General features: G+C 39.5%; 17 protein-coding genes and 3 long non-coding RNA genes across 98 annotated transcripts in view; 9 read left to right on the top strand and 11 right to left on the bottom strand.

Moving 5' to 3' along the window:
- RAD51B (RAD51 paralog B) overlaps positions 1-373,289 on the bottom strand; it is a 417,280-nt gene extending 43,991 nt beyond the window's left edge. For 2 of the 30 annotated variants that reach the window (XM_068193163.1, XM_068193168.1), the window contains exons 1-10: positions 373,155-373,289; positions 336,137-336,230; positions 335,193-335,306; positions 333,963-334,079; positions 328,412-328,548; positions 325,703-325,822; positions 324,294-324,477; positions 181,630-181,726; positions 126,488-126,606; positions 99,123-99,201 (exon numbers count right to left, since the gene is read on the bottom strand). In XM_068193163.1, the coding sequence (XP_068049264.1) occupies positions 99,123-99,201; positions 126,488-126,606; positions 181,630-181,726; positions 324,294-324,477; positions 325,703-325,822; positions 328,412-328,548; positions 333,963-334,079; positions 335,193-335,306; positions 336,137-336,220 (1,051 nt within the window). In that variant the 5' untranslated portion in view covers positions 336,221-336,230; positions 373,155-373,289. The other 28 variants (XR_011000000.1, XR_010999998.1, XR_011000006.1 and 25 more) reach the window with 28 other exon arrangements.
- On the top strand, positions 353,777-355,575 carry LOC137475659 (uncharacterized). The gene is made up of 2 exons (XR_011000009.1): positions 353,777-354,141; positions 354,197-355,575. It is a non-coding gene; the product is annotated as an uncharacterized lncRNA (long non-coding RNA).
- TMEM229B (transmembrane protein 229B) lies at positions 354,210-383,784 on the bottom strand. Of its 3 annotated transcripts, XM_068193192.1 has the most exons (3): positions 373,155-373,282; positions 363,529-363,576; positions 354,210-356,848 (listed from the first exon to the last, which is right to left on the bottom strand). In XM_068193192.1, exon 3 carries the CDS (start codon positions 356,820-356,822, stop codon positions 356,319-356,321), a length of 504 nt encoding a protein of 167 aa, XP_068049293.1. In that variant the 5' UTR covers positions 356,823-356,848; positions 363,529-363,576; positions 373,155-373,282; the 3' UTR covers positions 354,210-356,318. The 3 variants fall into 3 exon arrangements, with proteins under 3 accessions (XP_068049293.1, XP_068049290.1, XP_068049292.1); XM_068193189.1 differs by lacking the exons at positions 363,529-363,576; positions 373,155-373,282 and adding an exon at positions 383,659-383,784; XM_068193191.1 differs by lacking the exon at positions 363,529-363,576 and having other exon boundaries at positions 373,155-373,287.
- A 12,487-nt stretch (positions 383,785-396,271) lies between these two features.
- PLEKHH1 (pleckstrin homology, MyTH4 and FERM domain containing H1) lies at positions 396,272-457,235 on the top strand. 5 transcript variants are annotated; one of them, XM_068193162.1, is made up of 30 exons: positions 407,143-407,275; positions 412,419-412,594; positions 412,691-412,912; positions 418,211-418,273; positions 421,406-421,555; positions 424,315-424,398; positions 425,950-426,031; positions 428,386-429,395; positions 431,764-431,842; positions 432,428-432,516; positions 433,024-433,174; positions 434,228-434,367; positions 435,073-435,183; positions 435,751-435,837; positions 436,819-436,980; positions 437,904-437,984; positions 438,888-439,067; positions 439,198-439,306; positions 440,177-440,289; positions 440,970-441,146; positions 441,974-442,071; positions 444,604-444,781; positions 445,194-445,349; positions 447,882-447,982; positions 449,744-449,885; positions 450,785-450,927; positions 451,863-451,992; positions 453,592-453,678; positions 454,198-454,344; positions 454,651-457,235. In XM_068193162.1, the coding sequence occupies exons 3-30, from the start codon at positions 412,904-412,906 to the stop codon at positions 454,825-454,827; spliced, it is 4,236 nt and encodes a 1,411-aa protein (XP_068049263.1). In that variant the 5' UTR covers positions 407,143-407,275; positions 412,419-412,594; positions 412,691-412,903; the 3' UTR covers positions 454,828-457,235. The 5 variants fall into 5 exon arrangements, with proteins under 5 accessions (XP_068049261.1, XP_068049259.1, XP_068049260.1 ...); XM_068193160.1 differs by lacking the exons at positions 407,143-407,275; positions 412,691-412,912 and adding an exon at positions 396,272-396,338; XM_068193158.1 differs by lacking the exons at positions 407,143-407,275; positions 412,691-412,912 and adding an exon at positions 403,153-403,453.
- Positions 457,236-458,465: 1,230 nt separating this feature from the next.
- On the bottom strand, positions 458,466-463,799 carry PIGH (phosphatidylinositol glycan anchor biosynthesis class H). The gene is made up of 4 exons (XM_068193188.1): positions 463,574-463,799; positions 461,557-461,766; positions 460,866-460,949; positions 458,466-459,363 (listed from the first exon to the last, which is right to left on the bottom strand). Exons 1-4 carry the CDS (start codon positions 463,751-463,753, stop codon positions 459,262-459,264), a joined length of 576 nt encoding a protein of 191 aa, XP_068049289.1. The 5' UTR covers positions 463,754-463,799; the 3' UTR covers positions 458,466-459,261.
- A 2,496-nt stretch (positions 463,800-466,295) lies between these two features.
- Positions 466,296-486,197, top strand: ARG2 (arginase 2). Its single transcript, XM_068193185.1, has 8 exons — positions 466,296-466,478; positions 466,600-466,672; positions 478,621-478,798; positions 479,591-479,750; positions 483,167-483,261; positions 483,387-483,491; positions 484,746-484,882; positions 485,773-486,197. The coding sequence occupies exons 1-8, from the start codon at positions 466,362-466,364 to the stop codon at positions 485,976-485,978; spliced, it is 1,071 nt and encodes a 356-aa protein (XP_068049286.1). The 5' UTR covers positions 466,296-466,361; the 3' UTR covers positions 485,979-486,197.
- On the bottom strand, positions 481,971-497,369 carry VTI1B (vesicle transport through interaction with t-SNAREs 1B). Of its 2 annotated transcripts, XR_011000008.1 has the most exons (7): positions 497,215-497,369; positions 492,764-492,822; positions 490,977-491,168; positions 489,493-489,666; positions 487,494-487,555; positions 486,199-486,466; positions 481,971-484,483 (listed from the first exon to the last, which is right to left on the bottom strand). XR_011000008.1 is itself a non-coding variant. In XM_068193187.1 (6 exons), the coding sequence occupies exons 1-6, from the start codon at positions 497,327-497,329 to the stop codon at positions 486,370-486,372; spliced, it is 699 nt and encodes a 232-aa protein (XP_068049288.1). In that variant the 5' UTR covers positions 497,330-497,369; the 3' UTR covers positions 485,321-486,369. The 2 variants fall into 2 exon arrangements, 1 of the variants encoding a protein (XP_068049288.1); XM_068193187.1 differs by lacking the exon at positions 481,971-484,483 and having other exon boundaries at positions 485,321-486,466.
- Positions 497,370-497,900: 531 nt separating this feature from the next.
- LOC137475655 (retinol dehydrogenase 12-like) lies at positions 497,901-506,589 on the top strand. The gene is made up of 7 exons (XM_068193186.1): positions 497,901-498,049; positions 498,661-498,779; positions 499,588-499,743; positions 500,026-500,130; positions 500,600-500,809; positions 502,541-502,730; positions 504,590-506,589. Exons 1-7 carry the CDS (start codon positions 497,970-497,972, stop codon positions 504,690-504,692), a joined length of 963 nt encoding a protein of 320 aa, XP_068049287.1. The 5' UTR covers positions 497,901-497,969; the 3' UTR covers positions 504,693-506,589.
- Positions 506,590-506,967: 378 nt separating this feature from the next.
- On the bottom strand, positions 506,968-554,791 carry ZFYVE26 (zinc finger FYVE-type containing 26). 3 transcript variants are annotated; one of them, XM_068193154.1, is made up of 41 exons: positions 554,511-554,791; positions 552,984-553,062; positions 552,213-552,302; positions 549,771-550,323; positions 548,279-548,409; positions 547,304-547,468; positions 546,100-546,188; positions 545,664-545,824; positions 542,262-542,444; positions 541,011-541,664; positions 540,243-540,332; positions 539,473-539,541; positions 538,706-538,857; positions 537,194-537,392; positions 536,605-536,868; positions 536,303-536,422; positions 535,867-536,031; positions 534,728-534,955; positions 533,222-533,327; positions 531,743-532,479; positions 530,984-531,180; positions 530,033-530,137; positions 529,340-529,462; positions 528,652-528,828; positions 527,245-527,491; positions 526,036-526,134; positions 524,228-524,385; positions 523,125-523,294; positions 521,804-521,832; positions 519,614-519,735; positions 519,298-519,518; positions 518,538-518,685; positions 518,026-518,235; positions 516,987-517,202; positions 514,832-515,029; positions 514,330-514,532; positions 513,321-513,462; positions 512,706-512,765; positions 511,257-511,439; positions 510,377-510,421; positions 506,968-509,321 (listed from the first exon to the last, which is right to left on the bottom strand). In XM_068193154.1, the coding sequence occupies exons 1-41, from the start codon at positions 554,699-554,701 to the stop codon at positions 509,112-509,114; spliced, it is 7,689 nt and encodes a 2,562-aa protein (XP_068049255.1). In that variant the 5' UTR covers positions 554,702-554,791; the 3' UTR covers positions 506,968-509,111. The 3 variants fall into 3 exon arrangements, with proteins under 3 accessions (XP_068049255.1, XP_068049256.1, XP_068049257.1); XM_068193155.1 differs by having other exon boundaries at positions 542,262-542,441; XM_068193156.1 differs by lacking the exons at positions 548,279-548,409; positions 549,771-550,323; positions 552,213-552,302; positions 552,984-553,062; positions 554,511-554,791 and adding an exon at positions 548,139-548,174.
- Positions 554,792-555,618: 827 nt separating this feature from the next.
- On the top strand, positions 555,619-560,099 carry LOC137475647 (galectin-related protein A-like). 2 transcript variants are annotated; one of them, XM_068193153.1, is made up of 5 exons: positions 555,619-555,936; positions 557,728-557,816; positions 558,577-558,751; positions 559,116-559,297; positions 559,829-560,099. In XM_068193153.1, the coding sequence occupies exons 1-4, from the start codon at positions 555,634-555,636 to the stop codon at positions 559,257-559,259; spliced, it is 711 nt and encodes a 236-aa protein (XP_068049254.1). In that variant the 5' UTR covers positions 555,619-555,633; the 3' UTR covers positions 559,260-559,297; positions 559,829-560,099. The 2 variants fall into 2 exon arrangements, with proteins under 2 accessions (XP_068049254.1, XP_068049253.1); XM_068193152.1 differs by having other exon boundaries at positions 559,116-560,099.
- Positions 560,100-561,100: 1,001 nt separating this feature from the next.
- Positions 561,101-571,274, bottom strand: PLEK2 (pleckstrin 2). The gene is made up of 9 exons (XM_068193150.1): positions 571,109-571,274; positions 568,404-568,568; positions 567,236-567,417; positions 566,416-566,507; positions 565,897-566,084; positions 565,268-565,369; positions 563,863-563,946; positions 562,693-562,771; positions 561,101-561,515 (listed from the first exon to the last, which is right to left on the bottom strand). The coding sequence occupies exons 1-9, from the start codon at positions 571,154-571,156 to the stop codon at positions 561,388-561,390; spliced, it is 1,068 nt and encodes a 355-aa protein (XP_068049251.1). The 5' UTR covers positions 571,157-571,274; the 3' UTR covers positions 561,101-561,387.
- A 5,266-nt stretch (positions 571,275-576,540) lies between these two features.
- Positions 576,541-587,650, bottom strand: EIF2S1 (eukaryotic translation initiation factor 2 subunit alpha). 4 transcript variants are annotated; one of them, XM_068193147.1, is made up of 8 exons: positions 587,506-587,650; positions 585,445-585,686; positions 584,033-584,112; positions 583,453-583,604; positions 580,865-580,971; positions 578,165-578,262; positions 577,378-577,521; positions 576,541-577,072 (listed from the first exon to the last, which is right to left on the bottom strand). In XM_068193147.1, the coding sequence occupies exons 2-8, from the start codon at positions 585,683-585,685 to the stop codon at positions 576,947-576,949; spliced, it is 948 nt and encodes a 315-aa protein (XP_068049248.1). In that variant the 5' UTR covers position 585,686; positions 587,506-587,650; the 3' UTR covers positions 576,541-576,946. The 4 variants fall into 4 exon arrangements, with proteins under 4 accessions (XP_068049248.1, XP_068049249.1, XP_068049247.1 ...); XM_068193148.1 differs by lacking the exon at positions 587,506-587,650 and adding an exon at positions 587,188-587,277; XM_068193146.1 differs by lacking the exon at positions 587,506-587,650 and adding an exon at positions 585,966-586,238.
- A 179-nt stretch (positions 587,651-587,829) lies between these two features.
- On the top strand, positions 587,830-597,603 carry ATP6V1D (ATPase H+ transporting V1 subunit D). Its single transcript, XM_068193145.1, has 9 exons — positions 587,830-587,987; positions 590,360-590,477; positions 591,628-591,707; positions 593,023-593,090; positions 593,754-593,798; positions 594,214-594,317; positions 594,700-594,766; positions 596,036-596,114; positions 596,730-597,603. Exons 1-9 carry the CDS (start codon positions 587,947-587,949, stop codon positions 596,869-596,871), a joined length of 744 nt encoding a protein of 247 aa, XP_068049246.1. The 5' UTR covers positions 587,830-587,946; the 3' UTR covers positions 596,872-597,603.
- Positions 597,604-598,490: 887 nt separating this feature from the next.
- Positions 598,491-654,121, bottom strand: PALS1 (protein associated with LIN7 1, MAGUK p55 family member). Of its 3 annotated transcripts, none has more exons than XM_068193142.1 (14): positions 653,970-654,121; positions 626,906-627,415; positions 619,944-620,156; positions 614,210-614,287; positions 613,368-613,514; positions 612,554-612,715; positions 609,414-609,491; positions 608,401-608,584; positions 607,282-607,353; positions 606,749-606,820; positions 605,887-606,054; positions 604,981-605,183; positions 603,611-603,721; positions 598,491-601,565 (listed from the first exon to the last, which is right to left on the bottom strand). In XM_068193142.1, the coding sequence occupies exons 2-14, from the start codon at positions 627,266-627,268 to the stop codon at positions 601,389-601,391; spliced, it is 2,028 nt and encodes a 675-aa protein (XP_068049243.1). In that variant the 5' UTR covers positions 627,269-627,415; positions 653,970-654,121; the 3' UTR covers positions 598,491-601,388. The 3 variants fall into 3 exon arrangements, with proteins under 3 accessions (XP_068049243.1, XP_068049245.1, XP_068049244.1); XM_068193144.1 differs by lacking the exon at positions 653,970-654,121 and adding an exon at positions 653,536-653,558; XM_068193143.1 differs by lacking the exon at positions 653,970-654,121 and adding an exon at positions 647,531-647,710.
- A 10,381-nt stretch (positions 654,122-664,502) lies between these two features.
- On the top strand, positions 664,503-675,657 carry LOC137475641 (uncharacterized). The gene is made up of 2 exons (XR_010999997.1): positions 664,503-667,119; positions 672,018-675,657. It is a non-coding gene; the product is annotated as an uncharacterized lncRNA (long non-coding RNA).
- On the bottom strand, positions 671,196-950,394 carry GPHN (gephyrin). Of its 22 annotated transcripts, none has more exons than XM_068193120.1 (28): positions 950,248-950,394; positions 863,454-863,532; positions 835,764-835,821; positions 803,072-803,164; positions 793,477-793,515; positions 777,549-777,643; positions 775,264-775,330; positions 770,936-771,208; positions 769,568-769,675; positions 764,485-764,619; positions 746,468-746,524; positions 738,373-738,414; positions 723,811-723,873; positions 721,424-721,466; positions 718,005-718,142; positions 712,569-712,661; positions 709,447-709,502; positions 704,455-704,574; positions 701,966-702,024; positions 701,603-701,756; positions 699,657-699,778; positions 690,752-690,823; positions 681,259-681,346; positions 679,156-679,229; positions 676,431-676,495; positions 675,070-675,173; positions 673,797-673,893; positions 671,196-672,205 (listed from the first exon to the last, which is right to left on the bottom strand). In XM_068193120.1, exons 1-28 carry the CDS (start codon positions 950,309-950,311, stop codon positions 672,072-672,074), a joined length of 2,592 nt encoding a protein of 863 aa, XP_068049221.1. In that variant the 5' UTR covers positions 950,312-950,394; the 3' UTR covers positions 671,196-672,071. The 22 variants fall into 22 exon arrangements, with proteins under 22 accessions (XP_068049221.1, XP_068049230.1, XP_068049224.1 ...); XM_068193129.1 differs by lacking the exon at positions 950,248-950,394 and adding an exon at positions 811,736-811,926 and having other exon boundaries at positions 863,454-863,501; XM_068193123.1 differs by lacking the exon at positions 690,752-690,823.
- Positions 950,395-968,844: 18,450 nt separating this feature from the next.
- Positions 968,845-981,078, bottom strand: LOC137475639 (uncharacterized). 2 transcript variants are annotated; one of them, XR_010999995.1, is made up of 4 exons: positions 979,741-981,078; positions 975,503-975,606; positions 974,907-975,100; positions 968,845-968,972 (listed from the first exon to the last, which is right to left on the bottom strand). It is a non-coding gene; the product is annotated as an uncharacterized lncRNA (long non-coding RNA). The 2 variants fall into 2 exon arrangements; XR_010999996.1 differs by lacking the exon at positions 968,845-968,972 and having other exon boundaries at positions 974,858-975,100; positions 979,741-981,067.
- Positions 981,079-1,030,910: 49,832 nt separating this feature from the next.
- BMF (Bcl2 modifying factor) lies at positions 1,030,911-1,075,158 on the top strand. 10 transcript variants are annotated; one of them, XM_068193110.1, is made up of 6 exons: positions 1,030,915-1,031,006; positions 1,033,017-1,033,181; positions 1,034,107-1,034,427; positions 1,035,383-1,035,546; positions 1,048,889-1,048,986; positions 1,075,003-1,075,158. In XM_068193110.1, exons 3-6 carry the CDS (start codon positions 1,034,112-1,034,114, stop codon positions 1,075,136-1,075,138), a joined length of 714 nt encoding a protein of 237 aa, XP_068049211.1. In that variant the 5' UTR covers positions 1,030,915-1,031,006; positions 1,033,017-1,033,181; positions 1,034,107-1,034,111; the 3' UTR covers positions 1,075,139-1,075,158. The 10 variants fall into 10 exon arrangements, with proteins under 10 accessions (XP_068049213.1, XP_068049211.1, XP_068049214.1 ...); XM_068193113.1 differs by lacking the exon at positions 1,030,915-1,031,006 and adding an exon at positions 1,031,523-1,031,686 and having other exon boundaries at positions 1,034,203-1,034,427; XM_068193117.1 differs by lacking the exon at positions 1,030,915-1,031,006 and adding an exon at positions 1,031,523-1,031,686 and having other exon boundaries at positions 1,034,107-1,034,202.
- Positions 1,075,159-1,109,901: 34,743 nt separating this feature from the next.
- On the top strand, positions 1,109,902-1,113,091 carry SRP14 (signal recognition particle 14). Its single transcript, XM_068193108.1, has 5 exons — positions 1,109,902-1,110,020; positions 1,110,482-1,110,554; positions 1,111,232-1,111,344; positions 1,111,889-1,111,921; positions 1,112,260-1,113,091. The coding sequence occupies exons 1-5, from the start codon at positions 1,109,997-1,109,999 to the stop codon at positions 1,112,347-1,112,349; spliced, it is 333 nt and encodes a 110-aa protein (XP_068049209.1). The 5' UTR covers positions 1,109,902-1,109,996; the 3' UTR covers positions 1,112,350-1,113,091.
- Positions 1,113,092-1,114,062: 971 nt separating this feature from the next.
- On the bottom strand, positions 1,114,063-1,152,436 carry EIF2AK4 (eukaryotic translation initiation factor 2 alpha kinase 4). Of its 4 annotated transcripts, none has more exons than XM_068193103.1 (39): positions 1,152,221-1,152,436; positions 1,150,464-1,150,579; positions 1,149,467-1,149,569; positions 1,146,713-1,146,886; positions 1,145,780-1,145,860; positions 1,145,181-1,145,329; positions 1,144,762-1,144,877; positions 1,143,934-1,144,091; positions 1,142,996-1,143,531; positions 1,142,538-1,142,647; positions 1,141,851-1,142,008; positions 1,141,098-1,141,510; positions 1,140,296-1,140,365; positions 1,139,083-1,139,166; positions 1,137,746-1,137,868; positions 1,137,185-1,137,289; positions 1,136,891-1,136,948; positions 1,136,132-1,136,211; positions 1,134,320-1,134,421; positions 1,133,704-1,133,754; positions 1,132,497-1,132,733; positions 1,131,822-1,131,897; positions 1,130,089-1,130,210; positions 1,129,637-1,129,686; positions 1,129,377-1,129,545; positions 1,128,778-1,128,894; positions 1,128,286-1,128,351; positions 1,127,586-1,127,756; positions 1,126,861-1,126,995; positions 1,126,653-1,126,760; positions 1,125,785-1,125,913; positions 1,124,390-1,124,476; positions 1,122,970-1,123,082; positions 1,121,436-1,121,494; positions 1,120,303-1,120,400; positions 1,118,267-1,118,335; positions 1,117,604-1,117,648; positions 1,116,395-1,116,519; positions 1,114,063-1,114,777 (listed from the first exon to the last, which is right to left on the bottom strand). In XM_068193103.1, the coding sequence occupies exons 1-39, from the start codon at positions 1,152,371-1,152,373 to the stop codon at positions 1,114,723-1,114,725; spliced, it is 4,971 nt and encodes a 1,656-aa protein (XP_068049204.1). In that variant the 5' UTR covers positions 1,152,374-1,152,436; the 3' UTR covers positions 1,114,063-1,114,722. The 4 variants fall into 4 exon arrangements, with proteins under 4 accessions (XP_068049204.1, XP_068049208.1, XP_068049207.1 ...); XM_068193107.1 differs by having other exon boundaries at positions 1,145,181-1,145,325; positions 1,145,775-1,145,860; positions 1,152,221-1,152,424; XM_068193106.1 differs by lacking the exons at positions 1,114,063-1,114,777; positions 1,116,395-1,116,519; positions 1,117,604-1,117,648; positions 1,118,267-1,118,335; positions 1,122,970-1,123,082 and having other exon boundaries at positions 1,152,221-1,152,420.
- Positions 1,152,437-1,153,433: the final 997 nt, after the last annotated feature.

Here is a 1,153,433-nt window from a genome sequence, read left to right as displayed (position 1 = left end):
CAGTCATCCATTCTCAAGGACCTTTACAGAAACAACTCATTTATAATGGTGCCTAAATTGCTATCAGATGGGATTGATTCCCATACATCCCTAACAGCCTGAGGTTGGACACATGATAGTGATCTGCAACTGATAATTTCTTCCCTGATGTTTAGGTTTCTCATTTGCAGAAATTACCTGGAACAGGGGCCATTTTCCAAAGAAGTGCCTGATCACCATGTTGTGAATTTAAGTCTCCTGGAAGTGTTTTTGTGTTTTTGTTTATCTTTTGCAGACTGATTAGAAGTCAGTGGACCCTGATGGAATCATGGACAATGGGATTAAAATCACTGATATAGTGGTTTTAACATTAGTTATTCATACTCTTGTCTGCTGACAACAAAACAAGGATTCAACCAAATACAACCAAAATTATTTGTTAGGTTCCCTAAAGTCCAGAAAACACTTAGGACTTCATTCAACTCAGTAGTGGAAATAACTCCCCCTGTCTTTCTAGGAATTATGTTAATTTCTTCTTGATTTTAATTTTACTACCAGACTGAATTAAAGACTCTGATCAGCATTGAACGCTTAATCTTGAAAATTCAATCATGCCATACATGCACCTAGTAATTATAATCTCTAATTCTGGTTGTGTTTGAGCTTCCTTATTCAAATGATCTGATTACTTTCCTACAATCGAATTTTAGCGACTTTTAGTGCTTCTGACATTGGGAACACACAAGGGTAAAAACCAGTGAGAAAGTCTGTGATTCTGCAACAGTATAATCTGACCTAAACTGTGGCTGCATCAACTCTGCCTCTGATAGCTCCTGATTACAGTCCTTCATCTCCTTTCTTGTGCTCCACTGGTGGTCATCCAGCCTTGCAAAAAATTGGTCCAGGGGATGTGAAAACTTACTTCTTTGCAGTGTGAACATCCATCCACTTTAGCTCCCTGAACTATGCTATTCCAGGGTCAGATACAAACCATTGCTTGTATTGAGAAGACACTGGAGCATAGCTGGGCAATAGCAGCCCTGGTTTAGGTTAGCTGGAATGGATGTGGAATTGTACTTTAACTACTCTGTGGGCATTGTTGTTTAAAACATATGGGGCGACTTAACAAAAAGCTGCTTGCAGCAGTTCATTAAAGATTTGATTTCCAAAGCAGAACTTCCAGACCAATAGTCAGTACAAGTCATTGTGAAATTCATGGGATATTTTCAGAGCATCAGGTCTGACTGAGGAAAGACTTGACAGTCTGACACTGTAAATTGCATGGAAATTCTGGAAGATATTTAGGCCTGGAAACAAGGACTAGGCACCAGTAGATTCAGGAGAGTGTGTGGAATGCGAACCAGCTTGATAGAGCACAAGGACTGGACAAACAAGTATATTGCAACCTGGGACCAGGGTACATGAGAAGCAAAGCTGAGAACTCCAGACTGTAAGAGCAAGACTAGCTAAGTCTGAGACAAACTGGTAGAACTACATTGTGGATGCTGCACAGAGCCTGTCCATGCAATGCCTGGCTCTTACATGCCTTCTAGGCCCTCATTTTCCAAGTGCTGCATTGCCCCAACAAAAATGAAGAATGATATTGAAACTGATACTTCAGGAAGGAGAGAATATTACAGTGCCACAATAGCCACGTGAACAAGAACACATTTACTGTACATACTCTGGAAAAATCCACACAGCCTTAGTAGATGGAAGGAAACCGACATGGTTAAGCAAGATACTAATGAAGTGGCCCACACCACCAGGCTGCACTTTGTTCCTCTGCTGTGCAGTGGCACAGGAAAGACTGGTGGCCCATTCCATGCCTCCTGTCATGGCAGAAGGGTTCTTCCCTACCACACTTGAGTTCTAGGGCTCTACAAATCTACAAAAAAAGTACTAATCCTTACATTCACAAGCAGCCTTGAAGAAGTCAACAGGACTATTCACAATGACTGATTATAAGAGGTCATGTTGCAAAATGAGCCCCTTATTTTAGTAAAGAGAAGCACAGTAATAAGTCCTGTTGTTCTAGCAACATAAACACTGTTCTTCAGGACCTAATAAAGGTTCTGCTGTGAGACAAGAGTCACAGACAGACCTTACAAAACAATATGGAATTTTTGTAAAAGCAGGACAAAATGTGTCAAGTTTTAAAAAAATATTCTTCAAAATGAAAGTCCTCTTGATCCACTTTGGCTCCCAGCAACGTTAAGGACATAAGATCGTTCTGGTACCCTGGCCTGTAAAGAGTCAAATCTCTGAGCTTCTAAATGTGCTCCTGCATATTTCCTGGAAATTTGTGGGGGAAAAAAAAATTCCAAACAACAGAATAACCTTCTGTCCATCAAGCAAGGTTTCACAACAATTACAGTACCAGGCACAGAGAACTCTGCCTGTCTGGCCCACAGCCACACCGCGGGCGGCAAACTTTCTAGCTCTCACAAACTAATTAGGCTCAGGTCAGGTATGTGACTGAGAGAACTCCAGGGAGAGTGCAGGGTGAAGCAGGAAGCAGTGCTGATGGTTCAACCAGGGATCATCTTGAGAACAATTTTAAAGCTGTTTCTTCAGAAATATGTTTTGGACATGAAAGGAAAGTGATTTTATTTCTAAGGGTACAGAATGGGAAAACTTACTGGTACAAAAATGAAAGTGAGCACTCTTTTTAGTAAGTAAAGAAGCAATAGATTCGTTAGTCAAAAATTTTATGGTGACAGTTTATGGTGTCTAACAGTGGAGTGGGACAGATGACAAGAAGGCAAAACCACTTTCAGTTGCTATTATCAGCTCTCAAGATGATTTCTTTCTAGTAAGAAACTAGAGCTGCAAGGGAAATAATTTTGAAATTCCAGCAAAGCTTTTTGCACACATAAAGACAGCACAGGAGCGAATCCAATGTCTGCACATGCAATCAGAGGAATGAAAAAGATTCACTGCTGGGTTTTGTATTAGATTCTGCAAATCTTTAGTAATAGTAATAACCTAGGGCTATGCAGGGCTGCTTTGTACCATTCTACACTGTGAGGAGTGGCTGACATTTAACACCTTTCTCCCAAAGACATAAAATTACTAAAGTTCACAGCAGCTACAAGCAATAGCTGCTTGCAGAGTACTGTTCCATCCAAACCCTCTATCTGGCTCCTCAAAAAGGCTGCTGCCAAATTAAAGTAGTCAATGCCAAAGTACTCGCATATTCTCTATTTCTTAACATCTTCAAATCACAGCTTTGTGGGAATTCCCCAGGTCAGGTATAGGGCATTATGTTTACGGCAAAGTGACTAGAGAAGAGTCTGTGGTCAGCGTTATACAGGTCATCCTTGGTTCTATAGAGGGTATTTTCAATAATGCAATTTTACCATCAGTAGATGCAAAAAATGTCCATGTGAACAACCTTCTATCTGGATAGTGCTCATCAGCTTTCAGGTCTAGTTTTTAGTTGCCTGTGCCTGTTTGCTACATGACACGTAGCTGTAATGACTGGTGAAAGCAGCAAAAGAAGCAACGTGGCAGAGCTGGGGTGGTGAGAGATGGATGTGAATTCAGAGGATCAGGTATGTCTTATTCCACCTGTGGATCTTTCAGATATGTCAGTATTAAGCATGGAAGATCTCCTACTGTGTTTGGATTGAGCATCAGAAAAAACCTTTTCAATGAGTGAGCAGTACAGTGCTGGAATGGGTTACTCAGATAAGTTGTGCAATCCCCATCCTTGCATAGTTTCATGACTTGGCTAGACAAAATCACAGCTGACCTGTTAAGTGCTGGCAACAGTTCTGCTTTTATCAGGATGATGGAATAGAGACCCCCAGAGGTCCCTCCTTAGCCTACATTTCTGATGCTATGTCTTTTGGATCCCAGAGCTGAGCTGACAAACCATGTTTTGAAAGGACTTTGTAGGGTGAGACGTCATGGCTGGTAACATCTACCAAGCTGGAATGGTTGGAATGGTTTATGTGGAGCAAACTAAGTGTCTCAGTGGAGGCCTCCCACACCTACATGTACAGCCTTCTTTTGAAGAGAGACTGAATGGCAGAGACATCGTGAAATACTGCTTATGAGGTGGCAGTAATTACGGAACGGTGATTCTGCTCAATTTCCTTATGCAACCAAGGCTTCAGCCAAGAAAAGGTGTTAGTCTCCTGAAATGTTCTTGTGCCAGTCTTTTCTAGCAGTGGTGGGAGAGCAATTGTGTTAGTGCTTGTTCACTGGCATGCTGAGGTGTTGCTCAAAGAGGGTAGGTTTATGGCTGAGTTACAGGCTAGAATATACCTCAACATTTTGTTTCCTGCTTTCAAGACAATTATACAAGCTGCTTCCAACTCTAAAGAGACCAGAAGAGTCTGTACTCTTCCACTACCCAGGAAGGCAGATCCCAGACTGGACTGGCTGCAGGAACATGCTGGAGTCATGTAAAAGCTGATAATTCAGGGGGGACATTTCTATATAGGCTGGCACACATAGTAGAAATATGCACAGAATAAGCAAAATCCTTTCCACAAAACACCATTTGCACAGTTCTGCCACACTTCATTCATCCATAGCTCTTTGCTGGTTTGTTCTTGGCACACACATTTCTTCCCCCCAGTTCAGAACCAGCTCACCCTCTGCTATGATAGCCTTATCACTGCCATCCCTTTAATCCCTCTCATAATCTCTGTACATTCCCTGCTTTTAGCACAGAAGTGCATATACTAGTTGGACATAAGGAGAGCCAGGAGTATGCTGGTGCCAGGTGAGAACTTCTCCATCAGCAAACATGAGATGTCTCTGAACAAATTATGTTCTCTAAAAACTGTCAGGGGAACAGCTGAACTCACATTGAACAAATGGAGCTTGATCTACGAATCACAGCATATCACCTGGAGCTACCAATGTGCTAAAGAAATCCTTTTCCTTGAAAAAAAGCCCTAACCAGTTTACGTCAGTGTGACATGTACTGATGTGGACTTCCAAATGACTACAAATAACATTTCAGAGATTATTTTCTCTTGTATATTAGCTTGAACAAATATTGAGCAGCTGAGAAACAGTCTGAATCTTAACATGAGACCTTACACAGGCACAGAAAAATACTTAAAGAATGAGATAATTTTGAAAGATGCTGTGATGTTTTTAACAAGGGCTGTTTCTCAGGAACTTTGGCTGATACAACCATAGCACTAGGACTGCCAGTGAGTTCTGGGACCTCCATGAAACATGAACCAACTTCATCACCTTTTAAGCTGACAGGATGCTTGAGAGTATGTAGAGCAGTACATCTTGGGATCTGGTATACACAATAATTAGATTTTTCTTCAATACTTTTGATAGCCATAAACATATTAATCTCAGTTTTCTCCACAGAAAAACTTAAATATATTTAGGAGGTCTAAACAATGAAACTATGACAGCAGTTAAATCATAGCCACACAAAACAGCAGGATGTATGCTCAAAAGGCCTCTTCATGCCAAGTCAATAAAGAGTAAAAGGTCCTTACACCCTACAAATACAAATAAAGATCTTTATCTACTTCCTAATAATGGCATAGGGATAAACTCTGTTCACTCTTGCATATGTGTGTAAGAAGCCTTCTCTCCATATAGCTCCTATGCAAGGGCCTAACTTCAGTTACAGTCTTTTGCATCCCTGTTCTGCTTCCTCCAAAATAGTCCATTCCATATTAATGCCTGCCTGCCAAATCACATTAATTCCATAGTTGTATCCCTGTCATAAGCCATTAGTTCCACAATCTTACTACACATAATACATACATTCCACATTCTTTTCCTTAATATGCAAATCTTTCCAACCATGGTCTCCTTTGTTTTGGTGCCTCTCAACCCACCAGAATATGCAGGAGGGCTCACAAACTGATCCTCTGGGATATACTCAAACACAACCAGTATGCTCTTTGTGATTCATATGTAACAACAGGAGGTTTTGAGGTTCCCTCCCTAACCTTCAATTGCTTAAGTATTGCCCAGATTCCTGATGCCTTTCATCTGCACCAGGCAGTTTACAGTGGTAATTATGAATTTCCTTTCAAGGCTGCTAAGAGCTAAATTTGTTTACAGTAAGAAACTTTTCCAATGGCTCAAAGTAGTATTTTGAGTCAACAGTGAGGCTTAGGTGAACAGGCACATTACTGTCACCATCTCCTGCTGTTAGAATCTCATCAGGACCTTACAGGACTCATGGCTGTGCATTGTATTCAATCAGTTAGAAATATTTGTTTCAGGAAGAGTATCTCCTTGTTTTCATGTAAGTTGTCAGTTCTAACAAATCTTGCCTTTATTTTGTCCAAATTGATTCTCTTCAAAATCTGCAGCAGGTACCTACTAAACAGTCATCTGAACATTTTAATTGGTCAAAAATATGGCAGAATAGACAAGGTGACATTGTGCCCCGACAAAATTCAGAATTTGCTTCAGCAAATTCTCTTACATGATAAGGCTGTGATACTCAAGACCTATATTCTGTTTCATTGACACAGCTGTAGTCAATAGACACTTGGAGCTGGCAAAGTCCATGATAAAACTGTGAAGTTCTGCACACTATTACCAGTACAATTTAAGCCCCGGGGTGTGAAGCCAGATTTTGCCATTCGTTTGGTATAATGCACAACACAATTCTTCCCACAATTTTTCCTATTCTCCCAATTGAAATGGCTACCACCATCTCTCTCTGAGCAGGGAGATGGCTGAGGAACAGCTGAGAACTTGGTCTTACCAGTCAAATTTATCACTATTCTTAATTTGCACTGCAGTGGTGACGTGTGCATTACATATGCTTAGACTGCATGGCTGAAAGCTCATGTTATATCAAGCTGTGGATGATTTTACAGCTGGCTCTGTTCCTTGAGCAGTGGGAGCAGCTCTTGTGCATTTCTGAAAGGCAAACTACAGCCAAGTGGCTGGAGTCATAATTCTCCAGCCTGATCTCTCCCATCCCAACTATCGTGACTCCCTCGTGCCTCAACATTCTTTGCTGCTTTGTTTATGCTGCAGAAAACATCTGTGAGGGTATACGGCCAAGGTGAAAGATCTTGGCAAACAGTTATTTTTCATAGCTCAGCTTAAAGGGAAAATATGAAGACTGCCCCTCCTTCTCAGAGAAGAGGAAGGGTGGGGTTGAAAAATGAGATCCGACTGCAGCTGGGCCAAACAGCAGACTTGCTGTCCCACTAGCCCCTTTAAAGGAAAAGAGAATTGTTTTTTCAGTAGAATGAACTATGCTGCAGAAGAGGAAAGGTTTAACTGAAATAAAATGCATTAACTTTTAGAGTAACCAATTAGATAAATGTATCAGGAAAACCTTCAAAATGTTGGGATATGTTAGGCTAAGCATAATATTTCCAGAAAATGCATAAATCATTCTGCAGAGGTCGTTTAAAACCAGGCTGACACAACAATAAAAATCTGTAGTAGAGAACACCCCCACACTGCTAGGAGATGGACTCAATTACACTGCAGGTCTTTTTCAATGTTTAACTTCTATGACTCTTTATAGAATTGGGGCCCTGTAAAGGGAAGAAGAAAAAACGTTGGCTTATTACCTTTGTTGATTAACAGATCAATTTTCTCAAGCATTAAAGTACTTTATAGGCCTACAAAGTATAAACTGTAGGTAGAGAATTACAGATTTCCCTGACAAGGTGTAGTTTATTACTGACATTCTGCAGTGGAGCAGAGATGACAGCACATGCCACTTCTATTTACCTGCCTTTCTCAGGCTGGCTTTGGAAGATTGGGAAGAAGAGATGAAAATTCTTGCTGGGAAGTGAAGGACTTGCAGGATAACAAGGAGATTACAAATTTGTTTTAAGGATCTGTAAACAGGCAGGCATCAGTTCATTCCTCCCTGAATTGCAGCCACTTCTAGGTGAAACAGCAAAACTGATTACAAAACCCAGGGATGCTTAGGATAGGAGGTGAGGAATGGTGTGTTATTGCTTAAGAGGGAATTGGAACAAAAAGTCAGGAATCACTCAGAAGCACTGTGCTGCAATGATAAATGAAAAGGTTTGCTTCTGGAACTTAAGTCTCGCTCTGTCCCCTGTCACACTCAGGACATTTCCCTCTCTAGCTATGAAGTCAGTCACTGCTCATATACAAGGAAGCTCAGCTACCGCCAGATACACCCACTGGGACATGGCAGCTATATAACCTCCAGGATAGAGACAAATAAAGCTATCTCGGAGCTTGGAGCAGAAAGAAAAGACAGGCTGATCCAGCGGGATCCGTCTATGATCTGTCACGAGCAGTTGCACAGCTGACCAGTGAGAGAGGACACGGCTGGTGGGGACATGCAGCCATGCAAGCAACTGCTGCCTCCTCCACCCACCTCTCCCTCTGTCTGCCCTTCATCCAGATCTACATAGGCTCCAAATTAATTTTACTACCTGGAATGCTATTAACACAATCAAATTATGAAAGAAAAGCTCATCTTGAGAGAAGGCAAGAAATCAGCTCCCTTCTCTGTCTCACAGCTGTCCCCTCCTCCTCACCATGTGCTCCTGGGGCTGTTCCAAGCACTAAATGCACTGGAAAGCGTATCCTTGGGCCAGCTGTGATCTGATCATGGCACGTTGGCTGCGGGTGAATCAGAAACCAACTGATAGGCCCAGGAACAATGCGGCCCCTTGTTAGGCTCCGAGAACAACCATCGCCTTCAGCCTCTCCCAGCCAGTCTTCAGCAGAGCAGGATGCCAGGGCAGCTTCTGTAACATGTCCTGCATGATCCTTTCCCACCAACCCTGTGCTGAACTGCAGCTATTTTCTGGTTTGAATGACACGCTCCTTGTGTTGTGAGAGACTCTGAGTGGGGACTGTTGCAGCCTCTTTGGAAGTGGGTGCACAGCAAGTGACAGGCTGATACTAATATTTATGTGCAAGCTGCCATGGGGCAGCCCTGGCAGCAGCACCTGGGACCATGGTTCCTCTGGAATCCCAAGGGTAGGAAACCACCAGGGAAGCTGCTTCTCATTGGCCTCGTAGAGCACTCACTGGATTTGGATTATACAGATCCCAGGAACCAGATTTTATCTGGCCTCACAATTTTGCCGATGTTTTGTAGGCTTTTTATGTTTATGACATTAAGTAAGCATTATGGAAATGAAGCAATGGCACAGAGCCAGAGCCCTCTGTTTTTCCCAGCCCTTCTCACAGCTAGGCTGTTGCAAGTCTCAGGAGCAGATGCTGCAGGAAGGGGGTTAAGTGGTGGGATAGGGCTCAGTCTTCTCCAAGGCAATATTCTGAGGGGGAGCAGAGTGCTGTCTGGACGGAGAATAAGCCATGGCCTACACAGATTTGAGGCAGTTTACAAAAGATTGCAGAGAAATTTAACCCTGATGCATTACCAAGTCTCACCTCTAATAGTTCTTTGCATTTGTATTGAATTACTGTGCCAAAGCACCAACCAGGACTGCCCAATGTTTGGCGGTACAGCCCCATCTTCAGGGTAAATATGCTTTGCCAATCAATTCCCACTGCAATTTTGATTAGACATAGTAATTTCCTTGCTTCCTGCCCTAAACACTTGCCATGTTGTACCACAGCTGCATTTCAATAGTGCACAAAGGATCCAAATACACTGGTTCTAGCCAATTTCAGTGTAAATATGGACCTGAAATTGGGATCCTTCCAATTAAAAAATACTGCACTGGTGCAAGACATTACTAATTGTTGATAAATGAAAACTACAGATTTGTTCTGTGTCTTTTCCTAGTCCAAACTCCTTTATAAGATAGGAATACTACATACCCTATATAGGAACTACTTACTATTACCAAAACAGTCAGTTGCCTGGTGGGAAGCTCTTATGAGCATACCAGCACCAGCTCACAAAATAAATAGAGCAGAAAGTTAATTTTCCTGGAAATTAGCGTGTTGACTTGGACAGATGTAATAAGTTTCTAATCACATCCAAACTGATTCAACAGCTGTGGCTCAAATTTGTATATACTTTCCCACTCTACTGACTTTTGCTGTGGAACTTCTGCATTTTGGGCCAAAACATCCCTGAATCTGGTCCTGATATTCCACTGTACTGCAGCTGCACCAGAAGTGAAATTTGTCTGGCTATATCAGACTTAAATAATTGAAATGCACAGTAAGATGTGTACAGAGATTAAATCTTTTATGAAATATGTAAGTCAGCAAGAACCATATATTGAGCCATCACAACAATGAATATGGGGTACAGCAACTGAGTATAAAGCCAGCAAAAATATAACATGAATAAATTTTACAAAACATTAATCTGTATTCTACAAAGAAAACGATCAGAATTTTCTTGATACATTGAACTCAATAAATTTGTTTTGAATAGATGTCTGTGAGTGTGACAGAGAGAGGATTAGTCTGGAATGCTACAAGGATGTCAGACAAGCTCCCAGCATCTGGAAAGCACAAAGCAGAACTATATTTAGTGCACAATGACTTGCAATAATTTGGGGAGGGAGCAGAGAGGAACAAAAAAGAACAAGAGAAAAGAACAAAACTTAAGATGGCAGTTTTGGACAATTAAAATAATTATAAAGAAAAAAGAACAATGAGGCTGGGAGAAGGATAAATGAAACCCTGGGGTATATGTTATTATAAGAGCTTCTACAAGCAGAAATGTCGTATAGAATTAGCAGACATATTTATAAACATGCTATAGATAATGCATACTTCAGTATAAATACCACCTCTAAGAATTTCTGGCACAGAACAACTAGGGCACTGACCTCTGCTGTACATTCATTTCCTTTATGTGGCTGAAATGCCTAAATATATTCCTTAGTTAGGCATGGGAAGTTTTTCCATATGGTAACTGCATCTGCAAGAGCACTCTGCAGTGTAACTGTACTTGGTTATGAATGTGTTACGAACTCTTTGCAAAGCATGTAGGGGTTACTGTGTGCTCCCCTACACCTACTTGTGAACAAAACAAGCACCAAGCAAAAGGCTAACTTTCACTGCTGCAGTACATTCAAAACAAAGATGGTGTAACACTTCCTAAGTTCCTTACTGCTAAATAAAAACAAGGTACTGAACAGTCACATTCCCCTTCTATCACTTACACTTTTTGGTTTTTCCTTCACTTTGACATAAACATTCCATACACTAACGCTTTAGTGTCACTCATTTCTTGGCACTTTCTCAGACCTGAGATGCCAGGATTCCAGAGCCTCCACCTTCATCACTTTAAAGGAAATCTCAAATAACAAACATAACCTGTTAAAACTGAGGCACACATCTCAGGCACACTGATGCTGTTTAAAGGACAACTAAGATGAAAGTAAACAGTATTAATGACAAAACAGTAAAAACATGATTATATCCATAAATGTCATGTATTTTCTGTTGTTCAAACTAATCTAATTTACAGCTTCTAGGAAGCAATGTGCTGCCAAAAGATGATATGTGGCCAAGAGAGATACACCAAAAATGTTGAGCAGAAGAGAGAGCAGAAAGTGTTACCTGTGCACAGGCAGGAATTCCCTAAGCTTGGTGAAAGACAGCAGAGATCTGGGGTCTGTGAGCTGGGAGGAGAAGCTGGGTCTTGCCTGCAGTACCTGGCAATGAGCAGAGTGTTGCCTTTGAAGCACAGACCAGAGCAGCAGACATTTTGAGAAGAAGCAAGGAGCGCTTCTGTGATTTGGTTACTTCACTTGCATTTACAACTAATAGCCAAAAAAAGAAAAAAAGGACTTCTTTCTGTAACTGGCAGTTTGGGAGAAAGTAAAAAACAGCAGCCATTTTCCATCTGGCTTCGAGATCAGTTAACATTTGTAGGCACCTGTATAGCCTCTTATTTGTAAACTTCAAGGTATGTCTGTCTCCAAATTAGTGCTCTCGTGTGCCTGTGTACAGGTTACAGGCTGCTTTTGAGATGTAGTCTTGCTGGCTCTCCATGTATTAGACAGTTGTATTACTTTTATGTCCTAGTGTGCTGTCCTTAAGGATAAAAGGAGAGACCTTGTTCCTCATTGTTCTAAATACATAGTTTCTAGACTAGACTCTGTTAACTAACGTACCAGTATTTGTGATACATGTGCATATGAACTGGAGCTAGACCAAACCTACCCACAGAAACTGCAGAGCTGTAACTGAGGTACCTATTCTGCACTCACATGCACTTCACTACTTATACAATATACATGCATAATTTAAAACAATGAACAATTTTTCAATACAGTACAAGGGATGACATCAGCATTGTATCTCTTTTTAGACCCACAGATATCCAGCAACAGAAAGGAGGCAGTAGGTACCTTTACTACCTTGGAAGCACAGTGGAAACAGGGCAATATAAGAGGTTCGCAAAACAAGGAGACAAGGATGCCAAATAAAAGGAGGTAAGGATTGAGATAACTACAGAGAAACTGTAGCAATGCCCATCATACCATATGCAAGGGCAATGTCAGAAACAGTAATGTAAATGATTGTATCAGTCCTTCAGTTGATTTAGGAACCAGGGAAATAAGGACACTTAACTGGACAATGCAGACACTGGAGCACAGCTCTGTGATGGGACCTGACTTGTCCTACTAGGTGAGATCACAGTGCCTATGGAAAAAGACAAGAAAGCACTGCTGCTCTCTCAGATATGGCATGGAGCTTTCTTTTTCTCACACTCCCCTCAAGCAGGCCACTCATACATGCCCTGTTTTCAAGGAAAAACATATGTTTGAAATATTATAAATGAAAGCTGCTAAAGGAAACTGCTATTACGAATGAGTAGATTTTGATACATGTTTTACATTCTTTGGGGTCTGAGATCCCATTTGAACCAGAACTGCTGTCTGCAAACACCCTGCTGAAGTCAGCAGAAGATGAGGATTTACTGTAATCAGCACTGGGCAGTAAGCTAGGCTCATTCCTGAACAGTTTCCTAAGAGATGTTAACAGCCTCAGCTGGGTGCTCTTTGTAGTTCTGGCAGAGGTCAGCTCCGTCTCTAAGCACAAATCAGAAAAGTAAATCTAGTCTAAACAATTCTCTGTACTGTTCCAGAAGCAATTAAAGGCACTTTGCTTTGTGTATTTCCCCCAGGTGTGAGCAGACGCTTCCCACAGACAGTTTGCACAGCAAAAGCTCAAAAAGCATAAACTCTGCAGAGGAAAAGGCAAAAAACCCTCCTGTTTTACGTATGTAAGTCTGAACTGGACAAAACAGCGCAGGATTAGCTTATCCAGGCACTGCCTATGACCTGTACTTGGAGAAAAGAAATGGTAAAACAACTCGAGTTCAACTCTTCTAACTCCATCAGGCTCTTTATTAGCAAGGTTAATACCAATAGATTAGGTATTCACTTCTCAATTTGGTATTATTTAGCTAGGAATGAAAATGTAATGTGGTCTGTCAGCATGTCACCCACATTCATGACAGAGATACTAGCACTCATGAAGCTAAAACCATCACTCATCCATGAGTTTTATAAAATCAGCAATGATGTGAAAAGTGTAGAAACAAATGAGTACAAAGTTAACTCTCACATATTTTAAAATTACTAATTATAAATATTTAAATTGTTATATAACACTTGGCTAAAGTGCATTTGGCTGTTTCTTTGTTCATGATTCTCAAAAAATGGAATAAATACAATTACTAATAAGTATTCATATAATATCAGGTACACTCACTATACCTAAAAACTCCCACTGGTTTTGCTAAAAGCTGGGACCAGCAGTCCTAGGAATTCAACACATTGTCTATTCATCTCCTGTGTATTAACACTGGCATATTGTTAGTTTTTCAAAACAGAAATCTACCCTAGCATCATGATAGAAGGGATGAAATATGAGTAGCTCATGGAGACAATATTTTTACATTTATTATCTTATATTCCTTTTTTAAAAATCATAATTGACACATTAATGCATGGTGTACCTCTCCAGCCTTGATGCAGCACAAGTCCCTCCACAGCTTTTATTCATGGCTGTGGCAGTGAATAAAAGAAATAAACTGATTTAGGGGTAGTTTGATTAGACAAAAACCATCTAAACCCCTAACGTTCCCAGATGTGGCTGGGATCATACATCACACAGCCTACACAGCAAAGTGCACAGGCAGAGGAACAGGCAGGGCAGCAGTAACTGTTAGGGTAAAGCATGCTGGAAATGTAACCTGAAATCCTGGCCTTAGCCTGTGGCTACAAACTTTATCCCCGCTTATCCTGGCATAAGCACCTTCTAACTGCAGAACATTCCCTGAAACCAACTCCCAAAGCATGCATTTATGGTATTGACAGTGACTGGCAGAAAGCAGGAGTGGAGTGCCCTTACTCTGGCATGGCTGACACCGTCTGCAGGCCAGGAAGCAGACCCGCTATTGTTAGGGGATGCCAGTAGCGTGTGCTGGCACCAGATGGGATTTTGCTGCAGCCTTGCAGCTTTCTGCTTCTGGTTTCTGAGCAGTGCCAAACACTGCTTGCCCCAGTCTGCCCTTGAATGGGAAATCTTTTCACCAGTGGCTCATCTCCACCCATTGCTAATTTTTACCAGCAGCAGCCAGAGGGTTTCCTAATATGCAGAAGATGCAGATGCAAAAAAAGGACAGTACTTTTATCTTGCACAGATAACATATTTTTTATACTGTTATTTGACGCTGCTGATCACTACCAGCCCCAAAGAGTCCAACTTCATGAAGGGAAAGATAACAACTGGCAGCAGAAAGGAGAAACAACTGTTGTTGTATCAAGAGGTTTGCATGAATCGCTCCACCTTCTCAGTAAATTCTAAAATAAAAATCTATATCGATGGTTTCACATCAGAAGAAGCAAGACACAACTAGGGGCCTGGACTTGGTGAGGCTGCAGAGGAAGTTATATATAACTGTAGGTTATATTCAGACAGATGAAGATACCAATCTAGAATGCTTTTAAAAATCTAACTAAAACTTTTTTCCTCTATCTGTGTCCCCTAGAACACCAGGAAACTCCCACCTCCATTGTCAGGCAGGTGATTTTTCCATTTACCAGTAGATTACCTTCATTTAGCATGGGAAAAATGGGAAACAAAGTGCACCCATTAAATTTTATGCAAACAATCTGCTCTGGGTTGTCTGGAACCTAAAAGAAACGTGTCACCCTGGGTGATATAAAATGAATTTTTGGCACATGAATTCAGACAGTATTCACATTCTATAATACAATCCATGCTGCAGCCCAAATTCCTCCCTGTGGATTATACCAGTGAAGAAGAGGGTCCCTAGACTTCAATGACAGCATAATGTCAGATTCTGGATCTATGTGGAACTGGCATGAGCTCTGTAATAATAGAAATTATTCAAATGTTTTTACTACAGTAAAAATGGCTTCTCCACTCTCTCTGACAGTGGATTAGAGGAGAAGCTAGGGCACACAAAGACAAGCTATTTGCAGATATTTGCCCCTGAGGTGCCAAGCTATCATTCATAACATGACAACCCCGAAGTATTAATTTGGCAGAAGACAAAGCATACCTAGATTTATTTCAAAATGATTTCTTACATGCAATTACAAGGGAGGGAATGGGCAGCTGTCTCTTCTCATCAATGAAACCCTAAGTGGGAAGAATTCTTTACTGGGTAGCTGACTGTCCTAAGGCCATTTTATACTTTCACATGGCTTAATAGACCGGAGAATTAGAATTGTTGGATTTTATTCAGCCAACAAATACTGAGTATTTTAGTTTAATTTACTGTATCCTTTTGAAGTTGTGAAAAGATGTTTATGTACTTATGTATTGATTTCTGTCCAGAATCCCAGCTGAAATGAAAGCCATGAAGGATTATGTTAGCTTTCAGCTGCTATCATAAAATCATTGCAGAACACCGTTTAATTAAGTCCAATTTTCAATTGCATTTTAAAACACATTCTGGCCTCATCTCTCTTGACTGCACTTGGGGTGATCCAGCAGTGCTATGTGAGATTACACACCAAAATTATCCAAATGTGTGCAGGCCAGACTGAAGTTGCTTTGGTTATGAGATTCAGGACCAAAAGCACAGGCAGGAGCTACACCTTTGTTGTGAAATAGCAGGAGCAGAATGGTGAGGAGGAAGTTTGCAGTGTACCTGGGAGTGTTACAGCTGCCTGGAGCTGGCACTCCCAGTGTTTCACTTTTCTGCCCACCAGACATGTCTAAATATCTTGAGAAAACAAGAAACAAAACAATAGGTGGCTGTAGTGTGAAATATAAAAGTCTGGCTTCCCTGTTGGAACCTGACTGCTTCTCTTAAACTGCCCCAGCTGTGCTTTCATGGTCCATGATGTCAGCACAACTCCTCCAGGGAATCACTGCCTTGTCCCTCTTGGGACACCTACAGCACCATTTCATAGACTGTATTGTAAGACTGGGGCAGGTTTCTCAGCCAGAAGGTCAGCACTACTGCCTCTATACTCCAGAAAGATAGGTTTGCTATGATACTATACCAGAAACAGCTAAAAAAACCAACAAACCTATCCAATATTAAAATAATACTGCATATGGAATGCACTGAGTTGTCAGTAGTATAGTGTTTTGTTCCTAGCAGGAACAAGTAGAGCAGACATTAGAACTACTCACTGACACATCCGAAGGGATTCTCTGGTAGAACAAAAAGTTTTCTAAATATATGATAGACTGTGTGCCTCTACGAGCTGATTCAGAGGCAAGGGCCAAATGAGGCTTGGCTGAAACTACATGGATTTTAGGCAGCTCCCTTAAAATTAATGTGTCCCTAAAACAAGTGCAGTTTTTCTTTCACTACCAGGAGCCCTCATCTGTCTAAGTCATTCCAAGCTAATAAAGAACTTCACTTACTGTGTGTTTTGATTTTTTGAGAAGATGAAAAGAGATACCATGCAGCCATCTTAAGAAGTTCTCTTTTGTAACTGCAGTCCTTCAAATGCTGGTGTGCTGTCCTCTTGCCAAGTGAAATAGCACAATCTTTCCTTCCCTCCTCTTGTTTCCAGTGGCCAAGAGCAAATCATAAACCAGGTCTGCTCCAGACTGTGTCTCAGTAGGTGTCAGCTATCTGAAAAGGCATGCTGTTCCCTTCGTGTAAGTGCAGTGTTTCCCTGGTTTCTACTCATCTTGGTTTTGGAATAGAAGAGTGAAATCACTCCAGTACTTTTCATCAGGTTCAAATTTACTTAAAAACAGATACAAAATGAAAAAGAAAATATATATTCTTTATTGATTTATCTATGAGCACTGGAGAGCAGTTGTATCACTGATGTTTTGGAGAAGGCTCAGACACCTTCATGGTCAAACAGCACCATCCAACATATGGCAGTAGATGAAGGCTGCTTTTGGCCTCCCATAGTCACTCTGAATCCTTCTAAATCATCCCTGCCAACACAATACAATCCTTGAAGATCATTAACAAACCTCAGAAGAGCAAATTCTCACTTATGTAATAGGTTAGGTTGCACCAAACAGGTATGAAAAATTCCCTGGGGAAATACACCTGCAGAGTCTGTTCCTTGACCTTCAGCTCCGTTGCTCCTACACATGAATGATGTTTGATTCAGCACTGCATTAACAGTACATATGCAAAGTATGTCTCAGGAACAAAACATCAGCTCTTCTGAAAAAGATCAGTCTTATAGTTTCATTTTTCAGACAATGTTTCCTTTCAATTTTGATCAATGGAAATTACTCCTGGTTAAAACATGAAACAACTGAATACATTCCCCAATTCATTCTCTTCATGAAAATACATATCTTGGAGTACAAAACATTTAAACACAGATTGTTGTTGGAAGCATTTTTCTGTAAGGGGCCCACAAACATTAAAAACACAAAAATACTGTATTAATGAGCTGAGGTCCCCTTAGCAGGGTCTGCAGCACACTGTCTGTAATTCACATGCCACTGGTAAAACTCTTATTTTTTCTGACCGCAGTATAATTTCAGGTAAATGTAAACAGAATCAATGTAAAACTTACATGTAAATTTCTCTCGGATTTCCCAAACAGAGACGGGACTTCCCAAGGGAATATATACATATGGACTTCCCCACAAGCGTGAAAATATACTTAGAAGTTCTTTAAAGAGAAGTAAAAAGAAAGAAGCAGATGAGGAATTTCTAGTCTATGTCAGGTAAAATGTTTGCATGCTATGGAAGGAAAAAGTATGCTATTGATCCCAGTATAGCAGCTTTCCACACACCCTTCAAGGCTCATCTGCTCAGTGTATCAGGCACTCCTATTATCCTTGGAGGTACAGGGGCTGACTTGCCAACAAAGTGGAGAAAAGCCACTTGAAATCTTTTCCTTCCTCAGTGCAGTACAGTCATACTGTCAAAGAAAACAAATCTTCACATAGTACATCTCCCAAGTATATATTTTACACTGGAAAGAAGCGAAGGATCTTTTAATTTTAAATAGTGTAGTGAAATTTTTCTTTTGCAGGCTCTTTGTTGGATGTACTTTGTTGGAGCACTGAGGTGCTATTTAATTACATGTACATATTAGAAAATTTTAATTCATTTGCTCTTCTTCCAATCCACAGCCTATTTTCAACCAGTTCATAAAAGATCTGCTCTTGGTATTTGGATATAATACAAGAGAGAGCCTGTGAGCTGTGGTCACATTATGCAATGATTGACTTAAGTGGGAACTCATGGGACTGAAGGATTTGGCCCAAATATGCAGTAGCTCACAGGAAAGTCCAAGATGTTAGGTGCCAGAAGATTTGGAATGTGAGATGTGTAGTTACCAGAGCATCTGCCACTGCAGCAGGTAAAGTCTGAAAGCAAAGAGGGAGGTTCTAGTTTGGAAGGAAGCAGATGACACTGCATTATCAATACAGTACTAGACAGATACAGCTGGATTTCATCAGGATTGCATTTTCTTATGAATGGCAACAAGAAGCTGCTTACAGACACAGCCAAATCAGAGAAGGAAGCAAAACCCATATGATATTCAACGTGCCTGAGAGTAAATGAGACCTGTACTCTTGCTGTGGGAAAACAGTCGTCACTAAGAGTAAAAAGAGAACTTCTACATTTAGTGATAACCCCTTGTTCAGCTCAAATCACCTTGAGTCAAGAATTCCTCTTGACCTTCCTGGTTGCTCTGGCTCTGCATTCATTGCTGAACTCCTTACTCTTGAGTTAAGGCCCAAATGTATTTTGTGAGTGAGCACATATATTTAATCTCTCCCAAATGTTCCATCTCAAAGTAATGGCATAATACCTGGCTCATTCTTTCAGCTCCACCAAACAATAATTGCCAGGAAAACAGCTTAATTCAGCCATTCCTAACAAAATACAGTTAAGTCTTTAACACACAGGCTTCTTTTTACTTGGGCTGCTGCTTTTTTGGTGCAATTCTTTGTAGATTCCCATGGTCAATGCCAGCTGAATTCCTCCTCCAGAGAGCAACTTACTTCTTGTAGAAACAAATACATTTACATTGGAGAATTTTACAGCTGGAGCATTTCCTAAGTCCTCCCACTTCTGACATTACCTTTTTTCCTGACAGCCTGCACAGGCACCACCTGAAGACAAGATACTGGTCTTAGCTTTGTCTCTCAAAACTTCAACTTTCTGTGATCTCTTCCAGTGAATGTTAAAGTTGGAAAAGCCAAATAACTCTCTCTCTGTGCTAAAATGGTGGAACTTTCCATACAAGCACTTAAAATGGACTTAGAAACCAAACGACAGTAAATGACAGAGTTTGTACCTCCCTGTCAGACGTGCTAGAGCACCACTATGGAAACAGCTCAGTGGGCACTATGTACATGCAAGGGCTTTGAAGCAGGGGCTGAGGAGAAGCAGTTAGTGACATGTAGAGATGTGGAAAGAGGGAGGAAAAGGTCTGAAAAATCCTGAAAAAAAAAAAAAAATCTAGTGCACAAAGGAAAAGATTTCTCTAGTGCCAATCCCTCTTGGACTTTTGCTCATTCAGCAGTGAACTGACCAAGACCCAGGGGATGGCTACACGCTGCCCAGTGGATGCCCACGCTGCTGTCACACTATCTTTGCAGTGTGACAGCAAAGAGGCCATGGCAAGGATAGGAAGCAGGAATCTCTTGGAAGTATCATAAAAGGCCAAGTGATTCCCCTTCATATACAGAGTTTCCACCAGACTCTGGGAGGACATTTAAAAAGCCTCATGGTATTTTCTTCTTCTTCTTTAAAAGGGACTGGTACACTGTTCATAGTCCCTGCTACAGACTTAAAAGGAAGACACTCACTGTCTGGTCCCTCTCTGCCCAATGGAACAGGGTCTTTTTTGTGAACTTTCCTGGGGCACTGTATGTGACAGGAGATAGTATGCAACATGAGAGCCAACAGTTCTGAATAAGCCAACAGTTACTGAATAAGACTGGAGCATACAACATGTGGGTTCAATTTCTGAGTCTGGTACAGACTTCTATAAGACAAGACTTCACCAAGAGACTCCTTCAACGCTTTCATTATAACCCTTATATCCCTTCTGAGTAAGATGACAGTAACACCCTCTCACCATATATTAATACTTTACCATAGATATATTCATTCCTATTTGTACTCAATCCTGTACTCGAGAAGCAAACATGGCAAAGACAAGAATGTCTGCACCTGCACAGCCTAAGCAGACATCACAAGTTCCCTGAAGAATTCTGATATGCAATCCATTACACAATTATACAATTGTTCTAGTGGCAAATGCAGCCTTGCAAAGCTTCTGCAGTGTTGCAAACCTTACTTTCAATGATGTTAGCTTTTGAAGATTTTAATTGATTACGCAAAAGTGTTACAATGCACCTTCAAGTGGCCCTTAATAAATAGGTTTTGCTTTAGAAGGGGTTTCTTACTGAGTCTACCGTGTAATATTTGCATGTGAATTAAGAAATTTTAATTAATACAGGTTTGTTTATTTTAGAAAACACTAGAGCCATCCACTGCACAGCTGAGTTTCCAGCACACCAGTACTGGATGCCAAGCTAGAACATCACCTTTCTAACTAAAATATAAGTAAAGGTCTCAGGAAAAAGCATCCTTAACAAGCATGAAGACATGAGGCCCTGGCTTAACACATCATCTAATGTAAAAGGCTGAGATGTGTGCTGCTGTGTTAACATCCTTCCAGGGAAGTGCTTTAATTCTAAATCAAGAAGGAACATCACCATCTCTTGAGTCATCAGCATCACTTCCTGCTTTTCTGTGTGCATGTTCATAGGAAATCTTTCATCTAATTTTTTTCAAAGCCAAATCCCACTTGGCTAGCAAGCTCAGGCTAGATCCAGCCAAAAACAGTATAGGCACAACAAGTTTCAACAAAAATACTTGTTGCAAGAACACTCTTTGATTCATTTGCTCTTCCTTGGCTGAACCTCGACTACACCCATCCTGATGCACATTTGTGGAGTGTCGTTGCCATGTCAGAGGATCCAAGTTCAATTTCTGCATACCCTAGTGATTTCTTCTGTCTTTGAACACTATCCAGGTGGCTGCACAAGGGGCTACAGAAATTACAGGGAGACGGCAGAGTTGGTGAGAGTACTTGCCTGAGAAGCAAAGAAAGGGGAGATACCCACATTCTATCAGCCCATCCCCATCCAATCTGCCCACAATATGCTGTTGTAAAGAGTTTGCAGTGAAGCTGGGGATTTGGCACTAACATGGTGTGGAATAGTCATCAGATATTTAAAACAGAACTGAGAGAACAAAGAAGGCCTTTGTAATGCAAGGCAGCACTGAAAACCCTGAACCTCTGCCAGCCATGGAGTGTTTGCTAATGTACACAGTGGAGTGCATTCCTCACATTTGATTACATGACAGTTTTATATACCAGGTATATGCAGAGGGTTTTTCTTAACTCTTTAAGTCCTCCCTCATTTATAAATCCTAAAGGGACTCACAGTGGTTTCACTTCTGCTGTCTTGTACATGCATGCAACTTCAGTCATGAAAGGCTGAGTATGTGCTGTGGGCAACTGCTTGTCAATGTGTAAGTACACTTATTTCTGTTGCTATAAACAGCAGAAGTTATTAAGCATGAAAGAATTAGAAAACTCATTCCTGCCTTACTCATCCTATAGTCTTCTGCATCTCCCTTGATTTAAGCAGTGAATATAAAGAGGCTTGTTTAAAGGACCACTACCCTTGCCTCTCCATATTGTAAAATGGAGGATGCAGAGACTGCTATTAAAGCTGCCCCTTGTTAGATCAGGGAGAAGGGAGCCAGGAACCCCTGGCTGGCAAACGCTACATCCTACCATATACTGTATTAAACAGTGTCTACCATAAAACGAGGATCTCTGTATGTGCTCTTCTTGGTGAAGTTCTTGGAGAGCTATGGCTAAAACGTGTTGCCTGTAACTAGGCAATGTACATTCCAGCAAAGAATCTCATTTGTATGATGTGAGGAATACACACAGAGAAAAGGACCAAGGCCTAAACTTCAGGGCTTGGATGTTTAGTGCCAAGTGGTTGAGAAGGGCAAAATATTCTTGCTTTTCTGTTCTGCTAATACACAAAGTCAATTTTTAGACATAATTTTAATAACACACAAATGTATTTTCAGAAGATCTGCTGTGGTGTCTTTCATAAGCTTTAAGCTGTCGAACTATTAAGTTATAAAGTTAGAAGGTTAACATCTGTTAATTAAAAGAGAGGCACTGAAAAAGATATTTGTGGTTAAACTCTCCAGCACCCATACTGTTGCCTGTATTTTAATGTTAGTAGCTTATAAACCAACATCTAATTAAGCCCACTTTTAACCAGAAATTATTTTTTTCTGCTTAGTCACCCAGGGAAACAATCAAGAAACAGAAGTTAAAGCACCTTGACCAATATTTGAGTGTCAGGTTTATTACTCATGAAATTTCTACTCCCATACTCTAACTACTTAAAAGAGCAGAATTTGCCTTGTAGGTAGAGGGGAAGTGCTTGGTGTCTGGAATTAGATGGTCAGAGAGAAAGGAAGGTAAAAGAAGGTAAAGGTTATTGCAATGGTGGGGAAAGTGTACACAATGGCAGATAAGGCTGGGGCAAGATGAGGGAGATTTAAGCCAGAATAAAGGCAAACTAAGCCACTGACCTAAATCTCCTTAAGTCATTTAAAGGTTCTTACCATAGTGGGAATGATTCCAAAATATATCCTAAAACAGATAGGTGTAAATAAAGGACTTAGGAGAGCAGCGATGGGAGTACTACATTTTGTACATGGGAGCAGGCTGACTCTTGCTGGAATATTTGTATGTGCTTGAATTTATAAAGAAAAGGGAGAATAATTTCACTAATCAAAAATTGCATGATTAGATACCACAAGCACATAGACAGGCAAAATATCCTGTTTCCAAACTATAGGTATTTTCACTAAAGAATGACAGCAAAATTGCCATATTGGCAGAATTAACTTACAAAAGAGAAACACTTTTTGAAGTTTCCAATTTAACACTGATAAGTCTTTAAAACTATTATTAGCTGTGAGGATCCTTCTTTGGACAGCAGTAGAAAGTGCTACAATTTTAGGGGTAAAAGGGAACTGGAAGCATCACAGAGGGATGCTTTCTTATGGGAAAGTCAATGTTTCACAAAGTGTACTGCAGATGATACATTCAGACAAATAGCTGCATCCTATTTCTGAAACAGGACTGTTTCTGTGTTATTCATAATTACTTTTTCCTACTGTTAGATTGTGCAACTTGGAAATAATGTGACACTTCTGAAAGAGAAATATTTTTTAATACGGAAATTTATTTTTTACTATGAGGAAAGGGGTGGAAAGCACACAGATAATAGCATTTCTCAGTAATCTTTAGCTGTAATGATCACAAAATGCTGCTGCCTCTCTTTAACACTCAGTTGCATGTGAATGTAAAAGACCAAGACTCATCTCACATTCCTTCTCCTCCCACAGGGTCACGATACATTAACACATTTCTGCAACCGCAGAGGCCCACATGGCTCAATTATCTTTCCCTTACCATAAGACATGTATAAATGTGTGAGAGACGGCACCCTTGAATGCCAGGAGAGAATTTATGACACCTACTGCCTTCACTTTACAACAGAGAGCACCATATCCCAGACATCTGAATTCCTCAGCTCAGGAAAAAAAGAGCCAAAGAAAAACCCTGCTGCCAAGTCAACCACAGAAAAACAGAGGTGATGCTGCCAGAAGAGGTGAAATTTAGCCACACCAGCAATTATCATCCTGTGTTCCAAGAACAAACCTCTGTCACAGTGGCACAGAGCACCAAGATCTCCTGATGTAGGATATGGAAACAACCATGATGGTCAAAAAAAGCTGGTCTACACAGTGACTTAAGGAACGTGGCCCCGTTCTAGTCAAGGCTAGACACGTGAGTGTACAACACTGAGGACTGGAATCACAGTGTGATGTGCACTTCTATAGCCTCAAGCTTTACTTTCAGTAGGTACTGCATTTGGGATGATTTGAAGAGTTTTGATTTCACTTGCTATGCAGCATTCTGGTTAGCTAATCACAAGCCACCTCTCTTGGCACAAGTGACCTGTTCAGTTTAAGGCCTTCACATTTTTTCAGGGAGATAATTATAAGAAATTTGACATGTAAAAGGGATGAATCTTCAAAATTCCCTCAGGAGAAGAGCTAACAGTGGCCATAAATTTCAGTAGCTTCAAGAAACTCCTTTGCAACCCTCTTTTTTGCAACACTGCTTTTTAAACAATAATAATGTGGAAAACATGGAACTGTACCATTATCTCAAAGGAGAAATCAGAAATTTGAATGAAAAATCAAGCTGATTATTAAAACAGTGTGCTTTATATTGAGTCCAGAAAGAGAGACAGAACAGAGAAAAATGACCCTTGTGTAACATAATGTTACTTTATCAAGTTCACAGAGGATTAATAAGGGAATATAGTAATTTCTCAAACATATTCTACAGTTAAATATTAAACCTCCAGACCCATCCTGTGCATAGCTGCAATTAACATATACAGCCCTCCTATATAACAGCCTTGCTCTAACATCACATGTGGCTTACACAACATGGAACCCTTCCAAAACATCCCTGGTTATGCATCAATAAAGTCATGAATGCACATCTTGGGAATGGTGTTGGTTATGTTCTACATGAGAAGCAGTAGAGGGAACAAATAACACTGTGGCTTTTTGAGTTCTACGAAATAATGAAAATGGCATCTTTCTTTCCTCCTCTCAGTGGAGTAATGGAACAGTAGATAAACTGTGGAAAACCACAGCTAAATATTTAGAACCCACAAGGAAAATGTCCTTTGAGAAAATCAAGCTATTTCACTCACAGACTGGGAAGAAAAGAGAGACAGAAGGTTTGTTATTGTTATTTCTATTTTTAAATATGTATGAGATGCTCAGATACTATTTTGATAGGGGCTACATAAGCACCAAAAGAAAGAAGGATAGGATTTTTTTTCCACTATGTTCTTATATCTTCATAGTGATGATCCAAACTTCAGCCTTTAGCAGCACCTTTTCCAATCAAGACATCTGGAAATGTCTCAAAACCATTTAAAAAATCAGTGGAAATACTGCAGTGTAAAACTTGACCTTCAGGCCATCTGGAGCTATGATGGGTATTTGGAATTTCCAGGGATTTCCTCCAAAATGACGATGTTCAGTATCTGCTCCTTGCCCACCATCACACAGTTGATGTTTTTTATTTAAAGAATGCTCAAAGGCTGACAAGAAAAGTTACTTAGAAGTTTTGAAGTATGTTTGAGTTCATTATATTTTTTAATCTTCATTTTTCCCACCCTGAGAAGATTCTACTGTTAAAAGATATTTACTTATCTAAGAGGATTATTAAGAAGCTAATGACTATTTAAAAAATATTTACAGAAGGCTGAAGAAAAGCATGAAAAAATTGTGATTTGAAATAAAAAAAATTAAAAAGGACAATGAGAAGCATACAGGGAAGGAATTGAAGGTTATCTCTACATAACAGGGCAGAAATTGGCAACATAGTATACACACAAATCCTGGATGCTATTCTTCATTGTGCTTTGAAGTAAAACCCCTACAGGTTAAGTCTATAGTGAGAATGAGTACTTTAGTGTCACTGTTGATTTCATAATGATCAAATCTCAGAGTTCCCAGGAGTTAACATGACAATCTAAATCACAAAAAAAAAAAGTATTTAAAAAAAACCCTGAGAAAGAAGCAAAGATAATCAAGTCAGACATAAATGAAGATAAATCCCCTCAGTTCAGTGCCTGTGAGAACTAAACAGGTTGTCTTCATGCCTATGACAAGTCTATTAACCAGTGAGCATATACTCAGGTTTGCAGCTGAAAAATCATATAATCTTTCCTAAACATTAATTCGTTTACATTTCACAGTCCACCAATAAGATTTAACCAGTACAATCTCCAGAAAAACTTGCATTCCTGACTACCTCTAGTCACACCTTGCTACAAATGCCTCAGTGGTGAGGCAAGACACCTTGAATTGAAGTCTTCATCTGTTTTGGATCCCACCTACTGTCTAGAACATAAGTTAAATTTCTGTAAAACATGAGGAAGAGGAATTAAAAAAAAAAAAACAAAACAAACCAAACCAAGGACATTTTTAACGTATTTGCTTCTGCATCTGAAAGCAGCTTTGCTCAGAAATGAAATTTGAGACGGTCCCACCATTTTGCATTTAAGTATCTTTCACTGTGAGGTCTTTTTTACTTACTTAGCTAACTGAGCTTTTAAACAACACTCGGGATTGTATCACTGATCCTGTTTCATGCCCAGATGTGTTCAGACAGAATGTACAATGAGTTAGCTGATTTTTTGGGGTTTGTATAAAAAACCACAGAGCTATGCTGGGATGAGGCTTCGGGAGCCCTGCCTCCCACCCTGGCACCACCGTGTGCACCACTAGCCAGCCACCATTCAGGGCTCCAGTGCTAGCTTAGCTTGTCTGGCCCAGTAATAATGAAAGGAAGAAAGGATTTTTCACTAGGAATTTGGAGTATTTTCTCATTATAACCAACCAGCATGACCAGAAAAGACTCCTGATGCAATCTCTGGGCCTAGTTCTCACTCCCCCGCTGGCAGGGTCTGAAGGACTGCTGGGGCCACAAGCCCACTCCTCCGGGAGAGGGGAGGGAGAATGGGTGAAAACCAGATCCTGTCCGTCAGGTCTGGTATCCTGCCTTCAGCACTGCCCAGAGCTTCACGGTTCAGGGAAAAGCAAACAAACAAACAAAAAATCCCCCCTTGCTTCCCCCTTCCAGCACCTGTGGCCTGTGGTGCAGTAACCAAGGAAGCGGCTCGTCCCAGTACTGGCAGCCAGCCCTTCAAAAGATGAGGACTGGGCAAGAATAAATTCCAGCTAAAATCCCAACTCCAGTCTTGTTCTTCAGACCAAAACCAGAAAATAGGACAGGATGGGCAGAACTTGGTATCGTAAGCGCCGTCATGGCTGGAAACAAGGGCAGCTGAGCATGCTGTGGGGGGGAGGTAGTGGCCTGGGGGAGGTCATTGCACAGAGGGCTAACTGCGCTTCTCCGACGGCACTTCAGCAGTGTGCCAGGGTGTTGATTTCTGCCCACCACAAAAGCAAGTCATGGGAAGGGGATTTTCTTCTTTCATCTCTCATAGTCACCCTCAACACTACAGCAGCAGCTGAGGGGCCTTCTCCTGGAGAAGGCACAGCTGGAGTAATCCCACAGGTCGAGAGGCAAGGGCACAGGCCAGAGGGCAGGGAAGGTCAGCACTAGGCAGGCACGACGCGGAGCTGCCAAAGCAGGCAGAAGGTCTGTTTCTGGGTCCTCCAAGCCTGGCTGCCAGAAACTTAAGATGCACTTTGGGAGACCCAGGGACAAGGCCCGTGGTAACCTGCAGTAACAGACAGCTGACGGCGTCTGTCCTGGGAGCGGGAGCAGGAGCAGGGGGAGGAAAGGGCTCGGCACTTTGTCCCCGCTGGGGTGACTGTGTGTTTTTCTGTTTGCAACAGAGCAGCCTCAAAGTGCTCAGGGGTTCTTGTGCAATGAGAATGTGTGCCCAGAGAGCGAGAGAGGAGGTGCCAGCTGATGCAGTGCAAGGGAGGTGAGAACGCTGTCAAGGTTTTGCTCACTGCTAAGTGTGGGTGCACCTTTTCCAATACAGATGAAAGAAACAATGCAATGCCACAACACAAATTTGCACGAGGCCATTGGAAGTCCTCAGCAGTGTGCTCTGCTGTGGACTTCCTTGGGTTAACACCACTTTCACACACAGTCACAAGTCAGAGTGAATCTTTTGCTGTTGATGGTGTCACAGCCCTGTACAATAGTAACAAGAGACATCCAGACCCACTGTGTCACTCCAGTCTCAAGTCCTGCTGTTCCTGTACAGGGATAAAGACCACCATGCTTGTCCACTCAGGCTGAAGGTGTACTTCTGGCACTCCTTGAGGCTTGTTGTAACCCTGAGAAGGTGCTGGGGGAACTAGTGGGATCGAACTGGTTTGTACTACCCCATACACAAACCAAAGCCTCAGACAGGAATCATCTATATAATGCTTTCAGCTCCAGTTCAACATGTGGAACTTTCTCCTGTCACCAGATTTTCACTTTCCTTTTCACTGAAACACAAATAACTGGAATTTAATTTTCCCTCATGGAATTTTGTGATTACATGAAGTTGTGCAGGATAAGCATGTACTAGATTGCCCCTCTCCCCTGCCACCTATTCCTTCCATCAGGTCCATTCTTTGGCCTTGTCATCAGCTTGTCATACAATCTGCTTTTCACAGTCTTGGGAGACTTTGGTCACAGTGAGACTCAAGGCCTTCCTAACAGCTTCTACACAAGCCCATCATTGCTAGTAACTGAGCACAAGACAGTGCAGGCAGGCAGCATTTTTGCTGAAAGCCATGTGGGATCCACCCAGAAAGAGAAGCCAGGCAGACAATAACCCAAGCTTCTTGTACCAGATCATGCCAGCAGTCTGTTTCCTGCAAAAGTCAACTCATTCAGAAGAAAACAAAATAAGTTAGTGTAACTAGCCAATTGCAAAGCAGAGTGGGCAGAAATATTCCTCTCTTTCCTTCCCTGACAGGGCAGCCAAAGAAACATTGTTACATTGAGAATTTTTCTGCCTCCTTTTACCCCCCCCATATGATTTCATTTATCTCACCATGGTTTCTGGCTAGTAACAGAAACAAAAATTTAATTTAAATATGTTTGAATCTGGAACCAAACTTTCTTAGAAAATAGGAATGTTTTGGGTTGTGTGTGTATTGATTTAACCCATTATTTTGCTGCATTAATCCAATTAGAAATCTGAATGCGTCTGACACTCCCAAAAGTTAAAGCTCTGAATCTGTTGCTTCATCTTTAGCAGAAAGAAAAACAGAAACAAAATGAAAATAAGGATATGGGAATTAAAATGGAAAATTACTTTTCTGAGGGCAACTACTAAATTTCACAAAAATATGCTACCTGCAGATTTGGAATATCACCTTTCCCCTTGAGATACTACAGGTCCTCGTTATCAGAGTGCTAATTTTCAGGGTGCAAAGCTGGGACTTAACAACTTAATTCCAAATACTGCCAAGCACACTGGGTTTTTTCCTTATAATTTTTATCATCCAAAGAGAGAGAAATTCTCCTTCTTCCTGAAATTAACTCTTTACCTCTGGTAGGGAAGGCCAAAGAAGCAAGCTGGCTGTTGAGGATTCATAGGCTGCACAGACTGAAAGGAAAAACGATGAAGCACTATCTTTTCCTCCAAATGGGCACAAGCACTGCTTTTTTTGGGCATGGGTGACTTAGAATTTGAAGCTATTTGCTGGCACATATTTAATCACCATGCTTTTTATTAACTTCTCTGCATGATGAGTTTTTTTTTTTTTTTTTTTTTTTTTTTTTTTTTTGAAATGAGGTCACTATGTTTTACCTTTTCCTCCCATGCTGGGACTGTTTGCTGTGTCAATTTGCGTAGCTTAGAAAAATATATGCACATTCTCTCAGCTGCATCCTGGCAAAGCCAAGCCAGTTTTGGCTTCCTTCACTTGGCAGTAGTGGAAGCTGGGAGCCTATGGGTGCACAGACTGCGCTCCACTGTGCATGCACCTTTCCCAAGTCACAGGGGACATTGGGCAACTTTGGCCTTGAAAGTACAGGGTAATGATGTGTCTTGCCAGGACCGACCTCTCAGAAGCCATCACACACTGGGGAGTAAGAGGAAGCCTGGCTCATCTCTCCTGTGCAATTTCAGGGAGAGGCTCTAGCCCTCTGCCTCTTATCAGCACCACATGACAAACCTACTGCTCTTGTCATTTCTGTCATTCCTGCCACCCTCCATGAAGGAGTTTTGCATGTGTGCTTAAAGCTGCACTTATTGACCTCCTCTATTTTTCCAGTTCTCCTCATCCTCTGCACAAATAACTCTACTCTTTCAACAGCAGTTCAAGTAAAACTAAGAATTTCAAGAGAGGGTGGACACCGTTGATATGCACCCAGCCCAAAACATATCTACCAAACTCTAGAGCCATAAGCCAGCTGGCCTGGGCAGGGTGGAGAGGGAAGGAGTCCTATGCCAGTACACTGCCCAAATTTGATTCAGGAGAAAAAAGCCTTTAATGTGATAACACACACAGGGCACCACTTTCCAGTTTTACACAACCAATGTCCTTGGACAGCTTTGATCAGTACGCTGTCTGGAATGTGTAAGGTTCAGTATATAGTGACTTCAGTCACTCAGCCTCCCAGGTCAGCCCTGGAAGAAAAGGAGCAAACAAATACAGCCATTTGCTCCTTTCTCCAGTTTGGACTTGCAAAAATTTACAGCCTTCCCCAAAGATGGGCTGCTGTCTTGTCCCTGACCTTTGCTGTAAACTCCAGTATTGTCATTACCCCCGTTACAGCCTTCTGGGTCGGTTCTATTGCCCTATGAGCCTGGCACTGGCTACGGACACACCACACAGCACCCTGTTTACATGCAGGCTCCATTTACATGGCAGAGACCCAACAACTCATCAACCTCCTCAAAAGCCATGAGAAGATATGGGAAGCAAGAAGAACAATGTTTGTACTGGCCCCTAATCACTCTGGCTCCACAACAGCAACATGGTGAAGACATCTGATAAAAAGGTGGACTTCAGTAAAGTAACTCTTGTTCTTGCCAAACACTAATCTCAGTCCCTTTGGAAGGCTCTCCCTCAGTCATACCTGGACAAGTAGGATGTTCCACAGCTGAGCACTCTCTGTGCCTTGTCCTTGTGCTCTCTAGTCCCTTGCTTTTTGGGAATTAGAGCCTGGGGAGGTCAGAAGCCCCAATCACATCAAATGAAGCTGTGACAGACAGGCCTAAATTATTAATGTCTTTAAATACTAATTGCGCTCAGGAACCAATTCAGCCTCCAGCACACAGGCTATGCACCAACATGGCCCCAAAGGGGTCACAGAAAAAAACCTCACTAAGGATTGTGAAGCAGCAGTTTTGTTTGCATTGACACATTTGTCTCCGCCCTGGACAGAGGATACACACAGTCATGAATCACTCTATTTGTACGCATGTCCACTCTTCTCTTGCTATTTCAGCTACTCTTTGTCCCTGGGAGACACACAGTAGTCCTAACCAAAGCTCCATCTTATTTACATCTAAGAAGGTAGCCTTGCAAGCTGCGAGATGACCTTTCCTTTATATGGCAAGAGAATCATTCATACCTCCACATCTACAATTTTACTCGATTCTATCACTGGAAAGACTGCAATTCATTAACATATCTCTGCTATGCACAGTTTAGTATTTCTCTTTAACCACACCCCTTTAAAACTAACCTTATTGACAATTTATTTCTGTAAACTTCCATTTTGTTTATGATTTAGTTTAATCTCCCTATGACATCTTACCTCTGGCTCCTCACTACTACCATAACTAGCCTGCACATAATAACTCTGATTTGGATGTTGTGTTTATTAGTAGTTTGCTGTTTTCATGCAGCTTTAATTGTGTTTCAAGAGGAACAGATGCTGATTTTTGCTCCTGTTACAACATTTGGCAAGTGCATGAAATTCCACATGTTGGAGGAAACAGGAAGAAAGCTTCGACTGTTTAGAATGTACATGCACAAACAACACAATCAAAGTGCAAGCTCCTCCTGTTTACCTCCTCCACACCTCAATATTTCTGTTCCCTTTCTCTGCCCTTCTGGGAGTGTATCTCTTTCACTTCTGCTCATCTCTCTCCCACACCCACAGGCATACACTGATTTGTTATTGCCAGGTCACTTGCGATTAAAGCACTGGATACACTAGTTTATTGCAGGGCTGTCCCTGGCTTCGTAGCTGTTTGCTCTTTTGTTATTATACTGCTGATGCCTCATTCTTGCAGTTTGCTGCCTTTCACATACAAACACACACACCACCACAAAGTATTTAGTTTGAAATGGCCAACACAAAAATTGACTTGGGGTTTACAAACAAGGGAATGAGGGGAAAAAGGGGTTACAGATCCTGGAAATGCAGCCTCCCTGCCCTGCCTGACTTCTCTGAGTGTTTGCCATTTTTTTCTGTAGTACTGGAATAAAAAGCTTCAAGTGCCACAAAAGCTGCATGACTGTTTGATTTGCTTGGCTGCAGAAACTCAGGCACAGCATATTCATCTGGGAAGCTGCTAGTTGGGGCCGGGGGAAATCGCTGGTCCCTTTTGGCTATACAGACTTTGACAATAGCTTGAGCAAGTTGGATTTCGCTTTTTAAGCAACAGGCAACACAAACAACCAAAAACCTCTAAAAATTATTATGGATGTATTTACAGTTATCAAATATAAGAGCAAGCCCCTCTTCCTGAAATGTGTTTCAGGCCCCTTCCAAAAAAAAAGGAGGGGATTTCAAAAGCAAAGCTCATAGTAGACAGAATTTCCGTTCTATTTTGAAAAGCCTTGTGTATACCTACTGCATTCCTCTTCTTCCCCCTCCCACCAAAAAAAAAAAAAAAAAAAGGCAAACTTCTGGGCATAGCTTAAAAGCCGCAAAACCTCCTCCATGTGTGTATTCTCCAGATCCACTGCAGATACTTGAAGTTACATAAAACTGGGCAGTTAGTGATTCTGGCAGCTGAAAAATTACAAAGTTCAGGGGCTGAGGAGGGCGTGGGCCAAGCTGAAGTTTTCCAGAGAGCTGTACCAGATGGAGCAGAGAAAAAACGTTTCTCTTTCGGCTCAGGAAGGTGGAGTTAAAAGCTCTGAACCTGAAAAAAATTCCAGGGAATTTCTCCATTCCCTGTTCCCTGTGAACACTGATGTTGGTAGTGCTGGTTATCAAGGACGATTTGGACCTTAAAAAGCAATGAATGCCTTTCTTCACATGGCAATGAAATGCCTTTACAGTGACACAGCAGAGAATGATGTGCTCCAGTTCCCCCCCAGAGCTGTGCGAGGCTTCTCCCTTTTGAACTAGCAGCATGTTTCCATTTCCAACTGGATGGCTGATGCATAAAGATGAAATTGAAGTGCATCATGTATTAAACTGGACTAGCTACCAAATGTGCTCCAAGTCAGCACATATACACTAGAATATGGTTTTGTATTAAAACATCTGTTTACTGGGATGATGCTAAATTTAACTGTTATATTTAAATTATAATAACCCCTCAGATTTGGACTTAAAACTATCCAGGTAGGAAGTATCACACTTCTTATCTAAGTGCTAAATAGTGTGTTAGTTAGCACATGTTGTAAGATGTTGGAATTTTTCAGTGTAAGTAGTCCCAACTGTGTTTTAAAACACCCTGGCTAGTCTGGCTTAATTTTCTACCTCTGGACAGGGTTTTAAAATATGCTTTCAACCATGACTGGCTGTGATCACACTTAGGGCAAAATAGCCTTTAACCATGTGTTGGTCAACAAAGACTGGGATATTGTGTCCAGCTCACTGCATACACTGCAAGAAAGACATTTGCAAGTGAAGTCCAGTGGGGGGACCCTAAAATGGTTAGGGGCTGGCATATAAGAAAGGCTGGGAGAGCTCAAATTCTTCAGCCTAGAGAGGGCTAAAGCAGCAGAGTTTGTATAAGAAAACAAAGTATTTGACTTTATTATTTAAATGAAAATGCTGATTAAGAAGCAAAATTTAGATGCTTTTCAGAAGATAATTTGTCCACTAGGATCTGGAATAACTCACTTCACATTGAATGAAAACCAGTAATTTGATTTTTTATTCTTTTTTCTTATATGAAAACCAGCCCAAATGACCTGGAGAGGAGGCACTGTATATAACACATTACCAAGTACTACAAGGAACTGATTCATATAGTATTAACTATGGAAATTATTTTTAAAGACTGAATTTTCTGCTTGGTGTCATCAGTTCTCAGTGAAATAGGCATGGCAAGGTCGACTCTTATTACCTATTAACTATGAACACAAAAGACAAACTTCTCTAACTCAGCACGGAATCAGTCAGCTAACTAAATAAAGTAACTACTTATGTGCAATGCGGTCTTGGTCAAGTCACTCCAAAGCTTACCACTGGAGATTACGGTTCTGTAGCAGTTGAAATTAAAATAACAGTTGGCTTATGTGGTACAGCTCTGGCTATGCATTCCATTCTTACCTTACACCCAACACTACATCTTTTACCAAGCTGTTTCCCTGATCTAGGTCAACATAAAGCTCACCTAACAAAAATTAACATGGTCTTTGGTACTAAACAGGATCATAATAATAGTTAAAGCTATAGGCAAGAAATAATATTTAATTTCAATTTCCCATTTCATTTTAGACAGCTGCAATTTTCCTCAGATTTGGGAGCTGCGGGGATTGTGAAGTTTTGAAAGATTCAAGAAGTGATCACTCTTATATGCAAAATAAAATTTCAACATGCTTTCTCTGTTACTGCCAGTTCACATTCCTTAGGAAGAAGTTGAAGTGAAAATTAATGAAATTCAGTGAATGTTTGCTGGAAAATGTTTTCTTTATAATGAAAATATAGTCATGTCATAACAATACTTAGAATGGAATATAGAAAGCATTTCAACTATTTTTTATAGTCTTAGAGAACATTATGTAATTTGTTACTTAGATGCCATTAAGCTAAAAAAAGAAGAAAAAAGAAAAAGACTAGACATACCAAGTAAAAAGTATTAAAAAGCCCCTTTCCCCACCTTGTAGGATCCAGGGCTCTGACCCTGCTAAGACCCTCAGTCTGGCAAGTAACTATTGCAAGTTCCAGCTGCACCAAAGCTCTCTTCCTCCATGCTGGAGTCTCTCTGCAGACTACAGTGATCTGCACAAGCCAATTTTTTTTTTCCTCTCTGTCTGGGATCTGGCAATGGCCCCCTGCAACTTAACTGCTCTCCCCACCAGCCTTTTCTCCAGGCTGCGTGTTGACCTGGCAAATGCTTCTAGCTGTAAGGAGATGAAAAGAAGGTAACGAAAAAATGGGAAAAAAAGTGCAAGCCCTGCAGATGAAAGTCTGAGGCAGTGTTTTCCTTTCCAAAGTGCTGCTACATTCCCATAAGCTTGTGGTTTCCTGCATTCTGTTAGAGGGCTTTTTTTCTTTTTCTTTTTCCTTTTTTAAAAATCCTTCTGGTGATATCTGAAGAGGGAAAATGTCCAGCACTAACAGGAGGCCTTTTGTTCCATTTGTTTCTAAGTGGACTTTAACCCAGTTACTACAGACTGAGTCACTGTAGAAACAAATAAAATAAAAGCTCTCTGTTTTTTCCCTCTGGACAGGTCAGGGACATGTTAAATTCTGTTCTCCCTTTCCTACTTTTTGGAAGCAGTACCAGACCTGGCATTGCACTGCAATAATAATGAACATAGTTTATGGCTGTTCTTTTTTATATGTCCTGGCAACCCCTACAGAGCTGATATTCCAATAAAGCTAGCATTTCATTAACAAAATAAATGCACAAGGGGCATATCTTTGGGTAGTGAGATGAAATTAAATGAGAGAAAGGCTGGCTACCAGGAACTGTTAAGATATGAGTAAGTGTGACACATATAGGTACATATCTGAGCTATTTTGGCACCTTGTCAGATCTCAAATTTTTAGTGACTCACAACAAATAACTGCTTGTTTCTGAATATGTCTGTAAGATTCACTCACTCTCAGGCTGGGTCTTAGGCTGAATCTGAGGGTTGAATTTCAGTCATTTGTTGCATACAAATTGATGTTGTCCCCATACATCAATTTGAGGGAAAAATATTATCTATTTAGATTCCAACCACCTAAATTAAAACATCTAAAAGAAAAGCATCCTGGAGCTTACTGATCTCTGGAGGCTCTGGAAAATCTTTGCACAAGAGGATTGCTCCTCCTCTTTTCCCCTTCTCTCATCAGCCCGGCTTTCCCTGAAATCTTTTTAACTCTTTAGTGTCCCCTTATTTATGAGCTCTCAGCTCTGGCAAAACACCTGCCTGTTGTGGCTGGCAAGTGCAGAAGCTGCCTATGAGCTTGCTTTCACCCCTGTTTTGTGCCCTTGCTATAGCTGGTTATGCAGTTGCTTATCTAAAATCACTGTTTTTTACCAACAGCCCTCTTCCTGTTCCAGTTTGTTCTTAAGGTAGGGAAGTTTTATACTGGGGAGAAGTTAGTAGGAGGAAGTACTAATAGGAAGTACTTAGTAGCAGTAGAAATATATTTTTCAGATGGGCAATGGGTTGTCATGCAAGGCTAGGACAGAGAGAAAATGCAGCACTTAAGAGAGAGGATTTTGTACAAGAACATGATCATGCAGCACTGCATGGAGAACCAAATACAGGTAAAACCAAGACTGTTCTGGACCATGGGTGTGAGTCAGTAGTTTCACATGTGGCTGGGATTGTACTGGGCATGGGAGGACAGGGAGCACAGGGCCAGAGGACTGTACTGATGCCAGAGCTGGGGTGCAGATTCAGGACTAAGCTCAGTACTGTGTCAGGCCTCCTGCTGCTCCCTTTTCTCTATTTCCCAGTAAAACTGCCATCTTACAGTCACAGCAGTCTACCTGGCACAAATGGCATCCCTTCCCATACCTGCTCAGACCTGTGTGGAAACACTGCCCTAGGTGCTGAGGTTTACTGGAGATGTACTTTGGTCATGTCTCCCTTCTTCTGGTTTAATTTCTTGTGCCAGTTTTGATGTTCCTCAACTCTGAAACACTCCAGAAATGGTTGGTGAACCTCTTATGCTGTGCCAGAAGAGAACTTCTTTTAGCTTTTCACTCCTATTAAAAGGGTAAAATGCAAAGCAAATGAAAATTGAATTATGAACTGTTATATTATTAACTTCTTAACACACTACATTCTGTCTGCAGGAACTTTTAAGTCTATTCAAGCTACAGCAAGAGCCCAGCAAAGTCTCAGTGACTGTGGTGCTACTGAGTATCATTATTCTTACTTAACTCATCTTTTGATATATCTTGCAACAGCCATAAGAGACCAGAGTATGGTTCAGGTTTAGCACAATTTGGGAGTGTAGGTTGCTGCATTACTCTTTCCTTGTTAGAGTAACAGCAAGGGAAAAACAGACAGACTCTTCCTTTACTTTTTTTCTTCCTCCTACACTATCAGCGTTTCACTGGGATGGTCCTCACATCACTTGGGCCGATAGAAAAAATGCAAAAGAGATTCCATCCCAACTAGAGATCTGGATGGGTTTCAGAGCTTATCAAGAGCAAGCAAAGTAGCAAAACATTCTGAAGTTCAGTTCACATAGCAGATTCTTTGGAACAGTTTCCAAACAAATTTATGTTCATTTTTTGGCTGAATACTACTTGAAATGGAACTTAGAATGGCGAACATGGGGAGAAATTTGTGATCAGCAGAAGTAAAACATCTGTTTTATCAGAGACAACTGAACTCCAGATGTTGTCAAAATCACATAATTCTAGAAGTGCCAGTCTCTTTGTGGGTTGCTCTGAGAAAAGGTCATGTCACTGAACTCTCAGTGACTGAATGGCTTTTGTCCTGGAAAATTCACTCCCAGATGTGCAGTACATGCTGGAGTTTGATGCAATTTGCTTTGTTAACTTAGGCAGAGGGAAGCAAGATATCACAAGGAGATACCCTACTTTATGAGAGTAAACTGGTCTCATAGATCCTGCATTGCACGACTTGTGCTTGTTTTCATTCCTATTGAAACCTGTTGGACATGCTCACTGCTATAGGATGTTGCCTCAAGCTGTCAGCAAGATAATCAAATACCTTTACCTTAGCCTGGTTTGTTCACAGGAATGGCACTCTTGAATATAGGTCCAGGACAGAAATCAGAGTAAATGCTGACACTATCTTTATGTTCCTCTGGAGGACATGATGCTGAGAGAACTACTGACCTAGGTTGGTGTTAGAGCATTATTCCATGCAGGCAAATAGCATAGACAGATGGAAAACATTTGAATCTGTTTTCAGTACAGAGCTCTTTCCCAGTTCTGGGCAGGAACAATGGGGCTCCTCAGTGGTTCTTTTGCCTCTTAAACTTTGAGTCCCTGACACCAATAAAATGCTGACCATCAGTGTTAGAAGCACTGTAATGCTCTCATCACATGTCATCTGTTTCCCTTCTCTGTGTCACACATAGAGTCTGTAGGCTGTGTTTGTGCATGTGACAGAGGGAGGAGAAATAAATGACACACGATCCGGGGGTTACAGTGAGACTGTGCATCTGCTTCAGGACACAACGGCGTGGCACAAACGAGTGCAGTGTGTTTGTACGATATGGAGGCACATGACTATGCATACCACCAGGCAGCTCTGTGAAGATACCAGTGGAACTGATTTTCCTTTGTAAGAGCTGTTCTCCTTGCCATATTTTTATCTTTTGGTCACAACTCTACTATTACTTTTGCAACATGATAAGATTCTCAGTGAAATCTCTTTTCTTGACACTATAGATACTAGGAAAGCCTAAGAATTTTCTGATGCAGCGACAAAATGCACAGCAGTGACATGCAGCACATTATATATAAATTGATCAGAAAATGTGTTTAAGCAATAGAATAATATAACTTGCATCCATCTGTCATTCAAGAAGGGATGCACAAAAGAGTCTGTCACTTATTTCAGCAGGGTGATCAGTGGGTCTGCCTGGGAACCTACTTATTTACAAAAGGACACATTATGGCTTTAGAGCTTGTTGGAGTGAAGTAGGCTTAAATGTGAGTGTGCATATGAATCGTTCCATTTTATAACTTGTAAATTCCGCTTTCTGATGTACTCCACCCTCCAGTGACCTTTTGCTCAGAAATTAACCTAATCCTCACAGAAACTGAGCTTCCCTGATTCATCACTATCACAACAGCTGTTTTCTACCTATTTGTCCTAAGCACAAAACTTCAGCTATAACTACTGAAGTCAGTTTATGATGAGCTTTACCAGTTGCTTACAGCAGGTTGCACTGCTTACATTTAGTAGATAGTATGATCAGGTATGAGGTCTAAAAAGATTTTGCATCAACAAACAAAATAATAAAAAAGTGCAGAAAGCAACTTGAGCAGAAGACTGAATTTCTGCTAAGACCTTTGACAGTAGATCCTTTGGTTTCCAGTTGATGAGACAGACTTTCAGCTCCTTGCTGGCTTTATTCTCTCGTGATCTGAAGGCTTTTGGATAGTGCATTTTAAACCAATTGGTTGTTTTCTCAGAGTCCACACAGAGGTCGGGGAGAAAGGAGAGTATCTTTCTTGCTAATGTTAGCCAGACAATGGCAGCTTAACTGTAAAGCCCCCTAAAAGAGAATAAGCCTATTGTGTCTCCAGTGTGTTTCCCACATTTCAAAGGCCGCTAAGTAGCACCAGCATCTTTGCCTCTGGGTTACTGAGAAGACAGACTCCTATGCTTATTAAATGATGTCTTTCCCTAATTATTTGAAACAAAAAAGGCACACACATACAAAACCAGAGATGTGCACATTTAAGGATTCTCCTGCCATAAGGTCAAACACATGAAAAGACACTAGAAAGAGTTTGGCCCCAAGATATCAGAGTAGAGCCCCTTGCCCATCTCTCCCACACCGGCCCTTACTCTATTTTCTGCTGCGAGAGCCCCCGATTCCTGCACAATTAAGCGCGGCACCAATGGCATTTCTGCTGCTGCTCCTTCCACTTGGCTTCACTGCTGAGAAAGGAGCTTGTTCGGCAGGGAGGCGGGCACTGCTGCCTGAATAGTCTCTGAAGCATTCATTATCTCCTGCCTAATTACATGGCCGGCATAGTGGTGGTGTTGTGGGAACATTGCATCACATTAATCAGCAAGGGGATGTGCCAAGATGAAAGGGTCCCCTTGTGTCTGCTCTCTGCTGTGGAAAATGGGCAGGAGGGTGGGGGAAGGAGCGGGGTATTTATCAAGTGGCAAGTAGGGAAGGCACAGCGGGTGCACCCCAGCTTGGCCTGGCCAAGCCGCCATCTTCCCAGGTCAGTGCTTTTGTAGCAAATACACCTTTTGTGTTCATGCATGTTGATGGATCAATAGCTCCAGAGGCTAAAATCCTTCACCACAGCACAAGTATGAGCAAGAGCTGTAAGGCAGCACACCATTTAGTCACACCAGGAGTGTAACTGGCAGTGGGAGCTGGTCCTCCATAGGCTGTCCTGCCCTCAGCCCACTCTGATTAGAAATAGGATCACCTGTTTGAATAGGATCAGATTCAGCTGTAACCTGGGCACAAGGCTTCACAGAAAGTCACTGTCCCTCAAAACACTCTCCAAACGCATTCATCTCCAAAAGTCTCCAAGTCAAATGTTAAATAGTAGCTGTGATGGGGCTCCTGAATTAAAGTCAAGCTGGTACACAAAAGCAAAAATTTCATTTCCCAAAGCCTGCTGGTGAGAACCCCAGTTCACCCACATAGTATAAAATTTAAATGAACTCTTGAAATCTGAGAAGAGATCTCATTTCCTCCTATCTTTGTCCCACTTGCAGGACATTTGAAAGGCTTTGTAAGGCTTTGCATAGATGCTCCTCTGTGTGTTGGGGCTGGGGGGAGGGTTGAGACATCCACACTGTGGATGTTTGGCACCCTGCAAAATACTGGGTCAGACTAGAATACAAAATGACAGTCCTTGGCTGAGCTGCTTATTGCTGTGAGATGGAACAGCAGCACACTAGAGAGTAAGAAGAAAGGTGGTGGAAAAATGAAGACATTACAAATGCAGTTCTTTGCATTCGTTAACCTCTCCCATTCACTTTTGATTCGATCAGTTCACATCAACCCTCTTTAAAATCCACCAAGGACAGGCAGCAGCTCATGCTCTACTCTCTTCCCATTTGGCTTCCTGCAGGCCTTCTGCCCAGTCACAGCTTTTCTGCACTTGAACTGCGCTTCAGATTGAATCCAATTGAGTCCAATTGCTTGGAATGGAAGCGTCTTGCCACCAAACCCCATTGTTTTTGTAATGCATCTGGCTTATTAATGCAGGCTATTAAAGCCACTTTGGAAGCAGATTTACTGAAAAGCAGATAAGTTTATCTGCCACAAAGTAGGTGTGAATGCCAGTTACTCCTGAAGTGGGTTGCCAAGTCCTCCCACTGGTATCCCATGCTGTTTTGAGGACAACCGGGGCAGCCTGATTATCTGTGTGCCACCTGTTGTGCTGGAGTCACCCTGACCCAGTGCCACCTTTCTATTCAAATACTATTGCCTAGTCAGGTGGTGTTCTTGGGTTTCAGCACACAGGGGGCATCGCTTATGTAATGCCAGACAGGCTTATACTAACAGATTTGACTTCATTGCCCTCTGGTGAGAGGAGTATATACAACAGGGGCCTATCAATTTTTTTTTTTTTTTTTTTTAGGGAGAACAAATGGGACCTGCCTTGGTTACAAGTGACAATCAAACTGAGGAAGGGAGAACTTCCTGTTATCTTGTCACATATAACATAAACTGAGTTTATGGAGCAGGAGGGAACAATTACTATAGCTCAGCTCCAGGTATCATCTCTGTCTTGGGCTTTTAATGATTACAGCATTGCTCTGGTTTCCCTCTGCTTCCTGATCTTTGAGCACAAGAAAAATTAATATCCACTGTCATACTTTAAATCCAACATGGGGACTGCATGATCAAGGAGCTCGCTTAGTTCCAATGCCACAATTCCTGTTTCCCTCTGGTTTCAGTGCTGGAGATCCACAGTAGCTAAGAGCATCTCAGCACAGTTTTCACATTTGCCAGGTTTGAACAGAATCGTTCCTCTGCCCTTTGGACACAACATCCTTTAAACAAATTAAATTAGTGTATATGCACTTTCTAGCTCCTCTCCTCTGTTAAGTCTTTGGTTGACTACCCTGCTTTAAACACAAGACTCTTGGTACTTAATCTTTCCCTCAAGTCACCAGGACAGTTTTGCTCTAGTGATCTCCTTCCCAACAGAGACACAGAAATTCCATAAGATGGAGAACATTTTTCCAGGCCCACACTCAATAAAGATTGATAAAAACCATGGGACTGGAATTCCAGTCTCAAGACAAAGCACAGTTTTACCCCCAGTGGTATTAAGGCTACTATCAGAACAACAACTAGCTGTCCCTTTCATCTCACATTTGCCTGACAAAAGTGAGATACTAAACTTTGATCACTGCAATGTATCCTGGGCTAAAACTGGCCAGTTTACATTGGAGGAAAAAAGCTTGAGAGATAACATAGTGAAAAACTCTGGTCTCTAATCCAACAGACCGATAAAAAGACTGCTGTCTTTATCAGGGGAAAGAAATCCTATGACATGATACAAGGGAGATAATGACAGAGAAATGTGTCAGACTTTATAATTACTGTTAATGAGGTTAATCTAAGGGCAACTAATCCTGTGGGAGAATATGGTGGCTTTGTGATCAAGGTCTTTTCTGAAATACAAGAGTCTTCTGCAGTCCTCAATCCTAATGCCTCTACCCTTCTGGGACAACCACTATCCCCCAGCACAGAAATGCCTCCTTTTCTCATGGAGCCACCCCAACAGAGTGCAGTTGTCATGTCTACCCACAAAGGCTGTACTTTACCGGCAACTTGCACCCCAAGCAAGCAACAGTTTGCCTCCTGCTTGCATTAGCTCCTGACTGCACAGGCACAAGTTTGTGTGTGCACTGCAGTTTGATTCGAAATGTGCCTTTTGACTTGTGTTTTACAACCACTGCCAGTTATTCCAGGACTTAAGTCAAACCACTGGGAAGAGCAAATGCAGATGCAGCAGATGAAGAGCTCTAGAAAAGGCCTAGAGTAAAAGCCAATTCAGTTTTCATCTCCTCCTCTTTTTCATGTGCCCCGCTCACTACCATATTTATGGTGGCTATGCAGGACATTCCTAACAGCAACTTTCGTGTCATAAACACTGTGCAAATCACAGTGTTTCTACCAGTTTTGGGAATGTAACTTTGAAACCACTCTTTTTTCTAGAGAGAAAGGCGATGGTACAAAACAGCCATGGGAATTGCTTGTTTAGACACAAAACTTCATTGCTCCTGAAGAGGAAAATTAGCATCACAAACATTCCCCCTTCCAGCAGAGAGAAGGAAACTGGGGCAAGTGGCTGCTCCACACAAAGCTGTCCAGCCCTGAAATGGAAGTCTGTCCAAATGTCTACAGGCTGCTGGGGCACATCTGTAAAGCCCACAACAAATTCCAACACAGTTAAGTTCTGTTTCACAGTTTCACCCCCAGTCTTCATGTGACAGCTTTCTTTACAATCCCACAGTACCTCTTTCTCACCTGGAAATACCATCTCTGGCTGTTTTTTTCCTTGTCTTGGTTTCTGGTTTCCAATGGACTGTTAACTGAGAACTCTTTTCTCCCTTCTATCTATGTTCCTGTTAACCCTGCTTTACATATTCTAAGACAAAAAGTAAAAGCAAACTTCAACTGCATGAAAAAAAGACTCAAGCAATTTGATGGTAACTGCAGCATTTGCACCTATCTCTCACTGGTGCCAAAGGTAATTGGAATTTTATTAATTCAATAGACAGACGTGAGGTTATTTGATTTAGTACTTGGCTGTACTATGTTTCTAAAATACTCTGCAGCTAAAAAATGTAATGATCACATGATATGATTCTTTAGGGTAAATGAAACAACTTCTAAAGCAATATGGTCATTGCAGGTGTAATTATAATATTTTTAACACTTTGCTGCAAGTTCCAGTTAAAGGAAGATTTTATCCAACAGTTCTGTGGTGATTTTTAAGTAATTCCCCTCCCTTCACATGTCCACACTAACACCAACAGGGCTTACAAGGAAATCCCAACAGGCAGACTGTTATTCAGTGTATTTCTGCATTTCTAAGGCTCATCGACCTTTCTTTTGTCAGATAAAAGCTTCCCATCTCTTTAAGCCCTTCATTCTTGCAATAGTCCCACAGAAAAGTTGACATCCTTGGCAAGGAAAGTGAAAAGCAGACTGTCCCCCTTCCCAATAGGCCAGGCTGGAGTTGTTTTAGCCTGTTTAAATCTCTACCCTATTTATATGCTAATGTTCTGGTATCAGCAGAAAGTATAAACAGTGTTGTTTACAGCTCCCTATAGTCTGTGAGCACTAAGCTGCCAGGAGAATACTGTGTACTGGGCAAAGAGATATATTTCTTGAAATTAAAATGGCCACTTCTAAGAGCATGAGAAACAAAACTCTAAAAATGCAGTGTCAGCCAACAATATAACATACAAAACAGGACTGGCAAAAAGCCATTAGCCAGGGGGTCAGCCATAGGCTCTGGGGAGCTGAGAGAGTGCATATTTAACAGGGAGAGATCTGAGGAGACCTTCAGCACAGAGACCTCTGAGAAAAGAGAGCATCGAGTTCCTTGGTAAGGCAGCTTACATGCTCCATTTGCTATTATTGCAGATTTTTGTTGGTGGATAGTGTTAGCTCAAAGCTTGGCTCATATGTCTCCTGGATTCTGAAGTGAATTAAACACTCCTAAGGAAAACAGCATGGTCTAAAGGAGCAAGCACAGGAATTCTTGAGTTTAGATCTTGTCTCTTCAGTTTATGGTGATTCTTCATCTGTAGAGCACTAGATCTTAACAGTGACAGCAAAACAGTATAAAACAGTATAACAGTAACAGTAAGGATGTATAAAAAGATGTTTGTGCAATGTCAAGCTCTCTGAACATTAGGGAACAGAGCTTGTGTCTTCTTTACATTAGTGAACAAAATGTTTACAATTGCAATGGCACTCCCTGTTCAAATCCAGGGAAATACCTGCTCTCATTAGCAATGCTTTATCTTCCATTAATTAAAAATGTTAATGCTTTAAAAAAATCCTTGTTTACCATAATGCCTGCTGTATGCAATTCTCACACATACGCAGTTACTGAAAAAAGATGCCAAACTGGTTGATCTCACAATCCTTACTGTATGATTTCCTACTGGAAGTCAGAAGAAGATGGGGCAATTTAACTCTGATTCTCTTACTGTACATGTTTCAGTTCCCACCAGGTGAGATTCAGCACTCTACTTTCAGGAGGAACAATGCAGGGTACTTCAGTGAGGGCTTTTGTGAGCCCAGGCCACATGGGCCAGCTGAGGCACATCCAGTGCGTGCACTGACAGTACTGCACTCTGCTCTCTTCAGAGTGGGACTCGGGTGGCTGGACAACCAGTCCTGCTTGTCGCTGTGATCCAAAGCCACATCACATCCACCAGCACCACTGACTCTCTTGCTGGGCAGTCTCAGACAAGGTACCAAGACAGGACTGAGTCTTTTTTTAGCCCTCACAGCCCTGCAAAACCAGTGCAGAGGCACCTGGGTAGGACAGCATGTAACTGCTTGGCTGTTACTGCATACATATACTGCAAATAACAGGAAGTCCTCTACTCAGTAACTTTATATCAGCACCACTAGATTGATGAAAGGGTAAAATGCCAAGAGGAGGACTTGCAATGGCATTGTGCCTTGTCAGAGCAGCGCAATCACAGAAAGCATTTGAGGTGGTGAACAATGAGAGTATGACACTGGAAAAGATGTGCTTTTCTTCCAGTGGGAATTCAGTTGCTAAGTACATCAAGAGGATTTACAGCAACTCTTTGCTGTAATAACTAAACATAAGCCTGCATGAAAATCCCACATTTGGCTGTGGCATACTGGCTAAACCACTCTGTCTCCTTCTAGTTGTGTGTTCCCAAAGAAGGAAACAGTTCATTTCTGCTACTATAGTACATCTGAAATTAAGTAGTAGTCTGCCAAATTTTCCAACACAGAAAATTTCTCTGTCTTCTGAGTTAAAGTAATCTCCATGTGGTCTTGGACATATTACTTACATCATCTTTTAAAGAAACTTAATCTATCCAGTCTTGAACTTTGAAGTTTTGCTGTACAATGGTAAAGGGTTAAGACTACCCAGACTGCCTCAGGTACCCTGCACACATTACACCGTGTATTTTGTAGGATTACAAGTGCTTATCAACAGTGCAAATAAACCAGCTCAGTGCTTTTATTCTACTCAAGACTGTCTGAAATGTGTTCATTTCTAATAACTGGCAGCTAAACCACTAAACCAGGTAGGGATGATGCTTGTTGGAGCCACTTTGTTCTCCAGCAGCAGTTTCTAAATTTCCTTCTATTACTTATTATTAATTACTGTTCGCTAAGTAGCAGCAATAAGAGACAAATACAGGCAGCTCCATAGCAAGGGGTTAACTTTTAAGTAAAAGGCATATTGATTAAAACCACAGTATGAACTGTGAGAGACATCTTAAACCCAAAGCCATGAGTTAGGATTGTGGTGTTCATATTTTTGGCATCTGTGTCTGAAAGATGAGGAAAAGGCACAGAAGTGTTTTTAAGAGTAGCTGGGTGTCTTGCTCAAAGAGAATGCTGACGCATCTAAAACTAGGTAGAGGGAACTGTAGATGTACTTCTTAGAGATGCATCTACAGAAATAATAATAAAGAAGATGCTAGAATGTAGTCTTACATAATTCATTGCTGCTTGGACATGGGCCGGGAGGGAAGAATGGAAAAACAGTCCATAAAGATGCCAATAGTTTCTAAGCAGAAACATCTGTTGAGGTCTTAAAAACGGTCAGGCCTGCAGCAAGCTCAGCAACAGGAAAGTCTGCAGTTGATCACTCTTACCCTCATCAGTCCCATGAGCTCCCACCCCTGGGACTGGATCGGAGCTTGGAAGATAGCTGACACCATGAATCAAACACAGCTCCTTTCTTAAAGGGGAAAAGGGGAGGAACAGAGAACTAGGATGGGCATCTGGGGAAAACAAATTATTATTTGGAATGGAGGTATTCAGGAAGAGTTACAAAAGAGTAAGGGAACATGCAAAGGGAGACCCAGTGGCTTATCCACTCTGTCCCATGGGGTGCTCATACACTGAATTTCCATTGCTCTGTCCAGTCTAATTTTAAATGTCTCAAGCAAAAGGCTTTGCTTCCCTTGGGAGGCTATTGCAAAATCTCACAAATCATCCTTGCCTTTTACATGACTGCCTCTTCCTTTGCAATAGCTCATTCAACTTTGTTTTCTCTTAATATTCAACAGCGCCCCTAGATATACCAGTTCCAAACAGCAATTTCTTCTTCCTGAAAGCATTTGTCCCCCTTCATTGTCTTCTCTCAAGAAAGAAGTTATCTTAAAAATATCTTTGGAGACTGTATTTTGTTCATCTCTGCAGGATCTGCATCTGCCAACAGGAAGTGAGCATGGTTCTGCTGGATCTTACAAGGATCAGTCATTGGGGGCCTCAACAGCTATATTACAGGAGATGTATACATTGGCAAAAGTTCTTATAAAGTAGGGTTTTGGAGCATTCTCTTTCCCATCTCTAATCATTTCAGGTGCCAATTTTGACTAATTGCTCGAGTTAAAGCTTCTTACAGAATGTGAACATTTATTGACCAAGAAGACCAAACTTCAATCAATGACAATAAAAGTTTCAACTACTGGTCCTTAGGTGGAGGTTCCATTTTTGCTGCAAATGCAAAACTCCAGCAGCCTGCCATATCCATGGGAGTGGGCGGTAACCTAGCAGTGGATTTCTGAGTTTGCAAAGGATTCTACTTTAGAGTTAGTGGTGGCTCAAACAACATGCACCCTATACTTCATTTCTCAAAAAAGGTTAGTGTTTGAGTGCTTGGTACTTTGGAATTATTTACCCTGCACTTTTGAAAATCTAAGCAAAATTATTTTTCCCCATTAAACTAATTACTAACATTTTCCTAGCAATAGTTATTCTATATAAATTTAGACTTGATGGATCAACATATGGCTTATACTGGAACTCTTGCTGTGAAATTTACTCATGCAGTCCTCAATCTGCACCTCCATAACAATAACAGAAGTGAGCAGATTAGTGGTTTAAGTGTTCAGGTGGTCAAAAACAAACTCTGCAGTTCTCAGTATTCATTTTTTTCAGATTTTGACCTGCTCTAGACATGCACTCCAAAATGCCACAGTGTGATTTGCTTCCTGGAGCAAAAGTTCCCAAGTTCTCACCACTGAACATCAAAGAAAACTTGCTGCTCAAGGAATCTCTTCCAGCCTACCTGGAATAGCTTTGAACAAGAAACTATGGTGCTATCTAAAGCTCCAAGGATCCGTTTACCAGCCAGTAAGATATTCTCCACCTTATTTTCTTTCTAGCTATGCCTATAAACATTGTATTAGGGGAGGACTTTGTGATAGTGAACTTGTTCATGTTTCTAGTTGTGAAGTCAGCTAGATAACTTAGTGTTAATGGTGGGACAAATAACATTACTAGAAGCAGTGGTATTACACAGTTTTTCATGTCATGCAGCTCAAAATTACTGATCAAAAGGCCTTATCAGTAGCTCAGCTTTCCTTCCAGGTGTGGAGCAAAGGTGTCACACTGCATGTGAGGCAATGGATGACTTCAAAGACTGAGAAATAAAAAGGCTTAGAAAGCATCTTGCATCCCGCTATTGCTCCTGCAGATTTCTAACCAGTCTCAACCAGCTGCCTACATCCAATCTGGTCTCATGAAACCCCAATTCCCTGCAGGTCCTCTGGCAGCAAACAAGAAGGGAATGGTCTCCAACAATGCAGGAGTAAAGGGAACTTTTAACTCAATGTTAAGCCTCTTAAAAAATGAGCTGAGGTTCCTCTGAGATTTTATTAAATCTGCCAGCCTGTGAAATACTGCCCATTGGATCAAAGACACAATGCACCCTTTCTTAGCTTGTGTTGAGCTCTTCATGGATCTCCAAAGAGCAGTAGGGCTGTAATGTCTTGTTAGGTCAGTCATTAAATACAAGGAACTGAAAAATTAACCAGAGCCCATGAGTCAGGATGGGATTCTGCCATCCCTTCAGGAGCACAACATCTGACCCTTTTAATTCATCTTTCCTCCCTTCTCCCCCAGTACACTGGGAACTACTCACTGTTGCTCATGTATAAAACCCTGCCACGACAACTACTAAAAAGGGCAGCTCCATGCTGGCATTGATCCTGCCTTCATCTCACTGCATTCTTTGTCTAAGAGAACAGAGGCAGGATTAGAAAGCGGTTTAGAGTGCAACCAGGCAGTAAGATTAATAACTGCTCTTAGTTTCATTCATGATCAATTGACTGTATGTGAATCTGCAGAAGACCTTCTCCAAACAATCAGTAGGGATGGTAGTGGCAGTCACAGAACCAGAAATCCAAAGCAAATTTCAGTGACATAGCATTTCTTTAGTGAAAAATTATATGTTTTACTGTCTCTCAATCAGCAAATACTGCTCTGCTTGTGTAGGTCTGCTAGTACTCACCCCCAAATCCATTAGGCACACTGTCTTACTCCCTAGAAAGTCCACTGACTCCAATGGGCACACAGGCAAGTCTTCGGTGAGGGAAAGTTTGCTATCAGGAGTGCTTTCAGCCACACATTTGAAATGTGTCAGCTATTCTTTAAACAAATCAAAACACCTTGAAGCCTAAAGGATAAAATGTTTGACCTGATTTATCCCAGCTTGATCTCCCACAAGTAATGCAGATAAATCATATGGTCTGGCTCCTTTTCCTTGAAGGGGTTAGCACTTTCTTTATGAATTCTTGCATATGTGAATGTAAGATATAGAATGCACATTGGTCAGAGCGGTGACCATCAAATGTGTTCCCTAATGACCAGCACGTTGGTAAGACCTGACTGGTCAAAATTCACAGCTGCTAGTGTAAAAGCAAAAATTGCAGTCACGTGTGAATGAAAGGTGGTCATCTTTTACATTTATTATGCAATTCTGTTAACATTACTAAGCAAAGTATTTTTGTAGCACTTTAGACAACTTGCTAACACATGCAGTTTATGGAGTGACTCCAGATAATGTGTGCATGCAAGGCTTTGGGACACCACTCTGGTGGGAGCAAAGCCCTGTGGGTTTGATTTCAGAGAATAGAACATCCAATTTTTTTTTTTTTTTTCAGAGATGCCCCTATTTTCAATCTGTACATCACTTTTTAATGTAGAAAATATCAAAGTAGAGAGGACCAAGCTACACAAAGGAATGCCTATATCCACAACTGGCATGGAGCTGGGGGCAGCAGCTAACCACATGGACAGCACTATACAACAGCTTAGGAAAAACATTACAAATTAGTTTGCCTTTCTAGTAGCCAACAATACCTTGCAGGCATGTCTGTACAGACCTGGAATGCTTGCAGGCAGGTTTCAAAAATGTGGTAGTGTCTAGGCATTTTGCTTGGCCTGACAAAGGAAAGGAAGGAGGGCACATGGTAGTTTTGCCTTTACTAGACTTCCTAACACGTCCTGTATGTCCTGCAGGGCCAAAATTCTTACTTCAGATAATGGGGTGTTACCTGAATAGTCATCCCACAGTGTGCACACAGCAGCTGCTGTATTCCCAAGCATTTAGAAATTTGCCATCCTTATTTAATTGAAACAGGGAGAGAATTTAAGGAAGCCAAAATTATTTCCCCTAACTGATAGCTGAAAGATTAACTTCAGGAGGGAATGCCTTGAGATTTTTAGAGACCACATATGATTAGGACAGTGGCTTAATATATCAGCTATCCACACTGCACTGGCTAAAACAGGGTTGGTGGTAGAAAAAAAGAAGAAAAAGAAAGAACATATAGGCTGCTGCCATCTGAAATATGGTATAAAGAGTTCACTGCAGCAGACCCATAAAATCTGTCTGCCCAAGGAATTTCTTATTGATTAACACTTCATACTGGCATCAGTGAGAAAGAGTCCAGGCAAAACAAAGCTGCTCCAGCATGTTTTAAAACAAAACAAAACAAAACAAAACAAATTCCACCCCCCCCCCCCCCAAAAGGGTCTTGTTTTCACCAGGCCAAGTACCACTGACTTCTGCAGACCTCAACCAAGATCATTAACTGTCAAACTTGGACTATATGGGACCACCATATGACACTTGTATTCACTCTGCACAGTGATTTTAAATTTTGTTTCCAATTCACGATAACCTCTTACCTCCCCAGAAGCATTCATGAAAAATAAACACTGGCTTTGAAGGAAGACTTTACATCCAACATGATGTACTGCAGCAGGGGATGGGTGAAATCTCAAAATGGGCAGTGCAGTGAGGCTCTGCTTCTGCAGGTTCTCCTGCCCAATCTACAGGCCCAAGATAGCTCAGTAGCTTTGAAATGTTGCTTTTTCATGACAGAACTATATTACTCCATTGGATTATTTAGAATTAGATATTGTTAAATGACACCTCTTTGACAGTTTTACCCTAGATCTGAGCATGGAAATATCCTTTTTTGCTCATATGAATGGACTTTGCCTTAGGAATGAGACACACAAGCCACAGCAGTAAGGAGAACGTGAAGCAAGCAGTAAACCTCATTCCTCAATGCTGTCATACCAACATTAATCTGACTTAAAAAAACAGTTGGGAGAGACAGATGGTAAGATATCTAAGAATGCTGATACTTCTGAGAAGGGGAACAAGACATGGGTCATTTGTAAAAATAGCAGAAACCCTGTCTGTAACTTCAGCAACGTTCAATTTCTGTATTTAAAAAGAGTCCTCTGAGGCTGCAGCTTTCACACACATACCCCGGCTTTCACAGGGAGCATGGGAAAATAAGCTCATTGTGTCAGAAGGCCTTGAAAGGGAAAGGAGGCTTACAGCAGGAGGGAGGAGGGGAAGAGCCAGCTTGAAAACGCATGGAGAGAAATTGAAAACAAACATGTACCTACCCCCAGCATGCACACGTACACACATGCGAGCCCTAAACTCTGCCTGAACTCTGAAATCGGAGACTGAGCTGCTTTGGAAGCCACTGCTAACTTTTCTTCTCTCCTTTTTTTTGTTTGCTTCATTTTTGGGTTTGGTTTGGTTTGGGGGGTGGGGTTTTGTTTTTTACCTTTCTAAGGAGGAAAAGAAAATGAGCAAACTTGTGTGTGTCTGTGTGAGTGTGTCCTGGGTAGCTCAGGAAGAGCGAGTTGTCAAAAGCCCACTCCAGCGTCTATCCTTCTTGCTCCTGGTGAGGATTTTATAAATATTTGGGAGGTTACATGGGGCGGTGGGGGATAGCTGGGGGGAGTGGAGGCTGCAGGAGGGAGGCTAGATAACTTTTGGGCCCACATGGCACAGAAGTTTTGAAAGCCTGCTTTTCATTAGCATTGCCTAGCAACCAACTCATCTGCTGCAAATCTCATCACGCCCCTGCAAAGCATCCACGGCATGCTAATCTTCTCATTTAATAGAAAAGCTGCTGTAATCTTTCTTCCTTTTCCTTTCTAAAAAAGCAGACAATAATAAAAATAATAATAATGATAATGATAAAAAAAGATTCTGTCCCTGCTCCTCCTGCTGCCCTGCACGCCCCCACCCCCCAGATCTCTTGTTGATCCAACACTTTGCTGAGTTCCCATGGATGACCTACATGTGTGTGTTCTGGCTGATAAGTCCCAGCTGCAAAGGCAAGCTTGGGTCAGTTTTTGCTTTCTGTGGTGTGTGTGCTGGAAAGGGAGGGCAGTGAGGGGGAGGATTTTTCTGGCTGGGATCTGAGAGAGGAAGGAGGCAGGCAAGGCTACAGCACTCAGAGTCCAAATGGGTCCAAATGGCTTAAATGAAATCTCTGGCTTCAGATACTGTAACTGAAGCCTCCCCAGCAGACAGGGAAGAACTGGTTTGTTCCGGTGTGTGCATGCACAAATCCAAGTTCTCTCCATATCCGCAGGAGAAGAGCGAGTCTTGCTTTGTTGCTGATGAATTCCATGTCCAGCCAGCTGCAAACAAGCCGTGCTCTGGAATCTCCCTGGGCTTTGCCTGTCCTTTCACTCTGAAAATATCGCGCCTAAGGGTAGGGGAAGTGGTTAGGACAAAATAAGACTTGACCTGAGCATCTGCCCAGAACTGAAACCAAACGTCTGTCTCCCTGAATTTTTGGCTTCTCACAAAGCTCAGATAATTTCTCTTGCCACCTGCCCATCTTCAAGCATGTCTGCGCTTTATGGTTCCACACAGAAACACTAATCTATCATGAAACAGGTCATGCATACAGCTTCTGAGCTGGTGAGAAGCAGGAACCTGAAAACCTGCAGACAAGCACATTCTCAAATATCCAGCCCCATTTTTACAGACACATGAGCAAGATGTGTGCCACCTTTCTCTTTGCTCTTTCCTCAGTCTCCTTCCCCTCTTTCTAGTCTCTGGATTTCCTCTACCTTATTTGTACTTTTAAGCGCTCCTGAGGAAGTCTTGTCCTCCTCACTCAAAGAACAGTCAACTCCTCCAGAGTGCCATGGCCTGGGGACATTTCACATTCTGCTTAACAATCTGTCCTCTTTCCTGGTCCTCTAACCTGTGAACCTTGAACATAATACACCTCATTTCTACCCACATGTGATGATTGAGAGCAGGCTCCTTTACAAAGATGTTTCCTCTTCTCCTCTACAGCATGCTGCTGGAAGCATTCCCACTAGAGAGGTGCTGTAAAGATGACTGCAAGATCACAAAGCTCTAAAGCAAGTTAAGTCACTCTGGCCAATAATGTTACCATACCTAAGGAAATGACAATGCGGCCATTGTGCAACAGATCAGGTAGAGATAAGATACTATGAATTTCCTAAGAAATCCATGCTAAAACTAGAGCAATATGAGGCCTGGAAAGCAGTAAATCTTACGTAAAGTTGGAAAGGATATCACGATTGTGGAAGATATTTCAATGTCCCACTGCTTTGCATTTTTAAGCAATACATGGTGAACAGCAATTTTCAGGCCTACTCTTGCAAAGTTCTAAAGGATAGATAGGCCCAGCAACAAAACTTTTGACAGTGTATCTGAAGGAAAGGTTGTAAGGCCAGTGATCAGGACAGCAAGAAAGTTCAACCAATCTCAGCTTCAACCTCTGGCAACCATTTCAAAGGGTTTCATGGAGCACAGTGCCCACCAGCCGATGAAATGAGACCGTTCATGAGCCATTTACTGCACTTGACTGGGAAGAACAGCCAGCTTTTGAAAAATACATCCACCTCCTCTCTCCTATCTTATAAACACCTCCAGTGCTACCAGCTTCAGCAGTCTGTGCTGCAAGCACTTCCAGAGTCATCAATCAGGTTAAAACCCTTTCCCCTGTGCACACACTGGGCTTGAAACCATTATGGGCTGGCTCTGATCCCACAGCCAGCTGGAGACAGAGGTGCTTCAAATGCATTCGACAGGAAAGGAAATAAAAACCCCACCTTTGCTGGCTTTTAATTAAAAAAAATCTCAAGCCTCATTGGTTCTCAGGAAAACACAGAGTTGGCTCATGTTTAAAGTGATAATATGGAAATAAAATTAGTATTTTAACAAATTCCATTCCCTGTGTTAGTAAGACCTTTAACAAAAAGGCTGTTCACCATAAAAATAAGACTTTTTGGTCACTGGAAGGCAGGTACTTTGGACTCAAAAGAAGACTACTAAAAGAAGCTATGAATTGCCTCCTCTTTGGGATTTATACCTATCTTTTCACAGATCTGCATTTCATTGAAATCAATTCTAGGCATTCCAGGGATAGTGAGCTCTGTTAGGCTGGATAAGAACTAACAGATAGTAAAGCAATAGCACCAGATGGCAAAAGGAAGCAAGTGAGGAACTGAATGCCACTTACCCACATGGCAGATCATTTGCTGTGAACTACCACCACTGTTGTGATGGAAAAGGATAGATTCTTGTGAGGGGAAAATGAACTAGAAAGGAGACAAGATTCCTTGGTTTGGGTGCAAATGGTGATTATAATAATTTTTCTGTAGTGTCCCAGAGAGTAGAAATTAAATATGTGACAAGTCTCAGGCCTCTCTTGTCCTTGGTGAACTTGTATACACATTTCAAATACCCCAGCCTAACTAGCATTCTCATTATCAGAATGAGCTGAGAAGCCAAAAATTGAACGAACATCCTTCAAGTCCCCAGATGATGAGGAGGGACTTAAAGGTTAGGTTTTTTTGATCAACTTAAAGGTAAGGAAGCATAATTTCAAACTCCTCTTGTTAACACTGAATTCAAGTCTATGGATCTGTGATCCTCACAGATATCCCTGCTGGAGAAAAAAATTCTTAATCAAACAGCAGCAGCAAGATATCTGGAAGACTCAGGCCTAAGCAAACAGTAGATAAGCATCAACCATTTTTTTTCTTTTTCTTTTTTTTATTTAATTTTAGCAAATTGTAACAGCTTCTAAGATATACTCTTGTTTTAGAGCAGTCATGTCCTTATAGCATTAATAAAATGACAGCTCCCAATGAACAGTGCATAGAAGACTTACAGTACTGGACAAGGCTGAGACATGCTGGCTTTCATGGTGTTCTGCAGTTCAAAGTGAGGAAAGTTTGTCACTTTGGCAGAATATTAGCTGAGGGAAAGAAAAATGTGTGAAGGCAGTTAAATAAGGTTACACAGGTGCTGCTACTGCAGACAGTGGAAAAAAATAAATTATAATGCATGTGAAAGAAAATAATCTCTCTAACATTTGAGTCTTCTTACTGCAGGGTTAAAACCACAAGTCTGCTTTAGGAGTGCTGCCCTCCTTTAACTTGCCAAACATCACACTGACATTCTTTAGTTACTTGTGGTTTGGAGAGATGGCCATAGGCAAAACTGAGGTCTACACACTTCTTAGAACTAGAAACTATTTGAGTATGTTCTGTTATACTTCAAGATGTATCTCAAATCAAGCCAAAGACAATTTTACATGGTAATAGAACTCCATCTCATGACAAATGTTATAGTCTCCTTAAACAATTTTATCATTTAGGCCACTCCTTACCCCTCACAAATCAAGAGAGAGTTTCTGGTTTTGGGGAGGAAATGAGAAAGGCTTAAATGCTGTCAGTATCAAAAAAGAGCATTTTCAGAACATCCAGAGTTTTGAAGCAAGTTCTGCGATTGCTAGAAATAGGTCAAACTCAAATTATATTCACAAGCACTCCAAAAGTTTAAAGAAACTTAGGGAAAGAAAGTAAAAAAGATGTCCTTACCATCGACTCATTTGTGCTGAAGAAATAGATAAAATTTTACCAAAGAGATCATTAAAAGTTAAATTGATATTTAGATAGAATTCTTGCCTTGTAGTTCAGCGAAAGTCCCCCTTGCTCCGGACAGAACTACTGAACTGTTTTCTTCAGAGGATTCATAAATGAGATGCCCTTCATGTTTTTACAGAATATACATCAGTGTTTGGACTTTTTGCTATACATGGCATTTTGCCCCAAAATTTAATGAGTTTCAGTTGTATTAGACATCAGATCTTAAAGCGAAAATATCAGGTTTTGGTTTAGTGTTGTCAAACACTTATTAATTTAAAATGTCAAACTGCATTCCAGTAGAGAAAAATGTTGGTATTTCTAGAGTTTGGGTAGCCTTAGATCTATAAGGTGTATACTAGGTGATCTAAGGTGTATACTAGTAACTGCATGCACAAATAGCAAGCACACTCTTCTTTCTAAAGTAGAGTAAGGTAAAGGTAAGAGGGAAATGAAGCAAATATCTTGTCAGCCAGTTGCTGTGCAACAGTGAAATACAGCAAGATTCAAAAACCTCAGCATATATTTAAGGTCTGGAGATTCCTTTAAGTTATACCTTCCTACATGGATCTCCTCTTATGCCACACCAGTTTTAAACCTCATAGTGGCAGTCATTTCCACAGTCTTCTGCTTCAGCAGGTTCCCAGCTCATCACTGCCATGATTCTACTGCTCACTGCCTTCCATTCTGGTTCCTTCAAGATGCCCAGATGTGTACTGTGACACTGGGGACACATCCTAATTTCCTGTAACCTAATACTGCCTTACAGTGACTCACCAGTTCTTAAAGGTTAGAAATAGGAATTTCAAAAGAAAATGGACTCAACCTTGTGCTGGATCATGCCTAGAATATGACTATTTGGGGTAGATTCTCATGTGAAAATAAAACCCCTTCCCTTTTTTTTTCCCTCCTAATACCCCTAGAAAAGAAGAATTGCTTTCAATCACTTGTAAAACAACCACTTTCTTCATAACTCAATACAAACTTTTAGAAGAAGCTTTCTATCAAAACCATTCAGAAACAAGTCCCTTATATTAGCCTTTTTGGTTCAAATGTTATGGTAAATTATAATTAGATGAAAACAGGATTTTATAATGGAAGGTCTGAGACAACTGCAACAATCACAGGGTGACTAGCTCTGTCTGTCCATCAACAATAAGGTGATAGCAATTCCAAATGTCTGCATGACCAAACGCATTCAAAAATGAGTTTAAACTCCTTAACAGATAACTTAGGACATACTGATGCACCCAGATGCTTCCTGCTCCCCAGATAACAGGGGCAATTCCATGCCTATCTCTGCACTAGTCTTGCACTTAATCCATGTACTTCCTTTGGAGGTCACTGCCTGGGCTTTCATGTGTCTGCAAATTCATTGTAGATGCTTTCTGGTATTGCAGGTGTAGTAGTGCATGCTTCTGTGCTCATAAACACAGCCATCCATTAACTCCTTATCACCCTCCCTTGCCAGAACATTACTCAATACATACATAGTGAAATAGAAAACATAGTGAAAAGAAACCAGGATTGCATGATCAAAGTTTTTTATTCTGTTCTTCCTGCAAATTAGTGTTGCTCAAAAATAAAAAGCCAAAAGAATGCTGGGATCTAGCTGCAGAACACACGTGAAGGATGAGCAGCAGCACAAGCTTTCCCACTGCCTGATGCTGCATGGTCACTGAGACAGAGGAAGACTAAGGACAGGAACGATGTATTGCTTTTGACCATTCACTCTGGGACTTCTCTGCTGATATCAGTGACAAAGGTCTCAGGTGGTTTTCCCTAGTCAACCTCACATTGGACCACTGACCCTTATCAGAAAGATCAAAGATGAGAAGCAGGAGTATAGGTCTAGATCCCATCCTGGACGTGTATGCTGCTCTGCAGTCCTGTATGTCAACATGGAGTAAGGATCCCTTATGGAGGGAATCAAGGTGAGCAATTGCTGTTGCTGGGAGGGTAAAGAAACAGACTACAGCAATAAGAATTCTATCCCCTGCTCTTGCTAGAGACTTCTTCTGAAAGGCAAATGCATTCAAACTCTTAGTTTACTGTTAGTGACTGTTAGAGACAAAGTAGGCCCAATCTTACAGAGAAAATATCTGACAAGAGTCTGGAGACTTACATTGTCCTACTGAAACCAAACTTTTCATGATGTCAAAGAGCCTATTCAGCAATTAACTTAGGACTCTCTTTTCAGTGCTTTTAAGAATACATATTTGTACATTTTTATGGAAGGTCCTGGCTGCATGAAGAATTGCATTTTTAAGTCAGCTGTGAAACACAGGCCACCAAATTCAGAAACTGTCCTGGAAACAGCTCCAGCCAGTGCTGTCTTATGTAATAGGAAAGCTTAGAGGAACTGATGAACGATTATCTAAAGATGCCATTCCATGGCACCTTTAACCAATCTCAGCTGAGTGGCCTAAAAAAATTCCCCAGATTGTTTTTCAGCCAGTTTAAGCCAGTTCATGCAACTATTCAGGTCAGGAAAGTGCCAGAGCCAGAGCAAGAGGAGAGGGAGCAGGGAGCTGAATCAGTAGGAGCACAGCAGAGTGAGCAGTTTAAACTACTATGGAACTAAACCATGGAACTCTCATCCAATTTTCAGTCGCTGCTGAATGTAGCACATGAGCGCCTACATCTTCACTTCTGCTAAAGCACTTTTTCAGATATTTATAAAAGACCTTCCCTTATTATCATAGAGGTAACTGGACCCTGCAGAACTTCCACTGAAGGCAGTGGAAAGAAAACAGACTGCTTTCAGTCAACAATGGCAAACCAAGCGAGGAGTGAAACTGAAAAGCAGCTGTGCAAAGATATTCTACAATTAGAATTACAGACAGTAAAAAAACCCTGAAGAGACATGACAAGTGAAGCCCCTTTGGATTTTGAACTGAAACCTGCTCTCTTGAATATTCTGTACTAACTGGGAAATGGGAATGATTTACAGTAGACAAATCTCCTGATGTCTGACAGCTTGAATGCAGTGGGTAGCAGTGGCACAGTAATGGACAGAAGTTGATGCTCCTTGACTTCAGGAGCATCAGGAGTAAATTAAATCAGCTGTGAAGTCTTTAGTAAAGGGTGAAGTGTGAATAAGCTGGTAGAAGGGAGCCTAGCTTGTGTGGAAATTAGCTGATGGGGAGATGCTCACTCTGCGTCCATCTGTTGTAGTTTGAGAGACTGCTGCCCTCCAGCTGCCTCTATCTGCTGCCCCACTCAGGGCTGCTGTCTCCACAGCAGAGCCACTGGTGTGAGTGCTTCCAGGCAGGATTCGTCACATCAATTCAAATGAGTGGTTTGAGCTAATGCACCTTTACCCTACACCCCAAAACACACTGGGGAGCATACATACAAACCCTGTCCGTGGCTGAGCAGTTGGCAGTGGCCAGCAGAGGACTGTGGTAAGTAACTGATCTCAGCAACGCCTTCCAGCTGCGTCCGGAGGAAGGGGGCTGTCCATGGGTTTTGACTTCACTCTTGTTTACACAGGGAAATTACACTGCTTTAAGTAAATGCACAGTTTATATCCAATTTACCTAAACTATTGCAAACCCTTGTGTAAGCACTTAGTGAAATGCAGCTTAAACAGAGGAGGAACATGGGTGTGGCACAAGTTCCAGTAAACCTACTAAACTTATTTAAATTAAACCAGTGGGAATTCCATGTATTAACAAATCTTTTGCAATTCCATAAGGGTAAATTCTCCTATTATGTCTATACCCATGCAGGAGTAAACATGTAAGCAGTAGGACTAAATCATTTTAGAATTTGGCTCTGCACTAAATTCAGACCAAGTTTTACATTGTAACCAATCCCAAGCACCAAATCACAGCAAACCTTTACTATCACTCTCAGGGCCAACACATTAACCTGAAATGCTGGGAATATGAAGATTTCTATCCTCATGATGCCTGTACCTGTTTTCCTCAGGCTTTGTAAAGAAATGAGAAAGAGCCATGGTCTCCCAGTACATCAAAGACTAGAGGCCTTGTAAATCTTAATATCCTGCCTGCTCCAAATAATGGAGCAGAGCTGGGTTTGGTTATGGGAGAGGAGAAAGGAAGTGCTCATAGGCCTGAATGCAACTAGCACATACAGTAGGTCCAATTCTTGTCCTATCAGCCTTGACGCAATGTGTCCTTTTCCTTCAGCTATTTTAGATAAACAGGAAAGGAAAGGGAAAAAAAATCAGTGCTGGAAAAAATACATTCAGTTTGGAAAAAAAAGTTATTGTCAAATGTTCTAATGGCCATTTCAAACAATAGTGAGTACAGTATGTCATATGAAAAACAGGGCTATTGCTATGATAGTCAATTATACCAGAAACAGAAAAATAGACTTAAAAAAAAAAAAGTGGTGTTACAGTAAGAATAGCTAGTGATTCAGATCATTAAGTATTTCAGCTTATGAGTAACAAAACCTGAAAAGTGGGAATATTCTTACACCCATTTTTCTGCCAGGGAAGGCTCTTTACAAGTAGTTAAAGTGGTTTGTTGTGGTTTGCAAACAATCCCTGAGTGTACCTAGGCTACTGCCTAGCAAAACCATGAACAGCACTACCTTCCTCTAACCATTAAACTGTTCCAAGAAGTATTCTTTTATTAATGACTTAGTAGACAAAAACAGGTGAAAACTGGTTACACAGTAGTAATCTGGTTTGGCACTCAATACTACTTCCAGAAGCCAAGTCAGCTTTCTGGTATAACTGCGGGACCATTAATACCTTTGAAAGGGCTCAGTCTAGAACTGAAGACTATAAAACATACTTGCACAATGATTTTTGTACCTCTGGTGCAGAAATCCCTAACGAAAATAGACATAGGTTATGACGCCAGAGCCTCTCCCTTGATAAATTTTGGATTTATAAATTTTGTTTATAAAGACATTGGACCTACTAAGCAAAATCATTACAGATGGACACAGCTTTATGTCAATCAGTGTAAACTCAGTGATGGGAGGAAAAAATTAATTCAATCAGTTTAATCTGTTATGAGTGGGTTTTTATCACTTGTACCATGGATATGAGGGAAACTGATGAGACACATTCATCTGTTCAGTTAATTTAACAGATCTCTTTTACACCATGCACTATGATGCACTGCTTCCATTACAGCGCATGGGAATACAGAAATATGGAAACTGGTTATCTTCAAACATTTTGCAGATGCTAACTAATTATTCCATGCATTTTCTATAAAGCAGTTCAATATTGCTAACTACTAGCTGGAAGTGTTCACCAGTGTTAGCCATTTTCCCTCAACAAATCCAGATCTGAGCAAACATTAAAACTGAGCTCCTGGTTTCCAACACCTTCTACCCATTAGACTGTGCTGGTTACTCATATTCTGAAGGAGTTGGCTGGGAATAAGAATTGATGACTATTTTTATCTCAGTTACCCATCAAAAACCCTTTTATTCAGTGAATGGGCTGTATGGCATGGGCTTTTATCACAGTTCTTAGAAAATGTCTGCTCATAACACAAAAAACACCCTTGTTAAAACTGCCCTAAAAAGAGTCTCTAGAAGTAGAAGCATTATGGATGGACTGGCTAATGCTGACAATACTCTCCTTTGACCCCATTCTAGTTCTTCTGTGGAAGGGACTGTAACACATTATTAAAGCTAAGAGAAGAAAGATGCTCTGAGTGGCATTTCTGGAGGATGCTGAGTTGCTGATGCAGGGTATGCCTTGGTCAGGTGGCATGGTCCCAGCTCTCCACTCATTCAGTTCCTGCACTCCCTGTGATGCTGTACATGACTCAGTCATGCTCTGCCACTGCCTGGGGGCATTTAGTTGGTCCATCTGTTCAAAAGTCAGGAGCTGATCAACACTTTCACCTTCTTCACGCTCTACTATAATACAACTTTGGCTGGAATTCCTGACTCTCCCCATATAGCAGAGCACGATAGTTGACTTTTTCTACTTTCTGCCTCCTACTGACATTTTCTCTTGTACTTCTTGATCTGCTTCTTCTTTCTTTTCTTTCTTTCCTTAAACCCAGTTGACTGCCTTTTTAGGCTGTACCCTTTGACTGCATAAGTAGTGAACTGTATTCCTAAGAAGCAGCCTCAAGCCCTAAAATGCAGGTCAAGTTACTACCTCTGTGAACCAAGCATTATCTTTTTACAATATTTTAAAAGAACAAAACACCAGAAAGGTTTATAACTCCTAACAGAAACCATCTGCTTGAAAATAAAACTGAGAATGTATTGGTATTTTCAATTCAGGCTCAGGAGAGCTGGGAAAAAGAGCACTGGTATGTAGGCTGTTACTCAGACTTATCTTTCTGTTAATGAAACAGTATTTGCAAGACAAGTGTTACCATATTCTTAAAAAAAACCAAACAAACAAAAAATACTTTCAGAAAACCCCAGCACATTCTTTTATGAAACCGAACATTTCCCTATCACACTCCAGAGAAAAAGGACATGCTGCAACTCCACACAAAATACTGCATGCCATTATAAATCAGAGGGAAGAGAAATGAAGAGCTTAATATGTAGTTGTTCCTTATTATGAATTTTTAACTGAAGTTATTTATTAAAATATTCAACTCTGATGTTCTACAAAACAACAACTCAACAAAACTCAAGCCAGTGAATTTTGACCATTATGGGAATTTTTGCTTCTCTCCTCTTGAAAATAACATGACCCATGGCCTATTTTTCAAGCCAGATTTCAATCTTCTCTAGCCAGCTGTCAGGAAACCACAGAAGGTGCTTGAAAGAGCACAAGAAATGGCTGGTTCTAATCTGTAGGGGAAAAAAAGTTGAGGAACAAGGCAGCTACTTGTGGCAGAATGTTATTTTTTCTTCAGTCTCTGCCTACATATTTTCCCAACATGTGTACTCTGTTACCCCATCACTTCCATCTTTTCCTTGGGTAAATATTTCTGCTTTGGAATAAAAAAAGGCCCAGGGGTGCCACTTGTAAGGACTGCACTCGCCTTGATATGTTGTTTTTGAACTGAACACATACAATGGACACATTTCAAACTTGGACCTTTGCCATCATACATGTTGCTTTTAGTTTAACCTTCTCAGATGATGGGGGGAGGCTGGAGGTAAGAAAGAGGCTGAGAGCAGGGTCATACACTCTATCCTTTACTAGATGTGGGATCTCGTGGGAGCCAAGTGTAATAGCCCACACAAACCCCTCTAAGTACACAACATAATGGAGAGAGAGAGAAATGCAAACTGACCCTTTCCAAGTGCCAATTCTTTGCAAAATCAAATACTAGGCCAGACCTTTGCCATCCAGCTGCTTGGATAAAAAAAGAGTAGTGTGATTAATAATTTATTTAAAAAAAGAAATATCTGTGTACAAGTTCTATCTAAGACAATCAACTAAAATGACATTTCTCCCCATTTTCACCCTGTAAACTGTATGCCCTATTAAATGACTGTGGTTCATGTATGTGATTTAACGTGCCATTTGGAACCAAACAGATGGACTGAACTAGATTAGACATCTGTTCTGGAGAAGAATTAGATACAAAACTGGGACCTAGGAAATTCTGGATTAAACCAGCTCAAAGACTACCCTACACTCAAATACTAATCCAGTTAAGGACACTGGGCAAGACATACCTTTCACCACCATTGTCATGCATCAAATGACAACAGGCAGGGCAAGGACAAGAGCTGGCAATGGGCTCACCCTGTTACATATGTAAGTCATGCCAGGTTACTTCCAAGTGGCATGTGAATGAAGCCTGAGGCCTTGAAAGCTGCAATGTGTACTAAGCAACTTGGAGATGGGAAAAGCTGCCAGTGGGGATGAGGGTAGTGCTGAAGCAAAGCTAATTTGGGAAAAAAATAAAGTATTGAGTAGTTCCTCACAGGTGCTAGGAAGGTCAGAAAGAGTTAAGAATTCTCTGTACTACACAGTATTGAGTCCAGTTCTGCAAAGTATTCCTGAATATGTATTTTACATGCATGTACTCATTTATTTTGATAATATACGCAACCTAATATGATCACAAACCTGGCAACATGTCACCTGAAGAATCATGCTTAAATGTTTGGTACAAATCATCTCTTCCTCGCTGATCTCTATGATTATCCTAATCTGATTCCTTCTTCATCTTCCAAAAATAATACATCTAGTAAGGTCTTACTTCCTTTTCATTACATTGTAACTTCTTTCCCAGAACTTCCCTTTTTAATGAATTCTTTTCTCCTTGATGTCCCTTACATACTACACTAAACCAACACATAATTTCCCTCCCTACTTACTCACCATGGGGTTATCCTGTCTTCAGCTCTACAGCTCTGAGGAATAACCAAATGCTTGTACAGAGCACAGATAAATCAGAAACCTTTTGGCTGCACACACGGGTACCTTTCCCTTTCTCCTGGCAAGTCCCATTCAAAGAACCATTTCTCCCTCTAAACCAGCAAGTAATTTGCCAGCATTCAAATGTGAAGATTGGGCAGATGATATTTAATTTTGTATTTACATCTTATGGGTGTGCTTCCATAGCCTTGGTATTAGATATCTGTAACTTTGATAACCACTAAAGATCCTTAAAAACCACGTTGGCACATGGTAATTCTCATGTCACACATCCTTTTCAAAACAGTGCACCTTGTCTAGAGTACAAGCAGTGACAGATAGTCAAGTGAGAAGGTGTTGTAAGAGAAACACTATAAATGGGCATACACTGGAGCAATCACTAGCATGAGATATGTGTACAGAGATTGAGCTAGTCTCTTGAATAGTCCTGAGATGAGAGGAATTAAAATCATCTTTAGAACTGGCTTTTTACAATGTAGAGTGATTTAGTGGATATATTTTGAATCTAGTTTTTGTGTATCAAAACAGAAGTAAAAATAGAAAACCCAGTCACTGTTCAGTCATTTGAGAAATCTTTGTTTTTCTTGCTGCTCTGTCAAAAAAATACAGCAATGAAAATAGCCTGTAACTGGGAATCTATCAGGGTCTAGAGCATTTTACAACCCAGAACCCAGGAAGTCCACAGTGAACAATATTTTCCAGAAGTTGTGGATTTTTTTATATATACCCAACCTATCTGTGAAAACGACAAGAGAGTTAGAGTTACAATTAAAATAAACTTAAAATTTCTTTAGCTCCTTTACTAACCAACTGAACTAACTGTATAATTTAAATTTGTGTCAGGTTTTCATCTGCTGAGATGCAAACAACTGTGGAGCAAAACACAGCAGTACTTTGTAGGAGCCAAGAAGTGTTACACAGTGGCAAAAAACATATGAAAAAATCTAATAACATTACAGGAGGAGAATTTAGGTAAAGGTAAAGGAACACATGAGGTAAAGGAGCATTAAATACTCTTTGGCATGGAAGGGCTAATGGGGTTTTCACCTGCAGTGTATGTGCCATCTTGCCAGTGATACAGAAGCCAGCTCTGTGCTGTGACAAATTGCTTTTCTCAGTCTAGTGAAGCAGAAGTCTTCTGTCCCACTGTGTACTCTTGGGAAAAGAAAGGAGTTACTATGGAAAGGTGCAGAAAGCTGCCCAGAGTGTGGGCAATTCAATCAGTATATCTGGCACAGTTGGCATTCTCTGGCACACACTGGACAGCTTATCAGGTGACACGACAGCAGGCCCAAAGCTCTATTTCAGATGCTGCTGCTGCTGCTCAGTCCAGAAGTTGGGTAGCAGTCCTCACCAGGCTAACTCTGCAGTGGAAAACTTAATCTAAAAGTATATGTAAGAAATGAAAAGGTGTAAGAACTGCCAAATCACTAAACCTCGTAATGTGATACTAGCAATGGTATGTGCAAGAAAATAGAGCAACACCACAGACAGATAAAAAAAAGTGTTGTCATGAACTGGTGACTTCAGATAAAATTTTACAGGCTGTGCTGCTGGGTGCCCTGTAAAGAAAGAGGGAGTTCACACATGCAACTCTTTACTAGCTCCTTCCTCACTTTTACAGTTTGGACTCAAGTAATGTCACCCTGTGAAGTGGCAGAACTCCAGAGCCATCTAATGAACCTCTGAAATTCACCACTGCTTAACAGGGGGCCAGGATTTCAAGACATTAAAGGTAAAATAATTCCCAGTAGGTCTCCTAAGAAGGTCTGTACTGAGTGCTATTTTCACACTGTTCCCTTCCTCTCTCCTTTGACTGGATAAAGAGCTCAGAGGAGAAAAAAAATACCTATGAATACTGATGTGCAGGGAGCCCTCGTAAATTCACTTCCCATCAGTCCAACAAATGAGCTCCCCCTGGGAAGTCATGAGAGAGGGCCTTCTCACAACGGCCTGATTATCAAAAGTCTGTTCTCTCATGAAATACTCTAACCTCACAGGGACAAGTATCGTAATAATATGAAAGTATCATAATAGCTTGAGCAGTGTAAATTACTTTTGTAACTTGGGACGTGTGGGGCACATTTCCGGCAGGTTGGTTCCCAGTGATGCTGTTTGCCTCTCTGTAGCACTGGAGAATTACCCCAAGCATGAAAGATTCATATGCTGTAAAAATTCAATTTCAGAATAGAAATGCAATTCTACATATATCAGGTTTCAGGTGGTCACTGCATCCATCATAATTTTAGCAAGCCAGCTTTATCACTGCCTTGTTCTCCTCAGAAATATAATGCATATTACCTGCTACACTCCTTTCTAGCATTTCAAAATTTTTTTACAAATAAGCTGCTCACTGATTTTGCTCTTCAAGGATTGCCATAAGTCTACAGTACTTGAGTACTGATGGCATTTCTGTCTGTTTCCAGATTTGCCTTTCACAGTTCTCTGTCTTGGATATTTTCCATTTTTGCAGTTTTCAGATCCATCCATATTTTGCACCTATCTGGGTGTGAAGGCATCCTACATAATAATCTGAGGAGTTCCCTCCTGCTTTTGCTTTATTTCTTTCCAGTCTCCCTGGAATTTCTGAGGCAGCGTTTTTGCGTGGCTGTACACAAAGATACCCTCACCTTTATTCTTCTCCTAACCCTAAAAAAGAGACTGCTTTTACAACCATGTTTCATTTCAGTTGTATCCGTAAAACCCCAAACCCTGAGAAACCAGAATGAACTAGTGTAAATCAAACAGTGCTCTTACCACTTAGACCCGCCCTGCAACCCTTTCCAATCAGGGAATCTAAAATTACCATATTTACAGCATCTGCAGCAGAGCCAAGTACAAAACAAGATGAATAGCTGTGACGCACAAGGCAGAGTGTGGAAGTATGCAGCTGGGCCTGCAAACAATATAGGCACTCGGCACTGAAGTCCATCTAATGCTTTTCACAGAGCAGAGTGACTAAAAGGGGAAGGAGGGGGAGGGAGGAGAAGAGAAATTCCAGGAAGATGAGTGAAAACACAGCAGAAATCCCAGGCTGCTTCACTAATGGGTAATTGAAATGACTCACAAAAGATCTAGTAGGGAATTCAATTAATTAGGGACGTGACTGGGCAGAGAGGAGGAGGGAAAGAAAAGAATGCCGGTGATACAAGAAAATCACTCCTCTCCATTCACTTAGGAAAGGGCCTGGAAGAAAACCTCAAGGAAAGAAAAAGAAAAAGTTTTTCAAGACAGGGTCTCTACCCCTTCTTATACACAGAAAAAGACAAATAAGCACACTGGTATTGCTTGTTCTCCCTCCCCCAGATTCCTAATGAAAAGGAAGAAAAAAGAATAAAATTTGATGTATTAAATACATCAAGGCAACTGGTAAGAAGAAACCCTAAGGATAAGACAGAGGAACGATGCAGAATAGTTTAATTGCAGTGCCGCTAATAGCACCCCCCATTGTCATAACACCACTTCTTATTCCATGTGACAATGAGGGGAGGGAGATAAGAAGCAGCAGGAAGATGAATAAATTAAAAATATGTGGGGATGTTTGAAGGAAAAAATATAATGCAGGAGAGGAAGAGTAGTAGGAACAGATGCATGTAAGAGGACTGGAACTGACGAGCAGGAGAGAAAAATGGAAAAGGAGTGGATGGAGGGAAAGTGAAGGGAAATGGCAAAGGTCACGAGTGAGAGAAGCAGCAGGGGGAAAACCTGAAAAGGAGGAGAAGAGCATATGCAGGAAGGGTCAGGGAAAGAATGATAAGTTTCACAATCAGTCAGCAGGTAGGACTTGCCATGATGGGTACTTGAGAATATCCATGTTGATGCAGAGATCATTTATTGACAATTACTGCTTCTGACCAAGCCTCAGATACTAAATTTACACTAGTGCTAGTTTAGAAATCTTCAAGAATGTGTGTTCTAAACTTTCCAGGCCCACAACTGGTCATTCCTGGTAGTGGAACAACAGGCAGAGATACAATGAGCAGGGGCAAGTGCTCATTCACGGGATGGAAAGTGGGATCTGCAGTCTTTCATAATAAAGTTACCACAGCTTGAAACGTAGCTCTTGTTAATTCTGACTCGGAGCTGTTATTGCCAGGCTGGCTGTTCAATAGCTTTACAAAGGAAACTCAGGGTCATTGTTTACCTTCGTGAATCATGAAGAGAGCTAACAAAAAGTACTTCTTATGCCCTATCGGGTTCAGCACTGAATGCCCTCTGAAGGCTTAGATATGCTCTCACGCTCAAGGATCAAGATACTATCACTGTGAAAGGTTGGCAAAGTCTGCAACATGCTGCATGTTTGGGCAATTAGCTGAGGATTTCTGTTCCCAGGGCTGTCAATCTGACATCTTAGCAAGAAAACATATAAATCAGACCATATACCTCTGCCAGTGAACTGACCATTAACGTCAGCTTCACTATCAAATAACTTTCAGAAAAGCAAAAGATTTTTCATAAGTTTTTTTATTTTCTGTGATAGAGCAAAGATATAACACTGCCCAAGAAAACACTTTTTAGGCAGTTAAGACATACTAAACCAGATGGAAAAATGTACTATTTCGGTAACAAGAACCAGTATGAATGATACTAGTATCTTTATACTACTGTAAATACACTAATGTCTAGACACAGAGATTGCACTACTGCAACTAAATCCAGGCTTTCACAATGTTTTAAGTTACATTAATGCAAAAATGACTATGCAGAAATCCCCAGCTGATTCTGAATTGACCTTCCAACATGACACTAAGGAGTATTATGCTGCTGCAGGAATCATCTTTCAGAAGAGGCATAAAGTGGAAATATTCCAGTGGGCTGGTCTAAAAAAATAAACCCTTGAAATTTTGCAAAGACATTATTCTTGGTGCTCTGGACAAATGTAAACATACTTCAACCAGCTGGGCTGGCATTTTCTATGGAAAAGGACTACAAACTGTGGGCATTCAGTGCCTAGGTGCCTATGCAACAAAGTGGTTGTCATACAAGAATTACCATACAGTTATAAAATGTCAGTAAAGCCAGGCAGCCCCAAAAGCAAATTCAAGCTAGGCAGCCAGAGCACTACTTGACACAGTACTTTTTCCTGCTTCAAAGCTCCATTCTTTCCAATTCTCTAACATGTCTGATGAAACAGAGCACCGTGCTCTGAAGGTCCTCAGTTTCTAACCAGAGCACCTTCAAAATTTATCAGAGTCTTGATTTCACTGCCAATAGAATTTTGTATTTTTACTGAGTCTTCATCAAGTTAAATTCATGAAAACTGCAGGCTTGGTCAACATGTATCTCGAGGTTATCTGTATTCTGTTAAGCCAGGCTGATGCATTTTGTCCAGACCTCCTCTCCTTCTCTTCAAAACACTCAACAGAAAATAAAAAAATCCCCTCTTTTGTACAGAATTAAAATAATTAAAATAAATTCTTTTTATCTCTCAAATTAAGTACCATCTTGTATTTAGTCATTTGACAGCACTAAAGAATGATTTTTCTGTATTCCACAATGTCATCCCTCCTCCCTGAATCTATTCAAAGCCTCTTGTACATATTTAATCACTCCTAGCCAGGCCTAGCTAATGAAATACAGGGCCTTGCCCTGACCTGACCTTGCTATTTCTATTTTGGCTCAGCACATCCTCTGCTAGTTGGGTAAAAAAAAAAAGTTGTTTCTTTCTCTTGGTCTTAAAGGTCCTGTAACTGGCAGGGGGTATGGTCAAGGACACTGCTGAAAACAGAACAAATGACTGTGAACACTGCTTTGCAAATCAAAAATGGACCACAGCAACCTCAGTGCGAAGTTTTTTCCTTCTTTTTCTTTGGTTGGCAAACACTGGTGGGCACTGTTCATCTACTGGGAATAGCTTATGACTAGATAACTCTGTAAGAAAAATGGACTGCTCAAATTGTTTGCAGCAGTCATAAAGCACTGTAATTTGTTTTGGGCACTTACTCCAACTAAAAATGTTGTTCTTCATTTTCCCTATTTTTCCTTCCTATTTGCCAATATGGCAATTAAAATATATTTTCAATTTCTGAGAGTTTGTAAAGAAGTGTGATCCTATTTATGAGCACTTAGGAATCCTGGATGTTAGGTTATCCCTTTGTCACATGATGTTGGTTGCAGGAATTTATCAACATGCTAACAGAAGTCAGAAATGTTTCCAGTGTAAAACAGGGCAACATTTACCTGGTGATCCATTGTGGACTTTTTAAGATGCTGTTTGTTTTCAAGTGGTTTGCAAATTTGTTGACCATTAGTTTTGGTGCTCAGTTTGACACAGTGAGTTGCTGGATGAACCAAAAACCATATTTGAAGTCAGCAAGGGCAAGGGCCATAATTTTATTCTTTGTGAGTACACACTGCCTTATATTGTGGAGCTTTGGATGCTGAATGGGGGTCACAGATGCTATCACAAAACAACCAGTAACAGCATAAGGAACTTTAGGTACTCGGACTGTCAGAAAAATCAGGCTGAGCGGTTCAATTCACCATTGTTCCTCAATTACCTCTCAACTGAAACATGTCAGAGAAAATGGTGCTGAATAGGATGAAGATGCCTTAACTAGCTGCCCCAAACTAATGCCCTACATCCCATGGACTACTGGGAGCCTTAAAAGCTGCCGAAGGACCACGGATGTAGACCACATTTCTAATGGCCAAAGTCAGTTTAACACATCCCTATTAGGCCTTCTGCATTTGCTGGAAAAGACATAAGAGTTAGACTGGCACTTACAAGCCCAGTCTTTTCTCAGCTCAACTAAAAACAAACAGATTCAAGTTGCAATGATGAATTTAAGCAGTAGGACATTAGACATTGCTTGAAGGAAGAAATGAGAAAATCATGTTTGCAATCACTAATGTCAAACAATACAGTTGTGTCATTTTCCTTCTAATACTGTTTATCGGGCTCTTTTTTAGTCTGGTTTTCTACACAGACAACACTTTTCCAGTCACATTCTGTACACCACTAGCTTTTATCCCTATAACTTTTTCAACCAAGTCTGACAAAGGATAGGGGTTCTCAAACATAAGTGAGATTACAGAAAGTCAGTGAAAAGTGATGAACAAGTAGAGAAGAGAGTGACTGTAAATATCCCTGGCTGGCTTATTAAGTTACCCATTATTAGATTCCATGAAATCCACAAAGAGGACTTCTGAGTACCAACAACAGGAAAGACTTGTAGATACAGTCAACCAAGCACAAGGTACAGATCTGTACCAAGCCACATTTCGTTAATTTTTCCTATGCTCATACATTTGCCACAGTTTACACGAAAACCCAGAGTTGCCTATTTCAGAGGAAAAAGTGGAAACATACAGCTTGGTTGGGATTCTGCTATTAGTCTTTTTGATCACTGCAATGCAGCACCTGCAGTTGAGGGTATTCTGTCCTGAAACAAGGAGCTTTACTTCATTGTCCCACATGGTTTGATACTGGAGCCAAATTGCTCTTAACTGTGAATGGCTACCAGAAGACATGGCCTCGTCTCTCTTTCCACGTCCTCCATCTCTCTTGCACCCAGCCTTACCTGATTCCCTCGCACTGGTGCTCATGCACCTGGAATCTGGAAGCAAACAGATTACTTAGCTCCCATAGATGACTCACTGAGGAGTTTGATGAGTACCAGAAGAGATACAGAAATTGGCCTTGGTTTGGACATCTGTGGATGACCAGGAAATGAGAGATCAGCATTACTACAACCTGAAGCCTGGCTATGGTCTTAGGTGGGTGGTCACAGTCAGATATCTGTATCTGGTGGCCCTCACTCAGAATGGTTCCCTTAGGAAGACTCAGCACACAGTGCCACTCTGAGTGAGAAACAAACCTTTGTGAAACTGAAGGCAAGGGCAACGTTCAGCCACTTTTCTTCCCTCTTTAAGCAGGATTCTGACCCACCTTGAGCCCCAGCCCCACTGCAGTTGTACAAAACAGAGCCAAACACTGCTGTGTAGAGCAAGCACATTCATGGTGACTGTGTGTGTCTTTGGTTTCTTTGTGTTACAGTCTTTTGCAGGCGTTTTTTTTGTAATTTTATACTACAGACATCAAGAGCATTGAGGCTCCCTTGCTTATGCTGATCCTGATGTTTGGCAGAGCTGGAGAATGCTACCTTGGGGTGCTCCTTCCCTCGGAGATCTGGCGGGATGTTGCAGTTAAGCCACATCCCCACAGCTTAAACCACAGAATGTAAAAACAGCTGTGAAATCCAACTGTCTGAGCTGCCTTGGTGTTTGGCTGGCCTCTGTGGGGCCAATTTTTTTTTTGACTCAAAGTAAAAATATGATTTAGCATAATTCATGAGACTAGGCAAAAACATTTTTGGGAGGTTTGTTCCAACCTACTTGTAACAAACAAATTTGGGCAACCACCTATACATGCCAGAAAAAATGTTTATCCAGCTTAGCCAAAATTGAGCAAAATAGATTTGTTGGGAGTGTGGCCAAAGCTTTAGGCTTTTTTTAAGGTCCCTTCCTAATTTCAGTTTTCCATTCCCCACCCTCCAGAGTTTCTTAGATGATTCTTTCTCCTCAATGGCTTTTCAGTTTGGGCACTGTCCTTTAATTTTTTCAGCCTTATGGTTCTTTTCTTTCCTTTTGTCTTCTTTTGCATTTGTTTTCTTTCTGTCCTTTCATGGCAACATATTAAAAAACCCTCCTATCTCTAACATTCCTACCTTTTCTTTGCCAAACTATTTTTTTCCCTGGCCAAAGATATATTCTTTGATATCCCTTGATTAAACTTCCAATGTATTAAATGATTGGGAAATAGGAATCTTAACAATTGCCTAAGAGCACTATTCCAAAAAAGAGAAGGAATTTTTTGTTTACATGAGTAAATAATACAGGTCTTTAGATACATATATTTTAATACTCTTGCCAGTTCCTCAGAAATTAGAACAGAGAAGATACACGTAAGGAAACAAGGACTAAAAGAGGACTTTTGAGCAAGATAACTTCAGAAAGAGGGGAAATTAGACAAATTCAATGGCTTATCATGGAAAATTGGAGTCTATGATTTCCAGGCACACCGGTCTTCCTTCTGAAACTACAAACGTCATATATTTCCCATGGAATGAACCTCAAAACTCATATTATTTTTAGCATTAACTGCTTGAACAATTTATAAGATGGCTCACAGTCCCAAAAATCAACAGGAAAATTCTCAGCATTGCAGTTAGAACTGTCTTAAATATTACTTGAATTTTTTTAATTGAAAGTCAGACTGAGTCTCCCACTTTTCAGAGTAAGTACTGCATAGTTTTGTGTGCATTCCCAAGGCTATTCAGACTAACCTACAAAGGCCTGAGTATTTTCTGCTGGATATGTTTCCTAAAAATTGTCTCACTGTCTCCAGAGACTTGAAATCACAGTGGTAACCAGTTATCTTGGGGATGACAAGAAGCAATTCTGCATGGGCAGTTGTTCAAGAGAGCCTCCCCAGTGGATTCTTCTGAGAGTTCTTATCTTCATGTTTTGGTAAGAGCCTCCAACCAGTGAGTGAGTCCTTCAGACTCACTTTTTGGAATATATGAGGACCTGAAATTAGTTAATGCTAAACTTTTCAAGGGCAGGCTTTATAACTTTTTAATTGAAAACATCTCACTAAAAAAAATAATTGCCATGCTGAGGATGCAAAAGACTTAGGATGGATATGACAGGTCTTTCAAGCAACACTGAGTGTTCAAATGATGCTTAAAAAGTCAAACTACAATGCTGCCCAGAAGAAAAGAAACTCTGCTTAGGCAGCCTTTAAGCATACTTCCCAGTCACGTCAGGGCTGGCTCCCAAATACAAACTACATGCACATGCCATGCAAGTAACCTGTCAGTGCTTATGATTACTCACCACAGGCTTAGAAAACACAATGAAAAGCCAAAATACAACTAAAAACTTCATTCTCATGATCAACTGATCAACAGTTCAAGGAAGAAGATGTTGTTTTCATTCTGATTTTTAGGAGTCCCACTGGAATCACTGATAGCATCTTCAGCAACTGCAATGGTATTGTGTTGGACATGCATCCATAGTGGCTCTTGGCAGGTTCAGACAAGAAACAGGAAGACTGATATCACTTTGTTGCTGCATATGTTACTGTGAGATCCAAGTCCTTGCTGGGTCAGAAATCACATGGTGTATTAAGGGCTTAAGATTAATTATGGAGATTTAAACTCCTGTTTTGACCATAAGCCATGAACGGAAATGGGCTACAGGAAAAAAAAAGTTTGATGATTCTGGGCCATGGAGTAATAGAACTTCTTAATCAAGGAAAAAATAATTAATTAATTTCAGCAGTGGACGTGATTTTAGCATCCCTGTCAAGTAAGTCACATCTTTACTTTGTTTCGGAATCTGACAAAAAAGGACAATATTAGGTATTTTATATTAGAGGAGAGTCTTTGCAGGGGTCTGTGTAATTCCATTTGTGTTGATAACTTCTACATTAATAGGCCAGGAATAATCTGTCCCATTAAAGAATGGAATGATATAACTCTCTTAGGTTGGTTAGCAGTCCTTTTTTCCTCTTTCTTATGTAGCCCAGATCTTAATGTAAACTGACTGTCAGTGAGAACTCTGGTGTCCATTACCAATACCTGAAAACTTCAACATATTTTCATCTCTCTATAGCCAATACAAACATTTTTTTCCACTGGGGATAAAAAGTAGTAAATACAAAAGTAATGTCCAAACCAGTTCTCAGCCTTCAGAAAAGTACACAACATGCAGATGACCTCCTATACTCAGGTAATATCTTTTTCTAGTTGCTAGATGAGGAGAGATTTCATATGTAGGGATGTAATTTTAACATCAAATACATTCCAATTCCCTTATCTAATCTAACAAGCCATTTAACAGTTTATCTATCAGAGTGAGTCTTTGAATTAGTTTTGTGCCATGGGAGTAAAAGATGCCTAATATTTAAATAACCATCTTTTTTCACAAAGGTGAACTTGATCGGTAATAAAGATTGTTTCCAATCAATCATCATCAAAAAATCTTTTCCATTTCTTTCTAGATGACTATACAAAACATCACAGTACATAAAATACCTTGGTCTAATCCACTGCCACTTATTTTCCTCTTTTTCATTATTTCTTAAGCTTTATGAAGTACTTTTGTAAATGTTTTGGGCCTAGAGAAGGCATGCTCTTGCTTTTATATGGAAACTGTAAGCACTGTCATTCCTCCACTGCCAGAAGACACACATGCACACAGCTGGCACATTCTTCTTATCACAAAAGTAAAGAAAAAAATGCCAGCTGCAATATTAATAGCAAATATATTCTGGTTCATGTAGGTTACACTCAGGTGAACACTGATAAGTCACGTGTGAGGTTCTCATACATAGCCCTGGCACTGCAACACCAATCCTAAGGTACCTCCAGACTCTCTTGAACATTGCCATACAGCTCAGTCCTGAATGGCTTCTTGCTGACACACTTCTCTCCAGTGAAGATTCATTAGAGTTGGCCATAGTTGGTTTGCTTTTCATAGAAAAATAAATAGATGGGCTTCATCTTCCCTCAGAATCTGATACTTCAGATAGGTTGGTAGGCCAAATTCTGCAGCAATGCTTTCTCCAAATGACAATTTTCAGACATCATTCCTGAATGTTTACAGAGTACATGATGAAAAAATCATGTACATGAAAAAAAACAAGTACATCATGAAAAAAAATAGTTAAGCTGATTCATGTGTCCTTCCAAATGCTTAATGAGGGTTCCAACAATGTATACAAAAATCAAATTAAAGGACCATATTAAAAAAACTGTCTATATCATGCAAATGTGTCCCAGATTCAAGTAGAGAGTTCTATAAGGACCATCTAGGCCGTCTTAGGTCATAACCTGCCTAATTTTTGGCTGATCTGTATTGCATTTGTAATTGGGAAATTGCTGTGGAAGGACCCCTGGTGCCATTTTTCAAGAGCAGACAAATGCAATAATGCTGACGCAAATTCCATGACTTTCCCTTCCAGCAGTTTTAGTACAGCAGTTGTTCACTACTTGCTACACTCAGTGTTTATAGGAAGTCAGTGAATACCTTGAGGAAGCAGATGTCTCACCTACCCACAGCACTCGCTCCAAGCGTGCAGTACTCCTAGCACAGAATCCAGCACTGGGGACTGGCAGGCCATGGCATTCCCAGCAGGGGCCACAGCACACTCGGTCACCGTGTGCCTGGCACAACGCACCCAGAACAAAGCAGCTCAGCAAGAAACTGCTGAGCTTCTGAGAACACTGAGACAATGGTGTGGTATCTTTGCACCGCCACCAAAGCATCAGGTCTTCAGAATACAAAGTGATATGCAATAACACAGTTTAATATAAACAGTAGGGAAGGAAAAACATTGCCAGATATATTAATGAAATGCTAACTTTCCTAGATTGGGAAAATTCATTCATCACTACAAAGGCATTGCTTTGTAGCATGGTTCAACAGCAGAGAAGGATGCCTATAGAATTATTTATAGGTAGTAAGAATTTTATAGCTTCTTTATATTAAAAAAGTAATTTTTTAAACATACCAAGTTCAAGTCTAAAGTGCAACACTATGAATGTCTAATCAGTTTTGCTTTCTTCCTCTTCTCACTTTCAAATTCTGGTCTCCTAGACAACCACACAGCAATAGAAGAAATTTCCAGTAGTTCAGGCCATTTTTGCAATTACTTAAGTTGGTTTAAATTACATTATGATAACATTATCACATATAATAATCAGCTGCAGGGAAAAAGCTTTGGCCTAAATGATCAATACTCTTTCAAAAAGAATCATGGAGACTGCTGCTTTTAAATGTCATCACTGTACAGACCTGTTATAACTTTCTCCTCCCTGGCCTGAGAGGGACTAGATGAGATAAAGGGGCAGGGCACAGCAGAGCTGTGCTGTGAGATCTCGTTCTTCCTCTAGGGTCATTAGGCTGCATCATGTTCTGTAACTCAGTACCTGTGTTCAGAGCTTACAAGGGAAATGCACAAAGCAAGAAACAGCAGTGGGAGCGCAATGCCATGCAACTCTTACAGTACACATTAAAGACTTTAAAGGAAGCAGCTGCCTTTTCACATGCCACCATGAGCCAAAATAAGCTGCCCATCCCAACGTGAGCAACCAAACTCAGGCTCTTTACCTCTGTTCCAGGCCCCTGTAACATGAGCAGTCTATGAGGGGATGGGGCACCACGCTGGATGCTGCACTCAAAATGCCTGTCCTCTCCTTCTGGCACAGAGAGCACCACTGTTCCTTTTTAAAAATCCCCTACTCTTAGCAAGGTTTGTTTTTCTAACTGGTTCCCAGAAATCTCTTGGGCGTTCCAAACCCAGAAAAGTAATTACTGCATTACTTTGGCCACAGACACAATATCAACCTTGTTAGACTTGGCCTGTGGAGAGAGCCAAACACCTGCTGCTGCAACATTTATTTGATAAGCTTCATGGTTCGCTAACATAAACCTGATCCTGCTGACCTGCAAGAGGATGAAAAGGAGTCAAGGGAAAAGGGTGGAGCAGGTAGGCAATCTCACGGCCCTCTGGCCCAGCAGCTTACAGCCCTCTCTCCCAGCAAGCTCCCATTTCTCTTTGCTTTCTTGTTTCCTGGCGAGAGCTTCAGAGAATTGGTTTCCCCCCGCAGTTATGCAGGCAGATGTGGATAGGGCTAGGATTCCCATGCCTTATGACGGATTAACTGACAAGTATGGGATCAATACGGGAATTGTTCTAGCTCTGGCTGCATCTGTAGGCTTCCAAAGCAGAGAGAATAGCTGCACACACTCTCATTGGCATGGTGGTGTGTGCACTGAAAGGCTGGCTTAATACCAAAATCCATTAGTTATCAGCAAGGAGAGAGGGGAAGAAGGGCTGCAAATCAGTCAAATCAGTAGATAAAAGGTTGGGGAGAAAATCTGTTATAGAAATAGAAAATTAATTTTTATTCTTTAAATGACATAGTTTTCTAGTCTAGTATTAAAAAAGAAAAAAAAAAAAGAAATGGGAGTGTTGGGGGGAAATAAATAAGGTTTTATCCCAAACAGAACCATCTCTTCCAGCTGATACTGCCAAGCAATATCTGACCAAAAAATCACATGCCAGGGGACTCAGCAGGAAGAAGAAAATAACCTTCCCGACTATGGTGATCAATATGAGGAAAGAAACTTATTCTTGTCTGCTTCTCAGCCTCATTGGTTTCTAGGCAGAGAAAATACAAAACATCCAATCGAGAACCTGTAAAGGACATTTCCATGTATTTGCTAGTTGTCACTTAAAGGGAAAGGTTTGACCTCAGGACATTACGGTTTCTAGTGTACTTTGATTATCATTCTTTACCTGAATGACACCTCTGTCAGTGTATGTTGGTAGTTTATCTTGGAGATATACAGTGTGATTCACCCTCTTGGGAGAGAGTGGAAAGCAGATGAATCACTGTGGATTACATCAGAGCCAGACCAAACTTTTATATGAAGCTTGGCAAAAATCTGAAGACTAATCCTCTGAATAAATATGAAGTTGTCTACATGACCATCTTCTATCTTATTTCACCTTCTTCCTCTGGCTCAGAACTTCAGGAAATTTATTTCCTGATGATTAAAAAAACCTGCAAAAAATCAAATATTATGCCACAAGATATTTTCTGGATAGATCCAACTCAAATCAAAGCAAAAACCTCAAAAGAAAACTTCTTTTGTGGAACCCCAAGCGCAGTTTTACAGTTATGTGAAATTCAAGTAATGAATGATAAACAAAGTTTCAAAGTTTTGGACTAGCACCAGCATTCTACTTTTGTATTCCCCCTTCACAGGGTGAAGGTACAGGACATACACCATCAAAGTAAAATGCTAACTAGATCCAGAAAACCAGCATGACTGGATTCTCAAAGCTCTACTTAAAACAGTCAACTGTTCTCCAATTTCTGCTTTTATTGACTAGACTGTTTCTCTCTGAACAGTATGAGAAAGATGTTTCAGAACTAGTAATTCAGGAAAATAAACAAATAATCTGACACTATTGGAATGCTTTTGTGGAAAGTGCTGCATGAATGAGGACAGAAAATGTAAGAGAATTTGACCTGCACTAGGAAGTCTATATTGCTTGGAAATATGAGTTTACCAAAGATCTACAAAGTAAGTGCTGCCTAGTATGAAAATCTTGAAAGCAATGTACAATACACCCAATTAATGGAAAATGCACCAGACTGAGCCGTCTTAGTTTTGTTAAAAACTGATGATGACCAAAGCAAATAACTTCATTCTTCCTCCACCATTTTGCTTTAGGCTGTATGCCAGTGTTCCCAACACTCTAAAAGCAAAATGAAAGAGCTCCAAATGCATTGTTCACCCACCAGGCAGAAGTGATAAGGAAGAACTCGTGGCCTGTTCTTCAACAGCTGCTAGAGAAACCAGCAGCAAAACTCCCAAGCTAAGAACAATTTTATTTCTTGCAGCTCTCTAAACAATAATGCCATCTCATTTCAGAAACTATTAAAAAGCATCCCAGGCAAAGTAAGGCAATGACTATAAATACCCTCCAAATGGAATTTCTGTAAACCCCCTGCCATATTACAGGATGCAATGTATATTTTTCTGCATTTTATTCTTAAGTCTGGTTTCAGACTGTGAGCACATGTACACCTTGTATAGCAGCTTCTGTCCATAGCTTCCTCAGATTACCACAGATGCAGAAGCTCCCCAAAGACTATCTGTTTCATGGTAAAATACTGGTAAGACTTTTACATTACTAGGAATAGTTTTAAGGAAAATTGAACAGTTAGACAGCAGCCAGGGTGAACTACTCCTGGTTATCTGAGAAGTGGAATGCAAGGAGCTTGACCTGACACATCAGCAGAGTTCTCTGAAACCACACTAAGTTTGGAGCACAGCAGGGCAAACAAGAAACAACAACAGCCACACAGGTCACACAGAGCATCCCCAAGAAAGCCCTTGCTTTCTTGCTCTGTGCTTACAATGAACACTGCGGCCAAAAGGAATCAAAATCATACAGCTACTTCTTAAAATAAACCTTCCCAGTGGGCCCTTCTTCCTGTCCTCTAGCAGCCACCAGAGCAGAGGAGTGAAACTTTGTCTGAGTCACGTAAGTGCACGTGTGCTGGTCTGCACAAGAGCTCTGAGCTCTGGGTGCCTCGGCACGTGTGGCTGCCCATGCGCTTGTGCAGCTACAGGACCATGAGAAGAACATGAAAGCAGGATGTGTCACTCTCTCCATTTTCTTCCTCTTTGCAGAGAACTTTATGTAGTTGAAAACGGAAAAAAAACCTGAGATCTTTCCTCTCCACAGGTAAAATGTGAGCAAACATTGCAGGCCCTTAACAGTGCACAGGTGACTAGAGCTCAGACAGGTAATAACACATCACTTCTGCTGTGCCAGATCCCTGGGAACCTCCAGGATCAACACCTTACCAACTCCACCATTTTGTATGACAGCAAAGGATCAAATTGGACAGAGTCAGAGTAGCATATCAAGATAAAACTTTTTTCATGCTAACTGAATATTCTGCTCTCAATTTTTTTCTCTCTTTTTCAAAAGTGCATTTCTGGCTTTATGGTTGAGATGACAACTTTTATGTTAGGAACCAAGAGTAGCTCAAGTCTGCAGACACACTAAAATAGGTTTCGCACAATTATGTCATAGCATGACGCCTTGAAATGACTGAACCCCATCCTTCTCATAAGTTTTTTGTTTGAACTATCTTGTTCCTTTGTGTTGGAATCAATGACAGAAAAAGACTATGGCTTTTTGTTATGTCTTAGGTTAAAGCTGTTGAAACTGGTCACTCTAGCACTGCATTTCCTTTCAAGCTAAATAAAGCTACAATTAACTACTGCTTTGTTTAGTAATTGCTAAAAACAAAAGACTACAAAAAGACACAGGTTGTGCAGGGTCTGGCTCTCACAAGACAAAGGGAATAATGGGAACAGATGCCACAAATGTGGAGATTAGGGCAATGAGAAATGCAGCTCTGCTTCTAAATGTGTTGGGGATGAATATGGTATCTTTGTTGACAGAAGAAGCATATCTTCGCATTGAAGCTTATTGTAAGCCAATGTAACACACACAATTTTTTCTATATCAAACTACTATAATTATTTCTTTGGTAATTTGCTAGCTGTGGAATAGTAAAAGTATAAAACTGTTTATTTTACTTTTGGTTTTATTGGGGGGTATGTAAAGAATACCAAAAACAGGTTTCTTCTTAGAAAATTAATCCAAAGCCATCTGAAATTAAGTTTACTCTCTCAGAATTCTACTAGGTTACTTTGAGTCTTAAAATAAATCTCTGGCCAAGTCCTAGATGGCTAATTACTTCCAGTTATTTCTGAAGAAATTTTTAACTATTCTGTTGGAGTCATCCATATTTAACAGGTTTAGGTGAGGGGAGAAAGTGATCTGTCTGAGCATCAGACAAATAACAGACTTACTGACAGAATAAACACAGAGGAACAAAACAAAGTGACCAAAAAAGACAGCAAATCAAGCAGCATTTGAGGAAGGCCAAGGGAAAAAGTGAAACACCTTACAGTATCCAAAAGCCTTTGGGTCACTTTATTTCAGCTACACCATGCCTTAAGTTTTGGAAAGAAGAAATATAAAGAAGATTTCCAGTACATCAGCTCAAACTTGATTTACCCTTAGAAAACCCAGTCTAATTCCTGAAAGCTTTGCAGCAGCTCTGGCCTGTTTTCAGAGCACTGTGGCACACAGGAGGTGAACTGGGTGCTGATGGGAGAGGTACAGCATGGAAAGACCACATCCTGCTCAACCTAGTCTCTGGATGACCTGTTATAAATGTGAGAAATTATTTGTCAAGCAAAGTAGAAGGGATTGTCTCTGTATTTAAACCTTTGCTGGAACTGACTCATAAAGCAGGAAAGCCATGAAAATGCAAAATTCACTTTGGAAAAACATGCCCAGATAAGATATATAAGGCTTCCTGGAGAACTACACAGTAATGGGATCATAGGTATACAGAATGAAACACTGCAGAAATTGAGTGTCCTTCACATATTGCTGAACATTTCAGCATCTCTGTAAATTAGAAGATTGAAAACAGGACATGGTGAAATTCTTTTGTCCATTATTACACAAAACCAGCAAGAATTAGCAGTTGAAGCCAGATATCCCCAGATCGCAATCTTAAAACTGTATTTGCTTTGATGTTACTCATTCCTAGGACACATTAATAGAGCAGTGAACAACTGCTGCTGATTGTTGTGGCTTATTAGGCAATGATAGATTTGGGCCATGCTTTTACTCATTTCCCATAAAAAATATTTGCACATGGGACTGAAGCACTGGGAAGCCATACATGCATAGCTATTGTCTCAAGTTAACCCTTCCTTCCAAGGCCCAGACTCACTCCCTCCATCTCAGTCCCTTCATTAATCTCCCCATTTGCCTTCTAGTTTTGTTTAGATTACAAGTTATTGTCACTAAATACATGAAAACTGTAACCAAAGACAGTCTGGGCCTAACATAATTAATCAAGTAATTTCCAGCTAATGATTTACTGTTTGCATCACTTCTCCACCCACTGTCTGGCTTTTTTAGGGCAAAGACATAACTTCTTGCATGTTGCTAGAGGACTACACACAGTAATGGGACTAAGAATGACATTTAAAAAAGATTTAATGTCAAAGGGGATGAATAGAATCAATGAGTATTTTCCCTTTAGCAGAGAACAGTACATTGCTACTTCGGTGGCAGAGCCTCCTATGACCAGAAGAAGCTCAGAACTGGCTTCTGTGAGTGCCATGCCAGTGGAAGCACTTCTGGCTTGACTTGTTTTGGCCCATGTGTCTGCTATTCTGATTTTCAATGAGACAATTCACTGTCTGTTTCTGGGGACAGAATGAATGGAGACGTTAGATCAATTATCTGAGAGTCTTCAGGATACACTCTGACAGATGATGAAAGGACTCTAATATGTAATTGAAATACCCTGTACCAAAATACTCACATTAAACCTTGGCTGATTACACACAGGTCTGAGCTATCTCGGACCTTCAGAACAGGAACTGAGTTGTTTATCAGTGAAAGCCAAACTTCTAAAAAGCTGGCTGCCCACTACAGAGCCTTTGTGTTGGGTAAATTAGCTTCAGGAAGAGAATCAAAATGAATTAAAACCACATGGAGATCCTCTCCCTTTACCCCCCTTTTCCCCTTTCCTCTTGCTATATGAATCCCCTCACCAGGAGACAGAGGCCAGTTCAGTATAATTTAGTCCAGTGTTTTTGTTTCCTAAAGTCTCAGTCTTGGGCTGAGTCCATTAATAGGCTGCAGCTGATTTTAATCTAGATGAACTCAAGACTTCTCTCTTCTTTGGTTTTAAAAAGATTACAAATTGTGTGTTATATAAATAGAGGGAACGGGGAAAAAAGAATCAGAATAAGTAAAAAAATCTGCTCTCCATTAGCTGACCTGCTGAACAAGACTGTGATTCAAATAAAGATGAGAAATGAGAGATGTGGGGAGAAAAAATACACAACTAAAAGCTCTAGTGATACTGCACCCAGACACAGTGGTAAGAGGAGATGCAGTAATGTCTGATAGCTACCATTACCATTGTAACAGCACAGAAGAGATATTAATGGGATTCCAAAAGCAACAAACCAGATGCCTCAAAGACTGTTCTGATAGTTTGCAGCAACCCCTCCCCGTTAAACATAAAATCACTTTGATTAGCAATTATGACCTCTTTGTATCTCAGGTGTCTCTGCTAGCTAGGGTGGAATAAGTTGGTCTCAGACCAGCTCCCTGTAGGTACTTCAGAGTGTGAAAGAATGCTGTGATACTCACATGGACTGATTAAAGTGGGATTTCTAAACAGAGATGCTGACACTAGAGAGAGCTGTCTCATATCGGTGCTGACATCATTTTGGGTGGGAAGAGGCTGGGCTTTTTTTTTTTTTTCTTTATGCCAGCTTGAATTCTCTGTCTGCCTAATGCCACTCTGGAACTCTATACACTGATTTCTATTTTCACACTAATACCACTCTGAACTCTACACACTAGATGGCTCAAGACTGCATGAATCCATGATTTTTAAAAATAATTGCTATAGGCTACAAATATGACATTCATTTTTATTGATGCTCAATCTCAGTGCTAATGTGTTCAAAGTTTCCATTTAGAAGACTCTCATGAACAGCTCAAAGACAACTGCTCCATTTAAAAATGGCCACTGCAGCTGAGCAGCAAAGCCAAACATGAAGGCACAATGAACAGCACCAGAGTAGAATGTAACTACTCACAGTACCCTACAGACAGGAGGCTCCTGGTGGAGAGCAACAGGATGGCTGCCATTTGGAAAAACAAGTTACAGAATTCTCTGTAACAGACTTCTGTTATTTAACTCCAGCTGAAAAATATAGATAAAAAAACTGCATTCAATCCATAAGAAAAACAAAACGTTTTTTATAGCCTATGAGCAAGATGTTAAGTGAGCCATACTCACAAAAGAAAGGTCCCAAAGAAGCTGGAGTCTCAATGTTATTATGATAACTTAAAAATCTCAAAATAACATTTGATTCCACAGATTCCATTTCAGAAGTCCAGAAATGTTTTTCTCTGCTGGTTAATGATCTCATTTTAGGTATTGCACACATCTGTTTAATACAAAGAGAGTTTATACCTGTATAAAGTAAAAATTACAACATTGTCATAAGAAGGAAACAAAATAGAAGTAGTAAAAGTGCTAGTAAATCAATAATAAATAGTAGATATGCAGAGAAACAGATGTCTAGATGACATCAGTAAGAGAAATCACATGGTTCTATCAGATTTACCTGAATACAACCCCTCCTAATAAGTGTCAATTGCAATGATAAACGTGCCTGGATTAAAACCAGTAATTTTTCATTCCTTGCTAATGGGGCAAATGTAACTTGGAAGGGCTCTGTATGCAATCACTGGAGGTTTTATTTGTATAACTTTTCTGGAGGTTGACTATGACTATATTTGATTGCATGTGGGTGGCTGTGGGACAGGCAGACAGCTGGGTGAAAAACTATGACAAAAGAAATCTTGTCCCATTTCCTGCCTGTGCTTCATTCACTAATGAGCACTGCTCTGGGTCATTCTCAAGATTTCTTCATCTGTTGTTGTCTCGTCTGCAAAAGGGGCACCCTGGCAGTGGAGCTGTTGTCAGCTTGTCTTGAGAGTTTATTCTGCTCCCTCTCACCCTTGCAGCTGTGTGGGATTTTAAGTGCCTGGCTGTAAACAACTCCATATTTCGTGCTTCTTTTTGGATGACTTGAAGGCCGGTCTAAGGCCAGATGTGTTTGCTGGTGTAATCTGTTTCTCATTTCTTCTGATAAATGCATATCTCAAAGGCTAATAATAAAGTGAAATCAGGATTTTTCTGCTGTCTTCTTCAGTTTGATTTCTATTGGAAAGTAAATGTTAACAAAATATAGCTAAGTCCTCAGTCTCTCTTTTCTGCCTGGAGTACTTGAAATGTTCACTGAACACATCCCTACAAATAAACAACCAGGCTGGTGAATCTGGTGCTATTAGATTCCTGCTGTAGCAACCAATATCCTTCTTGCTAGCTTGTGGAAACAAAATCATTTTGCTTCTTTAAAAAAGTTTTTCACTAACACTGTGTTATCTATTCTTGTTTCTTTTGTCAGAACCATTCACTTGATTTCTTCCTGGTAACAGGCTTACTCTTTTTAACAGGATTCTTTTATAAAAGGCTTCTACCTGTGCACAGGCAGGATTAAGCCTTCTCCTACAGCAAACTGTTCTGTTATCAAGTATAGTCCATTGGTGAGAAAATTCATTAGAGGAAGAACGTAAGGACTGCTCCTCTCTCCTCATGTCCAGGGTTCAGTAAGTCTCTATCTAAGGAAAAGGAAGAAATCACACCAAATTTGATTGTATCAAAGTGTTGTCTTTTGATTTGTGTTGTAAAATGGTATTGTATTAGCCTTCCCCTTCAAAACAGGTATAAAGGTGAGGCAGGTGAAGGGGAATGCTACAAAAGCTTAGCCTACCCCCTTCCACTAATGACCTGCAAGATGTGTGCTGCTGCAGTGCAACACAGAACTCTGCTGCCCGTGATTCTCCTCTTATTTCCAGTTAGATCATGGCCTTATCCAGTGCCACCCTTCATATCTATTATAATGGAACCCTTATCCTTAATTAAAACCACTGCTTAAGTCTGTCAAAGATACTGCTCCAACAAAAAGCAATTCCATCAGGCACGGCTTTGTAGAAGGCTTCCAATCCTCTTGTTGCTGCTACATGGTTTTTTACATCCTCTGCAAGTTTAAATTATTATAGATAGATATGGATGGTCATAAAAACAGCTTATATAAAGAAAGTCATAGGGTTGTCCTTTACCCAAGAAGCCTTCCAGATAAATCCTCTAGGTTCATCCCAAAGGAGATTTTGCCAGGCCCTCTAGCCCTAAGAGGGAGAGGAAACCCTTTCCATAGTGCTAGGCAGTTCTAATTATGGATGCACCAAACCAGCACCTACTTTTATTGAAGATAATTGTTCCCAGACAGTACTCAGAAGCTCATCTATTGTCTTCAACCACACTAATGAAGGTTAGTTGCTCACTCAGCCTTACTAGTTCTGTTCAGAAAAGGAGGCACCAAAAACCTAAGTAAATTTTATTTTTTCCATGCCTCTTCAGATTTATTTTAACACCCAAGTACAAAAACTGTAACTGTATACATAAGCCACCATGACTGGCCTAACTGAAGACAACTGTTTAAACTGGCAAAGACACAATTTATTCTATTAGAACCACTCATGATGATATGTGAGAAGGAAAGAAGTCCTTTTAGCTTTTAAGAAACAAATATTTTCTAGGGATAGTAATTAGGAAAACAAACACAAAACATTTGTATTTGTAAACTGAGTATACTTGCTTGACTAAAATGTGCTAAATCTAATCTTGGAATTTTTTTCTTCAAAGAACCTCCACACTTGGAGATGCTAGTAACATAAAAAAAAAATAAGTACAGGCAGAGTCATTCCCCCATTAGCCCATCTGGATTTTCAGCATTTTACTGAGCTTTTGTATCTATTATGTGAAATAAAAACCAACCTGTTTTCAGAAGGCTACTTTGGTGAGTGGTCTGAATTAATTTTATTTCTTAATTTAATTTTTCAGGACATTCAGAGGTTTTTTTTCCATTTTCTGTGTTGAACTTAGTGGGTTTTCAGACCAACAATGCCAACAATGCAATATGGTATTTATTTCTTCCTGTATCTAGCATGGTTTAACATACAAACCGATCATACCTCAGATATCTAATTTGAGCCTGGCCCTAATTCTCCTGCCTTTAATGGTATACAGTTGACTTACTATGACACCTTAAAGAAAGTTTCTTACACTTGACCTCTCAGTAGTTTCACAGGATTCTCCCTATTCTTTTTGCATTCTTACCAAATGCTTTCACTATGACAAATCACCAAGCCCTCAGATCACTTGCATTAAACAAAACAAGGCAATTTTATCTAAGTAATGTTCTTTGTCTACAGTAATGTTGGTAGAACTTTCACAAAACATACTGTTGTGAGAAGAATCAGATTATGGAAACAGACTCTAACAGAAATGTGTGGAAGTGTCATTTTGTACATCATGCACCATGGTAACCTTGAATTAACAGGAAATCAATGCAGGGATGCAGCTTGAATGGGAGATAAAGCTGATATTTATTTGTGGGCTGCTTTTATTGTCTGTCCAGAAATTCCAAGACATTATATACAAGGAATGAACTCTGTATATCAGAATCAAAATATACACCTACATTTTTCAAACAACCCAACACCATAGCATTGCCTCTAATGGGATGCAAATCTGTTTCTCCGGTGTCTCTTGGTATGCAGAGGTAGTACGTTGACTAGACACACACAGAGCAAGCTAATCAGAATTTCATGATTGCAGGGGTACCTTTAAATTGTAACCTGAGGTTAGCTGATGACAAAGTCATTGCCTGAGTCATCTGAAAATCTGAAACAATGAGCATGGTAAACTTTATCACTGATCTGACAGTGTGTCATCCTCATGGCCTGAAAGATGGGGAGAGGGACAACAGGAATTCTGCCACTTCAGCAGACAAATATATGGGCGGAGCAGGAACAGAAAAGTACAGTAAACCTGACTCAGTCGCTAGCAGATACATTCAGCAACATGACTGAACTTTACACTGAGGACACTGGGTGCCTGTCACATTCAATAAGGAAATGGCATCTCTTACTGCTCCAAGGGTGAGCAACAATGCAGAGGAAGAATCAAATGGCAGAGAAGCAGCAAAGGGTTTAAAACCAGGTTTTAAAAACCTCACATTACCTATATAAATACTAGCACTGCCATACCTGATTTGGGACTGTCATGAAAGGGAAGCCTAGAGAAACAGAGTGTCCGCCCTTAACCTCCTGAACTATCAATTCTTCTCATCTAATACTGCAGAAAGGTTATGTTGTAGTGCCCTGTGCTTCCTCACATTTAAAGTTAGGGTAGCCAAGGGCAACAAAGACTCCTTCCTCTCCAGCCTGATAGCAGAGCTCTTCCTTCCTTTTGTTCACATGAAGAACAAACACTGAGTTGAACAATAACAGTGGATGCTTCATTATGATGCTCTCTTGGGCACCCAGCCCTGGTTAGCATTATCTTACCCCTTGGTTTTGTTTTAAAGGAAACTGTGAATGGTCTTTGCAATTGCTGGTGTTTCAAGATCAACATTACCTCCACTTCCTCTGTTTTCAAGTTTCCTTATTTTACCAACAATATGTGGCACTTTGAAAAAAAAAAAAAAATACACCAAACGAACTGAGAAAGCTTCCAGTCTGAGGCAAGCAGTAATAGAGGGCCAGTTAAATAAGCTTTCCCTGTAAATTAATGCCACACTTGGCTGCAGCCCTCAGTGGGCCAGCTCTCTTACCTCTCCTGCCAGAAGAGGCCCCGAATTTGCACATTCAGTTTGTGTATTAAGTTTTCCTGTACCCTTAAGTGACAGAGCAGTATATGGTGTCCTTCCTGAGACCAGGCAGCTGGGACCAGCTTGAGGGACACACTACTCCCTTTGCGCTCAGATGCAACAGTGGAATTGAGTTCATTCTACACCAGAGTAATCAGGGCTTGCTCTGACTTTTATTCATTACTTACAAACCTTTCCGAGGGCACAACAAGTCTTCCAAATGAAAATCAAACTGTGACTCAGGTGGCTGCCCATCCTTGCTGCTGCTACCTTGTACTGCTAGCCAAATTGGCCCACTTGGGCTACAGGTCAGTTGTGTGACCACTCATTCCCCACATCAGCCTAACACACATTTGGAAGAAAAAGGGGAAGAAAACCTGTTTCTCAAGGAAAAGAAAGTATTCTGGATGGATAAAAGTTACCTCTGCTGAACTCTAAAAAAGTCCTATCCAGTGTTACTCATCTGGAAGGACTGCCGTGGTGAAGCAAGGCAACAGAATTGTAGGGGAAGGCTGGCTGAAAGGCAAAGAAGAAACAACATACCTTTGAGCTCTGGTGTGCTCTGTGTGAGGCCCTGCCTCTGTATCCAACATGAAGGTGGCTAGGATCACATAACAGAACTATCAAAGTTATGCTTTCACCATCCTGATTTAGTGCTTTTGGCTTTTACTACCACATTCAAATACATTGACTTGATTTTCAAAGGTAATGAGCACCTACAGGTCCCACTGCCTTTGGTGACAGCTGCAGCTCTAAAAATCAGTTTAAGATAGTTTGCATATCGAGAAGAACTGAAGGAATATAAAAGGACTATTGTGTAGATATGAAGAGTTTAAACACTGCTGATTGGTGGTCTACGAGTCCCTTCCCTTTTCAAATGAATTTCACTTCATGTTTTGTTTGGTTTTCCTGTTGATGCATCCTGCACCCTCCAGTGCTAAGCTGGTGGGATCCCACATACTTTTCCTGGCACGTGGTGTTTAAAATAAGAGACCTCAGCAATCGGATATCCTCAGCATTTCCAGCTATTGAACACAATCATGAGTGCTGTGATCCAATTTCAGAGCAGAAGAGGAAAGATATAGAGTAATATTCTCCCTGTGCTGGTATGGGGCAGACAAAAGAAAACTAAGCAAACAGGATGTTCTGCTCCTCTGTGGACTTCAGCAAATGCCACAGCAGACAGGATATGGTCTAGCTCACAGCTAGGACTCACAGCTGCAATGTATGTGCCTGGCTGCCCAATATCTTGTTTTGGGTATTCACTCACAGCTCAAATATACCATGAAGAAAAGTAAAAGATGTGGTGTGCAGTTCCCACCTGTCATGTCTCAAGACTGCAGTCCTTCATCAAGCATATGCAGCCTGAAGGAGGAATGTGATATTTATATATGCTACTAAGAAAGAATCTCATCCCATCCCTAGATTCACTCACAACATCTTCAACAGTGCAAAACTTGGTGTTCACAGCTTTAGATTTCAGCCTGCTTATTCTAAGTCTATGCACCGAATAGTAAGGCATATCTCAGCTGAGGTCTCCACAACAGCACACAGCACTCAGTTCAGACTATTCAGACTCTAATATTCCCCAGCATTTTCTAGAAGCGTCACTCCCCACATCTCAGCTGCGGCTTCTAGGAAGTGCACCTTCACAGAGCTTTGGATTGTATAGGAGAATGCTTCTGTAGTTGAAGAACTAGGAAGTTTAAATGAAAATGAGATTCAGTGAACAATACAGCAAAATCTTTTCAATAACATTTTTTGTTGAACTGTTAACTGTAGCATCATTTGCCTTTGCTTCCTCTTCACCTCTGCAGGCTTCTGCTGCCTTGCCTCTGTGCTGAGCCCTAAGGCAAACCCTCTAGGGTTATTCAGGTGGCAAATCAAGGGACAGCCTGGGCTGGTACACCACACTCTAGCAAACTGCTGACTAACCTCCTTGCTGCTCTTATATCTAAAATGCTTCTTTAACTCAATCTGGCCCTGAAATTTAATCTCAAAAGTTTTTCAAGGATCTTCACAGAACTGAATGACAAAGGACCAGGTCTGGTTTCCTTAGAACACTGAGAAGCAGTGCTAAAGTTCAAAGGAACATTGCAGAAGATACTTTACGGTAACAGCCCAACATTATGAATTTTAGGGAATGACTGCAATGAGAAAAAGCATTTGAAGTAAACCACTGTTTACTGAGAGGGTTTATCACATGTGCCTGTTTCTAAGAAAGTGCTATATATTCCTATTCCATCTTATCAAGATAGATTTAAGATTATATGAGAAGATAATTTAAATCTGTGACAGAGCAAGTCAACACATCAGATGCAGAGATAAATGAGGTAGTTCAGGGTATGTTAATTCTTGAAACATAGAGAAAGTGTCAAAGAAAAACAGCACTGGGGTCAAAGCAGTGGAAGCCCTATTTGTAAAGTGTTATCCCTGTGCTAGTAAGCCTCTCCTCAGGCAAAGTTTTCTAGTTTCAATGAAGTGCTATCCAAGTGTGCTTGCCTTCACAGAATTGCACTCTGGAGACTTCCAGAGTTTAGACTGTACATAACTCTTGGATCTCCTCAGCAGAGGGAACAATGAAGTGTCCAGCATTTCTCTTTGGAAAACAGGCTGTACACTTAGGGATTTTACAAGATTTTAGTAATACATAAATTCCTATAGCTAAAGAAAAGTTGCATGTATTACCAAGGGTAAGTAATTCGGGTCACAGTCCTCTATTGCTAACTATATTTTCACAAGATCAAATTACATCAGTGATGGCTTCATCAAACATGTTAGAGGTGAAACCAGTACAGACATAACCTCTGAGGATAGCAAAAGAAACTTAGTTGTGCCTATGTGAGAAATGAAAAAAATCACCGAGACTTAACTGTCTTTTACCTTCATAAGCTGCACACAAAAGCATGAGACTTTACTCTGGTTGAAAGACATGTTTTTGAACAGACATTTATTTAGCTTCCTAGTTATGAATGTGTTCACTTAAGAACATTAAGTCCATTTTAGGTATATTTGACCTTATTTTACAAATCTGTAGTTTGAAAGATGTGACATCTACATTAAATCCAGGCAATTACTAGTAAAGTCTTAGTCTTCCATGATAATGTTCAGTTCCCAGAACAATATATTGTCACAAACCACAGACACTACCTCTAATCAACAGACAATTACACTCCTTATGTTAAAAGCCTTTTGGAAAAAAGGCCATTTGCTTTAGCACTATGCTGAAAAGCCAGGGGAGCAGCCCACTTTGATCAGGAATTCATTACAGAGAGCCTGGTAAGGAGAAGATTTCTCTGAAGTGAGATCATTTTGTCCCAGGAAGCCTATGCCAGCCCTGAAAAGAGGAGAACAGACTTACACTCTTCAGCTCATTGTTTTAACGACACTGGATTAAAAGAAATTAGTTTTGATTTGCACTTGTATAAATGAGAACAGATTTGGCACACTGCTTACACTAAAACTTTTCTTTGTATTACATTTAGTAGAACTTCACACAAATTAAATGCTGGCACTTCAGTTGCAATCTAGTAAAGCATTTAGGAACATGTTTGGCTTTAAGTGCAAGACAGCAGTACTGTATCTTCAGTATCTTTACATATATCTTTAAAATTAAGCAGGTAATTAAAAACATTCTGCTAAACTAGATTTATCCAGCATCATATCCTCACACAAGTTAAGCTCACAGGAACAAGCATGGCCAGAAACTTTATCAATCTACTGCCTATCTACTATGCCACTATGTGAAAGGTCATGTTTGCAGAGAGAAACATTTAATTTTATTGAAATTATAGTTTGTTTGGTTTCTACTGGATCTAAACCCAAGATGCCTCCAGTCTTCCTTCACCATTAAAATGTTTTCCTTCCATTTCTCATCATAAACATTTTTAGTTGGTTTTGCATCTGTGCCCTGTTTCTCTGCCCTCCTTCATTTGACAGCTGTGAAGTTTTGCTACTCCAGCAAGGCTTTGGCAGTGCTGCTGCAGAGCAGTAGAGCAATTCCCACAAACCCATCTAGTGAGGACACCCTCACCCAAGTAAACACCGTTCCTGGGCCAGGTTTAGTAACCCACTCCTCAAAATGCCACGAATTGCCTGAACAAAAGGACATTTTCATTCATGTCAGCTGTATCTGTGTGGGTGATGTTGCTGGCACTGGGATGATGGCAGTCTTATTTTTTCTCATGCCTTACTCCCAGGATGGACTTAACCTACAAATTGATAGTGCTTCTTTGCTCTCATTATTACAAACCTGTTAGAAATAGCATGAGACTTTCAGTGTCCTGTGGGGAATACAGCAAAAATGGTTCCACCCCACAGAGATCCTAACAATGATCAGTTCATCTTTATCCCTCCAATAGGGCTGGAAATCACCAGTGGCACTGCAAATCTTTTACCATCTCAATAGCAATGCACAACTCTATGCCCATTAACCTGTCTTCCACCCATTCACACATGAAGTACAACCCTGCTACATTTTACAGATTATATCCATGTTGCTCCTGACAAAGGTCACTTTATAGTTACAGTTCTTCAATTGAATAAAACCTTTTGATGCAGTAAATCATTGTCTTTCACTGTTCAAACCCACACAATACAATACAAATAATGCTGCCCTTTCTTTCAGAATTCCTTTTCTACCTCACTACTTGTTTCTTTACAAAATAAAATGAGGCACTTTTCACTTGCTTCAGCCATAGAAATTAGTTATAGCACTTTGGAGACAGTTTGCCATGCTGCACTACAAACTCAGAGCCTATGCTATTTTGAGATCAAAATGAGCTTCTTTCATTACCTTAGTGACAAATGAAACACAATGTACCAAGGTTTCCCTAGATTTAGCAGTTACTAGATCTTTTCCCTTACTACTGTGAAATTTAAAGACACTCTCTTCCAAGTGCCACATTCTTTTGTTTCTACATATAATAAGTTACCTGCCTCAGTAGGACATTACATGCAAGGTGAGTACATTTGTGTTCAGACAGGTTGTGTGCAGTGAAAAAGAGGGCAGCAGAAAGGGTGGATTAATTAACTATCCAGTCCTGTGGCACAGCCCCCAAACTCTACCCTTTAGCAATACAAAGTATTCTATTCTTTCTTTGAGAAGTAAGGGGAGCCAGTCAGCAGGAGACACAAAATTTTGAGGTTACATTTATAGACAGTTATACCTTTCAAAAAGGAAGAGTAAAACATAGCAAGATAAATCATTATGCCAAGTACACTCATGAAAAATGGCAACCATTTAACAGCATCACTGCTTTTTTAAGCACTGAAGGTCATTACAAGAACTGAGGCTAAAAGCTGAAGGCAGACAAATTCTAATCTGAAATACAGGACAAGGGTTTTGCAGCAAGGTAGCTAAAACTTGAAAACACTGTGAAGGCAAATCAGGTACCTGAAGGAAACGTGTATGATATATGGGAGGTCAGTTTGGACGAACTGATAATTCTATCCATCTTTAAACCCCATGAAACTGAAAATATTATGAAACTGAAAATATATCATTACTCAAAAGCACATCCTAGCTCACTAATAATAATTTGCCTTATGTTTTCAGTTCAAAAACTCAGCTTCTGAGTTTTTCCATGAAGAGCAATGTTAATCACTTAGTTAAAGCATTCAGTCCCAATAGACTCTTCAGCTGGCAAGCAGCTACCGTGACCCGTCTCCTTTTGCAGCACCATCCTCTTGGTAACAGAAGGCATTTGCTTAAGTAAGATGGAATGAGACTTCCACAAACAGCTGAGCTGTTGGTAGGTAACAGCTAGGCTTGTTGCCTACTTGTATTTATACCCCAGAACACTGCTGCTTTTAAAGCTAGACTTGGCTGATCACCCACACCATACAGGTTCAAATCAGTTTAATTCAGCCTATCTTTTTCGCATATGTGTGCACAAAGCTAAGTAGCATCTTCCAGTTCAGCTGGCCTAACCCAGCAGTGCTACATTCAATTTCAATAAAACTACAATTAGGCAAGAGCAGCTCAAAATTTCTTCTGTTATACCAGAACAGAATTACCAGTTAGCAATTTCCAGTCAAAACAGAAATTATATCATAGCCAAGGAGAAAAATAATCTTACACCTTTCATTCTTAATCAAGTAGATTTGAAGCTCTTTTAATTGTATTCTTCTTTTTAACGGTATGACTCCACTCACTGCCACTGGTATATTGAAACAGGGAAGCAACAGCAAGTTCTTAGAACAGCAAACACAAGCTGACAGTAAATTTCCAATATTTTGCGGTGCTTGATCCAGGTTTCTGCTTTTTGTCTAAGATCTCTACAAATTAGAGATTGGCTGTCAGACTGGATTCTGCACTCACAATTCAGGTTCATCAAAGAATGACACTGGCAGAACATAACATCACACTGCATTGCAATGTAAAGGCAACTGAGGGTATTTTTGCTGTTGCAGTCCACTTCCCCTATAGCACAGAGCTATTTGAAGCAATGAAAGGAGGAGGCTGCAGACTTTTCTTTGCTAAATTTCTGACTGTCCAATCATGATTTTCAATCATCACATTTCATTTCTCTAGTCTGAAAGTGGAAATAAAAGAGTGAGTGTATAAATGGATTCTCTTCATCCATGAACACTTCAGGTTTATAAAAGCAAAGAAGTTTTCTCCAAGGGACCCTTGGGCAGCCTGGAGATCTCCTCTGACAATAAAAGAGTAGCAGTTCTGCCTTCACTAGGGTCTCCTCCAAAAATTTCTGTGCTTGCACTGAGGCCATGAGATACAAAGATACCAGGGAAACAGAGCAGCAATTTACATTGACAAAGAGGATTTTGATACACTCCTCCAAATGGGGCAGCATTACCATCTTAATAGCCTTTTGCTCTCAGCCCTCTTCCTGAGGACGCTGGAGATTTTTGCAAATGGAGAACAGTTCCGCTTCCCATTTTAACTGCAACAATAGCAGAAGGGCTCCTTAAACTGCATCAAATAGCAGTCTGTGAAATCCCTAACTAGCCGCACTGCCTCTCCTGCCGTTTTATTATCCTCCAGCCACAGAACAAAGGTGGGGGGGAGCTCCTCCTCTTTTTTTTTTTTTTTTTTAGCCTATTCCACACATCCTAATCCCTCAGAGGTGGCAATGGAAATTGCTTGTGGAACTGTTAAATCACACTTTCACTTTGTCTTTCATTCCCCATTCACCCTGGCTAATCAGGGAGCTTCCAGCCACATTTTCCAATATCAATTTGTTTATGGCCTATTGGTTAATGGTCCCGGGATGGGACCCCCTGAGTAAAATGAAAGAATCCTGGGCACTTCAGCCAGCTGCTGCTTCCCACCAGTTCCCACATCCACCCACTTGTTCCCATCAGCCATCCTCAATGTGCTCACCTCCTGACACCAAGGGAATTAAACTACAAAGCCTGAATGGGAGAGGTGCCTTTGCGACCAGGCTGGGGGACAGATCCCACTGCTCAGCGCTATGTGGTGTCCCTCAAGCAGTCACCAGCTGGCCCGTGGCTAGTTGCCTGACTGTCATCTTACTTCTAGCTTCCCTTTGGAAAGAAGCACCAAGTACAACTCTCAGAAAAACGCTAGCCTCTCTTGAACAAGGAAGCCTGGTGCCACTTTCTGCATCTTATCCAAACCAGGCATTTCCTGGTGATATGCTCACTTCCTGTTTCCCCAGAAATAATGATCACTGAAATGTGGGATGAAACCATGCAATATTTACTTTTAAAAATCAGTGAGATGGTTCATGTTTAAGTGCTTACCAGTCTCTGTAAAAGCATCTGGGGCACATTATTAGGGGAACCATACCCTTCCTTGCTACCCATCTTGGAGAAAGATATCTAAAACAGAAATATAATGATGTAGCCAGAAAGTAATAAAGGGCTCACACAGAGAAGACATTCTCATTGCCTTTCAAAATGCACAAAGAATGCCTGATATCAAGACATCAATTACTTAAAGAAATCCAAACTGGTATTTTATCTGTTTGCAGAAAAACGGCAAATGATGTTTTAAATGTATACCCCAGAAACATATGGGTATAGGGAAAAGAGCAATTGCCACACTTTTAATCCAGTGATATTCTCTCATCAGAGTGCTGCTCCATCATTATGTGCAACCAGGCCTATTTGTTCTTTAAAGGTACGGTTCAATCCAGGGAAAGCTATATTCATGGCTCACAGAAAAGAGCTGAAAAAATTAAGACCGTCTCTGAACAAATTCTCTCTGTTTCTGAAACGGGAAAACTTTTTTTCCCAAAGTTTCACTACATTAGTGCCTGAGGACATAGCAGGAAATTGTCTGCCTTTTAAAATAATGACCAGAAACATCTATGTAACTCAAGATATCCAAGCTAGAAAAGTAGCTTATCATCTGCCCTATACTGAAACAAAACACATCAAGACCAACTCTTGCAAGTAACCTCCGTTTAAACTAATAAAAATTGTTTCTAGTTCCTGTAGACTTTTAGAATTACTGGTACCAAATAAAGCAGATAAAGTGCCCTAAATGCTATCTAAATATATACTGAGAATAGTATCCAAAAGCTTAGGAAATGCTGTATAAACACCTCCCCCCTCATTACAATTATATAGCTATATCAAATAGAAGCAAAAATGCACCATAAAACATTTTCATTTTGTTTGTTTTCTGACATTTCGCCTCCCCTGAAATGTAAGCATATTGAGTCACAAGGAAATATAAATATGTCATTAGTCTGGTACAGCCTGTTTGAATGTGAGAAATGTGCAATCAGAAGGACAACTGTTCACATCCCTTAAAATGTCCATTCTTCCTCATGGGATCAGTGATTCTCCATCACTGGAAACTGAGAACCAGCTATACTCACTTGTCTCATTGCCTTGGCTGCATATCACAGAGTCCTCCCTGAACAGAAAGTGACAGGCACTGACTAGTTTTATTCAGTCTGTTAAACTGATGCAGTGATAGGGAGCCAGGCTGCATATCAAAAGACATCAACTCAACAAAATTTATCTATGAATGTTTGTCAAAAGGTAAGATGTTTGTTGGGATAAATGGGAAAAGAAGGGAAGAGTTGAACTTCCCTCTTTGCTGTGTCTAAAAGTACACGATTCAGGACACAGCCAGGAGGAATTCTAGTTCCCTGTCAGCATGGTAGTAATATCCAGCTTTTCAGTATACCACTTCATATCCTAAAGAATCCAAGGATAATTTAAGACATTAGCATTAAAATGATCACAAAAATAGAAAACAGATATTAATTTCCTGCATTTTTAATGATACCAAGCCATTTGCTAAAGAAGAACCGTTTTTTAAAGCAGGTTTTAATGATAAATGAATGATAAATGGGTATGTTTATCCTGTAAAAGCCTATCCCATAGGACCCCATGTTACCCAAACCATTCCACTTTACCTTGGAGAAAAACAGGGAGCCCTGGTTAATAATTTCAGGGCCCATTTCTAGATCCATGGCAATATGCAAGAACTAATTTATTGTAATCCAAGAAAAAACAGTGAATTCAGCAGAATACTCCCCTTGTTAACCAGAATGTTTAAATGTGTGGGGTTTTTTAATTCTACCAAATTAAAACCCCACACATTTAAACATTCTAGTTAACAAGGGTTAACAAGGGTTAAACAGCACCATTTTCAACAATAGTTGTTGTTACCTACATTCAGTCTGCTTAAAATACTAATTGAAAAGGCAAAATAACCAATGGTCTGGTCTTACCCTGAAGAACCAAGCCTGCTTTCTCAATGGTGTAGAAAAAAGTGGAGAATGGAGCAACAGGGGATTTAGCAACCAGGAGCTGCAAAGCAAATATATGACGTAAGTATGCATCTTTATAACATACTGATCAAAGCTCAAATCTGCAAAAATATCTCCCCAGATTTAACTTTCTGAAGTAATAAAGCATACTTCAGAAATAACATGCAGTTATTGATGTAGCCCCGTCACTTCTAAGTAGTTAAGATCTTCTCATACACATATATAGATCATGCTGCAATTTTAAAAGGATTTACAGGTCCTAAAAAAACACCATCATGAAAGCAGTATGTTTTGCTTGTCTTACTGGCATCCTGTTAAGCTTAACCATTCCTGCTGGTTCAGGCTTTTGCACTCAAAGACGATTTTGAACAAAACTGCTACTGCCATATACAGGGAATTTTTAATTGCCATTAGCCATTCCACAGATATGCCCCCTTGGCTTCTCCAAGAACTCCACCCACTGTCTTTACCCAGCTCCTGGAAGCAACATGTCCACTCATGTGTCATCACACTGGGGATGGCAACATGCTATTTCAAGTATCTGGATGTCCTCTTCTGCAAAATAGGTAATGACCATGTCAAGCTTTATTCAAGGATCTTGTCCTTGAAATTTCAAAATAGGAACCGGAATTCCCTTGGGGGGGCTGTATAGTGCAATTGAATTAGCTTGGTGCTAGGGTGGCACCAGAAATAAACCAAGCTCCCTTTCTCCACTATGGTAGAACTGTCCTCTGGGGAAGATGAGCTGCAGCAGAATTGCACAGACAGAAATGGGCAGAATAGGGAATGTGGGACCTGCTGGTGGCAAACTCACACAAATGTGCCCAGCTTTATTGCTTGCCTGTTTGATTTTTGCTTATTGCCAAGGACTGTTCCTCCACAGCTTGCCTAAAATAACCCTTATGCTGTCACCTGCACAAAAGTGACATTTTTATGACAAATTTAATACACTCTGCCCAAAATGTAATCAGCACAAACACTGATCTGACAGCGCCCACGTGGCCCTGCAGACATCACTGACAGCAGTGGCTGAAGCAGAGCATGCTGCTGCTCTGCCTCCAGCACAGAGCTGCTGAACAAACCAGAAACATGGTTCTTGCTCACCTCTTCCACAGCTAGAAAAGGCTGGGATCTGGAAACCAGTCCTCCCAGTGGTGGCCATCTACTCTGGGAGAGCCTTCCTGCCTTCCCGTTCCCCAGGCACATGGTTTGGGTGGGTGGTTTCCCTTCAGCTCCAGCTGAGCTTCAGCAGGGATGTGCTCCCAGCAGACCAGTCTGGCAGAGCCTGAGTTACGAGGGCTGAGGACACAGAGCCCACCTGCCAGCTTCCTTTCGGTGCACTGACTTCAACCAAGCCCCCTGTGAGGCCTTTCAGGCAGCATGCTGTGGAACCTCACATACCTCAGTGCCTAAATTCCCAAAGCCCTATCAGATACTGCACCCTTGCAGACCATGATAGGCAGCCTTCTGTCAGATACATCCAAATACAGATAAAAATCCCATTGTTTCCAAAGGGCATGTCCTAATTCTGCCAAACATTCAAGCACTTGTCAGGGTTATGGCATATGAATTCTGGTTGGTGGTGCCTATCAGTCAGTGGAGAAGCAGTGACCAGGTTTTACAAGCTCCAAGAGAGACTACAAGGGAAACAAGGACGTTCATGTTCACTAAAACTGCTCACATTTCCCTGCAAAGTCAAACAGTATTGAATAACATATAGACATACAGAACTGGGACTTTTATTCCTAAGTGTAAGAATAGCAATATCAAGAACCAGAAGTTTGAGCTCTGCAGTGTCTTTGAGTATCCAAAAGATTTGACAGCAAATTCTGCTGCAGCGTCAAGGCTCATGTGATTTTCCTGTAGCACTTTGAATGCTAAGGTTGTCTGTAGAGTAGGTAGTTTCATTTGTATTTGTATGTAATCTGCAGACAGGTTTATGCTTAGATGCTTGGTCTTGCAACTCTTTCTCAACTGATTCTGATGTGGGCCAAATGAAGAATGTCCCCATATCTGGTTCTTCAAACATAACCATTATTACCTATAGCCAGCTAATATTTTTATGGGCTTCAGCATTTAAACCAAACATAATCTCCCTTCTTCTTTGAAAGTGAAAAATAAAGGCAGGCACATAAAGACGACAATACAGTTGGAGAACATCAGACCAGTCCAAATGTCAATGTTTGCCCTTCTGTTTTATGAAGCTGGCAAAGCCACCTCAGGATATGATACTGTGAATACTTTGTGAATATTCCAAGTAGGAAAACTGTAGTAGCTGTAGTACCACTTTCCCCTCTTCCATGTTAATTACCATTCTCTCTGGGATTATCTTCTGGAGAAAAGAGGGGCAAGTCACATCCCACATGCCTGATGCACTCTAACAAAACCTGAATTCCCTTGCCTGACATTATCACAGAATAAGCTGAGCTGGAAGAGATGCACAAGGTTCATCTAATCCAACGCCTAGCTCTGCACAGGACCATCCCCAAGAGTCACACCATGTACCTGAGGGCTTTTTCCTAAACACTTCTTGAACAGGCTTGATGCTGTGACCACAGCCCTGGGGAGCCTGTTCCAGTGCCCAACACCTTCTGCATGAAGAGCGTTATTCCGATAGCTAACCTAAACCTCCCCTGACACAACTTCAGGCAATTTCCTCAGGTCCTGTCTCTGGTTACCACAGAGACAGCAGGAGGAAGACTGCCAGGAAGAAAGCAGAGTGAAGAGGAGTTGACTCCAGGTGCTTCGCACACTCCCTCAGCTCTAAAAATACAAGAGAGAGGATGGGGTGGAAAAATGATGCAAATACTCAGGTAAGAGTCTCCCAAAACAGCTGGATGTTTAATTGGAAAGGCCTGAAGTGAAACAGTTACAATTCTGACATCTAAGGTCAAATTTTGGCATTCCATGCACTACTATGCACATAAATACTAACCTATATATGCATGTGCACTAGGCACAGTTACACATGCACATGGATAGACATTCAAATAACTCTACGTACATTCCGTTACTGCATTTTTATTCAGTTACAGTATGTGCACAGCTATGTATAGCAATGAAAAACTATAATAAAACACTTCCTTTCAGCAGCACATCACAGGCCCCTCTGAAAGGCAGCTGCTGCACAGCTACATCTGAGACTCCAAATCAGCTTCCTTTCCAGAGAAATGGAAACAGCTCAGAATATTCAAAGGTATTGCTTTATTTTGAATGTTTGCCCACTGAGAAAAGAACCTTTGAAGTACAACTGTACATTTCACAACCAGATAGAGTACAGAGAATTCATTTTATAACAACAAACTATAGTATTTAACATAATATTAAAAAAAGAAGTAAATATGCATTTAGATTTGTTTTTCAAGCAAAGTCAAAAAACTGTAAAAGTTCATTGCAAACTATCCTCCAGCCAGAACAGTCAAAAGAGTAGGTTCTTACATATAGACAAGGAACTTATAAAGCATGTAAGGAAATACATATCAAAAAAAGAAAAAGATATTTTGAAGGCCAGGAAGTGGAAGTATAAATCAAGGATTACCAAAAATCAGGTAACGTTGTCTCTGGAAAGATTATTAACAATAGCAAAAAGTAAATAAAAGTTGGATTTATAATGAAATTACATTGGGATAGTGATTAAATATATTCCTAGATATCAGTGAAAAAAGATTTCCACAAGTAGGACAAAACTGTAAAAGAAGAAAAGACAGGTAATGGGGAATTTATCCATATCACATTGATACAGAAATAACAACTGAGTGGAACAAAAACTCCAGGAATTTAGCACATTCAGCAGAAATAGACAATCACTATCAGGAAACCATTCTAAGAAACAGCATGTGAATTTAGGTCTGACAGCTAGTATTTGTCACTTTTCTATGAACTTGAAAATGATGCAACGTAACTGAGAAGCAGCCAACTTAGTCTCCCTAGAAGAGAAAAAAAAAAAGTAAACTAGTGAGTGAATGTCTGTAACCTGATAGTACCATGCAAGGCTTTAGAAGAAATTCCGAAGTGAGGAATAACACAACTTGGACACAGGACTCAAAGGCATTATAAGTAAATTTGCTGATGATACTAAATTGTGAGGAGCTGTTGACTCCCTCAGAGACAGGGAAGTCCTGAAGAGAAACCTTGAAAATTTAGGGGACTAGGCAGTCACCAAGTTTAACAATGGGAAGTGCTGGGTTCTGCACCCAGGATGGGGCAGACCGGGGAACGAGAGTCTGGAGAGCAGCGCTGCGGAAAGGGACCCGGGGCTCCTGGTCGATGGCAAGCTGAACAGAGTCAGCAGTGCCCTGGCAGCCAGGAGGGCCACCTGTGTCCTGGGGTGCATCAGGCACAGCATCACAGCCGGGCAAGGGAGGGGATTGTCCTACTCTGCTCTCCACTGGGGCAGCCTCACCTCGAGTGCTGGGGGCAGTTCTGAGATCCACAGTGTAAGAAGCATCCAAAGCTATAAAAGAGTATCCAAAGGAGGGCTACAAAGATTGTGAAGCATCTTGAGGGGAATACGTATGAAGAGCAGCTGAGGTCACTTGGTCTGTTCAGTCTGGAAAAGAGGAAACTGAGGGGGGACCTCATTGCAGTCTACAACTTCCTCATGAGGGGAGGAGGAGGGGCCGGCACTATCTCTTCCCTCTGGTGACCAGTGACAGGATGGAATGGCTCAAGCTGTATCAGAATAGATTTAGGTTTAGGCCAGATATTATAATAAAATTCTTCACCCGGAGGGTGGTTGGGCATTGGAAGAGGCTTCCCAGTGAAGTGGTCACAGCACCAGCCTGACAGAGTTCAAGAAGCATTTGGGCAACACTCTCAGGCACAATGTGTGATCCTTGGGCTGTCCTGTGCAGGGCCAGGAGCTGGACTCTGTGATCCTTACAAGTTTCTCCCAACTCAGGATATTCTATGATTCCATGAACTAAAGTCTTGGGAAACGGGATAAAAGAAAACATGGATGTCATGCCAGACATACATGACATCCTTCTTAGATTTTTTTTTAGAAGTCTGATATAAATTTGAACTCATCTCTTCAGATCTCTGTAAAGCTTTCAACACTGCTAAATGGGAACTGGTAATGAAGAAAACAAGGATAAGCAAAGAAGCTGTAAGACAAAAGGAGGAACAGTTACTGGAAAGAAGACACTTCCTGGGTGTACCCGAGATATTAGTATCTCACTTAGATTGACCTATAAGGTGATGTAGTCAACACAGTGACAGACCCAGTTGTACAGTGCACCACCACATACACCTGGGTATGTGGACATAGCAGGGACAAACTAGGGACACTTGTGTGTTTCTGCACAAGACACCAGCAAGGTTTTATCTGGGAGATCGTGTACTGTACAGGTCACTTATGAACCCAAACTGCAAGAAAGGGTTGTATGCTGGTGAGGAGACTGGAGTGCTCATCTGAGATGGCACTAGAAAAACATTAGCTCAGTGAATCTGGCAAAAATGAAGGCTGATGGTGTCTGTGTGTGCAAGTGAATGGGGAGAGAGGAAATGAGAGAATGAAGCAGGAAGAAAGAGAAGAACTTTTCAAACTGACAACACTGCAGAAGAACAGATTTGCAGCAATGAAGAAATTGTGGCTGGAAATTTTCAAGTTCATAACTATCAGTAAAGTGAGACTCTGGAAGAGCCTTCAACTCAAAGAGGCAAAGCTAAAAAGTTCATCTTTGTTTTTAGGATTCAGATTAAAATATTTATGAAAGGGATATGAAACAGTGCCTCGGGAGCACTTCATGACCTGTTAAGTCTCTTCAAGTCCTGTGGGCTTCCTGACAGCAACAAAGCCTTGTCAACCCATCTTTTATGCTGATACAACTGACAGAGTTGGAACAATGCATACTAACAATGTCCTTTGATGGCCGACATGCAACTAAGGATCTTTGTGGTGAATAAACCAATAAAAAGTTGCTGGTTTTCAAATACAGAATTTGTCATTTAAAGTCTTCTCATCTATATCTTCTGATGAGCATCTGCTTCTCTCCACAAGATTCCTAACAGCCCCCTGAGGATGTGGAGAATACATGGGAACTTCCAGAATAATTTAGAAACGGGCAGCACAGGCAGACTAGGAATTTATAAAACTCACATATATTCAAGTGTATGTTTTGTTTCAATTCCAAATCAATCCTGGCTGAAAACTGGGGAGAGTACAGAGAGATGTGTTATCTGAACCTGGATCTGAATTCAGAATTATTTAATAACAAGCTGAAACACAGATCTCTTTCCACAATCTTACTTTATAAAACTTAAGATCATGAACCAAAATTTTCAGTCCAATACAGAAGATTTCCTCGGTTCCTTTTTCACTTCAGGAAAAGAAAGGAAAATAGAACTCCACTAATGTTCTTGATGTATGTAAAGGAATTTATTGCACTGTTTCCTAGCCAGGTAAGTGAAAGACACGCCTCTAGTGATCAGCACTATTTAATCATGGAATCAAAAATTAATCCAGGCCCCACCAATTTTCTTTCCTATCAACACTTCAGTGCAGTTAAAGTTGCACCAAAAGTAGTACACATTTTGAGAGTAAACAGTAATGGTAAGTAATAGGCTAAAGAAATTAAAAGGCATTTTGATTACAAAAATTATTTTTAAAAAGTGAAATTAATAGAAAACAGACATAAAAAATGATGAAACAGTACTGAGTCTTTCTAATTCATCCTATGATACTTCCAAAATGCTCTCCATGAGCTACCCACGAGCTTCTGGAATGGAATGTAAAATCCATCTGCAGTTATAATGCTGCTGTACCTAGAAAGCAATTTCAAGTTTTGCCAAGTCCATGGTCAAATCTTAGTTTCCTTTCTTTTCTTTCTAGCATCACATTTCTCTGTCAAGAGGTTTGTAATAAATATTTATTATTTGACAACAATGTAGAATAAATATTAAATGACTGAAAAATAATTTCTGCCATAAGGCATGCTAAGAACACAAAGGTACTATGTAAGAGGAAATATATCACCTTGATGAAAAGTGAATAGAAATTGGATAGATGCCATTAGATTAGATAAAGGAAGATAAATGTGAGACAAGCAGAGCAGCTGAGAGACAATTGATGATGACAGCAGAAATACTGTACATTAACATTTGTTTTAGATAGGGAAAGCATTTTTAATAATACATTTTATTGTTTATAAGCTTTATGGAAGATATGAATCACAGAATTGATTACAGAAGCCCAGCAGAAAATAGTAATTATTGGGACAACACCTTCTGTCAATAGCAAGGAAAGTGATGAATTGGAAAAGGTATTGGATGAACTTTCAGAAGGCTACTGACAACCAGAAATCAAGCCAATGTTCTGCCAAAATAAAGATGATGAAGGGGGCAGAGTCTTATATCAAATTAGTTATCAAAATGCCAGGATGATAAACTACCAAACAGTGACATAAGAAGATGATTTCGACTGAGCTATCAGCTCTCACGTGACTGAAAAATTATGATTTTATAATGGAAAACTAATGATTTTAACAAAACTAATGGACTAAGATATTTCAATGAAATACTTGAGAAAATAATTTGTATTAACATTTAATACATCATTTCCATTTAGACTGGAAAGACAACCACTTTTGTTCCTATTTTTTTTTTGGAAACTATTACAAGAAATTGGTTTTTAGCAATGACTGAGGAACATAAATAAAACTATTTGAAGCGTCCTTCAAAGTATGTCAGTTTCTTACCAATGAACAGATTCTTCTCTTTTTATTTTATTCTATGTCAAGCTTTTTCTTACACTACCTTTTCTCATTGACTCTTATTATTCTTGTCTATTGTACTGACAAAATGCATACTACATGCACCAGGGACTGAATGAAAAGCAAATCCACATTTACAGTCAATAAATATTTTAGAATTCAGGTCTACTGACTGAATACCAGAGACCTGTGAAAGGAGTCTGGCTCTCATTACTTTTGTGGCCCTTACTGAAGCAATGCTGGCTTGCTGGGACATTTTGCTAATTCTTGTTGCTGTCCTATTGCAATGAACAAGCTTTGCTAATAGCTGGTGCATTTCAGGAGAACTCTTCAGTAACACCACGTTCACTTGAGAGAGCATGAGAATTGAGAAGGAAGCCTACACCACTGACAGGGTCACTCAACAGCGAGAATACTATCACTCAAGGCTTGATTAGACTCATGTACTAATAAAATCAGTGCTAAGCTAAACAAATCTTTCCCATAATTGTGCCAAATTGACTGGGTGGACAATCTGCACGCCAGAATTTCCCCTCTTATTGTAGATCAGAAGGGTTGTTTTTTCAGCTGCAATAGAGCCCAGGAAAAAGCCAGGAAGGAAAACAACAAAGTTGATTTTGCATCAGATATCCCAGCAGACTTCATAACTGTTTTTTCTGCCCTCCCTTCTGCTCCTTCTTAGGCCCAGTGTGCCGGAATTTGATACATTCTAGAAATGAAAGCAGCAGTCCTTATTCTGCAGATCGTTTACTTTTGAGCAGGAGCTGCAGCCCAGTTCCCAGGGCCAGCTCTGTTTCTCAGTCCCGCAGCTCACACTGCCTCCACCCCACCGGAAAGGTACCCAAGCAGAGAAGCAAGAGTTCCCTAAAGGGCACCAAGTTAGGCTTCACAGAGTTGTTCCCACACTCCCTCTTTACAAAGCATCCTTTAGGGCAATGGGATGGCTTTTTACAACATAAGGGAAAAAATGGTTGTGTTTCCTGCCAAGCCTTACCAAACACCTATGCTCATTGGACCTTGGAGCTCTCTGAGGCTTCAGTCCCGCCATGGGTTCTGATTTGACTTGGGAGATAACTGCCCCTTGTTGCAGAAACAGAGTGACCCTAACCCTTTCCAGTGTTATGGTGGAAAAAAGTAGTTTAGGTCTCCTGCAATCATTTACTAAGCTCACGAGATATTCCTAAAAACAATAAACTGATCTCTGATGGCAAATGGTTCTCCAGATAACATGTTGCACTTATATGGTGCTTAATCTGTAGATTTTAAAAAGGCCTTAGAAGGGTGGGAAAAAAATAACCCCATTATGCACTTGGGTAAATTGAAGCTCATAAATTACAGTCCTAAAGATTTTATAGCTGATATCAGTACCAAAATCTGAATAACATTATTAAATCCTATTGCCTTCATAAGCAAATCACTGTAGAGTTTAACTTTATCAGGATCTTGTGTTTTCTTATGAAAACAATTATTCCTTGCTTTGCATCTTCCTCCAAATCTCACTGCAAGCAAAGGCACTCTATGCACAAATTTTCCCCTTTCAAGCAGAAAAAAGCTCAGCTACGCCAGTTGTACTGTCTGCACCCAAACACTTGTCAGTAAGAAAGGCTACAGGCTGGGCAGGCTGTGCAATTATTGGGAATAAGGAGGTAAACCAGACAGGCTGAGGAAAAAGAGATATATGCTGTCATTCTTCAGTCTTCCCAAACATCTAGAGCCCACACATGTATCCTCCCTGTTAAAAAAAAAAAAAAAAGGGTCGATTGAAACAGGGCATGCTTAAAATGTCCTGAGCACTTGAGAGGGAACTATGAGAAGTGGGGCTACCAAACATGCCCCAATACTGGGAATAGATGTGGAGTCCCTACTGCTTTTATAAATGCAAAAAAAAAAAAAATTAAAAAACAATCATCATCATTTGGATAAAAAATATTTCTTAGGAAACCATAATTTAATTTGTGCCATACATAGCACCTGAGAGATGTGGTTCTCTGAAGTCCAGCTGTTTGAAAAAGCTTTCATTAAGGCCAGGTTAAAGGGCCACAACTCAATAAAATTCTTTATAGAGCACTTAAAATGGATTGCATCTCCTCTTTCCCCACAAGAAAATCCCACCTAGAGGAAACCATTTAGGAACAAGTTTTCTTTCTAGTACTTTATGGAAAAGCAACAATGGCAGCTAGAGACAGTTTATGAGAGGCGTTCCATAAACCCAAACCAATTAGTGCAGAAAAGTAGGCAAGCAGAGTTTGTGTACATCCTAAAAATGTCTATTAGCACACATCTGGAAAAAAACAGCAGAGTGAATTGATTCAAAAGGCAACTGACCATCCTGCTGTCGTCTCAATCCCTCAAAATGCAGCAGCACATCTGTTTATCTTCTTTTAGTGCAATGCATACAAATTTCATATATTAAAAACATTGCTAAGAGTGCAAAGCCAAAAATTCCCTGTTTATCATCTTGAGAAAAAATGAGGGAGGGAGAAATGTAGATGCACTTAAGACATTTTTACAGGGAAAACAGCAACCATGGGTGCTGATTTGAGTAAGAAAATTAATGGAGATAAAGTCTTCAAAAGCTCAAGGGAAATCATGCAATGGATTCAGCATGGGAGAAAGAATTCAAAGAAATCCCTACCCTGAAATATCAGCATGACACTTACATTGACAAATGTAAATTACTATCAAAGAGATCAAACTTTCTCAACCAAATTCCAACAGATTACCTTTAATTATAAGAGTCAGTGCTAGTGCGAAGCAGAGCTTTTGAAATATTTAAAACAAATCTCTAGACATCGTGAAGCTATGTAAGAATAGCCAAATTTCAGATAAATCACTTCTTGTCTTTTTGTTTTATCCTAGCAATAACTTCTAGGATATGATTATATTATCTTTTGTGTAAGCCTAGGCAGACCACTTCACCTTCCTCTCTGTACTCCACTCTCAGAAGAGGTTAATTAATAAAAATTAATTCTACACCTCTGTATTTCTTATGTGAAATTATTTAGGCTGCTTACATACTTAAGTTCTAGCTTACATGTTAAGCATATGTTCCTAACTCAACTACCAATAGTTTGTTATTTATGCAAGATATTCGTCTTAAAGAAGTACCAGGAATTCTGGGACATCATGGACTTGCCCATGGTAACACAAATATGTGATAACTTCAAACAAAAGTGAGGATTACTTGTCCAGTGTGAAAACTAGAAGTCCAAGTGAGATAGAAGCATTTTGTGGTACTTTTTACTTGTCTTTTCTGAATCAGCAGAATCTCAGGCAGACCTGGCTTGGTGATGTTCTGGCCGTACACTTTGTTATCCTAAGAGTACCCAATAGTAGCCAGCGACCATGCTTGCACTTTGTGCAACCACAAATTCTTCCCCAAGCAGAGGTCAACTGAGTTGCTTAGGTGCCAGAGAGGTGGACAGATGGTTGAAAAGCTGACCTAAAGAGACACCATGCAAAGAAGCCGGGATGCTGAGATGGTGCTTTTCAACACCAGACACAACAGGACATTCAGGAGGCAGTACTAGTGTCTGAGCTCCAAACCCTCAATGTCTTTATGATGGCACTAGATACTCTCAATGGCTGTGGACAAAACAGGACTTTTTACAACAGCAAAAAAAAAAAAAAAACCAAAAAACTCTCAGAGCAGTTTGTTAGTGCAGCTCTTCCTATAGTAATGAATAACAGTCATAGGCAACGACTCCAATAAAAATAAACCATCATTGCATGCACATGTGGCTGGACTTACTCCCACTGGAGACATTCAATACTTGCAAAGGAAAGAAATGGAAGGAAAATAAACAAAAGGAGATAGAAATGAAAACCAAGAATCTTTGAAGAATAGAGGAGAAACAGAGAGGACAAGTCCAGGAAATAGGACACTGCAAATCTCAAGCCTGCTATACGTGGCTGGCTTCAGGTGTTCCTTATAAAAAGCAATATATGTATAGAGCACTTATTCACAGTGCACAATGTCAGGAACTGGGAACCAGGATTCATGAGTATTCTTACTAACTTTGCCACTGCTTTTTGAGCAACTATGTGAAAACAGTACATGGACATAAGACATCTGTAGCAACTTTACTGTATTAATTTTCTGCCAGGTAGGCACAGCTCCAGAGGTACCCTACTTTCCTGTACCCAGAGGCTACAATCCCGTAACAGTTATGCTATCTCTTTTCAGTGGGGTCCATTCCTCCCCCTCTCATAAAGCCAGAACAAAGACATGTGTTTTGGCTGAGCCTGTCCAGGCAGTTGCTAGCAACAGATGACCAGTCTGCAAGTTGTTTCAGCTTTTGTGGTGTGCCAAACATTGGATTTCAAGTGAGAGAGGTCAGCATGAAATATGTAGTGCCACTTAAGCATGGTTTTAGCATCAGGCACTATAATGAGGAGCTCTGAGTATCCTTGGACAGAGTAAACATAACTTTAGTGGAAGAAAATAATCAAAACCACAAATGAATATCAAAGATAAACACAGACAACAAAACCAAAACTATCCAAGGTGAACTGTTCTGATGTGCTCCAGAGCAACAACTGTCCTGAATGCAACAGGCCAAATCTAACAAAATGCTGCTTTTCCTTAGCTATTCTTCCCCAGACTGCCAGCACATTCCTGACCCCTTCTACTCAGAGAGCCTTTTCTTGCCTGATGTACAGAACTTAACAATAACTTCAGTGGCAGGGAACTGCATTACCCAAGCAAACAGCAAGTTTTAATTGGAAAAGAAAATGAAATCCCACATGTGTATTCAAATGGTGTCTGAACTGCAGCAGCATAGCCAGGGAGCTGCACAAAACCAGGCTGCCTCCAGTTTACTTTGCTGAAGTCAGACTTCTGGTGAAACTTCCCCTGGGTGAAATACAGGGAGGGTATGCAGGGTAGTCAGCTCCCTTCAGCTCATGAAACACCAGATCCTACAAAATTCCTTTCCCCAGAAGTGTTTTCTGCCTCCCTGCTACATGCCTTATTCCCTAGTTTGCAAAATGGATTTTGTCACCTTTCCTGTCTCTGAGTGTCTCCTAATTTTTCCAGTGGAGAGTCCTCTATAGGCCAGGAAACTTCACAAGAACTTGGCCATGATGATAGCCTATGCTATAATACTTTTGAGGCTCACAGCCCTGATAATTGTCCAATATGAGGGCTAATTCAGGAGAAAATGCTTGTAGCTTTTACTAAGCAGGAAAGCAGCCAGCCAGCAAGAGTGTCCTGCTTACCACAATAAAACAGTGCCAAGAAAAGGGATCTGAGGATGGTGCTGTGGCTAGATGAAGTAGTTGGGCAACATAAACACAGACTCCTATGGGAATTCTCTTATGTGGCAACTTGTGGTCACTCATGAGATTTATAGTACACCAGTACTGAGAAGAACAGAAAATAGTTAACGTAGCTTTTCAGAGCCCTGAGTACTGTTCCATTTCACTCCAGTTCTGAAAATAAGAGAAAAGCTGAAGGATACAATACTTATTTATGACCCATACTGGAACACTGCTTTATCCCAGAGATCCTGTGTCCCAAATTGTGGAGGATTCCTAAGGGAGTACCAGTACAATAGCATCAGAGCAGCTATTCTGGCTGCTTCCACCCAGCCTGCCAGACATGGCTGGAAGCGAAGGGACCAGCGGGGAGCACAGCTTGGAAGCCCAGGAGCTGCATGTTCAGACAGAGATGCCACTGGCTCCTCTGCCCATGCCACTGCACAGAGCAAATCAGCTCTGTGTAACTCAGCAGCACAACGTGAGGAATGTACATTAAGTATGTAATTAGCACCTGCATTGCCATCATGATTTATATCTCTTATTATTCTTTGAATATCTATAATAATTTTAGCAACACAGTTATCTTCCACAGATAAAAAAGTATCCGCTGTAAATTCAACTTCAATGCCTGTTTCTAATGTGTCTCAAATCTTTGTTTAGACAATTCTCATTCCTTCTTTAACTTTCTTTTGGTTTTCTAAATGATGAAAAACACCAACATTATTACTTATAAATTGAAAGAAAATTAATCCATTATAAAATAGCATCAGAAATGGGCTCTTCCTATTCTCCACTCATAGGTTTTGAACACCAGTAAAAACAAATGTCCTTCCTTGAGGTAAAGGCATAATCCTAAAATCCCAGACCTGGGCCAAAAAGCTTGGGATTCAACCAAGTAAAAGTCCTAGATCATAGCATAAATATTTTTTAACCGCACTAGTGGCTGCAAAATGCCTTTGACATGAAACAAACAAAAGCCCTTTCCTATTCTTTTTGTGTGTTCACTTTGTTCCATTCCTAAATGCAAAGTCCCTGGAGACAAGCTAACACAACACTGCTAATTTCACATGTGAAACACAGCAATGTGATCTTATGTAAAGCCTCAGCAGAGTGTATTTTAGAGTCCACTGGGCATCACACAACAAGGACAAGAAAAATAGTCATATTAACAGACCTATGAGCTAATACATACAGATGCAATATGTGTGCTTTTGGAGTACTGTCACACCCTACTAATATTAAAAAAAAGGTGACAGAGTTAATTAAAAACTTAATTTCAATCTTTCTACAAGAGTCAGATTTTCTCTAGCAAGAACATTATTGAGAATTTACTAATGAATTGTAAACCATTGGCCTTATAAACATTGTCTGTATTGCTGAATGTACAACTGCTGAATAACAAAATTCTAGAAAAACGTTTCTCTAACAAACATGAACTGTTCTAGAAGGCTTCATTTACATTTCTACAGAGCACTGGATATCCAAGAAGCCCCATCAGTTAAAGGCAAACATTCTTGTTCCAGTGCATGGCACTGATGCACTAAAGACTGGCCAGCCCTTTAAGACCTCAAATATTGCTTTATAGCCCATCCAGTCTGAAATTTTTGATGACAACATGCCACAAACAGTGATCAGTAGGTTAATAAATCTTTTCATGTTTGGAGAAGAAACAGAAGCAAACATAATGTGCAATGATCATTCTTTTCACAAAATTACTGGGAGCAGCATTTATAGCTCTTAGATATTCTCTTGCATGGGGATTATGCTTAAGAATTCAGACTTTAGGGATCCTAACTACATGTGAACTTTAGAAAACTTTAGTTATGTTCAAAGGACAAAAATGTAGCCATTACTAAGAACATGCAAAACTGTAGGGGAAAAAAATCTCAACCACTTCTTTCCTGCAGTGGCACCCATATGGCAACCTTTAGTACATGTCTTACAGTAAGTTGTTTACCTTTCTTTTATATATTTAATACCAATTAAGTATATCTGGTATTATCATATTAAGATTAGTAAGAAACTCTTTGATTTTTTTGTGCTTATTTACACTTTTCAGCTTGCTCAGTTATTTCAAATGAGATGACCACTCTAAGATCACAAGCAAGAAGCAAGACAAAAATGCATGAAAAAGGAGAAAAAAGTAGTTTCTTCTTGTTTTTGATATGAAATGTACCACATCCAGTTATAAATACCAACACAATTTAAGAGAGGATTAGGTGATTTTTTATCGATAGCTTGAGATGACTGTGGGTACAGAGTTTTATATTACTGTTAGATAGATAAATAAAGACTGATGCTAAAAGAAACAAGTTCAGTGACGTAAACTGAAGAACAAACATAGCACTTGGACCAGACCCATCAATGTGCTGAAATAAATGTCAGTGCTGGCTCAGACATGATAACGTTTTACTGGCTCAGACTCCAAACCAAACCTTCTCAACCACTGTCAGCTCTGCACAAGGCCAGCTCAAGTGTCCTGAAGTCCATAACTTCCACTTCAACACCGTGCAGTATGTAAACACCCTGAACTGCAGAAGATATCTGCACAGACAAATTAAATCAAATGGCAGAAAAAAATTAGACTGATTGTTCACTCCGGATTAGTGTAAGAACTTCTGCCAGAGATTCCAGACTCACTGGTAGGAAATGACTGATAAGATAGACCATGAACCATCACTGTTACGCAAACGTGAAAGAGCCTTGCAAACTCAAGATAAATCTAATGAGCTCTTTCCAGTGAAGAACTTCAGTAGTGACTCACACACCACACTGCAACCTGAGTTTATCTCTTTATCTGATGAGACAGGGGGATTTATTGATAAATGACCTCAATGCTCCAGTGTGAATACTCAAGGAAGAAGTAATTCATTAACTAAGCTGTACTTTACAATACTTCTTACTAGTGTTGGAAAAGCTGAAGCTACCCATCAGTCACAGTCTATCAAACACTGAACTTCAACACTGTTTGAGGAATTTATGGCTTTCAGTTAATATGCAGCCAAAGGACATATCTTTCCCTAATCAAAGTACCTGTGAGAGCTGGATGGCACAGGTAGCTATTTATAATGCCTTTTACCTTTTAGTCCCAAGTATCTTCTAGTGTTTCCACCATATGGGTAGAATACACTACCACCTCCTGCACACATCCTTTCCATTCCTGATTGAGCAGATGTCCCAAAATCCCATGGTATTTTTCCAGCAGTTACAACAATCAGTCCAAGGAAAGGTAATATTTTGAAAATTATCTATTTTTTTATCTCCTTGATGCATTATGATGGGTAGATATGATAAAGTTGGCCAGGCAGCTCCCATTAAGTCTGCAACATTGGAGATAATCAAAATCCCCTGTGTTTTCAAGTGCAGTCCATCTCAGGCCGTGGTATGTCAAAATGGGTTTTATTCCTTAAAGTGGGTCAGTAGCCTGCATTCAGTTTCTAAGCAGTTAAGAAGGTTTTTTTTTCTTTTTCAGCCTGTTTTTACATCACAGCTAAAGGCATAGGAATTACAGAGATCAAAGATTAAAAAGTCTATATAGAGCAAACTCCTCTAGACTGAACCTACCCAGAGTAGATATACTGATAAAACTGAGCCGAAAACCCCACATTGTTCTCTCTGCAGTAGATTTTCAGAATCACTCACTGGCTGCCATTCTTCTGTGTTGTCAATCTAGAACAGTTCAATGACTTTAGATTCATAAAACAAGCAAAAATTCAAGTTCAGAGTACAATATCCTAGATATACAAACTCCTGATATGATTCTTCCTTAATATGTTTAGAGAATCATAAAAGTTGTAATGCCTGAAGATAAGAATCATGTTTGATCCCTACCTTTTCACACAAGATGACATTCATTTTGCCCACTGAAGTCAATATGTCAAAGTTTGTCTGGTTTTAAAGCTTTACCTAAGTTCTACTTTTTTAACCAGTAACAGCTTAAACTTGTTACTATGTCAACAAATATATTCTATCTAGCACAGACCTTGGCTGGGAAGAAGGTAGATAGAGAGGAAAGCAGAAAGAAGCTTGAACAAACATTTCCAGACCATATACAGTATTCCAGAGATGTCCCCAGTGCCTTTCCACACACTTTTCATTTGAGAACACCTTGCCTGATATATTCTAGGACAGCCCACATCCTTTTCATGGTTACATTACAGTGTTGAATTAGTCTTTCTGTGATAAACTAAATCACTCCAGTATATTAGCTTCACTTTGAACTTGTCTGCTCCCTAAGTAAAACAGAAACTCATTTGTAATGTCCAATATTATTTTGCAGATTATTTCTAATAGGAATCTTATATTCCACTATATTTTCATTACTTGAGATTGTCCAGTTCACTCATAATGATTTTCTGATATTTTTCACTATTAAGAATGTCTTTAAGTATAGTATATTCCAAGATAGACTCAGCAGAACTTTTCTGAATAATTAACACTTAAAGTTGAGCTAGGCATTGCTTCTCTCTGTTTTCAAATCTAAAAGAAAAAAAAAGAAATTAAAAAAAAAAGAAAAAAGGACAATCTGGTGGAAGACAGGAGGCAAGGGGATTTGCCACGACATTCCAAGGATAAACAGCTTTGGTCATTGCGAGTCTTTAGGAGTGATGATATTTCAGTTATTGATGAGGGAATCTGCCCTAGGTTAATTCCTCTCTGTTTTGAGGAAAAAACTCACACAGAAGTCAAATCAAAATTAGGAAAGTGATTCTGTATAAACAGGATGGGAATTTGCATTCATTCCCTCTGTGCAAAGGGACTTAAGCTTACAAACAAAACATTCTTCAGACAATTCAGACAGGAGCCTAGAAGTCCCCTCTGGGTCTTTCTCTCTCCCATTTTTATGCTGTTTTACTTAACTGTAAGTACAATGTTTGTGAAGGGTGTTGGATTAATAGCATTACAGACAGAAGTTCTCTTTTGTATTCAGAACGGATTTTGTTACAGCAATCTTACTCCTCCCATCCTGACCTTTAAGTGGCTCCCAATAAAGAACAGAAGGTATAGTCCAAATTTCTGAAAATTTCTATCTGATTAACATGAAGGTGCAGAATTACCAATTAGACCAAGGCAAAAGGCCATTTCCTCAGTTACAGAACTGAGAAAATATGTAAAAATTAAAACAACAGTATCTCTGTGACTAAGTAGGTCTCATCAAGGTGAAAATTCAATTTTCTGTGATGTGTTTGAAAGAGGGGAAAAAAAGGTATTGATAATACTAGAAATGTTGCATTAACCACTACTGGAGATAAGAAGCCAGATAAGCATTTTAATAATCTAAACATTTAAGTGCTAGCTAGTGTCCTTATTGGGTACTTGCAGTTTACTACAGTTTTTGATGTCTGCAAAGGGGAGAGACAGGAATGCAAGGTGACTTCTAGAGCTAAGGGTTAGAAAAATTACCCTGGGTGTCAACAGAAACTGGAAACAAGGAATTAAAGAAAAAGTTCTGCCATAAAGCTCCACTAACAGTCCCAGTTTCATTAACCTTTGCTTATGGAGAAAAGTTTATGGCATGCTGAGGAGAGAGATTCAAGACTGAACTCAGTGACCACACTGAATATCAGTTCAGCAAGCGAGATAATCTACTGAGCAAGTTGGAGCAGGAAGCAGGAGTATCTGCACTGTATAGCACCAGGAGATACAAAGACCTGTAAGTGCCTGAAACAAAGGCAATAAATGTTAAGCAAGATCAAACTTATTGGAACTCAATGGTAGTGCAGAGATTCCAGCTCTGCTCCCAGCTGCAAAAGCTCAGTCACTTACTTATGATTCACTTTCCTCAGCTATGAGCACCTGGCAAGGTCACTGCAGAGATCAGTCTGAAAATGCTTTTCCATAGTAATTTGAAAATATAGCATAATAGGAGATGGTAAACTTGTAACCGTGTAGGTTAGCAGCAACTAAGGAGCAGGCTCCTCTGAGAGTGGGCTGGTCTGTCAATCAAAAATACCTACCAGAAAGAACCCACCTCTGCCACCAGCCTCCGCAGGAAGACCTCAGTGTAACTTAATGACTGAGTTTGCCTCTCTGCCTCAGAGATGTCCCTGCTTCTCTGTTTAGGATGCTTTGAACTACAGGTGAGTGGGTTTGAAGCTTGTACAGTTGCTCCTACATTTTGTCTGACAGAATAATCCTCATTAAGAAAACTTGCAGCAGTTATTAAAAAATAACAGAGACGAGAACAAGATGAAGTATATCAAGGTTTCTTCTGGTCTTTTCTATCTCACCCAGAGCCTTTTCATTTCTATTTAGGTTCCTAGATAACAAATTGATTAATGTTTTATAAGCACCTAAGTTACTGAATTCTTGTTAAAGAATGATGGAAACATTTCTCTCTAAAAATTAACAGGAGAGGGTCATACATCCAGAATCCAGACCCATTTAATGTAGACAGGGCTCTGGTGATGGCTATATTGTATGACCACTCCCCAGAAGTTCATTAAGAAGGAGGCTTGCTGCAAAGACAGACAGGTCAGCCAAGTAAGTCACTTGGTGATGTCTGAGCTCCAAACACTTGTTAATGAACCATCGCTATTTTTCTGGCATCCTTTCATTTGGCACTTTGCTGGATTAAGTCAGTATCATGCTATGTTGATAACCATCTGTTTATGCTACAGTTGTGCCTTGTGTCCAGTTTCATACTGTTCTCATGCTATTCAAGATTATATTGCTGCTTATGCTTGTATATGATCTATGGATAAGCAAAAGACTTCTGTCATAAGGGTTATCAGTTGACAGCACTTTAATCAGAAAAAACCCCATAAGCTTATTTATGTATTTTAAAGGATGTAGTTTGTAAACTTGCATGGAAATTTAAAGCCATTACAATATTATGTCCTGATTCAAAATATTAAATTGATAGTTAAAGCAAGGCAAAAGTCTCCTAAATAAATGGTGCATCCTAGGGGAAAAAAAAACATTTCTTTACATGGAAGGGTTTGCAGAATTTGAATATGTGCTTCTTCAGTCTTTTCACAGCTATTTTTTCAAAAGAAACATAATAGAGAACTGTAAAAAAATTAATCTGACCTGAAAAAGTCTATTTTCCTGTAAAATTTCCTATTATTTTTTCCTTGACTCCACATCATCACTTTAATCCTAAAAAGAATTTTTAAAATATCTCCTTGTGTTGTTACAGAATTGACTTTCTATATGACAAGCATATTATATAAGAAGATGGCTCAGAACAGATACACACTTTACAGCACTTCCAACAGCCATCTCCCGATGAAGTTATAGCCAAATATCTGTACATTTTGAAAGAACTGCTTTACTAATATGATTAAAAATGTAAGGTAAATAATTGCAAATCTCATAAACATTAAACATAATCCTCACTCCCCTTTGCTCTCTTCCAGCCCTTCCCCCATCCAGCAAGTACCAGGGTTCCTGCACCATAGCAATTTTGGAATGCTTATTCAGGGCTTATTCATATGATAGTAAGCAGAGCAAGATGAAACAGCTGGTCTGTAACCAAGGACACAACAGAAGTTATGTCTGGCATTAGTCTGAATGCGATAAGGGGGTTTTGTTCTGTTTTGTTTTATTGAGAATGAGTCACCACACACTTATGCATTTGAAACACTTCACCTGCACACTTTATCATTTTACTAGGAAAATTCCTGCCCAACAGCTCACTTAGCACAGCTTGAAAGCTTCAGCCCATTTCTCAATCCTAAAACCAGTTGTTCTCCAGATATTCAGACCCCTGATCTGGAAGACATGGATGGGGAGCAGAATGAAGCCCCCATAAGCCAAGGGAAAATGCCCAGTGACCTGCTTTGCCACCTAGACACACACAGGTCTGCAGGGCCAGGTGGGATCCACCCAAGGGTCCTGAGGGAGCTGTCAGAAGAGCTCACTGAGCCACTGCCCATCAGTTACCTGCAGCCCTGGTCACCTGGGGAGGTCCCAGGTGACAGGAACCTGGCAAACGTGGCACCATCTACAAGGGCCAGAGGAGGACCTGGGAACTACAGGCCTGTCACCCTGACCTTGGTGCTGGGGAAGCTCATGGAGCAGACTATCCTGAGCACCATCACACAACACATGCAGGACAGCCAGGGGACCAGGCCCACACAGCATGGGCTTGTGAAAGGCAAGTCCTGCTTAACCATCCTCATCTCCTTCTACGACAAACTGACCCACTCAGTGGATGAAGGAATGTCTGTGGATGTCACTACCTAGACTTTAGTAGAGCGTTTGACACTGTTTCCCACAGCATTCTCATGGAGAATTTGGCTTCCCTTGGTGTGGATGGGTGCACTGGTTGTTAGGTGATACCCTGTCTGGGTGGCCAGGCCCAAAGAGTGGTGGTGCATGGTGCTATGTCCAGCTGGTGACCAGGCACCAGTGGTGCTCCCCAGGGCTCAGACCTATTTAATGTCTTCATCTATTTTCTGGACAAAAGGATAAATTGTATTACCAGTCAATTTGCAGACAACAGCAAGTTGGGCAGGAGTGTTGATCTTCTGGAAGGTAGGAATGCTCTGCAGAAGGACCTGGGCAGGCCAGATAGATGGGCCAGTTACATGGCATTCAATAAGGTGAAGTGCTGGGTTCTGCACTTGCATCACAACAACCCCAGGCAATGCTACAGGCTGGGGGAAGAGTGGCTGGGGTTGCTGGTTTACGACTAGCTGATCCAGCAGTCCAGGTGACCAAGAAGGCCAGTGCTAACCTGGCTTGTATCAGGAACTGTGTGGCCAGCAGGACCAGGGCAGCGATGGTCCCCCTGTACTCAGCACTGGTGAAGCTACACCACAAATCCTGTGTCCTGTTCTGGGCTCCTCCATACAAGAAGGACATTGAGGTCCAGAGAAGGGCAACAAGGCTGGTGAAGGGTCTGGAGCACAAGTCTGAATGAGGAGAGTCTGAGGGAGCTGGACTTGTTCAGCCTGGAAAAAAGAAGATTCAGAGCAGACCTCACTGCTCTCTACAACTCCCTGAAAGGAGGTTGTAGGTGGGTAGAGGTTGGTCTCTTCTCCCAGGTAACATGTGACAGAACAAGAGGAAATGGCCTCAAGCTGTGCCAAGGGAGGTTTAGGGTATTAGGAAAAATGTCTTCACAGAAAGGGTTGTCAAGCACTGGAATAAGCTGCTCAGGGAAGTGATGGAGTTTCCGTCCCCGGAGGTATTAAAAAGACATGTAGATGTGGCACTTGGGGATATGGTTTAGTGGTGGACTTGGCAGTGCTGGGTTAATGGTTGATCTTGATGATCTTAAAGGCTCCAACCTGTATGATTCTGTGATTCTAAATGCTCTTTCTAGAAAATACAACAGGGAAGCACTGACTTGTTATAACACTTCTATATGCATTTTTCCTCAGAGAATTTCAAAACATGTTACAGAGATTAACACAATACTACAAGTCTCACAAATCCCTTGAAAATTATAAAATAAACCAGGCCCATAGAAGTTGCCATACCAGATCTGGGCACTGTCTCATTTAATCCAGCATCCTACCGCCAATGGACAAGAACAAAATATTAAATATAGCATGGCAATGTATTTAACCCTACCAAAGACAGCTGAGAACACATGAGAAACAGTAACCTTTAAAGCCTGCTGACTCCAGTTCAGGAAAGAAGGATAATTATATACATAGGGGTAACTGAGGAGTCTGATAGTTTCTAGTGCAGCCCTGTTGGTTTTGGCCCAAACTCAAAGACTCTGCATGTTTATGTATGCATTTCAGGAAAATAAATTTCATGGTTAACTACTTAAAAGAGTGCTTAGGGAGAACCAAGTATCAGTATCCATAAAGATAATTCTCTTCATGAAGGTATTTGTGTGAAACAATTAACTTTTCCCATGTTCTCACATGTTCTTATGCCACTGTGCTGCTGTTGAAACTGTACAGCTCAGTCCCAACTCAGTAGTTAAAAGACTCCTGCTGTTGTCCATGCTTGTGGGTTTTGGTGACATAATGAATTTAAATGCAGACTGGAAATCTCTTTTGGTCCCTCCCCCAGTGGTGCTGCTTCTGTCCTGGAGGAAACAAATAACAGAACCCTGGCTTCTAGAAGGAAGCAAAAGAGCAAAGTTCATCTGTTTGTTCAGAAAGCTGTTCTTCTCCTGGCAATAAAACAAACCTAACTGATTTTCAGGCAGGCAGGACATCCCAGAAATTTCATTACTTTGCTGAACTGGCTGCTGTCTTATTAATGTTCACCAGACATAGGAAGGGTGGGGTGGAAAAAGGGATAGTTGGCTGGAAAATATCTACTGGATAAACAAAATAATTTTTTACTTAGTATATAAAAAAATCCCAACCGTGTAGGAATTCTATGTTCAGTTTCCTAAGGTTTGTTACATACTTGCTCTGCCACCTGCTGCCCTGGCACTCCCCAAGGTTTCAGGAACAGGGACTATGTGAGTTCTCCCAGTAACAAATGCTGCATGACTAAGAACAAGCATCTAGCAGCCCAGTGGGCTGTCCAGGAGATGCCATAGCTCTGGACAACAGCTTGCTTGAATCCTCCTGAACAATCACAGTATCACTCTGTGTTTTGAAGGAATACCGCCCTTGGTCCAGTGCTTCTCAAAGGTGCTTTTTCTCTTGATGGGTGGCATTCTGCAGCAAGGATTGGCACACTGGCTCTACTACCTTGGAAGTCAGATATAATGAGGGAAAGTCTCTCAGACTGTCACCACTGCTCCAGCTCCTCCAGAGAAAAAAAGAGAGAAAGTGGATCCAGAAAGAGAATATTCTGGAGATCAAGTGACAGATTAAAGAATGAATTTTACCTTTTGAAAAAGCAAATTTTATCCACTGTGGAAGGAAAAGGGACGTATATGTCTGGTGGAAGCAAGGTCAGGTGACATGGGAAGAATACAGAAATGCTATTGGCCATGGCAGGGGGAAAATTTGTGTGGCCAAAGCTCAATTGGAGATAAATATATTAATGGCAAATGGCCATTAATACATTTATACATTTTCAAATACATTAATGGCAAATGGCAGCATAGAAATAACATCATTCCATTACAGGATGGGGATTGTCAACCTCACAAACAAGGACGTGGACAAGGCAGAGGTGTTTAAATTCTTTGCTTCCGTCTTCAACACAGATGATGGGCTACAGGGGCCTCTAGCCCTGAGCTAGAGGACCATGACTGCAACAATGATCAATTCCCAGCTGACCCTGAAATTGTGTGGGATCTGCTGCTTCAGCTGAATCCCTACAAATCTATGGGGCCTGATGGGACTCATCTGAGGGGCTGGCTGATGTCATTATAAAGCCTGTCTCAATGATTTTCAGCAGTGCTGGGAATCCTGAGAGGTCCCACCTGACAGGAAGCTGGCAAACATTATCCTGGTTTTCAAGAAGGCCAAGAAGGAGGACCTCAGAAACTACAGGCCTGGCAGTCTCAGTTCAGTGCCTGGTAAAATCATGGAAAAGATTATTCTGGGAAGTACTGAAAAACACCTGGAAGACAATGCAGTTGTTGATCACAGCCAGCATGGCTCCATAAGGGGAAAGTCCTGCTTGTTGAACCTGATTTCCTTCTACAACAGGGCAGCCCACCTAAAAGATCTAGGAAAGCCAGAACATATAATCCTCGTGGAGTTCTGCAAAGCTCTCAGTATCCTTTTGGACAAATTGTCCAGGCCAGAGATGGATAAACACATCATGTGCTGGGTGAGCAACTGGCTCACAGGTCAGGCACACAGAGCTGTAGTGAATGGAGTGATATCAGAGTGGGAACCTGTCACTAGAGGGGTTCTGCAGGGCTCCATCCTCAGCCCTGTGTTCTTCAACATCTTCTTTAATGACTGGGATGTGGGATTCAAAGGGATACTTAGTAAGTTTGCCAATGGCACTAAATTGTGAGGAGCTGTTGACTCCCTCAGAGGCATGGATGCCCTGCAGAGAGACCTCGACAAATTAGAGAGATCACCAACTACATGAAGTTTCTATGATTCTATGGAAACACAGCTCATTCCTTATACAGTATTGGTTCTGTAAGGTTACAAATGTGGAAGAGCAGGAAAAACATGGTTTTGAAACTACTTTTCACCCAAATCTCTGGACCAACTGTGTGCTTTCAGTAATTCCCTGGGGCAAAATTTCACTTTAAAACCAAGACTACAGATAATCACAAGTTTTTGGGTGTTATTATTATTATTGGTTGGTTGTTGAGTTTTTTGTAGTTTTTTGGTTTTTTTACAGTATGAGAATTTACTGACTTGGTAATTTTTGAATCTTCCTTTTAAGCTTCCTTAAAAAGTGCTGGCTTTCAAAGCACTGATATCTAATACCTCCTGGCAGAACCACTTTATGATGACTGAAATGGCATCTCAAGAACTGAGGCACCTTTATTCACAGTTCATTTCTGAAAGTGGGCCTAAAGCAATTATAAAGGAGCATATGTGTGTAAAATGATAGTAATTTGATCAATACAGTGCTGCAATAGGTAGGATAACTCTAGATTCCTTCCTCTAACTGGAAACTGCATGTCTAGCTGGAATATTTCTATGAGTTTAAGAAATGAGAATTTATCTGGAAAAAAAGACACAGATATCAGCAACAGGAAAATACCTACAGGACAACATGGACATATCCCATTTCAGTCATGGACTTCACAGGCACATCATTATTTATAACACACTTCTGTTTCAAATTACTTTGGTTTTAATAATATATACTAACATTTACTTGAGGGTTGTTTTTTTTTCATTGTAGCTTTAGTTCCTTTGCTTAATTAAAACAGAATGAGCACATAGCTTCACTTGTAAGCAAGGTGGTTCACCTGATAAATCCAGTTAGGAAGAGAGGAAAACTCTACTAAGCAGACCATAATTTCAAAGGCTTGAACACAACTTTTCATACATTTATGATCTATTCCTTCTCAAAAAAAAAATCAGGAAAAACAACATGTAATATCTGAATGTTCTTTAGGAAAGCTGTCTCCCTTTTTCCACTACCAGAGGAATGTTCTTAATCTGTTTTAGCTGACTTTGTGCATCACGAAGTAGCACAGAGCCCAGTTTTTGCCCTTTACCCTCTGCCAACTCCACTCTCATGTAGCTCTGAAGTGATCCAGGAAATTTATGAACAGCTTTGTATTTTGCAGAACTCAGTATTTCTGTAGAAAAGGAGAACTCATTACAGACCAGAATAAGGAGTACATAAGAAAATTTCTAAGACCAGAAGCAGTAAAAATATATTTCTATGCATAGCCATTAGAAGTGAGTATAGAAGATGCCTTTTCTACCTACATTTGACACACTTAACTTTCTACCTCGAAGTCCAGAGGACTACTGCTTCGAAGTAGTCGAAGTGCCCACTACTTGAAGAAACAGGAGTGCTATCATTATAATTTTACTTCTAATAAATAATTTTCTAATAAAACTGGATGGCTTCCTCTCATCTGGCTCTAAACACTGCAATTTAAAAGTGAGAAAACTTGTGTTGTGACAGTAAACCCAGGAGCACCAATCTGAATGCACATGGGTAGTAACGGTATAGGAGTAAGATAGTACAAATATCACATAGCAATTTTTCTGATAGCTCTCTACTTTAACTGGCAGGAAATCAATAACATTAAGACTGAGGGTCACAGCCTTTGGAAAGAGTTAGATCAATGAAAAAACAGAACAGACAAAGCCAAAAGAGATTATATCCACAGATATCCCACGGGACAGATGAAATCATGCATTATGATGTTTTCAAAACAAAAACAAGTCATCCCCTCAATCATACCCCAAATGTCTTGTCTCCCAGTTTTCAGTTTTTTAAATTAAGATTGCAGTAAAAGATGCTACTATGTTTCACTTAAAAGCATAAAGTCTCTCAGTGAAAAGGGTGACTATTCTCCTGCTTGCAGGCATACTTCTGGGAAATTGGTACCATACTTACTGCTCAAAGTTAAGTTTGCTGGTGCAGGCAGCAAGCTTCTATTCACAAACAGCAGTCACAGAAAACAGTGCTCCCTGTCCTAACAGTCACAGCTGAAACTGGGCACAAAGACTATACAGAACAATCATGGGAGTGAAAAGACTAGGTTTCTCCTGTCCTAAAATTCATGTGCAAGAAAGCACTTTAAGGATTACCTTTCATCTCCACAGTGTAGAATGCACTAAAGGCTCAAGAAACTTGTACATCTGTATCAGCTGTGACTCAGAAAGGACCATCCTAACACACGGAGGCACTGGAGTGCTGGTCATCCCTTAAAAACAAAGGACACTGACTGACCCCCACCCCAAATAAGTGATTGGGCTCTCAACTGCCACGTTGTCAACACATGTAGCATAACCAGAGAGGCTGAAGGACACAGCCCATCTGACCAAGCACTGCTGGTGTAGGTCTATTTAAATTCTCTTTGCTGTTAAGTTCTCTCACCTGTCTTGTTGGCAAGTCATGGTATTGTAGTATGAGCCTGGTGTTGACGCTGTGACTCCACGTGTTGCCAAGGGCTGCTGTCACATAACCAGAATCCCTCTTCTCACTCACAGAAGATCCTGAATATAAATATGATAAAAACTGCATCAGGACTGTGGCACAGAAAAGAGTTCAGCATTGAAACTTCATCAGACATCTCAGATTATTCCCTAAGCTAGGTAATTACAAATAGCACTTAAGAGTGCACTGTTGCATTTATTTCCTACCTTTCTGATGTTTTTATACAACTGTAGTGCGAGTTCTCCGTCTCACCCTCTGATATCAACAATAAATGCCAAGAATTAAGGAGATGTTGCTGATGTAACTGTACCCCTGTTTAGAGCTGGCAGCCATCATTCCACACCACCAAGAAGCAATTCACGCACCCCTGCTTGTGGGCTCTTCACTACAAAGGGCCCAGACGTTCCAGAAGTAGCCAATGTTGGCAAAAAATAGCCACAAAATCCACAGGCAAACTTCCCTCAAATCATGTATCTGCTATTATGTAACAGAAGGAGTAACATATTGCTTTTGCAATCCTGAGCCAGGCATTTAAATGGTTAAATGTCTGGAACCTGCCGCTATTATGCTATGGAGATATCACTCCTCAGCAATTCTTAATTCTCCATTCCTTCAGACCTAAAACCTGTCCCAAAGTGAACAGAAATGTGTAAAGTTTGTGGCAGGACAAGCTAATTTCTGTAATTTATTTTATTTTCTTATACAGGAGAAAGCACACTGTACCATACTGTGTCAGCTCCTATCTGAAGAGGGCAAATCCTCTTCTGTGAAGTCATTAAAATTTATGGCTTTGGTGCAAAGCAGTTAGTAAACCTGGAGCAAATTTACAGCAAAGACTTTTTGCAAGGTGAAAGGGAATGCCTCACTGGAAAGGTTCCCATTTTATAAGGGATCCTCCTGCAAACTGATGCATTAGGCAGATACAAAGGTTCAACAAGAAGTGAAGCAAACAGGAGGAAGCAGTGCCAGCTTTGCAAAGAAGTTCAAGGGCAGTGACAACATGTGCTGCATTCCTTCTTCTTGCTCTAAACACAAAAAGATAGTAAATGTCTCCGAGGAAGGAAAGAGGATATGTTAAGAAAACAGATTTATGTTGAAACACGGCCTTAAAAAAACCTTGGACTTATCTTTTCTGTTATTTCAACCACTACTTAGACATTAATGAACTGGGCAAAGGAAATGAATAAATAACACTGTTCAGAGAAAGTGACTTTTTTTTCCAGCATGCATTTCCCTGTGCTTCCAAACCCTGATGTTCTCATGCTTAGAGATGGGACTATCACAGCAACATTGGCCCTCTAAGAAAACAGGCTTATAAGACTGTGGTCTCTGCTCAGAGGTCCGCAAACTCTCCAACCTGAACTGCTGCAGAGTGGTATGGAGTGCTTACCCACACTGTGGGGTAGACGCTTCCACAGCACCTGCAATGTGCAGTCAGCTGATGGGCAGCAGTTCCAGTGTCTCCAGCATGCTTAAAGCCATTTCTTACTCCAGTCACTGTTGGCATCATGGTTTCTGTTCAGGACACAGGTGATACAGGGAGTGAATGGATTAGGGAAAGTAAGAAAATAGAGCTGACATACATATGAGAGAAGGGTGACATCCCAGTATATGTATGCAGTAAGGGAGTGGGTGTCCAGAAGCACAGAGATGGGATCCTAGCATGGGGAGGTGAAGGTGAATGTTAGAAGGCTGGAAGAAGATGTCTGAACAACTCCTTGCTTTCTGTATCAGGTCCAGCTCTAGCAAAACACGTGATTTCAATTCCTGTAAACACTCCCTCCTTCCTCACACAAAAAAAATAGCATGAAATAAATCGTCAAAGCAGACAAGACAAGGACTGTATGAGATACCTGTTCCACTGTCTCCTGTGAAAATGAACTTTTCAGAGCACTGGCAGAGACATGAGCAGACACTGTATCTGTTCTGGACTGCAGACACAGAGGAAGCGACTGCTTCACTCTCACTGAACAGCTGTCACAAGTGAAAATAAAGCTGCTTGTGGTCTGAGTCAAATGCAAAGTAAATGCCTCTCCACAATCAGGGGAAAAACAAAGAAGAAAGGGTGATTCTTCAACTGTGGCCTGCAGTGCTGCTTCCAAGCAGAAGAGGCTTGCACTGGGCTACAATGCCCAGGAAGGAACTGTCACTAGAACTGGGCCACAACACTTGGCCCTACTTATACATGAGAGCTAGATTCATTTTGTTTCTGCCTATCAATGCAATCAAAACAAACTTTCTATAAGTAACTTCCCTGTCACTGAGAGAAATGACACATATAGGCAGGATGGGGAAAGTGGCTTTATTTCATCTTCCATTTTTCACTGGAGGGAACAGCAGGATTAAATCTATTCAGCTCAACAGTGCTTCTGGGATTATTCTATTATGCCCAACCTGAGCATTGCAAATACAGACCTGGTCTCAAAGACCTTCTTGTCCTCTGCATATAAGGTGGTACATTTTAGAGACTAAATCCCCATGTAACCAAGTCTCAGTTGTTGCAAGCATGATGAAAGGTGGTTTAGTCACAAAGACACTTCAGTTCCATTAGTTTCTTATCCTAGGAAAATTTGGATAACTGGACCAGTATCTTGAATCAAATGAAACAAACATCTTAAAACAGTCTTTTTTAATGCAAGAAATCTGTGCAGGCAGAATGTAACTATAGTTTTGATTAAAAAAACCCAACATGTTCCTTGTTGGTATAACTGCACAGAACAATTAGTTCCACTTCGTCCACATTCTCACATAGTAATTTTTTTCTTCCCAGATGGATATATCATTGCCTGGCATGTTCATCCCCAATACTGGGCCCTTTGCAATCTTTATCAATTGGTAATTTGAAAATATTTTCTCATCAAATGTTAAAAATGTATTGATGAACTAAATGACAGTGAAATAACAAAATAGTGAAGCAACAAATCCTCAAAGTTTTTCAAATCTTAACATCAAACCATCTTGATAAAAGCCTGGCCTATCAAAAAGAAGGAAAAAATCTCTCTGAAAGTATAAAGAAAATATTTATAAAGAATTAAGCTACTGAGCTCAACAAAAACAGCACACCATGTAATAAGAATGAAAGTGCTTTGCCTCTCACTCAGGCTGTGCAACTTTCCGGTTCACTGGCAGAGCTCAAAGACCGCTACTTTTCACCTGCATTGCATTTAGTCTTTATTTTTCATGCAGATCTGTAACAATGAGACCAGAAGAAGAAAAAATCCCCTTCAACCCATAATCTATTTTTCCATCATCACCTATTCAGAAAGTACAAGTATAAAAATATGCAATGGTGGAAAAACCCATCACACAATAAAAAACAACCCACAGGACAAACTCATCTGTGAAGTAACTAACCACAGTGCTCTTCAATCTCCCACTGCTGGCTTCTGCCCTTTTCAGCCCTTCTCCACAGCTTTTTCTTAAGTCAAAAGGTGATTTTAATTCTCTTACCCTATACCGGTGTCTGTCTCACTCTCTGCACTGCTCAGCTAAGGTATGTCTCAAAGCACACTATTGACTTCACACAGTCTTTTATTATTTAGGACATATGGCAGGAAAAACAGTTGCTGCTGTAAGAAATCAAGCTTGGCCATAAGACTAGCCATGGGAAAATGCTAACTTTTAAAATGCTTATGCTCTCTCCTTTATTATGAGAGGGAATCTGGCATTTATACTTCTAAGACCTTCTAGTTCAAAATCTTTACAAACTACACCCTCCCCCAGATTTTTCCATATTACTTCAAATTTCAATTAAGTAGAAATATTTTATCTGGAAGTTGGAGTTGTTCAGTAATCAATGACATGTAATTTAGTTTTCCTTTTTTTTCCTTGCACAGCCATCAAAATATACTTAGCAAACAAAGCAATTAAGTGTAAACCCCTACTAATTGCCAGTTAAAAAAAACCCCAAACGTGTTATGTGCTGACTTGAGATTACATTAAACAGGCTGTTCGATTCAGCCGTCATCATCACAAGACCAAAAACTGCCAGTTAACTCCAGGTGCAAAGTTCTGATGGAGTCAGCAGTGAATGCAAGAGAAAGGGAATGAGCTCACTTCTCATTTTGGACAACAGAGTTTATTTCTCTCATATGCCTCAAACAGGTGAGTTCTCACACTTTTTTGTTTACCATATTTATGTCTTTATGTGTATACACTCTGGGTGATTTTTACATGGTTAATCTGATATTAGATCAAGATTGAGGTCCTTTTTGCTGTTTTTTTCCCCAGTCATTCATTATTTCCATTGTGACAACTCTTAGAGCTCTCATCTTCAAGATGCAAACCACTAGACAAATAGAGAACAAAAAGATAATTCCTGACCTAAAGATCTTATTTTCATGAGAATTGCAGATTACAAGTCTCTTAGCTGCTGATGATTATTCCCCACTTACAAAGAATCTTCCCTAAGGGATGAGGGAAAATACACCAAAATAAGTTACAGGCTAGAAAAAATTGTGTATAAATAAGGACTTTGAGTATTCTTCATGAAACATTAGGAGCTTTTCCAAACAAGTAATGTTAACCTTTATTCTAACCCCAAAAAAATCAGCAGGGACCTTTATACAGCTCAAAATTTAGGAAGGGTCCACCAGAGAACTGGAGAGATGCTGGCTTACCCTTAAACCCACACCAGCATGCCTACTGTTACCAGTGTGGCTTACACCAGAAGATCTAATTCCCTCATTGAACTCATTGGTGAGCTCATGTCAATTCTTTTCTGAGTAGAGAAAGAGAGACACACATATGCTAGTGAGACTCCTGCCTGATGACCTAAAAAAGGAATTGACATTAAGAAATGAAAAAATGCAGCAGGTCTGATTTTTGCCAGCCAATCTACCAGCCATGACCAAAACAATCAGGTCTCAGGAGATCTGTGGAGGTGGAAAGACAGCTGGTGGTTTATAGCACCTGAAACAGGGCCCAAATCAGGGAATTGTGGAGTTGAGAGCCTCAGGAACAGATATTTCTTTTTACTGGTGAAAATGTTCTGCCTCTGTTGCCTGACACCACATCACAAAGTGGTGAGTTTCCAGCTTTCTATCATTGCTGCAGTGCTACTGCAAATCACAGAACAAGTAGTAATTTGGTGGGAGGGATGGTGAAGAACAAGTAGAAGAAAGCAGTTAAGTCAATTCCTTTCTGTAACCCAGGATGATTTTTTTACCCCTCAGCTAAACCTCCTTCCCCTAACAGCAGTCTTTGAGAAATTCCTTCCTTTTCTAAAATCTAAAATTATTCTAATTTACACCATTCTCTCAGTACCCAGAGTTCTTTCCTGCATTGCTCATCATTAAAACTTAAAGCAGCTTCTTATTTTGAACCTCTCCTATGCAGTCACTTCTTCCTGTCTCCAAGACTAGACAATAAAATCACAAACCACTGAGATAAGGGAGGGAAAAAAAAAAACCCAAACAACCCAGATCTGGCATTTTGTCTGCCTGTACATATAAAGGATGTATAGGTTGAAAAATAAAGCTTGCCCAGTCATGGCATCTGGCAATGCTAGGGCTCTGTAATCCAGAAAATGCTTTTAATTATCACCTCACCAATCATGCTACACGTTATTGCTGTAATTTTTTTTGCTTAAGTTCCCTCAGGGAATTAAACAGATCATGATATTAATCAGAAGGTATGTAGGAGGGAGGGGGCAGAATACTAGAATTACATGTATGTAGGTCCCTTAAGGCTTGAATCAAGAAATGAAATTTAGAATCCCAGTCAGAGCAACTGAAGCCTTGCATGCTGCAAGCCTCAGCCCTCTGACCTACACAGCCATGGCATTATCACATCTGATTTTCCCAGGATAGTTCATCTCAGCTGCTAAACTTCATCACTCTCTGCTAGTGTTTCCCCATCATCTGGATTTGCCACTTCCTAACTTTCCAGACTAGAAATGAATAAGCCCGCTGTGACACTCACCCCTCCAACACAACAGCCTGAAGCTTGGAAGCCTAAATGGCTGAATCCCAGAAAGGCAGAACAAAAGCTAATACAGCTTGGGGGAGGAGAGTGAGATACAGCTCTGAAACTGCAGTGAGTTTCAGAATGCAGTTCACAGCATTATGGCCGTGTTAGGATGCTGCAGTCTGAGAGGCAGATTACTCCCACAGCCTACATTTTTTTCCATCAAATATGTCTTGGTAAAGAAACAGTGTCATGGCAATTTAGCTCTCATACCCACAAAACTGCCACAGTGCAGGCAAAAGCAGCAGCATGCCAGTCTGCAAGTGAACCTTAAATTCAGAGTCACGGTGCCGAAGGACAATGGGGGTAGGAGGGCAAGAGAGTCCAGTTTCTGTTGCACAACCAGCAAAGTGGCCAATAAAAGCACCAATTAGCACTGACTTACCCAGGGTGTTTCTGACACAGCTGCCATCTCCCAAGGAGTGCATGATGGCGTGTGCCCACATGGCAGACAGAAAAGGACAGTAGGTGTATGCAATCTAGTTTTCAATAGCACTGACCTCTTTCTTTGTAAATATATTCTGCTAAGAAGCCACAGGGAGCATTGTACTGCTACAGTCAGGTCACTGCCAGCACCTGAGTTTGCTCAATTAACACTAGTGCTGACAGCCTACACTGGAGTGGATTTTCTCAATATACTCAGTATAAGTCTAAATGAATAACAATTTCTGATCACAACCTAGTAACATGGCTTTGAACTAGGGAGTAAAGTTATATGTCCTTTTTACTCCTGAGCACAGGAGTATTTTAGCAGTATCTTTTAGCAGTATCTTTCCAAATAATTTTCAAAATTAGTGACAACTTCTTTATACAGAGGGTTGAAACATGCAATAATTAAAACTCCACAGTGGGGTTGATAACCACAAGGAGTATGTTTAAAAAGCAGCGTTAAATAGTACTTCAGGTTGAGATTGCAATTCAAACTTTGCAAACTGCTTTACTTTGCATGATGACCACCATAATTTCTTTGAAAATTTAGCCTTCGGCATTCTTAACACTGGTCCCATACATTACAGTTGCAAGAATTCCCTCTACGTGTAAATAAAAAAAACAATCTTAGAGCTGTAAAGCTTGGATCACGAGCCAGAGTTATCAAAACTGAAATTCCAGAAGGAAGCAATCCTCCTTCAGTCTGCAACACGGAAACAGAGGTCAGCCAAACATTTGGGGGCTAGAGATGACTGTTTGCAAATTACAGCTGCTCACATCTGGAGCTCAGATTTGGCCAAATGCTTAATACTATCAATCACAAAAGCTGAACTGGAAGAATGTTTTGGTTGTATAACTAAGAACATAAAAGTTAGAAAAACATTAAATGTAAAAAACCACTATGTGCATTTTCAACTCTGCCTTTCAAACACAACAATGGATCCAATTATTTCTCACAATGGGTATCATCACAGTTGACTGTGGCCTTTATTAACTGGTATTTAACCACAAGTCTGCACTTGCCAATATAGGTTTCTCTGGCTGTATCTCTTTCTCAGCCCAAAGTGGTTCATGAGGCGAGATGAAAGATGCAACCTCTTCTCTGACAAAGTATCTTTTGGGCTGGCCCATCAAACCTTACATATCGACCTAGCAGATGCATCTGAGTACTCAGAGCAACTTCAAAACACAGCTTGGAGTAGCTTCTGAACATAAGTTAATTGGGCACTTTCACTTTTTTTTAATTGCACAGCCAATATACCCACATATAGAAAATGTCTTCCCTCTCACTATAAAGATGCATGACGAAACATTTTAGTACATGCATACACCACAGGGGTCTCTGTTCAGAACTGACTCATCTCCAAAGCTGAAAATACATATATATTTATGTACTTAGGCACACACACACAGAGGCAGTATAAAACATGCAGGATGTTGAAATGACTGACGATTACAGGGGCCTGGCTTCACTCTCTGACACAGACTTTCCAGGACTTTCTCAGTCCCTCTCCTCATGGCACAGTCGTCCATCCTGAAGCAGAGAAGGTATATGCTTTTTTTCTTCAACTCATTCTCAAAAAGGAATGACTTACTTTATCTGAATTAAGCAAATAAATTCAATTTTGGACAACAACCAAGACTGGAAAACTTCATCCTGATAAGCTTTTCTGACTGATGACAGAGGGTTAGAAGGGAAACAGTTATACACCCTTCACTATAGGAGGTTTCTTCCACTCCTGCTATAATGCAAAATATTCCAAGATGTGCCAAATTTTCATGGTAGTCTGCATCAGGCAGCGACAAGACACCGAAGTGCTCTGTGGAGACTAATGCATAAATCCAAAATGATCTTTTGACTGCAGTGACTCTTCTCTCCTGAGATGTATTACATTTTTTAAAGTCAGTGAAAAATAAAAAAAAAAAAAAAATGCAAAATATCACTTTTAATCCTTGGACTAAAAAATGGTTGAATCCTCCAGAGGCCAGTCAGGGCCAGAAACAATTTTTTTCCCCAGATTTGGGGGGGCAAGGGGAGGGCAAAGGGAAAGGGAGAGAGCAAAGAGTGGTTCGTTTCAAATAGCAACATTGTCCAAAAGGGTGAAAGGGAACAGATGGCCATGGAGAATGCAGCCTCAAAGCCCTAAAGAAAAGGGCTATTTTGACAGATCTCGCTGTTTCCTATTCAAGCATGAACATTCTGGCATGGAGAGTTAAGATGATACAAGGAACAACCTCTGTTCCCAGCAACTGACTACGGGCAACTGGCCTCTGAAGCTCTCTGAGAAAAACAACATGAGACAGACAGACAAACAGATATGGCAGCAAGCCCAGATCCCAGCCACCAGGAAAGGGAAAAAAAACCCCAAAAACAACAACAAAAAAACCCAACCCAAACATCAGAAAGGCTAGAAACAGCTGCCTTTTCCTGGCTCCAGTGCAGAGCATTAGAAAGAGCTTGTCCAGCCTGTCTCATCTTCCTTTTCGGTAAAAACTTCTTGAAGGGGTCACTCTCAAGCTGTTGGTCTTTGCCCTAAGGGGAGGTGAAAGAGAGGACAGCCCAGAGCTCAGTCTGGCTCAATGAAACCTGCTTCTTTTAATCACAAAGACCGCCCTCCAGCAAACGATGAAGAACTCTAAATATGAAAACGCATAATTAATGCTGGATTTTTGCATGCAAAAAGGCTGAGAAATTTAAAGTTGTGGCTCTCACAGTATCTGTAATTTGACTGCATAGAATACAGAAGAAAACCATTATATGTGAGGGCAGGGAAAATTGTACCTGCTGTGGGAAACACTGCTAATGTGTGTCCTGGCTTTACTATTAATCTTATCAAGACAGTGCATCAACAGCTGTTTCATTCACCAACTCTGGATATGTGCTATCACACAGAGATTTCACTTTTGAAGGACAGCTACACCCAAAATTTAAAGAGGAACCTGAGCCATTAACTGTAACCAGACATCACTGTTTCCAAAGTCCATAGAAGAAGTGATGAATCTCTGTGAATTTCTCTCTGATTTCCTGTATAATTTTTATGCTTAAGGCAGAGCTTGAGGTACTGCCTGTTACCAGCCAGAGCTCGCCTATGGGCAGAAGCACTGAGTGATACCTTCCTTTTTCACTGTAGTGGGGACCAAAGCAGTGGCAGTTTCCCCCTACAGTTGCGGGGAGGGAAAGAGGGGGTATATGGTATAAACATTAACTATCTTCACAATCCTTCCCTGAGGCAGGGAAGTGGCTATCATCTCATTTTTAATATCCTCCTTTTTAAAAATCATTGAAGGAAAAAGATAATAAAGAACTGTGGGTGCTCACATGCCAGAACGCCAAATGAAGAAATGCAAATGCTACATACTGATCCTATCTGTGCCTTTGTTCCCTCATCTGTGAAATAGCGTTTGTTTACTCTAGTCAATAAGTACTAAAAGTGTAGAAAAATAGACACCAGGAACAAACCACCTCTACATCCTCAGCAATCCAATTATTATTAAAGCCATAATCTTCTACAATATAAATAAATAATTTGTGGGGCTTCATTGGTTTCACAAAGGATAGCCAATGCAGTCATTACTAGTTGCAATTGTTAATTAGTAACTAAATAGATAGGAACTGACTAGTGGAAGTAGTCACACAATAAATAAAATACCTTATTTTAGGTTAAATCAGATAAATTCTGTTTCTTTTCTTTTTAACCATGAGCTTCCTAAGACTGAGTAACTGCTCCAGGCTACACTTTTTAAGGGAAACTCAAATGTGGATTATTGGCTAAGTATTAAGAAGTATTTAACTTGTGGATTCAACTTTCTTCCCCATGTTTCCTTGAGTAAAGCCAACCTAGTACCCCACAGTTTTCATTCTGCTTTACTTTAAATATGAGTCCTGTTCACTGCAGGAGTAACCAATAATGCCAACAAACCAATTCTGTCTTTCACGTTGCAGGACAGGTGGTCCCTCAGTATATTCCCACACATTCCAAATATTTTAAGTGTTCCACATCTGTTGTCTAAAACATTTTTAGTTCCCTGCAAGGACAGTAGGAGATGAAAACAAGAAGTTATATATAACATGGCAACTGACCTTGTATGTCACATGAGCTCGCTGTCATTTCAACAAGATTATAAATTTCAAAAAAGAGCTCAATCTTAATTCATTATATTATACAGCTATCTTGCAGAGAAGATAACTTGAGAATTAATTTATGACAGCTGTAATAGCCCAGACAATAAAACTGAATCTAGAGATGACCTTTTTTCCCCCACAAGAATCTGCTGATCTACAAGGAATTTTTAAAAATTAAGGAGTTAATTCACACATTTTATCACCATACAAACCCCTCTATCTGCTTAAAAAAATTCATCAAAGTATCTCACATGTATGTATAAGCAATCTTGGTGGGAATTTTATAGGAGTTTAGTGTTGGTCTACAGCAGGTATGGAAACACTAGATGCTTTTTTTTTCCCCCCTACAAGAATGAATCTAATCAATGTACTTTAAAAACACATGGCTGCAAGTATTTCTTCTCACTAAACAGAGCCACTCGTCAAGATTTGAGGCAAGGAAATTCAAAGCACTAATTGCATCTTAACCAGCAGGCTACTCATAGAAGGCAGAAACTATCTGCCTGGGCTTGTGCTCGAGAGAGGTGGCAAGGGCTGGAATTTCTGCTCTCGCTCAAAGTGCTGCGAGATGGCAGCAGCTACCAGCAGCTGGGAGTCTGGTTTGCATCTCCGGTAGAAGCTGGCACATCTGGCTGAACCAGCACTGCAGCTCCACTGGACACTGGCTTGTTACGGACTCTAGCAGGAGACTGGCCCCTGCTGCATGGCCAATGCCATTTCCTACAAGGTAATGACATTCCTTCAAGTACTTTGCCAGCACAACCACACCCATCAGTTAGGAAAGCTAATGTCTCATCATATGAGATACTAGCAGTGCAAACATGATCTCCACAACCATGCAACAGAAACAAGCGCAAAGTCTTTTGCTGCTGCTGTTTTGTTTTATTGTTTCAATTAAAAAGAAACCTAGTCTGAGCTACACTGAAATGTTATAGGGGATCCCTGTGTGACAGATGCTCAGACCATGCCTCATGGCAAAGGATGCCACCGTGCGACCATGTTCAAGTGCTAGAACACAGAGTAGATGTATAAGAACTTCCCATGGAGCCAGGACTGAAACTTAGGAATTTAACCAAATTTGCCCCCATTAGTTTTGGAAGAGAGACTGCCTTTGTCCAGCCCTAAAGAAACACTGACTGCAAGGCACAGATTCTCAGCAGTGCATACAGGCAAAATGATGCAGGATATGAATGAGGATATAGACAACTTCACAAAAACCACAACTGGATATATAGTAACTGGAACAGACCCATGAAGAGGAGGGTTTTAGGGGTTTTTGTAAAAGCAAAAAAACTCAAATTCACTAATCACAAACTCCACACAGGCTCTGACATGTTCTTGCCACAGATAGAAGGGGAAAGACAAGATAAAAGAAAGAGGGACAACCATGCTGAGGATCATCACTGGGTACCACAGCAGAAGCCAGAGAGATGAGAACTGTGGGAGTTCCACTTAACTTTTAAATCTTACATTTTGAAAAACATTTCTAAGCAGAGATGCTTAACTCTGCAAAACAAGAGGCTGCCAATGGCTGAAAGACCACTGAGAAATTACAGTAAACTTGCATTCAAAAGCTGCTGTGTTCACATAAATGAAAGATGGTAATGAAGATTTGCAGGAAGTACTATGTCACACCATCCTACCCTGAAAATAAACAGTCCTATTAGACACATAAAAAAGTACCATATGCCATGTGAGAAGAACAATACCCTGGTTTTTTACTTTCACCAAGGAATGGCCTCTTGGCTGATGACTATGCCAGTAGCACCCTGCGAGGACTGTTCCCTAAGTTGTGACGCATTTCTATCCTTTCTACACTACTGTTGCTCTGAACTTCTGAATATTCACCAACAGAATTAGGGGCAACTTGCTAAGCTGCACATCCAGTGATATGAAGCATGTGTTTGTTTTCCAGCATAACCCAATTGCCAGAAAGTAAAGCAATTTCAGTCATTGACCAATTAGGTAACTCCAGGCATTTCCACTTCATACCCTTAATCTATCCTCTCCAAAAAGCAGCACTGTGATTTCACTATATGTCTTGGAATCAATGAAGCCAACTGACTTCTGCTTCTAGAAAGCAACACCATGGGCAAGTTCATTCAGCCTGATGTGACAAAAGAGACATACAATGGGAAGACCATCTATTCCACATAGCAACACCAAGTAACTGTTTTTCCTTCTGTTCTGGAGCTGCCTAGCCTACCTTAGGCATAAACTCCATTATTTGATTACATTACACTTTGAAACAATTCAAATTTCTTAGGCTAGGAGTATGTAAAACAAACAACTAGAGAGCTGTGATGGAATACAATCCCCGGGGAATGCCACATGTGTTTCTCAAGCAGAACTTGTACCATGGAGCCCTTCACTTTGAAAAGCAAATGATCAAGAACAGTAATTAAAATGCAAATGAGCAAGAACAGTAATTAAAAAGTAGAATAATTATGAGATGAACTTTGTTACCAAGTAACAATACAATTAAAGATAATATACTTGTTATACATAAGAAAGAACTAAATATGGACTAAGTAGTGTGTTAGAGAATGTAGTTAAAGAACTTGAACTTCTTGTGAAGCCAACTTTGAATTTTGCCCTTACATAAGCTCCCATAAAAGCTCTGCACTGGTAGAAAGTTTCTGTAACTGACAGAAGGCTACAGGTGGCCAAGGTGAATGGAATGTGAGATTCAGAGCTAACCCGCGATAGCACAGAGTCATCACACAGAACCTTACATCCAAACTCATGCATGAAATAAAATGTCAACAACAAGCTGGAGACCCAAATAATGTGGAAAGACCGATTTCCTCCATAAAACATGATGCCTTAGGTTTTAGCTTTTATATTTTTCAAATTCTGTACTACTTTATAGTGTGTAGTTCTGAGCTTCATATTAAAGGATGGCAAGCTCTCTTCACAGAATAGGTAGACAAACCAATTAATTTCGTGTCTTGGGACCAAGGACAACCACCCCAATTTCAGGCCCAAGAGCATTAACAATGTGAACTGAAGAGAGAAAAACAAGAAGGATGGGAGTTCAGAACCTAAAGCTGTAATTGGACAATTAACTCCAATACGCTAATGGACCAGAACTTATAAAAGTGAGAGACCTTGTGACCGGTCATCCATTTTGTGACCATTTTGGTTCATCTTGGGTGTAGCCCTGGCTGGGCTCTTCTCCTGCCCAAGGTGTATCCATTGAGGCCTTTTAATAAATACCTACTTTATTCTTTAACTCCGTCTAACCTCTGGTCTAGGTCAGCCTTCACAAGGCATCAACAGGGTTTGGGGAAGTAGAAAAATCTATTTATTATCTGCATATTTTCAAGACAGGAGAAAAGGACAAAAGCATATGTAGAATTGCTCTTTGAGGATGCTGCATGACAAAATACAACTAGCTTGTCATTGAAGCACAGGAGACCTGGAAAGTACATAGTGAACCGTGACACTGGATTTTCTTAGAAGAAAGGAGGCATTTTTTTTCTGAAGGGCAGTGCCCATAACCATTTTATAGATGCTGGATGGAGGCAAGTTAATGACAGTTTAGGGAGCCTAGTTTGGTATCATTCAGATATGATATGAGTGTGCTCTACATATTCATTTGCCATATACATTACATATTCAATAATTCTAAACATAACATGATTCTTCATTTAATTATCATGCTATAATCATGATAAAAAGAAAACTGTTTAGAAAGTAGTAGTTAGGAAAGTGCCTTGTGGATACTGTAGATCACCACAACACTATATAACTTCCTCTACTGTCAATGAGGGGGCACATGATGTGAGGCATCTTGCATGTTACTATCTACTTAGACAGGCAAAGCTTTCAGCCAGAAATAAGTAATGTCTAGATATTTGGTACCTACTGGAGACCAGCCATTCTTGAAAGTCTTTTATGTGGGTTCCAACAAATGTGCCTTGGTTCTTCCAGCAAAGTAATTACTGGAAGAGGTTTATGATTGCTCAAATTAGATAGGCAGACTAGACTGTTCTTTCCCTAACTAGAACTTTTTTTTTTTTTAGTAAGGAAAACTAATCCTGAAAACAATTTGTAAAAAATCCTGCATGAAAATGAATCTCATGAAATTAAATAACTGGTTCTGTAACAGAGTAATAGGATTGCCATAATTTATTTTGGAACAATATGCAGGTATAAATGTTGCTCTTGCTAGTATCAACTTAGGTAAAATAAAATTTATAGTATGTGGTCAGTTGAAAACTGAGGCCATGTAACTATATCACCATGTAGATCTGAAGTCAGTCAACAATGTCAAGCTACTTTGGAAACACAGGATGTGTTAAGAGGTTCACCCTTATTGATATCCACCTTTCCAACTTAGTGAAGCAAGCTTTGTTGTTAAAATGACAGCTCATGCACAAAAGTCAGAAAATGGAAGTGCTATCTTGTACTTGCTCACTTTAAAAATGGGCAGTACTTGGATTCAAAGCCTTGTTACTAATGGCAGACTTGTATTACAGCTTTCTAATTTCCCCCTCTGGATAGGTACATGCACTCAGCTGCTTCTGCAGGCACAAGGATTTGCAGGAACACCTTTGGTGGCAAATTTGGGCCTAGTTTTATACCTACAGTTTCCAGCCTTTACTGGTGAACAGAAGCTGTGGTGTTATATTTTAGTTAAGTGGTGTGCTCTGTCTCACCCCTGGAAAATGTACGGTTTATTCCAAGCCTGTGATCCTCCCCTGCAGTATCCTGTGTCTGTAATCCCACTGGCCTGATCTGTTCCGCGCCCACTTTGAATCTCCCTGTTCAGTGTGCCGGGGGGATGTTTCTCTCTCTCTTCGCCGGCTCTCCTGGCCGGTGCTCTCTCAGCCCCTCTCTCCCCCTCCCCTTTCCCCCCTCACTCCCCTTTCTTCCCCCCTCTCCCTCAGAAACCATGCTGCCTCCCGGGGGTAGGACCCCCAATAAACCTCATCTAATGAGCACCCTCAGAAGCCGTGCGGAGTCTCCTTGCCTTCCTGCTGCCACCAGCGAACTCACAGCCTAGGGGGGCCCCCGGGGACAGCCTGGAGGGTCCTCCCAAACGCGCCGCAACAAGAAGCGTATCAATTGCTTGCAGCCATGGCTAGCCTACATCCATGCCCACTGAATCAAATGAACAGCTTGTATATTCTACACTCCAACGCTGACTATATTTCCTAACCAGAGCTAGTAAAAAAAAAAAAAAACAAAAACCAAAAAAACCCCCCACAACAACCCTGATTTTTAAAATCGATCAATCTGCTAAAGAATAAATGCATTCTGAAAACCTGTACATGCCAGTAAATCTTCTGATAGACACAGGCCATGCTGATACCTGCCAAGCAGATTTCCTGCTGAACCTTGCCGCTTTCCAGCCCACTCTCTGGCAGCCTGCCCAAACAACAGCTTTGGACCAAGGACCTAGGACTTCCAAGGAAACAGCTTAGACTGTGTAAGAATAGGGGAGGGCATCCACATCTTTTTCAAAAAATATGTCGCAACTCTTAGTAGACACTTAAATACTTGTCTTTCCAATTAAAAGTATTTTCTGAAAACTCAAGAATTATTGCACAACAAGGAATATCATTTAACAGCCACTCCTATTACAAAGAACAACAGTCGTAATCCTTTACTGGAAAGCAGATCAACTGCCTTTCAATTGCCCTTCCCTTTTCCCTCCCTTCACTCCACTACAGAATTTTAATTTTTACCTGGAGTTGTACTGTAATCTAGGTCATGTGGCCAGTCTCCTACTCTACTACTATTACTCTCCCACTCTACTCCTACTCCAACATCTGGTCATTGTTGGCTGGGACAGTGCTCAAACACTGTTCAGACTATAACCAAATGACTTTCAAGAAGGAAGAGGCAATTTTCAAGACCAACTTACATTATGAAAGGTCTGACAGAAATTGGGGAACAGGGGTTTATCTCTAATAAATTATCAGCCCCTACCTTTGCTTATACACAGACATAATGTACTCCTAGAGTACCTCAGAAAGAACTGGTAATTGCTACTGATCAACTGGTACCTACTTCCATGATGCTTAACCCTAAATGTGAACTTATTTTGTACATGATATATGGGGGCAGCTATGGTGCAAACACATTTGTTGCTCTTCAAAGGTTACAATGGTAGAAACAGCATAAAGCTTGGAAAGAAGTGCCCAAATTCATAGATACTAATAAACTTTACCACTTTTTCTGGTATGTCCGTAGTCAATGTTAATATAATCCTTCTTTTAAAGGCAAGCACTGCCAAAGAAAAACAAACTACTTGGTTAGGCTTGCATGATCAGGTTTTTGAATTTAGCCAAGACATGTTATATCCTATCTCTTATAAGAAGTGTCACAGGAATTTCAGTAAGTTCAAATGGTGAAAATAATAGACTTGTGCTTCATGTGGAATATAGAATTTCAGCAAAAAGAGTGCCTCTTTATGTCACTCCAGGTGACTGTCTCAGTGCTAATCTAGCAGAAAATAGGATGCTTACTGAACAACCAACATTATTATTCTGTGCCCAACAGAAGCTTATCATGATCATTTCAGCCCTGTCCTACTTTATTTACAAGACACAGCAAGATAAGAGCTAGAGGCAGCGCAGTCATTTGTCAGTTAACACTCACAGCTGACTATAGCAAGAATTCATTCATGAAAAATTGAATTTAGTCATTCTCCATTGGCTTCTCTAGCCTTTCTATTCAGATGCAGTGACTTATTTCAGCAATAACCATTGCAACTCTGGTGAAATTACAGAAGACACAGAAACAGTTTTCAAACACCAGTAACATTTAATTGTATTAGTATGCTCTCCAAAGGTGTCACTGTGAGGTTAAACCTACAATGATACTTTTTTTTTTCTTTTTGTTTATTAGTTTATTAGTCTCTTCACAGAATGGAGATTGGATTTGAAAGCAATGGTCAGTTGCAGGAGGCTGATGTCAGGGCAACACACCCCAGCTTTAGTTTTCCCCTTAACAACCAACATAGAGCAGTAGTGCTGAGTTTGGCTAATACAACTGAGGGGTATCTTGTCAGTTCAAACAGAGACGGAAGCGCAAATAAGGCAGCGTAAAGCAATTTGCCACACCATAAGTGTCTTGCCATATCCAAAGCAAAATGCATGTAGTATATGAATCAATTTGGAATATAATATTAAAAACTAAGATATGTATTGCCTGCAAAACAGCCAAATTGTTCTCATTCTAGCCATTATACTGTCTGAGCTTTTTTCCCTAGAGAGAAACATCCATGGAAAAAAGAAAGAAAACAAAGAGGCAGAGTGTTTGAAGCAGCACCCTCATGCTCTCAAACCATCGTTTCATTGCCTACAACTTCAAGCTCACCAGCTTCAGGAACAGGCAAGGAAAAATGAACTCAGGTTCACTTACTGCACAGAACTCTGCAGTGAAATATATATGCAGAAACTTACCCATTCTCTTATAAAACTGAGTGGTTTCCAAGCCAAACACAGCAACATATCAAACTCAGAACACATCAAACAGTTAGTGATAATATTTATATCAGTGTTGAAAATGACTTTAGAATGGAAGAATTCAGTTCCTTTCTATCCTGAATTTGGTGCTGGCTTCAAAACCATATACATAAATTAGGTACATCAATGGAAAATACCAAGTCTTGTTTGCTCCCAAAACACAGCACTGGTATTTCCATCGGTGTTCTTGAATCTTAGTAATGATTTCTAAAAACAATCAGCCAAAAATGATGTTTCTCTGTAAATGTGCTCGTTTTACTGCTTTAAGGTTTTTTTCAAATCAATGTCTTTCACAGCTCCATCTTTAATCTCATCTGTAAGCAGATAAATATTTCAGATTTTATGTACTCTGACTCAAACTTTAAGAATGATGAACATAAAGCAAATCTGACCATATTTGCTGTAACAGTCCATGTATAAAATTCCTTTACACTCTCTACAGCACACAAGCCACTGCTTTTAATTGGTGTACTTGAGACTGTAATTCAATACCTGCTTAGCAGCTCCACAGCTGTACTGTTTAGCAGCTTAGGCTAAGAAGTGAATCAAACTGTATTCAACAACTCATACCTACAAGCCAGAAAAAACCCAGAACATATATATGTGCAGAACAATGCAGTGAACTCTGTCCCAAGGGTGACTCATTACATTGAGTATCTAACCTAAAAGTCAGCAAAAACTTTATTATAGCAAGACATTTATAACAATACAGAGTGATTGTTAGACATCTGCTATAACAGAAGCTTGAGGGGTTTGGGGGTGAGTTGGGTTTGGTTTGTTCTTTCTGGGGTTTTTTTGAGGGTTTTTGTTATTGGTTTGGGGTTTGTTTTTTTGTTTGTTTTGGTTTTTTGTTTGTTTTGTTTTTGTTTTTTTTATTAAGTGTGTAACTATAATGCAGGCACTTGCTCTGCATTGCTACTGTTTCTGGACTTCTCTTTTAAACTTAGAGATGCAAAACTATCCTGGAAAACCTAAAGTTCTTTTGAAACCTCAACTTCTTTTGAAAAGTAGTTTCATCCAAATAGAGCCATAACATCAGAGACTGCTCTAAGTACACTGTAATGAGCCCTCAGATTAACTGAGTTTGCAGTGAATTTTAAACACACAAATAAATTTTGTGTACCTTTTGGATTTTCTGGCAAACCGCATCGCACAGTCTTGGCTATTGCCCATAAGGGAGTTCTGCCCCATTAATGGAATTAACATGCTGCTTTTCTTTTGCTAGTATGAGTTCTTAAATTATTTTAAAGGTTCTTGTATCTCAGTTCTGCTTTCCATGTTAAAGCTGGTGTAGATACACCAGCAGCAGTGGTGCACTGTGGAGCACACGCACAATTTCAGCATTGGCTCAGAAGAATGCATTGCTTGGGATGTGCAATTTCTCCATTTGAGCAACCACCAAAGTAAGTAACACTGAAAGAAAAATGTATCAACTCAGCTGTAACTATTTCACTTTCATACTGGACAGTATTGGACAACAGACAGAATGTTAATGACTTGACTATTCATTCTTTTTATATGCCTAATTTAATTGATTAAAATCACATCAAGCATACCTGTGTGGGACTTGTAAAGTCCCACCTGCTCCAGTACAGTAGGGAAATCTGTTGCATGTGTTAACCTTCCCAGCAGAGTAGTACATCCCAATCTCTCTGCAAGACAAAGATCTATATTTCTTTCAAAAATTATGATTTAGATTCTTCTTAGGTAGCTGATTCCCCGAGGTAAAGAAACTGCAGTCTCAAGGGATCTGAAGCATGACTCTGAATTTTCTGACATTTGTAATAGTATATTTCTTTTATTTTGCCGCCCCCTCCCCTGCTTCGGCGTTTCTCCCACTCCCACCCAGGACAAGTCTACATTTTATTAGCTTCAGTGAGATTCCACAACAAAGTAGCACTTCTCAGCATCTACTTGTGCCCTCTGCTTTGTCCAATTAAACTTCTAATAAATTGTCTTCATTATTATGCAACAGCAGAAGTTCTCTATGACATGGAAAGTAATAATGTGGTGGATGTTCCCCTTAAAAGATTTTATCACTGATGTATTTTCCAGTACAAAACTGCTTCACACATCTAGGGGGGAAGAGGGGGAGGGTGGGGTGCAAGGGGAGTTAAATTGTCTGAGGTCAGCACCAAACCTTGCCTCATCTCCCAAGGGTGATGAATCATGCACCCTGCTCAGAATATACACATCCTCATTGAAGGAGACTGTTGGATGCATTAAATGGAAAACACCCTAACGGGAGGATTTTGTTTGTCTGTAGATGCCACTCCAGTGCATGAAGAGAAAAGAGAAATTAAGTTGCTGTCCCAATATATCTTAGGCTGTCTCACTAAAAGCAGGTTCATTTTTCCCCCTTTGTAATCCAGTTTTGAAAGTATTCAGATTACCATTTAACTTTGCACTGTGAACATCTCATTGCTCTCCAAGGTATAGCTAATAGCCAGTTACTACCTAGGAATGAGTATTTTGCACAATAACCCTCTTACTTCACTTTTGGATGGCTTAAAGAAGAAGATATGCCAGTGGAAAGGGAAGGGAGGAGAGAGAACAAAAATTAGAGTGGAGAGCCAAGACTGAAACAGGGTCAGCGGCAGGAAATGGAGCGGGGTGGGGATGGCTGAGCCTGTGACAGCAGGGAATGGTTAACTGGCTGGAGCTGGGAAAGCATCATGAGAAGGAGACCGGGCAGCATAAAGCAACGAGCATACTGCACTCCAGGTCACGGAGAAAGACTTTCTAGTGCTATTAAAACAGTGTATTTTAAATATGTGAAAATTAGACTCAGATTGAATAACAATATTGCAAAAAATGAACCAAGTACTGATATACAAGGCATCACAGCTCTTACCTCTCATCTGCTCAAAGTCCAGAGGTCTCTCAGGTGAGACTGCATAACTTATAGACAGCTCTAAACATGTCTAATGGTTTCCTTATGCTAGCAAGTCAACTGAAAAGCACAATAGGTAAAGACTCCACAAGACCCTCTTTCAAGGCTCCTTGAACCTTCACAGAGCAAAGGTATGTTTATGTACTGCACCTGTACTCCACGAACCACATGAATTTTTAAAAAGTTTCTGATAATTTTTTATTACATTGTGTTGATCATATTCTGTAAAATTCACTGTGGAGTTTTTTGTAGTCTTCTTTTATCAGCTCTGAATTCTTTAGGAGGATATTTTCATGCTTTAACAGGGCTGTGGAGATGAACTGGAAACATTGTCAGTAAATACCTCTTCATATTCTCAGAAATACCTCTTCACACTCACAGGAGATCCTCAAGTGTCAAGACTTTTCCCCACTTCACCTTAAAAGCAAACAATAATCTGTCTTCTCATACAGAATGCACAAGACTTGCTGGGTCCTTGCATTGAAAAATAGATAGTATGGCCACAGCAATTTGAAATGCCTATTAGCTGAGCTCTGTAAGTCCAGCTAGTAATGAATTTAAAATAATTGTGGTTTCTTGCCTTTTTTTCCACTTCTCTTTACTTGTGTTAGAGAGGTATGTGCTTCATGTTCACAAGGAGTTTAATCAATTCACAGTTTAATTAATTTCAAAAGTAGTGAAATAACTAGATCCTTGCCATGGCAGCATCACTTAATGAAGCTACTGTATTTCCATCATATGAAATAAAGTGCATTTGGTGTTCTTCTGCTCAGGCAAGCAAAAAGGTTAAGTGATATATTCCAAAAGACAATACCTGTTGCAAGAAGTTATGCAACAGCATTTAAGCAGAAGAAAGGGACATATTTACAGATAGCATGGTGAATTTACAGAAGTTACAATTCCATTGCTGTGGCATTTTCCTTGTGACTCCAGGGAAGATGAAAATATGAATGTTTGAAGAACTCAGAAAAATATTATTTGTCTTAGAGATACCATCACCTTTCCTCCAGATCACACATTCAACGGTTGCACATCATCTACCAAAAGTGAAGAAATACAAACACATTTATGCTTTATGCTGCATGCTAATTTCATGTATCCATCAGTGTTCTGTACCTGTCTGAGAGTAACTAATGATGGACACTCATTTTTATGAGACAGCAGGAAGACACAACTTTTCCAAAGACTGTCCATTTCTTCTCTTACAACGAAGTTTAACCTGTGCTTTTCCCTAGAATTCCCAGTATCTCAGACATCAAACTGTGTATTACTGTGGTGTGTCTGTCAGCTGCCAAAGCAATGCATTGGCCACTAAAATCAACTAAACATTGTTCTGAAGGTAATTTAACACTTTCTCTATCTCATGTATTTGAAAGTTCCAAAAAAAGTGGTTCATTTTGATCTGGATAGTGATACAAAATGGGTATGCATACTGACCCTTCAGCTGTCCAGCTTATAACTGCCAAATAATCTCTAAAAGTCCAGTTGCCTTGCCTGGAATCATCTGATTCATTGTTTCTTTGTCTCACATTTTTGGGAAATTGGTCTCAAACTTTGCTTAAAATTGTTCAGAGTCAGACTCAGTGAAAGTATAAAATGTAGCATAAGATACTTGTTCTGTGGAGAAAAGCATGCAGTAGTGTATAGCTGAAATCTGAGTCTTTCAGCTTTGCATAACTCTTTCTTGGTGTATTTCAATGTCTTTCCCAGGCTGTGCTATATTAAATAATCTGTGTAAGCTAAGGAAAGAGAGGCCAGGTCTCAAGGTTAAGCAGAAGGTTCACACTACGACCATTACAACATCCAGGAATGCTGGGGGAAAACATGAGGCTGAATGATGCTAAGGAATCAAGAACTGCAACAGCCAAACAGACAAGTGAAAAGATGGACTTTATTTCCCTTGGCTGAAGTAACACTGTACATGAAACACAAAAAACTGAGCAGACCTTGACTACTAAAGTAATTTCCTAAGATAAGCCTCCACTGAACTTGAACAGGGCCTCACAGAGAGCCCTTTGAATCAACTGTAGCAAGAAGATGTCCAGGCCAAGCAAGGGGATAGAAAGGAGGAAAAACTTCATGACCAGCATGAACCTACCTTCCTAGTCCCAAGAACACAAGGCTTAGACAAGGGAGAACCACTGAAGCACAACTGTTTTGCTGCACAGAAGGCAGCTAAAAAATTCCTTTTTCATGTAGCAGGAAAGTTCTCCAGACTGAGAAGTGTGATTTTAAAGGATCAGGCAGAAGACATGGTAAAAATGGTATCTCAGACTAGAAGGACCACTGCTCCAAAGTCCTGCACCTTAACATTTCATCATATTTTTTGTTCCCTTTTCTTTCCTACTCATTATAGCAGGATAATACAGAAGAAAAAGGGCTCAATGCCCCTCTGCTTGCAGATTCTGTGATGGGACAGTCCATTTCTTTGCCAGGGTGGTTGTTGTCACAGAGCTCTCGTGACATGCTCAGTCAGCAGCCATGCCCAAGCACAGCAGTAGGCAGAGCTTGTGTTCAGCATAGGGGAGCTAAAGACAGCTGCCCCCTCCTTTCCTTGCTTTCTGAGTTTGGTCTTTCTGACAACCGATGTTGACCAGATGGACCCTTGATTTTAAAAGCTATGTGAAAAGAAGAAGGGATGTCTCCTGATGTGCTTGCACTGAACAGAAAACCCACCTCAGGATGTAACGTGCCAAGAGTTGTCCATTGGAAAAACAAAACAAAAAAACTGGTTGCTTTATATCAGTGGAAGCTGCAGAGTAGTTCACACTGGAACTGTGCACGCACACAAACACACAACAGGCCTCACAGTGCAAACCAAGGGGCTTATTAGAGATGAAAGAAGGCCTCACATCATCCCTTGTAAGGGACTATTGTCTCCCTTTCTGCTACAGTGGTCTGTGAAGCTGTGGGAAACAAACGACCTCCGAGCCACAGCGCTGTGTGCAACTGCAAAAGAAAAGGAAGGGGGAGCGGGAGGGGGTTCCATGGGAGGGCCAGCATCCTCACTCTCCAGTCTTCCAAAAACATCCCCACCATGCTATCCCAGTGCACAGCATGGAGGTGTTTCACATGCCTCCACGCAGCTCCTGCTGCAGCCCAGTCAGCAATAAAATGAAATCTCAGCAGAGAGAGCAAGACACCCTTCCCCATCAGCACAAGGGGTTTTCCATCTGGCTGCCTGGCTGGTTACTCAAGCTTAATGGTTGAAGGTATGCTTCAGACCTTCTGCTTCTCATTTGTTCTTTTTCATACCATTCATAAGGCATGAAAAAATCCTGCTTCACTTGGAAAAAGGGTAGACAGGAACAAACAAAAGAGAAACAAACAAGTAAATGGAGCACTGGGAAAAAGGGACAGAAAAAATTTGTGTAGAAGAAAAGTATCTATAGCCAATGCTTATCCCATGTCCTTTACTGAGATTTTGGTTATGACAGATGCTGGGAGATGCAAAGGTGAGTTATACAATACTCAAGTACAAGCACTCCCCATACTGCTCTGAATACAAAACACACTCATTTCTTCTTTCTGGTCTCCTCTCTTTTTGTTTGCTCCTCATAACCTTCCTTCCAGCCATTTGATCAATCTTTAGTCTTTTACACCTAAACAGAACACCATCCTCTCTTATATTCAACTCTGTTCTAAAGAACAAGTCTATTATTTTTGATCAGGTTAAATTTTACCCAGATGTGAAGTCCAGCACCTTTGGGAAGTCCATTGATCCAGGAATCTAAATTTCTCCTAACTCAGTTTTCCACTCAGCACCTGATTCAAGCTTTCTGCCTTGATATTTGGATATCAAGGCATTATGGGAGTCATCATTGCTCTGCAGAGCTTAAAGTCAGACCAGGCTGCCAGAGCTAGAGGATGCTCCTGGCTGCACTACAGAGGAAACTATCTCTTGGAGCAAGAGAGAATAGCATGGATATAACTCTGTTCAGAACTATAAACAACATTCAACTTAGCTTTCACTGAATTTTACTGGTTTTCAAAACCTCTAACCACAACACCAGAAAGTTAATGCAGTAAATCACCTTTGAAATAACCATCTTCTTCACAGGCTGAAGAAGAAAAGAGTATTATCACTAACCTTATTTCTGTATTTAAAGATCTAGGAAATGCTCAGACACTTGGGTAGTGCATGGAGAAAACTGCATATGCCAGGGGTTTCTGTCATAGACAACTCTAAAACACATGAGATTTGTAATTAAAAAGTATACAGCTGCTTTACTAACAGCAACACTAACTGTAACATACTTTAAAAAAATGTTAATGTACTTTTCCATTAAAAATTCTCTTTGGGTATTTTGTTTAATACAACTCAAGCTGAAGACGGGCTTTTAAGCCCAGCACTACACTGTCTGACTTGCAAAGGCATTCAGGAAATACCCAGGGCTAAACAAAACTGTTCTTAATTATTTTAAATTCATAAAAACAGCTCTGTATAAGGTTCTGAATCCCTTTTTAGTTAATAGAAATACCCCTACAGCTGGAACCTAGACTACAGCTCTAGCCACCTCTCTTTCCAATGTCAACAAAATTTTCCGCTTCTGTCAAAAGATTTTGACAGTTCTTACAACATCAATGAATCAAGTCTTGTGGTCTCTTTAGAAAAGCTGCATTATCCACAGTGCACATAAAAAGAGAATCTGCAGAAAGACAACTTTGGGGTAGCTATAACCCACACGTTACACTGCAGAGGGAAAAACAGAGATGGGAGAGAAGAGCTGCCCTTATAGCAGGTCAACAGCTAAACACATTCAAACCAAAAAAACTTGAATTAAAGCTAGTAAAATATATCCTGGACAAAGAGTCATGTAGCAAGGAAAGTGAAAAGCTGGAAGAGCCCTCAACAGCCCTAGCTCACAATCCATCAGGGGAGAGCAGAATCCACAAAGCAGCACAGATTTGTACTGACATTTGTTATTCCCCAGAACAGGATTATACACTGTACAATGTAATTGTATAAAAAAACCCCACTTTCCAACTTTGCTTAAGTCCTTCAGGAAGTTGATGGTAAAGCCATACAGAAGCCAGGTTCCAGATGCCTAGTCCTGTACCTTCAGAATACTTCTGAAAAGACTTGTGTGCATTTGAAAGCAATGTCAATATATAATAAATGCATAAGTGTCACTACATACATGGACTGTGTCTGAGAGTTAGGAACCTAACCACAGTACAGAGGTATGAATTAGCACCTGAGAAATGGGAAGTTAAACCTCTGTAATAAAACTGGGCTTCACATACTGCTTTTCATGTTCCCTATTCTTGGCAAACAACAATTAGACAAGTGGTTTTCACTATCCATTCAGGATGAAAGGGAAAAAAATCAAATCAGAAACTAGTGAACTAGTAAACAGGATTAAACACAGCCTTTAGTAGTCTCAGATAGGGAATTGTCTAATGCTTTCTATTTATCTTGCTGATGGTCATTTCAATAAGCACCTACACAAAACAAAGTTAATTAAAATGATTGCACAATCTATGGAATAATATATGCTAAGCACAGTAGCTACACAATGACATGGGAAAGACAGTCCATAATCTTCAGATTAACTAGTGCCAAAGAACACTAAAACAGATTAAATATAAACATTGAAACCCAGGAGACCACATCCCTGAGTACAGTTATACACTACTTATGTACTCTGCAGGTAGAAAAACACGGTCATAAAAATCAATAAAAACCAGTCTAAGGAGAATTGTTTAAGTGAAGTGAGGCCAGCATAAGGTCCCCAATAACATCTTCCTCTTTCCTCAGCCCAAAGCAAACAAAGTCACTACAAAATGAAAAATAGGCAGCGTTGACTGATTCTGTAAGGTTTTTCTTTTTAATTGTATTTTCAAGTCCCCTAAAAACAAACTAAGACACTTCTGTTCTGCTCTAAGACTGATGGATCAGCTTGCATCAAAAATAATCAGGGCAGAGTGAAAGTGAGCTAAATACATACACATTATATTCAGTATTTATTAACATGCATCACAATTAATTTCCCAAAGAAAATATTCCCACATAGCTCGTAGGTTGGTTTAAAATTCTGTCCTACAGCAGAAGTACCAATCTGGCTCTCATTTTTGTGTTCCAGGAAACAGCTGTTTGTGTTTACAGTTACCAGCAAACAATTCAGCTTTTTAATCAAACAAGAGCTGCTTGGGTGCCTTTGCCCATGGCTATGGGAATCAAATCACTCTGGAAAACAGATCTTTTACAACATTACAAAGAGGCCCTCAGCGGATGCAGGGGATTTGAGAGGCATGCTTTTTGAGGAAACCAGATTTATAGTTTGCAGCATTCTCCATCCTGGGTCAATATACCGAGCTCAGTAACAAACTCCAAACTCAAAATGGCCCAGCAGTCAGTTTTCTTTATTCTTCTCTCTCCAAATTGTGTTCTGTCTCATGTGCCTACATCCTCTAGCTTCTTTCCTCACTGCATATGCAGAAACATAATAAAATATTAGTTCAACTCTACTATAAAACAAAGTCGGGCAATCCAGAGAGGATGATGATGTTTTTCTAGCAATGGACTACATTTTTCCAGTATGAACATATAGAACCATTTTTCCTGTATGAGCACTTGCATCATGGCACTTGCTTAGAGGCTGAAGAGAACATGTGAGCTTCTCTCCATATTTCACTTCAGATTTGTAGCAACCTTCCCCTACCGTTGGCCTGCTTGGAGATGTTCCTCACAACTACAAGGCAGGTACATATGCAATACATGCAATTGTTAGTTTGTCACAAAACAGGACCAGTTCCTCATTTCTCAAGAAGTGAGTTAAACACCAATACCTCAATGGTGTGCCTCGTAAGTCAAAACAAAATGTATGCTGGCCAAGATTTCTATTTCTTGCACTGCTGTGTACATTAGCCTTTGAAGGAGAAGCAGGTGAGTTTAAATGCTGCAGCTCTAGACTTGGAAAGGCAAAAAAGTGTATCTTAGTGAGAAGCAACTACCAACCAAGCAGTTCCTCCTCCTGATCATTGCCTAGCAGCACACTCACCTGTTGTATTTTGTAACAGAAACCTCTGAACCAGTTCAGCTTCTTTCCTTCACAGAAAGAAACACTTAAGTTACACTGTGCAATTTTTGCCATTCCTGTCCACAAAGCTTCCCTAAGAAATGGCTCTGTGAGCTACAAAAACAGAATTCTGCCACCAAGTTTTTTCTCTTCTAGAAAAAAACAGACCTTCAAAGAGCTAATATACTATAAAAACCCACTGGAGGTGATACAGCAGCCGGCACTGGAGGCTTTTAGTTGACTTCAAAGGAGCACAGCCTTTTCTCTTGAAGCCAGGTAACATGAAGCAGCTTAGTTAATGAAGTCTTCCTCATTCCACCAGGAATTCCAGGGCAAATTTGAAGACTTATGCCTTCAGAAAAATTTTAGATAGTTTCACAGGCACTTCACTAAACAAAACACTAGTGAAGGCCAGAAAGGGAACATAAACAAACTCACACTGGTCTGCAGATTGATGGAGGACATCAATGCAACAAACAAACAAAAAAAATTGTATGACCATGAGCAGCTGGGTGCCAGACTCAAAGATTCCCTATGACTGTTGCATCAACAGGAACAGAGATTCTCCATGTTCTGTCACTTGCAAGTGGTGCTGCAGATACTAAGAACCACTAAAACTTTGTTCTCCCACAAGATTACTTGAAGTAGATCACTGCTAAAAGACTCAGCAAGTGGAAACCTGGTGACATTGTGTTTTCATTTTATATGGTATCTGCTTCCTCTGGGATTCCCTAGCCAAGGTACTGCATAATCCTTTTCAATAAAGCAACACTGTTCAGGCAATTCCCAAGACAGCAGCTAAAGGAAAAAATAATAACCCTTAGCAAAAAAATACACAAACAACTATCTACAATATAAAAGAAAATCCACTTAGATACAAGTTAAACAGGAAACTGAAGTGTCTTGAGTTTAAATGAGGGGAAGCTGCAAATGAGTTCTGGTTCTCTAGAGAATAAAAGCATTTCAACCTGATGGCCACTATCAGCAAAAGATCTTTTTTATTCTATCTCCTCAAAACCTCAGGTCCCTGATCCCTATCGAGTAAGCATGAGGGAAGATTAATTCCCTCTTCATTAACTTATTGGGTCTTTTGCCTTGAACAAAAGTTCAAAATTGCACACAGCACCCTTATACAACAAGCAGTCCCTGGGTTTCATAATCTCAGTTATCCTTCCCAGGCAAATGCAGTTTATTGCGTGGAGGAATGCCAAAAGTTAAGTGTGTAAGTTTATACAGACATACCACACTATTTGTATTGGATTGATTAAAAACCCAGCAAATGAAAACAATAAAGAAAAGAATCTAAGAACAGAACATTCTTTATATATTCGTAATTTTGGTTTCCAAATAGACACACTTTCAGGAGTTGAATATGTAATTATTTTCAAAACTTACAAATAAGCAGCAATGAGTAAGACAATTGGCTAAAACATTCCAGCTGAACTTTATGTGCAACTTATATTTAATTTTAAATACCTGCCTTCCATGCATTTTTCAAATTGCTCTTTCAGGAAAACATCACAGTGATGGTGATGTCTATATTTTGTGTAACCCAACTCATAAAGGTGCAATATACAACTTAATTAAAATAACTTCACTTCTGTTGAAGTGAATGTTGCAATTGTTATTACTGTAGAATGAGGAATGCACAACAACGCCTCCTGATCAGGTCCCAGTACATTCAACTCTTAACTTTACTATCCAAATTGCCTTCACCTTCCAAAATTGAAGAAATCTAAGCAACAAGAAGTAAATTTAATCACATTTAATTATGAAAGTAAAAATAATTAACCAAAATAAAATTGATCATTAAAACAACACAGAAAGTTTCCCCTTCGAATGTCAGTTATCCTTTCAAAACAAAGATGCAAATTCAAGAATTTTATTCAGTGCCATTAACCAACATCTACAAACAAGAAACACAAACATAGCATAGCTGAGATAATCATAAAGTTAGCCCTCCTCTGAATGTTATTGAAAGGATATGCTCAAAATCAGAAGGATTGAACCACAGAATTAATATGAAGCACAGGTCTTTGGAGGATTTGCAGATATTTTAATGAATAGTTTTTGCCTCATGACATAAAGGCCTAGATAATACCTACACTGTGCAAGTTTTTTTTCCCACTGAGCAGCTGAGGAAACAGAGTCATGATCACACTTCCTAGCTAGTATTCTCCTTGTTGTGATGGAGATGTATGTGACTCCACCCAGTTCTTTATCTCATCAAGTGCTTGTGGCTGACAGCTAGAGATGTAGCTGACTTGATGGTTCCTGGTCCTCTTCATACATGTGCTGCCTGTGAAATCCTGCAGCTGCCCCACTGGAGCCATGCTAACATTGTGAGCAGCTCCCTCTTTCTCCTGTGTACATTAAGGTATTCAGGTGAAGGTTAGGTCAGAGCTCTCCAAGGTGAAAGAGAACCCCACAGCAAACCCAAGTGTGTAGTAAAAAAGAGCATTTAGTAAAGAACCAACAGCCATATCTGTCAGTTAGAAATCAGTTCCCCATTATCAGTGGTAATCACTGACTTATCACTGATTGGAAATCAGTAGATTTCTTTTTCCCCATCATTCTGACAAGAAAGCTTGTCATGCACATGAAACCCTTCATGTGCATAATCCTCTCCTTCTTCCATGCTGTACTTCATCTACAGAATACAGGACCAGATTTTACATGCTCTACTCACAGGTAATCTCTCTGATTAGTCAAGAATGAGTCAAGAAACTTCTGACCTCTATTTGGGTAAGTTGAAATTGAAGCACCTTAAAACCAATGCAAACTCATCAAACTTCCATAATTATTTAAGTACTGATTATTCATAATAAGCTAAAACTGCTGGTCAGAGAGAGAAGAAGGAGCAGGTAAAGATGAACAATGAATGTACCAATTCTTGGCTCCCAGACATAAAATTCATTAAGCTATGGTCTGAAGTGACAGAAAATTAGTAATTCATAGCTAAAATAAGCCAATGTTATATTGTTACATGATCATTCTCTTGCCCAAGCACAGAAGAAAGAAAAACTCCAGCTTAGTGATGTGCCTCCAGCTTTCAGTGCTATCTGTGGCTACTTCTCAAGAACTGTGTACAACTTGTCCTCTGCTTAGGGCTGTTCTTGAAACTGTAATTATGCAAAATAACTTGATGCTAGGTCTAGAATTACAAAACCCACAACCCATGTTTTCTCCAAGGCTGTCCAGCAAGAGCTCCTAACCTAGAAACCTAAACCTACATTGGCTATCATCACACTTGAACTTTAAAAACAGCCTCCATAAAGTGAAGTCAGAGGCACATCTGCACAAAATTGGTCATCAGCACAACACTGATACTGGCTACATTATAAAATTGTGCCAGTGCTGGCTCCAACATGGAACTGCCTGTAGTTCCTTATTCTGGTAATATCAGCATGCAATTTGTTGGACAGATTCTGTAATCCACAGATGAAGGCAGTTGTAGGTTTTGATTTTATCCAGCATTAACAGCCCCTAATAGCCTAGCTCAGCATAGACATAACAAATGGAAATGGCTTTAAATTATCCTTCCCTTGAGATGTAATTTCATAAGAGAACAAACTCTATATGCACAAAGAGAGATTTCCAATGTAAACATGTGGTGGAAGCTAAAAGCTTCAGTTAGATTTAGGGCAAAGCAAGGGATTAAATTTCAAAGACACCCATTTCTTTCCAGTTCACAATATATATATTCTTTTCTGCTGACTTTTCTGCCCTTTGTGCTCAGAAGATCATGTCTATTAAAGAAATCACTTTTTAACTTTTTGAGACCTGAGCTTTGTCTCATTTTTCCCCTCACACAACAACTCTGGCTGGAATAGAGGATTTGGAGTTGTTATAATGGGTAAATCATAAGCAGAACCAGAATCATTACCAGCATCTGTCTGTGACCACTTTAAATTATCCTTTATGTTTTCAGAAGATGGACTCTAGAATTTTAACTAACTTATTAGGTAGATTGAAGTTCTTAAACAGTGAGGGAAAAAAAAAGAAGAAATGTGTAATAACTCCAGTATCAAAGATTCTTCCAGGTTTTTTTTCTTTCTCAGGATTAACGTCATATAAGCCCTGATTTTGTATTTGATAAGATGCCAAGCAGAATCAGAAAGAAAAGTGCTTTACTGAGAGAAATCCAATGCTAATGCTAGAAAAAACTGTATTTATGAACATAATAACTTTTTCTCTCTGACTTCTTAGTCCTCTGAACAAAAATACCCCTGAAGACATTATATGCTAACCATTACTATTTGAAGGTTTGACCTCATCACCTCTCATAAAAACACAAAACCAGATTTACATGCAACAGAAAACTTCCAGGCATTTTGCACTTGTATTGACTTATTTCAAAACTGAAGTTTAGATCCCTAAAGGTTAGTCACTTTTGTTGGTTTGTCTTTTCTTCAAAGACACTGTTTTTAAACATTGCTAACATTCAGTGCTGAAACAGCACCCTAAAAGAATGCACCCATAAGGTGTTTTTTGTATTGGACACATTGAATCTGTTACAATCATAGAGAACACAATTTCTTTACATCATCTGAGATCTATGGTTTCAGACAATTGTGTTTAAATAGAAAAAAATCCATATTTAAATTGTCCCTGCAATAAACAAATTTAAGGATACAAAATTAAACAAAAAGCAGGAGGAAAAAAAAGGATGAAAATGGCAAATCTGGACAGGACAGAGGGGTGTTTATACAAGCCAGCATTTGTATGCAAGCTTTACGAAGTGTAAAGTGGCAGCATGGTTATTATTACCAATGTTTACAATCCAAAAGAGCAAAAGAGCCCCCTGCATGTACAATGGTCTAATTTTGTTAGTGACAAAGGTTTGTATCAGATGCAGCTTTTTACATCTCTTCGTTGAACAGTTTTGTGCTGATGTAATTCTAGGTTTGTCATTAGTCCTGATACTGCACAGTGTAGTAAAAACAGACTTAATCATAGCAGAATGTTCCTTTAGAAGGTTTATTTTGATTGGCCTATCATTTAATATTATTTCTTTTTTAAAGAGAAGGCTTCATACAATAAGGGAAATGATCTGCTCTCCTCGTATTCCTTAGGGCACACAAGTCACTCCTTCAGCAACATTTACCACATATAATTTACCACTAGCCACAACCTTGATCTTTTACTGTGTTGTGTTCTACTGTTCCTGACATTTAATCTATAAAATCAAATTTCAAAGTTATCATGTTTTCTGAGAACCAGGGCCTAGGAAGTTTTTTTTATGATCTCAACAGAAAGTTATATGTTTTTAATGCTAGAATTGCAAATATCACAAGAGGCAAGATGTGAAGTGTATGATGTATTCAGCTAAAGAATTGATAATGTCTGAAATTTCCTAATTGACAACACTTACAATATGCAATTTTTTTTACACATATTCTCTCCGAATTATGACTAGTGTCTCCATCTTCAAATTCTATCTTGGACAAATGCAACTGAAGCTACTGGTGCTTGGCTTTTGGGTCTAAAGACCATTTTGGGGTTTTTTGTGGTTTGGTTGGGTGTTTTGTTGTGGTTGTTTTAAATCAATGAATGGTTGACCACAGACTGGTCTGCAATTTCCCAAAGTAAAGTATTTCACTATTAGATGGGAAAAGATCTGATAATCGTAACAACTCCAAAAAAACCCATAAAAGGAATTCATCCAAATTGCCCCAAAAGATCAATTGGAAAAGACATCTTTTGCAGACTTGTGTGGTTTTCAATTAATCTATCTATATGTATATACACATGCACAGGCACATAGATATCTATCTCTTCTATTATATACTAAACCAGCTTTGTGTTTATTTAGGAGAGGTTGGTGGGATGCGGAAGTCACAGCTGGTTCAGACACTCATCTCCTGAAGAATATGCATTCTGAAAGGAAACTACGCATTAGAATTTGATACTCCTGTCTTTTGAAGAAGCCTAGCTTGAGCAAGTATGGAAATGCAATTTAAAATATTTTTAGATCAGCTAAAGCAGCTAAATAAAAGGGCTTTACAAATGTAAGCTGAGAGTTTCCTTTAATTTTACTGAATAACTCCTCTGAAAGTATATTAATATATCATTCTGAGCTGCACAGCTTTATCCTCTGCAACTTTACCTCACTGACTTCCTGAAAAGATCCCCCAGGACAAAGATGATGATTAACTTCTATAATATTATAAAAAAATAAAAATGATCAGCAGGATCAGGTATAAACAAAGGTGAAATAACAATAATAGAATTGGACAGCACTTGCATTGCAATCTGTTACCCAGTTAAGCTAGTAATTGAACACTTTAAACTATCCTTAGAGACATGGAGGAGACCACTGCATGCATTGGGAAATAATTCAGCAATTTCAGTAACAATTGTGAAGATGAGCATGGAGTGCAACAACCAAATAGAACAGAAAGAACCATTATCCTTTAAGTTCGAAGTCCAAAGGACTTGGTTTCAAAGTTGAAACCACCACTTCACCATGAGATACTCAGGAGAGATAGTTTTTTCTGAGGAAGTGAAGTTACACAAAAGTCCTGACAGATAACAGGAAGCCAATTGAAAAATGAGATGTTAATTCACAGTAAGACACAAGCGACAGCCTCTGTTTGCTGACTCTCCTGCTTTCTTGCCAGATGTAGCAAGAACATGCCATTTGCAAGACTGATAATGTCTTTCTGAATGCACAAAAATCGCAAAGCAAGGTCACTTTTAATCTAAACCCCATTTCCAAACATAGCAGGGCTTGGGTATGTTGGGAAAGAAGTGCTGAGAAAGAAGTACCCAGTTCCTCCTGAGTGGACAGAGAAGTCCTTCATCTCATCTCATTTGTGATCCTTCAATTCCTCCTACTGTGTAGGCTTGATCTGGAGTATGAAGTACTTATTGGGGAAAAAAGAACAAACCACACTACTATACGGCTTGATAAATAAGAAACTTGCCTCCCCAAAATCTTCAGTCACAGAACATTTTAAAGGTTACAATATTGTAGCTGGTATTTAATTTTGATCCAGCAAGTAAAAAAATACTCAAGCAGAAAGTTGGTCTTACACAAGTCAGAATGTATAAACACTTGTGCAGAGACACAAAAAAGCTGTGCCTTCTCAGTAAACCGGATGAAGCAGCTTCAAAAATTTCCAGTCCCTTTTAGTACCTTCCACTAGGCATCATCTCATTAATCTAAACACATGAAATTTGGTCACCCAAAGGAAATATAGATCCAGAGGGTCTCTCCTGTGGTTTATCCTTGCCATCTTTTAATTTATGGGCTTCAGTGCTTCACCGGAAATTTTCACTTCTGTAAATAGTCTTAGCTAAAGTTTTTGTGAGCTATGGATTGCCAAGTGAGAGCCGGAGTACTTCGTCAGCTAACAAACCAGGATTCAAGGCTCATTCCTGTTGCTTTCAATAGTTCCATGGTAAAAATATTCCTTGTCCTAACTTGACATAATATGGGAGAACACACAGATTTCTATTAGATACCTCCAAATTGCATCAAATGTCTTCATGCTGAAACCAACCTAATGTTCTACTTTCAAACAACCAGAACCAAGTCCTAAATGGAGATTTCAAAGAATAGGCCAATTTGTGAAATGTATCACAACCCATTCATCTACACGTGTAAACCAGAGTTTACCTGTTCTGAGAGAAGTTTGAGCATTTGGGCTGTGTTCTTTCACTAGAAGGCCTTCACCTAGACCTAATGCTCTCAACCTTAAGCTGAGAACCTACAGTTCTTTCAGTACATACTGCTCAAGTTGCTTCCACTTCTTTACCAGTTTACAGTGTAGTTACTCTGTAGCCCACTGAAAGAACCTGGCCTACATAGGCATTTTTATAAACCACCATTCTGGCATCAACATATCTGCAAACTATCCTCTGCCCATAACATAGTAAAGTAACTGGATATTTCCTTACTATGTTAAAAAACTAGTCTTTTTTTTTTTTTTCCCACCCCCTGAATATCAACTTCCAGGCTGCCAGCCCAGTCCTGGTGTTTCTAGGCTGCCAGCTGACCATAGTAGGGCACTGGAGACTCACACATTGGTAAATATTTCAAGAGCCATGGCTACAGGAGCTGTTTTCATCATCATTGCTTTTATTGTCAAGATATTTGCAGTGACAACAATTTCTGCAAACAAAAAAAAATCTTGAGTCTTCTATAGGGAAACCCAGACTATGCATTCTTTGTCCTCCTGCTCCTGTAACTGATCAGGTTCTTGAGACTGATGAGGGATGCTGGGTCACGCTCACTATTCATAAAATATCTCCTGACATATTTTAACATAGTTCTGTGATATGTAATGTGATAGAAAATAATAAAATCCCACTTTATATACGTGGCTAATCTCACCAGGACCTTTTTCTGCACTGGATCATCACTTTTCACAGCAATAATCTACATCTGTCTATAGAAAAAACTATACAGAACCAGACAGCAAAAGTAAACTAATTTTTCACTCTGGAAGTCATTGATGGCCTTAGTACATTTTAGAAATCCCACTTGGTTAGAGGCAGGTATTATTTTGGACATATTTTAATGCCTATAGACCACAAATGAACAACTTTTATAATGACAGTGACAGCAATCAACCAATTGAATATTCCCCTTGAAACAGGGCAGCAGTCACACCTTACCACACATCTTGCAAATCTGACCTGTGGTTTTCATCTGGGCCCTCTGCATCCAGCACACTGGCAAACATACAGAGCTTCCTGAGCCATCCAGCGTCTCAGTGAATGATTGTTTTGTAAATATTACTGGCCACAGCTCAAAGGAGTTTTTCTATGCTTTTGATCTCCACTACAAATGCAAAGGACTGAGCAGCATGTGGCCAGGAAAAGCTGCATCCATCAAGAGGCTATGAAAACTTCTGCCTGGAAAGGCAGTAAAAAAGGAAGGTAAGCTCTTCCACAACAACTATTTATACAAAAGTTCTACTTTATATATTCAGAAATTGTAATTTGCACCCATCCATCCCTTCTCAGAAACCCAGAAGGGATGTTCAGAAACATGAGGGAATGTTTCAAAAGAACACATGGTTTGTGCACCTCACCAAACTCACATGTCACTGCATGCAGAAACTAACAGTAAACACACATGCTATCAGTGAGAAGGAAAAAGTTACTCCTTAGGCATAACGCCTAGAAAATTGAAAGAAGAGTTTTCCATGAAAATATTCTATAAAAACTTCTAGAAAAACATATAAATATTGTTAGTGAAATGCAGAGTTATAAGTATATACTTTACTACATGCCTTCGGATGATTTCAGATCTTCATTTCTTCCACAGATGCATTTCTTTGCCAGGTTCTGACAAAACTGTTCAGAAACTGAATGATTACACTGCAAAAAAAAATGTTATGCCTTCATCTATAAAACATCTATAAACCAAACAGACTGCATTCAGCTGGTCTTTCATTTTCTAGTCTCATTTTCCCTTCCCCTTTCATGGCTGCACATATAGTCAGCAGAGTTTCGTGTGAGCATCTACCCTACTCTAAAAATCAAGAAGATGGGTTGAGGACTCTTTCTAGACAGATGTTCCACGTGGTCTTAAATATATCAAACGCTTGCATATCAGCTTCACACGTGAGCTGCTCCAAAGTTGTCACCCATACTGCTAGGAAGCTGTATCTTTCTAAGGCTGAAGTTTTACCACTTGTTCCAGTCACTGCACACTCATACACATTTGCTCACACAAGCAAGAAGACTGAACTGCCAAGTAACAATTCCAAGCATAAGTACCACTGTAGTCTCACATTGCCACCAGACTGCTAAAGCCTTTTATGGAAAAGACTTCTACAACATGGACTGGTTTTTGTGGTCTCCCACAGTATTTCCATATCTTCCCTAAATTCTGAGAATGAAAACTTAAAAAACTTAACACAAATTCCAGCAGAATTCTACCAATCGTGGGTACAGAAACAAACAGCATTCCTCCTTTCTATTTGGAAATCCTGTTAAAGCATATCAGGATCGCACCATGGGGCTCTTGGCCAGAGCTGATTAGAAAGACAGCTTCTGCTGAGGAAGGTTCAACTACTTTCCCACCCTGGGATAATCTCTGGATCATGGTTTAAGGCTGTTTCTTATGCTTTATGCACAAACTTGCATTCTTCCCCTGATTTACATTGCCTTTACTTGGCTACAGTAGAACTACACAGAATGATGGCTAATCTTGAAAAAGTAGCTAAAAACCAAACAAGGAGAGAAACTGAATAACCCATTAAATCATTAACATGTCCTATAAAAGTTGTGTGCAAGTATGCTGTGAGTCAAAAAGGGGAAAGCCTTCTGTCTCATTGTCCATCTTGGAAATTTCCTGGGAAACCATCACATTGATGGAATGGATCTGGCACCATTCCACAGAATTAAATTCACATCTGAAAATTAACCTTCAAAATAGTTACTAGCTGCTGCTAGTATTTAGAAGGAAAGTGTCCCTTCATTCTAGCATCTCAGCATTCTTGTATGCACTGATTACTTCAAATAATTTGGACATTTTGGGGAGCATGGACGCTCATTTTATTAATCAGTTTCAGTCATATGCATTTACAGTTGTCTTCAGTACACATTGAAACTTTCATTTTAGGGCAACAGATTGTATCTTGAAATGAAAACAGTCAAGAGGAGTGTAACACAGGGACCTACTCTGTTTCCCTATGGACCATCAGGTATTTATCTGTAAAACCCAAGGGCCAAAGGCCAAACTTTAAGAACTCTGTTACATTATCTTTTATTAGTTTCATTTTGCAACATTTGTTGCACAAGCATGAAAGTATAAACAGAATTATGCTTCCTTATCAGTGACCTGTCTCCTCCAAAATTTATCCAGTGGCCAGAAGCAGGTTCCCCAGCATCATCACCAACTGACTCCACAGATACTGGATTATCCTATCAGTAAGCCTTCTGGGAGAACAGTCTGGACAGGGAGCAAAAGCCTTTGCTTACACACATATTCATTCTTCACTTACAAGGAAAAAACTCAAACTAATACAAGTGTCAAGATTGCTTGCTATAAACACACCCATGCATACATACATATATATATATATACCCCCACAAACACGTATCATACACAGGACCTTAAGCCTAGAACCACAGGGAACCTGCGGGTGGAAACTGTTAGTAAGAGATGGTCAGAAAATCAGATCTATCTGTCAACTTATGGCTGCAACTTCTCCAAGCTTTTTGTGCCCAAGTGCTTAAAGTTCAAGACACTGTGGTCTATTGACTGCAGACTGTAGCTGCTATGAATTTCTGACTCAGTCTTTGGCCATAGAGCGAAATACAGGTGCTACTGTTGCATTATTAGTTTGACCTAAGTCAAGAAACTGACTGGCTGTAGAAGAAATGTTTCACCTTTAGGTCACTGGTTTGCATCCACTACAGGTCAGTAGCAGCTGAATGTCATAACCATCAGACAGTTGTTTACAGTCTGATGCAGAATGAATTTGCCAACTTACCAGTTTTACTGCATACTGCAAGATCTACCTCATCAATGACCTTCACAACAACTTTAGACATTCAGCAAAGGACTAAATGAGAGCCTGAGCTTCCATGCTGAGTGATGGGATGTGGAGTCTCCAGAACAAAGCTGAAATGCACTGGTAAGCCAGTAGAACAGCTTGTGTCACCACTGCTTGTGTTCAACAGTCCAAGGACAAGAGGAAAGTGACTATGGTTTGCAGAGAGCTCAGCTTAGTGCCTTACAGTAATACTAAAATCTATTAAAAAGTACAGTCTGTTTTTAGCAAATATTTTCCTAACTACAGATGTAAGTAGAAGGCACAGCTTTTTCTGTCAATACCCTGAAAGCACCAAAATTCTTTTCATCTAGCTTATATTAGGTACTAGGAAAACGTTAATATTGACCACGAGGTGTGATTTAAAAGAGTCTCTTTAAACACACCTTGGTTACATCTGGTTAGTTACAGTAAGTTCATCACTGATGTTACGCCCAGTTACTTTTTCAAGGAATGTCAACATTTGAGGGCTGTAACTTACTGGCAGTTTAGTGTTATCCTGGGATTAATATGAGAGGAGAGAAGTGGGCTGTGAGTTACAAGGCCAGAGTTCTCATTAAGCCAAAATTAGGGATGTCCTAGGTCTGTATGTATGCTATTAATCGCTACCTGGGGCTTACCAACAAAAGTTTTTCCATTAAAAAATTCATTGCTCATTTCAAGAGGAAAAGAATTATCCTATCTGCAGAGTTCAGATTTGGGGGAAAAAATCCCCAGAATTTCTTCAAGTTCTCTTAAACACATTCTAAATCAGAAGGCTTCAGAAGAGAAAATATTTTTCTACTCCTGCCTTCAAGGAGCACTATTCCATCGCAAAATTTATTAAGTATTTACTAACCTGAGTTGACAGAAAAGATAATCTTCAAACCATCAGCACATTTAACAGCATCAAAGTAAGTAGGTTTATAACTAGGGAATTAGCTATTAGGAGAATTAAGATCCCTGTCTTTTGAAGGAGCCCCAGTTAATAGATCCAGTACATATTAGAGATTCATCAAAATGTGTAACCTTGAGTATAAATTGATAAATAGATATAACAAACATAGCACAACAAAGAAGAGCATATATAGAAAATGACAGTAATAAAGAAATGTACAGAACAGACTAAAATGTAGTATCGTAAGCTCCAAGAATATTTCCAGCTGGAAGGGACCTCATCCTATCTCCTGTATCTGGGACAGCTATCTCAGATCAGCTTACTCAGGCTTTTACCCATCCAGATTTTGAAAAATACTGATGATACAGACAGTACAACTGCTCTGTGCAGTCTGTAGTGTTCAGACTGTAAATGGAAAGAAAAAAATAGGCAGTCCAGAAAATGCAGAAGGAAACATACAAGAAACCCAACATGATACTATGACTACCACAGAAAGGAAAACAAAGGATAAGGGAAGAAAATACAGTTCTTTTAAAAATAAGAAAACAAGTACAGGAAAACATTTTTTAGTACTACAATTTATCCAGAAGCCTAATGTGAAGGGTCTGATTCTTTAATCCCTGATTTTGTAAAATAAAAAAACAATCCAAAACAAAAACAAATAGAAAATCTTTATGCCCTTTAATCCATCTCAGCATAGACTCCAGAATCTGAGATACCTCAAATGACCAGCTGCTTTCAAACAGGTAGGCTGCAGCAATCCTGCTGAGCTGCGTTTGACACATCTACCAAAACTTTGAGGATAAGCAATGAATGACACTATTTTGTATGTTGAACTTTGTAGTTCCATGAGATACAAAGCTGATGGCGAGCCCACCAACTAAACACATCTCCTATATGAATCTTTAATGTTTCCCATTTCAAGGAACTGGGAAATTGCAGAAAACCATGGGCAGGGCCATTTTTAGGGCTGGTGAATTGAGAGATTTAGATAAACATTTTAAGTTTTGTTTCCTGGCCTATTTGTTCTGTTATCACAATTGTGATCGCAGAACCTGCAAGCACAGAACAGATTTAATGTGGTTGGAAATTGGGAAGAGGAAGAATGCTTGCTATCAACTCTGCTCACTAGATGGTCAAGCCAGATGAAGACAAAAATGGAAAAACAAAAATATCACCACTTGGTTTATTAACTGACACACAGGGCTATTACAGTGGAGACATTGAAGGCACAAGACCCTGGCTGGAAGAGTTTATACTGATCACAATCAGTCTGGGCATCACAGGATTCTATGAGACTAAGGGGTAAAAAACATTTTCCGCTCAGACCCTCCCACATTTATTTACTGATGTGACTTGTTATCACCAGGTCTTGATGTCGTGATTTAATGTTTGAAAGACCTGTGCATCGTCGACAAGAGTGTGACTGCCTCAATAATCGAATCAATATGGAATTGTGTCCCTGGAGATGGAGAGGAGACTGAAAGGCAGCAGAGGCAGCCAGTGAGACAAATAATAGGCCTTCTTCTGAGGTTAACTATGAGGAAGCATATGACATGTAACATTTTGATGATCGTCATGCTCGCTCCACAGCAGACAGCACACTGAGAGAACATTAAAATCTATGCCTGTCCTCTTCTTAAGGTTCAGACAATAATACCAAAGGTAGCAAGATTATTTTAGCATTCAAAGTAAATAATCAGGTGATGACAGGAAGCCACATCTGAGCGTCTGAACTAAGAAAACCCCAGAGAGCTTCAAGTGCCCATGACGCAGTCTTTTCCAATTGAGTGTAAATAGGACATGTCACCTCACCCAACACCCCAGACCACAATGTTTTGAAGGTAGCAAAGGAGGAAACCACACTGCAAAGAGGAAGCAACAAAAGCAGTTTTAAAAAGCTTGCAGGCTTAAACCAACTCTATCATAACCAGAAACAGCTATTAAATTCTGAAGTAATAACACATATTAGCAATTAAACTGCTGGAACTGGACAGCAATTTCTCAAACATTTTCAATGGCACCATTGAGTATGGGAACTGCTCATGACTATATGCAAGGCAACCACTGGCAAGTTATTGTTTATCAGAGCGAGTTGAATATGGCACACCACTACCACAGGTACCTGTGCAAAATGTAAGGCAAACACCACATAATTTCATATGGAACTAAGAAGCAGGGCTGACCAGGAAATAGTTTTATTTTTGTTTTATTCTTCTACTGGTTTAGCAAAAACAAAATCTTGCAAAACAACATATTTTTAGTTTGAAGGGTGCAAGAATGGTGAAAGAGGAAAAAAAGGAATCATCCAGACAATAACCCAGATGTTATTTTGTATAACAAGTCTCTAGTTATGATCAAAAACCTCTGCCTTGTCTCCTTTTTGGGTTCAAGATTTTTATTTTACCAGCAAAAACACATTTCCACAGAACATGCTACTTCTGATAAAACACATTTTTGTTTTCATTCATATCACAGTTGTCACAAAAATTTTCAGCACAATCAAAATAAATACTTTATCATGTTGAGATCTGAAAATCCACTGTTTTACAGACACAGAAAGTTGCAATCATTACTTATTTGTTCAAAATGCTTTTGACTCAAAATTACACTATACCAAAATGCACATGACCTTCTACCACCTTAGAAAGAACCACCAAATCCTGGGCTCAAGCTATAATAAAGTCAAAGTTGCCCTATATTGCATGGGCACATATTACATACCAATGAACTTGCTTTCAATTACTATTCAGCCTACAGGACACAAATACTTTGTTAGAACAAGGGAGGAAAACAAAGTATCCCTAAGGAAAACCCACAGCTCATTAAAATAAGTTTTCCAAGTCCTTTGCACTGTCAATTGTAGCACTAAGGTGATATAACCTCCTCCCACCCATAGGGTCTTCTCATCCAGGCACTTCATTTTAACAGAAGGCAGGTTCATCTCAGGATATATCTACACTGTGTGTGGTAAAAGCTAGAAAGATTATGCTGTGCTGACCTCTCTGCCTCTGTGACTCATCTGCTGCTGTAACCCTCTGGATCCCAACAGCTCATTTCACACTAGCTCACATGACCATCACAGTGCTGACTAAGAAGCAGATGCACCCTCGGGAAAAGCAGAACTGGGCAGTTTTGAATGGTAAGCCAAGACAAGGACTTGGCATGTTGATCCCATGCTGTTCAAAGTTACCTCATACTAACCTGGAGGAAAATGATGTCACCAGTCATTGTTCATTTGCATGATTCTGGTGCAGAGTTGAAAGAACAAACTAAAGGCTCCATGAGGTTTTTAGCATTTTTAGCTGAACCCAATGTGATCTTTTCCTCTTGAGATTCAGATTCGGTCACTGACAGGCACTCTATTAGCTTGAAGGCACTAAAGTTGGTCCTAAACTTCATTCCTACCAAACATTAATGAGAAAAGATTTACAGACTTCTAAAGCTCAAAAAACCCCTGCAGGCCCATCTTATTAGTCACTCATCCTTTGGTGGGTAGCAGTTTTCAGTGGGTGGCATAACTCTCAAACATGACAGGCCTTATTTTAAAAGGAAAAAAAAAATCAACACTATCAGTTTGAAGTTAAAACAGAGGGGACAGCAAGGGAAAAGTGAGCTGGGTGGTATTTATGAAAGATCATTCAGCAGCAGATGCTGATGATGCCTGAACCCAGGAATCTGGTATTTAAGGCAATTGTTTACTGCCACTGAGGTGTGACTGTAGGCCAAAGGGAGACAAAATGTTATATTTTATAGCATAAACAACAGTAAATGAAAGACATGGCAGCTCAGACTTCAGCACAAATGAGCTTGTCACATCCCATCAGCTAGGATTTGAACTGTTATCCTGCTGAAATGCCTACTGTTGTTTCTTGTGATCAAGTATTACCTGAGCTGCAGATGCAGGCTGGAAGAAATTTGAGATACAAAATAAATCTTACTGGAGGAGCTGGTTGAAAATGGGAGATTTTATGCTTTTAGTTTACTTGAAAAAATATAGGGCCTCCTATACAGTATACATTTCCAGAACGTCTTAGAGCCAAAGCGCTTGAAATAGAATTCTGTATTCAGATTACTTACAATAAATTTTAATTGTGCACCATCCTGCACAATTTACAGTTCTTCCTTAGACCCAAATTACGAAATCCAGCCTTTTGTTTCACTAAGTAAAACTAATAAACAATGAAATTTGACAGCTCAAAAATCTACTATTAAAAAAAAAAAAAAAGAAATTTGAAAGATAAGCAAGGGAAGAAAAAACTGGATGGAATCAGATATTTTAACAACTCTAGAATTTATTTGTGTGCAAGACATCAACATTTTTTCCCCATTCCTTCTAAGCTATAGAAGCATAGCTGTTGAAGCCTGAATTTGTAGTTCCATACCCTTTTGCTTTCAAATTAAACAAATGATCTCAGTTTTTGGAGCAGTTTTTGACTCCAGGGAAACTATGCCATTAAGAGAGTGCCAGAAATGCATCTAATTGATGCGTGTCCCAAGAACAGCTCAAAAGAGGGTAGACATACCACATATAGATTTCAAGGAAATTACTGAAAAGCCACAGAGTTTCAACAGAATGTGATATGTGAAACATAGCATATGAAAGACTCTATCAAAAGGGTAAATTCAGTTCGGGAGATATTAATCTGATTACCTAAGAGGTACTATGAATTGGATATGCTCCTTTGTGCACCAAATCCAACCTGGACAGATGGAGGAGACTTTATGCTCCATTTTCTGATGTGTAATTAGTGTTTAAGGGACGATCAAGTTACAGAGGCAAAGTTTCAAAGAATTTTTTCTTTTTTACAGTACATGTACAGTGACCAGTAACAACAGATTTTCTGACCATTTACTTGAGTGGCTTACACAGTCACAACTTGACTTTGTTATTCTCATTTTCAGTATCATGCTTTCTCTGCACCCGCCTGACAGAAAATCCATCAAGCAACGTCCTTAAACAAAGCACTTCACATAGAGCTCTGAAACTAGCCCAGAATTCAGTCTGCACAAGTCTAATTTTATGCAATGCAGGTTTTAATCCAAATTATAGGCAATTTTAATACTGTTCTGCACCATAACCTCCTCTTTCCTTCTTGCCATCATTGGCAACTTTCAGGATCTGTTGACAAAACTGTAAGTAAAAATAAATCACCTGTTGCAGGCTCTTCCCCTTGTTGGATTTATAGAACAATGCCACTGTCAAACTTCCATGCCTGTAAATTAACAAGACACCGGCCTTGGACTATCGGTAGCTATTAAAATGTGACTATTTTCCATTATGGTATTGAATGCTTTCACAAAAGAACAAATTTGAAATCTATTTTTGATTTTGCTTATAAACTCCACTTAAAATTGCATCAGAAGAAGGCTTAAAAATCAGATCTCTAATTAGGACATCTGTAACATGTCATTTTATGCTAAAAAGGGTGTTTGCATGGCTTATCAAGCCCTTAGCCTTGCAGGCTACACCAGCCATCACACAAGGCTACCTTCTGTTTATTTCTCCATCAGCATCCTACATCCATAAGACCGTGCTCATATGCACAGGTATATGAATAACAGAATTAGTTTTACAAAATAGAGGGGAAGGCTTAGCCCATTCTCCACTAACACTGCCCTATATAGCTTTTAATTACCTTTAACAAAATGTTTAATTATTTCAGCAGAGAGACAGACATCAATCCTTTCGTTAAGGCAAGGAGCACTCAGGGAGAACAGTTTTGGAAAGGGTGGCTTGTGGCAGAAGTGGCAGCTGGTACCCATCCAGCAGCCGTGGCTGCGTCGGCCGCGCCACGAGGGCGCCGGGGCTCGCTGCCAGCCAACTGACGGGGAAGTAAGACGGAGAGGCGAGTTCATGAAGAAAGACTGCGGCAGCGTGGGAGGACTATGACCTTTTGATCCCCGAGATGTTCCTGATGTACCAAAGTGACATGTCAGCTCTAATAAGCTGCACTCTCAGACTGGAGGCAGGGGCCTACAAATTACTGCGAGATCTGAAGGCATTTGTTGTGATGATCCTGGCCTGGACGGGACATATCAGTGCTCCCCCAGCAGGACTATCTGACAGTCTACCCCAACAATTCCCAACCCAGGGGTTGTAACCTCCAGCAGGGTCACAACCGCACAGAGTGGGGTCGCAAGCCTGACAGAGACGTGATTGTTTGTGTTAGTCTTTAGGGTCGCAAGCTTGGCTGGGGTGAGCTCACCACCAAAAAAAGAGGCACAAACCCAAACCATTTGGGAACAGCTGGCCTAACAGAAATTGCACTCAAAACCAACTTCCAGATATTCAGCTAAAACATGCCCAAACAACTGCCTTGCATATCCATGTGCCAACCTGAAACAAGGACTCCACTGCCAGGTATCAGACTAGCTCAAATTACTCCTAAAGACTCATGGCTGCATACTCAGTAGTAACATCTGGTTTGCTTTCTTTGTGTGACAAATTTTCCATTGTTAACAGTGCAGCTACTCATACTTGAGCCATTGTCTTTTCTACCCTTCCTGGTGCTAGTTAGGCATCAGTTCATGCAGGAATATTCTGCAGGTTGCCTGAGAGACTGGAGCAACAGCAGGACATTTTAGGAGAGCAGAAATTAGTTAAAACACAGCCTTCCTTTAGTTAAGCTCTGGGCATTTTCTCTTTCTACCATTTCTTCACCCATCTTCCTGTACTGCACTGGGACCACTTGGGTTGCTCTCCTCTGAATGCTTTTTTTTTTTTTTTTTTTTAGTGTAACTGATACTATAAGAAGACTAGTAGAGTCCACACTAGATTAATCTTGTTCATGTGAAGCATGCAAAATCTGCTCATGCTCTCTATTTTAATAAAATAAGAAATAATGCACCAACCGTATACTGTCTTTTACTGTTGTGTTATGTTTGGGTTTCCATGTAATATTTTAGGAGCAGACTGTCAGTGGGAAGAAGTTCATTCACATGACAGAACACCCAGCTTCAACCTCCAAAAAAGGCTAACAGGTTATAAACTTCCATCATTTAAGACAATAAATTATTATTGCAATAATAAAGCAGGAAATAGACACAAATTAAGCAGAAACACCAATGTGCTCTTTTTACGATTAAGTGGAATCATCAATCACAGAAACTGCCTGAGATTAACAAGGAGTCACTTTTTTCAGACATCCTGCAGTAAACCCAGAGGAAACCCAGCTGGAATTACAACTAGAATATAGGCATGAGACTCAAACTATCCTCTGTCCCCTCACCCTTGTCTTACCTTTTGGTATAGCATTTGCACCTCAGGTCACTCTTAACTGCTTCAAGTTCTGCAGGTGAGCCATATGTTTCATGTAATGCCACAAGCCAAATGTAATTCCCACAGTGATGTTTTCCCATGTATCAAAATCCTTCTAGTCTCTTCCAGCTCCATCAGAAGAAAGATCCAATAATGGTACTATAAAACTCCAGAAGAAATGGGACTGAATGCGACATATTGCTGAATATTTTGTCCCCAGCCTCTGTACAGATTTAAGGATAACTCACAGTGAGTTAAGACAGAATTTAATTCATCATTGTGCACAGGGGCAAGTGGTGTTTAGCTCTTTCTTACCCTCAAATGCATTTTTTACAATGTAATTTGAAAGATAAGGTCAACCAACACTGAGGTGCAATGCATAGGGCCGCAGAAGGAATTTGAACCAAGCCAGGCCTCATGTTTCTGATTCAGACCACCAATTTGTAGGACCACAGTAAAAAGTTCTGTATTCACCCACACTGAAATATGAGATAACCTTACTTTTAAACACTTTTAGGGCATAAGGAAATGACCAACTGCAAATTCTTACAGTACTTTACACCTACATGCCATCAACTGAAACTCAGTGACTGACCCATGCATGCTCTCAAGCTTTGTGCAGTTACAGGAACACAGGAGTAAGCTGATGTATGCAGCAGGATTCATGGAAACCCAACCTACTTTGCACTGGAAGGTGGAGCACATACTCAGCTGCACTTTTTCTCAGTGGAGGTAAGATACATAACAGCTGAGAGGCAGCAACTTCTAACCACTCCACTATGACTGTAATCACTTCTGTTATTGTGCTTCTCATTATATCGATGAATGATCCCCAGCAAATGTACCTGAAGGGTTTTTGGATTACAAATCTTTGACTAACGATTCTAAGTCACATCACGTCTTCAGACAGAAACCACAACAACGCAGTAAAACTTTGTACACTCTCATCGTGGCAGTTCGGATATGAGGAATGGAGATTCTCTTAAATTGATATATAGAGGTCTTTGAATGCACCTGCTGACAGTTTTCAAACTTTCTGCAGATCAAGTGATTATGCATATGTCATTCAAGTTGGAACTTCCACAGACACAGTCTCTGTGACTGTTTTACTGAGAGATTTATCTTTTGATTAAAAAGCCGTTAAAATTTGGCTAGATGTTATGATGTCACTACTTCCCACTTGGTGAAATATAGCATCAAAATTAGTACAGGCGAACATGGCAACTGTCATCATGAAATCTAACTGCTCCACACCACCACAACCCTGCCTCCTGCAGAAACAATCACGGTATCATTTCCCCTAATGGTTAATATCATTCTTTCCAGGCCCTGTAAGGATGGTGCACTTCCTTGTGCTGTTCTCTACAACCAGAAGGGCTTTTTTCCTTCCACTGAAGCACAAGAGTGCAGATTCCACTACAAGCACAAAGTTACAAGAAATGTGAATACAGAGTAAACACAAGAATGAAATCCTATTTTGAGAAGGCTTGTTTTTCCCTACAACATGTATTAATGAGCTTTATCAAGGTTGCTTCTCTTTTTGGTGCCCTCTGTTTACCTATCTGGAAGTGGATGTACTGTGTTGTCTTCCAGCAGGTTAAGGAACACGAGCTCCTTCTCACTTTTGAGTATGTACAGCTAACCATGTTTTTTATGAAAATTAATGAAGTAACTCAAAGACAGAACAGACTGAAGGAATAAAAAGCTTCCCACAGAATTGTTAGCTGGTGAAGAGGATTACAGTGTCTCTGCTGGAGCAGATTCTTAAAATGTAGCTGAGACATGAAGCACAGCAGCAAAATAAAGAATTAAAAAGAAACCACTCCAGCTGTTTCATTACTGAGCTTACATGCACTAAAACCAGTGATTTAAGCAAATCTATCAACTCTGACATCAGAGATGCCCAAGGCTCAGACCTGGAGGCAAAATCCTGAGAGCTCACTGAGCTCTCATGTCCCACCATGGAACGGTTCCCGATGTTGGCCCTAAATGCCGATCAAACCTGCAGGTGAGAATAGCAATTCATATCAAAGCAAACACAGAGGCAAATCTCACTATGCTTCCCTGTATCATCAAGACTGTAGAAAATCATGCAGCAAAAGCTACACTGTAGCTCCTCCCTATCTCCATAAGCCATAAGCCAATAAGAGAACTGCATTAGAGAATCACAGAATGGGTAAGGTTGGAAGGGACCACAGTGGGTCATCTGGTCCAACCTCCCTGCTCAAGCAGGGTCATACTAGAGCACATTGCACAGGATTGCATCCAGATGCTTCTTAAATATCTCCAGTGAGGGAGACTCCATAATATCTCTGGGCAATTTGTTCCAGTGCCTGCTCACTCATACAGTAAAGAAGTTCTTCCTCATGTTCACATGGAACTTTCTGTGAATCAGTTGTTGCCCATTGTCTCTCATCCTACTGCTTGACATCACCAAGAAGAGCCTGACTGCATCCTCTTGGTACTCTCCCTTCAGGTATTTATGTACACTGATACGGGCCCCTCTTTACAGGAACGCGCTTTAATTTTTAGGGTTCACACCCACATACTAGTCTCAGTTGGGAAATTTACTCTTCAGTATGCATAGACATGGCCTAATTTACAGAGCATTCAGCTAAAATACTAAAGGCCTAAAACATGCCAAAATCTTATGATATTTTCCAATGCATTTAAATTCCTATCGTTCTGGAGAACTTCACAAGGACATGAAGTATTCTGCATTAGCTTTAAAACTACATGGAGGAAGTGTTTTGGAAACTTATTTAACAGTAACTTGATTCATAAACTTACAGCTCCTGCAAAACAGGTATGTTTATGCTTTACAGGATATACTTTTTTATTTTAATTAAGTCACCTGTGGGTCCATCTCTAAGCATTAAGTATATATATAAATCAATAAATAAACAAATCTAAACCAACCAACAGCCTCTGATCTTTGGGGGCTCTCAGTTCACTTGACAGCTCTTTCAGTGTTTTTACTCCATTAAGCATCGGGACTGAAAAAAAGGAGATTTGAGGGGAGAGAACTAATAAACTACAGAACTGATCTTACTGAGATGAAGAGAAAAGGAGACTCAGAGCTGACCTTATCACTCTCTACAACTTCCTGAAGGGTGGCTGTTGTCAGGTGGGGGTTGGTCTCTTTCTCCAGGCAGCGACTGACAGAACCAGAGAACACAGTCCTAAGCTGTGTCAGGGGAAATATAGGCTGGATATGAGGAAGAAGTTTTTCCCAGAAAGAGTGATAAAATACTGGAATGGTCTGCCCAGGGAGATAGTGGAGTCACCATCCCTGGAAGTGTTTAAAAAAAGATTGGACGTGGCACTAAGTGCCATGGTTTAGTTGAGGTGTTAGGGCTGGGCTGGACTCGATCTTGAAGGTCTCTTACCACCTAGTGATTCTGTGATTAAGGAAAAAAAATTGTGGAATAAAAATAAAGCCCCAAATTTAAAAAAAGAGGTAAATTTAGGCTGGAAGAATAAAACAATTCAACCACAATATGTCAAGAGATCAAGGGCAAAGCAAGGACAAGAAGCTGAAGATTCCAGCTTCAAACCTTCCACTTCTAAATGAAAGTAGGAAAATTGTGTGGGTGGGAGATATTATGGTAGCTTAGTATTCTCCAGTCTTCACAACACAAAAGCCTACTTCTGCTCAACAGCTCAAAAGAACTCAAGATCAGAGCAACAAAGATAAAAAGGTCAGACTAAACTCATTGCTCACACTGTGCACTAAAAATATACAATGCTATGACAAACCACTTGATGAACACAAATGGCAGAAGACTGAACACTGGCCTCCCCAGAGTGCAAGTTTAGAGACAATTTTAAACACAAAATAATTCTGACTTTTTCAAACAAATATTTGAAAGTACTAGCTGAGACTGAAGAAGCCCAAGACAGCATTCCTTTTTTTTTTGCTTGACACTTTGTGCAGGGTGGATACTGTTCCTTGGTCATACCAACATGCCCCTGAATTTTTTCCATGAAAGATGGAGTTTGGCTTTGATGTCTGTTAGAGGAAGTTAGAGCTTGCAGCTGGCAAATACATTAATAGCATAGGCACTGGTGGACTATAAGGGACCTCAAGTAGTTTATCTTTTCCTATCTCTTTGCAGCACACAAACAAAACACAAATTTCCCTGTCCACCTAGTGCTAAAATACACAGGCTTAGAATTAGTTTCTAAAGACTTCTTATATTAGGTAAAATTTAGTCATGTGAACTTCACAAAAATAGCAAAAATAGTACAGTCATAGACACAGATAAAGTGTTTAAGAAAACCCACTAACAGTCATAACAAAATATTTCTACTGTTCATTAAGCCTTATGCAGCTGGAACTTTTTTTTTCAAGTAAGATATTATTTTAATTGGGTAAGGGCTATTTTTTGTACTTAAATGATAAAGCATTAGTTCTTAGGGTACTCCTGGGCTTGTCTGACCACCTTAGCAATGTAAAATAGCTTTAGGCTTCTCCAAGTTGTCTTTGACTGGAAGAACTAAACAGAGGCTATTCCACAGTGCAAGAATGGAAGGGAAAGAGCAACGTCCACCATCATCTGCCAGACTACTCCCCTCTGATGACATGGTTTGAGAGATGGCTATGTAAAAATGATGAAGTTACAAGTGAAAACTGAGCTTGGTTCCTAGGGAAGAAGTGACAGCATCAGATGTCTGAGGATTTTAGAGCTAGAGAAAAATATTATATATCCTAACTCCTTCAGTTGATAATCTGACAAGTATGTAAAGGCCAAATGAATGCAAGGAGTCAGACTGTAAGTAGAGAAACTTCAGTATTTTATTTATCACTTTATTTGTGGCAAACTATGCAATTTTTTTGGTCTATCTGGAAGCAGAAGTATGCACAGATCTGGGAATTTAGCTGGAACATTATTAAATAACCATTTCCTACAAGAAATACCAACAAACAGTTCATGAATTTTTACATTGCTAAATAAGTGATGGGATTTTACAGCCAGCACTGCTTTTATAAATCTATTAACATTCTCATAAAAATCTAACTTATTTTAGGACACAAGTTTTCATGCACTAGATTACAACTTTACAGAAGACAAACTCTGAGCCTGAAACAGCTTAACAATGTCCTTTCAGCTTGTTCATCAGATTAACTTTCTGTCACACATCAGATGAACAGCTTCCTTGGTTTCTTGCCTAATCTAACACATAACCCAAGCAATTCTCAAGCACAATCAGAAGCAAAAACAAAGGACACTATAACATTCCACTTCTTTCTAATAGTGCATTTAGTTTGTAATTTTCATTTCTGCCTCTATCTAAGAAAGATTACCCTTTTAGCAAACCATTTATAGTGAAGGGACTCTGATTTCAGATAGGATTAAAACAACACATTAGACATATACAAACCAAGCAGTCTGAGTTGCTAACAGGACTAATAATGTGTTATGGGTCCTTTCACATCTAGGTCACTGGTTCAAATTCAGCTTTAGTTGGTGATGAGTGACATGGAGCAATGAGGTAAGAACCCAGTCACAAATCTGGTCTCCTATCCCTGACTCTGCAACATATACTCTTTGTGCACTTGGGCTACTCACCTAACTACTCTTTCCTGTAAATTCAACAACTGTAAAAGAGTAGTAAGTATTATTACTATCATACCAACTCTAGAAGACTAATTAATTTAGGAATCTGAAAGTAATTTTCAGTAGTTTATTGATGCTTTCAGACTGTTCAAGTACTAACATCCAAATACATTAAGGGGGAACTTTCTCAGGACAGGTCAACACCGTGATGTTAAAAGAACCCACCAGAACACACTGGCTACATCTGTGTCTTTTGATAGGAAGATAAACATGGAAATCAGATGTTGAATGAGCCTGAAATTCCACATTTACTCACAGATAGACAGCAGAGGTTAAAAGTGATGAAAAACAAAATCCAGAAGCAGCCATTTTACAAACAAGACAGACCTAGGGAGAAAAGCTTGTAGTGTGGAAATGCACTGTGTTCTTCCATTAGACAACAGAGTAAGTAAATGCCATATCAATGATAGTCAAGGAAGGAGGGAAGGGAGAGAAGGAAAGGAGTTTATCAGCCCTACATCCCTTGATAAAACTTGAATTGCCAAAGGAGCCTGCACTGCTGATGCCTGTACTGTTCTTGTCCTGTGGCAAAATAAATGTTTCCATTTTCAACAAAAGTGATACTGACACATTTTGCTACTTCAGATCCTTAATTAACAACAAGGAATGAGAGCAATAAATTAATAAAACACAGAGCACCAATATATTTTAACTCATTCCTAAGCTAAAAGATGACAAGCAGTAATGGTAGTTTAGGCCCAACATGATAGATTCATTAAAAACCTGTAACTGCTAGAAAAATCTTTATGCCATCTCTTGCGTAGCCCTGATTCTAGAATATTCTGGAACTGTAGCTCGTATACAGCACTGAGAATCTTTCATATGTGCTGGGAAATTTAGAAACATTTCAACTATTCCATGTGTTTTTCCTAAGTATCTTCAAATATTTTAGCCATAGGACAAAAATATGTTTTACTGAAAACATATTTTGTCATTACTGCCACATCAGAGTCAGCTGTGCCTTTCTTTCCAGAGAAAGCTCATCCATAGCAATTCTAAAGGACAAGGAGAAGCACAAGCACTGTGATCAAGACAATTTAATAAGACAATGCACAACAACTTTGTGCCAAGAAGGAAACTATAAAGGTGAAAAATTATGCCTTTATCTTCCTAATCTAGTTACCATATTTCAAATCTTTCTGCCAGAGGTAGGGAGCAGTATTTGAGCCATGTACTTCAGAGATACTTTGGCAATGGGTGGAACCAATAAAAGCCACAAGTACAATACCAAAATTATTTAATGGGTCATGGTTTGCCAGACTCCTATTGACAAAATTACAAAGTAAACACATAACACAGTGTTAAGGCATTGCACTAAAGTTACTCCCTGACATTCTGTTTAAATCTACATTCAACCTCTTTCCCTTGTCCACTGAAATGAGTTGCAGAAATAATATCAGTTTTAACCACTGCTTAGTTAGTTTTGCCATCAAGCTGTACTTGTGTAAAGTCAGACAAGCTTGAGACAACTGTGTGTGATCAACCAGAACACAGAGAAGCTGATCAGAACCATCAGAAAGTGAAGCAAGGAGATAAAGAGGGGAAATACCCATGTTATGCAAAGTGGAAAGTCTACACGCAATTATCATGCCTTTGCAAGAAAGATGAGCATTGCTTTGCCCCACATTTGGGTCTATGCATGAACTGAACACTAAATAACAAAGTTTTCTGCATGGCTCAAAAATACATTCTCAGCCTTTAGAAAGTGTCTGATCCACATACTTTCTGAGTATTTTCAGAGAAACTGGAAAATAATTTTGTTTCAAGACAGTGTTAGGTTAGACTTGATAATTTGACTGTCTCAGCCCCCTGTATTTCAACAGAAGACTGCAAGTTACAGTGTGGATTTGTGTCCGTGTAGAATTTCAGTCCTGATAGAAGGGATTTCTTACCTTCAGACAGGGACAAATCATCAGCTGGAGACACCAGGTCTGCCTGGACCCCAGGGCCACTGCTCAGCGATGTGGTAATCTGATTCGTCAAGATAACCTGCAAACAGACAAGGAGAGGGGGATGGGAAATGAATTTTTATAGCTACTGGAAGGCAGAGAGAAGGCCAGGACTGGAATCCTCCAGGCATAGAATCAAGATGAGCCTCTATTCTGATCTTCAGCAAAGTCAACCCCCAGAACATTTTCAACTACCTGCAGAAACTGAAAGAGTCAATTGCAAGAAGTGGAAGAAAAGGGATATTGTTAAAAATATTAAATACCGTTAAAAAGATTAAATACAGTATGTTGATACATACAGGCACCTTAAATGAAACTAGTGCTCTGAAGAGCTTCATCTTTTGCTCATATTCCATGAACATTTTGATGCTCCTTACAAAAACCCACCATTTTTTTCATAGGCAAATAGGAAATCTATTTTCCAAGTAATTTCCACACAATTGACACACTTTCTTCCTTTGGCTGAAACAGTGCCATGGAGGAAGGTGTGGTAGGGGTACACCCCCATTGATCTGAAGCACTAAAGTACTAAATGTTACAGGGCTATTTTTACAAAAGGGGATTTTTTAGTGTTTTACAGGATCACAAGAGTCTGATAAACAAAACTATAGTACCCACAGTGCTCTCCTCTGACAGCATGAGCAATAGTCATGCCTACAAGAGATGAACAATTTCTTGCACCTTTGAACACAAACTGGTTTTAGTAAGAGAGGACATTAAGCAAACAATGCAAACACCACACAGAGAAGAACATAGCTATAGCCACAGTTATCTTGAAATGCTTTGGATCTCTAAGCAGCTACACTTTTTGCAATAACAGTTGGTCTCTGCTGACTGACATAACCCTCAAAATTTACATAACATAGCACTCAAAAATTATTTTTTTCAAGAACCAAAATGATTCTTCTACTTGCAATGAGAGGAGACAAACTCCAAACAAACTCTCTTTCAAATTAATGGCCTGTCTTCAGCTGTATTTGACAAAGGAGAAAGGGAGAAAGGAATTCTATACTTGGTTGAATGCAGTTTCACTGGAATTTACTGGAATAAATTAACAGATTACCACTGCTAAAAAGAATAGGAATTTCTCTGCCATTCCCTCCACTACTCGTCCCTCCCTCTGATCATGGCTTCTTCCTGCTCTCTAGCACTTTCGGCAGTAAGATATGACACACTCTCCCCTTTCTTTTCCCACTGTGAGACCCCACACAAGCTGTGTCGGACCAATGAGTTGTAACTGCAGTGGTGGTGCTGCAGGGTATCGGGTCTTCTTCAGGCAGCATGACATGAGGTGCCAGCAGTGTGATGGAGTATGTGACCTTTACAAGACTCCACCTCCCTGCTCATGCCTGCCCACCCAGCCCTGTGCTTGCAAACAAGCATGACGTGCCCGAGAGCTTTATGGACTGTATCAACAGCACTAAATTGAGAAGTGCCTAAGTCAAATCTTCACTTACTCAACAGGAGTTCAAGACCTTCAGAACTCCACAGTGTTGCCCCTCATGCTCATCTGCTATTGACTACAAGCTCTGAACAAACTTGAGCTAGCTGTGATTACTCTGCACAGCTTAACCACAGGATGCACCTTTTGGGACTGGGCATTTATGATCACTGCAGCTAACATGGACATGGTAGATAACAGCCTTGCTTGGTCTCACACCTCGGCTAAGGTACAACTCTGCAATACTGCTAACAGCAAACACACGAGAAACACATTACACCCATCTGCTGTTTCCCCCAGAGTTGCTGTGTGCACCTATAACCACCCAAAAGCAGACAGCAAAGGGTCTGGTACACACAACTCCTTGCTGCCACTGATGGCTGACTTACTCATAAGATTACAAGGTAGGATAATTCACTTTATTAACAAAGGAAAAAAAAAGTCACTTTTCCCTTTTTTCTTGCTAGGATACTTCTCTTCCATTTTAGTGAGCTAGTTCATCCTTGTGATAGGATGGGCATCAAAACCAGTTCAAGGGAAATGAAAGGAGTAGGCAGTCAACAGTCAGTAGGGATAAGGAAGGATAAGGAAGGATGTGAGGCCTTTCCTTCTTGAAACCATTCTCACTTTGTTTGCACTGTGTCACAAAAGCCACAGACTCACGTATCCATAGTATCCAGCACTAGAAAATGTGCTGAAATAGAACACACTAGCAAACTTATACTCACATGTATTGGTGAGGTATGAAGTTTTCATTGGCACACTTTGCAATGATCACATTATTAACAAGTATCAAGCTCTCTAAGTGATTCAGTCACCCCAGACTCATGCCAAGATAATCTTTGTGCTGTGCCGTCACGTATTTTATTATTTATGCACCACATTTTAAAGAAATGTTACCATGATTAAGGAATGTTTTTAATAGAAAAAAATATCTAAGCACACTATATTTCATATTGCTTTCCTTCAAAGGAAACTAACTTTGAGGGCTTCCAAAAAAAATCAAAAGAAAAATTAACAAGAAGAATAATGCAACTACTTTTTTTAAAATCTTCCAGATTCCTCCCTAACCAGGAACTCCACAGCACTGTAAGCTGTAATACTGAAAGTCTTCTTCATCTTTTATGCTTAATTCAAGCTATGCCTCTGAACTTAGATTTCAATTTCAGATGTATCTTTCAGTAACTATTTAATACTAATATCTTAGATTCCCTGCTATACTGTTTATAAAAAAATCAGTTTAAAAAAGCAAAGTCCTACCCAAGTAAATATTCCTCTCTGAGTTGTTCTGAGGATGCAAATTAAGCGTATTCTGAGTTCTATGACTTCACTGACAGTTACACATTTGCTTAAATACACATCTAAGTAGTAGCTTGAATAAGCACACTTCCTCTGAGATGAAGCCATATGCATATACAGAATTCTTATTTTGGAATTAATTGAAAATTATTCCCTACTTTTCCAACCCTAAAGAACCAACATAGATGCAGTTCTCCCATAAGACAAATTTAGCCACAAGACGAGGCTGTTAGCTAAGCACTAAATCTGGCATCAAATTCCCTGTCACACTTCTGCAGCCTCACCTACTGCAAAATTCTTTCATCAGGTACAGGTATTCCTGTTATTATATTTATATACACACACATATATATGTATTTTCATGTACCTTTGTGCAGCTCCTATAATACAGTTTGAACCTCACTTTGAGAGTGTGCAGAGTACTCTAAACTCTCACTAACTCAAACATGCTGTGGGTCACTAACAAAAGGAAAGAGCTGGTCCTTTGCTACAGTTATGAAAAAAAAGGCATCCAGATTCAGCAAACTCCTCTGAATAGATACATCTTCAAAACTTCAACCATATGCCCTTACTGGAAAGTGCCCAGTTTATTTTTCCATGAGTAAAACTTTGGTCACAAATACTTTGGCAGTGAAAAGTGCCATTTAAATGAGACCATACATTTTCAGCAGTCACCAGGCTTTACGGGCATTCAACTTGAAGCCCTGAATACTGGTATCACATGAGTCCAGTGGCACATTTAAAGAATTTATTAATTTTTCCCCAAAGTCTCCTTCATTAATCTGGAAGACATGCTTACATTACATTCTGCTATCTTTTGAAATGGTTCAACATATTCAGAGAGTTGCAAATAGTTTGAGGGAATGGTTAAACTTGTGTTGATATGGAGAGAACAGCCAGGCAGACAAAGGAGATCTGGTGCCAAACAGCTCTGTGACTTCCTGGTGAAGTCCAGAGCTTCCATTGGTGTATGGACAGCATCAGCTGAGTCTCACACATTGCTTCATACATGTGTGCACAACATATAATGCTGGTTTCGATGTTAATTACACTGTTTCTTACAAACCACCTAAAAGAAGGTCTGGGTTAGCCTGATAGGTGCCACACTTGAGAGAAACTACCTGCTAAACAGTGCTTGGAAACAAGCTGGGCTGTCAGTCCAAGCAGATTTACTAGAGAGTGCTTTGTACTGAACTAGCAATGGCACTTCTTCAACTCTTCATTGTACATCTGCCATTCATTTAACCTGTTAAGCACAGGAGACCTGCCAGGTCCTCAGGCTAATAAGGTAAGGAATATTTGCCTCTGTTGAGGTTCCTTCGGACAAATACTGGACATCTTAGCAGCCAAGTACAGCTTCCTTTCAAAAGGTTCAAAGCCAGTCATATGTTTATTACCTTCTAGCAGAACACTCAGTGAGAATATTGCTACATGGTATTTTGATGCTATCATACTGAAATACACAGTATTTTAATATATATTTTATTTAAAAGACATTCAGTATTTAAAAAGGAGCTCCTATTTCCAATGGAACAAAATATTTTCACTGCCACTAAGACTCACAAAAAGCCATCATACCTCTCCAAACACAAATGTGTCCTGACATGAACAACAGGTAAGGAAGTTTTGCTATTGCTTTTCTGTTCCTACTTCACGATGAACAAAGGGTGTAGGGATTCTTCAGTCAGCAACTGTGCCTGAATGGAAAACACTCTCTACTGCTAAAAGAGGGGAAAGAAGAGTCAGCTAGACAGCTCAGTAACACTAGAAACTTGCTTCAATGCAGTCTCCCATGGAGTTCAGTGAACCACTGCCTTTAACTTTCAGCCTATTCCTTTGCCATTGGTTAAGAGAGCTATTTAACAAGTGAAAATTTACAGTCCTCAGCCTTCCGATTCTGACAGAATTACCAACTCTTTGGAAATTCACTCAGATTCAGATTTCAAAATCCTTTCTGGGAAAAAGTCTACTACTTAAAATACCATACAAATGATGGACTACACAATTTCCAAATCTTTTACTTTAATTTACTGCAGTGTAGCTACCTCAGATTGTAAAATAACTCCATCTAACCATTAGAAGTGTTATGACAGCAAGAAGAATTAGAAAACCCAGAGATAAACACAAGAAGACAGTGGGAACACTTTTTCAACTTCCTAATTTTAGACATGTTAAAAAAACCCCACAACCTCCTCCTCTGATTACTTTCTCACTTTTTATAGATGCCAATGCCTGGGAAAAAAATGGACACAAGGATTTCTCAAGGAAAACAGCATTCAGGTTCCAGACAGATCATTGTTACATCTAAGATTGAATCTAGAAGTCAACAACAATTTTAATATCCTATTAAAATCTTTATATGTTGTTGTGAAAACAGAGTCACCTTCCACTGATGTGATTTCAGCAGATGCTAGTCTTTTTGGAAGCATATTAGAAAAGTAAAAACAACTTAAAACTCACAACACCCCCATTTACTGGGGATAGCAAAGTTCCTGCATATGCAGAAAATCCCTGCAGGTCCTGGGAGAGAGTTAGCCTAAGAACTTCACACAGAAGAATAAGCAAACCATTTTTTGTTTGGTTATTTATACAGTACAACTCTTCAAGTACTCCTCCTGCCCATCCTATACCACACTGAAATTACAAAACCAGACTTTGTCATCCGTGTAAATCCAGTTGAGTAAATAAGCTGTTTTCTGTAAACTTGTGGTCTCAGCCTCCTTGTTAGTTTATTGCAAAATTAAAGGGAGCTCAGAGCAGAACTATCAATCAGTAACCAGCAAAGGTAGAAAGTCGTCTGGAATGTACCAAAAAGCAAAAAACCACACTATTTCATGAAATGGCTGTTTGTTAACAAACAACGACGCAGAAATCCCCATTTCACATGCAACACTATTTAGGAAAATTCTTATTAAAGGCTTCCTGTTGAGCTGGGAGAGCAAGCACAAGAACACTTGCAATAATCCCACATTACTCCACCTTAATAGCCCATGAATTTTGTGGTTTTCACTGTGCCCAAGAAATGTCACTAGCGAGCAGCAAGTACAAGTGACAAGTCAGTGGGGCTGGGATGATGACCCTCATGCTGGAGGAGAAGGAAAGGAAGCTTTACTGATCCCCAGACAATCTTCCTTCTGATCCCTGAGAAGGCACCTCTCTCCCTTTCCCTGAAGAACAGAGCTTTTAATGAGGTATTCAAGCAATGGCTCAAAACCATAAAGGACAGAGCACCAAGCAATACCACAAAGCCGGATAGAGCTGGCAGCAAGCCTGAAAACAGAAAAAGAGGACAGTGAGAAAAATGAGGTGAAAAATCATGCTTCAAATAGCTGTGAGAACCACAGCCTTCTCCTTGAAAACCTGTTAAAGATCCCCAAGACTAGCATCCAGTCTGCTCAAGGAAGAATCCTAAATTACCACTATCTGTGACAGTAACAGGGTATTTGTGACCTTTATCTAAGCTACACACTGAAATAGCTTTTTCTTCAACTTCTGTTTCTTTGAAATTTTCTTCAGCATCAGTGGCCATTTGACACAAAAGCTGTCAAAAGTTGTGAAAGACCTCAGCAGAACTTCTACTTAATATTCACAAGGAATAAAACATGCTTAAAACGGAGCATTTTTGGTGAAATCATGCAGTTACAAACAGAAAAAAATAAAGGTTTGAATGCAATACCGAGAACTCCTAACCAAAACACAAGTTTTCAAGAGAGAATGTCAAGTGCCCACAGCTACAGGAGCACTTGAAGCCAGTTACTGCTCCATGGGGCCTCACCTCACAGGAGACTGGCTTTTAGTGAAAAAAGCCTCTGAATAGTCAGACAGCTCTGGGCTCCAGGACCAAATTAAACATATTTACATCACAACTATTATAATGATAGGAGATTAAATATATACACATATCTTCATTCATAGAAAATGCAAACTATTTTGGCTCACACAAACCAAATACAAAAGATAAAACCCAACAGTTTATCATCTCAAATCCAAGCAAATCACCACACCCACTCAATGCTTATCCCACTAGGTGTCTTGTATTCCTAAGCTGAGCAGCCACCACCCCAGCAGCTCAGATTTCTGTGGGGAAGAATGTAAATAATGTCAAATACTCTGTAAAGCCCAGACATCACCAGTAAAAACTTCTAATATATGAAATTCCCATATCCAAAGTCAAACACCACTTCTGGTGTTTCATCAAGGCCTAAGATACTCAAAGGTATCTTTACATGTTTTACTAAAATGGTTGTAGCACAAAATTGCTTCACTGCAGGCATGACCAATACACAAATGCCCACATTTAACAACTGTTGCTAACCCAAATCAGCTGAAAGGGGAAGTACCCATTTCAACCATCTTGCTGTAACATGACAGAGAACAGGCTGGTAACAGTGATACACAGGCTGCAGGGAAGCTGGCGGATGTCTTCAGACACAGCACAGCAGCTACCCTGACTGAAGGCAAAGCCAAGAGCTGTTAGAATTCACATCTCAACCAATGTTACCAGAATTTGGCATAATTCCCTGAATAACAGATATATACACATAAACCACTGGAAGCCTATTGAGAACCACTTCCTAATCCCATATGCAATGTATACTCCTACGAGTGCTGGCCTTGCCTCAGAGGAATTTCAACTGCACCTATTTTCATCAGAATCCAGGGGGAAAAAAAATAAAAGCAATTAAACAGCACAGAAACAAGAAAGCACAATTCTCTGGAAGGCTCACTAAGACCTTTAAAAGATTAGAGATCTGTTGATCAGGACACATTGTTGGCTAGCTGCAACCTTATTAGAGCTCTTAGGAGAGAGAGAACTTGCAGCTCTTGTTTTGCCAAGGTATCTCTACCCAAACTTCTCCTCTTTCATTCCTCAGTGAGACAATTCATAGCAGCAGAGGTGATTTTATAGTTATTGGATTTCATGGGATATAAATAGGACTTGGAAGAAGCCTAGGTATCTTTCAGACACGAGCCACTGTATTTACATCAAACTTATTCTGCCTTGCATAGGAAAAGTACAAAGTTATGCAATTCTATTCCATAAGCCTTTTGAAGAAGTGTCTGTTCACATCTCTGCCAGCTGCTTGAAAAGCATCACAATGAATTAAAACTTCCACCAGAAGACAAAAAAGTAGCAAAGCAAAACAAAAGCAGGCTGTTCTCAGGCAGCTACAGGCCTTCAAGTTGAAATAGCTACCACCCAGCAACAGCCTGAGGTCTTTAGCCTTTCCTCCTCTGTGAACAAGGCACGCAGCCAACACAAACGTAAGGCTCAAAATCCCCACCACGGCACCCTTGTGCCGTGCTGCCCAGGAGAAGGGTTTGTGTGCCTGCAAGGCCTTCCCATCCAGCAGCCTGCACAGGCCTGCTTGCAGGGATGTGCACCCCCCGAGAGGGATGGCCACCCGCCTTCATGTCCTGGCAGCGCCCAGAGCTCCCTGTTCAGTTTCCAGCAGGTCTTCCTCTCCTCCACCCTCCCCTCCAGCCCCTGCTTAACGATGCCTTTCAGAATGGAGCTTCCTCCTGTGTGTAGCTAGAGATGGGCCACAGTAAGAGACTGCTCTGACTCTGGCTGAGGAAATACAAAATACCTCACAGGAAATCACTGGAATCCACAGGCAACTTTTACAGCCAAAACCTGCTGCACTCTAAAAGCAGCGAGCACCGCTGCTTAAAAGGGAGTATTCTGATGAATTAATTTATTCTGTTACAAATTGTCTTGTAACAGAATAAATAAAATAAAATTATGAACTCACAGTTCACTCTGTTCTCTGCAACAGCACTTTTGGTTGGTTGAATTTGTTTTGTTTTGAAGGACAGGGAAGAAACTGGATTGCCTGGAACACCAGGAAAGTAGTACAGAATTTCAGCTCTGCACTGGCATGCTCCAGATTGAGAGGAGAGACATCTCCTACGCCTCCATAACACTGCAAGTAAAAATTTATGCTCACTTTCTTCCCAGTGAAAAGCCTAGTTCCATTTACTGGCACTAGTTAGTTGTCATTGGCAGATGAAAACAGACTGAAGGCTCTTTCCTATCACTTCCTGTGTGTTCAGACCTTCTGCCATGCATCTACCCTGCTTTATCCAGCATTTCAAATTTACCTAGATCTACACAAATTCTTTGACATTAAATCTCACTAGCCTCCATTGGAATAAATGCACTGTTGCCCCTGTTGTAGAGAGAGATGCACAGACACTAAACAAACTGACTATCACAAATGTTTACTACCATTCCTAAACCCTGATTTTAAAAACAGAGTTAAAAGCTGGAAAGGGTCATTCTCTCCCCAAGCGCTCTAGAACACCTCAGGACTATCTAATGTGTACCCAGCAAATTATATATTTATAATTCTTACCATACTTGAAGGTTTTTATACCTGTCTATGCTTAGCTTTTTCTAACAACTCAATAGGAATATTAAGTAATTGGAAAAGGGTCTATTATTCATTACTAAACTAATGAAATACTCCTAACAAGGTCTACTTAGGGCTCATGGCCTATTTCAAGTTGATCATTAGTATACTGGCATTTTTGTTTCATTTTGATATTTTGACAAGCCCATCAGAAAGACCATTTATACTTCTATATAAATGCAGGTTTAGTGTGATATAGCATATAAAGCACAACTTCATGTCATTAATTCCATTAATTCCTCAGATCCTTTCCAATTAGTTCCTTCAAGCCTTCAAGGCAGCGGGTCACAGGAGACTCACTGAATCTTGGATACAAACTGAAACAGCTCAATGGCCTACTGTAATTTACAGCTTTGCTGAACAGTTTTAAAAACACTTTCCCTAGCTCCACCTTATCCCACATCATGACCCTAAGCCAACATTCTTAAAAGGAGAACAGTGTTAGTTTAGACTGCTGCTTGGTATCTTGTGGAAGCAGCAGAAAGCACTCCTAGGATGTGCTAGAATATTTGTTCCCCTTGTCCATTCATTAAACTTTACATGCAGGTAATTACTACCACCATCACATGGCTTACTTTTTTTTATACACAACATCAGCACCACAGAAACAGAGCAAATCTTTTCTAGCCTATGGTTATGTTAGAACACAGAATGTTTTAACCACACCTGTTAGAAAAGTTTTCTTACTGTGTTATGGCCTTTCACTGAACACATTTCAAGACACAGGATTTTTATACTTGTCTAATGGCTATGCTTAGATAATCATGTAGGCTTTATGTCAGTGTATGTAATGGTTAGTAGGTTTGAAGCACAGAGTAACAGGGAATTTGGATATATAACTCCATCCCTCCCATTTACCCAAGCTATTTGCCAGGTCTACAGAGTATTAAGGTAGTAAGTGATATTGCACAGAAGCCTGACAACCAATAACTTTTACAAAACAAACTAGACACTGACTGTCGCAGCACATACTGCAGTTGAGTCAGCCACAATACACAGAGTATCATCACACAGTTTCAGAAAGCTTCAATCCAAACAGAGTAGCATCATACCTCATCATAAGGCTTCAGGTGCCTGCCCATAAAGAGCAACATCACTTCAGAAGGCTGCAAGCATCTGCCCTTCTTGTTCTCTAGGCCAACCTTTTCTACCCTCATGTTCGTGCACTGCTCCTGTGTGCCCTCTGGTCCCTTTGGTGGTTGGTCAGTACCTGGGCACTCCATGGCTCATTGCCTTCAATGCTGCTCACCTGCCCAGCACAGCTGTGCCCATAGGGGATGAGGCTCAGGCCACAGCCAGTTACCACAACCACTCCCAATTACCACAAACTGTGTGCCTACAGCTGATGGCAGCATTTAGTGTAACTGTGGCTGATTTAGTGAATGCTGTGTTCCTGCTGATTTTAAAGTTCAGTTATCAACCTTAATAGCTGTAATGGCTGTAAAAAAGTAGAAGTCATAGAGAAAACAAAATACCCAGATGCTGAAACAAACAGCCTCTCAAGTTGCTATCAGCTTCCTTTCCGAGTCAGTGCTCAGAAAGGTATGAAAGAACAGGTGAGAATGAATTAGATGAATTAGATATCTACAAGCTGTAGATATCTATTACCATTTCATTTTAGACATTTTCATACACTGAACTGCATTTACACCTTTAGAGCCTAACCTACAGTTTAGGCAATAATCTTTCTCTGCCAGAGATATCTGTAGTATTACTAAACCATCAGTAGCCTCAGCCTCCCTTAAAATGCAACAATACAAAACACACCAGTCTGAACACTGGGTAGTACTTTTCTTCTGTACCAGTGACTGCATAATCAACATATTTTAGTCCAATTGTACTGAAAGTCAAAGTTTTTCCACCTAGCTTTTTGAGCTTTCTAATATATCAACATACCTCTAAAATGCAGTGCAATATTTTTATGCAAAAGAAGATTACTTGGGTATATTTTATCAGTCTCCTAAACCTGCATACTTAGACAGTTAAGAGTGTTTACACTGGTATTTTTCCTCTTATAATATTAAATAGATTTTCTAAACTAAGATATTCTGAAGAAAATAAAAATAAATGAAACCTATACAAAAGACACAGTGGTGGACTGTTACAAATTTTTATTACCACTCTTTGAAGACTGCTATAGCATTTTAGCAAGCCTTGTTACACAGTAGCAAGATTATCCTAGGCGCTTCTTCCACAAAAGCACATTAAAATAAACAGGCTACTAGTTATAGAAAAATAGTTCATAATGAGACAGGAAAAAACCATGCCCAAATATGTATGCATATAATTGTTTTCTAAACATGTCAGATATAGTATCACCCAGAGAAAAGGAGAGGGGACATAAATCATCCAAGTTTCTTCTTGCCAGTATCTGAGGGGAAAAAATAAAATTGTGTGGCCTAAAACATTCTTGAATTTCAGTGGCACTGAAATGTTGAAAACTGAAATTGTTTTCAGTAGTAGTGCTATCAATTCAATAAAGTTATTTTTTCATTGGCTATTCCTTGGGTCTAATTAAGATAACTATAGCTTGTTTTACACTAAATTTCTCCTCAAAAAGTTACTTATTGTTTTTCTATTTAAAACAATCCCTATCTGCTTTTACCAAGCCTTAAAATTCCATGCATGAAAGGAACATCCTGTAATGGATAGATTATACTCTAGCTGCCTCTTAGACTTATCTCCTCCTCCAGAAGATTAGATACCCACTTCACTGTAGAAAGTGTCCTGACAAGGTAAGTTCTCATTTTGAATTTTATTAATATTATTCAGGTTTTTTTTCCAGACTATGTAAGATTTATTGCAAGTCTAGTTTTATTGATCCTAAAGGAGTTACACCAAAGTGAAATGATCAGATTTGTCTTTGCCCAGCATCATCCTTTTGTGCATAAATAACATTCACAGGGAAACAATCAGTTCAGACTTTTTCTCTTCTTATTAAATCTTCACCTTGATTAATATTCAAGCAAGAACAGGAGGGAGCAGAAGTCTAATTGCATGTTTTCTAATCCTGGTTCTAAGGCTAAGTAGCTGCAACTGCTTACAGATACAATAAATTCTTTGTGCCCTGTTTTCAAAGCAGGCCTAATGCCTACCCCATAAGAGTATTGTGGAATTTGGTATTTTGCTTTCCTAATGCTTTGAACTCAGTGCATGAAGTGTGATTAAAATCACAGTGCACCACCACAAACCACCCTGTGTTCCCAGAGTCTTCCAATGTATAGCTGGGCAACATCTAAATACAATTTAGCAGTAATAGTTGACTTCTGTAGGTTCTATGCATGGGTTTGTTGGCCTTGTAACAAAACTCTTCAAACTTCCCTCCAGAAAACCCACCGGCTTTTATTTTTTTCCTTTTAGCATTTTTGGCTGGGGCAGGGGGGTTGATGTGTTTTTTTAAATCCTTTGCCTTTGCTTGAGTTGGGAATGAAAGCATCACTGGTTTGCACTGCAAGTTTGGGAAGGGTAAATCTGAAAAATTCCTTGTGGCTCAACTTCTGGTATGTTGTACAACATTCTGTAAAGTATTAGCACTGTATTTAAAACAGACGGAAAGTAACAGATGCCAGATTATTATTTAGATGTTAGCTATGAACTGTGTTCCTGGATAAAAGTTTTGGTCTCTCTTGAGCTTACTGAGGGTTTAAAGAGCTGTTTAATAGAGCAGGGAGGACTGAATAGTTCCAGAACAGCAAAGGCAACAAAATAACAGCCATGCAGAATAGCTTCAAATCAGCCCTGTACTAGTTTATTTTCTGAACTGGATAACTCAGATCATTTGTGTGCCAGCAAAAGGCAAATAAATAGTTATTCTTTAAGGTGTTACAAGATCAACAAGTACAGACTTTGGACTGCCTTTAAAACATAAGGCTCAATATTCTGTTCCTCTCTGCAAAAGGACAGGATAAAACACACACACACAAAGAGAAAGATCAGGTCAGTGCTTAAATAAAATACTCCATCTCAGATGTAAAAGCTGACTTTTTAACAGGCTGGAAAAAACATCGGTGATTACCTAGATTTCAGTCCAAACTCCATCTCAACAGCCAAGAAAGTATTGTTGCTGAGGAAACCGCAGCCTGCAACAGCTCACAGAGAGCTGTGTCTGCACGGAAGTTTCTGAGAGAAAGGGGAAGAGGCACAAATAATTAAAGAGAGGCATGATTTACAGAAAACAAATACAAACTTCCTCCAGGAATGAACACTGCCTGGAATACCAGCAGCAAACATAAATGGGAGGAACAGAATCGGCACATCTAGAACATGGCGGGGCATAGAGTCTTGAAAATTGCTGCTTTGGAGAGAAAGTGCCTGCTTCAAGTTTCAGAGCACTTCAAAGAAGTGTTAGAGGCCATAAATAGAAAAGCCATTCTCACCAAGCAAGAAGCCATCCACTCAGCAGCACAGACTGAGAACTGTTCTTGCAATGACCATCACAAGAAAGACTCACCATTCATTTTGCCAGTTTCTATCCTGATCACAAATAGCAAGAGCCAGCCTCAAGAATAAATGCAGACCCACTGCAAACCAACACATCCAAATGCTTCTCAATTTGGTAAAAATGACCACTGCCTAAATGGGTCACAGTAGCCCAAATTCCACAGATAGTACTAAACTACATGTTTTGTGAAACATATTTCTGAAAGTCTGTGCAGATAGCATCAGATTGAGATGATTACAGGATAATCTAGATACAGATAGTTGCCAACTCCACCTTGCCAATGTGCAGCATTATTTTGGGGGGACCAGAAAACCAGAAAGACATTTTATGCAAATGAACAAGGTCAAACAATGTTAATTCTTCATTTTCCCTAAAACTTGTAGTACTTTGAGGTTATAAAGGAAGAGTTAATAATATATTGTATAGGACTGTATTCTTATTTGCATTCTGGTTTGTGTCATAAGCAGATTCTCTCCATTCTTGGAGATTAAAATTTTTTCATAAACTCCTATAACATTGAAACAACTACTGTAAGAGTTGTTTCATGAAACACCTCAGATAACCATTACTGTGGGATTCATAGTGAAAGCTTGAGAACTTGTAACACAAAGTGGAAAAAAGCTAACTAATAGCTCTGTTTGCACTGCAAATCTAGTTTACCAAGAAGTCTAGCCATGACACAATTCAATTCTGAAGCCTACGACCATAATTTTATAACATACACATGTACATACAGCATGTGCATGTTCTTTGCCCCGGATTTGGATCATGTCAGAGGCTTGTCCAGGCATAATCACTCCCTTTCCAATTCCTCTGTCCCAGGTCAAACCAGAACTCAAAAAATTCCCTGCCTTGCAGTGTAACATTGTAGGCTGGAGAAGGGCAATGCTACTCAGCTCTGTGCTAGCACAACAATTCCTTCCATTCAAACATAGGCAGAAGAATGCCGCAGAGTCATGCCTGCCCTGTAATGGAAGTATTTTGCTAACCTGCCACTCTGCCTCCCTGCACAGCTGCTTTCTTTGCCTGCATCTAAAACTGGCTGTGCAGAAGATGGAAAAGTATAAATTGAGGCAGAAACCACCTTCAGACTAAATAAGTACTCAACAGTATGAACAATGTAATATGCTCTATATATTCACACAAGCAGTTACTTAAATAATATATATGAGTATGAACCATAATATCAGCTATATATGAGCCATACAACACAGACATATGTGACAATGCTTCTCAAAACAAAAAGCCCAAATACAATTAAAAAGTGCCCTTGTATGATATTTTTCAGAAGAGACTCTCAAAACATTACAAACAGTAAGATCGTGAATCTGAAAAAAGAAGACAGGGATGATACCATGCATTTTACAGACCAGAAAATGAAGAAAAGAGTCTGGGAGCATTAGTAAGCATTAAATGGCATCAGTATCTAAGAGGTCTTAATAAGTGGTGATAAAAAGGCAGCAAATTTGAAGAAATGAAGAATAGCTTCAGGGAACAACAACTACAGGTTTTTACAAAATGCCCACTGATCTACAGTACCTGAATTTTATAAAGTACAAAGCATAGGTTTGCCATTACCTTCTTCCTTCTCTTTTCTAGGAAGAAAATAGGAAACTACACAAGTGTTTATGAAAAAATATGCTGAAGGAAGGCGTTTTAGCAGATAGCGTTAAAATTCAAATCTTCAGAGCAAAAAGTTCAGAACCAGACTGCCCAAAATTGTTCAGACTGTTGTCTAACAGCATCATATTTGGGATGATGTGGTTGTGCAAGAAAGGAAAATAACACATACATTTACTAAAAAGACCAGGCAGAACATAGTACACTCTTAATTAAATCCTCAGAAAGAACTTTTCTAATAGTATTTTCACTTGACAGGAAGAATGATGAATCTGACTAAATAATTAATTCTACACTTTTCTGATTTGGTTTATTCACCACTCAAGAATAATGATAGCTTACCTGGAACTTTGGTAGCTGTGTACTCAGAAATAATTCTCTATTTGAGGCCATATGACAATTCTCAGTGTCAAACAGCTTTAAACAGAAACTTCACACTGGCAAAGAACCCAGCAGCTTTATATGTACTTTGCTCCAATTTACATCAGTGTTTCACAAAGATAGGGTGGATTTTGATTCACCTTTTTTTTTTGTTCATTATTATTGTAACTGAATGAATATTGAGAGATAATTCTTATAACCAAATGGATAATGAAGAGTGTAATAACACCATATAAATATCTTATAGATATATTGAAATTATGGTAGTACAGACCTATCTCAACACTTTCAGCTGACTAAGAAAAACAGTGGACATGGGGCTGAACAGAGAGGAAGCAGTACTATCTGAGGCCATCCATGAGCCAACAAATCATCCTTAATAGGCAAGAAGTAAGAATATGTGTTATACAGTATATAAAAGCAAATCTGACATGTCTAGGACATTGAACATGCACTATGAAGTCTGGCACACAGTGTATTTATTTGTAAGTTAGCAGCTAAGACATTCTGCATGTCCTAACTTTTCTCTTTTCCTTGAACTTAAGAGGTTTAAAGTCAGATATAAAAAGACATGTTGGGGGAGACTCAGATAAATCACATCCTTGCAGAAATTTTGCAAATCTCCACTCCCAACTGTATTTTACTTGCCTAAGACTGGACACTGGAGATACTGGAACAAGGTGATTTCCAAATTAGAAAGCTTTTCTAATTTTCACAAGTATTGCTGTGTTGTTGGATCAAACCAAGTTTAAGTTAAACACTTCCAATAAAACCATTGATCAGGAAATTGCAATAAATGCTCCAAGAGCTATAATCCAAAAGGGAGGTATTTGTCTTCCTTTCCTTCTCCTTCTCCCAGCTGAACATCATGATTTTTCATGCACACAGTCCTGCACTTATCTTTTGGGCCCTTACAGACTTTGTTTCCCATCAACTATTCTTTTTACTTCACCTGTTTTTTCAGAAATATTATTGAAACAAAGATAAAAGACTTTAGAACACACAACCAGGACTGGAAGAATTATTTTAATTACAACTGAGAAGTCAGTAAAGCATTTGCAGATCTCTCTAAACCAGACAAAGCCTACCTCCCTTCAGAAACATAAAGACAGTTTTTCTGTTTTGAAAGAGAAATTTAAGAAGTTCACTAAAAGCAGCAGAAGACTGTAAGGGAAGTGTCTTAATAAACTCTTCTAAAATTTCTTCTCAGTTCATTTGAGGTAGTATAAAATGTTGGGCCCAGAACAAGTTAATAGTGCAGAATTCACACATATTTCTAGAAAACAAAACATCAAAAGGAAAAGAGAAAAGAACCAAAGAACAATCTGAACACAAATTCCTACTCAATGTAGCACTTAAGCTTGTACTCAATTTAAGGTATATATTTAAAACACTAATTAAAATATGTTTAAGTGCTTTCCTGAGTTGATATCAAAGAATTCAATCAGAGATTGATGCAAAAATTTGGCAGTATTTGTAGCATTTTATTCAATACTGGAATGCAAAGAAGTTATTTAAAGTCAAATTGCTGTATGAGGCTGTGTGTTCTTGCAAGTGTAAGTTGCAGCCAGCTTGGCTACTACACTCTGGAATTGCAGTCATAAGAATTAGTACTCCAAAGAAAAAAAGCATTATAGCAGAACTGGGAGATGGACAGAGATCACAGAAACAAGGTGTTTTCAAAAAAGTTTTACCAACTAAATTCTTGAAATATGCACTTTTAAAAATACATATACATTTACGATACAACTTTTAAAAGCTTAATGGAAATGGTGTCAGATTAGAGGATGTAGCAACAGAACAAGATTTAGGCAAGCTTTTATGCTTAAAAAAAAAGGCTATGGAACAAAGATCAGTATCTGGCTACAGAGGAGGAAGTAGGTTTCGAGTAGATCACAGTAATACTGCACTGAACAAAGAGCAGAGAATGCACTATGTTGCTGAATCGTCCTTAAGACAAACCCCAGCCATGAAAATATAATGAGGTTACACAGAGTTGTATTTCTCCTCCATACTTCAGGAGAAGGATAACGAGCATAAACGTTGAGACTAATAAGACCAATACTCCTACTAACAATTAAGACAAGGAAGCCTATTAAGATTATTGCTTTTAATTGCTTCATTTACAAACTTTAATCAATGGTCAGCACTGAGCATTTCAGAGATACCTGGCACTACCAGGAAATATCACAAATGATCTGACACCAGCACCCCCAAAATGGAAAATTTCAGATGCTAGCCTAGCAATGATAAATTCAGAAAAGAAAGATGAAGTTAAAAGCATTTCAGCTCAAAAGTTATTTTAAAAACCTGCAGTTTTTACAGAAGGACTACATCTCAGAAAACACAGACAGCCCTAATAATAGAGGGAAAGATTTAAACATCATTTTTGATAAGCAACTAGACCTTTGAAAATGAACATTCAGACTAATACAGCCGATTGAGAGGAAAATAAACTATAACAGCCAATACATAAGAATAAAATCTAGAGAGCTGTGATGAACTGAAAATGCAAATCAATGAAGACATAAAATCAAACAAATTCCTGAAGTATGTCTAAAGCAAGTAAATAAAGAATATGCTAGCAAGAGAATAGAGAAAAGGGATAAGGCTCACTTACAGAAGCAATAGGATTGTGTTAAAGAAGCTCTCAACGAAAATACTAGAAGTTCTCAATGAAAAATACTTATCCTGATTCCACAGCTATTTTCAAGTAACTGAGATGAGACATCTCCAGCAATCCAGGGATCAAAAAAGATACTAAAGTTAAAGAAAAATGCATCAACAGGGTAGCCTGGGGAAAAAAAAGTGGCAAAGCTTGCATTTAAGTAGATGAACTCCTTCAAATTCCACTGTAAAACAGCAGCATCACAATACACACAAACACACCCAAGTTCCTCTCCTCACTCCATATAAGCACCATATTTTTGCCCATTTGTACACTTATGCTCCATACCATCACTTTTTTCACAACACAAAAAATTCTCTCACAAGCATTGGCATAAAGACTCCACCTGCATGTCCTTTGTTCCCAGGCCTTCCTGGATCTCTACAAACTCACCATTTGATGCACCAAATGTGGGTGCATCATTCGGGCTGAGATACCTGGGAGTTGTTTTCCTTGTCCTTCAGAATATTGATTGGAATAATGTATTGTTACAGGAGAAGATCTTGCATTTCAATACATGCACTGAGTAATAAAGATAATTTATGTAAGTTTGTGATATCTCTGTTTTGAGGTTTTGCCATCTGTGTGTAGGCCATTTTCAGCCATTGAAGATAATATCAAATGCAATCTGAATTGAATTTTTTTTTCATAAAACCATTTTAGACATGTTTTTAAAATAAGAAATCATAGTATTGGCACAACTACTGCTCCTGTGCTCCTTTGAGGACATCTTTATTGGTACCCATTATGGGAAAAACCCCCACAACTCTAATCTCTATGACTTCCAGTATCTTTTCTGCACAGAACAACCACTATATGAGATTGTATTTTCACATATGTTTACTTATGTTTTAAATGGAGTAAGATGAGACTGAAATGAGAAGCTACTCTGCCCTCTCCAGTATCTCATTTCCATCCCTGAACTGCTGCCATTCCATGCAGGAAGACATTTCTGTAGACTTACACTGAGCAGGCCTAAACTGATGCAGTTGCCCGGCCTGGATGGAAGGAGTAAGGGATGGCTCCTTTCAGCTGACATGCTGTGTTATTGTGTGCACAGAATGTTTGTAGAATTACAAGATAGGAGTCTACCCTAATGCAGAGGTCACATCAGGGCCAAAAATATGAGAATAATGTCCCACCACCGCTATGATTTCAGACCTTCAAAGGAGAACAAAAATCCTAACTGCCCTTACATTAGGCTGTTGTCCATTCCTAAATGTAGGAAAATACCATTTCATTACATCCTTGTTTCTGGTCCTGGTAGTTCTCAAAAGTTTAGACCAGCCGGCTATGACTGAAGAACTGGCTACAGTCCAATGTATACCTCAAACTATCATCCTGCTTTAGAAAGGTGAAGGAAGCCGTTACCTAACAGGCTGCCTATTTGTCCTATGTATGTTAAATGGTATTGTCTGGAGGTGTTCAGAATTTTGAATGCTGTAACTTTTTCCCAGGGAGATGCAGATGAGAAAGCCAAGGAGCTGCTAAACAGACCATGAGATATTGAATGCAATTCACAGCTGCACCCTCCCCATTCTCCAACCCACAAGATACATCTTTCACACAGTCTTTAGGCTTTGATTGTTGAACAGTGCTGGTCAAGATTTACCAGTAATTTCCCAGGGAGCTTATTTCTTCAAAGATTACAGCAAAACTGCTCATCAGAACAATGCACTTCATGGCAATATGCTTACATAGATGCTTTTCTCTAAAAGGAAGGAATTATAGGTACGTAATATTTACACAGATCCACTTTTGCTGGAAGCAGCATTTGCTACACTTCAGCTGGTGACTAACACACTGCCCATTCTGCAACAGCAAGGCACCATTTACAATCTCTTCAGAACCTTTCTGTTTAATAAGCATTTAACTATTCTACAGAAATAAAAAGCAAACAATCAGATTAAAAACTGAAGAAAACCTTGTAGCACACAATTCCATGTGTTTGGGAATTGCCTGTTACATTCTGTTACAGCAATTTAGAATAGCAATTGGTCACATCTCACATGGAGGCATCTGTGTTTCTCTCTAAGTTCATTGAAAGAAAGTTGAGCATACCAAGAAATCAACTTCTAGTGAAGTTATCCTGCCACCTGCTGTTGCATTTATGGACATACTAGATATTCAAATCTGATTATTTTCAATTAAAAAAAAAAAAAAACAAGTAAAAAAGGGAGATATTTCCTCACTGGAGAAAAAACTGTTTATTAATTATGAGTCATTAATATATTAGACTCTTTTCCTATTTTTGGTTTCTCAAGAATGTGACCCAAAATATGCTTATCACCAAGACAGAGGGGTCAGGGGTTAGGAGGAAAGCCTTGAGGTTTAAAAAAAAAAAAAAAAAAAAAAAAAAAAAAAAAAAAAAAAAAAAAAAAGCAGAATAAACATATGGAAGGCAAGAATTATAAAACCTCATAAAACAACGTATTTTCATGAGTGTCATAAAATTCACACAAGAATAATTGTCTAAAAGCATTCTACTAGTCTGAAAGCTGCAATCCTAAACACTGCTGGATTACTGTATCAAATCAAAGAACAGGTTAAATGAAATACTGAAATTCACCAGTTTACACTCACTGAGTGGGGGAGAAACTAGAGGAAGTGGTATTGAAAAGGTATTTCCTCTAACACTTTCAGTACTATCAGTAATACAGCTGATGGTTTAGCAAACTTGACAAAGTCCTATACCAAAAAGCAAGTGACAAGAAGGTGGCCATCCCAGCCAGTAGCACCCACCACTTTTGGGATCTCAACAACAAGTGCCATCCCCTCATATCTGGCCATGCACAACACCTTTCCACAGAACTAGAGAGTTACATCATATGCTGTCTTTATATTGCCCACTACTTTGCACAAACTTGAATACTTGTCCACAGTGCAGGCAGGTAGCAGTAGTATAGGAAGAGTTTGGGGAAAGGATGGAAAAAAGATGGGACACCCAAAAAAACTGCAGAGGGAAGTCAGGAAAAGCAGAGTTACTTGCTGAAAGATTATCCACTCACTCAAAAAATGCCTTTGGTTTTTTAATTACTATAAGTAATGAAAGATAAAACTCTAGATGTAATCTAAACTGCAGGACAAAAAAAAAAAAAAAAAAAAAAAAAAATCCCTGACCAGAGAAGTAAACCCTGACTCCACAAAACAAATATCTATGCAACACATCCCTACTCTGTCCTACAAAGGGTTCCTCATAGTAAGAGGACAACACAGTTGCCTCTCATCCAAACTGATTGGACTAAACTTGCTTAGCTTATGAGACCAGAGGGAGACCACAAGAGAGCAGGGTTAAGCACTCTTTGTGTAAAATGTATCTACTTGGTCTATTCTTCATTTGGAGCACTACTAAAAGCTTACTCTGCTTTGGCAGATGCCCACTGCCATTTACAATGAATATTCAGCTGTTCCTTTAGGCTCTTCATCCCTTTGATATCCTATTGCCTGTTATACATTAGACAGGGGTACAACCCCTGTTTGCAAGCAGTACCTGCATAGCAGCCTCACACTCTTTCAAATTAAGCCTCCTAGCAATTTTTGTTTTGGCCCCTGGTCAAGTACAGGAATTAGTTCACCAGAAACAGCTCTGCATTCCTCCGCTGGTTCTTCTCAGGGAAGTGCTCCAGCAGCCCCTGAACGAAAGAGCATCTCACCTGCTGCAGGGAACCCCACACAGCTGTGCTCATTCCACTGGGGTGGGAAAGGGGTAAGGGCTTGTTGGACAAGTTAGATGAGCCTGATGCTTGTGAAGGCTGACCTAGACCAGAGGCTAGACGGAGTTAAAGAATAAAGTAGGTATTTATTAAAAGGCCTCAATGGATACACCTTGGGCAGGACAAGAGCCCAGCCAGGGCTACACCCAAGATGAACCAAAATGGTCACAAAATGGACTACCAGTCACAAGGTCTCTCACTTTTATAAGTTCTGGTCCATTAGCATATTGGAGTTAATTGTCCAATTATAGCTTTAGGTTCTGAACTCCCATCCTTCTTGTTTTTCTCTCTTCATTCCGTCATTGTTTATGCTCTTGGGCCCGAGATTTGGATCATTTGTCCTTGGTCCCCAGCTAGAGAAGGAATTGTTTTGTCTACCTACTCTGAGAAGAGAGTAGGTAATGAAGCTCAGAACTACACACTAAAGCAGCACAGAACCCAAAAAATGTAAAAGCTAAAACCTGATGCATCAAGCTCAAGCAGTGGTTTTGTCTCTTGCTCACCTGATTTCAAGTAGATTTGTCTCATTGCTCAGCCCAGTGAGCAGAGTTGCAACATTAATTACTGCTTTTCATTTACAAGTGAAATTCTATTTCTCATTTGCATATCATGGGAAGGAGACCTTAACCAGACCTTGATGCATTTATATAAACCCATCCACTTACATCTCTCCATGTGTAAAATAAATTATATATGCTAAACATTATTAGCTCTATTTTTTGAAGCAGAATGGAAAAAGAGACTTAGTCATAAGCAACAAAAAACTGCAGCAGATCTAGTTCCTAATACAGATCTTGGTCTGTCTTTCCCTTGTAATGAACACTAAATAAACCTGTAAAATAGAACATTCATGCATAAAAATCAATTTTTTTTTAAAAAGTGTTTTTACTAGCTCTGGTTTCAGAGTTGTTTTCTGTACTAAAATGGAAGGTCATCCTGTATAAACTCAACTCAGTATTTTTTTCTGCTCCTGAATTTTGTTATCCTTTGTGTATATGCAGTTGTTACATTAAGGATTTATGCAGATGTTTTACTTTTTACAGTAAGCTAATTCCCTTGTTTGTGCCACAGATGGAAGCCAACTAGCATTTCTTCTAGCTATTACATTCTAACATGATGAATTCAATTTTTCATCCCATAAGGTGTTTTCTCATTGGAATTTCCCTAAGGAATGTTATTCCTTGCAGTGCCCTATTCACATAATTCTTGTCCCTTTCAACAAAGTAGATAATTAAGTACTTTTCCACTGAAGCCAGATTATCTATTGATGAAACAAGGTGTACTACCAAGGCCACACCCTATGATTTGATTAATTTGTTCTCTGACCTCTTTTTAATCACACTTGGGATTTCAGTTTTGTAAGGAAATATACCTGGACAGTGCACAAAAAGAGAGGGCAAGCAGCTGACATCTCAAATTGTATTGTGGCTGGATTGTGCATCCTCCCTACAGCAACTTAAAATGTTTATTTTATTGCATTTAATATTGCAGAATAATAACATTGTCATATTATACATGACAGACTCTTATCAGAGCAAAGGCATTTTTGACACAGCCCTCACTTCATTCAACTGCATGTTAATAAATGACCACCAGAAGAAAGACAAAATCCAATCCAACTGTCCATTACTGAGTTAAATAAAACAATCCATAACACAGCTGCAGCAGGAAGAAAATCATGATTCTCCCAGCTTCCTTTTGATTTAGCTTCAAACTCCAGAAGAAATGCTTCTCTTAAGATCTTTTACCCATTAGTCCATTAATTCTTTCATATATACACTAAGAGATCCTAAGGAAGATGGAAGCAGCAGAAGTGCTGTTGTCCAGTGCATTAAAAACTATCCAAAGACCATATAGAATCTACCGAACAATTTCTCATACACGGAAAAACTGCATTATGCTGTATCAACTACCATACACTGTCAAGAAATTATTTTTACTGCTGCTGAACTTCATGCATTGCTGTGACTGAGTCATTAAACTACAATACAGTTAATACATTTGAAAGGAAAACCAAAAGTCCTTCTTTCAAGTATAATCTGAAGATTATTTTAGGGAAGAAAACAGGGATACTCTTTCAGGATTTATTTGGAACACCTAGGTCTCTATGCAAAGAACACTGGGTACCTCCGTGAGCACAATATGTTGAAACCATGGGTTTGCATCTCAACCATCACATACCCTTTCCAGCAGTAATGTTTTACTCCAGGACATGGGCTCAGACCTGACTCAGAGGGAAGAACACCTCTGACCAAAAACTGCCAGCACCAGCCCCCGAGTACAGGTTTGTTACTCACACACCCACCCTTCACAGGGCAGCAGTTGCCCATCCAATTATTGCCCCGACTCAACCTTGTTTCATTTGCAAATTGTGACAAAAATCACAGCCTGAAGTGGTGTAGCTACATAACCTCTACATTATGCACCTCATTAAAGAAAGTGTAAATGCAGTAACTTATTAATAAATACATGTTGCAGGGCCTGAAAAATGTGAAAACAAACATTTCATAATAAATATAAAAAGGCTTTCCAATTAACATCCTGTTTTGAATAGTGGCTGATCCACAGTATCCCCTGGCAACAGTCTGCCAACATCTCAGCCCATCATGCTTAGATACTTCAGGCAGTGCTTTCATTCCTCTACACATCAACAACAAACCAGCTTATCCAGCTTACCTGATACATAGTGCAATGCAGCCAGGACCTCAAGCTATTTCCTTGAGATTGAATAAGTCAAGACACGAAAATGATTAACCAAAATGAAGAGGTTTAAAAGTTGCAAGAGAATTGCCATAAGTAAAGTCTCTGTAAAGCAAGGATTGCACCATTTGTAAATCTAGGGCTTTCCACAGACCAATAATACTGGGGTGCTTTGCTATTTCTCTCTCAACATTGTGGTAAGAACAGTAGACAGACAGACAATGGCTATTTATCTCTGATGCTACAATCAGCCCAAGAGATCTACAGGGCACAGCTCTATGACCTTTTGTAGGCGAACACGATCCTGCTGTGCCTGTGGTCCAAGCTGAATGGAAAACATGTTAGTGCAATACCAAGACCAAGCTAACACACAGCACGTCTCATCAGGCTTCAAAGCAAATCCACATCTACCTGCAGCCCTAGATACTGACATGGTGTGGAGGAAAATAGCAGGAAAATGCTGTAAATGAGACACATTTACATTTACTGCTATAGAGAGGTGCCTTGCACCAGACTCTACTGCCCAGCTAAAGAGACAACATAAGCAGCTAGGTACTTGACTCCTGTGCCTGCTGGAACCTCAAGGTAATTAAAGCACAGACCTAGCCAGCATCAGAAAAAAAAAGGATGGTAGTCATCATTCTAGTGCTCACCCATGCAAATCACATGGCAGTATTCTAAGTATGAATGCTCTAAGAGAGATGTGGCATTCAAATGATGATAGATTTTACACTTTGTTTCTGTGTCTTAAACTGCAAAGGTGCTATGGAGCATTGCATTACTTAAAGGGAAGAGAAAGACAAAGTCAACAGTTTTGAGGGCTGGCACTCAGCTACTCTTCTGTGAAAACATGTATGAAACAAAGAAGCACACTTAGGCACAAGTAAATAAAACTCAAAAGAATTTGCTTCCCTCAAAAAAACATTCTCTTTGCTACAATAATAAGCTTGCAGTGCTCAGAACTCTTCCTTAAAATTCCCCTCATTCTACCTTTTGCATATTTATCTATTTTTAAATATACATATGAAACTTTAAAACACATCTATAATTTATACAGAGAATTTCTTCCATTTTTAGACAAAATATATTGTTTCCAAATGCTGCCGTTATAGTCTTAGACAACAAGAGTTTCACCACAGAGATTATTTACAGTAGGGACAGGGCAAAATATTTTTTTTCCATGCTACCTTATCACAGAGCTGCTAAACTACCTCTGGACAAATTCTTCCTCTGTAAACATTAAATCCTCAGCTGCTGAATAAATGATGGTGTTTGTAACTTCTGCCAAATATGTGCAACAAATTTTACACACATGAAAGAACAGCTAGATGACTGTAATTTCTGGGCACCTATCACCTGGCAATAACCAGAGGAGTACAGTTTACTATGTTTTGGCTGAGTGAACAGACACTGATAAGACTCTTAAATTAAACTGGGGAAAATTAAATGTTTTTCTTGCCCACTCTTTGTTTCCTCCTTGCACCCTTCCAATTAAGCTAGAGTTACAGTAGTCCTGTTTACTTAGCAAATCTCCTTACAATTACATTTGAAATGGCCAGGGATCATTACCTTAATGAAATCCAAAATAGTACCTCCTAAAGACATTACAGGATCACCCTTCACAGCCTCACAAAAGGTGGAGAAACCCAGACTCAAAAGCAGATTGGGAATATCAGTATATGTTCTGGAGTATGGAACCTACCACCTGTAACACTGAACACTGTGATCACACCTGAAGGAAGAGATACTCGGTGACTCTATGAGGCCACCTACTAACAGGAAAAAAATCAGTGGTGATCATTTTACTTAAACCAGGCCTTAAATCTTTCTGTTTAACAGCTGACCCTCATGCAAGAGTCTGCTTAGAGACTTCAAGAAAGGCTGAATTTATAATGTAGGACCTCCTGGCACTTTTCATCACCTCAAATTATGTAGTGATTTCGAGCAGTGCAGAGGACCTAGAAGGATGAAATCTGCTCTGTTTTATTGACTCTGACTTCCCTCACAAGCTCCCCACACAGAATCAACAGTGAGAAAATTCCTTTCTTCCAAGATGACCTTAAATGCAGCAAAGCATAATCCCATCTCCTCTCCTCATTAATGCTTGGATCCAAGTACACACATACATGACTTATATACTGTATTTGGGAGAGCAGGGTGATATGAGTCCCTGCAGTCCCTTTCAAATTTTTCTCTACGAACACACAAGACACATAGGAGAAGCTGCAAGGTGTCCTGCATCTCTTACAACCTCCATTGAGTTTCATGACAAATGAAAGCCAGCCTTAGATCATGTTAGATGATCTTAGCAAAGGCAACACTTACAAGAAGCAGCAGCTAGCCAACAGTCTGATGTCACCTTTTACCAGAGGTTCCTTCCCCCAGAGCAAAGTAGGGGATTGCTTCCAAGCTTGGCTGGATTCAACACCAATTACGGGTTCATTAACTGCAACAGTGCTCTCAACTAATTAAAGACAACTTCTACTGTAACTATTCCTATCAGACAAAGATATTTCAATTTTTATCTGTATTTTAAACAGTTCCAGAGGACATCACTCAAGTTCCTTCTGTGTAGAAGTGATGATGAGACTAGCACAGCAACTATAATTATCAAACAGCCTTTTCGTAAGGCAAGTTAGACCAGCGAAAACTCCCACGTGAACGTGCCAAACACTCCACCTCCTCCTTTGGGAAACACGTCAGAGCTTTGCTTTCAAGTTCATAACACCCTACATTATCACTATGACACAGAACTCTCCACAGTGTTAGCAACTGTGAAGCTGCCACACAGGTAAGGAAAAGGGACATACTGTTCTTTACAGAGAGCCTCCAGACAAAAATCTCAGGGCATTGTGAGCTTATCACACACACTACTCTTTCCTTCCATTCTTCCAACAAATTTAAATCCTTCATTTACAAGAGTTAAGACAACCGTAATAGAAGAAGAAATTATTATTTGAAATAATTTCAGAATTTCCCTTCTTTTAATCTATTTTTGGCAAGCATCAGGAGATTGGAAAGACATACTCAAGTCTCCCCTAAGAAATGTGAACTGCAACAATCAGGGTGACTGAAATGTGTAAGGTTTATAATGCACGAGGCTTCTGTTAACTCTGCTTCTCTATATTTTCTAGATGCAAAGCAAAAATACTAAGGTCTTGCCAGAGAGCATGATTTAAAGAGACAAAGTATGGACTTTAACCATATGTTAAGAGTGACTGAATTCAAAATGTGAGTCTTCCTGGATCAGCATTATCATCTACTGAAATGATCTTATCTAACAAGATTTCAGCCCTACCTTAGGCCTTCTGTTCACCTTGGGCAGAAGTTGTACTTTGATGAATTTGTATGTATTTTTAGTCAATTCACATTCATATATTATCACTAACAAAGTGACACGTGTAGCAAACTCTCAAAATGCATTACTCAAACTCTCCTTTTTGAATAGATTTTTTATAAAGCAACGGAAATATGTCCCTTCAATGGAGCTCTGAAAAGGTTTTTTGGGTGCATCTCTATTTGCTAGAACTCAGCCTGGGCCAACATTATAATGTAACATTATAATACAGTGTTCCTTTAGGAAAGAGATGATAAACCAAAACTAACACCATATTTATACAAACTCAGATAAGGACAACAAAATCTCCTACCTCATAATATAAACAGTTGCCACAGTTGTCATGGGAGTATTTGTCTACTCACCCCTTGACTGCAAGGACAGGGTGAGTAAGGCAAAGAGGAGGTGGTGCCTTATTCTGAGCTAAACAGAATAAATAAGACAGATCTGCTGTATTAAATCTTATGTTCCTTAGCCTTTGCCATCTGGCAAGTGATCCATAGCTCATGTGAAATGAGTGGGTGGTCATGGTCTGGTTTGTACTAGACATTTCTTGGGACCACAGAAAAAGAAAACAAAACACTGCAATTGGCACCAACCACTGCTCTTGTTAGCGGCTTTCAGTAGGCGAAGGACCAAACAAAACTGAAGACTAAACCTCGCCCTCCTACAGAACTGGTCACAATTTCAAAAGTCGATAAAAGCAAGCTTGTATATGGGAGAGGGAAAATTAGCAATGCCTCTGGGGCTGTCATTCTGTTAGAGGTAAAGAAAGCAGAGATTTCAGCCCTTGGGACAATCAGTGACTTTACCATCCCCATTCTGATAATTCACCCTCCTGTGAATATCAGCTCTGAAGCCTCAATGGGCACATGAAATTTATAGCATTGATTTATTTTTCTAGGTAGATCTGATCCTAAAATCTTAAACTGACATTATATATAGTTATTAGCAGAAAAAAAATTTCATCTTAGCATAACAGGCTCAACAGAGGGGTGAGTGAACAACTACATGCAGGACCCAAGCTAGGACACTGCTTCAAGCCTTAAATTAGTTCTAGTAAGAGCTGTGAAAAGTGAAAGGGTTTTTCTAATAAAACTTTATTAAGAGATGAACAACAATGCTTAACAGCAGGTTTGCTGCATTGAGGAATTAAGTTTCAAAGGTTACCACACTGAAAAAGAGCTAGACACCAGCATACACATTGTTTCACATTTAATACATGCAGATTTTCAAGCAGAAATACCTTTAAAGGAAGCCATAAGGTGAAAGCAGACTTGCTTTTCCCTAACAACCTGGAATGTTTTCATTCTGATCTCAAAGTTAAAAAGGGGTTCAGAACTGGATATCAGAGTCATAGAACAGGACACAGTCCTACACAGGACACCCCAACAATCACACCCTGTGCCCAAGAGAATTGTCCAAACACTTCTTGAACTCTGTCAGGCTTGGTGCTGTGACCACTTCCCTGGGGAGCCTGTTCCAGGGCCCAACCACCCTATGGGTGAAGAATCTTCTCCTAAACCTCTCTTGACACAGCTTCAGGCCATTCCCTCAGGTCCTGTCACTGGTCACCAGAAAGGAGAGATCAGCACCTGCTCTGACACTTCCCCTCATGAGGATGCTGAAGACCACAATGAGGTCTCCCCTCAGTCTCCTCCAGGCTGAACAGACCAAGTGACCTCAGCCGCTCCTCACGTGGCTCCAGACCCTTCAGCATCCTTGTGGCCCTTCTTTGGACACTCTGTAATTGCTTAATGCCTTTTTTATATTGTGGTGCCCAAAACTGCACACAGCACTCAAGGTGAGGCCGCCCCAGTGCAGAGCAGAGTGGGACAATCCCCTCCCTTGTCCAGCTGGCAATGCTGTGCCCTATGCCCCCCAGGACACGGGTGGCCCTCCTGGCTGCCAGGGCACTGCTGACTCATTTTAATTTGTCACCAAGCAGGACCCCCCCAGGTACATTTTCATGGTGCCACTCTATATTCCTTTTATTTCTAGGATCACACATTTAGCATAGAGTCATATCGTGAAATGGCACCATTTGATATTTTTAATTCAATATACCAACTTACTGAGCAATTAAAAATCATATTTCAGCTGTATCTGAACAGCAAGAGCAAACCTAACTCTTGTTTGCACAAATAGCATCAAAGCAATTACACAAAGGCAAGCTGGATAATACTCTGTTTCCCATTTCAGGGAATGTATATTAAAATAACATTTATTTACTTAGTTTTAAGAACTTGATCAGTATTTCATAATTTTGCAATAAAAGAATTTAGACAAATAATTTTGTGAGTTCTCCATAGCTTTCCTTTCACAAACCAAAAACACTGGAATACTAAGTATCCAGACAAAAACACTAATCTTATTAAATCTATCAGAGATTAATAAAAGAAAGAAAACTCATCAGAGAATCAGTCTGTTAAGGTCACATGCTTCAAAAGCAGTAGCTTTTCTTTTGAAGCTATTAATTCCAAAGGAGAGGTGAAAAATATATTCCTAATGTCCTGAGAGATAATATATTTGTCTGATTTCAATAAAGAAAAAATAACATTCACATCTGCACTGGTTTCTTTTTCTGCTTGCAAAAATAGTTTCTAGTTTCTCCAAATGTCACTGGGCAAGATTAGAACTAGATTTAATGACTGATCAGTCAGCCATGAGCCTAAACATTTTAAAAAGCAACTTATACAGGAATGCTACACACCTCAGTTTGTTATGACACAAACAGCTTTTCTGAGGTCATCAGACTTAGCTGCTATACAATTTTAAACCAGTGGACAAAGCAACAGATATCATAAAACTTGGCAGGGATTTGAAGAACAGGGGAAAAAAAACCCCACCAAAACAACCCAGAAAAGCTCACTAAAAACAAAACCTCAGCAAGACCAAGCTGTTGAATCTCTGCCAATACACACATCCAGTGCTCTATGAAAGAAGGGTAGAGGAAGGTCACTGAACTGTTCTTTGCTGTCAGCCCTGCTCTGTGGGGCTTGTATATCCCTTAAAGCATAAGTGCATGAATTAAGGATGGGTATTTCTCAATTTTAACAAACCACACATGTTATCTGTGGTTCTTACAAACAGGGTAAGTCCAGGGTAATCATTGTCACCAGATGGAAAGAAAAAACTTTCAAAAACTATTTCAGTATCTGAAGTTGCTCAAGTAGTAGTTAAGGAAATTTCTTTGGATTAAAACACAGAGCATGCCAAGAGCTGTTATACTGATATCTTAATTTCTAAAAGTCTTTCATTCAAAAAAAGAAAATTACAAACTTGTTCCATAGCCTTCCTGTCGGTTGGAGTTCTACTAACATTTTACATGAGTGTAATGTGATGCTGATGTCAAATGGAAGATCAACAGCACTATTCTCTCGAAGGCAAAGAAAACATAAGCACCCTGTGAAGAGAGAGAATGGCACTGATTTTTCCAGTAAAACTGTGCAAAGACATTATGGAATTACAACCTAAAATAAATAGACATTTTTGTATTTTTTAACACCTGGATGTTAAAAGATGTTTACTCTTGAGAGTAAACATAAGTTCTATAACGTCACTGAAGTATAGCAACACCTGATGTAAGAAGAAAGCTGCTTTTCAAAGGCATGCATATTTCCCAACTGCTTATCACAAAACTCCAAAAGCTGTATCTTTTACAGCAAGGACAATATAAGTAAAGAAATTTCAGCAACTTTAACAATAATCTGTGTAAAAAAATTCTAAAATAAAAACTTTAACCATAGCAACTAGTCTGGGCCTTGGCTTCACCCTTCTTCATAAAAACTGACTTTAAACCATGTAGTACTCTCTAAAGCTCTATTCCAAGATCTATTGTCCCACCATACTTTCCTACCAGCTAGGAGGAAGAGCAGTTTGGAGACTGCTCTTCTAAATAGCGTCCCAGCCTCATTCACTCTCTCCTGGATTATTTGGCAAATTCATAACCTGATACCCAGCAATGCTGGCACTTCAGAATGACTGTAGCACAAAGGGAGCACACCCAGCCCCCGGGTATTCCAAAAAGGATAGTGACAACTTGTCAGGAAAAAGTTCTAAAAGAAAGAAAAAAGTTTTAATGACTGAAGAGATTGATGAAAGATTTAAAGAAGTAATTACAGAACTTCTTTAAATAACAAAGCCTAGGAGGAGGGACAATAGGCAGTAAAAGAATGTAAAAAACCAAAATTATCAACAGATAAATTATTTATTCTTCTACAATGAACTGTACTTTGGAGATTTATTTTATCATTTATATTTACCTCAAAAAAAAATGCCCAAAAGCAACTGAGTAAAGCTTACCAGCTGGCTTTTATGAAAAAAAATAAACAAAACAACAAATGCCTCATGGTAACAGAACATCAAGGTGAAGAAAAGCATTGATGAAAAATAAACAGTGGGGAGAGACCAGCAGATATTTAGGGCACTGGACAAATCCTATCTACTATGGAAGGACAGAGGATTAAGTTAACCCTGCCAGAATTTGAGTCTAGAGAGTGGTTTTGAGCAACATGAGTGGTTCTAGAGAAACAGGATTTAAAATGTAATGCATACAGTGATATACTGGGCATGTTGACATACTCTTCTCAACAGCTTCTCAAAGCTAATCATATCACATTATATAAATGCTTGATTGGAATTTTGGAAACCAATAGGGAGAAGAAATACTTAGTAGCAGTTGAAGTGTTTTCCTTGTCACTTTTTAATCACACTTTCTGTGAGGCACTGAAAAAAAAATTGATGGTCGCTTCTAGATTTTAGATCTTCCTATTTTGAAGAGGAAAATTTTCTAAGCATCGAGTTCACATAAATGATGACATCCTTTCTACTTAACATATTAAGACTGTAGCTCAACACCAACCCTCAGGTGGGCCTATCTGTTTCCTAGGAAGTGTCTGCATTTTCCTGGTACAGCTACAGAAAGTCTTAAAACTAACTGCTCTCAGAACTGCCAAATCCAAAAAAATCACTGAAACAACTAGGAAAAATTTGGAAAATATCACCTGTATAGCAGTACTTCAGTTCTTATCCATAGCTGTCTTGTAACACAATATAGGATTAGATACAATTTTTAAAAAACTGCTTGTGTAATATATAAATGTAACAAGATCACTGTGCTAAATCAAACGCCGTGTTCAAATCTAACACAAAACCAGAATGAGACAATGTGGTTTGTAGATTGTTCAGGCTGCTGCTAATCCCCTGTGGATCTCAGCCAAATAATCCCAATCCAGCAGCAGGTACTGATCCCTGTGCACAGCCCACAAGGCAGATGTCTATCCCAGAAGCTGATTACAAGCATGTGCCTACATTAGGTGCATTCAAACTTACAATTCCTGCTTCAAAATGAAATTGTTCTCCTAGCCAAAATATGACTTAGAGCTGTAGTCCAGACTCTCTATGCCCTTCTGCCCATCTCTGGCCGATTCTCCTCTTGAACACACACCAGTTTATACATAGATGTTAATTACAAAAATGTCCATTTGCACAGAATACCAGTCTGAGTAGGATCTAGGACTGTTATTTCAAAACAGCACTCTAATGATTACAACCAGACTCTTCACTCTTCCCTCTCAGGTCCACTTAAGTCTGCAGTAGGTCTTGTTCCCACCACAATGACCCTTTACAGCAGCCCAGTACCCAGATCTGTACACCACCAATATAATTTGTGTTATGTTAGTGCCCATAAACTCTATTCACAAATCAAGACTGTGCTGCACATCCTACACTGTACAACCCAAAGGAACACATGGACAACACGCCTGTCCCGCTTCAAAAGGCCTTCAGTGAACACCCATGCAGAGAGCTCCAATGCAATTCTGCCTAGTGCATGCTGTGCGCAAGCACATCGTTTCTCATCACAGTTGGGTCAGAGCAATGGTTTATCTAATCCAGCATGCTGGCCCTGATAGTGGCAGCAGGAGAGCATGTGATACTTCAGAAGGTGGCTGAGCAATTCCTCTTAAACTTCCTTACCACCTACAGTCATGAACCTAGGGATGTTGGAGGGCATCGCTAGCTATTCCCTTTAGAATCTGTTAATGGCATGTGTTTCTGAATATGCCTGACCTCACTTGCACCAACTGATTTCTGGACAGCATTTTCTTTAGTTTTTTTTTTTTTTTTTTCATTTTCAATAATGAACAGAAAAATCCTATTTTAAAGTTTTTCTGACACTTGCTTCTGGAGTTAGTATAAACTCACTTTTCAGTCATCAGTAACACAAGTCTTACATCTGCTACACTTACATCTGCTTTTTCAAGCCACACTCATTACTCATCAGCCTTAGGTACACACATTATGTTAAACAAGAACTACAGAAATGCAACCCATCTTAAGTAATCAGCCATCCATTCCTAAGTAAAAAAAAAATGACTGCTTCCTTGTAGATAAGGAGCAAAATATATGGAAGGTAAAGCTCAAATTCACCTCAGCTAAGTAGTTCAGTAAACTGCATGGGCTTGGGATCTGTCTCTTCCCAGGTTTCCTTTAGAGTTACAGGGAAAGAGATGCAAGGGAACATTATTTCTTGGAGGAAACAGAGATATCTGGGGCTACTGCGTAGTCATGTGAAGTCTAAAAAAAAAAAGATGTGCCACACAGACCCAATATAACATCCTGATTCATTCACTCTCTCCCCCTTTGGACTTGACAAACACATCAAAGCCTACAACAAAAAGGTACTTGCTGTTGATGTTTACACTGCTCAAAGCCTCAACAGCATTGCTCATTTTTTAGACTAACCCACAGTAAATACCAGTTTCATGGACAAGGAAACTGCCACAAAATAAATAATTAAAAACAGCTAGAAGATGATTACTGCTTTGTGACTCCAACCCAGAAGCTTGAAACTTGAGCAGAATTCAATTTATTCGCTTCAATGAATTCTTTCTGCCATGCAGCTGATTTCACACATTTCCTCCTGCTCTCAATATTAAAAAGGAAAAGCATAAAGTATAAAAATCAAGGAGTGGCATGATTGCATGGTGTGACACCAGGTTATTTTCCAATGCTTCAGGTAAAAAAGGACCAGTGAACTTTGTGATCCCTTGACAGGATGGGTATACAAAACAATGTCATGCACTAGCTTCCTAAAAGGTATTATGTACATGTGATGAGTTTTGGGAAGCTGGGGCTCAGAGACACAGCATGACAACAGCAGGAGAGCTGTACCACACATCCACACCACCCTTCATGGGAGCACAGCTCTGCTCCTGCTACAGTGATGAAAACATCACCTCATAATATTTTTTCCTTTATTTTCTAGCCCTTTGAAACCCTACCTACATAGGCACATGTATCATAAAGTCACTCAACTCAGTATTAATCCATGCTACTTCTAACAATAACGATGCTTCACCTGTATTTCTGGTATAGTATAGACTGCATTGAGACTTGCAGTCTCCCAAAACCAACAAATACCAGCAAGTTCTGCCACAAAAACAGTTGTGAACTTCTCTACTACTCATTTTACTTCCTCTCAGGTCAAAACTGATAACATGTACTAATCAGTAATATGAACTGATCCTGGCTTACACAAGATGGACAAAAGTAGAAACACTTTTTTGAACATTTATTCTTACATAAACCCCCCAAAAATACAATACTATACTGAGACTTAAAATCTCAGCTATTGTCTCGGAAATATTTTCCTAGGCCAGCACGACAGAGAACTCCAGTGGGTCAACAGTTCGACCTTTAATTCCTTTCCTTCCAGAACACTTAATTCAATGCTGTCAAGCAAAAGAAAGTAGCTTTAACTGCAGGACAAACTTCCCAGGAGATTAATTCAATTAAATCATTTTTTACATCAACGTTTTACAACTTGTATCTGTTATTTCTAAGGCTGAACGAGGAGAAATGTAAATGAAGAAGGAACCCTTCCAGCTCCAGAGCTGAACATAACCAGCAGCTCCAAAGGCCTCACTGCAAACGCCTCCTGTGCACACAGAGCTCTGGAGCAGGCCCCTCTGCAAGCTCTCAGCCTGAGGCCTTAAAGCACAAAGATCCAGGTGTTGCAGGCACCACTCTGACCTAATCACAGTTGCACCCATCTGCACCCACACATCTGACCGCTGTCATGCATCTGACCCAAGCCCACTTGAAACGCTTTGTGAGATGAGGTCAGGCTCCCAGTTCCCGTAGATGCGCTCTCAGCCACACTTGCTGCAGGAAGCTCAGGCTGGAGAGGAGCAAGTTATGAATCTGCAGCTAAAAGAAAGTCCCAGCTGTAAGCCTGCGGTGTATGTTTCAAAATGACTGCGTGGCACTGCACGCGCTCGTGATGACAGACGCCGCTGATGGGGCAGTCACGGCTCTGCCCAGCTGATGGCCAACCTCAGCAGAGGCTGCTCCAGCTGCAATTTACCTTCTGCACACAACACTGGAAAACCAGTGATGCTGCGAGTGTGGGAAAGCCCCATGCCATTGCCTCGTGTGAAAATCCGTCTACAGTCCACAGCCTAAAAACAACATTATCCAGTCAACAGCACACAGCATTCATCTGTTGCTCCAGTGTTCTCAGGGTTGCACAGCCAAAGGCTGGAGTTACACAATCAAGATAACTTTTCTATCCCACCCTACTGTCAGATGCTTGCAACTTTTCATCTGGGAAAAAGAAAAAAAAATCAGTATTTTCTTAGCTACACCCTTGGAAGTCTCACTCTGCACTTAACAAGAGAAAGTAAACAAGGAAATGTCAGTCACCATTCTCACTGGCATGAGACTGAGAGCTTCAGTCATACTGTAGGCCACATCCAACAAAACAGACAAAATGAAGGTGAATTAGAATAACTATCATTTACAACTTCACCAGCTGTACACAGAGAGGTCTACAGGAAAAAACAGCCTATTTTTCTACCAATAAAGCACGGTCTTCCCTGCAGTATGTTTTCCAGTATACCAACCTAGTTGTTTTTAGAAGTTCCAAATACAGGAACTTTTGCCAGCTCCAAGGAAAATTTACCACATCCTTTCACTAGTACTTGGATCTTCAGCCAGTTACAGTCACACAAACTGAACCAAGCCAGTAAGCCTTATGCTACATATGCTTCATCCAATACAACTTATTCCTAGACCTAATGCCATAAATCCATTTGAAAAGTGCTAAGTTAGAAGAAAATATTTGAAGAAAATTATTTCCATATACAAACATCTTTCTAAGGATCTCAATGTCAGTCTTCACTAACTTCAAATAAAAACAGAAATCAGGAGATATTAAGGTAGCCATATGTCTTGTTTCAGAAAGTAGGAAACCTGCAGATGGACTGACCACTGCTACTATTTAAGACTACACAGAAAACATAGGGCAAAGCCAGGAACAAGGTCAAGCCTGCACAGTACCCTTATCCACCAATTATGCTGGGGATATTCAAACTCAAAGGTGGCAAAGTTTCAAGGGGCCATGACCATCCTTTCTTTATGATTTATCAAGTGGGAAAGGAAGGAAAGGGAACACCATATGGAAAAATCTGAAAGAACCATTCAATGTAGCTATATCTGGAGGAAGTGGTAAATAGCATGAAAATATTTCCAAAGAAGATCAAGTGAATCATCAACAATTTAAGCAAAACCTTTTCAATAAAAGCATCACATTGGTATTGTTTTTATGCTTGGAAATGCTTCCCAGAATAAAAAGATTTTGTCACTGGTCTTTTTTCCCTTCTTAGTGGAAGCTTCTTGAAGAGGAAAAGAGAAAGAAGACATGAAAGTACACACAGAAGTGAAACATCTGCCCCTCTTTTTGTTCTCACCGGTTTAGAAAAATATAAGAAAAAAGGCATCTTTTTCTTTCAGACGTCCTAGTGTGGAAGACTTTTGAATCAACACAACTTACAGCTGTGCAGAATGAACTGGATTTTAAGGACTCTACCAATAAAAAAACTGTGAATCATTTTTGAAGTCACAGTTGAGACAATATTCTGCTTTTGTCCACACTTAAACAGTCTTAGTGCTTTAAAAAAGAAAAGGAAGTTTTACTTCTTTCTTTAAAGGTTTGCTGACTTTGCCCCTCTCTGCAACGGCTTATGTGTACCTAGGCTGATCCTCCTTCCCACCCAAAAATCATGAATGCAGTGGAAGTCAGAACATCTCTTCAGGCACCAAACTTAATTTCAAAGTTCTGTCTTTACCACAAGTCTTCAAGTTGCAGTAAAGCCACAAGCGTTTTACCAGATCTAGCTACAGTGAAAACAACTCAATGGATATAAATATCATCACACATTTGCAGACACTGGGCAGAACCCACAAATCTTTCTTTCTGGACAGCAGCCAGTGGGAGTTTCAGAGCCTGTAAGGCTTTGCAAAAGGAAACAATTTAGCCTCCTATAACAAATGTGCTGTCCCTAAAGAATAGCGTCATGGAAATCAGAGCACATAGAAACAGGATTTTAAAAAATAATGTGCTACAGTCCTAACCAGCTTTCCAAACAATCCCTTAAATATAATGTTATACTGGGAAGTTATATAAAATGTAGAGAATTATTCCTCTCTTCACATCATTAAGTAAAGTAGGTGTACTTCTAAGAATCTAAAAGCTACTTCTTGGAAAAGATGGCTTGTCCCCTCTTGAGCCTTGCTGTATCTTAAAATAACTGTTTCTACCAGAAAACCAAAGGGGTAATTGACAAGAGAAAGTTCCATTGTTTCTTTTTTCCTTTATGATTACTGCCTAACACACACAATTTACAAATCCATGTGTCAGGCAGCCTTTTTACCACTATCAGGCTGCAAATTCTACATGGAGTCACATCTCTGACATCATACTAGTAATGAAACAATTTTTCACTTGAAAATGCAACACTAATTCATGAAAGAGAAATAGTCTGAATTTATTGTTTTCTAAAAGGTGTCCTTGTCCCCCTGAACTAACCTACAGAGAAACTTAATTCTGCATATCTGATTTCCAAAATGGTATGTAAACTAATACCATTTTTAATCAAACTTCTGGCCAAACCAACACTTTAAACACATACCCTTCCATAAAAAGAAAAGGGAGGGGGAAAAGAAAAAAGGAATTGATGCTGTTAGTTAGTTGTTCTAATGAAGTTCCTATCCATGTTGCAGTCATATGTATCAGGTTAAATTTTACTTATCTATTTCCCACATTGTCATTGGCTGAAGAGGTTCACTCTGGCACATACATTCACTGAACAAGCTGAAGGGGTGTTACAAACAAGAAAGAATAAAGTACCACCCACCTCATATATTTCCATACAGAACAGTTAGAAGTGGACAAGCAAAGACATCAAATCCATTTACTGGCTTGTCATGCTTATCCATGACTAACATTTACAGGCACAAGTCTGTGAGCTGTCATTCTTCTCCGACAACACCAATGGACCCAATTTCACAGTCCTGAGGAGTACTTTGCATGCCAAATAGTTACACTACACAGAAGCTTATGGAGAGTACCCGGAGTTAGTTTTAATGCTTGAATAAGGCACTACAGTAGGGGCAGAATCAGACTCTAAATAAGCTAAAAATTAATAGAAAAAACAATCTCCTGTGAACATCTGTTTAATTGTGCAGTTTGAAGCAAGGCTGAGACTAGTCCTCTAGATAAAGGTGGACTTTGCTGTTTTCTACTTCAACTTCTATCTTATGGAACAACGTCAAATAACTCAAATAATAAATGAATAGCCTATAAATATTGTTTTAACTTTCCCCTCTGTAACACAACACCTACTTTTGGTTCTGTTCACACTTCCATTCATGCATGAAGTGTATGTACAGAGAGGGTTATTGTGTCATTGAGTAAATGAGCTTTGAAATCAAAACGAAACTAAAAATCCCCAATATTACAGTTTCTGTTCCCTGTGCAAAGGCAATGAGTTCTTTCTAGCTAACTCTACACATACATCTTAGTACTGAATTGCAAAATAATAGTTATTTGCAAATCATTACTTCCCCCAATACAAAAACTCTACCACTTAAAGGCAAGAAAAACTGAACATATGGACTGCATTAAAGAGATCTGCTATTTGAGAAACCAAGCAGACAGAATTTCACTTGTTGGCCTGCTCCACCTCTCTGCTCCCAGTGCTCTCTTATTTAACAGACTAAACGTACAGGACAATGTTCTTAAATGTTAATGACAATGAATACCTTCCAGAAAGCACAAGATGGATCTTTTATTTATAAACATAAAGCTTTTATCTTTACTATCTCCAACACTGAAGATTGTGTTTGATTTGGTTATGGAAGGCTCAATGAAAACTTCCAATCTGTGTTACTGCACTTCAATGCAGATTGCCTTCCCAGAAACACCCACTCAACACTGCAAATACATTATGCTAATGGACTGGGACACAGGGCATTAGGCACTTCTGCACCAGCACTGTACCACAGTCTCTTGCCTGGCTGACACTGTGGTCTCTTTGGGCCCTGCTGAGTGAAAAAGTATGTTTATACAGTGATAACTTCTATCCTGATGTGTTCCCACTTCTATTGTTCCTTACTGTCCATTTATTGTAGAAGTGGCGGGGCCATGAGAACCACAGTATGGTTACAGCTCTTGTGGCAATTTGTTTTACAATTTCAGGCTTAAGAATGTCTGTGCTGGTTTCAGTTGGATTAGAGTTTATTTTCTTCACAGTGGCTAGTACAGAACTATGTTTTGGATTTGAGCTGAACAGAGAGTTAATAACACAGAGATGCTTTTGTTATTGCTGAGCAGGGCTTACACAGAGCCAAGGCCTTTTCTGCTTTTCGTACGTCCACGCTGACAGGGAAGTTGGTGGTGCATGGGAGGCTGGGAGGTGACACAGCCAGGGCAGGTGACCCCAGCTGACCAAAGGGACATTCCAGACCATGTGACATCATGCTCAGTACATAAAGTTGGGGGAAGGAGGAAGAAGAGGGCACATATGGAGTGATAGTGTTTGTCTTCCCATTCACTGTTACAGGTGATGGGGCCCTGCTCTCCTGGGGATGGCTGAACACCTGCCTGCCCATGGGCAGCACTGAATTCATTCCTTGTTTTGCTTTGCTGGTGTGCACAGCTTTTGCTTTCCCTATTAAACTGTCTTTGTCTCAATCCAGGGGTTTTCTGGCTTTTACCCTTCTGATTCTCTCCCTAATCCCACTGGCAGGGAGTGAGCAAGTGGCTGCTTGGGCCTTAGCTGCTAGCTGGGGTTAAACCATGACACTGTCTTACACATAAGTATGTATAAAGAGTATCTCCTAGACATCTATTAATACAAATAGTAATACTCCCAAATAGACTATGTCTAAAAAAAAAAACCCATCTTACATACAGAACAGAGTAAGTCACATGAAACAGGGGTTGGTAACAGCATTCAGTAGCTTACTGACATTATCATTTAATGCTCAGATATCACAAGATTAAAAAAGTGTAATTATAAAGCAGGACAGCACAATAAGGTAGCTGTTCCACATGAAAAGCAACTTGTGGATGCAGCTCCAATGGCAACTGCACCTGTATTTGATCTCCATTATTTTCTAACTTGAAGGCTTCATATTTATTCTTCTAAACTACAAGCATGATAAAACCATGGTTTTATTGCCATACTTAACACAGTACAGAGCTTCTCAGCTAATATATTCATGATACACTACAATGTAATTTTTCACTAGACCTTAACACTGCTTGTTAGACTGTATCTTAGAGGTCCTGAATATGTTTTGGATTGAGGTCACAGAGTGAGTGACAGTGTACGTAAGTAAGGGAGAGTAGAGGACACCCCCATTACAAGCAAACATAAGCTCAGGAAAGCTACCTAAAGAAAAAAAAAAATCAACCAGTTCAAGAAACTGTTACTCCCTTTCAGAGACAACAAAACCTGTAGAAGAAAACAAAGACATAGAAGCCACTAAGGAGGTACTTTTCTTAAGCTCTTCTCTGCTGGCAAAACAGAAAGCAAAACTAATAAAACCAAAATATACACTCTTTGCAAATTTGAAACAGCCTAACTAGGATTACTACAACTCACAAGTACCAGGAGAAACCAGCTCTCCTTTCTGCCTTTAAAAGGAAACAAGTTCCTCTTTATACTCTAATGCGTAACAGTAAGGGAAGGTGTTAACAGCCTTTTCACCAGTAAGCTTTGTAACTGCACAACTTATGGTTTTGGTTCTAAATGCAAGAAACATCAGTCAGGAAAACTTCTTTGCTTCCAAAATCTCTGACATATTACTGCCCGAAACTGTGCTGGTTTTCTCAGACAGACTGCATCATGCTCACATTAATCTGAGTAAGAATGACAAGCACTGCTCTCAGACATTTCTTGAAGGACCACTTTAATAACTTCCTTTAATTCAAATACATTATTTGTGCTTTTTCCCACAACTGCAGCCTAACCCTCTCAACATTACATACAAGATCTTTTTCCTTTTTTTTCATCTGTCATCATAAAAACAGCATAAGGATTAAAACCACAATCAAGCTCCTTCTACGTGCCACAGGAGAAAAGCAACACGGTCACCTGATCAAGATTAGACAGGTTACACACATGAAAGCAGTTAGAGTGGTTAATCTGCTACTACACCTACAGTAACTGGGTGTAGCTGTTCCCTTTCTAACGATGTCAAGGTGATGTTGTACTGATTTAGCCACAACACATGAAAAGACAAACAGTTTCTGGGACTGAAACCTACCTCAGTCTATTTAGACCACGTGAGTGCTCAACAATGATTCAGAGCAGGAGAAGCCTGAGGTCACTCCACAGCCAGACATGATGACTTAGGACTAAAATATTTTAACTCCCTGTGCATTGGGTTGCTTTTGTTTTGAAGCAATGCCTCTGGCAAGCAGAAAAGAGCAATTCATTTAGTGTAATAGAAAGTAATTTGATTTCTAACCTTAACAGATCTTTTTCTTCAAGAGAAGGTTACTCAGAACAAATGCATATCACAGCTGATTCAATTGGACCTGGAATAATAATAAAGGTAATACTATCAAAAAAGCTCAACTTCTGGAGGCTGAAGGTATTTTTACTTACTATTTCAATTAAAGGACATCATTTGCCATTTACTTATTCACAGATGTCTCTAAAAATTGATCTGCATAAAAGCAGTTTTGGGTTCTAAGAGACATGCAAGACACTTAACTGCAAGAGATGCTCCTACATTGACCATCCCAACATGTGCTTGTCTAAGCTAGATGTAGAAAGCTGATATGGGAGTGGAGAGCAATAGGAAAAGCAATACAATTTACAATTAAGTCAATGTTTCCATTTCATGTATTCTATGAATATCAGGTGAGCACTGCACATTAAGCAATAGAAATAAAATATTAAGCACAGGCATCCAGTGACACACACTGACTCCAGAATCAGATACACACAAAATATTAGTAATTCTTACACAGAAAATACTAGAAAACAGCAGTACTGAAAGGTTATGAGCAGTTCACAAAATTCTGATGCTCAGCTTTATCCCATTTTAACACTACTCATTTTTATTAAAATCTGTATTCAGAGATACAAACAGCTGTTTCTATTAAAAAATGAAGATTTTTCTCAGCATTGCATTCCCCCTGTATTGTTTTTTTTCTTCTAGTACTGCTAGCAAATATAACATGCACTGCTGAACAGCTGTATTTTGTATTTCAGCAACCATGAGAGAAAAAACGTAAGTGCTCTCCAAGTGTGCTTTGGTTTCCTCATGATGTAATGGCCTATAGACTAAGTGTTAATAATTTTCAGAGTAATATGTTAAGTCATTCTTTACTATTTTAAACAAACACAAATCCATAGAAACAGCAATGAAACAAAGCTGAAGCCAATGCAGTACATATTTACAGTCACAAACATCACAGCACAGTTTGGGGCAGAAATTAGAACGCTACAAACACATGAAATTCTGAGAAAATGTAGCAGCAATGTCACTGAGAATAAAACACAATTAACACCCACGCTCAGGGGAAATGTTACTTTTGCCAAGTGCAGAATTTGGACACAGAATAATTACAGCACTTAAAGAAACATGAGTTTTTTATTTAAAAAGCAATTCAAAACAATTACTTTTCAGATGTGAAAGAAGAGTTTTTAGTGAAAGTCTGTTTCTCCACCCTAACAACTGAAACACTGCATTTCTGTTAGCTGCCTTTTAATTTCTGATCTGCTGGAGCAAACCAGGGGTAGGCCACAAAGATAAGAGAGATGAAGCACCTCTCATGAAGACAGTCTGAGAGAGTTGGAGTTGTTCAGCCTGGAGAAGAAAGCTGGAAAGAGACTTTTTATGAGAGCATGTAGTGACAGGACAAGGTGGAATAATTTTAAACTGGGAGAAGGTAGGTTTAGACTGGATATAAGGAAGAAACTCTTTATTATGAGACTGGTGAGGCACTGGAACAGGTTGCTCAGAGAAGATGTGGAAGCCCCATCCCTGGAAGTGTTCAAGGCCAGGTTGGATGGGGCTTTAAGCAACCTGGTCTGGTGGAAGGTGTCCCTGCCCATGGCAGGGGTGCTGGAACAAGATAATCTTTAATGTCCCTTGCAACCCACATCTGCAAAGTTCACTGCTCCTTTTCCTGTGTCCAGTATGTCCAAGTCTGATGTCAAATGATTGTCCACTTCATATGGGGACATAGAACATGAGAGCTGCACATTACAGATTAAGATGGGGCTTGTTCAACACTTTGCAGTTCCTCTGTGTGTCCACATCATCATGCTAAAACATTCTTTAACAGAAAGCTTATGGTAGACCTAAGTAAAACTGGGTGTACAGCATTTTGTCTGCCAGAATTTTTTTTATATATTATAGGCAGTACATGGCAAAAATACAGTCAAACATACCAGTTTTACATGTATGTTTTTAACACTTCCAAGTTTTAACATATGCTTCCAGCAATTTAGGAGCTTCTCTTTTATCAAAGACCCCCAGAGGCTCAGGCAATGCTTCCACAGATGCTTCCCTGTACAGCACTGACAGCCTGAGCAGCTCACATCAGCACCACATGTCAAACTGGGACAGTGGTCAGAATTTAAACTAACCCCATCTCTTCTCCTTTCTACACAGCTTTTTAAGATTCATTTATGTTTCTTGACCCAGCTCACAGATGGCACCTGAGAGAGCTGCACCAACCAAACTGAACCCACAAGGGGAGAAGTGCATCACAGAAGTGGCCTTTTAGATGACATCAGTAAGCACTGGGTGAAGATACCACAAAGATTGCCACAGTCCTTTTGGCATTTTATGGATGGGAATGATCACTGTCAGGGCAGTTACATAATGCTTCTGTTTCAGCAGCAAAGCAGGCTTAAAAGATTGCCAGCCTAACTTACCTTCAGCTACTCTTTATTGTCTCATGCCAAGTTTTTTCAGAAGGTTATTTTTAGCCTTGATTATTTCAGCACTTCACTATTTTACTGGATGACACCACAAACCCTTAGGCTGGCATTGAAGGTGCTGTGAAGCACAGCACAAGGAAGGGAGCTAATATCCAGCTTTTTAATTAGCTCCACAACAAATACCAGAACTTCCTGTAGTTATTAATATCTTAGGTTCCCACTACAAGACATCCAAATTCTCTGATGGTGTCTGAAAAATGCCAGCAATAATGAAATTAAAATAGTATTATGCAAGATACCAAAAAGATACCATCTGGAAGTTTATGCATTTCAAAACAGGATAGGATTTCTGGACTGGAGTTTCAGTAAGTCCACTAAACTCACACAGAATAATGAAATCTCAAAATAGCATTTTTGATAGCAGCATCAACAGGCACATCAGGAATCAATTTCAACTTTCAGGGCTCTCTAAATGCTGGAGATCTTCCCATGATCCCTACTCAAATGTTTCCACTTGCTCATATTAACTTCTCTGCTCACTGAACCCTTCACTAAGTCATTTCAGCATGCTAACCCTACAGAAAACTAACCACTTGTTTCACTACATGTACTTTCTTCTTGTGCTAGTGCATACAATGGCTCAGCAGAAGACCAGATAAGCACTGAAAGCAGTGCAAAGGGGAGAAGTTGAGAAAACTGTCCAAGAATTTTTTTTTTCCTAGGTACAGTGAACACAGAAGCTACACAAAGGTATATCAGAGGAGCAGAGCACTGGGTGAAAGGACTAGTGCATTATCCCCCTTTGCTCCTTGGAACTGCAGCCTAGGTACAACCAAGTTCTCTTGAAACATTTTTATGGGAAATTTAAGAGAAGAATTTCATTGCACATGCAGCAGTAGATAATGAGAACTTGACTGTAAAGTCAAGTCAATTTGGACTGCTTCAACACAGACCCAAATCCTCCTTCCAAGATAGTCTCCAAGGCAAACAGGCACCAAAAATACATATATATATATAATTCCACTTCAAAATATTTTTAAGTCACAAAGATCAAGCCTCACTCCCATATCATTAAGTATCCCTCAATAGCTGTGAACTGCTTCTTTTAATTAGTTGTTAAGCATTGTTTTGTTAAGCAGGCACCAGTGTATTGCAAAGCACTGTGTGTACACACACAAAAAAAAAGAGAAAGCAAGAGGCCCTAGTTTTAAATCACCTTTTAAAGTTTTAAAGACCCTGGTTTTAATCAGGTTTAAAATAATTGAGAGAATTTGTGCATTCAAGATGATGGCTTTCACCATTTTCTGTCAGGGAGCACAACAGTTAAATAGCCAGTCTCCTTGTTCTTGGGGTTATTTGCCCTGACTTGTCAGTATTGGCAAGGGGAAATACCAGTTACCTTTCTGCAGGGCTCAGCACACATTACACAAAGAGCAGAGCAATTCACCCAGTCGTCCTCACCCTACAGAGGGTAAGAAGGTTATCAGTCTGGAAGACAGAATAAGGGGTTCCTCAAGCAGGCTCTTAGCAAGAAACACTACACAAAACCTGTTTATTATGTTTCTAAGCCACTAGCTTTACCAGGGAAAAGAAGGAGGGAAAAGAAAACCCCCCTCTGCATCCATGCATTATGATTTAATTCTGCATTTGTTCCAATTCATAAACCCTGATAAAATGCCAAAAATAATTTCCTTAGAAGTGAGCAAACAAGGGACAATAAATGCATGACAAAGAGGTACAAACAAGCCAAGGGAGTTAATTTTTGCCAAGACTAAGTGCCTAATTTCTCTTTCACAATACTGGTCTAACTGCCTGTGAACATACCCAGGTGAGCTTAAAGGTTCAAACACTGCTGAAAAGGAAATGACACAATAGGAAAATAATCTAGGAGGCATCCAGGAGATCTCAAATCTCCCAAGCCCTTTGTCTTAGCCTGAGGCCACCTCTACGCAAGGGTAGGTGTATTTGTAATTCTGCTCACCCTCCCTCCTTCTCACCCACCTTTCTGAGAGCAGATAGCTACAAATAGGAAGGTTTAATGTACAAAGCCAGCCCAACTTGCAAAGTGCCAGGCACTTTTTAGAAGAGGCTGAGAGAGAAGCAGGCAAGGCAGGAAGAAAAAAAAGTTTCTTATATCTGACTCTGAAATAATGACCTGCAGGAAAAAAATCCCCCAGGAGCATTAACAAATGCAGTGCAGGAAGTGACCATCTTTGACACTCCCACTCGGTCTTTACCAAAGGATTCAACTTTGTTCCAAAAGAGAACAAAAGGAATGGGTGTTTCAGAGCCGTCCTTGGGCTCCAAGAAGCAGATCAGCTCACCTGTGTATAGGGAAGTTACTAAATATATAGCATAGTCTTATAGCTGTCAAGTTTGCAAAACAGGCTGCATCCAGACCAGCAGAGCAGCTGGGGCTGATGCATCTGGCCCTCTAGGAACTCCCATGGTCTTCGATGACACAGAATCCCTCTCTAGGTCAAATGCATCCTACAGATTTAGGCTCACTATCTTCCTAACATTTTCTCAATGACTCTCTGTAGCACTGATTCCCAAACCATGGTCTAGAATTGGGCAGCATTTGGCAAACAGCATCAGGAACCACGATGAAGAGCAAATACCAAATTTGTTTCTTTTGGACTGCCTGTAAGAAAGTCTGAGAGCTCACAGAGCTCTTGTGGTAGAAACCACTGCTTGTGCTACTGTTTAATACACATTAAACCAAACTATCACAGGAAGTGATCAACTTCCAGACTAAACACAATATCTGTGGTTATTCTGTACATTAGCTGTAAGGCTGCCTTAAAAGATGCCTGACTACAAGGCAGACTTCTTTCCTTTACATGCTTTCTTGCCTACATTGCCTACACTGACTCCCAACAACACTGCAGCTGGAGGTGTCAGTCCTCACCTGTAGACCAAATATTCTCTAACTTACTCTTTTCCCAGCTGATCAGGAATCATGTCTGCAGTCTTAGGCACTGTCTGCAACAATGCAGCAAACCTCCAGCAGACTCTTCCAGTGAGCGTAAAGGCAAGGGTGAAATACATAATTGTACATCGTATAAACGATTGTCTACCTACTGAAAGGTACTGGAGGAAGAAGTCTATAGCTCAAACTAAAAGCCTGGATCCTTCAGCAGTAACAAATTATCTAAACAGGGAATGGGAAAGAGACTCTAGTGCTTAAGTGACATCCATGACTTTTGCTTGTATTTTTGTAGAAGCTGCTCAGTGTTTGACATCAAGTGTTTCAGTTTGGCTGTGCTCTTTAGGTTGGCTTCAACTGATTAGGCCACACCAGGGCCAAGAGGAGCAGCCCCTTACTGCCTCTGCCATTTGCATTACCATGTCCTCCTCTGTGTCAGTAGCTGACCACTGACGGGGATGACAAATAACACTGTGAAAAGAGATTTGCAACAAATGGCAGACTAAAAAATCCTCTCCAGTAAAAGACTTCAAATCCAAAAACTAGTAAGATCTCTACTTCACCTGATGACCAAAGACAGGCACACAAGCCAGAAGTGACGCCTCTAATCCAAAATCACACTGCAGAAAAAGCATTCATGATGCATATACTTAACTGGGCAGACTAGACTATCCCAAGACCACTGCTGAACATTTCAAATCCACAAGCAAGGATAAATGGGAGCTGGAAATGCCAATACTAATATCAAATTTCTATCCAAGTTACTACATTGATCTCCCAAAGCATATTTTGGAACAGTATTGCAAGAGGAAGGTATTTAACAAAGCAGAAATAAACTGAGGCTCACCAACAGAACAAAGAACCCAGGAATTAAACATGGAGAGGTTTTGCATGTGTAAACTCTGATATGCTGTCACAATTCAGCCAGAAAATTTTTCCTTTTTAGCATCAAATTCCCATACAAAATATATTGTACTGGCCACTCGTCACTGATACACTGCACATCTTGCTTTTGTTTGTCCATCTAAGTACATTTGAGCAAGTATATCAAAGACTGCTCAAGAGGGTGTGACAGCTCAAAACTAATTTCTAAAATTTTTTTGCAATTGTTACTATTATAGCTTCTTTTACTGCGTGCTTGTTGAAAAGCCTGGTGTAAAGACTGATTTTAAAAAGCATACAGCACTGACTGATAATAAATTTGGTCCACATCAGTCTAGTTACTGCTTAATGTTTGGATGATGCAGGAAGTTTGGCACTGGACTAGATGATCTCAAGAAGTCCTTTCCAGCCTAAATAATTCTGTGTGAAAATGAATGCTGTTTAATGTGAATTCCTCTGCTGCTAGGTAGCAATGCTCCATTCAGACCCCAGCAAACAACCTAGGAAAAGGAAACTAAGCTTGAAATATACTTGCTTTAGGTTTTAAAAAGAAGCAAAACCCTTGAGAAATTAAAACCTGCTACCTTGCATCATCTAAATTCCAGATTTCAAATGGCATACAGAAGGCAGGACTGATGCTCAAGAAGACTAACAAATACAGCTGCATACCAAAATCTGACCTGTAAAGCCAGCTCTTGGTTTTCTTGACTGATATTTCTTCATGACCCCTGGCGCCACAGAAACAGGATAACCCAGGCCACTGACCACCTAATCTGTGATCTTGCTTCTAGCAATGACCAGCACCTGAACTTTCTCTGGTAGGACAGAAAGTTCACAGTAACCTATGGCCTCTTATGCAGCTCTGTACGCACAGACATTGAGTTTGGCAGTCTCACGCTCAGTACTTTGCAACCTGCTGGGTGATGAGAGTTGTCACACAGTTACCTTCTTTCCTTTCTTAGGACTCAAAGTCAAATGAAGAAATAAGCCACTTCCTCTTTTCTCCCTCTCTTGCCCAACTAGCACAACACAATATCCTCATTTAAACTAGTCTGCTACAGTTAGTCAATGTAAATCAGGCATTTTAAGCAGCACTTTCCTACAACAATTCCTTATTTAAAAGATTGCACACAATTTTTACCAAAACTTCTCAGAAGACACTGGTACATGTCTTGAGCACTGTCCTCCCTGCTTGAGATTTGAGGCATAATTCCCTCTCACCAGGATCGATCAGTGATATATCTTTGTGCATTTCCAGAACTACCCAACAGTCTTCAGATAAAATCTCACTAGATATTTAAGCCAGATAAGGGAACACTCGTGCATGCATTCTAAACTCAGAAAACATTATTTGGAAAATTTATAGGGTTGGAAGTCCAAAGCAATCTCCTATCAGTTACTAGGGTTTACGAGGCACTGAAGCAGTGCTTCTGCCTGTAGTCACGTTCACAACTGTCATTAGCAGTACGCTGACTGCTAGTAAGCAAAACAGAAATAGCCCCTGGAACAGGGGAAAATGACACATCTACTCAGAACTATTGTGCAGAGAATTTAATTCAAGTGACAAAACAAGTATACATTTCTTTCTTACCTAGTTTGGCACAGGTTTGCAAGAGCAAACCAACATAGGACAAAAGATGAGAGTTTTTTATTAAAACTGCCAAAGGGCCATAAACCTAGGCTTCAGACAGGGCACATTGACCTCTGTCTGACCTAACACAAATTTCAGAGAAGCTTTCTAGTGATAAACACCAAAGACTTTAAAGGAGTATGTGGATGGCACCTCCGTGAGCCAGAAAAACTCAGACCAGGGTGAAGTACTCTATTTGCAGTGTGCTTTACAGCAGCCCCCCAACACCACACTCACGCTCAGGGATGCTGGGGCAAAACAGACACAGCAGCATCAGTGAGAGAGTCAGCTTCCTTCACACTCTGGATTACAGAAGAGTTACCTGCATGGTAATTGTTGACTTCTATTTAGCACTGTACACTGTGGTGTTAGACAAAGACAATATAATGCCTGATTTGAAAAGCAAGTGAGATGATTTGGATATTACATTCTGGAAAGCAGTGGAAATGTTCTGTTTTGCTTTTGCTTTGACATATACATTGAATGATGCAGACAACTACTGAAGCTATGGTTTCTTTGAGCTTTATACTTTTAGTTTAGAATTACATATAGAATCATGTGAGCTACAATATCCCCAAAATTCCTCATTAAAAATAAAGTCATACTTAAAACACTGATGTATACAAATATTGTAACTACTAAATCCCTGCATTTAAGTGAAATCCACCATTAAAAAATGCATTTGACATTGTTCTCTATATCTTCTGGCCCTACCATTTTCTAAAACAATTAGAAAATATTTAGGAAGCAGAAGACAATTCTTCTGCATAAAGGGGAGTAGGAGCAAAAATTCAGGACAAGCAATGTCAGTCCTAGTTCCAAACACATTGTCTGGCTGGAAAGTAACTGAAAACATCAAATCAAAGAGTTCCATGCTTTAATCACTATTCTCCCATGATTTACAGAATCTATTCCTTCTTTTTTTAGAAAGTGTGACTGGAAAAGATAAGGTCAATACAACTTGCTAGTATCTAGGCAGCAAGACCACAGTGCAAGAAAGTAATAACCAGCAGAATTAAAATAGAATTTTTTTGTTTAGTATGTCAAACACTAAGTGGAGGGCGGGGGGGAAGTAAATATTTCTGAAAGGAGTGGTAAAAAATTATGAAAGAACTAGAGAGAATAAAAATGCTAAACATCTATTAGAAAATATTAACAAAGTATAGTCATATATAAACACATGTAAGAAACTGAAACACGGTTTCGTTAAGGAAAGAAATAATTAACATATATATCATCGTGACAGTTATTCTCATTTAATGTTGAACATTTGATGCTTGGCACTTTTCTTGCTATGTGGATTCTGTTTGAATCATAACACTCATAACAGTTTTTTATCTTAAATACACAAGTAAAATGTGGAAAATACAAATGTCTAAAAACCTACAAAAAGGCGGCAATATAAAAAACTGAGAATAGAATAGTTTTTTCAATTGTTTTTAAGCAACTACTATTTTTAAGGCTTCTGCCTCAATTTCTAAATGCTTAAGGCTTGCAATCATTTGCTGTTTAAAAGTACAGCAAAGATCTGAGATGATTTACAGTAAAGGGTAATGTAAAAGTACTGCCAAGAAAAATCCCACAACCATTCAGTTCATTACTTGGCTTATTTAATACTGGGGAAAGGAAATGGCAGTCACAGACAGTGCTTTACCATCTGTATCATCCTTCCTAGGAGCAATTTAGTGGACAACTGAAATTTATGGATAGCCATCTCCCCTTTTAGAGGAAAGAAACTGACAGCAACCTTAACACCTAAGCTGAAGAATAAAATGTATCCAGTGTCTAATGGTCAACTTGGTCACAAAAAGGGTACTAGGAGCTATTCTGGTGTTCTCAAAAAACAATGTATGACTGTATGTTAGGCTGCTCAGACTTCTCCCCATTTTACTGCCTGCTTATACAGGAAGGTGAAGCTTTATATAGCAAGGTGGCAGTGGTGGGGCTTTCACAGGTGTGGTGTCAGTATTTCTATCAACAGAGGAAAAAAAAGAAAACATACAAATCATGTAAAGGAATTAATTACCCTTGGACAACAAACATCTAAATTATCGTGGAAGTCACGAGTAACCCCACGAAATCACAGCTTGAAGCCGAGAATGGACTTTTAAAAAACAAACTAAATTGAAAAAATATTTGACCAGTTCTACATTTCTACAAAACTCTACAAGAAAATAAAATCAGTTCACTCATTTAATTAGATGGAAAATATACCTCGGAAAAAACCCTGTGTTTTGCAAATCATGAAAATTACAGTGCTATTTCCCTTGCAACTAACATACCATCACTGATTTCTGATGTGAAAGACTGTAAAACTGTTAGGTGGTGGAAAGAACAGTAAATTCTGGGTATTTTAGGATTTAAACAGAACTATTTCTGATTTTATTAGGCATATCAAAATCATGGCTAAACCTCAGCAGTAGGCTTGTGCTTTTAGGAAAAACGTTGTTAAATTACTAAAAGTTTATATTTCTTGGCACACAGAAACAAGTCTCTTTAAAAGCAAGTATCTCAGTGGAGGTAATATTTACTGTTTATTGTACTTCTGGTTGTCAGGGGTTACCAAAAAGGTCCTGGTTTTCCATGACATCAGCTGCATTCCAACAGAAATATGTGCCCAGGAGTTTTAGTAATGACTGTGGTCTCCAACAGTTGAAACCTTGGCCAAAATCCTCTACACCTGCAGACCAGCTGAGTAAAATAAAAAAAAAAAAAAAAAAAACCACAAAGAATTTAACTGGAATTTTTCTGACTTAGCTCCAGGTAAAGAGAAATTTTTATTTTTGTTCCTCAAGTCTGTTTTTGAAAGATGTTTGGACCAAATTTTGAGTATCTGCTAGTTATTGTTGCTTGTACAATTAATTTCTTGGCTCAAGGCCTCAACTCAGTCTGTCAGAAGTGTAACATTCCACACCAAATCTAACAGGTCAAAGGGATTGCAAAAGAGGGTGCTCAAATTTTTCAAAATTAGTATGTCTTATTTGCCTTACATATCTTTCATCTGCTCCTTTTTCTAAAATGCTGCTGATAATATGCCATTGCCATTGAAATACCATGAAAAACCAATTATTTGTGAAACACACAGATCCTCTAGTCTTGGGTAAAATCCCATGAAGACGGGAAGATCTCAAGAGCAGGCAGCACACTGAATTAAAACAAGTACAGAGCTACACTCTGAACACTGACGACGAGGCAGAACACCACAGCAGCGGTAGAGATCATCCCCACTGTGGACAGCATTGAATGTGTAAATGACAACCACTGAGCAAAGTGTGTCTACCAACAGCAAAGTAGTTTTGGACTCTTTCACGTTCTGTGTATGCTACAGATCTAACAATTAGCTGTCTGACAAGTGGGCAGTCCCCAGTATCTACTCAAGAGAGCCTGCCCCTGCAGCTCACCCAGCTACCCAAACCTTGCTGTGTAAACCCAACACAGGCACACAACTCTGTTATACAACCAGCACTATCCAAGTGGGTTTATTGAACCGGAGGCCCAAAATAGAAAACATCGTAATGATAGAAGATTGAAGACAACCAAACAGAACTAAGGATTCAGACTCACATGCTCATGAATATCATGCTATCACATTACTAGGGCAGGCAATTCCTAGTGCAAGGAAGAGCCAGTATCAGAATAAAAGGTGTGGGAGTGTTTGCATTATAACATGTACCAGTTCCTGACACTACTTCACACAGAGCTATTTCAAGTTCCTATTAAGCACCACCACAAAAGAGGAAACTGTTATACAAGGTAACTTAAAAACTCAATATTCTGTTATAAATATGGAAAGAATCTGAAATCAGTCAGCTCAGCTCTGTTCATATTTTAGACTGGTTTCCTTTACTGAATTTTCTTTGCTGATAGAAGCCTACTACAATTAGTAACACACAAAGCACAGTAAGAGAATGTCAAAAGCCCGTACCATATTCTCTGTAGAACTTAATGTTAATTTTGAGGGGGAAAAGGCCCTATTGAGAAAATTATTTATAACAGACATTTGTATGCTAAAGAATTGTGCCAAAAATTGCTATGTACTTAATATAAACCAGTGTTCTCCAATCAGAAATTATTCTTTCATTGACAACACATTCACCTGTTATGTTTCTCTGATTTTGATTTTCAGTCAGCATATGCTTTAAACAAAGATTGTTCTTTCCATCCTGGTTTCCTTAAGTGTTTTTTTTTTAAGAAGTCCAGTCTTTACTAGTGAAAATTGCTATCATCCTGATTTTATATTATTGCATATGGTTGTGTCTGCAAAACCTTAGGTGGAGCTGCACTTATTTCCTGAAGGAAGTATGCTCACTCCAACCAAAATACTACTAATGTGGAAACTGTAAATGGTTCCAATTTTGCCAGTTAGCACATCAGAAAGAAGAACAATTACATTTAAGAGCTATCATTTTGTCCTTGTACTTAAGGTCTGCCAGACTCACTTTAATGGAAAGCAGATCGTACTCTAGTAGTTCAGAAAGAATTTGTGACGAATCTTAAGGGGACTTTTTCTTCACCTTAACTACTTTAACAATTAAGGATAAAAGCTGCTTTAACTACATAAGCAGGAGGCTTGGAGGCATCAGCAATCCATTGCCTTTTGGCCAGTTCCACCCTTGCACCGCCCAAAATTTAACTGATCTCTGCAGGGCACGTGCCTCTGAGGGAACTAAAAATCACAAACCACCCCCAGCAAAGGTGTGCTCCAGGTTCCCAGACCACTACACACATCTCTGCACCGCAGCCATCAAGGATGACAAAAGCTATTTGTGGCCATGAATTGCCAGCAAATTTAGATTTGTGATGCTGAAGGAAAGCACCAATGATTAAACACACAATCTTTTGCAAGACTGTGTGTGGGAGACAAATGAAAAACCAGCATCATTGTGTACAAAGATTTCCATGAACATCTGGCAGAAACAAAAATGTTGTCACCATTAGTGTTAAATTCCAGGGATATTTGACCTCAGCTTATCTCAGAGTCTTGTGAAGATTTAACTGTGCAGTGGATATTTGATGTTAGACAAACATCAAATCCCACAGGCTTATGCAATGCTGCTCTGCTCACTCAAATGGCAGCTTTACTGCCTCCAGCAACTGGCTGCATAGCACATTTTAAAAAAAGATTTTTGCCACAAATCCGAAGGCCAATGACCTAAAATGTCCTGCAAGAGCAAGGCAGCTCCCAGGCTGGCCTCTTCCTGCACTCACAGGGCTCAGGTTTGATGCACAGGAAAGGCAGAGAAGAATCAGTTTATATGTACATAAAGCAGGGGTGAAGAATAACACATCAGTCACAAGATGACACAGATATGGACTACTGAGAGAGAAACTAAGACCTAAGGCTTTTTGAACAAGCCATTCTATAATTAGGATAGGATATGATTTAACAGAACTCAGAGGAGCTCCTGAGCATTGATGGATAATATCCTATGGTCAGTCATATATTTAGAAAGTATATTTACTTATACAGTGAACTGTGATGTTAATTCAGTCACTATTTTATATGTCAGGTAAGCAAAACTTTTCTGGCAGAAAAATAATAAGATAATAAGAAAATATACATAATATTCATGAAGGCCTGTATGTTTATTACTAAGTTTAAAGAAGCCAAGATGAGTTTGCACAGACAATGTTGTCATTATTTTTTAAATAAACAGAGAAAAATTCTGGGTTGTAACAACCTAGCAATATTCAGATCTTAGTGCTTGGGACTCTCAGACCCTATCACAGTACACAAAGAAACTACTGTATGAGGCATAAAGTGTATAATTAGTTACTTCCCTGTGTTTTTTCACACTTCAGTATGTAAGCTCCATCAGCTCTGCTTCACCTCTGAAATGCAACTGTACCTGAGAAAGTAATTATTTAAATAATCTAATGTAAACATTGTAAAATGAAGGAACTCTTAATCTTCCATTGTTCCTCATACTACCAATTTATGTAGATGGATAAAATATGTACATATATTGAAAGCACAAATCTTTAGGTCTGGAAAACAAACATGACCATGATCATCTGCTGAGAGTCTAGCAGCAATGAGATTCTCATTATTTCCTTCAGAAACATATCCTCAATGCAGTATCTAAGACTATATTAATAACTACACTTATACTGTAGTATTTCTTCAATGAGAATTTTGACTAGCTGGTCATCTCCTCTGCTGTATGTTCAGAAACCAACAGTTCAGACTGTATCTGCTTTATTTTGCTCACTGTATGTATTTAGAGAGTTACAATTTGTTTTAAACTGGAACTAGTTTGCATGTACGTCAGACCTTCCACCAGATTATTTATTCACCATATATACTCACTAAAGAATTCTATCTTTTGTCTGAAACAGAGGAGAGAGACAGGAAGCTAAAAGAAAAATACTGTCTGACTACCTAAATCCCTACCTACTGCATTATTCATTACTGGTTTTGGTGTGTCAGCTACCAGAATGCTGAAACCAAAAATACTTAACCTGACAAAATAGCATTAACCACTGCAGTCCCTTTTAAGCATTATTGTACACATGCAGACAGAGCTCCATTCTGTTGCCTAGACAATGAGAAAGAACACTTATGTTTAAGCTTCAACAAGGATGAATTGCTGACATCAGATAAATTAAAAGATCTATCATCTAACCAAAAATTTCCACAAGGGTTGTCCATTCTTTTAGAAATAATGATAAATAACCATGCAGGAAAACAAAGAAAATAATCTTGGTTTCACAGAGACCACTTCAATTAGACCACTGACAGTAGTTTATTCATCACTATGGACAGCAATTTTTCCTCTATGGAGCAGAAGCAAGAGCCATACACTTTACATGCAGTTCTTTGATAAAATTACCTGTACTCACAGTCCACCCTCAGCACAACTCAAACAATCTGGATTACAGAGTAGATCTTAGTATTGGTTACCACTGTCTTGTTGCACTAATTGATAATGAAATAAGACACACACGAACCAAAACGTAGAAGTTGGTTTACCAGTATTTGAGTATTTCTGATTTCAGATTTTAATTCTCCTTCAAATGTCCAAGACTGTTCACTTAAAAGGGAATCTTAGATCATCCTTTCCCCCTTAGTCTGAGGAAACTCCAATTTGAATCAGATTCCAGATCCAATTTGGACAAATTCAACCTTGTAGATGAACTAACACTCAAGAAATGTGACTTCACCTTTTTGATCTTCTCCCTTTTTTTCCCTTCCTCTCCACTCCAGGTTGCACACTAATCGGCTCCAAACCAACAACATTTGTTGGGGATTGGGCTAAGTACTCAGAGATTCAGAAGAACTTCCCAGACCACAATATATCCATGCATTATTTCTTTTGCAGCCATACAGAATAAATGTCAATTCATTTTGAATGTAATATTTATAGGCATCCTTCATCATACATTACTGGTCTCAAGATCAGAAAGAAAATAAGCACACTAATGTGAGAAGGAAAAGTAGAAAGGACCTAAGCCAAACTAAAGCTGAGCTAGTGCCTCTCCATGCAGTTACAACAGAAGCTGTCAAGCCCAGCTGAATAAACAACTAACAGACAGAAATTCTGAATAGCAGCAGCAGCAGCTTATTTTGAAGTATAGCACATTCATTTCAATCCCCATGGAAAAAGTAATCACCAATTGGCTTGAAACAGCACCAAGACTAGTTCAGCAGAACCATTTCCTTCAACAAACACACAGCTTGCTCTCAAGCACAGAAGGATAGAATGGCACACAGTTCATTTGCTTTTGCTCTGCTCCCTCCACCTTCAAATATTTGTGTTTGGGGTAACGTTGACCAGTGGGATATATGTTCCTGTGCCTCAAATTCTGTTGAGCTGAAACAGTGCTCTTATCTTGTTCTACTTTCCTAAAGAGAAATTAATTATACCGAGGGTAAAAGTAAGAAGAGCAATTTCTGTTTCTGCCATGCCTTTCATACCCAATGATCTGAAAACACACAGTACATCTGGAATTGAACACAGCAGCTCTTCTGCAGCTCACAGTAACAGCATAAAACAGACTGGGAAAAATGTTTATTAATATAGCTGTATGCAACTTCTTACTACATACCTATAGTTATGATAATTCAAGGTTCAGCCTCTGGCTGTTTTTCCCCATTCATTGCTTTGCTCCTGACTTACTTCTGACCTAGATGTTAGGAAAATCCCATTCTTAAATCCTGCCAGAAGTCGTAAAACTCAGAGTTGAGCAATACAAGCTTTGCAGTGGCTTAGAACAATACTAAACATAGCAGAAATAGGTCACAAGAATAAGTAGAACAAAGTAGAATTAAGGAAAATCAGGTAAGAAAAGAGTGAATTCAGAACAGTTGTAGCAAAACATGAGTTACTGATGCACCGAGTATAATTTTTAAAGTGAACATGCATGGAAGTAGGAAAGGAACAGACCAAATAGTAACTTAATTCCAGATATAAAATTAATGACAGGAAAGATCACACACTCAGCTACAAGAAGGGCCTAAAAATCACACCAAAACCTGTCATATATTGTGTAGTATAAACAACTCTAACAGTTAACAAGGAAAAACTGTTATCATGTTCTGCTATTAAAAGCCAAAACTACAATATAATACTCTCAAGGGCAAGCTTACAGAAAAGAGCACATGAAGCCTAGACATAGACAGCAGGTAATTACTTATTATGTCCATTTTTCCCTGACACTTGAAAGAAAAGATACAAAGAAAACACTTTTTGAAGGTTCCCTGGCAGACAAAATGCTTGCAATTCACTTTCTGAAACATAAGTCATTGCACTGTTGCAGTCAAACTGGACAACAATAACGGTCTTTTCAGGAGTTATACATAACTCTGAGTATTGGCCTGAAATATATTTTGCGGTAGCATGTCTTACATCTTCCAGAAACACATACTTCTGGTTGGGAACAAACCCCTTTAGGAACAAAAGATATTATAGAATCTCATATGGGAAGAAGCATCTGAAGGCAAACAAGAGCTACACCACATTGAGGAGCAGAGGATTCTCCAGACATCAGATCAGCTCTGCAGCCCTGGACTTCAGATCAAGAATTACAGAGATCAACTCTTTTCTACCTGTTTGGTTTCCCAGAGTGATTCGGGTCTTTTGGATACGCCACATCAGCACATCTGTAATGCCAGGGACGAGCCAGGTCAAGATACTCAAGGATTCCAACACTGAACCGAGCCTGAGCTGTGCTACAAGGTCCAGGAACAGTTTCAGATTTGAGATGAAACAGGACAGACATAAAAGCTTCCAATCAGAAGAGAACAGTTAAATTCAAAAGGGAAGATTCCACAGGAGCACAAAAAGGACAGTGGAAAGAGTAGAGCCTTGAAGGATATCTGTACATAATAAAAGAAGCTAAAACATGCCCCACAAAAAAAAAAAAAAAAAAAAAAAAAGGAAAAACCCCAAAACCTCATGCAGATGGTCCATAACAGTAACATTTAATCCATGTGTCATTTAAATCTATTGAAGGAAATCTATTTTTAAGTTAACACAAAGACTGAATGCTTAAAATTCCTCAAATTGTAACTTCCTTGTATTATAAGTTCTAAAATAATATCTTTTTACCAGCTAAGAAATGACCACTGTATTTTCCATTGCATTCTTTCTTCCAAGTGAAACAAATTTTGCAAGCTCATATCACAGTTGGCTATCCTTTCAGCATGGCAAGGAGGAGACAAATTAAAATGAGATTGAAAGAGGCAAGCCAGTAATAGGCTGCTATGATTGTCAAGCAAGGGCTAAACACAGAAGAGTGGAAAATAATTTGGATTCTTTAAATGCAATTTTATTTTAATTTTACACTTCAGCAGAAACAGTCAAAGGAAAAACGCTTGTTACTAAATGATAAAGTAACATACAGAGTTTTTACTAACTTGAGAAAGGACACTACACCACACAATCAAAGAACAAAGCAAATGCCAATTAAAAAAAACCCTTTGTATTTCCTTACAGGTTGTCAAATTAAATGGGTCGGAAGACATTGTGTCCCAACAAACAGAGCAGAAATCACTAACATTAACTCAGCACAGTAGTGCTTGTTCTGAGAAATAAACTGAGGTCACTCCTATCTCTTCTTACAACATCCCATTAAAACTTTGGTTTGTACCCAAATTCTCCCCAGGGAACATCACAGCTTAACTTCAGCTACATAAACAATAGTTCTTCTTCCAAATAACCTAAAAACAAATAAACTGTGCCTTTTAAGTATTAGTGATCCATAAAAGTACTGTCAGTAATTAAAAATACAATGTGGTTTTCAGTACTCAGACTAAACTCTAAGCTGGGAATTATTTCTAAGCTATTTGATGATAAAATGAGTTGTCCACAATTGGGAAAATATCTCCTTTATAGGTTGGGCCCACTCCAACTGGGTACAAGGCAATGAATGAGCAGAATTAGCTTTCACAGTGGTGCTCTACACTGTTCACCAGTCAGATATAGCTGAGGAAGCATAGGTCAGTGCTGGATTAGGACAAAGACAAATCCTGTCTTTTGGAAAGAGGGAAGTGGTTTAACCCCTGTCAGTGGCTGTTACACCTCAGTCGCTGATTTAACAGATCAGGTGATGCAAGTGCTCCCCATCTGCTTCAGGGCAGCCTCCCATGCAAGCCAGCCCAGATGACTTTCTGATGAATGGCCCAAAGAGTATTTATGCAATCTGTTTGCCAACTTGGTGATAATAACAAGCAACACCAGGGTAATTTCTTGTACTGGTACAGCTAAGCATGCAGCAAGCCTGCCCGTGGCATAAAGATGCCAGAGAAATAAATGGAAGATAAGGGAAGCACAGTGACTAAGGAAAGCTAAAATTCTTCACTGGATGTGATCTGGATAACAGCAGCTTACTTACAAACCTTTTCAATAACACTTTCAAAAAGCATAAAAGCAGGAGATCTAGAGTCCTTTCCAATTCAATGCCTCAGAAAGGCAGGCAAATGGAGAGCTCTTCATGGACTATGTGAAGGAGCAGCAGCCAGGGGAATCTGCTGCTCTGAATCACCTCAAACACTGATGTACAACTGCCTCAACCATGTAGAAATCCAATCTGCTTCTATGAAGTGTTTTTGGTATGCAGTTTATCAAACTTCAGTATCCATTCTTGTACATTGTCCTGAGTGCTTTAAAGCAAAAAGATGACGAAAGACCTCCAGTGAAACCACTCAAGTTTCCCTTCTCAGCACTTCCCAGTAGGACAAAACGTTGAGCTGATATTGTGCAATCTTTGCACCTTGAACAAGCCTGAATGCTATATGACAAAACCATCTTTTCCCTCAGCTGGGGGGTAGCAGTGTATATCTCCCACAAATGTAATATTACTTCAGATTAAGCTAAGGAAGACTCAGAGCTTAAGATGCACTTCTTTAGGTGTTTGTCCCGTGATTTTTCAAAGCTTCATAACAAATTTAAAAAGCAACTCCTTTTATCTCATCTATTACCTAAGACATTCATAAATAGTTATCTAGGGGCTACTTTTTTTAAACAGCAGCAGAAAAATGGAATATATAAGGTATGAAAAAGACTACAGCTGACAGAGCAGTTTCTATGTCTATTTCTGTCTTCTGAAGCTTTTTTTTCCCCTGTTAAACTGGACTCAAGAATCCCTTTTCCTAAATTCATGGCCTGAAAAACTACTCCAGTGTCCATTCATACCCTAGCTTCTTTCTTGTTTTCTGGCTTCAAAAGTTTGTTAAGCCCATGTCTGCTTTTAAGTCCAGTCATGGATAATCTCATGCTATTAAGCCCCATGTTCATATAAATATTTTCTGTAGAACACGCCAGCTCTGAACACAAGGCTGAAATATTCCTAAACTCTAGTCTCAGTCCTCACATCACTGTACTGTAATCACTCCAGCCCACCACCAACTTCTTTGACAACTTTGGAAGTTAGGCAGTATCAACTTTAAAATTGCCTAACACTGCCAAGACCAAATAATTTCCTTTAGCGACCAGTGTCCACTCACCCACACCGAAGTATTTTAATTATCTTTTAAACTGAATCAGCACTGAAGAATTAATCTATACAAACAGAGAGCTGAGACATCATCTTAAGTTTCAAACAACAGCAGCAACACAGCTATATCCTGGTAAAAACTTCACTGTGACAAAGCCTTTTACGAGCAAAACCAGCCACTTTAGCTCTATTAGGCAGCTACATAGTACATGTGGTTTTGCCATTTTTCCACATTGTCTATCCTGACCACTCACGCTATATTTTTGTTTGAGGTGAGGGCTCTTTCATTGAAAATGTAAAACTACCCCAATCTTCAGGCTCCTATTTCATGGAAAAAATATAAGAACTATCTTGTCATGTGATAAGAAGGACCAGTCTTTTAAAGAACTGTTCTGGCTGCCGTTTTGATTTTTGAAGGTAGAATCTCACACTCCATTTGTTACATGTGCTGACACCAAAGAACAGTTTTGGAGGCCTTGGTCTATGTTCAGATAAAATTGAAAACTCTATTGGAACTTAGGTGATCTGAAAAGCAGAATGCAGTACCACACTGCACCTGAGCAAAAGGATTTGACAAGGAACAAGACTGCTTTATTCTGTTATATAAAAATCTATACAAACAAGGAGTCATTGACAATGAGTCATCTACACTGAGTTTACAGTCTAATCAGAAATAAAGCGTAATAAATGAGCATAACAGACTATAGAGCAAGACAAAAACATAGGACAAAGTATGTTGACAAGATTACATGTATATTTCCTTCAGTTGTGCAGAGATTTTACTCACAGAGGTGCTGCAGCAGCCAATGAGCTGACAAAAATATTGTCAGCATTTTCACTGACTGACTTGATCATCACACTTCTCCCAGTAGCAAAATCCTGATAAACTGCATCAAGTCACAAGAAACTATCCTCCTCCACAGGAGCTGTCCTGTCACATCTCAGCTAAACAAACTTAATGAATTTTCCACCTTTGTCATAATGCAATTGTTTCTATTAAGTTTATCTGTGAAGCTTATCTGCTTGGTATTAGAGCACACAGTTTGGTGGTTTTAAAAATAATTCTGCCTGCTCAACAGACCCTGGTAATTTTCCTCTTGAGGGCAACAGCTGCAGAAAGTTCTGCAACGTAGTCATTAAAATCCCCACACAACCAGTGTTCTTTCAGGTAAGACAGGCTGCTCCTGCTTTTCAGCTAACCTACCATGAAATATGCATAAGCCTTCAAAAGGAGAAACCGCTGGAGATGACGAAAGGTTCAAACAAACATCCATTGACGATAAACTTCAGTCAGAAGGTTGAAAACTCCAGTATTAGTTTGTCACTCACGGACTGGCATAAAACTGGATTCTGTACTTGAAAGACTGAGCCTAAGTTGCCAGGTTTTTCTGTACAGACTTCATGGAAGTTACAGATTGACGTTGCTCTGCTGAGCCACACAAGGCCATAAATGGCTGAAGAATTCAACTTTCTTAAGAAGTGGCCAAGGTATTTAATTTGCAACATGTCACTGACTTAAAAGATTTGGGGGTTTGGACCTGAATCACTTTTGAAAACTGTATCTAGGCCATGAGCATCCAATTACCTTATGAAACCTGCAGCTATCCCTTTTGGTATTTTTCCACAGCATGTAGGGTGTCTTCCATCCAAGTATGCATTCTGCTTCCACCCATCTGCCCTGGCTCTAATCTTTCAACTACAACCATTTTGTCTCACTTCTGCAATGTCCTTTGCTGCAAGCTTCCAAAAATGGCTCCAAAGTTACATAAAAGTCCATTATAATCTGCAAATTTTGATTTGCAATACATTGGGAGTTGTCTTGGTCTGACTAGGATTGGAAAGGTAAAATGTAGAACTGATTGAAGTCTTACAGCCTTTTCCCACCACCAAAGTTCAGATGTTTTTATGGAAGTGCAAACTTTATCCTGTTGGTATATGTACACTCAGCACAGAAAGCCATGTGCATGCTCTTCAGTTCCTCAGTTTGATGGGCACAACCCCCTCTACCAATTTTCTAATCATTAACTCTCCATCCCCTCCCTGAATGATGTTCAAAAGACAGATTGTAAAGAAGAACAGGCATGGCATTGCTCCCAGACACAAACCACTGCTGTTCTTTTGCAGTACAACAGCTGTTACTAAAACATATAAATAAATAAATCCCCAAGAGAAATATTTGTCAACACAGAATTAAATCTGTTTTTGTTGAAATAAACTAAATTTCAGAATGATTATGTCTGCAATAGATAATTAGTCTTTTAGACAGGAAAGGATGAGCATGAGAAAGATTTGTGATTGAGTTATCTAATTCAGAAGATGCGACCACTTCTTACTTGACTAGAGATATTGATCAGAGAAATAGTTACAACTTATTTAACATGAAACACATTACAGAAGAATTCTAGGACTTAAGTGAAGCAAAGACAATTGAGAGTCCTTTAAGAGTCATTGTAACAATTCCATCTACAAAATATGAAAAAAGCAGCAATTCCTAAAAAAAGGGAGATTTGTGTACTGTGGAAACAGTCAGCTTAAATTCTGTGAAAAGTGGTTTTGCTTTATTAATTTTTTTTCATTTAAACATTCAAACATGCCACATTTTTCTGTGTTAACAGGCATAAGTCAGGATTGCTTAACAAGGTAATGAAAGGGCCAACTCAAGCTATACCCCTATTTTTCCCCACTCATTACCGTCACTGTATATGCATCTTGCAAGCTCCAGCAAAGACAGACACAGAGGCAGCCATTCAGTTGCCAAGAGCCCCAGTCATATTATTAATTTACATCCTACTTATGGTCATTATTCATGAACCTCACTCAAAGCTGCTCAAGTACCAATTACATGCTTCCTATCAATGTGGTCCATGTGCTCCCTATCCTCCTGCCTTTGGCTACTGGCTTTCTTTAAAGTTCTGCATTCACACCATGCAGCAGCATAGCACTTAAAGATGGCACTAGAAGATGACTTGGAGATTTATTATCTCTTTAATTGATTAATTCATCAATATTCTGCAATTCTCAAGATAAATTACAGGATACCAAGAAGAAAAAGAGACACACAATCATTCATCAGCCATTCTTCCAAAGCTGATCCACGGTGCTTTTTCCTTTTCTGAACTGCTTGCCGCCCGAAGGAATGGCACCTTTATTTTTTCTAGAAAACAGATTCTTTTTGCACTGGAGAGGTTGGAGAGAAAATTGAGTAACAGCAGTTCTTTAGCATCACCCCACAAGTACTTCAACTTGCAACTATGAAAAAAAACACATGATACTTTCCTCTCAAATATCCAAACCACAAAGTTTTCATCCAGGTATCAAAGAAACAGAGATTTCAACTGTACCATGTGCATGAATTCAGACTGGAGTGGTGGACAGAGGACACAAACACTGGGCGTTCGTTTCAGTTAAAATACAAACAAATGCCGAGAGCCTAAATAAAAATTCAGCAAAACAAATCCGAGAATATTAGAAAACTTTGCATCAAAATAATTACATACTACAGGATATTGCCTTAACATCAGTAGCTCTTGAATCATTTGGCAGCTTTTGAAAAATATCACCCCTATGATAATCAAATACTTCTAAATGGAAGGTAAAGTTCTATTTTAGAATGGAAGCCTAGATTGTCAGTGTACCTCAGCTTTCATCTGTAAAGCATGTACATTTTGCATTTCTACACAGCAATCAGTTATAGTTCTAATTTTGACCCAAGGTTTCTGGCTTTAGCAATTAATGACCTAGGCTATACAGCTCTTTTACAAAAATCACAGTCTATTAAAACTCTTTTAATTTTTTTCTATATATCAGATACATGAGAGATTTTAATAAGTAGTGACAGGGAAGTTACTGAATTTATCCTGAACTTGGTTTACTTCAGGGAACTGACCTCTCTAGAAACCTCTGATCCATCCTACACAAAAGTCTGGCAAGAATTAATAGCTGAGCTCTTAAATATTCAGCAGAGCCAAGTGCATATACATATGTTTCTGTGTTCAGTCTACTCCTTTCAACTTTTCCATCGATCTACTGAACCTTCTTTTCCTGTTTTATTTACTTAGGCTCCAAAGACACATAGTAAATATTTCACAGGGCAACCAGATATGGCAACTTCACCAAGCTCAGCAATGATGGAAAAAACTGTAAAGCTGCTGCTGCTTCTCTGTTCTGTTTCCTTTTAATGGAGTGCAGCTGAAATGCAGCTGGAAAACAGCTGTCAGCTTTAATTTCCCAAATCTGCACTAAAATAACAACTACAGCTTGATCATATGATAATTACCTCTGAATTAGTGCCCTGGGTTTGAGACATTACACACAACTAGAAATTAGCCAAGAGCCTGAGGATGACAAACACAAGGCTGAAAAGCTTGGGGTTTTGGACATACTCCTTTTCAATATTTGTTAGTTCAGTGCATTCTTCTATTAGGCAAACATCTGAGGAACAACATTATTGCTTTGCTCTTCCTCAGTGTTTTTGAAATACCGGCCTCAAAAAAAAAACCCTCTGCAAATACCAGAACACTTCAATGTGATGTAGGTATGTACATGAAAGTGATCATCTGAAGCTAAAGGGAACCTTAGGCTTCATATTGAAAGGCAGTGAAATACAGTTTCTAGGGGCTGGTTGTTTCATCTTTAGAAACTAGTTTTTTTCAAGCAATTTATGAACAGAAAGCAGCTAACTGCCCTCCATTTTTCTACCTAATAAACTGCCTTAATGCAAAACATAATAAATATGTTTGAGACAGACAAATATAAAGACTTGATTTAAAATACTTTAGGAAATAAAACAGTTTATTAATTTTATGTAGTCCTTCTGCTCAGAGATATGGATTTATCAACTAGACTCAGGGGATCAAAAAATTTATCCAAGTAGACTGTCTCACAGAAGATTAATTTGGTCAATACCTACAAGCTGACTACTGCAAAAGTGTACCTGCACTTTGCACAAAAGGAGGAAGCGAGATCTGCAACTCACTCTGACTTAAATACTTCTTCCCATTCTTTGTAATCTTTTCCTGTAACCACGTCATCTAGCATTACTTGCCACTACTTTACAGCATATAAACATGACTAACTCCAGAAATCAGAGGCAAGAAAAAAACACCAAAAAAATACTGTTTGCTGACCCAACTCTGACCATGACATCCACTAAAAAGCCTCAGCAAGTAATTTTTAAATTTTAAATATAATGAAGTACAGCAGAAATGAGGTGACAATAACAAGTTCTACACCTTAATATAAATCACCACTTCATAAATAATTTACAAAAATAATTTTGAAATAATATATTGAAATAAACCACATTTTTGGCAGATATAATTTCCCATTCATATGCAAAAAAAGCAATAGAAGTTTGATGACTTCACAGCAAATGCATTATTGTATTGCAAACTACATTTAGCTATTTATATAATAGCTACTTAATAGAGTAGGTTTTTTGTTTAAGAGGACACCAGTGTCTCATTTTTCCCAAGACTAAAAGGAAACTCAAAGAAACCATTTTGCACATGGTCCCTGAGCATGTAAACAAAACTTCTGGGGCAAAGTATAAGCTCAAGGCCATGAGCTACTATAGTTTTCATGTGGCAGTCAGTCCTTATTCAAATAACCAATACACTGAGGTGTCTTTTTTAAACATCAGAATACTCAGAAGATCATTGCACTAATCCTGAATATGCCTCCTTTTAAAACACGTGAGGTTACAATGAGAGAGAAAAACCTGGTTAGGAGTTTGAGGGATGCATTGTTTACAAAAAGGGTTTTTTTAACATAGAAAACCAAATATATTTGGGTTCTGTTCATTTCAATGACACTGCTGTTTTCAATGTAATTATTTGCCATTGTAAAAAGAAGTTATTTCAAATACCTACATCTAACTTCAACAGTTTCTCTTTAACATTCATATCCACTGATGTTACTCCACAGTGTCAAAACAGATTTCTTGATTAAGCATCACACTTGTTCCTGCCCAACATAATACCAGACTTATTAATGCCAGCCTCCAGCCAGCTCTTCTCCAACAGCTGTGCTGCACTTCATTGTTATGCAACACTGGAAATAATTCCAAGTTTCCCCTATGAGAATGATTGCGAAGAACTCATTTTCTCTAGTTTTAGAGTCAAGATTTAATGCAAGTATGTCAAGCACTAATCTGAAACCAGTCACCTTTTTCACACCAATCTCCCAAGTGAAAACTAAAAAAGCAAGTTTAAAAAACAGAGGTAATTTACAGCAGCAGTTTAAACTGACAATGAAGAACAAAGGCCAGAGGAGAAACTTAAGAGTACAGGGCAAAAAATTTTTTGCAGAAAGCAAGAAGCATCGAGAAGCAAACAGTACAATTAAGAGACAGTTATTACCCTAACACCTTTCATACATTTTCCAAGAAATACAAAAGCAAAGCCCATTCATAAACATGCAACTGGACTGCAAGGCTCTGGCAGAAGAAAAACAGGATTTTGTGTGAGGTATCTCTATGCATATATGGCATGAAGTTCTTCAATGAACAGGTTTATGACTTGGAAATCTCATTAACAAGTAACTCCAGCAAAATTTTGAAGTCCACCACAAAAGCAGTACAAGCAAGAGTAAAACCAAAAAATGGAATAGTAAGAGTCCCTGAATTTGTTTCCTATGCTTCGGCAAAATACAAACCCAAGTGGAAAAACCACACCCAGTTAAAAGGGGCTTGACAGAGTGTAAGAGGAATTTAAATGTCTGCCTGAATTGATGAAGAACTCAGCAACTCAGATGACCAGGCAGATAAGCAGAATAACAAAAACCCCATACCTTTATACAATTTTTTAATAGCTTAAAAGACTGGAAGATGTCAGAAACTAAGATTATTGACCTGAAGCTCTGCATGGTGTATGTTTTCATGCTCATGAGATTCAGCTAGACTACAAAAGCAACACCTGCTGAATCTTCCCAACCCTGAACACAAGGCAGCAAAGGAGCTGGAAAGGATGGTGTCAGTATGCCAACCCAGCTGCATTCCCTTCAGCACCCCAAGTCCACAACTAAAATTAGCACTCAGGAGAGGAAACACAGATCTAATCCTGAATGTGACCTTCACTTTGCTCTGAGAGGCCCATTTTTAGACCCCAATAAACACTATTGCTCTTTGAGGATTACCTGACAAAAGCAGCAGTCATAATATTACATTTTGCATAAAGCAAGAACTTTTATTCTTACACTTAAAGAAGAAGAGATTTTTGTATAAGCCACAAACTGATACTGATAGTTGAACAGGCTGATAGCAGAGTCAGGCCAGTAGAGAAGCCAGAACTTCCCCTGGGGGATGTATGTGCTTTATGAACACTCTGCAGAGTCCACCTTTACATCAGGCCATGTATCTCTGAAAATCAGGAAGTCAGGAGTGACCATCTGATCTGTCTGGGCTCAGTACTGAGACAAATGTATTCTGGTTCAGTTTAGAATCAAGTGTGGGAAAAGTTAAGCCCTACTCTTTTTTCCATGCCTGAACTTTAAGTCTTGATCAATATGTGGTAAATGTTTCTTCCTTGAAGGAAAATGTAAGTGAAATGAATATGCAATGCTCTAATAACGCAGTACAAAACAACACAGTCCCAGATACAGCCCTACCAAGTGCCTTTCACATGAGTAATCCCATAATAGCTACAAAAGATGAGATTAGTAGGCCTTAATTCATTTGTTTTGATGTTCTGTCAAAATATTGAATCAATATAAACCCCAACAATATTCATTAAGCAGGGATTTGAAAAGCAAACAGGATCACCAGAGACAGCAAAACAATGCTGCAGGAAGAGCTCTAGTTTACTCATTCTAAATGCAGAACTCACACTTTTTTCAGGGCCTTGTGATATATTGGTATGACACATAGATTTTGTGCAACAGCAGGACTCACAAACAGAGACCAAGTTTAAAATTCTCATTTCTGTGGGCAGCTCTTCCATGCCTGATGAGCACCACAGAACTCCACTTCTTATCACCATAAAAATGGCAGTTTCCCACATTTACACAGCTGTTTAATTCATAGAGCAGATCTGACACATTTTTAACACTATTCTGAAGTTTTCTTGACTTCTGTGTTCTAGCTAAGTAAGTTTTTCTACAGGCATCAAAACACATGGTTAAAAGTCACAGCAATTTTCTTAACAAACCTACTCCAAGAGCTATTACTTCCCATTACACAAGGCTAAGGGCCAGACATGTAGTTCCATTACAAGCACCCTACAGAAACATAGAAAAACACTCTCAAAAATTCATTTGTTTATATGGCAAAGAGATATGAATGAAAGAATGCTTGTCATAGAAACTACCATAATATTATTAGAGTTTATTCAACCTGCAAGAATTTTATCAAATCTTAAATCATGTTCCCTTCCTTCTTTCGTCCCCACATGCATCAATGGACTCTTGTGTTATGGTTTGCAAATATTTAAAGTGGTGTGTCAAGTCCTGCTGCAGAAGCCTGACGGTCATGCTATGCTATGAAAAACAGACTGAAAGCAGGGAAAACAGTTCTTAAATCAAATTACAACTCTTGGGGATAAACACATTTCCAAATGATGTAATTATAACAATATGTCACACTCTACTGAAGACCTCATATAACATTAAAATAAAGAATGAGTGGGTAGGAAATATAAGGAAAGGATGACATAATATTGGTCTGTGCCAGTTTCTGCCTGTTTTCAATCAGGCCAGATGTCAGAGAGCAACTTGGGTGGGGGGGGGGGGAACCTCACTAACAATCAAGGGAATTTCTGTTGAAGTCAGAGGCCTGTGCACCAAGATCACATTTGACCTTGTAATATAAATAAAGTAACCTTAATGAAGTATATACAGAGTCTGGGAAAGACAAGCCCCCCTGCCTACTCCCTCATACTGAGTCACAAATAAATACACCAATATGACTTAAGACATTCTTGCAGAAAAGTTTATTATTTTCACCTCTGCATATATCCCATGCCAGTAACAACTGCTGCATCACAAGCTCTTAATTTAGACCCTTTTAGACATAAGAGGAACTTGGATGGTTGATCCTAAACATGCCTGCACCAAATAACTCAAATGAGCCAACAGAAAACATGTATCTCAAACTCAGTTAAATATTTTGTGTGCACAAGTGAAATGATTTGTATCTGGTTCAGACCTGAATCCTTGGTATGGCAGTAAATCACATTATCAGCCTCTAAAGTAAAGTCACTTGATTCTATCAAAACTGAATAAACTCCATTGTGGCTTTGCTATAATCCCCTTATGAGAACTGTGTGCATCACTATTTACCCAACTGTTATGTGGGTGGAAACAGGAGACATTCACCTCTGGCAAATATGTGTGCAACTTCTCTCAAGTCAATACAGTTGCACCTGCTCAGACCAGCAATGAAGCTTGTCTCTGATGACAACAGAGATTATCTAGAGGTAAAACAGTTCCTGTTTTGTCTGAAGAATTAAATACTTCCAAACATATAAAGCCACTTGCAAATGCTGCCCATAAAGGAAAGAGGAAAAAATTTGGAAGTACTAATTCTATAAAATACTGAGTTTCTGGAGCCAGAAATCTTGAAGAGATTGACACCCTCCCCTGCACTCCCCCTCCACTAGTAATGTTCCATGACAGCTCTGGAGCCTGACATGCCATGGCTCTTGCTCAGACAACCACAGCGGCTTTACTGGGAGCCCAGAAAAGCTCAGTGCTGAAGACAACTGCCAGAGAAAAAGTAGGCAGCTCTCTGCCTATTTAGCAGCATCTTTCCAGGTGTTGTGAGGGAGCAGAAGGACAGAAGGAAAATAATTGCTGACTAGAAAAGGAAGAGGAAAAGGGAGGGAAAGCAATAACAAACCAGCCAAGCACATTTCCTCTGCCAGACCTCCTTACAGATTCAGCCATTCACACACACCTCTTTCCTCAAACTCCCTTCTTCGTCTCTATCACTCTTAGCCTCATTAAAAAACCCTTTTTCTCTAGCAAGCCTGAAGTTTCTCCCAAATCTGGCCATTCTCGTATACCAAAAAAAAAAAAAAAAAAAAAAAACCCAAAAAGAAAACAAAAACCCAAACCCAAGAAAACCATAAAAGTCACTTCACTTCATGCCATTACCTACTTAACTACTACAACCACACTTGCTACATATTTCCTCTTCCTTTCACATGTCTGAGTTATTTTTCATAATACAGACTTTAAAACACCTGGCACACTTGAGAACACCATGATGTAATTATATGTTTTAAGGATGACTACAGTCAGGATTACGAAGACACCATAAAACCAAGTCCCCCTTGAGTGAAATTCTTCCTCCCAACCAGTTTATCAAAGGAATATGGTTCAAAGCTCCCACTGTCTACTAATAAAGATGGCTGGTCTACCAGAACTTCCATTCATACAGAAATAGAAGCTGCCCTTTAAATAGGACCTGGCAAGAAATACTGGAATTTCTACACTTTCTGATCTTAAAAATACCAACTAAAAATTGAGTGAACTCATTCAGCTGACATCATTGGCTTGTATTTCTGAGACTTGTCTCAATTTTAATAGAACACATACCCCAGTTTTAATGAACTGGTTGTCCAGTGAGCATATGATGGACCAGGTAGTCTGAAAGCCTTGCCCAGCTCATTCTGATTTGACATAGGTTGGGTAAGTGCCAGCAGCATGAAACAGCACCCAGTGAAATCTGCATGTAACATTTTCAGAAATTCATGATAAATTTTACTATTTTATATGATCAATTACAATAGCCACAAGCAGGAGCCACTTCCCCTATGTAAGCCATGCTGCATCTGCAGAGAAATACAGCCAACCACAACGTGCAATTCACAATTACTATGGGGGCCACGTACACAAAGATTTTGTTTAATTAGTTGCTGATATTGAAGCACAAATCTTTGGAGAAAACCATTCACTGAAACTTTGCCAAAATCTCGTTCATCCTCCTCCTCTACACAACACATAAAACCACCGATCTGTTCATTGTGGTGACCAGCAACAGGACCCAAGGGAGTGGCATGAAGCTGAGTCAGGGGAGGTGTAGGTTGGATATTAGAAATAGGCTCTTCACCCAGAGGGTGGCTGGGCACTGGAAAAGGCTCCCCAGGGAAGAGGGCACAGCACTAAATGTGACAGAGTCCAAGCAGCGTTTGGGGCAATGCTCTCAGGCACAGGGTGCGGCTCTTGGGGTGTCCTGTGCCGGGCCAGGAGCTGGACTCGATGATCCTTGTGGGTCCCTTCCAACCCAGCTTATCCTGTGATTCTGTAATATGTCTAATAAATAAAATACCTACAATAAATACAGTGAATACAAATTCACTGCATCCTATGAAATTAGGCCTAAGCACCAAAAACAAGTCCCTGAAGATTAGTGCCTGACTAAGACCAGTCAAGTAACTTCAGCTGGTCCTTAATCCTCAGGAAATTTCCTACAGTCAACTGAATGCTGCTACAAAATTAACAATAAACTTAGACTGTAAAGTTCATATGCTTTGTTGCATTTTCTACACTAAATCTAGTTAGCATTCATGAAATTTACTTATAGCTGTAGTCAACATCAGCCAAGCACTTGTTTTTCAGCAGTCTAAACCAGACTACCTTTAATTCCATAATATTTTTCATGCCAATGCATCACAAAGCTCTTTGTTCATTTACAAAGCTGTTTACAAGGAGCTCTGCCCTATACTTTAGGATACAAAATTACATATATAATCTAATTAGGCTGAAAAGAAAATCCTGTACAAAGCACGAAGGTTTTAAACACTTGATTCTATATAAATATTGCCAGTATTTCCTTTATTATTATTCCTTTGTTTCCTCTTACATGGCAAATGTAATGTTACACGTGCCATAGAAGTAAACAAACTTGTCTAAAATTGTGCTTGTATGACTTAGAGAGGAGTACTTAATGTTACACAGTGGCAATGAATCTTCAAAAGCTACCACCTGGTCTCTCTATGTCAATTTCTACAACCTAAATGCAAAGCAGTGATCCCCCCATCTCCAAGTTTTACTTAACACCTCCTCCTTTTTCATTGTGCTTTAAGCCTCTGGCCCAAGAATTAAACTCAATTAAAGTAACTGAATTACACAAGTCCAGCCAACAGTTCTAATTTGTTCTAAATTCTAAGAAACCCAGATTTTGAAAAGCAGTTCAATGTCAAGGTATTTTGTCACTCAAATCAATTGAAGTAGCTAATTCTCCCAGTTTTGTGAGTGAATTAAGTCATTTGGTATCCATCTGACATGCACATGCATAAAAGATCTGGTAAAATTACCAGTGAAAAGTTTCTGAAACAGAATAAAACTTCTTTTGAATTCCATGAAATGCAGTTGGATCCAAACTAACTGCTCTTCCTCTCTATTAATATTCTAAGTGAAATGTTGTAGTGCCTCACTCTACATTAATTTAATAATCTTTTGAAAGAAATGTATATTTTCTCTATGTATATGAAATCTACAAGCTCAAAAACTGTATTTCTCACTCGGGACTTAAAGTCCAGGAATGTTCCCTGCAAAGGACAATTAATTTATGTTTCATTCTTTCAGGTGCTTGTTCAGTAAGCAATCATACTTGGATTAAATGAGTTCTTCTCATTCACTTGGCAGCTAATAATGCAGGAAACCAAAAACTCTTCCAGGTGACTGAGTTCCCTCAATAGGAGAGCTGGCATTGACTCACACAACTCCACTTAAGTGGAACAATAACAGTATCAGGTTGCCTTCTAACAATAGCTCCAGTGTTATTTGGCATTGCTGTCAACTGTCTCAAGATGAAGACAAGCATGCAAATTCATGGAGATCTCCCAAGAATGTTTTCCCATTCAGAAAATAATATTCCAAGAATAATAACAACGGAGGGGGGATGGGGGGGTTATGTTTAATTTTTGTTACTCCTAAGAAAGAAAGGATTCTTACAAACACTCCTACCTTTAGAATTACCACCTTTCTACCACCACACACGTAAGTATTGAGTGTTATCAACGGTACCATTTCATAGTTGAGGATACAAAATCTAAAGGCAATAAACTTCAATGACATTTCAATAATGACTAAACTACAAGGAAGACACAACTTGAGAATCCCAGTTTTCAGACCCTTGCCACTGCATAGACTGTTCTAGGGATCTGTAACAGATCAAAGATCAACTACTGCAGGGTGTTCTTGCCTTCTGATGCTCAAGAGGAAGTTGAAGGGAGAAGCAGCATAGTGTCAGCGACATGGGAAGATGATTTCTGGGCATCACAATCACCTTCTGGCTCGAGGCCTAAGGAAGCTGCAGCAGTATCACACACTGGGGAAACAAAAAAAAAAACCCAAAACAGGCCTTGGCAACATAAGGGCAACTGAAAACCACCCTCCCTACGAATCCTTTTCTTCCTCTGAACTCAACTCATTTTGACTGTAAGATCAGGACTTAGATGGAAAACAGATACTGTCTTTTGTTATGATGAATTCTTCAACACCCACTGAAAGAGGGAAACAAAAGTATTATTTCATTATTCTGTATTATTTCATTTTACCACACTGATGTGTACAAAGCTCCTCACAACTGCCAGTATTTATATTTGTCTCTTGATAGCTAAAAGCTTTCTGAAATTTTATTAGATTTTTCACTCCTTAGCAGTTGTTACTCAGCATTGCTCCATTTCCTTCAAGCAAGTTAGAGTGATTTATACTAATATACCAACAAAGGAAGTAGGAAACAAGCAAGGATAAACAAGGCTGTTAGAAGCATATTCAAAACCTGTTTTTAACTTATGCTGACCCCCATTTCTAAACGCAGACACAGCCAGGATCTAGGAATGCTTAGCAAGATCACCAGCAACATGCTTAGCTCAAAACAAATACATCATAGGACAGACTGCTTACAGCACAGTTCATTGCCCTCCCTATGCCTATATGCTACACATATGTTGAAAAAAATAGCATCTCCTTTAGCCAAATTACATGCTCCCAGGTTGAGAAACATCAGCCAAAAGCGTAGTTTTTGAGACAATACTAACAGCATGGCCTGTTGTAAAAAAACAGTAACTAAAACACATTGGCTCAGACACAACTCAGCCACACAAATGTGGCTTCTAATACGGTGTGTTACACACACTAGTAGTCAGCAGATGTTTCAGACAGTTGCCATTTGAACCAGAAAAACAATCCTGGATGGATGTTTGTTATTTTAAACTCCTACCAGGCATCCCAAGCAACAAAAAAGGAACAATTGGTATTTTTTATATTTATGTAATTTGCTAATCTTTCTGTTACTCCAGAAACAGGTAACTTATCAAGAGTCCAAAGAAAGAAGAAAAAATAAAGCAAAAGGAGCAAACTTCAAGCAATTTACTGACACTGTGTAAAGGTGCTCAAACATTTGTTGCAACAAGAGGCTGTTTGAAGCCTTGTTAATTGCTTTATCTCTTGATCTCCAAGTATGAGTTTTAAGTCTTCAATGCAAGGAAGGACGTCTGGTAAAAATAGGTAGTGGCACACCCACAAGAAGGTACTCACATTCAAGCCAGCCATTATATATACAGAAGGCTAAAACAAAATACATGAAAAGACTAAACAGGGGTCCTCCTCCTCCCTCACCCTCTCCCTAACCTAGGAGAAGCAACCTTTTCCAAAGAAGTGCTAATGAGTTATAAGAGATGAGCATGATGTGAAGAGCATGGTTTGAGAGACTTCAAAGGTACAAGGAACATTTCCATATAGTGAACACTTGAGGACTTGTCCTCACTTCCAGACTTTCCTGATACAGAGAGAAAAGCAAAGCAGCACTGAAGCAAATTAAACAGAGGTTGGGTTGGAAAGTTTATAAAAGCTAAACCAAGGAATATAACAATAAAAAGGAAAAAAGTACCCAGTGGCTTCAAAATTTTTATACCAACAGCAAAAAGTATATAAAGTAACTAAAATATTCCAATCTGTAAAGTTCAAAGGTCATCACTGAAGAGAAATACAAGGACAAAAGTGACACATCTCTCTCTCCCGTTTTCATATTTTAATAAGGAATAAAAAAAAGCCAGATGCCATTAGTTGAATGGTTATTGGTTTTAGTTGCCCCCATAACTTCTAATGCTGCACACACAGAGCAGTCAAGGCTCAACTCTGAAGAAATTAAGGCATACCACAGGAAAAAATGGTATTACAGAAAAATTTAAAAGTATCAGCAAGCAGTTTATTGACATAACTGACAGACACAGAGGCAGCAACACCAGAACACTCTCAAAACATATGAGAAAGAAGAAAGAAAACTGGAAACTTTGGGTATGGAAAAGTCTTTTTCCAGCTGCAGTACTTGGGATCCAAAGGGGTCTGACACAATAAAACAAATACTCATTTTCTTTCACAGTGAAAATCCAGAGTTCAAATGCAATGCAGAGTTGAAATGGCACTTTGCAGTTCTTTTACAACCTTCTTTCTTTAGAGAGGGTATCAAACTTACAGGCAGTCAGGTATAATTCCCTATTTCACAGCAGGGACGTGCTGTGACTTGTCTATACTAAGAACTAAGTCTAGGACAAAGGCAGGAATAGATTTCTGACCTTGTGATTCCTACTCTTAGACTGTCACCACAGCACTACACCTACTTTATGTCAATATAGCTATTACCTGTGAAATCCCCACAAAACTGTTGTTCTGAGACAATATCTGAACCTGCCTCTTAGCAAAGATTCAAGAAACTGAGACAGAGTTCACAGGGTGTTTGCCTGTGGGACATGTATAGGCAGGAAACGTGAACAGTCCTAAAGAAAAGCTTTAGCAAACAACAATCCACAGTTTCTCCAATAAAAAGCAAGGAAGAATCATGCCTAACTGGGTATCAACAAGATAGCCACTGCAGAAAGAGGTAACACTGCACTGCTGACAGGCACCATTAACACTACAGTGTTCACTGTTGATCATGTTCTATGGTACTTGAACAAACCTGTTCCTTCTGTGAGCTCTTTAAAAAAACCTTTTGCTGGAAGTAAGACACAAAGGTTTATTTCATATGCTTATGTTGATAATCACATAAACAAGCCTGTTAAGTTTAAATACTCATCCCAAAAGATTATTTACCACGCCTTGTCATTTGTGTAAATGCCTACTGAGAATCACATAACTGAAGTATGGGTGTCCTCTATACTTGGACATGCAAGAAAACCAGTATTGTGATAATGAAAAGACAGGGTCTCAGCAGCAAGGCTGCAACCCGGTAAAATATGGACATAGCACTTGAACTATTAAAGGTGGAGGAATATGTTAAAATCCTGTTTAAGACAGTCAACAAAGGCATTTTGCAACCTTAAATTGGAAATACACAACTTCTTGTCTGTCCACAGACAATTAGGTCAGTAAAGGGCAGACTCTCTTGATACTTTTGTATCCTGCTTTTGAATAACAAGGAAAAAAAAAAAGAAAAAAGAAAAGAGTAAGCCTTGTCAGCATGAGCTCCAGTCCTCTTCTGGCAACTGTGCAAAGGCAAACAGCACTGAGAATACCTGTTATTCAGCTGCACTAAGGAACAGCAAGCCTCTAAGTCTTTCTACACTTTTTACTTACAGTTCATGCTTAAGGATAAATGCAATGTACCCAACAGCATACAGCAAATTAGTCTAAATACATGTATTTTCTCTGAAAACATAAGAAGTCTGTGCCAGCAGATGATTAAAGAATTCTGGATTGCCTAAGGAGACAGGCATGATATACTTCTTTGGTACAGTAACAGCACATGTAGCAGAACTCTGCTATTGATCCCAGTCCAGGAAGAACTGGGGCATGAATGACTCTGCTAGGGCCAGCGCCCCTACACATACATTGTGTTTCTGTTGCAACACAACATCCACAGTATCTCTGGCTGAAACAACTGAATTATTAAAAAGAATGAACAGTAGTAAATGAGTAATATAAAAGTTATATATATATATATGTATGTATGTAAATGTAAATGTAAAAGGTTTTTCCTGTTTACCATCACAATTTCAAAAAAGTCAAAGTCATTCACCACACCAGTAGAAAGTTCGTATTCCCAGTGTACAAAGTCATTAATTGTTAGTAGGACTGAAATATTCTCCAGTCATCACTCTTCTCAGGTAGCCCCACCTCTCTGAAGATACTGATTATTTTACAGACTGACGTTCTGAAAGCTAGACTAATTTAATGCAGTCAGATAAGGAGCATAAGAGAAACCCAGCTGATGTGAGAGATCAACTGCTGCAGGAAAGAGGTTCCCATACTCCCTATTCCTCTTAGCATTCCCCTTTCCAGCCACACATTCCTGATGCTTCCTTCTACGAGCTATGATTCATGAAATCCCTTCAGTAAGCCAATTCACTGGCAGAAGCTAATTTATCCAGAACAAGCCTTCTGCAAGTTGCTAACCTCAATCAACTTACCAAGGGATCAGGTGAACATCAGAACAAGCAAGGGAGGAACAAGATGAAGGACTGCTCCCAGCAGCAACAAAATGCTAAGTCTGCTTGGCTGTCCTCAAACCTGATCTTTAATCTCTCATGAATACCAGAGAGCAAAATGGAACTTGCATAATGAGTTAAGTTATCAATGTATTTTGTTGCCTATAAGGATCCCACTCTATATTGGAACTCAGCTAGAGATTCTTGCAGCTATTTGGTTCAGGCAGTGTTAGAAGAATGCCACATATTTACAATCTGCTATCCTTGCACATGTTGCAAATGAGCAGTCATTTTTTTCCTACAAATAGCACCAGTGAAGATGGTAGAACTTTTCAGAACATGGTATAATTTTACAGAAAGGTATTAGAGACTGGTCGCATTACAAAATGTGAATTCAGTAACGATCTCTTGCCAATATAACTGCTATTTAGTCTTTTCTACATAAGACACAGAACTGTAGAGTCATAATGTCATCATATAGAGAATGCAATAGATTCTTGGTAATCTATTGGCAAAAGTCTATCTATTGAGTGCCATTTTTCTTGCAGTGTCTGCAATTCAATTGTGATGAATTTGTCTTCAAGATAAGTTAATCATTGTTCATTATGGCTCATGTTGCCTCACCACTCAGTTTGGTTAACAACACATTATTTAAATTAATTCCCTGATTTGCTGCATACTTTCATCAACACTACTTTTCCCATGAGAAATTGATTTGCCTCTCTACACATACCTTAAGAACAATGCGGTAAGAAGTAATTCTTGCCAAGTAACGTTTATGCTAATGTATGCAAACACACAACTCCCATTAATTAAAAAAAGTTATCAATGATGTAGTAAGATTTGAAAGAGTCTTTTGCATGTTCTTATTTAGTATCAGGGGAACTTAAAGTGTACTGTTATTTAGAGAGAGAATTTGTATCATTATTCCCACCATGATGAACTTAGACTATGCAAAAATATTAACCTCACTAACACCATTATCTTTTCTTAGTTTTGTTATATGAAAAATGCCATCTGAATTTTTTTTGTGATCCACGTAACATAAAAACATTAGTTCTGTCTTTCTATAAGGCAGACGCTGAACAGAAGTGTACGAATGGTCTCCCCAAAACTTCAAAGGAAGTGGATAGAATTTTACAAGCTAGGAGTCTCTTTCTGAGGTCCACATATCGCTCCTCCCAGCTGGGGGTTCAACACAGCATCTTAGCCCTGCTCACTGTACAAAGTGCCACCAGAGGGTTTTGCAAGTACATGCATCAAAGGAAATTACTAAGGAGTCATGGAAACAACTTTTGGTTTAAGCCTCTAAAGGTTCATTTCAAACACAAGCAAAGACATTCAAAGTAACACCTACTGCTTTTGAGTGTCAGTACACACTCCAGTGCCACAGTGAGCACTGCATGGTCAGCAGCATGCTTTTCACACTGGAAGTTCAGAGGTAAGAGCCACAAGCACAGTAATTCATTACATATAAAGCACTTGAGCCCTCCATAGTTCACAAATTACAGGCATACAGTTCAAAAAGAGTATGCCATTCTTCAGTAGAGACAGCATTATCAGTAACATCAGTACTCCAACAAAAACAGATTTCAGTTCATAAGACAATTCGAAGCAACCAAAAGGGGGTCATCTACAGACAAAATGCCAGTCCATTCTTTCACAAAGATAAAGAAATTATCAGGATAAATAAACACTAAAATTTCAGGATCAATGGGATCTTCAGTTATTAAAAAAAAAACAAAAAACAAAAAACAAACAAACATCACCACCACACAAAAACACCCCAAACAAAGAACAAACAAAAAACATTCACGCACATGCAGCACCTCAAGTAAAGCAATCCTTTGATTTAGGGGAACATCAAACTACTGTTTATTTAATCTAGAGGCTGTTCTCAAAGTCGGTCTCAACAATGTCAAAACTTTCACCTAGTTACAGGAATGTACAGCCATTCCCTACACTTTTGCCACAGCCTGCCTTCTTAAATAAGCATTACTTGATTCAGCACAGGAGCTCAGCTCCTCTTCTGCAGCAACCCTGTGAAATACTCTACAATGAAGTACAAGCTGCAACAAGATCTGAAAATTCAAGTCCTCAGCTTTTCACGGTCTTCTGCAAATGCATCTTAATTAGATGCAACGCCAGTACAGACCAACTGCATGCTGATGGCAGGAAATGTGGAACTAGGTCTTAGGTTTCATTTTAGGTACATTTTGATTTACTATGTGATACTAGGCAACTCACTTCCCATTATTTATTTATAAGTTACATCTAAGTATCGAGGAAGCCTAATTAGCTCATCTGGAAAGTGATTTGAAATACACAGATGAAAGATAGTGTGTATTTCTCAACTCTTGTCATCTGTGCCAATAAAACACCTATTTCACAATAATTAGCTCTAAATGTATTTTTGATAGCTACTGCCTCATCACTAGAAATTCCAGCTCTGGAAGTCACAAATAGAAAGACTCATTGGGATGCAATGCTAACAAAGTGGTATGTGAAACATCCATAGATAAGGTTAATATTCTAAAGGCCTTTTTGCAATCACTCAGCATGCAATGATACTTTCTTCCCAGTTGGGTTTCCCTCAAATGAAAACCAAGAGATTTATTTTTAAACTCTCATCTCTATCAAAGAAAGCATTTCAAGCACAGGTCTGTGCCTGTCTGAAAAAAAAAAAAAAAACAAAAAACAAAAAAACAACTGGCCTAGGAAACTAAATCTAATCTTAAGATTGATTAAAATGTTCTAGAAAGCTTTAGTAAATGTGTCTTATTACTTCATGTAGAAGCCCTACATTCACTTTTGGAAAATTTGTGAAACATTAATAGGACCCTCAGAACAGACAAAAAGCTTAACCTTGGGGCAGGATGAGATGGGCTGCAGTAAAACGGGGGCAGAGTAGGCAGTCTGAAGCACTTTGGGGGTTACACCTCCCATGCTCCAGCCCCAAGCAGGGATCCCAACAGCCCACAACAGGAGAGAGGCTCACTGAAGCCTACTACTCTTTCCAACCAAGTCTAATGTCCGGTCTCTACAATAGCTGGCATGGGATGTTTCAGCCAAAACACTAAGAAATTATGTGGGAAACAGTTATGAGTAATCAATTCAGCATGTGACTCCCTGGTTAAAGAAATCAAAGAGCACATGTCCTAAAACACATATACCCCTCGGTTAAGGTTTTCTACATTCTAATCCTGACTATTTTTAACCAAGAGTTTTTTCCTTCTCTGTATGAACTGGGATTTCCAAACAAGCTCAAATTTCAATGTTCATTTTGACTGTAAGCATTCTGCAGCCCAAGGCACTTCATCTTGTGCATGTGTACACACATTAACCTAGTGTTAATTAAAAAATCAGCCTTATTCGACCATTCTACATACCACTGGAGTAAAGAAATTTAAATATAAAACTATGTAGGGTCAGTCTACTTGGCAGGAATTTTTTTTTTTAAAGCCAAATTATTTTCAAACATATACAGTTTAAACAACACAAAGTATTTTAAGTAAGAAAATGGCGCAACTTTTAATACATCATAACTAAGACAAAACCACATGGTTCACAATTTCCTCTACAGGAGGACCCATCTCAATACTTCATTCACTCCTTCAGACAAATGAAAAGAAAAACCTTCCTTCAATTTACTGTAGTCCTTTGTTGCTGCTGGTAAACATATCTGCTGTCATCTTCCTGGAAGATGATTGCCCATAGAATCAGGGAGGTGGCTGCTGCTGCTGCTAACAGGACTCCAAAGTAACAGAGAAATCTGGCTCTATCAGCGTGTGAAGGAGGTGAGGCAGGGGAACCTGTGACTGACTTGATTGCACAAGCGACCACAAACACAGTCAAACCAGCTCACCATCTTTGGATCTTTCCTCCCTGTACTTGTCCATACTTCTGTTACTTATGATTCCCACCACGTTACACAGAGATGAAAAAGGAAATTAGGTTATTTTTTGTTGTTGGATACAACCCAAGTGGAAAATATATAATTTTCTCCTCCCCTGCTAGACTCCATGTTTCTCATTCCCTCATTTCAGCTACATCCATTTTCTCACCAAGTCACAGGGTAGGGAAAATGCTGCTGCTATTTAAATTGCTGGACTTCTTAGAGCATAAGAAAGTCAATTTTGGCTCAGAAAATGTATGGCAAGATGAGTATTATTGATCCTTTTCAACAAAACCAAAAACCTCCTATGAACAGCTTATCTAAAGAACACTGCGCACACACCTGACCACTACAGCATAGCTCTGCTTGGTGTATTTCTCACCAGTGATAGGTGATCAGTATTTCTTTGAAACACAGGTATTAGGTAAATTTTATTCTCTGAATTTCTTATAAGGTTCTTTCTTACCACTTATAAGTGGTAGAAATCAATTAAGAAGGAAAATTAAAATTAAATACAGCAATCTGCATGAAATCTTCTGTACAGAAGGGACACAGAGTGGGGACAGCGGTGCTAAAGTGAATTTGAAAACCTTGGTGCACTTCTAGGACCCTGCTTGGTGTGCCTGCACACTATCAGCTAGCTGCATTCTCTTTCTGTCCTCTCCACAAGATTCAGCTTCTGCGCCCAACTCATCACAACCTCCAACTATCAGCAGCATATCCCAAATTTACTGAAGTGATGTAAATTTAATATACTCCCATTTTTAAACTAACCATAAATAGGAGAAATAGGAGTTGAAAATCTGACACTCAATAGTGATTATACCTACGTCTTTCAAGTTATGTAATAAAGTTATGAATAAATGGTGTGTAAGTCACTGGGCAGAGGAGACAAGAGGACACTTGGTGCCTCTTACCTTCAGGAGCCAAGAACACAGTACATAACACAGAGTATGTAATTCATTCTTACATCTCACTGGCAATTAGGTACTACCAGCTCTGCTGTCACACTAACAATGCTCAGCTGCCCAAGTGGTCAGGGAATTGATGAGGCCATCAGATTATTTCATGTCCCTTACTAACACACAACCCTACTAGGAGTAGGTGCACCTTTTATTTCTCTCTCTCTTTCATGCTGTAGCATATGCCTGAAGGTTACAAACTAATAGAGACATACAAAAATATCTGGATGCTTTTGTATCTGCTACCTTAACAATATCTACCATCAAAGAGCATTTTCAAGGAAAAACTTCTGTCTTGCCATCCTATCAGGCACTTGAGATCCTAGCCAAAGGGCAAAAATAGAATACAGTGCTTCTATATGGTGTGCATGACATATGAGTAAAGTTTATTCATACAGTACATGAACAATCATGAAACAGGTTGCTGGTGATTCGGCATTATTTCCTTTGTGACTATAGCACCCATTTGCCTGAGCCAAATACAAGAGAACATATCATTCTTCCCTGCTGCAATACCAAACAAAAGTATTCTGCTTTGCTGCATTTTTAATTACTAGCTCAACTGGGAATAAACTACTTCTATTACAATCACCAAATAGATAACGGTTAACTAATTACACCATATAATTTTGCAAACTTTAAAATACTTTTTAAAAAAGTTTTTCCTCCCTTTCTCATACTACAGTGTAACTGGTTTTTAAGAGTATTCTTCTCTGCAGCCGGAAAAAAAAAGGCAAAATATCATTATGTATCTGTTTCTGCATTTATATTCAGGCATTTAAAAGGTAATTCCCTGCAGAGCACTTCCCTGACATATAAACTACACTTTAGTAATTATTTCACTAATTTAACATCAGCTACAGTTAAAATATAAACAGCTAACTGAATTCAAAACAGGTGGCATTGTTGTGACAAGTGGACTGAGAGGAGGATGACTGATTAGGTTTTCTCATTTTTAAAATGATTTTTCAACAGCTTGTTCCTCTGTTGTGATTTCAAGCTGCCCTGTCTCTTGGCAGGGTACCCTATCTCAGCTGGGTATTACTGCCACCAAAACATTTTGGAATATCAGCAGTCCCTTGTCCGTTTCTTCACAGTGGCATTTCTACACTGAAACACGGAATGGCAAAGCCAGGTGTTAAAACAAACTCACAGAGCAAATGCAAGCTTGTGACAACAGCCTTCCTGTGGCTCCCAAACACACCAGGCAGCAGCTCAGCAGTGACCCAGGAAGGGCTGAAAGAGACACACACAGTCCCAGCAAACCACACTGCTTGTGCTGCTCAGCTGCCTGAAAATGCATGTAAAGGCTACTGAGGCAAGGTAAATGGCAGAAATTACTGGAGGGGCTGTATTAAAATAAGCAGCAATGCAGTTTGAGAAATTAGCCTCATAGTACTCTGCAGCTTCCAAATATCCTTCAGTATTTATGAAACATTTATATCATACTCATAAAATTAATGCACAAGAACACTTATCTAGGCATCATGTCTAATCTCCAACTCTCAGAGCTGCAACAAAATACAGTACTTTCCCCTGGCTAATCAAAGGACATTTAAAAATCACTGCTCTGGACAGATAGAGTTATTAATTTATTTAGGAATGCAAAGCCCAAGACCAGTCTCAAATATGTTTGGGAGTTTACATTTCCCAGACTGAAACACGCAAGACTCCGAACTGTTGCTCCCACATCTATCAGTATTCATTCAGGTATTTAGGATTAAACACGAAAGAAGTGCAGAAATTTAAACACCTGCAGAAGCATTTGCTGGATCTAAGTCTAAAGGAGAAAAGTGGGGTTTTATTTTTGGCTGTTCTCAAGAGCTCACCTTGCAATGTTCATATCGGACTGAGTTATACTTCTCCCATCTGTAAACAAGGGAATACAATCAATCTATAACAGAGGTACGTTTTAATGCCTCTTAATTAAGCTTTAGAGTGCTTTGAATTCTTCAGATTCAAAAGATGCTGGATAAGAGAAAAATAGCATTATTGCCATTTTCATTTCTCCAGCAGACTTTAGTAGCAAATATTTCTTTCATCCTCATGCCCTGTATATACTAGAGATGTCTCAGCAAGGACCATATATAGCTACACAGTGGGCTCTGGAGATGCTAAAATACTTAGCCCGTACAGACATATTTCACTGTATAAGAGCTGTTTTTTTCTTTTAAAAAAATCAATGCTATCAGCAGATGTGCTAACCTGGAACAATCTAGAACATGCTTAAATTCTCTTCCATACCTTAATTTGGAAAGTTATATTAGCACATTCTTAACATTAATAAATATCAAATCATATTTGATGACTTCATTAATAGTCTGAATGATGGCCAATATTGACCAAATTTATTTTAAAATTGCTAAAAACGAAAAAAAAACCATAAAAACCCAAACAACTGGTTTTTACCAAGCATCCAAACAGTATTTTAACACTCAACGTTCACATATTTCAGTTTTCTAGACAAAGATTTAAGCACAAAATACTTCTTTCTCTAGTTAAGCTTGTCCAACCTTGCTGCAAAGCAAGTAGCTGAAAGAGCAAAGCCAAATGCACAACCAGAAAGTCCACCTCCATCTTATTCTTACACTCTGACATTCAGGTGACACAAGCTGCAACTGCCGCCCACATGCAGGAATCAGCATGGGCTGCAAGTACAGCCTTCATAGGTGGTCCTTTCCTCCTCAAGAAAAAGACAGCAGGATACAAAGTTTCTCATTATTTAGCCCATGAACTACCAGCTGGAACACATAAATGTATAAATGCAAGTGTTTGAAGGAAAAAACACACCCTTCAAAATGCCAAAATAACAAGAAAAAAATCACAAAGAAAAAAGTTAAATATTTCATAACAATAAGCCTATGGTAAAAAACATGACTGAGTTTTTAACCACTGTGAATAAAAACAAGATGTAATCGTGTTCTATACTCACTAACATCAAAAGGAGTCTTTCTACATTTGATCAGTCTTCCTACACTAATTACAAAGGCTCCAGTTATTCCACAGTTTTTTTTCCTAAAGCATAAAAATCAGGTCTTTGAACAGAACTCATAACAGTTTTCCCCAAGGTTCTAGAGCCAGAACATGCTATTACTACAATCAGGCTATTTTTCTCATTCATTTGCAATAGCTTAAGAGTTTTGAGGACTGTTGAATGCTCTCTCATGGTTACAGGCACATACAGTTTTTCGTCACCTAGTTTCACCATATTTGTAGGAACTTCTTTTTCAAATCCTCTGACAAATCTGGCTGAAACTGGCCAGAAGTTCAAAGGTAATTTTGCATGCCTATTCAGGAGCACAGGCACACACATACATGTGATCCAGTATCTTTGGCTACAGGAACAAACTGTGAAGTTTGGCAAATGTAACTTTTGGAAATCAAAAAAAAATATCAAAAATATCAAAAGCTTTTCCACCCATTATAATGCTTACCTATATTTTTTCACCCTCAGATAGTCAAGATACAATTTTCAATTCATTTCCCACCATTCTGTTCATAAAAAAAAAGCACACAGCACCACTAAATGCGATTGATCTATCTGCTGAATAATTCCTAGAGTCAGGTTTCAGCAAGCTAGTCATGAAATCAAACCCATTTTGCAGACAGACCGCTGTCTACAGGTGTCTCTTATGTGATTGGGCTCCTTCATGTCTCATTCTCTTTTTCTGCTCAGTTAGCTCAGTATTGGTAGGAAGAGAGCATGTCCATTCCAATTTTCAAAATCTTGTGCTCATCGCTAAGCCAGTGTATTCAAAATGCTTTGATAACATTTGCAAGCCTGAAGAGATTGACTCTGCTGCTCAGAGCCCACATGTGTTTGCAGGTGTTAATTTGCAGACTACAGAAAATTCATTCTAGGCTTTTGGTCATGGGAAATGTGCCAAAAGACTACACACTTCCAAAAGCCTAAGTCCCCATCAGCTGCAGGGTGTGAATACACATCCAGAGACCTCTGCCTGCTATTCAGAACAGATCTCAAAGCTCAGTCAGGCATTCTTCACATTCACAGATACTAAAGCATTGCTGCGCATCTCCAACTTGGCTTTTGTCACAGTTAAAAAAAAAATTAAAACAAAATACTAGAGCGGTTAATCCCTGGAAGGCCTTGTGATCACATTCCTTGACATGTTTGATAAATATGGAAATAGTGAAAATGTTCTGACTTGCTAAACTTGCAGTCTCTCTAAAGCATTTCTTGGCCCCAGCATGCACAGACGGCTGACTTGGCACACCCAGAGGACTTTTGCTCACCTTCCTCAATAGACTCACACTGATAAATCTGAGTTTCCCCAAGTGCACAATGAAGTCATGCTTATTAAAATGTTTACTGAATTCATAAAAGTAGAGCAGTGCTCTCGTGAAAATAGCTATGTCAAAGCAAATCTCCACAGGCCCGTGTATGCAACCATAGATAATAAAAAATTAAACTGGAATTTGAATGACTCTCATTTTTTAAAAACAGATTAGATTATAATGCCTTTAAGGTTTTATGGAACACTGACCTCTAAAGAATATCACCTGCTTATGCATACTAATGAAAGAGATAGAGTAACAAGTCTGAATAAAATTTAACTCACAGCTATCATTTTTACCCTAGTGTATAATTCACTAGCCATGGGTTCAAACAACAAAAACATGTCCAAGTAACTTAGATCACTACATATAATTTAATTTGCATAACAGGGATATATTTATCAGATTTAAGAATATTAAAGCATGCATGAGTTCTACAGTACCTTTTACCTTGCCACACCAATTTACTTCTTTATTCTCAGCACAGTAGTTTGTTTCAGCCACAGGAATAAAAGTGCGTAATACAAAAGGAATGGGGGAGAAGTCTCTAATACCTACACAGTACTGACTACTTATTATTTTGAAAAAAAAAAAAAACAAAACAATCAGCCATAGATTATTGCATGATGTGTTCACCATGCTGTTTTCCAAGGGAGGTGTCAAGATGGTTGATAGTGTCAGCCTAGCTTTCAGCTGTTCTACTTGAAAACCAAAACATTTTTTGACACTTATAAATTAGGTGCTTTTAAAAGGTATAGGGCACATTCACAAGCACTTCAAAATGGAAAACTGTTTCCATCAGACAAGGTAATGTTAAAGGATTATGCACAATCAAATCACTTCTCCAGTGAATGTCTGAAAAAGAAATTTTTAAGAAATTGAATTTGCATAGCCATGTGTGTTGTCTCATTTACAAAATAAGAAAAAACACTCTGCACATCATTCTAGGACCTAGATATCTGCCAGTCATTATAGCCAAGATTGTGGGACTAAAAAAATTTGTAATACAATAACTTATATTTACATTCTAAATTATATCCTTAGACAAGTGGGGTAAGAAACCAGCCAAATGCTACTTAAGCCATCTTCTCAAGATATGCCGAACACTAACATTCAGCCTTGCTCTCCTAGGAGTACAAACTTCCTTCTTACTCAGCCTACTTGGATTAAATTTTTAACTGTTATAAGAAAAAACCAACTTTATCTTCAGCATTAATGCAGTTATGCCAATTATTAAGTAATGACATTGGCACAAAGTTTTGTATTGAAGGGATGGTTCATAGTAGAAAATTTGAAAACAGCAAGAACTTGCTAGGAGAAGAAAAAACAAGATCATAGCCTGGTCTGGTTTACAGATTATAAAAAAATCAGCACTGCATTTTGCATAATTTTCCATGATTACTGACACTAATATTAGGGCAGCTTAAGTAACCATTGTAACACAGACAATTTAAACTTTAAGTAGGCTGCACAGATACAACTAAAACCAGGGTAAATAGAAAATTTGCCCTGCAGTTAGTGGCAGTGGTGCATAAATCCAATGCAAGTACAGTGTATTCCATCTTACTGGGCTGAAAAGAGGAGAACTTTGAATTCAAAAAGAAGAATCTGGTTATATTAAATTCCTAGAAGTACATTCCAGTTACAAATCACATGCCAGTGAATCTGATTCTACTATTAACTTGAATACTAAGAAAAAGATATGTGAACAAATATTCAGCAATGCACTGGCAGGGCACAGGTAAATGCAAACACAAAAAGCTCTGAGAAAAGACCAAACAATGAATACCAGCAGAGTTAGGTAAAATAAACATGGAAAGAATAAACACAGAAGGAATAAAGAGGTAAGTTTAAAAAGCAAGGACAAAAAAAACCCCACCAAGGCATACCCAATATAAATATAGAAAGCATCCACAAATCAAGCAAAGATACAGGACACCATAAAAAACAATACATTTCACATTTACATTACAAAAAGTGGAATTATACATTATTATATACATATTTCATTTAAAAATTAGAAAGAAACCCTTCTCATGCATACACTTCACAATTCAGAGTATCAAGTATTTATGAATGGCCCATGTGCAAATAAAAAACAAGCACGTATCTAAGTGAAAAATAAAACTAAAAGAAAATGAAGGAAAATACAGAGCATGGAAGGACACAGATGAGATCAAAAAACCTCTAGATAATTGATTTTGAGACTGAGCTATAGAAATCACCAAAGAAAAGCTTTTGCCATAAACAACCAAAAAACTTTAGCCTTCACTTTACACATATAATACTTGTCACAGGCAGGGATACACAAGTGGGCACCAAGTGATTCACTACTTTTCTTTCAGATACAGCTATGAAAAAGTTTTTTCTTGAGGACACAGGCAAGGTGACTGCAACAGGATAGTCCCTTCAAAGCCTACTAAAATTAGGCTAGATCACTTGCAAGAATTGAGTAAATCTGAATACATATGGAGGCTCTGAAGCAGTATAAAATCTCTGCTTTTCCTTCTAAGTCTCAACAACCTGAATGCCAATTCTGCAAGTGAAAAACTCTACCACAGAGCAAACTCATGAAGACTGATGAAGGCTATGGAGAACAAAAGTTGAAAGATTTGAAGCTTTTACTAACATCAGAATGTTAACAATCGCCCAGAAAACACAAGGTTTTCTCTAAAGGCTTCAAATGAAGAACCAAAAGCTGTTTTGACACGAAGTTACAAGACTGAGTTACAATCTTTAATGTTTCTTAGAAGAGCAACTAGACTGGCTGGAAAAAACACACCTAAGTAAAAAATACAACATTATAAATGAGGCTCAAAATACACAAATTTTTTTCTTAATTTTCTCTCTAAGTGTAACTTCAAAGCACAAACAAACCATAAACACCATCAAGGACCAGAGCAGAGCCTTGAACACTCTCCCCAAGGAAACAAGTAGCTGTATCAAGAAACACATCTAGTGAATTCAAAACCCTACAGATTGATGGATGACACAGAGTACAGTAGTATGACTCACATTCATAAAAATGAGATTGGTTGGTTTAAAACACCACAACTGTTCAAAAGAAATAATGTTATGTTATAAATTATCAATTTACAATAGCTCCATGAGCACAAGCAGGATTAAGAGCAAGATGAAAAGCAACAGTAAAAAGAAGTCACGAATGGTATCTGAAATTATTAACTGGTATTAAGACCATAGTTATTTTCAAGTAGAAAAACTAAAAGCTGTGAACTTTGGTAAAGACTCTACTACAGAGCAAAATGCTCATGATCATAAGTAATATCACCTCATTCATATTCCAAATTATAAAAGGGAGATATTAAGGAACAGACACAGCTTAGCAATTAACTGTAGAATCTTGAGAAGGTATCTGAAAAAAATGCCTAAGAACATAAAGAGACAGCTAGAAGCAAAAATCCAACATCATTGAAACCAAACACCCCTCAAAAAACATAAACAAAAAACCAAACCAAAAAATGAAAACCTAAACCCAAGCTTAAGTATTGCCATCAAATTAATGATGTTTTCCTAGCTAGCAAAATTCCAAACCTTAGTTTTATTAAGAAGTCAGTGACTAACAGAAGGGCCTTCTGTCATGGGACTAACACACGTTTCAACCTCTTCCAGTTTGTGAAGTTAAATCTTTCAATTCCCTGACTGCCTAATACAACAAGATCACCAAATTAAAAGATCCACATATCTTGTCCTGCCGAACCCTATAACACCCCAAGGATCTAAAATGATAACAAACAATAAAAATTATAACAGTAATTAGAATGCCATAAACAAAGTAATTAGAACTCCCTTTGGCAGTCTGCTAATTTCAGACTTGGTTAGGACAGACAATATAGAAACAGTACACAGGTGCACAAAGAGGAAAAATATGCAGAGTTCCCCTTTGCTGTAATACAGAACAAAGTTTTTCTTCAATTTGAGCAAAAAACAATCTTCCATTGCTTGGCATTTCTTCTCTGGACCAATGAGATAGGGAGGGGCCAAGACATGCTACTTATTAAAGGGCACAGAAAGAGACTGTGTACATGATAAAGCAGAGTGGAGAAGAAGAGTCGATTAAATGCTGGGTGTTCTGCAGAAACAGACTGTTAGATCAGCAGGATCAAAATTAACTACTCCAGCAAGTACTTAAGATTGATGGACAAAAGGCAGCACATCTCAGCATCTGCAGTCTTATGTGGACTTCCCTCTATGCAGCTCACACTTCTGCAGTGCAAGGATGATCAAATAGATCTAACAACATAGTGCTACACTAGGCACTCAGAGGTAAAGAAGAATACAGATGGGACACAATTCCACTTCCTGTGACACTACACTGATTGGTTTTATTGTGAAGTCTATTTATACAGCTGATTATAAATTCCTAGTGTGCTTTGATTAATGCAATAGCAGCTGGACTACTTCCTTTCTCTTAGCACTTAGCCGCATTCTTGATTGGCGAGTGGTATATGAAAGCTTGTGAAACAAGCACAGGAAGATCAAACAAAAGCAATAATTTCCTCTTAGACTACTATGTTACATTAAACCTGCCAACACCAGACCAGTCAGTCTCTGACCTGCAGCAGCTGGGAGTAGCTAGATTCCAGATAGTCCTAGAAAGCTGCTTTTAATGGTTCTTGTTTTATTTGTACCAACCTAACATGGAAAGAAAACACTCAGAGCAAGCTGTTTAGGCAACTCTGTGATAGATGGCATTTCCAAATAGAGCACATTTCCAGTCATCCAGTATGTGTATGATGTGTACAAGATCTAGCAGATCCATCCCTACAGGACTACCATCACTATTGAAAATCCAATCTACTTTCACTACACTAAAACATGTATATACAAGTCTGCATGCCACTGGCATCTCAAGACAACAAACCGCTACAAAATACACTATCACAACTCCTATCCTGGATCCTCAGCTTTCCAAAGAAAGAGGAAAGAAGAGAGGATTCAGGTCACTGCTCTGAAGCTTATGTGTGCATGCCATAGTATGTAAGATTTGCAGTGCTAACCAGAAGAGCGAGCACAGGCAGAAGTCAGCATACAACTGACTCAATATATTTTTATCTCCAAGCTTGGCAGATTGGTGAAGTTCTAGATAACATTCAGAATTATCTGAAACATGTACATGTGTCCCCTTTTATACTGCAAAACAATTCAGAGCTAAAAACTTCAGGCATTCTCCCCAAAACAGTGGTTTTAAACTTGAAGCAAACACAGGAGTTAAGCTGCAACTGCATTTGGCCTTGGCTAATTCAGGTACCAAATACATGCAGTGGAGGATACATCAGGATGAGTTCAGGATAAATCAAAATACGTATACAAACTCAGTAATAAATTTAAGTTTACAGCCACATAATTTAAAAGTTTTTCCTAGTTTTACTGCAAAGAGGAACCTAAATTATTTTAATTTCACTATCATCCGGGGGCAAAAAAGCCCTTTGCAAAAGTGTTCAATAAATCAATTTACAGTGTAAAAATTTTTTTCTCAGAAGACATGCACTTCAATTCTCATATTTAAGGACACAAAATTCTTGCTTTAAATTTGAGCTTTAAAGCTGAGACACTAAGTCTCAACTTTAAGTTACACATGTGACTGGTGAGATGCTCTCAAAATGGATTTTTTTTCTCATTGTACAATTTCTTTCCTATCATACAATTGTTAGCAAAAGTAAAAGCTTCTGTGTTCCAAAACAGAACAAACTAACAGAATCCAAATCTAATTGGAAAGCTGTTTTGAGAAGTCTCTCCATTATTTCCCCCCCCCAGCTGAAGGTTAACAGAGGGTAATTAAAAATAAAGCTATTGTGAGATGTTCTTTTTTTTACTCTGCACTCTGAGGCAATGGACAACCCATGACCTAACCTGCAAAAGGAAAATTCTTGCCTAGGAACAGGCAAAATTCCAAGTTATTCTTTCTAGAGGCAAGAACAATTGTTCCATCTCTCTTGTTCCCAATTTCCATTCATCTTATGACATCTCCCTCTAGCTGCTAAACAAAAGAGAATCACAAGCTTTGGGAAATCGTGAGCATTTTTAAAAATCTTTTAAGGATTCAAGCACAAGAGAATCAAATTTGTCTTGACACCAGCTTTCACAAGCACCACAACACAGAACTGAAAAGTACAACACTAATCAGAAAAGATGTTAAGTAGCATATTAATTTCTTCTGCAGTCCTAAATCCAGTTTGCCCTATGTGCTGCAGAAGGCAGAGGCACAGTAATTCAAGCTGCATTTCACTGGCATTTTAATCTAAATCAAGTTCTCCTGCCTCTAACATTACATTGCTTAGTCCATCTTAGATGGCTTAATGCAAGTTGATAATTTTACCTACAAACCTCATCCTAGCAGTAACCATTACTAGAAAATACCATTGCATTAGACTTCATGCAATGGGAAGTTGCTATAAAAGGAGTTCTAGCCAATTTCAGTCACAAACTTCATTAAATGTATAACATTTTTAGAAAGGGAAAAGCTTACTTTCCTTTTTTTTTTTTGACACTCAAGCAATATGCCAGAAATACAAGACCACTTTATGCCACAAGGTTTCTGCTTAGGAAAATTCCATCTCAGTGACAATATGAAAATATTGCAGAGGGGGCTATCAGCCCCCTTTGCTAACTAGCACTTTCCATTATAATTCACTCTTAGTCTCATAGAACTCTATTGCACTTGACATGTTTTAACTTTCCAGCATGAGACCTAAAACAATGCTACAAAAAGACAACTATGAGTGTGGAGGATGGCTCTCAGCAAAAACACATTCATTTTGCTTTCTCCCCATTCTGAAGCCTGTGATCCAAGCCCTCACTTACTGCACACCAATAAAATTCAGTTCTGAACACCAAATTACTCTTTCCTTTAGCAACAACCTACACTGAGTGCTTCACAGCTGCTTTGCCTTCACAATACCTCCATCCTGACAGACAGATTCATCCATTTACAGATAGGGAATGGAGCCACAACAGATTGATGTGAAGAGTTTTGGCTACCTGCTTCAAATATGGCATGCTACAACATTTATCAAAAGAGCATCCTCTGCTGAATGTAGTTGTAGAAGTGAGCATTTCACTTCTAATCTCACAAACCACATACCCACAAAATGAGATTTACTATTAATGTTCAGCTATGAAAGGCCTGCTTAGAATGGTTTAGTCATCCCTAAGTATACTTATATATTTTTATATTACCAAAGGCATATCTAATTCTCTAAGGAAGAGTTCAGTTGTCTTGATTAGGTCTTATTCACTTGGGAAATATCAACCTTTGCAACACCAGTGATGGAATAATCTGAAAACAGTTTCCTTTTCTGCAAACAGAGTTATTCCCTGAACAGATATTGTGTAAAATACAAAGTGAGATCAGATTTTCTCATAATACCAAAAGAGAAAAGATTGCATAGAAAAATTTAATCCTCAATTCTCTAATTCTTGACTTTCAGTCCTACTGCCCTCAATATTGTCTTGATATTTTTAAACACAGTTCTATATTTGTTCTCTCACAGGTTATAGTAAGATTACTAATATTTATGCACTACTCTGATTCATTTGTGCTCATGGTCTAGATACAAATAGCTGACTTTCAGGTGAAAAGCTCAGTATTTCTTAACCAGCAGCCAGAATACCTCTAAGTCTGGAAGCTCTTTTCATGGTTTATCCACAGTGCTAATATTTAATTTTTCTCTGTTAAAAATCTGTTATGCAACACACACAATTTGCAACAGGTAGATTATTCTCCACTTAAGCAAGCAAAAAACAAAATTGGCCTTTTTGCTATCTAAAGTAACAATTTTGAAAAAAAGGAAAATATGTCAATGTGTATATATATCTCTACTGAAATATATTAGACAACAACACAAGTAAAAAAAGAAATAATGTGTTCCTTGCAAAGCACACATCATGTAAAACACACTGAATAACAAAAATTCTATCCATAACTTGCAAGAAAGAATATTTATGTAAGAACTGTATTTGTTTGACATTTAACTCTAAATTTTATTACCTTGGCTCCACCATAGGCTTGTTCCTTATATGTATGGACATAGTTACTTAATTAGTACCACATACTTCAGTAAATTCTTGACAGTATGAAATTTTTTCAGCTTCTATGTTATTCCCAACCCAAGAGTTAGAAACTGCAATCAATATAAATTTTTGTTTCCATTTGTACCACTGTACTTCAACAGAAATTCTTCCTGCAGGCTGATTTATCAGTTCAAAGCAGCAATTACTATAGCTGAATGTACTCACTTATGAGCATTGCAAACACACTTCAGGACACTGAAGCAGATTAAAGCTCCTACAGCAATTCAAGGAAGTATTATGTATTTGTGTTTTACCAAAAACCAAATAATAACAGATGATTACAGACACTTATGCAAGAGTTGGTCTTGTTTTAAATATTGCATGTGACATCATCACTTCATATTGCATTTGGTCTCACTGCAAACCTGAGATCAAAATCTTCTGACACTCCCAACTATTTCATCAATACTGGGTCTGCCACTGACTCACTTAAGTAATCTTTGAATCAGTACTTTATGCTTTCCATGCTTTACTTACCTAGCTGTATATTAATTTTTAAATATGTCAAACAGATTTTTAAAGGAACATTAATTTGCTATGTGCTTGGAGACTGTAAGATAAAACACCTTCAACTTTCAAAATTTAAGTCTTGCTTGGTAAGGACTTGTATAGTATTCCTGTCAAAATGAGTTACAAATATAACCCCTAAACTTCACTAAACCCTGTGAGGAACAAAACTTGGGAACCAAAGTCCTGTAATTTGCATTACTTTTTAATGCTATCTCAGCAGATGCTGCAAACAAACTTTGCTGTGCCCACACAAGGATCTGAAAGCTCACTTGAAAAGAATGTGGTGTGCAACAGCTAAGAGTATCTCCAGGTGTCTGCATAGACTGACATGTTTGTTTGCAGAGAATCAAGACTACTCAAAACAATTGCTAAAACATTTAGCTTTTAGAAGCTTCAGTGTCAACACTTTGCAAGAAACTTCGTATTATTCTTGGCAAGAAGCTGTGGAAACTGGTAAGAAAATAGTCAAGATACCTTTGTATGTAATGAACTGGAATTTTTCACAGAACAGTTTCTCTTGTAAATTTGTCCGCACCTAGTTTAATCAACAAAATTTGCAGCTGTTAACAGCTTGTACTTCCATATGCTGCCCATTATAAATACATTTCTTAAGACAGAAACATGTTTAGAGTCCAACTGCTTTAATTGGACTTGGTACCAAAAAAAAGTGTAAATAATAAAGCTAACCATCAAAAGAAGTACAATCAAGAGTAGGTTACAGGAAAACTGCTTTCCTCTGACTTATGAATGTGTAAGCACAAGGGCAGTGGAGGCTATTTAGCTTTGCTCACATAAACAACACAGACAACAGCTGCAGTTTAGACTTCCTGATCTCAGGAGAAATACACTTCCCCTCATTTAGTGCCAACTAATTTGCCTATTGTGGATAGAGCAGAGTTATGATACTTCCAGCAAATCTTGAGGTCATTACTGTAATATTACTGGAGTATACTGCATAGTCATAGTATATAAAACATCTTCATAAAGGCTGCTACTTCAGCAAGTTGCTACTGATTATTTTAGAGGCTAAACTTTGTTATTTGAATTTCTCATCGCTTGCAATCTCTACCCTATCTTTCAAAAACAGGAAGGGAAACAAATTTGCCTTTAAGAATTTCTTAACTTCTTAGGTAGGTACATTTGTTTGAGGCCTGAATCACTCATCCAATTAGTTCCATCTCGTTGTTTCAGACTAATTAGATAGAGGATGACTGCATGGGAGTTCGTTGGGTTACTGTTTGCATTTTACATTGCATTCATTATTAAATTTACTGTCCATTGTTTATTTTAAAGCAAAAGTAAGTTGCTCATCAGCCATACTCAGATTCCAAATGCCCCACCACTGAGAATTTTGCACATTGGCCATACCTGTTCCTTGGCTGTGCTCTATCTTACTCAAGCTTACTGACAGTTTGGTACATTTCTGTAAGAACACACAATTTCCTTGGAGCCAAGTCCAAACCTGCATTCATAGCTTGGCTGTAATCATCAGAACTGCTCCAATCTAATCCTCTTTAGTTCAGATTTTGTAGAGCCTTATGCCTATTAGGATAAAAGAAGAAGTGAAAGGCTGTAGAGATTAGTTTATCTCCATAATAGCCTTTCCTCATCAGGAACTCAGTAATTTATAAACATAACATATCCCAGCAACTTAAGATCCCAGGAGAAGTAGCCTCATGTTTTGCCCATGCTTGATTGGCATAGTTCATAACAGGAGGGACAAACCTTGATATTAAATACCAAAAGCCTGACCAAATGACCTGCAGTGAAAATGAAGCCTCTGTTGGCTTTGAACAGTCACATAGCCCAAGACAAAGAAATCTAAATTCTTCTAATGACACAACCAAAACAAATCCTCAAGGAGATAAGGACATTTGTATAAGAAACAACTGGAGATTTTAAAAACAAAGGGGAGAAATAGAACAGGTTTTAGATTGTTAACCAAGCAAATTAGAACGCACTGCAGAAAGTCATGAATTAGAATTTGAATCTTGAATTAAGAAGGTTAAGATAAGCTAGGGAGTGTGAAGAACTGGCTGCCCTTAGGTCACTTATGCAAATAGAAGAAGATAAGGACCATGAATAATGTCTAGATGAGAAAAGTCTCCATGCTTAAATTGTTGATGGACAGGTTTACTCAGAACCAGGCAATATACACACACAATCAGCTACATAATTCATAATTTACGAAAGAGTGTCAATGCTGTCACCATCACACTGTATTATCAATGTGCCAAGAAAGGAAGAAGTAGTTAGAGTCCATTTAAAGTGCAAGGTCTTCCTTTAAATACAACCAATGTTTTTAAAGTATTTTCATCACCAAGTAACTTTGGTGCTTTTTTTTTTTCCAGAAAAGACATCAGCAAAAATAAAGAGGATTGTTTATACAACATTAGTAGCATAGTTTATCTTTAAATATGTCAAAGAACTCTGAGGAAACTTCAGACAGAATGATCCATCAACTGATCTTGTGCAGATAAAGTTAAAATAGTTTCCATCAGAAAACTATCAATTTCTCTGATATATCATTTCTCTTCTTCCAATTCTTCTCAAGAAATAAAAACTATACAGGCTTTTCTGCTAGAAACTAAAAGTTAGTAAACGCTCACTCCCTCCCTCTTATTTCAAAATTATCCTGTTATACTGGCACACACAGAGCAATGTTCCATAGCAGTCATATTGATACCACCGTGAATATGTAAAGCTCATCATTCTCACATGAGTATTCAGGTAAGAGTCCTAACCTTCCAGGCTTCTATTCACACCAGTGAGACTTGGGGATGCACGAAACTCCTGACAACACATTAATTTTAGTGCCATGGTGCTGCTGTTCTCAGAGCAACCAAGTTCAAAATCCTTGAAGATAATCTTGGCTGATAGACTGATTTCTAGAACAAATTCATGAATTAGTGCCCTGTCCCTTACCCAGTGTTGTCCTTACAGAAAAGTTTTGGTTTTCAGCTCCTTCTTTACCCTTTGGCCCTTCTTCCTCACCCTTACTGCACAAAAACTTCCTGACCAGCGCTTGCCATCATTCACTGTATGGAGATTCGGCAAAGATGGAAAAAACAACAACAACAACAACAAAAGGCATGTATTTTCCTCATTCTACCTTATTTTTTTATTCTGAATCAAGCACAGATGCTTCATCGTGATGGAACAACTACATTGTTACAGTACTATTACATTTAACAAATGCTTTGCAGAGATAATTCTTCACTCCAGGTTTGCCTATGCTCAATTAACAACACGATTACTTTTAAAATCCATTCCTTGGAAGAAGAAACAAGCCTATGCATCCGAGAAAGAAAGCCCTTATTTCCCTTTTGGTGTCAGTTTGAGCTAGCAGAGGTATCTCTAGAGTACACTAGCAAGATGTTACAAGACTGGTGCTTGATGCACTTCTTCCAAAACCCCACTGCTGAGGGCTTCCAAGCTACCATTTTAATATCTATGCCAAACGATTTCATTAGAGAAGCGAGGCACTACACAGAGAACAAATAATTAAATTACAGCTGTGTACACATTTGTTTTTTCTGCAGATCAAGGACAAATCTCAAAAAACATCTACACTGCTCCCAACTTGAGACAAGTAGACATTCAGCACACTATCACCAATAAAAGACTGTCCCACAAGATGATCTCCTGAAGTACAGAAGTAACTTTAATCTCTGCTGCACTTTTTTGTAAATGTCTTTAGCACACAGTAAGAACAGCAATTGTAGTAACAGATATTTGTCTTTTCCTTTAAAGGACATCACAGATGTGCTGAGCTTATCCAAATCTATGGAGTCAGCAGTTTTGAAACAATGCTACAAATGCTTTAATGGTACTAGACACACAATGACCACACTATTAGGTGTTGCAACTGAAAAAAGAGGCATTAAAGAGCACCAGAAAGGACATATCTTCATGTTAGTTGCAAGTTCAACAGTTGCAGTACAGTTGCGTTTGACTTTTGGGTTTTTTTTAAAAGGAGCAACCACAAATTTGTCAATACAAAGATGTTAAGAGTTGAGCAGCAATAGTTTAACAGTAAAACCAGGCCTCTCTGACACCATTGATTTAATTATTTTCTTTATAGCAATTCTCTCAACTTTAAAACAGCTTGAACTTGGGGAGTACCTGTTTTCTGTCATTTCACAACTCATAACCCGCAAGGCTGTTCCATTTAGAATAAAACCTTAGAAAAGTGATCAACAGTAAATCACTACACTGTGCACTTAAAAGTCTCAAAGTGAAGAGCTGGAAAGCAGAGACAATTCACATAAAAACAGAGGGGAGGAGATAATTTGCTGCTTATGGCACAGGACTGTAAATTAATACATCTGGGTTCCATTCCATACATTAAACGTGAATAACACCATGTGCTTCGCAGAAGTGACAGGAGGATTTACTCATCAGCATTTATAAAGCATTTTGAGATCCCAAGATAAAATATTTTAGCAAAGCAGAAATTACTGTGTGTTATTTTACTTTGCAAATTATTTTACAGAGCAAAACAACATTTTAATAAAGATAGAGTACCCTACTCTCTCAAAGCCTCTGAAAACTGGCAAGTATTTTCAAATATCCATCTTAAAAGTCAGATTACCAAAAAAACCCAACAGGAGCAGATACAGAAATGTAAATATACAGGATACATAAGTGTAATAGTCAAGATACATAAATCTTGATTTTTAAGCAGAGATCAAACATGTTCATGTCATGCACTCAGTCTCTTAATTCAATCATTGACATTAAGTATTGACACTCCTAAATTATGTTTTACAAAAGCAAAACATATACTTCAGGCGGCCCACTAACATAACTCAGATGCCCATAGGAAGTCAACTTTGCTTCAGCTAATCAACAAGTTTTTCTCTCCATGAAAGCAGAAAATAATCCATGGCACGAGGGCCAACCACAAAGAAACTAGTCTGAAATTCACCCAAAATATTGTAACAACTCAACACTCAAATAGCAAAATGTCGCAGCATATGGCACAGTTGAGACAGCCACAATACGCAGAGTGTCACCATACAATTTCAGAAGGCTTTAAGCATTCACCCATACAGAGTAACACCTACCTCATCAGAAGGCTTCAGGCATCTGCCCTTCTTGTTCTTTAGCCCAACCTTTTATACCCCTGATTGTTCATGCATTGCACCTGTGTGTCCTCTGTTCCCTGTGGTGGTTGGTCAGTACCTGGGCACTCCATGGCTCATTGCCTTCAATGCTGCTCACCTGCCCAGCACAGCTGTACCCATAGGGGATGAGGCTCGGCCGCAGCCCCACTCCCAATTACCACAAACTGTGTGCCTACAGTAAAACACATTTGTCTTTCTACCTACCACATCTGTTTTTTAAATTAATGGTCTAGAAGCCAATCCCTCTCCATTTCACCCTTTTGACTTTGGTAGTAGAATCCTGTCCCAATACCCTTCCTCCAAAGTCCCACACAGATAAAATTTAAAGCTTAACTGTGTAATAATACTAATAAAATGTCAAATTACATCAAACACCACATCTCAGCCTGACTAATCTTAGCTCTCATTTCCACACACTACTACCAGGTAGGTGAGATACCCTTCCTATCATCCCAGTACAGTCATTTGGAACTTCAGTATGTCTGTCTCTTCAGTATGTTTACTATTGCTTGGATGCTGACTGAGAAGTGGTGAGTGACTGTCTTTGCATTACTTTTTATTCTTTTTTCTCCTCCCTTCCCTTATTAAACTCTCTTCATCTCAACCCATAAATTTTCTTGGTTTTGCTCCTCCAGTTCTCTCCCCCATCCCTTTGAGAGGAAGGAAGCAAGCAATTGGTGGGTGTGTAGCTGCTAGGCTGGGTCAACTCACTAGAGAACATCATTAAGAAAAGGCACAAAAAGATATTTTATTGGTAAATCAGTGTCTGAGGAATATCCCATTTTGACTTCAACTGCTTTTATAAAACTAAGAAACTAGTCTGATATTTTTGAAAGCACTGAATAATTACCCATATACAAAGACATCTGCCCTCACCATATAGCTTCCAAGCTTGACTCAAAGCTGGTTCATCTGAGTGGAAATATCAGAAGATTACACACCAGGTCCTTGAGAACCTGAAGTTCACAGAACACAAGTTCTTGTGTGCAGAGAATGTAAACACAGGTATCATGCAAAGAAAGTCTAAAACCAATCACAGGCTTATAAATGGGGCTCAAAATGAAAGGTTTAGGAGAACCTAGGAAGGAATTCAAATGCCTTGCTGATAGCTGTTTCAAACAGTATGTGTATGCACTCATGTGGAAGAAAATAACAGATAGAAATAAATAGAAAAGGAAGTTTCAGAAACTGTCTAAAATTGCTGAAGAAAGAATTTTTGAGAAAAGTATTGACTGATAGTCAATATTAGCAAAGAAATTATTTGTCTGATTCTGCTGGCACTCAGGCAGGAAAAACTTGGTGCATGACTTATAAAAAAAGCAGCTGAACATCAAAAAAAATGTGTCTCAGTTTCTCCTCATGTGTTTATCAACCTGCAAGAACCATGGCTTTGGCTAAAACAATTATATCTTTCTCTATAAATTTAAACACATTCTAACTCTGTTTTACGAGGATTTAATCTACTCTCAGACAACCTCAAGCAGTGTTACTTACCTGTGACCTAGAAATTGCTCTTCAAATCAATATCATTAATACTATCATCCTTGAACTTCTGCAGAGATTTAGAATCTAGGGAGAAGACATGGGTGCAATTCAGAATAGGAAACAACACAGTGTGATAGATGAAGACCTGTCCTAAGACAGTGTCCCCAAGCTTTCAGATCCATTACAATGGGCTAATATCCAAGAGGTGAGATACACACAGATTAACCCGTTTCTTGGGGACTGAACATTGTCCTTCTGAGTCCTTTCTGACTATCTGACAAATAGCAGGTGCCATCTTTTCATTACATAAATAACCAAACATTGCATTTAATTAAGAAACCAAAATACTTCCTGAGTACAAAGTAGTATTTTAAAGACCTCCCATAACTCCCCCCTTGTTAAAAATACAAGTTATATATCAAACAAGCACCATTTAATTGACAATGAGGCTGTGAAACAAGCTTACAAGGGTCCAGGAAATACAGAGTCATAAAGATACAGTTTCACCCCAAATCACTATTTTTGGAACCTAATTTTTCTTTGCAGACACAGGAATTAGGTAGTGCCAATTTTTCCATTTCCCTCTTCATCTGCATCCATTAAAAAAAAAACCCAAGAAATAAACACACTTAAGAGCATGAAAGTACACAACTCTATACTGTCCACAAAAAACAAGTGGCCAAGAAGACAGAGGGGAATAATACACCACACCGCACTGTATTCTTCAAAGGAGGAAGACCAGAACTTAGCTGTAAGGTGCTTTTAACTTAACCAGCTACAGGTATTTCAATACACACTTAATGCTCCCCCTGGCCATGTGATGCATTTGTAACATTAGGTACTATCAGGTAAACTTACTGTTGATTAAAAAGGTTTCTGAGGTGATGTTTTGAAGTGTAAGAAAGCCATCACAACATCATTCACAAACAAGCAATTTATTCACAGGAGTGCTGAGACTTAGTTTCAGACCAACATATCCAAATGATATGCATTACAAGGGAGAAGTAGGTTTCCTAATTAGGTATTAGGAAGAAATTCTTTACTGTGAGGTTGTTAAGGCACTGGAACAGGTTGCCCACATAGGTTGTGGATGCCCCATCTCTGAAGTGATCAAGGCCAGGTTGGATGGGGCTTTGAGCAACCTGGTCTAGTGGAAAGCGTTCCTGCTCATGGCAGGGTGGTTGGAACAAGATGATCTTTCAAAGTCATATTTCTATCGTTCTGCTCAGCCATCACCCTCTGTACACAACCAGGCAGAAAAGAGACCACACTCAGGTCTGGATATTTGGCACCACAACCCAATGGGTTCTATGTCTTTTTCTACTCCAAATTATTGTCTATGTCACACACACCTCCTATGAGAAGCTCTAAGATAGCCACCCCTAATTTGAAATTAGACATTAAAGATTTTTTTAAAAATAAACTGAAAGCATTTTCTGGAAGCCCCCAGTATTGCATAATGTAACCTTGGGAGGATGCAAGGAGCTCCAGGCAGCTGTGTTACAGATGTTTGGGATATTGTCAGTGTTTGAACTTCGTGTGTGGGCAGGGGAGGGGGGTACTGGGGAAAGCACCTTAAAAGGAACAGGTACAAACAACACAGAAGTAAAATATGGCTGTCTTAATTCACACTCATGCCGCTGCAGTCTGGTTCAAAAAGCCTTTGCTGAGTGATTAACAGAGCCTTCTCTTCAGTCACTGTACCTGTGACAAGCCAAGATTAGGATGTTAATTATTCAGCCATTTACAAGAAAAACAAAACAGAACATGCCTTCAGCAAAGACATGAAGCTCCAGGTGAGTGAAGTCCTGCTTAAGATGAGATTTGCTTCACAGAAATTCCATTTCTGTATTTGAGACACCTGGAGCATATAATTAAGGATACATTCAAGGAGGAAAATGCCTAAAGGGAAGTCTGCTATCAGAGCTGGGATCTTTCCCATCCACCTTACCTGTGGTGACAGCAGTGAAGAGCATACTCACTGATGCCGGCAGAAGACAACATACAGTACATTTACTCAGGAAGATAACCATGAGCTACCAGGCAATAAGACCCCAGGCAGCTATTCCATCTACATAAATATATTATCACTGGATTTATTCCTCAAAGCCATAAAGATTAGCAGGGCAAGACACAGTGGATATTGCAGAGGACCTCCTTAAAGGGAAGCCCTGGCCCTAAATTTTCTCCTGGCTTTCACTGTGAATAGTATTTTATTCCATGATTTTGTTGGCTCTAAACATCTGAGAAAAGGCACTCGATTTCTTCTTGGGAAATTAGGAAATACATTAAGCAGGGCCACTTCATGGATTAAGAATTTACAGACTTCTTCCTTGGATGTTAAGTTATCCAACATGTTAGGGGATCCAAGAGTCTCATCATTTCCTGAAACAGCCTTATACTTGTGAGGTAATACTTGAATCCCAATGAACTTGAAACACAGTTTTAGGACAAAGAATATCTCTCAGGCAGGCTGCTAGCATGAAACAGAATAAGCTGTATTGGACCATGTCAGCATATGTCCATATAACCTTTTGCAGGCAGATGATAAGGATGTGCCCTTTACAGAGGCTTCTTCTATAAACCACCCTAAGCTGATCACAACACAGCATCACATCCAAGCTAACAAATGCTCCTAAGTTACTTGAAAGACAAATGCATCAAAATTGCTTCCTAACTGCCTGAAAACCCAAAGTACTAGAAGTAACAAATGTTACTTTCTTACAGGCCTACTGTGCTGCATTTTTGCCAAATAAGCAAACCCATTTTCCCCCAAGGAAATGCAATAAATCTATTCAAATATATTAATATATTTAAAATTTTTATTTAAGTTTAAATAAGTGAAACCAATAGAGTGTATTTAAACTTTGGACTAAGCTAAAAATAACCATATTTTGCTCAACCTAGTGGGTTGGGTAAAGAAAGATGTATAAAATGAAATTTTTATTAACCTGTTTGTTAAATTTACTCTCATTAGACCCTCACTGATCTCTAGAAGTTAAATTCTTTCAGAGTTGCTTCTATAGCCTCTAAACAAAGTACATCACTATCTAAGATATCTTTTTGTTTTAGTAACTTCTAGAACAGGAATCTTCCATCTCAGGGCTAAAGTGTAAATGTAAATGCCAAGCATTTTTCGAAAAATGTAGGCAGACATGACATTCTACTTTTTTTGTTAACCTTTCTGACTTACATTTAAATATTCAAGATCAACATAATTATTGAAAATAATCTCTCATTTCTGAGATTCTTGGTATTAAAAGAAAATATGACAAACAAGGTTACCCAAGCTCCAAAACCTACCAGATGTATCAACATTTATACCAACCAGGAAGTCTGAAAAGTTTTAATGTCTTTTGACAAAAAGATTGTATTTTCTTACTTATTTGGCATTGCACTTAGATTAGTACATCCTCTGGCAGAACATGACCAGAATTTTCAAATCAACTAAAGCGTCCAGTAAACTGTCAGCACACTTAAGCATAACAAATAGCACCATAATGACAATTACATGGTCAGATGATGCTGACATGATCTGACAAAGGGGTTGGGGTCACTTAAAAACTGACATATATTTTTTGTACTCCCATCTCATTATTTCCAAACATATGCTCACCTTTTAGTTTCCATTTCAATGGAAAGTGAATGATTCTTTTTTGGTATGTACAATCTTATGTCTCAGATAAAAAAACCGAATATGGATTTTGAATTAATATAAAATATTTGCATTGACTCAATAGTTGTTCTCAAACTTTAGAAGAAAAATAAACATGAAAAGTCATTACTTACAATTGCATCTCATATAAATGTCTATTGCCATGTTCTGTGATCTTATGCATTTTTGCACTGTGTACAAATTCTGTATCATACTGCCTCACCAGTGAGATGAGGTGCACCTACCTGAGCAGTTCCAAAATTCAACTAGACTAGAGATTAACAATTGTAATCATCATTTTGACTGCACCCTTTTAAAAAGAGGTGAAGAGGAGACCAAAATGCATTTACCTCAGAGAAACAACTTCTGATGGAAAGAGCAACAGAATATATTTTAAATTTGTATTTATTACAATTGCAGTGTAATTTTTGGAAAGTAACACCTGAGAGGCACATATGGGCCACAAAAGCCAGACATTTGTCCATTAAACAGTTCAGGTTTAAGCATATCAAACAATCCGAGCATGAAACAACACATTTATTATTTTTCCTTTCTTGGAGCCCTTTCTCTTCGGTAAAGATTTTGACATCTGTCCTTATTTTTCTCAGAAGAGCTGATGTAAGAAAATACCATGAATTTATATATATATATATTCTAAACAACTGAAAGGAACCTCGTATTCACTAATGAAATAATAACTTTCTTAGTAGAGAATATTCAAAAGCACTGCTAATTGCCTAAAGGAGGGGACTAAAGACTACATCACAACCAAAAGCTTCCAGCTATCAAGAACTGGAACAGGATGCTTAGGGAACCTCTTGAGTCACCATCCCTGAAGGAATTGCAAAGATGTAGTTGCTGTGCTTAAGGAATTGGTTTAGGGGCGGACTTGGCAGTGCTGTGTTAATGGTTGGACTCAATGACATGAAGGGTCATTTCCAGCCCCAATGATTCTATGATTAGTACAACAGAAATAATAATCTGGCCATATATTTTGTGTGCACATGTGATTTTCCAGGGAAAAATCCCTACTTAGTGTGATATGCAGCTCAAAAATATAATATTACATAACTCTTAAAAGTTAATCAAAACTGTGAGCTGTGAGAACTCTATAAAGGAATGTATTTCCCAGTGTTCATTTCCAAAACAACAGTTAATTAAAGCAGTTGTTCTTTTACATATACTGAGATGTTGAACCCTGCAAAGATAGCAAGTCTGCTAAACTCTTTGTCTATAGAAAATAGAGACATATCTCCCATATCCTTCTGGTTTTGCCAAACTGGCTACAAGTTTAAATCTGCAGTACTGTAGGGATCACATCAAATGAACTGCTCATTATTTAATACCTGTACTGCTCTGAGACTGACACTTCCTGCTTTCTAAGCTACAGGCTTAGAGCCCGTCCTGCAAACACACTAGGGGGAAAAATTCTGGACTAAATCATCTCATATGGCAATATTCCTCACTGAGACAATAAAATACAGCTCCCAGATTTCCTCTGGGGACTCCTTTGTGATCATGGAAAAAGTGCACATCTGTAAGGGTTTAATACTACATACACTTCATTTACATGAAGGCTTTTTAACAAAGATACTTTTAAGTGCTTCCTCTACTGGATGTAACATTTTTCTTTTACCAGGTCACTATCATCTAGTTATCTATAAATCTTGTTGAATAACTACAAAAAATACAGTTCTAGCATGGATTAAGTTTTATAGCATTGAAAAAGAACAACAGAAACTTCAGAACAATTAATTTGATGTACTATGGGTCAGTAAGGCCAAAAAACAAAAGTATTTACACTCCTACACCAGCCATAACAAATAGAAACGTATTACATTTCTTACCAAAGAAAATGGAAACCTGCTTTTTTACATATACCCAGTTATAGGTATTTGTTTAATAAAAACATAACATTTGACATGCCTGTGATCTACCAAAACAACAAAACAAAGCAAGTTTTCCAGAAAACACAAAATTAGGGTAGGCAACTTCTCTGTCAAAACAAAGAGTGTTAAGAAATATCTCCCTCTTGATGGACATGAAGCCGGTAACTTACAGAAAAAAATAGCAGCCAAACTAGTTCATGTACACCACAATCAGAACACGCTAAACCACAGTGCAGCAGCAAGCCAAGCAAGATGCAGCTCTTTTTTCTATAGAATCCTTGACAAAAGCAAGCGTTCATCTCCCATACACAACATTAAGTTGGTTATAAATTGATTCCTTTTGAGAAGTTTCTTTAAAGTTTAGGAGTTATCCTTAAGAACTGTAGACAGACTTTCCTTTTAGATATTTATTTATTTTTGTATATCACAACTGGTGATAAGGCATCATAACCATTTCAACTCCATCCACACTACATACATTTCCCCTCACTCTTTTCAGTGAGAGGCTTATGCCAGTCTTAGAGACAAAAGATAACTGTCTCGAAGGATGCTACAACTGAATTGGGGGCTGGGGGGCAGAATGGAGTAGAGGGAGAGGTGGGAAAAAGTAACAGTAAAAAATTTCTTCTAGTGTTCTTTCATCTTGCAGGATGAAAGAACATAAACATCTTGGGTCCCCTGAATACATTTGCTACCAGAACTTTAATTTTCCTTCTGTGGAAACAAATTCAAGAAAAGAAAAGCTAGATGCAAACAAATGATGCTGAAAGCATCAAGACAAAAGTGAAAAGGTTTTATATAAGAAAACAATCTGGAAAAACAAAACTTAAGAATTGTGAGTGAAAGCAAGCCACTTAAGGTAAAAGTATACTTGAAGCAAACAAATATAAACCTTACAGTAGTTCCTAACTTCTTAATACTGAATAATAAGTTACAGAGACATAACAGTTAAGTAGAACTTAAAGAGACATTCAGAACAACAAAATTCCATATAGGAGTAGTTAGTCTTCAAAATTTCACTTAAAAGATAATGACTTGGTATAAGAAATTGACTTACAAGCTTCTCTAACATTGCTGCATTTAAGAAAGTGGATTCTGCACCATACACCTTTCAGCAGATGTGTATTTTGCTCCTTCATTATATCTTATATATAAGTACTTTACACAGAAGTATAGCTAAGTGAGTTGCTATTAACATTTGAAAATTAAGTACTTTCTCAAATTATATTACTTTCCAGCTATTCTAATGACATCACTCAGAGAAATAAAACTACTGGTATTTATTTGGTGTACATTTCAGATTATTTTGTAGGAATACACATGTTCAACATAACAGAAAGTAGTCAAGCAATATCTTAGACTACCTTAATGCACAATAAAGAAATAAAGACAGCAAATAACATATCAGAGGTAGAAAGACTTCCCTCATTTGATGGGAACTTAGAGGACAGGATTCTGGTAAGAAAGAGATGTCAGTCTTTCCCTGCCAGATGGACCTGATACTACATGTTCATTTTTCTCCAGCACTACTTGACAATGACATAACTTTTCACTTCTCTTTATTCCTCTACAGGCTGCAAACAGATTACAAACTGGAGAACTATGCTCAGCTTCTTAATTATAACTGGGATGCCTGCTGGGATCCTTCATCTATCTAACTATGTTTATGGATGCATTTACTCTGCATTCATTTTCATCCCTCTAATTTAATCCAAGGCATTCACCAATTTACTTTAGTTCACATGTCTATGCATACTGAGCACAGATAAATCAAAATCAGAGGGAGTTCCTGCCTAACCAACATCTCTATAAATCCCCTGAACACGATTTTACACGATATTTAACACGATATGCAGTTTTCATCTGTATGAAACAAGATGAAAACAGTCTGCTGAGGTGAGAACTTGAAGCCAAATTCATAGTTTGCAAAGATAGCTCAGATTCTGTCTATAATTGTCTGCAGTATTTTGCATGCAACAGTCATGAGGAAAACCTTAGCAACACAAGTGAGGCAGTGTATTTTGTAGAGATCTGTTTATCCCTAGCCATCAAAGACTAAGGTACAGTTCCTATTAACACTGATATATACCTGTTTCATTAACACAGCAATACCTGTTTCATTAACACAGCAGGCCAGTGGTATCTCCAAATAAAAATACGACAAAATTCAGAGTCAAGGAAACACCATTCCTTCAGAGGTACATACAACTGCTGTTACATATTGCACATCACACCCTACACGCACGGTGTAGACACAATAAATGCCCAAGGGCCAACAGTGCTGCACAGCACCACACAATCATTTTGTTGCTTCAAGTCCTAAACCAGCCCAACAGGTTCTGTGCAGCTGGTAAATTCTCCATTGCAGGAGAAGTGTGTGTGTGCATCTGGACAGGCCAAACTTGCTTTAAAAGTAAATTCTAGCAAACTAAGCACATGGTAAACTACTGACAACAATCTTCTAGTCTTCGCATCCTACTTCATCAGTTGCCTGGTCTACTTTAATATTTCCACATTACCAAAAAACTAAATCAAATTCACATTTGTATTTCTCCACTAGGTACCTTATTCTAGTTTTACTTAGGCCCTGACAGGAAATCACTACCCTAATGTCTTTCATAAAATATATGCAAGCATACAGAAGGATGAAAGGAAACAGCCACTCATCACCACCAGTGGCACTTAAAACAAGGAAAGGTATCTGAACTGGCAAAACTCAGCACAATCCCTTAAACAGAAGGGTTCTCTATGCTACTGCTGTTCTAGCTGACAGGCTTCAGGGTTTTTTTTACAGGAAAGAGAAATCCTTTGAAAAAATTATTCACAGCCATAATTAGAACAGATGGAGAAGTAGTAACACTTGGAACTTACTCACAGTAAGCAATGTCAGACTTGAACCTAAGGTGCTGAGAGGCCAACAATACACTTGTTATTTTTACAGTCTCAAGACTGATGTGCACCTTGTAACCAGACTAACCACAATAGATTTTAGAGTTTAAAAATAGCCTTCCACTACTTGAGCATTTATAAAATATAGCAATGACAGCTGAACATATGCTTGTTGCAATAAATATAAAGCCTCAAACAGATAATGACCAAGCAAGTATTGAAATTAAAAGAACAATCACTACAAACTATGCTTTAGGGTCAAGTTATCAGGTGGTGCCATTTTAGCAAAGGAAGATGAATAGTTTTCAACAGTCAAATGAATGGTTAAAGGCTCTCGTACCGTCTACAGCAAAACCTTAATCTTGCCCTTTTGCTTTGTTGCTAAAAGGAAATTACATCGCCCTGTAACTTCAGGGCAGGTCACTATACTTAAACAACAGCACAGCAGTAATTTTTTTTCTGAATAACCTATCTTTAAATAAACTAATAGCTACACATTTGTCATGTATGCATTCTTCCTCCCCCATTCTTACAATCTTCCAATAATTTTTTATTTAATAAAAGAAACAACAATCATCTCTCAAAAGAACAATATTTTTAAGAGATTAAGTACTAATGGTAAGCATCCAAACACACCTTTTAAAGACACTCGGTTGCCTTGCACTTACAACCTTTTTGCAACTTATACAGCCAAGAAAGCTATGTTAAAGGAAATCTTGCTGGACAGACCACTGTTTCACTTGAGTATTATTCTCTGTGAAATACATCCTGCTGCTTGAAATTCCCAAACTCACAACACCCATTAGTCAAACATAGCAAAGTACCACTTAAGCATTCAGGAAACCAGTGATGTTTACTTTGAGGTTCACCTTCAAATGAATAAAGAATTCATATATCCATATATCATTTATACTGGTTATCTTTGTTATGAAACATTTTCAGATTTAGCCCACTGGGCATGTTGAAATGATAAATCATGTTTGGCTGTACAAAAAAGCCTCACTCAGATTCAAATGCCTACAGGGAAAATAGCATCTACCTAAAACAGCACAACATTTTAGCCATTCCTTTAGGTTTTGAACCTAGGCTGACTCTGCTTTGATATCTGCAAATTCCACATCTTTGACAAGTAAATACACACGCCCTTTGTTTCCCACTCCTTTATTTATTCTTCTCAAACCTTCCACTCAGCCAGTCTGTCTTGAATATGAAAGACTAAGGGCAGTTGACAAAATACTAAAAGATCTGCTTTGCAATGAAAAAAGTGAGGGCAGGGTGAGGGGGAATATGTAATGCTATTTTGTTATTGTTCTTAAATTTCTCATTAGTGTTTACATTTCAAAACAAGATTTTACTAAAAAATATAAAAAGCATTCCCATTGTCTTTCATTCCTTCTCCATTCACCAGCTGACATCCAACTAGATTTACAAGCAAAATGTTGTTATTCCATTAAATGCTACAGAGGAATGACCTGCCTCTCTCTGCCTCAAGTTTCAAATACTTAGACTCTGTGGAACCACAGTTTCAATCTGTGTCAGGAGGCAAATGAAACAAGTAGAGTTTACCATATGAAGATCTTTCAGATGGGGCTTTAAAAACTTTTCTAAGCATTTCTAATGAAATCAGCAGATGTTCCCAAATCATTGGTCGTATCTTTGTGTGCACTATTTGACTGCCATGCCACCTTAGAGATCCAACTGCACTACTGTAACTGGGCAGTATGTGTATAAGCTGGCCCATACACATGCAGCTAAGATCAAATGGGTGCAGAAAATCCACTTACTTTTACCACTTAGCTTACTTTTACCACTTACTTCAATGCTAGTATCAACAAGATACTAGCATTCATAACCTACTGAAGATAAGCACCTATTCAACTGCATCTTTCATTAGCAGAAAAGATGCTCCTTTAATGACACTGAGGCACCCATGCCAGGCCTGACAAAGCCAGCACAACAGGAACAAGCATGACCTGTTTGACACAGACAGAAGTTCTAGCTCAGTGTAGCTACTAGACAGTAGTTGTAGCTCAGTGCAAATGCATCCAAGGACACTAAACACTTCTTAAGGGAAAAAAAACAGGACTCCTTTTCCATTAATAAAAAAATCACACAGACAATTAGCTCCCCACCAAAATAACATCATTAGTGATAAATACCACCTTACAAAGTGAAAGTGTATTGCAGGACCTAAGCTAACACATTTTATTGAATGGTGCAGGATTCATTCCAGTGTGGCCAGACCAAGCAAAGGCAAAGAAAGGGAATGCATGTTAACAGCATGGCTATCAGACAGAACCTCAGCTAAGAAAGAGCACAAGGACAAGGCAAAAAAACAATCCTTCCAAAAAAACACACCAAAACCCACAACACCACCACATCTTTTATGCCATGGAAAGGGAAACACAGTTAATTCCTGGTTCTTCACATCAATTCTCGCAACATTTCTGCAAAAGAGGCTCTCTTTTCATCCACCCAATCTTAAAATTACCCAATCTTTAAGCCCCTTCATATGGGTTTAAAGCTGTTTAAGATTTTGCTTATCTTAATTCTGAATATGTCTTCCCCATTCCCCCAAACCCACTGCAGTTACCTACATTAAACAAGCTTTGCACTTAATTTGCATGGTGCTAAGAGAAGCTGTGTAAACTAAATTAAGCTGAGCATTGGTTCCAAAACAGAATGTTTTAGAAGTTATTGATCGTGACATATGAAACATCTTCAAATGATTTTAAACCATGTTTTGCTGACACAATTTTCAAAATTCTGTGTCACATTATCAAAAAACTCCCATTTTTTTTTTTTTGAGGTGTTCTTGCCCATGGAATTCTACACTGCAGCATATTAATGAAACAAGCTAATAGCTTTCCAGGATTGGACAAAAATAGACAAATTACTGGGGAAAACAGCCCATTCCTTAAATTAGTTCACATTTTCTTTTGTATTTATAATTTTTTTCCACAATAGACCCAACAGAGGCAACAGAACTTTATATATGCCATGCTAGAGAGAGATCAATCACTTTACCCAAACAATCTAAATTTCCCCTGTATTTGGAAAAATCATCCATTTTTTGAGTCTACATAATCACTCTGAATTCAATCCAGACTTTGGGTTACATTAAAGCAATTTCTGGTCAAGGCATAGGAAAAAAACAATGCAACCATTCCTTAGCCTTGCTTTTTCAAAACCCAGAATGAAATCGAGTCACTCAGTTGCAATACTATGAACTTTTACTTAAAGATTACCATAAAAATATTGTCCTGCAGGTGAAAATGAAAAAATTCAGTAATCAAGATAATGATGTGTAAATTACAATGCAGTGCTTCATCAACCTCCTCAGATCTAAAACAGTGGCAGTGTTTTCCTGCTTTTTCTATTTTCCATGTGTCAACAGAATTAACTTAATTTACAAGGTTGTGGGCTTTTTTGTTTCACTTTTAATGCTTAGCATGTAGAACTGTACATGTAATAAAGACTTTACAAAAGCCAAGCAGTCAAAAGTAATTTTGCCTTTCTATCTTTGTGAAATAATTAATTGTTTAACCATTCTTATTTCTCCCAGAAATGAAAGCCTTTGCTAAAGCTCCTGTATAAGCCCCAATATTCTGCTTGCAAGCCTCTTCTCTCAGTGCTTTCTTCAAGAAAACTTGTGAGACAGTCAAAACCATACTCAGAGAAACTGTAGGTCCCTCAAGTACCCGAGGTCAAACCTATGGCCAACTGCAAGATCAAAAGAGAAACGGTGAATACAAATCTTATAGACTGCAAAGTTTTGTGGTTATATGCCTAAAAAATTCACACTATTACACTCACCCATCCCTTCAGTAAGCAGGAGCAGAATCAATAGATTGGTGAGTATCTGGAACAGCCTTCTGGATGGAGGCTTCTTTTAAAGCTCCCACTGTGATGGAATAGACAGTAGTACAAAATACTTACTCCTTTATCAAGGCTGAACCTGGCCATATGACTATGATCTTTACTTTTGATTTTAAGTCATAATAGAGTGAATAAAAGCCAAACACCCTTTATCCTCTTCTTCAGTGCTGCGTTCAAAGATCTCTGGCCTAAGGGGATGCATTTCTATGCAGTTTTCTGAGAAAGGCTGGCACACCTATAAACAGCTTTTATTCAAATGATAAGATATAAGGCAAGGCATAGTAGAAACTTCTTGCACCATGACAAACTGGGAGGACTCCCAGTCTTCATTCTGTCTTAAACTGTATCCCTTTCAGGTCCTGGCCATTCACATATGGCCATATACTCAAAACTCACACTATCATTTGTATTTCAAATTACCAGAGACACTGAAAAAGCCTGAGCCAAGTAAGATTATTGACTTCCTTCCAAGCCATCCTACAACCTGCAGGACTGAAATTCTTTAAAAGCAACAGCAAAGCATCACTTGTAGTACTATGTAGGGATTATGAGATTCCTTTAGCAAGCAGTCTAAAATAGTCTATGATAAACAGTTATTTCCATATGCAAGATGGGTAAAGATAGAATTTTACACTTATCTTGGAGCTTTTCAAATATTATTTTATTTGACTTGGAACCACATTCAAGAATTCCACCTCGGTGTCAGCTGTTGGGAACCACTATCGCATAAGAATAGCTTCCACATGAATGACAAACCCCACTTCAAGCAGTTAGGAGTAATCTGAACTGTTGTAATAAATGCATTTGTTACGTCACAACAGTTTAGTGGCATATCCAATGTGGCCTAGCATTTGTGAAAAATACAATAGGGTATGCAATCTAAAAAAGGCCAAGACAGTATTCTTGCTAGCTATCACCTATTTCATTGCCGCTCTTCAAAATCTCAAGAAAGATCAGTTTTACAGGGAACTGTCCTAACTACAACAAGAAAATATATCTCTCAGAGGAAGTTCCCACCACCTGAATCAAAGACAAGGAGCATATAAAGGTTGCAATATTTAAGGTACATACTCATATTTTCAAAACACTGAATATCTGGTTGTCTCCACTTGTTCCTTAGGTTCTGTTTGCTTGCTTAAAGTCTATAAAGATTTGCAGTTTCATTGTTTAAAGGAGAAAAATTTACCTGATATATTTCAACATATTCTGCTGGAATCACCTAAGACTTGAACTGGTTTGGCTTTTCATTGTCATTATCAAAGCTAAGATGTATAATATCACAAAGTAAACACAGAATTATGAAAGCTAGATTCCACCACATTTGAGAAGAAATCCCACACAACTCCTATCTATTTCATTAATGCAAAATGCAACAGATGCAACTAGATAACCAAACTAAAGAAACTCACAAAAGGTATTTTTGTAATGCTGCTAGTAAAATAAACAGCAGCTAGCTAAAATTCAACAATAAGGCAAAGCACTAAAAGAGGTCTCCTTCCATCCACCTACTACCAATTCCAGTGGCCACAAGGCAGCTGCATCGGGGATTCTCAAGGACAGGAACAAAACAGGAAACACAAAACAGGCAAAATGAAAAGCTAGCAGGAATACATATCATGGTAGGAATTTTAAAAATAGGCAGCTGTATCATTGATCAGGAAAATTATCATGGAAAAATCAGAAGCATAGTCTCCTTCACTTGAAGAAAAATAAAAGAAAATAATGATTGGTTGCCAAGTAGAGGTCACAAGTACAGCATGTATGCATTAGCATTTTTGTGCACTGAACGGTATCAGAAGCTCCAGAAGTTTTCTGCTTGTTTATAAAACATAAAAAAGCACATATCCACTCAGAGACAAGAAAAGCTTAATAGCAGCATAGCTGAGATGAATTCTAAAATATCCCACTTCTAGAAGCAAAGTTCAAATCTTGGTAATGTCAATATAAAGTTTTATTTTTCTAAAGCAGATAGACCAGGTTCTTATACCATTTTCCATATCTGCCCATCAGCTTTTTGGCAGGAATTTTTTTGGATATGACTTCAAAAACTTAGTCTTATTTGGTTTATGTTAATATTAATGTTTTCATGACTTTTCTTCAAGAAATGATGGTTGGCCGGATGCCTCTGACTTAAATTGCCATTCCCTTTCTAAAGCTTGTAGTTTCTTTCCAAAGAGGACCTGCACAACAATCATAGACTATACTAATCAAAACCTTCTAGAAAAATAAAGACTATTCATCAGTAATACAATCAGAGTACACTTCTAGCATGCTTCAACATCCAAGGTGCAGATACATTGTGAAAAATGTACATGCAAGTTCTCTTGTGCTTAATCACAAAAACATGATGATAAACTGAGGCATAGAACATATTCACATAGGAAAGGAGTATTCAGATGCCAAGGTAGGAGCAAAAAAAAAAGATTTTTCAAGTACTAAAATTGGCTAACTCATCCAGCAAGGCAGAGAAGTGCAGGAAGCTGTTGGCAACAGCAACAAAGACAGCTCTTCTAATAAATCAGAAGTCACATGGAAAGAGTGGGACTAATTCACAGTGAAGGAGATAATCTATGAAGATGCCTGAGGCAGACTTCTAAAACAATTCTCAACTCCATCCTAAAATGAACATGAAGTTAGCAAAGATACTTGAGGATAAAGAAAGTGACTGGGAGAGAAGAATGGAGGAAAAGAGAGGATGGGAGAGATGGAAAGACTCCCAGTAGAAAATAGGAAATAGGAGTGACAGTAAAAACCTTTCCCAACAAAATCAAAAAAACTGAAAGCATAAACCATATTCCACACTGGTCTACAGGCTGAGAAGGAGAGGAATTAAGCAATATACTGTGGCAGGTTGTTGATTCAAATCTTAAAATTTAAATTGAGTTACTAGATCAAAGGAAGACTAATTAAAACAAAAATCAAGTACAGGGTGTGCAATTCCTCTCCTTAATTACTCCAACCATAAACCTCAGGGCTTCACTAAGTACTTCACATTAGCTCACTTCTTCCACAGCTGAGCTGTTCCAAAGGCAGCAGCAAAGGGATGGTTGCCTGGAATTAAAATGAAATGCCCCTAAGTTCCAGTACAGTCTTTGTAAGTGGATGTGGGTTTTCTCCAACTGGCAAAGCAAAAAGGCACCTCCTGCTGGGAAGACTCAATCCAAGAGGAAAAAGCTGGCTTCTTGGAAGGAAAAAAAACATGACTAGCTGCTAAAAGGATTTTACTTTCTAACCTTAATGGAGCATCCTGCATTAGGGACAGATGCAGCTACATCAGAAGACTTGTCCTAATCATGAAACAAAGATATCATGCTAGTAGACATCTATAATAATTTAGACCCTCAAATAAAGTTCCCTACGCTTTTCTATTTGTTTTTATATTTCTGTCCAGCACATACCCACAAAACCTGTCAGAAAGAGCAGTAGAGAGAGATGAAACCCACTGGCAAAGACTCCAGGCAAAATAAACCAAGATGTAAGCTCCTTGCAAAGTCACACTGTTCAAACTCAGTGCCAGGCAATGTCTGCTTAACACACAGTGGTTTTTTTCCAAATGCAGTGACAAATCACAAACACTGGTAGAGCATACATAAATGTCTATACAAAGTGCACTCAGGTCCCTGCCCTAAAGCAATCTCACAGAGGCAGGAATAACCCAGACTGTTTTCCCCAGCATGTTTTTAACATGCATTACAGGAACTTTATCTGCTTATACAGTACCTAAAAATTTTGACTGGGCAGGGCCAGCCTGACTGGCAGCTCAGCTGGTGTTGACTAACCTTGGCTAAATGTGTATCCCCGCATTTGAAGGTCACACCACCACCCACTGCTCTTAGTGTAGTCTTTAACAGTCCATTACATTGTTGCATCTTTCAGAGAGTGGTGCACGATAGGGAGTGTGTTATACCCACTCACAGCTATGCTCTTTGGCCCAAATGTCTGTGAAGGGGTTTTGGGGTTCATTGTCCAATTCAATTCTTTCTGGAGTACCATATTGCCCTAACACTTGCTTTTCAAGGCCCAGGATAGTGTCCCATGCAGTGGCGTGGGACACATTATATCTTCCTAGCCATCCTGTGGTTGCTTCCACCATTGTCAGCACATGGCACTTGCACAGTGCTGGGAGAGTGTGATAAAATCAATCTGCCAGACAACCCCATACTTACATTTCCGCCATTGTAAAACCAGAGAGGCTTTATCCACTTGGCCTACATTCCCAAGCAACCCAGCTCCAAGAAGCCACAGGGCCGGAGCACCAGGGGGCTTCTACAAGCCACACACCATCCATGGGCTGCAACCCTGATCACAAGGACCTGGGTCCCAGGAGAGCATCACCAAGGAGGGGCAATTCTGCACACCACATGTCCCATGGGACAGGGATTTGGCACTGGGCTGACAGAGACATGGCATGGTGCAGCTTCTGGAAGCCTTGGAAGTACCACTGGGATTTCTATGTATTCTAAAAACATCAGTTAAATAAAATAAAAGATAAAATTACAACTCTGACCTCTAGTAAATAAACATCAATTTTTGGCTTTCAAACAGTTTTGTGAACCCTAAAACCTGGAATTGGCAGGTTTACATAGGAATACAACACAAATGAAGCTCATTTCTAGGTCAAGTCTGACAGCATTTTCATTAAAATAAGTATCATAAGAGCATCAGCAGAAAGGCCAAAGAATGAATCATGGACTAAGTCTGACTAAACCTTCTTAACTCAGCAATAAGCTTTAGTGCTGAATCATAGTGACAGGATATTATTGGAGAAGTCCATAGTGCCACTCCAATTCTGAAGACAGTCAGTCCATTACCTAATGCTACTACTGGAAATGTTGAAAGTCAACAAATGACCAAACAGTACTGTCTAAGAGTACATCATCAAACATAGCATAAGGTAACTGCTTTGGAATACCCTAAAGCAAAGGTTTACATTTGGATTAGCAGAACTACCGGCATATTCTTAGCTTTGGTTATCCAACTTAGCCACAGTAAGGAACATGGTATTCAAGCTGTTCCAATAATAAGACAATATTGTTAGACATCCACTTTGTTAGCAGATTTTTATCTTTCACCTGCCATCAGAGGTCATATCACAAATGTTCTGTGGGAGTAGGCAAGACTAGAAGTAAAGAAAGAACTTCTATTAGAGAATAAGCTGTAAACAACAGATTATGAAACCAAACACTGGCAACATGTTTGAAGGGAACCTGGCACTATATATTTATGATTCAGATTGATTTTGATTCCTGTCCAGTTTTTTAATAAAACTTCAAAAAACTCAATGACTTGGAGATAGCCTGCTTGCACTGAAAAAGAATTTGTGCATGGTTTCCTTTTTTCCCTAGGAGTATTTAACTGACAGAAAATCTTTGAAACTGTTCTTTCATTAAATGTGCCTATTGCTATAAACATCTAACTCTGTAACTGAGTTTGGCTTTCTCTCCTACATCATAAAATTAGCAACTCAAGTGCCATCTACTGTGTCTGCACTCAAGTGAAATGGAACACAGTGCCAAAAACATCATACAGAAATAGCTCATCAATTTTATGCCAAATTTGATATATATCTTCAAGCATTGTCTTCCATGCAGATTAACATTCCCACTGTGCTCAGAAGACCAGACAGTCACTTTTGTGGTATGAAATTCAAGTTAATATAATGGTCTAAAGCACATCTTCATATTTTCAATTAAATTAAAAACAGAACAAAGAAAAAAACCACAAAGAGTTAGCCTGGTTTTCCTCTCATCCTGATTATACTCTTAAAGCTTCCTGTTTTCTTTCACAAGATCGAGGAACTCTGATATAGGGGGAGAAAAAACACCAGAAAAACAGCATTCGTCCACACTCCCCAGATACCTGTCACAAAAACAACACTGCATTTTGCTACACAAGGGCTTTGAACAGAAAACACATGGTATCTCAAAAATCCTTGGATTATTAAATCTTTTCTTTTAAGTGTAGTGCTTTATTAGGGGAGAATTCCAACACTTCTCTTGGAAAAAAGCTTCCTATAGAAGGAAAACATTACAGGAAAAAATGCAATCTGGAGTTATTCACACAGCTTTAACTATCTCATACAATGTCCTCTATTTCCTAATGTACAGAACTGTGCATCAAAATTGCTTTGTTTCAGCAAAAGCAACACTCAAGGCAGGTGTCCTTGCGATGCTGCAATAAAGTTTGCTGGTGGATTCCTCTCAGCTTTCAGGTGCATCCTTTTTCATCACATTCTATTAAAAGAGGGCTCATGGAAGCTCACTCCTTTTTCTCCCCAAGTCCCTCAGCATGCAAAGAAAGTTATGATTTGGGGCTAGAATTATGCCCACATGTATTATCAACTGCAGACCATGGGAGCAGCTCTGCTGGGATGTTAGAGGTAGATGGCAGGTTGGGAGGAGTAGCAAATCCTGATCTTATACTTGCTTATTCTGCTGTAATTGCGGGAACGTGTGGGAAGCAAACAAAATAAGGTCAGGGCTTTATAGCTATAACCTCCTTCTGCAAACACAGCTCCCCTCATTTGTAGTAGATGGAAGAAACAAATATAAAAAGACTTTCCTCTAATGTTGCTCTTTCCAGAAGAGCTCCCTCTCCAGCTTCACTGGCACATAGAGAAATGATACACAATCCTTTAAAAACAAAATAGCCACTCTATCATTGTCACCACAGTGAACCACAAACACCCAAGTTTAGGTGTCCAATGGAATCCAACCCCAGAATGGATGAGAGGCTGCATTCAAATGCCATCTGTGTTCCAGCATTCCTTTAAATATCGACTTTAAGTTTAAACATATACATGGTTATCAAGTAACAGGGAAAACTTCATCCAGACTAATAAAATATGAAAGGTTGCCGCCTACTTATTGGTTCCAAAATAAACACGACAATCAGCATGTGTGATTAAACTTTGCTTCCAAACTAAACACTGTGTCATGCACACAATTCAGGGTTTAAAAAACCACAAGTATTCTGAAGGGGTCACAAGGTACATAAAGGCAAACATAAGACCATTTTACAGCAGGAAATTTGGCAGAGAGGTATAAAGGGAGTGGTTGGGAGGAGGGGGTTGAAGGCTTGCTCTTCTGCAAGAAAAGAAGTACAATACAGTGCACACCTGGTTCTCCTCCAGCCCTGATTACCACTGTAACTGGAAGCACACACAGCTAGAAGGAGGGCCCTGCACAGATCTCAAAACCAAATTACTCTGATGTACTCCAATGTCTGTTTGTCAAAGCACCATGCTATGAATACTCAAGTGTTCAGTCTGAGCTGACAACAGCCCTTTTCCCAATCAGCTGTGTTTTGGATGTCACGCTCATTGCCAGAGGGTTCACAGCTGGGAATTACATACAGGTCATGTGAAAAACTCTTTCTTTATAACCGTTCTGTTCTCAAGTCTTATCCTGCAATAGAGGACAATATCTGAGAACATATTCCAGCTGCCTCATCTTCAGCTGGATTCACCTTACAAAGATAAACTACATACAAGAGAACGGCCAAGGCTACGTCAGTTCCCCTTTGCCCACTTCCAAGCTGCAGAGCACTTGCCTAAAGCACTGCATATTCTTCCATTTTCCAGTTCCTTCATAGTTCCAACAAGGTGACCTGAGCCTGATGAAAAAATTGTTGCAATTCTAGGTGTGATTTTACTCTGGCAGCATATATCCTCCCTGATCTGTACAACTTCAGTATTCCAGGGAGAATTTTTTCATGATTCAGCCAACATGGCTCAATGTTGATTTCCAAGCCATTACCTTTCTCTTCTCAGAACTTCTGAGCATCACAGTCAGTTTGCAACCACAATGGTTAGATAGAACAGAGAATGATAGAGTTCACTCTATATTCAGGGAGAAAAGGATACACTCACCTCAGTATCTGGACTTCTCATTTCTGCCAAGCAACAGGCAGAAAGCCAACACCACTTTGTAAAGAGAACTTCCTCTCCCTTTTGGGTGATGAAAAGGCACCACCTTGTGGATGTTGCTCTGTGTGAAAGGCTTCACCAACTGGCAGAAAGATTCTGCCAGTATAGCCAATCCCCAATTCTGTCAATGGGACCATCAAAGATATGTATAATGAAAAAATCACCGCTGAAAAACAAATACCAGAGCATATTTCAGCTAACAAAACACTCTGCTGCACTCAAGTGGGTAATTAAAGCATTGTTGTGTTCAATCTTGAAGTAAATACTGAAGTTCTTCAGCTAAATCAACTATGTAAAATCTTAACAAGGGAAGGAATTTAACTTGCAACATACAAAAATAAGCTTCTCTACCACCCCAACTGTATTTATTACTCTCCAGCAAGCATTTATTAGATGCTTATTGTAAGAAGCTAAATAAACAATTTATTTGAGTGTAGAAATAGTATCAGTTTTCCATAAGCAATAGACAAACAGCAGTCACAGTCAAAAGCAAATTTAATCAGGCCCTGTGCAAAATACACACTCAATACCTCAGTCTGCAATAAACCACCCAAAAATCACTATAGGACAGTACACTGGACATCCTAGTAGGAATGTCGTACTTATTTCAGTCACTGAGCAAACAAGATTTGTCACAAAGAATTCTTCATCCACAGGCCTGTTCATTAAAGAAGGTTCTTTTTCCTGTGCATATCAAACTTGAGCCAGGGGAGATATCAGAAAACACAGCTAAGAATAAAATACAAACAACTTTTAGCTACCAGAATTTATGTTTTCTTATCAGAAGGCCATAAACATCTTCTGAAAAGCAATCAATACCACACAAAACTAAAGACAATAAGCTGGTGCAATACAAAATTTGTATCAGAATACAGTTCAGAACACCTATATATTTGGTATTCTGAAAATACAGAAAACAAAAAATTTCTGCGATTCATCTTTTAAAAGGTTGTTGGCTCCTTTCTAAATTATCTCTATATTCTACCAACATTGCCAGAGTATTTATGCAATTTACATAGAATCAGTAACCAGAAAATCCACACTAATAAAAAATCTGCTTGCAGTTCTTGAAAATGCTTCTATGATTAGTATTTAATGTAAATGCTAATATTTCAATGTCCTAAAATTTGAAGAAAAAATGGATTGCAATGACTTCTAGAACAGGGAATTATTTCTATCTAAGTTTTGGTAACTCAAAAGCCAGCATCTATATTTCAGTATAATTAAATAACCTTGCTGAAATTATTTCTTACAAATCATCTGCCATACCTGTATTTTATCAAGAGAGATAACACACCTGAGAAGAATGAGCACATTTAAGTTTAGTCTTAACCCACACAGCTGAAAAACACATTTGTTGTCTAATTACTGCCCAAACTGAAGTGAGAGGAACAAATAAACCACAGCACAACATCACCAGGACCAAAAATCCCCTGGACTGTTCCTGTAAAATACTTGTGCATCAGCACCACAAATGGAAGGAACCTAAATAGGTCAGGTTTAGCATTGAAGGTCTCAAAAGATTGGAGAAATACTTGCAAAAATAGAAAAAAAAAAAGAAAACTTAGCAACACAGCTGTTCCTTTCAAAAGGGTGTAGGAACTATAGCAGAATACAAGTGAACAAGTCAAAAAGAAAGGAGAATGCATCCTGTCATCCTGGTGAAAAAGTTATTCAGGAAAAATATTAAATATATCATAAGATAAAGTGCATATTTATTTATGTATGATTACATATTCATGCATATACAAAAGTCCACAGCATTATGAAAATTATGAGAATTATGAGCGTTATTTCACTTTCAACATATATATTATATATATATTTTATATATATAAAATATTAAACATATATAAAATATTAGTGAGTCTAAATCTGATAAGTAAAGCCTGAATTTTTCAGCCACACACACATTTTCATCCTAACTAGCCAGGACAATGTGGTTCTGCTTATTTCAGAAAATGAAAAAATCCAAGAAATTCAACCATGACTAAACAGGCACTGTAAACCAACAGCTGTTGCAAAGCACGTGGGGAACATCTCTTCAGCCTTGCACAGATAAAATGAAGCATGTATGGAAGGGAGTGGAAAACAGAAGACTAGCAAGAAAATCACACAAAAGGGGTTTAACTTGAATTTAGGCTGCCACTTTCTTCATCATTCCCAAGAAAAACTCACTCTTGATTGAAATTAGATTGAATTTTCAGACTTGTATAACAAGGTGGTAGATTTAAAGGTGTCTTTAGACACCTAAACTAGAGGGGATAAGAGGCAGGATAAACAATAAAAGACATTCATCTGCAAAACAGGAGAGGTACATACCGAAGGAAAGGAAAAAGAAAACCTATAGAAGGACAGATGTTCTCAGCTGCTATATACAATAGATGAAGCTATGGTGGTGACAGCAAAAAACTCAAGAGAAGTCTCAATGTCAGCTTCCTCTTCCAATTGCTTTAAAATTTGTTGCAGGAAGGGGAATGATACCAACGTTCTTGGTATCATCAAAAACTTTAAGCTGTTTGCTCTACAAAATAACCTACAAGTACTCGTATTTAACAAAAACTCTGCTATCTTTATTCTTCTGATAAAACTCCCACATGCCTACACTGGGAGAGTGGATCCAAAAAGGAGTTCATTAATACCAAACGATTAAGCATATCAGTAGGGTCCATTTTACTAGATCACTCACATTCAAAGGGATATAAATGACCATAAGCATTTGGTGTTGTACAGTGTATTAAAAACCTACAATTTAAACATAAATGGAATCTCCAGATCAAATGTCACAGCAAAAGGAAGAAAGCTTAATGTCTCTGCTCATCAGTAACTCCACAGAGTCTAAACTAGACAAAGCAATGTCTACAGGCAGAAATACTCTTCTTTACTAGACCAGCTGACAGGCAGGTTTCCCCAAGATCCTCTTCTAGTGAGCTCTCCCTTTTCCAACTGAGCTAATTAAAAAAACCTCAAACTTTCACACCTATCTTTGCTTTACCTCATCAGTTACAACACTGAATTGGGAAGGAGATTTATTGAAGCTGAGAAAAAAGCTGGAGCTGTAGAAATACTCTGAGGTCACAAATTGTATTAGTACATGGACTATTGAAAAAATTCTAGCATTGATAAAAAAGATTTAAACACTAGAACTCCATCTATAGTTTCTGACAGAAGCACATGACAGTAATTAAGTTTATGTGTATTTTTTAGATTTCAAGAATACAACCTATATGACTTATCACTGATACCACAGTATCATGAACCAGGCATCTTTGTCTGGTACCACAGAAATTTCATTTTCCTTGAGTTTCTCTTCACATTTAGTAAAATTTATGGACCAAATCTAAATTATGTTTTGCTTCCAAAAAAAAAAAAAAAGCCAATTACTTCTATCATTCCTTAAAACAACAGAATCTTAATTGTTAATTATTGACCTGCTAGAAAGAAGGCAGTTGGCTATGCTACGAGAGTCAATGTTGTCTATCCTCCAGATGAACTGGAGTAAAGTGACTGATCATTCTTAATTACCAGAATTTCTTTGGACATGTTCAATATTTGAGGAACATCACAGTTACAAAAATCCAAACTTATATAAATAATTCCATTAGGTTTAATAGAATCAATTGCAGTGTTTGCATGACATGAATAGGCTTTGGGCCTGACTACAAATTCTTAGGTTTTCTGCTCCTAACTTCAGAAGGCTCTACAAGCATACCAGGGCTAGGTTCACATTTTAAGCAGCATCTACCACCCAGGCTGCCTTGTTGATTCCAAACAAGTTGGTGAAATGTACAGAGTTCCAGTAGTTTACTGCACTCCAGTATCAGCAAAATAAATTCTGTGATTGCTATACAGGCTCTCATTTCCTGGCTATTCACAGATCTCCTGTGCTTAGTATCTCCTTATACTTGGAGGGCTCTATGAAAAAAAGGCAGCAGCTAAGCCATTGTACCAATAATCCATGACACAATCACCAGTATGCAGACCTTACCTCTATCATCCAAAGACTCAGCTGCAGTGACTCAGAAGAAAGAGTGCAGGCTTCTGCACAGATTGTTTGGACTTGAGAGGAAAAACACATAACTATTATTCCTAGTCAATTATTCCTTCAGAAAGAATGATTGCAAAGCCAACTGCAAAACAGCAGTGCTTTAGGGCAAATAGAGCTCAAAGTAAAAATGAGCATTAAAATAACTGAAAAGAAGATATTCTTTCAAAGTAATCCTATTGATGAACACTCCAAAACCAGAAAAGAACCAAGCAAACAAAATACGAAGGCCACTGAAATACAATCTTAATAACAGGCCAGCCTACTACCACTTAATGACTGGTAATAAGTGGCTCTTGGCAGGAAAATAACTTTAAGGCTTTGGGAAATAATGGACACCTAACTTATTGGGTTGTATTTTAACAGCCAGCATCTTAGACTGGCACGAGATGCAGTCAGAGGTCAATGACTGGACCGAATGCCAGTGGCAGTATCATGTATGCACAACACAATTTTTTCCTTACCACTGTTTTTAAAAAGATGACAAATACTTCATTATATCCTACCAGCAAAAACTATGTTATTCTAGGAGACAAGAAGAAAATTCTTTTAAATATACACAAGTATTACATTATAATTGAAGAAACTACATATTTATGCTGACAGATTTTACTTGGCATTAAAAAATGAAAAAAGTGTGTATCTATTATGATTTACAAACTGTGGTACTTGGAATTCAACAGCACTGAAATTTTAAAAAAGCACATGCACACAGAGAGGACCACACAAATACTTCTGGAACTTTGCATCTCCAAGTAACTAGTATGAAACTATTTTGCTTTAGCAATAATTTGAATTGTTATTCTCCAGTAACTGGTCAGTATCAAGCACAAAGTACTTTGGCAATCTATATACACACTACTTTCTACATCAATAGCTATCTTTGCTGCAAACAAATTCATCTTCATCCACCTTTTGACAGAAGCTGTCAAAAAACCCCACACATACTACCCATTATTTTCAAATCAGACCTCACTACAGGGTCTATCTTCAGATCAGCAGCTCAAATTTGCACAAAATATTCTAAAAATAGAATGACAAGATACAGAACTACAACAACTATGTATAGAACCTCTAATGAGATGAAACAAACCACTATTACTTGAAATAACTGCTGCAACCAACATAGTCCAAACAAAAGAACAAACAAAATACCACATACCAAGTAAGTTAAATCAAGATGACAGACTTTCACCTGAACTTGAACTTACAGTCTTGGACAATTTAATAAGTTCTCAGTAAAATTTCCTCTTACTAGCAGACAAAGAACAGGAGCTGGAGATAACTACATTATACAGACTCTTAAAGCAGCAGCTGCAAAAACTTGGATAATAGTTGAGCCACAGCACAATGACAGATGGATATGAAACTATTAATAATGAAGGAACACAAGCATGTTATGAACCATACCAGCTATTTTATGGATTGTTACACATATCATTCTGAATTTTAGCACAGGAAGAAATACTGTGGTTTGAGAATCTACTATTCAGCATAATTTCTGACCTCAGCTATAATTCATTATGCATGGATATATTACAACTCCAAATACAGCATATTATGATGCATTTTAAAATCAGAATGCACAGATTAAAACCAGGACACTGATCTAATAGTGCACAAAAGCCTTAAGCAGTGTAAGGATAGGTTATATACAACCAGGCATTGGTTCAACTTTAGTCAAAGTACAAAGCATCATAATAATGGTAAGTTATACAGGCCTTCCTAGAACAGCTTCAAGTTTAAAGAATGTTTCAAGCTTTTTCGTGCTCATTCTGAGTAATAATCCCTCTAGCATTTCTTCTCATGGTATTCTTTTTACTGAAGATGCAATTTTTCATTCAAAATCTGTGCTGCTGCCAGAAACCACACACTCCTGCCCCTCCTTTCTGCCTACATTAGTGCCTGTTCAGCTGCACAATTGCCCACTACATTTTTTCCCCTGGTTTGCTTTTTCAGCTGGTTTACATCCTTGTCCAGGCTCATAAGCAAGCACAAACCATTTGCAAATGTGACAGTGAAATGAATTACAAGGCAGGTAGGAAAGAAAGAATCTCTGCCACTTGTTGACCACCTCTTGATTTTGGATTATTCACACTTTCTGTAAGCAGGCAATTAGCCTACTACCCATGTGTCACTTGTGATTTGCACAGGTAGTTTTTTCTGCTTGCAGCTTGTACCTGGGTGTCTTCTTTCCTAGGGACAACTTCAGAATGGCAGCTGTAGATCAATGGATTTCCACATTGCTAGTGGTGGCTCTTCTGTGACTCCCTTAAGCCAAAGGAGTGCTGCCAACCCCAAACAGGATCTCTACGGTAACTATTTCCTTTCCTGTTGTCAATCTGCTCCTTGAAAATATGACAAGCAGGAGCAAGCTTCACAAAGTGTTTCAGCAGCCTCTCTCAGTTGCTAGCAGCTCCATGTTAGGGATATCACTGAAGCAGAGTAGAACACATCTGCTCTAACACACAGTACTCTAGTTCTGTGCATATGTTGTGTACCCAAGGCCTCCTCAGAAACTTTGTACTCACTGCCCAGGTATGACTGTTTCCATTACAGTTCCAGAAAGAGCTGTGACACAGAGCTCTTCCATGCAACCACAGGAAGTTATACAAGCTCAAAACATACCAACCTCAGATGACACAAAAATTTAAAACCTAGAGAGAAAGGACACATCACCCTATACTGAACTTCCAGTTACCTAGCTGCAGCTCACTAGTATAGTTCATAAGCTTTACAGGAAAATAACCTCAGTTTGGTATTTCAAAGACTGGCAATATCTGAAGCCATTTTGCTTAAAAATGAATGCTCTTGAGAAGTAAAGTACCTAGAGCACCAGCAGCCTTAAGCAAGCCCCCTTACTCCCTATGGGAGATCTTTGTCAAGTTACAAAAAGCATCTAAGCAGTAAACACTTCTAAAGCAATTTTTCTCTCAAGAACTAAGTTTCAGTTGTACAAAGGAAAACTAGTTAATGTACTAGAACTAATCTTGCTGATCAGGACGTAATGAAAAATGTAATACTACGGACTGCCAAGAATCCAGTCAAGACCTTGGATATTGTTGACGAGAAAAACACTCCTTGTCTAGGTTAAAAGTAGGAGATACGATAAATACAAAAGTAATGCATGGAAAACACTGGAATCTAGAGACAAAGTCATTTTAATGCTGGGGTGAGCAATACAGCTTATCCAAATTAGAGTATCCAATGTTAGGACAATTGAGTTGGAAAGACAACTGTCGTTATTAAAATTCAGATGTAGTCTCAACAAGAAAAACCAGCAGCGCATTCATTCCTGTCTAATCAAAACTTTGCAGAAAACTGTTCAGCCCTATTCAATAAAATCTTTGAAATCTCATTTTGTTTACTTACTGTATTACAGCAGAAATGCTATGTTCTCAAATGAAATATAGCTATGCATTTTAGAGAGGTAACATGACAGTTAGGATGAGGTTGCTGAGATCACATAGACTCTCAAAGGAATCTGTATTAGAAATTGCTCTCCCCTCTGTTTTATACTGAATTTCTGCCAAATTAATTGAAAGGCCATTAAAATGATGGGTTTTCTACTTTAAATAGAAAACCAGGGTGAAAAAAAATCAACACATATAGCTGAAATTTCAGAGAACAATGATATAAAACATACTTGTTTCTCAATAAAGAAGATGGAGTCTTCTTGTATAGAAGTCAGAATGAAGTTTCTCAGGAGATCTTATGTTATAGCTCATAGATTCCAATTCCAAACAAAACAGAGTTAAGTAAACCAGAGCAATACAAAGAATTCTTCTAATGCACAAGAGCTTCAACAGCAGAAGAAAAAGTACAGGCTGAAAAGCTTGCCCTGCAAATCTAGATACTTCTATTTTCAAGGCAGCACAGGAACATCAACCATCTAGCTGCAGTAGTTTAGTCTGGTTGTCTGTTATTACATGTGGAAAGAAGGAAGTTTTGCAGACTGCAAAAGGCAGGTTCTGCAGTTAACAGCAGCAAGCAGACTGCATCATGGAGCTTGCAGACCAAACTTGATCAAAAAGCAGCCCCAGAAGCACACCTGGTTCCACATGACTGCAATGTTCTCACAAAGCAGTCCTGCAGACACAAAGAGGGAAGTGGTACCATCATTTCTATTACCCCCACTTTCCAAGAAAGTAAAATTTTACTTTTGATCTCTGGGCACATTTGTATTATAAGAGACATATGCATTGCCCAATCTTAATTTTGTTTTACCCTCATCTCTTTATGCCTCAGGGGGGTGGGTACAATATTACTTAGGAGTAACAATTGCAGAGCTGGTCCTCATTATTCCCAGAAGTCCTGGGGCTGAGTAACCAAAAAGCAAACTAACACTCGAGAATCTGGAAATCAAATAACTAATTTGTGTATACTGAGCTCATACAGGAGCTCAAGATTCAACAAGGAGTTCAAGACCCATCAAGATTTTTCTAACAACTTGCAATCTGGTCAACTATTCTTTGCATTGCTATCCTGTCTAAAGACAAGAATCCCTTTCTGCTAGAAATTATGCAAATGCAGAAATACTGTATTTTTATTTTAGCAGTAGAACATCATATATAGGTATGTTACTAAAATGAGAAAACTATAACGTAGATTAATCTATGCAAAGTTTATTGTAAAATGACACATAGCAGTTATCAGTGTTTAAAGGTCTCTCATTGAATAAAATGGTAGAGTCTGCATGAAGCCTGGTTCTATCCAATAGTTACACAAAAAATCTGTTAACAGAATGAATGATCATTTTTCTTGCAAAAACAGGTAAGCAGGGAGGAGACTGCAAGTAAACCATGAGATTAGAATTCAAAATCATCTTGGCAAGTCAGGAAAAATAACATTACAAGGAGCAACTAGCTAAGCAACAAAGTCAGCAGATGCAGATCCAAGATTTTAATAATTGGTAAGTAAACAGCATCAGGCTGTTGCAAAGAAAGCAAACTGTGTAATGATGCATAAACATGAGGATGTCCTGCAAGGCATGAGACAAAATCCTTCTCCGTACCTAAACTCTTCATCTGGAATATTGTCCATTTTTGTGCACCTCACTTTCAAGATCATGTCAATCAGCTGAAGGTAACCCAGAAGTGCAACAACAGTGAGGGTTAGAAAATACAAAAAACTGTTTATTTACTTTGGAAGAAGTCTTTCAGAAATTCAAGTCAAGGCAGGTATCAGAGAAAAGTGCCTGCCCTACTGTATAGTAAATATTGTGCATAATCATATAGCAGATCAAAAATAAACCCGGCAATAAAATCTGATTACTTTCAACTCCCTCTCCTATATGTTAATCCCGGTGTGTTCCTTCTACATTATTTCATATGTGCAACTGTGTGGAATGATAGCTTTTGGCAAAGTCACTTGCACTGTAAAATGGAAAAAGCAATGAAGGGAATTCTTTAAAAGAAAAACCAAACTGAATTCAAGTATCATATAACTTCAAACTACCTCCTTTGCTATACTTCACCACCACATGAAAACAGGAAACATTGCTCTAGCATTTCTCATTCCTTTTCCTCAGCAGTAATAATCATTTTATGGTATAGATGTTCTAAAAGGAACAGGGTCAGGCCATAAACTGCATAAACATATATTCTCCAGACATTTAAAAAAGAACACAAATGGCAGCAGTACTGAAGATTGTTATAATTACATTTTAACCAGCCATTTTAAAATAAAACAAAGCTGTGTGCCTTCTGAGGATAATTTTTAACAACCACATGAGAAGACAAAGCATCTACCTTCACCACTCTTAACAACACTTAACAGTTGAATTTACCCCCTTTTTATCAAAATTGGTTTTTGCTCAAAAACCAATCAGTGTAGAGGAATAATTGAAACATAAACAGTTGCAAATAAAAACTGAGTTTATGAAGTTTCAGCAAGGGCAAAGAAAGAACGCTGTTTTCTAAGTCCCTTTTAACAATCTTGGTTTCCCAAGTAAACAACAACAAAAATTAAAATTCATGCCAATTTACACTTTACAAATAGCACTGTTCATATAAATGTGTAATTCTGACATTAACTTTTTAAGCAGGTATTTGTAAAAAAATAAAGGCTAACATTGTAATATACAATTTAAAAATCCAAAGCTATGGACTCAGTTGTGGGCATGAAAGTACTGCTAAGTATAACATGGTAGGAAATCTTAACATCATACAATGGGTTTGGGTTGGAAGGGACCTTAAAGATGACCTAGTTCCAACTCCTCTGCCACGGGCAGGGAACCTTCTGCTACATAAGGTTGCTCATCCAAGCTGGCCTTGAAAACTTCCAGGGATGGTACATTGCAACTTCTCTAAGCAACCTGTTCCAGTGCCTCACCACACTCATTTCACAAACTATTTGTTACTTATACAGATGAAGTACACTGAACAAAGTTAGGGGCTCCTCTTTATAGCAAAAAAGATATGTTTGAAACCACAAGTTCTGATACAGCTCACACAAATGCCATTTTTTAATGTTGTTCAGTTCACCATTTAATGAGGATAAGAACAGCAACATGAATTTTTGTACATGGGAAGTGAAACATCTTGAAGAGAACAAGAATTGTTTTTTGAGAAGAAAGTTAGTTTTGAAAGTAATCTTCCTGACTTAAACAAATTCATTGCTGTATTCCATAGCTCAAAACAAAGGCAGGTCCACTTAAAGATTCTTTGTTTCATACAGAAGAATAAAGTCAGCAAATTGTGCAATATCTACATTATTCTAAATATTCATGCTTCTGTGGATAATGTTCACAGCATGATTCGCATAAAACACTGGCATCTTTTCATCCTATTGAGTTGATCAGAGGACTACTCACTTTCTCCAAGAACCTGGTGAATTATCTTAATAAAATTGTGCAGGTTCAAAGGCTCTGCTGTGTCTTCTAATCAGTCACATTGTTTTAGCTTTCATGCTGCTACCTAGAGAAACATAAAAACTTCCTGGAAAACGTATGAAAGATACGCATACGAAGGGAGAGGGAGAGGAACAACACAAGTAGCAGCCACAGACTGAAAGGAGAACTACATTATTACTTAAAACCTGAGCAAGCAGATGGACAGGAGTTCAGTGGGATTATGTAGAAATAGGAAGATGCTTCTATTAGCAGCTGGAAAGGGTATTCAAGATCACCTATATATGTAAACCCAAAATATGCTTAAAACTTGAGTGACACAACACTATACATAAATACCAGCAGTTTAACAGAAAAGGACCCATACTTTCCATGGAATTCTTACCACTAGAAACAGTCCGAACCACATCTAGCCTAAATACGGCTAGTTAAATTCTGAAAACTCAGTTCTTTTGATAACATTAACTCTTCATTAAAGAAACACATGATTCAATGTGGTGTAACTTGTAAGAGATTTCTCTTTCTAGAAAACTTCAAAGTGGAACCAATTCTCTAAGTTTTGCAAGTAAAGTAACACTGGTATTAAACAATTTAAAATAGCTAAAAATAAAAATAAAGTTTGCATTTCAGCAGCTTTACAGTTCTGATATAGCCAAAATAACCTGAAAGTCTAATGTATCCCCATAATTTTGGAAAAGTCATCATACAGCATTGCTACACAATGTAACAATAAATCAACTATGTATTTTTACCAAACTCTATACATATGCAATTCAAAGGGAACTGGCATCTAAACACCTTTTCTTCAGGAATCTTTTATTTTGGAATTTGTTTTGTGTTCCATAAACTAATATTTTCAAATATCAGAACAGCAATAGCTAAAGTACAGAGGAGGTGACAAGCAACCATCTATATGGAAACAGAATAAAAAGAAGCAAGAATGGAGCCAAATGGGAATACTTATTATAAACAAAAAGAAAACTAACAGCTTGAATATTCCCTCTATGCCAACAGAAGCACTTGAGTTTTGAGACACTTTACTGCAGGAAGATGAGACAATAGAAGTAAACACACTTAACAAAAGACAGCAGAAAAGGCACTGAAGATGTCAAGTAATTTCTCCATATGAAGTGATTTTGAGACAAAAAAACTTACTCATCCTAAAAGCAAATATACATTTAGCTAAACATTTGGCTTTCTAAAGTAAATTAAAATGTTGGGTATAAGTTTCAGGAGCATAGTGATTGTGAAGCACTGAAACTAACATCGATGAGATCAGTGTGAAAAGAAAATGGACTGTGACAGATCTGTTGTCATAAATATCAATTGTCGTTTTAGCTTTTAAATGGAGCATGTCAATTCTAAATGGGGAAAAATATTACCTGTGGAACTTGTGGGCTTCTTGAACTACTGTTAATTTATTTAGCATAGAAAATAAAAGTATTGGAGAATAATTACATAAGGTTTGTCTTTCATTTGCTCTAATAAAACCACACATGAGAGATTAAAGTCTCTCATCCTAAGTTACTTCATATTTTCAGAAAGAATAAATAAAAATGAACAGACCATACTATTATTACACATTTGCTGGTAACAATAATCAACATATTGAACATAAATAACAGAGGTTCACTTCAGTGATCTAAGAACATAGTCCAGACAAAAGCATAAAGGACAGCAAATGTTGTAATTTGATTAGCCTTAGGGTTTTTCAAAGCAAATTTCATCATCAGCTTCAACTTAACATTTAAAAGAATGCTTAAAGCAGTTTGGTTTTGCAACTGCCACTACTGGAGTACTTTTTCACAGAGATGCCCAGCCAGCTTCACTTATTTTCTGAATATTAATGACTAGAAAATCAGAGTCTATGAACAACAAATTTTATAAGGTAAATATTTAAATCTCAACAATAATTCCTGTCATATTGGGTTTTAGTTTTAGCTCTTTACTGAAAAGGAGACATCTCTTAACTAGCACAAACACTGAATTGCTTTCACCAAATACCATCTACTAATAATATACAGTTTCTGGTGGATATGGAAGAAAAGAAAGAAAATCCAAATGTTTTACTTTCTTTCTTTTTCAGAAGGCTAAGGAAGTCAGGAAGCTACAGAGGAAGCATATAGGACTGACTGTTGCTTAAATATGAAATCTGGTAGATAGCATCAACTCACATGGTAAGAGAAGACATTCAGATCCAAATGCTCTCAACTACAAGGTGCTCTATTAACATATGAAGGTAATAAATTTTTCATATAGATTTGTATATTCACTGGATTTCAAAAAGAAAGGGGATTTTGTTCAATTGATAATCAAGCTGTCCTTCTCAGCTTCCAGGAATTGCTTTTGATCTGACTGGCTAGTTCCAACCAAACCTGGGAGAATAAAAAGTACGTTTTGGTTACAACTCTGCGCAGTAAAGGGAAAAAGGGGCACTGCTATGTAGTGCCCCATGGAGACAAAAGCTTCAGAGACTGTTCAGTCATCAGTATGGATGCCAGGTCACCTGCCAATCGGCCATAAGTGATCTCAACCTTTTGCTGCCTCTTGCTCTAACATCACTGCAAATGCCGAGAATGAACCTGGGCTTACTGCTAAGTTACAAGGAAGAAAATATCTAAAAAGTCAATCAGGCATCATACGTCACTTTTTGAGAACCAACTTAAGCTTTGCTAATGTCCATAAATTTTAAAAAAAAACCCCAAACAACTTTGCTTTTCTTTGTACTTTACAAACAAAAAGAAACACGAAAAACCTCGACAACAAAAAATTAGGTCAAGCAAAAGATGACAATCACAAACCACATTCACTAGCTTCATTCAGTGGCTAAGATGATACCAATCAATTAATATGCTTATTATTATTTTTTCATCTCAGGACAGAGATTAAGTTTTCATTTACTACTACTGTTTTAAATTTTACACTCCCCTACAGGTCAAGCTGTGGTAGAAAGGACTCACAGTGATATCAAAAGAGTCCTGGACCAGCAAAATCAGGTGCTGAAAATCAAACCGCCCCACATCCAGTTGTCCAGAGCACTTTTCACCATTAATTTTCTGAACTGTTCTTTTGACAACCTGAATCCACCAATTATACGCCACTTTGGGGGGAACAGTCAGATGTCAGTGAAAGAAAAGCCTCCAGTCTTAGTAAAGGACCCTGAGACTTGGCAGACACTGGGACCTTACAAATTAGTGACATGGGGACGTGGATACACCTGCATGTCCACCCCTTCTGGTTTAAAGTAGGTTCCATCTAAATGGGTAAGGCCCTATGTCCCCAAAGTCTCAGGGGAGTCTGCAGAAGTGCCCCAGGTGGCTAATGCTGCCTGGAGAAGGAAACGCCGCGCGTGTTCCCTGGAAGAAATTCCATTTACACCTATTGGGAACAGTTTGTAATAATTTTTTCTGTCTTAAGTTGCCTTTTACCAGTTTAGATCCCGCTGTTCGTGTGCAGTGTCGAGGCACCACGAGACCGAGTCTGCTCCTCATCCTCCTGCTCATGATCACTCCACCAGCGATCTCTTGGATAGTCCCTCAGCCCAAAGCAAATGTATGGACCACCTTGACCAAAGCCCTTGGACAAGATCACATCTCTCTCTCCACAGCAACAGCCTCTGACTTTGCTGCCTCAACTTGTCATCAAAAGCAGAGAACATCCATACCACAGTTGACAAAATGAGAACCATGGTGAACGACATCAAGAGAGAAACAGACGACTGGCTGAGTGGACTGTTCAAGGGATGGGGACTCTGGGGCTGGTTGGGATCTATACTGAAATCTGTGTTTTCTGTACTGTCTGCTCTAGTTATTGTTATTGTAGTTGTTAGCATAGCTTTTGGGTTAATCAAGCGCATGTTTTATAAGTTGATTCCAAGCTCATCTTCCCCTCCTGAAGTCTACCATCAAGAAGCCCCCGAGCCCCAATGGAGGACCCAGAAGGCTCAGTTAACACTGACGCTCCTGAGGAAGAGGACCCTACTTACCAGCCATGGTTTGGCGAGCCTTCCGCCCCCCAAACCCAGTCCTCTTCATTTTAAAACAAAACAAAGGGGGAGATGTTGCAGTGTGTCTCCTCCCTCCCAAAGGTGAAGTCCTCTCTCCTGTCCCCCCGCTCCCGGTCCCAGGAGCCCTGGCTGTGAGACAAGGTGTGGAATGATTGGTAGATTCAAAAGATACTCCCTGCCCCCTGTGGCCATTGGTCAGCTCAGGTGCCTCTTCTCCCCCTGGGACCCCTCCCCCTCACCTGGTTGGTGGCTACCTGTCCCTGCCCCTCCCCCTACCCCCAGGTTAAAAGGGCACTCCAGCCACGTGGCGAGCACTTCTGTTGGAGCAGTGACGGGATTCAGAACTTTGTAGCTGGAATAAATACTCTGGATCAAACCCTCTGGCAGAAGTGACTCCTTCCTTCACCATCGCCTAAAGTCTCTCCACTGAGGAATACCGTCCGCTGGGGCTTCTGGCAAGCTTGCAGCCGCCTGCAGCCTCTGAGTGAGCCGAACGGTGTCGCTGGGGTAAAACCACCCCAGCTGCCGCCTTTCGGACTCAGCAGCAGGACAAGTCCGGGCAGGTCTCCATCGGAATATTGGGAACCCCAATAAAGGATGGCAACTGCTACTTTCCAAGGTGCATCTATATATTGTCCTGGACTCAATACAAGCTCCTTGTTATTAGTAACAACCCTATCCTCACAACATCCTCTCACTGAAGTTCTGCCCCATTTTACAACCTGAAAATAGAGGTGCAGAGAGGCTAATGAACAACCACCATCAGTTTTGGTATAATCAAGGCCAACTTTTTTTCCAAATACTTAATAACATATAGAGCTACCTGAGTTTGAAACAGCTCCTCTTGAGTTTGGTAAAAACTATGACCACTAGCAACTTTTGCACATCAAACTCAATAACCTGACACCACAAACACTATAATTGTAAACAGTTAGAGAGTTTACAATGCCAACAAAAGTAACTGTATTAAAACCCTTTTAACTCCAGCATAACAAGGTAGCACAGGGTTTCCACAAACTTAACCCTATTTGAACCCATTTCCCTTTTAGGAAATGGGGGAGGAATGCCCACTTCAACATACTCTTGATGAACAGCTATTTATGTTTAGTAATGCATTGCAATGATTAATTAGTCCAGTAAGGACACACCCCTTATTTGAAGTCTGACCTTGCTTAATTCAGCTTCCAACCACAGAACTGTGGTACACCTGTTTCAGCCAAAAAGATTTATCAAATACCTCTTCACTGAGTAGGTGCATATTGACTAATGAAGAAGCCCTTAACATTTCCTTAGCTAAGCTAAACAAAGTAAGCACCTTATGTCTTCTTCACTAAGACTGCTCTCCCCCATTCATTTTCAAGGCTGTTCTCTGGAAGATGCTTTTTTACCACCCTCTCTGGACTGTCAACATCAGATATACTGCTCCAATCAGAGTTATAGCTGAAATCTCCTAATTTACAATTCCCTTGTTCAACTACTCATAGTTTTTCACCAGACCTTTAGCTACAGCCAAAAGGATTGACTTCAAGGTCAAATCCTATCAGCCTCAGATTGAATCTCCCTAATTGTTGCCCAATTTAGTACTTAGCTGCACTGATTGTGCCATGAAGAGTTACATTCATGTGTCCAATTTATTAGTGATCTAAATCACTTTGCAACCTTACTAATGTCCTTAGTCCCAAATTTATATTTATTATTTTCTAGGTAAGTAAAAACATCTGAAATAATGCCAACACAGTTATTAACAGTGAGAACCTCAGATACTCTGTAAGGGAAGTTATTGCAACACATGGAACGGCAGACTGATTTTGCAGTATGCACCAACACTTGCAGATGCACAACACACACTAGCCTGAAATGTCAGATTCAAATCCAGCTCAGCTTCACCATTTCAGTGAAGGTGTAAGGCAGGGCAGGGGCTATCTAAAGGGGAAGAAAATGGAGAAATAGAGAAAAATAGTATCGTCTCATAAAATTTCTCCCCTTTCTCAAAGGACTGCATCATATTTTCTCAAAATATCAGAGTGTACATTATTACACACAATTTTTTCCTGGCTTTATAAACAGGCACTATAAACTTTACTGAGTGCACTGACTGGGACGCTATCTTTTGTACATGAACTTTAAAGGCACTTAGGCAGGGTTTAATCTTCTACATCAGAAGTCTTCAGAAGTCACATGGCAGAAGGAAATCCATTCCTCTAAAGGCACATCAGCCAGTTCCACACTTCCTATTTCTGATGTGATAGTATCTGTGACCTCAGGAGCATCAGTGACCAGTCTTACCCACATGCTTACCCCAGCTTCTCTTCTCTCTTACATCAGAGTGATGAGTAGGTTATCCATACCAGGAAATACTTGAAAGAGTTGAGTTTCAATGATATCTTTTGAAATGACCCTTTGTGGATCACAAAATAAACACACACACAAACACATCTACACAGTTCACATCTTCTACGGCACTTTTCAATCAGGTCTACCCAGTCTTTGCACTGAGTGTCCATGTCTTCCTTTGCGTTTTATGGGCAAGTCTACAGACAAGGATTTGGTGAGCTGTTACCTTCCCTTCTGCAGGAATTAGCATACATTATCAGCTACAAAAGGAATTCATAGTGTTCCAGAGCATAAGCCTTTCTGAGATTCTAACAACTTAAGTAAGAGAAACAGAGGCAGAAAAAATCTTCACCTACCTAGAGCATGCATTAGGTAGAGTGAGAACACAGTACAAAGGAATCGTCAGGATAAACAATATTTAATGGCAAGAAAATGTAGGATTTAAGAAAACCAAAAACAAACAAACAAAAAAACCAAAGCACAGAGACAGGTGGAGACTATTAATATTTTCTTATTTGAAGTCCCAAATTAACAAAAAATAAAAATAATTTCTAAGAAATCTTAGGGAAAAAAAAATCCCACAGAAGAACCATTACTATTCTTCTATTTCCCAGCTATATTCCAACTGGTACCTGCTTAAAGATTCCTGCTAGAATAATTGTCTGGTTTCTGTCTTCCCGTCATTCTCCTTCTTCTTTATTACTTGATACTGTAAGGCAAAAACTTAGAAAAGGAGGAAGAACTTACTGGTATTGAGAACTCCTCTGCCAAATACTTCAACACTGATGCTCCTCTAGTCAAAAAGTTACTTCTCTCTGCCAGATTGCCCTGGAGTTTTGTATCAAACTCCTTTCTGACAACTGAAGCAACAGAGTCAACTATTATAAGTTTAACCTTCTTCAAAATAATTTCTTCTTCCAAAGACATAATCCTAAAAAAAAAAAGTCAGTGATAGCATTATTTACACAAAAGAACCATCTTATAACACTGAAATTTTTAAAATCAAGATTCCTTTAATAAAATTAAAGTCAGTCCCACTTTTTCCCTCCTTACACACCACCTCCATGTATTAAGAAGATTTGGAAAGGAATCTGAGACTCAGTGGGCCCAAGGCAGGGCCTTTCCACAAGAGAGTTTTGCAAGACCTCTAGCTAGCAATAATATGCTGTACACCCCCTGAATGGTAGACAGCAAGTAAAGTGGGCATTGAAACTATGCCTCACTGTGGTCTTCCAGCGCTGCAAGGGGATTTATAGGTAAGAGGGAGAGTGACTTTTTACATGGGCAGGTAGTGACAGGAGATGGGGAAACGGCTTGAAACTAAAAGAAGAGAGACTTAGATTAAAGTATTTCTTCCTGAATTCTCAGTGGGTAGTGAGGCACTGGCACAGATGCCCAAAGAAGCTGTGGATGCCCCATTCCTGAACATGTTCAATGCCAAGTTGGATGGGGCCCTGAACAACCTGACCAAGTGGGTGCTATCCCTGCCTATGATAGAAGGTTTGGAACTAGATGACCTTTAAGCTCTCTTCCAACTCAAGCCATTCAATTTTTCTTTAATATGCTACTAGCTGTTCTCAAAGCTGTATTAGAAGAAAAAACTATTCTGACAATAATTCTCCCACTAACATAAAACACACAACATGATGCTAAAATATAACTTACTTAATTTTCATTGCAACTTATGTTCAAAAAATAATATAAGGTAACAACATGACAATACAACACTGCACTCAGGCTGGTGACTGCTAAACAACTTCTCTCTCCCACTGCTGGAGGAATCCCCATCTTCCTGGAAGTAAACTGCTTCAGAGGAACAAACATCAATTTCATGGAAAATGTAACTCTCATACTATGGTCTCTTGACAATCCAAGAGAATACCTGTCTCATGAACATTCCCCTTTAAAGGGTTACTAGAATCAGATCACATAGAAATTAAAAAGCATCAAGAGAATTAGTCATATGCTATGAAATGAAAAGAGCAATGTCAATCTTTCTGGAACAGTGTAACTTTGCTGGAGACCATGCTGGTATCCACATGAAAAGGTCTCAAATTAATTATTCTTCATAAAACTTTGATACAAAAAAAAAAATACTGTTATAGACAATCCAGTCAGAATTGTCTTGTATTTTATTAAGCTCTGGAAGAGAATACCTCTTCAGAACACTGCAACAGGTCAGCTCTCGGTACAGGTGGATGCTACGAGACATGCAGAGCAGCTTTTCATCTGAGTCAAAATAAGTAGGGAATCTGTTTGCTGCTATCTCAATCAACCTATTAAAAAAACAACAAAAAACAGAAGGCATAATACTGCAAAAAGAATAATAAAAGATAATACAGCATCAAGTATTCAGAAAGCAAACACAGCAAAGCTCTGATAAGCAGATACCAACTAAGACTGGGAATCTTTTTAAAAGGAAAAGCATACTGTATGAGTCAGAGTGAAATAGTGGAAGTCAGAACACTTAGGCTCTCTTTCCAGTGATGTTGAGTCAGTGGTACACTAGGGAAAGACATCATGTGCCTGTATGCAAAGAAAGGGCATATCCCCTCTAAAAGGAAAGTTTACTTACTGAGTAAGTTCTTCAAGTTTCATAACAGAGATTCCACTCAACGACTAAGCATTTTCCTATTCTAATTATTTTATGTAAATATTAATTTCATTTAAATAAAACTACTCTCCAACTCTAACCATCTTTCTTTTCACCATTACCTTGCAGTGAAATCATGGAGTGGGCTTTGTATCACCACAGAAATCTAACAAGCTGGTAAGAAACAGAAGATCCATTCGACAGAATTTTTTTTCCACAATAAAGATTTTAATTTTTATTAACAAAAAATACTTAATTGTTTATATTTTAAGCAGACATATCCCACCACCTATAGCTTGAGAAGAGTGGCATCTAGTGGATTATACTTGTGGGCACAACTTACTTGTTATCTCTCTTTAAACTTAGGCTCCTTTCATTAAAACACGAAGAGATTTTAGGGAAAACAAATTTAAAATCCATTTAGAAAGAGAGCTCAGTAGATTTTGAGGCAACATCCTGTTCAATGTAGTGCCAGCTACGATGTCAGAACAAGTTACTTGAGTCTTTATTTCAGAAGCCTTCAAGGATGGAGGCAGCACAACCTCTCTGGGCAAAGCTTTTTCACCACAAAGGCAGTTAGGAATTGTAAAGTTCCTCCATATATCAGCCCAGAAATGAAGCTCTATGTATGCCTGCTTTCTCACAGCACACACCCCTGTGCCATCTCCTTCAGGCCTCCTCATTGGCAAGGGAAGGCTACTGCTAGATTGCCTCAATGCCTTCTCTACACTCCACTGAGCAAGTCCTTGGTCTCTCCACAAATGGCAAATGCTCTAGCTCCCAACCACCTTGGGAAAAGGGGATGTGCACCTCCCTGGCCCTCATGGTTCAGCTCCTTAGAGGATGCAACACAGAAAGTATAAGATATAGTCAGTCTGCTGAAATTGTGTTTATCATTTGCAACTGAGCAATACTATATATGATTTAATAAATAAATATTCTTATCCTTAATAACAATGTTTTTGTCATGTTCCTTTTCTACATCCTATTCCATTTTCAGCAGTTTCAATTTCATCTGCATCTGCTTTCCTTTTCTTTAGCACTCATTTCTAAGTGACAAGTCTTAACTCATTCCTTAGGGCCTACCTTTTTTTTAATATTTACATTTCAGGTACCTGAAATAAATGGTGTCTAAGGAGGAAGCATGATACTTTACAGAGCCATTGCTTGAAGCTTTTTTCTTTGACATACTATACGTCAAACTTCTGTGACGTTAACTTGACAAAAAGCAGGGTTAGAAATCCCACCTTCTCACCCATAATAACTTGCAATGAATAATCAATGGAAATACATTTACCTTGATACTCCAGAACCATGCCATGGCTATAGGTACTAAATCATCTGAAATATATAAATTATTTCACTGAACCTCTTTCTGCCCATTTTTCTACACAAACAAGGATGAGACTACTGTACTTCTTGTCGTTCCCCAGACCCTTAATCATTTTTGAACTTGCTCATTCCAAATAACAGGGACAAAGGAATTGAAATCTCAAAAACAAAGCCTCAAAGTTTAGCAAAGCTGGTAACAAAGTAAAATAAATTAGAGCTACATTCAATGAAACACTACAGGATTATTTCAACGGTTAATATGGGAAGAGTGGCGAGCAGCATGTGTAACTCTGAAGCAATCCAGCACAGCATGTCTATTCAGCACTCAAGCACGCTGAAGTGCACAGCTGAGCCATTTGGGTTGCATGGGCCAAGCAGGTGATGTTAGAAGAACCAGAGATGTTACAGAAATAAGGCGCTACAGTACAGTACTGCATAGCTGCTTAAGGATACAGAAGATGCCAGGTTACTGCAGAAGGGAATCAAATGCAGGGGGGCACGAGGCCCTGTTCAACAGAAATAGGATGGAAATCTAAAGGAAAACTGGCAATGTCAGTCCCACTGTTCACTGGGGAAAACCTCCATTGCCTTTGTAGCCAAAATGCTCTGACTTTACATCCTCTAATTAACATCCTGTTAACTCCACAAACCAAACTGCAAAGCAAGACTTCAGGTACAGGACTCATAAGACCATTTAAAAATTAAAAATCATGCCATCCACCTTTTCACACCAGGACTGGAATCTGCAACCTCATACAAATTAGGAAGGTGAGCAAACTATTTTATTAAATTAATTTGTCTGTGGAATAACTGCATATACCAGAGAAATATTTAATAATTACCATCAGTATTTAAAAATACACAATTATTGCTCAGAAAATATTCAAAGGTTCCAAGAGGTGCTAAAAAGTTGTGTGCATTTTAGAATTTCGCATCTTACCTTTCAGCACTGAATGCAGACTCTGTGTCAATGTATATAACAGCCCCATCTAGTCCTCCCATGCTTGCAGGCAGCGTAGCCAGAACACTCAACATAATACAAAATTGAGTTTTGCCACAACCTGGTGGGCTAGTTATCTGAAAGGAAAAAGATTAGCAACATAACATTCACTTCATCATAGTTCTACTTTTATCTAAGTCCCATCAGCCAGTGTTCCCCCAATTCTGCTCTTTCAGTTGCCAAAGGAGACAACAGCCATGAACAGACAGAACACAGCCCACAAAGATCAATTTGCAGTTAGTCTTGGATCTGTACCTTGCAGACAAATTCATCCCCTGAAGAATAAAAAAGCTTTTCAGACAGAGCATTATGCTTATACTTTCTTTGACATCATTATTACCTTTCAAATTTGAGGTCCCCTACTCTCCCCCTCACCTTACAAGATCTTTCCTAGAGACACCTAGCTCTCTTCCATCTATCCCTGTGCTACCTTCTAAAACAGAGCAGAATTAAAAGATTCACAGTTGACATTCACACGTCATCAATGGCTTTTAGAGCTGAAAACTAAGTCCAGAGCTATTGAGCTCACAGACAAACATCTCCTTATAAACCATCATTACCTTGGTTAAACCATTTCTCTCCTAGAAATCACAAGGATAATTGCTTATATCTTATAAAGGTTGAATGTTCAATATGAATCACATATATACACAAGACAGATTTTTTCTGTCCCAGAGACTACACTCTGCACTATGCAGTGTGTGTTTTTTCATTAGTGTTAATTCTCTACTACCATATTTCAACACCAACACCATTCAGTGATCCAGACCAGTTCCCTGATTCTAAGCTTCCACCTGTGCTCACTGAAAGCCCCTGTGGTGAAGCAGCACTCAAAGAGAGCATGTTCAGCTTGTATTAAAAGGTTCCAGTATGATTTGGAGGAGAAAAAGGATACAAAGAACACATTGTTTGAGGAGATCATCAGTTTCTGAGAGCAGTATTTTCTACTAGAGATGGCAGACTACTGCTCTTTATCCACTGTGGATCTTTCAGAGATTGTGTCTGAATACTGGGCTCTGTGTTCAGATAATTGCAAGTTCATTATTACTACAGGGGGTCTTTAAATACAATATCAGGTTGTCACTGCTTCTGGGAAGGGAGATGATGAAATCATAAATACTAGGAGGGCAAAAAACCAGCAAAAACAAAGTCAAAGTGACTTTAGGCAGTGAAAACAGAGTGATGGGTTCATTCTTATGCTAATAGCAACAAACTAATAATGCAGGGTGTAAAAGCGAGGCTCTCAGGTAAGTTGAATGTAAAACAAAGCATGCTGTCTCAAAACACCTAGTACTGCCAGAACAAAGGCCTAAATACAGAGCTATTGTTTTAAATTTAAAAACCAAACTTTACAATAGACAGACACTCAAACTGATTTTTAAGACCACATGCACAATAGTTTCAAGCACAAATACTTTCACCACAAGATATTACAGTATTGCTATGGCTTTGTTTTAAGCAGTAGCAGCATGACTTGAAGCACAGAAAATTTACAGGGAAACACTGAAGGATCACAGTAGCTACAGTTAGCAGTTGGTTAAAATCCCTTTAATCACCTTTGTCTTTAAACAAGGCCTGAAAGTCAAGCTATATCAATCAATCTACTTGAAGCTTTAATGCAAGAGAAGCATTAAGTGATTTTTGTTTAGAAGCACACAGTGCATTTGTTGAATTACAGATCAGGAATCAGTCATATTTATGCAATTATCTGTTCCCCAGCCAGTGTACTTAAATTACAAACGAACATATCAACAATATCTGCTTCAATTCAATGTGAATCCAAAGCATCTATCAAAAGTACAGAGGCAATACACATTCCTTAGGCTGTAATTGCCAATGAATCTCACCAGTTGCTTCTTGTTAAAAAGGGGACTTGAAATGAATGAGGGGAGGGCATCAATCGAATTTGTTAAATTAAAATGTTTGGACAATTGTGAGGATACTTCATAAAAACATTTTAGTTTCAGCCTCGTCTGGGAGGTGCACTAGAAGCAAGATCCATTTCAGTGGCTGTCACAGAAGCCAATTCAGCAGAGATGCTATAAAAATATCTGAGGATATGAGCATCATATCAGAGAAAATGAGGGAACCTTGCAGTACAAGGATGCAAGCCAATGGAGCAAGAACACATTTGCATTCCCAAAAACAACAATACTTACTGTTTAGTCTGCATTCCTTTAAAGGGCCTTAAAACAGACTTTTAAATAATCCATAGTGAATAATTTTACAAAACTACAACATTTTATTGCAGTTACCACTGGTTCAGCAAGTGTTTCGAACAACAGAAACCTACTTGGAATTCCTCTAATAAATTTAAATTGAATGTCTGCAAAAAGTTTGGTTTATTTTACTCTAAATTTGCTCTGAAAAAAAATCACCTAGATAGAAACATTAAGACCACAATAGTTTTTAAAAATACCTTTTATTAGGCAGAGATAAATTATTTTTCAATAAGTTATATACTATTTTCTCTGGCACATCTGTAGGGTTTGAATGAAATGACAAGGAGCTAATTCTTCATCTACCAGAAGAATAAATTCCTCAATATTCAAAAAAGAAACTATTCTAATTTTTCCTTATAAAACTTGGCCAAAAGCTCTGACCACAGAATTTCAGCTATGATTTAGTCTCCAATTTAAAAGCTAATAGTGGCTTGGGAAAAAAAATGGTCTGAGACAGTGTAATGCAAATAAAATCCCTCTGGTACTCAAAAAGCAAGGAGATTTGGCTACAGAAGATACCACCACAAGTCTTAATCCTTCTGATCAGGTACTCAGATTCCAAGTTTCCAGCCACCCTCACTGCTGGGTAAAGTAACAGAGAGACAATAATTTAGCCTTAGCAGTCAGGAAGTAAATGCTGCATCCAGCATACTTTTGAAGAGAGCTTTTCTCAGACGTAAAATATCTGTCTAATTCAAATATGCCAAAAGACAACCTAATCTACTTGTCAGTTATGGTCCAGTGAATTGCAAAAAAAAAAAAATTAAAACTGTTAAACCCAAAAATCACTCAAATCCAGAAAAAAAGAGAAAAAGACCTGAAAGTGTTCATAAGCTGCAGGAGAGCATAAAAGCAGCAGAAGCATAGCATCAAACCAGCAGCAGCAGTAAACTGATAACTTTTGACTAAAATTTCATCTAGTAATCCTGATGAACACTCAAGAGTGCTGCCAACCTTTTAAACTACCTTAGATCTCAAGACTCTTGCAAAAAAGCTTTCTAAAATCTCCAGAACCAGGCTTTAAAAGAAAAGAAGATCAGTTTCTGTATAGTTAATGGTTATCTGTCTTTTCATTTGCTGAAAAACCCCTAAGAGGTGCCCTAATTGCTTTCCACACTTAGTACCTAAAAGGCAAATAAAAAGCAATGCACTATTCTATTTTTTCTTGGACATATCTAATCTTTTGCATTATTCATCACATTTCTGGATCCTACCTAGTTATCCCTATGTTATTTCTGACTAAAGAGTTATGTATCAGTCATCAACCAAGCCCAAGGCACAGGTCAAGGGCTTGCAGTTCTGGTTTCATCCACTACATGTCTTGTACAGACGTCAACATCTCCCTCCCTTGGTGAAATCTCCCACTGTAGAGAACTGCACCAGGCATGTCCTTTCACTTTTATCCAAAATATCTTAGAACAAAAAAATCACATTCAGAAGATTTTTTCCAGAAGAAAACTTCAAAGTGCAATATTGCCTTTCCTGGTGCTGCGCTTTTCATTTACATTCAGATAAAATCTTTGAATATACACATTCCCCCTCAAATAACTTCAATTACAATGATACATAGGAACTATGACTACTCTTAAAATACAGTTTATCAACAGTTGCTCATGTTTTCTTATACTTAAAGGCTAAATATTCTAAGAAAACACTGGGGAGGGATATTGAGCATTGTGATAATTAATCAGGCTAAGAAGTGTACAAAATATATAGCTCTGGAAAATTAGGCACTTGAATTAACTTCCTGTAAAGCATTATTTTATATCATCTCAGGAAAATTGTATTTGACATCCCTACTTTGAGATCAATTGCTTGCAGAGCTTACTTTTTAATCAAATTTAAAACAAAACAAAACCAACATAAAACTTAAAGGTCAGCTAAACTCCCCTAAAACTCCCAGCATGTTGACCACTGCTTTTTGCCAGATCTCCCTATGGAGCAATGCCAAGAACATGGCAATCAGCAAGCCTGAATTCTATTACTGCTCTAGAGCCATTCTACATGGTCTTCAGGTGAGAACACATCAGCCAGACTGCACTGACTGCTGAATGACAGCTCAATTTAGGATTAAGAACAAAGACAAATATTTATGACACTTATCAGCAGCCTCATAAATTAACCATGTGGCTCTTAGGACCCGCATCCACTTATTCTTTTTAGCAGAAGAAAAGTTCATATTCAGTATTCCAAACATTTGGGCACCACTCCTGAGCCAGTCACAAGCTCAAGGACAAATCATCATATCACTGAAAAGACATTACTATCCTATTTCTTGCTTCTGCCTCTGCAGCAGTGGCTCTGCATTTCAACTAAAGAAGCACAATTCGGAAGTTTAAGCAACGTAAGCACGTGAACAGCCATTCCCTGACTCCAGTGAGGAATGGTTAATGGACCACACAGAACTCCTGGAAAGCTAGATTGCAGCTGCAAGCAAGCATCATTTCTTTTCAAACATGGACTGTGCTATTTCATCAGCTGACCACATGAACCATAATCCATAAGAAAAGACAAGCCACTGATTTGCTGATGAAAAAGATATTTTTAGGAACCAAAAGCTCATCTCCTGCTGAAGGCACTATGCTCAACAGCAGCAGTTACAATCTCAGTATTACATGTATCGTGACTACATAGACTTCCTACTATATAGGAACAGCTCTTCTTCAAAGAAACAGAATTCAGCAAGCTGCTCCTCCCAGAATTTAAAGACTTGCAGTATTCACCTTAAGTTCTTCTGACCTAAATTTCTTATAGGAAACTGGCAACAAAGCTACACCTAGATATGAAGAAAATATTAATTCTGACAGATCAATTTATGTTCATGGATGCATTCTTAAACATTTTTATGGTACCCTGCATGGTGCACATTCCATTGTCCACAGAAAGAAACACTCAGAATCTTTAAAAACTAATAGCCTCTCATTATATAAGAGTTCAGCTCAGTGTTGCTTAAACTCTAGTATGTTTTCAATCACTGTTAGATTTCGTAAGTCGCTTCTATCAGAGATCAAATTCAATCTAGCTTGATTACAGGATACAAAAAAAAAATGTATTTTCTTCATAGTAAGATTTTTGTAACTTTTCATTTTTATTCCTCTACTGTGACAATTTGCCACAGTAGACAAAGAAAAGCACTTGGCAAGGCCTGCTCTCATCCAAACATTTTTGTGTATTTTGTGTTTGAAGCACCTGACACAAGATAGGTTGGACTATCTGTGACTTTTGATTTCTAGGCAGAATTCTCAACTAAAGTATATTAAACAAGTTACCTCTGTGAGTGATCCACAAGGCACTCCACCATGCAGGACTCTATCCAAACTATAAAGTGTGGTGGATAAAAAGGCTGAAGAAGGATTGACAGACTTCTTCAGTTGCATTTCATAAGCCTACAAAAGGAGGGAAAATAGCAAAAGAAAACAAGCAAATCAGAAAAGGCTTTTTTTAAAATGGAAATAGGAAAATGATATTTGCTTTCAACAACCTGGCATGACTTAACACTTGACAATGAGAGAAGTACTGTTATATTCAGCTATAGTCTGCCCTTAGCTTATGACCCTTCCTTGTATTTATATTCCATTTATAGCTCACAAAGTAAATTTAAGTCATTTTTCTCTCCCTTACTACAAAATTAAATAATAAGCTCTTAATCATGATGCGACAGAAGTTGTCTCTGCTCCTATTCAACAAGGTTTGTTTTCACCCTGTAAAATTCTCTGATCAATGTTCATTACCAATTTCCTAGCTTCAAATACATGCAGTAAAATTCATACTATTTCTTCTATTACTAACTTTGTTGCAGCATATTAGTGATTTTAAAGTTTCACAGAATTAGTCCTGTAAGTATTATGCCAATTACACATTTGGACATGGATTATTTTTGTAAGGAATATAAAGGGACCTGCATTGACTGAGGTCAGAACTGTCTGTATCCTTTCTGTTCTAAAAGACATCTTTTCACATTAATTCAAAAGAGAAAATGCTGCCACTGCATTGCAGCTAACCTGTTTCCTTCTTGCACCCTTCCCAGTTAGGCTACTGTAGCCTAAGGCACACTACAACTCATTATTACCATGGGTGGAAGATGTCCTTAAGAAATTATTTTCAGAATCACTCCAATTCTTGGCACCGCTTTTATATCTAAGCTAAATTTATACCAAAATTATTATTATTTGCTTGTAGTAAACAAAAATTTTATTTTCTTAGCTGCAGGATACAAGCTAGAAGCATTTTCTATGTGCTGGATTGGCAGAGAGTATGATTTATTTCCCTACTGCACTCAGAACTGCGAGTCTGAACAATCTCAGGGGGCAATGATACCTAATAAATGCAACTGTAACAACCTAAAGTACATCAAGGACCTACATTTAAAAATAAAAACATTATGCCATTGTGCAGTAAAACTGAGATACCACAAGCCTCCCAGCTAACAAGATGAGCAACAATGTTCAGCTTTTTCCCAGATATTGTATCAAAAACAGTATCAACACGTGCACACTTACTGTCTGCATTTTGGGAGCACAAGCTCGGCTGACTTTACAAAGAAGCTTCTGCACCTCATAGTAGCTCTGTCCTGTGACTTTCATTAGCTCCAAGAGGGAAAGACATAAGAAGTCCTGAAAGATTACAGAGCAATTCAGAGAGCGCAACCTAGAAATCCAGGCTGGGGACTAAACTGACGCAACCTGTCCAAAATTAATACATATTCCACAGGTTTAGCAACTCTCCCTTCAGATACTTTTACACATTGCTGAGGTCCCCTCTCAGTCATCTCTTCTTGAGGCTGAAGAGGTCCAGCTCCCTCAGTCTTTCCTTGTAGAAGAGATGTTTCAATCCCCTCTTCATCTTCAAAGCCCCTCAGCAGACCAGCTCCAGGAGCTCCCCGTCTCTCTTGTCCTGAGGAGCCCAGAACTGGACACAGCACTCCAGGTGAGGCTCACCAGGGCTGAGCAGAGGGGCAGGATCCCCTCCCTTGACCTGCTGGCCGTGCTCTTCCTAAGGCAGCTCAGGATCCCATTGGCCCTCTTGGCCACAAGGACACACTGCTGGCTCAGGGACAGTTTGCTGTCCACCAGGACCTCCAGGCCCTTCTCCACAGAGCTGCTTCAATGACTTTCCTACCTCCACAGGGACAGTAAGTACATAAAAGTTTAAATGTTTTAGTTAGGCATCCATCATTTTAAAGCTCTATTTTTACAGGGCAGCAGGCCAGATAGAGTCTGAAGTGCTCCCTACTTTATAGAAAGTAAAGCTCCCAGTTTAATGAAACTACCAAAAAGTGAGCTCAACATGCATTAAAATAACAGTCGCACACAAAAAAAAAATAAAATTAAAAAAAAAAGAAAAAAAAGGAAAAACCAACCCACAAAAAAAACCCAAACCCACACCCAAAAACCCCCACCAATCCACAAAAAACCCACCCTGACAAACAAAATAACTCTTTCACCTGACAGGTGGTGATCTGATAGCGACTCAGCCTTTCACACATTTCCTGAGACAGGTGTGCTCTTCTTAGTTTCTTAGCAGCCATGCTTCCCAATCTACAGGGCAGACAAAAAAAACGTTTGAAAGATATTTGAATATGACTGTGCGGACAATTCCACTAACTCCCTGCTAAAGAACACATGATGTAATGTATTACAGATTTCCCATGCAAGTCTGCGTCACATTATATATATATTACCAGCCTGAATGCAGTTTTGTTAAATTACATCTCATATTTGACCACGTATGAGAACATACCAGTAAGACCAGAAGTGTCAGCAATGTCTATAGGGCAGATGTTTCTGGGACATAAGAAAGCTAGAAATTACACGGTGATGAGGTGAACAAGAACTTCTCATGCTATACTGCAGTGGCAAGAAATAATTATCTTTGGATGCCTGACTGTGAATTGCAGAGCAATCACAGTAAGCATTCAACCCTAGAGCACACACTGCTGGAATACAACACTCGGCTTTGCTGACCCATTGGCATTGAGTTCTACCGCACCACACGCTGTCCTGCCCAGTACAACCCAAAGCACACACATGCGTATGCTCCTCCACGTCGCCGTTACACATTGCTTATTTAGGCATTATTATTATTTAGCATTATTTAGGCAACATTCCTGGTATTAATTCATAGAGATATTCGGGCATAACAAAGGTTTTCATAACGTAGCAAGCGCAAATATCGCAAATGCTTGCCGTAACAGAAAACTGCTACAGCTTTGCAGACGCACAGGCCTCCACATCTTTACAAGATGGAAATTTTGTTGCCCCATCTACAAAATTCTCGTTAAACAGGAAGGAACTCCAAAGTTCCAGGCTCCCCACCTGCACGTGGATGCGCCCTCAGCCGGAGACCCAGCCCGGCCCCCGCTGGCCCCCGGCAGCGAAAACCGCGGGCACCACAGAACCCGCTCCCGCCGCAAGCAGCCTCACCCCGCGGCCGGGGTGTCCCGCGGCCGGGGTGTCCCAGCCCGGGGGCTCTGCCGGGCCGGGCCGGGCCGGGCCAGCCCCGCCGCGGGAGCGGAACCGCGCACCCGGCAACTTTTCAAAGGCTCCCCGCGGCTGCCACCAATCACCGCGCGGCGCTGGCGGCCGGCGGCGCGCGAGGCATGCCGGGAGCGGTAGTTCCCGGGAGAGCGCGGCTGGGATGGCAGCGGCGCTGCCCGGGCTAGTGTCCATCTGCACCGGCTCAGGCAGGACACTGCTCTCCTTTGCGGAGACTGAGGGCCCGTGGGGCTGTTCAGTGTTCCTTCCGCCCGTGAACGTGAGCGCCACCCCGGAGGCAGGAGCCTTGCACGGCGCTCCTGTGCTGTAATGTAGGAATTCCTTCCGTCCTCTGCACAAAAGCGTCTACGAAACCCGAAAGTCTCTAGCACGGAGAGTGCCGTGCCCGCGGTAAGTCGTTAGTAAAGAATATTGGAGTGACGTCCTTGTCTTCATATTTAGGGCTCACAGACACCTAGTCTGCTGCCAGCTGTGACAGAAATGCCCCATAATGTGAATCACGGAATCATTTAGGTTGGAAAAGAGCTCTGTGGTCATCGAGTCCAACCTATGACCGAACACGACCTTGTCACACCCTGGCTCTGAGTGTCACGTCCAGTCTTGCCTTAAACAGCTGCAGGGGCAGTGACTCCACCACCTCCCTGGGCAGCCCATTCCAATGTTCCAATGGCCAATCACTCTTTCTGTGAAGAATTTGCTCCTAACACCCAACCTAAACCTCTTCTCTATATCCTCTTGTCCTGTTGGTTACCTGGGAGGGGATGCCACACCCCAGCTGGCTACAGCCTCTTTTCAGGTAGTTGTGGAGAGTGATAAGGCCCCAGCTCCTTTCTGCCAGGCTAAACAACCTCCGTTCCCTCAGCTGCTCCTCATTGAACCCAAGAACCTTCACCAGCTTTGTTGCCCTTCTCTAGACACCCTCCAGTACTTCCTGAATTGAGGGGTTCAGAACTGGACCCAGTACTTGATATGTGGTTTCACCAATGCCAAATAGTGGAGGAGAACAATTTCCCCAGTCCTGCTGGCCACACTATTCCTGAATTTCTGAATGTAACAGGGAGAAGCAGTCATCAAACATGACTGACATGAATGTCTATGAGGTGAGTTTTCCAACTCACTCTAGGTTATACTAGAAAGTATTGAACTTACTACTATATGTAAGTTATCTGCATAATCCTTACAGTACTAAAAAATAACCCAACTGAAGAAAAAATGGGCCAAACTGTCTTGGACATCTAACTGAGAAACTGGATGCTGGGAACTGCATGGCTGGGCTTTGTCTATACTGAAAAACAAATGCCACAGCAAAGCTGCAAACTACAGAGCACCTCAGCCACTCTTCCGAATGAGCAGAACATTTGGAAAGAGCAGAAGCAGCAATAAGCTATCATATACTGCCCAACAACCGTAGTGTCAAAAAGGGTCAGGGAATTAATGTTTCTTTCATACCTTGAAGGGAGCTTACATGCTCAGAGAAGTCCAGAGGGTTTAGGAAGCTGGGCAGGGAGTAAACAGCCCATACAAAAGCAACTCAGAGGTGTAGTGAAAAGGTAGCTGAACAGGGAGAGATGGCATAGAGGAAGAGCTCCTCCTAGTGTAGTCGGCATTTCAAAGTTGACTTGAAAAATGTGCGTCACATCTGAGAAGAGCTAAGGAAAGGGAAAATATGTCTGTGGCTGCAGTTTAGTTTCAATGTAAAAAGAAGGACATGACCATACTATAACTTGTCATGAACTACAGTTTCCTCCTCAGCACAGGGGTAGCAGAAGCCCTTCCTTCCCAGCAGAGGAAAAGGGAGCATTGCCTTGATGACTGTTGTTTCCTCCCACAAACGCATCAGGGCTTTCCCTTCACCTGCAGGCCAACAGGCTTCCTTTCCACTTTCTACGCAAACAAAATACCTGTATTAAACCAAAGAACTCTTTTGGAACACTGAGCAAGCAAAGAAAATCTTACCAGCCAAGTACTTTAGAAAATTTGTGAGCAAAATCAATATATCCAGGTGCCGCTCCTGCAAGTTCTTTGAATCTCATTTCTCAGAAGTGTCATGACTGTTCCCCGGTCTGCTTCTCAGATATGCAGATACATCTTTAAACCTGCTGTCAAATAATTATGCATCATCTTCATGTAACTGTAAGGAGAGAACATTCAGAAGATAACCAGCTTAGTCACTGTCAACATTCTCAAGCAGCAACACAGCAGGCAGCATCACAGCTTCCATATGTTTGACTAGGACAGTAGTCACTAGGGAATCAGAACACTCTGCAAACTGCTCTGCTCTGTGACCTTGGTCAAGCCCCTTGACAACAGGGTGTCTGTTTTCCATCTTGGCTTTGTTTTTCCCCATTTAGTCTGCAAACAGAGGAAGTAGTGCCAGTCCAATAGACTCATGTGTCAGGCATGACACAACAGAGAACTGTGCTAGCCTAAGCCTTTCGCTGCTTCTGGAACTTAAAATAAGAAAGGATAAATAAAGCTAAGAGATTAACTTTATAAGAACTGAGTTTCACCACATTAACATAAGAAGGTCATTTAAACTGGCAACACTGGAGGAAGAGTCACAGAAAGGCAGAAGTATAACAGCAATGACAAACAAGATCTCACAGAATCAAAAGGATCTAACATCAAGCACACCAATTAAAATTAGAAAGGGAATGGTGATTAGCTGTCTAAGGGGCAAGCAGAAAGGATAGAGTCTGATTTGAAGGACACGTGATGAAATACTTATCAGTTCTTACCCAAATAAATACTCAGTAGTTAATAATTCTGCAAGTCCCTAGAATTTAAAAGATAATGGTAAAATGTTTCCTTTCTGGAACAGATTCCACAGAAAAGTTCCTTCCTCAAGCCCAAGACAGTCTTTTGTGAGCATTTTCAGATAATAGTTTGCATTCTGGAACATTTCAGATGATTCACATAATTGCTAACACGGTGTCAGCTCACTGATACTGACTACAATTCCCAGGTTTATTACTATTTTCCAACTATCAATTCTTGCCTTAAAATTAGCAGTGTTCCCCTACTCCTGTGAAAATGTCTCCCCAAAAGTGTCTACTCCAGCAGAATACAACAACAATTTTGATTCACAAGGGTAATTCAGATATTCAGAGCAATTCCCCACCTTATGCTTGCTGACTAGTGTCTAATTAGTCTAATATATTTTTATTCCTTGGGGTTACCTACTTGATGCCTACCAGATTCTTTAATAGAAAGAAATTACCTGTGAGCTCTGGAGACTGAAACCAGTTATGCTGGTTTGCATGCTTTCCTGGGATTAAATTCCCAAGAGGTTGCTAGTAACAGTACACAAAGGAACCTCCAATGAATTATTCTGACTGTCTGTCTCCCTAAAGGAGTTGGAGATTTACTTCCAATCCTTTGAGGTTTCTCCATAAAAAAAAAAAAAAAAAAAAAAAAAAAAGATCTCATAAGGAGGCCTGCACCCTGGTTGAAAACACTTTATTTTTCACTGTCCACATGAGCACAGCTTTAGCAAAGCTACTTTCACTTGAGATTTTGCCAGATGCATCTGCTCCAGGGATAGGGTGGGGGAAAGGAAACCACCATTCTGTTTTTTCTAGAAGCTGCTCAGCACTGTTGCCATTGGCTATAAAAATTAAGAACAACAGACCTGTGAAAAAGTAACCCATCTTTTCATTTTGACTTATTCTTCCCACTACACCCCTGTCATCTGAACTGTCTGTGGATCGGATAAATGCTTCTCCCCAAGCAATTAACCTCTTTCCTCCTGCTCAGGAAGGATTAAACCCAATTAATAATGAATCCTCCTCAGGTATTAGTGAAGACCTGTCTGCCCACACACCTTTACACAAGGAAAAGGAAGATTTTTTTTTTTTCTCAGAACAGGTAGAAGGCATCTCTCTGTTTTCTGCCTATTCACACATGCTGCTGTGAATCCAGAATTATCCGCAACCTCCAAAACTATTTCAGAAATATTCAAAAGCAATGTAGAGTTTTTTTGAAAGGGAGTGTCTGTACATCCTACCCTTTTTACAAAAAAGCAGACTGGCCACTGCAGGCAGAAGGGCAGCCCCACCTGCATGTTACAGCTTTGAAAAACTCATTTGCATTTGCTTTCTGCCCAAACTACAACAAATAATTTAGAGACTTCAGGGATTATTCCACTTTTAGCCTGTACTCATCTAAGAAGATTACCCACCAAGATCAGCTTCCTACTTCATTTAGCTTTTTCTGGCTAAAGGGACAGGAGGAGTCATTCAAGTCTTTGGAGCTTTTATATTTCCCTGTTAAGTTTCTGTTAGATGAGAAGGCCATGAACTGATACAGCAGCAGCATAATAGTCTATGTGAAGTTGTTACACAGCAGATCTTTGCCTGTACAGGCTAAACCAAATTTACCCTACATAAAACAAACCTGACATGCTCCTGCCTTTCCCCTGTGCCTTACCAGCACTCCTTTTCTACTGCCTTGTCTTGACCTTCTGTTTAATGAAGTTGCCATGTTTGTCCCAGTGATGTCTGCAGTCACCAGGCCTTGCCACTCTCAACACATAATTTCCTGCAGCTTTCCCTGAGATGCTGAGATAGACAAAGAAGTGACAAATGTCACAGCAGGGGGCCTTTAGGAGCATTGTGACCCTTCACAGCATCCAGCCTCTATTGAAAAGCTGCAATTAGACTAGAAAAATCAAAGTAGTGATTTTTCACAGTGACCAGTAGTGAAAGTGCACTGTGTACCCCTTGTCATCACACTCAGAGTCAGACACCATGAAATTAGCACTGATAGTGCCTGGTTTTAGCAATTAGGGTAGGACATCTGTTGCTTTCAGGTACAGCCCTCGCTCCATCTGTATAGTTCTTCAGTGGAGAAAAGAGATAACAGGAACCAGTGGACTCAACTGTGAGAGATGAGCTTTTCTGCTCAGACAACACCAGGAGAGAATAACAGATCTCAGACACTCATCTCTGTGCAGTTGCCAGAAATGGGAGAAAAAGAGTCTTCACTTGTGATGTTACAGATTGATTGCTCTGATAATCCAGTAGCTGATGTCAACTCAGTAGCTCTTATTTCAAACAACACAGAAACCACAAAGCAAACAAAGCCTGGAACATATCATTCCTTTAATTATTTCGGTCTGGAACCTTTGGCTTTTGCATGGTTTTCATTTTGCTTATATTTAAAGCCATGAATGAGATCCCTATGGCTGGAACTACAAAGGAAACTGCTCCAGACATTCTCATCATTCTCCTCTAGAAGATGTTTTTGAAGCGTTTCCAAAGGTGGCCGAGTGGTCTGGAAGATAGAACACACCACCAAACCTGGGCAGAGAAAGCAGAAGAATGTCTCCACTGCTGCAGTATTTGTGCCTTACAATTTTCTGCTTGCCTGTGAAAGAATGAGACATCTTCATGCCCTGCAATTGGATGTTACTCATGCTCTCACACACACCTACAAGGAACTCAGCAGTCTCAAACAAGATCAAAACAGAGACCCGGTGTCCTGTGTCTTAGCAGTGCTGGAGAACAGATGGAAGACATCTTATAGTGGATAATTACAGAAGATTTAACTACAGAGGAAAAAAGAGATCAGGTTAATTCTGTGGTGATTATTTTTTTACCTTGAAGCATGGCACTTCTTATCCATTTTACTGGGATGAGCACAGAGCAATAATATATGCAAATATCACCCCAGTACTCCAGCACCGCAAACTCAATTACTATAGAGACTATCCAGGCAAGCATGTTTGTCACTCATTGTTTGGGTACAATGCTATAGCTATGATCACATCATCCTCACCCTACACTGTCTGCCCATGACAAATTGATTTTACAGAGCCATAGCTATTTTTTAAATAAATCACTGCAGCAAATTGTATTAAATTAACTATGCAGCAAATTAAGCCTATACTTAATTGAAGCAAAATAGGACATTTGTACAGCAAGAAGCTGAATGCATGATTAGCTGTTTTGCTGAGCCAGGGTCCTATTCATTGTCTAATAACTGAACTTTTGTTTCAGTGGTCTTTAGGATAGAGGCTTATAAATCTGCGTGAAGCAGCAGAGTCCAATCTAGTTCAGCCACTGAAGGAATATTTTCCTGGACCTCAGTTTTCACACCAAAGAGGGAAAGGGTATGAAATGAGAACACTCTCAGCCTTGCAAAATAAAATGCACCATAAGGAAAGGTGCCACTGAGCTGACAGAAGATGGAGATATCCTGCATTCATCACTGACTTTCATCAGCTGTGCTGTCACAGCATCAGTAGGGACAGGTGTATCCTGGGCTGTGTGACTCAACAGCTGTATGGTACCAAAAGTTTGATTCAACTGGCTCTCATTCGGCTCCCACAGGGAGCTGCATGTTTCCCTGACCTCGCAGTGGGAACTTGCCAAGTCATATACAAAGGCCAAATGATTTTTTAAAGCCTCTGATTTGAGCTGGCTTCATTTTAGGGCTTCCAGCTTGAAATACTTACCTCCCCAGGGGTGCACAGCTGACATACTTCTAACTGGAGCCATCTGAAGAGAATCAGGAGAGAAATGTCCCAGACTGGTAAAACTTGAGTCACTCTAAATCTGTGGTCACTTTTCAAATATCTAGGCTTGAATGATAAGATCAGGAATATAGACAAGTCATCACAGCTGAGGGAATGGGAAGATGAGCAAGATGACTTGTCTTTACTCTCAGTTTTATGTTTAAAATATGTCCATATTTAAATATATCACCCGACTTCCTTCCTACATTGGTGAGGATTCAGAATGAGGTCAGTGAAGTGAATAAAGTTACAGTAAATCAGGCTAAAAACTGAAGCAGAGGTTTGGGTATTAAAAACACAGACCATAAACACACAGTTTTGATTGTTTCTTTCCCTCTGCTTTAAATCTCACTGGGACAAAAAGAAACTGGGAGGCTGAATGAATGTCAGATGTGAAGAAAATCTTTGAGCTTTCAATTTCCAATTATAAACCAGGACTAGAACAGTAAAAAGCAGCAGAGGTCAGAAATGAGATAGAGTGGGGGAAAAAAAGCAGCAGTCACCCTCTTATTCCAGGGATAATGGTTTCAATATGCTGTGTATGAAAAGAGACACTGGGAGAGAAAATCCAGAAAAAGGAGAATGTTTTACAGGGCAAGAGAGGGATTTTTTAAATTGTACTAGACCTATGTATGGTTCGCTCTGAAGTTTTGTAGCTGTAATTCTGCCATCCTACACCACAGTCTTTTACCTAAACCCCAGAGCAAGTGCCCAGGCCTTGCTTTGCCATCTGGGAAGAGTCAGAAGATGAAGAACAATTCTGGAACCATCCAGAAACCAAGACTTCTGTCTCCATCACGGCATACCCAAGAAGGGCAGATGTTTGGTTTCTGTTAGATTAAGCTTTTGGCTGGAGATTAAGCTTTGCTGTGGGTTAGCTGCTGATCCTTACAGGATAGTTTGCCTTTCTATCTGCCAAAAATGCCTAGAGTAATACACTGGCTTTTTTTGTGCAGTCTGTCAACAATCGAAATAAACACATAATATCAAAACTATGTATTTTAAATGAAATGGAAAAAAAAAACAGGTTGGTATGGGCAGGAATTCTCACAGTCTTTCCTCCCCACTGCTAATTTTCTCTGCTTACAAGTGCCTCCATTCCTCCTTCTGCCTGTTCAAAACTCAAAGAAAAAAGGAAATTGCTGACACCAATTCAGCCACGAAAGTGTGGATATTGAGTGAATCCAAGAAGAGAAAGACTTTCTTCTTATACACCAAGGTGGGAAGACTGATGACTTGGTACAATGAAATTTATTATCTACATTCCACCTCAGAAACACTTCCTGACATTTACTATTTTTAGCACCATTAACCTCTGTGCATGAGGATGGGGGGAACACAGTGGGGCAGTTCATGTTTTTAGGCCAGCAGCACTGCAAAGCCAAACTGATGCCCTGTATGGTTCTGCAGGTTTTGTAGGGCACTTGCTAAAACCAGTTCCTTTCTCTTGTGCATATTTCAGCACTTGAGGTAAATCCTGGTTTCCTTGGTTAATAGCCTTTCCTTACTAAAACATGGAAATTTGAAGCAGCTTTGTCTGAGGCAGGATTTAGTAATAACTGAGCTCTGTGTTCCCTTTGGTTCTTATCTAATGTTAATGATTTCACCATTCAGTGAGCATAAAATATTCCCTCTGTGATTTAGTAGCATTTTACACACCTGCAAGCATGAGACACAGAATAACAAAGAAATTAGTCCAGACTAAGGATACTACCTTTTCCTTTTTTTCAGGAACCAGTTGTAGGAAGGCCCATGTTTGTGCTGGTGCATGCTTTTGTCTTGCAAGCGGCTGGTCTGCACAGGCATTTCCTGTTGGGAGTGTCCGGCTCCAGCATCTGCCAGAACCTGGGTAAGTACCACCTGTCTCTGCTGGGCCAGGCTGGTCTCAGAGGCTACTGAGCACTCTGGCTATGAGCTTGCACCCTGGAGTGCCTGTATCTGCAACTGAGTTGTACTGATACTGACAGATATTTCAGGACTGGATTTTAGAGGGGCTGGTGTCAAGGTTTAGATTGCTAAATCTCATGTCACTTCTTATTCTAGTAGGGCTTGCTCAGTCTTAATCCTTCAATATACAAAGCAGATAAATTAACAGTCATGCAGGATTGGGAGTAGGAGGAGGGAGCTTCTTTGTAAAACCTCATTAAAACATCGCTGTCTCAGTGTGTACAGTGAGAACCCCATGAGAGCTTTCATTGCATCTTTGGACATAATTGTCTCCCTTGCCTGGTCTTCTGAGCTGGCCAGCTAATGATTTCCTTGGCCAAGATATCTGCATTTCAAAAACACCATACTGTGACAAAATGCCCATTTCTGTCTGCCTTTACAGAAGCAGACAGTTTTCCCACACAGAAATAACTTTTTAACAGTTCAATGAGTAACTGCTGCTCCTCTGCTCAGGCTCAGCCCCAATACTTGGGCTGCAAGGTGGAGCAGCAATGGGGATATTTGATCAATGCTATTGTTATAATAAAAACTATCCCTGACAGAGCTGTAGGTAAAATATCTCTTGGGAGCAGCATTTCCTGCTGACTTCATATAGTAGGCTTGGCAGAATGCCCTGTGCTTTTCAGATGTTTTTTTCTGGTAACAAAAAAATCGTCCTGCAGGACTGTAGAACCAGCCCCCTAAAGCCCTTGACCCTGAGTGTATAATCTTCCTGGAGACTCAATGCACATGAAGAAACATAATCTTCTTGAAGCATCTGCTGTCTGTATTGTGTTAAAATATGACTGGGATGCAACTGTCAAATCTCCAGCTCACTCATTGCAGAATCCTTTACAGGGCAATAAAAAATGCAATCTCTCTCTATTGCTTTAAGGAGGGGTATTTTATCGTGGCTGCAGCCTGAGAGGTTTCTGTATCCAGCAGACATTTCACATGATTTTGTGTCCTGGGAAGGTAATGGCACACAGCAGATGGGAAACGGGGCTGTTTCGCGAGGCCACGGTCACGGCATCACGTGCAAATCCTTTGCCCACTGGGACCTTGTGGTGCATGAGCTGGGCTGGGGAAGCCAGGAAGAGCTTTCCTGCTTGCACAGTGACAATTGGCAAGGAGGCCTGGGAGGACAGTCTTGGCAAATGGATCAGTCTGACAGATCAGCTTTCCCGCTGGGCCTGAAAGGGAAGGAGAGATGTTTCTTTTCATAGAAGACACAGAGAAAGGGGGTGTCTCCTGTTTTTTAGATTTCTTTATATATTTTTCTGAGCCAGTTGAGGACTTCGTCTCTGCCCTGAAGACATAGGTGTAGGGAGCAAAAAAGAGTGCTTTAAATATAGAATTAGCAAGGAAAGAACAATCAATATGGCTTGCCAATGATACTCGGATCTGCTCTTGTTTCAGTTTTCTGTATTTTTTTTCAACACTGTAAACTCATCCCCTTGACATCTGCCCTGCCCTTGGTCTCAGTCTCGGTCTTCCCTTCCCCCACTTCTCCCTTTAATGCTGGTGTCCTCATTTCCCCTTTTGTACATATGACCCTTTCACTATGCAGGGATTAGTATCTCACTCATAAATATGTGAAATAGATACACAGCTGATTTAATTTGCTGGGTTTTGAAGGGCTAGTGAGACAGACTGGCATGGGGAGAAGGGTATTTTCTAGAAGGTCAGCTGAAGACAACATCTTGGGTGCAGGATGAGTGATGTGACACACCAGCAGCAGTCCAGGAGGGAGACCTCAGGGGGCAGAGAGAAGGTAGTAAAACATAAAGGCTAGGCAAATATGGAAGAGCAGAAGACAAAGTCAAAGATGTCTCTGCTTCTCCCATTTGTTATGTATCTTCCAGGGAGAAATGAGAAAAGTGGGGTACATGAGAAGAAAAGTGGGACCAGAAATCCACCCTGACTGCAGTGGTTTGAGTTGTTGGTAACTCATTCAGGAAGAGATGCCAGAGGAGCTCAGAATAATGCTGGTCTAGTGAGACGGTGGCAAGCTAGGAGGGAGGCAGAGGTCTGGGACATGGGGAGGAGATGGCAGTAAAAGCTGTGTAACTGGATGGGGGTGCCCAGACTGGGGACACAGCTGATCTGAACAGGGATTCCTGAGGAGGGGGAGAGTGGCCGTAAGGAGGTGACAACAAAGAGCTGGAGATAACAATGCTGTGAAGCCCCAGCCAAGAAGAAATTGTCAAGTGGCAAGGATTAAGTCACCAGATACAAAACAGGAAATAGAGATGAGCACTCTAGCCCTAACAGGCAATAAAACCTTGCCAGGAGGCAGCTAGTGAGGCAGAGAGGAAGGACAGGATGGGCAATGGAAGATAAAGCAGAGAAATAAGGTTTAATGAACCATACAGGACAGCAGTCAAAGCCAGGCTTACTGCTGGCTTTGCCAGCAGCCATAAGGTTGCAGGCAGCCTTGCTGGGACAGTGTAACACCACAAGCTTCATGCTGGGTGCATGCCAGAGGTCAGTGGCCAGGACAACTGCAGCCAACACAAAGTCCTTCCATAAGCAAACTGCTGGGGGCCATGCTGCCCTTACTGCAAGATCAAAGGACAGCTGTGCTTTGTCATCACACTTGTCAAACCTAAGTATCATTATCATTACCATGCTAACTCCAATCAGGCCCTGCTGAAGAGCCAGTTCACCATCCAGTGACATTAAAAAGCTGTTTTGCTAGAGAATGCCAGCACCTGGCTAAGGTGGACACCTGTGTGTCACCTGAAGAGGAGTCGCACAGAGGAGGCTTCTAGTGTGCCACAAGCCATGCTCCACTCTGGTGTTGCTGGCATGCTCAAATCATTATCAGGGATATGCCTTCCTGGATGAAAATCCCCTTTCCTGGATGGAAAGGGTCAACAGAGGTACCTCTTGGACATTTTGGTCAAGCTCTTTCATTGGTGGAACAGAGCTGAGATGTTTACTCTTATCCTTGAAAATTTCAAGAAAGTTTTTTTAATGCTTACTCTTTCTGATAACTTAACACTTACAGATCTGGTTAGGGACATGCTTACATCAATGTGACAACAACAACACAAAACCTGGTCGGAACAATTTGCAAAGTCACTGAGATTGGAGATAGCAGACACATCCAGTGGCCAAAAGGTGGAGCAGCAGAAGAACAGGATGTCTGGGATCAACATTGCAGCCTGGGTGTGAGTACTTTTGGTTGATACCTTAGCTAAGAAACAGGAGTGGAAGGGATGGGTTTGGCTCAGTAGGGTACACACTGCTCTCCTGAGCAATTATAGAGTGCATACAGACTGGAAGCCAAACCCTATCAAAGGAACCAGAAGGTCTCCAAGTTATAATTCCCCTTTTATAACGATGAAGCAGGACAGTATGGTATGTTTGCCTTAATCTGATTTAAACACCATATGTAAAACATGTTTGAAAAACCTAGATCTAACTTCCCTCTCTGAGCTCACTGCTCATCAATTAGAGTCTTTCATCCCCTGATATATCTGAGGCCATACCAAAGCACACAGACATGCAGCTTGCAAGGTCAAGAACATCCAACTTAAATCTTAACCTTCTTCATATGGATGTGGGCTTTATTTTGGATATTCTCTGGATTTCATCTGCTCAAGAAAGTGGCAGTGAGTGGGCAGCTAAACAGGGGATGGCTCTTCTTTGCTGGTAGAAGTTACAATACACCTATGCCATTAGCTATGTTTGTGCATCTAAACACACTCACTATATGTATACATATTTATGTGAAGGATGAGGTGAAATTATGTATTAGTCTACATTCACCGAAACTCATAGAGATTGACCAGAGAAGCTTTTTGCTGACTTTAGCCATGAAAACCTATGGTGTACCATTGTGTGGAAGGTAAAACAAACACAGTGAACAGTAATTTCATACTTGCTGCTGTACTTGTGCCTGAAGGCAAGTGTGTAAAATGTTTTCTGCTTTTCAAATCACTGATAACTGCAGCTTTTGGGGGCTTCAATGGAAGGTAGAGCTCATCAGCAAATATTTAACACAGCATTTTTGTTCATTGCCAAAGGTGGGGTTCAAACTTGGGGTAGGGGAGCTTGAGTACCTGTCACTACAGCATGGGCTTACAGTGGAGATAAAGCATGGAAAAGGACGGGATACTCCAAAGAAGCTGCTGGAGAAAAAGAAGCAGTAGGAAGAGCTGTGGTATCAGATGAGTAGTCTGACAACAGAAACAGCATCACAGATAAGCTGCAGTAACTGCAACACGAGCTGATAGAGCAGATGGTCACCTCAGTTCAGCCTTTAACATAGCTTGTTGCCCCTAGCAATATTTACCCAAAAGTACTCTACTGATGGAGATGGGATTATGTAGCAGAGGGAATCAGTCCTATTTTATACAATATACTGGGCTGCCTATCGGCTCTGACAGTCCCTTCATGTGCCGGCTTTGACTTGGGCAGACAGAGCAATGTCATGATATGCACCATTTCTGGGACAGCTTCACATGGTGGAAGCCAGGTAGCACTTCCTCAGTTTCCCAACTTTGTCAGAACATTATTAACTCATTCCACAAATCTGGAAACTTGGTTAAGAGGTGAAGTGTTAAATTCCTTTTTCTCTTTCTGAAATGACCTTTTGGGAACTTTCATCAGCTCTTGATCAGTGCTATTTGGGGTTAATTCTGACCCATTTCAGTAATTCTTCAGAAGCAAAAATTATTTCATTAGCTTGTGAAAAGCACTTCAAAGATCCTTCAGTGAAATGTGAAAATACTTTTATTCTCATTCTCAAAATACTAAGGTAAAGAACCACACTGAAATAGCAATATAGAAATGTTGCAAAGGTGATTAACTACAGTGGAAAGCAATCTTCTTCACTGGAAAGTGTCCCATATTTGAAAGCTCAGACATCCCTAAGCATATGCATCTCACCTATTTAATAAATATCGTCTCAACTGCACGTTTATGTATTTTTAATAACGAGAAAATTGCTTGTACTTCCTCCTCTTTCTTCTGCATTATAGCATTAAAGCAGGATCACATGCCAAACAACAGTATAAACAAACAGCATCACCAGATACTAAAGGGTCTTTAGCTCCTAAATTGACTAAAGCATAAATACAAACTGATGTCAAACATTTGGGATTACCATTTAAAAACTGCTATTTTCTGAGACACTAATGAAGGCCATTCATGTCAGAAAATTCAGTGCCTACAATAGGAGGAGTGAGCTACCCGGTCTCCAGAGTAAGGAGTCAAAGAAATGGTCTGCATCTCTTAGAATAAAAACTGTCAATTTGCTTTAGACCTATGAGAAGTGCCAGGTACAGAGAATATGAAGAGATTCTTTCAATCTAACTCTTCAGGATTTGGGAGTGTCACCACCAGTCCTTGCTCTGCTACCATTATCAGCAGTGTTTTTATTACCCCCTCTACTCATCACAGTCCTTGTATGGTAGAAGCCCATCCTGGCTGTGGACTGGAGCTGCACAGCACACCCCATGCAATGCAGAGTGCAGTTGTGTGATGATACTGACCTGCTCCAGAGCTGTAAAAAGTCACCTTCCACATTTGGTCTTCAGGGTCTCAATTAAACAGCTGAAATCTTAAACAAGTAAGAGCACAAATAAGCTAAGAAGCAGTGATGAAGCGTATATAGGATCTCTTTCTTCCTCTTAAGCATGGAATTAAGAGTACATTTTATAACGCAAAATGAATTCCTGAGTAGGCGTTGCTACTATTTCAGATCCTGAAGTGGTACAGCCAAATGGCAGCACACTCTGAGGTGTGTCTATTCTGCTTCTCAGCATGATTAACTCAGCAGGATGGAGAACAGCACTATATGGCTTTTAGGACCTATATTGGCTTAATGAGCATTAGCTTGCACATCCCAAGGTGACATATTTTTCCACAAAGTTGTAAGTTGGGAATCGCCTAGAGAGAAAGAGGACTGGAGATTTTGAACACTACTTCTAGTTCAGAGTAAGTTCAAGCAATCATACATTTTAGAGCAAGCAAACATTTGCTTTTCCACAAGTAGCAAAGATTTCAGTGGGAAAGCACAAATTTATATTTGAAGATGTGGTGCCTTTGGACATAAACTAACCAGTGCATGCCCAGCCCCTGCCTAGGACTTCTGTCAAAACAGCACCTTTTCCTTCCACATCTGTGTTAGCTGCCCAGGGGCCAAAAGCAGAGCAGGTGCTGGGGGCACCACCTGCTTCTGTAACTTCCCCTCTTGTTCACAAAGCAGTTTGACTAGTGGTCAAACCCTTGATGGAGCAAAAGCTTGCCATCCTGGAAGATATAAGCTACTTCACATAGTACAAATTTACTATGAGGTATGTGGAAGCCTTGCTAGTGATGAGCCTCAAGTTCAGAGCCTAACAGCTCTTAAAATCAAAGTTGCCATGCCCAAGCAGAGACAGACCTGTGTTAGCATAAAACCTCGAGTGGTGCCAAGGCCCCTGAGCAGCTGCAGAGCTTGCTCCATTCTCTGGGACAGAAGGTGGAAGGAAGGGAATGTCCCTTCCCCAGCAGCTGGCTCAGGACACTCCAGGAGGAATAAGAGAAGACAGGTTCAAAGGGAGGCCATTTGCCAAACAGGGACAATGCTCATCTGTTCTCACCAGCCCTGTGACCCAAAGTGGTCTTTAGGTGCCAAAGCAGCTGGGTAAGGTGACACACATTACCAACAGCTTCTGGTTTGATAAGAGGCCATATAAGAAGAAAAATTTCCTTCTACAACAGGGGATGGACCACAGAGGGATTTGGTAGCTGCCGGTGTGCAGGAAGGAAGGGGAAGAGAGTATTCTCCCCCTCAGGTGGTTCAGCTGCATTTTACAGGCAGAAGTGGAGGAAAAGAGTTTAGGTCTCCAAGCCTCCCCCCTTGAATACAGGGCATATTGCATCTATTCAGGGCCTAGGATAAATTAAAATAGAAAAACATTTGGTTTCAGTTCACATCTTGGTTGTGGCTCATGTTTTATTTACAGAAAGGGCAGAAGTTCCCATAAGTGAAGAAATCCCCTTTCTTTCTCTGCAGGTTTTAGAAAATCAGTCAGCAGCAGAGCTATGCTAAACTCAGGACTTCAGTCACCTGCTTCCTAATTCTCAAAGCAGCTAAAGCCCTGCAGTCTTTTTTTACCTTTTATAGTCACAGGACTAGTCAAGCAAAATCTTGATTGGATTATTCTACTTTAATTACAAAATGCACTCAGACCAAAGGCGCAATAGTACCTGGTACGTATGTACACGTTTCTCTCAATTATAACACAAAAGACCAAAATGCCATCTGGTCCTGCTGTAGATCAAACATTCCCCTCTGGCAAGATCTTTGGAGTATGAACAGATACCACAGTAATGCTTGAACTGCCTCTTGTGTTATGGACACCAGACTCTGTATTTATTTATCACACACTTTGAGATCCTTTAGGGTGGGCTGTACATGAGACAAGTAAGAGAATAGATGCAAAACTGGGACACTGGGGAGTCCATATCCCACCACCCCCTGGAAAAGAAAAGCAGAGATCAGGGTCACTTTCTTTTGCTGCAGTTAGGACAAAGTAGATAAATCACAAGGTTTTTTTTTTATTGCTGGTGAACTCAAAACAGGCAACTTTAATCTACTGAGGAAGATACACATACAAACAAATGTTAGGCCTTGTGCGTTTTTTTCTTCTTAATGTAAATGTCTCTTCAACTTCAGTCCAGCTCCCAAGCTCTTACTGAGATCCTGGCAACGTGCTCTGGGCAGTTCTGCAAGATGTTATAAGAAGCATCACATGTATTAAAAAGGGAGATTTTGCAGAAAAGACAAAGCTTTGACAGCAGCCACGTTTTCAGAAAGGAGGAGTCTGGCTAATCCTGCTGCATTATGTGGTATTATACACAATTAAATTATTTAAGAATTTGCCAGGTTCTTTTCTGTTTCTGGTGTGCAAGCTGCAAGTAAAGTGCACTTCTGGGTATAAATTACCACTCTATGAAGATGCAATAGCTGGGTGGTACACATCAGACACCAGCGGAAAGCAGACTACAATGGCTGTTTCAATGATACAGGCAATAAGAACAATGCCCTAGGATACTAGATGCTGCTGGGAAACCCTTCCATATTTTGAGCAGTTAAATATTACATCACTCAGCAAAACACAAATAAAGTGTCGTTTATATGGGACCTTCTTAAGTAAAGACAACAACAGACACAACTGCTATTGCACACCAGGTTAGCTCTGCAGACAGCCAGTCCTCCACACCACACTAACTCCTTTTAACCTTTCCAAAGAGTTTTGTAACAGCTAAGGAGAAAGCACGGATCCTATGGTTCTTTCTATAAAGCTTAGGGTTTTACATGATGTGGGGGTGGTGTAGGAGGCAGCACAACACCATTTAAGCTATGCTGTGAGAGGACAACCCAGCTTTAGACACTGCATTTGATGATCATGACATAACCAGGGCCAAAATGGTGGGATCCCAACTCTCATCTGCACCTTGCAATTCTTGTTCTGCTCCAGTAGAGCTCATCTACATTATCCCCCACACAAAGTGCAATTCTTGTTCTGCTCCAGTAGAGCTCATCTACATTATCCCCCACACAAAGCTCTTTTTTCCCTCTCCATGTACAGTTTCAGGTGACTGTTTTGCCTGGGTCTATACTCCTGAGACCAACAAGGCTTATAAACTACATACTGTTCCTCTGATTTCATAACACTGGCATCACAGCATCAAAAGAACTATCTGTTCAGTGTTTGTTCTCTTTTAATTTAATGAACTGTAAAAAGGGAACTCTAAATACCCACCTAAGTATTCTCAGTGATTTGGGATACATTGCATATCCAGGGCAGATTTGATTAGATCCTTGCCACCACTGTTTTCATGTGTCCATTGCCAGCAATGGATGCCATGTGAAAAGGGGAAGGAATAAAATAATTGCTCTTTGTGTAATACAAAAAAGGATTAACACTGCCCTGTAAGAGCAGAACCAAGAAACAATTCTACTCACAGGGCCAGCAGTGCTTTTCCTCTCAGGAATGGCTGCACCAGGGCAAGAGCAGGTTCACAGCTGAGCACCCCTTCCAGAGACAAGGGACATACACAGAAATGGCCCAACTATTTCCAAACTAAGAGTGGAATCCTACAACAGATTTGCATTTCAAGCCAAATTATCCCTGGTACAGCTCTCCTGACTGTGGTGGAAGAACAAGAAAAAATAATCTGGCCTGGTAAGTTCTGCTGTATCCCTGGTACAGCTATACTGACTGTAGTGGAAGAACAAGAAAAAATAATCTGGCCTTTTGGGACAACTCTTGCAAACTTTCCCCATAAATCAGTTCAGGAGTGAGACATCTGTCACTAGAAGCTCTCTGTTTCTTGCTAACTTCAAGGCCAAGACATGACAGAGTGAATTACAATCTTATGGCTGCCACTATCAAACACCTTCCCTGCACCACAGCTGTCCTGGTTCTCCATAAGTGTTCCCAATAGGTTAAATTTCAAACTGTCCCTGGTGCAGGTAGGTCTGCAGTGAAGCCACAGCAGTCCCTCCTGCTCCACCTCTCTGCTGCTGCTCTCACACCCTCATTCAAAGCCTCATTCAGGCAGAGCATGAAGAAGTGTATGCTTTTCAGAGACATGTGTTTTGGTTTTTGTTGTTTTTGTTGTTGTTTGCCAGTGCTGAAGGAACATGGGAGTTAGTGCCAGAGGACCAAATCCTGGGTTAGCCACGTGAAGGTTTTGACCTTCAAATACAATGCGCTGCAACCAGACTAAGTCATCGACATCACCAGAAACAGAGGACTCCCTGGAAAGGAAGGCAGAAAAGTCTTGTGGGCTATATAGTCTCTACAAGGTTTGCATGGCTGAGATGGGAGCTGGAATCTGCAGCAAGATCTGCTTTCGGGGGACAAAGGAGATGGGAAGACTTGCACTATTTCTTGTGCCTTTTGCCAAGATTCAGATAGTACAGATTATGGTAAAATTCGCTTGGCAAAAAAGGCCTTTTTAGAAAAAAAAAAAAAGAATGGAAAAAAAAAAAGAAGGAAAAGAAAGAAAATATTTCTATTGAGTATCAGAAGTATCAGGACTGAGATTTCAAAAAGTACAATATCCAATATAAGTTCAGCAAGATGTCCAGCACCAGATTATTTCATGGTGCAACAAAGAACCTGGGGAGAGGCCAGTGGGACCTGGTGAGGGGAACACCATCTACCTCCCCAGCAGACTGCCAGTCTTAGGTACTTCTCAACAGCAGATGGATTTTGCTTGTTCCTGCAGCATCTCAGGTCCCACGGGAGGTATTGGTTGCAAGCAAGCACCTGAATATTGCCTAATGGAGTAAGCCAATCACTAACTCAGCTGGCGTGTCCATGCCCATCCACTGATTAGGTGGGGTTTTTTAGGATGCATTTCCACCGTAGCATTTCTTTTTTCTTCTTTCTCCACTTTAAAGTGTAAGCAAAAGGACTGCTTTCATCAGTAATAAGTTAAAATCAGAAACAACCTAACTAATAAGTAACTGATATTGGTCCTTGGAGCCCAAAGAGTAAAATCCATAGAAAATCTATTGGTTCCATTTTTTCTGGTATATCCCATGCACATCCCCATTAGAAAAACGGGGTTATGAATCTTATACAGCAAGGAGAAGTACCTCAGAGCCAGAGCTGACTGTCAGTGGTAGAGATCTGGGCTCTCTCAGATTGCTAAGTATGGCTCTAAGTCGCTGCTCAATCCGTCTTCACGTGGCCATTGGCCAATGCAACGGGCACGGTGGGGGCCCCAGGCTCAGCAGTCTCATCAAATCGTAAGCGCAGCGTGTTTCTGATCACCAGCTGCTCCATGATGAAAGAAGCACAAAACCATGGGATGGCATACTCCAGGGTGATCAGGCCCATGAAGTCAAAATCAAACTGGGAATAGTCCCACGGGCAGGCATTGAACTGGCGTAGGATGAGGCCAGTGGTGAACTCCCAGAGGTATGTCCACAGTGTGTAAATGAAGCAGCGCACTAAAATGTTACACTTGTCTTTGAGATACAGATACATCTTTTCCACAATAAGGATGGAGGTGCCATAGATGAAGAGCGCCCACACACTGGTAACACCAGGGAACTTCCAGTTGAAGTTGACCACAAACTCCCAGGCAGCTGTGAACATCACCTCACAGAAATAGCCATGGATGGCGTAGAGGTACCATCGTGAGAAAGCGGTCAGAGGTTCTGCTGCAGCCATTCTTCTGCACTCACCCCAACAGCACTCTGAAAGGAAGAGGGAGAGAGAGAGAGAGAGAGGAATCAACGAGGATGTCACAAGTCCTTGTCCCCCAGATGGCAACACACAAACTTGTAACAATGGATAAATCTGAGAAAGAAGTTACTCTCGTTTTCACCACAGCAGATTTTAAGTCCTGGAAAAAGGTGGCACCTTACAGGGCTCCATGACTCAAGATGGGCCAGAACAACATATACTGCTCTGCCTGAAAAATGGGACGCTGCTGGTATTACACTGGCATTAAGGACGGAGTTGATAAGTACAAGGGCTTTGCCAGGAGCAATGTTGCCAAAGAATTTACTGGTTGCAAGTCAGCAGAAAAATATAGTCATCCCACAAGGAGTACATATCACCTATTTACTCTTTCCAAAAAACTTACTTTTCTGATTCTACTGTGGAATAGATTAATTGAACACAGAATTGTAAAACTGAGCCTTTCCAGCTGTTGCCTACAGTCTCTATACCCAAAATGTTTCCTGTAGTCTAAAATTGAGCTTTGATGGGAGCTACAGCAAGGGAGCTGGAGGGGAAAATTCAGAGATTTTACACTTACAGACACCATACCTTGCACTCATTATTCAACTGAGCTTTTATTTTGCCTGTTGAAGAAGTCATCCACTGTATAGCTAGCATTTATAAAATAATTTTCTTATGGTGCCAGACTTCCTGATACCAAGTCAAAAAGCACAGGAGAGCCACTGAAATCCATTCAGATTTGGCTTCAGGACAGCAAAGCACAAAGGAGGAGAATAAAAAGGAACAGCTGAGCCTAGAGAGGGGTAGTTAGTCATGATCAATAGGAAACGAGAACAAACTCTAATTGTCTATACAGGAAGAAATTGGTGAAGAGATTTTGAAAAGGCACAATTTGCTTATCACTGAGCTGTTTCATCACAATTAGCTTTTACACTTTCTGTAGAGATTCACAAGTCTGCCATGCTACAGTCAATTACATGAGATGATTATAAGCATAATTTTACTGAAGCCTTGCAGATTTACACCACAGTATGAATTTGACCTATTCCATCCTTGAAAACTTACTCTTTCAAGTTGAGTTTCTCTGGACTCTTTACCAAGCACTATTTAACTTGCTCTGCACTTGTCAGTTGCGTGGCATAATGTGCTAGGGAGAGGACCACACTAACTTGATGTACAGTCATTCCATGCCATCTGGAAAGAGTCTGTTCCTGCCCTGCCCTGTAAACACAGTGCCTCTCTGAACAAAGTATTAGCATGCAACTGACATTCTGATAGGAGGTAAGAGAAACTTCTGTAAGGATGAACAGAACTATAATAACAAACATGAAGAAGATATGCGCAGGGGAATATTGAAAGTGAAAATACAGAGCTGTATCCATGATCCGTTCACATGTCTCTTAACCAGACACACAAATAACCAAAAGTTTTGAAAATGCTTTCCATCATCAGCAAGTTGTATTTCAAATAGTTTAAACAGAAATAGTTCCTCTAATACAAAGTTATTAGGAAGCCTGGGCTAGGCCAGCACAAAATTTTTCCTTCTTTCTCTAGTAGGACCTTCTTTTCCAGCCTGCTGAGAAAAAAAAAAAAAAAAAAAAGAAAAAAGAAGGCAAGTCTGTGGAAACCACACATGGACCTCCAAGGAACACTCAGTCCTTTCCCTGACTGCCCTGCCTGTATGCATAACTCTGCTGGCAATGAAGGGGCCAAGAACCCGCTCTCCCTACAGGAAACAAGCACAGACCTAAGAGGGTTAAGTATATGAAGGACTGAGTTTCTCTACAGAAATCGGGCTGCAGCAACAAGTTCACTGAGGACACAAAGCTGAAAGGAGTGGCCAATACCCCCTAGTGCTGTGCAGCCCTTCAGAAGGATCTCAACAGGTTGGAGAGATGAGCAGAGAAGAACTGCCTGAAATTCAAGACAAATGCAGGGTCCTGCACCTGGGGAAGAGTAACTCCATGCAAGGACAAGAGGCAATGGGCAGAAACTGAGGCACAAAGTTCCACCTGAATATAAGGAAGAATTTCTTTACTCTGTGGGTGGTCAAGCATTGGACAGATTTCCTAGAGAGGTTGTGAAATCTCCCTCACTGGAGATACTCAAGTGTTGCACTACAACACGAGATAACTCACACACTCACACTAAGATCAAAAGAGCAAAAGGAAGGAAGTTTTATTTCTGACCTTGCAGAATTCTAAAAGTGACAGTGGACTGGAGGAAGAAATTGCCACCTCTCCAACCACACTGGTCAAACTAACAGTCTATCAATTTTTTCTTCCCACAAAGAAGAATGCAAAACAATCATTATTTACATGACCAGTGCGTGAGAACTCTAGTAGAAATATGTAAACATCAGAAGACATAGAAAACTTTTAAAAGAACTTTAAAACTTTTAAAAGAACAGGATGATACTCAAGAACTGTCTGGATGCAATGGTGTGCTATGTGCTCTAAGATGACCCTGCTTGAGCAGGGAGGTTGGATCAGATGACCCACTGTGGTCCCTCCCAACCTGTCCCATTCTGTGCTCAGGGCAGGACTTTGACTTATGGCCGCAAGAAAGCACCAAGATTACACTTTAATATTTTATCATTTCAGCTCTGAAATGGATATCAATAATCCCCTAGGTTGAGGTAAGATACAGATAAAACTGATGCACCAGGCCAAGTAAGGAGAAAGGACTTACAGACTGCCCCACTACACATGAGACCCCTCTGTGCAAGAGGAGCACTTCCAGACTCACATTTGATTTTGCAGGTGAGGCAGCCTTGGCAGGCAAGAGGGGAGTGATCAGAGGATGGACTGATGGTAGACCAAGAAATAATGGTAGATTTGTCTCACACAAGCACTGCAGGGGAGACCTCAGTGGATGTCGTATTCATGCCTGATTAAGTTCTTGAGCACTGCCTGGCTCTTTTTTTTTTTTCAGAGCTCTCCTTTGCAGTGGCTTTCTGCCCATTTCCCTGCTACCAAGCCAAACTGTGCTTAAAAAATGCCTCTTACAGATTGTCTTTATTCCCTTTAATCCAGCAGAATTATTTATAGATGCTCTGGATGAGTGTAATGGGACCTCCTCAAAAAACTCTGAATTAACTCTGAAGTGCTAAAGAAAAACACAAACAAAAACTTCCAAGAAACAATTCCCCTAATGAATTCTGAGTCTATGAATTCTGTCAGCTAATTGATCCACTGCAGGTGAACTTGAACTACTGCAGCATGTTTCATACTCACAGTGCCCAGTTATTTCTGCAAGTTAAAAACTTACAGCACAGTATTATTTTACAAATTCCTATTTAATAATATTTAGTTCTATAACATGCATGTTCATATTTCTAAGAAATGCCTTAGGGATCAATAATCCTATGTTATATATCATAATTACTATTAAATTAGAAAAAGTGCAAATGAGACAAATACACAGGAGGATACTTTAGTCTCTCCAAACGACAGGACCACGAGTAGTGGACCAAGCTGAAGTAAAGGGTACTTTCCTCTCCCTGCTCATGAGCTGTACTGCTAATGTCCTCCTTCCTCAGATCCTTATTACCCAAACAGTACTTATGTAAAAATAACTGTTTCTTGTTACTTTTTAATTACTTTCATTGGCACATCATTGTAGCTACTCTTTTCTTTCTTCAGACTGGGAGAATCAGATGTATATCTGCTTTTCTGCTTTAGCAAGGATTACAGTAGATACGAGAACATGTTCGTGAAAATTGACATGCATTTTTGGACAATACCTTTTTAAGTGTAATTATTCTTATTTTGCATTTTCCCTGTGAGTAAACACCTAACAAGCATACCTTTGCAACCATGGACAACATTGAATGAATATGCTGCAAATCTGGCTTCAACATTTTCACAGAGGTATCACACACCATTAGAAGTAAAGATTTACAGAACACTAGATGTGCACAGAACACTATGTACTAAATTTGGCCCCAAGACATTAGTTCATCAGTGTTTAAAGATTTATACAGTTAAGTCTTAGTGGTACTTATGTGCTGAAGTCATAACTCTGAGGAGATATTCATCCTTCAGGTAACTGAAAGCCTCAATTAACTGTGGCTCAGAAAATAGGATTTCAACTGCACTGAAGTGTGGAAGAGCTCCAGCAGATCGATTAATCAAGCCCTGCAATGAAGCTAAAAGCATGCCACAGATGTCTCCAAATACAGACTCTCAGTGCTTTCAGAAAAGATCTGGAGCCTTTGGATTTTGGTCAGTTCTGAGTCATCTGTTTTTGCTGCTTTTTTCATCAGGATGCACATTGTCTCCCTTCCACACACTGTGGGGTAAGAAAGCAGTCTATTTCTTATCTGCATTTTCCCCTCATTTCTGTCTCTAGCTCCTTTCCCATAGAAGGTACATCATTTCCCTGCCACTCCTTGTTTTCTTGTTCCCTTGCCCAGTTCACTCTGTACCTGCTGGCAGCCTCTGATCCCTGTCTATCTTTCAAATCTGGTCCAAAGAGAATTGGGATACAGTAAAAAAGCATGACGCCAAAAGGAGATTAAATGAATCCAATTACCAGCCTAACCCAAAGAGATGGGAAAGTGTAGTTCTTAGTGGTAATAATGCGTGTGTGTGGGCTGCCCAGAAGGTACCATTTCACAATGGAAAGGAGAAAGGTGGGGATTTATTGGGAAGGAGTGTAGAGGGAGGTTGACTTCTCAGAGGACAAAGAGAAAATACGAAGATATTGTTTAAAGAATAGCTTTCTGAATAAGGTGAGCTCGTGAATTCCTGTAGAAGTGCAGAAAGTGGAGACTTTCCAAGTCCTGCCGCACACATAGCAGGAAATGCTACATTACGTGAACGCACCTTAGCCCACAGTGATCACTCCATCTTGAGAACAGATTAAGGCTGTTGCCTTGCTCTTTACTTACAGAGACCAACAGGAATGCTTCCTTTGTACTTGACAGAAGTTAAGACCCTCAAGAGTCATGCAAGTAGCAGACTTGAAAGACACTATGAAAAATTACTGAATCCAAAGTTTGACATCTACAAGTATTGAGCCCAAATCTCCCCAGCATCACCTTCAGGTAAGGTCATGTTCTTCTCCAAACCTGTTGCTGTAAGGCTCTTCTGCCTTACCTGCTGTCCTTCCCTGTTTGGAAAAGCTGCCCTGAGTTCCCAGCATTTGCTGATACTACAGTTTTCAAAAAAGCAAATGTCCAGCAAGACCCCAAGTGCCCCTGATGTGGCCCCAGTACAAAGCAGAGACTTGGATGCTAGGACTCTCCTACAGGAGCAGGCAGAGCTTCCCATTAACACTGAGGAGGAGGGAGTCAGCATTATGGAAGGTCTGGCCCCCTGGACATGCCAAGGAGATGGCATGTCCAGGGGGCACAACCTGCTCTGAAAATCTGTATCAGCCATCTTTCACTTTTGGGTGCTTAGTTGATGGATTCACCATTATCTTAACCTGGACAGTTGACTTCTTTCTCTGCAGCGAGAGCAGACCTGAGTTCTTAGAACCCAGTTTTCAAAAAGTGACACAGGTTCACACACTATGACTTCAGGCCTAGGTCTGAGCACTCAAGAGTTCCCTGATGGGCAACTGCCTGACTCGTAAGCTCCTGCAAGCTGGGCCCCTTCATATCTAACTGTGCATTCAAGTACAGTGGCAGGGAGCTAGGTCATAAGGATGTCTTGTGAATCCTCAGACTGGACCTGATGCCACCTTGGTTCTTTTCCTACTGTTTCTGAGTTTCTTATTGCCTCTCTCCCAGATCGCAGAACAGTGGACTGTTCTCTAGTTTGGACTGGACCATAGATATTCACTTCAAAAAAGGCAAATCAACCTGCTATATCTACATAAATGTGAATTCTATCTACAGCTGTATAGATATATAAAGATATAGAGATGCCAGCATATATTGTCCTATTTTATTTGCTGATTTGTCCTCTTTTCCCCTCTACTTGAAGGGGATGGATCTTTTTCCTTATAACTGCCTCTTCTGACTGTGTGCACTTTTGTGCTAAGGTGAGCTTTTGCAAACAATACAAACACTACTATTGGATTTATCATACCTTCAACCTGCCAATCATTTATCACAGGTTCATAGAGCCCCTCTGAAAATAGATCCATTTAATATTATGTTTATACCCTTCTTCCACATTTCCTTTTGTGACTGCAGTGTGTCCAAATGACCATGTCCTACTGAATAGTCCCTCCAATAAAACCAACAGATTCATTGCTCCAATACTGGAAAGAATTTTAAATCTGTATTTATTAGTCAACCCAGGTGTAACACTTTGGGTTCCTTAAGACAGAAAAGTCTCTATGTATGTGCACAGGGCTGCTTCAGAATATTCTAAATGCCTGAAGTCTAAGAATTTACCTTTCATAGTACAGCAAGCCCAGATCTTGAAATAAAGCAACACCATAGATTCAGACTGCTTTACAGATGTATCTGTTTATGGTTAAGACCCAACTCACATTCACCTCTTTTTGAGATCCAGTCTACACATTCAGCCTTCTGAAAAATTCTAAACCATTTCTTGTGAATATCAGCTAACATGCATCTGCTTCAGGACTCAAGGAATGTAACTGCATTGTGTTCCTACCACCTACTTCTTAACACCTAAAAAAGGAATTAAGTGTCCACCTTAGAAAAGAAAATCTTGTGAGCTGCTAACTCTAATCCTAAACTCAGCAAGGATGTAAAAATACTACTCACCTCTTCACTCAACTCTCAGTCTGCACAGAAGACATTTTTCACCCTCAGCTGCAGAAAGATGGTACAGGTGCAAAAGGTCAAAGCACAATGATAACAGGAGACTTGAATATGAGTCCACACACAGCTACTGCAGTAGAAGACAGAGCAATTTTCTTGCTTGTGTATTTGTATTTATTCTGTTTTACATGCTTCAGAAAAGAAAATGTTCCAAAACATACACAGCTCTTTCCTTGTACATATTAATTTAATTCCCAGTGACTGACAAAACATTCTCATAATTGAAACACAGGCACTAATTGGCCAAGATCCTTGGCCATCCCAAAAGAGAGACAAGATAACAGTGTATTCTTTTACTTGCCTCTGGAAGATGCTCTTTCCAGAATAGATAACTCATGTTGATGCATAATGCAGAAAGTTTATGTTCTCACTATCAGAGCTTTTCTTTCCTTTACAAAAGCACTGATGTTTCTCTGGACAATCCAGACAGTACCTTTCACTGACCATGAATTCCCTTTACAAAAGTATTTGTGATGCTCATGCAGGTGACTTAGGAACATGTGAAGACACAAGCATGAAGAAGGAGTTGGTGGCCCAGTATCTCCCTCCAGCTGGGGTTGTGACACACAGTCCTTCCCCATTGCAGGCTCTACAAGAAAATGCTCATGCCAGGAAGGATTAGCTACTGCAGATCCAGACTATGTTTTCAATAACTTTGATCTTACTGCTTTGGTCAGATCAGAGACAGAAACATGATACTCAACTTTAAACAGCTTCAAGCCCAAAGATGGCCTGAGTATCTGTAATTTACTGGCCTACTTCCACCTCCCTCTCAATATCAGCTGACTCAGTAAAACCTATCACCTCTCCTGAGAAAAGGTAATATTGACCTGAACAGACTTCACCTGGTTTCCAGAAGAGGCTTATTTTGGAAGTCTCATGGCAGCCTAGTAGCTGAATGCTCTGAAACACAGGACACCCTCAGCTGAAACACTGAAAGAGCCATTCACACCAGACGGGAGCATGTAAGAGGAAATGGTAAAACCACAACTTCCCAGCCATGAAGTTCTGTTGGTTCAGTTCAGTTCTTAACACCTCCTATACTTAGTTTCACTTTTTGCCAAGTACTGAGCTTCCACTAATTTCTGTCAGCCTGTCAGAGGACATTTATTGCACTCTGCAACTGGTTGGAAAGACTCATTTTCCCCATGGGGCCTGGCAAGTACAACCAGAAAACAACTATGGCTGTGTCATTCTCTGCAGCATGGAGGCAAACCTGCCATTCTGGAGTCTCATCCACAGGCAGCAGAGGCTTTTCAATGGATGGATAATTCAACTGGCTTCCTTCCACTGAACTGTAACCTAAGGCTTTACCTAGCTACCAGGTAATTGTGCTTTAGTATTTAGACAGGGAAGACAAGAATAAGAGAAGCTCAGAATAGTTTGGGTTGGGAGGGACCCCAAAGATCAATCCAGTTCCAACCAGCCTGCCATGGGCAGGGACACCTTCCTCTGGACCAGGTTGCTCAGGGCCCCATCCAACCTGGCCTTGAACACTTCCAGGGATGGAGCATCCACAAATTCTCTGGGAAACCTGTTCCAGTGCTCACCAGCCCTCACAGTAAAAATGTTCTTCCTAATATCCAGTCTAAACTTACTCTCTTTCAGTTTAAAGCCATCACTCCTTGGCCTATCACTAAATGCCCTCGTAAGGGCAGTTTCTTGTAGCCCTCTTCAGGTACTAGAAGGTGCTGTAAGGTTTCCCTCTCAGAACCTTCTGTTGCCCAGGCTGAACACCCCAGATGTCTTTGTCTGTCTTCATAGGATAGGTGATCCAACACTCTAATCAACTTGGTGGTCTTCCTTGGACTCATTCCAACAGGTTGATGTCCTTCTGTGCTGGGGACCCCAGAGCTGGATGCAGCACTCCAAGCAGAGTCTTATGAGGGCAGAGGGTCCCAGCACAGACCCCTGAGGAACACCATTTGTTCCTTGACATCCATTGGGACCCTGAGCTATTGGACCACTACCCTTGGATGCAGCAGTCCGTACAATTCCTTATCCACTGAACAAATCCACGTTTTGCCAATTTAGAAAGAAGGATGTTGTGGGGAGACCATATCAAAGGCTTTACAGAAGTCCAGATAAATTACGCTTGCACCCTTCCACTGATGGAGTCACTCCATCACAGAAGGCCACTGGTTAGAACTTGCCCTTGGTGAAGCTGAGCTGGCTGTCTTGAATCACACGAGTGTGTCTTGCCCCGTTAATGACTGGCCACAGAGTTCCCAAAAGCCCTGGCAGTGCTTTCCCAGGGTCACACTATTTTCTGCCCAGATCTTCATTTGTGGTGCCCTTAATACCCAACTTATGTTTTCAGCTTTCATTCTACCATCTCAGTAAAAGTTTAAAGATACACCTTAAACAACTGGTTGTTATTTTGGGAGGCACTGTTATTTAGCAGTTGTTATTTAAGCAGTGAGGAACTGATCCCTCCTTTGAGCAGACACTGAGCTCTCACTGACTGAAACGCACTTCTGACAGTGACTTGTTTGTTCACCTCCAGTAATCTGTGTTACACCATTACTTCACCATGATACCATTCTAACTAATTATTTGCATGACATGGTTTTACTAAATTTTGGATTTTGTATAAACATTTCATACACACATGCATACAGACATCCAAATTAATGAATGAATTTCAGGCACTAACAAAGGGACCTTACAAGGTTTGTTTCCCTACAGGTTCCCATTTGTAGTTACTAGAGCCTGTGAAGGCAGCTAGAGATGGGCACATTCTGAAGACAAAAGTGGAGTTTGATCATTCCTGATGCTATCTTTTCTGCATCTTTCCAGTACCTACTTAGAGGTGCTTAAAGCATATACAACACTGATTTATTCACCTCTGTGAAATACTTTAGGTTACATAGGGTAATTTCAGGTCTTATCCAAAAAGTTTTTTTTCTTTATCTTGCTTTTTTTTTCTGGGCAACAATAGGCACACCATGCCTCTGGGCAAAATGCCAGTTTAACAAAGATGCCAGTTTGCATCTGTGTGTTGGGAACTGACTTGTATTAAGACTAGAAAAGAATTCCTCCATTTTAAGTAAAATGTTTTGATACTGCTCACACTGGGCACCAAAAATAACCATCTTCAAAAGCGCCATATCTGAAATTCTCTTTAAACCATCTTTGAAATCTGCTCAACAAACAGAGCATCAAGTGACCTATAGCAAATAGAACCAGAGAAGCACCATATGTTTTCTTGTCCACATTTATGTAAGATGCTTAGGAGTTGTCATTTTCATGCCTGTATTGTGCATCTACTATTGACAGTCCTGGAGACACACACTCTGGTCAGCTATCCATTCTTTTTTAGATGTACAGAAACCTACAGCATACCAGGACTTCTATGACAATCACTTGATATTAAGTAATACACTCTTGGTAGAATGAGAAAGAATGTAAGTTTTTGTCTCCTGCTAAAACAATCTAAATATCATTCTATAATATAACTAGTCTTGATACATGCAAAAACAAACCCATCACATTACACATAGACCAAACAGCACTATCTGCACAAGAGCTCATAGCAATGCCAAGGTGTTCAAAGTGTTAACATTTTCAAGTGTGCTTGTTTTGCATAGGCTTGTACTGATTTAGAAGCCAGATTACACTTCAGCTAAGCAACTTGCTTCACTGTATCTTCACTGTCTCAGAGTTCCCACATCTGTAAAGATATGCAAAGTTAACTTAAATATTACATATGCAAAGTGAACTTTAAAATAAATGTGCCTCAGCCAAGGCAGTGCTGTATGTGTGGCACACAGATAAAAGTTTTAGCAGTGTACATCTGTGCCTAAAAAGAAATGGAAGGTGACTTTTGACATCTCATGCTGATAGTAGTTTTTTTGGTATTTCCTATATCTAAGTCACTCTTCTGAGTCACCTGCACTTAGATACTCTGGCAGCACAGTACAAAATGCAAAGTTTTGCACTGCATCCACAACACTGACATATCTTCCTTCCTTCTCCTGCTTAGTTTACAATGACCAGTATATAAAAGAATAAGGACCATCTTCTTATGCACGGAAGAAGCCCCCATTCAGCAGCCTTCTCTCATATTTTCCCTAGTACAGCCATGGCATGTAAAAAGTTTCAAGAGTCTGGCTAAGAGCAGAATGGACAATGAGGATGCTGAAAAAAAGTGAAGCTCTTCTACAGAGCTGCATGAAGGCTCAGCAGTCAAAAAGCAGGGAATGCCAGAGAACCACTCCAACTTTCATCTTGGGAGTACTAAAACTAAAATATCCACTAGAGTACAGTAGCTCTCCCAAAGCAATTCTAAAAGGCATTGAGACTGATAGATAATACAAAGAATAAAAATTTTCAGTTCCCCCAAAGTTGCTAGATAGAACTTAAGACTAATTAGCAAGAAAAGACAAAAGAATGCAAAAGTATGCCCACAGGATAATAAATGTAGCTGGAACCAGTGGATAAACAGAAAATTAGGAATAGACTAGGGGTTTTGGCAAGTTATGTAACAAGAAGCAACATGCATGCTGAAAGAAAAGTTCAAGGAATGGTCATATTGAGGCACTCAGTAACTACAACCAGAGATCCCTTTAGATGACCCTCCAGGATCATAAAAGGCCTTCCAGTAGGAGGCAGATGAATGCAAATTAGTTGTGATGTTTATGTATTAGTTAGGAAGTACATTGTAATGAGCGTGTATAATCATGATGGAATAAATACCCTGTCGTAAAGTTTCACAACACACATTCGATTAGAGAAGATATCCTCTGAAAGTGTCCAGCACTGTAGTAAAGGGTACCTGCTTTCTAATATTTCAAATTGTGTTAGAAAGTTTATTTTCTGTCTGATTTTGGTATCACTACAACAAGGAAGTGAAGCAAGTAGAAGACAGGACTCAGACTGAGAAGCAAAAGGACCTTCCTAAGTCAGTGCCAAGGTGGCTGCATAAATGGGGTTGTTGAGGAACTGAGCTGCCTCATGAAGAAATATGCAAACTGATGCAAGTCTTACAATGAGCTATGCTGGCCCTAAGAGAGACACAAGGGGTAAATAGTGCAGTGAACTAACACAGGACTGATGAAACCTCTGCTCTATTACTAGGTTTGCCTGATCTGCAATGTGACATGTCACTCCACCTCTCAGTGCCTCTGACTGCCATCTGGCTGATTAGGCTAAACTATTTGGTGTGAGGGCTGCATCTCCTTGGGCTGGCAGGTAGCATAAATAGTTACCTATACTGACAAAAGTCATCAGGAAAACTGAAATACAAAGAGCAACTGCATCCAGTCACTTGCAGAAGTGCCAAATTAAGGTGCAGTCAAAAAAGTGGCACAACTAGGCAGCTCTTAGCACCAGTCTCATTTGCTCAGTCATCTGTGTCACATGGATTCCCAAGTTTACCAAAATATTTCTTTCAGGGAGCCTGAAGGTGCATCTTTAAGCCAGATACAAGCATTTGTATTTAACAGCATAATCAATAAGCTTCTCTGTACAGCGCTTTAGAGTGAGTAATTAAAGGAAATATTTCTGCAGTAGAGATTCTCATTAGCCACCTAATTAGCCTTCTGAAAATAATTAACATTCCTTTCCATAAAGGGAACAGATGACCCATTACAGCTATTAGACAAGCAAAACAAATGCTGAAGGTAAGGAAGATTTGTTCAGGGAGACAGCAAGAAAGCATCCAGCAGCAATACAAGTAAAGAAGAAAAAGATGAGGCACAAATGCCTGTGAACCATGAAGCCTGGACAATGCAAGTGTGTGTGCAGCACTAGTATATGCATAATTACCTGATGTGTGCATGCAACATCCACACAGAGCATTTTCCTTCCCCTGCCTCTAGGACCTACTGGTAATCTCATCACTGAGATGCTGAAAAATTCCACCTCCAACTTGTTTTGAAAGCTAGAATTAATCAACCATTCACAGTCAGAAACAGCTCTCTCCACATGCAAAAATTCCCCAAGGATCATGTATTTTCACTATTAAAACACTCTCAAAATACCCATTAAAATAAAGCATGATGCAATGTCAGATACAGGGACAAGTGAGTTGATGTCTATGAACAGCATGCAGTTCACCTGTAAAGTTTCACACAGTAATGTTTGACCAGTTAGCATCCCCCAAAAGAGTTATGCATACATTTTCTGACCAGTACATGTTTGATATCAGTGTGGCTGGAGAATCACAGGCACCAGTGTTGTGGGATGTGTGTATATATACATATGACAGAAACCAAAGGACAGAGGTCAATATATCCCTGCCTGGTGCAGCAAGAACTGTGGTATCAATTTAGTTGCATGCTCTGTTCCAGTGCAGAACAACAGATAAAGGAGAAATGAGCTGAGCTTCTAAACATCCACATATTCAGGTAGCACAGCAAACATAACAATTCATAAAAATGCAGTTTCATTTTCAGCCAGTTCCATATTTGATTTACACTTACATTTCCCTGGCAGGAGAGCTGAACACTCATAGCTTTCAAGTGTGATTGCAGTGAGGGCAAAGCTCAGCCACACAAAAGCTTCCATAGCTACATCACTATGGAAACCACAAATCCATTGCGAGCCCTGTTTGTCTACTTCTGTACTGATGAAAAACAAACAAAGGAAAGGTATGCTTCCAGTTTATTGCCTTTTTACTTTGGTCAAGACCATAGGATGACAAACACATTTACCTTCTTCAGAAGCAACCCTTTCTTCCTTGACAGCTCTCTTTGTGAAACCTACTCAACTTCTCAACCCAGCAAAGCAGTCATTCCCCTCAGCATGCTTCCACCAGGTTTTTTTAGTGAGGACTCTTCAAACGCAGTCTGGGATTTTATCTTAGCCTCCACAGTTCCCCTCAGCATCTGGACTAGAACAACTCCAAAGGTGACTCACTCTAGGGCATTTCCAGCTGGCTGACATAACTAGAAGCTGAAAACTGTTCTGAACACAAGCTACAGTGTCTTGTTTTGACAAAAGTAACATTTCCTTCCTTTCCAAGAAGCTCTTTAGGAACATTTGAAGTGCTCTCAAAATGCAGTAGGGCACATTACAAGACAGCTGTAAATGCAAAGGTTGAACTTCTGCTTTAAAAGACCATAATTCCTACAGCTGTTGCTAGTTACAGGTAGCTTTTCTCACACTAAAAATCAGAATACATCTCAGCAAAAGCCTAATAGCAAAGAGCAACTCTGAGAGATACAGAAGGAAAATGGGGGAAAATGCTCAAGAATCTGTAATATGGCATGGACAGTGCAGCCTGGGTACATGAAATGGCTGAAGGAATCTTCATACCAACCAGTAGGAAGAAAAAACCAAAAAAAAAAAAGTTAAACTCCCTCTCCATCTAAGTATATGCATTTTATGCTGATAAACAACCTCTGAACAAACCTTCAGCAACACCTTTTCTCACAGTGGGCACCTCTTACCTGAGCCCACAGCAGTTCATGGAAGAGTTGAAGGAGAATTGAGCCTCTGCAGCTCTGTAAATCTTCAGTGCCTCTCGAATTCAACTGCCAGCTGACAACCATTACAAAGACAAATGCCTACTAGTAAATGAGTTGAGAAAAACTATGTGTTACAGATGTTGCCAAACAGCCATTTAAATACAGTCATCTCCACTAGAGCACTCTGCCTGTGCTCAAGCAGAGGACACTTTAACAGAGGACACTTTGGTTTCTCAGCAAGACAGAGCTAGGAACAAACTGACATAGTCTAAGTTCTCTTACAAAAACCAAAGCAATGCTACACAAAAGATGCAGCTCTCCCACCTCCCTTTTGCAAAATGGGCCAGAGCAGCCAGGGCTTCCATCTTGCTCCTAACTCATTGTCCTCACCTCACAGACAATTCCAGACTGGCATTACCAGATGTGTTCCAAGTTCATTGGTGTTACAAGTATTTCTACCAACCCTTGGGTTCCTTCCTGCCCATGGGATGCTAAGAGGTTACTTCTATGTCCTCAAGGATGTCACAGCAATGCCCAAGCCAGTTTAATGAAGGACAAGCTCAAGACAGGTGATGACACTTTGCAGGGTCTTGTCCCCACAGCTTTGAAAGCAGATCTGTCTGTATCTCCAACAGATAGCATCCTGAACAGCCTGGGTGGATGGAACCTACAGGAGGCATTGGAGGAATGAATAATGGATAGTCTTGTTCTGCTGCCAATGGATCTATGTTTTCTTGTGCCCATACAGTGCTCAGGTTTTGTTTTAACAGTAATAGGAGACTTCTGCACTACATTCAATGGTTCTTGAGGATAGGCAAGAAGCAGCATTTGCTCTACTCGCAGCAATAGTATCACACACCAGAGCACTTGCCAGACACAGCTTTCTTCAGAAATACTCATGGCTGCATCACTGACATAACAGCTGGACTCACACAAAGCTCAGTCCATCACCAGCTGCCTTCTCAGGAAGCTGCTGACACATGCTTTGTTATAACATTGCAGACACTCAAAAGAGGACACTTGGTGACCAACTGAAGCCCTTTAATCAGCTACACAATGGGCAGCACAATCACAGCTGGAGATCTGGGCAGGAGTTGATCCTGCTTATCCACACTGTTAACACTGCCACAATTAAGTCTAGTGCTTTCCTTCAGCAGCTGACTGGGTCTGTTCCCCAGCCTCAGAGAGGATCAGGGGTCTATCAGCAAGAACACCCAGAGGAGTGGGACAACAGAATAGCCCAACAGAAGATCTCCTGGTCACTACAACTAGAAGAGGGTAATGAAACATCTGAAACAGGACAGACTAAGGGATGACTGTGCTACATGTATCTGGAGTTTATACATGTAGCATGTACTTATTCAAAGTGAGTTCCCAGCTAGAAATAAAGCCCTGCGCACAACCTACCCAGGAAAGCTGATCCACAATAGGCAAAACAATATTGTAGCCTGAACCATGCCACACACTGCAGACACAAAGAGCCTGTCACAAATGCTGCAGGGTCTGGAAATTGTTCTGGTCCCACAACATCCACCCCTCTAACCAGAATCAATATAAACTTTTGCTCTGGGATATAAATCACCCTTCCAAATTGATAGCATTTTACATGCACTCTGTGGAAGTGTGATTGCCACAGCATACAGGAGAGTGGCAAGATGAGGCTAAGAAGATTAGTAGAGTAACACACTGGTGAATCAGGTGCAGAGACGGCACTGCTTGTTAGGGCCAGGAATAGATTCCTCATCATCCGACTCACACCTGTGCTTTCACAGGAGAGAGCAACCCTCTGCTCTTTACCTACTGTTCTGGTTTAGCTCAGAAATACTGCTCCACTGTGCTGATTGTTTTAACTGCCTAAGGCTATCAGAGTGTGAGGTTTTAAAGAGAAAATACCACTGAAAAGTTTGGCTGTATAAATTACAAGCAATCAGAATGATGTGACTCACAGCAGACAGAAATCAAGGGTGATGTGTGCAAATGGCAATCTTACACCTCCAAAAACAACTTGGTGTTTAAACCGATGGAAATAACTTTGCACTCTACATATTTAAATTTCCAAGGTCCCATCTACAATACAGTCAGCTCTGTACTCAGACAACTTCTCTGTTTTTCCCATCTATAAGTGCAATCCCACCAGTTTTAGCCTCCAGACCTTACCTTTTCCAGGGAGGGATCCTGGAGCTCTCCCACTCTTTGGCCAGCTCCTAATTCACAACATCCGCAGGTAGACTAGGCTGCCTCCAGCAAGTCCAAGGGGTTTCAGATGCCAGTCGTTTTCAGCCCAGGTGTGTGTGACCAACAGTTAATACAGCAACCAGGCAGCCTTCCTAAACCAAAGAAGTACATTTTAATCTTAATACAGCACAATGCAAGACAGGTTTTAAACACAGAACGAGCTATGTGTATGGATAGCTTAGCTCCAGTACATTGGGCCCTAGAAGACCTGACTTCTTCAGAGCCCCCACAGAGCACCTGTACCTGCCCCTTGCCCAGGGCAGCACCCTGACAGCTGCCTCTCCTTGGGTGAGGCTGAGCCTTTCTGCTCTCCACTGTCCTTCTGGATCTCAGCCACAGCAAACACACAGAGCAACTTCACTGGAGTCAGTGACCAAAGGTTCACTGCTACCATCTCAGCCAAGGTCTCAGTTAACCCTTGGAGGGTCTGCCAGAGATTGCTTTACTTCTATTTTCCCCATCAATATCTCAATTTTCAAAGTAAGCTTCACTGCTGACACTTTTCCACCCCCATCCTATCTCTCCTAATGTTGCCTCCTTATCTCCTCCGATCTCCTCTCATCCTTACTTCTCCAGTCATCACACTTTTCTTCCCTCTTCCCCATTCCAGGACAGAGTGTGGACTTCATGTAAGCAGGCCCTTCCCAGTGCTACCCACCCAGCAGCCCAAGCTGTTCCTGGGAGCACTGGCACTGTCCTCTCTGCTCCAGTGGTCTGACTGCCTTTCACCTCCATGTTGGGCTCAGGCAGCAGGGCTGCATGATCCAAGCAAGTGAAACCCATGAGCTGGGTCTCTCCTTCTCTTCAAACGCTGACATTTGGGATACCGAATTCCTGATTTTCACAGAAGTCATGCCTCGAGGCAACAGCTTCAACACACAAGTATCCAACACCTTATTTACATCAGCCTCACAGATCTCACAACCAAAGGGCTTGTCTATATATAGCATTTTTCTGGATTAATTGTATATGAAGAAGTTAGAGCAAGGACATTTATGTATCAGATGGTGTAACAAATGAGTTCTTCATATTATCCTAATGAATCTCAGCATTTTTGAGCACCAAAATCCAAGAGGAATTTGAGAGACGCGTTTTCCTTAATAAACAAAACAAACCTACACTGTTTTTATTTAGATGACACTGAACTACAAAACCATTCAAATTAAAAATGCAGATTAAATAACTAATCCTCCCCCCAAAAATCTTCCCAATGAGATTAATGGAGCAATTAATAGCATAAACCCACTAATTAAATCAATGTAATATGGGTATTATTGAGACACAGCTAGCACCTTCTGCCTATGCACCAAAGATTGCATCTACTTTGGAGTCTCTCTTATCATGAGAAATAGTTGCTATTTTACTACCTACATATTTGTACATCAGACTGGGAAAGAACTTGTTTGTTGTCTAGCTTTGGTATAAATTGTTGTCACATCAGTGTTCTTAAAAATTATTTGCACGTAATCCATTTTCCTTATATGCATTTTGCCACAGTTGGATATTTGCCACAGATCTCTACTGAACTATTTATCAGACATATGCAAACAAAATTTCAAAAGACATTTCCTTAGAATCATAAAACCACTGAGAATGCTTTTTACATGGTCAGATGTACTTGTCTATAATTTGATACATAAAAGACTGAGGAACAAAATCATACAAAATAAGCAACTGCAACACTCCCAACTCCTTAAATGCAGAAACATGAACATTACAAAAGGCTTCAAGCCGACCTAACTTTAGGACAACTCAGTCCTGCTCAGTCCATTCCTTTCCCCAGAACCAGTGCTCAGGCCACCCATGGGGCTTTACCTGGAGCCAGACCAAGGAACTCATCAGCCCTCTGAATGCTACCCCATGCTACCGTAAAGCCTGCTAGTTTTCAGGTGTATCATCATCTCTCAGATTTGGCTCACAGCACACAGCCCAGCGGGAAGAAGTTCCCTTTTCATAAAATACTCCATCACTTTGAACTCAGAGTGCTGGAGAAACCATACCTTTGGTTACAAATGTATCTACACTTGAAAGAAAACACTCATTGAAGAAAATCTTCATTAGTAAAGGCTATGTCATAGTACACGTGAGCACAGCAGTAGAGCTGAAGGGAAAGATTTGACCTTAAAGCTCACATGATTAATACAAAGCTTAAACTGTTCAGAAAAGGGGATTTGTTTTTTGTTTGGTATATAAATGGACCTTCTGTGTCAAAATACTAATGATTCAAAATGTGTAGTGTTTGTAGTACGGGAAAATCAAACAAAAACCAGTTAGTGTGAACATCCACTTGTATATACAAAAATAGTTAAAAACTAAAATCGCAGACTTCCCAAAACAGCACTTCCTGCTCTGACTGTTCCTCTGACACAAACATTCCTGGTGTCAGCAGGTTGGGGACTACATATGAGCATAATCTAGCAGTACTGCTCATCAAATGAGAACACAAAGAAAAGCAAAAAAAAAGAAAGTAAATTCCTAACTGGAAGGTGGTTAGTTGAGCGTTCCTTCAACTGTCTCTTTTAGTATTTACATCCCTTCATTATTTCTACAGTTCTCTACAAAGAGAGCTCAGGTCCATGCAACTAACAGGTGGTAAGTTGTGCAACAGAAAAATCAAGTTATAACATTGCTCCGTGACTTGTCTGGGATTCTCCTGGGAAGAAAGTGCCAAATTTGGAAACAGAAAGTGAGTCTGTGTCTTCTCAGAAACTCCCCCTGTTTTGGCAGGACTTACACAGAGGATGATGCAGATTTCCCTTTTAACTGAAGTCCCACCATGTCTCTTGATGAGGACTTCTGAACCTCTTCCTACACTGGACTGAAATAATGCAGAGGGACACGTAGGACCCAGTCCCTCATCTCCTGAAATGCAAATGACTTTTGCTCCTTTTGGAACAACAAAAAAATAATTGGAAAACCAACTCTGTAAAGCAACAACTTGCACTTACCCAAGGAAAACAAGTGAATTCAAGGTTATGGACATTCTTTCCCAGATATATCTAGGTGAGTCCCCTATCTCAACTGAAAACTTCCATCAAAGCCCTGAGAAGCATATTAGACCTCTGGAGTTTCAGATTTCTTCTAAAAGCCATGCCACCACCCAACAGCTGAAGAGGCTTGGCCAGATGCCTACATCCCCACAAAACTGCAGTCTCTGCAAATGCTTCTGTGGCTATTTATTGCTAAAACCAAAAATGCATTTAAAGAACTTCCAAGAGTCTTTATTTTTTGCTGTTGTTATCTTGCAGTATCTTTGAAAAATAAATTTAACTCAGGTTTCAAACAAACACACAAATGAATTCCCTCATGCTGTCTTTCATTATTAGACTATCACTTTTTCCTCTGTGTACGCTCATCCCTTCTTATGTTCCTTCCATTCCGCTTCTGTTAAGGCAATGAAAATGAACCAGCTGGATTTACATTCATATTTTCATTAATTACCATGGCTTTCAATATTTTTGGGCCAAGGGGCTACCGTGAGTGTTTTGATATTTCTCACAGCTTGCCATGTACTCCTGTCATCTACCTTTTAACATAAATCTCTCACCCATTTTCTTAATTTTCATGGTCCCAAGGATGAGCTCTGACCTACTTGTTGTAAGCTGTTGAACCATCAAACACTCACAGACCCATCACAGGAAATGGTTATTTACTCACGTATGCTCACATACCATTCATTCTCTTTGAGAGCTCATCTAACTTTGTTGTTGTTGTTTTCAGGTTTGGTGAATAGTTTTCTCTAAAACTGGGGTCAAATCTAATCTCACAATATGGCAGATTAAGCAGGAGATGAGTTAAAAAGGAGCAACTCTTACAAAACTCCACCTACACTTTCTTTATGAAGAAGTACAGAACTCATGTTATATCATGAAAGCACACTCACTGGCGTTTTGGTAATTGAAGGCAGGGTACTGTTGCCTGGCAACTTATCTGATTACCATTTTTTCAAGTATCACATGCACACTTAGATATGTTGCATAATAATGTCTCGCTTTTATGCAGCCTAACCCAATGGGGGAAAAAAGAGGGGGATGGGGGCAGGAAAGCTACAAAAATTAATGTCTTTCTTTTCTGGAAAAAAGTACAAGATAGTAGCTCAAAACCATGTTGAAACATTAGTATTCCTGAATTTTATTCCTGCTTTTCCTGGCTTGCTGAATGTGCTTATACAAGCATTTTACTTTATCTACTTGTCTGCAAAATGACACTAATAATAACAGCCTCACAGAGACACACTGAAAATTCATTAAGAACTGAGAGATTCTCAAATGAAAGATGCAGTGGAAATGCTGGTGTTTGCACTTACAGCTTTTTATTACTCCAAATGTTGCTAAGCCATGGTCATAAGCGTAGCAAATGTTCATCATTGTCATGACATTGTCCAGTCCTTGTTTCTCAAACCAAGGAAACTATATTTCTCGCATCACAATGGGACAATTTTCCACTTTCTATGCCTGATATGTAGCTGGGGAAAGAAAAAATAGAACAAAAATCCTATTCCCACTACCCCACACACAAGGCAGCATACCACAACTTGGAGTAACTATCTAAGAGAAGAACATCAATTCTAGAAGTTGACCTTTTGTACATCCACAATTTATAAGGCAACATAATATAACATAATTAATTGCCTTCTTTCTATATGCACCTTAGTATTCCATTGCACAGGAAATGCCTTAGCTGCCCAGGGCACTCCTAATAACATGCTAACCTCTGTTAGCTCAAGTGGCTGAGGCTGATGGTTTGGAAAGTATCTCATCTCTATAGTAAAGTATTAAGCAGCAAAGGAAAACCAAAAGCAACAGCAGCCAAGCTCAGTGATGCTAAGGAATCATTACATTACTTTCACAGCAGCTTTTCCCTCCCTAGTAAGACATTCAAGCATTTTTATAAACTGTGCCCTACATCCTGAAGCTCCTGTATAAGTCCATTTCCAATTAAAAGTTTAATTGGAAAGCCTTGGAAAGAACTGCTGGATCAAAATAAATCACATGGTATCTGCTGTACCACGAAGGGAAGCTATACAAAAAACAACAGAAATTACAAAAATAAATAACTCTTCTTCTAGAACTTACTAGAAGCATCCTTACCATAAGCCTCTGCTGACACAAAATACAAAGAAAACACGTGGCTCAAAGTGTCCCATGGGTTAAGCAAGTCCAGCTTTCCTAGGTCAGTTAGCAGGAGAGGAAACAGCCAAATACACCACTATCATCAGGAACACTCTGCTGCAAGCAGAGAGGAATGACTATCTAGAGCTCTGCATAGACACAGCCCCAGCCAAGATTTCTCAGTCCAGATTAGGCTGGTGGAACCAAATGAATTGGAACATGATCTGTGCATGCATTCTGGATGAAAGAAATAAAAACAAAACAGACTCCCCATCCCCAGAAGGCACTTGGCAGTACACACAGCACTATGCTACAGCTACCCATACTAAAGACCGAGCTCCCCCCTTCAGAAGTACTTCATCATGCTCCCAGTAGAATCAGGCAGAGAGGTGCTCCACAGAAGTTCTTCATATAGGCTACATCAAATAAATGGCACACCCGAGAGCAAAGATCCAGCAAGGAAGAAGTCAAACAGCAGTTTCACCACCCTATGCTATCAAGACTCACCTAGAGACTACTAATGCTTGGATCTTATGCAATGAAAGCAAGACAGCATTTGTGGTAGGGAAGTAATTTAATCCAGCTTTGACAGAAGCATGTGAGGGCGGGGGAGTTTCAAAATAAGATTGTAGTGAGCTCTAGTGCACTGACACCAACAAAAATCCAGAACAAAAGAAAGGGTAACAAAACACTTCCCTCTTCTATCAATGATTAGACACCTCTGACCTAGTAACTGATAAGTATGCTCATTCAAATATACCTACGAACAAATCTCTAAAGCAGTCTAGCTTTTATTTTGCCTCTGAGGACATGTTAACGAGCAGCATACACCTGCAAAGCCTTTTACACTCATTTTAGCTGGACTGCAAGGTGCATAAGCTCTGGCTAGAAGCAGACATTATTGGGTGTATCATTTACAGCCAGGAATGTAGTGCTCTGACTAACCAGAAAGAGAGCGTTGTTCTGAATTGGCACAGATGTTGGTATCTGCTCCTGCAGAGCCAAAACCTTTGCCCAGTCTGGCTTTCTTTCAAGACTTCTTGTAGTCGCCTGCACAGCCACCTTACCGAGGAATCCAGGAACCATCTGGATACTCCTGCCTCACATATCATAACAGAAATGTGGAAAGCAGACCAGTTCATTTTGACGTACATGGCTAACCAGCCCTCTGCTCCCTCACCCAGTCTGTACTAAGCCTGCAGAGCTAAATCAAGCAGCATGGTCAGATGAGAAAGCCACCAGAGCATACTGAAACACATACAAGAAGCAGATCTGGGAAGGGATCATTTATAAACCTGTACCAAGCAAGCCACAAGCAGGTAATACCTTTTATGTTGGAAGACATTAGCTAACTAGATGATCGAACTTCTTTCAAAAGAAGTAACGGTATATACCATACTTTACCTTTCACATCAAGCAAATTTTGTTTTGAAACAGCACTCCCATTTGTATTTTTCAATTTAATTTCTTTCACTCCAGAAACAACCCAGGAACACCACTGGACACTGCCTCATCTGCAGCTACACAGGAACATGCAGGACAGAAGAGACCACATGTAAGTTTGCTCAGGTGCCACTTCCCCATCTGCAGGGCATGGCTCTGGCACCTGAAAGCTTAACAAGATACTGCAACTGCTGTGGAGGTAGGAAGTGCTTCTTACAAAAGGATGGTGAGGAATGGGAATGAAGGCTTTTCCTACCTCCTGCTGGCAAACAATTTCTTTAAGTAATTGACCCATTTTCTAGAGAATAATTAGCCCTAAGGAATGAAGCACTGCTGCCCTTTAATTAGCCATGTTGTTACCTCTCCTCTTACCATAAAATAGCAGGCTGAGACTGAAAAAAGAAACAAAACAACACAACAACTTAATTTCATTTTCTTAAACTGGTATTTGTTGAAGGCAATCTAGAAACAAAGAATCCTAAGGTACAATTTGCAACATAAAATTTTCCATTACTTCTATGATTTCATCATCAGAACAAGGTCTCCTCCACAACACCACTCTTTAAGCCTCCTCAATATATTTTCTCCTTTTTAAAAGCTTTTTCATGATGCTTTTCAATCATCTTCCATGAGAAAAAACTTCTTTCTGTTGTCAGACAGCTTAACAGAAAGGACTCTTTTGCCTAAAACCTAGTCAAATCTCCTGCAGATAATTTTATTAAAATTTCATGCAGTTTCTTGCAACACAGCTCAACAATTTGGATAAGGACAGAAGTTCTTTAGTCTAAGGAGACTAGATGTGCATACCATGAACAAGGAGCACAAGAAAGCACACCACAGCCAGTGAGGCAACTCCAAAACTTGCAAAGGACTCTTCAAACAAGTCTCACAGAGATGACGCTTAGTGACCAATCCCATGCTGCAAAAAAAAAGTGAAACCTACAAAGCCTGGCCCCAGACTCTGTGATAAGTATGATTCTGAGGATACAAACAAGACTTGCCATCAAAGCATGTGATGATAGCAAAAAGTAGGGGGTCCCCCCCACCCTCCACAGGAAGGGTGCACAGTCTCCTCTCCTCCCCCTCATTCCCCTCCACACCTTCTTCCTGGCATGATCAGTCCCCAACTGCAGTTTATTTCTAATGCTTTGGAGGGAGGTAAAACTTAAATTCATCTGACTAATTATGCCATGAGAAGAAACACCCCTCCTGGACACAATGCAGTGCCTGCCAGCAGCCCTGAAACACCGGATCCGAGGACAGTTACTGTCTTAACCAAGTGGACAGGTATTAAAAGCACATTTACGTGTGGGAGTAAGTAGATCCACAAATTACAAGGCCAAAGGGATCTCTACATCTTCACTCCCTAGAACATCTCCAAGATGCTGAATAAAGTATAGATTGTAAAAAGATATCTTAAAATACTCCACATACTGTCGAGTTCATCACCTTATCCAAAAGCCCCTTCCTGCCTTACACTCTAATCCAGAAACCTGCATCTCCCTTCAAGGTTAAATTTGCCTTTTACTGTTTGGCACCACATAACATTATGACATTGTGAGCAAAACTGCAGAGTCCACACTACCAGATACCAATTCCATATGGATGCAGAGATCTAGGTTACCCTCAACTACACACCTGTGCTATCCACACCTCATGTTTTAGACCCCTTTACCACTTCTGTAAACTGCCGTGGGATCTTGCCATAAGAATTCCAAGGTTTGAACTCTCCAAGGAAGCAGCTTGTTTTCTGCCTCCACCATCAGCCTTCAGTAGAGTGGGCACAGCAATACTGACCAAGGCTACAAGCATGCTGCCAGAGCCTCAGCAAGAAGTTATGCAGTAACAAGCAATACTGCCTCAACTTCTGCTTGTCCCTCCATGTCCTTTCCACCAGACTATACTACATATTTTTTTCAATATTCCTGTAATCAGAGGATCTCAGAATGCTTCAGTTTGAATCAGCTGCTTCTAGCACTTTTGCTGAGCTTTGTTTAGAAAGCTAATATAGCTACTAGTTAAACCAAATGATTTGGAGTTAAATCTTACTTCAATCTGACAACGAACCTCTGACATGTCATTTTACTGCACCTCCGTTTCCCCTTGTACAGAGACACTCATGTTCTTCAGTGGCAGCCTCAACAGAGAAGTATGAAATTCTCCAACATACACACCGAGAGCATATATTCCTCAAGGAGAAAATACCTACTTGCAGATTTAGTGAAAAATCTTTATTTATCCACAGTAGCAAGCTGCTGTCAGCTAACACAGGAAAACTGACACTTCTCCATGGAACCTTCTCACGGGGACAAGGTGCTGGGATTCAAGAAGGACCTTCAGGATGTGTCACGGGCACAAGAGTATCTTATGGATTTCCTACACAGTTTTCCCCAGTGCTGGCTGAAAGTGCCTACAGGCATTACGGACTCCATGTCAATAAGTCTTTCTTTTCTGTTTTCTAATAACTTACGGTAATTTTTGTTTTCATTACTCCCTATTTACCACCAAACAGTAGCTAGCCCCATCTCTAACTGATGCTGTACATATATTAATGCATTTGTGCCCCTGGAAAACACAGAATGGAGCTCTTTGGGCAATCTGTTCTTCTTGCAAATCCCCAATGCACACAGCTCTGACAGACACAGAGCTGTTACCACCCTGCCTGTGAAAAAAAAAACAGCTCCTGCAGGGACTGCTTTTTTTTTCCTCAAAAATAAGAGAAAACAGAAAAAACCTGCCAAATAAACAATGCCAGAGAACAATACAAAGTATTTCATGTAACAGAGTTTTTCTGCATCTGCTGTGTAATTCTGAGGCTTAACAAGTTTGTACATCCCCAGTGGTTTTGGACCAGCAACGTGAAATGATCTCTAAGAAGTCCCAGTGTAACGGTCCAGCTTAAGATGAACAGGACACAGCAGCCTCCGCAGCATCCCTGCTTCTAAGCATCCTAGAAACAATTTGCAAAACCCTAGAGTAAATGAGTGAATGGGGAACAGAAGAAAACAGATTTTCCATTTTGCAAAAATTCAGCTATTCTGAATATTTTTCCATACCAAAAATGGAACAAGAGCAAACATCTCGAGACTAATTTAATTTTTTTTTAAATAGAAAAGAAAAAACTCTCATTTTCAACTGACTGTAGTATCCGTATCCCTGACCTCTGGCTTTACACACAGGAGTAATTCACAAGGTTGCAGAAAAGTCACTGAACGGACCACAGCCAGTTCCCACCTCCCAGTTCAGCTCTGCAAATGCTCATTCAGAGCTATTTCCCCTTGCCTGGAATAAACTTTTATAGAAATCAATACAAAAAGACGTTTCGAGACATTTCTCCCCTTTTCGGAAAAAAAAAAAAAAAAAAGGCACCGTTCAGTGAAAAGCAGCTCCGATTTCAACAACCCTTCCACCCTGCCTTCCCTGAGCCCCGAAAACTTCGCAGCCGGGGTCGGCAGCTCCCGAGCAGAACCCCCTCACACGCACCGCGCTGCCGCCCCGAGGAGCTGCGGGGGGCGGCCTGCGGGGGCCGCACCGCTCCCCGGGAGGGGGCGACACACCGGTGCCCGGTGGCCCCGCGGGGCCCGCCGCTGGCGGGGAAGCTGCCGCTCGGCCGCTCGCCTTTGTCTCGCTCCGGCCGGCACCCGCCCGGCGGCGGCGGCCCGGCCCTCCCGGCGCCAGAAAGCGAAACCAACGGCGCCGGGCGCCATCCCCGCCCTCCGCCCCGGGCAGCGCATCCCCCGCGCCGCTCGGCCGCGGGGAGGCCGCCGCGGGCCGCGCGCAGCCCCGGCGGGGCGGCCGTGAGGGCAGCGGCCGCGGGCAGCTCCCGGTGCCGCCGCTCGGCCCCCCCGCCCGGCCGCGGCTCGTGTCCTCACCGGTGTCCATGGGTGCCCCGCGGCCGGCGGGAGGTGAAGTGTGCCAGTGACACTCGCCCGTAGTATGGATGCGGTTTCAATCTGCACATGCTCGCTCCCGACAGCCAGCCTGCCCCGCCACCTTCCCTTAACTCTTTCCGCACTCCCTCGCACTGCCTCCCCCGCCCCGCGGTGCCGGCCCCGCGTCCTCCCGCCGGCCTGCAGCCGCTTCCCTCGGCCCGCAGGCGGGGGCGCCGGCCCGGCGAGCCCTCCCGGGGCCATGGCGGGGCACAGAGCCTGAACGCGGCGGGGGAGCGCCAAGGGAGGGACCTGCGTGCCCCGGAGAACCGGACCCTGCCGGTGCGGGCCGGTGTGTGCTCAGGTGAGCGTCGGGAGCACCCTGCCCTACCCAAACGCCTGGAGTGTCGGCTCCGGCCGGGAACACGATGTGGCACAGTGCGCCTTGGCTGGTGAGCCTGCAGTACGAGTCCTTCATATTTACTCCTCCAAAGAAATCCATGACAAAAACAAATAAACACACCCCCCCCCCATCAGCTGAGGGATGTAACCCCCATGCGCCTGTTGTTGGATCTGGACGCTGACAGGACATCCCTGCAGTGCAGGAAATCAAACACAGCTATCAAAGGAAGTATTTGTCTGCAGCTTCGGTATTAAAATAGGGAAACATAATCTCTGAAAATTGTGTTTTTCCACCCAGAAGGATCTCTTCAGATTCAGAAAACTGCCCGAGGAAGAATAGTAAAAAAATAAATTTCAAGCATAGGTAGTAAAAATAAATTAAAATCCTTTCTCTGGCTACATTAACTCTTCGGCAGCACAAGAACACAGGAAAAAAAATGCCTTTATTTGGCATGCGAAATCAGGAGAGTGCAAACAAATGCCTCCTCCGTAGCTCTGGCTTCCCTCTGAAAAAATGGAGGTGGAGGTAACGGCAGCTCTCTGTGTTTAGGTGAGCTGGCTAGTGCCTCTGAAGTGCCTTATGGTCTTCAGACAAAAATGAGCAAGGTTTTTAGTTCTGTCCATTTCCGGAAAGAGACATTAACATATTCTGGGATAAAATGGTAACCCAAAGTGACACAAATGCAGAAATGGTAATTGATCTTGAGCCTAGAGATCTGTCTTTAACCAGCATCCTGATTTTCCTAATGGGTTACTGACTTGGAGCTCTTGTCTGATATTCCCAGGTCTCTGATGCAGTCCACATTTTCTTTCTCACAGGCAGAAGGATTCCTGGTCTTTCCTACCTTCTGTAGTACCAGAAATGATGAGCTAATGCTTTTAGCGAATAAGGATGTTTTTATGACCTCTATTTAATGACTCAGCATTTCTGGTTTCAATAATAAATAGTCCCAATAATGAGGCAACATCAGATCTGTGCAGGCCCCGAAGCAATTATAATGAAGGATTCTCAAGATGTCTGGCAGCAGTGGCTCTGTTAAAGGCAGGTACTCTCTGGAGAGGCTGCTCCTTCAGCCCCGGACCTGCGGGGCCAGCAGGCACTGCACACACCAAAGGCTGTGCATAGACAGCTCTGCGTAACCCGGGAGCGCCCGGGCTGCTGCCCGGCGTGCCCTCTGCGCTCGCCGGGGAGCTCTGGGCACAAACCTCTGTAGCTGCTCCGAGGATGCCACAATGCAGCAAACCAGCCTGTCACCGAGTCACCTGATTGCACAATCTCACTGTGAGAGCTGGAGATGCAGAAAGATGGAGCGTTTTAAAGGGGAAATGGAGAATAAGGCACAGCTAGCCCTGCCTCAGCAACCGAGCTGTGCAATCTAGAGCAGCGCTGCTTCTGCTGGTGACCTCAAGCTGGATAAAAAACCCCACAATTGCTTTGTATAAATTTCAACAGAGCTGAGAAGGAAAATTATAAAATAGCTAAGAGCACCTTAAAATACCATATCCAATTAGGCAGTTGGAGAAGACAGCAGCCTGAAGCAGTGCTTATGTATTTATTGTGAAATAGCATCCTTTAGAAAGCACCCAGGACCATGCTAGAGATATAGTCAAGAGAGCGTGAGAGAGATAATTTCACAGTATGAGACAGCATGAATGTTTCACAGCATGAGAGGAGAGAATGCCTTACAAGGAGCAGAGGAAATGTCAAAGAGAGAGGAAGAAGAGAGCTGAGAGACACTCACCTACAAGAAGGAGAAATCAACAGCCAAAGATGGATCGGAAAAAATGAGAAGCATGTGTAGGGAATACATAAATCTGTATTTTCCTGTCTAGTCACATCATGCAGAGAGAGGAAGGAGGAGGTAAGGATAAAGGAGAGGGCTCCCAGAATGAGGAGAAAGGAAGGAGGCAGTGAAGCAGGGTGAGGGGAATGAAGACACTGTACTGTGTTGAGGGGACAGGCAGGAGGGAGAAATGTCAGAACAAGCACCTGATGGTGGTGCTGTACACCTGAGAGCTTGTTCAGCTCTCCCTAGCTGCATTAGCTGGTCCAGAAGAGCTGTTATTATTCTATTCAGCCTTGTTTCTTTACTTGAGCTAGTAAAGGAAGAGAGGAAAAAAAAATGAAGTTGAGATTATAATACAGTGAAAGTGGGAGTAGGATGAAGACTGGGGACAAAGGCAAGAATTTCTAGAACTGCGCTTTTGTCAGGCATTCACAAGGAAGCTTGAGTTCCCCAAGGCCTTGTGCTGGGAGCGAGCACCATTCTCTGCAGAGCATCCAGGCTGGGATGCTCTGGGTGCACAGGAAGCTGGGTCCAAGTTGAAAAGAGTTTGTGGTGGCATAAGGGTTCTCTAGTCTCTCTGCATCCACTTGTAAACAGGCACAGGGCATGCTGCTGATCTTCCTGTGTGTGTTGCCTTTTTCTGAAATAGCATATATCATATATAATACCTGATCTAGTTCCTATATGTGTGCCCAAAACCAGTTCAGATATTTCTGCACCAGCGTGTCTGGTTCTGGAAGGGTTTCTTTATTTGGGTCTAGCATAAGGAGTGCAGTGCAGCAATATCCAAGCTGGTTCCTCACTCATCCATTCTGTGACAGGCAGAACTTAATCCCTCACTTAAATTTTGTGGTTTTTATTTGTGGCACATTGTTACACTGAAGACAAAAAAATTATTTATGTCTTCAGGAACACTTTAATGTGGTCATTACACTGGTATCTGAGTACATCACAAGTATCACTGCCACTGTAGTCATTTCCACTGAGGTAAGATCTTGTTCTGCAGACTGGGCTTTGAAGTTCAGACATGTTTCAGTTTAAAAGAATCCTAATTTTGAGATTCATAGCATCTCTCTTTCCCCAGAGAATTTAGTTTTATTTGGCTCCTTATATTTAAATTACAGTTTAATCCAGTGGATGCTCATCCCTTCTATATATCCAGTCCTGGTCTTGAAAAATAAGCACCTGGAAATTAGTCTCACTGGTTTAGTCCAAGTGGCTTGTCTGATATTGCTTAGGAACTACTGAAGAATGGGATCCATATTTCCAGAGCAGGGTTTAAGGCTGGGCTTACTAAGTCATGTTTGGCCTAATTTCTTGATTCACTATAAACATGCTAACAGGATCTGCAGCAAATGAAATGAGAATCTCACCTTATAACACTCCACATTCTCTACACCACCCAGCCAGTGCTTTGAAGGAAACATCTGTCATGAAAAACTTCATCACAATTGTTTAAAACCTGTCAAGATGCAGTCAGGTTTTTCCCTCCCTGGGAAGGTTTGGCTTTTTCTGTGCTCTTTTCCTGAGGAGGTCCCACAATTAGAAATTGGGAATTTAATCTCCCAGTGTGTATAGAATAAAGAGTAGATGCTCTGTGTTTATTTAATAACCCCCCATGGATGTACGTCCAAAACATGGGCTTCTCTGACAGGAAACTGAGGAACAAAGAGTAAGATTTAGGCTTGCAAGGATATTTTAAAAGGAATTTTTTTTTTTTTGCCTGAAGGGGCCCCAGCCACTGTGGTGACAAATGTTATTCAAATACCTGAAGTAGAAAATGGATTTTGAAGAATACCACAAGTCAGATCAGCTTGTCTTCATGCAATACCATAGACACTGCTTTCTTTGTCTCTTTTTTTCTTATGGTGCAGGTAGAAAAAATACAAGCCATGGATTTGCTGAGTTTTTTGAAGAAAACATGAAGGAAATTTTCAAACCTGGTTCCTCCACGCTGGAGACTCCCTGGAATGATGGCTCCTCTCTTTCCATTGCTCGGGTTTTTTTGTTATGGCTCAGACACTAGCCCCATATTCATCACTCCTGAGAAAGTAGTTGATTCATAAACGAATAGAGGCAGAAGTTGAGTCCATGAAGGTTCTTAACTTATCTCTGCACAAAATTGAAGCCACTTAAACATTTGTTCTTCTAATGGTGCCTCTGCCAGTCTCTGTAGTATGGTGCAGTTCTTGGGGTCGGCTTCAAAATGTTGAAGACTAGACAGCAATCCCCCAGGAAGCCAGAGCTGTTTTTGAAAACTCTAGGCTTTCTCTGTGTGACTGCTGAAATCATTTCCTTACTCAGAACATTTTTCTTTCCTTTAGATACAGATCATAATAGTAAAGTTTACATTATTATTTAGCTTTTCTTTCCTTGAAAGCATTTTTCTCTAACAGATACCTGCCATGCCTTTTGGCTCGGTAAGAGCTTGGCTCTGAAATGAAACACTGCAAATAGGAAATTTTTACTCCTAAGAGATGTGACCAAAGTGCCATGCAGCAAAGCATTTCCCTGTTTAGGAAAGCTCTCTTCATGGGTGTTCCTATTCAAGGTATCCATGGGAAAAGATGTTAGTAAGACATTATTTCACAGCGACTGTCAAAGCTTGTGAGTTTCCTCTGGGTTGTTCAGGGATCATCTGTTTGGACTCACAGAAAAATTTCTCAGCAGACAACTAGTGTCCTCCACCACCTTCTGCCACCTTTGCCTTCATGTGGGTTAAGATGCCAGATGGGTCCTTTGGAACAGAGCAGCCTGAGATCTCTAGAACAAGCAGCAGATAAGATTTACCAGAGGTGTGACTGATGTCTGACTAAGTTAGCCTGTGTTTGCTTGAATTTTTAATGACAATAAGTAAAAAGAATCCTTCATGGTTTCTATTCTAGATTCAAGGGCAGAAGAAAAGCAAATATTATAAACATGGAAATTACAGAACCTGAAGGGTTCGGCAGCAACCCTGTTTTCTCTTATTTTGCCAGGTTCGGGAAAATGCAAACATAGGTTTGGGGAGAGGCAAACCACTTTACAAACTTGCACATGTCCAGTCCAACTTGATCCAATAATCTGTTTTTGGGGAGATGTGTTTCCCATTAAAAATGGCAGGAGACTGGAGGCTTGGAGGATTGGGTTTTACTCACAGATGTGCTTCAGGCCTTCGCAATGCCCTCAAATTCACCTCTCTGTTTTTCCCCAGCTGTAAAAGAGGAACACATTTCCTTTGCTAGAAGGCTTTGAGACAAGCCAATGGAAAACAGGATAAGAGGTGTTACATTTGAAAAGTTTCTAGAATGGCAAACAACCTGATGCTAGCACTTCATTGACACATCTTGTAACTCTGAAGTATCTAAGGAACGGAGACAGAGAAGAGACATGGCACGTGATTTGCCGAAAATGCTTTTGAATGTCAGTGCCAGAGATGGGATAATTATAATAAATAATTATTTTTCATAAAGTGTCTCTGTTACATATTATACTGCAAAATATAACCAAGACACTAAATATTTTTGGAACAGTAGTTTTTATTTATTTGACATGACATGTGCAAAGTGCTCTGATCAACAGTAAAATGACAAGTGTCTGCTCCAAGTCACTTACAATACATTTCTCAAACATCAGTCAAGTAGTGATAATAAACTAGGGATTAGAGGAGAATGGATAAGGTGAAGAGATGGAAAAGACAAGGGTTACAATTTAAAAACAAAGATAAATTAGATGGTTGAGAGAAATTACATAATAGGCATGAAATTGAAAAAGTGTTCCTCTGAGATTTGAAATTATGTGGAGAGTGGATGTGTCAAAGAAATGTATAAAATGATTCAGAGATAAAAATCATGTTTTGACTCTCTACTTTCATATTTCAAATATCCACAATGAGCTGTCCAAGAAGATTTCACAGGCCAGGAGTTTTCAGACTAACAAAAACTTCTGAAATAAGGCCAGGTTACTTAGTTATCATAGATGCATGTCACAGCCAAGGACATTTCTAGACAGAGAAACAAAGAAAGAGACAGGAAGTCACCCAGCAAGTTGTATTTCCTTGTATTATGCTAATTCACCTGATAAAGTGACACTATACTGGAGTATCTAAAGAGAGAAAATCAGTAATGGACTTTTACAATCCTCCAGTTTCCATCATCAGTTATCTTGGCAACCTAAATTCATCTTGTTATCATTAAATTGTAGCACTTAAAGGTCCAAACAGAGAGGAAGCTGCATGTTTATCTACTGCTTCTTGACATAATCATAATAATAAATAAATATATATTTCTTCTACAATGTAATGGATCTCAGGGATTACATCACCTAGAATAACCTCTTAGCTATCATAGACCATTAATTTTCATGGATATATTCCAGTATTAAAAGCTAGAACTCATTCTTGACAATTTGCAGTTGGCTGTAGACCAATAAAAAATATCTAATTTTGATGAAGATGTAAGGAGATTAAGAATTCACCACATTAGCTTGTTCTAGTGGTTGATCATTTTCTGTGTCATTCTTCACTTGAATTTATCTGGCTTAATAGCTCCTCCACTCAGTCCTCAGTACAACTTAGTCTGCTCAGAGCCCTTTCCTGCTAGTATTTTATGCCTCCAACACTATAAATTCATTAATCAAGCCATAAATCAAGTCATCTCCTTTTCAGTAAGTCAGGCTGAGCACTGAAAGGTTTCTACAATAAGGCATTTTCTTTAGACCCTGAATAATTACCAAGCTCCCCTTGCACTTTCCCCAGCTTTTCAGCAACCTTTGAAAATAAATATCCTGCATATGATTAGTCTAATGAGTGCCACAAAGGGAAAAACAGCAACCTGGTACTGGTACTCACTATTCCCATGTTTATGCATTCGAGGATTGATTTCACCCTTTTTGCCACAGTATCTCACTGGAGTGAAACTGCTCCATACTCTGATGATCCTGATCCTTTTCAGAGTGTTGTTTTTTCCAGGGTAGAGTTTCTGATTACACATCTCCTAATCTCCTATCTGGTTCCCACATGCATAATTTTGCATTTGGCTGTAGTAAAAGGCTTTTTGCTTGAACATGAAGATGATCCTTCTTGCCCTTCTTTGTTTTCCCCTCATCATTGCCATTCCACCAGGCTTCCCAATATTTTATCAGCAGTGAGTTTCTATTTACTTCTAGGGCAATGATGGAAATACTCAATAGCACTGAATTTAAAACTCATCCTAATACTACCTCCATGGCTTTTGCAAAGCACAAGTGACATGGCTTTATTTTTTACTATGTCCAGCAGACAAACTTGGCTGGACTATTTTCCTTGTGCTTCAACCATCCTGTGTCCTGTGTATTTCTCAGAGAATGAGAGTGAGCCAGTGTTGCTCCTGATCCTGATTCGGTGACAAAACAATTTAAGAAATAAAACCAAACAGGATTCACAACCCATACATGTTTCACTCTTGTCCAGTAAGGACTCTCTGTTGGTTACCATGTTATGTCTTCATAGAACCACAGAAGGTAGGGCTAGAAAGAACTTTGAGAACATCTCTAGTCATCTTCTTGCTCATGGCAGGGGTGCTTAAATTATTCTTGCCTTTTTTTGAAATTTACTTTTTAATCAAGATTATTGTGATGCTGGAAAATGCATCTCTTTATTTTCTTATTCTTTGTCAAAGAATTCTCTATCAGTTAATTTTTTTTTCCATGAACTGCTGTTAGCCTTGCTAGTGCATATCTACTGTGATTATTGACTTTGCCATTTAAAAAAAAAATATTGCCATAGAACAGACACTCCTTTAGTATTCTGCTACTTCCTTGCTGTTAGAAGATTTATGAAATATCACTATCAGCAGGCTAGAGATCAGTTAAATAAGCTGTATTAGTATGTAAGCCATCCACACCTGCTGATTTTAAAATATTTACCTCCAGTACATACTTTACATTCCTTCTGGTCACTAACAGAGTGGAAAATTTCTCATCAGCCCATGTGATACAAGTGCATCATCTTTCTTCTTTCCAAATGCAGAACAGAAATATGTCTGGAATATTTGCCTTTTCTGCAGCTTTATCATTTCCTTATCTGCATCAAGCAGCGGCATGTACCCTTGTTAAGACTTCTATAGTTCTTAATATACTCTAAACTCATTTTATTTTCTTAAGGCCTGCCAGCCAATGATTTTCCTCTGTTGTCTTTTTATCTATTTTTATATTAGGCTACTTCCAATTTATATTGAATGCTAAATATTTCCCATTTTATCTATTTGCTTTGTAGGCTTTTTATTTTCTAACTATGCCTTCACTTCATACATTGATCCAGGATGGCATTTTAAACAATATTGTTCTCTATTATGCTTACAAATTTGCAACTTTTTAAAAATCCAGTGACTTTTACACAGCTTTCAGTTATCTGCCATATTTTTCTGTCTGAGTTTCTGTTGATCAGCTTTAATGTATTTTGTCCTATTCTCTAGTGGGATTCAGAGGTCTCTGAGAGACTCTTCTTCTACAACAGTATATTTTGTTATTATTTAGTGCATTAAGCCATTATGCATTAAAGCACCTGTGGGTCTGAGTTACTAATAACTCTAAAATTCTGGAAGGTTGTACCTAAGAGAGCATACACTCTCCTTCTCATACCAGTTTTTTACTTTTTCATTGGAAACAAGCTAAACTAAGTAATTTTACTGTAAAAATTATTGCAGCCATTTTCAGAATGCTGGTTCAATTAATTTTCTTCATAGCAATGAATATGGGAATGACTTTCTTTAGAATTAACATAAATTAATATTATTCTTAACAATCAATATATGAGTTATACAACAGTTTCACTAGCAAAAGAGCTCTCTTGCAGTCTCCTCTGAATACAGTAGCTGATATTTCACTGTTACCTTATTTTTGTTATGTCACTTTCAGAATGCATTACATAGGAATATTTTTCCCATTTAACCAGATAGCCTCAGGCCTAAAGAAGTTTGAAGTTCAACACAGAGCACTGAAGAATATCCAGAAGCCTGAACAAGCAGCCACCTAATCTCATCATGTATTTCACCTGCCATATACATGCATATGATGAAGAACACATTCATGTGATGCACTGATGCAGGGAGGTTAGTGCACTATTTAAAAAAGTAACTTTTTCCTTCCTCTGTTTTCAGATCTTGTCGCTGTCCTGGTAGCAGTCCCACAGTAAACACGAGCCCAAGAAATGTCAGTGGGTCAGGTAGGGTTGGACCAAATCTTTTTGATGACTAAGAAGAGTCAGATGAAAAAGACTGTCTCTCTATAGATATGCTAAATAAATAACTACTTCATTAAATATTAATCTATATCTTACACAGCAAAGTTCCCCATCAGTAGGTATTGCCCCAGTGTAGGGATTGCCACAATATTGTCTAAAGAGTAAGTCTTTATTTTGGAAAGTTATTAAGAAGATTTTTTCATAAAGAATTTAATGAGATTAAGTAAATGCATAATCCTGTTGAATGTTTAGTTCATTATATGTCCAAAATAAATTAGATTTTCTGTTATATTGTAACTTACAATTATTGAGTATTTTACACTGACTTTGAATGCCTGCTTAACAATATTCAGTCCAGAGATCTATAGAATTTTCTATTCCAGAAGAGACCAGAAATCATGTTCCAGATACCAAATAATCTCAGTCATTCCTGCAAATCTCTCAGTTATAATTAGTAAAACTGATGCTGGTCATTAGAAATCAACCTCAGAAATACAAGCACAGAACCAGATCAAGTGAGCTGAACGTGAGCAAAGGTCCTGCTACACCTTTGAGGTCAGCTGCAAAAGTCATCTGCACAATTAGTTGTGACTTTTATCTATGGACTGATCCAGGTCTTAACAGCACAGCTGCAATTTGCTGCTTATTCAGTCATGAGAACTGGACACTTCTGCATGATGATGCACTCCATCCTAAGGAGACTAATCAAGTTTCCCTATCCTCACTGATGATAGATGGAGCCAGATGAGTAGTTCAGGCTCATTTCCTGACTCCTGGGTAGCTGAAGTCAGGCAAAATAATCCCAGACTGATGGTCAAACTAGATACATTCTGTTTCATAACATCCTGACAAACTACATGAGACAGATCCTAAACTGGTCAAATGAGAGTCAGAAGGAAGCCCAAATCAGGCTCTGCTTCATAAGTAAATCTCACTTTCATAATTTGACCTCTATCACACCTGTGCCACCAAGTGCTTTAAAAAGTTTTTTTTTTGTAGTTGTCTTTGCAAATGGGAACTAAATGACCTCTTTTATATCCTTCCAAAGGAAAAATACAAGCTAATAGAAGGGGAATTTGAGAGTAAAAGTGTCAGGACTGAATTTCACTTCTTCAGAAAAAAAATCCATAGTTCCTTTTTGGTTCAAAGCCATTTTAAAATTTGTTGTAACATTGGGCATGCTATTAAGGAGAAATATTCTATTATACTTTAACACAGCCAAAAATTACATCAGTTTATAAAATCCATTTGGAGTCAGCTACATTTTCAGTAGGCTTTTTTCTTAAGGGATGTTTATCCTAATACAAGCAATTAAGGGTTCTATATTAGCCCATCTCAGAGGTACAGATTTCACCATCAATTGATGTTCTTCTCAACTCCCCTAATAAGACCAGAGGACAAAGAAAGAGTACATCTTCCCCAAATAAGCTGTTTTTCTAGTATAATCCCATGCATGAGACAACACTACTAACTATTGCATTGATTATAAAACATATATGTGCTCATAATTATGTGAACATTTAGCTGTTATTTATTTGCAAACATCACTGCACCATGAGTAAAAATTGGATAAACAAAGAAATCCCAAATCCTACTTCCATAGTCAGACTGTGGTGTTCCTTGCCTTTCCCTTACACTTCAACAGGTCTCTACAACCTTACCCCAATTTTTATAGTTCCTGTATTCTCACTGCCCTTACTCCATTATCAGGATAAGGAAAAAAGACCAAAGCTCACTACCAGGTAGGCATCTCAGCAGTTAAATTAACACTTTCTGGCAGAGCAACCTCACTAGACTTGCACTGATTATCTTTTTTTAGGGCATTTTTGGCATAGCAGAACACTGTTTTCAGGAATTCCCAAGAAGCTGTGTTTAGACTTAAACTTAGAAACATCTAAATCTGATGTGCATACAATGAGTGAAAAGATGTAGGTAGACAAGTCAATGTCCAAGCTGCCCCCACTTGCTGTCAGCAGGTCTGTAACCCCAGCTGGCAACCCCAAGGTGCAGCAGGCACTGCTGGGTTTCCCGTGTCCTTTTGTCGTGACCCATGAATATCAAACACTGTGACATCCAACTCCTTTCTTTCCGAGAGAGTTAAAAATGGCGCTGCCATGTTCCCCGAGGCTGGCAGATAGTCATATGAAAATTAAAGCAACTGGATACACCCTGTGTTGTGCACAAGCAAATCAGGCATTCCCAGGGAACACTACAACCATTAACCCTATAGTTCACTGTGTTGCTCTCCTCCCACCTGCTGGATGATAGCACGAGAGAAAATGATCTGCAGAATTTTTTTTTAAGTGTCTGAGCAGTTCTCTGTGGTTCTTGTGCATGCTGATATCTGGGTATCCAAAGGTAATAATTTTAAAAAGTATGTGTTACCAGCCTGAGTAACAAATACAAACTCTGTCACTGACAGGAACTTATACAGATTTCCCCACGACACATAATAATTTCCAACAATCTTATCTGGAAGCAACCTCTACCATCTAGCCCTTATTCAGACTCCATAGCTGGCTAAGCACATGGTTTTTTAGCTCTGTCATCTGAGGAAAACAGAATAGTTATGAAGAGCTGCCTGCATCTCCATGGAGCAGGAGGTCAAGGGATGTAGTGATGTATGCTTCATAGGGGCACCCAACTGATTTTGAAAAACCAAAACATGCTGGAATTACCTCAACAAATTTCAGTCCCTGACACCAGGGCTTTAGGGGTACTGGATGTGAAAAATGAAGCTTTGCTGGATATTATATTACAGGATGAAACCCAATCCAATTTACAGTGACTCAGGCTTGCTGCCTTAGGTTTATCTCAACAAAGCTTTTTGAGGAAAGTTTTTTTCCCAGGTTGTTTTATACTCACCTGCAGTTGTTGGAGTGTGTCATATGACAGTGGAGTTTTTCCTTTAAAGTAGACACCAAAGCCATTTCAGGAAGGGGTCCTTTTGTTCACTTCAAAAGACAAAAAGACCTCCTTTAAATGTGAACACATGGGTTGCGCGACTTCACAATGTACAGAAAATTACAGAATTCTATATAACCACAAAAAATTAGAATTCAAAGCAAATAGACCTATTTCAGGTCATCATACAGTCTTCATTATTGTGAATAATATTGTCATTGAGAGTAAGTTTGTAAGATGGAAATTAGGTTAAAGTTTCAAGGATAGTAAATGAAACAGATTGTAACAAGCTTTCTTGAAAGGCTGGGGAAAAAAATAACTTTGCCTTGTCATTCTGTGTATCCTGAGACTGCTCCAGGAAAGAAACTTGAATCCAGGGACTATGCTGTAAGGTGAGGAAAGTATTTGTAATAGCATAAAAAGGGACCAAGTGCAAACCCACATGTTTGAATGATCATCGTTAGTCAATGGCATTTATGGTGGGCAGAGCTGCATGTGTCATCTAGTTGTTTGTTTTTGTTATTTTTTTTTTCGTGAGGTACATGAGTCGTGATGCTTTGTGCAAGTGATTCTCCAGGCTGTGTTTGGTTTAATTTCTTGAGGGTCACTTTTACTCACACAGAGTGGCTCAGGTTTAACATATAGAGCTACTTTCTACTGGGGAAAAAAAAATCCACAGAAAGCGTCTTGAATTACATTGGGCTTGATACTAAATGTTCCCCTCCTCTGTAGCTTCAGAACAGAAGGAGCTTGGTATTGTTAAACAGTAGCTAATTAGGATGGGATTTCATGTTGCTAAGAGCTAAGTCTTTGGTATGCAGAGCCAAACAGCAAGGGCAAAGTGTAACTATTTAAAGCTGAAGTTTGCTATTTAAAGGAAAGTGTTCATCCTTGCCCAAATGTTTGTTGCAGTCAGGAAAGAGTTTCTGTTCTAATGACAAGATGATAGGCAGCCACGATCCCATACAGTCAGTCCAGATCAAATGTGCTCAGGATATAAGCCAAGAGATTTTTTTTCCCAACCTGCCAGCACCAAAAGCACCATCTGTGATCGATTTTGTGATAATGGTGTAATCAGCTACTGGAAATTCAGGACACTTCCCAGAGATTTTGGTCTCTGGGAGAACCAAATATGAGTTTTCAGGAGTGGCACAACTGCTGCTATCCAAAATGTGCTGTGTGTTCTGTAGAGGTGGTAAGATGTGACCCAGTCACAAGTCCATGTGAGCATGGCCTCTTGCAAGCAGGGGTATGTTGCCTGAACCTGCACAGGAAAATTGGTGGAAGATGTCCTGAATCCTCTCTTCTTTTATGCCTACATGACTACAATTCACAGAATATGTTTTATAGCAGCAGGCTTACCTTAAACATAAATCTAAGCCTAGATAGAGCACTGTGGACACTGATTTTAGACAAGATTGTACAAATCTGGAGTCAGTACCCTGCATTTCTGTATGGCCACACACTGCTTTGCAGAGGTAATGCATAGCTAGCAGTTCAGGCTCTGAAGCTCTCCTAGATTAAAAAGCAAAAGCAACCCCTCCCTGCTGTGATGGTGGCATTACTTTGGCTCATTAGAAGAATGACATTGTAATTTTGATCCAGCACAAAAATATTTTGTTAAAATTCTTAATTTATGAATGGTTTAATATATGGCTTTATATTTCTGTGATGTCTTCCGAGAAGCAAAATAATCTTTGGGCAAAATATAAATGGTAATGACTCATGTCAATTTGCTCTTATGAGGAAAAAATCAAGGCTGAGAGGAGACAAGTGGTTTCTACAGAAACATCAGGCTTGAATTTTGACCTGTTTTAAGAGTGAAAGTGGGTCCAACTTTAATGAGTGTTAGGGAAAAAAGTCTTAAGGGCTTTGTGGATTTGGGAAAATAGAGAAAAGAGAAAATAGTTCTTCGAATTAATGGCTGAACTGAACATAGCTAATGTATGCAATCATTGACTTAGGAACACTTTTCCCTTCTCCTTTACACAGTCCCCTATGTTTATCTGGCAAAACTATCCAATGCTTATGTGCTTTTTAGGAATAATCACCCAAGTGCCTGCTGAGTCAGGATTATATGCTAACATATGAAATATGTTAGCATGTGCATCCAATGTCTCAGAGACATGGTTTAGGCTCCGTCTTAGAACCTCTCCAACAGGTGCCCTTAACAAATTATGGCAGTCCATACTCCCTTTCTCCACAGAACTGTACCCCCATAATGGTCCCTAGAAACGGCCTGGGTCTTTGCCTGATCCAAGGTTTCTACTTATTCCAGATGAAGAAAGACCTCTATCAGTTTTAATTAGCAGGAGTTGCGTTTATGTCTATGAGAGGGCGATGCCAGACTTTCCCGCTGGGAAGTTTGTTTCCCTGGTAAGGCAGAAACCAGCCAAAAGCGTCGCCCACTCTCAGGACACTCGGTTTCGGGGTGTCCCCTCGGGAGCACAAATCCTGGAGTCAAACCCGCCGCGCCCCTTGCCGCCAGCAGGCGGCGCCGGAGCACAGCGGCAGCGCGCGGGCGTGCTGGGCACATTATTGCACAGGCATGCGAACGCAGGTACAGCATGGTAGCTCTACAGCAGCTCTGTAACAGCTACAGATGGAAAGACACTTCTGACAAAAAGAAAACCCCAAAAGGGAGGAGTTGAACAACCCCAGCCCCTCCAATTTAGATACCCACAGCATGCCTTTGTATGTGGGACAGGGGTGGAGTGCCCATACCTGCCTCGGGAGGTACCTCCTGTGCAGCCAGGAAGATGTGCCAAGGTCTCTGGTGCATAGGGGGCCCACAGTGCCCATTAACCCTCATGGTGGCTCTCTGGATTAACTTCCTATACTTCTTGTTCTCTTCCTCCTTCTGGTCCAGAAAAAAAAAATCCCTGAATTTCATTAGCTGCTGTGAATGAAACTGACGCTGTGACACAAATGCAAACCCCCCCCCCCCTTTCTCCTGCCCCTGGACTGGAGTTTCTAGAATGGCTGGAGAACTCACACTTCACAGCCAACTGAGCATTTGCAGGCGGAGTTCTGACCTCCTACTGTGTGCAATTAACACTAATTAAACAAATAAGTAAAAATTACTCATGACATCCTTTGCAGAAGGCCCTAACTCAGTTTTGTGTTGTAGCTGCTGGAGCTGTTTTAATTAGCTGCGTGTCTAGTATTTCATCCTGGCATGGGCTTCTGAAGGTGCAAAGAGACACAGAACACCTCTACGCCAGGACTGAGGTTGCACCTCTACACTGAGACTGAGGTTACAGGGCTGCCCCAGAGCAGGGGAGGCAATCACAAACAGAAGGAGAGGCTGGGCAGTGACCTTGGCTTCAGAAGTTCCCCTGTGGACCCACAGGACTCTGGGCAAGGGAGCACAGCATGAGGAAATGGGTGGGAGTCTCTTACATTGCAGTAGTCAGCGCAATGAAAGCCAGACACCACTTCAATCTACAGCTAAGGTGCCATTTCTCTTACAAGGATTCCTGCTTCAGGCAGTGTGTAGAGTGAAAGACAAGTTCTAGATCAATCTTTGAGCCTCCCAGGGAGAGCTCATTGATAGGAAATTACAAAATGAAAAAAAAAAAATTAAGATAACATTTTCAAAATTGGCACCTTTTCCAGGTCACACTGTTGCAGGGTAGTGCAACCAACCCTGGGGCTGGTTTTCAGAGAAACCCAACCCTTGAATTTCCCAGCACCTTTGAAACCAAGCCAAGAACATTTTGCCCAGAGGTGGAGGCACACAAAATTAGGTTTCCTTTTTAAGATGCATGTTGGCTGTATTTGAAAGCCATATTATCCTTTATAATTTTTACCCCTCCCCTCCAGAATTTTCTGGAATCTTAAGCTGAATCACAAAAATGATGCAGATCAGAAAAATACCCTTCAACCAATTCCCTCCATGTTGTTTCATCCTGGCAGCTGTGCTCTTTGGCAATTGTTGCTGCATGCAAAGGAGTAGGCTGGTATCAGGCAGGCACCTCCAAAATGCTCAGTAACACTTGCTGCTTCTGTAATGAAGAAGAGGGCTGGGTCAGATCTTGAGAGCAGAGGGTGAAGTCTTGATGGCAAGGTGTGGCAAGCACATTTCTCTCTCTTTCAGGATTTTTATAAAGGTGCACAGAGAGGAGCAGAAATAGAAATTGTTTTCTCTTTCACTTCTCTCTATGCACCTTTATAAAAATCCTGAGAGAGAGAGAAATGTGCTTGTCACAGGCAAGGTACTGTGGTACTAAGATTGAGTTTGTTCCTTGTCCATGAATATTTTTCATCTATGCCCAAGGATAAAAGTTTGAGATTTTGTGCATGTGCTTTCAGACATAGCAGGAGAGAGGGCAGAGTGCAGGTTTTCTCCTGAAATTTACAGGTATGTGATACCTGTGTGTGTGCTTGCATGCTGGACCATGCTGTGATACATCCTGGGCTCCTCATCAGCGCTTCCCACTAATCCCAAGCAGTCAAAGTACTATCAGACACTGCTTGTTTGGGCTGCCTGCTGACATCACTTGCCAGTGTTGTCCACAAATTTGCAATACCATTTGAACCTGCTTATGGCAGCTTGTAACACCTGTAAGTGGGAGCTACTGCTCTGAGCCCTTTGGGGAAGGGTACAGATATGCTTTCTTTACCAACTTAGGAAGGGAGAGCGGCAAACCCCAGGACTGACCCTAGAACTCAGTTGACAGTCTAAAAGTGGGGTTGTTACCCCTTCCCCAGGCACATGCACTATCATGTTCTATTATTTACCTTCCCAAAGAGATCTGTGCTGGTTTTGTGGATCACCGTGGAAACTGCCAGAAACAATCATGCCAGGGAAGCTCAACAACCACTGTTCTGAGAGTGTGTTGTCTGGGGATCTCATCTGTGTAGAGATGGAGCTCTCGCCAATGCTGCTCATCCGGGGATGACCCCCTCCTGAAAGAACAAGGCAGAGGGATCTCTGCAGGAGCTCTCAACATTTCCACCCTCCATGTGGAAGTGAAATAATTCCTCCCTTTACACAATGCCTTGACAAGTCTGAAAGATCCCAGAGCAAAGATCACAAATGTCTGGGAACTGTGTGCCTGGCTCTGGTGTGAGACCAGGAACAGAGCCAAAAACCTCTCCAGCTAACCCCTCCTGCACTCTTATGGAGGACAGCCTGCACGTTGGTTTCAGCAACAAAAGCTCTGCAAGGAGGAGTCCTATGGCAGGGAACCGTGTTCTTCTCCCACACCCCATCCTGACATCTGGCAGCTGTAGGCATAACTTCAGTGCAATACTGGGAAGGCAGCCAAAACTCTTCCCACAGACTAGCCCCATCTCTTACTAGTGTCTTCTCTAGTGTCTTCTCTGTACTGCCAGCCAGTACAGACCATCCTACTGGTTGTGGAAGGGCAGGGATTCTCCATTGGAGGATGTCTTGTGCAGCTTCCCCTGCCTCTGACCCCACAGCTGCCCAGGTTCCCATTCCAAAGATCAGCACCCAAACAGAGGGCAAGCTGGGACCTACTTTGGTCTTTACTAGAAGTATTGATGTAACAAGTCTGGAAATAGCATTTTCCCCCAGCTCTGCTATGGACAAGGATAGCACCTTCTCCTAGCCTACCCAAATTTCTCCAATCCAGTAACTCTTTTCACAAGTCTAGTGAGGATCAGACATGGGTTCTCTCCCCATGATGTCTTGTGGTCTGAGTTTTTATGCTGAGAAGCTATTTTCAGTGATAGGTGGGCACAGAACTGTAATGAACAGCAGTAATAGGGGTCTATGTTTCATAGAGCTCCTCTGGCTACCTGCAGCACACACTATTGCCTCCTGAGCACTCACCCCTAATAAATATGCCCCCCAGACAGATGATGGTTAAGAATGGGGCTGAGATGACCAGTCTGTCCATACAGCTGTCACTGCTGCTGCTGCTTGTCAGAGGGCAGCTGACCAGTGGTTATTTCTTTTACTTGGCTTGAATTCAAACCAGTAAGCTATAAATGAATTTGTACCCTGCTCCCCATGTTATTTAGATCTCTTTCTCCAGTGCAGCTTTTTGCATTGTGCTTCCAGAGACAGCTCTGTAAATAGGTATTTTCCTGGCATTTCACAGGGTACCTCAGGAAGGAAAATTACCATAGGTTGTTGCCTACTTTGCCTGAGCTTCCCGCCCCCTGGGAGGAAAGACCTGTTCCTGCCATTCAAGGAAGGTCTGAGGGGTGTGGACTGTCCCTTGCAGCAGCAGATGTGGCCCTGTCTCACAGCACTGGGGCTGCAAGAGAAGCAGGTCCAACTCTCCAGGGCTCTTCCTGCTTCCTTCCAGCACCTTGTCACAGCTCCACCACCCTCTTTCTATGCCTCCTTCTCCTTGGCAGAAGCAGCCAGGCCTCTCATCTTAAGGGCAGCAAAATTTCGGGTTTTTTTTGAGTGCTGTTGAGCCAGCTCTGTCTGTGAACTTGCAGCATCTAGATTGACACAGTTTATCTGTGACATGCATCATGTGCAGCACCACTTGCACAGCAGTTACAGCTGTAGCCTGTGGACTCAGAAACAGATTCAAAGTGTGCTATGTGGGATCCTTTGGAGCTGCATACCAGCCAATGCCAGACACAAGAAGACCACACAAAACAAATACACTTGTAAGGACTGTTTTCCTTCTCTGCAGCTTGAAGACTACCACATGCCATCCTCCTTTCTTCCCTGTTCTGAAGCAGGAGTTGAACAGGCACACATGAGCATGCTGATAACAATCCCAAACTGGCTTTTTAAGATCCAATTGTCTAATCTATGATCTAGATAAACCTATGGGAATAAAAGCATTAAAAATATTAATTGCTGTAAGAGATGTTACATCTGTGTATTTTTATAGAGAAGAAAGTTAAGTTTTTTATCACAGGCTACTTTAATGATAGTTATGACTTCTTAATCTATTGGAAAAAGACATAGAGAAATCTGGTACTTAGAAGCTGAAACTGGGAAAACCCAGAGATGAAAAAAGGCAAGAACTATTAGCAATGAGAATAACACTTGAGTTGCCCCTGGGATGACTCCCTAAGGAAAATGGGAATTCTCCTTTTTTTTGCTCTGTGCCAGTCAAGACAGTATATAGAAAACATATGTTCTTGTTCAATTGCTGGCTTGAACAGTACGCATGAGTGTCTGTGTGTGAAGTGTGATGGGATGACCATAACCAGATCAAAACCAGCTGACAGAGTACTGGAGGGCAACATTTTCCTGGCCCTCCCACTGGGTCCTCCCACGAGCAACTGGTTTGTGCAGCAAGGTGATCCACAGCTGCCAGTCTCTTATTTTAATGCTACATGAACTTGTCATTGCTGATTAGAAGAGAAGAAAGGCAGGGGGTTGCAACTCTGTTTTGTGTCTGTCAGCACACTGCAAACCCAGGAGAAAGAGAGAAAGAGAACTAGGCACAAAGGCCATTTACAACATTTTTAAGCTTCTAACACAGGTGGAATTTAGAGAACTACAATATGAAGCCTATGCTGCTTGTGGAGAGCGACAAGTACCTCACACAGGCGTTTCAAGGTACTGGGGTTTTTTGTGCAATTTTTTTCCCCCACAGGATTGAGCCTTCAGTGGGGCTCTGACACATGAACTTTTGGTCTGGCTGGTGTCCTTGCCCATTTGGTAAGTTTTCAGCGGCACTGTGTCTGGAACACAGTGCTCTCTCCCACCTGCAGAACTATGACAACTTTGCTTACTAAGAGAAAGAGTTCATTCTGCTCTCATCTTCTGACCCCTCGCTTTCATTTATCTCTTTGTCCTTCTATTTAGGTATCTTGGATATGGTGCTCTGAACAAAGCAGTCTGTGCTTGTGTTGTGATAAGGATAGTCTGACAGTATAGTCTAACAGTGCCAAGCTAGTTCTCTTGGATCAGCCAGAGAGGTTGTTTTGTCAATAAGGTACTAGCTGTTTATAGTAAATTTCACTTTTTGCTGAATGATTTGTCTGCAGATTGCAAAGACCTGACATACTGTGCTTGAGCAACCATATTAAAGACAACTGCCAAGGGAAATAATTTGGGAACAATGAGATACTACTGGTTGTTCTTACAACCTTCTCCTTCTGAAGACAAACTATTTTTCTATTTGCATAATTTAATGGAAACCACAGTTTTTAAAAAAACAATAATTAAAAAAATACTTTAACAGAAGTGACAGAAGATATAAGGAGGCACATTTTTGAAGAATAATTGCATTAAATACATGGCAGAACATTGTTATGTGAGTGCTGATGTGGTTCTGGGCCTCCAGGGGTTAAAGCAAGGTGTGCACAGGCAATTCTTAGGGAGGTACTTAATATAAAGTTCAGTGGCTGAGGAATGTCCTGGCAGTCAAGCTTCATTGCCTGGGAAAAACACAAGGCCAGGTATTGACATTTCAGTGAGTGATATGATCCGGTTGGCTTTGCTGGTGCAAATGAGAGAACTTGACCAGTGCCTTTAAGAGAAGAATAAAAATAGCTTATAATATTCAGATTAAGAAATATTCTGCTTGCATGCTGTAGTTGAAAGTAGCAAGAATAGGATGGGAGCATGAAGGGAATAGCTCCTTTTCTTACTCTGTCTTTGGCCAGCCTCAGTTCAGGAGTGGACTCTGTAAAACATGAAGCTACATTTTGCCTTCTGAAATACCTATAGGAAAGCACAAATTGTGCTATTTCTGGTTATTTATTACAATTACTTGATCACTGGGCATAATGATTAATACAGACTCATACACAACATGCAGACTGTAGGCAACTGGAGCCCCTTCTACTGGGAATTGCTGGAAAAATCTCTTTGGATGATACTGTCCCAACAGTCAGCTTGATCTCTGCCTGTATTCCTGCCTGTCCCTGCTCACCTGTCCAAACGGGAGAGCTCTTCACCAGATGCCTGTTTCTTTTCAGTTCTTTTCAGTTCTTCGGCTCTCCAGCCATCTCTGTGTAGTGCATTCCTGCTCTCTGCCTGAACCAGCTCTGTAATGCATGCTTTGTCTCCTAGTTAGGAACAGGCACCTTCATTCAACCAAATTCCCATGGAACTGCAAACAGATGAGAAATCTAAAGCAAAACCATCTTTAGGGAACTGTAGGGTCCTCAGAGTCTTTGGAAATCTGACTACTTATTTGGATAATGAGGTGTAGATTTCAGAGTCTGCCTTTATTCACTCCAGTGTCCAAATCTTGACCTTATGTTTTAAGTTATATTTTTATATTTTAACCACTTAATCACATCAGTCTTTTCATTTTTGCATCGTAAGTGATTTGGTACCCAATGTTTCTCTGCCGAGATATCAGTGAAAGCACACTATCAATGTGAGGAAAAAGTTTACGATGAAAGTTTAATAAACAGCAGATATCGAATCAGGCAGTATCTGTGAGCCAGATAACAACTCTTAAGGTCTTGTTTAACCATGTCTAGTAAATAGGGTTGCTTACTGTCCTAGGAGATAATTTTGTTCAGTTCTTTTGTGCGCTTCCTTTGTAGATTGTTGATCCCTGTTTGTTTCAGACTGCCCCATTTTGTGTGAGTAGTCTCAAAGGGTGCCAAAGTACAGTTCTAGAGCATTCATGGATCTCTCATAACCACTCAAGATATCATCATTCTTGTGCAGCTCTTCCCCAACCAGCCAGACTCTTTTTCTCCAGATGAGACCGACTGTCATGGCAGTGAAGTGGCCCATGTCAAAGGTCCATGGAAAATGGCTGGAAAGATACACATCAGAACGACTGTTGTTATCCACTGAGGAGAGCATGATATAGACATTTTAAAAGTATCTCTGATGGAAGTAATGTGTCTGATAATGGAGTAAGTAACAAGTAGTTGCTAAACCTGAACCAGAACAGGTTTAAAACACACTAGCTTTACAACACACTTTGCTTTAAAACACACTGGCCTGAGGTCCATATCTCTGGGGACATTTCGTCCTGCCACCCCCATCTGTCTCCAGTCCCTTTTTACTGCCATTTACATGCTCTGGTCTGCTCAGCACAAAGGGAGAGAGCTTGGCCAGCCTGGGGTGTCAGGGAGTGGCCAGGGCAGAGGGCAGCAGCCAGTAGCACATGGTGTGTGCACTCACTCTCTGTCAGTGCCCAGCCTCCTGAGGCAATAAGGTATCACCAGTTCTTGGTATAACACAGGCAATATAATCCTGTATGTCACCATATATTCATATAAGGCATTGCTGCATGTAAAGTAGCTCAGTAAGTGATGGCCTGATGCCCGAATAACATATTTTGTGTGCCGGCAGCCAGCACTAGAAATGCTTGAGGCCCTGGACCTGTTTGTTTAAACCATTTTATGTGAGAAATGGCCACAGTACATGTGCAGGTTGGCGTCCTCTGGTCAGGAGACCATTACACTAATTTGGTTTTCATTTCTGTTGTGGGACCAACCTCACGTCCTGGGGCTGCCTACCACGAGTGAAGGGTGCTCAGTGGAGAGCTTAGGACGGACCGCCAGCCCCTCAGGCCTGCAGTGGCTGCAAGGGCAGCATGCTTCTGTGGGTATCAGCTCCTTGCCCGGCTGCTCCGCAGAAAATGCCGCTGCCCTGGTGGTCTGGGGAGGGTTTTCAGCATCAGCTCGGAGGTCTGGGAGATGACTGCAAGGGAGACCTCAGGAAACTCGGTGGCAGTCCCTGAGGTGCAAGGTGGGCGGAGAGGGAGATGTCACCGCCCGGGGCAGAGCGCGGCTGCCACTCTTGTGTCCCGGGCCGCCCAGGCACCCTGCGCTGCCCGCCCCACCTGCCTCGCCGCTGAGCCCGGGAAGGGGTTAAAAGCCTGGGGCGGCTGATGTCAGTTCCTGCGCTCCTCGGGAGGGCCGTGTCTGATATTTGAGCCGCGCTCTCCCGCCCGAAGGAAACCGGGGAGGGAATGGTAAAGTGCTGAATGGGACAGGAGCCGTGCCGGGCACCTGCCTGCCGCCCGGCACCGCGCAACCGCCCGCGGGCAGGGCCGGCCCCGCCGCGCCGCGGGTCGGGAGCCGCAGGACGCCGCCGGCTGCGCCCGTCCTGCCCCGCCGGGCAGAGACCTCCGCGCCGGCCAAGGTGAGCGCGGGTGGGGACGCACCGCGGGCCCCCGGCGGGCGAGAGGGCTGCTGGGGGCTCTGGAGGGCCGGTCTGCGCGGGGCTGGCTGGCACAGCCTTTCTCCCCCGGCTTGGCTTTCTGCGAAGGTGACCGTAAGGGGACTGGCGGGAGCGTTCCGGAGCTGATGTTGTGGCATCTCTGTTAACTGAGGTTTGCTTTCGCTCTGGGACTTTGGCCCTGAAGAGGCATGGAAGAAGTGGGGGGAGGAATGGCCACACGAAGGGGGAGATGCAGCCCAAGAAGTAAATGTAAGCTCAGCGGTCTCTTCTGCCTTCCTGGTGAGCCTCGGTGTGCGGGGCAAGACCTCCGCAGGTAGAAGGGCACAACTGGGAGCCCTTCTTCCTGCCTCCAGGCACTTTTGCTAGCAAGCCACCTGCGCGGATGCAGAGGAGAAATTCTTCCCTGCTCCCTCCCACCCCAGGCTCGCGACAAACCTTTTCCTTGCCCTTTCCGCAGCTTTTTGTATTATTTTCTCCCCCCCACGCCTCTCTCCACCCATGCTCTGCACATCTCAGGCCGCACTCCTGAGTGAGAAATGACTGCGTGGCTGAGCAATTCCAGTGACCTCAGTGCTAAAAAGCTGAGGGGTGAGACGAGTATGAAGTGGAAAGTGAGGTGCCTGGGGACAGGGTATTGATTAATAATACAGGATTTCCCCGCTGAGTTTTGCCCATCACCTCTATTGCTCACCCCCTTGATGTCAATTCAGTGACATGGGAAGACATCTCTTCTCTTTCATGTTACATTTATCACTTTTCTACTGGTTCCTTTCGTAGTAAGATGGTAGCTGAAAGTTAGCGCTGTATTCAGCTCCGGTGCTCAGACACCGGTGCTTTTTGCGGGCAGGTGCTAAGAACTGCAGTCCCCCTGTGCTGTGAATCCCCTATGACAGCCTGTGTAAATCTGTTGCTGAGCTGAGCAGACACATCTGGAATATGCAAATAGTGCTTCACTTGTCATTATTGTTTGTATTGCATGAACAAAGCTGCAAACACTTTACTTGCATTTGTATCTGCACCTGAAAGACTGATTGATTGTTTCAGTTTTTCAGGTGGAAGTGTTCAAAGTCTCTTAAGTGTTTTGATTTCTAGTTCTGGATCCACCTACATCTGCAAAATCAGCTGATTGCAGACTAAAAACACAAAGAAAAAAACCCAAACATGTGACATCTTGATTTAAATTTCAGCTTCATCAGAATTACAACTGGATATGGACATTCCAAGTAAATATGATCATATTTATTTTGGATATGGCATTTAGGGTCAGAACTGTCTCTGATGTTGGTCAAAACTTACAGATATATGTATGAGACTTCTAATTTTGACTGCATTTAGCAGGTGGTTGAGTCATTTTTTCCCCCACTGAGTTTTAAGGACTTTTTATCTGCCATTATTATCACTGACAGTTGTTGGATACTTAACACTGAAAATCAAGCTGCTCTTTAATAAGTGGCTCTATGCATTTAAGAATGACATTTTGAAGAATCTCAGCTTGTTTGAATAGAGTGGCTGTCTCCCATGCTCCAAATCCCTAAAATAAGAGTACTGCCTCTGCAAATATCTGGCTCCCACCTTCTTCTTATGCGTAAGGGAAAAAAGAGACAGTTTTATATAAATATGTCCTTATAAATTCTTTATCTGATATGAAAAGGACCAATATCTGGGAGAGGAAGGGGAATCAAATAATGTTCTGAGGAAAAGATGGTTAAGACTTACTAGAAAGGACATCTGAAATGGCAGATCCTATGGCAGAGATTTAAAGTCAGTCTGTCAAATTGAAGTTGATATTGTAATTCACGGAGTACAGATGAACTGCTTACATTCAAAAGAACAGGGGAGAAGGAACAATGTATTTTAGTGGTAAATGAAAATGCAGAATAAGTTTTGTAAATAAAGTTGAACTCTAGAGATAAATAGTAGACATTGTGATACAGTATCCTTCTCTGAAAAAGTGTAGGTTTTTGCTAGGGGGAAAAAGCTATAATTCTAATCTCTAGTCTTCAGAACTCATTTGGTATGATGACATATGGGGAAGTTATTAGCTTAAGTGGAGGAGATGGGGATTAATAGAAGAATGGTAAGATAGACAAATGACAAAAGAGAATGTGACAACAATGCTGTAGAGGGGGTGGTTAGATGGTAGGTATGTTACTGGTAGAATTGACTACTGATGCAGGGGATTAATCTAATGACACAAAATCGCACGTTAGAAGTAGTAACAAAGTGGGCAACAAATCTGGAAGAGCACTCTTTAAAATTAGTAGAGGAGGAAAAGATTCAGTTTCATAAACAGTAAGACTTCTTCTAGATACCCCAAAACAAACCGTGCCTTTTAAATATTAGTGATCCATAAAAATACTGCCTGTAATTAAAAATATAACCTATAGTTATACTATCAATCACAGGGTTACCATGGGCATGTTGAATTTTGCAATCACAGAATGGTTCCGTTTGGGAGGAACCACAGTGGGTCATCTGGTCCAATGTCCGTATGCAAACAGGGCCATCCAAGAGCACATTGCACAGGATTGCATCCAGATAGTTCTTGAATGTCTCCAGTGAGGAGTGTCCACAACTTCTCTGGGCAACCTGTTCCAGTGCTCAGTCACCTGCACAATTGAAAACTTCTTCCCTATGTTCAAATGAAAGTTCCTGTGCATCAGTTTCTGCCCTTTGCCTCTTATCTTATTGTGTGGTACCACAATGGCCTGTAGTACAGAGAATTGGATCTTTCAGAGATCTGGCACAGACCTGTTCCAGTCCATTTGTAATTACCCTCCTGCTCTCCCACATCTGCCATTTACAAAGGAAAAGTCAGCTGAGATTCCTCTGTTCCAGTTGTGTCAGCTTGTTTGTGAGTATCAACCACCAGTGCAATATGCTTGTAAAAAGAAAAGGCAAATGCAATCAGATGAGGCATTCCCTACGAGAGGGCAAAGTGCTAAATGCCTTTACACTAGGCTTTGTTGTGGGTGCATGTTGCCTTTCAGATGCAGTTGTGGTCACCCATGGCTATGAAAGGGAGCGAGAAGAAGCAGCTCTTTTATATCATGTGCGCTGGAGCAGGTGCAGAGGGAGAGCAAGCAGCTTTTCTTATGAGACTAAAGGAGTCCCTTGTCTCTAGCCTTGCAAATTGAGGTCCTTAAGGAAAAGCTTTTGATATCTATAAATATATCAAGGGGTAAATATGAGGGAGGAAAAAAACCCTAGCTAAACTGAAGGGTAATAATCTACAAGAATTAACAGATACGAGCTGGTTATGATTATGTTTATGCTGGTAATTGGAACGCAGCTCATTAGATACATGAGGTTCTAGAATGATAGGAATAGTGGGAGAACTGCCAACATGGTTCTGGGGAAGGGCAGTGTTCATGTATGAAAGGGATTATAAAATGCAGTTGTCTGTAGTGATAAAGAATAAACTGTAATGATTCAGGACACCTATCCCATCCTAGACCCCCTATTCAGAACAAGGGTATTTTAGTTCAACCAGAAGTTATGGTCTGTGTGGAAAATTACTTTTGCTTTGGCGTAAGTTGTTTGGTATGTCAGTTTCATTTTGCTTTGTGTCATTAGAGTCCATCCCATTCATTTGCTGTCCTCTTTGGATTTAAACTTTATGAATAAAGACTAAAAGCTTGTATGAAAGCTACATAAAAATATAAAAAATACACTTGTTTGAAAGAGAACAGAGAGAACAGAATTTCATTTAAGAGCTGAATTATTGTTTGTGTCCAAAACAGTGTTAGCTGTAAACAAAGTTAATAGTATTGTAGGATCCTTCCATGACTTAGTGCAATCTTTCAGCTTGGGAAGGACTGATAGCACTGCCTTACAGGGAAACTCTGCAGTGTTGAAAAGTGTACCAAAGGTAACCTGGTTAAATGTCTGGGAAGGAGTTAAGGCTAGAGATCAGAGCAGTGTGCTAGATGGGCTGTGCAAAAGGATGGCCTCTATTTCTGTAAAGCAGTAAGTGCGCTGCTTGTAGGAAAGTGGCCTTCTTTCCTATTGTGTTTTCAGTGCTGCAGTACTGCACATGAATATACCTTTGTCTTGTATCACTGAAACCTACCTTCTGGAATAGTATTTCACAAGTCATTGGGAAAGTAGACAACCTGCTGTCTGGGAAACTTTATATTACTGAACACAGCAACCTGAACGTAAAATAACTCGCAGGTATTGTTTATAGCCAAAGGGTATAAAATGTGTCTTCCTTAACTCAGAACATCAGACATATAGCTGGATAGAGGGGCTTGTTGTGTTATGTATACTCACACTATTATGTATACTCACGGTAATTTGAATCTCAAGTCTTACATGCAAAACATGAACCAGGTATCCTAACAAGTGGATACAACTGGAGGGACATCTTAAACTTTTCCTCTCTCCAGAGAAAGGCAGATGTAAGGGTAATGAGGCTGGGTGACTTTGTTGCTTTCTTGCAAATCCTGGACTGTTCCTTCGTCTGTTGCTGTTTGGGACTTGTGAGTTTGCCTGTGAGCTGGTGAGAAGTTCCTTTAACTAGTAAGGATTTAATTGTTCTGATGAAGCTGAGCTAACAGCTGTTCTAGCTTTGTAAGCATTTGTTATTGTTTGATAATACAGCTGGCTGCTGGACTACACACACTGAGTTGACCTTTTGTTCATGAATACCTGAATTTGGTTAAGAACATCTATTGCCCAGGTTTTTTGGGTCTTTTATTGTAAGTATCTGAAATGTCGAAACTGATACTGAGTAGAAAAATAAAAGATCTTCAAAAACTACAGCTTTCTCTGCTTTCTGGGGCTGTATATATTTTTTGATGTGTACGAGGACTTCAGTAGAACAGCAAGTTTTGTCTTTAGCTCTAACTTATTCCTGTATGGATTCTCTTTGTTTTAACAGAGCAATTGTTTAGATATTGGGGCACTTCCACTCTTAACTGTCAGCTGACTGTGTCAAGTAGTTAGGGATTGGGAACCATTGCTTAATACATCACATCCTCTTAACACAGTCTGTATGAGATAAGGCACAGGTGAGCCTAGCTGAAAATGTGTGTGTGATACCTGAGGCAGGAGGTTTTAGTGACTTGAGATTTTACAGCCATACTGGAACAAAGGAGGCAGGAGTAAAAAATACTCCTAATCTCTGGGTAGAGGCTGAGCAAGACTGTAAGGGTGGCAGTAAGGTTGTTTCTGGAATATACAGTATAATGCATTAGTAAATTATTTACTCATTCTAAAGGTAAACGTTTATCCATTAAGAGTGACTTTTGGCAGAGGGCAATATCAGTGACTCAGGATAGTACCACTTCATCTTCTGCTTGGAGAAGAAATGGCCTTTGTTACCAGCCCTGTAAGAGGGACCTAGGAAAACTAGGCACAGAGGTGATAAGTTTGTCCTTCTAAAAGACATACTTTTTTTTCTCCTTCGATTCTGTAGGATTTTTAGAGAACCTCAGACGACATCCTAAATGGATGATTAACATCACAATGGCAGAACTCACAGTGGAGAATGGCAGCTGTATGGACTGGCAAAAGCGATGCCTTGTGTTGGAATCCCAGCTCTTCAAATTCCGCTTGCAGGCAAGCAAGATCCGAGAGCTGTTAGCCGAGAAGGTGAGGCAGAGGTGACTTCTACTTTGCAATGAGTTATGACACAAAAGCAAAAAATCTGCAAATGCCAAGCTATCCAATATATCTGTTAACTTGCAGTGAGGATTTATTCCTTGATTACAGTACATCTTTACTCTCTGCTTTATCAGTTGAGATGCAGAGAGGTGCCTGTCATAGTGGTGTAAAGTGGCATAATAAGAATGAGCCTTGTTTACTGCAAAATCACCAAGTATTTGGACTCTAGTGGAAAACACTGTACCAGCAAGATTCTGGATATCTGAAGTGACTGAGACAACAGCAGAGCAAATATGGATGTTTTGGGTAAGAACAGCAGGATCATGACTTGGCTGGCAACAGAAAAGTTTGAAGGGGTACAAATTATGCTGTAATGTTAAAAGCCCAGACAGGGATACATGTATTGCCATAGTGTTAGAATAACACTTCATATCCAGTCAAAACATTCTGGGGATGCTGAAGAGCAAGGCCAGATATTTTGAGATCTGGATGTTAGAAACTTACATGGCATCTGTGGTTTTAGAAACATCTCCTACTAATGTCTTTCAAGTGTCCTTGGGTGAGATTGTTTGCATTCTAGAGGAGAAAACTGGTAAAGATCTGAGGATTTTACTGGAGTTTTAGTTTTTTTGCTTGTTTTTGTCGTGGTGTGAATTTTTGTGGTTTTTCTTTACCTTACATGGTGTTGTTTTTCAATTAGAATTAAAGCTTTTTCTCTGAATTTATATGAAGTCCAAATGTGTAGTTTGCTTGTGGCTCCTTCTTTTTTTCAAAATGTGGCTTATGTTATTACAGTTCAGTCCAAGATTGCTCAGATATTCAATTACTATAGGAAAGTGAGAACAGTTTTACTAGTGAAGTTGAAATCTGTACAGCTGACTGCAGTTTACTATACCCAATGACAGATATGTTCTAAGCTCACTTTTGCTGCATTCTGTATTATGTAACTTCTATGTGTATATTCCTGTTTGTTGGTTTTGGATGTAAAAACATCCAGATGACAGCTACTTGAGAGTGGTGTAATTTTCATCCCTGCTTTCACTGTAAAGACATTTTCACTATTGACATATATTGCATGAGACATTTTTTCCACCCTTCATATTTTAAGGAATTGTGCAATTCTAAGCAGCTTTTTCATCTCTTCAAATTAGTTTCTGAGATGGACCTTAGTGATTACTTACCTTGAAAAACATTGAAAGTGGTTGTAAAGTCCATTTAGATAAAGGCACATAAAAAAAAAATCATGTATAGATGTGGAACAGGTCTGGTAAAGACAACCAGTATTCATATGCAGTATTTGTAAGTTTGCTGCATTATGAGATCTGTGTCCTTGTGCTTTATTCATTTCTGCTTTGAGAAACTTCCTGACTACCCACACGTGAGACAAGACCACCTACCAGACTTCCTTATTGGAGAGCAGACTTGCCAGATATATTTTGACCATCTCTTTAGGGAAGTTTGTGGGTCATAGCAGAGACTTAATTTTTCATCTGCTCCAGGGGCCTGGCTATCATCTCTCCAGCCTTTTAGTCAAAGCGATGTTCCCTTTGCTAAGATTAAGGAGTAGCATGGTTCAGTGATCAGGTTATTCTGTAACTACTTGTACAGTGCTGTTGTAGCTTCACTTGAAGGGTCAAAGAGCTAACAGGCTTGCAGTTGCTAACTCCAAATGTCATGTGGGAAGGGGAGACCCTCAGCAGGAGCCATGGGGCAGCTCCAGCAGGCTCTCCTGCTGCAGGTGGACTCAGACACACAGTGCTTATGCTGAACACTCCTCTTGGGAAGTGTCCTGGGCCTCAGGTTCCGAGCTGGTCTGTAATGACTTGCTCAGAGACCTTCCTTCCCTTCTCCTTGGTCACCACAGGACCCAGCAGGCACAGCAACAGGGGCTCCTGTCTGTGCTGCATCCTTCTCACCCTCAGGTGGATAGTGATGCAGAACTGAAGGAGGTGCTTGGTTTATGTCTAGTGATGGCAGCTTCAGGGATTTTGTCATAGATTTTATAACAACTGTGATTTTTAAGGGTTTTTTTTTCCCTCATTATGAGAATGAAGAGATTCAGATTTACTGGAGAGTCTTGCATTTCATTGAAGGTTTTTTGGGGCATTGAGAGGAGATGATCTTGGAAAAATGTGAAGTGTTTACTGTTTGAAGCTGTGTGCCAACCTGTGGTAAACATTGTCTTGAGATCATTCCAGTATGGTTTGCAGTAACAGGAAAATTATTTTTTTAAAAAATGCTTCTAGACAGTGAAAGTAAAGAACAGTGTTAACAGGGGTGTGATACTTGCTTACCAGCTAGGTTATGGATGTGGAAGTGACTGAAGGGCTTGAAAACCTGATCCCCACATCTTAAATTATTCTTTAAAACTAATTTTATGATTTCAAGACAGGTTTTACTATTTTAACTCACAAAAAACCCAACCACTCATGCCTGGCACTGGTAGTACAATGTGCTCTAACAGTTTAAATACTTGAGATTTTTAAAATCCGCTTAGATTGAATAATCTAGATCACTGTTCAGAACATGGGGAATTTAAAACTCAGTGGTTTAACTGCCAATGCCCTAGTTCACATAATGTGAACTTCCACATTGATAGCCTGGTCTCAGCTATTGAACAGAGCTGCCCGAGCTGCACAGAGCCTGGCTGGGGGTTGGCATGGCAGAAGAGCCTTAGTCCTGGTATCCCAGACAAAGCTCTGCCATCCTGCTGGACCCCATGTGGCATGAGACCCCTGTGTCCTGCCTTGTGGACATTAGCAGGGATTGCTTGTTTTCACCCTGATTTTCTTGTACACATACAAGGAAAAGGGATACTCTTCTGTTGGTGAGTGGCATACCAGGCCGTTGCCTCGGCAGCAAGTTGACCTGGTTAAGAGTGAGCTCTGGGACAGAACAGCAGGAGAAAAATGAAGCTGAGAGGTATAGGAACTTTTTTCACTCCATTTTATGTAGCCTTTTCTGAGCCATCAGGAGAGGGAAAGCCTGTGTGAATGGTTGGTGGGAAGATCTTTTGCAGTTTTTAGAAGAGCAATCTGGGTAACTCTACCTGCTTCTGTCTTATTTCAATAAACAATGAACATTTGGAAAAAGGATCTTTCGTCTCATGCAAGCATGGCTATTCAACTAGTCCTGTTTCTCCCATATAAGCTGTCTGGGCTAGTGTTTGAAAGAAGAGTTCCATGCATTTGGCTTGGTTGTTATTTTTTTTGTGTTACTTGGGTCACATTGCTTAGTAGCATTTTTTAAATTATAAAGCATTTTGAATGAAAGGACCCATGTAAATACCAAGCATTATTATTAATTCATTGAGGGATTTGAAAGAGCCTTACAAGCATGTATGTATTAAATCTGAATGGGCTCCAGTGAGAGTGCTGACACTGGGGATGAGTGAAATAATGACTTCATGTACACGGGGAACACAGCAGTTATTTAACAGTTCATAGTAGGACAACTCAACAATGTAGTACAGGAAATTAAGACAAATACAAGTTCATTTAAGGCTACAGAGGGAATTAGGGTGACAAAAGTAATTGATTTGGCTGGAACTTTGCCAGGTCACCCTGCTTGTACAAGTTTCATAACTTTTTAGTGATCAGGAATGGTCCCAACATAGATTCTCTGTCCTGATCAAGATCCAAAACTGCTAGCAATGCAAAACAACTGTTTTGGGATGACAAGGAGTTCTTCAGTCAGAACTGTGCTGTCTTTTTAAAATAACCTGAGTCTTTCATGGAGATTGCTCACCTTGTGGAGGACTGAATTGTTAGTTTAAGAGGACAGCTTGGTAAAAAGGCCCAAAATTTCATCTGTGCTGTGAAGGTAGACCCTGTCAATTAATCAGAAAACTAGGAGAGACCATTGATTCTGAAACTACTGTCTTAAACACTCTTTGTTTCACAAAGCATATTATGTCTCCCCAGTAGTTATGTTTAGCATCTTTCTTTTGCCAATATGTTTGCTGCTACCTGTCTGTGGTGATGACTGTCCAGAGACCAATAGAAAAATGCATGGGTACATCACTGTTCTGAAGAGGACTCATACTCCTGTAGCACAGACCACTGCTATTCCTGTTAGATTGCCTTGAGCTCAGTCTTCAAGAAAGCTCTTCGGTCAGAGCAGCTTTGTATGGCTGCAGTCCTCTGTGGCATCTCTGTTCCTCTTCCAAAGAAACATCCTTGATTTGGATATTAAGTTACTGAGACTGTAGTATTTGATTATTCCACTGAAAAAGCAAATGTGAGAGGTATCATGCTAAATGTAGCAGGTTTTGATCTTCATGGTTTTAGTTTATGTCATTGCTTTTATAGTTACATGATTACTGAGGTGTCTACATGTATGTGCCTTTTGATACGTTTGCTGGTAGGGGTCAGTCTGTTCTTGTATCAGTGAGCATGTATGGAAAGAGTTGTCTTGCTGCCATATGAAGGAAGGCAAATGGAAATGGGAATGCTGCCACGACCATTCTGGGTAATCAACCCAAGAGGAATAAGTCCATTTTCAGATATATTGTTTTGGTCCTGTTAGTGACCAACCTGAATACTTGGCTCCAGTGCTATATCAAAAATGCATTGGAGAGAAAAGGAGCTTAGTTATAGTTTTTCTTCTTTAAGCGTGATTCTTTTAATCTTCTGAAGATTCTTCTATGTCATTCTTTGAATTGTAAAACATAAGTAAGTGCTGCAAACTCCATTAAGCATTCCTCAAATTTTGCAACTTGGTGGATAAAACTTAGTGTCACTGACTTTGTATTGCTGGGCTTAAATCTGAAACCCATTGAAGCAGGCCACGTGAAGATGACCTTGGCAAACATCAAATGAGATAGTACGTTTAAAGAAAAATTTAAAACAAAACCAACAACCAAAAAAAAAAACCCACAAAAAAAATCCCCCAAACCAATGACCACCCACCAAAAAAAGGGCTGTACTGGTAAATTATTAGAAGAACCCCAGGTACATCTGAATTTTATGAGAATGAAGTGACTTATAAACATTTAGGATAAAATTCAATTTAATGTCCTTTGACTTCGATAGCAGCAATGTTGAATCACATAATTGGTCAGTTTGCAAAGCTCTTTAAAAAGAAAAGAAGCACAGGAAAATTAAGATCATTGTTAATCTTGTCAGTTATGAGTCTATGATTCTTTTAAAGCCAAAGCAAAGTATTCCATGGTTATCATGTGGCATCATAGAGAACCTGCTGTGAGCTTTCCAAGATATATTCATTTTTATTTAGGATTGTGAGTGAATCCTAGCTGAAATAAGATCAGGGAAGAATGGTGCACTGTAGATAGGCTCCTTGCAGGGAGAGAGCCCATGGTGTGTGAATTGTAGAGATGAGGTCAAGACTTCAGCAGTGTTCCTTTGACCCATGTAATGAATGATGAAGCTCACTAATGAGAAAATGGTTCCGGTGTATTCAAAGTAGGGCAGAAGACTGGAAAAGGTCAAAGGCTTTTTTTTTTCCTGGTCATAGCTGTCCAGTTAACTCAAACTATGCCAAAGATCTGTAAGCTTGCACAAGTGCTGAGTAAAACATGAATTTCCAGGTGTAGTTAATTTATTTTCTTTTTTTTCCCCTCTTCTTTCTTTTCTCTCTCTGAAGATGCAGGAATTGGAACAGAGAGTGATAGAAGCAGAGCAAAGAGCTGAGGATGCAGAGAAACAGGTAAGAGATTCTTTAATGGTGACTCTGGTACAAGTCCAACAGTTGACTCACTCTAAATTCCTTCCAGTCTAGCATACAGACAGCAATCTGCAGTACTATGCCCTGCTAGGGAAACCCTGGTTTACAGTGGTGAATGGATTTTCTGGTCTACTTCCCAGTCTGTGAGCCTTAGCTGTGAGTAGGTGCCTGAATATGTTGAACCCTAAGTGAAAACAAGCACCTTACACCTTCTTTTCAGCTTCATAGCCTTTATTCCCTCATCCATGATAGGCATGTTTGGTTGTGGAAAAGGAAGGGGATGTTGTACCTTAGGATGAAATTGCAAAGATAAGGCTGCTTGGCAGGTCCTCAGGAAACAAATACTTAAGAGTACTGGTGAGGACTTGTCTACAAGTAGAGAAGGTTCTGTGAAAGAAGTAAGTTTTGCAGACACACCCTTATCTACAAGTAGAGAAGGTTCTATGAAAGAATTAAGTTTTGCAGACACACCCTTATCACTTGTTTTGGACTTTTTAGTAATAACTGCTCTGGCTCAGGAGCCCATGGAGAAAAACAGTAAGAGCTGTATTAATTGTCTATTACTGTAATCATCTAAAAATTAGGCATATTGTCTAAACTAGTTCTTCTATGCTTCTTGAATAATGGAGAAGGGGAGAGAGGCTTACTTTAGCTTGTGAACAGGCTATAGAGAATAATAGACCTTTGAGAAGCAGACATTCTGCACTCTAAGGAGTATTACAGAAACAAAAGAGCCAAAATGGGCCAGGTGGTTTGAGCTCTTGGATCACTGCAGATCACTGCTGAAGGGAACGCTTGAAGTGAATGAGCTCCCTCCAGCTGGACAAGAGCTGCAGGACTGAGCACTAAGTCATGCGTTGAAGGGCAGAAATAAAAGCTACACAACCAAGAATGACTGTCAAAGATTATTTCAGAAGTGAAGAACTGAATAGGCAGTGTTATAAGCACTGGGAGACATCACCTGGGAATCAAGAACTTGGAGTACCTGAAACGTTTTCTGTCTGCAGAACATAATTTTCCCCACCAGTTTGATATTGACATCAAATTGATTTTTTACTGACCAGCTTAATTATAGGAAAGATGCTATGTCTTGACACCATGCTGTTGGCTTCTATGCTAGACCAGCAACTACCAGTGAAGAACAAGAGTTTTCTCAAGAGTGGTATCAGTAAGTTCACACAACAGGCAAAGGTAACACAATACAGGCAAAAGTGACAGCTGTGACAGCACCATCAGGAAATACAGTGATTGCCACTGGCCAGTGAAGGTTTCATACTACATCTCAATGACAGGAGCAGAGTGCCCAGGATATGATCAGATGCAATGACAGCAAGGGACAGGATGGAGAACAAGTCAATTCTAGGTCCAAGAATGGGCAAGAAAGGGAGAACTTGGCTGGGAAGGTGTAGCAGAAATGAGGGTTGCCTTCACTCACCTGCCACCAGCAGACATGAGGCTTGCCTTCACTCACCTGCCACCAGCAGTTCTGTAGCCATATGTTGGCAGGTCCTAAAGACTAGCAACCCTCAATGTTTGCCTTTCCAGCAGCCTTATTCACATCCAGAGATAAGTGTTCCTAGAGAAATGCTACATTGCTGCCTGACAGCCTGAAGAAGTGACAGCGTAAGAGTAGGACCATTCCCTTCTACTAATGAGTACATTCACCGTGAATGAGAGGCAGCCAACAAATGAGAGGGCTCCAGATCAAGTGCAAAATCCCTTGTTATCTTTCTCTCCAGGAGTCTAGGGGTTTGGATTTGTTAATTCAATGGACTCCCTGTAGCTGCCAACCTCAATTAAGGAAATCACATGTTTGCAGTCCCCTTGCTGAGCCTCTAGTACAGAGTCAGCATTTGGGCATCAGACAGGAAGGAGGGGCCATTGCTTTTAACTATAATCACCCTAAACTCTAATGAAAGCACATCCGACTCAGCAGGCTTAGTTTTCTGGCTTGAATGTTGGGCAGTTACCTTTCTGATTCAGTATGAGGAAGAGGCAGTTTGCTTCTCTGCCTAATACAGGCAGACAGGAGGACAAAACACAGCTGCTGCAAGTATGAAGTGTAGGCTGCTCAACAGAGTGTGACTAATCCTCTTGCACAGACTCTGTGAAGTGCTCACATTGCTCCCTGCGTTCTGTCTTTCCGGTTCTAAGTTCATGCTAAATTTGTGGTATTTGGAGTTGTTTCTTTGCAGATTTAGCTTATTTGAGGTGTGTTGGAACCAGAGATTTTCCCATCATCAAATGCTGCAATTAGTACATTTGAGTTACATTGATGGGATTCCATTCATCTTATAATTCATTGTAATAGAATGAGGTAATAATAAAATGGAGTGGCATTATTGAGAGACAAAGGTTTTGAAGAAAGCAAAGAGATTTTAAAAATTTGCTAAGAGCCTGAAATGCTTCAGTAGCCACTGTATTTTAGTGGATTGAAACTTTTTCTGTAGTGAAGGAGCACTACAGTGATCTTTCTCTTGCTGAGACAAAGAAGCCTTGGCACTGGCAGGAGCTCAAAAACAGGCAAATCTTTTGAAATATCAAACACTGTAATTCCTTAGCAGGTCTGGAGAAGAGACTTGGCAGAAAGACAGGAGTTGCCAAAACAATGTCTTAAGCTGGGGATAGGAGGATGAAGGATCTCCATAGTACATTTTCCTATAGAAATTTCAATCTGAAGCAAATGGCCAGGGGTTTGTGGTGTATACCTTGGTAGTGAATGAGGTGAAAAACTGACCATGATAATGCAAAGGAGAAAGGTGGGATGTACCACGTCCATATGTGTATGGAGACTATGGTGCCTGTATGGTGTCTGATTAATAATTTGATTGTAATATCTCACAATCCATTATGCATTTATCTGTTACCGCTTCAGCATTATAAATGAATGGACAATGTTCCTTCCACAAATGTGGATATAAACAAAGTATGACCTGAAGGATGTTGTGGTTTTTGATGTTTTATTTTTCCTTTCCTGACTTGAAAAATAAGAAACCCACCAATATTCTCATTTATTTTCATTCTCTTACCAATACACAAGCAGTTCCTTGATTTACATTGGTTTGTTTTGGTGGTTTTTAGGTTTATTCAATTTCCTTCTGATTACCATTACAGGTCAGAGTTATGGAAGAGAAGATAAAACTTGCCAACATGAAGACTGCTGAATCTGACAGCACCCTGCACAAGAAATACCAGGAGCTGATGTGCACAATGCAAGGAAAGGAGGCTCTGATCAACAAATTGGAGACTCAGCTAGCAAAACAGGTAGGGATATTTTCTACAGGTAGGCCTGTGGGTTTCATTAGTTAGAGGGATTTTGTAATGTATATTTCAAAGATAGGGACTATGTCTCATTACAGTTTAGTCTCTCAGTTGCCTCCAGATCAGCTATAAGATGATGCCCAGCCCAGTGTAAGATCCTCTCTTTCCTTTTCAGACAAAACATCCACTCAGCTTCAGCAGCCCATGTCTCTTCATTATTGGAGATCAGTCAATGTGCCTAAAGGGCTTCCTTATGTTAGGGCTGAGACCCTACAATATAATGCTACAGTCTGGTCACAGGGTTTCTCTGGCTTTTTGGCATAGTGATTGCTTGCAAAACCATTTTGTAGCCCATCTCTGACTCTGTTCATGCTGCTTCTTGGGAAGGGTCTTTTCCCAATCTTCAGCAGTCCTCTAGCATAGTTCATCTCTTGTCAGATGTCATTATAAAAGAGCAACTGTTTCTCAGTATGGATAGTTCTTAGTCTCTTCCTTTTTCAGTTGGTGGAAGGAAGGGACTACATTTACAGCAGGGCTTGTATTTCAGTTCTAGTAAAGGCCTTGCCCTGTGGTTTTTATAACATGAGGAATGAGGTATTCTTATGTGTTTCTAAGTAAATAACTTAAAAGAAGTAAAATTTTACCAAAAAAAATTACTTGCCCATTTGAGTTACATTGAACTAATTGCCCCCTATTTCAAGGGCTGTTAGCAGAAATCTTGTTCCAGCAACAAGAGTTAAAATGAGTTTCTAGAAATGAAAGCCAAAGCTTGGCAATTCCAGACAAGAAATACTCGTTATCAGAGTCACTGGTTTAATTTCAGAATGGGATGAGATGGTGGCAGGGCTAGAAGGTTACTATGGGTCCCTGTAAGGCATCCTGTTTGTTTTCGCTGGGATGGGAAGAGCCATGGAGTTCAGAGCATCATTAAGAGAACACTGAGATCATGTCTGGGCCTCTGGGCCACACAATAGTGTGGGACACAAAGAGTCTCGAATTGCATTTGGAACTTAAAGCACAATAACTGCATCTATGGCTGCTGTCCCTGAGTGAATTGGTTCTGCTTAGAGCCAGGGCTTACTGCAGGGGTGACAATGCTGCCATCGTGTCACTGTTCTGCTTTAGAACCCTAAATAAATAAAGTCTTGACATTGCACTTCACCATATAGTGTACTAATCTGAATCTTTTACCTCTTGGACCGTGTTCTAGGACAAGTCCAGGTCATTAGGGATTCAAAGCCAGCTCCCATGTGATGGACATTCAGAGATGGTAGACCTACTATATGTGCCAGATCATTTCAGACCTGTAGGCACATCTTTTATTCTAACTCCTGCAGAAGTTGAGACTTGATGATTAGGAGCACACACAGTCATATAAAATAAATAAATCTTCTTCTTGAAGCATCTGATTTGATTACTTTTATTTCATTATGCTCAACTAAAAATGTTACAACTGCCTATAATGTTGCTAGGACCTATTTTAAAGTCAGCAAACATACTTGAATAAGAGCCCTTAAATGTGCAGTTGTAGTGATAAATAGCATATGGTGATTAAAAGTGATGTGAAAATGTGGGGAATTTTGTGGAGTCTGTTTATCAGTGTGAAAAATTTAAAGTGGGGGGAAGGACTGATGTTGTTTATAATTATAATTACTGGTATTTTTTTAACGTCAGAAAAAACAATAGAACAGAGAAACCACCAACTGCTACCAGAAGGCATTATCTTTGCCCCTAATTGGAGAAACCAGGGCTGATGTACCATGCATCATATTGTCCTCCTCTCTTCCTTCCTCTGTTGCTCCTGGAACTGATTTCTTCTTGCAGTCATTTAAATCATTATGTAAATAGGAGAGTTTTCAGTGATGTTGCTTCTGATGAAGCCACACAGAAGATAAATCAGAAAGCTTCAGTTGATTATAGTGTTAATTCAGCATCTTTCAAAGGAAATTTCCAGAATAGTTAAAAACACAGCTGAGAAAACACAGCTGCAAAAATGATGTAGCAATATTACCCAAGCAGATACTTGGGGGAACAATGGTCATTGTGCAAATTGACAGTATTGCCATAACACCTTTGTGCGGACTAGAACCTGTTCTAATGGATATGTAAATATACAACCACTTATAGCATCTGAAATCCTCAAATCCTCCTAGCAGATCTTGGTGTTTTTCAAGGTCAGGTTGTGGAGCTCTTTTTTTTTTAATTTACTTTCTCAATGAGAATATTGTGTGTGTGTGTTAAATATGTTGTTGGTATTTGCATCTTGTGCACCATGAAAAATTCTGCTCTACACTCGTGCTTACTGCAACTGAATCCCTTTTGCTTGGAATGGTTGATATGTTATGAATCAGTTATAGGCACTGCTTAATTCTTATTAGCTTTGGCAAAAATGTGTATGTAGGATGGGGGAACACTACAGGTGCTCAACAGCAAACAGCAACATTGCAAAACCATCTGAAACAGAAAAAGTTGCAGACTCCACTCAAACTGTGGTAGGGTTGTTACCTGATCTGGATTTTGCTATTCCACAACAAAATTTGAAACAAGCCTCTGAATTTAATTCTAGGAACCATGTAAGACAAATCAGAGCTTGATTTTTTTCAGAGGCCAGCTGAAAATTGTATCCAAGTAGCAATTTTAAATCTTAAGTCTGGAATGGGAGCTTTTGTGTTTCAGTCACTCCTGATGCAGTAACTCACTGAGAACAGTTAGTTGTACTCTACTAATGCATTGAATGCTGGTTTTGGTTGTTTTTGGCACAGAAACAGCTGAGGACTGAGGAAGCCAAAATTGTTCAAGAGAAAGCTGCCAAGATCAAAGAGTGGGTAACATTTAAGCTCAGGGAGGTAAGTCTCTGGCTTTCTGACAGGTTTTCAAGGCATATAAGTTCAGTGGCTGCACTGCCAGGGAGATCCTATGTAGGACAACATTCTGGGAACAGTCAGTCTGCCACAGGGGCACTCTGCTTGTTTGGCCCTGCACATACTCAGTTGTAGGGCTGGGGTCATCACTCTTACCAAGGGCTATTTACTTTATTGAGCAAACTAGAAATGACTGTAAAGTCACCAGTGCCCAAAAGCAGTTTCTGAAGATTGACTAGTCACAAGTGGCTTTCACCTAGCTTTCTTTTACTTCTCCTTCTTTCCTCTGGATGCAGTTCCTGTTCCTTTCCGACAGAACACCTGTTACACAAAAATGTGCTTTGGTCTTCTATAATTTACCATCTCTGACTAATGCTGTTTTCCTATTGCCCTGTATTTTTTATCTCTAACCTCTCTGTTCTATCCATCCTGTGGATTTATGCCTCTATCTGGTCCTATCCTCTAGAAAAACAAAGACAGCAGTGGGTCAGCATGCAGTTTTAAATATGGAGTAGTAGTTTTCATCTGGGGGTGGGCAGCCTGGTCTTTTCTTCCAAGTTAAAAACATGTATTTCCAAGTTTATGACAGAAAGGGAATTTATTGGAGATGGGAGAAGCAGTCTTTGTGGGCACTGCTTATGTTATGATATGACTTTGTAATGTCATTAGATTGCCTAGATAATCCACTGAACTGCTGTGCTGCTTCTCTTCCCTGTGTGAGATAACTTAAGGTGCATTTAGGTTACTGAATGGTGCAGCACAAAGGAGGAAGCAGAGGGTTTGGTTTGGTGTGACCTGCTGTGAATCCAGGACCATACACTCACACTGTGTCTTTACTGGCAATGAGGTTTGTGCCAGATGCTGATTCCAGGTGCATAGCATGCACAAGTGGATCACTGCCAATTGGAGAGCTTGGCATCTGTGTTGCCAATGGGTTTCTCGAGACAGCACCACAGGTGGTTCCTTCAAGAGGAAAGTCTGTCTGGGTGTACCATTGCTGTGTTTAAAAATGGATGCTGAGACTCTACAAGTAAAGGCATAAGGCAAATTTGCAAAGAATCTCTCGTGCCCTAATTGGAAATGTAAATGCACCCTTAATGTTGGTTTGGTTTTTGCTTTTTTCTTCGGTCCTCTGGATCCATGGGATCTTCTGTTACTACATTCAGGGTGAGATAGAACAAACGCTCCTTCTGGGTAATGTTCTTTCGATTCTCTCTTTCATGGGCGTTATTTCTGCAACAGGAGTAAATGATAAGCCATAGGAGGGAAGTAAATTTAAAGATGTATTTGAGACGTTCACCAATAGTTCATATAGAGAATATTTTGCTGTTTGAGAAAGCACAGCAAAATATTTTGAGTGGATTGTCTAGTGATGTTGCTGATTAAAAGGATTCAAGGTGACTGGTAGACTCACCCTTTTTTTTCCCTTGTTAAGAAACTTGAAAGTAATAAAGATGAAGGCATGTTCTGTGTAGTGGATCACATGTGCTCACAATTTTGCATTATGTTTCTTTTTTTATTATTCTTCTCTCATAGCTTGAGCTAGAAAATTACCACCTGAAAAACTGTAATCAGAGACTGATGGACCAAATTGAAGCTCTTCAGGATACATCACAAGGTAAATGTGTTCAGCTGGCACTGTAGCCTAGTAACCACCACAAGAGTGGAAGTCAGCATTCCTGGGTTGTATTCTAAAGTTTGTCAGAAATTAAAACTTGTGACAGCAGGCAGTAGAATTGCTCTGTTCCATAGTTGGGTCCATTTTTAAGATGGGAATAACATGCTTACCTGCCTTAACTCTTAATTTTTTTTCCCACCAACAATTCAGTGTAGACTTCTTTTTTTTTTTTTTAGAATCTGCATTTGCCATTAAAATAAGCCACTAAGCTCCTGAGTTGGAAGCATTCATTGAAATACTAGTAGAACTCTCCATTCACTGATGTATTTCAGTGTATCTCCATGTGTGAATTCTCATCCCCACAGAACCTCTGCTGGCATGTGAGCTGAGTAACTGAATGAGCCAAGGCAGCAGCTCTTTGGTCTGCCTTTAGGAGCTGTGACATCAGGTTGGGTTGGAGAAAGCTCCTTATGGTGTTTTGGATTTTTGCATTTCTTTGGTCACTGGATGGAAAACTTTGGTCTCCAGGCTTGGATTCAGCAACTTTTGTTGTAACATACTTCGAAAAAGAAACTATCTCTTATTTTTTTTTAATTTTTATTTTTTAATGAGCTTGGTTTGGTCACAGTAAGATGAGCTAGTTTCCAGAACTTCACTGGGCATGCGGGGAGGGGACATTTCTTTCCTGCAGAAGTCTTTCTGGCATTCCTATTACTTCACAGCAAGGGAATAGGGCAAAATTCCTTCTAAATCCCACCACATTTCTAGTGAAATGCTTTATGACTGGGTTTCTCTCATCCCCTCTGGCTCTGACTGTTCACAAAAAGCAAATGCCTGGTATGCTGCGTGAATAGTCTGGTATTAAGTGTGCCCTGGATCCCAGCTCTCTGGGCAGTAAACAGCACTGCCCTCTCCTCTTATCCCTCACTAGTCTCAGTTTGCCAGGCTGAAGTCAGAGGCCGCTGCAGAGAGACAAATCTCTTCTTTCTTGCTGTGCTAATAGTAACAGCTTCTTCTTCTTAATCTCATGGCACATCTAGGAAGCTGCAGAAATACCAGTAATATTTTAATTAATGGTCTTTTCAGCAATAGCTGTGCAGAGTCATGCTCGCCCATATTTTGCAATTTCCAAAGCATCTAATGATTTGGTTCTTTTTCAGTCAGGCTGAAATAAAAATAACTGCCAAGGTCAATCAAACATCCTCTGCCATTCCAAGTTTTACCCCCACTTTCTTATATTCTAAAGCTGCTATTTGGTGGAAATTGTAGAACTGAGATAATCTTTAATAATTATGGAAAGGAAGAAAGTATAATAAGTGTAAAGTGTAAGTACTAAGTAGAAAGGACAATGGGGTAATCTAGTATCTATCTTTTATGTCATCCACTAACATAGCAACTGAAAGGGCAGGGAAAGAACTAAAAAGGGAAGATTTTACAGCAAAACCATATAAGTAACTGTTATAAAACTTCATGACTTAAAGCACTATGTGGGTCATATATCACAAAAGGATAACAAAAAGCTCTAGGGAAATTCTTGAAAAGTGAGTAAACTCCCCAGTTGCTGTGATGTTTAAGAAGGTCTCCATATCTTTACTGGAAGCCCCATCTAGACCCTGGGAATGCATGAAATCATATCAGATTATTTGATGAGTTAAATCACTGTAGATCCACTAAAGGCAAAACCTGTGCTAAGCAGTGTTCTGGCCACTTTGATGTATTTGACAAAGTGTTGTGTGGATAGGTGCACTTCTTTCCCATGTTTAAAGAGAGGAGGCGTAATTATATAGATAAGAATAAAAGCTCCTATATTGCATTAGACTGAAAGCTTGCCTAGGCCAGTATCCCATATCCTGGTTGGCTGTTCACATTTCAGGAAGGACCATACAAAATAATGCAAGTAAAGCTGTCCTTTCCATATACACTTCCAGCTTCTGCTGTCAGTAGTTTAGGAAGTTCCTTGGCCAGAACTCCTGTACTACTGATACATTAGTTTTTTCTGGCCTGTCTGCAGCGTTGTGTTTGCTTTTTTGTCTGGGAAAAAGACCTTCCTTCTGTACATTTCAAATGTGCTGCCTAATTTCATTAGGAACCCCTTAATTTCACTTTTCAGAAACAGTGATTAATCATTTCCTATTCATATCTTCTGAGCTATTCCCAATTATAAATGTATAGTACTATAGTTACAATTGTGCCCAGCCATCTGTTCTGTATAGTCCTAAACTATAAACTTCTGTTCTGTATAGTCCTGAACAGGCCAGGATGCTATTGAGATACAACTGAATGTACACTAGGAAGCAACACTGAAGACATCGAAGTGTTTGAATGCCTTAACCATATGTTCTCCTTCCTTGTAGATATGACCAGCATTCCTCCCTTTGAGTCTCTTTGGAGCTGTGATTCCCTGAAGCCCCGAGCATCACAGGCCTCTTTTGCTGAGAAGACAGAGAAGAAATCTGTGCTCCTTGCACCTGGTTTCAGAGAGGTGTGTCAGACAGGACCTTCCAAACATGTCCTCTCTTCAGCAAACATAGTCCTTGCCAATGACACTTTTACTGAGAATGGAGAGGATAAATCTCTGCTTTCTCAGAGCATGCTGAAGCTCATATCTGACCAATCAAGCTGGAATCTCTCCACAGAGAAAAATGTATTTCCAACTGTAAGTTCTGAACACGGTTTAGGGTGCTCTGGTCCCATATCTCTGGACCCTCCAGCTGAGACCACAAGAATTCTTGAGGCTTTGACTTTCCAGTCATCTTTGGAAGGAAACTGTAGCGCTGTGAGCACGTTGCAACAAGTGGGTTTGGATAGCACCCGCTTCTCTGATGATCTGAGTGCTAGATTCCATTCCCACCAGCTGGACTCCTCTTCCTCAGCAGAAATAATGAGCATGCTTGAGGGCCATCTCCAAACTGCTGAGCCTCCTCTGGTTGTGTCGACATCAGCTGTTACAGCACATTCCTTCTTTCCAGGGAGGGAGCGCAGCCTTGGGAGTAGTATGACATTTCCAAAAATACGAACACCCAATACACCAAGAGACAGTATCCAGCTAGCCAAGAGACATCACAGCCAACCACAGTCAGGGGCTAATTCTTTCCATCGTGTAATGCACTTAGAGACTAGCACTTTCCAGCCCATAACAGACCCTCCAGTTGGCTGTGGGCATGTGGAGGAGACAGACATTGATGATGATGGAGTAATGGAGAAGATGGAGACAGAATGTGGCCTGCTGAGGGGAGAAGCTGGAACGTGTGAGGGAATGTACCACTTACCTGCAGAGCAAAGAGAAGCTGTGAGATCTGAGTCTGGCACACTTGACCCGGGATGTAAACCTCCCACACCACCGCTGCACCGATTCCCATCATGGGTAAGAAATGCATGGACAACAGTATGAGAAGTGCTGCTTATCTTTGTGCCCAGTAGTTAGGCTACAACACTTCTTGGTCTCAAGGAATTGTTACCTGTGGGTATCACAGGTTACATTCCTGAGCCACCAAGTTAGACAGTTCCACATCATGGGACATGCTGGTTCCATTGACAATTTTTTTCTTTTATTTATCTTTATAAGGGGAAAAGGTCCATTGAAAAAAAGAGTACATAAGAAACATAGGAATAAAAATGAAAGTCAAAATATACTGCATTGTGGTTTATCATTATATGGGTCATCAAAAGTTAATCCTTAGTTCTGTTGTCATGTGTTTAAGATAGAAAAATGAATCATAAATGCAGTGGACCAGACCAGATAGCTCCAAATGGAGAAAAGGCTACGGATACTAGAATAGATACATGGATTAGATCTCAGCATTCCTATCTCGTGGTATTATCCTGCTGTTAGGAAAATTTTGTGAAAACCTTTGGTAAAGTGAATATACATGTCCTGTTGTTTTTTCTTACAGTTACTTGTGAGTCAGATAGATGAATTGTTTTTCAGTCCTAGAATTGTTTGGGATGGAAAAAGCAGCCTTCTACTCATCCACCGAGCGGGTCAGTTCGTCGTAGAAGGAGATGAGGATGGTTAAGCAGGACTTGCCTTTCACAAACCCATGCTGTGTGGGCCTGGTCCCCTGGCTGTCCTGCATGTGTTGTGTGATGGTGCTCAGGATAGTCTGCTCCATGAGCTTCCCCAGCACCAAGGTCAGGGTGACAGGCCTGTAGTTCCCAGGTCCTCCTCTGGCCCTTGTAGATGGTGCCACGTTTGCCAGGTTCCCGTCACCTGGGACCTCCCCAGGTGACCAGGGCTGCAGGTAACTGATGGGCAGTGGCTCAGTGAGCTCTTCTGACAGCTCCCTCAGGACCCTTGGGTGGATCCCACCTGGCCCTGCAGACCTGTGTGTGTCTAGGTGGCAAAGCAGGTCACTGGGCATTTTCCCTTGGCTTATGGGGGCTTCATTCTGCTCCCCATCCATGTCTTCCAGATCAGAGGGCTGGCTGCTTGGAGAACGGCTGGTTTTACCATCTGACTGAACAAAGAAAGCATTGAGTACCTCTGCCTTTTCCTCATCCTTTGTCACTGTTTCCCACACATATCCAATAAAGGATGGAGGATTCTCTTTTTGTTTCTCATGTATTTATAGAAGTCTTTTCTTGTCTTTTACTGCAGTAGCCAGGTGGAGGTCCAGTTGGGCTTTGGTCCTCCTAATTTTTTGCCTGCATAACTTCATGGTGTGTTTGTAGCCCTCCTGAGTCACCTATCCCTTCATCCAAAGATTACAAACTTTGAGATCAGCCAAAGCTCTCTAATCAGACAGGCTGATCTTCCTCATTGTCTCATCTTTCAACACATGGGGATGACCTGTTCCTGCACCTTAAAGATTTCCTTCTTGAAGAATGTTCAGTCTTGCTGGATTCTTTGTCCATCAGGACTGATTCCCGAGGGACTCCATAAACCAGGTTCCTAAACAGGCCACATAGACAAACCTGGTAGAAATTAATGTAGTATCAAAAGAGACAATTCTGTTTTAATTTGCTTTTTTAAAGGCATGGGCAAACAAATGATTTATTGATACTGCAAAGCCAAGCACTCATTGTTAATTATTATGTCTTATAAATTTTTTGGTATACTTGACTTTGCAATCTTAGGTGCTTTCATGTATATGTATTATGTGTGTTATTTCATAGTGAACTTGTATGCTTTAAGGATCACCAAGAGGTTTCCTAGCTTTGGGGTTTATCCATTTGACACTAGTTGATGTCTTGTCAATTCTGCATCTAGATACAGACTTGGGTTCCCCCTCTGGAATTTTTATCAATTCATGAAGCACTTTGAGATCCTTTGAACTGAAAGCTCTGTATGTTGTTGTAACTGAGACAAAAGTTTATTGAGATCATTCCAGGCATTTCTTTCATTCCCTTACTATGGAATGGGCATCCTTTGCAGCTGATGACTTAATTAATTGTTCTGGTATAGGGCTGTTCTTAATTAATTTTAATGCCTTGTTTATAATTTGGAAAAAACCCATCTCTTTCCAAGGTGTGATACAGTAATTTATTGATAATTGTGTGTAGGTGTTCCAGTGTGTGGTTGTCACCTCTGTAGCTGGGAATTTGCACATAGTAACATGCTTCCATTAATGGTCATTCACACAACATATGGTGGAATTCAGCTATCTTTGTTAGAGAGCCCCTCCCTTCTGCCCAAAGGTGTGACTGTGGTCTGATTCTGTGGCATGGGCATTTCTGTTGGTAAGAATTAAATTTTTGCCTGATCACAGTTTTTCATGATATTATTGTTCCAGGAGAGCCGAATCTATGCTGTGGCCAAGTCTGGCATGAGGCTGTCTGAAGTGGCCATGGTGAATGATACTTCCAGCTGCTGTAAGTTCTGGACTAGATCCATCCTTAAAGGGAGTTCATGGTGACAGTGTGGGACCTGAGCTTCTGGCTGTTCACATTTCTTTATTTCCTTGCCTGTTTTCAAAGTAAATTTGACTCATAGGTAGCTTTGATAAAGGAAGGGAGGAGGTTAATATCTGATTTTGGGGATGGTTGGTGCTGGGCTGTTTGTGCCTCTACATTCAGGGACATCTTCAGGGATTCCATTATCTCCTCCATCAGTTTTGCAGCTAGTCTTCTACCTCTGCATGTCTGTGGCCTGTTTTTACTCTTCTGATTCACCCATCACTTTTGCCTGTTAGGGCTTTTTTTTTCTGTTTGTACAGGGTACACCAGGTTGCCATTGTACCGTGGGTAACACTGGGTGGGTCAGATGTCTTACAGGCTAAATGGAGGGAACATTGCAGCTCTCTCTGGGAATTGTATGGAATTAATATTGCATCTCCTGGCCTTTCTGAAGCCAGACTGTCCAGGATGGCTGTTCTCCATGTGCTTATCCATTAAAACCTCCTCCTTTTCACCAGTTTGTATTATTTGCTCCCTTGCTTTCTCTCTGAATTTCTCCAGTTTCCAATTTCTCGTGTTCAACTTCTGGGCCATTTACCTATCTCATCTACAGAAATGTCACAGTGCCAGTCTACACTACGCTGAAGGGGGTAAGGAGTTACCTCACTTTTCCTGTTGTGGAAGGCATAGTCCAGAGCTGCTAGTAAATTGAGACAAAACAGGATGGAACTGTGCAGTGAAGGAAAGAAGATTAGAGAATGTCAGGAAGTACTGGACATCAAAAGAATGCAGAAAGAGTAGCAAATGTTAAATATATTTAAGAACACAGAACATTGCCACAAGTTTTGGTCCAGGAAGTTGCAGTGTGCATTATGAAACCTTGATGTGACAGTGGGTGTAGCCTAAGGAATGAAATGGAACATAAGGCTTGTGGAAGAGCAGGAGGGTGTAACCAGAGGAGACCCAAACAGATCAGACTAGAGAGTCCAGCTTGGAAATTCTCAGACTAGAAGGGGAGGAACTGAGGAACCCTGGGGCAGAAGTGGGCAAGGCAGTGTGGAAATGAAGGGCATGGGTTGCTCTGTCTCTTGATTGAGGAGGGGTTGTCCTGAGGAAACTCTTCTCTCACGTGCTAACCATTCAGGTCTGTTTTGCAGAAAGCCACACAGATCAGCAATGTGCCTTTCTTAGATGAGTCTTCAGGCTCTGATGATGACTGTGGCTCCCATGCCAGCTTCAGGACTTCTACTGCTGGATGTGAGAACAGGAAAGCTAGCATGCCAGGCAGCCCTCGGGCCGTGAAGAGAGGTAAAGTGGGAGTATCGCTACTGGGCAGGATGAACTCTGTCATCAGAGCCAAGATGTCCTGAGCAGCATCATCAGTGACAGGCAAATGCTCAGCCAGGGTGTTGCTTACAAGGAGTTCTCCCAGAATGTGTGCAGACATCAACAGTAGAAACAGTAGAAATATGTTCTTGTAGATGATTTTTACTGCTGACAGAGTTCCATTTAGGCAATTGCTAAACTAAGATTGTGGGAAGGATTGCCCTCCCAAATTCATCACATATCCAGTCATCCATACCTATGCTGTGGCTTCTCCTTGGAGCCAAGCTAGTACTGACACAGTACAGAAAATGCTTTTTTGTCTTTGTCATTGACTAGTAATTTCTTGACCAGTAAGTACATCTCACCTATCTTTTAGAGCTGTCAGTTATTTTGAATCCTGATTAGGACTATTTTTCTTGCCTGCTGGGAGGGCTTAACTGGAATGGAAGTTGAATGGAATTTTTCTTACCAAAGAGACAACGTGAAATACAACTCTATTTTAGAGACAACCAAATTTTGTTGGTAGTCTCTAAAATAGAGTTCTATTTTGTAGTCTTAACTTCCGTTGTGATGCGTTGGCAGATGTGCCTGTGCATTGCCATGAACTTGTGGTAAAAGATTCACAGAAAGCAAAGCCCTATTGCTAGTGAAGAAGTCTTTTCTTTAGCTGAAATCAGAGGGGGTTAAGGCTTTATAATGGATGTGCCCAGATGAAAACAAGCTGTCTCTCCTTCAGATGACAAGTTTGTTGATTTTTTAATATATATTTTAATCTGGTTTTATTCAGCAATAAATTTATTTTACTGTCAGTATCCAAAACTCACTTTTTACTACTTGTCTTCCTAGGGAAATAAAAAGAGGCCTCAGAAGCCATGTTAGTGGAGTTTGAGTTTCCCAAGTCTGATCTGATTTGTCCTTCTTGAACCAAAAAAAAAAAAATTTAATGGTGAATGCAGAAACATTTTTGGACTGTACAATATTCACAGCATGCTTTTGTTTAGCCATGACTCTCATTCCTTCCTTTATTTTGAACAGGTGTATCTGTGTCCTCACTGAGCTCCGAGAGTGACTATGCCATCCCTCCTGATGCCTACTCCTTGGATGGTGACTATTCAGAGCCAGAACACAAACTACAGCGGACATCTTCCTATTCCACCGATGGTGGAATCTGCTCTGTAAGGCTTGCACTGTAACTACTGTGTTACACTTGCAAAGGGGTGCACACAGAGCCTTGGCCTTAAAAGAAAATAGTATAACTACAGGATATTGAGTAATCCCCCTGCAAAGTGAAGCTCTAACAGACTGGGCTATTGGTCCAGCTGATTGGTATAAAAAGACACATCTGGTGCTTCAGAAGAAAGTGCAATTTCTTTATGTGGTTAGGTAAAAGTATAAGCATCAAGGGTTGATGACCTATATTGATTTCCTGTAGTTGTATTCTACTTTAATGATGGCCTTACACTTTTGGGACAAAATAAATTTGGAAATTCAGAGGAAGGAAGGAGGAAGGAAAGAAACCTCAAAACAGGCAGCATTAAAGTCTGTATTCTTCAATATAAGAGATCAAGCAGACAAGGAACAGGAGTTGAATCATGGCATAGAGACAGCCTTCACTTTTATCTGGAAAATCAGTGCCTCAATAGAAATAGAAATAGAAATCAGTGCCTCAATAGAAAGAGAAATAAGTTTACAGTGCATCAAACAATCAGGGAAATGATCTTTGAGGGCTGCTGCTAAACAAAGCAGAAAATTATGGGAGATGTAGCAAATAGCTGGGCTTGATTTCAGCACACTTTCATTTGTATTTTGAGAGGTGCAAGATTGTCACCATTGAATATCCATACAAGATGACCTCCTCTCCCCTTTCCTCTGTCTTCCAGGAGCCCATGGAGAAATCAGGTTACTTGCTGAAAATGGGCAGCCAGGTGAAGACGTGGAAAAGACGATGGTTTGTTCTCAGAAACAGACAAATCATGTACTACAAGTCCCCGGTAAGTCACTGGGATACATTTCCTCCCCTCTGGAGGCACAGAGAAATTTAATATACTGAAAAAACACTTTTGGTTAGACATGTCACTGTTTTGAAAAGCATTACAAACATTAGAAAGATTCACTGTATGCATCAAACGAAGAACAAAGTTATTAATAATAAAGTTGTCGCTTAACAAGTGTCTAGCTGAATTTTGAAAACTTCTGAAGGTGGAAGTTCAGCCACCATCTTGGTACCTATTGTGTGTTGTACTGCCTTCCCACTTAGAAAGGGTTTGGTTTGTTGGTGTTTGTTTGGGCTTGCTTTTGTTTTATTAATCATAATGTCCAATCTGAACTCCATAAGACAGCATTTATTAGCACTGCGCTTGTTATATTGTCTGCTACTATTGAGGAGACTGTTGCAATGGGATCACACAGTCTCATATTTCAACTGGCAGCCTTAGGCTCTCCTTTCCAGCTCACGAATGCAAACTCCAACCTGCACGTGCATATTATGCTGTATTTAAGTAATCTAAGACCCATCAGAGGTTTCCTACTGAAAAAATTGTTTGCTTTTCTTTCCTCAGAGTGATGTTATCCGCAAACCACAAGGGCAGCTGGAGCTGAATTCTTCATGCCAAATTGTCAGGGGTGAAGGGTCCCAAACATTCCAGGTAGGTGTTGCTTTTTTCATGCTGCACGTAACCATACACTCAGCAGCTGGGTGAGGGAGCACTTAATTCAGACTGAATGGTACTGTGTGTCTCAAATGATATGAGCTAACTTTATCTGGTCTCTGTTTCCTGGCACAAAACAGGCAGTTAGTCTAATTAATAATGAGGAAAGAGTTAAATTGTAATCCAAATATGCCCTTTTGAAACTGAAAGAAATTTGTATTTATTTTTGTCCTGTTTTACACCATAATACGTTCCTTTTTTTGCAGGAGTTAGAGCTTGAAATCTGTGGGAGAAAATGATTCTTACAACAATTAAAATCAGCTAGTACCTAGTATCTTTCTGAGAGACTTCTCTCACAAGATCTCGAGCCTGACTCTACATGCCTGGAGGATCTAAAAAAACATCTGAATTGTTGATTCCTTTTAGAATTTGACTTCTAAAATATTAGAAGTTAGCCCATCACGGGGTTCACTTTTAAATCATTGACTTAATTAGACAGGCAGCATTAAAGTTTCTTTCATACTTTGAAAGGTACATGGCCTAGCTTGTGAGCTACCTTCTGCCCTTATGGAACTGAAGTTACTAAGGCCTAATACTATTAGATTTATAGCATCTTTCCTCTCAGTCACAGGGTAATGAAGGCAAAATGGAATACAAAGTGAAGGGAGCAAAACCCCACATTTATGTAGTCACCTTTAAAATGAAAAACTAGCAGCAGCACTGAGAAACAAGAAAGGATGAGAGAGGACACAAAGCCACAGTATTCAACAGAAACAGCAAGAAAACTTATGAGAATTTGATTCATCTGAGTTTTGTTTTTTCATTTGGGCTTTGAGGATTAGCACCTTTTTTCTTACCCTCAAAAAAATCTCTCCTGAATAATCAAAAAAAAGTCTTTATGGGATAAAGAAACTCAGCAACTAAAGAAAAGAGTTTTGGGTGTGCAGCTGTATACTTTCTCACTCCTTTTCCTTCCAGCTTGTGACAGAAAAGAGAACCTACTTCCTGACAGCAGACTCTCCCAACATCCTGGAGGAATGGATTCATGTCCTACAGAGTATCCTGAGAGTACAAGTGAGTGGTCCTGTTGGTGTTCCTCACAGTGATGCTAAACCTACTGTGAAAGGCTGGCTCACCAAGGTAAAATAATATTTCATACTTTTTTTAGCTCAGAATTGACAGTGTATCAGCTTCTTGGTTTGCACAGCAAATGTGAGCAAAAAATTAGTATTTTAATACTCTCTGTAAGAGAAGGGAAAGAAGGAAAAGTGGCTGTATATTTCTGTATTTCAGAGTAAAACATTTCTATAAGTGATAAGGGATGGGACAAACAGGGGTACTGAAAGGAACTTACTGGCAAGTAGTAAGTAATAATATGTATGCTTTTCTTCAGCAGAATTCACAGCATGTCATAGTAGAAAATGTTGTTGAATGTCACATTTAATTGATCTTTAACTTAGTGATACAGGAGAGTTTAAAAAATGGCTTGTATGGTTCTAGGATAGCACTTAGTTCTGTCATAATAGACTGTAGGTACATTAGTACAATGGCAGAAAATTCTTATGCTTTATATCATTTCCATAGATTAGTTTGACATTGCAAGTTACTGTGAATATTTTAAGGTAATTCTTTTCAGGTTCTAAGGCTAAAGACAACCTGCATCTGAAGGCTATTCATCAGTAGTAGGAAACAGCTATCTAGACCAGATTGACTGGTCTTTTCTTGCTGAGATGAACTGATTTGTTTTTATAGTCTTTAAACGGTCATCCTTAATATTGTATTTCAGTATACAGAAATTATAAGTTATTATGAATGAGTAAAACACTTCGCAAAATCTTAGACCCATTCTCATAAGCACCCATGTTCCATGTTCTTGGGTGGGATGTACTTGCCTGTTTTTGGAAGGGGTGCCCTGTATGTTTTGAGAGGAGCTTATATTAGCATAAAACAGAAAACATATGCAAAGTATTAAGGGAGAGTTGAATTGAAAAGTGAAGTCCTAGAAAGTAATTCTAGCAATACTGCTGATAATAAAAACATGGATATGTTTGTCCTTCTTACAGGTCAAGCATGGTCACTCTAAGCTGGTCTGGTGCGCACTGATTGGAAAAACTTTCTACTACTATCGAAATCATGAAGATAAGGTAATTACTTCTCCTTTTATTCCTGGACCCTTCTTTCCCATTTCTTATGAAGTTTTCTTTACTGCTTCTGTGTCTCAGGTCTCTCTCTTGGTTGTACTTCTCCTCCAACAACACCTGTTCCACAAAGCGAATCAGTATTTCCCTGATTTTATTTTTTTAAGCTTAAATGACAGCAGACTTAAAAGGCAAGTGATTGCTCTTTCTCAGATCTGTATCTTGTTCCTCACTTGCTGCATTTAGTCTTGTGTAGCCTTCTGAGCAGACTTCTGTACAGCAGCTGATAGATCCCACATTACCATCATGAAAACAGATAGCATCAACATTCTGGGAAGAGGGAGGTAATCAGTGTAATGTGCTTCCATTTCTGGACACATTTCTTGCCCAATAGTCCATTACTTTGTCTTGATGATGTCAAACCCCAAGTTTTAGAATACCAAAAAATACTGTGACTCATATTTTGGATTAACCTCCAGAGTTAGCACAGCAGATATCCTCTCTTTTGTCTGAATCCAACTGCTTATGAAATTTTCAAAGTATTTCTTTTCCAGTAGCAAGCAGAAAGTCTGACCAAGGTCAGAAAACAGTGGCTCAAGATACTAAGCAATTGACCCTCAAGTGTCATGGGAAGAAAGCAGTATCTTTTGGGGGAAAAAACCTTTTATTTGCATTGTCTCATTTTGACCTGTAGTTGCTTTCCCAAGAAAAATAAAAGTAGTGATACACTTTGTAAGTACTTTATGAAAAAAGAGATTCTCTAGAAGTACAAGATTACGTTAGCTAAACATTGAATTATTTATTCCTTCCATTTTACAGAACTGTCAGCATTTTTACTTCTTTCCCGGTGTTCTTGGTCCATACTGGGAGATGAGTTACATTTACCTAATGTGCTTCTGCTCTTCATAGTGTCCTTTAGGGCATCTGCCTCTGCGTGAGTCCAAGGTGGAAGAAGTAGACCGTTCCTGTGACTCTGATGAAGATTATGAAACTACTGGTGGAGGACTTCTCTCATCCCACTGTACATTGGTGATTCACCCACAGGACCAGAGTCCCACGTATTTACTTATCCGCACCAAACAGGAGAAGGTATAAAAGCAGTCTTTTTTTGGAGAGCAAGAGTCTTTTGATAACAATGAGCAAATGGGCCATACAGGCTTAACCTGTTTGTAGAAAACAGGTCTGAATTGACTCCTCCTGTTCCCATCCTTATGCCTAGAACACCTGGCTGTACCATCTGACTGTTGCAGCTGGTAGCAGTAATGCCACAGTGGGCACGTCATATGAGCAGCTCATTGGAAAACTATTGGATGCAGAGGGAGACCCTAGTAAGTAAGCACCACAATTTCTTCCATGGTAGCAAAGCATAAGGAAGAATAATTTCAATTCCCAGTTTAATCCAGTCAAAGGTGAGGGAAGGGGATTTCTCAGTAGTACATCATATGGTATAGAGTCCTTCTCCCCTTGTTCTCAGACAAGTCCATCACATTGTCACATCATTTATCAAAGCCTCTGAAATGTCTGTAACAGTAATTCAAATTAAAATAAAGAACTGGTGCTTTAATTTTTTCCTGTCTTTGTTGGTCTTGATTTTCCTTTCCAGGAAATCTTGACCATACAAACACGCGCTCTTTTCTTTAAACGCACTCAAACGCACTTGCCCTCCCATCTGTTTCCCTGTCTGCACATATAAATCTTTACACATACATCCAGCCTCATCTTGGATACCTACTCATGCATTTATATTTATGCATGATGTTCTCAAATGTATTTTAATATCTACATTCATATTTAAAACTCTTTTCTTGTACTCTCACATATTCTGGACCTGTATGTGAACCTTGCTTCCTGTTGAATAGTGACTTGCACTAACAAAGACCCCCATTGCAGGCAGTTGCCCTGGCAGGGTTTGTGTCTCTGGTTTGAACACACACCTGAGCAGCTTCTCACCAGAATCCAGCTGATGAGAAGCTCTGATGTAGCGGGACTGAGGATGCCAATACTTCTTTCTCCTGGTGACTCCTTATTCTTGGTGGGCTTTGCTGAAATCAGTGAAGTGTCACCAAAGATAATGTGGCCTAGTGCAGTGCTGCTTCCTCGGGTGCTTTGCCATCTCAGGAAGGCTCCTTGTCAACATGAATACTGTTCTCTCTCTCCTGTTTCTGACACTGCATGTTTTTGCCCATCTCCTACCTCAGATTCTCCTCTGTGGAAGCATCCTATGTTGTGCTACAGTAAAGATGGGTTGCACACATCCCTCACTACTCTGCCATCAGAGGCTCTACAGACTGAAGCCCTGAAACTTTTTAAGGTATTTAAAGGGACATTGCATGATTTTAACTTATTTTTCGCTGTTGTTGGGGCAGTAACACAGTTTGGTCATGTTGTACAACATATACTCTCACTATGGGTTGCTTTAGACAGGCCTGCTGGATCATTTAGAGAGAGAACTGTTGGATTTTAAATGTCATTCATTCTTTGGAGGTTTAACTTTTCTTGTGCAGAATCTGGGCATAGGAGTAATCCTCCCCACAGACTTCATTCTTCAAAGTTAGCTTTGTCTTCCTTTTTCCTCTCCAATAGTTGGATTGAAGGAAACAGAAACAATTCCCTGGCAAACTCAGTTGTCTCAGTAAGACCAGTGGTGAAGCTGCTGGAGATTTCATTTTTGTACACTCCAAGTATAAGATCAGGAATGAGACTGGACAGTGCGAACAAGGTAAAACACAGGCATGGAAGGCAGGAAGCACATTTTCCCCTCAATTCTTTTGCTGACTTGGAAGTTCCTTAGACCGGGGGAGGTTGAGTAAATTTTCTGGTTGCCATCACTAAGGAAGGAGGAATAGAAATTAAGTATTGACTCTCTTCTCTTCTCTCAAGGTTATTTATTAACTGTCTGTAAGTTAATAAACACATCTGGTGAACCTGGCCTGGAAAGTACCAGAGAAAAGTTGCTATTTGTGGCATTAACTAACTTCTACTCTTTCACAGTCCTGTCAGCTGTTCATCAACGTTCCTGTGGAGGCGTCCTCTATTGATTACCATGTGTCACTTGCCCAGACAGCCCTGCAGGTGTGCTTGACACATACTGAGCTGCAGAATGAAATTTACTGTCAGCTTGTTAAACAGACCAGCTGCCGACAACCCCAGAACCACTCAGTCATTCAGGTCAGTTCCTCTTTATTTAGTGCCACTCAGCAAAAACTTTCCATTTAATCCCATGTTTTTAATTAGTAGCTATCAGACTGGTTCTCCTAAAATAGTGCTTATGCTAAAAGGTGTGCTGGGGGAAAGAGAAGCTCAGCACTGATCTGCAAAGAAGAACACTACGAATATAACTACTTGAAAAACAAATTTTAGTTTAAATGTAACTGTTTACCACTTGCATATAGTCTATTCAGACCATATTCAGAATCAAAGTTCATAGCTTGTGTTGTCTTTCTATAACTGTCACATGGTATTAATTTTGTTTTGCATTTTAGATAATTAACAGCATACAAGTCATGAATATTACTATTAAACATGAAATCTGAATGTTGCACTGTAATTGTTGGGAAAATAAAATTAATAAGTTACAGCATGATTGTACATATGCGATTACAATATTCCCAGCTCAAATGAGACATTAAAACCAGGTTGAATAATAACGAATCTAATTTGAAATAAAATTTCCCAGTGCTTTTTTGGTTATGATTTTTTATTATATAGTATTAATTCAAGTCTTAATTGTTGACTCAGTTGTGGTTACACTAAAATTTTTTGGAAGCCAAAATGTTCAGAAGTAGCCAATCATATAGAAGTCTTCTCAGAGTCCAGATTGAGATACTGAAGAGCAGTCTGACCATTACTGCTTCTGAAACATCTTGAACTACACATCCAGAAAGGGTCACTCCAAAAAGCACTAGTCACTGTCCATCATTTTGGCTGTAGTATTCTGTGAAAGACAACAGGTAAGAAGTACAGAACAAGAGTGATGTCCAGTTTTGCATTCACAGTGCTGGCAGCTCCTGGCTTTATGTGCTCCTCTATTCCTGCCTCAACATCACTTCCTCTGGTACATCAAACAGCACTTGCAGCGACATGCAGACCCCAGGTAAGGACTGCAACAGCATTTCATTCTGTTCAGCTGACTGCCTCTTGCACCCACTGCAGAGGAAGAGGGGAGCAATTCTGGAACACACACCTGCAAATACATATTGGGAGGGAGGACAGAAGGTTCCCAGTGGTATAAAACTGTGCCACTTCAACCATACACATTAATTTGTCATTTAGGTGAAGCTAATTCACAAAACTGAGTGACCTATACTAGCAAAAGAACATTTTGTAGATATAACTGGAGCTACTAGAGAGTTGGGAAGTTTTTTTATTTATGCCGCTACTTTCTTTTATTGACAGAAAGACAGACTAAAGTAATTACTTGGAATTAATTACTCAAATTGCAGGTGATTACATTCTGCTGTCAGGTTAGCAGGCAAAGTGACAGAACAAAAGAGAGGCATAAAACATCTCAGGGAACCATAAAAAGTTAGGAAAGATGAACAAACCTGAAACATATGCTAGTACACTTTTCTCTTTCCTCTTTGGTGCGTAGCTATGGTAACAGCAAGAAGTTGTTCTCCAGTGTTCATGCTGTGTTCTTTCTTTGTTTCCATGGTGATCTGGTCTTCAGTGTATCTCACTGTGTCCTTAGTGGGGAGGTCACAGCTGGACATGTCTAGTTGTCTGTTGCAAAAATATACTGTTGTTAAGACAAAAGTAAAAGAGTAAAAGTAAAGAATCCTTTCAAACAAATATTCATATTCAATTAATAAGCCTAAATCTGCCATTGAATTCAAGGTAAAAGTCTCCTGGCACTGCAAAGGAAAAGTGTACTCCTATCAAGTATTTTATTTTCTTAACTGTTGCCTCACATTTGCTATTTCTTCTCAAAAGCAAAAATACAGGTATTGGGCACTCCACAGTGTTCTGGTTCTCTCTCTATTTGCTAAGACAACATGTTAGGGATCTTTTGCCTAGTACTAGGAACCATCTCTTCAAACTTGTGCATTACCAGCTCCTAGATGGGCCCATTCAACTCATTAGTGGAGCTGCTCTAGTGCTGGAGACTGTTGAATTTCATAAGGATTTGCTGGGCTGTGTGAAACTGATATATTACATCAGCTTCAAGCTCTGCTATGCTGATGGTCTGCCCAAAAGCACTTTTGTGAACAAATAGACACCAAGCAGAAACAAAGAGGAAATTTATTAATATGATCCAGCTATGAAACAATTTATAGGGTTAGAAAAAAACCCCAGAAATTACATGAAAATGGGCCTATGTTCACCTGTAGTTTAGCTTAGATTTGGAGCAGTTGCTAAATGGGATTTAGCATGGCTCCTTCTCCCTAGCTCTAGGAATACTTACCTCTCTTTGGATGGAGTAGAAACAGCTGTTTCTTGACCAGTTAATTAGATACACTTTCCCTGTTTCACACAGCAAGCAAGACACTAGGATATTTATGCTGCATAATGCCTATGGTCTAGATCTATTCTAGGTATTAAAAGATCTTAATTAGAAGAATTATAGATCTTAATTTTAGGTATTGTTTTTTGTGAAAGGTGATCTCAGCATTCTTCCTCTAAGAGAGGAAGAAAAGTGGGGCAGAGTGAGAAGTCTAAGTGAGAAGTCACAGGGCTTAGGAGCATCTGGAAACCAGACATAACAGCTTCTTGATGAAGCAAGATTATTCTATCTGAATATTATCCAAGCTCATTACTGGGGAGGTGAGAAATATATTGCTACAGTGAAAAGCCAGAACTCCTGACTTCCATGTTGCTTGCAGGGATTTAACTGGAGATTTAATCATGTCCTGAGCTCCTGAAGGCATCTTGAGTGGAATTATTTTACCCTGGAAAGTGACAGCAGTTACAAATCCATGTAAATCCTTCTATTTCAGAACTTATTGAGTATATACATTCTTAACATTTTTGTGCAAGGTGCAGTTGACCAATCCTGCTTGACTTTAGAGCATTTTTTTGATGCTGTTCAATGGAGCACTCTCTTCAGTAGACAGTAAACTGATCATCTTAGTAACTATCCCTATCCTTATTGAACTGTCAACCAATGTAAGCTTGCTTGGAATCTCTGTCAAGTCTCTTGGTTGGCAGATGGGGTTAATGGAAACTTAACTATTTGTACAGCCATGTAAATTAATAAACACAGCTTGTAATGCATTAGTCTCACAAGATTATACAACTCAATATTTACCAGGACTTGACATGATAGTAACTAAGTTCCACTGGCATGACAGCAAGTTTGAGGGTGAATTGATCTTGACTTTGCAGATACTATGATGGCAACAGGATACAGAAGAGGGCACGTGTCCAGTCCATATAGAAGCAGGGAATACTCTTGTGTTTCCTGGAGAGTCAATTCTCTGCCTTAGTTTTACAGGTCCTTGAAGCTCAGGTTTGTGTTGTAGCTTTTCACTTGAGCTGTTAGTCTGTTGAGATGAACAGTGGATCTGCATAGAGACATATCTTTGCTTGAGCAAAAGCCCGAGGGAAGAATGCGTTGTGGCACAGGAAATTGAGGAGGACATGACACTTGGAGCATGTTTGTGGTTCTCTCCCCCTCTTTGCCTAGGAGTGAGATAGGCAAGTATGCCATCTACTGCCAGAGATCAGTAGACCGCACGGTGCAGGCTGGAGAGCGGGAAGCCAAGCCCTCCCGGATGGAGATCGTGTCCATCCTGCTGAGAAATCCCTACCACCACTCCCTCCCCTTCAGCATCCCAGTGCACTTCATGAATGGAACGTACCAGGTGAGCCACCACAGCTGCCTTTCTGCTGGGCACAGGACTGGACCATAACCTGCCTCCTTCATGTGGGTGGGCGGCACCATGGTATTTATACATATCTCCAGCATGCATATTGGGTGATAAACACTGCTTCTCCTCCTTGCTGTTCTAGCTGATTTCCCAAGAAAGTGGAAGGAATTCACCCCTAGCTCTACAGATCTTAGGAAGAAAAGGTAGCTGAGAAAAAGGGAGAGATGTTGGAAGTGTCTCAGTATGGGAAAGAATTTGATATGAAGGGAGACAATACACAAGTGTTGTCACTGGATCTGGCAGTTAATCCTGAGATGCTAATCCCTAGGAAACCACCTTCATTAGTTGTGATACCTATCAATAGTCACAATTCTTGTAGCCTCAGTTAAGTCCTCTTTCATTGCAGGTTGTAGGTTTTGATGGTTCCTCAACCGTTGATGAATTCATCCAGAGACTGAACCAGGAAACAGGAATGAGGAAGCCATCCCATATGGGATTTTTTCTGTTCACAGATGATCCTTCTGGTAGGAATTTGGAACATTGTTTGCCCGGCAATATGAAGGTATTTATTTTTCTCCTCTGCTACCTTTAGTATACATTTTTGAAGGACTGCTAAATGGTTAATAAATATCTCTTAATAAATTAAGATCAAATAAGCTTGGATATTGTCTATCTAGATTAATATTCACAGATGAGATATTAATTCCTGCACTTGGGTCAAAACAACCCCATGCAGCCCTAAAGGCTGAGGGAATAGTGGATGGAAAGCTGCTCAGAGGAAGAGAACTCGAGGGTCTTGGTCAACAGTCATCTGAACATGATCCAGCAGAGTGCCCAGGTGGCCAATGACATCCTGGCCTGTATCAGTGTGGCCAGCAGGGCCAGGGTGACTGTCTCCCTGTACTCAGCACTGGTTTTAGGCCCCTCACAATAAGAAAGACATTGAGGTGCTGGAGCAGGTCCAGAGAAGGGCAGCAAAGCTGGTGAAGGTCTGGAGAGTAAGTCTGATGAGGAGCAGCTGAAGGAACTGAGGTTCTTTAGCCTGGAGGAAAGGAGATTCAGGGGGCCCTTATTGCTCTCTACAACTGCCTGAAACGAGGCTGTAGCCAGGTGGGAGTTGGTTTCTTCTCCCAAGTAAGAAATGACAGGACAAGAGGAAGCAGCCCAGAGTTGCTCCAGGGGAGGTTTAGATTGCCTATTAGGCAAAATTACTTTGCTGAAAGAGTTTCTCAAGCACTGGAAGAGGCTGCCCAGGGAAGTGGTGGAGTCACTGCCCCGGTGGTATTTAAAATACCTGTAGCTGTGTCACTTGGGGACATGGTTTAGTGGTAGACTTGGCAGTGCTGGCTTGATGATTAGGCTTAATGATCTTAAAGGTCTTTTTCAAACGAAATGATTCTATGATTCTATAATTAGCTAGCCTAATCTGATACAATTCCTAATAGAAAGATCTATTTTCGTAGGTGATAAATTGGTCAATTTTTTTTTAAATCTAACTCAGATTTTAGCACATATTAAAGTTTAATTTGTCTCGACTACAAAATTGAAACATGACTGAGCTAGCCAGCATGATCAGATATCACAACTGACATCAAATGTGACACTCCTAATTGAGACAAATAAATTTTATGTTAGGCTGTGAATCTTTTGGCATGTCTGTATAAATTCCATCTGTTGGATTATGAAGTATCTCCTTGCTATCTCCAGATAACTCAGGCTTTCATTGTTGATAAGGGTACCTAGGGGAGAAAGCTCTACTGAGTATGGCTTCACTTTAAGAAAGAGTGTTGGGCCTCAGATCAAGGGAAAAATAAAGCAGATAAAGTGTTAGCACCTGTGACTTTCATATGGAGACTTTTACCCACGCTGCAGCTGAATGGCTGCCTTAATTGAGCAGGCTGGCTGCCATGAATGAGACCCAATGGAGGAATAGTTGTAGTGACAACTTTGAAGAGGTCCTGATAACTGTAGGGAACTTAAACAATCAATTTTACACAGTGTAAAATTTCACATTAAGCAACAGAGTGAGAAGATACCAAATATCTTTGAAATAGATGGTTTGAAAGGAAACTACCAAAGACAGTGCCAAATGATATAGTTTGTTTTCATGGCCTGATATAGATCAGGTAATCTGGAGCTTTGCCCATCTGGAGAGATGAGGTATCAGCTTGGACAATCAAAGGAGCTTGAGACAATCAAAGGCATCACTTTGCCTTGGCAAGTAAATAATAACCAGTAAATCTCAGCAGCTTATGAGAGGTTTAGAGATCTGATTATGTATTTCATGTGGCTTCTTATGTTCACATTCCTTTCATTGAGATGCTATCAAAAGAGAAGTAGGGGCCTTCATCAGACCACTTGTAAAAGGACTAGTATAACCAGAAGTAGCTGAATGGAACAAAAAAAAAAAAACCCAAAACCAAAATAAACAAAAACCATGTTATTATGTAAAATATGTCTGAGTTACAAAGTTGGAATCTAGGACCAAACATTCCCAAAATTTGGACATCCATATCCAAGGGTTTGGTATAGCCATGCACATTCTGCTGCGGTTCAGAGGACATTAGTGCTTGAGTTTGGCTCAAGAGGGCACTTTTGAAGTAAACCTACCAATCATTCATATTAACCATGCTTTGACTCACATTAAGGAGTAATCTGAGAGCATGAATGTGATTCTTTTTTACATTAAACATGACCTGGAAGATGTCATCCAACACAGAAGTGGACTTTCAGGTCACTCAGTCGAAATACTAGTGTGGGCATGGAGACGTAGGAATGGGTGTTTGTGCAGATCTGTTCCTCCTGAGCTTTGCTTCTTGCTAACGTGGACATAGCAATGAGATTACTACCAGACCAAAATTCATGTGTGCCCCTGCAGGTTAAAACTGGAGTTTTCAGTCAGAAAGCTTTAATTTTTACATACTGTGCAATAGAAGAAGGATGTGTTTTGTCACTTTGAGCTGTGTTTATGCTGATCCAGTCTGTTTCTTTATCTTCTGTGTTTCACAATATTTTATTCACTTGCTTTCCCCTCAAACATTGGCTATATATTTCACCAAAGTTTGTGTCTCCTCTCTCCTTGATATTTTTAAAGATCTGTGATGTCATTTCTAAATGGGAACAAGCCTTAAAAGAATTGCATCCTGGGAAATATGAAGGTGGCACAAGAATTGTAAAGTTGACCTATAAGAACAGGTACTGTTCTCTGTTGAGTGGCCTTACTACTGCTGTTAATTAAACCTTCTAGACTGCATATATCTGTGTAGATGATCTGTAATTTATAGTATCATTGATGCCAAAATTATTTTAGCTAAAATGCAGTTAAATCCTACAGGAGATGTGATGGGTTTTGTCTGTTACATTTGCAAAAGCATATGGCCTAGGGGTAAAACCCAAACCACTTTGCAATAGCAGAATAGACTTAAAAAGAGTTAACAACTATCTGTAGCACAATAAAGTATCTTTGGCATAATTTCATTTACCTAGAGCCTAAAACACAATTGAAGAATATGTGTTAGGTGAAAGGAAGAGGTAAATCTAGAGGAAAAATCACTAGTGAAAACAAGAATGCCACAACTTGAAATTAAGTGAACAGTCACAAAGATGAAAAATGTACAAGAACAATGTTCTAAATCATATGAGCTGTAGAAGAGATATGTAGTAGCACTGTCCAAACTTTATAAAGAAAGAAATGTTAAAAATTAGACAATGAAAGATGGTAGAGAAGGGAAGTAAAAGACAAAGATCTAAATCAAAAATTGGAATGAGTTAATCACTTACAATACAGGTAGGAATTCTGAATTACAGTAAATCAAGAGCTGTATGAGAACAAGGAATGAATTTCCTAGCAGGGGAAACAAAGACTGCCCCAAAACTGAACAGAAAGTTCGGTATTGAACATATGAAGATTTTGTTGACTATAATGGTGAAAACAAATTTCTGTCAACTTTGTTAGTTGGTGTAATAGAGATGAAAGCAGAAGTTACTGCTTTTGACCCAGAAGGCTGTATTTGTTTCAGGAGTGAAAATTTGCAGTATTATTTTGTTGGGCTGGAATGTGCACAGGCTAGACAGCAAGCGTGTTTTGATACAGTCTTTCCAAGGCTGGACTGTTCTAACACCAAGGACTCTGATAAGACATTTGTAAGGTCAATATCGTACTAATAGTGTAGTTAATCTCAAAGTGACATAAAAATAAAGAAACTGATCCACTGGAATTAATATCTCATGTAGTGGAATTGTGGAATTTATAGCCATAGATGCAGCTTGAAATTATGAATAATAATATGTGAATTAGGTGCTGTGGACTGTAAGTATGAGGAATGGTTCTGGGAAGCATTCCCCAGGCTGGTGTCTTCAGCCCCAACTAGTAACCTTGCTATACCACGTCAAAAAAATTCCAAGCATGAATGGAATACAAAACAATAGGATGCTTTGATTTACAAGCATGTTTCCTTAAACAAAGTCTGCTAGTTGGGTCTCCTATTTCCTGCTGAAGCAAACTGAAGCATTTTTTAATAAGTCTTCAGTGTAAGTGGTCAAATCCAAGCTGGCAAGTCTACAAGGCTGCCTCGTAGAAGCTTATACATGTAGAGCAGAGACAGTTCTCTTTTCTGTGATAAGCAGAGAAGGCCATAATTTAACTATTGCCTGTCTGTGCTTGATTGGGATGAATGGACACTGATTTAGCTGTGTTTAATAAGGGTTCACTGTCTAGAAGTGGCTGGCTTACAGAATTCAAATAGCTTCCTAAGCTAGAAAGCATGTTTTGAGCCTCCTTGCTCAAATCTTGTTCATAAGGGAAGCACCTCAGCTTCCAAATTTGTCCTGTACTCCCTCAGTTGAAAAAAAACTAAACAAAACACACTTTTATTTTGCCTCACCTTGATTCAAGTTCCCAGCTGTACTTTCAATTCACAGTATCTTTTTATGTTCACAATCCTCTCTACTTTTTAGGCTGTATTTTCGGAGCCAGGCCAAAGGTGAGACAGACCGTGAGCGGTTGCTACTGGCCTTCCAAGTGAGCAATGAAATAGCCAATGGAAGGTTTCCTGTTAATAAGGAATTAGCTCTGGAAATGGTGGCTCTAATGGCTCAGGTGAGTATTGCAGAAATCCTCTCTTTTGCCCTCCTTCAGCTGTACTCTCTGTTTGACTAAGCAGCTCCCTTTTACATCAGAAGCATATCAAATATACAGTGTGATGTATCAAACAAACACACCATCAGAGGTACCATGACAAATACATTATAATAGCATACATACGTTAGAACACCTTTTGCTGTAAGGAAATTTGCTCTAGCTGTACCTCTCCTTTCCTTCTCAAGAAAAATATTGGAAAAAAACAGAGTGAGGCTGAACTATCACCAGACCTGCTCCAATTAGTACCTTAGTAGAGATATGGAAATAGTACCACCACTAGAATTCCATTAATAGTAAAAACTTCCCCTCTTGTACTGCCAATACCCTCTTACTCAGGAAGAGCATCTTCTAAGATCTTCCATTAGGTCTCCAGGCTTGCATTTAATATTTTACTACATAAAACACATGTTGTGGGTTGTGGGCATGATAAGCAGTATAATAGTTTTTACTGACCTGAAACTGAGTGTTGTATTTGTTAAAGCAGCGTAAACTGAGGTGAAGAAGCTGGGGACATGGTCCAAACTATTTACAAATATGCTGTTGTTTTAATTGGCCAATTGAAAATAAATCCCCAAAGCCTGGAAGTTTATACGGATGTGTCTCCTCTCAACAAATACCTGGCTGAGATCATGTTCCACTCTCTTAGATCAGAAGACAATTCCTTGGGCAGTCGTGTCTTCAGTGGTTGCTCTTTTGTATACATTTGCTATGGTTAATGCTGTAGACAACATTCCCCAGCTGTGTCTTTTTGCATGACTAATAAACAGAGTAGTTATCAGTATGGGAATTCAGGGAATGTTCTACTGCATTAAAAACCTCATAGTTCTGTTGCACTATAAACTATAATGTTGTCTTAGGTGGAATATGGGGATTTGGATCGACCAGGATCTTCAAGTCCTGGGGGAACATCGCAATTGAAAATGCAGCATCTTCTCCACCAGGTTTTAGGTAAATTCTACCCCAAACACTACAAGCAAAACATTACTCCTGAACAGCTCAGGTAAGCTGTTGGTTCTTCAATACTTTGTACTGAAATCAGCTTTTACTAGCCAAATTGTCTTTACATTTAAGAAGTTTCAAGGAGCCCTGTAAAGATTTTTTGATGTAGAAACTCAAACAAAACAAGAGTGTCAGGAAAAGGTTCCCTTAAAAGAAAAAACAATATAAAAAGAGCCAAAACACCAACTAATTCTGCCATAGACAAGAAATTTAGGCCTTTCACTTCCAAATTAGGCATCTCAGTTTCAAAAAATTAATCCAAGCCCAAAATTAATTCTGAGTTTTTGTTTTACACTTCCCCCAAGTGTCAATTGAATCCAGATGCCTAACATTTTCAATGAGCCATAAAGCCAGTTTATATGGGTTGCTTCTGGCCATGCAGTAATTCTGGTAGGACATATTCTGGGGGGATTTTTTGATGTTCTGACTTAGAAATTCTCACACACAATGCAGAGAGCTCAAATACAAAATTCAGATGTTGCCACAGGTCCCAGATCTATCTCATTTAAAGTGAGAGAATGGTCTTCCTACAGAGCCTAAGCTACTTAGGGATGCAGTGGTGGAACTAACACAATTACCTCCTTTTGGAAGCAAATTCCATCTGCATGTAGCAAGGTAGCTGCCAAGCCATGTTGCGATGACATCACAAAGCCATCCCTAGTGAGCCAAACCAAGAGTGAGTTAATACATTTTGCCACTCCTTATAGAGCATACTACAGGCAAGGTATGAGGAAGGTGAGAAAGTATGTGGAAGTAGAGAAAAGCTAAAATAAATTCACATTGTACAACTGAAAGTGCTAACAGCCCTGTCTGTAATGCTGTGTAGAATAATATTTTTGGAGTAAAGAGGTACATTTATTAACTGTTATGATTTTACACATCTTTCCTTGGAAGACATTAGTAAATAACAGTGTCTTGTGTCTTGGATTCCTAAAGGCAACTGACAGACAGGCTGGCAACAAAGTGGATGGTGCTGCAGGGATGCTCTCCACCAGAATGCATTCGAATTTATTTGACCGTGGCCCGAAAATGGCCTCTCTTTGGAACCAAAATATTTGCTGCTAAGGTAACTGGAGCACGCTTTTTTCTGTTTCCAAGAGTGAATTATCTGAGCAGAGACATACCTACAGTCTCTGGTAACACGGGTTGAAAATGCTTCTATTTCAGAAGGGGGAAAAAATTGAACAACTCTGTTGTGAACGAGCAGCCCTGGTACAACGTAAGTTGAAAAAGAAGGAAGACAAGTATATTCTAACCACTAGGGGTTGCTAGTGTTCAGTAAATAAATACTGCAGGTTCCCTGGCTGTGCCAATTGATCGTGCTACAGAGTACTACCTGTCCTTACAAGCCTTGCCAAAGCTTTCTCAGTCAGGAATTTTCCTGGACATCAAGGCTGCAATGGCAGTTTAAAAAAGTAACATTTACATACCACAGTGTGGGAGGAAGGGAAGAGTCTCCCCTAAGTCACACCTGGCAGCTGATGCCAGCTATAAGGAGAATGGGTACTTCAGTCCTGTTCTCTGCTTGACACAGAACCAGATGCTTTCCTTGCCACATGAGAGAGGCAAGCACTGCTAATGTCCTGTTGCAGAAACAAAAATGAAAGTACACATTGGGTAAGATACCAGCCCACAGGCATCAGTGGGAGAGCAAAGAACAGCTGCAGGGAGTGGTTCCCCTAGTAGCTTGTACCATCCCTCACCCCATTCCAGGCGAGACCTCTGTACCTGTTGCCCATGCCTGAAGTAATGTCTTAGCATATAATGGCTGTGTCAGAAATCAGACAGGTTTTGGCATTAACCATCTTCCCATCCCAGCAGAAATTTCTGCTGCTGAAAGCTTGAGGGAGGTCTTCTTCATTGTTACGTGTCTCTTGTTTTTGAAGTCAAAGCTGCTCTGGTTACAAAAAAAAAGTCTAACAATGAAAGGGACCTCTTGAGTAAATATACAAGAAAATAAATAATAATAAATATACTATATACTTTTCAAAAGACAGTTATTGCCACTGTCAGGACTAAAAGAGGTTACTGACAAAAGAGGTTACTGGTATTTGAGGCTTCTGACAGAATATGTAATTGAGTATACTGAAGAATCAGAATATAGAAGAGGTCCACCCACAGGTGAAATACTGTTGGTATTCCTGATGGTTAACTCATGTTATAACTTTTCAGCAGTTAAGCAGCATCATCTTCAACAGCCAATTGATGCACATTTGCTCTAAGATTCTGTAAGAAACAAGATGTCATTGATGTGATGGTACTGGGTACACTGGTATAGAAACGAGCAGGTTTCACTGCCTTCCTGACAGATAGGAGCAGTATAAATACATGTGCTGAGCAGAGTTGCCATGCTGTTGCTCTGTCCTAGCATTTCCTTCAATTTTAACTACACTGATGGCATCTAGTTATTTCAGAGGCTTTTTTTAAATCCTTGCATCTCTTGTACCACTACTCCAAAAAGTGTATGTAAAATCTGAAAATGTTATTCCAAATTTTGGGGAAAGCTGTCTTAAAAATCAAACCAGGTCACACCAGTAAGCCTTCAGTAAGTCTTTAGTATTTTTTTCTCCTATTCACTTTATCCTTAAATCTCAACATTTAAATCAGAAACATCATTCTGTGGTGTTCAAAAAATATCTGAATTAATAATTTTATTTCTCTCTAGCCTATTTTGCCTTCCTCATTGGAAGACTGTCCAGTCTGGATAGCTGTGAATGAAGATGGTATCAGCATACTGGATTATAACACAATGGTATGTTGAGGAACACTGTTTCAGAGGAATACCTTACCTAGCACAGAAAGACATTCATCCCTGAGTCCAGTGAAAGTCACTAACAGTTTGTCTTTAACTTCAAATGTGAATTACTATTAGAAGTTAGTTTGTAAAAGTCAGAGATGAGAGAAGTCAGTGTTATGTTTGAACACTCCATTGACAAAGGAAAATTACTGCTGCAGTGTAAGGTAGGGCAGCAAACATGTTCATACATCTTGCAAAATCTCAGTGGTGTGTGCTTTACTACCACCATCTGGAATATAACAAAATCTGTACTGTGAAGTAGCGAAGCATCGAGCACACCAGGAGAAAACTAGAAATGCAATTCTCACTTGAGCTTTCTCTGCCAGCTCTTACCTATAGAGCCATCTACTGCCCTTCACTGCTGGAGACCTGGTGTTCTTACAGGAAGTGGCAATATAAACAAATATATTAATTTAAGGTAGGCATTTGGAGTCTTTTACAGAACTGTGACTTTTTCAAACTCTCTGTCTGCAGCATTTGAAGGTCTCTTATTCATACTCTTCTGTGCTGACCTTTGGAGGCTGTCGAGATGACTTCATGATTGTAGTCAGTAAAATGAAAGAAAGAAATTCTGGAAAAAATAGCACTGAAAAACTCCTCTTCACAATGGCAATTCCAAAGGTAATTACAAATGAAAAATGAGTTTCTTTCCAGCTGGCAGCATCAGGGCTGGCTGTTTTGTACAAGTGCTAGGGACTGGTACTTGTTGCTGCACTAGCTATATGTATTCAACAGATCCTTTGTAAGCTGGAACCTTTCAACAAGAGACAATCTACCTAGCTCTTAAAGACAGGGCTTCATTTAAAAAAGGAACAATTCCATGGGAGAAAGCCATTTACAAAAGCAATGTGGTCAATAGAGTCTAAAAACCAAAGGGCATTCTTACCTCTAATTGACCTACAGTTAATAATTTTCTCTTCTCCCCAGATTGTTGAAGCAACACTTCTGATTGCCAGCTATATTAACTATCGTTCGACTCCTTCACTGCTGTCTTCCACACAGCCCTCACGAAGCAAAACACCTGCTAAGAAGCCCTGGGAGACTGAAAATCGGTGCTTTTTTCCTTCCGTGCCCCGAAGCACAAAGGGGCCCACCCTGCTCTAAGGGCTTGTTCCACATGAGCTGATTTTGTTGGTTATATACCAGAGATTAATGCAGGCTCTGATTCTTTTTCCATAATAATAGACAAAGTTCCTTAGAGGTAGAGGCAGTGTACTTTCTCCTAAAAAAACCAAAAAGTTGGTTTGGGGGACTGTGCAGGGGTTTCCTTTCTGTGACACATTCCATCCAAAATACCATTCCTCAGGTCATTTGCCTGCACAGTGCTCCAGTCATTACATCTGCACTCATTCTTCCATCTCCTACTGTACTGCCTTGCTTTACAAGTACATACATTTTCTTTGATCCCTCCCATTTTCAGCTTTCGACATAAACTGTTGTGTTCTTGCTCAGAATTGAAAGAAAGACATTGCTAAGAAGGAAGAGGAATTAAACTCACAAGAATAATTCTGATGCAAGTCAAGGGTGATTTCAGACTTGAAATACTGAGTATAGAATTAGAGTTCAGCAGTACTTAAGAGTATTTTCAACTTTAAATAAAGGCGGAAGCCCAGAGTCTTTGCATATTGAGGACTCAGAACAGCTGGGACTGGGACAGTGTCAGAGAATGCCCTGGCACCTACAGGACCAATGCATTTTGGAAACGGATGCTGTTCTATGCAATAGATGAACATTAGATTGCTGCTGCAGGGCAGGGCTCAGTGTGCCACTTGCTCCACTCTCAGACAAGCACTTTCAAAGACTTTCTGATAACCACTGTTCTAGATGTGTTTGGAACTGCACATTATCTCAGAAAAAGGAAGACAAGGCAAGCAAATTTTGTACTTTTTCTGTCTTTCAGCAACTAGGACAGATCTTCCCAGACAAGCTCTGCCATTCTGACTTGACAGAAGCTGCTTCTTTTAAACTCCCACTTCCTTCATGTTCCGTAAGCAAGGAAGGGTAGTCAGCAATTGTGTACTCATGTTCTTCTGACTTTCCTAAAGAATGTTGGTAGGTTTGATTTTTTTTTATCTGTTTCAAAGGGACTTCATTATGAGAAGGTTACTGATTTTTAAACAAATGAAAGAAAAATATCAATTCATCATAAAAAAATCTAAATCTACTTAGTTGAAGTTCAGCTATTTTGATAATCATTCTTAAAAAGCTGAGGAAGAATAACTGCACTTTGAAAAGTACCATGTCCAACTTTATAATAGTTATGCATTCATGGGCAGCTTTCCCAAATTAAAACAGTGTGAATCCAACCACTAGCAGAAGTCAGTAATAGCAAACCAGTTATTTGCAAATAAACAAACCAACCATACCAGTGTTTTTACTCCCTAGTACCTGCCACCAACCTTGACGCATCCAACTAATGCAAATGAGGGAGCTGATACATCAAGGTTTTTTTTTTCGTGCTTATGATGGGTGCAAAGCCACAAACTAAAAAAGAAGAGCAGGGGGCAGACAAAAATTGTTCTAAGCGATCCCTCATCAGCATCTTTGTAATACAAAACAAAAAAACCCAAACAACCAAACAAAACAAACCTAACCCCAAACCATCCAATGGTGAGTTACAGCAACAGTATGGCAGACCTAAGACAGGAAAAGATTCTATGAAGTGACTTGATTTTCACATACTGTAATGTACCCACTTGTTAGGAATTTAAAGACCATCCCTTGAAGGTACAGAAAAGTGTAGAAGCTTTCTGAGCCAAAAATAACTTTAAGAAGGCATTTAGTAATTTTTGTTTTCCCTTAGATACTTTCCAGTTTCTGTATGTCCTGACAGTAGTTTGTATTTCCCCTCTCTCTCTCACTATTATCTTAGTACAGCTGTCAGTTAGAATACACGAAGTGTTACTCCTCACTCTATCACCTGTGCCTGACAATTTCTCCTGTATCTGAAGGTCTGACAGTTTGCTTCAGAATAGGCTGGAGCCATCATCAGTGCTGGGGATGCTAAAGGCATAGAAGTCTCCAGTTCGCAGGCTGTATTTCCTCACGTCCTCAGAGACTTGAGGAGACTTGTACCAGGGCAAACAGGAAGCAGAGATGTTAAATACACAGGAGCTCTCCTGAAACTCATTATTTTTTGCCACAGTTGCACTTTAAATTGAGAAGCATGATACACAAAACTTTCTTTCTTCCTTATTTCTTAAAAATTCCACCAATACTTGAGTGTTTCAGGGACCACCCCACTCTGATGGATGCACATATCTCTCCTATTTATAGCTTACCTGTCTTCAAACACCCCACCCTGTGTAGATACCTACTTTGTATGATTCTTTGGTAGAGAAAATAATTTTTTTATTTTAATCAATGCTTTTGGCAATGACTGTTAATGCAGCATAGAATGAGATGACAAAAGCCTTTGTGTTCCTAACTGCTGTGTGTAAGTAAAAGGCTGTCTGGAAGATACTGTGAGATTTCTGTTTGTTTTTAATAAAATGCAGCTCATTAATTAATAACCATGAATTAAATGTGTATTATTCTCAGAATGAAATAAACTATTTTAAAAGCCAAAATATTCTTGATGTAAACAAAAATGAACATAGATTGTGTTGGGTATCCAGGCACAAACCGTAGCTGGTAGAAACCTGCCCTAGGCTGATTCCTTGTTTCTCTCTGCTGATCTTCTCTTAGCTTAAGTGGATGACTACACCATGGGCACAGGATGTTCACTCCTTCAAAAGACTGCTAAAGCAATCTTTCAGACTTCTTGCTGTGGCACTGCTTCTTGGTAATTTCTTCAGTGTACTTTTTGAGGACTTCATGGGATTTTTACAGCATAGTCAGCATTCCCAGCACACCCTTGAGCCCATGACTCTGTCCACTCTGTTGAGACATCTTTTCTCTTCTGACACAATAGGCAGTAGCACATCTCCAAGCTGCTGCCTTTCACTTGGACAGCTTCCTGTGACATGAGCTAACCTGTCTTTCAAACTTTGTAGCACTGTGGAAAAAAACCCACAAATCCCCTTATCTCTACCTTAGTGCATGATGGTGTGGTGCCAAGTGTTCATTTAGAGATGATGTGGACAAGCATGGTTCAGCACTTTATGCAAAATAAGCATGAATCCAGGCTCCTGCCAACTTGTGGGTTTAGCTTTTGACACTTCAGTCGCCTCATTTATATTACTAAGGAGTTGTGGAATATAGAGAGAAAAATACCAGTTAAGTGTTACAGTAACTTTTAGCTTATCAACAAAGAAGAATTTCCCAACCTTAAGTTACTGCCAAGAGCACTGGTCATTAAAACTTTATTCACATTCTCATTACCATCATTTTCAACACTACATGTGCCTCATATTCTCAGAGTAACTGATGTGGCCCTTTAAATGCCACATCTTTTCCATGTCCTGTGTCAACAGGCCCTGCCTCATTCAGCAATGGGTTCACATTTTCTCAGTGCTCCTTTTGATAGTTAAGCACTTACTTGTCGTCCTGTTCTTTTAAAATTTTAAAGTTCTTTTAAAAGTTTTCTATGCCTTCTAATGTTTACATATTTCTACTGGAGTTCTCACGCACTGTTCATGTAAATAATGATTGTTTTACATTCTTTATGAGAAGAGAGAATTAATAGACTGTTAGTTTGACCAGTGTGGTTGGAGAAATAGCAATTTCATCCTCCAATCCACTGTCACTTTTACAATTCTATGTATTACAAAGTCAGAAATAAAACTTCCTCTTTTCCTTCTTTTGCATCTTGAGTTATTTCGTGTCATAGTACAACACTTACTGAAACCATTCTTGTTGCCTTTGACATCCTTCAACCGATTCATCACCAGCTGGGCTTTAGCTTTTCTAACTACATCTTGAACAGTGTTGCTACATTCCTCCCAAATTACCTGTCCCTAATTCCACCTTCAATATACTTCCTTTTTGTGTTCAAGCAGTGCCAGGCCCAGCTTGCTCATCCATGCAGGCTTCCTGGCATTTCTGCTTGACTTCCTGCTCATTGGGATGGACTGTTCTTAATCTCAGAAGAAATGATCCTTGACTATCAATCAGCTTTCTCGGATCCCTCTTCCCTCTAGGGACCCCATCACATGGACTCCTTCAAGCAGATCCCTGAAGAGGTCAGTCTTCAGATCTCTTATGTTTATTTCATTAAACATAACTGAATGCAACAGTTTAATTTTCTGGTTTTGTCCTTCTGAAATTCCTCTGTCATCAGGAAGTTAGCTTCCACACATCAGCTTTGGTATTTAGAGTGTTTTTCAAACAAAACGTTAAATAAAAACCAAAGAATGCATACTTATGTCAGTCCAGCCAGTTATTTTATAATTTTAGCATAATTTTCAGATGCATGAAACAGTAAAAACTGATGCATTTTTTTGTCTCCCTTTGCCCTATTTCCCTATAATTCTTTTCCGGAGAGGCAAGAAGAAACCTCTTCTGTCTGAACCTAAAAGGTTCTGCTCATGGGGCAGTTTTGCTTGCTTTTCCATGTGTCCCTCTGAATCCTGCTGAAAGTTTGCTGGCTTTTTTCAGCTATTTTATTTCACTTGATTGTGGAGCTGTGTCCCTCTGCTCCAGAATCTCTTGACAACTTTTGTACACTTCTATCAAGCAGTCCAGTCGTGGCTTGGAGCTCTAGAAGTCAAACAACAGATAATCAGGCTCTGAACTGAAACACCAATTAATTTTACCCAAACAGCAAACAGTGGTCAAAGTACAATGATTTTTCATCAATTCTAACCTGGACTAGCTTAAAACCAGCAAGGAAGTGAGTTTCATGGTCCCACAGTCCCTATGATCCTATAACTTTTGAGCTCCCAAAACAGCATTACTGTGTAAAGTCCATCAAATGCCTCCTTGCAAGACTTGCTTAAGAGAACAAAAGGCCAAATCGGTGCAGTAGGGCTCCTGGGCTGAGTGACATGGGAAATTGTATTTTTGAAGGCTGACAAAACTTAGGGAAACCCAATGAAGGAGACACAATAAAGTTACAAATCATTGCTCCTTCAAAACTAACATACTAACTTGCATGTTAAAATACTTGCAGACAGGTACTGAATTTCAAAATGGAAGAGTTCCGTACCTTCTTTGCTGCTGGAGTCAACTCTACCAGTGCTAAGGTATTTCCATGAAAACAAAACTGTTCAGAGTTGAAAGGTCAGGGAAAAAAAAAAAGAGAAACAATACAGATGCCAGACAGAGCCTTTGGAATTTAGTAGTTGTTGATTTCCCGCAAATCTACTTTTTCCCTTGTTTATATGTGAAATATCTAATTCATATTACTGTTACTAAAGATCTTTACAATTGTGGGACTGAGTTAGCAGCAAGTGTAAATGGAATAGATTATTTATACTCCTAAGTATTTAGGTTAAGACTGACTGTATCCAGTCACAAACTGTTAGCAGATTACAAAACAGTCACCAGCAGCGGGTGAATTCAGGACAGAGAGGGCTCTACAGCTAAGAAGAGCCGTAAGAAGTGTAAGAGTCTAAGAAGTGAGGTACCTCTGTACTGCTTCCACCCCTCAAGGATAAGGGCACTGTTGTGTTAAGCATGAACACACACAAAGCAAATCCATTCCAAAAATGGGATTATGAACAGTCAGAACACATTAGTGAGAGAAGAGAGAGGGGAGATGAGGTAACAGCAACACAAACATCTTATGATACATTAAACAAATTGGTCACGGCTTGTACCATGATCTTTGTCAGCAGGTCAGGCAGGGGAAGTCATTCCAATGCCAAGGAGGATTTATAAGAACTTTTGGTACACAGAGCTAAGAGAAAAACCAACTGCAGCACAGTGCCAGAGTTATGGTGGTAACTCTGAGCACAGGACTGCACAGAAAGCTCTACAAGTCCTCAGCACCCAATGTGAGCTGAAGACTTTTAGTTCATGAAAACTCCTGGCTGGGTTCAAATTGACACAACTCCCTGTTGTTTGAATGGAGAGCAAATGAAAACACCCATCCCTAGTATGTAGTTCTGTAAGACTTCAAATGCCACCCACCCTGACAGCCCAGCCAGGGAAAGGCAACTGTCACCAGCTACCTGGTAGCAGAATATAGATATGCTTAGACAGCTGATGCACACACAGAGACCACAATCTGGATTTCTCCACCATTCAGTCAAACTCACTTGAAAGAGTGGCACAACCTCAGATACTCCCTGAGGATCTTCAGGGTCCTGGAGGAGGATACACAGGTAGTAGATAACTTTTTGCTGCAAGACAAACAGACAAAAATCATTGGAGTATAAAAATGCTATCAAACTGCCTGGAGTTAGCACAGAAGTAGGATCTGTTTCAACTCAATGGGCTGAAGGCAAATCCTGCCAGGTCACAGTCAAGTCTACAAATTTGTATCAATAGCTTTCACTCAATAAAGAAATAATTTTGACTGTTTTCTTCTATTAAGTTTTTAACCTGAAAAGAACACACACATGCTGGAAGGGTAAGGTCTGCTTTTCTACAGGAGCTTTGCAGAAAACCCTGGCAATAGGAAAAACCATTGTTTGTGTTGTAGCTTCTCATCTCCATCTTGATTACACATGGAGCTGGGCATCAGGATTTGTAAGAACAGCGTAACACAAAGAACGGAACCCACTAGCTCAATGACAGTGGCATTATCCAAGGGATGGATTTGGCTTTTTGAGGTTAGTTGTTTGGTTTGAGTTCTCCTTTAAAGGAGAAAGATGACAAATTAAGTTGAAAAATCTGAAGCTCCTGATGTCAGCAAAGCTACAGATGGTGCTGTGTTTAATTGAACTGGTAAAGCATGCTCATGAAAATACACTGGATGACACAAGAAGACAGACTTTGTATGATTACCATATGGATGGCTTCATTGATAACCACATCCTTCACTTGAGCCATCTCAATGAAGGTTGTGCTCTCTTTCCCTGAGGCATAGGAGGAAGTCACCTGAATGCCGAGCGAGCCGATGACCAGCAGGGATTCCTGGTCAATCTTCACAAAGTGCAGGTATACGATCAGGCCAATCAACGTGAGGAAGATGGCGGCAGAGAGCACCATGCTGCTCTGTAACACAAGCCAAGAAAAGGCAGAGCTCTGGTCTTACAGTTACTTTAACTCAGCTTTAGATAAATTAAAATTACACAGTAAATTGTATATTAAAGCTACAGCTGCAAAGCATTTTTACTTAGGTAGAGTCCTTTTATTCACCTGGCTGGCTGATATATATGTAGTGAGATTTAAATCAGTCTTTGCAGTATGCACTAAAAGAATTGAGAGCTGAAACTGAAAACTGCAAGAAAATTCTATTCCCTTCCAAGTTCAATGCAGAAATCTCAACCCAAACAAGCTAGTTGTATCAATGAGAGTATTATGCCAGCTTCTAAAGATGATGTCACTGACAAAAAATTGTTGTGAAATGTTTACAGGAACCAAGGGTGGATTCTCAGAGCAGAGGAACCATCCTTCAGGAGTAACACTGCCAGGGTGGTTTTCTTACCATGAACTGCTAGTCTCAACTTGTTCAAACCACACCCTCTTCTTGCCTTAAATACCAATCCAAAGAAAATTTGCTTTATCCTGTACTTTGTGTAAGAATCAATGTCTTTTGCATGCCACAATCTTGTGATTGCTGTTACATTTTAACATATAACTGATGACACTATAGTCACCATTAAGTCATCTGAAGACCTGGTAATAAATTCTAAAGGTCCACAACCTACAACCTGTTTCTGGGACATGTTTTAGAGACCTCCAGGCCACCTACCAATGAATGAGAGTTAATAGTGACACTTCCTAAAGAACCAGAACTGCACAGCCCTACCACTCAAGCTGGGCCTGTGCCACCATGTGAGCAAAAGAAGCCATGGCTTCAGGAAGCACACAGGACCTCTCCAAAAGTTTGCTATCACAGGGGAAAAAACAGTCGTGAAGTACAGACACTGAAATCCACAAAAAGAGAGAAGACACTTTCAGACCTGATTTCCTGGCAAAAGGAAGAATTGCAGTCACTTGCATGCAGGCTGCAGGAGCATGTGTGAAGCCAAGCAGGAGGGCAGTGGGTGGTAACCACTGACTGTGGTGTATGCTTTTGTAAAAAATGAAACTCAAACATGAACCATCTATTCCTGTCTGACTCCTGACAACTGACTCTATCTTCATTTCTTAGGAAAGATTACTGAAAAAAACTGATTTGCACAGTCAAAGCATGGATCACAGTGACCAGCTTCTTTGATCAAGCTGCTGAATTCAGTCTGGACATAACTTGTCTGGGTCCAGTTTCTGATGAATCCAAAAGCATTAGTTTAGAAATCAACAGATTTTTGAATCTGTACTGCAAACATCTTTCTGTCTCAGCTGTGAAAACTGATGACATTCATGGTGCAGTGCTGTGTCACTCAGAAAAATTCCTTTTGGGGATTAAAAATCATTCATTTTATTCAATTCCTCCTTAATTTGAGATTCTCACAACTCATCTCTCCAAGTGAGCACGTGTTATTTGGATTCACAGGCACGTGGCAGACATCACTCAGCACCCAGACATACATCTACCCTATCTGTCAAGAGGCTACAAACCAACAGAGGCGCCCGAGAAGACACTGGGGCAAGCAGGTGGCAGCCCGCGGCCTTCAGGCTGCCACGGCTCTCCCTTTGCCACCACACACCCATCAGCTCGGCGTCCCCGGGGCGCGGGGGATGCGTCCGAGCGGCGCCGAGCACCTTCCCACGGGCCGCGGCCGCCCTCCATGCCCCGGGCACCGCTAGCCGAGGCTGCCCAGCCCGCGGGACTCCTCTGCGCGCCCCCGGTGCGACAGCGGGACACGGGCTGAGGGGCGCAGCCGGCGCCGGGCCCGAGCCGCGGAGGGGCCGGTACCTCGCTGAGCGCGAAGAGCCCGTAGGCCGCCAGCCAGACGGCGGAGGTGGCGGCGCTGAGCGAGCGCAGCTGCAGCCGGGGGCCGCGCACCGCCAGCTCCCGGCAGGACGCGCTGTGCTGGCGGCGCCGCAGCGCGATCGGCACCCCGGAGGCCGAGAGGAACCGCCGCTCCTCCGCCATGCCGGGCAGGCGGGGCGCGGCCCGGCCGGCCTCTCGCGGGAGGAGCCCGAGCCGGCGTCAGGCTCTGCCCGCTCCGCTCGCTCACGGCCGGCGCCTGCCCGGGCCGCAGGGTGGTGCTGCCGCTGGCTTGTCTCGCTTGGTTGTACCTCGCCGGGCGTCTGTCCTTAATCTCGATGACATCAGCGCTTTCTGCTGTTTGCACATGTTGATAATTCATTGCTTGCTTCCTCTGTTTATGAAGTGTGAGTTTTAAAGGGCACACGGTTTAGTGGTGCTGCACGTGTCTCTTAGCGTGATGAAGAGACTGGGGTTTTCATGGAATCATAGACCGTTAAGGGACTGGAATGAAACTTAAAGATCATCTAGTTCTACACCACCCGCCTTGGAAAGGGACGCCTCACACTAGACCAGGTTGCTCAAAGCCTTATCCAACTTTGCTTTGAACACTGCCAGGGTTGGAGCATCCACAACCTCTTTGGGCAACCTGGTCCAGTGTCTTACCACATGCAAAGGAAAACATTTCTAATATCTAACCTAAATTTCCCCTTTTTCCATTACTCATAGTCCTATCACTGCAATTCCTGATGAAAAGACCCTCTCTGGCTTCCCAGAAGGCCCCTTTAGATACTGGAAGGTTTCTTTGAGTACTCCATGCAACCTTCTCTTCTCAAGAAGGTTCTCTTTCCCCCCTCTGTCCTTACCATCTGCGACTACATTAATGTATTTTCTCATCTGTACCATGCTTAGCTACAAGCTCTTTTGATTTTTTTCCCCAAGGTTTAAAGCAGAGTTTTCTTGTCCCTTGCCATCTAAATACATGATAAATTGGAAACTTGGCTTTGCATACAGAGACTTAATGGATCTTTGTATTGCGTTCCCTTTAATGCATTTCAGTTATTACTTCATGTGACTTACGTGGCAGTAATATAAAACTACAGCTCTGTGACTTCCAAACTACCATCCTGGTTTCTTTGGCTTTTCTATTTTTTCCCTTCTCACACAGTTTTTGAGTGTTAGCTTTAATTGCAGCTGCCATCTTCCTGTGAGCAATTTACTTCATGCATGGTATCTTCAGAGCTTTGGGTGGATACTATATATACAAAAAACCTGTTAACTTGTTCTCACAGGGGCACCAAAGGAGTCTTAAGGGACATGAAAAACCAAGGGGCATCAGAGAATCACTACCGAGGTCTTTGCTTTGCCTGGAGGAGTGGTTGATGGCTGCCATCCGTGGGAAGTCTTGTGCGGTACGTCCAGGATCTCACTATGACACAAGAGACCAGGTGGAGGGATGGGCTTTCCTCTTCCTCTGAAGAGGAAAGGTGAGCTGGCCTGGAGGGGAAAAAAGTAACAGCAGACAATGAACTGCAGAAATGGAGAAGAAAATACTGAAGCTCAAAAGAGGGTGAAAGAAGTGTGTTGATGAAGTGAAAGTGGAAAAAAACCCAATAAATTGAAAACAGGCTTTTAAAAGAGGGAAGAAAGGTTCGAAATGGCAGGTGAGAAGGACTGAAGCAAGTAAGCAGGAGTTATGACAGCTGGTATGACAGCTTCAGAGGTAGGGACAGGAAGAAGGGGAAAGAAAAATCAGAGTAGGAGGTGGAAGAGGTAAAAGCACTGTGAACAGCCACATCAGTAAACAGGACAGAAAAGAGACTTGAGGTCCTGGAGGAGCGTTAACAAGAATTCACATTCACAGCAAGACATGAGGGAGTTACTGACATACAGAGATAAGAAGAGAACTAGGAAAACTTAAGAGGAAAAAGCAAAAGTATGCTTGGATTTTTTTGTATGTGTCACTGGCAAGTCCCTCTTTAACCATGTTTGTGTCCTGTCGTCTCATGAACTGTCGGCCTTTCTTTCAAGCTTGTACATAAAGACTGCACATTCGACAATGGGAGTCCTGTTGCCTTATCAGGCAGCAGGGAAAGGTGGGGACTCCCACTTCTTTTTAAATCATTTTTAAATGATCACTTCATTTAAATCATTTTTAAATCATCCTTCAAAATAGGAACAGCTGGAGACCCGAGAATCGTCCCAGGCCACGATGCTCCGAGATCAGTATTCGAGGCAGGTGCTGGACAGGTGGTTCTTCAATGCTTTATCAAGGTCATCTGGTGATGAGCATCACCCGTTTTTCTTCAGGGAAGCCACGGAGCAGCGTTCCTGCACGGAGGCTCTCGGAGCTCGGTGTGGCCAGCCAGGGAGCTCGGCCGAGTTGCTGCTTGTTCTCCGAGCCCCCGTCTGTGTCCCCGGCGGGGCGGGTGCGACAGCGGCTGCCCTGGGCCTGCGGAGGGTGCGGCGGGTGGCCGTGAAGGGGCGGCGACCCCGCGGGGGCCGGGCAGCCCCGCCGCACCGGCGGCGGGCCCAGGCGGCCGCAGTGGAAAAACCCCGGGCGGGCGTGAGGGGAGCGGGGCGGGGCGGCGGGGGGGGCGGGACACACCTCCGTGCGCGCGCGCTGCCGTTGGCCGGGCGGCGCGGGGGCGGCGCGGGGGCGGCGCGGGGGCGGCACGGGGGCGGCACGGGGGCGGCACGGGGGCGGCGCGGGGGCGGCGCGGAGCGCTAAAGAGAGCGGGGCGCGGGCGGCGCGCGGCAGCATCGCCCCGCCATGGCCCTGCGCGGGCCGCTCGCCCGCCTGCTGCGCGCCCAGCCCGACGCCGCGCTCCCGCTGCGCCGCCGGGCGCACTCCGTGGCGCTGGTGGGAGCCCCGCTCTCCAGGGGCCAGGTGGGCATCGCGGGGGTTGCGCCGGGTGCCGCGGTCGCCCGGCTCCCCTTCCCCGGCGGGGTTTGCGTACCTGGCTGCGGGCAGCGCTGTCTGACGCGTTCCCCCTCTCTTTGTCTCGCAGAAACGGCGGGGAGTGGACCACGGCCCCGCTACCCTCCGCGCCGCGGGGCTGGCGGAGCGGCTGGCCGGGCTCGGTGAGCACAGCGCGGCGGGCGGGCGGGCGGGGGTGGCGGCGGGGCTGCGGGGCCGCCCGCATCGCCCGCTCCCCTCTCGGGGCAGCGTGACTCAGCCGCTCGCTGCGGGCGGGGGGAGACGGGTCCTGCCGCCGGTGACTCACGGAACGCACCGTGCCCCGGCGCCGGCGATGCCCGCAGCCTTGCGGAGGTGTCGGGAGGGAGAGGCTCGTCGCATTCCGCACCGGGAGGAGCCGCACCGGGCCCTGCGGGGGTCCCGGAACAAAGAGCGGCCGCTGGTCCCGGCTCCCCGGCTGCCCAGAGCAGCGGGACGCACCCCGAGCCGCCCGCGCTGCGCAGCGAGCGCCGCAGCGGCACACGGAGCGTGTGCTGCTCCCGTACCGACTGCAGGAGAGCCGGGGAAGCCAGCGGCCGTCTGAATCGCTGTGTGCGCTCATGGCATCCAGACAAGTAACTGTGATCCTCGGGTTGTCACATAGTGTGGGCTTTGCCTTATTTTTTCTTGTGTTCATTACCAGTTTGTTCCTAAAAGTTTCGTATGCTTCCAGGTGATGAAATTCAGAATTTTCTGGAGAAGTCGTCAGTTTTATGTAAGAGGTCTTGTGTGAAGTCTTTGAAAACGCTTGCAAATACCACCCTCTGAATGGGCTGTTTCTGCTCTTTTTGTGCAAGCAAATCCATGCACTTAATTGTGATTCAGCTTCTCACACTTATTACGTCTACAAGCTGAGACCTGCAGAAAGCTGTACCACAGTTACTAGAAGCAGGACACGAGGGATAGAAGCTTGTCAAGCTGAACTGTGTCTTGGAGAATCTTTAACCTAAAGAGTGTTACTGAAAATGGTGTGATGAGGATGGATTGTAGGGATGTACGACAGAAAGAACCAATATCTGCTCCCTGGGTGGTTAGTGTCAGTGGAGTTTAGATGCATACAGAGATAATTGCCTAATAACCCTCTAGCAATTTTATTCTGAATTGTAAGAACTCTTCAAAGTAGAAGTAATTGTTCTGTGCAGCCCTGTAGACTTATCCTACGTATCTTATGGTTCACAAACTGAAAATCCCCGTTGGCAGCCAAATGTGTAGATATTCTTTTCCTTGCTTGTTTTGTGCAAAGTACAGACATTGCCGTTGTTGGCAATACTTGAATTCTAGTAAACATGATCTATAATTTCAGCAAATGTGGAAGAGGGCATCTAAAAGAGGTTCTTTGTACTGGAATAGTTACTGAGCCTAAAGTTTATTTGAAACTAACAAAATGCTAGGTTTGAAAGGAGGATGCTCTTCTAAATAAGACTGTAGGCAGCAGATTACTTTGTATCAATAACAGAATTTTATACTGGAAGGCTTGGGGTTCTCTTTCAAATAGTTCAGAGCTAATGTTTCCACTTTGAAGGAATTCTTTGAGGAAAACCCCAAACCCACAAAACCCAACAAAATTAAAAACTAGAAGGAAAAAGCCCTCTTATTTGCCTGACACAAGTTCACTTCAATAGGAGCTTGTGGAAGGTAGAAAGAAAGGGAAATTTGAACCCTTTCTGGATTCCAGTATCAGAATGTTATGGGGATAGAAATGAAGCAAGCTTAACTAAATTTAAAAAATACTTTCGCTGCTTAGTTTCTTGTAAGTTGTTTACTCATCAATTAGTTATGCACATGGAGATATTTTCTTGCTGGTCCCTTACAATATTTAGAGGCTCTTCCTTCTGCAGTTGCACTCTCCTATTGCTGGCATGTTCTTCCACTGGGGTGGGGTTGTTTTTTTTTTTTTTTTTAAGGTGGTGTTGATGTCTGTTGCTGCTTAAATCTCTGCAGTCCTTTTAAGAACAGGTTCTCCTGTGAGGGCCCATCCTGAAACGATGACAGTCACCAGCCTGCACAGAGGAGTGGTTTACAGTGCAAAGACAATCTGCTTGAGGGGAGGCTGCTAGATGGAGGAGGATGTTGCCATGTAGCCTTTTGTGCTGTACACATTTGTTGTTCATGGAAACTTAACAAATGATTGCTTTTATATGTGGGCTGCTTATTTTTCTTCCCTGGGATGCCGGGATAGCTTTGGCTGCAGTACTATTGTCATAGTGCTGTTACTTGGAGTCCTGTGGTATGCTCAACTGGCAGTAAAACTTTAGCTGCTTTCTTTGTCTTTCTAACACTATGAATTTTCTGCTCATACTTTTGGGAAGGCCACAGTATGAATGGAGCCACAGTATGATTCTAATTATTAATTTGGACATTCTATTTATCTGTTTTAATATAGGAGTTAATAATTTTCATGCATTCTTGATTGTTTTCCAGGAACAGGCAAATTATACTGCAGCAGACCAGGTTTCTCCTTAAAAAATAAATAACATTTGTGTAAGACACAGGGCTTCTTCATCTGTACTGGCTAGTTCTGAAGCATTTGTGACCACAGGATATGTGTATGTTGGGTGCATATGGAAAGTGTTTGTTACATGCCCCCATTTCCTGCTTGGATATTAAAGAATGCTATAAATTTGATTTTCCTTGTCATTACCAGTTTGAAACCAGGTATGAAATGTGGAATGATGCTTCCCAGTATAAGAGTGAGGCTGGATTCTGGGCCTTCTAAAGAAGTACAGATGGGGGAAAGAAGCACTATTCCTCTGCATTAACAGTAACTCTGAAAATTGCCCTCACAGTCTTTCAAGTGGAAGAGATTTCTGGTGATCAGACTCTTCTGTTTGCCTGAGATTTGAACGTTTATTTATTTAGAGTTGTGATTTATTAATTTTCTATTTGTAATTCAAGTTCAACGCGACCTGTATAAAACAAAGGTGCTCTGGAGTGTTCTCTAAATGGTAGCATTTGGGTAGTAAGATGCATATACTATGTTTGTTTGTTACTTTGAATATGAAGCAGCCACATGGCTCTTCACATGCTTGTCTGTCTCATTTAATGACTTCTGTTGATAGTGCTCCAGCCGTATCAGAGTGAGAACACTAAACTCTTGTTTCCACTTTTTGCATTGTTTTCCACTTTGCTTTCACTGGCTGGTGTATTTGGGGGGGTGGGTTGGTGCTGGAATTTTATTGTTCCTTTGACCCTATCCTAATTTCTGTTCTTTCATAGTCCTATTGCAGTGTTATGAGCTGCTATTCCAATTTCCTTTTTTTTGTGGGGGGGTCCCTCCCTTGAGAGATTCTGTGACCATACCTACATGGTATAGTAACTTCTTGGCTGCCTCAATTAATGACTGCCTGTGAACTGCTTGTTTATGCTTAGGCTGAAATCCGAGGAGGGAGCTCAGAGACAGATGTTGTTGCTAGTCTGTAGCAGACTGTCAGGGGTGAATCTGAGCCACCAATTTGACTTTTTTCCCCTTGTGAGAAGCAGAAAGATCACAGTTACCTATTGGTAGCAGCTCAAGGTGTACTCAGAGTTTCTGTAGTAGGAGTTCATCTCCCAAGCCAAAAGCAGCAGGTGTGCAAGCCTAGCAGGAGTAAATGAACATATAACTTACTCTGCCTGTGGGGATTTTTATGCACCTTGGAGATGTTTGTCTTGGCTTTGCTTCTTCTCCTGAAGGAAACTAAAATATTATCACCTTAAAGGGCATGTTGCCAAAGAAGTAAAAGTACCATGTGAAAACAGAGACTCACACCTCCTTGGCATGGGAGAGAAAAGGGTGCAAAGCATGTAGGGCTGTGTATTGCTCTAACAGTAAACAGAAATGGGTGCAATATGTGGAGGCTTTTGGACTTTTGTTGGCTAGGAGTGGGATCTGAGTTGCTGGCTTGACAACTTGGTGAACTGCAGAAACATGTAGCTTACACACAGAGGGGAACTATATGTGTCAGAGAGAATGTGCATCTTATGGCCGATCTTCTGTTTGACCGGAAAGAATTCTTCAGTCATGGGTTTCGTGAGGTCAGTGTAGTGACTCAGAAAGGAGTAACCTCCTCTAAAAGAGGAGTGGAGCTGTTAATCCCCGTGTCTCTGGAGTTACACTACTGCTTTGCCCAAAACCATTGGAGTCCTGTTGACATCTGCTGCCAGAAATAGCAATGCAACTTTGCTTCTTCACCAAGATAGCTCATATGGTTAGTATCAGTCTTAATAAATCATGAGGCAGCTGCTTCTACATATCTCCTCTTTGTCCACCTAAATCTTCTTCAGTAAAGAGTTTAGAAGGAAGATAACCAGTTTTTTAGTTATGCACCAATTATGCATAAATAAGTATAGGTGCTGGGATTCAGCAGATTTGCACTGGCAAGAGTTACAGCTGCAGCTGCATTGCTGGGAAAATAATGTTAATCAGTCCATCCAGTAAATGTGTTTAAAAAGTTGCCTGTATCCCTGAAGAATTTGACAAACTGTACCATTCTGCTTGCCCTGTATTTGAAGAGAGATTGGATTTACATGTTAGAAACAAGATCAGTCAGGAATGGATTCTTGAATTCTTGGATTAGACTCCAGCTTTGTTTTGCACTAACTTTTACCTTAGTTGTTTCTCTTCAAAACTCAGTATTTTAAACTTGTAGAGATATTTGACTCGCTGTACTAATGTCTTTAATCTCTAGAATTCCAGTAAAGTCTAAGTTCATTGTATAGATTTCATCAAGATCTAGCTTTTTTTGAGTTATGTTTTCTGCTGTTGATTAAGTGGGAGACAGGCAAAATTTTAAATAACTGCTGGCATTTAAGCAGCACCTTCTTTAGTTAAGTCTCTGCATTGTTGAGGTAAGAAATGCTACTGTTCATGTCTTTTTATTTTTGATCACATCTGGTGCTAGTACTGTCAAAGCTAAGTATTCATTTGCTAGGAACATCCTCAGGAACAAAAATCAGTTTGGATATAACATAACGAGGTCAGGCTAACAGCTAATTCTTCCCTACAAAGCAGACATAGGAATGCATTTTTTTTTAATCCAGGAACACCCTCTCCCCCTGCTTTTCCCCTGAAACAAAATGGGTAAATGGCAGTCCTCTTCTCTTTCCTTTCCCTTACACATAAGCATGCCCGAACACTTCTGTTTAATAATATGAGTACAACATACTTATGTAGTTCTGCAACTTATTTCTGGAACTAGAGTTAATTACCTCTATTTATTTATACAGAGATAAAGATCCATGAGACTCTGCTATTCTTGTTTATCTCTCAAATGTGGATTAGCCATGATGGGTTACTTTCAAAGACCAGTGGTTTGTCAAAAATCAAAGCACAGCCAAAGGGGCTGATTGTAACTGGCATTTGCAACGAGTCTTTGAAACTATGCCACTTGTCAGAATGCATCTGGGGTAGGTGCTGCTCCACTCTGTGAGGGAAGGCAGCCAGGAACTGGCTCTGATGACCTGGCAGGCAGAAGGAGCCCTGCTGGGGTTTTGGAGCAGAGCTGTTTTGAAGAGGCTTCCACTAAGGCTGTTTTTAGGTTGCTTCTTCCCACCAGACCTCATTGGCTGTCTTGCCTTGAGCAGGGCAGGCTAAGCTCCCCTGGGGGAGTGTGCTCTGCTGTGCACAACTGTGCTCAGCAGCTGCAGTTTATGCTTTTGAATGTTGTGCCTTTGATATTTGCATGATTACAGGTAGCCTTGGAGGCCAGAAGAAAAATGCCAACACTGAAAATAGTCAGAGCAGTCCTTGCAGTCAGTTGGTTCTGATATTCTCTTCCCTTCCCCATGCTGATGGAGCACACAATCTGCTTTGGAATGAAAAGCTTTGTCAGCCATCCATCGATTTGATATTTGTTTTTCCCTCTCCCTTTTGGCTGGTGCATACTCGTTGCACTCTATGAAATTGGCTTTAAAAGAATCTGTGTGAATTTAGGGTAAATGTCACTTGGTGCTTTAACTGTACTTGTTCTATGTGTCAGTTTAGTTTAAATATCTTTAAAAATAAAGCTGTGCTGGTGAAGATCAGGAAAACCTGAACTGATTATTTCTTCCTAATCTTTAAATAAAGGGAGACTAGGGTCAAGGACCAATGAACAGAGATCTTGGGGCTTTTGTATTTTTTTTACTTATAGTGATACCCTTCATGCTAGATATTTTCATATTATAAAATTATTTTTAATGCATGGCTTAGATGAATTTCTGCACCTATATAATTCTCTCTGGATTGGAGTGCATTTAGATCACATTCTGGTTTATTTTTTTGCTATTAATTCTGTTGAAGTAGTGGAGTTACTAGGGGGAGGGGGAGGCACAAATGAAGATAACAGAGGGAAAATTAGGTAATGAGTTGGATTTTGATCTGCTTTGTAGTACATGTGATCTATTACTGCTTTTTCATTTGAAATTTGATTCACACGTCACATTGTGGACTCACAAGACCAAGAGACCTATGGCAGGTATATGCTTATGTGAATATGGTATGGAGGACTGTGTTTGGACAAAAGGTGGAAATTTCTATTATCACACCACCTGCTGAAAAGCAGGGAATGAAGCACTGAAGTTAAGTAAAAAAAAAAAAAGAAACCAAAACAAAAAAAACCACACAGACCACCACTGCACCAGATTTTTCATTTGTATATGAAGAAGTAAAGTGGTCAGATCTTAGTTTCTCCCAGCTGGTTAAGAGGGAGGAAGAGAATTTCAGCAATCTCTAATATATTCTGCTCGCCCTTCCTCTCGAGTGTTACCTGCCTGGGTTAACAAATGTAGTAACTGTTTACTTCTGTACCAATCTAAAGCACAAGGTGCCTGTTGTTGAGGAAAGCTCTTTTGGCATTATGATCCTCATGGCTGTAAGGGCCCCATTGTGTTCCTGTTATCAGGAACCGTGTCTGGGTTAAGCTTGTTTGAAGGGAATTAGGACGTGTGCAGGGTTTGTTGGTGGTGTGGCAGACGCAATAGCTACGCCCTTCTCTCTGATGCAAGGCACAGTGCAAATGTTTCCCAACACCTCAGAGTGACGTTTTTGAAGACCTCTTAAGGTCAACTGTAATGAATTTAATCAGATTAAAGTTATAAGCAGTTTTCAAAGGGAAATGAGGTGGCTGCTCAATTTGGGGTCGGAAAAATAATTTTTGCTCACTTTATGCAAGGGATATCTTGACTACAGACTTGGGGCAGCAGTTGGAATTGGGTTTGCTTGTTGCTTTGTAGGAGATTAAGCTTTTTAAATATTTACAGCTACAGAAACTTTGTCTTAAACCAGACCTTTCAAAATTTCAAATAAAAGGATGTGAATTGCTCAGAAAAGAACTTGCCTTTTAGGAAGTGAAATTTTAGAGCTGACAGGTAACTATTGAGACATCAACTATGTATCCAGTAGATACCTATATATCTATACCTCTTCTAGCAGATAACTGGTAGATGCTGTGTACTGAACTTCCTAGCAAGCGAGTTATGATTAAATTAGGCTGCTGAAGTCTGTCTCTTGTAGTGGGAACCTTGCTAGCCTAATTTCCTATTCATGTAAAATGAAAGTATGCACTTTGTTTGTGTAGTTGTAACATACACACACATCCTGGATAATTCTGGAGGGTTGAAACTGCCTGAAAAAAAAAAAAAGCTTCAGAATGCATTGGTCAGAATGAATTGAATAATTTGTTTGCTGTTGTGTAACATTTTGACAGTGTCTCTGAGAAAGGATTACAAAGTCCCCACCATAAGCCAATGGGCTCATTCTGAAGAGATGGTAACTTGGTTTCATTCCTATGAAGTAAAATGTTAAGTTTGCCTATAAACATTGTTCATATTAGTCATTGCATCATAAAAGGCCTTTATGTGTTCGTGGTGATTGAGTAAATGGTGCTATACTCTGAGAAAAGTTTGCAGGAGTGGTGCTTTCATGTGAGCAGCTTTATATATAACATAGTATGAAAGAAGGTCTAGTAACTGTAGGATTTCCAGATTACTTTGACAGTAGTTCACCCAGAAGAGGATTTACTTTTCTCATTAATTTAGGTTTTGAGGGGTTTTTTTAAAGTCCAGTTCACCAATACCCAGTGTAAACCAGCAGTGTTGGGAGATTAGTTCTATCCCATGTTCCTTGTGCTTTTGTTCCAATTCCCATTTGCTGCCTTGCAGAGCTGTTATATTTATTATGTGAATGTGCCATGGGGTAATGTCAGCAAACAGCCTGGGTTTGGAAAGCTGAATCTCCTACTATCAAGTTTGCTGCTTCTGTTGCTGGTGTAGTTTCCTGGTGGGGGAAGCTTTCTGTGCTGCTGCCCAGATGTTTTCTGATTAAATGCCACCTGACATGAGCTGCCTGTTTTTACAGAAGAAAATTCTCTAAATCTGTGCAGGGAAATTACTGTAGTAACTGCTGGCTACAGTGTGTATTTTGCATATGATATGAAGTGAACTTCAGACTTGTCCTACAGCTGGATAGCTGTATACAGCTTGTACATCTCGTGTACCAGTTGTAAGCATCACTGAGTTGAGCATGAGTGATACATTAACAGCTTATTTAAAAAGGCATGAGCAGAACAGTTTTCTCAGGTATATACTTAATTTGGTGGGGTTTCTTTGGTGGTGTGGGGGTTTTTTATTTGGTTTTTTTTTTTTTTTGATTGCTTTGGTGTTGGTGTTTGGGATTTTTTTTTTTTTTTCTTTTTTTCAAAAATTTCTAAGTCTAAGGCTCCTAAGTAGGAAAAATGAGGATTTGTTCTGCCTGATACAAGTAAAGTTCTGGCTGTGCAGGCTGGATATATGACAGCTGTCCATCCCCTGGTCTGCATGTTGAATGACTGTGTGATCTTTCCCTAACCTGTTCTGGTCAAAAGAAATTAACCTGGGAATGATCTACTGTGCAAACTCTTTCAAGCTAATTGATTCATTTTTTGGCTGGACTGTGTCCCCAGGCACCTCTGATGACAGAGGGGAGGCACTGAAGCCCTGAGGATTGCACTCCTCAGCTGCAGATGCTGCCTTTCCGCGCTGGTCGTACATTCTGACAGGACAGCTGTGCATATGCATGTGTTAGTTATGTAACTATACTGCATGTTCCTACTCAGATTGACACCTTTATCTCCCTTGTATCTCTTTCAAGCTTCTGTAACAGAAATAGATTACTGTTTTTTTGTTTTCCTCACTTCATAAAGGCATCTCTGCTGGAGCCAGTGTTGGTGGAGCTGACTTGTATGTATTTGGTTGTTATAAATTTCCTGCACTGTTGATAATTGACTAATGAATCAAACATAATGTTTTTCATTTGAAAGTAATTTCTGTTAGGGCTTGAAAGTGTGAACAAAAGACTTTTGATCACATTTAGTTTTATGTTCTTTCATTACTAGCAAAAAGTCTATGCTGCTTATTCCTTAAGTATGGTACTTATGGTATGTTTCAATTTAAAAGACCTTTAATCCTGGCTAGACCTGACCTTGCTTCACTGACAAATGGTGTGGAAGCTATGCTTTCTAATGAATGTAAGGAACCTGGCTTTCTTATCTGCCCATAGCTTTTTCTACATTTCAGAACTTGAATCTACTGCCTTTTAAAAGGCCCCATATATTCTTCATGTTAACTTCTGGTGCTGATTTAAAAAGCTGTTTTGTTTATAAGTATTAGTATCTATGTAAAATAAAGTATTAGTATCTGTATAAAATAAAGTGTCCCAGCTACCAAAGAAAGTAAGTGGACATTATCTGGTGAGGTAGATTAGAAAATCTTTCACTAATGGCCAAATAACAATAAAAGCTCCCAGACTGCACAGCAGTACAGCATGTCTATCCATTGAGCAATTTCTGTGCACAAATAATGTAGTCAAGAGAACTTTGATTTAAGAAATAAATCTGTGTGCAAGCAGGCAGATGAAGTGGAAAACAATTCTGGTCTATAAGTTTTAGACTAATAGCTGAGATTCTAAATAGAAGCTATGTTAAATTATAAAAGTAGTTATTGATGTGTTGAACTGGTTTTTCTTTGTTCTGTACCATTAAGACAAATGTGTATGTTAATTTCATCTCTAGTATCTGGTCATTTGAAAAACCGTGTACACATGCACTTCCCACACTTTGGGATACATGGCATATCTAAGTACTGTGAATTTCTTTCTCTGTACACTATCTATTCACTAAGCTTTCCCTTTGCACTAAGGTCATTTAATCCCAGTTTTCAAAACACTGGGCACCATTAAAAGAAGTAATAGTAAGAGAAGATATTAATGTTTGAGTATTTTATTAGTGTGTACTTCTGAGATTAATCAGATAGCCTTTGGATGGCTGTTTGAAAACATTCCTTATCACCCTGGGAAAACAGAACTGTCCTCTGCAAGCACACAAGTACAGTAGGCCTAGAGACAAGGGATGCACAAAGCTGAGAAAAGAAACTGCTACAAGGTTCAGGCATGCTTAAGTACTTTCATCAAACTTTGAAATACTGAAATGTGTAGCAGTGTGCATATGTTGCAGTGTGCATATGTTGCAGTAGTCTTGCAGGACAACACAAATACAAAAAACCCCAAATTTTTAACATTTACTAAACATCTTGGAACTCACAACTTTTTTCTGCTTCTGCATAGCACCAGAATAAACAGAAGGCAGAAAATGTAGTGGTCATAGAGATCAGATAACACATTCAAATCTGAACAAAATGGCCTCAAAATTCCAGAGCCTTCATCCTGTTACTTAATTAGGCCTTGTCTACGGAAGGGGAAAAAAAGTAGTTGGGTACCTGTGTAGCCTTTTGAAAAGCTGGGAGTGGTATGTCATGGTACTGCTTACTGCTTTAAGTAACTGCAGAGAATGTGTTTTCTCAGAGTTGCTAGGATATTTATTTAATCTTTTGTCGAGCAGCTGTGCTCAGCTGACATGTTCATTTGCAAATACCCCAACATCTGCCCACCTCTGTCCCTGCTATAAAATATATGCTTGCCTATTTCCCAGCACCAAATCTGCACAAGTGACTGCACAAGTAACTTCATTCATTTTACCAGTCGAAACTCCTTTTAAAATATAAAGAAGTAATTTTTTCTCAACTAAGCTTTTATGCAATATCCACCAAGCAAATTCACAGAGCCAGTTTCCTAGACAGACTCATAGCTTACTGGAAATTAGGCAGGAACCCAGAGCCCCAAATAGGCTGTTTCTTCATGTTGACTTGCCTTAAATTTTTCAAATTGTCCCATTAAGCACAGGATGGCTGAAGGCCAAATGTCAAGCTCTGGCCTGGATGCTTTGTACTGCAAACAGACCAGTGATTCTGAGGAGCAAAGGGGACAGGCATGACTGGTATTCAGGGTGGTCTTACCACTGTTGGTGTAGCTGTAAATACCTTGGGGCCTTTACTGCCCTCATCAGAGCCTGCAGTGAGAGGCATGTCTTAAACTGAGAGCTTCTGAGAGGAAAGGCTGAATTTTACACCCAGGTTCAGTAACATTCAGTTCTCAGGTTCAACAGTCAATCAAGCTTTAACTGGCACTGAAAGGATCCCAAAGAGTTTTGGGATCAAACTCCCAGAACTAAAATGCCTTCTAGAATAGCTTGTGTTAAGAAAATGGACAGATTCTTCTAACAAAGCACTACTGAATCCTCCATGGAGTTGTCTGGAAGTACTATAATAAAATAATATTATTTGTTATTTGGCACTTTTGTGCCAGGATTTTTGGGGACCTTGAAAATGTAAAAAAACTAGCTATAGTTAGTGAAACGTATAGTCTTTGGCATCTTTAAGCAAATGAGCTTATTTGAGGCTGTATACAATCTGTCTGAATGGGAAGGAAGATGGCAATGCAGACTATAACTTTTCATATTAGAATTTATCATGAAATAATTTATTTTTTAAATCCAAACTTTTTCTAAGTGACTTTTTATGATTGGCATAGCTTATTGCTAAATTAAAGCTGTCTTAAGGTTAAGCTAATAATAATAATGTTGTCTTATACTTTCTAATTTGTAATGCTGTGACAGTTGCATCCCATGCAAATAGTAAAATGGATCCATTCCTTTTCTGCTATTCCTTTCATACTTGCCAACTGATTTTGAGCATTTACCCGGGAAGGTATTTAAGTCACTTTCTCCTTTTGTTGCTGTGTTCCCAGGATGCCAAGTGCACGACTTTGGAGATTTGAATTTCACTCAAGTTCCCAACGATGAACTGTACAACAACCTGGTTTTATACCCGCGGTCAGTGGGCTTGGCCAGCCAGATGTTGGCTGATGCAGTGAGCAGAGCAGTAGCTGCTGGACACAGATGTGTGACTTTAGGAGGTGATCACAGGTGAGCTGATCTAAAAACAATTAGTGGTTCATGCTGCAGGTCTTGGAGTGCAAGAATTTAATTTAAAAAACAAGGGGAATTGGGGAACAACTCAGGGGTCATTTCTTGGCAATACCTTAGGGATGGGCTTTTAGGTGGAACATAGAAGACAGCAACAAGAACCTTCTCAGACAGTACTGCTTAGTTCCAGACTGGTCTGTGATCAGTTGTGTAGAGACACAACTGAGGTTTTCCTCTTTGGGAAAGTTTGTGCCATCAAGTTCCTTCAGAGGAACTGCTCAGTTTCTTTATTGCTGAATGTTTAGTGATGTGTTTCTTTTGCTCATCATCTCTTGGGATAGGTTTGTAATGCCTACACACAGACAATTTTGCAATAGATCTTACAACATGAATCTTTTTCCTCTTTTTCACTAACCTTTGGTCTGAGAATTGGTTGAAGATGGTAGGGCATGTAGGAAGGAGTTGTGGGGGAAGGTGTCAAGAGTAGAATAAGAAAAGGCTAGATTTTCTGGAGCACTTGGACCTAGAGCAGGTGAAGATTAAGTGTGTGGGAAGGGTGACAAGCAGAGAGCTCTGGCTTATCTGTCACTATTGCCCTGTAGTTACTTGGCCTCCTGGAATCACAACAGTGGCATGCCATACAGTTTGTATGGGATTCTCCCTTTATCGTCACAGATATCTGATGTGTGGAAATGTTATGACATGGCTGACTGAAGATGAGAGACTCCCCGTTGTCCTTTAGTTGTTCTGATTGAGGAACGGTGACTAAAGACTTTGTTACTGTACTTCCAGCTTGGCACTTGGATCTGTCAGTGGCCATGCACGGCAGTGCCCACACCTGGGGGTGATCTGGGTGGATGCACATGCTGATATCAACACGCCTCTCACAACTCAGTCTGGAAGCCTTCATGGGCAACCTCTCTCATTTCTCCTAAGGGAGCTTCAAGATAAAGTGAGTATCCTGATTGTAGTTATCCTACATGACAACCTCAGAGCATTGCACCATTGCTGATGTGAGGTTCTTTCTTACCTGCTCCAAATGCAGATCTTTTCTATCAGAGTACAAGGAAAAATATGTATTACTGTGTGTGTACACATGCACATACATGCACACATATATACAAGTGCCACAAACACAGGTAAACACAGATAGACACACTTAGAGACACCAATGAGAAAAAGCTTTTCTTTGTGTTTGCACCCTCGTGAGCTGCACACAGCAGCTGTGGTGCTGTTCCTGAGTCATTGAGTGGTGTTGTTGCCCAGGCTGGGCAATGGCAGCACTGCTACCAGCTGAGCAGGAACTTCCCCTGAGCCCAGCCTGTGAGAGCCCAGCCTGTGAGAGCCCAGCTGAGCTCACCTCCAGAACAGCTGGTTCCTGCATACCTCATATGATGCTTCTGCTTGGTTTGGCTCTTCCGTGTTTTGACAACCTTGAGGCCTGACAGGGGCTGTTCCTCTATGATCTCTCCTAACTGGCTGCTCTGGTGTTGGCTTCATTGCAAATATTACAAATCAAAACAGCTGTAACTGCCTGCAGTGAGCTTTTAAAGAGAGAGCCTTTTTGTTGGAAAGAAGTCAAATTATCAAAAAGAGCTGTTTCCTGGGGCACATGGAATGTGCATGGCCCGTTTTTGCTGCTGTCAAGGTGCTGAACAGTAGGCTGACCTAAGGCTTAGGTCCCCTGCCTGGCTTAGCTGTACAGGGACCTGCAGCACCTGTGCAGTGAACAGCCGAGGCCTCTGCAGTAGGGACTTCGATACAACAATCTGCTTCTGCTGAAGCTTAGGCTGGAGAGTGAGAGCAGGATCAGCAACTGCATCTTGAGAATGGATGCTGGAGCTGCAGAAAAGCTGACTGCATTGTGGCACTCTGCATTGCTAGTATTTACTCCTAATTTTCTCGTTTTTCTGGCAAATTTGGGGTGCTGTGTTGTGGGAAGTATACCCTTTCCGAGCAAGAACAAGCATGTTTAAATCTGTATGGCTACTGAAGATACCACTGCATCAGTTCCTGTTCAGCATGGCAATACTGCATTCATCTCATAAAGATCTTCTGCTTTTTCTCCTGCAAATTCTTTTGAATTATTTCCATCCACAAGTCAATAGAATCATCTGGTGCTTTTACATACTTTACTCTTTCTAGACATTTTTATGTGGTCTCTACAAATGTGTTGGAATTCCCAAAGTAATGCAAAACTAATGGGGCTTTTTGGAACACCCCCTGAACATGAAAAGATTAATATCAAAGGTTACTGTATTTCTACTTTTTGCCCATAAGTTAAAGGGGGTGATATTTTTTTTGTTTGTTTGTTTTTTGACAACTGTACACACTTTCTCAAAGGAGATAAGAAGAGAAAGAGAAAATTTTGTAGATTTTAGAGCTCACCTACGGTGAACAGTGTATGGCTTGGTGAAAACAAAACTAAAGTTCTGTGATAGCTGAGGAAGGAGGGGATACTGGTCTGCTGGGTTCCAGTTCTTGAGCAGCATAGAAAAGCAGTAATTTTTTACACTTATTGGGATTTTTTGACATGCAAAAGTATACCTGTAAGCTTTCTGGGGTCAGTGGGGGAGCAGGCCTTTCTTGCAAGTTATGAAGAAAGAATAAGATTAGCCTATGCTTAGTGGCAAGCTACTCAGTCATGGTGATGGTTATGGGATCTTGTCACAAGCCTACCTCAACTCCAGCAGTCTGGATGCCTCTGCAGAAGCAGCTCACACAAGGCCTGGCTGTACAGGCGTGTGCACTCACTCAGGGGGGCTTTCTTACCCTATTGCATTCCTGTTTAGAGGGGGAAAACTAACATGAGTCATGCTGGTACCACGAGGCTTCTACAACAGTATGAATTTTTAAACAGCTCTTCAGCAGTAGCAGAATGTGCCTTTGACAGTGGTTTGTCAGCTAATACCCCTCTGACTCTCAGGAGCAAACCATTATGTGTGCAAAAGTGCATATGGCTCACCCTAGTACTCTCATCCAGTACAGCAGCTGAGTTGATAATGGGACAAAAAAAAAAAATTATCATCCTCCTTTCCTGACTGCTTCAGGGTTCCTGGAACCATCTAAACTCACAAACTGCTATTAACATCTTCCCATGAAAATGCCTGCACCTCTGGCTTGACTATCAGCAACTCCTTTTCCATTGTAACAAAGCAAAGAACCTGTCAAAGGTAGTTAATACATTCAATTTTATTTATTTACAAAGAGGTGTAAAGTAATTTGCAGTATTAAATCTACTGAATCATTAGTACTAGAGAGTATCTGACAATGTTATCATTACTATGCTCAGTTTGTGATGATGTGGTGATCATGAATTTTGCATAACTCATTTTTGAAACCTGAATTTGTCTAGTGGTCTCCAATTCATTTATCCCTCTTCTTAATTTATGACTGAAGAAGTTTCAGGTCATTGACCTAGAGTAGCAAATACTTTATAATCTATGCTAATTTAACCTAATGTAATTAAATATAGCTATGGATGTGTTCACCTTTAAAAACATCCAATATCGTAATTAGAATAATTAGTAATTGAGAAGTCTAAGACAGAAACAAAACCTTCTAGCTGCTTGATAGCTGTGTTGGCTGTAGCCATTTTCAGAGCTGGGAGGAGAGACATTTGAGTTAATTTAAATCACTCTTAAAATTAGTAGATATTACTAACTGAAAGGTTTTATAATTCTATACCATAAATACCTAATTACCAAAGCTGAAAAATTATTACCTCATAATCTTTCAGTTGCTGTCCTAGACCTACTCTCCTCAATTCTGCATCAAAAGCCAGCATGATGTAGCCCACTGTGGAGGCCCAACTTCCTGCCCTGCTTTTTCCCCCTCTTTTAATTTTTTTTTTTCAACTTCCCACTTTGAATTTATCCATCTTTAATATTGTTTTTGTAAGTCTGCATGACTTTGGTAGTTCTCCTAAGAAGATACAGCTGCCTTGGTTTTCATTCATCCACCTAAGCATAATGAATGTACTGGCTAAGTTACAGAGCATCCCCATTAAGTGCCCTGGGTAAGTGATCTACCTCTGGGTATCTACTTTAGCATTCCTCCTTACACTCACTGATGCAAATTACCTATTGCTTGTGGATTCAGGCTTTTTAGTCCTCCTCTTCAAACTGGAAAATGTAGAAGAGTTAAAAACTTAATCCATTAACATTCAACTCAGATAAAGTCATATCACTTTACCTGAACTGAACATAGGAATGAAAGTAAGGTCTGATTACATCAGCCAAACCCTCAAGTGCAGAAGTTTATCTATTTAGAGAAAGAAAGGATGCTATAAATCAATACAAAGTTTTCAGGGAAGCATTTTCTTAAGTATGTCATTAAACTGACCTAATACCAAAATTTTGCTTGCAGGTACCACAACTTCCTGGCTTTTCCTGGCTAAAGCCCTGCCTTTCAGCATCTGATATTGTGTACATTGGTTTGAGGGATGTGGATCCTGCTGAGTAGTAAGTTTGTTTAGATTAAATGATTTTTGTAAAAGCTGAAATAATAAGCTTGAAATCACATCCATAAGAGTTGCTAGATTTCAGCTTAAACCAATAATGATTGCTTTAAAAAATTATTTTCACAGCTATATTTTGAAGAACTTTGACATCCAGTATTTTTCCATGAGGGATATTGATCGCCTTGGAATTCAGAAAGTTATGGAAAGAACCTTTGAACGACTGATGGGCAGGTAACAAATTATTTATCTAATTTAAACTACTCTTGTTGAACGTCTGCTTTCCTGAAAGTTACTTAAGTGAAGGTCCTTGCTGTAAGGTGGCCGTACAGAACTGTGCCAGTGTCCAGTACATAGGGAAGTCTCAGCACTGGAACCATTTCACAGTGGCTGGCAGATGGCTGAGACAGGTTATGACTCACTACAGTTGTGGCTCTGTTTTATACCATTTGGTTCTGTTCGGTAATTCTGCATTTTCTGCAGTCTGACAAGATGTTTGAATCAACTCAGTGTGCAAGATACACATTATACTTTTAAAAATACATACAGCAACTTGGCAGTAACTTGAAACGAATTGTTGGTATGGGAGATGGAAGCATTTGATGCCTTCCTTCTTGGACTGCTCACACACAATGTCCTGATGGCAGCTGCCAGTGCCAGTGAGGCTAGTAAAGTTCACTGTAACCACTCCCTTACTGCAGTTCACTACTGCCACCTTTGGGACCCTTGTTCAACCTTGGGGAACCAGGTCAGGGAGCAAATCATGCTAGCAGATGGGAGAGGGTCACTTAGAAAGGGTAACCTTGCCCATAGGTTAGAACCTGTGCTGCATGCTGCTGTATTCTAAAGGTGTGCTCACCCTTCCTAGCTGCAGCTGTGCCAAGTAAAGAAGATGCTAATCCAGATGCTTCTCCTTACTGAGCATCTGCAGTAAGTTGGAAGTATGCAGTCTGCCACTTAAATAATTCATGTGAGTGACAAGCAGTGTCCAGTTTATTAAGCTGCCATCAGCTGGCAGATGATATAGTAAGTAAGTAACATTTTAGTTTTGAGAATATCCTTTACTACTTCAGCAGCTAAGCTGCATGGCAGGGTTTGGATACAGCCTTTAAGTATTGACCTGAAAAATGCTCATCCTGATGAACTGGCAGTGAAATCCTTGAGCTTGGTGCTTCCTCCATCCTAGCTGCCATGCTCATCAGTGTTTCAGCCTTCACCCTGGCTTTCTGTGCAAAAGGAGAAAAGGCTGGATTGTACCATACACTTCTCTACATCATTCCAACTAGGATGACAAATACCAGTTAAGATGGTTTGAACTGAAGTACTTGTCTTCAGCCAAATCCTCGCTGAGTAGACATTTTTCTAATGTATATGAGACATGGTTCAAGGAGCTTGATGCTACTTTGCTGATTAGCCTAGACAGTAAGAAATGCACATAGAAAAAATTTAAGGCTCTAAAATTGCTTTTCTTGTTTTATTCTGTCTCAGGAGACAGAGACCAATTCACCTGAGTTTTGACATTGATGCTTTTGATCCCTCACTGGCTCCAGCAACGGGGACTCCTGTTCTAGGTGGATTAACTTACAGAGAAGGCATGTACATCACAGAGGAAATACACAACACAGGTAGGAGCTGACCAGCAGTACGGGGCTAAGCAAGGACAGGACAAACTACCCAGAGTTCATACTGGTTATGTTTTTCTGGTATAAATAGACAGTAAGAGTAGTCAAAGCAAAGGTGCCTGCAAAGTCAATTCAGCCTGCAGTAAGGGAAAAAGAAGTCCTGTGACTGGGCAATTCCCTTGGTGTTGGAAGTATATTAACCATCAACAACATCAGCTTAGCAAAAGAAAATACACAATATGTTAACAACTAATGTCAAAAATGTGTAATACTGTTCCCTAATCCTAAACACATGAGGTGAGATGTGAAAATGGGCATCTGGAATAAAAAATTGGTGCAAACACTCTTAAATAGTTTGAAGTTCCAATCTAGGATTCAAGACCAACAAATCAAGCTTTCAAAAATATACTCAGTTGATTCAATATATGAGGACTTTTCATCTTATTACCATCAAGTTTTTATTTAATATGTTTAAACAATATTATTTGCAGTAAAAGAAGGTTAAAAAAATCCCAACCAGACAATAGTCTATATATTCATGAACAGGATGGAAAAGAATACGAGTTGAGACTATTTTATAACCCCTTACTTTCGGACTAGGAGAAAAAATTTTCCTCTCATAAATGTGTATGGAACATCAAACATTTTTCTTGAATGCTGAAAGCATGAATGAGTGAGGTAGTGATGATGTAAGGAAAAACCAAATTAAAAACACAAATTTTCATCTGAGAACAAACCTCATCCCTCAAGAGCCAATCTTACCTGTCTAAGGGGTAGAACAGGTCACAAACCCAAATACCAGACTTGCTACAATGAATAAAGGGCTGTGAACAAAACCTTGCAGAAGACTGTACCCTTTGTCAGAGTAACAAAGCTGCAAATCATTTTCACAGGAATGCTTTCAGCTGTAGACATGGTTGAAGTCAATCCACTGCTCGGAGCTTCTCAAGAGGCAGTGAAAGCAACTGCTCGCCTTGCAGTCGATGTGATAGCAACGTGCTTTGGGCAGACAAGGGAAGGAGCACACATCGCTTTTGATGAACTCCCAACACCCAGCTCTCCAGATGAATCTGACAGTGAAGAGCAAGTGAGGATTTAAGAATCCATGTTGGATATATTGGACACTACAGAGCTCTGCTGAGGCACTTGAGTGGATAGATTGTCAACACTTGGCAAATACTGTTAACGTCTCGATTTTTAAATAAATAGCTTTTTCCATTGATCAGTGGCTGCTTTATTACATAGCAAGATTTATTCATTTAGTTAAGTATATACAAAATGAGAGAATAAAATATTTATTACCTTCTTATTAATCTTACCAGTAGTTCAAGCCTGTTTCTTTTTACTCCCAGTCTCTGTCTTTCAAGTGTCAATACAGTTTCAGTTGAATGTGCTGTCTCATGACTCAGTTTAACCCTCAGACAGTCAAAGGGAGCAGATAGCCCATCCTGTTCCTCATCAGTGGAAAAGCTCATCTTGGTCATGAAGGTTCATTTCTTGCGAAAGAACTTGAAGTAGACCACACCGCCTAGGATGGCCAGCTCCAGGATGATGATAATTGACAGCAGCAACTTATTCGTGGTTATTCTGGAGTTAAAAAACAGAAATCCAAGGGTTTTTTTCAGCTTGTTTATGAAAGCAGATTCTAGATCCAGATCACAATCTTACCTTCCATGTTTCAGCAAGACCACACTGTGCTTTTCAAAAAGGTCTTAAGCAGAAAGGGCCAAACTCAATAGTTCACTACTCCTGTTTTCCTGGAAATCCTGATTGAATCTCCTATTTCAGCAGTAGCAGTTCTGTTCCTCTTCCCCTGTCCCGCAGAAGGCAGATCATTGCTGTGTATGTGCCCACTCCTTCAGTTAAGCAAAGAGGCAAACAATACCTGAAGTCCTGTGCTAAAAAACCCTCATTGTGGTGATTTTACTTGTAACTATGTTGTTGAAGAAAAACTAAAATCCCAAAATAATAAAGTACTTTTACTACTGAAAACTAGACAGTTATCACAACTTCTTTTAGCAATGGGCATAAAGGAAAGGTTGTGAGGAGATATATACCTGCTGGGAATACAATCTATGAACTGGGTTTTTAAGGCTAATTAAAACAATATAGCTGAACTGCAAATCCACTTAAGAAGTCAAGGTTTTAGCCATCACAACAGTACATGGTCCGGCTCAGAGTGTCTCATGGGCCAGCCTAGGACTAGCTGCTCTAAGGCACTGGTGTGGGCTAAACAGATTTCTCTGTGTCATCAGGCATCTAACTTGCCCAATGCTGCAGTGATTTATGGCACAGCTTTTCCCAACCTGAATGAGTGGCATCTGAAGGCACCATGAGCAAGTCACTGTAACTTGCTTCTGTCCTCACCATGGTTTGGATGGTTAAAGACCCCACATCATCCTGACCAACAGCCCACATTCAGTGCTGTTCAACAGCCTGTACTCCATTAAGCATTTACCAGAGAGGAAAACACACAAATTAGCATCTGCATGTGGGCAGACATTCTGTTTACACATTCCCTAGAACCTCCCTGCAGTCCCAGCTGACATTCTATTTTTCCCCCTAAATCCAGCAGGCACCAATGCTCCATGCTGCTGTCAATCACACCACTCACCTCCGAGACATCGAGCGTAGAATCTTGCGACTCTTGCTCAAGTTCTCACTTGTATTCACCAACTGAGGAGAGACAGAAGTTACTTGTCAATTAAACAAGCACACATCAACTCTGGAAAGATGCACGTGAAAGCAGCTGGTGTTGAAATACTGCAATGAATTATAGAACCAAGGATGACCATGTACTCTCAAAATTGAGACACAACGTTGTTTTCTACCCACAATACCAGCTGGAAGTATTACCTCTTTTCTAAAGAGAAATTGAGACTTTTGTGTATACTTTCCCTTAGATACATACAAAGATATGCAATTTGAGACCACTTTCTGCCTCTTTAATTAATATACAAATATCAGAAAAGTGGTATTAGCTTCTTTCATTGTTTCATTTCTGTTAACACCAGAAGAAAGTGACAGATGTGTTCATATCAAAGTGTTTGAAATGCTGCTTAAGTTCTATCAAAGAAAGAACTGTGTTGCACGCAGAGGTCTAAGTGACCTAGTGGGTACAAGCTCTGAGCTGTTAATGGATAATCCATTTCAGCTTTGTATTGCCCAGAAATGAAATGCCCAGCATACCCAGTCAGCTATTAAGAAACATGTAATGAAGCGAGGTCATAGAAAACTAAAAAAGGTTTTGCTTCACAGACACGATTCATGATGCATGGCTACTGGTCTCCAGGTAAGATTTCACTATTCTACTTCCAAACATTCTAGGGAAATGAAGGGTAAGCCAGGTCACTTTTATCACAGACACCTGCCTGCATAATTCCTCTGTAGTTTAACATGTTGCCCTCAACTGCAAAACTGCTTCTGTGTTTCTTTGCACTGAGATGCGCTGGACAAAGCTGGGAAGAAAACTATCAAGTCCATTCAGAGCTTAGTAGATTTCCAATCTTCACTATGAAAGAACAAGAAAGAAGAAAGTCTGCTTCCAGTTGGAATGTGTGGTTCACACAATTCCACAATTCATTGCCAAAGAGGCTCACAATATAAGTCACAGACCCCGTTTAGTGATGAACACAGCAGTGGTGGGTTAACAGTTGGACTCAATGATCTTTGAGGCCTTTTCCAACCCAAACAATTCCATGCTTCTGTGAACTATCTGTTGAGAGACTGTGACACCTGAAGGACTGCACTATTTTTTTATTAGCTAAAGGACAAAAACTATACCTACAAATCTTAAGATCAATTTCCTATCCTACTTTCTAACCCTGATTTTGGAACAGGACAAATCAAATTCTGACTGAAATTACCGAACTACTTAAACAAAAAAGCTACAGGCTTTCTTGCAATGAGTAGAAAGAACTCCCAAAATCAGGGTATGGTTTTTGTTTTGGCTGAATGGCTTATTTGCCAAACTCGGTGTCCCCTGAAGTCAGTCACCTAAAAGCTTTACACTTGGGATCCCTTGCACACACAGAAAATCCCAACAGTTTGTTAGTTCAAAAATTAAATTGTCAGTTTTGCATATGTTTGTAAACAAAACAAGTGAACTAGTTTTTGAAGCTTTCAAAGCAGAAGCAGAGCTTCTTGAACCAAGGATGAGGAATAGACATCTTGTCTGACATATTCTCCCTCTCTGCAAATATTGGAAAGCTAGTAATTAAGTCATTCCTCTTCTACTACATTTACTTTCATTACAAAAATTTGCTAACTGCTTCCAAAATCTTAACTTTAACTAGTAAATGAGGCAATTCCTTAACAATTTTCTAATCTCTAACTTTTTCAGTAATGCTATTTTTTCTAGCAGATCTATAGGTCTAATCTCCCATCTTGCACAGACACAGCAGCAGACATTTGACCACCATGCTTTGGACCCTTCTACAGTAATTATTTTTCTTTTATGAGAACAACTAGAAATGTGGCAGCCTGAATTTGGTCTGTAGAGATATCCAATCGGATGACTATGCCTAGGAAAGTCTCTGAGAGTAATTACTGGCATACAGTTCCCACTAAGTAACATCAGATTGTTTCAAAGCAATGCCCAGTTTCCTGCTTACCCTGCTCTTGGTGCGTTCCAGTTGCTCCCGCTGCTCCCCGAGTTCCTCGATGATATCCGTGCCAATCTGATCGGTTTCAGCCGCGATTCGGTGCGAGCGCTCGATGCTCTCACTGGCTCGGTTCAGACTGTCTGTGCCCTGGAGAAGCAGCACCCTCTGTGACTGCAGGTTAGTCTGAAAAATAATGAAAAACTATTAAAGCACCAAGACAGGAGTATTGGGCTTGTGACATTAAAAAGTTAGAATGTGACTCCATAGGCCATCCCTTTGTATTAGCTGTACATACTTCTTATGTTAACTGATGCAGCCCAGTTAATTTTGGTCAAGCCTTGTCCACCATGTAAGATTATGGCCAAATCTGGTTAAATCTCTAAAAAGGATACAGCACTGAAGAGTTAAAACAGTTCCAAAAAACTGTCTTTGTAACAATTTACTTTTCCATCAAAGAACATTTACATGAAAATAGTACCTTTCTTTTCCAGATGCTAACTTTTATGTCCATTCACATCTAAAGTCAGCCTTATTTTCGACTTCACAGTTGGTTGCCAGGGAAATCTTTAAGAGTTTACAGTCAAAAGGATTAGGAACAAACAGCACTAACAGATGGACTGCTAAGTAACAAAGATCCTCTTTTCATGCCAGTAGCCTGGTCTAGAGGATAAGGAATGTTTGCTGACCTTGGGGTCAGAAGGTAGCTCAAAATAAAATGTTTTCTTAAGCTTCAGAAAGTCTAATCTATCACCCTGCTCTCATGTTTTAGAGTAATCAAATGCAAAAATTCCCCAAGCTGCAGCAGAAGGAAATACTAAGCAAAGAAACCCCCCTCATCTAAGGCAGAAAAATGAAAAGCCCACCTCTATGAACTTTCTGTGCACATGACAGCACTTTGAAGACAATAAGGAGATTCAGTCTCACTAGCTCAGATATCTCTAAGCCTATCAGGTAAACAAGAAATTGGTGTACTTTTTGCATTGTAGCAGCAAAACCATAGTGAAAAAAGTGCTAGAGGAAAAACCCTTATATTTTCTTAAAATTATTTACACTAAGATCGCTTAAAAGATAATTCTACCAAAGAACCTATACAATGCACAACTCACACTTTGTAAGTTTTGGAGATTAGAACTAGGTAAGTTAACTTTCTTTGCATCACTTCTGTGTTTTCCCTTCTATAGGAAGGGAAGCCTGTGGAATGATTAAACGAGGAGTTTCGGTACAGAATGTTGTGCAAATTACTAACCGCGTGGCTTTCAAGGAGTTCCATTTTGATTATATTCCTATCTTTGTTTTAGAACAGAAAAGCTCTCTTCTGAGTTCCAGGTGTTCTTTCTCCTCCCTGAGATATTCATGTTACATGTAGAGAGATATACAGGGAGTTATAAAAGCACAGAGGTGGCTTAAAGTAGAAACACTGTAAACAATGCATCTGGGACACTGCTTTTGTACAACCACAGCACAGCTAAATAAAATTTACATCTAATCCTTACACTCTGTTCATTTTCTGTGGCAAAGATTCCATATTTTGTATCGCCTTGGTTTCCACGGCCCAATCCCAAATCTGTGCTTCTCATCTCTCTCTGGAACATGGACAGGTCTCTTCTGTAGGCTCGGATTTTGCTCATCATTTGGTTGCGGAAAGGCATGGGAGCATACTTCAGTTCTTCCTCCATTTCCCGCAGCTTTAACGAAAGAAAGCATGTTGATTCTTTAAAGCACCAAATCTCGTCTTAGCAGCAGCTTTATAATCAAAACTCAGCACCAGATGAAGGGATTCACATGCTTGTGTTGGACTGGCTGAGGGGGATAACACTAAACCCCACACCCCATCTACTACTGAGTACACCACGGTACCCAATGCTGTTGAACCCATGTGCATTTTCAGATACACAACGCCTCAATAAATGCTTGATTTTTTCCCTAAAATATCACTCTAAATTTCAAAATTTGCAATTCTCACTTTCTTGTAGTTTAAGCATTTATAGGATGGGTATCACCTTTCTATTATATCTGTGCAAAAGAGACACAATCATAGGATGGTTTGCGTTGGAAGAGACCTTAAAGACCACCTTGTTCCAACACCCTTGCCATGGGTAAGGACACCTTCCACTAGACCAGGTTGAATACTGTCCTTGAATACTTCCAGGGATGGGGCATCCAGGGACATCACCCTGATGCCAGGGTGGGGCATCACCGGGACTGACTGTTACGACTTTTTCAAATGCCATGGACAGTGGCTTAGCAACTACACCAGCCAATTCCCTCATGATTCTGGGATGCATCCCATCAGGTCCCATAGACATATGTATGTTCAGGTTTCTCATGTGGTCATGAACCTTATCATCCCCTAAAGGAAGGAATTTGCTCCCACTGTCCTGGCATGGCAGTCCATTAACCCAAGAGATTACCATTGAAGACTGAGGTAAACAAGATGTTGAGTACCTCAGCCATCTCCCCATTCAGATCTATTGCATGGGTAGGCACAGCACTAAATTCATGCCCTGAACAACCAGGCTTGGCAACTGGAGTTACAATCTGCAAGCCACAAGGTTCTGGATGGATGAATTTTCACATCAACTTCTAGTGACAGTCGTAACAAATTCAAAATGCTTAAAGCTGTATGACAACATGAGCTCTCACAGTAAGAGCTCCACATCTCATACATCACCTAGAGGTACCAGTCAATAAACCCCAGTAAGTTAGGGGAATAAAGCATCATGTTCAGCTGTGACTAAAAAACAACCTAACAAACTGCACACTGAAATATGAAAAGAAAGCTTAATCCATAATGTCTTGCTTTAAAAGACGAGTCACATGGCTTTTTTGGTGCTGTTCCATATCACCTGCTGTCCAGCAAGCCTATAGACTACTACAGAAAGATCAGACAGGCTAAGACCAACATGAAAACACACAGTAGGGCAATAAAAAACCCCAGGCAGCAGATTCTCTACATGCCTGCCCTGAAACCTCTAGCAATTTTAATTGCACCTCCACCATTCTACTTTTTTCAACAAACTGAAGGCAGTTATGAAAACTGAGCATTCAAAAACCCCTCAAAAACACGTACGATTATGTGTCTATATTTATGTATGCATATAAGTATACAGAACAGTCTTAACAAACACAGACACACCTATCAGATCAATCATCAAACAGCAAAAAAATTAAACTCCTGCCTGCCAGAACAAGATCCATAAAAAAGTAACATTTGTAAGCACTGTCCTTTTTAAAGCAGCAGTCTTTTAACCATCAGGAAGGCCGGGAGCCTCACACTCACCGTCTCGTTGGCTTCACGCTGCTTCTCATCGAATTCTCGAACCAGTTTTTTCTTCTCCTCTGGGAAAGTAAAAGCAGTATGCCAGATAAACTATAGAGAAATGACAACAGAACTCCAACTCAAGCCATTAAAAACAAGGAAGCTGCCACAGACAGCTGGCTGCAGAACACCAGGTCAAAATTTATCTCAAATGGGAAAAGCTTGTTCTTACGACAATTTTTCAGATGGGACTGGGGCAAATGAGCAGAAATTGTTCTTCCAAATGCTGAACACTGCCTCTGGTAGACAAAAGAAGTAATTTTTGAAATATTTTTCTGACCTACTGTCCTTCAATATCCACTGACAGAATTGCATGTTGAAAAACATTTAGTGTGAAAGAGCAGCAAAGACACATTGGTAAAGAGCTTATAAATACATTTCTTATTTTTTGGAAACACTTGGCTGAAACTATACTTTGGATTTGAACAGAACATCAGGTCAATCTACATTTTCAAGTGAGACCTGAAGGTCCTGGCAGATCTGGCACTCTGCATTCCTGTGGTCATAAAGTACCTGAGTACACAGGATAAGCATTCCAGAGTTCTCTGAGATAAAAGATGCCACCAAGGTATCACCTCAGGTTCACAGACTAAAGCCCAAATGCCTCCCTCTTGTGGAATGACAGGAGTTGTTCGAATCAGCCAACAACACTAGACATTTTAGATGCTTGAGACAGTAATTTAGCCAGATCTGTGTACCTAAGGCTTTGGAGAGCAAAGAATGGGTTTTACTGCTGTTACTCTATTTTAAACAAAATCTTAAGGCATGCATTTTTCATGTGTTAAAAAACTATCCTATCTCTCTAACATCCACCATCAATGAAAGTCTAAATCCAAAATTTTCCTTATCTCAACTGAGCAAAAACACTTGTTCTGCAATCTTGCAAAAGCACTGAAGATGAACACCAGAGGACTCTTTTAGAGTACTGCAAACAAAGCCAAATTCTATCAGAAATCTGATAACTATGCACCTAGCTTAATTCATCTCTCTCAAAAGAGTGTTACTCAGTCTTAAATAAAATTCTAGGCAGCAGAAAATGTAGACTGCCATCTTGGTAAAACTCCTCCAATTAATTTGATTAAGGACAAAATTACATACAACATTATAAAAACATCATCACAGTAAAAAAACCTCACTTGCCAATGCCTTTTGGTAAGAACAGTCCTCTGTAAAAGAAGTAGCTTTTAAACCACTGAGATCTCAACAGAAGATAGGAAAAAAACTTGAAGTGTTCAGAACATTGGTATATAGCTCCTCTCACATACACAACGTGCCTAAGCTGTAGCCTTTCCTTCTCAGTTCAAATTCAGATAAAGCCCAGAATTTAAACTCTAGAGAACTTAAGACAGAACTAAAACCCATCATCTAAAGAAGCAGCTGTGGTCTCACGTAGCACACAGAATTATTACAGACTAAGCTACATCATAACTGTTGATATATTACACATCGGCTGGTACCAGGAAATACAATTTCACATCCCAACTTATTCAGGAGGAAATGCTGACTTAAGAGGTTCTTAAATACACTCTCCTCAACTTCCTCCATGATTTGCACCATTTGTGCTGATGCCATTGTTTGTGCAGCTGGGTTACAAGTGAAATCATGGACATGAACGCTGGAAAAAAAGCCTTTGGAAGTCAGTAATTTGTTTCATACAGGTTATTTCACTAATCTTATTCAAGCAGTGCCCTCTTAAACCCACTTTGTTGTCTCAAAGTAATGGAAACCCATCACAGATCTGGAAAAGCAACATTTCCCTGCTTTATTTTTCCTGTGCAGACTAATAAGAAGCTGCACTTATAAGCTGGCAGCCAAAGAAATGCCAGCTTCCAAAAGGCATAGAATCACGGAATGGTTTAGGTAAACCAAGCAGCTTGAGACCTTTTTGTCTACAGGCCAACAAGAAATCCAGCAATGTGGCTTGAAAACATTCTACTGGATCTAGCCGGTATCCAGAAACACCAAAATACACTGAGAGATTCACTTGGTGTCGCTCTGCATTGAACCACAACTCAAAGCACAAGGACAGAACTCCAAAATGCAGCAGCAGTGCCTGTGCCGCGGCAGCATTACCCACGTGCTCATCAACTTAAACTGACTTATGTCCCATCACTTAGAGATTCAGTTGGAAAGTACAACTAACTGAATTCATGGAGAGGAAAATACATGATTTGAAACTTATCCAGGCTGTTTCCCCTTCTTACGAATTTGGAAGGGATAAAAATGGTTGTTTCTAGAATTAGGAATCTGTCATCTTGTTTATATAGAGTGAAACAGCATTTCCAAACCTCTGCCCCTCAAAGATGTCCCAAGGACTACAGGTTCTGTGCTGCTTTTGGAGCATGTGAATTGTCTTAAAAGAGTATTCCAAGGTCTCTTTTATCACCTCCTGAATATTTTGGGATCAAATAACTCAAAAAATAAACATATACTCCCCTCCTCCTAAGTACATGAAGCAAACAAAGAACATTAAGAGAGTGGAATGACTCTATCAGATAGACAAATTCCTAAATCTTAAACTGTCTGAGAAACACTTTCAAAAAATAGTGCCAGGATTTTTGCAGCAGAAAAAAAATGCAAAGAAAAGAACAGTTGTTTTAAAATTCTTTAGCATGTCTGAAAATTCAACTTGCAATCATTTACAGTCTATTGAAAAAAAATCCCAAGTATTGCAAAAACAGTTGCCTGTAAATACTCCATTTAAGCCCATGGCTCAGAATTCATTGCTCATAACTACCACAGTGTCAAGGAGACCTGACTAAGTTTTACTTCACCAAGAAATGGATCATGCTCATTTCTATAGGGAAATAAGGATTTCTACCAGAAAAGGTATTGCTTCTTTTAAGCTTTTTATCCTTGTTGACCACTAGTGAAATTAAGTCAGGTTTGCAAGTTGTCATTTGTGGGTTTCAACACCTTTCTTGTACCAAACTTCCTGGAAATGCTGATGCCAAGGACTGTGACCCCGAATTTAACTCATTATTAAACAGAAAGTCAGGTAAGAAACAGGACATTAAGCGTTTCATGCCCTGTGTTATCTAGTGCATACTGGTACATTCTGAACAAACTGTTTTTATGATTTTACATAAAACTGATCAATTGTGGGAGAATGAACACTACAGCAGAACGTGGCTGACAGTCCTTGCCCATCACTGGCTGCTGAACTACAGCAGCTCATAACAGCCATAGATTACATTTCTCATATGAAGGGTTCAATCAGAGGTATTCAGTGACACTGGCAAAATTCTTGTCACATTGCTTCCCTTTCTGGTTCTCAGAACGCTGTATCGAGTATCAAGGACTGAATCAGAAGCACAGATCCTTACAGAGGAGTGTTCTGTCAGAGCATGTTACCCACCGGTGTGCGATAAAGAATACCCATAAAACCAGGTTGTGCGTCTAATACAACTTAAGTGTGGCTAGAATGATAGGTTTTCTCTATTTTATGAGTACACAGTGCACAAACCAGACTTTTAAAACAGTAATTTAAAATGCAAAGATTCTCCAACAAATCTACAGATGCTTCTGAGAAGTTCTGACAATAAAAACTGCTTCTATTTCTGCCAATGAGGTTTTAAATGTGAATCCAACATAGCAAATTAAAAAAGGTGGGGACAAGAACCCCAACCCCCCAAAGCACTGCAGTTGTTACAGAATCACAGAATCTATTAGGCTGGAAAAGACCTTTGCAGTCATTGAGCCCAACCTGAGCTAACACCTCCTTGTCAACTGGACCATGGTACTAACTGCCACATTCAGTCCTTCCTTAAACACCTCCATGGGAGGGTCACTCCACCACCTCCCTGGGCAGATCGTTCCAATGTCTAATCACCCTTTCTGTGAAGAAATTCTTCCTAATGTCCAACTTTAACCTCCCCTGGAGCAGCTTAACACTGCGTCCTCTTGTGCTGTCACCGGCTGCCTGCGAGAAGAGGCCGACCCCCACCTGGCCGAGCCTCCTTTCAGGCGGCTGTGGAGAGGGAGGAGGTCACCCCTGAGCCTCCTGCTCTCCAGTTCGAATACAAACAGCATGAAACAGCGCCCAAATAACGACTCCTCCTCAGAGACTGATGCTGTGAACCTAGCACGGCAGTGCTTGCCAGCGGAGTTGAAATTTGCCAGAGCAGAGGAGCTCCAGGGGAGTGAAGCCACACACCTGCAAAGCCACCAGGACACGGCAGCAGCTGAGAACAACACACGGCACGTCCCCAGTCCCTACAACTGCAAAGCCCCCCACACAAAGTCCTGAAGGGACGCTGCCTTCCCAGCTGCTCAAACACGCCTGTCTAGTGAGAAGCACCCGAACACTCCTGCCACAGCCCCGCAGCCGGCGGGGCACCTCCGGCCGGAGGGACCGCGGCCCCGCCCGTGCCCGTGCCCCGACCAACGTCCGCTCCCCCTCCTCGCCTCACCGGCCGCGCTGCCGCGCAGCCGCTCGGGGACGCCCCGCAGGTCTCCGTGCAGCCCGCGGAAGATCTCGTGCAGCCGCTCCAGGTGCTCCGAGGACGCGGACCCGCGGCCCGCCATGGCCCCACACCCCCCGCGCCCCCGGCCCTGCCCCGGCAGGCGCTTCCGCCGCCGGGGCCGCCTCGCGCACTGCCTGCTGGGAGCTGTAGTCCCGGGGAGGCGGCCGTGCCCGCACCGCGCGGGGGTGCTCTTCCGCCGCCGCCGCGGAGCGCCCCGGGCCGGCAGCGCCGCTGCGACCCCGGGGCTCCCCGGTAGCGGCGTGACCCGACGCCGCCGCCGCCGCCGCCACCGCGCTGCTCCCAGGCCTGGGCACCTGCCCACGTGTACATCGTTGCCTGCTCCTTGCCAGGGTTAATGACGTGAACCTCGGCGTGGGGTTGTAAAAACGTGTTTCAAACGCCACTGCCGACAGCCGCCACAGCGCCGTCTCTGCAGACATTTCTCGGCTCCTCAATTGCGGACTGCGTTTCAGAATGCTTCGCGGGACCCAGGTCAGAGTCATGTGGTGTCCGGGGTAAAAAGCAGCAGGCTGCTGGCGTGCCCACGGGCGGTGCCGGCGGGGGCGCGGCCCGGTAGTGGAGGTGTGGCGGTACGGTTGTGGGCGAGGCCAACGCGGGAGGGGCAGAGGCGGATCCAAAGGGGCGGGCCGGGGGCTGCCGGGAGCCGTGCGCTGGCGGTGCGCGGGTAGCTGACGGCAGCGATGCTCAACTGCTGGGAAGCCGCGCTGGGCGCCGCCGTCTCCGTCCCCGTCTTTCTTTTCGTGGCAGCGCCCTACATCAGGTGCGTCTTACCGAGCGCAGCCCCTGCCCTTCGCGTATGTTCAGCCCCGCAGAGCGGCGCCCGTAGGGGCGCGGAGCTGGCGCGCTTCGCGTTTCAGTGCGTGTGTGTCTGTGTGTGTGGCGGGAGTGCGAACAGCGGGGATCCCGTCCTGCAGCCCGCGCTGGGGTGGGAGTTATTCAGGCCTGCCCAGCTCCAGCGCCCCGGTGACACTGCCGCGCTGCCGGGGCTCGCTCAGCCCTGCACCGCCCGCTGCTTTCCCGGGGCTCCATCCCGGCACCGGCGCTCTCGCGGAGGAGCGGCAGGGGGCGGGGCCCGCGTTCTCCTCAGGGCGCGGCGGCGCAGCCCATTGGTCAAAAGGCCCCGGGGCGCGCGGCAGCAGCCAATGGGAGCCGTGGCTCCACTTGACGCACGGATGGGGCGGGGCCCGAGGGCGGGGCCGCGCCCGGGAAAGCGCGGGGGATTGGGGGGCGCGTTCCCGGTGAGGGCGCCCGTGACTCCCTGGGGCCCAGGGGCGAGCCCGAGAGTTGATGCGAACGCTCAGGTTCTGGGTGCTCAGCCCCGGACCGGGCCCGCTAAGGAGGCAGAGGTGACTGGTGCCTCCCCTCTTGCAGGCGGTATGTCGCTGGAGGACGGTGTAGGTCGACAGCAAGGCTGGAGGGGAAGGTGGTGATAATCACAGGAGCCAACACAGGCATCGGGAAGGAGACCGCCAGAGACCTCGCGCAAAGAGGCAAGTGCAGTCTCGTCAGGAGGCATCCCTCTGCGGCCGGAGTGGATGTACCTTGTGTCAGTAGCCCCTTCTCTGGACCTAAGAAAGAAGCGTTGCAGGCTTATATTGAAGTAAACATGATTCCAGAATTTCTGCAGATGAGCCCAAGTGCTATTCCTTCAGAGGCTGTAACCACTGAGGTGCAAGTTCCTAGTTCCTCACCTGGGAACTTTTCATTGCTTAGACTCCAAAAATGTGCCTTGGGGACATAAAAATGCGTTGCATTGCAACTGATTCAAGGGGACTGGGGAAGTTCCTGGATTCTGCTTGTATGAAGCTGGGAAATGCCATAGGTCCACCACTGTGTATTTTAGTTATTCATGTTTCAAGCTAATTTGATGTAAACGTTGTTGGGCTAACTGGTAAGAAGATTAAACTACATGTTCACAATCTATTTAGAAATTACTCTGGTTGGAATCCATCACCTTTATGTGCTCCTGGCTTGATGTTCCCATTAAAGGGGCAGATACAACCCTATCATACCAGTGTTGTTGTAGGCACTCCTGACCTGGGAGAACATGGACAGAGGCACTTAAGATGTGCCTTTGCCTGGTCTGAAATCATCTTTCAGCAGGATTGTAGCTCACACTTGAGTAGGAAAGGTTTTGTCCCTTCCAGCCACCCCCCTGACTGATGCTAGTTCCCTAAAGAAACAAGATACTGTTTGTAATTGCTGGGCATGGTCAGCCTGCTTGCCATAGCCTTGATCATCCAGTGCTCCAGTGATCTCAGTTCCTGTTCCTGTTGTTCCCCCCTCCCCTCCTTGCAGGTGCAAGGGTAATTATTGCCTGCAGAAACACAGCAAAGGCAGAAGCTGCAGCCAGTGAAATCCGAGCTGAGACAGGGAACCAGCAAGTCATTGTGAAAAAACTGGACTTGGCTGATACAAAGTCCATCCGGGAGTTTGCTGAGAGATTTCTAGCAGGTACAGTCTCTAGATTCTTCTTTTTAGTGAGAGTATTTTACCAAGGACTGCTGTCTGTTCTTCTTACCATTGCCAAATCCCTGCCCTGCTTGTCTCTGTACCTCTTGGGGACTATGGTTCACAGCAGGGGCTGGTCAGAGGCCATGAGCTAGTTTGTGGTAGGACATGTATCCTTTTTTTAAGATGATGTGGCTGCAAGTCAGACAGCAAGGAGTGACTTGTGCTACCTTCTTGTCAGCATTCTCCGTTTCCTTGTTTAAAGATGTTTGTTGTTTCTTGCAGAGGAGAAGGAACTCCATATTCTCATTAATAATGCTGGGGTAATGTTATGCCCTTACTCCAAGACTGCTGATGGCTTTGAGATGCATCTGGGAGTCAATCATCTTGGTAAGGCTAGTGGAATCATGTTTGCACTGAATATGGAATCATAGAATTGTCAAGTGGTTTGGGTTGGAATTGCCCTTAAAGATCATCTTCTTCTAACATCGATATCTGTTGCAAAATGTCAAAGGAAAATCCTACTTTCAGATTTTCTCTTCCTCATTCTTCCTTTTACTGGAAGGATGGAGGGCCAGAGTCAGAGTTCTGGAGATGCAATGTGATGTATTTGTGTATCATGGATCCAGTTTAAGTATCTGTACGTGTTACCTGGGACATTTTGAAATGTATGACAGCTCCAGCTTTTTGAAGACGAAGAGCAGAACCTGAAGGCCCCCAAAAAGTGTAGATGTTAATTAAGGGGAAATTAACAGTAATTTTCTTTTCCTGGACTTGAAATGAGGGCAGCAGTAAGATACCACATATAAGCAAGCAGGGGAACCCTTCCTAGAAGGATGACCTTTCGTCTTCTCCCTAGGTCACTTTCTCTTGACCTTCCTCTTGCTGGAGCGTCTGAAGCAGTCTGCCCCAGCCCGCATTGTGAACGTGTCCTCACTGGCTCATCACGGAGGCCGAATCCGCTTCCATGACCTCCATGGTGAGAAGAGCTACAATCGTGGCCTTGCCTACTGTCACAGCAAACTGGCGAACGTGCTTTTCACCCGGGAGCTGGCCAGGCGGCTGCAAGGCAAGTTCCAGAGGCAGGCGGGGTGTTTATCTGCTTGGCTTTCTGAGCACCATGGATGGGGAGACTGGATTGAAGAAAGAGCTGCAAATCGCCTATGCAGAAATTGAATGGTTTGAGGCAAATGTCACTGGGAGCTCTTGGCGGGAAGAAAATATCTCCTGTCTGTGGAACCAGGAGACTTACAACACAGATTGTCTTTACAGCAACAGGGTAGAGGAGTTTAGTAGCTTGGCACAGTTGAATGTACCTCATTGTTCTTTGCTGTTTGTCAAAAACTAGCTGCACCATGCAGAGAGTTGTGATATGTGGATGGAAGCTGCAAACAGAGCCACAACTGCAGTCTCCATTAGAAAAGCAAATGCACACTCAACCGCCTTAAAGCTTGGTGGCCCGTAAAACAAGCATAAGATTAGACAGTACCTTGTAAGTCACAACATCTGTCACAGTCATATCATTCAGTCCTGTTCAAAAACTTATATATATTTATTTACTACAACAGAAGTTATTAGAGTAAGTCAAAAGAGGCAAGTGTTCTCAAAAGCCTGCTGGAAACTGCTTCTAGTTTAGCACTCAGGCCCCCTAGCACTTTGTTTTGCAGAAGGCACATAATGACTCGTGTTTAGAAGGGAGCAGGGGATGCTCCAGTGCCACAGATGAGTGATTTAAGCCGCTTCATGAATCACCATTAAAGGTATTAGCAAAAGTGTTTTTAAGCTGAGGTCAAAAGAGGGTGACTTAAAGTATGATGGCAAGGTTCAGTCTATTACTTACGTGGAAGACACATGCAAAGGAAAACTGATTTAGAATTAAATTAGAATTATTCACACAGGAGCCCCATGCTTTTTAACTCCTTAGGGAGCCTAGGTCCAGTTTGAGTCTCAGACTTGGATGATTTATATGTAATGTAATTATCTATAAAAAGTTTCTAATAATTATTACTGAGTAGCTACATGGACTAGTAATGTTTCCTCAGTATTAATTCAGCAATCAGTCACTTAGCAAGGATTTTTTGCAAGCAAAGGGCCTCTCTGCCTTGCTTAAGGGAGGCTCTCAGTCTCAGGTAAGAAATCTGAAACCTTGAGAGGTGTCTCTTCTCTAGGGTAGAGTGGAGTCCAGTTGCAGTTTGAGCTGAGCTCATCCAAAGGTTTGCTGTTGGTAAAAGCTCTCTGCCTTGGGGAGCAACCTTGAGAGGTGAGCCAGCTCAAGGGAAGACTGTCACCCTGCAGTCATATTGCTTAGCAGGGAGAGCTCAGAGAAGGCTTGCTTAGGCTGTAATATTTATGGAATGGAGTGGTTGGCTTGTATTCAAATTACATACAGTGGGAAAGGTACATGAGACTCAGTGCATCCACAACCTTATTTGTTCCTGGATAAAAGAGTATTGGAAAAGCCATGTGCTACATGGCTGTTCTAAATGCATGTGCACTGATACCCACTGGCCTGTGTGGGTTTCCTAGAGGAGTTCTGGCCCATTTACGGCTCAGACCTTTACCTTCTTTGGAGCCTGTACCAAACTACTGCTGATTTGGCTAAGGGGTCAAGTGCATCCAACACCTCCAGCATGCAGTAACTACAGAGGACTGCACTTACTCTCTCTATCCAAGGATACTTAAAGGACTCCTCCTTTAAGTTATAGAATATCTACAGCTAAAATTGAGGAGTATATTACCCTTCCTTTAAAGACACTTTGATCCATGCAGATTTGTCCTGGACTACTTTATTTTGCCGTAGGCACTAAAGTCACAGCAAACGCTCTCCATCCCGGCTCTGTCTCTTCTGAACTGGTCCGGCACTCATTTGTAATGACTTGGCTGTGGAAGATATTCTCCTTCTTCTTGAAGACGCCTTGCGAAGGAGCTCAGACCAGTATCTACTGTGCAGTAGCTGAGGAGCTGGAGTCTGTGACAGGACAGTATTTCAGGTGGGTGCAAGCTGATGAAATGACACTCTGTGAATGTTGAGGGCAACTTCGTTGGCTGGGGAATATGGGACTTACTGTCCCATATTCTTCATTAAGAAGGGACCAGGTAAGAGGCTGTCTGGTAAGACTGAGGGTGACAAATACAGCATCACCCCTTCCAGGTCTGTTACAATCGTTTTAGAAGAAACACCTGACCTGTGCAACACTTCATGCAATAGCATGTCCTTTAGTGCTAGAAATATTAATGTACTCAAAGTGCAGGAATGGCTGTCATATGCTCAGAGCTCTAATGCTGACCTGCCTAACACTTGGGAAAATCACTTTTCAGAAGAACTGGGTAGTTAATTAGGTCACTTCAGTCAATGCTGGGAAGACCACTTCAGTTCCCTTCCTAGTTTTACTTCCGAGAGCAGAAGGGCCTGTGCTCTCGGAGCTGAGAGAGCTGATGGAGCTGCAGAGACAGGTGAGATTTTCAGGTCTGGCATGTGACCAAGTAACTATCCTCCAGTGTGATGGACCCACCAGCTGAGACGGACTCTTGCTGGGCTGCTTGTCACGCTGTCATGCAAATAGTCTTGTTTAGTTCCCATTACAAAACTTTTTATTTTTTGACTTACTCCAGGACCCTACCCTGTTCTATTCCCATCACCAAAACCACAGCCCAGAGCAGTTTCAAGTCATCACGATTAGATTCACACAGATATGTCTGCCAGCTTCTCATTGTGTGTAGAGCACTGTAACAATACTGTTTTTTGGGAATGAATATGAAAATTCGTGGTTTTTTGTTTTTCCCCTTCACATGGATGCTGTTGGAGCTGTTGTGTCTCTGCAGAGCTTTGTTCTTGTGATTTGTGACCAGATTAGCCTCTGTAATGACATTGCCTGATCTTCATTTGGGAGTTAGTACCATCTTAATCAGACCTGAATATATAAATAGACATCTTAAGTCTTCCCTAGCTGTCTGTCTTGGGATAAAAATGTAGCATTGATGTCTGGAAGTACAGAAAACTGGTAGAATTTAAATTCATAAAAAAAGACTTTTGGATGTGGTGGGAAATGAGAAGATTTAACACTAATCCACAATCTACACTGGACTAGCCTAGAATCCTTTCCGCTTTCCAGGCCATAGACTATAAAATACAAGTGTAGACATTAAGAAAAGAATTTGCATGCCACAGTGAGACAGGTGGGAGTCCACCAGTCATTTCAGGAATATTAAAGACTCCATCTATAAACACTGAGCCAGATGGAGACCTTACAAAATGCCATTTCTTCTGTGCTCTTAAACTCCCAAGTTATTGAGCAGTACAGTTGAGAACGCAGGACCTCTTTTCCAGACTGAGTGCTTTCTGATTGGAAGAGCCGAGAAGAAAGGAGCCACAGTTCAGATGATAATGGAAAGGGGGTAACCATACATGGTTATTACAGTGTTATTCTTGGGCATATAGTGGGATAAATAGTTTAGAATGAAGGGCTGTTTGAGTGACTTTTTTGCAGTGTTTTTTAGGAAATGCGTTCCTTAAGAGCTTGGTTGCAATCTGTGTGCCTTTTTAGTGGTATTAATGAGAACGCACACTAGTGAGGTTTCTTTAGGAGTTGAGACAAAAGGTAGAGCTTGCTTGCCAGTTCTTGGTGCCACTGGGAGAGATTCTTCCCTAGCTAGTTGGAAAGAAATTTTTCTCATTGTGGCTTAGCACCAACCCTTGCTCATTTCCTGGATAGCTCCCACCGTGTTCTTGAACTAGTCTTGAATTAAGCTTATACAAAGCAACTCCCTAATCTTAACGCAGACATTTCAGTATACTCATGTAGATGGAGATCTTAGACTTGAAAGAATTAAAAGAATGTTTTTCTTACAGTGATTGCCAGCCAGCGTACGTATCTCCACGTGGTCGGAATGATGAGACGGCAAAGAAGCTCTGGAGCGTGAGCTGTGAGCTCCTTGGCATCCAGTGGGACTGAGCAGCACCAAGAGTGTCCCTGGCTGGGTCTAGCAAAACTTCTCCGGGGAGCAGCACTGCTGAGAGACCTCAAGAGTAGAACACTGATACTTCAGCTGCCCTAAGGATGGCTCTGTGGGCACAACATAATTTGAATTTCTGGAGTCTTACACTTAAGGATTGAGATTTGTAAGCAGTCAGTCCCTCTTCCTAGCTGGAGAATCAGAGCACCAAGCCAGGGAGCAACCTGCTTGTTATCTCACACAGCAGCTCAAGGCTATGGTTCTCTGGCTTTAGAATGGAAAGAGAGGTTGCAGTCTTAGGTTTAGATTATGAAGTAACAAGGAATTACTTTAAATAACATTTGGTTGTTTTTTTCCTAACAGCAATAGTAAAAAGGTAGGATTCTAAACTTATGATCTATGAGATTACTTTCAGTTCCTACCCTTTGAACTGGCAGAGCAAAAATACTTTGGGATATTAGATTTTCTGGAAAGTTATGCAATATAAATAGTCTCTAGCACACAGAAACAGGTCCTGGCCTTTTTGGGCCAAGTATTAGGTAAAGTTTTTTACATGGAATCACTTTCTCTGCATGCTCTGTAGAAGCTGGACCCTAGCCACCGAGGTATAGTGGGCCCTTAATACCTACTAATTGCAGTAGGTTAACTGAGGGTTGGCAAATCTTTTGAGAACCCAGGTTTTGGTGCAGGTGACTAGGAGGTTAAAAGCTGCAGGAAGGCTGCAATTGTACACAGGCAAGTTATTAAAAAAATCAACATCTCTCTTGTGATGCACTGAACAAAGACAGTGTAAAAGTTGTCACAGTAAACCCCCCAGCTGCACTTTAAATGACTTTAGAACCTAGAAAATAGAGCAGAATGAATAAGGAACATCTCAACCATGTTAAAAAATATTAAACAACTTCAGCTGAGACTTTGGCTTTAAATGACACCAAACTTCCTAGAGCTAAATAGCTGAAGCAGGAGGCAGAACTATCTTGGTATTATGGTCAAGATGGCTCCAGGACAGGAAGGTAAGACTTGCACGGAAATCCTTGCATTTGTCTGCCCAGCAGTTACTGGGCAGACAGTGACTGGCTGTCAGCCAAGGCTGCCAGCCTGCCCATGCAGGACCACACAACTTGCACTTGCACAAAGCAGCTGGCTCAAGCCACATAGCGCTGGGACTGCTCCCTTGGAACTCCAGTGCTATGTGAGTGCAAATTGCCGGAGTGCAATCCATAATCAGAGATTATTTCTGAAAGAGTTAAGCAGTCAGAAACCAAGTACCACAGCTCATAGGATTATCTTCTGCTTCTGAAAAAAAAAACCTTGAAGTTTTTGGACTTGCATATGAGCCTGCCACTGTGACCAACTGCCAGTTTTGGAAAACCAATGCTAATTTTAATTCTTCCTGTCTGGATGCTGTCTATGCAGATCAGTCCTGTGCTACCTCTGAGCAACACTAAATAAAGCCATTCCTTTTACAACAGGACCCCGTATCTTCTTTCAGAAATGCTGAATCAGTTTACTTGGTGTTGCTGTTATCTGCAGCTGCCTCACTAATGTAGAGAATTCACTCCAGGTAACATTTTTAAAAGTCCCTTTGTGCTTCTCCCTGTCACTTTACTTTTTTTCCCCCCTCCCTCTTTATGTTGCATCTCAATTATGAAACTAAATCTACAACTATAATGTAACAGTAGAATGCTACCTACCACTGGAGCCTTGGCTTGCTTTCTCTGTGTCATTCTCTGATTTAGAAAGTGGCTTCAGGAGCAAGAGAAATAATTTTTTTAAAAAGCAGAAAAGTGCCTCTGGTATGAAATATTTTTGCCCTTGCAGGTCAACGCACTTCTCAAAGAAGTCTGATTGTAGATTTAACAGAAGACATATTAAATAAACATTTCCATAGACATACATCCACCCTCTTTGACCTTGAGCAAGTAATTTATACCGCTCAGCTGATCTCTAAAAAATGAGGAAACTAAAGCTCATTTAGCTGTCTCAAAGGGAGGCTTGTAACGGAGAGTTAGATTAACTTGCAAAGCTCCCTAAAGAGGATTACTGCGTACACGCATGAGGCTGAACTACCTAGGCTACCTAGCTGCTGGGGGGACTTCTAAAGATGTGACATTCCAGTCAATCTAAATATTGAGGATACTCAGTAACACAAACTTGGCATGACAGAACAATTAACCCCCTTCTAATTACTCCACTAAGCATAGCCAAAAGCAAAGTGCAAGTCTAGAAAGAGAACCCTAGCTCTGCTGAGATAAAAAATAAACTGAAAATACATTAACAGTCGTAATACTTTATTTTTGTTTTAGTTGTAAACAAATCTTGGTCAGTAACAGAGAAATTCTTTTAAACTGGCAGTGTTCAATCCCTTTTTCCTGCTCAAAAATTCAAAGCCCCTTGATAATTGCACTATTTATGACACAATGTAATTAATCGGGGTCAAAATTCCAGTTCTGCTGGTACAAGAAAGATCCTACAATTCCAGATGAAGAACATCAAATTACACCAGACACTACATAAAGTGCATCAGGTACAGTGCAAAGAGGTCAGGAAGAAAGGCAGGTAGGGAACTGACGGGCCTGCATGGCAAACTCCACTCTCAGTGCTCTGCAGCTGATGGAACACGGGCAGAACAGGGGGTGTTACAGCAATGCAGATGTGGATACCCACACACAGTAGAATCTCCTCCCCATAATCAGAGATTTAAAAATTACTGAAGCCATAGGTAGTGTCACGTTTTAGGATTAGCCTGATGGCTGTAAGCTGATGGAAAGCTAGGTCAGTCTGGCCAAGGAAACAAAAGCTTTCATTAGTACTGCTCACTAATGAGATAAAGCAAATCTGTGGTCAGGGGATTCTGAAAGCTGTATGTGGTCATTTCTGCTCTAGCGAGCAGAGCAGAGCACCTCCAAAGAGAGGTGTTTGTGTCAGCTCTTCAAACCCTGAAGAAGATGGACCAAATCCTTTCCAACATCATGGAATTCTGTTCTTTCATTATAGTGAGCTTGGGGATAGTGCAAAACTCTTACTTGATAGTCTTAATTATTTTATATACTAAAACTATTTACAATTACATTACTCTTCAGAAAACCTATTGTTTTTTTGATGTAAACAACTTTTTAATGAGAAAGTGAATTAGTTTTCCTACTTCTTGTGCTGAAATACATGTAAACAGCAAACACAAACTCTTGGGTAACACCATGTTTTGTTCTTTTTCTTCTGGAGGTCCTACTACTGTCTAACACATTTTTGCCAGTTTCTCATGTCCCAATACTAGTTGTAGAGAAGCAGCTACTTTTTTTCAGCATCCCTGAACACAAACATTGCAGGAAGATTGCTGCTTTTTTTCATAAGACCAATCAACCTAACACTTCGAGAGCAAAACCTGTCAATACAGGGCATGTCCAGTTGGGTGTTCTATTGTACTTGACAGGGACAAATTATTCTGCTAATAAATAAATACATCCCTATGTGACAGGGATGTTTAATTTTGCCACAGCTTGCTCTATATCCTTATTCTTTGCCATACCTGATGAAAAACTGTGGAAGTTTACTGTCAACTATTCAGTCATAAAGCTGCATCGCAATGATTTATTGGGTATTACCAGAGTAAAGAAAGAGGCACATGATTTTTCAGCTATTTTAAAGGCTTATTTTCCCTTTGTACTCCCCTTACAGCATATGCCCTTTATAACTTCATTAATCTAGCTGGCACTAGCCCAAGTGCCACATCTATGGCACACATCACACAGTGTGACTGGTAAGTACAAATCTGCCAAAAGAATCAGTTCCTACCTTTTCAAACAAACAAAAAAAAAACTGGGTACAATGTACTGGGCAGGGGGGGATAAAAAAGAAGTAGCAATGATTTATCTAGAGGCTTAAAAAAATCTGAGTTTTAGTCTTTGTAACGAAAGAACTTTGCAATCTTGAAAATTTTTCAGGAAACATCACAAAAATTTTATACTCTAGGCTACATTGAGTTGATAATTTTTTCTGTCCTCTCTACACATGTTTTCTGGATTAAAAATAAAACACCTATTATTAAGTCCAGTGCTTTTCAAAAAATATCAACTCCCCGCAAAAAATTAAAAGCCAACAAAATCCAAAAACTAAAGCTGAAAACAGAAGTGCTCTCTTCCATACATCTAAATCCTTGCTTGTTCAGTTTGAAACTGGCCCCCTCGCCCCATCAAAAAGAGAGCCAAAAAACACCCTGAGGTAGTGACTGTTTGTCAAAATACAGGACTGGCACTTGTAATTTAGTTCCCTTCCTTTCACCAGAGGCACATTAGCAGCATCCATTTGCCACCGACATCAGTCAACAGAGTTCCATTTTACCCAGAGGCTGCTGAACCAGCCACCTCTGAGCTGTCTTGAAGCCTTCTCCTTCAAGTATGACGGCAAATGTCAGTTACACGTTACTTCCTAGAGCCCTGGGGAAGCCGATTTCTCACCTTGGGCTGGTGCACGGAGAGCCACTGGGCACAGATGGCCTTGACGACGTGGTCACCGCTGCTCTCAGCCAGCTGCCGCACGTGCTGCACGAGCTGCACGGCCCGCGCCTTCTCCTGCCGCACCGACACCAGGTACGCGGAGCGCAGCTTGTTGCACATCATGTAGGCCTGGATCTGAAGCACAAGAGGCAGGCAGAGCCTGGTCAGAAAGCTGTAGCAAACTAACTGGACAAGCTCAAGCAAGGCCTCACGGGAAATACCCAGTTCAGAAGCATGTCGTACGAGGTAGCAGCACCACATCACCAAACACAGCATGGCATGAAGCAGATCCCAGTGAAAGAGATGAGCAAACAGGTGTATTTTATTAAGTTTGTGTCTTGTAGACACTCTTTACTGTTTGACCATGAAATTAGTATCAGGAATCCTATCTCATGCATTAATTACACTATCCTCACAGCAAAGAGTCTGAATCTGTCATTTCTTCCACTGCTGGTTCCAGAACAACTCCCATCTTTCAGTGATAGATCTTACAGAAAAGTAGAATTAAAAGCCCATTTTTCAGTCTGCCTACAACAGTGAGTTTGCCATTCAGAGCAGACAGGAGACTGTCAAAAATCTTTAGATTTTATTCCCAGCTATGCCACTCAGGATCCACAACGATCCCCAAATGCTGAGTCACAGCCACTTCTACGAATAGGCATCTACAGTTCTCCATGGCTTGGCTGGCCGGTATGAAAACCAACAAAGAAATAAACTAGTTTAGGCTTCATTTCCTCGAAGAGAAAAACTCTATCAGAAGCTGAACAAGTTTTATCATTTAACTCTCCACCAACAGGGAAATAGTATAATCCTGAATTGGTCATCATTAGCTGTCTGCCATTACTAGAAACCTACGTGCACCTATGTGAAAAGTTGAGTAACAAACCAACAAACCCACCAATGTGCCTTTCTGAAATACTTTTCCTCCCACTCTAACAAATGCCCAGCTCTCACCCTGAGGGCTCTCAGGAAACTAATAGGGATAGTCCCAATTGATACCTGTATGTCACAGCTTTACACATGTCACAAACACCATGGCCTAGAGGAGTTCACTGTGATTTCTACAATCTAGGAAGTAGCCTTCAAAAATCTTATTTGCATGAGGATGAGAAAGAAGATAGTGAAAAAGAGCCTGCAAGCTGCAGACCAAGACTGGGCTGTTGAACTCTTGCTACTGTGCTTTTACTTACCTTGTTTTCATCACTGTCCATATCCTGAATCAGATTATCGAGATCCTGTATCCAAAGAAGGGAAAAGGTGTTCACACTTAAAGTGATAATAGTCTGAAAAACTTTACCCCATCAGAGATCAAACCCCTGTGGACAGGCAGGGCTGCTGAGATCACAGCAGGTGCTTAGACTGTCCCAACTGCAAGAGTTGCAGGTGTAGGAAATACAAAAAAATATTAATTCCTTTCTTTAACCACAGCTTTTCCTGCCTGCCATCTCTGGGGGATTCCTTAGAGAACACTATGAATATCTCATGGACATGGCTTGTGTTGCATGAAATGAATTTGTAGGTTCCCCACATCCCTGCAGGAGTTACTCCATGGCCCACCCTGACCCAAAGAGTGGACTGCATGCCCTAATCTAATTAATAGAACTAGCAGAGTGCATCTCCTTCCTTCACTGGGATGGAAAAAACACTGTGGTAGGCAAAGGGAATCACAAAATTGGTTCCTTCTGAGGCAGGAGGCTTCTGCCTCCATGCATCCTCTGTGTCAGCCAGGGAAGCCTCACTGAAGGGAACACCTCCTGCTGCAATCAGCAGCATTTGACAGGATCTTGTAAAGCAAATGTTCTGTCCCCCACAATGGGTATCCATTTGGGAAGTGCTGGGTAGGAGTGTGCTATAGCTACTTATGGTTTCCTCTCAGAGTATCTTGTACAAGGCAAACCACACACTCCCACCTTGCAGTTATGCCTGCAGCATGGAGCCAGAGCATTCAAAGGACTCATTGAAAGAGCAGTACAGCAGGCCTCCCTGCAGCCTGAATGGTCTATATCCTTTTTACTTCAATGGTCTATATCCTTTTTACTTCAAAAGGGACACAATGCAGGACAGAATTACCTCAGCAGGAATGTTTTTGAACTCATTTAGACAGTTAAGGATAATGTTATCCCCGTCATTTTTTGCTGCCACTCCAGACTCATTGACACACTTCAGGAGCTGCTGGATCTCGCTGTACTTCTGCTGCTTCACCAGCTGCTTGGCCACTTTGCTGTACACTTCTGTAGCCTCCAGCTGGAAGTCCTAGAGGTAGTTGGAACATCAGAGCAACACGTTGAATGTTCTCAGCAGGTTTTCTCAGAGGGAGTCTACACAACTGAGACAGTCTCTCCTCAGGACAAAATACCACACCACACTCCAAAAAGTCAAAGCTGTTTTGGGAACCTCTGATTTTCCACTCATCGCTGCTCAGGGTTGACTTAAAGGGTTTTTTATAACCCGACTTGTAAAAATCAATCCCGCTTAAGAACAGGAGTGATGTTACTGCCTTCTTTTCAGGAGTGCCAAAAAATCAGTTTTGTTTCTTCTGGCAAAAGCTCTTTCCTAGATCCCTATCGACTTCTCCCTCACTTAGCACATTCCCACTATATTTCTCCACCCCCCCCCACCAGCAGTCACCCTTTGGATACCCCAAACAGGAGGCAATTGACCATCGTACACCATCCACATGAGGGAAGAGATGACAAAAGCTGTGAACTGATCCTGCAATGAGTAAGTAAAGAAAAAAAAGGATGGAAATGGAAGTGATAGGCAGCTGGACTCACTGCTCTGTTTTTACTGGAGGTAGTGGCTGCTGCTTAGAAGTGCTGTTTTTCTAAGGCTCTCCCATCTCCCTACAAACAGGAGTTCTGCCTTGTACACCCTGACCTGAAAGAAGGAGCAGGGCCTGCTACATCCATAAATATTCTTTCAGTGTGCCACCTCTGTCCAAAAGTACCCTGCTCTACTGTCTGGGACTATATGGATAAGAAACACTCAGAAGAGTTTAGAGGCTCATGAGCTATGCTGACTGATAATCACTCAACTTCTACCCAGACATGAGGAATGAGAGGTCCCCAGCAAGAGTTTCCAGTTAATTAATTTTGCTCTCAAATCAGGAGAACAGAACAGAGAGAGCAGCCCTGGCCTTATTTATTCACTGTCTTTACATGACTGTCATGAACTGCAGAGAGCTGCCACGTGAGAGGTCTCTACAAACATCGATGACTGTGGCTTGCCAGAGTTCAGACACTGAACAAGATGCACAGCAAAGGAAAAGCTCTACTTCATTCCTGTGCAGGACCCAATTACTCCAGAAATGTCCTACTGAAACAGCATCTTAATTTCTTTACCAAGCTTCCACAAATACATGGACATGTAAGACTTAAACTTGTGACTTTCCTCTTAACAAGTTTTGCTTTCGAGGGGATTAAAATACATTTGGGAGGAAAAAGGCTTTTGTTTACATAATTGCTGCTTTCAGGAGTTACTTTGCATTAATATTGGTTGTTATATCAAGTTTTTCCATACCTGGAGAACTCTAAATGCAATCCCAAACCCCTCCTCAATGTTTTTGCCTTCCAGTATGACCTGAAAAGAGAGGCACAGACAAGTCTGGGAATTCACATTCCTTTTTCATTATGTACAGTTAAATAATATTAATGGAAATTCCAGATTTTGCCCAGAGGCCAAAATAAAATGCATTACTTCAACAGAAAACAGCACCATCCCAAGAAGTACAGCAAATTATAGGGTCTATTGTCACACACTGCTTCCACAAGGGGCATTAGGCAATTTACAGATGGAGATGAGCCAAAGTTAAGAATGGTTAAAATTATATCAATATTTGCCTTGTTTCCAAATATAAGGGGATGCACAGTCAAAAGGAATATTTACTATTTGTATGTTAGATGCTCTGTCTCTGAAAATTTGAACTTTGAGGAGATGAGCTCCAAGTTCTCACTTGTTGTCTGCTACTCTGAGGAAAAACCTGAATTTTTCCTAAATGATGGGTTGCATTCACGTGTAAGTAACCTGCCCAAAAAAATTACACGAAACTGCTGCAACCATCAAATGCTTCAACCTGCATTACAAGTTAGTATTGTTGATGAAAAATAGAGCTGTGTTCAAAATAGCAATTAGTACCTTGCAAGCAACATCCATTTTCATGTTATTGTTTCCAAAGAGTGTGGGCAAGGAGGAATCTGTCATTTGAGAGGCTCCTGAGCTCTCACACTGATGTAGGAACTTTGTTACTTCCATCTGCAGATCAACTGTATTGATGTGCCTAGATAGTGAAAAAATTCTGACTTCATTTAGTAATAGGGAAGGTGTCAATTATTATTTGTATGAACTAATTTCTTCAATACCTTTCAAAAGAAGACATACTTATAAACAATTATTTTAGTTGCTTTTTGACTTTGTCTATTGTACAAGTCTGTAGCAATATTACTTTTCAGATCTGTGCACTTAACATACATCACAAGCTGCAGATGAGCAATTATTCACATTATTTCAAAAAAGTGAGCCAGAGAAACTGGATCCCCAAATAAACATCTGTTCCTGCTTTTTCACCTCATCACACACACACACCTCTCCAGGTTTAAGTTAAGAATCTAGCCTAAAAGAAAGAAAGAAAAAAGCCCCTAAGAAAACCAAAATATAAAACCCCAAGTACAAGAGAGATCTGGCTAAATTTACACTTGGACTTTTGAATACAGGAATCCAGTTATCTCTGGCACCTATAGCTTGTACATAGTGTAGTGTTTTGAGTTAACCCCAGTAGACAGTGAAGCACTACAAAGCTGCTTGCTTTCTGGAGAGGAAAGCAAGAGAAAAATTAAAAAAAAATACTTGTGGACTGATGTATAATTGTCTAAGCATTGTAGGGTTCCTGTTTGTTTTTTTAAACTGAAGGAGGGTAGTCTAATACACATGCATATTTTTGGTAGAAACAACTGCCCATCTCCTGATTTGGATTGTTGGGGGGAAAAGCGATGGGAATCTTACACTTGTAACTACATAAAAGCAGATTTGGGTCAAAGACAACCAGTAAGTGTTAGCTAAAGCCAACTTAAATGAAACAAATAAAAACCCCGAAGTCTAAAGCCTGAATTTCACCTCTCCTAAAACTTAGCTTCTTGTTTATAAATACCTCGACACATCTGTAGCAGACATTTTCTTCCGAAAAGTGAATGCCATTTTTTTCCTTCCTGAACTTCTTGAGACCTCCTGCAGATAGACTTTGAGATGGTCCTTGATCTTTAGAAGCCACATCTGTTTTCCTCCAAGTTCAGTGTAAGACTTTGCTCCATGAGTGAAAAATCTAATGCAGGTCATTGCAGCACGGACATGATCCTGGAAGAAATGCACTCACCACTAAGATGGACCACAGGACCCCACCTTCAGTAATCACTATCTGCACTGAAGGGCTCACACAAAGCAGGCAGAGCTCTGTTTTCTTTAATACAATATGCCAGAGCCATGACATCAATCAAGTCAGCTTTAGTAAGGCTCAGGCCTTTCTATGTTTTCTAAGACTGTAAAGAGGCAAAAATGTACTTTTCCAGCATGCAGGTTTAGACCAAAGTAAATAACCAAAAGTCTGCAAGTATTCAGCATTTCATTGAAAGAGATGGCACTGTCCCTCAACTTACCTTCATGAACTGTTGCAGTTCATACAGAATATGGTAATAGTTCTTTCTTTGCAAGTATTTGCAGGCTGCAATCAAGTAGACTCCCCAGCTTTCCAATCCTGGATCAATGGTTTCCAGTAAGTTCTCCAACATATGCAGTTTTCCACTTTCATAACTTGGAATGAAGATCCCTTCAATAAACACTTCTGATGGGGATTCCTACACAAACAGAAAGTTGCTTAAAACAAAGCCTCTGTAGCTTATTTTCCTTATATAATATAAAGGCATATGAAGCGACAGAGATCATAAAATTAATAAATAATTGACACTGGAAGCAATTTCTGGGGGTTATTTTGCTCAAAACCCCACTCAAAGAATGACCTCCAAGTTAGGTCATGCTGCTCTGGACCTGTCTAGTCAAGTTCTGATCAAGACAAAGAAGAGTGATTCAACAACTTCCCTGTGTCCCTGGTCCTGTGTCCAAATATATGCACCAAAAAAACCCCAAAACAAACCCTAAACCTTCTTCTTTATATCCAGTTGGAATTTCTCTTGCTCCCTATTGTGTCCACTGTCTCTTACCCTTATACTGGGCACATAGGAGATAAGCATGGCTCTCTTTTTGCTATAATCACCCACTTGGTAGCTGAAAACAGCACACACAGATCTTCTCTTGCCTTTTCTTCCAGCAGGAAAAAGCTAGCTCTATCACTCTCCTCAAGTATCAGGTGTTTCAGGCCCCTAGACACTTTGGAGGCCTTCAATTAGACTTGCTTCACTTTCACAGTGTCTGTTTTGTACATGGAAACCCAGGACTGGGCACAGTTGTTCAGGTGAAACCTCACAAGTAGTGACCTGAGGGGGATATTTACTCCCCTTGACCTCTTGACTGTGGTCTTGCAAATGCAGCCTCATATGTGCTTCTTTCCACAGTAACATTAATATGTGTCAACAGGACCACCACAAAAAAAAATGTTTTAAAATATTGATATGAAATTTTTGAATCTTTTTTGTATCTCAGAGTAAGAGACAAGTGACAAAGTCTGTACACATAAAATGTCTCTAAACAAGCAACTGCAAAATGTTTAGTCAGAAGCTCAGTACCTTACAGCTTTAGGGGAACAAGCCCTCCTCTCTGGTTTGTATGATTACTACCAGTTCCTTGTCCAAAACTTCCACATCAAATTGCCTGTCTAGAGTATTTTCCAAGTCTGCTACTTAAGAGGTGAAATTATGTCACCTACATTGTAAAAATATGCAACTTTTCTTAAAAGCAGATTTAAACTGATGTAAAGGATAAATTTAAAAAGGTAACTCAATATGCAGATGACTGTAAGATGTTAGAATGACTGATGGTACAATGAGAAAGCAGAGTGGATAAGGCAACTTTGTTTTCTATTAACAAACCTCATAACCAGATAATGGAAGTTGCTGTTTCAAGTTGTACATTCTCAATGAGTGTTATTTCATATAACAATAATAAAAAAATCAGTAATTCAAACACAAGCACAGCAACTTAGAAAAGGAAACTCTCACAAGCTGGTGAGATATAATGGATTCACATCTCCTAAGAAGCACCCTTAATGTCTTAGTAAGAACCTGGAATAATTTCTAGATTTAATTGTAGTTTAGCACCAACAGAACTGTTTACTCCAGAGATACATAAGTCCTGTTATATTATGCAGTTTCCTTAAGTGAGAGCTGGAAACCACATTTTGGGTTCCCTAGACTTCTGTCCTCTGTATTCCCTTATATTCCTAATGGTTACAGAAGTGCAAACATAGGTGATCTGACTCAACAAACAATACCACGAGACAGAGACACAGGGATAGGGAGTAGTGTCTAATGTTATCTACACCCTGGAATTCAAAATTTTCCTTCTCTCTTCTGAACTCTATGACAACAGTCCCAGGTTTTCAACTTTGTAGAAAAAAAGACAAAGTGCTGTTGATACAGGACCTCTATAAAAAGAACCAAAACTGCATGTTCTCTTTAGATCTGTATAGATCAGTGTTGCTCTTCTGTCTCCCTGAATTCCTGTCAGTCACTGGATAGTTTGTATAACAGCATTTCAGGACCTTAGCACACTCCTGTGCAGAAAGCCACCCAAACACTGCATGATGCTCATTGCTGCTTTTCAAATTTCAGTTTTGGTGATGAAAATTGAATTACTCACCTTATTTAGCAAGTGAAGCAGTGCTTCTCTCATACAGTCATGCCTCATGTAAAAGCTTATTATTGCCAGATTAGTGCCGTAACTGTGTAAATAGAACAAGCACTCCTGATAATAGCTGTTGTGTTGAATCTTCCCCTCACACATCATCTCCAGGGACAGACTTCTTGTTCTCAGTGTTGCTTCAAGTTCCCTCAATGTAGCAAAGTAATCATCATCCTACATTAACACAGAGAATCAGTGATAGGTGATTAGCAAGAGAAAATCTTTTTCTCAGATAGGTCTTGTCACTCAGCCCTGAAGAATTTCTTTACTGTTGTTTTTAAAGTAGGTATTGCTTCAGAGGGGTGAGAATCCAGCAATGCTTTTTATAAACACTAGACTGGAACCCTGCTATCAACAGATGTGTTGAATGTTGCTGTACCCAGCATAGCTGTTTCCAAGGACAGGTAGAAGGCTTACTTAAAAAAAATTCCAGTGTCAACAGCTACTTCAACAACCCAGTTCAAAGAGGTTTTTTTATTCTCCTAAAATATGTACTTCGTTTTTCATCATCATGATTATACAGTTATTGAGGACAAAAAGTAATTTTTTGGAACCTAATCAGAATTTCAAACCATTTAGTAGTGGTTTTTGATGAGAGGAGTGGGAAAACATTTGGAAGTCTTTGGACTTCTGTAAAGTTACCAGAGTTTCAGCAGAACAATTGCATCACTGCAGCATCACAAAATATTGCTAAGATTGAGTTTACCTTCCTTAGACTGTAGTAACAGTACATTATCCAGTACGGCCTATTTTCCCCCCACAAAGTATATCCCAAATTGCTATAAAATCCTACAATCTCTCCGGCACCACTTCAATGTGATGAAACAGCTAACAAATTTCTCAACAATATTCAGTTTGCAATACACAATCATGACAAAGAAGGAAAATAAACACCCTAACACCTGCTATGGTAACATGCATTGCTGTAAGACATGTACTAAACCATAATTACTTGGCCTTGCCATAGCCCCTCAGAGTAGACAAACAAGATTCTTACTGTGATGAGTACTGGCTTCACTGTGGACTCCAGGTACTGTATCACATCCTGGACCAGCCTTGAACCATGGTTCAGCTGGTTGAGATCCATGGGTGGCTTTAAACATCGGTTAAACTTCTCTCTTGCTGAAGTTAAATTTCCAGCTTTAAGGCAAGCCATGCCCCAGGCATGCCACGCTCCACCTGGATCCAATCCAGATTTTGTAGAAACCTAAATTCAAAATCATTTGTTAATATTACAACACAGTCCCAGTACAGCAAATAGGAAAAATGGCTTATCACACAGTCTGTGATTCTGACCTTTCCCATCCTAGAGCATGTTTCCCATTAAAAACAACCAGCTAAAAAAACCATATGAAAAACCTGTGCTGATTATTTCCACATTACTGGCACTAAAGGCCAACTACCAAAACAACCACGATCTCCAAATGTGGAAGTATTTTTTATTGTGTAAGTTTAAACTACTGTTTATCTGGGAAATTTCAGTTCATGAGTTCCCTCCACCTGTGTTACCTCTATAGCTAGTTGATAGTACTCTGCTTCCAAAAGCTGATTTCTCAATCTTGTTACTGCCGCTGGGAGAAGGATCTGATCCAAAGACGGCACTGGACGGTAGGCAGCAGCAACCAAAATATTCAACACATCCACTTTGCTGATGTAACTAGAGGTTAAACAAAATTATATGCTTTCACTATTACTATACTTCAGAGAGCTTTATGCAAAGACAACTCTTAGGACAGTGTTTTCTAATCACCAGTACACCAGGTTTCTCTATCCATCATACTATCCCTTCAGAGTATTTGTTACTGTTTGGGGTTTCTTTGCCATGTTCAGTGTAACATGCTGACTGAAGACACCAGCTGTATCTTACCAAATCAACACAGTACATGTGAAATTTATATAGCACACCTGCCACCTCAAGCTCTGTAGGACAAAACATGAAGAAGTGCAAAATGTTCATTCTCAGGAAGCAGAGGTTTAAATCCTGTATTAAAATACAGATTGAAAGGAGACACACAACAGCATAAGTAAAATATGTACCCATTTCTGTGAATAATTTCTTCTAGTCACAGAATTCTCTCAGTAATTGAGCAGTCATATTACTTGAACTTATCCTTTTTGAACTTTCCCATTATTCCTGCATTAGGAACTTCTCATTTGAACTGGTCCACAGTACAAACACAAAGTAACCCTTCCACCTCCACTCCTCAATGAAAATAGATCATCTTGACAGTACCACAATACATCCTAGTGAATATCTGATTAGAGTCACCTGTCACAGAGGGCTAGGTCCTGGCTCCTTCCAGCTTTTACAAACATCATTTTAGCACTGAAGAGCAATTGTTTCATGATGTCCACGAGGAGTCCAGCATCCACCTCAGGATTAGTGAGCCCTTGGGACAACCTGCAGCAGTGTTCTATCAGCTGGTGGCCACACACTATGCTGTCACTGTGCAGGCTAAGGATGGCAATACACAAGGAAGAGCTGGGAGCCTGACAATTTGAGGAAAGACAGATAAATATAGGTATTGAGGTAGTTCTCCAGTGAACTGCTTATTGGACTATATTGGACTCTCTCGTGACCTCACCTGCTCATAATAAAATTCGCTGCGTACAATTTCATTCTCCTCCTCATTCAGGGAAAAAATCCATTCAAGATCAGTTGCCTTGGATATTCGTACCACTGCGGAATATTCATTATTAGAAGTTTCTACAGCAAAAAAGAAACCACCAGGTAAAATCATTGCACAAGAAGCAACAAACCCAGCTAAGGACACATAATGCAGAATGTTCCTATTGCTCAAAAAAGTCATCTATAGTCCTCTCATTGTGCCGTTTCCTGCCAGCATCACATGTCCAGCCCACATCACAGAAACATTTCCTTCCCTCAGCAGGCTGCCACAACATATCTAAACATACTGTCACTGTTACCAAAAACTGGTTCCAGTAACATATTTTCAAATTATTTTTTAACTCTTATACTACTGGGCATCAAGCACGGCAGCTTTCCCTCTTTAGCCTCCCTTTAGGCAATTTATTAAATATTTCTGAGCAGGAAGGAACTGGAAATATGAGAGCAGTGGGTTTCAGCTTGAAGGGGAAAATAAAAAACAGTTGTAAAAGAAAGGTAAACTGACTTAACCACCTCTATGCTCTTTTCAAAATTCAGGTGATTTGCCCATGGAGTCCATGAGCTTTAAGCCAAATGATTTTAAGAAGACCTAACTCCTAATGTAAAATTTTCTTATAAAATAGTACTGCAGAAAATTGTAGTTCTGATCAAATGATTCAAGAAATAGAATTTCTGTGAAAAGTAGTTTTCATTCCTCCAGATTAAGGAAATACTTGTTTTGAAACTTGTAACCCAGAATATACATATATGAAATACTGTCATCTGAGTGTAGCTGAAAGTGCACAAGCCCTCTGCTGATCAAGTTTGTGACTGCAGTTCCAAAAAACCAATGGCCAATCTCACAATGCCAAGAAATGGAGAATGACAATTTGCTATTCTTGCCCCTGATCAGCTTCCTCTGAAAAAAAAACAATTTAGAAAGTCTCAAATCGTACTCATTTAGAGTTCACATCCCTTTTTGGAGTGTTGGGTAACTCTAAAACTGTAGGGTGAATTTAAAAAAACCCAAAGCAACCAAACCAAAACTCAAAAACCCCCTGCACTTTTCCAAGTTGAACTGGAAACTGAATTGGCACAAAGACTAGGCTAGAAAATATTTGATAAGCCTTCTCCACAGTCCCCCCAGATAAAATAGAAAAGCAAAATAAAAATAAAACTCTTTCCCTCTTAAATCTGAGGATTTTCACATTTTTCTTATCCACTCTTATTGAATGGTTCACACAGGTCCAGTTATGTGCAGCAATGCTACACAAAAGCCACATTTCAGCTGTTTCAGTTTTGAAACAAAGGTAACATTAAAGCAAATTTCCATTAACAGCGGGACAAAAATTCTCAAATAGCCCATTATACTTTAAAAAGGAGCAAATAAGAAAAAAATATTCTTATTTGCTTTGTTATTACACAAAAACAAATACTGCACCATGTTTCATGGTACTGTTCTAAGCACTTCAACTAACTGTGTCTTGTTCTGACAGAATTTCACATCAGTGTAGGAAAATTTCTCAATCACCCAAAACACTAAAACCAGTAAATACCTCCTGAGGAAAAATGACAGAGAAAAAGTCAATTAAATTTTACTATTATTCCTGAAGCTTAAGATATTAGATTTGGAAACTGAGGCACCAAAATGCAATTACTCTTTTCACACAATCAGCACAGGAGATGGAACTCAGGACACAACCAGACTCATGAGAGGGGCCTCATCCTGTGCTACCTCTTGGCAGCATGAGGTATAAAACACCACAGCCCACTGCACTGGTACTCAGAATAGTACTGTCATGGTTTATAAAAAGAGGATCCCTCAGCACTGCTCTGTAGTGAGCTAATTAATTCCTACTTACATTACTGCCTCTCACTGACTGTTTCTAGAATGAAAAGTGGATTCTCCAACTCTTCTTCAGTTCCTTTCTATAGCACCCATACAACGAATTCAATATTGGCTCAGATATCTCTCCTAAGTCTCAATTTTCATTCACAGAAGTTTGAAATGCTTAATTTCAGCTTCCACATGCAAAAACCATCAGTGATACTTTGTTACTGAAATTTTGATCACCCTTTAGCTGCAACTAGGTATATCAGCTTCCAGTATCTAACTGTTAATAAGGCACTTTAAAAAACTGAGGTTTAACATTACTCCATTCCTTACCTTCCACTTGGTCCTGATCTTCTTTTCTGCTGTAGTAAAATGACAGAAAGAACCATTATGCCTATTCCAGCACATTGGGGGAAACATGGTTTTAAGGCAGATATCAACATGGCTACCCTCCTCAGAACACTGTTCTGTAAAAATCCAACACCTATCCCTATCTGTCCTTTTCAACACACTGCCCTGTCCCTAATCCCTTCTGCTTGGAAATCTAAGATTCTGCCTTTGTATTGTTGTATTTCAACTGCACTAAGTATTGGCTCTTATGACCTTCTGTAGGAACAGCACTGTTGCACACATCATAAAAAAGCAGACACTGAGAACAAGAACAGCCCAGTATCAGGACATGTCAGAGCTAAAATTAAGTCTTTGGTATCCAACTGTCTGCCCTTAGAATTTAGCTGGGTTTGATATACAAACAGGGAGAGTATTAAAAACCCCAGACAATTAATTAAAACCTGGCAGGTGGTATTCAAGCACAGTGCTGAGTGCTGCTGGTCTAATCTGGCAATGTAAGCAACCATTCTGACACAAGCGATTCAGCTGCAAATGATTGCTTGTTTTTTCACAGGTTCCTCTTCAGATCTGCACAGAATTGCTCCTTTCCTAGGAAGCCTGCTGATACTGCCATAGTAGGTACTGCTGCCTGGAGGCTCGATAGAAAAAGGGGAAATGAAAGCATAGCTGGAAAGGCTGCTCAAGGTCACAGAGAGTAAAACTCCTTTCAGCTGTACTTTTCACCAGCTAGCCTGTGTACACACCATGAATTTCAGTCCAATTCTCAGCTGAAAGCAACCATATCATGAAAATCTGTCATCACAGCTGTCCCTTTTATTAAAGGCAGTTTCAAAGCTTATCTAATCAGAAATTTGCTTTTTAATTCCCAAAGGTTCAGGGAGCCATAATTAAGGGATTATGGAATAACTAAAACACTGATATGTTCAGCAGAGCTAGTAAACATGCAGTATTAATCCAGAAGTTGAGTATACTGCAAGGAACTTTGTCACACTGTAGCAATTTGTGCTATGTTTTACATCAAAGCATTCAATTCTTAGATTAGCGATTAAATGATGCTTAAAGAATTATTGATACTTAAAAGAATTAAAGAATTTGTTGCCAGGCCCTCCAATGTTCTATCCAATCTGAAAAGTAAAGTGAGGCATAAGGAACATTCCCACACCCACCAAACCCGAAAATCTCAACAGCTGGAGACCTAATGGCAGATGTTACATTATCCAGATAAATCCAAATGCTTATGTCTCTCTAATTCCATTCATGCACTCTGCTGAAAATTGAGGAGAACTAGGACAGAAGGACTTACGTGCTTGTGTCTTGCACCAAGCCAGGCACGTTTTCTCTGTTGTAGTAGCTATAGCATTGATCACACACACGAGACAGATTTTCTCTGCAAGCTTCTATTTCCATTTTCTTGGTGGAGCAAGAGCTGCACACCAGCCTGCCACAGCGCCTGCAGTGATGGCGCCTGTTAAACTAAGCACAAGAGGTCATGGATGAGCCCCAAAGAGAATTTACTGAAGTCCCCTCCTGTGTCTCTCTCTACTCATGAGTAAATTTATTCCATTTGAAGAGAGGAAACACCATGCAAGATAAGGCTTTTAAGAACTATACAGTGATTGATTCTCCCTGCTAAAATTCCTTTTTGAAGAAAGCATAGCAAAGGGAAAAAAAATCAAACCCCAAACCCAGAGGCCAGTATTTAAAATACGTTTGCAGCAGCCTTGGGCTTTCTATTACTTAAATTATCCCAGTTTTGCTCATAAAGCTAATTAAATCATGTCCTGTAAAAGTTAATAGCTCTAGACTGTTTTTCCTGATACCATTGTAGAAATTTCCAATTTCAAAAGCAGCAGATACTTTTGAGAAGACAGTACTATTTCTAAGCAGCAGAAGATAACAAATTGCCAACACACCTGCAAAACTAAAAATTAATATTCTCAGAGCACCCATGCAGTTCTCAAGTACTCTGTGAAACAATAGTTTTTAGAAAAGTGTAACCAACAGGAAAGATTTCATTTTCTATATTCATAATCTGAATCATATAGTGATCATCTTATTTCTTTTCTTGCAAGCAGAATCAACTAGACAGCCTTCTGGAATATCAATACTGCTGTTGTTACACATGTTTGAGATCCCATAATTGTCTTCTCTCTGATGACCAGATTTCATTGTTAGGCTCTATCACTTCACAGAACTCTGCAAGGAGCTAACTGTGCCAGTCTCCTTGACCACTCTATATAGAAACCAATGGTTAAGTACCAAAGGACTGGCAATCTTGTTGGGCCCATGGTGATGCAGACAAACCTGCTGAAGTAGCTCAGGTCTTTCAGGAAACAGACTATGAGGAAGTGCTCATATTAAGGTCACAGTTCTAAGAATGTCTGTACTTCCATTTTTGCTCCTTACCATAGTAAAGCGCTCGGTTTTGCAAACCATACATATCGTTTCAGTGTCATCAGGTATCCATTGCTGCTTTGGTGGTGGCTTCTCAGGAGGCACAAATTCTTGAGGAAATAAATTCTGTGGCAGACTTCTGTCTCTGGGACTTGCAGATATGGTTACACCTGAAAATGAGCCAGGCCAAGAAAAACATGGAATAATGGGATTTAAGCTGTTTAATAGAGTCTCAAGTACCAGAAAACACTACAGACTCAATGAGGCTGTAAGATCTTTCTGCTTCACAAGATGACTACTATCATTATCTTTCAGCTAGGCATGGCAGAATAAAACTGTATAAGGAATATATATGCTTTAAACCTAAAATTGTAAACTTATAGTATCTCAATGCTGACAAGCAAGAGAATGTACTTATTAAGAGACCTTTTCCACAACCATTAGAGAGGTATAAGACATGTGGCAACATCTGTTCTTGTATCACAAGCAGAGACTTGGAGGAGGAAGAAAAAAATACCATGGTCACTGGATACCAAAAAGTAATACAGGATAAAATAGAATCTTAAGTATAGCCAGTGCTGACATTCCTGAAGACTGGGAGTTTCCTTTGTTATCTCAGGGGAGATGTGGTATAGCTAGCAACAGCCTAGCCCTCCCTATTCTGCTTGCCTCTTCAATCTACTAAGGGGAAATCAATTCACAGAGGCAGGAATTTACATATGGCCTTTGGCATCTTCAACCCCAACAACGAAATACTCACTGAATGAAGTTTACAGTATTAGATAGGCTTTTAGTTCATATGAAGTGAGTCAGTTACACTACAGGTTAATTAAAAAGTTCAATATGTCACTGCACCCTGCAAGCCACCTTCTTTGTACATGAACATTAAACTAAAGAAGAACAAAAATCTCCATTTCACTAAAGCTAACTCATTCTCATTCAAGTAGAGACCAGATTGCAAACAAACATTAAAGGACCATGCATTCAAGTTTTTTAACAGGACAGAGATATTAGACTGACCATTATAAGAAAAAACTGAAGAGCTACACAGCCCAGTACAAAACACTGCTGTCACTTGATGCAAGCAAGAAGAGCCTTCATTTCAGGATACAGAAGCAGGAAATATTTCAGACACCCTAAACTGTAGATCAGGATATCATTCTGCAGCTCTAGTCCAGGCCCATCACTTGCTAAGAATCATCACCCTTTGAGGTTTGAGGATATTCTGTTAGTCTTTCCCTGAGAGCACACAGACTGTGCATCTCTTGCATGAGTTACTGAAGAGAACCTGCAGAAGAGTTTCTAGTAGTTTCTTAGCTACAAATATTCTCCAGTCGTTCTGGCTTAAATTACTTAGTTTCCATTTTTTTTTGTGTCTGAGGACTGTGAGTGGAACCTCTCAGACAATACAAGGTGTGCTATTTTCCTCAGGTCACAACAGCGATCCTAGGGGAAAAAAACTTCCGAGGACTGTAGAATGGCATACCCAGTGAATGAACTGGGAGAAAATGGCTGGGATGGGTTGATCTCCGCTGGAGAACAGGCTGGGCATTGGTCAGCGCAATTGTATTATACAGCATTTGTTGTTCTTGGGTTTTGTTCTTTATTTTCTAGTTCTCTCATCCCCCTTTTCACCATCATCATCACTATATTTTACTTCATTTCAGTTATTAAACTGTCCTAACCTCAACCCACAAGTCTAACCCTTTTCCAAATCTCCTCTACATCCCACCTGTGAAGGGGCAGGTGGGGGAATGATGAAGCAGCTGTGGTTGCTGCTGAGGTTAAACTCCCAACAGGTACCAAGGTCTTAACCTTACCAGTAAAGCCGACAGGAGATAGTTCTGATGATCCTGATTTAGACAATGCTTCGCACTCCAATACCTGATTGAGACTTTCTTGAATACGTACCAGAGAATCTAGGACAAAGAGAAGAAGGAGGAGAAAAAAAGTCAGAGGACAATACTGGTCAATATATCTACCTGTTTTCAAGAAGATTAGAGGAATCCATTCACAGGAGTATGTAAGAAGGTCAGCACAAAGCAGGGCTATGTTTTGTATGCAAATTAGTCCACAGCAATTAATGCCAAACTGTATAAAATTCAATTACCTAAAAAACAAAGAAAGGGATCCTAATCAAAACAAGGGAGTAATGACGGCTATAGGAACAATACAGTAGAGATGTGAAAACAATTGGTTAATACAAGATGCTCATGGCAAATATTAAATGCTTCACATTGCAGTGGAAGGAACACGCATACTTGCAAAGTTATAGACCATTTGGCAAGAAGAGATAGATAAGTCTGATGCTTTTATGTTAGCAAGAGCAGCATCTTTAAATCACAAAATGAAAAATTAAACCAACACTTGGAAACTGGCATAATGCAAACTGGTACCATATCAGCAGGTATAAATAGATATAGATTGGTACAGAACCCCATACTTTTTTAATACAGTGACACAAAAGCATTGGAATGGATCTGCAGCACCCTCTGCTGTTCCAGTTCTAAAATCTTAAAAGAAGCCAAGTGCACTAGACTCAAAGACAACATGGATGAGAAAGGATTGGCAAGCCAGAGAGAAGAACTACAACAAGATTGTTAAACAGAACTATGAGACTAGAAGCTTTCTATATGAAAAAGGAATAGGTATCTGGTAGGAAGAAATACTACAGAAGGCTAAATCCTCATTCTGTTTGAGGGAAGATGTAGCTGGCTGCAGGGTTTAGAAATGCTTAATTTGTAAGTGACATTGCATTAAACAGGAGTAAAATAGAACTGATCAGTATTATACAAGAAAAGAAACCTCAATAAGGAAAAAAATAGAAAAGTCTGAGAAACTTTTGGAGCTGTTGGTCCTTGAAAACATCTATTTACAAGAAAGGCAAAGGCTTTAGGAACACGTTCTGGGCTAGAGGGAGACTGGAGGCACACATCTAAAAAATGTTATGGCATGATTGATGAAATTATTCTGGGATGATTTTGGCCCTTCTTTCCCAAATGAAAAACAGCATTCTGACAGACAGTTACCTGATCTCTTTTCCTTTAATGTGAAAGGGAAGTTGAGAGCTTTTTCTGCATACTTGGAAAGCAAACTGTCAATGTCTTCTACAGTAAAACCAATTTCCTGCCCAGCTAAGAGCTGGTGCAGTGTCTGCACAGCTACAGCTACCCAGTCCACCTTCATATTCATGAGGAGCTGTTCCAGCATGAGCAGTGGCCTTGAGGAGAGGTGGAAGTAGTTAACACGGGAGAGCTCAGGCAGAGTCAGCAGCACCTGAGACACAAGAAAAAAAATGTATCGTAAAATTACACACCTTTAAATATGTGTCTCTGTGATATTAAAGACAAGAAACTAGAGCAGTAACTTATGCAGAGAATGGAATGACAGGTGGAGGTCAAAAAAAGGAGGTGGGACTTCTCAGACCAATTCCTATTTGTGTTACAGAATTACTGAGAGGATTTGTAGAATCACTTAGCTTCCACTTTCCATTCTATAAAACACTGCCTTATTTCAGAGAATATGCAAGAGTGAAAAACCTTCTGTGACCCTGTGACAAATACGTTGTAGCAGAGTACAGCACACTCTCTTATAAAATAAACTTATAAAAAGCATATTAGCCCAATCCTTATCCTTCTATCATTTGAGGAAATGTTAAGAGGAGAAAATAAAAGCAATTCTCCTCTAGATGGACAGTTAATATGGACACTTTTCAAACTAAGTCATGTCTTCAGAAGGAACAAATAAAGAAACAGGCAGCCCAGCAAAACACTGCTGTGGCACACACTGGAGCAAGCTGCTGTTTACAGTCTTACACCAAAACAGATGTTACCAAAAGTACTGCATTTTGTTTACATGTAATGCATTCAACTGAGGTAATCTGCTTATTAATGCATCTATTCCCAGGCTGAGCACAGAACCCGTGTGACTTCTGTAAAGACAGCGGCCATCCTGAAAGAGGAGTGATACTCTCCACCTCTGGAAGGCACCTGGGAGAAACACAAAGTCAAAAAACCACCATACAGGTGGGCGTATGTAGGACACCTGGTCTTACTCTCTTCCTTACAGAGAGGAAGTTGAGTATACTTTCTTCTTCACTTGAGATAAAGATAGCAACTTTTCTGATAAACTCCACAATTTTATTTTATTTCACCCTATCCTCTTTCAGCCTTTGTGTTCCTCCACTCCCCACAGCTCAAACACAAGACTGCTTTGTTCATACTATGGAACTGCAAAAATGGAGAAAGGAAAGAGAAGCTTTAAGCCATCTCTAACTTTCCTTTGGATCCTGAGACTCAGTATCTTAGATCTGGTGTGGTGAGAATGCTCTGGTAAAACCTACAGGCTTTTTATATTATGAAAAATTCTATGCATGACAAAATTATTGATACAGTTATTTATTGCTGTTAATCCCTCCAGGCAGGGGTTTTACTGACCTTTGATCCTATATAGAGTGCCTGGATTTCATTCCGGCATGCCGTCGTCAGACTGGCATAGAAGTGAGCTGTGAGGTAATCAGCCAAGAAGTGGGAGGCTGCCAAGTTTGGATGCTGGTCCAGGGACTGTTCACTGATGGCAAGACAAACACCAGGGTCTTCAATTCTTTGTAAAAGCTACAAAACCAAACAAAACACAGTGAAACTCTACAACATTCCTGGAAGGCAGCCTTCTGTCCACAACAGTTTATTAACCTACAGTGTTCCAGCAAGCAAATTAATTTACTCTCTAAGTGACAGCTCCACCATTATTAAAGCCAAAAATGTTCACACCTCTAATTTGGGCACTGAAGCACAGCTGAATGATTCATGTTATTAGTTTCACTTCTGATTTTTCTGCTTAAGCAGCACTGACATGCTTCATTATAATTTTTCAAATGAAAGGAGCCTTGTATTTCCATGTAAGTGACATTTATGCTATTAGGTCCAAGAACTAAATTGCCAAGCTGGATTTTTACTTAAGCAGAACAGGGGAGAGCTAGTATCCTAAAAGCTTACCTAAGCAAATAACATCTCTTAAGGGTGGAACCAAAAAGACCATGAAAACACACACACTGAAGGCAGGCTAAACAGCTGTCAACTTATTTACCGGTGGATATGAGGCTGAGAATGTCTTGCAATATATTACCTGCAATGCCTTTTCCATGTCTCCCATCTCCAGTAAGTGGAGAAGGTGCTCACGGTGAAGGTTGATTAAGTCTTCTCTTGGGATAGGATACAAGTGTCCCCATTCCTCACACAATTCATAATCCTAAAGAATTGGAAAAAAAAGTAAGAACAAAAGGACAAACTCTACCCTCCCTGATACACTTGTTTCTCCCAAAGCTCTGATCAAGAGATTCTGTAGCTTAGACTTCTCTCCCAGATAAAAAAAAATACATTGACAAGGGAAGATGATAATCAACTTCATCAGTCATAGCCTGCACTTAAAAATACCTTGTTTACCTTACAGTAAACAAGCTAGTTTTCAGAAAGACACTTAAAGCCAGCCAGATTTACAATATTAGCATTTCCCTAATAATCAAATCTGTATTATGGTCAAAGTTACGCTATTTTAAAATCTTCAAAACTGTAAAAGAAAATAACAGGTTATATCTCAGAGTAAGAGTTTTAACTAAAACTTACGAATTATTAATTGCATGTAAATCTTGATATTAAACACAGATCTCTCTTAGTTTCTGTAGCACAGAGCTGAGTAAAGGAATCCTTCCTCCCAAGGTAATCTCCAATGATCATTGTTTTAAGATGCTATTTCAACAAATATATTTACTCAAAGTTTAATGCATTCTAATTCAACAAAATTCACATGATGATGTCTAACCTTTGCTTTCAGAATGATATTCATGACAGCCTGGGGGTCATCAGTGCAGGCTTTTTTCAGATCCTGCCAGTCATTCCACAATGGTTCATTTTGCACATTCAGAATCTGAAAAAGTTAATATAGAGTAGCACAAATTCTAGAATTGTAATGTATGGCAATTATAACCTAAGAAAACAGCTGAGCTGATCACATCAAGAGCTGCTTTATAGAACTAAAAAGTCACACGTTTAGACCTTTTCAAAGATGATGTAATGTCCTTGCACTCAAAAAAAAACTCCACAGTTTTCACAGATGTGAGTCTACAAAGCACATTTATAAGGGAAGGCTTTTGAAAGATTAGATGGCAATAATTATGGATGTAAAAGTACATGTTTACTGCAGATGTTGCTGGCACTAACAGAGAGAACTGAGCTGTCAGTTAGCAGAACTCCCACCAGACAGAACTCAGCAGGGATGGCTCCTTATTTTGCTGTTTGGCTTTTCAGTCCGTGCTGAACCTAGGCTGGCCTGTCTGACTTAAGGGTATCTGCACTACCCTGCACTTAGAAGAACTGACTGCAATACAAACTTGCTCCTTGGAGCACCAGTCTTGTACACCATCTGCATCTCTCAAACTTGTAAAATGATTAACTGCTATGGAAAGCTTCCAGAGGCTCTAGAACTTGTGCAGAATGGAAAATACTTTGCAAAACAATCAGACACACACAAATGTTTATATCTAAACATGTTTGTGGACCTGAATGCTAATAGGCGAGATGGAAAGTTGTGAAGGATGGAAGCTGAGTGTTAAATGGATACTACAGTACTTCACATTAACTGTTTTGGATAAAAGACTTTAAAAACTCTCATGATCAAAAAAGAACTGAGAGCTAAAGCTTCTCAGTGGGCAAGCAATATTTGCTTCCTGCTGCCTATTTCATCTCACTGGTTATTTGAAGAATTACTTTGTACCTTTTGATAAACCTGAAGTTCTTTCTTCCTGCAGTGCAGATTGGCTTTTAGTTCATGAGGTATGCCCAGATCAGAAATGCAGTAAGCTAGAATTTCCAAACAGGCATCAAGGGGCCACTTGTCCACACAGTGCAGGGCCAGTCTACTTCTCAACACTGCATTTTTTACTGGGAACAAGTATTGCCAGCCATCCTTATCTGCGGAGGAAACAAAACACTAATTTGAAATTCAGTTTCTGTAATTTGGAAATTAAAAAAAAAATCCTTATCCTTACTGGATCACATCAACAAAAGAAACACTGACAGGGCTGAAAAATCTTTGTAAGAGTCATTGCAAGCATCAAATTTTTGGGAAGGGTCCAAATTTAGCATGAGACACTATTCAGACTCCAAAAGGCACCTTTCACAGATCACATCATCCATGCAAAACAATGACACTGCTGTAAGAGAAGTTCCATTAACAGTACAATGATTACTGTGTCCTGATGTATTCAGCTCTTCACATAAAAATAACACAACAGATGCACTCCAGTTCTCTTGTATTAAATTGGTCATGATTTGCACATTTGTGAAACAGAAACAACACCATCAGAGAAAGCAAATTCAGGATTAAGAAAGGAAAATTATCTATTTCCATCTCTGGATTTGCCCAAGGACCACTACTTTAGTTTCTATGTTTTGATCCAGGCTACATTCTTTATTAAAAAAACAAAAGGATTAAGGAAAAAAGCAGGAAAAAACCTGACTTAATCCTTTTTACCTTCAGCAGCTGCACAACTCAGCACAGCATCCTTCACACTGACCACTTCCTCCACATCCTGACAGTACAGATCCAAGACCTTCAGAGCTCTGTCCCAATCCTTTGCAGCAAGAGCTTGTTCAAAGACTCCCGTTAATACTTTAACAGCTGTGGTGGAATGTAATCCTAGGAGAACCAGAGACATGTATGCCTTGCCAGAGAAGACAGCAGCCAAACTGCTACCTTCCTCTTGATTTCGAAGCGAGTCAAACGTAGCAAAAAGAAATCGTTCCAATATTGGGAACTCCTTCAACAATGTCTCACACTCCCTGGAAATCTGTTCCAAGCCTAAGGGCACCTCCCGTTTGCCCCGAAATTCCATCCAAGACAAACTTGATTTGTGAATTTTCTGTATATTAGATGCACTTAGACATGCCACTGTAGCCATTAGCTTCGACTGAGACTTCAGGAAGTCCAGGGAGGAGGCAGTCAGTGTGTGCTGGCTCAAGTCATTGAGAGAGGATGAAGCCTGAGGGGAGATATCCTCAGAGGTCACCGCAGAATTGTGAATAGGTATTTCAACATCTGGCAGGCAGTGGCAGGCACACTGGTGTGTCAAGTTGCTGATGTTTGTCAGAAGAGCCTTTGCCTGACTGTTTTGCCTTGCACTGCACAAGGACAGTGGTTCACAACAAGAGTTAACAATGACTTGCTGCACATTCAGGTTCAACCCTTCTTTAGCCAAGAGGGAAGAAAGTCTGTAGGATTGAAAACAGAACCAGCTTACCCAGCACATATAAAAGGTACTTTATAATTACTTATTTTCATAAATCTTCCAAATGCTTTGAGAACACAAGCCCCCTGATATTCTTCACAGGTACATACACAAGAAGATTACATATACTATTTTTACTCAGAGCTTATGCTGCCATTCCTTTACAGAATAGGAACTTACTCCTCAAACACTGACTTTTACCTAAAATGCAAGCTACTAAAATAGTTCACTATTAGCGCTCATCTTTTTAAAAGCTACCTCATCAAATCAAACAGTTTCCACACCAACCTAATTTAGTAGATGCAATGGAAGGAGTCTAGATTATCCAGTTTACCTGCTGACCAGGGCAAGAGTCATGCCCAGTATTCTCAAAACCTACTGGCCTACTTTATTGTATTACATTGACAAGCTGCAAGTGCACTCCTCTGAAGTGTCACACAGTTAAAAAAAACCCCACATAATTTCACTCTCACTTTACAACGGATAGTAATTTTTAAAAATATGGAGTCACTGTTCTCCCAGTCAAAAATCTTCAGACTGATGGAGAAGGCACTGACTAAGCTCCTCCCCGCACACCAATCCTTGCAGCATCAAGTGATCAGCTGGTGGAACACAGCAGGCTGTACCACCTGTGATAATTAGCCAAAGAACTTCATCATGGCTGAGGTAAAAGTCACCAGTACCAAAATAACCTACAGAAGTACATAATCTGAAAAAGCACTGACCTGTCAGGATGAACTTGTCTCTCAAAAACAAGCTGGGAAAGCAGCTGACAGGGACTCTGTTGTAACAGTATGAATGGGTTTCCCACTTTCACTTCTGCAGACACATCTTAGGGAAAAAAAACATCAGAATATTTATTATAATACAAACACATTAGCTGAATACACTAAGCAACTTTTATTTTAGGAATATGAATTTTAAGGCCCTGAGTCTAAACCACTTTGACTAAATTCACAGAGTTCTAAATTCACATTAGAATGGTAGAATCCAGAGTAAACTGCAAGACATTTGTGATTATGATATGCCTCTCAATCTTGGCAACATTATGTTGGACATATTATCAAAACAGGTAGAGCAGAGATTCTTCATCCTTTAAGCAAGATCTAGGTTCAAACAGTTAAGCAACTCTACTTCAAACTTTCACCAAAATAGGTACTTGTGGTGAGAAGTAGAAAACATGCAGAATTATTTCCTGATGAGTCTCTGGGTGTAGATTGGCGAGTCCATGCTCTATCAATGTCAGTTAGCAAGGGCAGAGGGAACTCACAGGTGTACAGGTACTTTTACAAAGGAGTGAAACCCTGGCCACAACTGCTGGAAAGCATTTGTATCCACTACTGAGTTATGTCAAGTAGCTTTGGACACATACTCCTAAGTTTACCTTTTCCTTTCATCTTCCAACACATTTTCCCCAAACTCACCCAGCCCTGGAACATTTTTATGCAATTTTTGGCTTTGGCAGTTAGCCAGTGAGGACTAAATAATGTCCATACAGAAGTTACAGCTGGCATGGCAGTGACCTGAGCTGAACCAGCATGTCTGCAAACAGATCTCTGCCCTTTTTTCTTATCCTCTTGGGAAGGTATTCCCTGAAATCAGTACTGTGGTATTTTACATTAGTGCAGCTCAATTAGTGTCAACTTGAAAACACAGATAAGCATTTTTACTCCAAGCACAGTGAATTGCTCTGCTCTTCTGACAGCTTTATGTGCTGACAGTACATTCCTTTTCATGGACCATCATCTGCTAGTCTATAAAAAAATTCTGCCTCATTACAACTCTGCATGGCCTTCTACACACTCTTTTCTTATCCCTGTGGAGCAGTAGGCTGCTTGCTGCCTCTAAGGGAGCTGTAAGTTATACAGTATGCTGATCCACTGGATGCAAAAATCAATCTCGCCTCACAGGGGTAGTGCTAGGAATTTTTGGATTTCAAGGGCTGTTTGTTTTGTCTCCACTCTAAGTGGAGTGCAAAGTCTGGGTCAGTAGTTAGCATTTCTATTCTTATTTTCCCACTGACATCAAATATTTTCATGTGAGCTGTGGGTGGCCCAGGTGTTATGAAATAAAAGAAAAAGAAATGTAATAATCATTTGAAATCAAAAGCACAGGTAATAGGTACATTTGGCAAAGAACCATTTTTGCACAATTACTTTCCAGAAATAGGCCAGACTACACAGTCTGAGTATCTTCACCTAGGCTCAGATTTTCCAGCAGAAACCCCTTACCTAGCTCTGCATTCAAGCTTCGTAACACCACAGCAGCCAGTGTAGTGATGTAGTCAAGGAAGGCTTTCACAAAGTTTGTCTGCATGTTGTTCTCTGGCATAGTCTGGGCATGCTGGTCAAGAGTTCTCAGCAGGAGCTGTGTTTGCTTCCAAACCAGGTGCTTCTCCAGCTCCATCGGTTTGAGAGAGCCCTGCTCCACCAAGGTGCCAAGCAGGCTCCCTTTAGAGTCTGGTTTAAGAGAGCAGACAAGATTCAAGGATGAAATGTCAAGAAGAAAGGAGACAGGGAGAGAAAGAGAGAGGGGGAGAAAGAGAGAGAAATGCTTTAGCTTTATTTCCTCTCTGCAATTAGATCTCAGTATCAGCATTATAATTTAACTGAAAGCAAGGGAACTTTTTACTGTAAGCATTATAATTCAATTGAAACCAAGAGAAATTTGCACAGCAGAATAAAACTATAGTTCATCTAAATTGGTAACTATGGCTCTGAGAAGTTAGAACTATATTAAGGCAGACCTAAAATATATCTAGTTCTGTGTCATTCACATTTATTCTAAAACACAGGTGCTGACCAATCCTTGAGCTCCATAACTTTTAGCTCTTAGAGCTCTCCTAGATTTTTGCTCATTAAATATTTTAAGAACACCAAAAAGCCATTTAGAAATTTGGTAAATAGAAGATAAACACCAATGCTATATAATGAAGAGAGCTGTAAGAAAAAACAACTGTGGAAAAAATGTTTTATGAAAGTCCTATGAAAATTGGAAGATATTATGATATTACAAATGTTTTGTAAGCTTATCTCTATTTTGTTACTTAAGAAAAAAGAGGAAAAAGCAAGATTAAGAATATACCTAATTATCTATAAAGTGCCATGTTAAAATACACTTAAAAGAATTCCTTGCTAGGACTGCATAGATGTAGAACAAATAACGTCACTGACAAGTTCACAATTTTAGCTGTGAAAAGAAATATAAGAATTACAGATAAATTTTACCCTTTGCATTTACAATTTTTAAAATTCATATTTCTGCATATGTCGAAGAGCATTATTACTAGGTTTACTGCTCTCTGGAAAGGCCAAAGCAAAAGTTTAGAACCATACATCAATCAGTCTTTATGTTCACAAAAATAACTCACCCACAGAACGTTCAACACATGTCAGTGCTTTTAGGATATGATCCAGGTTTTGTGATAAAACAATTTCATTAGTAATACTTTCTTCAGTCAAGGCCGGGTAGCAAGCTTGCAGAAGGTCTACAATACTGCATCGAAAATGACTCCCTATTTTCTCATCGGATACCTCTACAAAGAGGGAGAAAAAAAACCAGCAACTGTAACAAAGACACAAGTATTTTTTGCATAGAAGAAGGCCCACAAAACCAGAAGTGTATGCTAATACAAAAACCAGAGCATTTCCAATTATTCAGAATTGAACTTGGGTCACATCCCCCTCACCTTTTCTGTTATAAATACTAAGCTAAAACATGGAAACTTCAAATTTACATTGCAACAGAAGACAAGAATTTGATTTAAGCACATTTCAAGAGAAAGCCTTATTGGCAAAGCATACTACCTGGTCTGGCTTGACCTTGTGATGTGCAGGAATAGTTGAGAATTTTACTTATTTGCTGGAGAACTGCTGGAAAACCCTTTACACCTTCAGAGTGCAGTAAAACAAAGTCAGGTCGGTGGCCTGGAACAGTCATTGTGCAAAGGGAGACAAAATCAAAGTTAGGAGTGGAAAAAAGAGACACTAACATGAAAGCACAAAATGAGATTTTATGAAGGTTTGGGTGTTAGCACAAACAACACAGCACAGAGAGGCATTTTCTGTTCCCAGGCCCATGCTGACAAACATAAAAATCAAAAGCCTACCCCGAGTTTCAAGGCTGCTGTAGAGTCTTCTTTCTGCTGTCTCCAGAAGCTGTTTGCATGTCTTCCAAAGATGGCACTGAGTACAAGCTAGGTCAAATGCTGCCATTGCTGAAGGACTGAGGTCCTCAAGGACTTCTCGCAGAGGATCAGTATGTTCCAGCTGGATATTCCTGACCCAGAAGTTTTCTTGAAGAGTAGGGGCAAGACTTCCAGAAGTTGCAAGCAATTTATCAGTAACATCCGAGATGGAATAAAATACCATACCTACAGGTGTCATCAAAAACACACAATCACTGGTTAACAGCACAATTAGATCAGATCCAGTAATAGGTACCTATTTTTTTATCCTTATAGTAAATAATTCTGTATGTGGCCTGCTTCATGGACCAATCAGTTCCTGTAGAATGGATGCAACTAAGTGGGCATCAACAGCAAATTTTCAGCATTCATAGTCTCTTTCTAACTCAAAGAACCGCCACTTACTCTTCTGAACAAATACTACCCTCATTTTGACATTATTCAAGTTGCTTTCTCATATTTTTCACTTCTCCCCAACCCTTTATAAGAACTCAAAAAGCCCAGTCCTTACCAGCAGCTGCTGCATTCCCAATAGCTTGCAGTGTTGAACGGCCACTGCCAGATTTCCTGATGCCTCCAGTGCCATCTGATGCTTGATTCTCAATATTGTGCTCCACTCTTGCCATTTCTCGTACTGCCTCTTGGTAACGCTCCATGAAAACCAATTCACCATAGCAAGGGGATGTCTCCAGATTAAACATCAAAGCCGTCTTTCAAAAGTAACAATAGATGTAATTACAGAGCGTGTCAAATGAAATTTTCAAAGGTCGAGGAGCTTGGGGGGGGCTTTAGAGGAGACAAAGGAATAAAACAAATACTTTCACTGAAAAACATGTCCACAGACATAATAGGCTGAAATGGTGGGACACTAGAGAGTTTTAAGTGCCTGAAAAAAAAAAGACCCTCAGAGATGTTTTTCAACTATTATTATAAAGCTTACTTGTTATTTGCTGCAGGACTAGGGCTGAATTAATTTTCATAACCCACACCTTTCAGAATGACTCTTCACAATTTTAATACACTATGCAATGAGAGATATCTATCAAGTTTGCCTCCAAAGTAGACTATTTCAAATAAATTCTTATTCAGCAAGGAATACCTTCTCAAAATTTAAACACAGAGTAACTAAGCTAGTATGCATGAAACTAACAGCCAACCAACCTATTATGAAACCAACAACAGAACACAAACCAAGTTTGAATGCTTTATCACTGGTGATACTGAAAATTAAGGCAACAAAGCAAAACAAAATGCTCCTTTGGCCTTGTAAGTAGGGAAAAGATGAAGTGGCATGCCTGTAATCAAACAGAACTAAGTGGCTGAGTAGTAACGTGATGCCAATGCAATGTTTAAGAGATATGAACTGCTCCAGTATGGCTATCCAAAACTCAGCCAAGTCACAGTTTTGACAGAAGAGCCACTCATTGATGCACCTCAAGATATTTTTTCAGAGCATCAGCTCAAAAGCCACACAAAGAAAGGTATGCACAGCTGTGAGAGAACAAAGAATCACAAATATGCAGACTGTCAATTTTCAAGTCCTTCTGCCTGTTTTCAATACCACAAATTTAGTCTCAAAACATACTTCCTTCAAATGAAAGTAATCACTGGTCTGGGTAAGGAACATCTTGCATGTTTCTACCAGGGTTAGAACACCTTTGCATGTTTCTACCAAGCAGTAGAGTGTCATGGTTTTGAAAAACTGATTACATAAAGCAGTTCAGATGCTGCTTTCTCATGAGACTTCACATGAGCTCCGTGTTCTTCAATAAGCTGAAACACTATGCTTGACTAGCTCTCATCAAACATTTGCATGCTTTGAGAACCCAGGTGTAGAGAAAGCATTTTTACATAACAAAGCAGAAAAAACCCTGCATCCGTGGGATGTTGATTTGGAATATCTTTGTTCCTTCCACTTGCTTCTACTTCTGAAGTGATCCTTTCACTTGGAAGCCATATGTTTGCTAAATACAGAAGAAGCAGGAATTTCATTCAAAAATGAAAATACATGCATCTTATTTACCTGGTGGGCTTCCACAAAGTTCCTTCTCAAAACACAAGAAACTAACAGTGATTCTGGTGGGGAAAGCATCATAGGAATGAGGGAGTTCTGCTGATGTGGTCTTGCCCTGCTTTCCAAATCTCTCAAGCCAGACACACTACTGTTACTTCCCTCTGCAAGACAGAATTAAATCAGTATACTATTAGGGAAAACACATTTCACCAAATGACAGTAGATAACAGCATTTCACATATTTAACACAAAAATATAGGACCAGAGTTGCAAGCAAGTTTTAGGGTGAAAAAGTCAACACAAACATCCTGTTAAAAATTCTCATAATATTTCACTATTTGCTCAGAATTTGCAGTTTGGATCTCATTCCCATATAACACTTTTCAGCAGCTACATAACATGCACACAGTGCTAGGCACTTGTTCAGTATAGATCAAGGGAGAAGTCTAAAGCATCTGACCTATTAGATCAGTCCATCATGCCTAAGCATGTCATAGCTTACATTACTATCAGTTCATTAGCTTTTTTGATGGTTTGCAGATCACTATTGCTTGCATATTGCTTCCTGCAAGTAAAGATATCAAGAAAAATCTAATTCTCTTATTCCAAAAGAAGACACATATGCTTTTCTGACTACAAAAGAGTCATCCAAAAATGAGAAGCGAAAAGATATTATTCTGTCCTGCACACAGCAGTAATTCACATTAACTACTCAAGCAAATTCTTCATCATGCACATTGAAAAGACAAATAAATACTACTTTTGTGGCTTATTACCTGAGGTACTGGTGCTTAGCTCGCTACTTGTGCTTTCTAGTGATGGACTGGAAGTTCCCTCTTTCCCCTCTAAAATGGAAACAAATCAAAATCAGCACATGAAGTGCACTTTTACTAGACAAGGTAATTAAAACTTATTGCAAATAACAGATTTAGCAACCTCAAAGGATATTCAAGAGTATTTCATAAATGAGCCACCACTGACATCTACGATAAATGTAAAAACTGCTGATTTGAAGAAAATGCTAGGCTAAGACTATGCTGGGTGGCCCATCAGTGACTCACGTCACATACTTGAAAGCTTCTCATTGGAACATTCCACTCCAAAACCAGACATGCCTTTCAAAGGCTAAATAGAAAAAAGTTGAGGAACACAACTTTCTCCCAAGGCTGCCAAATTATGCCACAGATTCCTGTTAATTCACATCCTAGATAATACCACAACAGGAATGAAAATATACTGAACAGTCATGGGACATAGTGGAGAAAGGGAAAAATTAGTACTGTAGTTGAAGTTCTCCCCTGCCCCAAATCAGACTTGACTGGAAGCAGTTGTTCTTCTTGGAAGAATTTATTTGTGCAGATGAGCTTTAGAAAAAAACCTCAATCCAAGTGGAACTGGACTGACACTTCAAACCACTTAGAAAACTAAAGGAAATAAATCTAGTTCTCTACTCCTACATCATGAAATCTAATTGCATTGAGCTCTGAGCTCAGCAAAATTATGCCCATTTCAGAAGTGCCTTCTCGAAAACACTTTTTCAACCCACCTGTCTTGTACCTCCGATATCTACTTCGTTTCTTAAAGCTGGAGCCCCTGATTAAAGAGCAGTATCTCCTGGAGGCTGCAAGCTGATGCTCTGTGAAACATTTAAACAGAAACATTACCAAGTAGTTTTATAGAGGGAGACTTGACAAACAGTTGAACACAAGTTTGGAAACTTGCAATATTTAAGGTCCAGACTTCCAAGTCTTTCTTGGGACATGGAGCTTACATAGTCTGAGATACACAATAAGCTACACATGATACAAGACAAAATCTCATATCAACAGAGCTAACAAGTTATGGGCTACAGAGAAGAGTAGGAAACAGGTTCCTGAGTGTGTTGTTCAAGCTACTTCAACAATCATCCAGAATAATACAACTTCCTCTGCTACATGTTCCTAACATGTTTCCAGACTAGGCTAAATCAACACTGTCCATGAACAAACTGAGACTATTTGGCTTGCACTGGATCCAACACCACCATGTCCCTTCATATCATTGGTGTGACTTGTGACAAAGGGGTGGGACAAAGGCAAACAGAGGCAGTACATCCACAAAGGGGAGGGAAATGAGAAAATTACCCAAACTTTCTGATTAGAATAGAGATCACTTCTGTTGAAAAATGGTGCAAGCACCAGGTGGTCTCCAAGCAGGTTACTCTCTCAGTATCTGCCAAAATGTGCTCCCTCAGTAAGATACTCATGGAATTTAGCCTGGAGATCACTGTCTGGACAGCTGTAACATATCAGAAAGTGCCAAATACAAAGCCTACCTGCATTTCTGTTACTCATCACCACCTTGTATCGCCAGTGAGCTTCAGAAAGGTATTTGGAAAACTGCAACACGCGACTTCCAAAGGCATCTCTGCTTGCAGAAAGATTCAAGCACTCAACAAGCTCCAGCTCTTCACGAAGCACATTACTGGAGTCCCACGGGAGAGAACTCTGAATTTCTTCCAGGTGGTTGAGAAGTAATGTGAGGAAGGCCTCCATAGCTACATCATCCACTAAAAATCCAGTAACACCACTGGTGAAGTGCTTCAGATCCAGGCAGCTTGGCTTAGAGGTTTCACAGCTTTTGCCATCTAACAGAGAGTCACAAAGATCTCGGGTATCTGCGTGAACTGTTTGTGCAGCCAGCAGATGCTTCTTTGATTTTTTTTCAGCCTCTGTTTGGTGTTGTGGACTTTGTGAGGTGGAAGACCGATGATTATCACTGCCTTCTACGCTCAGAGTAGCACTCTTTTTGTCAAGGTCTTCATCCTCTGCATAGTCCTCAGGTAGAGGAGTTTCAGTATAGAGGTCATTATAGGAAACAAAAAGCAAGGAGAAAATATTCTCCAAAACCTCCAGGCGCAGAGGAATGGGAACACTCCTTAAGAACTGCTGACACGTCGCAATGTACTGAGGAAATACTGAAGGGCAATCTGTACAATTAAAAACAAAAATAAAGAACATTTACTACACTTTTCAGGGATTCCTTGCACCAACTTGTGCCTTTTAAGAAAATCCCAGAACAGGGAATTAGCCCAGTGGCTCAGACCCAATCATTCCTCCAAAAATCGAGTAAATATATGTCCAACATTTTACTTTTAGGAAGGTAGTGTGCCTCCTCCCTCTGAGCAATGCCAATTATCGCTTTGTTCAACGATGTGCAAATTCAGATTCCACCAATTCTAGCCATTAAATCAGTTTCAGCTCTGGGAAATCATAAGCTCTTACAAAATTATCTGTCACTACAACCCTATATCTAGCATCACTTCCATTTCGCACTGTATTTTTTGTACAATTGCCTTAAATGTTTTAAAACAAGGCTGGTAGCTTATTCATATCTATTATTACTAAAGATAACAACACCTCAAAGAAATACCATTATACTTGCTTGCAAAGCATCCATAGCCCACTGAATAAAATACCATATGTACACAGGGTGCAATGCTATCCCAATACTAAGTGATAATTCAGACCTCAGCAATTGCATGGAGAAGCACACGTTACTGAACCTGAGAAAGGAGGCCAATCACCTGCTGGTTCTCCAGAAGCTGCATCCTCAGGGATATCACCAAGAAGGCTGTGTACACAATCCTTGCACTTGGCATGCCTGTGTGAATTCACACAGAGAGCATAGATTGCATACTTCATGGCACAGAACGCTCGGAAGAGTGCCAGGTTGCGCTGCTGACTCAGGGTGTTAGGGAGTGTGGCTGCTGTGAAGGGAAATCAGGGCGGTGAGGGGGTAAACAAGAAAACAAGTTAATTTTCTCCTGCAGTTCCTGCACAGCAATATTTATCCAGTCTTTCTTCCCCAGTGCTGTTTTTGTCTCAGCTTTGATCTATCTCACTGTTACTTTTGGGAAAAAAGCCCAAACAACCCAACCCACAAGAGATGGGCACAGAAAAGTCAGGTGTGGATCCCCTTCTAAAAATGAAATTTTCTGTGAACTTGCGTAGCAGGACCTGACTACAGCACAGAATGACCAAAATCCCTCACAACGACTCTCATTAGCAGTGTGTGCTTAAGCTGTACTGCTGCATTTACAACAGAGGGGAAACAGCGTAGACAGGCTATGACTGTAGTAAGAATAGAGTACCACCACCTCTTCAGATTTGTACTAATAAATAGATATCATGGTTGATTCACAGTGGCTGACACGATAGATCAAATACTATCTGCAACTGACTAGAGAAGAAGTACAGTCCCAATAGTTTCCTTCACACATTTATGATAAAGGCAAACTAGAGAAGTACTGCACCCACTTCTCCTCCCCTTTAGGCTTTTTTTGAGGAAAGGTATCACATGCCAGAGACATGAGCCCTTCTAAGTACAACAGAACAGGACAGCTGCAAATTGTAAAAATCACATCATCACCATCCTCTTCACCCAGGAACACAATATAGTTTCATATATTCTCTTATGCTGAGTTTAGATTAATTATCCATTTACTATTAAAAGGTTAAAAGAGCCTCACAAAAAAATAAAGAAAAAAAAAAGCCCTGACAACCACACAGAGTGTTAAATTAGTGTTTGGCATTCACTGTCCTGTATTCTTATACAAGTGATGAATTGTCCCTCTACCTGTTGTCAAGCAGGAAAAGCATTTGCCAAGTTATTTACTGTAAACAAAGCACAGGTATAAAGCACCATGTACTGACAATGTCCACATCCAAATTCTGGAATTGAACAGAATTACCTAACCTAAAAACTGTTTCAGCACTGTCCTCCGCAAAGTTTGAGCACTATTGCAAAGAAAAGCACTAGTGTGAACTCTTCTGAAAACTACAGAGCAGCCAAAGCAAAAGTACTGAGAGCACAAACAGTTGGAAACACTTTTTCCCTATCCTTGCCATTCTAAACAGTGACAGCGATGGAAAATATAATGTAGATAGCAGACCGAACTGAGGAGACATCCACATATGAATCCTCTGGAAAAACTACATGGCCATTGAAATTCTACTGCTGCCCAGAAGCTCTACACTGATATGTAAACACTCAAGTACCTCTCAACACCACTGCCTTAAGAGGACTTCAGGCAGGTAGAGCCAGAAGTTTGATAAATACAATACTCTGGAAAAGAGAAATAGTTAGCTGGAGATACTATGACAGATACTGGTAATCAAAAATAAGTTTAATACATTTTTGCCTCACATGTGGAAAAACTTGGATGCAGTTGAGTTGAGTCTGTCAGTATTTGTACCTAAACCAATCCTTTTCCCTATACTTATACTTTCCTTAAACCAATACTGAAGAACAATCCTTTAACTAATAGCACTGTTTTTCCTATGCAGAGATACTAATACCTTCTTGAATACTGTAGCTCATGAGGAAATTGCTGCTCACCATGACTGATCAAAACCAGCGTTATGCACAACCAGAGCTCAACTGTTTACCACTACCCTGGTTTCACTACTGCAGCTGACAGATATGTAGTAAAAAGAAGGGGAAGAAGGGGAAGTATGTGGGGTGATGGGAGAAAAGGCCTGTTAACACTATTATATCTGACAAAATAAAAGTTTATGACTCCTCTCTTCCCTTTAAGGCTCAAAATAGATTATTTTAAAGGAGATTCTAGATGTGCTTATATAGAATCATCTGAATTCTGCAATAATTGCTGGATTGAAAAGAGAAGGAGAATTTGTCTTCCATTAATTATTTCTATAAATTATTGCAACATGAAAAAAAAGAAGAGAAACTGCAGCTAGAGTTCTTTTGCTACAGTCATGCAACTCCCAGAAGATATGATGGGACTACCTCTTCCTGTTCTGAAAGGCTTTGACAGAATTTAAGCAGAAAATAATTAAAATGTAAGAACTGTTTAAAAAACTACACAATACCAGCAACAGCAACACTATTTTAGAAAGCAGGACATTGAAAATAAGGATCTATATCTATCTACATCTTTTAAGATTATTCAAGACAAGTGTCATGATAATTTTAACACCAAAACCTGTAGAAGTAAGAATAGAAATCAACATCACAACAGCATGATATGGAAGGAGAGAAACCTGCTTCTCACAAGGTAATCTGGAAAAATCTGTGCAAGATGCATCACTGAAAGCTCCCCATGCAACTCAGGTTGCAATTACACAGTCCAAATTCACAAACATAAAAGAAATACTTAGAAAATAAATATTTTAGCTTCTTAGGTTCTAGCACATGCAGGAAAACAGAACTTCTGTATCATTATTAAGAGGCCCTATCAAAAAACAGCTTTAAAATTGCAGCAGCTGAACATGGACACAGGCTGCAATCTAAAGTGTGTCCAAAGAGAGTCAATTGTAAGCGATACAATGTGTTTAGCAGTTGCAGGTATTTTAGGCACCCAACTGGAACATGTGAAGATGAGAGAAATGAGGCAAGAGTGATGTAAACACAGGTTGTAGCTAAGTCTTACTGATTTAAATACTAAATTTAAATTTGGTAACAGTTAATATCAGAATTTTAAAAACCCACTTTTTATCTCTTTCCAAAATGAAGATGTTGTAGTACAAGATATTGTCAATTTCATCTGGTTTTTCTCTTTGATTTTCAATTAAAGTGCAGTGAAATACAAACCATACACTTCCTTTTCAAACTAAAGGTGTTACATAGTACAGAAGTTACAATGAGCAGCATATTACCATGAGCATGTGCAAAGTCTTGTTACCATCTTGAAAAAGATGGCAAGAGCTTGAAAAAGCTCTTTCAGAGATGTGTCCTTCTGAGATCAAACAGATCTCACAACTCCCTTCTTTAAAGAAAATTTACTCCCCAAATTTTTCTAAAATAATTTCCACATGCTCTCTATATTTCTTCCACAAAACAGCGAGTAACTGGTATCTTCCACAATTAAGAAGCAGGTCAAGAGAACAAATCCTGGCAGAAGTACTGAACATACATCCTCAATGGATTGTGAGTTTTCTATGTTCTCACAACCCTACACATTTACCCTGCATCTGCTGGTCTCTAGCAGGAACTTTTTGAAGAAGCTCAATAACATCATCTTCATTCAGGGCCACAAGATTGGTGAGATGATGCAGAGAATACACCGCAGTGTGGCAATCCAGATTGTGCAAGTGTTGCAACAGAACCTTCCTTGGGACAGTAATACTACAAGAGAGAACAAAGAGGTGGCACAGATTTAAGTCTCAGTCATGTTTAAAGACACAACTCCCACTCTAATTGTGATTGAGCCAAACTACTGCAATTAAAAAGAGAAAGAAAGAGCATAACTGCAACCCATGAGAAATTTCGAGAGCTTGTATATACAGTCACTATGATATGATTAGCCAAGAAAATAGTGCCTTCTCTATTTGCATGTGTAAGCTGACTTAACAGGTAGGTTTGGCAACACGGTTTGGAAAAAGTCCTTCTGATCACCTTACCTGTTTTGCTGCATGCACCATTCAAGAACTTCCACATGAGTCCACAGCCCATCACAAAAATCTTTCAATACTGAATCATTGCATAGATCCTACACGGAAAGACAAATAAAAGAAATCTCATTACAACAAATCCCCCATCCAGAGAGCAGAACCAAGCTTGTGTCACACATGGTTGTCTGCAAGACTTCTTTACCTAATAATAAATTTCAAATACAGAAAACTGCCAGATTAATTACAAAGCCAGCAAAGGAGGGCTATTCTGACAGAACATAAGTCAGTCAGTCTCCCCTTGACACATCTACAGACCATAGAAAGGTGGCTACCTTCCTTTTCAAGAACAGCTTATAAAATGCAAATTAATGCTTCTTAGTAACAGTCTAAATGTAATCTCTAGAACTAATCATGTACCTGAAAGATGATATACTGGGTAGCAGATGGTTATTCTCCTTTTCCACGTGTTTTTCTACTACAGATGACTGCCTGCTAAAATCAGATCTAAGAGTTTAACTTTGCAGAAGCTACTGAATAGACTTTTGGTGTATTACCAACAGAGAGTAACTCCCTTAAGGTAATATCAGCTTAGGTCTGCACTGTGACCCAGCAGTACAAGGCTCCTCATCTCCCCACCTCTGACATCTAAGCCAGCCAGTAGGCATCACCTGAAGTGCAACTACACCTTCGGAGCTGGAACCCTGTATCTTTTGCAGAAATGAAGACTGACCACAAACAAGATAGATCTTTTGCTCACAGCTCTTGTCATTTATCATTTTGCTTTGAGAATGAGTATGGGGAATTTCCAAGCTACCCTGTTGTTAAACTCAGGCCTGAATCAGCCAGGGATGACTCACTGAAGGAAATTACATTAAAGAAAGATGCCCCAGCTCTTTTCAAAACTAATCAACCATTGCTGTATTTTCTCTTTATGCTGCTCATGTTAACAGCAGAGACAGTTTATGAGTTCACGCAAGAGAAACTTTCAGTCTCCTTTGCAATCATACTGTCTTCACAGCCAAGAAATCAGAAGAAAGGCAAGTGTCCCTACATAATGTTACCTGCATGCAACTGTAATATCTTAGCTTTTTCAATTCCATTTGAGGAAGACTGACATTCTCACTGAAAAATCCTGGTTTTACTTGTTCTTGCAAACAAATGGCATTATTTGGACTCAGACTGGGAGACTGCCGCTTGCTTTTTGCTGATTTACCTGAGTTTTATGTAGAGTCCATAGCAATGCTTTTGCTGATTCCAAGCTTTGACAATGAGTCCATCCTAACAACACCAAGAGGCGGCTAAGGGGGTTGAATTCTCTCCTCAACAAGCTCTTCAGGCCCGAGTAGTCTTCTCTTTTTAGTAAAGCTAATGCAGTCACCTAGAAAATACAAGAAAGAAGCATTAATTTTTCCAAAATGTGGAGACCCATAATGCGTGGCAGACTATGTAAGCAAGTAGCCATTTCAATATCAACTTCATTAAAATAGTGAAGTTCTGCGCTCAGAACTTCCCTAAACTTATATTGTCTAAGCCACCAGGATACTCATTAGTAAAGATGTCATGAGGAAAAAACACCATTTTTCAAATGCTTACTGCAGAGCCAACTCACATTCCATTCTACACTATCTTGGCATTCCTTCTATTTATTACATTTCTGCCAAGGACATAATGTAAAAGACTTCTACAAACACATTATGCAAAAGTTGAAATATGCTCAACCTTAAAACCTCACACTTTAACAGTGACCACCTGCCTGTATTCTATTTCTTCTATCCCTGTACCTACATAAAAATCAATTAATTAATAACAGACTATTTTCACCACAAATTTTACCGTGCAAACTATTCTCAATGTCCCAAGTCTACCAGCATTAGAAAGCAACAAGTTCAAGGTCATGATGTAAATTGTGTGTCCAACAAAACTACAAACAGAAAATGAGACTTCTTAAACCCTGAAGACTTAATCTTCAGTCTGCATGCAGATAAGCTTTTCCAAAAATCTCACCACTTTTATTGCACTGCTGCAAGCAGGAGAGTTATCACCATTACCTCCTTGCTCCTATTAGTCATCATCCCTGGCAAACAGTATTTGAATACAAAATGCTTCTGTGCACCACTGAGATATGTTCAATGCAGGGACTGACTTTAGACTCCATTGGGTTTCCCTGTTAATAATTTTATGTCTGTACCAGAATCTGTTCCAGAAAGTGCTTGCTGCTGCTCAAGCAGTAGAAATAGGCTGTCTTCCAAGAAGGAGCTTCTTTGGGATCTGAGAACAAACTCATCACAGTTTGTTCTGTATCCAGCTGCTCAGATGAACCTAAAAACATAACAAGATTACCTTCCAGTAGAGAGGGGTACCTCTGAGAGAATCATAATTGCTGTTATTTTAAACTGAGAAACACACTGTATTTCCTCAAGTGCTAACCAGTTGTTACATGTTACTACTGGGTAACAGGAAGACCAAGCAAAGAAATTTGACAGAGGTCAGACAGAAAACCAGAAAAACTGTATCGACAATCATTAACATAGCAAAAGCCTGCCCAGCACACAGGTTGTTTGCACCAGCTCAGGTCACACTGCCTGACTTTCTTCAGCCACGCACACCCTTATCTGTGAGTTGCATGAATTCTCACTTGTGCGTGAGACACTGCACTACTCTGCTGGGCTTTAGCAAAGACTTATCCAGAACTGGAACTTCTCAGATCTGTGCAAAGTGAGACCCAAACTACACCCAATGAGAGTGAAGGTATGTGGATCTCAATTTCTCTTTCCCCATGAGGAAGCACTAACTATAGTTATTATCAGAATTTCTAGAGTCTGCCACACCAGCCTGAGCTTCCCTTCAGCCATCCCTGAGTGAAAGGAGAAGTGAAGATACAGACCCCACTCACTTGCACCACAGTGAACAGAGGTGAGCAAAAGAGGGTAGGCATTCTAGCTTTTCCCTCCTTGCCATTCACTGACAAGGTCATGGGCATCACTTGCCATTCAGCTTCAGCTGAGATCCTCAAAGAATCACAGAATATGTTGAGCTGGAAGAGACCCACCAGGATGAACCAGTTACAACTAAATCTACCAGTCACAGGCAGCTAGACAGAGGCTGTGAAGCCATGGTTGGTACAAAACCAACAGCTGGGCTCTGGCAAGTAAGCAGGTATCAAAGTGCATCGTCTCTCCTGCTGGGGTATCACCCTTCTCCACAGCTCCTTCCACTTTCATAAGTTTTCTTTTCCAGTATTAAGGGGTTTGAACATTTTGGGATTACTGAAGTGACTGAACTGCTACTGGCCAGAAATGGAACATACTCCAACACAAATGACCCTGAGTTGGAGGTGAACAAATAAAAACTGTATACATATGGAGTAGCAAACTTCAAGCTACAAGCAAGATTTGCATCAAGAGAAACGCTGAGCAGATTAACATAGAGAACAAAAAGATGCGGTAAAGGAAGTGATCACAAAAGACATCATAGACTGCAGAAATGTAGGAGAGAGAACCAGTGCTCCTATGCCAATTCCTTGCTTTAAGGATCATTTTAGCCTTATCTTTCTATAGACTCCATGGTTAGTTAAGGCACCTTAGCAAGAGAAGTGCCTGACTTCTTGACTACTTGTCTGTTTAATGCCTTAACGGTTTTGTTAAACAGGAGATTAGTAGAAAGCAAAAGGTGAAACAAACCTTTTTGTATTGATTTTGACAACAAAAACTTCTCTCTTGCTCTTTCTGTGAGAACACTGCTATAGAGGCTTAGCAGGCCATGGCTCTGTTTCCTCAGCATACAGTTCAGTAGCTTCTCTTCCCTCAGTGGGCTCCCCTCAGCCCAGCATACATCCAAGAGCTCCCTGAATAAGTGCTTTATTTCATCTGCTTGATGCTCCACCTCAAAAGTCACTATACTGAGAGCAGCATAAATTGTATCTACTAGTTCTCTTTTGTCTAGTTCAGCTGAAAGTTCAGAACTGCTCTGAAGCCTCTGCAGAGATTTCAAGGAGTCACAAAGAAACTCCACAAAGATGTTTTGTAGAGAGCGATATTGCTGGAGTGAGGAGCTGTGTGTGCCTTGCTCCCCCTGGAAGAACTCCAGCAGGGCTTTTGCCCTCTGGGGAGCCCGCAGCAAAAGCTTCCGGAGAGCTGAAACAACATCCAAACTGAATTTGTGAGAACAGTCATCTCTTCTTTTGCTGTCTGTGATGGGCTTGTTCTGCGTGCACTCAAATGCTTCAAACAGTTCCTGGTAGGAAAATAATAAAAGAGTAAGCCTTTTAGACTACATTAATAAATGAAATTAATTATTTAAAAAATAGAAGAAACTTGAAAGCAAGCAGATAAATCAATTTAGAAACACCATACTACTAAAGAAATCCACTAATAATGGTCAACCTTGTCCAATATCTTTCCTAGAAGAGTGGATAGGCCTGAATACATAACAAAATACAAAGAACCCTGTAAAACACAAGTACACTATAAAGACCATATAAAGCAAGGAACCATAGCAGTCCCTATGGGATGGCTGAAGCACTGCCATATTCTACCTCTAAGCAACATCCTAATGTAACTGTGTCTTGATAGGTCTCTAAGAGCATAATGATGTACGGGGTTTTTTTTTTTTCATCCTACTTTTCCAGATTTGTACCATCTATCCACCAACTGTATCATCCTCATCAATTTTAAAAATCTGATTAAAACTGGTCAACAGATTCAGATGCAATCTCACAGACTTTGTTTAAGCAACAATAATTTTTCTACCTATCAGAAGGAAACCTTCTGAATTCTGAAATTCAGAACTGGGAAGGGGAAAACAAACAAAAAATCCCAATTAACCCACCCAATAAGAGTTGGGAAAGTGAGGGACAAGCCAGTTGAATAGCACTCAAGCAGCACTTTTGGCACTCCTGGAATTATGTGAGTGCTGCTCTCGGCTCAAAGAGACACCTCAGAGATTACATAGGGGAGAGGTGGTTGGTGTGCACAAAGAATGAGAACAGAAAGCAAGACCACAATACCTTTTTTTTATATTATTTGCTGTATCAAAATGTAACTCTACCTACCAACATGTCTCTGACAGAAATTGTGACAAAGATATGAGACTGTTGAATCTCATGTTTCTGTGCAACACTGGAGGGCAGTGTGGACAATGGTGGAATCATTCATGACCTCGGAGGTGAGACAGTAACATGCACAGACTTCATTATTCATTAACAGACTTCAAGCAGATTTATTTTAATCAGCATTTAAGTTTACTTTGATTGTTTTCATCCTGTAATTGCTTATTCTGTATCCTTAGTGAAATACTGAACAACTTTTCCTAAGTTGAAATAGCCCCTGAACGTAGTAAGTTTTCATTTTCCTCTTAAAATACAGACAAATCAAAAAGGAGTATCTTTAAGGAGTTAGAATCTATAGGACTAGAAGCAACATCTTACGACATTTCACACACCACATCAGATCCAAAACTGTTGCAACTAATATCAAATTAGGACAGTTCTACAGCTAGTAATTTTGCTGATATTCTGCTCTATACTTGCTTTTGATAGAAATCCATCTTCACACATTTCCACGTACTTCTCAAATAATCAGCTTGCATCTTTTAATTAATAATAGAAAATGGATCCTGGACCACAGAACACATGTCATACCAATCCCTAGGCAATGTGAGCCGTAAGAGTAGAGTATCCAAAAACTTCCACAAAGGGGGAAAAGAGGTGAGTAGGAGATGAAAATTAAGATCTCCAAAGAAAGAAAAAGATAATACGCATACTTTTAAAATGTCCTTACTGACTGTAGATTATTTTGGCTCACAGTGGGTTGTAGGTTTATGATTATTGCAGGTGTCTATGGATTGAAGACTGTGGCAAGCAGCTGCAGTCAGGACTGACGTGTTAAAAACAGCACGTCGAAAAACCTGTTCCTTGCCTGCCTGCAGCCTCCACTGTAGCCATAGAAATCACTTGCAGGCACAGATTAACTTCACAAAGGGATCTGAATTACACTCTCTCTCAGTTGCCTAGAAGATTAATAACACATTAACATCTCAGGCAGTTAGCAGGAAGCATTAACTTCGATCTGATGAAGCTGGGCATACTGCAGAACAAGAAGAAATAGGACATAGAAGTAGCTCACCTTTAGGACTTCCTCAGAGACATCTTTCTGTAGCTCTTCCAAGAACAATAAAAATTCAGTTTCTCTCTGAAGAGTGACTGGAACAGTTCTCTGACACCATGTAAGAATGGGAAATATATAAGTCAATAAAAATTTTATTTACATCAGCATATAAACATAATCATAGCTATTTCATTAACACTTCGAGGCAGACTGAAGTATCTCTCTGAAGTAACCTAATACTCAATTAAAGGCTATTCCAGTCAGGTTCTGCTCTCACACCAGTTGATTTTATTTATCCATACATTTGGAAACAGACCTCATCAAGAATCACAAAACCATCAATTCCTCAGAATGTAAAGAAAAAATGCAAGTCTAAGTAGTGCCAAGGACAAATTACTTTTAAAAAGAAGTATGCACACCCCTCACCATCTAAAGCTTACAAAGAATTGTCTCATGCCTGAACTATTTAATCTTTAATGTAAGAGAGGTGCTGCACAAATGTAGAAGTTGATACACTCCTGATTTTCATTTATATGAATGTGAAAAGCTAAAATGTTAACTTCTAATACCCTTTTAAAAAATCTAGTTTTTATCTTCAGACTGAATATTACAGTTCTTTCTTGATAAATTTGTTAAATGCAAAAGCAACGCATGTCTCCAGATACCTTGAGAACTTAATTCCATGAAACATGGGAAAGCCTACATTTAAATAAGTAACTAGGGAGATATCCTACACTTGGAAGTCAGAGCTACAAAGTGCATTTGGAAGTCATCAAGGTGTTTCTGTACCTGACTCATGGCAAGCCATTTTTCCAGCACAAGAAGCCAAAGCCATGCAGCTCTTGAAGGGCTAGAATTCTGTCCCCATCTGCAAAAGCAAGGAGCATATACAGTGGATTATACAAGGCTGTCTCCATATCCAAGATCCAGGAAAACACTGTCAGAGAACATTTTGATTTTGTATTTCTTTCAGTAAGATAAAAATAAACACAAGTAAGTAGCCAAAGACAAAGGAAAAAAATGCAGAGAAACCAGAATATTGGTGTTCTTGCACATCAACTCAGTGATTTGTGCTGGGCAAATAACTGCTTTTAGATAGGCCAAATACTACTGGCCTAGTTCCTCAAAACAAAGAAATCTAGTTCTGGTCCAAAGTTCAGTCTGTACAGCTCTCTTTGAGCACCTCAGCAGATTTCGTTGAAATGTGACCACTTGCCAAACACTGCTATTTCCTGTTCTGCCTATTTCTACCAAAAAAATGAAGCGAAGTTTTAGATCACAGCACTCAAATGCAGCTCTATATCCAAATTAAAAGTGAAGCAATGTACCAATTAAACAAAGAATCCTTCTAATTTCCATCAGCATTTCACATCTTCCAGTACTTCAGCATCCTAAAGCCTACACAGCTGGGAACATACTCAGTACTGTCAAAGGGACCAGGAAAAGGATAAAGCACAGTATTGTTTCCTGTCCTTTAAAAATCTCAGCACTACTAACTAAAGCCTTTAAATGTGATAGCCTGGCTATTAAAGATCAAAAGACTGAAAATTCTTATGTCTCGTGTGGCTGTTGGCAATATTCATCTAACCACGAGCACACCCTCCCCAAGACTCCTCCAGCTGCTGTCAGTGTAAATTGTTTCTCAGAACCTTTACTGAAATGTTACACAAACTTTAATGTGAAGAAGTATGGTCATCTGATTAGACAGGGGGAATACCAATATTTCCTGAAGTGCTAGAAAGTCACCCTTCATGTATACCTAACTGAAAAAATAAAAAGTAAGAGATAAAATGTAACTGGGATTGAGTAAAACCGACGCCGTTCCAAAATACAGTGTGAGAGGAACAAGAAATCAACAGCATAATTTGAACTTCTTAAAATTGCAGTTTTAGAAATGAGGAGATTTTTCAAGAGTTGGAAACAAGATAACAAAGAACTACCACCGATCTTGGTGGTTACATTTCTAAACTAACCGAAGCTCCGTGTCACAGAAATGTAATTTCAAGAGATGGTCCCTCTCCCTCAGTAAAGTCTGACAAAACCAGCTCTGAAATGCTTCCAAATAGTTTTAAGCTTCTATTAATCACCACATCAGCCACGTAAATGAACACAACTCGTTATCCCGGTGGGATGGGCAGCCTGCTAAGTTCTTGGTCAGTGATAAGAAATCAAAGTTCAGAGAACAGCATCACAAGACACCTCAGCACTGAAGTGCTATTTCCCTGATTGTAGCTGTCTCCCACAGCCAGCACTAAGCCAGCTGCTCCTCCCCATTTCACATTCAAGTCTACGGAACCAGAGCAGTACCTTACTTACCTCACCCCCACGGGACAAGCCACAAGAGCCTGAAGAATTGCCTCCACCTTCCCGGGGCCGTCCCCGTGCCACCGGCTCAGCTGGGGCACGCAGGCCTGTGCAAGCTCCCAGTGCCCACGCCGTACGCACTCGCAGAAAAACCCGAAAAGACGCTCCAGAGAATCCGCCTCTTCGTTCCCAAAAGAATACATCTTCCCGGGACGACGGGATGACCCGGGACGCGGTGACACACGCGAGGGCGATGCCGCGATGCCGCGCTCCCGGCGGGGCACGGCGCGGCCCCGGCGGCGCTGGGCTCTACAGCACCGCCCCGGCACCGCCGCCCCGCGCCGCCGCCATCTTGGGCGCCGCCTCAGCTGAGCGCGCCGCCGGCACGCGGGCAAAGCGCCCGCCCATTGGCCGAGCCGGGGCGGAATGTAAATAAAGCGCCATGTTGGTTTGGGGCGCCTGACGCCGCCGCCGGGGCCCGGGCAGAGCAAGCCCCGCCCCACTAACCACGGCCGGTCCCCGCCCGCAGATACCGGCCCCGCCCCTTGCTGCTGCCTCTCGAGGCTCTGATTGGCTCCCGCCCGAAGCTCCGCCCCCCGTGCGGCCGCGGGGGCCGCTGAGGCGGCGGGGCCGGCTGAGGCGGAGGGGTTGGTGCGGGCGGGTGCGGGTGCGGGTGTACTCGTAAATACACCCGCACACAGCCGCAGAGGTGCGCGTACAGGCCTACGTGTGTGTGTGCGAGTACATGTGCCCGTAGCTGTATGACCCTGTACGTGTACTTCACTCTGGCACACATATGCATACATATACGTGTATATATACACCCCGATACATACATACAAATATAGATACATATATACACATATCTACAGTGTATACAGTATATATAGGTGTACTTATATATAGGATGTACAGGCCTACATGTAGGTGTATATATAAGGCTGTAAATTGTGTATAAATATATACACACACATATATGTAGTTATGCATTCGAGAGAGGCGAGAGTTGGTATCAATAAATAAATGACGTGGGGTTTGTGCGAATGACATCCACAAGTATGCGTACGTAGTACAGAGTATCTTAGGAGGGGGCTGTGCACACTCCCTGCCCCGGAACGTTCAGTCCTTGTGCGGAATGAGCAGGCACAGCCCCAGGCTCCGCTCCCCGGGCGCTCCCGCCGCCCCCCTGCCCTCCCGCCGCGCTACTCGTGAGCCTCCCCGCAAGGGACCGGGCGCACAGGGAGTGACTCAGCTGCTGGGCTGGGTGGTGTCCAGCCAGTGTTTGGCAGAGATAAGACCCCCCTCAACATCCTCCCTTTATTCTGGGCTTTTTGTTTGCTTTTGTCCTGACACGCAAAACAAAAGCTCCTCCGGGGACTGCAGCGGCGAGGCGAGTGTAAGAGGGAGAGCGGTGATGACAGAGGAGAGGTGTGCCAAAGTAAGTGACCAAGTCAGTCCCCAGGGCTCCTGAATGGAAAAGACGGGATGGGAGCTGTGCCATATGCATACGGTGGGACCCACCCATATACTCTGCTAGAAGCTTGCAGGAGTTTTTACCATTACTTCCTTCATCTTCCCGAGTATTTCTCACCTGTATGGTTAACTAGGTGTCCACAGATAAATGGTGTGTGGGCAGTCACACCTCCAAATTTTCTCCAGCCATGACTATAACTCTTGAGACCATGTGGTCATCATTTGTCCTATTCAGTTCTGACATCCTGTGCCTTTAGTGATGATACTTATTATGGTGCACCTCTCAATTCTCAAACAATTTCTCAATGTGCATTTTCAGTTTGGGGTAGTATTTTGTATCTTGTCTTTAGGCAGGGAAGAAGGTTTAGTGGGACATGAGACCTCTGTGAGCATGAACTTCATTTATCCTGAGATCTTTTATGCTTATTACCTGCTTTCTAATTGCTTTATCCAGTTTAAAGTATCTCCCTACAGTCAGATTCTTTACTTGACAAGCAGTTTCCTTATGTAAGACGTATCAAGTGCTTGATGCATTTCTTTTGTTACAAAGTTCAAAACATACTTGCTGGAGTCAGTCACCTGCACAACTCCTGCAAGAGTAAATTTGTATCATTGGCAATTAGTAGTACTGCTGTCACTTTTGAAGGTAAATTTTTAAATTATTCTTCCATTATTGACCTTGTTAGGGATTAGAGGTTTATTAATATATCTGTGAAGCTCTAAAGGTAGCTGGATGTGAATATCCAAGTGGGAAAATAAATTGTATAAGGTCATCTTAGCAGAAGACACAACTAGTATAATAAAATTAGGAAATGAGGTACAGGCAAAACATTTTTTATCTTGAATTTGTGAGCATATATTGTGCAGGTCTAGAAAAACTGTCTGAATTTTTACCTTGGAACACTGGAATGATAAAGCTCTTTTTATCTCAAACCAGGTCTCTTGTGCATTGCCTTGGAATATTATCAGTGTTACGCAAGTTGCTAATAACATTTAGTGTTTTATAGCAGCTTCTTTCTAAGTGAATCTGCATGGGGAATGATTACATGCTGCACTGTAGTATTCTGACATTTCCATTTTAAAACTGTTTCTGAAAATGAAGCCTCAAAACATCCCTATCAATTGTTTCCAAGGTCTCTCTCTATAATATTTCCACATCAGCTATGGCCTGTATTAGTTCCTCCATTGACCATCAAAGCTATTAGAGAATTGATTGGAAAAAAAAATGTAGCTCAGATCTTTGGGTACAGCTTGCAACTACAGGTCTCTGTGAACAGGACAAAAGCAGATCACCGAGAAGCCATTTTTTGCCTCTGAAAAAGTGTGACTTTTCAAAGTCACTGTCACAAGAGGACTGGGATGGCCTGTGAGAGGATGTGGTCAACATGCAGTGGCAGGACAGCATCTACGCTGCTTTTACAGTGGAGGACAGAGGCTGCCTGGCCTGGTGTAAGGCCTGATGGTGCCAAGTTAGCCCACCAAAATCTGGTAGCAAATTTGAGGTGGCAGGACAGAGTAGGTTCAAGCGGAGTCTGCACCATACATCATGCTGCCACAAAGCTTCTCATCCACTGCAACCAGAACAACTGGAGTGCTGTTATCAGATTTATTGTGTTATCAGAGTGCAAGAAGTACTTTGAGCTGGAAACACTTTGAAGTTCTTTTGTACATATAAAAATAAACCCAAGTCATATCAGGTGATCAAAACAGCTGTTAAAGCATGTCCCACTGAAGCCATTTTCACTGTTCCCTGCAGGTGGAGCAGTATGTTGGTGAAATTAAAGGTGGCCTGAGACCAACCATGAAACTCACAGTCATAGGCATGGTACATTCCAAACCCAAGAGGTAGGTGAAGGGACTGCTGGGGGCTTCGCCCTGTTACACATGCTCCTACCTTTCTTCTAAATCAGACACTTTTCTTGGAAGTAGGTGCTCTTTGAAGGAAGAAAGTCAAATTAACAATTTATGGATTTATTTAATTTTCCTGCACTCAGACTAAGATTAAATGGTCAGGGAGGAGTTCACTGTTCGGCCTTTCTGACTGCCCTGACAAGATTTTCTACTCCTTGCCCTTATCTAATGTGAACTGGAGGGAAAACAAAAGTGGCATTTCTCCTTCAGGAAGAGGTGCAATTCTCAACCTGAATCTTCGTTGTCTGTGGGGGGTTGGAACCAACACCATTTAAAAACCATTTTTGGCACAGGAGCTGGAGGTTCATTGCTGTCTTTTATCTGGATAACAGCAACTATGCTCATCATTACACTTTTTTTGCATCTACAGCTATCAGCTCCACTGCTTCCACTGGTGAAGAGTATGCTGAGGTTTCTTTTAGGACACAAATGAGTGCATGTTGAAGGGGTTGATTTCAGTCAAGACAGAGGGAAAGCAACATCAGAAATCACTAGCATTCTACTGAATCCTGGGGCAGGAAACAAAGACCAGCCGGGTCTCATCCCTTTCTCCAGCTTCTAAGCCTGTAGAAGTCCTGTGTTTCAGTCTGACATGAAACCAACAGCTATCTCTAGTCTCTATAAGCATCTGCCACATTCACCATGTCCTTCCACATTTCTGAAAGTTCTGGTCATTTAATAGATCTTTTTTCAGTTTTTCAGTGACTCTGCTCTGTGATCCAGTGGATGCCAACAAAGATGTCGGGCTGTTATTTACAGTTAACTTCAGTGAGAAATCCATCACCCGAAATGCACGAATTGCTGGGAAATGGGGAAGAGAAGAGAAGACTATTCCCTACTTTCCATTTACAGCAGGTGACACGTTCAAGGTAATTTTTCAGGTACTATGAATAGGGTAGAGAAAAGGAGGGGAGAAAAGCTGAAGGCTATGTATATGACCACAAACAGCCAGCCACTGACATTGCCAGGTTAACTACTCTAGTGTGGCACAGACAGCAACAGTTCAAGCCCTGATGGGAAAGAGGCATCCCTTTCTCTAATCATAGCGAGCGTACCCAGTGGAGCTTTGCAGTATCATCTCAGAAGGGGGTAGATTATTTATTAGGGGCATTTCAGAAGAACTGGAAGACTTTGTGCTTCGCTATCCCCGTAACATTTAGTTCTAAGTCCATGCTGTTGAAATCAGCCCCGCTGCTAATCTCTAACACCCTTCTCTGTCCTTTTCCACTGCAGATGGAGCTCTTATGTGAACACCAGCAAATACGAGTCTTGCTTGATGGACGGCAGCTCTGTGACTTCACTCACCGCATTCAGCCTCTGAGCTTGGTGAAAGCTTTGCGGATCTCAGGGGACATCAAGCTTACCAAAGTGGCTTGAAAAAAGGACCAGGATATCACCAGAGAACAGAGGAAAATGTACTGTCTCTTGTCTCAGACATGTTTTGTCTTTTTCCCTTGGCTGATTCTGGAGAGTGGTGGGAACTGTATCTTTTTAATTTGCTGATGTGTTTGAGATACACACTTTTTTTCCCCCATACACACTCACAGCAATTGCAGAGCTATGGCTGGTCTGGATAAATCTTAAAGCCTTTGCTGAGATACACTTCTGGCCTCCCAAACTACAAGATTTATGATGTTATGCAGTATCTCACATCCTTTTGGCTCCTTACCCCCTCAGGCATGCCAGGTGGCAGAGCTCAGCCCTCTGTGGTGGCTGTTGTTAGCTTTGTGACTACAACTGGGCATTATGCAGGTGGTGGGTCTGAGAAAAGAGAAGCAGGAGATTTTCTTATAAATGAATAAGAGAGTCTGGTGGGCCCCAGCAAGGCTCACATTAGCAGGAGAGAATTGCTTTTTCTGGAAGCTCTGCTCAGTCAGCACAAAACCATCTGTGCCTTCCAGCAGAGAGCAATAAATGCCTTACCTGCCTTACCCTGTCTCTTCCAGGCAGCTTTTCCAGAATTGAAAAGTTTTGACAGCTGTGGATTTCACAGTCTTCTCTGGACCAGGCCTAGGAAATGGTATCTGCAGCTGAATCTGCCCTGCCCATTCTTGTTCTTGCATATAATTAAAACTGCACCTTTGCTGGCAAATTTCTTTACATGCTCTCCTAAATATTTGAATGCATGTAAGTGTTGTGCTGTTATTTCGTTGCTGTAGCTTTTGATGAAAATCCCAAATGCATGGCTATTCTAACAAATAAACAAGCATGTATCATGTTCTGCCTTTGGTGATGAAAGGACTTCTTTTCAGTACACAACTCAGAGAACAAAACATCTATACAGAAATGAATCTGTGGATAGAGGGTTATCGAATTCCTCTATGACTTCAGGGAAGATAATAGAGCATGCAGCCTTTTTGAAGGCTCTGCAGAATCTGGCTGTCAGATACAGGTACTCAGATAAAACAAGAAATTTTATTAAAACAGTGTATCAGCAGGCTGAGCGGGTGTTTGAAGAATTTCCTACATTCCATTTTACTCTCTGGTGTCTCAGTTTATATAGAAATCTAAAATTATAGTGTACTAAACCATTATTTTTCATATATTCAAACTGCCCTCTGAGAAAAATCACATCTCTAAAAAGCACAGGATATTCAAATGCACTGTTTTGGGGTGGGTGTTTTTTTTTTTTTTTTAATTATATCAAAGACAAGTATAGTAGAGAAATAATGGACTTAAGATAGAAAAAGCAATAGTGAGGACTGCTATTATAGTTCTCTGTCCAAATGGTGCTCCAACATAAATGGACTTATGGTAATTATCAGAAGGAAAAGTCTTGCTTTTATGGCTGAGGAATTTCTTCCAACATATTCAATACCAGAAATTGTCTGGAACTTCCACTGGTCTGATTTGATACTCAGGATCCTGTTCTGATGTGGGACATTACCAGCATAAGAGTAATCTTTATGGGTGAGGAGCAAGATCCTTTGTTCTTTTCCAGTCTAACAGAGAACCAAATAGAGCAGATGGATGGACAGACAGACCCCTTGCTTGCTTTGCACTGCATATTATCCTGGCAGCTGGGTTGTGGCTTAGCACAAGATTCGTGTGGTATGCCAAGAAAGGCAGCCTCAGACACCAGCACCTTTCATGACTTAGACATTTCAGTCTTAACTAGCTACATTTATGAGCCCCTTTATAAAGGGGAAAGGAGCAAGACAATTCTGCTTTAAGATAAAGCACAACCTGGATCTGTCAGACATAGACTGAATACTTGCACAAAAGATCCTTTTCTTCCATCTTGGAATATCTTGTTGTTTTTTCGTAAAGCCCCATTTGTCTATATCCACCTGTTTTGGTCCCTTGGTTAGATGGTAAATTCAGGGTGGGGGAATTATTCTGGATCTACTTGATTTGGTCTGCATGGTCTGCCAGGAACTGGTAGGTGCTATGGTGATTCAAATAATGAACATTGACTATCAAAGGAAAAACAACACTCCCAGACAATGAGAGCAGGAAGCTGGTCATAAATGTGGTTTGTCATTTGGCATGGAGTCCATGTTACTCATGTCAGCGGTTTGATTGCCTCAATCCACTGCACTCGCTCTGCCTTGGAGCTGGCCTGGATGTAATAATGAATGTCATTTTTGGTGATGATTTTGAAAAGGTTGCCTTGCACATTGCCTTTCACTCCTACAGAGAAAAAAAAAAAATACAACCAACAGATCAGGAGAGTGCACAGAGAAAATCTTTCTGGCAGATGTGAAGCTTTGTAGGGAAGAATTTGAATTTTGTGAATTAGGGAATCAAATCTTTCCTTTTTATTATGGAGGAGACATCTAAAGCTTTTGTGTCTTTGATTTCCCTCTTCAAAACCCCTAGAAGTGCTCAAGGCCAGGTTGGATAGGGCTTTGAGCAAACAGGTTAAGTGAAAGTTGACCCTGCCTGTGGCAGGGGAGATTGAAACGAAATGATTTTTGGGGTCTCTTCTAACCCAAACATCTGTTGATTCTATGATTCTATGAAAATATAGTATAGACATTCTTGCCAAAGATTGTATGAACTACTGTGCACTCTACAACGTAGCTAAAATAGTCTCTGTTTAGGTGGACACTATTACTTGAGTTATACAGTGGAATAATGAACCCCTACTGTTTTGCACGGTAGATTAGATTTTCTGCCCATAGCTAGGTTCCTCTTAGCAAGGATCTCTATTGTTCATCACGTGCCTCTGCCCCCAGAACAAAGTTTTTTCAGACCTTTTCTTTAGAAAGATGTTCTGTATTTGATATCTATGCATTGTGCTTACTGTCATAAAATAAATTGTTTTAATAGCAGAAACACTTACCTATGAGGCTGAAGCTCAAGACAAATGCCTGAGCTAAGCCTATGCTCCAGCAGAACTGTTTTTTATTGCTGTCTTTATGTCTCCCTACATTTGGGTTTTAGCAGGTCAGAAAGGAAAAGGTAATAGCATAAGTTGAGAGGACACGGAAATGGATGGCCTCAGAGGATGCCTCAAGACTTGGAGTTATACAACACCCAAAAAGAAAGTGTTTTCTCTTTGTCTGTTAACTCTGGAATATTTATCAGTCTTAGGACTGTCTCAGAGGTCATATGACTAAGAAAAGCCCATAGAAAGAGAACACCCAAGATATGTAGAAATAACACTAAAAAAACCCAGTCTCTTTTGGTGTGGACAACCCAGCAATACAGGGATTTGTGACATGCCTCTTCCCTTGTTTGCAAAGGGAAATGGAAAGTCAGCCCATTTGTGCATACAAGCAGCCATATATACAAACTCATACCCAAAGACTGTATTGCTACAGCATACATATAAATGTATGAAAGTTTAAAGGGTTGTGCTCACCTGCTGGGACTCCATTGTCCTCCAGAGCTGAGACAAGACAGCCACGAAGAGAGAATCCACCTACTGGCTTGTTATCTTCCTGCAAAGAAAAAGGAAACAAGGCATAGCTGGAAAATATCATCATTTCCCAGAGCACACGCATTACTTTTATGAAGTTGGAGACATAATGGAAGTTTTTCCAGGCATGAAATATCTATGTCACAAGAGAAATCAATTAGAACATGTAGTGAAAGGCATTACTATATTTTTTCAGTCCCAGATGTTTCTCTGATGTAGCTGGGCATGGTGTAGATCAGTCAAAAGCACAAGGGTAGGCAATCACACTTCAAATGTATGTATGGTTTTATCAATAACAACATACTGAATTATATATATTTCTGTAAGTATTTAGCTTGCTGCTTTTCACTGAGACTGTATGAGAAAAATCTGTCTCTTTTCCCTAGTTGGCTGGCACTCTTGTTTCTTGCCTTCAGGTTCTGCAGTTTCAGCTTATAGCCTTACAAGGATAATTTGCAGTGAAAAAAAAAACCATGAAGGAACAGGAAACAAAAAATGAACTGGCTCCATAAGCTCTAAGTATGTTGCTTCTATTCTCTTTAAAAGTCACATAAAGCATTTCTATATGTGTTCTTCTTGCAATCCTGTTAGGTTTTGTGGTACCCTTAGTATCAGAGTTGCTCACATTGATTATTATATTCATGAACATAAATTCTACTTTTGATGAGAAAGTTTAAAACTGAGTAATAGAAATTCCAATAAATACTTTGGCATTAAGAAGACCCTATTCAATGGTGGAAAAAGGATGTAAAAAATCCCAATATCAGTATGATCCTCAAATGGTGGGACTTCAGCCCAGAAAGATCACAACCCAGGAAGAAACCCTGCAGGACCATAGTCCCAGACTGCGAGAGTACAGCAAGGGACCAATCCCAAGAAGACTGCTGCTGCTTGGCTAAGGAAAAGGAATCTCACTGGGAAAAAGGACAGAAGATGCAGGGATACAAAATCTTACAAGGACAACCTCCTAGGGTAAGGCCAGAGAGGTCTAATTCCTGGAAATGGATAGAGGAGCCCAGAGTGATAGGAACATTTACAGCATAACTATATCTTCACTATAATGTTTATGTTTCTAAAAGGGTTTCTGGGGATGGCAACTTCCCACTCACGTACCTTGGTGGGATCATAGTAGTGCAAAAAAGCAGGATCAGCTCTCAAAACAAATTTTCTCACCTTCCAGTTTTTCCTCTTGTGCCCCTGCAAAATGGAAGAATTAAAATTACTACCTCCTGAAATGACCATTTTCCAACAGGTTGTAGGGGAGACATAAATAAGTACCAAAAAAAGAGGTTCTGGACCCAACAGAGAAAAATAATTCCTAACATCTTGTTATTTCCCATGACCTTCTGCTTATCTTTCTTTGTCATATGTTGACAATTCCTTCATCTCTTCCTTCCCTGTGCGGAGAACTAAGAAAGCATAGTGACAGGAACAAATGGTTGTATCCCTCATTCCTGCTTTTCCTTTCAGATGAAATGTGGGTTTCAGATTAAAACCCCAGGCTGTGTGTGCTCCAAAGGGGTTCTGTCAGGTCCTTTTGCAGCTCTTTACTCTTTCACTGCAGCCCTCTCACTGCTGCCAAGCCTGTGCCAGGTCCTGGGAGCATCCTCTCTCCTGGAGGTTTGGTGCTGGGGCTCAGGGCCAGCCCGGGGCTGGGGCTCTGGGGGCTCCTGGGCAGCTCTCTCGTGTCCTGTGCTGATGGGGACTGCCCTGCCAGCCTGTGGGGATCCTGCAACACCTTGCCAACCCTCATGACACCCTGGCAGCTGGAGGAGGGAGGGTTGGGAAGCATCTGGTGATCCAGTTTGCACAACACTAAGGGGCTCTGGGTACAAGGCTTCAGAGTAAGAGTGTGGCCAAGCACTGCAGGCAGGATTCCATTTGCAGGTGGCTATTTTATGCTTTGAAAGAGTGATCGACCCTCATCTTGTTCATAGCAAGCGTTGGAAACTACATCTTGCAGACCAAGGGTAAAGTCTTGGAATCATTTATTGCCAACAGGTATTTGTGCAAAAAAACCCAAAAGTTTCACTACCACTAAAGCACCCATGTGTACACGATGACTGCTCACAGTGGACAGGAAATGTCCACTTCATACAAAGGTCAAGTTACTCAGCTTTGAAATTTGTCTGTGGCCAGCAACACATCCTCACTGTTCACACTACCTGGATGGGATAGGTTAAACCAAAGGAACGGTGGCTTGCTTGGAAGTGGATGTAACACCTCTGGTAGGATTTGGAGTTTGTGTGGTACTTCTGCTTTTGATGCTGTTTTGTACCTTTCAGTATATGCTCAATATGTACAGAATATCCAATTAATCTTACCTGAGCAAGTTCCATAGTTCACTTCTTTATAACTGGATACTCTTAACTGCAATGCCTTGTGTACTCACAGGCAAGTTAGTTCTGCTAGGCACATCTGTCCAGCCATCACTGTGTAAGTCACATTTACTCTCTAAGAAACCTTAAGAGCTGTACTTTTTCTTGTTTCCTGAGGCAGGTTCCAAGACTATACTTACCTGTTTCACTAAGAATCCTTGCTTCACAATTGTGCCACTTAATTCAGAGATGTTAAAATGGACCTCTTCCTTGGAACTAGTATTTTTCTTACTGCTCTCAGCCTGCAAATAGGGAAAAGACAGTTCCAGTTTTCCTTTTAATCTAAACAGACATTTAAGTACAAAATTCTGCATTTTTTCCCATTTTATTTTCCTTAGCTGTTTTTAGCTTATATGTCCTGAGTAAATTCTACTCCATAGCTCTGCTGCTCAGCCTTGTAGGACCAAGATTCACAGGCACCAAATTACAGCTGTAAATCTGGACATGCAGGGTATAAGTGCTGTGGCCTTGAGCTGAAGCACAACTACAGCACTGCCTCCAATACATGCAGACACAGCACTTCACTCCAGGGACACACCTCTTTTAATGCCTAATTATGTAATTTGTAGTTCCTTCCATATCCATGTAGCTATTTGGCTCTAGCAAAAGTGCCAGTGTTAGTACTACTAAAAAGCTAGAGCTGCTCCTTCTGCATTTATTTTCTCAGCCTGCACATTTGCCTCTGGTTGCATGCTGTGCACCTGTAGCCCAAACCTAGTGTGTGATGAGGGCCAGAGGAGGTGCCAGTGTGGGCAGCTGCATCACTCACAAACATGTACAGAGCGGTGGAGTCGTCGAGAAACTTCTCCGAGGGGTCGCTGGAGCGCGTGGCCTCGGTGCTGCGCACTCCCACGGGCCTGATGAAGTTCTCATCCATCAGCATGGATGCCAAGGTGACGGCCTCGAATCGTGACACGGCAAAGCTGTTGGAGATGAGCCAGTCCACCAGGGCAGAACCTGCAGGAAGAAAGGCAGCTCTCATACCAAGACAGTGTGCTCTTCTGAGGGAAGGCAGATGGTCTCCTGTCACACTGGTTTTCACTTGCAGAAACATTTTGGCACCATCCCAAAGATTGTCAGAGAAGTGCAAAATTGACCAGAAGTCTGAGGTTCTAAGTGTGCTTCCATACATCCAAAGAGCAAGAGAGAAAGGTGTTGGAGAGCTTGGCTTCACTGCCAGGTTCCACTGGGCCAGAGCTTATCTCACTATTAAGGCAGTACAGTAGCTGCCTAGTCCCTGCAATGTGGCGTATCAGATGTGAGGTGGCTCTTTGCCTGCCAGATGTACCTGTGAAGGTCTCTTTATATCTGTTGCCTTGATCCAAATTGCGGGTCAGCTTAATTCCAGTGCTGCTGTCATACATTCTCTCCACTATATTGCTGCAAATGAGAGCACAGCACAACATCAGCAGATGACAGAGACAGGCAGAAATAGCTGTATACTCTTGTCAGTGCCAGAGATGTCCTCATGATTACCCACATAAAGATGGGAAGTATTCTAGCTACTCCCCCAGAAGCACTGTCCTAACTACATTCCAGGAAAACTTTATTTTCCCAATAGCAGCACTAAACAATATGCCTCACAAAGTATCTTTCAATTCAGAGCACTGCAAACTGATCTATAGTCAGCCTGATTTACCTGTTCAACACAAATCAAATTAATGTAATTCTTTTGTTTCTTAATCAGTCTCCATTTCCTCTTATTTAAGATGACGCACCCTAAAAATCCTAGTCTGGATTCCAGATATCAGCTTTGAAAACTCAGCAAAAAGGCACAAAGCCACCAACAAGTGCTTCCCTGATGTTACATCTTTTGAGGGAACACATCTCCCCTGTGAGAATATTTGCAGCTGACTAGGGAAGGTATTCAAGCCAGCAGTGAGGTGCCTGTGCAGAACCCACATAATCCTAAAAGATGATGGTCAGGAAAAAGTGCATTCCCTGGCTAAAGTATGTGCAATCCTAGGACAGGGCAGCCAGTTCAGAGGTTCCTGGCCACACAGGAGCAGATCTGTGCAGAAAGGAGCTTCCCTTGATCCTCCCCATCCATCAACTCAGGCGCTTCGCAAACTACAGCAACAACAGAAGGAGAGATCATATACACTTACTGGAGGCTGATATTTTCCAGCAGTTTGAAAGAATTCTTCATTCTGTGAAGTTCTTGTACCTGTACTGGATGACCAGCATGAATAGCTCCAGTGATGTCCAAAGCCCAAGAGTCACGTTCCTCCCTGGAGCAACATTCAAGGAAATAGTCTGTATTGGTTTTTGTCTTTAGTTTGATGAGTAACTGTGGAGAAAGGACAAAGCAATAACATCATTTAGCTATTTTGCTCATCTTGCATTTTGCTTTTTTTAGCACTGGCCCAAGTGACACAAATAAGTCTGACAGTGCATCCCACCCGAGCAGTTCAGAGCAATTCTTGTTCAGAAGGATGGTGGGCACAAATCTGGGTTGGTTTTGGTGGGGCTTTTTTGTTTGTTTTTGTTTGTTTGTCATTTGTGGGGGTTGTTTTGGTTTTGTGTTTGTGGGGTTTTTTTGGGTTTTTTTTTTGGTGTGGGTTTTTTTTTTTTTTTTTTTTTTTTTTTTTTTTTTTTTTTGTGGTTTTTTTGGCTCTTCTATCCCCCTCGAATCCCTGGGGTTTCAGTTTCAGTTATAAATGAGGTTTACATGCATGGAGCTCCTGGTACTAAGAAGAGAGCAGACCACACAGGTACTCCCTACAGAAGAAATCTGCATTGCTGCTACCCATAGGAGAGCAGAAAAACACAGAAGGAACGTTTTCTTCCAGAATCCTCTTGCTGAAAACTTTCTACAGCAGCAATATCCCATTGGTGAAGGAAAAAGGATTCTGATCTGGCTGCCTGGGAGCACCCCATGGATATCCAGGCTTTAAGACAACTACCACAGGTGATATTTCCCTTTTCCCCCGCCCTCCTCAGGTTCTATTGGGTTGTTCATATCCTCTCTCCACACACTCTTGGGCTGATGCACTTACATTTTTTTCTCCTCACTGTGTGGTACAGGAGTAGTGGTTGGGGTTGTTTTTTTGTTAATAACTGACTCACATTTGGGCACAGCGAAGAGACACAAGGATGGATTCAGTGCTTGTCCTGGTTACACTGCTAGAGGCAGCTTGCTTTTGGCTGGGCCTAATTCTGGAAGCACCCCAGTGGTATGGTTGCAGTAATCAAAGAAGCCAGGAGGAGAGGAAAAGATAGGAAGAAGTTAGAAAATGAGTGACACAGAGAAGAGATAAATTTTTCCAGTCATACCGGTCTGTTCTCGTATTCCAGGCACGGACAAGTAATAGTGCAGCCATCCAAAAGAATCCTGCCCTTTGGAGAAGGCTCCTTCTTGCCTCCTTCAATTTTGTAATACAGCAGCTTATCCTGAAGCAGGACAAACCATCTCACTTTCCAGTTACGAACAACATGTCCCTGGAGGGGAAGAAATCCACACAGCTGTTTGTAACACAAGCATTGAGAAATGACCATATTTTCTTCTTGGCTTCTTGTATGAAAAGAAGCACAAGAAGTCATTGTGAGTCCTATTGTCCCTGAAATAAATATTTTAAGTAACAAAATAGCAAAGCTCCATTGCTATAAAACCATAGAGGAATAGTAAAGTGCTGTGCTCTTTCTTCAGCCTGGAGAACTTTGCTGGCACAAATTGTTTCTTGTAAAAGCTCACATGAATTATCCCAAAGAGCTGATGTAGGTGCACACCTGTCTGCTGACAGCACAGGCAGAAACAGGGCTAAATCCAAAATGTGTGAGGGCTCTTAGCAACCAGCTCCTCCTCTCTGGTGACCCTGGGTGGTGTCTTTTTCATTTTGATGTGGCTCTAGGTGCCAAGCGGTTTTGCAAGCGCTTTGCTGGGTGAACTGGCTTTTCCTTACATCCCTCACTTACTGCTAATGACAAGTTCATTTCAATCCCACCTGCATCCAATCTGCTGGGCTAAAACATTCCCTGTGCTACTGTTTCCTATAAAGGAAATATGCTTTTTGATGACAAAAGACTGAATGAAGGCTGCTGTTGAATGCCTCATGGATTATATAATACAGACAAATCCTTCTATTTTTCCTCTGTAAACAGCCCCCAGCTCTCTTCAGTCTGGTTAAAGGACAGCAAAGCCAGTGAGGGCTGGCACTGGCAGGCTTAGTCCTGTCTGATGGTGTCTGGTCCAGCTTTGCTGTGCAAGAAGCTGACTTGTGTTTCTACAGGGGATGGAGCGTTACAGCCAGCAGGCAAAGCAGGGGGTAAAGGAGGCTCTGACACCTGGGATAGGGTGGGCATGGCTTGAAGAAAGAAACATGTAAGGTCCAGTTGTGGCATGAATCAAAGCTCGTTAGTTCTCTGTAAATAAAGGGGAAACCCAGCAATCTCCAAGTAAAGGTGGAGTAATGAGTCTCTAAATCCAGGGCACTGTAGATCCAATGTTTTCTAGTCCATACTAAATACAATTTATCTATCTCAGGTTTGTTCTCTCCTTCCCTTTACATTCCTCAGGTTTTTTTTCACCAGCTGTAAAGTTACTTGACCATTTTTCCTGTATGTTCTTTGCTATGGCTCTATTCTTTCCTTCTAGAAAATATTCTCTTTTCTCAGGAGGTCACCTTACCTTTTTTTATTTAGCTTTACCTAATTTCACACATTAATTTTGTATTTATAATGCATTACAGTACATAATTTTTCCATTATTCTTCCATAATTCTTCCATCCCATCCCATCCCATCCCATCCCATCCCATCCCATCCCATCCCATCCCATCCCATCCCATCCCATCCCATCCCTTTCTCCTTTTTTCTCTGTGGATCCCTGGTTCTGTTGTCCCTCAGTTTCCTTTAGTTGTCCTCTCCTTCCTGTCAAGCTGTGTATTTGGGTGATGTTGTACAGACTGGCAGTCACAGCTCCGTGTGCTGCCAATAACCTATTCCTCTCACACACTTGGTGCCTTGGCTTCCCATTTGAATTCAGTAGTCACTTAAGAGCCAAATGCACAGCTGTAGCCCCGGGAGGAGACTGGGAGCTGGGACGGCTCTGCCCTTGCTGCAGAAGGCAGGAAGGAGAATAGTCCCTTTTCCACACCGAACTTCATACGGCCAGTGTCTGGCTGGCCAATTGGCTGGGAGCCGTGCCAGGAAAACTCCTGACCAGGATTACCTTCATGTTAGCACCAGAAACGCTGCCACGTACTGCACAAAAGCATTTCCCTAGGCGTGGCAAAGCTTTGAAAAAACCTCTCAATCACATTTTTTTCTATGAAATCAAGGGCCATATTAATCATTGAGACAGGTTCTTGGTACTAAAAACAGTTTATGCCCCTTGCTAAATTGCCTCCTTGTGTTCCAGCAATGACTGGCTTGGTCCTATAGGGAGAAGTATTGGGAAGGTTGACATCTTTTCACCATAATTTGGTTAGAATTTTCTAACAGCACTGCTTGAGGAGATTAGAAAAAATAAGTTATTTCAAAAGCATTTTTAAGTTTGCATTACTTTGATCCCCTTCAAAAAGAATAATCTTTTCTCCATTCTCTCATATGAACTGGGAAACTCTGCACAGACATGTCACTGACGAAGGCACAAGCTACCTTAACCGACCCAAAACCTCTCCCGTCTCTCCATCTCCCATGGCGGACCCCGCTGCCGTGGTGTGCTCCCTGCAGAGGTGTGTATGAGATGCAGGCGTATTGGCTTTCTAACACCTGAGTAATCCTGATGCCTAATTCACCTTCCTCTGCAGAAATGCCAGCCCAGGGAAGCTTGCGGGTGGGTAGTGGACAGCTGCAGTTCATGCAGCTCCCCTGGCAGGCACCTGCACAGAGCTGGAGGGGCTCCTTTCCCAGGAGCAGGCAGGAGCCCCTCCGGGCCAGCGCCCAGCAGGCTGCCTCGCCGTGAGCTCCGGCTCGCTCCCCTGCCTGCTCAGGAGCTGCTTCACGCCTCAGAGCCGCTCGGAGGGGAAGCAGAGCACTCACCCGTTTGACGAGGAAGCCCTCCTTCAGCACTCCAGCTTCTTCCTCCATCGTGGCCGGCAGGGAACAGAGCAGAGCCCTGCCGGGAATTGCCTGAGCCCTGGCAGCCTGTCCCTCTGCACATGATTTGTTTAAGAAAGCTCATTTTTCCTTTGCTCCCCTCCTCCAATGTGACGCACTCTCCCTCCGCTGTTTTTTTTTTCCTCCCTCCCTACCTGTGAGACATTAGTTAAACAGCGAGCTGGCTCTGATGTATTACGTGCCCTCGGGGAAGTACAACAAAGGGATGTCTAAAAAAGATCTTGAAAGAATTTCACAGAATTTAGTAAAGCAAAAAACCACCACCGAGCGAGCTGGCCAATATAAGCAGCTAGAAAATGACAAATCAGGTATTACACGGGAGAGGGAAGCAGAATTTTACAACCACATTCCTCAAAACTTCAGACTAAACAACTACCACTTAAAATTTCTCATCTAACAAACCCATCTCTCAGGAGTTCTACAGATCAGCACAATTTGTAAGTGTAACATATAGGATATTATGATTACAAGGAGACATTTACAAATCTTACAGTAACTCTTCACTAATATTTTTTTCCCCAAAGAAGCTCCAAAGCACCTAAGAATCTACTCTACTTTCAGTGACCACTTGGTATATAAACCAAGATTCTCAGCCTAATATCCTAAATCTCTACATAAGCAGGCTTTTAGTAAAGCAGCCTGATCCTTGAACACTGCAGTGACCTCTTGTACCTCCTGAATGCCTTGAAACAGAGTGCCTTTATGTCTAAATACAATCTTAGATGTTTCTTGTATTTTTGAAGACTTTAGCCACCATGACAAATCTGTTTAATATGAAGAGAGTGCTGCTGTTCAGAAATAACAGCCTTTGCTGTACTGTCAGCATTCCACAACTCTCACTAAAATTAAGGTGATGTATGTGGGCAGAGCTATGGGCTGTGATAAGAAATACAAGGTAGAGTATAGCAAATAAACAAAAGCACTCGTTGCTATGTTAAGAGTCCAGAGGTCAGTAAGACAAAGTGACTCCAATATCAAAGGGCACACTTCCATGCAGCAAGGAAAAGGAACTAACAATTTCTTTATACATTTTTATATCTTTTAGCTAGGGATAGAAAGGCACTGAAGAATTGAAACCAACATTGTGCTGGAGACAAGCCAGAGAAGAGTCCTGCAGAGGCCATGAGACTACAGTGGGTGACTAAACACTGCTGGAAGTTAGAAAAGTTGATTCTGTATAAAGAGAAAACATGCTGGCTGAGATGTCAAAAGCAGAAGTTACCTATGTAGCTCCTACTGTACACCTTCTGCCTCTTGGGAAAAGGCAGGCAGCTACCAGGCAACAGGCACAGTAAAGTCATATCCCAGTATGTTTGTTCCTCAGTCCACCTAAAGTAAGTACAGCAACAGAACACTTGGAAAAGTACTTTTTCTGCTGGTATGTAATATTTTCAAAGTTATCAATGGGAATTTTTGTAATTTTAAAAAATATAATTGTAGCCTTAAATAAAGCAGAAATTAACCAAATTTTTTGTTAATTGAAAAAATAATCTCCATCTCTGTGTGTATATATATATATATATACACACACATATATATATATATGTAGATAAAAACTGTATTCAGAAGCAGAATCTTGGAAAAAGAAACCCTGATAAAGCCAGCAGGAAAAAATAAATCAGCTCACCATGTTTTATACATCAGAATTATACTGGAGGAAAAAAAAAAAAGAAAACTCGAGTCCAGGTTCACAGGAGACATTACTGCTGCATGCATTTCCTGGACATGCACTTTTTATATAACCAGCTTCAGGAATACAGTGTTCCACCATTTGGTATTTGAGGTTTGACTTCGCATTGTTCAGCTTGTTTCTGCAGGCAATTTATTCAAGGTGCTATTTCATGCTAGGGAGGACAGGTAGAAGCTTGCAGGGGGCTCTCGCTCAGACAGTGATCTCAGAATTGCTCCATAAGCAGTCCTCACTGAAGATCTGACAAGCTCCTTTTCTCCAGCATGCAGACCACCCACAACCCTCCAGACAGATCTTGGCAAAATTAACATTAGCAACAAAGAATTCTACTGTCAAACTGCTGGTGAAAGGTGAAGCAAACCTTGCTTCAGCTGGTCATTAAATAACAGGTTTCATATCAACTACTTCTTATATAGAGCCTTCACTTCCTTCAATACCTCGACTCAAAAGTATTTCTTCAATACTTTGGATGTTTATGACAGACACACCCCTTTCTCCCTGTCTCATTCTGTAGTTAATCAAAGTTGAAAAACTGCCCCTGTGTTGCTCCCCGAGGCTGAGTAAACACAGATCTTTCAGGGTCAGGTAGTATAAAATGAGTCAGTAGATCTGAGCTGTCCTATTCATGCATGAGCTGGGAATGCAAGTTCTGGCATTGAACTCTTCTGGTGGAAAAGGACATGCTTTGATCTGTATAAACTTAGGGAGCTCGACATCAAATCTTCTGTGGGCCTTAAAACTCACTGAAGAGTACCCATTTCCTCTGATCCATTTTAGTGTGCTTTCCACAACAGTGTAGTATTGTAACAAAAAAAGAACAGTTGAGTACTTGACATTTTCTTGTCTTCGAAGTGACTCCCAAATTCTTTACATGCTATAAATTTGGAACGGGACGGCCAGAAAGAGCCGCCTTCAAGACCACAGGATGCTACTCAGGGATACAGGGGAGGGAGGAGCAGCCTCCACAGCTCTGAGTGCAGTCTGTGCTGTTTCAGCTGGCAGACCCTGCTGGTACCTCCCACTCAGTCCTTCAAGAAGTCTCACACAGCTCATTCAGGGAACCTGCCCAAAGGAAAACCCCATCCCATGCTCTGCCGTGCCCAGCATGTATCATCATGACACACACAGCACTGGGGCATTACAGAAAGCACAGTTTTCAAAGCAGCTTCTTAGGACTTTGCCATCCAGTGCAGCACTCCCAAATTAGTTCCTTTAGTGGATTAGGGATGAAATACGATGAAAACAAACCACATCAAAATAAAGCATAATGAAACATTTCTAGATGGAAGTGAAAGACAGCAAGCATTCAATAGTATTGACATAACAGCAATTTTAAAATTAACTGCAGAAAGGTGGAAGTATTTGGAAACAGTTCTTTCATTGTCTACACTCAAAAATCAAAGAGCAGATTCTACTATGAAGAACAACATACCAGCTCCACTGCACCTAAAGAAAAAACCTGTAGGCCAAAATTAGAGACAAAACAGCAAGGGTTTTCACTGTACTAAAAACCAGACAAACCACAACAGCAGGGCACTCCTCTTTTAGAAATCACTATTTTCTCTCATTAGAAACAGGATACTGGGCTGTGTGTTACCAGACTCTGTGCCTGACCTGAGCCAGTATACCTTTGTTTGGGTTGGATTTTTCCATCAAGTCCTTACCAGATATTATAAGTAAAACTATTCCAAGCTGTCAATATTAGAAAATCAGTTTGGGGTAGGAAAGTCAAACTGAGATCCTTACAGTGAACACATCAGGCTGAGCCCTCTCCACAGGTATTCCTGTCCCCTTCCCTTCCACTGACTCTGTTAAGTGGAGATGTTGGCCTTGTGATTACAATTGTGCAAACAGCACAGTAGCTAATGAACAGCAGGAACGTGCTGCCCAATCTAGAAACTCAACAGATACATTCACAAAACCCCCTTATTTTAAGCACTTCATAAGCAAAGGCAGTTTCACAAATTGAAAAAGAACCAGGCTGAGACACAAGGCATCAGCTCAGCACTCCTAAAATCTTTAAGTGGTGGAGTACAGCAAGTCCCCAGTACTCCCTCACTAACAGGTCTCCAAAACATGCATCTTGTATCTCCTCCTTCCCACTTCTGCAATGCATGAGAAGGATCCATCATGTTGTCTTCTCTTTTATTTGTTCTTGATTGAAATATGGTCAAGAGAACAAACTGGGAGAGCCCGATTTTTTTCTGCCAGGATGACAAGTGATTGGAATGCATTTATCTGAACCTGCTTTGCTATCATCCTTCACCATCTTGGTAATTTTTTTCAGGCACCCAGAACCGACTCAAGACTTTTACCCATGAGCACATTCCAGCTCTAATTAGAAATGTTCTGGTAGCTACTGTAGAAATTTAACAAACTTCGAAGTTACTGACAGAAACAATGCTCACCAATTAACATACCAAAACAGCTCTCACAGATTATACTAATTGTAATCCCTTCAATGCACTCCTTTCTTCCTTGGAGCATGCATGGCTCACTTACCAGTCCTTTCTCCTTTACAGAATTATTATGGCATGGAAATCACATGGTGACAGAGTTTTAAGATACTTTGTTCATTACTCCAAGTACCTACCTATTGTGTTTAACAGAAGTCAAATCACTATTTTAGTGAATGGGCACAGCTGGTGAAAAGACAATTTGAGAAACTATTAAAAATATATTTTTCTTAATTTTGCAAATTTGCACATTCAAGTATTTGCCAACAATCTGTAAAGACTGAAAGTTATTTACCTTTTTTGGCTTTGCTTTACTGTCAGAGTTGGGTACACATGAACTTCTCTGACACCGCAGCATGGACAAGTAACACATTGCATTAAGTTTGCCCGTTCAGAATGCCTTTTGTGGCAACACGACATAACAAGTAAATAGTTCCTACCATGGCAATAGTGAGAATGACTAGTTAAGGCTCAAAGCCTCATTCTTCATGCATTTTCCCTCTAGTGTAACAAACTATTTAAAAAATGGGCAGTATGGGACATGACAATGACCAAAAAAAAAAAAACACCAACATATTTAGAAATCTAGCAAGTTGGAAAGGTTAGTTAAAAAGCACAACTCTTTCCCCTCAATTCCCACTGACAAGGAAAACAGGAATTCTTGCGTTTTTTTTAATTCCAATTTAGAAAACACATCTTGTTTCTCTTCTTCAGAGAAGACAGGGTTTTTTTAGAATGAGCATCTCAGTTCAGTTTAAATGGGATATATGGTAGGCAGAACTGAAGGTCATGTTGCAGTGAGCTCACAGACAGTGGCTGCCCATTTTGAACTATAAAGTTCATGAAAGCTCCTGCTATATTCACCCATCAGAGCAAAGTGCAACTGTAAGTAGTTTTTCATTTATTTGCTATGTTTACTGGAATGGAAACAAGCTATTTTCAAAGTTTTCAAGTTCTTGGTCCCTAAATGCAGATGATAAACAAAGGAAATGCTAACTTAAACAAGTCTGCATCAACAAACCTGCAAGGAAAACATTGATGTAAAACGTTTTGTTCCACTCATTCTCAGCTTGCTTTAAAGCAAACAAAAAAAAAAGCTCTTTCAAAGTTAAAGAGGAGTCACCCATTGATCATATTGTTCCAGGTTTTATATTCACACCACTCTAGGCCATGTGCAGAAGAGGAGGAAAAAACCCAAAACCTTGGAGTTACATAGCCCAGAAATTTATTGAATATTTGCTCGAATACATTCTGTATAGAACTGTCTTGGTTTTGCTGCTCCCAGGAAAGATCATGAACAGATGCACTGAGCTGTAATCACCAATTAGGAATTGTTATGTATGAAAGCGTTAAGTATTTGGCTGCAAACTCCATCTGGCCAGATCTGTGTCTTGAATTTGACTAGGCACCTTCCTTTCAAAAGGTTCAATTTGTGTAAGTTGCTGCACCAAATGTTATTTAGAAGAGCCTTTTACATTTTGGTCTTTTTAGAACAGGAAAACACTTCATATATTTGCTTTTGAAGTTTTCAATACTGGAATCATTTAGCCCAGAGTGTTTGCAATGGGGTTTCTAATTTTTCATATGGTCTCTCTTCTAAGTATCCCAGAACATTTAGTCTTCTGTTTTGGCTTCCATTTCCTCGGCATCATCATCCCCATCCACTTCGGCATTTTCCCTCTCCAGTCTTTCCAACTGCCTTGCAAGCTCAGTTTCGTCTGTGTCAGTGACCACCTTAGGCTGAAAAATACCAAACCAGAACACATGGCAAACTGTCATAAAGAAAGGTCACCTGATTTGTAGACTCTGATTGTACACATGAGCAAGAGATAAAATACATCCTGAAGTCACACACTAGAACCCAGGAAAATTAGATTTTCTGGCCATTTGTTTATTTCAGGAACAGAAAGGTGATAAATTTTCTGGTTGTTTTACTAACTTAGCAACACTTTTTGCTGAGATTTCTTGTAGCACTACTGATCTTGCTCTACTTTAGAAGTATTGCAAGGAAAAAAGTTGTATTTTAGAATGTAATTTGTTCTTACCTCCATCTGCACATTAAAGACTCCTCTCTTCTCCTCAATTTTTTCTTTAATTACAGCCATGGCTTGATTCAGAACAGACAGTCCTTCGGTTCTCTCCAGTGTTGTAGTAGTCATCACATAACGAGGAGGGGCTATCAGATTAATCTACCACATTGTAAAGATTGGGGGAAAAAGCAAACTCAGTAACAAAGGAAAAGATATTATGCCTAGTTAGACTAAAAATACAAAGCATTAAAACCCATATGTTTTCTTTTTTTTATGATGACTGAATAAGTAAACCATTTCTTTTGTTACAAGAGACCATTATAAAAAGTAATTTTCAAAGGAGAAAGTACTTCCAAGTTTTTTAAAAACACTTATTCAGTAACTCACTTAACATCCAAAAACTGTTGGGGAAGAAAAACTAGCCTTGGGTACAGTAGTCATTCTACTAACACTCAAATGTCAGTGGAGCAAGCTTTCCTTTTCTTACACAACCTTATACCTGAAAATAAAATTTATTGCTCCCTAGTTAAGACTGCATAAAGGAACAGTGGGTATGTTCTGTGCCAATACTAGACTTTAATAAATTGAACAAAATAAATACAGCTTCCCAAACTTTGAAAGGCACTGCACAACCACAGGAAGGACTGCCAACACACAGCTGAAGGAAGTGTGTTACAGCCCTGCTAGAGAAGAGCTGGCAATCAGGCACATGGCTTGATGGGGTAGAGCAATTGCACACTACTGGTCCCTGAGGGCATCAGAAAACTTTGCTTTTGATTCCATTATTAAGACTGACACTCACTTTGATGGGCATGTTCTCCGTGGAACAGTTCAAGCCTGCTCTCAAAGCTTCTTTTACTGCATCTATGCCTTCATAACCATAACAGGCGACCTCAATATCTATGACAGAGAAATACAAATAATAAAATTTTACCAAGATCTGCAAAATATTAAACATTTTTAAAATTAAGCTTTAATAGATCTTTTTAGCAACCAATGTTTACCCACAATGAGAGCCACAGTAGCTCCCAAATCTGAGGAAGGTATTACATTTGCTTGACTTTTAAGTTGATGTAAGAGTCTTTATAAATTCTTTAGACAATGCAACATTTTACCTTGTGCTTCAGAAAGCTGGGATAGAAAATTATACACTCATATTCACTCACTTCTCACCCAACAAATACAACACCAATAATTATGTATTCCACATGGAGAGATGAAGATATAAAAGCAACAAATATCAGAGAAAAGGCAAGATCAGGAAAAGTAAAACTTGAAAAGGAGCACATCCACCAAGTTATGGAAGTCCATCAGCAATTACAACAGAGGCACATCACTTGAGGAGCATTAGAATACATTTTTATAAGGTTAACATATGGTTTGAATTATAGTTAGCTATAGCCTTTTGTAGGTGTTTGAAAATCAAGGCATAAAGTAATATTGGCAATGTCACAGAATCACAGAATAATGAGGTTGGAAGAGACCTCTAAGATCATCAAGTCCAACCTATGTCCTAACACCTCAATTAGACTATAGCACCAAGTGCCATGTCCAGTCTTTTTTTAAACACATCCAGAGATGGTGATTCTACCACCTCCCTGGGAAGACAATTCCAGTACTTTATTATTCTTTCGGCGAAATTTTTTTTCCTTATATCTAACCTGTATTTCCTCTGATGTAGCTTGAGACTGTGTCCTCTGCTTCTGTCAGTTACTGCAAGGTGAAAGAGACCAAACCGCACCTTTCTACCTCTAAGCCTCCTCTTCTCCAGGCTAAACAACCCCAGCTCCTTCAAACGTTGCTCATAGGGCTTGTATTTGAAGCCCCTCACCAGCCTCGTTGCCCTCCTCTGGACACGCTCAAGCATCTCAATGTCCTTCCTAAACTGAGGGGCCCAGAACTGGACACAGCACTCAAGATGTGATCTCACCAGGGCTGAGTACAGGGGAAGAATGACCTCCCTGCTCCTGCTGGTCACACAATTCCTAATGCAGGCCAGGATGCCATTGGCTTTGTTGGCCACCAAGGCACACTGCTGGCTCATATTCAACTGTCTGTCAACCAGCACCCCCAGGTCCCTTTCTGCCTGAACACTGTCCAGCCACACTGTCCCCAGATTGTAATGTTGTAGGGCATTTTTGTGGCCAAAATGTAGAACTCGGCACTTAGACTTATTAAACTTCATGCTGTTGGACTCTGCCCATCCATCCAACCGATCTAAGTCTCTCTGCAGAGCCCTCCTTCCGTCCAACAGATCAACACAAGCTCCCAGCTTAGTGTCATCTGCAAATTTACTATCTGTATTACCCTGACCAGTGTGAAGACAAAGATTTCTTTACCTGCCTAGCAATGGCACAAGACTAAGCTACACAAAGAATTTGGTTTCACTTCCAGGTGACTCATGAAAATCTGCTAATTCTGAGCTATCAGGAACAAATTCACAGAGGAACATCCCAGTCAACCTCAGGGTGAGAAGAGAAGCCAATGGCAAGATTCTATACTTGTGCTGATGACAAAATCAATGACTTAGACCATCAGAATTAAAAAGGCAGCATGAAGGAAGTAAGAAGACATGCTCTTTAACTTTATTTTCAAAAGTAATGAAATGCTATTCATGTTAGTAAATGTACTCTTCATGGCAATCAAATCAAATTTTTGAACTCTATGTTAACTCCTGGCATTCTAAAGCAATAGGTACCTTATTTTTTGTACTCTTTTCTTGATTTCAGAATGGAAAAGGCTTATTTCTTTTCTCCACAGTAATCGGCAAGTGTTAATGCTCTTCAGTATACACTTGCAGAGCAGAGGCAATTTCTCAATCTAGTTAAAATTGTGATTCGGCTACACTATCTGTTTAATGGCAAGCATGCCTTTAGGCTGTTCTGCAGAGCCAGATTTGCAGTTTTTGAAGTATTTCTTCTGAAGTCATGCAGTCATGTGCTTTTTCTGCCCACACTAAATTAGTAAGAGATAAACTAGCTCATTAGAGACATGCTAGGCTTGAGCTGATATATTCTACTGAATGGCTTGCAATCAACCTGTAAGAAATATTATTTTTACATGTTTATGAACAAATGACTAAGGTGCATGCTCTAGCTGTGCTGACAGAGTTCAATTATCGTGTCAGGGAATCAATGAATTTAAAACTCTGAATAATGAAAAAGAATTTGTAGATACAGTAATAACTATAAAATATTTGGCTTCACTGTGTGCCAATGCAATATGACAGACCCCATTACCTATCAAGACAACCAGTCCGTGTTCCAAGGAATCTGCACTTTGGGAGGAAAAATAAAAGACAAACCACCTTGCACTTTGGGATAGAACCCACACAGGCAATTTGAAAGCAATCCTTAATTAAGGTGTCTTAATTCTGAACAACTCAATTCAAATATCAGTATTACGAACCATTAGTTTTAACTGAGTTTATAGTTTGCAACAAGATACACTATCTCAACCTAAGCATCAAGATAGGTTCAAGGAGCATGTGGGAAGAACTCACCAGCTCGGATTTTGACTGCTTGTGGTGTCAGACGTCTGTTAATATTGTCAATCAATACACGCCTCTCTTCCTCTGTCAGATCCAGGCTATCCAGGATTGCAGGGTCTCTGAGCCAAGCAAAGCAACATTACAGAAGCTATACTGAAGAGGAATTCAACACAACATAAACTTCTGGTACTATTTCTATTTCTTATGCATAACCCTAGATACCTACTAGGCAAAGAAAACAGGGAAATTTCTTAAGTACCCATTGAAACACTGCAAGAAAATGAACACATCTATTTTCAAAGCATTTTCTATTGGTAAACACAGTGGTTTACTCAATCGGTTCCTGGAAGGAATAAACTGAATTATTTAAAATTTTTTTTTTTAAGTGAAGGAATGGCTTTTCTCCTGCTCCCTCTATATGAGATAAATAGAATGCGACAAGTATCCAGCTTCTTGATATTTTTATATTTCTTCCAACGTGAAGATAAATTCATACCACATAAAAGCAAATCCATGATGAATCTGGAGTTTAAAAATTATTTTAGTGTTTCATTCAAACACAAGATATTTGTCATTCTACAAAGTAACCCAGATTCATTCCATGTCATTTGGTACTTGTTTTTAACAGTATCTGGATCACACACAAATACTCATCTGCTGGCTACATTCTCAGCTAAAGAAAGAATAAAGGCTTTTTAAATCCCAAGCTAATAGTTTCAAACTCAGAGATCACAGAAGCAAACTCCTCTACTGATTACCAATAAAAATTAGCAGCTCTTTTTTAAAGAAGTGGTGTCAGTTTTCATTGCTGTGTTAAATTTATCCCAAATCTATCTGAAATAGAGAACATAAGCAAAAAACTCCTCACAAAAACAGTTCCTGTTCTGCAGAGACAAAATTTGCAGTTTTCTGAAAAAAAAAACAAACAAAAAACCCAAAAAAACCACCAGATCACCTACAATACTACCAGCAGGCAAACATGAAATAAAATGGCCTAAAAGCCAGAGGTAGTACTAGATATTGGTCTCTGCTGCCAATAAAATATCATATTTCATGCTTTTGTATGCTAAGTATAGAGAGTAGAAGGGCCAACCAAACAAGCAAACAGAACCCAGAAACATGACAGGTTTTACAGATCAAAATATGAACCTGTATCGCAGAAGAGATTTATGGTACATACAAATTCTGCTTTATGTCCAAACTATCCTGTTAAATCTACCTGTTAAAGCATTTGGTAGGCTTTCAACAATACATCCCCAATGTTTAATTTTTACTGATTAGAAGGTAAATGTACTGTCCAATTTCTGCCACAGGTATCATGCTGTGTACAACTCCAAAACACTAATTCTCAGTACAAAGAAAGGAATAACAAGCCAAATTCTTAGAGGGAATTCTAAACCTCACACAGCACTCTAGTAAAAATAGGAAGGCAGCAATATACACCTTGTTCTACTCCGCAGCTATACATTTACGTAGAAGCACAACAGGAACAAATAAAAGTTGCAGTCCACAGTCAGAAATCTTAAGGCATTACTGATGGGAAGATGTTTTGAGAACAGACCGCTTCAGAAGTTTGTGCTCCAAATTGAATAGTGAGTGAGTAACAAAAGGCCTGTGCTCAGGAGTTTTCATGAGTATACAACTGAAGTTAAAACACAGCCTGAGTGACTAGAGGTGTTTTATTAAAAACTTCTATTATACAAGTGTTTAACTAAGTATTTATCAGTTAAGAGTGATCTGGAATTCCTTTTACAGCAGTACGTCCAGGTTTGCCCTTTACCAGTAAATGTGCTATCACCAGAAAATAATCATTACAATACAAAACAAAACACATTAATTCTAAACGAGGACACAAGCTGTTTCTTCCCCCAAAACGAACAGCTGGTTTTCAGCTACTTAGAACACTACCGAGTGCCCTGCCTCCTAGAGTCACTGCCATTTCTAAAAGCATTATTACTGCCATCTAGCGTTCAACTCCAATTCACCACTCACACACTTAGGTGCGATAAAAGAACAAAACTGAAAACGTTTACTGAGAAATCCAGTTTAGCATTGACAATTTCATGGCAGATTCTGTAGAGGGAAAGCAAATACTTCGATTCTGAAGGCAAATTAAAATATCAGACTCCGTTAAAAAAATAAAAGCCATCTAGCTCAGTGCATATTTCCTTAGCATCACAAATTCCACCTTTCTGTTCATAATTCCATTTCTAAGTTTATGATCTCATTCTTTAAGTTCAGAAGTGGAGAGAAGTAACAAGTCAGCTTGTTGCATTTAAAAAAAGAAAAAAGCTGCCTCTGCAATGGAAGAGGGACAATCAGCTCTGAGGAGAAATGTCTTAGACATAAAGCTAGGTATTTCTGATAAAATCTGCCTGGGACTAAAACCAGGCAAATTCTGACAGACAAACGAAGACCAGTGGTTCTTCCTCTATTGATGTCAAAATTTACTAGATTTACTTGACCAGTATATTCTTCATACTGATTCTGGGAAAGAAACCCAATGATACAACCCAAAAGAACGTGGTAACAGATCTACTTCAGGAAATGCTTGTCTGCAATTTGAAATAAGCCCCTAGAAGCACAGAAGAAGTCCTTACGAGACTGCATGCTTGAATGCATCATAAGCACCATATCCAGGTCTTTTGTACTTGTCATCAAACACCCAGGCAGTTCTCTGGAACAGGCTCTCCAGCTGCTCATCCTTAGTGTACTCCAAGACTTCAGCAACGTGGCGAAGGATGCTGTAAACCTGCAACACCGGAGTGGTAAAAACCCCAAACCAAATATTGAAAGCAGACAAAAATTTCTGCTTGGAAGTGTTAAGACAACACAGCAGTAAGGATGGGAGCCTGAAACTACCTGCACATCTTTTCAATAAAAAGTTGCCCACAGTGTGCTAAACCAGCACATACTTTCAGATTTCTCATCATTTAAATAGACCCTTTTACGCCGTAAGTTCTCAACTGACACCTTTCTTATCTATTAATTATTTAATAAGCAGCTTACCATGTAACACTCATAGACACATAAGCTGGTTATATATCTTTGCATGGGTAAATGAGAATCCCAGTATGTCTAATACCTGAATGCTTTACTTTTATCTTATGTCTGCACATTTTGGTTGCTCAAGAACGAAGCTGAAAATACACGGGGCCTAAATATACAAAGGCAACTTACAGTCTTTGATTTTGTGAATTTGTCTTCACATTTGATTGCCTCCTCTGGAGAAACTCTTCTTTTTGACAAATCAATATAACCTATTGGGGAAGATGATTTTAAAAATGTCAGCCATTGTGCAATCGAAGTCTGACTCCTTCAAGAGAAACTCAAGAACAAACACTGACTCAGGATTTGCCCCCTGCCTACAACATCCCCATATTTTGCTACAGAGAGAAACAAGACCAAACCGTGATGAATTTAAGCAAATTATGATCCAAATTAGTATAAAAAATTCTTTCAACTGTAAATCCTTACAGTAGCAAATTTTATCTCAGCAACTACTGATCTATTTTTATGTTTCTGTACACAGTTCAGGGAAAAAATCATTCCAGCATACAAAGAAGCAAATTTAATGAATATTTTTGAAGTGCTCAACACAATTTAATTCAAGTCTGGCACCTCACCACTTTTGCTCTGAACAGCTTCCTAATAAAATAGGCTCAGCCTGAAAGAAATGCCCATGAAAAAATTTCTTTTGAACTCTCTTCTAAATTATAAAAGGCCTCCACCTATTTCTCACAAACTATACGTTCTCCAATAAGTTCAATAAAAGACCACTAGATGAATTCCAGATGTGTTTCTCCCTTAATATGAAAACAAGATTAATTTGCAAAAGTATAATTTCATTAGAGATGTTGGGAAACTTATTTCACTTCAGATTTATCTGCAATAAGTTTATTCTTGCCCTTCTTTCATCTCTGCTTTTCCTTATCCTGTCATTCATTATTTATTCTCAGAGTTAACTCCAGTTTTAGAAGTATTCTAAAAAAGCATATAACTTGAGAAACATCATACAAAGAGTAATATTTCTAGGAGATTGCGTGGAACAGTATTATCAAAATCTGAAATGTTCTCAATAGCAATTATATTTAAAAAACCTCCAAAGATTCAAATGTTCAAAAGACAGGAAAAAAACCAAAACTGCCTGTACAATTCTAACTTTTCCCTACAGAATTCACAATTATTAAGTACTTGTCATCACCTTTATCAACAAGGTTTGAGACTTGTTAACAAACAGGATGGATTGCCAGCACGAAATGCTTAGCATCTAGATATCTACAGCAAACGATGCTTCTCTTCAGCTGACTTAAAAAATCTACATAGATATCAAAAGAAAATTCCACTTCACTGTAGTTCAGTGACTGACCTGGTCAGGACCCACTGAAATCTTTACTGATGTTATCTGCTTTCATTAACCCAGGTCCCAAAGGACACAGAGGAATAGAAGAACAATCATAGGTATGGTCAGTGATGGTCTATTTTACTTCAATGCTCAAAAAAAGTAGTCCTGGCAAAACCCACAAACACCTGCTTAGTTCATCTGCATCTACAAATTCATTCTTGACAGAGCCCACCACAGGCCCAGATACCTTTCTCTTTGTCGACCCTTATGACCACGACGCATTCGTTCCTGCCGATGCGGATGAGTTTGTTTATGGACCGAATCCGTCTCCTGGACAGCTCACTGAGGAGGATCATGCCTTCGATGTTGTTGTACTCCAGCAGGCTGACATAGGCTCCCATTTCAGCAATGGAGCGAACATTGACCATCACCACATCTTCCACCTCGGGGAATTTATGTTGGTAGAATCTACAGCTTAGTCCTGGCATTCTGGAATTCAAGCAGAAAAACCAAAGGTTTTATTTTGCAGTACATCACTGCCTCCTCCTACAAACATGGCAATGAACCAGCAAGGACTGGGGACAATAGAGAGGAACAGTGGCAGAAAAAGTGGCAATTAGGATAAGGTTGTGCTTAGGTTTTAATAGCAATTAAGCAATAAATTAACTTGTATTTCAAATACTATTACCACAACCATTTCCTAAGATGCTATTTTTTTGCATTAATGGAGAAAAAGCTTTGCTACCCAGACTTCATTACCCACGTCACCTGTCACACTGCCTATACACAGCACACTGGAAAGGCTTCTTCGAGTGGTGGAAAGGTGGCACTGCACACCTCTCATGCATCTAAAGTCATGAGTGTAACATTTTCACAGATTCACAGAACATTCTGAGTAGGAAAGGACTCTCAAGGATCATCAACTGGACTGTAAGAGCAGAAGGAAGTAAGAGAGAAGCATGCAGTGCTCATGAAGCATTTTGTATGCACATAAGACAGCATGTGAGGCTAAGAAAATAAGAGGCAGATGGAAGCTTCTGTAGTCCTGAGGAGAAGCAGACTCCAGATGATTTTTAAACTCAGCACAAGATGTTCAGAGTAATCCTGCAAGACCTGCTCCAAAGGCCAACTGTCAGCAAAGAAAGCAAAGGCATTAATCAGAACAGAACTAGCCTGGCCTAAAGTACTGAAAAGGCAAAAAAGTGCCCAACAGATTGCTAGTCAGGAGGGGAAAAAACCCAACAAAGTCATATGAAAAAACCAGAATTCCTTCATTATACATTAAAAAAAAAAGGAAAAAGCAATATTTCATAATTAAGTAGTGGTAAGAAGGAATGCTTAAACTGCTTTATTTTTCTGATAACGAACGCATATGCTCTTAAACGTCTAACTAGGTTAGCTCAGTTGTCTATGCCTTGAAGTTTCACACAGAAAATTTTCTACAGGAAATTTTTCTAGCAGCAGCCTAAGATGCTTCACTCCTTCAGAAGATTTTAGTCACCAGTTTGAAGTTTTAAGTCATGATCTTTACAGCAGTGCCAGTGCTTCCTAGCTATAAGAAAATTTAAAATCAGAGTAGGAAGGTAATGCCAAATTCTATGTACGCATGTCCACACAATTAAGAAGACCATTTCCACCCTTATTTCCATCCTTAACTTGCACAAAAGGGAAATACAGACCGGTAAAACATTATAAAAACACTCTGAAGGTTTTATGTAACTTTGTGTAAGCTGAAGCCGAACAAAGAACTCCAAGGTTAAAAAGGAAAACTTCACAGTTCGGCTTCCTCGTCTACGGAATGCCGCTCCGCTCAAGCCCGCAGGTACTTAAGGGGTACACGAGAGGGCCGCACAGCAAAGCGACAGACGGGAGCCCCGGCGCGCAGGAGCGGCCAGACGGCGCTCGGCACACGCAGCACTCCACTCCTCTCTCCGCAGCCACAAGGTTTTGATTTTGGCCTTCTGCTCCCCGGGAGCAACACTAGGCCCACTGCGCTGAAGCTGGAATTCATCTTTTCCAGAGGCTGGACACGCCTCAGCCGAGGCCCTCTCGGCCGCACAACGTCTGCGGAAACGGAGCCGGTCCCGACCGGCGCCGCCGGCACGGGCGCTGCCCCACGACCGCCGCCGCACCGGAGAGGGGGCCCGGCAAAGCCCACCTCCGGCGCGGCGCCGGCGGGAGGCCCGGGGAGCGCGGCCCCGCGGGCTGCCGGCTCCGGGCCCGGCCCCTCCCGGGCGGCGCCGCTCCCCGCGGCCGGGGGAGGAGCCGGGCCGCGAGCCGGGCCGCGAGCCGGGGCGCGCGGCGGTACCTGGCTGCGGCCCGGGCGGCCTCGCGCTGCGCTCGCGCCCCGCAGTCCCGCGCTGGCCCCGCTCGTGCCGCCGCGTGCGCCCGGCCACTGCGGCCCCGCTGCGCAGGCGCGGCGACGCCGAGGAGAGAGCGGCCGCGCTCCCCTCGAGCGCCCCCTGGCGGCGGGCGGCCGGAGCCTCGGGCGCAGCCAATCGCGTCTCTTCCTGCCGGCCCCGGGGGACACGTGACCACGAGCGGCGCGCCCGGCGCCGCGCGGGCATCCGGGTTCGGTGTCTCGCGCGCGGGCACCGCCTCGCGCGGGGGCGGGGCCGAGTCACGTGACGGCGGCGGCGGCGGCGGCGACAGCCGGCCCGGGCCCCGGCGGTGACAGCGGTGACAGCGGTGACAGCGGTGACAGCCCGAGCCGGCCCCGCCGCGCTGCGCCCCGCGCCCCGCCGCAGCCATGTCGGCCAAGGACCGCATCGAGATCTTCCCCTCGCGGATGTGAGTGTCCGCCGGGACGGGTCGGCATAGCGCCGAGGGGGGAGCGCGGGGGTCCGTGCCCGAGGCGGCGGGAGCGGCGGCTCTCGGGGCGCTCAGGGCTCCTCATCGGGGCTCGGCGCTCGGAGTCCTTCCTCCGGTTGCCCTGCGCCGCCGAGCGGGGCTCCCCCGGTTCTGTGCCGGAGCCGCTGAGCTTCAGGTTCTGCTTCCAGGCTCCACATCAGCTCCGTCTGTCCTCAGAGGGCCGTGGCAGGCCCGGCACCGAGAAGCTGGGTGTGATATTTAAAATCATGTGATTACGCAAACCTTACTTTAAAAAGAGCAATTTGTAGAATGTATGTGTAGGAAAAATGGACAAACGGAACGACAGCTTCCCTTAACTTTGCAACAGAGGATAAAGCTTTACGAGAGCTTGGCCATAGAGCGTTAAAAGAAGGAAGTAAAGTGCTCCCAGTGCAGTGGGGAGTCAGGTAATTTTCCAGCTCCAGACAGCAAACTATTTGTCACGAAATCAGATGTCTCCTGAGAAAGCTTAGAAAGCTGCCAACAACATTGGAACTAACACAAACAATTGAATAAAACTGCTGGTTTAATAACACTGTTCAGTTTCTCTTTGGAACCCTCCAGGACAGACCGACTTTGCTTTTAGGTGAAAGGCTATTTTAAATCTTCTTGCATAAAAGTGGGTTACCTGCACAAAATCTTTATAATAAAAAGGATGCCTTGAAGGACAGAAAACCTCAAACATAAAATAATAATTATTCACTCCGTATGAGCTCAGGACATATAAAGTAACAGTTTATATGGAAAGATTAATACATTACATGGCAAAGGTTCTGTTTTGAAATTTAGTTTAGAAATAAACTATTGCATACACAGAAATGAATTATTGCATACACTAAGTCATCTGGTCTCACTCCTGCTCTTTGGTAGTGCTTTTTTTTCATTCAGTTTAGGTGTGCAAGGAGGGGGCACTTCAATCACTTTTGAAAGGTTCCTGGTTTTGTGAGGTGATGTGTCACTGTGGCACGAGGGTGGTCATGTACAAAGGCTTAATATTTACGAGCCCATTTTTAAACGAGGTGATAGGCAATAATGTGGGCGCTGTTCCCAAAGGAATATGAGTTAGAATGGCAAAGAAAGATGACCTGTGTCTGCAACAATTAATTTTGTTACCTGACTGAAGAGAATCACAAGGCTTACTTTTTATAATGGTTTGGGGTTTTTTTTGTTGTTATAAAGTGGCTTGCTGGTATGAGCCTCTTCTGTGCTGGATGTCTTCAATTCCAGAAGCTGCTCAGTTTCCTTGAGAGTAAACAAGACTTTGTTTATTGCACTCTCAGAGTGAGTGAGATCTTGCTCGAACTAGAAGGCCAGCCAGTCTCTGGCAGGTGGTGAACAGAGCAAACAAGTTAGTTCAAGGTGATGACAGACACCTACTTGTTGGGAAAGTAAAGTTCCCTTTTTACTCTCTGATTTTTTTTAAATCATAAACATTCATAAAGTATTCATGGTTTTCAGTTAGATGTATTTGGTAGATGTTAATGGAGCTATTCTCATCATATGCTAGTAGATGTGGCCACTAATAGATTCCACTGTGTAGATACAATCTTAATTATACTTATCTTTTCCAAGGTCAGAGAGGAAGTGTGTAAGAACTTGACTTAAGCAGTGTCCTTTGTGCACAGTGGTTGCATGTAGAAAGCAGTACATTTCCTAATTTCACGTAAGAAACCTATAAGTGTGCTACTGGATGGAAAGGTGAAAGCTACAGCTAACTCACTAATATCCCTTTAAAATTGTTGTGCTTTTGATTGTCTTTGATAGCTTGTAAATTCCTATGCAGCATATAAGCATAAGCTAAGGAAAATCAGAATGTACAACTGCTGCATCTTCTTGCTCTATAAAACCAGAACATGGCATCAGCTGTTATGGCCACATGAAGAATTTGCTATGTCTGATTTTGAGAAGGTGGCATGGCAGTAAAAGAACTTAAAAGCAATACTCATGTCACAGCGACACTGGGTATTTGGAGTAGTTTGATTTCTGGTACTTCCAAGTCATGAAGAAAAACGAAAACTCTTATTTCCTATTATAGAAGCAGTGAAAGATGTCTTGTCAATTTTCCATGAGCTTTGACTTCACAGATAATAACCTTGTAGTTCTCATTGATGATGGAGGTAATTATGAATTCCCTTGATTTTAAATGGGAATCTAAAATTCTGTCCTGAAGTGGCCATCTTGTTTTACTGCAATGGTGTTTCATGGTTGCTTCATCATTTCAGTCATATGCATGTCAGAAAACTTCACGTAAGTTTTTTCCTAATCCCTTCAGATGATGCAGGATGTTTTTACTTTATTCCTCTGCTTACCAGGGCTCAGACCATCATGAAGGCTCGTTTGAAAGGAGCCCAAACAGGTCGTAATCTCTTGAAGAAAAAATCTGATGCTTTGACGCTTCGATTCAGGCAGATCCTTAAGAAAATTATTGAGGTAGGTAAATTAGAATTTTCCTTTGTTTGGTTCACTTTACTGTTCTGTCTGTTGTGCGTTCCTATTCTCCTAACTTCATTAGATAGGCTGGAATATAGGATGACTTTCTGGCTAACCTGTTTTTTGTAAGTGAGACTACTGAGAACACATGAGCAGAATTATGTTTCTTTGGCTGTAATGATACAGAAACATGGAAGAGTTAATATTCTTCCCCTCTTTCTAGACAGTCTTAGCCTCTGCTTTCTTTTGTGTCCCAAGTTCCCTATCATCTCTTCTGTATTACAGGGAATTTGCTCTGATGCTGCCAAATACTTTAGGATTGGTATTAGAATGTTCTGTAGCCCCATTTTTATTGCTTTATCTGGCTTGAGGGGATACTGCATATCTATAAAGTTTCCTGCATGACTAGGTACACTAGCAAGCAGAAGTTTTGTTCAGATGGGACCAGTTCCTTTATGAAGAAACAAGAATGAAGAAACAAGAGTCCTGCTTCTTGCTTTGTAACATGGATAACAAATCTGAGATAGTCAGTAGAGCCTACTCTGTGTTGTTGTGTTCTGCCCTATCAGATAGGTTTAGTTGTACTGTTTTCGCTGCAGCTGCTGCAGTGTCCATGCTTAGCAGTGGTCCTTTGTTGCCACACGGTAGACAAGCTCTCATCATCTTTGATTGCTTCCTGTACATGGTCTAACACACAAAGGCTGGTGTTTCTCAATAGTTTTTAGCTACAAGGGCTAAAAATCTGTAAAAATTGGGAAAAAACAGAGTGGGAGGAGAGTGCAGCTTCACAAAGCTGTATACATTTGTATGTTGAAAACTTCAGCTGTCTCATAGTATTCCATACAATGTGAAACAAGAGTCTTTTCCTACTGAGCCACTTTATTGTTGTTATTTAAACCTCATGTAATAGATTTTCATAATTAGGACGAATCTTTTGCTTTTTTTATGAGTTCTACAGTGTGAAACAGCTGAAATATTTCTCTATTTTGACAGTCACCTGAGAATTACAATTTCCAGTTTGAGAGTAAACTATGCATATAGGACTTTCTCACTCTCTTCAATTTCTTCTCTTAATGCTGCTAGGTATTTATCCTGGAAAAGTAGTAACAGTGTGCCTTGTATTTGCTGCCTTTTTTTTTTTTTTTAACAGACTAAGATGCTTATGGGTGAGGTGATGAGAGAAGCTGCCTTTTCACTTGCTGAGGCAAAGTTCACAGCAGGAGATTTCAGGTGAGGATTGCTGGGCTTTCATGAGGCTGTCCTACCTATGGGAAAGAGCTATCAACAAATTACTATTTTCTCTTTTGGAAAAAATTTAAATCCTTAAAGGCACCTCAAAAAAGATGACAGTGGACGGGATGAACTAAATTCTGTTACGTAAAGGCAGGAGAGAGAGAACTTGCACGATGAAAACATATACTCCATTGGAAGCTAAACAAAGTGGAAAGATTACCAAAACTTTTTGTCCTTGGTTTGAGACGGTGTTGCTTTTTGTGGCTTGGAATCAAAAATGTAGGGAAGCAAGAATTTATATCTGAGTATTGGACAATTTGTTAATTTGGTCTTTCTTGTGAATTTGAGGGATAGATGTAATGTATGCTGTTTTCTGCCAGTAAGTCACATAGTGATTTTACCAGTTGTTATCTCCTACCTCACTGACCTTTGTCTCACTAGGGCTACACTAGGGCAAGAGGGGAAACAAATCCTTTTCTTCCAGCAGGATACTTTAATTGTATTTTAATAAATTACAGTTCTGTCTAGGGTGTTTGTGTAATTCATTCAGGTGTGCATGGGGAAGTGTTTAAGATTCAGCTGATGATACTGCCAACTAATGGGGAAGAGCCCAGTGATCAGACACAGCAGTAATCTGCCTGCTGCTGAAGAAAAGTCTTTTTGCCCTTTCATTTGGATCTAGTGCTGTTTCCTGTCCTAACTAGTCACTGTGTTTAGCTATAAACAAGTCAGATTCCACCCTGTAAGTAAACTGGACTTCAGCAGAGGAGTTAGCTGTAGTGACCCGTTCTTGGAAGACCTTAAGTTACTTTGGAATGCTTCAAGATGAATTGTTGTACAAGTCCGAGTTTGTTAATATGGTAGTGGGTAAATCAACTCATTAATGATCTGAAAGAACAAATACTTAGAAACTAAAATCAACAAAATGTAGCCTTGGTTTGCATTTAAAGCCTTGAAATTCCTTCACTTTCATTGTGAAAGAAATCTTACTGGTTGATTAGACTCAATGTTATTAAAATAGTTTGCCGGATAACTCGCTAGTTTTTCAGCTATGCTTTGTAAACTTGGTCTGAGACATTTTTAAAGTTACATTTCATAGACTGCATCTTTTCCAAACTTTGCTGGCAACCTGTTTCTTTCAAAGCTTCTGTGTTATCTTTGAAGACTGTGCAATGAATTGCAAGGAGAACTTTGCTGACAACACTTTCCAGGTCCTTGCAGCTATTTGATAACTGATTCATCTTGTATATAATGATGAGTTAATGAACCACTTCAACTTTCCTGATTAGGATTTGTGTTTTCTTCCTTACAGTACCACTGTGATCCAAAATGTGAACAAAGCACAAGTCAAGATCAGAGCTAAAAAAGACAATGTAGCAGGTGACTCCTTTCCAGGCCATGAGTACTTCAACTCATAAGGGAATTGTGGGAGGAGATTTAGAAATAGGCAGGAATGTATCCAAACACTGTCTCCTTTTTTTCTTACGTGTCTGTCTGTAGGAAGACTTGTAATTGGTTGGTTTCTTCCCATACAGCTTATGATTTTTATATTTGGTTCCTTACCTCTTATAAAATAAAATGAATGTGTGTAAACTGCAGTCCAATTTCTGAATTTTTGGACAAAGCATAGAACTTTACTGGAAAAGAGATTGGGAGTTTAGCCCCATAGTTAAATAAATTTCAAGCAATTGTCTATCCACACAGTTGTCTATGAAGAAAACAAGACAGATAAATCAGGGTTGAATGATTAAAATATTCCATAAGCAAAGGGAACATACTACTACACATAATAAAACGGAATGAACCAGAATACTTCCCTGAATTTTTCATGGGTCTGATCTCTGCAAACTCAACACAATTCTGAAGTTCCATATTACGTGTCAGAACCAGCATGACTTAATCATTCCAAGCTATATAGGAATATTTTGTAAACAAGGTTTCTGCCATTACATAATTAGAAGCAAATGGGGTAAAAGTGAGCTATACTTCATAAATTTGTAACCCTTTATGTCTCTGACATGCATTTTTGTTTGCTCTTGTCAGGTGTAACCTTGCCAGTTTTTGAGCATTACCAGGAAGGAGGGGACAGTAAGTACAACCCAAGTGTTTTCTGTCTTTGTGTACTTATAGCTATTCCATGCTCATACAGAAATATTGTCATGTCTTAATAGTAAGTCAGTTTACATCATAGGCATATGGGTACTTACTTCCTTTGATGTTTTGCCTGTTCCTGTGACATGGAGGGACTATTAGGAATTTCTAATAGATTCTACTTTACGAAATCAGTGAGTTTTTCAGGTGAGGAGAAGACTTGTATTTCCAGATTTTGAGACTTCTAAGTGTTACTAGAGACATGCACAACATAAAACACTATAAAGACAATTTGTTAATGGGCAAAGGCTTTAGCTTCTCACTTGATAAGCTCTTTATATCCCTACAGTGTGTAAAGTATTAATTTTTATCTAGTAAGGAATCACTATAATAGCAACATTTTTTTTTTCAGGCTATGAGCTGACTGGCTTGGCCAGAGGTGGAGAACAGCTTGCTAAGCTGAAGAGGAACTATGCCAAAGCTGTGGAGCTGCTTGTGGAACTGGCCTCGTTACAGGTTGGTGAGAGTTAAAAAAGAACAGGATTGTTGGTTTCTCACTTTTCTAAAATGAAGGTATCATCTTTCAGTAGTTGTAGCTTAATCTAGTCTCAGTGCTGTACAAAGTTGCAAACCTTTTGTAGCCGTATTACTGCTTCAGAGGAATCCTTATTCTTTAATGCTCAGAAGAAACTTTTTGGGATAGTTGGTATCTGTAACTGCTAATGTGCAGTAATGTCAGCGTGCTGGTGACATTACTAGAAAACATTCTGCTTCTATCAAAGACAGTTTGTAAAGCTACATTATAGACTTGGCTTTCAAGTGCTCTTTGGTTTTGTGTACAGAATTGATGGAAATGTTGAATTTGTTATGTATTAACTATTTAATCCCATTCCATCAGACATCCTTTATTACTTTGGATGAAGCCATTAAAATAACAAACAGACGTGTGAATGCAATTGAACATGGTGAGTATTTTTCCATTTGGGATGCATAACATCTTTCTGTCTCCGTGCAAGATAAGGAGCAGGGTCAAGGAAGCCATTCTTTCTTGTTAGAATTTCTCACCAGTTCAAGAATGCTTTCTAAAAAGCATTACAATTAGGCATATTGCAAGAAAGAAAAAAATTAAAAGCCCGGTGGAATGGACTGGAGGACAGAGAGATAAATGAATAAGCAAACATGAGAAAGTAATCAGGAAATTGTATTAAGACCCTACAGGACATAAGTTTTACAAACATTCTGCAGTCCCTGTTAGTGACTTTTGACTTAACTGGTGAAGGCTGTTGACTAGAAGCAAAAGATATGATGTTTCTGTGTGTTAAGATGTTTCAATAGCTAGCATAATAAACTTCAAACAACTAAAATATATTTAACTTTAAATCAATCTTATGAACTTTAAAACTGTAATGGTGGTGCCCATTGGAGAGGCTGGTGACTTCTTGGTTCTGGATGGAGCAGTCCTTATGGCAATACCCTGGTATTTTTGTTTGATCTGAATTCTTTGTTCTTCCTGTTCTTGTTTGTAAATTTGTTTCTTGCCATTTCTTAAGTGCTACTACAATCCCAACATTGGCCGTGATTCCTTTTGCTGCAGTGTCCAGATTGCTTTGACTGTTTCAAGTTGCTTTCTGAGTTTTGATGTCCTGGATTTAATAATTTTTGCATGTACACAGTAATGTATTTCAGTCCATGTTTCTAAATCATCCTTTTCAGCAGTTTTTCATGGACTCGTTCCTTTGAACACACAGGCCTTAACTGCAGCTTGGCACTGAGAATATGACTTAGAAAAGGTTTCCTCTGCAGCCTTCCAAATAATTTTGGTAGTGCTGGTAGCAGATTTCTTCTTTCAACAAATGATTCGGACACAGAGCTTGTGCAGTTTGGTGTTAAAGCTGTGTTTAGTGTCTTATCTTTTGTGATTGTGTTGTATTTGAATATTTGTTTTCATGATGGCCTTTTAAAATGGATAATTCTGAGTAAAGGTGCTATACTGAAGTTTCTGAAACAATGTGATGGAAGAACGTAGTTTTAATTCAAATTTTGCCCACTTGTCAGGACTTTTTAAATATTTTGTGTACTTGTCCATCAGGAAATAGTATGATCTTCCATGAAAGACATAGATTTCCCCTAGCAAAAAGAATTACTAAATTGACTTCAAACAACATCTGTGCGGTACACTAGATAACTTCCTGGCTAATATAACAGCAGTTCCAACTTCCTTATATTTTTTTTAGTGATTATTCCCAGGATCGAGCGTACTCTTTCTTATATCATCACAGAACTGGATGAACGAGAACGAGAGGAATTCTACAGGTAAACGACTAGTCAAAAGACTACACTGGTCTCTTCCTAACATAGACCACTCCTCAGAAGGGATTTAGGAGACCTGTTCACCAAATCTGGAAGCAAACACTGTTAAACATGATCTCATTCTTACAGCACATGGAGTTCCCAGAGCTAGGCACTCACCAGTTACTTGTCTGAAAGTTATAAATGAATCCCTTCCATTAATTTGTACATAGTTGTCATTCTTCTTGCAGAGGGAATGATGTGATACAGTACCCTGAGGTGTTCTGCTTTAACGACACCTTTGCCAATACAGTCAATGTTCTGGGTCACCTGAAACAAAAATGTCAAGCCCGAAATGAAAGAGGAATGAACTTGATTAAATACAAGCAGAATAATATAATGCAGTGTTTAGGGTCAAGAATATAATTTATAGTTTGGTTAAGTTTTTCAATTGCAGCAGCTAGCAAAAAAAGCCTTTTATTTCTGCAATTTTGTCAAATTTGGTATTTGTTACAGAATTTTTGTTTCCTGTGGAACTTTTCCAGGTAGCTTTATCAAGGCCAAGTTGTATGGCATAGCTACTAACTGCTGTATGAAAACATATTTGCTTCACAGATAAAGCTGCATTTCTCTTCACAGGCTTAAAAAGATCCAGGAAAAGAAAAAAGTCTTGAAAGAAAAGTCTGACCACGAGCGGGAGCTGCGGAGGGCTGCTGGTGAGGAAAGTGAGCCAGCCAATCTCTTAGCAGAAGAGAAGGATGAAGACCTTCTCTTCGAGTAACCCTGCACAGTTGCTGTATATGGAGCAGGGGACTCAAAATACAGAATGTCCAGTTGCAATGTAATTCAAGACATGTTGCCTCCAAGATACTCATGTGGCTTCTCATTTGGTGTCCAAGTCTTGAGTTGAATGGATTGTGGATTTCTCCTGGGAGATTAGAAATCTGGGAACTTGACTACAGCAGAGGAGGGAAGGCAGAAATGGGTCAGATGCTTTCCTGTAAGGAAAGCCTTCCAGTCCATGTTCTGCCTCTTTCTTCACTTAGTAGGAATGACTGTTGATAGCTGTATTTTTTTTTGAAGGATGGCTCTAGATTTGCCTAATCAGATTCATCTAATTGCTCCCTTTCCTCATACAAGCAGAGAAAAATGTTACTTAGGGAGGAAGATGCATGTGATGTTCTTTGCTGCTGAACCAGTAATGTTCAAGTTGCTTAGAGCCAATATTGGCACAGCTGAAGTCAAATCCCTGTAAAGGAAACTCTAGTTTTCTAACCTGTTGATGAAATCCACAGTCTTCTGTGATATATTTTTGTTGCACGATTGTTACCATGGGCCTAAAATATCTACGGTTTTAATTAGAGGTTCTGCCAACTTGTGTACTGTCTGTGCTAGAAACAACTGTAAATTTTAACCGCTAAAATACCTGGTGTCTGGCTCGAGTTGCTAGAAGATGACAGTCTTAAAAGCTTGTTATGTTGATTTCAAAATAAAACCTCTGCTTCACCCTTTACCCCTGACTTGGAAACCACACAGAATACATCTCTTACAGCCTGTGCCCACATTTACTTTATCTTTACTGCTTTAAAGTAAGTATGGAGAAGTGGCTCCCTCCTGCCAAAAGCACATAGAAAAAAAATCTTGCTACATATGTTGCTGCAAATCTTCATTGCTTCAGTAGGCTGGCAAGCAAAGCAGGGTTGAATGCACAGCAGTCCATCCTTCCTGCGATTCCCAAGTCCAAGGTTGATGAGTGGAGTCCAGGAGAGTGGCTGATCAGCAGGCTGTCACTAAACCGTGCTCAGTTTGAAGATCTGTTTTCTTAAAGACAGAAGCACAGAATAATTTAGGTTGTAAAAGACCTCCAAGAGCATTGAGTCCAACCTTTGACCAATCACCACCTTGCCAGTCCACAGGCATTTGGTTGTGTTCTTTTTCTTGAAGACCCTGGTTTGCAATCAGCAAACTGAACACATGCCCCAGAACTAATGCTAGATCACAGTTTCTAGTACTACAAGTCTAGTCTGTTCAAGGTAAGCATCTTGTTTTAAACATGATGCAGCACTTAATTGCAGATGCAGGGTAACTGCAAAGTTTTCTATTAACACCTTTAAAAAAATCATTTTAGTATTGTAGTAAGGCCATTTCTTTTCTCTCGTGTAGCTGCAGACAGCACAGCTGAATGGTAGGTCCATAGTCTGTTGTAAGATACAGATCCAGCTTGAAAGAGAGACACTGCAGACCTGCAGGCAGGAGCTGTGCAGACTTCTTGCCTCTCCCACAGGATGGATGGTGTCAGAAGGTGCACAGAACATCCTGCAGGGCACTGATGAGTCACAGCATATTTCATACATTCAGCAAAGCGGCAGAAAGAAGACTCCCAAGATCCACTACAAGAAGTAAAATTGTACAGTGATTTATTTTAAATCTAGAAATATTTTACATTTTTACATTAGTGTGCAGTTCATGATGTCTCAAAATACAGAGTGCAGATATATGTATAAAAGTAAAATGTGGGGCTAACCACAGGTCTCAGTAAAGTTACCTTAATTATTTAAGGCATGGAACCCCCATCTAATATTTTAAAAAGTCACATTTAATTACATTCAAAAATTACTTTATGCAATTCATCTAACGTTTATTTTTCATTAAATCTGGACAGGTAAAAATGCAGATACCCTCATTTCAGTCTGATACAGCTCACAACAAAGCCTGGGATAAGGCTGAAGCGTTTTCCCAGTATTTTCTTTTATTCTCGAGGGAAGTAGCACACATTCTTCATTAAACAAGACAGAATGATTTCTTACACAAGGTAGTTCCAGGTCCAAGCTGGCAGCAGATGGACAGCCAGGTACGTATTTCAGTGCTGCTCATGCTCTTCCTTTCAGCAGGAGACAAAGCTAACACTGGTTAAAAGCTATCATAGCACCTCTCTATGGATGTCAGTGAGTTCTGTGTGCCTTGGGAATTAGGAAAGTAGAGCTCAACTTCAAGCAATATGCTTTAAGTCTACATTCAAAAGCTCATTTGTATAAAAACAGATTCTGTACACCATTTCAGAAAAACTGGGGAGACAAACATGAATGAAATAACATTAATGGCATGATTTGCTGAGACTGATGCTGCCTATACACACTGAATACCTAAGGGGGTTCAGCAACCTTGTGCTGATTGTGACTGGCAGAATTTGGACAGCATCTACACAGTTGAGCTAGGTTAACCTTACTCAACATGTTTTACTGCTTTCCACCTTCTTGTCAGAAACATTCAATACCCAAAAGCCTAATACATCTACAATCATCTTTCTTTAAAAAGGGTAGAATCAATACAGTTTTTTCAATATACTTGAACACTGCTGTTGTCATAAACTATGGATGAAACTGAGAACACGCCTGCAATGTGAGGCAAAAAGCCATAATTTTGAATATCCAGCCCTTAGGCCAACAGTAGCACAGTATTTCTAATGCTGACTTGAAGTAAGCTATTCAAGTTTCCACCCCATTTTCTTTCTGAAGCATCATTACTATCCCCACTAATTGCTTAATTGCTTTTCAGCTCTAAATATTAATTAAACCAGCAAATAATTTTGCTTTCTAGCAAGACAGGAACGCACTCTATACTTCAATTTTTCAACACAAAATGTACTGATTATTAGTTCAGTACCTAGGACAGTTATCTGACAATTTCTTTGTATCTGCTCTATACTTTGAGCTCTTTAACTACGGGTGTGATTTTGTTCCACTAACATTTTAAGAAAGAATATATGCAAGACAGAATGGAAAACAGTAACTGCTTTCCTATCCTTCAACATTAGACAGGAGTGAACTACACATTGACATAACTCCAGTGTTTTACCTGTAGGAACAAAGAAACACTATGGCTAGGAGAGAGATTCACAGTTAAGGTTCTTTGTGCTACCCAAACCAGCCAAGATACTACTATTCCTTTAGTGTCAGCAACAACAGCCTCACTGCAGATGCACAGCCACAGTAGTTAAACCTTCACAGCCAGAATCATCTGAGGATGCAGAGATGTTCCTACCTGCTTTGCAGAATGCATTAGGATACAGATCTTACCTTTTCTTCCCTTATTTCAAGTTTTTGTTTTAACCATTAAAAATATTCCCCTTTCTTGTGACTTCTCAGTCAGTAACCAGTGTTTTACACGTGTTTTCACTGCAGTACTGAGCAAATGCAGGACAATACGTTGGCTAGTGAATTACAATACTCATAACACAGTAGCTACATTCAGCTATTTTAATTCCAGTTAGTTGTCCATTAGTCCAACAGCCACAACATGAACCATTTGCAGAGATTAAAAAACCCCACTGTCTTCCAATGTTCAGCACATCAATCTGTATTAGTCAGTATTCTGTTATAAAACATGAGAATTTTAGTTGACTTTCAAGCAGCATGTCTTATAACTATATATTTTCACAAAAATATAACCTTTGCCTTTCTATCTCTACAAGTCTGTGAAAAACAGCGGCTCCAATCAGTCGGTATGTTTTAAAGAAAATACCCTAAAAATATCACATCTAAAAGTTCAATATAATAGTCATCTTTGATTGGACCTAAAATTACTGTGCAGTCAAATCTGATTTTAAAAGTCTGACTAAAAAGACACAAGGATCGAAATATTTACATTATACACATTTTTCAACACAGTGCTAATAGAAAGTGGAATGTTTGAGAATTAAAATATTATCTCAAGCCTCACAGGGCAGCTCCAGACCAGAGTAGCATCTTCACTCTGTGTATTTTTTGAACAGAAAAGGTTTCTCATTGACATTTTTCATGTGTAGATTATTCCTCTGCCCAATGATCTGCAGAATTATGCTCCTGAACTAGCATCATGTCCCACAAAGTCATTAAGTTAAGTGTTAAATAACATTCATATTTATAACTATGTGACAGCATGGACTATATATATATATATACACACACACACACAAACACACTTAAAATCTTTGTCCTAAGGGTGATTCTAATTTTTAAAAAGTGGATGTATAAAAGTAGTTGATAGAAAAAAAAATCTAACTAAAGCTTTAGAATTTAGTACTGACATAGTCTCCATTTCTAGACCACAGAGAAAGAAAACCTGGACAATCTTTAGATCAGTTAAATTGGCTCACAAGCTGATCAGCGTATTTTGCAGTAATACGCAATTTCACTGGCAAAGGATGCTGCCACTGAGGTCTAGAGCTCACATGCATTTGTACTAGAATTGGGCAGACCTACACATGATCTGCTTGGAAAGGTAACTAGACTGAAGTCCATTTGTCCCTTGGAACTGCTCTCATCGTAGCCAGGTGGAGGGCACCCACTGGGGTTCTGTGTCGAGCTTATTTATTAACCGAAGTAACTCTTGATACGCCTTATCAAGATCAGAATTCACAATTGCTGTATCAAAGTAGTGGCCATTGTTCTGTTCCATCTCCCTTGTCTTCTCTATGATTTCTCTCAGCTCTTCTGGCTGCAATCAGAAACATTGTTAGTGTAGGTGTGTAAGCTTCTCCCCCACAGTAACAACAGGGAAAGGGAACAACTCAATTTCTTTACACAAACACTCCTGGTGTTGCTATTGGCTGTTGAAAAGTTTACAGGAACACTCAATCATGATCCATATCTGAAAGCTAAGGGCGTTCAAGACAATCCTGACTGACTGGCTATGAGTGGCAAAGAGTAAATAACTGCCCAGGCTGAAGAAAATGGGGAAGATCTAGCACTGCTCATTGCACAACACTGATCTCACCGAGGGAGACTAGAGACGGCAGAGATGGTGTAAGACAAAGTCTGACCCGTGCAGAACAAGGCAGCATTCCACTGGCACTACCAACACCTAACAGCTGAAGGAGATGGCTGTGATGTTCAATACACAGCAGTGAAAACCACACCCAGTGACAGTTGCTCACTTAGGCTGACCAAATCACCATAATATCAGGTGACTAACATTGCAGAAACACCATTTGGCATATGTTATATATGCCCATATAGAAGGGCATATGTTAAAAGCAAGAATATTGCAGTGTAGATAAATGATACAAAGGCAGAAGTAGAAATGTTTTGATTTCAGAATTTTTCTTACACTTAGATTCTAAAAGTGTGTTTATTTCTCTCAACTTATTTTTGTATTGTATGAAGAAATATTCAGGTATAATTTTTAAGTTAATATTCTAGGGAGGATATTCCAAAAGGAACTTCAGGCCTTCAGGATTTTTTTCTTAGTCACTACATACTCTTGATAAATCAGAGAAACGTTAAGGCATACCTGCAAGAAATACCCTTTTCTTTATCAGGGAAGGGGTTTAACTTGGTAGCATGTGCCCAATTGAAATAAATACCACTCCAATACAATTAATCAGAAAGAAAATGGGCACAGTGTAACACCAAGAAATGGACTCCTTTTTATTGCAAATGGATTCCTTGACTACTGCAATAAAAATCCAGAACATACATAAGATGCAATATTTATATAAAATAAAGTTTATTTCATGGCATAAACATGAAGAAGGAAACACCCATTTAAAGACCGTGATTATATTTGACTCAGGGGCAGGAGGAGGACAGGAAAGAAAGGAAATTTTCTGTTCCAACACTTGGACTTAAATGGACTTTTATATCTTGCACACAAGTAATAAATCACCCTTGCATCGAACGAGGAGGGCAAAACAACCAGCCATAGAAAACAATGAGTTATGATTCCTGAGCAACAGTCGTGTCAGGAATAACTGTGAGTTATGTTGGGAAGATCGGTTTTCCTTAGTATGAACTGCATTATGCTCAATTAGTACTTTGAAGATACTGTGGTGGCAAAGGGCACCTGCCAATCACTACAGGGTAGATTTCATTTAAAAAGCTGATGATGAACCTACTTCCATTGCCTGAGCAATAAGCACTTGGTATATCATAGCCTGATAAGGAAATTTTCTGAGCTTACAGATGTCCTAGTTTAATCTTTGGCTTTCAAGTCCATTCTGCAGAACTAACTTCTGAGAAACTAAATAATCTCATAAGCTTAGATCTTGGACATGACTGGTTAAAAATGAAGAGTGATCCCACAAGATCAAGCATTAAAATAATTTTTTCTGAAGAGTTTTGGATTTTCAAGTAAATGCTTTTCCAAAGGCAGGTAAGTTCTGAAATGAAAACCAGTAATCCTTTGCTCCATAGCATTACTCCTGGGTTTACTTGAGGACGAAACTGAGTTTTCCATAGTTTTGAAATAAAAGGTCATGTTTTTTGTACCCAAATGCAGAGACCCCAATGCAGACACTGTGCCCCAGGATTACTGAATTAGCAGAGCATTCCCTTGTCTAATACCTCTCACATCCTTTTATGCAAAAGCATCCTGAATGAACCATTCCCTTAGCACGGTCTGTCTAACAACCTGGAGCACAACTACACTGGTTCACTGCAGTGCTAACTGCCAGTACCATCACCGTGCCCCCACCCCAAGGAAAGCGTATGGGCATTTGTTCACCAAACCCAGCACGGTTTCAAAAGTGTAAGACACCTTACCTTCGGATTTTTCCCTTCTTTGGCCAATAAAGCACGTAGTCGTTCTTGTGAAGGTGGTGCAACAAATATGATATATGGCTTCAAGTCAGAGTTACGTAGTGTTTTCAGTGACTGCAAAAATAGGATTAAATACTTAACAATTCCACGCAGGAAATGGGCATTTATTGATGCACTATTCACATGCTATAATTGATAATATACTCTTCAAACACAACAACTTTACAATATATTAACAGCATTCCAGAGTTCAGACACCATTTCCTACGAAATTTATATTCCAACATTTTTCAGCTTCCTGAAACTGAAATAGTTTGTTCAAGAATATTCTTTGTAACTGAACTGAAGGAATAGATCTTTTGGTATCCAAAAGCAGTAAAAAGGTTAGCTACTTTGAACTAAGTGTCATACAATTATAAGGAAAGGTATCAGCTTTGAAAAGAGAGAAGAGTCTTTAAATATTACAGTTTACTTGAAAAACTACAGTTTAACCTTTTCTGTTTTGAAGATTAAAATACAAGATATCAGATGCACTATTAGTGTATGCGTAGCATTTTGTTTTGTCAGGTTTGTCTTGGGATAAACAACTTGTCCCCGAGATAAATTTTTACAGCCACAGAATTAGATAAATTTTTAAAGAGTTATGAATCTTCATCTCATGACATGCATTGCAATGCCCATGAGCTATGCTAGTAAAGTATCACATGGTCTCAACTGCTGATGACTAATTGATGACTAACTATAGCTTCAATACTACCAGATTTTACTGATGTGGCTGAGTTTTAGGGCTTCTTTTGCAGCATCTACAACAGCAGCAGACCTCATACATATCATACGTATCAGAAAACAGGCTGCATTCCAGGACTCGGCCTCTTACCATGTTTGACTAAATTTCCAAATTGAGGTATGCAAGCATAGTTTTTCTCTTCATAACCAAAATGTCACAGCTAAATGTTTTTTCAATACTGTTGATGGGATGCTCATTTCTGAATGGTATTTGGAAATTGCACAAACATTCCTGAAATGCAACTTCCAAGTATAAACACAAACAATGTTCTCGCTATCTTCAAAAACCCCAAAGATGACAGAATAATTGGAAGATGGAGAGACACAAATCTTAATTTAATTAATTTTTAATTTTAGATCATTTCCAGATACTTAAAGCTGGTGAAAACTAAGGCCCCTATCACCTGCAGCACAGATAAAGATGTGCATATTTGCAAACAAGGAACTGAATAGTCAACTGAGCATCCTGGCATAAACATGAATATGGATCTTGAAAACACACTTATTTTATAAACCAGACAGAGCTCTATAGATAATTTACAGTAGCTTCTACAATTAACACATGACAGGCAAGAGCTTTGCCATACCTGGGTATGCAGATTTAAAAGGCATATCTTGCCCGAGTTGATGACTTGCCGCACGGAGTCTATGCTCGTACCGTACAGGTTCTTCTCAAACTCCCCATATTCAATGAACTTGCCTGCAGCTATGTCACTCTCAAATGCCTGTCGGGAGATGAAATGATAATCCCTGCCAGCGGCTTCAGTCTCTCTCCTACTCCGAGTAGTATCTACAAAAAACGAATTGAGATGGTGATACATGTATAGAACTGAAGAAAAGAAAGAGCTTTTCTCTTAGCAGGCATATTGCTAATCATGCAAACACAGCCCCCATGCCCTCCCCAACCCAACATAGGAAATATCCATAAAATCCATGTATTTTATTTTCTACAATAGATGTCCCTGGTGAGATTAAGTTGTCAAGCTTAATTTAGAGGTCTCTTTTACATTACCTAGAGGAAAAAAATGGTAAACAAAAAAAAGAATAGTTTTAACTGTGCAGTTGTGTTCTGAATGTGTAAACAGCTGTTAACTGTTTTTCAACAAATATATTTTGCTAAATTGTTTGTAAACATAATCTAGGGCTTAGACATTAGACATTAAAAATATAACATTCACTGAAATACAAGTGGTTTGGGAGGGCACTAAAGCCACCTAAATTTAAATTTACGCAGAACATTCGATTAAAAATTTTCTGTCCAATTTATACTGGCTTCTTTTTGAACTTCTGTAACTCACTCTAATTTTATTCAAATATATTATAATGCCTCTGGAATAGTGTTTGTAACACTGGATTTGCATTTATTCCCTTTCTTCAAGAGCTCCATACATCCTGCCGCAAACCCTCAAGCTCCTAATTACTATTTCCAACACAAGAGGATTTGTCTGCAGCCAAGGCTTGGAACAAGGATCCTTATCTGCTGTCACACTCACGGGGCACGGCGGCGGCAAAGCGATCCACTTCGTTATTCATCAGTCTCTGCCGCAGCTCGTTCTGGCCACAGTTCTGGGGGCCAATCAGAACGATGGGACGTTTCCTATTTGCTGGCTGATGGTACAGTGACATTTCCTCGTAGGTCAGAATTTCCTCATTGTCATAATCTTGAGAGAGAACAAGAAAACAGTCACAAAGTACTCTACTGCCAGTTTCACATATTGTCTGTCAAGCAATATGAGATTTCAGACAGTTCCTGATTCTCTGCCCAGCATCTAACTCTGAGTCACCAAAGGAACAGAAGCCCAAAGATCATCATGTGCCCAATAAGATGAGAATTTTTTCCCTTTCTTGGGAAAAAAAAAAGTTTCCACTTACTACTCTTCATATAACTAGTAGCACAAACACAAGAAACAACTTTTTTTTGGGGAAAAAAAAAAATTCTAGTACAAGAGTAACATTTTATAACCAATGGCAGCAACCATCATCCCAATCCCAAAGTACTTTTGTAAGAACACAGCCTATAAAATTTGTCAAGAAAGTTTCCATTTATGAAATTTAATTATGCAGAGTGAGGTGATACTACAAAGCCGCAATAAATTGGTTCATCACTGTAAAACGTTGGGTGCCTCTATGCCCAAAAAGCTGTTTTTCCCCTTATCAGCTGATCTTTAATAAAGGCACTACAAATCCTTTTGTTCTTTTACATCTTTCACTAAATGCTACAACACAACATAGTATTGCTCTTACACAGAACTTACTGCTAGCATTTCTAACATCATATCCTGAATTTTAGCATTCTCTTCACAATCTTCTATAGTTGTTTATAATTACACACATTGTGCAAAAGCTGTACCTTACCATCATTTTTATTTGCATTGTATAACACCTTTTTCCGTTTCTTTTTGTTCTTCTTTGCACACCAGAGTTTTCCTAATCAAAATAAAAATTATGATAATCAAACACCCATACAACAAAAATCTTCCTATTCTGCCCATGTTTTGGATCTTTAAAGTGGAGAAATTATTCTGCGATTTTGATAAGGCATAATACCCTTTTGTTGACTACAATACTTTAGTGTATTAAGCAAACGTCAAGGACTTCAACCAAGTCATAGCAGATGAAGTTCTTTATGAAAAAAGGAGCTTTCCAAATTCTCAACATCATCCTAATTACAGCACACATAGTTGTGAAAAACTCATGTAATTTCTACAACTAAGTGTTAAATTCAGACTTGTATTTACAGGAAGAATTTCAAAGAATCATCCCACTTGTATTAAAAAAAAAAAAACCACACCAGATTTTTCTACAACTCCACCATGACAAGGTTCCATGTAACACTTAGTAACACTGCTACAAGAGATTTCTTTTTACTTGGGAAGCATATATCCCACCTGATTTTTCAGGTTCCTTGTCTTCTTCTATGGTTTGCTTCATTGCTTCTCTTTGTTGCTGAAAACTTTTTCCTTGATACATTAAAAAAAGCACAAGGATCATTAACATTTAGAAACCATTTTCATGCTTTTTCATAATGACTTACTCATTTGACTCTTTCCTAATCTTTTACATCTCTGAAGGTTCTAGCAGAATGTAACATACAAAAGAGATTTTAAAAGAGAAACCAAAATTATTGCAAAACTGATTTGATTTATTACTTCAGAAATATATTCATCAAGAGAGACTTGCAGAGCATTTTTTGTATACTACACAGTTTTGCCTGGAAAAGTGAAGGTACAAGACTGACTACCTTTCCCGACGATGATGATGTAATTTTCTAATTATTTTTGTATGTCAAATGTGTTCTATTTGTATTAAATGTTTCAAACTTCAATTTAAAATAGATTACCCTGTATTTAAATTAGCGTTTCTCTCAATTTATTCAAGCATCGTAAAATTACAGTGTGATACTCTATGAAATTGCAAAAGGCTTTTGTTCACCACATTTAACAGAGCAGCAGGTCTTTAATGAACTACGCTGCAATACACTGCAATGCAAAAATTATGAACAGACTTCAGTGTCTGAAAACCCTGTCATCCAAAGGCCCCAAGAGTGAGCAAGGAAGTCTGTCATAAGTAACTCAAGCCCTTTGCTAAGTGAAAACATGCTGAAAAGTGACCACAAATAGGTACTGTATCATGCAGTTTATTTGGAAAAGGTAGGACACCTCAGAGCTGTGCCCATCTCCAGAGAGAACAACTGGCTGCAGTCCCACATCTCTGCTGCAGCCAGCAGAGGGAACTCTGAATCTACTGAGTCGCCATGGAGGAGGAATAAAGGAAGAGGAGAGTAGCTCCTGAAAAGGGCAGTGAAAGCAGTAGCTTTACTCTGCATTAACTCAAGACTTGGCGATGCCCAACAGCAGGCTCTGTTGCAAGTGGTTCAAAAACACAGATATATTTAAGGCAACAGATATTTAAGAGTACACAAGTCTTTGAAAACCTGAGTATTGCTCCTGTGTGGCTATGATAACTAACTTGACTGACCATCAAGCTTTTTCTAGAGCTTTATTTACCAGGGATAAGGCCTGCCAATGGCTGATTATCTTCATCTCCATCTCTGTAAGCCTGCCACCAATTTGGATCTTCTTGACTGATCACATGGAGTATGTCTCCTTTTTGAAAAGACAGGCCTAACTCTCGGCAAGGGACATAAGGGTCATCAGAGGGATCGTAGTCAAAATGCGCCTTCACGTGTATCTGTAGGAGATCGAACGTTAGAAAAAAGAAAAACACCCCAGTGAGTTCTGAAGAATTCAACCTTGTCTCCCTGTGATTGCATTAGAGCTACGAGACATAAAAACTCCCAGCTTCTTGGAGTTTTTAAAATGGAAACTTTATCTGGGGCATACAGGAGGTACTGGAATGGAATCATTAGGGTAGCAATGGAAAAGACACCGTTGTGCTAGGCTGGACAGAAAGGCTTGAATTTAACACGCAACATCCTCACCACTGTAGGAGACAATCCCCCCAGCTACTGATTTAAGTTCTCTGCATTCAAAAATTATCAGCGGTATTCTGATTGCTTAAAGTACCTAATAAATACACAGATTGAAACCCATTTGCTGGACTTAAAGTGAAACTTCACTTGTAAAGTATTTTATCACCAATCATTAATGTCTGGGCATTCTTTCTTGAAACTGTTAAAGCTGTCTTTTCCTCCCAAAGCGTATTTGCATGTTTTGACAATCCAAGTTTTTTTAATACACACACACATATATATATATATATGTAGACACACAAAAAATACAGAAACTCAAAATAAGAAGCCCAGAACCACAGGAAGTTCTACTTTTACAACTTCTTTCAGAAACTGAGTTAAAATTGTACTAAGAGTTTCAGTTTAAGATCATTAATAATTTTCAACAGTTAATTCAGGTATTAGTCTGATAACAAGTAAAATCAACTTAAATGTCTACATTTTGGGTTTGTTCCACAATGTAAAGGACCTGCAGAAGAACTTTTTACACACTACTGGTAAAACAAAGTATGTTTCACCAAGCACAGTAACACCTGTAGAGCTACTTACAACTGTCTCCTTTGCAGGAGGTGGCTTGCTCTGCTGACTGGGAATCAATACGAAGGTCAGAGTACCATGCATGTCAGCCTGAGAGGAAAAATAGACTCTTCATATACAGTATCAAAACATGGCTTAAGGTTAAGAATTTTAATAAATAATACATTTTGGAAAATGTTTTAAAAATTCCCATTAGAAGTTGTTCCTAACAGCGCATCATCTACCCCTTAGTTGGTTTAAAATATAAAGTACAGATACAGACGCAGTGAGTCAGTAAGACTAGAAAGCTAAATGTTGATACTCAGATTTTAAAAGCCTAGCTTTCTTGAATATAAACTATTTCTATTTGAAATGGAGCAGCTGCTGTTCTGTCAAGCAGAGATGTAGGAGAAATGGATAATTGTTCTGTTCAAATAGAACAATTGTTCTTGTTCTGTTCAAAAATACCAACAAGTTGTTCTACTGGAATGCAAAATATATTAAAAAAATTAATTTTTCTAGAATTGTTTAAATGGAACAGTGCTTTCAAATCTAAACATTTCTGTTATGATTTTATGCTGTTAACAGTACTAAAGAATTCAAAACACTGCTTAAAGATTTTGCTAAGATACTCAGATCTTGCATATGTGAAGTGTTCAATACCAGCATTGTAGTCATCCTTGATAAGAAAGTAGAATATAATAAATGTCTTGTCTTTATCTTCTTTGTTAACATACTTCCATTTGCAGAATGTATTTGCACACATAAAAAAATCTTGATAAAGTGCAAGTGACAACCTGTGACAAGGTCTACAGGTGTTTCACGTCATATACACCATTCTGTGAACCTTAACGCAACAATTTATCCTGTATAAAACAGGATATATATGCATGTATCTCCGAAAATTCAGAAGTAAGGCTTAAATCAAGTAAATGTAACTTGAACAAGTTACATTGCCTGCAAGAAAGGAAAATCCGTTCTTTTCAGTCCACGAGGAATGTATATAATCTCACAGTGATCATGTGACCAGCCTAGTCTAAAAGTCAGGTGTAGTTTATTATCACATGAGTAGCAATCAGTGAGGCAAAACTAAGGAGGGAAGTAATTTGTTTCTCCTGTGCTTGAAGTGTTTTGGGGGGGGTCTGAAGTATTTTAGAACTTAATTTCCAGATTACAAAATAAAAGTTATGACATCTAAAGCATTAAAAGTATTATTTTAAATTGGTTGCATTAAAACTATATTATAAAAATCCATAAGGTTGTGTTTATTTTGTTTTTAGTTTTCAGTAAATTGATTTTTTCTTATGCTGATGTATTGTGGCTTTACACCTTTTATTTTTTAACTGTAGGCTGCAGGAGCTACTGAGGAAAAAGCTCTCTGCAGAGAACTAAACTGCCACACTTGAACTACCTGTTAATCACCTTCAAAACACTTTTTTCAGAAGCACAGGACTTAGCTAAATATGGCTTTAAAAAATACAGATGGAAATGGAGACAATCACATAACATGAAAAATCTCAGATCTGATCCAAAAATACCATGGACATTCAAGGGTTCTCAGAGAATTGTAATCATCTTTCTAATTGATTTTAAAACAGTAAAACAAAATCCCCAAACATTTCTGCCTCTAGTTCCTTCCACTTGATCTCACTGTATGAAATAGATTTAAAATTTCAACAGCAAATTTTAGAAAAAATTCCAGCTAAAGAGGGAAATTGTCCATTACAAAGCAGTGTCTCACTGTACCACAAGACAATTTCATCTATGGATATTGCTGTCCATTATCCCTACAATACACAACCTACACATGAACCTAAGTTTTTGTCCTGATTCTGGTTTGTCTCTAGAGCATAAACCTACTAAGTAATTTGAAGGTTTACTTAATATGTTTCTACTCTTTTTTCCCCCCCAAACTCCCTACTAAGTCCTAGTTGATATTTCCAATGTTTTGTGCCAAAGTTATAAATTGACCTCTAAAAAAAGTAATTTTTATCTGTTTCCACTTTGACAATATGGTCTTGCCTGCTGCAATTGGATCAAAGATTCAGAGCTGGGTTCCAGGTGTCTTGGACTCTTGGACACTGATCCAAAGCAGGTACCAAGGAAAAACATGTAAGAAATTAAATTGGGCAACAGAAAATACTGGTGGTAATTGCCGGCTTTTGACATTTTTCTCACAGGGCCTTTTTGGAAGCAAGTTAACTTACTAATTCCTGATGGATTTCTTATCTAGCTGCTTTTAAACTAAAGTATAATTTTGTCATGAATGGTGTAATAGACAAGAAAATATCTATGCAAGTAAACTGCTAGACAAAAGGGCTTTTACCAGGCATGAAAGAGTAGTAAGTCTTGTCACATAAAGGTCCCGTGTGATACAATTTGTGGTGGGTTAAGTCTGGCCAGAAACTTAAGCATTGACCAGCTCCTAACACACTCCTCTCTCCCAGTAGGTTGAGGGAGAGAATTGAAGACCAAATGCAATTAAAAAAATCACATGGGTCAAGGAAAAAACAGTCTAATAAGTGAAGTGGAAAAACCCTAACCCAACATGTGATGCAAAAGCAATCACCACCCAGATTTTACTGCTCAGCCTGACGTTACATGGCCAGTCACATCACTGTGGTCAGTTTGGGTCAGCTGTCACAGCTGTGTCCCCTCCCAACCTCTTGTTCACCCCAGCCAGTTGCAGGCAGCAGACAGGGTGAGAAACAGAGAAGGCCTTGACACTGTGCATGCAGTGCTCAGCAACAGCTAAAACACTGGTGCATTATCAACACTGTTTCAGTGTAAACCCAGCACCATATAAGCTGCTAGAAAGAAAATTACCTACAAACCAGCCACACATTTATTACTTGTGGACTGAATCAGAGACAAAGATGAAAAATTATGGCTTTTCAGAGCTAAACAAAGTTTTCTCAGAAATCATAAGAAGTGTAAAGTTAAGAGCTTGATGCTTCCACATTTGTAGGCTTCATTTTTGCAGGTAACTGCAATTATACTTGTCAGTATCGTCCTATGCGTCAGAAAGAAAACTTGAAATGTACCTCCACATATGAACACCAGCTACCAGAATGAAAATACTTTTGAGGCTAAATATGAGTAAAATGACAAGCAGAATCAACAGGCTTAAGACTTATGAAATTGCAAAGAAAACAAGAAGTGTTGCAGCTCACCAGCAAGTCAAAAACTTCATTAACATCTTTTCCACGGATCTCAATGCCATTGATCTCCAGAACTTCATCCCCTTCATGCAAGAGTCCACTCTTCTCTGCAGCACCTCCTTTGACTATTCGACTGATGATAACAGAATCCATTTCATTGCGAACAGTAGCACCCTGTGTAGCAGCAACACATTCTGAATTTATTACATATATGAAACTCAAAGCCATCTATTGTATATATTCCAAGCCCGTGGAAAAACTATGCTGAAAGAGAATGCAAGTAACAGCTTGGATGCATACACACAATGCTCTAGTTCAAAGAAACCACTGCTAAACTCCTTCAACCTACACTAAAGACTGAAGAATTTAATTGCTCCGCACCATAAAATTCATTATTTTTTTATAAACATAGTCCTAAGGAAACTCTTATTTGAAAGATGCAAATAGCTGCTGATAAGTGCTAAACAAACCCCAAAACCAGAAACCAGCCAACCGGAAAAACCTACACCTGGCTGGCAGAAGGTTTAAGCTCCCTTGCAGCAAGCTTGGGATAGAGACTCTTGCCAAGAAGATCTGTCAAAACCCAAGATGACAGAAGTTGTACAGATTTTACAATCTCTAAAATGGTACAATGGTAGTATGGCTACTGCCCCATTCAAGTTAAACACAAGTTTACTGTCTATGACTTTCTCATTTTGGAGGGAGGGAGAGTGTTTACAAGTTAAACGCTACCTTGGCATTCGAATTCCTAACATTTCATAGCAATCTGGAAAGGACAAAAAGGCTCACTTCCTCTGCATATAACTGAGTAAGCACCAGTACTTACCAACGGAATATCCCGAGCTTTCTCAATGCGAACTATTTTAACCGTCTCCCCTCCATACATGCCAACATTCTCATAAATCTTTTCATCTGTCATAGGCTCTGGTTGCATTTCTTGTTCTGCAACTTTATCATGAGCCAGTAGAAGTGCCTAGTGTTAAATAAAATCAGCTCAGTTACAGAAAATATCACACTTGATATGCATATGAAACAGTAGATGAAATTCTGCAATTTCAAAGGTCTTTGCAGGTTATAGAAAATTGCAAACTGACTCAAGCAATAAAAAAATATCATTTATCACAGCTACAAAGCATCTACTTTTTTTCAAAACTTTCATACTAGAAAATAATATAAAACCAATTTTGAACACATCTGTGACTGTACTGCTATCTTATCTGTACTAAAAAACTAGACACTGGTTTACTGTGTATGTATCTGCAGACTCAGAATAAGTTTTGCAGAGAAAACTACTTTTACATTACCACCCCAGGACAAAATTTCCTTTATGCACCCTAAGGTAAGCATGAAACAACTGCCAAAGGTAAAAATAAATAAGCAAAGCAGCTCATGCTTTGCCCTGTTCCTACAGACCTACTGCTACATTGTTTATGTGCAAATCACCCTGTAATACATATAGACTGTAGCAAGGGCTGAATACAATCATGCACTACACTTAATTAAAAAGTTCCATTACTTTCTGGAAATTGCAAATTCCTTATCCTAGAAAAATAAGGGTTGAGGAATAAAATTCATCCTTGCCCAGTCAGCCCAAGGCAAAAAACAAGTTACACTGAAAACAGCATCAAGAAATAGATCCATTAGATTAGAAGTTTAATTTTGTTTTACCTGCATGTGCGGGGCATTCAGCAAAGCATTAAGCTCCTGTCCATCCTTATGGTGGCTGGGTTTCAAAACACTCTGTACCTAATAAGAAATCAAGCAGTAAAACTCTAAATCTAGCCAGTGATTTATCAATCCTCCCTCTCCTACTCAAGCACAAAACTCATTTTACTGAAAGTAAAGTATATCCATGCAGTTGTTTACACTACTGCTGATTGATTAATCTAGTACACGTTAGGAAAACATGCAATGAGACCAAAGGACTAACCTAGCACATCCTGCCTCAGTAATAATCTACCAAATCTAAGTAGGTATCCAGTACCTCACACAGATTTGTCAATACCAGAGATTGGTGATGAGCTTACTAATCCCAAAGATGCACACAAAAAAAATTGAACTCTAGACAGTGAAAGTTAGTGATTTCATGGCAGTGAAATCAGTCACAATGAAGTATATCATGAGACTGTACTGGGTTTTTAAATTTGAGTGATTTCTTATTAATGTGACTAGCCTTCCTCTTCCTTAAAAGCAGATTACCATATTCTTATTACACAAACTATTTCCACCAACAGCAAGGCCAAAGATTGCAAAACAGGTTTGGCAATGCATCCTGGAGCTCCTGTCTCAGGAAGCGCACAAATCAAAACTTCAGAAGGTCCCTCCCTGGAAACCTGATTTCTTTGGCTGGTTCCAAAATAATTTGCACTAACACAAGGACAGTTTTTGCTCGAGCAGCTTCAGTTGCCAAAATAAGTTTTCCTTCTCATACAGTCATCAAACAACCCTTGCCATCATCTCTTGCAAATACTGGTATGCTCATACAGAGAGCCAAGAGCAGGGGAGTCCTCTTACGTAAAGGTGAGGCTGAAGATGCTTTCCAAAGCCATTATCCTCTGGCCTAATCTGGCCAAAGGCACACAAGTGCAACAGCACAAATGAATCCAAAGACATCAAGAGCAGCTTATACAAATCAGAGCAGCAGCTTCCAGAGAAATAGAAAACATTTAGTTCAAGAGCTTTTGACTCTTACAGATGAGGTAATGTGACATCAGAGAATCAAGAAACCAAAAGTTTCAAAGAGAAAATAATTCAGCTTTTTGTATGATCTAACAGTATCTAAAGGTCGGAAGAGCCTCTATACTAGGAGCAATTATCTACAGAAATGCTAACAACTATCTTGGATGCTACCAGACAACAGCACTGAAAACTTTTAAGTCAAGACACTTCTAAATTCTAGGAGAACCCACTAAACAAATTGTACCCATGGAGCAAGATCCTCACATTGTCAAGAGAACTGTCACATTGAACATGCTCCTGTGCTTTGCAATAAACATAGCACAACCTCCAAAGCCTTCCTTTTGACATCTCTAGAACATGCCTCATGGTGAGCAAATGTAGCATACCTTAAAATGGTCAAAGAAGAAGCCAAATTTACGTCGTTTCTTAAATTGGTTTCTTTAAAATCAGAGAAGAGAAAGAGTTCAGCTTCACAAATCCTGACTTCAGCCATATGTCTAAATTAGAAAGGAAGCTATTACACCTGGCTTAAACTGAATTCTAGGATGTCACACAGCAAACAGAACATGGTAAAAGACATAACTCACTGACAAGTTTTCCTCTGTTTTGAAAGAAAAGATTCTTCTACACAAAAGACTTTCTCATAAAGGTTTATTTAAGGTGTCTAACTTTCAAGGGACTTTGAGAAGAAGCTACAAAAAGCCCTAAATCGTTATTTATCAGATCTTTATGATCTTTTAATAGGAAAACCTACTCAGAAAGCAACTTGGAAGTCTTGCAAGGAACACAATCTTCTGAATGCAAGGTCAGAGGCTGGGAATTTGACAGTGGAAAAGAAAGTAATCTGGTTCAACCAGTTACTCTGTGTGCAGTAAACATCCTTTATTCAAGATGAATTTCTGCTTTGAATAATTTGATTATTAAAATTTTTAATATATCCACCCCTTTAAGAAAAACATACATCTCTCATTTGTTTGTTTAATGAAGCTCTAGGAAAGCTTCAGGCTGCCCTATAGACCACTTATTACAGCAGTAGTGCTGCTTGCCAGAGTCCTTTGTAACTCATGGTAATAAATCCCACAGCTTTATTAGACTAAGACATTTGAAGAAATCTGTCATTCCACAAGTGACACACTACATATGGCACAGATGATCTACACAGAGTATGTGGCAATACCTGTATTTTCTTAACTCTTCATACTAGTTTTTATTGTTAATCATGTTACCTTTAGATCGGGAACCTCCCTCCCGCCCCGGAGTTATCCATTTGGTTTCATCACATACACCACAATGTGTAGGCATGTATGATGGAGGCATGTGCTGGAGTGATATTAAGCATTCAGAAATTAACTGCACCTGCAAAACTCTGTTGTTGTTTACCAGCAGGTGAGCAGGACTGTCAGATGGAATGTACATGCACATTCTAGTGCACTTACACCAGAAGTCATGAGTTTCCAGTGCATCCCCTCAATAGTACTCATCTAGTTTATTTGTCTGATTTTACAGAAGCAAACAGCAGCAAGTCCAAAGCATTTCTAGGAACATAGGAACTATGTTTCAAGGAATATAGTCTACATAAACTGAGCCTATTAAGTATATTTAATAGCGGGAACGTCTTTAAGGTATTTGGTATGTGTTAATACAGGCCAAGTTATAAACTGTCTTGAATGCTGTATCAAATATTCTTACAAGGTCAAGATTCAGACCCTGTTCCCATAATCCTTGGCCCCATCCTGGTCAAGTTTAAATGGATTTAAAATCAATTTAATTACACTTGATGTTTACCAGCTATTTTTATTTGAGACATGGAGTACACCCTATTACATGAAGATAAGCTTTCTCAAATAAATTCCTTAAGATCAAGTGCCTCATTCCACCTTTTTCTTTCAACTGAAGTTTCTTAAAAAGATGAGAAAAAACTTGAGTTGTTAGTGGCTGATTATCAGAATTGGTGGGAAAATTAACTTTACATGTATACTACCCATTTTAAGAATTTTCTAAAGAGGACTAGAAAATTAAAAAAAACCTAAATAATATTAAGTATTACTTTTTAAAAGGAAGACTCTTTCATATTGCATTGTGCAATTGTGTTGCAAAATGCCTTTTCCGTTAAGAGGTGTTCTCTTCCTCAGTATAAAGCCTCAAAGAAAACTTGTCTGTAGCTTTAAACTGGGGCACACACTCCAAACAGTTTGAGTTAAACTGTTGCTCATGACCTGTGCACTAAAATATGCACACTAGCACTACCTGCTATTTAAAATTAATGTTATGCACGTATCTACTATATTTCTTTCTTGTAATGTCTTCTGGTTTTTATCATCAAGATGTTATCAGTATCTTAAATGCAGGCTTTTGCAAGTGTCTTTTCAAAAACACCCTGAAGTAAGTAAATGAGCTGCTTTCTGGGGGAGTTTCTCATGCCTATGCTTAGAGATAGAAAAAGCAAAAGACAACCAAAAATGAGAGTACAATAAAAAACTTAGACATACAAGATAAACACATTGTCAGGATTAAAAGATACCTCACACCAACAACAAACCCAAAAAACCAAAACAAAAACACCACCAACTTTTCTAAATCAGAAATAATTTCCTTCCATACTGCTATACAGCTAATACAGAAACTTTTCAAAAACAAATAAAATATCTGAAAACCAAGCATAAGATCTTCTATGCAGGCAAAACAAGGAAGTACAAAGTGATGTGAATGGAGGCTTCAAGGTATCCTCTTGAGACACTTCTGTCAGACACAGAAATATTTGTCCTGAATTTCTGGCTCTATCATTTCAGGATGTTATTCAACATATTGCAAAATACAAGTCACTTAAATACACAAGAAGCTGAGTCACTGAGAAACTAGATTACATCTGAAAATGGGAACAGACATTTGCAATATATTGAGTTTTCAGGAATTTCAAGGCTGGACAAGATGACAGGGATGGGGGAGATGAAGAGTCAAAATTAGTGTAGTGATTTGTCTTTTATGTAATAGTCTTGTGGATAATGATCAAATTCTGTTGGTTTAAAAATTTTGGATAAATTAAATATTTTCCTTTTGCTTAACCTTCTTCAAGACTGGTAAGACACAAAACTGGCTTTGCACCACCTTCTGATTTTAGTATTTACCAAATCACCTGAAAAAAACAAAAGAATATGTTGGGAAGGTAAGGGGTAGTGAGAAATGGGGAGAAACACAAGAGTTTGGAAATATACCTACAATTTGCCTAGGCATATTTTCTTCTTGGAAATTTTAGAAGTAGCAAATAGAAGGCCATCATATTAATAAAGGGAAAGAACCAGCTTTCTTAAGGGTTACATCTGTATACACCTGGTATTATAGAAGGAGGTTCAAAAATTCTGGCTTGCATCTGAATGAAATCATAAACTAGGCCTATGTAAAGTGGATGTTTGGGGGAGCAGCTTACAAACACAAGGTAACTGCAAAGGCTCCTTCAGACTCACAGACACAGTGAACAAGCCCAGTGAGGAGTTTGAAGTAGGCTACAAACTGATGAATAAGCAAGTCAGAGGGAAGCTTACATGTACTGCAAACATATGATTACAGTGGGTTGATTAGAAGTTTTCACAGATTCACAGGAAATTCTAAAGTACTTCCACCTGCTTTTGGCACAGTCTTACTGACAAACCTAAACAAGAAAATCCTAAGATGAGGTTTAATCAGCACCTGCATCTTTAGATTGTATTTAAATGATGTTTCTCAGAAGTCAGTAATTTCTTCTGCTAAAGAACATCAAGCTTGCTACAATGCTGCTGGGCTTACAAGATTAAATTCTAGTAAAAGAAAGGAGAGTGGAAAAAGCTGTTGAAAAAAACTGCTTCAGGGAGAAAAAAACCTAGATCCTAAACCAACCAAACCAACCCAAAAAACACACCAACACCAATCACTTGCAGCCACACTGAAATACTCCAACCCATGTACCTGAGTCAGTTTGGTTTGCTGGGTGCTAAATGCTGGAGCCTTTACCCAGCCCCTGGATTTGGCTTTGCTGAACACTACAGTGCTATGCTTGCACTGATGCTGGTATTCAAGCTCCCTAGGTCAGAGCTAACAAAATATATATGGGTTTAGGATGTAGCCACCCTTCACTACTATATATACTTGCAACAGACCATGGAAAATTGTGACAAAAGTTACTGAGTGGCCCTTTAGAGTATTTTAGCAATTTCTAAAAAATGTATCAGATCTTAACAAAAGAGCAGTCATCTCTCAGACCAAAAGAAGTTTAATCATAGCAATAATTAAGCACTGAAATTAAGTATTAAGGGATCTGTTGCTCAATTTAAAGCACAAGGCTTGCTTCCAGTATGCTTCTATTTTCACAGATGACTCCCAGTCTAAGAACCATGGCTCAACTTAGAGGAGAGTCACAATAAGAGAGAACTGTAACTCAGTTCCTGAATGCTTGAAATAAAGAATACCAACGGAAAGGGAGTTAGATTATCACAACCACTCCCTTTTCCTATGTTTAGACATAGTACCTTCTCTTTTACATATCTATCCATGCTAAAGAGGGAGTTCCTACCCCCAAAATATTTTTCTGGTTACTGTTTGCTGTATCTGGTTTTTCCAGATTTCCAATCAGTGACTATTATAACCCCTTTCATATTCAACAGTCACTCAGACAAGCTTGACAAGTATGCATTTCAACAGCAGCTATGATTATAGGTTTCACATATGTCACAGGGATGCATACTGTACATACCTCTTGTGCTAGTTCTTGTGCATTGGAGCTGAGAGGATATGGAGGGCTGGCTTTGTTCATGTGGACTGTAACAGCGTTGTGGATCTTAAATGCATTCTGAAAATCGCTGTTTTGAACAAGCTGTAAAATGAGTGAGATATCCTCTTGACTCTGAGGGTCTACCAAAATGTGCTGGATATGCTTAAGAGAATTTAACAGTTCTTCCACTTCTAGGTAAGAAATAACAAAATACAAATAAGATATGAGTTAACAAGAATGATAACTAAGTAATATTTATATTAAGAGTTATACAAAATTTTTTTTTTACTGTTCAGTTTCTAAGCCAGCAGTGATATATACAAGTTTATTAGTTATCTGTTATTCCAACTATTTTGAAGCAGAATGTAACTGAATTAAGAGTTAAAAAAAAAAAGAAGAAAAAAAAAGGAAAAAAAACACCCCAAGTCAGTAACAGCAGTAAGACTTTATTTGTAAGCTCATCTTGATGCACCGAATATTCACTGATACCTTGGTTCACTTTTCTGTGTGTACCTATCAAATATGGTAGAAATCTATGTATCTCAACTATATACTGCTTACTTATAGAATGAATGTAAGATAAGTAAACTACACTCAATTTATAAACATTAACTTATGCTCAGTCTTAGCACTTTAAAATTAAAAAGATGAAAAAATATCACCTATGAACATCTATGAGTTTTGAAAATTATCTACAGCAAAAGAAAGTCCACATCTTTTACCTACACGGATATGAGTTCTGCTTGGGCAGTAAAATATTTTAGTATTTTAATAACCAGTTTCTGGACGTTTGCAGAGTACTACACATGTACAACATTCTTGAGTTTCAAGAACTGATCTGATGCTTTACAAGTGCCTTCTGAAGATTTTTATATTATTTTAAGCCAAACCAAATTTCTGCTAAATAGGTCACTTCTCAAAATTAAGTACTTCAGAAACCACCTAAAACACAGAATAAGAATCAAACCCAGGTAAGAAATTCTGAAGTAGACAAAAACGCAATGCATATTTTGAGCCTTAAATAATATACATGTTTTCACACATTTGAAAAAAACCTGTTCAGCCACAGGAAGCTGTTCAGCTATCTAACATTTTAATAAATTCAAGTAAGCTAGAACTTTTGAACCTTGGTATTTAAAGAAAATGAACAATAAAGAAAATCCCAAATTTTAAAACTGTCAGTTGATACTGATACCAACATAACAGCTTTGAGAGCAATTTTAAAGTTTTAGCAATCTTCATTTATTTATTATGAGTTAATAAAATCAGGAACACTATCAGGACATCAGCTAAGTTGCATTTTTAACATGAAAAACCACAGCAGATAATGATCACTAACATGAATACTTCGTCAAGACGTTCCCCTTACATATTTTTAACCACAAATTCATCAGTACACTGAACACCAGCCTAGACTCAAATTTTTTGAGCCCAACATAAAAAATGGTTGATAAAAGGGCACATGAAAACCATAAAGCCTAATAAATATGCATTTCCAAGAAGTTTAATTGTTTTAATTTCAGGCAAACCATATCTACATACAAGCTGTCAAGTCTGAGTTTGCAAGTTAAGTCTTCTGTATTATAAAAGGAATCCAACAAGCCAGGGCTACTACTCTTGTACGTTACTGTCTGCAGGACAATAAAAAATAGCAATAAAACCCCTCCAAAACCATTTCACACATACTAAAAACATCCTACCCACCAAAGGTCAAGGACTTCTTCCTGTAACCACCAAGGAAACAAAGGGCAGTAGGACAAAAGCTGCACAGAAAGCTTGGATACTGGATGTGCAGGATATTCCACTGCTGATATCCAGTACAGCTCAGAACACTAATTATGGTAGCCAATGTCTCACTAGGAAACTGTATACACAATATACTGCTTATCACACGGGGAGAAATGCCATTTCAAGAGAAGGCTAAAGAACACTCCACAAGTGAGAATATTTGCTAAATAGGACGTTGTCAGCTCGCAAAATTCTCATCTAATGTACTGAACACAGTACTGAAGTACTTCAGTACTTCTTCAACTCAATCTCCCAAGTCTGAGGAAGTGCACTACTTTCAAGCATAAAGGGAAAAAGAAGTATGTGAAACACATGTTATTGTATAGCTCCTGACACCTGCTTGGTTAAAAAACATACTAACTCAAACTTCTGCTATTTGTTATGGTTATTGGATTCAAAAAGCAGTGAGATGTTAGAGAAGAACCTTGCTTTTTTTCTCTCCTCCTAATTAATTTACTCCATTATTTCTGAACTCTTACATATCTGAAAATTCAAATACAAACACACATATACACACACAATTCTAATACATGTTTCATGTAAGATATGAATTCATATAGAAAGACAGACATCTTACTCTGTACCTATAACAAAGACATCCTGTTCTTAGATGTCTTTACATTTTCTCTTTTTAGCCTTTTGGTAGCTCCTTCTGTGCTGCCCTTTATTACAAACTACCACAGTACTCTCTTCCCTGTATAATTCCCTTCTACACTGAGGCTTCATCGGCTGGATACCAAAGCTTTATACCAAATGATTTGCCCCCAGCACAAAACAGCAAACAAACACCCACCTCAACACAATTATAAAACAGAAATAATGCTTCATAGGAGTGAAATGTATTCCTCAAAAGGTAGCACTCCTTTTCCTAGTCACTTGTTTAATAAAAAACCATACACATAGAATCACACACAAATCTGACTTTATGCATGCCTAATTCTCTCTAGGTTCCTGCTTTTGAAATCTATATCACAGATGAGATTATGATGCAGGGGTTTTTTTTGTTTTGTTTCTTTTTTTTTTTTTTTTTTGTTGGTTTCAATCTGTTTAAAGTAACAACAATACAAAAAAGCACAAGGTAACAAAAGACTCCAGATATTTCCTATAAAAAGGGTTGTCTTGAAGAAAAAAAAAAGTTCAGTAAGACCAACATCTGCATTTACTCACAGAAAAGTCAGGGTTCTTTTGCAGAACAAGTCCATTTTTAAATTGCAGATCAATTAGCAATCAAATACTGTGTTTTGTCAAGTCTTCTTTTACATGAAGTGTTGCAGCCTTTTTCCCTCAGACTATGAAATGGCTGGAATGTGACTGAGCACTGTGAGATATACACATTAATCAAAAGACTGCCAGGGCAAAAGTATGCAACTGCAGGGGAGGACGTGCAGTCACAGCTTAATGTGTTAGATTAGAAAACTAAGAAAAGAAAATAGATAGTTTTTATCACCTTAAACAAAAAGTTAAGAGCAAACTTAAGAAGACAGGCTTTATTATATCTCAACACCAATGTCTTCATTCCCAAACTTTTCTATAGAGTAATCTATGTGCTGGAACAAGCACTTCAATGCTTCAAACAGAACTTGAATCACATAGCTAGGACAAGTAGTTTTGGATAAAACAGTATTTCAGGAAGTTTATTTATAACATATTTATAAGTAAGTTTTGGCCAAGGTATAAAAGCAAAAAATAGGCAGCTTTAAAAAATAATCATCACTGTAGCCAGAAAGGGTTTACTTCAGGAAGGCTTACTTCCATGAAATGTCAGTTACTCATTTAACTAAATTAGCTGAATGAACTGTAGAAAACCAAAAAAGTCTGCATTTTATAGAAGCATATTGCTGTGAAAAAGCCAGTAAATACTTATATGCACATGTGCTAGGTGCACAGACTATTATTCCCACTTAAACAGCTGTCTAAATCATATACTGTTTTGATAACAAGCATGCCCTTTAACATTCTTTTGGTTAAGACTCCTGTTTTATTTTAATATATAAATTCCAACTTCTTTAATCTAGTCTGCTTTATTTTATGCTGATAAAAACACTAAAGACTTGGCAAGGATCTGCCAAATTAGACACTGGCACTTACAAAACATTTTCCAAACTAAAAATACACACACATAGGTCAATATTCTTACTTAAAAGATGTATCTTCAGAAGAAGCTCTGTGGACTAACACACACACACAAAAGCAAAATTAAAATCAGTATTTTAAAAAATACCAAAGAAGGACAGTTGAATAGCTCTATAATTCACTAGCACCTGTCCAGGTTTATTTGGAGTTTTCCTAAGTAATCTCAGAGATTTGTGAATGTGACTAAAGCACTTTAACCTGGACAATAAAAGTGGAAACAGGGAACAGCCAGATGCTGTGTTACAAATGTTAGAAAGATTAACCCAGAAACTGGAAAAAGGACATACTTAAGAGTAGAAGAAAATTTTGTAAGAGTTCAAGTTACTGCAGAAGCACTTCACTGAATTTAAATTTTAACTCTCTTTTTGACAACACTAGTGACTGAATACAGATTCTTTGGGATCTATATAGGTTAAAAAAACCCAGTATTTTATTTAGAACTATTTTTTCCTATGTTTACAACAATTCAACATCATAGCTGTGTGCAATCAAAAGCACTACTCCTAATCACAGAATCACACAGCGGGTGAGGCTGGAAGGGACCACAGTGGTCATCTGGTCCAATCTCTTTGCTCAAACAGGGTCATCCTAATGCACATGGCACAGGATTGCATCCAAACAGTTCTTGAGTATCTCCAGTGAGGGAGGATCCACAGCCTCTGTGAACAATGTGTTCCAGTGCTTGATCACCTGCACAGTAAAGAAGTTCTTCCTCATGTTCAGGTGGAACTTCCTGTGCATCAGTTTTTACCCACTGCCTCTTGTCCTATTGCTTGGCACCACCAAGAAGAGCCTGACACCCTCCCTTCAGATACTGACAGACATTGCTGAGGTCCCCTCTCAGTTGTCTCTTCTGGAGTCTGAACAGGCCCAGCTCCCTCAGTCTTTCCCCAGAAGAGATGACCTCTTGTTGCACTTCAGTGGATCCACTCCAGGAGCTCCCTGTCTCTCTTGTCCTGAGGAGCCCAGAACTGGACACAGCACTCCAGGTGAGACCTCACCAGGGCTCAGTAGAGGGGCAGGATCCCTTGACCTGCTGCCAATGCTCTTCCTAAGGCAGGATCTCATTGGCTTTCTTGGCCACAAAGGCACTCCTGGCTCATGGAATGCTGAACTATAAATCCTCTCTTCTTAAATCTTAATGATCCAAATGACAAGACCCAAATTTCAATTACAGAAGTGGACCAAGCCACCTAGTAAGGTGACTTCATACCATATATTATTTCCTAATTTATCTATTTCCACAGACACACAGCTCTATAATCTTCTTGTTTCCAGTGTTTAGCATTTCTCTTCTTACACCTAGTATTCAAAGAATCCTAGCTTCTATTCAATACCAATTTCCCATCTTCTATTCTTGCTGAGCCAAAACTAATTTCCTACTTCCAGCTTTTCACAAACACTTGGACAATCCCTCAGATTCTCCCAAAGCTAGAACCCTTCTGAGTTCCCCACGGAGAGATTTTAAAACCCATCCTTCACCAACACAGTAATTTCTTCACTGTTATTTCTCCTGTTCAAACAGCTTCAGTCCACACCAGCTCCTAGCTGGTTCTCAAGTATGTCAGACTGATGTATGTTTCTCACTTCTCATCCCTACCAGCCTCCATGGGTAGCTGCTTTGCCCATTGCTTTCCACCAATCCTCCCTCCATGATCTCAGCACCTCCAGCACGAAACCTAGCCCCAGCTTTCTAATTCCAAGTCACACTTTCCTCCCTTCTCTAGTTTCAATTTCCAATTCCTTCAGCAGTCTTCACAGCTTGCCACTGTGGCTAAGCAACTCCCAAATGAAGACACTTTTACTGTCTGACATCCATTTTTGTATCTTCTGCTTTGTGTTCCTTCCAAGGAGAGAATTTTACAATCAAATGCCTAGCACTTCATAAAGTTAACTACAGAATCTGCTTCTTACAGAGAGATTTCTCAGCTGACAAGCCCTGCACTAAAAAAAGTACACCCTTCTTTGGAACTGACCCTGCTCTCCCCAGGAGGTTGAACAGGATGACTTCCTGATGACCCTTTCAATCTAAATTTTCCTAAAGAGGGATTTGTACAATAAGGATTACCAGAGGTTATGGAGCAGAGACATGTCTCTAGCAGAATTGCTGCTCAGGCACACAAATACTAGAGATGAAGTAAAAAACAAGAAATTAGCAATTGCATAGCTATTTTTCACTCTGTATTCTCAACTACCAGCCAATAGGAAAGGGAAAAAAAAGAAAAATCAAGAAACTTTGGTGCAGCCCAGAAAAAAAGGTTGCCTCCAAAGCAATCTGGATCTCTGAACAGGTATGGATTTTGAAATCTGAACAGGACTCCCACAGATTCTCAGTGCATCTTTTTCACTCCAGTGACACACCACATTTTATTTAAAATACTTACGTCTGAGGAAGAAAGGTTAGAAACTTTCTCTAAACAACCACACTTAAAACAATGACAACTATGAAACAAAAAAATTCAGTATCCATTTCTTCAAAAATTATTAACATTACATTTTCATCAATGCCTAAGCAGATTTTCATTATCAAGACCAATACTTTAAGAGATGTATTGGTATGACATCTTTATCAGGTGGCAATTGATAATGCAAGACAGAATGGGAAAAAAGCACTATTATGTTTCTCCTTAAAGCATCAACAACTTTTTTATTTTAAATTACAATTTATGTTTATTCATTCCTTATTCTGGTCTACAGTTCATCAAACATCATAAAATTGGGTATTACTTACATGGTTTTCCCCAGCCTTGAGAAGATAGACACATTGACTAAATTAATTATTATCCACAAGGTATTTAACTGTTCCCCAAATGGATCAGTTTTGAAGAGCCACTTGCTAAGCTACATAGCCTGATGTTTGGCTAAATAAACATACCCCAAACCACTACAAATCTGAAGGACAAGAAGACTTTAAAGATGTTTAGGAAAGATTAGCTAAATTAGGTTTACAGTGGCCTAAAAGAGCATTAATATCAAATGAATCTTTACTCTGTTAGCCCACTCACTGCATTTTACCTACCTAGTGTTTTCACAGTGTAATGAGGACTCTCCAAAACAATCCCTTCTTCTGTGTCAAATATTGGATTATCTATTCCAGTTTTAGGAGGAATTTGTGCTAATTTCTTCAGCCTCATGGAAGCAGTAAGGTCCAGTTCTTGTTTCCTTCCCTCTTCTTCTCGTCTGCGCCTTATGTCCTCCTGTTGCTGACGGATTCGCTCCAGTTGAGCACTGCGCCGCATGGGCATCATCCTGGAGCCCAAGTCCCCAGGGCAATCAACAGCCATTTCTCTGTGCTTCTGAGGTTCCTCAGGAGACACAAGATCCACATTTTTTGTTTCATTGTCAGAGTCTTCTGTGATATGTCCATTCATATGAGAAGTTGTCATGATTATTTGTAATTATGCTTATGCTCTTCAAACCAAAATGCTGCTATTAGGCCAGTTTGTGTTATGATATTGTGTAAAATCCATTATAGATTCAAAAATACGTCCCTTCCATCACAAGACACTTGAAGAGGCATCCAGGAGGAAAATCTAATGACAGATATTAAAAAAAAAAAAAATTAGTGAATAATTGGACCAATAAGAAAACACCTAAGGTCCCCAGGCATCAGAACAATGGAATGTTGCATCCAAATTTACAAAGTGGCTCTTCCCCTACTAAGAACTACAGAATCCTTACAAATCTGTTTCACATATTTTGGTAGACTTCAGGTGCCAATGTCAGAAAAGGAGCACTGTTCCAACTAAAGTTAAAATCTTTTATTCCTCAGTAAAAAACCGTGGTGATTCTGTACTTAACACAATTGCAAAAAAGCAGTTTTCAGAGGGTTCTCACTCATGTTTTAATTTGTACTTTCATTCTTAAAAATTCCAACACAAACCATGCTTATAATCCTACAGACACTAAGTATGAAAAACTTGTTATAAACAACATGTTCATAAGAACTTGAGTATGCTGAACACAAGTAAAGATATTTGCATTTATTGTTTATAAATTGAGCCATTTTATGTAAACATTGCTTCCTGGATTCAGAGAAGACAGGTCTGACATAGAGTTCATCCAAAAGATACTATCTAAAGTAGGCAGGAGCTGCACCTACACAATTACAAATACAGATAAAGTCCTAGTTGATAAGGGTCTGAAGAATTCTGGTTAGCAGCTACTCTTAATACTTCCTATAGGTATGCATTAAAGCAGGAAGGATTAAATACAAGAGTTAAAATCCTTGTGTGGGAGTACGGACATACAGATTTGACAGAGAGTAATAATTAATTTCCACAGTCAAGTATGACATTCCACTATACTACACAAAGCTTAATCTGGTTTCTTATTCCTGATGATTCAGGCTAAAGAGCTTAAGTGTCCTGATAAATATAACCACTCATCTCTTAAATATAATACATGTAACAGTGTGTTTTATACCCAATACTTCATAAAGTTAACGAACTTATGACTAACTGCCTTTCCGTCAGTGATCATTATTGGCAATCTGTCCAATCAAAAGGTCATAAAATTAACAAACAGTTGTGTACCATATTACCACTATACTTAAATTTTCAAGTTACATTTTATATTTTCTTTAATTTTACTGAAAAGAAATAATATGAAATATCTTTAAGTTTTATTACACACTGGAAGCACCAAGACAGAAAAAAACCCCAAAAAAACCAAAACCACCTACATTCTTATACCAAATGTTTTGTGTTTGGAGGAGGAAGGGAAGGATGTTTACACTGTAATTAAGTTGAAAATTAAATATCTATAGTTCTGCTTGGGAGAAGAAGAAATAGAAACTCCTACACAAGTTTTTGCCGGCTTGCAATTCTAAATATGTAGAGCTTTTCATTTTCATGAGGAGTAGCACAGAGCATACAGCAACAACAAAATTATTTCCTTTACTTGTTTCCTCTCTACCCCCTGCTACTAAAATAGTTATTACTAAAATCATCCCAATAAGAAAATTAAATTAAAGCATTTTTATGGTAGTAAAAATTCTTTTTTGCCCTTATAAGACACTTAATTGCACTCCACTGATCAACATCCAATACTCAGCACTCACACATTCAGAAACAAAAAAAGCTGATCAAAACCTCCAAGGTACTGGGGCTAGCATTCAAGTACCCCACAATTACTCAGTGGCTGTAAATCCTTCAGTTAGTGCCCAACTTAGAACAGCTTTTCAAAGAATAAAGCCATATAAATTTAGCATTTAGAGAGGGTTATATAAAGCATCACTTTAAGAAAAAGTTCTGTGAAAGTCAGAGTAAGGTGGAGAAAAAATTAGCCAAACGATCCTCAGGAAGCTACATTTCCCCTTCTGAAAAGGCAACTTCTCTGTACAGAAATACCAATCCCCAAAAAGGAAGCCTCATTGGCAACAATAAAATTGCAAAGACCACTATTTTAACTGTGGATGGAAGATAATTGAAATTCTTTTAAATTCAAATTGTATTGGCCACAGCTTGTCTGAACACTGAGCCTTTCAAAGCTACATTAATCACTTTTCAACTGTGACAAGCTGAAAAAAACTCACATTCCTGAGTCTATAGGGTACAACCAACAGGTGCTGAAACAGTGAATAAGGTGCTGAGGGGATGAATAATACCCATTTAACCACCACTAAAAAAGTCAAAAACAGGGTTTGAGGACCTGCAAGAAGCAAAACACAATTTTACACTCAATCATGTGTAAGCTAAATGATGTCACACTCTCTAGTGAAATCTTAATCAGAAAGTAGTATCAGAAAATTGAGTTGATGGCCAATGCTTAAAATCTGGTCAAGAATATTTACAGTAGGATTAGCTACATATCCTCCATCAAATTTCAAATGCCAGTTACAAAAATGTATATAGAGTGAGATGATTTAAAATCTCTTTAGTTTAGTAATGTGAACTGAAGACAAGAGAAACAAAAATACAGTCTGGAGTAAAAGGCAGCCTTAGTAACACTGGTTACATTTTCAGTATAAACTGTGTGAAAGACACAAAGGACATATAAATTCTTTGAACAGGGTACCAAGACATTTAAGTGACCTGTGATAATAGCTGCCTACTTTCAGTATTCAAGATCTGAGTCAATCAAGTAAAAAAGAAACAAAAGCTACAGAAAATCAGAGCTCTCTTGTAGTCACATTTTAACAGCAATAGTCAGAAAACCACAATGACAACTCAAGAATTTTGGAATTTTAAATAAAAAGTATTTCTGGTGTCCCAGAAAGCTAGATACTTCTAAAACCAGCAATAAACAGTACAGCAGAAGAATCACACCCCGATTATACAAAAGATGATACAAAATACCATGTTATCAGGCAACCTAATATTTGACCTTATGCAAACACCAAACCAAATACACGAAAACCTGATCCCATACATAACTAGCTGGTAAACCATAAAAGCATAAGCATGCAAGTCTGGAATACTGAACAACTTCCTTTAATCAAAGAACTTCTGATAAAGAGTGACCCCTTCCAAACCTAAGCCCCTCTCCTTCTTCCTGTTGTCTCAGGTCTGGATCAGACATAACAAATCATCATCTCTAACTGTTTTGGAAAGAATGCTATTGCCCAACTGCAATAAATGAAATAAACACGTAAGGGGAAAAAAAAAAACAAAACATATCAGCTCTCAAGTCCTTTTCCACAATGGTCCTAAGGATGCAAAATGTAAAATATTACACTGATAAAACCTTTAATTTGGTTCTCAAATTAAGGTGTGGCATAGCTGAGATTAAAAATAAGATTCAGCTTAAGGGAGATACTAGGAAAAGAAAATTTTATTTTAAACAATATGCATGGCATCAAAAGTCATAAGATGAACGATTTCAGAAATTGTTCCCTTGGTTTTTCTTTCTGAAGGTTTCTTTTGCAATTTTAAAAATTCTGTGACAGCAACAATAAGGGAAGGTTGTTACACCAAGTCTGTTCTCTGCAAATTGTTGATTATCCAATAAAACAAGAGAAGCTTATTTTGCCAAATTAATATTTAGTTCTATGGAGAAAAAATTGCCAACTTACTCAAGAACAATAATTTTTACTACTTCATTTGTACAGTCTATATAATAGCATTTGTAATTAAGAGAATTCCTTTCTACTTCAGAACTTGGTAGTAGCAGTTCCTATACTTTCCAGATATGTACAAGAGCCTGTTACACAGCTTGACTGCTCAAAGTTTAATAGGGTTAAACCATGGCTTTGAACATCTTGCTTTGAACTGCCGATATCTAACTGGGGAATCTCAGTGTTTCCACATGACACATAGAGCTTTCCAAAATAAACCAGATTTATGACTCTCAGTCCAACTTTGTATCACAAGTCTTACCAACACAGTCCTGGAGAGTGTATGTGAAAGTCTCTTCTTCACAGATTACTTTTATTTTTGGCCTCCAGAGGAAGATTTCTAAAAACTGATAATGTTAGTACAGCTATTAAAAAACAGCACTTCATTCACTCTGGTCATCACTGGGCATCATATAAAATTCTGACTGGGATGTAATTATGAACAGCAAACAAGCCATACTTCTGACGCAAGTTCGTAACAGCAAAATTAAAGAAAAAGCACAAGTACTGTCTTGGTAACTATACTTACTATTCTCAAAAATACTGTATTTTACAAGCCTTCATTCTTCACAGCTAGCAATGTCAGGCTTCTATCATCTTTTTAAACACCCTGAATACACTAAACAAAGCACAGACCCCAAAAGCTCCGTAAAAGAATAAACATACATAAATGCAACCATCTTGGTGTGCAAGGCTGATGCTAGAATAAAATATATACTAACAGAGACTGAAATAAAAGTGCTGTAAGGTGGTTCAAGTTTTCACTTGCTTCCTGGGGACTGTGGCTGGTGTGCATAGCAATCCTAATTGCTTTAACAACTAAATTCTGTACAGTAAAATTAAATTTGTTTTGCTTCAGCGACTTCCAAAGAGTAAAAATGACATTTTCTGGAGGCTGAGGTTGTGTGTTACATTTCAGCAGTGTTTAAAATTCTTTCATTGCTAGAAGTATGATTACATCTGATAGTTCCCTTTTTAAAATTCATTAAAGCTGCAAATTCTGAATGACTGCAAGGAAGTTCAGTGCTTACCTCCAGTAAAATTTCATTAGTTTTGGCAGAGATTAGAATGTAAAATCCCAACCTACATTTGTAATTTTAATATAAAAACAAGAAATAGATATTAAACATTAGCACAGTGCAAGGATTTATCATCAGCTTAAAGCCATATACTACAACAGACATGGTATATTAAAATATTAATTAAAAACAACTGGAAGATGAATTCTAGGTTGCTGAAGTGGATTAGAAATTAGATTAAAATCACATACAAGATGCTTCCCAATATCTGAACTACTAATAAAATATGAGCATAAAACTATGCTACAGGTCTCTGCCATGTATTATAAATGGCTCACATAACAGTGTGTCTTCTGGTATTTTTACTCAGTACTTCAGATTCTAGGAAAGCAAAACCTAAGTCATAAAAATCACAAAATAACAAAGTAAAACACTTCAATAATTCTACAAATGGAAGCTCGGTATAGGAAAATAAAAAATAATTTCCAGCTTTCCTTGCATCATTTCCTAGGCACCATTTTTTCTTCAATGGGATTTCAGTGAATCTGCAAGATTAGGAAACTTGGAAAGCAGTTACATAAAGGAAAGCACAAATCACATTGCACAGCATAAAAATTACTACCACTACTTGATGATAGTTAAAGGTTGGAGTTTATGACAGAAAGTAGTTCACAGATATTTCCTATGACTCTTAATAGTACCTGAAATAATTGATATAGCCTGGAACAGACTAATGTTTTGCAAAAATAAGTAAAAGTTACAAAATTTATGATAATACCTTGATACCTCTTGTCTTTAATTTACAAAAAAAATCTGTAATGAAAAAAAGAATTTTTACACTAGCTTTGCAACATGTTCAAGAAAATGACTTCTGGCATGGTTTGATTTTTCAGTCTAATATTATTATTTAAACTATTCTTTCCTATAACTAGATATTCTAGCATAGACTCTAGTATTGTAAGCAAACTCTTCCTTTAATATCCAGCTGACACTTGTTTTAATGATTTCAAAACAGGGTTCATTTTAACACCTGTCAAGCACAGTAACTCAGTACATGTGAATTTCTAAGGGCTCTCAGACATGCCGAGAGGTTTTAGCATTCCACACTCACTTAAATGTTCCAGATATGTGGATCAACAGCTAGAAGGACAAAACCCTCAAACTGATCATTATTTTCATTGTTAGCGGTTTCGAAGTTACATTCATACCACAACAAAAGCAATGTTAATTTGAAGCATTAAAACACAGAGAAACTGAAAATTCAAATGCTAAGGTTAGATTCCAGATTTATGAACAGTATAAACAAATTGCTCAGCCTGCAAACCTGGGACATTATAAGCACATTTTTATATCACATTGGTATTACATCTAAGAACTGTGCTCTATTTAAGACAAGACATCGGATTTTATTAGGCTTGTTTATCTGTTAATGCAATGTCACCACTCAAAAGTCACAGATCGAGAATGGGCCTACACTATCAACTTCAGAAGACACAAGGTGACTCCCTACAAAACAGATACAAACCAAGTGTTTTCCATGAAAAACAGGCACCAATAAGAGCTGTACATCATGTCAGTCAGCAGCCACTTCTCTCAGGCCTCCTTCCAGCAACAGCACCTTTGTAGGAAAACATATGCAAGGTACCTTTGCAGCAGTTGTATGAAGAGGGAGGAACAATTAAGGCTTATTTAAATTCCTGCCCATCTCACTGTGAAAGACAAATGCTTCGTGTTCTATCAGCTGCAACCTTTCTTGGTTAGCATAGCAACAGTGAGCTCCTTTAATCAGCTAAAATTGATAGCACAGGTCAAGCCACACACGATAGCAGAGAAGCACTCCACACGAAGCTTTCCGTAGTTGTAACACATCTTTCTACTGCATTTATCAACACTTTTTTTTTTCAGTTACACAAACAAAGTGCTTCCTAAATTGACTGAGATTTGAAACACTAAGAGATTGGAAACACTAAGAATAAACATATCATATACCACAATTCCCTTTGTTTTAAATATACACTACCACTTACACATTATTAATTCCTGCTTTTTAGATCCAATGAAAAATGGATAGGGAGGAGAATAATGTTACAGCTGGGGTGAGAGGGAATGACAACAGAAACAAACTAAAGTCGGTTTCAAGAAGCTTATTGCTAAAAGTCACAGCCAGACAAAAAAGTTAAAAGGCTTGCCGGGGTCAGTTAAGCAATTCTGTAACATAGCATTTATGTTCTAGGCTCTGTTCATATTTTGTATCCTCAATAAAGCTTCAACACAGCTGTGCTGACAAGTCCTAAACTGTGGTGAGGAGCACAGCAGAGGGCAGACTCTGCAGCAATTAATGAAAACCTGAAAAAAACCCCAAAGCTGTTGAAAAAAAGAGCTCAAAGAAACACCCAACACTACAGTTCGTTAAATGGTCTGACACCCACATCACCCCAAAACAGCACACAGATATATCACCCCAGCATCCCTCCATGACTCAGAGTAAAGGCTACAACTATGCATACATTTGAATACTCAGTTCTAATCAGATCGTTAGCACCAATAATCCCTGCGACAAAACTTTTATTTTATATATAGATATGAGTGGATAACATAAATGCCAACAAGATGCAATGAAAATATGACATAATAGTATGAGGAAAAAGGAGTTACCTTAATTTAGTAGTTTTTAAAATGTTTAGAAACCTTCAAGCATAACAAATGAAGAGTAAAGAAATTCCTAGAATTCCAGGGATTGTTAACAGATCTCACAGGACAGCCAGAAGCATGCTAACAAGACAGTAATTTCTTATCACCCACTCAAAGCTAAGACTTCAGCTTTTATTGTCTTAAAAGTAAATATGCCTATCCTCACTTTCAACAGTGGTTATGTTCCCTGTGAAATTAAAAACAATGCTGCTATTTTAGTTTTCTAATAAGATTCCTCCAACCCCCGTGAAACTGTGTCCTTGTTAGCTCAGGTTCTTGCATTCTGGTCTCATTTTAACCCCCATGTTTTTTAGCATGTTATTTTTAATGTCAATGCTTGCCACTGCTTCACTATGTAAAACACAGTATTAATGGGTACTAGTATGTATATGACACTGTCACTTCAAAGAGGTATCTGAACCAAAGCTAAATTAAATTGAAGTTACAATGTTCCACAATTTACATCTCATCTGACGTTTAAATTCACACAAAATGGCATTAGTTTAGTACTCCACAGCAAGTTACTCTTAAGCCACATTTACAATACTCTAAAGAAAGACTAACTTCTTCTTGACTTATTTTAATACTCCAATATCTGCTGAATTCAATTTAGAAATATCACCTAAAGAAAATGGAAATACAGCTATTCATCTAAACCTTTCATCCAAAAATGCTAAAATGCTAGCTGTCTAATTCAGCAGTCTTCAGAGATTATACTGGGAACAAGACTGTCTTCTCTAATTTTATATGATTGAGCTATAGGCCTTGCAAGTTCAAAAAAGCAAAATATTACAACATTATGTAACAAAGATGTATGTGCTAGCTTCTTTCATGTGGTCATCCTCCTTAGGCTCTCTTTTCAACTCTATTTTGCAAAATTAAGTGGATACATGTCAGGGATGATTTTAAAAGCTTTTTTTAAAATGATCCCAAATGATATAACCTGATTAGCTGTGTCACTATGTTACTCATAGGTATGTGGGGGCAAAGGTGTTAAGGATCTTCTGACTTTTTTTTCTGAGCACAAAAATAGGTTGAGACTTCTAAAACTTGACATTCTGAAAAACAGGACATCAATCACAAAACTATGTAACTATTCTCTCCGCTTCACAGGACTCACAATCACATACCACAAACTAAGAACAACCACATTTCATTTGAGCTCTTCTCTAATTATTTATAGGAAAAAAACCCAATGTACAAACTATTTTAGCTACTCAGGTCTCTGATGTCACAAGACTTTCACTCCTAAATTCATCTGAGATGGTGGTGACTGTTTCACTGAGCAAATTCCTAAAAAACTGCTGCATAAATTTTAAAGTTTTATTCCAGAAGTATTTTCTCTTGATACGTGTACGGTTTTCTTTGTTTAATTAGCGTTATCTGTAGCTGATTTTTCTGGAGGGAACTGTAAGCGAGGCATACAAGCCATGGCAGTGTGTATAGATTTTTTTAGCCATTCCAGTATTACTAGCATGATGAGATGTCCTGCTAGACATAGATGACAGAAGACCTTGCTGCTACAGACAAAAAAAGCTCTCCTCAGCCAGGACAAGTGCAGTAGATAACTATGGCAAATGTACCCTCTAAAGAACTAGTGGGTGACAGTTGAAGATTGCAGAGGATTATGCTCAACCAAATTAATGTCCATGAAATCTGCTGGGATGCTTATCAGTCCTGAGAATACAAACGGCAAAGTCAAAACTCAACGTTTTTCAGGCTGAAAAAAATGTTGAGAATTTTCAGTGCTGTAGTTTCTTTACACTGTGTCAGTCACATTACTTAATATTTGCAAACATTGCAGTAATTTTTTCAGGGAACTCTTATAAATTATATGTTTGTGCATAACTGCCAACTGCTAGAACAGAACAAAGCTGACTAGGCTTTCAAGTGTGCCCTACTTCTGCAGCCTTCCACACACAATCAATAGTTCATGAATGTATGACAAGAACAAAAAAAGAGATTGCCAGTATGATTCCTTGGACTGTTAAACTGTGCTAGTTTGCTGCTGCCAAAGATCTGCAGTCCCATTACTCTTGCTCTTGACTGCTCCCTTATGCTCCCCACTTTTGGGTTGTACAGCCATGACCTTCTCTGACAGTTCTGAAGCCAATCAAATCAGTCACCAAGTAATTTTAATTCAACAAGACTGCAGAATGTCACAAAGTACTTTTGTTTGGTTGGTTTTGGTCAAATTGGCATGCCCAAACATATCACAATAATCTGAAAGGTGACAAGATTGGCATAAAGGTCAGGAGCAAATGTTTTGAGACCAGGGAGGTAAAGAGGTAAGAATAAAGACAAATACAAACTCTTAGCCCTGGCAGCAGGGAGACAAGTCCAGATGGGACTACATCTTATGGAACCATATTCTGTGAGTTCTCCTCACCTCCCACAAAAAAATTTCATCAACACCTACTCATTCTTTTCATCCTTACCAACCCAAACATAATCTACAAAAAAACCCCACAAAAAAACCACAAAGAACTCCCACAAGACCCCAACCAAACAAAAAAAACCACCAAAAAAAATCAACAAAAAAACAAAAAAACCCCAAAAAACCACAGAAAAGCAACCACACACCTACGACCATTTGCACATCTTCCTGATGATGTAAACAGGGTAGTTAAAAGGGAAGTACTGGTTTCTCTTAAAAAGCATACTCAAACACTGTGGGTGTAAAGCAACACAAAATTTTCATTTATTTTTAAGCATATTTCCTCCCAAATAAATATGACAAATTAATCACCCTAGTATTTAACTTGGTGAGTTCAGTATCTGAACATCTCTGCACATTCATTACTTCAGGATACTCAACTAGTATTCTTTATTATCTTTGTGTAAATAGTATAATCCACAACTCAGAAGCAAGAGCTTTTTTCCCCCTCTTTTTATAAAGGACAGGAATAACACAGATAGATCTTAATTTTCTGCAGCAGAAGGCATTAAACAGATCACCTACTGATTAAACAGTACACCTACTGGTCAAACACTAACACAAACAGAAGTACTTCCTCAGACATACAACAGAATTCATATACGGATAACCACTCGGGAATGGACAAAAACTACAAAACACCTTTCCCACTATTATCACAATGATCTTTTAAACTTGCAGGAGCAATGTCAAGCATGACCAAAGAACTCATGCTGATTCCTGGGTCACACTATAAGGGAAACCTGCTGTACATACCTACACCATGCAGTAACTTAAAACACAGGCCACATTGTAAATGTGCATAAAAATATTTTATGTGAAGTATGACCAAAATTTCACTATAGGATGTGAAAATCAAATGCTCTGTAAATAACCTACATTACTAGACTTCATAATAAAAATGCATGAGAAAACTTCACAAGGTTATAAAGACATAACATTAGAGACCTTCTGTACCTTATCAAAACAGTCTCCTTCTTTCCTATTAAATCCAAGTGGACTCTTGGGCCTAATGTTAGCAATCTGTTACACAAATCAAAATAAAATCCTGTTTCACAGGATTTCACAGTTCAGCTCTTTTCCTAAATCAAAGAATGACCATTCAGTTTCTGAAGCTTTGTTAAAGCGCTTGTTCTTTTTATTAAGAAAGCATTAGAATTTTGTGATAAATTCACAGGAATGTAAGACTCCTTTCTACATGAAGGCAGGCAAACTTTTTTCAGTATGTAATGGTGCAATAATCCTGTCCAGAAAACTGTGTCATCACTTGAGCAGTTGAACTAAGTTACTGAACATGACTATGGAAGCCAGGGAAAAACACTGGCAAGCTAAGTGACTTAAGTCCCTCCTCAGAACCCTCAAATCACGTTAAGGAACAAAAATTCAACACTTAGGAAAGTGCAATCAGCAGAAACCTTTCTTTGCCTAAGATCATAGAGTGAATCTTTTAGTGTAATGAACTTCCAACACATCATTTGAACTTAAGGAAGTATTTCTTCTCAACTTTATACTAATCAAATTGAAGATGACTCTTCAAACAGTAGTGTTATAAACTTTGTTAAAATGTTTTCTCTCTTTCTAGCATCTTTAATGCCATTTTCCCCACCCAACTCATGAGTTGAAAGCTGAATAATGAACTTTGGTTTCCATACCAAAAAAAATTCTCAGTCATCTTTAATATTCTCTGCCAGTGAAACGGATAAACAGTGAAATGTATGGCAACCTGTACTTTACACTTGCTTGCAATAACATATACACAATTACTTATTTAAAAAAAAACCAACAAACCAACTCCTCCAAAACCTAAACATACATTTTGCCACATCATTAGAACATTCAAAAGTGTGGACAACTAAAACTGGTTCCATAAACTCGTATTACCTACTACAACCCGCTGTAGAAAAGGAAATGTTAACATTAACATTATTAAAGAAAACGTTAACAGCAAAAGAAAATGGAAATCACAATACAACAGCCAGTCAGTCTCCCTAGTTTTATGTGCAAGTTCAAAATTCACTGATTGGTCCTCACTTTATCTTCCATGAAATTTTACTTTGTCACCTGAAACAAGTTTCTCAAGAGAAAAGTAGAAGAGAGGTAAGCTATTAGCACATCACTTTTAACTGAAGTGAGTGTGCACAAAAATTAAGTTAAATTAAAATAAATTTGGGTAAACTTAAGTTAAAATAAAAAATGCATGCAAGATAAGGAAATTTCTCTTAAGGAACGATTTCCTCCTGGTGCTAATGTCAGATCTCAGCAAGTGAGAATTTTTTTACCAGGAAAATGGGAAGAGAGGTAAGAATGCTTTCAACTGATGAATGCAGGATATCTCTGCATTACAAAAGGGCAGTAAACATTAAGAATACATTCAAAAAAGTTATTGAGAAATACCTGGAAGAATATATCACACACCCAACCTCTTAAACAAATACCTAAAGATTAAGTCTGTACAAGTTATACATACCAGTGATGCAAACACATATATAAGCACTACACCAACATACCTGATAAATCTCTCTAAAGAAAGCATCACAACATTCTATTAACCCAATATTTATAGCTTGGGCATCAGGCACTTCTGAATCAGAATGTAGGAACTCAGTGTCCCAAAGACATAAACTGTAAATGCTCTCATTTATAGCCACTTGAATTAACATTGCCTTCACTAAGCATTCCAGAACCACCAGAGCATAGACTCCTTTGGAACACACTTACTAGAAAGCTGAAGCTTCGTAAGAACACCAGTGCCATCCAAATGAACACAAACTACTTATTAAATTCAGAACTCTAGTGCCAAATTTCCCTAATTAAGCTTATCTGAGAGTGTTAGCAACATATTTGGCAGTTCTTCTTTGGGTAAAAGAATAAAGTCTTCTGTAAATTAGTCTTTGATTGTTTTACTGTACTAATACTTTAAATAAAAAGAACTGTAATTCTGAATTCAGGTCATAAAGTACTTTTTTTTTTTAAATCATGTTTACATAATTTTAAAAGTACTGATTTTTGAGTGAAAGTATTACTTAGTAAACCCTTCAGGAAAATGAGAATCCTGGATGCTGCCCTCATGCTGAGACCACACAGACAGGTGTCTTCCTCTAGAGATGGAGACAAATCAGCAACCTAACAGCAGTCGATATACAAGACTTGGCATTATGATAGTGAAACATTCTGGAAAACAGTGTTACAATTACAAAGTCAGCCTGAGAAAAACAGATTACTAAAACATACCATAAATGATGGCATTCACCATCAATAAAGTCAGGACACTTGGAAATATTCTCAGCACTTTTGACTCAAAACTGTCAGTCTTGCCCTATTGCAAAACCAGGTGTCATGGCTTCAATTGCTGCTCCAGACTACTACCAGAAGCTGCATACAATATGAATGCTAAGGAGGACCCATCTTGTTTTTTCCTGAGAAAAATCAGAGAAAGGAATGAAAAAGCAGAGGACAAAAACTGGGAGAGTCTAGAACTAAAGGATATAAGGAGAAGCCCATTACTGGAGAAACCAGAGTAATTATCCATTCTAGCAATAATCAAAACAACAGCAAAATCAAAGTACTCTAGATTCCCTGCTTGTATAAAAAGCAGAATCCAGGGTCAAAGGGCAAGGCTAAGATGACAGAACAGACAGCAAGAATACTAACTGGATATGGGGATCAAGGCCAATATCAGCATTTCTGTATGCTGCCTGGGAAGCTGCCACTGTCTTTACACAAAGTTTTGCAGATCAAAGAGGTCAGCCAAATGGTAACAGTAAAGAGTCAAAGTTATGGTCCACTGGAAGAGACAAACTGTGTTTTTGCCCTACGACAGAGGAGTAGAAAGAAAGCAAACATGTTTTCTCTGAACTGGTATATGAAAAGTAAACTGAGATGGTTATGTATATAGAAATTATAACCACCTAGTCTGGTGCATATATCTTGTGAGCAACAGGAAAAAGCAGCATAATTAGAAGACAGAACACCAAATACCACTGTGAAGCACCAGATCCATAACAGAACAATCTTAGGCCTTCACTACAGTCATCCTAAGAGACAGGCAGGTTTATCCTGACCCTAACCATGGCATCTGACAGGCTGCAAGTACTCTAGTTGCTACAGGAATGTACATTTGTCACTGTAAAGTTTGCAAATATTTGGTCCTTCTCTGGCCTAGCAATTTGAAAAGTTTTGACCAGCTAAAACAGAAGACTACCGTTTCCTAAATATACTTTTTCAAGACTTCACAACAGTAAATTCCCACAATGCATTGGAGCAGCACAGCTGAAAAACTTCAAGGTGCAGCAATACACACCATCCCACCACTCATCCCTCATCAAGTATGTATATCCATGTTTCAGGGCAATCAAGTTACATCCTCTATTTCCTCCTACCAGTTTTCCCATTTGAATTTAAGGTATGATTCTACAACATGAAGACATCCTCTACCTTATATTACAATGCACAAGAGCCAGCTTACCAGAATAAGGAGGCAGAAAGAAAATCAAAGAGCCAGATATCTACCATTCTCAGTAGCAAAAAGCTGAGATCATGAGATCATCTGCTTATAAAACAGTGCTCTCTCCTCATCACCAAAATGACTGCAATTTTTTATGAGTTACAGATTTATCAAAGCTAAATTGTTTCAAACTCTTGTAGAGTAGACCATGCACCCAGAATAGGTTTTGCTCATCTTAAAAGAACCAGGAGTATCTAAAGACCAGTAGTGTAAATTAGAGAGACATGACATGATTCACACATGAAACAAAATAAATACATGAAGATGTACAGATAAGGAACATCCTACAGGAATTAAATAATTCATTTTTAATGAAAAGACTATTTGACAAAAGTTAAGAGCAAAGAAGTGGTTTGCTTACAAAAGTAGTTAGAATTTTATTATGGGCAGTGCACAAAATTAACTAAATAGTTGCATGAACTGGAAAAGACATGCAAATACAAGAACATAATTTTAATCAAGCTATCACACAGCTATAGCATCTAAATAGTAATATGAGGGCAATGTTGCTGGCTCCCTTCATCCCCCATGTCAAGGGGAGAGATGTCAGGACCTCAATAAATTTTTTTCACCACAGAGCCAAGAGTATGATGAGGAGGACTTCCATGACCACAGGTCAGTTAAAAACAGTCTTCTAGCAAATTTTCAAAGGACCACTCAGTATAATGCCTGAAAAAAAATACCTATTAAATTTGTAATAGAAATATTTTATCAATATTCCCATTAAGCAGTAAGAGACTGGGAAACTTTGCATAACAGCAAAGTCTGCAGATACAAGTTTAGAAGACTAAAATAAAATGACATGATGAAGTTCTTGGGTCCAGCACAAACAGCAGTGGCCTAAAATTAATAAACCATGATAAATTTAATTTCTGTCTCTGCTGTGCTAACTAGGCATTCCAAATTCTTGACAACTTATTATCTCAGGCACCTGCATTTTAATCACAAGTATAGAGAACAGGGCTCTCAGAAAACAGATTGCTCCCTCCCTGGCATGCCAGCGCATCGGGCATTATGGCTCTGCAGGGTCCTGGCCAGGTGACAGGTTTTGTCTGGGCACCAACCTTGAATTCCTTCTTTATTCATTAGAACATGCAACTGCTGTTCCTAAAGACACCAAAGAGTCTAATTATGAAGCCACTGAATATGGTCTTTCTGGTAGACAGAAAATACTTTTATCAAAGAATTTTAACTGAGATTTGGAATGCTGTATACAAGGCAAGTAAAATCAGTTTGGGAAATACTTTGTCATAGTAAGAGAGTGCCAGAAGTAACAGTAGATACTCAGTTTTGTACCATTTGTCAGAAATACAAAAGCAAATCTTTGTGGCTTAGAGTTCCTCATGAGAGGTTAGCAGAAATGTGAAGCACTATTAGTTGTCTAAAAAGTCCAATAGGTTAGCCCAACCTCTAACCCAGCAGATACACTGTGAACAGCACCAGTCCCTTACTTGTAGGCAGCTCCTCTCATATTGTCCTAACTCCTCACAGACAGAGGTTTTCCACTAACAGCTCTGCATATTACTTTCTTTTCCAGCATCCCTTCTGAGCACTTGTTACACGCACTCTGTGTGGTATTACGAAACAAAAGCAAGGTTGTAAGAATACCCTTTATAGTTTTGCACAGTGAGAACACAGGTTCTTGCCCTAAGGAAACACTTAATACTGAGAATTTTTCAGAGTTGGGAGAACCCAACAGACTAAGAACACCCAGATACTTTTTCTGAACAAGCCAGGAACACTATGGTGACTTTACCATTCTGTCTAGAACCAGAGCATATAGAGCAATAGCTACTTTTTCAAATAACATCAGAAGAATACTGACTTCCTGAATCAGAGCTGCAGCACTGTTCACACGGCCATTACTCAGATGGGCAGGTACTGATCTCTTCTCTGGTCACCAGTGAAGAACCCAAGGGAATGGCATGAAGCTGTGTCAGGGGACATTTAGGTTGAATTTTAGGAAAAGGTTCTTCACCCCAAAAGTGTTGGACACTGGAACAGGCTCCCCAGCCTGTTCCCCAGGGAAGTGGTCACAGCAGCAGCCTGACAGAGTTCAAGAAGCATTTGGACAATGCTCCCGACACAGGGTGTGACTCTTGGGGTGTCCTGTGCAGGGCCAGGAGCTGGACTTGATGATCCCTGTGATGATCCAAATCAGCATGTTCTGTGATTCTATGCTCTGAGCAACCAACTAGCAATTCTGGTCACTGGGTTTAATCCTTAGTGCTAAATCAACCAACAGCGTGAGGCAAATCAGAGCAGGTATATCTGATTTTCATAGAGTCTTGATGAAATTTCTACACTTTATTGTTACTTTTAGCCTTTGGCTACTAATGAAACAAACTAATTTTGGAATGTACATTACCTGTTACTCATTATTTCAGTTTTGTCACTTCAAACTGTCACTTTCACACTTACTACAATGCAGTTTAGGATGGGCTATAAATCCATTTGAAAATTTCAAAACAATCAATGGCAGCAGCCATTGATGATTATAGAAAATCATGGATTATGGAAACAATAGACTAATTAGACAGGACAACAACATTTATAACAACAAATTCAATCTTTTTCAAGTCTGTGATTTTTGCTTCAAAACTGCAGAAACTAACAAATTTTTAAATCAAATAAATGATTCTATTCTTAGGACACATCTGTTTAGCAGAGACATTCTGTTAATAATCTCCCACTTAATTTAAAGCATTGGAGTGTAGTTGTAGTTCTTCTGGCCCAGAGACTGCAAATCATCTCAGCAATGCAGAGAACTTTGTTCTACCACTACCAAGGCGACAATGCTTGACAAAACAAAATTTATTTTTGCAAAGCAGAAATAAAGAAAAATTAGAACGGTTTAGGTATCCCATGGTTGGGTATGTTTTATGTATCCCACAGGTGGTCCATCACTTCCAGGTGTTTTGAAACCTGAACCAAAAGCTTCACATGCATTTTTCCAATTGACCAATTCACTGAATGATACTTGTCTGAGATGTATTTTCTACCTGAAGCCAGCTCACATTCTATATTAAAAAACTCTTTAGTCAGATTTATCAAGAGAACTTCCAACAAAATTGGCGTTCATAAGCTTTTTGTTCTTGGTGAATTCTAAATTTATGAAAAGAAAACAGTATTATTTCCATATATTTATTTATCGTTCACAGATTAAAAATATGCTGAGTTAGAGAAAAAAAAAATAATGTTACAAATTAGGTACTGAAATCAGAATCTATTATTTGAGGTCAGTGAGATTTATGAATACCTTCATGCTCCACTAACTCAAATCATTGTAAGTATGCACCTATGCTCTTTCAAGACCAGTTCTGGAATTCTGAATACAAACAAGGGGTATTTATTAGAGAACTTTAAGTTTTAGCAAGCTAAACCCATAAACATACTTTTAATGCTTTCTTATTCCTCTAAACTTTAGAGCACCCATTCATACAGCTCCCATGCACAACATTTCAGTCTTAAGAGTAACAGGTCTTACACTTTTTACTACTGTCTTTATCTGGCTTTCAGTCGTGTACACCCTGTGGTTCTGTAAATTAAACTGATGCAGTGCATTTCTGTATGGTTTTCCTGCTAAACACAAGTGTTCAGAAATATACCTGTATGAATATACTAAAAAAAACATATGAATCTGTGATACGTGAAATAGTGTAATGGTCAACAGTAATACACTACTTATGGATTTCCCAAAGTAGAAGTCACAAGTTTAACATGGAATTTGTTGTGAAGAGATAATAAAATAAGGTCAATTATTATTTCTGCTTGTGGTTTTTCTTTCCAAATAAAGAAAAGAAATAAGACTTCATATGAGGCTGAGCTAAAAGAACAGCAAGCTTAAAGATGCTGATAGACAAGCTCTAGCAAATCTTGTTGTAGCAGATTAAGTTACTATCCTCAGCTGTAGGCTGCTCCCATCAGAAGTCACTGATCCCAAAAGTAGAATTGTCAGGAGGGAACATGTGCTGCCCCCTCAGCCACTTCATTGCTAAGACTAGCATGGCAGTTTGGTTCAGATAGCACACCATGAACCATAATGACCAAGGAACAAGCACTTGTTAATTCTGCAAACAAACCGGAGCAGAGGAGTTGAGCAAGAAAAGGTAAAAAACCTGACATCACAAAATCTAAGATTCCCCAAAGCTGCAGCTGCAATCTAAATTTCTTCTAAAGTCGAAGGAATCAGCTGTGCCGATCATCACAAATCCAGCCAAGAATAAAAAACACCATCTCACCAGAAAGTACCAGAAGCACAGTGTGAACTGTTAAACAATTTGCAAATAAGTTTAACATGCGCTGATTAATCATGTTAAGTACTTTAAAGGCTGAATATTCAATTTCAAATTAGATTTAAGAAATCAAGAACTAAAGATTTGTATGGAATTTTAATTATCACAGGAAGTCCCAGCTACGTAAGTTTTAGGGAGCACTAACACATATAGTATCAAATGAACAGCATTACATATCTTTCTAAGACTTGACGAGAGTATGCACTTAAGAGGGAACACAAACCAGCCTACGTTTACTACCCAACCATTTAGGTATGCAGCTGCATTCATTAAATATTTGTATAGAAAAGGCTTCAAAAATATTGACATAAGGAGAAACTGCATGAAGTTCTCACCAATAGAAGTCAAAAACTGGCTTAGGGGACAAAGTATATATAAATTCAAGTGTGCAACTCAAGTTGTTTAATTTTAAAAAACATATATGCAAATATTTAATACTTTCCTATTACAGAAGGCTTCAAAAAGAGGTTGGTACATAATAAGCAGGCCTAACTTAATTTCTGCAGATCATCCCATCTCAACTTTAACTGAGGTATTTAACTTCTAAGGCTGCTTTCTCAAACAAGTACATCATACAGATTCCAAGTTCAGCATCATACAGATGAATTTATAACAGAGGGCCCTATTACTGATCAAAGCTAAGCCATCAACACAGACTCATCAATGACATTTTAGTAGAAAGGAGTCCACAGTTTTGACATTATTGATGTAATATTGTTTTGTTAATATTGTTGAGTTATTCGAGCTCTTCAGTCTCCCCCTTTTTGAAACCAAACCAAGCTTCAAAAAAAGCAGCTCTTTACAATCTCATAGCCCAGTGCAGCACAGCGTCTAGCAGAGATAACCTACCACATTTTAACAGGACAAATTTCATTAAGTGCATCCCAAGGAAAGGTAGGAATTGACAAAGTAAATGTCACTTGTACTTCCTCCCAAAAGAAAGAGAAGTAGTGTGATCCAACACACAGAACCTTTGCTTCCTTCCCAGTTTTGCCCATCTTCCCTGATCAGAAAGAACAGGTGGAGAGACTCAAGTTTGAAGGTCTGAAGGAGGAAAGAATGCAAGAAGATGAACAAGGGGCCAAAAAAGCATGGTCAGAAATATAAGTCCACATTAAATCAGGAAAACCTAGGGAAAAACAATATATCGTGACTCTTCAAAATTGATCCTAAGACTAATCCCTAATAGCAGTAAGTGTACTAGTCTCAATAAAATAGACACCAAAAATTAGCATTTATCCTAAAAATCACTTCATAAGCTGTAGGCCAAAACCAACTCTTCACTGCTGCTTCAAAATATATTATTAGGTGCTGGGTTCTCTTTTTTTTCAGTCTAGAAAAAATAGGTCTCCATTGCATTTCATTTTGACTTCTCCTTACTTCAAAATTAACAAAAGCCTAAAGAAATAAATTACCTACAAAATACACAATAATAACCAGACTTTTGCTGAATAGCTTTTTGCCTGTTATCTTAAAATCATCCTCAGTACTTTTTTCTTTTGGGACGAAGTACAAGTGACATCTACTTTTTCAGTTCCCAGCTTTTCTTGGGATACACTTTCAGTCTTTATGATTTACATCTTGCTTGATGAGCTAATGAAGAAGGAAGAAATCTAACTATGCTGAAAAGCAGAAAAGAGTCTACCTGACTGCAGAATCCTCAAACTGTTGCTCTCTTTCTACTGAAGCCAAGTAACTTGCCTCTTCAGAGTTCTAGCTGGCCTTCATTATATCAGCTTGAAGCAACACACTTCACCAGGAAGTGGCTGATGACAATAGTTAAAATCTTGAGAGAAGATCACAACACAAAATAAGTTAATATTCTCTGAACAGGAAGAATATTATTTCAATTCCACTGAAAGAGTCTACAAATCTAACAAGAACTTAGGCTCAAATGGATTTTTAGTGCTGTTTATACTCTTAAAAACATAAAAATGTGAAACAGACCGTTGCACTTGTCAAAAACAAAACCAATACCACGAGGCTAGCAAGTCATTTTAGTCAGTCAGCCCAAGACGACAATGTTGAGCTGATCAGCTTTTACCTCACTTTACACTAAGACACTGTGCTAATTCCTGCCTGTAAGTAATTAGGTTACTAATTTAGAACATATCTTGATTACTGAAACAAAATTAAATGGTAAGAGCTTGTTTTATGTTGGTTTTAACTCTTGTACAACAATCACCACCTTTAAATACATATACCCAGTTCCATTTTAAACCAATTTCCTTCTCTCCTGCATTTGAGGACTTTTAATACCATTCAAACAAAATGTAAATGTCATTGCATAGTGGCACTAAGCAATTCCATCACCACTTGATCCTACAGGAACTGCTTCTGTGAAAGCACGTGATGTCCACTAATGCTACACTGTTCCAGTAAGAGGACTGAGTCTCTCTGCTGACATTACACAGCCTTTCAGACATTGGGAAGAAGACAGTAGTTCTCTGAAAACAATGATATACATATGTAAGAAGTACAATCAGTATGATACAAACCTATGCAATCCAAACCCTCACCTGTTTCAAATCTCCATGCTTAATGCAAAGGCTTGAGCTTTGCTTTCAGAGAACATTTAGAAAATAAGACATACCAGAGGAATTAGCAACATGCTCTCTTAGTCAATACAAGACTTGCAGTTTTCTGCAATGCAATTCTCTATAACAGTTTTTCTATAAAAGCAACTTTAATTATCTTGGGCAAGGTACACTGAATTAACCTATAATTAATATCTCTTAAGTTGAATTAACAGTAGCTGACAAGTAAATGGCAATTTCATAAAACAAGACAAACAAGGGTGATCACAAGCTCTCAACCACAATATTGCAGGAACACTGCATGATCTGATATTAAGGTGAGGCCTTAGCTTTATACACAAAGGCATCACATTCAAAAGAAAGTTGCCATGGTAACTGTGACAGTAAAGAATTTAACTCAGTACCACAAACACCATGCAAACTTGCTTCCCTCCCTAGTTTTCTCCTCTGCCACACTAAAAACTAGTTTCTAAATAAGTGTTTAACAGCGAAAGCATTACCAAAACATACCACCTCCACTGACCTTAACTGTAAAGATCACCTCAGTTAAGAAAACACTTGGGTTTACATTTGAATATTCAGCTTCAAGACCCAAGAAAACACTTGGGTTTACACTTGAATATTCAGAGAGCTGACCCTGCTGATCTCTCTGCCACCCAAATCAAGACCAAAATTTGGCTCCAGAAAACTTTAAAAGCTAAGTAATTTCTCTCAACAGTGTTTTTACCATGACATCACGCCAGTTATATTTTATCTACCTCTAGATAAACTCTTTAAAGCTTCATTCCTCTTTAATATACACTTCATTAAACACAAATCACTCCTATGACATCACACAGCTCACATATTCTTCACAATATACTGTTAAAATGAGAATTGACTCCTTCAGGTACTAGTGTACATTGTCCTCCTTAGAGCTCACACATTTGTACTCTGAACTCCACTCAACACTACTGGTACCTAAATGAATACTTTTCCAGCCTCTCCTTCCTGACTTTAAAAATATACAGTCATCCTTGGAAACAGACTCGGAATGCATACCAGCCACCTCCCAGCACCATCACCAGGTCAAAGAGCAGATGCTGAGGTTGCACTGGCACTTCCCAGTTATCAAAGGTTTATGGTTTTACTGAATTCAGCTTTCTAGAGAGCTTGAAGAAACCACTGAACAACTTCACACAAGACAATTTTTATTCAGTTGATGCATGTACACAGGTTGATTTAAATGCTAACACACTGACTATTACCACACTTGAGTGCTCCTAATACCTTTTGTAAAGGACCATTTAACTGTCCTATCACTTCTAATACCTCCTTGCCAGAAATCATTCCTGGTTTAAAACCGCTTTTCCCCAGCAAAACTCCCACATTTGAGAGTCTTCTGAATTATCTGTTACTGCCAAATAACCACACATAACCTAAAATAGCTTGCCCAGAAGATGTGTCCTGGTGCAAGAACGAAAATTATGGTTTGGTTTCTATCTTCTATTTCTTAAGAAAAGCTGTATTTTCCCAGAATTTCTACTTAACATCTATTCTTTTGTTAGACCTCTGCAGGACATGAGGAGTTTACCGTCTATGCTAATAAATTATAGCAAATTCAGATACTAAAGACCATGAGCTGTATTGTCACATGTATCAACAGTCAAACCTTTTCTCTAGTCATAGAATTGAAATTTTAAAAATACAACACTAGAGGCAAAATTAAGTATTAAAATTGTTCAAACAAAACCTATTAGCTATTTCTTATTCATTATTTTTCTTTAGAAAACAATTATGGCCAACCAGAACAGATACATGATGCAACAGGCAAATCATTAAAAGAAAAAACAAGGCACTGACCAGACCTATTATAACAGATAATAACCACAGGTATGTTGAAACAATTACATTTCTATATCTAATTATTTGGTGTCTTAGAACAAAGCAGAACAAGATCCACAAGGGAACCTAAATGCCGTGCCACCTACTAGACTCCACAACCCACAAATAAACAACCAAGACCTGCTCTAAAATGAAAAGGACATGTTACAGGTACTGTTCAAATATCTAGCATTCAACTTGAGTAGGACCTGGCCAAGTCAGATAAGAATGAACATAAAGACCAGAGATTTAAGTCTTCAAAATTCCATGCCATGCTGGGGAAAAAAAAAACACCCCCAAGAAAAATCCCTTTCCTTTACTCTTTCAGCTCTTTGTAAGAAGGAAAGGAGACCTGAATCCATATCATTATTTTGTACTTGATCAAGCCAGCCCCTGCACTACATATTCACTCCCTTCCTAAGTGACTATTACTCCTCAAGAATCAAACCAAAACACCCGCTGGTCTGACAGTTAAAGCATTCCTTTTGGGAATTGGCAGCTCCCCTAAAGAGTAGAAGGATTTGAACCCAAATCTCAATATGCTGGGTAGGTACTCAAAACCATTTCCACATCTTTAAAGAAATGCAACATTACATCCTTTTTCTGCCAAAACAGAAGTGTGCAAGATTAGGTCTTTCTTCATGGAACTGGGGCATTTCTTTTAGAAGTGTGCATTACTGATGGTATCTGTGTTTGCTTTCTAATTTAACTGCTGCAACCTTTGAGAGTTACAGCATTTTTTTCTTCCCACACAGCTATGTGTTAGTGTGCAATTAGACACCTCAGCATTATAAAACAAGTCTTTACCAACAGACATCTACAGCTGATTACCTCCCATTAAAAAAAAGAACAAACCCCAAAAGCTTACTTTAAAATACTCTGAGATATATACTTAATTAGTTATAATTTCCTCTTTCTTCTGCTTCATACTTTAGCCTAAACTACTGCTTGAGACATTTTGTCCAGCTTGTCTAGCTGGATTGGGAGTGAAGGAAAGAGGATGTGTACATGAAGTGCCCCTGTTGTCAGAACTGCTGTATTGAATAAAGCTCCAAGGTACATAACTACACTAGAAAACCAATTCTGCCAGCAGACCTGATTTTAAACCACCACTTAAATTGTTTCCACCGAGTTTTCTATCATGGACATATTGCAAACCTTTTCAAATACACAAACGCCTCTCTTTGTCTATTAATAAAAGGAAAACAATATAGCATTATTTAATTAATATTTACAAAAAGTCTTGAGGTTTTCAAATGCATGATCAAGGCAGTAATTAGTCTTCCAAATACCGCAATGTCAAGCATTTCTGCAACAGTGACTGAGAAGGTACTTTAAAAATGTCAGTTGCTAAATATTTAAAAATTTTGAACATGGCACATGAATACAGATACAAATCCGGCTATGTAAGTAGCACACTGTTTGAAATTTTAGCCTTCAGCATTCTAAAAGCCTAACACTGTAAAAGGAATGCACTTCAAAGTACAAACTGGGAAAAAAACAGTAGCTGCAACAGTTAAAACAGTTAGCTTCTGATGTTAAGATCCAGTCTTTGAAGAGACATAATAGAATTTGCACCTAAAAATGCTGAAGTTTTTTTAAAAGCCTGCAACTTTTAAGTATAGCAGGAGATTCTAATTAAAGCAGCAAATGAAGTATTAGGAAAATCTAATCTTTTTATTACAACAAATGTAATTATTTTTTTATACAAAAGGGTCAATAAATGGATGCACATATACTTCAGACTACATTAAGTTTTCTGTATCCATAACTCTTGGTATGAATCCAAACCTCTGCACTGCATTTTCTATGGTTCTTTATCAGGTACTGCTGTGGTACTGAGAGATGCCTGTCACCCCTCAAAGGTCATAAGTAACTCCTGCAGATTCCTAAGCCAGATAAATCAGTCTACTGAAGAAATATTTTGATGCACAATTCTAAGTTCAGAACTTCTGAGAAGAAATTTAATAAAAACTAAGTAAATTAAAGTCTTTACCAAGAGCTAATTCTATACAGAAAAACACCATCCACTGTTATTCCACACACTGCAAGGTAATATGACACACATTGGAAGAATGTAAACTCCGAAGGAAATACTTAAAGAGTTCAGTGATCATGGACTAACATTCAAGTCTCTATTACATTATTAACAATAATCATAATTAAATGTAACATCCTACAACACTGCTTCAAAACACTAATATTTTTGATGCCATGTTAAAAGTGTCTACAAGAGTAGACCATTATTTAAGATTTTAATGTGCACAATACTGGATTTTTTTTTAGTACAGCAGGCTGGAGAAGAGTTAATATGTGTATCACCCAGTCAGATCTAAAGTGTTTGGCATTCAGATACGTAGTAACAGCTCTACTGTGATCATAAGGAAAAAATATGTACTGTGAAAATTTGGACAACAGATCAAAACCAAAAGCTTGCAGACAGAGATGTCTAAAGACAATATAAAGATACCTTTTTTACAAATTCACGAAAAATACCTCAATCCTTAAAAAGGACAGAGAGATCCCTTTAAGGCATTGGCAACAGAAGCAGCCAACACATAGAAGATCACCATCAGTCACTTGTTAGAAGTCTGACTGCAGTCAGCTGTATATTATCATGTATCTAGAATGAAACTATTTTGCTCTATTAAGTGAGCTATGGATATAGTCAACGCCTAAATAATTCCAATAGAGGCCTTATCTTTAAAAGAAAATACCCTCCATAGCACTTATTGATATTTACCCCTTTTAATATTCCTCATTAAGTTATTTTTCGTGGATCTGTCCCATGTGAGACATCTAACAATATTATTATTTTAGACAGCCTTTGTTTGCATATAAATATTCCTCAGTAAGGTCAAATAGAAGTTAATTTAATTTTCTCACGCGGTCTGCCTCACCGAGCCCACAGTCCCCGCGTTCTTTGTTGCCTGGCTGTAGTGTCTCTCTCTCGCACCACAGAGCCTCGATGCCTCCGCTAGGGAAGCAGCCGCACCGCAAGAGCTTTGCCACTACAGCCTTCGGAAAACGGAGCCGCTCCAACCGGGACGTGCGCTAACTACTGCTGACTGTAAAATACACTGGAAGTCGCTCGTGTTCAACCTGTTTTAACGTAGCTCCGCGAAGCTTCATAAACCAGTACGAAGCAAAAACTTCACAGAGGAACCATTTCCAAACACAGAGCTGCCAGGGCATCAGAAGTGCACAGGAGGGGGGCCTAAAGTTTCCCCCGCATTGTTTAAACTCGTACACAACCCACGACAAGTCCGCAGAGAGCACACAGCCAAGTGCGGGAGGTTTCCTCACAACTCCTGGGCCTAAGCTCCCGGGAGGCACTCCAAGAAAGGGTGGCAGGGAAGCCGCAGGAGCCGCTCTCGGGAGGCCCCCCGCGCTCCCGGCAGCGCCGCCGGCACCTGTAGCCGCCGCGGCCGGGGCCGCCCCGCCCGGCCGGGACCCGCGGCCAAGGTACAGCCCGGGCCACCGCCAGCGGGGTGCGGGGACCGTGGCCGAGCCCCCAGAGCCGCCGAGCCCGGCTATGCCCCACCGTCCCGCCCGGTCTCGGCCCGGCCGGACCCCCGGGCCTGCGCGGGCGCCGTGGCCGCGGGGGAGGCTCCGGCCAGCCGAGACTCGCGGCTCCGCGGCGGGACCTGTTGCTCGCACGCCAGGCACGGGCGCTCCGCTTACCGTCCGTCTCTTTCCGCCGCTGACACGCTCCGGCCCGGCCGCCGGCTGGAAGTCGGAGTCTCCGGCGTCCCGCGGCGTCGCGGTGCCCGGTCCGCGAGTCGCCCGGCCACAGCCCCCGCAGCGCTGCGCAGCCGCCGCCCAGCCCGGCCCGGCCCCGCGCCCGCCCCAGCGCCGCCGCCCCGCCCCGCCGCGCAGGCGCGGGGCCGCCCCACGGCCGCCTCGGCCGGGCGGGGAGCGCGGCGCTGTCCCCGGAGGCCGCAGCGGCGGTCGGGGCTACTGCCTGGGGCTGCCATCAGGTGGAGTGGACACGTGAGACGTGGCACTGCTTCTGTGTCTCCTTCCTCGCAGAATCACGGAATCGAGTAGCTTGGAAGAGATCTCTGAAATCACCGAGGCCACCTATCACCTGTGACCGAACACCGCCTTGTCAACTGGACCCTGGCACTGAGTGCCACGGCCAGTCTTTCCTTAAACGCTTCCAGGGACGGTGACTCCACCGCCTCCCTGGGCAGCCCATTTCAGTCCAGTCCATTCCCGCCGTCATCTGCCATCTCTCTACCACGGCTTTCTCTGCGCCCCCGAGCGGGACCACCACGGGAGCCTGTGCCCCGAGCAGACGTGGCTCGCCCCCTGGCCACTTGCTCCTTCCTCCTCGCCCGGCTCCAGCTGCCGCCTCCCGCCCGCTGCAACTGCTGGGCCCTGGGTGCACCGGGCCGCTGCAAGCCCTTTCTCCACCCTCCCTGGCATCCCTCCGTTCGCCTGCTGCTGCCGCCGCCGCATCCTCAGTCAAAGCTTGAATGCCCCAGCCAGGCTGGAGCCTGTGCGGGGAAAAAAGTATTTAATCTCATCGAGAGTCCACTCTGCCTCTGGGAGGCTGAGGCACAGAAGGCGCCCATAACACTCTGGAAGAATGAAGAAAACAGGAGGATACAAGTAGTTTTACCGGCTTGTTTTTATCCTCGGCTGTGTTTCTCAGGAACAGGAAAACGTCTTTTCAGCGTGCAACAGTCAAGTTTGACTTTGAGCTGCAAACTGCACTCACTTCCCTGGTTTTTCAGGCTAGGCTGCCTAGATCATTGCTCAAGGCATTAGAAAAAATGTTCTGTGTAACCAGACTAGTAAAAAAAGGCTTTCTTAGATAACTAAGAAGTCCTAAAGAGATACCTGCTTTAGTCCATCTCCCCTTGCTTCAGTTTAACCCTATAAAAATCTGTGCCATTTAACTCTATCATTCTTCACAGTGAAATCCACACTTTCTATAACGGTACCCTATATATCATGTTTTCTTTTGGATCTGTTCTAAACACTGAGATACAAAGATTAATTTTAGAAGTCCCAAAATAACGTCCTTATGGTTTTTCTTATTGTGTGAAAAGGCTTAAGACACTAAGGTATGTCCTGCCCAGTTACCTGCAGAGGAAAGTCTGAAAGCCTTTTACCTTTTCACATTGTGGCTCAAACTCCCCAGGGCAGTATGCGTTGTAAGTGCATTTAACATTTGTTTCTGTTCCGACCAATACTGAGGGGCTTTGCATTAAGTGAACACAAGTGGAGCACCGCAGGAGATATAGATGTTAGTGAACTGCAGAATTATTTACTTGGGAAATAAAAAAGAGAGGGGAACCATGACACTGGTAATTTGTGGCTGAGCAGCACCAAGCATGGTTCTTCTCACCTTCATATGAACATGGTTCATGAAAGTTCACATGAACCCTTTTTTAGAAAGCACTTTGACAAAGGACCTTAGAACCAAAGGATGTTTTCAAAATGATACTTGCCTAGAAGATATGACTGCAAAAAGTAGGTAGGTTTGTCAGTTATGTGTTCACTGTTGAACTCTCTTTTCTGTGTCCAAGGTTGGGATGGTCAGACAAAAAAAAGCCACAAATTCTGCTTACAGTTTCCTTCAGCTGATAGCATTTGTACTGCCTTTCCACAGAAAATCTTATTGCCTCCAATTTACATGTTGTCCAGCAGACATTTTTTAAACCAGGATAAGGGAATTTTCTTCAATATGGTGTGTAATTTGTCATAAAATAAAGGAGGATTCTCATCAGTTCCAGAATTTCCGTTTCCCTCCTTTACTGCCTTGTACTTGTAGCTGAAGTTTAATTTTTTTTGCCAAAAGGGGTTACCAGACCAGGTTAAGACTGAACTTGGGATCTCTTGGATAGATCTGCTTAAAGATCTGTTTGTTTCTTTGGTAACCAATCTCCTCCCTCTGGCTTTCACAAGGCATCACAGAAACCCTAATATTAGCCTGCACCCAGCTGGCAAATCCATTCAAATGGTACTTGAATGAGATGTGCTTGGCTAATTCTATCCAACAGATTAAAGTACTCTGTCAGGCCAAGAAGTTGTCATACCTGAAGAAGATTCACAATAGAGCACAGGATCAGCAGCATTATTTGTAAAGACCCAGTTAAACTTTCTGGTTTGAATCATTTCAATAGACAGCTCTTATGGTTCATTTTGCCTTGTGGTGCTGTTTGGTGGTATGCTGAGAACACAGAAATTACTCTGAGAAAATAAACATTTTAGCTTGAATTTAACAAAAAAAAAAAAAAAAAAAGATACAGAGAAGGAAGGTGAATGGGAGGATGAGGAATGACAATGGAATGATGATTGGGAAGATCAAAGCTTTTAATGTTCCTTTGCTTTGTCTTAGCTGATTAATCTTTCATCTGAGGATCTACAAAGACAGCTTTTAAAGGAAATGAGAAAACTACTTGCCAAAGTAGTATAAAGCTTTCTGTTCCATCTCTTCTTCAAAGTGTTCAGTTATTATCTTTAAGTAGAAAGGAACTGAAAAGAAATACCCAAGTGATACCTTTTGTGAGCTTGGATCATTGAACATTTCAATTTTCGACAATTTTTCTATGTTTTTGCTATCTGGGATTATAGAAACATTAAAGCCTGCTTAAAGCTGCAGAACCAGTGTATTTAGGCAACTTTATTTATTATAGAACTTTCTTTTTAAGATTGGTGCATTAATTCCACAGACAAATAGTTTTTAACAAAGAAAATGTTCATCTTTGATGAATTGAATTTGACATGAATTAATGTCACTGTTTAACAGCAGAGTGCAGATATAATTGTGATCAATCTAAATCTGGCTGATTGCAATCAATAGAAAAGAGAAAAAATAAATTCTCACTCAAGCTGAGGAATCAGCCTAACACAGAACAAAATGTTTTCTTTGAAACCATTGCCCTCTGGAGGGGAAATGAAAAATCACCAAGGGATCAGATAAAAATTCCTCTTTACGTCACTATTTAACTATATTTATGCTTTACAGTTTATGAATGCTTCTACAGACAGTTGCAAAAAAGCAGTGTTGTCAGAAGGGCCTCACTGGCCACAGTGCTTATGTCAGTGGGTTGGAGAAGTAATCCCCATCTGTCTGCCCCATAACTCTCCTCCCCTTTATCTCTAAACTCTTTATCTCTAAACTCATGGAGCATCAGTTCTACAGCAGATGTACTTTCTCTTCTAACTCCACCTTGGATCCCTTCCAAGCTGGTGTCAACCCTCTTTATTTGCCAAAATAGTTTTTTATGCAATCCCTGAGGCATTCTTGTCTGCCTGATGCCAGACTTTGTATTCCATTCTCTTTCTTGACCTTTCTGCTGTTTGTTTGGTTGGTTAGTTCTTTTATTATCTTGATTACCCTTTTCTTCTTGATCTGTAATTCTTGCACAGCTTTGAGAAATTGTGTACTATTCTTTTTATCTCTCTACTTTCATGTCTGACGTCTATTGAAATAGACTTTTTTCCTCCTGTCTCTGAGAACTTCACAGGGATTTTTCCCTTGGCCTTCAGATATTGATAGCTTGTATCTTGGATAATCACATTTAAATGTCACCTGTAATTGAATATGAATGAAAGTGAGCTCCTGCCTGCTCAGACTTGTCTATATATTCTCCCTGTGTTGCTGGGGAAATGACAGTATTTCTCAGTGAACTTTCCAGTCTGATTTACAGCAGTCTGATATCTCCTGACTACAAATTTGATGATTATTTTAACTCTTAAGTAGATACATGCCTCAGCCATTTGAAAGAATGTAACAGCAGCACTAGTCCACATGTAGGGCTGGTTGCATTCAGTATCTAATGTTTTGAAGAAGAGTGCAAAACACCAAAGTCCAGAAGTCAAATTCTGCGTTAAGCAAGAAAAAAAAAGAAGAAAAAAAAAGAATTCTTGGTTTCCATAACCCAGCAACAGAAACCCTAAATTTTGAAATCAGTACAGGAATCCAATTTAATTTCAACATTTTTCATTGTTCCGGACAACAAATACTAAGGATTCAAATGTAGTTACATTTTCCTCCTTGATAGCATCTAGAATTTTTGCTTATTTCCTATTCAATAACCTGATTTTGCATTCAGTTTCATCTGGATAGCCAGAACATCTTCCTCTGGTTTCTAGTGTCCTCTGCCCCTCCTTATAATTCTTCAGATAAAAAATTTTACAACTCCAAGTAAGGTCATAATATTTATGAGTAGGATCATAAACCCAGCAGAAGTTCAGCTGCAGAAAAAGGTTAGTCTCCAGAAGAGATGTCTTAAGTCTGGGAGTACTATCCATCCCTCAGTGTGGGATTTAAAGCTCAGAAATAGGAATGGTTCCCAAAAGATGGGTGCCCCAAATAAAAACTGGAAGTGAGGTTGTTAGTGTAACACTTTGGGGCACTATTTTTAATCCAGAAAAGAAAGAACAGGCAATAAAAATTAGCTTTCTTCCACTGTTTCCCCCTACTAAGTTGTACTCACATTAGTGATTGTCTTATCTCTTTGTATCTGTTTGCTGATTCTTGTTTTTCCTCTATTTGTGAAGAAATAACAACCTGTGAGATAGCTCAGAGATCTGTGAGAAAACAGGGGAATAACCCACAAAAAGAACCAACAAAAGTTTCAGCAGTTGATACTGCTTAAGAAAAATACTTAGGTGGTAAGTCCTACTGAAATAAGACATTTGTGGTTTTTAGATTCTTCCCAGGTACAATTGTCTTTCCTGAAAGGCAGCATTGTAGTAGTAATTATGCTAAAGAAAAGACCTTCCTATCTGATCATGCTGCAGTGTAAAGCTTGAGCTTTATATATTTGTCACCCAAAAGTGTGACACTGTACTTCACATATTCTATAAACCTGAAATGCAATAAATTTTTCTCTTGAATACAAACTAGATGTACAGTAAGACAGCTGTAAGATACTGTGAAACATACACAAACATCATAATTCTCCTTGTTCCCTTTTTCTAAGTTTTCACTGAAATAATCTTCCCTGCTATGATTTATGAGTCTTTTTTGGTATAGACTTTCAGTTTGTGCATCCCAGTATGATAACTCTCCCCTCCATTAATTACTGACACTAGAAGATTTGTGGCTAATCTGTGCTGTACCTTTAACTCCATGGATGTCTGAATACAGCATGAGGAAGAATCACTTTCAAAATTGTTCTTTTTAAAACCTTTGCTTGAATATTCCTCTGTTTTTTCAGCTTTCTTTCAGCATATTATAAACAACATTTGGGGCAATTAACTGCCAGCCAGCATGTCTGTTGTTCCCCAGCATTTAAAATGTTGCTCAAAATCTGCTTTATTTGGATCCCTAATTCTGTACATTTTATTGCAAATATTCTGAAACTGAGGCCAACCTTTTTTTTTTTTTCTTTGAGAATCATGCACAGAAAAATCCTTCTTATGTCATTTCATCACATGCTATAAAGCTGGAGTTCATGGCACAGAGGAAATTCAGGTATGGCATGCAGTCCCTTTGTAGAAGTCCATGCTGATCCCAGTATAATGACTTCCTTATAAAAAGCCAGTAGATTTCATTTACCACTTCAAGTAATGGAGGCATAGCTGCTTGATTTGTGGTAGTGAATTATGGAGGATAGCACCATGATATGCTTGTCATATGTTACAGCATATGTGTCATATGCCACAAGCAAAGCTGGTCTACCTAATACCTTTAAGAAAGCAGTAGCAGCTACACAATTGTCTTTAAGGAAGGAAAAAGTTGTGTTGATAATAACAGAATAATCCTTTCCACATAGCTGTGTGGAGCTATATGGATGGTCTTCATTACTCTTGGATAAATCGATAAACTGCAGTGCCAATTCCACACTGTTCCCGTGAATCTGCATCTTGCCAGAAAGCAGCAAAAATTGCTTTGGAATATACTGCTCAATTTTGCAATATTTCCTAAAAATCATAGTCAAAACCATTATGCTTGGTAGCTCTCCTGCTTGCAGGATCTTCAATGACTGTCATTCTCCCAGCAGTAATTTTTCTTTCACGGGAGCTGGTAGACTGTATTGGCTCGGTGAGCCAGCCCTGCATACCAGTCTACTGAATCAGCTCAGTATAGGACCGTTTTGGTATGTAACCCGGCAAGCATCCGGGCTGAGTTATTTTTCTTTGCCCCAGGCACAGCAGTTAAGAGGTATTTTTTACTACATTTGCAATGCAGGCAATTCGTCCTTCTTCCCACTGTTGTAGTCCAGGAAACACAATACTCTGACGTTGTTTATTCTTTGCAGCATTGCCTGAGAGCATTTTAGATGGGATTCCAGTAAACTGAGGCTGAATAGAAGCTCCATTTGTATGGGGCAGGAGTCCTTTGCCACACCTTGCCTCTTCAAGGTCTGTCAGTGACAGTTTTAGTCAGCACAGTGATGATGGTTTCTGCAGTTAAAGGACCATATCTACCTATTCAATCAGTCAGGAGAAACACAATGCTCAAGAGTAGTTATTCTGGTTTTGCTTTGCCAAATTAATGACTTCAGAACAAATGCCATGCGCTTTGTGGTCACTTTTGTCACATTTACCACTGCAGAAAGTAAGTCTTTGTGGAAGTATTTCATTAATTCTTCAGTCCTGTCTCATCAGCTTATCTTGGATTATGACATACTTGTAACTGGGGCAAATACATTTACTTAACAGCAATTCAGAATTCGAAAGAGTATATCTCATTAATGTCATTTCTCATGAGAACAATCACTCTTGGCATTTTATCCCTATATTTTGATGGATTTAAAATTTTTCCTTAGGATAAGGTTATTTCTGATGACCCTGTTGTTTGCATCCAGACAGGTTGTTTGAATGCAAATAAATCTATTACTGTAGGCGGTGTGCAATGCTTCTCCAGACATGGTATTTATCTTATGAGGGAGGTATTCCTAATTAAATCTTAAATTTATTGCATTCTATTAGTTAGTATATGCAGCATATCTTGGCATGAATTCATGCATAGCTATTACCTCTGTGTTAGCAAAATTATAATTTCTGATTAATATAAACAGCTTTCCTCTATATAGGAATATTCAAAATCCGTATAATGAATTTACCAACATTGTACAATTTTCATCTTCATAGCTTCTAGTGTGTAAGTTTATGTGCTGATTCAGTCACATGCAAAATGATGAGCTTAGATATAAATTAAGGGGCATCAATAAGTTGAGTGGCTTCTGTTTCTGTCATTCCTTGGCAGGTATAGATAACAGTGTTTCATCACTAACAAGAATTGGAGAAATATAAACAAAGGGAACTGTGGACTTTAATGAAGACTTTCTTTAGGTTCCTACTTGTTCCAGATGGATAGTCTGTAGAGATTTGTGCAGAAATACAGGATGTGAGAAAGGGTGCTAATGCTAATCTTAACAGGACTTTGTGGAGAGTGCTTCATAACAGGTCCACATTTTGCTTGAAACATGAGCCTGCTAGACCTCATGCTTGAAGACACTGCAGACCTGCTATCTAGAGATAAATTCAAGCTCAAAGGGGTTTTGGAAAGCCTTACATCACACTGGAAGAGGAGGTATGGACCAACATTATCTCTTTGAACTGGTGTAGGTCTGCAGCTTCCTCAACCTTTCCACCATCCTGTATTTTATCTATATTTGCAGAGGAGTTGCAATGGCTGCCATCAGCCAAACAAGTCAAACAACAAGGCCTTTCTAGAACAAACCTGCCACTATACCCTGGAAGGTTAGATGTAATCACAGCAGGGAATGAGCACAGAGTATCTTCTAATAATATAGCCAAACAAGTGCTGATCTATTGGCAATGAGTACATAGGAACATTTGTTCTAAAGAACTCGCAATCCACGAAGTTTCAGCTTTTCTTACCTATTATTAAATTGGGAATAGCAATAGGGAAGTGAGTAAATATCAGAAAAACTGTCATACCTGAAGTCTAATTTATTTCCCCACTTTTTTACTTCATTGTATTTGACCTTATAAAAGCAGGAAAAAGGATTTGTTGTCATTGCCAACAAACTCAGGAATAAGCCTTACCCTAGTAATGTCATTATCTACCAGGATCAGTATGAAATAGGTGCTATTTTAATCTCTTTTCTGTCTGCAGTAGAAACATGTATTGGTAAATTATATAGCAAGCCTTGTTTTCAGGTGCAGGCACATTTGAGATATTTGAATGTTGTGGACTGCACTTGTATATGACACATCTGAACATAGCACACACGGGAGCACATCACTTGATGTGTAGATGTAGCTTGAGAAGTGATTGTGGTGAAGCCTTTTTCTTTGCTGTCATGCAGATGCTTATGTAAAAGACAGTTTTAATTTCCTTCTGCCATCTAACTTTTGCTTGCTTAGTTTGTGCAACACCACCGACAAAAAATCTGCTCCTTTTCTGCACAAGCCAGGGTACATATGGCAGTGCAGAAGATACAGAAAAGATAGATTTCTGGTGCCAGGACATACTGCTGATTTTGGCCAGAAAGGAAACATTGAGTGAGCCTCACGCTATATAATTCCTTCAAATACTGTGAGTCTAAATCGAAAGTCTGTGTATGCAGCTCCTTTAGCATTCAAGGAGACCACTGGCACTTTAGTCACTTAATATTCATACCCTTTTTCTTGATTGTCCATCTTTGTGAACTCAAAGGGTTATTGCTGAAATGGTCTTTCAAAAGCCCTGAACGTCCATCTGAGAAACCAAAGTCTGGAAACTATAACCTGTATTCTACAGTAAACCTGAAAATGTTTTGCAATAACATATTTTCTGAAGACAAAAATATGACACAATTTATTTTTCAAAGTCAGTAGCAGAAACCAAGTATATTAGATTCATTTTCCAAACATACATACCTAGTTTTCATGTTTTCTCTGCTTTTGCTCTTCTGTTTTTGCTCCTATTTGGAAACTGAGATAAGAGCTTTGCTCTCCGCCCATCCAGATTTTGACACCAGTCCCTACTAAAATCTTTCTGTCTTCTTTCAAGTAGCTGAGGTAGGGATACCTGTGAGTCTCCCATGTGCAGAAGGATTTCTGTCTAAACAGGAAGAGAACAGGGAGGATGTAATAATACAAAATAAAATCCAAACATAAACCCCAGCTGTAAGGAGGACCACAGTGTAACAGCATGTGCCCAAAAAAGGAGGTTGATTGAACAAGAGCTCATCCATACTTTCATGACTTAGCAAAATGGAGAAGCGCATGAAGGAAGATCATTAAAGTAGAGAAGTCAATAGTGAGTAACAGCCAACATTTCAAGCTGTTGAAGCTCTATTGGAAGTATGACTGGAAAAAATAAGACATCTATTCTATAAAGAAAAATAGAAATTCTAGTTCTGGATCTTGACTTTATTATATTGAATCACTAGTGATTGATCACTAGTGTACAGCTCCTGTTGTACATCCATGTCAAGTCAGCTTATGTCCAGAAGGTGGTAAAGGATCTAGTCTTTGACAACAGAAGAATGGTGGCTCTGTAGGTACAGTTGAAGCAGGAAAATATCAGCTAAGAAATTTTATAACTCCTTTACTTACTTTTTCACATTCTCTGCATTCTTGTCTCTACAATACCTTTATTCTACTGTCTTATTTTCTGAGAGACCTATATCCTAATCTTGCTACCAGCTTTCAGCTTCTGATATATTTAGAAGAAGGTTTATTAAGTATTAGTAGTAATTTTCTGTCTATATGAATGTGGGTAGCATTGGCCTGAAATGATCGCATGAGTGGGGCCAAAAAGTGTGTTTTTAATTTGTTTCTTCTAGCTTTATGGTGTTAGTGCTGGGACAAAGAGCCAGTGTAATTATGAGCTCGATAGAGGCCCAGAGAAGCTGGCTTTTGTCTCAGGGTCACAAGATCTGTTAATAAAGTCACCCTTAAAAGAAGAAAAACAGTGTATGGAAATGGGAAATACATTCATATTTCTTATTTAATCTTCAAAGAAATGTTTAACACTTCTTGGTACTAACTCACCTGGGGAAATTCCACATATTTCATGTGGTATGGCCACTATGAAAGTTTCCAGAAGTTTGTCATACTTTGCTATGGGAACATGGACGTGATGTCAGCATCACATTAGGAATTGGTGAACAGGGATTGACAGCACAGAGATCAGTGATCACATAGTTGTGGATAAATGGGTCAGTTGTGGACAAAAGGGTTCTGGTTTTGATTAACCTGAACAAAAAAAAAAAAAAAAAAAAAAAAACAAAAAAAACAAAAAAAAAAACCAACTCCATCAATGCTGACATTTGCCATATGGTCTGTCAGAGACTACACTACCAATAGATTTCATAGTGTTTTGGCTTGGTGGCCCTAAAGCTTATCTGCTGGGTTGGTGAGGAGAGAGGAGAATGTGGAATAATGAAACAGGAGTATCCATAAATGAAAAGAAGGGAAAGAATTTGAATAAGGATAAAGGATGATTGGAAATCACTCTTCATGTGTAATTCAAAACGTTGGATATCTGATTGCTGTGGTCAGAAACCTCTTGAGTACTATTATCAATAATTTCTCCTAGTATAAACATGATGGAAGAGACACTGTTCTCATGATTCACTGTCTTTGTAGCATTACTGTGATGGTAATGGTTTTGAACCAGGATCCTGCTAAGTGCTGTACTAAAACAGAATAGAAAAATATCCCAGGTAATTTAGGTGTAAGACATGAAATTACAGAAAGTGAAAAAAAGAGAAAACACAAGAAGATAAGAACAAGTCAGTAAGTATAATCATATGATTAAGTTGATAATGAGATCACATGTTATGTACCATTGTCAGAGCTTGGTTTTGACAGGCATCAGAGAAAAAGTGTCCTAAGAAGGAATTTGAGGGAGGACAGTGCATTAAATTTCTGTATGTCTGGTAGAATCTCCTCCCAAATGTGAGACACAGTATGTAAAAAAGATCAAAGGCTACTTTTAAATTTTATTTTAGTGTATGAATCAGTAATGGAGCTATTTTCTTGGGTTGATTGGTTAGGGCAGCTGCCTTCTTTGTAGTAAATGAGGTCTGATAAATAAAGCAGCAATAAATCAATCATAAAGTACCCTGAAAAAGGAGACTCATAGCTCATTAACATTCTGCAGGTGTATCAACAATGCAAGATTTCATTAATCAAGGTAAGACCAAAGGATGTCATACTTATCACAAAGGGAGGGAGTGAAATCCTCTGAAAAACACTGTTGAGGTACAGCACGTAAATAGAATTCATGTATTTTAGACACACTGTGAATGCAAAATCGTAGAAGTGTAGGCTGTTGCCAGAGTTCTGCAGGGCTTTGGCCAGTGCTGGATGACAGGCAGGGAGGGTAGTTATACTGCCTGCAAGAGTAGGAGAATCTGCAAGTGGTGAGGGATTGCCCAGGAAGGGCTGGCTTTGATTTTGATGAGGTTGAACTGCCATTGGTGGCTAACAACCTTAATGAGGTAGCACAGAACCGTATTTTTTTCATCTACAGCACTTCTAGCTGCTGCTACAGCAAGTAGTAGGGCCTCACAAAGGAAAATGAAAACATAAATCTTTGTCCTTCTCTAATCTGCAGCATTGCTATTGACGGGTTTCTGAACTATTGCCTTTAAAACGTCAGCAGAGTGAGTCTATAGAAGGGAAATATATCCGTATATGTGTAGTAAACACAGAAAAGCAATAGCAAGAATAACTGAATGAGGAGTGCCTGTTGAGCTGAGGAAGAAAAATTGTAGTAATTGCAGGTAATTTTATCTTTAGCATGCTAAATGCGTTCATTTCAAGGACTTTTTACCTGGATAAACTTGCTCTTGAAGATAGGAGTAGAAGTAAAGAGAACATACTCTCCTTTGCTAAAAGTCTCTGAATGTCATACATAATGGGCATCTGACTGCCCTGTACCTGTGTCCTCTGCTGTGTCTGCTAGTGATGGGCCTGGGAGAAGCCTGGGCAGGTGTTATTTGGGTTTGCCCACCCACCATCCTCTTTGTGATTGTTAGTGTGTTTGCTTTTTATCCCAGTCTTTAACAAAGGACTGTTAATTTGGCTTTTCTTGTTGTTGTTTTGGTTAGGGGTTTTTGTTTGTTTTTCCTTTTAGTTTTTATTTTGTTTGTTTTTGTGTGTGGTTTTTATTTTAGTTTTGTTTTGGCTTTTGGTTTAATCTAACCCTAGTCACCACCTCTTATTAAAAATCCAGTTAGTGGAGAAAGCTGCAGCATGACTCCTTTGCAATGCAGACTGCCAAGAGAACATTAAATCCTATCTTCTGCTCTGTTCTCTGGCTTTTCATAGCACATTGGGCAAATTGATTGGATTTGGCCATTAGGGAGTAAATTACAGAAAGTCAGTCATGGATGTACAGTGTTATCTTTTAGTTTGATGGGCTCAAGTACCATTGCATCTGCATGTGTGCCTCTCCTCTCCTAAGACTGGCAGGTAAATAGCTCTCAGACCATTTTTATTTTCCTTATTCAATATCTTTAGTGATGAATAGCTACCTAGCTCTGACACAAAAGTCCTGGCAGGCAGCACAGTACACTACAACCAACCTGCTGTCATCAGCACTGGCTCCAGTTCACTCGCCTACACAATTCCCCGAGCTCATTCTCTTGAGTGCAGTCCATGCCCTGAGCCACAAAGCTCTGCAGAACCACATCCCTGGAGACTGATCACCAGCCTTGACCATGAACAAGCCTGTTCCAGCAGCTTCATCCAAGTACAAGAAAGCTATAGGAAAATATTAAGCCAAATTCTTTTTTTTCTTTGCAGCATCTCCATGAATACATGAGGATGGTCTTAATCATGTGGCAGTTCTCCAAAGCAGTGCAACAGCATCCTGAAATGAGCATAGCTGAAGAGGCAGTCAGCAACAGCAAGAAATCTAGCTGGCAAGAAACCACAAGAAAAGATCAGGCATAATAAGGTAAAGTATCAATATTACAGCATAGCTGTCAAACCACCAAAGCAGGTCTTTCCACAAAACATAGAACAGATTCTCAGTGGAGGTAATCACTGCAGTCTCCGTTATCAGATTGAACTGAAAGCAACTAAATTCCAGGAAGATACCCATTTACCAGGAGCAAGAACTGCAGATGGATTGCTCAAAATTGAGTGGAAGGTAGTTAAAACAGCTAAGGAAATTTAACACAGATAGAAGTAAAGTTACTTACATAAGGAAATTATTTTCTTAAACTGTAATTATAATTACTGTTCCCAGGTTGGATACTACCAATAAAGCATGAGAATTCAAGGTCATTTCTTTTAAGAAAATAAGAATAAAGTATGAGATTTTTAAGATCCATAAAAGCATATCAGTCAGAAGTACTGAAGAACAAAAATATTAGGAAATAGAGAACAAACAGAAGTCATCATGATGTGGGTAGTACGAGACAGTGATGTCTTTTAATATGTATGCAGTTCTGATCTCCTTGTTTCTGACACAATATAATAAACCTGAAAAAGGTGAAAGAGGAGCAACGGGGATGGGTGATGTGGTTTAGGGATGACAGTGACAGTGCTGCATTGGTGGTTGGACTTGATGATTTTGAAGGTCCTTTCCAACGTTGATGGTGCCATGAATCTGTGACAGAGATCATCCAATTTACAGACCCTTGCATATGGTCTGTGACCACAAAGGGCAGACTACATAGATTAGGACATTCAATTCAGAAGATAGCCATCTATAAATTTATGAGTGGCAAAGTGAGGGTGACTTCTCTTTGTCTGCTCAAACAAAAAAACTAAGAGGCCTCAAACAGAAGTAGGAGATGGCAGATTCAGAATAAAACAGAGGAGATGCTGCTTCACACTGTGAAAATGTGGGAGTTTTTGCCACAAACATTGGGTGGGGGTAGAATTTGGAAGCTGGATAATTGTCTCCTTGCCATGCATTTATACTTCTCTGGAGGTGTGAACTATTGGCCAGTGTTTTGCAGAGGGCCAATTTGGAAAAAAAAAATATTCTAAAAGTCCACAGGACACACAGTGCAAGGGTGATTCTGGCGTTATGTTGTTTCCTTCTCAGCAGTTTCTTAGTCGGAAGCTTCTCCTGCTAGTACCAGTCATTGCCAGTGTAGGGAGGTGTGTTTGAAAATGTCCATGTTGGCTTCTTGGTCCAAGGTCTAGGCAGTACATGGTCGCAAAATTGCGACCCCCTTAGTGGTCCAACCAGCACAATATTTCAAAATGACTAAGCCACTGGTTACTTGGCCGTAACAGATGGACCTAGATAGGAAAGACTCTTGTCGGACACATTAATGTGTTATATTCTCTTGGGCCACAGTAATGTCTGCCTGAGGAGAATGCCAGGTACTGACAAAAACCACTTTGCATGCTTCCTTGTCAGTCCAGAGGGGCAGTTTTTTGTGTGCTAATATATATGTGTGTATATATATTTTTATATATATATATACACTTACCTTTCATTTTATCTTACACTTTCCTTGAAGTAACTTATTTTTCAATCCCTGGTTATCAAGGTCAGAATACTACCTTTGTCTTCTATGGTATGCTCAGATAATCTACAGAGTTAGTAGAGTACAGTAAGGTTTCAGTTCTGCTTGTGAATTAACTCTGCAAAAATTACTTGGTTGCTTGCATTTTTAAAGGAAATGCAGAAGTCCTTGCATGGGGACAGAGCATGCTTGGTATTGCTGTATGGTGCTGGGATAGAGCATGTCTTCTGAGCCAGATCAGTCTAAACCTAGAGAGCTACTGAGCCTCTGTGCATCACCTTTTGAAGGCTTTATATTCCAAGAACTTTACCAGCTTGTGTGCGATATTGCACAAATGCAAAGAGCAAGTCTTAACTGAATGCTGAAGATGAGTCACTGAGCTCTTCCAGAAAACATGCAGCTAGCAGCAGCTCATGAGGTTGTAACATTTTCAAAATGTGAAGGCTTTTCCTCCCCACAAATTACCTGAGATTTGCCTGCATGTCAATGCTGACTTTAAAACCAGCATGACAACTCATCTCTCTGAATGGAGGCTAGGATAGATTTACTAAAAAACAACAGTCAATTTTGAAAGAAAACAACCAACCAAACCAAAACAACCCATAAGAAAACACAGAAGAAACACCAGTGTGGCTTTTTTCACTTGGAGTAAATATGGAAATCCAGCTGCTGATAGTATCATGCTGAAAATGCTATGCTTTGTCTCTTGAGACCAGCTGGCACTAGGAAGGTGAAGGGTTACAGTTGCTAGAGATCATGTTCTTCATCATGAGGAAAAGGCACTTAATTGCAACTTATGGACCAAATACAGGTATGGGAAGCTATACTTTGTTCTACAGATTGCTGCTTTAATGACCGCCAGCTGCTACAGCTGTTTTGCCCATGCAAACCCTTTGTCACCAATAGTTGACTTTAATTGTCCACCTCTCCTAGAGGAGTCTCTGGTTTTTTTTTTTTTTTAGTACATGCAGAAATGATCTTCCATTATCCTGGAAGTCCTTAGGTTTCACCTTTTTACATGGGAGTAACACCAGCTGGCTTTAGAATCAAGAAGCAGACTACTGTAGATATAAAGCATTCAAGCAAAGAGTTTTTTAGCTGCAATTCTGGGAAATGTATAAAATACCCTCACAAAAGAAATATTAGGTTGGGAATATATTTCTGAATTTATGTGCCAGCAAAAATGACAGACAATTTTCATCATTTTTCCCCCCTGATTAAAAACTAGCTTCAATTTTCCAGCTAAGGCAAAATAAAGTTTTTGGCAAATTTTGTGCTTGAGCATTTCAACATCTGCTCTCATACTTGTTATTCTTAGTTTCCTGTCAGGTAAGAGTATAAGTATCATTAATTGTCAGCCCCAACTTTTGCTTGATAACATAGCCTGAATTGGGTTCTGACTCCTCATTTGTATTTCCTCTGAGGAAATAGAGGTGGGCGAGTGTGAAAATGTCAAAGCTCTATATCCAAATGTATCAAATGCATGTACTCAAGGAGTAGACTCTGCCTTTAAAACAACTATTGAACTTGATTGCTAGTGAACCTTATGTTATTGGTGTCATTTATAAACTTCTGATTTTCATTATATATTCTGCCTATAATAACCCTTAACTACATTGTAATGATCTTTATAATCTATATGCTTACAATACCCAATGTTCTGCAGTATTTCTCAGAGATGAGTTAACCTGCCTCTCTCTTCCTTCTGTGGTTTAAAATATTAGTACAGTAAAAACAGGCATCCATGAATTTAATTTGGTACCACCCTGCTGCTACATAGAGAGATCACAAATCTCTCTATCTAGACACGTAGTCCAGAACAAAAAACCTAGGATCAGCAAGTTGTGTTAACTGTTTCTCTGAACAATCCATCCCTGGATTGCCTCCAAACACAGTATATGCCTACCTGCAAACAGAGTTTGGTTTTGAAACCAGCCTAGAGGGATGCCCTCTGCAGTTAACATAGAACTATAGTTCTGGTCCACTGTGGCAGTCAGGATTTAAATTTTCTGTGTTCTCCCTAAGTCTTCAAAAAATACTATAGATAAATGCTCTGGCTTCACAAATGGAGTTGGTGGGATAGCATTTTACCCATGAAGTTAAAGAAACAAGGTGTTGTAGGGCACTGCTATGGTCTTAATCCCAGATGAAATGTGAAGCTACCAAAATACACAATCTGTTGGGAGCTGAAAAGTCCTTATCTCATGGGGAAAAAAAAAGAACACTTTATCAAATTCCAGACAGTGAAGCACAAGAGCTGTTTGCAAATGCTATGCAATTTTTATGGGGAAAAGAAGTATTCTCCAGCTTTGATTAGTCTGATTGTAACTTCACCCCACCTCCAAGTGCTGCTTCTGTTTTGTCCCTTGGGAGGTGTGAGAGAGAGAGCGAGCTCACTCTGTAGTTTCAGTTCACTCATGACACTGTACATGAGGGAAGGCGCTAGATTGGACATACTATTTCTCTTCATCCCTACGCTCTTCCCCCACCCCAAATACCCTCTTAAATCACTGCTTTTTTGTTTCAAACAACAAGGCTAAACAGGTGAAATTTTAAATAATGATTGAGGATTTTTTTTATTCATTTAAGTTTCAGTATCATTACAGAAAATGTTATGGTACAGAGTTGTTTAACATTAGTTTTACTTCTTTGCTCATTTAATTTCCACACGAATGCTGGTAACACTAATATCTGTACAAGATCAGTCTTTGATTTTTTTTAGTTTTTAGTTCTGTACATTTTTAAATGTATTGGTTAAAAAGGCTGTCAGCACTTAAGGAAGCAATTTTTTTGTTTGTTGAAATAAAAGGTATCCAGTTACTGCCCAAGAGTACTGAGCTGGGTGGCTGCTGGGACAAGAGACATCCCTGAATGCGCGGCGAGGTGAGAAAACCTCGGGGCTTCATTGGGTTCCCAGTGCAGCCACGCTTTTGGCACTGTGCACATCAACACGAGATACAAGATAAAGAACAAGCAGAAGCTCTCTGTGAAGCGGTTATGAAGCATACTAATAAGGGAAATCCAAGTGTTGTCTACGCTAGTATAAATAAGCAGACAGCCTTGTTTTAAGAGCGTAAGTAGTTGTATCTTAAAGATGAGAAAAAACACAAGTTCTGCAGGCACCTACTGCTGTCTACTAAAAGCTACCGCTATTAGAACTAGCATTGAACACACAAAGCAATTGCAAGAAAAGGAAAAAGTTGCTTTGATATAATCAGAATAAATTTCTTTGTTAAGATTTGTTTTAAAGTTTTTTTTTTAAAAGGTATTTATTTAAATTCCATTTGAAATATATTTCAAGATGTTGACTATACTGATCAACTTTTATCCAAATCGGAAAAACTAGCTGTGCCGTTGCATATTACAGGATACAGTCAATGATATGTGGACATGCATCAAAGCTTCGCTCTTGCTGGTGACATCATAGCCTTCCAATGACCATGACATCCACCACCTCCCCCTTGTGAAGCTCCACATACTGCTCTGTCTTTGGAGGTAGCATCAACAGTCCATTGGCACTGCGCATACTCATCAGACGACTGCTCATCTGATTCCCTACGGGAGAGAGGCAGAACAATTTCAGTGGAGTCTTCAGTTAGTTCCAAACGCTGCAACATGGTGCAACAAACAAAAGCTGTTATGATGAAAATGTTTATGTGGCTAACTTATTCATGGAGCTGGGATCTTGCTGTTCCAAGGTGGATGGAAACAGAGAACTCTGGGGAGATTTAGTCATCCTCTCACTGCACTAGCTCTCAAAACCATCACTCTCATTGCTGATTGCTTTCCTATCCAGCCTTCCACATTATCTGTACCATGTATCTTGTCCTAGTAAATTGCTAATCCTATCAAAATTACTTTATTTTTCAATTTGTACACCTATTCCAGTTATACAAACACAAAAAATCAGCACAGTCTAGAATGTTTTTAATATCCTGTTCTAGAATAAATTTGATTAACTCTGTTCTCTCTGAATAGAATAATTTAGGTTGGAAAAAACCTCCAAGATCATTAAGTCCAACCTTTGACAGAACAGCACCATTTCAACTCAACTATAGCACTAAGTGCCATGAACAGTTGATTCTTGAACTCTTCCAGGGATGGTGACTCCACCACTTCCCTTGGCAGCCTGTTCCAATGTTCAACAGTCCTTTCAAGAGGAAATTCTTCCAGACATCCAACCTGAGCCTCCATTAGTGCAGCTTGAGGCCATTTCCTCTTGTCCTGTCACTTGTTTCCACCCCGCTTGGCTACAACTTTCTTTCAGGCGGTTGTAGAGAGTGATAAGAGCTCCCATGATTCTCCTTTCTCCAGGCTAAACACCCCCACCTCCCTCAGCCACTCCTCATAGAACTTGCTCTCCAAACCCTTCACCCCGTTCACTGCCCCTCTCTGGAAATTCTCCAGCACCTCAATGACTTTCTTGTGATGAGGTGCCCAGAACTGAACTAATAGTTTCCCTGTGGAGACTCATATATAGTGCTTTTTGTTGAACAATTTGGATGTAGCAAAAAGACAATTAGTTGTTTAAGGACCTAAATCTCTTACAAAAGTGTCACAGTCGGCTTTCTAGCAGTACATAGCTAAACCAGTATTCAAATCTAGTATTTACCTCAACTGCAGCTGAGTATTCAGAAGTATTCCTAGGTGGCAAACATGACTAATAAATCCTCGGTCTGCCTTAAAAGAACATCTAGAGCCTCTGCTATCTTTCCTGCTTTTCCAGATCAGCTAAAATCACACTTATTTTATTTGTATTGACCCTACCTCTGCCCCAGCTCGTGCTTGTTTAGTACATGCACAACAGCAAAAGGAAGCAAATGTGCCCGACTGCAAGTAAGCTTAGTGAATGTTTATAAAAAGGAATGCATGCACATATGCAAGCATATGCATGTAGTGTGTGTGTGTGTATAAGGCAGGTTACTCAAATAAAGGATGTTTTAATGGTTAAATTGACAAGCCATATCAGCACTGAATTTTGTACTAATGTATGTGTATGCATGTGCACAAATGTGTGAGCAAATCAGTCTGCATGAAGTAGTTTCTATGAAAAAAATGTGTGCACACTCTTGGTTGTTCCCAGACACATCTTTAGGAGGGCAAGGCTGTGTGTGAGTGTCTGTCAGTCTGTGTGACTGGCACTGACCTGTACTCTGTGCCCAAGGTAGTGGTTCTTGGTGATGCCAAGTCAGAATGCACCGATGATATTCTGGGCGGGGGTCCAATTTTACATCACATGATAACTGTAGGATTAAAAAAGAAAGGATGAACATGTCATGCATTCATATTGTACTGTCTAAGATAATGGAATAATCTGCTCAATTGTTTTTCCCTTAAAAACAGTCTTTTCAAAAACTTGCCTTTTGAGGTCAGATGGTGTCTAGTGCAAGATTAAAAGCTGTAGAAGGCAGACACTGCAGTATTTAAGAGACTGTAGTATTTAAGGAAATACAGCTGTGATGTTACAATATCAAACTATCTGAAGGAATCTACGTGCATTAAGTGGAATATTCCAAAACTGTTCCTTTACTGAGAGTTTACAGATAGTATTTCTCTAGAAAAAAAAGCCTGGTCTCTTTGGATTACATTGTGTAAAGATAAAAATGGTATTTGCATTCAAAATCCTGCCAGCTCTGACAAAAGGAAAATGGCCAGTCTTTGAAATGAAAAGACATACAGGTGATGGCTCATAATGGAAAATGCATGCGTAAGTGAAGGTCACTGCAAATTGCTCTCTCTTTTAGAATATTTCAGCTGTGAGATAAAATCTGGATGCTTGAGGAAGGCCAAAGAGAGACACTGGACAAGCTGTAAGAGAAAAGTGCATAGCCAAAGAAAACTACAAAAGTTGATGTATGCCTTGATACTTTATTTGAATCAAAAACAGAAGAAGAAGAAGACATTATAATAACATGCCTTAAATCTGTATTAGAGTTACACTATCCATGATTTATTAGAAAAGTGAGAAGAGTTGAAGGGGTTTATATTGCTTAGGGTGAGGGTCATGTGGGTTTCTTATATAAATAACTCAACAAAAAGGCTTTAAAGTTTGTATTTTCTATTGCTGATACAGAACTATCTAGCTCTAGATATTCACATATAACTCTGCAAATATTACCATAGCCTAAAACAAATGTCTTTTTTAAACAGGAGAGTGTCCTTCCTGCCTGATTGGCAAATGGCTGCCTCTGCATCTATATATCTTGCTCCATTAGATGGCAATCTAACTCTAAAAAAATTACGGGACTGAATATTACCATTAACAGAGACTGAGAATGTGCCTCTATTTGTGTGAACATCCTTCCACTGCCAGAACTAGTCCAGGGCTCAGATTCCACAAACACAACAGTCTTTCAGAGCCCAGAGAGCTGTGCTTCAACATCTTGAGAGAATTTTTAAATAGAGGACAAGCTTCTTACCCTGGCTTTGATGATGGTGGGCCGAGGATCCAAGATACCCTGCATTTTCCTCAGAGCAGGAACAACAAAGAGATTGCAGGTGACGACAGCTGACACAGGGTTGCCTGCAGGACAAAGAACAGTTGGTGGAGATGGCCTCTTGGTTTACTCTGAAATGCTGAAAGTGAACTTACGTTTTAATACAATTTCATTTTAAAGGACTCTACAGAGCTTTCCATGCTATGCACTGCATACAGTACAGACTGCAGTGGTGTGTGGCAAGGGGCATGTGGCAAGTCCACTTGTTGAAAGCTACATTTTGGATGATATGTGCTGAGGTCCTGCATGACCAGAACTGCTCCATGTTCCGCAGGCCTCACCATTTGCCTTTGTTCTTCTGCTACCTTTGTACTGTGCCTACATTTGTCTGGGGCTGGAGCAGAGTTAATTGTGCATAGTTATTGGCTCTACCCTCACAGGGCTTTTTATTCATGACTAATGGTTCCCAGACACCAAGAGAAGAATAACTTTCAATTCCCTAACAGAGTAGCAAAATGCTTTAGGACAAATTCTGAGGAGAATCCTACTGATTTATATATTTTCTGTTGACTCACAAGAGAGGTGTATGACCACCTGTCAGACACCACTTCTTACATATCTGGACTTCCCAGACAACAGTTTTAAAATAAATACTATGATCAGATCCAATGATCTCTCCCCGTAAGAAAATGTAGTGCAGCAGCTAAAGCAAGACAGGGTAGAAGCACTAGAGATACATCTGAAAACTACCAGCTTATCAAGAACAGGATTGCTCGTGTAGTCAAAATTCATGGAAAGCCAGAGCAACAAGAATAAAATAAATTCCTTCTCATTTAGAAGGACAGAAATCCATGAGGAAATCTTTATTCTAAACAAGTGCTTTCCCAGGGCACACAGCCAGCAGCGGTGCAGCCGTGCTGCCCTCTTTTGGTTCCACAGCATGAGCATGATAAACAAAAATATTCTGTGACATGTTTCTTGGCATTCCCGCATTTTTGTCTCCATTTTCAGTATGTCAGAGTGGATGCACTGACTTACACCCACAGGATATTTATGGTGAAGGTGAAGGGAGCTGTAGGAAAAAACACTCCTGTGAAAAATACAAGGAAATTGTTGGATGGAAGAAATCCTAAGACCTGTACCAGAAAATTCTGAGGACAGGGACAAAAAAGAACTCCTTAGCACATCCCTATAAGTTCATATCTTCTGGAAATTTCAGAGAAAATCTTAAAGATACCTTCCTTAGGGGCCAACACCAGGCACAGGTGCTGCAAAGTGTCACTATTCTGTTTCATGTCTGTCATCGATGCACAGCAACAAAAGTAATCCACAAAACATCTTACCTGGAAGCGCAAAGATTATTTTTCTTACGCCGTCAATATCCAGAGTTGCAAAAGTTGTTGGCAGGCTATGGAAAAAGAAAGTTATATAATATCTGCATTAGAATTTGACTGGACATTATGGTATTATTTAAAACATTTGGAAAAGAAAATAAAGCAAAACAGGATGTCTCTCTCTCCGCAGTTCATTAGAACCTGCTGCTTATTCTATTCTAGAGGTATAATCCTCTCTTTATGGTGACAGAATAATTTTTCTTGATATTCAACTATGAAGTTTTAAGTACACAAATTTGGAGAGGAAATATCTAAAAGGAAGTGAACTAGTTATCAAAAATCTAAATTTTGTCTTCATGCTAGAAGCCAATTAACAATGAAGCAATACTTGAATTATGCAATTACAGAGCTGTGCTTGTTTTTCATATAAAGGTTTCCAATTTTTTATAACATTGGTGACTCTAATTCTCTTACTCCAGTCTCTACAACAGTACTACAAGGAAGCAGTATTTCTGAGCAGCTAGTCTGCAGATGAACAAATTCAGATACCATGGGCAAAGCTGCAGCCAGGTGACACCCAGGTCTATCAATGAAGAACCCTTTCTACCTTTCAGAGCTGCTCAGTGATCGTTGGTGACTTGATGTGAGGGCTATTACTGTTACACAGATAGGACAGTAATGTGACAGCTCAAGATTATGACTGGCAAAGAGAAGGGACTCATCCATGAAGAAAGAATTTTATGTTAGCATAATCCTTTCAAACATTAGAAATTATACCATAGGAACAATAATTAGGCTGGTTTCCTGGGCTTTATCTTGAGCTGACCACTAGCACCTGGTCAGCAGATGACAGTTTACAACTTCGAAGATTTGCTGCACTTTGATCATTATCACCGAGTTTTGTATCTGTAAAGACTCATCAATAGCCTATTTTACCAGGGGAAGTTAGTGTTTGACATTCCTGTTTTAAAATGCCTCTAACATGATGGGAACTATGTGCCAGACCTCCAACTATTATAACCAGTGCATAAACCAATGGACAAAAAAATTGAATTGCAATTTCATATTTACTGAAACTCTGAATTCTTGTATGACACTTCAGCACCATCATTGGTATAATCTTCCAGTACTTCCTTCTGTCAATACAGCTAGACAAGATAACCTTACATGAGCTCAGCAACTTTCAGACCAAGTGGAGGGATGGTAAATCCCAAGCACCACCCTGCACTCATGAAGCACATCAAATACAGGCATACAACAAATTCTGATTTCACTCTTGGAACTTACTCAAGGAATTTTTTCCCCAATATAGTAACCACAATCTACAATCTTTTAAGATGCAGTTAATAAAATCCAAGACACAATATTTTCTATTGCACTACAGCTAATGAAAAAGAGAGTGCTTACATTCTCAGTAAGAACTGATGAACAAATGTTTTGGTAGCAATAAGAAATACTTTTCTTGTGGCATACATTGAAAAGGGACATTTAAGTGATAAAACCCATTTCTTGAAGCTTTTCCAGTTAGTTATTGAAAGTTCATTGCTGCAGGTCTACAGAGGACTCACCAGGAGAAAAATTATGTTCACTTACAAGTAAGCCAGAACCAGAATTTAATACTCTGAATTCTCTAAATGAAGTTATCCATTTTTGTCAGCAGCAGAGACTGGAGTGAGGATTCTGCTTCTGGGACTTCCCTACATTGGCTGTAGCAGTATGACAGAAGCAGTGAGCAATTTCCATGCCTGGGCTACATCCACCATGGGAAGAAACAAGCTTTTAGCCTCACTCATTCCTTTTGTGGAAAGGAGGTGGTGGTAGGAGCAGCACAAGCACCAAGCCCACGCTCAGTTCTTTACCAGACTGTATGCAAAGACAGTGAAAGTATTTGTCTGTTTTCACAGCAAACACCCACTTGCAGCTCTGCTCTGTGACAGCAGTGCTGGGCTAGAGGGAATCATTCTGCAAAGCTGTGCTTGATCTTGTGTAGATGGACTATTCTGACCCAGCTTGCAAACAATCTGCCCTCCACAGGGAGAGAGGCAGAGGTGCAGACTTCTTTCTGCTCTTGCACTGTGGAGAAAAGCGAACTCTCTGTTTTCAGTTTGTGTGATTTTCATTCTCTCTGCAGAGCACACTTTCAGACTCACTGATAAGCAGTGCCACAGCATAGAAAAGCAATACTGAAACAGTTTTCTGAGGCAAAGTAAACACATAAAGGACTCTGCTTACTTTAAAAATACTATGCTCAATATGCCAGTTAGATAAAGCTTTGTACATTAGCTATCATTCCACCTCTCTCAAGGAACTGTTTGTAGGAATATAATTTATGCAAATTTTGAAGTGAAATGAGATACTCTTTAAGCAAACTGTCCATTTAATGTCCTTATATATCCTGGTTATTTCATGGTAATATCAATGTGAGCTCTGTGATCGCACTGAAGGCTGGGGCAATGTTTATACTATGCTGGTTATCCACTAGTCCCCAAACCTGATTTGCAACAGTTATCAGAGAAATATCTTACTGATAAAAAATAATCTCTCTGTTCCAGTTAATTTCACCCATAAAGATGATGACTAATCTGAAGAGCACTGATTTTGCTTCTTTTCCCACATATATCTATCCTGTGGTTTATCGTATATTTGGAAAATTGAAATCTACTGAAGCACTTCATCAGGATATTTGGCCCAATGTAGCCTCCATCTAGGCTGCCTAAGCAGAAAGATTTCTTACCCAGGTTTCATAAAAACTCTGCCAAAGTGAATCTGTGCGTGAAGATCAATATCCAGCACCTGTTTAAGATAGTCCTGTTTAATTAAAAAAAAAAAAAATTAAGTAACATCGAAGTGAATTTACATAATCTAAGCATTCAAAGCAATTAATTAATATCTTGAAGATGAAAATTTGCATGTCCTGAAAGTGCTACAGGCCAATGGGGAATTTTCAGCATTTGAAAGAAAGTGTTTTGGAAAAGAAGTAGTAAAGAACAGACGCATTTAGGTGCCAAACCGGACTCCAGGAGGACATATATTTCCTTAAAATTCATCTGCAGCATCAGAATCTTAGATCACCCCACAAATACCAACTACTAAAATATTCTCTATGTCAAAGATGGAAAAAAATCTTTGTGATTCAAAGCTAAGACTTTAGATCAAGTTATTTAAATTTTACCATCGAAGTTATCTAGTTGTAGATTTAGACCTCTCCTACTACTTTTGAAATCAATACTGTAGTGTAGAAATCACAGTTTTCTAGGATACTGTAATTATTGTAATTTCTTGGGTCTAATGGTCTAATTCACAGTGGTTGGGTTTAACATTCATTAGAAAGAAAAAACTGTGTGTGGCTTGTGAATGAGTTCAAGCGAAATGATTTTGCATAAACACGACTGATGCAGTTATTAAAACAAATGGTATTATTTGTTTAATCTTTATTGACAATTGCTGTGCCTAAAGATGTAGTACCCAATCTGTTGTGTTTAGTGAGGCTAAAGATGTGGGCCATAGCACTCATCTGTGAAGACAGACTGTGAAAGCAGTAAGTCTGAAACTCCCTGGCAGTTAGGGAGGATTTTTTTGTGCATGTGTGTGTTCAAATACTTGGAAAGCAGCAACTCATTTCAGCCAGGTGTTAATTCTCAATTATTAATTGCATTAACCCCTCTTTTACCTTCTGTTTACTATTTGGACCTTCACAGCTATTTCATTAAAACTGTAGAAAGCTCAGTATCAGAGGGCAGACCATCAGTGGAACATAGAGCCTCCTGACTTTAGTCTGTTGCATCAAATTGAGACTAGGGAGAAAAGAGCCGAAGGTCTGAATGTCTGTAAGACCATTCAGCAGTTCAGCCACTTCTTAGTGTTACTGTGTCTGCACTATGTTGCCACATTCCCAATTTAAAAACCAGTACTTGTCCTCGATTATTTTTCTAGGCATACTGGAGACAATGGGAGTAACTGAAAGTTATTTGCACAGGTTTAATTAATTTTCCATTTTCATTATGTATCCAATGATATGATTTCTACCCAGAAAAGTAAACAAAACCAGCACTCATGTTTCCCACCTCCTAATGACTATCTTTAGTATCTGTTAACTATAAAAGATGTTTATTTTACCTGCCAAAGTCACAGATTCAGCCTGGGATCAAAAAGTAATTTGAGTTTTCCTTCGCATAAGTCATGATTATTAAATGTCCTGCAGGTTCATCTATGCCCCACCAGCATCTGTGTATCCCTATTTTCTTTGATGGTTTTGGCACAGGGATAATCAACAGGAATTCAATCAACAATTCTGTTAATGATTCAAAAGGCAAATATATCAGCTCACTGGGTCTCGTATGTATTGTCTGTAGGACTATCAGGCGCAAAATGTGATAAAATAATTTTTGTAACAGAGCTGTGGCACATTCAGGAAACAGATGTGCTGAGTTAAAAAATGCTATTTATATACTTAGGTTGCTTTTTGAAGTACTTTCAAAGTACCTTAATTCTATCTACATTTTACCTGCTCTAAAAAGAAAGTCTATTGTCTTCATGTGCTATTAAACCCAGCACCTTCCTCATCTACATAAATCATTCCCTAAATAAAAACACGTTTGTAAATCACATCAAGAATTAAAAGCTTCTCTGTTGTACCATGTCAACTATAGTACAGAAACCAGAACGAATTGAATGAGCTTTGAAGACTATTTTCTTAATTAATTCACATGAAAGTGTTCCAATAAAAGTAAGGTCCCTTTTTAATAAACATGAATACAAAGGTAGTAGCTTGGATGACAGACTCTCATTTGATATTCTTACATATATTGTAGGAAGTCAAAGCTTAAACTTTGCATACCTTTTCCCCCATAGATACACCTCCTGATGTAATGATCACATCAGCACGGCTGATACCCTCATTCAGTGCATTCAGTAAATCATCTGGGCTACAGGAAAGAACAGGCAAGCAGATTAGTGGCATGGAATTATTATGAGATGTAATATAAGTCTGTGTAGATACATACAGATGCATATACACACTTGCTTTAAGAGAATAATACAAGCTCTTTTCCATCTTAAGATTCCACACTGTTCAATTCTAATCAAGAACTGCAATCTCATTAAGTGAACACCACACTGTTTGGCACCTTTCTGTCTAAAGTTTGCAACAGGAACAGTGGGATACTTTAGACTGGGACTGAAGAATGCTATTAGAAGTGTCTAATAGTATGCAATTGGCATCATAGGTAGTAATACAAATTGTGACTTAGATGAACTGACAGGGATATATAAAGGCACCTGACACATGAAAATTACTGACCACCAAGCACGCTGCAGTACTACCTGTCTAGCTTATCTGATGTGTGCAAAAATGGGGATGAGGCTCCACTTCAAATTTTGATCAGTGAAGAGTGGGTGTAAATCCTTTGCTTCTCTTCTCTGTTAGAGGGCTCTGCAGCAAAGCCACCTGTACACATTCACTTCAGCTTGCAAAAACACAATCCATGCTGTTAAAAGGTCTATTCACCTTCATGAGAAACAGTGCAATGGGAGCTATGATATTCTTCTGTACAAAGAGCATACCTGTGAAGGAAATTAGTGTCCTAACTATTTTCTTTCTGTTTGAGATCTAAACTGGAAACTTTGACGTGAGCATTAGATATTTAAGAGCAGTACTGATGCTAATACAGAGCTTCAAGGCACGCAGTGGAGAAACTCAGTAACGCAACTCACACAGGTCCAAAGGAATCAAAACCAATTGCCAATATATTAAATTCATACTTTGTATTTAACATTTGTGAACTGACCAGAAGTTGACCGGTTGCTATGACTGTATGTATTGCTTCTTCAACAGTATGTTTTCAGTTCAGTGATCCTGGAAGTTTTTCATGGGAGGCTGTTCCTGCTTAGAATGCCATTGAAAGAATGGGCCATAATGCTAGTAACTGTATGAAGGCCTATACCTGGAATACAGCACCTCAGGTAAATACCGCAATACAACTACAAAATGCCACTGTGGGTAATGAATGCAGGCTGAAAATGGCATGAGGGCTATCCCTTGAGAGCCTGGGCTGTATTTCATCTGAAAGTAGAGCTAGAGCAGTAAATTTGGAGCTTGAGCTGAAAACACAAAAATCTTATGATTAGAAATATTATGCAAGTTCTAGCTGACTTTTCAGAGACTACCAGAAAATGTGTGTATCTAAATGTCTCAGAAAGAAAAATCCTTTCCTCTGAGCATCCTTTCTTTGCCCATGGTTCAGTGAAATATAAGCAGCAGTTAGCATGACGTGCTGCTGTGTGCACTACAATTTATGTAATGCAAGAATGACCACACTCCCTCACCGAGTAAATAGCTCAGTGCATGCAACCTTGCACACGCCTCATCTCACCAGACAGCCCTCTGGTGTCCTCTACCCTGTTATGCCTTACAGGCAGAAAGACTCAAGACTCTTTCTCCACAATGTCCAGTGACTGAAGCACCATGTTCTTTGGCATCACAGTGTAGTCATCCTGCACAACTTTATTATCCATGTTGGGTTACACCCCTCTCTAGAGTCAGATTGCTTTGTAAGAGGTAGGCAACAAGATACAGCAGAAAGAAGGGCAGATGGCTGTAGACTGCAATCAATAGGATAGAATTATACACTACTCCTGTTTTAGAGGAAATAGTGGCTGCAGTACTGTGGCATGCCATCATGACTATTGTTTAGGGTACTGGGTATCTTGGATACTCTTAACGGGCTACAAAGAATGCCTAAACTGTTTTCTTTGGGAGAAAATAAACGGGCTCAAGCAAAACCATCTCCTTTGTTCTTCAGGAAACTGAGACATTTTATCAGCTGCCCCTTCTGAAATCTTGGGATCATTTTCTCCAAAACCCAGCACAAATCTTTACTAGTCATTGAAGGAAAGCAGAAAGAAGTAAGTCTGCTGTTGGCTACTTCTTCAAAACCAACTGTCTCGTATTGATCGTCTAAGTAGTATCTGTATGTAACAAGATATTATTTAAGATTGTTATAGAGTTTGTAATAGGAAAAGTCTCTCAAGATCTAAGTATTCCTTAATTCTTGCCAATGAGGCTGCTTGGAATGCAGCAAGGAATACATTTTCATTACATAGGTCGATACTGGCATTCCTGAGGCTCGGCAGTCAGACATATGCCACTATCACCAGCCTAAGATTGCTTTCAGTACATTTTTCTCATTAGGTTGTGATGGAGCTGAGGACCTTATCTTGAACTTGCTCCAGGCTGTTTCATTTTATCTTGTTTAATTATTTAAAAGTTATTCATAGGTAGCAAGACTACCTGGCTGGGGACATGCTGATTCTGGATAATGAAGTGGGTTTGCTTTCAGTTGTGGTTTGAGAATAATGGAAGGAACAGTAAAAAGCAAACAAGTATATATTTAATTGTTGTTAAAGTTAAATAGAATGGAAATGCAGCTACTTACATATGGAATATATATATATATGTATTTGTATATATATTAAATCACTTAAGAAAAGAAAAAAAAAATCAAGAAACCCCCTTCCGCCTCCAAATAAGCCTAAATTCAAACCAAGTGAGGACTCAATTCACTTATTTCCTTATGAGGACAGCATACAACTGGACTAGTTCATCATTCAGGTATTTTTATTTTGTTATGTAAAAAGCTGAATATTACTGGACTTGGTGGAAATTTTTAGAATTTCCAGTAGAACGATCTGTATAATATACTTTTCTTCACCATTTTTAAATTCTCTTCTTTACCATCTGAATAGTGCAAGGCATTAAAAAATTCTACCACTAAAACTTATCCAGGCAATAGCACTGCATATCATCTTTAACATAGTTACAGAATGAATTTAATTCTTTCAAAAGGAAAGATGTGATAGAAATTTGCAATAAACTGAATACTTACGTTAGTTTGGTTTTTATTTTGAAAAAAGGAGACAGAATTCCCTCCCTTGCTCTTACAGAAAATGTCTCTTTTTTGATATTTTTGGCAGACTTCTTTTTGTCACTCAGGTCTGCTTAACTTTATGTTGTACTTAAGGCTAGTAGTTCCATGACTCTGCAATTAGCACCAAACACTCCTTACAGGAGTCCCCTGTTGCAGTCTTCAATCAACACTGTAGCGAACATCTCCCTTGCCTTTAGTGGATTTAATACGGAGAGTTATTACTCAAATTGCATATTAACACTGAGTTGATATAATCAGATAACAAGATACTACTTCTTGTTTCATTTGTTGTGTAACAGTGAGCAGCTGCTCCTTTAGACGGAAAAGGAAATAAAAAGAAAGGGAATAAATAATGAAAACTATTAGATTCTGAAAGAATAGATAAGATAGCTTTGGCATCTGAGTATAGCATGACAAGATTGTTTTAAAAGGCAGGTGACAAATTGCCATGAAGCTGAGAAATAACACTCACTGTCTGAGCAGGTATAAATCAGAAGCTATATTCTGAAGCAGGGCAGGATACCAGATTAGTGAGATTAATGGTCTAATTTACTACAATAAATCCTTTAAAATATCTTGTCAAAGTACTATTCTTGGATTTTTTTCCTTCACGGACAGAACTGTAACAGGTGCTCAAATATAATGGTGAATACCTTAATCAGTGTAAAGTAGATTTTGATGGGAAGTCTAATTTCCAGATGGCAAAATTTCTCTGTTTCATTTGGTGATTTTCAAAGTCAGAGTGACATTGTGCACAAAAAGTGAATGTGCTTTTCTAACATGCTGCAACTTATTAAAAAAGTTATACTCAGATATGTTTCAGATTAGATCTGATCATATTTTGTTAGTACCTTGAAGAAAATTTGTTATTTAAGGACTGCATACAATTTATGAAACTATTCATATACATAAATAAGGAACAAATCCAAACTTCCTTTCAACAACTGGAGCAGATTGTGTCTGCATAAATATTATGTGTATTTTACATACATTTTTGAAGCTTCATAGTAATTTGCATAAATAGTGCATATATTTTTAACTATATCCTTATATTCTCTGCTAATTTTGTCAGCCTGATAAACAGAGTATCTACTCTACCATCCCAGTTTCCTGATCCTTCTTGTTCAGTTCTGTGGAATAGAATGAGCAGTACAATGGTTGGAGGCTAACAATTGTACAATGGCAGCAGCAATCATCCAGTAAGCAGATGTGTGACATTGCAGCTGTCACACTTGCTTTCATTGATTTGAAGAGAGGATAGCAGTACAGCAGGAACACCTTCTGGTTTCATGAAAAATTCTGGTCAAAGTTAGTTTGTGGAAAACTTATTCAACACTTGAGCCGTCAAGTGAGCTGTCTTTGAACTGAAAAGATATACAAGAAAGCTGAAGAGCTTGAACAAGAAAATGATGCAAGCCTCATTAAAATAGACATCAGGCATGTAAATTTTCTCTTTTCCACTCTCAAATGAAATAGCTACATTATAGTCAAGACCAAAGAATTCTCTGTGTTTTAAGTGCCAGTTTGAAGTACCCTAAATTATAGTGTAATTTTCTCTTTCACATAGAAATCAACACATGTTAATTCACTTTTGTGGATCCTATTGTTGTGCTTCACTGTCATTAATTATCAATCTGTCAGCTTTTTTTGTGATACAACCCTTAACAGCAGCAGTTTGATACATGCAATTAAATAGCTCAGTTTTATAATTTAATATAGAAAACAAATAACAGCAAATGTTCAAAAAATCAACACCAGTGTGCACTAAAATGAGAGATCCCAGTTAAAATGGGACTGGAACCTTTAGTTAGGACTGACTTATCAAGCCATTGTCACAGTACAAACTCCATAGTTCACTACTAATTTCCAGGAGCATTTCCACCACGTTCTTTGCCACAGGAGTCTTGTTCATTCAATGCAACCTCATTACCTGCCAGTCACTTGCAGTCCTCGCTGCCCATTGCCATATACAGCTGTTACTATTGGGTGACTAACAGAAACATTTGTGGTTGTTGCATTTCTCTATGCAGCAGCCTGGACTTTTATAAACCCAGGTCTTCTAGTAACCTGCACTTGCAAAATGTGTGCATGCACCAACACAGTCAGCACCTTGAACCTGTGTGCTTTACAGAGATACTGGACACAGATACAGAAAGATAACACATGCACCATAAGGCACCAGATGCATGCACAAGTGTCTATTGTGAGTTCAGAAGCAGAGCTGGCCAACGTTTCCTGCCTGTTGTTTTACTTTATTTGAAAGTACCTCCAAGTATTTCAGTTATATGCTGAAAGACATGATTCTTCACAAAATCTGAGGAGCTACGGATTCCTGGACACACAGTGAAAACGGAAGTGCTTAGCAGTGATCCTACACAATCACACTAGAGATCAAACTATTCCAGCTGCTCTCTAAACTACAGTAAACTTCAATTGCAGGCGCCCTGAGCTTAGCACATTCTGGCTATGTTCCCACAAACTGGCAACAGCGGTTTGTGCTACTTTTGCATGTTAGGAAGTCTCTTACCTGCTAAAGAGATGTTCCAGAAGAACACGTTTAACTGAGGTACAAAGACCTGCTAGAAATTCCCCTTGCATGCAAAGATCCCAGTCAAACTTCTAGTTCTGCCTCCAAAATAACAAAGAATTTGCCAAATTAAAATTTTCATCAAATAACCAATGGACTACTTGTACTCAGATAGCTCATCAAGCTCAATGACATTTCTTCTTGAGGAAAGATGGTATATGGATTTGATCCTTTAAGATTAACTCTCATTTTTTAACTGCTCATTCAGCTGAGGTGACAGATTTCAAAATGAATAGATGAATGCAGCGAGGCATAAAGACAGAGTCTGTCACCCACTTCTCACCTCATGGCCAAGAGGAGTATTTTTCATATCAGTAATTTGCAGGATGCAGAATGGTGCACAGATGCCATTATTTTTAGCCAACTAAAATCCACCTTCTGTAGAATATAATACTGAATGTAAATCAATGAATACATTTCAATGAATGCAATTCAATGAATGAATATTTGACAGTAATAAGAATTCTGTGTTTTGACTAGAATGGTTTTTGAAAGCAGAAGAAAATCCAATTTTGATGGTGTATGTAGTAACATATGGACACACTTCTGAGACTGTATTTGTTTCAAAATTCTCAAGTGTATTTCATCATGTTCTCATAATGTATCTTCCTTTTACCTTCTGTGGTATTTCCCATGATCACTCTGAACAGATGCAGTATGTTTTCCCTAGGAAAATAGGCCAGCTTGTCAGGAAAGCTGGAATAACTACAGCAGCTTTTGGCTTGTTCAACATCACTATGTAAGTTTTGTCTATTTGACAACAATATTAAAGAATCTCTCTTTGGTACTTTTTGCTTTAATTGCTGCTGCAAATATAAATGTTATTTGGCAGAATATTCTTTTTCATGTTACTTTTATGAACTTGTAGGGATTTTGATTAGAGGCCTTCAATTAGAGGTCTTCAACTTTTTTGCTGAAGTAGCCATGAGAGCTGTCTAATGCCTTCAGTGGTTTTTTCTGTATCAGGATGATAATAGATTTTCCTCCACTGTTTCCTTGACCTGCTTCAGAAAACTCCCACTCATATATATGCCAGAATGACAAAAGATCAGAGAGGTCAGAAAAACAGATAGCCATGGGAGTGCTACAGGAAAAAGTCTCATGCATAGAAGCCAGGTGCTTATGTAGTACGGGCACATTCCTGTGGGAAGGGTCCTCAATCACATCCTTGTCTGCTGCTTGTGTACATTCATCTGCAAGCATTTCAGTGTGAATTGTAATTTTTTCTATAAACGCTAAAAGATCAGGACCGAAGGTTTGATATCAGCTGTCTTCACGTGCTGTGCCATTGTACTAACTTGTGAGCACTTCATTCATTCTAAATCCAGTATAGCGTGTGCCCTCTGAGTGTAAGAAGCAGCCCGAGAACTGCTGGTTTCCACTAATAAAAAACTATCGCTGGCTGTTTTTGCTGGCTGAAGATAATGAACCATATCAGTACACTTACCAGAAATCCATTAGTTTTTCTAAGAAATTGGACAGGATTACACGGGTAAAGATTTTTATTTTATCTTCCTTCTTACAAAGGAAGTGAGTCAATATGGATTCACTGAAAAGTTTTCACTTCTGGAGTAGAAAATTTTCAACAGTTGTATCTGTGTTGAAATAATATGACTGAAGATTACACTACACAATATAATAATCAATGCCAAAGACACTGCTGGCATTGCATTGGTAAAGATGTCAGTGCACTGGTGAGTCTGAAGGGCAACTGTGGTTCTTTTGCGGTTCAATTATTTCAATGAGAGCACTCATGAAATGAGAATTGGCCTATACTGGCACAACTGAAAGTAAAATATATGATGGATGTAATTAGCGCCAGTTGTTTACATATAGCAAATAATATCACCAATCTGACACATGGTGGAATGGCATTGTAATCACAGAATTTCTTACCTTTTCATTTTACTTTAGCTTCAACTGTAAGAGTAAATTTTAAATAAATTTAAAAGGAATTTAAAGTGATTTCATTCCCCCTGAAAACTGGTGTAACTGCTATTGATCCACAGCATGGATGTCTCTAGGACAGGTAGAAATGCAGTCCCTTAAAGCAATGCCTCAAAATGAAGGCTTTCTCTAGGAAGCTCCACCCTTTATAGAATCATAACTTAATCACTTTGAAAAATGTCTGTCTCCAAAACAAAAATTACTTGGAAGCCAAAGGTTAGAGACAATATAAAAAGACCTTTAAAAGTTCTGTTATCAGGTGTGTCCTAAAACAAACAGTTATTTTTTAGAAAATATCAAATGAAATATGGCATCAATCTTTGTTTACTAAAAAAATACAAATTCCCCATGAAGAGCAAACTATAGTGTTAGAAATAAGTGAAGAGAAGGAACTGAGAAACTTATCCTATTTGAGACCAGCAACTTAATTTTTTTGACAGTTGCTAGTTAGCAGAAGGAACTAGAACTTAATTTGTCTCTACAATACTGGACCATGTTTCTTCAAGCACAAAGATGTTTTTAATATAACAAAATGCCCATTGCCTGTTCTCCTGCTCGGGAAGCAGAAGCATTTTTTATTGCTCATGCTTTGGGTAGGAAGACTTATTCTAGGGGTTGGTTTTTGTTGGTGCTTTCCCTCACACTGCTTAGAAGAGACCAAAGGCTCATTTAATGTTTTATGCAGTAGCAATGAGGTGTGAACTGACTTGTATGAGGAATTCCAAGTCCATCATCTGCTGGTAGATTTCATCTTTTAAGTAATTTCAGATAAAGTAGACAGTCTGTATCATGTTTTTCACATTAATTTAAAATGTTTTAAATCCTGCAGATTCTCATAAATTAAGTTTTTTTTGGATGTGTAGTATAGCAAAAGGCTTAGTCCATTACATGAGGAAAACCTAGATTTATAACAACCTGGCTTCAGCATGAATAACTAATTGCTAAACAAGAACCAGTTTTTTGAAAGCTAAGGATATGGCAGATTGACTCAGTCATGAGAACAGCAATTTGTTTTCCCATATGCAAAGCAAACATTAAGCTACAACCCATTTACCCCAGAGAGGATCCTCACATGTGAAGTTTTCAGGTACTAGTCTTCAATAGGATTTTCATTCTATTTCTACCTATTTTTATTTCCTACATGAGTGAAACTATAGAAACTCATTGTTTCTGTTTGTTAATGGAGAAAATGACAGGTAGTTTATTCTCTCTCTGTCATCACTCCAGCTCCTTGGGCCTGTCTATGTTAGAGGGCAAGTTCTGAAAATTAATCTATATTATTAAACCATCTCCCTAAGTAAGACATAGTATATAATTGCACATGTATATTGGAAAAAATGCATAGTGCATAGTTTAGAGATTTCCTGAATGTTTCAGTTAACCTGCTTTAGAGATGATGAGCATAGTGGTGGAAAACCAAGTATGCAGTATCACAGACTCATAGAACATCCTGAGCTGGAAGGGACCCATGAGGATCACTGAAGTCCAACTCCTGTTATGACTGAAGAATCATATCAGTGACTTCCCTGGACTTCACTACCACCTTCAAGCAGGATTTTTCCTCATTTGCTCAGTTTTTAAAAGGGAAAAGCCTTGATGGATAAAGACGTTTGCTGCTACTGATAAGTAATGTAAACATTTTCATTTTATCAATGTTGTGGAGCCATGTAAGTCCACAGTGCACTGGCACATAAGAACTTAACTGAAAAGGCAGTGCTACTTAATGGACAGAATAAAACACCATCTGCTCATGTATGGCAAATGTTGGTTGGATCCGTGCTCCAAGCTCTGCCCTGACAGACACCTGGCCGAGCCTGCCTGTGAGCATGCACGTGCCTCAACGTCCCAAGTGGTTTAAAAACAGTGCTCACCAATCTGGTAGGCCTGTCTCCGCAGTGTTCTGGAAGCTCTGTGTCCCTTCTTCTTTAAAAACATCTGGCTTCCTGAGGGTAAAGGAAGCAGAAGGGGTATAATAAAGAGCCAGGGAAGGAGAGAGTCTCCTGGGGTCAAAGGGAAGCTCTGTGCCCAGCTGTGTCCCCCTTGGTGGCTCTAGATATTCAAAATCACCACGGGAAATGCTTCCTCTTTGCAAGGCAGCCAATGGAAGAGAAAGGGAGTGCACGGGAACATCTCTCTCTTCCAGTTTGGATGGGCTTCTCCCAAGGAATGAAGAGTAAAGTTATGGAAGGATTTAGGCTCAACTGGGCATGCCAACAAAGCATAGTTCATCTTTCCTTGCAGTGTCTGTGGAGAAACTTCTTTACTCTTGACTTCAAAACAAAGCAAAATGAAGTGTTAAACAACTTGACGTTTTGGAAGGAGGACCACAGATAATGGGAAAATATTTGGAGATGGGCCCCATTGAAACATTTTTACTCACACTTTCAGCTTCTTATTCAGGAAATAGATCTCAAGGCATAATAACTGTCACCTTCTTAACTTCAAGGGGGAAAGAGCTCTAATTATCCTAATTTTATAACTCCATAGTCAATAAAGATGCCACTTCATTCATGAGAAGCTTCATACCCTGCTACAAGAGGCAGGATTAGAAAAAAATGTCCAAAACTGAGAAAGTTACTCCTATCAGGACCTTATTTAAAACAATGAATGATTTGATATGAATTCCCAATTATGAAAGCAGCATTACCTTTTACACATACTTTTTCCAAGTCAGTTTTTCTGTGAAAAAACTATTTTTAGATAATGTCCTTTGTAACAGAAATATGAAATTAATAGAAATTATGTATTTATACTCTTAAATGTAGGGCAATTAAATGTAAAATGCAAAAGAATCTTCACTGGACATGAAGAGTTATAAATATACCTTTTAAAAAAGACTGAAATCAGATTCTCATTATTGAAATGGACCATGTCATCAGTCATCATCGTGTGACTCTTGAGCCATTTCTTCATATCAGCTGGCTGGACAGTTAACAACAAAGGAAACCTCTCTCCCCAGTCCATGGCCAGCTGATTCTGCACAAGGCAGCTTCAGTCTGGCATTTCAAAGATCACTTTTGTGCACACTCATGTCCTGTCTGACTGGGGAATGTGAGAAGAAGACTGGGCCAATGTCCCTACACTACTGTTACACATGCCCACAGTCACTGCTAACATAAAATCTAAAATCCTCTTTTATCACCTTGTAAATCCATGCCATGTTTCTCCTCACAGTTCACAAAGAGGGTCTGTCAGATTGAATGCATACTAATGTTGATAGAAAGTGATGGAAAAATATTTGAATTATTCAGGTTAAAAGTTTTTATGTCCATTTCTTTCTGACAGGCTTCCCATGAAAGTCATTTCCTAAAATGGCTTCAGTCTCTCATTTCTCTTCTATTCATTGCCAGAGTAACAAAGTCAATCTTTATTTCTCAAAACAGCGTCCCTGTGTCATGAAGTGACACACAAAAGACTTTCGGATTTCATGAATGATCCCAGATTCTGGTTTAGCCACCAATGTTACAGACAGCAGTTTCAAAAATCCAAAATCTTTTCTAGCATGATGCTAAGATCTGGTATGTAATTTCTGCTGGTACTAGAGTTCTGATTTTATGCTTCTACTATGTATTGTCCACTAGAATAACATAAAAGTTAATTTAAGTCTCTGAAATAATAGTTAAGAGATTATTTGCAACCAGGAGAAATAACTCTCTTTTTTTATGATTCAGTATTTAAAATAGCATGAGAACCTCCCTGAACTTGCTTTTGTTTGAATTGTAAATAAATATCCAATCTCACTTTGAAATAAATATCAAAGCATTTGATTTAGTTTCCTAATAACTACTTACTATCACTGTTAAAATTATGCTTTACTTACCCTCTGAATCAGTCTAACTTGAATACATAGGCATTGCTGCTGAAATAAAACCCTTATTCAGTTTGTTCTCCATGTGGCTCGGTATAATTAGAAGGTAATCAAGTGATCTTGTAAGAACATCTGTTGAATTAAACAGCCTGAGTTCTGGTATTACTTTAGTACACAGTCCATCTTTTAACCACTTAAGAAATTTAATGGTTCTTGTCCTGGGAGTACAAAGGTGAGGACCAAAATAATCTCCTAATTCTAGAGGAGATTAGCTCTTTATATATACATATGCTAGAACTTGTATTTAGAGGATTCTCAAATATTTTCTTAAATCTTTACTTCTTAGGATATAAACCTCCAGCCTGTAAATATTTCTTATATTCTTGAATCCTCTGTATATCAATTCATATTTGGCTGTATTAACAATATACTTAACCCAGTTTTGGAAGTGATTCCTATCACTGACACAGTGACCCATCTTCAGTGTTCACCACATCTTTGATTGTTCTGTATCTACTGCCTTTATTAATTTTCATTATTTACTTCTGGGGTATTAGTAAAATTTCAAGCCTCAAAAATTTCTCAGTAATTTGGGAACTCAAATTCCTATAAATGCTCTAGGCATTAAGAAGGTTGAAAGTCATTTAAGTGAATGATACTTTGACCTCTAGAAGCTGAAATTCTCTTGAAAACAGAACTTATCTCTCAAAGTACTTTTAAAATTGTTAACTTAAGCCTCAAAAATAGAGCATAAAAATAGTAATTTTTATTTTCCTCCAGAAACAGATTTTCTCTGTTTTCAAAGATAGGATTTTCAAAGTATTCTGTCCTCTTTATTATCTGCTCTTTACTGTCATGGGCTACTACTGAGCTGTGATTCTAAACATGCTAATTCAGGAAGGAGCCCGTGCTTGTGTTGAACACAGTTAGGAAAATGACACACTGCTCTGCATTAGTTTTGCACCTGTCACCTCTACAGCATGAAATTTTATTACCTGTCACGCTATGTAGTTTCCTACTGGTACAGAAGACTCCCTGGGACTTGCACTGTCCCATTTCACAAGTTCATTTTTCACCTCTGTTTTGGCTCTGACATTCCTTTGGGTTTTCAGAACACATGCATTAGATGAGATGACCTGTCAATATGACAACTTATTTGAAGATATCCCTAATGATTATCAAGAGTTGTTGTGACAGATATTAAACATTTCTGCTTGAAAAGGAGAATATTCTTGACAGGGCACAAGGAAGGAGAGGACATCCACATCTGAAACACCTTCAAACCATTACTCTGTGTCCCTGCATTCATTAGGTTATGATCAAAATTTATAACATCATTGTTTTTTGAGCAGAACTGGAAATGAAGCCACTTTAGAAAAACCTAACATTGTGACATTTAATGTAAGGTCTTTTCTCTAAAAAGCATTTTCTTGCAGTCATTTGTTAAATGATAATACTGCTACAACTAATTTTGTTCACAGTAAATTTGCTTTTACCCAAGCTGGCATTAAGCTGGAGAAGGGAGAGACTAGGATTCTGTGCCTGGATTCTGCCCATAACTCATATTCTACCTCATATGATGATATATATCAGGCTGATATTGCATGAGAAATTTTGGTGTTGGAGCAGTTTCTCCACTCTCCTCCCTCCACTCTAGATGTTCCACCTATAACAGTAGTAATTACATGCAAGCCTCACAAACACAAAAGATTTAAACCCTTTTTGGGATGGCAAACTTAAAATTGAAGCAGACTAAATCCTTCAGTAAGATTTCAGTATCCATTCTAAATATGAAGAGACTCTATCAAAGCTTTTATTTTAGGGATATCACAGACTAATGCTGTTAGAACAGCAAGGGTGATTTTTAAGAGGTTTACTGTCATTTAGGCGCTCTATGTCCAACAGTATGTCAAAAACGAGAGGCAAACAAATAAGAAACTAAAGACTTCTCATGTAGAAAAGCTCTCATAAAATGCTGATTTAATAACTATTCAGATAAATCTTTCAAGCAAGTGATGAAATAAGATGAATTTCCTGAAATTTTCTCCTAAAGAGAGAGATTCTTTCTCTCTCCACTGTGAAATCACACACTCATAAATGAAAATGCTGCTGGAAGCAACTAAGTATTATACATGCCTCTGGGAAAAATGATAAGGGAATTAGAAAATAGGGGAAAGAATGCAGAGAAGGGGGAAATGCACTCATGTAAACAAAGGTAAAAGCAGAGGAAATGGAATTAATTACATATGAGATCAAAATTCCTTAGCAAGCTTAATAAGTCTTTCATAGAAAACTGGCAAAATGGAAGATGACTGTAAAACAGAGGCCCACGCTGCAGCAGATTTTGCTAGGGCTAAACTCTACACTTTAAACAATGGAATACAAAGAACAACACAAATGAAATAATCAGACACAAAAATATCCTGACAGTTAGACTTCTACAGATCAGAAATGCAACTTATTTTTATCATTGGTTTAAAAACAAATGAATTCATAAACTATAAGCAAAGTGAATGAAATTAGAAGCCTTTTTAACTTGGTCTTGTTATTAGGAGGCAACATTCAAAAGTACATTGGAATACCAACTTTAACTGGCCAGTTGTTTTTATAATTTTTTAGCAAGTGACTCTGAGATTCAGAGAAAAAATATAAGACACAACAGTAATAACAATATCAGAAGGGTTCTTACTTTCCTTAGTTTTGCATTTGTTTCTTGTGTTTGCAGTAGCTCTGAAAATGGATATATCTTCCATTTCTACTCAGAGATGTGAGCTTTTCAAACAGCTTGGCTTTTACATGCTAAGAACACAAATAGAGAAAATCTTGGCTTCTGGCCATACCTAACTTCAGCTGTATTCCCAGGTCTGTTTCTTTCTCCTATTGCTTTCTTCTAGGATTTCAACTATAAACTTTCTCTATGGGTTTTGGAATTGCTGGGTTTTATTTTGAATATTGACTGATATATACAATTTATGAGAACAGAAATGATGGTGACAATCTCAGAAATCATTAAAATGCTCCCAAAATAAATATAATATTGGTTTCAAATGAAAGTACAGCTTTAGGCTAAGTCAGACTTGAGTGGTCAGTTCAAAATGTAACTTCACGTATGACTAATATGCAAGGGCATTCTTAAAATGCTTCTAACTACTCTTCAGAAACCCAGACATTCAGTGTGCTTCCCTATCTTTTCACAATCTCTGTGTTTACATGTACCACATCGCTTTAAAGCAGCTGGGCAAGCTATTTTTTTACCTAAACACCTCTGAGTGACTTGTATGCTGAAATTAGATATAGGAATAACATTAAGTTTGTCTTTGCAAATACTACTCTAAAAAAAAATTATGCTTGAATATTAGATCTGCAAATATGATTGAAGAGGATTTCCATGGTTGTTAGAAACCTGACCCATTACAGCAATTGTAATACTCAGCTGTGCTCCCTATTAGCTGCTGTCTCAAACTCCATTAGTGCTTATGGTGCACAGGAAGTGGTACTCCCAGTAAAATGAAGGAAAATTTACCCCATGAAAATCGTATTAAAAAAAGGAAATAGGAAAACAGTCACCCAAATCTAAAGTATGGGAAGGAAGAAATATATAACATGATACATTAAAAAAAAAAAAAGTACAAGTTTTAAAATTTTCCTTCTGAAAATATGTTTGCCAGTATTTTTACTACAACAGTAGATATTGCAGGCATATAAAACCTTCCTGTTTTTCAATGTCTGGACACATATTATACACACAAAATGCACATATACATGAACACACACAAACACATATGGTTTAACTTCAGTAAACCATAAAACAGACACTGAAGGTTTTTTCCTCTCTTCTACAAACGTGCTACCTAAAGTGTCAAAATCGTACCCTTTGTAGCATCTTTCCGGTAAGTCTCCTGCATTTCTCCAAGTGCCACAGTACTCCATCAAATCAGTCATGTTAGTCCAAAAATATGTACTGAAATATTTGTATGGGCAACACTCTGTTAGCTTTATTACATAATGAAATAACACCGTACTTCTTATCAAACTGATTTACACAAACAGATTTGCCTTTTGAGCGAAACAGAACTGCAGGTGCATTTAGCTGTAAAGATATGTATTGGGCATGTGAGTGTGGAAGAATGGCAGAAGACTTGCTAAGACTGAATCCTGATATCTGGTGCAGAAGATTCTTACCTAAGTCAACAGTACTAAATTATTCTTTCAAAACTTACTGCAAAGTACACTCTGTGATTGGAGGATATTATTTCTATTCTATGAGTAAAGTAACTACCTCTGCAGAAGCTGCTTTGTTAGCATGAAGCAGAAAAAAAGCAGAAAACCAAACATTTAAAAAGAACTGTTACTACCTTTGCCAAGGTAATACTATCTCAAGACTCAGAGATCATTTTAATAGCTAAGATTCAAAAGAATCAACCTCTCCTATAACTGAAAGCAAAGCTGCATGCACTTCCTTAGACTGATATATTTGTTTGCTGCCTGGTGTTCAGCTAGCATCTGACAAGTAAAAAAAGGTTATAAAATATATTTGTAAAAAATATAGAAAAGCAGTAAGTTCTCTTGGGCCTTAAATCTCACTCACTACAAGAAAGACATTCCAAAGAAGAGCAATGAAGCTGTTGAAGGACCTGGGGCACACATTTGATGAGGAGTGTCTGAGGGAACTGGAATTGTTCAGCATGGAGAAAGGAGGTGTAGGGGAGACCTTATCAATCTCTACAACCAGGAGGGTATAGCCAGGTGGGGATTGGTCTCTTCTCCCAAGTAACCTGTGACAGGATGAGAGGAAATGGCCTCAAGTTTCAGCATGGGAGATTTAGATTGGATATCAGGAAAAAATTCTTCTCTGAAAGGGCCATCAAGCATTGGAACAAGCTGTCCAGGGAAGTGATGGAGTTTCCATCCCTGGAGGCATTTGAAATACATGTAGGTGTGACACCTGGGGACATGGTTTAGTTGTGGACTTGGCAATGCTGTTTCGACTTGATGATCCTAAAGTCTTTTCCAACCTAAATGATTCTATGATTCTAAAGTTGTTTGTCATTTATTACTGAGAGCTTTCAAAATTATCATCACAGACTCTCCATGCCTAGGAGAAACAGAACAGAAACAATTCCTGAAGGCAATGGAGAACATAGCTACAGTTTTGCACAACGACCTTAAGTTTTGATAGTGTTGACCTTACAGCAAAGTTGACACTACATCTATTTGATTAGGACAAAACCATGAAGAACAAACAAGCTTACACTCTTATTTTTCCAGACGGGACTACTAGGGAAAGCATCTTTTCCACTGGATGAAACCATTGGTAACACAGAATGTAAGTTGTCATTGACAACAATGTTGGTAACAGTAGCTATTATTTTTGCTCCTGCAGGTGGTAAAAAGTTCCACCTACAGTATTTTGCTGAAGAAAAGCCCTGCCAATCCCTCTACACAGAGATGACTCCCAGGAGGTAAGAGACTTTTTGTGGTTGTTTTCTTTTTTCTTAGCTACACAAATCTAGAATCTGATCTCTGGATATAAAAGCTTCATTTGAAAACTTATCTATTTATGTTTTAAAGTTTAAAAAGGTCTTTAAAATATAGAAAGCTCTAGTGATCCAGGACATTTAGATACCACTCCTGGAAAGAACAGCCTCATGAGTTTAGACTCTGTATGACATCACCACCTGAAATTGGAAGCATTCATGGGCAGGAGGGCTTGATATGTATTGCTCTTTGGAACTGCAGCGGTGTTTTGCTAGGCTAGAGAAGCAAAAAGGGATACCTGGATGCAGTGAGAGTATCCAAAAGGGTTTGCCTTCCCTAAGATCACAACTGTGATGTCACATTCCCTGTAAGAGTACTTCAAAGTCAACTGCATTTCCTGCAGCCACCATGCAGGTTGGTTTAATTATTGCAAAACCATGCAGTGGCTGGCCCATTCATATACTTTCTGTCAAGCTAGCGATGTTTTGTATTGAATACTGCTTTAAGGAAAACTGGGTTTAAAATTACCTGTTCTGCAATAGTAACCTGGTTGGATTTCCTTTTAGTCCCTGACTGGGACCTTGTCATCTGCTTATCTGCTTTTTAATTTTTTTATTTTTACTTTTAATTACCCACTGGGACGACCTGAACAACTCCCCATCAAACCAAGTCTATCAGTTGGTTTGATACCCCAACTGAAAAGCAAGAAAGACTATTCAAAACCTCTAGGTCTCAATACATTGAGGAAATACATTATGCTGAGAAACTCAAGCCATGGATAGCAGTCACTGCCCAGTCTTGCAAAGGACAGAAGGCTGAACACTTCAATCACTTATCCCAGAGCTCTCTAGAGATGTCACTTCACTACCACTGGGAAACAAGGAGCAATCGCTGTCAGATGAACAGAAAGACTGATCAGTAGGGTGCTACTCTGTGGCAATCAAAATAAAGATCACTAAAGTTAAAAAAAAAAAAATTCTTCCACATATTTCTGGAAATATTGAGCAATATGCAGCAGTGGGGCCTTTCTCAAAAGACTCAGAATATGACAAAATTTTATACTATAAATCAATTTTGGCATGGAAAATAAACTCTGAGAGAAACTTCCTTCTCCTTTTATTTGACCAGAAAAAAAGTATAGCTGCTGTAGAACTTTCTCCCCTTATTTGTTTTAAGTATAGTGCTTGGAAGGATACTGCAACAATAAATTCAATTTTCTACAGGAAATAGATCATCTGTTTCAACAAACAGAATGCAAAACAAATTAAACATCAATAAATATTTTTTTTCAAAAGATTCGTCCTAATATTAGAATACTTATATCTTGCTATAATGAAAAGGGTGAAATACTTTCTCCAAGATGTGCCTTGTCACAACACTGTGACATTTGTAATGAGTGACATTTTCTCTGGTATTTCTTTTTCCCATGGATGCCATAAAGTGCATCACATGAATATGAAGTGACATCTTTACTAACATGTGGTACTTACTTATCACCCACAATTCCCAGGTTGATTGTTGGATAGCCGTGTTCTTGGATTGTAGCTAGGAGAGTTGAACGGTTACTGTCCCGAATCTTTCCTGGCAAGAGGTCATCCTCAGGGTTCAGCAGCTATAAAACCAGAAACACTCTCAGTCAGTCTCCTTGGAATACTGTGCTTTACACAAGTGAGAATTTTTTCTTCAGGTTGGACAGGATATTTTTAGACACATATCATGAAACATATGTATAAAGTGATTTAGTGAATTTAAATTAATAAGATATGTAATGTGCTTGTTTAGTCCAATCTTCCATGTTTTGTATTTTTCTACTGGTTCATGTCTGCAAAACATTTTTACTCCTTTTGAGTACATGGCTTCTAACCAAAGACATTAGCAATCAAACCAAAATCTTTTAAGTTTTCACGTTATTGTTCTCTTTAAATGGTTTTAAGGGAATCTCATTGATGTTGTTAACCAGATTTAAAGAAATTAATGAACATTTTGAAGTTCATTGTTTGCTTACCAAAAAAGATACCTTTTAAATACAACAATCTGCTTCAGATTAATAGACAGAAGCCTTATGCTTAGTTCTTATATCAATTACTGTTTTGGATTAAAAACTTTCTCTCAAGATAGTCTATTGTGGCATTTACCTCACGTGTTATGTATTTTGGAAGCTAAACTACAAAACATACATATGTAAATGTATGTTTTATATATATTAGAAATGCTAATGTAGGACACAAAAGGACAATACAATATTGACAGGAGGTAAATAATAAAACTACTAATAAGAATGTATCTGTCAATAACACAGCATTAGGTAGCAAGGTAAGAATAATGAGAAGTGGAGCATGGTAAATTTTATGCTTTGGCTTGCAGCTCTGTTTCTGTGAAGATTGTCATAGGATGTTAAAGAATGTTTTAACATTTTACAAAAGAGAATGTCTACATCAGTAAAGGACCCTTTAATGACATGCAAGAATCTTAAATCATATGGAATTTACTAATCAGAGAATCACCACCTGCAATCCTTGTAGCTCTATGGATTTATTCCTCAGTTAGTGGTTTGGTTCCTGCATGCTACACCCTGTTTATGCTATGAAATCTGGCAATAATCTGTACCCTAGATGACGAATTTCAACCTACAAAAACTTATCAAAATCTTTCAAAATTGAACATATTCAAGCTGTAGGAGAATAGTTACTGAGTTAACATTTGTGGCTGGATTTGAAAAAGTTTGTCTTAAAGGACAGTCAAAACTTCATGCTGTCTTAACCCACATATCTCAACCCACATGTTCTTTAGGTTTTGCTCTTCCTATTCTTTCTCTGTCCTGCTGCTGGAAGAAGTGAGAGGGCACAGTTGCTGGCCTGGGTCAACACGCAACATATGTAAAGTTAGTAAATTAAGTAATCTTAAACCTGATTTTTCTGATGTAGTTAAAGCAATTATAAAGCTGGTCTGCTGTTCTACCAAAAGGAGAGTGTCTGGATTTCAACATGTGCTACCATAAGAAAGAATACTGAGGCACAATACTGCAACAAGGCATTTGGTAGACCTATTCAGTTTCCCAAGACAGCTTGTCTGCCATTTGTGTTATAGACAGAGAGGGTGTTGCTTAAAAGAAATTACTCTTCAGTCATGACTGGCAACATGAATTACAACCCCAACTACCCCACAGGTTCTCCCTTGGTGGCAGGAGGAAAACAGCTGGGACATGGTTGGATACATTACCAAAATTTTGGCAAAGAGAGTGTGAGACCTGTGAGAAAGCCCCTAAGGGAGAAAACACAAGCAGATTATTATGGGTTAATGCCTCACAAAAATAGCTCATGTCAGCATGAGTTGCCATCAAAAGTGAGTCTGCTTGGGAGTAGGGTAGAAATCACTATCCAAAACATTGCCTCAAAAAAATACAGTATTTCAGACTATAATTCTAAACAATTCTTACCTCATTCCCTGTTGACATTACTGCAACCACTGGAAACTTGTTAACTTCTACTTCAGTTACTCCAACAGTTGCTAAGAGACCAATCTCAGATGGACCCATGTGGGTTCCTTTAGCCAGCACACATTCACCTCTTTTAATGTCATGTCCTATGGGTCTGAAAATCAGGACAGAAAAGCAACACGAAAGAGAAACAGAATGAGATTCAAAGTACCTTTCCTTCATTGGTCCTGCTCCAGGTCAGGAGTGTCCATGGACGCTCCTTAGTCTGACTGTCAAAATGTCAGTACCACTCATGACTGAAAAATTACTTTGAAATTCATCAGCCCTTCAATTCCTAACAGAGGTATTTCAATAAATACAGACCTGATATCTTGACCTGGTCGAGCCTGCACCAGGATTCGAACTTCTAGTTCTTCAGTGCCCTACAAACACAAGGACATCACACATGGTCAGCTAAACTATTCAAATAAGATGTTTTATTTCTCAGAAGTCTACACAGCACTCATTACACTGAGACATTATGGCTTAAGCATCATATTCTTCTCCTGATTTGTTTGTCAAGGTTATAACACAATGTGTGCTAAAACTGAACAGCATTTTAAGAAATACTCTTTATGATGAGCTCACTAGGGGAGGACCAGCACTGAATACGTAGTTTTAGCGTCCCATTTTTTAAAATGATACCTGTGTTTATATAGCTTTCCTGTATACATCGTTGATCTGGTATACTGAGTGGATTCTTTCTATTCCTCTCAGCCAACTTGATCTGGTCAAACCATTTCAAAGATGGTACTTCAAACAGGCCATAAGTCTGACAGACAGTGGGCCATTACATTAGCAGAAAGGTGGAAAGAAGCAATGTGCTGCAGCTGTTTCAGGATTTTCATGTAGATTCCTGTAGTAGATACTCCTACTTGAGAGCCTTGTATGAATCAGAAAGGGGCTCATTCATCTTGTTTATTTACTGTGAACAAGAGACAGTGGCCTGAAGAGTCTGCTGCATTTCCTTGTGCAGAATGTCAATAGTTTGGGGATTCAATGGCACATGACCTCTATCATTAATATTGATCATCACCCTGGGTTGATGATACATACAAATGGGTTGATGATATATACACTCAGTTTTGAAATAGAGCCAGCCTGTCATTAGCACTAAATCTAAACTTAGACTGGAAAAAATTCTGGTTTTACATTATGATGTAGTGCTTATATTTGCAATGTGGTAGTCCTCTCAAGATGAGGTGGGCAATGACCACATAAAACTTGCTCAGTAAGGCTAATGGAATGATTAAAAAGCAGTGAAAGCAATGGGGTATTTTACAGGAAGATAAAATCTACACATATATACCTGTAACCTTAAAGCAGGATTGATAATTTCAATAATTTCCCTGCTAGGAAGAAGGACAGCCTAGACAGCTTGCTGAGTTCATTAGATGTAAAAATCTATGCATTAATAAGATTAATAAGGCATGAGAAGGATCCTGAGAGCGAGTTTCAGTTTTTGCAGACTTTATCAGTTTAGAACACTAGAATTCATCTGCTCACAGCCCAGCTGCAATCACAATGCTGACACTGAGCTGTGGCAAAGTGGAACAGCTTATCAGAACAGCAGCAGCAGAGCAAAGGCTGATTTGAGCACAGAACCATACACATAGTTCATTCCAAAGCTGAACTTGGAAGTTGTGTCAATAAGAGTTGTGTCAATCTTCTCGCCTTGAAGTCTCTCAGATGACAGCAAACATGATGATTGTGCCTTGAAATCACAGCTGGGATTCAGAAGCAAACACAGCAAAGGAAGTCTAAGATGGACTCTTTGGAATAAAGTTGTCTACAGAGAGCTCCTCTGCTTCATAAAAAGCACATTTCACTATGTTGAGACAACTGTGCATACAGAATTAGTACTCCAGTATTCATATTTTTTCTGTGGTTCTTTTTCTGTGTTTTCTTTCTGTGTTCTTATTTGCAGGATCTGTAGGGTAGTCCACTAGTATGATGTAAAGGCAGACTGGAAAATCTGTTCAAAACCAGGCTTATGTCTACATTCTGGAGGAATATGCACCTTATCCATTTCTTGGTTTTCAGAGGTCTTAAATTCAGTAATGTTCTCATTTTAAAGGAGCACAAATGTCTTTTAAAAATCTTAATTGTAGTTTAAAAAAACATTTACTTCCCCTGTTTCATTTTCATGACATACCTTCTTTTTCTAAACAGATTAATTGAAAGGTATTTGTACAAGAAGTATTCTCCAAAATCCACCAAATTCACCTTTGCTGAAACAAGACCAACTCTGATAATACAGAACTGTCTTCATAGCACGGTTTAAAAGAACCCATGCCATCCCATGGATTTTGCAGCACTTTAAACAGTTCACTTTCCCACAGAAAATCATATACAGATTTAATTATATCAGCAGTAATTAATTGTATTATTCTGAGATCAACATGTAATTAAAAAAAAACAAAAAAACAAAAAACCAAAAACATTTCCCCTTCTTATCTGGTGAGATTTCCACTAGCCTGTGTTTTAAAATGTGAATACAGTAGGCATTTGAATTGGACTGTAGGCATGGACTTCCAAGAGGCATTTGCCTTTCACTCAAATCATGCTCCCAAGCTTTTTAGAGTCAGCATTCAACAACTTGGATGCAAAAAATCAGAACAGCAAGGTCTGTAGTACCGTTATCACAGCCTGAAAGTGAGAATTGCCACTAGGAACTGATGCAAAAATCCTCAAATTTCTGAGATTACTGAAGAGCTTTTCTGTATGACTGTCTTTCATATTTACAGGATTGTATCATGTGCCATTTACTACTGCACACAAAAGAAAAATGAGTTTTTAAACTTGTGACTCACATCATCTGATTCCCTGATGAGCTCTGTATCCTCCACTTGCACCACCGCATCAGCACCACATGGAATGGGAGCACCAGTTGTAACACGCATTACCTGACCAGGCATCACAGTCTGAGTTGGCTGAAAAATAAAAAAATCAGAAATTAATCTCTTTTTGGAAAAAAATTCAAGCCACTGGAACTTTATGCAAGTAATCTATCTAAAAGACCAGAATTAATATTTTCAGCATGACTCTTGATATACTGTGAGCAGTATCAAGAAGTAGTACAATAAACTCCAATTCACACCTGGTTTTATTTATATGGCCAAATATTAGGTGGCTTCAGTTTATTCTCCTTATATTTCTATCACATGAACAACTTTCAGAAGAAGGAATTTACTAATACTCAGAAAAATATTTGGCACAGAAAAATAACTGGCTTAAAAATTTAACTGTTAGATAGAAACTTCCATGAACAAAAATCTAGCAGTTCTCAGTACATAAATATTTCTGCAGAGCACTCTGGCTGCCAGGGCTGAAATTGCTTTGGTGGAATTTTTGTTCTGTTTTGTTTTACCAGCACACTATTTATGAAAAACCAACATATAATGGTAACGTAACCAACTGTTTAATTTTTAGACAGATTTCCTAAGACTGAGACAGCTCAATACTAGTCCACAGAGAATATCTATTGAGGGTCAATTTAGAATAGCCTAAAATTGATAATATTCTACAATTCCATAAAGTCACAGGACATTAAAAAGTTTCAGCAGAAGCAGTACAAAGAACAGAAACATATCAGAACAACATGATAAAACAAATGATATGGTTTTAATAACACTTCTCACCAGGCAGACTATTTTAATAAACATTTGTCAAAATCCAGAGTAAAACTGTAATTTGACCATAAATATTAAATAAATAAATAACTAAAATAATCCTAAAAAAATGAAACTAAAAGATGCTGATATGATGACTGAGATTTCATTGCTGGCTCCTCCCAGCACAGAAGTAAGCCTGGCTTATTTAGGTTTCGCTGTTAAAAGTGAACATGTGCTACACAGAGATCTATGCAGCTGTGATCAGAGCTACATATTCTGTACGTGCCACAGTATAACTCATGTGCACATTGACTCTATACTCCATATGCAGCGCTGGAATACATCCAGGACTTCTCAAACTGTAATTAGCACACATTTGGCAGCAACCCACAGGTTGCAGGCAGTACCTCTCAGGACTGTTACCTGCTCCTGCCCAGCAGGAATTTACTCCATGACTTTTGTCAGGAGGCTGACAGACACAACCAGACTCTAGACCAGTCAGCACTGTAGCTGCAAAAACCTGTTTGCCTTGCCCATTCTTCTACTCCACTTCAGCCCTGTCATAACCTCTGAAAGATGAGTTTTACTTTGAAATGTGTGTATTTCACACACTGGGGACAGAAGCCCTAGGAAGACTCTGGGGATGGTTTTTGTCTGGCTTACCACAGTATCACAGTGACCTTTGGATTCCAAGAAACAACTGAGCCTAGAACTGACTGAATCTTAACCCTTTTCTACAGGTAATGGAAATCTAATATCCTTGGAGAAGAACATAAATAAAACCCACACTTGCCATATGTCACAGTTAGTGTATTTTTAGGGCAAGATTCATGCTATCATAATGTAGGTATCTAAACCAGATGACATTAAAAAAAACACTTTTAAGAAAATGGCATTTATTCCTCACCAGAAACTATTCAAGGAGTTGTGGATGGATAGCAGAAATACTGCCATTTATACTAAAGCTGCTTAAAAGGGAAAATAATGCTATCTACTGTGTAATTTTGATTTTTATGAAATGTTACAAAAGGCAAAACTTATGCCTTGGATTATGTATTTTGCATACCACTGTAGATATAATCTAAAGATACATTACAAATAGGTAATATTATTTTGAACTTACTAAGTATTGCTGGCTTAAATGACAAATTTCAGAGGAAAAATGTATTGTATAAAAAATTTCTGCCTCTTAAAATGCATCACAGAGAATACAAAATGTCTACTCCTGCCACAAATCAGAGCCTATGGTGATAAAATGTGCTGTAACTAACCATGTCTTTGGAGTTTATTGTTAGATTAGTTAATTTTTTGAGATGCAATGATGTGATACATTTAAACAAATTCATGATACAATTGCTTTTAGAACTGGTTATGTTGCTCATATATTTAATTTCATTTTTGTCTATTGAGAATTTGATCAGATTAACTTTATGAACAAAAGTCAACCATCAGATTTATTTATGAATCTCCAGGGCTGTGTTCCTCTATGATAGATTTTTTGGAGATAAAGAAATGATTGCTTCTTGGAAAACATATTAATGTGCAAAAATTTCACAGAAGCTCTTCTAAAGGCCTTTGAGATCTCACTTTTACCTGCAATGAGGCAATAGTGGTTTCTGTCCTTTGCCTTCATTACTGATAACCTACTCAATTTTAGTCATGGAATAAAACCCAGAAATAATTTACTAAGTACAGCCCCTATCTCAGGCATTTTCTCCTGTACATGATTACACCTCTCCTGTGTGATTTAGAATCATCCATGCTCCTTTCTGTAAAAAGGCACAAGTTAATGGAATAATGGAAAATGCCTGCTTCTCATTCTAATATTGTAGCTGGTTAGTTGTAGTGCCTCTTACCTTTAGGAAGTCTTGCAGGAATTGCTATGGCCTATGTAAGTCTACAGAAGGAAAACCATTTTTCCTATGGCTGAGTGTGTTACACACAGGCCATTGTGGGTGGCTCGTGACCAGTAATCTCAAGTGTGCCCTAACCTTCCCAAAGCAGGGTAATGTCTGAAAGCTTTCCCTGATATACAATAAAAGGGTTAACATAAACATGACCATCTGGAGATGGAAATCAGAAAACACACAAATTAAAAATTGATACAGCAATGTCCAACTTGGATATATGGCCTCCCTGCAATTCTCAGTCCCATCTTCCTTGCTACTAGCATTTATGTAACCTTTTTCCCTACAGGAGGAGCCAAATCTAAATCTATTTTGAACTCCCTGCTGTGAATCATTCTGTTAATTGGTCTGTAACATGAAAAGCAGAATGTTGCTGCTGAGAGTGACTGAAGGGTGAAATGAGACTGAGGAGCCTTCCAAGGCTATAAATAATTTCTTGGGAAGGAGATGAACCTGAAGATGTGTTTGCCCCAGAAAAAAACTTTGACCAATTATTCTGAGGTCAACAGCCTTGTTTTTCTAACTTGCCACTGGTGTTTTCAGAAATAGTCTCTCTCTGCATGCCTGCTTCCCACCCAATTTTTGCTCCTTGCCAGAGAGCCTTCCTGTTCCCCGTAATCTGGGAGGACAGACTGTCCCTGTAGAGACATTTGTGAGCTCTTGAACTTTGTAGGAGGGAAGCAGCTTCCATTTGCCCTTTTATCTTTTGTACAAACCTGCTGAACTGATTAGGACACTGAAACACTTCAAACCTCTAATGGGAAATACTCCCCATTAGAGACAACTTCAACAGTACCGCTTTTAAGCAACACTGCTGTGATATTTAACTAGCAAAATGGTAATATTGATGACAGGGGAATAGTGATAGGAGTGAAAATTCAGCAGGTTCCTCTGCTGGTTCTTGCTATTTTACAGTGATCATAAAAAGAGTTGTAAAAATAGTTGTCTTTGAATCTTTTGGATTCTGGACCAACGCTTGAAAAATGCAGTCAGGAGGGCTAAAAATATAAGGCAGGTTAAAAAACTGCTGAATTCATTTGCTTTTTTTTTTTTCAGAATTTAAAGTAATTTTACATATTTTGTGCAACTGATCCATTAATCTAAGCTCACATGAATATCAGTACTGAGAAGATGTTTATTATACCCAAGTGTAATTCATAATGGTGGATGGGACTGGAAGCAAAAATAATTTTTACAGTTACTCCTATCATGATTAGCCAAATTAAATGTCTATGACACATTTAAAGACAGTTCCAGACCATTAAAAAAATGAATAATCTTGCAACTAGTAATACTTCTAAAACCTGATACAACTTTTGAAATATGTCAATTTTACTTGGACTTTTTTGTTTAGCAGTCAAAATGGACATACTATAAAATCCTCATTAAAATTGATCAATTCCTTGTTTTGCCTGTTACTTCTCCCTTTCTCCATCATCAGAATTATAAATCAGGACTTAAAATAGCTGGAGAAACACTTTGGACTAACTCACGTTTTCTTGAACACAGCTGCCAGGTACGATTAAATGGACAGAATAACAGTAGTTGAACGTAACTGATTTTTTTCCCCATTACCCCAGTATGAGTACAGAAATTTAATGAAATATGCTCTTGAATTTGAGAACAAATCACAAAATGCATCTACTAATGAATATTTAGTGACCACAGCAGGTCACAAACAGATCAAGCCTCAACTTGCTTTTAAAATCAATCCATGTATCAGCTAAGGTGCACAAACACTCTTCTCACAAACCAGCCTCAAACCAGGTTGCTGCCACGCTTCCTCAAGATTGTTCTGATTGTTACCTATCTGTAAAAGCTTAATAAAAAATTTATACACTTCATTTTGCAGCTATCAGCTTTTGTGAAAAATGGAAGCATCTTATGAAAACAGTTATTGGGCTGACATCCTTAAAAACCTGTCAGCAAGAGGAGGTTAAATCATTCTTTTCTCTGCTTATGAATTGTTGCGCACTAGAAATCTCATGTCCTCAAACATTGGACCAGGGCAGAACGTTACTGTATGCACTCCTATCAGACATGTCAGCACAATGCTCTGAAGTATTCTGGGATATCCTTGTTAGCTCCTTATGTAACTGTACTACCTCACTTTCTGAAATCATGTCCCAAGGCACATAGCAGGAGGGTCAGTACAGATGTGTCCTACTTCACACCACATCCAAGACTACTGAATTTTGAAGCACTAGCAAGGCTTGTAAAAATACAAAGCAAAATCTTACAGAAGAAAAATACATTAAAAATAGAGAAAAGAAATTGTGCTCACCTGCTCACCAGCCTGGGATTCCCCTATGATGAATCGATCTCCTGGGCCATCAGCAGCTGTTAAGAGGGACAACATAAATGGCAAACACGGAACCAAAACAAATGATGGTGTTATAAATAAAGAACAGGAGAAGAGCAAAGTTGATCTAAAGTTCAGTTCTTCAGTGTTAGCATGACTAAGGCTATAGAAGTTCTGCAAACATTTTACCTTTTGGGTCCATTTGAGGTGTGTTTATTATTTTCAAAAACACAATATTTGTGTTTTTCAAGAAAAATATTTGTGTTTTTCTAGAAAAAATACTCTAGAAAACAGATTATTTTTAACTGAAATTTTCTGGGCAGTATGAGGTTATGTAAATGAAGACTAGGAGGAATTACATTAATAACAAAGATTTAAGGGTGTTGCAGATTTAAGGGTATTTCAGCATTGCAATACTGAAAATTAGGAGTCAGGTATCACTGATTTAACAAGTCTTCAGGACTTCCAATTTAGCAGGACTTCCTATTTAGCAAATCTAAGTGTTCAGGACTTCCAGTTTAGCAAATCTGCATTTTTACAGGAACAACAAAGGCACAATTACTAATGATATTTAAACTCCTGCCTGCCTCAAAGGTCTTTCAGCAAGTTGCATTAGTGGTATTATATGGTTTACCATGGTGTAAAGCATATGTAGAGCACAAACAGCTCTGCCTTTCCAAGCACAGCAGTCACATTGCCAAGAGTGCTAAAACAAACTAGGCTCGAAAAACCACATTTAAATCTGCATTATTATTAATTTTAAATCTGTAACTGTCAAAATTGATTTCCTAGAGATGAAATCTAATCAGTGACAACCTTTATCTTAGTAACTTGGGTTTTAATTCAGGAGCCCTGAATATACACCTAGGTAACCTTGTATGGAGAAGAACTACTTTTAGGAAGGATGTCCATTCAGTCTCTGATTTATCACATTTGTACTCATGCATTGACTGCAGCTTTGCAGATCATTACCTATGGTACTTGGCCATGTTTGAAGACTAATAATTAACTTAGTTTTAAGTCTATCACACAGACTAGTCTATGAGCTTTAGAGTGAACTCAAAAAAATAGAAAAGGACTCTTCAACTAGATATCCTGGAATAATGCAGTAATACTACTGAAAAGAGTTGCTAGACCTGCACTGAAAAAAAAAATGTGCTTGTATGATCCAGCAAAAGGAGAAGGAAATCTCTGATAGATAAATTATTTTAAACCTGATAAAATGCTACTGAATTAGATTTTATTCCCCCATTAATAATAATACGGAGACAAAGTTTATAGATGATACACAACTGATATAAAATGGGAAAAGAACAGGAGTTTGGGCAGACATGTTATGCTACTGAAAGCTAATCCTTAATTTTTTTGTAAGAAGTATCCATTAATGTAGTCAATATTATCTCTGCCTAAAAGCTTTTTCTTTTCCATATCCTAAGATAACAGGTTCATAAGAATAATAAGAACAGTACAAAACAGTAAAGAATAGAACTGCCTGATAATTCAGGGCTAACCAAAATGTAAAGCAAATTATTAAAGGCATTGTCCAAATGCCTTTGACATAGAGACAAGCTTGGGGCATCAACCCACTCTCTAGGAAGACTGTTCCAGTGTCTGCTCACCCTCTTGGTAAAGCAATATTTCCTGATGTCAAAGCTAAATCTTCCCTTCCCACACATAATGTCACTGGACACCCTGTACCCTTCCCAGAGAGCTGTAGGGAGTCATGAGGTCACCTCTCAACATACTTTTCCTCAAACAAGACACACCCAAAGTCCTCAGCTGCTCCTCACAGGACATTCCTTCCAGCCCTTTCACCAGCTTTAGTGTTGTTCTCTGGACGCAATCAAATATCTCAGTGTTACTCTGCTTGAATTCACCACCAAAATTAGCTTTTGTGTGTTGGTTCTGAAAGAAGTTGCTGAAAATGGCATTCATGATCACTGCTCATTCTGCATGTTTACTAAGATTGTACTTGTGCTTTGCCTTACCCTGCAGCAATCAGGTTGCAAGACAGCATTGGCTTGATCCCAAGGCCCTTGTCACTCGGCATTCTCCTCAGAGCTCACTCTCTCAGCTTTTCTCAGTGTTACATTACCTGTATTCCTCTGGCTACATATGCACTCCCGAAACCAAATTACTAGTAATTTTGGTCTGTCTGTCTCTCATGCACACTCATCTCATGGACCTGAAACTTTATTTTTATATTGAATGTATGGGGAAGCTACTGGATTACATCCGTTACCTGGGTCTGCAAGCAATTGCTTTCCATGGTTTCAACTGCCAGTAACAAAAAAGATATTTTAATGTCCCTAGAAGAAAGTTGGTTATTGTGTGCAAATTTCGACATGGTGTTATGATGATTCAACCACTACCACATTAAATCACTACTAGTATAATGTTCAGTTCTGTATATTTTAAATTTCCTTCATGGACATATGAGGTGAGCATCATTATTCTTGCTTTATGAAGGGAAAAACTGATGCACAGAGAAGCAACTGGCTCCAAGTGACGTGGCACCTAGTGGCAAAGCAGAGTGTGAATTCAGGTTTCTTGGGAAATCATATTTGCTGCTTGAAATAAATACAGTCATACAACTAATTTTATTTATATATGGTGGCTGCAGTATTTTTAAAGTAAGAACCTCTTCTTTTGAGGTGTTTCCATAAGAGAACATTATGATAAGTTCTTTGAAAATTCTCTGATGTAATCAATATCTGTAACAGTTCAACAAAGTAAAATATATATTAAAAAATTCTCATTAAATCTACAAGGGAGGAATGGAAGATGAATCCGTAATTCAGAAACAGACGTTCTGTTATTGTCCTGATTTTTAAATGTTTCCAAGAAATGCACGAGCAACAGAGGCGCACATCTAGGAGCACACGTGGATGTACATTTGCTCGTGTACACCAGTATCCACTTAAAAGATCTGAACTCAGCTTTGTGGCCTTCCTTCAAGACAGCGCATTTTATATCACTGTGACCTCAGCAATGATCTCTATCAAATCTAAACCAAAATAACCCCTGCTGGATCCAAAACAGGTGAATTAACATGTTATAAAGTAGCAGACATGATACTACATGTCCACAAAGTGAGTGTTTACCTCTGACAGCGTAACCATCTTTTACTGATGCTGGAAATGGTGGTAGATTGTCTTTTGCATAAACATCTTGAGCAAGGACTCGCCCCATTCCATCTAGAAAAAAGAGAAAAGATCACGCTCTGTGTCATTACAGTGAGCGAAAAAGGGAAACAAAGTTAACAGCCGTGCCCTCCAGTAGGTGAAATGTATGTGTATGGGACATATAGATCTCTCGGGCTTTTGATTTTTGACCCTGCATACAGGAAAAAAGACTGGAGTCTGAAAGCGATGATAAAGGATTTGTTTAAGTCTGTGCTCCTGGTTATGGTGAAATTGCTGACAGTAGATTTGAATGTCAAGTATCCAAACCCAAAGGTGATAGCTCTGATTAAGGACCAGATGGAAAAACAGGTATTTGTTTCTTCAGGACGAGTTTTTCCCCTAAGATCTCTTAAATAGATGTATTTTCTTTATTTTTCTTTATTTGAATTTTTATTAATATTAAATTCCTTTTTTAAAAACTTGTAAAATTACATTTCAAAAGTGAATCTTGTGCACAGAAGGTGAGAGGAGATGAATTGAGAACATTAACAATGGACCAGTTTTCATAAATTGACAAAGAAGTTTTGCAATAGATTAGCTTCACCTAATTGCTGAGAGCATTTCTGCTTAATGGAGAGTGAGTGCACATAAATGGCAGAATTATTTATATAAATTTACAGTGTTATAGTTCTAAATACTCTTTCTCTTCACTTAGCAGCTACGAGCACTTATGAGCTGTAATTTGGCTCAGTCTCCCTGTAGAGACTGACATGAATTACTTCACCCTCAGTCAAGTGGCTGGTACTTTTATGGCACCAGCAAGAGCTTTATTTTCTTAGTATGATACGTAACAGTGTGGAAAATATGTAACTGGGCCCTTGATATTGTGTGAGAGAGAAAGCAGATTTATTACAAGTGTGATTAGATGTACTGGGAAGGGACACATGGGTCAGAACTACTGAGACTGGCTTGATTCCAGTATGTCTAAGTAAAAGAAGGGAAGCCCTGCTCATAATAAGAGGCCTGCTCCTAGGCTGCATTGTGGCCCTGGAAGGCAATATCCAGCTGAAAGTATGATGGAGTGAGAGGATGCATGATTATTTCTGCCAGGAGAATTTGCATGGATATGTGCTTTAGAGATTATGGTCTTTGAGACATGCCAAAAAAGAGGAGTGCATAGAGTGCGTTTTGTATTTTACAGACAGGGATATCTGCGTGGTTCCGGATCAACTGGGAAGGCAGAAGAGCTAGTGCTGCACACTAAATGGGCAGATTTTGTTAAAAAAGTTCACCTACTCGATTTCAGCTCCAGTGAAGTGGTATTATAATGAAGACTGTGTTTTACTTATTAACACAAACTGATTTAGTTAGCAATCAATTATTGTAACTATAACAACATTGCGCTCACATTCATATGTTTCAACTTTCAGCCTGAAGTTATTATTCATGCTGCACTGCTGAAATAAGTATTGCCATGAAAATGCTGCTGAAACCTGTTAAAGCAACTAGAAAAGCACTTCTGTAATGGCCATTAATTCACCTGTGCAAACCTGCATATCAGTGCCTGTGATACACAATACAGAAGTTACTAGAAAGCTCACAAAAGCTTGTACACTTATACTGAGTGAAAGAATGCAGACACAGACATTTAAATTATAGCACAGAAAAGGCAGCTATCAAAGGCCTAGTAAAAACACCCGTTGTTCATAGATGCATGAAATCTCACACAAAAGTGACACTTCCAATATTAGCAGGCATGTTGTGCCTTCATTTTGCTTCTTGTCTGCATGCAACATCACACCAATTAGAGCAAAGTTGAACAGTATGTTCTTGGCATACTGCCATGCAATATTTGAAAGGAATAAATGGCTAGCCAGTAATGGGAATGAATTTCATTACAAGAAGAAAAATGTAAGAATTATTTGCTGAAGCAGCCTTAGGCATTTAAAATGAAATAAGTCAGCAACTAGAGGACAATCTTGAGTACCTCTGCACTCTCTTTTAAGAAAATAGTCTAAAAATACAGTTTGACCCTATTTTCATTAATTGTAATTCAGAAAGATGTTCTGAATTATTTTAATGTCATCAAACAGCCCCTTATGATGCTCATAGCTTTCTGACACAAAATGAAGAATTACATTAAACTCACTTTTCAAATGTGGGTATTTCCTAAGCTTAGGTGGTGAACCTGGTACAGTTCCGTGAAAAACTTTGATTTCTCTAGGGCACAGCAATCAGACATCTTGTACTAGGAAGTGATGGATTTTGTAAATACTGCCCTGGTAGCACTTCAGTGTGATATGAAAAGTCAATGCTACCAAATCAATCAGTTAGGCTCTTGGACTAGACAAGAATAAATATGCTGCTCTCTGGCTTAAGCTCATAAAATGCAGATTGCTTCTGCATTACAATTTTATTATCAATTAGGCTTCTGCATCTTCTTAGTTTAAGAAGAATAATCATAATCATGTTGTCTAAAAACAACCTTATGTGCCCGCAGAGCTATATTCAGGTAACTGCATTTATTTGGAATAAAAGCCTAATTGGGGGCTTCATACCAGATATCAATGATGACAGGTGAGAAATATGCTTCAGATGCCTTGGGTTTATGACACTTCCATAAAATGCTTTAGGACAGTCATATTTTTTTAAAATATGAAAGAGGTTAAATGATCTATATGGTCACTGAGCAACACACCAGAGTGAAAGTCATGTTTCAAAAGAAAACTTTAATAATCCTCTCCTTTATGTTAGGAGAGAAGAGATAGATCTGTGAGACTACAGCATACCTTGACTATTCAAGAATAAAATCAGGACTGTACTGGGTATTTGTACAGAATAATATTCAGTAGCTTTATTTACAAATATGAATGCTATGAAATATGCTTAGTTTTAACTAAATCAGGTTAAATTAATTAGGCAATTAGCACTCCTAGAATTTTGCACATTTCACTTTCCTTGGAGAGAAACTGCACTCCTGAAAGATAGTTTTCTGAAGCTCAGTTGTAATTCAAGACACAAAATCACAAAGAAAACAAACGCAGCATAACAGGGCTTTTCTAAATACAGTTTCAGACCCAAAGAACTAATTTTTTACAATTTTTTGAAATTTTATGTATATTAACAAAAAAATAAACCCATAACTAATTGAAAAACTGGTTCTTGATTCATTGCTTTCTTCAAAATTAACATCTTTCATGCAACACGTAAGTGCGTGCCCATGGACACACACATGCACACACATATGCCTATACAAAACAATTCTATGTATTTGTCTGTATAACATTATGGTGACCATTCAAGAACTTCTGAAAATGCATTTCCATCTTGAGATTTGAATCTGCAGATTAATAGGGTTGAATTTGCAGTATCACAGACACAGATATATCCTTTAGGCTTTCTCTTATAAGCTCAATCCTGAAATTTCATACTATATACTTGGGAAACGTACAGTGCTAAATTAAGTGTATATTATTTGAAAAATAAATGGCAAGATAAAATTTTGCACTACAGTGCAAAAATATGAAGGAATTGTTGGTAAAATTATGTGAACATTAAATCAAGAATCTGTCTCTGAACCTGCTAATGTTACTATCCATCTAATGCTTGTGTTTTGGGTGAGAGGGAAGAGGGTCAAAACTAAAGTGACTCAGCAGACTCAGTTAATTACATTTGAACGAATAAGAGTGCCAAGAATAATAATGCATACATTCTAGACTTAGGATCAAAACTCCTTTTATACAAAGAAGAATAATAATCCTACAGTACCTTAACTGTATCTGACGTACCAAAATAAATATATGATGTGCTTATCAGGGACGCAGATGCCAGTCTTTCATCCTTTATTTCAGAAGTTCACGGTTGCATACATAGCATTTATTTGGACTAAATGTACCCAACACTGGAGCTCCCTTCACAAAAGGCTGTCTTAGAAAAGACATTTAACTGACAGCTACCCAAAAAGGCCCAATGGTTATGCTCAGGCATTTATGCCTTAGTGCCTTCTAATCTGCACACCATTATGAAAGTGCAGGGTGTATTATGCATATTCCTTGTTGATCCAGTATTGGTGCTGTTCTGAATGCAGGATATGGAGCATTTTCTCAGAAATTCTGCTGTCAAGGCATAGGGGAGCACTGAACTCTGCTTAGACTAAATGCACAGGTGTGATATTATGTACAGCCTGCTAAATGAGTAAGTCAATATAAAGACATCTTGAAGGCTTCTGATAGCACAAAGATTTGGCAAAGAGCATGAAAACTTTGAACTTCCAAGTCAGAAGACAGAATATTCCATTCAGAAACCATTCGTGCCTCTCTGCTGTCTGTAGCACACCAATGTCCTAAATGTTTTTGCCTTTTGAGGTTTATAGTTCCACAATCTCTTCACTCACCACCTTACTTTTGGACAATCTGGAAGAATCCTTGGAAGAGATTTCTGCTTCCCTACGTAGTTTAGGTTTACTTGTCAGCATATTTCCTGTCATGGTTTTGTTATGTGCTAAGAACATTCTCCCAGATAATGTCAAGGCTTGATGTAAGGAATAGCAGAAGCTTAGGGAGGCACCTAATAGATATTATGAACACAGTACTTCAGGAAGGAGGATAGTTCAGCTGAATAAACATGAGAGATACCTTGCTAATTCATTTTAGGGCCAGAAAATCACTTCATCTATCCCTACTTATTCATGAGTATAGCTACAGTCACAAAGTCACAAAATCTGATATTTTGCTCGCTGTTTGGTGCTTTTGAAGACAACCTCACTGTATAAATCAAAACCAGTTACTCTTTAATTACAAAGTTTTGATAGATCAAACATTAAAAGGAAGTAATTTCCGAAAATGATCACATAATGTTAGAATAGAAAAGGAATTGCATTTAAAAGACAAAGAGGGAAATTCTGGAATGACTAGTAGGCTAACTAGAAACTGGAAAAAGAGACTGAGATAAACTTTTAAAGATATAGACATGGAAAAAAGTGATCTGGAATCAATAATCACTTTGCTTTGATCATTAATCTCAGATGGGAAAGGGGCTTAGTGAGAATCTTCCACAGTAAGGCAACACAGGGAACCAATCACAGTACAGCTTGGAGCTACTTGGCAACTACAAAAGTCCACTGAGGCACATTCAGGTTGAGTATAATATGTTTGCTGCACATAATACATACAGGAGGAAAATTAATTCATGTATTTTATTAGCATTCCATTACAGATTCCTTCAGGGAGCATCACTGAGTTCAACTGAGGTTCTCCTACCTTTGAAAGGTTTCCTCTATGACTGGTATTTCCTAAAGCAGTTTCTCCTGGAGAAAGCACTGTTTCAGACACCTCACAACATTAAAAAAAGATCAAGAAGTTTGCCAAATAGGGAAGAAATCACCCTCAGGCTCACAAAGAATCCAATTTAATATACCTCTGTAATTGATGATTTCTGTTCCAAGCACTGGGGTCATCTCCAGAACTGTGATGAAGGCCTTGTCCATAGATGTCAATGGGAATGGAGACATGCGATGTCTTCTTGCTACCTTGGTGATGTCAACAGCACTGTGACCTGCAATGAGAAAGAACAAATTCATGTGTGCTACAGTGAGCAGATTTGTGTAGTGATGTTCATTTAAACCATTTCACTGAAACTAATCAGCACTTTGGAGCAAATTAAATTAGTCAGCTATCACTATTGAGCTTTCATGTCTGACACTGGGAAGACACTGTATTCAATTAGAATCAAGAGAGTGTATATCCTTATGTGTAGGAAGAACACACCAGAAATCTTGATGAGCATGAAAAGATTGGTTAATCTACAACAGAAACCCTTCCAGGTGATGTAGTATTTTACACTGAAGAGGATAATCTGAGACTAATTCAGTTCTATGAACTCAGGACAATTCACTCCATTCTCTTCTGCACAAACACATCTCAACATGCTCTGTGCTGTGCACAGATAAAGCGCAACAATGGACACTGTGCCAGTGAGCCTACAATCCAAGAGTGAGATGGGAGTCCAAAGGTTTGAAAGGAAGATAGAGAGAGCACAGTGAAATCACTGGGCAGCCAAGCCAGCAGACAGTGTCTCCAGCTAGTGGGCATCCTACCCATGGTCAAGATTTTGTTGTCACCATAGCAAAGTGTTGTTTAAATGTATGATTTCGGTGAAGGCAGTAGGACAACTTAAGGAAAGCTTGCTTTTCTCAAGTGTGAGGGACAGGTAGGGAGAAAATACGACAGAAGTTGCTTGAAAAGGAAACCAACAGTGTGCTTGATTTCATGATACTTACTGAGAGATTAAACAAGGGGACAACAAGCTTTGAAGGATTTTGCAAGTGAAGATAAGCAACTGAAGAGAGAACTATTGCAGGAATACATAAACAAGAGCAACAGATATAAAGTGAAAGATTCAGACAATTACAATTGCAGAGTATCTTGAAAGGATTTACCTAGAACAAGAAGGTATTTATGAGAGCCAAAGTGGATGATGTTCTATATGTGATACGTAATGACATTCCTAAGTAACATAAATTACAGTACAGAAAGCATTAAATAATAGAAACTAATTTTTAATGACATGATTTCGCTTTGCAGTCACTACATAAATATCTCATTTGTTGCTGCACATGCCTTCAGATTCTGAAAAAAAAAAGATTATTGCTTCAAGTGTAGTCTTCTAATAAAAAGCAAGTAAAAAATACCACAACAATCACGCAGTCTAAATCCTTCCTTCAGAAGAGGAGGTTTCTTATTAATCTATATATACACAATACTTGTTCAGCACTAATACGTGCTTACCTTTTTATGTGAGAGATTGTTCACTAATTATTTTTTGCTATTAGCACAGTAGCTACCTGTCAGAGGAAGAAGTAGAGACAAGTAAAACTGCCCACCTAATTCTTCCAAGAATGATTCTAGATGAAATTATTTGACAATAATTTTGTCAAATCTCTTTGTACGTATTTAGAAGATAGTATGAAAAAAGCAGGCACTGTGAATTTGTCAAGCACAAATAATTTTTAAGTGACTTAATTATTTTCCTTAAGATAGCAGTTAGCATTCTGAGGAAGAGAGAAACAGATGATGAGACATTTTCTAACTATATTAAGACTTTGCAAACTCTTAAACCTAGGCTTTCTCATAAGAAAACTAGGGACAAATGATCCAAATGAAATTATTGTAAGATAAAAGTGTAGCATGGAAAAACTGCATTCCTGGTTTTAACAACGGGGATCTCCCTGGCAAGCTCACATTTCCAGTTATCATGCCTGTTTTTGTTGACAACATCATTAAAGAGGAAAAGGAACGCATTTGTGAAATACTGTCGGACTTCCCACACCCGCCTGTGATAAAGAAACCCTGCTTTAGTAGCACTGTAATTCCTGAAGGTCCAGCAGATTCCACACAATATATGCTAAAAACATTTTCCTGATGTTTTATGTCGGAAAATATGAAGGAAAATGCTAAGAAAAAACATGTCACAGCAATGAAAGCTGAGGGAATTGTGCAGCAGTGAACAACCTTTATGCTCTTGCCACTAGATGCTTTTACTGCTTCTAGCAGTAATTTCACTGCTGCTTAAAACTCACTGGTAGCTATTTCAGAAACTCACATTTCACCTCCTTAAACCTTAAAAAGTGATAGAATTCACAGGTTTTGAATGCTTTGACTGGTTCCCAGAGAACAACCTTCAGATTTGCAAGTCTGTCCCTAATGCATGCCATTTGCTTAAGTCAAAGGTACTGTTAAAATCTTCTAAGAAATGCATTCTCCAAAATAGACTTCTTGAAAATAGACAAAATTCCCTAATCTCTGACATCTTTTTTCCAACACCAAAAGTAACACCCATGATTTCTGCAAGACAAGTCAAGAAAATAGAGTCACTTTAGGTTGAACACTAGCATGAATAACCCTAATGGAGAAAGGAAGATGCTGGTGTAACTACTAACCTTTCTCTCTAAAAATGCTAACACTTCTACTAGAGGTATCACAGATTTAAATAGACCCAGAGACAAACAAATTATTTTTTTTAAATTGTAAAACTACGAAATGGTACCTTAATTACAAGCAAATGACATTAAACAACTCCTCAGACTTTACCAAGTTATCTTTCACTAATGTGAAATGTCAGCTCTAAAAATAACTACTTACATTAAGCTGCATTTTGTACGACAAAATAATCCTCTAGATTTGAAGCAGCTAATTCAATTGGTTGCATAAGGTAGAAAATTCTTGACAGCCTCCTCTTTTACCATCAAAACAACTTACTAGTCCTGTCATTATACATATATACATACATATATATATATATATATATACACACACACACATATGGTGGATCAAATTTTAGACTAGAAGAGAGTCCCACAACACAAAGAAAAAGAATTGTGCAAATTAAACTAGACATCATTTGGATGAAATGTGAACTCTTAACCTTTGCATTTTTTGGTTTGGTTCTATGCAATCAAGCATTCAAATTCATGTTCAAGTATGAAAATAAAAATAATGTATATTCAAGTTGAGAATTTCCATTTTCTTTGTCTTTCAGTGTTAATTCTTGCCCATAAAACCTGCACACACATGATAATTTACAACAAAACATCACAAACAACACAGACCTCCATGTCATTAGAAATACAGCTTGGAAGAATAAATACAAAGGTAACTCTCCATTAATACATGAACCAATGTGCTATTTACAGTTTTACCTTTGCAGTGGATTTCACTGTCTTAAGTTACTAAATTTCTGCTGCAAACCCACTTAGTCCCACCTCTGATCTGACTATCATTTTCTGTCTTCTGAGCAGTCCTAGTTTCTCAACAGAGCTAAGAAGTTCCTGCACTTACTTGCTCTGAGGATGTTCTCCTTGCTGCTGCACCTAGACTGGACCTGCAGAGAGAGCACAGAGTCTATGAGCTCCAGAAGTTAACAAGAATGCAAAATACAGAGATAAAATGGGCAAGCTCCTGGGATCTAAGACAGAGGCTATACATATTTTCAGCAACATTCTTACATATTTTGCATGAGATAAGTATATTTAAGCAGACGGTCAGAATCTGATACAGGCAATTTGATTCCACACCTCTCCCATAACAAACAAGATGGACTAAGGACAGTAAGTGAGTAAAATCAAAGAACAGTTCTTAAAATTATGTGTTAAGCATCTGTTTTCAACAAAAAATCTACATTTTCTTATACACCTGTAATTACAGTAGCTCTGAATCTAGGTTCTGTTTGATGATTAGGTAGAGTACTAACAAAAGTACATGACCCGATTTAAAATTCTATTACTGTTATTTTCAGGTATTGAGAGTTTAAAATACTTAGTTTCAATTATGTTGATTCTGAAGACGTTTAATAAGAATTCTTCACAATTGTATAAGCAACACACAACTGTCTAAAAGGCTCCTGGATGGAGCTGATAAATTTACTCTGCAGTTCCTATTTGATTAAAAGAAATGCTATGTTCACTATGAATTTTGTGGAATTCTACTTTAAAAAGTAACTGTGTGAGAATGACACAGGGGTTTCTCAACAACCCCTCTTCCTTGATGCTTAGGACATTGTGCTATTCCAGATAGATTAGTCTGACTACAGGGAAACTGGACAATTCACACTGGTCTAATATTCTAATAACACTGGATATTTACAATTCTGTTTACTATGCAGATTTAAAAAAATTGCTGGGTTTTTTTTTGTTTGTTTTTTTTTGGTTTATTTTTTATTTTTTTTTTTTTTTTTAGAATATCAGCCCTGTAAACACAACACAGTTTAAATATTATTTTTTAATTCTTCTCAGGTTTGGAAAGATAGCACCATGTATAATAACCCTGAAGTTGCAAGTTTTCAGCTGGACTACTCTCAGGCCAGATGACTGAACTGGCAGCATTTGAATAGAAAGTATTTTGTGTGGACAAAACCCCAGCTAAAGTAAACTTCACAAGAAGACAAACCTCTGAGCTCTGAGATAGTAAGAACTGAATCCTTCTCTTTTTTACTTTATTGACAAAGGTATTTTAAATTTCAATGAGAATATTAATAAAATAAAAGTCTGCACATGTCGTGAAAGAAGTGGAATAGCACAGGTGATACTGAGGGTGTAATTTCCCAGCAGAACATCTGTCCTCTGCTGCAAAAGCAAAGGAGTAAATGCAGATTATCTTTCAGACCTCACTCTGGACTTTCAGTCACAGAAAAATTGCCTAGAAAGTGAACATGTATTATCTAACAATTGATGAAGAATGATAAACCCCCAACCCCTCAAAAGCTGTCTTCAGAAAGGAACAACTATTTAAGGCTGAAACAAATGGTGCCCCAGCTTCTAAACCTCTTTCTTCTGTTCCACAGCAGCTTGCCCCAAATAGATAGTCACATAAAAAAACTGGATTCTACAGCGCAACACAATCTACTTATTGTAATGGAATAACTTATGGAAAGTAATGTTGCAACTTAGAGTGGGTTATGGAGTCCTTCCCTGAAAAAAACTCTTGTTTAACAAAAACAAACAAAAAAACCCCACACCCTCCCCACTTCCCACCAAAAATACTATACAAGAAAACTGTAAACAAAATATTTATGATGCCCAAATTTGGCCCAGAGTTGTTTTTTCAGATTTCAAAAGCATAAAATGAACTCTCTTTGGAAGAAGTAAATATTTACCTATAATTTACCAAAGGACAATTCTGGACCAAAAAGGTGGTATAATGGCAGGAAAGAAAACACAAAAGAAAGAGAAGCACAGTTTGAGAGGGAGAGAGAAGCAGGATGGATGTGGCAAGGCAGAAGATGGTGTGTGCAAAAGGAGACATGGGCCTATGTGTGTAAGACTACTGTTTAAAATGGAAGAGGCTCTCTTATTTCTCACTGAAAAACATGAAAAGAGAAAATGAGGAATGGACCTGCTGCAAAATAACCAAGCGATTCAGCAACTGTGGAATGCAATTCAGTGAGATAACATAGTCCTAAAGAAAAAGGCAAAAAACCAAAAATACAAAACACAAACATTTGAAACAATCTACTAAAACAAACTAAGTAAAATATGTGATCCAAAGGACACAGATAAAAGCTACTAGAGAAGGAGGAAAAATGTTAGCAGACATAGACAGTGCTAAAGAAGTAAAATGGAAGTCAAGAGAGAGTCTTTCAACAAAGTGGAGGAACAGAAGGAGCCCAAACCCATAGCGCAAAGCAATGTTTGCGAATGGAAAACAGCTCCTTTGAGCAGAATAGTTACTCTCGAGTTGTAGCCTCTATTCCTCCTCAGTTCATCTTTAAGCCCTTCCAACCTATAGTGGAGCTAGTGTATGGACAAAAACAAGAGATTTATAATGAACAGAGCAGCTGAGATTTGCAGATCAAATCTTCTAATATAAAAAACGTGCTGACAAAATTTTGCTCTTAAAATGTCCAAATGACAATGGTAACAAAAGACAGCTGGCTTCACATACAGCCTCTCACAGGTCATTTTTTTAATTCTGTGCACACAGAGGACTTCATATTTACTTTTTGATTTCTTATACCCAGCCTAAAGTTTCCATGTTATCACTCACCTGATGGGCAACATATGCAGTATGAGAAATAATTTGCTTCCCACAAATTTTAAAAGCAGCTGTGGAAGAGGAATCCATGATAATAAAATAAAAGGCTTGATTAGCTAGACTTGATCGTTTCCCAACCTATGCTCACAGCTGCAGAATACAAACCAAGTTTTAACATAACTGACATCAAAATTAGTTATTACATAATACTTCTGTTTAATATGAATTGCACGTTCTTATCCTAAATGTTATTTTTAATCAAAATTACAGTAAAATGATTTTTAATAAAACCCACCAGTTCCCTAACACATACAATTTTGGCAGCAATGGAGCTTTTTATAAACTGAGTCATGTGCTTTAAGTGCCTTTTAAAATATTCATTATTTGTATGTTTTACTACTTTGTTATTTATGCCATTTACAAAAAAATCTGTATTCTTTTCACAGCTATTGTTAACTGAGGAATCCATGCTACATTGCATATAGTACCATGACTGACTAGAATTATTATTAGGAGAATTGACTGTAATTCTTCTCATTCACAGGTAGTTACAGAAATAACAACCTATGGCTGTCTTTTCTTTCACAGGGAAAGTATAGACTTATTGTTTGTCCATTCTACAGCCTCTTGGCTCACAATCTATCTTGGCAGAAGATACATTGGGCTACCAGCCAGTACCATTCCCCTGCATAGTTCAGACAGAATATAACCAAACCCAAAGCATTCAGTTCACATTACTCTGTATTTTAAACAAACTGGAATTTAGGTTCTTGAAAATGTAACTTCATCATGCTGGAATGCAGAGTAGGCTTTCTCTCATAAGCTGAAGTAATAAATAGAATGTGAAATACAGTACTCAAAAATAAATAAAGGGAATGGCAAAAATAAAGAGTCCTGCTGACAACTTCTATCTATTAGTCAAAATTGGTCTGAAAAACAAAATCAGTGGCTGTACTAAATTGGATTAATTTAAATTTATATAATATGTTTTGCTGCAAATAAAAATCAGTCTGAAATTTTTTTTCCAAGAGAAATAGAAAAAGACACAAAGAAAAGTTCATGCTACGAGTGAAAAATTTATGTGAAAAATAATGAAAAAAGAAAACTGAGAAACCCTGTAACACTCTACCATGACTGTTAGGAATTGTTAGAGAAATTACTTACCTTTTTAAAGTCATAACAAGATTAGCACAGAGTATTAAGTCAGCTCTTCATTATGGGAGGTACAATTAAAAGCCACTGTTTATAATAAAACAAATTGCTAGACAAAGGTGAAGAGTTTCCAGCCCAATATGAAAAGCTAACTCTTACAGGAGTACATTTTAACTCAATACTACAACATGAAGAACAAGTCAGAGCAACGACATCAAACCATGAGTTACCACCAACAGAAAGAGCCCATTTCTCAGGAACACAGAACCTGCAGGAGGCTGACCCATAACCTTTAGCACTTATGGGAAAGCACATTGCTCCACTCCGAGGAAAGCATGCAGACTGTGGAACCACCAGCAGAAACCCAAACACAGGCAGACACAGAGGACTAAGGTACAGCAGCGGGAATGAGTTCGCCAAGCTGTAATGAAGGAAGCAGGGTAAGCAAAGCACAGCAGCTGTTTACAATTTCAGAACTGCATTCTCACTCTCCCAAACACCAGGCAGGCCTCCTCATGAGGTATGGCACCTACTGCACTTACTGCTGGTGAGAAAGTGCATAACTCATGCAGCCTTCCCTTAAGACTTCAGCAGCTTTTTCAAGACAACGTATCTGCTGTGATGTGGGAAAGTGTGCTGCTGCTTTTGTTCTGCACGTGATTTATTAGTAATTCATGACCCGAGTCCTGTACAATATACACTGTGCACGTGCCATTTGAATGGTCTCTGAAATATTTGCCTGCTTTAACCAGATTTCAAATCACCTGTGATCTGATTTATAACTGTAGGGGCTTGCACAGAGTCTTCTGCCTAAATTACCTTCTATCCTCTAAGAGTGCAACATACATTATTCACTGTCTCTAAATAAACAGATAAGAGAAAACTAAACCATGAATATCAATGTCTGAAGTTGCTATGATAATACTTCTAAAACTGATTTTGGCATGTCATTCTAAGCAATATTCATAAGGTTAAACTAGGAGCAAATAAAAAATGCAATGAAATACATTGTTGATTTCACTAAAAAAACTGTGTTAAATGTATCCTGAAGTACAGAGAGAATAGCTTTGATTGAATTAATATGGAATATAAAAATCAAGTTGTTAAAAAAAATTCACAAGATGGCTTGGGTCGGAAGGGACCTTAAAGATCGTCTAGTTCCAAAAAAAAAAAGTGCATCTGGAATTGTGTAGTTCACAAAACATTCAATAAAGTATGTGAGGATTAAAAAATCCTATTACAACATACAATCCTCTGATTTCAGGAATCAATTCTTATTCAAACAACACATTTACACTGAACTGAACACACAAGGTCTTAAGAGAATACTTTATGGCCATCTGAATTAGGACTAAAGTCAGTTCAAAACAACAGATTATTTTTTTCCTATTAAATTGAAACCACTTCTGAAATGGAAAGAAAAGTGAGCACAAGGAATTTGACAGCAGCAGACATTACTCATTAACACAAATTTTAAAACAAGCACTACTGATGGTGGGATTCAGCTCACCAAAATTTAAATATGAATATTAAATAATGTGGTATTCCACACAAGAAATCACTCATTTGGAGTCAGTGTGAAGAAATAAACAGAAAATTATTTGAAGCCAAAATAATTTTAGGAGCAGATTTTTACAACTTATTAAGTGTTATGCCTCGTAGACTGGACACTGAACAAAAGTCACTTTTAAATCTTGAATATGTCACTGTCTTCATCGGTACATTACTGAGCTCTCTTTTCTGAGTTTTTTTCTAATCACTTACACTTTACATACAGATTTATTGAATTTTGATAATTGTTTCCCAATAGACTATGAACACGCATATGGAATTCTATTGTCAGATTAGGGCTCATCCTAACTACTATTCAAACAGCACCGTGGAAGCAGACTGATGAATACAACGTTGAAACATAAGGGCTGAAGTGGTTCCTTTGACAGGAGCAGTATTAAAAAAAAAGGCATTATCCAATATTTCAAACAATATGGAGTGAAAAGGCATTTCTTAGATTAGTCACCTCTCAACAGAAATTGGCATTGTCCTGGAGAGGTAAAATCAACACATTTATTTATCCTTGAAGAGGATTCTAAGAAATCTTACATGCCAACTAAAATTGCAAGCTGAACACCTCATAATGAGAAGACAGGAAGAACTGTGATATATACAGCAAAAAAAGGAGACAGAATAGCAAACCACAGTAAACTAACAGGAAAGCCAACTGGCTACTATAAACTGGTAGTATAGGCTTCATAGTTGAGAATTAAAAGCAGCAAAGAAGGATTTCTTCTCTTCAGAGTAGTTTTAATGAAATGTTTACCTTAGTATGAAAAAAAAATTAGCTGCATTTTGTGTTCTTAGGAGGGGGGACAGCATACAGATAATGCTGTATGAGTAACACTGGAAAGATGGCATGTTTCAGTGATATTTTAGGGGTGGTTCAGAGCTTATTCAAGATCATACTGCTTTTTGTTCAGAAAAGCTGCATTAATTATAATACCCAAATATTAAGAGATCACGTATCTTGTGTAAGCTAAAGCCCATATTAATTCAAGTCATATACATTACTGCCTAATTTGTGCACAAACTCCACCAGGTATTTCTAACCTGTGCTATCAAAATTCAAGTGGGTTTTGTAAGCCACAAAAAAATCCCTGGAAACACTGCACTTGAAAAAATGAAAAGCTCTACTACCTGTGTTACTAACTGAACAAAATCTTTTATTTGTTTGAATGAAAATCTTGAACAATCTCCAAATGCCCTGGAAACAGTCTCCAGTTTGAGAAGTAGATAGTGTAAACAAAGGCAGAGAGAATAAGATGTATTTCCTAAGAGGTACAAGGGCAAAAAAAATCCTGTTGTCCTTGTTGTTTGCCACAGAAATGGTATTTACTTGCCTATTTTTATATAATTTCACACCCTGGCAATTTGACTGTAAAACCACTTAGCCTTATGAGTACATATCAGATGTCCAAGTAATATCCTGTCTGACTCCTTGTCCCAGATGAACCAACTTTTTTTTAAGGTGTTTTCAATCAGATACATGAGTGATGTATAGAAATTCTTGTCTTCAAGCACACCATAAATTACTCTCTCATCCTTGACTAGTATGGTTGACATTTTAAAAAGTTTTGTTTCTATTACAAGTATTTTGCTTTTCAATGAAATTTCAATTATTTTCACATTTTTATTTCTTTACCTAGCAGCAGCCAATTTCAAAGCAGCATTAAACAGTGAAATAAAAACATTAGTGCAAAAAATGGAAACTACTTTTATTGAATTGCATGAACCTCAAAATAAAATTTTAAAACAAATTCTTTATTCAAATGTAGTCAAGTAAAATTGGCATTTTTAAGTGAAACAACTTTTAGGACAGATCAGTGTTATGTGGGCAACTCCTTTTTTCTTTGACATGAAGGCATTGTAATTTCATCATAATTATTTTCAGCAGGGCTTCTGCATAAGATAAGATAAGGCTACTTCATTTTAATCTCCCTACTCAAAGATTAGTCTCATGTTTTACTTAAGCATTATTCCAACTGTCTGCTAAATGGACAATTATTTAATTCTTTATCAATTTCTCTGTTTGGCTTAGTTCTACTAAACAAAACCTTGTAATACACACAAAGGAATTTATTTTTGCAAAATCTTTGTGAAGCAGAGGGATGAGTTGATTTTAGAAATGGAAAACTGAGACCCAGAGACATCTAGAGTAAATTTAACCTAACATGCCAACAGTCAAATTGCAGAGGTTAGATCCTCAGTTGCCATTTATTTCAACTGCATTTGGAATGCCCAGTACAGAATCACAGAATGATTTGCATTGGAAAGGACCTTAAAGGTAATCCAGTTCCAGCCCTCTGCCATGGGTATGGACACCTTCCAGTAGACCAGGTTGCCCAGAGCCTTGTTCTATTTTGCATACTTCCAGGGATGGGACAACCACAACTTCTCTGGACAACCTGTTCCATTGCCTCACCACCCTTAACATCTAATGTGAACCTGCCCTTAAAGCCATTTTCCCTTGTCGTATCACTATGTGCGCGTGTAAAAAATATCTTTTCAGCTTTCTTGTGGTCCCCTTCAGGTATGGAAGGCTGAAAAGGTCTTTCTGGAGCCTTCTGCTCTCCAGGCTGAACAGTCCCAACTCTTTTAGCCTGTCTTTACAGGACAGATGCTCCAGCCATGGAATCATCTCATGGCCCTCCTCTGGACTCACTCCAACAGGTCCATGTCCTTCCTGTGTTGGGATCCCAGAGCACATGGGATCTCATCAGAGCAGAGCAGGGATGCAGACTCTCCTTCCTCATCCTGCTGCCCACACTTCCTTGGATGCAGCCCAGGATACAATTGGCTTTCTGGGCTGGGAGTGTAGCATGATGTGAAAATCACACAATATGTGTCTCAAGAAGGACACACAGAAAATGAGTACAAGAAGTTTTTCCAGCAAGAAAAATTAAGTCAGCACTAATGTGGAGACAGAAAGTATGACAGAGGCTTCCTGGCACCCTTTCAGGCCTTCTGCTACAGAACTGTGCTTCCTGCTCCAAAAGCAGCAGAGATGGACTTGCCATTCACCACACCTGCTACTGCTGGGAAACACAATTCAGTTTTCTTAATATCTAGTTATCGTCAACATCTGAATAAACGTTGGTGAGGAATTGGCAGAAGCATGTTTGGAATTTTTAGCATTACTGCTTCTGCTCCTATCTGCTCCTAGGCCTATGGACTCCATCCCTTTGATCCAAGGTCTGTGGAGCAAAAAAGCATCTCTCCACTGAAGTTTGAATGAGTCTGACTCTAACTTCTAGGCTAACAAAGCTTACAATACCCATTTCATTCTTACAGTCTGATCTTCCTGGAAGCTGACCACACAGGTAACATTCCTTGTATTTCTATGTTAAAGGAACATGAACACATGAAAACAGGAAAAAAGCAACCAAAACTTATAAACTCTGCTCTGTGACTTTGTGGCTTCAAAAGCCACCAATCAAATGAGCAGTGATCCTCCAGGCCCAAAGAGTCAGCAAAAGCCACCATCCAATTTCTTATACTTTTTAAAGCATCTTTAAAGTTAAATTTCACCTTCTTCTTGTTGGTGTTTACCAGAAATTTTCGTTGGAGATTTTTATAGTTATTATCATTCTAAAGTGAATGGTTGGACTACCTTTTTAACTATATGAGCAGGAACAAAACACGTTTCCGCATGTAGCATGATCATAACTTCTGTACTAGCATAACTTCAAACAAGTTGATTTTAGTTTAACTTAATATTTTTATTTGAGCTAGGAAGACTAAATTTGAAGGGCTTCAAGTACAAGAGCCAAAACTAGTAAACACAGGGTAACAATAATCTTATATTTGGTGTATATTATAGTCTCTCATGTATACAATATTCAGTCAAAACCTCAGACTTGTACATTTTAAAGTATAAAAATAAATAAAGATCTTTAAAGTTTAAGATTCAAACTAGGGAGCAACAACTGTAAGAAAAATAAATCTTCATTTCATGAATCCATCTGAGTAGTAAATATGCAGTGAACTTACTGCATGAAGAGATAGATTTCTGTCTTTGAGCTGAGACAGAAACACAGACTATATTCCTCTGAGTAGAATCCTTAAAATGAAATCAGAATGGTCATGGATGAATAACATGAAGATTTCAGAGTGCTCATTAGCTACAGAAAGGAGAGGCTGGAACTGAACAAATGTTGCACTAAAAACTATTGTTAAACCCAAGTTAGAAATTATTTTTGAAAGTAACCAGAAATGCAAATGAAGAAAGGGGATTTGGATTTTGGATTTTGCTCTGATCCTCAAAGGCTCAACAGGATAAGATTCCTTCCTTTAGTGTTGTCTTGAATTTGGCAGTCTGGATTGCAAGGTCCAGCACAACAGCAATCACCAGGCTCTCCACAGCAGATAAGCACCTGAGAACACAAGATTAATTGGGCTGGGCTTGTAGCAGCACTGAATTTTGGAAACTCAAAGATGAGAAAGGGAAGTAGAAAATACTGTGAATAAGGCCATTCATTCTGCCCTCCAGTTCTTAAAAAACCCAAACTTTATGGCAAGAATGCTTAGCAAAAAAAGTTGCTTCCATGTTAAAACCGGCATTTGAAAAATGGGAAAAACGGGAAGCTAACTTTGGGAGCACTCATAGGAACCCACTGACATTTGAGCTGTGCATTACTGCTGCTGACACTGCTGTGAATATCTAACGTGATTTCCATGTATTTAAACAGACTGCCCACTAGAGATACATGTAAATTAAATCACATGCGTGGCTTTAACGTCAGTAATTCCTCCAAAAGCTTTAACAGCAGTAGAAGCTTTCCTCTACTATAATTCATTGCTATTTCAGACTTTAGACGATTTTTTTTACAGATTCTATTACTAGAACTGACTCTTCAGAGTTAGATTGATTTGGGAGCTGGAGCTAGAGAACAGTTGCACTAAGTGTTATTACTAGTGAAACAAAATGCAAAATAATGTCTGGCTTCTCAAACAAGTTGATTTAAGTAGTAAACAAATAAATTCTAAACACTGTATGCTGGTGAGCAGCACAATAAAAAGAAAACAGTTGTTGTCTAGAAAAAAACCCTCACAGTTATATTGAATCAAGCCAATTTTACTGCCATACAATCAAAGGTCTGGTACAAAACAAGAAAACGGATAAAAACTCCTTTGCTTAAATGGATGTATTTACAGTGAAATAATGGCAAGACTAACTTTGGAAAATGCAGAGGAGCCTATGCGATAATCAAACAAAATGAAAATTACATTGATAGTTCTTTGGCTCAGTCTAATTTGCTTCATAAAGGATTGCACGTCTCTACCATAAGGCAAGGTGAAATGTCTTCCTATTTTGTGGTACAAGAAGCAAGGGGGAATAATAACTAAACATTGAAACATGAAGATTTGTCTTGAAACAAAAAGTAGGGAATTTTAAATTCCAGATGGGGAAGGACAGAAATTATTTATTTGCCCTTTTTCTGATAAATGCAGATCTGGAAAGCATTTCACCATAACAAAAATCAAAAAAAAGTATTACAATTTTGTTAGGTTGAATAGATAAGGTTTAAGCCAAAATCTGCTACATTAAATGAGATGCTATACAAAACCCTATCTTTTACCACTCTCCCAAATGTTAAATAGTTTTTTTTGTAAATTAACTTAGTGCTTGAACTGAACTTATTAGTACTAAATGAAAGTGCAAAATGTGAATATGAAGGGATAACTTTATTTGGCAAAAGTCAAAAGCTAAGTACCATGCACAGAGGTGGTGTAGGCTTAAGTAACATTTTGCTTCTATTTTGAATGTATGAACTAATAATGGATCTAATTTGAGATTCAGCAATGGTTGAGTAAAGATAAATAGTACTTAAAGTACAAATATAGTAACATTTTTTAAATAATTAAAAAAAATTATCTGATGCCATTAATCAAAATTATTAATGTATACTTTGATCAGATTATTGCAATAACACACTGTCTTTCCTGATGTAACTTCAAAATTTTGCCATACTCTATTCTTATATGACAAAGAGAATACTAGAGAAGATGTCTGTAATCTTAATCCTAAACTAATCCTAATATCATCAATAAAGATAGCGCTAGCAAAACTATTTTCTATGAATAAGGAAGATCATAGTTTCTTCCTAAATTTTTGCATTTTAATGTGCACTGAGGAAACCATGTTTCTCTAAAAGTAAGAATTTTAATTAATTAATTTTCTTAACCATAGAATAAGGTGCTACTACTAGCAAATCAAAATGCTATCCTTTTGGCAATTGCCAAATAGAAAGCTTTGAGTTCTTGCTCATGTTTGAAAGAGAAATGCCTATAAATTCTAATTTTACTTATAAACTCATTGTTCTATTTGCAACTGCAAAAAAATCAAAACCACAGAAAACCAGGAGGAGATTGTGCCAACATAGCTGGACAACTCCCAAATGATTATTGGATTGTTACTGGCTCTGTTGTGTTCATTTATTTATTGGAAAAACATTATTTCAAATTTGAAAGAGCATCTCTACAAAGTATGTGGCATTCATAAAGCAACAAGCTAGGGAATCTGAATTTAATGCAGAAATTTCTGTTCAATGGCTCAATATATTTTTGTATGTCAGATGTAATGAACCAAGTTCTCTATCTGCAGGACTTCTACATGAAATCAGAGGAAAGGAACAGGGGCCCTGCTTACATTTACTCAATTTGGGCTATGTGGAGCAGATTTACAACAGATATCAACAGGGAACTTAGCATCCTGTAGCTAAAACTTAATTCAGGTTTTATGCTGGTGGTAAACATCTAAAAGCCAGAGCTGCAGTTCCTGGTCACTCAGCACTGCCTTCTAGTCAAACTAGTCTAAGCAGAAGGAGTACCAGCCTTTTACCTGGCTTAAATTCTGAAGAACAAGATTCAGTTATTTACAATATTTTGTAATGTACACTTTATAAAATACTTTAATCTACAGCACTTAAAAATCTGAATGGTCTTCTGAAGTCAACTACCTATTGCAGGAAATAATAGTGTTTCCCCTTGTTCTCTGAATACTGCTCCTTAATTCCCTGTACTGGTGACTCTCAATAAGATAACAGATGTCTCTGCTGCGTTATTAACAATGCTAAGTACACAATTAAATCCCATCAATTAGTATGCAGCCAATACATTTTCCAAACCTATCTTTACAGAAATAATATTCTTTGTGGGAGAGAGAACTAATGCAGTATTTTGCAGATCTTTCACAACAAAAAACATCACATTCTAACTATTCAATGAGGCTAAATAAAACACATGACAAGCTATGGACCTGAGTGTCTTCCTCTTTGAAAAACTTTATTTTTTTGGAAAGCAGGGAGTAGCACTGCAATAAACATTTTGTTGCCACTATCCTTCCAACAAGCAGATCAATAGGTTTCCTTCATTACGCTTTTAGCCAAACACACAGCACATGCAAAAGCCAGAGGACAGGGAGAGAGAGGGAGAGAGAAACTGATGCTGCTAATAGAAAGTTTGAGATAAAAATGAGAATAAAAAATGGTGCCACTGCATAACACTACCTAAATGTAATTTTATAAATTAGGAGACTATGGGCCTTCATTGAATAATCTGTCCAATTTACATTGTGAATGATATTTTTGAGATACAAGCTGAGGTCAGAGTAGTTCTAAAAAATTTAAGTGAAGCTGATTTGATTTAATATCTTAAGTGTATTACTACTATTTAAAAATAAACTATGTTTTGTGAAAACTGAATAATAACTAAATTACCTATCTATACTACACATACCATACTGCACATCTGTTAAGTAATTATAAGTCCTAATTAGTAATTTAACTCTTAGACAAACAATTTAAGTAGTCCTGCTAACATCCACAAAAATTATAAGCATGAAGCTAACTGGTTTTCACCAAGGTTGAAAAATTTAATTGCACAATGTGAAATTTAAAGAGAATATAAACTTATATCTTATCATCATATCATTTTAGAGAATTAAAGCTTTACTTCCCTTGACAGAAGGAAGTCTCTTTTTAAAGAAAATCACTTCAATTTCATTGAATTGCACCAAAACCAAGACTGTATTACAGACACGTGGAATTGTCAAGGGGCTGAGACTGGGGCTAAGAGGGTGTATAATACTCCTATACCATAATGCCTGCAACTCAACAAACCTCTCGGGACAAAAGAGTAAGTAGAAGATTCTAAAATCTTTCTGCCCATTACTCTCAAATAGGCATCAGCTGACCACATTTGGAGTTCCACTCATGCTACTGGTGACAATAAAATGAACAGATGAAAAGAAGCTTTTTCTAATTATTGGACTCTGAGATGCAAAGTAGCCTCTACAAGGATGTTTTCTATTAACAAAACAGGCAGCAAATTCTACCTCAAATACTTCACAATGCAGAATACACAGGTCCTGTTTGTCTTCTGCTGGAAGATCTTTTACTTCTTCAAAGACCTTCTGTGTGACAGGAAATCCTTGACAGTAGAATGACTTTGCTTTTTTACAATTTGAGTTCTACAAGTGCTAGTTAATCCAATTCCAGATCTTTTCTCAACAATTAAAATTGTAACGAAATTTTACAATTAATCTAATCCACCTATTTCCTAAAATGAGATTTCAGAAATCATTTATATGAGGTTATCTCTTTAATCTTTCATTGTACCTTTGTCAGAAGGCAGGTTCAGCTGAAATCTCAGCACTGATTCCATTTCTCTTGCCATTTTGTTCCAGATATCCTCTGAAGGTCCAAAGCTATCTGATGATGACTCAGATGCAGAAAATTAAGAAGGTCTAAACTTGATGCTTTAAGAATTAGGTTAAGAAAAATACTTTTTTGGAATAAGAACCACAGAAATATGTGTGGACACAAAAAACCCCCTTGAGATCCTATCAGAAGTGTGGTTCTTTTTCTCCCCCTGGTAATGAGATACCATTACTAATTTTCTTCCCATGATCAAAATTACTGACAGGCTTCTAGAGTTGATTTAACAATACTCCAATTTGGGAGATTTTCTATCTTATAATTTAGAAGTCAAGATGTTGTTTACTCATAGCAGCCTTTCCCATTTTCCAAAATAATAGAGAATGATGTTGAACATTTTTTGATATGCATCCTGACATTAAGCTGTATTTTTGAATGAGGAGCCTCTTAAAGATAGAAACTAGACTACAAATCCTTTATGGACTTCAGAGAACCTCCAATCCCTTCCTGCCTCTTCAAATAGTTACAACTGCCACAGACATCTTCAGTTTCAATTGGTTTTTGTCTTTGGATCTGTCAGGGGCTTGAATGTTCTGCTGCAAAACACACAGGGTGGTAGTCTGCCACCAGAGAATAATGTATCCATATTTTTTATACCTTGTGCTTTTTATATCTTGTACCGTGTGTTTTGTGAGCATGAAATTCCGATCAGCTACTGCATCACAAGATCTGGTTCAGCAGTCAGCCAGGCTATTTGTAGCTCAGATATGAAGATCTTGCCTTTGGACAGAGTATAAAGGATGAATTGCTTGCACAGTCTTGCAGTGCCACTTTGATACTTCAGATAGCAGATTCTTGAGCACAAATTGCAAAGCAGTGATAGTTTTGGAGAAAGCAAAAAAGTTTTAGGAATTTGATCAAGCAGGAGACCCATATATGCTGACCAGTCACCAGCTGCAATATGTTGGTTTGTATTTCCCCTGAAGACAGCGATCCCTCCATAAAGTGAAGGACAAATGACTTAAGTTGCAGACAAAGCAAGAAGACTCTAATTTCCCTGAAGGTGTGTCCTGGTTTGGGACAAATTTGGAAAGGAACTTCCAAAGGGATGTCTCCTAAAGGGCAAAATTCACTCCCTTCCCACTATCTATTCAGGAGAAAAATCTGTGCTCTTCTTCTCCCCCCACTTCACTCTAGGAACCAGTCTTAAAGGTGCAACACTTATTTACGGTCTAAACAGATGAATGGGGATACAATTCAGTATCACAAAGTCACCTCAGGACAAACTGACTTATTGACTTCATAATCTGTAAGAGCATGTTCATAATTTTTGCTGATATGAACTATGAAATGCCTGTTGATCCACTCCTTTTTCTTACTTTCATATAGATATTCAGAACAAAGTGATAATGGCTTCTGTCTTGCACCCATAAGCACTAAACTTAATTGCTTCTTCTTGTATTAGCTTAGAAATAAGTAGCTTTGTATGCACCTGAGTCTAATATAACTTATTTATTCCATATTGGTGGTTTGATGATAATCATGATAAAAACAGTAAGGCTTTCATATAATACAGTGAACTGCACAATGAACTGCAGAATACATATCAGGTGTTTTTAAGAACACATACTTGATTATTTTTAAAACTACTTGTCACCCAGTAGAGCCAGACAGATCTATGACAGAAAAACTGGTAAGCATCTTTCTTCTTAAAAACTGTTCTATTACATCTTTTGCCTATTCATACACTGAAACTATGAAAACCTTTTCGTACTAAGGATAAGGAAGTGCTAGGAATGATTGCTCAAGAGGCTGAAACTTTTGAGAACAAATTACACAAACAATCAGCAAGGTATGGGTCTTTCTGCTTGGGGACAAAGTGACTGAGTAGGTGAGCTCTTTATGTTTGCATTTTTCATATTGCTCATGAATAGAACATTCAGATCAGGTCTAGATCCTGGCCCACAGTGCGAGGTAGAGCAAACTGTTAACTTCGCATGGGATCTTGTCACCTTTAAGGGACTCTTTTAAAATGCAAGATAAATAACTATATGTGCTCACGACTGATTTGGTATAGCAGAAAAGCTTAAGTCCATATTTTTGATACTCATCCATTTATCAATTACAATAATATGCTGAAGTCTAATCTTTACACAGCAGGCCATGGAATTAATTTTATTATTTTATAAACTTTGTTTTATCCCATGATATTGTGAATTCTAATTTATCTTAAGGTATTTCTTCTTTCTTCCCCATTCTAATTACAACTGAAAGCCTTTTCATTTTCAATTCTTGTTAAGATGGTACTATACCTCATAATAGAAGACCATCATGATACAAAAGTATTTAAAATGGTACATGCATTTTGTTAGGTAATGACTCGAGCCAGAGCATTGGAAATTAATAATGAATTTCAGGTATCATAACCCACCTGTATCTATTCAGGCAATTAGCAATCATTCAGGTAATTAGCAATCATAATTGGCCTTCTTTACAGAGCCCTTCCAGTTTCACTGTCCAAAAATGGGTCGGACTAACAATTGAAGCATTTTGCAGCCTTGACATCTGTAAATTTGTTATTTTTACTTAATGTAAGAGATAACTAAGATGTTTTTATCATATAATATATGCTCATATGCTATGTAGTAGTCGTCTTAACTACTGGACTATACATCACGGTGGTCTCAGACTGGTACAGTGATTTTAAAACCACGCTGAACATGGTTGCAGATTGATCATGCAAAATCTGCCCCCCCAGCTGATTTTTCCCCACTTGTGCACAGTGCAATGCAAAAAAAAAAAAAAAAAAAAAAAAAAAAGAAAAAAGTAAATAAAATCAAAAAAGTGTGATGGGTGAGCAGGTCGACTGTGTGAAAGAACACGTGCAAAGTATACCTCAGAAACACTATAGGTGGATGAGCACGAAGGGAGTCGAGCCTGGTTGTGCAGTGGGGAAAAGAAAACATTGTTAAAAAAGAAATGGTGGCACAGTAAGGGTCTCAGAAGGTTTTCTGTATAGGTGGTTCCAGCACTGAGATAGTGGCAGGGGGTTCATAAAGTTTCCATGACCAGCTATTTCAGAAACTTCAAATTTATGCCTTTTAAGGTGGAAGCTTCTTAAAAGGGGAAAAAATACTCTATTTGAAAATAATTAAAACAAATTATGAATCTGAAGACAAATATAAATTCTTGGTCCACTAAGATATCTGACAACACTATCTTTAGGACAATAAGGTATTCTAGGATGAAACTTTACTGATCTGTTTCATTTAAAAATATTACTCTTATTCTAACTCTACAAAGGAAACATCTTACGGGTGAAAACCCATAAGAGGCTCTGAATATCTTTATGTGTTGACATACTCAGAACCAGAATTTTGACAAGGAAGTTTTTCTTCAATCTCACTGCTCCAAAAACCAGAATAACTTGCAAAGTTCAATTATTAACGGCCAGATATAGGTCAGTAGAAATCTGCAGATTATGCCCCTAAGCAATGTCATGTGTGTAATTCTTGAGGGACTCTGTCCACTGTCAAGAGCTTTCAGTGCAAGTTAACACAAGTTAATTGGTAACCTACAGTTTTACTGACTGCTTAAGACACATTTTGTTTATACATGATAGCCATTATTCCAAACTATTCATCACTCAGACACAACTTGAGTATTAAAAAAGGACTTGCCAGTAATTTACAGAAAAATCCTTTCTTTGGGTGAAAATATTTCACGTTTCACTGTCTGAAGAAGGAGCAAAACCAGCCTAATAAACAAAATGTATAAAAAAGGTTCTTATAAATGTACTAAAAATCATGTCTTGATTTTTTTCTAGGGGTGAAAAATGAATTATCAGAAGCCTTAGCAAAACTTCCTTAGACTTAACAAACTGTACAGCAGTTTGGATACATCTGTGGGAAAGACGAATCCAGCAAGAATTTCCACACAGGTTGTTTTTCCACTTGCTGACTCAGGTATATGATAGACTGAGCAGAGAACATAGTATCCATAAGAAGTCCTTCAAGAATATTTTTCAGTTTCAAATGTGTATTTCATATTTTTTCATTGAAATATACAATATCACTTCCAGGAAATTTCTACAGTCACATTGGTCTGTGCTAATTTATGTCTCCATTAAATATACAACTTTTTTTTTTCTTCCTCAAAAAGTTTTAATATTCCAAAAATATTTTTCCTCCTTTCTGGTATTCTGTATTTCATTTGCTCTTCTAGATAACATTGCTAAGGAAATTTGACGCACTTCGCATCATCTTAAATATTCACACACACAGAATTTTCTTCAACTGATGAAATGTTTTCTTAAACTGAGAAGGATTAAGACAAAAATAGAAAATTCCTTCAAACAAATAGCAAGACTGAAAAACACAGTTTTAAGAAATGAACCGTTATTCTTAAACAGTCTATTTTATAATTATAGAAAAAAAGAAAAAAGAAAGACCCTCTTCTGACAAAGCAAAAAATGTTTCTAGAAATATGGCTTTAAAATCTTTCTAAGAAAGGTAAGGTGTGCTTTTGCTCAGAACAGGGGTGCAGCTATTCACCTAAGACTTTTGGATGAGGCTCTAATCAAGATTTCCATAAATAACGTCCAGCCACTATTCCCATGGTTTGTCTTACAACAGCATGGAAAAAACCATTAACCTTGGTTTTGCAGGTGAGTATCCAGAGAATGCTTGATTAGCAAGAATCATCACAGCTGATATTTTTTACATATCAGCAACTAGATACACAGAAACAACAATGGTCAGAAGCTTTGGAACTATACTCCACACAAATCTAAAGAACTTGGTTCATGTTGTCCACTCCTCACACCAACTTTCAAGGGGCACACTAGACATTTGTGCACTTTAATCTTCTCTTAGGCAACTACTCTAAATAGAATGCTATCACTTTCCTTGTCAAAGTATCCTGTAATCTAATTATCCATATTTTCATTAATAATGGAACCATTTAACTTCAGTCTTATTCCAATCAGGATTTATTAATTTTAAGTAATATCGTATTTTCTTTTTCATAGTTCCAGTTCTACAGAAGCTAATAATAATACTCCCCTAAATAAGATACCAATAATAATTATTATATTTTTTCTTCCTCCACTCAAAAACATACACATACGCAATTTCCCTGAATTCTTGTTTTCTTATTCATCCATGTCTAGGCTCTCAATGTACCATTTCATTTTCTCATAAGGATGAAATCAAAGGTATACCGAAGTGCTGTAGTTCCAAAATGACCTAATGTTCTTGAGGAAACGATTATGCTCACAGCCCACAGGGATTGCTGTTTATATTCAACACGATCACACAATGTGACTGTTTAATCTTCTGCACACTTAAAATTTCCCAATCATTTCTATGTCATTGCTTTTTTTGCTAACTGGACTCCATTTCTAAGTATCTGTCTGATTTTTGGGATTTTGTAAGTGTACTGTTTTTCTGTGTTATTAAAATGAAATATCAATACATTTCCAAGCTCCTTTGATGTTTCTGCAATCTATCACCTACTCGACTTGTAATTTGTTGTCATTTATGAACTTCAGTGACTGTTTGTCCAGTTGACAGAAGGGGCAGCTCTCATTATTTTGTATGCTACCTGACAACCTCTACATATTATGTTGGGTGAAGGTAATGTGTTGGCATTTGGGCTCTTTTCCCTCACAAATACTCCATTTAAGGGGTTATATTGTCAGTCACAGAAATTCACTATTGTGAGAATTCTTTTAAAAGAGCTATTTACACCAAATGAGAACCTGTTTCAAATGCTGTAAGAGTAATTTGTTTTCAGTCTGAAGGCCTTACTGGCTCAGATCTTTACTAAGTCAATGTCAGAATCAAGAATAAGAGTCATGTAAACATAATCCTTCATCATGGCCAAAGAAAGCAGGTACTTTAAGTAAGAGAAAATGCATGCAGGAGACCATAGACTCTGAGACACACAGGTCTGTATGAAAAAGTAGAATCCTGGTTCCATTTAACATAATCTATTGGCAGTATTTGGCCACTGCTATGAATTCTGAGAACATTTTTCCTGAAAAAAAGCCCCAGAATCTTTGGCTTGGAACCATACTGGTTAAAAGCTACAAAAATTTGTTTGGCATATTACTTGGGAACTCTGCACTTGGATATAATTTTTTTTCTCATGGGCTTTCCATAATATTTTTCTGCAGAAATTAAACTTGTATTAAAAATTCGCAGCCTGTACATTTGCCAAAAAAACCATGCAAACCAACCAAACAAGAAAAAAAACCCAAAAAAACCAAACCAAACCAAACAAAAAAAAAATCTAAAAAAAACCTCTTCAAAGCATAGATTGAAGCATTATTGTTCTGTTGAATTTCAGAGAAATTCCACACTTCCAAAAGGGTATCAATTTTGGGAGGTATCAAACATTATAAAATATAACAAAGTCAACTCCTTTCCCCTGATAATGTCAGTAGCAATTACACTTGCTACTGCTACATTAATTTCAGTGGAGGAAATGCTACCATGTCCAAGTGACAGAACACTAAGTTTTCCAAACAGTTCAGTGTCAAACTGCTCACTGCAAGGGGTCAAAATATTAAGTCATGAAAAGAACTGCAAGGTGAATGAAAGAACTTGGCAAGAAGAAATGCAAAACCAAACCTTAGGTCAGCACAACTTCCTTGTAAATGGCTACGCATTACTGCTGATATTGAAAGAAAACTATTCAACCCCCAAAACTCCTTAATTAATCAAACTTTCATGCATGTTTTCAGTGCAATTTTATTTCAAATCTCTGGCCTGCTTTCTAAACTTTTGGTGGCATCTGTGACATTCTGCAGAATTCCAGTGTTTCCTACATATTTCCAATGGCCTTTGAATTTAATCTGGAAAGAATGTCTTTGCAATTCATTCTGGAATAAAGGTTCCACCTTAATGGTATTGTGCAATAGCATTTAGTTTTCACTTCTGGAGCTGGCCATCAGATACTACATGCTCCCCCTCCCATACTATTCAATACTTTTGCCACACTGTAGAAGTATCAAAAACCTACATCTAAAACCCTTTCCAAAAGCAGTATGGAAAAAAATGAAAATTATTTTTAAAATGAACTATTAACAGATCCCTCATTTTTTTCTCCAGCTGTTCACTATTTCTTCTCTTTGATCAGTCATTTGTATTTTGCCTTTTAAAATGCTCTCATCTAGAACATCCATTATTACTGCATGAATCAGAGGAGCAGTGACAAAGCAGTAAATTTTAGCAATGTGTTCTGCTTGTTTTAGGAAATTTAGAGGCACATGCAGAATCTATGGAATATTTATTTACTTACTTACTTACATTCCTTACTAACGGACTGACTTCCATCATGAAGGATATGACCATGAAATAAACAGATAAAGTGGCACAGAGGAACAGAACAATTTCATGACAACTCATGTTGTCCTGCTGCCATGGCTAATGCAGTCACAGCTTTTAGTTTGAAATCTTTCCTCATGTGATATTCTGTGAAATAATGTATGATTAGAGCATCTTTTTCGCACCATGTTTCATGGCATATCTTTTTTTCTGGCTTTACATTTATTTTTAAGTGCTAAATCATGAATTTAACTATAAGTAGTTTAAAATATCTTGCTTTGTCTTGATTGTGAGTTATCACTAAATCCAAAATATGACACAGTTTATACCCCCAAAACTTGATTCCTAAAAGATTTGCCAGGAAAAAGATATTGTCCATTAATCAAATTTATTTTACAGAAAACTGCAAAATATTAGCAGCTCAATTTCCTTGTATTTGACCTGCAAAAGATAATAAACTCAAGAATTTCTACTTGACAATAAGCAGTAATAAACTGTATGTCAGGTACAAAGCTGTATATGCAAAAGCACCCAAAGGGGGCAAAAATTATCAAATAATTTTCATTGCAAAAATTATCTTACACTGTATAACCTCAGTGGATTATGCATTAGAATGATAGTTCTGAGGATGACAACAGAGTGTATGGAAGACAAAGAGGACATGAATCTAAAGAAATTACTGAGAGACCCTTCAGTGGACGGATGTGCAAAGAGATAAAGTGTTATTAACTTTCACATTTACTCTGCTACAAATTTTTTTCTAATTTTCATTTTATGCAAAATACGTGGCTTAAAGACACTTCAATATAGAATTGCTGAAAACCTATTCCTAATTTATGAGGTGAACCGCTGTCTGTGTTGTTATATTGGATTTGACTTGCTTTATTAAATATTTCTGTGAAAATTGGGTGACTTTTATAGGGTGCCATGACTGATATACTAGATCCTAATTCTTTTTTCACAACTTTTTTCATTAAAGAACAAATGTGACACAGAAGAAACATGCTGCTGTATATTTTGCACGAGACTGCTAAAAAAAAAAACCAACAAAATTTGCATAGCTGTCATTCAACCAAATATTGACCTATTTTGTGAGATAAAACAGGGACCCAAAAAGATTGATGGCAAAGACAGAGGTACATGTGAACCTATATGCTTTTGGGTTACCTTGTATCAGCCATAGTTTTTGGTTCAGGTAAGACTATAAATCACTGGCAGAAGGTATTTTTATTCTTTAAATTAAGGGTATCTGTTTTATTCATTGCTAAGTTTAATATTCAGGAAACTTTTAGATATGCAACTTTGATTTTGGAAAGGGATTTTTCTTTTAGTTTCTGCAGTTTGATTCACACTCAAAATGCAGTAGGATATTCTTTACAACAAACTCTGTAAATCAGGTCAGATTTCTCACATTTCACACATTAAAATGAAACCCCAGCTAGAAAAGAAAGAAAACACAAAGGAAGAAATAGAGAAAGAAAGGAAAAAATGGGGATGAGAGGACAAACCAATCAGATTTGGTCAGCAGAACTTTAAAAAAAAAATCAGATCACCGAGTGAAATCATACATTTACTCGGCGAGAGCATCCTTTGACATTGCCTTTGGGTGATCTCTGAGCTCCTCCAGCTTTCGATGGAATTACATCTAAACATCAGAAAATGAATCGACAAAGCAACCTGTTCTCTTGCCACCGTTTTTTTTTTCCTTCATTTTTCTTTTGCTCTTTGTTTTTGTGTTTTGTTTTATTTTGTTTTTAATAAACCATAGCATAATGCATTTCTCACTGCCTCTGCAAAACATTTCAAGATACCAAAGTGCTTTGAATAACACAGACATACAAGACTCAGTCAACTTGGAATGTGGAAGCAAGATATCTTTGCTTAACATGGCTCTTCTTCACTACAGGCAAAAAAAAAGAAAAATCAAGGGAACTATAAAGCTACTGAATCTCTGCTACATTGGTTTTTTTTTTTTTTCTTATTTACTAGTAAGGCTGTGTTCTAGAATTTATTTCCATTAAAAAATTTTTAGGGAAAAATATTTTATTTAATAAAATACATTTTATTTTATTAAAATATAATATTTTAATGTTTTATTTCCATAAAATGAATATTTTCATGTTTAGGATCCTCAATTAGGATTTCCCATTTTCTATAAGGAGGATTTTCTGTCTACATATAAATTTAAGGTCATGGCATTAAATCGGACAAAGAAATATTAATCCAAAATGAGCTATCAATGGGTCTTCACAATAACAGGTGAAAGCCACCATCTAAATAAGCTACATCTTCTGCATATGTGCATGCATTGTGCATCCAGATTTGTATGTGATGACTGATGCCTCAAAATGCACGGGTCACTGCAATCACAAACAGAATTTTCAAAAACAGCACAGAAACTGTGGCTGTCTTGTATTTTTATCTGTGTGAATTCAGTGTCCTGAATGTCTCCCACTGAAACAGAGCCTCATTCATGTACACTGCTCTTCTCATCTACACTGTAATTAAAACATCTTTCAAAACACAAGATGAAAAGATAAAGCCTCACAGACAGTGAGGAATGCTACAGATGCCTCTAGCTAGAATGTGTATAAACAAGTGGCAACTGGCTTCTTTTTCTGTGCTAAGATCAATTTAAATGGAGGCATTATCAGAAAGAGGTGCATAATTAATCCTTTCCCTCCCCTTCTTTGCGCTCAGTGAAATAACATTTTCACAAAGAGCAGTTGTAGAACAGTGTTAGAGAACAGAGAGGATGGCTTGTCCTGGAAGAAATGCAATACACTTACATACAAAACCAAAACAAAAGATCATAAACCAAGAAGACAGGAAAAGCAAGGAGAATGCAGAAGAAGAAATAAATAATTAGTGGTTGAGAAAGTGCTAAAAGGAAATAAAGCAGGAAAAAAGTGAAAAACTGGATAGCTGAAATAGAGGCAACTCTTGAGATCAAAATGGCTTGGACTGCATATGATCAACATCTTGGTTCAAAACCATTAATCAGGGCGTAACACTGGGTATGGTGGGTACTGGTTTAGATATCTGCCTGTTCTGTTAAGCAATGTAAATATTTGTGTATGTTTATACAAACATTAAAAGGCAGAAGATACTATCAGCAAAACAGTGGCTCCATTCTTATTAGTCTCCTGTGAATAGCTTTCATTTGATATTTCTCTATTTTTTTTTAATTTAAAGGCTATATATATATAATTGAAATATTCAACTCTCTTGAAATGGTCCTTTGCAGAATTAAATGCAAAAAGTGTGAATACTATAGAAGTTTAATTATGTTTCAAGATGGGAAGCAGTAGTTTGAAGATGAGTAAATCACTTCTCTATGCAACAGGCAGATCAGAGAAGTGGTTTAATCATGATCACCAAATTACTTTAAAGGCACTTTAAAAAGGTTGTTATTATCTCTTACTTCTAGTGACACCCGAAGCTACCTAACTGGCAGCCTGCCTTCAATAGGTTGTTCTATGTGTAGCACAGAAACAAACAAAATGTGACCCAACAGCAATAAGAATACTGAAATAAAAATGATATGATGGTGAGAAATGGAAAAGCCCCTTCACTCCCTCCCCACACCTCCCCCTTCAAAAGGAAAAGTGTAGGCTATAGAAGAAAACTTGCAAAATAAATGTTAGAAACATATTTACTTTGAGGGATCCAACTCTACTAGCAACTCCTTTGCTTTCATCCGGCCGTCTAATTTGCTACAATGGGGGAAGATGGGTAAAAAAGACAGAAGAATAAAGAAAAAGTGAACTTAAAAAAATTTCCACACAATCAGTTAGCAGTACATGCAAGACATCAATTTGACTCTCTGAGACACCTCTAAAGGACAAAGACACAGACTCTAATTTCTGGAATAAATGACACTTTATCATGGCATTTTAAACTTGCTTTGTTGATCACTTCTTTCTCAGTATATTACCAATCTGGCATATATGTTACATGCTGAATTCACTAATATTTTTGAAAGAATACATGTTACTTATCTGATTTGGATATTAAGAATAATGAAATTCTAAAACTCTAACTGAAGAAAAAAACCCTCTATATCTTCTATAAATCCTATGAGAAGAGTATGCAATAACTGGGAGCCTGCAAGTATCATGACTGATACCTGACAGAATGCAATATAGATTCCTATTGACCCAGGCCTAGAGATTTTAGCCACTGCTATCAAGATTCCCAGTTAAAAATTATGCTGCCCAACCAGAAAATTTTAATGCCAGACCAATATCAGATTTTTATTTAAAATATTTAAATATCTGTGTATATGACCCCAAACATCTCCTATCTGATTACTTTTCATTTATTATAGGTTTTCCTAGATGATGCAGAGGATGGAAGAAACAAATGAGGTAGCTGCTTAAAAGGCTTCATATTTTTAGAAGCATGCAAAATAAAACATTCATGTACAGCAAAAGTTATTTTCAGAATGTCTTAATCTGGTAAATATACCTCTTTTACCACTAGAGTGAACACGTGTCATTTGAAGCAGAGAGGAAGAAGTCAATAAAAATTACTTTAGTGACAAACTAAAGTAGTCTGAGCCAAGACTGAACTGAAAGTTCTTATTATCTTAACTAAAACAAAATCCCACACAACTGAGGTGAACCCTTTCAAATCACAAAAGTAACTGTCTTTAAGAAATCTCAGCAAGGAAGCCAAAGATTGACTGAACCATGGAAATTCAACTATGCTTTATGCTCTCTGGAGCACACTAGCAAGGCACAAGTTAAATTGTCCTGTTTGTTTTTGTCTGACCCACACAAAACAGAGAAAATCCTCTTCAAAAAAACAGTCAACTGAGTGTTTTGGTTTTTTACTTGCTATTTTTACTTGTATTTGAGTCTCAAGAAAACAATGCAAACTAAACAATATCTTAACAATTTAAGTATTTTGTTTAGATAGGATGTCTATTAGCAAAATACACTGGAAACATTTATGTTTAATTGCTGCTTTCCTTCCCTGGTCTTATGACATTAAAATAACATCCAATTTGAACTGTCAATGAAACACTGTCACTCCTGCTATCCAAGAAACTCTCCACTCAATACTAGTACATAGACCAAGAAGAAACAGAAATTCTTAAATAAACTATGTCTCCTTTAGAAGACACATTCAATTAAAATATATGCAGTGAGAGTTACTACATATTAGATTTGTATTTACTAATTGAGAAAAAAAGAGCACCTCAATTTGTAGAAAGATCCTTATCTGAACAAAAAGCATCGTGAGTTAGAGCAAAGATGCTTTCCCCAACATCCTGGTTAGGTAATACCATCCCAATAGTAAGACATAATCTAGTAGAACTGCAATTCATTTTATCAATTTGTCATTTTTAAAATGAATAATAAATTTAGGTTTGTTTGGAAAATGAGAAATAGGAAAAAATAAATGCTTATAATCTCACAAAATGACATGGAATTAGGGCATTAAGAAAAATGCTATATAACACAGAAACTTGAGGAAAAGTGACAGCAATATATACTGCCCCTCAGGGAAAAGGTTTGTCTTGCATTACTCACCAATTGTTGTTGCTCAAGTTGTTGTGAAGGTTTAGAGTACAGTTAGAAATGAGATTGGAGATATTACAGGTGCATATATCTAATATTATTTAGTCTTTCTTTCTTCAAAATATACATAGAAATAATACACAATGTGTACACTGTGAGCAATGAAGTTCCAAATGCTTGCATATATAAATTACAAGGAGATAGTCGAAATTTAATCTTGCTTTACATCCATGGCACAGTTAATATACATGACAGCATTTTTTCTACATGAACATTGCAGAGTGCCACTTGAATGCTTCTCAAGGGATGAATCAGAATTACATGAATATTGCACAAACTACACTACATCTGTTCTGGGAATTAAATAGGGTATTACCAAGAAAGCAAGGGACAGCAAGAATAAAACCCCATATCGCTTTCATGGCAAATACCACAGAAAGGAATTCAGGTGTATTCTTATCTTTCTCTGGTCAACTGTAGGATGATCTAGAAGTTATAATTCAGAAAACGGCATGGATTATACACCCCTTGTTTTTCAGAAACTCAGCTAACACAAGAACCCTATAACAGATGAACACTGGGAAATAGAAAAGATTATGATGAAAAATGTGTGTAAGTGATCTAAATCAAAAGTATCTATACCACAACACAAGCTAAATAAGTGGTTAAAAGATGAGGCAGGAGCAACAGCAAGTAATTATGGGCAAAATGTTACTGAGGGTTTTGGAACACTCTGAAGGTGATGGATGAAGATACGTAATGTAAAGAAGGAAGAAGGATGCTGTGTAGGGAACATTCCAGGAAACTAGGAGGGTATAATGCACCGACAGTTTATAAATGCATTATATTTACATCCCTTTCTTATTCACAATGGAATAACAGCAGGAGTTAATAGCTAAGAATTAGCTACAGGGATCCCTATCTTTATATCTGAAGAATAAGGTGGAGTTACAGTTGGAGTAGAATGAGATAGGAAGCCAGTCAAAGAAAACTTAGGAAGCAAGGAAACCAGAACGAAAGAATGAGCAAAGAGGAATGCTCAAATATGGTTAATGGATTTGTTAGAAGATGAGAGAACAGAAAATGTTTTCTGAGCAGAAGTCTTGCATATGGTTTCAGTGTTATTCCACTGCCTTCTACTTAATAGAGCACATGAAAAATGAACCTGTTATCTTCATCCTTGATTTTACTCCAGAAAAAAAGAATTTAGAAGACCTAACCTTAAATAAGTATCTAATGTATCTAATCTATCAGTTATACTTGTCATAAAGGAAGAAGAGCTCTGAACAATTACCTAATCTGAGACTCTGCCTTTGCTGGATTTATTGAAAGGAAGAGTTCCACAACAGGAGAAATTTAACAAACATTTAACACTATCCATCTTAGACTCCTTCCCCTTTCTGATAATATACTCTATTTGTGCTGCTCTAAAGTTTCCCTGCTTACATTCTGACATAGAAATTGGAATTTTGCAGGACCCAAGCTTTTCAGAAAAATGTTTTCTCATCCATATTCACCAAAAAGCCAAACCTCTGTCAGATTTTTTCCAGAATCCTAGGCAACATATGAATGGTTCAAAATGACAATATCTTTTTGATATGATTAAATTACTTAATTCTGAAATTGAATAAAAGCAAAACTCACAATAGATATTTTTTACAGCTATAGTTTAAAGAGGTGTCAAGTACCTTATTTGATGATCTGGGCACACAATGTAGGAATCATAATTAAAAGTATGAGATTATATTACACAGCATCCAAATCAAGTTCAGATTATTTGCTGTACGCATAAGAAAAGCATAACTGTTCTCCCACTTGATTACTACTGCAGAGATCAAAAATGAATGGCGAATAAAGAAAACTATTATTATTACTTGTGGAACATCATTGAGTCTGGAAAGAGATGATTTGGCAGGTATGTTATACCATATCCCTGACAACTTGTGATGACAGCACTTTCTGTTTCCTTCCACAAACATAGTCCCTGTCAGTTTCTAGCCATTGCCTCTTATTGCATTTAGCTGGAAGTTCCCTTGTGCTTCTAACCTAGCTGCCTTAGGCAATGTGCAGTGCAAGGGAGTGAACATCCTCTACTGAATACCAAATCATGAAACTTGCTTGCATCATATTTGTCAATGTGAGTCCACATGCTGTTATGAAATATTTATGATGTATTGTACATTCCATGACAAAATAAGATCTTCCTTGGTTTTTTTTTCAGTTTTGTCTGCCATTATTTCCTTCCAGTTACTGTTTTATCTCAAAGTGCAGGGCATCACGCTGAGAAAGGGATGATCAGTTTTGGAAAGCCAGAACAAAACTGCACATGTGATGCTCCTACTTTGGTTCACTTCCTTCAGCAGAATTCCATAATATACCCTGAAATTGCTTTTATTTTTTTTCCTCCCCAAGGGCCATTCAACTAATCAAGGAAAAATATACAAGAAAAACAATAGGATAAGCTCCAGTCCAGCTTAAAGAGGTGTTTTGTGATTCAGTGAAAAGGTAGGTGGATGTATTAAAAAAAACATGAAAATGATCTTAACTATAAATGCATTAAGAAGAAAAAAACATTAAACCATACCAGAAGAGAAATTAAATATGAGTCAGCAAATATTCAAACAGCTCCCACATGAATGGGCTCTGAAAGAATACAACATATAAAGAACAGGGATATTTAGAGGCCATCAGGAATTTGTTATCAAAAGCATGGAGACTTCACCAATTGATAAAGTGCATTCAACATGAGAAGGAGGTCCAGCTGATGAAGAGAAACTACAAAAGCTATACTATGCATATTGTTATACCATTATGATCCAAATAAATGTTCTTGAAATATCTCACACAAGTTCTCACAGAGTTCATATTAACAGAGAAACATATCTCAAAAGTAACTCAACTGGCAATGATTTCACATCAGTTGGCCAGGAACAAAAAATCTTATGTATTGGCCAGATCACATAAGGGAGCTGAATCCAAAGGAGATTTAAACTTATGAAGATGGAAAATGCATTTTCTGACCCTAAAGAATGTTAATCAAGTTCAAGGTATGCAACAAACTGAAAAGAAGTGAAGGGTAGTGACATCCAAGTAAGAAAAAAAAGAGAGAAACTGTAAATATTCGATGTCTGGCAAGAAGCAATTTTAATTAGTGAAGTAATTACATACTACTGTGAACAACTTTGATGGTGGGGACAGTGACTGTCAACTTCCAAATACTATATAATACAATACTGGTCTAGGTGGCATGTTTTACAACCCTTACTTGCCTAATCAAGAGTGGAAAATTCTGACAGAAATCCAAACTTCAACCTGAATTCTCTTCCCTGATAAGAACGATGTTCTACATCAAGTGAGCAGTTTCTACTGCTCACAAAGAGCTTAATACATTTTTAATATAGCAGCAAATCAATTTAAGTTAAAAAATGCATTATGTATAACTCTTACATCCATGCATAAAAAATAGATTTGCACTTGAAAGTATTTTTACTTCTGCGGTTTTACGGCAGACAAACACCAATTAGTGGGGGCTTCTTAAATAAATAGAGAATATTTCAAACGAGGGAATACAGGCTCCTATAACAATCACATACATTCTCAGCCAATAAACATATTCACATCTGTGCATTATACCACAGTATGGCATAGAAGTTTTATTAAGGTTGCTGCACTTCTTGATAACATCAAACCTTAACGTTAAACAAAAGCGCAATGTATATGAATGCTATTGGATGCCAATAAAACATCATTGATCATACCATCTCAAAATTTCTTCACACTACCCACTTTTTTTTTTTTTTTCAAATGGGCACTACTACTTACACTGTTCCATGTGCAGATGTAGGAATAAACACAGTGCAGGTGGAACAAGCAGTGGTAAAAAGTACAGCAGTTTTCTTACTGTTTTCAAACTAGTATCACCACTAGATCAAATGCCCTATTAACACACATAATGGCAAAGATAATGTAACCATGTCCTTACACAAGAGACTTTGTACACTGGTAATTTTACACCAACATTTGTCAGTTCTTTAAAAATATCTATTGACTTCAGTGAAATTTAATGTTCAGAAATAAAGTCTAAAAGTTGATAGGTGAAATGCACAGCCAGGGCAAGACAGACTACAATAAATACAAACATTACATAATACCTCTATTTGTAGTGACCTAAAGTCCTAAATCTCATTTAAACTAGAGATCTGGGCATATGAGAGCTTGGTCCTTACTGTCACTATAAAGTGAACAGCTGGACAACTGTCCTGTCACACAGCTGAAGCTTTGCAAATCCTTCCACCTGCTCAATGCTGCCTTTCAGACACTTCCTGACCATATCCCTTCCTTTTCTCATAATGCTATTGCTACCTCCTGCATCCAAGCTAATTCCTACTCTTCTTCAAACACTCTTAGTCCTGCAGCCTCATCACTCAAGAGCCACAAATATTGCTTTGGTCTATGTCACACCTTTACTATTCAGCCTTTACATCAAATTTCTCCTCAATTCAGTACTTTCAATCTTCTCACTTCAGACCCATCTGATCATTTTTTCAGTGTCTGCTGGCACATTTTGCTCCTCACCTATGCCTACAACCTCAGTGATTTCCTAGTTTTCCCTACAAAAGAAAGCAGAATTCGCACCTCATGCTCCTGATAGAGTTTTTCAAACCCAGACACCTATCCCATATACCAGAAATCTGTCTTGGCAAGCAGGAAAGGTCATATTTAAGGCAAAATTAAAAACATCTGAGTCCTGGGTGGTGAAGTTCTGTATTCTTTTTATATACCTTTTCCAAACTGACAATTCACTTCTGAATTTGCTATTTTGCCTTGCTGTCCTAAGCTGAACTTAAGTTTTAAAAGCTGCAGCAGACACAGGGTTATAGCACATACAGTGGTGGACAATGTCACTGTCCTCTAAACACTTTCAGATACTAAGCTAGCTCCTATCAAAGATACCTTCATGGTCACCGAGAAAACAGTTGCACCAATGAAGTCACTTAGAAGTGACCTGATGATGGGACAGGTAGATGATAAAGCAAACCAGCTCTTTGGTAGGCTTATAAAGCAAATATCTGCTCTCTTTGACCACTTCTACCACCAAAATTAAGGGACAGACATTTGCACTGGGGCTCAGTATAACAAGGAAGATCCCACAATTCTGAAAACAGATGGGGCAGTGGGACTTTAAAGGGAAGAGGACAAGTGCCTTTAAAGCTTCTTCTCAAATATCTGTAACAGCCTATATTTTATCCTTTTGACTAGACAGGGGTGTGTTTGGAAAATCTGTGTAAACACAGATTGTCACATGTATTTCCTCACATTTATACATCCTGAGGAGTTCAACTATGAAAGAGGAGCGGAAGGGTTGGTAAGGATATTGGAAAAGGGTGTATCCACTAAAGGACAACATTAGAAGATTAAATTAAGGTGGAAAGATCTGGTGCACAACTTACTTTGCAGAAGCTTAAAACAATATGACCTTTAACTGGCCAAGTACTAACAATAACCTGGTAAATGGCCAAGGTCAATCTTTGTCCATACTAACAGTGCTGTTGAGTGAAACCATTGTCCAATGACGCTGTCTACAAACTTCATAAAGCAAAGACCGTGTTGCAAAGGACTGCCATGCAAACACATAAGAACTCCTTGCTCAAAGGTGCTCCTCACATTTTGAAAAATTACATATAAAAGAAAAAAAAGCAGTCTTAAGAACTAAACTGCAATGGGTGGCGCAAATTTGAAAAAAAGCCAGCAGCTGGTTTGAAATTTTACCAAACCTGTTACTGTTTCTTACAGAATGATTTCCATAAATCTACTGTAAGGTAATCAAGTGGGAGGCTCTGTTTCCAACACAGGCATTGGAGAGAAATATGTTCCACTGTAAGTGCTTTGAATATCTCACCTTAAGGATCCCCGTTTTCTCATAGACTTGCTCCATATAGACTTTCTCCACTATTGCTAGTTTAAATAAAAAGCAACATACTGAAATGTATGTAGGTATCAGTGAATGTAAATATCAATACATGCTTACAGAAATTCATATCCAATAATGTGCAATGATGGCATGGAAGTGATCAGAAATAGAAAAAACCTTCCTTTCCTTTCCTTTCAGAGAAGTAAACATACTGTTGAAAACTAATTGAAGAAATTCTACCCTATTCATCAAATTCTACCCTATTCATAAATGCCCCTTATAAAGAGATAATATACATTTTGCCTTTTAAAACAAAACTAAATTGGTGAGCAAAATAGGGGCAATTAATTTCAGCATGCAAGACTTTGGAATGTTTTAAAGGACAGAAATGAGGGAGCTTGACTTAGTTAATTAATGAAAATAAAATCTGAAAATTTTTACGCATCACTCATCTGGCTGAGGAAAGAATACAAGAAAGAATTGGCCTATTTAAGTTAAAAGACAAAAAGGCAACTGAGTGCAGACTGACCAATGAGATGGTGAGATTATAAAACAAGGCTTGAGTCTGTTGCAGCCTGAATTGCTGCTAGGAAAGTCCAGGGTAAAGAAGCAGAAAGGGCCTTTGCATGGTATCCACAGATGTTTAATTCGGCCGCACAGTGAGGTGTTCAGAGTCCCAGGCACACGCACATGGAGAGTCCAGGTTTCTCTCTCCCGAAAGACCCGGGGGTGACCCTGGTCTCGGGGCAGTACAAAGATGAGGGCCAGTCAGGGAATAGGGAGGGAGTGTCTCAGGGACACAGGAATAGACATAGGAACTGGGGAAGGAGCCAATGGGGTCTTATTAGCTTTGTGAGGGAAGCTTATTGTGTCTCCCCAACCCAGGGGATGCCCCCCAGGGCCTCCACATGAGACAACTGTGCAGAAGGGAAAAACTATTTTTAGTTTGCTGATCTTTGATGGTATCACATATTATAATGTTAAATATTAGATACTGCTCAAAATAGGAGTTAAGATCATAGAATCAGTAGATGCCATTTACTTTCAACTCCTCTATTACCTAAAACCCTTTCCAAAGGTGAAAATGGACTACAGGAACTATTAGTACACTTGCTAAAGAACCTATCACTTGAAGGGAACTGCACATTTGCATCATGAGAAAAGCAATATCTTTGCTTCAGATTCTTGCTTCTCTCTCACATCTTGTATCAGATAAATGTTACTTCTGCGATGAAACCAGCAAATTTTTACTGCAGATGATACATTAATCATTGGAACATGCATACCTTGAAAGAGCTTTATTAGTCTAAATATCAGTTTTGGCTTCTGTGAACACATAGCTGCCTGCTGCTAGACTACCTTCAGTTGCCTGTTGTGCTGGCTTTGGCTGGGGTACAGACAATTTTCTTCACAATAGCTGGCACAGGTCTGTGCTTTGGATTTGTGCTGGAAACACTGTCAACAATACAGAGATGGTTTTCTACTGCTGTGCAGTTCTTGCAACATTATCAAAGCCTTTTCCATTCCTCACCCCACCAGCAAGTGGGCTGGGGGTGCACAAAAACTCGGGATGGGACACAGCTGGAACAGCTGACCCCAGCCAGAGAGATATCCCACCCCATACAGGGTCATGCTCAGCATGTAAGGCTGAGGGAAGAAAGAAGGTGGGCACATTTGGAATGAGGGTGTTTGTCTTCCCAAACAACTGTTACAAGTGATGGAGCCATGCTCTTCTGGACATGGCTGATGATCTCATGCCTGCCCATGGCAAGCAGTGAATGAACTCCTTGTGTTGTTTTGCTTGTGTGGGCTTTTGCTTTCCCTATTAAACTGTCTTTATCTCAACCCAGAAGTCTTCTTGCTTTTACTCTTCTGAGTCTCTCCCCCATCCCACTGGCTGGGGAGAGAGTGAACAGCTGCAGGGGGCTTGGTTGCCAGCTGGGGTTAAGCTTCAAGAGTCTTTTTGGCTCCATACATGGGGCTCAATGCGTTTGAGATAATAACAGATTTGATTGAAATGTGCTAGACTGAATTTATAGCTGTTATTTCTGTTCAACTAATAATCAGCAGGCTCCTCTGATTGTCATGGGGCTCACCTGCCTGACTGTGTATTAGTCCAGGGCTCCTTAGTTGCTGCTTTTTGTTTTTGGTGCTTGCTGTAGTGCTGTGTAGCCTCAAACCAGCTCTTCCCCAGCCAAAACCAGCATACATGTGCATGAAATGCAGATAATGAGGATGATGACGATGCAAAACTGTAGAAGCATGATACAATATCAAACTGTGACATGCTTGCTTCAATAGCAAGGTAATATAGACCAGCATAAGAACCCTCCTTGAATGTCTAACAGACATATTAAGGGTGGCAGAGAAAAGGAAGGACATGTATGGATGGGGAAGCACCAGAAAGCATAGCAGAAGGAACATTAAAATGTTGATGGCATGCAGATTGATAGTTCATTTAGTTCACAGCACTTCATGGAGCTTCTGGGGATACCCAAGCAGTAAAATCAGAAAACCTAAAATGATTTACAGAACAAAACAGAGTTGAGCTGTTGAGATGAAATCAGAATGATAAAGAGCACATTTACATAAGGAGAACACAGTACAGCAAGAAAATCTAACATATTCAAGAGGTGGAACCAGATGGAGAGACAAATATCCCCTTTACTGTCAGGTTCTAAAGAGTATAAAAGATGCATCCAACACTGACTTAAAGGATACTGGCATAAGAAGGATGCTAGAGAAGTTGTGGAGAAGGTCATAGCTGGTGCTATCCTGACCAGACCAGCTGGGTACACCCATATGGATTCTGGACAGACTACTGAATGCATGTAACTTTGTGCCCTTGAATACATAGAAATGAAAGGGTGATTTAAACCCTTTTTGTTCTAAAATAGCATCAGCTATCTCTCCTATAACATCTGGCACTGAACTTTGCTGCACCATCATTAAATTTTTACTCTAATAAGAAAGAACCAACAAGAAGATTGCTGTTTATCCTTACAGGTACACTTCTAAAACTGCTGATTATTTCATCAGAAAAGAACACAGCAATAAATTATGTGGATTATTTATTACGTCAAGAGTCAGTGAAGGAACAGAAGCCCGTAGCTGAGCTGTTGATTAAATCAGGTTAATGTATGAATGGAATAAGACACTAAAGAAGAGGAACAAAAGAAAACCAAATTCCTACACACATAAGACTATATGAAAATTCAACCTATAGGATGCACAGTTTTATTCTTGAAACAATTTTTCATGAAAAACAAGATTTAGTCAATTGACATATGTAGTAGGAACTAACAGCCCCAAAGAAAAAAGACTGAATGGAAAAGGGAAGCCAATATTTTTCTGAAGCCATCTTCAGCAAAACAAAAAATTGATCATCAGGTGCCAGCAAACTCAACAAGTATCAGTGACAAAACCAGAACTAGCTATATTGAAAATGTAGTCTGCAAACAATTCTGTAGAGGTGCATTAACATTAATTTCTAACTGAAGACACTGGATAAAAGTCAGACGTAACTACATAGCTGTTGATGAAAGAAACCCAAACCATTAAACAAACCCTAAATCCCTTATCTTGTCTTACATCAGAATTCAAACCAGAGATTTGTTTTGGATAGGAACTGAAAAGATGTCAGTAAGGCTTCTAATGTGAGAAGGTGCACATATTTCCCTATCTTAAAGAAATGACAAATTGAAGTTACCAGAACTTGAAAATAACACTTGGCCTTGGAAGACAGCATAGTAAGAAATGAAAACGCTTGCTCCCAAAGTTAATTGAAAAAAAAAAAAATTCAAGGAGGAACCAACAATCTTATGCAGTGTTAGCATACAGACACTAGAACTTATGCAACGCACGTGTGAGCCAGGATGCATGTACTGAAAGATTATTCTCTTCTGAAGGAATACACATACAGAATAGTTACAATTTGAAAAGAAAAAATATTTCTAGGGAAAGACTGAGTAACCTTTTCTGACCTGTTTAAAATTTTTCACTGGACTTCGGAAAAGAATGAAATTCTGTAGCTTAATAAAAATGAACTAGTAATCAAGACATACAAATGTAAGGAAATTTTGCACATTAGAGCTTCTTTGTATGATTCAATCTATAACAGGTCTGAAAAGAAGCTGATTCTGTGACTGCAAGAATTGTTCTGGATGTTCTGCATCTGAAGCTAATTCCCAGCTACTCTTAAATAAACAGTTCTTCAAGCATGACTAAGGGAAGAGAACTATATTTTGGTGCTGCTATACTATTTAATACCAACTCCAGGTATGAATAAATAAAGTACTACTTGAAGCACACATATTCAATAAAGAAAGCTAAAACAAATAAGTAATTCTACTGAAATCCAATTTTCAGCCTGCACTTTACCCAAGTCCGTCTTCTCCAGAGTTGAATTGTTGATAGGTCTATTTTGGTAGTAACAAAACAATGCCCAAAAGACTATCCCTGAAGTTTTTGACCTTCCTACAAAGTGTATCTTCCATTTTTGAAAGGAGTTTAGTAACTATGATGTATTTGAGGGATTTTTAATATCCCAAGCAACCAAGCTGCTTCTTCTTTAGTTACAGTGTCTCACTTTTGAAGCTGCAGCATGTTGTCAACTACCAGGGTTTGTAACCAAAATATAAACTAAAAATAAGACTTGCTAGGGCTGAATTATCCATATGTTTTGCCAAGACAATGTACTTAAAACAATGAGGGGGAAAAGGTAATGAATATATGAAAATATTCTGGTACCTTAATTAGCAATTGTTCTGAAAACCACTGCTGCATTGTGTTGAGAAGAACCCAGGAGGATACAGTAGACTGATGTGCGTTAGGAAGCAAGATTCATCCTCAGGCAATTACAGCCACTTTCTACTCAAATACACATTCTAATAGTATATCTTTTTACTAAACATAATTTTCTGTAATCCTGGAACGTGCATTGGAAAAAAAACAAAGTGGAAATTAAACCCAGAAATAATCATGAAAACATTGGAAGTTTTGGCAGGAACAAGTACCTAACTAAATCTGTGTGGATTTCTACAAGAAAAAGCAAGAAACCCTTATAGTGCCTGGAGTGTGATCTCGCCTATGTAGATCATCCTAACAATCTGAAACATTCTTTGCACTTTTCCATGCTCCTCAACCTAATCACAGCTAAACAGCCAGGCCCAAGCACTTACTACTTACTCAAGCAAGTTCCTAGGTACAATAAACTTCAGCTTATGCAAACTTCATAAAGAAAAACAAAAGAAAACTCACTTGGAAATTTAATGTATGCATTCAAACTTTAAAATACATTCACATATTTTACATATTTCACTTTGATGACCACCTTAAGAAGAAACAGTAAGATTCAAGAAGAAAAAAATATTATGCACTCGAACACAAAATATCTACACTGTGGATACAAATACAGCTTACTAAAACACACTTTCAACAGCATCTTATTATTAGGTAAGAATTTCTGATAAGGAACCTGATTTTTCTTTTACTGATAAATATTGAATATATCTACCGAACAATTTGTAATAACAAAAACTGACAAAAACATCTTTCCAACTCCACCTGCTCCCATTTGCTAATGTGCTTACTTCACATAGCAATTCTATATTGAAAAAGTACTAGACTGAAAACATAAATATTAATTAGATTTAGCATTAATTTGTAATGGATGTAATGGATGTAATTAATTTGTGTGGATGTCAATGTACACATTTCACATAAAAGTGCTGGATCATGACAGATCATTTTTTGTTAGCAATAAGCATGAGAAATTACTGAAATAATCAAGGCTTTTTTTGTCACAGAAACAACTTTCATCAGATTTTTTTTTCAAAAAAAGTTTAAAGTATTTTTCTAGGCTATTTCATTTCAGAAAGTCTCTGCAACTGGAACATTTACATAAATTACAAGTGTCATTCTTTCTACATTGGGAATATTACGTCTTTAGGTGAATGTCTACTTATGAATGATAAAGACAATAGTTCATCATAGGAGACAGAAAGTAGCAGAAAGTGACCAACTAGCAGAATTAAATGTACTGTTACAAAGAAGGTGTCAATGGATAGAGCAGTGGATAGGTGAGATGACTGTTTTGCTAGACTTGAAAATCTGAAAAGTAGCCTTGCTTGCTCATTTTAGCTGTAAGATAGAGCCTATAGACTTTCATTACACAGGAATCAAAAGTTACCTATTGCAACTACAAATATGTAAGGATCTAACTTACTACTGAGGGTTTTGTCAGGTTCAGTGTAACTAAACAATGGATAGCTAGGGAAGGGACAGAAAACAAGCAAGTAAAGTAGAGAGAGACCTTCTCTTAAGCAAAATGTAAGGAGTGAAGGGAATGAAGCAGCAAGATGGAAAAAACCCTACACTCTCATCTTAAAAGTACTATAACAAGTTCCTTAGGATCCTTCATGATCAAAGATAACACTGGAAGAAACTTTGCACATTGAAGTGAAAGAAATGAACATCAGTGAGACTGATGATCTTGCAAAGTGAAATACTTTGAACATCTCTTGTCACTGAAATGAATTCCTGGCGATAATTAAAAACCTGTCCTTGGTCTTCTAAATCTGCTTCCTTTGACTTTGACACACAACACTGCCAAAAATTAAGTACTGATTACATCATTTATATATGGGAGAAGTGAAGACTTCAACTGCAATTTTCTTTTATACTCATACGAACCCCCTAAGAGTAGAACAAAATTCAAAGTTTGAAATAATGACTCAGTCATTTGCTCTGGATATATTCTTTCAAGTTATCTGAAGTTATAGATCAAAAGTTTTATACTGTAAACGTAAAAAAAAACCCCAAGAATCAACATTAATGCAAATATTTAAAAAATTCTCCATATTTGCAAAACTATTTTACTCTAGGTACCCCTACTGCTTTTGTGTCTGAAAAGAACATTGCGTTTTACTACAATGAAAATGCCAACCACAAACACAGACAAAAACATAGTGAGATCTTAGAATCTGAGCAGCTACTGGAATGACAACAAAAACTTGTAAGCCACACTGTGTCATCCTAAGCTTCTGAGTATTCAGCAAATTCACCAAGTCATGTTAGGAAAGCTGTGAAACTTTTAAACAATCAAAACTATACTGAAGAAGATCAAAATATGTCACAACCACTATAAACTTTATGGTTGAATGACTGAAAAGGGAGGACTGCTAGTGCAGTTTTCCTCTGAGTAAAACTTGATTGCCTCTATATGTGAATCCATCTACTACAAATATGGTTTAAATGCTCTTTGTGCAGTGGTTGACTTTGTTTGAAACTCGAATAAAATTATAGAGAACAAGAAAGGTTTTCTACAGAGATTTATTAAAAGCTAACAAAAGCTGGTTTGCTTAGTCTTGGGGATGTATCTAATCACTGACATAGAGTAGTCCCAATGGCAATTTGTCTTAAAAAGTTCCTACCTCCCAATAAATGTAATTACTTCTTTTACCAGGAAATTACATTTATGAAGACTGATTGAAATATCCAGGTTCCAACTCAATATTTATCATTCAGTACTTTGTTAGAAACAGAGATTTTCAGAAAACATGGATAGTAAGTTATAAACAGCAAAGCAAATTTGCAATTAAATGTTGTGTTTTGTCTACATGATCTGTTTGTATACATAAACAACATTAGGTTTTCCAAAATATGATTATGAAAAGGTTAAATCTTCTAACAGATCAATCAGGAGCGTTAGTAACATGTTCTCCCATACCTTTTCTCCAATATCCTCATGCATTAGTAACCTGCTACTTACATTCATTTAACAGAGGTGCTCCCGTCATTGCAGAAGCTTGATTTTTTATTTTTCCTGAGACACACAGAGCTTTATGTTATTCAGCAAATTTAGTAAGAGAGATGTAAGGGTTCATGTACACTTAGGACAAAAAAATGCAACAAGAAAATGGTACAACAAAATAAACTGGAATATGCAGTTGACAAAGAAATATAGTGCCACTTGCTCTGTGGCTAGACCATCACTCCAAAAATAAACGTAATCAAAGAAATAAGTTTTTCCCCCTGACACTTCCTCTTCTTTGTTTCATGCCATATATGCATGTTTTAGAGCCTTGAAATGAGGTCCTAAACCAGCAAATGAGCGTATTGAAAAGATACACACTTGCGGATTAAAGAAGCAAAATAAACAACCATGGAACATCACCTGGATGCTGAAGTTCAATTTACTTTTATTCTCATTGCTGTGTGGGGAAGAGGCCAGTATAAATTTAATTCATATTGCATTATTAGAAAGCCAGGATCCAGAATGAAAAACAGAACAACTGAAGACATTTAGACACATTGATAATCTTGAAGAATCTGCATGAACCACATTTCTTGATAAATTCAGATGATGTTTGAAAACTTGAGGATACTGTAAATGTCTGAACAAAAATATAATGGGTAGTTTCTTGGTCTTTTTGAAAATAATACATTAAATGGACCAAGAATTCTCTAAATGGTAAAGACACTTATGTGCAAAATCCAACCTCTAAGTAATAGGAACAGATGCCATCACCCGTCAAGTTTATTTTTCCAGTATGTTTTTTAATTTTTTCCCTGTATCAACTTGTAACAAACCACCATCAAATACATCACAGAAAATCTCACCTAGCAAGCTGTTGCATGGAAATTCCTGCTATAAAAGTGGTGTGGTCTCATGCATTTTGAAAAAAAACTGATTTTTTTCATACGTGAAAAGCAGGTCTCAACATGAAATACCAAAGCATGACCTAATTATGAAATGAGCTCATCTCCACTAATTGCCGAAACACAGTTTCAGATTTTCAATTTTTTTCAAACTTCTAGTACATTCCTTCTATAATCCATCAAGACAGTCTAGAAGACTGCATTCTGCTTCATAACAGATAGGCTTTACTCCTTCCCATTGTGATAAATTTCCTGAAAATAGATAGGTATAATCTAGAGCTATTTTCAGCAGAGCTGTTTCTTACTTATGCCTGTTACTGATCATCTTTGGTTTTCTTTGGACAATTTTGTTTTATCAACGGGCATAAGGCTCAGTGCAGTTTCTCTGTTTTGACTTGCTCTTCTGCTTTGAGCTTTGTAATGTAAAAAGCTCCATGTTTTTATTCTTAAGCTATCAGACAAGATACAAATTTTAGGAAAAAAGTGAAGGAGATGCTTAGAGATAGAATTTGCTGAACAATCTTAAGAAAAGTAGACCATATAATGAAGCTCAAGTTTGCTGTCCACCAGAATAATTTTGATTCTATTACAGCGAAGGTAAGTACTGCATAAAACAATCCCATAGGTTAAACCAAAATATTTCCATGGGTGATTGCCCATAAATCTTGTTTACTGACAGAAAAGAATGAGACAGTAGGAGAGAAGAACTAGCAGATGCTGGCAATCATTTTAGCAAGCAGAATAATCTTCAAGGATCATGAGTTAGATAAGGAAGAATGTTATTATTTGCCATCTGCTACTGGTTTATTATTATGTCAGCATCTGGTGCCACAGAAAGATCTTTGTGATGTGAACACACAAAGCAAATTTAGACAGTTTTCATCTGCTGAAAGGAATTCTGCTGATGGTAAACATTACAGGCCTTGCCACTGGTCAATTTGCTTAGTTTTTGATGTATGCTATTTAAAGCCTGATAAAAAGTAAACATGTAGAGTTCACCTCAATGATTAAATAGTATAGTCTAATCACTAAGAACTGAATAATAATCCCACAAGGTTGGCATTAAAACTTTCTTTCTATTAAATTTTGGCTGGTTTTTGTTTCCAAATGTCAGGCAGCAAATATCTAAGTTTGAGCAAAGCCAGTTGGTTTGAAAGTCTTAAACTAAGCAACAGTAAAGCGGGGCACAGATCTGCCCCAGCCCAGGCTAGAAATTTGCACATAATATTTTTTTGACTAAATACTGTTTGCTTAATGCTGTTACTCAGTGGCAGGATTATCTATGTTCCTGGGGATTCTGAAGGACACTAAATACATTCAAGGTGCTAACATTTCATATTCATGATCGGTATTGCAAGAGATAACATGAAACTTCAGTAACCATAAGGTGTTGGTGGGCCCACAGGTTAACCTGTGCACCAGTACACGTGGAACAAGCTACACTGTCCTGTATTTATCTGTTACATAGAGTGACACAACCCTTGCATGCGAACCAACCTTGTTCAGCAGAGGCAAGACATTAATCTGATCGATTACAGGGCTGAGCATGGAGCTTGCAAGGCATAAATGCACTTACTTTTGGTGTTGGGCAGGATGCAGTGGAGAGGCGAGAGGTGGCTTGGGCACGAGGAGATTCTGAAGGAGTAGTACTGAGGGAGGCTGTATCACGTGGGAGAACCTGAACACCACGAGAGATGATGGAATCTGGAATCTTAAAAAGAAGAGAGATGGAATTAATAGCAAAAAATATACTGTATGTAAAATTTACTCAAAACCTTACCTCAAAAACAAAGGAATACCCCACTCCGCAGTTTGCACACCTCCTCATACTCAACGCTTGGCAGTGGTTAATGGCATACTCTCCTAATTTCAGTAACAAATGCCTAACAAATATATAAGGTCACATTCTAACTGAAGTAGCCCAGAGCATATTAGTTATCCTGAAAAAATATGAATCAAACATACTACAACAGGAAACAATAAGAAAATGGTTTCCTTTTAAACCTTTGTTTCAAACCCAACAATGATCAACAATGATTTCTACCATGACACAAAGAGAGGCAGACTTTCCATTCACTAACTAGGGGGCAATATTCTGAAAAGAAAACTGTTTGCTAGAAATTTACTGATCCCTTCTAAAGAAATGTCATGCAGTGAGAAAATTTCTCACAAGAAATGCCATGCAGTGAGTAAATATTCTTTATTCCATTAAGACTTAATTTCAGCTACAAAAATTCTCAGTGTAAGGCTTGTGCTGCAAAAGCTATAGGCCTCTCTGGAGAAAGGAAAGGCAAAAGCATTAGAAACCACCATCCAAAGCCAACACTTGGTTTAAAATAGATTCTGAGGGGAAAAGTAAAAATTAAGTCTTTTTTTACTTCCCCCATAATATATTAGAGTGTCAGTTAGGGAAGCATATCCTTCCTGACGAACAACTGGCAAACTGGCAACAATGGATGAGGATAAGGCTGGGGCAATCAACAATTTTTTGTCTCAGTCTTCAAAGGCAGCCTCTCCTCCCATACTTCTTGAATGGACGGACCTTAAGCCGGAGGGATGATTAAGCCTCACTCTGAGGGATGATCAGGTTCATGACCACCTGAGGAAGCTGAAGAACCTGAACATACATACGTCTATGGGACCTGATGAGATGCATCCCAGAGTCCTGAGGGAATAGACTAATGCAGTTGCTAAACCACTGTCCATGGCATTAGAAAAGTCAGGGCAGTGAGGTGAAGTCCCAGGTAACTGGAAGTAGGGAACATTGCATCCACCTTAAAAAAAGGTAGAAAGGAGGAACTGGGAGCTACCAACCTGTCAGCCTCAGCTCTGTACCCAGGAAGATCACAGGACAGGCTCCTACAAGCCCTGTTAAGGCACATGGAGGACAGGGAGATGATTTGAAACAGCCATCATGGCTTTACTGAGGGAAAATCCCAGGAGAATTCTATCACAACTAACCAGAAAATGTAGACATTCAGATCTTTGAAGGAATATATATACACATGCATATTTTAAGATCTTTCTCCTCATTAAGAATTTCTTAATTCAGCCTGATGTTCAAGTTCTAAGAGGAGCATCAGAAGAACCCCTGTGTCTGGGGAAAGTGGCAGTAGCAGAAAATAAAAGGAAGTAAGAAAGGAAGATCCAGTGACAAGCCAAATCATGAATGTTGGGAATTTCCTGACAGGATTTTTTTAATAAATGGAGATGCTGTTACCCAGTCTGCATCTAAGCATTTTGAGCATTCTTGCCTACTAAGACTTTAGGGCAGATGGAAGCCACTGGAAAGTATGGCTTCCAGGAACAAGCTTGAATCCTAGCTTTTAGATAGGTTACATCTACATGTAACATAGCTGTGACATTATTAAAAACATTAAGAGAGCTTTGTTGCTTGTCTCAGTGTAGTTAAAATGACCAATCTTAATAGTTGTGTCATTAAATACATGTCATTTCCCACTTCCTTGACTTCCTCGGTTCCCCTCTATAAATAATGTCTAACTTAGCAACCTTGATGTAGAAATACTGGGTTATACCTGGGGGATCTTATTTCACCATATACCCTCCTCCTCATGTTAAGAGTTTCTTTTGTTTCTAACTTGTTTATAAGTTGAGTGAAAACAGATTTTGTTTTCAGAGTGCCACCAACTGTCTCCTTTCTGCTCTACCGTGTTTCTAGGCTGTTTTTTGCCAGTCACTTTCTGTCAGCTCTCCTCAGAGGATCTTTCAAGGCTAAGCACCTCATGCTACAATTTCCACTGTAAATTCTGAAGTCAGCAGAGTTTCTTTTTACTATGGACAGCTATGCTGGGGATATCTGCCTCTTCAGAAACAGTGTCTAACTGGCCTCTACATGGAGTATTCTGATTTGCAAATCACATATCAGAGATTTATCTTAGAGGTAGACTGAATCAGTGATATTCCAAATGCTCAAATGGTTTGTAGTCAGAAGCATGATTTCCCTTCTGTTCACTTTTTCTCCTGAAATCCCATCTTAAATTCATTATGACAATCCCCAAGTTTTATATTAGCATAGATACTCCCTACAAGTTTCAATGCTTCTTTTTAATTCCATGCCTAAGGAAAATACAGCAAAAAAAATACACTTTCAGAAAGGCATAAAATAAAAAAAGACAAAATCAAAGAAAGAATAGTTTTAAGTCTTCAAATAAGATACCTTTCTCTCCTTTTGATAAAAAACTGCACACATCTTGATATGATTGTGCACTGGTCCATTATCCATTTTATGTAATCCTAGACCCCACAACATGAATAACAATATTGCTTTTGGAAATGATATCATGATTCAGTTCTCCCTAGGTTTACTCTGGGTACTCTATTCATACTGTCTCATACCCTTTATGCAAAAAACATTTTTATTTCCCACCATATTGATCAATCATTGCTTCTACAATTTTATCTGATATCACTTTTTGTAATAAAAACCCCTCTCTGCAATAAAGTGACTGATAAAATCTGTTTCCCCTGAACTGCATGTGTAGTACTAATTTTTGCCTGTGAGAAAATGAAAATTTAAGTAAAATTTCAGCCATGATATTAATCAGAAAAGGAAGAAGATAATCACAGGCACTTAATTTCAATAAGAATTTTTTTCCAAATCACTACTTTACATAAAATGCAATTACCAGAAAATAATTCATATCTAAACCTATCTAGATTGTAGAGAAAGATTTCTCACTGAGAGCATAAAGTTAGGTCACAGTTACAAATTTTGCTGTTTTTCTAATATGAAAGTAGAATGTGCTGTATTGCTAAATAAGTAAGCACTAATATTCTCTTTGAACCACTACAACCTGCTGAATTTTGTGAATCTACTAGTATGTCTATTCCATTAACAGAAACAAATAAATGTAATAAATAAATATATAAATAATATAATGTGACATGGGGAATTTCTCATTTTTCTCACCTACATTTAGAGAGTTTTTGAATTTTAATATTAAACAATAAATTTAGGCAATATAAGCCTCTAATCAAGTCAACTTCTTGTTAACTCTGTTAAAGAGTTTAATAAATCCCTAAGAAATTTCTGTGTGCCCTCATGACCAGGAACCTGGAATAAAGGGCAGGAATGTTACTGCATTTTGGATAGATTGTTCTTTTAACTTTCACTAATTCACACTGAGCATTTATGATTTGTCTCCCTAATATTTTTATTCATTTTTCACTTTCAAATAAATTGAATACAAAGCAGAGATCTCAAAACTTTAAATGGGGTACAATGAAATTCTTAGCTCTTAGTGAAAATAGTTTCTGTTTGCACTAGCTGGAGTGGAAAACCTGTTGTAACATACTGACAAAGACAGAAAGTAATGAGAAATGAATGAAGTGACAGAGAAAGATATTCACCATATCCATCAGTCATGGCTTCTACAATTTTTATCTGACCTAGCTTTTCTCTGGTGTACTTTTATTTTGGTTTAAATATTTGTGTTTTTATATTAGAGAACTTTGACAAGATCATTGACAAGAAAAAGGAAGAGATGAGTTCTTTATTCTCTTTTGCTCAGAACTGAAACAAAGATTGACAATGATGGTAAAGTAAGAAAACATTCTGTAGATGGCAATTATTTTGACTGTTACACAAGAGAAAAAAAATGTCTTAAAAACATACAGAAAGGACAGCTTAAAAAACCCAATAATCTGCAAAAAAACTAACCACTTTCTGCTCTGAGTTTGAAGATCTGATTTGGATTACAGAATGCATAAAACAATAGCTCAAGAGTCATCTGCAAAAGAACACAGAAACATGTATGACAGTTTAACAGCGTTCTTCATAGAGGCTAAATTAACTCTTCTACTGATACTGAGGAATATGATGCAAATTCTAGTTTAGTGACCTCAACTCCAAAAAAAAGAACCACTGCAATAAATGTGTGTATGTATGTATGTATATGTACTATACAGCTTTATCATCAGGTGTGTAAACTTTAAAGTCTTTGCATTTCCTAAGTGACTTTTCAAGAGAATCATGTTTTAAATACAGAGGTGTTAGGCTATTTGATTGATGGTTTAAATTACTATTTGCCTAAGGGAACAGGTCCTTTTCTACCATTCATTGAAAAAGTTTTCTACTATTCACCAAAACCCAGTTTTTATAGTAAGTCCACTGCATCCTGACTCCCAAAGTCTTCTATTTTTGAGAAATTCTACTTCTACACACAGGAAACAAAAATGAGGCAGAAACTGCAAGTGATGAAAGCAAACTATGAACATCCAGTGCAAATGCTGTATTATATTGACAAAAAAACTGAGAGAAAAGCAGCAAAACAAGACAAAGAGGAAAAAGTTACCATTTCATTTCTCTAAAGCAGTAATTTTAGGAGATTATTTTAATAATATTCAATTATTGAGTATATTAGATGATACAACCAATGACTAATGAGAAACATAGGCTTCATGGCAATTATTATATCTCAGCAGATAAATGATTCCAAGTGACAACACACATGACCTTTACCTTGTTTCATCCTTTATCTTAAACAGATATTCTCTGTAACATGGGCTCTCAAAGACAGCACTGATGTGTCTTTGTTAGAAGAAAGTAAATAACACTGTCTGTTCATACATAGACTAGGAGGCAGGCAGAGCGTTTTTAGTTAATGTTAGTGCAAAAGCCTCGTGGAAATGTCTCTTACCAGTTCTCCTGCACTGCCTGCTGTGTGATGGCAATAACTGATGAGACCAGGGATGGGCTGTTGATCTTTAGCCATGATAACAGCTGGACTGGTATAGGATGGATGCTTCTAATGCACAACACATAACAGCCATGAATACAGTGACAGGAAAACGTGAAACTGTACAAGCAAATGACCAAAAATGAATGAGGTGACAACAGCTGTGACACCAAAATGCCAAGCTCATATGAACACAGCCAGTTGAGATCTCAGATTATTTTCTGCCTTTAAAAATGGCACATATTATTTATCTTTTCCTGCATCAAAAGAAATGAAACAATTTAAAATTTGCATTAATAAAAACTGATACTTGCAAATGATAATTACCTTAATTCATCCCTGCAAAGACATATGTAATCAGGATTTTCTGTATATTGGGAGATGATCTCCAGCTGCAGCTGTCTTAGAAATGTCAAGATGTCTCAGACCTGAATTCACATTTCTGGAGTTAGAATGTTGCTGCTTTGGTTTAGAAATTGTTTAATATAATTTTGAGTTACTTTCAATTCTCATAATAGGAATTAAAAGCACAACTTGTGGAGTAGATATAGAACAAAAAGGTTTGGAAAAAACTGTTTCCAAACACACAGGGATACATTATCTTTCCATTAGAAAACTGAACACATAAAACTGAGGTAAATATTTATATATTGCTTCAAGTAGTACAATAATTCTTGGGAAAATATTTAAAATTTGAATTGAAATTATTTACAAGTGTTACCTCTTTTTCTTCTTTTACAGTCTCCAATTTATTATTTTAGTTTGAGTAATGCTGATCTGTGATTACTGGTTAAAGCAAGGCTATAAAGACATTATGATATTTAGTTTGTTGGCAGAATTTCACATCTTTTATGCAGACATGCATATTGGAATACAGTAATCTGGATATTTTACTACTTAAATTGTTACCTGTCTGTCATACTTTTACCAGCTTTCAGAAACTAAAATCTTAATTTCAAATTAGATATTATGGCTTGCAAAGTTTTGTTGTGATTCCTTAACATGCCGCCTACTGGACTTTGCATGTTCAGGCGTGTGAATACTTTGAATTATAAAAAGCCACTAAAACCAGTCTGTCACATCAGAATGATATCATAAAACATATGTTAACACCAAGATAATAAATTATATTTCTCCCACTGGAATTTGAAATCACCTACCAAAACAGAATTCATATATTTTTATGAAGCTCTACTTCTACAAAATGCACCTGAAATAAATCTGTTTGACATGAAGACATCAATGTAGTCATAACTTGCAAATGAACATTGGTGGAAAGTGCCTGAGACAGAATCTAAAGGGTCTCTTAAGGAAAGAAGCCAGACTCACCTTAGCTGCAATGGCTGCTGCTGTTATATGTGAAGAAGAACTGTCCTCTGTTGAGGCAACTCCACTATCCTTCTTCTCTTCCTCCTCTTCCTCACACTGCACTCCTTTGTCTTCTGTCTGTTTGTGAGGGCTGGTGGTTGGAGGAGGAGAAAGAGGAGGTGGTGGTGAAGGTAGATCTTCAAGCTCATCGTGCACCTCCTTTACTTTTACAATGGCATCCCGCAAAAGATCAATGGCGTGAGGTAGGGCTGGCAGTATAAACTGAAAGCATTCCTATGCAGAACGAGAAGAGAAACCACTATGAAAAGGTACCTGCACTTGCAAATAGGAGTTTACTCTTTAAATACATTTGGGATTTAGATGCATCTTTTCACCTGATCATAAATAAAACCTACCACGTCCTATGCAACTGCTCTTAAAAGATAAATTAAAAATCTGGTGACTATTCTATAAATTTTTGCCTTTTTTCATGCAAATACAGTAAATTGCACAACAGGGCTATTGCAATGAAGCTAATACTGAAAACAAGAGTTACATTTCTGTGAATATGTAATACAGAAAACAGTTCACAGCAACTGGCAGAATGCTACAAAAACGCAGAAGAAAAACATTAACTATATCCCTGCAGGGATATCAGCTTCAAATCTTTCCTATTATGCTCCCTCACAATTAGAGAACAATTCATAAGGGTTTCCATAATTATACTTTTATATAATTATATCCTTTTTTAATTCATGGACTTATTCTACATACTGGAAGAATAACAAACTACACTGATGTCATTATCATGCCATGTAACTCAAAAAAAAATTCATAAACAAGGTATTTTTCAAACCTCTCCTTGTTCTATAATCAAACAATCAGAAAGTTTATTTTATATGGCTGGAGAAAGCAAAACTGCAGATGCTGTACAATTGCTCTTGCTCCATAATGAGCACACATATAACTACCATGTATAGCTACCTGTGCTGCTAAAATATGCTGGTGCTTCATCAAATCAAAGCAGAACCTCAGGATGTAATGTGCTGCAGCTGCCTGTTCTGATCAGGGTCAGTATGAAACTCAGGCTTCTTAAGGCTTATTCAGTAAAGTCTTGAAAAACAATCCAAAACAGAGACTCCACAACCCGTGCTGGCAACATGCTTTAATGCTTAATTACCCTCAAAGTGTTTGGGGCTTTTTTCAGTTTTGTTTTGGTTTTCCATTTCTTTTCTTTTTCATTTGGAAGCTACCTCATTCAATTTGTGACTATTGTCTCTCATTCTTCTCCCAGGCACCGCAAGAAAGTTTTCTTATGCCATTTGAGGAGACTGCATATAAACATTTAAGTATTGGAAAATGATGGCATGGTCACAAGAAATAATTGCCATGGCAATGCAGTCAGGAACAAACAGGTGTATAGACAAAGCGGGTACTACTCATTTTGTTGCCCTTCAGCTTTGTTTCAAGCACAGGAAGATTTCAAAAAATGTATTCCAATATTCTAGCGTATCCAGAAAATAAATAACAATAATAAGTTAATAAATAGATAATGAAATAAATATTTTAAATAAATAAACACAAATACGTAAAGAAAATAATTAGCAAAGAATCCATCAGAAATTACTGGAGTTTATATATCCCACTTTGTAAGTTAGACATGACTCACAGGCATTGTATTTCTTCAAAGCTTCTAAATAAGAGCACATCTTTCCGTTGCTTCTTTAAGAGCAATGAATGATAAGTCAGACTACCTCATAGATTTATAAATTCTTTAAACATTCAAGTTGGTAGTGCAAAGCTGGAGTAAACCAGATGAGTACAAATGCTGTATATAATGAATGCATATTAAAACATATTTGTAAAGAAAATAAAGATAATGACTTATAATGTAACTGCAAACTGCAGAATTATTGTGCCTTCACAGTATTATTTTTTAAATGGTTTGAAATAATGAAGCATACAACATCATTACTTTAGCAAAGAAGCAGATTTCAAGTAAGTGAGAAAAAAGAACAATCTCTGAACTGACCAATAACTGTAATAATTGACTAACCAGGGAAGCACGTTCCCCACTCCAGCACTGAATAAGCCTTGCTGGCATGAGTGTTAATGCACAGATTCCCAGTAAGTCCTCCAAAATCTCCTGTTACATATGAAACTCACTGTTTTAGGAAATTGATACTACAATTATAAAATGTCAAAGACTTAATAAACATCTGGTCATTTCACACTCTGCCCTCTTCTATAACATTAACTATCTTTTGCAAGACTTAAAAACACCAAAAAACCCCGAAAAAATGGAAGATTTCTACAGATCTGGATTCAAAGGTACATGCCACACAAATGTTCTTGGGTGAAAACATGTTTGGCATGTAGTCCATTTTTGAGGTGAAGCATTTACACTGCTGTCATTTTCCATTAATATTTTATTAAATAACTATGTATACTGCTGCAATTTCATAGCTTTATATAATCTTCTCATATGATCGTATTTATAGAATGGAAAGGAAATTAGCAAGTGGTAAGAAAGAAAAATGAGGGAAATTCCTGGTGACAATCTGTCCTTTTTGGTTCTCGAGATTTAGCCTTTTATGGGCCAATTTTCTCCACTCTTCATCTTAAAAGTCTTTGCTGAAATCTAAGACTTTACAGAGGTCTCATACTAAAAGAAATCACGACAGGACAAAGTATTATCATGACAGGAACAAATAAAAATCACTTTATTAGAAGCTTGCTTGTATGATGTGATCATACAACTTTTTTCTTTTCCAGCAGAATTACCTTTTTTATTACTTACCCTATATCAAACTACTGTTAAAATACTTATTAATACTTTTTCATTTCTTTTCCTCATTCACTTTCTGCAATTTACCTGTCTTCAAAGTCTGATTGCCTCAGGACAGAAAATGACAATTTCTTCTGTGGGTTAGGAGTGCTCCTGAACACAATAAAAACTATTAGAGATTGTAGGCTATTTCATCTCTCTCCTAATTCAGCAAAATAAGTATTTACTTGTGAAAGAACCTTCTTACTGGTACATCACTTCTTTAAAACGGGGGGCCATTGCTATGTTAAAAACATGTACATACATATGATTTCCCACGTATAACTGGAAGAATTTCAGGAAGGTACTCCCACCTCACCATCCTCCAATGTCTCATGTGTGTTTTGAAGGCTTTTAAATTTCCTTTGAATTACAGTCTCACTAGATTTCCAGAAATGCTGTAAGGAGTCGTAGAATCACACGAGGGCTCACACTGAGTCCTTGAACTGAAACATGTCAACAGTGTATCTGAAAACCTATGGTGGCTGCTTAAGACCATAGTATTCAAAACATCTCCTCTTCAACTTCCAGGTGACAGCTCACATAAATGTTGTTTCTGTATCTCCAGGGAAAAGTCTAAGAAACAGCGACTTCAGGGCTGTGCTGCTAAACACGTCAGGAGTGTCTGCTCCATCCTGGGTACTGCAGGCTCATCAGATGTGTACCAGGAGTGCATTTCTTAGAGGCCACAGGTAAAGACATTTATTAACAAGGCCAGATGTAGTCTGAGCCCAGAAGAAATAGATTCTTGTGACTGATGGGGGACCTTCCTCAGCAGTTTTGTATCAGGTTGTATAGATCACTATTCAGCTTAGCAGTATTTCTGTGAAGAAGATTGTTTTTCTAGCAGCCAACTATGAAGAAATTAGTAAGAGATCTAGTCTTACTAACACACACACAAATACCTGCTGCAGTTTAATTCTCTTCTTCTCAGCTATAGAGTCAGACAGATAGTATGAATAAAGAGAAAAATTCTAAGTTCTTCATCCAAACAGAGCAAACGCAGGAAGAAAACAAACTTTATAAAGGGTGAAAAGTCTGATATACCCATATAGAGAAGATTCAAAAACATTCTCAAACTCTTAAAAATTATGTTCCCTTTCTTCCCTCTTGCTGATCAAAACTGCAAATGCTCCAGCAAATTCTACCATATACTATGCATTCCTCCTCTGTGTGAAAAAGAATGTTTTTTTAGAAGTAGGAGACAGCCCAGAGATAAGGTACAGCTAATTAGAGAAGAAAGGGAAAGTGTAAGAGATCATTAAGAGTCTTCATTAGCACTGCCTGCTCAAGTGAATGCACTCTTGCCCTACATGAAATGCTGTCCTGGTCACACAGCACCTTCAATCAGATTTGAGTTGTATGGTCCTTGGCTAAGAGTGATGGTGTGGTAACTTTATATGAACATGCATTTCAATTCACTTTTGTAAAATTTGTGATAGTGGACACTTTCTACCATTTGAAACAAGGAGAAGTGCTCATCATAGTTCCTTCCTAGCAGATCACTAAGAACATTTCTTACCTGTGACCCTTTCTTGCTACCTGGAAGATTAATTATGAGAGTTTTCCCTCTGATTCCACACACAGGCCTGAAATGAAAGAAACACAGACTGAAATTCTTGCATGCAACTATCTGTACTATCAAAACAAGAGGAAAGCATTTAAGATAAATTCTATGATTTATCAGATTTTGTAAACTTAATTTCCAATATATTTGCTGATCATGTTTTCAAAAAAGAACTTGGGAGAAGCTGAGGTGAAAAAACATATAACAGATTGATAGGGTCTAACATTAATTTGATATAAGCACTGGCTAGATTTCCATCTTTATTGAGATCTGTGTAGCTCCCTTAATTCTACTGATTACCTGTGTCCAATACATTATTTCATATAGTCCCTATTTAGTCATACTCATGGTTCCTTTGCAGTGTAGTTGACTGTGTCAAACATTATGTCCCTGGTCAGGTAAAAATACTAAGTTGTGCCTGTTGCATTAATTCAAATAGGTCCTTTCTATTTAAAGATTAAACATAAGAAAAACAGAGAAGGAAGTTACTCTCAGGTGAAAATTTATTTATGCAATTCATATATAATTCTTCCTAATAGTTTTCCCTAATCCCTCAAGAAAAGGCAAGACCAACCATCAAAGATGGAAGCTTTCATTTATTTATTTATTTATTTATTTATTGTCTTTTAGAAATTCATTTGGTGGTGATGTAAGGCTTAACACTCAAGTGCTGAATGTTTTCTGTTGACTAGAATTTGACTATTCAACATTTTAGCTAAATATTAAAAAAAAAGGAAACTAAATTACAGAATTTTGTCTTGAGGTTGTAAAGAGTGCTTCCACTGTTTACAAAAGCCAAGGTGAAAAATCCAGGATATAAGGATAGGAAAAATGTAAAAGGACAAAACTAAACCATGAAGATATGAAGGTTACAGTTCAGAGAAACTATTACATTCTCTTTCTTGAATTAAAACCTGAGCTATAAGCAAAGACAGAACAGAAAATAAAATATTTTCCATTTATGGCATTAGCAAAAATTTTGAGCCAAAGGACATGGCTTGTTGGGTAGCCAACTTCCCTGGATTTCTTCTTATACAAATAATTCTCAGTGATTAATGCCATTTATTGGTCACATGGCATTTTTTAGCAGGGTAACAAGTATTTCCATGACAGCTGGCACAATGCTCACAAGTAAATAGCACAGAGATTGTCTTTGTGCCACTAAATGAACTTTTGATATCACACTCAAGCCAGCTCAAAGTGTTATTTTCAAATGGCAGTTTGAGTATTAACTGACTCCTAGCCTCTCTTTTCTCATATTGCCTTTTTCACACTATGTATCACCAGTTTAGAAAGAATTCCAGCTGAGGAATCTCTACTGCAGCACAGAGATGAGCCTGAATTAAAGAAATGTGTTCATTTACTCCTGTTGCAGTAGTCAAGCTTACAGAGTACAAACTCAATCCAGCAGATCCCATACATGGGTTACAGTTTATGGCAGACTTAAAACAAAGGAAATAAGAACTGCCCACAGAGGGATAAAAATGGAATAGTGGAATTGTGTTTGGCAGACAGCTCCTTTAGTAGGCATCTTCTTGGCTCTTCTACTCTGCTTTAAATATTTTTTGAGCATTATAAGCTAAATGTCCGGTATAACCAACCAATAATCAAAAAAGGACTAAACCAACAGCACGAAGCGCAAATTTCAGCTGTCAATAATCAGACCTAGTGGCTCAAGAGAGAAATGGAGCTGCCAAAAATTCCCAAGAGGGCATGCAAAAGTAAGTAAAAGTGCTTAAGAACTGCATGGCTGGAAAAACTATTGTGTGTGCTTTCAAGAAAACCATACAGATTGTGTATGTATTCCAGGGACTTTGAGAGATAAATCAACAGTATTCCTCCAGATCTAGGGTCGTACAAAATATTTGTCTTTATCAAAGGGATTTTTTTGCCAAACAAAACATTTTAATACTTGATGAACTAAATACAGAAAAATTCTTCACTCACCACCCAAACACCACAGATCTAGAATGAAAAGACAGCTCTTTAAGAGTGTATATCAATATTACAAATAACCTGGCACAGAAAATACAGGAGGATACAGTCTCTAATAGAGACAACAAAGGGAATTTAATGGGACAATGCAATTACCATTATTTGAATTTGGCCCCTTGACTGAAGGTAAGGCTTTTAGTCTTGCTAATAATGGCAGTCTTCAATTATTTGTGCACAGCCATTGGATAACAATGAGTAATTCTACGGAAAGAGTTCACCTCATATTTTGAAGGAAGTAGTCTTACCTAGAGAGCATGCCCAGAGGTGTAACATTAAGTGATCCCATCAGCATTGCCAGGGCCATCCCCGGGGCTTCTCGCTCTATTACTTCTTTAGTGGCCTGCAATCAAAGATTAAATGGCAAACTGAGTGAACAAGTGGAAGGATAAGACAAAAATGAAACCAGCAAAAAATTAAGTAGGAATATCTCCTCATTTTTTTTCTGCCAAGAAATGTTGTTGCTAAATTCTCTACTGAAATATGCTGTAGAATTTTCTTTTGGTTGTGTAAAATAGGGAAAGACAAGGAGTTGGGATGAAGGACTGTTAGCAGCACTGTGAAGATTCCTATAGAAAGTTATGAAAAGTCAGGACCCTATAAATATAAAAAGTGTTAATCATCACCCCAGAAATAACAACTACCTCAAACAGAAAGGAAAAACTGTTTGAGAATACGCAAAGAATGCAACTGCCTTCTCTTCCTCATCAATCCTGTGCATTTTCCTGTTGAGATTTTCCCAGGCATGAGAAGGATGAATCAGTCTGTGCAGAAGATAGAAAAAAAATTTGCAAAGGGAAGCCCATGTAGCAGGCAGGCAGGAAAATAGTAAAATGGTAATGATAATGGCCAGAGGCTTAGGCCTTCCCTTTTGATCATGTCAGCAAAACAGCAGTTCCAAACAGGCTGGTGGCTTTTATTCATAAGCAGTACATACACAGTGGGCATTGAGAAGTCTGGAAGCAGAGTCTGAAAATTCTTGTCTTTTTATCCTTTTCCCAAACAGGGAATCAGATGGAAAATCATGCACAACCTGACCTACTTCCTAACACAAATTTTCTCAAATGCACAATCTGTCCAGTCTCCCAACATCTAATTTTACTTAGGACACAACATCTTAAAGACAGGTTACAGCCCTATCCTTTCTTCATTTCCCCCAGAGTAGCTGTTGTTCAGTGGATCACATTGCTTCATGCTCTGAAACAAGATTCTAACTTATTAAGCACAACCAAATTGGTAGCAATGGTCATAAAACTGTGAATTCCATGGTAAAACATACAGCCAAACTACAATGCTTTGAAGGTACAACTATCAAAACAGAAACAGAAAAGAACATCTTAAGTATAAGGACACCCTGAATAAACTGAATTTTCTTTGCAGTTTGATATAGAAAAAAAATCAGGCAAATTATTTTGTGGGAAAGATTCAATTATAAATGACATACTTGTACTTTTGTAAGCTCTTAATTTACGAACAGAAAACTAAAGTCCTAGAGAAGGAAAATGACAGAATTAACCCAACAGCATCCCTTAAAGAAGGACGCTTACATGTAAGGCTGTTTAAATGAAGCAATAAATAACACAGAAAAAAAAATATCCACCAAGAGTACAGATAATCAAATGGCCATATTCTCAGATGTGGTCACTAGCTTCTGACATTTTTAAAGGAATATCAGAATATTAATTAATTAGAAATTAATATCAGTATTAGAAGACCTCAGACACCGCTACCATGTAAATCTTTGAGTATTAATAAGCAAACTTGTAATGTGCTCAGTTATGGGAAGCTGTAACTTTGGTTTATAATAAACCAAGCAATTTTAATTTAGTAGCTGACATCACAGTCTGCTGTATTTCAAGCATAGCATGTTGGGTTTTGGATCTACCATTCTCTATGCAGAAACAGAAAAGTCATATGAATACAACCCAGTGACTGTGTTTTACACAGGGAAAATAAGAAGTGAGCTTGGAATGATGTAAACAAAAATAAAACTCCTCCATGGAGAGAAATTATCTTAAGATACCTGCTGAGGTATGAAATCATCAATCACATTAAAAATTCTAAAGACATCCATAGACCTGATGATTTTTACAACATAGAAGATAAAGGCATTGCAATGGTGAAGAGACACTTTGCTGACCATGAAAAGGCTAGTGAAACATAGAATTCTCTGTGTGTGCATACATAGCAAGTCTGTATCTATGCCTTTTCATTTCAGTTAATACCATGCTTCAAAGCTATTCAAAACTGTTTTTAAATATAAAGTGCATTTTGAGATTTGTTTTCTGCCCTTGAGCACAGTGACACTTTGAAGATATCATTAGTTAAAATTCTAAGCAGGCTTCAAAGGTAGTATAAGATGCAAGACAGTCCAAGAACAACGATCCTGCAGCTCAGGGAGTCCTGCAACGAAATTCAAGTCCATTCTCCAACTTCACAAGAAAAATGACCTTCACAAAATGTCAGTGCTAGCAGGCAATATGATTATTAAAAATGTATAGACTAAGCAACAAAATCTGAAAGGGCATGAAGTCCAGACAGCAGTATGATCCTCAACATGGGTTTCTAAAAATAGTTTCAAAATATATAAGCTTATATTTATTACTGCAGATGGACTTATACAAACAGGGAAATGTTTCCTGTTTTCATGTTTGCAGGCTGACTGGACTGGATGGATGTAACCAAAAAAGCTACTGCTAAGTAAACCACTGTTGCAGTGACATCTGCTCTTGAAATTAGCCACTCTATAGTCCACTTCTGGGATGTCCTCAAATAACATGACTTAACATATGCCCTGAACGGGAACTGAAATCACCATCACACTGGGAAGCACACTCTAAATTTGCTATACATATATATACTTATATGAATGAAGTCAGCAATGCTGCAATCTGTAACAACGCTTTGTTTCACCTAACAAGGTACCAAAGTGCTGGTGGCCAGGTTTTCTCATACTTCTTTCAGTATTTTTTTATTTGAAGGAAGGGTGGAAGAGAGATGTCAAAATTTAGATTTTCATCTGTGTCCAGTTCAGGAGTTAACTGCTGGGTACCGATACCTGCCTCTATGGAAACTATTAAGGAATTAGTGACTCAGCACCTTCGCATTTTACCAGTACTCTAGCAAGGCTGAATTAAGACTCTTCAATCTTGTTTCATGGGCATTTCTTTTGTTGGTAGTCTCACCATCAGCCAGCTGTTGCATGCTGCAGGGGGCCAGTGCTGGCACAGGATGAATCACAAATCAAGGCTGTTGCCCTCGGCTCTCTTACAACAGCAGCGATGACACTGTTGGGCAGATGCAGGAAAAAATGATGATGTTTTGTTCAGAGCTGTGACACTGATGCCTTAATTAGGACTGAAGTTTTACACTGATTCTTGAACCTTAGGCTGATGACTTAGGTAGGTGGAAAATACTGGAGAAAAACTGCATAAAACACTAAAATGATATCAAATAGCATCCCCAGCTTCTGATGGATAAGCTGGTAGTGCAAAGAAAACAGGTCCATACAGGAGGGAGGTGGAAGAGACGGGTTCCACAGAAACAGAAATACTTGAAAGTAAAAGCCAGAATTCAGGAGAAAGACAAATGCGGAAAGTCCAGCTTGGAGGTTTGCCAAGAAAGGCAAGGTTTGTCGTTTAGATAGGAGAAGGGAATGTGGGAAAAAGAAATCTAAAGTGGAAAGACAGAATTGCAGGAAATCCAAGCAGTAGGATTCTCAGAAGGGGAGAATGAGAATAGTGTGAGGGCAAGTGAATGAAGTGAGTGGGATGGAAAAGAGCGAGGAGGTTGAAACCTGAGGATTTTTAAGTTCCCTTCAAACCTGACCATTCAATGCTTCTACAAAGAAAGACTGCCCAAGGCAGCTTTGACAGAAAATAGATGAGCGAGAAACTCAGGAGAACCACAATGAGAAGACAAGACATGACAGAAGTGTCAGGACGTGGGGGAGCCATGGAGAGAGACAATGGGATTGAAATAAAATGCTACTTTCCACTCCAAAAAGGAGAAGTAGGGACAAACAATTTAATTATTTAGGATTTACTAAGGATATCTATGAGAGCAGTACCTCTTCTATTTCACTGCTATATGAATAAATGCAATTGATATTAAAGCACATTTTTGATTGTTTACAAAGTGCCTTTTTATTGGAGTTAGGGCATTGTGTTCCCAAACCAACTGGTGTATTTTTAGGTATCTTTGACGTAGTTGCAGTTGCTTAACAAATGGCTCATTGCCAAGTGGTTTCACAGAGATCTCTGCTGCTTCACTGCCTTTCTTTGCCTCCATAAATTGTTAGTTCAGCTTCTAACCTGTGGAAACCTTCCCAGGCAGTTATTGGAGGACATACCTAATGCAAACTGATTTAATTAAAAGACCCAGGACTACTCTTCTGGAAATGTTCAGAAACTCCTTATCTTTGTCTTTCAGGTATTAAGCATAGCAAAGGTTGACCTCAATAGCAAGTCATAATCTGAGCCATTTCATATACACTGCAGCTAGTTTTAGGCAGTAATATAGTTTTAGTTCTTCAACTAAATTCAAGTATGAGACTCAGAAATCATAATAAATTCAATTAAATTAAGATGACAGAGACTGCCTCTGTGGAAAATATTATTTCTGTTGAGCAAGTTAAAATCTATGACTCTGCATAGTACATAATAGAGCTATAAATGCAAATTAATGGACAAATTTGCAGATAATTTATGTTTAACAGACTACAGCATTAGCATCAATAAGATTTAATTAACTATTTGAGCTTTCCACTGAAAGCTGAAATCTTGGAAGGGCTTTACCAAAGAAATAGCTAGATAACCTCTGCAACAGAGCTCACAGATGACAGAAGAGCAGAGAAAAACTAGAGAGACAGAGCAGTCAAACATGCAACAAAAGCATTGCTCACGTCTATCAACCAGTTGTGTAACAAGTGTTCACTTTAGGAATAAAAATTGCATCTCTCAATCTGGAGATGAGATGCCTTCTTCAAAGTCATTCAGAATTCCTCTGCTGGAGGCAACACATGTGCCAGTAATTTTTATTCACAAATCAGCTATTTCAGCTTATTGTCTACTTCCCTACTTTTATTTTGCAGGAAGAAAATAGAGCTTACATGGAGCTAGACCAATCAGAGCTTCTCACCAAAAAAACACTAATCTATTTCTTCTCCATGAACAATAAGAATTACAGGTTTCAGCAGTTGGTTTCTTTCAATACATTGGGAAGTTTTTTGGATAAGGATATAAACTCATCTCAGTTTCACCATTATGTCTTTTCTTGAATTCTTCCTGTTCTTTGCCACCAATAACCTGTATGGTGATATTCAATGTCTTTTTTTTATATATGTAAGGCATGACAGGATTTGCAGTCTTTAATGTCTTCCAAAATCAAATTTCTTTGGTTAATTGCTCAGTTATCTTGACAAATGGATGAAACTGATCACAACATGCTACTGCTGCAAAACAACCAAAATCAAGTAGCTTTATAAAAATATGATGCTAAAGTAAGTCTAAAGCAGTTGCAGTGTTTGGGCTCAGGATGACTGGTGGTGACTAGGCAGACATGGGGTCAGTGCTGACCCTGATACATTGTTTGCTCCTGCTCATAAAGTGACCATCCAGCTTTGCCAATTTTACTGTACAGTAAGACACTCATACTGAGACTGGTGAGTCCTTGTTGGGGAGTTTTTGGTGTTAAACGCAGCTATGTCTACACATAGACACATACTAAGAGCACTCTCAGACTTTTGTACATTTTTTTTTTTTACATAAAAGAAAACAAAACACATCTAATCCTATTAGAGTGCCTTACCCTAGTGACTTTCCCTCTTACCAGTGAGTGGTAAGCTTGATACATACTTCTCTGCTAACTGACCTGATTCAATTTTCTTTTACCATTTCTTCTCCCAACTCAAATCTACAAACAGCCAAAGGTGAATGGGACCCTGATTAATGTAGCCAGCTAAAACGGAACTCTACAAACTGGTGTAACTGCACATACTAATAACACATTTCCACTGACAATAATTCTGTAGCAAATGCTGCTTGCACTCACACATCTGCAGTGATTCTGCTGCCACCCAGAACCTAAACATCACAGAATGACCCTACAAAATTTATTGGTGTGAGGAACAAAATTGTCCCAGCAATAACTACTGTTAGATTAAATACAGATTCTATTTTCTCTATTTCTCCCCATATCCACGACTTCCTCTGCCTGCAAATCCTCCTCCGAATTCTCTCCCTCCTTCCACCGGGACCCACCAAGCCATTTATTGCAGCCTAATGCCTATGGCATGAGACCCAAGTGCCAGAAGCTAATCCAGTGTCTGCCTTCTTTATAAAGTGCTCCCAGCAAACGAGTCTATCAGAGTGCTTCCACTGTGTAAATGACCACAAAAAGCAGGTAGCAAATAGAGGCACCTCTGACAACACTCAATGACTTATGCATTACCAAGCCATAAACATATTTGATTCCCAATAGCTGGACCCCAATGATAATTACTTTTGTAAACAAATTATTATCACCATCATCAACAAATAAAGTGTATATTAATTAATAATAAAGTTAATAAAAACCTTAGTGCTCACTGTAGCTTTCCTTAAAAGTCCTTGTTTTCTTCAACTAAAATCAAACTCATTAAAATATTTACTTAATAACACTCAGTTTCTTTTTTACTTACATCTTGCAAAACATTTGGGGGAAGATGCTTCACATTTTACACACTACAGAGAACCTGAAAATTTAAAGTATTATACTAGAAAAAAACAACATTGTGGAATTTGTAAATTATTCTTCCACTTCTGCAGATCTAGATCTAAATTTTTATTTAAACCTGATTGCATATGATTTATATAAACTTCATAGATCAGTGATTTGCTTGTCCCATTTGTGTAATCGAAGTGTTAAGGAAATTGATGTATCTGAGCATCCAACCATGCATATTTTCTAAATATCACTTCTAATATATATTGTGGTAATAATACTTTTTTTTATTCCTGATTGCTAAACAAAGTTTTAAGATCTTAAATGCATATAAAATATTTATGCCATAAAACTGATCTTAATTTTATGATACTGCCTATCCCCATAGATTTTCATAAACCCACTAGAACAATCATTTTTAGTAGCTGCTAAACAAAGAAGACACTAAATGCTTTTCTGCACTGTAAGGAATTCATTTATGCTGTACAAAGTTGGACACAGCCCACCAGATGCAGCACATTACAGCTGTCTAAAGGGGTGTGTGAAGCCAGTGTCAAAAGGCAGAGTATTTGCAGTGGTGGGGAGGTCAGGAGGAGCTTGGTAAAACAACAGCTGGAAACAACCCTGCACTTCGTACAAAGAAGGGCCAGGTGTCTGCTTCCTCTTTCAGCCCTCTTTCTACGTGCAAACTGCTGTGCTTCCCATTGAAGCTCCACTTTGTGCAAGGTCCAGCAAAAGTAGTATAGCTGAAGACTTCCTGGTAAAGACAATAAAATCATTCTGCTATTACAAAAACACTGTTAAAATGTTATCCGTTAATAATTACTATTATTTTAAATTTTTCCTCAGTTATTTCAAACTGCTTTGTATTAGTATAAAATAGGAAATCCAGCCCAACCTTTAAATAATTCTCTAAAATTTGAAGAAAGGAACAAAACACGAGAAGTCAAAAATTTTGTTCTCTGAAAAACAAATTCATGCCTCACAAATGAGAGAAATAAGCATGGGTATTTACACTATGCCAAAAGAATTCTACATGACTGAAGTGACAACATAATGAGCTTTAACTAACAGAGTACCAGCTAGGGAGCAGTGTCTCATAAAAATATACCCTAGACACTGTTTCTAGTTATGTGTACTATCTTCTAGGCTATATACCTATACTAAAGTGCAGTCAGGCTACATTCAGCTTCATTTCAAAACCAGTGCCAAACTTAGATTCTTCTATATGGGAAGAGTGGGTGTATTTGTGGTTTGGGAAAGTATACTCAGCAATTAATCAGAAGAGAACTAAGAACCAGAAGATTTAACTTGCAATTTCACTTCTATAAATAAATAATTTTGCAATGTTTTAGCTGTGGACACTGGCTACTGAAACTGAAATGCGAAATTCTTCTCTTCTGAGGATCTTGTCTGATGTTTCCTAATACTTGCTACCTTTTGCCAAGAACAAATACAGTATACGAAACACTTGTACTTCTGAAAATTCAGTCAAATTCTTCCACAGGTTAAGTAGCTCCTCCAAACACTTTCAGATCTCAAATCTTCGATGTTGAAGATTTAACAAAAACAATCCCTCCCAAAATACACCTTCTGCACTACAAAGGGTGGAGTAATGAGTGATAATTTTTCAGGAATACACCACAGCAATAGGAGAACTACAAAAGAATACTTTCTCTTAAGATTCTCTTACACAGTGTCGTTACTCCTCAGGTAAATGATAAAGCATCTCTAATAACAACCTAAGAACTTTTTCCATAACCTAAAAATTCATAGAAATTATTATTTTGTGACATCCATCACATGCATGTGATGCAATTCATGTGTTCAGAGTCTAAACAGCTGTCAGATTTGGCAAATGCAAATGACACTTTCATTAGAACTGAACAAGCAAACAGATTTTGACAGCCAAAGTGACCTACTGCGCATTCTGTCAAATGATTTCCTATATAGGACTATTTTAACATCTGGCACAAATTACATTTTTTACCTCCAAGATTCTCATGGAAACAGTTGAATGAAAAGGTTCCTCAAACAGAAGATGAAAATTGTTTTGTTGAGACTGCTGTAGCACAGAGCACTAAAGTGGAAGACAGCAGAATTCCTAATCTGTACTGAGTGAGGCATATTAAATATATCACTATTACCTTTTCCTCTGGAATTTTATTATTTAATTAATGGCTCACAGTAGTTTACAGTAATAGTTAACAATATATACATATAAAACTCCCAGTGTAGAATATATTCTCTCTATTTAATTTTTCCTAAGATGTTTACTATGTACCTTTCCAAAACACCAGGTTTTTTCAGTTTTAGAAGTCATTAAAACATCTTTCATGCACTAGGTAAAACCAGTTGAATCATTTATTGACATCAGCTGTGACAGAGCAGTGCTTTCACATTATTACAACTTTGCACTGTATAGACAAATTCTGCCAGTTTACTTCCCAGCCGCAGAACTCAGTTCTGAAACCCTCAAGGTTCCTATAACATACACACTTTTTCATTAATATAGATATAGCAACACAGGTATATAAGCACCTCGCCTCACATACTTTTTTGCTGTGCTTGAAGCAGAAGACCATCAGAAAAAAATCTTTTTGCTTTTTAATAAAATTCCCTCTGTGTCCAAACACAGAGTGCTTTTTCAGCACACTGATATTTACACTAGCAGTGTGTGAATGAATAGCTGAGAAAAGGCAGTAGCTTTTAAGAAATGACAAGGCAAAAGAGATTCTTGGATAGGCACAGTGAACAAGTTAGTTCTTGCTCTGTGTACCCAATATGTACACAGGACTCCTGCACTGAATGCTAAGCATTTCACTACCACAGCAAATGTGCTCACACTAAAGTGTACAGCAACTACAAACATCACACCTCTAGGCAGACTAACTCAAGTGAAAAATCAGACAGTATTTCTGTATAAATTATATGGGCAATACAAAACCATAATTCAGAATAACACAGAAATCAAACACACTCAAGGTTAGCTGCCCAACACTTTGTATCTGATGAAACAAAATATATCTTAAATAATCATCTTTTTTTAAAAGAAATGATAAAATGAAAATAAACAAAGACACAAAATATTTATAGGGAAAATATTAGACTGTCTAAACAGTGTAAAAGCTATTGAGAAAATCCCACAGTTCTAGCTAGACTGGAAAATCCATCTTTGTTAACCTTAAAGTCAAAAGAAAATTCCACTCTCTCTTGCCTGCAAAGAATGATGATGATTTAACAGCAGCTCCTCATTAAGATTCTGCAGGAATAAGATCCCTAGGAGACAAACACATTTAAGAGAACTTTGTGCCCTTCTCTGTTCTTTTTCCAGGAATGCCCAATGCTGACAAGCAGAAATCAGTAAAATACGGATGAATTGTAAAAGAGTTTGAAAGACACCATAGCGTTAAGCCTTGCTCTTAATGGATGAATTCTGAATAACCCTGGATACCTAAGCATTATTTGGTTTCAAAGGAGGAACTGATCAGCTTATAGTAGGAAGTGACAATAACCCAATAACTTTTCACTCTTTAAAAGGGAGTTGTAGGCCAAAAATTCAGCCAAAATTGAAGGGGCAACGTGTAGGTTTCATTCAGCTTTAAAATTTGCAAACTCTGCCACTTGAACATGATGATGATTAGTTCCCTGGAATGAGTGATGTATGTGATTGCAACACTACACAAAACAAAGCTTATTTACTACTCACTCAGTCTATCTGCAAAAAGGTTGCAAGAAGAAAGCATAATAAAGGTGTACAAATATTTATTGAAAGCAACCAATGAAGGTGGAAAAGATTGATTACTGTTGCTATGATGTTCCATGACAGCAGTAAAGGCTGAATCAAACAAAAGCTTAGGTGCAGTCTCAGATAAAATTCCCAAACAATTACATAAATCTGAATTCATTAAACGCCCAAATGAAGTGAAAGAAGCTCCACCAAGTCATAGAATAGTCTGAGTTGGGAGGGATCTCTTAAAGGCCATTTAAATCCACTCTCCCCTGCAATAAGCAAGGATATCTTCCACTAGATCAAGCTGTTCACAGCCCCATTGAACCTGACCTTGAACACTTCCAGGGATGGGGCATTCATAGCTGCTCTGTGCAACCTGTGCTAGTGCCTCATGACCCCCACAGTACAGAATTTCTTCTTAATATCTAAATTCACCCTCCTTCAGTTTAAAATCATTCCTCGTCCTATCACATCAGGCCCTGCTAAAAAGTTTGGTCCCATCATTTTACAGTCTCCCCTTAAGTCCTGAAAGAATGCAATAGGGCCTCCCTGGAGCCTTCTCTTCTCCAGGCTGAATCTAAAACCTGCCTAGGCAGAAGAGCAGCAAAATATACAGGCAGAACAATTCTGCAACAGTCACTGATTCATTACTTTGCACATGCATCTGTAGGAATAAGGCCTAAAGCCAGGAGAGATGCTGTGAAATGTGTGGTGAAAGAACTGATGTGGGCATGATGGCCTGGTGCTAGGGGTGCAAAACCCTGCCTTTATATACAAACAGCTGCCCCCTCACCATTTATGAAAAGCAGCAACAGGATATTTGACTACAATATCATCTCCACTTCTCCCTGAAGTATCAATTTTGCATTTGAAATCTTCTTTCAGAGGTAGAGGATGAGAACATGATCCCATTCTGCAGACAAGCCAACAGGCTTGCTGCTCTGTTCCTCGCTGAAGCTGGGATGCCTCTGTAAGATTGGTGCCTCTGTAGGATTAATGCCTCTGCCTGCCTTGGACATTACATGTGAAGAGTTGTACATTGCACTATATGCTTACATTTTGTAGACCTAGTGCATTTATTATAATCAATCTAACAAGAACGTATAACATGCTGCTTTCATGAACTACACTATCTGTGAATCTGCGCTCATGGAAGTTCTCACTGAATGTGGCCAGACTTAAAGTGCCAAATTCACTGCAGTCAGAGAGTAAGCTGACTGCACCTACACCCTCTTGATCTCTAGTGAGCAGCTGGGAAACAAGGGATTGATTTGCGGTCAAATTTGTATACTCTAAATGCAATATCATCTCCTCATTTTTCCAGCAAAAGCTATTGGCCAACTAAGTTAAGAAGTAACAGCAGAGAGACACTGGGACTTACTCTATAACAATTAATTGTAATAGCAAAAGCCTTTGTCTATGACAAGTGAAAGGGCATGTATGCTCTTCAGCACAACATGTATCATTCAAAGCATTCTTGTCTAAAATTAACCAAATAAATTTTTCAATCTGTATCCAGAAGCAACATACACACATAATAAAATCTGAATTCCGAGTTGATAGGAGTCACTGTCAGACACATTATTTTTAAGAGTGGAAAACGTCAAATAAAAGTGAAGGCAGTGATTAAATGGATCAAGGGAGTGAAACACCTTCTGGAACTCCCAAGGTAGAAAAATAACAATATATATCTCTTTCTTTTTGAGTGCAAAAGACCTGTGTTAGTTAGGAATTTGTTTCTTTTCAGAAACTTCTGAAGAAATTAGTTGCTTAGAGACTACAATACTGCTACCATCAGAAAAGATACCTTTAGAAAACAGAGAAGAATAAAGAAAGTGAACTGTAAAAAAATAAAAGGAAATTAAAAAGTGCATTGAAGTAAAGAGATCATAAAATAAACACTCTCTCCTGATTAATAATTTGCAAGATTTAGATAATTTAATTCAGGAAATGACTATGAGAACTGTAACAGGGATTTTTATCAGAGATAATAAGGAAGGAAAAGAGTGAAAAAAGTGGAATAAAACAGACGTAAAATTGGGCTGATAAAAGTAAATTTAGTTATTCTGGAAAGGGAAACTCTGTGAGCTGGGAAGACTTGTACTGCTCATGACTATTTTAGAAGCTAATTTTTCATTGAAAATCAGCACAGGATAGGCTAAAGAATACCTTCAACCTCCCCACCCCCCCTGAAAATAAGAAGGACAAAAGACTACAAAAACCTCCCCAAAATCCCTATTAAAAAAAAAAAAAGATAAAATAATGTGGTATATCACTATTACAGGGATTTAACTGTGAAAATGTTACTCCTAGGGCTTTGTGTGCAAACTTTTCTTTAACCAAATGTTGACTCATTTGTAAGACAGAAACTAAAATTTATTCTTTCAACTTACCACAGATTCTCTTAAAACTAATTTGAATATTTGTACCAGGCAGAAAACTGATTTAACTTGATATGTTACAGTGAAGCTGCCTAAGACAGCACTGCATCAGTTCTGTCGCAGGTATCATTTTCAGCGAAGAAAGTTCCATACATTCAAGAAAAAGCTTAGTGTTTATTTTCCTCCAGCTTCTGATGCTTTTCTGCATTTAAAATTCATGTAACTCGAATATTATTTGAAAAAAACCCATGTATTTGAGGTAATATTAATTTAAAAAACCCTATATTAAAAATAACTGAAATGATACATGAACAAATTACTTATGTTTCCTGGGATAAGAAGTGAACTCTAGCAGTATCCTGCAGCCTCGCTATGCTAGAGTGACTATTCCTCCTCCCTTCCAGCCCCTGCTATGCTTCTCAAACAACAGCCTAGGGAAGCATCAAAGTAACACTGGGAGTTAAAGCTTGGAGAAAGTGATTTGCCATTGAGACCTGTTCTTGTCACCACACCCTTCAACAACATGAAGCTGGTGGGAAGTGAGAGACTGACACCCTACCATCTTTAAGAGTTTATGAAGTTGTGAAAAAAATATGCTTGGAAAAGCAAGGGAGGGTTGGAAAGGCTGAGAAGAGAGAGTACAGGAGAGCCTAGGAGTCAGTAAAGGACTAAAATATAGGTGGACATTCACATCCTCCAGCTCCTTGGAGCAGAACACAAGTTAACTGGTTTCTAGGCATTAATGTGAAAACTGGGAGAAGGGTCCTACTAGATCTTTTCCTGAACATTGCCAACTGTCCTGGGAGCCATCCTCCACAGCAGCAGGCTGGTGTTGGGGCATGGGAACAAGGTGCTCTCTCACAGTGTCCTTCTCTGATTCCACAGCTGGTCCTACACTGGTGAAAGCTGCTACTGACTCAATGAATGCTGCCCTGCCCCTATGCTTATAATGCCTCAGGTTTTAGCTTTTCTATTTTTCGGATTCTGTGCTGCTTTAGTGTGTCGTTCTGAGCTTCATATTACAGGATAGTAAGCTCTCTTCTCAGAGTAGGTAGACAAAACAATTCCTTCTCTAGCTGGGGACCAAGGACAAATGATCCAAATCTCGGGCCCAAGAGCATAAACGACGGAATGAAGAGAGAAAAACAAGAAGGGTGGGAGTTCAGAACCTAAAGCTATAATTGGACAATTAACTCCAATACGCTAATGGACCAGAACTTATAAAAGTGAGAGACCTTGTGACTGGTCATCCATTTTGTGACCATTTTGGTTCATCTTGGGTGTAGCCCTGGCTGGGCTCTTGTCCTGCCCAAGGTGTATCCATTGAGGCCTTTTAATAAATACCTACTTTATTCTTTAACTCCGTCTAGCCTCTGGTCTAGGTCAGCCTTCACAAGGCATCCCTTTAGACATAATTTCATATATTTAAGGTAACTTTGAAGATAGCAAAAGCAGTAATAATATATCTGAAGAGATTCAAAGCTAAGGTTAAATGAACATTACATACTATTTATTTAAATACAGTAAGAATTTAATATGAAATGATGACAGGATTCATTATGACAATATTTTCTCCAGTTCCTAGTTGTTACTGGATTCAAAAACACAAACCCAACAACACTCATAATAAGCTAAAAATAATAAATAATAAGCTCTTTCCTGGCAGAGCTAGGAAAAGAGATCAAATGAGTTGAATTAAAAGAAGAGCAGGAAATCCTGCTTCTTATTCTAAGATGTGACAATGATTTACTCCCTTACAGATGGAACTTAGAGATGTAGTCAAGTCCTTGCTCCTAATCTGTGAGAGTGACAAAAGGATTCTATAAACCAGCAATTGACCATTCTCCCAGTACAGAAAAAGTAGGAAGCAGCAATTAGGACACATTTCAGTTTGGTAGTAGTGTACTGATCCAGTGGAATATTTAGATTATCTGCAACCTCTGTTTTAAATAAAGAGACCTGTAAAATTTATTTAGCTTCTTTGATCCACTGTGTTTAATGAACACAGCTCTACATTCAAACCTTAATCTTTCTGAGCCTGAGCAACAGATTGTTTTTCCTTCCTGTTATTACCTACCTTCCATGGATTCTCAGATACCTTATGTAATATTAGGGTTATAGTACTTAATTACTATTGAATTTAATACTTAATACAGTACAACTACACCTATTGAATAAAGTGATGGAAGCAAAGACTGAATACAATTCAGTTTGGTTTGGGTTTGGTTTCTTTTTTCATATGATGGGAAAAGGTTTTTAAGTAGTTCTATAAAAAGGTTGAATGCTGGTACTGAGATCAGTTTTTGGCTGGTATGTTAAACTGAATCAGACCGTGAAGGAGCCAGACAGTAGTTTTTCCCCATTTCTTACAATTCTTCTTAATCTTTTCAGACTGGTGCATATTTAGAAATAAAATCTAGGCAGATGGGTAGGACAATATGATAAGAAATGCCAGGCATAAAAGCAAGTGGTACAGGATGGCAAAAGAGCAAGTATCAGTGAGTAAGCAGACTCAAAGAGTAGCAAGGGGACACTATATTCAAGGATCAGGTGAAAAGGCATGAGGAAAATGCCAAACATTCAGCAAGTTGCTAAAGCAGTACCAAACATTCAGCAGGTGTGCCAAGCAGCAGAAGAGCAATTCCAGAAAGTCAGCAGATGCACTCAGCAGGAAGGCAATGCCAGGCACTTGGAGCAGGAGACAGGGCAGCAGGAGGCCAATGCCCGTGTACAATCAGATTGAAAGGACAACAAGGAGGCGATACATGCTGCTCAGCAGATGGACAGGGCAGTAGGTAGTCACTGTCAAGCAATTAGCTGGTCAACAGGCAATGCCAGACAGGCAAAAGGCCAAGATTTCAGGAGGACAACGCCACAAAGCCAACAGGTAGAGAGAATATAAGACAGCCGTGAATGCCAGGCAGTCCCCAGACAAGGCAGATAAAGACCAAAGCCCACCAACAATCAGATGCAACTGTTGGCAAGAGCAAAACATAAGCCTGCCAAATGACTGACAGGGCAGTAGGGTGGCAGTGCTTTTTCAACAACTCAGGATACCATGAGTGAAACAGTCCCAAGAGTCTAGATGCTCACCCTTTGGTAATATCATTTGATCAGAGTGAACCATGAAAATCCACAGGAGAATAGCACACAAATGGAAACAGCAAATGAGTCTGACCCTAGCACTTGGGGAGGCCATGGGACCTTCCTACAAAACAAAAATATGAGAATCCACAAGAAAATCAAACAAATGGGAAAAATGTGTCTAAAAACTGTTTCTGATGATGATTAAAAAAGCAAAAAAATACTAGCAAAGAATTAGTTTGGAAATGATTGGGTGGGATTGAAGATGTTGCTTACCCCTCTCTGGAGCCCACATAATGGGAATGTTGGGAATTTCTGCAGCAGAAAAACAGAAGAGAAAAGGGATTTCTGACTCCCAGTTCAAGGAAAGCATGTCAGTTTAGGACTGGGTAATATCTTTGGGCAAAAAATAAGAATTCATCTGAATCTTTGCCCATCCCCAGATACATGCCTTTATGGAGGTTTGTGAAAAATTTAAGAAGCCCACATCACTTTCATCTCATGACCTCCCACCCTTGTTCCCCAAAACCACACTTACCTCTATCACCTCTAGTATAAGAGGGGAAAGGGGTTGGTCTTGTGAGCTCATTCCCATATCCACTGCAAAATGGCTTGTGAAGTTGAGCAGGAGTACCCATTAGCCACTGCAGGCCATTTGGGAGATAAACGGAAGTCATCATTAACTGTTACTCATTATTAGTGCAGGTTGGTGTTTGAATTTGCCTTAGACACACCCACACTCTAATGAAAAGAATTAGTCTTATGAATCTTGTGGGGTAACCCTCTCCTAAGTATCAAACTTATCAGCACTTATTTGTTACCTTGAATATTCTCTTTAACTTCAGCATTTTGCTGTTTAACATGGTTGGTTTTTTAAACAAATTAAACTGTTTCAGAAATCTTAGCTGCTGCTTTATTTCAGAGGCATGCAATGAACCCTGAAATGTAAGAACTGAGAAAAATGACAGCACTAAAATAAAGTTCAATAATTTAACTCACCTGTCATTTAAATCATAAGACTTTTAATTCAGTATTCTACCTAGAAACTAAAAGAATCAACGAAGAATCAAACTTCACTATTTCTGTCTACTTAGAAGTCCACATCTGTGTGTACATTTAGCTACCTGTACATTAACTTTTTATTGTCAGCACTGAAAACCTGCATTTCACTTTGACAAGGCAGTAATATGAAACAAGAAGCCAACTCTTCCCTCTTCAAATTGTAAAGGACCTTAGATAATATAAAGGAATCATGAGCTTTGCTGTGCCCTTGCTGAATTGGGAATAGGAAAGGTTGCAGAGAGAACCTGTACAAACTTGCCATGCACTCATCTGCAACAAAGTTTTTAAAGAATACAGTAGTAGGCTAAGCGATGAAACTTTATTTATACTGATCTCTGAGTATCAACCACTCGTTCTTCTAGCAGAGCAAGGCACAAGAATAACAGAGGTTAACAGAACTTCAAATTTAGAAATTTGGGTCATGGAATAGGAATTTTTTTCCATACCCAAACTTTCCCATATTGAACACTACTATTTGGACTTAGAGCAAAATGACAAATAATTTAGGCAGAGAAGACCAAGAGACTTCCGTCATAGGATTAGTAAAGGCATAAACCAGACAGGAACTACAAATACTGGCTGAACCAAAGATACCAGAGTACAAGGTAAGGGCACGCATTGGCAGTTTTATAAAATCCTGTGATTTTGTGGCCAGCAGGAACACAAAATTAGCTACACCACATCGAGAACAAAATTGCTATCACCTTCTCTCTGAAGGGAGATCTTTGAAGCTTAATGAAAATGAACTATGACAAACTGATCTCAGTGTACCATAAGAAAATGCTTATTTATGGAGGAAAATATGGACTTTAAAAATCCAATGACAGTTTAAATGTCAACAATAAATAACAGTAGGTTATGCACCTCACTATTTAGGTATTCTGATGAAAGAGTAACTAGGAAAGAATATATGCATGAAGGGACAATAAACTAAAATATAGTCTAAATAAAGGTTAAAAAGTAATTATTTTCTTGTCCATAACTGATAAGACTTTCATGCCTAAGCGTGACAATAGTAATTTTGTTTTTCTATTTTGGTACTTATACTGAGTCAACATTTTGCTAAAGCTTCACTGCTCCATGTGGTAGCAATTAGCAAAAGCAGGAGAAGAACTAGTTATAATCCTAAGAATAACTCCCAAAGGCAGCTGCTTTCCAAGACTCTTCTAGTTTCTTTCCACTTAGTGGCTGAAAAAGCTCCTACACAGCAGGGAAGAAGTAAATGAGAAATTCTCTATTCTTTAATAAGTATTAGTTTTAATGATCAACTATTTTAATAATGAGTCATTTTGCTGTTCTGGTGTGTTAATGTCAAAAGGACTAACTCACTCAATTTTTCATACATCTTAAATCCAAACTAGTATTTGCCATCTAGTTATTATGTCTTTAAGCTGTCTTCACAGGGAAGTCTTCATAACATGTCCACATTATTTTTTTGTTAATTTTCCCTGCATTTAACTTTAACTAAACTCTCTGTAATAGACCATGACCAGAGAAAAATGACACATTAAGGACAAAAATTTCAGGCCTGACACTATTTTCAGGATTATTTTGCTTGAACTTGATGTTTAATTTTTTCAGTTTCCTATTATCTTCTCCAAAGCCATGCTTTACTGGAAACTATTTTTAAAAATGCCTAAGAGGAAAAAAAATTCCAAAAGTTCCAAATTGAAAATTTCATTATGCAGAGGTCCTATGGCAGGCCTATTTTTCTTCCCAGTTACAGAAAGGACTGCAAGATATATTTACTGTTGTGGCTACACTGCTAATAAGAGACAAGCCAGTTTATTTACACTAATAGAGAAATGTCCACATGAGCTGTGGGCTCTACAGTGAAAACACAGCTAAAAGGCATCTGTAAAACCAAGAGGAGGAAAACCCTTCCCTTTACCCCATTAAAAAAGCACACCATAATCATACTGTTCATCTGAGTGTACTTTTGGAAGTACTGGGTTCACTCACACAGGAACCATTTGTCCACTCTCAGGACATGCCAGCCTTCTTCCAACTGCCATTCCTAAATTACCTTGGAAAAACCTTTTAATTTCAAAATTTAATAAAAATGGTGAGATTTCCTGGCTCATTACTGTGGCTTTGGCTCATTTTATGAAACATTCAAATTCCTTACTACTGTTTTACTGTTCTTTGCAGCAGAGCTTGCAAATATTTCCTACATGTTTGAAAGTCAAAAAACACAGCCTCTATTTGCTATTCAAGAGTACTAAGAAAACCTAAAAAAAGCAAATAAAAGCTGATCATCAAATGAGCAAAAATAACCAAAGGCTTAACGGAACCCTATTAGCATTACCTTTATGATACGATGGTCAGACAGCTTTACACAGAAGGTTAATACTTTAGTTAAGTAATTAAAAAGATATTTGCCCCAGCATTCTCAGCCAATATTGTCAGGGTTTTGAATTTTCCAAAAATGAGACTAAAGCAATTCACGAACTCCTTTTGAATTCAGGAAATAAAACTGTTTCATTGTTCATTTCAGGATCCATTTGATTCAAACTATCTTCTCATCTAACACATACAGAACATAGGGCTGTAATTGCAGGATGATTCATTTAACATCATCCATGATTTCTGCAAGAAGTACAAGATAACTTGAGTTTTATAAGACATTTCTCCCACTAGCCAACTCTTTTGATTTGACAGAATTAAAATGAAGAATACAGCTCTTCCAGGGAATTTGCTCCTGTGATTAATCTCTTAAACAAACCCTAACCCAAACACATAAAGCCTTTTATTATGATGATTTTATTAGATTTTTCTGGCTCAATCTTTCTAATATCAGCTATTTTTACAATTCTCTTTAGTAGGTAAAGAAACCCTTCGGTACCTTACAAAGCCTTTAGTATTGTACATTATTTCCCAAAGGAAGTACAGGCAAAACCAAAGTTATTTATCAGTGTTCTTCATGATAAACTAAGCCGACTGAGTTGTATAACTCTCACAGAAAGCATCTATTTTTTTATCTTCATATTTTTACCATCATATTTTTTTTACCTTTTTCTATAGCCGCTGTGACAGTTGAAACTTTTTAAAAGAAATGCCATAAAAATATGCAGCTTTGCATTTTAGACACATCAATCCCATATACAGACAAGTATTTTCTGTATTTTTTTGAGTAACCTCTGATAGTTGAGTAAATGGAGCTGAAATGGGATCTGCCTTTCTTGCCCCTCACATTTCTCCCTGAAGGAGTCTGAGCAGCTCACAGGTGTTTCCATGCAGCGACTGCAGTTGATGATAGCAGAACCAAGCCCTTCAGTGATGAGGGTGTGCTACCAAGTTCCCCTGAGAAACTCAAACAAGAGAAGAGAAAGGCACTCTTCAGCCCTTTGTATGTCAGCTAAATCAGAGTGGAATTTCTCAAGACACAGGTATTTCTGTAAACTGACAGTGTGCTACGTGGTGCAAATAATTTGTATACTGCTGCTTCTCAAAGAAACTGGTCACAGATGTTCACTGAAGTGTTCTGCAACTAAACATATCAATTCTGCTATTATATATATAACATGCCTTCCCAAGAGAGATTAAAAATCTAAATATATAATTTTAAACGGAAGTATTATGGCACATAAATATATTTGAATTTTATAATACCAAATACAGATAATATCAAATAATAAATTTTATTGAAAAATAAAAGCAGAATAGATAAAGACCTAATCATATAAGCTAAGAACTGCCTGGAGGACTAAGAAAAAGGGAATGGTACTTTACAGAGTTGCTGATAAACTTCTGAAAGAGTTGCACAGAATTTGGAAGAAGTCTGTCACAGAGTAGTCTGCTCCATTTAAGCACCTTTGTAGATTAGACGCACGTAGCAAGGATCTGTAATGCCCATCCTTTAGGGGCAAGCTGTGCTGGAAACAATTTTCTAAGAACTATGAAGGCCTCAAAGGTCTGATGGCAAGTTACAGGGTCAGATGTCATCCATACACAGCACATATTGTTATACAATAGCTCACCAGAGAAATCAAACCTAACTCAGAGCAAGACCTCCATTAAGAGATCTGAAAAGCTACAGTTTTAAAAGAGACTACAAAAATATTTTCTTAAAATAGCTATTAAACCTGAGGGCACCTGGAATATTGAAGGGTGCAAAACTGAAACATAACCTGGGTTATTAGAGGTTGTACAATTTCATATTATTCCTACCACAAAAGAACTTATGTTCCATGTGAGATGAAGGCTTAATTCCTCCACACTATGGAGCCATCCTGAAGTGACCGTTTGTACAATGGAAATTATTTTCTTTTGGTCCAGTGCCAGTAATAAAATATTGCTGAGGAAGAACAGAAGTAGTCCTATATCCACAACAAACAATACTAGAAAACCTGCTGCTCTGGAAAGGCAGTATTTGAACCAGGGAGGACAAAAACCTCCTATATATTATTTCTAGTTAAGTTGCTGCCTATTAAATTGAAATTGTTATTTGCAAAGTTTAAGTCTCAGTGGATTTGGGTTACTTTGATGGAATGTGTTGCTGTGAGAGTATGGATACAACATAACTATCCCATTGTGTCATAAGCATCTCATTTCAAGTTCAAGTGGAAGCAAACACACGTAAAAACTAAAAATAATAGAGATCAAGAGGGTTTCCAACATTACTTGAGACAGAGAAATGGAAGAATATAGATATGAAAATAGTCTGCAGAAGTAAAATGTAATTTGAAGAAAATTCCATGAGAGATACCTTAGAGAATAGGGAAGAGTCAAATGTTAGAAAATTTGCATTTGGCAATAATCATAAAAATGCTGGTGCAACTTTGAACTGAGTATAAAAAGACATACTACAGAAGAATTGAGACTTTATCCTATCCAAACATGGCTTCTGTGTGGTATGTTTGGAGTATTTTGCTCATCTTGAGCATAATTTTTCAGAAACATTGATGAATAGAAGGGAGTTCCAGACAACAATGATTTCTTTTCAAGAGTTCTTACAGAACTCTGATGAAAGAATAAGTAAGTATGCATATATTTTCAGACTAAATGAAAACAAGTATTTGTCTAAGTAAATTTTAAACCAGTCCATAAATATTGAAGAATATAAACAGCAAGAACTGAAAGAAGATTCACAAATTTTCCATAACACTCGAAATGAGTGTAAGGAAACATCTGTCTGGTGTTACATGCTGGAAAACAGCTCATCTCTGTTTTTTTAAAGTATTATCTTAAAATCTTAGGGCTCAAAATTACCTGCAGTGTGGATGCACTACTTGTGAATACATGTTGTGACACAGTTCAAGAATGTCTATCATCAATTGAGAACAATACATTGATTTCCACCGCTATTATCTAAGCATATAAAATTAGTCGCAAATATGGGCAAACAAGACTCACACAGAATCATATTAGAGACAAAGGATAAGAAAACATCTAGGAGACAATTAGGAGACAGACAAGTGAATTTTTTGAATGTACAAATTTGCAAAAGAATAAATGTAAAAATACAGAAGAAAACTGAGCAGAGCACCCGTATACATGAGATTTTTTCTTTCCCTTTGTATTGAGCAACAGCAACAGAGAAAATACATTAATATTGCAGAAGGATTCCTAGTGATTGATAAAAATGCTGCAACATTATTTAATTTTTTTCACAGAAGTTAATGTATACTGTTATCAACATTCTGTAAGAGCTACCACTGAACTATTGTAGTTCCAAGAAATAAATGTTTGCATCTGGAAATACAAAACAAAAGTTCCCTAAATAAACTTGGGCCATGCTTGGATCTCTGTTCAGCAACAAACACTTTTTAAATCAACAAGCAGACTGTATGAGCAAACTCCAGCAGAGATTTAAAGACTATTCCCATAAATTATATGTGAAATTGCATTGTAAAAAAAAACAAAAGTGGTTGTATCTACAAAATTAGGTTTACACTTCAGCTTTAGTACAAATGCAAACTACCCCCAACTGCCATAACAGTTAAGAATTCCAGCATTCACTAGTAATGCCTATAACATACTTGCTTCAGCCATCCATTGAGTGAATTTGGTTTTTTAAATATCCACATGCATTTCATCACTTCTAGTTGTGTAGTCAAGAAAGCGCAGGATATTCACACTGCCTAAGTAAACTGACCTTTGCCCCTCAAAATGTGAATCCTAGGAACTAATTCAAAAGCTCCTCTCCACACACTGACTAGACTGAGGCCATAAATTTAGGGAACAGAGACAGGCAAGGAAAATCAGATATTGTGAATAATCCTAAAATCTTCTGTTCCATTACAAGAAAAAATGTTATTACACATCACTGAAACTACTGCAATAACCTGGAATGGTTCTGATATAGTGTTCAAATAGCAAGGTGAGTGGGGAAACTAATAATTTTTTGGGATGCTTAATTACTTATTTCTGAGGTATCAAGGAGCCATTTTTAGTTACATTATGCTAGGCACTTAATTTCAATTTTATCAATAATTACAAAATTCAATTAAGTCTTTGGGTTGCAATTATTCTTGGGAACTACCTTTATTGTGTATGTACAATTATATATCTATAGAAAAGAAACAGAGAAACCTGCTTTCTAATCCAAAGTACAGGGGAAATAAGGAGAAGCAGGACTGAAACACACCAGCAGAATTATGATTCAACAGACTTCTGTCTCTATTCTAAGGAAAACAGTAAAACATTTTCCATTATCAAATTCAATTCTTAAAAAGTTTTAAATTAACATCTTAAAGATGACATCTCCCTAGCATCATACCATGATCACATCCTTTCATTGTCAGCTCAGTGATGAGAGTGTGCTGAACTAACACCATACACACAAGGGGTGAAAACCACTTTCTACATCAATGCAAGTCTTCCTAAAGGTTTGTTATTGCACATTTCATGTTGACATAATGACTTTTCCATTTTGGGTTTTCTCATTGACCCAAATGACATAAAATATGGGGACAAACCTTAGGCTTCTTAGTATGTTTTTGGTATGACACATACAGGCAAACTGCTTTTCTTCCTTTTAAATCCTTTGTTTGACTGAATGATGTAATAAATCCTATCATAGGAACAATGCTTGTCATCACCACTTTGTAATAAACCTGGGATTCTATATCTCTACTGTGATTAAAGTTAATCTATTTTAATTAAGTGAAAAGTGAGTAAAGACTCTCCTGTGTAAGTTCTTTTTAAATATGAGAATAATTTGACAGTCAGAACTTAATTAAGTGAAAAGTGAGTAAAGACTCTCCTATGTAAGTTCTTTTTAAATATGGGAATAATTTGACAGTCAGAACACTTGTTTCTCTTATGATCAGTCCAAGTCTTGCACATCTATTATGTTTTAAAACAATGCAGTTTTTCTTCAGTACAAGTTATTAATGATTTTTATATCAATGTGTTTTTATTATACAGAGACACAGTAACAACTCGGATAACCTTCAGAATGGCTTATTCAACAAAACTGATGAAAAAAATCATCCCTACCTGTGTTAATTTGTTTGAGTAACAGCAATGCAGTGTAAAGAAAATACTAGGTGTTTGTGTGCAGAGTTCTCATTTGTTTAATTTTTGTCCCAAATGCTGCTTGAGAATCTGCGGCTAATTTTTTGCACTGGCTACAATGCTTTGTCTGCCACTGCTGCCTAGGCTTGACCCTGCACAAAGGAAAACTGAAGAAGAAATTCATCCCTCCTTCTACACAGTCCTGGTTACACAACCTTCAAAAGCATTATGTTAGTTTGCAAGCAAGAGACAAATTTAACCAACTCACTTTTCACTTTAGCAAAGTGGCTTTAGCAAAGCGAATAATCTGCAAACTCAGTTTCTCTAGGTACCACACTGTGTTCATCTTAACATTGTTCCCATTTCCTGATACACACACTGCCCCCCCAGGTTTTTGTTACTCAAGGTTTCTAGTTCCACCACAAGTAATGAACAGGAGCATTTTGTTTACATGTTTCTCTAGTTACACAAATGTTATACAATAAATTTAAAAATGGTTTTAGATTCCTAATGGAAAAAAAAGTTGAACTTCAGGCATGCGACAAAAAGTTTGTAAGTAAAAAGCATTGTAGATATGCTACAAAGAACTCAAATCAACTTAAGAGTCTAAGAAATTGAAAACATACATGAGTACTTAAGAGAAATCTAGGTATGTTTAATGATGCAAATAAACACAACTCACTCAATCTTAATTCTGCCCTTTAGTGAACATAATCACACCAAATAAAAGATGTGATCTTAAAAGTTCATGTTAAATGTAATTTGGAAACATAAATAACAAAATACTTCAAGAACAATCACACAGTCATCTCACATGGTAACTCATGGCCATGAGGTCATTAGGTAAAGCTTCTCATTTACCCTTCCTTACTTTAGCTTGATATAAGTGCAATGTAAGCACATTTCCTGAGCAACATTTACTGGTGCAGATTACCTCCACCTCTGTGCCTGTTTAGATTTTTCTGACAAGCAGATCCATCTCTCTTTTCCCACTCTTCCTTGCACAAGACACAACAAAAGCCACACAAGATTTTGCTTAGCAGTGCTGTACTGCAGTGCTAAGGAAAATTACACCACAAAGCCACTAGAATTTTGTTTTGTGAGAGGCCTGGAAAACCATTATACTACACCACATTTTAGTTTGAAAATCGTTTTGGGTCAGAACCCAAGGTCAGGGTAATTCTCTTGTGCTATTTTTTCTATTACTTCTTTCTGATTCCAAGTTGTGTAGCACTTGACTCATCCACAAATACTGCAAAGTAAAGTTAATCACCCTCCCCCCCCACTCCTCCAGACTCATGCATTTTTACACCACAGGGCAGATTTTTTTGTTCCAGGACTATCTCACCTCTGGAGTGACATCTCGCGGTGCAAACCCTGTTCCTCCAGTTGTTAAAATCAAATTAAGTTCCTTTTCATCACACCAATCTATCAGCGTCTCCTGAAAGAGAACATGAATCCTGTCAGATCTAGCAAGAAATGGTTATTTCAGATAATACCTGAAGACTTGAAATGTCTTAAAAACAGAGACACGCACAATATGGGGAATTATAAACCACTCATGGCTTTTCATACTAAGATTTTAAACCACTATTTATAACCGAGATAAGACAGAATAATGCAAGTATCCACATAATATTATTTTGCATATGGAAACTGAAATTCAGTTCTTTGTCTCTTGACCTGAATTGGAAAACAAGAATTCACAGTTATTAATTTCTACCACTGTTTATTTTGATATATAAATATAATATTCTTTGATACACATTAATAATATACATTTAATTTAGATAACAGCATTGATTCCTGTTACAGTAACTTTGATTTCCATGCTGCAGTTTTTGATAGCCTGAAAAAAGCAAGAACCACATACCTGTAAGCCCAACTACCAAAAGATGCAATAATGCACTTGATGCAGCAGGTGATGATCTGTAATCATCTTTCCTACATTCCCCCAATAGCTCAATAGGAGTGTGTATATCCATTCCAAAGCTGGACTAAGAAATCTGCCATGTAAATTCAATGACTTAGAATACTGGATAACTCATTATCTTAGAGAAGTGTTTAATTTGATTTGCATTCATTTTGAAAATGACTTTTTAAACTAGTTTTCAAACTATGGTAAAAATTTGACATAAGCAGAAGAGTTAATTAATCTCAATGTGATTATCTCACTTATCCTTCATACTCAACTGTGGGCCAGCACAGCAGGAGCATGTCTGCTTGGAGTGCAAAATTCACTGTGTTACCTTAAGTACACTCATTACATAGCAAAGTATCCACCTACACAGATCATATCAATTATTGAGACAGCTATCCATATTATAGCAAAGAAACAACATTATTTGAAAATGTTTAGGGCAAATTTAAGTTTTGGGAGTATTATACTGGGAAGGAAGGAACAGTTTTTGAGATTATTGGCTTAAAGCTTATTATTTATCACAAAATTAGCTCAGAGAAATATACTGATTTAAAAAGCTTAAAATAAAACTGTCAGAACATTTGAAAAAGTACCATCAATTTAGGTAATCCTCAGCTGTATTTTTGCAGGCCTAGTGCTGCTATGCAACTTCCATCTAACAGAAGGATCATATACAGACACTTAATTAAAAATTGCAACTAGAATAAACCCGTGTCTGACTGCAAGCCCCACCACACCAATATATCCAAGGATTACTTGAAGAAGTGGCAAAACCAAAGGTTCTGTCTATATTTCTCCTTTCTTTACTCATTACTTCCACTTTCTCTTTTGTATTCTCCCTTGTATTTATTAAAATCACATTCATCTTTTTACTCTACCCCTTTGGAGAGTAACTCTCTAATTCACTTAGTTGTAAGTGAACATGCCAGAAGTTTGCTATATGAACATTTCAAATAAGCTTGGGAAAGGAACAGGGATAATGCCTCAAACTTGTATATAAATAAATGAACTAGTAACTATAGCTCTTGAGGTACATTTTGAAAAAAATGTGAATTATGGCAGTAAAAGGATTTTAGGTCGTAGAATTCTTTCTTCAATAACATAGTTATGCATTAGGAAATGTATTTCAAATAGGTGGCATCTCTATCATCTAGAAACATATTTATCTTGACTTAAACAGGTACAAATTTCAGAGAGCACTTTGGAGAAGTGTTTGGCAAAGTTAGACCATAATATTGCATTTATTAAAAAAAATTAATATAGCCAGGGAAAAACTTCCTATGTTAAATGGGATGGATAGATTTTGGGGTTTGGTTTGTTTTTTTAAAAAGCACAATTTATCTTTAGATTAAAAAAATCTGCCAAACTCCTTTTAACAAGAAAATAGACCTTTCCTCTATTCTCATTTTGCTACAGTTCAGTAACACTTCCATTAATGAGGGGGGGAAAAAAGGCATGTGATATCCTACAAAAAACTAAAGAAATCAATATCCTAACTCTTCAATTAAACCGAGCAATAATTAAGTGCCTATTCCTGCTACTGCATCAGTGTACCTAGGCAGACTCCTAGACAGAATTCTCCATCAAGTTCTAGTTATAGTAAAGAAACTTTCGAGCTTTCAAATAGAAGACCTTTAACTACGAGGTAGTAAGTTTGGGTTTCATTGCACTTTAAAAGTGCAAATTTGTCACTTAGATATTTTAAAACCATGGAAAAACACCCAAGGCTTATATTCAGCTTATTTATTTTCTCTCTAACCCAAAAAACTGTGTCCCATGAAATATTCTCATTGCGGTAAAAGTATCTAAAAAAGGAAGCCCCATACTCATCAATTATGAACAAATGGTGGACTCAGAACAGGTAGATTCTGTACTGGCTTTGCAGGGAACTGGATTTTCTCTGTCTCCAAATGAAGATTTCTCTAGGCAAGTGACCTGATATTCGGACTTACTAATGCTATACAAGCAAAATTATTATATAACATTTCAACCAAAGAAAGGTTCATTTAATATTTTTATGCATATTTCTCCTCTTCTATTGTTTCACTGATTATAAGCTTTCAAGAGAAAATGGAAAGCACTATTATTTCTCTCAAGCCAATGGAACGATGCTGATGGATACAAAATACAGTAGCTGGCTCTGAAAACAGTCCAGTAAAATTACCACCAAGTTTTTAAAAGCCAGAACAAAGCTACACCACTCCAGGGGTGAAAAAACCCCAACCAATAAATAGCTTAATATTTTTAACAATTAGTATCCTAAATTAAGCTTTATCAGTTATTTTCCTCGGTCAAGGTGTAACAGAAATGAAGCCATTACAGACAGTTCCTTCACAAATAATTTTATTCCAAAAGGATGCAAACATTTCAGATTTCACTGAAGTCCTAAAATAATTATATTAATTATGTCTTTCTGATGCACAGAAGTAAAATGTCAGGCCAGTTGTCTCCTTAAGCTTTAGATTAGATCTAGTTCCATGTCCTCTTAACCTAATTTCTCGTATTTTCTCTCTTAAATACATTTAAATTTCCCTTATTCAAATGAGTAAGAAATCCTTAGGTATAACAGCCTCTTTCCATTTCTTGCTCCAAAGAGCTCTTGCTTCTGTCAGCTCCCTCTCTCCTACAACCCGGAACTACTCATTGGACTTCCTATGCACTGCCCAATATTGAAATTAGGTCAATCATAACACTACTCACCAAAAACTTTGTTTATGATGCTTGAATTTTCTCATGACCAGTGTTAATTTTACCAGTTCAGAAAAATACTGTCTCATTTCTTCTCTGAGTTCTTAGTCTTTCATGTAAATTTAATGATGGCAAATCTGCCACCAGTCTAGGCTGCAATGAGCAAGCCACCAGCAAATTTGGTAATTTCCTTTTGTATTTAAAACTACTTCCAGAGCTCAGGCTCTTCCCTACATGACCCTGCCTTCATCTACAGGGTTCAGAAGAGAGAAAATACATCATGCTCTAATTTGGTAGAGTAGTCCAGCAACTCTTCATGATTATCATCAGGTATTGTTGTATTTCTGGTAACTCTTCTTTACTAATAATTTCTGTAGGATAATGCCCCACCATGATACGTAAGAAATCTGATCACAGAACACACAGTTACAGTAGATAGGAAAGTGGGCTGTTTTGTACCTCCACTAATTGGAGGTAATACTTTGTACCTCCTCTAACGTACCATCCTTTAATCTCTATGTAAGTGAACCAGAAAAACAACTAGGGATTCCTTTCTGGAACAAGAGGAACTGATCCTTGAAGATAACTGATCTTTGAAGATAACTAAGGTTTGTGGATTACTTATATTAGCCAGAAATTTAAACTTGAGACAGGCTTCAAAAGTCTCCTCCAGTCCTCTTAGCACCACTGTATGGTGAATTTCAACACAGACATCGAGACTACGACCCTTAACTGGAGCAAAAGTACTACAAAGCACACAAAAATGGTCGTTGTGCATCAGATTAAATGCCTACACAGAAGAGCTGAAGTCCTGATGACTTTTCCTTTTCTAGGATGCTACAGTCTATGGTATGTTTTGCCTTTTTTTATTGTCCTATTTTTGCAATCACTGCTATGAGATTGTGATACCACTCCCACATGTTTATGCTTCCAAAATTACCAGAATATCTTCCTTCAAGTCAATATTCTGGTGCTTACCACTTAGATAAACATGGATACATTTTTCTGATCTATACATAATTTACTTCACAATACAAGGTTTGTAAAAATAATTCTCCATACACATACGTATTTTCATATACCACAGCCACTACAACATGACATGTACACTGTTAAAATTTAAGACATCCAGAAAGAACAGGGAAATGCTAAAAACAGTATAAACAGGACAGGTTTCCATAACAAATCCATACAGAATTCCTTCATTCTATATTCAGTATTGAAACTAGTTAAACAATTCTTAATTCTATAGTTAACAAACATGTTTAGCATTTTGGCACATGCTAGATTTTTCCAGCACAGTGCAATCATGAAGTTATTTCACCTCATATACATCACTAATTGCACAATAAGTAAAATATGTAAAAAATTAATTTAAAATGCTGAACAAATATAAGTGTTAAATATTAAATTTAATTATGAAAAAAAATACACATTTATTTACATTGGACTTTGAAACATAGGTCAGCTGAAACATCCGTATAAGCTGGTTTACAGACACGCATACTATCCAGAGGTATTCTCAAAACAACTTCATGGGACTTAAAAGATCATTGTGGCTTCCAGGACAAACTACTGATAGTGTTCAGAGATGCAGAAGTCTGTGCTCTCCAGAACAGATCTCAAAATGACAAGCTTTGTAAAATTATGTAAATTTTGTATTTGCAAGCAAATCCTGTTTACTCTAGGAAAACACAGTTTTAAATGCAAGGAGAAACACAGAACAGTATGTTTCTAAATGTATAATGATAACTTTCCTTAGCAATTCAAATTAAATAAAAAATATTCACACATAAAAAGCCATAATAAATATCAATCAACTTTTCTTTCACACTTTTTGTGCTCAAGCTTAAAGAGTGTACAAGATAAATTTCATGTATGATGATTTAACATCATCACAATGAAGAAACTATAATAAATGACAATATGGCAAAACAGATCAAAGAAGAGAAATTCTGCATAGACACAGATTTGCTAAGAAAATTGGATGCAGTTTCAACCACTGAGTTCCAGGAATACAGGAATTAGCACATTAAGATCTCATTACAACCTTTACTTAGTCATGTAGCTTGGACTACTCCAGAGCCCAGCTCACTAAAGATTAAGCCTGATTTTATGACAGGATAGAGCATACATGAATCAGAAATTCATGTCACAGCACACAAAGCAGGAGAAAAGAAGAACGAAAAGTAAAAGTAACCCATTTGTTTCTCATTGTTTTATTCAGGAGTTTGAATCTTCTCTATTCAGTGGATCATGGCTTGAACATAATTTAAAAAGGAAAACTGTATACTGGGGACCATGCAAGAGCATGAATACCCATCAAGATAGGCAACGAAGTAAAAAGCAGAGTACAACATTAAGTTTAAAAAGGAGGGAAAGTCTTAGAAATGTTAGTGTATTCTTGGAATTAATTGAATATATTTTTGCCCTTCTTCTTACAAAGGTTTTATTTCTTATCCTCACAATCCTTTACTATTTGTTCAAAAGCTTCCATGAAAAGTGAAGGCCTGAAGATACTCATGTGTGGAGCAACAACTTTCCATTAAATCAATCTCAAAATTATTTAAGAATTTCAGAAAATTAAACATTAAAACACCATGAAAACATGCATGATGTTTTCTATTACCTCCATTCCTTTTATCCGTTCCCCACCAGCAGAAGGCAAAAAGTAAGAGAAATGTTAGGAGTATGTTCATTGTAATCACTGTAGTCAAAAGACTTGGATGAAGTGCAACTATGTATCTCACTGTGTCTAAACAGAGCTTTTCAAAATTTGAGATTTTATAGCACATAGTAAGTCGTCTTTCAAATATTCTACATGTAAATTTGCAGTTTCCAGCATCACAGTCATGTTGCAGTTGTTTTTTTAAAATACTAAACTAATGCATTAAAAGACGTCATAAAAATGTAACTATTTTATTGAAATGCAAAACTAAAGGAGGAATAGAATAAAAATGTACTCTATAAATGGCTTACATTTTAAATGGAAATTTAATTACAGGCATTTTCCATTTAAAGTAAATTGCAGCTATCAAGTATTTTAAGGTTCACCATACCAATGCAGTCTGTAACACAGACTTTTTAAAAAAGTACTTAATGTCTTCTAAAACCTACTATTCATGGTAATTGGCCCTAAAACAGAGAAAAAAAAATAGGCACTGAAGTGCAATCATTAATAGAGTTCATTTATGCAAACAAGTAAGGGAAGTAGCAGAGAGATGTGCAAACACTGAAGTGTTTGGTCAAACCACCATGACTGGAAGTGCCAACACTTTTAAGAGCTGAGACTGGCAAAAGAATTTCTCATTATTTTGACGGAGAGAGGTAAAGACAGTAGAGGCCTTGTACAAGGTTTATTTTCCTCTCAGAAAAACAAAGGAAAGATTCTTATTTCAAGCTACCTACCTTGACATACTAGTCTTTGTATGTGTATACGATAATCAAGAAAAATAGTGAATTTTTTGTATGATTCAATAAGTTGCATTAAAACCTACAAGCAGATTTAGGTCAAAACAAACCATGCACCTACATGGCACAGAGACCCTTTTCCTTCTGTACAAAAATCTGCTCCCATCTACTGTCGGTGCCACTGGTATCCTCCTAGAGTCAGGCTAAGGTTACTCACAGCTACTTACAGGAAAGGATTGGGCACTTAGCCTAACAGTGTTCTTCAGATGCGTGGAGGAAGAGATGGAATTTAGAATTAGAGACTTTCCAAATGTGTCCGAGTCTACAAAGACCTTTACTGTTGACTCTGTATTTGGCAGATATATACGTAAGTGTGGGCCTAGGTGTGCACGTGATCATTTTTATCTAATAAGAATCTATTAGCAAAAGCATCAAAATTCAATGTGTCTCATTTCTGCCATGTATAAAAGGCGCCTCTCTAAAATATAATATTTACTCACTAAATTAAATATTACAGAGTTATAAAAATTCTGGTTTTCTTAAGAATTGAAAACAATTAATGATTTAGGAAAGACGTAATGCCTCCTTGATAGTATCACTTTTCATAGTGAGAATCTTGAGATCTGATTTTTTTTTATTACACAAGCTAACAACAATACAAGCTAAATAGCAACTGGAAAGAAAAGGAAAAAGAAAGCATAAAATGAAGTAAATGAATCCAATACTATTTACTAACAGCAGATAGACAGAAGCTTTCCCTCTTCATGTTTTAAATTTTCTTAAATTAAAACAGCACTTCAAAGACCTGTTATCACAAGAATACATGCTTTGTTTTGGAGCCATAAACTTCAGATTATGGGGCACAAAAAGATGGCTTTTCCCACATTTTCTTCCCCTTTGCATATATATAGTGTTCATCTAAGGTTGTTTAGAAAACTGCATGCTTTGGGTTTTCTTCTCAGAATGTGCAAAGGCAGCTTGATATTACACACAAGTCAGTAACTTTGTAAAACTACAGCTCTTCATAATATTTTATGTACGTGTACCGATATCTACAGCACATGTATCTTATGTACCACAGATCAGAAGCTTCAGCAAAGTTTGCAGGCTGTAACTAAGCCCAGATAAACTGCACCTTACCGAAAAGGCAAAGTGACAGAAAACCAACTGCAAATTTCTTTGAGCTGCCAAGGAAACATTAATTGCTACAACCTTAAGGAACTGGTAAAAGCATGTCCACCATATTTGGAAAGGTGACAGGTCTCAGAGAACTCCCAGTACAAACACCTCAGATTCATATTTCTGTAATAGCCTTCAACTCACTTGAAAATAAGCCTGTGCAGAATTTGCATGTGCATACTTGCATGCAGGGACAAGCACATCTCCAGTTTAAGCTAGGTTATAGCTCATGTCTACTTGTTTAATTGGCAGGAAGTGTAGTGAATTAGGAAATTACTACAAGGCTTCTATGATTAAAAAGAAAAAAACACATGAAGTCAGCCGTGGAAAAAAGGTTTAAACTCAAATGTTGGCTTTACTGCAACTAAGAAGTTTTAAAGATCAATATACTAGTATAAAAGTAACTTATTCTTATAGAATCCAGTTCCATTTATAGCCTCATTTTCTAATAGTAAATACAATCTTACATGTTAGTTTGTACACTTAGCTACAATTGTGAATGACATTACTTTGTTTTATTTTTTAAATTATGTTACAACTTATATGATCTCAAGTTTTCATGTAGCTCTCAATAAAAATGACAAATTGAATAGAATGAAGATATTTAAATATCTAGATAAGGATGGGGGAAAAGACAGGAGATGAAACCCTTAGAGAGACAGGGAGCTACTCAGTGTAATGCAGTTTGTGGTATAAATTTCCCCCCCGTGCATTGTTCATGCATATCATCCACAGAGTCAATGAATTAAACTGGTTTTAAAAATAAAATCTACTGCTTTACCTGTGAGAATACAGTAAAGAAAATTTACCTACCAATGAACAGCTGCAGTACTTTGAGACACTTAGTCCATACATATACTCTAAGAGTGGGTGGGCGTGTGGCCTGCCCTGGAGTGTCCCGGGAGGGGCACTCCCACTCCTCCCCTCGTCCTGCTTGAGGCATTGACACACAGGGCAGAGTGCATCCGCCACCACTGCAGTTCCTCTTAAATGCACAATCAAACCTGAAAGAGATTCAGAAAGAGGGGAAAAGCAGGTAGGAGACTAATGTACATGCAGACTATACCTCTCAAAGAACACCAGTTACTGATGAGTAACCTTTCTTCTTTGAGTCTGCATGTACATTCCCACAACGACTCACTCTGATCAGTTACCTTTGCCTTTTCCCATCCAGGAGAAGGCCTGAGGACTCCCACAAACAACTGCAGCATCACTCCACTGAAGGCTGAAACAGCCCTGGATCCTATTAGACTAAGACAATACTGGGTGAAAGCAAAGAGAGTACTCCAGGTGACCTTACAACACATGTCTAAATACCATACAATATAGATACTACGTTTGTCCAGAGATCTAACAGAATTTGGTTTGGCCATATGAAATTCCTTGAGTCTACTCAGAGACAGAAAGCCACCTAAACATTGTGTGAAGTCAGCCAAAGTTTTTGATATTCCCACAGTGCAACAAGAAAAGAAGCAAACTAGAAAACTTGGATCTTTGAAAAGAAATTATAAAGGCCTTATGAAATCAAAAATATAAAATATAAAATTCAATCAAAGAAGCATAAGATCTGGAAATAAGTATTGAAGGACTAATTTTCTTGCTAGTCTGGATCTTCAGCACCACTTCACGAAGGACTCCTGGATGACTGAAGAACAGATACTCTGCCCACATATATGTAGTATGTAAAATAGCAGCTATAAGGACCCATAGACCTCACTAGCTGGCTGAGAAAACGTCCTTTAAATGTACCACTTTCCTAGATACAAGCAGAAGGAGTAAGAAGAAATAAGAATTAAAGGGCTCAAAAGAGAAGAACTAGCCCTGTAATACAGTGGTTTTCCACTGCATGAACAGTGGGAAACTATCATCAGTCATGAACAAGTCAATACATCCTGATTATCTCTTAGGAAGATGTGAGATGTGAAATGTGTGAATATCAGTGTACTCAATCAGAGAGAGCCTGGTACTCTCACCAAAATACAGAGAGAAATCAAAGGAACTACACATCACAAATAATCAGAGAGCTGAGATCAAAGCAGCAACAAACATGACATACAGACAATATCATTTTCTCATAGAGTATGCATGGCTAGATTATACTTTCATGCTACTAGCTATCATTACTCTGGGAGAGAAACAAAAACTGACTGCCCTGGAGATTGATTAATGTTTTGGCTTGGGAGTCTCAAGATTGCCACAGATTGAAGAGCGAGGGAAGACCTAAAATACGATGTCTATGAAGACTACAAAAGAAGTTTCTCACATAGCTGCTCCTGACTACACCCACTGCCAGAACATGGTGAGATCACAAAACAAAAACCCCACAGTTTTGTCTTTACTGAATATTTCTCTTTATGTTTGACAATTGTGGTAACTTAAAATCAATGCACCATAAAAGTAGAACCATTTTACAAGCCTAATTAAAATACAATTGTTGTATGGCTCCATTAAACCAGGCATCTGTATGACATGCCAAAACCATGAGTGTATTTTAGCACAACCACAGGCAGCATGGCAAAAACTCTAACATTCTAGAGTACTGAGAGACAAGGCCTTAACAGATAATAGGTTCCTCCTGAGATGAAACCACTGCCATTTTGTAGCACATATGAAGGTTATGGTCTCCTTCCTACCCAAAATGTTCTCTATGTTTAAATAGTCAAATACAGTATTACACTTCACTGTGTGAAAAATGAGGCCTCAATAATGCCTGAGTCTACTAATCCATATGATCAGTGTGGAAAAAGAAAGGCAGGATGACTGTAATAGATGCTTACAAGCTCCTGAATTCCAAGTACTAATACTGTTCAATCCAGAATGGAATGACTGTAGTGACACAGACACTGCTTTTTCCTAACCACAACAGAATTAAGGGTATTGGTAGATAGGCACCAATCTGGAATGCATGGCAGTCAAAAGATATCTCCCTACCAATTCGGGTTCTCTTGCCCTCTAGAGAAGACATTTTAATTTCTGGATGTTATGATAGATTAATCAGTCTTTGGCAAATAACATTGTCAATACAATCACATATCTAAATATGCAGAGAAATTGCTGTTAAGAAGATGTGCCAGCATATTTTGAAGTTCCTGAAAATCTGTAACAATTATTTTATGTCAAGCACAACAGTGCCATAGATGGAGCAATTACATAATGGATGCATTCAGCACCTCCATGCTTGCTCCTACAGTGCACTATGATGGTGCCATTCACTAAAAAAATCATTGTTCTGAGCGTCAATGTATGGATCCAGAACAGCACTCTGATATTGCCTGAACTTTTATGGGAATCATAAAATATCCTAAAGATGCTCCTCTTGTGTAATAAAGAAGCCAGCCTAGCTGACATCTCAACATATTTGTAGTGTATTCTGCTACCAGCTGAGAGACTTAAAGTTTATTGTCTATCACCTATACTAATTCTCTAACATCTGATTACAGGCCATGTAGCATAACGAAAGCTACAGTCTTACTGTGATCTATGATAGTGTCAGTTTTAGATGGTGAACGACCTCCCAGGTCAAATAATCAACGTTAGATTTAGCTTCCAGAAAATAAAAAAGCATCAGTAAAGAAGCCCCCTCATTCAAAACAAAGCAATGTCCTTTAGTTCTCTAAATATAAGGAAGATATGGGCTTCCTGCTCTGATATATTCTTGTGATAGGGATACATAAACAAGAAAGAGAAAGGTATACACAACAAAAGAAAGAAGACTGGATTATTCTGGATCTGATTAGATTTTCTGCACTTCTCCATTTTCTGTTGAGTAGGAGTAATCCTGAAGACCCTGAAAATGATTCTCAAAAGTGATAAGGAAAGTATAAAAATCAACTGAAATTCATTGACAGTTATTAATGCAAAAAACATGTTAACAGCTGTTGAATGCAATGAAAAATGAGTAACTATGATCATTACAGGAAAAAAAGATTTTTCCCTATGTGCCCTAGTTGCTTTTTTCTATAAAGACAGAGCATAATAAAAGAATAATAGAATGAACTAGTAATAGACTGCCTTGCTGATTAGGTTATTGCTTATTCCTAAGTGAGTGTAAGCATCCAAAGAGTAAAATGTAGAGAAAGAACCTTTTTGCACTTATAAGACTGAACCAAACTTACAAAAGAGACTGAGTTACTGAACTGGAAAGGCCATTCTCTTAAAAGGAAAGACATTTTCAGAATTCAGTCCATGAAGAATCTCTGTTGTAAGCCCTTATAGGCCCAAAGGATTATAGCTATTACATAATACTGGGTGAAAGCTGTTACCATAGGATTTGATGAGCCATCATCTGCTTCCATTTCAGCTTGCAGAGGTGTCTTAGCATCAGCCAATCCCACTGCAATCAAAGATTTCAACTTTTATACTCAGGAGAAAACTAATGCAGAACAATTAATATCAGAAAGACTTCTTTCCCTAAAAGCTGAAACCTTTGGGTCATCTCTCTTTTGGAACATTTTTTTAAAATGTTCATTTTTTCTTGATACATCCTAACAACAAAATTGCTTGGAATCAGGAGGCAATAAAAGCATTCAGAATACTAAAGAGATTTCAAAATCACCTTTGAACTGTTTCTGCAGCTGGTACAAATGAAACTAAAAACTGCTAGGGTACTAAGGTTGTTCAAGCATGCCTTTATGGTGTTGGAAATCTCTCAGGCAAAATAATATACAGAATTTCAAACAACCTACAGCACTTTTGAACAAAACCTGTTGTATTCTAATCCTCATTGTTTCTAAGGTCCTAAACTCTTCGAAATTATTTTGTACTATAAAGAAAGATATGTTGTCTCTTTGTTATATATTAAAGACTATAAATATATAAAAATAAAACATGTATATTCTTCTGAGCCAACTAAACAGGAGACATGTTTGTAAGAAGTCTTCCTAATTTGATAAAGTTGCTGTATCTGGAGTAAACAGAAGCTTAATAAACCAAATGCTTCACAGATCTAGCTCAACCTGGTCTCATAATGTTAGCAAAGCCACAAAGATTGACTAAGACATGAAGAAAGTTCAAAGGAATACATGAAAAGAGTTGGAAAGGACGATTCTAAGCGGAATCACTTGTCATCTTTTTTTTCTAAAGACACATGCCAAACTTTACTGATTAAATAATAAAAGAAATACTAATCATTGGTATCCAAATGAGAGAAGCATAGAATACTTTCTCCTTAGAAATGCTTGCAGCGATCATATCAAGTCTCTTGACTGCTGCAGAGGTATTCAAGAACCACCTGGAGAATCTTGTGCAGAGGAGGGAGTCTCCAACACCCCTTTGGGCAATCCCTTCCAGCACTCTATCACCTGCACAGCAAAGAAGTTCTTCCTCATGTTCAGATGGAACTTACTGTGCATCAGTTTTTAACCATTGCCTCTTGTCGTACTGCTTGACACCACCAAGAAGAGCCTGGTGGTTCGTGATGGGATCAAATGCAAAGAAAAATCTAAATGCAAGAAATAATCTAAATACAAAGTATCAAAATGTTGGTACCAAGATGTTGGCAAAGAAAAAACACACTGATGCAGAGCAGTAGCTTTTAGCTCAATAGGTGTTGTTTTTCTCTTTCTACTCTCTGTCCCATGCGAGCTCCCTTTTATTGAATTTCTTTAGAGATACACCATTGCCTTCTAATTGATCCTTAGGGCCTCTAGCTAATTTTGTAACACACAAAGCATGTCTCAAGCATTCCATGTATGTGACGACTGTTTTCAGTCACAGTAAGTGACATACTCATACAGTGGTTTTCCACCCAGATTCACAGCATTTTCAGCAAACAAACAAATTAACTAGGCCTTTAGGCTTAACATTCTCTTGTTCCGATCTTAGTAAGCATGCCAGATGTTTGGCATCATTCCCATACAAGGCTCCATCCTCTGACACCCTCCCTTCAGATACTGATAGACATTGATGACATTCCCTTTCAGATGCCTCCTCTCAAGGCTGAACTGACTCCCTCAGCTTTTCCTTGTAAGAGGGATGCTCCAGCCCCCTCATCATCTCCAGAGTCCTTCACTGGACCTGCTCCCGGAGCTCCCCGTCTCTCTTGTCCTGAGGAGCCCAGAACTGGACACAGCACTCCAGGTGAGGCTCACCAGGGCTGAGCAGAGGGGCAGGATCCCCTCCCTTGACCTGCTGGCCATGCTCTTCCTAAGGCAGCTCAGGATCCCATTGGCCCTCTTGGCCACAAGGACACACTGCTGGCTCAGGGACAGTTTGCTGTCCACCAGGACCTCCAGGCCCTTCTCCACAGAGCTGCTTCCCAGCAGCTCAGCCCTCAGTCTGGGCTGGGCCATGGGGTTGTTCCTGCCCAGGTGCAGGACCCTGCACTTGCCTTTGCTGAATTCTCAGGCAGTTCTTCTCTGCCCATCTCTCCAGCCTGCTGAGGTCCTTCTGAAGGGCTGCACAGCCCTCTGGGCTATCAGGCACTGCTCCCAGCTTTGTGTCATCAGGGACCTTGCTGAGGAGGGACCTGCCCTTCATCCAAGAAATTGATGAGTAAGTTATTGACCACTGAGCCCAATATTTAACCTCAGAAGACTCCACTAGTGACAGGCCTCCAACCAGATCCTGTGCCACTGATCAGAACCCTCCTCACTAAAGTATGAGTAATTTCTAGAAGCAATTTCCAGAACTCATGGAAAGCCCTCTGGACTAGAAGTACTTTGTCATTTTAAAGATTTAAGAAGACACATACAGTAACCTTTACCAGAATCCAGAGTTATTTATATAGTTCAAAGAAGAGTTGCATAAGAAATAATGAGTCTCTTCAACTGTGTATCACCTGCTTTATATACCATTATTCTAACATATGGTCTGTTACAGGAAAATGTTTATATAAGTGATTTTTGGTTATTTAATTGCAAAACTTACCTTTCTGGACAAGGTCAAATCACATTACAGTCAACTGCTCAATGCAACTTAGAATAAAGACTTCATTGCAATAACTAAAAATGGCATATTGCCCCTTTCAAAGAGTTGTATCATCTCCCACACATTCTACTTCAGGGATTATGATGCATGCAGTGTATGTTAAATCTGGACTACTGCTTTCCTTTGTAGAGACAATTGCCACTTTAGTGCTGGAGAGTGATGAAGAGCCTACACAGGCAGCACAGTCATACAGACAGTATTTTCAGTAAGAGAGTAGGTGGCATTAGTGGATGAGGGAGATAGGCAATAAATTTCATCTCTGAGCAACAACTGGGCAACACCCTCTGGAAATCAAGGATCACACACTGTTCTGTTTATAACATTTCTTATATTCTAGTGTTCCTGACTAGGAGGCCATGGCACATCAAGGAATTAGGAATTCACATAACAGATCCCTTGAAGTTCTTACAGAAGGTGGCCCTGAGCTCTATGTTCAGCATGGTTTTCAGGAATGTATCATGCTGCACAAACCTCTTTGGCCAAAGGACAGACTCATCCACCGCACTGTAATGGAGAAGCCTGTAGGCAGCTCCAATTCAGTTCTGCTGACTACACCACCAGCATGGCTTTCCTTTATCTAAAAGAGTAGCAGAAATTTCTCACAAGTGGAGAAATCCATCCACATCTGATGCTGCATGAACATACAGTTCCCAGCATTTGAAGGCAGTAAGATTTATTCGCTACCTATATTCCTCCTCTTCCTTTGCTTTATGAAAGCAGGTATTTCACTTGGGTATTTGTTGCCAGGCCTTTCTTACTGAGATCCAGAAAGAACCCAGCACTTCCCTCTCTCTTTCTGCCCTAGTGCAGAGAACACACACACACACACAATTCCCTTTTCATTTCAAGACCCATCACTTCTAACTACAGGAGAGGCATTTGCTTTTTTCTTGCAATTACTATTCAAGTCTTTTCTGTCCTGTAAGAGTTCTCTCTCCATGCCCACTAACATTATGATATTTGAAAATATTAAAAAGAAATCCAAGAATTTTTTTATTTCTGCTAAGACTTATAAATCTGTTGTTAAATATCAGATCTATCAGGAATCCAGTAATTCTATAGCAGCAATCTTTCAAGAGCCTTTACATTTGTACCAATGAATCTAAGCACAGTATGTTGGTTTTGCAGCTGTAAACATCCATACTGATCAACTTGGAAAAATTTAGCCAATTTTCAAGCCACCATAGCAATTCCTTCCTAAATGTTCACAGATCATTTAGTAGTCCCTTAAGTCTTTTGCTCCTGTTCAGCTTTCACTTCTGCCTAATTCCAAATGCAGATATATTTAGCAGGAAATTCTAAGCATTTTTTGTCTGTCACCCAAATTTCAAAATATCAGCAAGAGAAAGTAAGACCATTGGCTACACTCTATATATATTAGTTGAATGAACAGCATACAGATTTTTACACTACAAACCAAGAGTGATAAGATTTTTTTTTTTCAGACAGCTACTTATGTACCACATTTTTTGATTTTGGGAAATTTGAATTTCCTGTATTTTTGACCCTTACAAAAAAAAAAAAAAACAAAAAAAAAAAAAAAAACACACAAAAAAAAACAACAACAAAAAAAAAACCAGACAAAAAACAAAAACCAACAAAAAACGTGATAAAATACACAGGAAATATAGAAATATTTCACACACAGGAAAATAGACTACCACTTCAGTTAAATATACTCAGTTTAAGGTCTTAACTAGCAAGTTAACATCTGGTCATCCTAATTTACAGTACTGACAAGAGAATACTATTTTGCTCAGGAAACAATTGCAGGCTAAAAGAATAAACAGACTTCACACCTTTAGGGTCCTTTTATTATAATTATGTTTTTGTAGGGACATATTCGATTTCTCACTGACCTACTTGTAAAAAAAAATTAATTAGTAATCTCTGTTCATTGGATAGATTTCAGTGTCTGACTGAGGTCTGATAAGAAAACGTTTACTTCTTTTACAAACTCTGTACTTTGGATGTTACCTTCACTTCCCCACAGATAATCTACAATGGCAAAGAGCAAAAAAAATCAGGTTTCCATGGAGAGTTTTGAATGAGAGAAATACCAGTGATCTAGAAAACCATTTTAAATTAACTGTTTATAGCAAAGTTTCAATTTCAATTTTTTTTTAAATTTATATTACTAAGCTATTATCCACCCTATTTGTAAAAGAATCTTGTTATTTGTCAGTGGGCTTGATGCATTGCATCTTATTCCTGATTTTGAAACTACATGTTAAAGTGATTTAAGTGTGACATTAAATATGCAGTCAGAGAAAAACTTGTGCCCCATGTATTAATTTGAAGAACTGTGTTGTGACTACTGATGATGTATGCACAGACAGGCAATGAAGTTGGTGAAGGATCTGGAGCACAAATTTTCGATGAGGAGCTGCTGAGGGAGCTGGAGTTGTTTAGCCTGGAGAAAAGGAGGCTCAGGGCCACCTTACCATTCTCTACAACTGCCTGAAAGGATGCTGTAGAGAGGTAGGGTTTGGTCTCTTTTCACAAATAACAAGGAATAAATAATAAATAAATTACATATTTATATCATATCATAAAATATTGCGTAAGAAGAATGGCAACCATTTCAAGTTGTGCCAGGGATTTAGATGGCATCTTATGAAAAAATGTCTTCACCAAAAGGGTTACCAAGCATTGGAATAGGCTACTTATGGGAGTGGTGGAATTATACTCTCTGGATGTATTTAAAAGACATGCAGATGGAGCACTTGGGAATATGACTTAATGGTTAAGTTTTACTTTTAAGTTGGACTTGATGGTCTTAAAGGTCTTTTACAACCTAAATGATTCAATGACAGAACAAATTCTTAATTAAAACCACAAGAAAGGATAAAATTTGAAATTAGCTGATCACATGTTAATTTCATGTTTCATAAATATTCAAAATGCATAATTATAAGGACAGTAAGAATATTGCTTTTGGTTTTCTTTCCTTTTTATTTAGCCATTCTCAGAAGGCAATATAAGTGCTCAAACATATCCAATATTTTTTCCATTAGTAGACACCCAGCAGAGTGAATTTAAAAAGCTTTTCAACAAAAGCTACTATGAAATTAGCTATTTATTCCACTAGGAATAGCCTTTTTTATTTTTTTTTTTTAATTTGTACATTATGAAATTGCCATGGTATTAGATGAACTGCAACATAATCAGCTGTTTTTCCTGTTGCAAAATTAGGACTCTGTTAAAATACTATTTCTCCAAATATAGAATTGATTTTTAAAGAGTTTAAGATACTGAAATTGTGCAACAAAATACTGAAATGTGTGGAGGATAACTTTTTGTCACAACTGGTGGGCAAACCCACCAGGGGAGGGACTATGTTAGACCTACTGTTCACAAATAGAGATGGACTGGTAGGTGATGTGGAGGTTGGAGGCCGCTTGGGGCACAGTGATCATGAAATTATAGAATTCTCGATAATTGGTGAAATAAGGAGGAATATCAATAAGATCTCTACACTGGACTTCCGGAGGGCAGACTTTGGCCTATTTAAGAGGCTTATTTGGAGAATTCCTTGGGAAACAGCCCTTAAAAACAAAGGAGTCCAGGAGAGATGGGTGTGCTTCAAAGCAGAGATCTTGAGGGCACAAGAACAGACTGTCCCTGTGTGCCAAAAGATAAGTAGACGAGGCAAACGTCCAGTCTGGATGAGCAATGAGGTTTTGAAGGAACTTAGAAATAAAAAAAAGATGTATCATCTTTTTAAGGAGGGACTGATTTCTCAGGAGTATTTAAGGGAGCTGCTAGGGCATGTAGAAAAAAAATTAGGGAGGCCAAAGCTCACTTTGAGCTTAACTTGGCAACTTCTGTTAAAAATAATAAAAAAAGTTTTTACAAATATATTAATGGTAAAAGGAAGGGTATAACCAATCTCGGTTCCTTATTGGATGGAGCAGGCAAGCTAGTAACTAAAGATGAGGAAAAGGCGGAAATGCTTAATGCTTTCTTTGCCTCAGTCTTTAGCGGCAAGACAGCTTGTCCTCAAGACAACTGTCCTCAGGGGTTGGTAGATGGTGCCAGGGATCAGAATGTCCTCTTGTTATCCAAGAGGAGGCAGTCAGAGAACTGCTAGGACACTTGGATATTTGTAAATCAATGGGACCAGATGGGATCCACCCTAGGGTGATGAGGGAGCTGGCAGATGAGCTTGCAAAGCCGCTCTCCATCATTTATCAGGAGTCGTGGCTCACTGGTGAGGTTCCAGATGATTGGAAACTGACCAATGTGACACCCGTTTACAAAAAAGGTAGGAAGGAGGATCCTGGTAATTACAGGCCAGTTAGCCTGACCTCAGTACCAGGTAAGATAATGGAACAGTTCATACTGAGTGCTATCACACAGCACTTACAAGATGGCCAGGGTATCAGACCCAGTCAGCATGGGTTTACAAAGGGTAGGTCATGTCTGACCAACCTGGTCTCCTTCTATGACCAGGTAACTCGTCTGGTAGATGCAGGAAAGGCTGTGGATGTTGTCTATTTAGACTTCAGCAAGGCCTTTGATACTGTCTCCCACAGCATACTCCTGGAAAAGCTGGCAGCCCATGGCTTGGACAGGAGCACTCTTCGCTGGGTTAGGAACTGGCTGGATGGCCGGGCCCAGAGAGTGGTGGTGAGCAGTGCTGCATCCAGCTGGCGGCCAGTCACCAGTGGTGTCCCTCAGGGGTCTGTACTGGGACCAGTTCTATTTAATATTTTTATAGATGACATGGATAAGGGCATCGAGTCCTTCATTAGTAAATTTGCAGACGACACTAAGCTGGGAGCTTGTGTTGATCTACTGGAAGGAAGGAGGGCTCTGCAGAGAGACTTAGATCGGTTAGATGGATGGGCAGAGTCTAACAGTATGAAGTTTAATAAGTCTAAGTGCTGAGTTCTGCATTTTGGCCACAAAAATCCCCTACAGCGTTACAAGCTGGGGACAGTGTGGCTGGACAGTGTCCAGGCAGAAAGGGACCTGGGGGTGCTGGTTGACAGCTGGTTGGACATGAGCCAGCAGTGTGCCTTGGTAGCTAAGAAGGCCAACGGCATCCTGGCCTTCATTAGGAATTGTGTGACCAGCAGGAGCAGGGAGGTCATTCTCCCCCTGTACTCGGTGCTGGTGAGACCACATCTTGAGTGCTGTGTCCAGTTCTGGGCCCCTCAGTTTAGGAAGGACATTGAGATGCTTGAGCGTGTCCAGAGGAGGGCAACAAGGCTGGTGAGGGGCTTGGAACACAAGCCCTATGAGGAACGTTTGAAGGAACTGGGGTTGTTTAGCCTGGAGAAGAGGAGGCTTAGAGGTGACCTTATTGCTCTCTACAACTTCCTGAAGGGAGGTTGTAGACAGGTGGGGGTCGGTCTCTTCCACCGGGCAGCCACTGACAGAACAAGAGGACACAGTCTCAAGCTATGTCAGGGAAGGTATAGGTTAGATATTAGGAAAAAATTTTTCACTGAAAGAATAATAAAGCACTGGAATTGTCTTCCCAGGGAGGTGGTAGAATCACCGTCTCTGGATGTGTTTAAAAAAAGACTGGACATGGCACTTGGTGCTATAGTCTAGTTGAGGTGTTAGGGCATAGGTTGGACTTGATGATCTTAGAGGTCTCTTCCAACCTCATTATTCTGTGATTCTGTGAAATTCAAAATATTCTGAACATGCACACACATATTAAAATCTATATAAAATTTTATATGTTTCATATAAAACATTTAAATATAATAACACATAGCAAAAATGCCTGGGCACACAAATACATGAGGTGTAGCTCAGTTGTTTTAATTAAAGCAAAATGGCAAATGTAGGGAACTGTGTCATTATGAAGAAAGCTTCATGACTGTATATCAGCTATTGGCTAAATGGTCAAAATGTTTGTACTAAGCACTTTTAACAATCAGGTCTGCAGAAAATATTTAATTCCCAGAAAATTCAGAATTTTTCATTATCTGTGAGATTCAATTTCTTAGTTCTTACACTGGGTGTCTCAGACGTCAACTCTGTAGCGGATATAATGTTTGCAAAATCCTTAATTACACTGACAGCACACTACTTCACAAATATTCTTTTTTTTAATTTTCAAAAACATAACAATCCCTTTAGATTTTTCACCAACAGAAGCGTCCACAGTTTGTAAAACTATTTAGAGGCATTTGGAGCTTTTGTATGTAAAGCAGCTCTTTATAAGTCTCCAATTTTAAGCTTGGTCATCTTTCCTTCAAAACAGCCTCACCACAATTGTGTGCTGTCATTTAGAGCCTCAAGATACTCTGTAAAACTCAAGTATTAGCTTCAGTGTCCCAAATTACAGCCAGCTTTATTTTTACACATTGCCTGTTTTATGTGGCATTATTTCCTAGAAATACTTATTAAAACCAGAAGACACTCCAAATAAATAAAGAAGGGTTATTTTCTGCTTTTTAAAGGAGGACAAGGATTTTAAAACATCTTGATGTTAAGCTCTTATCTTCATAAGATATCCTCAGATACACAGTTTCATTTTCCAGAGTGATACATCTTGGGTAATGCTCACTCATGTTAAATTCTGTTCAACTACCAAGAACACAGAACAACCCTTTAAAATGACATAACTGAGCTGTACAAATTTCCATAGGGGATCAGCCTATTTGTTAAAAGAGAGATTTATGTCATCATGCTACTGAAGCTGCTCAAGAGAAAATGTTACAATATTTTATTTTAAAAACAAGGGTATTTTGATAGAGCATAACAGTAACAAAGCAGGTGACAAATAATTAGAGATAATAGAAATGTCATTCTATGCAGAACTGATGAAAGGAGTATATGTGTTACCTTCGCAGTCTTAGGATCCCGCCTAATCTTGTCCTAATGATGAGGCAGCTGAAATTGAATGCAATCATTTCTGCCAAAACAATTCTAGAAAATTTTGTGTCTTTTTTATAAGAACATATTTTAAAAAGTGAAACTCTTCAACCACTCCACCTTTAACTGAACTTTGAGGATTCAATGGCATTCCCTCCCTTATACCTTTCCTTTAGGTCAACTGAGTCACAGAATTTCCAAAATCCTACTATAATTGAAAAGTGCAGAATCAGTATTACGGTAAATAATATCAAAATACTACCTATGTATTCATGGAGGAATCCAGAAAATGAACATATCAAAACCATAAGGGAAATGAAAAGGAAAACATCAAGCTTTAATCTTACATTAATCTGTAATCTGAAAAGAATTGTTTTCTTTGCCTAAATAGGTGCATACTAAGACACAGTTCAATAATGAGCTCAAAGATAATCCAAAAGAGCAGATATTGTGACTTCAGACACAACAAATTACATCATTTGTCTTGCAATATCAAAACATTCTGTTTGGTAAAGCACAAAAAAAAATCTTGCACCCAAAAACATAATACGACTGTTGTCCAGTCAAATGCTTATTCAGTGTTTTCTACACACACCATGGCAAAACTAATTGGCTTTTGTTAGAATCACAGCTCTGTGAGATAATTTGTCCATATCAATCCCACTTCCTTAAGAATCTGATGCCTCCTCCCAAGATGCACCCAGCTCTTGTGTCTGTCCTCTTCTTACATGGTGGCATCACTTCTTTCCCTTAGGTAAAAACCATGAAAATAAATAGTTCCACAAACTATTGACCAAACAAATGAAACAGCAGATAAAATATAGTGGTTATCATTATTAATGGATACAATAAGGCTTTTTATCTTGGAAAAAAACCACAAAAAACCCAGGGGAAGTTCTTCGGAAAGCTTTTTTATCATGACACAGAAGCAAACTTCAGGGAAAATTTCTTTCAGCCTGATAACATATCTGCTGGACTTCCTTCCTTAAAACTGTTGCAATATTTTTCATATGGAGTAGATCAATGTCTGAGGGAGCTGGGGGTGTTTAGCCTGGAGAAGAGGAGTCTCAGGCAGAATCTTACTGTTCTGTACAACTGTCTGAAAGGGGATTGTAGCAAGGTGGGGACAAGTCTCTTCTCTCAGGTAACAAGCGACAGTACAAGATAAAAAGGCATCAAGTTGCACCAGGGAAGGTTTAGATTGGTTATCAAGCATTGGAGCAGACTGCCCAGAGAAGCAGTGGAATCAGCATCTCTGGAGTTATTTAAAAGATGTATACATGGGGCCTTGGGGACATGGTTTAGCAGAGGACTTGGCAGTACTGGGGCTGATGTTTGAATTGGATGATCTTTGATGTCTTTTCCAACCAAATGATTCTATGATCCACAGTAGTGCAGGAAGAAAATATTAGAATATACATAATTGGAGGCTAAATGTTCAAAAATTCTTTACTGATGAGGTAGATGATCAAACCATTTGGAGACCACTGGTCTAGACCATTGTTTGTTTTTTTCTTTGAATAGTCTGCCAGAAGGGCTGGGCACTCTCTAGTACTTAGCCCAGACAATAGAGTTTCACTAGTAACAAGGGTACTATATTATGAATTTCACATTTGCAACCTGACATGCTGTGTTATGAGAATATATCTGCAGGCTGAAGGCTTGGGACGCATCTACCACAGCCTGGTAGTATAAAACAGCACTTTTAATACCTCTCTGCTTAACAGACTTTGGTTCATACTGCAGAGTAGCCTTTGATCATATGAACTGGAATCCTTTCAGATAAAACTTATTTGAAAGACAGACTTCAGCAGCATGTGTAATCCACTCCAGCTGTTAACAGACACACAGAATAATACTAGAAGTAGTTTGAAATAAAACATATCAAAGAACATATGAGGTACGCTGCATCTCCAGCACCACATGCTTTACTTTATAGACAGATGTATTTTATCGGTTTGTGTGACTTGGTAACACAGACATGACTCAAGTTAGATGTTCAGTCCTTGGCACTAGGGACAGGGTAGCTAGGAATAAGGCAGGCATTTTCAAGTTTGTCTCTACACACTTGGCTATGATTTTATTTTGCTGGAAGACATCCATTTCTTGAAGCCTTTAGGACATCAGTAAAGCCAACATTCCAGGTCTGTGCACTATTGGAGATGAGAATACTTATCCAACATACTCAAAAAAAATACAGAATCCACTTCTAATTTTTCATTTTACATCGGTGCTCAGACACAGCTCATCAGCACAAAATCTCATCTGGACCAATCTTGTGCAACTGATATAAGAAAGTATTTGGGCAAATAAAATGCCTCTAGCCACAGTTCAACAGGTCAATAACTTTTATACCATTTTTATTCCCTTATGATTATCTCCTTGAAGGATGTTTTTGTTTGGTTTTCTATTAAAAACATTCCATGTTTCATATTCTGTTTTAGACAGTGGATCTTATATATGACAAGGTCACTAGGAATAGAACACCACAAAAAACCTAATTTTCAGAGAAGTTGAATGAGGTGCAATCACACAGTGAAGTACTAAGCATCATTCTCTTCATAGTTTACAAACTTGCATGTCACAGGGAGGCTTGTGTAGTTTTAGGTGTCTTCCTACTGTGGTTTCCAATCACCTCTTAAAACATAATCATCTAAAAACATACTATGAAAGCAAAATAAACTACACTATTCTAGCAGAATTATTTGCAGTCTACCAGTTGCAAATCTTTTTCAGGAAAACATGGTGTATTAAACTGGTTTCTGCTGTGCTGTGTGTGTTCTTTCTTTTTGTTTTTTCCTTACAATCAGTGCATTATCAACCAATAGAAAACACATAATCAAAGCTTTGGCACTTGCTTTCAGGCAGTCCTAAAATTTGCATAAATTAAGAATGAGAGTTAATTTTAAGAGTGCAGTATAAATAAGGAAGAATGTTGCTGAAATGCAACCAAATGTGCCACTTGTGAACATTTCTGTCCCTGCCTCTTTATCTATTCCTCACATGAAGGTGCTTCTATAAATTAGATTATTCTTATAATTCTGACTCTAAACATTTTTCAGTGGTACTGGGCCATTTTGTGTGATTAAGAGAACAGCCCTTCACATGCCATTGCACATGATGTGGCACCAGAGGTTCATGCACAAGAGAAGAAGTTCAGTGCTCTGGTCTTGGTTCCCTTCTCCTCAGTCCACCCTCATGGCTCCCATGCCTCTGCCCCTTCAGTTCCTCTTGAACACTGAGCTAACAGTAACCACCTCAGCACACTGCTCAGCCCTCATTCTTGGATCATAGTAGTCTAATTAGAGACTTCTATTTTATATGCAAATTGGAATTGGGGATTTTTTCATATCTCCTATACACAACATTTAACATTAATCTCTGCTGAATTTTATCAGATAGAAACCAAAAAACTCTAAACAACACTCCTGATCTCTTCTTCCCTATATACAAAGCACCAGCATATAGAACCTGAAGGTTTGGTTTTTTGGTTTTTTTTTTTTTTTTTTTTAAAAGCAAACCAAAACAATCCTGATGTCCTTTTCTCTTATATACACAGGTCCAGCATTCAGCTGTTGTGGCAATCATAAAAATAATATATTTCAGAAATAAACTTACCACAAGAAATGAACATAATATTGATCTCCCTCAAACTCAGGCAAGCCCTTAATTATTTATGACATTTTCAGTTTTCATAGGATAACAAGTTTCCTTCATAGACCTCAAATAAGAATCATCAAAATGAATTCTTACAGGGTAAATAAAACCAAGCAAAGCTTAATGTAACAGGTCACGTGGAAAATTATTAGGGCTTTTATATAAACTTGATTTACTTATACACTTGCCAAAAGCTATTTGCTGCTTAATGAAGCTGAACATGTTTTCTCCTCTCATTCATGCTAAGTGACATCCCACTTCAGAAATAACTTTTCCAGTGAGAACAGAAGGCACTGAAAACATTGCCCAGTATAAGGAGTCAGATGAAATGTACAAGAGACTTTGTTAGAGCTGGTCAGAAGATGCCCTAGGAGCCAACTAGGTTTCAGGTGATGGCTGGTACAAAGATAAGTATTTAGCAAAAATGGAAAATGAAAGAAAGCCAGGAGGAATTTAGACAAAATTGTTTTCCACACCACAAAGAGAGGCAGAGATTTTTATGCTGGAAAACAAGAGATTTCAAATCCTGTTTCTAAAATACTTAATTAAGAAGGACTGAATAGACAAACAGGTCTGTGGTAATGAAAAATGTGATACACATTAACGTCCCCTCTTAAGGGCAACAGCTTAAATGCTGGGCAACCAGAAATGCTTAAAGGATGAACAATAGGTTTGTCTCGCAAATTAACTTTCAGCTGTTTTTGTTCTCTCTTTGCAGGAGAAATACAGAACTATTTTGTTTGCTTTAGAAAGTAAATAATATTTCTAAAATGATTTTGTCTTGTTAGCATTGCAGTTGAACTTGAATGGTGCACGGTCTTCCTGCCCTTCCCCATGTGGCTATATTCCATGATCTGCAAATCACAGGCTAAACTTTTGTATGTTTGTAAGATTAAATTACACAATACAATATAAAATGCATTCACTTAAATTCTACTCACATTAGGGGACAGGAATTTATAAAAATGCTTCAGCATTTTCTGTATTCAAGACAGCCTGGAAGAGCAAGGTAACTTGGTGAGGTGGTCTCATCTGTCCTTTCTAGAGACATGAAGTCTCTGAAGCCACAAAGCCTGTGCAACATAAGATGGAAGACAGCAGGAAAACAAAAAGTGATAATTCCTATTTTCATGTGGGAAGTTAGTGAGTATACTCTTTCATCCAGAGTGTCTGGGCATATGATGCCCTTGCCAGGAAAGCAGAGGAATTTTTTTGACACATTTAGCAGTCCTAGATCAGAGTTTGATAGAAACTTCAGCCACCTCTCATTTTACATTCTTTTTGTAAAGGTGTTTTTTTTAGTTGAGAGTCTGTGATTGCAGTGAGTATCCATTATCCACGGAAGATGAAAAGCACCTCCAATGAGTACTCCCTAGGGAGTTTCTGTACAGAAACTTGAGATAGCAAAAGTAATAGCATGGAGAACAGTCACGTCCTTCAAGCAAAAGCAGTCTCAAACCTATCAGAGCAGAAACAATCCAAAAGTCAAAACTGATATTCACAACTACTAATGGCTTCATAGGTGGGAAAAAAGCATCCCACAACAGAAAAGGCATTCTTATGAAACACTCATATTTCACTGGTGTGAGACTGTGCCTGGACTAGTCAGGCTTGCACAGCCATGCCTGGCACCAAAAGCCTAGAGAAGAACCCAACATAATACAGACTGCACTTTCCAGAAAAAGGGCAAAATAAGTTTTAGAACAAACAAAACTTAGATCAACAGAGGACTCTTGAGAAGAAAAAATGACATAATACAGCAGATAAGGAAATCACAGTCCAGGAGCAATATAATATAAATAATCAACTGTGGACAAGAACTATAAGAGTGAAGGACAAATGCATGGCCATTATTAATACTGCAGGGGTTGCAAATCTCTAGCTTGTAGCACAAATGCATACACGTGGAGGAAAATTAAAGGAAAGTAATTTTTTGTTTTATATAAAGTTTTGGACAATTTCGTCACATAATCCTAAACACAGAACTTTAGTTCTCTCTAGCATGGAACCAACAACATCTGTAGCAGCAGATTAATTATTAAGGATTAATATAACAGGTAAAAACTCAGTTTTTTTGTCATCTAAACAATGACTCATGTATCTTGAAAAAGAACACTAGTCACTGATTGACTCTGCCAATTCACGATTTGGAAATTAACTCAGGAAGAAATCTGTATGTACATCAGGTGAACTTTGATTACAGGGAAATATGATGAGACATAATGTTGTTTTAGCTTAATAAGTCCCACTTCTCAATTGTCCTAGTTGGATTCATGTCTATAAGAAAGTCTCCTTCATGAAAATCCAAGTAAGTAGGAAAACCAAATCTGCAAGTGTATTGGGGATTTCATACACTAAGTCTACATCTCAGTGTCAATTTTTTGTTACTGGCTAGGACATTTGCAAAAGGTTTTAGAAACTTTCTTTAACTAGATGCAGGAGTATATTAAACTGTCTACTGGATGGTGAGACTGAGTGCGTGTTAAGAGAGGTAAAAGACAAGCCCTCAGTTTTAGTCAATGCACATAACTAGCAATCTAATGGAATGACATGTGACATGACCATCACATATGTACTTTAAATCTTTTTAAACTTGAATCTGTAAGCTTTAGAGTTTACAGAGATGCTACTTGTTAATACTCACTAGACATTCAATGGATAATACCCTTTTATGTCATGCTTAGTAAGAACTCTTGTGCTGTGAGTTAGCAATCATAATTTGAGATGCAGAAGAAGGAAAACATGGGCAGAAAAACTGAGAACCAGAATTGTCATTCCTGCAAAGTTTCTTAGTGCTTTAGGATTAGTGGGAATACACACTTCAAACAGCTTGAGCCTCTTCAAAAAACTTATTCTGAGTGGGCAAACCTTTTCATTTTTACTGGATCCAAAGGAGCAATAATCTCAGTATTATCATCAAATTCTGATGCCTCCCATTATAAATTTTGGAGAAACTTTTTGTGAAGCACTTGGCCAGTGCTGATACACTCGGCAGGTGAATATTCATACAGTGATGAAGTAAACTAGATCCAGGACTTAACCTCCTATGCAACACTGGGATGACAGCACACCTCCTTGTTCATGTAAAGCAAGGCTGATTCTGCAGAAGATGCAAGAGATATTTAAATACTGCTCCACTCTCCAGTATGGAGACACAAAACCACTTTTGTGACATCTAAATATCTTCAGCCACAACCCTATTCTTGTGGACTATCCACCACAGTAGCTATGACTACCTTTCTTTTGTGCCTTTTTTTTAATATGGGACTACAAACTGGCACTTGCTGAGAAATTGCTATTTATTTTTGCTACATGTTGATAATTATGAAAATACCTTGATAAAGATCAAGGCCAGCATCTCTTGGCTGCACACAAAGTTTGTATAAGTTTCATCAGCTACTCTTATCAGCAGAAAAACCAGATTCTGGGACACAGCATTATGTAGGTATATGACACCACAAAGTCGGCAAACCAAATTATTTCCGACAAAGTCTCAGAATGGGCTGATTTTAATTGTAATTATATCAAAGCTGTGTATTTTTAATGGCAGGGAGTACAGCTTTGCTCTGAAATACATCTCACTGACACTGAAATCAACTTCCTTTGTTTCGAAGATGTTCCTAAAAATGACTGTGTGGAAAAGTTAAATCTTCTGAATTTCTGAATCATCTAGGGCAACTGATCTCTTAAGAAGACACAGCACTCATTTCCTTTCTGGCTACTTTGCTCTCCCCTTCATAGTTTTTATCATTTTCTACTCTTGGATCATTATCACTGGAGTCTACTTTCTCAAAGACTGAAGACAACCTGAGAAAAATGTCTTTCAACTGTGCATAAAAATTTTCATATATTAAACCATTAAGTTAACACATACTCCTAAAGAAAGAGAGCTATCCTACCATTATTCAGGGAAAAATGTCTGTAGTCTTAAATGTAACCGCTAATACTTTATGCATATATGTTTTCATTTAAAGAGTATCTATAGATGAATTACGGGTGCTCCTTGAGGAGCATAAAGTGTGTCTCTGTGTGAAAGGGTGGTTAATGGAATTAAAAACCCCCTCCCATCTTGCTCTAGAACTGCTTTACATCTAAATTTACAATTTATAACCAGCACTAACAAAATATTTCTAACGAGATTTCTTAAAACTAACAACCATAGGAGGCAACCACTTAACTTTATTCTCTACACTGGAATATCTGTCTCATGCCACAAATATTATAGGAATGAAATGTTCTGGCAATGTCTTTCTTGTGCATATTACTGTCATGAATTAAAGACCTGCTACAAAATAAATTTCTGGTCTTAAGATGAGATGCATGCATATGTCTACATGAAAGGTATATATGAAAGCACATGAACTCAACACAAAACAAATGCCTTTCTGTTGTTGACTTGCAAATCCTACCAAACCAAGTATATATATATATATATATATATATATATATATATTTTTTTTTTTTAGGAATCTGTTAAGGAATGGTTTTCTCATTCACTGAGTCTTCTTCTATAATAACCACCTTTCACCACATCATATATTTCCTTTGTGATGGCAGAATGCGGAAATCAAAAAGACCATGTCTCATGGGACTACAGACCATAAGATGATACTGTTGACATAAATCTATAGGCACATCATGTAAACTTTCCCTAATCTGTAACAGTCATAAATTGCTCTTTATTCTTGAGACAGTCTCTGTGTTGTTCATCAAAACAAGTGTGCCTGATAGGCTCACCAGGCCCCATGTACACAAAATCACTTGGCTTGGAAGACCTCTCCTTTAGGCACATGCTATAACATAGTGGGTGAGGAGCAAGGCTGAAATCTGACAGTGTGTTTTTGCTAGTTTGAAAAGCTTCTTGCTTATAGGATGAATATTCTGATGAGAATAGAAGTCTAGAGGAAGTTGAAAAAATGACACTTTCTCAGAAATGTGCTGCAATTTCTATATTTACTGTCTTTATCAGTTCTGGAAATATTTTAAAACCAGCAGGTACTGAAAATGAAGTGATATTGCTTTAACTGGTGTGGAGGAATGACAGGAATGCAGATGGTAGTACATTCATTTATGCATTCTCTGAAGGCTTCTTCTATTGAAGTAGAAGATCATGTGAAAGAGGACATATCTACCTTCTAGAAGAGTTTTTTGGGGGGAAGCCTGAGATGGTATCTAGGTAAAGGCTACCTGTTGAGTATTCTCACTTTGGGAACCTAAGTACCTGAGACAAAAATCTAGGGAAGGTAGGTTTCAGGATACTGTTTCAGACTGATACAGATGCTGTGGACCTATAGTGATGATTGGTTCTACACAATCCTTTCTAACCTTGGTATGGTGCATGAGACTAGTTAGGACACAGCTTATCCCTTCTGCCATAATTACATGTAATTACATGTATTAACAAAACCAATACACTGGTTTTGCTCATAAGTTATTTTGGGCTGCAAAAGAGCTTAATCTACCACCTTTTCTAGAACACATGCAAATGCTAAGAGACTTATTTATTTGTCATAGTAACTATTGCTCTCTGTCTGATGAAATATCTCCTTTGCCATTTAAGAAAGTAGTTCACTTTTTAAGGACTATCAGAAAACAATCCATCAAGTTAAATCAGATTTTAAAAGTGAAGCTATTATTTTTGCATATTTCATCAAATTAACTTCCTTAATACTTCATGTTTAAACAGGGGAGTGATAGCTGTGAGGTAAAATAACTTAATTAAGGTACATGGAAGAAGCAATAACAAGCTATATTCCAGCAAGCTTATTTGCCTTCTGTTTTCTCCTTTCTCCCTTTTTCTACTCAAATCAACTAGGAGAGCCTTTCAGATTTAAAACTACCCCCTACATTTATTGCAAGGATACTCTGTCTCGCTGTTTACCAGCTGTTATGCAGAATACATATGGACAAAATAATACTTTTTGATATCGAATATATGTTTGTCTGTCTTGGCATCTTCCAGTAGTGCCTAGTTTAATATAAATAACATGTATTGCAGCTTGAGAAATTCAACTATTTAAGGTGTGAGAAGTGGCCTGACTTTCGATACAACCTCAAAACCCCACTACCTGAACAAGACAGGACAGCTACCAGAAACAAGCTACCTGTCACTACAAATCTTGCAGTAAGTTCCTGAAAGTAAAATTATTTATTATCTCCCAACATTTCATTTTTCTTTGTTCACTGAACTCAGTTTAGTATGATGAAGCCAGAAACATCAGCTTTCTTGATCTTCAACATTAACAAAATATCCGTGGTACTTGTTTTCTTATATTAAAGTAAAAAGATTGTGGTTTAGTGTTTTGTAATTTTCAAAATACTTGTGGAGCAGTTCTCTGAGCATCATGAAAATACCACTATTTAATTCTGAAAGCCTTCTTTTACTCTTTTATTCCAAGACCAAAGTCTGAATAGTGGATCTATCCAGTAATAAATCATACTCCCCTTGATAAAATTCAGGATAGAGGAGTCCATGAATCTTAGATGACAAAAATAAAAATTGATCATGATGGTGTGATAACTTTGACTGATGCAGGTACAGGAAGCCACTGTGCAGTGACTTGCTTGCAGTGGGTTTGATACTAATTGAAGAGGAATAAATTCTCACCATTTGCACACTACAAAGTCATGTCTACATCAGATATTATACAGTCATTTCCCTTCACAAGATTTTACAACTACTCTTAATTCTCTTTGCACAGCTGAAAATAAGTATGTGAAACAGTAGAGTGGGTTAAGCAATCACAATGAGCAAGCAGGATGGTCAGACTGACCTACTAACAACCAAATGAGGAATCAGCTACACAAACTATACTATCATATCCAGGCCAAAATCCCCCCAGTACCCATCTTTCATTCCACAGAAAAAAAAACCTGACAAATTGCTGAAGCACATTTCACGAGTGGACTTAGCTAAAGTGAGTTTTGTTACCATGCACATTACTTTGAAGGTAAACTTCAGTATTTATTGCTATCACTACTCAAAATCAAAGAGCTTATAACAATTTTTTGACTTCATACTATCCCCTTAAGACAATATATTGGAAAATATGGATGTGCTTTAGATCTCAAAAGCAGAAGGACACTTACATATATTTTTTGTTATGAAAGTATAACTCATCAGAGTCCCCCCCATCTGTCTTCAGGTAGCAAAACAGAAATAGGTTGAATTACACAGGTTTATGGCATCAAACAAATCCTGCTGAAGTCAGCTTAAGCTGAAGGTAAACTGTAATCGTAAAAATAACTAAAATTCTATTTTAGATGCATAAATATGGTTCTAATAATTTTACTTAAGACACTTTTCTCTCTCCCCTATGATACACTTCAAAGTAAGAAATAATGTGGCTTTTTAATGTAACATTTTTGTAATTTTCCAAAGAAAGAAATTCAGTGTTGAATAGCAATAATACTGTACCTTGATTTCTTCTATTTCATCTGGCACTATCTTGTATGCAGATATAGTCCCACCCAACCTGAAATCGGGAAAAAAAAGAAGTTCTCAAAATCAGTAACAGAAAATATAGTATGTTAATAGTCTTATGACTTGTTCCAAAACACAATACCCTTTATACCAATTTAGAGGTAAAACCCAGTAAGTCCCAAATCAAAAGCAAAAAATCCCTTTTCTTTATCCAACAAAAAAATCTGTATGTGATTAACAAATACTAGAAACAAGGTGTCCATCACCTTAACAATTAAGTCAGCCAAGCAAAATTACCATCAGTAGGATGATATTTTTTATATTAATGGCAATCATATTTATGATTTCTTGTTGATTGTCTAAGGCAAGGCATATGGATGAGTTTAAGTGTTTGAATACTGATGCGCTCACTATGCTGCTACACAGTCTGAAATGCATCCAAATACAATTCTAGAAATTGATTTTTTTAATTTAAATGTGCATGTACAGACATCACAAATCACACAGACTCTATAGCCTCCATGTTTGAAAAATCTCTGCAGTTAATTGGTAATAAAAAGTGGATGATGGGTAATAGCAGGCATTGACACAGAAAAAAATAGAGGGTTTTCTCCTATGTGGAATTAATTGAAATTACTTTTTGAAATCCTGCAGAAATCCTGGTAAAGAAGAGTTCACATACTGAAGATGCATGAATAGCATGTACTATAAATGGTGGTTAATATTACATTTTCCCCAGAGACATGCAGACATGGCTTCTTTTATTTCATGAAGCAGTCTCATCGATGGTGACAATTCAGACCTAAAAATATAAGTGCACTAATGACCTCCTGCTGGCTCTACACAGCAATACTATTCATTTTCTGGATCCTACAAAAATGGAAGTCACATAAGAAACTATTTTTTGTAAACCAGTAGACACCTATCAAATGTGTATTTGAATTATCTCCCTATTATTGGAATTTTTCTAATTATCAGCATTTCTACACAGATGTATTTTCTTATATCTTGAAATTATTATAAATATTGTTTAGTCAAGTGAAAGAGAGAAGAAGAGAATAACACAGAAAATACAGTAAGATTTTCCACCTAAATCCTGCCTTTCCATACTTGTAAATGAACTGTTTGAAGGTTTTTCACAGAGGGTGAAGTGTGCATAGGAAAAGTCTGAAGTCCATCAGTGCTTCAGGTAACATCAGCTGTGATTTCCAAGGTAGAGACAGGGCTACACCCAAATTCATCATGGCCAAAGAGTGTAGCAATTGCTCTCTCCCATTGCCTCTGCAACTTCCATTGCTGCCATTCATTAAGTGAGCTTAAATTTGGAAAGAACTGAAACTTTTTTGCCAGTGCAAGAACAAACATGAACTTTTATTTTTCATTACTTTTGTTCAACTGTTGTTTCTAGGGATAGCTACAAGAAATTGGCTTTAGCATCACGACAAAGGATTGCTTCATCAAACAGTAACAAGCAGTGGCTCAGGTGGCATCTAAACAGTGCAACTGACCAGTCCCACAGCTACTGGAACGAGGAACATAAGAAAGAAACTTTTATGTGCTTCTTTGCGATCCATTCCTGACTGCACTTTGGAGTACTTCAAAAATCACTGACTTTCTACCCTTCTAGCAGAAGGAGAATGCAGAACCTCTATTGCCAGCACTCCAGCAACATGGAATTTCACCTGGCAGATTTCTTTATGGGCCATCCTTGGCACAATTATTTAGAACTTTCTTGGAATATCAGAAAAAAAAATCAAAATCATTGACTCAGTAAACTCATCTGACTAGCTTACACCATTAATTAGCATCACTATGCAGTTCTGCAAAGTTTTGTGTTAAGAGTTTAGCACACTCTGAATCTGCCAAGTTGCAGCTCAAATGGTACCACTCTTAAAAAGTAAAATGTCAGCTACCACAATTCCACATTTTTGAAAGAGAATGACATGTTAATAATTATGTTACTGTTTAAATAAACAATCTCTCACTGATAGCCACAGCTCACATATCTCTTAGTCCATTTACAATCCTACAAAGACATCTTTATCTTAAAAATCCAGTCTACAAACATAAACAATAACAAATTTGAAGCTGAAAGAGAATCAGAGAACATTAATATATAATTTTATCAATGTCTCAGATTTGAAATTAAGTTTTTAAGGAAGTCTATACTTTCTTCATTTCAGAACATTAGATTTCAGTCAATCTTTTAACTTCTAAAAGAGATTCACCATAGCAGATTATAGTACAGATTTAACTGGCAAAAGACATAGAAAAGACATTTCACTTTGTACATAAAGTTTGTCTGCGAGTTTCACAGAAGTTTAAAGGCGTCACACACACTGGGAGGATGCAGCTACCACAGCCACATCACTATCACAAATCCTCAACTGTCAGTTAAGACTGAAGTGTAAGGGACTGGACAACATCACACACACAAGTAACAGAGAAAAACAGAAACATTGTGATGATGGCTAAGAAAAACCAGCAAAATCAAAGTAAATCAAAAATCAATGCAATAATGGATATGTCCAGCTTGAGGAAAACTTTCTATTTCAAGTGTTTCTCTGAATTACATTTAAGTGTAACCATCAATTGTGGCCTGTCTGGAAACTTGCTTGTCATTGTGCAATTCCTTGATTTGATTACTGACATCTGAAAGAACAGAGACCAGACAATTATACACAGGAGATTTCAGCTATAGGATGATACAGAGACCATGACAGAGGGCTTGCACGTGGCATATTTTTTCACTTTGCTGTGAAAAACCTCTCTCTGCACGTTGCTTTTTAAAGAATATTTTACAGTAATATTCTTAATCACAATGTTTCAAGAAGTAACTGTGATCAGAAGGGGAAAGGACCAGTTAGCCTGAGTGAGTATACATTAACTACAATGAGCTTTGTATGCTAAATATAATGCAGCAAAGAACACATTAGAATGGCCAGAATTCCTGGGATGCAAATTTTGTGTGGAGTCACTCTTCATCTTTCACATATTTTACTTTTTTAACAGATTTCATTACACTGCTCTCCATTTGAACTACTCAACATCCAGCATTGTCCAACAGAAATGGCATTTTCTCTCTGATAATACACACCCAACCAAGAGCAAAGCTAAATACACAGCCAGCCACTTCCAGTACACTGAAAAGATGGTCCCAAGCTTCACCCAGAGAAACCTAATCCGCAAAGTCCTTCTCTCCCAAAATGCATGCTATAGCAAGACACACTATTTAAAAGTGAAATTATTTTAAATACTAGTTACCTTTAATGTTTCACTTGTATATGCAAGAGATAATCCCAAACATACCAGAATTTATATTCAAATTTTGACAGACATTAGTCTTATCAGCTCTGTATCATACCTTGAATGTAATACAGACAGCCCAATTTTCTAATCTCTTTGCAAAAGAGAAATGAAATTATTCCTAGATGTAGAAATAAGAGCTGACACAATAATAATGAAAAATCATATCTTACACTGGGCTAAACTGGAAAAGGCCTTTAAGGCAAGGATCAGAAAATATATAAATTTCATAAAAATAATCAGGAAATAATAAATATAATTATTTTAACAAAAGTTTTAAAGCTAAAAGAAATGTAGTGTCTTTTTTATCTTTTCAGACTGGATTTGTGAAAGTTCACAAACAGGATTCGGGATAACAACAACGTTTCTATAGCAACCTAAGAAATTAGCAAAATACAGGAAATAAACTGAACTAAGGCCAACACAGTTGCATTGCAACAGATGGATGCATTACTATTTCACAAATTAAAGCTGAACACCACAGAAGAGAAAACTACATCCAAGTTAAGGAAAGTTGAAAACCAGGAAAAACTGTGCTCAAATGGGGGCAAGAAACCATGAACCACAGCTCCAACAAAAAGTAAATTCATGACAAAACTAAAAGAGAAAAAAATTACATTGTTACATTAATAAATTTACTCTGTTATATTATTTTACCCAGCTGACCTGTTTGCTATCTATTTGTGTTACTTCCCAAATAGAGCAAGTTGCACTTCTGGCTGATTTTCCCCTGTGCCCTCTATATATCCATGCTTGGACGGTCTCACTGGAGTATTATTGCAGAGTAATACTGGAGTATCATTCCATTTTGCACACTTGGGCTGAATCCATATGGGTCAGCTTTTATAATTTGAATTCTGACCAAAGTTATGAACACAATCTTTACATACAGTTCCACATTAAGAGACTGCCATGAGAAGCTGTGCTATTGATTCATCTGTTAACTTAATAAATGAGTCATATCAAATGCAATGAAGTAAATTTTCTAAAAATAGCTTGTAGCCAGCTTGGCTGCTATCATCTGCTGAATTTCTCCAACGCCACTTTAATTAACATTAATCTTTCTTCAGATAGATCACTGTCTAAACAATATCAAGTTGTCACTAAGCCTCCCAATTAAACTCTCCATCTTTTAATGAAAGCAAAACTCAAAATCCTCCATTTGGCTTTTTGTTTCCAGATCCATCTCACAAATATATTTGTTACCTGCCATCAGGTTATTCTGTCTTTTGACTGATTTATAAACTAAGCAGATTATTCAAGAGAGACTGCTCTTGGGAGCAGATCAATGCCTGGGAGCCAGACTGTCTAGTTCTAATTCTACGGGCATGCTCATTTTATCAAAGGCTACTGGATGAATACTTGCTACAATACTTTCCTCTTGCCACAGCAAACTGACCAAGTCAGCATTCTTAGCCCATTCTCTGGACTACCTTGATGCTGACCCCCATGATATCAACAAAGCAACTGGCCTTGGATCCTCACAAAGTATTCCCAGGGAAGAGGAAGCAGGATTTGAAAGCATTTGAAAGCTTTTTCTCCACTACCTGTAAGATACATTAAAAGCAGAGAGAGAGCTCCTTTAATTGATAACTAGTTTCTACTGACCTTTGAGAAATTGCTAAAGCACCCTGAGGGAGGTAGTAAGAAGGCTGCTATTCTGGGCTCCCTTCCTACACAACAGAACACTGGCAGCTACAGCAAGCTGGGCTGCAGCTCCTGTCGCTGGCTGCTCGCCAGCAACGACCCGTGCAAAACAGCTTCCAGAGAGGATCCTCCTGACAGCTTTGTGTACTCAAAGGTATTAAATTATGTGACGAAGATCCACCCCAGGTTTATTGTTTCTTTTTGAGGTGGTATTATTATTATTTTAATGGATTCAATAATTAGATCCTTGAAAACTTACTTCCCTCCTCCCCCAGTCTTAGGCTAACTTCAACATGCTGTACAGAAAAACATCACAGAAATCAAATTATTGCAGACATGCCCTCTGTCAGTTCATGTCTCTCATGAACAACAGCTCTGAGACAGACATCTCTCTCTGCCTCACCATGTCCCAAAGATTACTTGCCCACACAAAAAAAAAAAAGGGAGAAGGGATTAACCCTAAAGTTTTTATTCCCTACCATATCACTGTTTTAAGGGTGACAAGTATACCACATTTTCTGCTGCTTTTTTTTCCCCAAGAAAAGCAACAAACAACATGAAAATATTTTTAAGGAGGAAAGCCATATTATTTTTCTCTTCCACCCTTCCAAGTTGGTTTGTTGTTTTGTTTCTTCTTTTTTTTAGTATAGGAAAAGCAAGACTAAGTCAGAAGAGGCTAATTTTTCAGATGCTGCTGGCAGGAAAATATTGTCACCTCAGCATTTGGAAAAGAATAGAACAAGAGTCTTTGTCCTCAACATATGTCAGAAACTAAGGATGAGGTCGTATGTAGGTCATTTGGCAATCACAGGACCACTCTTCCCTTCTAGCACAATTAAACTGACTTGATTTAATTTTGGGGAGGAAAGTTGGAACTGTCATAAAGTATACGAATCTAAAATACACACCTCTGTGTAGCTATCCAGTCCCACATGACTTCAGAGCTTAGTGTAGCTTCCTAGGAGGTAACTGTGCTTTACATCAGCACATGGGGCACATCCTTGTATGACAGTTTGGGGTAACACTGCTGTCAGCCTCAGACAGATCTATAGATGGACTGCCTCCTCTTGAAAGCATTTATCAGTTTGCTTACTGCCTGTTAAAGGCACACCGGGGGAGGGGGAAGGCACTATCACCAAGAAGTTTTGGGCTTGCAGGCACTATCACCCAAAACAAACAAACTGGATGAAGAGAACACTTAGAACACACCCAGAATACATACTTTTCAGTGGTGCAATTTTTTTTTTTTTTTTTTTTTTGATCTCAGCATGGGGAAGTGCATTCTGTGCAAAATCAGGAGGACTGCCAAGCTTCCATCAGAAGCAAAAACTATTTAAGTTCTGATTTTTACTAAACAAATTAATTAATAATTGCTCAAAAGTCCTATCATCAATATTTACATGCTCAGTGGCAAGAATCTGAAGCATGCAAATAGAAAATATCTTAATACTTTTGAATAAAATGAAATTAAGTATAAATAATATGACTATTTATAACATCAGGCTTCTTTTTAGGATTTTAGCATTTAACTAGTAAATAAATACTTCCCCATTTGTAATAGACTAGTTTCACCAGATTATAGCAACTGAAATGGTCTGAGAATAATGTACTGAAGACTAATTCTGCACTTAGAATTTTCATTAGAGATTCAAAATTTTATTTATAATTAAAACTGACTTATAAAGTCTACCCAAATGCCAGTAGAATCTAAAACCACTCTTGCCATGTGGACCAACAGCAAAAGAGCCCACTTCCATGCAGGATGCATGCATGTTTATAGTGCAAAGGAATGATTGTACTATGCTCCATCTGATTGGTAATCTAAATATGGAAATCATACAATTAAATCAAACAGACAGAAATGTCAGCTAGATTTAAGTAAACATGTGTTCAGTGACTTTGAAAGTTCCCACAGGGGCATCAGATGCTTGACCAGCCAGCTCATTAAACAACATGAGCAAGATTTGAAATTTCCTGAGAGAAAAAACATGCAGAAGCAGACAAAAATCATTATCACAAAACCACTAAATCTCTAACCATTTAGACAAAGAAACATATAATATCCATTTTGGGATTTAGTCAGTAGACTGAGTACTCTAAAATATTGTATAAAAAGACATATTTATAGTAAATGCCAAGACAACAATATACATTGATCTTACTTTGTCCTGTAGGAAATACCATTGTAAGGCAAAGTATGTATTTGCATTTTTTTCCAGCAAGTAGATACCTAAGAGAGATACAGAGTATTTGCATATATATTGCTGGCAATTGCCTGCCAGAAAATTCTCACCAACCTCAACTGAAAGCAAAAATTTTGGGTGCTGGAGAGTGACCTTTTGCCTACCTTGGAAGACACTGCAAATTAAAGGATTTAGGCGATATGATAAGAATTGCAATGATCCACCTGGAAATGAAAGATTTCACTGGTAAATTACCATAGCAGCTTGTAGAAACCTATACAGGAAGATAAAGCTATTTTTGCTGACACTCCTGTCATTGCAGTTGAGCTCTGTTTGCTTCTACCCAAATGCAAAAGAAAGACCATCTGAATCAAATATTAAGAAGATTCTTCCTACAAGAGTAAATTAACCAACAACTAGTAGAAACCATAAAGTTAATTTTTGTAGAAATTAACATTGTCTACCTCCCCTATAGACTTATCCAAAAAGAAATGAATTTTAAAGATATGGCACTTCCCCACAAAACCCTCAGGCTTTTTCCATTTATATGCTGCTCATATTCCACTACAATACTATAATTTTCTTTCCAGTAACTAGTGCATATTTTCTCTTCCATTTTTAGACACTCGAGCTTGTGAACATGCTTGTGAAGCATGGTTGGACACACAAAGTCCATGTGCCAGTTTATGCCAAGGTTAAAAAAAATTGTTTATTCTAAAGAAAGGAAGTTTGAGATATGTAAAACCAGGAAATGGGACCCACAACAGAGGAATATTTGAAGAACAGGCTGGAATGAATTGCAGACCACAGGTTGAAAAGTGCAGTCACAGTATTTTCTATGATTAGGCAAAAAGACATCCAGAAAATATCTTCATTCCAAAAAAAAAGTACCAGTAATAATTGAAGGCAAGAGCAGGATGATTCAAACTTGGAAAGAATAAAATGTGGAGAATATGTGAGTCCAGACTGAAATTTTTCTTTACCATTTAAATCACAGGGCTTATGGACCACCACCAGAACTTTTAAATAACTTATTTTAAAAAAGAAAACCCTTAATCCCTTAATCCTACAATACTGAAATTACAGGAATGTGAGAGGAGTCTTAGAGACAAGCAGCATCCAGAAAGGCTAATAAACTTGTTTACACAATACTTCCTCTTCTGGAAGCTGAAACACTTTACTTTGCTCCACCACATTTCAGAGAGATGTTAAGTATGAGTATGATCCAGCATACAACTATAGTGGCAGTCTTGTTATATCTATATTTCTCCAGACAGTTAAAATCAGAAGTAAATTTGCTGGTTTTCTTTTTTCTTCATACATTAGTGTGTTTGCATATATACACATATATTGCCCTGTGTGGCCTAGATGAGTGAATGAAATTCTGTTTAAAATAGTAATCTGACTCAAGGGGAGTTTTCTTAGTGTATGCTCTGAGCTGGGAATGTGAAAGGGAAAAAAAAACCAATCTGTTTAGCCAGAGAATGGAGTCACAGAAATAAAACAATACCACATTTGATCTGTCTTCTTACCTAGAAAGAACTTTCTATAGACAAATAGTATTACTGACAATGCTGCAAGTGAGATTTTATTGCATGTCTCACATAGTTATCTCCATTCCAGATAACTTACAGTTACTTTTGATGTCATCATCACCCATATTTTACAGTTGCTTATAAAATATCTGTATAACATCTGTTCAAACTCAAGATACTGAAAAGCACTTCTTTGTTATTCATATATTATTGGCTGTGGGTTTTTAGAACTAATTTTTGTTTCCTGCAGTTGTCACTCCCTTTTTCTTTGCATCTGATCATTTAAATGTCAACAAAGTTTCTAGATTAATTTAAAAACCACTTGATGTATTGTCTCTGCTATTCATACCACAACACATTACAACCTGACTTTTTCATTATTCAGAAACATGGGAGGCTGTGGACATGTGGATCTTGGACAACTTAAGAAGGCTTTGATGAAATGCATTCATGCATTTTGTTCCATTAAGGTCCCAAAAATAATTTCTACTTTTAATTTTTCAATAGCTTGCACAAACAATCTATTGGCAAAATGTAACTATTTATTCCTCCTTACTTGCAGCTTTAATTTACCTTCTAAGTCCCTAACAGCTATGTTCTCCTTCCATCTATTCTGTACAATATTTTCTTAAAAGCAAAAATAATAGATAGAACAATCCCCTCTTGTTCCACCTTCCAAAGCCCTTCTCTGTATTTATTGCTCCCCCTGTGACTTCAAGAGGAGACTGCAAGGTTACTGAGTACACCACAGCACTTACTATCACATTCCTGTGGGTGACAGTGACCGTAACATGCCCCATAACTTCAACATGCCTCCAGCAATTCCCGCGCTGAAGAACACGGATAAGGCAGAGATTCATCTCCTCCTCAGTTTCTGCCCCAACACAGGAGTGAAAACAGATAAGGTGAATCCTGGAGCTCACATTTCTGTAAAATAAGTAACTTCCTTGAGCACTGGCATGTTTATTCCATGTCAGGGAGGCCTAGTAAATTTATCCAGATAAAGATGGCAAAAGTGATGGAAGGTGGGTATCTTATCCAAAGCAGAGGTTTAGTCTAGAAGTCTCTGCCACTTATCAGTGTATTTGGAAATTATAATTCCGTAGAGGTTTAAACACAAAAAATTAAAGCAGTAGGGATCTTTCACTTGCCAGCATGTCTGTTTCGGTGTCTCTTTTCTCACAATCAATTTCATGTATCTGGAGAATAGTCTTGAAAAATGCTCGACCACAGTGCTACCAGCAAGTACCACAGACAGCTTAGATGTGTTCCTGGGCATCTGAAACAGCCACTATGCAAACTATATCATAGATTAACGTTGGAAAAGATGAAGCACCATGGGTTTTGCTTAGACTATACACACAGAACCACATTATATTAACTGAGAGGCTGAATTCCTGACTAGCAATAGGCAAATGACTAAGGTGACCAACACTAACGTTGCTAATACTTCCCATAGTACTTGCCAGGCCATGGTGCAGAAAGGAAATCAAAGATAGTTTAGGCCAAGTCTACCTGCAACATGGGAGTGAGGACAGCACAGTGTATGCACGACTCTCATGGATAATGATATAAAAAACATTATGTTTGTGTACAGAGATAGCTAGGCTTTATGAATAAATGACTGTAAGAAACTGCAGTGTTTCTTGCCCAATCACAATTTACTATTTTACTCCAAACAAGCAATTATTATTATGAAACCTGACTTTTCCTTACAGAATTAGCCATAAACACCCTCACTCTTTAGACAGTAACAGTAATATCCAAAAAAGCTAGTTACAAAAGCCCATAAATAATCCCAGTCGATACTGAAATGAGTTTAAGTGATACCCAAACTTAGGAACCAAGCTAAACTGCAGCACTGCATTAAGAAAGAACATTTAAAGAACTGATAGAAAAAACTCTACCGATAATGCCAGTACAATATATTTTAGTACCTTAACCTCTGGTTAAACTGCAAGAGCATATTATGCTGGCAATGCCATACTATAATTGCTTAGAAAGCTTTATTCTATTTTGGAATTGCCTTTGTGATCAAAGAGCTTAGAGGCAGGTGGGTGGTGCCATCAGGTCAAGCAATAGACAACTCTCATTTGAAACATAAAAGTGGATCTAGAAAGCTAGTGAAACAAAGAGCATTTACAAATTAAAAGAAAATTCCAGATTTTGTATCTTATAACTATTCCCCCTCCCCTCCCTCCAGCAAAATATCAAGGGTAGATTTTACTAGGTTATTTTAACATAAACTATATTGTCAGCTATATTTTCATCCAAAACATGTCAGGACAAGTAGTGATGCTATCCCTCCACAACAGCAGTCAATGCTTTAGCTCCTATTTCTTCCAGCCACATCACCTGACTTTAAATGCTCACTGATGCATAATGTTACCCTAGATAAGTGTCAAGATAATTTCATTGCTGCAGTGTCTCTATACCTTAAACTGCTAAGAAGGCATGCTTCTCCAAATTCAGCAGTGTTCTTCAAAGCTGAGAAACATGATTGCCTAATACACATTTAGCTGGCTTCATAAATCAGACAATAACTATAACAAATGTCTTTTTAAAAAAAAACCAGACTTCTCATGCTCTGAAGCTTAGATTACAGATGTTTTAGTATGAAAACCAGAATATCCTCTTTCATCTTACTTAAGGAAAAGTAAATACACAGGAGAAGCATTCCCTCACTGTTTCATCTTGGCAAGTCTTACATAGTAATTTGTCCAAAATCCACTTGCACTGAACTCAAAACAGTATTTAATAAATAAATAAAATGTTTAAAAATAAAAGAAATGCGAAGTTGAGTACCTAATACCTAACCATGTCCATTCCAAGGTTACCTTTCTGTCACATCTATTGATTAGCTCACAGTTCAGCTGATCTTTACAGTGAAGCACAGTGACTCCACTTGTGCCACATATGCCATTACAACAAAAAACTCCACAGGTAGAGTGGAGTTAAATTTCTCTTTGAGTTTACATTGATAAAATCATACAGTATTGTAGTATTTTTGGTATTTCTACTCTTGTCCCAGCTCAGTTTCATCCTCGGAACTGCAGTGATCTATACATGAGCAAAACATAGAACAAAAAACAAAACAAAAACGTTTTCTAAGTATTTTCTTCCCCCCAGTCTTTCCCCCTTCTAAAATTAGCTGAGTAAGTAGCTACAATACAGAAATACTTCAGGGAGACCTTTCATATTATTGGAGAATTCTCTTCCACAGAGCAATTCAATCCATGACACAGTTTTGCATTAAACTGCATTACAGAAAGTATAAGGCACTAGAAGTCTTCTGATTTTACAATAAATTAAAATAATAACCCTAACTCTGAACAATTGTTAGTGACAGACACTTGAATGATGCATCATAATGCAAGCTTGCTACTTGTTTTTTAAAATGTTTACTACCTCTTCTGAGAGAATTCTCAGAGCTTTTATTAATAACTGAACTATTAAACGTAGGAGATGAAGGAAGAAAAAAATAAACCAACCAAAACCTTGGATCTATTTGTTATTTTCAGGGAGCTATACCAGCATCCCACATAAGATCACAGCCAACTCTGTACCACAGTGAGAGTGGCACTGAGCCACAGCTAATAAACCATGCTGAGAGGAAGAGCATGTTGGCTTGCATTCAGCACTGTGCTACAGACATCTCTCTTACAACCAGCCAGCTGAGTACTCACTTGTCCTTATTTGTCAAAAGCTACTAGCAAGGGAATAGGTAAATGACATTAATTACATAATTTAAATATAAAATGTATAAAATATGTTGCATGTTATAACAGTGTAATTAGAAACAGTGTGTTGCTCCATGAGAATGAAGTAAAGGAATACTTCTTAGTAGCACATATAACTCATTTATACCCATTTGAGATCTTTCAAATTAAAATTGAGAAAGAGCTACTTGACAAATTTTCAGTGACTTTTTTCACTTAATTACATAATGCAATTAAAACTAAAATAGTTGTGCATCATAAGATTTTATCAAAGTTCCTCAGTGAAACGTTTTATAAACACTTTGACATGAAATATTCAATTTTTTTGTTTGCCAGTTTCATTTCATGATCAACATTTCACTCACTTTTACTGGCCAAGAACAAAATATTCATTGCTTAGTTCATCTGCTTTCCTCTTCCTCATGGACTTGCTTGTGTTTTCTCAGTATTTTTAGCTCCACTTGATCACAGGGCATATCAAATTTAACTTCAGTTGTCCATTCAGTATTTCTCCCTTATTTCATACCCATCCCCACTATTAGATTTTTATTAATTGCAGTTGTAAACAAACAGTTGTCTTATTTCATTACATAGCTTTCCTTTTACAAATTAACCAACAGTTCCATCAGAAAAAGTTTTATTTTCTACTGCCTGAAAACATGATCTATAGCTGTGAAACTGACTATTTAGAAAGGGTCTTGATTATTAGATTCTGGTGAGAATAACTCATTTTTAGCAATTTTACCAAGACCAGTTTCTTGCCTCTGCTCAGTACAAAACCCTTCAAATCTTAATTTTCCTTTTCTCAAGGCTGAGTAACATACAATACATCACTTTCCTGCAGTATTATTAGATTTTCCTCCTGTAACTAGCTACTGCAGAAGATTGCTTATTTTATCCTGTAAAGAGGCTGGCCTGCTGCTGAATTGAGCACAGAATCAACACAGGCTGATGATCAATAACTTCAGTTAGCATTTTCTTCCATGGGTTTTAAAAGGAAGCAACAACAGAGACAGCTGTAAAATCTGAATACTGCAGATGTATTTGAATGCCTTATTTCATCATTCACTCCAGTTCCAGAACAATAGAATGTCAAAACATTTTCTGATAAAGTCTCTCCTCAAGAGTAGCTTCTGCTGAGATAGAAAGGAAATAAGCCAGCATGGAGTCCAACTTTGCTGAAGGAAGGGACAAAATTTCTGGAAGTAGTCAAATATGTACAAGCCTCCTTTTCATAAGGCTGTCAGTGGTCTGATCCTTTGCATTACTCAGTATTCCTGTGTCTTAAGAAATACACATTGCTTTGTGCCACTGTAATTGTAGAAACCACAGATGCCTACCTCTTTGTGGATATACTTACAAGTCACAGTTCTTGTCCAAATACATTAAGTTTCAAAACTTGCCCTAATGAGCCTGAATAATTTCTTATTAATGATTACTGATGTTTCATTTATCTCCTCTTTCTTCTCCAGTGATGATTCCAACACAATCCTTCTGTAAACTGAATAGAATTACAGAGGACAGGGCAACAAAAAAGCTTGCTATTAGGGTAGCTAATAATCTGGAATCTAATTTTTGTTAAAAATATTCAGCTAGTGTCCTGTCCTGTGCAGAAGAACAGAAATAGTAGAAAGAAACCATCATTTCATATGCCAAAGTAGCACCACAAATTCATGGTCTTGAGAAGGCGCTGTATATATAGACCACTGCCTTAAATTAAGAGGAAAACTGGGGGAGAGATTGACAGAAAGAAAAGATGTAAAGAATGAAGATTCCTCTGATAAATAAAGGAACTCTTTAATAATTTAATTAATAAACTCTTATTCGAGAGCTGTTTTTCCACATAAGGTTTTGTACAGGAACAGTTCTAATAGTCTGAAGTTATGGGGTATTTAAGACCTTGTTAAAAATGGAGGCTTAAATCAGTTTCTTTGTTGGGGAATGAAAGTGATTGCTAAGATGACCCTGAAACTAATTTTAAGAGACGTTATTGCTGCATTAGAGAAATAATAAGAAGAAAGCATTTCTAAGTGCTGCTAACTTGGCACAGATTATCGCTATCCCTTCACAGTAAGTCAGCGTATTAAACTATGCAGAAGTACCCAAGCACACAAGCTAATGAAAAGCTTAGATAATGGTAACAGTGTGTGACTGAAAGCAAAAGTTATGACAAAACCTTCCTGGAAAGGTTATAGTTAGTAATACAAGAATACTATCTGACTATCAAAAATAGCTTGTGTATATACATGCTGCAGTCATCACACTGCTCATGTTTATTTCCTCATGTACACAATGAAAATAATAGTAGCAAATCAAAGACAATAAAACATGTGACTGAGGAAAAAAGAGTTTCAATCCAATGAAAATTTTATCTTATATTTGAGGTCTTGAGCATCATAAACATTCATAAACTGAAAAAAAAAAATAAACAAATCCTTTAGTTTAGCATATATAATAAATTAGCTAAAGAGATTAAAAGGCTTAAGACTGCAGATGGCAGGACAAGAGAAACTCCTGAAGGAAGAAAGAAAAAAACACCTTCCTAAATGCAGAACTCACTGCTATCACTGGGATTTCTGAATAAAACCTTGAGCTGATAATCTCTTTTTCTACTAGATCTGGGGGCATTTTTATTTCACATATATATCTCCAAAGTGGTCTGCTCTACCATGCAGGCTGAAGCAGAGACACTTCTCAAAGGCATTTGAAACACAAGCAAAAAGGGAAGACGTTTTCTCAATTCTGACTTTTTAAAAACACACATCCCAAAATACTTTACCAATATAAAACTGAATTTTTTGCATAAATGCAAAATATTAGAATTAAAAATATAAAATTGTTTTGAAATCTCCAACTCTTTACAAGCTCATCTATTACTAATGCCTGTATAATCATTAGCAAATAATGAAGTACACAGAAACACTCCACCTATTTGAACACAAAGATTATCTTTAAATCTTACTCAGCTTTTGGTCACAAATTCATTCCTTGAGGATGTATTTTTAAGGTTGCTAGCTTTTAAAAAAACAATACAGAGCATGCTGTTAAAAATATGAAGTGTGTTGCTTCATCACAGGCAGAATTGTCCTTGAAAAGCTATTTGCCTAAGGCTCATGGCAGGCAGCATTCCTTCTTAAGCTAGGGAGAAGTAGTAAAAAACCTAAAAATAACTGGATTTCTTTGCATTTTTCTAGCAAATTCCTGTTTTTAGAAGGGATTCAATGATGAAAGATTCTGAAAAAATGCATTTTAAAGTAAACTGTAGTAAAAATACTGTCTGAATATAGTAACATTCTTATAGAATTAAAATAATTTATTCTAACTCTACTTATTTTAGCTTCGAAAGTAAAGTTTCTGAGAGCCATTTTAGATGGATTTTGAGTAAGGGTATTGTAGCTTGGTGGAAAGCAAATTTTGCACTTATACAGACAAAACCAAGATGATCCACCTGCATATGGGGTAGAATGGATGAGCATCACCCTATTTGGGATGAGCATTTTCTGGGTTTTGTTGCTTATTCTATGAAAACTGATCTTAAGAGTTTTAGTGTTTCAAGACTATTCAAAACTCAAGTGTCTTCTGGAATTTTTCTTTATGGTTTGGACTTTGCAAAAGAAACCTGAAATACAATAGGCTAATACTCCTGAAGCCTCTGATCTTCCCCTGAAATTCATACATGTTTAGATGAAGATGAGGTTCTAAACTGTATGAAAGTATTAGGTTGAATTAAAACTTTTTCAAATCTTGTTCCCTAATTTTCACAGCATTGCAAATGCAGTAGAGTAGGCACAATACAGAGCTTCCTGAACAAAATGCCAACGGGGAGGGTACAACTAGAGCTCCAGGCACAAAATGGACACAACAGCTGCTCGTGGAACCACACGCTGCTTCTCAATCCCGAATCCTGCAGCCCTCCCAGAACTAGAGTGGTAAAAGTCTCTCAGCCACATTGCCCTCTATTCTCTTTTTCTGGATGTGAAAACCAAAACAAAATTACACATTAGTGTATTTCCTGAATTATTTGCAATCTATGTAGTGAATGGCTTTCCTGACTCTGTTTTTTATGTTAGCAAAAAAAGGAAAGAATACATTAAATGTATCTTTATGTGCACCTTTTGGAAAAATGGAACACAGTAGACTAAAAATCACCACCTTGTAAGTAATAATTACATCCTTTGTTAAAATGTAGAAGAGGTTCCAATCATGCATTCCCACATTTAATAGTTCCTCCATGACCTATTTTGGTTTTGAACATTTGCCACTGAGCATTTCCACACACTATACTAAGCTATAGAGCACATTAACCGTGTAGAATTCTTGTGACAATGAGAAAAATACTGAATGAAGAGGTGTTGAGGAAAAAAAAGAACCTGCATGTACATTTTCAAAGCAGATGTTACAATCATGTCAGTCAAATGACACTCACTCCAGAGCAACCTGTATTTTCTAAATCAATCATCTATCCAAAAATGACACCAATAACAAATTTCCAAAGGATACACTGTATTTCCAACCACAAATATGGACAAGTTACATTCTTGTATCTGAAACCAAATAATGAATAAAGAATAGCATTTTAATAGAATAAGAATTTCTCCTTATTAGAATATAAGGAAGAGAATGAAAACAGAGCTACGAAGGGAGATGCTGTAGTTAAAGAAGGATCAAAAAAGCTAAGAACAGAATTAGCAAGGGCATAAAGGGAAGCATTTACAGCTGTAGTATAACTGTGTTTCTTTGACATAGTGTGTGGAAAATCACTTGGGTTAATTTTTCAACCCTTAATATGTCAGTTTTGAGCTCAATGCTATCTTCATCTGCAATAAAATACTTAAGTCCTGGTTACACTCTTGTGATGTTTAAATGGTAGCATGTATAAACGGAAAGAGTAAGTGAAGAATCCATGGTAGAATTCGAGCTGTAGTGAAAGTGAGAAAAGCATACATTAAAAACCCACAAGATTTACTGTAGAAGAGTTATACTTTTCTTTCTTAAGCCACCATCTGTAGAGATTTCTGTTATACACTACTAAAATGTGATTTTATAAGAGTCCCCCAGAAAAGTTATGGCAGGACAATTCTAATTAAGAAAGCAATCTAGAACTGAAATGCAGTGAATAATATTGCATAAAAGCATGAACAGATCTGTGCATAGCAATTTTCTGTATATCAGTGTCAGAATCATTCCTAAGATGTGCAGCAATGGCTTCCTTTACCTCACTAGTCTATTAAAATATTGCAGTAGCAGATTATGCAATCCCCGTGCTAACCTAATCTATACTGCAAATAGGCACACAAATTTCAGAGAGGCCTTCTCTAAATGAGGCATTCTTTCAAGTAGTTATAGCTTAGACAAAAAGTAGCCTCTTATACAAAGAGAATCATATCCAGGGGTCAGCTCACAATCGCTTTTTTTTTAATAGTGAGATTAGAAGAGAGCAATTTTCTATCGTGTAGTAAATTACCAAAAGCCATGTTGAGATGGTTTTGTTCCTCCATTTCTGGGAGTTCCAAATTTCAGTTTAGCCATGTCAGGGAAGCCTTCTCTACTTTGAAGGACAAGTGTTTGTTCACACAATGGAAAAATTTTCAAGTTTGTGCGTGCTCCACTCTTTGTATGAAAGTACTACTCCTGAAAGAAGTATATAAAAATTGCCATAATAGCTCAGTCTAAATGTGCGCACAAGTCAGTATGATGGTTCTGGTGCTAAGAAACAAATGCTTAGGGAATAAACACACAACACAGAACATGATTTGTTTCCTGGTACACACTTATCACCTCTTGCTGCCTTCAGTTCAGGAGCTTTCCTGACCTAGATGCTGCATGCAATTAATTGGCTTTAACAGCCACAGTAGGTCTATCAGCCTAATTCCTTTATTTGTAGCTATCATTTATACTCCAGGCTTCCATGTGATGTTACATCAATTATGAAACATCCAGTTCTGCCACACTTGTACAAGTATGTACTTTTATTAATTTTAAACCTGCTGCTCGATTTTTTTCATGTCACAATTTCTGATCTGTGAAAAGCAGTGAATAATTGCCTCTGACTTTTCTTTAAATGCTATTCATTCTGTATACCTCCACCATATGTTGTTTCTTCGTTGAAGTGAAAAATTCTAGTCTATTTAATTTCTTTGTGTGGAAGCTGTTCCAAATCTCTGCTTAACCTTATCATCCATATCATACCCCCACTAGAAGTTAATCAAGTAGTTAGGATTTAAGCACATCTGAGGTTTATAGGCATATAAATAGGTCTTCTGTTTGGTACTTGATTTTTTTAGAAAGTACTTTTAAAAAAAAAATCTTTTCTGAGTATACAGAAACACACTTAATGCACTATGAAGTATTAAGAGAATCCTTTCAGAGCATTATCTTAAAAAATGCAGTTTAAGCTAAGATCAGCACTGGACCATATCTTACCTGTAGATACACAAAAAAAAAATATTTTCCATAGTGTAGACACTATGAGAAGACAACCCCCTTTAAATACCCAGAAAATAACAGAATATAAATAGAAGTAACTAAAGTTTGAAAGAATGAAGTCAGGTGAAAAGTCAGGATAGCTGAGATTTGGATCAAATCTGGAGGTGGCAAACAGGCTAGAAGAAGCTGTTTGAGTTTTGAGAGTCATAGATCCTCAGAGAGTGGAAAGCTGATGAAAATAGCAAATGCCATGAAAAGACCCCTCCAAAAGAAGTCTGAAGTTAAAAGACCAACTAAGGCAAGATTAGGTCACCAAGAGAAGACTATAGAATGCAACTAGAAGCTGTGGTGGATTTGGGTTGGACGAGAAGACAAAATGTCAGAGAGGTATACAGCACACTCCCTCAAGGAAATCCCTATCATTACACATTAAGCTTTTAAAAATAATTTGGACTGTGGTTTTGAACAATAGAATATTGACCAGGAAGCTGAGCTGCTATGCCATTATATTCCAAAGCAAATGACAGGCTATAAAATTATATTCAATCAAATGAACATTTTACATTCTACTCCTGGCTATTCTTATTAATTATTAGTGCAAATGATTACAGAAAGAAGTCTTCTGGTACTTAATTCTGTGACTGTGACAGTACTTGGTACATTCTCAATTTTCCTACTTCTTCTGTAAAAGTCATTCTGGTCTGGTCCTGAATATACCCAAACACACAGAAAGCTTTCTGTATTCCTTCCAAATGCAAAAGGAAAAAAAGTAACTACAAAAATGATTTACAATATTTTTTTTTTTTAATTACAAAAAGTATTACAATTGTAGTATTACTCATATGTGACCTAAATCTGATTGGGATGGAGTTGTCTTTCTCCACAGCAGGTGGCTGCACCAGAATTGCCTTGTTTTGGACTTGTGACTGATCAGTGCTGATAACACACCAATGATTTCACTGTGGTTGAACAGTGCTTGTAAAACATCAAGATCTTTTCTTTCCCTGCTCTGCCATCCCAGCAAGTAAGGCTGGGGATAGGAAAGAGCTGGGAGGGAGCACAGCTGACCAAAGGGATACACTCCATACCTTAACATTGTGCTCAGCAATAAATGCTCAAGGAAAGGAGGAGGAAGAGGAATAACATCAGACATTGCAGTATTTGTCTTCCCAGGCAATTCTTGTGCGTGCTGAGGCCTGGCTTCCCAGAAACCGGCAAAGCATCTGACTGCTGACAGGAAGTATTAAGGCTCTTTCTTGTACAACTCGAGAATAGACGTCATTAAGACAACAGGATTTAAAAATTGCATTTGTAAAAATTATTATTTTTTTTTTAATTCGGAAGTTAGAAGCATGAATTTGAAGTTAGAAGCAGAGTGGGCAATTTTAAAATGAAGGTTTAAGACAAACATAGAAATAACTTTTAATCAACTGTGATACTGGCTAGACTGAAACTTGATCAAGATTTCTGAACCTGTGTCCTGTGTATTTCTTTTCAGACATCAGAGAGCAAACATAATGAAACAGAGCTGGAAGGGCATAGCTTTTCTTATGAACCCTTAAAAAATTGCAACATTTTTATTTATTTTCCTAAATTAAAGTTTAAGTACATTTAATAATAACAACAAACCTTAAATCTGAAAATGAAGGATCTAGTAAATCTCCATGCCCAATGAACAAGTTTCTTATTTCAACAAACATGATATATCCTTACACATCCTATAAGTAGAGAAAATACCTAAGCTTGTTTAGATAGAGAAACATCATATATCCATGTTATAGATCCCATACATACAGAAAATCCCTAAACTTGTTTAGATAGAGGTTCCTGGCTAACAAGCTTGAGGCAGTGAATCCCTGCAACACAAAAGTACAGTACTTAATTCTGAAACTAGTACTAGAACTGAAGAGAGAGATGGAACACCCAAGATGCAGCTGCCATGCAAGCAACCAACCCTCTCCTGTCAACAATACTTATCAGCCCAGACCCAGCTCTGGGGCTGCACAGCCTCTAGTTTTAGAACAACTTACGCAGTTTCTTGATTAGCTCATGAACTTCTTAATTGCAGGCTACCACAGGGCATTCCAAGAGCAAGAAGAAGAAATTTCCTTCTAAGAATTTGGTAACTGTATAAGAGAAGACATGTTTGTTCTAAATGTAACTACTATTGGTAGATAAAGCTGACACAGAGATTTAGAGAGGTTACAGGAGACTGCTTTGGGCCAAGATGTAAAAATCATTTGAGTTGAAAGTTCCTAAGTGCTTAAAAAAGACATTTTCTTATATTCTGCTTTGCACAGTCTGCTGCTATGGGTTTGCTTCAGACAGATGAAGTTGTTCTTATAGTTTTATGAGTCATTAAGCTTAAACAGCCAAAGGACACATGCAATATTAGCCATTTTTGCTAGAAACTGCCAAGGAATCTCATAGGTTGAGAATTCTTTTTCTTGAAGTGCAAGAACCAGAGAAAACATTTAGGGACTTGTTCATATGACTGGAGGTAAAAAGATTTGGCAAACGAACAACAAGAACATCCTCTGTGATACATTTGATGGAGGCTGGTTGGACTACAGAGAAGCCAAGCGGGGAAACCAGCTGGAGAAGAAACCCTGGCCACTCAAGGTTTTAAGCATGTTTTAATTATCTTGAAGGAAAGGCAAATAACATTTTTAAGGCACACAAAAGCTCTGCTTGCAGTTGAAGCAGATAAAGTTATGTCTCAGTCTTCCAGATCAATAAGAAACCATAAGGATAGCATGAAGCCAATCTTATGTATATCAACTTTTAAGAAGTACTTATTAGATTAGACTTATCCTCATTAATTCCTTTATGCAGTTCTCAGATCTTTGGAGGTTTGTCAAGTACAACTTTTTCACTAGATTCAATGCTTAAAATAGGCAGCATTTCTGTAATGCCTAACATTGCTTTTCTGCATAATAGTCTGGGCTACCACAGACAGCTCTCCAGCCATCCTAATAAAGATAACCTGAAAAACATCACTCCACGCTTATAGATGAGCTCAGGAGGCAAGAGAAGCAGAGAAGTATTTTTGTAAGCCTATTAGGGAAAACATGCTAATACAGTCAACTAATGGACAAACAACTGAGCATGAACTCCCACTAAAAGGCTGCTGCACAACAAGGCAACTGTGGATAGAATTACCAAATACATGTTTCCTCTCTATACAGCATTACTGAGACCAGTAGTTAAATAAAAGAAACAGGCATGACATCCATATATTGTAACAGGCATTGAAAAACTAGAAAGGCTGCACAAAGGGGAGAGGGTGTGAACTGGTATCCTCATAACACTGAATTTGTAGCCTTCAGCAAGACAGAATACGACACTGGCTTTCAAAGGATGAGCAAAACACAGAAAGTATAAGCTACAATACTTCCAGTTTCCCTCAAAAAGTGCTAGACAGATTCCTCCACGTGAAGATGGAAACTGACGTTTTACATCCACAGACTTAAAAGTGCATTTATCAAGTCTTCAATCACAGAATAGCTAAGGCTGGAAGGGACCACAGTGGGTCATCTTAAGAGCACATTGCATGGGATTGCATCCAGAACCGGACACAGCACTCCAGGTGAGGCTCACCAGGGTTGAGCAGAGGGGCAGGATCCCCTCCCTTGACCTGCTGGCCGTGCTCTTCCTAAGGCAGCTCAGGATCCCATTGGCCCTCTTGGCCACAAGGACACACTGCTGGCTCAGGGACAGTTTGCTGTCCACCAGGACCTCCAGGCCCTTCTCCACAGAGCTGCTTCCCAGCAGCTCAGCCCTCAGTCTGGGCTGGGCCATGGGGTTGTTCCTGCCCAGGTGCAGGACCCTGCACTTGCCTTTGCTGAATCTCAGGCTGTTCTTCTCTGCCCATCTCTCCAGCCTGCTGAGGTCCTTCTGAAGGGCTGCACAGCCCTCTGGGCTATCAGGCACTGCTCCCAGCTTTGTGTCATCAGTGACCTTGCTGAGGAGAGATCTGCCCTTCATACAAGAAATCAATGAACTAAGGTAAAGGTTTATGGGCCCAGCACTGACCCTTAGAAGACACCACCAGTGATAGCCTTCACCTAGACCCTGTGCCACTGATTATAACCCCCTTGGATCTGGATCTGCTACTCAGGCAGTTCTCAATTCACCTCAATGTCCACTCATCCAGCCCACATTTCCTGAGGAAATTGCCTGTGAGGATGCTGTGAGAGACAGTGCCAAAAGCCTTGCTGAATTCAAAGCAGACACTATCCACTACTGCTCCCTCATCCATCCAGGTATTTGTTTCATCCTACAGTGTATCTTATGTACCTAGTAAGATTAAAAAAAAAAAATAGAGCTCCTCAAGGATTCCTTTATTGTCTTCAGTCCTTAAGTGACAAATTCTAAGGACTTCACAACTTCTTCCCAGAATAATTACCTAGCTCCTCCTTCTAAGGCTGTAAAATACAATAAGGGAAAAAGATGACTTCTGTGAGATTTCTATCTCCTGTAATGAAAAAAAGGAACTCAGAATTAATCCACAAGTTTCTTACTAATAGGTCTATTACCATTTTGGTTGTCTTTCTAATGCAATTACCTGGAGGGTAAATAACATTTTCTTCTCACAATGTTTTCTTCTCTGTAGTACACACTCATTAAAACAAGTTCTAATTTCCTATCAAAAGTTACCTGTTCTTACATTTTATATTTATCTACTCCCATAATCAGTCTGAAGGAGACATGAAACACAGTTTAGATGTGATGTGATTTTGCCTGGAAAGAAATTATTCAGAATCTCTTGGATAGTGTTCATCTCAAAGAAGCTCTGAAGATGTTTTCAAAACAAATGCATCAGTGATTATCTGCAGCTGCAGCTACTGAATTGCACAGAAAGATTAAAAGGATCCTCTTTTCTGTTTAGACAAGTATTTTATGAGTTTTATGTCTATATACAGGCTAGAGCTGAAAGGAACATCTTATAAAGTGACACTAAGAACTAAATATACACAGAACTTCTGCTTGAAGTAGGTGGACCTATATACCTAACATTCTAATAATCTGACGGTTCACTCTTCAGGTGTATTTAAGTAACTTCCAGTGAGAAAAGAAAAGCAGTAATAAAAATCTCAGGAGAAGTTTCAGGTGATAGACATATTTCATTAAATCTCATATATCATTATACCCATTTCTCTCCTGAGCACAGATTGGCTGTTGAGGGTGGAAAAGGACAGGAAGACAGAGGAATGCAGACCATTCAGTCTGCTCATGAGCAAGGGGTCAAATGAACTGATCACTATATTTAGCTTTCCTTGAGCACCAGCCTTTTGCCTTGCTAGAGAGCCTCAAAGATCTCCCCACAAAAGTGGACTTTGCTAGCATCTTAAGCTATTTCACTGCATTTTACTTCAGCTGAATAAAGTCTGAACCATCATCTAAGAACCAGCAGCCTACTTCCTCCAATTGCACCTGCTCTCTGCAGCTCTGCTGTTTAGGACAATGAATGGAAAAATACCTATAGTCTTCTCATGGAGAATAATCTCCTCTGTAGAATGAAACATTTTAAATATCTGTTATGAGTTACTGGAATGGTAGGCAGGGCATCATCTAAACCAAATCATGGGACTTGAATAGTCATAGCCACATTAAGTTACCTTTATAGGAACCAAATTAAGTTCCATCTGGTTTTTGGTCATATTAATTACACAGAGGACAAACCAGAATGCATACATTTTCACAAAAGAAAAAAGGGAGGGGGGAAAAAAAAAAGAGGCTTGCCCTTCTAGCTCTCTACACTTACACTGGATCAAATACATAGGATTAAAATCTGCAGAACTCTCCCTGACATTCTTAGTTATAGAATCTGGTTTTTTCACCAAATGACATTTAGAATTCTTTCAAACTATCCAATCAATGTTGTCTACTATAAACTGAACTAATTCTTTCTCACTAGGCAAACAGAACAAACCCTTTAATAATCTTCTACATACTGTAGAACACTCATACTTCCTATCTTGACACTGTTTCCTAATTAATTAACCTGCTATGCACTGCATTTTCTGTCTTCTCCTCTCTCTTTTCTTCTACACACCTCTGGATCTCTTGAGTTTGGTGTCCAAAACAGGACACTGTATATAGCAGACATATCCCTGAGCTCCAGGGAACCCCATCTAGCTGAAGACATTCCTGCCCACTGTAGGAGGTGACTTTAAAGGACCTTTCCAACCCAAACTATTCTATGATTATCTGCAATGAATAAAAAACAGCACTTCACTCTCAAATCACCTTTACAGTTGAACTAGATCAACTTTTTGCAGAAATTAATTTTTTCTCTAATTAAACACTAAATGAAATTTAATTTGAAAGTTGTTGCATGCTTCCTTCTTCCACAATCTATAACTCCTCACTTCAGGTTTATTTGATATGCTTGGTATTTGGGTTTTTTTTTCCCTTTAGCAGAATTTTCATTTTTATTGACACACAGTAAATTGTGAGTTAATCACATACAAGCATAGGTGATCAAACTATTGATTTGAGCAGCAGAGCTTTTACTAGCACTGCTGAGAGAACTGAAAGCAGATTAAAGTTTACAGTCCTGCTCCAACAGGGAAATCACCTGGGAAAAAAAGGCTACTCTGACAATTAGGCATACTTGATATAAATCAAACATTAATGAAAAAAACCAACAATGCTGTCTATTTTATAGAGTTTCATTTCAAGGTAAAGACACACTTTCAGCTTTCAAAAAAGAGGCCTTTTGCAATAAAAAAAGAGAAGTTGTCTGTTGCAAAGCCAAGAGTGGCAAACTAAGAGGGACAGCCATTTGCAGAGAAAGCATGAGAATTTTTAATATAAATCTAATGTTTGCATTTGAGATTATAAAGAAAAAGAGGCAGTGCCTCTACAGCCAGCACAAATGAGCACTAAAGAAATCCTAAAGTGTAAATATTAAACGGGTAAGAGGATTAATCAAATGCTATTTTATGATTCCAGGGATTATTACAGGCATCAATCATAGCCAAATAGGCATAAGATTTTAATTAAACTTTATTTCAAAAAAAGATTAAAACATCTTTGTCTGGCACTGCCATGCTTCATCCCAATACTGTCCTTTGAATAACAAAGAATTCAGATCCCATGGGACCTTAAGAGTCACCTATAGAAGGCTGGGTTGAAGAATATTGCCTTAGATGGTTTCTTCATTTTGGAGATTCACTCACACCATTACACATTTTGCAAGAACTCTTAATAGGTGCTCAGTCATAAAACAGCAAGAATATCGATTTGGAAAGACAAACCCAAGTCTATACAGGCCTATCATTCAGCAGGAAGAGGACACTTTCCTTGCACTGTAATCTGTCCTATAGCAAGTATCATAAGCAGCCCTTGAAATCTAACATGCACTGAGACTATTCAGCCTTTCAAAATGACAAAAATAGCTATGTTGCTGTCACTTGTGCTTCTTATGCTGTAAGAAACAGAAATCCATTTAATTTCTTTTGAACATTACAATAATTTATTACAATACTCTTCATGTGAGTTATGGTCAAGGAAGAAAATAAAAACATTCCATCACTTCTGGTAAAAAAATACAAAAAATAATCAGTCTACAACAAAGGCAATTCAACTTTCTGAGAGTAAACTCAAGAGGTGCAAGCCCAAAAGTATATGTAGCACATAAGCTTACCTGCAGCTTCAAAACCCACATACAATTCTAAAGCAAACTAATGAAAAAGAATCAACAAAGCAAACCAACCAAAAATACTCAAAAAATACCACTCAACAGAAAAACGTTGAAAATTAAGACCTTTAAAATAGCCTTGACTTCAACACTTAAACAGTAACTATTAAAAATTTATCTATTGCATTCACTCTACATATCAAGCAACAATTATACTTTCCCCTTGAAGCTCTATAATTTCAGATGTATAAAGCATCAGTTGCATACACTATGTCAAAATTGCCCAAGAATGCATGTACACGTGCATTTATGTCATTTACCTGTAGCAACATGACAAAATAAATTCTGCATCTACCTAATTACTATAAATCCCTGTAACTGAAATAAGATGCCAAATACACCTTATTTTTTTACTACTTCTCATTCAATACTGAAAAATCTGCTCTTTCAGCAGCAAGGACCATCACATTAGAGCTCACAGTGGAATGCACTGTCATTCATGTTAAGAAGATGCAAATTTTTTTCTCTTTTTCCCTTCCCTCATAGCAAGTGGCACACTCACACACTAGCAAGAACATTTTCAGCTAGTACTAAAGTTAACAGATGAGAAAAAACCCCACCAACAAAAAAAACCACAACAAAAAACCGAATGACAAAGAAGGACTGATACAATTTCAAGTCAGGCTCAAAGCTCATGAAATTGAATTTGATTTTAGAAAAAGATACAATACTGAGATAAAGACCAGCAGTCTTGTGATGAAGCAAAATTTAGACCATGTGCATATATACTTAAGTTGAAACAGCTAGTAGAGGAAGAAACATATCAGCTGTATAAAATCAGATGCAAAGAAAACAGATTTTAGATTAAGGTCATTGACAATAACATAATTATCCAGTAATATTCTAACTTATATGCAATTCCTCCTTAAAAAAAGAGGGGCAACAATGTGCATACAAGTCCTCTACAGAAATACTGGCATGCACAATCTGTTACCTCTGATGACTCTTAAACCCTTTACTGTATGAGCTCTCTGGATGTCACTTCAGAATTATATTAGAAACAAGGTATAATACATGCTTGTATTAAAGACTAACAAGCATAAACCAGTAAAGCATTATGTGTACTTCATCATACTACTTCTTTATATAATTACAAAACTACTCACAAGGATATCAGGAAGAAGCTTTTCTTTGCTTAGCAATAAGAGCCAGATACTCACAAAGAAGGGTCTTGGACCAGATCTTTAAGGTTTATCCCACTACGATCCTCGGCAAGGTTCCTGAAGCAACTGTCACTCACTAAAAAAAATAGAAATAAAATTAAAACAAAACAAAATAAAACAAACAAAATAAAATAGGAAAAAAGTGTTGGAAGTTTAAGAACAGAACACAGATCGCTTGATTAACTAAAAATGCTTTTTGGCGTTGGGTGGAATTTGAGCAATCATATATAAAGTCTGATTTTCATTGAGGTTCCACCTAATTCAAAGATAAGTCAACTCAATGGACAGTATAAAACACTGTATCACAGCTTATGCAGAAATAAACTGCACAAATTTCAGGTGGTGTCCTCACTACTTGTCCACCTGGAGCCACAGGAAATCTCAAACATGTCGATGCACAGGTATACACTTATCCATACATGTAACAGAAGAGTCTTTAACCATGACAATAATATTATAATAATCTTCAATATAATTAATCAGAAACAGTGAGAGCTGTTATGTATTTAAGTTCATAGTTATTCATCGGTTAGCAAAAATGTTTAATATAAGCAATAACCAAAACAAGTAATTAAGAGCAAAAATTTATTCAAGAAACTTATAAAATGCATGTAAAGCAGCTAGTTACTGTAATAACTGAAATTACAGTAAATGTCACAGAAGTTTTAAAAAGTATTAGTGTGCTTTCATTTTCTTCACCAATTAAAAGAAAAAAAAATTTAGAAGAGACCTAAACCTCAAACTCCAAATTTGTTCTCTAGTCTAAGTCTCTCACCATATGTACTCCGATCCTAAAAGCCATCTCATTTCTCTTAAATAACACCACAGTCAGTTTAATAGGTGGAAAAAGAGTAGTGGTACAAATACTTTTAGAACAACATAGTATCAGTTTAAAGGAATTAGTTATTTCTGGCTACAGCAAACTTTCTGAAGGACACACAGACTGTCATATGGAAAAATCAATGTAAAGATCAATTTCCCTTAATGGGCAAGGTAATCTGTGAGACAAAGTTTATGAAGAAATGTGTTATTGCACATCTTCCAGCACAGAATACAGCCTCACATTTGATGAGCAGGGATGTGTTTAAATCACTGCAAAAGCAAATGTTCCTACTTCTTTCTCTGTAAATGCAAATTACTCTCTTTAATTTACATCTCTAAGTATTCATGTGCATCACCAGCACCAAGAAAATGCAAATCATTCCCAAAATACATTGTTTTCACAGATTACAACACATACAGTGACAGACCTACCTAACATACTACAAAACTGCAAAATGTTTCCACTAGTACCTCTCATTGGCAATGCATCTCACAAGCGTGAAACCTGTGAAGTCTGCTGGAAAGGACAAGTATTGGAGGAAAGCGTCCCAGAAGAAGAGGTTGGTGTAGCTGATGAAACAGGTAGTAGCCCTGGCCCTCAGACAAAGCCTGACAGCTTATGACTGCGAGAGAGGTATTTGTCAAGTGCTGAAAACATTCACCTCAACACTGTAATAACCAAAGGCTATCCTAAGCTTCTCTCCCCCACTGCCTCTGAAAACAGTACCTAACAGTTGCCTGCTGCACACAATCCCTGAAAGCCCTCAGTCTTTCACAAGGAGTCTCTTGTCTTTGAGGTACTTGTCTCAGAGCTTCATTTTAAGCAAGTGCCTGTGCTAACTAAGCCTGGACTCTCAGCTTGTTCCTCCCATGACAACCTAACCATTGCCTGTATAACAAACTGAAAGTTACCTGCACTGAGCTCACAAGCACGTCCCCCACCACCAGGGAAGCTCTGAGTGAGCAGCTTGAGCCTTTGGGAATTTTGCATTTCCATCCCCACCTATTCCACTGAACCCAAGGCCCACGAGTGGATCTCTCAACTCTTCAGGTGAAGGAGCAATTACAAGATCAGCAGATCCACAACCAACCACATGTTAGATTTTACGGGAGAAAAAAAATCCCACCTACATTGATATTTGATAGTTTATATTTGCTTCTTGTCAAGTTTGGCAACAAAACAGCAAACAGAACATTTTACCTACAGTCCTGTCATAAATTCTACACCAACAGTGTACCAACATATCTCCTACGCTAACACGATACTTCATGAATGAAAATTGTGCTCAACACTGTTTTTTCACTACTGACAAATCAAACATTTTTAAAGCATTAAATATTTAATCTAAATATGCTGCATTTCTCCTCCCATGTCCTCATGGAAAGCAATCACAGTGATAACTGAGGAAACTAGAGTCTTTATCTCAAAAGTTTTTTAAAGGGGAAATGAAAAATGACAATATAACATCTTATCAGTAAAACTGGCCATTATTTATCTAACTCATGATGTTAAAACACACAATGTGTTTCAAATAAATGTTTAAAATTAATGCCTAGATTTGTCAGAGACAGCCTTTGTTTTACTTGTCTTAACATAAATCCAATATTATAACACTCTTTTAATAAATGAATTTTAAAATTGCAAACCTTCCCATGTTAGAACAATGTAAAGTTGCAAATTGGTAAGCAAATCTCTTCTTAGGGTACTGTTCTAGCCAGATTTAAAAAACATAGATGCTACAGATAAATGTAAAAAACTCCAAACCTGGTTTTAACAATCAAGAATTCCAGTAGTTTAGTTAATACTAACATTTGACTATAATTGTCAATAAAATGACCAGTATGGATAGAAACAGGAGTTTCCAGTGAGCGGAAATAATTAATTGGAACAGGCTGGAATAAGCACTTGGTCTGCATACAAGCACAGCCTTGCTCGTTCACATCCTTGCCAACTCTTACCATAAATAAATAAAACAAATGTGCAGCAATAAATGCAAGGTGGAAGCAATCAAGCAGAGCAGGTAGTCTATTTCTCTCAGCTTAGAAAACTTTAAATCAACACTGCACATATTTTAAAAAATAACATATACCCTAATTGAAATGCAAGCTATTTATTTTAAACAGGAGAGTGAAACTGATATGGCATACTGGTATGGAAGAAATATCAGGGTGACCAATGGTGTTTTAAGGTTTGAGGGAAGAAAACATGGACAAAAACTTTGCATCAAAGCCACAAATTTTATTACAGACACAATTAGGGCATGCCTAACTTCTCCTTGAAGCACAACCAAGGGATACTTTTGCATAGGACATCTATATGAACACAATCCCCATTCAGAGTTTTATTGTCTTGCTCCAATATTCAATTTTTCTTTTTTAACCCTCCAAAACTTTGTAAGAGCTAGTATTTTAAGCATTGTTGAGTGGATGGTTTCTGGGGAGATACAGAACTGTTAGCTGTTCCTCTCTACATACACATCAAGTGGCTGAGCCTCTGGTCTGCAGTACACCCCCCACAGGTACTTCCTTAGAGACATGGCAAATGACTACAAAAATAGCACCCTAAAGTACATTTGCTCCATGGAGTATTGCACATACAATGACAGTCTGTAAGGTGCCAGAAATGTTCTTAATATACTAAATACTGGCACAAATATCACAGGCATCAACTGAACAAAACACAGTCTCAAAAACATCACAGTAAGGCAAAATCCCTAAACATGCATTGAACAGTTTGACTTCCAAGTGAGCTGTTACACATATCAAAGCAAACAGGATTTAGCAATAGCTCCAATTTTCCCAACATTCATCCTACTTCCAGCTCCTGGTTTCTATTACTGATATTCTGTTTCTCACCCCTGTCTAGTCTTGTGCCTAGGAAGTAAGAGATGGGAAGCTAATAAAGGAATATAGCTCTCACCTGTCAATTACACAGCATACAAAAACTCCCGATGGAACAGATAAAATCAGCATTCACACTCTAATGTGCAAACACCCAATTTACTACAGTTGTGAAACCTTCCCACTTGGCATTTGTGAACTTCTAAATTTGTCCATGTAATTTTTTTTTCCCTTTGCTTTCTTTAGAAAGGTTTTAAATGAGAACACACAGAAGAGAAATCGATTAACAGCCCGTTGATTTCCAAAATGAGAAGTTCTGTAACTCTGAAGACAAACTAATATTTTCTTCAAGTAGTGGCAGGTCATAATCTGTTGCAAAATGTATCCTTGTTTAAATTTTATTTTTAAAATGTCCTACAATTTCAAACCCATGTAGTTCTTTAAAAATGTCACTTAATCTCTCACCCCACAGAAAGTACTCCCAGTAAAGAAGAGCCCTCTAAATCAAATCACTTCCAAATCTACAGCTGATAATAGTGATTTTCATATTTATATTATTTAGAAAAAATGCAATAACCACTCTCAAAAAATGAACAAATATCTATAGTTTAGTAAAGAAAATTAACAATTAGGTTTACCTCCCCCATATATAAATATGTGATTCCAGAAAACTACCTCTCAGATTCTCCTCTAGGTTCCCAGAATTCAGAACTACTTTCAGATCAGTTGTGACTGCCTGTTGATAAAAATCATCTTGACAACAAAAACACTACACTTATGAGGACAGTCACTGGTGCACTATTAATTTGAAAATACATGGACTACTACAACTTTGAGCAGTATGCACTGAAATATAGTATCAGTTTCTTACATATTTGTCTTTAGAGATAATATCGCCTAAGTTCAGTTCTTTTTCTTAGGTCCTTTTCACCTACCCATAGCATTTTTGACAAGACTTTACCTTACCCCTCTTTTTACAGGCTCATTTATGTATTTAGGTTTTATAACAGATTCATCCAGCACTTAATAAATAGAAAAATATTTTTTTGCACTTGGGATGTTCTAAAAAGTACTGGTCTAGCACAGCGTTGTAGTAGAGTCGGGTTTTGCTTGCAACAAGCATTATTCAGAAGTCTCATTCCAGATTCAGGTGGTTCTGTTCCATGTACTGCATGTAAATGTTTAAGGATTTAAGTATTTTGCCTTTATGGGCCCAGCCTTATACACAAGGCACCAAGCACCTTCTCTACCTATTATAAATATTGTTGACTTCAAGAAATAAACTCTGCTAGGGAGGCTTAGAGTCTTAGGGTTTATGATATAGCAAGGTAACAGAATTTTTTCTCAGCCCTCAAAACATCTCTCTTTAAAAGCCTATTCTCCTGCAAACACAGAATTCCTGTCCTACACACGTCCTATAAGGCATACTTTACAGAAGGCAAAGGAAGGAGAAAGCACCAGAAAATTGATTCTCTTAATATTAAAATGATCTTAAGGTATTTTATGGGTCCCATGGACAGTAACACCAGAGATAAATAATGCTGCCTTTTTCCTCTGCTACTGTCACATTTTTCAAGTGAGTGCATGTCAACCAGAAAACATACATAAAACAGATGGCACATAACAGAAATTTTGTAGCACCTTCTCCAGATCTATCAAAGAAGACATCAAATTAATTTTAAGAGCAGCACTTATACTATTTGCATATCTGCACACAAATTTCTGACGTATTTGCAGAATAAAAAGAACTACGAGTCTCCATGCAAACTGCAAATACTTGTAATTGCCAAGAAACTATGTTGTCTGTGAGCATCAGAAATAAGGCAAGCTGATTTCCTAAGAACTTGTAATCTAAATGCCATTTGCTATCACCATATAAATCCAGAATGATATCCTCACAGATTGACAAAGAAGTACTATTATAAAAAAGGAGCTAAGGTACTGGAACAACAGAAGGGAAAGGTTCAGGTAACCTGCTGAAAAACAGGATGATCATAAACCAGAAATACAAGTTAGATACGTGAACCTATGACTTTTTTTCTTTTCCTAGGAAACAGAGAAGCAGTGATGCCACTAGTAAACTAAATGTAAAAGAGGGCTGTTGTAATGATAAAGAAGACAGCAGAGGAAGTAAAAAGAACTTTCATGAATTGCTTAGCAAAAAAACCCATCAGATGGCAGCCGCTGGTGCGTTTATGTAAATACAACAGCAAAACAAATATCAGAGGGAGAAAAGAATAGTATTGCAGAAGAAATTTAACTGTGAGGAAATCATAAGAAACAGAGCATAAGTTCTCAAAGAGTTAGAGAGGTGAGCCCTCACAAATAATCCTTCTATAATAACAGTGAGAGCCAGGAAAGCACACAGACTTGTTCTCAACAGATTTAAGGACAGATTAAAGGACACAAATTATTCTTGAAGACCTGAAGCATTCTGTACCACAGTAGCTAATGTTGTGAAATCTATGTTAGAGTTTCTCTGAAGGCTATGAACTTCTAAACCTCCCCAGGGTTTCTTCCATTTTCTAACACCAATTAAATGAGACATTTTTTTCTGTGTATCCATTACTCTAATGGGTTATGCCTCTCTCAAATGATTTATCATTTAAATTTTACAATATTTGTGCAGCTTAGGCTACAAATTCTGCACTGGGTTTTAATCTAATATTTAACAAGCTTAAGTTTCAAATCCATCCCATTGTCAGTGTGATTGCTGCAGTGATCAGGTGAACTTCAGAAGAAAAACATCAAACCATTGAAGACATTCAACTCTGGAGATGCAGCATTAGCAATACTTCTAATTGTTTGTACCCAATAAAAAAATTAGGTTCCTTGAATCTATGAATAATAATCACTTGATGAATTCTATTATTTGGGCTCTTGTTATTAGAGATAATTTAGTTTGTGTTTTGTGTGGATTTTTTTTTCCCCAACATGTATTTCCAATAAGAAGTATCGAGAAGTTACTATAAAACCATAAAAAATGCCAGGATGGGAAGGAAAAGTATAGAAGGCAAGCACATCCAAGAGAGGGGAAGGGAAGAGTTAAATGAACAACAACAACTAAAAGCTAACTACCTTTGAGGAGTAATACCTCATTTTAGACTTCTCTGAAATTTTTAATTCACAGGTTAGAACAGCTGTACTTAGAGCAGATGTGAAGAATCTTTCCTCTAAAGGGCAGTCTTTACAAGAGGATCATGATTTTCAGCTTTTCCAATTTCTTTAGAAGATGTCCGAGTTTTTTCACTACCTCGAAAAAGATAAAATTCTTATCTCTAAACTTAGTTTTCTTGTATGTTATTTAGTTCAGGAAAAGAATATGTTTAGTTTCTTAGTTAACAACAACTGAAACAGTTTACAGCATCTTATATAGGCCTATTTTAAATGGATCCTTGGTTGCAGAGTACACTGATCAAGTATACAATCAACCTCAGCTAGATGCACTTTTAAATATGACAAAGTATGCTGATGCAAGATGTTAACACATTTCACATATTATCTGCCAGCTTAAGAACCACAAGAATCACATGAAAAACTATACTCCGTTTTCCTAATGATATATTCTATCTATAAACACTGCATTTATGGGAACCACTCCAGTATTAGGGACCTGTGACCACGGACTTACATCACTCAGTAATGACAAGATTTAAAGGATTTAAGAAGCTTCACATTGTGGCTTGGAATGACACCACTCTTTGCACTGCTGCATTGCTGCACAGTTAAATGCATACAGACCTGCTGATAGGTAGACAATCCTCCAGCACCGACCCACTGAGCCCAGGGCCTCAGTGTCCTGTCTATCTTCTGCTCACATCTCATACAGCCCCAGACACCAGAAATCAGGTAACTCTTCGTCCTTAAGGAAACTGAGGTATTCTCTGCACTGTTCAACATAGCCTATCAAATGCTAGTTAAAAGAAGCCACCTCAAAAACATGAAGTAAAAAAGGGGAGAAAAAAATAGAAGTTAATTTGTGCTTCTTAAGACACTTATTGTGTGATGTCCATGTCACACCACAGCTGGCAGTGTGCACTCCCAGCCCAGGAAGCCAATTGTATCCTGGGCTGCATCCAAGGAAGTGTGGGCATCAAGGCAAGGGAGGGGAATTTGCCCCTCTGCTCCACTCTGGGTGGAGTGCTGCTGCACCTGAGTACTGCATCCAGCTCTGGGGTCCCCAGCACAGAAGGACATCAACCTGTTGGAATGAGTCCAAGGAAGACCACCAAGTTGATTAGAGGGCTGGATCACCTATCCTGTGAAGACAGACAAAGACAGCTGGGGTGTTCAGCCTGGGCAACAGAAGGTTCTGAGAGGGAAACCTTACAGCACCTTCTAGTACCTAAAGAGGGCTACGAGAAACTGCCCTTACGAGGGCATTTAGTGATAGGCCAAGGAGTGATGGCTTTAAACTGAGAGTAGGTTTTAGACTGGATAATAGAAAATTGGATAATAGAAAGACATTCTTTACTTGTGAGAGTGATGAGACACTGGAACAAGTTGCCCAGGAAAGTTGTGGATGCTCCACTGCTGGAAGTGTTCAAGGCCAGGTTGGATAGGGCTCTGAGCAGCCTGGTCTGGTGGAAGGTTATCCATGGCAGGGAGGTTGGAATGAGAGGATTTTTAAGATCTTTTCCAAATCAAACCGCTCTGTGATTCCATGATTTCCCTAGTCATTGTATCTATGGCTTGAGCAGATGCTTTCCTTCAATCCAGACATACAACTATGCACTACAGGACTTCCAAGGAAGATTACAGGAAGGCACATGGGAAACACACAGATAAGGTATGGAGTTGGAAGAGATCCAGGAGCAGATCACAAAGCGAGCTGTCTTACTGAGGATTTTGGGTTCATCTTCTGAGTTCAAGTAAAAGCAACTAAAGGCCAGCAACAGTACTGGACCAGGGGAGTGATGCAAGCCAAGAGCCACAGAAATTAGGAGAAAGCAGAACACTAAATGTACTAGTGAGCTAATAAAACTGCAGAAATCCCAGTGACAATCAAGTGCGACTCCAGACTGAACGGTGCTAAATCATACACAGCTATAAGATTTCAAAGCCTGAAGGTGTAATCATAGAAAAATACTGCCAGTTAGCACATAAACCAGAACATAAACATGTATTGTAGACAAACAGCTCCATTATAGGCAAGGACTTGAAGAAAAAGACATTATCTCTCTTATTTTTTAGACAAGATTAGCACCTGGGCTTAGTCTGGTCTATCTGTCCCCTTCAGTTTGCTTGCTGAAGGAATCACCTGGGACAGAAGAGTCTCCTTTAAGCAATTACACAATAATCATTTATTTAGCACAACTCTATACACAAAGCTCTGAACCGAGGCCCTACAAACACCATACTGAGGAATAAAAGGCATAATTTTATACTGTTAGCAGAGATTATGAAAAGATGTTGACATTAACTCAGATATAGGTGCTTACTTTTTGAATATAAGGGTATCCATTCAGGCAAAGGGATCTTTAAATTATTAGCTTTCACAAGAAGATGATTAAATATTTAAGAAAAGCAGTATAATTTAATAATGTAACATGAGAATATGAGTAGAAAATAATTTTATAAAACTACTAATATACTTCATATAATTAAATATTGTTTAGATTACAGTGTAATTGTTTTACTCTATTTTTCTCTAGATCTCATTATGAAGTAAATTATATCCACATGTTCAGCATTTTCAATTCATTAAATGTGAATTCTTGATAGTTTATGGGAAAATTCTTCATGAAAGTGGAAAAAACCAGTATTATAAAAAGTGGTTGCAATAATCCTTAAAAATAGGACAGTTCCTCTTTGTCCAAAACATAAGTACTTAAGATGCCTTTTTTGTACTAGTACTCTTAAGCCTCCTTAAAACTAGTGGCAGTACAAAACAGTTTCTAAACAGAAATACTTTAAGGAGCGATTTTCAACTCTAATTAGAAAAAAAAAAAAGCGCAACAAACACCCAATAGCAGAAGTGGTCAAGAAAAACAAAGGGCATTGCAATAAATCATACTGCTTGTTTAAAAAGCATCTACCTCCCTATTGTTTTCTTTTACAACCAACTTTCTATTATCAGAAGTAAAATAATACCTCAGGTGGTGGAGGGAAACAGCCCTGCAGACAGTTATTACTGAGCATGCACAACATATCAATCAACAGAGCCTGTTCTCTTCCCTGGGTTCAGCCCAACACTTCCTGGTAGGTCTTGTCCAGAAGCAGCATTTGATTGGCAAAAGAGCTCTGTTTGAATTGAAGAGCCTGGCTAAATCTAGACCATAAGGCAGACACATCAGCAGCACCAGCTTGGATACAGCAGGACTAGCACTGAGGCACATATATGAAATCCTGATCAGCAGTCACTCACTCTATACACTCTAATGCCACTGTATAAGCTTAGGTCAGGAAACACCAAGACATACACCCAAGCTAACCTCACATGGTGCCACCCCAGCTATGACACGGCTTATTAGCTCAGATTTGCAGTGGTGTAAGGGCATGTAAAGAACCTTCAAGCTCCTGGAAGAAACACAGTCACATTCACACAAAGCTGAACTAGTCATGCTGTTTCAGATTTTTGCTGGCTTCACAGGGCTCCACAATTATCACAAGCAGTGGGAAACTGTTTCCACAAAATGATCTGGAAATGTACCATAGGTCTTCCCAGAACATTGAGCTGCCATCCACAAAAAAAAAAAAAAATGCTGATATTAAACCCTGCACAGGAAAGTGCAGATTCTAAAAAACAGGATTTCCAATATTGTTTACGTTTCGTTCACTGCTTTCTCTGGCAGTAGCCGTGGTGACGGTCTCAGTGGGACAAGTTCCACTCAGGTGTCATGTGAGGAGAGGATATCTCACCAGAAAGCCTGTAGCTCATGAAACAACGCTAAAAGAAACAGAGATTTAACCCTTACCCCCAATTCTAAAAGCTTTCCTTTTCTTTGAGTTAAATTTTCTTCCAACCTTTTGTTTATTTTAACATTATGCTTATAAACTGTGCCTATTTTAACAGCTCTGGAGCTGACCACTTTTCATGCAACTGGGTCAAAGAAGTGGCATCATCAGTCCATCTCAGAGTTCATTTGTTTCCACATGTCTGTTCCTAATGCTTATCAATATACTTTGAAAATAGGAATCAAAGCCTCTTGTCATTTCTTCCAGCTGGGAGGATCCTGAAAAAGCCGTAAAAAGCTGGAACTGAGCCAATTATCTCAGTGAGCTGTGGAAAAACCTGGAAATCAGTTTAAATGCTAAGTGTTTTCATCACTCACTCATTCAACTAATTATTAAAATTACAATCTCAAATGATTCCAGAGTACAAGTAATGCTTCATATACCACTTGAAATATATGCTCCACCAAATCTGAAATACAGAAAATAAAAATAGGGAGACTGAAAATAAGCTAAGCAATTATACCAGGAGTAAGCTTTACATTTGTGTACCTTTGTTTATGCTCACTTACAGAGTTGCAACATTCAGGACTACCAAGTCTTGATTTCAGGTCTTGATTACAGGGTGAAGTTTGCTGTTCATTCTCTTTCTGGAATCTTGCTATACTTTTACAATCAGATATTTTAAACAACAACTCTATGTGGCTACTCATGGATTGAGTATATTTTTTTTTTTTTTTAGTTTACAACTTGCTTACTTTAATAGCAGGTGTAAGGCAGTAACAGAAGTGCTTTCCAGCCCTATGCAACCCTCATCTGATATGAGCCCAGAGAACTGTAACACAGCTTTTCCTCCTGTGAATGATCCTCCAAGTGTTTAAGCACATTTGCTCCTATCATTGTGTTTGTAGTGGACTCTTTTTTGAGCTACTGTATTTTAGCCATGTTCAAAATTTCATTCCTTATTAGTTGAATGAATGAAATTAGATGTACTGATGCATTAGGTAACCTACATTATTTCTCCTGTTTGTCTTTGTTACCTAAACATAACTTTTGACATTATCTTGCTGCTGATTTATTTTACTTTGTCTTTCAGGGACTCACAGTCACTTCTATTCCTAAACACCTTTGCAACACACAGTATTGTCATTTTATTGCTGTCCGTGTTTGTTAGATGTAAATAAATACATCATCTTTTTATTCTCCTGAAAAGGAAAAAAAAATATATATTCTGGAAATAATCTTGTCACACTGATATTTAATTCTTATTCTTAACTTTTAGTTCCCTCTGTTTGCTGATTCCAAATCTTTAACTATATTTAACTCTAAGCCCACAGCAAGCAACAAAATAGGAGAAGTCTTTAAAGCCTATACAGCCTGTCATGTCTCATATGTTTGCTTATCCGGGCAATGAATCAAATCAATCAATCAGCTGTCAGGACCACACCAAGCCATGCTGGCATTTGCAGGAGAATGACACCCCACACGAACACTCCCTGTAAATTTCTTGCAGCTCCAAAGAAAGCCGGCAGTTGCCATATCCGTAACATGGCAACGTGGAGCACCCTGCCAAGGGTTCTCCCTCACTAGTTTCCGCCCTACGCACCCAGCCAAGGCAGCAGCCCTGCAAATGAGAGGAGCAGAGCAGCAGAACAATCCTGAGAGGCTCCTGTCGGCAGAGCCCAGAGGAACAGCATTCCCAGACAATACTGCCCAGCAATCCCAGAGCCCTCCCGCCTGCCTTTGGTGCCTCTGCCTGCCGGCACACTGCAGCACTTGGCATCACAGGCTCGGATCCAGTCTCGCACTGTGCACGTGCGGGGCTGGCTCAGTTAGCAAGGCTAAAAAGGTTATGATCCATTGTCTGGGCTCACTTCTTGCCACTGTTACAGCCCTATCAAGAATAATGTTCTTGTAGGTGTTCTGAAACTCCAGCTCATAAATGTATACTGGTTTTCCTTATATGCTCTGAGTTCTTCTTGCTTGATCAACAATGAGGGGAAGGACAACTAGAATGATAGGATTATCATTATTTTTTACTGCACCATCAGTAATCCTCATGGTTCACAAATGGCCAACAAAAATAGATACAAATGGTATATGCCATTGAAAGGTTTGCTGTCATTTTCTATCATTATATAATTACTTTCGTCCTTACTGAAACCTTTGAGCTTTTACATTTTAAACCAGCCATTTGAAGATTACAAAAATAGAAATGGACATCAGGGTAATTTAACTGGGAAATAAGAAAACACTTCTCTACCAAATGTTTTTTTTTTCTCTTTTTTTTGTGTATTCTGAGACCTGCAACATTATTAAATTCCCCCTTAAATGCACTGTTGAGTCAATGGGAGACCCAATGGATTGCACAATTTCTTAGTTTATTCTGCAATTCTTTTTAAAATCAGTAGTCACTAAAAAAAAAAAAAAGTCTTAAAATTTATAGGTATGCATGACAACCATGTTTGCCATTCAGTTTTCATTAATTCTACAAATTATTTCTGTGTATTTACACAAGTATAAGAAACAGATACTGAAAACATTCCTAAGTACCCGAAAAAAGAAATCTAAATGTTTTAATGAAAACTATCAACATAATCACTATTAAACAACCAAAGCCCACACCACATTTACAACTTCACCAGTTCCTTGAGAAAGGCCATTTTACTCCTCCAAAGAACTGTTCCATCAATATGGAACAGGTAAGTAACTAAACTTTTAAAAGTGCCAACATTTATAATTTTCAACAGGGTGTAAGTCTTTCAGCATTTCCAGGACCAAAAAAATCTGACACCCAAACATATACACTAAACATTTTCTTAAATTCTTTAGTAATAATGCCTGGTTTTGCCTATAAAAATTACTAAAACACTGTCCATCCATTTCTCTGCTGAATTCCCCTTTCCCTTTCTCGTGTTTCCTTCCTAACACAGTTTTCCCAACCTGATGACCAACTTCAAGTGATTTTTACAAACTTAGAGTTGTCAAAGCTTGTAAATCATTACTGAAAATTAGAGACATGAAAGATAGTATGATAGAAAGCATGGGAAATCAGTGGTTGGAGAGAAGAAAGGCAAATTGGCTGTACATACAAACATTCATATGTAACCATTTTGAAAAATCTAATTGCTTTGCAAAACTTCATCTACTTTTTCTATGATGTCAGAAATATCAGGGAAACCAATATAGGGCTCTTATCTATTCTAGTCCATCACAAGTCCAGCAGCACACAAGCATGCAACACGCACATCACCCTGAATCACTGCAAACACAGGATCAGTCTGGAATCACTGTGTGACTTCGTGCTAACATCTTCAGCTTGCTAATGTATAATTTATATTTATAATTTAGTATTTGACTAATTCCAAATGAAGTAATACTGAGAACAATGCAAAACAATTACAAAACCAGAAAACACTGAAAACCAAGAATTATTTCTAATGTTTGACAACCCAAAACACAGTGCAATTATGAACAGAAAGTTGCTCTTCAACTACTTAATACATACATATTCGACAATACATTAAAAAACTCAGTATCAAAATGAGTATCATTCAGAGGGAAGTTAAAATGTATTATGGATAATGAGAAAAGTTCTAAATTGAGACACAAGCAGTGCTATTTTAGGAAGTGAACAGATGGCTACAGAAGAGCAGACCTAAAATCAAGAACAATGGACCCTGGAATCAGAGCAGGGGGGCTGGAATGAGGTATAACTGGAGAACTTGTCTATTTTATTGCACACATTTTTTACAAGCTGTCTATTTTATTGCACACATTTTTTACAAGCTGAAGATACTACAAATCTACAACAAAGGAGACATTAATTAAATGTTTAGGTATTTTAATGACTTGCAGAGTAGTGTTGGCTCTTTTGTTCCTGTTAAGTATACATACAAACACTCATATACAACCGCTAAATAAAACTCATTACTTTGCAAAACTTCATATACTTTTCCTGTGATGTCAGAAATACCACGGAAACCAAAAGTTGGGTCCAAAGTGTGGCTTATTTGCTTTAAAACATTACCATATAAATATATGTATCACAAACTCCTAAAGAATTTGCTAAAGCCAGAACAGTGCATACAACACACAATACTAGATTTTTACCCCACTATCAAATCTTTAGTTATAGTCCTCTAAAATTTGTAAAAGCTATGAACATCAATTAAATGTGCAAAACCCCCATCTTACATTTCCAGAGAAAAAGGCAGCACTTCTTCCCAAACACAGGGAGCACAGGATATCTCAGTGAATTTAATTTAAAACCCCAGTAATTAAATTTACCTTTCCTGAGGAAAGGTAACAATCTTTATGATTTTTTGTTAGTTATTAGCATAACCTTAAGAATTACTTCTTTCTTCATATTTGTCAAATGGAAGCATGAAGTATTTTAATTAGAATGATGAAAATTCTTACCAAAACCAGTAGGTCTTGGCTTCTGAGACAAGTTGGCTAGCTTATTTCTCCAGCTTTTTACAGTCCTTCTAGATGGAAACATGACCCTCTAACACATCAACCACTCATCCCAGCTTTGTGTCATCTGCAAACCTCCCGCCAACATCCAGATTATCAATGAAGATGTTAAACAGGGCTGGAGCTAGCATTGACCCCGGGGTACACCACTAGGTCACCGGTCTCCAACTGGACTTTGGGCCACTGATCACTACTAGTCTCTGCACTCAGGCATTCAGCCAGGAAATTCCATATACTAAGGACAGTAGTTTTCTGTGTTTATATTTTAACTTTGGGTGAGGATTATACAAATTTTCACTTATCTTCTGAAAGGTCTTTTTTTTTTCCTTTAAAAAAAAAAAAAAAAAAAAGAAAAAAGTAAGACAAAACGGCTATTGCCTAAAGAGATGCAAGAAATTTGTTCAAACTAATGTTCCCTTGGTGACTAAAAGGAAAACTGCTTCTGGAACACAAGTCCAAAATCACAAATCCTAATCTATGATCAGTATATAATAAAACTAACCTGAAATCTGTAAAAAAAAACCAAAAAACAAAAAAAACAAAGCTCTATGTGGCACAGAAAGTAGTTTTGAAGCCTACTCAACTTTCTGAAAGACATAATCTGAAACCATTGACAATCTACAGTGTGTTACATACCCACTGAGAAGTGCTTGGCACCAATCAACAGTGGATAGGAACTGACTGTCACCATTAGTTTATTATCTTACTGTAAGGCTTTCATACCTTCTCTCTGTGAGTTCTCATGGGCAGCTCCTCGCAGCACTGACTCCTTTTCTCTTTCTTCCACACTGCCAGCTGACTTCTTCCCCTCTCTATCGCAGCCACCTAACCCTTACCAGCACAACCACTCTTACTCCTTGCAGCAGCACAGGCAACTGACTCAACGCCCCTCTCTCAGCTAATCCACTTTTTTATAACACCCATCCTTATTGGCCCATCCTTATTGGACACAGCTGAGACCTATTAAGGGCAGGGCTGTTCCTACTTTTTGATAATTAGTACAGCTGCAACTCCTCAGGGGCGACATTGCCGTCAGCACTATCTCTAGTCTCTCACAATCCTTCCTCCCACAGAGAAGGGTTATCCCTTAGAATTCTAAAGTTGAATTATTTCAAAAATTCACATGTAATGACACTAAAGCAGTGCAGAAAGGGTTAAACTAGCTCCCTGCTGATAACTGTAGATCAAATAAAAAAGATTAACGACTTTTTATGACCACCTATACGAACATGCTTTAGTCATACTTTGAACTGGATGGACAAACCAAGACCTTCTCCAAGAGGCAGCCAGACCACTGAAGTGGTGCTAAGCCTGAGCTGAACTGACAGGTCTGCCAAGGTCAGTTCTAGAACTGAACTACCACATTAACACTGATATCAGCTACCTAGGCTGAAGGATTGACAAAGCAATTCAGGTGTGTCTACAAATAAAAATCTAAATATATCCAGCACAAATATTCAGTATTAGAGTGACACTAATCAGACACCTGCTTTGTAGTTCTAGAGTAACTAAGTGCTATATTTTTCCCATCCAGCTATTTTCTTATGCAACAAGGCATTTCTCTTTGTGTTGGAGAAACAAACAATATGTTTATCTCAGCCTTGTGATTTCAGTGGCACATCCATGCTTGGAAAGAACCACCTCTAATTATTATCCTATGCATTTTCAGAAGTTTAAAGGTTTCATAGCTACCAGCCTGTTTTCTTTGTTTTAAGTACAGAACTGTAAAGAAAAAACCCAACAGATTTACTTCCTCAGCAGAGATTCAGAATTACCAAGTCTTGACACTTCTTGACGCTCATGGGGAGCTGAAAAGGCTATCCTGTACAGGACAAGCAGTTAAAAGCTCTTGCAGCAGGCATGGGCAGGCGTTTCTGTAGGAGACAGCTGTGCACAGTGTCCCAGCTGATGCCCCTAAGCAGCAGGCAGCGGCTGCCAGAGGAAGCTCTCACTGGAGAGACACCATTCTGAGGCCAAAGCCAACAAAATCCTGCCATTAAGCAGAGCTAAAAGAAAATGCTAAGTCGAGGAGACAGCTTCTGGCTTTTCCCATTTATTTTTGGAGGGCTCCTCGGCCTCTAGGGCCAAAGGCAAGGTGATTGCAGCATGCTGTGAAGCAAGACACCCTGGGAACATGAAACCATTAAAACACTCCTTTAGACAGATGGAGAAAAGATGAGTGAGTACAAATTCTAAGCTGAAAAAACCCCTCTTTGTAGAACATCTTGAGTACTGTAACACCTAGTCACTTTCCAAAAGTCAATTCAGTAACATGCTTTAGATTCTTCCCATTTTAATCCACTTTTTTTTTTTTTTGCCCAGACATTATGTAGTTTTAAGGATTTCTTAAGATTACTTTGTTCCTTGTATTAACCCTACATTACAAAAATAAAAAAAAAAGAAAAATACCTACAGAAATAAAAGAAAAAAACAGAAACAGAGAATGCAGATGTTCGTATCTGCAGCTCTCATCTGAGAATTTGCTCCATAGCCTTGGATAAGCACCTGAGAAAAGCCTGTGTGTGCAAACAGATGTTATCCTTGCTGTACACACTCCACTGTGGCAGAGGAACAGTTATCAAACACACACATAGTCTCTAAACTTCAGGTGAGAAGCTAGGTATGCCGAGTTCATTCTGTCTGCATCTTCAAGTTGTTAAAGAGCCTTTTTTTTGAAGACTTGTACAGAGAATAGACTGAAAAGAATGACCCTCACAGTCTTCACTGCATTATTAAAATGTTTTAAAGTAAACTTTCTTAAGGGCTTATGTCTAACATTTCCAGGCATTATCAATGCAATATTATTATTTAGCTGAAAGGCAATGAATTCCACAAAAGGCACACTGGTTGCCACAATTCAGCAGTTTGCCTAACAGTGTGCTATGCTAAACAACATTAACATGAGATAACAAAATAGAAATCACTAATAAGAAATTTAAATACTTCCAACCTTGGATGCTTGATGAGTTCTGTATGTAAAATTCAACCAATAGCACCTCCAGATGCAGGTTCCCAAAAGTTTTTGCTGCTGATAGCTTTTATATCATCATCTTGTATTCACTGTTTTAGCCTGCTGCTGGTTTTCCCTAATCTGTTCTTTACCACAATGAATTAGCTGTTTTCTAAAAATGTAAGGTAACGGAGGAGGAAAAAAACTGGAAACAATGAAACTGCTACAGCACCGAAATCGTTGCATAACAGAAAAAAAATGCCAGAGTAGTGCCTTGGATTTGATAGCTGTGCTTCAGAAATGCCTTTAATAAATGATTTTGCAGGGATTGAAATATTGTTTCTGTACTGTTTGAAGAACAGTCGTAGTCACAGTAGGACTTTAAATTCACCAGAGTTTTCAGAACTGCAAGTTCTCAAAAACAGCTTAGAAAATGCAGGATGAGATACAGTTACTGCTTGTGTGGATCAACGTACGTGTAATGAAAGCAGCACCACCCTCCTTAAGCCACATGTTTAGAGACAGGTCTAAGGATCAGACACTACAATAAAATAAATGGAGTAAGCCACATCACACAGTCAGTGACCTGGTACTCTTTGTTTCAGACTGAGTTGCCAAAGTTGCGAAGCTTTGTTTAAATCTGTACAATGTTAGAAATAATGCATATACCTGGCAGACAGGCTCAAAGCCTTTTACATCTGTTCATACCTGTATCTGAGTAGCAGCAAGGGAAAGCTATCACTGAAGGGCCAACAGAGGCTTTTTCATCCTCTTACCAACAAATGTCTAATCCACTGCAAAATTAAAATCTCAAACTGCATTAGAATTGGCTAGCTGCACCAAGATTTTCACTTGGAAAGTTATCACCAGGCCTTTCTTCTGTCCTTACTCCCCCACAGAAGAGATCATCGTCCTGCCCATGTCAAGAGAAGTAGTGTCTTGGGAGCTCCCTGGAAGACGCTGTGATTGAGGATTTCGGGATACTGAGCTGGCAATGCACACTCTGTTGGGCCTTGTACTTAGAAGCCCATATGTTGACACGAGCAGCGCTGCAGCGAGCCTGCTGGCATGCCCCAGGTGGCACTGGTGGATGACATGACAGAGATGCCATGCCAGCTTCTTAGGAAAAATGACTGCTTGTTACACAAAATAAAGGCACTGTAGTAGGGAAGAGGAACGTATCCACAGACAGCATCTGCACAGCATGCTGTGGGAAAACCCACCTGGGTTCCATCTCAGGCTGTGTGATCAACAGATTCCAGATCTCTGAAGGGACACAAGATTTAATTGCTGTGTTTCTCTTTTTACTCTTCCCTATTAATAAGGCTACTGTATCATGCTGTTCATTGGCCAGTCTTTCTTAGTGAGATCCAAACAGAATTCTACACCACGTCCCTCCCTCCCATAGTACAGAATCAATACAAAAATGAAAAGAAAAACAGCTGAGCTATATGGTTCCCGTGTTCTTTGTTTCATTTTCATTACCTTTTTTCCCCACTCTCCATTCACTTTACAATTTTTGGGCTATCATATTTATATACAGCTATGAATGCAACTTTAGATATGCTATATAAATACAATCTTTATATAAGCTATACAGTCTAATATATGTATATACAGTTTAATAGATCATTGTCTGGATCCTCCTGTATTATGAAAAAAAAAATTACAGTTGTAACAATAAATATAATGAGGTTAGAAATAACACTTAGTATTATCACTCTATAATAATAGGGTATTGAGTTATATGTTCTCTAAAACCATTTTTAAAATACAATAAAATTATGTTTTGCTAAAAGGGAGGCTTACAATGATCTACAACTGCTGATTAGATCTAAGTCCAAAGTCATCACCCAACAATTTAAAAAGTATACATTCTGCCAAGACATCTAGACTATGAACAAAAGGGTAAATCCAAGACAGTACTGTAAGACTTCAGCCAAAATTCCAACACACACTCTGTTCTCTTCTTGTAAAGTTACATGTTGCAAACAACTACTTTCAATATCAAATGTAAACAAAATTTTGAGAGTAATCTGAAAAATATGTAAAACTCTGAAATCAAAGTGTTTATTCAATCCTATGCAACTAATGTTAGACAATTGGTGATTACAAACAACTTCAATTTTCTTAATAATGCTCATCAGAAGATCCAAAACACTACCACTATGGCAAAAATTCTAAAACAGTCATGGAAGGGAGGCATTAGCAACTTTGCTTAATTATTACAAAAAAAGGTGGAACACACCAAAAAAGACAAATAAATTTCAGAAGAACAACAATTGTAAAAGCAAAGGATATAGATTAAGATAGGTTTCAGGATATACAGGCTCTTCAAAAATTAAGTTGCTAATGCCAACACTGTGAATTCAAAAGTGGTATCTGCAACCATAACTATGATTACAACCTGTGTCATGAAAAACACTGAAACAAAATTTCCATACAATAACGAGTAGTTCCATACCTTATAAACTGGTAATGGGGTAAAAAAAAAAAGTAAAAAGAAGGCAGCAAGCTAGCTGCTAAAAAAAAAACACCAATAAGAGAAGGAGATAGAGGAGAGGCAGGAAAAAGTAGTACAAAGTGGGTAAATCCAACACCGGAGGCTGTTTTTGCAGTGAAAATTCTCCCTTCTAAAGCTCCTCATCTTAAAATAACAGCAGAGCTGGCTTTCTCACTTGTGTATGAATGACAACATTTATAATCTTAATTTACATGAATTATCTTCCCAAAGCCAATGGCAACTGCTCTCTTCTCTCTGTAAGACAACTCACAAAAGCTGGTATTAGATGTTATATTTATGATTACTCAGAAAGAGACTAAGCATTCGCACAGGCACACATTCACTAGTGCTCTAGAAATTAACATGCTGCACCTCTGTAGTACATTTCTCTTCTAATTTTACAGTCTTTATTTCTTAGAACTTGGCAGGGGAAAAGGGGTAGATGTTTCCAGTCTCTCATTTGGTTACAATCAGTGGACACATCAGAGTCACACCACTGCATGACCGCTGGGCCTGCTCCCAGCAGCTCCATGCAGCAGGTACTGTCCTCAACTAAAAATCCTGGACGACAGAACCACTGCAGAGCATTCAGGCAGAGCCTGAAATAATAGGAACACACCGTTTTTCTTCAAGCATGACTAAAAACACATGAATGGTTCAGAAGCAGAAGTTAACTTGATTTAAGGTGAAGTGTAAATGTAAAACAGAATTACAGACAAATCAGAAGGAAAAATTAATTCAGACTGCATTGACAGTCATCTGGTAAAACTTGAATGTAGCAGAAAGTAAGTTACTGTTTAAGTATATGCAGCAATGCTAGCCAAAAAGGACAATAAATACTGCAGGTAAAGTCAATCCTGCCCGTTTGTTTTGAAAAAGAAGAAAAAGCCTTCAGGTATTCCATTCCTTCCTTGTCCCCCACCTACCTACTGTCAATTGCTTCTTCTTCTGGTACTTTCTTGCCTAAGAGCGATCATAAAGAGGGCAAAGGAATGAATAGATTTGGACCCACTCCCCAAGTTACCAGTCAAATTCCTGCCTGTGCCAGTGAAGCTGCCCGCTGCAGAGTGCCTGCCAGGCCACAGCTTGTGCCCCCAGGTGACACAGGCTGGTTTGCATTAGCTACAGCACAACAGCCCAGCAGGCATCCTGCCACAAGCCAGAGATACAGCCCCACAGCACTTCATTATTCACACCTGCCACTCTTCACCCTCCTTGCTTTGTTTGGTAATTACAAACACATCTTCTTAGGGTTTGAGCCCTTTGGGCTTTACAAGTTCATTTTTTTCTTCATAATACTAACTAGAAATATTCCAACTTTATAGATCTCCCTGTACACATCTCCAGACTTGGGTAGTTAGAGAAGAACATTCCAGTATTTCAACAGTTTATTGCACTGAGTATAATACCTGACATCCAGCATTCGGGATAGTAACACAGCCAGAAAAAAAACCCTAAATTAATCCAATATTTAATAAACTTATTATGCTAATTTAATTTAAAATTGTACACTATCTCTCTTACTGTTTTTAATCTTTCCATATAAGCCTCAATAACTAATCAATCAGGAAAGTAATTTATCAGACCCAAATATTGGCCCACATTGCATCATGTCCAAAACCCAATTAAATCAGAGTCTCTACAACACATAGAGTGCAAAGAAAGTACATGTGCAATTGTTTTAGCTGCACTGTAGTTTTCAGCATTTCATAATGAAAATGTTTCCATTTATAGCCTTCAGTCTTTATAGTCATATGCTTATAGCAAAGTCTACCTCATTTCTGTCTTTGAAAAGAGAACAGTAAGATTCAATTCACTACAGTCTTTTGACTAGAGATACTCATCTCCTAAAAAATAAGACCAGCAGATGAGCAATTAAGAGGTAAGCTTCTTAAGAATAACAGTTATTAAAGTTAACAGATACAAGCAGTCTACAAATCAAACTAAGAAAAACATGATTACTGCTCAAAGAAAATTAATTATTTATTCCAGATGTATTGTAAATACAGTTTAGGAAGCACATGTTTCAAATACAACAATTTGAAACACTGTTTGCAATACAAATTTGTTTCCAATTTCAGTATTTGCAATATATCTTTATTATTGAAAATGGATGCTGTTCCTAGCAAGGTGTTTGTAAGGACTGGCACAAATTCTCTGTAGAAATGAGAGAAAAAGCAAGCAGTGTTCAATTTACAGAATTAATATATGAAATGGAGATAGGATTTATTTCCAATCAGAGCAATCTTATGTGCTAACTTTATGTGCACTGTTTAGTGGTTTTAAAAATCATGCCTGCTTCTCATAGCCTCATACATAATGATGTATCTGATGATTTCAAATTTAATTTAAACTCGGATTTAAAGAAAATAAATAATAATTTTAAAATGACACTTTCATACGAGACTCTTAAAATTTTTAACAGGTAGACAAAGATCATATAAGAATGAACGCTCAGTGCAGAAATACATCACAAAAAAACCCTAACCCAAACAACCCTCCTCCAACATACAGCTTTTTCAGTTCCTATAGTAGGATACTCCATAACTGTATAACCACAGGTACATCCTAAATTTGGTGCAATAAATATGCATTATGGAGAAAGAAAATCCAAGAGCAACAGACATTGAAAACATTTTTTTTGTTTCAATGGTAGCAGTAAACAATTGTCATTGCAAGTCCTTTACTCACAAGCTCATATACATCACTGTGAATTCCAGCAATCCAGTTTTCTGAATGCTCAGTGAAACAGTGCAATAAACAAACTTGATTTTTATTAAATTAACACAAGTTTTCCAATCTTTGACATAATTTATCTTTTCATTTACGCTAAAGAACTAACTTGAAAAGCATAAGGACCCATAGCAGTATTTTGAAAAAGACTTCTGCAAAAGCAAGACATATAAAACTATTACTGCATACATCTCTGTCTCTCTTACCACAAAAACTACTTCATTATACATGGCAGAGATTTTCCAAGAAATAACAGGAAAGGAAAATTATTTCAGATACATATTACATGACTAGAAGACATCCCAAAAGACAGAATACAGTTGTGAGAGCTATATTAGGAAAGTAAAAATGAGAGCTTCTTGCTGACCTTAAAAATACAAAATGATCCTACAGTTTAATGGAATTGATGAAGTTCACATCTTCCAGTTACTCATCTCATTCATCCTCTTAATCTTTGCTTGCCACAGATTTTTTTTGTTTTGTGTACATGGTAGTAGCCACAATGTGCTAATATTAGGTAAAGGGATAGCCCATGCCCCAGGGAGCTTAGACCCTGAAGATAGGCAGGCAAATTGACAGAAGTCAGGAAAAACAAAATTAACAAGTCAAGCTAAATATCTACATTTGCTACTGGTACCACAACAAAATTGACCTGTAAGCTGTGAAGGTGACAAGCTGAAAGGGTGATGTCTGGAGGGGAAGAACAAGCAGACAAATTCTTCTAGATTGTGCCATGCACTGATGCTGCAGAGCAGAAGGCAAAACTGAGTCTGAAAAAAGCTGACAAACAAGTAACTAGGAAGCTTGACACAAGAAGCATAAGCAGAAAGTGATAGTTAAACACTGTCATGCTCTAGTTTACCTTTTGTCACTTCTTAGCTCCTAAGTAATTCCTTCAATAAAGCCCTAGTAGCATAATAAATCTAAATCATTTGGGTTCTGTCAACATTCTCAAAACAGTAGTTCCTTACACCTCAACCACACAAAAATGGTTATTTCAACAGAAAGGCCACTCTTGTTTCCTTCACTGAGGATATCTATCAGAGAATGTGCTGGACTTAAAATGCAGTCCTTGCTGTGAGACTAGAAATCCAAATTAAATTTGTATCTTATTTTTCTGAACTATTTTTTTCAAATTTAATAGGTTGGGTGTGGTTGGGTGTTGTACAAACATTGTTATATAATTCTACATAGTGAATGATGCAACACATTGCGTTTTCACAAGGCAAAACAATGTTCCAAGACCTCAGAAAACTAGCAGAAGGGAGCTGCATGAATACCAGGCTTGTGCCACAAGTACAGATTCCTTGTTTCTGTCCTTAAGTTTTCCCCCTTAGTTGCCAATGAATCATGACTAAAGTCTGCTAACACTTTTTTTGCAAGTTTTTTTTTAAATAAATATTTAGGAGTAAGAGCAAGGCTCTGATCCAAAAATTTCTAAAAGCTGTTGGATTTCCATAGTATTAAAAATGTTGTCATATCAACTTCCTGTTTGAATAAATTACAGATATTATATGATAGAATCACAGAATGTCTGGGGCTGGAAGGGACCTCTGGACATCCCCTGGCCCATACTCCTTACCTCAAGCTGGACCACCTACAGCCCAGGACCATGTCCAGACCCCTTTTGATTCTCTCCAAGGATGGAGAGGCCAAAACCTCCATGGGCAGCCTGTGCCAGTGCTCAGTGTCCCTTCCAGTAAAAAAGTGTATCCTGATGTTCAGGGGGAACCTCCTGTGTTACAGTTTGTGCCAGTTGCCTCTGGTCCCATCACTATGCAGCAGTGCGAGAAGTCAGGCTTGGACTTCTTTGCACAGTTCCTTCAGATATTTATAAAAATTGAGCCATCTCTTCCCCAGGCTATAAAGTCCCAGCTGTCAGCCTTTCCTCATCAAAGAGATGCTCAAGATCTGTAACTATCTTTGTGACCCTTTGTTGGGCTCTCTCCACTGGACCCACTCCAGGTTCCCCACATCTCTCTTCCAGTGGGGAGCCCAGAAGTGAAAACTGCACACCAAGTGTGGCCTCCCCAGTGCCAAGTAGAAGGGATGGATGATCTGCCTCAACCTGCTGGCAGTACTTTGACCAGTACAGCCCAGGCACCACTCATCTTCTTTGTCACTGGGGTGCACTGCTGGCTTATTTCACCTTGCTGTCTACCAGGACCTTCATGTCCTTTCTGCAAAGCTGCTTTCCAGTTGCCTATGGTTGTTCCTCCCCATCTGCAGCATTTTGCACTTCCTCATGCTGAATTTCATGACATTCCTGTGTGCCCCACAATGTGCAGTACAACCCTCTGGCATACCAGCCACTCCTCCCAGTTTTGTGTCTACTGCAAACTTGCAGAGGGTACACCCTGCTCCCTTCTCCAGGTCCTTAATGAAGATATTAAACATGACTGGACCCAGCATTGACACTGATCTCCAACTAGACTTTGTGCCACTAATCACTGGCTGTTCTACCAGTTTTCAACCCAGTCATTAAATTACAGAAGTTTATCACTGGTCATGCATTACTTCCCCTTGGTGAATTCATGCTGACTGTTCCTTACGACCTTCTTATCTTTCATATGCCTGGAAATTTCAACTAGACTATCTTTACAGACCCCCCTCCAGAAGGTCAATCCAGCTGGAATACTAATGAACATCTGATAGTTGTGAAGCCTTTAGAGCAGCCAAGTGAGAGAAGCATCATGCATTGAGATGCAGTAAGCAATCTTAATGCCATGCTCCAAATTTCAAAGGATGATATTTAACAACAGGTCATTGGGCTGCAGTATTTGTTCAAATCTGACCAAAGTGTTACAGTTAGAGACTTCTAACCAAGATTAGAAGCAAGCAGGTATGTCCATATCCAAAAAATCCATTTTTCAAAGGCAATGAGCTAACAAGAGCGGATGCTAGGAAAAAGCATGTCTCTACATAAAAGAGAAATGAGACCCTTTATGGAAACTTAGGTCTCTTGCTGGCTGTACCTCAGCTCTCCTGTAGTGGCTTAAAAGACATCTCCCTGTTCTCTCCCATGGCTTCTGATATCCTCCTATTTCCATTCTATCTACTTTCAATTAAAGCTTTCCCAGCAGAGATCATGTGCCATTAAAGTTCATTTCTGATCTTAACTTGAACCACTAGGTGCTGCTGCAACACAGACAATAAATAATTACAGCATAAACTGTCCCATAAAATTATTTGGGATTTACACTGTATGTGACAAAACTGACCTTAGGAGAGATATGAGAACTCTTACTACTGTCATGCTTTTGCCATGCAGCAACAGAAAATTAGCAGTTTCCAGCCTGGGGACTGATTGTCTGCTTTTCTTGGACTAGAAACTTTATTCACTGATCGGGATTCAAAAGCAAAACATGAAAATCAAGCATAGATCAATCTGTCTGCCATTGTGCTCTCCTTCTAAGCTAAGTGTATAATGGCCAGAAATATTTTAAAAGCTCACTCTCGTAAGTGAAATTTCCAGCACAGCATGAAGCAAGTAACATGCTGAATATTGCTAGACAAGATAAAACACTGGCAGCCTGGTCATCAGCCAGGACCTTTCCTTTGGAACTCCAATCTCTGAGAAACCCTAGTGATCTAACTCTTCCCTAACACAACATTTATCAGCATTACTAGCTTATCATAGCTCGCAGGACAAGGAGTCCCAGGATGAAGAATTCTTCTATTTGCATTCCCTCAGGCTGTATCAGGACTATGTGGTTGTTAGCAAGTTTACAAATCTATTAAATGGAGAATGGGCTGCCACTACCACAATGGTCTGTCCAAGAAATTGATACAATTTGACAAAAATGTTGTAACACTAATCTAACAGGTATTTAAATATGATATTCTACGTACTGAGTAACATTATCACCTCTTTTTAGAATGACAAACACAACACCACCACTAACTATAAGAGCTGTTGCCTTAGAAATCACATATATTTCTAATGTTTTAAGTACTTATCTGAGAGTATGTAAGCAGGGTACAGACAAAGTCCATCATACTCTACCACAGTCACCATTGTTAAATTTGTTTTATTGTCAAATTTTGATTGAACCCCTGGAAGTTCAGGATGAAACAGTCAGAGAACTTTACTGTGGATGATAGTACTCCTAATTTCCTTATAACATCATGGTCTAATTTAACCTCGTTTTTGGGAGGGCTTAAACTTTTCACTGCTGCTATCAAGACACTCAAAATCATTCTATAAAGAAAGGGAAAACAATAGTGGATTATGCTTTGAAACCTCTTACATCCCAGTGAAAAAGTGCACAGCACACAATCATGCTGTCAACCCCCCCACCAGTATCCCTACAAGAAGAGGGAGGTTGGAAAACCATACAGCTTTGATTTCAGGTGCCAGCTGAGACATGAGCAGAAATATAGGCTGGGTGGAGAATGGATTGAGAGCAGCCCTGCTGAGAAGGACTTGGGGGTGCTGGTGGGTGGGAGGCTGGACGTGACCCAGCCATGGGCACTCCCAGCCCAGAGAGCCAAACGTGTCCTGGGCTGCATCCAAAGCAGTGTGGGCAGCAGGGCCAGGGAGGGTGTCATGGTTTGACTCTGGTGAGTTGCCAGCGCCCCCATGACAATGTACTTTTTAAAATAATTGCTGTGAGATGTGATCAGGAACAGAGCAGAGCAGGCCCAAGCTTAGTAACAAAGAAAAAAACTTTATTAAACTACTACTACTATAAAAACTACAAACACTAAATCCTGGATGAAAACTTTCCAAAACACCCCTCCTCCTCCCACCTAATTTTCCAAACAAACTCAACAGTGAGACACCACCCAGGATCCTGATCAAGTTGCTACCCTTCAGATATTCAAATACTCAATCTTTCAAGGGAGACAGGAGTCTCTCCTGTGCCACAGACTCCCCAGGAAACACAATTGCCACCCTTGTGTTTCCATGTCACACATGGCAACCGCCCCGAGAAGATATGCCAGTGTGACACTCTCCTTTCCATGTCACAGTGCTCTCACCACCGGGCATGGACAGACTGCTCATAGGGCTCCTTTAAGGATGCTTTGCCACGGACCAAAAGAGACAACAGTTCAGTTTCTCATCTTGGGACTACAGTCCCCCCCATTTTCCCCTGGGGCTGAGGGTCCAAGAACAGAGGTCTTCTTCTCCTCTTCTTCTTCCTTGAAGATAGAGGGCTTCTCCCCACCTTCTCCAACTCTCCTCTGTTCTCTCTACTCCTCTGCTGGTAATCACTGAAACAGGTCTCTTGGCACACCAACGCACCCCCCTAAGTGCAGCTTCTGTTAGGAGAATTTGGTTCAGTCTATGGCTAACAAGAAAAGTCCAGCCACAAGCCACTCCACCATCTCCTTCCAACTCAAGAATTTCTTCTTCCATCATCTCGGATCCCAGACTGTCTCTCTTCTACTTCAAATCAAGGAGGAGTAATATTTTACAAAGCCTTAATTTCTCAGGAAAGGGTTAAAAGCTCAAACTCCCTGGACGGCTGATATCTCTGCCCAGCAGCCGATTCCCAAGGCCAAGGCTGGGCGCCTTCCCCCCCACTCTTTCTCCTCCGCGCCAGCAAAGTTACAGGTGCCGTCCGGACTCTCTATCTCTTCCCTCTGGGGGGGGGATGACAAAGACATCTCCGCTTCTCTCCACCCTTCCGTCCACAGGAGCTGGCTCGGTTCCAGTCCTTCTACCCCTCAGCTCACCTTGACCAGGTCGCATGGCTTCCCCTCCCCCACCCAGCCCCATGGCTGGGCAGGGGAGATCTGCACAGCACCTTGACCGGAGCCAAAGAGAGCGAGCTCTTGGGAGTTCCTGCTTTTAACCCCCTGTGTTCTCAGAGGCGTATCCCTATCTTCAGTGGTCACTTCAGGTGCCAATATCCAAACTTGACCACTGATTGGTTTGACCCAACTTCCTGAAAAAATCACTTCCATGTCAAACCACGACAGAGGGGATTCTGCCCCTCTGCTCTGCTCTGCTGAGACCCCACCTGCAGGGCTGCATCAGCTCTGGGGTGCCAGCACAGGAAGGACAAGGATCTATTGGAGTGAGTCAAGAGGAGAGCCAGGAAGATGATCAGAGGGATGGAGCACCTCTCCTATGAAGACAGGCTTGTTCGGTCTGGAGAACAGAAGGCTCTGGGGAGATTTACAGCACCTTCCAGTACTTAAAGGGGGCTACAAGAGACACAGAGAGGGACTTTTGACAAGAGCATGTAGTGAAATGGCTTCAAACTGCAAAGGTATGTCTAGATTAGATATTAGGAAGAAATTCTTTTCTATGACAGTGGTGAGGCACTGGAACAGGTTGCCCAGAGAAGCTGAGGTGTGTTCCCTGAGGGTGTTCAAGGCCAGGCTGGGTGGGGGCTTTCAGCAACCTGGTCTGGCCAAGTGTCCTTGGCCAAGACAGGGAGGTTGAAATGAGATGCCCTTCAAGGACCCATCCAACACAAACCATTCTGTAATTCTATGATCTTTCCTGCTTGCAACATAAATTATTCTGCACAGGAAGAATTGAAGTCAGCTGTCATTGCTGGTCCTATATGAATTGTTATCATCTTGTAGACCATTTTTTGATACAACGTGAACCATTTGGCCCCGTAATTCAATTCATCTGTCAACAAGGATGCATCGACTATTCTGAAGAATCTGATCCACAGCTTTCTTCCCAGAAAACACAGGGAACTATTGTTTAAGCAGTGATAAATGTAGACCCAACAAATTAAAATTTTTCTCCAGCATCCTCAGTCTGGGTCTTATGGCTGCTGAAGGACAAAGAGTTTCAGTGGAGATACCTACCCAGAGTCCTGAGATAAATTATTTCAATGGCCAATTACCCTAAGTCTTCTGTATTTCATTCCTGAAACAGATTTATCTGGCCTTTCCTTATGTAGACTCCTGATCCACAGTGAATATCTTCTAAAGAAATTCTGGAAATGAATCTGGAAACACTGATCCAGGAGGATGTGATTATCGTGCTCAGTGTAATTGCCAAGTGTCCGATTTTAGGTTTGGAGTTGGGCTCTTTTCCTTCCAAGACTCTGGGACAAAATAAACAGTGTTGACCTGAAGCAGACTATTTCTCAAGGCTTTAAAAAAAGGCTTACCACAGCCTAATTTTTTAAGTTTATTTTTTCTTAGTCACATCACACTGACACTCTACAATTATGTCACAATCAACACTTACTCACTTCTCAAACACACTCTTCTTCTCTGCCATTTTCAGTGGATAGAAGAAATTTATTGCAACATTTTTCTAGATATCAAGTACATTAACCTGCACTGCGTGTTGCAACACCTTAACCTTTCATGTCAGTCCAGGAAGACTTATGCTCTTCTACACAATATTTTGCCCTATATCAGTGGTGTTTTCCAGCTATTTTTGTCCCAGTGACAACACCATTATTATGCAGACCTAGAAGGACATCTTCCCAATGTTCCAACCTCTTCTATTTGTGTCATATTCAAGTACTTTCTACACAAGAAGATAAACATGTAAACACACTCATACAAACTTTAAGTTTTGTGCTTAACCAATATAAAGACACTGTAAACAAGGGATGCTGCAGGATAAGGACCAGTGGCCTAAACCTGGCAAATTTAACTAAGTTCCCATGTACTACCATTACTACTTTTTTGACTGAAGATCAGCCACATTAAATCTAGATTTTATTTTGCAGGAAAAAGAAAATCCAGTCAACAAAAGAAAGCTTACCCTTAGTGAAATCTAGTTGTCAATGCTGAATTTCATGCTACTTTTTGTTTGCCTCCCTATTTTGAAATATTCTTTCATTAATATTTGAATATTACTGCCCTTTAGTTAAACTAAAATGCATGGTAATTCCACCCCTAGCTAAAGACATGCATAAAAATTTATTATTTTGTAGTTATATGGCTCTGTGCCCAACTTATTAAAAATCCACACTACTTACCTACAAGACTGAATGCATAAAAATGATTCTTTCTCTACTCCACTTCAAAAGAAACTCCTGAGATGAAATTTACATGCTTATGCTGCAGACTGCAATCATTTCGATCTTAAGTGTGTCTTTCATCATCTTATTTTTGTCTAAAACAGTAAGTTTCTAAATGTGAATTAACATCACTTAAATAGTGCAGAAGAGCTCTCCTGGATGACAGAAGAATTTGCTTCCTTGGAGCATTTGTTTCTATCCTTGCCACCAACTTGCAACGAATCACTGGGCAAAGTCCTTTCATGTGTGGTGTCTGACACGCGCCTCCCCCTGTAAACAACCCCTAAATGGCCATGCCCTTTCAGCAGCCACAGTCATCAAGAAGAAATCACTGAAGAAATGAAATACATTACTAATATGAAGAATTTAGAAAACTAGGCATTCTCAAAACTAGGCATAAGCCAACAAAATAATATAATGTTTTTGACCACACAAACTTTAAATCTCCACTTATGTGTTTGCCATTTGTGAAAAGGAGTAATACTTCCTTGTATCAGAGATGACAAATAAATTCCACTTTCAGACAAACTGATATGCTGAGATGAAAAAATATACAAAATCTACCAGCAAAACTTCTTTCTTTTTAACACTGTACTCTGTGAATGAGGCTTATTGCTCACAAAAAAAATATTATGCTATAAAGAAATGCATAGCTACTCATTTACAGCATTGATGAAGTTCACCAGGAAGGGAAAAAAATTACAATTACAGACAAACATGATATTCAACCTTAAGGAGACAGGCATTTTAAATACAGATTGTTATTGAATTTCATGTGATGAGGTTTAAAACTACAACATTTAACATAGCTTTTAAAAGCATAATTAAAGGCTGAATAAGGTTTCTAGATTCAATAATACATGACAGAAGTGCATGCACAGTAAGTTTTATAGCATAATTTCATTTTTTCTCTAATTAAGAAGATATACTTTGCATCATCTTTTGAGATTATAAACACAAAGAAATCCAAAGAAGTCTTGCTGGTTTTGACTAACATCCTTCTAGGTAAATATACTTCTGGCATCAACTATCATTTTACTTTTATGGATACTCCTTTTAAGATCTTCTACAGCAAAAATCATATTCACTTTGCCCTGATGAAAATTTTAATTTAATATTCAATTACACATTTTATGTTAGAACTGCATGCTGCTTTATAAACCAATTACCATGACTTTTGGTGAGGCATGAGAATAAGACTGGGTAGCCTTAGTTCAAAAATAGCTTGTTTGCCGTTTACAAAACAGTTTAATGAATAGAAAAGTGGAAAACAAAAGACTAAATTAAAAGCAGTTGCTAAACACCTGTTATCTATCACCACACTATTATTTTCCCCATATGTCTACACCTCTCTTAGAATGATTATTGGAAATAATAATTTCCTGGAGTAAAAATATTCTAAGTACTTATCCATGTCTTGAAGGAACTGTTCAGATTAAAAGAAAATAATTTAAAACTATTTTTACGAACAGGCAAAAACATATTCTTTATTATCTGCCTAAATCCCTAACAGTTCCTCTCTTTTCCTAAGAGAAACCACCAGGATTGTTTGTCCACAGAGAACTCTCCTTATCAGCTCATTCACTGTCACTAGCAACTTAGCGCATCTCTACTTTCATCTCATGCATACATCCCTGGAGATCAGGACTGCAAAGGCAAACACTGCAAGAGCAGTGCAGCAGTTCTGTGTTAGGGACTGCAGGAGGATTTCCCACCAACAAACATATTGCCCTGTCTGAAAACAGCCTAAATACAACTCGAAGTAAAACACTTACTTGCAATATTCCAAATAAAAGCATCCCCAATTCCATGGGTTACAAAGAATGATTGACAGCAATTTTAGAAAGATGCTCACATCTCTGAGCTAAGGTAAGATTTAAGACTGCTTGTAATCTTAAAGCAAATCTCCTTCTTTGCACAATGAGTCAGATGTTGAGACGTTTCCCATCCATGGAGCTAAAGAGTCTTTCCTATGTAAGACTTGCACCCCTACGCTAGCTGAAGATTTGATAGATTGTGATAAACACATGTCAGTTTGCCTTCTTTTTTATTTGGATTAAACCCCTCATACTCTCTGTCTCCGCAAGATTACTGACCACCAGCTTTTTAAAAAAACAGTTTCAAAGCACTTCTCCTGGATTACTTAGTGACTCTACTATTCTGGAAAGAATAATTACCTTTTGGAAGCCTAGTTGCAATTGCCTTCTGTTGCGACAGCTACCAGAACCTTTTAAGAAATATCCTGACATCCAACTAGATGAAACTATAAGTGAACAGTGGCTTTGCATTGAAAGAAAACAGTTTTCTTTTCTATATGGGCAACATTTAAAACTCAGTGCAAACTATTTGCATGATACAATTCCTAAAATTTGATATATTTCATGTCTGTATTTCATATAAAAACTTGCATTGTCGCTGTTGAGCAAGAAATGACACTGATTCACTAGAAGGCTGGTTTGCACAACAGCAGCTTTAATACAAAAAACTTTCTTCTTTTATAGACAGCTTTGATACGTTCTACTTGATCAGTTAATTAACAAAAACATCTTTCTTACAAACAGTCCTTGAGAAGAACAGAAAAACAGAGTAGGAAAACACTACTTGTAGGTTGTTTATACTAACAAGTTATCATCATTTCTCTATAATTCCCTAAAAAGTCTCACAAGTCCACTGTGAGAAAACGAATCTCGTTTTCTTGCTCTCTGACCAGGATGTCACATCCACATTGCATGTCACATAAATTAAGAAACACACTTTATACAACCTACAGGTGGGATTAATACATGCAGCTATCACTGGATTTTAATTTGGGCCAATTACCAGGAAAACCCATAACTTTTGACTCATAAAGCAGAAATAGGCCTGAGATGATGCAACAGACATTAATATCTACCTTTGAAAGAAGGAGAAAGTGTTCAAAATGTCTTTCAACTGTTTGTATGTTTTCAAAATGCTTTACTAAAACTGGATAAATACATCAGAGGTCCACATAAAAGCACACTCACTGAGAACTTAAAGTTTTATTCAGTAGTTCTGAACAGATATAAAACTTGCTATGACCAGTTACTGAGTCTTCAAAAATGCAAGAGAATAATATCTCAGCCAGCTTAGACATCTCCATTGGGTAAAAGGTAAACATTCTTCTCATGTAGAGTATGTGCTCTGCATTAATAAAATGCTAAGAAAGCATCATTTTATTAAGCATTTTGGTATTATTATGGAAGAAACCAAATATCAATCTCTACCCTTCAAAATAACATAATTATTATGTTATTATTTCAAAATGTTTCCCACCTGCAAACTGTTATTCCAAAACACAATGGGTATTGAAAAACTGACACTTTGAGATGGTAAATATATTTTTTCAACCATGTAAAAAGCCAGCACCTACAAAATCTTGCTTTTTTAAAAATCCTGGTCACTTCAAAATAAGTTTTTTTCAGAATATTAATAAGGTCAGTTGTAAAGGCAAGGTGTCAATTTCAAAACACCACACGTGCTACTACAAAACCAGTTCTTCGTAACATCAGAATCCTCTGGAGGAGATGGCTAAGAATGGAGAGTCTTTAGAGGGGAAGAAGTATAAATAGGCAATAACTTTCTCTCAGGGAACACTACCACAAAGTCATCCACCTTCCAAAAAGCTTTGCAAAGTTTCTTCAGCTAAAAGAGGTATGAAAAAGCAATGGCCCTGCCAGAAGTAAATATTCCTGAATGGCAAGATGCTGTTTCCATTTTCCTTGCATAGGTTTGCTTCCATGGAGCAATGGTTTCATAAGCAAATCCTCACTGCACACATTGTATACACTGCACATGTGTAACACTGTCCCCCTCAGTCTGTGAAACAGAAACAAATTACTGCATCCTATTGAGTGAAAAACATCAGTCAGGAGAAAATACTGGTTTTTACCTCCTGTATACTTACACTGTAGTTTAATTTACACCAGGGGGAACTCTGAATTATGTATCATATCAGATATGAGAATGTCATTCAGTATGGTGAAAGAAATACAGCTTTCTACTTATGCAGTAGCTGAAACAGACATGAACCCATTTGGTAACTTGGACAAATTTTCTTTTAAATCATGTAAAAAAAGTACTGTGAACACTCAGGAAAAAAATATCACCCCAATAGTTTTAAATATGTAACACAGGTAAGGAAATGGCAAGATCAGACTGAATTATCTCTGCAGATTGTCAGGTTAAAAAAAATAATAGATGACTCCACCACCCATCTCCTCGTCAATACCTTTTACACTGAACAAGGCTGGGAGTGGAGGCAGCCACACTGTGTGTATGCTGTGTTTGCTGACTAGAAGAAACAGAAGGCCATTGTCATTTCATGCTTCTTATACAATAAGAGTACTTCAGAATAATGGAAGTAAGACTTGTTTGCAAAGGGTTCAGCTATGTTCACAGTTTGTTTTTATTTATTTCTTTATTTATTGGGTGGGGGGAGGAAAGAGTCTACAATGAAATTAATTTCTCTAAATAGTATTTTTCTTTCTAGAACAGTTCTTCAGTAGAAGAGACTTTCCCATCTGTTCCAGCACAAAGGTTCTGCCTCACCAACACAATCACATCTTCCTAGCTTCCAGTCTTTTCAATATGAAAGACAAAACCAATAATCTGACCCCTAGCAAAATTTCATTGGTAAAAAACTTACCATGATTAAAGAAGAATCACTAAGATCACTAAGAAGTAAGTATTTATTGAAACTGAATGACAATACTATATTTTTGTAATTTACTGAATGGTTGGAAGTGGGATACACAAAAAACCCCAAATATAAAAACCACACAGACTCAAAAATTCTCATACTCTTCTAGAGTATATCATAAATGCAAATAATTGACTAAACTGATTTCAAACTCAGCCAATTCAGTCAATTTAAGAAACAGGAAAAGAAATGAGAATGTGAGTTTTGATAAAGCAGCTGACATTTGCTTCAGGAATGGCACAACTATGTGTAAGGAAACAAAATTAACTTCATTCCTCAAAATAGCCTACTGCTATCAGACAGGTAGATCATAATGAACAACACATAAAGCCTTCTAGATGGAAGGAATGCAGGATTTTATTAAAAAGTAGTATCCCTCTCCCACCTTTAATCTGTGAAAATTGGAAAGGGGTATGTGCACTCCAGAGAGATACTGACTTTACAGGTTGATAAATTATGTTTAAAACAAAAGGAAAAGTACTGTCTTGTCAGTAACTATCAACTATTTTATTGGGTTATTACAAATTGGACATACTTTTTACTATATCTGTATGATTATAGTGAGCTTTCCGCTGATCTAACTATAGCTTTATGTCAAATTTAGTTTTAGCTACCTTGAACTACTAGATTTAGGGTGTGATCCCACTCTTGAATCACCCAAGCAGAGTTAGATAGCAAATTTATTTCCAAGTTCAAGTTTACAAAAATAGCACATCAACTACATGCAACTGTTTCTCCTGGGTAGGTCAAGCCTTAAAGGACAAACCAGAAAAAGTGAAAGATGGATTTCAAATGAAAAACTGTGTTGTCGGGAGCATATTTCAAGAAGATTCAAATTTCACTTCAAATGGAACTGTATCTTCACCTGCAAGTTGGCTGAAAACCTTTCCTTTTCACATTCATCCTTTTTCATTACAGCTTGTTCTTGCTTTTCAAATGTTTGGCCATTGTAAAACAGACATTATTTGTGGGAGCACAGCAAAAGCATACAAATTATTTACTTCTGATGGACACCAACTATCTTGAAACAATTGCTCATTTGTGCCTTGTTCCTGTACCTTGTTATTTCAGACACAAAACAGTAATGGCTTACTTCTAAATTTTAAAATGTCATGTTTTTAACACTGCATGCACAGAAAACCTTGTGGGAAAAAGCACTGGAAAAAAAAAATCCCCATAAGTGATCAGGAAGAATGTGAAGTGGCTCCCTAGGTAATCCTGCATGTGATCTCTTGGTTTGCTCCCACAGTGTTGTAACTGAACAGAATGAAGGATCATTACCTATGAGATGCAATTGCTGCTGCTAAATGAACTGTACTGAGAATAGTATAATACTATAATAATGATAGCAGTAATTTTTTCCTCTTTAACATCAGATCAAGAGCATTCCATAACATGAATGCCACTGCTCTTCCCCATGTATTTAAGTAACCTTACATTAAGAACAAAAGAATGATTGTGCTGCACTGGACAAATATTTATGGAGCTCAGGCTCTCTTATAGAGGCAAACAGTAGATATCTCAGTAATATTAAGCCCAGCATGCAGTGATATTGCTAAGGAACACTATGTCAGGATCCAATTTTTCAGAGCCTCCAAAGACCTGAAGAAGTATTTAACCTTATTTTCTCCAGTGAATGTTTCTTTCATCAAGTTCTTAAACATAAAATACTTAGTATCCACAAGACCATAGCACAACAAGCTACATTCAGTGCTGTATGCCAAGAATCATCTCCATTTGTTTGAGTATGATGATGCTAAATTCTCCTTTTATTTGATGGTCCCTACTTCTAGCAGCAAAAGTTAGGCAGAGCAATGACCTTTCCAACACAGGGCACAGTCCCATAACAGCCAAGTCAGAGCAGAGCAGGTCAGGATCAACCACAATCCAGTAATCTGTATCTTGCCCAGCTGGCCTTCACCATGGCCAGGAGTGTCTTCATTTGCACATGCTTTCCATGATGCTGATGCAAGGAACTCTTTTAATAGGCAATTATGAAAAACACTGGACATAAAATACCAACCAACTATGGAGCTAGTACTGACTAATGTTCTTGAGCAGAGGGTTTTTTAAAACTTATTTTAATGCCCTATGAACAATCATATAATTTGCAGAAGGGGTTACAGAACCCATTCTTAAAGCTGGGGCTCCAGCACTAGAAGTAGCAGCAAGATCGCTTTCCCACATCACTGAAAAATCATCAGGAAACAGTATAGCAAATTGGCAGTCTGTAACAAAATGATTATAGTCCAAGGGAGCCAGGGGAGCTTAATTAGTATGCATGGTTTTTAATGCTGGACTAAAAGAATAATTATTCAAACACTAGAAATTAAAATTTCTTTTATTGATTTATTTAACATAAAACTTGTATCTTCTGTAATGTAAAAGAGGAAATTCTCACCTAGGGGTCCCAAATATGCTTTAAAAATTCTACAAATATAGAGACCAAATGCTTCAGGAGAAAGACTGTCTTCTGGGAAAACTAGAGGGTAATTAATCCTCAAAACCCATCATAAGAAAAAGCAGAAACTTCATGAGACTCCAGATATGTAGCGGGCCAGGCACCATGGTTAGGGTTCCTACTGAACATTTCAAGGGAAGGCAACATGCATCACAGATGAAGCAGCATGTCTTAAATGCCTTCTCCTTTGACTTATCTACACTATGAATTTACTCTTGCTAAGAGCATTATTAAGAAAAGAACTGTAGGCAACGAAGCACTAGGTGAATAAACTCTGACACAAGGTTACATTCAGTCCAAATATTTTATAATCAACTTCACCACATCACTTCCAAGAAGCAAAGCTAAATGAAACATATGAAGCAAACACACAACACAAAGCCTCTTCGCTCCCCAGCAGGAAACTAGTCCATTCCGTACAATATTTCAAAGGCATTAACATTTTTCTCAGTCCTTCCAACATTCCTCTCCATCCAGTAAGAAATGCTAGCTTACAGAGACAGGGAAAATAAATCCAAAAATATCCTGTTTGAATTGTAAAGTCAGGAAGCAAACTAGAGGAAGTATTTGACATCACCCAACAAAATCTAGAAGTTTTCACTTATACCAATGCAGTATTCTGAGATTCAGATATTTAAGCAAATTTTGAGGAGGAATTTTAAAAAGCCAATGCAGTGACTAGATTTTTTTTCCATGCATAACTTCTCAGCAGAAAAAACGCATTACAAGTGCTTGAGAGAGAACATGACAGTTGAACAGTAAAAACCAGCAAGGTGGCACAAACAACATCAGAAGCAGTATCAGAGAAGTATCAGAATAAATTACAACGGAAGGAGGTATGAACCCAAACTTTTCTATGAAAAAAGATGTACAAGAGATGATTTTGCTTATATGGTGATATGTTTCAGAAATGTTTGTTTTCTTCAACATCATACTTTTGAAAGTCCAATTACCTTTTTTGTCTAGATATTATGAAAAGTATAATAATTATTTAGAAATAGTCTGCTTTGATTTTGTTTTCTGATTAAGTAACTTGCAACTTTTTGTAAAACTTTTAGTGAAACTGACCATCAGTCAGGCCTAGCAACAGTAACATGTTAATTAAAATTATCTAGCCTCTCACCTGTCAAGACCTTAAGCATGTGTTTAAAATGATAAGACAGCCAATAAGACACTGGCTTTAGTTTAGACAAGTGAGTTAGTTCACCACTAGTAAAGTATTTTAACAACTGGCAGTATAAATATAATGATTACAGATATTTATATGAACACCCTTCCTGTCATTGTCTGAAACCAGACCTCTGAAGAAGGAAAAAAACTTAAATGAAAAATACAAGAAGTTAAAGACAACAACAAATCACCCAAGGATTTTAAGGAGAAGAGTTACAAAAGCAAATGAAAGGCAACAGTTCAGAAAACAGAAAATTATCACAGGATACAGAGAACTCATGGACAAGAAAGGGGGGGAAATTTCATAGAATAAAGGACAGCATTTTCAAGGTAATTGTCTGCAGAATTACTTTCAGAATTTGCAATGCCTAAGCAAATGTTTGTGAAATTTTTCAGGACTGATCTTTGATCACCTAAAAAGCTACGGGAATTAAGTAAATCCCTCTTTCACCTAAAGAAATGGAACAGTACATTTGGGAATATTTTCTTTTTCTGGTTTAAATGTTTTACAAAGACTGCTTTTACCATCAAGAGCTACTAAATGCATATGAAAGACTCCTGCCTTTACTAACAAGGCAGATAGAGCATCTGCTGCTACAACAGAGATTCCTTTCCCTGCAGTGAAATTTTAAAGATTTCTTCTTCAAAAACAGCAAGATGACTAATTAGGAAACTTCTCAGTACAAATGCTAAACAGAAAATGTTTATGCTCTTACAATAGTTAACACTTCACTCCCAACAGGGTGTAAAAAAAACCCCAAAAAAATCCTTCACAAAACTAAACTCAACCAAAAATCTGTTTAGCAAATGCAAGATTAATCGTCTCTGCTGTGATTTTTAGCAACTAAGTTACACAACAAATGCATACTGGAGTTTTGTTCCAGGCCCTGAACAGAACATGGTTTGAGAGCGGCAGCTGTTCAACATGACAGCTACCACAACACCCAAAGCAAGGCAATGAGCTACAGCTAAGATATTCAATAAGGAGACACACAATGCTCACTGAAAACACATGCAAAACACTTGGACAGTGACTAGACTTGGAATCAAACTGAGATTAAATCCACTTTAAAAATAGACAAGAATACAGAAATTGTGACTTTCCACATTTGTTACTCTAAAGAATGTGATAAAAACCCCTCTGAACTGAGATGGCAGGACCACAAGCCAGTCAATCCTTCAAGGTATAACTTTGAGAATTTTATCCTTGAAATGAGAACAACAAAACCATAGCAAGAGGTCTGCATCTCTACAGCTTTCTTTTTCGAAGAAAATAAAACTATAGCAAGGAAGCTTTGAAATAATGAAACTCAGATCTGCTGGATAAAACATATTAAAAGCAAAGGACTTGAAAACAAACTCATAGCCTGTGCCTTTGAGGGGATGGGATCTTCCTTTCAGATTTCCTCTCAGTTTGGCAACTGTCATCCACTTTCTGGATTGAAACAAGCATCGTGCAGTTCTTTGAGATGTTCTGGAAATTCATCACATCTTAGCAGCCAAGTGAAGATTTGAGGTATTTTTCTGAGTCACACAGCTCACTCATTCGTGTGCAACTGTTCACTGCAATAAACAAATTGCTATCAGCATTCTCAGATCTGCAGCAAGCAAGCATGCAAGCATCCCACACATTGCTGGATTCCAAGCTGCACATTTATGAGGTCATCTTTTCATTTCAATCTAGCACAGCAAGATCCACTTCAATTCCACGACTATCCAGATGGGGCACTTAAGGACTTAAAAACAAACTATTTTAGTAATGAATAAAAACATACACACACAGCATCTCCCCACTGTCAGCAAATTCCGTCTAGGCATGAGGGGAGTCACAACAAATGAGAATGTAATTATTCCTTAACTTTTGTAAGCTACTCTTAATGGAATAATGCATTACAACAGAGATCATAAACTTTAATGAGGCATAAACACTGTTCACATAATATGCAGAACAGCAATATTTACTCCATCATTATTCTTTTCATGAGATGTTGATAACTTAACACGGGTGCCCATAAACTTATTACTCAGAATTCACAGTTCACAGCACTAAAGTATCAATTGTTCTTTCCACTACGAAATCAATTCATTAGCAGAACTCAAATACCACAAAAAGCTTTCTAGAGTTCTTGATAAGATTCAAAATAAATAAAGAAAAAATCCCTTTGATCTCCACTGTTGTTAGAGTCAACCAAATGTCACCATAAAACAGTGCTGCAGTTAACAGACAGTAGAATTGTTACAATTCTCAATGAAACACTGAACTGTTTTCCAAATGTCAATTTTGACTAGGGAAAAAAAAAAAAAAAGAACAGAAGGAATTTCCTTCTCTCTTAATGGGAACGATACTTTACCAAAACTCAGTAATTAACAAAAACAAAACCAAAATAATACAATATAAAAAAGTGTTGTTTGTTGTAAAACAGTATACTAAATTGTCCCAAATAAAGGAATCACTAGTTAAGATTTTTTTTTTTAAAACTCTATTATTTCTGCTACCAGCTCCTTGTGATACAATCTGCTGGTTCACTGACTAACAGTTTTGCTGAAAATCCCCCAAAGAGAAAAGTTGTGCCTAAAATCCAATGCATTTTGTACAGGATCAAAACAGCTGTGTTTCACAAATGAACACTCTATGATGGTCAATTTGCATTTCAAGCACAAAAGCATACCTGCTAAATTGAACAAGTCTGCAAACCAATAGGCTTGCTTTCTGAATCCTGAAAGAATTTTTAATTTTTAGAAATCATGTACCGTTTGTGAGCTAGGCGTGGAGGCAAATGATATAGCCAAAGGAAAGACAGATTTTTTTTCTTCTTTAAAAATCAGCTTGCACTAGGACTAAAAGTCAGTTCATATTTCAGCTATCATCACCCCTCCACAAATATCTGAACAGCCTTACTTACCAGTCTTCCTGAAATAAAGCAACTATACCATGCATTTCTTAAGACAAAATGATGAAATGCCATTTACAAGTGATACTTATTATCTGAATTATCATTAATCTTACTGGAATTTTCTTCTCTTTTACCTTACTGTTGCTATATATGATTGAGAAGTCTGCCTTCCTGCACTTTTCCTTACAGAGTACATAAAAACAAGGAGAGAACATATCTGGAAGGCACATTCACTGATGCCTGGTTGTGAATAAAACATTGAATTATGGAGTACAGTGGAAACATTTCTATTACAATCCACTCCGTAACTCTTGCAACTACACATATGCTTTAAATTATTTCCTTTGGTCATTGTTTACTCCAGGTCTCTACACTGTATATTTCATTTAATATACTGCACAACCAAGAAGGTTCTGTTCTTACTGTGTCTTGGTGGCTGACTTTCGCTCAATTCCAGCCTCCCCAATAGGAATTGGGCCTGGTAAGCTCTGCAGGACCTTCTCAGCAGGGAAGGAGAGCTCGAAGGCAGCTAAAGGGAGAGTGTACATGCCTGCAGGGAGCTGAGCTGGGTGTCTGTAGCAGGTTCACAGACTGGAAGACTTGCAAGAAAAGGCTGTTGAGGAATGGCCCAGAAGCACAGTGAATTTAAGTGCTCATAGCCTCCAGCCTCTATCACAGCATGATTTCTTTACTAAGAATAGCTGAAGTGGGCAGTGTCTGTGGTTCAGTGTTGATTATATGGCTCATTAGACCCTCACCTATAACAAACACCTAGGAAGGTGTGACCACCAAAACCACTCAGACCTTTCCAAGGGTATTCCTGTACCTCCTGTCAGGACTGCAAGAAAATGGCTGTGCTGCCAACCAGGTCCAGGCATGAACTTAAGATAAATGAGCAGGACACAAGAAACTGTCACTATGTTAAAGTAGCACCATGTAAATGTGAACTTCCCGTGGCAACATCATCAGAAATACCAGTTTGGGCACCTGTGTGACTAAGCAATCGAGGAGAAAGTAATTAGGAAGAATTACTTCTTGGAAGTACTTCTTTGAGCTTGCTAACATAAGTAAAATATGTTGTTTAGTCTGGTAACTGCAGCACTAGCAAAACTGCCCCAGCTAAGGAGAAAGAATGCAAATTTCCAAGCTAAAGAGATAAGAGATAAGAAAAACTCCTCGGACCTTGAAGCAGACAGCACAGAGTGACCCAGGAGTTCTCTCTGTACTTTCTGACAAAAACTGAGTACAAATGTAACTAGCTGTAAGTGTATTGCAAAATCAGAAGAATGAATATGCATGAACCTATTGTGAAATTCTATGAATATGTAAATTAGCTACAGTAATAAAAAAGGATCAGGAGTTTTCAGGGGTGCGCATGTCCTCTGAAGGGAAATCCTGGCGTGCGCCCGGCACTGTAATAAAAATACATACTGTGCCTTACAAATCTATCAGAATTGTAAGCTTTTGATTTTTCACCACAATTCAACTGCTGCCTGGATGGCTCTGCCACAGTCTCAATCTGACAAACCAAACCATTGTCTACATGTTATGAAACCTGCTTCTGTAGTCAGGAAGGAGGGAACAGGAGTTTTCCCTGTTTGGCAGGGTGGATCAAGCCACCATACCATCATGCCATACTTCAGCCTGTCTACCCACTACATCCTAATGCTTCCAAGACCACACTCACAGTTTCCCAGTCTTCTGCTTTAAGGACGTCCTGAACAAGAAGTGACACCTGTGTATTAACTGCACTCAGGGATTTTTCTTCCATGCATTTGTCTCATGATGTCTCAGGGTAGCAGATGTAACATCCTGTGGCAAAAAATACCTGGAACTGAACCACAAGATCTACAAGAGCATCCTAAACCTCTAAGCAAGCAAGGTGAAAGCAGCATGAGTGCTGATGAATGCAATGCATTATCCATACAGCAGACAGACTGAAACCATACTTTGTCCTTCGAATCTGTACAAATGGTAGCCTACAGTGTGCTGGATTCCATGTATATGCTGTTGACAATCATCTGTGGAAAATGACAACTGTTCTCCTGGGAGCACCAGTCCTGTAGTGCTGGAAATACAAATCCTCTTTATCTGTTTTGCATTCCACCTCTGCTATACTCTTCCTCCACAGAAAAATGGATAAAAATATACCCTTTAAAAAAAATATTTCCCCTAAAAATAGTTATGAGCATTTATCTACAGATTGGTGAAATGGCCCAGCTGTACAGTCCAGCTTGCAAAAATAACTTGTGATATGGCGTGAAGGATCTTGACTAGTAGGTGAAAATAGAAGCATGATATTTAGAAACCAACTCTAGTATTCTGAGTAACATGGACTAACTTCAGGTTTTAGAAACTGCTAATTTAGACATTTAGAAATTGCTAGACATACAGCTAGGGCCTGAAAACTGCATAGTCTGGTCAACTGGAATAAACATGAAGAATAGAGGTTAGTTGCCCCTGTTTCTTACAAGTATTAAAACTAGGGTGACTATATCCTCTACTAAACATCAAAAAATTTCCCCTATTAGATTTCTCCCTAGCTCCCCAGCTCCTCTCCCTGTCCATCACTGACAATACCAATACAAGCTTCATGTGCAACAACCCAGTCACTTGCTGGGCCAACAAACTTACAGAGAGTACTGTGGGTCAGGTTTTAGTCATACCAGCAGGAATGAAAACAGGCAAATGTCAGGAAAGAATGGGAGCCCTCCACCATTCATTCAAATGTTTTAATACAGTGACATTAAGAGTCATTATTTCAGTTTCCCATTAATCACGCCAATCAACAAGATGTAAAAGTGAGTGTTCTCCCTTTAAACTCCCCATGAATTTCACATTTCATTTGCTGAGTATTGTCACTACTCATCTCCATGGAAACAGTTGTGATGGGGAAAACTCACTGGTATATTGTATCACCAAGTGAATCAGACAAGACTAATTAAAGACAACTCTTTCTAAATATACATACAGCCTGCAATCCCAGAATACTAAGAAAATATTTTCAAAACGGTCTTACAGACAGAGTTTTATTAAAACTAGTAGGACAGTCTCATGGACAGATGCACAGGATTACAGTAAATAGTACCCCTATCAAAAACCTTCTTTACTTAAACCATAACAGTTCAAAATCTCTTGCTGATATACAATGTCTGTATATATAATATTTTTAAATGGCAGATGGAAGTTAAGACCATTTAAACACTACAAGTTTGTACAAAACTATACATACAATGTACTTTGCAAACCTTTCACATACAATGAGACTCCTACATTTTTTCCAATTCTTGAAGACATCCCATTATATTTATTATTAATAAAAATTGCAAATATACTGTAGAAACACACTCACAAACAAGAAACAGGCCCTGGGTGTGATTACAAGAGAGAGCTGCCAAGAAGTGCCGTCCATACAAACATCCTAGCTTTTCTCTTGGATATTTTCACAGCTACCTCACTGTTCTTTAAGCCATTTACTTACCAATTCCTGTGGTACTCATATATCAGATTCATAAAATTCACTAAATATGAAAGGGAATGAAGAAAATTTAAAAAAAAAATCACTGTGGAAGTCTCCTATTACATTATCTCTTTTTCAGTTTAAGTTGTCACTCAGCATATTAAGGGTTTACTTAGGGATGAAAAATATGCCACAATTTCAAGCTTCCATTTCCCAAACAGCTTCATAAGCTGTTCATATTTTTGTTTCCATATTACTTAAAATTAAATTTAAAAACAATATAAAATATGCATTTGGGTTGGTTCTTTTTTTTTTTTCTTTAATGAATATAAGCATTAATGTAGAGCAAGGAAAAAGTATCTTTACTTAAATTAAAGATATATCAAAGTAACAAGACATTTCAAGGTCCAAAAAGAAACACATAAAGATAGGAGATAGGGAAGATGTCTTACACAAAGAACCTCTAATTAATGCAGCCTATTTCTTAAATGCAACAGGACTTTGACAACACTTCAAACACAAGCCACTATCTCTTCTGGAAAGGGCTTCTTACCTCAGGCACAGACCCAGCCTAATACAATGTACTGATCCCATGTCCTGTGCTATCTTGGACTTACCTCATCTGCCACCTTCTGCATCACATTTCATTGTACAACCTAAACATGTTCTTATACACCTAGACATTTTTAAACACATCCTAAGAAAACCAGGTATTTTAGATTAATGCATTCATAGCAGCAAAATTAAAAGCCACCTCCAATTTAAATTATACGCTATCAAAAATGCACAGTTGTGCTTCACATTAATAAAGGTGATACTACAGAATACAGCATATATCAAAAAAATTTATAGCATTTGGAATCTTGACATATTAGTCTGATGCAAGACACTGAATTTTCATATAAACAGTAATATGATACAAATTTCATGTAAATGGAAGCAAGTTGTTCAAGTAATACATGTGCTTCAAATTTGACAACCAGAAGAAAAGACTACTGAAAGATTACTTTTCCTGATACCATGTCAGAAGGGAATTAAACCTTTCTGCATGACTTACTGTCTTCTCCGCTCAAAATTTTAAATTTCATTAATTTAAATGGCTCTTTTTATCAGCTCAAATGCACTCTTTACAAATAATGCAATGACATACAGTTATGCAAAATAAAATACCTGATTTCATAACTGAAAAAACATTTAAAGCAATTACCAATGAGAAGTGCAACTATTTTGCTGCAACATCAGCAAAAACAATAAGCTTCTTAAAAATAATGCATAGGTTATCTATGCAAAAATGTGTCAAATTACTAGGAAGATATAGTCATTGAAAAGATAATTAATAAAACTGTATGTGAACAAAAAGACAACAGGATAACTGGCATCTTAAGTGCTTCATATTCAATGCAAAAAAAGGCCTAAGATATTTAGGAAGACAGAAAATTCATAAGCACACAAAGGAAATATATCAGAATGCACTATGATAGAAGTGTGCAAACTCTCACAGCCAGGAACCACTAACCAAAAAGACAATCAATCCAAAAGTAGTTTGTTTTCCCTTGTAACAGCCTCAAAACTAACACATGTCATTTTGGCTCGATATGAGGTCTATATGCTAATGCCCTAAAAAACCATCAAGTTCTTGAAGAAGAACCTTTCAACTTTAGAACACTTCTGCTGTCTTCTTCAGCATTCGTCATTGTGCTTAAGTGACTTGGCCCAGTCACTATCAGGACTGGGACAAGTAGAGTAGAAAGAGGTAAGATTTTATAAAATATGAAGATTCTATGTTCTCATTTAATATCAAATTATGACCAACAGTAGATTTGCATGAGCTGCAAAATTAGTTAATTTATTTCTGATTTCTGTATTTTCTGACTTTTCTAACATAAAATAATATGCATATTTACTATGTAGTACAATTTAACATGAATGCATGGCTCAAAAGAGTTAGCCTGTCCTGTTTGACATGATGTTGTTAAAGAATATTCATTTCACAGTGAAATAGGACACAAAACAAACAAACAAATAAATAATAAAAAATATAAAAAAGAAACCAATCCCCAACTAATGAACAACAGAATGCAGAAAGCTATTTATGACTTTGCTATCCTACCAAAAGTCAACTATTTTGGATGCTTATGCAAATGCATCATATTTCTAAGAAAACACTTAAAAGAGACACCTTTTGCTTGACATAAGTATGTATCACATAAAAATTAAAGATGCTCTTCTTTACAACCCTAATATTAATTTTTCCACATACCTTGAGCATTTTAATAAGAAATTCTCCATTCCAAAAATCCAAATTTTTTAGCATAACTGAAATGCTGACACTAAAAAAACCCACCAAACCTACATTATTAGAAGCAATGCACAACACAATGAAATAATGCACCACTGTATTTCTAAAAATGAGTCTCACCAACAGTTGCACTTGTAACATTTTTAGCTGTTCAGCAGTATTTGTAGGGAGTTCCATTTTTGGTAAACACTTGCATAATCAACAGATTGAAAATCAGAAACTTAAGGAAGAAAAGTGACAAATTCTAGTTAAAGGGATCTGAACAGTTTTTTTAAAGAAATTATTTCCTGCATATCCAGAAGTTTGAGATATACTACTATAACCCCAAACTCATGGAGTTAATTTAGAACACACAGCAGTGATTCTCAAGGAAAAGAAATTAAGCTAGCCAGTAGCTAGCTTCCTTCTCTCATCTCGAAAATCTTGTGCAGTTTGCCCACCTAAGTACTCCCTAAGAGATCAGCAGCTGCAGGAGGCCACTGCAATGCCAAACAGCCCCAAAACATAACCATGTTTTCATCTGATTGTTTATAAAGATCATGTAAGACCTTCAGGTCAGCATCTACCTTTATTCGTTCATTTTGCACAAGCAAAAAGGGAATTCTGTGCTGTATCTTTCTTAATCCCTAACAGCTACAAGAACCATCATGATTTCTTGAACAGTCTTTTCCTCATACACAAAGCCTACATGCATCATGGGATAAAGACATTCTCATTATTAAGTGGTATCTCAAATTTTATTGTATGCAAGTTAGCACCAATTTTCAAGAATTCTCTCCATGCCAAAATTCTGACATCTGACATACCTATACCTTACTTAAAACAAACAAGTAAAACCTAAATATAAATATATGTATATACATAAACATATACACAAACATAGAATGATAAAAATAATACCTTACAAGAGAGAATCTCAGACAAGTTTAATGATCCACAATCAAATAAAGGATTTTGGTTATTTCAAACTGCAACTAAAGCTTTTTCACTCACTTCTCAAAATCATGTAGAAATATAGACATAAAAATAGGTAACTTCACCCTTCACAATTAATCCATATAGCAATCTGTATTTATATTTTTTGCAGCCTCTGTTTTAATAATCATGAATGACTCATTTGATAAGTGGCCAGCAAGGAAGACTTCTCATTACCAGTCAAATAACAGTGGCAACCTTACAGTGGCAACCATTAAGCTTCTGCAGAAGTACAGCAGATCACATCTACCTTGCAAATTCTTATATTGCATTATCTGGGTACCTAAAGATACCACACCTATGTAGTATGAAAGTGAGATTATTTTGTATCTGCTGTCATAGTTTGGTAAGAAGATGCAAAAGCATCAAAAAAACCCCAAAAGCACATCCAAAATTTTGTGGTGGTCTTGTAGGTTGTGGCCCATTAACATGTTTCAAAACCGCTTGAAACAAAATATTATTCTATATCCTCCTCATCCGAAGCCTGTTCTATGTTACATATCAGTAAAGAGAATACATACCATACCAAATACCTCAAAAAAGTAAAAATGCATATTGTAGCTGATGCCAACATATGTATTGCTTGCTCAAAAAAAGTTCTACAGATTAGAGGGAAGTAGAGATTAATAATTAAGAAGCTTAGCAAAGAAATAAAAAATTATGGGAGTAAACTACATAGGAAATAAGACTGACCTGTCATATCTCTCAATCCCACTTCTGAACTGGTTTAAGGGGGAAGAAATAATATCAACATCCTCTTGAGACCATCGACCCCAAAAAACCTCTCATTCAATGAACCCCTATCATGGGCAAGGAATGGAGAGAAAATGGTACCCAAATGGATGTTTTAGGTGGTACTCAGGAGCAAATGTTTCAATTCCTTCATTCTTATAGAACAGGTACTACCAAACTGAAAGCACCTTTCAGTTCTAGGGATCAGAGGTTCAAGGAAACAGAGCAGTGATGAAAACTAAACACATGCTGGAAGGAAGCAACATAATATAATAAAATGCTTTTTCCTCAAAGGACTCTTTTGAACAAGGCAACAGATTGAAAAAATCCCCTGGATCAGAGAAGTCATGAAGAATACATGTTTCTACACCAACCATTAGGCCATATCATGAGTGGAAGGGGACAGGTATGACTAGCTGAACAAACAGCTAGAACAATTTCTAGAATTTCAGACCTAAAAAGGCATATCTCAAAAGTTAATTTGGAAGAGTAGAAAGGAAATGTCTTAGCATCAAAAAGTTTCCATGGGATGCAGAGAGAAACACACGTGGGCAGCTATCTTTTTCTTTGGCAGATGTACTCAAACATCAAGATGTATTTAGTGTTTTGTGCAAAACCTGTTGAAGACAAATTTCTGGCACCAACCATGAGGCAAAATTCAATTCATTTGCAATTTTTTATTATAGCTTCTGTTCCGCTTCCACTTGTTTCTGATACAAAGCTCTCAGATCCGGCATGCTTATTTATGTGGAACACACATCCTTGAAAGAATCACCAAGTACCCAAACCTCACACACAAGCATGCTCAACAACTGCTTACACTTTTGTCAAACAGAACAGAACAGCTTATATACATATATTTTTTCCCAGTTACAGCCCAAAGATTATTTACCTTTGGTAGGCAGCCAATGTGCCTCTCATAAAAACGAACAGAGTTCATCACACTTTCTGAGATTTTTACATAACACACATGTTCCTAGGATTCACCATCAATAATGAATTAGTGGGCAGTATTCCACAGTGGATCTTTTCAAATTAAAATAATTACCTCAAGAGACACCTCACTTGTCTGTATTTCAGATCTAAGAGGGAGACAAAGCACCACATATTTAGACTAAGTTTTACAAGGTACACTTCTAAAATAAACTTCTCAATGGTAATTGAGTACTTTTAATAATCTCAGTCCAACTTCCAAGTTTGGTACTATTGACCTATGTAGCCACATTTTCTACTGACTATTCTATTTACTTTTATTTACTAATTTTTTTAAACTAGTGTTTCCCCAAAGGGAAAACAAGAAGCCTTCAAGAACTGTTTTAGGTTCTGAATAAGCAGTTTGTTTTAAACATATTTTTACTACTGTACTTCAACCTGTTGTAAACAGTGCTGATTAAATGACAAAAGCCTAGAGGGGTCCTGACTGTTCCACCAAAAGAGAGGAGATCAGTGGGGAAAAGACATCCATTATACACCAAGCCGGGCAACAGCCACTACAGACCATGTACCAAACAACATAATGAAGCATCAGTTGTTAGAACAATTCAAAAAGTAATTTTGATGCATCTTGGAACTTCCAGTGTATTTTCAGGGCCATTTAGAACAGCTAGGTGTTGTTAGGTCACAATCATGCCAGGAATATTTTTCAAACACATACAGAGGTAAGCAGGAAATGACACTAGAGAACAGAATTCCCTTCAAGGAGGTTATCTCTTCCTATCAGATCATGCAGATTCTAACATCTTTGCTGAGGTATTCATCTGGCAGGGTGGAAGGGACACAGGCATTCCAAATACACAGACACCCTTCTTGACATGCTTTTCATGCCTGCATTACCAAGGAAGAGTCCACTCACTGATTAAGGCATTCAGGATGGTCAGGCACACGCCAGATTGATGTGAAAGTTCTGTATCACTGAACTTTATCATCTTCTCTCAGAATATGTGTAGAAATATAGGTGTTTTAAAACTTGATCAGATGAAGGAAGTAATTTGTAGCTTAAGGGTTTCCACGACAAGTTTTTTTGTCTGTTAGTGTCTCAGGTTGCAATGCAAGATATAACCAAAAGTATGTATTCTATTACCATCTGTTAAAACCAGGTGGGGCAGTGCTCTTTACCTCTCCCACAACCAATCCTCCCTTCAGGAGATATCTTCTGTTAATGGGCCATTGAGTCTCATGACATGACTGATAAAATTACATCATCCCACTATGAGATGCTGCACCAAGGGGGAGCAGCCAAGCATTCCTACCTGGATATAGTCTGAGATTTGGAGCACCACAGGCAGCCTTTTTCCACTGGATTCCCAGAGGAAGACCAGACTCTTCTACACCACCACTGGACCTTCAGAAGAAAACTACACCCTTCTCTAGGATCACTGCTTCAACAGAACCACATCTGTCACTCCAGGAGGACTGCAGCCACCATTTATTCAGACTGCTACCAACACCCTGACCAACACGGCGTCAGGCTGTATTCTGACTCTATCAGTGTTTTTGTACTACTGCATTTTATTTTAATTTTCCTATTAAAATTGTAGTTCTGACTTAGGATCTCCCACTGGTTTGCTTTCAAACCAGTACAGTTAGTTTGAAAAAATGGCTTTCAAAGCCAAGGAATAAAAATATGAGTACACTCTGTAACTTAACTTTAGCAGAAATGTCAGCTTAGAGTGTCAAATTCTTGTCTCTTACTCTCACCTTGACTGCCCCTTTTGCTGTGCCAACAGAACAATTTCTGCAGCAATTTTATAAACAACAGATAAATCAAACACAATCATGAAACCATAAAAAAAAGTCATGAAGGATACACTAATCTGACTTACACTGCAGCTCCACAAACTGCTGTGCTGGCACAAACAGGGAGTTGGACTTCGTATACAAATATCCAGTAAAGGAGAGGGAGAACAATTGCTACAAAAGGAAATGTCATACTTTCCTGTTCAATCTTTCTGATGTCAATGCTGCTTTATCCTCGAGACAACTCCTTAGCAAATTTCAAGCAAGAACGAATAAATTTTAATATAATAAGTAATACAGGATACAGACAATAGTCCATAATCCTTGTAATTAGAAAAAAAATTGAGTTATAAAGCTGACTTTACCCACTGTGGGATGTAAGAAGCAGGGTGTGATATTAAAATATGACTCAGTGACCCAGGGGATATTCTGTATAAGGTATGTCATGTATGCTTGGCAATTCAGAGCAGAAATACTAATCTCTATACCAACATTAACTGTGCCTGGTTCATATCCCTGTTGTACAATTTCTAGAGGCATTGCCATTAAAAAATTAGTCATGTCTCCAGAACAGTTTGTAGGTTGCAAAGACTAATTTACTATCTGTAATTAGAGCTTTGCCTATGTTATCAAGATGTAACACCAGGCACAGGAAAAGAATCCTGGAATAGGAAGCTTTACTTGTAAAGATCTCTGGAATAAAATGATCCACTTAGGATATTACATAAAAGAAAACAGCATCTGAAAAGACTGTAATTATTTCAGAAAAACAGTCAATCTAAACAAGTCAGAGAACATAGCAAAGGCTGCTCTGGACTCTTCACAGCTCCCTTGAAAGTCTAACATCCAACAGCCACCCCTGTCTCTGCTCCTGCCAAGGTAATGTTCCACAAATCAGAAGTCCTTTTCTGTCCCTGCCAGCAATTTCAGTGAACGAAAAAGCAAAATATCTGGACTTGTTATGTGGTTTTTTTAACATTAGAAGTTGAGAAATGGACCTAAGGGAGTGTGTCTGCTGCAGAAGACAATTCTCGGAATTGCAATGTTTTAAGCATACCGAGAACAGTACAAGTCACAGGCAAAGCATAGCAACAATAAAGATGGTAGAAGCCTGTCAGAGATAAAACTGAGTTACTTTATGGGGGTGGGGGGAGGTCCTTATTCAAAATTATTCATTTCACAAAGGCAAATGCATATGTAACTGCAAATCATCCAATGGCATACTACTAAAAATAAGACTTTTATCAGCAGAAAATTTAGTTGCCTGACCACAAGTGTCAATAAATAGCTATTCAGCATAACAAACTCAATTTACAGGGGAATTAAGAACTTGATTACAGCAAACTATTTCCCTAAAAATAACTTTTTCTTTTGCTTAGTGAAACTGACACTAGAACTCTCTCACAGCTTGTCCCTTGAGGGCTACATATATGACCATCTTCCATACAGCATGAAAGAAATTTTCAACTCAACAAGTAGATTTTTTTTTTCCTCACAAAAAATGTATACAGGTATCACTAGTGGGATTTAAGCAGTAAAGGATACTGAGGAAGGCAAAATTCAACAAAAATTCTACGTTAAGAAAAAAAATAATTACTACTACTGCTGATGACTATAAAGTTATGTTTAAATAACCTCTCTGCTGGAAAGAAGATCAAAGACATTGTGTTGTTAGAGTCATTTTTGAAAAACAGCACACTTTTACCACTCTTCATTTTTTCCACATGGCTCCTAGGAACACTGTTCAATTTCTGACTGGGCAGATCTTCTTTTCATCTATCTAGAAAATATCAATTGATCCAAGCCTTCCCTGTCCATTACTTGCAGATAGGACCAAACAAATACAAGAGCTTCAGTTCAGTCTCATGAATGTCTCTAGTGCTCTCACATCCAAAGTATGCTTGTTCTATGGGTGCTTCAGGCATGGACAGGGAGTAGGCAATAGTCAAAACAGGAACACAAAGTCCACTTTTGAAAACAAAGTTCTAGTTGCCTACTGTTATGTTCTACAAAAACAAATCAATCACTTCTTTTAAAGCATAAATAACAGTCATGTGTAAGGCTTTTAAGATCACACATTTCTATTCTCAGAAAAATTAAGTACAGAAGTCATTGATCCTGAAACAGAATTCAATAGTTGAAGAAAGAATATTTAGAATTTATAATGGGGCATTAATATATTGCCACTTAAAGCTGAAACCTCCTCAGTAATTAATTTTTCTCAACTACCATGTTTTCAAGTCTAATGATAATTGGTACTATTCAGTTCAAACAGTAAATTCAGACTTCTCCTAGCCTGCAGAGGTAAAATTATGCTCATGACAGACTACAAATATAAGTGTAAGAAGCTGCTTAAAACATCCCTTCCAAGCCCTGCACATTGATAGGAGTAGGAAGGTTTATTGTGGATATTTTTCTGAATCCCTTTTACTCTGTCACAATTTGTTTAATTATAGACAAGCCATATAAAAACACTAAGCCACACAGAGTTCCATTAACAAAGCAAATCCTAAAAACATTCTCCCCTCTGCTCTCCACAGTAATTTGAAACATGCTTATCCACACAGTTAGGGATAGGATACTCTCTTTCTACAAGAAGATGACAAGAGTAGAACATACAAATAGAAACTGGCAACAAAGGAGGAGAACAAAAGCATCACTCACTGACAAGATTCAGGAAGACTTGTTTTGCTGAACATAAATGACAACAAGAAAATATCCTATGGGTATTGTTAGTGAGAAAGGAAGTTCATGAAAACATGATTCTTCTGGTGAATGGGTGAAAACAGCCCAGTGATAACAATGAACAAAAGCCTGAAATGTCTCATTTTGTCCTGTTCCATACAGACAGAGCTTGCTCCCAAATAACTGCAGGTACTGATGGGGTTTGGGAAAGGGCAGAGAAGCTAACACCATGGAACCAACAGTTTTGGAATAATTAGTGTAGCTGTATTCAGACCCTTGGGGCCAGAAGGCATTCTCCTAAGGTAGCTGAAAAGGTTGGCCAATGTGATTATGAGATTGCTAATAGCTACCAAAAATTCTAACAGTTGAGGTGTTTGAGGGGTCCTAAGGTTTCAAAAAAGGCTAATCCCTAAAAAAGGTGAAGTGAAGAGACCCACAGAACAGGCCAGATAACCTGAACTACAAAGTACCAAAGAAGCCCACATGGAGCATTCCCTCCTAGAGTCAATTTTCAAACACAAGATGGACAATAAAGTACCCAGAAACAGCCAACATTGTTTTACCAAGGTCAAATTACCAACCTGACTGCCTACTTTTATGATATGACTACTTAGGTAGCTAAGGAAAAAACGATGGATTTCATGGAACCAAATCACAGTGAGGTTTTTTTGTACCATCTCATACAGCAGTGTCTGGAAGCTGAGAAGCACAGAGTGGAAGAGTGAACTGTTAAGTTAAAAATCAGGCATTCTGCCTAGATCAAAAAGCAACAATAAATGAGTCAATATTCACTTAGCAGCTTGTAAAGACCAGAATAACAAAGAGGTTGATATTGAGGCCCAAATGATTCATTTTAAATTGTGTTGTGGTTTTTTTATTTGGGCTTTTTTTTTCCTTAAATCAGCACCCTGAATGATGAGACAACCTACACACCAAGAAATTTGTAGAGAGCATTGCATCACAGGGAGTAGCTAATCAGATCAATGTCAGAGCTCCAATGCAGAGAACCCAAGAAACCTGAGTACTAAGCAAAATAAGAAGGGTGCCCAACAGATCCAGGCAAGTTACTGTTCCTTCCTACTCTGCATCTGGAACAGTGTGTTCAGTTTCGGATCTCTAGCTGAAGAGCAATGTTGAAAAATTAGAGAGGATCTAGTAGAGAGTACCAAGATGGTCAGGGACCCAGAGCAAATGCACAAAGACAGATTGTGAGAGTTAAACTTAGTCAATCTGGCAAAGACAAAGCTAAAATGTAACCTAGTAGCAACTCAAAACTATCCAAAGTGTAATTCCAAATTATTGCAATAGCAATAAAAATATGGCTTGGCTATTCAGATTGAGCACAAGACCTCCAGAGGTTCTAGTCAAACAATTTTTATGATTCCATATGACAGCTCATTGTTCCACAAATTCTAGAGACAACGATGATTCATTTTTTAAGACAGGCAAAATTTTCATTTCTACAAATGTAAACTTGGGTTAAGTTACTTTAAAAGCCCTCCCCTTATTAAAGAACTCAGTCATCCTAAGTAAATATCTTAACAACACTTGAGCTCAGGAGACTACAGAGATTTTCTTTTAAAGAAGCATGTTTGTTACTTGTTAGGAGTCCCTATATGTGTCCTGGTTTCACCTGGGATGGAGCAAATTTTCTTCTTAGTAGCTGCTATAGTGCTGTGTTTTTGATTTAGAACAAAAATATTATGTCAGTAACTCAATGATGTTCTAGTTGATGCTAAGTAGTGTTACTATAAATCAAGGATTTTTCAGTTTCCTATGTTCTGCCAGTGAGGAGATTCACAAAAGCTGAGAGGGAGCACAGCCAGGACAGCTGACCCAAACTGGCTAAAGAAATACCATATCATTGAAGCTCACCCCCAGGATATGAATTAGGGGGAATCATTCAGTACAGGCTGGGCATCAGTGTGGTGCGCCATTGTATTGTGCAACACTTGCCTCTCTTCAGTTTTATTCCACTTGGAATAAACAGGAGTTTATTCCTATTGTGACAAATAATATAGGAGGGTTAATGGTTTGGGGGGGGGGGGGGGTCCTGTAGTTGAGATTTAACAACAGTTTATCAGGGTGGGCCTTGAAGAGAAGCCAAATAGCAACTATTATGGAATAGATTGTGCTTTTCTTGTCTTTGTGTTTTGTTTTGGGAGGATTGGCATTTGGATTCAATCTTTAACCTCATTATGAGGTAATGGGTTTGGTGATGGCCTCTGCTGCAGGATCGGGTGGTGGTTGAGTTTAGCCTTCTCTTTTGTATCATTAGTGTTACTTATGGGGGGTTTGGGTGAGATATTGTTGGGGTTTGTTAATTCTTGTCTCTTTAGCAGCAGAACCCTTTCCCGAGAGTTCAGGAGATTAACAGGTTCTCTCTCTTCCCCCACCTTTATTCCCTTCCCCATTATTATCATTGTCTTAATTAGTATTATTCCATTTTATTTTGTCTCAGTAATTAACCTGTTCTTACTTCAATTCATGAGGTTGTTCGGGTTTTTTTTTTTTTTTTTCAGATTCTCCTGCCCACAGCAGGGAGAAAGGGGGGGGAAAGCGAGGGAGCAGCTGCATGGCTACTTTGTTGCTGACTCAGGTTAAACACTAACAATAAGGTACTTCCCTAGATAGGCAAACCTGAGATCTGCAAGAAGCATTAATATGTTCTGCTACAGCATGACCAAATTCCACTGAGACCTCTTCATAATCATTGACCTTAAAATTACTTTCAAAATATGCAAAACACGTTGCAGCAAAAAAATATAACTTCAATAACAACAAAGAAGTTACTCAGCACATTTAGATGGGCTTTTCCAGAATTTAGAGCAAACAATTGTTGTATTTTAGAAGAATTTGCTTAGATTCAAATCACTGGTGAGTATTGTGTCAACTGGTCAGAGGGACAACAGTCAAGAGGTTTGAACAAAAGGCAAGCATTATTGCATTCGTGAAGCAACACCACATGCTCCTTTACCCTGAAAAGCTACAGAAAACAGCATGCAGTTCTGTCTTCAGAACTCTAACAAAGCTGAAGGAATAAAGTAACAAAAATGTACAACTGTCATCTGTTCTTTCTTATGGACAGTATTATCATTGTGTCTTACCATCTTTAAACTATTATCATGTATGCCTTTACAATTTTTATTTTAATAATACCAATTCAAAAATCTAAAATGTGCCAAAGGCATTATAAGAAAAATTTTACTTTTAACACATACACATCTCTCAAAACTCTTTTGATATCATCTCTCAGACTAATTCTAAAATTCTATGTAAAGTTCTAAAATTCTGAGCAGAACAACAGCCTGTGTTTTTTTAAACCAAAGCCTTTCATCTGACTGCACACTCTAGACCTGTTCCATGCATTCAAGTTGTCCGTGGCAGCACTACCCCAAAATAGTAAAAAAAAAAAAAACAAAAAAACAAAAAAAAACCAAAAAACCACAGCAAAATAAATCCAAACCTTTAAAACAGACTATAAAGCAAAATGAACGTTATTTGTTCATCCAGTCACTTGCACAGAACTGCAAGCTGCAATTCCCCTTGAAAAGCATCAGCTCCCTTTCACAAACTACATACAGCCTACCAAATTTAGGATGGCAAAATTTCTTACAAAGTAAGAACCAGACCAACTTCGTTATTACTGAAGGGCAAAGCATACCTTGACATCAGGCTGAATGAATGGGATTCTTGAGAGCAATGTTCAAGTAAAAAATGCTGGAGTTTTTTTTTTTATAAAATGCTTATTTTGAAAATACTTAACTTGAAACCATTGAATAACTACTATCTAGTATAAATTTTTCTTTCCCATGCCTAGAGATCAAAACTGTAGTAGAGTGATGGTTATACACAGCACAGGAAGCTTATAATGTCAAAATCTCAAGGCCAAGATAGGAAGCAGGGGAATGGGCATCAAGAATACTGCCAATCCATCTACTACTAAACTGGCAAGAATCTCTACTACTTGATGAAAATAAAGCTGAACTCTTTTACCTCCTTGCCAAAATTAGGGCAACGTCTATAGCAGAAGGCAAGAAGCCAGTATTTACAGATGGCCAGTGTGCTGGGCACCCCTGTTCTGGTTAAGATCTGCATTCTCCTGCACAACCTGATCAAGGAGTGATGCTACAGATGGACTAAATAAGCCAAGGTCTACCCCAGAGTTCTGAAATGCAGAGCTAAAACAAACACAGTAGTTCAGGTTATTATTTATTGACAGGCATTTCAGGTCACATAACCTGTAAGGGGCTGGGATTGCTGAAGACACAGTATGCACACGGCAGCCAACACCAAAGGCCTTTCTGCCAGATCCAGCTGGGTCAAATGCCTGATCAGCACTTCACACCTTGGGGAGTTATGGCACAGATTCTGCCCTCATCTCTAACAGCAAAAGAATGTGTAGAAGATGCAGGTGATACTTCTGGCATCCTTCACTGTTGCACTACATTCTCACACTGCCTGCACCTTTTTCTCCATATTTTTGAAAATAATTTTATATTCAAATCAAATCTTTTGTTTGGGAAACATAGTTCCCAGTTCAATTTCTCTAGCTGTTCTGCAGCCCAGAATACTTTCTGGTTTTCACCCCTGATTTTTGACCCTGATACATGACACTGTTTCTAAAAATTCATGTATACTTTTAACTCATAAATATTAATGAATGTAAATGCTATTAATACCAATCATAAGTAAGTAGCACAGCTTGATAGCAGAGTAACGCTGTATGAGAAATCAGAGTACTAAGTAAATAAGACAAAAGAGTTTTAAGAAGTTAGTTACTGAAGTATTTTCAGACTTTTATCTAATTCTCTGTAGCTTTTAAAACATCAACAAAATCCTAGTGTAAGTCATTTGAAGCTAATATTACACCTTTGTTATTTGTACTGAATTCAGAAGACGTATGTCTGTGATAATGTGAAATTGAACTTTTTTCACCATTTAGGGTGCAAAATGTACTGGCTGTTTGCTCTGTAGTTCTGCAATGCTGATCACTCGCATGCTCTGACCACCGATAATTACACAGACAAACACATGCTGTTGCTTTGCACTCTGCCAACTGTATTCACTTGTTCCCTCACCACTCAAAGCACAGTCCCGTGAAGACTTACATATTCATTTCTACTCAGAGCACCAACATCTTTAATTGAAGTTAATGGGAAAATTCACAAAAAATGCTAAATATGTGTAAGTAGTAAGTCTTCACAAAGTTCTTCCATCCCTAAATTTAGAACATTTAAGCACCATTTTTTCTAGTCTAAATTGATTTCTTACAACAGTATTTAAGCATCTGTAAAACAAATTAGACATTGAGAGTGCTTCCTAATAATTCTAAATATGACTTGCATTGCAAAGGAGTTGGTGGTCCCAAGTAAGATTAGGATTTGTAGTCTGAAAAACAGACAAGACAAATACAATTAAGTAAAAAGGGTTGTATTACATAAAGACTGAATAAAGAGTGTGATGCTTTGTGTTCCTGTTAATTTCAATGTGTCAGTTGGTGCTGATTAGAAGATACTTCTGCAAGGAGCTTAGAAACTAACATATTAACATTCACCACCCAATTCCTCCCAAGTCCTTGTATTCTATTTCTGTCTTTGGCACCAAGTATCCAGCCTATTCTTACAGAGAAATACATCCAGTGATTCAGACAATCCTAGGAAAGGGAACCTCATTCACAACTAAAGACTAAAGAAGTACAACTCTTTTCACCCTAATATGTTAGACAATTCCTCCCCAACCCCAAATTAATAACCCTGATCTTAAAACTAAGACTACTAGTAAGGCCATGTAGCTCTTTGTATCATTAAGAACAATGCAAAAATCTCAGTTTTAGTAGCAATCAATATAAAATGTATTTTACAGGGTAAGAAAGTGTTTTCAAAATCTCAAAGAAACCAGTAGAATCCCTAAGTATTTGTCATTTGCTAAGTTATTTTTTCATACTCTGGCAAATCTATGTGCTAATTTCCATAAAATTATGTAAAAATAAAAGTGGCATATGCTACCTTGATTCTAAAAATGGCAAGTAAAGTCTTCTTGCAGCTACTGTAAAAAATTAATTGATCACTACTACTACATACTATAACTATAAAGATTAGAAGTACAAATTTTATCCAAGTATAGGTTAACTTTGAAGACATTGTAATGATATGTATAATTAAAACTACTAACCCATAATTTCATTTATGCCTCCTGCAACTTGACATATGAGAAGCAATAAATAGCACAGAAGCAGGTTTGTATTATCTTATGTTAACCATCACAGCCTGCATGATTCTGTTTGCAAATGCCTCTACTGAGAAGTCTGACAATTTATTCCTAAATTTTTCTAATTACTAACTGACTATTAAGTAGAAAGACTTTGCTTCTTATTGCAGGACACTTTAATTTCTCTAAGAGCCATTTGAAGCATTCAGAAAATGCAAATTTCTATCATATGCCTCATATTGAAGGCATCATGAGATATTTAAAAACCCCTCTGGCAGACTGAGCGAATTAACCTCAGGAAAAGCTGTATCAACCCTTCCTCAATACACTAGCAGATATGCTAAAAACATACTAGTTTCTTCTATAGCTTCTGAACTGTGATCAATGCAGAATCCAGACTTCATGGCCCAAAGTTGCTATAATTATCACAAATATTCCCTTAAAAAACAACCAAACACTTCCTTTCAGAGTTCTGTTATTTCAGTATTAGTAACTCATTCCAAATACCTTCCAGATGAAATAATATCATGTTAAAAAAAAAAAAAAACCAAACATACTTAACTTTTACATGATTGTTTTATTTTTTTCAACCATTACTTTTATGTCTTGATCAGCTACTGACCCCACCAACACTGATAAACTTTCAGCTCCCTGATATCATGAACATTAGTTATTATGAGGTGTTATGCCTTTAGCAAGTTGATTCTCAACAGTCTTTTTTGGGCTTGCCTTCTTACTTTTTAATTTAACATGACAGCCTCTCTGATGTATTTCCCCCCTCTGCATTACATCCTTTTATTATTAACAACTTCCTTTCTCCTGGAGTTTCAACATGTCACCGTTAATTTTTGGTCTGCTGATACTGTATCAAAGGCGGGGAAACAGAGGAGTACTCACAGCTCTTGCAGAGTAGCACTTCTGATGGCTACTTGCCAGTTCCATTCTGGGGGAAGCAGGAGCGCTCCACACCTTCACAGCTTGGTTTTCACAGAACAGAAACGCAGGTACACAGGCTACATGGGAGATGCAAGGCACAGTAATGGCCTTCTGATCCAGATAAAACTGAGACTAATACATTGCGCCATTTGAAGAAGCTAGAGGTCAGCCAATTGAAGCCTTCTCTTTGGCAGCCCACTTTCCAGTTCTGAGTCTCATACAATGACTTTAAACAGATTGCACAGCATCACAAACCATTCAGCTGCTCTTTCTGACTTCCCTTTAGCTAGCTGCCTCAATTTATATATGCTCAGACTGACTTTTTGGTTTTTTTCCCCTCTCATGCAAGCTGAACTTGAGTAAAAATTAGAGAGTACACCTTCTGTAAATAGGAGAGCCTAAGTAAAATGTTATTTCTCCTCCTACAGTCCATCAAACTGCTTTTTCCTAGAAGCACTCACTTAAGCATCTAGAATTTTGGTCTTTGCATTCTGCACCAATACAATCTTAACTCAGACTGCATGGGAATATCCCAATTTCTTTTTTACAACTACTTTTTCTGCATGTTTCCCCCAAGAGTAACTGTAGTGGGTAAGAGAGAGGATGTGAGTAAAATGGGACATTATTGTTTAGGCTGATGTTGGTATAACTTGAATAAAGTAGAAAATATCACTCATTTAATGTTATGAACTTCTATAACACTCTTTAGAACACAGAAGGTTTTTTTGGAATATCTTCTACAGAGAATATGACATTATGAATAGTATATTAAGCAGCTCATTGACATCTGCCAGCTGCCATTCAGTCTTTATCTTTGATCATGGACATTGCATGGAAAATAACAGTTGAGTGCTATTTACAAAAATAAACTGTTTTCCATAGAAAAAAAAAGGTTTTCATAGAAACAAGAACAGTATATTAAGAAATTCATACAAATCTTGAGTCATTATTTAAAGTTTTAAAGTGCAACATGTTGGGAGCAAAAAAGTGTCATAAGTTTCATATTTTGGCAACTTCAAGAAAAACATACATCATGAATTGTGCAAGGAGAAACAAGAGCTAGAACATATGGAGTATAGCCCTGAATTTGCTCATTGAGTTTGTGTAAAATAATAAAAACAAAAAGAATATGCAATCCCACAGCATGGTTTATAATCCTTTACTGCCCAATCATAGATCAAACCCGACATTTAGTTTTGGAGGGAAAAAAAGTTCAGCTGCTTACTTTCAGCTGCCTTGTGCTCAAGTACCCAGTGAAATTTTTAATATGAACCTTTCTTTTTTAAATTTAATTTTCACCACTTGTGCAGAAACCTCCTTGCTTCTTTCTTCATAGTGCAATGTCTTCTCATTTAGAACCCATTGTTCTTTCTCATTTTACTGCAAGCTGATGAGATGCATTCCATTTCGGTCACATACCTTTTAACAGCATAGTTCTGCAAGTCAACATCCTATTCTAAAATAATGATTAACAGAATATGTCACAGCAATCAATAGCTTAGCAGGACTGAAATAGGCAAGCCATTACTATGAAAAAGCAGAGCAAAAAACTATATAACATATTGAATGCACACACTTACATTCTCCACCAATTTATTGTACTTCAGAAGAATGTTTTTTTCTGGATTTGAACTGGCAGTAAGTTTGAAACATTTGGTACTAGTCACTGTCCACTAATAAATTATGAAAAATATTTATATGGCTTAAATGATGTCCCAACAAAAAGAAAGCAAACACATATTTGAATCCTCTGTGTTTCTACATTCAGTACAGTTCATTCAGTAACTCAATTTCCATGGGTGATGGAATAAATGAAGTGCCATTTGTCTGAGAAGGGATGAACTCGCACAGAAGTCTTTTCCTTGCTGGATATTCCTTCTACCTTTCCTTGCTGGATACAACTTTCAATACTGCTATTCCCCTATCAAATTTGACTGAAAATAACCAAGGAGCTCAAAAATAAGGTAACAGTTCCCACTTGCAAAAGCCTCTTCCATAGGAAACACAAAAGGAAAAAAAGAAAGACATGCTGCTAAGTAGACAAATAGCAATATTTTTCACAAATATATACATAAATATATACATTTAAGGCTTCCTTATTGATCAAAACATTACCTTTGATATACTGTAAAATTAAATTATGGCTACAAAAGTGTTACAATTATAGAACTATAAATACACATAACAGAACATATAAATACATTATCTAAAGAACTACTGACTAAAAAAATCCTGAAAAGATATGTCTTCTTTTTGTTTTAATAAGAGGTTAAACTGAGACACAAGAAAGGGAAAAGTAAAAATGCTAAGTAACTAACCCTAATGCCTATTACAACATGGTTGTATACAATATTGATTCTAGTCTGAGACAGTACTGTAGTTACATTTTCCTCATGGACACCAAGAAAGGAAAAAAATAAGTGTTCTCTGACCCTGGATATTAGTTTTTTTTTTCTAGTCTAAATAGAGAAACAGAAAATGTGTCACATGCACATTAAACTACAACAGGACCATCCAATGAGGAGATTAGTTATATTATTCAATTTTAAAATGGCAGGCTGGAAATCAGGAATTTATCCTATAAGTGGAAACTGAAATGACAAGTCAAAATTCATGCTCATTTTTTTTCAGATGAAGGGGGAGACTTCTCAGAAGTCAATACTCTCACATTAAAAAACTGTACATACAAGAACTATGACTTATTGACAGCTTGACTGAGATCCAATGGAATCAGACAAACATTATTGTTAACTTACATTTAGACAACCAATTCAAGAGGCACAGGATAACAAGCTGACCTCACCAGGATTCCCTAGTTCCTGGTAAGTCCAATTTCCCACTACAACCTGTCACACAGTACTCATGTTATCTGAAACTGAGATTCAGAAACGTACCCCCACACAGAGTGTCAGTAAACAAGGAAAGTTTTTCAAGCTACACCTCAACTGAAGATCAAAACAATAACATTTCCATACCTCAGGTAAACCTCAACAGATTAACTGTTTAACAGAACAAAAACCAACATCAAGCATATTAAATAAAGCAAGTTATTGCACTTACAGTGTACAGTGTTTCAAAAATCTTATCTCCAATATGCTTTCATCTGTGTTCTGCTCATATGAATGCTCTGACAGTCATGAAGGAAATGTTCCTCTTCATGTTTTTGGTGTAGTTTTGGGGCTTTGTTTGGGGTTTTTTCCCTTTGAAGCTATCGAGTGAGTATTCTGTGTACAATGCACCTTTAAACAGAAACCCAACAATTAGTCTACAGGCTACTTGGTCACAAAAATAAGCATGACCAAATCACCATACTTTTGGAGACCTGGGAGAAACTGCATCCTCTGAGTAATTTTCAATTTCTTGATTGGATAGCAAAGATATCAGATGCTGTGTTACACAGAAAATTTCTTGATTGGATTTGAATCAGTACACTACCTCCACCAGAATTATTCTTAACATGTCAAGCCTGCTGCTAGGATGGAGCTTGACACAAAAATACTTATTCCCTATAATTATGTAGCATTCCAATACTTACAGAGAGATGATTTTATTACATATATAGAAAAGAATGCTTTGCAAAACTGGTATATCTATTTCCAAGGAAAGAACTCATTTTTACTTACAGCAGATCCCCACTAATTAAACCTTAAAAACGTAATGCTTCTTTATAGGTCAAATTTCTTTAGGAAATTTCTTTGTTTTTTAATCATGCAATTCTTGCTACACACATATTCACTGCACTCATTCATTAAATACAGAGTCCCAATTTTGTAAGTGAAGACTGCAGAGACCTAAAAATTTCTTACCTACATTTTGTTAATGTAAAAATAAGCAAGCTAGGTGAAGTCAGTCCCCTCTGTGCTCTATTTTCCAAATTTTGATTATTCCCACATGCCATTTAAGAAATAGTGATGTGTTAATAACCCACTTGAATTAGCTATATTCAGATAATGGGAAGCTCACAGGAAAACAGCATGGCTGTTGACTTGAAATGGCTTGAAATGTCATGGCTCATGATTGGAAGTATTTACGTTTGTACTAGTTTTTCTTCTTGTATTAGTATAATGGTAGCACTCAGCTGTCCTGTTCCCTAAGTGCAATATAAGGCTATAACAAAAGGTTTTCTACGTTCAGTTTACAGTGAATGTAGCTGAGTGATAGAGATCTTGGGTTAAAATACAGCTAATCTGAACTAACAGGTTTATAAAAACCTTTGCTCACCTTATTAAGGTCAATTCAACAAACATTAATTGTACAGAGTATCCTCAAACACTTTCAGGACCCTTACATTCTAGGAAAATACAGAGTTGTCCAAGAGTGAGTCAGTATTTACAGAATACTGAAGAGTTTTCCTCTTAAGACTCGCCCCTTACAATCACTGTGCTCAAATGAACTACATTTTCTTGACAAACTGAAACCAGTGTCAATATAGGCCCATTTAGCAAAGATATCAGATGCTGTGTTACACAGAAAATTTGATAACAAATTTCCAAAACACATGCTGCAATTTCTAGTGGCCAATACAGTGTTAAAACATTAAACAGTCTCTGAAAGTTCTGCCTAATTAAGTGGGACGTAAGTTTCTTTGAGGAAATATTTAGTACTTCTTCTACTGTGTGCATCTGTTATATGGACAGATGTACAGACTAATATAAAAAAGAGATTATGCTGCTGAAGCTTTTTTGTGCCATTTTTTTAACTATACAGATTAAATAATTACTTTTCCATTAGTTCTCTTTTGATCTCCAGAAAGAACATCATTACTTTGTAGACTTTCTTCACTCCAATCCAGTATTTTTGAGTACAAGATTACTTATAAGAAAGTGCTTCTGTCCTTTCTTAAAATAGATTCTGAGTGGGAGCACATGCCATCATGATGCTGTAACTCATCAGGAAATTATGATGCAGTACCATCTTATTCTAAAGGCACCTGCTAGCTAAGATATGGACAAGGTCACATCAGCAATTTTATATTTTTCAGGACTATTTTCCTTATCAGATTAAAAGAAGTCCAGCAAACAAGCAAAAACACAGTATATTTTTTCAAGAAGAAACAAACAAACATAAAACATCCAACAACAAAAACCTCAACAAAACAAAACAAAAAACAATCCAAACAACAACCAAAAAAACCACACCAAAACACAAAACCAAAAAACTTGACACCAATCACTTGGAGTAGCTTCAATTTTGAATTTGCATAGGACCATTGCTACCAAAAAGTTAGGATGGAAAATTATAATTGTGAAAATACTAAGTCCACATAACTTTAAAATGCAGTGAACTGCCATGGATTTATCTAGGAAGACGACAAACTAAGGGGAGGAGAACTGATTTCAAATGGTTTTTTTCTTTCTTTTTTTTTTTTTAATCATATGGCATGTCAACAAGGTTGTGGGAAAGACTGCTGGGGAGCATCACCACATCTATGTCTCTGCTTGGATCTAGCCTACAAAGTGTTACAGATACCTGGTTTTGATTGACTATTTATCTCTCTCTTCAGAAATACAAGATTTCATAGAATTTGGGCATCCTTCCAGCCATTAAGCTTTTTTTAATTTCACAAGTGTGTAACTAGGGATATAGCTCTTAATAGCACTGCTCCACAGAGAGAATAAAGGCAATGCATTCTATTTTACACAATATTTAAAGCTACTTCTACTTTTAATACTGCATTCCCTGGAGCAACCAAAATATCCCCAAATTACTGGATCAACACAGTACTATAACATTCTCTGCTTAGGGAACACACAAACTCTAGTAAATCCACCTCACAAGTCTAAAACAATGACTTAACACCCTCCTCTGCCCCTGACATCCATGATCACACTCTATGTTAACACTAACCACCTTCTTGTGTCAACTCCAGCTTTTCTTCTTATCTTTTTTTTTTTTTTTTGCAACTTGCATCTTTTGGATCATGTAATATTTTTTTGTTTGTCTTCATTCAAAAATCTTCAGTCAATCCTTAAGAAACACAAGAAAGGCAATGTTCACATAAGATTGATCAAAATGATAAATGAATTGTGAAATGTTTATTCATTTTTTTATAAACCATTACATACTTTCAAGTACCACATTAAGATAAAACTACTGGAGCTTCTTCAACTTCCCATCTCAAATTCTTATCCCTGGAGCAAGAACAGATGCAGCCAGAAGTAAACACTCAGATGAAAGAGGAAGGCAAAATGTATCATTCCATGTATGTAATTTCCAGTAGACTAGTAGTGCCTCAGTAAATTAAGAGGTTTGCAAACCTTAATTACCAAAGCAATACATAATTATTATTTTTAGAGTACTCTTTTTAAATATCATGTCTTCCCCTTAGTTTAATGACTGCACTTTAGGCCTCATCCAGAAAGGTAAAGCTTTGATAATATTAATATGACAGACACTGAGGGAAAATCCAAAGCCTATTGACTCTCTCAGAGCAAAGTATAAAACACAAATATACATTATGTAATTCTAATGTACAGATTATACTTCTCTGAATTAGCTAATTTGAACTGACTAGTGAGTTCATATGGGCATTCATTTAAAACAGAGTAGACAAACTGAGCAGAATTTTAGCTATTCAGCTAACAAATGCTATACAAAAGTATTCTGTTAATACAACGAGGAACTAAAAAGAATAAGTCCAAGAACAAAGCTCTGTCCATGTAATGCTTTCAACAAATCTGATCCTGGTTTCCTGATGTGGAAAGGCTTAGTAAGAAACCATATTCAAGCACAGAAAAATCCTAAAAAACACTCACTTTCTTTCAAAACAGAAAAACTGAAATAAAAGTATCATGTGTGTTCTAAGAGCATCTCTCAACTGCTAAATTTTGTTTTTATAAATGATATATAGGCCCTTGATACAGAGACTGTTATATACATATTTAATAAATGAGATCTCATTTAATACTCCAATTGAATGTGTCATCTAGGGATGTCTTAACTCTTATATTACATTATACTAGTTCTCTTGAAATTCTTAAATAACCAATGAGTGTTTTTTTATCTAATAAGATGTATTTTAGAAGTCAGGCTAGAGTAGACAAAGTTAATTATGAGTGAGTCCAAGCTAATACAAGAATCCAAGTTTATTTCAGGACTTTGCATATCCGTTGAGCGCTGGCTCTTGTTCTCAGAAACGTAAAAACTCTTTTTCTTAGCAGGTAGCCTGCGTAGCATATAAGTTTCAAGACTAACTCTTTACCTGAGCATTTGCAAAGTACTTACATAAATAAAATAAATCTACATAACATATAAGTAAAAAGTAATGTATTTTGGCAGAAAGAACTTCATGCACAGTGAATAATGTTATCAGTCACAACCTAGTATCTGAATTTGCATCTAATATAGAATAAATCACAGAACTTTATCAAGCTGTGAAGTACTGTGAGCTTTAAATATCTTTAAACCACATCCTTACTCAAATATTCTCATTTGAGCACCCAATGAAAGGCTTTTCTTCAATTACATTCACAAACAAAATTTTTTAAAAACCAGTTTGTATCTTAAGATGTATCATCAGTGCACAGTAATTGACATTAGATAGTTGTGTAACAGCCATGGGGAACATTACAAACATATTATATTGACTTAAATGGAATTTACAGTTAGAATGTATACTTTTTATTTTCCTTATGAAGGAAACTCCTTGAAAGTATGGAAGCTGAATTTCCATTTATGAAGCCATTGAAGGGACAAGAAAAGGAGATGAATCACCAAAGTTTTTCAGCAACTACTGAAAGCTAACACATGAGAGAAGTAAAAATGCTACTCACCAATTGTAGAAAAGCCATTAGTCAACAATGTAAAAAGACAAAAAAAGTTCATAAAAGTCTTTCTTCATCCTACAGGATGTGTACCAGGTGGCAAAGCCATACAGTGGGGCATTGGTTCCTTCACTGATCTATAAATTGCCTGTATTCCTGAACAAAGGGGGCAGATAGATTTGCAGAACAAACTATAAAATTTCTTACGGGTGCTTTTTGTCTGGTAGAAGGCTCCATACGAAAGAAAATTAGGCTTTTGTACCTGTCTGGCTAACAGGTAGGAAAAAAATGCAGCAGAACACAGAGAGCAGCATAACAAAAACTTTCTACTAGGAGATTAGTGACTTGGTAAATGGACAGCTGTGGATATTGTCTGGCTTGATCTCAGTAAGGCACACACCTTTCCCTCACTTATTAAACTGCCTTTATCTCAACTGATGAGTTTCCACACTTTTGCTTTTCTAATTCTGTCCCTCATCATGCCTGGAGGCAGTGAGTAAGCCTCTGGGTGAAGAGCTCAGCTGCTGCACAGGGTCAACCCACCATAATATCCTTTAGTGATTTCTTTCAATTACTTCCTTTGTACTGCATTAAAGCAGTACATTCTCCAGATGTATCCTCCTGGACAACAGACTATTAGAAAGATCACTGGCTGCAAAATTAAAGAAACACAGAGAAAAAAAGTCTTGAAATAAACAACCATGGTCTAAAGTGGTAATATTTACAAGCAATTACACACAGAAAACACGTTCTTCTCATAGCTATTCTAATACAGGAAAGATGGACTATAGGAAAAGCCTTTCACAGAGTTGGCTATGAAGTCATTCACGAAAATGAGGCAAAGTGGAAGAAATGCCTTGTCATCAGTCAGATTTAAGGAAAAAAAAAAGTAAGAAAGAAATGAGAAGACAAAGGTAATTACTACTGTTGACCAGATAATGAAATCCTGAGATTCCAGGACATGTCAATTCAAAGCAGGTACAAATAAAAAAGTTCCAAGAAAAGAAGCATTTCACATTTAGTAGAAATTCTGTAAGAAAACGCTCAATCCAGTTGCATTCAAGAGGTTGACTTTTTCATCTAACACCAAAAATAATGTGAATGAGATATATGATGTATTTGATCAACAAACTCTGTATCAAGACACATGCATCCAAAGAAAAAAATAAACAAGAAAACAAAAGTGCTGAGAAAGATTTCTGTATAACTTGTCATGTTACAGGCAACAAAAGATTTTACAGTCAGTCCCAAAGGAAGTATGCCTTTATCAATTCACAAAAGAGTAAAACATGCACAAGAAGAGAAATAAAAGTCTTTTCAATGCAAAAAAACAGCAGAAAAGCACTAAAAAGCCATTTCTAGTATTTAGCCAGCACAATCTACACCAAATACAAAGATGAAAAGTCAGACGTGGAAGAAAATGACAGCAAAGGAATCTGTTGGCCTCACATCTCTATCTTCCATTGTTTTTAAAGAAGAGCTAAGGTTTTTAATGCTTTCTTTCCTTGCAGTCATTAAGAAAGTAGTAGCTCTTGCATCTAGCTCCATGGTGAGGAGATTAATGGGGAAAAGGGATGGCTGAAGCTCTTGGGAGTACTTTCCAACTCCTCACCTTTTTTTCTAAACTTTTTTTTTTTTATATCAGTTGTAATAGGAGCTATAATTAAATTCTGAAACCCCAACAAATATCCCGTAATTCTATACAAGTTAACAAAGAAAAGTAATTAAAAGAAACAAAATTTAGTGGTCTCTGGAAGGAAGCAGATCATTTCGGATCCAAAAAATAGAGAAATATCCTACAGACACACAAACAGAATATGCTTCTGTGAGCATGATTAAGTGAGTGACTAGTTAATTGAGTTTTGGAGCACGATATGCAGCCTCAGGTCACTGACTCTGAAACTGAAACCAGCAGTCAATGGGTGGTGCACAAGGCTACAAAGCGCAATTGCATCCATGCAATCTTTTCAAAGAATGCAACTTCTGATTTTGATAAAAGTGCACTACAGTAAACATACAAGTTTTGAAGGCCTGGCAACAGTATACTCCCCAAATACACGGGCCACTAATGTCTTGGCAAAAGATCAGTTTTTCTCATGCATTATTAGCAAAAGAAAAAAATTCCCACTTTCTTTACACTGGCAGCAACTTGTTCCCTTCTCTACTGTGTGGGCACAAGCATTTACTCATAGTAAACTGAAAGAAATTCACTGAAAGCTGGCTTAGCAAAATACTATCATCTGGATCAGTTCACATTTTGTTCACCATACACAGGAATAATTTTGCTGGTATAAATGAAAGCTCATGGACAGATGAGACCTCTAGGTGGGATTAATTTCACTATTAATACAATGGAGTAAAAAACTAATTAATAAAGAATTGCTAAAAGATTCAATACTTGTCAGCTTTGAGTAAGGCTCAGTGAGGGAATTTTAAGGAAAGGCTATTGGGATTATAAGCACCTAGTATATTTAGTTTATTACTCTATTCCTCTCATAAAAACAATTTGCTAATTCTGCTTTTGTTAAGCTTTTCTACTGAACAGGATGCTTGCACATACCTACAGATGCATAATCCTTAAGCACACAAATCTGTTCCCTGTTGAGCTTGTCTGCTGTCCATTAACAGCCTTTACACCTCATTTGTATAACCTTGGTCTCTATATTATTTGCTAGAAGATTTCCTTTATAATACTGTTTTGATTTTACATAATGTGGTTATCAATTCCTTCTATAGTTTTCTCACACTTCCAGTAAAATTCCATTTTTATTATTAATCCTTAAATTTTTATTCTAGCCAAACTGTACTTTTATGTTATGATTGCTTTTACAGTGACTACAGCATTTCAGTATTTTCTGCTATTTCAAAAATCACACTTCCACTATAGATATACCTTAATACTGAAGACATTACTTACATTTGCAATTTACAAAATTCAGTTTAGTTAGCTACCTTTATCTCAAAACACTGTGTTTCAATACCAAAACCATGGTCTGTACATAATTAGTAGCCAGGGAGACCAAGAAAACACACAACATTAGACAAATGCATGGACCAGCAGGCTTCTGAGTTGCAGCTAAAGACTTAAATGCACATGGTCCACTGATCACAATTATACAACTAAACTATCTATCCTCATCTTCAACCCAGCTCTCCCCTATTTTACGGAAATATCAAGAATCTCAAAGCCTGACTTACCCAAATAGCTGATGCCTTTGACTGGCTCCTCCAGTTGCCTCCATCAATCACATGGATAACAGCCCACTCAAGAAAAAGGTAATGACTCTGTTCACATCAGCAAGAAGGTATGCAGGGCAGAAACAAAATTACATTATGATCTTGCATGCAGATGTTTTAAGTAGCTGGTATACAGATAGATGTCCAACAGAAGAAAAATAAGTCAGTAACACATCATCTGCCACTTAGTACCTATCAGGCCAGCAGCCTCAAAGATAGTATAATGTTAGCTTGAGCTAGAGATAGGCTTAGAAAAACTATACTGAGTGCAAGTAAGATGACAGATTGAATGGTGCCAAAGAAATCCCTCAAGCAAAAGGGAAATCAGAACTGGCAAAAGTGTGTCACTTTTATTTTTTAAAAAATTACTGATATACACTTTAATAAATGTTTATGTGGGCATGTATATTAATTGTATGTATACAGTCTTCAAATTAGTTGTGTCAGGCATACTACAGTCAAGATGGTAAGTTAGAAAAACTAATGTCAGACATTTTGACTATTAAAAAGTTAATACATTCATAAAGTGACCTCCCGAGCCTGTAAACATGTAACATAGTGTTCACCTTTTCCCAAATTTAATACTGCAGAAATCGAATGTTCAGCTTTTCTAGTTACTTACCATGCAAGTTCTCAGATGTTCAGCTCTTTGCTAAGCATAAATGCCTAGCACAGCTTTCATATTCACCTACTACTACATGAATCAAATATCTTTATATACAAAATGGAAAAATGTATCTTGACTTACCCTCCCTGCAAAGAAATTTCCTGAAATAGGCAAATCCTTCCTTTCCTTCACTATGTTCATTTTACTGTTTATTATTGAGCAGAGACAGTGTCTTAGCTTGTCTATGAGCACAAGCTAGTAAATACCACCAAGAAGACACCTGGCCTGACAAAGCAATAGTCATGCAAGGAGGCAACACAGCCAAGTAAAGGAGTGTCAAGACTGACTTGGCAATTGATGCAAGTGAACTACACAAAATTAGCAAATGACTGCATCTGTTTGAGCTGTGTTGAAAAAACAGAAGTCTTATCTCCCACTTTTTCCTATTCTACCTATACAATCCAGTTCCTTCCTCAAACTGGCATTCCTGAGGTCCCTTGCTAAGTTGATTCAGTTTGTTCTAGCAGCAGAAAACTGATTTCTCAAAAGAAGAGCAGTTTTTCCACTAGGTTAGACAGCTAAGTTTGTTTTGCACAGAGGAAAAAAGTGGCAGGATAGAAGAGACGTACGACAGAACAGAAAGGAAAAGCATTGACAATAGAGGTAAAAAATTGCCAGCCTTGTTCACCATTCACCTACAGGAGCAGAAGTCCGCAGAGCTCAGTGCTGAACCAGATCACACAACTGATTCAGCTCAAGAGGATCCTTTTTTTTTTTTTTTTTTTGGCAGGGTAATTTTCAGCTGTTTCAGTTCCCTGTCTGCACAGCCACACAACAGGTTATGCCAGCACAGCATGGCGTGGCAGTGAACAAGAAGACTGATGATAGAATCATACCCAAGATTAAACCTGGACAGAGTCCTGCTGGATTCTAAAGCAGTGGCCACTTACAGCAGACTGCATGGTACACCAGAAGAAAATTATCTCAGTAACTCACCTTGAGATGTAGTGAATGCAGGAAAATAAAATCCCTGAAAAGGTGCTGAATGTATTTTCCTAACAGACAAGTCAGATACAAGGTACAAGGAGGGCGTGTTCAAACTAAGGATTAATTTAAACATGCTTTTTCTGTCATTTCCTCAGCTATAGCTTTTATAAAAATAATTAATTCTATAGGTATATTGGACATTTGAAATACTTCTGCATACTACTGAACTTTACTTTAGGCTATCTTAAGAGTCATTTCAAGGCTAGTTAACAAAAGACATCTCATTTTCTCTAGAGTATCCAAATATTCAAATGTTACGCCCTCACCCACATCACGTTCAAGAGCCAGTATCTTCCTGGTCACCTTCCATTTCTAGGAAGGTCTCCTTATTGCTACCCACTGGAAGACCCCTCTGGCACACACAAGAATTTTAAGAGGCACAAATAACCCTGTGGAGGCAAAAAACAAGAGTGTGCCTGTATTAGTTTTTTGTGCTTGGTCTAAAAATGTGGCTTTTAACTGTCTCCCAAGAGTCCCCAGTCACCACACTTTGGTTCACACTGCAGAGAAGAATCAAAGTATGAATGTGGCATTCACTTTGGACAAAACTGAATGAGATGCACTCCCCAAGTGCACCTAATGCATCCCAACAATTACTGAGGTCACTCCATGGGTTTTGAGCTGGTGTGAGGCAAAACACACTCAACAGTCTGCATGTTAAGGCCTCAGTACTAAGATCTGTTTCTCTAAAGCAGCAGCACTTGATATCAAAGGCTTTCCTTACATTGAATGAAATCACAAAGGGTAAATCAACCTACTGAATTACAGTCAAAAGACTTATATAGGTACAGCACAAAATATTTTTTTTTAATTGTGTACTTATCATTGAAGAATTGAGAGAGTACCTAATTATCAAAATACGGGGAATTTCTACATTTGAGGGTTTTTTTTCTGCAATGGCTGCTAGTTGGAATGTCAGCATCTAGGGGGTATTAAGTTTAAATTTTTACTTAGAAGGAACTGGAATATATATTTTACTATCGCCTCAAATGGCTCCAAGCTGATGTTTTCCCAACATCTACAACACTGAACAAGCTCCTGAATGTGCCCTAATCATTAGCTGCTTTCTAGATGCTAATAAAATCTCAACCATTCATTTTAAAGTAGTTTTCATCAGCATACTTTTCATATGCACAGCTGAATTTACTTTCTGGAGGCTGAAGCAAAGGTAGAACATTTTTAGCAGGTGTTTGTTCGGTGCAGAAAAAGGTTCCTAGGAATAATCTGAATGCGAAGACCCGCTAAAATTATTCTGGGGTATACTAAATCTGCTACTATTCTGGTAAGAAATACTGAAAATGATTACTATTCCACATCTAAAATCTCCCTTATGATTTGATGAGTCCTCACAGCAACTTACACATAACAATAATGGAATACAAGACATGCTATCAAGGAATTAAAAGATTTTTCTAATATTAAAGATAATCCATGATGTCCCAGTTTAATGCTATACAGAAATTTGCCTCAGATGGCTTTTCCAGAAAGATGTTCTGTTCATCAAAGAACTCACAGAAAGTCTACTTGAACCCTTTTCTGACATAACAATGGTGAAATGACAACTAGTATTTTCTCTAATTCTCTCTGATCAACTGCCAAGCCAAAGAGAAAAGTCATGTACTGAAACCATTGTGCATAAACTAGAGCTATACCCTTTGGAATAAAGAAATAGGAACAGGCAGGTGAGCTTCCTTGAAGGTTAACAGTCACAGGAAATTCTTCATCAGTTGCTTTTTTCATGAGTTGCTTTTAACATGAACTTTAGAGTTTCCATCTTGATTTTTGATGCTTAGGAAAAAAGCCTGAGTCTCAGAGTCCTGCACACTGGAGACACTGGTAACAGCTTTAATTCTTACCACGCTGGAATTTAACTTCAAGATCAGACCTTAAGGCTTGACAGCTTACCTTCCTACTGTGGAACAGAGCACATTCCTAAAAAATAGGTATCAGAATAACATTAGGTTCTGAAACATCAGGTTCTGGAACAAATATACCCAACTTGAACCACATACATCTTACTAACATGACCATTCCCAAATTTTTAAAGCTCTGTGCCTTGCCTTCTTTCCAAAGAATTATATCATACAGCACTACCCTGTAGTCACATTTACTTGAAAAAGTTATGAGATTTCTCTCAAAATCCTCTTCAGTCTCCTAGCTTATTCTACATATCTTTTACTGGTTTCTTCTTTTCTTTATTTTGATAACTTAATGCCATAATATATGTCCACATGACCAGAAGGGTTTGGAATCTCTTGTAATAGAAGGTTAGGAGGGAAAGAAATTCTCCCTGCAGACTTTTCAGTCTGCTTGATTACAGCACTCATTTAAAAAGCCTACCATTAAAAAAGCCACCTGTACATATAAAAGTACATTTTACAAAAACTAGAAGTACTTATATGTAGATTCAGCTAAAGCTAGTAGCTATGGAGTTATACTGCACTGATTTACTACATCTATGAAGGGAAAGGAACATCATTAGAGCAAATATCTAAGAAGGAATTCTTTCAGGACATCATAAAAACAGAAGAAAAACCTGGAGACTACAAAAACATTCTCCAAAAACTCCATTTTACATATTATTAGTTTTACAAATAGTATACATTCTCTCTTATTTTCTTTTTTTGAACTATTAAATCAGTGTACCAGCAGTGATAAAGTTTTAATCAGCAGGAGCTACACACACAGAAACACCTGTTGCAACTTTATCTCAGCATCCCTGGAGCTTCGTGCGTATTATCTACAGAAGCACTGTACTCTCTTGTCCCTGCACTCTCTTTTAAAGGTGTTCCACAACTTTTTTCTTTACTATGCTTAATTTACAGCTTATTTCTTCAAGGAAGTTGATTTTAAGAAGCCTTGATTTGCTGTAGGCTTATTTAATGTCTTGCCTTGAGTATTCACACAACTAACACGAGAAATCAGGCTAGAAAGAAAGGAAAGGAGAAGTATGTTTTCCCTTTAATCTTATGGGGTTTTGTTTTCCTTTTTTTTTTTTCTTTCCTGGAAACAAGCATTTTTCTCAACAGATATGTACTTACTTTAGGTATCTTGCTGCTTTCTTCCAGTTTTTTCCAAGGTGAAGTTTCTGACAGGGAATCCACAGGAAGCCCTTGGTTTCTCACCATCTACACTGCTATGCCACTACTCTACATCATATGAAAGAATCATGCCAGTAGGAAACTACATAATATCTGTTTGAATACCTGGAAATCTTCTTCTTCCAGAAACTTACTGCCACTCACACTTTCCCAGAACAGGATTTGCAAGTACCTAGTAGAAGGATACATACCTGCCCAACAACATCTTCTCTTTGGCAGTCTGATTTGTCTTCCTAATCCCATGAGAACTATTTTAAGAAGGGGTAAGAAACAGCAGCATAGAAGTGTGTTGGTTTGCAGAATTCCTAACTAGTGCCATATTCAATGTTTCTTCAAGAATTATTGGATTAAGACTTTACAGACTTCACCTCAGGTCTTGCTATCAATTCCTTCTTAAGTGGTCCATCTCATGGCACCAAAAGCAGCTTGATGAGAATAAAGGCAACTTCCTTTTCTTTAAGGACCAGCATAATTTGTAGAGGTTCTAGAAGCTTTTCCATTCTGAGTCAGATCTGCAAGACACTTTACTGCAATTCACTTTAATTCCCAAAGAATGTGTATTATTTTTCATCCATACAACTTCCCACAAAATGATTCTGAATAAACAACTTAGTTCCTAGATTTCAGTATGAATTTAAATCCCCTCCAGCACGCATCCAAAAAAAAAAGAAAAGCACCAATAATCCCACCTCCCAAAAAATCCAAACTATAACACCAGAGGAAAAAAAAACAAACCCAAACAAAACCACACCATATAATTTAACATAATTTAATTTCTACTTCTCACTTTTAGATCTCAAAAGTCACATACCATATCCAGCAAAACCAACAAAATACATGCATGAAAGAATTTTTTAAATTATGTGGAAAAATATTCCACATAAATTCCCTACAATATACAGAGTAATGAAGAAAACTAACAATTTCATAACCACACAGTAAGTACTAAAAGCACAGAAAAAAATGTACAGTTCAAAGCCTAAGTGTATTGTGCTTCTTCACTTTACTACATAATAAGTGATATAATTGAATTAGAAAAGGAAAAAGTAGAAATATGTATTTCTATAGTTGTGATTGTAAGTACATAAGCAATTCTTAATATATTTATTTTGTAGGTCTACTTATACAATCTGTATGCTGAATACATAATGAAATGCCATAATTCACAGAATTCACAGAATGCTTGAGTTGGAAGAGACCTTCAAGATCATCGAGTCCAACCCATGCCCTAGCACCTCAACTAGATCATGGCATCAAGTGCCACATCCAGTCTTTTTTTAAACACATCCAGGGACGGTGATTCCACCACCTCCCCAGGCAGTCCATTCCAGTACTTTATCACCCTTTCTGTAAAAAACTTTTTCCTAATATCCAATCTATATTTCCCTTGATGCAGCTTGAGACTGTGTCCTCTTGTTCTGTAATACATCTGGAATTATTAAAATTACTGTTCTAGGTAACATATATAAAGCTAAATTAATATATAAAGCTAAATTAATGTTGAGTCAGTTCTTGAAGGTCATGGTATATATCAAAAAACATTTTATTGCTCAAAAATAGGTTTTGTTATACATAGCTATTCCCTAACCACTGAAGTCAGACAGTGGAATACTTGTTGTTTATCTCAAAGTAAAAGGAACAGACAATGCATTTTATTCCTTCCATCATTCACCCACATTGTAACAGTAGGATAGAGCCCTGTTTTGCAGGATTTTGCAAAATGTACACAGAAGATTATTCTTAAGGGTTTATGCTAATTTTTTTCCACTTGACAAGTTAGGCATAAAATAGGCCTCAGTAAATTAGTTTGAAAACAAAACAAGTAAACAAAACATCACATACAAGTCTCTTACTTGCAAAATGAAATTTTCTAAGATAATTGCCTAATTAAGTCTATTTTTCCCAAGCACTTTTTATGCAATTACTGTTCTTTTTAAATTTTAACTAATTTTTTCAATTGTTTTGTGATAAAATAAAATAGACAAAAGGCTATGCTCTTTTTTTAATTAATTAAAAACATCCCACAGGAAAAAGGCTGCTACCTGCTCTTTTCTCTTATGGTTATCAACCTCCTGTTCTCCAAAAACACCTTTTTCAGGCATTCTGTTAAACTTTGAAGAAGACTTCTGTCATAGACAACACTACAAATATAAGACCATTCCAGTGTAAGAAGTGGAGAGTTGCATAGTGCATCTACATATCTGAGCAGAATGTAAATTATTTTTTTGTCCTTTATCCACACTTCAAGACATTATAAATATCTAACAATAACTGAAATTTGTTTTCATTTTGAATTATCATGTCCTCTTGCATAACAATCCCACAAATTGCAGACAACAGAATCTATACTTGCTTCCCTACAAAAAAATCCAGACAGCTATGGTTAAATCAACATTAAAGGTGGAATTCTGTGTCTGTGTATCCGAATTTTGTATGCTAGACTTTCCAAAACACAGCTTGATGATCACATATTCAGTTACTGTCCAATTAACAAAGCCAGCAGACCAACTAAAGGTTATCCCAGAGCTAAGCTGGTCCTCATCAAATTCACAATCACTAATTTTTAAGGTAAATAACATGGAAAGTTTTCTTGCAGTACTGGAAAAGGAAACAAATATAAACGTAGAAAAGCAAATGAAAACATGCTGTAATGGGTATGCTCTGTGCTGCTAAATATGAACCACATTCATGGAGCGTGGGTGAAGATGGAAGTCTTTCAACTGTATTTGGATAAGTAAACTCCAAATCAAGAAACACTGAGTACACAAGACTTCTTACCCCAGATCATACACGTAAATGTCCAAATTAATGGCCGTTTCTTATGCAAGTGGGTATTATTTCCCAACTATACAGGTATGATTTAATCTCTTTCTTTAGATGCATTTAGTTTTGGTGTTTCTACTTCTTCCCATTCAAAACAAAGAGTACTATAGCAAGCAAGTTAAAATTTAAGTACAAGAGTCCGCTGTACCAGAGAGATTTCAGCCACCTATTTTTGTTCCACACTGTACACTAAAAAATGGGGGGGAGGGGGAAGCAAGGACTTTCTTCCTCTAAGTTTAAAAGGTAAAGCACAGTTAGACTACAAAAAGGAAATGAGGCGATTTTACTGATCACATTCACGTGATTAAGCTCATCATCCTAGCCATGTAAAAAGTCAAAAAGAAAGATGTATAGCTACAAATGGCAAACAGGGAGGAGTTCTCCTAGTTTCTATGGATAAACTCAACATTATGACAGTCCTACAGTTAAGATGAAAATCAATGTTACTCTGAATCCAGAATGTTTTAATGAAAGCACAGCATTTCTTTAACTAAGGCTCCCAGGAGAAGCCACTGTCTTTAATCTATGTTTTGAAGATAAATGCCCAATAAGGTGTAATTCTGGACAGAAGTCAGATCACAAACAAAAAACTAAGCAACTTCAATTTAGACAATTAAAGCAATTTGACAATAACTCCTAGAAAACCTAGTGTCAGTCCTCCCCCTCCCACACACACCTCTATAAGAAAGTTTCCCACTAATTCCAAAGCATGAACAGAACCACCATTGCTAAGAGATCTTGCAACTTCCATGTTATTAATGAACAGCTAGAGGAAAGTCATGAGAAGGTACCTCATAAAATAGGAAAGAGGCATATGACTTTTTAGTCATAAACAGCCTATACATTTCTAAAACAGTCTGACCAATATATAGTGACACCCTAAGTGTTTTGTTTGCCACATTTCTCAAAGATAATTTTTACAGAACATTCATATCACTGAACTTCAGATCTGCCCAGGCAACTTCTTTGGTCGCAGCTCTCATGTAGATAAGGGCCTCACGATCTCAGAAGAAAGCTTGCTTCAAAGTGATACATTCAGTCACAATGTCCACGGTGAGAGTCATTTCAACCAACTAAGGAGTCTCAGACACAGACACTGCTGTAATCCTTCAGACTACAGGGTTACCTGGACATCAAGGTCTGAGTTACACATTCAGAAACATCTGTCTGCTTTACTGTGTAGGCTTATGACAACTGCTATCATTGAAAATGTTTTAATCTTTACACATAGGAAGAAAGGAGGAACAATATATCTGAAGAAAAATTTGCCTAAACCCCTTACTCCCTTTATGAAAGGGAAAGGCTGTACCACATTGAAAGCAATACTGAACACAGTAAAATAATCCTGAAAAAAAGTTAGTCTGAGAGCTTTTTCCTAAACAAGGAAGAAACAATACAAAAATGAAGAGCAAAGACAGAAAATGGTGTTTGTATCTGGTGAGGACTTTCTCACAGACCTGCCTCAAAAGCAGACAAACTGAATGAAGAAGTATTAGCCAACCCAAAATTTTAGCACCCAACAAATTTTTATCACTAATATTCTGAAAAAAACAAACGTGCAAAAAAACCACAAGTTTTGGCCAGCTACATTAAGTGCTTACTGGAGAGAAAAAAAGAAGAGAAGCAAATAAAAAGATAATGGGGATGGAGAGGATAAAAGCACAAAATAGGAGCCAGAGAGAACCAGAGCATGTTTTTTTCCATTGGGCTAGTGGAGATGGCAACATCATTCAGAACTCTCTGGACAGTTCGTCAAGGGTCTGCTTTAGTCACTGACAAAACAAGAAAGGTCACAAATTATATAACTGTTACCAATGCCACTACCAGTGAAAGAGGACCTAATATTGATTCAACTCTGGCCAGAGCACACAGTTTCTCCTCTTTTCTAGCCAACTTCAACATTACAAAATTCTGTACTTAGTACACCAGGTCCAGCAACCTGACACCACTGGTAACTGATTGACAACTGTTCTGTTAGAGATACCCCAAACATGAAAGGCTTGCAAGGGCCAACCAGAGTAAATCTGTACTTGTATTTTACTAAGGAAGCACTGATACACAACAGTACATACAGAGCATGCATAGAATCCAACCTTTACTGTAAATGTGGAGATCGCTCCTCTTTTTCATTTACCTATCCCACATTTCTTCTTTCTCTATGACTGTTTCTTTTTTAAAAGAAGATAGCCAGAATGCTGAAATGACAAAGCTCTGGACATCATTAGTCCAACTCTGTTATTCCATCACAAAAATCTCCCAATCTGACAGTTAGCATCACAGCCCTTTTAAAATGCATTTTACCATAAAAGTAACCTCACAACATGATACTGAAGCTCTATTAGTAGCTCATGTGCCTCCACTACATGTCAAAGGTAGCAGAGGGAAAAACTTTGGTAGCAGAGGTTTGGAACCTAAGTGAGCAGTATCTTTAATCTGAACGCTTCATTAAACACTGGTGCTGAATATGACACTTTCACAGTTCCACTCTTCACAAATTAGAAAACTTATTGAAATGATAACACACAAAGATTAGAATTCAATTTTCTATCCACAAACCAGTGAGCTTCCCATGTGAATAAGACATAACCCTGTCGTTCCCAAGTTTCACAGTTTTGTAATCAGTCAGTTGCATATTTCCTCCTGTTTCAGTAAAGAAGCTTAACTCTACAACTCTCTATACAGAGATTAAAAAATATGCGCATGAGTGTCTTCTTCATGTCCACAGATGCTATATACACAAAAGTATTTTTCCTGACTTCAGGAAGACAGTTCTTTCATGTTGAGAAAATGGCCTAATTATGGACTTTGTTCTTATCATTGACTCTTAACTAAAAAACCTCAACAGTTTGGGAATAAGAGAAGTCAACAAGTAATTTTCATAAAAAAAGCCTAAGGTGCTACATTCTGCATAAATTTGTATTTGAACACAGTTAAGTTACTTTAGTAAACAACAACCAACATTTCTATTTCTCTAATCCACTGCACCTGTCCAAATTTGCCACAAGTGAAAAGATACACATTTGTTTCTAGATGGAAACTAGCAATACATAAACAAACACAGAGGTCTACCAAGCAAAACTAAATACAATAACTTGCTCAAAACAAAACAATGTAATGAAACTAAGCTTGATGACAAACATTACTCACTCTCAATATACTCTGGAGCCATGTGCATCAGTCTCTATAACAGATAAGAATAACAATGTGCCCAAATAAATTTATATGTCCTCATTTAAAAACAAACACACAACTTTATTCCAAATTAATTCAACAGAGTTACTCCTTTCTAAGTAAATTTAAATTCTATCTGAATATGACCATAAGGTGCAGTGCTGATTATTTTCTAAACTGAGTATACCAGGTCTAACAGAAGCATAAATCTGTATGCCTGTGCTGTTCAGACCACAAGTATATACTGCTAAGAAAACAAACATATGCCTATGATCTTAATTAGAAAAGCTAAAGGAGTCATGTTATGTTAATTACCTTATTTCTCATCACTAAGCTATTCTAAATGTTAAAAAAAACAGTTCACATGCCTAACTTTTTTATTTCTACACTTATTCCTCCATAGAGCAGAAATTATTAGTTAATTTCTATAAGAAAAATTCAGAAGAGTACATTTTTTAATTTGCTGTCTTTTCATAGCTGAAACAGCAGAAACAGCTAGGGGGTCCAAATCCCCCAAAGTACAAATATTTTCTTCCCAGATTAAAGGAGATACTGGAGCGGAAAATAATTAAGGTTGGCCAAATATATGCTACAACATTTGTATAACATTTTATTTCAGGTTTACAAACACATACAAAAAAGGGACTAGGAAAATTGCAAGAAACCAAGGTGTCGCCTTTCAAAATGGGAAAATAATTATTTGCAAAAATTGTTAGACTGGAATTCTAAACAATTACATTAAGGTGAAAAAACTTATACTGTTCTGTTTTGTTATGCCTCTAGGCTTTCCTCTAAAAAAAAAAACTTAAAAGGTTTTAGGCCAGAAGCTCTTCTCAATGAAACTAAAAATTATGATACAAAGTTAAAAGAGTTTAACAATGATCAACAGGATTTACAGTACAAAATAAGTGTATTCTGAAAGACTATCTGAACATATTGAGAGACTAAATCATTATTTAAATTATTATAACAACATTTGTGCCTGGTACTGCATTCTGGGAACACATGTGAAAATTATTACAACTCTATGATCAAAAGAAAATAATAACCCAAGTTACACACCACGAAGTCGTACAAAATATACAAAGAAAAATATGCACTCTGTTGGCACTCCCTTCCCACTTTAACTTTTACAATAATAGGTAGTGGCACACATGTCCTATCCTTCAGGAACAAAGGGAACAAACACCCCCATGTGACTTTTGCATCTGGTCCAACACGCTCTACCCATATTAAGGATGTGACTGCCTGGAATTTAAAAGCATGCTAAGGATTTACACTTGTATCCACCGTGCTTTTCTAGCGGTTTATCGTCACAATCACCTTGCGGCCAAGCGCTTCCCAGGAAGGGAAGGAGGGGAAAGGCTCCAGCCTTCTCGACACCCCTTGCTCCCGGCAGCGGGATCAGCACCCGGCAGAGGAACAGCGGCGGGGGCTCCCGCGGGCTCGGGCCGCTTCCGAACGTGCCGCTCGGGTTAAACACCGCTAGCGGTGATAAATAACTTCAGCGTTAACTCCAGGCCTCCTCTCCCATCAATGTCCCCCCTTACACTCCAAGCATCCTCCTACTCCTAAGCGAGCTCACAACGCTGCTTTCCATGAACAGTCGTGTCTTCCCAGGCTCCCGGTGAAACCTACTGATCTTGACGTCTAAAAATTTCGCCGACATCTCTCGCCCGTTGCTCGCACAGAAGCGGCGCTGACGCCCGTGTGTGTACACCGGAACCCCTCGGGGCTCCGCTCCTGGGCGCGCCGCGCGTCCCCCGCTGCGCCGAGCTCCGCGGGGCGCCGGGACACCCGCCGAGACGCCGGCAAAGGAACCCCCAGCTTGTCTCACCCGTACCGGCTTCGGGAGCCCTTCTGTGCAAGCACCGCAGGTCATGTGCCACGGCTTTATTAAAGGATCATCCGCGCTCTGAGCAGCAGCATCATAACTGCCCTCCTCCCCCTCCCAACAGAGAGCACATAGGCACAAGCATCCCCACCCACCCCCTCCCAATTCCCAAAGTAAAGGCCAGGGTGGGGGAGGGGAAGGAGCCATCCCAAAGGAGCTGCCGTGCGGAGCGTGCCGAGCTCGGGCATTCCCGCGGCCGGGAGCTGAGGCCGCCTCCCGCCCGGGGAAGGCAGGCCCGGCACCTGCCGGCCCGCAGCCCGCGCCGGCCGCGGGCTCGCTTCTCCAGCGCCTTCGCACTCACGGCTCCGCCGCGCTCCGAGGAAGCCCGGCCGCGTCCCGGCCCCCATCCCCGCCGGCATTCGCCCACCCGCGCGCTCCGTCCCCTTCGCGCGGGTTATCCCCGGGTCGGTCCCCGCGGCTGCGGCGCCCGCCCGCCTGCGGCAGCGCTGCCCAGCGCCGGCCGGCCCCGCTCACGCTGTCCGCCGGCGGCCGGAGCGCCGCCCCCACGCCCCGACCCCGGCTCCGGGCTTCGGGTACCGCACGCACGACGGAGGGGCGCTCCCTGCGCAGCGCCGGCGGCGCCGCACGGGAGAGACAGACGGCCGGCGGGGCAGCCCGCGGGGCGGCCTGAGGCGCGCACCGACCCGCGGCCGCCCCCCGCGCGTCCCCAGCGGCGTGCCCGGCGCGGCCCGGTACCTGTGAGGACGCCGACGCGGATCTGGTGGTCGTGGTTCGTCAGGATCATCCCCTCCGACGCCATGTTCGCGGCGCAGCACCGCACTGCCGCGGGGGGGGCGGCGCGGGAGCGGCGCGGACGCAGAGGGGGCGGGGCCGGGGTAGCGGGGCGGGCCCGAGGGGCGGGGCCAGCGCGGGGGCGGGGCCGGGGCTACGACGGCGCGGGGGGCGTGCGAGACCGGCGCGGTGCGCGCGGCGCAGGCAGCAGCAATCCAGCGCCGAGAGTGCGAGCCGAGCCCCGGAGCCCTGGTTCCAGGGGCCGGCGATTTCATTCCTGAGACTTCGGAAAAGGGGACAGCACGGCAATGATCCCTGCTCTTGGTTAGCATGAAATCACAGAACCGCCCATTCAATTAGTTGGGAAAAGACCTCTGGATCGCCGAGTTCCACCCTGACCAACCTTGTCGAGTAGACGTGGCACTGATAGCGCGTCCGGTCTCGTCCGAACTCCTCCGGGACGGTGGCTGCAGCACCTCCCCGGGCAGCCCATTGCGATGTCTAATCTCCGCTTCTGTGAAAAATTTCTCCCTGACATCCAACCTGAGCCTCCCCTGGGGCAGCTTAACACTGCGTCCTCTTGTGCTGTCACCGGCTGCCTGCGAGAAGAGGCCGACCCCCAGCTGGCCGAGCCTGCTTTCAGGCGGCTGTGGAGAGGGAGGAGGTCACCCCTGAGCCTCCTGCTCTCCAGGCTACAAATGCAGATATGCAGTTTTTTACACCTATTTCCTGGGGCTCAGCAGGGTGTTTCTCCTACCTTTCCAGGCCTCTTCTCTCACCTGTGAGCCCTTCCCCTTTACTCTGAGACTAAAGCTGTTGTTACACAGACAAAGCAATGGTTATTTTGACAAAGCCACTTACTGTATTATTTTTTGTCTTACTTATGTTACATTGGATACTCTCAGGAAGCAAATATTTAAAACTGATTTTGAATAAATATGTGGGCAAATGTCTTCCGCATTTATTAGCACTATCATCAACTACAAATGATAGCCCATTGTCAAAATGGAAGTCTTCTGACTTCAACAGGTCTTTATATTTTTGGGCATTCCTCTTTCATTTTCAATGCTGTCTTACTAACAGCAGACTCCGTAGTCTCCTTTTGACTGCCTACTAACAAGCAATTATTGAAAGCGTTTGCAATTTACATGTACATAAATGAACCACTTCAGTTTTCTCCTTAGCACATCACTCTCTTAGACGAACGACTAGTACCAAAAAAAAAAAAAAAAAAGGGCTGAAGAAATATCCTGTGTCTATGGGAAAGTGGCACTAGTAGCACTTTGATGGGGTGGTGCACCAGCACACGATATCAGTATTTCTGTATTGGCACAGCAGTTGCAGTGTGTGCAGCCATAGAGACTGAGAATCCAGGCTCCAGGGATCTCTGGTTATGCAATGGTATAATACAACATATGTGGGTGGGTGTAAGCCTGAACCCAAAACAGCATGGTTACTGAAGATATACTGCATCGCTGGTGCTCATACTGCTGTTCCCTCAGGGTTCAGACACTATTTGTTAAATATTCTGCTGTAGACAAGGCAAAAAGATTTTTCTTTTTTTTTTTTTGCAAACGTATCTGAAATTATCTATAGTGCGAGCAAATATCTTGACATTTTGTAGTTCCTGCAGAGGATTGTCATACCCTAAAAACAGTACTGTTGATTTAGAGCATCTCAGTCTCCCTGTGTAGCCTGTTGATTTGTTGCTCTTGTGGATGGTAAGAAGGAGGAGCAAAATTCAGATTTCACTGGCAGCATTAGGTTTTTTATTTCTGGACTTATAAGTGCCTACTAGAGGGATTTGTATGAGAATTTTTTTTTTTTGTATAGAAATGTAGTAGATGATTGTATTAAAGCAACAAAATAAGTTTATAGATTTTTAAAAGACTGAGTAAAGAAGAAGCTGAATTTGATAATACGGGTTTTGTTACTGTGATGTGAAAAGCCTTGTAAACTAGGTGGTAGGTCCATAATAGTTCAAGAGAAGGTTGAGAATGGGATGATGTCCTGCAGTCAAATTTGTGACAGAGTAAGAAAACAAGTGTGTGTGATGCAGAAACCTTTTACGGCAGGGACATATTCTAGGTAATGCATTAGCAATCCACACTGGAGTTCACATTGACTATCCAGAGAAAAACAAGCTTTCCTCATCAAAGTCACAAAGCTGATAGTCGCATTTTGGCCTGGTCATGTCAGAGTTGAAGTATAACTCCATTCAGTAACCTCTCAGCAAATTTTTTACATTGTTTCGTCTGCCAGCTGGTAATTATCAATATCTCTCCATTAACTAAAGCACTGCCTTTTCATCAAGCTGGCTCTGCCAGCCATGCTTGTTCCATGTGTCTACTGGGAAACAGAGTGGCTTTCTCAGTTTATCATGAGCACTACTGAATTACATCTTTTACTCATTTGGGGAAACAGTTTGAGCAGACAGGAGGCTCCTGTACTGTCTTCTGTAGTAGCCTGTAGAAATCTTAATTAAAAAAAAAGGAGTCTTCAGTATGATTACAAGAAGATAACAGTTTGTTCTCTTCATTACAGTGTGGGAAAGAATGATTTAAAGTCTCATTGAAAGTTATCAGACACTTCATATTTAGAATAAGTATTCAGTATAATTTCTATAGTTTTGTTGTCATGTAGGTCTGGTTCTTTTTTCAGTGGCTCCTTAACTATAATTTCTTTATTCTGTTTTGTTTACAACTGGTTGGAAGTTTGGTTCAGCAGTGAGACATGGTTCTTCAACTTTGTGCCATTGGTGCAGATCCTGCTGAAGACATTAAATAGCTGGCTTAATAAATCATTAATCAAACTTAAAACATTTTAATTTGTGCCACTGGTCAAAATCCAAGTAAGGTCAAGAGACTAGCTGTCTCAGTGGTTAAGTAGTAGGAAACAAAGTTGTATCTCCACCTTATTCATGTGAGTCTATAAAGAGTCATGAAACTAAGGCTGAGACCTTAAAAGAAAACAATTTTCCAATTCAGCAATTGTTTTAAAGTCGGTCTATTACAGGTTATTACTTTCTGATATGTTTAAATACTCTGTGTTGATCTATACATATTGAAAAAAAATAGTATAAACATTTTACATGTAGCCACTGATATAGCACAATATTCATCACTCTAAAAGAAGGTGCAGGAGGTGATTTCTCCAAACAATCCCTTTCCTTGGGCAAACATCTAAGGAAAATACAGAACATGCACCATATTTTAGCTATGTTAGGTTAGAAAACCATCCAAATGTCTTAGTGGCCTATACCATAGTCCATCCTTGCTACCCGAACATTGCCAGAGGCCTCTTGAGAATCCTTCTGGGTTTACACCTCCAGTCATGAGTAGGAACCCAATTTCAGTGATTGCTCTAACTATTAGTGGGAAGGAAAATGGCTTTTGCTTACAGTAAAACTTAATTACTCCTTGCATTGCACCAATATTTGCAAGGTCAAATTTGTCTATTAAGCAAATAATCTATGTCTGTGAGATTACAAGATAAGAGAAGCTGTTAACTCTTCCACTTGGTAACAAACTACATCACAATGTAGTTGATTCCTGTCTGCAATATGGGCATTTGCAGCAAATGACAGGCATGTGGAAAACTCCAAAGGAAAAGTGGCCTTGAGAGACATCCATGCATGCTCTCTCCCTTCCTGCCTCCTCCCACTCAGCTGCCTACTGTGGTGCAACTTTTGAAATGGCACCATATGCTCTAGGATACAACCTCACATATATTCTTAGAAACAGCAACATCTGGAAGAGTGATATTTACTGAGCTTATTTAGTATGACTTTGATGGCTGTAGTAGTGACAGCCACTTGAGCTGCCTCCAATTCAAACCCATTGCAGCCTTTTTTCTCTTATTCTCCTACCTGGTCAGACCAAAAAAAGCTCTTCCTTTCCAATCACCTTCCCGTGATAAAGGTTATAGCAAAACCCTGTATTCTCATTATTTAATGCACAAAGTAGGTCTATCTGGCTTGTCTTTTCCTTATCTGAGATTTCAGATGTTACTGTTTTGCTGCTCAGTCTTTGGAAAAGAATGTTCTGTAGATCTTTGTCCTGGACATGTTGGACCACTGTGGTTTTTTGCATTATGCAGACACACAAATTTTCATCCAGACTTTCCCAGGCAATTCCTAGGCAGGGAAGTTCCAGATTTAAGTGTATCCTCAGCATGGTAACAAGGTTTGAATCCATCTCCAAGGAGCAGGGGAGGTCCTGCAGATCCTGTGATAAGGATTATCTTTTGATTCATCATGTTTTTCTTTTTGTTCACCATCCATTGAGCTGGTCCTACTACTTTCTTGGTCCCACCATGGAAATGATGCACCAGATATTTTGCTGTAGTTATTCTAATCTGACAAAGTAGGCTTTTCTTGAATAGCAGTACACTAAAAAAGGGTTTCCTTTCTTTTAGAATAATTTAGAAATGGGGCCAGCCAAATGCAATCTTGATGCTCCCAGGTGCCAGTTCTCCTGGGTCACTGCAGCCCTTTCTGCAGTGTACAACCCATCTGAGAGCAGAACCAAAGCATTTGAGATAGGTTTGCAGTATGTGTGACATCTGACTACAAATGCAGTGCAGTTGATTCACTACTAGTATGGGTGCCTGACAAAAATAAATGAATCTTAGCGTGACTCCACGAGTGGTGTTGACACATTCAATTGTCTGTGCTTCGTTTGCTGCAAAACAGTAGCTATTTTAGAAAAGCATTTGATGAGTTTAGCATACACAAAGAGTAGACAGATTTAAAAGACATCTTACTGGAACATTCTATTTTTGAGATTTCACTTTGACAAAACTGCCTCATTAAGGACTTGGATATGAAAAGCAGGAAAATGCTTTTGGATCTCATGTAAACTAAATTCAGAATTCTGATGAGCTGAATCAGTTCTTTCCATACATTACTTTCCTTTATCTGTATTTCTCCTTGTTTCTGTGTAAGAGATGACATAAAACCTTAAGGTATCTAGATCTTGATTAATGAGCAAGAGGACTCCAAACTGTATGAAATAAGGGAGAAAGAGGAAAGAGAAGGTATTTTGAACCCAAATTAAATTATAATATTTTGGAATGAACTAACCACAAATGAGCATCACATGTTGTAGCCAAAAGTGAAAAAATGACACTTGCTTCTGCAGGAAACCTTGCTGTGTTGTTTGCTTTGACTTAGTAGAAGCATTAAAACGACTACAATAGATCATCTAAGGAAGAAGGGGATGCTGTATGGCAAAGGGCAGCTGCAGCCTCCTGCCAGCTTGACTGAAGGCAAATTCACCAACGTGCATTGTTGAATGTTGGGTTTCAGCTCTGAACAATGCAACAGGGGCTTTCGGAGGGTTTGTCCACCTTCAGACATATGCAACTATATCAACAAATAAAATTCAGGCTAAAAGCAAGTGGCCATGCCCTCTCTAGTCCTGTAAATCCTGATTTAGGTCATTTGTGTCATATTTATGGTATAAAGTGGTTGGCTTGTCGTCAAATTGCATACAATGGGACACATGAGACTCCTTGTACCCACAACTGCCTTTGTTCTTTGATAAATGAGTCTTGGAAAGAACACCCATTTTTCATGTGTTAACCCCATGACTGGTGTGCATCGTTCTCACTAGGTCACTCTGCAACTTTGTGGGTTTGTTTTCTAGAAGACTTCTTGGCCCAGCTGTGGCTCAAGCCTTTACCTTCTTTGAAGCCTGTACCAAAGTACTGTTGATTTGTTTAAGTTGCCACATGTGTGACTACAAAATGTCCAAGTGACACAAATGACACAGTACATTTGCAAGCCATTTCATGTACTCACATTCAATGCAAAAAGATTTTAATATGCATCCTCTGTGTATTATTAGGGTTTCATATGTTTTTGGTTTAGACAGGGCTAAAAATATTTGGATACACTTTGTAGTAGATCACTTAGTCTTGCTCTAGAACTCTTTCTTACCTCAGCTTCATCTCAGATGCTTCTTAAACATCCAATATAGTCAGACTGTTGGTATCAATAAACTATTTCTTCCACAGTTAATCAAAGTTCAAGGAGAAAAACACATAGAGAAAATAAGCTTTCTGTTAATAAAACCTTTCTTTTTTGTCTTTACATTTCCGCGAGAGTCTTTAGTCCTGTATGTACTTATCTTCCATCTGTCCTTCTGCACAGCTTGTTTGAAATGCTTGTGTAATAGCCATTGCTTGAGTATCCAGGTATGTCACCATCAGTGTATTTATCCTGATTAGCCACTATTACTCTGGATTTAAAGAGGAGGGTGACAGAGCTGCTGCCTGCATCACAACCAGCTGATGGATGCTGTGGTATTATGGTTTCCTGATGAAGGATCTGTCACAGTCTCCTTGGCTCCTGCTGAAGCAGCATATGGACACACACTTGGGTTTCATATCAGTAGAAAGACAAGCCATTCAGCTGGGACCTGAGAGCTCAAAAGTCTTTCAGCTCTCCAGTCAAAGAGTGGCTGAAATCTGAATTTAAATCTAAAGCTCCAAGTGTGCCAGGGAGCAAGCTGTCAGTTGCTCCGGATGTGTAACGCTTCCAGGTCCTTCTTGTTTACAGAGTTTGTACTTTAAGTAAATAATTATTCTTAAGCCAGAAGGTGAATACCCAAGCACGACTGACTATTCAAGGTATTTAAGAATTCGCCTGGGAAAAGGGAGACCTGGGTTCTAATCACAATTTTAGTCAACATTTAATCTAAAATTGGAACAAAGACTAGAAGTAAAGTGTTTCTGTTTTAAGATCCTAGCTTCTAAGAAAACCATTTTAATGAACTACACAAATTTTTTCTCTCTCCCCCAGTTAACTGAAATCCTTCTTGTCCCTTTTGAAAATGTTTTTTGAAAATGTTAGCATCTCAGGTTCTAGTGTTGCTGTATCTAAGAAATGGGATTTATAGCTGCAGGTGCATTGCTGCTTCATTCTATTCCACTCTTCCTGCCCCCCTCACCCTCTCTCCACACCTGATCCTCACTCCTCTCTGGCACTGCACGCATCAGACTCCTCTATCAGCCAAGGCATTTCACTCCTATGGCAAAAATCGTGCAGGATTTAATATGGTCTGGCAGAAAACTCACTCACAGATGGGTCTGAGGAGTGCCAGAGATAGCACAGCAACCAGTGTGAATGGGAGGAAGGGACCAATAAAACTTGGAAAGGGGAAATGATCCTCCTCTTTGGTTTGTTTTATTGGTTTGCAAGGCTTCATGGAATGATATCCCGAAACAGACCAATTGGGGGAAAAAGGTGATATTTCTGACTACACTCAAAGTTTGCATGGTAAACTCTTGTTCCTTTTAGCCAGTTTTATTAGAAACATTGGTATTTTACCACTTCATACTAAATTTGTCTCATATTTAATTGCAATATTTTAAAAAATTTTGTCCATTTCTCTGTGGCTATAACTGCTTGTCAAATTTGAAACAGAGGCATCACTTGAAATTATATTTTAAAACATGTAACTTAATCATCTAGAAACAGGAATTTCAAGACATTAGGTAATGATGTGCATGTTTACCTTTATGGTATAATTCTGATGTATCAGTTTTTGCTTGTATGTTTTGAAATGTTTGGAACTTACTGAGATTTATTATCTGTCTTTAAAAGATTAAGAAACTTAGTCAAAACTACATGTGTCCAGAAATATTCCATCCCAGTTCAGTAGCTGTTTAGGCAAGCTGACTCTTAAAACCCCTTAGAGAAGGCAATACATTGGTACTAAGGGACCTTTCTGAATGCTTGTCATAGTCTCAAACTAAATCCAAAATATGGCACTGTGCCAGCTACTAAGAAGGAAATTATTATTATTATTATTATTACTATTATTATTAATATTATTCTTAATATTGCTATTATCTCCAGCTGAAACCAGGGCAATATTTTATTACATTGTCTCTCATAAATCAAAGAAACTACAATGTAATTGTCAATTTCTATTTTGGCTAAAAATAATTTATTTTCAGACTTGCACACTGCCAAAATAATGCATTTTTTTTAGTGCTCAAGAGCAAAAAGCTCAGCCTGTCTTTTGATGTTGGTCCGGCAGTTTCCAAATGCTCACTCTGTAGCAGTGTAGCTCATTTCTTCCAGGTGCCTTCCTCTCTGATAAAAGAAAAGTATTAGCATCCCAAGACCCATCAATCTAGCAGATTAGTCTCCTAGAGCAAGAATTTGTTTCAGCCATTTACACAGTACTGTCAGTTTTATTGAACAAGATATTCCCAAGCTACATTTAGTGCAGAATTTTCCAGTTCTTTACATGAGATGTACCAACTTCACTTTGTGAATTACTTGAGTATTGTTTTTTTGGGAAAACAACAGGAAAACTTTCTTCTGATACAGTGGAATTTTATCCTTTCCACCTGTTCTTTCCACCAGTAAGTAAAGCCACTTGTCCTGGAACTTCAAATTCAGTATTTAAATATAGTCAAGTAGTTAATATATGTTTTGCTGAGGATCGCACCTCACTATTTGAAAATACACTTTTCTTAACCATACTTGAGTGCAATTCTTTCTTGAACTTAGGTTTGAAAGAGATTGGTTACCAATACTTTTCTGTGTATTTCAGAAGAATATCTTCATATCTCTGTAAGTCCTTTTCTGTCTTCAGTGATCAAGCTGCAGTATAACTGTTAAAAACTGCAAAGTATAAAAAAAATCTGTTTAGTAGGTGAGACCTCTGAAGGATTTTCATCTTTATTTTGCAGAAACAAACTGGATATTTTTTTGCTTTTACTGTTGCATTGCTAGGAATAAGGGAGCTAGCCTTTCAAATAGAAAAAAACCCCTGTTATTTCCTCACTATCATTTATACAAATAAGATGCCTTTACAGATGCCCACATAAGAGATCTTCTAAAATATGCTCTGTATATTGATACAAAGTGTAATTAATGTTAGAATCCAAGTACAGTTGTATAAGCTGTTGTGTTATCTTACACTACAGGTTCTGGTAAGGGCAAATGCTATATGCAGTCCTGAGTTTTGGATATGATTATGTTTTATAATTGCAGATAGATTTTTGCCATCAACTCATATCAATTCACATCAATTCATCAATTAAATTCATACTAAACTGTTCTTGACTGTGGAATGGTTTTTGTAATGACAGATTGAAATTTGAAACAGTTTGAAAGTACTGTTGTGCTCTTCATTGCCTAGGTCTTTTAGGGATTCTCTTAAGTCTTGGTAGATATTGTCAGTGACCCTGTTGCACAGTGCAGGGTAAAACATAGTGCCTTAGGGTGTGAGGTGATAATGCAGCCAGGCTGCCTGATTACAGCAATAACTCACATGTAGTTTAGACTATGTAAAATAACATTTTCTTTTGCATGTCTGAGCAATTTCACTGGTATCCAATTAAGCATGGTGTTAAACTGGATGTCACTGCTGCTATTACCTCTCATAGTTGTGTTTTCTCATCCCCTCTTTTGCACTGGCTCTAGCAACTGCATGTACACAGGGAGCATCAAAGTCACCAAATTGTACCAATAGAGTAATCTTTTTTTTTTTTGGTAGTTCAATATTCTGTTGTATCAATGAGTTGGTGTAATTAATGATGGCAGCAATTAGAAAATAATAGAAAGAAGGAAAAGATGTTGGAGGGGAAAAACAGGCTTGTCCCTTTCATTGGCAGCATAAAGTGAAGCTTTACCTCTAAGAAACCTTATGACAATGGTGTTATTTTTAAATGTAGAACTGTGAGAGAATTATTGCTGTAATGTGAAACTTCACTGACTGTGCTCTCTCTAACATAGAGCTCCTATGACCCTTCTTGGTTTAAACTGTTGCTCTTCTAATTGTCCACTTTTGTTGTGGGTGTTCTAAATTACTTCTAGGATGACTTGCAAGCTGTAACTTCCTCTTCACTCCACAGACCCTATAAATGGAGGTTTTTTGCAAGTGCTTGGCCTCTTTACTCTCCCTTAATTCAAATTCTAAAATGAGATTCTTTGCACCTTTGAACAGAACAGCCACCATCTGCCTTCCTAAGTCAGTAAGGCTCACTTCAGTGAACTAGAAATCTGTGCTCCACTCTTGCAACTCTTGGAACCATAGAATGTTGAAAGGCATCTCTGGACATCATCTGGTCCAGTTTTCCTGCTCAAAACAAGATCATCTAGGGAAGGTTGCTCAGGGATGTATCCAGTCAGATTTCAAACATCTCCAAGGATGGATACTTCACAATCTCCCTGGGCAGCCTCTTCCATGTGTTCAGTCAGCCTCATGATGAAACATCTTTTTCTTATGTTTAATCATTCTGTACCTCAGTTTGTGTACTTGTCCTTTCACTGGGTACCACTGAGAAGAGCCTGGCTCCATCTCCCCCATATGAGAGATGTTCCAGCCCCTTAATGATCTTCATGGCACTGTGCTGGACTCTTCCCAGCATGTTCATGTCTGTCTTGTAGAGGGGAGCCTGGAAGTGGACACAGCACTCCAGGTGTGTCTCACCAATGCTAAGCAGAGGGAAAGAATCACCTCCCTCAGCCTGCTGGCAATGCTCTGCCTAGTGCAGCCCAGGATGCTGTTGTGTCTCTTTGCTGCAAGGCTTTTTTGCTGACTATGTTCACCTAGCTGTGCCTCAGCTCTCCCAGGTGTTTTTCTGCCAAGCTGCTTTCCAGCCCCTCAGCTCCCACCCTGTCCTGGTACCTGCAATTAGCTGAAGGCCTCATGCAAATCTGTAATTAAAAGATGAGGGGAAATATGTAACAATTAAGAGTCTTTTCCTTTTTGTTCTTTGGGTCATTGGAAGAGTTACGAGCATGATGATGATACTCTGGAGGCAAACATACTTCTTTAAATACTCACAAGTAAGAAAAGCAGGCTAACAGCAGCAGTTAGCTGTTCTGTGCCTCAGAATGTAGCCATTTCTGACAAAAAGTATTCTCTAAATGTATTCAGGGATATATTATACATAAGTTCTAGAGGCTTTTTAGGCAAGAGTGCTTTCTGCCTAATAAAGTATTCAATAGCACTTTGTATTTCTTTAGCTGGCAAATAGATATAAATGTGCTTGGTTTCAAAGGGAAAGCATGTCTGATATGTATATACTGTATAGGATCAGGAACACTTTCATGAATAAGCCAACAGATCCCAACACAGCAATTCAAATAAATGAATGCTGCTCTGTTTTAGAGAAGACAGTACAGCAGCAGAGATGGCAGCCATGGTTATTTAATCACAATTTGTGTGATATTTTATTAGATTCCCTGCTCCTGGAAACTGAATCTCAGTTTGACTTCCAGCCGTCTTGGCTGGAAAAAAATTTGAGAAATTGACATGACATTTCAAAAATATAATCAAAAGAAAAAAATAGCTCAATTTTTCCTTTAAGGTGTCTAAACCAAACTCTTTCTCAGATTTTGACTTCTTAGTTTTGAAATGCTCAGACAGGTACTACTGGGCTCAGATTGGAGGGTTACCTCTGCCCAGTTCTGTGGGACCATGCGCAGCAGCCCCCAGATTGTCTGATCCTGAACAGCACTACAGGAGTGCCCTAACTGTTGGGCTGTATGATATAGAGTATTTTTTGTGTTAGGCATTGGCACACCATTTTCAGAGAAAGGGACTTGCTGGGGATCACATGGCTTTTTGAGGGGAATTCTCCCCACTGCATTGACTGGCAGAGTAACTGATCTCAGGCTTGGTGTACACTAATGGTCAAGATTATGATTACAGCTCTAAGGAAGGGAAATCTAAGACTAGTGCTCAGAGGAGGTTGCTAGTATAATTTAAAATAAAGCTGAAAGCAAAAGAAACTCATTGTTTCTTAAATCTGCATTTATCATTTTCACAAGATTGTTGGCAGATCTTCTATTCTTACATTTTCTTTCTTCTTTTGCATTGCATATTTGTACATGATAGTGCATGGCAGATTTTTTTCAGTTATGAAACTCAAGAGTCACAGTTCTGATGGATCTCAAACAAAGGACCTAGTGTGGCCCAAATGAGAACTAAATCTGTCTTGCCTGTTTCAGATGGGTAAAAGAAATTCTACATCACCGATTAATTCTTACTTTTTAATGCAAGGTCTCAAGGAGTTGTGTGAACTTCACTTACAGATGTTTCATCTACCTTTAAGTGTTAGGTGCAGGTGGTAAAACAACTTTAAGAAAATGAGCCAGATTTTTTCATAGCATTTTTGGAATGTTCATGTCCTCAATCTCAAAAATGGGCAAGTTGTATAAATTTCATTTTACGGTTGAGGAAACTGGGAAGGGAAAGTTCAAGTGACTTATCCAATGTCATAGAGATAAATAACTTTGAAAGTGGCTGAATTAAGTTCAAAACTCTTCTATTCCATTTTCTTTCCTATGGACAGTTTTTACAGATAGTAGAACTATTCCATCTTTATTACAGGAAAAGGGGTTTTAAATATATGCTACAGTCTTAAGAGAAGAAGAGGCTTCAAAATCAGAACTTGAATTGGATGGATTTGGGCAATACAGGTAAATCAAGATATTGATTGTATGTCCAGAAATATACAGGGTACCCTTTCCCTCAAATGTTATAACACAGTTTAGTTGTTTCTGATTATTTTTGCTCATCTTTGGAGCAGAGGCAAATGGTGGAATGTCAGTATCATTCCCTCATCCATTTACGCAGCACTGTAAAAGAAAGCAAAGCTAGTTCCAAGCGCTTCAATATTTTTGTGAGAGGTTTTGGTTTTTAGGCATTCTAGTTCTTCTTCATCAGACTAATTCCCTTTCAAATTTTCCTGGAAAATTATGCCCACTAGTTAACATTTCAAAGTTTTGAAACCCCAGACTAATTAGACTAATGGCATTTTTCATTTGTTTCTAGAAGGCTATGGATTATGGAGAACTGGAAGTGAGGAAGCAGGCTGTATGGTTTGCATATCCCAAAGGAGGAGATAGGGAGCTGTGGAAAGGGACTTGAGATACAATTGCTCTGGGGTAATGGAGCCTGTGATCTGCTTGAAGGTAGAAAGGAAAGAACCACGAGAGGAGTACAGGTCTGAGAATGACAGAGAACAAAGTCATGGGGATGGTATGGAGATGTTGCAGTCAAAAAGTCAAAAGACTGAGCAAGAGAAAAAACCAAGACTGAAAATGGGTGTGGAGAGAGCGGTGAAGGGATGGGAAAGCAGTGAAAGTGGAGAATTCTGCTGTTGCCTTCTGGTCAGAAAGTAATGCGAAAGGGAAGCAGGCAAAAGAAGATGGTTAAAATCTGGAAAATGTCTGACACTGCAGAAAAGGCTACAGTGGTTGAAGACAGGGGAATCTTACCATAACACTAATTTCACTTTGGCTCTGCAAGTTGTAAATAATATATAGCTTCTCTGAGTGGAAGTACATTACTTCTTATGGATGGCATAGAGAATCTGCTTCTACAGTTACTGCAGCAATATATGAGAAGCAGTTTTTAAAGTTATCCCTTTCTTTGTTATGCTCTACTGCTTTTCCACATTTACAATTTTTCAGATGCAAGCATCCCTTTGACACAGTAAAGGAAAAAAGACATACATGAGGATTTATCTGTCACTGATTCCTTCAAGAGTTTTGATGGATTTTTCTTTCTTAAGAAAAACCCTTGTTAGAGCATTTAGAGCAGATGGAAGTGTATGGATGCTTTTTAGTAGTGATTAAACCGTGCCTGTGAGCTATGAAAAGCTTTTTTAACTGGTGTAGCATGGGTCATTTTGCCTGTAATTTAAGGACAGAAACAGATTATACTACCCATTTAGTGCTTTTTTTCATCTTTAGAAGAGAAATCTCTAACAAGTCTTTAGCATGGAGGACTATTCACTATACAAAGAAGCAAAATCAGAGGGTGTTTGATACTTCAAACTAATTTTGTTCTAAGATATAAAATGGAAATCATTATAAGGTGAGGCATGTATACAGCATGCACCCAGATCCTGGATCAGAAAGAAGTAATTATAAAACATGAATGATTTTCCATGAAAGAAATATTCTGAAACAACTAGCAGTGTTCAAACTGGAGATTTTCAGAAGAGCCTTGTTCCCACACAGAGCATGAGCTTTGGTCTTTAATGATGTGCTCGACTCATAGTTCTGTGCTCAGTAGCCAGGAACCTGCTCACTCCGAGGGCCCTAAACAGCACATTCATTGCCCGGGCAGCTCGCATCAGGCCCAGTGGCCAGTGCAGAGATGAGCTTCCTACTCCCTCTAGTGCAGCAACTGTGCACTCAGGCACTGCCTGCTACAGCTTTTAAAAAAGGTTCAGTGATATGAAAGAAGTTAAAGACTAACAATTTTTGCGATAGAAATCGAATCAGTTTGTGTGTTGATTTACAAAGAATTCAGGAATACTGTCAAAAGAACAATATTTTTGTCAACTGATTTGACTGACGTGGTCTTTAGAGGTGCTTATGGGCTGAAAAATGGGAGCTATCCTGACTAAAACCGGATCCGAATAGTAATGAGGGGCTGAAAGTTAGAAGTTGTGTTTCTAAGGTGCCATAACTGGGGAATTGCAAGTCAGATGCAGATATCTCAATTCCCTGTACAGAAAGTAGAGGAGAGGCCAAAGCTGCAGCAGCTGGATTGTGGAGCTGCCTGCAAGCAGCAAATATAGATTTGGATTTTTAGGAAAGGGAAAATATATGACCTGAATTAGCTTCTGTCTCTCACTTTCCTGTGCCCATGCTGGCATTACTTGTGTAAGTGGAGCTGGAGCACTTTTTTATGCAGATGAGTAAATCTGCCCTCCTAGTTATTCCTGGACCATGAAAGAATGGGATGGTAAATTAAAACATCTAAAAGGTGATAAAAGTCCCTGGTAGTAGCTCTAGGTTCCCACCCCATTCAGCCTTTTGAAGACTCTGCTCTCTGCTAGGGTTACAATACCTTCCCTTTCTATAGCACCTGCAATCCTAAAAAAGGCCCAGAATTGGTGGTATGACAGAGTGGGCTGCAGAAAGGCCAAGAGATCTCTAAGAAAATGGTTTCCTATCTTTTTATGTTCTGGCAATACATTTTATATTGACAAAAATTTATGTATTTAATCCCTTTTTAGAGATCTTTTTCTGAGTGCTTAGTATCATATAAGACATTTTAAACATATATTCTGTTAAATAAATGATCTCCAGCAAAGATCACACATCAAGCATTGGCAACATAGATGACCTAATTGTTCACCTATGCTTTGCTTGACTGTTCTCCCCAGCTACTGTCAGTAAAAGGGACTCCTTTACTCCGTTCTCCCTTACAGTAAATGTTTTATTACCTGAGGCACCTATTGTGTCACCTCCAAGAACGTGCCCTAGAGGGTATGGGGATATGACTCTCAAAGGTCCCTGTGCATAGCACTTCACAGGGATTCACTACATGAGGGACGCAAGGTGAGATGGGCAATCTTGTCACCAGATATGGCTTTTGGACAGCAAAACAAAACCAAAACCAAAACAACAAAAAAGATGGTTTTTTTAGTTATAATGTTGTGGTGATCATCCCAATCTAACTTCTGAAAAGAGAGATTATCTTTTATTAGATCATGTGAAATCCCTGGAAAAAAAAATCAGATGGACTTTAGACCACATAATTTAATAATTAGAAAACTGACTTTGGGAACCATTGCACAACTATGAGAGATGAACATTAAAACAGTAAAACAAGCGAGAAAAAGTGAGAGCTTCAGTTTGGGAGCCATACTCCTTTTCACCTGCTTAACATCTCTCCAAGAATTCCTAATGTGTGCTCCAGATTTTCTCCTAGTCAGGGGCTGTTCACAGCAACAGCACATTTTCAAGTTTGTCATTTTAGTTCTTAATAACTTCCATTTCAGGTGGTGGATTCAGTCTTTGGAAAACAGATGCAAATTACCTGGATGGATGTACTTGGAGCCAGGTATGTGGACCGATTCGTCTCTCCAGATCTTTCTTACTAAGGTAGAAATATGTCACCTATCCAAATGACAAAGATGGTTCTCATCACTCTCAAGAATTGCTGGAGCTGAGCAAAACAATTGCATGTGCAGATAAATAAAATAATTTCATTTGGAAAAGACATCTGAGACCATTGAGTGTAACCATAAACCTAACATTCCCAAGTCCACAACTAAACCAAATCCCTAAGCATCATATCTACACACCTTTTAAATACCTCCATGGACGGTGACTCAACCACCTCGCTAGGCAAACAGTTCCACTGCTTTATAACTGTTTTCTTGAAGAAATAGCCAATCTAAACCTCCCCTGGTATAACGTGAGACCATTTTCTCTCATCACTTGTTACTTGAGATAAGAGACTGATGCTCACCTGCCTGCACCCTCCTTTCAGGTAGTTGTACAGAGCCATAAGGTCTCCTCTGAGTTTTCTTTTCTCTGGGCTAAATACTCCCCGCTTCTTCAGCCACCCCTCACAGAACTTGTGCTCCAGACCCTCTGCCAGCTTTGTTGCCTTTCTCCACACATACTCCAACACCTCAATGGCTTTCTTGTAGTGAATAGAAATATTTAAGCAAAATTATTTTCCTGGTGTCAATGGTCGGTAGAAGGGGGAGGTGGGCAACTTGCTGTCAAAAATTGTTAGTTTTTTTTTCTAGATCTGTTTTCTGATTTGGCTGAACGTGAAGCTGCATGAACACTGTGTCCAGGTGATGAGAAGAACTGACAGACGAAATTGGTCCTTTTTGGCAAAAGTCAACTTTTGTCAGGCTATAAAGCCTGTGCAGTCATGCATGTGGAGTCCAGTGCAAGGTGAGTGTAAGTCACAAATTAGTCTGTTTGGTCCTTAAATGCCTCTGCTGAGACTGCCATAAAAAGTAGATCACAAATGCTATTACTTTGGTATTATTTTGGTCTTTTTTTTACATTGTCACTATTTTTCCAGTATCTAGCTAGATGTTAACAAGTCACTGAGACGTCAAAACTTACCAGGTAGAAGTTATTTTGTTACTTTCTTAAAAAATACTTTCCCTCAACTAAACAAGGCTCAGTATATATTCTGCACTTCTTTTTTTAAAGTTCATACACCAGCTAGTGGTTAGCATAAGGTTGTTCTAACATTTGAATTCTTTGCACAGTATGTGTTACCTGGCTTGGCCAGTGAATTATGAAACATACACTGTTTAGATGGTTTGTCCTGAGCTGGTCCCACCCCAGTACAACACAAGCAATAACTCTGGGCCATTTTGAAGATCTATTATACATTTTCTTCCTTGCCATTCTCATTACCTGACAGGCTCATCCCTTTTGGGTATTTTTTAAAGCCTGAGAAAAACTTGGAAGTCTTATAAAAGTTCTGTACAATGTCACTTATTTTCCTGTGTCTCCATTGAAGACTGTGGCCAGATGTTTAAAATTGAAAGGATAGCATACATCTACAAGTTCCAGGTGTCCCCAGAAACCTCAGGTACTTAACATCTCAAAATCTGGGCCATGATTTCTATATTTACGAGATTCAAAATTCTCTCTGAGTTTTTAACAAAACTAAATTGTGTTTTGCTGCCATCAGAATCCACTGTGATAAAGTGAGATCTGATAAAGCACTAGGAAGTTTTCTCATTGTGTATAAATATTTATGTATGTAAATAGGTGTATGGTTAATTATAACTGACAAGAACAGACTGACACAAACTCAGATCCTCTGTCCCCATGGACAGATACACGTTGCTTGTTGAAGTGTAGTGGCATATCTCAAGGGCTGTGTTCTGAATCATTGATTAAATGCTGCAGCATGTGGATAGCTGAAATGCCAGTGACTCTTGAGCAGGGAGGGAGGAAGGAATGTGCACTGAATAAGAACATAGAGAGATCATCTGGTTTATATTTCTTGATTTTTTAGAAATTGGTGAAGAGCTGAAAGGTTTCCCTTTATATTTTACTAAAGTTTGAACAGAAACCTTTATTGAAGACACATATGCATACAAAATAGAATCTCTCACACAAGAAAGAGTTGGAAAAGGGTTTAATAAGAAGATAGGACAAGCTGCACTTGACAGGCACAGGGCAGTTTGAAAACAACCCTCGAATCTGACTCTTTCAGAATAGGCAGAATCCCTGAATCTGCTTATGTATTTGGAAAATGTTTGCATATAGCTGACACTTTTGAATGAGGCTTGCATTTTTTTTGTTTATGGTTTTTTTTTCTTCTTTTTAAATTTTTTTTCTTTTCATTCCTTTTGTTACTGTGTGTTTTGTTTGCAGGTAAGCTTATGTCTCTTCTGCTGGGTACATCAAAAGAAAAACTCCATTGTACTTCTGCTTTTGCTTTTAATAGGTTTATAATGTTAGTTGAAGAGAAAATAACTGTTTAGATTAAATTTACAGTGCTGCCAAAAATCAGAAATGTCTATTTAATTAAAATATATATCTATTCAATAAGAGTAAATGTGTAATAATGTGTAGCTGAAATCACAGAATTCTTTTGCATGACATTTTTGGGACATAGAGGAGGGATATTTCCTTTCAATACTTCAACTTGTTTTTCTAGCATGGCATCATGCACTGCTTATGCATACCTTGAAACAGTAATATTCTTAAGTGTGCTATTTTTTTCGTGGGTTTTTCTGTCATTTCATGATGAAAAGCTGCATTGTTTCTAATGTCTGCCATCATTTTACATGTTTTCTGCAAGACATTCCTTTATTGGATGAAGACTGTTAGATTGGCATTTTTTGAATAATAGCGTGCTATGTGGTCTATTCCTGTTTTGGAGAGAAGTCTTGATCTTGTCTTTGAAACCCCACTTCAAGGAAACCTAGAAAAAAAAAAGACCATACCAAAACACACACTCGCATGAAGTTTTTTCTGGAACTAAACCCGTGAAACTGTTTTGAAATGCCTTGTTCAACAAATATACTGCATGCATGTTTAATATAAGTGGATGTAAGGAACTTGGTAGGTAATTTGCCTTCTGTATAGAAGCAAAGATGTCTACTGATCAAGTGCATAGCATTTTCCCTTCCCTTTCCCCATATATTTTATTTCTATCTGTGGCAAGAGACAGGCTCACCAATTACTTTTCTGAAACAAAATAGAACTAAAAGACCTCCAAGTTACAAAGTCAGCTTGTGTTCTTAAATATCCAGCATTTTGCCTATACTGAGTTATCAATCTACACAGTCTTGGGTACAAAGAAATTGGTATCTGAGTGCTAACAAATGTAGAACTGCCTGACAGGAAAGAGAAAAATATTACACTGCAATTGTTGTTCAGTTTTGTAGTAATTAACTAGAAAGATGTCTCAAAAATTTTTGCAGCTTGCTGGCAGGTATATTCCTGTATTGCAAAGACATTAAAAGGTTCTTTTTTTTACTTCTGGAAGGTTTAAGTATAACAACTTGCACCTTCAGACTTTGAAATCCTAGTGAGCCTGGAGAGGCAGAGTAACTCGGATGATATACTCCTGCAAAATTCACTTGTCATAAAAGCAAATGGGTTCTTAATGCTAAATATTATTTGCAAGGATGATGAAAGTGCACCTGACTTCATGGCCCCTATTCCTAAGCCCTTCTTATTGCCACCTATACTTTGCACTGCACGCTTCATGTAAGCTGGGCTGTCAGTCTGTCTTTTTGTGCCCTTCCTGAAAGTCCTTGCTGTGCTGGGTTCTTTGGGTCACTCCTTTAAGTACAGTGATTTTCAAGTCAATCTCCCATTTGTGCTATTGCTGCTGATGGGGAATCTGCTGCTATGCTTTTACTGCCTTCTTCTCATGTTAACCTTTTATAGTCCTATCAGCCCTATTTCTCTTTACCCTCCTGTGTAGACGTAGTTGATGGCAAGGGCTTTTATTTTCTTTCTAGTCTCTATCTTCATATTCTTTTGCATGTAGCTTGTCTGCTTCCATTACATAGCTGTCTTCCAGAGCTTAGCCTCTTCTGCTAGCTCTTTAATGTATAACCATTCCAAATGAGCTGCATTCCACTGCAACTTGAATATGATACTGCTGGATTAAGGTGCTTTAATGAGTTCATGGAATCATATTGTCTTGTGCATAATATATTTTAATTGGAATCCCTGACAGGAGATGCACACAGGGCAGCTCATGTTGATTTTTTCTGTTGACTTTGAAGCCTCCATTTGCAATCTACTTAACTGTTCTTTTTTGTATACAGCAGTGCTGAAGAAACTTATGCACTGGGTATAGCCAAAAGGGGTTTTAAATGTTACACATTTTAGGAAGATGCAATAAAATATTTCTATAGAAATTCAGAAATAATTTTCTAGAGTAGGAGATTATGCCAAAATATTTGAAGACTTGTTGGGTCAACCTCAACTTGTTAATTTCACAAAATTAGTTCTCCATTGGCCAGTATAAATCCTAAACTGTTTTTAGAGCCAGCTCTAAAATGTATGTGTTACTACCTAAATGCCCTCATAGATTCAGTTGCAAATTACTGCTCAAAGGAAAACGAGAAAAAGGCTCATGAAGTAAAATCATTATGTTGCGTGCACCTGTTGGACTTCACTTGTAGAAAGCCAAATTCAATATTGTTTTGACCACAGATTCAGATACAGATATTCAAACACATAATAGCTGAAAAAGGAGAGGGACAGCTTAAATTAACAGCTAAAGCTTTATGAGATGCCAAGTATTAGATAAGAGCAAATACTGCAAGTTAGGATTGAGCTTTAATATCAGAATATGGGCTACGGCTGGAGTAGATGTGCCACAGGGATTAAGGATAGATGAAACTGAAGAGCATTGGTAAGCAAGTCTAGAGATACCAGAACTTGATAAGCAGGAGGCAACAGATGAGAACTGGAGCACTGCAGCAGATGTAGGTCAAGGAAGAGCCACTGGACCCCTGACCAGAAGACCAAAGGTTGCTGTGAGTTTGTTTAAGATTCATTATTAGAAAGTACAGTTTTGTAACACCTGCAAGTGAGAAGTACCAGCTGCTATAACTTACATTTAAAGTTTCAAGTTTAAGATTTTGCATCCATCCTTTTTGATGGAAGAGGAGGTGATTTCAGTCTTAAAATTGCTAATCTGGTTGTTGCTGCTCTTGTCTAGTAGCATCAATGGAATACAGAACCTTGCATGATCTTACTTTTTTTTTAATTTTATTTTTTTATATAAAGCTACCTAAAAATAGAATTTTTTTTATAAAGCTACCTAAAAATAGAAGTAGAAAACCTAACTTTAGCTGTCCCTGTTTGTAAAGTTTGGTCAAAGGCCTATGGCTGAACTGTGCAATATCCTCTGAACTAAAATAGCTGTCTGTTAGAGTGCTTGAACTGCTCCTTTCTCTTACAGAGGAAATACTTCATACATAGCTTACCTCTGCTCCAGTATCCACAGACAGTAAAATTATCCATATTTTTTATTTTAAAAACAAAATAAGTAGTCGTTAAATTTCCCTGTTTTAACAATCAACCAAGATGCAAGGTATTTTGACAGATGTGACATTAACTACATATGAAATAGTACCATGTAGGCTTCTCTTTAGTGTCATTCCAGATGAAAACATATGAAAAAGGTTTTTATTATTACTTTTAAAACACATAATTTTTATCACAAACCTGGATAAGGTTTTTCACCCTAAGAAATTTATAATTGTCAGCTGATGGACAAGTACTCATAACAATATTTTCTCATGTTTGTTTGTATCAGCTTTCTGTAAATAAAAGATACTCTAAGCAACCTTGGGAAATTTATCACTCTCTGTTTTTTTGTTGTGGGTGTGTTTATAATGTGTGTTATATACGATGTGGAGTCATAGAGTTTGTTTAAACTGACCAGTACTGCCCCACAGTCTTCTATTTTATGCTCTGAATATAAGACAGACCAAATAAGTCACTTTACAAAGCCAAAAGACTTCTGTAGTTTGCTTATGTATGAAGTCTGCAAGCTTGCTTGCTACTCGTCTCTTTTAGACTGGCCAGCTATCAGATTTCACCAAGTAAAGGATCTTGCTTCAGCTATTTTGTGAATGCCATTTCAATTGTAACAATAGTGATTAAGCTCTTTTCAGAACAGAAGGAAACAGCCTCTTCCTCACTGGTTATGCAGCTCTTTTCTCACTAGAATAGTATTTAGGACATTAGCAATCTTGGGTATTAATGTATGCTAGTCAGCTAAATAAAGCTTATCCTTTATAATGGATTTTAGACCACCTAATGTTTCAGTTACATGATATGCTGATTTTTGTTCTTAATCCCATGACATTTTCTACAAGAATTGGATCACAATATAAAAAGCCATTTCTGATAAGTAAGTTAGTCACTATATTATTTTCTTTCTCCTGTTCTCAAAATGTTCACATTAATTTATTGTAGGTATTTGTGAATTTAGTTGGAAAATGTTTTCACTACATGAATATCTTGTGAACAGTTTGTTGTGAATATTTATTATCTAACATCTACATGAATTCAGTGCTGGTTAGTCATTTGACAGTTTCTCTACTGAGTTTCTTTGCATCTTACAAAGACCTTTCACATTCAAAGTATTGTGAAAAATCAAACTCAACATACATTTTGTAACTACTTAAGATTTTGCTTAAATTCTCTATTGCAAATGAAAATAAACCTTGATTATTTCAGAGCTCAGATAAACATCGATGGCACTTTTCTTATTGCTCAGGCAGCTCAAGTAATTGCAATCTTCTGACCCAGATTCTCCCTGCAGACTCGGGTCAGTACAACCTTCTTCTCTTGGTCTTTTACAGTGCTGTGCAAAGTCCCTATGGGCTGTGAAGGAGTTGTCACAGTCCACTCCAGAAATGGCTTCATTGCAGCAAAACACATATATTAAATCCTTTGGGATCTTTCCAGGGGCCTGAGTGTAAGGTTTCTTTCGCGTGCTTTGTAACTAAAGAATACAGTCAACCACTATTAAACCTAAGAAGGTATGACTTCAAATCAGGCATTTACATATGGATTTATACAGTTATAGAGAATAGATTTATTTGTCTATCTTTGTGTCACCTTCTGGTTTCTGTAAAGTCAGTGACAGACATATATTTAACACTTACTAAAATAAATAGGGCTTCAAATTGTTGTATTTAATAGTTCATGCTTGATAATTTTGGCTCTATCTTGCCAGTACTTCCGTGTTGTCCTAACTGTAAAAACTACAATTCTATCATTACAAGGTGCTGTGAGGTTTATTCAATTGTTTAGAAAATACTTTGAGATAATCAAACGAAAGGCAATTGCAGGAGTGCAAGGCATTTTAATGTAGTTTCTCTAAATATTGGTCATGGACAGATAATTATAATTTTTCATGGACAATATCTTGAATAAACTTTAATTCAATCTACTTTGACTTTTAATTTAATTGTTAGTATCTGAAAAAAAGTTGTATTCAGGGACTGTAGATGGGTGGGATAGCCAGTGGTGGTATCCAGGTAGCTGTGAAGGATTTCCCCTGAAGACATGGTACAACAGACTCTGTAGTGATGATCCTCCTGGTATCCAAGGTGGCCACAGTCGTTACTGCCAGCCAGCACTGCTGGTTTGTCTCTGTGCAGTTAAGAAACTTTTCTCTTGAGACAGGAGTGTGAAATTAGCAATGCCTTAGAGTTTCTTTCTAGATGCTGGAGGGACCAATAGGGACGGCAGATTAAGGAATTTGGCAGCAAAGGGGAGGGAGCAGAGTGCTGAAGGGGAAGACTCTGGTGTTCGCATTTTCAATGGAAGGCTTCCAGAAAATAATAGATGAGAGAGAGAAAGGCATCTTGGCTTTTGAAGTCTGAAGTATCTCAGGATACTGAGAACAAATATTCTGCATGCAAAATGAAATCTGGAGTTATTGATTACTTCAAGTCTGAAATTTTGTCAGCAAAAGCATCAGAGAATAAATATATTAGTGCTCTTGTAAAGTCACTAAGTATTGTGTATTTATGAATGAAGTCTCTTCTTCTGATGTTCTCAGTTAATATGTTCACCGCCTTTTATTGTCATGCAGAAGATTATGCTATTTTGATGAAAAGATCATTTATGAATCAACCTGCATCTCATCCATCTGCAGGATATCAGAGCATCTTGCCAAGATGCATCTGACACACACAAACATGTGATTTCACTCACTTTGGTTGTTTTATTGATTGTTGCACAACTGCAGCAGTAATTTTTTCCTCTGACTTACTTGTTACCTATAACCATTGGGTATTCTCCTGGATATTACTGCTGCTTTGCTTTAATAGTCTTTAAGAGTCAGATGAGGGACTGAAGAAGATACCAGAGCAACTTATGTTCTCTTGGCAGATTTTTTTTGTGTATGAGGATATCCATGGCCCTTTTAGAAGCTATTCAGGTGACTCCTATTATTTAGTAGACAGAGAACAATATGGTGGAAATTTTTAGTGAGGTTTTTGCGTATTAAGACTTTCACTGGGAGTCTTTCTGTGACCCTGCAGTCTTTTACACTTAGATTCTCCCCAGATATTTCTTCATGCCCTTGAGTCTGAATGTGTCCAATGTTGAGGGGATTTACATTAATACACAGTGTTCAATACATCTGTAGCTCACTTACATAGCATGCGTATAGCCGTTCTTATGGATACTTTATGCAATATCACTCCCACACCACCACTTCCAGTGCTGCCTCAAATTCAGTTTTGGTTGCCAGTCCCAGACAAATGCAAAGATGTGTAGTTGTCAGTGTTTGATGACTTTTCCTTAAGCACGCCTCTGTTTCCATTTTGTTTTTCTCCATGCAGCTTAACTCCCTTAATACAAATACCAGTTTTTCCCAGCCTTTTTGTTTCTCCGCATACAGAAACTCATAAGAGCTGTAGCGGACTCCTAGAACATTTTGTCCTGGGGCAATTTCATCTAAGCACTTGATATTGCTGGTCAGTTTGGAGTTGTTATTTGAGAGGACCACCCTCAAATTTCTTGAGCGGATGAGGAGACATGAGACATTCCCATCAGCCTCTGTGTGAGAGACAAATTCAGATGAGAAGGAAGAAAGCTAGCAGCCAAGTTAGTGTGTCTCGTCGAGTTACCCTATTGGAGCCTATCAGTGTCAGCTTGTGCACAGAAATAGAAGCCCCTTGGTAAACTAAATCTATTAAAACAAAATAGGTAAAAAGTAAGGGGCACACTTAACCTCCTAAACCTACTATTCTTCAATTTTAGCTCAGTCTATTTTGGATGAAGCATTGTTTTTCAATGTTTCCATTAACTGAACATCTGTGAAGTTTTTTAAGCTAATAAAAGTAGTTGAGGTGAAGATTTAAATAGTTTAAGAGCTGCAAGTAGAGGAAACATTACAAACTGGATAAAGCAGAAAAGAAAAACTAAAAAGAAAATAAAATGGAAACAAGACACACGTACCACTCATTTTCTGCTTCTATACTGAATAGCTTTCCCTTATTCTTTATTTTTGTTTGAGGAGTTGAAGTCCATCTAACAGAGAGGTGTATCTTCTCTTTTTGTGGCTGATGTAGTATGAAAAAAATTCTAAGCCAGCATCAATATTTTATGAAGTTGAACTAAGGCAGCATGTGCCCCCATAGCTCCAACTCTTGTTGCTGTTACCAGAATATGAGTAAATTACTTTAGAATGTTTTATGGCCAATGATTTTATTTACATAAGAGCCTGTGCAGTTATTGATGCTTGGCCTGATCTGGTTTCTTGGGCTCTGTGCATGTTCACAGAAGGGGAGAGAAGACCAGTAGGCAGCTATTGGCAACAAAACAGGAGCAAGGAATCCTTCTGAGGTTGTTAGTGAAAAAGATGCGCTCTTGAGCCTCTGGAGGCTGTGCCCAGCTGACCGCACTGGGGATAGAGACAGCAGCTATATATAGGTGTGGCCTGAGGCTGCAGGGGACCACACACAGGCACAGCGGTGCTCCTCACAAGCCAAATAAAGCTGCTGCTGCCTGTGTGAATCAGCTGGTGAGTCAGCAAAGCCTTTGCCAGGAGAACAGCAGGCACAGAGAAAGGGATGCTAACTGGGTTTCCTAAGTAATAGCTTTTTGTTGTGCTTTTTGGGGCACAGAAAGTGAAGAAATGTACATAGTCTGCTGTTTCACAGAGTGATTTCACATTTAACCTGGCAAGTTCTTCAAAAACATGAGAAAAAGCAAATGATTGAGAAATGTTGCAGAGCTATAAGGAATGTCTGAAGGCATCTGAATAGTGCCAGACATGTAAGGTTAGATGTGTTTGGCTTCTGAAATTTGGAAACTGTTATCAGAGAGACAGAGGAGAATTGACTGAAGTGTTCTGGAAGAATCTATATCCAGGGCACATGAGAGAAACTGACAGCTAAGAACAGATTTAGGTGAGAATGTTGGTTTTGGGGAAAGCTGTATTTTTTCCCAAGGCAGATGGTCATGATGCTGGTTTTTCTTTATGGTCAGCTGGTCATGGTGCAAGGCCAGTAGTGTTCACCATGTAGCTGTGCCTGGGTTGGTGCAGAAGGCAGGTGCAGAAGTGGAGGAGCCTGCCTTGACACATGCGAGGTAGAGGAAGCAAGGCCAGGTGTGTGGGACATGGCAGCTTCTGCAGCCAGGATGTGCATCTCACTGAGGAGCCAGTGGCTTCCTGGAGCCAGGGGAAGGACAAGCAACCAAGCCTACAAATCTGAAGAAGGTTTATGGCCATAACTGGTAAAGAAACACTGATGTGAATGAGTGGGCTCTTAAATATGTCTGTGAGAGTAGGAAATACTGTTTCACTCTCTCTCATGCACACATCTTCCTGAAGTATCCCATGCACATCTCTGCATGGAATAAGAACATACCTAAGAAAAATCAGAAGAGCACTATGCATCTTAACTGTGCTTGCTCAGTCTCCTGATTTGATAGTATGTATGCAGTTCCTTTGCAATATGGCTTAGAACCTTTGTTCGCTTTGATTTAGCAATACTGAAATAATTTCCCAGCTTACACTACCTCAGCTGCTGAGAGGTGGAAGAGATATTGGTAACTGATGTTCATCCTCAGAGACAACCATATGACCGTAAAAGCAGAGCCATTCCTCCTGCAAACATCTGCTGCCCTAGCAGACCTCTCATCTATTTTGTCCTCACAGCTTTGATTCAAACAGGAACTTGGAAATAAAAAAATCAGATAATAAATTTTCATGGTGATTCACAAAAATAATAAGAAAAATAAGAGCTGTGCTTAAATGTGCTTAAATGTTTGACCACAAACAACCTGAGGGAGCTCAGTCTAGATCCCATGGCTGTCAACAGCAGAGTGATTCCCCTGGCTCTTGATCCCCTTTTTCCTATTTACTGTTCCTGGGAAAGTAGCTAGAGAGCAGGCAATTGTGGCTGGCAGTGGCCACCTGTTCTCAGCTATTATTTTGCCAGGATGCCCAGCTGCTTTCCCCAGCACACTGGACTCACTGTGCATGAGCAGAGTAGTACATGGGCACAGCTTGTCCTCTGCCTCCTAGATCAGACAGCAGCAGGTAGTTGCCCACAAAGGACAGAGATTCACAAAACCTCCTCTCACACCTCTTTTCGTTGGTCTGGTCAGGGCAGATTTGTTGAGGACATACACAGTAATGGGCACACATACCAAAAGCAGTGGACACAGTCCCCATGTGGCAAGCTCAGGCACATGGTACAGAGGGCCACTATGCATGAAGTCCATGGCCCTGGATCCTCCTGGATAAATAGAGTTAACAGAAAGCTAATAATTTTGCTCTTCCTGTGGCAGTGGTTGCAGACAAACGGAATTGTCTTGCTTACAGTCATGTAATTAGCAAGTATTTGAGTGTTAGCAGCCATGTACTGAGAACCTTCTCAATCTCATTAAACTAGACCTAGGACTTGAATAAACATTTGGGTTTACTGGAAGCACAAGAGCTTTAGTTGGCTGCAAAGTGGTAAATTATTTCAAAGCTGAAATTACCTTTCAGCTGCAGACAGTGTCATTTGCATTCAAAAACAATGTTGTAAATAACAGTCTTCCAGTGTTCTTTACCAGCAAATGTGTGATATTATTTTAATTGAAAATTTGGGAAGCCTGCCCAACATGAAGCAGCAAAGCATTTCTGTCTGAAATAGATTATTCTTTAAAGCTCTGAAGATTGGAAAGAGATTTATTTTCTCTTGAACAGCTGCTACTAACAGCATAGATGGCAAAAAATTACTTCTTTATTTTTAGAAGAAAATTATTACTAAACAGTCATAGGCTTGAAAAAAGAGAATTGTGGTCTCCAAGTATTTAAATTCTCTGACCTGAATTATGTAATTTTTCTTAATTCTGGTAAATGCTTTAATAACACTATTATTATTTAAACAAAAGTGTTAAGATTTTGAGTTTTCCTGCCTGTTAATTTGTAAAAGGGATGATGTTTTATTTGGCTTTGAGATTTTAAAGAACACAACAAAAGCCTTGGACAAATTCTGCTGAGCAACTAAGAGATACCTAAGCCTGAGCTTGGAAAAGGTGTGGGAAGTGGATGACAGTTGAACAAACAGCCCTTAAATTGTTTTATTGCATGAGGAAGTAGATAAGAGCAGTTAAAGGTGGCAGGGGATTACTGCCGAAATTGTGAGGTAGGAGGGGTCTGAGATAAAGGACACAGATATGGGAACATTGACAATAGATTCTCAAACTGTTCATTTTCCTTGGACTAGAAGTCCAGTTGTCAGCTGCCCACAGACAGTCTACCTGAACTGCTGTTTAAACTGGAGATTCAGAGGTGCCACAGCTGTTTGCAAGCAGAGCTGGCCCAGAGTGGTTTAGCTCCCACCAGCACCACATAAGCACAGCACAGCTGTGCTCTGGTGTTTGATGAGTATCACTTAGTAACTGTATGGCACACATTTAATCCATTTCTCCTGCACAATATGTAACCAGGTAACCATAGGGCTCTTATTTCTTCAGCTTATTTCCATTGCACTTCACTTTCTGTCTCTAAAAAGGCAGCCACACTGTCCCCCAGACAGTGCTTATTTTGCTATATACTGCATCATCTCCAGAGCAAAAAAGCCTGTGGAGGAAAAACTAGGTGTAAATTAATTTTATGCCATTTATTTTGCAAATGTGTATTTGCATGTTTCATGTATAGATGAAGTGAACTTTATAAGGGATTTAATCCAATTGCTCATGGCCCAACTTTTGGAAAAAGCTGAAGTGACTGGCTGAAGCGTACATTCAGGATCTGCATTTACGAGTTTGCAGTTTAGGGCTGGCCTCAGTCATATCTGGAGAACAGCATGTGTTCCAGATACTGTCAAAGGCAGCAAACTCCTGAAAAAATCGTGCCAAAGCAACAGCTGAAGCAATGAGAGCTTTCGGTTTCTTACAGCTCCATTTAACTGCGTGCTTAGGAGCAGCTCATTAAGTAGCAAGCAACCATGTGAGGGGATGCCAAAGATTAAAGGAATCCTGTCATGAGATAGTGGTGACATTTGCCTGCTGCTTTCCAAGTGGCAGTGCTTGCCAAGCCCGGGGGAAGCCAGTCACAGCCCACAGTAGCGGCATCAATTTAAGCAGCAGATTGGCAGGAACGGTGCCTACTTTGAATATGAATGCTTGAGCCACGCTCATGGAAGGTCCAATTTGTGAATCCTGTCAGGAGAAAGACTGTTACAGAAAACAATTACCTTTTACACACATTTTCATGTGTGCGTACACATCCAGGTGGATCTAGCTCAAACAAGTCTCTTGCACTGATAAATCAGTGCCTGCAGTGGCAAGCGCAAAGGGACGGGCTATGTGCCTCTGTCTCAGAAGTGAACACAGGGAGGGGTTCTCTCCCACTTCAAAAGTTCCTATGACTGTTGTGACCTGACGGAAACAAAGAGCAACTCTGAATTTTCCACACCTGTGGGAAGTCAGAAGGCATTCAAGACACCAGCAGACTCATCAGGACATCTTCAGCCCTCTGAGTGGCTTCCCTGAGCTCTCTGAACCACAGAAATTCCAGGCTTCACTACCTCTTCACCTGTGTGACTTTGCAGAAGCATACTGATGTCTGTGGAGCTCACTGGCCATTCTAACGATCCTGCAGGCTTGGTAATGACCTCTCACCCAGGAAGACTGAGAGCACTGAAATGCACTTCAGCACAATTACAAAATTTTTGCAAGAGGTTTCTTCTTGTGGTTGTATTTGTTTGGGTTTTTTTTTTCCCCCAGAAGTATTATGCTGCTACTACACAGAAAAGCCTTGCTGAATTTATAAGAAATAGCCTTACTGACGTTTCTTACAGTTAGCCTCAGGAAAATGGAGTTTTTTTAGTGTTCATATTGAGATGTACTGCTCCAGAGAAATAACCTGGAAAGGCTATGAATGCTATGCAACTACTTATATCAAAAAGCAATACTTCAATTAATAAATCCCTATTAACATCTCTAATTCTAATAAGTTTCCAACATTCATAGAAATCCCAAGCCTTCTCCTCCAGTTACTGTTTTTATGTACTCTCAGTTATTTTTAGGAATTTAAAATGTTCAGTCCCAAAGTCCCAACATTGTTAAATGTCCTTGTTCTTGCTTTGTGCAGCAGAAGGTATTAATTTAGCTTAGAGCAAGAAATCTTGTGAAGAATTGTGGGCTGGAAAATAAAACCAAATCGCCTGGTTGCTTAGAAAAGGGTAACAAGGTCTTTGGAGATTATACTACCACCTAGAGAGTGAAAGCAGCTACTCGAAAAAATATGTACATAGCACAACTACAAGCTCCATTTTTTCTTCCTGGTACCTATTTTTTCTTTAACTTCTCTGTCCTGCTTCTTACATCTTTGCCTTGCATTCTCAATGTATAGATGTACCCAGTGATGTAATGGAATTTTATAAGCTAAAGTAATTGCTGGAGAACAAGCAAGTGGAGGTAGTTTCCAACTTCCACAGCTCTTTCTGTTCTGAAGTCTCTAAAGACCTTGTTTTGTTTTTTCAGCTGATTGATACAGATGCCTTGAGCTTTAGTTAGATTTTTCTGCATATATGAAAGAGAGATAAGAAAAAAAGAACACATTTTTCCTGTAAGAGAAAGAATTTTCTCTGCCTCTGTAGCAGCATTAGCATAGATAAGTACTTGGGTTTTAAAGAAATCCCAGAGTATTGCTTTGGTTGCTCAGATAAGAATGATTTATCTTCTTAGATAATAACAAAAATCAATGTATAGAGAGCACTCTTCTAGAAGTGGGAGAAAACTCATCTTCTGGGTGAAAAGCAAAACTAATATGGCTTCCAGAATAATAATTCCCCTTAATTTTACATAAGAGAGAAGGCAGTTTGTGATTTGTTTTTCCATTTGCCATAAATTTCGCTTGAAGTTTGTGATTTGTTTTTCCATTTGCCATAAATTTCACTTGACTGAGAATGGCTCATGGTCACTTGTCCAAAGCTAGCACTGAATTTGTATAGTTACTCACAACAGCACTCCAGATGACAAATTGAAGCTATATTTCAGCTGCACTTCAGTAGTGGCTTTTATTCCCTTTCAGGAATTAACCCCATCTGTCTTCATGCAGCACTTCAGTGAGGGCACAAGATGACTGGAGGATCAAGATAAATACCCTGTACATCCAATCTCTTTTCAAACACTTCTGAGTGCAATTGCAACACATCCATCTTTGGTTGCAAATTCACCAGCTAGGCATCTAAACACACATAATGGCAAGCACATACGTTTTTCAAGAATTTTTTACTTACCTTTATTAGAGACAAACTGGTCTGGCCTTACTTTGGACTCGGGTAACATTTTATGATGAAGGCTCAATAACATTCCCGTGCTTATTTCAATCGTTTCAGGACTTTATTGACCATATTTCACAGAATCACAGAATGGTCAGGTTGGAAGAGACAAAAGTGATTAATCTGTCCCAACCTCCCTGCTCAAGCAGGGTCATCCTAAGGCACATTGCACATGATTGTATGCAGACGGTTCTTGAGTATCTCCAGTGAGGGAGACTCCACAGCCTCTCTGCGCAACCTGTTTCAGTGCTATGTCATCCATACATGAAAGAAGTTCTTCCTCAGATTCAGGTGGAATTTCCTGCCATCAGGTTTTGCCCATTGCCTCTTGTCCTCTTTCTTGGCATCACCAAGAAGAGCCTGACTCCATCCTCCATGACCACCTCCCTTCAGATGCTCACAGACATTGCTGAGGTCCCCTCTCAGTCATCTCTTCTTGAAGCTGAACAGGGCCATGTCCCTCAGCCTTTTCTCATAAGAGATGTTGTCTTGCTGCCCCTTCACTGGACCTGCTCCAGGACCTCCCTGTCTCTCTTGTCCTAAGGAGCCCAGAACTGGACACAGCACTCCAGGTGAGGCTCACCAGGGCTGAGCAGAGGGGCAGGATCCCCTCCCTTGACCTGCTGGCCGTGCTCTTCCTAAGGCAGCTCAGGATCCCATTGGCCCTCTTGGCCACAAGGACACACTGCTGGCTCAGGGACAGTTTGCTGTCCACCAGGACCTCCAGGCCCTTCTCCACAGAGCTGCTTCCCAGCAGCTCAGCCCTCAGTCTGGGCTGGGCCATGGGGTTGTTCCTGCCCAGGTGCAGGACCCTGCACTTGCCTTTGCTGAATCTCAGGCAGTTCTTCTCTGCCCATCTCTCCAGCCTGCTGAGGTCCTTCTGAAGGGCTGCACAGCCCTCTGGGCTATCAGGCACTGCTCCCAGCTTTGTGTCATCAGTGACCTTGCTGAGGGTGCATCTGCCCTTCATCCAAGTCATCATTGAATAAGTTAAACAATTTCTGGTAAACAGGGAAGTATTACGAGGTTTGTTATGAAGTTTGTTCAACAGTTCAAGATTGCAGTGCCTAGTGATTACATCACATAGATTTAGAGTGGGAAATTACTCCTTAACATGAGCTTCTAAAGCCTTTTTAATTTCAAATATTCTTATATTCTTATTCTTTGTCACAGTCACAAGCTGCTGTTGTTTATAAAATTATAAAAATAAATCTAAATAAATATTAAATAAAGCAATTTCAATAAGAAAAACACAGTTATGAAAGAAAAATTTGGAGATGAGAATTGCTTTCTAATTCTGTCTTCACTTCAAGGAAAGAGAAACCTTTTTCCTCCTATCCTGAACAATTATCTCTAATGTGAAAGTGTGCTTGTACAGAATGTGTGATAGATGGAGAATCCTTTCAGAAAATATTGGGAGGAGACACAAAATGACCTGAAACTGAACTCCTCAAATAAGAAACAAAACAGTCTGTTAGATGCCAAGAAGTCTACAGGGAGTCAGTAGTCCATTTGTCTTCTGTGCTTGTTGTTCAAGATAGGAAAAATGGGACCTCTTCAACTATCACTTCCACAATATAAGAACAGATACAAAGCTAGAAATGTTAATTGCCACACAAGTGGGGGCTCTCCATCATTTATTACATCTTCACAACTCAGACACAATGGGGTCATATTTGCAACCCATACTCATCCAAGTGTTTGACCTCATTACTTTTCATTTATTTTATGAATGCCTAGAAAAACTTGGACAAGGAAGTTTTGCCAAGTTCTGTAATCCCAGGGTTTGAAGGACTTCATGCCTAGCATCTTTAACTCTGCTACATCTTGTAGTCCTGAACTGTGCTGCTGGGTCTGCCCCAGTGATCTTTGTGCCTTTTCAGTATGCACAGTCGTTAATCACTTTCTAGTATCCTGCAAGTTCACACCTAACTCCATAACTGATTTCTGTGCAATTTCAGCATCAAATACTCAATACATCATTTTTTCTCTCCAATTATCAAGTTCCCTCTGCCTCAACATGATCACAGTTGCAATTCTCATGCCAATGTTTCTGATTGCTTTTGTTATAGGTAGTATGAGTTGCATCTTGCTTTAGGCACTAGCAGTATCAACCTTTCTAATACGCTGGACTTAGATTAGCTCACCTAGCCACAAAGTATCTAATAAATATTGTCTTACAGGGTCTATTCCAGTCAATTTTTCTCCCTCCTTCAACCCATATTCTTCTTCATGATGCAATATGCTTTCTTTAAAATACACGTATATGTGGTATAAGTCCATGAGCACACGCAAGACTAGAATTAGCTGCGTGGCAGTACGTTTACATGCTAATAAGCAATTGCACCTTCCATTGTGGAAAAGGAGGTGGGATAAATTCGATGTTTGATCAGATTTACAAGGTTTCATATTGACCTGGTAGCAATCTATTTTGTAGTACTGGAAATACGTTTACAGGAGAGATGCACCTTGTAAAGCAGGAAATAGAATAACACATGGCAATTTCATTACAACTACAGATGGAAAGAATCCCTTTGAAATATATTTTGAAACTTTGGTTTGGAGTTGTTTGGAGGTATTTGGCCTTTGGAGCCTATGAAAGGACAGTACACAGCAAAAAGCCATCACTATGGAGTCCGACATATCTGATGGGCAAGTTTCTGGAGAATATTCTGTTTCTGACAAGAGCAGCAATAAAGCATGGAAATTACATCAAGTCCTACCCCTGCAGATGGCAGCAGTACTTCAAATTTCAGTTCCACAGCGCAGGATGTGGTAGAAGCTGAGTCAGATTTCCAGAGTGAAGGTACTGTTGACTGTCAGGCTCCCAAAGTGATGTATTGCTACTCATCATCAGGTTACTGACGATTTTTTCAGTTGGAAGATGAAAATTTTAGTACCTGCCAAGTAGCAGAAAGATGTTCCTGAGCCTTGTGGAACCCCTCTTGGTTCCAAGCATAATCAGCTCTTACCCTGCTTTATCTCAAGTACTGCAGGTGTTATTTTAAAACCAATTTATATTCTTCAAGCTAGCAACAGCATTTGACTTTGTTGGCTTGGAGGAGCACAGTAATAAAAGCAATACTTCAATAATAAATTCAGCTGTAGCAAGACATTGCTAAAAGAAATCCTTTCAGTGGCAGATAGCTAGCCCTAACAACTGCAGGATGAGGCAGGATGATCAAACAGACCAAGATACCTCTTCATTCATAGCATACAAAAATGGTTTGAAGTACTATAATTCAGCTACCTGGAACTTTCTGTGCTCTGCATGGATCCTCAAGGGTGTGAATTTAGATGCAAACAACTTCATCTCACACCCCCCAAGATTAAGTGTTAACATTAAAACATTGACAGTAAAAATTTTGTTAATGTTAATAAACATTAACATAAAAATTTTTCAGTCAAAGCATCCAACAAATTGGGGTTTGAATAATGTGAGAAGTTTGTGCAGAGCCATGTCTTTATCTGCTGCCAGCACAAGCAAAGGGAAGACCAGCAGCACAGACTGGGATAACCCTTTTAGCAAGGTCCAAACTAGGTATCTACTCTTGTGTCTGTTGAGTTGTTTGGAAAGAAGGACAACTGTATTCTCCCTACAAATCTGACAGCAGCTGCCCAAAAGCCCTCAATCTGTATAAAATAACACTAGTTCAGCTCCACACCTGCAGCTTCCCAGTCCAAGCCTGAAAGTTCTGCTTAACATTTAAGCCTGAGAAAATGTCTCCCAACATTCCTACTTCCCAGTGACTTGTGGAGACTTCATCTGAATAGCATAGTCTCAGCCACATGAGTCTGTCAGGCAGAGACCCACCATCCTTGTCCATGTACCCACCCTGCAGCCAATAAACAGAAAGATGCCAGCAAGTAAAAATAACACCAATTTCTCCAGCGGTTCTGGAGAAGAACCAAGAACTCCTGTGTGAATTACCTATAAGGCATGATGTTAAAAACAGTTCAAATGACCTGAAGTTACTGGTAATTAATCCATATACACCAGCATTCCAAGTCCCAGCAGCCTGTGAGGCACATCTTGGCAACAACCACTTCATCGTCCTAAATGGCCATGGGCAGCTTTCATGGCTGTCTGTTGCTATTAGAGAAGAAAAGACTGTTTCAGTTGGAAGGGACTACAAGAATATTAGTTTTCATTCAGCTACAGATAATGAAGACCCTGCAGAGCAGAACAAAACAGAAGAAATCAGGGTTTCAACTCTGCATTCCTGACAAAATATCTCTACTTATTTAGAATATGAAGTGGTTTCCCTTCCTTTTTCTAGCTCTTTTGACCTAAGCTGACATCTTCAGCTTTTATCATTACATGGTCTCTTCTCTGATGTGTCTCTCCTTTTTGGCTTTCTATCTTACTAGAAATAATTCAATAAAATAAATTATTTATTTGTAATGATGACAGTAGACCTGTCATCATCATTAGAGATGAATAAAAATTCATCTGTAGTTTTTATTTCCAACATTTACCTCTTCATCTTTTCTGCAGTTCCTAACACTAAATTTTATTCTACAAACAATCCAGAAATACAATGAGCAATCAAAGTCATACAAGTAAACCTATCCAGGCAAGCTTACAATTTGTTTCATAGGAATTCCTCTAACTTTAAGGCAAGGATTAGGAGCTAATTACATTTATTATTTTATATCTATTCAAGATTTTGGCTGTAAGCTTTGGTTTTTCATCTACCTCTGCTACCACTAGTTCATCACTATGAGCTACTGTTTGCACAAATGCATTGCTTTATGTTACCTAGTGTCTTCATTTTAAGCACAAAGTCTTTGCAAGTAAGCACGATGGTGTGGCTGATCCTTAGTGGATAGTTGTCTATTTCAACATCATCACTAGAGTTTATGCTATTTCCCAGCTTAAATAAGAGGCAACACAAATGCAATAAACATGAAGTAATTTAATAGCAGTTTAAGTAAAACTTGAACTGTGAAGTCTGAATTTTAGATTGTTGTGTGGATTTCTGTAGGACAATTTCAAAATTGGATGGGTTGGATTTCTTGGGTTATTCAGCAGATTTGTGTCTGAGGCTGTAAGTTCTGTTCAATAAACAGATAAGTAATTGCTAGCCTAGTTTAGACTCAGCACTTTTGTGTTCCATCTCCTGCCCTATACTATTTATAAGATTACTGGGTGCTTTGTAAGACTGTGCTTCAATAGGAGGGGAAGCTATCCCTGTAAAGCCTTGGGATTCATCAAATTAAAGGTGCTATGTAAGTTGCTACTGGTTTTCCTGTTTAATATACTGTGAATTGATGAAAGAGAACAAGAGAGTGATGGTTACCTCTCAACACAATATAAAATTTGCCTTAAGTGGAGACACTATTTACCGAACACTTCTTTCACCCAAAGAGAAAAACTAATGATGGCATTTGCTGTTTTCATAACAACCCAGGAGAGCGCTGACTCTGGCAGGCTGCTACTCCCTGATGGCTAAATAGCTAAGGAGAAGTAACGTGAGAAACAACTCTGCTGAAAATAACTCCAGCTGTCATCACTGAAGCACATGGACTCATTCCTGCCATAAGTCTGTTTCCCCTGCAGCAAAATCCCTCTTATTCCCCTCCCATGGTGGTGGTTTGTTGCTCAGGCTCCTTTTAGCATTGTCACTTCTGGTTTTTTTCCTTTATTCCACTGTGTAGACCACAGGACAAAGGGGAAGGAAGCAGCTGTCAAAACCAATGTGCCATTCTGCTGCTGAACTACTGAGCAAAGAGGATATTAATAAAGAAAACTGAAACTTAGGTGCCTAGGTGATCTGGGAACTGGATTCTGAACTCTGTTTCTGGAATATTTCCATTCTGGAAGTCAGTGAGAGAGAACAAGAACTGCACTGTAGCCACCTACAGTGATGGAAAGACAGGTGGAAAAAAATAAAATAAACAAAGTCAACAAGAAACAATAACGCTGGAAATCTACCTGGGATTAGTAGTACAACCCCAATGGAAGACCTCACTGACATACATCTGCAACAGTTGATTCCAGGCAAACCTATGTACTGTCCACGCTAGTCAGTCTGCAAGTATAGAACCAGAAGAATCACTGGTTATATTGATGAGCAGAAACTTACTACACATGGACACTTGGATAGTCTAGTATTAGTGGGGGTAGCTGATAGGCTAATTGTTTCATAATCATCCAAACTTTAACATACACTACACTTACTAGAACAAAAAGCAAAAGGGTTAATATCAACAAAATGGCAACAGGGTAAAGCACTCAGTTGAGAATTCCAGTAGCTGTTGGTGACCATCCAAAAAGAGTGTCCCACCATCGGTTTTCTCCATCTTTCTTCACCTGCTCGATCACACAATGTATTTCTTCCATATTGTGATGGAGAGTAATCAAAAAGTTTTTTGTTTCCAAGTGCTTATTAGGATGAATCTAAAAATAAGAAACATTTTGTTCAGCATCAAGACAAATGTCTTGAGCTTTGATGGTGCTACTTTCACAATTGAATCCTTTTTGCTCTCATACAATGCAAGCATTAACATCAGTAGTCTGCCACTTACTTTCATCTTTTTGGGCCCATGCTCCATGCTCCAGACGACAGAGTATAGATCCATTGTGATTTAATTCTAATGCAATGACCAAGTATATTCTATATACTGAAGTATTGTGGCTTGGTGAAACAAAAACTGTGGCTGTGCTGCAGAAGGGATCATAGGTAGAATTGTGTAGATACCACCAGGATTGTGATTTATTTTCAAATTAAATAATGTTATCCCAAATTAGCTTTTGAATTTCAACAGGTAACGTGTCTTCTTCACATTCTCTTCTGACTGGAGCTGTCATTGATTGCATCCACAGTTGAGCTTGGATACAACTAAGAGCTAAAGAAACATTGGTTTGAACTATGCTAAGTGCATCTGTGATAAACAGAGGATCTTTTTCATTTATTCCCTCCCACTGAGTTAATAAGTCCACTAGAAACCACTGATTATCTCCCCAAACCACAAGAGAAGATTGTAGAGGGTGTTTCAGTTTATTTAGGTCACTAATTACTGTGACAAGTTCGCTCACTAATACCTCACAGTCTATGTCATTTAGAGTTCCCAATCCTATTCCCAGAATGCCAGTCACATCCCTTCTGGTTTGCCAGGAAGAAGGGAGGGCTTGTTCATGCAACCATGCTGGGCATCCCGCATAGGAGGTTTTCAGGAGCAAGCTGGTCGGACTGTGGAAACATTATTCTGCATTAACAGCTCATTTTACTTGAGGAACCATGTTGGGTTAAATAGCAGCTGCTGTTGACCTGCATTTTTGATTAAGTAGAGACAAATATTGCAGACATGAGGAGACAGTTCAATAGGAGGCTGTGTTTTTAAATATGACTCTTAAGAATTTCAAATTGAATGCCCAAGATCAATCAAGAGTTGGGGTCTGTCTAAAGACACATCACAAGCATTGGATGGGATATTTTCAAGGTATGCCAGCACTCATGCTCTTAAGAGAGCAGGTATGTATGTTGTTCTGCCCTTTAGCATAGTTTACAACTCTTATTTCCTCAACATAGCTTGCAACAATGTGACAACAACTGTTGTCAGGCATTTAGGATTGAATTAGGCATTGAATTAGGCATCCTATCGAGGTGATGTCGCCTTTCATTCCCTTTAGAGATGGGATGTGTTGATTTTCACTCTTATCTGTGACGATCCACTCCAGCTTATAAAAGAGGATGTTATATTGCAGTGCCATTGCAAATAAATTAGGCCAGGCATAGATATGTCTACAAGCACATATTCGTCTATCCATGGCTCCCCCATCGTACATAAATTTCACAGTTTGTGTTCTACAATTAGGAAAACAAGTGACAGTACTAAACCCTGTTTTTCCTATAAACAAAATGAAAGTACATGCTGTGTAAAACTAAAATTGTAACAGGATTTCTTACTGTTACTTGGTTTAGTAAAATCAGTGTGGTATATTTTAATTTCAGTGGGGTTTTCATGAGTAGACCCATTGATTGCTCTGTGCCCTATTTTTATTTCATCCCCAGGCATTGCTTGGAGTGCTGATATTTCAGAAATATCATGGTTGTCATGAGTTCCTTTTCCATTCCACTCACTTGTGAGATATAATTAATCCTCATGTACAAGCACAACAGCAAGGTTCAGGTTGGCCTTACTTTTGTGTGGAATCCAACTCTTGCTGCATATTTAACATCAGCTTGGGGACCATGGACATTCTGTACCTTGATTATGAGCCAAAAGGAATTGCATTGTCATATGATGAATAGAATAATATAATAAATCCAATATATTGATTTGCTCTCCTCAAACTTTAGGTTTCCATACAACTATGCACAGCAAAAATAGTCTTGCAGCCAAAACTAATGACTCCTTGTAGACATTCAGGGTTGGTGTAGGCTAATCCAACTGCCAGCACCCGTGAAGGACTCACACTAAAAGTTTACAGAAAAACTCTCTTTAGTAATAGAAAATTGTGGCAGGTAAAGATTTGAGGATAGTCAGTGGTAGTATCTGACTGCAAAAATATATTCAAAGCAATACAGACAAACTCCCCACTAAAAATATTCAGCACACACAGATCATGGTTCTTATCCAATGGGCACCTCTATGGGCGAGAAGACAGGTTCAGTCTGTCAGCCGATCCCAGTAGTTACAATGGAGTCGACCCTGAAGTTTTCCCATTCTTAACTCAGTATTATGGTATTTCCCTATGTTTAGATGGAGCTTGAGTGGCTCTAGTCATATATACATTTGTTACTGATTGGTGTAAAATTCTGTTGCTTCACTGCTAAAGAGCCAATAAAATATACATGCTCAGTGAGGGCTGAGTAACTTTGGGATGGAGGTGTGCATTAATGTTACAATTAGGCTCTAATTAACCAAGTTCAACTGAGGAGAGCAGTTTCTTCACAGCTGTTGGCTCAGCAGTAAGACATCTTGTCCTCTCTCCCCTGGCTGACAGGTGCTACACAGTTCATGAGCTGAAAAGTGCCATCCAGTTCCCCTCCCTGCAAGGCTTTCTACAGAACCTGGCGACAGTGTCTTCCCTCTGCTCCACCCTTGTTCCATTCCCCTTAGCAGGTGCCTTGGTTGCAGATAGTGTGTATGGGGAATCATTATGGAATAGGTTTCGAGCATGCCAACCACATTCCATACAGGGAGCATCAACTGCAGTTTATCCTATAATTTCCATACCATTATAACATCTGGTAGGATATGAATAGAGCTTCTAGATTTTCTCTGATTTTATCCACAGCCATTTTTCCACAGTCACAAAATCCAGGACCTCCTGCAAAGTAAAACTGTGCTGTGATAAAGAAATGTAACAACAGCTGTCTGAGATGAAAAGTTGTCCCAGTAAAAAAAACCCTTTTCAGCCAACAAGAATAGATAAGGCAGACACAGAGCTTACTTAGATTGGGTAGTTATTCTGCAGTAGTTATTATACTGAAAAGTGAGAAGACCTGGGTATCAGGAGTAATAAGAAATTCCAGATGCATCAACAAAAAGAGCCATAAGAGGAAACCAAAATAGCCTCCACTGCCTCTGAACAAAGAGTTTCTCTCAATTCTGAGAGAATGAAAAAAGTTGGCAAGTATGCCCAGCAGCACTGAAATATCTGAAGGCATTCCTGTGAAAACACCTGTCAGTATGGGCAAGAGTGATTAAACACAGCTAGATCTGAGAGAGGATTTTCAAAAACCTGAGCAGTCAAATTTTGCAGACTGCTGTATATGTGGTTTTTCACAGTTATTTATGTATATTATTCAGCACAGGATATCTGGATGCAGCCCTAAGATGCACTGCACTCAGAGTCAAGAAATAAAGCAGAACTGGGCTATTCAAGGGAATAACTTTCTAACTGACATTTTCAGAGTTTTAAAAAGTGCCTCCTTATGCTCAAATTAGAGCTGCCTCTCTGTATGAATGAGTGTGTTTTGCCACAGATACTTTGAAAACTGTTGATGGAAGGGAAATTGCTATATTGGTAGGCTGGTTGGAGGTTGTTTTTAAATTACTATTAAGAATTTATATTGCTTGGTGCAGAGACTGTATGCAAAAATTGTATTTTGGCTGCTGAGTTAGCCCAGGAACTGAATTTACAGCCAAAGGATAAACCTGCTTCAGGAATAAGAAAGAAAAATCCCTGAAGTTACTTACAGTGTACATTTCCAAGCCAAGAAACACAGATGAGCCTGATACAGGCCATCTGGCATGCTACAAGAATTGTAAACATTATTACAGAAAACTGTGCGCCTGGGGGACAGTTGAACCTTTTGAAGGGGCAAATGGCTTCCCACCAAATAGAGAGTTAAAAATCCCATTGCTGGACTGTTGGTCCCATCTGAATTTTCTCAAAGTTGATGGGCTAAAGACTGCAGAATAAACACATGTTCATCAAAATGGGATCAGCTTAAAATTTGAATCCATGTGTTTTCTAAATGTGATAATGGTCAAAGCTGGAAATCTGATGAAGACCTAATTTGTGCTTTTGAAGCTATCTGTCAAATCTGAGACAGCAGGATGTGGCTGAACCACATAGTCAAATTGATACGTTCATCCATTACTTAGTACTCATATTTTCCATACTTTCCTTGCACTAGCACTCCTAGGATTTCTGGAAAGGAAGCAATGAGGGCACGTAGGAAAGAGTGAACAGGTTTGAAACAATTTGAGTGACTGAGCAGAGATTATTTCTGAGTAAACGCACTCAGTATGCCAAAGTGACAGCTAATATTTAACTAGTCTAGAAGTTATTTAAGAGAAATCTGGTGGTGGTCACGGCTGCAATATCTCTGACAGAAATATGCAATTGATGGGGACTTCTCTGGGATAAATGATTACTACACAATTAGGGGATAAATTCACTTCTGCCTTGAACAAAATATAATGAAACTCATGCAAGGATATACAAATGCATTTTAAATACTGCAATTTTGTGTCTTATAATCAACCATAAATAGGAAAAACTGATAAGGTGGCCTGATGCAGTGCAGGCATAAGTGTGCTGCTAGAGACCCACTGAGGATGTACCAAGGGACAGAGTCACAGAGCGAAGAAAAGACTGGAAAAGGCTGGGAAAGAATGTGGTGCTGAAAAACCTCTGGCCAGACAGCACAGAAGACAGAAGCTGTAGGAGTCCAACACCTCTGGGAGCTCTGCTGCCCACAGCTCATAGCTGCTCAGCCATGCCTCAGCATGTTGCTGTCCCAAGGCTCCTTGAGGGATGCAGTAATATTTATCACAGCTGTGAGTTCCTTCTGCTCTTTGCCTTTCTCAGTTTCTCCTGTAATATTCTCTTGTTTTCTATATCCTTGCCTGGTCTAGAGATTCCCCTTGGCTGCATTTCCTTTGCTCTTATGTCTACCTGCCAGTCATTGATCTAAACTTTTTGGGAATAGAATCATACAATATAAAATAATTTCAGATTGAATGGATTTCCAGATGTCATCAGATTTAACCTCTTGCCCAAAGCAGGGCTATTTGTGGTCAAGTAGCTCAAAGACTTAATCTCTAGCAAGGGAGATTGGACCACATGGCCAAAGAAGCTGCACAATATTTGATCACTTATTACAAAGAATATCAGAATTTCCCTTGTAAATGTGGCCCCTGACTCTCACTCTGTGGTGTTACTCAGAAACTTTAAATGGAAGAATCTGATGCAATCTGCAAGTGAAATACACATGAATAGACTGTTTGTTTGTTTGCTGTCTTTTAAAGTTTGATGAGTCATTTCATAGAGCTTCACATTGTTTTGGTCAGCTTAACTATACAGTATAGGAAGCAGGGGAAAAATATGGCATATCATCCTTTATGCAAGTTTATCACAGTTGCTTTAAAACTTGCAGAAGATTTTAGATATAAGGTGAGGCTCTATCTAAACTCTTTTCAGAGCCCTAGAAAGAGATGAGAAACATGGGAGAGGGTTTTATCTCAAAGTGCCTTCTTTAGCAGAGTGTAGTGTCTTAGGCTGAGCCAGACCTTCAGTAAGGAGCAGAGATGACAACTTCCTCCTGGTCTCTTTCCTTGTCCACTAGTTAGCTACAAGAAGGCAGGGAAGATGGGCAGATCTAATACAAGCATGTCTGGAGACTGACAAAGATGCTAACTGCAGTTTTCTTTGTGGGATGATTATGGATTGTGATGGGAATAATGAGTGCAAATTTTACCTGACATACTAGTCCTGAAGCTTCAGGTAAAGGTTTTCACACAAAGCAGAACTTGGAATTTGATTTTCTGGAAGAACAGATATTCCTACCTGGTGCTGAGAAGTGTTGGCATTTTGAAGCAGGTAATTTAGTGTTACAGAGTCACTCTAGTGGATGCTATGGTGAATCCTAAAAAAAAAAAAAAAAAAAAAAAAAAAGAAAAAAAAAATTCAATTCCTTGCACTGATATTTTTAATTTGCTTGCATGTTCTTGAAGCTCAAGTCACCTATATCCATGCCTCTCATGTTTCTTTTCCCATTTCAGGGATTAGCTGCCCTAGGAAATCCACACGTTTTTCTCCATTTGTTGAAGTTTTAAGACAATCAGCATAAGGAATCTCAAGAAGAATTAGGTACACACAGGATAATTTTAATCAGTCAATGGAAGCTTTCAATAAGAATGAATTTGAAATACCTAACAACTTTTTTTTTACTACTGAATGGCTCTGTTGCCTTAGCACAGCTCCCAGGAGGATCTCTCCTGTGATCTTCCTGGGTACAGAGCTGAGGCTGACAGGTTGGTAGCTCCCAGTTCCTCCTTTCTACCTTTTTTTAAGATGAATGCAATGTTCCCTACTTCCAGTTACCTGGGACTTCACCTCACTGCCCTGACTTTTCTAATGCCATGGACAGTGGTTTAGCAACTACATTAGTCTATTCCCTCAGGACTCTGGGATGCATCTCATCCCATAGACGTATGTATGTTCTTCAGGGTGTTTTTATTCTACTTTGAGCACTACTGTTCACAGGTTTTAAGAGGCAAAGTTAACATAGGCATGAAACTGCTGATAAAAGTCAATTCCTCGCCACCTATCCCCAGGCACAGGGCTCTGAACTTTGGTGCTGCTAAGACCTTTCTTCCCTCTAATTACCAGTTTCTAGGGTATCTAATTTATGAGATCTTCCTGGGTCCCACCCATCTGAGATCCTGATTGAGTCTATTGATTCATCCCTTTATTACTTCATTCATTCCTCTGAGATCTGAGCTACATGCTAAAGGCCTGCCTACTTGGAAATTAGTCTGAGCTCTGCATCTTACTGCAGTTAGGTTAGAGGAGTACACAAGCAATAAATATTTAGCAGCTCATAGCTATTTCAGCTTCTGTTGTCCTCAGTGGTAGGTTGTCAGTGTCTTTCAGAGTAAGTTGACTCCCAGCAACAAGAATGCTGCAGAGATCATCCACATCAAGAAGCATTTGCTGAAGTTTGTTTCCCATGCTAAGGGCTTGTCTGTGAGTGGAAATTTACTACACTTGGACATTCTGAAATGGCTGTTGGTGTGAATCTAGGCTTGTAATATCGCTAGGCTTATACCAAAGCAGTTCTTCCCTAATGCCTGTCCTGATTATTTTAAGTGCAGACGAACAGTAGCAGTAGCTCAGCCAGAAGCAGCAGTGAGTGTGCTGGAGTAAACAGGGTGCAGACAGCTGCTAGTGTTTTATAGAGGAGGTCACAGAGCCCTGCTTTGAGGTTGGACTGCTTTAAATGTTAGTTGCTGTCTGGAGCACTGTTTACAGTAAAGCTCCCTCCTCTGAGGTGAGCTGCTGTTAGCAACAATGGAAAATTCTAGTTGAAGAAAAAATTAAATATTATTAGACACAGCTAAATAAAAACCATTAAAGGAAATTACAGTAGCACTTTTAGAGAAACACTGTTATTTGGCAGTGATGTTTGTAAAGACTAGTAACTACTTAGATTCAATTATGTGACCTCAACTATTTATTTCAAGGGCAAGGATAATTTTCCAAGTGTAGTTTAACTACATACATTGTCAAAACAATGTTTACCTGATGTAAATTGTGTCTTTAATGGCTTTTTTCTAGCCTGTCCCTTTTTCCCATTTCTAGGTTGATGTCTCTAAGTCCAGATACCTCCTTAGCAGGGAAGGGCTACTAAGCTGGAGGTAAAAAATAAGTCCTACCCCTGAGCCTTCCTATCTCCCAGAGCTCTAAATTCAAGGGGTAATCACTTGTCTGGGGCCCTCAAGCAGCCAGTGGCTGCTAATGGGCCAGGCTGTCATATGTGACATTTCAGAATTTATTTTCTTGAAATGCAGGCACTGAGAATCTCCATCTTCCCCATCCACAGAGAGGCTTGTCCTACAACTTAAGTCCTCACACCTTTTGATGCCAGACTTTGTTTTGACCCTCGCACTGAATTGCTGTTCTGCTCTCCCTGAATGATTACCCCACTACTTGCTCTGCCTCCATACTGAATTCTGCAGTGAATTATACTTTTGAAGTTTTATTGCAACAAAACTGTTTTGAAGATGTGGAGTTGGAGAATATTAAATTACAAAGCCACCTTCTTTCAGCTGAGCTTTCAATAAAGAAGCATACATTAGAGAGTCGGAGCTAAAAGAGAAAGGTGTACTTCTACAGGAAAGAAAGGGATGAAAGGTTATACCTGAAAGCTTGGAGCAGGAAACAAAGGACTTTGAAGACCATGAGGCAGTTTGGAGGCCTCAAAAAATCCAAGTCCCTGATGGATAATATCACCCTGCATTTGGACATAGGTTATGATACTACAGCTTGCTTTCTTACTATGAGTGTTATCCAAGCCAAGGGTGATTTAAAATCCTCTTTCCCCAAGGCAGTATTAAATTTTCACCAAGGCACTTAATTACAGATGAAACTCAAGTTGCACTGTTATTTTTAGAATCTTTCACTATTCAGAAATATTGAACAAATTCCAGAACAAGACCTCCTAATTAACACAGAATTTTCTTTGAACTTCTCACATTTCTGAATACACCTTAAGCAGATTCAAGCCCAGATATACATACTTATAAATGTATAGACCCTACATACAAGTGAAAAAAACCCAATATTGCTCAATTAGGATATTAAAAGCTATATATCTTGAGTGTTTCTCTTTTACAGTGTGCTGTAAAGTCTCCAGTAAGTAACACAGATGAATCCTACAAAATTATCCTAGACACGTAAAGCTTAGTTTCAATGGCTATGCAGAGAGCTTTTCTGGAGTCAAGTAAAGAATACATAGAAGTGCAAGTAGACTATAGGTTGCTCAAGTTAAAGTGCCCTGTGGCAAAGGGCTTTGACTTCTCTTTTGCCCTTTTATTACAGAAGGATGGAAATTATATTTCTGTGGCACCATAAAGCCTGGAGTTTTTTGTAAATGCCTGGCCTGTTCTGAGCTGCTGACCCTATTGGCAATATAAATTTGATGCAAATAGGTCAAGCTATGCTTGTGCCAGCTCTACACTGTTTGATGGTTTTGATATTCTTAGAGCACTATATCACCTGATCTGGCACACATTGGCTGGAATAAGTCAAGTCTAAGCCAGAATGATGATTTGGAGAGGCTTATCTTCAGTGAACTGAGACTGCAGTCATAGCTCACCCTGTCTACAGCTGGAGCTGCCTCTGCCTGCCTTTAACCACCTGCTGCTTTGCTTCCCGAGTTGCAAGAGAAGCCACACGTTTTCTTCCTAGCCTCATCCAGCTGGGCTCATCCAATGTTAAACACATTTATGCTAGCCCAGATCATTTTGGCTGAAGTTGGTGAGGGAAGCAGTATTATGGGTAAATATCAAAGGAAACTAAGGATAGGAAAAATAGATATAGAAGTGCAGTACTTGTTTATCTAAGACCTAATATCTTGTTTAGAAGATGAGCTGCTGAAGTAGCTCTGAAAGAGCAAGAAAAACGACAATTGCTGAGTGAGTGTTCAAGGTCTAAGCTGTGTTGCACAGAGAAAGAGCAAGACTTAATACAACTATTAAATTACATCTACTTTTATTTTTTAAATTGATAGATTACTTGCATCTTAGCTATGGAGCTTACAGGACAAAATAAAACCGCTGTTATAAAAGGTTACAGAAGACAGGTCTGTGATATTGCATACTATAGAGACAGGGAAATTGTACACTTTTTCTGGATCTCCCACTAAATATCATCCCCTTGTACTCAGAATTCAATACAGTTATACAGAAGACAAGAGGTCTTCTACCCAAACTGGCAGGACATACTACTGGAATGAGAAGAGCTATTTTGGATGACTGACTCTGAATGAGCTCAGGATGGTATGGCATGACCTAATTGGGACCAAAAGTAACCATGTACCACCCAACACAACTATGGTGTTGCTACTACCACAAAACAGGCAGAAAAAACCAAAACTATGAAGACACTTATCACGTAGGACAAGATGCCTCTTCAATCTACCAAATAAAGCTGCAACAAAAATTTGATCAAGCACATCAGGTTCCACTCCATGTGAATTCTTTAAGTCAAGATAAGATCTTTGTGGAAGGTATACTAAGTTCTGGTAAGAGTTGTAGGCTATCCAGAAGAATTTTTTAATAAGAATTAAAGCCACCAAAGGGTGGCTGGTGGATGGGTGGAGACTCACGTGAGGCTAACCAGGGTAATCAGTGCCTGCTGACCTGCTCAGGGCTCTGTCCAAGTCACAGCCCCCTCCGCCTCCTGTGGGAAGAAAAAAGCCCATTTAGGTCTGAAGGCAGTTAAACATGTTTAACTAAAGTTTACACTTTAGTGCAGCTTAGGCATAAAAACCATTTCTGAGTTGTTCCTGAATAGATATGCTTTTGGAGGTTATTGGTATGCTGAACCTCACAAATGAAGAAAAATAATAAATGAATACCACATTTGAAAGCTGAAAATACTTAGACTTCACTTGTTTTCTACTAATTGTGGTCTTATTGTACCTGTCTCCCTGGTCAAGGTTATAATCTGCCACAGACTCACAAAGTACTGAGCACAAGGAAAAAAAAGTCATCCATAGGTAAGCAGCTGGCCCTGAGATGTCAAAGGCAAGTTTCCAGCTGCTTGGATAAGATTCTTCAGACTTATAAGAAGCCATCCAGCTCTATGGAGCATGTGTTGGTGTTTGTGCAGTGTCCAGTGCATGACTGTTTTATGATAAAATGCTTGATGTGGGTTGAAAAAAATCAGAGCTTTATCTATGAGCAGTTTTATCAGTTTAGCCTTAACTTGGGAAAGCAATTACAGTTCTGTGTAAGGCACTATGTTGACTTTTCTGGTTGAGTCTTTATTGAACAAGTGTTTTTCTGGGCTGAAATACTGCTGCATTGACAGGTTGACTTGAAACACAGTCCATCTGCCTCAGCAACCTCAAGGGAATTTGCTGTAGCTTGAAGCTAATCTTTGCTCACTTCTTTGAACAGCATTGTGAAGATGAGCTGACCTTCATTTTCTGCCTTGGAGACAGATGCTGGTTAGTAGTGCTGCATAGAATTTGCTGTAGTGCATTACATAATACCTGCAACAAAAACTGTATAACCAATAATTATGCTAACAATAACAGATAATAGAAAAATTAAACTGAAATAGAGGTAAACCATATAACTATATAATAATGTATAATGCATACTTATTAATATATCTCTGATAATATATATGGATAATAATTATGTAGATCAATAACAGTATTCTATATAACAATGTATAAATATAATTCTGAGAATCTCTGTCAAGGTCTATTTTATATTTAGATAGAGAGCTAAAGATGTCTATATCTAGAGATATATAGACCTGTATGTACAAAAATTGTATTTGGAATCTTCTTCAGAGTATTTGTCGGCAGTTTGCAGTGAAAATATCCTGTATCCTACAGAAAATATCCTGCATACAAGAATTTCTACCTCTTTTTACCTGTATAAATCACCTTGTCTGTCCCTAGGAAAATAATTAGAAATTACTCATTTTATCCTGACCAAACAAATTTACATTACAGAGCTCATTCCATGTTATTTGGGCAATCTACTGAACCATCCTTTTATAAGACCTGTGTGCTGAGTAAGAAAGTCAGGAATCTGGTGGTTGGTGGGTTTTATAGATTCTAGCAGCTGATTCATTTTAGTTATACTAAATCTGGTATAGTCTCTGTATTACTAAGTTTCTGAAGAGGAATGATATATTACACTTCTCTGGCAGTTCTACCTTGAGCAATAGCAATCATAATGGCTTTTTAAAACTATATAGAAAGTCTTGTAAAGGTTGATATGCAATTTTATGTTCCCACTGGCTTGTTTATTTTACCAAGCCAAGTGATTCAAGCTAGATTTGAACCACCTTGTGCTTGCAAGGCATTCTGTCTAATAATCTAACTGGGAGCATAATATTAACTACAAAACAACTTTGAGACAGTCATGAAACATCATAAAGGATATCAGAAAGCTTAATGTAAGGACTGATACATCATCTCTGGCCTGTCAGAAACCTTTTGAAATTTGAGAGTATAAAAGGCTATGGCTCCATCTTTGGAGAAAACAGGAACATAAGAACCTCACTTTTGTAGCGTTTTGCTTGCAAAGGAGGTAATTAGATTGCAAGAAATTGGGTTGCACTGGCTAAGTCTTATTAAGACTGTCAAGAGAGACTGGCAAGCAAGGCAAACTTTAGTTTCTTAGGCACAGCAAGAAACATCCTAGGCTGCAAAGCCACTGACCTGATTTCAGGTGTTGATTGCTAAAAGTGAATTGGCTTTTGACAGCTCCCCTTCATCTGAGCAGGTGATGGCTTGGGTTTCACAAGGTGAAGGCGGGTTGCTAATTGCCCTCTCACAGTGCTGTTTGGCAAACCTGCACTGTCCTCGTGTCAGCAAAGAAGGTGTCATCCAGAATGGCAGCTTCTTGTCTCCAGCTTTGAACGGGAATTATATACAGGTGAATCCCAAAGTGCTCTTTTGCCAATTTAGTAGGTCATAAGGATTCATGGTAATGTTGTTTCTAGAAAAAGAAGTAAGATACAAGGGAAGATGTAGGACAGGCTTGCAAAGACAGTAAGTTCCTATTTGTTTTTAATTTTTTTATAGTGGTGGCTCAAAGAAACCTCAGTCAAGAGAAGTAAACTCTTCTTTTAGACCTGCAGGTGTACTCCATCAGCTAGCAGCCTGAACTAAAGGTGTCAGCTGATTGACTGTCTCACAGGCTGGATATTGTGTACTCAAGCATATTCAGAATTTCCTTTAAAGGGAAACTTCAGTAACTGAAAAGATCATCTTTTAGATACATACTCACTGCCAAGTGGCACAGAGTTCCCTTTCTAAAGCTACAAACTAGATTAAATAGGGACTGAAAGCTGTGAATCTCTTATCCCTTATTTAGATAAAAGAATTATAGATGTATGCACCTATATCCATCTACCTCCATGAAGTAACATCATGCTTAGGTAGTCATACTGTTTAAAAATGATACTAGTGTAGATAAAGTAGGTCTATTCTTGCTTCTCCTTGATTTTGAGTGCAGTGGGAGAACATAGCAATTTGCTACTGCAAATTGCACCAACCCTAACTAATATCAGGTAAAACAACCATTACTCTTTAGTTTAAATATTTGTTCTGAGAGAGAAATTCAGAAGAGAACCCTAACAAGAATCGATTAAGTACCTCTAATGAGTTTCAGTAACATCTTAAGAATTATAAGGGCCTACTATCCCATGGGAAAGAAGACAGAGAAGAATCGTTTTGCAAAGCATAAATCTCATTTTAAATGAGATCATAAGCATGCTGACTAGCTACCCAAATTTTACTTCTGCATATAATACTATGTGCTTTTCCTTGCTTACAAAATTTTAACTCCTATTCATGTCATCAATAGCAATATTTAGTTTATTTCTAAAGCAAGAGAAGCCATTTTTGCTACCATTGTTGCAAGAAAATTCTGCAGGATAATATGATCATATTTAAAACAATAGGAAACAAATAAGTCTAGGGAATAAGCACTTCAGGGGTAAGTAAAACATTACACAATTTAATCAGTCGGGTCTGTACATCTACATGGAAAACACAATTTCTAACCTGTGCTCTGAGGGACCTGAGAGGGGAGGCCAGAGAGGAGAAGTTTTAAAACTGCCAGAGAAAGCTGACACCTGAATGCATCTCTTCTACTCTGCTGCTGTGGCCATTGGTAAACTAAAATCATGTATGATAGTTAGGAAAAAACAACATTGCATTAATTCAGTGTTTTCATTTATCATTCTCAAACTGTGGCTGCTTTTTTGAATACTTTTAAAAACCCTAGAAGTTTTGACTTTTGTGATAACACACTTTATACTTACTTAGATTTGGCTTTTGCTTACTACCATTTTTCCTGCTTTCCCCCCCCCGGCGCTTCTATCTTATTTGTTCCACAAATATTATCTATCTGCCTTTCTTCCCTTGCTTCCTTTTCTAAGTGGAAACAGATGAACTACATCTTAGCTGGATTCTCATCTCTGCTTTTATTTTTATGTCTTTGAGATAGCACTTATAAGATGAATAAGAACCTGCCTGGAGACTTATGTCGTTTAATTAACAAATAAGGTTACTAAATTCCTTGTGTGATTGAAAAAGACAGGGAAAGGCAGAGAAAGCAAAAATAAAAGTCTTGTATGGAGCCGTACAGCACTTGTGAGACGTTATCATCACATCTGGCGACGTGCCCTCTCGTGGTCATACTGCTACAAGAGCAATGCCTTGTTTTAATTAAGAGCAGGCTACTGTTCAGCTAGTACTTAGGCATTTTAGTTTGGTAACGCTGGTTTTAAAACATGTCAGACCCCTAAAGTGTGAGCTGGCTGGACAGTAGAATGCTACAAGCAGAGAAACAGTTAGGAAAAAGTCAAGTTGTATGTTGAACTGTCTGCACAGTTTTGGAGTACAGTTTTTGTGGCAGTATTCTGGAAATACAGAATTTCCTTACTGAGAAATACAAAGACCTTTATCAGATTGTTTGATGCCTGATGTTGTGTACTGAATCATGAAGCCAAATAAGCAGACTTGGAAGACCTAAGACATAATGACAAGATTTAATTTCTTTCCAGATATAAGATGTCATTTCTGATCCACAGTTGAATATAGATCAGAAATACAGAGTTAGCCTGTGGGTAAATATTGTTGATTAGTTCCACAATTGATTCTAATTGAAATTAACAAGGTAATCTTGTTTTCTAGGATAAGGTACTCTGAATTAATTAGGAATATGCAGTTATATTACTCTTTGCACTTGAATAGATAGTGCATTCATTTTAGAGACTGAATCCAAAACTGTCCACACAAGATGAAATAGCTACCTCCATTCAGTCTGAGCTAGGCATCACAACCCTCAGTCACCGCAATTTCTGCCAGAATCATAATCCCTGGTTGCTCTTGCTACAAGTGTGCTGAATGATGCAGAAAGCAGCATTACATCTGCTATTACACTACTAATTAAAATTTATTTTAATCCCCTAAAAATACCATAGTAGCATTTTCATTCTCTGTGCTTACACATACCAATAGATACACACACAGGAGAAGACAGTTTTATTTGCAATGTAATATTTCTGAAAGTGATCACTGTGATGTACATAATTTCACAGAGCACCTTTTGTGCCCATTATTCAGGAACTTGGCCTTTGTGGCCACTGCAGTCACATAAAGGAAGTTGCAGTGGTTGAAACGTAATGGCCTTTACACTAGAAAGTGTGTTAAAGGTTATTAAACAACAAATACATAGATATTCACAAAACACAAAGTCAGAAACTCTGTAACTTCATTTTTGTCCATCCCATGTGAATTTCTTCCAGAAGAACCATTTATTTCTTGTAAACAGTGTCCCAGTCTGGGCACAAGGACAGTAGTCCTACTGCACTCTCCCTCTTAGTATTAGGGCAATATAGCAGGAAGATTTCCACTCAGTGTAAAATCCGCAGCAGCACAATGTCATTTTCTGCCTATTATTACCCCGTTATATGATTTATTATACTTGCTTGAGTTTTTTAGCCAATGTTTGTCTGTCAGATTTCTCTCATTTTTTTTCCCAGAGCTTATCTCCACTCTTCTAAATGACTTTGATTTTGGATTCTGCCATCCAGCCAGTGTGTTTTTTCCATCAGGGTTTAAGCTCAGTCATTGCATCAACCCATGTACCATCTCCACATACATGTATATTAAATTATTCAAAATTATTGCAGTCTGGGGAACTCCTAGCCACTGTTGCTGGAGATCATGACCTTGCTGCCTCAGTGAAGTAGATAACTCCTTGAGTCAGAGTGTCAGCACAGCCTTTTTGGTTCACTTTAAGAAGTGTGTTCTTCAGGCTGGTGTGCTCCTGCAGCTCACCGCTGTACATGTGCTCACCATATGCACACAGTGCTACAGCAGCCTGGTGCCACTGGAGCTTGGGGAGTCCTGTCTATATTTGCTGCTGCCCAACTGCCTTCCCTGCCAGCAGCCTGAAGGGCAGGAGAGAAGGGTCTAATGCATCTCCTTTTCCATGCCAGTGCCTCTGGAAAATGCCCCCAAAGCGATCCTATGGCTATTTTTAGCAGCTGTGAAGCTTCTTATGACTTTACAGTACAAGAAAGCCAAAATTTCTTACTTCAGGTCTGAAGCAAGAAAAATTATCATAATACAAATTGTCTACTAAACCAAACTTCCATTTTTCATAAATATATCACTAGAGCAGCTTGCTGTCAGTGGCTGGATGACTACAATTACTCAATACTTCTAAGGAAAAATGTCCTTCTATAGTTTTATTACTATGGATACTTTTTCCAATAGAGTAAAACAGTTTAGACTTACAAATCAACCAAAAAGATTTAAATAGATGGATTTAAAATAAGACTGGAAGATAAGTGCATAAAACAGTTCCAGAAAATCCAGGCCATAATTCATGTATCTTTGATTATGCATTTCTAAAGATGGGAAGTGCTCATTGAATTTAATGAATATTTTGGTTCTTTATCAACTTGTGGAGCAGAGCCTTGATATAAACACAGCTGGTGTGTGTTCAATGACATCTTCTACTGCTTTGCCAGTTATAGGATGTTATTTAATGGGATCTTCTGAGGATGTTTATCAAGTTATCTTGAGTTTGGCAGAAGTAGATTATGTAAGCATTTTGCAACAGAAACATACACAAAATATGCCTAAAGCTTTAAAACTTCTTCCAAAAAAACCACAATTAAAACATGAAGTTGTATATTACATATTTCATAAAATATCACCATACTTATAAATTCCACGTGAAATTTGTGGGACAAAGTTCATCTATGACAAAGAAATAACTAAGATTTATATTTAGTTTCACATCATAGTACATCTGTTTGATTTGATGTTAAAATTCTCTTACTATAGATTAATATTTCTTGTTTATCTAAGTTGTTCATGTGTAACTTCAATGGGGACGGTGGCCCTGCCTAAGATATTGCCAGGCTGTACCATGTGTTGCAGTGAAATGGATGGCTTCTACATAAATAGTTCAATGCTTTTTCAAAAGAAATAAATTAGCATATCTACTTATGAAATTTCTGGGGAAAAAAATAAATTTGCTGGATCTCAAGGTTAGGCAATATAAAAAAAATATATGAAAAAGACCTTGGATTGAGGTTTAAGTGGCTGCAGTCTGTTATCATCACAGGGTAAATACCATTCGATATTTATTTTAGGAGCACACAAAACAAAGGATAGGGAGATGCTGCCACTGGTAGAATCAGCTGATGTTAGAAATTTCCTATGCTTAGGGGTTCCTGGCATCCTGTACAAACGTGCTGCCTGTCACCTTGATGCTGCCTCACAAAGGCATGGCTACTTGGTTAGGTTAGTGATGTTAAGGTGAAGGAACTAATGTATCAAAGGTGATGAATAAAACTTGCTGAATGCTCTGACTGGGTGATTTGTGAAAAAGAAAGAAAGCTCACTGATAGCTGATATGTAAAGTGCAGAACTAAGGCCATTTTTGATTGGAGCACTGATTTTAGTCTCTACTGAATTCTGAGCCTAATATGCTGATATTCATGTTCTTCATGTGTCTGGGTGAATTGGCTAAACTCCCTGTTTAGTCCCACAGCCCTTGTAGGGCAAATAAGGAGAAGGGAGTAGCTATTTTTTGTGGCCAGAGACAGCATCAAATAATTTTTAATATTACCAGTGGCAGTTAGTGTTGGTTCTACTCATCTGAATGAGAACTTTGATTTGCAGGGAAACGTGGGAAGGTTATGCTGAATGTGTTTGAAAATCCCACTGACAGTGTGACTGTTCAGAGTGAGAAATTATTTCTATGTATGCTGTATCTCTGCTTCTGCATTTTACTTTCTTCTTTGGAAATGCAACTCCGGTTACACTGCCAAGTTCCTACAAATCTGGACTGGAAATGGTGTTTGTAAATGAAATTAATACCTCACCATCCACAAATATGTCTCCTTTAAGAAAATATTGCATAGCCTCAGTATGATAAAACAGTCTAGCTGTTCTTTCTGTTTTCTACTGGCCACTGCAACTTCTGAGAAAACACTAATGGATGACTCAGAAAAGAGGAAAATGAAGTTTTATCATGTGAGTGGTGAAATATGGGAAACATTTCAATAAGGCAGTATTCCCTTGGCAACTTCTAACCTTTGCTTTCCAATGCAGAAAACCAAAGGGATAGTTTCAGCACGTGCACAGGAAGGTATATGGGGTGGGACAGAAAACAGGCACAGATACAATCTGATTTTAACATTTCATTGGCATCATTCTTATGAAGTAATAATTCCTTTATTCTCACAACAGATGACTGACTTAAGTTTGCTCGTTTGCTTCCGCAGTTAGGAGCTTTACTTTCTCTCCGAGGGAAGCCCCAGCCGAGGTTGACGTGGCGGTGAAGTTTTCCCGCAGGCCACTAGATGCTCACACAGCCCCACAGCCCGGGGTGCTCCCGGCCACCAGGCAGGAGCAGGCTTTTTTACATTAAAAACAAAACAAAGAAAAGGCCTTAAACTAGAAGAATTCCAGGGGAAAGCTTAAAAAAAAAAAAAAAAAAAAAAAAAATCAGGACTTTCCAGGATCAAGTTGTGTAGGTTGATTTGGTCCATGTGTGCGGACATGATGACACTCATTTGATTAATAATCAGATTTTTCTAAAGAATGTGCACATTTGGTGTACATAAAATATTAGTTGTTTATTTTTCTTCACTTCAGTACATATATTCTGCATTATTTATTGTCTAAACCATACATGCTCTGCTTTCAATAAAGAGTTCTGCGTATCTCTTCATAGCATCTTCTGTGTTCACAGTATCCTCATTTTCTGCTTGTGGTTAATAAACTTTCCACTTTTCTGGATAGCACCTAGATGGCCAGATGATCGTATTCTGATCTTCTGGATAAGAAGCTGAGCCACAGAGGGTAAATCCAGCATTTCTCAGTGCAACTATTTAATCTCATATGCAGGATAAGAAATCAGTTCCACAAACTTTGGTGCTCTAGAGCTCGCACCCTATCTTCAAAGCCCAGGTTAGTTTTGGTTACTGCACGGGCTCCGTACCTTTGCAGGATGGATCCCAGATTTGGGAGCTAGAAGGAACAGGAGTGTTTGTCCTTCTGTGATGCTGAACAGATGGGATGGAATCTGTTTCTCCAGAGAAGCCCTCAGTGGTCTTGGGTAGTCCCTTCTAGCTTTTCTTGACAGCCGTGGCCTGGCCTGTCTGTTTGGGTCCTTCTGCAACAAATGAATTCTAGGACACATTCCTGACACAAAGGCTGCTCTCGTTGCCCAATTTAGAGGTCTCGCCCCGAAGCAGCGCCATAGCAGAGGTAGGAAACCGAGAGCGGCCTCAGCCCTGTGCTACACCACGATCACATCACCGAGGGGCACTGTTGCCTTTGCTTAAAGCACCAGCCCTGGAAAAAGACGGCTCGGTGTGTGAAGGATCTCCGTCCCCAGCCCTGGCGCTACGCAAACATGCTGCCCTACTCCATCAGGACTGCACTACCCTGATATCCAGGAATATGTCCGAATTAGAGAAGTAAAGCCTAGTACTTGGGCTTTTTGCTGAGATTACCTCTTACTAACAGCTGTGAAATTGCCTCAGCGTTATCCACCGGGGACTAACAGAGGTCATTTTGCATTCAGTGAGTACTCGGTATGATTCAACGGATCTGAATAAAGGTGGAGGTAGCAAGCAACATCTCATTTCCAGACTCTCACATTCATTTCTCAAAGAGACACCAAATTTTGAATTAAAAAAAAAAAAAAAAAAAAAAAAAAAAAAAAAAAAAAAAAACCAAAAAAAACCAAAACAAAAAAAAACCCCAAAAACCCCAAAAAAAACACCACTGATTTATCCATATAATTTCAAACACCTTCCATGAATGCTGCAGACAACTTCAGGAATCAGATCCTGATCTTACTTGCTGTGATTGTAGAGTGAGAAAAACACCAGTAGCATCAACAGATTTTTATTAGATTAGTTCCATTTGTGCTGAACTACCACAAAACTGTTTTAGCCTTGGAACTGGCAGCTTAGTTACATGACTGTGAAGGTCCTGCACCAGAAACAAGATTACAGAAGGCTTTTCCATTTAATGGCATTTCTGCCAGTTTGTACTTCTGGCATGAATATTCTTTTAAAATAGCTCTCTGAAGGCAATTAAGGAAAACAAAAAAAAAAAAAAAAAAAAAAAGAGAATAAAGAGACTGTCATTAGTAATCCAAGAAGGGTTTCATTTCTGAGAAAGGATTAACAATGAAGACAAAGAGCAGAATGAGAAAGCAATTGCTGTTGTCATTATCAGCAATTTCTTCAAATTAAGTTGGCAAGTCTTGTATTCAGTGTGCAATATTCATTGTGGATTGGCATTTGAAAAGATTTGTAAGAATTAAAAGTAAGTCTTTACACCAAAGCAGCAGCAATATGGTCTTGGATTTTGACCTTGGGTAAATTCCATCAGGACTTCAGTGCAGCTCTAGCCATGTAATATATCACTTGGTCCTGGGGAGATCCTGTATCTTTTCACTGTTCTCCTGATCCCTTAGAGAAAAGTTAAGCACACAAAATTTTTTGCAGACCAGCCAAAACTTTGCTTTCTGCTTTCCAGATCTATATAGAAACAACATAGCAAACCTCTGCAAAACTAAATGAGCACACCGGTTTAGAGTGAAGGAAACATTAATAATAATATTAGGGTGAAAGAAATTGAGCTGGGACTTTCCTTCTTTGCAATAGTGCAGAGCTTCACCATGTAACAGTGAGTTGTGATAAGGATGGCTGAAGAACCCCAGATAATTTATATCATAATAGGATTTGCTTGGCGGGGAGCTCACTCCAGTGGGGGAACGAAATGTCACTGAACATGCATGATTTCTAAACAAAAAATAGTAACTAATGCACTATGGTGCTGTTTTAACATTGTTTCCTTCAGCTCATATCATCAAGCAAGTATCAAGGAGATGGGAAATGTCAGGGTGTGGCCTGTACCCATCCTTCATGACCTAAGATACTGCCCCAAAACACCTGGGCTGGTGGCTCCTCAAATCTGCCTTTCCCTGGCTTTGCCAAGAATGCATTGGAATACCTTGATTTCACCTGTTGCAGAATGAGAAAACTGCATTAAGCATCCCAGGTTGTGAGATTAGTTCAGATCAAGTCATCAAGAAACCCGATGTCTTTGTCTCTGTCCTTTTATATCTTCCAGCTTTGCTTAGCCAAGGCCACTGTATTCACAAAACAAAACGAGACCTTGCTATTGTCATTCAGCCTCACAATTGCTCCTTGCAGTGCTTCTCTTGGCATTTCCCACCATTCTTTCTCGTCCTGCATCTCTGCTGCTCCTGCCTCTTTTCCCCTCTGCTTTCCCTGCTTTATCTCCTGCTTTTGTCTGCTGCTCCCCACTGTGCCTCTGTTAATCCTTTTGTTGTGTCCCTCTTGTCGGTGCGAGCACCACTGCTCGCTCAGTCTCCTCTGCTCTTCCTGCTTCTTCTCGCTGTGCATGCAGCCACTTCCCCTCGTATATCTGCCGCTCTGCCATGCACAGCTGCTGCTCTTCTCCCCACCTCCACCACGCCCGCTGCTGCTGCTGCTCCAAAAACAGTTTTGACCAGCTCTACTTCCAAACAATGAGGCTTTGACCTCTTTCCCCTGGGAGAAGATTTCACAGCCAAACACGTCTCACTGGCAGGAGCTTTTCCTGATATTCAGCCTGTTTCCTTCTCCCATTGCTCCTACTTAAATCTCTTTATATTGAACTAACAGCTCATGCCCCAGGCTAGGTGTTTTACCCCTCCTGTTCTGCCTGTTGCAGAGAAGGACTGGATACAGATAGTGTGGCCAAAAGGAACAGGGACACCCTCCTAATATGCAGCACTGTCTGTCCAAGTAAGCAAGCTCCTGTTGTACCCAGAAGAAGCAGAACAAACACTCTTACCATAATGAAAAATAGGCCACATGCCTTACAAAAATTCACCAAGGGCCAAATCTTGATCAGTTTTTATTCATCTGAAGGAAAGATACTCGTACGGACAGCTGTGTCAACAGCCTGTGAGCCAGGGGCTGAGTGAATCTGAGCTCCTGAAGGAGAACAGGGATCTGAAATAGGTGAATAAGGCCTAAACAGAGTACATTTGGACATGGGGAGAGAGGTTTGAACCCAGGAGGCAGGGGAGAAAAACACTGAGCTCGCACAGAGTGCAAAAGCAGGAGACACTGAGTTAAAAAAAAAAGGAAGAAATAAAACAGACTGTATGGAAGGGAGAGGGGTGGGAGGGGGGTTCAAGCAGCTGGATGTGGGCTGAGGTACATTAGGAGACCTGCAGTGGGATGACAAGGGTTGAGTGGGGCTAAAGGTGAACGCATCCCCCATACACAGTGAGGTTAACAAATTGTGGAATGACTGAACACCATTGTGAAGAGACTTGTGTTTTAAGGGTGCAGACTGTCTTAACAAAGCATCAGAAAAGTGCTCAGTCAAAGAGGAGATTAGGACTGATACTGAAGCTCCACTTAGAGTTTAAGGCAGACAGCTGATGTCTGCAAAACAGTCTCCATGGCTGGTGCGAAACAGAAGTGGTCATCTATCCACACAACCGCTGAAACTCCTCCTTGCTAGGCTGAACACAAATACCAGGGATAGAGAATGTAGTTTTACTGCGTAGAGCAAGCCAATTGAACTGCTGAAGAAAGGTGGAGATTTTTTGTTCCTTCCTACCCTCCCAGCTGCACCTTCTGGACACTAACTGGGCTCTTGCACTTCTTCACACCTTTCATCTATGGATCTCACTCACTAAACTATCACAAACATATCCATTTCTTTTTTTGTGATCAGTTTTATGCTGGCTTAGTTAACTGGTGCATAGCAGGGATTCAGAGAGTATAATTTTTAAAGCACAAACCACAGATGTTTGGGCACAGGATAATGAAGATGAAGGGAAAATGGAGCGTTGTTTTTCCTCATCAGAGGCAATATTAAACCTAGCTCAGTGTACACAGCACTATAACCTGAGTGCACATCTTTTTCCTTTTCTCAGGTGTTTTAAAATGTGCCAACCGATATGTTCCCATTAGCACGTTGTAAGGGCCGCTCATTTTCCTAGTCTAGACAGGCCTTTCAAGCAGACGTGCAGATCTGCCTTCAGGCATTTTGTCAGGGCAATCCTCAAAAGCACCTTTCAGAGGCTCAACAGACAACTTCAAATGGCAATTTGGAATCTTATTCTTGGTGGTTAAAATAGCTTATTTTGGCCAGGCCAAAAGCTAAATTATTAATACCAGATGAATTAATAGCAGTGTAAACTGCTCATTAGAAATGATAATAGCACTGAACACCATAACAGATCCCCTATGGTGTAAATCAACCTGGTCCCATTTATTTAATGAAGCTACAACTGCTTACAGCAGCCAAGGACCTGCCCTAACATTTTCATGCTTTTGCATGTACCTAACATACCATTGCAACCTTCTCCCTCAATTTTTCTGCCATTCTTATAATTTTTCCCTTAGAGGGCTTCTTTAGACATAGCAAAGACTGCTTGGTAATTTTTATGTCTAGCCTCCTATTTCCCTTGCTACTCTCCCGCACAGTAATTTGTGTGAGGAAAAGGTAAATCAGAGCCACATGTTCCCTTTATGGGCCTGAGATAAAGGACAGCAGCAATATTATTTGCTGTGAATTCACTGGGATTAGGCAAAATGCTGTTAACTATGCAGAAGATCACAGTATCAGCATGCTTCCTCAGTTTTGCATGTTATTTTTGGGGCAAGCTCAATTTCTTCTATTGATGTACAAGGCAGCTGAGGATGGTGCATCATGTCCTGGACTTCCTAGGCAGTGAGCCCATTGCCCTCCAACAAGCTGGCACAATTAGATATGCCATACTCAGCCAACCAAACAAGTTGTACCTAGTGAAGGCACTAGCTGAAGGTGTGGAGAACATACAAATATTTTTAAATTCTTGGTTACTCCCATAACAAAAAGCTAGTCAAAATCAGCGTTTAGTTTGTTAATTAAAAAATAGGAGAGGGGGATTACTTTGAGATTTTTTTCCAAGTAAATTGTAATACTCATGTAAATCTGAAAACATGAGATTTTTACTTTGAAATGCCACCATTGTAGTGTGAGTGTATGTTCTAATCTGTTTTGTCTCCTGTAGTGGAGGGGGAGTTGTGTATCACTTGCACCACTGGTGACATCCCACCAAGGGAGATACAGTCCAGTCAATTTCTGCAGCTCTAGAACAAAGATGGGCATTATTACTGGATCAAAGAAAAACCTCTTTAAATAATATCCCATCTAGGGTCTGACAGTCCACCAGGACACAGCACAAAGAACTATGATTTATTCCAATAAAGTCAAGAGCATCACTGTGAAATCACACTTACATGAGTGCAGACTAAAACTCTTATTCTTATTCTGGCTGTTTTATCTGTTCCCAGTTACTCTAATTAGCAATTCCCTGAGGAATGATTAATCCACCTATCTCCAGCTGAAGAGTGCAAAGCTGACTATTTGAACAGAAATTTAATGCTTCCCACCAGATATTTTTAGGAACTTTTTATTCCATGCCACACTTCCTTAGTTTTGCATCTATCTTGGAGTTACATATGTACAAAAAAGTGTGTATGTCCTGTGCTTACATCTATTCTGGAAATAAATTAAATCCACAGATTATTTTAGAATTTCAGGTAGTACTCTTGCACTAGAGCTGCTGGCCAGTGCTTGTTTGTAACACATTTGCTTAAAATCAGTGTTTTTCAGAGTGTTTCAAGAACTAGTTATAAATAACACTTAATGAACACTCAGCAGTCCTGGACTAGTCAATTGTACCACCTGTAGCCACGTGGCTTTAAAGATGACTCTTCTGCCACATTAGGAGTGTTGGAGGGACTTAGGCATTGTTGATACTGGTATTGGAACAATTTTCCCCAAATGAATGCTGTTATATTCATCTCAAGCTTAAAGAATTGGGGGATGATTTCTCCCACTTCATTTTGGGCTCTGAGACATGCAGTGCTTTCCTGAAACTTCTAGCATTGAATCTCAGCAAATGATGCCTGGATGTGTTTGCTTTAAAGACAGAAGAAATTCTTACATACAGTGGGACCTCTTAATACTTCTCTAGGGCACTTCCATCACCTACCATAACTTTGCTCAGAGCCATGGTTTGCTGTAGGCTTTGTTTGATGGAAGATGCTGCACCTAAGGTACATAAACATAAAACTTACCAACATAAATATCCCCCTTTCAGCAGAAAACTAACCACAACTGCAGTGTAAAACCTGCACCGATATTCTCACCAGCTTGCTGTGTAAACAAGGACAGGGACACATCCATTTACAGCACAAACTGCTGGGCTATGAACAGAAGGGTGCCAACACCAGCTGCACGGTGCTTACCTGTCCAGCTGTCACCCAGCACAGCCCAACACAAATGTGAGGTGGCTGCCTTTCCTCCTCCTCCCAGGACCAGTCTCGGGTTACTCCATGCTGGCTGTGGGCAGGAGAATGTCTCTGCACTGGAAGTTCCACAGGCTTTGATGATTTAATGTGTCTGTACCCTAAGGACAGGACTAGGTATTCCTGGTTTTCAGTCACAATCCCTGATCTTTTTAAAACTTGCTTTGCTCTTCTGTGCTCATTTCCTTTCCACCTTGCTGGCTTAATCCAGGCTTTGGTCAGGTGAGATGGCTCTGGGAAGCTTTCCCACTGTGAGATAGCTACTCCATTACCTCTGTTACTGTACATTTGTTTAATTAATTGCTCATTTTGTTCCTGAGCTGTTGTGCTGGCCCAGTGCACCTACTGTATGCATGAGTGCCTAAAAGGTGACGAGGCTCCTAGGAATGACTCTGTCCCTTTCATTTATTTATGGAAGTTGAGCACATGATCCCTTATAAACTGCAGGCACCACTTGCTCAGCCTGACTGTAGATACAGTGCCACAGGCTCCAGCCCCTCTCAGCTGGCACTGATGGCAAGCAAGCAAGACAGCAAGGACCATGCTGCAGAGAGCAGGACTGATCAGCCCAGATCAGGAAAGCAATTAAACTTTATGTGGCATTTGAACTGTGGACCTGGAGGTGCACAAAATAGCCTTTGGCCACTCTAAGATATTTTTTTAAGTGCTGTGACTACTTAATAAAGGTAATTGTAAGAGCATAAATCAAGGGTTCTGTTATTCCTCAAGAGGCCAACATTTATTATAGCAGACTTTAAAATTATTTTGAAGCATAGAAATTATGAGAATTTACATAGCAAATTACTTATTGTCAACAGGCAATGTAGCAGAAGCTTCAGCAACAGCAGCTGAGAAAAGCAGCCTCATCAGTATATGGGCTTATATTTAAGCACTGAACTATGATGACAGATGTTCCTTCTGATAGGAATGCTGGCTTAAACAGTCCAAACCAATGGTTCTTATCCCTGAGCTGCCTTGGTCAGTCTAGGTCACCATCCAACCCCACAAACAGCTACAGTGAAAAAGGAGGAGAGGGTGGCACACGATAGGAAGGAGAGAGGGTGTGAGGGCTTGTCTTGGGGTGACTTGAGCCAGCAGTGCTGCTAAAAGCCATCCTTGTCAGACTAGGTTCCTGCTGTCTGAAGCCCTGGGATCTTTGCTTCTTTTCTGCCTAGAGACAGCTTCAAAGGTTGCTCAAGTGTCAAACTGGGTGTTTCCAGGTCCACTTCATCCACCTTCCCAATCTCTGGCGTGAGAGCAGGGAGTGTGTACAGTGGGATATTGTAGGATAAGCTGCCCCTGTGTAAAACACAGTCAACAGACATTTCACTAATGTATACTTGGAGGATGGGATGAAGGAAGGTGACAAGCAGTTGTTCTCCACAGTACTGATCTGTGTGTTGAGGGAGTCCACTGAGGCATAAAATCTTCCTTGCCAGGCTACCTCAAGTCCAGTGCAGAGAATTTATTGTCCTGGATCCAGGCCCAAGGAGTGCAGCTCTGGCTCTGCTGCTATTTGAGTAGTCTGGGACCAACAATTTACCTGTAGTTCACTTTTTACCATCTGTTAAACATCTTAGGACAATTGTGCTGAATGTCAAAGATGTTAGGTTCTGTATCAGCTGGGTTATAATTAATGAGTGGCTATGATGTGGCTGTTGGAAGACTTCCACAGAAAGTGGAACTTCTTTTGTCCACAACTCTGCTCCCCCTATTCATCCACTGCACTTTCCCTGTGGGTATGAGTAGCTGAATACTGAGCGCTGATCTGGTTTTCCTTGTTCATAAGCACTGCTTTTTTCCAGTACAAAAAGGAGATGCCAAAGAAGGTTGTTGACATCATGTAATTTCTCTGAGGTGTTCAGATACTGAGTTGCTGCACACACTCTTGATAGATGAGATTAGATACAGGAATGAGGTCAAAGAGCAGCTTTCTGTTACTAACTTCCAGACAGTGGAGATGGAGCTAATATCATGGGCATCCTGGGAACACCTAAGCTAGGTCACTGGGAATCAACTAAATAAACCATTTTCTCCTCCTAGTACTGCAACTATGCAGACACTGTCCCCCATCCCATTCAACTCTTCCCTGTTCCTGAGATGCAGCAGTCTGAGTCTCTAAGTACAATATTTCTGGCTCTTTTTTTCTTCTTGCAGTGACTGTTGGAAAACAGGATTTAAAAAGAAGTATGTAGCATAAAAGCAAATTTGTAGTTATAAAACTTTAAAAATTCACTAGCAAAAATGCTATGCTTTTTTAAAATTAGTAAGTATGATTTTCTAATTCTAAGATATTTGATTGGAGAGCTAGAAAACTTTCAAAGTATACTTCTGCTAAAGGATTGAACTTGACAATGTTTTGTGAACTAATCCTATGCCTTGGAGAGGCTTGGATATATATTTTGTTCAAATTAATTGATTCCACAGAACACAAGTTGTCAGTAGCCTGTTAACAATAAGTAAGTTCAGAAGAGTACTGCTCTATTGGGAATTAAATCTTTATCTCAGCAGTAATACTTGCCTTCTAATTTTGATCAATGGTTAGAAAACCATTACTTACTTCCAGGAAAACCTTCACAAAAGATGTCACTGGAATTACTTTTTTTCTGACATGCTTGGAGACATTTTTGGGAAAGACATGAGGAAAAGATGGAAAATATAGTCTTCCTGCATGAATACAAAATATTAGAGAAACATTTCAAAGTATTTCATTCAGAGACATCCCAGGTCATCATCCTCCTCTTTCCTGTTCCACTTGTATTCCCCTTGCTCCCCAGTAAACCTTTGACACTGTCTCCTATGACAGCCTCCTGGATACACTGGCAGCCCATGGCTTGGAGAGGTGCACTGCTCGGTGGGTTAAGAACTGGCTGGATGGCCGGGCCCGGAGTAATGGTTAATGGTGCCGCATCCAGCTGGTGTCTGATAAACAGTGTTGAAACCCAAGGCTCAGTGTTGGGACCAATCCTCTTTAATATCTCTGTCAACCACCTGAAGGAGGAGACTGAGTGTCCCCTCAGTCATTTTGCAGGTGACACCATGTTGGGCAGGAGAGTTGATCTGCTGGAGTGTAGGAAGGCTTTGCAGAGGGATCTGGACAGGCCGGATCACTGGGCTGAGACCAATGCTATGAGGTTCAACAAGGCCAAATGCCATGTCCTGCACTTGGGTCACAGCAACCCCAGGCAGTGCTACAGGCTGGGGCAAGAGTGGCTTGAGAGCAGCTCAGCAGAAAAACACCTGGGTGTGCTGGTTGACCCTCTTTGCAGAAGAGGTTGATTACAAAGGCTTCTGCTGCCATCTGAAGAAGAACACCTTGTGCGCCACAAACTTCTCTTGGAGTTCCTTCTTGACTGAAGTCTCTCTGATTTGCAGTTTAGCACACAAAAGAGGCCATGCCAGCAGCAGAGCAAAGAAATATTCCCCTGCCCTGAGCAAGTGCAGTACCAATGTCATTAATTATTTGAAGAAATTGCCAGTCAGGATAGCTGTATGTCTCTAGACTGTGACACTTCTGAGGCTGTATTTGCTGTCTGTACCATTCAGCGCTGCAGTGCCAAAGAATAAAAATATCTCTAAAATCATGTCATCCAGCTCTTTTCAGGGATGCTCAACACTGAACTGAGCAAGAGGAGATTTCTAGAGTCTCTCATTTCCTGTGGTATCACAGCTTCAGAAATCCTAGAATCCTTTCCTCTGGAGGAAGCTTCTGGCTATCTTTGCATCACTGAATGATCCCTTTGTGAACTTGTGTCCAGGCCCTGGAACAGTGCCTGGTTTTCAAATCCCATATACTTTGTGCTATGAGGGGTGTCCCTTTCGACCCTGGAGTCTCTGTTCCATCTTGGGCTGAGACTACAGAGGTTTTGGCCAGAAACCTCTCCATTACCTCTCCAGTAAGAGTCAGTTCTTCCGATGAGACCTGGTCTCCAGAAGTTCCTGATGTAGTGGTGTGCATTCCAGATTCCACTTCAATTATTCACACAGGACTGACTGCTCTGTGCTACTTGCTACTCAGACAGCCTCCCTCTCTCACTTTTCTTTTAAATAAGACATGCTCTCCTCTAACCACAGAGAAAAGTCTCAGGAGCTGACATGTATTTACTCTAGGTGGGGTTCTCAATCCTACCCTTTTGAAAAGGAAATCTCCTGTATCAGGTGCAACCCCAAAGACAGTTTTAGTGGAGCACACTAGGAAAGACTTTCACCATTTCAATTGATTTGTCAATTAAACAAGAGCAAATCTAGAGGTCTCTGTCCCTCAGACTTTGGGGACCTTGGGGCTCACACTTCAGCTTTGAGGCATTTATATTCTGTGTGTTTCCTACACAGTGTTTTGTGTTTTAAGAACATGAGGACCCTGTCTTTTTGTGCTGCTTTTTGTACTGAAGGATTTGCTGTCCTTGACCCTAAGAATCCCAACCAAACTGGTCCAAGTCTGGTCTTAGGAGTGCTGCTGGTTCCTTGTGATCTGTCAGAAGTGCTTTGCTCTTGTGCTCACACACCTCAGAGAAGATCAATGATTGGCATCACTGCACAGGAACTCTGCAAGCAGCAGCCAGCTCTGTGCAGCACAGCTGGGGTTATTAAATGTCCAAACGGTTAGACAGAAAGTCTTTCTGGACTACTAAAAATTATGTGATAGACTAATTAGAGATGACATTTAGAAAGGATCTTCCATTGTAGTTCCAGAAATTCTCAGATTTCACCTATAAAAGGGGTGCTCTGACTGGCAGCTCAAGGGCCATGCTTTGCCCAGAGAAAATTCCTTTGCTTTGCTGGAAATGGGGAACATCTGCTAATACTGCACGTATGGCCCAGCAGCTGAATGACCTCTGTAGTGCCTGTACATTATCAATTATTAAGAGTCAGGGCCTGCCATTCTTGTAACCACATGACCAGCAAGTCAGGTTGTGGGGAGAATGCTGAAGAGGGATTTAGCCAGGATCACCTGGAGAGGCTCTATTGTCCCACCCATGGCTAGCATGTGTGGGGGAGCACACAGTTTGTTTTACACTAGGTTGCTGGGTCAGACAGGGTCAGCAAGACAGTAGATCATACAGCTTTTAACTGTGTTCAAATCCTACAGAGTTTTGTAGGAGATAGAAGGGCAGACTGGCATCAGCTGTATCAGTGCTGATAGCACTGGCTGGCTTTTTTCTGTGTAGTAAGGGATTGTTCGCACTGTCTAAGAGCAGCTACTATACATAAGCTGGGAAAAAAAGGTGCATTTTAACACACCAAGCCCAGACACAGTAAGTCCTAGTTTTGCCAAACATCTTCACAGCTGCTTTATAGGCACTCGCTTTTGAGTTCCTGAGGCCCAATTAGATGGCCAACGCCCCAGAGCAGCTGATAGCTGGAATGAGATTTACAGCAGCCAGGGTGCTGAGCAGGGGAATACCAGAGGAAAGCAGGAAGGCTGGGGTGAGTATGGAGCCTGATTGTTCCCTAGAACATAAGCATTTGAGTGGCCTTGAGTTAGGTACTTGCTGCTTATAATGGGTATTTATGGCCACTGAGTTATTTCTTAAGAGAAGCCATCCCTTTGGACACGAGTAACTGGCACATCAGGCACGTACTTGACATTGTAACAAACCGAATCATTACAGCAAAGCACAAGATAGAGCAGCTGTAACCACTTTCATTCAAAAGCAAGGCTGGAAGATGAGAGAGCCACGTGCCTCGTGTGTCATTGTTGGTGGATAGCTACTATGCCGGGAAATGTCAAGAAACAAAGAGGCATCCTTGAATCTTGGTCCTGCTCATCTTCACAGTTCCTGCAAATTCTGTTACATTAAGCATGGTGTAGCAAGAGCCTGGCAGTGACTCAGTGTGTGAAAGCCATCATGCCTAGCAGGCTGTGTGAAGTCCTTATTCATGTCCCTTCCAGGACACCTATAAGTCAGTCACACTGTGAACAAAGGCACACATAAGAAAAATTTAACTCTTGGAACAACTTTTCTTAAATTTCCATCTCTTCAAAGTCTGTGTGTACAGTTGGTCTTGTTTAGGTTATTAATGAATAGCACAGACTCATTTGTAACACTCTGTACTCTTTGTAACCCTTTGTACTGCACACCTGCCTGACCACACAACCACACAACCTCCTTGCACCTCCACTCTGGCCATCTCCGGCTGTTCGAGTTGAATCACAGCACCAGCTTTGCTAACAGTATGTTTTCACTCTGGTTATGTGAGGGAGTATCAGTACCAGCAATGCTAAATACCTGGCAGCCAAGAACCAAGCCACAAAAAAAAAAAAAAAAAAAAAATCCAGAGTTTGCCTTAAAACTACATTACTACATTTGTAAGAAGTAATAACTATATAGTAGGATTCACTCTACCTGATTTCTTGCATTTCAGTACTGAGACTTCCTTCCAAGTTTTCTCCGATATCACCATGGTTAGAAATAATATTTTGGTCCATGCTCTGGGTGTGCCAGAAACCACTAGATAACTAGAGGCTCACAATGGATTGTTTGAATTGACAGTGTTGTTCAGCTGTTTATAAGACATGTGACATTTAAACCCAGTGTATGAAAAAATCTGAAGTGGGTAGAAAATGCTGTCAGACTGGAATGGTAGCTGACTTTGCAAAGGTGCAAAGTGCAGTGAAGGATGAGTGATGCCAGCTGCCTGCATGGTCCCTTGCCTGCCATGGACTTCCTGTGTGGCCTTGGGCAAGTCACACGGCTTCCTAGGGCTTCAGTTCCTTATCATTGTAAAAGGTAGAGCATCTGCTTACAGCACAGAGGTGCTGGGGAGATACATACTACAAGGGAGATGTGACAAGGCAGTTTGGTTTCTAAGATTTATTCTACAGGGTCTAAGTAATAGAGAGCCTCCAAAGTATTGGTTAGCCTCTATTCAGAAATGGAAAATGTTTATCATGTTAAAACTGTTCCAGGAAACCAAGATATTAAGTAAAATACTTCCCTTCCTCCCCCTCTCCCCCCTGCCCCCTCCCACCAAAAAAAAAAAAAGGCTACAACTTGATACTGCTAAAACACCTTATAAAATCTCACTTGTCTTTTTCATTAGCATTCTCTTCAGTCTTTAAACTTCAAGGGAAATAGCTCCTTCAGTCCATTAGCGCTGCCTTAATTCAGGTGAGATATGTTAGTGAAAAGAGAGGCCAGGCTCTGCCAGTGAGACTCTGCCTCACAAACCCCAGCTCGGGGAGTAGCTCTGTCTGAGCAGAGCCAGGGACCCTGTGCCTCAGAGCACCACTCCGGCTTGGGCTGCCTCGGAGCTCACCTTACCTCCTGTCAGCGTCTTTCACTTCTCCCCACGGGTCTGTAAGGAAGCTGGGTTACAAACACAATAAAGATGGACCTAAAGGACCATGTTTTGTAATCAACCCTCCAAAACCTTTGTGGGTTAACAACACGGTTCCGCTTTTGACTCATCTCTAGAAATGAGCCTCCTTTCTTTCTGCCAAAAAAGGTGACCTGCCAGCCAGTCTGACGCAAGGTAATTTGTCCTGTTTATCTGATGACTTCGATAAGGCATAGAGATTACTGCTGTTCCTTCATCCTGAAGGACCAAGTTGTTTATATGCTGTAATCCCGAGTGCCTTTTTTTTTTTTACAGTGAGAGCTTGAATGTGACAATAATTTGGAGGAAAATCTTGGTTGTAAAACTAAAATGACTTTAAATATGTTATTGGTGTATTTTCTTCCAGCTTGCACATTATCCCTAGTCCTGGCCCCTCTCAGCAGTCACGAGATAAGCTTCGAAGAAACAAGGTTGTTGATTGACGGCTCATTAGAAGTTGCAAGAGCAACAAAAGGGAGCCTGCAGCAGCCGGAGCTCACCGCCTGCCTGGCTGTGAGGACGCTGGTCAGCACTGGCCTGAGAGGAACAAAGACCGCGGGAGACACTGGAGGAAAACAACATGAAATTTTCATGGTGTGCGAGAAAGGCCAGGTGTAATGGATCAGGGCCAAAGCCTCCCCTGCCCCCACGGCCCCGCCGCATAGATTGACTTTCTATATTTAGGCACTCACGGAGAGCATAGGTTGTGCCACACGGCACGTACACGCGTGCACAAATCCAGGGTACCCTGACTTCTCTATGCCAGACTGAATTTATCTGTCAATCCATTTAGAAATGAAGGGCTCCAAGTACATACAGTTTTAATATCTGTACATATTAGATGTCACGGCTCCTGCCTTAGATAAGGTCACACACTAAGCCAAACTCACCCCTGCAGTGTAAGCCAGGCAAGGCTTACGAGGAATGAATTTGGCTTCATGTGCCTGCATGTAGTTATGTTTGTTTTTACAAATCTTGTTTATCCCTTGTGTAAGCATTTCCTCATAGTTAGGAGTCTTCTACCAGGCACATGCCAATCCACCTTCAACCCACAAACTGGGGTGTCTGCTTCTTTAGCTTCCCACAGGTGTCTTTCAAGCCCCCTGACTCAAGTGCTGAAGGGCACTTGCTCATCAGACATGCTGGCTGGTGACAGCCTTCCCTCAATCCTCTAAGAGCTGAACAGTAGAGACACGTTCATAACAAATTGATGCAAAGAAAATTAGCCTTTGCCCTTTGTATACAGTGTCATCTGACACTAGTTGCAAGTGAGTTTTAGTTAAAATTTTTCAGTGGAATATTTTTGCTCAAATTCCCTCTTTTCCATGCTGAGGAGAATTCTCTTTGAGGTGTAGGTAGGGGTGCTTGATGTCAAAAATCATATTTTAATCCTAGTAGGTCAGGATTGACCTACTAGGTCAATTTGACTTCTTCAGTAAGTGCTCAAAAAATAACAATTATCTGTCTTATCTAGTAGTTATCTAACTTCCAGTTATGTGTTTTTCATGAATAGTCAAATACAGGGCTTTAAATTTATCTCTTGTAAGCTTTCATACTAGTACAAATTCACTATGCAAGTGGACCTAAACATGGAACACCCAGCAGAAACACTAGACTTGAAGAGAAAATTAGATTGTAGAGGTGGTGTGCAACAAGATGCTGTTATATTATTTAACTTTAGAAACTCACATGCTGCTGGAATTTAGGTAACACTTCTGATTGTATTAAGACTTTATAGGTTGAGGAGAGCCGGTATTTTGTGAAATGGATAAAATGACACCAAAGACATTATTCTGCCATGGGATTTACTGATAAAACCTAAATCTATTACCTCTGTTCTTCAGTAAGCATAGCTTAATATTAGATCCCCTAAATTTAGTAGTGTTATGTGAGCATAAAATTGGGATAAACATAGATATAATCTGGAGCTTGACTTTAAATTAAGAAAATTACCTTTCCTATAACATACAGTAAAAGACATTTTCATGTCTTTAATATGCTTTTTCTTCAGTTCTTGAAGAGCTATAAGGGTAATGCTTAAAACTGAGTATTTTAGCAATAGAAAGTTCTGAGTCCTGAGCCAGGCAAGGTGATTTGCCTAAGATTGCCTATAGATTCATTTTGAGCCATCTTTCATTCCTTTGTTCTGTCTTCGGCTCATGCCAGATCTAATTTTGCTTTCACTTAAGAATTGAATTTACTTGTAGTTAGTTCTTCAGAAAAACTTCCAAAGTGTTATCTGCTGTAAACCACAATAAATTACTAAGGATTGAAGCTCTCATACAGAAATCTGATTTCATTAGAGGTTTGGGGATGGAGAAAGGGAGCTCTGAGAGAATCACCTAGCACGCAGCCATAGCAGAAAGCCTGTACAAAATTGCTATCGCAGCACAGCGATACGCAAAAAGGCATGAGATGTAACCTTTCTCCTATATTGTAACCCACCCCTTCCCAAAGTAGCCGCAGTGAATTGAAAGGAAATATTGAAGCAAGCTGTGCATTCTTCAGCCGCGGGGCCGTGTGGGCTTCCTCGGGCCCTGCGCCACACAAAGGCGAGTGCGGCTCTGCGGGGACCTGGCAGTCCCAGGGGGGCCCTGCGCGGGAGCTGCCATATCCCTCCATTGTGACTTGCCCTCGAAAATAGTCCACTGCGTTACAAAAAGCCCAAAACACAATAGTGTGACTCAGCAGTTCAGACCTGCAGCCCACCAAGCTGGCTCTGTGAAGGTGTTGCTGCTTGTGAGGGAAGGAGGGAAGATTCCAGCACTGCCTGCTTTTGGACCTCACTTTGCAGTCAGCCTTGGGTAAAGGCATCTCCTGGCAGTGCTGCACTGAGCTGCCAGGGGGCCACAGACACATCAGCTGTGGGAGATGCTGAAAGAACAGGCGTTCAAGGAAAACACACATAGAAATCACACAATTGTCAAACCTTCCCCGTGATTTTGGAAAGCCAGCTAGCATCTCAGACTGATACCACAAATCATTAGGCAGGCAGATGAGGTAGCTATCTCGGCTTTGCTATCAATAAAGTAGGTCAGGCACTGGCTTGCCAGCCTCTCAGTTACCACAACAATACTATTTGTAACACACTTCGACAACAAAAAGCACCAAAGCTAGAAACTACAGCTAAGTAACCCTCTATGGCGGTGCTGGAGGCCAGTCGCTGGTCCCCTTCCCTGGCAGGAGAGAGCCAGAGAAAGACAAATGAAAAATGAGACAAGGTGGTGGGTAGAAAGCAAAGATACTGGCAGACCAGCAAAGCAGATGAGAGGAAGAAAAGACAAGAGGGGAAGCAACATTAGTAAATAAGCAAAGAGATGAAAAAGGTAGCAGAAAACTTTGACAAAGAAAGGAGGAAAAGAATATGGAAGTCGATTTAAGCAGAAATAGTCCTTCTGGCTAGTCCCCCTAGAAGGGGTGCGATGACTTAGGTCAGAAGAGGGGCTGTGCAGTACCAGAGGGGAAGGCAGGGTGTGAACAAACCCACTTCCCCAGGGAGTGAACAAACCAACCCAGAGGCACAAATACTGAGAGGCAGGGAGCTGCCTGCCCATCTGCTCACAGCTTCCCCCTGCCCCTTGCCTCGCAGCCACTGAAAGGTGGGATCCACATCTCTCGGCCACTGCCTGCCTCTGCTTACGCTGGCTTTTTCGCACTTCACCCTCTCCTCCTGCCGTTCCTCTGAAGCCAGCAGTGAGCCTGCTCTCCATGTGAAACGCCCAGGAAAGCTTCTATTGCCTCAAGCTTCTGCACGGTTGCCTGATCGCCTTTCAACCTCCCCGCTATTGTTTCCCACTTGTTTTCTCCTTAAGTTTGCTTCTAATCAGAAGTTCTGGGCAAGATTTTAAAATCTGAAGCAATGCTCAGGTGGGACTTCTGTACCTAAGGTACAGATAGACATTTGAAAAGCCAACCATTCGGGGTTTGGGACTTTTCAATAAAGCAGTCCTTTGAACCACTGTGCTATTTGTTCAATTGCAGATTGTTTTTTCCGTGGAATTTTTTTAAGCCATTATGTTTAAGTATCACTTTAAAGAGCAGCGCTTCACTGTTTTTTGGTTGGTTTTTTTTTGTTTGTTTGTTACAGAATGCTCCATTTTCACGGACCACCCCCCAAAATTTCTTCTTTTCTCTTTTTTCTCTTTTTTCTCTTTTCTCTTTTCTCTTTTCTCTTTTCTCTTTTCTTTTCTTTTCTTTCCCTTTTCTCCTTTTTCTTTTCTCCCTCTCTTCTCTTCTTTCCTCTCCTCTCCTCTCCAAAAAATAGATCATTCAAATAATTGGAAGCAAGTAATGAAAACTGGTCCAGAGAGTTTCATGTTCTATTATGAGTTTTCCACATGTGTCAATCTGCTCTGCCTCAGCAAACCCTCAGCACCAGGCAGGGAGGGAGGATGGGAGTTTGAAGGAAGACAACCTCCCTTTAACAGAATGGACAAAAGTACTATTTGCCACCTGCTGGCACCTTTTGAAGGAGCTCAGCATATTTTCCACAACAGAATTGTCCACCTACTACTGGACACCTGTACAACCTGAAGCACAAACCATGTGAGTGGATCCCATTGCAATATTGTGTCTTTTGCAGAGCTGGGAAGCAGGCATCACCTCACCACTTCCCTGCCCTCTGCAGCTCTTCCTGCCCTGTCAGTCCCAGCAGAAGATGACTTGCTGGACTTTGATGAGGTAGCCACAAAAATGAAACAAAGGTTGCAAAAAGGAAATAGCAAACACCTCCCCAGATTTAAGGAGATACTTTACTGTAGTTTTGTAAGAGGATCTCATCTATCTCTTTAATAAGTAAAGAATTTGGGTGACACAGGACCTTCTTGTCTCCAGTGGAGAACATTTTTTTTCCCAGGGAACCTGAAGCTCAGTTATTAAAAATGAAAATCTGTCTCAGCCTTTCAACTCTGTTCTTGGAAACACCAGCAGTTAAAAAGGGGAGAGTTAAAAAGGAGCCAAACAGAAAGACCTTTTCCAGATCAAGCTTTCCTGTGATCCTGGTATCGGGACGGCGGCACTCGGCTGCAGAGAGGAGAAAAGGTGAGCTGTGCTGCTTTTTACATATCACAGAAAATGCTGTGTTTCCTCTTCAGAATTGCTGCCCACCTGGAGTGCTGGGCTGCACAAGCACAATTCAAACCCAAAGAAAGCCCTCTTCCCAAAAGTGCCTTATGCAACTCCCCAGGCTGGTGTGGGAAATGGGTTTTCACGAGCATTAGAGATACTGTGATGAACTGGTGAATCATTAGTTGAAAACATTCCTTCAAGAAAATTGTAAAGCAGCCTGTTCTGAAAAATTATTTTCAGACTTGTTTTCCAGACTTTGAGATTTGTCAGGAACTTGTTTGTTTTTCTCCCCACCCAAACTGTAAAGTCTATCCATTCTAGTTGTACTGGCATTTGGAGATGATTTGCCAGGGAAGTCACTGGAAGAAGAATAAGGTCCTCAGTTTTATGTTAGTCCTCATAAATATGCATTTACAATTAATACGATGAAAACAAAAACTCAAGGCAGCAAAAGGAAATTTTTCTACAGAAAGTAGATTTTTTTTGCCTACATAGCAAACTTAAACTTTTGTGTTTTATAAAAAAATGTTTCTAACACAAGGAGAGCATATTAATGTCATTAACTGAAGACAATAAAGACAAAGATCAAAAATTCCTTGAAGAATATTCTCTGGGTGGTGAAACAGGGAACACCATAGATATACATATGAAAATGGAGGGTCTGAATTTGCAAACAACAGCATCCCTAGACAGACTCTTCTCAAAGGTATTCTGAGCTGACTAGATATTCAATGTTCTATAAGCCCTTTATGATAGGAAAACTTGCAATTGGAGTAAAATAAATGTTTCTATTCTACATTTTTATTTTATATATTATTCTACATTCTATATTTTTAATGTTTATCTTTCTTTTCATATATTTAAGTAGGCAACAATGTGAAGTACTCAGCAGCTTCTAGCACTACATCTTCCTTTCGAACTATCAACAGAATTAGGCAATTCTGGTTTTATATTCACTTTTACTTTCTAACTTCAGTTTTAATTTTATTGCATCTAGGACTGTGCAGAACACCCTGAGTGGTCCTGTATTGCAACATAAACTGTCAGCACTAGGGGTCAAATTTCTATGCTTTATCTTCACATTCAGGATAGCTGAGTGCTACTTTTCCACCATTTTCTATCCAAATATGAATGGTTTTGAGGTCAAACCTCAAGAAATAATACTGAGCATTTACTAAGATAAATGAATTCTCTGCTGGTTCCAGTCAAAGGTCCACATAGCTCAACACACAGTCTCTGGCAGTTGTTTGCCAAAACATGTGACACACATAAATGTGATGTTCCTCTTCTGCATGGTGACAACAATGCAACAATTCACCAACATCTACAGGATGACAACATCTGTATGGGGATTGTGCACAATGTACTTTGTTAGGACCTGATACTGTAAGGACTTCTCTGTTTGATGACCTGTGAGTAGCACTGAGAATAATGAAAAAGCTGAGAATCTGGAATCTCTCTGTATGTGCCCCAAGATAGGAACAATCACTGTCATTAGTTTAAAATGGAAAAAATAGATTTGGGAGTTTTTAAAGAATGTAATAAAAATTTGTCCCTTAGATATTTTGAACTTGGGATTCCTAAAGAATTTTCCAACCAAGCTGATTTGCACTGGCACAGGTTGGTAAGGGAGGTATTTCCATCCCTGGAAATATTCTAAAGGCATCTGGACATGACGTAGGGGTAGGTGGCCTTGCCTGAGGAGCGGGGTTGGACCAGACTATCTCCAGGGGCCCCTTCTACCCCAGCAGTTTTGCAGTTCTGTGATAACTGAGCTCCAAAATCAAACAGTCTCAAGCAGGCAGGGAACCCTTGCAGGTAGTGAAGTGTGGTGTCAAACCCCAAGCTTACACATTACCCAGCTGTGACATTTAGCAGCACCAAAACTTTTCATGCAGCAAGATAAGGACCTGATTCTGCCCTACCCTGAGTATATCTGGGGAGTCCTGAGTATAGTCAGTGTTCATCACCAATCACACTCAAAAATGTTCTTGATCTTACCCCTCTGAAGTCAGCTTGTCTTTGCAAGGAGTGGATCAAGCCTTTATAGAATGAGGCTGCAACTCTGTAAAGATCAGATACAGATTTTTCTTTAATATAGCCCTTACGAAATCCCAGTAGTGGAGTCAAACGCCTGAGGAAGTTTATGCTGCAGGAGTTAGTCCAGAATCCAAGAAAGGAAGAGGATGAAGAAGAAGAGAATGAGATGGGAAAAATCAGGAGAGAGTGCGCAGGAGTACAGAATCAGGAGGGAAAACATGGGCAATGGAAGAAACCCAGAGATATGAGCAAATTGTTTTTGGGAGGGAAAGGAGGGAGGGAAAAGAGGGAGGGAGGAAGGAAGGAAGAAAGGGAGAGAAAGAAGAAAAAGGAAAGGAAAGGGACAGGGAAAGAGAAATTCAGGCTGACCCCAGCATACAAGAGCATGTTCAGTAGCACACAGGAACACAGACACCTCAAGCCTGGTTGTCAGTGTTTCCCTCAGCCCATTGTCTCTAAGGCATGGCTGAATTTGCAGGGCTGGCTGTAGAAAGGCTGTATGGAAAATGCAAACTCCTGTCTCCAGTGTTTGCAGTAGGAGTCAAGCAGAGCACCCCAGGAGAGGGTGAAGCATTTTCCCAATCCAATGACATTACCTGGGGAGAAAAAGTGTGCTTCAGTTTTGGTTTCAGAAAAGCAAGAAGGAGTAACCTTGGCATGCTGCCTTAAAATTTGCTCCCTTCAGAAGAATACCCCAACAGCAATATCCTCTCACTTTTAATTATAGACAGCAAGTGATCCTGTTCTCACACACACTAATTGAAATGTGCAGCACTTTCTCCTACCAGCGCTGGGTGCTGAACACAGTGAGCCCTTCCATCAGGATGCAGGCCAGCTTTCTCCCAGAGTCTGGCTTATGTGAGAAATACACGGGGATGGTCAAACATGAAATGCAAGACTTTTTTTCTGCCTCACACAACAATAAAGCGTGGCAGAACACATTTAGTAAAGCCACTGATATGTGTCAGGACAGAAGACACTATTTTCCACTCCTCTACACTCAGATTGAACCCCCTGAAAAATCACCCCATTGACCAAATGTTTTTAAGATAACAAAATAAATAGAATCAACCCTGAATATTTTTCTTGTTCGTCCTTTGCTTTATGATCCATGGACTGCCCTTAATTTCCCTATTCCAACCATGAGAGCTACAAAAATAGAAAAATAGAAATGAAAACTGAGCTCATCAGACAAGACTACCCCCACCAAAGTCAAGCTGGCCCTGTGTGGGTTTTGGAGCCCACCCAGGCAGAGCAGCTTGCAAGGCCTGTGCCTAAGATCACAATGTACTCTGCAATTACAGCACAATGCTGACAATAGCATTTTGTCAGTAAAATAAGAAATAGTTGTGAAGACATGTGAGGAATATGTGGGGGGGGATAACTAAATAAAAGAAGCAATTTTGTTCACTATTCTTTTAAGAAGTAGAGCAGGCTGACAGAAGGGTTATAGGATGGCACAGTATTTCCATCCACAGATGTCACAGGGACACTGCTGCACGTGATTTAAGATTAATCTCTTGAATCAAAATGTCACCATGTACACTAATGAGCAAAAACTCTCTGGCAGAGAATCCGTCCCTTGGGCTCCTGTTCCCAGGTAAAAAGCTTGTCTCCATACTATTGTAGAAACTCTCTCAGCTGAGTGCAGTGAGGTTGGTGGTATAACTTGCCCCTGGTTCACAATTTTCCATTTCAGACTTGCTGTCTCTGTCTTGGTTTCGGTCTATTTACTCGGAGCCATTTCTTAACAATGTCTAATTTCCTCAAGGAATCCCTCTGAGTCCCCTCTCTTAGAAATGCTGCCATATCTTTTTTTTAATCACTGAAAGGCACAAATATCCTTCCTGAGCCCTCTTACCATCCAGCCTGATTATATACATAGATTTCAGTTTCCATACATTTTCTACACAGTAGGAGTTCCCAAAATGCAGCCTCTGGGGATATAAAGTGTGGCCCCAACTGCAGTACAAAGAGATGAAAACAAAGCCGATCAGGTACTGTTCTTACTGTTAATGAGCCTAACCAGCAGGCAGTTATTACTCAGTCTGGAAGACATAAGTGGTTGGAATCATAGAACATTCATTTTTTATTTATAGTGATGCACATTCAAATTAGAAGTAGCCCTCCAGCAGCTGGCATTTGGCCAGGGTCTGACCATCAGTGTGATAAAATTTGACTATCTTTTGTTGCCTTTTGGTTTTTTAAATATCAATCTCCTCCTACTCGCAATTCCCTTGACTATCAAAAGTGAACAATGAGGCTTAATTAATTTAGGAACCTTGCCCCTTACTGAAAACTAAAGAAAACAGTATTTTTTCTTTCTTACTTGGTGGTGAGGTACAAGTCAAACATGATCTGACCTTCTTGTAAATAAGCAGACCCAAGCCTTCTGGCAAATAAAAGAGTTGAAATGAACACTTGGACAAGAACCACAAAGAAATGGGTCTTGGAGACAATGAACATTATTAGCCAGTTAATCTATTAATGGCAACTGTAAATAACTCACTCAAAATCATAGTGACTCTGAAACATTTAACTGGAGAGGCTCTGTGAGCCTACCCAGGACAATGTGATACCAGGAAAACGTAGTAATTCGCCTCACCTTGCCAGCCATCGGTTTGCAATCTAACCCCTCCCCTGAGTTTAAGTTACAAACCTCAGTAACTGTGTGGCAGACTTGACAGCAATTAACATTACTCAGCTGCCAGCTGGGTTTTAAAACCTCCCTTCCAAGTGATCCTGTTACGTAGAGTTTAAAAACAGCCTGACAGGGTGCTGCTGTGCGCCAAGGAGCTGCGTCCTGCCTCTCTTAACATGGTGAGATTTCGCCACTGATTACAGGGGGAGCTGATAAATCATTGGCAGAATAAAGGTAAATGCAGCGAGCGGTTGTTTGCAGCATGAGGCCTGGGGTTTTTATCCTAATCCCATCGAGGGGGCTTCCCAGAAAGTGCTGTAAAGAAATTACCCTTATCAGTTTAATTCTTTTCTGTGGAGTCCTGTAGTTGTACTCATCTACAGGAAAGAGCACAAAACATAGCAAGAACTCCTCGACCCTCACACCTCAGTGTTCAGACTTTACAAGTCAGGAAGAATTTTCTAAGTCACTTAAAGCTGAAAAATCAAAGTTTTGTTGGAAATCAACTACCTGGAGTCGCACTGCCATCAGCTTTAAAGCTAGCCCAGCGCGGCTGTGGCTCGGCCCCTGCTGGGGCTGCCTGCCGAGCTGCAGGCCGAGGTGCCAGCGGCGCGTCCCGCTCGGGGCTCTCCGGCACCGAGCCCTCGCTGCTCCCACCTGGACCAGGCCGGAGCGGCCCCGCCCCGCCCCGCCCCGCCCCTGCCGCGCGCCGGCCCCGCCCCTCCCCGCCCATTGGCTGGCGGGCGGGGGCGGGGCGGGGCGCGGCGGGGGCGGGGCTGCCGTCAGCTGTTCGCGGCGCGCCCGCCGGCGCCGGCCGCAGTTTGGCGGTGTGGAGGCGGTGGCAGCGGCGGCGGCGCCGGCGGCTCCTCCTCCCGGGACGCCCCGTCCCCGAGGGACGCCCGTCCCGGTTCTCGGTGAGTGCCCGGGAAGTGCCTTCGCCACTGGGGCCGGCCGCTCTCTGCCAGGTCGCCGGTGAGGACGGTGTCGAGGCCAGGCGCGATCGTGACAGGGAAGGGGGTTCGCCTCGGGGCAGCCCCGGCCCGGCCAGTCCTGCTCGGAGTCCCGCGCCTGCTGGGAAGCGGAAAGAAAGAGGGAGGGTGCGGGCGAGGAATGAGCTCGGTGGGCGCTGAGGAAGCAGCTGATTCGTTGATACAGGCGATGGCTGATTCCACAGCCAGCGCTGCCCCTCCCGGGCCGCCCCGCCGAGCTCGGGAGTCTCGTTCCACGGCGCTGCCCGGAGGAGCCGCGTTAAACCTCTTGGCCGGGGGCACATCTGCGGGGCTAGAGTCCGGGAGGGGAAGAGTTAAAGGCGGCCAGCGGTGGCGAAGCGAGGCCGGCCAGCTTTGTTTTGGGACGCTGGCACGCACGTGTGCGCTGAGCCCTCCCTCCGCTCCCGGCCCGCCGCCTGTCAGCGCGGGCGTGCGGCTGCCCCGGCCCGCGGCTGTCGCCGCTGGCTTGTGCAAGGAAGTGCCGTGGGTAGGACGCGGCACCAGAGACGCGGGTGCTGCCCGGGCAAAGACCCGTAGCCCGAGCTGTCCGGTGTCTGTGGCTCCCAGCGTGAGCTGCGTTTGGAGGTTGTAGGAGGAGTTCCAGTGAGTTGTAGGACGAGCAGTCCTTCGCGCTGCCTCGGCATTCTCTGCAAAGCTCTGCAAAAGGGTCGGACCGTATTGCAGGAGGTCGAGTAAAAATTCTTGCTCTTTAAACCCGCTTTTGTTTGGGGTTTGTGCCTTTGCTGCACTTTCCTTGAGGAATGCCCGTGTACCAGTGAGGCTGACAGATGAGATCTGGCAAACTTTCCTGCAAAGACAAAATACATTCCTGCCTGCCTCTCTGTCAGGTGACTGATCCAGCAGAAGAGCTGGCAAGGAGATCATCCATGCCTGCCTCTTGGGGCCCATAACTCCTTTCAGTGTGCTACTTTAAGCCATGGATGAGAATGTTATGAGTGCTCTGCCACTGTTGTCATCCAGCAGAGCTGCATCCAGCTGTGGGGCTAGTACCTGTTCTGCTCTGCAGAAACTTCTTTGGGAGTTGTTGCTCAGTTGAGTGAACTGCTGAGATGCAGCAGCTTAAATAGCCATAGTGCCCCCAAGCCAGAGCCCTGAAGAAACAGTTCTTGCACTGCTTAGTCCTGTTGTCTCTAGCATGCTGGTGTCCTGAGTGCTGCTCACCTGGGGGGAGATGGGAGCACCAAGGGCAGCGTTGAACACATCCTTATAAAATTATTATTAATGTCTCCTTCAGGCCTGAAATTCCTCTTGCTAGTCTTCCGTTCTGTTAAATGCTTCGCAAACCAGAGCAAAGGAAGAGACATGAAGAGTTGAATTTCACTGCCTTGTTTGGAACTGGGTGGAAATCCTGGAGATGGATCTCTTAGGAGTCTGTCTTCCAATTGGGTTAGATGCACAGGTAACAGTAAAGGGACTTGTGGCATTCTTGGTAATATTGCTTCTAATTGCATTATGTTTACAAAGAGCTCTGAAATAGTGATTTAGAGTTCATGGGGTTTTTTCCCCTCTGTCGTCTTTGTTCAGCTTTGTGCTGTAACAGGGCTCAGGAGTGTTTGCTGTGGCAGCTACAGAAATCCTGCTTTAAACACTGACACCAGCCATGTTTTTCTTTAGTACTAGGATGAACCATTGCACTAACAGTGCATGTAGGCTTGAGGGTAAGAGGGATAAGGAAGTGACTATACTGCCAAGTTTGGGACATGTCTTAAGTTGAGCTGAGGGGAGAAATGAGAAGTTGAAAGGAAGCTGGCCCTCATAGGGAGAAGTAATGGAGAGCTTCACAGAAGTGGCTTTGACAACTCTTAAGTTTTCAACCACTGGTGTTTCTTAAAAATCTGGCCTTGCAGCCTTATGATTACAAGAGCTTTTCTTCATCAATAAGAAATAGGTGGGAGAAAGTGAATGGGATATACCATAAAGTCCAAGTATGGCAGACAAAAACAAAGCAGACCCCAAAGAAGCTGACTGGCCATGAGGCTATTAGAAGAATTTGGGTTGCTTCTTAAAATGTCTTTTCTGTTTCTATGTGCTGAGGTTGGGGGTTGGCTCTCTACTTGTGAGCAGGTGTGGAATTGGAGCTGTGGGTGGACTCATACACGTGTGAACTTTGTCTCTCTCTGACCCAGCACCTGAGGACTTTCTGCAAAGCCTTGACCTTCACCACAGGTCACTCACCTCTCCTGTCCATGCAGATGGGCAGCACTGGGAAGCAGGGAAGGTCTGGTAAAATTGGTTGTGTTTTATTGCTAGAGCAGAGGGCATTCTCTCCTGGACAACATTCTTGTTGTGTCTTAGCTGTTTCCTCAAATGTCCCTTTATTGCAGGAGCAATGGATCGCCCCAGCTACCTGGAAGAGGACTATTCTAGCCTGGATGGGCTGGACGATGACGTGTTTCACTCTGATGACTTTGGACTTGCAGGTCAGCCTGGTGAGATGACTGCAACTGGCTTTTTCACACAGAACCAGTCCTACAGCTGCCTTCTGGGGAGGTTTCAACTATTCCCCCTCACACACTGCTGTGGTCCCGGTATCAGGCATCCTGAGCAGCAGGACAAGGCAACTCAAACACTCAGCCCATCCTCTTCCAGTCAGGATGTTATGTTGCCTTGTGGAGTCACTGAAGAGCCAAGGAGACTCTTCTATGGTAAGAGCACTCCAGTGTCACTAGCTTTGCAGCAAAGAAACTGTCCCTTTAGCATTTCCCCAATCAAGCAAGGTCTCCTTCATTAGGGCGTTTTATTAAAGGATTTATTAAAGGACGGAAATTATTTTGCTTTAGTCCTACTCCTTCAAGAAAGACAACTTCTATTTTCTTACCCTTGCTTGTCCACTGCAGGAACCAGACACTTGCTCATTGCTTCTGCTGTCTTTGATATTCCCTCTCTCTCTTTTTGTCTTTATTCTATCACATTTGATTTTACTGCTAGATGTCTAAATGTTCACCGTAACGCCATATCCTACAATTTGCCTACATTTTTAACTACCAATGGTCTGTCTCATCCACATAGGAAGTGGAAACTCCTAGAAGTTTTCAGTGGAGAGAAGAAGATGCAAAAAGTTACAGCTTTTAGGCTTTTCACTGGAGTTAAAGTTGCTGAATAAGTAGCATGTCCATCCAGTATTTTACTAGTAACTGATGGGTTTTGGATACACTCAGCTTTGTGTATCCAATTCAGCTTTAATTCAAAACACTAAAATCACTAAATGACAGAAAACTGAGAAAAGACTGACACAAAAGATACTTGTACCTTTGAGGGGAGACAACTTGAGGCAGAGATTCTGTAAAACTGCAAAACTGTCATTTTAAAAACCCCAAGCTACGGTGCTTGGCTGAGCTGTAAACAAGCAAAAGGAATAAATTTTACGATCCTGCCATTCATTTGACTATGGGGATCAACACAATGCTCTGTTTAATCAATATAAGTTTATTTGAAAGCTGGGAAAATATTTTAGTGCACTGTGTTACAGTATACAGTCTTTGTTTGGTCTTCAGGAACTAGACTTTTAGGACTATGTACAGCTCTTTCCTCCATGAAGTGTACTGAACAGAAAAGATAATCTTTGCACTGGAAGAATGACTCTTCTGATCTGTTTTGTAGGGAGTGCTGGTTACCGTTTACATGTCCCTCCAGCTGGCTTTGTGTTGGATCCGCACCTCCAGGAGGAACCTCAGGAAGGTCAGCGGGAAGCACGTGCTGAGGTGCAGATTGCACGGAAGTTGCAGTGCATTGCCGACCAGTTCCACCGGCTCCACATACAGAGGGTAGGGTGTCTCTGGAGGGGAAAGTGGGGGTTTACCTGTCCAAGAGTGCTACTCTGAAGACTGGCTCCAGGCATCAGCTAAGTGAACTGTTGTTTAAGACAGCAGACTGCCAACAGCCATAAAATGGCAGGAGTATCCTGATGGATTTTGCTTATGCTAGATCACTTGCTCTTCCTAAAGACTGGCAGGTGGAGGGAAGAGAATATGAGGGAATATGAATATTAGCATTTACTGCCCAGGAAGGGAGCTCTTCTGTGTTAGCTGCTGCTATTCCAGCTCTTCCTGTTCATCAGCAGTGGGGTTTGAGGCTTTTCTCAAGGATCTTCCTCTCGCTTTTTATTACAGCTTTTACTCTTCTCCATTCTCCTCACCACCAGCACTTTCTCTTCTGTGGAACATGTAGCCATCAATGGCTTATGTCGGCTCCTTGTCTTGGAGATAACAAGCCTGGAGTCTGTTCTAACAGTCCTTGTTGTCTAACGGTAGTTCTATGTAATGTTGTAAAGAATATTTAGATCATACTAGACTTGCTAGCAGCTACTAGTAAGACAGTCGTAGCTAGTGTCTCAGACTTGTGACTAACTTCCTCACCACAAAATACACCTGTAAGATGCTATCAGATCTGAAAAACACACTCCAGATTCTTGGTTTCTTAAAAAAACAAAGCAAAAAGAAAAAAAAAAAACCCAAACACTGCTGTTCAAAGAAACAAAATAACCATTACCCCCAGAACCCTTGATTCTTTCTTCCTTGCTCTCCTTCCTCTTCGAGTAGAGATAAAATGGAAATCTCAGCCCATACAGAGATGGTCAGAGGTGGCAGAAGCTTGGCAGTAGGCAGCAGTTTGCCACTTCTATGCAAGCCCAGCAAGGAGGGTGTGCATCTGCTTGTATATGAAGAAATTTTGGTGACTTCAGAAAGGTACAGAAAGTTTATCCTACTCCAAGAGAGTTTGTCCTCTGTTAACTGTGGGATCATTTGCAGCCCTTCTCAAAGGTAAGTGAGGATCTCTGTCCTGATCAGAGAGTGTGGCTTGTGGCTTAGCAAAGGCTTGGTCCTCTCTGTGTCACCTGAGAGATGAGGAAATTCTGGGACTCCTCCTCTCCTAATAGGTGGATGATTAAAGAAGGAAAATGAAGATTAGCCTGTAGAAATGTAGATGGGGCTATGAATGTCATTTAGCAAACTGCAGGAATAAAGAGCTACCACGAGATTTTTAACGTGTTGTTTGTGGTTGAATGGGGTTTTCCCCGGTAGCGCCTTTCACCAGCGTTAGTAACGCTGCAGGCCCCGCTCTCTCGCCAGGCTGTCTCACAGGAAAGGGAAGGTTTAACCAACTTGGCAGAGGAGCCCTGCACTGAACTGGTGGAACTGGTTGTAACTTGACCCCTTTCATCTGGGCGGAGTGTCCCTGTCCGATGCCCATGCTTTGGAGACTCGTCCGGGAGCGCCCACCCGGCCCGGCCTCACTAGGGCAGGCGGGGTCAGGCTCCCGGTGCCCGGCCGCGGCTCCCGGTGCCGGCCCGGCCGCGCAGCCCCGGCCGGCGGCCAGCCCGGCGTGTGGAGCCGTAGTAAACAAAGGCGTCCGGCTGTGCTGGGCGGCGCAGCCCGGCCCGGCCCCCGGGGCCCGCCAGAGGAGGGGCTCCGCGCTCTTTGTTTGGACTGGAACAGCAACAAGTTGTAAAGGGGACGGGAGCGGAGGCCTTCAGCCATTTAAATTTTAAAACAAAACGGGGGAAAAATACCAAAACCCAAATCAACTCGAAAACTTAACCCGAGAACAGAGTAGTTCAGCCAGTGGTTATCCACAGCCTGACCCTGGGATAGGCCTTGGCATTTGGATCTGCTAAGGGATTCTTTCTTGTTTGTCAGGGAAACTGAGTATTGAACCACGTATTGATGTCCAAAGCACTGATCCTTGTGGAGTGTTTTGTTGTCATGCCCAATCCCTTCCCTCCCAGTCCTGCACGGAGGATTTCCTTTGGCTTTTGGCATGAATCCCCTGTGGAGAACCCCCTCTGTTCTATGCGCAACGACTCTGCCCAGCCCGTTGCTGAAGGAAAGGAGCAGGCGTCTGCCCCTGGAGACATGGGAGCAGTTCACAATGTGCTGTGGTTTGGAAGGGGCAGTCTCTGAGGCATGGAAAACTGGGCTGTCGTTTATCTTGCTGTGAAACTAACCCCTGATTTGAAAACCCCATTTCAGCTTGTCTCAAACATTTGGTCAAAACCAACTTTCCAGAGTGGTGTCTTGAATCAGATTTAGAATACCACAAAGTTAGTCACACCAGTGTGGTCTTGTGAAGTCCTGAGAGAGAGCAAGCTTGGTTTTCAACAAGCTGTGTCTGTTTTCAGAGCCTACAAAACATTTATCTGTGACCCTGTGAAAAGAAAATGTGTGTGCCCTTTCAGTGGAAGTTAGGAAAAGCTTTTACCATTAGAATGGTGCATCCAGCTAGCTCAAGAGCTGCCTTCTCATAGCTTTTGACTTCTGTGAGACTCTCCAGCAGTTTGGGTATGGCCCCCATTCTGCTGCTGCAGCAGCAAGGCTGTGTTGACACAAAGGCTGCTGGTCAGTGTACATGCCTGGCTGAGAGAGAAACTGATCAGGCAATTGCTGCTGAAGCTGACATCACTGAATTGTCATTGGACTCTGCTGCATGCGTGGTCTAACCCCATCCTGCATTGGAGCCCTGGAGAGTCTCTGTTATCTCTTCTCTGGGCTTCTGGAGCTAAATGGTATTTATTCTGTGGTTCTTGGCTATACAAAAGATTTTTGGGTATGCATCTAGTAAGAAAAAGAAAATTGGCTGCATCTATGCTTGCTTTTGGCATGAAAATCACTTTCAGAGTTTCATTTCCTATTAATATGTTAAACAGAAAACAGTAATTTTAAACCTGGCTATTTCATCCTTAGAACGGTGCTAGATCAGTAACACAACATTCCCTAGAACTCCATGTCTTTCATCTCCTTAAGATGCTGAATTTCTTGTAAGAAGACGTGAGCAATGCTCTGTATTCCTAAGTAGCAGAGCCTGCTAGAGATTGATCTCGATTGCAAGGGCTCTGCAGAATGACATGTGAGACCCATCTATGTTTTCTTGAGTTCTTTGCTGTCTCTTACTTGATTGAGGTTGTGTAGCTTCTAGCAAACTTCCCTGTTTTATTTTTTTCACCCTGCCCCTGGAAAACAAAGGTAGAGCCAAGCGATGCGTTCTGCAAGAGCCAAGCCAGTACCTGCCACCTCCCCCTCAGTTTGAAGCAAGTGTGTCTTTGCTATGGAGTCAGTGAACTGCTGCTGTAGCCCAGCCTGTGGCTGAACTTCAAAAGCGTGCTCTGAGGTTATGGAGAACAGAGCTGAGCTTATGGGACCTGCTGGTTGGTTGGCTGTGATGTGCTTCCCATATCCCACATGTCCAGGCTGTGGCAAAAAGTGCCTGTGCTGTGCTTCAGAGCACAAACTTGGGTTTCCTTGCCTTGAGGAAGAGCTTTGACCTGTGCTGAATGGAGAGTGTGTTCCATGACATGAGGCGTTGTTAGATGGGATGTGAGTACACAACCAGGAATGGTGGCAGCAGCACAGCCGCCCCAGAGGAGCATGGGGTTATCCAGGGGTGGGGTGGATGACACTGTATATCAGTATCACACCCCTTCAGTTTGATGGGCTCCAAAGAGCCACTGGAACGCTATAGCTTTTTCCAAATAAAATAACTCATTTTAAGCAGGCTGCAGCTTTGAGGGGACTGCTTTTATCGTATTTCTTCTTCATGAAGATAAGATCACTTCACAGGGGATAAAATTGTCTCTTTAAGAGCCAAGGAGTGGTAGCCTTGAACAGTTCTGGGCTCAGGTCCAAGCAGAGCCACTGACTTGCTGTATGACCTCAGACAAGTCTCTTGACCTCCTTGTGCTTCAGTCAACCCATCTGGAAAGCTCAGTTTAAAAAAAGCTGAGCCTCAATGAGAACCAGATGCTGAATCAGAACTGAGCTTTCTTGAGTAAATAAGTGCATTACAAACAACAACAAAGTCCCTTTCCAACACATCAGGAATCCTGCAGTTGATTTAGATATGCTGACCATGCTCAAAAAGCCTCTGTGGATCTAGCTGTAGAAAACTTTGTTTCTCTAAATTCCCCAGTTGGTTCAGCAAGTAAGTCTTACCATCACTGCAACAGAGTTCTGCAGCCCATGGAACACAAATGCCTGCATCTACACTGGCTGTGGGCAGACAGCTAGGCATGTACCTGTTTGCTTCAAGATAATGACAACTGAAAATGTCCAGAAGGAAATGTTATTTTCCTTTGAAAGTGAAACGTGTTATGTTTTGCATACTTCTTCCTGTCTGTCTCATAAGAGTTATCAAGGTCTCCTCTGAGACACTTCTACTTATGCATCAGGGAGCCTGCATTGCTTGTCGGAAACTTATTGGTGTGAGAGAATGGGTACATGGTACTACATGTGCATCATTTATCCCAAACTCCATCAGGCTTTTTTCATTATTAAGGACACTCAGGGCATTTTTAACAGTTGGCTTTTTTTACACTGGAATTGTTTGCAGGAATATGTTCTTTATGATGAACTTATATTTTAGGAAAAATATTCAGGAAAGCTTCCCAATAACAATGCAGAGATTCAGACTGTCCTGCATCTAAGCCTGTAGCACCAGCAGCTCCATGCTTCACTTGTACCTACAGTCTCTTTGAGACCTGGGGTATGTGTTTTTGTTCATTTGTTTCTTGAGTAGGTCAGTGTGTTTCAGGATCTTCCCTGCTGGCTTGTCATTGCTGCTCTGTGTACAGCAGTGGGCCACCTCTTCAGCTCTGCTTTCTGTGCGTGGCCCACTGGTGCAGGACTCAAATCTCCAGGTGAGGATGCACAAACATGGTGAGGGACAGAACTCTGGAAGTGAGTGAGCCCAGTTTAAAGGGCAGGGGGTAGGGTGGGTGTGAGTTTGGGAAGCCTGAGATGTAAAACAAAGTTCTTTCAGGGCTATGGAATTGGAATCCTAGGCTTGAAGAAAGGAAGGGGCCATTCTTATGGTCTGTGGAGTCAGAAATTTGATATAAGGGGTGGACACAGATTTTATTTTTTTCTTTTTTTTTCACCTTCCTTTTGACAAATGAAGGAAGAGGTGGGCTTGGAAGTGTACCTTCCCCATGCATACAAATGATACAACAACTTGCTGCCCCTTGCCTAGCACCTGTTTGGAAATCCCACTGCCTGTGGAGCCGATAACTTGACATGTAGGTTAACAGAAACATGCTGGACCATTTCACATCTAGTCTGAAATTGTATTCTTTGATATGCTAAGAAAAGACACTGAGAATAAGAACATAATTATGCCACTGTATTAATTTGTGTTTCTACCATATCTTGAATGTTATATGAAGTTCTGGTTTTCTTCATCCAGAAATGATGCAGCAGAACTGGAAAAGGTTCAGAGAAGGGCAAGACGGATGATAGAACTTCCATATGAAAAAATGAGCTAGGACTGCTAAGCCTAAAAAAAGATACAAACCAAGAGGGAAGCAATATTAAACAGAAATCAAAAGTGACATGAAGGAGATTAATAGACTGAGTTCTCCCAGTACAAGAACTAGGCAAAATCAAGTCAAACTAGTGGGAGCCAGCTCAAAGTAAATGAGGTAATTTTTCATGCAACAGGTGAAAGCTGTGGAGCTCCTTGTCAAGGCATATTGTACATCCCAGTGCTTTATCTGAGTTCAAGGGGAACTGAGACAAGTTTATGGTCATTGAAGCAGACATTAAATAAACAGAAACCAGATCTGACTCAGGAAATCCTAAGCTCAAACTAGTTAGATGCTGAAAGAGAGTACGAGTGGAAGCTATTGCATGTACTTGTCCTTAGCTTTTCCTCAGGCAACCATGCAAGGCTGCTGCTGGAGGCTGGGCTATACAAACTCTCGATGCAAGTCACATATAATCACTATATATCAGTTTAATAAAACCCACAAAACTTCTACGTCATCCTAATCTAGCCTCTTCTATGCTTTCAGCTGACAAAAGATTTAAATATATTACATGTATGTTCCTGCTTAAAATAGGGGATAATGTTAAAAAGCAAAAGTTCCTGCCTAGCTCTGGTAGAGAAAGTGGGCAGAGGATAAGGGAGCTGGGTGGCCAGACAGCCGTGCAAGCTCTGTGCAATTGTGTGCCCTGAATCCCACTGGACACAGGACTGTCTTGAGGTGGTGGGGCCACAACCTCAAAAGACCAAGATTGCCCAGAATAAAGAGCACAAAACAGTTCTTTGAGACAGTGCAGGTGAATTGTTCTGCAGTGTTTCCAACATCAGTGTTAAGTGCTGCTGTCTCTCCTGTACAAGCTCTTCAGTCTTCACAGGTGGTTCTTCTTCTCACAGCACTGTGACAGTGGTACATGCTTTCGGCTTGTAGCAGTGTGACAGCTGAGAAATTACTTTTCAATTAAGAAATAATTGTGGTAATGCCCCACTTATTTTTTATTGTGGGAGAGTAGAAAATGCAGGTTATAACTTGACTGAGATCATAGAAGGATTGCTGATAGGATCCTAGTTGTTCTGCCTCCAGTCCTCCACCTAGGTTGGTTGATCTCATTAAGATAGTGCCATCTCTGAGGGGATGAGGAGATGTTTGGACTGATTATTTACGGTGAAGACTGTGCATGTTTGTATTTTACTCAATTAAATTTTATGGTGGAAAGGCAGGAAAGCAAGTGCCCAAATGCAGAGGTCTCTTTTGTTTCAAGCCACTGAGGAGGAATGTCCTGCCAGCCTTTATAGTCTCCGTTTGGATGTTGGGGGTTTTTTTGTTTGTCTGTCCTCAGTAGCTGCCTCGCCAATTGAAAAGGAATCCTTCCGAGGACCGGACCACGGCAGAAAAAAATAGCGATCCAAAAACAAGCAGTGAGGCAACTCCTGTTAACCCCAGTTAGGTTTTCCGTGATGGGAGCCAGACCCGAGGGCGTGCTGGCAATGGGGCTGGAGCCCCCCGAGGGCCAGCGGGGCCGGCCGGCAGGCGAGGAGGAGCGGGCGGTGCGTGCGAGGGCCCGGCCGGGCCGTGTTTGCGCTCGGCGGCTGTGTTTATATCGCTCGCTAAATTTAGCCTCTGACTCATCGGCGCTGCTGACGAGAGTTTGCGCTGCCCGCAGGCTCCAGCCCTGCACCTGCCCTCCCGCCGCCTCCCCGCGCAGCCGGGCGGCCCCGCGCCACCCCTTCCCCCCCGCGCCAGGATATTTTTCCTGTAAAAACTTTTAAAGTGTTATTTTAAGCAAACCCCGAGGCAGACTTTAATCACTAGGGGGGGTCTCCGTAGCAGTGAGCAGTTTTGGGAGCGCCTTCCTTCTGCTGGTGAAGGACTGGATGCCAAACACAGGTCAGCGGGTCCCGCGGCCCGCTCAGGGCAGGCGATGAACACCGGGGGCTGTGGAACAGCTCTGCCCCATCACACGCAGGTTCAGTCAAGAAACCCCTAAAAGGGTCCAAAATTCTTGCAGCTGCCGGCTGCGGCTGGGCGGTGCAGGGTGTCCTCTCCCGGGCATCTCTTCCAGCACTCTCACACACACACCCCCACACCCACAGCATAGGGGTGAGCCCACGGGGTCCCGGGCCCCGTGCCGCAGGTACAGAATGGTATCAAGCGCAGTTCTGTGGAAATGCGGGATCTTTATTTACCGTATTTGTGGAAAATAAGCCAGCGTGCCCCTCGGGATGGGGAAGGAGGGGAAGGCCGAGGGCCTGGGAACGCGGTGGCCGATGGTTGCCCTTCCCAGGTTGCCGTCAGCTGGCTGTTGCCATGGCGGCTGTCTGCTTCCCCTTCCTGCCCGCGCTGGAGAGGAAGGCGCGAGTGGCTGCGTGTTTGTTTTTAAACGCCGAGAAAATGAGAAAGGGCTCACCTGCGCAGCTGCGCCGGCGGCAGGTCTGGGGCAAGAGCCGTCGCTGCTTGCTGCTCAGAGCCAGTGTCCCAGTCTGTGCCCTCTCCCATCCTTGGGCTTTGGGTTTTAGGCCATGTATGCCCTCTCCCATACATGGGTTTTGGGGCTCCCCTGCATCCTGCGTCCTCTCGGCTTTGCCCAGTACTGTCTGTCCTCTCTCTGTAAACAGACGTGTTGCTTATCTTGTTGCAAAGTCTGATGGAGGCTCATGAGAAAGGAAGCAATATTTGGGATGACTCCTCCTTTTACTACATGTAAGAGTCATTGCATGACAGAAGGATGGAGTTTCCCGAGGAAGGTCTCTCATCCTCTTTGTTGTGTTACCATGAGAAACCATGTGGCTGAGCTCCTCTTTCATTTTTTTCCTCTGTTACTGCCTCCTTTTTTACTCTGCTCGTTCTACACATGCATTATACTTCCGTCATTAGGAATCACAGCTGGAAATATTTGTATTTGACTAGCAATGGTCTGCATTTCTCTCTCCAGTAGGGGACACCTTCTGTAACCTCTGTTGCCTTGGGGACTGTGACTTTCTAGTCTTTCTAAGCTAAAGCATATTTTGTGGTAGCACAATATGCCTCCAGCCACCTGGCAGCCAAAACAGCCTTCAGTGATGAGTCAGCAACTGCTCCTGGTGTGCAAGTATTTTTGTATTCAGTGAATAAATACAGTCCCAACAACTTGTTGCTAATACTTGTATTAGTCATTAAAGGAAGAATAATGTTTTTATGTATACATATGCCATTCTTCTTCTTTTGCTCTCACAGCACCATTTACGGCCATATTAATCCTTCTAGTTAAGATGGGATCAGAATATGACCATTAATTGTCTGGAAGCTATGAAGCAAAGTCAGAAGCTGCCCATGAGATCAAGAGGGTAGACAGAATGTACCAGACAGACCCACATACAACATGTGTATATGACAAGCATATTTACTTTTTAAACAGGGATGTTAATGGCACGTGTATATCAAGTGTAAAAATGAGTTTTATTGATCTGTTAAACATTTATGCTCGTGGATTCAAGGGGCTGTGTCAAAGGGACAGCATTTTCTTTGAAGTGCATCACCTGTCCTAATCTTCCCTTTGATCACCTTTAATCTTCCCTGTGCAAGGGCTTGGTAGGAGTACAAAAGGTTTTGACGTCTGGGGTGCTATTTGCCAGATATGTATCTGTATGCTTACAGTGTGAAGCATGTATTAGGAATTAATTATGGGGAAGAACTAAGTGTTGGGTCAGTCATGTTCCTCTTTCATTTGCTTCCAGTAAAAGTCTTACATGGGTTTTTTTTTTTTGTGTTTGTTTACAAGTAGTCTGGCTTTTGGTTCAGCACAGTTCATGGAAGAGGCTTCACTAATGTACTGTTGCTGCAGAGAACACTTTTCCTGTAAAATGGCCTTTTCTTGTGACTCATTGAAGCATTCATGCTAACATTTCAGACAGACAGTCTCTTAAGGATATCCCTTTTAAAAAGCAGCAGCTGCAATAGGAAATGGTTTTATGTGTTTCCAGCTTTGTGTTGACTTACTGTATTCACAAGTCTACTCTTCTTTAGTTACAGTTAGTGTAGAGGGCAAAAGGGGCTTCTTTCCTTCTTGGGAAGGAAGCCTCAAAAGGGTTATTTTGTTGCTCCCACATGGAGGTGGCAAAGTGTTCATCCCTGGTATTTTTGTGCAGTAGTGACTCTGAGGATTGAGTTATTTTGATAAAGGGCATATCACCCTTGTGAAGCTTAGGGAAATGATACACCAGTGTCACAATAATTATGAATCTTAGAAAAATGTCTCAAAACATATCACATTTAAAACAAAATATATGCCAAGTTCATGGAATCACTCTTCTGGGTTTTCGGTCCATCCTGACAGCTAAATTATACCATACCAAAAGCCCCTCAATCTTGAAATATTTAAGAATTTTGGTCTTAGCTGAAGCATATCTGAGGGAAAAGACACAGAAAGTTGTGAAAAGGACATTTTTTAGTTCTTTCCATAAATTGTTTACTGCAAATAATATCTGCCATTCAGTTGTGTGGCTCCCATGCTGAATTAGTACCACAGAAAGCAGATCAGCCCAGAAATGAAGCTATAACTACAAACCCCATTAGCTGGGCTTGCTGCTGAAGCACGTAGTCCCAACTTGGTCTGCTTCACAGGTCATCATCTTTCTGTTGTCCTGGAACAAGCATCAGTCTGAGCACATGATGACATGGATCACATGGATCACATAGTTTAGGATGGTTTAGGACAACCTGTTAAACAGTAAGAGCAACTTCTTTATCAGATTAGTTCTGGCCTTGATCACTGTGCTGCTCTAGTTCATTTTCCAGCACTATGGTGGGGAGAGGACATCATGAGTGAGCTGCTCCCGTACATGGGCCAGTGAAAGTGTGTGTAGGACCACACCACCATGGAAGAAAATGCTGGCTGAATACAGACCTAGGGAAATACAAACAAGCCCTAGGTCTAGGAATAAAACCTGGAAGGCTGCCCTCAACGTAGTTGAGATGTTATGCTTCTTATAAGCAAGGAGAACCAAGGGTAAAATATTTCCTGTTCTGCTCTTGCATGGAAATCTCCTTGAGTGTATTTGCCTGTAGGCAAATACAGGAGACAATTTTAATTGGAAAAGGACAAAAATGCTGTACCAAAAAGTGACTTCAAGAGGCAGTGAAATAAACACAATAGAATATAACGTAAAATACATATTAGAGTTTTTCTCAGTATTTGCCTTATCACATTCCACTGATTCTCTTGCAGGCTTGTAAACCATCATAAAATGCAGTTCTAAAACTCTTATTTACCAGATAAAACCAAAACTCAATACCTTCCTCAAAAAGTTCCCCCTTAAAAAAAAAAAAAAAAGGCTTATGAGCTCAGTCTCAGTCCTTCCACTGTTTTTTTCAGAACATGGCCTCATGTACCTATCACTGGAAAGTGCAGGTAATCCTTTTCTCCCGAGGTGAGGTATAAAACTTGAGGAGCCAGAATAATTAGAAACCTGTTATTATATGAGAAGGACAAATCAGCTTCCTACATGAAGGAGGACATTAATATGGGGGTTCTTACATGTGTTTATGTAAGAACTATTTCACACTCCCAACAGTGTGCAATAGTAAAACTGTTCATGCCAGATTAGGACTCCTCTTATGTGCCCCCAAGTGTAATCCACTTTATAAAAATTCCAAGAGAGTTTCCATTAGAGAGGCTACACCAATGAAGCTGAGATGTATTTCAAGCTTAGGATTTTTGTACCAAGTTTTAAACATCCTTTTGCCTTTCCCTTACTAAGTCTCTATAAGACAATTTTTACCCTCTTGGCTGCCAATAGAATAAAATAATCTAACAAAGCAGATTGTCTTCAGAGCATCTGCAATATGTTTGTCCACTGTGCTCTCCTAGCATAGTTCCTTGCTTGTGGAAACCGCAGAAGACCACTTTGTTCTTGCATGCCACTTCATTGAGGTCTTACCCAAAATTCTCTGTTTCAGGAATCTGCCTAAGCTGTAATAGCTTGATAAAAACATGGTACCTAGATGTCATGGGGACATTGTGGTTGCCTGTGCAGTTTGAGCAGTTTTAAGAGTGTGGCTGTATGGAGGTGGGTGCTAAGAATCTCTGGAGTTTGATGAGGAAGGGCAAACCTGGTCAAACTGAGATGTGAGTAACAAAACAAAAACTTTTCTTTTGCTTTTTGAGACCAAATTAGTGGTTTTTGACCCAGTCCTACAGGACAGTTTATAAAAGATTGATTTCACCTGTAAACCTAGCAATGCCTGTGCAATCAGTAAGGACTGAACCCAGGACTAGTTACTTTGAAATAAATAATAACAGGCTCTAGAGCCACTGCTTACAGGTTATGCTACAAACACAGTGCTCTTAAAATGTGTACTGGGATCTGTGTGAATTTTTCCAAACCCATTTCTTCTTGTTAAGTCTTGAGGGCAAGAATAATGACCTGCTGCTAAGATGCAAGATGAATACAGGTTTTCTGGAAGCCTGTTTTGTGTGTGCTTGTGATTCAAATGGCACAGATGTACTCACACTGGAATACAAACATTTAATAGTTACCTGGAAGGGCTTTGAAGAGCTGTCTATTGACACATCTCCAATGCATCAACTCCAGTTGTAACTCTCTTATTTGTGATTATGTAAAAAATGCCTTGCAACTGTGTTGTTCTGCCCTGTTGGGCTAATCTGAGTTGAAACATCTTGTTCATATAATGTGCTTCAGTGCTTTTTTATGAACTCCTGTGTACTGAGGCAAAGTTGTGGGAAGCCAATCTTCTGTTTCCTCATCTGCTGGGGATTGGGGAGGGGGGTAGGGGGTGGAGATTTGGGCTGGTTTGTTTTGTTTTCCAGAAATGATCATGCCTGCTTAGCAAATATGGAATTCTGGATGAGAAAATGAAGACTGATTTCTAATAGAGAGTTGGTTATTGAGGTGAAATAGTATCCCAGACTGGGCAATGTAAGGAGAAACCCACCTGTTTGTATGAGATGCCATTAAAGTGCAGGAAGGTGGGGGTATAATCGGAGCCACTTTTGCAGGGGTGATTACATATAACAAAAGGAGGAACAGCGTCCCTGTCCCAAAGCTACATTATGTAGTCTGGTGTCCCCCTGAAACTCAACTCCCATGTTTCTTCCTTGACAATGGGACCTGAAATAACCTCTTGGTGTTGGTTTTTTGTGTGTTTTCAAGTATGTTCTTGCTTAAGGTTTAATTGGCTCCAGTCAGTAGGAAAGGGCTCCAAGGCTGATTATTTATGGCTTACTGTCAAAAGTGGCTATAAAAAGGGCAGTATTATCTTGGAGATGCTGGGAAGGAAAATGTGATGGGGGGAGGGTGGGGGAGTGTGTGTGTGCACGAATGTGTTTTCTTGTACTAGATGAAATCAGAGTTTTGCTGTCTCAGCAGTGTGGTTTAAATTGAAGATTAACCCTTTGACCTTCACGGTGTCAAATCACTTACAGATGGATCACCAGTTATATTTTTTTCTTTTTTTTACTTTTGGGGTGAAGGGGGGCTTTTTTTCAAAAAAAAAAAAAAAAAAAGGTTGTTTGTTCATGCAGCTGGGGCTTTTGAAAGGCTCAGAAGCCAATCTGATTAAAAACAGCACTTGGCTAAACTCTGCAAAATCCTACAAGCAAAAAAAAAAGTTTAATCCTCTTGTGCACAATGCATAAAGGGTCTGCTCTTTTCTTTTTGTAATGTTAGAGCTACAATTATTTCTGGAGAACTTATCATTTCCCTCTCTCCCTTCATCCCTTGCTGCACCCCCTTGTTATGCTGATGGGATTAAAGTGTCTGCTCTTGAAAAGTGTAACTGAGTTGTTATTGGAAAAGAGAAGTGGTATGTTGCAATTTTAGAAATATAAATAACCTTGCTTTAACTGTTCTTCTCTACAGCATCAGCAGAACAGAAATCAAGTGTGGTGGCAGCTTTTTCTCTTCCTACACAACTTGGCCTTAAACACGGAGGTGAACAGGAACCACACTGGGCAGAGGTGAGCTTCGCCCGCCTGTTTCAGGCCACATCCAGTCTGCAGGGAGCACTGAACAAACACTGGTTCGGGGGCGAGACGATGCACACCGCCGGCCGGATGTGAGGACTCTGACTTTCTGATACTCGTCTTCAAGTTTGGGTGTTTTTACGGACTCTTCTTTGCTGCTGCCTGCCTCGTGAGGCAGGGAGCTCTTGTCCAACACTGTTGAAGGAAAGCCAGAATGTGGGTGTGTTTGGTAAAGCTTGCTGCTGGTTCCCCGCACCGGTGACCTCTGTGCAAGGGAGGCAGGTATTAGACTGATGGCTTCCTCTGCCCTGTGTAGTAGTGGATGGTAGAGTGCAGGAGTGACATTTTGGCTGCTAGTTAAAAATGATGCCTGGGATTAATGACTAAACATACTTGGGGCATCTTTTAGAGCACAGATGCTCAATTCCTCCACATGTTTAGTGATTAAAAGCATTCAAGTAGTTTGGTTCCATCAGGTTACTTGTTTTATTCATTGGTTACTGTTTATTTCATTGCACCCTGCATGAGAGAAAATCACAAAGAAATCTGACCTCTTCAGCCATTCTATTGGGCACCACTTGCAGCTCTCTCCCAAGAAGTTGTTCTTTGTCATTGCCATCAATTAAAAAAAATAAAAATCAGTAGAAGAGTCTGAAAAAGAAACCTTCTTGGGGTTGCTGGTGGCTATTAGCTTCTGCCACTGCCTGCCTTCAGTTCAGTGTTCTCAGTGCCCATGAGCCAGCAGGAAGCCAAAATCCATGGAATATGGCACAAGTGTCATTCTTCTACAATGCTAATGTATATGTTTTTAGTAGTTTTATGATGGATGTTTATTTTATTTTGGTTTTCTTTTCTCTTACTATATAATGTGGTTGGTCAGGAAGGCTTAGATCCCAGGCATCTGATAATTTTGCTTCAGGATTTGACAGGGAAATTAATTAGCATCTAGTCTGATATGTACACTGTACAAGCAGTCTGTCCATTACTCTAGTGTGTAGTGTTTGGAGGCTGCTGTAAGCATATACTGACTAGCAGCAGTAATGTTATTTCAAGGGAGAATCTTCTATCAGTTTGTATGCACTCAGAGGTTTGTCCATATGGCTGACACTATTGGACCAGCACAGGGACACTACCCTACCAAAAGGAAGTAGCCTTAAATATTGATGGCTGCTTCTCTGTAGCCTTAAATATACTTAGTTCACAGACCCAGTGACAGCTAGGGTAAAACATGAACAGAGAAGCAATACAGACCTTATTATTTTTTCTGAAAATTTCAATATTGCCACTGCACCTTGTTGTAGATCTCAAATGATACAACCAGCATGAGGAAGAGCTGTCCAGAGAATTGCTCTTCAGTTGTGTTAGAAATGTCCAGCTGCAGGTGTTGAGAAATTCTTCTGCTCTTGATCCACTCTGAAAAATACGCATTACTGTACGGAAGAGTAGTTTACTTGCACATATGCTTTCCTTCTCCACCCCTCTTTGCGTATTTGTCTCTAATTCCTGCTTTCTCTGGTATTTGTGTAATCTCATCATTGCACTGTAGTGTCTGGTAGCAGTTTGCTGAACAGAGTTAAATTTGGACCTTCTTGCTTTCTCTCAGCCCTATCCTCTTTGATTTTCATCCTGCTCTACTGTGGCAAGATGTACTTTAGCTCCCTGAAAAAGGTTCCCAAGCCTTTTTCACCCTCATATATTCACAGTCACTCTCTTTAGACATAAGAAAAGAGTTTATGTGAGAAAAGCTTTTTTTCTCCTTTTGTGTTATTTTTCTAGCTAGAGCTAGAGTAATATGTTTGTCCATGATGGTTAATAATTCATATAAATGAATCTCAAGTAATATTTTTGGGGGTGGGTTTTATGGAAAGGGAGGGTGGGAGGTTTTTTTTTAGGAGGGGGAATTGTTTTGGGTTTTGTGTTGTTCCTTTAAGCATGTGCACTACAGAGTTACCCAGAGTGATCTAAGTGATAGCTGTTGCTGACTATGCTGCAGCAGGATGGAAGCCGCTCTCTGCCCATGCTGCCAGAGACGAGGCTTTCCATACTTTGCTTTGCACAGTCTGCTTGATGTAAACGCTGGTCATTGGAGAAAGAGGACTTAAATGGTGGGGAAAGCCTGAGGTGCAGTGCAAGCACAGATTGAACTGGGGACCCCTGAGAAGCCAAATGTTAAGGAGAAGACTCTTAAATAAGAAGCTTTTTAAGAGGCAGAAGTGGAAGTGTGGAGGCTCAGGAAGCAACACAGCAATGATACCTCCCCGTGTGGCATGCCCTTGGATGTGATACTTGCATTTCCATTTCCTGCTTGCCAGGACCCTTTTATCAGGAACAGTCAATGCTACATCATAACAGCCCTGCAAACAACGAAAAATTCAGCAACTGCTTCTGACATTTAAAAATCATTGTGGGCTTTCCCTTTTTCCTCTGCCTTGACTTTTTGGCCAAACAGACCAATAATGCCTGTCCTCTGGATGCATAAGATGGAAAGATAAGTCTGGTACTGCCACTTTCTAGTGTTAAGACCCGACCAATTTATCTAGGACGAGACTCTTAACACAGAGAAGCAAGTGCCTGAAATGGTTCCTCAGTCAGGCTGCTGGCCTCAGTAAAGTCATTTGGCTCAGTGAAAGATACATCTTTGCCAGTCCATATTTCCCACTGCAACAACAGACTTATCAAAATTGGTCATGCCAGGGTCTCAAAACCTCCTTGAACAACAATACTTCATTGGAGACATAGAGCTAATTCTAGACAAAGGCCAGCTTCCTGCAATATGTGTGTTGGTTACTGGTGCCAGAGATTTACAACCACTGATAATATATTTTAATTATATTCCATATCTGCGTATCTCAGAGAAAGGAAATATGCTCTGTCAACCCAAAGTCTTACTTTGCTTCACGTAGATTTGGAAGGGCAGGCTGGTTATTTGCTTAGGGAAAAGCAGCTACTTCATACTTAAAGTCTCACCTACTTGGGGAAATAGTGGGACGGTTTCACACATTTATCAACAAACACATGGATACACAGCACTCATGTATGTGTCACCCATTCTGTGTTTGTAAGGCCTCTTGAACACCTGCTCGAGAGATCTTGCCTGCAGAGTAGCTACTGCAGTGTGGCCAGGGACATATGTTGATTATTTGGAGAAATGGTTCCAAAGAACATGGTGCTGAAGGATTATGCTCAGGTTTTTAGATATGAGTTTGTTCTGGTGTAAAGAATGGGACACTTTCTCTCTGTGCTGTTAAACTAGAGTCTAACAGCTTAGAAAGAATAGTTGGATCTTTCTTCTAAAACAAATTCCTGTTTTTAATGAGCAGTTCTTAAGAAAAACTTGAGCTACTCCTGATGGTGCCCACAGCCTTTGAATATCTTACTTGCCTTCCGTAGATCTCCAAAATGGCTTCAGAACTCAACTGTCCTTCCTTGAGGGATGGAGTTCTTCCTATCCCTTCCCAGCTTCCTACTCTTCTGAATACCTTGTAACCTGTCCATCCTAGGATCCAGCAAGCCTGGTGCTAGTAGGGAATAGTTAGCTTTACTTTTGTTTCCTGCAATTCTTGAAAGCTGAGCCAGTAATCACAAAGTGACTGCCCAGGGATAGCTGCAAACTGCTGCAAACAGGATACAAAAAAGGCAGAAGAGGATGAAATTGCATGGAAAGTGCTGCTGCTGGATCTGTATAGGGCTGCAGCCTTCTCTCAAGGTGCTGATGATCCCTGGTAGCATTGAATTCCTGCATAACTGATCACATATTTCAGTTTAAATAGCTTGTTACTAAATATTTTTTGGCTAAACTCTTGTTTGAGGAGTCCTGAAAGAAACTTCCTTGTCAGTCTTTGTTTTGGAGCTGTGTATCAGCAAGGAAATAGAGGCAAGGAACCCAGTCTTCCTTGGCGTAGAAAGTGTGATTGCAAAGACATCTTTCTTTCTACTGGCTGTTTATTTTGTCCCCTCAAGCCCGGATTAAAGGTATAGGCAATGTGTGTATGTGAAGTTACTACAGTCCTGGAGTTGCTCCATAGCAGTCACTGGAGCTGTACCCAAGGTGGAACTTCATTCGGTGTGGCACTTGGCACTCTTCTGGGAAACAGCAGATCCTGACCATTAATAGACTAGGAAGAAAGGTTGGTTTGTTGGGTTTTTTTTTAAGAAAAAGCAAAATTACTTGAGGCAGTTATTACAATGTGACCCTATCAACTGTTCAATGAATTCCACCCTTCTGCTGCTGGTCCTGATCCATATCTCTGCTGAAGCTGTGGGAATGGTGAGACTGTGACATGCTGAATGGTGTGATATTGAGGGTATATTTAAAGGGAAAAATAGGGAAAGCACTCAGTGTATGTGCTAGAATCAATCAAGAATGCAGATTTGTGGAGGTCTTGCCTTGTTTTACCAGCAGTATTTACTGCGGGATCATAAATAAAAGAATCATGGAATGCTGGTTCATATTAATGGGAGGTCTGCCCATGAACCAAGCACTGTTGAGTATTAGCATAATTTGGCAACAAAGGTTTTAATAATGTCCTTCAAAAGAGTCTGTCTTTCAAACTGGCATTTGTGATCATTTGCAAAAATGCCTACCTGTTGCCTTTGATTGTTTTAGCAAGAAGAAATACCTCAAGGAATTGATAAAAGATCTGAGGACAATCTTTTACAGTTCCTAAAGACTTCAGTGGTCTCTGTTTCTTTGGTTTGCATGTGTTCACACAAGTGTTACACAGCTCAGCTCTTCTCCACCAGGAAAAGCAGAAAAGACCAAACACATCAAATGCACTGGAATGTAATTGTGTGTGTGTGCGTGAGTGTGTGTGTGTTCTTGAACTGAATGCAGTCTGACATCCCCTACCCCTTCTTTCTTCCATGTGCCTCACCTTCCCCCTTAGCCACAGAAAGGAGGGTCTCTTCCTGCGAATCCCATGCTGGAAGTTGGTTTCTGGGAAGCGAAACCTAATGTCTGTGGGCTGTTTTTTAAAGCCATGTTTCAGTTCTGTCTTCAGACTTTTTGCTGCCTTTGGGGAACAGAGGGGTGGGAAGGGTAGATTGTTAAACTGTTTTTTAAATCTATTATGGAAATTTTGCATGTATAAAGTTATTCTTAAATCTAAAGGAGTCTCCCCAGTTTGTGGACATGGCTCCAGGAGAGCATCATCACAGATTCCTCAATTTAGTTTTAGATGATACCATCTATACTCATATAGTCTATACTCCTGAAAGGAGTATTTGATGACAAAAGGAGGAGGGATTGGTGTGATGGAAGGACGACATTGTCAGTGTGTCCTTAAATACATGTCAGAAGTTAGGCTTGTAAAAGGGAAATTTTAAAACAATCCACAGGATATGTATGTCTGTTTCTACTGAGTGCATTTGAAAATCTTGCCACTAAATTTGAGTCTGGGTATGTAGATGTTGGGTTTTTTTGGTTAAAATAATCGTGGCTCTCTTCTGTTCTCTTCCATGGTATGTAGTACAGTCTCCCATGTTTCTAGGTGAAATTCACTGATAAGAATACTGTGAAATGTGGATTCACATTTTCTTCTCCTCCTTCCCCCACTGCTTCCTGCATGACTGTTCTTCGGTGGGATATTTTAAAAAAAAACAACAACAACAAAGTTGTTCAGAGTCCTTCATCTGGAAAACAAAAAGGGTAACATGAGCTAGAATTTGCAATGTACTTAATAAATTTCCTCTCAGTGGAGGGTTTCCCCATGACTTCTGATTTTCACCAGAATATGATACTGTCCTGCTGCAGAAGTAAACCTGATGCTCTCCTGTGAGATTTCTGTCTGGATTAGTCCTGAAGTGCACACACCTTCTTTGCCATGGACTGAGACCCAGTGAGAATGTAGCATTTTGTTTATCCTGGTTGTGTGCCTCCAGGACTCCTGCCTGTACCAATGGTGACTGGGCAGAGCTCCTTTTTTGTATCTGTGCAGTATATTTGCTTTGTGCTTTCTTCTTTGGTGCTTTTTAATACTTTAATACTTGGATTTTTTTTTTCTAATAACTGGTACAGTTTTTAATAAAATTGTTAAATTTGTCTGTGTTCCTTGATTTATTTTTTAAGGGATGAAGGGCATTTACACAGCTGACCTATTCTGGAGTTACCTAAATCAGTCATACAATTTGGCTTCTTCAACTTTGAAAATATCTGGTAGGTCATTTTATGTGCACCCTAATACCGGCCCTGTGGCAAGGACAAGATCTCCTTTGGAGACTGGACTGCTTTCCTTGGGGATAATTTGATTTATAAAATAGTCTTTCAAGAAGATATATTTCCATGCTTGGACAGAGAACTGCTGCTGCTTGGAACTGCACAGTTAACCCACATAAAATCAAGAAGATCTTGTTAAAATACATGAGGTACACCCTCCAAATTTGCAAAATGTAATCTTTGATTGATGACCACTTACCTACTGTCTACACAGGTACATTCAAAGGCACTGAGGCCTTAAGAGTAAAGACTCATTGCTAGGTAATCCTGTTAAAGAAATACAGTTCTCACTGGTCTTCTAAGGCTGCAGAGGAAGGTGAGAGTCCTTGTAGGGTGGTAATGACTCCTTCAAACACAGACTTGTGAACATCTTGGCCATTCCAAGCACAGCAATCATCAGGCCTGTCTTCAAGTTTTCCTCTGTTCCTATTGGGAAAAACTACCTCCACTAAGTAAAGGTAGCTAACCTGCGTGGAGCAGCAATCATGATACATGTATTGTGAATTATTTGTAATAGAGCTGGTCAAATTCCTTCAATCCCATTCTTCCTCCAGTGCAATGCTGCTGCAGTGTGCTTGGGAGGCTTAGGGAACCAAGTTAACAATCTTACCCGATGTTAAGTTGCCTTGACTGGTGTCTGCGTGTTACAAAAGGGCCTTTCATTCCAAGAACACATGATGTGTGTGGTATGAAAAGCCACATGTGCATCTAAGACCACAGGGGGAAAAAGACAGTTTTTCTTTTCATTATATTAGATCTAGTGAGAAGTGTGTCCCCTGGTCAGCCTCATGTGACCGTGAAAGAGCCTGTTGTAACACACTGATATGAGGGGACAGACGTGATTGACTTCAATGGGTGGGTTTGCTCAGAGTTTCCTCATTTTCATGTGGCTAAATTCTCACTGGTAATTAAACTCTCACTCTTAGAAGCTTTAATAATTCTTGTACCAAAGAGAAGAATGGCTTTTAAAAATGAATGGTTTGTAATGCTACCCCAGAAGCATTTGCCAAAGCAGCAGCATGCACTGCACCTTGCTCAAAGCAAAGGCAAGCGTGCAGATGTATGATGAGCCCCCCTTCCTCTGAGACCTGCTAAATTACTTTTGACTCTTTGGTTTGGCTCTATCATGACCTGCTGGCCGTTACTTGCCTGGCAAAGTAGACTAAGGGTCTAAGGGTGCATGGAAACATTTTCAGGGTTAGGCATCAGGACCAAATTGTACAGGCTGGAACATTCCTATTGCACATTAATGCTTTTTTTTTTTTTTTTTTTTTTTTTTTTTTTTTTGTTAGTTTGAAAGAAATTGGATATCCTAGAAAATGTGCTTTGGAAAAATTTCTTCTTAAAGTACTAAGCCTGCATACTAACAGGGCAAATTTCAATTTATTTCCAGCCATGACCCCTTTCATGACAATCACATGTTCCTCACTTTCTGTACTAACATGAATAGGAAAATTAGTTCTGTTATTAACTTCCTAGCTGCATGCTGTAGGGACAAGGTAAAAAGTTTAAGTAGGATTACTGCTTGAAAGAAAAAGTGTTTATCAAGAAGTGCTCAGCCTGTCTCATTAAAAATAATAAAGCACTCTGAGGACAAGAAACTTCTTTGGTTGCGCAAGCTACTGCACAAAGCACTCTATTTTCATGACTCTGGCTGCTGAAGTTTAGAAGCCACTATAGTGTATTGATCGGGGAATATTTTTCAAGCACTCATAACATTGTTTTATGGTGCAGTAAATGTGCTTGTCCTCAGTCTCCACAATGTATATGCAAGCTTGGAAGCAGCTCTGCTAATCAGCTTTTTCCTTGTGCTCTCATACTTGAGTAATTCAGACATGATACAGCCCCATTTCCCTATTTTGCTTGCACCCCCCTGCCTCCTGTTTCTAGTTATGAAGAGATGAGGTTTGGGGAGGAAAAAGCATCCTGAAAGCTTTTGACAGCTTTGGGAGGTTGGTGTTAAACTGCAAGAGCTATAGTTGTTTTATTGTTCATATTACTGGTTTCTGTCAAGAGGCTTAAACTGAAAGAAACCTGTTTCCAACGGGAATCTAAAAGGAGGTGACAATAATTTCTGATAGTGAGTTGTCTTCCACCTGACATTATTCATGGTGTCCTAACACAGCTAGAGAAGTCTGACAACAAACCACCAGGCGTGATGCACTGACACCAGTATTCATATTGCTCTCTATAAGTCCTTTAAATCTGGATTTCTCTTAAATGAATTATGTTCTCTGTTACGTTCATAATGGACTCTTTTCTTTCTCCATTAAAGTCTGTGTCAGCATTCTCCTTCTCTGTGTTTTGCCTCAGGGCTCTTGATGTATACAAAGACTCCTCTGTTTTCTGCTCTTAGTCACACGCTTTCACTCTTAACCTCAGCGCTATAAACTAAACATCCACCCACTATGGCTGGAGATGACCCTGTTTACGTCTGCTGCTCAAATCACGACAGCAGCAGTCATGAAACTTTGTTTTCATGGAGACAGTTAGCTCTTAGTAAGAGGACAATGAGGCTTGACTTCTTTCAACACTGCAAGTTTTTGAAAAAAATTTAACAGAAATAAATAGCCAGGAAAGATTAATGGAATATGTAAAGAAATCGGTTGCTTCAATCATTTCACATCACTGTCCTTTATAATTTACCATATATGAGTTGTTGTAGCAGTCCACTATGGTATTGGAACACACCAACTCAATCTGAGACAGCAAGGGCACAAGCAGGCGAATGGGGCTTATGTTTACATTTCAGGTCTGGTTATGATGATGAGTCTGAACCATGGCTCTCTGCAATCCAGCAGTGAGTGTAGAACAGCAGGGTCACCCACACCACTGAGAAATTCCCATTTTTGGATACCTTTGCTGCCAGACTTAATACCATGACTACTGAAGAGGGAGCTGTTTGGGAGGATGGCTCTTCCTAAGGAGACCAGCAGCCCCTTAGTAAACAGGGTGATGAGTGATGGGTTTGAGAATATGAAGGAAAGTGTCAGGAACACTGCTAACTCACAGTGGAGTATCCCCTCCCTTGACCTGCTGGCCGTGCTCTTCCTAAGGCAGCTCAGGATCCCATTGGCCCTCTTGGCCACAAGGACACACTGCTGGCTCAGGGACAGTTTGCTGTCCACCAGGACCTCCAGGCCCTTCTCCACAGAGCTGCTTCCCAGCAGCTCAGCCCTCAGTCTGGGCTGGGCCATGGGGTTGTTCCTGCCCAGGTGCAGGACCCTGCACTTGCCTTTGCTGAATCTCAGGCAGTTCTTCTCTGCCCATCTCTCCAGCCTGCTGAGGTCCTTCTGAAGGGCTGCACAGCCCTCTGGGCTATCAGGCACTGCTCCCAGCTTTGTGTCATCAGTGACCTTGCTGTCATCATTGAGCAAGAAGGTGTTGAGATGCTCTCAATATAAAACACATTTCAATGTCTTCCAATGAGTCCTCCCTGTGACCCTGCCCAACATTTCCACTACTGGGGCAGCAGCTTCCCAGAGCTCTCCTCACTACTCCACTTCACACAGGGAGGCCTAGGGCTCTGCAGCTGGCAGCCAGCTTGCCCAGTTTCTTAGGCATTTGCACAAAGCCCTCCTTCGACAGGACAGGGTCACAGAGCTCATTTTGCCTCAGTGCAAGCATACTCCCCATGGAATCTTTGCTGGCACTTTCATTAGTCTAATATTAAATATCCCAAGTGAATGGCTCTCTACCATTTCCCTTGAGAGACTGCTGTACCTACTAATAAATCTTACTGACAAAAGGTTTTTTCCAATATCCATCCTAACTTCTTTCTCTCTTAATTATATTCCAATACCCTAGTTGTATGTCCTTGTGTCACTTTGCAAGGAAACCTTACCAAAGTCATTTCTATAACTAATGCAGAGCTCACTGAACTCTTTGGCAAAAGCTCCTGCTGTCTTCAATGTACTTGCAGCCAGCTTTTGGGCAAAGCTCTGTGTTTTCCCTCAGTGCAAGCCTGTAATCCTAGAGCCAGCATGGTGTGGCATAGCAAGGTTCAGTTAGTGCTGCTACCCAGCCTTTTCACTGCTACCCTCAGTCTTTCTGCCTGGGACCACCAAAGACTTCAGTGAGGGTAGGAAAGTGGACAAGACATATAACCCAGGATATTCTTCAGGCTCTCTGAGGTGTCTAAACCCCCTGCTTGCTGGCACTGGCTCCCCTTGTGGGGCTGGCAGCCTGTGGGATTCAGGGCTGAGGCTCCAATAGGATGGTTTGGTATGTATATCTTGGGAGCAGCTCACCTGGGAACAGAAACCTGGCTCCACCACCCAAGTACTGCTGGTCTGGCAGCCTGGCTGTGTCCCTGCATGACAATATCCCTGCCTGGGGTAACACTAGTAACAACAACATGACATTCATTCCTGAAATGTTGGATGTAGTAAAGCATTTCCCCTTCACTTCCTTCCCTGTATGATTGTGAGTCATGGTTCTTGGGAGCTGATAACACGGGAATCTAAACGGTGCTTCGAGTTGTGCCCAAAGACGAACAAATACTTAATCAGTCAGGGATTTACCAGAAAAAGAAATGTTTGTTGATGTAAGCTGTTATTTGGAGCTGATGTGCTCATGCCACATTATGTGGTCTTTATGCCTCCATCTGAACTAGGCACTTTTCCTTCAGGTCAAGTTTTCTTCCTCATCCAGAGAAATAGAACCAATCCCCTCCTTGCTCCCTCTGCAGTAGTTTGCTTGCCTGCCCTTTGGAAAAGGCAAACCAAAGCAGAATATCCATCTTTGCACCAGCGGCCTGTGAGGTTGGCCAGGGGGAGTTTCCCTCGCTGGAGAAGGGGTTACCACAGGCCACGTCTACAGTTGAACCCTTCTTAACATGGTAGATGTGACCTGTAATTGCTAACATCCCACTCAGTTGTGATCTTTAACTAAAGGTGTGTGGAGTCAGTCAACCAATTTGACACTTTATCAGAGTGGATACAACAGAGGATGATGGAAGTTGGTCAAAGGGATTATTGCTCCTGGTTTTAAGTTCTCTTGTAACATGAGGCCCAAAATCAGATCTAGCAAGGTGCATTGGTGCTTACCTATCCCTTTTGAAACTGAAGTCCGACCTCACAATCTCATTCAGCTGCTGCCTAACCCTGGAAGGGGTTTTCACATTCCTCACCATCCTAAAATTCTGCTGGAGGCACTGAATGCCTCAGGACCAAGCTGGTGCTTTTCTGGCTCTCTCATTTGAGATACCTGTTGGGCAGCCTGTTTCAAAGTGTGCCACCAAAGCAAGGTTCACAAAAGATGCAGAGGAGGGTGATCCTTTCTCTGCTGTCAGCCAACAACTCTCATTTGAACTCTCACCCAGAGTCACTGTCTAACGCCAGACAGGATCTGAGCCTGGTGCTCTCTGTTCCCAGAGGAGGGCCCTACACATGTGAGGATGAGTTGCTCTAAGCTCCTTCTGTCACATCTATAACACAGATATTTTGGAGTCCAGAGAGTAGGAAAAGAGAGTGAATACAACCATCTTAGGGCTAGCAAAAGCATGGCGTGACTGTAAAATCTGTGTTTCTGTTTACAGTCAGTTGAATTTGAGGGTTCAATCTTTGAACCAGGTTGAGAGAGACTTCCTTGTGAGGTATTCAAAATCTGGAGAGAAGTGTTTTATTGGCACTCTTCTCATGATCTCTGTGCCTCAATGGCCCTCCCAGCTGTCTCCCTGCTGAGGGCACCAATGATGTTCTCTGCTCTTAGACAGCTGCTGCATCCTACATTGCCTGAGGGGCAGCTCAGACACCTGGTTCAGGGCAGTGGAGCTGGTGGAGAAACCTAAGAGTTGGTGCTGCAGATTAATAGTTAGGATGTTAACTGCCTTTTAGGCTTCTCCTTGCTCATTACTGTGGAAAAGAGGGTAGTGCATTTCATTAATCTCAGAATAGACACAGCTCTATAATGGGACATTACTTCTGTGCATTGCACTTCTTTGTCTGAGATAAGATACGGTCTCTAATGTCTCTTTTTTTTTTCCTCCTTCGAGTTGGTACTTGTCCAGAGCACTTCTTCATCTTGCCAACTAGTGATTAATTGGCTGTACTGAAAGGTTCAACACTTTTCTGTACGTTTACCAGAGGAGGTAGAGGAATGTGTACTCTATCTAGAGTAAAAGCATGCCCTAAGTGGATTTAAAAATGGGTCATCGCTTGCTCATTTTAGAATCTGTGCCCTTAAAGTGCATAAGCAAAGGTGCCTTACCTTTTTGATACCATTTAAAAAAAAATTTCATGGTAAGTGGGAATGTCAGTGGGAAGTTCCAAGACTTCTGTTTATCTTCAGTCAAACACCATACAAGCAGCTCAAGCGCAGACTTCTTTGTGCTATGCTGGTGTTGTCAGCTGTCACATAGAATGTGGTTTTGTCCCTTACTTCTGGAATTTCTATGTTGATTATACAATTTTACCTCCTGACAGTCCAGGGGGAAAGAAGTTTCTAAAAGACATCAGCCTAGGCAGGCCCTTGTCAGATGTAGTTTCAGTTCCAGCACCTGGTGTCTTTCAGCATTTCTAGCCCTAGAGTAAGGCTTTGGTCCACTTAACAGAGATACTTGAGAACTCTTTGAGCAAAGCATGGAATGTGACTCAGCTCTCTGTTTCACAGAACTGCATCTCAGCTACTTGCTACATATCCTTTTAAAAGGAAAACCCAAATTAGGGCCTTCTACATTTTGTGTTATCACACTTCTGCAAGAGAATTTCATGAAGCAATTTGACCTTGTTCCTACTTCTGTGTTAGCATCTGATTCATTCGCCCTTAAGTTGGAAATTCATGCTCTTGCAACCAGACATCCATGGTTCATGTCTTACAGATGACCCAAACATGGGTGTGTTTCAGCTGGCCATGATGCTTGTAACCACCAGACCACAATCTGCTCCCAGAGCCAAGAATAGCAGCAAGATTTCTGATGTTCGATTTTCAACAAAGCTGTCTTGCTTGCAAGACATTTTGGAGTGTTGGCAATGTTGGTAAACAGACAAGGACCCAGGAGTGGGCAGGTTGAATTGGAAATGAAAAGACAGAACAAAACCAAAACAGTATTTTTAAAAACATTCTCTAGTCTTGTTTTTAGTGTTTTGGTTTTGTTTTGATTTTTTTTTTTGAGTGACTCACAATTTTTAAATTTGTGGTAGGTTATAGTGTTGCCAAACCTAATATATCTTACCCTTCATCTAAACCTCTCTCCAAAGTTTTCATGCTTATTCAGTCCTTGATCTGTCTTTTGGGATGGCTTCTAAGGACACCAATCAGTAGCAGATGTGATAGTATTTTTTTTTTTTTATTGTGGACATCTCCTGAAAGTATTGTACCAAAATAACAAAACAGCAACAGCTTTTGGGGGCTACTAAACAGTCTCTAGACAGTCACTTCTTTCGGTCCTTGCCAGCCTAATTTGATTTGAACAGGGAACTGATAAAGAAATGCTGTCAAGCCCAGGCAAGCCATGTTTCTGCTTCTCCATCTGAATCATTTCTTGACTGCCTGTTGAATGCTTGAGAGCAAGTTGGGTGCCTTCCAAAACAAAGCAAAGATAGCCTCCCTGTCCCAGAGAGGTTACCGTGCAAACAGAGACTACCCAGCATGTAACAGCAACCTTGTGTGCATATGGGAAGCAGTGGAGGCAGTTGATCATATGGATTGTGTAGGCAGGACTTAGAGATAGATGTGAGGCCATATTAGTTGCCTGTGTGTGCTATTGGCCTGCTGGAGTTCCCAGGGCCCAGCCCTGGGCAGCCCTTCCTCCCAGGAGCAGGAGGGACGCAGCCCGGGCAGGTCACTGGGCCCAGGCATGTCCCACTGGGCGCACTGTGCTTATGTGTAATGCCTTAAACTGACCTTAGTAAAGGGGTTTGCATGGATATCCCCCATCATCCAAGTGACCAGACTAAATTACCAGGATTTTCAACAGGAAAGGAGGCTTCTTAGATCAAAAATTATAATGTTTCAACATACATAAATTACAGGTTCATTTCTCTACAAACTGACAGTTATAAACAACACTTTTTTGGCCCTAGGTCAGAGGTATGGCTTTGACCATAATTGCATTCTTTGTAGATAACTTATTTTTGTTTTGGTTACCAGAGCTTTTGCAATGGATCAGGCCTTTGCATTACTGTTTGTGTCCCATGCTCCCATTTTTCTGCCCTGAGAGCCACCTGCTGTCACCAACACCACCCAGGTGCTGGGCACAAAGGCAGGGCAGCATGGGTCACCACCAAGGGGAGGGGAGCTCAGCAGAGAAAAGCTCTTGAGTTTTGAGCAGGACCCATGATGGCAGAGTAGTGAGAAACCCTGGTGTGGCAGTGTGTAGTGCAAGGTACTTTGCCCTGCTGGAGGAGGAGGAGGAAGAAGAGGAGGAGGAGGAGGAGGAGGAGGAAGCAGTGTTCTTTATCACTTTTGTTTCCCACTGTCCTGCAGTCAGATTTTCTGCTTGTTTTTCACTGTGCCCTTCATGTGTTTTCCATCTCTCCAGAAATCACTGGCTTTGTTTAAAATAGACTTTGAGCAGCTGCCAAGACTTTATCCAGAGAGGGAGAAAAATGCACGGACGCCAAGTTCCTATAGAGTTATCAAAAGCTTTCACTCCGCATCAAGAATACACCAGAAGCCTGGTCTTCTCAAGAAGGGTTCTGAATAGTCACTATAGGTCATCCTACAAGAGCCACCAAAGCACTTCTGCTCCTCAGCTCCCAGTGGTGTCTCCTGAGATTTGCTTGCAAGTGCCCTCACAAGTCACTCACATCCTGGGATGTTGGCCTTTCTTTACAGTGTATTTTATCTAAACAGAAATATCACAGAGTTAGAGGAAAATGGCTTAAGGATGTTTGACTCAAAAACATTTAAAGGTAGCCCGCTCATAAAGTAATAGATTTTATCAGAGCACAACTTTGTACTGTAGGCTTGCAGCCAGGGACGATTCACCTTGGGGGGCTTTGCTGGTTGTTTTTGCTTTCTCTTTATGCTTTACCACCTTTTTTAAACCCAACCCTAAAGGGATTTCCTGCTCTGTCTCCAAAAGGAGATGCTATTGTTAAGTAATTCCCAGCTCAGAGCATCCCCTTCTACCTGCAACAGTTCAAGTCAGCAAGATAAGTACATGTAAAATTGAAAACAGGATCAGCTCCTTCATCACCAGGGCAAAAGGTATTGAAATACAGACAAAAACAAATATTCTTTGCTTTTAGGTAGAGCAGTGTGATTTAACTCTGGCTTTTGGACTTGTTTCCTAATATTTCTTGATTAGAAGAGCTTACTGAAAATATTTGAGATGGATGGTGGGGAGAGACTTTCCTGACAGAAGCAGCTTTCTGACAGAACGTAAACAATCCCAGAGCAGGCTTCATGAACAGCACTCCTCCCCCCAGGAGTGAAAACACACCAGCTCAAAGCCAGCAGCTCTGATGCTTCGGTCGCTACAAAAAGCCGTGGTGCGTGTCTAAAAGATATCAGGAGCAAAGGGCTGTCCATGCACACTTCGGTTTCCAAGGGGCAGCAAGGTCTCATTTTGACTAAGTCATGCAACAGCCTCTTGTCACCTGCTCTTTTACCTCGCAAAACAGCATCAGGGAGGGAAAGCTGTCTTGGCTGAAAGAAGTGTGTAGTGGATGCCAGACTTCCTGATGTTTTAAAGGAGGGAGAGACTTACAGTTTCAGATGAAGTGAAAAATTATGATCTCCTGTTTCTCCTATTGCTTATCTCCCTGCTCCCCTTAGAGGCTGTCCTCTGCTCTTTGCTTTGTCACAGGTAGTCTTGGTTTGCTGCAGCTGCTTTTGTTATGTTCCTCCTCTTACTCTTCCTAGGAAAATAACATCAACTCATCACTAATTTTTCCTGCATGTTGAAAGAGACTGATACAAGCAAAGTCTTCTACAAATCCTGGCTGTAGATTAGTGAAAGCCATGTAGGTCTTCGTGAAGCCTGAGGGAGCTGGATGCTGAGGTCCTTCCTCACTTCACCACCAGCATGGATGCAGTGTTTTCAGGGAAAAGGGAGTGTCCCTGACTATGACCCCTCTACATGTGTGTATCCCTACTGTGATTAAGTCTGCAATTATGGTAAGCACACAGAGAACTCAATGCACAAAATATGAACTTGTTTTGGAAGTCTGGGCAACAACATCTTAATGACTCACTTTATCTCTGTAAAGAATGACTGAGAAATACTTATTTCTCCATAGTATTGTGACAAATCAGAGTACTTTAGAAAGCATCTTGGAGGAAATTGCTGCTTCTCGTACTATTGTAAATTAAATATTTGGTCATTCGCCTCATTCATGGTGCTACTTTCACTGCTTTTTTCCTAATACTGTTTTACTGCCACGTCCTGTGTAAGGAGGGAATACTCATACAGCCCAAAGCAATCCTGCATTGCAAAACATCTTTCTATCCAACCTGGTGCACTGAATCCCTGAAAGCTGAGTATCCACTGCAGCAATTAGCCTTAGATGTTGTTAAGACACACAGCTACTCCCCAGTTCATAGCGGGGAGTAGGGAAGGAAGGAAGGGGGAGACCAAGTAACAGAAAACCCCTGGTGCTGTAAAAAATGGAGTGAGGTGTAAGAGGGAAGAGATGCAGCACCCAAGTAACCAGCAAGAACAAAGCATAAATTCAGCCTTTGCACAGCAAGCAGAAATTTATAAAAGGCATCAGACCAGGATGCTTCTTGCTCAGTTCTTTCTAACAGCTCTGAAAATGAAGTGAATTAATAATTTCCAAACCTAACAGGTAAGTTTGCAGCAATCAGAAACATGAGAATAAAAAGGGTGGTGAAGCAATACTGAGAAAGAAGATTACATACTGGAAATTGGGCTCTGTGCAAAATCTTTTTTCTGTCTTTTTTTTTTTTTAGTTACTGTAACTATAAGCAAGAAACGTGTGCCAGAGGAAATGAGAATTTAAGAAAATATAGACAGTTTGGCAGGGCCACAGAATGAAAGCTTTAAGGAAAGAACATTTAGAGAACAGAAGGAAATATTAGTGGGAGAAATGATAGCAGCATAAAAACATCACCTTTTGAAAGATATAATTTTGCATTCAACTTTTAACATCATTTAACATGCATATAAGCTTTATCATATTGATGCTTGGATGGGAAATTATGAGCATGTGTTTTTTTTAACCTGCTGGAAGAAAAAATTGCATACAGAAAGGCAGGGAAAGAAGAAAGCAATTCCAGCAACTTAATAGTTAAGGTGTTGGAATAGTTACCAGACACTGTTTCTGTAGGAATGATGAAGCTGAGATTTAGAAGACGTTGAAAGAATTGTGATTCTGAATGGCCAAATACACATTAGTGCCCCCACCTTGACACAAATAAACCACAGCTGCCTGGACAGCATAATTCCCTTTTGGCTTGAAACTGTATATGTTATTTAGAAGGCTCTTTGAGAATAGAAGTAGCCCAGTGAGAGATTCATATAGAAGCCAGGGATCTAAAGCTGACCCAGCAAATAACTGCTTCTTGCTGTCTGTGCTAGAAAACTAAGTCACTTGGATCCCTAGTAAAGGTAGCTGGAAATACAGAAAAATAAGCCCTGATCCTTTCCTCTAAGAAGATAACAGAGATAGCAGGTGCTTGGAAGCTGTGGCGAAAGGCCTAGTTTTGAATCCCTGTGAGCATGGAGCTTGTGCTGCCATGTTTGCCTTTGGTTGGATGTCAGCAAAGAATGGAATTTGGCTCCTCCTCATTCTGCAATGTGTAATTTTTATCTCTCCAATATGTGAAGTCACCAAACCTGACCTGTTTACTCAGTGTTTCCAGAGGCCGTTCATTTCAAAACATTACCATGTTACAGGTATGTGGAGTCTGCAGTTCAACCGTTTGTAGCAGTTATTTATTACTCTGGTGTGTTCTGTGAATGCTGAAACCACATTTTTTCTGCCCCAGCTGGCCCACTGCAGGGCTTCACCCCCTGCTTTTGCCACCCAAAACCCCCTGGTCCTTGTGCAAGAGTAGCTTCAGCAATCCATTCAGCCAGCTGATCCTGGCTCCACAGCCCTCAGCCTGCACATCCATCTGCAAACAACGTGCTGGCCAGACAGGAGCATCCATGGAAGGCATCACTTGCATCATGCCAGAGGTATGGACATCAAATGCTCCACAAGGCCGGGGATGGAAAGGGCAGCCTGCCTGTGATTGCTTTTCATGAAACTTCAGCAAAAGTTCCTGTGGAGCATTCTCAAGAAAAAAAGGGAAGAGCTTGGTGGCGTGGTGGGAATTTTGGATTGCTTTGTACTTGTTTGCATGGCATACCAGCTTCCAGTCACTGATTGAGAAGTGAAAGACTGAAAAGCCCTTCTGTTCCAGGACAGTGGTGGAGTTTGTTTAGGCAAGTTCTGTCAGAACTTGCAGTCTACCCATAGTGATGTGAGACTCAGCCTTGGATGGAAAACTGGCCCAAGACAACTAAATATTTGAGCAGCTAATCTGTGCTGCATTATCAGTACCTGAGCTAGGTAATTAAAGCTAGCTCTTGCAGAGCTACAAAGTCTCTGGCCATGCCTTTATGTTGTAGTGTTGGCATCCTCTCAGGTGCCTGAGAATCTTTGCTTCCAGCCTCCCTTTGGAATTACTTAGTGCTAAATGCACCACGTATGGCAGTGTTTGTTTAGTCAGACATAAATATCCCTGTGGATATTGTGGAGACCATTCCTTGATGCAAATCACTGCCATTCATGCTTTGGGTTATTATGTCCAAGATGCTGCACTGTGCTGGGACAGGCAGGTCACTGCTTTCCAGAAGGAACCAACCACAAATGGACTGCACTTGCCATTTGCCCCTTTTGTTTGCCCTTCAGCCTGCCAAGTGCTTTGGTAGCCTCACAACTGCAGGCATCACATGAGCAAATCTTTGGATGTTTGCTCCTGTCAGGGCTGTTGGTTAAATATTTGGGAAAGGTGGCTATACCGTGCAGCTCACTTGAAATGCAGGAAGGATCCCAAAGTGTTTTACAAATAGTGTTTAACTCATGATTCATCCCATCTAATGTAAGGGTTTTGTCTGGAATACTTAAATTGAAGCTTTGTCACTTTGGCTTAGTTTCTGTCACCCAGAGCAAGTCTTCTAGTTCCTAGCAATTTATAACCCACTGATGGGGTGCTGAAAACCCAGCCTAAACCACCACCTACATCGTGTGTGAAGAGGATGGGAGCCAGGAGGCACCTATCTTCATCCCACTTGGAATTCCCTTGCTTGCAGCAGTGGGGGTGGGGGTGGGGGAAGTGGTGTCTCATGGAATACCCAGGATATGGGCAAACCCCTCTGGCCTTTACTGCTTCACATCCCTGTCAGGTGTGATCTAGGACACAATAGTGTATATTCCTTGAAATAGTGTATATTCCTGGCAGATCTTACAGCTGGAAACTCCCTGGGATGACTCCCTGGGATGCTTAGTCAAAACTGGGAGAGCAAGTTGCTCTTTCACAGAAAGATAGGGAAACCCCTGACTGCAGAGGGAAGGGTCAGAGGTGCTGAAAGTGGAAGCTACAGAGATGAGCCTGGGTCAGGTAAACCCACTGGCCCATGCAGGAAGGTTAGAAAAATGAGTCAGAAAGTGAGGAACATGCTCATGTAAGCTGTGGCACCAGTACACAGAAAGGCTCTGTGATTCACAGGACAGACTACGAGCTTTTGGAAATGGGTTCTGGACCTCCTCCTGCCTGAGCTCAGCTCAGAGCTTCTTCTGCAGTGTAGTGGAGCCAAGGTGGGGAAATGCTGGTGACATTCACTACTGTCACCAAGGTTTACATATTGTGCTGTCACTTGTTTTAAGGTGCTGGGGAAGGTCTGCATGCTATGTGTTGTATTCAGTGTGTGCTCTGTGAACATTTAAACCATTCTGTGACACAAGCCTGGAGGTTTAGTGCAGGATATGCTGGAGATACCATGGATCTCTCCAGAGTTGGACTGGTCCTTGAAGCTTAGGGCAACTGGAGGTACCAGGCTTTCTGCCTGGAAGAGGGGAAGAGATAGAAAAGTGAAGGCAGAAGCAGTGCTGTAGCCATTGAAATCACAGGATTCATAGATGAGTGGATTACAGACCAATACAGCCACCAGGCCCCCTTCTGGTCTTACTACAGCAGCAGTGTACACCAAGCATGCCTTGCTCAAGAGAAGTGAGGCCTCTGTGCTCTTTTATATGGAGCCTGATGGCTGCTTTTGGAATGCCAGTCCTGGCACACAAGGGATGCCCTGTGCTTCCCAGCCCCACTGGTCTACCAAAATGCCCAGAGTTTGGCATTGTGTCTGCACATCTGCAGTGAGTGTCTGTGTCTCAGGAGGGATGGAGGTGACTTCACTCTCCTTAGTGCCATGGTGGCCGTCTATTTTCACCACTCCTCTGCTGGTCCAGTGGTGTGCTGGGCCACCTAAGCACTGCCTTCATTTTTCAGATACAGTATGTAATTAATCAGCAGGCTTACTGCCACATCACTGTGTCCAAGAGTGAGTAAATGAAGCTAGATAGTCCTGTGCAAGAACATTGACTTTCAACATTAAATTAGAGATGTGATATGAAAAACATAAATCAAACTCTTGTTATTGGTAACAGTGAAGCAATTTTCTCCAGGACAGATCAGTATAGAAGACTTCTTGCATCTTCTGGAAAAAGAAATGTTGGCTGCTGCCAGAGAGATGATACAGAATAAACAGACTGTGAATAGGTACGGCACTTCAGGCCCATGAGTGAACGGGTCACAGTGCCAGCAAATGGCTCCCACACACACCACTGCCTAACGTGCTTCCTCAAGTGAGAACCAAATACCATTGCCTGTGTCACCAAACTCAGAGGTAATAAAGATCAGCTGGCCAAGTGAAAAGCCACTCTTGCTTTTTTCCTTCCCCTATCTGCAGCAAACAGCCTGGGCTACTTGCACAGGAGGGCAATGGGTCCCCTGTTCCTCATCACGGCTGCTGGGGTGCCCTTGCCCCTAGGTTGCCTTCTGCCCCCATGGCCAGGCTGCCTTCACCAGCCCCTTGGGGAGGGGAAAGCTCAGCTGTGTATAATCTTTGATGTGATACAGCTACAGGCTCAGTTAGCAGGTACAAGCAGTGAAGGTGAATATTAAGAGCTGCTTAGAGGATTGACTTTTCATTAAGATGAATCTATTGTAATTAAGCCTAACAGAGATGTTTGTGCTAATGCTGCATTATTAATTGCCTGAATTTAATCCTTCTTTTTTAAAAGTTTTTAAGCACGTGAATTTTCTTTACCTTTTTTTTTTCTTTCAGTCTTGTATTACTTCTCCTTCTCCCTCTAGAATATATATTGGTGTGCCTTTTCTTCTTTCAATGTCTGTTTTCTCTCAAGACCAATTTTTTTTTCTGTTGTGTTTAATTGTTTTTCTCCTGATTTATTATTCCAAGCCCATGCTAGGCAGTCTGTTTATTTATAATTTGGATTATTTTTAAATGGATACAGAGCTCTAGGTCAGTGTTTAAAAATTAACTTTAAAAATACACAAATGAGGCCCAATGGTCAACATAAGATTACACATCCTCTAGGACTCACATGCTACTCCAAATAAACCACTGGGGAATACCAGCCCCAGGCCCCAAAAGCATGGAAAATTCACTACTCTGGACTGAAGTGGGCTGGTATAGAACATATATATGGGAACCCTTCACAGAAAATACCAGGCATCTCTTCTTACAATTGAACCAGCAGGCAGGTGTTAGTATGAGCCCTTGGGAGGAGTGACAGTGATGGTGTGCTTTGGCAAAGAAATGCTGGGCTCTGCCCAGCCCAGGTACCCACTTCCCAACAGCTGATCCTCTCATTTCTAACCATTTTGGGAGTATGCAGTTCACAGAAGAATAACATGGCCCTCACAATACGTATCAGAAGATTATCCTGAGCATCCTGAACTTCTACTGCACCTTCCTCCTTCCACCACGGAGGAAAGGAAAACCCAGGGAAGGCAATGGGTGTTGTTCTGCACAGAGACACAAACCCACCCGTCACCTGCCCCTGGCTTTGGCACTACCCCACACGACGTGTGGTACCCTGAGGTTGTATCCCTCTCTTCACGCTCCATTGCAAAACTTCTCCAGTAAACAAACAGACGGTATCAGCCACTGCGTGTGTTGGAGAGGCAGCGCTGCCTGTGGAGGAGGGCAGCAGCCCTGGATGGCAGCGTGCAGTGCCAACAGCCCCGCTGGCAGCAGGCAGAGGGGGCGGCCGTGCCGCAGCCTGGCTCAGCCGCGAGTGCCACGGCAGGGAGAGGGCTCAAGCCACCGCACCCCCAAAGGGAAGCGGTGCCGTGGTCAGCCGGCCACAGAAAACACCATCGCCCCCCGGCAAAAACAGTTTCCCACGGGTGGTGCCATCAGTGCTCTGAGGTCCCTCGTCCCCTAAAGTGTGCAGCACACTGAGGGGTGGCCTGAGGAAGCAGTGCCCTTGTTCATGCCCAGAGAAGCCTCGCTGGCAAGGCCAAAGGGAGCAGCACTTTGGCCTTTCCCATGCTGACTTGACAACTGGGCACATTTAGTGGGTTTGCACAAAGCTATGAAGCAGTGGCATGGGGTAGCCAGTGCAGTGTGTCCTGCACATCCCCCTGCAGAGGTGGGGGCCATCAAAGACAAGAAAACTGGAAATGCAGGAACTAAATCCACCTGCTCTGTCAGTCACAGCCTGGGCTGCTGCTTGAGACACGCAGGTCTTTCACAGTGGTGCAAAGAGGGAGCGAAACCTTCCCCGGGGGTGGCTGTACCGTGCCAGACAGAGCAGGCCAGTGTGTGGAGATGATGCTGGACACTGAAACCAGCACCGTTCCCACTGCAGCACAAGGGTGATTTAGCTGTTGCCCCAATGAAAACAAGATCAGGCTTTTTAGTGCGGTGTTAACAGCTATGTTAAAATCCTCACACTTTCCAACAAAAGAAAGGCCCTCAGAGAAACCCAAACAGACACTCACACAAGCAACACTGGAAGTTGGCTTGAGTTACAAACACAGGAAATTAAATACAAAACCATGTTACAATAGCATTGAGGATCTGACTTTAAACAAGGCAGACTAGAGCATGCACTGTTCAGATGGTATTTTTCCCTACCCCCACTCCCAGGGGGATTGTCTCTATAAATACACGCATGCATGTAAGTAGTTGTATGTTTGTATATACACATATATGCATGCACAATTCCTACCACATTGAATAAACCATGGAATTAAAGAATACAGTAGCCTTTCCCTGAACTGAGTTGGCCCAGTATACAAGTACATGAAGGTGTTTCAGCCAGGACTGCAAATATAGTATATTATAAATAGAGATTCTTGCAAAGATTCAGTTCACAGCACAATTTCACAACAAATGAAGGTGCAACTGAGAACAGTGTGAAGTGAGAGCAAGAACAAGAAGACAGGAGTTCCTTAAACAGGTTTTCTTGCTGAAGAAAACATCATATTTAATCATCAGTTTCTATTACATTAGCAGAAGACACGTTTAGTCCAAGAGTAATTCACACCAAGGGTTATGCCAGTACAGCAGGATTACCTGGAAAAAACACTCTCCTGACTGACAAAGCTTTAATGGGCTTTACAATCGGTCCTCTTGTGTGCCCCTCGGTATGACAGCCAGCATGCTACCATCAGGTGCCATGACATGTCCTCAGCAGGAGGCTCCTGTCACCTCCGGTTGCAGCCTCACGCTGCTGAGGCCGGTGGAAAGGGGAGGGTGGCCTCAGGTTAACATGTCTTGACTTGTGCCTTTCTGTAGGCAAAGCCCTTTCCCGTTGCTGTAAATCCCTATCTCGTGGCCTCAGTCCTAAGGTACGTGCTTGTTTTTCTGCTTTTATCTTCAAAACACTCACAAATGTATTTCAAATGAGAACTCTATTATGTTTTCCTTTCCTTTATTAGACTTTGCTACAGTTTGTCAATACTGGCTACCGGTGTTATTTGAGGCCACACTTGAAAAAAAAAAGGTCCTTCCCGAGCTCTGCATATTTATCTGAAGTTCTGCATAAGGTCACATGTCTCCTCCAGCAGAAGGTCTTGCAAAGTTAAACAAAGTCCCCTCGCTTGCTCTGTCTGAGTAAATACAGACCATATTGGAGTAAATAAACAGCCAGGCAGTGTCCCAGACAATGGGCCTTGGCGATGAATTAATAAACTCTGCCTCTCGCATTAGTAGAGTGTGACTGGAACTGGCAGGAGGCCCTGGCGGGACTCCAGAAACGATTATTACTAGACAGAGCCAAAGGAGACTTGGCACGGCGCGGAGCCCACAGCTGGAGATTAGGTAACAGAGCCCGCCTGCTCGCCGAGCTGCCAGGGCGTTGGTTGCCCTGCCTGAGGAGAGGGTCAGGGCTCTGGTTTTGTCGCTCGGATTCATGTAGGGTGCCTATCTCTGAAACTCACGCTGCTCCGATCTGTAATCCATGGGTTAATTCTGCAGGATCAAACTGCCATCCCAAACCCTGGCAGCTGACCAAAATGCCTGTCTGGTGAAACTACAGAGGATGAGCCTGCACCATCCCTGTCCTGTGCAGCACCCAGAGGGTCTGGTACCCGTGGGGAAACAGGGCTTGGTGGCACTGCACAGGCAACACAGCAGGGCAGTGTTGTTCTGGGTGAGGAAGCAAGAATTGCTTCTTTGGAGAGAAGCTGTGACTGGGCTTGTCTTCTGAGCTGGCCGTTGAGTCCAGAGGCAGGAGCTCTGCTGAGGATGTAAAGTCCTCCTGATGGCTTGCTCTGGAGGTTGGCTGGAACCCATGGGGAGCCACTGCTCTTCCTGAGCAAGACAAAATTGTCACCCAGACACACTGATGAAGGAGGTGTAAATAGGAAGGGACCATAGTAAGCTATCCCCTCTGTTCCCAGCTCCAAAGAAAAGGTGTCTGTGTTGCTTCATGACCTGTGGTGTTGCAGCCCCTGAACTCTCTCCCACACCCAAAGACCACTGCCTTGGAGCTTGGCAGCCCAGAGCCATGTTGGATGAGCACTGCAGCAGCCTCAGGTAGCAGGTTTATCATCTGGGCTACCTCCAGCATGGATGCCCTGCTGATACAGCTCTTCTGCTTCCAAGAGCTGAGCTAATTCCTGCACCCAGTGTTACCCTGGTTTATTTAGACCTGCTTCTTGGATCTCTGACATGGGGCTGCTCACTGCCATGCACAGACATGTCTGTGTTTGCAACTCACATCCCCGCAATCAGCTGTAAACCTGTTAGCAATATATCAGGTAGGCCTGGCACTTGTGTGCTGGAGTACAGGTGGAGGGGGAAGTGATGCTTGCTCCTGGTGTGAAGCATTTGAGAAGTATGAATGCAAAACTCAAGATTTTTCAGTCTGCTGATCAAGACAGACTGTACGCTAAACCACTCTCTTCTCACTCATACATCCACGGTGAGAAGATGGTGGTCTGAACTCCATTCCTGAGGGCCCCACACTATTCTGATGACCCTAATTTCAGGAACATCTCTTTTTGGTGCCCACGTCTTTTACATCTCAATGACCGCAGCTCTGAAAATGAAAAAGTAGAAATCAGCCTGAGAGCCATTAGCATGAACAGAACTACCTGGATTGTCTTAGAAATACACTTTGCCAAATATAAGGCAGTAATAAAAGTTACCAAAATGAAGATAATGAAGTCTTTTATTTCACATATATGCTATAGTAAATGGCATTTTCTTATCCTCATTTACTGCTGAATCTCCAACCTGTCCTGGACTGAATGCCCCTAGAGAAGAACAATAATAGTTTCCAGCTCTGAATACTGCCTTTTGTCATCAGGTTTGAAAGCCCTTCACAAAGGAGAGGAATCTCATTTTCTGTGTTTTTCCACAGGGAGAAAAGGGGTCACGCAGGCAGAGCCGGAGCACCGCTGCACTCAATGCCAGCCCGCAGTTGTGCCCCCTTCCCAGGACTCGACCATGCCCTCGGCTGCCACGCCGCTCCGGAGGCTGAAATGCTGAAATGCTGAAATGCTGAAATGCCACTTGCGCGGGCTTGTCCGAGAAACATTCGCTATCTGTGCGGAGACTGCGAGTGCCCCTGGTGTGAGTGACTAGCTGGTGGCTCAGTCAAACGGAGGAGTCTCCGGTGAATGCGGACCAGGGCTAATGTAAAACTGACTCCACAGCCCTTTGCTCGCTCTCCAAGCTCCTCCTTCCTCAGCAAGCAAGTGGGTTTTTTCTTTCATAACAAAACTTGAAGCGAAGAATTGCTTTCCATTACCTAAAGTGCAGATCTTGTCCTTCTCCTTAAATCACCTTCAGCTTGATGAGCGTGAGCACTCCTTGCTGGTGCCTCTAAACATCGCCTGGAGAGAAAACTTCTGCAGAAAGTGAAATTCAGAAGAGCTAATAAAACATTTTCTGAAGAGTTTGAATCTCTCATTCCAAAGAAAACAAAAAGGTCGGCTGACCTTTCAACCTGACCCTTTTCTCTTTTTTTTCTAAGGCATTAAGAAAAACATTCTGCAAACAATGAGTGCTCCTGGTAATTGTCCCTCCCCTGTGCCCCAGTTCTTGCCAAAAGCAACATTTCAATGGCTATGGGGGGTGGAGGTTGAAAGCAAATGAGTGAGCAAGCAAATGCTGGCTTTCACACATCAGTGGCTGGCTACGCCCTGACCACATCCAAGGAGGTTCAAGGTGAGGGAGTCAAGCTCTCAGGCTGCTCCTCACTGAGTTTTACAGTTGCAGTGTCTGAAATATTGCGGTTCAAGTATGGAAATCTGTATCGGAAGCATTCAGAAAGTCCAGTCAAAGGGTAAGGAAAAGGGTCATACAGCCTTAAAGTGAAGTATAATTTAGATCAACATCTTTTCCATCGGCTGTTGAATTCCACCTTCGTGTCACGTGCCACATCTACTCATTCTCGTCCCGTCACAGTTCTTCCAGTGTTAGGGAGAGGCCTGGTGAAGACAATTTCATGTTAGAAAAAAAAAAAAAAAAAAAAAAAAAAAAAAAAAAAAAAAAAAAAAAAAAAAAAGTGTGTTTTTTGTATGAGAAAAGCCTTCTTGTACCATTTATCTCCATTGTTTTCCAGCACTAGGACCTGCAGTGGATCCTGCTGTGACATGTTTCCAGCTGCAAAAGGAATCAAAAGATTTAGGGTTGAGTTCCCTCCTGATTCTGGAACATGTTCCACTGTGCAATCTTTTGTAATATCTCTCTGCAATAAAGCACTAATACTCTCCAAGAGGCCTCCCCCTTTCACTTTCCTCATAAGAGGTGATGACAAGCTCCTAGCCCAATTGTCTGCACACATCCTTAACTGTGTGAGCCAGAGATTTAGCTACCTTTCCTGGTTCTGACACTAACCTGTACACTGGTCCAGGGCAAACCATTTAACCTTTTACCCCACCCAGGCAAAATGTCCATGGAAATCCCTTTTGGTAGTACCAGAGCAGAAGCATTAGCACTGCTGGGAGATGGTTGTAAACAGGGGAGCTTTCAGCTGCCTTTGGGACTCAGCTGCCAGGAAAGGAGATCTGCCTATGCCAGGGCTCATCTTGCTAATTCTGAGGCAGCTGAATCCATTCTGTAAAAGCACACTGGTAGTGTCAAGGTCCTGCCTTTGAACGTGTTTCTCCAGCTGTAAAATGTGGATAGAAACACTGAGCGAGCTCTGTAAAGGTCTGCTGAGATTTGAGCTATGTTGGCATTCTCCTGCTCAGTGTTAGCAAAACTGGCAAACACTAGGAGAGAGCAGGAGGGTTTCTACTTTTCTCTGAATCTTACTGTAAATCTCCACAGCCCTGAGAACAGAGCTTGTAATCCCCAACAAGCACACAAGTGGGTTTAGGTGCTGGTGTGGGAGGAAAGAAGAGGTCAGGGGGCATCGTGGTAAGGTGGGGGTTGGGGGGGTGTATGTGTGTCATGACATGATAAGTAAACAGTGCATCCAGAATCTCTTTGTTACCCTCCAGATTTACTTCTCCTCTTCAGTAGGGGTTTGTACAGCAAAGTACAGTTTTGTGGCTCTTCTTCAAGACCATTAACTCAATATAAAAATATCAGCACTGGTTTTATTATCTAAAAAAAAGAGCTCAGAGCTCAGTTTTTGTGAGCAATGCTTGGTTCATTATACAATGACTCAGACTAGGTTTTGTGGTGAAGGATTCAGCTTTTCCTTAGTGGTAGGATCAAGATGTTCTGTTTCCATGATAATCTACCTTTCATCTCTCTCATGTTGCAAAATTCATTTTTACCTTGATCCCACACAAATGTCTTAGTTTCTTGCCTTTGTTATTGTAAATTATTTACTTTAGAAATGCTGAATCATGACACTGAGGTTAGAGAAAATTGCACTTGTATTTAAAGTAAGAATTGTTCCCACATCTTCTGAAGATTCTTGGACTATTATTTTTGTGTCCTTACATATTATGGTTCAAAAAAGTTCAAGTGGCACTCGGCTTGACCCCCCTCAGAGAGGTCCAAACCTGAACTTTTACCCTGGTGGACATATTTAATTCTAGCAAATGATGCCTCCCCAATGCTACGTGGGAGAAACTGTGCCTGGGTATCAGCAGGAGAGCTACATGCCCAGTGACAGTACTGACTTCCTTCAGCCTTCCTCAAAGCCTGGGTGGCACAGCACCACCCAAGTGGGTCCTGGGGGCAGCTGTGTGGGCTCCTGTTTCTGTGAATGGTGTGGCACCTGAACAAAGGCAGCCTGCAATTCAGAGAAGTGCTCCAGAGTTTGTGCGAACACCTGAAACTTGCGTTAACACCTTGGGCCTGCAAAGATCGGGCTACAATTCTCCTGAAGAAAAAGATGATCATGGTTCCTGATTTTTATTTGAACAGAAACACAGGGAAAAGGAGCCAGAGCCCCAGCCCCAAGCATGCACTGCAGCCCATCAAGCAGCCTGAAAATACATCACAGTGCGATGCCTTGGCTTGGTTATTACCCAGCTGCAGCCTGGCCCACAAGTGGCAGGGCACCTCTCGACTCTCCATAAGCTGTGTTCCACTGGCTGCATGACAGCCAGTGAGCAGACATGCTGCTGTCAGCACACATGCGCTGCTCGCCCATCCTCTAGTGGCACACAGCTACCAAGGCTCCCTCTACTGTGGTCACAAATGGCACTGAGAACTCGTTTGTGCGTCCAAGGGCTGCAGTGGATGTGAATGCTGGGACAGGCTGCCGTGTGATGTGTGCTGCCTGCCGCATTGCAGTGACCGGCTACCAGCAGCTAACAACCAGTCTGACCCAGTTACCTTTCTTTTCCCATTTTTAATAGGTTTTTATGAACGCAAGGAGGAGATGCAGGAGAGTGGTTAGAAGACAGTGTGCATAATTTTCAATTTTCTTTTCAAAATTTTTTAAAGCCATAATTCATGCGTTCCTGTGATACATATACTCACAGGTGTCTGTTTTACCACCCTGTGCATTTTCTGTAGGGTTTCTACAACACCAACACTACTTGGACAGTAAACTCTGATGAGATACAACCAGTGGGGTGGGGCCAGTGGCCCGGGGCTGGCATGCACGGCCCCTGCCCTCTCTTCTCTGAGCCAGTTGGTCGCCCTCTGCCTCTACCAGCGGCTGCCACCTCCGCTCCATTGAGCACCGGGGTGGCGGCATGCAGAGAGCCAGACAGGGGCCACCTCGTTAGTCATTTAATGAGTAAACAAACAATTTCTCCAGCGTTCTCCAGGATCATTCAGCCTGAGCCAGAAAGCCAGCCTGGCAGAGGAAGGTCTCTTGTTCTGGCCCCCCTCAGCAGGTGACAAGGGGCTTCTCCCTCGAAGTGGAGCAGGGCTGCCACACAAGCAATCCCACTGTGTACATAGCACACAGGACCACCCGTGCCAATGACTTCTTCCAGAGGCCAGCTAAATCTGCATCAGTTATCATTCACGTTTTCTGTGCATTAGACTTCATGTTCTTTTATATTCCCACTGATAATTGAATTCTCCATTTTAATGGCTCTCATCTTCTGTAGATGTCAGCAGTGCTCTGTAACTGTGGATTATTTAAGCCTCAGCGCATCTTTAAGGCAGGTTTAATACCCTCCATTTACAGAAGGGCTGGGCAAGGCCAGGCAGCAGTCAGAGGGTACGTGCCAAACTGCACCATGGCCAGGGATAAAGCCCCATTTTCCTCTGTTTCTGAAATGGGATGCTGTCTGTTTAATCTAGGAAACTCTGTCAAAGGATGGGGTTTCCCATCAGGATGGTGGGATGGTTTCTGTGCACTTGAGAGCCCAACCCAAAGTCCAAAGCTGAAGTGCTTTTGGCTTTTCCAGTGTCAAAGTTACTATTTTACCTGTTAGTTGCCCTGCATTTTACAGCCCTTCACATCCTGTGTGACCTCACAACTTCATGAAGTCCAACTTCATGGACTCTCAGGAAGTGCTAGCCTGCTTACAGGCACAGCTATAGGGCAGCCACTATTTCAGCTGAGGCTGGAAGGAGAGGTGTTGGAGTGCAGAGCTGTGGGGAGTTGTAGGACAGCAGGAACATCACCCGTCTTCTTTCCTCCCAGGGTTTATCAGGATGCCATGAAGGCACTCGATGCTTGCTCCTGCTTCATCCGTGGGGCTCTGCCACCCTGTGCAGGAGTCACATGGGTGCTGTCCCTGCCAGCTCGGTGGCAGCACTGCAGGCAGGCAGACTTCCCTTGCCCTGCCACCCCTTCTCCAGAGGGATGGCGAGGGTAGAACTGTGTGCTGGAGGATTGGAATCAAGGCAGGATGGGGGAAAGAGCATAGGACTCATGAAGCAGGAACATTTGGGTCGCGTGTTAGCACTAGAAACCTGCCAGAAATGGGACAAATGCAGGAGTGCAATTAGTGACCCGTATTCCTGGCTGTTTCCAGGGAGCATTCATTCCCCCTTCCCAGCTGTGCTGGGGTGGAGGTGAATTTGCAGTGCAGCGGGAGCACTAACAAGTTAATGTTTAACATTATTATTACCTCATCTTCCAGAGGCTCCTTCTAAACATAACAATTGACGACAGGCTCCTGATAGTTCGGAGAAGACCGACCTCAGCCCTAAGACTATGATGAATATGATTTCCCTTCCCCCTCTGTTTTGATTTTCTGCTCTGTTACTCCAGAGCATTGGCTGGCCATGACCCCTGGCTGCTTTTTCTGTAATTACCAGCTCCTGCCAGATTTACTGTGGAAGTTAATGTCTGTTCCAGCCAAGTCAGCCCCACTGTTATATTGTACGAGACAGTAACCCCTTCAGTACAGGCAGAGCTCTGGTGAAGCAAAACAAAGAGTCAGGAACAGGGCTTCTTGAGGCCCTGGGGAAAGTTTCATGTGCTTGACGGAGGTGCTGCATTAACAGAAGCACTTTCATTGTGCAGTCTTCCTCGGGCTCTTTCAAATCCTTCGGAGCACAAGGGGTGTGCGGTGTGGAAACAACAATAAAGCAACTTGTACAAGAGTTTACTCTGACAAACTCTCAGGATTTGCTCTCAGTCCGCTGTGCGCCTCTGGGCCATTTCTTCAGAGCCTGTGCATGGTCTGGTGGGACTTGCTTTAATAAATTAACATTCTGGACATTTACCCTTAAAACTGGAAGGATTTTTTTCAGATGTTGTTTTTGCAAGCAATTTTTTACATGCTTAAATGAAGCACGCTAAAAAGGGCAAGATTCAGGCTCAGATGGCTGTCCAGCAGATGCACAGGTCTCAGCTTCGGTCCAGCCATCACAAACACCCAGTTCTGCAGCGACACGTTCTGCCCGGCTGATCAGAGCAGCTCCTGGGCAGCACTCACTGCAACAGTGTGCAAGTGCAAGGGCATTTTAAATGTCTGTGGAAGGTGAAACATAATTGAAACATAGTCAGGGGCTAAATGTGGTTAAAATACAGTCCAGATTCTGATAGAAATTATATTCAGCTATATCTGGAATAATTCCATCTAAGCCATTGGAGCTGTGGGGTGCAAATCCTGTGCCATGAGGTCATGGGGAAATTAGATGAGTAGCCTTCGTATGGTGTGCACCACAGGAACAAGAAGTGGCCACCACAGCAGTGAGCAATGTCAGAAACTTCTGCTTCAGACGCAGTTGGGAGATAATGAGGAATCAAAGAGATCACACAAGTACCAGTCTGTTAACATGACCTGTTACTGTGGAGGGGAAGACACTAATAATAGACCAAGTAGGCTTGAGTAGTGCACTTGCAACAAATTCTGCTCTAGGGCTCCCATATTTCTGTTTAAGATTTTGCAGACAGATGCACAGTATGTCCTGTTATTCTTTGCATTTTAGACTGATATTTAGATGTTTGGGGCAGTATGCAGCATTAGGTCTGTGCATTGGACTTACTGGGGTGGCTCCTGGACACCTGTATGAGACTCTGAGATGTGCTGCAGCACAGCAAGGGGCTTTTGACCTCCTGGGCCAACCAAATATTCAGAAAACCATGAGAAATCTATAAAGCTTAAAGAAATTAAAAATATCTAGAAATATCCAACTGGAGATATTTATCCATAGAAAAAGAGGACACATCTGAAAATGTGTATGCATGGGCACCCCTAGTCTTCACCACAATTTGAATCTGTGGTTCATGGCAGATAGCCCGTTCTTGAGGGAAAACCAGCACTCTCTTCACCAACACCATCAGGGCCTGCTTTCAGGTTTGTGGGGCTGAGAGTGGGACTGGGCACCAGAGCTGCTTGGAAGGAGAGGCTCTCTGCTTATTCCCACTGTGGAAGCTGGGACTGGAGCCATGCCAGGACAGTGGGGCTGGAAGGAGCAGTTTGATGTGTGGGGACTCACAGAACCCAGCTTTCTGGTAAAAGACCACCAGTGACTACAGACCCAGCTGAGATATAAAGAGCCACTGGCTATCTGCATCCAGATTTGACAGGAGCTCACCTGCACTGCTGTCCCAAGGGGTGGGTCAGTGTGGGTCCTGGGCTCTCCTGGGCTGGTTGCCTTTCTGAACTGATGGAGAAGGGAATGTCTACACCCTGGTGATGTTGGCAGTGGATTGCAAAACAGAAACAAGAGTAAATGCAGAGTATCCCTATCAGAAACATGGGGAGATGAAAATCATCTGCAGCACCCTGGGCACCAATTCCTAATCAGAACCAGGAGGAGGCTCACCCACCAACCCCTCCAAACCCCAGGCTGAGTGAAGACAGTGAAGGGGACCCTGCATGGGCCTCTCAGTGATGAAGCAGACCTTCTCAAATCTTTTCTAGCCTGTGAAACAACCCAGTGGCCTGTCACGCGACGAGGGGACGTGTCTGGCAGGCTGGCCCTGCGAGATGCAGGGTCTGTGGCAGGAGGCCATGGCGTCCTGGCTGCCCGCCAGCCCGCGAGGCTCTCCTCCTCCAGCAACCTGCCAATCTGCCGCCCCTGGACGTGCTGTCGGGAGTGCAGAGCAGCCTGGCCCCACGCTGTGCTCAGGCGTGAGGTATTTATTATCCCAGCAGTGAGAAGGTGGGAGTTGGATCTGTGAGGAAGGCAGGGATTGGCTCTGCCCTTGGCACAGGGGATGCCTGAATTGGGCTCGGGAGGGTGCCGCAGGAGCTATGGACAGCACTGCGGATGGAGGTGTCTGTCTTCTCAAGGTACTCCAATGTGCACAGGTGCCTGTTGCAAGTTGGCTAAAATAATCCACAACACCTCAGCTTAGTTCCCAGGAGATCACCCCACAGCTCCTGCCCTTGTTCCCCAGGCTGGCAAGATCTGCAGCACTGCCTGCAACATGCTGCGTGCAGCGTGCTGGATACACTCAGGCACATTTGCCTGACCTCTGGATGTCACCACAGGTTTTTGGGAGCACCCCAGGCTGCCACTGTGGGAGGCTGTGCAGACATGAAGAGAGGCCATCAGTGTCCCTGGGTGAACTGTGAATGGGGTCATGCTGCCCCTCGCTGCTCTGCAGATGCAGAAGCCCTGCATGGATGGTATTGCATGAGTCCAGTTGTTTCGAGGTGCACTTGTGAAGCACCCCACAGGATGTCAGGGATCACCAGGGCAGGGCTGGCCGCCTGTCTGGTGCAGCTGGATGGGTACCTGCCCCTGGCTGTGGCTTGTACCCACACTGCTGAGAGGAAGGAAAATCTCGTTCCTGCATCAGGGCAGTGATGCTGTGCTGGACTTTGCAGGCAGGGAGCACCCCAGGGTGCGCTCCACCTTTTGAGGGAACAGGGCTATTGCTTCAATCCTTCATCCCTTCTCCCTTTGGTATGAAGTACATTGCTGGACATGTGGGAATCTTTCAGGTATTTCCATGTGAGGAATAGCACAGGATAGATAAACTTGTGACAGGCCATTTGCAACATCTTCACTTTTCCAGTGCAGAGTTTGAGATTCTCCAAGAGCTGCAGCCTGGCATCCTCTTGGGTACTCAGTTTCAAACCTTCAGCTTCACAATACTGAGAGAGCTGGATTGGCAAAAAATGAGTTAGACTCTCTTGATTTTATATCACTCTCTGTCTGATTTTTAAAATATATTTTCAACCAATATTGAAATGTGAAATACATTGTCAGCATCTTCTTAAGTGTCTTCAGGTGCAAGTAAACATGACTAGAAGCCCTTGAACAAGGGCAGGAGTGGGAGGTAGCTCTGTCAGTTCCATTTATGATGTTGACTGGGATTTGCTTAATTTGTTGAGTTTGACTGCAGATTTCTTGCCATTTTGGGGTGTGTACATGTTTTGTTTGAGTAACTATTTTAATAGTTACAGCCTAGGATAAAAGCTTTCTGTGTCTGTAAATTAATGGTATAGATGGGCAATTTGTCAGTTTGAAACACTGAAGAATTACACCTACACTGCTGTGCTGATATATACAAATACCTATATGCAGACTGTTTATTGTTTATTATTGGCAATTACACATCCTGGAAAGCCTATGCAGTGAAACCCTCCCTGTCATAAACACACTCAGCTCTCTGGTCATCAAGCTGTGGGGTTTTTCTTGTCGGGTTGGAGGCTGACACCAAACCCAGCAACAGAACAAAAGCTTGGTCAGAGGAAAGAGGGTTTGCTGTGTATGAAATGAGTTTTGATTCATTCCCAAGCTCAGATGTTGCTTTGGGAAATATATTCTCTTCAGGCCTCTTGCTGTGACTCTATAAACAGAGGCAGCAACGGGCATTTGGAGGCACTAAAAGTGATTTAAATGATCCAGCCTGGGACTTTTGCCAAGCAGCACCTCCTTCTGTTTGCTGCGGGGGCTTTTCTGCCCTCCCCCTTGCTGGTGGGTTGGTTGTTGTTTTTTGTTTTTTGTTTTTTTCTTCTTCCATGCAAAATTTTTTGAGACTATCCTTTGAGACAATCTCTTTCTCCTAAAAGAAGAAGAAGAAAAAAAAAAAAAGCTTGCTTCTCCAGATGGACAGCTGCTCCCTGCTCCTTTTGATGTTGCTTTTATCTGCCAGGCCAGTGCTCTCTCACCCTCTCCCCTCCCCCGGAGGCAGTTTCCATGGGGGTCTCAGGGGAGCTTTGTCTCTCACATGTGTTTAAAGAGAAATGTGGAGCTGACACAAAGGCTCCACAGCTCGACCTTTCGCCCTCCAGAGTTATGAGGGCCATAAAGCTTGAGTCCCTGGTAACAGCGCCGATGACCAGGGCAGTTCTGGACACAGACAGAGCTTTTTTGGCAGAAAATTGTTTAACTAAAAATAGTTCTAGGAAAGAAAATAAAAGGTTGTGCAAACTAAGCAATGTCTTTTATTGCCTTATTTGGTGTTACTGGTAATAACATGAATTTCTTTGGTATGGCCAGAGGCAGATGGCTTCACTGCATTTAGTACCAATTTTGAAATACGTGGGGCACAGATAAAATGTGACACCTGCTGAGGTGCTGGGGACCAAGTCTGTGCTCGCTGGCCTGCAGATGCAAGAGGTGAAGGTTGCTCTGCTGCAGCACCTGATGCTGGGCAGAGCTCAGTGGAGGCCCGGGCTGAGGCAAAACCCCCAGGCATCGAGGCGTTCTCTACCAGGCAATGGGAGACCTGCTGGAGAGGAGGAACCTCAGAGTCCAGCAAGGGGCTGAGGAGCTGCCAAGCCAGCCAAGGGGCAACTTTTAGCCTCGAGGGTCACAGAATTATTCAAGTGCCTTAGGTCCAGAGCAGATGAAGGCATTGCTTTTCCCTTACTGCTCACACCTGTGAGGCTGTCCTGGACTAAGTGTGCGCGATTTGAGTCAGTAGTAGTGCAATCTTTCTCTTGTTGGTACTTCCTATTTGGCCTGGCTAGCAGCAGATGTTGGATCCAGGTGCTCCAGAGTTGACACAAAAGGTTCACTAGTATTTGCTTTCCTGCTGAAGCTCTTGCCTTTGCCTAAAAGGGGCCAGATATGGAATGAATGGGAGAAAAAGTCCCTGTGCATGAGTTACATGAAGTGGAGAAGCTTGGAAGCTCACAGGCGAATGACTTGCCCAGGACAGCTGGAGTCTACTGACAAAGCTTCTCTACCCAGAGCTGCTGAACACCAGAAGAGAAATTCAGAGGTGGATCCTTCAATTCCTTAAGGGAAACTCTAATGCTTGAATGTGAAAAGGGGCTTGTGACAATGAAGTCCTGTTGCCCCAGATTTCTCTCCTCCAAGTCAAACTTGCTGCAGTGTGGCCTGGCCTTTTAGGCAGGGGTTTGACAGTGTGCATGAATATGCAGAAGGCATTTTGAAATGTTTATGGAATCTAAATATTGTGAGAAAATGCCTCATTCTCTTTTGGTAGCAGGTTGTCTGGGAGCAGTGGCCACCTGTTACATATGTATGTGTGGGTGTATCAGCTTGATGGAGTTCTTATCAAGGCTTAGGGCTGTAGCAGTAATAAGACATTTCCCAGGAATCTTTCCTATAACTTTTGTTCTTCTAAACCAGATAAAGTGGGGGTCGCTTGCTGTGCAACAGAGGGATAAGCTTTTCCTACTCACAAAAAAATCCAGGAGGCTTTTATTTTAGGTTAAATAAAACAAAGCCAAGAAGCAGGGGGGAAGGGAGGAAATCAAGTCTCCAAAAGAAGGAAAAACTTCAGTGATTTATGCTGAGACATTTTGTGTTTTTAACCTAAATACAGCTACTGTTAAAGCAGACAGGGAGAATTTTTGCACCAGAAGGTACACATGAAAAACAAAGACAGCATCTCTTCCACTTACATGATCTCTCCCCCTCGTAGCTTTGTGCTGGAAATGAGTATCTTTATGCATCAACATAAGTAAAACTCCCTGTGCAACCATGCACCAACAACCACATGCAGTAATTCTTCATGTAGCCACGTTTGTCTGCCTGTCTTGCATGATAAGGTGCACATATGCACTATCATATTTCTTCCTATAAATCTCCTTTTCTTTTCAGAAAGTTGTAAACCTAAAGATAACAGCACACACTCTCTTAAAAGCAAGGTTGACATTGAAATCCTTGGCTTAAAAATGTTGCCTGGGGGGAAAAAAGTCTCCATCAGTCCAAAGGCAGCAGATTTGGCTCATGTGCCAATTGTCACTCTCCCACCACACCACAGGGAGCATGCTGGGGGAAGGAATGGTGCAGAAAAGGAGTGTGAAGGGCAAGCAGTCCTTCAACTCTGGCGATCCTTCCGTGGTATACGAGCCTTGAGGGGATCACATGATGGGACTAGAGCAAAACAACCATTTAGCTCCTCTAAATCACATCACCTTGTGGAATCAGTGAACACAATCTCTTCCCTCCTATATATCACCCTCACACCAGACAGATCTCGAATGCAGAAGAGAATTGAGCACTTCTGCTCCAAAGCATGCGTCTGTGGTTAATAACAGATGATCCTAATCACTGCTCCTGGAGCCCAGGGCTAGCTGATAACTCTCTCTTCTGACTACTGACCCCCATAATCATCTCATTCCTGAGAGGGAGGAGATATTGTGAATGATGGGTTTTAGCAATTGGGACAAAAATAGTCTGTCCTCCTTTTGCTCAAGGAATTCAGATATCAGCAAACTAAGGGAGAAGCAAAGAGGCTGAACAGCAACACTACAGGGCTGGGAAAGATCTTCATCATGTATCTGGATCTGTCACAGGATTGCTCTCAGTGACCTTAGGCATAGTCTCATAGCCCCATTTTCTTCCTCTGGAAAAATCAAGATATAATAGACAGCAGCTCCAGAATGACACGATGAGGATACATAATTAATTGGTATATTTATAAGAAGTGTTGAATTTTCCAGAGATATTATATTAACAGCTGAGAAACACACTTTGCCGAACCCACTTCTTTCCTCAGAGAGTGGTTTCAGTGCTTCTGCAGCAGCCCTTGAGGCTGCAGTGCCACTGAAGGGCAGCCTTACCAGCTCTCCACTTACATTTTAAAACCTCTGTGCAGGCAGCAGCAGTCACAGCTGCAGCTGCAAGAAGAAACCACACACCACACTTGTGCAGGTGCATGTGGGCCCCAGTGGAGAAGAATATTAACTATTTCCTGGTAATAGGGACACAGAGGTCCTTCACAAGGCTCAAATAATCTCAGCACAGTTCCAGGACATGGCCCGTGTGGGAAGCTGCTATCCAAATGAATACACAACCGTGCTTAACAGATCCTGCCTTACTGAACTGCAGTCTATATTCTGGATTCTCTTTCAAATTCGTGTAGGTTTGTGCATTGTGCCTTGTATCTTCAATGTGGCAGGGAAAGCCTTCATCCTATGACTTCCATTAGTGTTAGTTTAAAGCTTAATTTCTAGAAGGCATGGTTGATATTTTCCCCAGTATTTGAAGATCAGATCCATTTTGTGTAGGAAGCTAATCATATTATTTGCATCTCTCCTTGACAAAAAGTTGCAGCAGGATCATTCTTTAGTTTCCACAAGCTACCTGGGAACTAGAAGAAAAATGTATAATTGATGCTTTTTAAGAACAGTTTTATCTCTCTGGGAGAAAATTATTTAGTTATATTCTTCTAATATGTTCTTTTATTGTAATTATTGTATGAAATGGAAACTGCATGCTTATTTGCAAAAGTAACTAGGCAAGTTTCCCTTCTCTGAAAAGACTGAAGTGAGGATGGGGCCTCGACTATGAATCTATGCAGCTACATTTAAAAATAATTTTCTATGCAATTGCTTCCAGTTATCTGGTTTTCTAGAATATTAAGATGCAAATCTAGGCAAAGTAGATTTTTTTATACACTAAATATCCGTGAACCTATTAGGATTGGCTGAGCTGAAGCTGATAGAGGAGATAATGATGTTCTGCTGAAACACAGCAATGCTTCAGTGAACCCTGATGATGACAATACATTGAAATAACAACATGTGGCATTGCAATCCACCCACACATCATCACGCATCACACCAAAAATGTCACATTATGCTGATGGTAAAGTTTCTCTTCTAAAATCACAAAGCTGGCAGTTCTAGCTGCAATGCTTACAACAAACTGTCCCTTTTCATTTCATGTCTTGCTGGTTTCAGCTGTACCCAGGATCTTTCTTGGTGATGGTGGATGCCTCAGAGCATTTAAAAATGGGATTCAGAAAAATACTTAGCCATCCAAATTTCCGCTCTTACAGAGCCCCACCTGAACAGTAGGAGGCTGTAAAATGAGGCAGAAAATCTAGCAAGAAAGAAGTCTGGCACCAGATTTCCATGCCATCTTGTTTTCAAGCAAGAAGTGGTCTCTGTCTTTCAATTCTACTTGAAATATAACTTCTTCAGGTGTTCCAAATGCCTTTGCACTTAAAAATGTTTGAAAGCTGAGATTTGGCATGAATTTCAGAAAAGGAGTTAGGGTGGTAGTTATTGCTATTATGGCAGAAATGGGATTTTATCTTTCATTTATGCCATCATAACAAAATAGTTAAGAAAACTTTTTTTTTTGTTTGCCTCTTTGTCTGATAAATAAGGCAACACATTTTTCACAACCACCTTCAACATTCTACCACTGGTGGAGCTAAAGATAAAAGATTTTAGGAAAAAATGATGAAATGGATCAGGCAAAATCCAAAGAGGACCTGCCTGTATTAAGACTAGGATCTGGATGGAGTTTTTGTTTCCATACCATAAATTTTAATGTTGATAACCTCAGTTATGCTTAACTCTGCAAATACCTGCTTTCAACAGGTGTTGCAACTCTTAACATCCATAGAAAAATTCCTATTGAAACGCTCTTACAGTGATTACTAGCACTTCAGTGTTTGCAGGCCAGAGAACTGTGACTTCTACTCCATATCAACAGTAGTGGAGATCCAGACACAAAATATTTATTCTCTCTGCCATTCCCTCCTTTACTCTGTTGGGCTGGATGCTTGCTGGGTTTTGTTGGGGATTTTTTCCCCCCCAAAACAGCACTGCTGCTGCTGCTGCTGCCGAACCTGTGTTTTCATACCAGAGCTTGGCAGTTGCAAGTAATTCTAGGATATACATTAGATGCCACAAAGTAATTGACAGTCTTAAACATGATTGAGTCCATTAGGACTTCTTCCATCCTAACCAGGGAGAGAAGTCTCATTTTATATTTTTAAGGCACTGTGGAGATGGACATAATTCCCTTCAGAAGAGTTTAAAATTCATATTTCCCACCTCCCTAGAAAGTGTGACAATGATCAGGAAAGAGACTGGGGTGGGACATTTCTTCTCTTGGATGTCTTCAGCAGGGAAGAGAAAGAAAATTGGACATGTCAGAGAGAAAAAGAGTGGTTATGGTTATGATGCCTACTGGCTTGGACACACACTAGCCAGAGCCTTGCCTTTCCTGCCCTGCTCAGGATTGCTTGTGCATTTTGCACTAGGCAGCTATTGCATGAAGTACCTAAACATCCCTGAGATCAGCATGTGGAGCCCAGGATGTCCCTTACCATCTGACTGCAAACTAGACAGCTATACACTTTCCTTTTGGTCTAACTAATATCTAATCCTTTCCTAAAGCTGGCTTTCCCACAAGAGAGTTTAGGAGTACCCCCAGATTTCTTGTCTGGTGGCCAGAGTACTGTAAGCAGCTGTGGCTTTATGGAGGGAAGGAAAGGGCAATAGCAAGGCTCCACTGCATTTCACACCTCTGGCCAGTTGCACCTGCTAAGATATCACACGTGAATTACAAGATGTGACAGTGGCCATGTGACTGACTGTGGTCTACATATTTCCCACTGCACTTAGATGAAAGTTGTGTCTGTCCCTGCCTCCTAGAAGGTCTGAACCTCCTCTGGGTCCTGACTCCTGCTCAGTGGGACTGAAAATTAGGTATCACACAGCCTCGCCCTGCAGTGAGAAAGTTTCTCTTTTGGACCAGAAAGTATAGTGTGTGAGTGAAGCCTAATTTATTTTAGTGCTATTCAGCCCTCAGTCTTTTAGGTGATGCTGCCAGTAATATTTGCAGTGATTTAGTTAGGGCAGTGATATTTTGTTATGGGAACTCCCATCCACTGGCCCCTGAGCTGAGCACACTGGTTTCCCAATGGAAAGGCAAGAAGCAGTTCCTCAGAAGAAAGAGCTTTGGATGGCTATTGTGCACAGACAGATTTAGAAACAGGGAAGAGTCTTATGGACCCCATTACTGATCAATAGAACCACCCTTTCCTGAGGTATGGCATGGCATACATGTAAAGATAAAGATAGCATACAAAAAAGTATAAAAATAGATGTTAGGCAGTGCATGGACTTCTTAGCAAAAGGACTTTGGGTTTGGGAACTTCCTGTACAGACACATGCTACATCTTCTCCTTGTTCATATGGCAGGGGAAATGAAAGACGAGAAACACCAAGGGTGGGAATTAAGACTGTTTTCATTTCCTCTTTCTTGTTTGTTACTTGGTCTTTCTCTAGTAAAAGAAAAAAAAAAAAAAAACCAAACAAAAACAACCCGACAACAAAAACCCCAGCTGCACCTGGGGTTTTACATAAATGTTCTATTGCACTTCAGCTCTTTCACCTCCTGGCAACACTGAACTCCAGCAAAATACGGTGCTCTCTCTCTTTAAGAGAGACTGCTCCCTGCCCAGCTGTTGACTTGCCTGAAGGTGAGACCTCTGCTTAAATTCATGGCTCCAGCTGTCAAAAGCAAAGAAAAGCAGCTTTTCCTTGGCGGCTCTCTGCTTTGGGTAGAATTTGACATCTTCCTCAGTCAGCAGAATTTAATCAGCATCAAGTGCCCACAGCCACTCAGCTCCACCACTGCTGGGGCTGGGGCTGGGGAACCGGACCTGCAAAGGAGAAAAGGGGGAGAGTCCTCAACACAGCAGGCAAAGACACAGGCACAAACACACGTTTCTATGGGAAATCCAAAGCTCGTCACCATCTAGGGAGAGCCTGATTATCCTATTTGACTTAAGAATTGCTGTTATCATGTAGTAACCTTACCCAGCTCAGAGTCTGCCATGTCCTCCTGAGTAGCTGAGAGCAGTAAATGGAGTGAGTTATTGACAGTTAACAATTATACTGATTTCCAAAGTAAAGCTGGTGAAACGGGCTCAGGGATATGGTTTCCCAGACCTGAGTGGACAAGTAAAGCCAAGGGAGCAACTTTTGATATTGTTATGCCTTGCTTGCCTTTCTCCTGGGGAAAAGAGCACCTTAAGTTATTGTCACATAGATGCCAAAAAACTAAACGATCCAGCACATGTCAGAAAATTGTTAATTTTCTGAGTTTAATTTCTGAGTGCCTAACCTATAAAGCCCAGCATCTGATCCATTCATGAACCTAAAACGATCAGATCAGACCACTGTGTGTACACATAGGTACACTCACACTTGCCTATGGACATACTACAGCAGGAGGGCATTTGCTTTTTCTCAGTACTGTCACCTGCTTCCTGCAACCAAGGCCCCAAATCTTGCAGAGAGAAACACACTGGGGACAGATCAGAATAAGGTGAGGGAGTGGCAGCTCCCAGTCCAGGGAACAAGAAACCCTCTACTGTGAGAGTGTTGAGACACTGGAACAGGTTTCCCAGAGAAATTGTTGATGTCCCGTCCCTGGAAGTGTTCAAGAGCAGGTTATGGGACCATGAAATGGGACTCTGAGCAACCTGGTCTAGTGGAAGGTGTCCCTGCCCATGGTGGAAGGGTTGGGATGAGATGATCTTTTAAGGCCCCTTCCAGCCCAAACCATTCTGTGATGTTGGGGGACTCACTTAGGGCAAGACAACTGCTGTTACAGCAGAAGTGTACTTGGAGACCTTGCATTAGTGCTTATGTCTTTAGAATAACCTATTCACAGTAAAAGTTATTTGTCTGTATATTTTCAACACTCAAACTCCAGGCATTCTTATATATGTAGTTCATTTCCTAGCACCTGAAGCTATTACCCATTTCCTGACAATATCATCATGCCCATTGAGGAGAGGAAGGACATGTTGGGTTGCTCAGAGTTTGTTTTGTGTTTTTTTTTGGTTTTTTTTTTTTTTAATGTTTACCCCTTCCACCCGGTTGATATTAGCCTGCATAATGGCCCGGAGTTAAAGCAAAGGAGGTGGCTGCTAGGAGCAAACAGGAAATGAGGCAATACCGAAGGTAAGGCAAGGGCACCAGAGAAACAAGCCTGTGGGGATATTAACTGGTGAATATCCACATGCCTCTAAGCAGAGGGGTGATTTAGCTCTCCCTAGACCCAACCTATGTATCAGAGGGACACTAAAGACTGGAATGCCCTCAGCTAGGAAAGTAGAGGAGTGAGAAAGGAGATGGGTGGGGGGGGAGATGCTGCCAATGCAGGTGGGAGTGCAGGTAAAGGCTTGCTGTTCAGGGAGTGGGGGAGAGCTCGCAGGTGCATTGCAGACTAGCAGCTTGACAGTGATCAATGGAGAGCTCCGGCTGTGAACTGTGTACTCTCGCAGCCTGTAGCCATGAATGTGGTGGGTTTTTTTTTTTTTTTTCCCTGTTCCTTTGTATTTGGGGAATGAACTTCATAAAACCTGCATTCATCGTTTCTGCTCAGCCACATGACAAACTTCTACTGAACTGTGTCCTGGAGGGGTGATGCAGCCACAATAACAAGATCCCTCCTGCTCCAGTCATTAAGAACACTGCATTTCTCATGTCACAGAGCTGGGGGAGGGGACCAAGAGCAGCGGAGGAAGAAAATCCCTCTGAGGATACTGTTTCAATATGAAAAGAGATCATTAACCCACTGCATTTACCTACAGAGCTCATCAAATGCCCTACCAAAAGACATACTTCTAATCTTATCATAATATCGCTCATCTTTCTCAACATTTGCCTTCCAAAAAAAGCTGTTACTGATAAGCAAACTTACAATCTTGCTCCCCTTCTTAAACCTCTTTAAAACTTTGCAGCGCTAAAGGCACAATGCTGATCTTGTGTAGTATCTGGAACCTCTTCTCAAATTATATTGCCTGTATAGAGCAGCTAACTGAACACATCTGTTGAATATAATTTGAATGCTGCATGTTTGTTCTATATGTATTATCTTCTATATTACTTGGAAATAATCGGTCTAATTTTTTTTTTGACAATGATATTGTTTGTGAAGGTGGTTTTCTACTGTCAGCGAGTGGTCAAACACTGTTGCAATTTTTTAGTAAAATGTTGTTATTGATTAATGATGTAGATGTATATGTTTAATTATTTTAATAGTTCTTCCCTGCCTCCTGTAACTAGAAGAGGTGATACGCTCATTCACAAGCAGATCCTCAGTTATCATTCATTATAATGCAGTTTCGTGGAAGGAGATGAACTGTAACAAGCTTTGGGTCTGTAGGATTACCTTCTGTACAGCACTCTGCTTGTGGGAAATATGCCAACTAATAATGTTGGATTACAGAATAGATGGAAATGACTGAAATGTATTTTCTTTTGGGATCAGAAATATTTTGCTAGAAGTCTTAGAACTTTCATTAAATTTAGTGACAGCAACTGGCATGGACTATTTAAAAAAGTACACATTCAGCAAATGTCTGCTGAGAACTTTTCTCTACCAACTCCATTTTATCTGTTTTCTAAAAAAGGTCCTATAGACTCTGACACAGCCAAATTGCTGTGGCATGCAAAAATACTAGTGTTAGCTGAACCCTGGTAATTGTACAAACATGTGCTTTTAGCTGGGGCAAACACAGGATAAATGACATTAACACTTCTCTTGGGTATAGACTAAACATACTTCTCTCAGGAGGAAGCCTGATTGCAGGTCCAGCAGGGCAGCCTGGCTAATGGGCAGTAACTATCTGAGCTTAGCCTGAAGATGTGTCCCAGCTTGATGTGAAGCCCAGCTCCTTCCCAACAATGACAACAAGGGGCCTTCCCTCATACCTGACCTGCTGAGTAGAGAGGGGAAAGTGTTATATTATATATATATATATTATAAGTGTTATTTAATTTGCATTCTGTGATACTTAAGAGCTCTGGTTTGGATTAAGGACTTTGTGCTAGGCTCTGTTTAAACACACATAAAAATTGTCCTCAAGAGCTGCCTGCCTTACACAAACACACATGGAAATCAGGTATGGTTTCCCGCTGAGGTTGGGCTTTGTCTTTAACGCCTTGTGCTGCGCCAAGCATGTTGTCAGTTGTTGCAGGCCCTCCATATCTCACAGCCCACACCTCAGCCTGCTCCTGCCTGAATTGGTGACGCTGCGAGTGCCTGTGTTTGTGTGGTACGCAGTAAGGTATCCAGAAAGATACTTGAGGCCAAGTGGGACAGACCTCCTATTTTAAGGGTAGCTACAAAAAGACCCCAGGTACTGCAGTTCTGAGTAGGAAGAGCTTGAACTGGCTCAGCATGGAAAACAAGCACCTTGCACTAGGCAACTCAGGGGTCAGGAGAAGGCAGAGCTGCTCTGGCATGGGCAATACTACAACACCTCTTGGGAGTGCTGCATGCTTCATGCATGCAGGATGACTAATGGGCTGCAGGGCTTGTCATCCCGTGGGAAGTATCTTTCCATCAACTCTGAGGAAATCTGTTGAAAAACAACAAATGGACTGCCTTTGGAGGCAGCAACTAAAGTTGGACCAGTGAGAAGCAGTTAGTTTACCCTGTGAGAAATGTGTATTTCTTTTACCTGTATGCTGTTCCAAGGGCTTCTGGCTTTAGCTGAAATATCATAAATGTTAAGGGTTGGAAGGGACCTTAAAGATCATCTAGTTTCAACCCCCGCCTTCCATGGGTAGGGACACCTCCCACTAGGCCAGGTTGCTCAAGGCCTTAGAAATCCTACCTTGTTTCCTAAAACTTCCTCAATAAAGGTGAGTTATAAGCAACATCTCTTTCAAAGCAGTGATCCTTCCTTTATGAAGGAACTGGATAAAAACCTCTTTGGGTAATACCCAGTGTTCAGTGGCCTATAGTGACAGATTCATAGTGGTGTGCATCCAAATGGTACTTGGATTTTCCATTTTCTAAAAGAAAGCAAAGACTTCTTTTTTTAGTAATCTTCTATTTTCCCCTCTTTCTCTCAATATTAAAGATCTGACTACATTACTTCTCATAAACCTAGACTCATAGAATATGCTGAGTTGAAAGGGACCCACTAGAATTATCAAAGTTCAACTCCTGGCCCTGTGCATGACACCCCAAGAGTAACACCATGTGCCTGAGGGCAGTGTCTTAAATGCCTCTTGAACTTTGTCAGGCTGGTGCTGTGACCACTTCCATGGGGACCCTGTTCCAGTGCCCAACCACCCTCTGGATGAAGAACCTTTTCCTAATATCCTCAGGCCATTCCCTCAGGTTGTGTCATTGGTCACTAGAGAGAAGAGATCGGAGCCTGCCCCTCCAGTTCTCCTGATGAGGAAGCTGCAGGCAGCTGTGAGGTCTTCCCTCAGTCTCCTCCTGGATGCAGACCAAGTGGTTCCACCCACCACTTTTCTGGTTTCCCCTCTAGCCCCTTCCCCATCTTTGATGCCCTCCTTTGGACGCTCTCCAACACTTCATAACTTTGTTACACTGTGGATCTCAGAACTGCCCCCAGCACTGAAGGTGAGGTGGCCCCAGTGGAGAGCAGAGCAGGACAATCCTCTCCCTTGCTCGGCTGTGATGCTGTGCCTGATGCACCCCAGGACACAGGTGGCCCTCCTGGCTACCAGGGCACTGCTGACTCTGTTCAGTTTGCCATCGACCAGGAGCCCCGGGTCCCTTTCCAGAGCATTGCTCTCAAGTGTCTCATTTCCCTATCTGTATGTACACCTAGTTTTGTCCTGTCCCAGATGCAGAATCTGGCACCTGTCTTTGTTGAACTTAATTAAAAAACTTATTTAGAAAAGCTACATTGCTTTTTATAGCCAGTCAGTTTGGTTGTGTTCAAGATCTAGAGTGCCCATCTGGACAAAGTTCATTAATATGGCTACAGCATCATTTACATGGAAATTGCACGTGATGTGCTGCTTGCAACTACTCTGTCTTGTAGGTTAAACAAGTCATGTGGGCAGACTGATTCCAAGAAAGCATTTACATATCAAAAGATGTCAGAATTCTCAAAACTCGTATAAGCTTAATAAACAAGCGTCCTCAGGTGCTGTTCAAGATGGTTTGGTTTTGTTCAGAAGGAAGGATGCAATGCAGTCAAGGTGTTGTGGTCTGACTGATAAACCAGTTCTGGTCAAGATAGGGCACAGAGCCTACCAAACTTAGCTAACTTCACAGAAATTAAGCAACTTGCCTTTTCTTTAATGTATTGCACTCTGGCTCACTCCTGTGATCAGTCACTCCCCAATAAAAATACACATTTTTACTCTTGTAGACAAAATGTATAAACATTTGACCCCTGGAAATATGATATACAGCTAGAGACAGCCCTTGAAAACCCTGGAGTATGTACGTGCATTATAAATTTCCCCTATCTCACAGGACCAGCATGGTAGAAAAAAAGATAATCGGTTGTCTCTCTTGGTCTCCCTCTCCACCCCGCTCCCTCGAGCCCTTGCACTCCCCCTCCTTTTTACTGTGGGATGTGCCAGCACTTGTCTTGGCAAAAGCCAGTCTTGGATCTTAAAACTGAAGAAAACTCCAGTGTTTGTGACTAGCTCAGCCTTTACCAGGCCTCTTGTCCTCCCGCCCCAGCCTGCCCCACAAGCAGGTGGGCGTGCTCTTGGGAGATGCAAGAGACTTCTCTGGGCTCAGGGCAGGTAACATCAGCTGATGGCTGTATGATTTCCACCCAGCACCCTCCACTACACTGCACACAGGTACTGGTTGTTTTGTTCTCCCTGTCCAGGCAATCTTTGGCATTGCTAGAAAGATTGCCTGCAAATCTTACCACCATCACCACTTTTGGCAGTGGCGATTTCGTGACATAGAAAACTGCCCATTTGGAGTTGCAAAACAGCTCATTTTCTAAAGAAGCTACCAACCAACAGTTAGGTGTTTCTCCTTCAGCCAGACTCAGTCTAGTCTGAATTTCAACCAGGAACCAAGATATGACAGCTTCCCATTCTCACTAGCACCTCACAGTGTCCTGTCCTGATCATTAAACATTAAATCAACCTGTGAGTAAACATGCATGCTGTTCTTAATGCATAGGCATCTGCAGTCCATGCCAGGACTTGGGATGGAAAAGGTGGGACCTTATGCATCATAATATGTTAATAATTTGTGAAGCTCCATCCTGAGCTTGCTCTCTCTATTTCTTCCTTGTTAAATTTAATGGAAATTTTTCATATAAGCTTGTTCCTCTGGTCATTATTTCATATACCATCTTGTTCTTGTGTTAAGGTCATGATTTAGTTTAAATGACTAATTTCTCTCTCCCTGTTGTTTTCTTTTCTGACATATTTAAATAACACTGTTCCTGCTCTCCATTCTTGTTTTGTTGCTTTCAAATCAATTTCTTTTATAGTCTTCTAGGAAAGTTTTCATTTTCCTGATAATCAGGAGTTGTGGTCTATTTTTTTTTTTTTGTAAATATGGGTGACAAGGGCTGTGTCCATTGTTCTGGATGAAGTTTTGATACTGCCTTACACAATGGTGGTAAATGATTTTCTAATCAACTGAAGTATCTTGTCTAATATATCCTCTGACTGTGTTTACCTCTTCCATGGCTGTGTCACACTCATGGCTCAGTTATCCTATATCCTATGCATGAATAAGTTTTGGTCTCTGTTCACTACTGTTTCTTACAAATACTGTATCCCTGTCTTTGCAGCAGGAGCTCCTGCTGCCTAGGTGTATGACCTTCTATGCTGTGAATTTCAGAAGTCATCACCTTTTTTCCTGGTATTCTACTCATCCTCTCTGTTGATGTGCCACCTCACCTTCAGTAAATTTCAGTAGCACACTATTATTATTAATTTTGTGCCTCTATCAGCCCTGCTTAAGACAAATAATAAATAACATCTCCTTAACTTCTGTCTTATGCTGTTCCTGGTGGGAACAGTGTAAAAAAGCTATTAAAAAGTTTATCCTTAAAGCTATAACACAAAACCTCTGTTGCAACTCCTTTCCTTCAATGGCAGAAGTTATGTATGCACCTTTGTCCATCTATTTCTGCTTTTGTCCAGTGCAAGAAAGGTAGGAGGAAAGCAGACCTTTTAACCATGCAGAAGAGAACAGAAGTGTGCCATGATATGATCAGCTCTGAGCAGAACTGGGGGTGGGATCCCTAGAAGTATTTGGCAAAGCAGTTGACATACCAGTGGAGGGGGACAGGAAAGGATTTCTACTGCTTGTACAGTATTCCCAAATATGCTTTGGGAGCCACTGAGGAGGCACATTTTACTGGTGTTCTGCAATACGTAGCTGTGGCCTTTACTCCATGCCCAGAAGAGGCTAGGAAAAAACAAAAACAGTCTCAAGTTTGTGTGGCAGTTCGTCTTAAGTCTGGTCAGTTCCATGGGAGAAGTCTCAGGACTTTGAGTGCAGCATTTCCAAACACTGAGAACAAACCCTAAGCATCTGCAAAAACCGCAGAGTGTACAGTTAATACACCCAGATGTGCTGTCAGCTCCACAGCACTGCACTGGAGTGGATGGAGTGTGTAAATCTTGGAAAGGTTAAAGCTGAGAGACCAGTGATATGCATAAAGACTCATGTTCCTTCCAGGAGAAGGAGGAGGGGGGTGAGGTGTTATCATTCTCCATTAATCACTTACATCTCCAACCTGCCTAAATCCTCTGAAAAGAACCAGCAAAGAAAACACCAGCTGCTGTAGCTCCTACTTTTTCCTCTGTAACCACTGGTCTCCCTCCCTCCTCCCTGCCTTCCCCAGACTGTTTATTTTTACTGCTCGTGAATCAGCCAGGAACTTGCTCCCTGCAACAGGATCAGCTGAGAACAAGCTGCAGATTGAATGTTCCCTGAAATCCTGGGTTTGTTTTGTAGCTTAGGATCAGGAGCAAAACTGTGGAGAAAAGGAGAGAAAGTGATCTGTCTTCTTCCTCACGCAGACTTTCATTCTGCAGAGAGCGGGACTTTCCCAACTTGCTCTTCAAATGTACTGCAGCTTTCACCAGAGATTCTGAGCGTGCTAAGCTTATGAAAGTCACTTACACTGTGGGTGCATTGGGTAGGGAACCATTGTTCTATACAGATGTGCTAGGTCCCACAGCAGCCTGAACTGCTGCAGCAGAACATCACACCACAAGCAGCACAACACTCCCTTTGGACACGGCTGTGCTGGGATGTGAGAACTGCCCTGCCTTGAATAGCAAAACAATTCACCTTCCAAGCTCGACTGCACCATGGTTCTGACTGTAGTGCCTCAGCTTGCACCAGAGGCAGGGGCAGGGAAGTCCCGACATTAGTGAGGTGACTGCCCTGCTTAGTGAAAGCCGTCCTGGGTGACAGCCAGGTACATGACTGGGGTAGCGAAGAATGGCAAGACAGTTCTCTGTGAACTCTCTGGTGAAGAATGGTGACAGAGAAGTGACTGATAGGGAGGAAAGAGTTGAGACAGAGGGAAACAAGAGGGAAAAACTGAAGGAAGGAAAAAAGAAACTGAAACAATCTCCCTAAATTTTTTTTTGTGCAAAAGGAGAAAAAGAAAAGGTAAAATCACTCTTGGGAGAACGAGTGTCTTCCTCAGCCAGGATGGGGCTGTCTCTCTGGTGCCTCTCTGAGCCCACATGAACCACAGCACCCATGAGTGCAAGACCTGTGCATTCTCCTGCCGCACTGTAGCCCTGGTCCCTAGAAGGATCACACTCCTGATCCACAAGCAGTAGAATTTGGGAATCAGTCTGGAGTCCTGCCCTCCACAGAGAAAAAAAAAAAAGGAAAACCTTATTTACAGAGCCCCCAAAATATTAGATTTCTCCAGACTCTTGTGTTCAAACTGTCCAAAGGCCACCCTGACATTTGCTGTGCGACAAATCACGTAATCCAATTTAAGTCCAGTATTTCAATTTGTACACCTCCGAAAGGCATGAAGGCATTCCCTTGTCACCGAGTGGAATGGAAAAGCACTTGACTTGTGCAGAGGGGTGCATCTTCCCATGCAGCACTGCCACAGCATGCACCCAGAGGCTGAGCTGTCACTTGGGCTCTGGCCTGGTGCACAACTGCTAATCTCACACCGAAGAGGCTATTTGCTGCCAAGCCTCTTCTGCCAAAAGATAACTTTATAATACTGATAATCAGGTGCCCTCTGATGATAAAATGCCTGTTGCTTGCCCCTGTATGAGGAGTTTCTTGCTGACATGCTGCTTATTACAGCAAACCACATTAATTACAGAAAAAGCAGTCTTTTACTGAAAAGAAGCAACAAAACCTTATCTTAGCCTAGAAGTGGAGAAAGTGCAATTAATTAATTTGTTTCTGAGTCTAACCTCTAGACATAATAGATTTTCTAGCACGGCTATATATTGTAATTACAGGATGGAGCAAGTCTATACTGTAGCTTGTATTTGAGTGTGTAATGAGGAGTGAAAGATTGATGTTCAGTGTGGTCAGATGACTAATACACTGTTAAGAGCTGAACTGGTCGAGCAAGAGTAACAGGCACCGGAGATAGCATTTGATGTCTTGCTGAATAATGATGTTGTTTCCTATGTTAATTATCTTCCTCTAACCTGATAATTAACTTGTCCTAAGAGTACTGAGTGCAACATAACATTGAAGACACTGCTGCTCCATGGGTAGCTGGTGTCATGCCACTGCTCATCCCTGTGGTCTTTATTCTCCCTCAAGAACACTAGGGATTTTCCCAGGCTGCACACAGTAGGCATGGGTATATAAACACATGTGACAGATGACAGATGCCTTCTGAGAAATTGCGTTATTGATACTCTTCAGTCTTGTCTGGGAAAACAATGAAAGGAAAGACCAGGGTGAGAGAACACCATACCTTGATTGCAAAATAATGTTAGGTAAACCTTTAGCATAGACAAAGTCACTTTCATCCTAGGATTTGTGGGGGCTTTTTTTTTTTTTTTTTTTTTTTTTTTTTTTTTTTTTTTTTTTTCAAACATATCCTTTTTTGTAATGTTCTTCATAAAGACCTAGTGTACTCTTCCTGCAATGGAGTCTGGTGGGGTTTTAGTTCTGCTGTGCTCAAATGATGATAAAACAGTGTTGGGTCATTATAAGGTTTAAGCATGATAGATGCCCTACATTTACTGTGTCTCGCTGGCTGAGTTGTCTGTAAAACTTCTCTCTGTGCCTGGCAGTTTAAGTCCTGGAGATTTTACTGCTATTTTATTGGCTTTATAACCCAATCATAACTTCTCTGAAAAAAAATTTCCAGACCAAAACCAACAGGTGGGGTTGAGGTTTCACTGCAAAAACAAACAAACAAAAATTTTAACAAAATAACTTCTTTGATAAGGAAGTTTCTGGCACAGTATTCTGTAAACTTAGCACAATACTTGCACACTGTATCTTCAAGCAATGCCACTCCTGAACTTTGAAAGCTGTAGGGGTCAGTTGTCGCAGAAGTTTTTAAGGCTACAGGCAATAACAAAGGAACTGCATTTGTAATATCTGCATTGCTTCTGATAGTTTCCTTGTCAGGATTGCATTTAAGGCTCTGTGAGCTTGATTGGCAATGTCTAGGCAAGCAGGGGGTGACTCACCTGGGATTTCTATAGCCTGAGCACTAACAAAGAGCCTGTGACTTCCAGTCTGCCTGGGGCTCCTGTCTGCTGCCCTGTGTGCCTTTGAAGACAACATGTATTCAGAAACAGAGGGGGAGGCAGAAATAAAGGGACAGGGAGAGCAACAAACCCAGATTATGGTTTGGGCACCTGTGCTTCCTGTTTCTGAGTGGCTCCACTCACAGTTACAATGGTTAGATTCTTCTGCTTTACAGAGGTACCTCCTGCAACCCTTAATCTCAGAAGAAGCTTTTGATAAACAAAGCCAGTAAGTGAGGTCAGATTTGGATATGGAGAGACATCACCAGAACCAAACTATGTCAGGGTAGCAAGGGATGTTGCCTGAGTATGTAGGCAGTAGGAGGCAAGTAGGAGAGTAAAAACACTCCATGAGCTGATAAGAGTGGATTAAGGATTTGGCACTGAGCAAACCACTAGAGAAGAAGGACATGTTTCAGAAAGGCAGAATGAGAAATCATGGCCAGTGTTGTTCCTGCCCTAATGAACTGACCACTGCTGGAAATGGTTATCTCAGGATGGTGTTGAAAACCATCTGCTATGATGGACGAGATGTTTTAGGTGTTGTAAGAAGGCACAAGTGATGCTTGCTGACACTGAAACTCCAGAAGCACTGCACATGATTCTCATTTTCTCTCTCACAGGAGGCAGAAGAAAAGACACAAACTAGTAATATCCAGCCTGCTGTTTCAGACTCACTTACATGGGGTTTGGGCTGTTTACATGGCAGAGATACCTTCAAGCCCTTGTCACCTCAGCCTGGAGTGTCTCTGCCTCCTCTCCTGCTCTGCCATCCACTGGGGGATGGGTGTGTGAGGTGGGGGTGTCCGGAGCAGAGGGGGAAGGCAGGCGGACAGCTCATGTAGAAAACAGCTTTGCAATGCCTAGATCCTGCAGTTTTTTCTTTCCCCCTATTGTTAAGTGGCATTGAGCACCAGCAAAACAGGAAACTGCTTCCTCCAGCCGCTGACCCAGCCAAACCAGGGCAGCTGCTGGCTGTGCAGAGTGGCCTCCCCACAACACCCTGTTCCTAGAAAGTGTCGAGACATTTGGAAGAGTGTTTAAGGAAGAGCAAAATGTACCACTAAATCTTGAATAAGTAGGTATGCTTGGCAACTCTTACAAGAAGGGAATCATACTGGAAATATCTAGTTAAAACAGTTAAAAAACCCTCTCTCTTCTTCCAAAATTAGGGCTTATGGAAGTGAAAGCAATGATGTCTAAGCCAGTCTCTGTCACCTCACTCATCTGGTAACTAATTTGACTGTCTTTTTTTTTGTGATGTGCAGATCTTGTATTGGACATCATGACTTGAGCTATGAAGAAACTATTGTTTTACAGGCACTACAGCTTTTGTTGTTATCCTTAAACCTCAGAAGTCCAGCCAGGTCTTGCTTTGCTGGGCATCCTCAACAGAGGCAGGAAATAGTGCTGATGAGGTGGTAGGTGACCCTTTTCTTCCTGAGACAGCAACACCCCACAGTATCAAGAGAATACATGCTGCTGGGGTTTCTGTCCTTCTGATGAGACTGCAATTGGAGGACAGCAATGACATTGTGGCTCCCTTTCTAATTACACATCCCCAAGTGATCTCTGATATCAAGATATCAAGGACAAAGTTATCCTCCACCAAAGTTGGTGACATTCTGCTGACCTAAAATTCCCGTTGATTTGTTTTGGTTTAGTTTTTGGTTTTGTTTTTTTTCTATGTTGTGATATTCTTTATGTGGTCTTTTAAAAACTAATATAGTTTAAAAAAACTCCTGTAACCTCACAGAGAATGTCTGGTGGAAATTTTTCACAAGTGCACTTATGTCTTTCTGAAAGTAGGACACCGATGTGAAAGAAATGATGATCAATCTAATCTCTGTCACCTCATTACTCATGAGCTCCAATTTAATTACCTCCCAGATGCTTTGCACAGCTCTTAACCAGCTATTTTGTGTCTACTTAAAAAGCTGCCATACTAAATGAAGTGATGACTAGATATACTCTTCCTGCTGGAGAGAGGTGATGTGAGGTTTGGTTGAGGTTTGAAACACCATTTCTAGAGCACCCAGAAGGTGCATCATATGGTAGAGGCTTAATCCTGCACTTCTGGAGTTCACAGATGACTTACAAAGACCCACTGAAACTATGCTGATCGGTTATGTCACAAACCCACGGTGCCGCACTCATGGCCACACAGTCTCTGGTTGACGTCTATGTGTGCAGTTCAGTGTCACTTCCCAGCAGTGGTGGCAGCAGCCACAGGCCGAGGACCGGGAGGAGGAGGGGACAAGCAGGACAGCTCAGCTGTGTCACCTCGCAGGTGCACTCCTTCAGAACACGCTGTTCTTGCACTCTGCTCTGCTCTACTCACAGCCGAAAGTTACTGGGACCAATCAAAACACAGGGTGGATGTTCAAACTGTATCTCTCTCCTTTTTTATCTGACCATTTTCCTCCAGTGTTTTGCATTGGATTTGTAGGTATGTGACACTGGCTTTTTCTTGCTCTGTCCTTCAAACTAAACACATATGATGACATGTTGCTTCTTGTCCCTCAGCCCTTCCTCACACTTTGGGAGATAAAGGAATTGGCTCTTTAATTTCCTTGCCCCCAGAAGTATGTCGAGCGTTACAGCATTATTCATGGACTCAGTACATACACACCATTCCAGGGTCTTCTTAGAGAGCAGAGATGACACCATCACTTGCACAGATAACAGTTTTGCATCTGCGCTTTTCTTCCAGCCTTTTCCCCCCCATTTTTTGTGAGATGGGGGCTTGTCACAAAACCACTTCAAGCATGTGTGAGACACTTAATAATATGGTAAATACACATCCCTTATCTTCCTTGACAAGGAAGCTTTCTAAAATCTGGATGGTACTTCAAAACCATGTAGATCTCTTCCAACAAAAAAATCTTTTTGTGCCTCACTCACATACGATTCGATATGCACTACAATAGTAATGTGGTGCATTAGAGTTTTAAGAAATGCATCCATATCTATTTCCTGGTCTCCCTCACAAAATATAAATCACTGTTAACATTGCTATTACACAATTCAAGTCAGTGTCTGTTGAACTCAAGGTTACACTTAACCTATCTTGAAACTCATTATGTGTAAATATGGCATGATAATAAACAGAATAGGAGGGATTCACTAAAATGAACAGAAATGCTTATGGAAGAGCTTAGGGTAAATGAATTGGTTCCTAAGACATCGGTTCCTAAGGAACTTGTTTCTTGAGGAGATCTTATCTCTGAAAATTGGCTTTCTCACCAGGAGAAGCTTGTCACTCAGCAGATTTCTGGTGGCATAATGTGGTCTCAGAAAGATCTTTCTAAAATGCCTCGTTTAGTTGTCTGTTGGAATCTATAAGGTATTCAGAATCTTCTTCTTTCTCGGGGTTACCAGCTGATGAGGCAAATAACACTGCTTTGTGCCTCTGTATCTGCCTTGATCAACAGGTCTCTGATCACTGTCCCCTTGCATGTCCTTTTTTTCTTTTCACAAGGGCAACTTATAAAGAAGGTTAAGACTCAATATCAGGACTGACGTTTACCTGTACAAATGTAACCAACTGATTGCTTTGTTGGAAATCCACCTAATACCAGAAAAAAAGAATAAGTGCTCCTTCCTCTTGCTAAAATTTTTCTTCTCTACTCCCCTGGCACAGGGCTTAGGGATGTTTTGGTAGCTATTCCAGGTTTAATAGTCTTTCTGCCCAACCAGCCTCTGTTAAATGTTGGCTCTAGAAGGCTCTTCCTTTGCCTATTAATCTCAGATCTGGTGAGGCCAGTAAGGCAGTGAGGTGTACATATCTGTTTTTACAGTGCTAATGATAGACTTGTAAAGGGGGGAGGCTGTTACTGGGCTTTTGCTCTGACTCTTTTTCCTGTGCATAGCTATACTTTGACGTGGTATTCTTGAACTTACAGATCAAAGAGAATTACCAGAATGATCCACTTGTGAATTGTGGGCCATTATCTTATTAACTCATCTTGAGCACTGTGGTGAGCAAACTGTAATTTACAGTATGCTATTATATTTCTGCTCACTGTTGTGTGCAGCAGCTGAATATGTGTGTGTGCTAGTCCATAACTAGTAGTAATCTTTGCTGGCTAATTTGAATAGATCTTTGCCAAACTCTACTAAGGTTGATCGAGAATTTAATTTACTTCTAATAGTTTTGTTTTTCTGCTTCCTGCCCCTCCCACTGCATTTAGGAGAGATTTCACCTTCTCCTTTTCTCTTCAGTACATGCTTGCTTCCAGGAAAACTTGGAAGTGCAGCAACAACCTCCTTCAGTTCTCTGCCAGATTTCCTTCAGGATTTAATGATTCAGGTGGCTTCATTTGCTAAATTTTTGCCAAAAAAAAAAAAAAAAAAAAAAAAAAAAGTAGTTCTCCACTGACACCATATAATAAAGCTGAGCAAACAGGAGGGCTGGTAGGAGACTTATTTTTATTGCCTGGCCCTGGTCACATGACAGATCAGGTTACAAAATACTAATACCCCTGCCAATTCCCGGGATCCACCAATTCCTCTTGCTACTGTTTTAATCCAACCTGTCTTTTTTTTTTTTCTTCTTTTATTTTTTCTTTTTCTTCTGTTTTTCCTTTTTTTTTTTTTTTTTTTTTTTTTTTTTTATGAGGGCATGGGGTGAGGGGAAAGACATCAGACTGGGGCAGGAGATAGAGTGAAAAGTGAGTATATCATGATTGGGAGTATCCCTTTAGCTCCTTCAGTGTTTGTTCAGCACTTTTTCGCCAGCTGAATAGCTTATTCCCTCAGAGTGTTGGCAGCCTTTGGCAAAAGTAAAGCAATGTCAGCATTCCCCTGTTCCATCTATTTTTTGGAAAGCAATCGTTAAAAATGTTCCATTTTCACCTTGTTTGCAAGTTGTGATTAAGGCTTCTCCCCCAATTAAATTGTGACATTCTGGCTTGAAAAACAACTTCAAGATTGGGAAGATAAGCTAACACACATGCACACATGCAAAAAAAATCCTCTTTCTTTCTTGTGGAAAGAAATTCAGCAGTTCAGTGGAGCCACTTCTTTTATTAGCAGTGAGACAAATATATTTTCCAAAAAATTGCTGATAAAACAACAGATTTGAAAAACATAAACTTCATGCAACTCTCTGGAGTTCTTCACAGCAGTTTCCTCTTTGTTCCTTCTTCCAGCATACAGCAGAACCAGAACTTTAGCGTCACAGATTCCTGCAAGGAATCTACCTGGAGAGGTGGATGCCCTGTATCTTTGTACAGTCTCTGATGTGGCACCTACACTGCTTCTGACACCTCAGCTACATCAAGATGGGCACCACTACAGCCGCAGCGTCCCGAAGGTACACCTCAGCAACAGAGGTAGCGCCTTACAGAGGGGGGAGGTTCAGTGAAAAAAAACCTCTGTGGTGTCCTTCCCACAGACATTGATGGTCTTTGTTGTGTCAAAAGTTTAAGAGAATAACTACATATAATGTTTCTCCACCTTTATAATGAAGAGCTGTGGCACAGAGAAGAGAGTAGCTCATGGCAACACAAGACTTCTCTAGTGAAGTCAACAGTCAGAATTCAGGTGACAGTGGTAGTCCCTGTGTTTCAGCTACAAGACCACCCATCTTCTCTTTTGGCAAGCATGAGTGGAAATGTACTTCTGCCTTCCAGTGCCTGTGATCATGGTAGTTTCCAAGGGGGAGTATGTTGCAATTGTTTTAGTTTTTCCACGTCTGTTCTTCTTTCACAAGTTGCCTATAAAAACCTGCAACACCCTTACACTGACCATGTTCAGGGCTCTCTTGAAAACACAACCCTACTCTGATTTCTGACAAAACAACCTCTTGTAGTCAGGAGTGTGTTATGACTTCTCCAGCAACCAGGCAGGGTTAGAGGAAGTACGTGTCAGCACTGACTCCATGCATCCACCCATGTTGGCTTGTTGTGCCCACTGACTGCAAGCTGGTAGGGGCAGGGACCATCACTTACTACACTTCTACAGGGCTTTGGCCTACCAGTACTTCCAACCACAGCACCGATGGAATCCCCTTAGAACGCCTGTTTTCAGGAGGCTTCAATAACACATATTCTTCCTTTTTAATGAGATTTTTAATGCCATGAGAAAAAATGGAATTTATTTTACTGAAGTCTTTCCTTCTCAACTGCAAATAATACAAATGCAAAAGCATCAAGAGGATGATTCCATCCACGATGTGGGAAAAGTAGTGCTGGATCTCTACACTTCCCTTGCCTCTAACATAGTGGAGTTACGTTAATAACCTGGTAGATTTTCATAAACCATGGCCGTGTTGCAATGACCTGCTTCTTGGGCATTTGTTTCCTTGTTCTTTAGGCAGCTTCATTTCTGTGTGTGCAATCACAGCACCCTCTACTGCCTCCCGCTGAACCTGCAGAGGGACCGCGAGCAATTGTGGACTTTTAAAAGGAGGACTTTTGGAGTGACTAGGCTTTGTCATTATCACGTGTTCTTTCACATACGAAACAACACCCCCACCATGAGAATAACAGTGCAAGAAGCTATTGCACTTCTGTCTAGAACTGCAGTTGTGTCTAGAATTTTCTAAACCAGAGCCCATAAACGAACAGTATAAGTTCCTCAGGGACTCAAGCACCTATCAGCCTGAGAGCAGATTTTACTTTTAATCTGTAAGGCATTTTCTTCCGCTTTTGTTAGGTCCATGGAGGAAAAATACATTTATTTTCCTAGTGATAAACACGAAAAGGCACTAGATCACGTGCTGCAACTTATGTGTGCTCCTGCACCGACTGCCCCGGGCCTGACAGAAAACTCCCAGCACAGAATCCAGCCCTCAGGAGCTTCAAGTGTCAGGGTATGAAGTGCTCTCTCGGCTCTGCCAGGCGCAGGATTCCTCCCTGCTGTTTTTGCACAAATTCAGGGGTCTGGTTCGTTTAGTCTCAAATCCCGCCCTTCACCGCCAGCCGCGCTCAGCGGGGCCCTTTGCACCAGTCCCGCCTCACTAGGGTCGACGGGCCGGTTCCAGGTGAAGCCTGCGAGCGACTCTCGGTGCCCGGGCACGGACACCACGGCACGTGGGCTACGCACCGAGCTCGCCGGCAGCGGGCGGGGCCGCAGGAGCCGCGCTGGGCCCGGCCCGGCCGGCAGCGGGCGGGGCCGCAGGAGCCGCGCTGGGCCCGGCCCGGCCGGCAGCGGGCGGGGCCGCAGGAGCCGCGCTCGGCTCGGCCCGGCCGGCAGCGGGCGGGGCCGCAGGAGCCGCACTCGGCCCGGCCCGGCCGGCAGCGGGCGGGGCCGCAGGAGCCGCGCTCGGCCCGGCCCGGCCGGCAGCGGGCGGGGCCGCAGGAGCCGCGCTGGGCCCGGCCCGGCCGGCAGCGGGCGGGGTCGCAGGAGCCGCGCTCGGCCCGGCCCGGCCGGCAGCGGGCGGGGCCGCAGGAGCCGCGCTGGGCCCGGCCCGGCCGGCAGCGGGCGGGGCCGCAGGAGCCGCGCTCGGCTCGGCCCGGCCGGCAGCGGGCGGGGCCGCAGGAGCCGCGCTGGGCCCGGCCCGGCCGGCAGCGGGCGGGGCCGCAGGAGCCGCGCTGGGCTCGGCCCGGCCGGCAGCGGGCGGGGCCGCAGGAGCCGCGCTGGGCCCGGCCCGGCCGGCAGCGGGCGGGGTCGCAGGAGCCGCGCTCGGCCCGGCCCGGCCGGCAGCGGGCGGGGCCGCAGGAGCCGCGCTGGGCCCGGCCCGGCCGGCAGCGGGCGGGGCCGCAGGAGCCGCGCTCGGCTCGGCCCGGCCGGCAGCGGGCGGGGCCGCAGGAGCCGCGCTGGGCCCGGCCCGGCCGGCAGCGGGCGGGGCCGCAGGAGCCGCGCTGGGCTCGGCCCGGCCGGCAGCGGGCGGGGCCGCCCCGGTCCCTCCCCCCCCGCGCCGCTGACGTGGCGCTGCCCCCGCGCTGCGCGTGCGCACGCGGCTCTTCCGGAGCGGAGCAGGATGGTGCTGCTGGAGAGCGAGCAGGTGTGGGGCCGCGGCCCGCCGGGAATGGGGGCGAGCCCCGTGTGCCGCCTCGGAGCGAGGGAGCGAGGGAGCGAGCGAGCGAGGGAAGGAGGGAGAGAGGGGGGCCCCGCAAAGCTCCGCGGCGACACCGGGCCCGCGCCGGCCCGGCGGCGTGGGAGCCACTGCGGGGGAGGGGAGCGGAGCGGGCGTCGCGGTTCCCGGGGACTCTATCTCGGCGGGGCAGAAACGCCGGGGCTGCGGGACTTGCGGGGGGCTCAGAGCTCGTGTTCGGAATCGGAACCGACCGGCCCCGGCTGGGACTTCGTGTCCTGCAGCCTCAGCGTGGGGAAAGCCGAGAGTTCGCCTTTCCTCGGTGCTGCCTCCCGCGGGTGGGAGAGAGCCCGGGCCGGCGCTGCGCGGGGAGAGGGGCTCGGAGCTCGTGTGGAGCCTGCCAGCCAGGGGCGCGTCTCTTTCTCTTGCAGTTCCTGACGGAGCTTACCAGGCTCTTCCAAAAGTGCAGGACTTCCGGGAGCGTTTTCATAACGCTGAAGAAATGTAAGTTTTGAGTCTGTTACTGGGTTAAAGAAGCGTTCCTATAAATCTGGCTGTTGTCGCCATGTATTTTAAGCGATACAGTTGTAGTACAGGGTATCTGAAGACAAGAGCAGGCACAGGGACAAACCCGTCAGCTGGAGCAGTGATGGTACCGCTGTTGCTATTAGTCCTGCAACTGTTAGCTGTAGGACTAATAGTACTAGTAGTATCAGTACTACTAATCTTTGAGTAAGACTGTATTTCAAACTGCAGGAAATACTAGGACTGATTGTTAAACAGTAAATGAAAATCGTTTGTTTTCTAAGATGAGAGTTCTGATGTTGTTTTTGTGCGTTCATGTTCCTCTGGTTCCTGGCTAGCTGGCACTACTGGAGAGGCCATGTATCGAGTCAGGAGGCACCGGGGTGACTGCATTTAAAGCATGCTGCTGCTCGAGCAGGCGGGGCATACAACACTTAGAGAGGAGGATTTACCTCGTTTTTTCTGGCAGATACAGTTTACAGAACAGATCTTTCTGGGGTTCTAGAGTAAGAGCAATTTGGCAGCAGTGTTAGTTCAGTTGGCCTGAAATTCCAAGGTGTTTTACAAATCTGCTCATGAGCAGTTTTTAACATCTTATATCAGAAGGCATCTGTTCATTTTAATGAAATAAGAATAAAAATTCTTTTTCAATACAGACGATGGTCGAACAAAACCAGTTCCACGCAAAGGCCACATAGAAGGTTTTGAACCAGCAGACAATAAGTGTCTCCTGAGAGCAACTGATGGAAAGAAGAAAATTAGCACAGTGGTAAGTGACAACTTTTAAGTTATAAAGGTTAGTGGCTCTGTGTGTTTTTGATTTAATGCTCCATATTTTAAGTGAAACTTGAGAAAATGTTAACTGAAAGTTGAAAACCTGATGTGTGTTTACTTTGAATGGGGGATTGGGAAAGGCTTTAGCTGACCTTAGCTCTGCTCTGTGATGTGACACAAGGAAAAATGTTACTTAAGAGAAATAGCTGAGAATCTGAGCTGCAGCATTTTTATGGCCCCACAAGTGAATCAAAGCTTTCTTTGAATGCTTTTTCACATTCTTCCCATGTGAACACATATGACTTAGGGATGAATGGCATGTAGAGGGTTTTCTTAATCAAGGAGTGTTTTCAGTTTTCTAAGTCTGTGAAGTCCTATGACATACCAGTACAGCACATTGACCACTGAATGTTATAAGTTGATCCAAGTGATGCTAAAAAGACCAAGTAACTGGTAACTGGTGGGTAAACATGTTCTGATACTTGGTCTGTAATAGAGGTCAGAGTTTTCATGGTTAACCTCCAGTATTACTTTTGTAGGTGAGCTCAAAGGAAGTAAATAAATTCCAGATGGTAAGTTTTGTATGCCTTTTATCCTCCTTTTCTGTAAGTAGTAGAAGTGGTCTGTTGGAAGCACTGGACAGCTGTGAACAGGTTGATTACTTGCTGAACTGCCACAGAAACTGAGACTACCCATTTATCTTAATCTGTTTTAAAAAATAATGATGTTTTATTTTATCTAACCTTGTACATTGGTTTAGACACAGGATTTTTCTGGTGCAGAGTGTAAGAGTATGATTCTCTGGGAAAAGGCAGATAATTGGCCATTTGTAATACATAAAATGTCTCCTCTTGCATATTGTCATTTAAGTATTTGGGGTTCTTTTAAATGGTTCTAATTGTTCTTTCAGGCATATTCAAATTTGCTAAGAGCTAACATGGATGGCTTGAAGAAGAAGGACAAGAAAAGCAAGGCCAAGAAGAGTAAAGCAACACAGTGATGGGACAGTGTGCTACCATCACTATAATAGACTTGACCCTTGCTCAAAGCAAAGTCCATTTCTTTTTGAGTTACCATTTGTCTTTGGCTTTCCTTCCAGCAGGATACTGGGATGTGATCAGTACTTTTGTTTAAACTGAGAGCAGAGGTGCTTTCTTTGGGTTGTTGTATGGCAGGAGTATGTACAGCATTATACTGAAATAGCTTTACACTCAGCTGCTTTGTACTTACACTGCTGCTGTGTTCTCTGCAGTGTAAAACCTGTCTGGGGGGTAGCACAGGGTGAAGAGAAATGCACTGTACCAGAAGCAAAACAAGACTGGAGCAGGAGCCTCCGTGACAGATGCCCAGTTTTATAGATGAGCCTCAGTAATTCTAGGGAAAGCAGGTGCCAACATATTATCAGGAACAGCTGCTTTCCTGTTTCTGTCTTAATCTGAGGGCCATGTCTACATGATGCAGTGCAGATATCCCCAAGGCAGCCAGCACAGTGCTCGGGCTCTTGCAGAGCCTTCACTCCATGCTGATCCAGCTGTTCTGACCTGGGCTCAGGGTGGGGGGAGGGTAGAACTCTGCATCATGTTCCCTTCAGACATAGATTAAAAATGGTTTTGTCACCTAAACTTCTTTTTTAAAAACATCATCCTTCAGTATATTTAGGGATCTGAATTTTCCTTCCTTCATACAAGCGGATGTAAAAAGTAAATATGTAATTGCTTCTATTAAACATAATGAGAAATGGATTGGGTGTAATGGCTGATGTGACTTGTCATGGTGAATTGCTAGGATTGGCACAGTTATCTATGCCTTTAGGATTGTCTGCTGCTTTGGGCATTGTAGAACCTTCACAGTTCTCAGAAGTTTGTGGTTTGTCTTGCAAGTTACCTCTACATGTTTTAACTATCACCTTCTTTGCTACAAGAAAGGGTGGAAAAAGTTAGTAGGTATATATTAATGTAATGAGTCTGTAAATGGCAATCATTTGTGTTAGAGAAAGAGGTGTAAGTTATTTAAACAAAAGGTACCAGGTGGGGAGGGAAGGTAAACACCAGTGTACTTCCAGAAGTCCTTAACATTTCTGCATATTCCTCTAGTGTTTGATGTGAAATAGAATACATAGTTAAATGTGACTCCTGTAAATCATAGTTTCTCAGCTTCATTCTTCCTGATGGGGTTGTTAAAGTTTAGCTTCAAGAAGGTAATTATAAAACTTCCATCATTACTATGACTTTAACTTCAAACTTAATCTGACAATTCAGATAACGTTAGTTCAAAACTCTGGTTGTGCGTCAAGCACATGCAGGTTACTGTTTGTCTTTAAAGTCTTTGGTTTAGGTTCTGCAGGTCTAGAACAAGTGTTTTATTTTATTAGGTCTTCATCCCACAGAAGCTGCTGCTTGATTTAAATGCAAAAGTACAGACAGGACAAACACAGGCAGCCAGGCTTGTAACAACTCAGCCTGAAATCTACCATATTTTGTACATAAATTAAAATAGGTTAAAAAACACAACTGAAAAAGACACACAAAAGACTTGAAATGAGTATTTCAATAAGGCTCAGCAGTTTATTGTATAAAGCAGTTTTTATTACATAAAAACTCTTCAAAAATGTTTAAAACAATTTTTTCAAGGTAATTAATTCTTTTGTAATTCTAGAACTGACATTTCTTGTTGCAGTACTATTGCTGCATACAAGGCATTCTGAAACTATTAAAAAAATACAGTCTTACATCTGTACAGCTGATTTGTGTAGCATAAAAGGCAAGAACTACATGGTAATACCTATCTGTGGCTCTAGTCAGACTTGCTCCTTAATTGCCTATAAAACAACTACTTCCACATTTTGAAAGCATTTACTTTTGTATTTGTCATGGTTTAGGAATGTCATTCTCTAGTTTAGTGCTCCAGTTGAATCCATGTGCCACCCACTACTCCCTCCCCCTGCCGGTGGCTGGAGAGGACAGAAGGTAAAGAGCACAGGTTGAGGTAAGAATTTTCTGGAAACAGCAATGAGATAAGAAAACAGTAACGGCAACAATACAAGTGGCAGAGAGTACAGGAAAGGCAAATGAGTCCACAGAAACAACACGACCCAACTGCTCCCTCTGCCACGCTGTGCCCACCTGGAAGGCCCCCAGCAATGGTGTGGGGTGGTACAGATCAACCTCTGGGTCCTGGCCATGCCTCCTCCTAGCTACAGCAAATATTAACCTTGTCCTGGCCAGAACCAAGACAATATTATACATGAAATGCAATTTGGACACAGAAAGAGGGCCTAGTTGCCTGTCTTGCATTATTACAGCTTTTTGAAATTCCTTTTTACAAAATGCTGTTGTCCATTTGTAGAAGCATCCCATAAAAGATGCTTTAAGTACTAAAACAAAACCTTGTATTCATCTCGGTAACTGTACAGGATAAGTGCAGAAACCCTGTGGAGGGAAGGAATAAAGAATTTTAGTATTTTGAAACTGCAGGTTTGAATGCTGCAATTCCTGTGACAAATCCTCACAATAAGATAGCAGCAAAGATTTAGCAGAAAATCAGTAAGTTTTAGTTTGGCTGTGACTGTAATTTTCCCGTCATCCTCTTTCCATTGATCTTGCCAGTTTTCACTTCAGTGATCTGAAGGCTTATGGCTAAGTAGTGCTCAGGCCCCAAATGGGATAGGAAGATAGTGAGGGACTATTAGATTCATACCCACCATTGCATGGAATATTATTTGGGTTCTGTTGCTTACAGCCTTGGAAGCCCCATGAAGAAAAAAAATGCTTCACTTGATAATGTAGCTGTCTTAGTAAACAGCAAACTTGGAACAATTTTGGTGCATGTGAGAAAAAAGAACCAAAGTTTTAGTCTTATTTAAAGATTAAGTAGTACTTTAAAGTGTAACAAAGGTCTAAAAAATGAAAATGAAATGAAACCCATAATTAGGCATAAGTACCCAGGTCTTAAGAGGATCAGTACATGCAACATTTAACAATTTGAGGTTTAAAACTGGACATACTTGATGTGTCCAGACTATGAGCCTTGCCAGAATCCAACAGGCAGACTATGAGTTGAACATAAATGTTTTAATGCTTAAAAAACAGAAATGGGCTTTACTATAGTTGTTGGGAGAGCATACTTTATGTTTGCATGAAATTGGGCACACTCCCACCTGTGTCTGGACTGCCATCGTATTATTTCAAAGCAGGAGGAATTAAATGTGCTCATGAGTTTTAAAAGACAAGCTGAGTCCCTCTCATCAGAAAAGAGGGTTTTTATGTAGCAGTGTAGATGTCTACATTATACATAGGTGTATATTTATTCACATACATAGAAGTAGATGTACTATGTATAGCAGGATACCTGACTGTACGTAGTTGTCTGTGACAAGCACATTTCTCTCTCTCAGGATTTTTATAAAGGTGCACAGAGAGAAGTGAAAGAGAAAACAATTTCTATTTCTGCTCCTTGTTTTTCTCTTGTGGAATGTGTTTGGAGAATTGTTTACCTAGAGCAAATGCCTGGTTGGAACATGGTGGATTGTTTGGGCCTGATGGCCAGTGAGATCCACCTGTGTCTGGGCTCTGGAGAACAGGGTCACGAGTTGTGAGTGAGTTAGATAGGATAGTTAGAGAGAGTAGCATGTAGTTTTTAGTATCCTCTTTTATACAGTATATTAATGTATTGTAGCATAATTATAATAAAGAAATCATTCAGCCTTCTGAAATAAGTCAGACATCGTCATTCTTCCCATTGGGTTCGCCGACATCTACAACAGTTGTCTGCTACTCATTTTTATTAACACAGCAGCAAGTAAGATAAAAGTGGTAATATATTCTACAGCTTCTTGAAAAGACTTAGAAAAATGAAAAATTTACATTTTATCAATAAGTGAGGGTTAGTGACCAGTCCTGTAGTTTTGAAGGAACTACACATATTTTCTGAGTATTCCTTTTTGCCTCAGAGAGAGGGGAAAGTGGAAGACAATTTGTAGTTTGAATTCAGAAAAAATTGAAAAAAAAAATCTAGTTTATGTACCCATAAGAGCTTAACAAATTTACCTCTTTTCCACTTTGAGACTGTAAATTTCATCACAAATTGATTGTAAATATGAAGATCTCTGCTTGGGCCATCGTGACATCAGTTGTCTCACAGTAGCATCAAAGGCTTGTCTATCTCCATCAAGCTAAGAAAAAAAATTGTCAAGGAACTATGCTAGTCTCATATTCTTTTATGAAGGAAATACGTCTCCCAGTAGGATGCAGCCTTCTGAATACTGTGTAATGTCAATGCTCTTTAATTAAACAGCTTTCAAACGTGACAAATGTCAACAACATGTGCAACTTCATTTTTTTTAAGAAAAACATATTAATTTAGTGATCAGTTTCTTAACACCTTTCAGCACAAGCAATGAAAAGGGCTGTGTCAGCTTGGCAGTGCTGGAGGGAATACAATAACTGATGTAATGGTAGTCAAAAGTGAATGATGCAAGTAGATCACATGCATATGCATTTAATTTTTTTTTTTAAGTAAAAGGTGATAAACTACCTCCATGATTTACACAGACTGGAAGAACTAAGTATTTTGAAAATGTTTTGAAATGTTTCACTGAGTTTTGTTTATCAGACAAGCATTGCTTCAAGAGCAGCCAATAAAAGTACTAAAATGCACTTCCAGTAGAATGCCATTCTTGAGTTTGGGTTTTTTTAGGGGGTTGAGAGGCACCCATCTCTCTTAAGCTAGTGCTGTCATTGGAGAAAAGAAGAAAGCATTGTCTTTGGTGTTGTCATCTTTCATGCACCATTGACCAGCTCTTGATTTGTTAAAGGTGTCAATGTAATATACATCCCCTTTCTATCTTGGCTTCACTAAGGGATGTTTCAACTACTTGTACTTGAAACAATTGCCTCTATTTTGGATTCTCCTTCATTAAGAGCTTCAAGGAACACCTTTGTTGAAAATGCTATCAATGCTTATTGGCTTCTGAAAAAGAGCACTTAAGATTTAATTTTAGATAACTATTCTTGGGGAAAAAAACCTCAGAGCTTTGGATTAGGACTTACTAATGTTGTCTTGTGTAACTTGGACATTTCACAAAAAAGTATTTTCTCAGTCAAGCTCCCTGGGTAAAAAAAATCCTTTTAAGTTTTAAACCTAATTCAAACTTGAAAGAGAAATCTAGAATGGGTGAATTTTACACTTCATTGGGAACAGAATGTATCACCTATTGTGTTCAGTTAGAGTTCTAATAACAATACTTAATTGCTTACCTCTAATGATAGGAAGTGTATCACAGTTGCTTTTGGCAGATCAACCTGTAAAAATACCAGGAAATCAATACTTAACCGTTCTCTGTTACCATTTTGCCAACTAGCAATGAGCAATGCTGAAGGGAGTCAGATTTTTGATTTCCAGAGAAGCACTCATGCTGCTAACACTGGGAACTAGGTTTAAAATCATTACAACCTTTTAAAGTATTCATTATAGGTTCCATTATGGAAAGCTGCACAGAGGTGCAGGCAGATAGGCAGTTATGTTTCCTGAAAAGCATACACCATTTTGAAGTCCTTTGTGACATGATCAGTGAAGTCTAAAAGCTATAGACAAACAAGAGCTATGTCTGCTTAAATGGAATTGCAAATCTAGCAGGAACAAGTTATTACATCTACCACAATAGTTGGTGTTATTACAGCTTACAAGCTTACAATTAAATGCTTGTTAAATTTTATTCCATGCAGCTGTCCCATACACACAATTTGAGATACTTTTCAAGTATCAGAGAAACAGATCAGGGGTCTTATTTAACTAGATGTTTGATTCATTTGTTTATTGCTAACGTGAGGCAATTGGCAGTGGTTTGTTCCAGATAGGAACGGCATCATCCACTGCAATTAAGAATTCAGAATTAGTTCAGGCTTCTGCCAAATACTTACTGCTAAAATCTCAATCTCACTTGTTTTCTGTTGCAGGCTAGAAATAAATGTCTGAAGTCTTGTTTGTACCTGAGAACAAAAGTAAAATACACAGCTCGTGTGACACAGGTTGGGAACACTGATTTCATATTGCATAGATGAGAACAAAAGAGGCTTCTTCTAACAAGATGTAGAACTACATAATATTTAAACAAATATTTAATAGAATTTTCAGTAAAAATTTCACAATAATCCTTGATGAACAGAGAGGAAAGAGAATGGAGCTGAGACACTCCTGAATCAATGGTACACACTTGACAATACTGGCACGGTGCTAAAGCAGACAGAACAACATGGATATAGCTTGTATAACTAGTGAAAACTGCCCTCTGTTTCTGGGGGTTAGATAACTTTCAAATGAATGTGAGAACCTGTGACCGGATGCAGTCAATCACCTCCAGCTAAAGAAGGAAGATGGCTTTAGAAAGGCAAACCAAAATACGGGTCATGCCTTATAAAACCCTTTTTTCAGAGCAGGCTAGTGGTTCCGCAAAGGTAGCACTTTACAAATGTAGCTGCAGGCTTCCATTATGTTGTCTTTTGTACCTTGGAAAAGTTGCTTTTACATATTCAAAACCTGAAAACAGTAAGTTTTTTTAGCTCAGAGAGTAACATCCACTTTTTTATTTGGGTTCTGAGAAGGATTAACTGGGGAGATTTTTTTGTTGCACATCCAAGTTTGGACTGAAAAGGGGATAAAATGACAGTTCTGTTTTACCGTGAAAATTCTGACATTTGTTTCCAGCATCACTGAATGTTTTCTACATTACTAGAGTATCATGTTTTAGGCAGGTTGTAGGTTTTTTTGGTTATTGTTTTGGTTTGGGGTTTTTTGTGTGTCTTTTTAAATCCAGTTTTTTCTTAGGTCTTTAGTTTGAGACAACAATGAAAAAAATTACATAAAGTATCTTTTACAAACATGCTACAAAAAGTATGATGAACTTGCACCTTTTGCTAGTTTTGTCTGGGGTAGAGTTAGCTTTCTTCACAATGGCTGTTATGGGGCTATGTTTTGTATTTTTGCTGAACACAGGATTGATAACAGATGTTTTTGTTATTGCTGAGCAGTTAATCACTGCTAAAGGTAAGTAAGGAAGCAATAGCTGGTACAAGACTATTAGCCACAGATGTAGGGATCAAACACTATTGTACTAAAGTTACAATTTTCCAACATCTTCCAGCACTGCTGCATAGACTACTTCTTTTAAAACAATATAACTTGTTTGGTAACAGAGCCAAGGCCTTTTCTGCTTTTCGTACGTCCATGCTGGCGGGGAAGTTGGTGGTGCATGGGAGGCTGGGAGGTGACACAGCCAGGGCAGGTGACCCCAGCTGACCAAAGGGACATTCCAGACCATGTGACATCATTGTCTGTATATAAAGTTGGGGGAAGAAGGAAGAAGGGGGCACATTTGGAGTGATGGTGTTTGTCTTCCCATTCACCATTTCAGGTGATGGGGCCCTGCTCTCCTGGGGATGGCTGAACACCTGCCTGCCCATGGGCAGCACTGAATTCATTCCTTGTTTTGCTTTGCTGGTGTGCACAGCTTTTGCTTTCCCTATTAAACTTTGTCTCAGTCCTGGGGTTTTCTGGCTTTTACCCTTCTGATTCTCTCCCTAATCCCACTAGTGTGGGAGAGAGCGAGTGGCTGTGTGGGGCTTGGGTGCTGGCTGGGGTTAAACCACGACAGCCTTTAACACACTTCAGCATTTAGGGAGGAAGAAAAAGGAAAGAGAAGATCCAGAACCACAGTTCATAGAAAAGTAAGTATGCATGCACAGTGATAGCTGAGCCATGATGTCACAAATAATCCCTAAGATCCAAACTGTTAAAAAGGGTGGTCTTTGCCTTCAACCATTTGTGTTGTTTCTAGTCTAATTTATGAATAAAGAACAAACAGGATGAATTGTTTAAGTTAGGTGATAATGAAGTATGAATTCTGCCATTCCTTAACTTCTAAAGATCACTTTTGAAATATTATTTGATGTGTGTGTACCTGAATTTCTTGACGACGCCTGGCACTGGCAGATAGTTTTTCAGGAGCTATAACACTAACGTTTGGCACTACAAGAGTTCCATGTGATTCAAACACACCTAAAATGCAAACACATCATTTTAGTTTATAGTATTTCTTTATACAACAAATATCAAGAAAAAAATTTCACAAATACTAATATGCTAAAATCAGTGTAGTACAGGGATTAAAAAGCTGCTGAAATCATCCTGTCAGATTTTGGTGGTTGAGGCATGCACATTAATTCTCAAACACTCACTTATGACTTTGAAGGACTGGTTGTTAAGAATAAGAAACTTGGTATTTTACATCACTGCTCCCTGAAACTAAGAAAAGGTTCTTGAAAATGACCTGCATAATTTTACAAAGGAATGCAGTGCACCTAATATCAAAAAAAGAAAAGCCATTACAAGAATGAGGTGACTATTTAATGCTCAGTCCCATAGCAGAATCACTGACAAACAAACAATAAACTCCACCTTCCCCAAATAACAATAATTGAAATGGCTTATTTCAAAATTCAAATTTTCACTTCTGGTAGTCACACACACACACACAACCTCCCCCAAGTTAAACATGGTCTCTCTCCCTATTATGCAAAAGTGTATGTGTGAAGTGTTTCTTGAAAAATCACCACCATCACCCCCTGTATCAGTGCTCAATAAAACAAGTATCAAAAAAGCTAAACTTTAGGCACACACTAAGTACTTAATACTATTCTTTTTATACCAACTTATTAGAATAAGGAATGCAAATCCACAGCTAGAAATGTAAAGGCATTTCCATTTCGTCTCAATACTCTAACAATCACAGATCAAGTTATTTTTCATCAAGATGACATTTAAATTTCTCCTCAGCTAGGAAAAATTGGTGAATTTTGGCTTTCCCAGCCTCTTGGTTTACTGCATCAATGAATGCTTGTATGCCCATTGGTCTGAGCACTTAGTTTGAAGAAAAAGTCAGTTTTAAATCACTTGGAACAATATCTGAAATTAAGAGGCAGAGTTCTGCTATAAAACATTTTCTTACTTTGCCTTTAGTACTGTTTTCCTACAAAATAGTTTTTGAGCAGAAAGAAGAACAGTTTGTGTGTTCTGTAACTAGATATTAAATACCTGAAATATTAGTAAACGATCCTTTTTGATTTGGTATTGAAAGACTATCTGTGGTTTCTCTGAAAATAAACAAAGACAGTTAAGGAATTTACAATTATACTTAAACACTGTAATAAGACAGTAGTTTCAGATTATCATAGACTCTTAAACTTAGTTCCAACAGAAAAAGAAGTCTGCAGATACTCCCCAGCACACATTTATTATTCATGAATGAATTCTATTCAGGAACTCACAGGAAACCATACAAAATTACATTTAAAAAATGTACATCTAGAAACAATGCTCCCTATGGATACAAAAAAATGTCCTCCCTATCATACAAGAGTGATTTATACCCTAATACAAAAATAGATTGTGATAGTATTCTCTCTGAATTATTAATTTAATCTGCTTCTCACAGGTTTCTGTGACATAATACTAAAATATAAAAGTAGTATTTATACTTAAGAGCACACATATTCAAAGAAGTCTTCAGTAATTTGTTTAGATACTTTTACTTTCCACATTCAGGAATTCATTAAAGAGAAGTTTGCCAGCACTATTACAGTCAGCTATTGCATTTCTGTTTAGTGGTACCATGCAAGGGTTTTTCTGTTCTGTTTTCAGGATTTAGAAATAAGGTAACTTTTTGAAAGAATTATTTTCTTTCACAGCTTCTAGCAGATCTGTCACAAAGCACTTGAGGATCAGGTTAGCTGCAGAATTCAAAACTAAGACTGGCTGAGGCAAGAAAAATGAGAATGAGAGGTGAGTAGCAGGAGATGTCAACTGCTTGTATAAACTACAGCTTGATTTCAGCATTTCCAAGCTTAATGACTTCCTTTATTGTTAACCCTAGTCAGAAAAACTGGATGGCAAATCTGTTACATTTCTGAATTCTACTTTGTGTGACTAATGCATGTCTATTCCTGCTGTCGGTGTACACATATAAATATACCTAGATGCATATATAATTACAGACTTACAGGGGGCTATGTGTAAGTAACAGCTGGAGTGCTTGAGCAGTACATTTCCACTGGTGACAGTAAAGAGTAATTTCAGTGAAGCCAGTGTGAAGGAGTTTTCCTGTGTACCTCAAGTCTTTGCCAGATGTTACTTTCAGCTGTGCCACCAGAGCATAGAGAAATGCAAGAGTTATACCTTCATTTCACCATACCAATACTGCCTCAGAATGAAAGGGATTTGCTGCTTTCATTCTTTGATTACACAGTACACAAATATAATGGACTTCTGCTCAGTAACAGGGACTTGCAGGCAGCCAAACACTACTGCTCTTCTAGCAGCTTTGGGATAACTGTGTGGCATTTTAATTTATGAAGCACTATGGTTGCGTGAATATAGCAGCAGCTAGGGAAATCAGTTTCTTTCTTAATCTCAATACAATTCTATAACAAAGCCTTTTGCTTTCTTTTCCCCTCAGAAGAAATTCAGCAATTTCTTTACCAAATAAAACTGAGGTTTAACTTGGCATATGCAAACATATATTCACTTCTGATTTTGACTATCCACATTATCGACACGTTATGCTACTCACCTACTACATCTTTCGTCACCGATTTTCATTTTCAGTTTCTGGATCAAGTGATCTACTAAGTCAGATTCTAAAATCCTTTTCTCCGTCTGCCTGTCTTTCTCAAAGGATTTCACCTACGATGTAGTTCAATGGGTCTTAAGATTGTTGATTCTTAAAATGGCATACAAATAAACTTATCAAATTTAATCAAAACCGAGCTGTTTCACTCGTTAAATGTGAAAGAGTTAAAAGTAGGAAGCTATTATCTTTACCCATCAATCACTGCCAATTAAATCTGTGATTAGATTTTTTTTCTGCCAACTACTAATTTATTCTGCATTCCCAAAGCAAGCTTGGCTCCCTGCATTTAATGTGATAATTAAGTTCTAAACAGCATTGTTTATAATTGTAAGTACCATATTATTGATATTTTTAGTTAAATAACTATATTAGACTAAGGCTCGCCTTTCAATTTGCAAGAGTTAACCCAAACATTCAAAACTGAATCATTCAAAACATTCAGAACTGCACCATCTTTATTGGCAAGAGGTTAATCAGCAACAACACCATTCACCTCATTAACATCTCCTTTATTGGTTTTGCTTCATTAAGCCATATTTAAAAGAACACTCTGCAATAGGCTTGTAGAGAACTTTGAAATATCACATTGTCATCATGAAGGTTTACTTATTCTTGCAATTATTGTTGTTATAGTAACAGAGTGAATAAGAAGTGAAAAATGTTTTAGTAAGGCACATTGGCTGTCCTTGCCATATGCTGTCAAATGGTTAGTATTTTTTTCAGTCAAAGAATGACTCTTTATTCAAAAAATAATGATCTTTTCTCTAATGATCCAGAACATTTTAAACTTTCAACTTCAAAAAACCAAAGGTATCAGAACCACAGGCTGCAAGAGTACAGAAGAAGTACAGAGTACATTCATGCTGTGACACAGTCCAGTCTTTGCATCCTAATCTGAGTTTATAGAGGTGAAGAGTGTGGTTCTGACTGTCTGTTGGAACTATACAGGTTTTTTTAGATTTAAATTTTAGTTATATTTATTTTGTAACATGAAAAGGTGCCAACTGCAAAGATCATTAAGTCAACTAATTCATTTTGTAGATTTAAAGAAGTCAGAGACAAGAGAAACCTTTTTCCATGCTAAGCCATCGATGGCACTGTCAAGCAATGTTTGCACTAGTTTTTGGACTTTCCTAGAGGGAAGGAAGTCTGAGAATAACAGTGTTATGCAGTGATAAAAAATGTTTAAAGTGTTGAAATTGTTCAGAATAACATTTCTACGACTTAACAACCAAAACTGTATTTACCTCAACACCACTTAAAGTATAATTTATATTGTATTAATAATGACCTTAAAAAAAATAGAACAACAGAGTGCAAACCTGAAACACCATAAAGCATCCCCTGGTCCCATGCTTACCTTCACATGACTTCCTTCTTTCTCGGACACCAGAGCCACATATGTAATCCCAGAGCATCTGCAGTATTCCTGCAGTTCTTCCTGGGACTAAAGTGAGAACAAAATAAGGGGAATGAGACATTAATTTGACAACTTATAAAATGACCATTTAAATAATCAGTCTCTCGTCTTTAATAATGTAACTTGATATACAACAGTCACACAGCTGCAGAGAGAGAAAAGCTTTGTTAACAACTTGAGCAGACGAAACTTCATTATGCAAATATTTATCCATCCTATACTTGCTAAAATTGACATCAAAGTCTATGCTCAGATAGAGAGAATGCCTAGGCCCTGCAGCCCACATAGAAGGGCTACCTATACCTAGAAGTGCAGAGTCCCAGTAACTGTAAAAATGTGCAGTGTAACATCAGAGAGTCACCACCCTGCTGCCTGCAGCTTTCAGTCCTGCATGGCTGGAGGTCTGCCATGAAAGCTGACTCCAGCTGGGCTCCTGTAAAACCAAGGCTACGCTGTCTTACTCACACTGGGTTGTAGCACAGCATTAGACAGAGGCAAGAACTATCCAAGTCTTCATTCCTTATGAATAAAAACAAACAACCCCAAACCAAGAAATTCCAGCCTAGGTGATCATAGGAAAAGTATATAATCTGGATTTTTTTCAGTCCCAAGGGATTGAAACTGTTGGAAATGTTATAGCAAAAAATTACAAAAAAAGTCAGACAATGAATTGAATGAACTCAAAACTTCCTGCCCTGCAGCACATGATGTGCAACGGGCAGCTGCAGAGTCTCTCTTGTTAGTCATGAACTGGGACACTTGAAGGTGAGGCAGACTCATAATCCTTAAGTAAGTGCCACTACCTCTAAAAGGGACTGCAGTGTTGTCGTGTAGCTCACTACACCCCAGTGTAGTGCTGGCTACAGCTCTGTTTGCTTTCAACTGGACATAAAAGGGCACAGCTCAGCTTGCCACGCTGTCTTCCCCTCCTATACACATCTCTTCAAGGACTACATGGGGACCCATCTAGTAGTTTAGTTTGCTAAACTGTATTTCTAACAGTAGAATAATGTCAATATTCCCTCTGTACCCGAGTGTCTTCAGCCATCTGGCTATTTAAAAGTTGATGCTACTGTTCTGTTCCTGATGTACCCCCTATTATTAAATTTATTAATAGGAGGGATCCTTCCTCACACTTTTAAATACTCTGTAAGAATGCTGCAAAGCCATTGAGATTTTCTTGACATTACTGTATGTGAATAGCACCCTACATGCTCAGTATTATGATTCTCCACCTCTATAAAAATAGATAAATACCCCAAAAAAGTATGGTTTCAGTATGCACTAATCTTGGAGAACAATAATACAGTTAACACATGAAGATAAAAATTCTACCTGGGACCAGTCATACATTATTTCAGCTGGAATTCCTGCAGTCCAGAATTTCTGAACAATGTTGATAGCTCTACCCATTGACATCTGACCAACACTTACAACCAGCAGGTCACACGAGCTGACAGAAACCTGAAGGGAAAGTAAAATCAAGGAGACAATATTAGTCACAAGACCACCTTTCCCCCTTCATAAGGTAGTTAAAGTAACAAAGATGGACAAATATACCAACATTTGTCAAAATGCATTAAGCTAAACAATAAAAAAGGGGTTAGATCCACCTCTTTTGAGAGCTACAATCCACCTAAGTCTGTCTGAAGCTCAGTCTTTGATGCAAAGCACCTCCACAGCCTCAGCTTGCCAAGTATCCCTGCCTACTCTGTTCTTTTCTTCCCACTCTCCTTGGCAATGTCAATTTATTCTTATAGAGAAAAGAGAATAAAATACACACTTCACAACTAAGTGAAGATGTGTGACACTGTACAAAGTAGTCAATATTCTTAAAGTTTCTTTCCATCTCTATCTTCTATACTTTGATAAAGGGAGAAGGAGTAGGGGAAAAATAACCCTAAATACCTACAGTTGTACTCTTCCATCTGAAAGAATACACAGGCTGAGAAAAACATCCCATTAAAATTGAAAATAAAATTGTGTAAGCCTGAAGATCCTGTCTTCCCTGAATTCTCATTTAATAAATAGTTCTATGTAGAGAAACACAAAAGAGAACAGGTCATCTTGATGTCTGCCTTCCATTTCAGTATGGTATTATTTTGGAACACATCTGCACATCTTATTTTTTGTCCATCTCTAGCTACAACTGGATTATTGAACAAGAAGTAAACAAATTCCCCACTTCCCAAACAAGACTTACAGAATCCTCCACACTGGAAACAGCAGCAGTTATTTTGTCTATAGCTATGCTGACTCCAACAGCTGAAGGAACTGGTCCTACTGTCTGTGGGCCTCTAAACTGTGGAATCTCAAAACAAGAAAAAAACAGAATGGAAGACCAGTTAGTTACCTTGGCAAAATGGGTTAAAACAAAAAATCTAAATTTACTAGCAGAGATGAGCACATACCAGATGATCATATCTGCCTCCTGCAGCAAGAATTTCAGGCACAGTTCTTTGTCTTCTTTTGATGTATGCTATAAACTGAAAGATAATACCATTGTGCTGCTGTATTTTGTAAACTAGTCCCAGATTTATAGAGATCTGTAAAATAAAAATGAATATGTGCACATATATAATTAATTTCCTGTTAGCAGCAGGTATTTAAAACACTGTTTTCACATAAGGAAGACATATGGAAACATTCCTTATCTCCAAAAATTTAAAATACAGTGAAAAATAAGGAAATTAAAGGTGCTTTAATCTTACAGCATCTCAAGAAACCTGTAGCACAAAACCCAAACAGCAAGCTTCAAGCAAGGTGGAGACCTTTAGTAGTCATTACATTTATGTATTTTTAAAATATTTACAGTTTGTTTCAAAACTTATTAAACCCCCTCTTTTATGCTCTAAGTAATGCCTTCAGTCTTGGCTGGAGAAAGGAAAAATGTCTGAGTGTCATTAGACAGGAGTTAAGCCAGAGACTTCTGACTGGAAGAGGTCTTATTTTTAAAATGCATCTTTAATAAAGAAAAAAAAAGGGGGGGGAAAAAGGAAGTATCAATTCAGTTATCTGCCAGCAAAAGACACTTGCATGTGCTTTTGCTATTGTAAAATATCTTTATTTCCTGGCATATTACAATGCACAGCAGCCCTATAATTCCATTAATTTATTAGCAGAGCATTCTACAAACCTGAAGTTTTATTCCCAGTTGCTTTAACAGACCAATGATTTCCTCTAAATCCTTCATGCCATGCTTCAACAGCTGAGTGACACTTGGCTTTTGTTTTATCATTGTGTTTAGAAATGGAAATACATTACTTGCTTCTCCCTTCTGCTCAATGAATTTATAGAGTCGAGAAAGCTAAAAACAAAAAACCAAAATTATAAGCATATATAGCAACAAAGACAACATTCATAATAGGTCCCATCTAAAAAAAAGAAAAATATCTGACTTTATATTTATGGGAGTAAGACATCTGTCTTTTTTTTTTGCTTTGTCTAGCAGGCTGTTTTCACTAGTGGAGTTGAGGAAAAGAATAGGCAGACAAGTCTCGGACTACCCAGAAGTTAACTTCAACTCTATGCACATTCAGTATTGGCAGAGAAGTTTTTTTTTTAAAGTTTCTCTCAGTTTTCTTTATTAAATACCTCTCCACAGTATTCCATTTACCTTTATTAGTTGCCACATGTTTAAAAAACAAGCTGCAATACTGACTTCCAGAGAGAACAGAGAACAAAGTCAGACCACTTGAAAAGGGATTGACCTATTCTGAACAGCACATGTAACAGGTTATTTTTCTTACTCTGGTTGATTAAATTACAAAGGAAATAAAATATTACTAACTTAAGGCAAATTACAGGGAAATTAGCACTGAATTAAGATCACTTACACTAGCTGATGTGAGAGAAAGATTACAGAACTTGGCTTCTACTTCTCTTTTAGTTAGCTTTTCAGTCTACAAGAAAAACAGATTAAAACAGCATTTGTTTGTGTTCAATGTGTTACTGTAATTATTCAAATTAATTTCAACTATATTCTGTGCTTATAAAGTAGAAAAGACCAAACTGGTATTAAAATACATTTTAAATTTAATTTTTAAAATGTTTTATTGACGAGTCTGTCAGTTCTTGATTATACATAGAGGTGAATAACTCTCATAAATACACATGCAAGAATCATCTTAAACCATCCCAATCCAGAAGTAACAAAAAAGTAATTAATCTACATTTACAGCCCAAAGATAGTCAGCTTTTTTATGTATCAAGAGTATACTCCTGCTTATGCTGGAAATGGGCTGTTAGCCATTTTTAGAGATAGCTGCACAAAATAGAATACTCTACAGAGACGATTACAGAGGTTAGGTTAATAACTAATGCCTCACCACAGCATCATAGAGAATGATGTAGACTTGACTGAGTTTGTCCTCTGGTATCCCACAGTGCAAAAGTATAGCTTTCAGTAAGGCAGTGTGGTTCAGATAAATACTGTAATTTCTTTCCTAGCAAAGCACAAATTAAAAAAAAAGGAAGAAAGAATGAAAAAGCCAAGTTTTATTTGCATTCTGTTTTCTTAAAAAAAAACCACAACCCCCACAAAACAAAGAGGCTTCCTAAACATTTAATAATAGTTCAAAATTAACTTCAAACCTCTCCTTTCACTACCTTACCTTTCATCTCTAACTAAACAATGGCAAGTCTTGTCCCTTTCCACAGTAATCACTTGTCTGATAGAAAAAAGACATTATTTCAATGGTATTATAAAGAATTCACTTATTTCCTTTGCACATAAACCTATGCTTCATTTTAAGTTTACCTAGGAAAGGTATTTTTTATGACAGTGTTCTATAAGTGACTACAGATTAAATGTGAAAATAGTTCTGTACTGGTTAAAGGAAGTATTTACAACACATCAAACAAAAGTTTTAGTTAAATTAAAATTTTGGGTGCAAAAGAGAGGAAAGGGGCTGATTAGAGAATCTACCTGTAGCACTGAAAACTCTTGAATGATTTCTGAAATTGCATAAATTGTTTCTGCTATAGGCAAAAAGCTATTTCCAGTAGATGTAATGATGTCAAATGCACATTCTAGGAGCTCTTTGGGATGACAGCGGTCTAACTTCCGAGGTCTGAAAACTCGCTCTATACAGTATCTAAAGGAAACATTGAAGAATCAATCAGCCTCTTCAGAAGTCACTGTCAAAGCACAGTATCAGTGCAAAGTATCGCCTCTACATATCTTACCTTTTCAAGTTTGTTATGTTATTTCTAGCTACAAATCTTGCAAAAGGAATCTGAAAAACAGAATACATAAAAATTGTTGAAACAAAACAGTTGGTCTGAGCTCTGCAACTAGAGATGAATTATACTGTGTAGTTACACTTGTACTCTCCCAAGTGTAATATAATGCCTAAAACACCTGACATAGCCAAGTAATATTAATCTAGCCACCCTTGCTGCAAGTTTTAAATAAAAACATTATTTTTACCTATGTTAAAACAAACAAACACTATTTCTTCAAAATGTGGTCAGGGCTCCAGCTGTCAAGAGGAGGAGTACAGAACTCAGGAGAACAAGAACAGACATTGAAAGATACACTACTTCAGCAGTCAAAAGAAGTGTAAGCCTAAACCAAATTCTACCACAGCACCCTCCAAACCCTCTGAAACTTTGCCTGCAGAGATGATGCTACTTACTCTGAGGTCGTAAGGAAGCATTACCAGCATCCCACTGTGATCCATGAAATATGAAGCTTCATTATGTTCATATAGTTTTTTATTTCTGGGCATCAGCAGTGGAGTATGCAGCTTGATGGCTCCTGCACAAAACCAGAAAACACTATTATCTCTCATTTCAGAAGTAACACCTGCTTTTTACAAGTTCATGAACACCCTTGCAGGGCTTAATTACATCAATACATAAGTTAAAAATTACATTAAATGTTCTTTCCTCTTCCATATTTAAAGAAAGAATGTCAAATTTTGTTTTATGCCTATGCTGCATGCTTCTTGGGCTCAGCAGGGAGGCCACAGAAGAAAGAACTGCCAGTTCCACAGCCCAGCAGAATCTTTACCTTGCCCTCCGTCTTTAAACACCACCTTTCACAAAAGCAGGCATATGAAATAGATGAGAAACTCTGCAGTTACCAGTAGCCAAGTACTGCCTTGGTCTAGAGACATTTCCATATAGAAGAAATTTTGTTCAGACCTGTTGCACCCTCTGTCTCAAAAACATACTATAAATGTTTGTGTTTGTTTAAATCCTCATGAATACCTTTTTTTCCTGGCTACATTTTGCAACCATCTATCTGTATGAATCAAATTGTCATTGAAACCTTAATATTAACAATACCACTTATTACTGAAAAATTGTTTCCTGTTTTAATATTTGATTTAGAATCACTAGAAAATTTATTTAAGCTTAACTCAATCAGATTTTAACTCAACATAAACTTTTAAATTAAAAAAATGCCCCAGATAGAATAAAATTCTTCTAGCCATTACAGATGTCAGACACAATCTAATGGAAAAAAATTAATATCCAATCCCCCATTTTTTTCCAAAAGTATGAAAACATTTCAGTTTCTAAAATGCTGACACTTTCCCAAATCTGTCAAGCTTTAAGGAGCAGGGGGAAGAGAGTAAACCCATCCTTGACTTCATATTTTTCAGCTTCTCAATCTCTTGTATTGCCACATTTTGATCATGCTTAATCAAATGATGATTTACTTGGAAAATAAAAAGTTTCTATTTAAAAATTCAGTATTTTTACATAAAATAGTATCATGAACACCTGTAAGACCACACAATTTATAACATTTCAAGTGTGACAGTGGCTGCTAAATTTCCTTCTCATAAAATAATTTAAAGTGAATACTATTATTAATGACTGGACAGATTCCTGGAAAAGAAAATGAAAGACTATTAAATATCATGGCATTTGCTTTGGCTCAGGAAGTTCCTGAATAGCAAAGCATTTCCAAGAATACATCACTGGAAATACCAGTACACACTTGCTTTGTTTCCATGCTCTAATGCTCTTCCCATTCTGGCTGTTCAAAGAGACGTTACTGTGCTACATGGATGCCTGATCTCCCACTACAGAGCTACCCTTGTATTCAGATCAGATTTTGTGTAACAGTCTGTGCCTCTAAAACCTCATACAGATTTATCAGAACAACCATGTACTTTCAAAAATATAATTAAGATTTTCACTTTTTTTCCTATAGAAAATGTAAATCGTCCAGATTTGATGTTAGTAGCTATTACTGGAATGACAAAGTAACAGAAGAAAACATCATAAAAACTTCAGATTATCAACTACCAAACATGTTTTCTGATTTCTCTTATAGCAGTAAATCCATTCCATTCTTTTAAATCCATTCACAATCACAAAAAATGAAATTAATGACTTTTGTAAACACACCCACCGTGTCTTTTAAATATCCGGCTGACAATGTCACATACATGCTGCTGTATCTTGGCTGCCCAAATAGAAAAACTACCCTGAAACCATCACAAATAGAAAGTACATATATAATTCACTTGTGATGAACACTCCAGGTAGGCAATCATTCCATGTAATACAGGCAATAAACATTCTGCTATCTCATCCCACTACAAAAAACTGCAATGCTTACATAATAAGAAATAACTACAGCTATAGGAAGCATTACTGTACTGTGTTACCTTGAATTTCTTTAGATTTAGAAAGATTCAAGAGCTGATAAACTAAGAAAAATCACACCAGTTAGAAAGAGAAAAAAGCATCCGGGGCAACAATTTCTGCTGACAAGCAGTCAACAATTACTTTGACAGGAATTCAGAGTAAAGTCATCATCCGGACAGAAGCTTAAAGCTTTAGCTGCTACAATCAAACACTGCTGGTTTCTTCACTGAAGAATGAATGTAAGGCTCAAATGGGAAGCAGCTATTGAAACCCACACAGCAGAGACTGTATTTTTAAATGGGAACCAAAGTGAAGGTGAATCTTGAGATAATGCAATTCACTCAGAAATGCTACAGGTTTACCCATATAAACCTATTTTTAAAAAATTCAACACAGGGAAAAGCCAAACCCACACATTCCCTGCACACCTACAAACCTTCAGCATATCACTGTCATAAGTATAGTCTATTGCTGGAGATATACGCTGTGCAAATATCTGACTCATCATAGTCCGGTAAGCCTTGCCATCCACGTTTGCTAAGGTGTGGTGGAGGACTTCATGGAGTTCAGACTCTTCCATTTGTGGTGGTGGAAGATGTTCACTTTTTAACAGCTCCACAGCTGTTGGTCGTGCTGCAGGATCATGGTTCAGGAGCCATGTAATAACCAATCTCTACAAATTAAATCAAAATTTTACAGATTAGAAACATTTTGTAAGTTAACAGTATCTGCAACAAATTTGGTAGCCATATCAATTCAATAACAAACTGTGAGTCTCTACAGGGGAAAAAATAGCAGAATCTGAATCTTTGGGATAGACATTATTTGCTTATTAAATTATCTTTTGTTATCATCTGAAAAAATTTACTAAACCACACAAATGATTAGAAATGTGCCTCCTGGGGTGAGAAAGTATGTAGTATCCTTTTCCTTTGTTGTTCCATGGTGTGCTAGCTCTGGCATCTCTTTTTCTCAGTAAAGAGAAAAAGCAGAATTGCATGCATGAAATCAAATATTTGAGAGGCACAAGTGTTAGAGGAGGGGAAATCTTCCTGGCCTATTTCAGCAAAATGTACAAGATGGAAATGTTTCATGGCACTAGTAACAAGCATAACACATTAAAAGTTAATAAAATGGTCAACAAAAGAGTTGATCAGCACAAGGATAAAGCCACCTACATGGTCCAGAAAAGACTACACTGCTCCTTATCACTTCATTACTCTGCCATGGAGGCCCCCAGAATAGCTCTTGGCAGCTCTGTCAAGCTTGGAGCAGCTAACTGAGCTTGCACATCTCTTTCTGTTGTGTGACACATGTTTCTTTCAAAAAGTTTAAGTTAAACAATTGAGCTGCCATTTCTCTGAGCATAAAATCAAAGTTGTCCCCCCGAGCTTAAAATATGTGCCAGTGAACTCTAAATTTCTTCGTGACTGTGCTCTGAGAATTTTGTGGGTAAATATATTTCCATGTCAACTTAGAGTATTCTTTTGAGGTTTTATTTCCTTACTTTGTTCTAATATCATATAATAAGAACTTGGCAGAGAACACTAGGTGGGGAATTAAGAGGGAAATTAAGGGGCAAAAGTTATAATCAATGTTTTCTGAGAAGAAATACCTAATAGTTAAAATATCTTCAAAATTACCTGCTTTGCATGCTTGACTTCATCAAAATCCTTAGGAAATACAATTGCAGGCTAACAAAACAAAATCCACATTTGAATTTTAACAAGCAGTCCAGATTGCTCAGACTAGTCCTATTTTTAAGTTCGACATATTAAACAGAGAAATTAAGCATTTCCATTGCCCATGAAAAAATAAACAACAAACAAACCAACCAACCCCCCCACATGGCAAATTAAATTTATTTGAGGAGCTAAAAGGAAGAATGCTTTGATGTTGTTTTGTACAACAAAAGTACAATCCATAATCACAAGCCTTTACCAACTACAAATACCAACTGATTCCTGAGAAAGGCCCACCAGGCCCAAACCTAGGTATACTAAAGAGATGATTACTTTATCTGACATGTAAAAATTTACTTCACAGACTGATGGCAATACCATTAGAATCCACAGTGCATTAAAGGAATGTCAGTGCACCAGCTCCAACTGTATTCTTCACTTTCCATGATACATTTTACAAACCTTGTTTTTAAGCACTCCCTATGGCAACATTTTTTGGTGTATTTTGCACCCTTTTGCTTCTCTTAACAAACTATTTGATGCATAGAATTAGTATGTTTCATAGCTGTGTACTTACCAGCCTTAGCTGACCAAGAACAAAGATCCTTTCTGACGCAGTATTCATAGGATGGTAACACATTTCAAAGAATATTATACCTAGGCTGAACAGGTCCACTTTCTAAGGAAGAAAAAAAATGAAAACTTGTATGTAGTAGCTATGAATTCTCTGAAGACAAAAATAGCAGAAGGGAAAAAAAACAACAAATGTTTACATTACATGCAACGGTATATTAAAGCTAGACAGAAGGCTGGGGTTTTTTCTGTGTCTTTTTGTGCATTTTTATTATTATTTGTTTTTAAAGCTTTTTTTTGTTAGAAGACGCAATCCATTAAGATTTGGTAGACTTTACAGCCTTCTATCATCACAGCACTGCTATCAAATAAATGAGGGTTGCACTCCAGTTGTGGGCAGCAGCTTAACACTGAAGTGAGGAGTGGATCTTCCTCAGGTGTCAGTGCTGCAACTGGCGCTGTTGAACATCTTTGTTGGTGACATAGACAGTGGGACTGAGAGCAGCCCCAGCAAGTTTGCTGGTGACACTGAGCTGTGTGGTGCAGTTGACACGCTGGAGGGAAGGGATGCCATCAAAAGGGATCTTGACAGGCTGGAGAGGTGGGCCTGTGTGAACCTCATGAAGTTCAACAAGCCCAAGTGCAAGGTCCTGCACCTGGGTCAGGGCAATCCCAAACATGGGTACAGGCTGGGTGGAGAATGGATTGAGAGCAGCCATAAGAAGAACCTGGGGATTTTGGCTGACAAGACTCTCAACATGATCAGTCAGTGAAGCCACTGTCCAGAAAGCCAAACATCTGGTGCTGCATCAAAAGCAGTGTGATCAATAAGTTTAAGGAGGTGATTATCCCAATCTACTCCACTCTCACGATATCCCACCTGGAATGCAGCATCCAGCTCTGGGGCCCCCTACATAACGAGAACACAGATCTGCTAGAGCAAGTCCAGAGGAGGGCCACAAAGATGATTAGAGGAATGAAGCGCCCCTTGCACAAGGAAAGGCTGAGAGAGTTGGAATTGTTTAGCCTGGAGAGAAGGTTCCATGGAGACCTTAGATCAGCCTTTCAAGTACCTCAAGGGGACTACAAGAATGCCAGAGAGGGACTTTTTACAAGGCCACTGAGTGATAGGCCAAGGGCTAATGGCTTTAAAATGAAAGAGGGTAGGTTTAGACTGAATATTAGAAAAAAATTCTTTACTGTGAGGGTGGAACAGGTTGCCCAGAGAAGTTGTGCATGCCTCCTTTCTGGAAGTGGTCAAGGCCAGATTGGATGGGGCTTTAAGCAACCTGGTCTAGTGGAAGGTGTCCCTGCCCATGGCAGGGTATTGGAACTGGATAAGCTTTGGGGTCCCTTTCAACCTAAACCATTCTATAATTCTATGACTCCCACTTCAAAAACATTTCCTTTCTTTGAAATTCAGTTTGTCTCTGCATATAAACAGGATTCTCTTTGATGGAAAAAATACACCCTCACCTCCCACAACCACAGAAATACAGAAGAGCAGTATACGCTATATTACCTTAACTAAAGACTGCAAGATTTCTATCCTATTCAATTACAAAGGTCTTCTATGATTACATAGTTTCAACTTGAAGTTGCTTGCATCCAGTTATGATCAAACACAGGCAGAAAAAATGACTTGCCCAAATCCTTCTATCCTTGGTTTCCTCTTGATGTAATGTTTAATTCCCCTGATTAGCACAGGAGTCAACAACATGCTGTCCCATGTCTTGTCAAGGATGAGCGACCCAAATCATACATGGCACATCTTAGATTCCATGCTACCTTTTCATGAAGTCTACTCCAATCATACCTGATTGTATGTAGATTTAGTGCTTCCTTGGACCTCTGGGCTGACGTACAGCGCGGTGCCAACCATCCCTGTCAAGTTACCTACGTGGAAAAAAATGAGAGCACCACTTTAAAGAAAGTGGGAGAGAAATGCAGCATCCATGTCAAGAAAAATCTCATTCATGCTCTCTTTCTTCTAGGTGGGGGTGCAGTCCTTACTGAGAGAGACCCAGCTGAGAATACTTTGACAGACAGTTCTTACCCTCACGTGTCAAGTATCTGTGTCTATCTAGTAACTAAATCTATCTGTTGCTTTACAGATTTGTAGTAGGTCAGCTCACAAATGTTACAACTAAATTTCACTACTATTACATTTGTCTTTAAAAATACCATGTACTAAAGTTCCCTCAAAACACTGTATTCAGACTCTAGCAAAACTCAAACCAATCAACCAAGGACACTGAAGTCTTGAAATTGTCCTATATAGGCAAGGGAACACGAGTGCAGATGGAACAGATATAGAGGATCTCCATATACTTCACCATGAGGAAAGCACTGATCTGTGGCAGAAGTCTAGCAGAGGAAGCTAATTAATTCTTAGATAAGAGGCAAAACTGCCAGATTATAACAAAGCTACCCAACTTTGTGGCTGGGGGGATGGTCTTAATAAAGAGAAGTTTTATTTTCAAAGAACTAATGGAAATTCTAACAGCGTATACAAGATCACAGAATATAAATGCCTGCTTAAAATAATTTATAACAAGTTGCATTGTAAACTAACCTGATGGGTCAGACACAGCAGAACCATCTGAGAGATTTTCCTCTTGTTTAGAGACCACCTGAAACCAGCAAAACAGTCATGATTGTAAATGACACATGAAATACTTCTGTTGGCTGTTCTTGTCACTTGGGTTGGCAGTGCATGGTTTCATTCTAAAACCTTAGAAATTTAAAAGTTTATAACATTCTCAATATATAAACATTGTGGTCATTTAAGTTATGTTTTATTTTTTTTCCTCAAGTAATTACATCGCCAAATTCAAAAGTTTTTTCATTCCGTTTAAGCTGTACGTACCGCATTTGCTGGATAATCTGTAGCTAAACCAAAATCACCAATTTTCACATGATCATCTGAATCTAAAAAAATGTTCACAGGTTTCAAGTCTCTGTGGATCATTCCCTGTTACAGGAAGAGAATAAAAAAGACCCACAGAATATTAAAGAATAAACATTATTCAAAATAGAAGTCCTTATAATGGACTGGAAAATCATATTACCTACTTTTAATACAGTGCGAGACCTACTGCATTAAGTCACTGAAGATCAGTCTTGAAGACAGACTATGGTTTTGTAGCCCAGAAGCCAGAAACAATTTTCAGTGCTACCAGATACCTATCAGAATGTTTGTAAAAGATGATCAAATTTTTATGACTAATGGGTAAAATCTGAAGTGCTTCGTTATAAAATTCATGTTTGTGATAAAATATAATAAACTGTATAATAAACAAGAACAGACTAATAATGGAAAGGGCAAAGAGAGGAAACTTGCTAATGCATGCCCCAAAACGAAGAACCCACAGAGAAAGAGGCATAACACAGATATTATGTACAGGTCATAACTATCCTATTTACTAACCTTTTCATGGATGTAAGCTAACCCATCCAAAATTTCTCGGAAAAGCCTCCAAAGCCGACTTGTATCTTCATATAATCCTTGGTCAATAGTGTCCCTTAATGTGCTCTTTTCACAATACTCCATCTTCAGTTGTGCATACACAGAGGACAGAGGGAAGAAGGAACAGTTTTGTTAAGAAAAGACACTATCAGAAACTTGTATCTGTTCACATATTACTGCTTGGGCTCAGGAGCAAATAGTATCACCAAAAAAATCAGCTATTTGGAGTTCTCCTGAGAGCTGTCTTTTAGCTGCAAACATGCATTCACTTCTGGGACCTATCTCATTTTCTGGGACAATGGTATGAGCCTGCAGAGTAGCATATTCTCTAACATAAACATTAATAACAAAGTGAAACCAGCCAAGTCATAATATGTGATAAAGCCAAACCACAAAGAATCTCTGGCTTTATTGCACTTGGTGTCTTAGCGGCTTTCATTATGAATATACACAACACATAAAAACAAGCTTATTAAAGTCTAATTCCATCTACTTGTAACTTCCTTCCAGACAAGCTCTAGGATTAAGCAAATTACAAAAAATTGCACATCACCACAGAATAGTTAGCTAAGATATACAGCTATAAATAGTTTCTGGGAGAAGTTGACTAACTCCTAACACAAAGGAGCTGTCAGTAGAATAGCCTGAAGCTGCAACGCTGCAAGAGTTTAACCGTGTGTCTACTGTTAGAGTTACACAACGGCTTTACAGATTACTGACTCCTATTAAAATGAAGTGCATACACAATGCTGTGCTTTTGAAGAGAATGAGAAAGTTTTCACATCTGTGAAAGACAGCTTCCCCTCTGGAATTTAGCATGGCAGACTTCAACTCCACATTGGGAATTAACACCAATTAACAACCAAACTGAGGAACACCAGCTACAGTGTTGGGGATTGGGATGGATATTCTCAAGAAAGAAGCACAAGGCAAAAGCATGCTTTGAAAGCCATAGACTCAAAGGCTGGCTGGTTGGGTTGTTCTATGGTTTGATCAGGATTTGCCTATTTTACTTGTACATGAGCAACACCAGTTACCCATTCCACACTATGGCACTACGAAACTTTGCTCTCTCCAGGCACAAATATAGAGGCTTGGAAGGCATAACAAACCACGTGCACTGCACAGTGCCTTCCACCAGTCAAGCCTTCAGAAAACCAGGCTAATGCAAAAACAGCACTGAACTTACTCGTTTGCATTTTTAAACGTCATTACTTTTCTCATGAAAAGCAGCAATTAGTCTCTGCAGGTTGAAATAAACAGTACCCTTTTATGTGAGCACAGGAGCACATTTGTACCTGAATGTACAGATAATGCACTGTCTGAACGACTGGTGTCCTGTCCTCGCCTCCATGGCTATTCTTTTCATTGCCTTCTTCATTCTTTATCACAATGAAAGTAACAGAACAGTTAGCTACAGGAAGATGTGCAGACTTTTTTATTACACATACTGCTATCTTTTAATGGCTAGAATACATTGATGAGAACTCAGCTTCTATGGATAAGTTTGAAAAATAGCAAAATAATACCATGGCATTTTTGTAATGTAACCACTGCATCAAAATAAACTAGAAAAACACGTGTGACTAACTCTCCAAGTGAAAATGAGTAGCATTTTGCCATCATTAGACACTACAATAAAAGAATTCTGGAAGAACTGGATGAATCCTAATCTCAATCTGCGTCAACTTTAAAAAAGAGAAAAAGATCAGATCTGAAACTAGAATATAGAAAGCTTGCTTGATAAATAATGCAATCCCCACCCTCAACTAACAATTTTGGTATGGTGAATATGTATATATATATACACATATATGTATGTATGTATATATAGTAAGAAAATAATGTATTGCTACATTATTAAATTATATACTGAGACCTTTTTCATGCCAATGTACATTATAACAGAAAGAGGAAGGAGATGCAGCTCTAAATAAAAGCATGTTACAGATCATCAGCGTTGGCAATGACATACTGTCGATGCTGTAGAAGAGTGTGCATTAAGCTTTCTAGGGATACAGTGCACTTACTGTGCACAGCAAGTGCTGTGACACTATCTTAAAATCAGCTAAAACCTTAGTCATTATACTGACTTCCCCTCTCTTTCAGCCCGCTAGCAGTATGTATTTTGTCTGCTTTAAAAAGTGGCACCTGAACACATATATTGGTTAAAATCATCTAGAGGCAGAACAGAACTTCAAGAGGCCATGTAATCTGTGTGGCTAACTGTTAAATCATAAACACACTGAAGTGTTAAACTTGCAATAACCTGGGTCATGACTAAAAAAACTTTCATATTTAGCTCAATAAACACTTTAGGAAACAGAATCCAGATTAGCTGCATCAGACTATGGGATGCAGCTCACAGTGGCACAACACTCTAACAGACATGTAAGGTTATGTTTCTGTAATTACAACAGAAGTGAAATAGAACTTCTCAACTGACCGGTTTACTTGTCAAAGACTATTTTACTGTATTTTGATTTTCACTAACTTTATCTTTACACTTACTGGAGAATGACCTTTACTGTTTTCATCTTCATTTTCAAAAATTATTTCACTTTCAGAATCTGTGGTTGGCCTGTTTAAAAACACAGAAAGAAATAAAATCTCAAAAGTTCGGCATACCAAGAAATATTTACTATAGAATTTGGAAATTATTTTGGGGGAAAAAAATATCTGCTTCTGCTGAAGACTTTCTATACGCTTTAAACAAAAAAGCAAAACAAAACAATACCCAGAAAAGCATCCTGCTTGCAAAGAAACACTTCCTTTGACAGTCCAGTTCTAAAAGGGAATGTATATATTTGCCATCAGTAAAATTTAATTGCTATATCCAATAATCAAAACTGAGATAAGTTTACTTACTTGCTTATAATAAAAAAATCACTGTGAGTGAGAGAACTGAACCACACGGGAAGGTATGGAATACACTAATAAAAACCAAAACAAAAAAGGGCAAGTTTGATATTTTTCAAGATTTGTAATATTTCTGTTATTCTTTATTCAAAAACTTTATTCTCAAGGCTGGAAAAGGCAGTCAAACATAAGGTAAGCAGTCATGCATTCTGGCACAAATAAGCAGCTTCAAGAATCCTACACCAAAAAATTTTCCACACAGATTGACAATTCTTAGCTAGAAAATTTCCTCTTCCTGGCTGACTGCTGGCAAATACATTGCTTTTGAACAAGGGGATAGAATGAAAATGCAGTGAACTACTTCTGACAAAAGAAACAAGGCTCATAGGACACAAACTTGGAAAAACTAACTCTGCTTACGCTCCCTATAGTGCCAATACTGAAGCCTACTTACAAAATTGAATGCGAGAACACGCCATCACCGTCATCGTCGTCATCACTGGACTCCTGATCAGCTCCACTGAATTTGTTGCTGGAGGATCTCTCACATGAAGTACTCCACTCAACTGAACTTGTCAAACATGGAGGAGGAGCATTAGTTTCCACATCACTTGTCTCCTCAGCGGAAAGGATGAAGAGACCAGCTTTGGGGGGCATTCTCCTCTCGTCAGTTGTTTCACATGTGGTCACACTGGGAACAGGACTTTCATGTTTTTCTATCCAAGCATTGTAATACCTCACAATATTCTCATGGTTCAAGCGGGAAAGTAACGTCACTTCCCCCTTAATCCTCCGAAATTGCTTGCTGGTAGGGTTTATGCGAATACGTTTCACAGCATAATAGCAACCATCAAGCTTATTTCTCACCTGCAAAATTCAAATTAATCCAAAGTCAAATGCTTACAAATGCCTTACCAAGCAGAGCCAGAAGAATAATTTCACGAAACAGGAAGTCTTCCTTTCACCTGAAAAATTACTACAATTCAAATGCAAGGTTCCCAATACTGACAGGCTTCTCCCCAGTCTCCCAGCAACCTCTTGCAAGAAACTTTTCAGACTATTCAATTCCAGATAAAAACCTCCACACATGCACAGCACTAGCAGACAGCAAATAAAACCATGTAAACATCAAATATATTGTTCTGCTTCAGTGAAAGCAAACATATCCAAAAAGGTTTCCACAGAGGAACCAATTTTTATACCATACCTTGATGACTGCTCCAAAAGCCCCTTTACCAAGTAATTTTAGCTCTTCAAACTCATTGTAGTATCGTGAAAATTGTCTCTGTGTTTCTGTGAAGAACGAAGCACTGGATATCTGACTGCTGGGTACAACTGTCTCCATGCAATCTATACCTGCTGAATCTGCAATGAAGACAAAGTTACCATCACTGGCAATATGAGGGTAAGGCACTAGGGACTGTCAAGTAAGGAGCAAGGAGGAGACTAAACCTAAATAATTTCAAGTGCAACTAAACCCTAAAATACAGAAGTGCTCTGATGTTTAAAGTTCTAGTACAAGCACAAGTCTTAATACTGTTTTTAATTACCAACGTGAATTATGCTGGACAAAGAAATGATTTTAACAAGAATGTAGGAAGGAAAAGTCTCATTGGAAGACCATCTTCCAAGAACAAAGTTAAATCTGTATTTACACCATGCAGGAGGTGGATGAGTTTACAGGTTTCTTTAAAGCATGAGCTGCTTCTACAGAAGAAAAAACAGTAGTCAGTCCACCCCAGCCAGTCTTGCACAGAGAAGTTAAAGATCACACTACCTTTTAAGTTAGTTAATGTAACATATTTATGCAGTCTTGTGAAGCTGTAGCACAGCTCAATTTTTCTTACTGCAGGCATTCCACTTAGCAGAATACAGCAAAAAACAAATTCCTTACCATCTAGATTTTCTTCAGCGACAGGTATTTTTATTCGTGGAATGTTTATAAAACTGTGTTGTAGCAACTGCTGAGGAGTCCACCTTTCTTTATCTTCCAAGCAAACACACCTGTTAGCAAACCACAGAGAGAACTATTTCACTTCTGACATAAACGTCAGAAAAGTTCTTATTATATTTAAGAAATTATTACCTCCATCATTTAGATGGGAATCAGAAGCAAAGACAGACTAAATGGCTTATCACAGTGATATACAGTTGGTGGCAGAGCAGAGAAAAAGAGAGCACCAAACCTGCTCTCCCAAATACCAGATTAGCAGCCTGAGCCATGAGACCAACCTCTTCTATAAAACTACAACTAGCAACACATGAAGACTATTCTTTAAAAAACTGTTAAAAACTTAAAAAAAAAAAAAGGAAAATCAAAGACAAAAATATACAGGAATGTGACAAACATACTTTTCTAGAAAGTCTTGAAAGTCAGCAGGTAAATTGGTAGGCACAGCAACTGGGAATTCCTTGGTTACTTGGCCCTGGCTGAGCGAAAGCAGCAGTAAGCCCAGACGCCATACGTCTCCTTTTTTTCCAGGTTTGTTGGGAAGACCATCCTCACTAAAACGAACCTTGGTTTGCTCAAAAACATCAGCTTTGCAGATGTCAGCTAAGCGCTTGGAAATGCTGTAGTCTGTGACCTTGATGTTTCCTTCAGCATCTACCAGGACACTGGAAGCACAAAGGACCTTGTGCACTACTGAGTTATTGTGCAAGTAGTCAAGAGCTGACAAGATTTGGATCACATAATGGCGCAACTGCTCAACTGGAACTGGAGTCTCTTTGTGCAAGTATGTAGAAAGGCTGCAACCACTTATGTGCTCCACTAAAATATCCACCACAATTGAGTTGTCCCGTTCTTTGAGGTTCATACATTTGTAATGTACTATGTTTGGGTGACTTAGCTTCACCAGGGAGTTGAACTCTGTTTCTGCTCCCTGAAGCTGGTAGAGAAACACAACATAACATGGATTTTGTCATATCTTGGGACACACTACTAATAAAACATGTTAACACAAACAAAATACTTCTAAAATACATGACATCCTCATACTTTTCTAAAAAGTATGTGCACTCGAGAAAGTACAGCTTTGATTTTAACAGGTAAGCTTGATTCGTTCTTTCTTCAGAGTTTCAATATTTTATTTATGAATACTTGCAATCACACTTTCTTGCATTTGTATTATTGTAAAGGAACTCCTGAACACCCCAACACACTCATTTTCTTTCATGCTCAGATACTCTAAGATTAGCATTTTCAAATTCATTACTAAACTAGCAGCCTAAAGAAAAGCACTGAACCTCACCCAATCTTTATTAAGCCAAATACAAACTACAGGCATTACCTGTTTCTTAGACTTCTCAATCTTTTCTATTTCTTGAGTTGTAAGAAACCTTCCCATCTTTTTTTGCCAGTGCAGAACCCACTCATATATTAGAACAAAGTCTCCACTGTGAATTTCCAAGGCATTGTAGACAGATTTACCAAGCTGTTCATCTCTGCCTATACACAAAGGTAGAGAAGAGAACATGGCTTCTTTTGTTTCTAAGGATTTGACAAAATCTCCTGCAAATGCTAAATAAATACCAGTAAGCCTGTTTCTAAAGTCAGAAACATAAACCTACTTACAACTAGACAAGACATGTATCTATATAGTAAGTATGGCAAATATCAGGCTTGATGAGTCTGAATGCTATAAAACAGTACTCAAAGGAAAACAATCACACGTTGACAAAAAACTGCTGCACATTTTCAAGAATTTCAAGTTTTAAGAAATGAACAACCTTCCTGCTTAACAAATGACAAATTCTACACATAGTAACACAATTGTTCATCCTCAAACTGCAAAATAATAAAACTTTCCTTTCTCAAGAGACTTTCAGGCTGTTCATCCATCCACTGAGGAAGTGCTATGTTGAAAACAAACAATGAAAACATCTGATGGTCTGTCCACGTGGGCACTCCATAGAGGTCTTCCAGCTCAGTTTTCTGTCATGTCCTGTATTAATGTTTTTGCTAAACCTGCTGGTTTTATGCCATTGCTATCAGCAGCAATGGAAGGAGTGTAAGCATCCACTTCCTAACCCTAACCCTGAGCTTATCAGTGGTTTAACATGTTACTGAAAGCATCCCAAACCCCAGCATTTCAAGTTGCAATTGTAAATTTGCTTACCTAAACATTTTCCTTTATGGACAGTAAGCTGTCCAGCACCACTTGTACTGAAGTTCAAAACTTCGTGATTTCCAGGGGACTCTTCATTATTACTAACAGAAAGCTGGCGTTCTCGTCTGCAATGTGAAGAGAACATTTTTCTCCAACTCAGGAAGACAGTATATTTGAAGTCAGGAGTTGAATACAAACCTTAAAAGCTGGAAAGTTCCCAAGGTATCCACAGCACATAGCTTAGATAAACCATGACAAATGAAGATAAGGGGGGGAAGGTGGCAGGGAAGAGACCAAAATGAACAGGTCAACAACATGGCATACTATTCTCTTGCCTTCAAATTTCACTTTGTAATCTAATGTTTGCAACAAAATAAATAAATAAGCCAGTACATAAATCTAAAAAATCCACATGCAAACTGACATACTTCGAACGTCCTGCTGAATTTGGTCGGTGTTTATTATTCACTCCATGTTCCAAACAGCTCCCATTTAAGCGTGAAGCAACTCTATGTCCTGCAGTATCTCTCCTGTGAGAATCTTCTTGATTTGTCAGAGCAGCTATTTCCAAGCGTTCCTATAAATCAGGAAAAACACCAAATAAGTACAGAAGCCACTCCTATCATCAAAATATGCAAGTACTTAATTATTATTTAATGAAGTCATGCAGATTACAGAAGAAATATGCTTTCATAATAAATGTACACATGAGGCCAAAGAAAAGGTGCTGAGATTTCAGAAAGTACATTTTGGCACTGTCTATGGCAAAAATGCAAAGAAACTGTAAACGTTATATACCAGCTTTTTTCTACATCTGTTTGAAAATATCCACCATGGTACACTCAAGATGCTAGTATATTCCAGAAATAAACCCTAGAAATAATCAAGAACCCATTTTAACTTAGATCTACTAGAAGCCCTGAAAAAGAAAAGATGTCCAAGAATATTTCAAATTTTCACAAGTACTGTTACAGTACTGGGAAGAACTTACTGCAAAATTTTTTGCACACCTGCTTAGAAAGAATACCTGTTTGGCAATTTCTTTCTTTTTTCTTTCTTCCCTTTTCTCTTCCTCCCGTCTCTGAATCTCATTAAGGATTTCACGTTGCTGAAATAAATTTCAGTTGTTAGAAACACAACAGTACATGCAATGCAACTGCTAAAATCTTAGCCTGACTTAAAAGTAAAGAAATTATGATGCTAATTTTTTGGAAGTGTTGAAAGAGGACTTAGAGGATGTCACAAGAATAAAAAAATAAAAATCAAATTAGCTCTCCTGAAAAAGTTAACAGCATCAATTGTATGATACAGGAGAATGGAATTGTAAATTACTTCTACTGCCAGACCCAACAGTAAAGTTTCACACACACACACACAAAAAAAAGCCAAGGAGATAAATTCAAAGAATCTTTTAAAAACCAGAGCTATTCTATCCATATTCCCCACAGAGTGGAGACTTCACACTACTAGCCCCTGTGAGACTTGGATGAATCCCCTCATTTCTACTGAAGGATATTGGTGGTCTGACATCTCTTTAGATTAAATTTGTTGCTCTCTAGAGATGCCTGTCACAGTGAATACTCCAGTCACCCTAAGAGAGAAAGAAGGTATGATTACCTGCCTGCCTGGCTAACATGTCCTAGTTTACGAAGGAATGCACTTAACATGTACATTTGCTTACACTTTTGTATAAGTTCCTCTTGATAAAGGATTTTCATAGGATCAGGAATCAGCATTTAGGTTTGTTTCAGGCATAAATATTTCCCTGGGTTAAAACTGCATCATTAAAATATTACAATTACAGCAGCAGATAGTTCATATAATACATATTGATCAACTCATACTGGCAGGTCTGACAAGTTAATAATTCACTAAAACTCATCATTATGCAGAGTGATTTTAAAATCATGATTATGTTATTTTAAGAATATATGGTTATTCATACTTTGATTTCTCTTACCTCCTGCTCCTCTCTTCTCTTAACTTCTTGTGCCTTACGCAATTCCTCCTGAGCCAATCTTTCCTGTTCTTTCTGATGATTTTTTAGCATTTCTTCATGAAAAGACTTGGAAGGTGGTTTATTATACTCACTGAGAAATGACTGTACGTAGTCAGCAAGTTCAAATATCATCACCTGAAAGAAAATAAGTACGAATCAAATGCAGAGTCAAGTGATAGCCAAATGCTACCCACCTCAAAAAGCAACACTGCAGAAGCATGACTGTCAATTTTGTTATTTATCAGGGAGAATTTATCATGTTTCATTATTTTTTGCCAGAACTATTTATTAATAAATTGGAACAGGAAAAATCCCTGACCACAGTAGCAAAGATGTCAAAAATTACTGAAAGACAGACAACCTAAGCCATCTTATTTTTCTAAAAGAAAATTAAAATTTAAAAATAATTTTCTCATCTTCACTTAGGCATAATCTTTCTACTCCCACAGATTTATGGGTTTATGACATATGAGCTACAACAGAACAAATCCTTTGCACTTATCTGTTAATGTACCTACTGCTATGAAATAGTTATTTCACTGCTAACCACAAATCTAACCCTTCCTCTAGTAGTCTCCCTGACAGAACTGTAAAGTCACATAAAGCGTTCCATATTCATATAGCCACAGCTACTAAAATAAGAACTACACTGAAAACTCTGCTACATGGTTTGCCAGCTTGAAATAAATTTTCAGTTACTGTTTACTTAAACTATTGATGATCTATTGACCTGTCAGGGCTTACACTTTCAGCAGTCTCATAGCATCCCCTTATTAATTCAAGCAATCCACAGTGCTAAGAGACCATTTTACCTCTAAAATTAAAGAACTGTACAGGACAAAGGTGGAGTCAGCAGCACCACTGAGCAGGATTTGCATGTACAGGTCAGCCAAATTAAACTGTACCATCTGCCTGTAACAGGGTGACGTTTAGAAGGTTCTCAGACATTGAATCCCCTGCTTGGAAGTAAGAATGAAGCCAGGAGGCAATTCAAAATAGAAAGAACAGCACCATATGCATAAGTCCGACACGTGCAACTAGAATACCTTTCCCAAGCTACTATTCAGAAGGCAAGGCAATCATTGTACACCATATGTATTTAAAAAAAAAAAACACCAAAAACAAGAGAAAACTCAATTAATAAACACTCAGACAGTTTGCTGTTTCATTTCTATAGGTGGTTGAGGTATTGTCAAACTTTCTGTATCACAGAACACAATGTAATAAGGATTACCTGTCAAGGTAGAGAGAAAAGTTGTCTCCCTTTCTGCTGCAGATAAAAGTAATTCAGGACAGCAGTGCATATGCCATTCATACAAAATGTGTACCATACATGTAAGTCACAACCACATCTACACATTGCTGGAGCAAGCATGTGTAGAAAAATCGACTCTTTGGAAAATCAGCATTAGGAAAATGTATGACATATTTTTAGGTCCTTTCAATGAGATCAGAAGTCAAATTGGGACTTGGAAGCCCTACAGGCTAATAACTCTTGTGGTCATTTGTGAGCATATTGCATGGTTTTGTGGTTACTTTGAGAATTTAACCCTTGTACTTCCTATGAATTGTCCACAGCACTGTCATTAGAAAAAAAACAAACAGCAAACAACAAACCCCACCCTCTAAATTCCAGAATACTTTATTAAACTGCTAATTTCCAAAGATACTGAAAAATTTGAGGAAATTCTTGGTTACGGAACAGTATGTAATTGGCTAAAAACAATTATTTTGAAAGTATCTGCAGAAAGAAATGGCAATCAAAATACAAGTATAGTATTCAAATGGAAAATAGGCTTGATGTGGCAGGAGTGAATGACAGATAGCTCTTGCTAAACCTGTAAAGTTGACAGGCTTGGGAAACTGAAAGCAAAATACTACCCCACTTCAGCCTATTATAATGTCCACAGCTGTGTAATACTCACTTTTAAAAAGACAAATGGAACTATTCAAATGTGTTCACTTGCAACATTACCAAATAGCAATAAGAAACATACCAAAACCTGTGCTTTCACCAAGAATTCTTTGCTTGTAATTCTTTGAATCATTTCAGTCCTCAACAACAACAGAAAGGTATTGTTAATACTAAACATAGCCAAGGATGTATAAAATCCCTTAAAACAGATAAAAGGTCTAAGCTTCCCATGTTTCTCCATCTTTCCCTTTTTTACCCAGTTCCAGAGAAACTCAAGTATCACTACTCCTACACACACAAAAAAAAAAAAAAGGCACAGTGGCATGGAATGACTGTACTACAAAGTGTTGAGCTGGTGTTGGAACAAAGGCCTCTTGCCCTTCAGTTCAACGTTAGGTGAACAAGATCACATGGATAAACTCCCCACGTAACCACTGTTTGCTTAAACAGATACGGCCTCTTAGGCTGTTCAAATTAATCTGAAAAGTACAGAAAGCTCTCCATTTTACAGTCAACATTGCTTTTCATACTGCCAAATAACTCAGAACCTTTAAACCTAATAATGTGAACCTTTTAACAGGAATAAAGCTTGCAGTATTTATACTTGCACTGGATTGTGAGAGCATCCATAGTCTGAACATTCATTAATTAGAAACATTCCCGAGAAAGACAGTCCTTCCTTCCTTAAAAGCAATGCAACTTACACTTCCAGTGTGGATGTTTTCTACCATATTATACCATACACCTTTAGAACTATTTAGATGCAGAGTATACTTCTCAAGGAAGTGAAAAGCTCTTACCTCTCCACAGCGCCGTTCTGCTAATTCAGCTAGTCTGGATTTTAGTTCATTTATTTTCTCATTTGACAAGCCTTTTGAGTTTTTTAGTTGTATTTCTGGAACTCTGTGGGACAGCAACATAAAAAAAGTCCTCATTAGAAAAACTGAGTGCAAAAAGCAACAGATTGTTGATAAAAACTGTGTGAAAGAAAAGGAATGGAGTTCATAGCTACTTGTCAATTAGTCAATGCTCAAATAAGCAGAATATAAATACAAAAATAATAAAAATAAATAATATATAATAAATAATAAAAAATATAAACAAGAAAAATGTCTGTAAGTGTGTTATTTTAAACTAAAACAAAAAAAAAATGAGAGTAGCTATTACACCCTTGTTACAGAGTATAACTGAGCTATCACTTAATAAGGAATAGTATTTCCCTTCTACAGCACTCATGCCACAGCACAAAGGGATGGACTGAAAGGAGTTATGTTTTGGACTATCAGTGGTATAAGGTCTAAACAAAATTGTGCACAGAACAACACTTAACACAGAAATCACTTCCCAACACAGAATGCTGGGGTAGGCTGGTCACCTGCAACTCCTACACTCTCTATGGAGAACTCTTCCAAAAGCTAATCCAACAGAAAACAGAACAACAGACGGCTTTAAATAGAAAGGAGATTCAGTCTGTCTCAGGTGAAAGAGTCAGGAGTTCAAGAAGTTTAACAAGGGCACTAAGATGGTGGCAGGTACACCTGTGGTTATTTACCTCCAAGCTACAAACTGGGGCTGCAGTCTGCACTGACACACTCATCCCAATTATTCTCCATTGCACAAAAGACTAAATCCAATTCAGGTGCCGAAGTTTAGAGGTGCATATTATAAAATACCCCAGGCTTAATACTGACATGCAGAAAGCAAGACTAAGAGTGATGAATAAAACTACATGTCTTTTCAACTTACACTTTGCTACAGAAAGCAGAGAAAAAAGGTTATAATTTAACATTCACTTACGTATCAGGGTAAGTATGTGGACACTTGACCCACAGGTCAACTTTGGCATACACTTCATTAGCACCGGTCAATCCCTGAGGACGCAGAACTAAATTAATTTCAGGAGGCTGTCGTACCTAAAACACAAACCAAAACTTCTGATTGAAAAGGCTTGTTTGGTTTTGCTTTAATGAAAACACACAACTCTCAATCTATATGATAGTAGAATACAGCTTAAACCATCCAAACCATTAAAAAAAAATTAATATGTTGACATTGCTCAATAGGTGTGGACTGATCTACTGACTATCATGGCTTATCCAGTATATTTTTACAAATTCTTCAGATAAGTGTAGTTACAGCCATTAGAAAGATGATTCAGACTGAGCAAAAATGAGCTTCTATAATAAAACTTTTGTATTCTGTTTACAGTAAGACAGCAGCAGAAAAAAATTAAATAAACCTAACACAGGTTATTTATATCACAAATTAAAGCATTCATTGTAAGAACAGCATTTTTCTTTTGTGTTTAGATTACTAACCCAGGCATTATTTTACTTTCTGACATGGCAACAGACCACAATGTCACAGTGATATACACCTTACACGGCCAAACAAATGACAGTATCTATTTTGTAGCTGTATTTTGTGTTTTGCCATAAACCAGAATTTTAACAAGCACTGCCTTCCCCATCCCTACCCTGCTCAAATCACCTACTCAAAATCAGAATAAATTAAAATACACCCATATAAGTAATCCCAACTTTTTCTTTTCAATTAGGTTTAAAAACAAACAACAAAAAACAACAAAACAACCCAGCCCTCAGTAACAGGAAACACAGGGAGGGAGGTAAGACCACATGGAATAACAAATACAGAAACAGATGGCAACTATCCCCTTTGCTTTTCTAGCAAGGAGGAGAACATGTCAAGTGAAGAGGATATCAGATATGACCTTCAATAGAGTGAACACTACTGGAAACCCAACAAATTATTTAAGTGTTCTTACCAAACTTCATAAAAAGAGAAAAAAAGTAATAAGTTGCTGCAAAATATTTAAGTTCAAGCCTCTGACACAAAAGAAAGCAGAGGATATATTATAGATACTCAAGATGACAGAATGCAAAAACAAACAACAGTAAAAGTGAACCTGTGGAACAGAACAGTGACCATTATCTCCAGATCCAGGAAAACAGTATCATGGACACAGCTGGAAAGGAAATATCAATTTGATGGGGACACAAAAGACAAATGGAAGATAGTAGTGCGTATCAGGCCTGAGCATTAACTAGCTGTAATTAAAAAAAAAAAAAAAACACACCCATAAAAATGAAAGCAAAATTATTATCATGGAAATACAGGCATGTGACAAGACCACAGCATATAATAACTGTGTAAATACCATCATGTATACCGACAAGATTAATTAGTTGAGCAAATATGTAATTAGTAGGTTAAGAAATTAATTAAGAGACAATTCTTAAAAAGCCTGACAATTATTTAGAATGCAATTTACAAGCACAGGTCTGATCACAGTGCGAGCGCTTCTATCTCGAGAATCAATCGCAAAGGTGGCCGGTGGCAGGGCTGAGGGAAGGACCACGGGCACGCAGCGAGAGCCGCGACACGTCAGGCAAGGAAGACAAGGAGCGGCTCCAGCGAGGCGGCTCCAGCCGAGTCCCCGCCGCCGTCCGGCCCCGCTCCCGCTCCCGCACCGGCCCTGCCCGCTGCGCCTCCGCCCCGCGCCCGGCGCGCAGTGCGCGGACCCCGCTCGCTACCTTCCAGGCCTGGCTCTGCCGCAGGTCCTGGAAGTCCTGCCCGTAAATGGACTCCAGCACCTGGAGCTCGTTCTCCTGCCGCAGCTGGTAACTCTCCGGCGGCTCGGCAGAGAGCTCCGCCGGCAGCTGCCGCCCGCCGCTGGCCCGGGCCATGTCAGCGGCGCCGGCGGCGGCGCGCAGCGGCCATGGCGGGCCCCGCGCGGCCGGCCTGGGACTGCAGCCGGAGCGCGGCCCGGCACCGCCTCCGCCGCGGCGGCAGGAGGAGGAGCCGGGGACCGGCGCTGCCGGCGCCGCGTGGGGCCCGGTGGTTCGTCCGCGGGAATGTATCGAGTTGGAATGGACCCATAGGATCGCCGAGTGCAGCGCCCTGCTCCTCACGGGACTCCCGAAAACTGAACAGTGTGACTAAGAGCACTGTCCAAACTCTGGGAGACTTGGTGCCACGGCCGCTTCCCTGGGAACCTGTTCCGGTGACCAACCACCCGCTGGGTGAAGAACCTTTCATGTCCAGTCTGAACTCCCTCAAGATATGCCTCCAGGTATATCTGCATGACAGAGATACTCAGCAAAGACAGTGAGATACTCTGTAGATCTTTTACAACTGATATTGAGAAAGAGTTACAAAAGGGAAAAAATAACCACGGATTTCAGTATAGATTTCATGTAGAGCTGGGGCAGGATACGAGTTCCTGTGAAAACTGCAGTAAGGTTCCCACCGGCAGTTGCTGTAGTGAGTAATAGCAGGTGGAGGGCGAGCAGTCTTTGGTTGCACTGCGAACAAAAAAGTGAGGCCGGGTGAGTTCCTTGGTGGGAACCTGCCAGAGAGGCAGCTGGGGGTTGTCGGGGAGCAGTGACAGCTAGAGAAGAAAATGTGCTTTCCTTCGGTCACTTCACACGGTAACTACTGAAAAGGACTGCCACAGGAGGGAGCCTTTAAAGTTTTGGAATCTTCATAAAGAAACCCCAAATATATTCATACGTGCAAGCTTATCTATTAGGTGAAGTAATCCCCAGGCAAAGAAAAATGTTACAGTAGCCTGCAGCTTGCTACCACGCACCCAGACGTAGGAATGGAGTTTTGGTGACTTTGACTTTACTCCCTGACCTTTGAGTACAGACCTTTTGTAATAAAGACACCACTCATCTACGCTAATGATCGGTTTCTATAGCCCTCAATTTGTACTTCTGAAATTGAAAGCTTGTTCCGCGCACA

The sequence above is a fragment of the Anomalospiza imberbis genome, chromosome 6, assembly GCF_031753505.1.
Source record: "Anomalospiza imberbis isolate Cuckoo-Finch-1a 21T00152 chromosome 6, ASM3175350v1, whole genome shotgun sequence".
NCBI classification, from domain to species: Eukaryota; Metazoa; Chordata; class Aves; order Passeriformes; family Viduidae; genus Anomalospiza; species Anomalospiza imberbis.
Note: the sequence above shows the minus strand (reverse complement) of the source record. Positions and strands in the feature narration are given on the sequence as shown.

Bases quoted from the DNA above. Each gene is read 5' to 3' on its own strand.
- GPHN (XM_068193120.1), bottom strand. From the start codon at position 950,311: ATGGCGTCGGAGGGGATGATCCTGACGAACCACGACCACCAGATCCGC. The intron at 699,779-701,602 runs GTAAGAATTGTT...CTGGTTTTATAG, and splicing joins TAATGTCAACAGGGAATGAG to CTGCTGAACCCTGAGGATGA. The intron at 675,174-676,430 runs GTAAGATGTTTT...TTTGTCCTGCAG, and splicing joins AATAATCTTTGCGCTTCCAG to GCAACCCTGTGTCAGCTGTC.
- VTI1B (XM_068193187.1), bottom strand. From the start codon at position 497,329: ATGGCGGGCCGCGGGTCCGCGTCCTCGGAGCACCTGGAGCGGCTGCAC. The intron at 492,823-497,214 runs GTGAGGCGAGGA...TTACTTTCCCAG, and splicing joins GCTGCGCGGCAGCGCGGCCG to AGGAGAAGAAAAAACTGGTT. The intron at 491,169-492,763 runs GTGAGTGTGAGG...CTTTCGTTAAAG, and splicing joins AGCGTGAAGCCAACGAGACG to CTGCGGGAAATGGAGGAAGA.
- PIGH (XM_068193188.1), bottom strand. From the start codon at position 463,753: ATGGCGGAGGAGCGGCGGTTCCTCTCGGCCTCCGGGGTGCCGATCGCG. The intron at 461,767-463,573 runs GTACCGGCCCCT...CTTGTGTTACAG, and splicing joins GGCTCTTCGCGCTCAGCGAG to AGCAGCATGGTGCTCTCTGC. The intron at 460,950-461,556 runs GTAATCATACAA...TTTGTCTTGCAG, and splicing joins TCAATGAAGCCATCCATATG to CAAAAAGTTATCTACTACCT.
- PLEK2 (XM_068193150.1), bottom strand. From the start codon at position 571,156: ATGGAGGAAGAAGCTGGAGTGCTGAAGGAGGGCTTCCTCGTCAAACGG. The intron at 566,508-567,235 runs GTAAGTGTATAT...TCTCATTTGCAG, and splicing joins CTGGAAAATATCAGCCTCCA to CAATATAGTGGAGAGAATGT. The intron at 563,947-565,267 runs GTAAGTATAGTC...TCCATTTTGCAG, and splicing joins AAGGATTCTTAGTGAAACAG to GGGCACAAGAGGAAAAACTG.
- PLEKHH1 (XM_068193157.1), top strand. From the start codon at position 407,185: ATGGAAGAAGTGGGGGGAGGAATGGCCACACGAAGGGGGAGATGCAGC. The intron at 435,184-435,750 runs GTAAGTCACTGG...TTCTTTCCTCAG, and splicing joins TCATGTACTACAAGTCCCCG to AGTGATGTTATCCGCAAACC. The intron at 436,981-437,903 runs GTAAAATAATAT...TCCTTCTTACAG, and splicing joins TGAAAGGCTGGCTCACCAAG to GTCAAGCATGGTCACTCTAA.
- EIF2AK4 (XM_068193103.1), bottom strand. From the start codon at position 1,152,373: ATGGCCCGGGCCAGCGGCGGGCGGCAGCTGCCGGCGGAGCTCTCTGCC. The intron at 1,137,869-1,139,082 runs GTACAAATGTGC...GCACAACTGAAG, and splicing joins TGCATTATCTGTACATTCAG to ATGGAGTATTGTGAAAAGAG. The intron at 1,130,211-1,131,821 runs GTGGGTGTGTTT...GGTTTTGTGCAG, and splicing joins CCGGATATTTAAAAGACACG to GAGCCATCAAGCTGCATACT.
- BMF (XM_068193112.1), top strand. From the start codon at position 1,034,112: ATGGATCGCCCCAGCTACCTGGAAGAGGACTATTCTAGCCTGGATGGG. The intron at 1,034,428-1,035,382 runs GTAAGAGCACTC...TCTGTTTTGTAG, and splicing joins GCCAAGGAGACTCTTCTATG to GGAGTGCTGGTTACCGTTTA. The intron at 1,035,547-1,048,888 runs GTAGGGTGTCTC...TCTTCTCTACAG, and splicing joins ACCGGCTCCACATACAGAGG to CATCAGCAGAACAGAAATCA.
- ZFYVE26 (XM_068193154.1), bottom strand. From the start codon at position 554,701: ATGTATTCTTTTGGGAACGAAGAGGCGGATTCTCTGGAGCGTCTTTTC. The intron at 550,324-552,212 runs GTGAGCTACTTC...TTTTCCTACCAG, and splicing joins TCTCTGAGGAAGTCCTAAAG to GAACTGTTTGAAGCATTTGA. The intron at 524,386-526,035 runs GTAAGGTTAAGA...GCTCATTTTCAG, and splicing joins ATCTCCTGTCGGCTTTACTG to GTGTAACCATATCTGCAAGT.
- PALS1 (XM_068193142.1), bottom strand. From the start codon at position 627,268: ATGACAACTTCTCATATGAATGGACATATCACAGAAGACTCTGACAAT. The intron at 612,716-613,367 runs GTAAGTACTGGT...GCTGCTACACAG, and splicing joins AAGCTCGGGATATTCCGTTG to GGTGCTACTGTTCGCAATGA. The intron at 603,722-604,980 runs GTATGGCAAAGC...CTATTTTTGCAG, and splicing joins TTTTAAATCTGCATACCCAG to TCACTGAAAACACTACGTAA.
- ARG2 (XM_068193185.1), top strand. From the start codon at position 466,362: ATGGCCCTGCGCGGGCCGCTCGCCCGCCTGCTGCGCGCCCAGCCCGAC. The intron at 466,479-466,599 runs GTGGGCATCGCG...TTTGTCTCGCAG, and splicing joins CCCCGCTCTCCAGGGGCCAG to AAACGGCGGGGAGTGGACCA. The intron at 483,262-483,386 runs GTAAGTTTGTTT...TTATTTTCACAG, and splicing joins GATGTGGATCCTGCTGAGTA to CTATATTTTGAAGAACTTTG.
- LOC137475647 (XM_068193153.1), top strand. From the start codon at position 555,634: ATGAGCAGGCACAGCCCCAGGCTCCGCTCCCCGGGCGCTCCCGCCGCC. The intron at 555,937-557,727 runs GTAAGTGACCAA...TGTTCCCTGCAG, and splicing joins CAGAGGAGAGGTGTGCCAAA to GTGGAGCAGTATGTTGGTGA. The intron at 558,752-559,115 runs GTAATTTTTCAG...TTTCCACTGCAG, and splicing joins CAGCAGGTGACACGTTCAAG to ATGGAGCTCTTATGTGAACA.
- EIF2S1 (XM_068193146.1), bottom strand. From the start codon at position 586,045: ATGCATGAGAGGTGTGCAGTGCCACCTTTCCACCACTCGAAGAAGCCT. The intron at 583,605-584,032 runs GTAAGTTGCCTT...CCGGTGTTGCAG, and splicing joins AATTCACAAAATCAAAGACT to GTTTACAGCATCCTTCGCCA. The intron at 578,263-580,864 runs GTGAGTTCTTCC...TCTCTGTCATAG, and splicing joins AGCAGTCAAAATCCGAGCTG to ATATTGAGGTCGCCTGTTAT.
- SRP14 (XM_068193108.1), top strand. From the start codon at position 1,109,997: ATGGTGCTGCTGGAGAGCGAGCAG. The intron at 1,110,021-1,110,481 runs GTGTGGGGCCGC...TTTCTCTTGCAG, and splicing joins TGCTGCTGGAGAGCGAGCAG to TTCCTGACGGAGCTTACCAG. The intron at 1,110,555-1,111,231 runs GTAAGTTTTGAG...TTTTCAATACAG, and splicing joins TTTCATAACGCTGAAGAAAT to ACGATGGTCGAACAAAACCA.
- LOC137475655 (XM_068193186.1), top strand. From the start codon at position 497,970: ATGCTCAACTGCTGGGAAGCCGCGCTGGGCGCCGCCGTCTCCGTCCCC. The intron at 498,780-499,587 runs GCAAGTGCAGTC...CCCTCCTTGCAG, and splicing joins CAGAGACCTCGCGCAAAGAG to GTGCAAGGGTAATTATTGCC. The intron at 499,744-500,025 runs GTACAGTCTCTA...TGTTTCTTGCAG, and splicing joins TGCTGAGAGATTTCTAGCAG to AGGAGAAGGAACTCCATATT.
- ATP6V1D (XM_068193145.1), top strand. From the start codon at position 587,947: ATGTCGGCCAAGGACCGCATCGAGATCTTCCCCTCGCGGAT. The intron at 590,478-591,627 runs GTAGGTAAATTA...TTTTTTTAACAG, and splicing joins TCCTTAAGAAAATTATTGAG to ACTAAGATGCTTATGGGTGA. The intron at 594,318-594,699 runs GTTGGTGAGAGT...CCATTCCATCAG, and splicing joins TGGAACTGGCCTCGTTACAG to ACATCCTTTATTACTTTGGA.